Source organism: Bipolaris maydis (assembly GCF_028858645.1).
Source record: "Bipolaris maydis strain C4 unplaced genomic scaffold PSV08scaffold_11, whole genome shotgun sequence".
NCBI lineage: Eukaryota > Fungi > Ascomycota > Dothideomycetes > Pleosporales > Pleosporaceae > Bipolaris > Bipolaris maydis.
This window is the reverse complement of record NW_027093867.1, coordinates 975,619-1,812,141: the sequence shown is the minus strand read 5'-3', so window position 1 is coordinate 1,812,141 and position 836,523 is coordinate 975,619. Positions and strand designations below refer to the sequence as shown.

General features: G+C 50.7%; 274 protein-coding genes and 2 non-coding genes across 276 annotated transcripts; 136 read left to right on the top strand and 140 right to left on the bottom strand.

Annotated features, from left to right (window-relative positions):
• Positions 1-349: 349 nt before the first annotated feature.
• Positions 350-1,529, bottom strand: PSV08DRAFT_185338 (uncharacterized protein; the record flags this gene model as incomplete). Its single annotated transcript, XM_014221654.1, has 3 exons — positions 350-499; positions 550-1,385; positions 1,454-1,529. The coding sequence occupies 3 exons, from the start codon at positions 1,527-1,529 to the stop codon at positions 350-352; spliced, it is 1,062 nt and encodes a 353-aa protein (XP_014077129.1).
• Positions 1,530-2,651: 1,122 nt separating this feature from the next.
• On the bottom strand, positions 2,652-4,279 carry PSV08DRAFT_373214 (uncharacterized protein; the record flags this gene model as incomplete). Its single annotated transcript, XM_066093229.1, has 8 exons — positions 2,652-2,891; positions 2,929-2,981; positions 3,126-3,414; positions 3,534-3,585; positions 3,631-3,874; positions 3,943-4,000; positions 4,052-4,125; positions 4,177-4,279. The coding sequence occupies 8 exons, from the start codon at positions 4,277-4,279 to the stop codon at positions 2,652-2,654; spliced, it is 1,113 nt and encodes a 370-aa protein (XP_065948752.1).
• A 1,194-nt stretch (positions 4,280-5,473) lies between these two features.
• On the bottom strand, positions 5,474-6,421 carry PSV08DRAFT_207666 (uncharacterized protein; the record flags this gene model as incomplete). The annotated part of the gene is made up of 2 exons (XM_014221656.1): positions 5,474-5,777; positions 5,838-6,421. 2 exons carry the CDS (start codon positions 6,419-6,421, stop codon positions 5,624-5,626), a joined length of 738 nt encoding a protein of 245 aa, XP_014077131.1. The 3' UTR covers positions 5,474-5,623.
• A 1,913-nt stretch (positions 6,422-8,334) lies between these two features.
• On the bottom strand, positions 8,335-9,924 carry PSV08DRAFT_321381 (uncharacterized protein). Its single transcript, XM_014221657.2, has one exon. It carries the CDS (start codon positions 9,854-9,856, stop codon positions 8,819-8,821), a length of 1,038 nt encoding a protein of 345 aa, XP_014077132.1. The 5' UTR covers positions 9,857-9,924; the 3' UTR covers positions 8,335-8,818.
• A 399-nt stretch (positions 9,925-10,323) lies between these two features.
• PSV08DRAFT_228389 (pseudouridine synthase) lies at positions 10,324-11,907 on the top strand (the record flags this gene model as incomplete). The annotated part of the gene is made up of 1 exon (XM_014221658.2): positions 10,324-11,907. The coding sequence occupies one exon, from the start codon at positions 10,324-10,326 to the stop codon at positions 11,761-11,763; it is 1,440 nt and encodes a 479-aa protein (XP_014077133.1). The 3' UTR covers positions 11,764-11,907.
• Positions 11,908-11,981: 74 nt separating this feature from the next.
• On the bottom strand, positions 11,982-13,539 carry PSV08DRAFT_364621 (uncharacterized protein; the record flags this gene model as incomplete). The annotated part of the gene is made up of 2 exons (XM_014221659.2): positions 13,243-13,539; positions 11,982-13,175 (listed from the first exon to the last, which is right to left on the bottom strand). Exons 1-2 carry the CDS (start codon positions 13,486-13,488, stop codon positions 11,982-11,984), a joined length of 1,440 nt encoding a protein of 479 aa, XP_014077134.1. The 5' UTR covers positions 13,489-13,539.
• A 348-nt stretch (positions 13,540-13,887) lies between these two features.
• On the bottom strand, positions 13,888-15,279 carry PSV08DRAFT_321353 (small GTPase superfamily). The gene is made up of 7 exons (XM_014221660.2): positions 15,028-15,279; positions 14,927-14,980; positions 14,749-14,844; positions 14,520-14,699; positions 14,425-14,469; positions 14,271-14,373; positions 13,888-14,216 (listed from the first exon to the last, which is right to left on the bottom strand). The coding sequence occupies exons 1-7, from the start codon at positions 15,055-15,057 to the stop codon at positions 14,107-14,109; spliced, it is 618 nt and encodes a 205-aa protein (XP_014077135.1). The 5' UTR covers positions 15,058-15,279; the 3' UTR covers positions 13,888-14,106.
• Positions 15,280-15,928: 649 nt separating this feature from the next.
• PSV08DRAFT_207651 (uncharacterized protein) lies at positions 15,929-19,134 on the top strand (the record flags this gene model as incomplete). Its single annotated transcript, XM_066092058.1, has 3 exons — positions 15,929-16,043; positions 16,121-17,908; positions 18,031-19,134. The coding sequence occupies 3 exons, from the start codon at positions 15,929-15,931 to the stop codon at positions 19,050-19,052; spliced, it is 2,925 nt and encodes a 974-aa protein (XP_065948751.1). The 3' UTR covers positions 19,053-19,134.
• Positions 19,135-19,489: 355 nt separating this feature from the next.
• Positions 19,490-22,968, bottom strand: PSV08DRAFT_228378 (P-loop containing nucleoside triphosphate hydrolase protein; the record flags this gene model as incomplete). The annotated part of the gene is made up of 4 exons (XM_014221662.1): positions 19,490-20,219; positions 20,283-21,800; positions 21,875-22,827; positions 22,885-22,968. 4 exons carry the CDS (start codon positions 22,966-22,968, stop codon positions 19,490-19,492), a joined length of 3,285 nt encoding a protein of 1,094 aa, XP_014077137.1.
• Positions 22,969-23,393: 425 nt separating this feature from the next.
• On the top strand, positions 23,394-25,464 carry PSV08DRAFT_411540 (uncharacterized protein; the record flags this gene model as incomplete). Its single annotated transcript, XM_014221663.2, has 3 exons — positions 23,394-23,524; positions 23,715-24,012; positions 24,066-25,464. 3 exons carry the CDS (start codon positions 23,394-23,396, stop codon positions 25,071-25,073), a joined length of 1,437 nt encoding a protein of 478 aa, XP_014077138.1. The 3' UTR covers positions 25,074-25,464.
• A 325-nt stretch (positions 25,465-25,789) lies between these two features.
• PSV08DRAFT_379144 (uncharacterized protein) lies at positions 25,790-30,378 on the top strand (the record flags this gene model as incomplete). Its single annotated transcript, XM_066093361.1, has 3 exons — positions 25,790-25,933; positions 26,054-29,014; positions 29,095-30,378. 3 exons carry the CDS (start codon positions 25,790-25,792, stop codon positions 30,301-30,303), a joined length of 4,314 nt encoding a protein of 1,437 aa, XP_065948750.1. The 3' UTR covers positions 30,304-30,378.
• A 1,379-nt stretch (positions 30,379-31,757) lies between these two features.
• On the top strand, positions 31,758-34,993 carry PSV08DRAFT_411538 (uncharacterized protein; the record flags this gene model as incomplete). Its single annotated transcript, XM_014221665.1, has 4 exons — positions 31,758-31,773; positions 31,833-31,901; positions 31,959-32,924; positions 32,984-34,993. 4 exons carry the CDS (start codon positions 31,758-31,760, stop codon positions 34,711-34,713), a joined length of 2,781 nt encoding a protein of 926 aa, XP_014077140.1. The 3' UTR covers positions 34,714-34,993.
• A 688-nt stretch (positions 34,994-35,681) lies between these two features.
• On the top strand, positions 35,682-37,106 carry PSV08DRAFT_10277 (putative cyclase-domain-containing protein). The gene is made up of 4 exons (XM_014221666.2): positions 35,682-35,805; positions 35,911-35,968; positions 36,039-36,564; positions 36,685-37,106. The coding sequence occupies exons 1-4, from the start codon at positions 35,746-35,748 to the stop codon at positions 37,028-37,030; spliced, it is 990 nt and encodes a 329-aa protein (XP_014077141.1). The 5' UTR covers positions 35,682-35,745; the 3' UTR covers positions 37,031-37,106.
• Positions 37,107-38,171: 1,065 nt separating this feature from the next.
• On the top strand, positions 38,172-39,385 carry PSV08DRAFT_379139 (uncharacterized protein; the record flags this gene model as incomplete). The annotated part of the gene is made up of 3 exons (XM_014221667.1): positions 38,172-38,470; positions 38,527-39,036; positions 39,094-39,385. 3 exons carry the CDS (start codon positions 38,172-38,174, stop codon positions 39,383-39,385), a joined length of 1,101 nt encoding a protein of 366 aa, XP_014077142.1.
• Positions 39,386-39,585: 200 nt separating this feature from the next.
• On the bottom strand, positions 39,586-42,381 carry PSV08DRAFT_184814 (uncharacterized protein; the record flags this gene model as incomplete). The annotated part of the gene is made up of 10 exons (XM_014221668.1): positions 39,586-39,694; positions 39,882-40,105; positions 40,161-40,465; positions 40,526-40,740; positions 40,793-41,032; positions 41,081-41,200; positions 41,257-41,358; positions 41,410-41,697; positions 41,745-41,948; positions 42,002-42,381. The coding sequence occupies 10 exons, from the start codon at positions 42,379-42,381 to the stop codon at positions 39,586-39,588; spliced, it is 2,187 nt and encodes a 728-aa protein (XP_014077143.1).
• Positions 42,382-43,627: 1,246 nt separating this feature from the next.
• On the top strand, positions 43,628-49,509 carry PSV08DRAFT_250058 (uncharacterized protein; the record flags this gene model as incomplete). The annotated part of the gene is made up of 11 exons (XM_014221669.2): positions 43,628-43,950; positions 44,008-44,053; positions 44,105-44,193; positions 44,240-44,570; positions 44,619-44,640; positions 44,699-44,822; positions 44,881-45,084; positions 45,137-46,367; positions 46,433-46,818; positions 46,880-48,777; positions 48,833-49,509. 11 exons carry the CDS (start codon positions 43,628-43,630, stop codon positions 49,507-49,509), a joined length of 5,331 nt encoding a protein of 1,776 aa, XP_014077144.2.
• Positions 49,510-50,352: 843 nt separating this feature from the next.
• Positions 50,353-50,921, bottom strand: PSV08DRAFT_404079 (uncharacterized protein; the record flags this gene model as incomplete). The annotated part of the gene is made up of 2 exons (XM_014221671.1): positions 50,353-50,651; positions 50,750-50,921. The coding sequence occupies 2 exons, from the start codon at positions 50,919-50,921 to the stop codon at positions 50,353-50,355; spliced, it is 471 nt and encodes a 156-aa protein (XP_014077146.1).
• Positions 50,922-52,617: 1,696 nt separating this feature from the next.
• PSV08DRAFT_373199 (alkylated dna repair alkb) lies at positions 52,618-57,018 on the top strand (the record flags this gene model as incomplete). The annotated part of the gene is made up of 7 exons (XM_014221673.2): positions 52,618-52,647; positions 52,701-53,748; positions 54,603-54,710; positions 54,761-55,345; positions 55,395-55,576; positions 55,625-56,044; positions 56,911-57,018. The coding sequence occupies 7 exons, from the start codon at positions 52,618-52,620 to the stop codon at positions 57,016-57,018; spliced, it is 2,481 nt and encodes an 826-aa protein (XP_014077148.2).
• Positions 57,019-57,381: 363 nt separating this feature from the next.
• PSV08DRAFT_207632 (PLC-like phosphodiesterase) lies at positions 57,382-59,578 on the bottom strand. Its single transcript, XM_014221674.2, has one exon. It carries the CDS (start codon positions 59,368-59,370, stop codon positions 57,646-57,648), a length of 1,725 nt encoding a protein of 574 aa, XP_014077149.1. The 5' UTR covers positions 59,371-59,578; the 3' UTR covers positions 57,382-57,645.
• Positions 59,579-66,856: 7,278 nt separating this feature from the next.
• Positions 66,857-69,492, top strand: PSV08DRAFT_411534 (uncharacterized protein). The gene is made up of 3 exons (XM_014221677.2): positions 66,857-67,206; positions 67,257-68,989; positions 69,043-69,492. The coding sequence occupies exons 1-3, from the start codon at positions 66,964-66,966 to the stop codon at positions 69,152-69,154; spliced, it is 2,088 nt and encodes a 695-aa protein (XP_014077152.1). The 5' UTR covers positions 66,857-66,963; the 3' UTR covers positions 69,155-69,492.
• On the bottom strand, positions 69,296-70,086 carry PSV08DRAFT_10250 (uncharacterized protein). The gene is made up of 2 exons (XM_014221678.2): positions 69,895-70,086; positions 69,296-69,712 (listed from the first exon to the last, which is right to left on the bottom strand). The coding sequence occupies exons 1-2, from the start codon at positions 70,025-70,027 to the stop codon at positions 69,438-69,440; spliced, it is 408 nt and encodes a 135-aa protein (XP_014077153.2). The 5' UTR covers positions 70,028-70,086; the 3' UTR covers positions 69,296-69,437.
• Positions 70,087-70,624: 538 nt separating this feature from the next.
• Positions 70,625-72,530, bottom strand: PSV08DRAFT_404074 (uncharacterized protein; the record flags this gene model as incomplete). The annotated part of the gene is made up of 3 exons (XM_066093669.1): positions 70,625-71,074; positions 71,188-72,049; positions 72,152-72,530. The coding sequence occupies 3 exons, from the start codon at positions 72,528-72,530 to the stop codon at positions 70,651-70,653; spliced, it is 1,665 nt and encodes a 554-aa protein (XP_065948749.1). The 3' UTR covers positions 70,625-70,650.
• Positions 72,531-72,750: 220 nt separating this feature from the next.
• Positions 72,751-74,107, top strand: PSV08DRAFT_321253 (Alpha/Beta hydrolase protein). Its single transcript, XM_014221680.1, has 3 exons — positions 72,751-72,910; positions 72,964-73,242; positions 73,301-74,107. The coding sequence occupies exons 1-3, from the start codon at positions 72,856-72,858 to the stop codon at positions 74,047-74,049; spliced, it is 1,083 nt and encodes a 360-aa protein (XP_014077155.1). The 5' UTR covers positions 72,751-72,855; the 3' UTR covers positions 74,050-74,107.
• A 326-nt stretch (positions 74,108-74,433) lies between these two features.
• PSV08DRAFT_207619 (cytochrome P450) lies at positions 74,434-75,937 on the bottom strand (the record flags this gene model as incomplete). The annotated part of the gene is made up of 4 exons (XM_014221681.2): positions 74,434-74,637; positions 74,688-74,848; positions 74,901-75,547; positions 75,604-75,937. 4 exons carry the CDS (start codon positions 75,935-75,937, stop codon positions 74,460-74,462), a joined length of 1,320 nt encoding a protein of 439 aa, XP_014077156.1. The 3' UTR covers positions 74,434-74,459.
• Positions 75,938-78,087: 2,150 nt separating this feature from the next.
• PSV08DRAFT_228345 (uncharacterized protein) lies at positions 78,088-79,301 on the top strand (the record flags this gene model as incomplete). The annotated part of the gene is made up of 5 exons (XM_014221682.2): positions 78,088-78,391; positions 78,463-78,548; positions 78,602-78,821; positions 78,958-78,997; positions 79,060-79,301. The coding sequence occupies exons 1-5, from the start codon at positions 78,131-78,133 to the stop codon at positions 79,299-79,301; spliced, it is 849 nt and encodes a 282-aa protein (XP_014077157.1). The 5' UTR covers positions 78,088-78,130.
• Positions 79,302-85,120: 5,819 nt separating this feature from the next.
• Positions 85,121-88,060, top strand: PSV08DRAFT_207613 (uncharacterized protein; the record flags this gene model as incomplete). Its single annotated transcript, XM_014221683.2, has 3 exons — positions 85,121-85,349; positions 85,400-85,819; positions 85,874-88,060. The coding sequence occupies 3 exons, from the start codon at positions 85,121-85,123 to the stop codon at positions 87,964-87,966; spliced, it is 2,742 nt and encodes a 913-aa protein (XP_014077158.1). The 3' UTR covers positions 87,967-88,060.
• Positions 88,061-88,345: 285 nt separating this feature from the next.
• PSV08DRAFT_364604 (uncharacterized protein) lies at positions 88,346-90,808 on the top strand (the record flags this gene model as incomplete). Its single annotated transcript, XM_014221684.1, has 3 exons — positions 88,346-88,359; positions 88,417-88,577; positions 88,623-90,808. The coding sequence occupies 3 exons, from the start codon at positions 88,346-88,348 to the stop codon at positions 90,806-90,808; spliced, it is 2,361 nt and encodes a 786-aa protein (XP_014077159.1).
• A 214-nt stretch (positions 90,809-91,022) lies between these two features.
• On the top strand, positions 91,023-92,052 carry PSV08DRAFT_379114 (uncharacterized protein; the record flags this gene model as incomplete). The annotated part of the gene is made up of 1 exon (XM_014221685.2): positions 91,023-92,052. Exon 1 carries the CDS (start codon positions 91,060-91,062, stop codon positions 92,050-92,052), a length of 993 nt encoding a protein of 330 aa, XP_014077160.1. The 5' UTR covers positions 91,023-91,059.
• Positions 92,053-92,563: 511 nt separating this feature from the next.
• PSV08DRAFT_354401 (Apc13p protein-domain-containing protein) lies at positions 92,564-93,060 on the bottom strand (the record flags this gene model as incomplete). The annotated part of the gene is made up of 2 exons (XM_014221686.1): positions 92,564-93,004; positions 93,058-93,060. 2 exons carry the CDS (start codon positions 93,058-93,060, stop codon positions 92,564-92,566), a joined length of 444 nt encoding a protein of 147 aa, XP_014077161.1.
• A 783-nt stretch (positions 93,061-93,843) lies between these two features.
• On the top strand, positions 93,844-94,624 carry PSV08DRAFT_10217 (Mss4-like protein). Its single transcript, XM_014221687.2, has 3 exons — positions 93,844-94,014; positions 94,059-94,223; positions 94,272-94,624. Exons 1-3 carry the CDS (start codon positions 93,935-93,937, stop codon positions 94,420-94,422), a joined length of 396 nt encoding a protein of 131 aa, XP_014077162.1. The 5' UTR covers positions 93,844-93,934; the 3' UTR covers positions 94,423-94,624.
• Positions 94,625-96,582: 1,958 nt separating this feature from the next.
• PSV08DRAFT_411526 (uncharacterized protein) lies at positions 96,583-98,149 on the top strand (the record flags this gene model as incomplete). Its single annotated transcript, XM_014221688.2, has 3 exons — positions 96,583-97,353; positions 97,405-97,519; positions 97,574-98,149. The coding sequence occupies 3 exons, from the start codon at positions 96,583-96,585 to the stop codon at positions 98,044-98,046; spliced, it is 1,359 nt and encodes a 452-aa protein (XP_014077163.2). The 3' UTR covers positions 98,047-98,149.
• A 292-nt stretch (positions 98,150-98,441) lies between these two features.
• On the bottom strand, positions 98,442-100,099 carry PSV08DRAFT_185157 (uncharacterized protein; the record flags this gene model as incomplete). Its single annotated transcript, XM_014221689.1, has 2 exons — positions 98,442-99,579; positions 99,984-100,099. The coding sequence occupies 2 exons, from the start codon at positions 100,097-100,099 to the stop codon at positions 98,442-98,444; spliced, it is 1,254 nt and encodes a 417-aa protein (XP_014077164.1).
• A 444-nt stretch (positions 100,100-100,543) lies between these two features.
• PSV08DRAFT_373187 (uncharacterized protein) lies at positions 100,544-102,685 on the top strand (the record flags this gene model as incomplete). Its single annotated transcript, XM_014221690.1, has 4 exons — positions 100,544-100,589; positions 100,680-101,046; positions 101,133-101,314; positions 101,379-102,685. 4 exons carry the CDS (start codon positions 100,544-100,546, stop codon positions 102,683-102,685), a joined length of 1,902 nt encoding a protein of 633 aa, XP_014077165.1.
• Positions 102,686-103,047: 362 nt separating this feature from the next.
• Positions 103,048-103,946, bottom strand: PSV08DRAFT_184870 (uncharacterized protein; the record flags this gene model as incomplete). The annotated part of the gene is made up of 3 exons (XM_066091909.1): positions 103,048-103,365; positions 103,432-103,535; positions 103,565-103,946. The coding sequence occupies 3 exons, from the start codon at positions 103,944-103,946 to the stop codon at positions 103,048-103,050; spliced, it is 804 nt and encodes a 267-aa protein (XP_065948748.1).
• Positions 103,947-104,230: 284 nt separating this feature from the next.
• Positions 104,231-105,064, bottom strand: PSV08DRAFT_207599 (HotDog domain-containing protein). Its single transcript, XM_014221692.1, has 3 exons — positions 104,965-105,064; positions 104,849-104,914; positions 104,231-104,804 (listed from the first exon to the last, which is right to left on the bottom strand). The coding sequence occupies exons 1-3, from the start codon at positions 105,033-105,035 to the stop codon at positions 104,465-104,467; spliced, it is 477 nt and encodes a 158-aa protein (XP_014077167.1). The 5' UTR covers positions 105,036-105,064; the 3' UTR covers positions 104,231-104,464.
• A 325-nt stretch (positions 105,065-105,389) lies between these two features.
• On the top strand, positions 105,390-106,924 carry PSV08DRAFT_228321 (pseudouridine synthase). Its single transcript, XM_014221693.2, has one exon. It carries the CDS (start codon positions 105,466-105,468, stop codon positions 106,864-106,866), a length of 1,401 nt encoding a protein of 466 aa, XP_014077168.1. The 5' UTR covers positions 105,390-105,465; the 3' UTR covers positions 106,867-106,924.
• Positions 106,892-108,344, bottom strand: PSV08DRAFT_379100 (uncharacterized protein). Its single transcript, XM_014221694.2, has one exon. It carries the CDS (start codon positions 108,336-108,338, stop codon positions 106,917-106,919), a length of 1,422 nt encoding a protein of 473 aa, XP_014077169.1. The 5' UTR covers positions 108,339-108,344; the 3' UTR covers positions 106,892-106,916.
• Positions 108,345-109,495: 1,151 nt separating this feature from the next.
• PSV08DRAFT_185147 (uncharacterized protein) lies at positions 109,496-110,590 on the top strand (the record flags this gene model as incomplete). The annotated part of the gene is made up of 3 exons (XM_014221695.1): positions 109,496-109,790; positions 109,923-110,454; positions 110,518-110,590. The coding sequence occupies 3 exons, from the start codon at positions 109,496-109,498 to the stop codon at positions 110,588-110,590; spliced, it is 900 nt and encodes a 299-aa protein (XP_014077170.1).
• Positions 110,591-112,460: 1,870 nt separating this feature from the next.
• Positions 112,461-116,803, bottom strand: PSV08DRAFT_228318 (armadillo-type protein; the record flags this gene model as incomplete). The annotated part of the gene is made up of 2 exons (XM_014221696.2): positions 112,461-113,529; positions 113,579-116,803. 2 exons carry the CDS (start codon positions 116,801-116,803, stop codon positions 112,738-112,740), a joined length of 4,017 nt encoding a protein of 1,338 aa, XP_014077171.1. The 3' UTR covers positions 112,461-112,737.
• Positions 116,804-117,367: 564 nt separating this feature from the next.
• PSV08DRAFT_321215 (uncharacterized protein) lies at positions 117,368-118,529 on the top strand. Its single transcript, XM_014221697.1, has 3 exons — positions 117,368-117,617; positions 117,818-118,124; positions 118,174-118,529. Exons 1-3 carry the CDS (start codon positions 117,445-117,447, stop codon positions 118,405-118,407), a joined length of 714 nt encoding a protein of 237 aa, XP_014077172.1. The 5' UTR covers positions 117,368-117,444; the 3' UTR covers positions 118,408-118,529.
• Positions 118,530-118,936: 407 nt separating this feature from the next.
• On the top strand, positions 118,937-121,007 carry PSV08DRAFT_228314 (PLAC8 family-domain-containing protein). The gene has a single exon (XM_014221698.2). The coding sequence runs from the start codon at positions 119,373-119,375 to the stop codon at positions 120,858-120,860; it is 1,488 nt and encodes a 495-aa protein (XP_014077173.1). The 5' UTR covers positions 118,937-119,372; the 3' UTR covers positions 120,861-121,007.
• A 1,014-nt stretch (positions 121,008-122,021) lies between these two features.
• On the bottom strand, positions 122,022-123,789 carry PSV08DRAFT_185058 (major facilitator superfamily domain-containing protein; the record flags this gene model as incomplete). Its single annotated transcript, XM_014221699.1, has 3 exons — positions 122,022-122,175; positions 122,234-122,400; positions 122,452-123,789. The coding sequence occupies 3 exons, from the start codon at positions 123,787-123,789 to the stop codon at positions 122,022-122,024; spliced, it is 1,659 nt and encodes a 552-aa protein (XP_014077174.1).
• A 936-nt stretch (positions 123,790-124,725) lies between these two features.
• On the top strand, positions 124,726-125,434 carry PSV08DRAFT_354387 (uncharacterized protein; the record flags this gene model as incomplete). The annotated part of the gene is made up of 2 exons (XM_014221700.1): positions 124,726-124,934; positions 124,987-125,434. The coding sequence occupies 2 exons, from the start codon at positions 124,726-124,728 to the stop codon at positions 125,432-125,434; spliced, it is 657 nt and encodes a 218-aa protein (XP_014077175.1).
• A 1,281-nt stretch (positions 125,435-126,715) lies between these two features.
• PSV08DRAFT_250032 (carbon-nitrogen hydrolase) lies at positions 126,716-127,634 on the top strand (the record flags this gene model as incomplete). Its single annotated transcript, XM_014221701.1, has 3 exons — positions 126,716-126,727; positions 126,789-126,881; positions 126,930-127,634. 3 exons carry the CDS (start codon positions 126,716-126,718, stop codon positions 127,632-127,634), a joined length of 810 nt encoding a protein of 269 aa, XP_014077176.1.
• A 1,967-nt stretch (positions 127,635-129,601) lies between these two features.
• On the top strand, positions 129,602-130,393 carry PSV08DRAFT_354385 (uncharacterized protein; the record flags this gene model as incomplete). The annotated part of the gene is made up of 5 exons (XM_014221702.1): positions 129,602-129,643; positions 129,702-129,719; positions 129,773-129,853; positions 129,921-130,152; positions 130,212-130,393. The coding sequence occupies 5 exons, from the start codon at positions 129,602-129,604 to the stop codon at positions 130,391-130,393; spliced, it is 555 nt and encodes a 184-aa protein (XP_014077177.1).
• A 694-nt stretch (positions 130,394-131,087) lies between these two features.
• On the bottom strand, positions 131,088-132,546 carry PSV08DRAFT_321186 (porphobilinogen deaminase, dipyromethane cofactor binding domain-containing protein). The gene is made up of 2 exons (XM_014221703.1): positions 132,129-132,546; positions 131,088-132,072 (listed from the first exon to the last, which is right to left on the bottom strand). The coding sequence occupies exons 1-2, from the start codon at positions 132,463-132,465 to the stop codon at positions 131,213-131,215; spliced, it is 1,197 nt and encodes a 398-aa protein (XP_014077178.1). The 5' UTR covers positions 132,466-132,546; the 3' UTR covers positions 131,088-131,212.
• Positions 132,547-134,095: 1,549 nt separating this feature from the next.
• PSV08DRAFT_364594 (uncharacterized protein) lies at positions 134,096-134,655 on the bottom strand (the record flags this gene model as incomplete). Its single annotated transcript, XM_014221704.1, has 3 exons — positions 134,369-134,655; positions 134,185-134,308; positions 134,096-134,133 (listed from the first exon to the last, which is right to left on the bottom strand). The coding sequence occupies exons 1-3, from the start codon at positions 134,564-134,566 to the stop codon at positions 134,096-134,098; spliced, it is 360 nt and encodes a 119-aa protein (XP_014077179.1). The 5' UTR covers positions 134,567-134,655.
• Positions 134,656-136,495: 1,840 nt separating this feature from the next.
• On the top strand, positions 136,496-138,133 carry PSV08DRAFT_228308 (uncharacterized protein; the record flags this gene model as incomplete). The annotated part of the gene is made up of 2 exons (XM_014221705.1): positions 136,496-137,205; positions 137,257-138,133. 2 exons carry the CDS (start codon positions 136,496-136,498, stop codon positions 138,065-138,067), a joined length of 1,521 nt encoding a protein of 506 aa, XP_014077180.1. The 3' UTR covers positions 138,068-138,133.
• A 129-nt stretch (positions 138,134-138,262) lies between these two features.
• Positions 138,263-141,724, bottom strand: PSV08DRAFT_404061 (ATP-NAD kinase-like domain-containing protein; the record flags this gene model as incomplete). Its single annotated transcript, XM_066093668.1, has 11 exons — positions 138,263-139,205; positions 139,255-139,396; positions 139,444-139,883; positions 139,943-140,008; positions 140,066-140,201; positions 140,388-140,585; positions 140,630-140,784; positions 140,830-141,006; positions 141,069-141,150; positions 141,232-141,428; positions 141,575-141,724. The coding sequence occupies 11 exons, from the start codon at positions 141,722-141,724 to the stop codon at positions 138,423-138,425; spliced, it is 2,526 nt and encodes an 841-aa protein (XP_065948747.1). The 3' UTR covers positions 138,263-138,422.
• Positions 141,725-142,146: 422 nt separating this feature from the next.
• Positions 142,147-142,228, top strand: PSV08DRAFT_t49. Its single transcript has one exon. It is a non-coding gene; the product is annotated as a tRNA-Arg (tRNA).
• Positions 142,229-142,745: 517 nt separating this feature from the next.
• On the bottom strand, positions 142,746-145,628 carry PSV08DRAFT_228300 (WD40-repeat-containing domain protein; the record flags this gene model as incomplete). The annotated part of the gene is made up of 5 exons (XM_014221708.1): positions 142,746-144,428; positions 144,480-145,044; positions 145,104-145,267; positions 145,329-145,474; positions 145,535-145,628. 5 exons carry the CDS (start codon positions 145,626-145,628, stop codon positions 142,746-142,748), a joined length of 2,652 nt encoding a protein of 883 aa, XP_014077183.1.
• A 710-nt stretch (positions 145,629-146,338) lies between these two features.
• PSV08DRAFT_207571 (ribonucleotide reductase) lies at positions 146,339-148,170 on the bottom strand. Its single transcript, XM_014221709.2, has 4 exons — positions 148,015-148,170; positions 147,710-147,949; positions 147,294-147,627; positions 146,339-147,243 (listed from the first exon to the last, which is right to left on the bottom strand). Exons 1-4 carry the CDS (start codon positions 148,045-148,047, stop codon positions 146,618-146,620), a joined length of 1,233 nt encoding a protein of 410 aa, XP_014077184.1. The 5' UTR covers positions 148,048-148,170; the 3' UTR covers positions 146,339-146,617.
• A 908-nt stretch (positions 148,171-149,078) lies between these two features.
• Positions 149,079-153,179, bottom strand: PSV08DRAFT_228294 (uncharacterized protein; the record flags this gene model as incomplete). The annotated part of the gene is made up of 5 exons (XM_014221710.1): positions 149,079-149,817; positions 149,876-150,574; positions 150,632-152,225; positions 152,285-152,491; positions 152,542-153,179. 5 exons carry the CDS (start codon positions 153,177-153,179, stop codon positions 149,101-149,103), a joined length of 3,855 nt encoding a protein of 1,284 aa, XP_014077185.1. The 3' UTR covers positions 149,079-149,100.
• An 816-nt stretch (positions 153,180-153,995) lies between these two features.
• On the bottom strand, positions 153,996-156,121 carry PSV08DRAFT_379062 (RNA polymerase III RPC4-domain-containing protein). The gene is made up of 3 exons (XM_014221711.2): positions 155,866-156,121; positions 155,409-155,792; positions 153,996-155,359 (listed from the first exon to the last, which is right to left on the bottom strand). Exons 1-3 carry the CDS (start codon positions 156,108-156,110, stop codon positions 154,072-154,074), a joined length of 1,917 nt encoding a protein of 638 aa, XP_014077186.1. The 5' UTR covers positions 156,111-156,121; the 3' UTR covers positions 153,996-154,071.
• A 567-nt stretch (positions 156,122-156,688) lies between these two features.
• PSV08DRAFT_411514 (armadillo-type protein) lies at positions 156,689-158,778 on the bottom strand (the record flags this gene model as incomplete). Its single annotated transcript, XM_014221712.1, has 7 exons — positions 156,689-157,088; positions 157,148-157,897; positions 157,948-158,193; positions 158,243-158,356; positions 158,412-158,532; positions 158,587-158,672; positions 158,736-158,778. 7 exons carry the CDS (start codon positions 158,776-158,778, stop codon positions 156,760-156,762), a joined length of 1,689 nt encoding a protein of 562 aa, XP_014077187.1. The 3' UTR covers positions 156,689-156,759.
• Positions 158,779-160,356: 1,578 nt separating this feature from the next.
• Positions 160,357-162,550, top strand: PSV08DRAFT_10133 (kinase-like domain-containing protein). Its single transcript, XM_014221713.2, has one exon. It carries the CDS (start codon positions 160,484-160,486, stop codon positions 162,365-162,367), a length of 1,884 nt encoding a protein of 627 aa, XP_014077188.1. The 5' UTR covers positions 160,357-160,483; the 3' UTR covers positions 162,368-162,550.
• PSV08DRAFT_321119 (uncharacterized protein) lies at positions 162,294-162,823 on the top strand. The gene has a single exon (XM_014221714.1). The coding sequence runs from the start codon at positions 162,395-162,397 to the stop codon at positions 162,737-162,739; it is 345 nt and encodes a 114-aa protein (XP_014077189.1). The 5' UTR covers positions 162,294-162,394; the 3' UTR covers positions 162,740-162,823.
• Positions 162,824-164,030: 1,207 nt separating this feature from the next.
• PSV08DRAFT_207560 (uncharacterized protein) lies at positions 164,031-166,375 on the top strand (the record flags this gene model as incomplete). Its single annotated transcript, XM_014221715.1, has 4 exons — positions 164,031-164,227; positions 164,291-164,589; positions 164,643-164,782; positions 164,835-166,375. The coding sequence occupies 4 exons, from the start codon at positions 164,031-164,033 to the stop codon at positions 166,311-166,313; spliced, it is 2,115 nt and encodes a 704-aa protein (XP_014077190.1). The 3' UTR covers positions 166,314-166,375.
• Positions 166,376-168,123: 1,748 nt separating this feature from the next.
• PSV08DRAFT_354372 (uncharacterized protein) lies at positions 168,124-169,095 on the top strand (the record flags this gene model as incomplete). The annotated part of the gene is made up of 2 exons (XM_014221717.1): positions 168,124-168,475; positions 168,542-169,095. The coding sequence occupies 2 exons, from the start codon at positions 168,124-168,126 to the stop codon at positions 169,093-169,095; spliced, it is 906 nt and encodes a 301-aa protein (XP_014077192.1).
• A 160-nt stretch (positions 169,096-169,255) lies between these two features.
• PSV08DRAFT_321107 (uncharacterized protein) lies at positions 169,256-169,992 on the bottom strand. The gene is made up of 2 exons (XM_014221718.2): positions 169,760-169,992; positions 169,256-169,708 (listed from the first exon to the last, which is right to left on the bottom strand). Exons 1-2 carry the CDS (start codon positions 169,880-169,882, stop codon positions 169,301-169,303), a joined length of 531 nt encoding a protein of 176 aa, XP_014077193.1. The 5' UTR covers positions 169,883-169,992; the 3' UTR covers positions 169,256-169,300.
• A 309-nt stretch (positions 169,993-170,301) lies between these two features.
• Positions 170,302-171,417, bottom strand: PSV08DRAFT_321102 (uncharacterized protein). The gene is made up of 3 exons (XM_066092680.1): positions 170,957-171,417; positions 170,624-170,893; positions 170,302-170,573 (listed from the first exon to the last, which is right to left on the bottom strand). Exons 1-3 carry the CDS (start codon positions 171,300-171,302, stop codon positions 170,485-170,487), a joined length of 705 nt encoding a protein of 234 aa, XP_065948746.1. The 5' UTR covers positions 171,303-171,417; the 3' UTR covers positions 170,302-170,484.
• Positions 171,418-172,649: 1,232 nt separating this feature from the next.
• On the bottom strand, positions 172,650-173,595 carry PSV08DRAFT_379044 (uncharacterized protein; the record flags this gene model as incomplete). Its single annotated transcript, XM_014221720.2, has 3 exons — positions 173,203-173,595; positions 173,047-173,127; positions 172,650-173,006 (listed from the first exon to the last, which is right to left on the bottom strand). The coding sequence occupies exons 1-3, from the start codon at positions 173,575-173,577 to the stop codon at positions 172,650-172,652; spliced, it is 813 nt and encodes a 270-aa protein (XP_014077195.1). The 5' UTR covers positions 173,578-173,595.
• A 560-nt stretch (positions 173,596-174,155) lies between these two features.
• Positions 174,156-175,493, top strand: PSV08DRAFT_364581 (uncharacterized protein; the record flags this gene model as incomplete). Its single annotated transcript, XM_014221721.1, has 4 exons — positions 174,156-174,366; positions 174,422-174,516; positions 174,569-174,883; positions 174,942-175,493. 4 exons carry the CDS (start codon positions 174,156-174,158, stop codon positions 175,491-175,493), a joined length of 1,173 nt encoding a protein of 390 aa, XP_014077196.1.
• Positions 175,494-175,891: 398 nt separating this feature from the next.
• On the top strand, positions 175,892-178,895 carry PSV08DRAFT_404050 (uncharacterized protein; the record flags this gene model as incomplete). Its single annotated transcript, XM_014221722.2, has 2 exons — positions 175,892-178,063; positions 178,116-178,895. 2 exons carry the CDS (start codon positions 175,892-175,894, stop codon positions 178,893-178,895), a joined length of 2,952 nt encoding a protein of 983 aa, XP_014077197.2.
• A 3,634-nt stretch (positions 178,896-182,529) lies between these two features.
• On the top strand, positions 182,530-184,718 carry PSV08DRAFT_228282 (general substrate transporter). Its single transcript, XM_014221723.2, has 3 exons — positions 182,530-183,035; positions 183,087-184,308; positions 184,363-184,718. The coding sequence occupies exons 1-3, from the start codon at positions 182,854-182,856 to the stop codon at positions 184,579-184,581; spliced, it is 1,623 nt and encodes a 540-aa protein (XP_014077198.1). The 5' UTR covers positions 182,530-182,853; the 3' UTR covers positions 184,582-184,718.
• An 873-nt stretch (positions 184,719-185,591) lies between these two features.
• Positions 185,592-187,617, bottom strand: PSV08DRAFT_404048 (uncharacterized protein; the record flags this gene model as incomplete). The annotated part of the gene is made up of 3 exons (XM_014221724.1): positions 185,592-186,915; positions 186,969-187,326; positions 187,449-187,617. 3 exons carry the CDS (start codon positions 187,615-187,617, stop codon positions 185,592-185,594), a joined length of 1,851 nt encoding a protein of 616 aa, XP_014077199.1.
• Positions 187,618-191,594: 3,977 nt separating this feature from the next.
• PSV08DRAFT_364577 (uncharacterized protein) lies at positions 191,595-192,616 on the top strand (the record flags this gene model as incomplete). Its single annotated transcript, XM_014221725.2, has 2 exons — positions 191,595-191,787; positions 191,858-192,616. The coding sequence occupies 2 exons, from the start codon at positions 191,595-191,597 to the stop codon at positions 192,448-192,450; spliced, it is 786 nt and encodes a 261-aa protein (XP_014077200.1). The 3' UTR covers positions 192,451-192,616.
• Positions 192,617-193,624: 1,008 nt separating this feature from the next.
• Positions 193,625-194,623, top strand: PSV08DRAFT_364576 (uncharacterized protein; the record flags this gene model as incomplete). Its single annotated transcript, XM_014221726.2, has 1 exon — positions 193,625-194,623. The coding sequence occupies one exon, from the start codon at positions 193,625-193,627 to the stop codon at positions 194,621-194,623; it is 999 nt and encodes a 332-aa protein (XP_014077201.2).
• A 67-nt stretch (positions 194,624-194,690) lies between these two features.
• On the bottom strand, positions 194,691-196,124 carry PSV08DRAFT_207550 (uncharacterized protein). Its single transcript, XM_014221727.2, has 2 exons — positions 195,737-196,124; positions 194,691-195,665 (listed from the first exon to the last, which is right to left on the bottom strand). The coding sequence occupies exons 1-2, from the start codon at positions 195,958-195,960 to the stop codon at positions 194,750-194,752; spliced, it is 1,140 nt and encodes a 379-aa protein (XP_014077202.1). The 5' UTR covers positions 195,961-196,124; the 3' UTR covers positions 194,691-194,749.
• A 208-nt stretch (positions 196,125-196,332) lies between these two features.
• Positions 196,333-197,724, top strand: PSV08DRAFT_321043 (uncharacterized protein). Its single transcript, XM_014221728.2, has 2 exons — positions 196,333-196,517; positions 196,573-197,724. Exons 1-2 carry the CDS (start codon positions 196,380-196,382, stop codon positions 197,392-197,394), a joined length of 960 nt encoding a protein of 319 aa, XP_014077203.1. The 5' UTR covers positions 196,333-196,379; the 3' UTR covers positions 197,395-197,724.
• Positions 197,696-199,333, bottom strand: PSV08DRAFT_207548 (isoprenoid synthase domain-containing protein). The gene is made up of 3 exons (XM_014221729.2): positions 198,711-199,333; positions 198,323-198,649; positions 197,696-198,268 (listed from the first exon to the last, which is right to left on the bottom strand). The coding sequence occupies exons 1-3, from the start codon at positions 199,286-199,288 to the stop codon at positions 197,866-197,868; spliced, it is 1,308 nt and encodes a 435-aa protein (XP_014077204.1). The 5' UTR covers positions 199,289-199,333; the 3' UTR covers positions 197,696-197,865.
• A 796-nt stretch (positions 199,334-200,129) lies between these two features.
• Positions 200,130-204,044, bottom strand: PSV08DRAFT_379028 (uncharacterized protein; the record flags this gene model as incomplete). The annotated part of the gene is made up of 5 exons (XM_066093360.1): positions 200,130-200,458; positions 200,512-200,746; positions 200,802-203,656; positions 203,712-203,911; positions 203,971-204,044. 5 exons carry the CDS (start codon positions 204,042-204,044, stop codon positions 200,409-200,411), a joined length of 3,414 nt encoding a protein of 1,137 aa, XP_065948745.1. The 3' UTR covers positions 200,130-200,408.
• A 1,719-nt stretch (positions 204,045-205,763) lies between these two features.
• On the top strand, positions 205,764-206,534 carry PSV08DRAFT_379025 (Oxo-4-hydroxy-4-carboxy-5-ureidoimidazoline decarboxylase; the record flags this gene model as incomplete). The annotated part of the gene is made up of 2 exons (XM_014221731.2): positions 205,764-206,140; positions 206,313-206,534. 2 exons carry the CDS (start codon positions 205,764-205,766, stop codon positions 206,467-206,469), a joined length of 534 nt encoding a protein of 177 aa, XP_014077206.1. The 3' UTR covers positions 206,470-206,534.
• A 484-nt stretch (positions 206,535-207,018) lies between these two features.
• On the bottom strand, positions 207,019-208,535 carry PSV08DRAFT_10069 (uncharacterized protein). The gene has a single exon (XM_066091812.1). The coding sequence runs from the start codon at positions 208,424-208,426 to the stop codon at positions 207,056-207,058; it is 1,371 nt and encodes a 456-aa protein (XP_065948744.1). The 5' UTR covers positions 208,427-208,535; the 3' UTR covers positions 207,019-207,055.
• A 1,604-nt stretch (positions 208,536-210,139) lies between these two features.
• On the bottom strand, positions 210,140-211,724 carry PSV08DRAFT_228267 (WD40-repeat-containing domain protein). Its single transcript, XM_014221734.2, has 2 exons — positions 211,532-211,724; positions 210,140-211,472 (listed from the first exon to the last, which is right to left on the bottom strand). Exons 1-2 carry the CDS (start codon positions 211,631-211,633, stop codon positions 210,456-210,458), a joined length of 1,119 nt encoding a protein of 372 aa, XP_014077209.1. The 5' UTR covers positions 211,634-211,724; the 3' UTR covers positions 210,140-210,455.
• Positions 211,725-212,097: 373 nt separating this feature from the next.
• Positions 212,098-213,482, top strand: PSV08DRAFT_379023 (mitochondrial carrier domain-containing protein; the record flags this gene model as incomplete). The annotated part of the gene is made up of 5 exons (XM_014221735.2): positions 212,098-212,114; positions 212,173-212,247; positions 212,348-212,477; positions 212,559-213,176; positions 213,240-213,482. 5 exons carry the CDS (start codon positions 212,098-212,100, stop codon positions 213,330-213,332), a joined length of 933 nt encoding a protein of 310 aa, XP_014077210.1. The 3' UTR covers positions 213,333-213,482.
• On the bottom strand, positions 213,436-215,417 carry PSV08DRAFT_320979 (Las1-like-domain-containing protein). Its single transcript, XM_014221736.2, has 3 exons — positions 215,144-215,417; positions 214,911-215,056; positions 213,436-214,697 (listed from the first exon to the last, which is right to left on the bottom strand). Exons 1-3 carry the CDS (start codon positions 215,264-215,266, stop codon positions 213,632-213,634), a joined length of 1,335 nt encoding a protein of 444 aa, XP_014077211.1. The 5' UTR covers positions 215,267-215,417; the 3' UTR covers positions 213,436-213,631.
• A 1,072-nt stretch (positions 215,418-216,489) lies between these two features.
• Positions 216,490-216,832, bottom strand: PSV08DRAFT_320975 (uncharacterized protein; the record flags this gene model as incomplete). The annotated part of the gene is made up of 1 exon (XM_066092679.1): positions 216,490-216,832. A coding segment is annotated over exon 1 (253 nt), but the record flags the coding sequence as incomplete, so codon positions are not given.
• On the bottom strand, positions 216,814-217,791 carry PSV08DRAFT_373158 (uncharacterized protein; the record flags this gene model as incomplete). Its single annotated transcript, XM_014221737.2, has 1 exon — positions 216,814-217,791. The coding sequence occupies one exon, from the start codon at positions 217,789-217,791 to the stop codon at positions 216,814-216,816; it is 978 nt and encodes a 325-aa protein (XP_014077212.2).
• An 8,136-nt stretch (positions 217,792-225,927) lies between these two features.
• On the bottom strand, positions 225,928-226,879 carry PSV08DRAFT_404035 (acyl-CoA N-acyltransferase). The gene has a single exon (XM_014221739.2). It carries the CDS (start codon positions 226,709-226,711, stop codon positions 226,022-226,024), a length of 690 nt encoding a protein of 229 aa, XP_014077214.1. The 5' UTR covers positions 226,712-226,879; the 3' UTR covers positions 225,928-226,021.
• Positions 226,880-230,544: 3,665 nt separating this feature from the next.
• On the top strand, positions 230,545-231,112 carry PSV08DRAFT_249998 (uncharacterized protein; the record flags this gene model as incomplete). The annotated part of the gene is made up of 2 exons (XM_014221740.1): positions 230,545-230,738; positions 230,800-231,112. 2 exons carry the CDS (start codon positions 230,545-230,547, stop codon positions 231,110-231,112), a joined length of 507 nt encoding a protein of 168 aa, XP_014077215.1.
• Positions 231,113-231,697: 585 nt separating this feature from the next.
• PSV08DRAFT_207530 (uncharacterized protein) lies at positions 231,698-239,301 on the bottom strand (the record flags this gene model as incomplete). Its single annotated transcript, XM_066092057.1, has 4 exons — positions 231,698-236,377; positions 236,429-238,016; positions 238,064-239,001; positions 239,235-239,301. 4 exons carry the CDS (start codon positions 239,299-239,301, stop codon positions 231,786-231,788), a joined length of 7,185 nt encoding a protein of 2,394 aa, XP_065948742.1. The 3' UTR covers positions 231,698-231,785.
• A 1,564-nt stretch (positions 239,302-240,865) lies between these two features.
• On the top strand, positions 240,866-243,946 carry PSV08DRAFT_228253 (heterokaryon incompatibility protein-domain-containing protein; the record flags this gene model as incomplete). The annotated part of the gene is made up of 1 exon (XM_066092219.1): positions 240,866-243,946. The coding sequence occupies one exon, from the start codon at positions 240,866-240,868 to the stop codon at positions 243,944-243,946; it is 3,081 nt and encodes a 1,026-aa protein (XP_065948741.1).
• Positions 243,947-244,346: 400 nt separating this feature from the next.
• On the bottom strand, positions 244,347-245,742 carry PSV08DRAFT_228251 (uncharacterized protein; the record flags this gene model as incomplete). The annotated part of the gene is made up of 1 exon (XM_014221743.1): positions 244,347-245,742. A coding segment is annotated over one exon (1,396 nt), but the record flags the coding sequence as incomplete, so codon positions are not given.
• An 820-nt stretch (positions 245,743-246,562) lies between these two features.
• Positions 246,563-248,250, top strand: PSV08DRAFT_320938 (isoprenoid synthase domain-containing protein). Its single transcript, XM_014221744.2, has 6 exons — positions 246,563-246,773; positions 246,835-246,980; positions 247,065-247,473; positions 247,533-247,566; positions 247,634-247,851; positions 247,939-248,250. Exons 1-6 carry the CDS (start codon positions 246,655-246,657, stop codon positions 248,108-248,110), a joined length of 1,098 nt encoding a protein of 365 aa, XP_014077219.1. The 5' UTR covers positions 246,563-246,654; the 3' UTR covers positions 248,111-248,250.
• A 403-nt stretch (positions 248,251-248,653) lies between these two features.
• On the top strand, positions 248,654-251,397 carry PSV08DRAFT_228249 (heterokaryon incompatibility protein-domain-containing protein). The gene is made up of 4 exons (XM_014221745.2): positions 248,654-249,630; positions 249,692-249,702; positions 249,749-250,019; positions 250,066-251,397. Exons 1-4 carry the CDS (start codon positions 248,778-248,780, stop codon positions 251,340-251,342), a joined length of 2,412 nt encoding a protein of 803 aa, XP_014077220.1. The 5' UTR covers positions 248,654-248,777; the 3' UTR covers positions 251,343-251,397.
• Positions 251,362-253,299, bottom strand: PSV08DRAFT_404029 (uncharacterized protein). Its single transcript, XM_014221746.1, has 3 exons — positions 253,076-253,299; positions 252,456-253,027; positions 251,362-252,378 (listed from the first exon to the last, which is right to left on the bottom strand). Exons 1-3 carry the CDS (start codon positions 253,289-253,291, stop codon positions 251,505-251,507), a joined length of 1,662 nt encoding a protein of 553 aa, XP_014077221.1. The 5' UTR covers positions 253,292-253,299; the 3' UTR covers positions 251,362-251,504.
• A 635-nt stretch (positions 253,300-253,934) lies between these two features.
• Positions 253,935-257,012, top strand: PSV08DRAFT_207516 (uncharacterized protein). The gene is made up of 4 exons (XM_014221747.2): positions 253,935-255,522; positions 255,573-255,701; positions 255,749-255,869; positions 255,927-257,012. The coding sequence occupies exons 1-4, from the start codon at positions 253,966-253,968 to the stop codon at positions 256,814-256,816; spliced, it is 2,697 nt and encodes an 898-aa protein (XP_014077222.1). The 5' UTR covers positions 253,935-253,965; the 3' UTR covers positions 256,817-257,012.
• An 829-nt stretch (positions 257,013-257,841) lies between these two features.
• PSV08DRAFT_207511 (mitochondrial dynamin gtpase) lies at positions 257,842-262,277 on the top strand (the record flags this gene model as incomplete). The annotated part of the gene is made up of 4 exons (XM_014221749.2): positions 257,842-258,857; positions 259,116-261,523; positions 261,578-261,774; positions 261,857-262,277. 4 exons carry the CDS (start codon positions 257,842-257,844, stop codon positions 262,100-262,102), a joined length of 3,867 nt encoding a protein of 1,288 aa, XP_014077224.2. The 3' UTR covers positions 262,103-262,277.
• A 282-nt stretch (positions 262,278-262,559) lies between these two features.
• PSV08DRAFT_411494 (uncharacterized protein) lies at positions 262,560-264,222 on the bottom strand (the record flags this gene model as incomplete). The annotated part of the gene is made up of 2 exons (XM_014221750.2): positions 262,560-263,763; positions 263,849-264,222. 2 exons carry the CDS (start codon positions 264,220-264,222, stop codon positions 262,764-262,766), a joined length of 1,374 nt encoding a protein of 457 aa, XP_014077225.2. The 3' UTR covers positions 262,560-262,763.
• Positions 264,223-265,486: 1,264 nt separating this feature from the next.
• On the top strand, positions 265,487-266,607 carry PSV08DRAFT_228233 (uncharacterized protein; the record flags this gene model as incomplete). The annotated part of the gene is made up of 2 exons (XM_014221751.2): positions 265,487-265,527; positions 265,586-266,607. The coding sequence occupies 2 exons, from the start codon at positions 265,487-265,489 to the stop codon at positions 266,490-266,492; spliced, it is 948 nt and encodes a 315-aa protein (XP_014077226.2). The 3' UTR covers positions 266,493-266,607.
• Positions 266,608-268,737: 2,130 nt separating this feature from the next.
• Positions 268,738-270,256, bottom strand: PSV08DRAFT_404024 (CRAL-TRIO domain-containing protein). Its single transcript, XM_014221752.1, has 2 exons — positions 269,536-270,256; positions 268,738-269,485 (listed from the first exon to the last, which is right to left on the bottom strand). Exons 1-2 carry the CDS (start codon positions 270,158-270,160, stop codon positions 269,028-269,030), a joined length of 1,083 nt encoding a protein of 360 aa, XP_014077227.1. The 5' UTR covers positions 270,161-270,256; the 3' UTR covers positions 268,738-269,027.
• Positions 270,257-270,443: 187 nt separating this feature from the next.
• Positions 270,444-278,199, top strand: PSV08DRAFT_207499 (dna polymerase; the record flags this gene model as incomplete). The annotated part of the gene is made up of 17 exons (XM_066092056.1): positions 270,444-270,772; positions 270,826-270,999; positions 271,048-272,455; positions 272,508-272,672; positions 272,970-273,051; positions 273,082-273,369; positions 273,827-273,947; positions 274,582-274,723; positions 274,793-274,959; positions 275,743-275,997; positions 276,058-276,481; positions 277,250-277,289; positions 277,349-277,390; positions 277,444-277,526; positions 277,640-277,712; positions 277,767-277,815; positions 277,868-278,199. The coding sequence occupies 17 exons, from the start codon at positions 270,444-270,446 to the stop codon at positions 277,974-277,976; spliced, it is 3,951 nt and encodes a 1,316-aa protein (XP_065948740.1). The 3' UTR covers positions 277,977-278,199.
• A 2,197-nt stretch (positions 278,200-280,396) lies between these two features.
• Positions 280,397-281,293, top strand: PSV08DRAFT_364549 (uncharacterized protein; the record flags this gene model as incomplete). Its single annotated transcript, XM_014221757.1, has 1 exon — positions 280,397-281,293. One exon carries the CDS (start codon positions 280,397-280,399, stop codon positions 281,291-281,293), a length of 897 nt encoding a protein of 298 aa, XP_014077232.1.
• A 1,442-nt stretch (positions 281,294-282,735) lies between these two features.
• On the bottom strand, positions 282,736-284,415 carry PSV08DRAFT_354334 (uncharacterized protein; the record flags this gene model as incomplete). The annotated part of the gene is made up of 4 exons (XM_014221758.1): positions 282,736-282,838; positions 282,899-282,997; positions 283,093-283,597; positions 283,650-284,415. The coding sequence occupies 4 exons, from the start codon at positions 284,413-284,415 to the stop codon at positions 282,736-282,738; spliced, it is 1,473 nt and encodes a 490-aa protein (XP_014077233.1).
• A 2,329-nt stretch (positions 284,416-286,744) lies between these two features.
• PSV08DRAFT_207497 (Cullin family-domain-containing protein) lies at positions 286,745-289,696 on the bottom strand. The gene is made up of 4 exons (XM_014221759.2): positions 288,986-289,696; positions 287,827-288,937; positions 287,350-287,772; positions 286,745-287,301 (listed from the first exon to the last, which is right to left on the bottom strand). The coding sequence occupies exons 1-4, from the start codon at positions 289,667-289,669 to the stop codon at positions 286,880-286,882; spliced, it is 2,640 nt and encodes an 879-aa protein (XP_014077234.1). The 5' UTR covers positions 289,670-289,696; the 3' UTR covers positions 286,745-286,879.
• Positions 289,697-290,301: 605 nt separating this feature from the next.
• Positions 290,302-294,207, top strand: PSV08DRAFT_207494 (uncharacterized protein; the record flags this gene model as incomplete). The annotated part of the gene is made up of 3 exons (XM_014221760.1): positions 290,302-290,725; positions 290,775-290,983; positions 291,033-294,207. The coding sequence occupies 3 exons, from the start codon at positions 290,302-290,304 to the stop codon at positions 293,958-293,960; spliced, it is 3,561 nt and encodes a 1,186-aa protein (XP_014077235.1). The 3' UTR covers positions 293,961-294,207.
• A 244-nt stretch (positions 294,208-294,451) lies between these two features.
• On the top strand, positions 294,452-295,416 carry PSV08DRAFT_320821 (40S ribosomal protein uS14). The gene is made up of 4 exons (XM_014221761.2): positions 294,452-294,469; positions 294,547-294,652; positions 294,864-294,963; positions 295,076-295,416. The coding sequence occupies exons 2-4, from the start codon at positions 294,591-294,593 to the stop codon at positions 295,082-295,084; spliced, it is 171 nt and encodes a 56-aa protein (XP_014077236.1). The 5' UTR covers positions 294,452-294,469; positions 294,547-294,590; the 3' UTR covers positions 295,085-295,416.
• Positions 295,417-296,207: 791 nt separating this feature from the next.
• Positions 296,208-298,764, bottom strand: PSV08DRAFT_228218 (uncharacterized protein; the record flags this gene model as incomplete). Its single annotated transcript, XM_014221762.1, has 5 exons — positions 296,208-296,546; positions 296,628-297,215; positions 297,266-297,405; positions 297,456-298,220; positions 298,287-298,764. The coding sequence occupies 5 exons, from the start codon at positions 298,762-298,764 to the stop codon at positions 296,337-296,339; spliced, it is 2,181 nt and encodes a 726-aa protein (XP_014077237.1). The 3' UTR covers positions 296,208-296,336.
• Positions 298,765-299,086: 322 nt separating this feature from the next.
• PSV08DRAFT_378951 (PalH/RIM21-domain-containing protein) lies at positions 299,087-302,726 on the bottom strand (the record flags this gene model as incomplete). The annotated part of the gene is made up of 4 exons (XM_066093359.1): positions 299,087-301,772; positions 301,834-302,135; positions 302,396-302,608; positions 302,669-302,726. 4 exons carry the CDS (start codon positions 302,724-302,726, stop codon positions 299,436-299,438), a joined length of 2,910 nt encoding a protein of 969 aa, XP_065948739.1. The 3' UTR covers positions 299,087-299,435.
• A 1,899-nt stretch (positions 302,727-304,625) lies between these two features.
• On the top strand, positions 304,626-306,574 carry PSV08DRAFT_228212 (uncharacterized protein; the record flags this gene model as incomplete). Its single annotated transcript, XM_014221764.1, has 1 exon — positions 304,626-306,574. One exon carries the CDS (start codon positions 304,626-304,628, stop codon positions 306,558-306,560), a length of 1,935 nt encoding a protein of 644 aa, XP_014077239.1. The 3' UTR covers positions 306,561-306,574.
• A 190-nt stretch (positions 306,575-306,764) lies between these two features.
• Positions 306,765-307,493, bottom strand: PSV08DRAFT_364542 (Alb1-domain-containing protein; the record flags this gene model as incomplete). The annotated part of the gene is made up of 2 exons (XM_014221765.2): positions 306,765-307,386; positions 307,463-307,493. The coding sequence occupies 2 exons, from the start codon at positions 307,491-307,493 to the stop codon at positions 306,869-306,871; spliced, it is 549 nt and encodes a 182-aa protein (XP_014077240.1). The 3' UTR covers positions 306,765-306,868.
• A 634-nt stretch (positions 307,494-308,127) lies between these two features.
• Positions 308,128-310,380, top strand: PSV08DRAFT_185448 (uncharacterized protein; the record flags this gene model as incomplete). Its single annotated transcript, XM_014221766.2, has 1 exon — positions 308,128-310,380. The coding sequence occupies one exon, from the start codon at positions 308,128-308,130 to the stop codon at positions 310,378-310,380; it is 2,253 nt and encodes a 750-aa protein (XP_014077241.2).
• A 550-nt stretch (positions 310,381-310,930) lies between these two features.
• Positions 310,931-314,763, bottom strand: PSV08DRAFT_411483 (uncharacterized protein; the record flags this gene model as incomplete). Its single annotated transcript, XM_014221767.1, has 2 exons — positions 310,931-314,664; positions 314,715-314,763. 2 exons carry the CDS (start codon positions 314,761-314,763, stop codon positions 310,931-310,933), a joined length of 3,783 nt encoding a protein of 1,260 aa, XP_014077242.1.
• A 414-nt stretch (positions 314,764-315,177) lies between these two features.
• PSV08DRAFT_404013 (uncharacterized protein) lies at positions 315,178-318,175 on the top strand (the record flags this gene model as incomplete). Its single annotated transcript, XM_014221768.2, has 2 exons — positions 315,178-315,354; positions 315,403-318,175. The coding sequence occupies 2 exons, from the start codon at positions 315,178-315,180 to the stop codon at positions 318,091-318,093; spliced, it is 2,868 nt and encodes a 955-aa protein (XP_014077243.1). The 3' UTR covers positions 318,094-318,175.
• Positions 318,176-318,798: 623 nt separating this feature from the next.
• Positions 318,799-322,168, top strand: PSV08DRAFT_207477 (uncharacterized protein). Its single transcript, XM_014221769.1, has 2 exons — positions 318,799-321,538; positions 321,594-322,168. The coding sequence occupies exons 1-2, from the start codon at positions 318,819-318,821 to the stop codon at positions 322,096-322,098; spliced, it is 3,225 nt and encodes a 1,074-aa protein (XP_014077244.1). The 5' UTR covers positions 318,799-318,818; the 3' UTR covers positions 322,099-322,168.
• Positions 322,169-322,255: 87 nt separating this feature from the next.
• Positions 322,256-323,091, bottom strand: PSV08DRAFT_404011 (uncharacterized protein). The gene is made up of 2 exons (XM_014221770.1): positions 322,697-323,091; positions 322,256-322,579 (listed from the first exon to the last, which is right to left on the bottom strand). The coding sequence occupies exons 1-2, from the start codon at positions 322,962-322,964 to the stop codon at positions 322,455-322,457; spliced, it is 393 nt and encodes a 130-aa protein (XP_014077245.1). The 5' UTR covers positions 322,965-323,091; the 3' UTR covers positions 322,256-322,454.
• Positions 323,092-325,285: 2,194 nt separating this feature from the next.
• Positions 325,286-326,719, bottom strand: PSV08DRAFT_364537 (uncharacterized protein). The gene is made up of 2 exons (XM_014221772.2): positions 326,049-326,719; positions 325,286-325,995 (listed from the first exon to the last, which is right to left on the bottom strand). Exons 1-2 carry the CDS (start codon positions 326,688-326,690, stop codon positions 325,444-325,446), a joined length of 1,194 nt encoding a protein of 397 aa, XP_014077247.1. The 5' UTR covers positions 326,691-326,719; the 3' UTR covers positions 325,286-325,443.
• A 270-nt stretch (positions 326,720-326,989) lies between these two features.
• On the bottom strand, positions 326,990-327,736 carry PSV08DRAFT_320771 (mitochondrial 37S ribosomal protein bS6m). Its single transcript, XM_014221773.2, has 3 exons — positions 327,650-327,736; positions 327,555-327,586; positions 326,990-327,486 (listed from the first exon to the last, which is right to left on the bottom strand). Exons 1-3 carry the CDS (start codon positions 327,671-327,673, stop codon positions 327,204-327,206), a joined length of 339 nt encoding a protein of 112 aa, XP_014077248.1. The 5' UTR covers positions 327,674-327,736; the 3' UTR covers positions 326,990-327,203.
• Positions 327,737-327,854: 118 nt separating this feature from the next.
• PSV08DRAFT_404009 (glycine cleavage H-protein-domain-containing protein) lies at positions 327,855-328,796 on the top strand. Its single transcript, XM_066093667.1, has 3 exons — positions 327,855-328,052; positions 328,131-328,193; positions 328,318-328,796. The coding sequence occupies exons 1-3, from the start codon at positions 327,917-327,919 to the stop codon at positions 328,626-328,628; spliced, it is 510 nt and encodes a 169-aa protein (XP_065948738.1). The 5' UTR covers positions 327,855-327,916; the 3' UTR covers positions 328,629-328,796.
• Positions 328,797-329,992: 1,196 nt separating this feature from the next.
• Positions 329,993-331,354, top strand: PSV08DRAFT_184947 (alcohol dehydrogenase; the record flags this gene model as incomplete). Its single annotated transcript, XM_014221775.1, has 2 exons — positions 329,993-330,679; positions 330,788-331,354. The coding sequence occupies 2 exons, from the start codon at positions 329,993-329,995 to the stop codon at positions 331,352-331,354; spliced, it is 1,254 nt and encodes a 417-aa protein (XP_014077250.1).
• Positions 331,310-332,595, bottom strand: PSV08DRAFT_320760 (uncharacterized protein). The gene has a single exon (XM_014221776.1). The coding sequence runs from the start codon at positions 332,350-332,352 to the stop codon at positions 331,426-331,428; it is 927 nt and encodes a 308-aa protein (XP_014077251.1). The 5' UTR covers positions 332,353-332,595; the 3' UTR covers positions 331,310-331,425.
• Positions 332,596-333,084: 489 nt separating this feature from the next.
• PSV08DRAFT_354316 (uncharacterized protein) lies at positions 333,085-334,182 on the bottom strand (the record flags this gene model as incomplete). The annotated part of the gene is made up of 1 exon (XM_066092873.1): positions 333,085-334,182. The coding sequence occupies one exon, from the start codon at positions 334,180-334,182 to the stop codon at positions 333,085-333,087; it is 1,098 nt and encodes a 365-aa protein (XP_065948737.1).
• A 425-nt stretch (positions 334,183-334,607) lies between these two features.
• On the bottom strand, positions 334,608-339,166 carry PSV08DRAFT_378920 (Urb2/Npa2 family-domain-containing protein; the record flags this gene model as incomplete). The annotated part of the gene is made up of 2 exons (XM_014221778.1): positions 334,608-339,098; positions 339,149-339,166. 2 exons carry the CDS (start codon positions 339,164-339,166, stop codon positions 334,608-334,610), a joined length of 4,509 nt encoding a protein of 1,502 aa, XP_014077253.1.
• A 174-nt stretch (positions 339,167-339,340) lies between these two features.
• On the top strand, positions 339,341-340,139 carry PSV08DRAFT_320730 (uncharacterized protein). Its single transcript, XM_014221779.1, has 3 exons — positions 339,341-339,511; positions 339,733-339,885; positions 339,948-340,139. Exons 1-3 carry the CDS (start codon positions 339,431-339,433, stop codon positions 340,002-340,004), a joined length of 291 nt encoding a protein of 96 aa, XP_014077254.1. The 5' UTR covers positions 339,341-339,430; the 3' UTR covers positions 340,005-340,139.
• Positions 340,140-340,233: 94 nt separating this feature from the next.
• On the bottom strand, positions 340,234-341,165 carry PSV08DRAFT_404006 (uncharacterized protein; the record flags this gene model as incomplete). Its single annotated transcript, XM_014221780.2, has 2 exons — positions 340,234-340,397; positions 340,502-341,165. The coding sequence occupies 2 exons, from the start codon at positions 341,163-341,165 to the stop codon at positions 340,234-340,236; spliced, it is 828 nt and encodes a 275-aa protein (XP_014077255.1).
• Positions 341,166-341,853: 688 nt separating this feature from the next.
• Positions 341,854-343,746, bottom strand: PSV08DRAFT_411479 (uncharacterized protein; the record flags this gene model as incomplete). Its single annotated transcript, XM_014221781.1, has 3 exons — positions 341,854-342,109; positions 342,162-342,540; positions 342,588-343,746. The coding sequence occupies 3 exons, from the start codon at positions 343,744-343,746 to the stop codon at positions 341,854-341,856; spliced, it is 1,794 nt and encodes a 597-aa protein (XP_014077256.1).
• A 340-nt stretch (positions 343,747-344,086) lies between these two features.
• Positions 344,087-346,448, top strand: PSV08DRAFT_228199 (armadillo-type protein). The gene is made up of 3 exons (XM_014221782.1): positions 344,087-344,386; positions 344,476-344,985; positions 345,039-346,448. Exons 1-3 carry the CDS (start codon positions 344,156-344,158, stop codon positions 345,960-345,962), a joined length of 1,665 nt encoding a protein of 554 aa, XP_014077257.1. The 5' UTR covers positions 344,087-344,155; the 3' UTR covers positions 345,963-346,448.
• Positions 346,449-346,649: 201 nt separating this feature from the next.
• PSV08DRAFT_320693 (nucleophile aminohydrolase) lies at positions 346,650-348,470 on the top strand. Its single transcript, XM_014221783.2, has 4 exons — positions 346,650-346,926; positions 346,978-347,073; positions 347,154-347,967; positions 348,071-348,470. Exons 1-4 carry the CDS (start codon positions 346,912-346,914, stop codon positions 348,229-348,231), a joined length of 1,086 nt encoding a protein of 361 aa, XP_014077258.1. The 5' UTR covers positions 346,650-346,911; the 3' UTR covers positions 348,232-348,470.
• Positions 348,471-348,522: 52 nt separating this feature from the next.
• On the bottom strand, positions 348,523-351,398 carry PSV08DRAFT_364528 (uncharacterized protein; the record flags this gene model as incomplete). Its single annotated transcript, XM_014221784.2, has 5 exons — positions 350,835-351,398; positions 349,782-350,774; positions 349,343-349,734; positions 348,879-349,293; positions 348,523-348,814 (listed from the first exon to the last, which is right to left on the bottom strand). Exons 1-5 carry the CDS (start codon positions 350,924-350,926, stop codon positions 348,523-348,525), a joined length of 2,184 nt encoding a protein of 727 aa, XP_014077259.1. The 5' UTR covers positions 350,927-351,398.
• A 654-nt stretch (positions 351,399-352,052) lies between these two features.
• On the top strand, positions 352,053-353,385 carry PSV08DRAFT_228188 (uncharacterized protein; the record flags this gene model as incomplete). The annotated part of the gene is made up of 2 exons (XM_014221785.2): positions 352,053-352,345; positions 352,473-353,385. The coding sequence occupies exons 1-2, from the start codon at positions 352,065-352,067 to the stop codon at positions 353,383-353,385; spliced, it is 1,194 nt and encodes a 397-aa protein (XP_014077260.1). The 5' UTR covers positions 352,053-352,064.
• Positions 353,386-354,102: 717 nt separating this feature from the next.
• PSV08DRAFT_9826 (uncharacterized protein) lies at positions 354,103-355,084 on the bottom strand. The gene is made up of 3 exons (XM_014221786.2): positions 354,865-355,084; positions 354,653-354,798; positions 354,103-354,594 (listed from the first exon to the last, which is right to left on the bottom strand). The coding sequence occupies exons 1-3, from the start codon at positions 355,043-355,045 to the stop codon at positions 354,145-354,147; spliced, it is 777 nt and encodes a 258-aa protein (XP_014077261.1). The 5' UTR covers positions 355,046-355,084; the 3' UTR covers positions 354,103-354,144.
• A 199-nt stretch (positions 355,085-355,283) lies between these two features.
• On the top strand, positions 355,284-355,937 carry PSV08DRAFT_411474 (ubiquitin-conjugating enzyme/RWD-like protein). Its single transcript, XM_014221787.1, has 2 exons — positions 355,284-355,539; positions 355,599-355,937. Exons 1-2 carry the CDS (start codon positions 355,374-355,376, stop codon positions 355,925-355,927), a joined length of 495 nt encoding a protein of 164 aa, XP_014077262.1. The 5' UTR covers positions 355,284-355,373; the 3' UTR covers positions 355,928-355,937.
• A 1,611-nt stretch (positions 355,938-357,548) lies between these two features.
• PSV08DRAFT_320658 (uncharacterized protein) lies at positions 357,549-358,480 on the bottom strand. Its single transcript, XM_014221788.2, has one exon. It carries the CDS (start codon positions 358,359-358,361, stop codon positions 357,666-357,668), a length of 696 nt encoding a protein of 231 aa, XP_014077263.1. The 5' UTR covers positions 358,362-358,480; the 3' UTR covers positions 357,549-357,665.
• Positions 358,481-360,515: 2,035 nt separating this feature from the next.
• Positions 360,516-362,699, bottom strand: PSV08DRAFT_378897 (heterokaryon incompatibility protein-domain-containing protein; the record flags this gene model as incomplete). The annotated part of the gene is made up of 2 exons (XM_014221790.1): positions 360,516-362,302; positions 362,360-362,699. 2 exons carry the CDS (start codon positions 362,697-362,699, stop codon positions 360,516-360,518), a joined length of 2,127 nt encoding a protein of 708 aa, XP_014077265.1.
• A 297-nt stretch (positions 362,700-362,996) lies between these two features.
• On the bottom strand, positions 362,997-365,350 carry PSV08DRAFT_9806 (uncharacterized protein). The gene is made up of 2 exons (XM_014221791.2): positions 364,756-365,350; positions 362,997-364,696 (listed from the first exon to the last, which is right to left on the bottom strand). Exons 1-2 carry the CDS (start codon positions 365,208-365,210, stop codon positions 363,226-363,228), a joined length of 1,926 nt encoding a protein of 641 aa, XP_014077266.1. The 5' UTR covers positions 365,211-365,350; the 3' UTR covers positions 362,997-363,225.
• A 336-nt stretch (positions 365,351-365,686) lies between these two features.
• On the top strand, positions 365,687-367,306 carry PSV08DRAFT_403996 (uncharacterized protein; the record flags this gene model as incomplete). Its single annotated transcript, XM_014221792.1, has 2 exons — positions 365,687-366,389; positions 366,501-367,306. 2 exons carry the CDS (start codon positions 365,687-365,689, stop codon positions 367,304-367,306), a joined length of 1,509 nt encoding a protein of 502 aa, XP_014077267.1.
• A 482-nt stretch (positions 367,307-367,788) lies between these two features.
• PSV08DRAFT_320629 (beta-lactamase-like protein) lies at positions 367,789-369,014 on the bottom strand. The gene is made up of 6 exons (XM_014221793.1): positions 368,937-369,014; positions 368,835-368,883; positions 368,692-368,779; positions 368,568-368,639; positions 368,487-368,520; positions 367,789-368,429 (listed from the first exon to the last, which is right to left on the bottom strand). The coding sequence occupies exons 1-6, from the start codon at positions 369,000-369,002 to the stop codon at positions 367,887-367,889; spliced, it is 852 nt and encodes a 283-aa protein (XP_014077268.1). The 5' UTR covers positions 369,003-369,014; the 3' UTR covers positions 367,789-367,886.
• A 331-nt stretch (positions 369,015-369,345) lies between these two features.
• PSV08DRAFT_378888 (uncharacterized protein) lies at positions 369,346-371,918 on the bottom strand (the record flags this gene model as incomplete). Its single annotated transcript, XM_014221794.2, has 1 exon — positions 369,346-371,918. One exon carries the CDS (start codon positions 371,916-371,918, stop codon positions 369,366-369,368), a length of 2,553 nt encoding a protein of 850 aa, XP_014077269.1. The 3' UTR covers positions 369,346-369,365.
• Positions 371,919-373,963: 2,045 nt separating this feature from the next.
• On the top strand, positions 373,964-375,320 carry PSV08DRAFT_403993 (Rieske [2Fe-2S] iron-sulfur domain-containing protein; the record flags this gene model as incomplete). Its single annotated transcript, XM_014221795.2, has 1 exon — positions 373,964-375,320. One exon carries the CDS (start codon positions 373,964-373,966, stop codon positions 375,218-375,220), a length of 1,257 nt encoding a protein of 418 aa, XP_014077270.1. The 3' UTR covers positions 375,221-375,320.
• Positions 375,321-376,452: 1,132 nt separating this feature from the next.
• Positions 376,453-377,467, bottom strand: PSV08DRAFT_320602 (uncharacterized protein). The gene has a single exon (XM_014221796.1). The coding sequence runs from the start codon at positions 377,401-377,403 to the stop codon at positions 376,564-376,566; it is 840 nt and encodes a 279-aa protein (XP_014077271.1). The 5' UTR covers positions 377,404-377,467; the 3' UTR covers positions 376,453-376,563.
• Positions 377,468-378,526: 1,059 nt separating this feature from the next.
• PSV08DRAFT_228169 (uncharacterized protein) lies at positions 378,527-383,720 on the top strand (the record flags this gene model as incomplete). The annotated part of the gene is made up of 4 exons (XM_014221797.2): positions 378,527-378,678; positions 378,732-378,797; positions 378,851-379,951; positions 380,016-383,720. 4 exons carry the CDS (start codon positions 378,527-378,529, stop codon positions 383,635-383,637), a joined length of 4,941 nt encoding a protein of 1,646 aa, XP_014077272.1. The 3' UTR covers positions 383,638-383,720.
• Positions 383,721-385,358: 1,638 nt separating this feature from the next.
• Positions 385,359-387,430, bottom strand: PSV08DRAFT_364516 (uncharacterized protein; the record flags this gene model as incomplete). Its single annotated transcript, XM_014221798.1, has 4 exons — positions 387,113-387,430; positions 386,922-387,057; positions 386,830-386,864; positions 385,359-386,775 (listed from the first exon to the last, which is right to left on the bottom strand). The coding sequence occupies exons 1-4, from the start codon at positions 387,391-387,393 to the stop codon at positions 385,359-385,361; spliced, it is 1,869 nt and encodes a 622-aa protein (XP_014077273.1). The 5' UTR covers positions 387,394-387,430.
• A 4,090-nt stretch (positions 387,431-391,520) lies between these two features.
• On the bottom strand, positions 391,521-394,240 carry PSV08DRAFT_378879 (uncharacterized protein; the record flags this gene model as incomplete). The annotated part of the gene is made up of 5 exons (XM_066093358.1): positions 393,933-394,240; positions 393,248-393,876; positions 392,958-393,176; positions 392,136-392,868; positions 391,521-392,067 (listed from the first exon to the last, which is right to left on the bottom strand). Exons 1-5 carry the CDS (start codon positions 394,163-394,165, stop codon positions 391,521-391,523), a joined length of 2,361 nt encoding a protein of 786 aa, XP_065948736.1. The 5' UTR covers positions 394,166-394,240.
• A 1,722-nt stretch (positions 394,241-395,962) lies between these two features.
• PSV08DRAFT_249946 (eukaryotic translation initiation factor 4e type 3-a) lies at positions 395,963-398,130 on the bottom strand (the record flags this gene model as incomplete). Its single annotated transcript, XM_014221801.2, has 5 exons — positions 395,963-396,487; positions 396,523-396,915; positions 397,006-397,087; positions 397,373-397,583; positions 397,641-398,130. The coding sequence occupies 5 exons, from the start codon at positions 398,128-398,130 to the stop codon at positions 395,963-395,965; spliced, it is 1,701 nt and encodes a 566-aa protein (XP_014077276.2).
• Positions 398,131-399,458: 1,328 nt separating this feature from the next.
• On the top strand, positions 399,459-400,457 carry PSV08DRAFT_9726 (uncharacterized protein). The gene is made up of 2 exons (XM_014221802.2): positions 399,459-400,076; positions 400,172-400,457. Exons 1-2 carry the CDS (start codon positions 399,567-399,569, stop codon positions 400,355-400,357), a joined length of 696 nt encoding a protein of 231 aa, XP_014077277.1. The 5' UTR covers positions 399,459-399,566; the 3' UTR covers positions 400,358-400,457.
• Positions 400,261-401,402, bottom strand: PSV08DRAFT_207427 (uncharacterized protein; the record flags this gene model as incomplete). Its single annotated transcript, XM_014221803.2, has 3 exons — positions 400,261-401,003; positions 401,071-401,245; positions 401,313-401,402. 3 exons carry the CDS (start codon positions 401,400-401,402, stop codon positions 400,558-400,560), a joined length of 711 nt encoding a protein of 236 aa, XP_014077278.1. The 3' UTR covers positions 400,261-400,557.
• Positions 401,403-401,833: 431 nt separating this feature from the next.
• On the bottom strand, positions 401,834-403,012 carry PSV08DRAFT_378874 (S-adenosyl-L-methionine-dependent methyltransferase). Its single transcript, XM_014221804.2, has one exon. The coding sequence runs from the start codon at positions 402,948-402,950 to the stop codon at positions 402,018-402,020; it is 933 nt and encodes a 310-aa protein (XP_014077279.2). The 5' UTR covers positions 402,951-403,012; the 3' UTR covers positions 401,834-402,017.
• On the bottom strand, positions 402,979-404,399 carry PSV08DRAFT_320536 (uncharacterized protein). Its single transcript, XM_014221805.1, has 3 exons — positions 404,112-404,399; positions 403,816-404,058; positions 402,979-403,766 (listed from the first exon to the last, which is right to left on the bottom strand). The coding sequence occupies exons 1-3, from the start codon at positions 404,361-404,363 to the stop codon at positions 403,353-403,355; spliced, it is 909 nt and encodes a 302-aa protein (XP_014077280.1). The 5' UTR covers positions 404,364-404,399; the 3' UTR covers positions 402,979-403,352.
• Positions 404,400-404,529: 130 nt separating this feature from the next.
• On the bottom strand, positions 404,530-407,158 carry PSV08DRAFT_228148 (Transketolase, thiamine diphosphate binding domain-containing protein). Its single transcript, XM_014221806.2, has 6 exons — positions 407,087-407,158; positions 406,782-406,924; positions 406,612-406,696; positions 406,260-406,554; positions 404,847-406,207; positions 404,530-404,791 (listed from the first exon to the last, which is right to left on the bottom strand). Exons 1-6 carry the CDS (start codon positions 407,138-407,140, stop codon positions 404,675-404,677), a joined length of 2,055 nt encoding a protein of 684 aa, XP_014077281.1. The 5' UTR covers positions 407,141-407,158; the 3' UTR covers positions 404,530-404,674.
• A 957-nt stretch (positions 407,159-408,115) lies between these two features.
• On the bottom strand, positions 408,116-410,606 carry PSV08DRAFT_228144 (uncharacterized protein; the record flags this gene model as incomplete). The annotated part of the gene is made up of 2 exons (XM_014221808.1): positions 410,481-410,606; positions 408,116-410,423 (listed from the first exon to the last, which is right to left on the bottom strand). Exon 2 carries the CDS (start codon positions 410,408-410,410, stop codon positions 408,116-408,118), a length of 2,295 nt encoding a protein of 764 aa, XP_014077283.1. The 5' UTR covers positions 410,411-410,423; positions 410,481-410,606.
• A 1,977-nt stretch (positions 410,607-412,583) lies between these two features.
• Positions 412,584-413,671, bottom strand: PSV08DRAFT_378856 (uncharacterized protein). The gene has a single exon (XM_014221810.2). It carries the CDS (start codon positions 413,573-413,575, stop codon positions 412,775-412,777), a length of 801 nt encoding a protein of 266 aa, XP_014077285.1. The 5' UTR covers positions 413,576-413,671; the 3' UTR covers positions 412,584-412,774.
• A 296-nt stretch (positions 413,672-413,967) lies between these two features.
• PSV08DRAFT_364507 (guanine nucleotide binding protein, alpha subunit) lies at positions 413,968-415,199 on the top strand (the record flags this gene model as incomplete). The annotated part of the gene is made up of 4 exons (XM_014221811.2): positions 413,968-414,085; positions 414,140-414,482; positions 414,531-415,087; positions 415,145-415,199. 4 exons carry the CDS (start codon positions 413,968-413,970, stop codon positions 415,186-415,188), a joined length of 1,062 nt encoding a protein of 353 aa, XP_014077286.1. The 3' UTR covers positions 415,189-415,199.
• Positions 415,200-418,000: 2,801 nt separating this feature from the next.
• PSV08DRAFT_207411 (phosphatidylserine decarboxylase-domain-containing protein) lies at positions 418,001-421,798 on the top strand (the record flags this gene model as incomplete). Its single annotated transcript, XM_014221812.2, has 6 exons — positions 418,001-418,249; positions 418,346-418,737; positions 418,849-418,997; positions 419,059-420,501; positions 420,550-421,301; positions 421,354-421,798. 6 exons carry the CDS (start codon positions 418,001-418,003, stop codon positions 421,519-421,521), a joined length of 3,153 nt encoding a protein of 1,050 aa, XP_014077287.1. The 3' UTR covers positions 421,522-421,798.
• A 123-nt stretch (positions 421,799-421,921) lies between these two features.
• On the top strand, positions 421,922-424,021 carry PSV08DRAFT_9692 (Mis12-Mtw1 protein family-domain-containing protein). The gene is made up of 5 exons (XM_014221813.2): positions 421,922-422,872; positions 422,956-423,117; positions 423,171-423,241; positions 423,294-423,388; positions 423,446-424,021. Exons 1-5 carry the CDS (start codon positions 422,116-422,118, stop codon positions 423,915-423,917), a joined length of 1,557 nt encoding a protein of 518 aa, XP_014077288.2. The 5' UTR covers positions 421,922-422,115; the 3' UTR covers positions 423,918-424,021.
• Positions 424,022-424,564: 543 nt separating this feature from the next.
• On the bottom strand, positions 424,565-426,199 carry PSV08DRAFT_184774 (uncharacterized protein; the record flags this gene model as incomplete). The annotated part of the gene is made up of 4 exons (XM_066091907.1): positions 424,565-424,795; positions 424,875-425,466; positions 425,506-426,020; positions 426,071-426,199. The coding sequence occupies 4 exons, from the start codon at positions 426,197-426,199 to the stop codon at positions 424,565-424,567; spliced, it is 1,467 nt and encodes a 488-aa protein (XP_065948735.1).
• Positions 426,200-426,601: 402 nt separating this feature from the next.
• Positions 426,602-428,705, bottom strand: PSV08DRAFT_9689 (uncharacterized protein). Its single transcript, XM_014221815.2, has 4 exons — positions 428,553-428,705; positions 427,667-428,477; positions 426,841-427,615; positions 426,602-426,791 (listed from the first exon to the last, which is right to left on the bottom strand). The coding sequence occupies exons 2-4, from the start codon at positions 428,365-428,367 to the stop codon at positions 426,657-426,659; spliced, it is 1,611 nt and encodes a 536-aa protein (XP_014077290.1). The 5' UTR covers positions 428,368-428,477; positions 428,553-428,705; the 3' UTR covers positions 426,602-426,656.
• A 2,293-nt stretch (positions 428,706-430,998) lies between these two features.
• PSV08DRAFT_378850 (uncharacterized protein) lies at positions 430,999-433,610 on the top strand (the record flags this gene model as incomplete). Its single annotated transcript, XM_066093357.1, has 3 exons — positions 430,999-431,091; positions 431,173-431,341; positions 431,399-433,610. The coding sequence occupies 3 exons, from the start codon at positions 430,999-431,001 to the stop codon at positions 433,246-433,248; spliced, it is 2,112 nt and encodes a 703-aa protein (XP_065948734.1). The 3' UTR covers positions 433,249-433,610.
• A 650-nt stretch (positions 433,611-434,260) lies between these two features.
• Positions 434,261-436,109, top strand: PSV08DRAFT_320429 (SecY subunit domain-containing protein). Its single transcript, XM_014221817.2, has 3 exons — positions 434,261-434,345; positions 434,438-435,461; positions 435,514-436,109. The coding sequence occupies exons 1-3, from the start codon at positions 434,336-434,338 to the stop codon at positions 435,908-435,910; spliced, it is 1,431 nt and encodes a 476-aa protein (XP_014077292.1). The 5' UTR covers positions 434,261-434,335; the 3' UTR covers positions 435,911-436,109.
• Positions 436,110-436,690: 581 nt separating this feature from the next.
• PSV08DRAFT_403977 (RTA1 like protein-domain-containing protein) lies at positions 436,691-437,983 on the top strand (the record flags this gene model as incomplete). Its single annotated transcript, XM_066093666.1, has 4 exons — positions 436,691-436,913; positions 437,092-437,283; positions 437,387-437,814; positions 437,898-437,983. The coding sequence occupies 4 exons, from the start codon at positions 436,691-436,693 to the stop codon at positions 437,955-437,957; spliced, it is 903 nt and encodes a 300-aa protein (XP_065948733.1). The 3' UTR covers positions 437,958-437,983.
• A 157-nt stretch (positions 437,984-438,140) lies between these two features.
• On the top strand, positions 438,141-439,644 carry PSV08DRAFT_378843 (uncharacterized protein; the record flags this gene model as incomplete). Its single annotated transcript, XM_014221819.2, has 2 exons — positions 438,141-438,245; positions 438,292-439,644. The coding sequence occupies exons 1-2, from the start codon at positions 438,156-438,158 to the stop codon at positions 439,639-439,641; spliced, it is 1,440 nt and encodes a 479-aa protein (XP_014077294.1). The 5' UTR covers positions 438,141-438,155.
• A 2,571-nt stretch (positions 439,645-442,215) lies between these two features.
• Positions 442,216-443,345, bottom strand: PSV08DRAFT_320408 (50S ribosomal protein L30e-like protein). The gene is made up of 2 exons (XM_014221820.2): positions 442,953-443,345; positions 442,216-442,889 (listed from the first exon to the last, which is right to left on the bottom strand). The coding sequence occupies exons 1-2, from the start codon at positions 443,251-443,253 to the stop codon at positions 442,519-442,521; spliced, it is 672 nt and encodes a 223-aa protein (XP_014077295.2). The 5' UTR covers positions 443,254-443,345; the 3' UTR covers positions 442,216-442,518.
• A 184-nt stretch (positions 443,346-443,529) lies between these two features.
• PSV08DRAFT_320398 (uncharacterized protein) lies at positions 443,530-444,154 on the bottom strand. The gene has a single exon (XM_066092678.1). The coding sequence runs from the start codon at positions 444,117-444,119 to the stop codon at positions 443,844-443,846; it is 276 nt and encodes a 91-aa protein (XP_065948732.1). The 5' UTR covers positions 444,120-444,154; the 3' UTR covers positions 443,530-443,843.
• PSV08DRAFT_403974 (fungal-specific transcription factor domain-containing protein) lies at positions 444,124-446,744 on the bottom strand (the record flags this gene model as incomplete). The annotated part of the gene is made up of 3 exons (XM_014221822.1): positions 444,124-444,271; positions 444,323-446,477; positions 446,624-446,744. 3 exons carry the CDS (start codon positions 446,742-446,744, stop codon positions 444,124-444,126), a joined length of 2,424 nt encoding a protein of 807 aa, XP_014077297.1.
• Positions 446,745-447,259: 515 nt separating this feature from the next.
• PSV08DRAFT_249927 (uncharacterized protein) lies at positions 447,260-447,948 on the bottom strand (the record flags this gene model as incomplete). The annotated part of the gene is made up of 2 exons (XM_066092395.1): positions 447,260-447,824; positions 447,893-447,948. The coding sequence occupies 2 exons, from the start codon at positions 447,946-447,948 to the stop codon at positions 447,260-447,262; spliced, it is 621 nt and encodes a 206-aa protein (XP_065948731.1).
• A 2,705-nt stretch (positions 447,949-450,653) lies between these two features.
• PSV08DRAFT_228119 (ras guanine nucleotide exchange factor domain-containing protein) lies at positions 450,654-454,348 on the top strand (the record flags this gene model as incomplete). Its single annotated transcript, XM_066092218.1, has 5 exons — positions 450,654-451,304; positions 451,372-453,657; positions 453,710-453,926; positions 453,979-454,249; positions 454,305-454,348. The coding sequence occupies 5 exons, from the start codon at positions 450,654-450,656 to the stop codon at positions 454,330-454,332; spliced, it is 3,453 nt and encodes a 1,150-aa protein (XP_065948730.1). The 3' UTR covers positions 454,333-454,348.
• A 1,409-nt stretch (positions 454,349-455,757) lies between these two features.
• Positions 455,758-456,888, top strand: PSV08DRAFT_249925 (uncharacterized protein; the record flags this gene model as incomplete). The annotated part of the gene is made up of 3 exons (XM_066092394.1): positions 455,758-455,897; positions 456,429-456,494; positions 456,690-456,888. 3 exons carry the CDS (start codon positions 455,758-455,760, stop codon positions 456,886-456,888), a joined length of 405 nt encoding a protein of 134 aa, XP_065948729.1.
• An 826-nt stretch (positions 456,889-457,714) lies between these two features.
• On the top strand, positions 457,715-459,420 carry PSV08DRAFT_228115 (glycoside hydrolase). The gene is made up of 3 exons (XM_014221825.1): positions 457,715-457,900; positions 457,975-458,390; positions 458,447-459,420. The coding sequence occupies exons 1-3, from the start codon at positions 457,837-457,839 to the stop codon at positions 459,104-459,106; spliced, it is 1,140 nt and encodes a 379-aa protein (XP_014077300.1). The 5' UTR covers positions 457,715-457,836; the 3' UTR covers positions 459,107-459,420.
• Positions 459,421-462,416: 2,996 nt separating this feature from the next.
• On the top strand, positions 462,417-463,367 carry PSV08DRAFT_378823 (uncharacterized protein; the record flags this gene model as incomplete). Its single annotated transcript, XM_066093356.1, has 2 exons — positions 462,417-462,574; positions 462,637-463,367. The coding sequence occupies 2 exons, from the start codon at positions 462,417-462,419 to the stop codon at positions 463,223-463,225; spliced, it is 747 nt and encodes a 248-aa protein (XP_065948728.1). The 3' UTR covers positions 463,226-463,367.
• Positions 463,368-464,077: 710 nt separating this feature from the next.
• PSV08DRAFT_364495 (uncharacterized protein) lies at positions 464,078-465,291 on the top strand. The gene has a single exon (XM_014221828.2). It carries the CDS (start codon positions 464,293-464,295, stop codon positions 465,133-465,135), a length of 843 nt encoding a protein of 280 aa, XP_014077303.1. The 5' UTR covers positions 464,078-464,292; the 3' UTR covers positions 465,136-465,291.
• Positions 465,292-465,341: 50 nt separating this feature from the next.
• On the bottom strand, positions 465,342-466,149 carry PSV08DRAFT_378817 (uncharacterized protein; the record flags this gene model as incomplete). The annotated part of the gene is made up of 2 exons (XM_014221829.2): positions 465,488-466,149; positions 465,342-465,422 (listed from the first exon to the last, which is right to left on the bottom strand). The coding sequence occupies exons 1-2, from the start codon at positions 465,956-465,958 to the stop codon at positions 465,342-465,344; spliced, it is 552 nt and encodes a 183-aa protein (XP_014077304.1). The 5' UTR covers positions 465,959-466,149.
• Positions 466,150-467,138: 989 nt separating this feature from the next.
• On the top strand, positions 467,139-468,313 carry PSV08DRAFT_364494 (uncharacterized protein; the record flags this gene model as incomplete). Its single annotated transcript, XM_014221830.2, has 1 exon — positions 467,139-468,313. The coding sequence occupies one exon, from the start codon at positions 467,139-467,141 to the stop codon at positions 468,198-468,200; it is 1,062 nt and encodes a 353-aa protein (XP_014077305.2). The 3' UTR covers positions 468,201-468,313.
• A 343-nt stretch (positions 468,314-468,656) lies between these two features.
• PSV08DRAFT_320326 (uncharacterized protein) lies at positions 468,657-469,328 on the top strand. The gene has a single exon (XM_014221831.2). It carries the CDS (start codon positions 468,710-468,712, stop codon positions 469,109-469,111), a length of 402 nt encoding a protein of 133 aa, XP_014077306.1. The 5' UTR covers positions 468,657-468,709; the 3' UTR covers positions 469,112-469,328.
• A 368-nt stretch (positions 469,329-469,696) lies between these two features.
• On the bottom strand, positions 469,697-472,930 carry PSV08DRAFT_411452 (Sodium/hydrogen exchanger family-domain-containing protein; the record flags this gene model as incomplete). Its single annotated transcript, XM_014221832.1, has 2 exons — positions 469,697-470,674; positions 470,726-472,930. 2 exons carry the CDS (start codon positions 472,928-472,930, stop codon positions 469,697-469,699), a joined length of 3,183 nt encoding a protein of 1,060 aa, XP_014077307.1.
• Positions 472,931-475,456: 2,526 nt separating this feature from the next.
• On the bottom strand, positions 475,457-479,529 carry PSV08DRAFT_185680 (uncharacterized protein; the record flags this gene model as incomplete). Its single annotated transcript, XM_014221834.1, has 4 exons — positions 475,457-476,083; positions 476,134-477,146; positions 477,196-477,933; positions 479,415-479,529. The coding sequence occupies 4 exons, from the start codon at positions 479,527-479,529 to the stop codon at positions 475,457-475,459; spliced, it is 2,493 nt and encodes an 830-aa protein (XP_014077309.1).
• Positions 479,530-479,891: 362 nt separating this feature from the next.
• On the top strand, positions 479,892-483,015 carry PSV08DRAFT_207379 (uncharacterized protein). Its single transcript, XM_014221835.2, has 7 exons — positions 479,892-479,928; positions 479,982-480,046; positions 480,107-480,386; positions 480,444-481,120; positions 481,171-481,441; positions 481,488-481,568; positions 481,626-483,015. Exons 1-7 carry the CDS (start codon positions 479,904-479,906, stop codon positions 482,744-482,746), a joined length of 2,520 nt encoding a protein of 839 aa, XP_014077310.1. The 5' UTR covers positions 479,892-479,903; the 3' UTR covers positions 482,747-483,015.
• On the bottom strand, positions 482,936-484,093 carry PSV08DRAFT_185616 (uncharacterized protein; the record flags this gene model as incomplete). The annotated part of the gene is made up of 3 exons (XM_014221836.1): positions 482,936-483,673; positions 483,738-483,866; positions 483,923-484,093. The coding sequence occupies 3 exons, from the start codon at positions 484,091-484,093 to the stop codon at positions 482,936-482,938; spliced, it is 1,038 nt and encodes a 345-aa protein (XP_014077311.1).
• A 329-nt stretch (positions 484,094-484,422) lies between these two features.
• Positions 484,423-487,321, top strand: PSV08DRAFT_9576 (temperature dependent protein affecting M2 dsRNA replication-domain-containing protein). Its single transcript, XM_066093993.1, has 6 exons — positions 484,423-484,956; positions 485,008-485,105; positions 485,153-486,025; positions 486,076-486,415; positions 486,469-486,697; positions 486,748-487,321. Exons 1-6 carry the CDS (start codon positions 484,581-484,583, stop codon positions 487,043-487,045), a joined length of 2,214 nt encoding a protein of 737 aa, XP_065948727.1. The 5' UTR covers positions 484,423-484,580; the 3' UTR covers positions 487,046-487,321.
• An 889-nt stretch (positions 487,322-488,210) lies between these two features.
• PSV08DRAFT_364487 (P-loop containing nucleoside triphosphate hydrolase protein) lies at positions 488,211-491,227 on the top strand. The gene is made up of 5 exons (XM_014221839.2): positions 488,211-488,361; positions 488,415-488,442; positions 488,494-488,549; positions 488,598-488,847; positions 488,904-491,227. The coding sequence occupies exons 1-5, from the start codon at positions 488,315-488,317 to the stop codon at positions 490,980-490,982; spliced, it is 2,460 nt and encodes an 819-aa protein (XP_014077314.1). The 5' UTR covers positions 488,211-488,314; the 3' UTR covers positions 490,983-491,227.
• A 428-nt stretch (positions 491,228-491,655) lies between these two features.
• PSV08DRAFT_403961 (uncharacterized protein) lies at positions 491,656-492,294 on the bottom strand. The gene has a single exon (XM_014221840.2). The coding sequence runs from the start codon at positions 492,279-492,281 to the stop codon at positions 491,814-491,816; it is 468 nt and encodes a 155-aa protein (XP_014077315.1). The 5' UTR covers positions 492,282-492,294; the 3' UTR covers positions 491,656-491,813.
• A 1,683-nt stretch (positions 492,295-493,977) lies between these two features.
• PSV08DRAFT_207366 (uncharacterized protein) lies at positions 493,978-495,893 on the top strand (the record flags this gene model as incomplete). Its single annotated transcript, XM_014221841.1, has 3 exons — positions 493,978-494,245; positions 494,320-494,481; positions 494,568-495,893. 3 exons carry the CDS (start codon positions 493,978-493,980, stop codon positions 495,710-495,712), a joined length of 1,575 nt encoding a protein of 524 aa, XP_014077316.1. The 3' UTR covers positions 495,713-495,893.
• Positions 495,894-497,495: 1,602 nt separating this feature from the next.
• Positions 497,496-498,271, bottom strand: PSV08DRAFT_364484 (uncharacterized protein; the record flags this gene model as incomplete). Its single annotated transcript, XM_014221843.2, has 1 exon — positions 497,496-498,271. The coding sequence occupies one exon, from the start codon at positions 498,269-498,271 to the stop codon at positions 497,636-497,638; it is 636 nt and encodes a 211-aa protein (XP_014077318.1). The 3' UTR covers positions 497,496-497,635.
• A 344-nt stretch (positions 498,272-498,615) lies between these two features.
• PSV08DRAFT_228087 (P-loop containing nucleoside triphosphate hydrolase protein) lies at positions 498,616-500,427 on the bottom strand. Its single transcript, XM_014221844.1, has 4 exons — positions 499,585-500,427; positions 499,242-499,534; positions 499,113-499,187; positions 498,616-499,063 (listed from the first exon to the last, which is right to left on the bottom strand). The coding sequence occupies exons 1-4, from the start codon at positions 500,222-500,224 to the stop codon at positions 498,965-498,967; spliced, it is 1,107 nt and encodes a 368-aa protein (XP_014077319.1). The 5' UTR covers positions 500,225-500,427; the 3' UTR covers positions 498,616-498,964.
• A 144-nt stretch (positions 500,428-500,571) lies between these two features.
• Positions 500,572-502,217, top strand: PSV08DRAFT_207357 (WD40-repeat-containing domain protein). Its single transcript, XM_014221845.2, has 2 exons — positions 500,572-500,862; positions 500,915-502,217. The coding sequence occupies exons 1-2, from the start codon at positions 500,643-500,645 to the stop codon at positions 502,174-502,176; spliced, it is 1,482 nt and encodes a 493-aa protein (XP_014077320.1). The 5' UTR covers positions 500,572-500,642; the 3' UTR covers positions 502,177-502,217.
• A 675-nt stretch (positions 502,218-502,892) lies between these two features.
• PSV08DRAFT_207355 (uncharacterized protein) lies at positions 502,893-505,311 on the bottom strand. The gene is made up of 5 exons (XM_014221846.1): positions 505,074-505,311; positions 504,747-505,006; positions 504,501-504,659; positions 503,185-504,452; positions 502,893-503,108 (listed from the first exon to the last, which is right to left on the bottom strand). The coding sequence occupies exons 1-5, from the start codon at positions 505,288-505,290 to the stop codon at positions 502,997-502,999; spliced, it is 2,016 nt and encodes a 671-aa protein (XP_014077321.1). The 5' UTR covers positions 505,291-505,311; the 3' UTR covers positions 502,893-502,996.
• A 762-nt stretch (positions 505,312-506,073) lies between these two features.
• On the bottom strand, positions 506,074-507,123 carry PSV08DRAFT_364480 (uncharacterized protein; the record flags this gene model as incomplete). Its single annotated transcript, XM_014221847.1, has 2 exons — positions 506,074-506,208; positions 506,324-507,123. The coding sequence occupies 2 exons, from the start codon at positions 507,121-507,123 to the stop codon at positions 506,079-506,081; spliced, it is 930 nt and encodes a 309-aa protein (XP_014077322.1). The 3' UTR covers positions 506,074-506,078.
• Positions 507,124-507,416: 293 nt separating this feature from the next.
• Positions 507,417-509,885, bottom strand: PSV08DRAFT_320166 (uncharacterized protein). The gene is made up of 2 exons (XM_014221848.2): positions 507,856-509,885; positions 507,417-507,806 (listed from the first exon to the last, which is right to left on the bottom strand). Exons 1-2 carry the CDS (start codon positions 509,772-509,774, stop codon positions 507,731-507,733), a joined length of 1,995 nt encoding a protein of 664 aa, XP_014077323.1. The 5' UTR covers positions 509,775-509,885; the 3' UTR covers positions 507,417-507,730.
• Positions 509,886-510,856: 971 nt separating this feature from the next.
• Positions 510,857-512,755, bottom strand: PSV08DRAFT_320145 (mitochondrial 37S ribosomal protein mS47). Its single transcript, XM_014221849.1, has 2 exons — positions 512,394-512,755; positions 510,857-512,327 (listed from the first exon to the last, which is right to left on the bottom strand). The coding sequence occupies exons 1-2, from the start codon at positions 512,511-512,513 to the stop codon at positions 510,984-510,986; spliced, it is 1,464 nt and encodes a 487-aa protein (XP_014077324.1). The 5' UTR covers positions 512,514-512,755; the 3' UTR covers positions 510,857-510,983.
• Positions 512,756-512,873: 118 nt separating this feature from the next.
• On the top strand, positions 512,874-514,678 carry PSV08DRAFT_9536 (elongation factor Tu GTP binding domain-containing protein). The gene is made up of 3 exons (XM_014221850.2): positions 512,874-513,117; positions 513,168-513,196; positions 513,250-514,678. Exons 1-3 carry the CDS (start codon positions 512,949-512,951, stop codon positions 514,381-514,383), a joined length of 1,332 nt encoding a protein of 443 aa, XP_014077325.1. The 5' UTR covers positions 512,874-512,948; the 3' UTR covers positions 514,384-514,678.
• A 4,098-nt stretch (positions 514,679-518,776) lies between these two features.
• Positions 518,777-521,187, top strand: PSV08DRAFT_378800 (uncharacterized protein). Its single transcript, XM_066093355.1, has 4 exons — positions 518,777-519,698; positions 519,870-519,902; positions 519,958-520,064; positions 520,114-521,187. The coding sequence occupies exons 1-4, from the start codon at positions 518,829-518,831 to the stop codon at positions 521,126-521,128; spliced, it is 2,025 nt and encodes a 674-aa protein (XP_065948726.1). The 5' UTR covers positions 518,777-518,828; the 3' UTR covers positions 521,129-521,187.
• On the bottom strand, positions 521,174-522,682 carry PSV08DRAFT_320114 (uncharacterized protein). Its single transcript, XM_014221853.2, has one exon. It carries the CDS (start codon positions 522,501-522,503, stop codon positions 521,526-521,528), a length of 978 nt encoding a protein of 325 aa, XP_014077328.1. The 5' UTR covers positions 522,504-522,682; the 3' UTR covers positions 521,174-521,525.
• Positions 522,683-523,299: 617 nt separating this feature from the next.
• On the top strand, positions 523,300-524,364 carry PSV08DRAFT_403949 (uncharacterized protein). The gene is made up of 2 exons (XM_014221854.1): positions 523,300-523,810; positions 523,874-524,364. The coding sequence occupies exons 1-2, from the start codon at positions 523,388-523,390 to the stop codon at positions 523,970-523,972; spliced, it is 522 nt and encodes a 173-aa protein (XP_014077329.1). The 5' UTR covers positions 523,300-523,387; the 3' UTR covers positions 523,973-524,364.
• Positions 524,365-524,584: 220 nt separating this feature from the next.
• PSV08DRAFT_403948 (uncharacterized protein) lies at positions 524,585-526,552 on the bottom strand. Its single transcript, XM_014221856.2, has 3 exons — positions 525,844-526,552; positions 525,412-525,794; positions 524,585-525,356 (listed from the first exon to the last, which is right to left on the bottom strand). The coding sequence occupies exons 1-3, from the start codon at positions 526,301-526,303 to the stop codon at positions 524,724-524,726; spliced, it is 1,476 nt and encodes a 491-aa protein (XP_014077331.1). The 5' UTR covers positions 526,304-526,552; the 3' UTR covers positions 524,585-524,723.
• Positions 526,553-527,376: 824 nt separating this feature from the next.
• PSV08DRAFT_207337 (cytochrome P450) lies at positions 527,377-529,483 on the top strand (the record flags this gene model as incomplete). The annotated part of the gene is made up of 6 exons (XM_014221857.2): positions 527,377-527,422; positions 527,485-527,673; positions 527,723-527,793; positions 527,842-528,028; positions 528,081-529,130; positions 529,187-529,483. 6 exons carry the CDS (start codon positions 527,377-527,379, stop codon positions 529,339-529,341), a joined length of 1,698 nt encoding a protein of 565 aa, XP_014077332.1. The 3' UTR covers positions 529,342-529,483.
• A 969-nt stretch (positions 529,484-530,452) lies between these two features.
• PSV08DRAFT_411435 (major facilitator superfamily-domain-containing protein) lies at positions 530,453-532,938 on the top strand. The gene is made up of 10 exons (XM_014221858.2): positions 530,453-530,779; positions 530,856-530,870; positions 530,946-531,141; positions 531,218-531,437; positions 531,505-531,852; positions 531,906-531,955; positions 532,012-532,077; positions 532,128-532,279; positions 532,335-532,440; positions 532,496-532,938. Exons 1-10 carry the CDS (start codon positions 530,630-530,632, stop codon positions 532,795-532,797), a joined length of 1,605 nt encoding a protein of 534 aa, XP_014077333.1. The 5' UTR covers positions 530,453-530,629; the 3' UTR covers positions 532,798-532,938.
• PSV08DRAFT_378788 (uncharacterized protein) lies at positions 532,853-535,351 on the bottom strand. Its single transcript, XM_014221859.2, has 6 exons — positions 535,329-535,351; positions 535,061-535,273; positions 534,238-535,010; positions 533,857-534,185; positions 533,719-533,807; positions 532,853-533,669 (listed from the first exon to the last, which is right to left on the bottom strand). Coding segments are annotated over exons 1-6 (2,148 nt in total). The 5' UTR covers positions 535,331-535,351; the 3' UTR covers positions 532,853-532,927.
• Positions 535,352-537,156: 1,805 nt separating this feature from the next.
• On the top strand, positions 537,157-539,210 carry PSV08DRAFT_378778 (uncharacterized protein; the record flags this gene model as incomplete). The annotated part of the gene is given in 5 exon segments (XM_014221861.2): positions 537,157-537,179; positions 537,314-537,356; positions 537,427-537,633; positions 537,653-537,831; positions 537,886-539,210. The coding sequence occupies 5 exon segments, from the start codon at positions 537,157-537,159 to the stop codon at positions 539,024-539,026; spliced, it is 1,593 nt and encodes a 530-aa protein (XP_014077336.1). The 3' UTR covers positions 539,027-539,210.
• Positions 539,211-540,173: 963 nt separating this feature from the next.
• PSV08DRAFT_403943 (aspartic peptidase domain-containing protein) lies at positions 540,174-542,879 on the bottom strand. The gene is made up of 2 exons (XM_014221862.2): positions 542,240-542,879; positions 540,174-542,122 (listed from the first exon to the last, which is right to left on the bottom strand). The coding sequence occupies exons 1-2, from the start codon at positions 542,859-542,861 to the stop codon at positions 540,585-540,587; spliced, it is 2,160 nt and encodes a 719-aa protein (XP_014077337.1). The 5' UTR covers positions 542,862-542,879; the 3' UTR covers positions 540,174-540,584.
• Positions 542,880-544,712: 1,833 nt separating this feature from the next.
• On the top strand, positions 544,713-548,435 carry PSV08DRAFT_364467 (uncharacterized protein; the record flags this gene model as incomplete). The annotated part of the gene is made up of 8 exons (XM_066093066.1): positions 544,713-545,206; positions 545,255-545,299; positions 545,353-545,433; positions 545,480-545,503; positions 545,654-545,791; positions 545,854-545,899; positions 546,058-546,357; positions 546,409-548,435. Exons 1-8 carry the CDS (start codon positions 544,724-544,726, stop codon positions 548,433-548,435), a joined length of 3,144 nt encoding a protein of 1,047 aa, XP_065948725.1. The 5' UTR covers positions 544,713-544,723.
• Positions 548,436-548,838: 403 nt separating this feature from the next.
• Positions 548,839-552,511, bottom strand: PSV08DRAFT_403942 (SNF2 family N-terminal domain-containing protein; the record flags this gene model as incomplete). Its single annotated transcript, XM_014221864.1, has 3 exons — positions 548,839-549,022; positions 549,111-552,162; positions 552,211-552,511. The coding sequence occupies 3 exons, from the start codon at positions 552,509-552,511 to the stop codon at positions 548,944-548,946; spliced, it is 3,432 nt and encodes a 1,143-aa protein (XP_014077339.1). The 3' UTR covers positions 548,839-548,943.
• Positions 552,512-552,630: 119 nt separating this feature from the next.
• Positions 552,631-554,156, top strand: PSV08DRAFT_364465 (Squalene/phytoene synthase-domain-containing protein). The gene is made up of 2 exons (XM_014221865.2): positions 552,631-552,979; positions 553,030-554,156. The coding sequence occupies exons 1-2, from the start codon at positions 552,819-552,821 to the stop codon at positions 554,021-554,023; spliced, it is 1,155 nt and encodes a 384-aa protein (XP_014077340.1). The 5' UTR covers positions 552,631-552,818; the 3' UTR covers positions 554,024-554,156.
• A 169-nt stretch (positions 554,157-554,325) lies between these two features.
• On the top strand, positions 554,326-555,139 carry PSV08DRAFT_320018 (60S ribosomal protein eL22). Its single transcript, XM_014221866.2, has 3 exons — positions 554,326-554,439; positions 554,564-554,805; positions 554,888-555,139. Exons 1-3 carry the CDS (start codon positions 554,428-554,430, stop codon positions 555,012-555,014), a joined length of 381 nt encoding a protein of 126 aa, XP_014077341.1. The 5' UTR covers positions 554,326-554,427; the 3' UTR covers positions 555,015-555,139.
• A 3,272-nt stretch (positions 555,140-558,411) lies between these two features.
• Positions 558,412-560,406, top strand: PSV08DRAFT_9445 (uncharacterized protein). Its single transcript, XM_014221867.2, has one exon. The coding sequence runs from the start codon at positions 558,690-558,692 to the stop codon at positions 560,043-560,045; it is 1,356 nt and encodes a 451-aa protein (XP_014077342.1). The 5' UTR covers positions 558,412-558,689; the 3' UTR covers positions 560,046-560,406.
• Positions 560,407-564,477: 4,071 nt separating this feature from the next.
• On the top strand, positions 564,478-565,452 carry PSV08DRAFT_403938 (Alpha/Beta hydrolase protein). The gene is made up of 2 exons (XM_014221868.2): positions 564,478-564,969; positions 565,028-565,452. The coding sequence occupies exons 1-2, from the start codon at positions 564,535-564,537 to the stop codon at positions 565,385-565,387; spliced, it is 795 nt and encodes a 264-aa protein (XP_014077343.1). The 5' UTR covers positions 564,478-564,534; the 3' UTR covers positions 565,388-565,452.
• A 953-nt stretch (positions 565,453-566,405) lies between these two features.
• Positions 566,406-568,280, bottom strand: PSV08DRAFT_207315 (major facilitator superfamily domain-containing protein). The gene is made up of 2 exons (XM_014221869.1): positions 567,662-568,280; positions 566,406-567,604 (listed from the first exon to the last, which is right to left on the bottom strand). Exons 1-2 carry the CDS (start codon positions 568,128-568,130, stop codon positions 566,472-566,474), a joined length of 1,602 nt encoding a protein of 533 aa, XP_014077344.1. The 5' UTR covers positions 568,131-568,280; the 3' UTR covers positions 566,406-566,471.
• Positions 568,281-571,020: 2,740 nt separating this feature from the next.
• On the bottom strand, positions 571,021-572,980 carry PSV08DRAFT_364460 (uncharacterized protein). The gene has a single exon (XM_014221871.2). The coding sequence runs from the start codon at positions 572,922-572,924 to the stop codon at positions 571,143-571,145; it is 1,782 nt and encodes a 593-aa protein (XP_014077346.2). The 5' UTR covers positions 572,925-572,980; the 3' UTR covers positions 571,021-571,142.
• Positions 572,981-573,199: 219 nt separating this feature from the next.
• On the top strand, positions 573,200-576,282 carry PSV08DRAFT_185568 (uncharacterized protein; the record flags this gene model as incomplete). The annotated part of the gene is made up of 4 exons (XM_066091912.1): positions 573,200-573,559; positions 573,815-575,089; positions 575,303-576,093; positions 576,192-576,282. 4 exons carry the CDS (start codon positions 573,200-573,202, stop codon positions 576,280-576,282), a joined length of 2,517 nt encoding a protein of 838 aa, XP_065948724.1.
• Positions 576,283-576,781: 499 nt separating this feature from the next.
• On the bottom strand, positions 576,782-577,855 carry PSV08DRAFT_403934 (uncharacterized protein; the record flags this gene model as incomplete). Its single annotated transcript, XM_014221874.1, has 2 exons — positions 576,782-577,744; positions 577,844-577,855. 2 exons carry the CDS (start codon positions 577,853-577,855, stop codon positions 576,905-576,907), a joined length of 852 nt encoding a protein of 283 aa, XP_014077349.1. The 3' UTR covers positions 576,782-576,904.
• A 339-nt stretch (positions 577,856-578,194) lies between these two features.
• On the bottom strand, positions 578,195-580,291 carry PSV08DRAFT_228036 (uncharacterized protein; the record flags this gene model as incomplete). The annotated part of the gene is made up of 4 exons (XM_066092217.1): positions 578,195-579,175; positions 579,227-579,766; positions 579,818-579,998; positions 580,107-580,291. The coding sequence occupies 4 exons, from the start codon at positions 580,289-580,291 to the stop codon at positions 578,195-578,197; spliced, it is 1,887 nt and encodes a 628-aa protein (XP_065948723.1).
• A 592-nt stretch (positions 580,292-580,883) lies between these two features.
• On the bottom strand, positions 580,884-582,208 carry PSV08DRAFT_411423 (uncharacterized protein). Its single transcript, XM_014221876.2, has 3 exons — positions 581,971-582,208; positions 581,634-581,909; positions 580,884-581,574 (listed from the first exon to the last, which is right to left on the bottom strand). The coding sequence occupies exons 1-3, from the start codon at positions 582,106-582,108 to the stop codon at positions 581,194-581,196; spliced, it is 795 nt and encodes a 264-aa protein (XP_014077351.1). The 5' UTR covers positions 582,109-582,208; the 3' UTR covers positions 580,884-581,193.
• PSV08DRAFT_319950 (uncharacterized protein) lies at positions 580,886-581,574 on the bottom strand. The gene has a single exon (XM_066092677.1). It carries the CDS (start codon positions 581,162-581,164, stop codon positions 580,949-580,951), a length of 216 nt encoding a protein of 71 aa, XP_065948722.1. The 5' UTR covers positions 581,165-581,574; the 3' UTR covers positions 580,886-580,948.
• A 1,195-nt stretch (positions 582,209-583,403) lies between the features above and the next one.
• PSV08DRAFT_378755 (uncharacterized protein) lies at positions 583,404-584,757 on the top strand (the record flags this gene model as incomplete). The annotated part of the gene is made up of 2 exons (XM_014221877.2): positions 583,404-583,763; positions 583,841-584,757. Coding segments are annotated over 2 exons (1,248 nt in total), but the record flags the coding sequence as incomplete, so codon positions are not given.
• Positions 584,758-585,244: 487 nt separating this feature from the next.
• PSV08DRAFT_373074 (ankyrin repeat-containing domain protein) lies at positions 585,245-586,347 on the bottom strand (the record flags this gene model as incomplete). The annotated part of the gene is made up of 3 exons (XM_014221878.1): positions 585,245-585,934; positions 586,013-586,129; positions 586,300-586,347. The coding sequence occupies 3 exons, from the start codon at positions 586,345-586,347 to the stop codon at positions 585,245-585,247; spliced, it is 855 nt and encodes a 284-aa protein (XP_014077353.1).
• A 2,390-nt stretch (positions 586,348-588,737) lies between these two features.
• PSV08DRAFT_207303 (peptidase M16 inactive domain-containing protein) lies at positions 588,738-590,680 on the bottom strand (the record flags this gene model as incomplete). The annotated part of the gene is made up of 2 exons (XM_014221879.2): positions 588,738-590,427; positions 590,489-590,680. 2 exons carry the CDS (start codon positions 590,678-590,680, stop codon positions 588,832-588,834), a joined length of 1,788 nt encoding a protein of 595 aa, XP_014077354.2. The 3' UTR covers positions 588,738-588,831.
• A 1,092-nt stretch (positions 590,681-591,772) lies between these two features.
• Positions 591,773-593,623, top strand: PSV08DRAFT_364454 (uncharacterized protein; the record flags this gene model as incomplete). Its single annotated transcript, XM_066093065.1, has 3 exons — positions 591,773-592,722; positions 592,770-592,881; positions 592,931-593,623. 3 exons carry the CDS (start codon positions 591,773-591,775, stop codon positions 593,621-593,623), a joined length of 1,755 nt encoding a protein of 584 aa, XP_065948721.1.
• A 1,714-nt stretch (positions 593,624-595,337) lies between these two features.
• PSV08DRAFT_228024 (Bestrophin/UPF0187) lies at positions 595,338-596,540 on the bottom strand (the record flags this gene model as incomplete). Its single annotated transcript, XM_014221881.1, has 2 exons — positions 595,338-595,899; positions 596,020-596,540. 2 exons carry the CDS (start codon positions 596,538-596,540, stop codon positions 595,338-595,340), a joined length of 1,083 nt encoding a protein of 360 aa, XP_014077356.1.
• A 764-nt stretch (positions 596,541-597,304) lies between these two features.
• On the bottom strand, positions 597,305-598,155 carry PSV08DRAFT_319917 (Ribonuclease/ribotoxin). The gene is made up of 2 exons (XM_014221882.2): positions 597,719-598,155; positions 597,305-597,639 (listed from the first exon to the last, which is right to left on the bottom strand). The coding sequence occupies exons 1-2, from the start codon at positions 598,035-598,037 to the stop codon at positions 597,530-597,532; spliced, it is 429 nt and encodes a 142-aa protein (XP_014077357.1). The 5' UTR covers positions 598,038-598,155; the 3' UTR covers positions 597,305-597,529.
• A 1,044-nt stretch (positions 598,156-599,199) lies between these two features.
• On the bottom strand, positions 599,200-600,456 carry PSV08DRAFT_207295 (uncharacterized protein). Its single transcript, XM_014221883.1, has one exon. It carries the CDS (start codon positions 600,434-600,436, stop codon positions 599,417-599,419), a length of 1,020 nt encoding a protein of 339 aa, XP_014077358.1. The 5' UTR covers positions 600,437-600,456; the 3' UTR covers positions 599,200-599,416.
• A 1,079-nt stretch (positions 600,457-601,535) lies between these two features.
• Positions 601,536-604,477, bottom strand: PSV08DRAFT_319887 (uncharacterized protein). Its single transcript, XM_014221884.1, has 6 exons — positions 604,361-604,477; positions 604,188-604,253; positions 604,078-604,134; positions 602,887-603,193; positions 602,295-602,840; positions 601,536-602,247 (listed from the first exon to the last, which is right to left on the bottom strand). Exons 1-6 carry the CDS (start codon positions 604,364-604,366, stop codon positions 601,820-601,822), a joined length of 1,410 nt encoding a protein of 469 aa, XP_014077359.1. The 5' UTR covers positions 604,367-604,477; the 3' UTR covers positions 601,536-601,819.
• A 1,117-nt stretch (positions 604,478-605,594) lies between these two features.
• PSV08DRAFT_9353 (S-adenosyl-L-methionine-dependent methyltransferase) lies at positions 605,595-606,636 on the top strand. Its single transcript, XM_014221885.2, has 2 exons — positions 605,595-605,822; positions 606,002-606,636. The coding sequence occupies exons 1-2, from the start codon at positions 605,678-605,680 to the stop codon at positions 606,610-606,612; spliced, it is 756 nt and encodes a 251-aa protein (XP_014077360.1). The 5' UTR covers positions 605,595-605,677; the 3' UTR covers positions 606,613-606,636.
• A 24-nt stretch (positions 606,637-606,660) lies between these two features.
• Positions 606,661-608,494, bottom strand: PSV08DRAFT_373066 (uncharacterized protein; the record flags this gene model as incomplete). Its single annotated transcript, XM_014221887.2, has 6 exons — positions 606,661-607,430; positions 607,480-607,564; positions 608,031-608,100; positions 608,151-608,280; positions 608,333-608,393; positions 608,447-608,494. 6 exons carry the CDS (start codon positions 608,492-608,494, stop codon positions 606,661-606,663), a joined length of 1,164 nt encoding a protein of 387 aa, XP_014077362.2.
• Positions 608,495-610,324: 1,830 nt separating this feature from the next.
• On the top strand, positions 610,325-611,195 carry PSV08DRAFT_378735 (mitochondrial PGP phosphatase; the record flags this gene model as incomplete). The annotated part of the gene is made up of 3 exons (XM_066093354.1): positions 610,325-610,584; positions 610,692-611,018; positions 611,109-611,195. Exons 1-3 carry the CDS (start codon positions 610,363-610,365, stop codon positions 611,193-611,195), a joined length of 636 nt encoding a protein of 211 aa, XP_065948720.1. The 5' UTR covers positions 610,325-610,362.
• A 552-nt stretch (positions 611,196-611,747) lies between these two features.
• On the bottom strand, positions 611,748-612,641 carry PSV08DRAFT_185536 (glycoside hydrolase; the record flags this gene model as incomplete). The annotated part of the gene is made up of 3 exons (XM_014221889.1): positions 611,748-611,911; positions 611,982-612,206; positions 612,287-612,641. The coding sequence occupies 3 exons, from the start codon at positions 612,639-612,641 to the stop codon at positions 611,748-611,750; spliced, it is 744 nt and encodes a 247-aa protein (XP_014077364.1).
• Positions 612,642-613,813: 1,172 nt separating this feature from the next.
• On the top strand, positions 613,814-615,731 carry PSV08DRAFT_411415 (voltage-dependent anion channel-domain-containing protein). The gene is made up of 3 exons (XM_066093890.1): positions 613,814-614,377; positions 614,433-614,809; positions 614,861-615,731. The coding sequence occupies exons 1-3, from the start codon at positions 614,195-614,197 to the stop codon at positions 615,591-615,593; spliced, it is 1,293 nt and encodes a 430-aa protein (XP_065948719.1). The 5' UTR covers positions 613,814-614,194; the 3' UTR covers positions 615,594-615,731.
• A 25-nt stretch (positions 615,732-615,756) lies between these two features.
• Positions 615,757-616,646, bottom strand: PSV08DRAFT_319846 (uncharacterized protein). Its single transcript, XM_014221891.2, has one exon. The coding sequence runs from the start codon at positions 616,600-616,602 to the stop codon at positions 615,922-615,924; it is 681 nt and encodes a 226-aa protein (XP_014077366.1). The 5' UTR covers positions 616,603-616,646; the 3' UTR covers positions 615,757-615,921.
• A 108-nt stretch (positions 616,647-616,754) lies between these two features.
• PSV08DRAFT_9334 (putative deacetylase LmbE-like domain-containing protein) lies at positions 616,755-617,891 on the top strand. Its single transcript, XM_014221892.2, has 3 exons — positions 616,755-617,038; positions 617,103-617,205; positions 617,255-617,891. Exons 1-3 carry the CDS (start codon positions 616,822-616,824, stop codon positions 617,772-617,774), a joined length of 840 nt encoding a protein of 279 aa, XP_014077367.1. The 5' UTR covers positions 616,755-616,821; the 3' UTR covers positions 617,775-617,891.
• A 421-nt stretch (positions 617,892-618,312) lies between these two features.
• Positions 618,313-619,172, top strand: PSV08DRAFT_9331 (uncharacterized protein). The gene is made up of 2 exons (XM_014221893.2): positions 618,313-618,361; positions 618,419-619,172. Exon 2 carries the CDS (start codon positions 618,479-618,481, stop codon positions 619,049-619,051), a length of 573 nt encoding a protein of 190 aa, XP_014077368.1. The 5' UTR covers positions 618,313-618,361; positions 618,419-618,478; the 3' UTR covers positions 619,052-619,172.
• A 332-nt stretch (positions 619,173-619,504) lies between these two features.
• Positions 619,505-621,616, top strand: PSV08DRAFT_378733 (uncharacterized protein; the record flags this gene model as incomplete). The annotated part of the gene is made up of 1 exon (XM_014221894.2): positions 619,505-621,616. One exon carries the CDS (start codon positions 619,505-619,507, stop codon positions 621,590-621,592), a length of 2,088 nt encoding a protein of 695 aa, XP_014077369.2. The 3' UTR covers positions 621,593-621,616.
• Positions 621,515-622,790, bottom strand: PSV08DRAFT_228000 (uncharacterized protein). Its single transcript, XM_014221895.2, has 2 exons — positions 622,625-622,790; positions 621,515-622,358 (listed from the first exon to the last, which is right to left on the bottom strand). The coding sequence occupies exons 1-2, from the start codon at positions 622,704-622,706 to the stop codon at positions 621,709-621,711; spliced, it is 732 nt and encodes a 243-aa protein (XP_014077370.1). The 5' UTR covers positions 622,707-622,790; the 3' UTR covers positions 621,515-621,708.
• A 368-nt stretch (positions 622,791-623,158) lies between these two features.
• Positions 623,159-625,018, top strand: PSV08DRAFT_354213 (uncharacterized protein; the record flags this gene model as incomplete). The annotated part of the gene is made up of 6 exons (XM_014221896.1): positions 623,159-623,189; positions 623,248-623,292; positions 623,346-623,351; positions 623,419-623,505; positions 623,558-623,842; positions 623,895-625,018. The coding sequence occupies 6 exons, from the start codon at positions 623,159-623,161 to the stop codon at positions 625,016-625,018; spliced, it is 1,578 nt and encodes a 525-aa protein (XP_014077371.1).
• Positions 625,019-626,117: 1,099 nt separating this feature from the next.
• On the top strand, positions 626,118-627,464 carry PSV08DRAFT_227995 (uncharacterized protein; the record flags this gene model as incomplete). The annotated part of the gene is made up of 1 exon (XM_014221897.1): positions 626,118-627,464. The coding sequence occupies one exon, from the start codon at positions 626,118-626,120 to the stop codon at positions 627,321-627,323; it is 1,206 nt and encodes a 401-aa protein (XP_014077372.1). The 3' UTR covers positions 627,324-627,464.
• PSV08DRAFT_9309 (uncharacterized protein) lies at positions 627,457-628,837 on the bottom strand. The gene is made up of 2 exons (XM_014221898.2): positions 628,438-628,837; positions 627,457-628,350 (listed from the first exon to the last, which is right to left on the bottom strand). Exons 1-2 carry the CDS (start codon positions 628,668-628,670, stop codon positions 627,552-627,554), a joined length of 1,032 nt encoding a protein of 343 aa, XP_014077373.1. The 5' UTR covers positions 628,671-628,837; the 3' UTR covers positions 627,457-627,551.
• Positions 628,838-630,064: 1,227 nt separating this feature from the next.
• PSV08DRAFT_227987 (major facilitator superfamily domain-containing protein) lies at positions 630,065-631,966 on the top strand (the record flags this gene model as incomplete). The annotated part of the gene is made up of 7 exons (XM_014221899.1): positions 630,065-630,143; positions 630,196-630,289; positions 630,337-630,399; positions 630,450-630,669; positions 630,720-630,880; positions 630,930-631,854; positions 631,928-631,966. The coding sequence occupies 7 exons, from the start codon at positions 630,065-630,067 to the stop codon at positions 631,964-631,966; spliced, it is 1,581 nt and encodes a 526-aa protein (XP_014077374.1).
• A 3,704-nt stretch (positions 631,967-635,670) lies between these two features.
• On the bottom strand, positions 635,671-637,125 carry PSV08DRAFT_319776 (uncharacterized protein). The gene is made up of 3 exons (XM_014221901.2): positions 636,796-637,125; positions 636,301-636,737; positions 635,671-636,238 (listed from the first exon to the last, which is right to left on the bottom strand). Exons 1-3 carry the CDS (start codon positions 636,865-636,867, stop codon positions 635,929-635,931), a joined length of 819 nt encoding a protein of 272 aa, XP_014077376.1. The 5' UTR covers positions 636,868-637,125; the 3' UTR covers positions 635,671-635,928.
• Positions 637,126-637,784: 659 nt separating this feature from the next.
• Positions 637,785-639,713, top strand: PSV08DRAFT_378721 (uncharacterized protein). Its single transcript, XM_014221902.2, has 5 exons — positions 637,785-637,936; positions 637,986-638,129; positions 638,209-638,256; positions 638,308-638,617; positions 638,672-639,713. Exons 1-5 carry the CDS (start codon positions 637,802-637,804, stop codon positions 639,643-639,645), a joined length of 1,611 nt encoding a protein of 536 aa, XP_014077377.1. The 5' UTR covers positions 637,785-637,801; the 3' UTR covers positions 639,646-639,713.
• A 211-nt stretch (positions 639,714-639,924) lies between these two features.
• Positions 639,925-640,978, bottom strand: PSV08DRAFT_373053 (HIT-like domain-containing protein; the record flags this gene model as incomplete). Its single annotated transcript, XM_014221903.1, has 3 exons — positions 639,925-640,495; positions 640,561-640,783; positions 640,840-640,978. 3 exons carry the CDS (start codon positions 640,976-640,978, stop codon positions 639,925-639,927), a joined length of 933 nt encoding a protein of 310 aa, XP_014077378.1.
• Positions 640,979-641,438: 460 nt separating this feature from the next.
• On the top strand, positions 641,439-645,659 carry PSV08DRAFT_378707 (P-loop containing nucleoside triphosphate hydrolase protein; the record flags this gene model as incomplete). Its single annotated transcript, XM_014221904.2, has 2 exons — positions 641,439-641,750; positions 641,847-645,659. 2 exons carry the CDS (start codon positions 641,439-641,441, stop codon positions 645,645-645,647), a joined length of 4,113 nt encoding a protein of 1,370 aa, XP_014077379.1. The 3' UTR covers positions 645,648-645,659.
• Positions 645,660-646,368: 709 nt separating this feature from the next.
• Positions 646,369-647,596, bottom strand: PSV08DRAFT_207246 (uncharacterized protein; the record flags this gene model as incomplete). The annotated part of the gene is made up of 2 exons (XM_014221905.1): positions 647,466-647,596; positions 646,369-647,405 (listed from the first exon to the last, which is right to left on the bottom strand). The coding sequence occupies exons 1-2, from the start codon at positions 647,558-647,560 to the stop codon at positions 646,370-646,372; spliced, it is 1,131 nt and encodes a 376-aa protein (XP_014077380.1). The 5' UTR covers positions 647,561-647,596.
• A 146-nt stretch (positions 647,597-647,742) lies between these two features.
• Positions 647,743-652,989, top strand: PSV08DRAFT_411402 (uncharacterized protein). The gene is made up of 8 exons (XM_014221906.2): positions 647,743-647,998; positions 648,049-648,249; positions 648,301-649,383; positions 649,436-649,706; positions 650,127-650,175; positions 650,361-651,265; positions 651,529-651,535; positions 651,729-652,989. Exons 1-8 carry the CDS (start codon positions 647,921-647,923, stop codon positions 652,867-652,869), a joined length of 3,735 nt encoding a protein of 1,244 aa, XP_014077381.2. The 5' UTR covers positions 647,743-647,920; the 3' UTR covers positions 652,870-652,989.
• Positions 652,990-653,471: 482 nt separating this feature from the next.
• PSV08DRAFT_403909 (heterokaryon incompatibility protein-domain-containing protein) lies at positions 653,472-654,044 on the top strand (the record flags this gene model as incomplete). Its single annotated transcript, XM_066093665.1, has 1 exon — positions 653,472-654,044. The coding sequence occupies one exon, from the start codon at positions 653,472-653,474 to the stop codon at positions 654,042-654,044; it is 573 nt and encodes a 190-aa protein (XP_065948718.1).
• A 2,464-nt stretch (positions 654,045-656,508) lies between these two features.
• PSV08DRAFT_227962 (uncharacterized protein) lies at positions 656,509-659,912 on the top strand (the record flags this gene model as incomplete). Its single annotated transcript, XM_066092216.1, has 3 exons — positions 656,509-656,619; positions 656,679-657,923; positions 657,970-659,912. The coding sequence occupies exons 1-3, from the start codon at positions 656,592-656,594 to the stop codon at positions 659,910-659,912; spliced, it is 3,216 nt and encodes a 1,071-aa protein (XP_065948717.1). The 5' UTR covers positions 656,509-656,591.
• Positions 659,913-660,603: 691 nt separating this feature from the next.
• On the bottom strand, positions 660,604-662,713 carry PSV08DRAFT_411400 (general substrate transporter). The gene is made up of 4 exons (XM_014221911.1): positions 662,559-662,713; positions 662,226-662,511; positions 661,431-662,165; positions 660,604-661,345 (listed from the first exon to the last, which is right to left on the bottom strand). The coding sequence occupies exons 1-4, from the start codon at positions 662,655-662,657 to the stop codon at positions 660,744-660,746; spliced, it is 1,722 nt and encodes a 573-aa protein (XP_014077386.1). The 5' UTR covers positions 662,658-662,713; the 3' UTR covers positions 660,604-660,743.
• Positions 662,714-663,121: 408 nt separating this feature from the next.
• On the top strand, positions 663,122-664,101 carry PSV08DRAFT_364425 (P-loop containing nucleoside triphosphate hydrolase protein). Its single transcript, XM_014221913.2, has 3 exons — positions 663,122-663,352; positions 663,398-663,714; positions 663,766-664,101. Exons 1-3 carry the CDS (start codon positions 663,137-663,139, stop codon positions 663,941-663,943), a joined length of 711 nt encoding a protein of 236 aa, XP_014077388.1. The 5' UTR covers positions 663,122-663,136; the 3' UTR covers positions 663,944-664,101.
• Positions 663,837-666,148, bottom strand: PSV08DRAFT_207226 (fungal-specific transcription factor domain-containing protein). The gene is made up of 4 exons (XM_014221914.1): positions 665,651-666,148; positions 664,896-665,602; positions 664,366-664,841; positions 663,837-664,309 (listed from the first exon to the last, which is right to left on the bottom strand). Exons 1-4 carry the CDS (start codon positions 666,126-666,128, stop codon positions 663,997-663,999), a joined length of 1,974 nt encoding a protein of 657 aa, XP_014077389.1. The 5' UTR covers positions 666,129-666,148; the 3' UTR covers positions 663,837-663,996.
• A 3,287-nt stretch (positions 666,149-669,435) lies between these two features.
• Positions 669,436-670,535, top strand: PSV08DRAFT_207222 (uncharacterized protein; the record flags this gene model as incomplete). The annotated part of the gene is made up of 2 exons (XM_014221917.1): positions 669,436-669,982; positions 670,036-670,535. 2 exons carry the CDS (start codon positions 669,436-669,438, stop codon positions 670,500-670,502), a joined length of 1,014 nt encoding a protein of 337 aa, XP_014077392.1. The 3' UTR covers positions 670,503-670,535.
• Positions 670,387-672,187, bottom strand: PSV08DRAFT_364422 (eukaryotic rRNA processing protein EBP2-domain-containing protein). Its single transcript, XM_014221918.2, has 2 exons — positions 671,135-672,187; positions 670,387-671,084 (listed from the first exon to the last, which is right to left on the bottom strand). Exons 1-2 carry the CDS (start codon positions 672,099-672,101, stop codon positions 670,774-670,776), a joined length of 1,278 nt encoding a protein of 425 aa, XP_014077393.1. The 5' UTR covers positions 672,102-672,187; the 3' UTR covers positions 670,387-670,773.
• A 1,031-nt stretch (positions 672,188-673,218) lies between these two features.
• Positions 673,219-682,174, bottom strand: PSV08DRAFT_373043 (histidine kinase hhk19p; the record flags this gene model as incomplete). Its single annotated transcript, XM_066093228.1, has 13 exons — positions 673,219-673,787; positions 673,841-674,379; positions 674,798-675,354; positions 675,600-675,604; positions 675,756-676,210; positions 676,303-676,586; positions 677,067-677,100; positions 677,169-677,971; positions 678,551-679,903; positions 679,954-679,978; positions 680,028-680,788; positions 680,835-680,883; positions 680,934-682,174. The coding sequence occupies 13 exons, from the start codon at positions 682,172-682,174 to the stop codon at positions 673,219-673,221; spliced, it is 6,675 nt and encodes a 2,224-aa protein (XP_065948716.1).
• Positions 682,175-685,276: 3,102 nt separating this feature from the next.
• Positions 685,277-687,012, top strand: PSV08DRAFT_207205 (chaperonin 10-like protein). Its single transcript, XM_014221926.1, has 3 exons — positions 685,277-685,717; positions 685,786-686,632; positions 686,696-687,012. Exons 1-3 carry the CDS (start codon positions 685,634-685,636, stop codon positions 686,848-686,850), a joined length of 1,086 nt encoding a protein of 361 aa, XP_014077401.1. The 5' UTR covers positions 685,277-685,633; the 3' UTR covers positions 686,851-687,012.
• A 465-nt stretch (positions 687,013-687,477) lies between these two features.
• PSV08DRAFT_411394 (uncharacterized protein) lies at positions 687,478-689,454 on the top strand (the record flags this gene model as incomplete). Its single annotated transcript, XM_014221927.1, has 2 exons — positions 687,478-688,654; positions 688,724-689,454. The coding sequence occupies 2 exons, from the start codon at positions 687,478-687,480 to the stop codon at positions 689,164-689,166; spliced, it is 1,620 nt and encodes a 539-aa protein (XP_014077402.1). The 3' UTR covers positions 689,167-689,454.
• Positions 689,455-689,978: 524 nt separating this feature from the next.
• PSV08DRAFT_227926 (uncharacterized protein) lies at positions 689,979-691,360 on the top strand. The gene is made up of 2 exons (XM_014221928.2): positions 689,979-690,351; positions 690,433-691,360. Exons 1-2 carry the CDS (start codon positions 690,169-690,171, stop codon positions 691,054-691,056), a joined length of 807 nt encoding a protein of 268 aa, XP_014077403.1. The 5' UTR covers positions 689,979-690,168; the 3' UTR covers positions 691,057-691,360.
• A 102-nt stretch (positions 691,361-691,462) lies between these two features.
• Positions 691,463-693,240, bottom strand: PSV08DRAFT_364415 (uncharacterized protein; the record flags this gene model as incomplete). The annotated part of the gene is made up of 2 exons (XM_014221929.1): positions 691,463-692,144; positions 692,332-693,240. The coding sequence occupies 2 exons, from the start codon at positions 693,238-693,240 to the stop codon at positions 691,560-691,562; spliced, it is 1,494 nt and encodes a 497-aa protein (XP_014077404.1). The 3' UTR covers positions 691,463-691,559.
• A 357-nt stretch (positions 693,241-693,597) lies between these two features.
• Positions 693,598-698,076, bottom strand: PSV08DRAFT_411391 (phenol 2-monooxygenase; the record flags this gene model as incomplete). Its single annotated transcript, XM_066093889.1, has 9 exons — positions 693,598-693,874; positions 693,928-694,044; positions 694,117-694,282; positions 694,349-695,788; positions 696,616-696,792; positions 696,844-697,415; positions 697,473-697,732; positions 697,832-697,953; positions 698,032-698,076. The coding sequence occupies 9 exons, from the start codon at positions 698,074-698,076 to the stop codon at positions 693,768-693,770; spliced, it is 3,006 nt and encodes a 1,001-aa protein (XP_065948715.1). The 3' UTR covers positions 693,598-693,767.
• A 430-nt stretch (positions 698,077-698,506) lies between these two features.
• On the top strand, positions 698,507-699,190 carry PSV08DRAFT_354183 (uncharacterized protein; the record flags this gene model as incomplete). Its single annotated transcript, XM_014221932.2, has 2 exons — positions 698,507-698,825; positions 698,883-699,190. 2 exons carry the CDS (start codon positions 698,507-698,509, stop codon positions 699,188-699,190), a joined length of 627 nt encoding a protein of 208 aa, XP_014077407.2.
• Positions 699,191-699,658: 468 nt separating this feature from the next.
• Positions 699,659-700,471, top strand: PSV08DRAFT_354182 (uncharacterized protein; the record flags this gene model as incomplete). Its single annotated transcript, XM_066092872.1, has 3 exons — positions 699,659-699,830; positions 699,879-700,354; positions 700,424-700,471. 3 exons carry the CDS (start codon positions 699,659-699,661, stop codon positions 700,469-700,471), a joined length of 696 nt encoding a protein of 231 aa, XP_065948714.1.
• A 547-nt stretch (positions 700,472-701,018) lies between these two features.
• Positions 701,019-702,280, top strand: PSV08DRAFT_411390 (Translin). The gene is made up of 7 exons (XM_014221934.2): positions 701,019-701,164; positions 701,218-701,254; positions 701,302-701,355; positions 701,406-701,539; positions 701,591-701,699; positions 701,748-701,833; positions 701,890-702,280. Exons 1-7 carry the CDS (start codon positions 701,081-701,083, stop codon positions 702,112-702,114), a joined length of 729 nt encoding a protein of 242 aa, XP_014077409.1. The 5' UTR covers positions 701,019-701,080; the 3' UTR covers positions 702,115-702,280.
• Positions 702,281-702,389: 109 nt separating this feature from the next.
• PSV08DRAFT_207184 (GPI biosynthesis protein Pig-F) lies at positions 702,390-703,576 on the top strand. Its single transcript, XM_014221935.2, has 3 exons — positions 702,390-702,873; positions 702,948-703,234; positions 703,317-703,576. The coding sequence occupies exons 1-3, from the start codon at positions 702,532-702,534 to the stop codon at positions 703,432-703,434; spliced, it is 747 nt and encodes a 248-aa protein (XP_014077410.1). The 5' UTR covers positions 702,390-702,531; the 3' UTR covers positions 703,435-703,576.
• An 861-nt stretch (positions 703,577-704,437) lies between these two features.
• PSV08DRAFT_207181 (Dak1 domain-containing protein) lies at positions 704,438-706,479 on the top strand (the record flags this gene model as incomplete). Its single annotated transcript, XM_014221936.1, has 2 exons — positions 704,438-705,103; positions 705,165-706,479. The coding sequence occupies 2 exons, from the start codon at positions 704,438-704,440 to the stop codon at positions 706,275-706,277; spliced, it is 1,779 nt and encodes a 592-aa protein (XP_014077411.1). The 3' UTR covers positions 706,278-706,479.
• A 1,586-nt stretch (positions 706,480-708,065) lies between these two features.
• On the top strand, positions 708,066-708,935 carry PSV08DRAFT_185684 (superoxide dismutase; the record flags this gene model as incomplete). Its single annotated transcript, XM_014221937.1, has 1 exon — positions 708,066-708,935. One exon carries the CDS (start codon positions 708,066-708,068, stop codon positions 708,933-708,935), a length of 870 nt encoding a protein of 289 aa, XP_014077412.1.
• A 435-nt stretch (positions 708,936-709,370) lies between these two features.
• Positions 709,371-710,816, bottom strand: PSV08DRAFT_411387 (uncharacterized protein; the record flags this gene model as incomplete). Its single annotated transcript, XM_066093888.1, has 3 exons — positions 710,174-710,816; positions 709,553-710,129; positions 709,371-709,403 (listed from the first exon to the last, which is right to left on the bottom strand). The coding sequence occupies exons 1-3, from the start codon at positions 710,713-710,715 to the stop codon at positions 709,371-709,373; spliced, it is 1,152 nt and encodes a 383-aa protein (XP_065948713.1). The 5' UTR covers positions 710,716-710,816.
• A 741-nt stretch (positions 710,817-711,557) lies between these two features.
• On the top strand, positions 711,558-716,099 carry PSV08DRAFT_411385 (cell division control protein 14, SIN component-domain-containing protein). Its single transcript, XM_014221939.2, has 6 exons — positions 711,558-712,086; positions 712,137-712,193; positions 712,246-712,769; positions 714,375-714,734; positions 714,804-715,701; positions 715,798-716,099. The coding sequence occupies exons 1-6, from the start codon at positions 711,801-711,803 to the stop codon at positions 715,911-715,913; spliced, it is 2,241 nt and encodes a 746-aa protein (XP_014077414.2). The 5' UTR covers positions 711,558-711,800; the 3' UTR covers positions 715,914-716,099.
• A 215-nt stretch (positions 716,100-716,314) lies between these two features.
• Positions 716,315-717,094, bottom strand: PSV08DRAFT_249831 (uncharacterized protein; the record flags this gene model as incomplete). Its single annotated transcript, XM_014221941.1, has 2 exons — positions 716,315-716,389; positions 716,462-717,094. The coding sequence occupies 2 exons, from the start codon at positions 717,092-717,094 to the stop codon at positions 716,315-716,317; spliced, it is 708 nt and encodes a 235-aa protein (XP_014077416.1).
• Positions 717,095-717,347: 253 nt separating this feature from the next.
• On the bottom strand, positions 717,348-718,989 carry PSV08DRAFT_319511 (uncharacterized protein). The gene is made up of 2 exons (XM_014221942.2): positions 718,502-718,989; positions 717,348-718,443 (listed from the first exon to the last, which is right to left on the bottom strand). Exons 1-2 carry the CDS (start codon positions 718,589-718,591, stop codon positions 717,739-717,741), a joined length of 795 nt encoding a protein of 264 aa, XP_014077417.1. The 5' UTR covers positions 718,592-718,989; the 3' UTR covers positions 717,348-717,738.
• Positions 718,990-719,339: 350 nt separating this feature from the next.
• On the top strand, positions 719,340-722,577 carry PSV08DRAFT_411384 (uncharacterized protein; the record flags this gene model as incomplete). Its single annotated transcript, XM_014221943.2, has 2 exons — positions 719,340-721,632; positions 721,702-722,577. The coding sequence occupies 2 exons, from the start codon at positions 719,340-719,342 to the stop codon at positions 722,289-722,291; spliced, it is 2,883 nt and encodes a 960-aa protein (XP_014077418.1). The 3' UTR covers positions 722,292-722,577.
• A 486-nt stretch (positions 722,578-723,063) lies between these two features.
• Positions 723,064-723,802, bottom strand: PSV08DRAFT_9141 (uncharacterized protein). The gene has a single exon (XM_066093992.1). It carries the CDS (start codon positions 723,707-723,709, stop codon positions 723,104-723,106), a length of 606 nt encoding a protein of 201 aa, XP_065948712.1. The 5' UTR covers positions 723,710-723,802; the 3' UTR covers positions 723,064-723,103.
• A 1-nt stretch (position 723,803) lies between these two features.
• On the bottom strand, positions 723,804-725,941 carry PSV08DRAFT_9140 (uncharacterized protein). Its single transcript, XM_014221945.2, has 3 exons — positions 725,435-725,941; positions 725,207-725,390; positions 723,804-725,152 (listed from the first exon to the last, which is right to left on the bottom strand). The coding sequence occupies exons 1-3, from the start codon at positions 725,705-725,707 to the stop codon at positions 724,119-724,121; spliced, it is 1,491 nt and encodes a 496-aa protein (XP_014077420.1). The 5' UTR covers positions 725,708-725,941; the 3' UTR covers positions 723,804-724,118.
• A 1,297-nt stretch (positions 725,942-727,238) lies between these two features.
• PSV08DRAFT_319480 (uncharacterized protein) lies at positions 727,239-728,238 on the top strand. The gene is made up of 2 exons (XM_014221946.2): positions 727,239-727,595; positions 727,650-728,238. Exons 1-2 carry the CDS (start codon positions 727,330-727,332, stop codon positions 727,987-727,989), a joined length of 606 nt encoding a protein of 201 aa, XP_014077421.1. The 5' UTR covers positions 727,239-727,329; the 3' UTR covers positions 727,990-728,238.
• Positions 728,239-729,727: 1,489 nt separating this feature from the next.
• On the bottom strand, positions 729,728-730,360 carry PSV08DRAFT_364402 (uncharacterized protein). The gene is made up of 2 exons (XM_014221947.2): positions 730,188-730,360; positions 729,728-730,138 (listed from the first exon to the last, which is right to left on the bottom strand). The coding sequence occupies exons 1-2, from the start codon at positions 730,308-730,310 to the stop codon at positions 730,001-730,003; spliced, it is 261 nt and encodes an 86-aa protein (XP_014077422.2). The 5' UTR covers positions 730,311-730,360; the 3' UTR covers positions 729,728-730,000.
• Positions 730,361-732,352: 1,992 nt separating this feature from the next.
• Positions 732,353-734,810, top strand: PSV08DRAFT_207161 (permease for cytosine/purines, uracil, thiamine, allantoin-domain-containing protein). Its single transcript, XM_014221949.1, has 5 exons — positions 732,353-732,763; positions 732,814-732,868; positions 732,926-733,014; positions 733,068-733,295; positions 733,348-734,810. The coding sequence occupies exons 1-5, from the start codon at positions 732,650-732,652 to the stop codon at positions 734,554-734,556; spliced, it is 1,695 nt and encodes a 564-aa protein (XP_014077424.1). The 5' UTR covers positions 732,353-732,649; the 3' UTR covers positions 734,557-734,810.
• A 1,110-nt stretch (positions 734,811-735,920) lies between these two features.
• Positions 735,921-736,854, top strand: PSV08DRAFT_249825 (glycoside hydrolase; the record flags this gene model as incomplete). The annotated part of the gene is made up of 3 exons (XM_014221950.1): positions 735,921-736,024; positions 736,115-736,379; positions 736,507-736,854. 3 exons carry the CDS (start codon positions 735,921-735,923, stop codon positions 736,852-736,854), a joined length of 717 nt encoding a protein of 238 aa, XP_014077425.1.
• Positions 736,855-737,005: 151 nt separating this feature from the next.
• Positions 737,006-739,285, bottom strand: PSV08DRAFT_227886 (WD40-repeat-containing domain protein; the record flags this gene model as incomplete). Its single annotated transcript, XM_014221951.1, has 2 exons — positions 737,006-738,552; positions 738,601-739,285. 2 exons carry the CDS (start codon positions 739,283-739,285, stop codon positions 737,198-737,200), a joined length of 2,040 nt encoding a protein of 679 aa, XP_014077426.1. The 3' UTR covers positions 737,006-737,197.
• A 548-nt stretch (positions 739,286-739,833) lies between these two features.
• Positions 739,834-745,631, top strand: PSV08DRAFT_207153 (uncharacterized protein; the record flags this gene model as incomplete). Its single annotated transcript, XM_014221952.1, has 3 exons — positions 739,834-740,280; positions 740,360-744,748; positions 744,803-745,631. 3 exons carry the CDS (start codon positions 739,834-739,836, stop codon positions 745,319-745,321), a joined length of 5,355 nt encoding a protein of 1,784 aa, XP_014077427.1. The 3' UTR covers positions 745,322-745,631.
• A 1,866-nt stretch (positions 745,632-747,497) lies between these two features.
• Positions 747,498-748,653, top strand: PSV08DRAFT_227879 (glycosyl hydrolase family 61-domain-containing protein; the record flags this gene model as incomplete). Its single annotated transcript, XM_014221953.2, has 1 exon — positions 747,498-748,653. The coding sequence occupies exon 1, from the start codon at positions 747,619-747,621 to the stop codon at positions 748,651-748,653; it is 1,035 nt and encodes a 344-aa protein (XP_014077428.2). The 5' UTR covers positions 747,498-747,618.
• Positions 748,654-750,259: 1,606 nt separating this feature from the next.
• Positions 750,260-751,264, bottom strand: PSV08DRAFT_249821 (uncharacterized protein; the record flags this gene model as incomplete). Its single annotated transcript, XM_066092393.1, has 1 exon — positions 750,260-751,264. The coding sequence occupies one exon, from the start codon at positions 751,262-751,264 to the stop codon at positions 750,260-750,262; it is 1,005 nt and encodes a 334-aa protein (XP_065948711.1).
• Positions 751,265-752,456: 1,192 nt separating this feature from the next.
• PSV08DRAFT_411378 (ankyrin repeat-containing domain protein) lies at positions 752,457-756,538 on the top strand (the record flags this gene model as incomplete). The annotated part of the gene is made up of 4 exons (XM_014221955.1): positions 752,457-752,857; positions 752,906-753,763; positions 753,816-754,390; positions 754,586-756,538. The coding sequence occupies 4 exons, from the start codon at positions 752,457-752,459 to the stop codon at positions 756,343-756,345; spliced, it is 3,594 nt and encodes a 1,197-aa protein (XP_014077430.1). The 3' UTR covers positions 756,346-756,538.
• A 74-nt stretch (positions 756,539-756,612) lies between these two features.
• Positions 756,613-757,500, bottom strand: PSV08DRAFT_9084 (uncharacterized protein). The gene is made up of 2 exons (XM_014221956.2): positions 757,179-757,500; positions 756,613-757,009 (listed from the first exon to the last, which is right to left on the bottom strand). Exons 1-2 carry the CDS (start codon positions 757,366-757,368, stop codon positions 756,816-756,818), a joined length of 384 nt encoding a protein of 127 aa, XP_014077431.1. The 5' UTR covers positions 757,369-757,500; the 3' UTR covers positions 756,613-756,815.
• A 1,039-nt stretch (positions 757,501-758,539) lies between these two features.
• PSV08DRAFT_411377 (uncharacterized protein) lies at positions 758,540-759,865 on the bottom strand (the record flags this gene model as incomplete). Its single annotated transcript, XM_014221957.2, has 2 exons — positions 759,655-759,865; positions 758,540-759,599 (listed from the first exon to the last, which is right to left on the bottom strand). The coding sequence occupies exons 1-2, from the start codon at positions 759,729-759,731 to the stop codon at positions 758,540-758,542; spliced, it is 1,137 nt and encodes a 378-aa protein (XP_014077432.2). The 5' UTR covers positions 759,732-759,865.
• Positions 759,866-760,668: 803 nt separating this feature from the next.
• PSV08DRAFT_378632 (uncharacterized protein) lies at positions 760,669-764,610 on the bottom strand (the record flags this gene model as incomplete). Its single annotated transcript, XM_014221958.1, has 3 exons — positions 760,669-760,736; positions 760,803-763,431; positions 763,513-764,610. The coding sequence occupies 3 exons, from the start codon at positions 764,608-764,610 to the stop codon at positions 760,669-760,671; spliced, it is 3,795 nt and encodes a 1,264-aa protein (XP_014077433.1).
• A 718-nt stretch (positions 764,611-765,328) lies between these two features.
• PSV08DRAFT_411375 (vacuolar protein sorting-associated protein) lies at positions 765,329-773,826 on the top strand (the record flags this gene model as incomplete). Its single annotated transcript, XM_066093887.1, has 11 exons — positions 765,329-765,476; positions 765,529-766,097; positions 766,149-767,142; positions 768,047-768,205; positions 768,274-768,380; positions 768,440-770,608; positions 770,873-770,876; positions 771,604-772,134; positions 772,214-772,438; positions 772,501-772,700; positions 772,762-773,826. The coding sequence occupies 11 exons, from the start codon at positions 765,329-765,331 to the stop codon at positions 773,824-773,826; spliced, it is 6,171 nt and encodes a 2,056-aa protein (XP_065948710.1).
• A 1,478-nt stretch (positions 773,827-775,304) lies between these two features.
• On the top strand, positions 775,305-777,748 carry PSV08DRAFT_185294 (microtubule associated protein-domain-containing protein; the record flags this gene model as incomplete). Its single annotated transcript, XM_014221963.1, has 3 exons — positions 775,305-775,415; positions 775,470-776,645; positions 776,699-777,748. The coding sequence occupies 3 exons, from the start codon at positions 775,305-775,307 to the stop codon at positions 777,746-777,748; spliced, it is 2,337 nt and encodes a 778-aa protein (XP_014077438.1).
• A 2,562-nt stretch (positions 777,749-780,310) lies between these two features.
• Positions 780,311-781,943, top strand: PSV08DRAFT_227862 (uncharacterized protein; the record flags this gene model as incomplete). Its single annotated transcript, XM_014221965.2, has 1 exon — positions 780,311-781,943. The coding sequence occupies one exon, from the start codon at positions 780,311-780,313 to the stop codon at positions 781,835-781,837; it is 1,527 nt and encodes a 508-aa protein (XP_014077440.2). The 3' UTR covers positions 781,838-781,943.
• Positions 781,944-783,931: 1,988 nt separating this feature from the next.
• PSV08DRAFT_t48 lies at positions 783,932-784,014 on the bottom strand. Its single transcript has one exon. It is a non-coding gene; the product is annotated as a tRNA-Arg (tRNA).
• Positions 784,015-785,614: 1,600 nt separating this feature from the next.
• PSV08DRAFT_207132 (uncharacterized protein) lies at positions 785,615-794,802 on the bottom strand (the record flags this gene model as incomplete). The annotated part of the gene is made up of 6 exons (XM_066092054.1): positions 785,615-787,795; positions 787,844-788,234; positions 788,283-792,684; positions 792,843-793,183; positions 793,232-794,711; positions 794,772-794,802. The coding sequence occupies 6 exons, from the start codon at positions 794,800-794,802 to the stop codon at positions 785,639-785,641; spliced, it is 8,802 nt and encodes a 2,933-aa protein (XP_065948709.1). The 3' UTR covers positions 785,615-785,638.
• A 328-nt stretch (positions 794,803-795,130) lies between these two features.
• Positions 795,131-800,508, top strand: PSV08DRAFT_207129 (nucleoporin Nup186/Nup192/Nup205; the record flags this gene model as incomplete). The annotated part of the gene is made up of 3 exons (XM_014221968.2): positions 795,131-795,314; positions 795,364-800,132; positions 800,187-800,508. 3 exons carry the CDS (start codon positions 795,131-795,133, stop codon positions 800,235-800,237), a joined length of 5,004 nt encoding a protein of 1,667 aa, XP_014077443.1. The 3' UTR covers positions 800,238-800,508.
• Positions 800,509-800,720: 212 nt separating this feature from the next.
• Positions 800,721-802,926, top strand: PSV08DRAFT_378613 (uncharacterized protein; the record flags this gene model as incomplete). The annotated part of the gene is made up of 4 exons (XM_014221969.2): positions 800,721-800,780; positions 800,917-801,931; positions 801,990-802,506; positions 802,583-802,926. 4 exons carry the CDS (start codon positions 800,721-800,723, stop codon positions 802,770-802,772), a joined length of 1,782 nt encoding a protein of 593 aa, XP_014077444.2. The 3' UTR covers positions 802,773-802,926.
• Positions 802,927-804,210: 1,284 nt separating this feature from the next.
• PSV08DRAFT_185404 (uncharacterized protein) lies at positions 804,211-806,176 on the bottom strand (the record flags this gene model as incomplete). Its single annotated transcript, XM_014221971.2, has 2 exons — positions 804,211-805,345; positions 805,398-806,176. The coding sequence occupies 2 exons, from the start codon at positions 806,174-806,176 to the stop codon at positions 804,211-804,213; spliced, it is 1,914 nt and encodes a 637-aa protein (XP_014077446.2).
• Positions 806,177-813,353: 7,177 nt separating this feature from the next.
• Positions 813,354-814,380, bottom strand: PSV08DRAFT_319326 (uncharacterized protein). The gene is made up of 5 exons (XM_066092676.1): positions 814,270-814,380; positions 814,190-814,201; positions 813,799-814,129; positions 813,631-813,733; positions 813,354-813,534 (listed from the first exon to the last, which is right to left on the bottom strand). Exons 3-4 carry the CDS (start codon positions 814,118-814,120, stop codon positions 813,729-813,731), a joined length of 327 nt encoding a protein of 108 aa, XP_065948708.1. The 5' UTR covers positions 814,121-814,129; positions 814,190-814,201; positions 814,270-814,380; the 3' UTR covers positions 813,354-813,534; positions 813,631-813,728.
• Positions 814,381-836,523: the final 22,143 nt, after the last annotated feature.

Below are 836,523 nucleotides of genomic sequence, written 5' to 3'. Positions count from 1 at the left end.
TAATAATAATAATACAAACGTGCCGGAAGGAACAGGGCTTGTACGATTATTCAATTCGATACTATTGCCAACAGAGTTTGGAAGTTCTTGATGACTTGGGATGTCTTTTACCCAGACTTCTTGTTTATTGTACAAGTGAAAAACTCTATACCTTATCGGATCTGTACTTCCGAGTAGTTCGCATGGTCACGTGAATGATACATTAGTTCACCGGTTTCGGTAGTTTTTTTCTAGATATCAAAAAGCTTCTTATAGGTTCGTGGCGGGTGAGCAGATATACTGTTTCTTTGCGTTGCTATCACTACAAAATGTAACATGGTCTTGTCTGCCGCCAACTTCCCCACTATGATCAAGTAGAAGTGATTTCAGGCGTAGGTTCTGCCGTAAGAGTAATTGGAGGTATCGTAGAAGTACTTGACCACCCCTGTGTATACCTTGGATCACCTGCAAGCGTCGTAATTGGGATCCAAGTCACATCGGCGGCAGCCGCCGGGTGAACCTAAGAATGTTATTCAAATACCTCATTTCCAGTGTGTCAATGAAACGTACCACACAGTTTTGGTAACTACCTTCTTTCTTTGCAGCCAGGTTGACCAAGTCAGTCGGCAACAATAGCGGTGGGTTGTAATCATACGGGTTAATCGTTGGTGTCACACATCTGGTGCTAAGCACATCGGTGCAAGTGCTTATATCGTTATTCCATTCACACATCGTCACTTCCGAGCAGATCTTTGTCGCTGAAACTGGCCAGTTCAACGTGCTCAGCGCGAAAGGCTTCGGATTCTCGAATGTGGGTCTCCTTCCCCCCGACTGTCTAGTAAGTGTGGAAATAGGCGACGGTGGAATTGATAGTGTAAGAGACGTTACTTCAGAACCGCAACTAGTGACTCTATATGTTGGCACACCGCGTAACTGCCCGTATAAGGTTGGGATTGATATGTAGATGGAAGGCGAGGTAACTGTAAGGCCATCAATCACCTTCACTACAGGTGACGCAGGCTTTGCTGCTGCTGGTGTTGGACGACTGGTTGACATGAATGTGTTTGTTTGAGGGCAGAGTGGCTGAGTTGCTGGTGTCGGCCAGTAGTAAATCTTTACACTAGATCCTACCAAGCTACATGGGCCGGAGGGAACAGAAGAGCAGGCCTTGTATGCCTTGCATGGGACCGGGAAGTCTGGGATTGGGGTTTCTGTTGTGTGAGCCAAAGTCCAGCTCGACTGGAGTTTGCCACAATCATTTCCATTCACAGTGCAGGTCGGCGTTGGACTTTTCATGCTTGGCCATGTGGTGTATGCTGTTGTCGGATACCATTCTGTGACATACGCGCTGTATTGGCGGCCCAGTAGACGAGGGATGTTGTCGCAGAAGGTTGAAGTTGGAACAGCTGGGTACGTGGAAAAGAACTCAGTCGAAGTAAGAGTGGTTGTGATTGATTCAGATGTTAGACTTGACCAGATGGAGTAATATCGAGTCCACGAGTTGAGACAAGCCTGAGCAGAAGGTGGAGGAGGAGGAGGCGCAAGGACATTTGCTGTCGATGTTAGTACAACGGGTTTTTAAGGTACAACATTTGAGAGATAAAATTCCGTCTAGCTCGCTTGAGAAATGTATTACCAGTAGCATGCGTGGTTAGGACTAAAGAAAGGATTTGGAGACGGAATATATTGATCATTCTTGGCAAAAGGTTTTTGCGAATCTGAGTTGTGATTGAGATTACTGAGAAAGAGTACTTCATAGAATGCTATATAAATGGAAGATAATAGACGGCCATCGTATGTATATGTCCAAAGAGGGAAATCATTCCAATTTTGAACCCAACCTAGGCCCAACTTGATCAACAGCTTACATATTCAATAAGCGGAATGCTTGATCTGTAGTCTGTTTTAATATCGCCGGGTAATGGGTCTGGTGAATATACGAATGGCTTTGAAGGATTACAGCAATGAAGAATGTAGGGCGATTGGCCTAAGTCGTTCTATTCCGCAATATATCGTTCTTTTATTGCCAAGGCTGCGGCTCGACACTGGCTAGCACGCTTACGGAATGCGATTGCAATTTGTGGCGCTCGACAAAGTGCGGGCTTGCAGGAGCTGAAAAGTACAACCAGGATATAGACAAGAAAATTTTCATTCTTACACCCTTTGGGGGTTGTTGCACAAAGCTGGGCGCCAATTGTTCTTAGTTGATAGGTCTAAACAGGACAACCCATTCATGACACTCAACTTCAATAGACACATGACACGAGGCGAATATACATTGAAGATAGGGGTGTGCATCTCACCTGATGCAAGTTTGTATCTAGATTTTCTAGATCACGTAACTACATGTACACCTCTCTACTTCACTGTTCCAGACCCTGCACGCTGCAACTTCTCTCCTCTACCAGGCTATGATCTTTAATCTAAGGCCCAAGGTATCGTCAGCAACTTTTGCCTCGGTATCACTAATTCAAGCTACATAATGCTGGTAGATACATATATGAAGGCTTTTCATACCCAGCAATCATCTCTTTCCAGCGCTCGTTGGCGCCACGAGAAGAATGGCAGTGTAATAGTAGGTAGACAGGCTAACCGCACCTTACAGATAAACTAGAGTGTAAGTTATCTAAGCTTTAACAACTAAAACTCGAACGTGGTTATTTGTATTGCATTTACACCACTTCAGAGTTTTGTTTTAAATTTCCAAACGGCCATTCTTTTTCCCAAGCCTCCCTTTCCTTCGCATTGCTGGCAAATTTACTGATCTTTCGATCTTTCATCTCTGACAATGCGTCCAGTGCTTCTTCATAATTATCTTGCTTCACGATTCCCTTCTCAGGGAAAAAATCCCCTAAGCTCTCTCTTATTGAACTCATTGCTTCCATACCTCGTATCGCACCTTCAGCGTCCGCCTTTGAGATCTTCTCTTTTTTCTGAAAAATCGAATACGTAGTTTGAATCTCCTTTGCCTGAAAACTCACTCCAAGTTGGCTCAAGTTCAGCTGTTTTGGCAAGTTAGAGCGCCTCACCAGCGACGAGGAGATTATGTGTCAATAATAGAAGCAACTACTTTTCCGTATGTTGAAATTGTAGCGCTGCATAAAGCCGAGAATTTTGGTGATTTATGAGAGTGTGTTACAGCGAACAGAGCGATTGCGGTAGATATAGAGTATTAGCCACCTCTCTTTCGGAAGGTTTGAATTCTTCCCAGTCCTTCGGAAGCTGTAGCCGTTGCAGACCGTTAATGGTTGGTCCGACATAGTTGATGATTTGGGGCTGCCGGGCATGAAAGTAGAGCGGAGATATCTCTGTTGACTGCCAGTCTATAAGGCCCACAACTTTGGTAGGCTCGGCGGGATCAGCGAAGATGCTAGCAACGTGCAAGTCATCATGCCAAAGATGCGCGGATGATATGGTTTGATCCGCGGGGAGGAGCTATTTTTGACATGGAGGTAGTAGTGTACAGCATTCACCCTCTTTTCTTTTATCGGCTAACAGGTTCCCAGGCCACACAGGGTTATCGGAGATTTGGGTAATTCGGAAAACTGACTAACGCACGCCTTTTCAAGTTGTCCAATGGCGCGATAATATGTTTCTAGAGGATCGCTTTATCATTGTGAGTTGAAAGATTGTCTTTTTTCGGTAACCTACTTACATGATCCTCTATCGAAATCGACGGCTGCTCTTCTGTTATAAAATGTTTCACGTGCTACGGACGGGCCAATAGCAAAACTCTTTTTTGTTATATGGCCACCATTTGCGTACATGTAGAGTGGCTGGCTACTTTCCACATCTTCTAGATCTCTTGAACAATATAGGCTTCCATATCTTGTGAAAACAACTGAAGTCCAGACTTGCTGAAAACTAGCGATTGATCTGACAATAGCAAACCTGTCTTGTATGCTCATTTTCGGTCAGATATGTTCTAATTGTACCCCTGGGACCTCTTCCATGATGATGTACTCTGCCCCATCCGGATCCTTATGAGCCTGGGGACAGGGATGTCAAGAACGTTGCGGGCCTGATATCTGTAAGCGATTTACAAAACCAAAAGCATGCTAGTGGAACTTACGAAATCCATCGTCGCAACCTCGCTGGTAGTGGTCCAATGAGGTAGACCAGCGTTTGGATTCGGAACTTTGGCCACTACCCAAGAGCCATCATCCATAGTTGACAACATACTCTTGTTTTACATACTATCCGGGTACTTTGCAATATTGATGCATGTTTTTGCACCAAAAACCTCTGCCGCATGGTGTGCAAGCTCATTAACTTTGAAGTGCATATGGCGCTGTGACATTTCTTGCTTCTCGTTGTTAACAAAGCGGCCTCGGGTGAAGTTGAACAGATCTTGATCATATATCAAATCTGGGTGAATTAGCAAAATCGTCAATTCCTTTGTAGTCGGATACATCTACCAGGAAGTAACGCTCGTGGAACATGTTCAGGATGAGCGCACTGATTTGTGATGATTCGGCGGCCTCTTTGGCTCCAATGTCGAATTCATTTAAGCAAAGCCATCCCTATGTTTTTTTGTATTGTGAAAAAGAGGTCCTGTAGATGGAAACACTGTGGAAAAATCAGTATGGAGCTGCTCGTTCACTCCAGAGAGGTCGGAATTGCCCAGAGGTAGTTGCTGAGATAGAAGGCTGCTGTGGGATGACGGCCATGTGTAGTGTCACAACGACAATGCGCATGATAGAAATACCAAAGCTCTTGGTCTGCTCTGCTACACCGATTCACCAACCGTAGCCCAACAACCAATCGCAGGCGTCTTGGTGCAGACTGCGTCGATACTAAGCAAGGAGCCGTGAAGGCAAGGGTTTCGGCGCTAGCGCACAGCGGCACAGGCAACAGGCACGCTATCGTCTCAACGTGCACGAAGGATTACTTTTACTTATCCCTTCATATTCACCAATGTGGCCGGTATAAAGAGGGAAGCACGCCTGCCAACACCCACTCAAACTTATAATCTTGTACCGATCATCCTGAGCATATCGTTTCTAACGCTATGCAAACTATCACAGAATGTCTGGACCCCGTCCTTCATATTCCCATGATCCAAGAATTCGATCAGGAAGACGAGTATGGGCATTTCTTAGTGTACTGGGGCTATACAATTTACAGAACATATTATGGCCATAGATCGGATGAACAGTAGTCAAAGTTGCTCAACAACATCACCGACGGAGTAAAGAAGGGACTCACCAAACTCAAAGAGGCAGAAGCAAATCCTGACGCTGTTATGGAAGCACTGGATCGATTTTGGCTCGTTATACGTTCTGTTCCCGCTACTTTGGACGGACGGACACTGGAAGATATCCGGAAGGTCTCCATGTATTGTGAGTTGGAGAGATATAATTTTGCACTTGCTATGAGCATTGACATCTCTGTCATATACAATGAGACACGTGACCTTGGCATTTTCGCCATTATATACGGCTTGGTAAAGGTCATACGTTTTGCCAGAGGAACGATGCGCGGATCGATTGTAAAATTCCCAAAATTTGTATTCTACATGGACAGCCACCCTCATTAATCATTACTCATGAGGTTACTTCAAGGTGTATTGTACAGGACCCGAACGCCTATGCTTTCCCTTCGTTGTTACGTTTACATATTCCGGATCATTCCCATCGCACGCTTAGTAACGAACAGTATGCGAACCGCCAGGCGCGCCAGGCGCACCAGGTTGGCCAGCGGCGTACTGGTTCTGGAGGTTCTTCTCGTGGTCAAGCCTGTCTCTGCGACGGTAGTCCTTAATCTCGTGGAATGCGGCAGTGAGCGCGTGAAGAAGCCTAGAATCACAGTCAGTAAAAACGCAGAAAAGAAAGGGTCAAGTCAAAGCAAAAACTCACGTGCTAATGATAGCCAAGATGAACGTGCCCCACGGCAGGTTGCAAGAATCATCGCGTCTATTCGCCGTCTCACCGGTGATATTACTTGAGCTATCACCACCGACTAGACGCCTGGGGTTATAGCAGTGCCTGGCGCCAGCGCGGCCGCCATTTGGACGGGTTAGCACTGCGACTGCAATGAACGCTCCGACAAACAAGAGATCGAGAAGAACCCAGGACCATCGTAGCTTCCTTCCTCCGGGGTTGGCAGACTTCTTGATGCATGATAGAAGCACGGTGATAAGCGTGTACAGTACGGCGGCGGCGAGAATGCCTTCAACAGCACCATATGCGCCGTTGACGCCGCGACGGGTCTTGATACTATTAACTAGGCGGTATACCTTATACAGGCGCTGACTGAAGATTCCGAGAGAAATGACGGAGGAAATGAATTGTAGGAGGCGAGTGAAGCGTAAGATCCAGCGGTACAAGGCCGTCGCCTTCAATCTGTCGGGCACGAAGCGCGTCAAAAGACCTGTTTCCTCGCGTTTTCCTGCGACGGGGTAGTCGGCAGGGCCATAAATTGGGCGCTGGTGATGGGCCATTGTAAAATTGAGTGTGGAGTTTTCGAGATCGTGTTACGACAAAGGCAAAAGAAGATATTTGCCCTTTGCTGCTCACTTGTCTTGCTGGAGGAGGTGGGCGTCAAGCAAGTGCTTTTTGTATCTCGACGGATGAGATCGTCGCACAAACAAAGCCTGCAATTGTTTGCTCACCTGATACTCGTCACCGCGGCGTCATCGTCGTCACTTGTTGTGGTTGACTGTGAGTTACCCTCTAGACATCGCGAAACACGTGATGACGTCAGTACGTAGTACATCGAACCACTGTACTTTGGTTTTCTAATTTTCGTACGATAATGCTGCCTGGCCATACACAGTTCAAACAAGGATGTAAATTGACACTGGGCATTACATAGGCTAAGGCTGATTTTGGAGCCATCAAGTTATTCGTCTTGGCGTGACTGGTCGAGGCTCCTCTGTTCTCGAATGTTATTTCATTTCCCATCATTTTGAACGTCATGTTTTCAATTGGGTGCAGATCCCTTATTCTCGATGCAGTTACTTTAACATGAATGTTGTGATTCAATGTAAGGCTAGATTTATGAGAATGAGGGACGCCAGAGTAAATGCAGCTATATGGACCAACATATGGGTGTCCATTCCCCCATGTATCAGATTTGTAAAATGATCAATCGAGCAACACGCAGAATTTCTGGTGCTAATATTGTTGAATATATGTTTCGGGGACCCACTTGCTAGCGAGACCGTCCTTGTACCGTGAAAAATGACGACGCATGCGATATCATTGTTGATAGTGAGCCCAACCTTACCAGAGGATTCTCCAATATGACTCTCATGCTTATCGAATTCCCTGATGTGGTACAGCAGCTATACCTTTGCTTACTATGTTCGTGGGTAATGGTGGATTTGCCACTGCTCTTTTGAACAAGTAACTAACTTATACCTGCTCCACGAAATGAATATTTAAAAATTCTATGCAGAGGTGGTATTAGCATGCCATAGACCGTGGCAGAATATTGTGCATCTGAACAAGACGATTTATTCTTGCTGAAATCCTGCTTGCTGGAGAAAGTAATCCAGAAAAGAAACATGTCATTTTTCCATTGTAAGGAACATCGAGCAGAAGCGAGGAATTGAATCAATAAAAAGATCTAGGAGAAGGAGTAATAGCTACTCAATAAGATAATAGTTTTGCCCTAGGGCATAGAGCTGACCAGAGAGTCTATAACTGCATGTAGCCTATTCTATTCGCATAGGCATTTTGAATGCACTTGATGCAGGGTGAAACGGTTTAATTTTCCGCATCTGAGCTTTCCGGCATTGAGGATTGAGTTCTGATGTTACCAAACTTTGAAACTGTACGTTCTGAATTGGTCCAGACCAAATAACAGGCTCGACTAAGATTGTGACGCCCATGCAATGTGACACAGCTGCTTATTTCGAACATGCTTCCGACCCTTTGTATCGTCAATTATCAGCACGAGTAAATACATTTCTGCGTTTTAGGAGGGCGCTACGCCGTCTCTTGCTACGTTCAAGTAACTTCCAAATTTTATCCTGTACATAAGTTGACCAGCGGGCTTCTGATGTTCTGAGCAGATGCTTATAGAACTATGAGAGCATTTCTACCGAAACACTGTCAATAGAGCGTGATATTCGTGTGAAGACCTGTATCAAAGTGTGTTCACGCATACGTAAGAGTGATGTAAGCCTCGGCGTGATTGGCCGCGTCCTCTACTAGAATCGGGTATCCGGCAACAATTGATCAAATACCAGTATCGAGTGACGTTACACAACAAACGACTGGAACAAGGACCTAACATATGGTCTGATCGCACCAGATAGATGGTAGTTACTGTTCTCTCGCACGATAACAATTACCTGGTAAGGGATGACCTGATTATTCGCAAAGGGTCGTTCTTCCATACTCGAGAAAAAATAAACCATAATTATCTATCATCCGTCTCATGCGACGGGTTAAAGCCTGGTGGTACCATGTCATATTGCGCGCCAACAACCCAACACGCATCTGTCACGGCGTGATCAGATTTGAATAATTTCATACTGAATATTTTCATCGCCAGATATAGTTATCATACAGCATAGAGAAGAATGATCTAGCAGAACCAAGGGAATCCATGCCCCCTTTCCCCGTAAAGATGATGAAAACGACCATCAAATCGCATTGACAAGCGATCTGGAATCCATTTCGGTGGTGTTGTATTCGCAAGCATGTGTTACAGGTGACAGGAAGTACTAAATTCTTGGCAAAGGACGAGAAGGCTGAACGCCTAGGGAAGTGCACGTCAGAAGGCCATGATCATCGTGGGATGGGAATCACGTGACTTGCTTTCCCGCTGAGGATAGGAAGCTATGAGGATATGGGAGGCTAGGGAGGATAGGACTACCTTCCTCAGCTCAATTAACCTCCATTCTGTCTGCATGAAGCTTCTGATTCTGCCTTTTCGGAAAAGACGAAGGCTTGGGTATCATGATTGGTTTCCCTTGCCAAGTTCCCGCAGCCACCCACTCACCAGTCCACGTCCTATTTAACTCGTCCGACTTCATGTTGGCCAACACTTCCTGACGCTCTGATTCGTCCAGGGGATCTTTGGCGGACACGTTGATGGAATCGGGTTCGCCGGTTGCCCGGTTCACAGAGCTGAGGGCCGGGTAATCGGATTTGGCGTTCATGACGGCGGCGTGGGCGTGATCGACGCGTGTGAAAACTATCATGCCTGAAGCTATACGATGTTTTTCTCCCGCATGTCGGATCTTTTTGTCTTTGAGCAGTACAACCATGTCCACCTCGCCATACTTTGAGAACATGGTTGCAAGCGTATCCTTGTCCCAGTGCTCTCCATCCCCTTCTCTCGGAAATTCAAATTTGACCGCGCGAATCATTTCGGAAGATTCGCTCTGCTGGGTTCCCTGTGGTTCTGATCTCTTTCTCATGGCCTCAAGATAGGCCTCTCGCTCTTCTTGGTCTTCCTTTGCCAGGCGCTCATTGATTTCGTGGTAACGCTTCCTATCACCTTTGTGTATTTCATGAAGCTTCCGTTCAGTCTCGGTCATATGCTCGGGAACCTTTCTCTTGATACCAGACTTCTGATCTTGATACTCTTTCTCCCTTCTCTCAAGGTCTTCTTTTAGCTTGCGTCGTCGGCCATCCAGCATCTCGTCCTGCAGCACCTTCTCGCGCCGCCTAGCTCGTGCGCGATCATACTCGCCTTTGAGGTTTTCATCAATAAGAATGTCGCGTGCCCATCCCAGGAGAATGAAGCGATCAGCAGCGTTCTTGTCGTCGGGATTCTTATCTGGATGGTATCTGATAGATGCTTTGCGGTATGCTTTCTGGATGGCGTCTGCATCTGCGTCGAAGGCTACGTTGAGTAGGTCGTAGAAGTCATCCGTAGTGGACTTTGCAAGATCCTGCAGTTCTCTATTGTCTGACATTTTGGAAGTGTGACGCGACAACTACCGATGTTTTAGTAGTCTATGCGCTCGAGCGACGATGGAGAGCCACATATAAGAGAAGGGAAGGGTTAGGCAAATGAGAGAGATGCGCACTAGCGCTTCCACTAGCGCGCTTTTTGCGTTTGCAGGGATTCCCAGGCAGCCATTATACCCGTTTAGGTCTGGGTCCATTGTAGCTTCCGACGCCATATCTTCGGAATTAAAAAAAAACTGGACAGCGTCAACGGTGTGCAACAACAGTCGTGGTTGCGGGACAGCTGCAGGGGTGGTTACAAATCATCATCAAGACAATCATACTTCTGCCGTAAACTTCGGATACTGTCCTTGTTGCGTTATTCTTGGAAGAACGATCGGGGGATTTTCACTGCGTGCGTGGAGCTTTCGAGCTGACCTTCCTCCAACCGTTGATGTCCGTCGCATCGTCGGTCAAACGCGCAGCCACAGTCATGGCTACTTCTCCTAAAGAGGGCAAGAGAAAGGTGCTCGAGGGTATCTTCGCCGTCAACAAAACGCAATGGGCCTCCTCAGCCGGCGTGCTACGCGACCTGCAAGAGCACTTTGCTCGTTCCTCTCTCCTCGCGCCTTGGCTTGAGAGCCAGAAACGGTCGCTCATCCTGTCGCACGCAAAACAGAAGCATATCAACAATCTCAAGGTAAAGCTTGGTCACGGCGGTACCCTGGATCCTATGGCTACTGGTGTCTTGATTGTCGGGTTGGGAAGAGGCACGAAGTGCCTGCAACGCTTTCTGGAATGCACAAAGACGTATGAATGCGTGGTGCTCTTTGGTGCCGCTACAGACAGCTATGACGCCGTTGGAAAGGTAGTTAGCAAGGCGCCATATGAACATGTCACAAAAGAGCTGGTAGAAGAGAAACTGGCGCAGTTCCGTGGCAAGATTATGCAGAAACCAAGTGTCTTTTCAGCGCTCAAGGTTGACGGCAAGAAAATGTACGAATACGCAAGAGAGGGTAAGGAGATACCCGAGGTAGCTGCGCGACCTGTAGAAGTGGAGGAGCTGGAGCTTGTTGAGTGGCTGGAACCAGGAAGCCATAAATATGCGTGGCCAAAGGAAGAGGTCGATGGTGTCGAGATGGAGGGCGCGAAAAAGCTACTTGGTATTAGAGAGGAAGATGCAAAGATCCATGCCAACATCATGGCGCGGAAGGGACGGAAAAGATCGCGTTCGCCCGAGAGCGATAGTGTAGAAGGCGCTGGGAAGCAGCCAAAGATGCCCAAGTCAGAGACAGAGCCAGCAATATCTGGTGCTTTGCCATCACAAGATACCCCAACGGAGACAGCCGAGACAATCCAGGATGAGACTACAAAAACAGCTACTGATTCATCACTACCAACCAAGAGCAATCCAGAACCCTCATCCGAGCAGGCAGAAGTAGTAAATCAGGTACAAGCATCAAGCGAGCACCCAACCACATCCACACAAGCACCACCACAACCCCCAGCAGCCCGGCTCCGTATGACCGTCACATCAGGCTTCTACGTTCGCTCTCTCTGCCACGACCTAGGACTCGCCTGCTCCTCCCTAGGCCTCATGTCCTCGCTGATCCGCTCACGCCAAGGCGCCTACACACTCGGCCAAAACGTGATCGAACTCTCCGACTTTGAGTCTGCAGAAAAATGGGAACCACAGCTACAGCAACAGCTTGAGGAATTCATGGAAAAAGAAGGGTGGGAGGCCGAAGAGTTGGAAGATGACGAGACGTGGCAGCAGAAGAAGAAAGAGCGTCTGAGTGAGAGGAAGGATGAGGATCGCGAGAGGAGCTATCGGGGTGGTGGTGGGGGCGGCAAGAATAAGTGGAACAAGGGTAAAGGCAAGTACTCGCGGAATCAGTACTCCAAAAACATGGACGGGGGAAACAAGGAATAGCGAGCATGGCGAGAAGGATTTAGTCGTATAATAATAATGATATTGGTTGATATCTATTCTGCAGATAGAAAACGACAAAGAAAAAGTATATGACAAATACCCTACCCTGCACCCTATCTATCTATTTAAAAGAAAAAGATCCAACACCCTACTGTGCCTTGAATTCGTAGGCAACAGCGATAAATGCAATGCAAATGCCCTCTGAAAGAAAAATGGGCTCATACTTCAGACCGAGAGTTACGCCGACTCAAACTTTGTCGCACGCTGTGAAAACTACCGCGTGCGCTCGTATCCGCCGAAGCCTGCACCTCATCCTTTCTGTCTTCATGATTGATGAAGAGGAACGAAAGCACCATGATGGCAGCACCCACCCAGTACAAGGCACTCGCGTACTGCGAATCCAGCAGCATCTGGCCGACCAAGGAACACGGAATCGTCAGGCTGAGACCAACGGTAACAACGAGAGGAGACGTGAGGAACATGGCGTAGGCCCAGCAAAAGTCCGACACAAGCGATGATGCGCTATTGATGAGAACAATGTTGAGAATGCGCGTCGTGGGCGGGAGTTCAAACTGCTCGATACCGGTAAGGTGGAGGATGATGAAACCAGGCCAGAGAAGCACGACATTCGCCAACCCCACCAGTCCAAAGAAAAGCGGCATATTGACTTTTGTCTCGTCTCCGATTTTGGCCTTCATGAAGACAGTGTAGAAGCCGTAGAGAACGGCCGAAACAAACGCCATGATGTCGCCAATGGCTAGTTCGCGCGGCGTTTTGTGAGGAAAGGTACCCCGATTTTCGTCCGTGTTGCCGGATACATCGACCAGAGATATCAGGACGACACCACTTAGGGATGCGAGAACGCCGACAAGCTTGAGCATGGTGAAGCGCTCCACACGCATGATGGAACCGAGCAGAAGTGTCCAGATGCTCGATGTGGAAGACAGGATGGTAGAGCTGGAAACGGTCGTGTACTCGAGACAGGCTGCCGCAAAGTAATTTGCTAGAAACCAGAGGATGCAGAACTCGAGAGCTAGTTTGGCTGTATCGCGTAGGGTCAATCCTTCGTCTATGACATGTCCCACATCTTTTCCGCTACCGAGGTTCAGGGATCCTGGGGCTGACGATGAGAGCAATACTTCGGTCGCCTCATCGTTCCTGGACTCGTGCGAAGGTACCAACGAAGAATTGGATTCGTGTTCGCGGAGTAGTGTCCATTTCCCTGTCCTTCGTTGCAGAAGATTGTAAAAGTGTGTGAGGAACGGCTGTCGAGGCTGGCGCGCAGTATCTGATTGGCGGTAGTCGCTCCATAGGTAGTGCATGAGCATAGGTAGTAGCGGGAAGATGAAGAATGATGTGTTTACGTAGGTTACGAAGTAGGGTTTCGAATAGGAGTTGTCTGCAAAAATAGTCTGTTTGTACGTCAGTCGAGATGCCACGACATTGCGGCATGTCGTATTATGTGGAAGAGAAACGTACGCTGGCCAGAAAATTACTCGCAGTCCATAGAAACACGGTCGCAAGTAAGAATGCTATGCCGATGGCGTGTCTGACCTTGCCTGACCATGCTCCCATTTTATCCTTCCCATCCATCCACTGGCTGGCTTCGGTCGCGGGACTGTCGAGATAGTCTTCGGATCGCATAAACGCACTCTCGTCAGAGACATCGCTGATGCGCGGGCTAGCGGGCGTCGGTTCGACAAGCTCTTCTCGCCGGGGTATCATGGCGGAGAGAAGTGGTAGAGACTATGGCAGGTGTGCTCGTGTGATTGCGCGCAAGTCGGTCAGGGAGGGTCCTCGGGGATAAACGGAGTCAGGGTTGGAGATTGCGTCGACGCATGAAACAGGATCCAAGTGCCCATCAATTGATCAGTGAACAAGCAGAAGCCAGGAGGGTGGCAGGTGAAGTTGCACGGAGCGATTCGGAGGGACACGCGGACAGATGCGAAGTATTGTGTCGATTCGGGGGTTTCATTAGCCCTCTTGTCTCAGGTGGGCGTGGTCACGGCCCGCTATAGTAGCCACCCACGGTTGGTGTGGCTTGCCGACGCCGCTGCGGCTATTCGGCCCAAGCCACGCGGTCATGCTTTCACCAACTATCGACACGACCTGCAACACTCGTGTAGCCGAGGTGTTTGTATTGTGTATTGAGTATATGCAGCTACATAGACTTGCAAACGATGAAATCCGTCAAAAAGAATACGTTGCAGAAAATGCTTCTGCCGCAAAAAAATTATGCCAAAACACCAGACGCCATATCAACTCCACATGCAAGGCGGCGTTTCGGCATAAACATATCCACTAATCTTGCTATCGGCCATGCCCATTCTGTCAACGTGTTCACTAGCATGCACAACCACCCTCGTTTCCCTTGAGATCAATCGGGATCGTCTCGGGGAAGTCGTTGCTGAAATCGCCGACGTCTTCTTGCGCCAAAGCTTGTCGTGCAATGACTAGGCATGTTAGCTACTGGAAGCAGGATTTTGGAGTAAAGAGGCTTCGAGTACCTTCAAAAGCTTGTTCAACGTTGATGGCCTCCTTGGCGCTCGTCTCGAAGTAAGGAATGCCGCCCTTTGATTGGCAAAAGGCCATGGCGCGCTTGGACGAAATCTGCTTGTCTATCAGACGCGTTCAAAGACGGCAGGCATGATTCGCACTCACCATGCGTTTGCTTTCTTCCACATCAATCTTGTTGCCAATGACGACCTGCGTTGGTCAGTAGCTGGCCTGTTGCTGTATCGTGCATGTCCACCTACGAATGGGAAACTCTCTGGGTCCATGGGGCTGGCCTGGACAAGAAACTCGTCTCTCCAGCTATCGAGGGTGTCGAAACTCTTGGAATTGTTCACGTCGTACACGAGCACGCAGCAATCGGCGCCACGGTAAAAGGCAACGCCCAGCGATTGGAAGCGCTCCTGGCCGGCCGTGTCCCAAAGCTTGGTTCCGTTAGCCTCTTGTCCACTGGGACAGCCAGTGCATACGCACCTGCATGGTGACGAGCCTGTCGTCAACGAGCACTTCCTTGGTCAGGAAATCGGCGCCGATGGTTGCTTTGTAGCTTGCGCTGAACTTCTTGTTGACCTGGTCACTTTGTATAAGCACTGCGATGAGGACTCGGGCAGCAGCCTTGTCGGTCGAGAGTTGGACGGGAAGAGTTTCGTACATATTGGTTCATCAAGCTCGTTTTGCCGACCCCGCTGTCTCCGAGGATAATGACCTAGGCGCATTAGCAGTCGTTGGATGTATTCTGATAAGCCCGAGTACCTTGAGGAGGACCTTCTTTCTTGAAGCCATGGTGGACAGAGTATGTGGAGCGTGTGAAGACTGGGGAGTGCGCAATTGACTCAAGGCGCGAAGCTCAGCAGTCTGCGACGTCAAGCCGAGTCTGAATGATGCGGGGTTGTATGGCGAGAAGGCCGGTGGTCGGTGACGGGTCGTGCAGCTCTGGGAGATGTCGTCTCGAGGAAGCGAGCAAGGGAGATGGGGTTTGGGGGCGCAGGTACGGTGAGCAAGTGCACAGCTATGGTGCCAGCAATGGATGATGGTTGATGTCAAGGCTGCGCACGGGCCGCGCGCTAGCTGCCTGCCCCATCATTTGATAACATCTGAGCTTGGTCCAGCCGCGCGCGCACATGACCAAGCATTCACCCCTGTTTCCTAGTATGGATGTGCAGTATCCAAAAACGCGCTTTGCTGTGCATGATTGTGAAAAGAGTGGACTTTGAGGCCTGCAGTTTCGGCAATTGGGTGGGATTGGCCGAGTGCTTGCGCCAGGCCTGAAGTGGCTGCCAACGCCCCGCGCTCGTGACTGGGGCGGGCGGGCGGCTCCCAATCCGGTGCGAGGCCGTATGTTGGTGCGCGTGTATGGACGGGGGCGGGTAGTCGAAAGATGCATGCATGCACGCACGCATGGTACCGACAGCCACCGCGCGCAGCCTTCACATACACACGCAGACGTCCTCACTGTCCAAGACGACACGCTCCTATCGGCGTTACTGCAAGCTCGACTACCACCGTGTGCCCACCCATACCCCGCATGCCCAAGGCCAGGCCCATGCAGGTACCCATGCGGAGCCATTGACGAGCCACCGCAGCCACTCGTCTCAGCCGTCGCAAGCCGACCGAACGACTGTCTGGTCCAGTCCAGTCCAGTCCACCACCAAACATGTCCACGGCTGCCTCCAACACGTCTCCACCAGCTCGCTCCCACACTGCCACGGCCCAGCACACTCGCACCTACCAGGCCTGCATCCCCTGCCGCCGCCGCAAGGTCCGCTGCGGTATGTCCTCGCCATCACCACCACCACCCGCCCGCCTGCCCACTGCTGCTTGCTGATACTGCCCTCGCGGCCTCTAGATCTCGGCCCCGTCGACAATCCCCACGACCCGCCATGTGTGCGCTGCCGCCGCGAGAGCAAGGAGTGCTTCTTCTCTGCCACGCGCCGCAAGAGAAAGACCGACGACGGCGACGACTATGACGAAGCCGACGACTACGAGATCCGCAATGCCCGCAAGCGTCAGCGCTCCGATGGCGTGCAGGAGCCCCTCACAATCACCACGGCCAACTCAGCCGCCTACATCTCCCAGCCCTTGACCCCCGGCGGCTCCATTGGTCGCTACGAGCCTCTGCGCCGCCCAAACACCTCGGCCGGCCAGTCGTCGCAGCACAATGACGACGAGGACCAGAAGGTAAACAACGAGACGCTGGCCACGCTGCAGACGGGCGAGGTCTACAGCGGACACGACGCCCTCAACCTGCTCTTCGAGGCGGCCGGCATGAACGCACACCACCGCACCGGAAGCAGCTCCAGTCTCCAGCGCCCCAACCTCGGCAGCACCCCAGGCTCCCAGACAAACTTCGCCAGCCCCCGCCCCAACCAGTCACATGCCCGCACAAACTCGCGCCCTACTGCTGAGCCCTCTGTCGACCCTGCTATCCAGCAGCCCTTGTTGCCGGATCCCCCCAACGAAGCCGCCTTTGCAGACGCCGTCCGCGCCTGGTCCAAGTTCCGCTTTGTTCGCGCCGGCTGGCTTACCGCAAAAGAAGCCATTGCCTACATTGACTACTTCTACGCCTTTCTATCCCCCCTCACTCCCATTGTCGTGCCAGACTACCGCGACCATGCCTTCCACGCAAAGCTGCTCAGGGAGGAGCCTATGCTTGTCATCACCCTCCTGACAATCTCGGCTCGCTATTCACAGCCCAGCGGATCCAGCGGTGTTGGAGCCACGTCCAGGTCGTATCTCATTCATGAGAAGCTATGGAAGTACCTGCAAGGCATGATAGATCGTATGATCTTTGGTCAAGAGCAGTTTGGCGGCGGATTCTGCGGTGCTGGACAGCAACCTGGATCTGACGTGAACCCTCTGTCGCGCAAGGGTCTTCGAACACTCGGCACCGTCGAGAGCTTGATGCTGCTCACAGAATGGCATCCGCGCGCCCTCCATTTTCCGCCCGGCGATGACGACGATGAGCTTGTTCTGCCCGACGATCCGTATGAGTCTGGTCCCAAAGCCGACATGTACAAAGAGGTGGGCGACAAGCGTATCGACAGCTGGCTTGAGCCGTGCTGGCGTAGCGATCGCATGTGCTGGATGTTGCTTGGTAACGCCATGACGCTTGCCTTTGAGATTGGTGTCTTTGACGAAACCAACGAGACTGAGTTCGAGGAAGCCAACCAGCACTTGTCGCATGCCACAGTCAAGGCCTATTACCGCCGGAAAAACCATTTGCGTGATCTTCTCATTATATACGTCACGCAGACCAGCGGCAGGTTAGGCCTGACGTCCATGCTTCCCAAGATTGATCGCGACGAAAGCCTTGCCGGCGCTCCTTCACCACTAGAACTATACAAGGACCGCATCAGTCGCATCAAGGCTCCTCCAGCTCAGTTTGGCATGCGCTCAGACGGACAGCGTCTTCCGCTCGAGTCCATCGCCACCCAGGAGCGCCATGCCATCCAGGATCTTGTACTTGACTTTTGGCAACGCATTGCCAAGATTATGGAGATGGGTAACCTCAAGTTGTTTTCAAACCGGCGCAAGACGCGCGAGCTGCTCAAGACGGGCACGTACGAAGAGATGCTCAAGTTCTTCCAAGGGCCTCTGGCAGAGTGGAGAAAATGCTTTGATCGAGCGCCTCAAGGTATGTGCTGCTTGACTCGCGTGCTTGACTACTTCGCGTCTGACTTTTGATAGTACCTACTCAGCTCCGACACGTTCTCATTATTGAGTTCGAGTATACACGTGTTTACCTTAACTCGCTAGCCTTACAAGCCGTCGTGGAACGCTGTACACACAATACGCCACTTCAAACACATGCCCAGCCAAATGGCGTCAATGGCCGTGCTGCCAACAGCAATGAGGATGGCGGGGCAATACCCTTTAGCACGCTGGTCAAGTGGTATGCCAACGACCGTCACTACATCAACGAAGTCATCGATGCGTCCCGCAACGTGCTCAAGGTTGTCGTTGATGGCCTCCATCCGGGGGGCTATTTACGACATGCACCTGTGCGCACCTTCTTCCGTATTGTCAGTGTAGCCATCATTCTGCTCAAGACATTTGCACTGGGTGCAACAGAAGAAGATGTTGCTGTTAGTCTGGGCCTACTCAGCAGTTCCGTTGACGCATTGCGAACAAGCATCGTGGACGACGTGCATGTTGGCAACCGCTTTGCCGACCTGGTTGAGACATTGACCCATCGTATCCGTTCTCGGTTCGTGCGCCTTACTGCTAATGGGTCAACTGGTATTTCCCGAGCCGGCAGCAAGAGTCCGGTCCAAGCACCAATGATGCCTCCACCGTCTGCGCTCAACAACACCAACCATCTCGCACCACCATACATGGGATCTCAGCAAACGGGCTTCTCAGCATCTGGCACCAGCGTTCCCGGATCACCCAGCATGGGACTGAGTACAAGTGGGCGCGCAACTCCTCTCTGGGGCATCTCATCAGAGCCATACGATCCAAACTCAAACAGTATATCCATTATGCCTCCGCCAGGCAACTACACTAACTTCTCTGCAAACACCAACGGCAACAACCACAGCAACAGCAATGGCTCAAACTCGAATGGAGCCAATGGCACGCAATGGGGTCAGTGGGCAAACAACGGTAGTGGTGGCTGGGGTACTGGCCATGACCAAGACTGGCTTGCTCTACCCCTAGACCCACTGCTGGACCAGTGGGGTGCAGAGATTAATCAGACGGCCATGGGACCGGATATTGGAGGCATGGACATGTTGGATATTTTGTTGAACATGGGGGGTCCGCCTGGCAGTGCGTAAAATCAAATACGTTGGTTCTTGTTTATCTTTTTTTTCTTACTTTTTTGTCTCTCGAGAAGTTTTGGGGTTTTTTTTTCTGGATCAAGTAAGGTTTGATTAGGGGAAGTGTTCCTTCATGGAATTTTTGCATGAATCATGATAGGTATGAAGAAGGAAGAAAATGGTAATGGCACACTGGACAAGGTCCATTTCTTACCAATAAAAGGGGAAAGGCATATGTTTATCGATTTATTTATTTTTCAAATTCTAGTATTCGCTGTTGGTCTTCTCTTGAAATGAGAAATGGAGAACAACGTCAAGCATCTACGACAGAAGCTTTGATTGAATCAGAAGAATCTCATTGCGTCGTTCATAATGATACATCCCGTTTTCCAATAACATTGTTTTCCTTTTTAGAAAAAAAGCGTTTCCATACCCAGACTAAACACATACCTTACTTACCTCTTCAGAGTCTTCTGCTTCTCCGCATCAACCACAACCTTTTCGCCCGCAACACGGAGTCCCTTGCGCTTTCTCACCTTATCCACATACCTCTTGGCCACATTCTCGCGGTCTGCCAACTCACCCAAATCTTCAAGCTCATCTTCCGTAAAAGGGACCCAGAAGGGATCTTCGTCGAGCATCTCGAACCCTGCAAAGCGGAGCTGCGGAGACGCCGAGCCCGAACTCCTCTTGCGGATCTCGTCGCTAAAGCCAAAAGATTCGGCAACGGGGAGGAGCGCATTAATGGTAAATGTTTGCGATCCCGTCGTGGATGCGGATGAAGTTGATGACAGAGTTTCGCTGAGAATGGTACCCCGCCGACGGGTCAGGACGGCGTAGACACGACCCAGCACATCAGTCGAAGCTTGGATTTCGCAGCTGTACATTGCGAGCAGCATGCGGGGGGACCAATCGAGGAAGCCCTGGTGGATGGATGAGCGCACTGCTTTGATGACTTCGCCCGTTAGGCGGCCGCGGTCTTGCTGTGCGCCTTCGTCTTCGCTCAGGTTCAGCGTCACGGATTCTAAAAAGACGGCGATGCCTTGGACGGGCTCCGCGCAGCAGGGACCTTGGGCAGTGGCTAGCTGGAAGGCGTAGGCAATGGTTGAGGAAAAGGTGCGTGGGGATATTGTGCGGTCTGACGGCTCTTCTGCATCTGGATTCGGTGACGATGAATCGCGTAGTCTAGCATGTTCGTTAGCACGTCGCAAGGAAAAAAAAGTAACCAGAATAGCATCGGAGACTTACGCCTTGCCGCAGATGCCATCTGGAGTTGCATCCACGAGAATATTGGGTCCTATTCTCCGAGGCCCAAACGCAGTAATCTTCTCAATTACGTCAGTCCACACTTCTTTTTGTCCCTTTGCTTCAGCAAAAACTTCTTTAAGTTGCTTCTTGAACTCTTCCAAACTGAGACTATATCCTATCTCGCGTTTCTCTGCTTCTTGGATACCATCGTCTTCAGTCCCATGCTCCTGATGCTCTACATTTTCGCCTTCGTCTTCTGCTCGCCGGTCCGAATATAATTTCTTGATAGCACCGGCGTTCTTTCCCAAGAAATCGGTGACACTGGCTGGCAGTGGGCGTACCCGAAGGCGTACTGATACCTGTTTGCTTGCTGTCTCGCCGATGACGGTGCCTCTGGGTAGATTGGGGTCCTTTGGCGGATTCATCTCAGCCGCTGCGACAATGGACTCTCGGTAAGGTACGATGGGCTCGCCGGCCTGTATCTCGCACTTGGCGAATCGTTCTTTTAAATCCTTCAAACATCTCTCCAAATGCAGTTCTCCCGCAGTGAGAATGACGTGCTCTCCGCTGGGCAGCTGCTCGTATTCTGCACACGGGTCGCTCTGAACAAGCAGTTTCAAGCCTTTGATCATCTTGTCCAAATCATAGGGGTTCTCAGGCTCGAGTGCAACACGGACGATTGGTTCAGTACCCATCTGGACACCAGCCAAGTTGACGGATCCGGGTAATTGAGAACATAGTGTACCGGACTTGAGGATGTGTCCTTCGAGTCCACCAATTCCAAAGACGACGCCTGCGGGTACCGACGTCAAGGGCTCCAAGCCGCGACCCATCATGAGATACAAAGCCGTGATCTTGACTTTTTGTGGTTCTGGCGCAGCGTGTGGGTGTGCGGGAGTGAACTTGGGGCCGAGAACATACACTTCATCACCTACGTTGAGAGTTCCCGAAAAGATACGCGAAAACCCGATCAGGTGTTCTGCCTCTTCCTCAGCTGCCGGGGCTTCCTCTACCGGAGTCTCGGTTTCTCCAATGGTTGAAGAGCCCAAAGCATCGGTAACACTGCCAACTTCTGGATCTTGGCCATTGGCGATTGCTTGCTGGCGGGCAATCTCCGCCCTCTTCTTTCTCCCCAGCTCCCTTGCCTCTTCGGCAGTCAGGGCACCGGTCCTTCGCTTGTTCTGGGGCAGCTCGCTTGAAGGTACCGATATCATTTTACTAACGTAGGCTACGACAGGGGCATCTGCCGATGTCTTGAAATTGATCATTGCATCTCGTACTTGTGGATCAACGTAATCGGCGCCCGGTGACGTGTCAATGATTTCAGGCATGCGTTCCAACTGCGCCTTGGATGGGGGAGGTAGGTATTCTGTCACAGATACTAAGAGAGCAGTCGAGAGCGGAAGCCAGGCTGCGAAAAGCGCCATCAAGAGAGTTCTGGGGTCGCGGGAGCGCATGACGTGTGCAGGGAGGTTGAGGTTGAGCGATTTGGTAATCTTCTCGACCATGGTAGCATCTCTGTAACAATAGGCATAAGTATATTGCTAAGATACATGTGGAAAGTATCACACAAGGAAAGGAAATCCACGCACCCCTTCCCATTGTTACCTCCTGTAGTGGCCTCGTATACGGCCCAGATGTTGTCCAAGACGAGTTGGACAAACATGGGCTTGAGGTGTCGGCCCTTGAGATGTTTCGAACTAAGGACACGTTTGGTCTTGGGGTCGAGGTAGAAGTCGCCCCAGAGGACTTTTTCGAGAATGGAGCGCTTGATGCCCAGCTTCTTCTCGTACAGGCCTGCAAACTGTCTCACGGTAAAAGCCCAGCCGTCAATGGCACTGCCAAAGATGACGTTGTTCTTTTCTGGGGCAAAGTAAATGTCTTCATCGTCTTTCTCCTCGTACTCGGCGGGGGTGTTGGTCATGTCAATGCTGTCACCGTTTTCCAACACAGATGAGGATCGCGTATCAGTCTTGTCAGCAGCAGCGGCAGCGGCATTAAGGCGCTCTTCCATCTTCTCGCGCCACCGGAGATCATCCTCCATGCGCTCGCCTTGGTAGAAGCTGCCCATTACGGCATTGACCTGTTCAAGCAGTTTACTCAAGTGCGTGTATGCCTCGGCAGGGCTCATTTTGAGTTCAGTGATTAGCCTATCCATCTTGTTGATGACGAGCAGGGGCTTGAGCTTCTCTATCCATGTCTGTCGCAGGACGGTGACAGTCTGGCTGCAGACGCCCTCGACGGCATCTACGAGCACGACGGCGCCATCGCAGAGGCGGGATGCTGTAGATACCTCGTAGCTGAAGTCTATGTGGCCGGGCGAGTCTATGAGGTTGATGAGGAATTCCTTGTGCTCGGGGGTGGCGTCGGGGGCGGAGCGGCGCAGCGAGGAAAAGAAGAGGGAGATGGCCGACGACTCCATGGTGATGCCGCGCAGCTGCTCATCGGGCCTCGAGTCGAGGTAGCGGATCTTGCCGGCGAGCTTGGGGGAGATGATGCCATTGGTGGCGATGAGGGCGTCGGTGAGGGACGTCTTGCCATGGTCCTACGTGGGCGTGGTTAGTGGGCGGACGTGAGTGAGGCTGAGGGAGGGGCGACGCACGACGTGGGCCAGTATGCAAATGTTCCTGATACCGTCAGCAGCCTGCTGCAGGGCGACGAGCTTTTGACTGGCAACGACAGGCATCCTGGCGGTTGCGAGTGTTTCAGTGGGGATGCAGCGAGGGCGGGCGTGCAGTGGTCAAATTGGAGGGGAGGGGAGCCTGCGGGCGCTCGTCAGGCTGCGAGGGCGCTATGTGGGCGTGCGAGGGCGCGTGGATGGGGCGAGTGAAACAATCAGGATGTGGAGCTGCGGTAACAGCACGTCTCTGGGTGTCTATGTGCATCCGGTCTCGACAACATGGCCGTATCCATCACCACCATCATCCCGCGTCAGGATGGCTCACTTTTTTTGTGGAGGGGCGGCAGCGGCAGCCAAGCAGCTGGACATGCACCAAGACGTCAGCGAGCCCACTATAGTCGCAGTGCCTGAGTCGTATACGATGTACTTACTTGCAGGACAGAGACAGCCGGCCGGTCCAAAATCTATGTGCCTGCGCCGAAAAAGCACACATGTCGACGCAGACTGCGGCTCGACGTGCTCGGGGCCCCGTCGCAGCAGACGTGTATACACATGTCGACATTGGTGGGTGTGACTTTGGTTGGGCCGGCAGTCGTCGTGGTCGCGGCCAGCGATGGGCTTGGTAGGCAGCGCGGGCCCTGCATTGCCCCTGTCCCTGTCCTTCGCGTATGTGCTATGTGTGTTCCATCTCTCTCACTCTCACCCCCCAACAACACTCGGAATATACTCGACCCCCTCGACCTCCGCTCTCCCAGACACACACACACACACACAAACATACACATACATACACACGTCCACACGCATACAAGCACGCACACGCACGCACACGTACACACCCTCGCTCCTGCGCTTGCCTGCATCCAGCCCGCCGCCCGTGAATGTAACTCCCACACCCCCGACATGGCAGCTACACTGGACAACCACCCGCCCACACACCCGCCAGAAATGCGCCCTGCTGCCATGACCCTCGACACGCCCGCCATGCACAACTCCAAGACAATCAACACCACCATCGACCTCATGTCGCCCGTCAACCAGAACGGCTGCTTCGAGTTTGACCGCATCATCAAGGCCGGCACGGTGGTGAAGCGCACGCGCAAGACAAAGGCACGCCCCATGGTCACCAGTGTGTCCCAGACGTCTGCTAACTCGCCTTATAGTCATGGAAGCCTGTCTACCTTGTCCTGCGCCCAAACTACCTCTCCATCTACAAGGACAAGGACGAGACCAAGCTGCGCCACCAGATCAACCTCGCCGAGATCACCGCCGTCGCCCGCCAGCGAGACTCGAAGAAGAAGATGGACCACGTCTTTGGCATCTTCTCCCCCGCCCGCAACTACCACCTCGGCGCCTCGACCGACAAGGCCGCCCAGGAATGGGTCCACCTCATCCGGACAGAGGCTCGCATTGGCGTCGAGGACGAGGCCGACATGGCTGTCCTGAGCCCAGCTCCTGACAAGGTCACTTTTGCTGCTTCTGCCTCGGCCAATCGGGAAAACATCGTCTCTAGCTCCTCCGAGGCTGAACCGCGACCCTCGAGTTCCATGGTGCCTGAGCAGATGCACAGCGCCCGCCGACCCTCACAGGCTCTCAACTACTCAGGCGGCGAGTACGGCTCCATCTCCGACTTTGACTTTTCCGACACAAACCAGGCCTCGCCCAACCCACTGCCCCGACAGATCACACAGGATAAGCGCAGTCTCAGCCAGCATAGCAATATTGGCGCCACGCCCGGCGACGAGCGCGTCGTCTACCACGGCTGGCTGTACATCCTCAAGTCAAAGGGCGGCGTGCGCCAGTGGAAGAAGATCTGGGTCGTCCTCCGTCCAAAGTGCCTCGCCTTTTACAAGAATGACGGAGAATACTCGGCCACGCACATTATACCTTTTACAAGCATCATTGACGCTGTCGACATTGACCCCCTCTCGCGCAGCAAGCAACACTGCATGCAAGTCATATGCGAGGAGAAGAACTACAAGTTCTGTGCATCCGACGATGATACGCTAGCAAGATGGCTCGGAGCATTCAAAAGCCTGCTTGTCAAAAAGGACGCACAGCAGATGCGCATCCCCCCACCAGCCACCAACACGGCAAATACACAACCGCCACCTGTGCCAGCATCCATACCACAACCCACCACTGCCACTGCCACTGCCACTGCCGCGTGACCACCGCCCCACCCCTTCATCACCACTGACCCCTCCTTGAAGATGCAGGCACAATGTACATATGCTGGCACCGTCCACAACCGCTAATAGCAACAGCACTTCTGCACCATCTCCACAACCAAGACGATACCATCATGATTTATGATCGCAACTGTTAGCACCGCTGCCTAGATGGCGCGCTCCGTTCGATACCAGTTGGATAACCCCCTCTGCTTGATACTGCACATCACAGCACGCCTCAGTGTCTCTCTTTCTCTCTCACACACACATATCTCTTGTTTCCTTTTGTCCTTGTAGTAAGCTTGTGCAAAAATATCGCTGTACACTAGTAGTGTTTTTGTAATATCCAACACGCCCTTGAGCTGGGCTTGAATCTTATTTCTTTGTTAGGTCATAAGTCGCTTTGTTGTGAATTCAGTTGATGGTATCGAATTGCATATTATTACTTTCATAATTCATGTTCACTTGTCGTTGATTTGACATGATCCCTGGCTTGGCATTCCCGTCTGCATCGGGCCCGTCCCGCGGGGAACATGACCATGACATTTCGGACCCCACAGCACGCTAACGAGACGAGAGCTGAACGGCAACGCTAACAGTCCATCCTGCAGCTATCTGCCTAGGACCCCTATGTCGCCTCGGCTCATCATGTTCGCTCCTTCATTCTTCTTCTCTCTTTGGGCAACTTGCTGTTGTCCCCCCAGATCTGTTGATGCATGGAGCCCGGGTCCGAGCCAGAGTCACGGCGACGCGGTAGCCGACAATCGGATGAATCGACCTCTACTGCTAGCTCACACAATAATGACAGTCGCGATGAGAGAAACATCATTTACCTCACAGATCACCTTGGTGTTCGCTATGTCCTTCCCTTTGAGGAATTTCGCTCCAAAAAGGCACGTCTACCATGCCCCTTTTGATCTTTTCCCTCTGCACACATGCTTATTCTGCGCTTGTGCAACTACTGACCTGTGACATTGCAGGGCGCAGAGCCTTTTTTGAGAGAAATATACGCCAAATACAGCCAATCTTACCTCGATAGGATCACAAAGGACGACTATGTAATAAAAACACAGGGTGCCACTATACTGCCAAGTGTTTGGGCTGCTATTATGAGGCCTCGCATGAACCTCCAGATCGAATTTCCGCAGGAAGAATTTTACTCTGAGGTTGATTATCGTCAACGTCCATCGTCTCGTTCTCGCACATGGTCACCTGCAAGGTTCCAGCGCGACGTTGAGCAAGACGATGAGCGAGACGATGAGCGAGACGATGTACATGACATTAATGATAACATTCGCACCGTAACATTCGAGGACGGCTCACGATGGGTGCCACCGCTACCTCGTCGGGAAACCGACCTTGACTCCAACACGGATTCTTCTGAAAGCGTCACGTCAACGAGCGACCAAGAGTCGCTTACAGAACAGGCAGAACTACCAGAGCCTCCTCGTGAGGTGGTCGCTCCCATGGATCTCGATGGCAACCAGCTATCCTTTCAAGTCGACACAAGGCGTGTACAGAACCTAATTGGATTCAGCCAGGACCTCCAGGATCAGAAAGACGACACGCAGGTTCGCTCAAAAAGAAAAGATGTTGACAACTATCGCGTCGATACGTTTCGAATCACTAAAGCCATGATCAAAGAGACTCAAGGACATAACCAGCTTCAGGTCCACGTTCTACCCGGGCCGGAAAACCCTCACTTGCAAGATGCAGTATCACTTACGTGGTGTCATATTTCGGCCACTCAGCTTGATTTTTCTCGTTTCAAGGATGTCTGCCTGACCATGCCACATGCCAGTGACCGGCTACGCAAACTCACTTCGGAGATGCTTACTAAGGTGGATACGGAAAAAGTCAAGCCTTTCGATGGTGGCATGTTCATCGAACCCGGGACGGTTTTGCGAGCTGATGAATCAAACCAGTCAGATCCACAGTCTGTCATTTTCGCCTGCGTCCCATACTTTGCCCTGGACACCCAAGCCAAGAAGCCTCTCCGTGCCGAAAATGACCTATTTCCACAACGAACCCTGATGCAGACATTCTACCCCTACGAGCCAGTACGCGATCGAGATGAGGAACAGTCTTATCGAAGATTTGACGATGCGCGCTCCGAGAACATCATCCATGTACCGAATATCTGGTTTATGATCATAGGGTCCAATCATGTCGTATCGTGTGGCCATGTGCCACTCTCCAAGGAGATGACAAACTCAATGGCTATCATCCAAGAGAATGTCAAAAAGCTCGGCGTTCAGCCTGTTGCAGACAACGATCTGACAATGATCAAATTTTCGGACTGGGGAGAACGTGATTTTGTGTTCCCTCTTAGCACTTGCAGATCTTACTTTCAAATGGAGGCAAAGGTTCGCATGATAGGATACATGTTTAACAATAAGAGTTTGGATGCGGAGATCCATTTGCTTCAAAAATTCCGAGATAGCAGCTGCAGTCTCACGCCGAATATGTGGAGGGATATCACGGCGCGGAACGATCTCCTTTCAATCAGTTTGGCAGTAGCAGGCGACAAAGAGACAGGTCAAACTGGCAAGCATACTACCGCAGCATACTGCGCCGGCGAGAATAACAAAAGCAGACCCGTGTCGGTACCCCCCTTTTTTCATTGGCCACAACATGGTGCTGGTAAAGCAATCAAGGACGACAAAGACGCAACATCAGTGGATGATCCTAGTGCACAGCAACCTTCTCGTTGCCTGGAGCAGGTTGGGAAAGCTCTAATGAGTACGATCTTGGAAGGAACCACTACGAACGCTGTCGACGAGACATTTACCTCGACCAATTACTACGAATCACTGCCCAAGGCAACCTACGCAGATGCTTGTGCTGACTTTGCCAATCTCAAACGTCGATGCGAAGCAATTGACAAAGGCACGTCTGATTCTACCTTCCATCAGGACACGATCAATGGGCAGCGCACTAGCATTGTTGAAAGAGCGACGGAATTTTTTAATCTCTCTTGCATAATTACCAAGCTTTTTCTCCGTGACACAGATGATAGCAGCATAATGAGTAAGTTGTGGGGTGTTATGGTCAAAATCCAGCAGCACGTCGCCAAACTCGAAAAGTACACACCTAGGGATGGAGAAAGTGGCAAAGGTGCAGTTCCTCCAGAGGAAGACGTTAACACGACTGGCAAATTTTGGCTGGTCCGCCCCATGGCTAAACCTAGCCTGGTGTCTTTTCCAGAAAGCCGTCCAGAATTGGCCAAGTCAATCGCAGCGTGTAAGACATGTAAAAGGTTACACTCGTTTCGCAGCCAAGAAGATGCGTTCAGACATCTGCAGCGCCACATAAACCGTGAAAGTGAGCCTGGGAAGCGGCATAAGGGTGGTGAACCAACTACATCCGAGGATATCGCTATGGATCCGCAAGCCAAAGACTGGATCATGGCGTCGGCGGAATTTTGGCATGAGCAGACAAATGCTGGAACTCTGGCAATACTCACAAAGGCATGCACTCTGGCAAAGAACATAATGGAGCAAGCTCAACAACTCATGGACGGAGTTCAAAACGAAGATGGGCAGATGTCTGAGTTGTACACTCTGCCCAAGGAGCTCTCTGAAGCATTCCGCCGCATCATTGTCCTCTTCATGGCAACTGAGCGAGCTTTAGACGATGCTGACAAGGCTCATGGACATGAATTTCGATTCAAAGATCCGTATGAGCGTAGCATCCTCCCATATTCGGACAGAGGCCTTGATGTCTTGGAAAGATTTGAGGCAGGCGCAATGCAGTCGCTGAGAGCTGCACGTGCACATTTGTGCGAAATGGCTTCTTCTCCCCAACCGCGGCGTGTGATGGAGCACCTTTCTCGGGGACCTCAGTATATCTGTGGCGAGCTAACGAGGAGATTGTTACTGAAGCCGCTTGAAAAGCATGAAACTGTGGGCGATTTGTATCGGGAGTACATATCGAGGCTCGTAAGTAACTCGACCAGCTACGCCTCCAACACTTGGAGCAGCTGGACATGAGCAAATAATGCCGAGCTGATATTGTGTAGCAATTCCAAGTCAACCATCACCCGAGTAAACGACTCCTTCGAGACCTCAATCTTCTGCAAGAAGAACTCCAAATCCTTACGTCGATAACCATGCAGCAGTTAAATCTTATCAAGAACTACATCCGTGTCCTCAACGACGCGTCGTATGAGAAGCCAACACCATCCCGACAAAGCATGTTTGTGGACGAGCGGAGTCTGTTGCAAAGTTGCCTCGACAGTCTCAGTCTTGTCGTGGAAGATTATGAGGACCTGATTCGACGCTGCAGCCCCCTGGCCAATCGTACAAAGCAAAGTCTCGAGATCAATGATGAAGACCATGGCAAGGCCATCATGGCTTTCACGGTGGTGACTGTCATTTTTCTGCCGCTGTCGTTTGCGACGAGCTATTTTGGGATGAACACTGCGGATATCCGTGACATGAACCAGAAGCAAGGGCTTTTCTGGATTGTGGCCATACCGCTGACTATTGTGACGGTGGGGGCTTGTCTGTTCATTGGATACAACGGCGATCAGCTTCGTGACATGATTTCATGGCTATATCGCAGGGCAATGGGTAAGGAAGAAACTGGTACTGGAGGCGGAGGCATAAGCGTTCCACGACGGAAACGTCCACCCCGTCCACTTGGAGATTCAAGCAGTACACTTCAGTACTCAAACGTCATCGACGAGGCCCCATTTGCTATTCCCCGGCCAGCTCTGCAGTGGGGCGGTGTGGCACACTCGGATCAGATTTGGGTAGATGCAGACGAAGCCTGGTACACCGAACGGTATGATCCACCGGTGACCAAATCAAGATTCGACTCTCGCTCGGGAGCTCGAATGGAATCTTATGCCGAACCGATCTCTATGGCCCCAGAGGCTTCGTATAGAATACACCGTCACCACGAGTATATCAAAACACCCCGGGGCAGGACTTATGATCCCTATACCGAAGCAATGGGGCGTGTTCGCTACGATTACAATGAAGAGGATACCTACCTGCCAGGTGCACGACATGCCTTACCGGGGCGCCAAACATATGTGTCGCCTGGGTCATTCCGAGCTGAAATGCCGATTCGCAAGCCGTCAGGCAGGAGATATAACATTGACGAGTTGAAAGATGACAAAGCAGGTGGATACACGTGGGAGAAGAAGAGGCCGCATAGAAGTCATGGTGACCACAGGCGCACACGTAGCGAAAGACTTGCTGAGAGAAGCTGGTACCGGTAGAAGCAGTGTGTGCACATAAGTAGTTGGGGATGGAGCGACGGGCTTGTTCAGAAAACATAAAAAGAAAGACGGGATAGGAAATGTATACATGTATGTATGCACATGTGTGCATATATGTTTTCCAAAGGATGTGCCGACAAAGTGGCCGTAGCGCATGGTACTTGAAGAGGGAGCGAGTTGGAGGGGCACAGACAGGGACAGAGGAGCCCTGCTTAGTGCATCGGCTGATCGGCCTGGATATCCATGCACGCACATCAATCAGTCTTTGGCCAGTGTGAGTGGGTGTGGGATGGCGCAGAGCGGGCAGACAGATGCACTACTGTCTACAAGCATGCACATGAGCCGCTACTGTCGGGATTTGGCTGGTTAGGCAAAATGCCGGGTTTTGTGCTTTTGACCCGCCCTTGACGTGTTGGTGCGCGTCTCTATTGGTGAGGTGTGTAGCGGCGCGCGGCTAGAAGGGGGGGGGGGAAGCCGATGATGTAGGTTTGGGACATGAGCGTGGTGTGGACGCGACGGATGGGGTGCAAAGATTGACGTCGTCATCGTCTTCAGCGGTGTGGGCGGCGAGAAGGCGCACTAGCAGCAGACGCTAGCACTAGCTGCATGCCAAGCAAAGCTTGGTATTTTGACATGTGGCGCATTGCAATACGGCTTGCGACCAAGCAGCAGCGCGTGTGCGTATAGCAATGTCGGCTCCAAGGTGCATGGGAAGCACCAGTCTCTGCCTGATGCCATGTACGTACCCCTCCAGTCCTTTGTAGTAGCGCCAAGGCAGGGCAACGTCCGTGTGCAGCGGGGCGCGTAACAAGCGCTGGCCCAAGGGGTGGCGCCACACTCGCATCGCACCGAATGCGAAGGGTGTGGCTGACAGGCTCTTGTGCCATGACGCAACCTACACGCACCACACTGCATCGTCTGGGAAACCTGGCGCCGATCCATCCCCAAACAAAGACCAAAAGGTTCGTCATACCAGCCATGGCGGGCCTTCTGTCTGTTGCCAACGCACCCTCAATTGTGCTTCTAGACGGCGCGCAATGGCTCCAAGGGGGGCGGGGCGGCGGCGACGACGACTGAACATGGCAAGACATAGCGATAGCACGGCATGGCGGGCGGGCGGTAAGCAGCAGTCGCGGGGTCGAGCAGGTTCACCAGCGAGGAAAAGGTAGCCGGCCGCTGTTCCAAGCCCAGGCCTCGTCCCCAGGTGAGCGGGAAGCTACGACTGAGTGACGTAGTCGCTGCACTCCCCCGTGTTACCCAGCCCGACTCACATACAAAGCTGCTTTTGTGCCCGCAATCCGCCCTCATTTCCCTCACACACAAACACTCCCAGATACCCCTCCTGTGACAGCAACTACCTGCCTCACAACTGTCCATTGTTTTCTTTACCGCTTCTGCGTTTGTAATTTTGATACCCCACCTATACCCTTGATACCCACAGTGCCACCTTCACCATGAGTGCCGTAAATCGTACGTCCAATGACCCCGCCCCACTACTCGCCCAAAACACGTACACTAACACAATGCAGGTCCAGTCGACTTGAAGCAAAAGGAGAGGGACGTCAACAACAAGCTGCAGCTCTATGGAATCGTCGAAGGTATGTCGTCGCATGGACACGTGCCCTTGCTGCCGCAATGCTGACCAAACACGACAGCCTTCTCCAATGGCAAGGTGCCATCCAACAGCCAGATTGATGTCGCTCTCAACTCGGCACTCGCACACCGGGCACTCAACTCACCATCCAAGAAACTGTCGCCCGAGGGCCAGAGTCTCGTCACCGACCTGAAGAACGTCATCGAACAGGCCAAGATTCTGCTACTCACCAAGAACGAGGGCAACCTCCTCCAAGACTTTATCTGGCAGGCCGAGCACGTCAGCACCGCCGGCGCCAACCGCCCCAATGCCCCTGTTGATAAGGACACAGCAAGGCAAGACGGCAACAACGCTCTCCAAGGCCTGCGCACCCTTGGCACGCTCCTCATCTCCAACGGCCAGTTCAGGAAGCTTCTCTCCGATGCCACTGTTCTTCTCCGCGACATGGCTGGCGATGCGGCCATGAACACGGCCAATAGGGTTAAGCCTTCAGAAGACCGTCTCAACAGGCTGGATGAGCCCGCCGAGGACAACACCTGGCACGACACCTCCAACCTGAACCGTGAGAACCTCCGCAACCAAGCTAAGAGTAGCCTGCCTTTTGGCAACAAGAACAAGGGAGACCTGAAGGAAGCTGCCAAGGATGTCAACCAAGCAGCCAACCCAGAGGGAGTCCGCGACCCCACACACACTGCCGACCTTGCTGCCACTGAGGGCCAGACTGGCCAGACCACCGGCCTTGACGTTCGCACTGGTGTTGAAGCCGCTAAGCAAAAGGTTGACGCAAACACCTCTGACGAGGACAAGCAAAAGGCTCGCGCCCGCCGTGAGCAGCTGAACAACTACCTCAAGGGCAAGATGCCAGAGGAGCGTCGCGAGCAGACTAGGTGGCGCCTTAAGAAGATGATTGTCGAGATCCAGGGTCACCAGGACTACCAGCGTGCGATTGAGACTCTTCTCGATCTCGCCGAGCGCTACTCCAGCCACGGAAGGATTTTGAGCCAGCAGGGCAAGGGCTCTGTACAAGGTGCGCATCAAGACGATGCACTAACTACTGCTGAAACTGACCTGAGGGTGCGTATCTAGGCTTTACTCAAGAGAACCAATGGCTGACCAACATGAAGACTCTCCTGGAACGCTTCGCCAACAACACGTCGTTCGACGACCTGATTGAGTCTATTAACCAGATCTACAAGGACGCCGACCGTGACCCCGAACTCAAGAATTGGTTCAAGCGTATCAACGCCTTCGTCCGCAAGACCCTGCAGCAACAGGGCTTCGTCCTCGAGGACAGCTTTAACGCTGAGTGGAACCAGCTCTACGATGATGGTCACCACTTCTTCCGTGACCGTTACCGAGGCCACACTGACCGCATTGCTGATGAGTTCAAGTTCATTGGCCAGCAGTTTGATGCCGACCCCCAGAACAAGCAGTTCGCCGAGTCTGTCAACAAGCTGTTCCGTGACCTTGGTCATGACGAGAATGGCAAGACTGTCTTCAAGCCTCATCTTGTCAAGGATATGACTGACGTCATTCTCCCTGCCATCTTTGAGAATGTCCGCTACATTCCCGTTCCCCGCATCGAGTACAGCGATCCCATGGTGGACGCGGTTATCGAGAACCTTGTCATTGAGGGTGACAACCTCGCTCCCAACTCTCTGGAATTTGGCTCGGACAACTACTGGCGCTGGGGCCGCAAGTCCATTACTAGCACCAACAAGAACAAGGTTATGCTCTCCGTCTCGGGTGTCCAGATGGACCTCAGGGACGTCTCTTACTACATCAAGCGCAAGCAGGGCTTCCCATCCATCACCGACAAGGGTGTCATGGACATCTTTATGGGTGGCACCGGCTTCAGCTTCAAGGTCGAGATGGAGACTGCTGACAAGGCGCGCGAGCATGCGCAGACCCACTTCTTCAAGGTCACCAAGGTCGAGTCGGACATTAAGCACCTGCAGATCAAGATGAAGAAGAGCAACCACAAGCTCCTCTTCAACATGTTCAAGCCTCTCCTTCTCAAGGTCATGCGTCCCGTCATTCAAAAGGTCTTGGAGAAGCAGATTAAGGACTCTGCTAACCAGCTCGATGCCATCCTCTTTGACATCAAGTCTGAGGCTGACCGTGCCGCGGCTGAGGCTAAGAGCAACCCCGACCCTCAGAACATCCAGAACATCTACCAGCGCTATGCCAGTTCTGCCCAGCGTCGCCTCATGCAAGGCAGGCAGAAGCAGGAGTCTCTCAAGGAGAAGGCCAAGGAGACCAAGGTCAACATGGCCGTCACTCAGCACGACTCCATCTTCAAGAACATCTCCCTGCCTGGAGGCATCTCATCCAAGGCTACCGAGTACAAGGAGCTTGCTGCCAAGGGCGACAAGTGGGAGAGCCCCATCTTCTCTATTGGATCTGCCAAGGAGACTACCAGCCTGCCTCAGGTTGGAAAGATCACTCGCAAGCCCCATGGTCGTGCGGGTGGCTACGGCACCTCCGGTGATGCTTCCCGCGGTCTCGGTGCTTCGTCGGGACTCAACCCGTCAGCCAACCAGTACGATAGCCAGTACACCAACAATGGTGGTCTTGGTGCTGAGCCAGGTCTCACCACGGGCAACCAGGGCCTTACTGGTGGTGTCCCTGCTCCCAGCAGTGCCACTTCGGGCTTCGGTAACCAGGTTGACGACGCTTTCAACACTACGGGCTCTGCAGGTCTGAACAATGCCGCTGCCATCCCACCCACGACTGGTCAGACCGACGCTGCTGCTCCTGGCCAGTACAACACCACCTTTGGTGATCAGAACCCTGTCTTCCAGGGCCGCGCTTAGATGCATCTTCTCAAACAGTGATACCCGGCATGCTTAGGGGTCGCCCATAACGATGATTGTGTTTTGTTTTTGCGTTTTGATCATGGATGATACCACGATTACGTCACGGCGTATGAATAGTAAATGGCATGTTCTTCGGTTTCCGGTTGATGGCAAGCACGAAGGAGTGGTAGTGTGCTTGTAATGTGGAGGAATGGGGGAGGACCCGTATATTCAAAACTGAGTTATGAATAGTTCACGATGTCTTTGCTGTAGTAATAGCTAATAAAATGATGGTTTCATTCGCTTGCCTTTTGACGTGGTTGGTGAAATTACTTGAGTTTGCTATAATGGCCAGTCCATGTTGACTTTTCCGTCTTTCGTACAGATGTTGTAAATTCATTTATATGTGAGGGTATTGATTTCTCTGCAGTCACATTGATCTTGGCTAAAGAAATACGGTGTTCGGAAAGAGGAGAGACTGGCGGGACGGCCAATACTTAGGCGTATAACGACTTGCCTTAAAACAAGTCTCTTGCATTTACCACAAAAGGTTACGACAGACAAGAAGGTTTTCAATGAAAAAAAAGGACGGGATCATGTCGCCGGGCCGGGCAGACGGAATTACCTTCAAGCTCTGGACAGACACGCGCTAAACCCCAAATAGTAGTCGTCTCTCTCTCCACCTCTCGGAAGCAACCAAAACACCGCTAGTACCCGGGGGACCTGTTGTTACAAATCCACTCCCCTCACCTTGTCATTAGCGAGCTCCACTTCCGCACCGGGGAAGAAAGATGATGTGAGAGCTGTACACGTCATTGCAACAAAAAACCGGGGCGAAGAGGGGCACGAGGGCCGAGTTTGCAGACAAGTGTTTTGGAGCGGGGTACATGTCGCGAGGGGGAACCGGGTGTGGGGTATTTGGGGGGAGGGGGGGTTATAAAAGAAGTGTGTCGTTTGAATATTTCGTCCAAAAGTACCTTTATTTACCCATTTGAAAGTGGAGTACGGGCATTGTTTAGTTATTGAATTGAATTGAATTACACACACACGATGGCTTCGAAAGAATACAAGTTCCCGGCTTTTGATGAGGCGCCCAAAGTCGAGGGCATGGTAAGTTTTTTTTTTGCATAGAGTATTATGTTGAGGAATGTATAATACTGGCAAAAATAAAACAGATATTGGTCGCTGACTTTTGAATTTTGAAATGAGTTTTAGCCCCAAGGTAATCTCTGGGGATTCTTCGATGAAGATGGAAAGAAGGATGAAGTAGGAAGTTAGCAGTCCCCAGCCCTCCCCCTTTCCCAATCTCTATATACATACACTGAGCTAACACCCACCCACAGCAATCAATCTCCTCACTCCCTCTGTCGTGACGCGCGCAGCGCGCGAAGAAATCCGCAACGGCACCTCAATCCAGCTCGACTGGGAACTGCACAATGTGCAATTCCCCGGATTCAACCGCAAGCCGTTTGCGCAAAAACACATCGACTTCAACACCTTCTCGTCGCTGTGCGCAAACGACGACGAAATTCACATCAACACGCAAGCGGGCTCGCAGTGGGATTCGCTCAAGCACTTTGCGCATCAAGCGACCGGTACCTACTACAATGGGCTGACGCATGCCGAAGCGGCAAAGAGCGATCGGAATGGCACGCATAAGTGGTGTGAGCGCGGCGGGATTGTGGGCAGGGGTGTGCTGTGTGATTGGGTGAGGTGGTATGAGGAGACAAAGGGGAAGGCGGCGCCGAGTGCGGTGTCGAGGCATGAGATTCCGCTGGAGGAGGTGGAGGAGGTGTTGAAGTGGCAGGGGACCGAAGTTAGACAGGCGGATGTGTTGATTATTAGGACGGGATATGTGAGGTGGCATAAGTATGATTTCTCTCCCCCCCTTTCCTCATTTTTTTTTCACCCTTGAGTCTTGAAAAGAGAAGAAAGCCGAGATGAATGGATGGTCGAATGATTGGGAGGTGGCTGACAAAGAAAACACAGTAATGCAACAGAAGCGGAGCGCAAATCTGGCACCCAAGATAACAACCTTGCCATCGGCTTGCAAGCCTCGGAGCGCACCGTCCGCTGGTTTTATGACCGCCACTTTGCCGCCGTTGTTGCCGACAACCTCGCTTTTGAGGCTTGGCCCCCGAAGTATACCGATGGCTGGTGTTTGCATGAGTGGTTGCTTGTGCATTGGGGCACGGCGATTGGCGAAATGTGGGATTTGGAGAAGTTGAGTGAGAAGTGTAAGCAGGAAGGGAGGTATAGCTTTTTCTTGACCAGCGCGCCGTTGCATGTTAGGGGTGGGATTGGAAGTCCGCCGGGGGCTATTGCCATTTTTTAGGGGATCGCAGAGAGCAAGACAAATAAGGAGTGGAGTTAGTGAGCAAGACAGTGTATGGAGAACTGCGCGGTGATGGTACATGAAACATTGAAATCATATGTTTTTTTTCCAGACTTGTGTTGTTAAATTCTCGTATGATAAGAACCCTGAAAAAATGTGTGGACGTGAACAAGCAATTCTATTTGGTCTGAGAACTTGAGCGAAAAAAAAAGTCATGTAAAAGTTGAATATTAAGGCTGTCGTAAACTCGGGTGTCTGGGGCTGATGTGAGACTTGATGATGTTCTTGGTAGTTTGTTGTCGATGTTGTTCGATGTGGTTAAACGAAAAAAAAAACCCCGGTAAGAGTAGGACATGTAAACATGTGAAACTGAAGAATTAGCACTCTGGATACGATACGTTCCTTGAGACTCTTTTTTCTTTCTCTTTATCGTCGCCCCGTCTTTCACGTCATGGTTTGTGGCAAGAGTAAGCTCATTAATGTCCCAATCATGTCAAAACCACTTCGGCTCGCGCTATCCAGTGACTTTGCACGTTTTGGTAAATATTCTCGTGTACCAAAATATCCTTGTGTACTGTCAGGACTGTAACATGTACATTGGCTTGTGGAGTAACTAATATTAGCTATTTGTACAGCTATAGCCACCCTCTCTATACCATCACATCAGGCTAGCCGCGGCTACGCTTAGATCCAAAATTCGTCAATAAGACGTTCACGCTACTGGGACATTACTCGCGCAGTATCAGGAATGCCGGCCTTTCGGTTGCGCAGTGGGCGGCATGCACGAGCCACCTACTATTACCCTTCTGTCCCCAATAACCGGCTGCGTCTACCCTACGCAAGGCACAGCCTACTCAGCCAATCACTGTCGGGAACCCTTATTACTAATGACCCTGCAGGATGACCTTCATCTAACATGAGCTAGGATGCTACAGATCATAATATACACTCCATTCGGACTTTTTTTTACGTATATACGTACATGATGCCCGCGCTTGACACTGCGATAGCCAAACACATGTCCCACTGATCCCTGTCCGACTTAATTACAACGTACTAGATAAACGAAAACAGCAACTACGCGCAGTACGACCAAAACAATACATTTCTAGTGTTACTTGAATACCAAGGAATCGCTATCATGGGTTCATTCCTCTCATCCGAAGTCCCACCACCCCGTCCAGCCAAAAGATACCTACTTTCCTTTCCAGAGGAGGACTTCCCTGAAGAAGCAAGCACAGCCCCCGAGGACGTACAAGACTGGTATTCTCACTTCTTCGAAACCTTATTCTGCCTCCCTCACAAGGATGGCAAGGCCATCCTTATTCTGGAAGCGCCCGAAGACATTGAGCCCGACTCCCGAGCAAGACCGGGTTGGGCGCGTAAGCGCTTAAGAGGAGCGTATGAGCTTCTTGGAGAGGGACATCCCAGGATCGTCCGGTACGTTTTTGTGTCTCAGCAGATCTTTGATGCTTTACATCTCACCAAAACGCCAGCTATCTCGGGCCACTGGAAAGCGACATTGGCGTCATTGTCGAGAGGCTCGAGCCCGGGCCTATTGAGTGGACCTCGCTTCCAGCACTGACTGTGCCTCTCCCACAAGATCTGTCACGCAACGACCTCTTGCTGCTGAGTCTGTATTATCGATGGGCATTACAGGTACTTTCAGCGTTGCAATTCGCTCACTCGCGATCCGTTTTCATCCGAAACTTTTGTGCGGAGCTTGTGTGGCTCCGATCAGATTTCTCGCTCGCAATCACGGGCTTCCTTGCTGCATCGGCGCCGCAGATTGAGGATGAGAGCAGACAGGATGGCATTGCTAGCGCGAGGGAACGCCTACAGGATCCTGCGCACCCGAACCCGATGTCGCTAGAAGAGTTTGATCGTAGAGTTAGGGAGGAAGGGTATGCGCCGTGGCCGTTTAGCGAGGGCGAATGGATCATAGATGGAAGCGTGACCGATACTTACCAAGGAGATGAGGAACATGGGAGTGTCAAGGAAGACTTGTAAGTTATCGCTGATCCCGTTTGGCAAGTCCAACTCTAACAAGATACGAAATGCAGGTACTATTGGGCTAAATTCGTCAAATACCTCGTCAACAACGTCTTCGCAGATGCATCCGCGTCGCAAGATGACATGTCTGACGAAATTGAAGATGCGCGCCTGGGCACCATTATCGCCAACGCTGAAAACGGTCGCTACAAGGATGCCGCTGAGGTTATGAAAAAGGTCAAAACTGCGGCTTCGAACATGAGAATCAAGATTGTGGGTGATGATGAGGTCGATATTGGTGGTGAGTGGGAAGATGTCTTCGAGGTTTGTGAGAGGCAGCTGCGTTTCCGCCAGGAGGAATAAACCTTCACTCGAAGCTACATCTCTGTATATATGTTTCGATACAATGCCGTGGTGCAAAGACAAATTCCATATATTTACTCTTCACCAAGCTGCATCAGTTTTCTACTTGTTCGACAGCAGTTACCACAGCTTCTATGCCACACCAATACAATACGCGTAATTCGGCCAAAGGCCGCTGCAATCGCCGTTCAAAGCCGGATTCAATTGGTAGAGACGATCCAACGAGATGCCTGCCGCAGCCGCCATGTCGTAACAATAAACGCCAGTTTTCTGCAACACCCACTTGTTACAGTTGGAGGGTATACCCGCCTGAGTTGGACCCGGTGGCGGCGGGCGTGTATTAGTGGGAGTCGGCGTGGGCGTGCCCGGGCAATCGTACTGGCCTTTGGACGCATTCCACGAGCACCGTGGTAATTCCGTAGATGATGTTTTTGTCGCTGGCGCCGATGTTGCGACCGGGCAATCGTATTGACCTTTAGATGCATTCCACGAGCACTGCGGTAGACTTGTTGACGTCTTGGTTACGGAACTCGACGACGTGACTGGGGCCCGTCCTACACACACGTAGTAATCCGGCTGCAACGTTTGGCAGTCGGATCCCACGGCGGGATTCCAGGCGTAGAAGTCTGTTAGTGCAATCGAGTTTGCGTTGGCAATGGCCCAGCAGCCGTCTCCTGAAATCACCTTGTAAAACTTGGTGCAGCCGGCGGTCATGCCGTTCTGTGATTTTGTGAGTCAAAGAGACTGAAATGTATCCTCGAATGTGTTAACCTACTTGGATTGGTGTCGGCGTGCCGCTACCGATAGGTGCTTTCGTCGAAGTCGGACTTGGCGAAGCGTTGTTCTCGGATGGAGCGAATATGCCAATCTCCAGCGTGGAAAGGCAATACATGGTGCCCACGTTCAGACCGGTACAGTCTTTTCCCACCGTAGGGTTCATCTTGAAGAAGTCGGCTACGCTCAGCCCTCCGGGTAGGTATCCCGCGCAAGTATCTCCTTCAAAGACTTCTTGCCAGTATATACATCCCTCTATCTCTCCGGATGCTCGAGGGGTTGGTGGCTTGATCACGGCGGGTTTTTCTTAGTCAAGTTAGTCTCAAGTTGCCACCACTTTTGGGCCTTTGTTCGAAGATTACTGACCGTCCCAAACAGGAGTTGGGCGTGCGATTCCGATACAATACGACACACTGACTTGGGCCGAGCAAGGATAGTCGTACGTCACATTGTCGGCGTTGAGCGGGTTCTGATCAAGCGAGGGGTTCCAGAGTGCAAACTCCTCGCGTTCAATTCCAACAGCGGCTGCAATACCCCAGCAATCTGTAGAATCGGCTGAAGTGTCGTTGAGCCACATGTAGCTACCCATTCGTAAGCTGCAAAATCAATCCATGGTTTGATTACTTCACTTACGTATAACAGTCTACGCGAGTATCGTTCGCCATTGGAATGATTGTTTGCTCCGGAGCATCGACCGGATCCGGGTTAGGCGGCAACGAAGTCTTTGGGCCTGCTGTGAAGGGCGGCAGCGTGACCGTTGTCGAGCCGCCATATCCGGGGTACGTGGTTATATCGCCGACCGGTTGTACGCAGTACGACGCATTAAGCCAAAGGTTGGAACAACTGACATCGATGAAGGGATTGAGAAAGTAGCTACTTGAGTCAGCGATGCTATATGCGCGCGGGCCCGGAACTGCCTACAAGTCTTTGAGTAATATGTTGAACTTCAATGTCACCGTCGAGCAATCGTCACCGGCGCCGACTCTGTAGAATTGACCACATCGCGATGTGACGTTCGGCGCAATGTCCGATGGCGCAGGTCTAATTGCAGAATTAGCAAGACATTGAGTTTTATCCAAAGGCAAGTCGCCACTTACACAGGGGTTGGAACGGCTGTTACGATCGGCTGATCAGGAATTGAAAAGTCTCCATAGGGGTTACTGATGCAGAAGGTATCGCCAATGAAGCGTCCCAAGTTACTATAGGAATAAGTTAGTACATAGCTTCTGATATTGGCCCAGCATACTTACCTGCAGAGTTGGTTGACGTTTGCATTCCAGGCTTTGAACTGAACAGGTGAGATACTAGCCTTCTTCGCTATCGAGTCACAGGTATCACCCTCGGCCAAGACGTGAGTCTTGCACTTGTTGGAGATGCATAGCTCGCCCGACTTCGGGAAAAGAGTGGTGTTGTAGGGCAAACCGTTAGAGTTGAGCAGTTGCTCAGTGGAGACTGATTGTGCCAGCGGCACCGATTTGAAAGTATCTGTTGGCTGGATGATGTATGTGGTACCGCTGCATGTAGCGGTTGGGAGCGAACTAATTATGTCAGTATTACTGCCGTGAAGAAGATCATGGAAACGCACGAACTGATCAGCAAGGACGTAGCGATGCTTGTAGGATAGCCAGTTGCTTGACACGATTTGGTCAACGATGCGTAGTTGTCTCGCATTCCTGGATCCACCGCGAACGGGGAATTGACCTGAATCTGTAATGATTTGATGATGCATTCATCGCATTCTGCGGCCGCGGTAAGGCTTTTGAGGTATGTGTTGCAGAACTGCCCAGTACTTTTAATGATTTAGTAAGTATTACCACCAAGATTAACTCTTGAATAACCTACCTCCGCTTTAAACAAGCCATGTTGTACGCATACAAGATGAACTCATCTGGGTAAGTTGGCACCCAATAAGTATCCTCGTACTCGTCATAGTACTGAGCACCAACGCAGGCACTTTTCACGTCGTCGCGAAGCTTGGTCAAAGAAGTGAGACATTTCGCCTGGCAGAGCTTATTTAGCGCTGTGTCGTCGCTGGCTGCAAAGAACGGGTCCGCATAGAGCTGTCCTATGAGGTTGTGGCAGGTAACGTTTGCGCTGAAAGCGGTGGTACAATCAGAAGATGCATTGGTTAAGCCAGATCCGATTGCAGGATGTAGTTGGTATGTTTGAGCGGATGTTCGACATGCGGTCAAAAGTACCACAGCGAGAATAGAGAGAAACATTGTCGTCTGCGAGATGGGTTGTCACAGCTGGCGAGGGGAAAGAGCACACGCAACAACGCGAGTAACGCGTTGACCTTCTACTACTACAGCCTCGCAACCGTAATACAGACATCCCACAACTGCCAACGGTTTTTCGATCTAGATTGGCCTCAACTTCAAAGTACGCAGGGACCAAAAGTTCGGCCAGGCCAAGGCGTTTCACAATATCAGTTGACTCCCGGTTGTATGGTTCGTGGGACGCCTTATGTTCTCCACGCAGAATGCTAAGTGGATATGGTTAGGAAGCAAATTTCCCTTTAATATCGCGGCAGTTGTTTTTGCATCTAACTCCTGTGTTCCTTTAGCCGTGAACCCTCCTAGTACGAACACTACTCAAGATGGACTGATCGCAATCTCGCTAACTGGATAGTTAATACTTAGGGCTACTATACGGCTCCTTGGCATGCGAGATCAGTCCATCTTGGTACTGCACTCCTGTGACTTGAGCACTATTGTCGGCTATATGTGGAAGGTGTATGACTGATTGGGACTTATCTCCGCCAGTAACCATGGGTTGCAGACCATCTTCAGTGCTTGATCCTAATCTGGAATGCTGCTATGTGGGTTTGCGAAAAGTCTGCAAAAATGACCTTGGTCTAGGCATTTATCCGTCTCGCAATCGACTCGTAATTTGTATCCTCCGAATATTTTCAGCACCATAGCACCACTCGAGCACTGCTTTGGTAGCTTAATATATCATTGCCAAGTCGCACGGGTACCTGCGTGCTGTGACGGGATAGTCGCAAGGTAAACTAAGAATAGTAAAGGGTCTCTCGGGTGGGCTCAATCCCTCCCGCTGCATGCAGCCGCGGACCCTATAGAATGATACCTCCGGGATACAGGGCGTAAATTGAAGGATTCCCATCAGTCATATCCACTTTCATTTTCAATTTTCAAACGTGATATCAGACGAACTGACCCCCTAGCCACTCATCAACGGCGGGCACGTTCCATAATTATCCTCTCAAAATTTACCCGCATCCCTCGACTAGCATGGTTAGGAATCTAGGCCATTGCTAGTCAAATCTTCTAATGAAGTTGAAGTGGGCATACCCCGTTAAGGCCGAGCACGGCATGCTTCACATAGCATGTATTGAGTCCCCCTCATTCTGCTCATGAATGGACCTCATCTTTTGCAAAATTGACCACTGTGGATGAGACAACCATATGGTTACATCTTTCTAACTTCCCAGAGTGACGTATGAAGATGCATCTTCTCGCCAACTCTTTCTTTTTATCTTTTCTCGTTGGTCTCTTGTACCTGTCATTGGCAGATGCATTTCATGATCATCGGGTAATCAAACACCGTCACCATCGTAGACACCTTTTACAGGACTCCTTGGCATTTAATACCGTTCCTCGAGTCGGCGGTGCTGTAGATTCTTCAGGCTTTACATTTCGCGAGCCCGTTGCTTTGTTTGCACGCCAAAGTGCAGGATCTGGGGGTCAAGCTGGCGGTAGTGGTAGCACGGCCTCATCTGGCGACTACACATGCGGTCCTGGGCGGCCTTGTAAGAATGGAGCTTGCTGGTAGGCCATAATTATTCATACCATTCTTCGATTCCATAGACATACTAACAATAATAGCGGCGCTTCAGGTTGGTGTGGGTATGCACCCAAATTTTGTGGAACTGTGAGTCAGCAATGCTTCGACTCTGTTACAATAGTTAACAAAATGGAATAGGGCTGCCAGTCGAACTGCGATGCAAAAGCAGAATGCGGCCAGTACGCCAAGAAGCCAGGCCAAACATGTCCATTGAACGTTTGCTGCTCGTAAGTCGCTCTTGGCCTCTAACTAATATGGCTAATCCTTTGCCAGTGAACACGGTTTTTGCGGGACTACATCGGATTTCTGCGGCAATGGTTGTCAGAGCATGTGCAAGCAACCTAAACCCAACGTTGGAAGCAGCAACTCTAGGCAGGTCGTTATTGGATACTACGAAGGATGGAACATGAACAAGAAGTGTGGTACTATGACACCAGAAGAGATACCGGTACACAGCCTTACTCACTTGATCTTCTCTTTTGGCTTCATAGCGCCTGGAACATTCAAGATTGAGCCAATGTCGGATTTTCAGCCCTCTTTATTCGGTAGAGTGACAGACCTCAAGATGAAGAAGCCATCACTCAAGGTCCTCATTGCTCTTGGTGTAAGCATCTGCAATCCGGAACCTGTTCTCTTAACTAACGAAAAGTAGGGTTGGACTCACAATGATCCTGGTATGTTCATCTTTCAATGAAGTCAGTATAACTTCATCCATCGCTAACCAGCAAACAGGCAAATACCAAAAGGTTTTCTCGGACATGGCTGCTAGCGCAGCAAATCGCAAAACTTTCATCTCGAATCTCATCGGATTCATGGCTGAGTATGGCTTTGACGGTGTCGATTTGGACTGGGAGTAGTACGTGCCAACTTTTCCAAAGAAGAAGTATATGCTGACCATACAACCCCTAAAATAGCCCCGGTGCACCGGATCGAGGTGGAATTCCTGAGGATGGCGAAAATCTGAACAAGCTGATGAAAGAAATGAAGGATGCCATGGGGTCCCGATACATCCTTACATTCACCGCGCCAACCTCATACTGGTATTTGCGTCATTTCGATATCAAGAAAAGTGCAGAAATTGCCGACTGGATTAACCTCATGTCGTACGATCTCCATGGGTACGTACAATTATGGCATTCTATCAATATCTCCAAAGCTAATGGAACGTAGAGTATGGGATAGCGATAACCCGATCGGCAATCAGATCCTCGGCCATACCAACTTGACTGAGATTGACCTTGCACTTGACTTGCTCTGGAGGAATGATGTTTCACCTTCCAAGATTGTTCTCGGCACGGGTTTCTATGGTAGAAGCTTCCGTCTCGAGGATCCAAAGTGCTGGACCCCAGGATGCAAGTTCAGTGGGCCTGGAGAAAAAGGCGAATGCACTGCTACAGAAGGCTTCCTTTCTTATAAAGAGGTAAAAGACATTCTAGCTAAAACCAAAGCGAAGCCCAAGTTGGATAAGGATGCAGCCGTGCAGTACCTCACGTATGGACAAAATAGCTGGATATCATATGACGACCCTGCCACGATACAAATGAAGGTCGACTTCGCAAACAAACGCGGCCTAAAGGGACTTATGACTTGGGCAATCGATATCGACGACGAGAAGGGTGACCTCATCCGAGCGTTGACAGGGGGTGAACTCAAAGAAGGAGAAGATCTCCTCGAGTTCATGACCGACAACGGACCATCTATTGCACACGGCACGGCTGACGGCACGAAGTGTAAAATTACAGAATGTGGTTCAGAGGATGTGGAACCAAAATGTGAGGCTGGCTATACAATGGTGGGTCGTGTCAGCACAGACATCAATGGGAAGAACAGATGCAACACCAAGAAATCTAAAGAGGCTCGTAAGATATGCTGTCCCTCATTCGCTGGACCGCAAGAAAACGATTGTCGGTGGGATGACAGCCACTCTACAGCGGCTAAGACGGATTGTTCCGCAAAGTGCAACGTTGGAGAAATCAATGTCATCAATGACAGCTTCGGTTGGAAAGGAGATCTTGTAAATGGAACATATGACTGGCAGTGCAGTCGAGGCTGGAAGAGCTTCTGCTGCAAAGCGGGTAACATGGAGCGCTATCTCAAGATCTGTACCTGGACTGAATGCGACAAAAAGTGCCCGTCAGACAAGCCTTTCCAGTTAACTACCGACACTGGTGGTCCCAAGGCAAACAAGCGATGTGGATGGGAAGGTTCAGGAGATCCTTTCAGTGGCGAAGGTTCCGGAATTCGGAGGCTTTGTTGTCCCCGCGCAAACTCTTTCGGCAATTGTAACTGGGAATCGTCTAAAGTCTGCTCTAGCACTTGCGCCCTTGGGAAGATAACTCTGGATCTCGACCCGCGTGGACCGGATCCTCGAAGTAGCTCATGCCACAACGGACGTGAACAGGTAAGTAACCATTTATGCGGATTTGCAATGAATATAAAACTGACATTGATGCTTTATTGTGATAGGCATTCTGCTGTGAGCCGATCGGTGGCTTTGATAGGCCTTTTGCGCCCTTCAATCTCGAAAATCTTTTCCCAGAGGCGTACCTTCCTCCGGCAGATGCGATCCCGAACTACGATCTCGTAAGTTTTGGCGGGTTCCAAGGATTGACTCAAGAGGAGGACCCAAACAAAACTGGCATAGCCTTCTTCCTCATTGCTGGTCATAGCAGCGCTGTGTCGTCCATGCGGAAACGCGACAATCCAGGACTGGAATTCATTGATTGCCCGCATGACATACTGAAGAGACCGAACCATGAGATACAAACGGCACGTATCGTATGTATGCACCAAAACGTAACTGACTGCTTCCGAGTTGAAGAAAACGGCGTTGAAGGAACCATTGTTCATATGTAAGTGCTCCTTCAAAACACTGTGCCCTGAATCAAGCTGAGATTTTGCCCCCTTTCTTAGGCCCGATGAATGTGGAGGACCTTCTTGGTCCCGAGCAGTCTCTCTCACCCCATCTCTTGACCAGTCTCTTCCAGAAAAGGTTGCCCGGCGCAGTCCAACTTCCATCGTTTACGATTTCAAATTCGATTACAACATCGGACTAGTTCGGCGAGACGCTGGAAGGCTCAGCATACGCCTTGACTACTCCAATGTGCCAGGGTACTGGTATGCCGTGGTGGACACTCCCGGAGGCAGCCAGAAGCGAGACCTGAAAACCCTTGTCGATAGATTTTTTGATTACGGTAACACAGAAGCTTGGTACAACCGGTTTAATAAGTTGGGTTTCTTAACAGGAAACTCTATCAAGATTACGGAAAAGCTAGATCGGCTTGTCTACCACAATGGGCAGACATGCAACTACATTGACAAGCCCGTGGATGAAGAAGGAAAACTCGGAGAATCTCTGAGCGTCGCCATGCAAGGGTCTTCCAGCATTGAGCTTCACTACGGGTTCTCAATGATCGCTACCTGGACGCCCGGTGCCAGTTTCAATGTGCATCAAGCGGCAGGCTTTGTTCGCCCTCAGGGAAAAACAGACGTTTCGTTCAGGCTTGGTGGAGAAGGCATTCTCGATACCTCCAAATCTCTTATGGGCTCGACGATCACGAAGAAGTTTGGCGAAACAGGAGTAGCTGGCCACTCGCTTTATAAAGGTTGGGCCTTCTTTACAGCATACAAGGAGGCCAGCGTTGATCTAGCAAGCGGAGATAATGTCGTTGGCGCTGTACCTTTCAGTGGCTACGCTGAATCACGCATCCAGAGCAATTGGGGACTTTACAACGTTCATTTTCCTGCGGGAGCCACCATCACTCCATCTACCGGCACTGGAGAAGGCAGCAGAGTCGAAGATGAAGTCAGCAAGAGCACCAACAACAAGCTCAACGCACTCTCGAAATCCAAAGGGTGGATTGAGGTTGGCACGACAGTAAGAGTAGGACTTATGGTGGGTATGTCGTTCTCAAAGCCTTACGATAAAGTTGTCGGCGATTTACCAGACATGTCTGTTTCTCAGCGAGTCTTCTCAAGATGGAACCTTGAGCACACCGGTACACAAAGTTGCGTTTCTACAAGTCTTGGCACCAAGATGAGAAGCCACTTGAAGAAAGGCTCCACCGCTTGGAGTACTTCCACGTCCGACAAGTTATACGTAGACGAACTGGCCGCAGCCGGTACAAAGCAATGTTTTAAGGACAATGGTCAACCAATCAAGAAGCGAGACCTGGAAATTGCTCAGAATCTGACCAAGCGGGATGGGTTCGAGGACGGAAGAATTGACTGGGGTGAAATTCCCATGCCAGGCTACAATCTCGGCGACAATTTGTTCAATCAAATGCTCCCTGCATTAGGTTGTGACAATTGTGCAAGCTGCACACTCCGGAATCCATTTAGGGAACCATGCTGCGGTTGCGTTTGTTTAGGCTGCAAGTACGGATTGGGACCGAGAGGGAGAGACGAGGGACCGCTTGGTCCGTACGGCGATAACTCAGACATTGAATCAATCTTCGGAATACCTCTCTCGAAGCGCGATCTAACTGAAGAGGGTATGCTCAACGCCACGGAAGGAGGCCTACAGCAACTCGAAAAACGCGTCGGCCCAGTACCTAATACGTCTAATAAGCCATGCAATATGTGCGGTCGAACGGAAACGATCCCATATCCTGCATTTCCAAACTTCCAAAAAAATCCGCAGTCAGTAGTCGACTTCGACCTTTATGAACCGCAGGTTATGAAGTACTTCCATAACTCAAGTGCATCATGCACGAGCTGGGCAGTTCGGCAACACGCATCAATAGATATGGTATATGATTCTACGATGAGGAACGGTCAAGTTGTAGGCATGCGTAAAGGATTCTATCAAAGTAAGCTATCGAGAACTACATGAAAACGGGAAGGAGGTGCTAACAATGACTTCAGCTGAGCACCCATACGAAGCCCAGTCAATTTCGAAATTCTTTGAAGAACATGTCGGAGACTATCAGAATCCCGAGCGACGCGATTGTGCGTGGGTGAGGAGAAACATTGTCGACAACAAAACCCCATTCAACGGCGCAGGTGGAAGTGTCCTACAGCTGATGATGCGGGAGTTGGGTAACAAGAACAGACCCAACCGTCTCGCTGTTTTCTTGGCTCGATCAAACCGAATGAAGGGCACCTTGTCCAGCCATAACTCAGCCGCAAACCTTAATACATTTGATGCTCTACAAGCTGGTGACGAGCAACTCATGTACGTCAAAGAGTTCGGCATGATCTTCGCATACTGGAACATACCCGATATTTGGAACTCCTTCTGCGACAGCTACAACGGTATGAGGGATGTCCTCAGTGATTTCGATAGGAGCTGGAACTCTGCACATGCCACCGATCCAAGTGATCTGGCGGGTCAATGGGAATCCTGGAACCGGAACAATTTGAGAATCATCGCGCAGAATGGTCGGTATCAAGCGATGAGTTTGTACAATAGGAGGAAACAGATTGGGGGGTTGTATGGTTACTGGTGGTCACTGAAGTGGTGGACGGTGTTTTCGGCACCACTGGGGCAAAGCCAGTACGAGTACATCAAGCTAGACAGGTCGTGTAGGAACTTGCAGTAGATGTATAGGCTTATTGGGGTTTGAACTGTCATAATAAATGTTTCTATCATGTACTGATATATAATTGCGATATACCGAGCCTAAACTCACACCTTTTATGGACCTAGCACTGCATACAAAATGACAATTACGTTAATAGCGCTAGTGTACAGTCTTGATCTTTGTTTGCTATTTATCAACTGTATAAATCTTGCAAACTGGAGGTTGGATTATAATTCTCTCTTTTTGCGTAATAAATGATTTGTGCAGAAATATTGAAGGAAATAGGCTTTTCGTTCCAAAGATATGCCACGTGATAGTGAACGTGAGTGGTGGTACAAAGGCGCTACAGCTGCTACATCAACACCCCAAACAAAGCAGACTAGGCTCGAGCCCCTAGCATTATCCGTAAGTCTCAAATGACTCACACTAACAAATAGCGCAAGCCAGTGGATGCGTATTAGAACTTTTTCCTAACTTTAGTATGTAATCAGCATTGTTTATTCTCCTCTACATATTGCAAGTAACATGTTTTAATACTGCGTTATCAGTTAGTGTGCAAACGTATGACCATATGTGGAAATTCTGGATTTATACAAGCAAAAACCGTCTGCGTTTAAGCTTTATACTAGTCTAGGGTTCAACACTGTTAGAGCTTGGTCATATGTAGGCCTATTTCAGAAAATGCAGCGAGTCTATAATGTAACAACACTCACCAAATGATTGTATAGTTAGAGATGGATACGTAGCCTTTTATACTATTGACACAAAAAATATTTACAAAACGAAAGACAGTGTACGAGATTCCGTCTATGACCCGATTGTATATACTTCCGTTTTGTCCTTCTTTAGCTTAAAATCCGACTAATCCTTTAAATCGGTGCAATCATTATAAGCCACCTTACGATCAAAGAGTTGCCCAACATCTGGTAACATCTTTGTTTGTTTCAAACGACAGCACATAGGCTGTTTCCCATCGCGGTATTTTTTGCCGTGTCTTTTTTCTTCGTGTTCGTGGCCTTCTTGGTGTTCTTTGTCCTCTCCGTGTTTGTGATGTTCTTTGCCATGTTCGTGTTTGTGGCCTTCTTCATGTTTTTCGCGATCCTTTTTGTTCATGTATTCACACGCGTTCCTGAAATCCTCCATCGAGTCAACGCTCCCAGCTAGAATAATATTGGTAAGCATTGGTTTATGAAATCATAAAGGAAGGAATTCAGCGAAAGTACAAATAAAGCCATCCATAACAAGCGAAATCACGTACGGTATGTGCAGGATACAATGACACCATCATCGTTGGCTTCGCAGCAGCGCGGATACTCAATGCCAGGACAGACATTAGAGTTGCGTTTAGCAGTTGCGCCGCGTTTGGGTACGATAGTGGCTGTGATGGTCAGGCTTAGAAGGGCAGCAATGGTAATGGGAGTGAAGCGCATCGTTCTTGTTGTTTTTGTATTAGGGATAGCGGTGATAGTTATCGTTTTTTTGTGCTTATGATATTAGGTAAGAAATTCGGTTGAGGAAGTAGATGTTTATATATTTCTTTTTAGTAATTACAAAGCGCGTCATAGAGAATAATTCTACTCTCTTGATGCTCACACTTAGCGCTCAACAATTAGCATTCAACACTCAACACTCAACACTTTTTATGAGCTGGTACAGATAAGTAACTTATCATCCCGTGACCTTGGTATGAGATACAAGTAATGGCTCTTAGGCTCCTACTAGGTACTCCTCGGGCTACTAAGTGTCAAGAAGAGCGAACTTTACATACAATCTTATGTATGGCCATGAACAGAACGCTAATTACTTGTACCTTTTGGGTGGTAGTAGCCTTGAATCTCGACTATGTGACACTAACTATTACACGCATATAGCTATTAAGCTCCAGATACTGCCATGCAGTATGCTGTATCTTTTTGGCCACATTTTAGCTGAGCTTCAGGCAAGCCAAGTATTTATTACCTTCACCGAGTTTTCCACTGAATAAAAAGAAATGCCACATTGCTTCTGTAGAAAGCAAATAACGCAGATCCTGCACGTTTATTTCCGGTGAGGGAATAGGCACGCGGTTCCTGCATAAAACAAATTATGTTGAAAAGAAACCCGTTTGGAAAAATGAATCTGAATTAATAGGAATCTGATATATAAATGTACCTGCGGCATTTTGGAGATAGATGTTTTACCAACACTAAAACAATCTCGAACTATTTACAATCATACCATACTAGTCAAACATAAAAGTTCACATGTTTAATATAGATGCTATGCTCTCCATGGTATACGCCAAGCCAACTATTCAGCGTCAAAGCACTGAACATGGTGTTAAACTTGCGTCTCGAGCAGCGTGTATTGAAGAATAACAGAAATACGTGTTTATTCAAACGGAAAGTTTCTGATTGAGAATTGAAATAGCCTGGTCGGATAAGCAATCCGACTAATCGGTGCTGTCAAGGAAGTTGTATGAATATAAATGGTATTTTTGGACCTGGTCTTGTAAGTGATTGAAATAGGAAGACATGATTCAAATAGAAAGACATGTTATTGAGAAGAAGACTGATCTTCAAAGGTGCCTGAAATAGAGCTAGGTTAGGGTTAGGGTACAATGAAAATTACTGGAGCGTTGTATTAAAGTAGTAAAGAGTACAAGAGCACTAGCAAATTTCGCGAAGAAGTTTGCTTTCGCTTGCAGTTCTGTGAGGGTTGAGTTGTCGCAATAGGTATTTCTGGGATATGTATATAGTGAGGTACGAGTAATTCAATAGATATGCCTAAGTTGACCTACATGGCAATTGTATAATGCATTTTTCGAGAAACGCTACCAGGAGCTGGCACTGGTATAGAATTAGAAGTGAGTAGTTGCACGTGTATTACTACTTAGTGCAGAATGCAAAATGTGGCGCTTATCGATAAGCGCACGCACGAGGTGGCTTTCCATCAAGCCTTTTCCTTTTCTTCCTTGCATGGCAGCGAAGAAATAACTTGTCACATTGAACTATTATCCTGTATCTGATACCCAGTCTTTGGTTGATGCAAAGCCTGGGGGGACTAGCTGTCTCGCTTCCTAGGCAGCTTCCATTCCGTGCGCCAACACGTCTTGCCCCGCAACGCATTTGTCGCTTCGCTCCCATCATGGAACTGTCAACGGATGCAACTGAACGCGTTCGTATGTCTCTTAGATGAGTTTGGACGGGTCTGGCTGACAGGGAACGTAGAAGGGTTCTGTGCATCATGACACACACGCTACCCCACCACAGTTCATCCAAAAGGAGCACTGGCGCTACCAGAGCATGCGCAAAGCCGACTTGGAGAACGATCCAGACATCTTTGACCTAAGCAAACGTAATGAATTCAGCCAAGATTGGAAAGACATCTGGCGTCCTGCCGGTGTCATTCCAGCGACTCAGATTGAAGCTGCTTGCATGGCCTACGCTGGCGGTAAACCACTATCAGCACCAGTACAAGACGCGCAAATCTTTGAACATCGTGATTTCCCCGGTCTCCAAGTCATATCTCGATTACTTCCTCCCGAGACTCAGGTTTTGTTCACATCATGCTTGATGCACAGGGATCTGGCGGACCCTGGACACAAAATCAACCTCCAAGCCGATTTCGATATTCCTTATCCACCCAAGCCCACGTCTGAGCCCTCGCGATTTGACAGCAACTTTTTTCTTCGCGACCGGGCAGCTGAGACTGACTGTCTTATACCGAAGTCACCTGACAAGCAAAAGCCATTAAACAACGAGCAGTTTCTCTACTCGAAACTTCGATGGCTCACGCTCGGTGAGCAGTACGACTGGCCGACTCGCAGCTACGCAAAACATGCTACTCCATTTCCTGACGATTTGTCAAGGCTAGTTACTGGTCTTTTCCCTCATATCCGACCAGAGTCTGGCGTCGTGTTAATGTACTCGGCCAAAGATTTCATGCCTGTACATCGCGATGTAAGCGAGCAATGCCAGCGTGCACTCGCGAGTTTCAGTGTGGGTTGCGACGGCATATTTATCATGGCCAAGGGCGAGGACGATGGACAAGGAGAAAATGCTCCGAGGAGCGTCGCTATCCGTGTCCATAGCGGCGACGTCGTGCATCTAACAGGGGATGCACGATGGGCTTGGCATGCAATGGCTCGCTGTATACCAAGCACATGTCCGCCTCATCTTGCCAGTTGGCCGGTCGGCACTCCTGGAGCTACGCCGGCGGAAGAGAAAGCCTACAAAAAATGGAAGGGCTATATGAGCACCAAGCGCATCAATGTCAGTTGTCGCCAGGTGTGGGATTAGAGGAACGAAAGGCAGAGCAATCTTCGCAGCAAACCTGCTGTTTTAAAAGTGCCGTTGGTGTATAGATCCAGCCCGCCACGGTTGTCTCCGAAACTCACTAAACTGTGTTTCAGCACAATGTGCGCAGCCAGTGCCGGTCTAGACGTCTCTAATGGCCTCTAACTGCCAATGTCCATTTTGTCGGATCTTGCCATCCATCGCTGGTAGACAGGCTTGACATGCACCTGGCGAGTCAGAAGGTTCGACACAGGGACCTGTCTTTTGAACTTTACACGCGCCGTTATCACCTTAATGCGTGGTTCGGTGCCGGACCGGTTTTTGCATTTGCGCTAGCGACTACCCCCATCTAGACCCTAGTGACGTTTTTCCCCACCGAATGGCAACGGGTGGATCAGCGACCACCCTAACAGCCACACAATGCAATCCTAGTCACTTATTTTCTTGACTCTTGTTTATCGGTCAACGCCTCGACCCGCTGTGAACCCTTGTTTCTGCTCCCGTGTTGAAATGTGTGGGTTCCTGTCGCCTTGCATGGCGCTATATCAGGGCACCCTGGACTTTTGCAATTATGGATGGGTGTGCGAATCCATGAAGATTGCTGGTTTAAAGCGAATGTTTCCCACACTGAAATGTCCTTTTTGTTCCGCTTGCCACTGCGACGATTTTCCTTGGACTGAAATTGTTCAGTCTACTTCTGGTTTACTTGTGCGTTGCAGTGTTTGTTCTAATCTTTTTGTATTTCAAAAGCGTCAAGCGTTATGGGGTTAATGAACCTGCCTCAATTCCGCTACCATGGACCATGGGTTCAAATGTTGATTGCTGGCCTGGGAGTTGGCTCTTCCGCAGGCATTTACGTTGCTCTGAATCTACTGGGTGCTGGGGGTGGAAGGCCCGACTCGGCTCAAGTTGTTCAGGTTGTCAACGCTACACTCTGTGCAGGTAAAACAGGGCTGGAGCTTTGTGTCTCAGGCCATTGATAACAGAGATAGTATGGTTCCTCTCCTCTTCCTTCGGCGGCTCCATCTTGAATAAACTCGGGCCTGGTCTTACCATGTGCATCGGTGTTCAAACTTACGCTGTCTATGTCGGATCGCTGTGGTACTACGATGAGACTGGCAAGACTGGCTATCCTTATGCTGCTGGCCCAATTATTGGAATTGGCGCGGGAATGGTCTTCATCACTGCTGGATATGTTGCAACTGGGTATCCAGAAGAGTGCGAGAAAGGATCCTATGCAACCATTTTGATGAACATGCAGGCTCTGGGCTCTGTCATCAGCGGTATCATTCCCGTGATCATCAACCGAAACTCTGAGACTGTCGCGGGCGTGCCTCGGTCGGTATACATTTCTTTCATAACTATCATGGTCATTGGAGGTTTGCTTTGCTTGTTCTTGCTACGACCGCACAGGCTCACAAGAGACGACGGGTCAGTTGTCGCAGTTGATCGCCCTAGAGGGGCTTGGAATGAGCTGAAGGCAAACCTGCTCGCATTCACGGATCCAATCTTGGTTTTGATGATCCCCGCCTTTCTCCCGTCAGAGGGTTTTCTCGTTTACAGCGGGTCAGTGAATGGTAAGTATTCGCTACACGGCCATTTGGCATACTGCTCACATACTCCAAGCGTTCAATAATAACCTTCGCACTCGATCCCTGCTGTCGTTTATTGCTGTCGTCCTGCAAATCCCCGCAGGATGGGCCCTACAATGGGTTCTGGACTACCCAGGCTGGGGCCGACGCAAACGAGGACTGGTTGGGCTGACTGGTGTTTGTGTACCTCTTGTCATTGCGTGGGTATGGGAAATGGTACATCATCTACTCTACATTTGAATACAACCTATTAACACCAGCCAGATCCGCACTCGCAATTACGACCGCAACCATCCTCCAAGCCACGCCACGGATTGGGAAGACTCTAGTTTTGGTTGGGTCTTTGTTCTCTTCATGCTCAACTGGGTCTTTTCCCAGCTCTGGCACAACATAGTATACTACTGGATCGGCGCTTTGACCAACTCACCTCAGAAGCTTACATATTACGTGGGCATCTTCCGTGGAGTACTCGGTGCTGGTGAAGCAATCTGCTTTGGCCTGGACAGTATCAAGATCCCTTTCATTGCTGAGGCAGGAGGCATATTGCTGTTCTACGTCATGGGCATTGCGAGCTTCTATTATCTAGGCATATACCACATGACGGATACAAATTACGACAAGACTGAGGAGGGGGCTGTGATTCCCAATCACATTCTGGAAAGAGACGGGCTTGCGCCTGCGCAGGTGATACGCGAGCGGACAAAGGACCCACTGCGCAGTGGTGACAAAGTTTAACAGCTCTGCACATTGAGCTACTATGATGACGCGGTATTTCCTCCTCTCATAATACACTACCATCAGAGATTGCATTTTATGATTACTCAAAGATCCTTTCCCACACCTCTCGTGCCAACATGATAGGCGAAATAGTTTTGCCACACAGCTGTATCCTACTCTACACAGCCTCCTTCGCAAGTCTACGTTTCCACTCTTAACCCAACCAATCAACCTTGACGCACCAAATTGACGCCTCTGCACAAACAATATAGCACCACGCCAATGCTACGCGTTCCTTCGACCCAGTCAAATCCACATCCGATCCTCCGCACGCTACTATTTGCCTCCGCGTAGATAACCAGGGGACCAGGACGCCGTTCCCCCCATTACCACAACCTGCAGCACTCATGAATCGTCGCGCATCTGAACTCGCATATCAATGCAGGCCTAATCCCCGTCCGTATACACATGCACCTACTCAACGCATAGCCTTTAGCACCCGCAGCCCACCCGTCCTCGCCCTATCAATCCCCCGAACAAAAAACAAAAAAAGGGCAAAGAACCCAGCATCCATGCTTTCTCCCTTTTCGTTTCTTTTTCCCTTCCCTCCAAACAAGGGAGCACCCAGTATCTCGCAACAGACTCCGGGGCTGGCAAGGCAAACTGGGCATCCACATCTCCAAGCCACACGGGCGATGTGCCTTTGCCCGCCCCCCCTTCTCCCTACTTACTAGTTCGCCCCACTCACCGCGCCTCGCCTACACCCCACGGCCCGTCCCCCGCTTCAATCGCGCTACATATCAAACGCGCTGTGCGCGCCTTGCGTATCGCAGGCGAGTACGGGGGTTGGCGGGCGATCGCGACAGAAAAGGGTTGCGTGGTGCGAGAAGGAGTGCGGACACGCGGGTGTGCTGTGCGAGAATGATGCATATATGACGTAGGGATGCGGTACGGCTGCAAGACTGCCGGCATATCAAAGGATGCAAATGCGCAGTGTATGGGTGGGAAGTTGTTGCATCGGAAGTATTGACGTTTGCAGCTGGGGGGGGGGGGGGGGGGGGGGGGGCCTTGCGAAGGGGGCGAATGCGGTGGAGATCAACGGTTTGGAGGCGCGCTGTGGATAATGTGGATAAGTGGGGAGGGAGGGAGATGTGCTCCGCTCGTCAGGCTGAAAGCGGTGGAGTGTGCGTTTTGGAGTAGGATTATATGGGGGTGGTATTTTATTTTGGAGAAGAGCATGGGAGGTTAGAGAGCAGGATGCGCAAATCCATGGCGGTTCACAGCTTTTTGGAGGCGATGGTGATCAAGGATATAGGACTTTGATTTGCGCATTATCAAGAGGTGAGTAACGTCCCCAATAGTCGCCCTCGACAAGTGATACTGTGAAACGCTGCATAGGTAGTAGGCCAACCTATATAGCATTTAAGAAATAGGTTGGTGGAGGTACTAGAGTCTGCAGCCCCTTCAGAGACTACACTCACCCAACCCCCCTCAGACAAACCCACATAACAAGCCTCTAAAGTAGCCGCCCGGACCACTCCTACTCCAATACCCCAAGTTCGATCTTTCTAAATGTCTAGAAATTCAAACTTGACGAGTATCGTACACGCTGTTTCGTGTCCAGCCAGATCAAACATGCGCACAAAAACCCACCCCGGCACAACGTACATTAGTCTCACAGCCGCAACAGCAAAAAGCGGGTTCTTGGAGAAACTATCATCGCTCTTGATCAACATGCGCAAGAAAATCAACTCATTATCCTCGTACTCCCACTCAAGTACTTCTTTCCACAGGGGGTCAGTGGCAGGCGGGTTATCTTTGTGCATAAACCCAGTAAGCTTATGAGGTTTGTAGACGGCGGTTTTGCGCTTTGGAGGCATGTTGTTCAGGTCATTGGGGTGTACAAGCGTGCATGTTAGGTAAGGCTTGATTTCGTTGGGGTCGCGTGTTTTGGGCAGAGGAATGTCCGTTGCACCCGCAACGTGCAGTCGGAGCTGCTTCCGCCTTCCAGTGCCAAGGTTTCCAGAGCCACCCGCACGCAGGGCAGCAGGCTTAAGGACGTATCCGCTGGAGCCAGTGAAGAGCGCTTCGTTGATCTGCGAGCCCGCGCCAAAGGTTTGCCAGTTGAGCGCGCATATCTGTGCGCCGATGCTCCAAAAAGGGACAGGCGCTAGGTTCTTGGAGGAAATTCTGGTGCCCTTGGGGTAGACACGCATCAAATGGTGGGCGTTATGGTGAGCAATCTTTGCGCTGTTGGCTGGGAGATGACTCTTGAGACCAGATTCAGAGACGTTGATGAGCTGGTGGTGTGGTGCATTTTCAAGATGGCTTTCGAACCACGAGTTGTTAACAGGCTTGACAGACTGCGCGTACACCCCCAGGTTTGCAAGCTCAGGAATGACAGTGCCAGTCTGGGCGGTCTTCTTTTGTTCCACATATGCCTGGTGTGCTTGCTTTTGCTCTTCATCGTCGGAACTGGACGAGCTGCTGCTGCTGGTCTCCGGTTCATTGGGTAAGTGATACTCAACAATGACTGCCACCTTGTTCCCCAACTCGGCAAGGGTGACATGCTCATGCTTTTCCGGGTCGTTTTGTTCGCGTGTGCCTTTGTCACGCACCTCTTGACTAAGGAGCCGGTGGCCAAGAACCTCTTGGAAGATTTGTACCAGGCGAAGCTGACCGTGCGGGCCACAATGGTTCTCCAAGGAGATGAGGATGGGTGCAGCATCGACCTCATTTGCAGCCTCTCTGTCAACAACATCCCGGATTGTTTCACACACCTCACGGAAGGGTATGTGAGAGACGAGTGTGTAGCCATGAGTGACTTTGGGCTCATCGGCATTTTCATCGTTGTCCCAAGCATCAATCTCAACGCAACGCGATCCAGTGTGAAGGGCGATCTCGTATGCCTGGGCACGTGACTCGCCATAGAGTTGGTGAGCCATTAGGTACGTGTTGTGCGATGAACTGATAAAGTACTCGGGAAGTGGATGGTTTCTGTCAAGGAGTTCGCGGGGGATTTGGACGTGGTTCCTGCTAAGCATCTCCCGTAACGCTGAAACCCATTCTGCTTCTGAGCCGGACTCTGGCTTGTGCAAGATGTTATTCTCGATAATATGGTGCTGTAGTCCTTTGCTCACGCGGAGTTGGTCTTTGGTGATGTGCGATTCTCGTGAGGCATGGCCCCCGCCAGCCACAGTCCGCGCATCAATGGCCTCGCCCTTGTCTTCATCATCGACGCTTTTCTTGGAAAAAGGATTGAGCTTTGCGATGCCGGAGACTAGTTCCGCCATGGTGTGCTACGTACTGTACTGTGGCGATAGGTATGGGTCGGGTGAGTGTTCAGCCACAGGGACGATGAGGGGATGGATGAGAAGTGTGGCTGGTTGAGCCGGCGGGGTATAAGTACAGGCTTGGCCGGTTCGCACGGAAAGCGTATACTCACAACAGTCTCACGTCCACGAGCAAATGCCGACACCAGGAATCCTGCGCGGGAACGGTGCAAGCAGTCAGGTTCAAATCATGGTTTCCAGCTTTCGTCTCAAGTCTTGGTCAAACGCGCCAGCCACTCGAGACGTCGCGCTAGAGCATGCGCTGCTTAGTGCTTGGACTAAGCTAACCTGCATCATGTCAGGTGCGAGCCCTGCCTCCTATACTTCAGACACAACACTGTGGATTACATTGGCCGGTTGGCGAACTCTATTCATGAGACCTGGTCAGCTACATAAAAATCCCTGGAAATACTGCGGGATTATCGTTAAATCGCTCTCACCTTCAGGTATCACGGTACTGGTAATGCCGTGTTGCGGTTCGTGCATGCACAGCCACGATTCTAGCCTTAAGGCACGTCAACCGGTCTGTCAGCCCAGAAAACCGCCGGCGAACAGTACCCACAAGCCGGCGTTTATCGTCTCTCGTCCATGACTATCGCAACAACAGCCAATGGGATAGACCCTCACGGTTAAGCCTAGGCTCTGTCTCTGAGGTCATAGTATTCGGCCTCGCAGGCAGCCTCGGGTAAACCATCTTGGAGCAGCTGCTGAAACCCTTTCCAAAAAACGGTGCACACACTTGCAGTCTTATAGTCAACCAACCTCCCTTATGGCTGTGCGAGTGTCGATCGTCTTGTCGATCTACCGCCGTCACCGCCTTTCGCCGTTGCAGACAACCTATCTATGCGCCATGCGTCAGATGGGTACCGTAAAACAGTCACGCTCCTTCACATGAGTCTCAGCCAATCAGCGACCCTGCACTAGCTAACGCAATACGCCAAGAGTTCGACCTTGAGCAGCACGCCTGGCTTCTAGCCTCGACCTCGAACCCCCAACTACCGAGTTTCCTACAGTTGGGATACACTAGAGGATAGGGTCTTGGCATCATCAACCGCACCACTAGCAAGTTGGTTAATGTTGAAACAAGATCAGCTAGGTACATCCTATGGAGATTAGAACATCAGCAGCATAGAAAAGACAGGGCCAAACAACTATGTGCAGAGCAGGTTACAACACTGTACATTCGATACTATGTTCTCCAAGAAAACAGAGGTATAATTTCCTAAGTTCACTATCTTCAAATCTACACTCTACCTGGAATTCCTCTAAACCCCCAACACCAAAATCGCCATTCGCCAAACCTACGAAAACCTCGCCAAGCAATCATCGTTACTCCTTCCTTCCTCCCGACTTACGCAACGTCTTAGCGCCCTCCTCCACATTCACACTCTGACTGTCTTCATGATCAAAGGCCTCAATAAACCCCTCGCACGTACAAACCAACACTGCAGATTTACCTTCATCGACACCCACAAGAACCTTGGCTAGACCATCTATTTTGAGCTCTGCCACACATTCAACCACTCGCGTATATGTCGTTGACTCGAGACATGCTTGATGCAAGCTGTGATGGCATACGCAAGCAGCCCGCGTTGCATCGGCGCGTACTAAAAGGGCATCAGCACCTTTTCTTTTCTTGATCTCGTACAGAATATGGAAATGTTGAAGTACCATTGCCCGAGAAGGAGTCAGTGTGTTGGGATCCTGTATTACTGATCCACGTTCCCACACACACGACGTCCATGTCACACTGACGAGAAAAGGGGGGAGGTGCGCCGTTGATAGCGGGGCCGCTTAGGCCATTGGGACGTGGGGATGTAGCATCATAATTGTCGCGTTGGGGAGTGCCATGAGTGGCAGCATGTACAATGGAGTTGGACTGATCTGGAGCCACCATGGCCGAAGTTTTAGTCTGACGAACAAAAACGGCTACGCCAACATGCGGAATCTCAGCTCCTTATGTATGATTTTACCATTGTGAAGGAGAAAAGGAGTGAACCCAATCACACAGCGTGCTTCTTTTCACCGCTCTAAAGAGCCTCACTTCCAACCAAGTCTCTTGCTGTCGCTGGGGGGTAAGAAAAAAAGGCACGGCCCATACAACTCTCACTGCCCACTGCCCACTGCCCGCTGCTCACACTCGCGACTGGCTCTGCTACGTCGTACAAGCCCAATGTAGCAGGTATTACTGCATATGCAGCAACTCTAAGTAAGCTCTCCCGCATCCGCGCCGCCGCCGCCGGCGGACAAGGCTGAACAATATGTTGCTGTGCATGGTCATGGGGTACACTAGCCGGGCAGAAGCCCCCCCCTTCCAAGCCGCAAGCGAGTAGCACACCACTGCAATCAAAATTCCCCCCGGAAAGAAGCGCAAAAGGAATGAGAGAGTGCATGCCTGCCGCGTGACAACCTCGCAAGCCACACAAGATCAACAACGGCTGGTGGTGCAAAAGGTCTTGTTACTGGGGCCAACCAGAGACACAGCGGATCTAGCTTCCGGGACCGCTGCCGCCGTATGACTTTGCACGCGGTGCGCAAGAAAAAAAGGGTGTTCCGCGTGGAGCAATGCTAAAGACTCCGGTTTGCCGAGTAGTGGTCCGGGGGGAAGCGGGTTCTCTCTGGTTTGGATCCGGGGAGCGTGAACGGAAGCGGAGGCCTGGTAACGCTTTTCCACTCGGCATTGCCTTTGCGCCCGGCAGCGCTTATGCGGTCTCGGAAGCGCGAGTCGGGCCATTTGGGTGGAAGATTTGGGCGGTGTGATGAGCGTTTCTTGTCATCGTTGTTGTTCGAAGGGATGACGTCGCTGTGAGGAGGCGCTTAGGATCGCCTGCCATCTGATCGATTTTGCCACGAAGACGGAGCATGGGCTGAATACACCGACTTTCTCTGAGATGATCGTCAGTCTGGCAGTATCATGAGGGGAGTTTGGGGGCTGTGCCGTGTGTTGTGGTGAAATGGAGCAGGGTCTGTTGGAAAAGCTGCATGGGTAGTCAGGCGCCAGCCTTGGGAAGGCTGGGTTGGCATTGACAATCAATGTGCGGAATACTCTAGCCAACAGTAGGGCAGATGGAGGGTACCAAAGCCGCCTCGAGCGCGGTGCGATATTGTGGGTGGGGGTTCAAGATCCCAGTGACCCTATCACTGCAGTAACGTTGCGCCCTGAGAACGTATTGGCCGCCATACGGTGATACAGCCAGATACAAAAGCCCGCCAAGTCCAGATAAGGTAGGTTGGGAACTGCACCCGGTTCCGCGACACGTGTGCATGAAGCAGTGATGCAGTCCGCTTGTGGGTGATTCTTGATTACCTTTCCGCAGTGAGGGGCTGTGGACCAAAGTGCACACGGTACAACGGTTGCATGGAATGAAGTAGACAAAGTGAGAATGGCTACAGCTGCTAGTCTCGAACCCGGCCGGCTGCCACGTGGTTACATGAATCATTAGAGCTGTCTTTCGAGGTCAGCCTTCGAAACCTTGCAAGATAAAAGCACTGAAGCGAAACGTTTTGACGCGCAGCGTGCCAGAATTTGATCTGTGCTTGGAATCTTTGTCGAAGAAGCCATGGAAGGCCTCAGTCTTCCATGGCATGCGTAATCATTGGCCACCAGTGAAGCGCCATGCAGCTATGACAAGGGTGTTGATAGCCGGTCTACGCGCTAGTAAACAATCTTTGAACAATGCCTTTCATTCCATCTGCAGTCGGTGAGCAGAGATCTGCGACTGCAAATTGCAGGATTATCTTCAAGTGCTGACAGAGTTACGGAGGCGCCCTAGACATACACAGCAGCCTTTACAGCCTTTGCAGCCTTTGCAGAACCAGTGCTAGTCAGATCCACTTTTCCTGCAGAAGTGCTGTCTGGTCGGCGCGTAAATACGAACAGCAGACCGATCACCCGGGCCAAAGACGCAGATAAGCCTGCCGTTTGACATGGTGATAGTCACCCCTTCGGCATGGCAATCAATACATTTCTGTTTCATCCTCAGACTTTCAGCTGCGCAACGATGTGCGTTGGCAGACTGTGGAGCTGTTCATTACTTCCTTTCTAGTCGCTGGCTCGGCCCAACTTGCTTCTCATCCTTGTTTGATTCCATTGAGTCTGTGCTTTATATCTGCATGATTTGAAGGAAAGGGGGTCTGTAAAATCGATATCGGTTATTGCTTAGAGCCTTGTTCGGAAATGAGAGTATCGTAGCGGTGAGGAAAAGCCACACATCAGTCTCAAGGACTACGTTATGGGCGAGGATAAGGGACAGACCTCGCTGTAACTCCTCTACTGTCAAATAGATCCATTTGGATGGCCGATATGCAGGACACTGATGATGGTGGCGGACTGGTCAGTACCAGATGAAAGCTCAATTGAGTAGATTTGGTCTCCACAGCGAATTTGGATTCTTGAAATTAATTAGGCTTTCCATGTCGTCCCAGAAGTGAACTAGAACCATATCATCCTCGAAATGGTAGACGTCAAACATGTCTCGGTTGCCACACATACAAAACAACTGAAATTGATATTTGCGCAAAAGGTTGGATATCCAGGGTCATGGGGTTGATGCTTGCCGAGCACCAGGTCAGCCTCCCCCCGTTGCGCTTCAGCCCTTTACTGGTGTGTATGTAGTACCTGTCGAGTCAGCCAGATCGCGTCATTCGTCTCGGCTCGCCATCGTCTAGGATTGCAATTATCAAAGCGTCATTTCACCGAAAATAAGGCCGCTGTCCTAACAACCATGCTCGAGTCTCTTTTCGTTTGGGAAAGGGAGAGGCAGGGCGGCGATCAGGCTTGGTTGCCAAGGATGCTCATTCCGCAAAGCAGCATCCCTACATCTCCCAACCATATCAGCATGTCTCGGAAAACGGATAGTCCCAGGTCTGTGGTACGAGCTTCAAAATAAGTATAAGCTTCTTACAATCAGAGTAATTCATATTTGTCACGGCTGAACCGCTTTACCGGAAATTTGTAAATTCAAACTGGGTGAGAAAGGCGCGACTAACAAGTAACTAAGTGACTGGAAGCCACAATAGTGGAGAGATGTGTTGAAGGAAATGAAGGAACAATGGTCTGATCGCAGTTGATGTCCGCCATCAGACATCGACACTAGGTGGACCTTTCCTCTTGCTGCTTTTCTCCATCCTGTTTTGCTTCCTTGATGAGGATTTCCATCTCGCTGATCACCTTGTCTTTCAATATATCTGGATTGTATTTACAGATGCACCCGGCGGAGGCAGAGGTCCCAACTCGGCAGCCTCCTGACAGTCCCAATGGGAGATCGGAGCATGGAGTGTATTCGAGCCGTTGAGAGGGGTGTATGCCAGGAGGAATTTTTGGGCGGGGAGGTTCAGAAGATGATAGGTCGTGAGCAGGACAATCGGTTTGCGTGTATTGTCTGGAGTCTGAGGTCGTTGCAGGCAAATCAATTTCATGATGAAAAAAATTGAGAGAGACATCATCGTGAACTGCCTGTCCCTCGGTGTTGCCAACCTCTCTTTCCATATCTTCTCTCGAATGTCTGAGTCTTTTCAGCATCTGAGTGAGCCATGGCTGGGTCAAGATTGGGACAAGAATTTGGTATATATACCTTTGCTTTTAGGCAACAAAAAATCCTTCAATTCAAGTTTATAAAGGAATTTACACTTCGAAGTAAATAAGGCCGCTGATGTTGAGGTTGTTGCTCTCATGAACACAACATGATTGCGCTTTATAGATATTTGAGTCTCCAGAAGAATGCTGCAAGAAAGGGTGATGCATATAAGATCTACCTTAGTGTTTCCGCCCACACCCTCACGGTTGGCAACAAAGTGGATATACAATTGCTTGGAAGGAGCGAGTTTGAGCAGGCAACATCCTTACCTATTTGCAAGGGTATGGGGCAGAGCGGCTCTCTTCGTAAACTCTATCAAAGCTCAGTGCGCCCTGTACGGCCTGTGGTCAGCTCGGAATCGGGTAGACCACACTGGGCACTCAGATGATTTTCAGGGCCAGGGACCATTGCTCCATAGCCCTTGTTGCCAGTCAACCCCCAAGAATTGGTGATTTCTTGCTGAATTTCTCGCTGAATTTCTCGAAATCTACTTTGTCAACAACAGTGGCGAATTAAGTTTTTACAGCGCAAGAAAATGTCTCAGTAGTTGCATCTGACAAGCTGTCGAGATCTTGGTCTGAGCTTGGTCCGGTACGGACAGGTCCCGATCGACATCCGCATGCTACTCAGTATGCGGACCGTTCAATCAGAGAATTAAGCGCGCTAGGATCGAGCCAGGGGGCATACCTGTGCTCTCCGCTGGACTGCCAAGGAATGGAGATGTATACGCCATACGTACGGACAGGCGAGGGACTAGTTGACAGACTAGCAAGAGTTCGCTAAAGTCCTGATAGGTAAGATCTGCAACAAATATTAAGCTTGGGCTCTTTTCTAGCAAGCCTGAAATTACTTCAAAGACAGTGTTGTGGAGGACGAAGAGGCGATCCAACCAGTGAAGAAGCCCATAGGGAAGACAGTGGCTCAACACTACCTGAATACCCTCGTACTGACGCTTTCATACAGAGGGATATATGAGACAGGCTGTCGAGTAGATGCAGGGGTAAGAAGAGCAGGCTTCCGATGTAAGAGAACTCCATGATTGGCATAGCGTCTTGAAAGAAGGCAACAAGGCAAACGTCTGCATATTTGCGGCGCTTGACAAGCCACAAAGTGGTTCAACCATAGCTCGCGCATTTCGTGCTCCGTTTTTTTCCACTGACTCATGACGGCTACACAGATGGTCCTGGGTGGCCCCTAGGACCGGCTGCGTGACATGATTTCGACCGGGTTCTGGGAGTTACTTGGATGGAGGAGGGACCAGCCATGGCCCGGCCTTGTTCACACTAGTCATGGCTGACGAGGTGAAACGTTGCTGACAGTGTGTCTGGCATAAGCGTCTTTCGTGGGTATGCATGTAGTTGCTACATGTCCTAGTGATAACGTCCGCTTCGGCTCAAGAATAGTTTGGACATGGGCGTGATAGATCGTTTCGTACCGCTCAAGCGTCGCACGGATGTCTGAATTACTGGTCTAGGGCTCAACCCAAGTCTAGGAACGGGCGGGGCGGCACGCAGAAGGTCGATATTTTGGTGTGGCGCATGGTCTCGTGACAGCCGTTGGCCTTTGCCTTTACTTGCAGGGTGTAGTTGGTGGAGTGGGGGCTAAAAGACAGCTGGCATCCCCTTAATCATGCATCGCACCGTGTGACAGTGATTCCCAGGGTTGGAGCATAGTGGAAGGGGAGTAAAACATTGAAGACTGGCAATGAGATGGAGATGAAGTTGAGTGAAACTGGCGAGCCAGCGGGTGGTAGGCTCCATGTGGGGGACCCGACGCGAATTCGTTGCCGGAAGTTGCCGGTCACCAACTTCGGGGGAAATGGTGGGGGAAAGCGCGGCTGAGGTGAGCGCCGCCAGGTACCAAAAAAAAACATCCGACACTGCGATGTCTAGACACAAAAGTCACCGAACCACGCGTGTAATAGCAGAGAAACATCCTGTGAGTGAACGCAAATCACCTCGTTCGAAGCACCAACACGATGAGCAGCACCAACGGCGTCAATGACGCCAGTGGCACCTCATCGTCCTCCAAACTTTTGTGGAGGCACCCTTCTCCGCAGTCTACCCCCATGTACCGGTTCCTCGAGTCAGTGAATAAGAGACACAATCTCCATCTGTCAGACTATTCACAGCTGCATCAATGGAGCATCGATCATGTCGACGCTTTTTGGAAGAGCACATGGGATTTCGTTGGCATCAGACACAACGGAACGCCGTCATCGGTCAGTCGTTGTAGCCCCATGCGCATATCTGTCAGCTCACCAATGGCCAGGCGGTGGATGTAGATGCCTCCATGTTCCCACGACCGCCTTTCTTCTCAGGGGCGACGTTGAATTTTGCCGAGAACCTGCTGTTCCCCAGCCAAGAAGTCGACCCAGAATCGCCCGCTGTCATTGCTGCGACCGAGACCACACGGGAGACAGTGACTTGGAAGGAATTAAGAGATAGGGTGAAGCAATGCCAGGCGGGCATGATATCTCTAGGTCTCAAAGAGGGCGACCGAGTTGCGGGTTATGTCGCCAATCACACGAATGCATTGGTTGCTATGCTCGCAGCGACGTCGTTGGGAGCAGTTTGGACAGCCGTCAGTCCAGATACGGGCGTGCATGCTGTTCTAGACAGACTGCGCCAAATAGAGCCAGCACTCCTTTTTGTCGATAACGCTTCCTTCTACAACGGCCGAAGCCATCCAGTCTTGCCCAAGGTCATTGAGATTACCAGGGAACTTCCAACTCTCCAGGCTGTCGTTGTTTTCCCAACAGTTGCATCCGTTGCAGTTGACGCCAGTTCAATACCCGTTGCATCAGGAAAGGCATACGACTACGTTACCTTTACTTCGCTCAAGTCAACAGCAGAGCTCGAGTTCAGGCAACTGCCGCCAGACCACCCAGTCTACATACTGTACTCGAGCGGCACAACTGGAGCACCAAAGTGCATTGTGCACGGAGCCATTGGTACGTTGCTCCAACACAAAAAGGAACACATTCTCCACTGCTCGATTACTCCCCAATCACGGCTTTTCTACTTCACCACCTGTACCTGGATGATGTGGCACTGGCTCGTCAGCGGACTAGCGTCAGGGGCCACGTTGGTCCTGTATGATGGGTCGCCGTTTCGCTACGTGGACCGCTCCGATCCGTCGACGTCCGTGGCGGATGATCTCGCAATGCCCCGCCTCATTGATGAGTTCGGCATTACGCACTTTGGTACCTCTGCCAAGTACCTATCCATTCTAGAACAAAAATCGGTCGATCCAGCCGCGGCTGGCCTTGGTCTTGGCACGCTCGAGGCAATCTACTCGACTGGCTCTCCACTGGCGCCCTCGACGTTTTCCTATGTGTACTCGGCATTCCCGTCGTCTATCAATCTCGGTAGCATAACTGGAGGCACGGACATTATCTCGCTCTTTGGCGCGCCTAACCCGCTGCTTCCAGTTTACGAGGGCGAAATCCAGGGCCCTGGTCTGGGCATGGCTATTGCTGCATACGATTTCACAGGCGCCGACATTTCGTCGTCCGGTGAGCCAGGCGATTTGGTCTGCATCAAGCCATTCGTATGTCAGCCAGTAGCATTCTGGGGCACTGACGGCGAGGCAAAGTACCGCAAGTCGTACTTTGGAATGTTTACCAATGAAAAGAAGCAACCTGTGTGGCATCACGGCGATTTCGTGCGCTTCAACCCAGAGACTGGTGGACTCTGGATGCTTGGCCGCAGCGATGGTATCCTCAAGCCTGCTGGTGTGCGATTCGGATCCGCCGAGATTTACAATGTGGTGCTCCAGCATTTCCCAGAAGACGTGGCCGACGCACTATGTATTGGCCGCAGAAGAGAAACAGACACGGATGAAACTGTGGTGCTGTTCCTCAAAATGGCAGATGGACGCCAAATATCACCCGATCTGGTCGATAGGATCAAGTTGACGATCAAGAAGTCGCTCAGCGCACGCCATGTTCCTGCTATCGTAGATGAGTGCCCAGAAATCCCAGTGACGACTAATGGCAAAAAGTGAGGTTCCCATATTAACTAGAGTATATGTCAACGTACTAACGTGCCAATAGGATTGAAGGAGCGGTCAAGCAAATTCTGTGCGGAATGAACGTAAAGACAAGTGCCAGCGTTGCTAATGCTGAATGTTTAGATTGGTATCGCGAATGGGCGCGTACGCACTGAGGGTAGTAATGCTTCCTCGTGACAAGTATAGTATATAGAAAATTGTCTCCGGAGAAAAAAAATAGACAGGAGAAAGGAAATAGACCCGAACGCCTAATGGAAAAAAAAAACGCCGCAGTACCCCGGAGATAGGGTGGGTTCCAGAGCCATGCTAGGCAGCCGGTGCCTGATGTTAAAAAAAACCCTCGTCTAAGGAAATAGAAATGAGTGCCTCGCTCCTTGCTCTTATGCCTCGAGGTTGTAAAAAGAGATCGTTACTTCATCCCAAACTCGACTGGTTTCTTCAAAAATCACCAAACCCGTCGTTGCCCTCCTTACTCACAATCTCGCGCACAACGCGATCCACCTTTTCACTCAGCCCGATGACGACGTTGCGGCCGTATGCGACTTCCTTGGTAACGACGACCTTGAAGCGGCCCGGGGCGCCATGTATGCACACCATGGCCTTGTGGCCGAGCAGACCATTATCAGGCCCGCGCACGTCAACGACGCTGACAGAGACTTGGGAGGGGAGAACTTTGTAGCCAGCCGTGTATTTGACCAGGAAAGAGATGTTGCCTATTGACCGCATTCGATTAGCTTGGTTGCTTCTTTATTTCCCCTTGTTTTTGTTTGTTCATTTGCTTGTTTTCCCGTCCCACACCTTGAACCCCCCCCCTCCCATTTGGGCAAGATCCAGATGAGGCAGGGGGAGAGAAGTTGAGATAGGAAAAAGGGCAGACAGAAAGGAGGAAACGCACCAGCAATCGTCTCCACCACATGAATCGGCAGCTCGCCGCGGCGGGGACTCAGATGCGAGAAGATTTGTTGGTGAACGGGGTCGGGAAAGACGTTTTCCATGTTGAGGTTAGATGACAGGGTCAAAGATGACATTACTTTGTGCGCGAAGAAGTGTATGGATTATGTATGGAAATGAAAGAGGAAAAAGAGAAAGAGGGCAAAGGGTAGTATGTAGTTATGCAAACGCGAAAGTGAGTCGAGTCCGCCCCGTCCCGAAAAGGGTATACGTGATGGTAGGTGGTTTAAAAGTGGGGGCGTGCGTTTGGAACAAGAGGTTGACCGCCAGTTACAGCCGACCACGTCCGTGGTGCTTTGACCACTTTTCCCACGACAGCAACGAGAGAGGGTCCACCACGAAGGGGGCCGTGTCGTGAAACCCACCGACATTTGGATGAGTGAGCTGTTCGCGTGCATAGGCTTTGAGGGATCCTGTCTACGTAAGACAGCGTGTGGCGCGGCGTTGTTTTTTGGTGGCTTGATCCGGTAGCCGACAACACCGGTTGCCAACGACACCGTGTACAAAAAGGCCTTTTACCGGAAAACTTATATTGTTGCCTGAATAAATGGATACTTAGATGCCTCCCTCCCCGATATTTTGTGTTAATACAATCAACTAAAGAAAAAAGGTTACCAAGTCATGCATGGGCATACAGACCATACCAAACATAACGCCATCCAACTGGCATGCAGAAGGCATGCTACATGTACGAGTCGCATCATCTCCCTTCCTTGATCTTGACGGCATCGCCAAGCATGGGAAAGGCGCTTCTAAAACTGGGACCCAGAGTCCAGTTATTGAGGTCGCGCAAGTGCGTCTCAAAGGCTGGGTTGATCAGCCATTGGTCGTCTTCCTTGGGCAACTGCTCCATGCTCGGTATGCAGGCAGCTACATTGCCAGTGAGCGGCTGTGGTGTTGCTGGTCCCTGTGGCGAGCCTGCGTTCACGTGTGTTGAAAAGGGCGAAGATGCTGAGATGGATGACGTAGTGGAGAGAGTCGAGGACCGGACTATTGAGGCAGGAAGCAGGCAATCGCGATGCTCATAGGGCCAGTTGAGGGAGACTGTGGTGGTGTAGGGAATGAAGAAGTTCTCAAACGAGACCTGGGGTTGTGCGGCAATGAGCTTGTCGCGAAGACGGGGCCTGGACTGGATTAGTCATGTGAATGTGTGGGAGTGTGGGTGGGTTTGGCAGGGGGCAAGGGGGCATGTGGGGAAGTTGCAGGGCAAGGCAGGGCAAGGCAGGGCACGACATACCAAGGGAGATGATCGATCCACAACGCATGCGCGGTAAACAGCTGCGACGGGCGTGGGGTTACCCAATGCGGCAGTCGGTCGTAGTTTTCCTGTGTTGGCTCAATTTGCCAGCGCATGATCAGGAACATGATGAACACGATAGCCACCTGCTCCGGGCGCCCGCAAATGTCTGGAAATGTGCGCAGGATGTCCGTGAAGAGCTTGGACAGCGGATGCGACTCAACAGCGCGGTCGGGGTAGGCTAGTGAGGTGAAGTTTGGATAGTGAGGGCCGACCAGCGTCTTGACCGGCACCCCCTCGGCCGCGCGATTCTGGCGATCCTGGAGGAAGTCAAGCAGAATCACATCGAGCGGACAGGTGGCAGGCAGGTTGCGCGGCAGTGTCAAGTGGGCGATCATGTCGGGGGCATACTGTGCGTGCTGGCTGGTGCTGACGTTGCTGGGGCGCATCTGATGTGGAAGTGGCAGGTTGGGGTCGACGGCCCTGCGTTGGCCATTGTCGAGCAGAAAATCGACGCCCAGACGCTCGTCAAAGGGCATATCGGTGTTGATGCGCGCCTGATGAAATTGAGGGCCTGGACTGTCGCTCGAGTAGCGGCGTAGATGGCTCGTGGGCGCATCGTTGGGATAGAGCCACGCCCCTGTGCCTATGGCTGCGGTTGCATCGTGCACGCCGGGCGAGGCCACACCATTGTGCGGTGAGGCCGAAGCGACGGGTGCATGGAGCTGGCGCGCATCGCGTTGTGGGAGGTGGTGACTTTGGTTTTGTTGTTGTTGTTGTTGTTGTTGTTGTTGTTGATGTTGCTGCTGCTGTGGAGGCTGGATAGGAGAAAGGGGCGAGCGTTCAGCGGCGGCTGCGAGTTCTACAAGTTGTCAGCAGTCAGTCTTGCAGGCTCCGTCTCTGGTTGGTAGTCTTTCTGTCCTTGTTTGTCTCTGTCCTCTTCTTGCTCGTCGTGGAGTCGTACCGTTCAAGCCGCCGGTGGCGCGCACAATGGGCTGGATGATGCTGAGCACGCTCTCGAGGCGCTTCTTGATGTCGGCATTCTCCGCCTGGATGGCCTCCTTCTCGCGCAGGACCACCTGCAGGTCGCTGTAGGGCTGCTGGCTCTCGAGATCGCGGATGCGCTGGTTGAGGGCATCGATCTGGTTCTTTGTGCGCTCGCGAATGGCGCGCTGGGCCTCGCGGTCGTTTGCGCGCTTGCGGGCAAGCTGTTCGGGGGTGAGGTTGGCAACGCCGCGCGAGTTTGGGCCGGTCCTGCGCTTTTTACTGGGCTGGCCACCATCGCCCGAGCCCTCGTCTCTAGGCGTAGGCTCGGGTGTATCTGCCTCGCCCGCAGACGCCATGCTGATCATGGAAGCTGTGTGGGATGCGATTCAGGATCGATTTGGACAAATCCTGTCTCGAGTCATGAGCGCTGGCGCTAGCACGCAGTGGGGCCTCTAGCAATGCGGGGAATGCATGCCATCCACCCCGATTCACCTCCATCCTTCCCGCCATGCACCGCTGCCGAGGGTCAAGCTCACGGCTCCTCCGGATATCCCTCCCTTCCTCTCCACCGCACATATCCGCCATGGCCCCAGCTTCAGCACCGTCTTCAGCACCGTCTTCAGCACCGTCTTCAGCACTGCGTCGGGCACACTCACCACGACATCATCGACCCTCAACACCATGGCCGACCATCACGTGAGCAGACTACGCATCGCGTCGGCCACGCTAAAAGCTAGTACGCAATCCCGTCCTGCCTCTACCACACGTCACACCCTGACATAGCCACAGTCGGCGCCGCTCTGCAACGCTCCCTAACCTCGCCCTTCAAAGGCGACAATGGCTCCAACACGTACTTCAAGGATATCATGTTTGCCGCCTTCCGCGCCAACCTGGCCAGCCTTGATGTCGTCCATAGCCGTTACTTGTACGGAAGCTCTACAACCACAAACTACATCAAGTATGCTCAGCAGCATAAGTTCGCCCCAGACAGCATAACCCTGCCAAGTGGCACACAGGCGCATTGGTTGGGAAAAAGCAATGCAAGCAAGGTCTTGGTATACCTCCATGGTGGGTCAAAGTAGCCGTATATTACCCACAGCTGAACCCTGAAAGCTGACAACTGTAGGCGGCGGCTATGTCATGCCCGCTGGACCTGGCCACATACTCTGGCTCGACGACTTCCAAAAGTCTCTTGGTCCCGATGTGTCTGCATTGCTTCTCGCATATGACGTTGCGCCCGAGGCTAAATACCCTACTCAGCTCAAGCAAGCAGTCGAGCTTCTCGACCATCTGGTATACACCCAGGGTCGCAGTCCCTCTGATCTAATACTGGCTGGCGACTCCGCTGGCGGCAATCTTATCCTAGGCACCCTTTCGCATATTGCACATCCGCATCCAGATATCACTCCCCTTTCGCTACCAGCCAGGCTCCATGGTGTTTTGCTAATATCACCATGGTGCTCACTAACCCAGACCAATACCCCTGCATTCACCATAAACGCCGAACGTGACATGGTTGATTTTCGCACCCTCAAACGATACGCTGTTGCATTTCTTGGCTCAGACTCTCCTTTTGCCGGCGACTTGTACAACGAGCCCGTTCTGGCTCCTCCGGATTGGTGGGCGCCTGTCGCCGATTTTGTGGAAGAAGTCTTGATCTGGGCAGGCGATAATGAGGTGCTTAAAGATGGCATCGCGGCTTTTGCGGAAAAATTCACTAAAGGATTTGGTAGTAGAGGTGGGATTGTGAATACCGTCTTTACGCCAAAAGCGTGCCATGAGGAGATGATTGTGGAGAGGATGCTGGGATACAAGGGTGACTCTGGAACAGGCAGTCAGCAAGTCTTGGAAACGTGGATGAAGGCGAAGCTTTGAGTCAACATTTGAGCCCTTTGTTTGTCTAAATTACAATTCAAATACACCCTTTCACCCCGGAACAACTGGCTCCCATATGTTCGTACGAGCATCTGTCCTCGAGCTAAACATGATACCTGCTGCATACATTACACCCCAATAGAGAATTCATCTCGATCTGCAGCAACGCGGTTTATTTTAGAGTGTCATGGCTCTCACATGCTCGACAGCTACTGCAGGAAGCATGGTTATACGGGCATATTGCCCCGTTGCACAATTTTGTCTTGTTGATTGACCCTAATCCTTTCTCAGCTTGGCGAAAAAAAAAAGAAACACTGACTTCACATAATTCCACAAGTACAATCGCTTTCTGAGCTGGATCCGTTTTGATGAATTCATTGTATGTTGAAGCCGGGATAAGTAAGGCCCTTTTATTCGAGTTCTTTTTCTGTCAGTGTGCCTTCATGCCTTAACCTAATGACGCATTCACACTCCGAGGTTTTGTTGAAGAAGCCCTCACGAATGATGGTCGGCTTCTTGTTAACTCTTTCCGTGTCAAATAGCTTGAATAATACCGCTACGGCCTTCAGTATTTCCATCCAAGCAAACCTGTAGAGGTGTGAGGTGCTATTTTTCTGCTCATCAAAGCTTCGGCTTACCTTCGTCCGATGCAAGCCCTTGGTCCGGTAGAGAAGGGAAGAAAGTAGGCCATCATATCTTTGGCATCGTCTGTCATCCATCTCTGCGGACGGAACATCTCCGGGGCCTCAAAAACTCTCTCGTTGCTCAGCAAACCACAAGTTGGAACACTAACGATTGTCTGGTAGTTCCAGGTCAGCATATCATAGGCAAATCAAACGGTAAATACGAACACCTGCTGGGAAAAAGACGCCTGCAATAGTTCTACCACCTTCAGGTACAATGCGTTCTAGTCCTGTTGCGCTCGTGGGCCGGATGCGCAAAACCTCACGGAGTGTGGCGACTAACAGTGGTAGATGTTGAACGACGTCGTCAGGAGCCACCCAATCACCATTTTGCCTTCCGGGAAAAGCCTTGTCCAGTTCAGCCTGCAGCTCTTTTTGAAGAGCTGGGTCCCGCGATACAAAGTCTATGAAATTCGTTATCGTGCTGCTAGTCGTATCACTACCTCCAACTATAAAGCTGATCGATTCAGCGATTATTTCTTGTTCTGCAATCGAACCGTTGTCATCTTTTGCATGGAACAGAAATGACAAAAGGTCCTTTTCAGGATGGTTGTGGTTCTTGCGTCGTTGATACGCTGCCCGGCCAATGCTTTCCAAGTTGGCCCTTGCGCGCAGACCAGCGCTCCAGAAGGGATCGAGATAGTTGTACTTCATCCAAGGTCGAATCCAAGATGGGAGTGAGCCTAAGGCATTGAGAACTTCCCCTCGTGTGTCAATGGTAGCAATGAGGTTGTATGGATCCATTCCTTTCTCAATAAATCCGAAAGATGAACCAAACGCAAAGCGACCAATGACATCAAAAGCAAGGTAGTTTGCTATCAGCTTGTCAGCATATGCGAAACAGATTTGGTGAAACTGTTTTCGTTCTTACTCCACGTAACAAAGTCGACCGACGCGCTCCCTCCCTTCACCATTTCTAAAAGCCTCTTTTTCCATGCCAGCAGCTCAGTGTTCATGTGCGGTTCAAAATCAGAAAGCGCTTTTGCAGAAAATGCGGGATTCAAAAACTTTCTCTTCCGCTGGTGAGCATCAGGATCTCTGACATTAAAGACCACCGGTGCGACTTGAAGGAATGCATCGTAGAAGTCACTCTTGACGAAACCAGACTTGTGACCGTAGATGGTATTCACTGCCTCTAGATTATTGATGGAAACGTGGTTGGGTGCAATCAAGATGAAGTCACCATGGATTTTGTGCTGTTGCATGACTGCGACTGATCTTCGTGCCCTCCGGCATTGCAGCACCAGCCATATTGGAGAATACCTAGCCCAGAAAGGCCCTGGGATATGACGGAGCGGTAAGAGAAAAGAGTTCACTAGTATTTTGATAGCCTAGAAGAAATAGGTCAGTTATGAAGTAAAATGATAGGGTATTCTGAGGTCTGACAATGACAATAGAAATGAGAGCAAGGGTCTGCGTGACTGGAGTCCAATAGATCGATTTTTTTAGTAAGGAGAACGTATCGTCGGCTGAGAAGATTGTGGCTTGATCCATCTGAGATAACGAAGTTGTGTAAAATCAACAACTAAATGTCGTGCTCGTCCAAGGTAGTCTAAGAATGTTTCGTATCTGGAAGTTTTACTTTTCCGAGTCGAAACAATACGGTTCTAACTAGAGTTCAGCAGCTATTCAAAAGCCATATATAAGATTGACTTGGGTTCGGCATTCTAGGAGATCAGGGTAAGCGGGGAGTTAGTGTGAAGATCCAAGCAAGAGAAAGAAGGCAGGCGAGTGATGTAGGTAGGGCGGCTCAGCATCAGGCGATAAGAAAGTCATGTGATCAGCTGTTATGTTCGCAAGGACAAATTCGTTTGAAAACTGAAACTCTACACGATTTTTCATGTTGTCCTTAACATAATATCAGTATACCAACCTTGATGGATATTTGATATTCAAGTAGAGCAGGTGTGTGTCAAAATGAACAGTTACATATCGTCGAACACATTTCAATTGTTTATTACTTATTGAAACACTACATTTAGACTCGGTCTGTAATTATGAATTAAGGTTTCAGATGACGACAGCTCTCAGTCAAGTGGGGCTGTGTTGCAAGATAGCATGAGGGAAAACTCTTAACTCCCCGGACTTAGTCATCACAAACATATAGATACCCGAGCTCCGCGGCCCGTGGGCAAGTTAACATGCGACAATATTAATCAAGCAGTGTGTGCTATTTAACTTTCAGAATTAGCAAGCTGGCTTACCTTCTACTACAAGTAAAAGTAAGAAAGATCTTGTAGCGAATCGAAGACAAGTGCTTGCAAGCAATCAGTTTGGGGATTCTTAGGGGCGCACTGCGCCGCATTCCTTCAGCCACGCCGCATTTACGTAACTAATCGTTACACGATTAGCTATCTACAGCTATTCAAGGGGCGATCGTCGACAATTCCTTCATCTCCTTAGTACATGGTAGAACCATGAGATCCTTATAGCTCGATATTTTTAACATATGTCTCAAGCACAAGTATGATGTGTAGAGCTATCGTACTTGGCTACTTTACCGTTCTCTTGTAGTAGGATGGAAGCTAGGGAGAATAGAACTAAAAGTTATAAGAAATAGAATGATAGAAAGGTTTGTTCGTTACGTTCACTATTGTCACGGCGCTGGGTCTGTGAAGCACAGGTAACGAACGGTTGTCTTGTGAAGTATCAACTACGCACGAACATCAATGATTCTGATATCCTTGTGCCGGTCTTTTTCGTGTGGTAGGCGCGTTGTAGTTACGTTTGCAGTCTGACAGGGCTCGGGCCGTCATAGCTGTAGTTAACCTGAATCATGTTTTCTTACTGGTTACTTTGCCTGATGAGACGTAAGTTCAGGGCAACTGTGCCTCTACGAGCCTTCAACAACGCTATGCATACGAGGCTTTCGGTACGGCATACGTATAGAAACATCGTTCACATAGTATAAATGTAGGCAAAAGACGTCACTTCTGGAGACGACATACACACAGTTGTACATAGATAGAAGCTAGAAAACATCAGGCCCCTAGAAACAGACAGCTCTTCCAAGAGCGAATTGGAACGTTCTAGACTTATGACCGTATAGCATCGGATGTCTGTCATGTCTGTTATCCGAACATAACTGTGGAGATTATGGCTGAAACAAAGTCAGTGGAGAAGGCCGCGTGGACAACGCGCAACAGGTAGTTGAAGCGTTGAAGCTTCAGGCCTTTTTCAGTAGTGCGAAAGTTAGGGGCTGGGAACATTTCGTGTTTTGCAGATCATTTCCATATTCATCGCCAAGGAGTGCATTGTTATAGAAAATATGCGATAGATAGGTTCTCACTTGAATCTTTTCAAAATGCTTATATGAGCTAACAAGTAGGCTGAAGTAGGCCACCAGAAGTCCTCATCACTCATTCGTTCATTGTCCAAGATTTACCACTCTTTAAACCATGTTCTCCATGCTATTTGCAATCCTGGCTTTGGTACCACCAGTACCTGTCATGGCATCCAGCAACTGCACATGCACCCCTGAGACAATGAAGACACGAATTGAATGGGCGAACATGGCAGAAGCTGACAAGCACTCCTACCTGAAGGCAGTGAATTGTCTTATAGAGCTGCCTGGTCAGACAGGTATCAATGGTACACTCACAAGGTTTGACGATATGCATGCCATGTATCAGGTGCAGGCGAAAGAAATTCATCTTGTTGTCAGTATTTCCTAACTGAATTGCCATGATCAGAGGGCAAGTTTTGTTAACTAAACTCGGCGTAAATACAGGCGCAATTCCTGCCATTTCACCGCCTCTATGTACAGGTGTATGAGCAGCTGGTGCGAGAGGAGTGTGGCTATGAAGGGCCTACACCGTTAGTTCTACCACTGCAACACTATTTTCCTCTTCACTTCACTGACAATATAGTTGGTGGGATGAAACCCGCGACGCAGGCAATTTCATGGGCTCGCCACCCCTTGATCCCGACACAGGATTTGGTGGGAACGGAACAGATCCAGATGGATGTGTCATGAATGGTCCTTTCGCAAATACCACTCTTCATATTGGTCCAGGCCAGAAACAGGAGGTTCATTGCTTATCCCGCATAGTAAACGAGCAGAATAGCACCCTCGCCAACGAAACCTATGTCTAGAAATGCCACAATTTGACCAACTACCTCGATTTTTGGAAGGACACTGGTTTCACAACCCTTGGCGCTGGTCATAGTGGAGTGAGTGCAGTGAGAGGAGACATGCCAAGCATCTAACTGATTGGCATTATAGATTGGGGGAGTTATGGAGGATATCGATGCAAGCCCAGGGGGTAAGTTTACATTTTCGGTTTCTAGTTGCCCTCCGGCTTCGTTCACGAGCTGACCAGCTTAGACCCGCTCTTTTATCTGCACCACGCTTTCATCGATCGTCTTTGGTGGAACTGGCTGTTCGAAGACCTTGGCAATCGTCTTTATCAACTGGGTGGCCCTTCCTCTCAGGGGCCATGCGAAGGAAATTGTGAAGAGACGACTCTGGACTACGTATTGACCACCTACGGCATTCGCCCAAACGTTACTGTCAAGGACGTTATGGACATTCAGGGCGGATATCTCTGCTACAAATATGACTATTAAGAGAGGAAATAGGGGTTGGAACACCCTAACCTATTGTTGTGTTGGTGTTTGTACATTGATTGAACTAGTTGCGATGCTGAGCGCTCAGTGCCTCTTAGGCATAGCTGATGGGAAGAATGGAAAGTTGGTTTGATCGGAGATACCGCGTCGTCGGAGATTTTGGGAGACTACCATATCTTAAAGATATCACCACCAGTGCTTTGCTAGATCAAACTCATTGAGAATTATATCATTGATACAAGGACTTTCTATTCGAAGACGAAACAACACTAAAGGAAAATCTCACGGGCTGTGAGACTTCAGAAACTTTCATTAAACAGTTCTATGAGGCTTGGTTGCCCACGTAAGTAATTTGTGAAGCTAGGTCTAAGAGACTCTACTTGTGTCAAATCTAATTTCTGTTCTACCAAGTGCCAAGAAAGTCGTGATAACGACTTATGACTTTCTGTAAAGCTGTGCTATGCATCTATCTTTTTGAATCTGTAAAAAAGAAAATATACAGGAAATTGAATATCACTAGTAGGCACTTTTAACTAGTGACAGATAAATCAATCTTATCAGCTACCTATGACTATTACTTACAGAGAGAACACAGAATTACAATACCATGGATGACTTGCTTTGAAACTTCTAGAAGACTTGGAATTTAGTTTTATCTGTAGGATCGCTATCATGTTCCGATGTTCGCGTGGTTCATTGGCCCAACTGGTTTATGGCATTACACAGGCGTTACACAAGCACCTCATCGTGACGGTGATGACCCCACCCTCAAGGCAGTGACTGTGAAAATCACACTGCTATTATCCCAGCACCAAGTATCTAAAAAAACGCTTCATCTTTTTGAACAGAAAGAATATGGCTTCCACAACTGCTACGAAATCACCGCCTGCCGTCGCCAGCAGTTCTTCATCCCTTTCACCCTCGCCTCACATTCCGCAATGGGCTACGTTTTGCACTCTTTCTGATCATCCCCATTTACACACGCTTCTGCATTTCGCTCTCGATCTCTTCGCTCTTGAGACACATCTACGTCATCGGCACTACTGGCATTTCCATCATTCATTTCCGTGGAGACATCGTTGGCTTTGGTCATGTTAGAGATGTTGTCTATGGTGTCGCGATATCTAGCTTTCCACGTTTGGGTAGATTGTATTCGCTGACAGCAGGGCTTGTACATGCCATCGAAGGCTGGCGTCATGAAATGGTCGATTGGGCGTTTATAGCAACATATTTGATGTTTCTTTTGCCGGAAAATTATGGTAAAGATGTTAAGGTGAGATAGTTGTGGATGTCTAGCTTGCAGCTAACACTGAAATCGTTCAGGCACTCAGCGTAAAGTACAAAAATGTCTATCCAATGTTTTATACCTGCATTTTAGTCTTTTGGGGACCCATCTTATGGTATTGCTTTGGAGGAAGAGGGCACTCATGGTATGACCTCCTCGTTGTTTGGGGGATTTTGACCACTTTTACCGAATATGTATACCTGATATATTTGAATTATATGTAAGCATAGCAGCAGCTTTTTTTTGCAAAAAAAGAAAAACAATTCACTGACAATCAAACCAGTTCTCTTTGCAGATTTGGGAAGACTGTGCGAGAGAATTCGTGGCCATACAAGGATAAGTTCAAGAGACTAGCGCTTTTTACGAATGGATATGGGAGGGAGCTCAGTTTTAGAGAAATGCTGGAGTGGCACTCGACTGGCAGAATAACACCACGAGCTTGAGAATATTCAATACAGGATCATGTGGAACATGAAAGCATGCATTCTGCATGAACGTGACAAGGAAAAAAGATCAATTTACAATTCTTTTGGTCATCAAAGCTTGAGATTGTGGTATCGCATTTCTCGTCGATGAATCAGGCACCGACAGCCCTTCGAGCTTTTGGACACGCTATTTCTTGGATTAAGATTCCTGAATGTACATATCTATCAAGCTACCCAGGGAAAACGTATAATTTCTCTTTACTTTCCAACGAAATGATGGACTCTAAAACTTATTTTTCGAACTCGTTTCCCAGTGCCTTTTTCACAAAATTGTGACTGTGCTGCTTGAAGTGATTGCACTTGATTTTTTGTACTTTGCTAGAATCTTTGAATTGTTCAGAGACATACAGGTTGCAGACTTTTCACTATGACATAAAGTCTAGTCGCCGCTGGAAAGTGTGAACAATGGCAATCTTGACAATTTGGAAGTCGCTCTAAGTTTTACTATAAATCAATATTTTCAAGGCTGTTGAATAGAAGAAAGAAAGCAAATCAAATAGCATTGGTGTGGCACTTGCAGCGAGTTGGGGGTTAGTAAAACTTGGCTTAGATGTGTGAAGTTAGATACAAGGCGGGCCTGAGGTCTCGCCCATACGAAGCCAGGGCTTGAGAAAGAACGCCCAACCGCCAGACCTTGAGCGACCTCCCCTTCAATCTTCCAGTGAATTAAAATCAGGTGTTGTTTCTGGGATTGCTGACATACATTTTAGGTCCTGTGAATACCCACATAGTTTGCAAAGTCTCCGTTACAGTTGACCACCTTACGCAGCTTCCGGCAAATTCAGTCGTCCGCTCCAAACTGCTGGATTCTCTAAAAATTCTATCAAGCTTCGATTTATAATTCATTTCGAAAAACCTACCTTTTCCAGACTTGATGACCAAGCTCCGGGTCCTGTAATCTGTTCAACTGGAGTTTTGCGCTACGACCGTTCCTTCGGCTGGACCATGCGGCGGTTCTCTCGAGCACCCGTTGGCGATTGTGAGACTTTAAGGTTCTTTTGGAATGACTGCGACGATCGTCAGAAATCTTGGTGTTCGTATGTACACTTTTACTTAGTCTCAAATGTTATTTTCATTTCGGAGCCGATCTGAGGGCAATAGTATAAGTCATGGACATCGAAGTCGATGTCATCTGCCACTGGCGAGCAAGCTGACATGCATCGAGGTTGGCGCTACTGTATAATCATGTCTATTTGGGTCTGGGAAAGGTCTACAGCGTCTTCTACATGGAGCGGCTATGCTTCTTGGATGCATTCTCGTCAGAAACAAACTGCGGGCACTGCTCTAGGCATTGAGGCTCTGAGTTTTAGTGGATTTCTTGCTGGTATCGCTGGGTCGGGAAATCTGCCACGAAAAATTGGGGCATGAAAAGTATACTCTTTAAAAGCAATGGCTTGTATGGCAAAGGCTTCACTGTATCGTTTCTGTACCTGTTGTCCAAGCATACAGATAACCAAGTAGCAAGGGTTTCCATGCAATTTCAGATGGTGAGAAAACCTTATTCATCCCGGGGTTTCCGACTGCCATGACCTGAATGTTCGGCGCTTTTGTCAGACCTTTTGTTCTATACCAATGTGTCATGTGCAGCGGACACGCGTATAGTGTCACAGAAGGTTGACTCTATTGTGAAGTGCGGAGGAAGTCGCAAATGTCTTACGTATGGCAAGGCACTATATCCTTGCAAGTAGGAACCATAATATGCTGCACTGAACAAGACATACTTCATGTCCAGTATCAATGACTCACTGACACAACCTTGGATTCCACGGTATTGATGCCGCTCCTAGTGCCCATACCAAAAATCAGAATTTGGTCATGTGAAGAAGATTGCATTCGCCACGGCGACATGAGATATGCTTTCATCAAGTCGATCAAATTGTTGGTATCTTTTGCATCTTTGTACATAACTTGTAGAGTGACTAAACAAGAGCCTGAGAATTCCCTGTTGTCCCAACTCCGTGATTGGGCATGAACAGAACTATGCTCCCGCACGATATAGCCATTTCAGCACGCTCGATCCTCATCTACTATACTAGTAAACTGTATCAGCTATCTTAGCATTGCTACTAGATAGTGGATGTACCTTTATGTAACTAGGTAACTTGTGTATAGACTAGGTGAACTTAAAACTGCCAAAGTGAAGATCATATTTTGTTTTCTCGAACCCTAGAAAAGCTGCAGATCCTTCTCTACCTACGTTGCTCACCCCGTGGGAGGCTTTAAGATAAGACATGGAACATTCACATACTCATCTTGACTACGACCCAACAATAATCTCATTTCAATCCTTATGATCAGTGAGATGTTGAGGCGCTGCTCCATGCAAATCGTTTGTCATCGGATTCATTGACACGTGCACTTCACGTGCTCTCGCGCTTCCCATGTCTACAGTACACCTACAGAGTGTATCATACAGACACACCGAAAGAAGGGAAAGCCGCAAGGACGCCCAGCAATTTAGCCGAATATTACCTAGTTTGTAGGTGACAGAAAAGGCGGATACTATTGGTTGAGTATAGGGTCCTGGCCAATCGGGTATGTACGGCTGTTCGGGCACATTCCTGGTTATGTATGCGGAGGCGATTCATGTCGACTGATCGATCAGGGCGTAGGTCCGAAATGGGCAACTGATTTTTCCATGAAAGGAAGGGGAGTCGTGCTTACTTATGTTGAGGCTTGTGGGCTTGGAGTTGGAGTTTGAAGTTCGGAGTACCAGGCTTGTAAGTGATCGGCGTCGGATGGAGAGGATCGTATGATCCTGAAGTTCTGGAACGCATTTTCGCTTTGCATGTGAGCGGCTCTTGAATTAATTATGCTGCATAGTAGAAACCACATTGTTAGACACTCTATCTTTATGCGTTTTTTTGGCGGCTTTCAATGTTGTTGGCAAGTCACTCATGTCTGGTCTGTGGATGCTGTTCCTCGATATAAGTGAATACTTACGTCATACGATTGCATGCGCTAATGTTTGGATCCTTGAAGATATCTTCTTGGCTTCTGCACCTGGTCTTTGGAGTAGATCGCTGGAGCAGCCGCGTGTAGAACCGTGTCTGGAGTGTCACAACAAAAACAGTTTGCGCAAAGCTCATTTCTCAAGTACAACACTGCAGTGCTGCTGGCCTCAATCGTGGTGATTTGCTCCATTTGATTCTAAAATTGTTCCAGTGTGCATGAGGCACTATACAAGACTTTCACGCCGTTGTTACATAGTGCACTGCTTGGTAATGTGAATCGGGCCCCTCTCGTTTCTTGGAGGTATATCCATGTGGCCGTGGACAAGGCCATCGTCACGGCCACAGTATATCAGGTATAGGGACTGCCGGACCATCCGGTGAGAAAAAATAGCCAGGTTCTGAGTTTGGTGCATGGAGTATCCTTGGTATTTGCCAGCGTCTGGTGTTCTGCTTTTGAGGTCGATGGTAGAATTATACACAATTGTGACGAAATGCAACATCTTACAGACGTACAGGTGGCACTCTGGCCATGTGCCTGAGATCAAATCATGCGCATTATACCCTAGCAGTGAAAGAAGCATGCGGTCGGCGGGTCAGTGGGCCGATCGAACGGTTGTTGGGTTCAGGTTGATGCCGAGGAAAGTTTCGGAATAGTTTGACCGCAAAGCTGCCGACCAATGGGTACACAGATCGCTCTCATCTACGCAGTGGCAGGAAGAGTCAGTTTGAGGAGCCTGAGAAACATTTACTGTTGCCAGTCTTTGTCGGTGTTATGGATGGGGGCAACGGGCGCTGGAGTCGATGGATTCGGGACGTACCGACACTTGGGAGGGGACCATGGCAATGGCGCACGCATGCAAAGGTAATAAAGCCAGATAAGGGATGATTGGTCTTGGTGATCTGTGATGAGCACTAACAGGGGCAGTGTTGAGCATTCTTCTGCCCTGCCACGCGTTAGTCTTCCCCGCATTTCCTTCTTGGGATGTGGATCCTCGCCCGCGCGGGGTGTGCATATCAGCAACGGACTTGGCCCCTAGCATCAGTCAAACCTCTCCAACTTTTCCCTCTTCTTGCCGCAGAAACCGGGCACTCGCTATGAACTTCGTCGACGTGCAGCCAAAGTCATTTCTCGACTACGCGTGGACATCGCCATCTCCGGCAGCCGTAACTGCGACGAATAAACCATCCAAGACAAGCCGGAAGCAGAACCGGTGTTGTGACCAATGCCGGAAAGGAAAACGAGCTTGTGACGCCGCTATTCTAGAAGACACCTTACTGGAGACCAGCCGCACTGGTGCTAGCCCTACGGTATTTCACTATAGTGGTGAGCCACGTCCCTTTTTAGGGTAGGTGTAGCATCAGCTGACCATTCAGACGTCTATGGGCCACTAGCTTCGTGTGGAAACTGTGAGAAGACAAAAAAGACCTGCACATTCGAGTGGCTGCGGTCTCAGCGTGTGTCACAAGCTTCGCAACCACAGGTGACGAATGCGCCATCACCAAAACGACGTCGGACCAGAAGCGACTCGGGTAGTAAATCACACAAAGGAAACGAATCCTATCCATCTACAACTACTACAAGGCAAACAGAACTCCAAATTCAACCCCACGAACAACCCCTTCTAAACATCACACCGCCCGAACTAGGATTCACCTTCGGCGACTTTCCCTGTGGAGCTGCCTCGTTTGCAATTGACCCTACACCGAATTTCATGGAGGAGCCATTCCTAAAAGGAGAGATGGACGACGCGGAACCTCTCATCGATTACGTAGGCGCGCTCTCCGAGGAGCATTGTAACCTACTTGATTGCGACTCGGGCAAAGGTTCTTCACTAAGAACGTTATCAGACGTCAGCGACAAGCCTGATGACAGCCCGAGAACAGACTATGAAGCCAACAGCACGACTGATGTCAAGTCAGCCAGCACAAATGAATCACTTGTGCGTGTCGATAGGAAAAGACGCCGACGCAGCTCTTCAGCGTCTGTCTCATACAGTGCGCCTCCCTACCCAGTCATATCATATGCCGACAAGATTCTTTTGTCTGGTAACAACATGCACCTGTCCGAAAAGCTGCTGAAGATATACCACAATAGCTTCGAAAATGCGCTCGCCTGTTGGGTCACAGAAAGAACGTGTCCATACAGCGCGAGGACCAACAGTCTTCTCGCCACGAATGCTAGACCCGATTGGACAAGCATCTACCATCGAGTGATCCGCCTTGATAGACTGGCGTCAACAATCAGAGGGCGAAAACTCACACAAGGCGAAGACCAGGCAGCATCGAGAGCCTTGGACCTTGCCGTTCTCTCTTTTGCATCACAGTGGGCTCAATCTGGGCAAAAAAGTCGGATAAGATACCCATTCCATAGCACCGCAGTCAACGGCAACTGTGGTGTATTCGACAGCCAAGGGGAAGACCATGAGATAGTAGGCTTCGATCGTACCCTTCAAATGACCGCATGGCAAGATGCCCGCAACGCATTGCAGAAGGCTGGCGAGATAGAGTCGTTCCGAGTGGTGCTTGCGCAGATCATATTCGCATTGACACAAAGGCCTAGTGAGACAAACGACGTGTCTACCAAAGGCCTGGACACTGCCATGACGCATGAAGTGCTGAACTCGCAGAATAGCACCGAGCATATCCAGGGCGCTTCGACTACTGCAGTAGACCCAGATATGGACGAGTGCTCAGATTTGATGTCGAAGTTAGATCTCGCAATTGACGCTGACGGCCCCCCTGTGCATCTCGAATCAGGCCTCCGGCTCATACATTCATTAAGATCACGCATGGCCGTATCAAGGCAACAACGGCGCACTAAGCCTGGGTCAAAGCAATTTGGGGAACAACGACGTTCACCAGCCATGCTTCTTGAGGAAGCAGATCGCGCAACAGTCGACTTACTTTTCTGGCTTGGTGTCACGTTTGATACCTTGTCAGCAGCAATGCACAAGCGGCCACTGGTAGTATCCGATGAAGATAGTGACGTTGTGCTAAACGAGAGTATGCAATCGAATGACTCGGCTTACCCAGAAACAAAACCGAGCACCAAGGCTGTAGGTGATGGTCTGTGGGACGGATACTTGTTCGCTCGTCAGCAACATCCAGAACATACACCGACCAGATGGCCCTGTTCTTTCGATCAAGCGGCAACTGCACTCTGTGACGCCGCTCCAGTCAAAGTATTGCTTTTCCGGAGAGTGTGCCGTATCCAAACACTTTTGACTAGGAATGCTCGAGGTGTAGCAGTTGAAGAAGCCGTCCATGCAGCATTAGATGTATGCAACCATTGGAACGCGCTCTATGCACCCTTCATCAGAGACTGCATTCAACACCATGATAGTCTTCCACCGCGCGTGCAGTCGTGGTATGTCTGCGTCGCCGGCCATTGGCTCCTAGCAACGCTTCTCCTAGCAGACCTGATGGAGGTTGTGGACGAATCCGAACTAGGCCTCAAGGAGACAACAGAACACCGTGACTTGACTGGTTTTATTGCCAGGTTCCGGGAGAACAATTGCCGGATCCTGTCAGACCTTGCGAGCTGCGCGTGCCCAAGTAGTGACATGCCATTCCCATCCTCTCGCGAATTCCATTTTACCATTAACGAGGGCGCATTGCTGACAGATCCATGGACTGCAGTATTGATTCGCGCCTTTGCAAAAGCAGGCGTTCTACTACTGGAGTCCGAAACACTCTTACCATCTGACATGGACCAAGAAGACGCTTTTAGACGAGCGGATGATTGTATCAAAGCTTTGTGGTTCTTGGGAAGAAAATCCGACATGGCTCTTGCGGCTGCGAGGATACTTGGAGATGCGTTGAAGCAGCGGCGCAAAAGTGCGCAAGACCGGATCAGTGACATGAGTACCTTTCTTGAAAGCCAGCTATGGCACGACCTTGACGGCTTGAATGAGGCTTTCGATGTAGAATGTGACCCATAGCTTGTCAAAGTGTATTAGTATTGCTGGCTAGCTTTCTTTGTTAGTGTGCGTCCTATGAGACGTATCCATAATCATAAAGCCATTTACTTGCAATGATGCACGGTTCATGCCCACGTGACTTCGCGTTCGACCGCGTCAACGGGCCGGAGTGTCGCGGCACCGCTTGGAACTCGCTGCTGCCCCTTACGTCCCCGAATCACCCCACACATTGTGCCCGTTGATGGTCATCAGTGTTTTTGCTCTGCTTTGCTCGAGATTTTATTAACATGCTGATATTGCCTATTCGACAGATGCCTGAGTGTCGTTTACTACTATCACGTTAGCAAGACACGTAAACGGGCCATTTGTCTAGAGCCTCACGCTTTACAATATACACATTATGGGCATCCCAGCGTATGCATTCTACTTAAGATTGAGCATCTGTGAGGCACCTTGCTGATGAAAGGACAGCCTCTGGGATACTATCAGGCGGCACGAAGAAGTCATTCCAATTGCACAGCTCGCTGAAGATCACCACAGGCGTCATGGCAAGCCTCTCAGAATCGCTGTCGACGAGGCCGATTGGCGCTTCAACAATCTCACGCCCCAACAAGTCTATGCAATCCGCGATGGTCAGTAATTTCCTAGTTGATCCTGTATCGTACTTACAATAATAGCGACCAATCAACATGCGTTTCAAGGCATTGAAAAAGCCATGTTCTACCGCCTCTGTCGCCTCCTAACGCTAAACATCCAACTGATTTTCGTCTTCGACGGCCCTGGCCGCCCTTGGAAGCGAGGCAAGAGAGGACAGGGGCGTATCAATTACGAAGAGAGGCGGCTTTTTCAAGAGCTGCTCAAATATCTCGGAGTTCTATATCATGAAGCCCCTGGGGAGGCAGAAGCGGAATGCGCTCGTATGCAGATTCTTGGTATAGTTGATGCTGTTTGGTCACAAGACTCTGACTGCTTGATGTTTGGTTGCACCCTTTGGTTCCACGATCATCGTGTTGCGAAGAATGAAGGTGTAACAGATCGCTCCAAAGAGAACACGAAGAAAAACGGCAAGTATGCCAGTGTGATACGGGCCGTTGACATGAAAGAAAGATACAACCTGGACCAGGAGGGTCTGGTACTTTTCGCCATGCTCGTTGGTGGCGACTACGATCAACAAGGTCTACCCCAGTGTGGACCTGGTATAGCTCTGCAGGCTGTGAAGGAAGGGCTTGGAAGAAGTCTTTGTGAGTGTCGAAACCAATTTGATTGTCAACTCTGGAGTCAAGAATTAGCACAATTCCTGAACACCTCCCCTCGAGGAAGAAGTATACCTATACCCTCGATGTTTCCAGACTATGAAATTCTGAAAAAGTACTACCGTCCGAAAGTCACCAGTGACCAGGAACTGCTCTTGGCATCAAGGCTAAACTTGGACTACATCCGCCCAATCCAAGAACACGAACTCCTCAAGCTGGCAAGTGAACGATTCAATATTTGGGGACGGCTTTATATGAATTGGATCGGACCAATCCTCCTTATTCGAGACCTCGTATCGAGGGACTCGTCTAAGCCGAAGGAAATGGTACACGAAATTAGAATACCTAAGCAGCGAGCCAAGAAGACCGAAGATCACCCACCAATGCGAACCTTTGAGAGGAAGATAACGTTTCCTCCTTTTGGTGTCACAAGTCTATGCAAGGATGACTTTGAAGGCTCACAGTTTGGACACTGGAATGGTGACGACAAAATGCTGTTCGACCCTGAATATCGTGTAGAGTGCGAGATGTCTGAGTATTGGCTCCGTAAAGCCCTTCCGACAGAGGTTTTCAACTCCTATCTTCCAACACCTAAGTCATCTTCCAAAAGGAAGCGGGCATCAGAGGATGTCGAGGAACCGACGGAGTCACCTTGCAACAAGCGAAAATCCAAATCCTGCAGGGCTCTTAACTCAGATACGAGTGAGTCTCACATGTCTCAATCGACAAGGCCAAATTTGTCTGTGTCAGAGTCGAAAACTCCGTTCAAGGTGTCTATATATGAACCTATCAGTTCGACAAGTATACGAAAACCGATCGAATTGATTGAGCTTTCTGACTCGGAAGACGACAAAACTCTTCAAGTTCCTCCGATTCCTTCGTCAAGACAATTATCTTTTATAGAGGCTGCGAAGTCTCCTCCTAGCCTTGTTGCATCTGCGTCATCAAGTTTAGTGGTCCCTAGCAAATCGCAAAATGATTCGGAAAATCGCACTCCATTCGACTTGGACGAAGATGACGTGGATGATGAAGATCTTCTGCTCGCTTTACGTCTCAGCATGCAAGAAGCCTCCAGCTCCACAAAGCATTCATTGAACAAGGGTAAGTTTTACGATATCTTCGCAATGAGAGAAGAAGGTCGGAGTGTGGAGGGGTTGGCTGTGCCTGCTTGGTCGCTTGACAAGGCACTGATCTCCGATTTGCTTCCACCGGATATTCCAACGCCAAACCGACAAGCTAGAAGCATTGCATCTACGCGAAACAATCCTCCTCGCAGTGCCACTCATGCAAATTTTGCTAGAATGGACTTAGCTGAGATGCATACCCAATCTTCTGGACCCTCCGATTTAGCAAGAAGTTTGGTTCCATCACCCACAAAAGAAGAACGTATCATGGCTCGCCCCGAAGCGAGCTCCACCACCCCTACTAGGCATTCTCTTGATGAAATTCGAGCTGCTCGACTTCGACATTTTTGTGCGCCTTTTGTAACCAAGATCAGTGATGAGGGTAATATCGCTTCATCGCCACCTAGGGCTACCCTAGTTGATAGTGGCGTATCCTCTAGGGCTGCACCAACAGATATCGAGTACATTGATCTGACTGAAGATTAAGAATGTCTCTGCAATGAGTGGAAAATTCACCTTGAAGCGAACGTTCCCTTCAATCAGTGTCATTCACATTCTTTCAAAAGAGATATTGACGTAGTTATGTTGTATTACGTATCCAATACAATCGGCGCTGATTCACTGTAGAGACAGCTCAAAACGCGGATAGCTCATTAATGAGGAACAAAGAACTTTTTTAGAGGACTAAAACAGGGTCCTCAACAATCGCCACGTTCAACCACAAAACTTCAACCAAAATGGACTCCGCATATACTTATCAAGACGCGGTCGACAACGTTATCGCAGCTTTTAAACCCGCGAATGACTCAAGCTACGGCCCAACTTGTGTTGTTTGCAGACGAGAGTATGGAAGTGCTGGGCAAAGTTTCGAACATGATAACATCGACTTCTTAGGCCAACTGCCCGGCCCTATCAGACGAAGATACATCGAAGATACCGTTGAAGCCATACAGACACCATGCAACCACACTTTCTGTCTCCGGTGCATAAGCTTCTGGTGCCAGGACAAAGCAATTTGCACATGTCCCATGTGCCGTCATCCAATTGTTCTTCGAAGGGACCCTGCCGATCTCGTACGTCCAGATCAGGACCTATTTTGGGATGAGAATGATGCGTTGTGCTTGCCACCGAGGTGTATGACCGCCTTGGGTTGGGAAAACCGCAATATTTTCAAGCTGCAGACCCGACACCTAGTCACAACAATGAAACCCATGCCCTTTCTGTGGATCAAAGAGGTCATGCTGCATGACTTGCCCGTGATCATGGTCAGCATCGCGCGTCGCTTCTATTATCACGATTTGAGGCCAACGGAGACTGTGCCGTCCGATCTTTCGTCTCTAGCACGACACAACCCCAAAGATCTCGCCAAAAGATTACCCGTTATCCGCACTCTAGAAGCACTGGCTCGCAACGACGCCCCGATTGCTTACCACGAAGACGCTTTTCGGCTGTACGAGGGTTTGCGCGACATCATTAACAATCCGCGGGGTATTGCTTTTGACAATGACGGAACGTGTCAGAGCTGGGGGGAGGCTGTGCTGGCAGTCATATCTACACTTATGGAAGAGAAGACGCTTGTCAGCACAAGCGGAGGCGTGTCACAGAGAAAATGGTGGATGTATGTTTGGTGCGTTATCAAGGCTTTGATGGTGTGGCAGGCGTATGCTGCGCGTTTGCGTGTTGTGTGGCGCTTGCGCCACGAGCAGGGTGAATACGATTGGCGCAGTTGATGAATGTATTGTTTGGATGGATAGCGCGTGTTCCAATGGTGAATGCCATCATAGTCTCGGAGCAGCCGTCTGCAGTTTGGAGTTCTAGGAGTTCGTCTGATACGAATACAAAAGTCATGAAATTATGATCGCTCCCGTCTTGCTGCAATTGTTCTCTGCATGCACGATCTATATCACTCTTCAAGTGATATCCTCAGCTTATCTCGTGGTTCAGCAGCTATACCCATTCTTGATCGTACCGTGCCGATCGTTTGTGATTGCGCGAATACACACCCACCTCCAGGCGAGTTCGCAGAGCTCGTGCTGCACTTTGAGTGTCTGGTCTGCACAATAGCAGCTCTATCAGACTTCCCAATTGGTAGTGTCTGCAAGACATGCTGGCTGGGCTAAGCAGGCTTAGAAGAGCGTACACAACACTCTTACATGCTCTTGCCAGCGCCTCCGTACTTCCCTGAACACCACGGCATTCTTTGTGTAACCAAACAGCAAATCTTACCAATACCCCTTCCTCTCAGCGCGGTAGCCCATTCCCAGCACTGCCACCCGCACTACTCACCCCAGCACCGCTCTGCGCCATCCTCACCCCGGACCTCGGCCCCGGCTGTCTCGCCAACGCCAATCTCACGGGCTCCTCACTTGCACCACCGCTCGCAACCCCCGCCGCACCACCGCTCCTCGCCTCTCCCGCAGGTCCCCTCCTCAGCAAATCGTCCAGCCCCAGATCCCGCCACGTCGGCTCCTTCTTGGCCTGCGTCGCGCGCTGGATCCCGAATGCAGCGTGCTGGTCTGGCACAACGTCGTCTTCGTCTTCTGGATTGACAGGCTGTAGGTGTGGGGGGATGTATATGTCTTCTGGGGAGAGCTGGGAGGAGGTTAGGTTTGTGAATTGTTCGAGGAGGTCGGCGTGGTGCGACGCGTGCATGTGCAGGTATGTGGCTGTTGAGTCGCGTGTCTGCTCGAGAGTTAGAAGGTGTGGTGGGGATCAGAGGGGCGGTGAGGAAATACCATTTTGGCAGAGGTGTGTTTTTTTCTTTGACTGAGAGTTCGTTTGGGTGGTGCAAAGGCTGTTTGGGCTGTTGTTCTTGTAGTTTTGATATGTTGCAAGCGCGGGTTACACCCGCTGGTGGAGGACTGAATGGCCCACGCTAGCCGGATGCGGGTATCTGCCGTGTGGTTCAGCCCTTTATATCGACATCACATCATTGCTTTGTAGTACTTCTTCTTCATCTTTCTAGTTTTCTCATTTTGCATTTTTGATTTTGTCCTGACTCGGCTTTTTGTGTCACCATTGGTCAGACTGTGTTCGATATACGACAGGCGTCATTCATCCGGTTGAAACCTTACAGTAGACTTTCCGCATTAGCATCCGTCGCATGTCTCCACCAGCGTATTTGCAAGCCTTGTAACAAGATGGCGACTCGATCCACTCGTGATAGTTGTTTTCGGTTATTCTCGCATCTTGGACAATTCGTCCAACGCTCTGCAACTGGATAACTGCACTTGTCAATGAAGTTCTCTTTACTGAGAAATCATCTCTTGCCTACAGTGCTATTGCATGATTCGCCACCAATTTTGGTTTAAAAAATAGTCCGTCTTCCTCAAGTCAGCCCTATGGGTCGCCCTACATTCAAATTGCCGAGGTCACCGAGTTTGAAGATTGTTGTAAAATCCCCGCACTGTGGAGCGTACGTCATCTGGACTCGACATACCTATCCGGGCCAGACCGGGCCCACATCCTTTAGCTTACACATTATAACTGGAATCTTGTTCATTAACTTTGCATCTTTAAATATCCATTCTTCTTGCTGATCGCTGTGATTACCCCTCCCCAAAGTTCTACCGCTCTTCGAGCCCCGCCACGGTCTTTTCTCATTCCGCTATTATGGCTGAAGGACGCTGCAATTGTGGAGGCATCAAGGTTTCCATTCCTGCTCTACCAGAGAAAACTATGATTTGCTACTGGTATGCAAGATCCTCTGGACGCCACCCCGCACTGACACCAGAAGTTCAAATTGTCGCCGCGCAGGCTCGACTATAGGATCACTCATATACTTGCTTGATAAATCTGAAGTTAACATAAAAGACCCTAATGGCAATCTCAAGAGTTACAAAGACAGCGATACAAAGAGTGGGAAACCGATCACGCGTCAGTTCTGCGGCAACTGCGGATGGCAAGTCGCACAAAACATCTTGAAGTATAGTGGCTGATACTGATTTAGCCCAATTGCCACCTTAATCAGCGACGATTCCCCGATAGTAGTGTTGAAGAGCGGCTTGTTTGAGCACATACCTGCTCCGGCCGACAAAAGTTTTGCGGAAGAAGAGCCGAGCTGGATTAAGATTCTAGAACCCGGTGAGAAGAGGATGTAGAAGGGGGAGTTACCAAATCCTAACGTGGAAGTCGAAGAACACCCATAGCTGTGGCTTTTGATATATCTAGTCCATATGTTGGCTAATACTGGCTCAGCTGAAGACTATGAATGACTGCTGTTACACTGGCCAGCTAACCCCGCTCCTCGGCTGCATAGAGTAACTACGAGAATACGACCCTGCATGCACAACGACACCAGATCCAACTTGTGTAACTTGAATGAAATCTAGATGCGACTAAACGAAGCTAGACCAATCCTATTGACTATTCCTGCCTTCAATGGACCAATCAACGATAGCAACGTGATCAAGGTACTGGACTTGAGATTACCCTGCATTCTCGTCGCATTGACAACCCATACCTAATCTTGTTTTACAAATTCCAATTTTATGGAAGCCGCAATATAAACTCGCATTCAATGCGAAGAGCATCCACGATACGGAAAACCATGCGTATATAAAGCGACTACTGTCCGGAACATCCAAACTCACCAACAAGAGCCATTAACACAACCATCTCTTCACCATCCTCAACATCTTCTTGAAAAAAATCATGTACTTCAACCCTCTTCTCACCACCCTCCTCTTCACTACAGCAGCCCTCGCCCAAACCTGCGGCAAGGCCGGGTGGTGCGACAGCCCAACCTACTGCACCAAAACCCTCGGTGGCTCCGTCTCTCTCGATCTCTGCCCGGGTGGCGATGACAACAGATGCTGCACCTATCCTGCAGGGCAGTGTGGTACAAAGGGCAGGGGAACGTGCAAGTACACTTCTTCGGGCTGCAGTGGGACATGGCAGACGGGACTGTGCCCCGGTGGGGACAACTACAAGTGCTGTGTACCATAAGTGGATTTTGGAGGAAAGTGAGTGATTTTGTATGCAGAGATGGAGAGTTTGGTACTGATGCGAGTAGGTATGGGAGCTGAGAGGATGATCCTAAGCCGAGTAGATGGAGGGTAGATCAGGTGGTTGATGTAGTGCCGTCTACTTGCTTCCAAGACCTAGCATCTTTTAACCTTGAACGTCGTTTTGCGTTATGCTTCTATCTTCTTGTATGTATGTAGTATCTGGAAAAGACTCCAATTTCTGGACATACTCCATCTCAATACCATGAGCAGTACTCGCACAGCGCTCCATAAGTTATGTTACTACGTGTCTCATATTTTTCCATCTCATGCCTTTCCAGTTGTCAATGGAATGTAAAATTCATCTGCTTTCCTCCAGTTTCTATCGCTACATGTAAATATTGAATTTGCGCTGAATTACTACATACTAATGATATGATCTAGTCCGCCCGTCATAAGAACATGTATACATTGGCAAGATGTCTAGTTGCACGCCTTCTCACGTTTCCAGATCTTTGTCAAATCAAATGATCCTTTGTTGCTTTTTAAAGACCATTCCTTTGCCTATACGTAATCTCTACTGACAAAGGTGATCCGTAAAATCCGCCATCTGCAGGTGAAGGATGCCGCGGGTTTGCTCTATCGATATGAGTATGTGTATTCAACCTCGCCTTAGAGACGCGCCGATATACAATACCCTTTTGAAGCAGCTTTGGCTATTCTTAATTTCTTTTTGTTATGATAGCTTTTGTAGGTGCTCGCTCTGGCGCACTCCTTGCACAACGCAACCGTGCGAGGATCCATCACCCAAACCGACTCTTACCCACATCGAATCACTAATACCAAACCAGACATCGCTCTCGTCTAACTACGTCCTTCGCCAAAGGCACTCGCGAAAGTAAAGATGGCCACTACTTAAATCCCCGGTCAGCCGTTCAACCGGTCTTTCCTTGGCATTCCCCACATCACCCCCATTTCTTCCGGTAGTACCCAATTGCGCCGACGACGCCAAACCTCCCTGGACAAATGGGCAACTGCATCACCAGGAACCAAAACTAAATTGCATTCGAAAACGCACAGGGCCTGCCAAGCAAGTCCAGACAGATCGGGTAAATTGATGGAGGGGTGCAACGACATCATTTAAGCATCGTGAAACGTGGCTTCCCACCTACTTATACATGAACCCGACTTTTCCTCAAACAAAGTGCAGAGTCGAAGATTTTTGCCTCTTGTTCACTTTCTTCACCCCCATTGAAACTTCGTTGTGGCGAACCCCGAATGCAACAAGATAGAAAGAGCTAGTCACGGGAAACCATGTATCTAACGGCAGCAATGTCATCGCCGCGGAACCACCGAAGGAGTATGCGCCTAGCTCTATCCACTCTGCTCCTAACGTCGGTAGCGGCATCACTCGACGTACATGAAGGCCAGAGCGAAGCAGAAATATACTACCTGCCGCGAAGCGCCGCAATTCACGATGGATTTGTCAATAAACCGCTTTCTACATGTCCCGTCAAGCCCGGTGGCGTGCAGATGTCATACACATTTCCCTGGACTCGCACGCCCTCATGTGTGAATATCCTGCAACCGGAGGGAGCCCCAAAAACATTTTGCGCATACACGAATGCCAACTACAACAATGGCCGCGGTATCACTTTCGTCACCAGCCCTGAGGTCGCAGCTAGCGTGTCCATGGAGACATTTGGCATGGCGATTGGTGGCATGGAGGGGCAAATCGGGGAAGAGATGGGTGTGTGGGAAGTCAAAGACGCGGGAAGCAAAGGAAAAGGATTATTTGCGAAAAAGGATATTGGCGCCATTTTCCCTGGCGAGAGTCTCGTTATTCAGACGCCGGTTTTGATTGTTGATAAGAGCGCGCTGGAGACCGAGAGCAAGGAGGAGGTGGAGCGTGTGCTGCGGACGGCGGCAGCGCAGATGCCTCCGAAATCAAGAGAAATGGTTGCAGGGCTCAGTGGAAATGAAGACGGGTCTTTTGAGGACATCGTCAAGACGAATGGGATTGGGTTCACGTGGCCTTGGGTCGACGAGATGCCCAAGCTGCTGAGCGTGACCCCAGAGATTGCTGTGAGTTTGTATGAGGCTTTCCAAAATGAACACCACTAATGTTAGATATAGCGCATTAATCATGCATGCCGTCCCAACACGCTTTGGCGCTTCAACGACCATACACTCACAGTCGAGGTGTTTGCGCTCAAGGAAATCAAGCCAGGCGAGGAAATCACACGAAGCTGTGAGTCTAAGCCTTTCTTATTCGACAATTTGGAAACACACTAACATGCTCCAGATGGGTTTGAAAGGCGATCCCATGGGCGTCGTGTCCGCTCTCTCGAGGCCAACTTCGGATTCAATTGCGCCTGCCCTCTCTGCACCGCCTCAGACGAAGAAATCATGGCTTCAAATGACCGTCTCAGCGAAATCAAAGCGCTCAAATCAGTGTTACCCTCAGACCCAGAAGAAGCAGACAGGACCCTCGAACTATTACCTAGCTTAGTCGAACAGTTGGAGAAAGAAGACCTGATAGCAGAGCTGCCTGCATATGAAGAAACCCTAGCATATACGTGGAGCATGTTTGGTGAAGAAGAAAAAGCAAAGTACTGGGCAGGGAGGGCACAGAAGCACTGGGCCATTGTGGCAGGCAAGGAGAGTTGGGAGCAGAGGCGGTGTGGCGATATGGAGAAAGACGTCAAGGGCCACAAGACGTGGAGGACTTGGAAAGGTCTGCAAGAGGAGGAGGAGGATAGTGATGAGGAGGAATGACCGGTTACCCAAGGTTAGCTCGTGTTTAGGTTCCAGCACCCAGCAGGTGACTGCTCGTCCAACATCACCTGCTTCGATTAGTTATGCATACATCTCAGTTTCATCATGTGTTTCCGCCTCCCAATCTCAGAATTCGATGATCGGTGTATATTTATATATGAAATGGAAGTCGCTATCAAAACCCGCTAATCGATATACTGTGGTGTAGTATCACGTGACTAGTTCGTAGTATATATTGCGATAATCTTTCGTACGTAGATAGGCACCTTCTTCAATTAATTCCTTTACAGCGATTACTTTTCAGCTTGATTCTATCTACTCGATTGCGGGTCGCCCCTCTGATCATTTAAGCTCGATCACGTATCGTGCCACAATACCAACAAATGAAATGAGAGTTAAGATAAGCCTACATAACGATTACCAGAAGAGAGCATATCCTCGCCAGAGATGGTTTGTTCGTCGGAAATTCCATCAGCTGCAGTCAAATCATCCAAGCCCGCTGCATCCATTTGGTCAGGACTGGGAAACGCATTGAAGCCGCCAACTCCATCCATGCCGCTGAACCAGTCAGCAGTACTCACACTATCAGGATCCAAAGATTCATGGCCGGCAATAGGATGGACAAAGTCGGCTACACCGTTGCTTAGAGTCTGATCATCTAGGATCGAAGGCGCTCCAACGCCGTGAAGTCTGTTGGCAGTGTTGAAGCCACTTCTGCCAGATCCCGACTCTGCACCAGCATTCCCGCCACCTCTGGCATCTAGGCCAGCCTGCACAACTGCCATCATAGAATCACCAAAGGTAATGTGATGCATGTTCCTCATATGCGAGTCGAGCTTGTCTTTTCTCGAAAACGGACGTTTGCGGCGAGGAAAGCTGCTGCTACGGTTGCAGCTCGGTACGGGGCACCAGAAAGGCGTCCTAAGTTTGTGGATTGAGTTGTGGTGACGCACCAGTTCCTGCAGCCTTCCAAAGGTCTTGGTGCAATTGGGCCAAGTGCAATGGACTCTGTCGCGCTGCACGGCGTGCCCACGACTGGCGGAAGCGGAAGTGTCTCGGCTCAAGAGGTGTGACGGGTTACTTTGAGTCCTGTTCCCTCCGAATGACGAGGCAACAGTGTGGGCATCTTCGTAGTTGCACATGTGGGCGTAAGTACAGTGATCTACTCCAGCAATGAACGAAGATGTTGAGGCGCCGAGAATGGCTGCCGGAATTGTCTGAACGTTGAAAGGAGACGTCGAATTATGAGAGTCGTCTAAAGGAAAGCCTGAGACGACAGGTTGAGTAAGCCAGGGATTGTTCGCGGTGGCTTCGTTCGCACACTGAGGTTCATTGTTGTGACTGAAGCTTTGAATGTATCCGGTATCATCATGGGCAATACTGGTTGCAGCCCAGTAAAGCTCACTATCAATAGAGTGGCCCTCTTCGTAATTTTGTAGTCCAGTACAGTCTTGATAGGTTGGTTGCGTAGTTTGAAGGTAGGTGTTCAAAATGGAGGATGTTTGGCGAGATTTACCATCATTTTCTGATAGCCTAGTTATCATTTGAATACTAGTAGAATGAGTGATGATTTGAAAAGTTCTTGAAGCCCAGTAACTTCAAGTCTGGAGAGTGCATTGCGGGCTATTTATGTTAGTTCTTTGCGGGCACTGACTCTCTTGTTGCGGCTCAGTTTTGGAGCCTTTTGGGAACTTTTGAGACAATGAGGCTCTGCCTGTTTTCTATGTTCAACCAGACAAGCTTCATTACTACCAGGGAATTTGCGATGAAGATCGCGCTCGCCAGCCACTAGTAACACACGCCTACGTAGGCGATATCGGTCAGGGGCAGATACCCATGTCCCTGCACTCCTTGGATGCCACTAACATAGCTGATGCGCACTGTGCACCTTTCCTCCTTCTCCAAATACTCTCCGCCGCCACTGCGTCGTGATTTACCTGTACCATTGCATGTCGAGGTGGCCCGGCCGGGGGGCTGCAGCCGTTGGAGTATGCATGACGGCAGCCAAAAGTAAGCTTCGAGGCGGCCGCTGATAAAGGCACAAATATTCCATTTTAGGAGGGTCTTGTGAATCAGCACGTGCCTCTAACTATTGTCTCTTCTATCTTCCACTCGCTGCGTCTACTACCTACGCGCTGGCGGATCGCAGTCTTGTGTGTCGCTGCAAGCCTCAGGAGGAGGTGCCCATCAAAAGGTAAAGAACATAGTATACTACCCGGCAAAAGGTCTGCATAGGACGCGTGCTGGGTATCGCCGCTAGCGTGCGCCCCGATGGCTCTCGGCATGTACGTATGTAGCAAGAAGAGCTGACTGCGCATGCATTCTACTGTCGCACACGCCTTCTGGTGTCGCGCACGCCTTCTGCTGTCGCGCACGCCTTCTGCTGTCGCAACGAGATGCTATCAGCTAGTCCGGGTAATCAACCGAGGCAGATAAAAGGGAAGCGCCAACTCAAAGGGTCAATACTAGGGGGGCGCCACCTGCAATTAAAGAAATCATGGGATGCATAGCCTTCCTGTTTCAGGTGCCCCATAAACGCAAAGGTTCGAAAAAGTTCCTGTGTAACAGTGCCTTGACGCAGCAGAGCCTCATGGTGTATATTACTCGCCCTTGATCTTTTCAACTTCTGACAGCTCACCATTCCATTCACCTCCAGATTGCACACGATCCTGTACACCATTTAACTTTTCACTTGTGTTGCTACTTTGCTATCAATAACCCTATTTATGCCCGTCTACCTCTATTCATGGCATCCATCAACGATTCGCATGCTGATTCTGATACTTACGCGATGGACATAGCTGCGCCACGGTTGACTCCGTTCGTACCAGCACAGGCTTCAGCGGTTGGACCTGAACTGAGCATTAATCCCTCGATCCCGAAACGTATTAGTCGATCAGAATGGGCTCAGCATGAACCATTTATTAGATTCAATTACCACCGCATGGAGCTCAAGGAATTGCGCAAACTCATACTCAAGGAGCACGGCTTTGTCGCGAGGTGAGAAGTCTTTTGGCATGCCATAAACTACCAGGTTTTATTAACAAATATATTAGCGAACAGTAATGGAAAAACACCTTTTCTAGATGGAACCTTTCCAAGTCAATCCCGAAGCCTGTCGCGAAATTCATGGTGAAGAAGGCACAGCTCCGCCAGATCGAAGAGGGGAAAAAGACATCTTTCAGATACCGTAGACAACCGGTACCAAATGACAAGATCAAAAGATACACGCAGGAGTATGCTGATGGCGCCTTGTCTCCAATCGCATGTACGTGCATCCGCTGTATGCAACATCAGGCGATGGTGATTTCTTTGTTAACCTTTGATCACAGCGTCGCCTTCCAATCTGACTTACAATACTTTGAAGTCGCCGCATATGAAACATTCAATTCCGGATAACTATTCCAATCGCAACGATATGTCAGTAAGGGCAGAATTCTACAATGGCCAGGATGTCGATGGCTTCCTCACAGTTTCTCGAAATGCTCAGACCCTCATCGAGCACGATGACTATCCCGGAGCGAAGCTTGCCTTCATAGAGGCTTTGGAAGGACTGGAAGCCCTCCTAGGCTCTACAAACAAGATCGTCATCGACGTTCTACTCCGTTTTGTTGACGTCGCCATCGAGAACAAGGACCTCGATGGAGCTATGGAGCAACTTCGCAAGTCCTACACCCATCATCAAGAGCTGCTCGGTGACAATCACAAGAAGACTTGGCTGAGCTTTAGTCGACTTGGCTTGGTATACGCCGCAGAGAAAAAGCATGGCCAAGCGCTAAAGACGTTCACTGCTGCAAGAGATGGTTTACACGCAGCATCAGAGACCAGTTCCGAAGACATGTTCAATCTTACCCTGGGGTTGAAATGTCAAATTGTCGACGCATGTCGCGAATTAGGCGACTTTGAGTCTGCTGAAGAGGAGCTGTGTGATCTGATCCGCCAATCTGAAGGGCTAGGTGGCACTTATCGAGATCAGATCGCCTACTTCAAGCACCAACTCGCTCATCTCTACACCGACAAAAAATGGCAAGCAGGGAGACATCCGTTAGGTAGTGCAGATCCTCCAAGACATCGAGTAGAGAAACTTCTTCTGGAGGCTGTTCATGACTACGCTCTCACTTTTAACGAAGGTCCTTTTCATCTGTGCACATTAGAACAGTTGCGAAGGTACTATGAGACCACGGGTGAGTTACACAAGCTAAGCACCCTGGTCAGGGAGAAAATCGAACCCATTCTCAGCACGATCCGATCGACGGAAGATGACTGCGCAAAAGTTCACGACGAACTGACGGTGGGAGTCATATCTTCGTTGTCGTGGCTTTGCGAGTACGAGAAAGCCGACTGGTGGTTGCAGTGGCGTCAACAACAGATCGAGAATGCCAGTTCGGACGGATACTATTCTTTGAAGGCACTATCCAACCTCATGATGCATGCCAGGTCTTATCTCGATCGAAGCTTGCCACAGTTCGCGGAACCATTGCTTGAGAAAGCTCAGCGGATAGCCAGAAAAATCCTGCCGCCTGACCATGATGTCCACAAAACCATAGCTGAGACAATCGCTAATAAGGCTTGGATGTATCGGACATGCAATCGCTGTCTTGTGAACCCACCAGGTAACGACGTTGACGACTCGAAATGAACCAGGCATAGTATATCATGTAACGTGGGCCAGATACCCAATTTGCCTCAATCCAAGCCCATAGGCCGATCACCTCGACCCTCAGTTCACTCGTTTGCTCTTCTTTGCCTGGTTCCTTGACTTTTTTTTTGCTATTTGCTATAGCAGGCTCTTTGCCCTAGCAATCTGATTGCAAGGTAGACCTTCTACCCACAGTCCCTTGGATACATCTATTACTATAGTTAATTCAGTGTCTTTCAACTTCTCTAGTTATGAATAAATTATCTTATAATTTGCTACGCTCTCATGGCTACGGATTTGAAAGCGTGAAACATTGGAAACTATGCATACCTTCAGGTTTCAAACGCATATGACAATTGTCTTCAATCAAATAACTTGCCTTCCCCATGAACGGTTTCTACTTTCCAAACATGCATTTCACTCTCCGTCTTCCCCCATCCTTCAGCATTTCCTGGCTCATTCAAGATCGTCTTTGAATCACTCTTGACATTCTCTAGCAACGACTCCTCGGGAAACTCGGAAAACTCATGTATAGCCAACCAAGTCGGCGGCTCAAAATGCGGCTCATCGGTAGTAGGTAAACCCTTCAGAGCGCGAGACTGCGCATTCGTCCTCGCATACAACAACTTGAAATGCAGCGTACGAATATAATGCTGTGCTTCCGATATCACAGCCGTTTGCTTCCCCCCCAAAACTCAACATTAGCCATCTCTCAATATTCCCCAAGAAAGAACATGAATTCATACCTTCTCCAAAAACGCCACAACCTTATCCTGTCCAGGCTCCTCCTCCGGTCTAACCCCATACGTAATCATAAACTTCGCTCGCCCTATACCACCCTCAGCACACACTTCCATCACTTCTCAAAAACGCACTCACCATCTCCCTTTCTCGGCGTCGCTCCCAAAAACCCCAAATAACTAATCTCGAAATCCGCAAGATCGTATATCACCCCAGTCCCTGGTAACTTCTCACTCTTCACGCTAATCGCTCTAAACGCTTCGCTTTGCGTGAAAGCTATATCAGACATGGGGTAGCATGTCAAAAACGGGGTTCGGTTTTGCGAGTCGCCGATGGGAGATGTTTTGGAGACGTCGACGTAGCGGAAGGCGCTGCTGACATTGTGGGTGGAGAGAACTTCGGGGATATGCTCGGTGTCGTACCAGGTGAGGAAGGTGGATTCGGAGAGGGTGGGGTGGGATTTGGGTGAGATACGGGAGCGAACGAAGAGGACGCCGGGGCCGGAGATGAGGTTGCGCATTTTTGGAGCGGTGATGGGAATGGTTGGGGGGTAGCCGAGCTGGCGAAGAAAGGGTCGATTGTAAGTAGAAGAGATACTAGGGGTATTATATGAATTGTTACGAACGCTAGAAACCAGAGACTATGATGGTAGATGATGTTCGGATATGTATTACCGGTACACGGAAATATAATCCCCCGCTTCTGGTGCTACCTGAGATAGATTCTGACATTAGGGCTTTCGGTAAAACGATTGAGGATGTAAAGAGACCCTGGAGGAGAGGAGACATAAGAACATCTTCATCGTGGGTGAAACCTTCTTAATTAAAGTCTGTTCTTGTGATCACTAAATTATCCAGATCCATCTTCTGACTATCGTTATATGGGGTGTATCCAATATCTCAAGCGTTCAATTACCAACCTCCTTCAACGGGCATGATGGGAGTATTAAGCAACTTGTATGCCGAATTAATCGAGCAGGAGAATGATGGCCGTAGCCCTAGCTGGTTGACATAGCTTTGTCTGACGCATAGACAAAACTCAGAGCTTCGACTTTTCCACGAGCAACTTCTCGAGACCCGCCTTGAGTGCCTCAGTCATACCATCTTTTCTCGGCCGTCTGCTCTCGCGGTCGACGAAGACATGGATAAACTCTCCAACTGCCTTGACTTCTTCTTGACCCTGTTCAAAGACGCCAATCTCATACGTGACAGAGCTCTTTCCCAGTTTGTTTACCCTGAGGGCCAAGTCAACGACTGCAGGGAACTCGATTGGAGCAAGGTAGTTGCAATGAGAATGAACAACCAGGCCGATGTCGAGAGACGTTGGTGGGTGCAGTGCGCAGTGCTTAATCAGATATGTGTTGACAACAGAATCAAAACTTGTATCATGTCAGTTAAAGAGGACTATATAAGCACATGCGACTGTGGGAAGACATGCAGGTAGTAGTAGACGCTGTTGTTCATATGGTGGTACATGTCATTGTCGCTCCTTGGTGCGGTCAGCGTTGCATTGGACAGGGGCACAGCAAAACAACGGACCATCGCGTCCTGTACTCAAGGGTGAAGTTGTAGTCGCCGCGACGACGCGACTTGAGTACCTCGAGAGCCATGAAGAATATCAGTGGTGTGGTGTTGAGGTGGCGCAATTCGCGGTTGTGTCCTGTGGTCAAGACTCGGCCGTGGCTGCGACTGAGCCTCGGCTCGTTGAAACGGGTCCCAGCTGGTGTCGGATGCATCCGACACCAACCCGATTGGCGCCAGCCATCACTCCCATCCGGTTGCATCGGAAGTGGCTGATAGCATTGAACAGTGTCCGTTGCTGCGCCACCCGACGCGGTCGGAAGTGGTGTGTGATTGGCCAAACACGATGCTCACCAGCCACATCGCGGCAACCCCCACGTTGTCCCAAGTCGTTTTTTTCGGTACAGACCTTCAACCCCTCCAAGCCCCGCGATTCTGGCGCCGTCTCCACGCATCCTCGCATTCCTCGCCTCCAAGGGCCGCCTGCCCGTCGCCCACACTCGCCCAGGCTCACCCTCCATGGCACTCGTGCCTTCCCCTCCCCGCGACAAATATCCGCCTCTACCCGACGACAAGTTTCCGTGGAAAGAGCCGCCGCCCGTCGCCATTACACCTTGCGATCCCTGGCCGCCGCCATACTACCTCGAGGATGGCCTGCGCAAGGTGACGCCCTACCACTACACATACAACACCTACTGCAAACAGCGATGGCGGGGCCGCGAAATTCTTGACATCTTCGCGAGCGAGTTTCGCGACCGTCCTGCCGAGTACTATGAACAGGCCATCATCGACGGCCGGGTCGTAGTCAACGGCAAGCCCGTCCCCAGCACCAAGACTATTATCAACAACGGCGATGTTATCTCTCACACACTGCACCGCCATGAGCCGCCCTGTACTGCCCAGCCCATCGGCATCGTTCACGAGGACAATGACATGATTGTCATCAACAAGCCTGCGGGTATGCCAGTCCACCCCGCTGGTCGCTACAACTTCAATTCCATCATTGAGATAATGCGCGCCGATCGTGGATACGGTTGGAATCCCCTACCTTGCAACAGACTCGACCGCCTCACCAGTGGTATCATGTTCATCGGAAAACACAAGCAGGCTGCAGAGGACATGAGTGCGCAGATACGAGGAAGGACTGTCAAAAAGGAGTACATCACACGGGTCGTTGGCGAATTTCCAGAGGGCGAGATTCTGTGTGAAAAGCCCATACTTCAGATCAGCCCCAAGCTGGGTCTCAATCGTGTTCGCGCCAATGGCAAGGAGGCAAAAACAGTCTTCAAGCGACTTGCATATTACCCACCGAAAGACGATGGAAATAGCAGTCAAGAGCAGGAAAGCGAGAAAGATCCTGACGGCCAGCCATGGAAGAAACTCCGGGGCTACTCTATCGTACGCTGCTTCCCTGTGACGGGAAGGACCCACCAGCTGCGCGTCCACCTTCAATTTCTCGGTCATCCCATCTCCAATGATCCCATCTACGCCAACCAGCGCGTGTTTGGACCTTCTCTAGGACGTGGACAATCTGAAGACGAAGACGACGAAGACATCATGTCACGTCTCTCACGCATGGGCAAGGAAGAAGTTGCCGATGCAGTCGCCTATCACGACGAAATGGTCGATGCATACAACAAGCGCAAGGCTGAACGCATGACGGGCGAAAAGTGCAAAGTCTGTGATACCGATCTGTATAGCGACCCAGGCGTCCATGAACTCGGCATCTATCTCCACGCCCGGAGATATCGATGCGAGGAAGGAAAGTGGGACTACCAGACTGGGCTCCCTGATTGGGCACTCCCGCCACCTGGCTATGAAGGCCCTACTGAGGGTACTGAAGAGAGCGATCCATTAGCCGTTGATTTGAAGAAGCTGGGGCTCGAGGATGAGGAACCTAAAGAAAAAGTTGAGCCTTGATAGGAAAATTACTAGATTAAGATACCCCGCAATGCATTCTTATTTGATGCCTATTCTTCATCAGTCTCCTCGCTTTCATCTTCATCTTGTTCCCCCTCGCCATCTTCTTCATCAGCCATACTCGTCTCAGGGGTGCCTTCTCTTTCCCTCAGCTGTGCTTTCAATCCGTCAAGAATAACCGTCATCCTCGCCTTGAGATCGGCATTCCAAACCTGACTTATCTGCCCCTCCATCTCTTGAATCTTCTTCCTCAGCTCTTCCGCCACCGCGTCTTCCTCTTCATCCTCATCATCCTCGTCCGCAGCCCCAGGCCCATCCTCCACTTCAATCCCTCCGCCAAATGCACCCGCGAAATCCACCGCCATCTTGCGATTCGCAATCGCAAAAACCACTTCTTCAATCCCAGACCAATTCTCTATACCGCCTGCCCCATCTCTACTCTTCTTCTTACTCCCCGCCACACCCCCATCCAACACCTTCCGAAACGCCTCCGCAACATCCCTCACCGGATTCCCATACGCGCCACACCCCCACGCCCCAAGCACCAACCTGCTCACCCCCTTTTGCTCCGCAATCCTCAACACGCCTCTAATCTTCCTCTCCACAACCTCTCGATCCATCCTCCCCAACCTCTTCTCCTCATCTTCCTCGCCCTCCAGCTCCGGAAACCGCAGCATACCCGCTGAAACAACATCGACGTACCAGCGCTCCGTGGGCGGCAGCTCGCCGTGGCCATCGCCCAGCGGGCCGGGGCTCCGGAAGACGAGGACGTCGGGGGTGTAGATGCCACCGTATTCGGGGAGGCGGTAGTATTGCTCTTTGAGCGAGGGGAGCAGCGTGGTGCGGGCGCAGAGGAATTCTTCTTGCGAGGTTGCACCGAGGTAGACGCCGCCGCCGGGACGGAGGGGGGATGCCATGTTTAAGATGCATGTGTTTGGGGGTTTCTTGGTGGAGGGTTTGGAGACAGGGTGGGAAAGAAGGTGCGCGGCTGTTAGGGTGTCGGTGGCTATTATGCGGATGGTGCGGGATTTTGGGGGGGAAGATGTGAGAGTGGATGGGTGAAAGGTGAGGCTCGAGAGGCCTTCGTCGAGAGAATCATTGCGTTTACGGTTTTTGCCTTTTGATGAGGGTTTGCTTCCGTCTCTTTTTCCTCCTTCGCCTGCGGTTGTGACAATGTCTTCGTCAGGAATCTCATTGCCTTTGGCTTTTCGTCGCCCTTGGCCTTTTCGCTTTACATATATGGCATTCTCATCGCTTTCTGTACGTGCGCTGCTTGGGCCTTGTCGTCCTGATGCTCCATTGGGGTCCGGATCAGCGATCAACTCGCTGCTATCTACACCCCGTCTTGCTCTTGCATTCGATGCGAGAAGCGCAGGCACCACTTTATTGATGATGTGGCGCGCCTGTTTGGCTCGGATATCTTTGCGAATTGCGGGTGGCGCTAGACCCTGGGATTTCTCCGTGCGGCCCATTCTGACACACTGTTTGTGCTTTTATTTACCCACCTAATTTCTGGGAATTCGGATCAGGGCTTGTTGATGGAATGGTCCGGAAAACGGAGGGAAAGTGGTTGTGAGGTGATGATTAGGATTGTGGCAGGTGCTATTTGGAGAGTACTATGTTGGTTGGGTGCGGAAATGCGGCTATGACGTTTACAGTAGGTAGGGTGGAGCTTACTCGAACCTCACTGAGTGAACCGTCTTTGCTTTTTTGCCAACGGTGTGTCAATGTTGTGTAACAGCCATTGTGGTCTTGTAACTGGTGACGTTGCATCTGTCTTCGACACCTGATGAAAAATGCCCAAAGTAGGAAATAGCTTGGTGGGCGCTTGGTCTAGGTTAGAAGGTTTAACGGGTACCTCTTTTCATAGCTAGTGGCTCGCTTGCATCAACAGCTATTACACCCTTAGCCATCGTTCTATTGACACTGTTTCATTTTGATCACTAGGTTTTTGGTCTATGTCAACTTCCCTCTACATTCAACGCTGAGTTGAAATTGCCTATTAGGGAATCCATTGGGCGATAGTCGGGTCTAGGCCAGACCGCCCTGACCTCAACCGCCAATCCGCAAGAAAATAGTTTACTTGCTCGTTCTAGATGAATATTTCTAAATAATGTCTTTCTGAATGCCGCTTCTCCTGTCTCCAGTAGTCACTTTTGGCTTGGCTCGAAATAACTCAGGCTGTGTGACATGAGTCCTTGCGTGTGCACAGACGACCAATTTTATGGTAGGTCTGAGGTGCTGTGGGATTTCTGATGCAATCGACATCTTTCAATGAAGTTTTGTACTTGGACTTGTTGAGGGTTGTAGCATCCTGTCTGGAAGTCGGTCGGCCAAACTGTGAGTGGTCAACACATATGTCAATGTTTTGTGGCTGTAATGTTGAGTTTGATTGCATACATACAGGTCCCTTAAAACCCACCACAATCTTGTTACTGGCTGCGCATCATGGAAGGTTTGTGGTTATTGTGGATAGTCGACGCAGTGCATACCTTTTCACCATCCCTCGGAATCCTATTTACACATAGATCCATTTTATATATAATGTTCATTCCTCTTTCCCGAGTAGAGAAACTTCGACACCCACCTCAGTCATACAACAACCTAGGTTCTGTACTAACTGAGCAACATGTCAACCCTCCAACAGCTCCTCGTCGTTGGTGCTGCAGTCTCGACTGTCCTCGCAGCACCCGCCGTTCCCAACGCTGAGCGTGCATGCGAGCCCCTACCCCATGGCCGCGGTCTCATCCCCCGACCTGATACTGCAGAGGCGTTCCAATCCTTTCCCGCCTTCTCGTTGGCAGCCACTTCCGCAACTACACCTGTTGGCTATATCCAAGCGTACTCCAACCTGGTCACCACCTTCAACGAACCCTCTCAGTTCATTCGCTACACTGACTTGGATTCGTATGATGTCAGCAAATGTAAGTGGGCATATCATTCTTTCTATACTCACGGCCCCTGTAACGCAACACTTTATGCCCAGTATAGGCCTCAATATCTCTTTAGTCCAACTTGCAAACAAAAATCACTTTCACCACACTGAACTTCTTTAGGTGCTGCAGAATGTGGCAAAGATGACAAATGCAACATATTCGGCATTTTCTTCGAGCGTACGCCCATGTACAAGCCTGGCCCAAAATGCCCCAACCCCTCTTCCAGCACTATGATCAAGTGCACCCTGTGGTCCGGCACCATATCGCCCAATGCCAACATCAACAAGGGACAAATCCGGGAGCAGTTCCGTATCGTCATGGCTGGTTCTAACGCATATGTCAAAGACATTACCTTCAGCAATCGGAAAGATGGTTCTTCAAACATCCTCAAGAACTGGATTGTGGAAAAGTACAAAAATGGCGCTGCGATTCAGGTACCTCTGGACTGCAACGGCGTAGATACCTACATGGGCGTGGCGGCCTGGCGCGATGGTAAATTTGATGCCCAGAGGTGCCTTGACGCTTGCAAGGTTGCTGGCGATACAGATATCCAAAGCCGCAAGTGTCGCTTCGTCAACACCTACGTACAGCGCCGGAATGGAGTCCAAGTTGCTCAGCATTGCGCCATGTTCTCCGAGTATTGGCCCGCTCCGTAAGTAGTTACCGAAAGACTCTTTGAACATCCATTGAAGTCAAAGATCTGACACTTTTGCAGCTTCGCTACAAACCTGGGTCAACTACGTGGTGACGTTGAGATCTCTGAGACGGATTCTTATGGGTATGTCTAATCACTGATATCCCGTATTCTCTATAGTTGAGGGTAGGCACTAACTCTATGAACAAGTCTTCGCCGAGTCGAGGTTAAGGGTACTGCTTGCTACAAACCCCAGGATCTCTTAGTTCCAGCCCCTCTACGGCCCGGCGTTATCCCTGCTATACCAACCGTATCCACCCCTTCTCCCATCTCCGCTGGCCCTTCTCCCTCAAAGTCTTCTGCTCCTCCTGTCGGCGCTTCCTCCTTAAAGCCTGCCATTTCTACTATCGTTAGCTCATCTTTCATCCAACCTAAGGCACAGGCTTCAGCCCCTACGGCTACAGATCGGGCTGTCATCAGCTCGATGCTCGGGGATGCTCAAGCCACCTCTTCAGGGACCTCAGCCGCCCTTCCTAGGGTCTCGGGAACTCCCTCTACAGCCTTGGGTACTTCTTCCGTACTCCCAGCTACTTCTCCACTAGTCCCAGGTACTGCCTCTGTAGGGTCAGCTACCGCATCAGTAGTTCCAAGTGCTCCTTCAGTAGCCCTAGCTACCTCTTCAGCAGCGCTGGCTACCCCCTCCACGCCCCTAAGTACCTCTTCAACGCTTCCAGTTAGCCCTCCAGTAGTCTCAGCTATTTACTCATCAGCTTTGAGTACTCCTTCGGCAGCCCCTTCATCCGTCCCGGCCACCCCTTCAATCCTGCCAGCCACCGCCTCAGTCCTGCCCGCTGCCCCATCAGTGGCCCCAAGTTCTCCCGTAGTCTCAGACACCTCCGCAGCCTTGAACGCTTCTTCACAGCTTCCAGCTATACCTTCAGTGACCCCGGGTACTGCTCCAGTGCTCCCAGCTACTCCCACCAGTGCTTTGAGCACTCCTGCAGCGGCCCCAGCTATCTCTTCGGCAGCACCTTCAGTAGTCCCAGCTACGCCCTCATCCCCGCTGAATACCTCCTCCACAGCTTTAATCACTCCTTCAAAGCTTCCAGCTACTCCCTCCGTAGCCCAGAGCATTCCCTCGGTGCTCTCAGCCACACCCTCCGCCGCCCCCTCAGCTTCCCTCACTCCCTCCCCAATCCCAACTCCACTCACCTCACCCCTCGCCCCCTCGAGCGCCCTCTTTGTCATGCCAACCTCACTCCCCCCGATCGAGCCACGCCGTAGCCCCCTCACAGACTCTACCAGCGCCCTCTCCTCCACCATCTCCGCGCACTTCGCCGCCCGATCTGCCGTCCCAACCTCCGACGGCATCATCTACGCTACTCCAGTTAGTCCGTCTCCCTTTTTCTCTGCTTCTTCTCCTTCACTTCTCAATGCCGCTGCCTCCCCAACCAAGCCTGTGCTAGAATACCGCGGCGCCTTGGAGCCTCTGACCAAAGGCAAGTCAGGCAGGATATGCTGGCCTGGTGGCTCCGTTTGCTGGTATTTGGTTCTTCCACAGGATCTGAGTGCTGACCCTGAGTTGATGCAGGAAGAATGGGATCCTGAGGTTGATAAGCAGAAGTGGGAGAAGAACTGGTAGGTCGTGGTGGGGGGTGTTTGAGAAGGAGGGACAAGAGCTTGTCATGTGATGAGGTGTTGGTAAAGGGTAGATGAGCATGGGTCGGCTGTTGGTGGGTTGAGCTGCCATAGTGGCCTTTGTGGGCCCTGTATCCATGTTTCCTATGTTAGATTGTTTAATGAGATGGATTTTATGTTTGGTGGGTTCAGAACCAAAGATGAGAGAATAAAAGGTGCGAATTGACGAGATTTCCCAGTGTGTCATATTACAGGTACTTGGGGTGATCCATTTCTGCGCCGATAGTCTGAATAGCAAAATGCGTTTTTCACCAGAAACTCTATATTCCACAAAGACTGCAAGTGTCACTACCTACATCATCACAACGATATAGCTCCGTCATTTTGCGTCTTTGTACTGTTTTATTATTGTTTGATACTATGTCAATTGGTGATGAAAAAAACACATCCCGAGGTCAATCACAGCAACGCAATGCACACCATCTGTCCCAAAAACTGTTTCCTTTGGTAGAATCGGTTTTGATATGTATATGGTCTCGATAACTTCCAACTCCAATAGGGGTCTGACCATGTCCGGGCCCAAGGATATATCATGTACGTTGGTGAGTACGTAACAGTCCATCGATTCAAGCCTAGGCTGCATGTAACAAAACGGTAGCTTGATCAGCGGTCGCGCTCCTTAAGCTCCTCCGCTACAGCTTTGAGTCCGTTCTGATGTTCCTTTGAGACATGTTCCCAGTATTGTGCCCAGACACGTGATTGTGGGTCGTCCTGTGTTGTGCCAGCTTCGGTGCCCATTCGCTTGTTGATTTGAAGTGAAATCTTGAGCACGCCCTTGGCACCTTCGTTGATCTTTTCAATCTCTTGCTTGACAGCGTTTTCCTTTGGCTTGACGGCAAGCACAGTCCGGAAGTTTTCGGCAAGCGATTCAAGGCGCGAGTGCACTTGGTCAGGAGCAATCACCATAAGCTTTGTAAGCATGAGATTGCAGAGGATACGGATGTCATGTTCATCTGTGACACCGGCGACTATACGATCAAAGAAGTCGGAAATCTCAATAGGCGACAGTCGTGCAAAAGCCTTCTCGAGAAGAGCGTATAATGTCTCATATGCACTCTTGCGAATTTCGAGACCGTCGTCAACCTTGTGCTTGAATGGACCCATTTGGACCTCGCGGATGAGCTCAGGCTTGACAACCGTCTCCTTCATGGCTAGAGGCAACAGCTGGTCGAGGGCTGGCAAGATAATGTCCGGCTTGTTGTGCATAGCAGAGTTGAAAGTCATAAGGGCTAAGCGGCGGTTTTCCAGATCCGGCTCATTAAGCATTTGAACAAGCATAGGTACGACAATTGGCTTGAGGTACTCGTCATACGCTTCGTCGGTATCGGTGAAAGTGTAGCGCAATGCAGAGATGACCATGGCACGCAAGCTTTCCTTGCGGTCGTTCAAGAATGCCTAGAAATTGGTAAGTTCTAGAACATGTTAGGATACAGACTTGTCTTACCTGGAGCTGAGGGAGGTACGTCTTCGGATCAATGATGGTTAGTCTGCCGATACACTCTGCACCAATCGCCTTGTTGTCTTCAAGCTGAGAAGCGGCAACGAGGTTTTGCCACAATGTGGAAGTATACGGGATGATCTCCGACTCTGTGTCATCGTGCTGAAGAATCTCCTTGATAGCGTGCAAAAACAAGTACTGGGGAGCTGAGGGCTGACCCATGTTTGACAGTATGACAGGGAGGTACTTGCTGACGCTTCCAGCACCTGCTCTTCCAAGCGCAACGGCAGCTGCAAGCGGTACATTCTCAGACTTCGCAGAGAAGTATTTGATGAACAGTTTGGGGTCAATAGTGGACTGCGATCCCAGTCGAAGCGCAGATTCTCCAAGCACAACAAGGGCAAGACACTGACGCTTATCATCCTGCGCAGTCTCAAGCTCAGTGACAAACTGCTCGAGCTTCACACCGACACTGTCGCCGCCATAAACAAGTAGATTGCCAATAACTTTGCCGACGACCTCTGCATGTCCAGACACACCAACTTGTTGCAACAAAGCTTGCATCAACTCTTTTCCTACGCGCTGCTCGCCAATGGCACGGACGAGCTTGAGTAACGCATCGAGTGGCATTCCGCTAATGGAACCTTGAGCAACCTGGCATAGCGCGGCAGTAAGACTTGGTGTCATGATGGCTTGTGCATCGTCCTTGACGAAGGTAGCGAGAATGACAAGAGCAGGACCCAGTAGATGAAGGTCGTTTGCGTTGAGCAATGGCAACAGCATATCGACTACCTGTATCCTGGTCTGATTATCGAGTTGACTCCGCGATTGTGGGTTCAGCGCGAGGGTGCGAAGTGCGCTCAAGCTTGCACCACGTAAAGCACGGCTAGCTTTTCGCAATTGTGCACCAAGTTCCATTGCGACGCCCTGTACCCACTTAGCCGACAGCTCATCTTTCGCCTTGGTATGGGCAGCGATTGAGTCAATTGCGCGAACTGAAGCAAGACGAGTAAGCTCATTCTTCAGACGCTCGGCCAAAAGCTCAAGTCCAGCTGTTCGCTTATCCGAGGCAAGCAAACCTTCGGTTCCTGAGCTTCGACCTAGAAGTAGTCCAAGGACATGGATGGCACTCCGGCGCACTTCAACATCTGCATCGTTTGCTGATATCCTACTGACCAGTGCTTCATACAGAGATTCCAGATATTGCCGGTTTTCCGTGCCTGACGCAGCGGATCGAGGTGGTGTGAGCGCCTTGATGACTTGTTCGGTTGCTGCAAGAGCCTCGATAGATAGCTTGCTATACTTCTCCTTGACGCCACGAAGAAGTGCATCAACAATGGGTTCCAGATATGGTTGGATAGACTTGGACGGGTGGGTATCTGCTATGGCTCCTATCAGCTGCAAAGCTTGAGTTCGTAAACTGTTGGCTGTTGCCGAAGCACTGCTTGATGATCCTCCAGTAGTCTTTGCAGCTTCTACAACAGGACTGATGAGTTGACTAAGATAGCCGTCAAGACCACCACGCTGAGTGATGACAATGTCTTTGATCAGTGAAATGGATGCTTGCTTGGTAGTCGGTGGACACGATGTCTGCTTGAGTAGTTGCGCAACACCCTTGACGATGTCTGGGCTGAGTTTTGCTAAGCTAGCCCGAGGACCCGCCGGAGGAGTTCCAGCTGGTGCAGGTGAAGAATAACCCATGGATAAGGAAGAGCTCTCCTGAAGATCGAACATGCTTGCATCACTACCACCACGACGGCGCTTCTTGCTTGGTGGCAACATCATACCGCCATGAGTTGGCTCATCAGCAAACTTGACTGGCGAGGGACCGTCGCCCGACTTCCTCACCAAGTTGGACAGTGTCGCCAGAACCTCCAAGCGGACGTTTTCTTCACGTTCCTTAAACCGTGCGATGAGTGCTGGTGCGACTCGACTGTAGAGAGTTCCATCCTCAAGAAGATCACCGTTGCTCCGTGTCGAAATAAGTGTGTACAGAACCTTGGCTGCACACCTACGGACCTTCCAACTGGCATCATCGTCGTCGTCGTAGCCAATCTCTTCTTCAAAGTCCTCTCCTTCCAATGCGTCTTCTTCGTCACTTGGCATATCATCGTCATCTTCGTCATCTTGCGCCAGATTCGGGTCGTACTTTAGGTACCGTGTCGCGGCTTCAATCGTCTCTTCCGTGTATGCACGCATGTCGTTCGAGCAGGAGGCAAGGAAGCTGTCCAACGCAATGAGGGCAGCCTCAAGAACTTCGTCGATCTCCGGGTCACGCTCTTCCTCATCATCGGATACGTCCATCTCTTCGGCTTGTTCCTCGGTGCTCAACGCGCTTAGGACGAAAGGCGCCAGAGTCTTGAGATACGGACCAAATTTCCGTGGAATAGAACGCGCCATAGATCCTAGTATAGTAATGTACAGCTTTCGTTTGCTGCGAGTAAGATGCGGGTCACGTAGAAGCTCAATCATCTTGGATAGGAAACCACTCAGCAATGAGTCGGAAAAGTAGCCAGCCAGTGTGGAGATGGCAGTAACTGACTTCTTCTTCATCATGGAGCTCGCCCTGTCATTCTCAAGAATAGCGAATGTGATCTGCTGCAGCGCCTGGATCTCAACATCCTGCAACATGGAGCCAAAGCACCGGGCGACCTCGGTCAGCACATCGATGGCATTGCTATCTGTTCCCTTGTCCAAATCCTCTTGCAACATACCCTTGGGTGGTTGCGTGAGGCCCTGTTGTGCTGGGGGTATAACATTGTATCCAATCAGACGGGGAATGAGTACCCTGCTGATGGCACTGTATGCGTTCACGACGGCTTTGCTGCGTGCAGCACCGTGGACGGGGCGTGGAAGGGAGACGACGACTTCGCGAAGAGCAAGAGCGGGTATTGACTGGTCGACTGTATTGCCTGTGGGTAGCGTCGAGAGCTTGTCAATCATAACTGGCAACGTCTTGTCACTGATCTTGTTGACAAACGGGCCAAGGCACTTGACAGCCTGGTTCTGAACCTCGCCATTGGTATCAACAAGCGTTGTGAGCAAGCCTTCGACAGTCTTTGCCGCAACAACGTCATCGTGGAGGAGGAGGCCAGGGTGGGCAACAACAAGAATGTCGTGCAGGTCACTCAGGGCCATGAAGCGGAAGTCGGGGTCATCGTCGACAAATCGCGGCAACAATTGGGCGACATTGTGTGCAGTCGGGTTGGGCGGGACCGACGAGGGCGCCATGGTGTGTGGTGTTGTGAGGTCTACTGTTGTCACTGGCAGGCGGGGCAGCTATAGTGGGGTTGGGGTTGGGGTTAGTATAAGCTGACGCGGGCAGACAGAAGGAGAACAAGAAGGAGGGAAAGAAATTGAGAGCGAGGAGCTGGGGGGGTTGGTGGTGGAATTGTCAGGTGGTGAAGGCACCACTGGCCGCTACAGAGCAAAAGAAGCTTCTATCGAAGTGAATGGGCTGTCGTCGTTGCCTGCGCGTTGCTTTAGAGAGCTCGAACCATGCGCACGGCCGTCGTGTCCATACTAGTAGTCAAGACACGGCGGAACGAGTGTCGGATGAATGCATCCCTCGCAACGATGAACTTGACAGTGCTACAAAAGACGATTTACGCGACAACTAGTCAGCTCGAGTCCCATGTTCCTTTGCAAGACGAAGTCACCTGTCGCGATGGCGCAATGTCCGGCCTGGTACGCTCTGCCGTGTCGCCGCACATGCACGTGACCAGCTAGAGCCGGTAGGGCTAGGCGCACTCGAGTGACGTACCCATTAATTCTCGCCTTCATGACCTGATCTTTACTCTACGCGCATCATAACTACGATTCTCCTATCAATTGCCCGTCGCGAGCTTTAATTAGCCTGCCTAAGCTTCATCATGTCCTTCTTAAGATCTTCCGCATCCCGCGCTTCCTCTTTCGCACGAATTGCGCGCCCGACCAGGTATATCCGCGCCGCCGAGCTCCAGCCATGGCAACGAGCTGTGCAGCGCAGAACCTACGCCAGCGGCCACGGCTCACATGGTGAAACTAAGAGCAGTGATGTCCCATGGTATGTCGAAGATGTCTTTATTTTGTTATCCAGACGAATGTATATCAGTTGTGGACACAGTCTCGATGGAGCAAGCTCAACTGCGATGGGTTTCTTTTTGTTGGTGTGTCCGAAGAGCCGGCACAGTTCTTGGCAAGGACATGCACATACCTCTTGAGCACTTCTTTCCTAGCCGAGCACATGCTAACACAATCCTCAAGGATAGGCGCAGCTGTCATCGGCACTGGTGTCGGTCTCTACGTTGTCCTCAACCAAGATACAAACCACGGTGCCGAACACCACCCTCTCGGTGAACCCCACGGCGAAGGAGATGCCCCCAAGCATGGTACCGATTCGACCGTAAAGAAGACGGACGAGAAGCCCGAGGAGGAGCCCAAGGAAGAGCCCAAGAAGGAATCCGAGGAAAAGTCCGAGGAAAAGCCAAAGAGCGAGCACAAGGACCCTTCCAAGCCCACCAAGGAGAACAGTGAGGAAAAGGACAAGCAGTCTCCCGATGAGTCTGACAAGGTTGGTAGACCCAAGACCGAAAAGCGACTGTCGATGCTAACGTGTGTAGGCCGACCCTCGTAAAGAGGAGACCAAGAGCACCAACGAGACGTCTGGCAAGCAAAAAGGCTTGTCCAACGACAACACTGAGCACACTTCGCCGATTTCCGAGCACTCCGAGAAGAGCAAGAAGGGTGAGGGCGTTGCTGAAACCGCTAAGCTGCAAGGAACCGTCTCGACGGATCGTCCTGGCGCGGAAAACAAGGAGGAGCGTGGTAAGACCAAGGTCGATAAGGACGCATAAGCATGATACATGTTCATATCCTCTCCATCTGGATTGCCTGAGAAGCTACGAGGCGACCATGCACGTCGTCTCCCTTGTATAATGTGTGTTATCAAATCAACCAATTACATGGATACTTACTGTTGTCTTTCCAAACATGCGTCGGCCGAGGAGCAGGTGAAGAGGAAGCTGGATCGGCATCTTTGCGCGAAATGACTGGTTGGCAGTGCAGACATGCAGTGAAGGTGTACGTAGGCAGGTGAAGCGGGTCGTTGTGAGCGGCAGTTCTAGGCCTCAAGTAGCCGTGTTGAAAGGATCAAGACTGACTCAAACATATGCTCATGGCCGCCACTGAGGCTGTGCGTGAGTTTGTTTGGCCTGGGATGATGCCAACACTGCTCGCCAGTTGCGTCAAGGTGCCTGGGTCAGAGCCACCCCACAGCGGTCCGCAAAGGCGCGAGTGGACGACGCAAACAGCTGATTGGCCGGGCGCTGTGGAGCCGAGACTCCCGCAAGCGCCGACCATCTCGCTCCACAACCTTGTCACACGTCAACTCCATCTCCAATTGGCCACGCCTGCGCCTCAACTGCACGTCTAAAAAGAGGTCCTTCTTACGGCGGGAGCTCTGCGAATCTGCTTTCGCAATGCCACTCGCCTACGACATGAGGCACGGCCAAGAGCCAACCAGAGCGCGAAGCGGCTCCATTTCAGGGCGGCCTTTTGCTCGGGCTGGGACTTGTGCAGCTATGGACTCGATGTACAGACCTCTGGCCCCAATATCAGGCCTCCTTGCCCCCAGCTTCATCGTGCTCCGCATCCCACGCTTCAAGAGTTTATAGCCAGCTATCCCATAAGTCCCGTCTACTCACTGCACCTGAAATCAATGCCATCTTGGGGTACACCATCGATATAACTCGTTACCCGCTCGCCGACCATTCCACTCCACCAGGTTTAGAAGACGCTCGTTGTAGCCTGTCTGCACAACATGGACCCCAGGAATTACGGGCGAAGTCAGGAAGCTCAGCCTCAGATGACTTCACGACAGCACACCCGCTTCTCATGGCAGCAGCCCTTGGACGACGAGGTCCCACCCTATCAAGAGCAACAGCAGCAAGCTCAACAGCACCAGCCTCAGCAGCTTGCGACGCAGCAGTACCAAACACAACAGCAGTATCAGCAATATCAGCAACCACAACAGCAGCAACAGCAATATCAGCATCAGCATCATCAGCCGCAACCACTACCGCAACAACAACAACAACACCACCACCACCACCACCACCACCAAGAGCCACAGCAACGCGTCGACATAGATGCATCACGTCATTTCTCTTACGCCCAGACGCCGGCAGAGATGCGCGCATTCGTGTACACATCCTCTCCAAGTGACCCTCCAATGCCACATTCTATGCCCATATCTCTTCCGACGTCACCAGTGGGGTACACACCAATCGACCCGCGCCCTCAGTCGATGCTCGATGCGCAAATTCCGGTTGTTCCGCCCCAATCTCGTGCGGCTGACATGCAGCCCTCTCACGTGCAGCAAGTACAGCCTCCTGTGTCGCCAGTCTCGCCTCAGCATTCTTCACATCCACAAACTCAACAATACTCTCCTGTATCGCCAATACCACATCCGCAACCTGTCCATCAAGCCCCGCAGGCAAATACACAGCAGAGCAGACACGCACGGCAAATGAGCAATCTATCGCCCATTAACACAAACGTCCGGGTGCACACTATGCCTACCATTCCACCTACCCCACCATCAGGAACCCATCAGACATCACCACTACCACAAAAAGCACCCATAACCCCCATTTCAGCAAACTCCATGCACAAAGAGCAACCACGACAAGCTGCTACGTCGCCTACGAATCAAGCATCATATGCGCACGAACCATATTCGCCTCATGGCTTCGTAACAGGCCAAACCAACAATATGCATGCTGTCTTCTCTCCGGATGCTGCCCACGGCCCCAACGGCCTGGACTTTGCTGCACACCAACCGGGTCAGATTTCGCATCCAAACATGGAATCTGAAAGCTCTCACGAATGGTCAAACGGCCTTTGCGCATGTAGGCCAGAACCGGCGACATGCTTTACCGGTCTTTTCTGCCCCTGCATCGTTTACGGAAGAACTTCGTATCGCCTCTCTCAAAAGTCTGCAAAGAATGATCCGACAGACATGTTGGGTCACAGCACTACTAACGGACACTGCATCGTCATGGGTCTGTCGTGCGGTTTATGGTGGCTGTTTCCTATGCTACAGCGGACTCGCATCCGAAGAGCATACAAGATCAAGGGTAGTCTTGGCAGCGATTTACTAAGAGGATGTTGCTGTTGCTGCTGCGTTGTTGTACAAAATGAGAGGGAAGTAAAGGCTAGGGAAGAAGCGAGTAGGCGGTGGGCCGGACCAGCAAGCACTGATGTTTATACAAGAAGTGGCGGCATGGTGTACAAACCACAGCAATAAGTTATTTTTTTTGTTATCAGAGACATCCAGGAACCTTTTCTATGTTCGTTTTTCAAGCGCATTCGCTCTCTTTACGATACCCACGGTCATTTTTAGTTGTAACATAACCTGTTGTATTCTGAGATTATTCAACAACATTTCTACGCACATTTTCATCATCATAAGTACTTTTCCTGATTGCTTGCACATTCTTTCAGCGGTCCTCATGAGTGATTCAATCTAGGATGTTAGTGTTGTTGCTGTAATTGCGATCTTCAAACTTTACTTCAGCCCAGCTTCCACGCCTTTGCAATCATCAACGTCGCGAATGTATGGTTGAAAGTCAACTAGGAAAATTTTATGATCTAACTTAGCTCTAGCCTTTTAGAAACATTTTTATAAAACAAAATTTTAGGTTTAATTAGAACTAGTTATAACTATAGATATTTAAATTAATTACTACGCGTAAGCGCCTATTCTAGCTCTATGTTACAAGTAACACGAAGGATTCTCTCCTTGACAGGAGACGAGACGGCAAGAAGCCTATGGACGTCCACGTCAGAAGGAAATGGCTATCGCGGGGCTTAGAGTCACGTGATGTGCCATCTCACTAAGGATGGGATGGCAGTGGGCCTTAGGATGGCATGCCATCCCAAACATCCCGCCAAGATGAAGAAAGATGGGATGGACGGGATGGTAGTACCAGAGGTAATTAAGATATAAGGATGGATGGATTTCATTATTACTCTCGTTGTAGTCAACTCAAATTATACTTTCTCATTAGTTACTCAACTTCACAAGATTAGTACTTATTAGTCTATTTGATATAGATTAGGAATTATTAAACCTATTATTATCTATCTTATGTACTTTGACTGTAAAGTTAATTTTTTTAATACCCGATTCTGGCAGGTTGGGGTGTGGCCTGCCATTCTTTTCTGAGATAATTCATCTGATACACTATATAGCAAACAGAGGGAAAAAAGTCAAGAGATAACTATACTTTAACTATAAAGTTAATTTTTTCAATATCTAATTTTAGTAGGTTAGAGTATACCCTGCTATTCTTTGTTAAAATAATTATTCTAATAACTACGCTATATAGCAAATAGAGAGAAAAAGTCAAGCGATATAATCTAACATGTCGCACGAACTTTTTGTTTACTGATATTGGTGTCGCAACTATCTAACGGCAAATTTACTCTTTCTGCGAATAATCACGCCGTAGCGGTATAAGACATATGGAACAGGAGTAACAACTATGGCAATACACCCAAGCACGGTCAGCGCCCAGTGCGTTCCAATGTCCCTGTACATTGTTGTACCGCCAATTGTCCTATTTTCAATCAGTCTCGTAAAGAGTCTCTAGAGAACATCTAGAACTTGTAACTTACATGACGCTGGCCATGACATAGCGCACAGTAGTTTGGAAACTCAGTGCAGATGCAGCATACATCTGATAGCTGTCGATGATATACAGGTAAGTGCTCATGAATATGCATACCGTACCGAAACCAATGACAACCGAGGCAGCCAGTGGTGACCAAACTGGTATAGTTTCCTGTTTTACGTCAATAAACCGGTTAAGAAGCATGTGCGTCTCTGTCCTTACATAGCTTGTCCAGCCCATCCAGAAGAGCCCGATCGGTATGAATGGTGCCCCAAACATTGCAAACATCAGCCGCGACTCCTGGGGAATCGATTTTCCCGAGCCATCATCTCCTTTCTCACGGCACAGCCGCTCTGTTTTTGTCCAAATAAAGGGAATGAGGGCTGCCGATAGCAGGATGCCAACCAACAGGCCAAGGAAGCATAAGTTCTTGAGTCCCTGGCTCATTCCATACGTCTTTTGGAATGTGTATGGGTAACCCACGAGGAACGTGAACAATACCACATACACGAGCGTATTGTAGAACGTTAGCAAAACCACAATCGGTTCAAGCGCCAGACGAAACGGCCGAGTAAAGTTCTTCTTGAGCTTACTCCCCAGCCCCTCATCCTCATCCTCCTCCGCCGTCTTAAACCTTCTGTCACCTGTAAACTTCCTCAACTGCTTCGCCTTCAACTTCAGCAGCTGCGGCGGATACGTCTCCTCCATCGCCACCGCAACAACTAGTATACAAACCCCCGTCAAAACCACAATTATCCACTCCGCCCACCGCCAACTCACCACTTTGCTCTCCCCAATATAACTCGCAATCACAGGCCCCAGTACGGGCCCGCCAAAACCCACAACCCCAAACACAGGAAACGTCCACGTCATCTCCCGCGCCGACCACAGATCGCTCATACTACCCCCCGCCACTGTCATCGGTGCAGACGCAAAACAGCCAGCCAAGAATCGGAATATCGCCAACGAGGCTAAATTCGGCGCGAGCGCTGCACCGATGAGCCAGCACTCGCACGTCACCAGCGAGTACAGATACACCTGGTAGCGCCCCAAGATCTCAGACGCCGGTGCTGCAACCAGCGAGCCCAGGCCGAACCCCATGAGATAAATCCCTGTGCTGCAAAACGCATGTACGGATTCTGAAGCGTGGAAGAAGGCAGCGCTCTGTGGAGCAACAGGGGCTTCGATGGAGCTTGCGGTTGTTACGACGGCAGCGACGAGGTCTAGCAGAAAGAGGACTTTTAGGCGTTTGGAAAGCGACCAGTTGCGTGGGTTGGTCGGGTCCGAGGCCGAGTCCCAGGTTACGAGGTAGAAGTGTGACCCTGAGTTGGTGGCTTGGAGGGAGATGCCCGGGAGGGAGGTGTAAGGGGGGGTGTTGTTGTCGTCGTCGGGGTCGTGGGATTCTTCGTCTTGTGGGAAGGCTTTTGGGTCGCGTTCGAAGGGGGGTTCGTAGGGGCTTAGGTGGGGTTGGATGGGGGGAGGGGTGGAGGTGAGGTTGAGAGTTCGGAGTTGTTCTTTTGTTTTTGCGTGGATGGCGTTGAATTGGATGAGGGCAGCCATTGCTGCGAGGTCTGGTCAGGCTTCAAGGTTTTGGTTGGAGGTGTGAGCTGTTCTCAAGATTCTGGGAGTAGTTAACTGGGGGAGTTTATAGATTTAGCTATTTGTCTCTCTTTCTTTTCCTCCGACCACGTAGAAGACACGACAATCTCGTTTGCTGGCAAGATTCTGATAGCTATGCCGGACCATCATCGATATCTGTAGGTTATCGTGATGGTGTGAAAGAAACATGATGGAACAGCGTGTGAAGACCAAATGCTTCTTTATTCTCGGTGGCAGATAACCTTTACAGGCCTTTGTTCTGTAGATCAGACCCAAAGGCAGGGTTGTAGCTGCACCATCGACATCATGTCTCTTAGTGCACTGCTCGTAGTAGTGTGATTATCTCCGCTGGTCCAGAAGATCATCGCACGCTATATCGCAATCCATGTGACCCCACGGTCTCGGAACACGCATCGCTCAATGCACCCAAAAAACGAACGGAGATCGGAATCTTACGCCAGGTGCTCTGGATTTTCGTCAAATGGTCAGGGTACACGTCAGCATCAGTTGGTAGATCTCGAATGATCCGATGCCGACGATTAGATGCTCTTGACGTTGAAATCCTGCATTATTTCAACATACAAAGTACAGATAGCGACGGAGGTGCACATACGTCGGTGTTTGTCGAAGGCGACAAACACTATGTAATAGTGCATCAGTGAGTGCCTCCTTTGACGTAACTTCACAGTCGCTCTCACCACATACCTGACGCCCCATGATGTATTCTCACATTCATTGTTTCGTGATGTAGCAAAGAGAGCTCACGAAGCTTCATTTTTAAACGATAGAAATCACTCCAGAAAGCCAGCAACATTCAACGAAACTTCACACTTTCACCACTTGAATCCCAACTTCACATCTCAAAAATCATCGGTCTTTGCTTAGCAAGGTGCTCCCATGACTTCCCAAATCATCGTTATTAAACTCAAGTCTGCAATGGACACGGCCAGTCCCTTCTTCGAGGACGCCGGAGAATTCAAAGCTATTCTACACGACTTTAGAGCCGCAGCCGAGTTTACCCGTGGCTTCTGGGGCATTGAGGACGAAGACAAAACGACGTTGCGGGTGTTTTTGAACTGGAACTCAGAGTCCAAAACAGGGGACCGGTACGTCATCCCTTAGATCGGTAGTACCTGCACTTCACTCACATGTATACAGTGACTCGATAATGGAGAAGCTCAAGAATCTCAATAGCATCCAGTCTGTGCACGTTTACCATGTCGACTTCCTGCCGCCTCTCCCGACAAAGCCACTTGATCCGGAGATCGCTGGCAACACAATGGTCGAAACTATTTACTTTGACAAGAATTTCCCGCATGCTGATGGCTGGGTGAGCAATTTTAACAAAAAGGTCGATAACATTATGAGCCTACGCGGCGATCAGTTTAAAGCAGCGAGTGGAGGGTGGACGCGCCAAATGGCTGTGGCGCCTGGTACTGAGGATGAATGTTTAGTGTGGTTTGCGCTTGTGGGGTGGCCCTCCATGCAGGCTCACTTGGAGTGGAGGGAATCGCCAGAGCACCACGAGAATACTAAGCTGTTGGAGCAGTACAAAGATTGGTGGAAGGGTATTGTCAGGGTTCACTCAACTATGCATGAGATCTAGACACGTTGGTAGACTAATGAATGGAGTAACGATGAGCCACACTGAGTTTGATTTATTGGTGTGCAAGCAGCGCTCTGCATCGATTCATGCAATCGAATCGGCTGCAATTTAGACTTTTGTTTAAAAAAAGAATAAGGAGGAGTGATCGCATCATTCCATTTCCAAAACAAGGTGTGTGATATGATTTTGGTAACATTCCTTACTGGCTATTATTCTTCATATATTTCCTCCAATGGCTGTGCATATATACAATATTTTTGACCCATGAGCTAGCATAATATGTCAGTGAATTCATGGTTCTCCGCTTTCACGATGTTTTTTATTGATTAGGAAAGTTTTGTCTTGCAACATTGCCAAGTCACACCCTTTACACTAGCGTGTCGTGCTCACCGATCATGAACATAGAATTCGATACTTTCTTTTGAGGCTGACAGCACACACGATGGATCGGTGAACATCGGCAATGTATGGCCGATCATAGTACCGGCATCGTAGTTAGACGTGGTCTACGGTACTCGGCCTAGTGCTCTCAGTGCTAGCTGTCAGCTTTGACTCGACTACAATGATATTTAGCGAACTGATCAGGTGGAGAAATCAGAAAGAATGCAATGAGGGTGGTTGGAATGATGAATGCTATTTTGCTATATGAAAATGAACTAAAATTACAACGGTCTTAGAACATGTAGCTAAATATTCGACAGGATGCATGCCAATCAAATCCTGCTACTTGCCGATAATGAATGATAAGGCAGAAACCTCCAAGATTAAATCATACAAAACGCCATCGGTGGCGATATGACAGATGCTGCATTGGAACCCGACGCTCACCAGGGTACACTGACTTGTATGGGTTGTCCCAAGCGGCAACGTCTACACGAGGATTAGCCATACAAAACGATGCATAGTTTTGTGGCAGCGATATGCCACGTCGATGACATCACCTATGTCACAGTCGACTTCAGGAGGGCATGCGAGGATGAAATTTCTGACTACAGCATCATCGTAGCCACCAGTCTTCACATACATCCTGCATGCTATTGTAATATCAGACGTCATGAATATGCACCATGCAAGCTTCGCCTGAACAATGTTTTGAGGTTATGAGCTAACTCAGACGCCACAACAGAGCTGTCAGCAAATCAAACTTATCATGACGCGCTTGAATTCCATCATTGCCTACAATTACGATACTTCATTTCACGATGAGGGATTCTCGAAAGCGGTTGCTAAATCATAACTTTTAACTGCAGATTTCCAAAGTCTCGAGAACTCATATTCAATATGGTCAAAATTGTAAGTTAGATAGGTACTCAATTGATCATTTAATTTATCTTACACTTTGCACTTTATACAGGCTGTAGCGCAGATTCGCTCTGCCGAGTCAATGGAAAAGAATCTCTCTATCAGTAAAGACCTGGTCCGACAAGCTTCGAAAGCGGGTGCGCAAGTATGTCGTCAAGAGTGGTTATGTCAGACAATCTCTTACGCTGTGTAGGCTATATTCTTCCCCGAAGCGTCCGATTATATATGCTCGAACACGAAAAGATCTTTGGAGCTCTGCCAATCTGTAGAGCAGTCAGTATTTGTCCAAGGGTTACAAGAACAGGCGAAAGAATACGTGCTGTCTATCGCAGTGGGGATTCATGAGCCCTCCGCCGATATCAAGAGCAAACGCGTGAGAAATACATTGATATGGATCAGTGACACGGGTGAAGTTCTGCATCGTTACCAAAAAGTGCACATGCTCGAGATGAATCTTCTGGATGGCCCCAAGATACAAGAAAGCAATTTCTGCGAGCCTGGCGAGTCCATACTCCCCCCCTTTGAGACCCCAGTAGGGCAAGCGGGTGCAATGATTTGTTTCGATTTGCGCTTTCCCTCACTGGCACAGAAGCTTGTCAGCATGGGGGCTGAGGTGCTCATCTACCCTTCTGCATTTGTACCTGACACGGGCAAAATTCACTGGATTCCACTCCTCCAGGCAAGGGCAATCGAGTGTCAGGCATATGTGATAGCCCCAGATCAAGTTGGACAACACAACGAAAAAAGGTCAAGCTATGGTCACAGCGTTGTCATCGACCCTTGGGGCCGCATTATTGCTCAATTAGGGAGTGAAGAAAATGTTCTTCTCTATGCAGATATTGATCCGGAGCAAATTAGACTTGCAAGGCAAAGCTTGAGGTTGAGGAAAAGGGAGTAAGTATGTTGACTTCGTTTTGTTGGCAACAATTAATTGTCATAGGGATGTGTATGACTCAACAACGTGACTTCAAGCCAGCAAAAGCCCAACCCAGTAGAACTTCCAGAGTTGCTACTGGCACATATCAGTCTTGGACTTATACGTAGGCAAATGGAATTCTTTTGAAAAACTTGATAGCTCAGTTCAACCTTTCAATCCCACCGCAAGGTGAATCCAAACACCTCGTGTCTATATCATATGGCTCACAACCAAAACTAAAATCATTAATGCTACCATGATTGCTATAATCTGGGGTCACTAGAATTCGATTGAACTCAATGCATTGCACATTAAGTGTGCCGTGCTTTGCTCGTAAAATCACGGTAATGACATTTCCCAGCAACTGTCCATGTTATAGCCTGGAAGATGCATTCCCTATGCATCTCCGGCTGTTCACGGCAGATTGTGCTGTATTTTCTATTCAATATAATATACGGCCGATCAGTTACAATTCGTAGCCTAAGTGCAGTTTTTTTTCGGTGCAAGGACTGTTGGTCAGATGAGGTTGATCTTAGCACGAGGGTGCCTACAAAAACAAATAATATGCCACGGACCATGCCTCATAATCCACATTCATTGGAAAAACGTATTCAACCGTCTCCTGCCGTGGAAAAGATCATGTGTCCACGGTTAGGTCGATGGTACGTCGATCACTGCGGCTATGCAGAAGATATCACTAGTCAGTGTCATCTACAGTGGGATCTTGCAAAAAGTAAGTATGCATTAGCACATCATAGCACGCTACTAACAGAAGAAAATGGATGGATGGCTTGAAAAAAGTATGGGTAAGGATTCGGGACGTCCCGTGATCGGTCAAGTGCAAGCAACCCATGTATGAGGGGCTTGCACGGAAAGTTAGGACGCGGCCCGATGTGCCCGCCACGTTTGACAAGCTAGCGTATGTCGATCCGGATGCTACAGTATACCAGATTATCGGGCCAGGTTATTTGGATTGAAATTGAGGACGAAGATCTGATGCCATTGGGACAATCGTGGCTATACACACTTACTCAAGCCTAGCCACACTATTTCACCGTACTCACCCATGACATTGACACGCTATGGCCAGCATCTGCTGGAAGCTATGCTATTAGCGCTTAAATCCAGTGACCGTTTCCACCAATAATACTCCTTCTAGATCGTGACCGTATCTTTCTCAGTCTTCGTGAGTGAGCTGGCGGTGCATATGTATGGCCTGCATCGGGAAGGTACGTAATGGTCACTGCAGCAATTCGAGTCACCCAAAAATGAAATTATACAGCAAGACGCCCATCAGTCACTGATGCATTAGAAGATCCTTCTCATGCATGCATTGTACGGTCAAGAAGAAAATAACAATCATGGTACTGATACTGACAGTGATGAAGATGGATGAGTGGGTTCAGGAGGTGGGATTTCTCTCCGGATATATCATGAACGGCTAGCTTTGTGCACAAGCAATCTTATATATGCCCACACTAAAAAGGTTGAGGCATAGTCAGGAGATCCGTATAGCGAACGAAGATCTCTACGAGCCAGGACTGGATGTATCCGAGTCGCATCTATTTTCGTATATCAATTGTATCTGGCAAATCGGATGCTGCTCGCAAAAGCTGGGATTGATCCCCTTGCATGCTTTACATGATCATTATGTAGCATTAAGTGCTTGACTGCCTGCAATAGAATTTCTTCTCCATTCTTTTTCTCGAGTTCCTGCACATTAATGCAGAAATGATAAGCAGAAATTCCTAAAGCAAGTTTAAGATGATGAAGTCACCATCTTGTCAGGGTGGCCGTCCTTAGCAGCATTGCAATCTGTGGCAGTACCAGCTTGGAGATCGAGAAGCTCCGACGTATAGTAACCATGATGTATATAAGTACGAGCACCGTCTGCTATAACTTGCACAACAATCACCGCTATCTCAGTACAGCCTGCTCTACAATCAACCATGCATCCCTTCACTTACCTAGTACCCGCGCTCTACTTCAATGTAAGAAGGCTACAAACCATCCCTTGAGAATTTCCAACTGACAATTTCTGTGAAAAAGGCCACCGTCAATACAGTCGTAAGCAAATCTAACTAATTGAAAGAAACAAAGTCTGACCTGCCATTGCACAGAAACCTCTAGGCCACAATTCCTTCGGCGCCGCACTAAACTTGTTCGAATTCGAAAGCGGAACACTGTACACGGAGCCAGAGGTAAGAGGTTGATGCATCTTCAGGCATCAAACATGTAGCATAACGTGGCTTAACTCGGCATTCAAAGTTTGACTTCCAATTCACCGCTTCGGTGACGCCCGCGGTCAACTACGCGACCACGAATGAGGCTGCCGGGACCAGCCGTCCAAATTTCCGCGGAACAGTTACACCAAGCGATGGCTCTGCACCCTTTCAGATGAGAATGGGTGGAGTACAACTGGGCAATGAGGCCGTGTTGCCAGTTATCTCCGGAAACGCATCAACGGGACTCGAGGTCCCATACGGAACTGTATATAGAGGTAAAAATTGACGATGACGCCAAACCCCCAGCAAAGCTTGTACTAACAGTCATTTCCAGTTCTTATCCCGGAATTTGAAGGGGGCGAGTCGGAGTACAAGATTTTGGAAGACTCGGTGTTTGTGGCGTCGGAGACAGTTTCTGATTCTGGCGTACCTGGAAAGTTCTTGCTAGGAGTGAAGATATCGAAGGTGTTCGCTACCGAGACGGACATCACGATTGGTGAGGAGTTTTTTGGATGAGCTGCCACGAAAACTATAATCTTGGAGGGGTGTTTGATGGTTTGCCTGTGATGGACGTATAATTTATCAGTTAGGGGATTATACGCATAGCTTTTAGGCGATACATCTTTATCTTAGGCACACCATACACTCCCTTTTCGACGATATCAAAACAAACATACTTCAGTGAACGTCATAAAAATCTGGAAAGATATTCAGTTCAATTACTCATACAAGCCCTGAACACATCCTTCATCCTCTACCATAGCCTACCCATACCTCCCAGCCTTGTACCCCTCATCCACCTCGACTCCGGCATCGCGACAATCATCACACATGTCTGGATACTTGATCTTCCTTCGTACTTTCTTGAACACGGGACACGACTCTGGCCGTGCATCGGCGTCGACGCGGCGACAGCGGTAGGTGTGTCTCATGGGGAGGTGTTCGTGGTTGCAGTGGAGGTACTGGGTCCAGTGTCGTTCGCACATTTTGGAACCTTTTTGTTTGCTGGGGGGAGGTGAGCTACTGAGATCTGTGTGCGTGTGTGTGTGTTTGGATGAGACAATGGTTTCTTGTACTGAGATTGAGATTTGAGGCCGGATACTAGAAAGTTGTTGGACTCGCAGCACTGTGTAATGTCTACTTTCTATATTTTGAGTCTATTGGGGTCTCCAATTTTATATAAGGTCTCTCAGTATTCAATCATGGTATGTTGACAACATAAGATTCAAGTATTGAATTTTTTGGGAACTTTGTAGCCAGCATCATTCACTAGTCGTATGCGCTATCAACATCCTGTGAATGTTCTTTTTAATTCTCCATTGAACAATTCGCAGTTTAAGAGCTGACAGACTTTGCCTTCAACTCTTCAAGCTGCTTCTTGGCTGCCCATTGCTTCTCTACACTGATCTGTTTCAAGATTTTATCCGCACCCTTTTCGATCAGCGCTTTGGCAACTTCCCTTCCCATTTCTTCCGCCTCTTCCGCATTGCGAACTTTTCGGGCAGCCTCGTATCTGACGGATTCTTTGCCGTCGACGCTGACCACCAAAGCCTTCAACACAAGCTCTTGATCGTCAAGATTTGGTTCTTCCTCCTCCATGGCATTTCCATGCTTGTCGTAGTCTTTTGCTGGCTGTGTACCAACGGCCAAGCCTTTCCCTCCTCTCCATGATGTCTCAACACCAATAGGTACGCTGCAGCCTCCTTCTAGGGTCCTCAATAGTGTCCGCTCAGCTGAACACGCTCTCGTTGTCCGTTCGCATCGGATAGTGCTCAAAAGCTCCTTCATGACCTTGTCATTTTTTCTGATTTCAATGGCCAAAGCGCCCTGGCCAACAGCATGCAGCATACCCCCATTGCTGCCACTCAGGTATTGCGTGATGCGGTTATCAAGACCCATGCGTTTTAAACCAGCAGCAGCTAAGATGATAGCCGAGTACGGCGAATCTTCGGCGTCGAGCTTACCTAGCCTCGTACCAACGTTTCCTCTCAAATCGGCAAACTTCAGGTGTGGGTATAGCATTCGTAGTGTCGCAGCTCGGCGTACAGACGACGTTCCAATGGTGGCACCTTGAGGCAGTGTGGCCAGCGTGGTTTCTTTGGGTAGACGGGGAGAGATAATTAGAGCATCGCGGGGATCTTCGCGTTCGAGAATAGCGCCGAGTTCGAGGTGTTCCGGTAGCTGAGTAGGCATGTCTATTTCGGTCTCGTCAGCTCAGGTCTAGATTAATCCCAGATATGAGCCCATATACCCTTTAGACAGTGCACAATGATGTCCAGATCGCCCGACTCCAACATGCTCTCCAACTCTCCGGTCCACAAACTCTTTGCATTTTCACCTTGGCTCAACTGTTGCAAAGGCGTGGTTTTGTCCCTGTCGCCTTGAACCACTACAGGGCATACATTGTAGGTCCTCTGAGGATTCGCTTCCTTTAGACTTCTTTCAACCGCACGCGCCTGGATTTGGGCAAGAACGGAGTTGCGTGTGCCGATGTTAATGGGAGGGAATTGGGTGCTTGCGGATGTGTTGAGCCCTTCTGGATTTGGGTGAGAGGGTCCCTGGATATCAGCAGCAGTAGCAGACGCCATTTTGGGTTATCTCGGTATGAGTCGTGTCACGGGTGTCGCGACGTGGGGATGGTGATGGCGGTTAGAAAAATAGTTGAAGATGTGGAGGGGTGGCGGGGCAACAAACGTCACCTTGGCCGCGGCTCTGCGCTAGCGTCAGGTACGCCCATGCTCCTAGTCCGACAAAGTACACGGAGACAAACTACTCCCGCCAAAACAGCGCAGTGTGAATCAGATGTAACTGTATACAACTGTTATAGAATGATTTAATGACTCTTAACACATATCAATCCATACGTAAAACTCTATGACTGTTATGGATGAAATACTTGCTTCCAACTACGTAGTTCGTGGTGAATGCGGCTCCTCGCAAATGGTAGATGTATTTCAACATGGGGCTGTTTTAATCCGGGTATTCCGTCGTACTGATAGCCACGACCTATCAATACCAAAATCTCTCTTGCCTAGTAGTTAAATTCAACTTATGCTTATACGGCTCTCTTTTCGGCCTTGAATCTGTGACGTGGAGTACTCAAGGGTTGTGATGCGGAACCTACCCGGCTTGACAACCCTACTGCAGGTAAGCCTACCCTCTACCACTAGTGTTTCCATCGTCTCACCTCATCCGCGTTCTCTCACTGTATAAACTTTTGCGGTGCCATGCCTTCCGTATTCTTTCCGGTAAAGTCAGCCCACACGTACAACGTTCAAATGGTACAGCCCAATCAATGAGGATGGTCTATTCAACTCAAAGTTTCTACCAATAAACTATGCTACACAATCTGCCCATTTTAACGTAGGTAGCGTCTGCCGAGTAGGTTTACATACATGACCGCAGCCAGTCGTTTGACCGATGAGCAAATTCATAATTGGTCGAATCATTTCATGTTCTAGCTGTGAAACAAATTTTCGACAAGTTATCTATCGCGCAGATATTCAGAGAGGTACAAGGCTCATAGGTATAAATTTCTCAATTTCATCTCCAACACACAATACTTCTACAGCACTCCCAATCACTCTAAGCACGCATCCTTCAAATATCTCTGTATCGAAAGAAAGAAAGAAAAGAAAAGAAAAGAAAAATCCCCTAAAGATCAGCCAACGCCAATCTTTCATAATGAAGTCCCTTATCCTCTCTCTCCTCATGGCCACCATCGCCTCCGCCATACCACAGCCTGCCAGCCACCTCACAGGCCTCGAAGCCCGAGCCTTGTTAGAATCGCGTCAAACCTCTTGTCCTACCACAATCACATGTCCTGTGGGCACTTGTCATTGTAACAACGGTGCTGTGTACTGCTGCGTAGGACAATCACCCAATGAGTCGTGCTCATATCTTAGCGTTTGCAAGTACAGTGGGTTGTAAGAAGAAAAATTTGTATGAAGGTAGGGTTCAGATGTCAAAAAGTTCTTCCTACTTGTAAATACTTATAAATCACTTGTACATGGGAGAAATGGAACCAAGTCTCCCCAAAGAATTCTTTCAGAATCTACATGTCATTTGCTTGCGCAAATCAAGGTTGCACATTATCCATGGTTAACACCAGTGCGACTTATCTTATGCAGTATTCTTTGTTCATTCAGGCTATATACATATGACATGTGGTGGTATCATAATCTCATCGCATTAACGCGTTCTGTAGGTATTAAGGATTTACTTGTTGCCAGTGTTGTGGATGGAGTTGGGGAGGGCTTTTGTCAAAGTTAGCGGTTTTTCATTTCAACGTCATCTTGGATGCTTACCCTTCTCGACGGACTCGGGAACGATTTCCTGAACCTTTTTGGGGACGATGGAGTCTTCGCCGTCGTTGAGGGCGTGGGTCTTGCTTGTGGACTGGCTGTTTGGGTTGCTGCCAGTGGGGTGGACCTAGGATGACCATGTTAGCAGAGCCCCAAGTCAACAATTACGCAAATGTCAAAAACTTACGCTCTCGGGGAGTGACTCCTCAAGGCCCTTGGGAGCAGCTTCTTGGACCTTGCCGGGGACAGCGCTTTGTCCAGTGGCATGGGAAGCGCCCTGGCCGTGCTCGTTGGTAGAAGACATTCTGATGGAAGTTTGTTTGAAGACGGGTATCTGTCGGATCAAAGGTCGTGAGATGGTGCGGATTTGGGGAGTGAAGAGCATTTTGAATGAGTATTTATGGTGGTGAATGGTCTCAAGGAAATCTTTAAGATGAAGATTTATGTACGTATAGATGGCTGGATGACGTTTCTGTGAGCGGCTGCTTGTGCGCCATCTTGCCTACAACTGGAGCTCAACGCATCATGAAGATGCTTTCAAATCACACTCGTTTCGATCGCTAGTAGAGTACATCCAGGCAGCAACAATAGTGCTGAATGCGAGTGATGATTGGCAGCCCTACCCCGATGGGAGAATGCGGTGCATAGCTGTCTCGCTTATCTCCAGTTTAGCATTAATTGTGACGAAATGTAGTCATTCACTAGAGACGTTGTACGGGATTCCGCGGACTCGAGCTAGAGCTACGCGAATCTGATGGCGGATATGACGTGCTGGCCTGAGGAACGCCAACACGTAATTTTGGGCCCAAGACAGCGATGCTGAGGTTGGAGAGGACTGGTGCAGATGTTTACGACCGGAAGACTGCATATGGCCGGTGGTTTGCCACATGTCGGTCCCGAGAGCCCCCACGACGGTGTTCACTACTCCCGCTCGGATTCTTACAACCTCCATGGGACCGAAGTAGGTGCAGTGAACGAGTACTTGTAACAAGATTCGGAGATTGCGTAGAAATAACATCAAATCCAATCGCCATATCGAAACACTGCTTCACATAAGCTGTAGGTCTTGTTCATCACGAGCGGTCGGTTCTCTTTCAAATTCTGATTCCGTTGGAGCTCGATGACGATGCAATTGTGTTGTTTGGTTGAGTGGTTGATTGTCATGGTACATGCACCTGTCACTGTAATTGTGATGTTAGATGTATCTATCGTGCTGGGAGTGCTGACGCAGATGTTAGTGACGTAATTGATGTACTGGGGGTCCGCGGAGGCTTTCAAACACAACTTTACTCATATCGACGCGTAGATACAGCAAACGGTTGGACATGGCCACGTCTCTTCACTATAGTTTTTCTGCAATCTCAAGACAAGTCGATGAACGTTGTCTTTGGATTTTTGCACCTCTTCTCACCGTCTGTTATTGTAGCTATGGAGTTGGGTCTGATTGGCGAAGAAGCAAAAAGGAAAATACGTCGCCGGATGTTCTGTCGTTATCCAGTCGGGACGGTCCTTGGAGTGGTTGGTGGTTTGCGTGAAGGTCGACAGTACCGCCGCCATCCTGACGCGTCGTATCGGGTACATTGGTCTCACTTGGCGCGTCCAATTGGCGCTATCGAGTACAAGCGATGAAAGTTATCGACGCGTATACGGGCCTTGGACATGCGTGCCTCTGGTGTGTCGAATCGGTTCTCGCAGTGCCCTTCCTCAAAGCACCGCCAAAGCGATGGCATCAATGAAAAGCTCAAAAGCCGACCAGCAAAAATTGCCCCGCCGAGATTCCCGAAGGAAGCTCGTGACAGTCCCATACCGCGCTGTGCAATGCAGACGAGACTATCAGATGGACCCAAAGCTTGAGCTGGGCCATCGCAAGAAGGTAAGTATGAGGAATAAACACGGTCCGACGCCCTCTATTTATACCCAGGGGGAAGGGATCCGTGCGCCGCTCACGTGACCTGCTGCCTAGTTGGGACCACACCAACTCCTCCACCACCTTGGCCTGTGCGTCATCGCCTGCCAAGTCTTCTCCTCTCCACTGCCATCTTTTGTGTTTTCCGGGCTCCACTGGAATTTTCTGCAAACGTTTTCTGCTGGTCCAAGAGTTTGTGAAAAGAGGGACCGTACACAAATCTCTTTGTCAAACTCATCTTGGCTTCACGTCATCGGCCATGTACATGCAGCTATCCCAGCACTCTTGTTTTCGCAGATCGGCAGACGTGATATGATGTTATGCGTCTCATGAGGAGAATACGATGCAGTATAAGATGCGAAGTTCAGTTGAATTCGACACATCAAGTTGCAATTGAGATCCTTCAAAATGCTGTCTGGCTACGCTGTGTCCCGGCTTGGGCTTCTTAATGCCCTAACACATGCTACCCTCAGCAGTGCTGCCACACTTTTTCAGGGCGGAACGGTAATCACTTGGGATACATCTGCCAATTACCTCGATGTCATCCGTAACGGTTCTGTCCTTGTAGAAAACGACACCATCTCCGCTGTCTTTTCAGCATCATACAATGGCACCCTACCCTCCGATTTGGAAGTCGTTAATGCCACCAACGACATCATATCAACAGGCTTTGTCGACACCCATCGCCACAGCTGGCAGACGGCTTTCAAGACCCTAGGCTCCAATACCACTCTCATGACTTACTTCCAACGCTATGGCACCGACTCGCCTGCTGCTACAACATTCACGCCCGACGATGTATACATTGGTCAGCTGGTCGGATTGTATGAAGCTCTGAACGGAGGCGTCACGACTATTGTCGACTATCCGCACTGCACATGGTCAGCAGAACATGCCATGGCAGCACTGAATGCCACGTTTGAAAGCGGTGTCCGAGCTGAGTTCGCATACTACTTTGAAAACTATCCAAACTTTACAATCCAAGGACAAACAAAGCTTTTCCAAGAATTAGCCAGGGATGAACGCTTCCAAGGCTCACCTACCAACTTGGGAATCTCGTACGACAACTTCAGCAGCGACAACAAGAGCGAAACGCAATCTATCCTGGATCTAGCAATGTAAGTGAATTCCAGCATGAAATTTACAACAAGTACTGACCCAAGCATCAGCGAACACAACGTATCCGTACTAACCACGCACGCCAATGGCGGCGTCTACGGCGCCCCCAACTTCCCCTCCGTCCTCCAACCCTTCAACTTCCTCAACACCTCCATCCCCATCATCTTCGCCCACGCCAGCTACCACACCCCCACGGACGCCCAGCTCCTCCGCCAACACAACCACTTCATCTCCACGACCCCGGAATCCGAAATGCACTACGGCCACCTCCACCCAAACAGCCACCTCATCATGGACCAAGCCTCCCTCGGCATAGACACCCACTTCACCTTCTCCTCCGACATCCTCACCCAAGCCCGCCTCTGGCTCCAAACCGCCCGCAAAACCCTCTTCACCGAAATCGTAGACCGCCGCCACCTCCCCGCCCGCAACCCAATGTCCGTCAACCAGGCCTTCCTCCTCGCAACTCGCAACGGCGGCCTCGCCCTCCGCCGCCCAGACATTGGTGTCTTGGCCCCACATGCCAAAGCAGACCTGCTCGTCTGGAACGGCCGCGCCCCCAGCCTCCTCGGCTGGTCCGATCCCATTGCTGCAATCATGCTGCATGCCAATGTCGGCGATATCAAACACGTCATGGTCAATGGCGTCTTTCAAAAGCGAGACGGACAGCTTACCGTAAAGGATTACGAGGGCTTGCAGCATAGGTTTCTCGACAGTGCGACAAGGATACAGGCGTTGTGGAGGGAGATGCCGTTGCCGGTTAGCAAGGGCGAGGCGCAGAATCGAGTCGAGTTTGAGAGGCCCATGGAGGCGGATGTGGAGAGGGGTGAGGGAACGGGCTATGGGCCCTTGTTTGTTTAGAAAGCTAGCACGTGTGCCATGTTCGCTGAGATACTATCTAAATTTAATTTTACATGAGTTATATTTCAAAGACTCTCTCAAATTCATGATTTAACCTCTCTTGTCTTCAGCATGTCGAATAAACCACTGCATAAAACACTTGTTCTCGACTATTGCGAAAAGGACAATAAGGAAGGGGGGCGGGATAGACTAGAGACGAGCATGATGTCAAGAGTCACTTGTTGAAGATTTTGCATGGACCTCATACACTAGTAAACTCTACAAATAATGCCAAATACCCTCATCGGACAATCCCTTTTTTCTTTTTAGTTTGCTGGACATGACTAGTTCTCATCCTTCTTAACAGCATCTATTTCTATGAGCTCCACTCCTTAAATGCCTTCTGCTTCTCCCTGCTGTTCCAGTTTAGAGTTCTCGATATACTATCGATCCAGTCCGTCCGCCTCTTATCCAACGGCAGCACACTCGGGAACGGGAAACGACTGGCACTAATGGTTACGTAATCGCCCGGCTTCAGTTCGACTCTTTCCCTTCCATCAAAACTGGCCCAGGAACTTGTCCTTGCATCGTAGGGTACACCACATCGTAGTACAATGGTATCGGGTAGGATGATTGGCCGGAACGATAACGTATGCGCACATATGGCAGTCACGAGAACTACCGGGTTGTCTGGGTGGCAGAGAGAGCCGCCGGCTGCAAGGTTGTATGCAGTAGATCCCGTCGGAGTGGATACACAGATCCCGTCGGCCTGGACTGTAGTAAAGTGCTCATCGTCGCCAAACAACTCAATCGACGACATGGTTGGGTTCGGCCCTCGATCAACAACCACTTCATTCAAAATGTTGTGAGTTCCATCCGAGTAATGCGTGTGATGGTCTTCAGACTCTTCTCCAATGAGCTCCTCGACCAAATCGCGTCCCTTGGGATCGCGCGCTTGAGACCGCATAATTGTAGCTTCAAATCGGAGACGTAGGCTAACTGTTATACCGTCTGCAAAGGCTCGGGAAAGCGATTGTGGATATAGTTCGAAATCGAACTTTGTAAGGAAGCCAAGAGATCCAAGTGAAAAGGCGATGGTCGGAGGGACGATACGCTGGAAGAGCCATGATGCGTACAATACTGTACCATCACCACCAAGCTGTGGAACTGTTAGTCCTGTACGGTTCAGATCAATGTCGCTATCATACTGCCAAGACGATGTCAAAGGTCTGTGGCCTCTGCGCACACATTTCATTTGTCCAAAACTTGAGACGCCCCTTGAACCCGTCCTTGTCGAGAAGTTCTTGGGCATTGAAGATGTGATTATCTTTCAATGTTTGTTCAACATAGCTGTCTCCTGTCAGTGCTGCCCATTGCATCACAAATTCGAAACATACACTGTGTATGCCGAGTCCTTGGTCAGCAACCATTCAGTAACCTCACGCGAATGCTTGATCAGACCCTCGTCGTGGGCTTTGCCGAGTATGAAGATGTTCTTGACGTGCAGCTTCAGGCGGATCTGAGATAGCTTCTTGGAGAGTTCACGGATGCCAAAAGCCATGTCCGACAGCTCCTTCTTGGTCAACAGCCGCGAGTGCTCCCGCTCGTGGGTGCGCTCCTTGTGCGCATCCTTGTCGACACGCCGCTCCTGGGCTAGGCCTTCATACGACTGCGAATGGTCCTTAACAGGGAGACCCTCATGCTTCTCGAGAAGCGAATGAACAATGCACGCGGTGGTGCGGCGTTCGTTATCCGGACGCGACGTCATTTTGCCCGAAGGGTGGGGTGCGAGTGAGGCCTTGCGGCGGTGGCTGTTGTATCCGCCTTCGAAAACCACCTGCCGGTGTTTATAAGCGAGAGTGAAAGAAGAAGAGCAGGAAACAACTCAATGCGCACCTCCAAGGCATCATCATGGCTATTCACGCTGGCAATGCTCTTGGAATCTTGGTCCCCAAGCTCGCTCTCAATAAGGAAGTTAGTATCAGCGCATGGCTATGACGTCTGGTGGGCGTCAGGTACCTCGATTGCGCCCTGGACGCTCGGACTCAGCTGGTCGAAGTAGGTTGTTGCCATTGTGGAAGCGCGCAAAAGGGCAGCAGAACAGTCGCACGATTGCGAGGTACCGCCGACGTTTTGTAGTCTGTTCGCTGGTACCCTGTGCGTAATTGACGTCGAGGCGGCTGCATGAATCAACGCGCCGCCACGGTCCCACTTTGCGAGGGGCAGGCCCTGCGACCCCACCGGCTGCCAATCACACCCACCACGCCCCGATGAGATGAGCAACACACATTCTTACTCAGCTCTTGCCTAGTGCCACTGCTACAGCGGTGCCTCAACCGACTCGAGCACTTCCTCAATCACATCCTCGGGCGTGACACCTTCCAGCACTGCTTTGACCGCTTCCACCGAGCTGCCCCATTGCATACTGCGTTCGTCCTCTGGTGCAGTGATGACGATGCGATGTGGGTATATCTTGCGAGCGGCCAGTGCAACCATGGACGGCGACATGTAGTCTAAGCCATGGAGTGGGGCAAGTGTACTATCACAATCAGCTTCATTCGTCTCAAGCACCACTCAACTTACTGCGCCAACATGCTAAAGTGTCTTGTAGCTAGCGCTGACACTCCTCCTGCAACTGCACGATGTAGCCTCATAAAGACAACAATGTTGTATAGATATGCCCGCACTTCTGAGCTCATCTTCACTCCTGCCGTAAGCTTTGCTAGATTGGCGAGATCCTGAAATTGTTAGTTATTGTTAGGTACTCGATCCAAGACACTTACTTCTGATGTGAACAATGCACTCTGCGGTTTATGTTTCATTGCCATAAACGGAACCGTACGCACCACCGAAGACATCGAAGCACCATCATCAAAACCGCGTTCCCTCTCTTGCAACTCCTCAAGATTCGGCAGTCCATCTTCGACTTGGTGTCTATGCGAAATGAAAAATTGGTCATTCTGCAACCACGTCAGTCAAACCTCTCTCTCTCTAAAAAAAAAGACTTCAAGCCACAACCCACCAAATGCATAGTCAACCTCGGACTATCCGCCGCATTCAACGCAATAAACAAAAACGGCTTCGGTGCCGCATGGATTGCCGTCCTGGTGAAATTGCGTTTTCCCCGTATAAGCTACCCCATGACGATTAGCAAAAAGTCCCATTCCCCCACCCACAGAACTCACCTCACCTCCAAGGCCTGAACCTGCACCTGCTCACTCGCCCGATTCAACTCCCTCGCAACAACCACATTCGCAATCCGTCCACCCTCCTCCCCTCCCTCTTCCCCATCCACTAAAATCCCCCTCCCAAACTCATCCAGCGACATACCCTCCTCACATTCCAGCACCGCACACGCAAGTCCAAACACCTTTGCTGCTACCTTTGTTTTCTTCTGTCAGCTTCAAACACTCACCACCACCCCCTCCGCCTTCCTTCTCACCCATCCATCCATCTTCCTTCCTTCCTTGTCTTCCACCCCCCCTCAGATTCATAAAAGAAAAAGACCAAGGGAAAAAAAAAACTCACAAGCTCAAGCTCCACCTGCACCCCCCGCAACCTCTCCACCTCACACTCAATAACGCAATGCTGCTCCGCAACAAGACATATCAGCACCGCAAGCTCCAAGTCACTCAGCGATTGCACTTTCTCCGCCATGCCATCCGCGTCTGCTTCCATCTCTTCAAGCTCCCCTTCCAAGCTCCTTTCTTTTTGATTTTTTTTTGGGTGGGGGGGGGGGGGGGGGGCAAAGTTGGCAAAAAGGTTCGATGCTTTGTTTCGCGCGTGTGCAGATGATGCGGTAAGTAGCCGGGTTGTTTTGCTGGCGCGGCGCGCGACCGTCCGGGGGAGATGGCGAGGTATATGGACAAGGGGGTCCCCGTGACGCTAGTGTCGGATCGGGTTAGTGGGGGTTTTGGACAAGAGTTTTCGTGACTCCACAACGCGATTGTGTGGGATGAATGCCGTGGGAAAAGTTTTCACGGTGTTGAATGTTGTTGCGATTGCAATTCTACGGGTTGAAAATTGCTTGTTGGGTACATCTTTTTGTCTAGTGGATATATACATATAAAATTCGAATCCCTTCATCGATTCAAACAATCGGCCTAATGGCCCAATGGCAAGGCGCTTGACTACGATTCATTCGACATCAAGAGATTCCAGGTTCGACCCCTGGTTAGGTCATCTTTTTTGCCCAGTGTCGGTTATGGGATACTCTATTTTTGCAAGTCCGAATCGAAGAAAGCTGTATAACGTTGCTATCATGCGCGTGGGCTGCAGATTTTTTTTTCTTCGCTAGACAGGATATGTACTCACCTCACCTGATAACGAAATCCAGTAAATAGGAAAATAAGTTTTTTTTTTAAAAAAAAAATCCTGTTCTAAACATCTGTTTTGTTACTTGAATAACAATAGACCCAAACTCAACATGTATAGGAAGAGAAAAAAGGGACATTGAAAACAAATGAATACCATACAAGCACAAAAGTCGAAACCAATCAACCAAACGAAAAAAGGATTTGAATCCACTCACCCCCACATGTATATGCGATTCGGCCTACCCGCCAAAACCACCTTGTACGCAGAACCCAACGGAAAAGATGAAATAGAATAGAATATATAGAGAAAAAAAAGACCCTAAAACACCCACGCATATCTACACAAGCCACCTCCTCAAACAGACCCCCTCCCCTCCTCACTCTCATCCGTCAATAATCAGGCTCGTCGAACTCGTCCTGGCTAATAAATCCGGGCGGGAATTCGCAGGCGCACCCATTGGTTTCTTAGCATTACTCGTCCAAAAGAGCCAGCTTTGGCCGTTGCGTAAGGATAGAGGGTTGGAAATGGGATCGGAGGGTTGGAGGAGGGGGTTTGTGATGTCTTGATTGGTGGTGGTGGTGGTGGTGGTGGTGCTGCGGGGGGCAGCATGGGGAGGAGAAGGAGGGCGAGAATCGGGGTCGTCGAGGTCGGGTCTTTCGGGGTGTTTTTTAATGTGCAAGGAGGAGTTCGACGAGTGGGTGGTGCTGTAGATGGGGGGCGTGCTGGGATCGCGCGAGGACGAGGTGCCGGGGGTGTCTGTTGGGCGTAGGTCGTGGGTGTCGTTTGTTTTTGTGGGGCGGGGGACGGGGGAGTGGGGGCGGGACGAGGGCGAGGCGTTGAGGTTTAGGGCTGCAAGGGATTTGCGGGGTGAGGCGCTGCGGATGGAGAGCGAGGTGCCGGAGTCAATGCTGCCGTGGGTTATGTCTTGTCGCCAAGTCATGATGCGATCGTTGGGTGGCTGTGTAGATACGCTGTCTCGTCGAGACCGGCTGGTACGTGAGATTATGCTGCTTGGTCGGCCGATGACGAATGCTCGTTTCATTAGAGTAGTGTCCCACTGCTCACTCTGTCGTATGCGCTTCTGGAACGCGCAGTCCTGTCGGAACACTTTGAGAGCACCAGTGTAATCTGCTGTGACAATAATGTTGCCTCCCTGATGTGCAGAGCGTGCAATATATGCTGGACTTCCCGCCGTCTTCTTCAACTGCGTGTCTGTAGGTGCAGGTGTCAGATGTGCTGACCCTGTCTCAGTAGGCACTCTCGATGATACTACAGACTCCGCTTTTGAAACCAAGGTAACCGGTGGTGGATTACAGAGGTCGAAGATTGGGTCTTCTGATGCGCTCAGAAGCCGTCTTGTCTGCATGGGCGCAATGATGGCGCAAGTAGTAATTGAATTGTGAGCTTCGAACATTTCCACTGGCCGCTGGTCCCTCTTCTCGCCGCCTTCGAGCGCGGATGTCGACCAAATGTACGTTTTACGGTCCTCACTTCCGCACACAATATGTCCGGTGCCATCAGCGAAAGTTGCTCGGATTTGGCTGCACATGTTTTGGTGACCGCGGAACTTCATCTCCAGCGTCTTATCCTTCATATTGTATATCCGCAGTCTTGAGTCATTGCTCGACACCAGAAGTTTGATTTCCCCATCTTCGCTACCCGGTGGCCAATAGGTTGCCTGAATCCCGGTGATTTTACTGCCTTTTGCATTCTGACCTCTGGTTGATTTGACATGGAGCTGTGCCTGCCACTTTAGGCCCTCGGTATCGTAGAACAGGCAAAGTCCACCAAGCGTACCCGCCATACACGTCTTTCCGTCGGGTGTGAAAGCGACTGATGTGATCATGTCTGGGGCTGTAGTCAAATACGCAACGCTCTTATCCGGAATACTCCAAAGCCGTAGTTTCGCGTCCAAAGATCCAGCGAGGAAAAACCGGTCATCGGTCGGATGAAACTGTATCGAAGGCACAAAGTCGGAATGTTTGAACGTGCACAAGTTGTCGTCGCGGCTTATGTGCCACAAGCGTACGGTCTTGTCCATTGATGAAGATAAGAGGAAATTGTTCTTTTGCTCGTTAGTAACGCCGTTTTGATAGTTCATCATCCCACAACATACCTTACTCCAGCTCAAATCCAAGATAGTCGACGTGTGTCCTTGGTATTCACGAATTGGCTTCTGCTCAAATACTGGCGCACTGAGGTGCTTGGCCTCCTCATGATGCGCATGTCGATCTCTTTCAGTGTTTTCGTGCGCTCGGCGTCGTTCTGGACTGTCTATCACGGCCCATACCCTAATCACCCGATCCTGTCCACCCACAGCAAGATATCTTCCATCCTTGCTGAATTCAACGGCCCAGATAGGATTGTGTGTAGCTGCGGACCCAGATTGCGGCGCTGGATTGGATCCGGCAGCCGGCGGACTTTTCCTTCCTGACCCACATCGCAACTCTTGCGCGAGAAAGACACGATCAAACTCCTTCTCCTTCTTGAATCTTGCCCTCACTTTGATGTATGCCGGGGGATGCGGGGTTTTTGGACTGAAACTGAGGTTGTTGACATAGAGCTGGGCATTCATACCCTCGTGACGTGGGTCGTCTGGTTCGGAGCCGTTGTCGCTTGTGCCGTCCGGACTGTTCTTCTTCTTAGTGCTGCCCATGAAACGACTTAGAAACGACACCCTTCTAGAAAAGTTGTCAGCTGAGTTTGTCGGTCACCTTACTTCGTACTCGCAAGCACTTACTTCTTGTCGGCCTTGTTCCCCCCAGCACCGCGAGCTGTCTCACCACTAACCTTATCCATGCCAATATCATTCGATTCTCTCGGTAATTGACTTGCGACGGGCTCTGAGTTCTGCGACCGAAGCTTCTGAACCGCAGGTGACGTATTTGTTCTATTGAAGATTTGCTAAACATGACTGCATTAGTAGCATTCCGTGTCGGCGCAAAGGCAACCCCCAGAGACATACTTGCGAGAGCGGGTCCAAAGGCGTTTCCGACAATCCTACTGCACCTCCCAAGCTTCCTCCATTTTGTTGCGCATCGCCATGTTGCTGCGCCGGTGATGCTGTAGGGCTTCTCAGCTTTGCGACAAGTTTCTTGTTGGACAACGGCGCTATGTGGGACTTCAGTGTTAGTGATTCGACTCCTCGAATAGCGAGGTGTAAAGATTTACCGTCAATCGTGGTCGAGGATGCGGTTTCCTGCCGCCGGAGAGCGGCGCTTCGACCGGCAGGCGTGGTGATGATCTTGGGTATTGCATCAGCCATGGGTACATGTGACAGTGCAACATGAATCTACGCGGGCTTTGATATAGTAGGTTGCAAAGCACATCCAACACACAAGGTATGTGTTGGCCTAAGGAACACAGGTGAGCTGTACTCGGGCAATGCGCTGGATGCGCAGGAACAGTAAGCGAAGATTCCAGAGGCGTAAGGCCCGGACTTTGTCAGGGTCGTCTTTGCGGAGGGTCGCGGATGTTTACAACCTAGTTGCGGCTGCTGTCATGCATATCATATCCGGCCCTCTGCAATCGTGCCGCGCGGCTGGAAATGGGCATGTCTGGAGATTTCGTCCGAGGCGAATGGGTCCTTATGTGAACCTCGAATGATAGGCTAGGCACACCGCAAAACCGCCTGCAGGCTGGCAATTCGCTTGTACCCATTAGGATCACGATAGCCTCGGCACGATAACGCCACATGGACGAGTGACGTCATGTGAATTATACCTTGGATTCGGTTGCATGGAGAACCAAGGGACGAGCAACAGGATGTGCTGGAAGGATGGCTGATCTGCCATATTGAGACGATATGCACCGCGGAGATCGGAAGGCCCGATGGGCGTGGTTCACCCGACGCTTGCGTGAGATCAAGCACGCCAAGGCTGTCCGGCCTCGTGGGACCAAAGCCACGCCGGCTGCCAGGAATAGTAGTCACACAAAAAAAACAAGCAAGCAGTCATCACGATTGGCTCAAGATTTCATTGGTTGATGAGATATTGTATTCATAATTATTCAGTGGGGGATATAGGTCGTTGATCCATCGCGTGCAAAGTCCATTACCCAGCCGCGTCGCTCATCCAGAGTCTTGCTCAAAAAAAAAATCAACTACGCCATGACGCCAATGTTCAAGGAGTACCGGAGACTCCAACAATGCAAAGACCAGAAGATGCAGACAGATGATGTCCGGCACCAGCGTCCAGGGTAGTGGTATACAGGAATTAGATGGTAGAAACATGACAAGGAAACAAAGTGAGGCGTCTAAAAGTCCTCGTCGAAGCAGAAGTCACCAGACTGGCCTTGGGGCTCAGGTGCGGGCGACGACGAGCCCTCCTTCTGCTCGTGCTTCTTTGTGCTTGCCATGACACCAGCCTTCTGGTAGTCACCGACACGCTTCTCGAAGAAGTTGGTCTTGCCAGCAAGCGAGATGTTCTCCATGAAGTCAAAGGGGTTCGTGGCGTGGTAGACCTTGGTGTTGCCCAGAGCGAGCAGCAGACGGTCAGCAACGAACTCAATGTACTGGCACATGAGCTTAGCGTTCATGCCAAGCAGAGCGCATGGCAGAGCGTCGCTGAGGAACTCTTGTTCGATGGCAACAGCCTCGGTGATGATGGCCTGGACAGACTCCTTGCTAGGGCGGGTGTTGAGAAGAGAGAAGAGCAGGCAGGCGAAGTCGGTGTGCATGCCCTCGTCACGAGAGATGAGCTCGTTGGAGAAGGTAAGACCAGGCATCAGACCACGCTTCTTGAGCCAGAAGATGGATGCGAACGACCCACTGAAGAAGATACCCTCGACGGCAGCGAATGCGACAAGACGGTTCGCAAAGGTGGAGTTCTTGTCAGAGATCCATCGCAGAGCCCAGTCGGCCTTCTTGCGGATGCAGGGGACTATGACACGTTAGACGCGTAATTGAAGCGCGTTGTGGGGCGCAACTTACTGTTGTCAATGGCGTTGAAAAGGTATTGGCGCTGCCTTGGCTCGCTAATGTATGTGTCGATGAGCAGAGAGTACGTCTCAGAGTGGACATTCTCCATCATGATCTGGAAGCCGTAGAAGCATCGTGCCTCGGGGATTTGTACTTCGCTCGAGAAACGCTCGACTAGGTTCTCATTGACGATGCCATCGGAGGCGGCGAAGAAGGCGAGGACATGGGAGATGAAGAAGCGCTCGTCGTCATTGAGACGCTTGTTCCAGTCGTGGAGATCCTTGGAGAGATCAATCTCTTCGGCGGTCCAGAAAGAAGCCTCGGCCTTCTTGTACATTTGCCAGACCTGTGAAAAAAAACCAATTAGCATGAGTCATGGTAGAGACTTGACTGACGCGCCACCAGACGCGTAAAGTGGAAAAACTTACATCGTGGTACTTGATGGGGAAGAGGACAAAGCGTCCCGGGTTCTCTTGAAGGAGGGGTTCGTGTGCCTCCTCAGGCTTAATGGTAGACGCGACTGTAGGCTTGACGTCCTCGACATTGGCGTCGAAGTCATCTGGAATGCCGACAATGGGCTTGAAAACGTTTTCTTTGTCCGAGTCTGAGAAGTCGAGTGTCTTTGCTGGTGAGTTGGTCATCTTGAGAGAGTCAATTGCAGATGCCACCTGTATGACGCGTTAGTATGGACGCGTCGCGTGGAAGTACATGTCCCGCATGTACCGTGACGTACCTGCTTGGAAGGTGTAGACTGAAGAGCAGACATTGTGTGTGAGGCGAAGAAGAAAAAGTGATAATAATGCGCTGGGCCGAGTGTAGAAGGACACAAGCGGAGAGGAGACAAGACAAGTGGATATGCTTGTAAGAAGTGGTGGTGCGTTGTAGTGTCGAGAGGGACAGAGAAGAGACGCGCTCACTCTATAAATCCGCGTTCACTCGCGAGCACGTGACAGGGCGATCGCGCTTGCGGCCGCTAGTGCCCCCTCGACGCGAAAAGTGCGCTATGAGCTCATGCGTTCGCAACACCCACCACGATGCTTTTCCCAGCCCTTGCACCGCAAAGGTAGAGGAACGAAGTGGGCATGCGCAACATTGTGCCTGCATGCAATCCAAGGACACCCATATTGCCCATGGTTTTTCCTCCCCAGACGTACTGGAATTGCAAAATGGTCGCTCAGCTGCGTACCCAGCCACAGCCTGTGCCAAAACGCAGACGCGTCGCAACGCGCTACGATTCGACCTGTCCCCACCACAACATGCAAGGGCCGTTTCCGTGAGCAGCTAGGCTCTGGGGCCTGGCGGCTGATATCAGTCTTGGAAATGCATTTGAAACCACAATTAGGCCGTCTGCTAGTCCGCACTGGCTGCACAATGGTCTTTTGCTCGTGCCGGCCTCGGATCAGATAAGATTTTTCGCTGATGCGCATCTGACAATGGCTGACCATGACACTCGGGCGACGTATCGCTAGGGACGACGCGTTGCTCGACGCGTTAAGTGGCTGGCTCACACCTCTGCTTTGTCTTTGATCCATTTCGAGCCTCCCCCCTTCAGACGAGCGAGTGTCGCCCCTGGATTGTGCACACACCCTCGAGATCTGTTGAAGGTTTCCATGGCGTCACTACCCATTACCCACGACCTGCAGTTGACCAGACGACGCGTGCTCGGACGCGTCTCAAGACGCGGGGGCCCGGACGTTTCTTTGAATCTCGACTACATTCATTGTCTAGCCCAGGAACTACGACAGTGTCCATGCTGCCTGCGCCTGCGCCTAGCCTACCACGTCGCATCCTTTGCTCTGCCCTTGAGCATCAGCCACTCTTACTTAATGCCCAGCCCTTCAATCAAGCCTATTAACTCGGGAACCCGGAAAGGCTTGCATATTGCGCCATCTACGCCCGCGCTCTTGGCCAATTCCACCTGTTCTCGTCTCGCATTGGCGCTAACTGCAATAATCGGTACATGTCCACTCAACTCGCCTTGTGCCTCCATCTCTCGGATCTTCCGCGTACACGTCAGTCCGTCCATGACGGGCATCTCAATGTCCATGAGCACCACGCTGAGAGGGACCGAGGGTGAAGCAGTAGGCGTGGCTGAAAATGGCGTTTGTGATAAATGGGACAAGGCCTCGACGCCGTGGTTTGCAACGTGCACCGTGTGGCCTAGTTTCTTTAGTTGAGCGGACAGAACCCGCTGGTTAATCAGATTGTCCTCGACAACGAGGATGCTGTAATGCTGTTTCTCGACCTCCATGACTTCCCCGACTTCTGGCAACGAGAGAGCATCCACTACTACAGCCTTATGGTTGCCATTCATGTCTCCAATAATGTCGGCGTTGGTGTCCGTACATGACTCGCCGTTAAGAGCAGGGTTTACGTCTACGGCCGTGCGTTTGTCTTGAGGTGGTGTTGCACGCCGTGATTTGATATAAAAGGAAAATGTAGATCCAATATTCTGGTCAGAAGCCACACCGATGCTGCCACCTTGCAGCTCGGTGAGTTCCCGGGATATGAAGAGACCAAGGCCTGTCCCGCCATACTAGAGTGGTTGTTAGTGTACTGATACAAACGGCAAAGGACATGTGACAGAGTAGTACCTGGACGTGTGTCTTTGGTGTGGCTTGCGAAAATCGAAGAAAGAGTTTGGCCTTGTGCTCAGGCGACAGCCCACATCCACTGTCCCTGACTGTGAAGTTGAGGTAGAACACTTCGCCGGTATGATCCCCTTCGGTTTGAGCAAGGAAATCCTTTCGTAAGGCTTCTTGTGGCACATACTCAATCTCTGGCATCTTTTCTGCCTCTCGGGAAGCACCCATAATGACTTCGACCTTGCGTATCTCTTGATCCTTTGTAAATTTGATTGCGTTGCTCAGTAGATTGATGAGAATCTGAAGAACGCGGCTCGGATCCAAGACGGCCCAGTCAATCTCCATTTCTTCAACCGAAGGGTCACACCGCACTTCGAGGTTGACGCCGACTTTGTTGGCTTCGTCCTTGAACATTTTGTATGTGTCTTGCAGAAGTGTCACGGGCTGCAACACCAGGGGACTGATGACCAGAAGCTTTGAGTCGAGCTTTGAGAGAGTAAGGATGTCGTCGACGATCCGCTTTTGATGTGTGGCGCATGCCTGTATCGTGTCGATAGCGTCGAGACTGCCATCAATGAGGTCTTCTAGCTGTGCTCGTTGGTCGGGCTGTGCAGCGAGGGTTTCACCTTGCACGAGAGCTTTCATCTCATCCAGTGAGCCCATGATAGAGTCGGCACATTGCACCATTGCGCTCAATGGATTGCGCATCTGGGTCACTAATAGTCAGTTTTTTTGATACATACAAAGCCTGTGAGATTTACTTACCTCATGACTGGTCATATCAATGAAGTTTTCTTGCTGCCTCTTCGACTCAAGCGCTTCTTCAACTCTAGTCTTTTGAATCGACTCGGCCCACTTCAGCTGCGAAATGTCCGTCATTGTCCCCATGATGGTGCCATCTGCATACGCAGTGGCTGTTACCAGGATCCAGGTTGATGTCGCGACTCCATCTGGTCCCGTCCATTGTTTCTTAAGATGGGTTGAAAATGTATGTGACCCTTCCTTATGTCTGGTCATGTCTACGTCGCGATAGCAAGCCTCTATCCGGTCTTCATCGACGATATTTCGCCAATCTACTTGATCCATGGGGACTTTGTCGTGACCGGTGATACGGAACCAATGGTCGTTGCAGTACCTCATTGACAGATCCTGGTTCAGGTGATATAGACCAACTGGTGCCAGCTCAGTGAAACTGGCTAAGCGCCGCTCTGCCTCTGAGCGCATGATCGCAGCTTCGGTCGCCTCTTTCTGAGCAGAAATGTCGGTGTTGCAGCCAAAAACGCCTGTAACGAGCCCATCTGCGTCTTTGATAGGCACACAAGCCGAGAGCGTCCAAAGATAGTCGTCACTGGCCTTCTTGCCTCTTTTTTCTTGATTCAAGTGTCTCTTCCAACGAACCTCGAACGTAGCTGGCTCTCCCGCTATCAGAGTCTCCCATTGCTCCTCAATGGTGGCTACATCATCTTCATGAATGCATTGCTTGAACGCAAAAGGTGGGCAATTGGCAAACTCTCTCTGGTGCCCAGTTTGAACAAAGTATGTTTCCTGTTGTCGCATCAGCCGATGTTGACGGGCTGCAATTCGGACCCTTACATTAGCATGTACCAGCATCCCATCAACACCAATCTCAAAGTACCCAAGTCCGAGTTGGTCGGCAATCTCATGGAAGTTGCGAAGTTTTTCCACAGCACTACTGGCTTCTTGTGCAAGAGTTGCAACTTCAGCATTAAGGGCTTCGCGATCTCGGGCGGCTTGTTCCTCTTGCAATTTGCGTCTTCGTACCTCCTCTTCGTGAAGTGCCACCAGTGCAGCAGAAGCTCCCAACAGGTTGGAAAAGACATTGATCCAATCCTTGTACTCGTCGTCATATGGCCGACGAGTATTAAGCCCAATAAGAAGGAACGCTACAACATTGTTGTCGTAAGTCCGTATTGGAAGAACAAGGAAGACTTTCAGTGGGTCTCCAAAACCGCGCTTTTCAAGATCTGTGTACAATGACGTTGGTAATATACCATCCTGTTCTTCATAAAGTACTTCAGGTCCGTCTCTTATGCTGGCAGAAAAAGCGCGAGCCAGGCCAGTATCCTGGTCTAGGTCCAGGTGCTGAGGTATGTCAGAGTGGTCGGATTTATATCCGATGGTCCATTGCAGAGTGCATCTACGTGGTAGTCCAGTCTTGACGCCTGCAGCGTCTGGTACCTCATTCAACTCAGAATTTGAGTACAAAATGGCGGTCGGAAAGTCATACTCAGATGGCTGAATAGCTTGGCCTACCTGAGCCCAAAACTCTTTGGTTGTTCTTGCTTTGCTGGCTAACTGGCCCACCCTTAACAAAGCATTGACACGACGCTCGAGCAGCCTGAATCGGTATGATTAATGATGGTTGTTTTTTCTTGGCGAAGAATACGAGGTGGTTACCTCTGTTTTGTGACCTCTGTCACGATGGAATACATGCCGGTAAGGTTGCCAACGCCGACAAGAGGTACAAGGCTCCACATGAAGAAGACCTCTTCAACAAAACCATTTCTTTCTACCATGAAGTGAAATTCCTCTTCCGGAACATCGGCAAAGCGTGTTTGCTCTGAGCGGTCCATGGTTGTCGAGATGGGATCTGCAAGCTCAGGCCTGTTGGTTCGTCAGAAAAGCTTGATCCCAGGTCGTGGTGTCCAACACACCATGCATCTAGGATACTCTGGCCCAGTATGGCAGGGTGTCTCGACCCACTGATGGCGCCATAGGCAAGGTTGTATAAGATGGTCCGTTCAGGTCCGAGGAAGACAGCAGTTGGGCGGGTTTCCAGCATCAAAGTCGTCACCAGTAAGTTGAGTTCATATGACCAGTTGCTTATAGGGCCCAGAGATGTTTTTGACCAGTCAACTTTGCGGATGCGTTCAATGTGCTGGCGTAACTCGGGCGACTGGATTTTGACAGTGAAGATGGTGTCTGGCTGAGATGTCCAGAGAGGGGAGGCGATGCGAGATAGCCTTGCGGGCTCTGGAGAGCAGCTTGGTTGCTCGAACGAAGGAGGTGACTGCTGAACAATGGTAACGACGAGCCAGCGACTGCCGACGACGAACTTGGCCCACCGGTACCTACCATGGCGAAATTCATTTTGGTGGCGAGCGGAGCTGAGGCTCACAGGATCCCACCAGTCTCTTAGTGCGTTGTGGGAAGCTAGCGAGAGGGCGATGTGTGGGATAGCAAGCAAGGCGATATTGACATGGTAGATGGCGGACGAAGGCGAGTCGCAGTCAACAACAAAAGTTGGTCGAGGGTCGCTGTCGAAGAGCTGACGGATATCCACATGCCCCATGGCGGATCTGCGTGGATAGCGCCGTGGTTGCACCGCGGACGAACAGGGAGGCCCAAGACGGGCGCGGGCGGCGCGGGATGTGCACCAGGCGTGGTTGTTGCAAAAGGTGATGGTGGGTGCATGCCCCGTCTGGGAGGGCTTCGCATCTACGAACGGCACCCTTGAGATGCGGACGCAGAAAGAACAGTTAGTGGCAATTAACAGGGAGCAAGCAGGGCGAGCCAGGCGGCTGGCCAGGGTGTTTTACGCTGCAAGTCGCCTACCACAACGTGCACCGGCATTCCTGCCGAGGGGTTAATGCAAATGCGCGGGGGTCCTCGATGGTGGCCGCACTGGCCTTTTCAGCTTCCAACATGGCATTTGCCCACGGCGTTGAAATCTCGATCCCATGCACGTGCCACCTACGCCAAACTTTCCCCTACCACCGCTCTTGGCTCACGCCGCGGCTGCGCTGCCGTCGTGTCACGTCACTCGGCCCCGGGCATCGTGTATACGCTGGCCCTGTATCGCCCGGCTAGCCTGTTGTCGCTGGCTACTCGAAATCAAGTCCAAGGTTGGGCGAAAACGACGTCCCTGCTGTGTGCTGTGCCAGTCCAAAGTGTGTCATATTCACGTGCGCATGCGCAGCTCAACGGGCCGACAGAAAATGCGTGCAGATTGCAACTGCACACCGTCATACTTGCCGGATCACAACCCACCAATGAGAACTTTACGGGTGGAGTTTAGCGCAGCCTCTTCAAAGGCCAGCCAGCCCTCCCAAAGGCACTGCACTGCTTTTCACTGTACTTTGATAGCCATGCTACAAGACTCATGTCGTTTCAGCCCTAACCTTGCTGACGAGCTAAAACACCGCGGCAAACACTGTGTACTTAGACAACACCTTCTCCATGTCCTAGTCCAGCATCTTCGCCCAGTCGGGAACCACCACAAACTTGCCCTTGACCCTGCCAAGACTAATCGCATCCCCTGCATCTTCGGGCGCTGCTCTCTGCTTCTCTGGCCGGATCTCAACGCTAGCTACTTCTTGTAGGAAGCTGCATCTGTTGCCCGGCATGAGCTCAAAGCTTGTACCGCCCCAGTCCAGTGTTGTGCGCCCAGATTTGTGTACGCGCAGTTTGCCCACAAGCCCACTTCCAAAGCGGACCCCTTCCTTGGCCTTGGCATTGGCATCTGAAAAACTTCCTTCCTCCATCTTGATCTTCGTGTCCGCTTTGCCTGAAGCCTGAACGGGTGGTGGAGGGGGCTGGCCATCTGAAGCCTCTTTTTTGATAGACGGCGGTTCCACTTCTGGCATCAGGGGTGGCATCTGGAAGAGATAGACATTGTTATCTCGCACTGTGGGTTTCTTCTCTGCACTGCCGCCATCTGCCATGGCTACGTCCCCAGTCCCGTCAACTTGTGGCCCCTCTTCGGGACCCAGCTCAGCTCGAATGTGGCGCAGGTTTGACTGAAAACGTGCCCATTCTGCACGGTCTTCGTCTGTCTGGAGGATGGGTTCGGCAATACTCTTCCTCTTGATTTTCGGCTTCCGTTCAGCATCCGGCGATTGTGGCTCTTCCTTCTCCGCCGGCTGAGCTGGAGCGTTAGATAAGCCGACTTGCTCAGCATCGGCCATGTTCTCGTCATCGCTGGTGGGTTCCGTCTTGACAGCAATGCCTGAATCTTCCGGGTCATTCCAAACACCCTTGAACTGCTTCCGAGAGCCGGTAATCTCAACGTCCTTTGACTTGGCTTTCGATCTTCGGCCAGCTTGGTCAGAGGCAGCCGTGGCCAGCGACTGTCCGCTCGCTTCCGCTTGTTCGAGTATCTTAGCAGACGCCTCCGAGCTGGCTTCCGTGTTTATGCCAAATGTTCGCTCTTGGTGTTCTTTCCGTCCTATTCGAACAGGCAATGCTGTCCTTGGCGGACGTTGTGTCGGCACACTTTTGTCCTTGGCTTCGTCTTCGTCAGAAGAGATCTCGATCAGGTCGATATCCTTGCGTGGCAGGTTAATATCATCTTCATCGTCCGAGGAAACCAATCCGCCATCTTCTCTCTTCATGTAAGAACTGCCTCCGCTCCCGCCTCCGCCTCCATGCCGACTCGAGCCTGCGTAGCCGCCATCTTCGTTCTTGATGCGCTCTGCTCGCGAGCCGGATCCTGCGCCAAACCCAGAGTAGCCACGGTTCGGATTGTTCTTCCTGTCTAAAGCCACAGTCAGCGCAGTTGCTCATATTCAAAAACCTTGACGTGCCTTCTCTAGAGCTTCCTAGCGAGAATGGCCCGCTGGCCACTCCACTGAACCCTCCTCGTGCATTCTTCTGTTTGTTGGCCTCACGCCTAGCTGCTCTCAATGCGTCAGCTTCTCTCTTCTTGTCTGCAGCGACCTGCTCCTTTGTTCGTTCGCGATCGCGAGCTGCCTGCTCCTTTGCGATGGCATCTCGCTCTTCTTTGCTTCGTCTACCTGTGAACGCGGGCGTCTTGACACCTCTCTTGCCTCGGGCTGTACCGCCGCGGCCGCGTACGGATGGTGATGCGGATCGGGAAGGAGGCACTGAGCCTTGCAGACTGCCTAGTCTCTGTACGGGGGCACGAGAGCTCGGTTCTGCGCCAGGCTGCGGTGATTCGGCAGCACTATCGCATAGTCATCAGCACCAGAGGTGTCGTACGTGAAAGAGAGCGTTCATACGATGGTGTCGCCGAGGACGAAGCCTTTGACTCAGCTGCATTCAGCGCGCCCTCTTCAGTCACGACGGGCTTCGAGTCGCTATCCTCTTCCTTGGGGATTACTGGCTCAATCGAATCTCCTGTGGCAGCTGCAGGAGCTGTGCTCTGCGGGGTCGCATCTTGCACAGATTCGGTTGTGTCTGTTGAATTTCTTGCTACGACCGATTCTCCCCTTGCGCCGCCACGGGAGCGTGTGGTCCCGCTTCCTCTTGGTTTGGGCGGCATCGCTGTGGTGGTTGTACTGAGTGAAGCAAGTGGAGCGTGACTCGGGCAAGTCGCAAATATTTTGGCTATCGATAAGGCAATGCCGATCCAACCTTAGCTCAAATAACGCGACGTCACATGTCAGAGTGAGGGGCGGATGTAGCAAGGGCTTTCCGCTGGATTATTGGACTCGGCCAATTACAATGATTGCATTTGGACCCAGGCCTTTTACACATGTGGATCAGAATCACCACTGGCCTACATACATAACCCATGCAATAACATGGACATTGTGCTAAATCACGTCGGCCAGAGTCGAGGAATCGAAAGAAAAAAAACGAACATCGTCTGTTTCATTTCCACGATGCCCAGGAACCTTCAAATCTATCAATTACAAATTTCTTTTTCTCGTCGGTGTGGGGGGGGGTAAGAGTAGCGGTAACATGTGTGCATGCCAATGTATGTATGTAAAAGCCCACTCCGCCAATGCTCGCTAGAGATACTGAGGATACATGTGCTCCTGAACGCCAACCCTCCAAATGCCTGGAAGCAGTCTTCAACATGAACGCATAATCAGAAAAAAAAAAATTTGAATACGGCGGTGAGAGCAAGAGCGCAAAAAGCAGTCGACAACCGGTAAACAGGGTATAAAGTGCGATCTGACGGTCTTCTATCCTTCGACAAATGTCTTGGGGCTCTTGCCCAACAGCTCAAGACATCTGCGTGCAAGAGTGACGACCTCGCCCTCGCCGTCCTCGTTGTCTTCGTCGTCCGACTCGATGTTGCGTTCGGCAATCTCGGTGACCATGTCGATGATCTCGTTCGACTTGCTGATGTGCTCCATCAATCTTGAGTCTTCGGATTCGAGTAATTGTAGGAGCGTCCAGATGGCAATGTGCTGGAATGTTGGGTCGCCGCTAGCGAGGAAACGGCGCAGGTAACCGTGGATTCCGCCGGCGGGTTCCGTCCAATTTTGGATGAAAATCGAGTAATCACCCACTGTTGCAGTTAGTGGCTGAACAGGAGAAGAAAAAAAAAAAGAGACCAATCAGACTTACCCTTTGATGACAAGTTGCCCAATGCAGCAGCGCTGTTGCCCTGCACCTCGATACTTTCGGATTCTGTGAGCGGGATGAGAACATCAAAGACGCCCAGGTTCAACAAGTGAGGTTTCAGTTCTTCACTCAGGGCAAGTACAGCAATGGCTGCAGTCATTTCTGACTGCACTGGAAGTCGCACGTTCAGTACAAGGGACTTGCACTTTTGCACCGCTCCAGCCTCGAGGACCAATTGCTTGTTCTTGTCAGAGCTGGCAGCGAGGTTGCGGAGTGTGGATATGGCGTGGCATTGAATCTCGTCGTTGTCGGTGGAGCCAAGTAGGTCTACGAGGGGCTTGAGGAAACCGGCTTCAATAATAGGTGACTCATTGGCGGGGTGGATGGAGATGTTTCGTATGCATGCGACGGCGGATAGGATAAGCGGGAGGTATGAGGATTGGAGGAGACGGAGAAGAGACGGCAGACCACGAGCACGCACAATCTCCAGCTGGTAACGCTCATCAGAAGCAAGGTTGCGAAGGGCGAGGGCGGCCTGGCACTGGACTTTGGGCGACGAAGACTCCATGAGGTGGACCAAGGAGCCAACCAGCCTGCCTTCAGTCTGTGCCAACTTGGCGCGGTTACTCGAGTCGACGGCAATGTTGCTGAGGGCGGTGGTGCAGTAGTACTGAACATCGACATCGGACGAAGAGAGCAGCTGGACGAGTACGGGGATTGCGCCGGCGTTTACCAGCTGCTGTCGGTTGTCGTCTGGTATCGTGTGAGCATAGAGCAGGAGCTAGTCAGAAAAGCAGGCATACCTGAGTGTGTCATGTTGAGCAGCGCACCAGTCGCATTCCTCTGGACGCGCATGTCCTTTGATTTTGCGAGGCGGGTGAGGGGCTGGAGGGCGCCTGATCGTGCAATCTTGGCCTTGTTGTCTTCGTGGGTAGCCAGGTTGGTGATGCATCCGACGGCGTTGCACTGCACCTCGACGTTGGGCGAGTTCATCTGCTTGATCAGGGGTGCCAGGCCGCCGAGAGCGACAATGGCCACCTTGTTCTCGGCTGCAGGAGGAGTTAGAAGAAGCTTGCGGGAGCTGGGGCGTGTACATACTGTTGACGGCAAGATTGCCCAGGGCGGCACTGGCGGCACGCTGTACCTCGATATCTGGGTTCTGCAGCAAGAACAAGATGGGCTCGAGGGTGTCGCGGTCGACTTCTCGTACATCTGTGTCAAGGGCGGTTAGGCTGGTCAATGATGGTGGTGAGGCTGGGCCAAGTACCTCGCTCTGTTATCTCGGCAAAAGTCAAGCTTGCCGACCGCTGCAAATCAATGTTGTCCGAGTAGACGAGCGTGCTGAGCGCGCGGAGGGGTTCGCCCGAGAAGAAGTCGGTCTCGGCTCGCTGTGAGCAGGTTAGTCAGGGTGCAGTGGTGGTGCCGAGGGCGGGCGGGCGTACGTTTTCGAGGAAGCCAAGCAGGTCGGCAACAGCTTCCCTCTCGCTGTCTGCGAGCACGGGATCGTATATGCTGTCCCGCGAGCGGGCTGCAGAGGGCGACGGTCAGTTAGCAAGGCTCAGGCAGGGCGTGCGGCTGCGGGAATACTGACCGCCGCAGCAGAAGAAGCGGTAGCAGAGGTCGGAGATGCCCATGGCTACAGGCGCTGGCGCTCGCAGTCCGGGCGGGCGGAGGCGTGTAGTGGTGATGGGGCGGGAGGGAGACGTCGAGTGTTTGCGGGACCAGTCGCGCAGGGCAGAGGGCGGGCGTGGTGGTGATGGCGGCGATGGCGGCGATGGCGGAGTCTGGGTCGGGGGCGGGTGCGATGGGGTCGACGAGCTCTGGTGGTGTTGTCACCCAGCGGGCGTGTCGAGGTTGGATGCGCGCACGCCCTTGCTTGGCGGGAGTTGAGCTGGTGGTGCTAGTGGCGGAAGCGTCGCCCGGGCATGCAGCAGCCAGCGCCAGCGAGGGAGCAAGGGTCGCGCAGAGGCATCGAGGCAGGCGAGATTAGACAGGCGCAATGCACGCCAGACAGCATCAACGGCAGCAGCACGCCCACTCGTCCACCAAACGGGCCTGGGGCGGCATGCAAACGGCCTAGCTGCTGCTGTTGTTGCGGTGAGCCACCGGGCGCGGCGTCCAGCACAGCGGCCGACGTCATGTCGCTGCCCCGGCCGCTTGACGTGTTCGCCAGGCCAGCAGAGACGCCGGGGCTGCGCTCACGATAACTTGTCGCCGTCCAGCCCTCGCCATGCGTCCCTGGCCAGCTCCCACCAGCAGTGCCTCGAGCAGCGCAGCATCAAGCAAGCCCACGCTGCCCGTCCTGCTTGTGCCCAGTGTCCTGCGGGCCGCCGCTGGGCCATGCACCGCCAGCCCTCTTTTTCCCGAAAGGCCCACCCTGTCTGCCTGGCTGGCCGTCGACGGCGCCAGCACCACACACAGCAACAGCAGCAGCAGCAGCAGCAGCAGCGTTTGTGTATGGAAGAGCAGCACTTGGACATGGCCCGCACCCGCGGTGCTTTACATACTACTTATTAGATACTTGCACTACCGCCGTGGCCCCGGCAGCGCAGCCCAAATGCTGCCTCCGGGCGGGGTAGGCCACTGTGCGAGCGGCCAAAGGCTATGTCGCTGCTGCCACCAACCACGCCAGTCTCTCGCCCACAGAGCTCAACAACGGCCGACTAGGCGTCGCTAGAGGCCGCGCAAATCTTCGCTCCGGCGCCGCCCTCGCCCTCCCATAGGCCCGCTGCCAGTGCTGCGTGCATGGCTGCGAGGCTGCTCACGTGCTCCCTCGGCCTGCATCCCACCACCCACACACTTGCCTGCGCCGCTGCTGACTGCCGCCTATTAACAACATGCGTGGGGGATGGGCCGACCACAAAAACTGCGCCGCCCTCACAGCCAGGCTTGCGCAAAAAAGAAACACAAAGAAAGAAACAAAAAAAGGACAAAGAGCTGCGGCACACTCTCTCTCTCCTCCACTGCCCTCGTGCACGCCCTTCGCCCAGCACCCGTCCCCTTTTAATTGATTGCTCACCTCCTGCCCTCGGCCCATCTCCATGCTCGTTGCGCGGTAGCGTTGACATTGCCACCCCCAAGCCATTCCTACGCAGGCACATCGCAGCCCGGGCGCGACCGTAATTTTACCGTTCCGCTAGCACCACCTCGCTGCCTCCCGCCCACCACGACATAATCCTATTACCTCCCCTTCCCGGTTTTGCCCTTGGCTGCCGCAAACCTTCCCTTTTCCCTTCCTCGCCTCAGCCCCACGACCACGACGCACATTAATACTACGACCGCCCGCCGCCGCTGCCGCCGGCGCTCACAGAGGTTTGCATTCACTGTACAACCGGTTTAATGGCCCCGACTTCAGACCCCTCACACTCTTTCCAGAAGCTCAGACTCGACACCTCGACGCCGCGCAAGCCCGTCGCCTCGACCTTTGCCTCTTTCGCGCCCCTCTCCCGCAAAGACTCGCCCCACCAAGGCCATGGCCCATCGCAGCTGACTGCCGAGTTTGAGGCTGCTCAAGACTCAACTTCTTCCCCCCATGGCGCCTACCCCTCGAACCAGCAGGGCGACTTCGGCCATGTCGGCTCCCTTGCCGTAGGCAGCAGCAGCAGCGGCAGCGACGATGACTACCTGGCCCGGTTTCGGCAGCGCAAGACGAGCATCAGCTTCAATGACGAGGTCCGCCTTGACTCGGGCGAAGGCGTCGGCCTGGGCGTGCCCGTCCCCAAGAGTGCACGCCAGTCGCAGTCGCAGTCGCAGTCGCGCCACCCTGAAAACGGAAGCTACTCTGACGAGCAGGACTATCTCGAGCTACCTTATGCCGCACGCAGGAGCATGCAGTACCGCGTCGGCGGCTCTCGATTCCCCCTCGCCCAGGCCCCCATTGACGGGCTGGCACGAGACAACGAGTACCCCGACCAGGTTGCTTCGCTGACGTCTGATGCTACGGCCTCACCACCACTGGACGAAGCACAGACGCCGCTCGAGACACCGTCCGACTACGTGCTTTCGCCAATGCAGGCCACCTCGCCCTTGGAGTTCCCGCTCTTCTCGCCTTCCCCACGACGCATTGGCTTTCCTCGAAACAAGAGCTTCCGGTCCGAGATTGGCGAGGATGGAAGCATCAGGCGTGCTAGTCGGCGATCATCTACCCGCTCGGGCCGCTCGCTGTCATCCATGTCACCGGCTGCTTCTTTCCTTGCGCGTTACAAGGCTTCCGAGGCACCCATCAAACCACCCCAACCGGATGACGAGGGCCAGGGCATTGGCTACGACAGCGAGTACATTATCGGAAAGCAGATTGGCTACGGCGGCTTTAGCGTTGTCAAGGAGGTTACGAGCATGGAAAATGGTAAGCCCGTCGTTGACGCGGTTAAAATTGTGCACAAGACGCAGCAAAACAAGTCTGAGTTGGAGAATGAGCAGATTCAGACACAGTTTGACCACGAGGTGGAGATTTGGCGTTTTCTACGGCACCCCTACATCATTCCTCTGCTGCGAGTGTACACGACCGACTATGCTACATTCTGCATCACCAAGCTGAACAGGGGCGGGACACTGTTTGATTTGATTCGAGAGACGCGCAAGAAGAAGGCAAACGGGCTGCCAGCACACTTGGTCAAGCGCTATGCCTACCAACTGGCATCGGCCATGCGTTATCTGCACAATGACGTCCAGGTCGTGCATCGCGACATCAAGCTCGAAAACTGTCTTCTCGACATGACTGTGCCCAATGCGGACAGCGAGGGCGGCGATGTCCTGTTGTGCGATTTTGGCATGGCCGACTTCATCATCAGTGACCAGCGTGATGGACCCGAGCCGCAACCTCTTGATGGATCCGAGACTAGCACGTCGATTGCTGGCAGCCTACAGTATGCCGCCCCCGAGCTCTTCAACACACCTGGGCCCGTGTTTTCTCCCGCGGCCGACATGTGGGCATTTGGCGTAGTAGTGTACGCTCTGCTCACCGCCACTCTGCCCTTCAACGACGGTCTTGACATCAAGACCATGGAGAAGATTCAAAGCTGCCAATGGGATGAAGAGGCCATTCGCAACTCGGAAGCCGCTCAGGATGGCGGTATCGAGGACGCGCTGGCCCTGGTGCGGGGTTGTCTTGATGTGGACTGCGAGAGGCGCTGGAATGTCAACCATGTGTTGGACTGTGCTTGGCTTCGCGGCTGTGCAGAGCGCTTCGAGAACGTTCCTCGTCCATGGGTTGCCCAGTCGTGATACGGTGGGTTCTGATTGTGTAAAATTATGTTTGGTGTTGCGTGGGTTGGGCTACATCATGCACTGGAATACCCTATTGTCATCACTTTTGTTTTCCTTTTGTTTTCTTTCTTGTTCACACTAATTTCCCAGTCCGAGGTCGTCGCCCATGACCCGATATTGTTCGCTTTAGCCACATGGATTGGCTTTTGGATACCCTACTTCCGTCATTTCACTTACGATTATGGTTGTTTCTGGCGTTGGCTTAGCAATGGTTGGAAGGGTCGCGTCTATGGATGGGAAGGATCTCATGATGCATTGTGCTTTACTTGGCGCTGTGGTAGCAGTGACTACCTTGGTTCAACGTGTTGCAGTCTGAAAGACGCATCATAGGCTCTCATATTCGCCGACTGTTGTATGTATGAGGAAGTCAATCAAATTGATAGTACTAGCTGTAGAATGAATACTGCTTGACTCTAATGACAAAGGCCCATAAAGCCGTTGGAACACACATGCTCTCTGGTCGTAACATGGCAATGCTACCGACAGCCATCTCTTGACAGCCCTGGCTTTGGGCCTACACAGCTTGATTCTGGTCCAATGTGCTTGCATGCTCGAGTGACTGTAAAGCTGCAGGTGAGCCGATGGCACTTTCCTGATGGAGGTAAAGTACGGCAGGGTGTATGCAAGCCTTCCCCGCATCATGCACCTGCTAGCACTTGCTTACTTAGTGCGTACGACCAAGCTGCCAACAGCACCAGCGCCAACGCCTACGCCAACCCTCGTGCCAATACCAACGTTAAACAGCGCCTGGCAACCCCGCCCTATTCTGTGTGTGTGTGTGTGTGTGTGTGCGTGTGCGCCGTTTGCCGCTAGCCATCTGTACTGCGTCACTCCTCAACACCAGCCAAGGTAGAGTCACGAGGCATCGTCAAGTCTGCTGGCGCTGAATCCACTCCTACACGAAGCAAACCATCGTTCGCCAAGATCACTCGGACAAACCCCTGGCCTGCCCATGCAATCCCTTGATCTCACAGCAAGGGGCTAGCACCAAGGCGCATGATCACCCTCGACCAAGTCATTCTTCATCATCTCCAGTAAATGAAGCGCTGCTGTACTGCAGAGCCTCGTGCTCTTCATCTAGACTGGCAGGTCGAAACACAATCTTTGGAATCGGGTCAGGTGTGCCACTAAGAACGGGCTGGACTTGCTGTACTGCTGATCTTAGCCTTCTCTCTACTCATCTTTTCTTTGGTACCGGCTTAATTTTCGTTGTGGTCAATTTTCCCCACGCTCGTCGCACCGTTGAGACATGTTCTGCCCATGTACAACTGACAACGCAAAGTGATACAGACCTGTCCCCACGTGGATTCGCATCAGCGAGATCAAGTGCCGTTTATGCCCATATGAAATTGGCTCGCTGTGATCCATGGCCACAAGGAGATTGCTCACTTGCCCGCCTGAGACTAGTGCGCATCATCTAGCCCATGAAGCTTTCGGGTTTAACCATGGCGCCTTCTATTCATACTCGTATGCTTGTTACCTCCCCCATGGCTAGCTGCAGTGGACACAATGTGATCCCAGACAAGGGCGGATCAAATCCGTGTATATAACATCTAGCGGCCATGGCCTCTCCCAAATTTTCGTATATTCACTTGGCGACAGCGCCTACGTAGTGCTTATTATGCGTCTTCTTTTGCTAGCCGGGCTCTGTAGCCTGCTTCGAACAGCTGTCACCCAATCCAGCTCGACCTTTACTCCGGCGCGTCCTCCGTCGTTACCATTAGCTGTCAAAAGTCCTTACCTAAGTACATGGTTGCCTGCAGGAAGCAGCGGTGGAAATGGCGGGTACCTACCAGGCCAGTGGCCATCGTTCTGGACGTCCGTTGTTCCTCAAAAAAAAAAAACCCCCCCCTTTTGAACATCCAGACTAACTGTCTACAGCGGCCAGTGGCTAGGTTGGGTGGGTATGATCAAGGTTGATGGAAAAACTCTTCTTTGGATGGGCGCACCCAGCGGCTTCAAGGATTTGGCCAACCAAACCTCCTTTGAGTACACGTCAACGAAAAGTATCTTTACCTTCAATGCCGACAACAAAGTCCAACTCAAGGTCACGTTTCTGTCACCTCTTACTCCAACCGACTTTAAGCGCCAATCACTCCTCTTCTCTTATATAGAAGTCCAAGTCTCGGCGCTAGATGGCTCAGAGCACAGTGTTCAAATCTACACTGATATTAGTGCTGGTAGGTAGAGATTTCTTCTGAGGGATGTAAATAAGTGGCTAACAATCGGACAGAATGGACGTCTGGTGACATTGGTGCCATGGCTGAGTGGGATTTTGGCACCACATCAGACGGCATACACTACCACAAGGTATGGAAGCAGAACCAACAGACTTTTAGCGAAGTCAGCGATAGAGCAGAATGGGGAAATTGGGTGAGTGCGGTCATTTACTTGTTGTGGTAAAGCTAGAGTCTGACATCGTCAGTACTACGGGACTAAATCAGTAGAGGGGTTGACGTACATGTCTGGTGCTGATGTCAAAGTCCGCGAAACTTTCAACAACAACAGCAAGCTCGACAACTCACAAGATGGCAATTTCCGAGCAATCAACGACCAATGGCCGGTTTTTGCGTACTCTCTAGATCTGCAGAAAGTAGGCTCGGAAGCGAAAAGCCAATTGTTCACCATCGGTGTGTGTCAAGACGATGCCATCCAGTTTCTGGGCGCTGGAGGACTGACGACGCTACCTTCATTATGGAAGAGCTATTTTTCAGACGATCTCTCTGCATTTTCATTCTTCTACAACGATTATTCTGAATCAACTAAACTCTCTACTGAGCTTGACAATCAAATCTCAAGCGATTCAAAGGCAGCTGGAGGGGACGATTACGCCATTTTGACAACTCTGGCAGCCCGCCAGGCATTCGGCGCGACTCAACTCGTCGGAACCGAGGAGAAGCATTACCTGTTTTTAAAGGAAATCTCATCAAACGGCAACACGCAGACTGTGGATGTCATTTACCCCGCCTCACCCATCTTCTACTACACCAATCCTGAGTTGATGAAGCTGATGCTCGATCCCCATTTCGAAAACCAAGAGAGCGGACACTATCCAAACAAGTGGGCAATCCACGATCTGGGTACTCACTACCCGAATGCGACGGGTCATCCAGATGGTCAAGATGAGCCTATGCCGCTAGAGGAATGCGGAAATCACATGGTCATGGTTCTAGAATATGTTCACTTATCCGGAAACACTGACTACATCCGGCAACACTACAAGATCCTCAAGCAATGGACCGAATATCTTGTCGAAGACAGTCTCTACCCTGCAGAGCAACTATCTACAGATGATTTCGCCGGTCACCTCGTGAATCAAACTAATCTCGCACTCAAGGGCATCATCGGCATCGAAGCCATGTCGCGCATGTCGGGCCTGATCAACGAAACCGCCGACGCCCAAAACTACACGTCCATTGCGCACAACTACATTTCTCAGTGGCAACAACTCGGTATCAACAACGCCACCAGCCCCCCTCACGCCATTCTCAACTACGGAAATGCCAGCACCCACGGCCTACTTTACAACCTCTACAACGACCGCCTGCTCAAACTTGACCTTGTCCCTCAACAAGTCTACGATATTCAATCCGCATTTTACCCTACTGTGAAGGAAAAATACGGTGTTCCTCTCGACACTCGGAACAGATACTACACCAAATCCGACTGGGAAGTCTTTTGCGCCGCCATTGCGAGTGACGAAACTCGAGACATGTTTTTACATGATTTGGCGACGTGGGTTAACCAGACACCCACGAGTAAGCCGTTTACGGATTTGTATCAGACGAATGATGGCACGTCCCCTCCGGGCATCGATTTCAAGGCAAGACCAGTCATGGGTGGTATGTTTGCGTTACTGTTGCTTGATAAGGGTGGGTACACTGCACCGAAGAGGATTTTGTAACAATCATGTTATGTAGTTATCAAGTTGATACAAATTCTCTCTCTCTCTTTCTTTCTTTCTTTCTTTTTTTTTAAAAAAAAAAAAATTCAATCTCCTCCGAGAATACCACACAAAAGAGGCTGACCACGCTTCACATTTTCTTCTTCCCCTTGCCCTTCCCCGCATCATCTTCCCCTCCCCTCTCCTCACCCAACTCCTCCAACGCCATCTCCGCCCGTACATTCCCTTCATACTCGACATCCTCCACCCACTGCTTCGCCACAATCCCCTTCCACACCGCCGCACTCGCTACACTCCCCATGACCGCAATCCCAACCACGAATTTCGCAACCCCCCAAATACTAATCCGCGCCACGTAGCGCAACCACGGCGTTATGATGCGTTGTCGTTCTTCCTATTTTACCCCAATCGCGTTAGCCCCATTCCTTCTTTGCCTTTGCTGTCTGGGCCTCTTTTTCCTCTCCGTTTATGTTTGCAAACACACACACACACACAAAAAGAGAGAGAGAGAGAGAGAGAGAGAGAGGGAAGTGAAAAGATGTTTTTTTTTTACCTCCAAATCCGGATTCACACAATATACAATCAAAACTAGCACGCCTAGTATCAGCGCTAGTAGCAGCACGGTTAGCACTTGGATGATGGCGAGTAAGATGGATATGTCGCGTGTGGTGCGGAGGACGGTGAAGCCGGCGGCGACGAGGGGGGTGACTTGTTCGAAGGCGGCGTTGATTTGGCGGGAGTAGGGTATGCCCATTTTTCCTTTTTTTTCTTCTCTTTCTCCTCTCCTTTTCTTCTTTCTTGGTAGAGAGGGGTTTGTTTGGGAGAGGGGGGGGGGGGAGGAGAGCAGGGAGTAGGGATTATTTCGTGATGTATGTTGTGGTGGTAAAGTGGGATTGGGGCCGCTGACGTCATGTTTGCCGAGTTGGAGGGGGCAGGGGTGAAGTGTGGGTGTGGTGGGTTTGATTGGAGGAGAGAGGGGTAGGTTGGGTGGTGGAGGGTTTGGAGGTTGGTAACGGGTTCAAGGGGGATTATGAGGTGTGTAGTGGGATATGGAGGGAGTAGGGATTGCTTTTTGGGAAAGGTTTGCTGGGACGGTGGGAAATGAGGGTTTGGGATATTTGCGTGTGTTTTGGTAGGCTGTGAATTGATTTTGGTGATCTTGAAGTCTTGGATTAAGGTTATGGGGTTGTATTGATCTTGCGAAAATCTAGGGGTGCATGATTCATGCATAAAGTTTGTGATACTTCTTGTAGCAGGGGATGTATAGAACGTTCGTCTTTGCTCTGGGTATTTCATGGTTCATGAAAATGTGAGAGTTGGGTATTATCTGCTTACCAAATCCCACATTTATTAACTCCTTGATGGCTAGAAATAAGTTTTTCTCGTCGTTAAATTTCCAGGTGTTTTCGTGAAGTACATATTCACTGGATCAGTTCCCTATTGCAATTGCAGCCATGTGCCAATAGTATTCTTTCTTCGAAGGCTGTACCATGACATTTGATGGGCTTCACAGCATAGCTCGAGCAACTTAGATATTTTTATTCACACTTATATGTGATTAGGTGTCATTGAAATTGCCTAGAAAGGTATGGGTCGTAAACCAAGTCGCACTACTGTAAGGTGGACTACTTACCCTGATTGCACCTCGCAGCCAATCACACATGCCTCTATACGCAACACAACTCCACCCTAACAAACACATGCAAATGAGACTTTACCCATTCGAATTTCAATTCTATCTATGGAATATTATATCTATTCTTCATAAATCCTACTTCAATGCCATCATCTTTGTACTATCCTGTATACAATGCCAAGTCTCTACACCGTCCGCGTCCATCCTTTCACCTCGCCAACACCGCACTCCTGCGCATACGAGTACGGTGTAAGAGACTCACCTAATGCGCTGGTATATATTGGCGGTCTCACTGACGGACCGCAAACATCAGATCTGGTTCTCAAGATAGACAGTGCCCTGGAAAACATGGCGGAAACAGATACCTTCTCGTATTCCGTATTCGAGTTTCGGATGCGGAGCAGTTACACGGGATTCGGATATTCAAGTCTGAAGAACGACGTCGAAGATCTTGCGGCGCTGGTGGGGTATCTAAAGGGAGAGGATGTGAGGAAGGAGAAGGTGGTAGTAATGGGGAGCTCGACTGGTATGCTATTTTCTTTTACCTCCTGGTGACTTTGGCAACAAGTACTGATTGTACTGGGATGAGCAGGCTGCCAGGCTATCATGACATACGCAACTACGCTTCCAGCGCCACCTCCTGTCGACGGATACATCATGCAAGCACCTACTTCGGATCGCGAGACTGCAAGTCTACTCATGTCCCCGGAGTTCCTACATACTAGTCTTCAGCATGCTGAAGATCTTATTGTAAAGGGTAAGAAGATGCAGATTATGCCGTCGTATTTTATTCCTCCGATTTTCTCGTCGCCAATTAGTGCATATCGCTGGCATTCGCTTGTTTCTGTTGGGGGAGATGATGATTTCTTTTCTTCCAATCTACCTGCTTCTACGATTGGGTCGTCATTTGGTAGACTCGATAAGCCGACGTTGATTGTCATGTCTGGAAAAGATGAGATGGTACCGCTAGCGGTGGATAAAGAGGCGCTGTTGAAGAAATGGGTGAATGCGATACCAAAGGGTTTGGCGGGTAATCAGAGTGGTGTGCTGCCGGATGCTGATCATGAGTTGACTACTGATGGTGGCACCAGGCCTTTCATAGACAAGTTTTGTACGTTTCTCAAAGACCTGGAGAAGATAGGGTAAAAGCCAACCGCAGATAGTGTGGGTTGATTGTTCAAACTGAATTGATTTCACTTGCGCATGATGATTACATCACCCTCTACTGACCAGAGTAGTCGATTTATAACATGACTTCACATGCGTTCCATACCCAAAATTATCCGTAACGCCCGTTTATCTCGTTTATCATTTTTGAATCATGACATATTGCCCTTCCAGCCATTCCAGTTCACAAGAATGCTGCCGCGGCCGCCGCAGCCATGACGCCGAACTCGGCGCCAAACCAATGTCCCGGAACTGCTGTCGGCATCGCCGCGCCCGTTGAGCTTGCCGGTGTAACCCGCGCCGCAATGACATTGCGTACGATACTGAACTGGTCGCTAACTTGCTGCTCCTTGAAGGCCCTCGCGCGACTCGGCAGCGCAGTGTACCAGTCCGGCTTGGAAAAGAATGTTGGTGTCTCGTCGGCCATGGTGACTGCAGGAGGGATGCTATAGTTGGAGGCAGTTGCGACGAAGGCGTCGATTTCCGATCGCGCAGACGTGAGGGAGGATTGATAGGGCTCGCCAAGGGACCTTGTGAAAGACGCGTAAGCGAGTCGTGCGTTGAGGAAGACGGAAGTGGTCCAACTGGCAGCCTGGAATGGTTATTAGTGGGGTGTAGAATTAATGTAGCGGATCGTACGTACGTCTGCTGGGTTTGGAAATGAGGGTATCGCGGAGGTGGGGATTGGAGGCTCGGTGTAAACCATAAAGTCGGCCTGGATACCTGCCGCCGCCACGAGGACAAGAAGTGCTGCTTTTCCAAACATGGGAGCTGTTCGATGATGCGATGTCAAAGTGACGAGAGTATGTGTACTATGGCCCGGCAGCAAGCAGTATGCACGATGCGACGAGCGGTGGCGCTAAATGGGGTTCAACAGCGAGTGTAGGAAACTTCATGTCAAGTGTCGGGTCTGGGCGGGACATATGCCAAACATCATCCAAGACTTGGTTCCTCGTATCAGACGGCGCTGGCTCCACATTTGGCTCATGGCGTCGTGGATTGAGGCTATGCAATACCATGCGTCGCCAAGTCTTGACGGCTGGCTCGTGCATGACGGGAGAGTCTTGTATAGGCTGGCAAACGGGCATCTATTCCAGGGTCTTGAAATTGAAATGTCTCTACGAATACTTACCCAAATAGAACATTCAATAGCTTATTTAGACCTTAGTTTAAGGTCCTAGTGTCCATGACAACATTACTTGATATTTTGTGTATTTAATCTATCGCACAATGAATTCAATTAGTTGAAAGACAATTAATATATTGATACAATATAGAAAGAATTGCATAGAGAACATATACACTATCAACTTATCTCGCACTAGAACAACTAGCATAGAATCATAGTTATTCTGCTTTGAAGTTCGCTTAGTACATTGGGTCACCAAAAGCGCTAATGGAAGCAACACAAATACCATCCTTGCAGTAACCGGCGGGTGTGAGCCATCCCCAGAGTTCTAAAGTCTATCAGCGGCGTTTTGAAAACATTGATCTCGACTGTACTTACCTACTTGCCTGCCGTTAGTGAAGATAGCTTGAGCAGCTCCTGAAATAGTGGCTGAGCATGCACTGTTGCCTCCAGTCAAGTGGTCGCAAGTGATGACGAATGGAGCGGTAGCGGTAAGGGGGATATCAGCAGAGCCATAGCACCGACCCTGCTCGCACCACGCTGAAATAGTGCTATTCATCGTGTACTTGTCGCCATCTACAAGTAGAGACTGAATAGATCCTGCAACAGTGATAGTGCACTTAAAATCAGTGCTGCAAACTCCAGACACTAAAAGAATGCATCAGTAGCTGAAGAATAGTAATAGAGAGTTGTGCTAGGGAGCAGACATACGAAGACCGTAAACAGAGCCAAGAACTCCGGAAAGACTTTTGTCAATGACGGCTGGCAGAGCAGGCAAGTTGTCAAGAGTGAGGATGCCTTGGCCCTGAACCGGGGCAGAGAAAGACGAAGGCATAGTCAATTGAGAGGTTCCAGTAGTGGTCGGGGTTTTGGTTGGAGTGGTGGTCGTTGCCTTAGTAGAAGTAGCAACAACAGAAGAAGACGTGGTTGCCAAACTCAAATCAATGAGACGGCTAGAAACAGCAACACCGACGCTGAGGCCCCCAATGTTGATTCCCAGAAGAGGGGACGCGGTCGCGCTAGCAACCAGAAGAAAGAGAGGAGTAGTGAAGTGCATTGTGAAAATCCGAAGTGATTGAACAATTTACAATACGAAGAGAGAGAAGCCGTTGATGGCGAAGATAACTAGATATAAGTGCGCTGATGAAAACGAGGGAGTGATGATTGAGCCTGAGGATTCTGGAATGATTGGGATCCGCTGGCGCTTTATACCCATTGAAGAAAGCTTGTAGTGAAGTGACTTTGGATATTTTTTGTTGTCATCTCTCCTGTGAATAGTTGACTTGAAGCGAATTAATCGTGTCCGGCCCGCATTCCGAAACGCCTTAGTTGCAAGAACTCTACGCCTTGTGCTCTCTGCACCAAACATATCAAATTCGTGAGGCTTACAACCCCTGGCACAGACTCACTATCCTTAAGCAGGTATAGATACAAAGGGCACTCAGACCAAAAACGCCCGCATAATTGGGGGTTCGCACTAGTCGCGGACGAGTTTTTGAAGGTTTCAACACGCATGCAGGGAATCATGGAATTATAGCGCGGTTTGTATCCACTAGCTTCGGGGGATTGTGTGGCGGGTCTAGAATCGATCAGCCGCACCCTACTTTTCCAATCCGCTTTGGGCCAGAACACTGTCTCCAGCACACGTTTTTTTTCTCCGAATCATGAAACGTTCACATTATCCGGTACATAGGAGTCCCTGCAGACGCCTCCGCGATATGCACTAGCGGCTAGCTAGTTGACCACTGCACCGTGTCTGCGATCGTATCATGCAGAGTCAATCAGCGTTAGTATTGGCATCCACAAATCTCCAGAATAAGGGGAACCAAGCCAACCACAGTCTCTATCTACATTTCTAGACATTGCCACCTAGATCTTAGACCCAGAAAAATAACTCCTGAGAATCTAAAGATGCTTTCGTTTGGCGAAGAGCTTTTTGGCGAAGAGCTGTTTCGAAGAGCTGTTTCGCCACCTCATTATAATTGGAAATACAAAATATGTTTGGAGACATGGCGTAGAGCGCAGTTGCTCTATGGTATACATCGTGGCTAGCTGTTCAAGTCCGAACTCGGCCATGTTAATAACACAGTGGGGTAGAGACATTCAAATTTTGAGAACCCGTTAGAGATCCGGAATAGTTTCATGACCCTGATCTAACGGCTTCTCAAGATATCTTCCTATGACGTACTGCGTTACGTTACCAGCGTTAACTTTATACAACACAACAATTGAGAGTTTCTTTGCTAGTGAGATCTGGACAACGCCACGATGTACGTGAACAGAGTAGTCACACGCAGTGGCAAATGGCGCAATGGGAATAATGACCGTAACAATATAGAACTTGATGTAGTTTCGCGCATCTTGAAACTGTACGAAAAAATGTATTACTTGGATATTAAGATGATTATGAAACTGGCAGTACTGGTCCACGCTCTTCTAAGCCATCTGTTCCGTCATCACACACGCCAAACCGGTCTTCAAAGCTCATACCAGGCTTGCCATCGCGAAAGCACGCCGTATTCTTTGTTGCGTAATCCCTAAGCGCGTTCCAATCGCGGCATTGGTGTAGCTGTCCGTCGCCGGCTATCCCGTGGCCAAGACCATAGAGCGGAGTGTTGTCCGCGTGGCACATGATGTGCTGGCGGATGGCGTCAAAGCAATGGAGGACGTGATCCGAAGGGAAGATGGGGAGCTCTTGGCGCTTTAGGGTTAAATATGCGGCGCGAACAATACGCTGTAGTAAGATGCTTAGAGAAGTTTGCTGATAGGATGAAAAACTCAAAGTTAGATGAGTGACGTACGAGGCAGTGTAGTTGATGGTAGGCCTGTAGGAGATACAATCCTTTACCAGGCTTTCCGGGTATGTCCATGGAGGAAGGCCACTTTTGAATGTGTTAATCATTAGCCATTGACCCAGACTGTCGTGGTTTCCGGGGAAGTGGTTCAAGCTAACTCACGTGGTTCTTTGCTGCGAACTCATGGTCTATTGCGATATGACCGTGCGCAGTGTTGATGTTTTCCCACAGCCGATCAGCTTCCGACGCGTTAGGCGAACCCCATGGCGTATTCCAATAGAAAGGAATGAACTCGATGGGGAGCGACTCTACTCTAGCAAGCCCACTGGGTTGTGCATCGGGGGCGTTGGGCGTAGCAAGGCTGGCGGGTGTGGTGCGCCAGATAGCCATATACAAGCCTAGTACGCAGACATTGGCGATTGTAAGCACTGTTAGTGCTACTCTCATTCGGTAGAGTCGCCTGTGCGTCGAGTCAGGATCCGGGCTATGTTCCGAAGCACTTTCGCCTGATGATAGGAGCTTGTATCGAGTAAACATGGTGATAACAATTGTAAGAGGTAGCGATTGGAAGACATTGCAGTAAACCTGCAAATCAAATACTCACCATGGTCAGCACGATACATCGTGCACGGGGCATGAGTTGACGAAGTGGCGTATATTTAAGGTTTGCGGCCGTGCCCTAGTAGGTAGTGTGACGTGCCAATACCATGGGTCGAGCTGAGTCCGGCTCCAGTCTGTCGCGATCTAAGACCAACCCTCCTCCTGAAACTAGTATCGGGTATCGGTTCTAGACCGATGTGTGGGCGACCTTCCGCATCTCATTAACTGTCTTTTCTCAGTGTTAGGGGCCTATGCACGTCACTTTCGCCTGCAACGGGCAGCTTTGTGTGCGCCCATGGACCTGGAAGCAATTAGGTCTCAACTAGGTCTCTCAACCAAAGTTCAGATGGTGTGCCCTAGAATGTATAGGTATGTGTGAGGGTTGGATTATGGGCTAAAACCAGCCTTCCACAGCTGTGAATGCCATGTGGTACATAACCCAAGGGAGTACCACTTATTAGTGTCACTACAGTCGTTTCATACTACCGTCTCCAGGTCGCTGAATCCCTGAAAAAATGGGTTACGAATACATCAACGTTACTTCGTGCTTGGCCACTGGTATCGCCCTCACAGCCGCGACTGTTATTGTCGTCAGCCTTCGACTGGGTGTAGCAGGACACAAGGCGAACAGATTTAGAGATGCGGGTTTCAGCAAGCATCTCGACGACTTTTTCTGTCTCCTGGCTCTTCTACCAACTATCGGTGTTTCTACCGTTATGATCTATGGTAAAACGCAACCCCAACAGGAACAAGCTGGTTTCTTGGCTGATCATCATTTCAGGTGCGGCTAAGGGGATCATTGGCGGCCATAATGGCCCTAGCAACGTTGAGGGCTGGATCAACAGCACTACACCGGAACTGGTAATCTTAGAGAAGGTAAGTACCCTTGTTCCTTTCTGACGTGTTTACTAGACTAAAATTATAGTAGTGTGTGTACATGATCTTTATTATGCAGCCGTTGGCTATTGGTTTTACGAAACTCGCTTTCCTCTTCCTCTACCGTCGCATATTTACATGGCCTAGCTTTCAGTGGACTTCTCTGGTCTTTGTTATCCTCACTGTAGCTTTCACAATTGCCTTCTTCATCGGGTTCATCTTCGACTGCCGTCTGAACTTCGCTGCCAACTGGGGTTCTCTGGCAAGCATTGCCGAGAATTGTCCTTTTGGATTCGAAGCGACTATCGCGTTCACAGTTCTTGATGCATTTTTTGATCTTTGCATTCTACTTCTGCCACTTCCTTGGGTGAGTCTCAATGAGCGGTAGCTGAAAGAAGACTTGTTGCTAACTACGGTTCCAACAGATCTGGCGCCTACAAATGCCTACTATCCGCAAGATCCAGTTGTGTGGTGTGTTCCTACTTGGAGGATTCGCTGTTGCTTCTGCAGTTGTTCGCATGGTTATCTGTATCAAGCAGAACACACCCTCTGCTGCCCTCGATCAGCAGTACATCATGGGTATGCCCACTTACGACATCACTGGCATAACCTCGCATGGCCTTTTCTGGACTGTTGTGGAAACCAACGTCGCTCTCATTGCATGCTGCCTTCTCAAAATACGACCTGTGTTCAGCATATCTGGTCTGGGAAGTATTATGGTGTCCATGGGCTCTTTCCTCCAGAAAGTGGGCTCCAGCATGGGTACTCATAATTCCAAGAGTGCAAGCAGTGGTAGCGGCCAGTTTAGTAAAATCTCTGTGGCTACAATTGGTAGTAAGCCCAATTCCCGGGCGAATTACTATCGCTCGGCAATGAAGGACCCTACTGGAAGCGATATTAGTCTTGTCGAGATGGGCAACCATGTACAATGTAACAGCAGAAATGAGTCCTCCATTCAGGAAGAAGAGCAGTCATGACTCCCCAACTAATTTAGAAATAGAAGATTAAAATGGGACGATAGTGACCCTCAGCCTCCTAGGGGTGAGTCAAAAAGACTACGTGCGCAACTATGCGCGGCACCTACTATACTAAAAGGCATGCACAAGGCTACAAGCTTATCATGTAGTATCGTTAGTTGGAGATATATACTCCACTTCAGCGCACGCAGCGCATGCCGACATAACACTTGGCAAGGCTGTGTCTGCTGTCCAATGCGAGGGTGCTCCGTGGCGACTAGGCGGCAGGATGCAAGCGAGCTGCATGCATCCTAGGGGCAGTGCAACATGTGGCTATAAATCAGCTCGTACCAACAACTATCTCATAGATCCCCTCCTAAACTATCCTCTATCTGTGGTATATATTTAACATAATTCAAATGGCCATCGGTAGGCTCCAGGCTGCGCTAGCGTCTGCAACAAACGAAGTAACAGTGGCGGCGGCAAACATCAACTTTGATTTTACTCTTATCAAATGCGAAGCACCGAAGGAGTACCAAGCGCTCGGAAATGTGCTGTCTAAAAAGCGCAAAGAGAACGCCGAATTTGGCTCAAGTCATGTGCTAGCGAGACAACTTGGTGCCCTTTTCGACGGCGTCTGCCCTTCAGCCCCTGCCTTGTTGGAAGCATACGGCAAAAGAGCATCGGAAATCGCAAACATCGCAAAAGAGAAATCAGAGCCTTTCGTGGGCACACTCTTCGGGGAATACACAGGAATAGACGGGACCTCGATTTGGGCCGCTGCTACATCTTCGACATGTGCTCTACACATTCACCTCCTAGCTTGTCTTCTCGCTCGTGTGTGGACGACCCCGGAAGCTGTCGCTATATGGGTCGAGCTAGTTTTGGAGAGGAAGAAAAGTATTGCCCGCAAGGTTGATGAAGGCGAACCAGTCCCGTTCGCACTTGCAGCGGCAGTCGGACAAGACATATCCCGGCCTCAGCTTGCCTCGCTGGATGCAAGTGCCAGATCATGGCTAAAGACTGCCGACGACATTTTCTACCGGAAACAAACGCAACTCGACTTGATACTCAAAAATCTTGACCTGCCCATAGCTGGTGGCTCAGCCGTCTCTTCGGGCGTTATCGAGACTTGGAAGATAGCACTTGAAACCATGAACAAGCTTGTTTCAGGTGAGCCTCAGGCAGTTCAGAATGGTGCCGCCCTCTTGGGTCTATCAGCGTGGCATGTGTACCCGGATATGAGTTTGTATAACTCTGCGCCCATCGATATTAGAATGGAAGATCCATGCGTCACCAAAGGGGGAATATTGTCACTGGGCGTATCGAGACGGCCGATTTCATCAAATGAAGATGGTGGTGTACGCTGGTCCTTATCTCTATCTCATTTACGCCACTATGGCCGACCGGTCGATGTTACAAGGGGTCTAGAAGCTGACGCAAGATTGACATGGTCTCAGTTCAAGCTTGTTGTATTTGCGGCCTTGCTCGAACGATGGAGATTACAAGAAACTTATGGCGAAACATTTGCTCGTCATTTTCCATCTTTGAGTCAGTATATGGATGCTCATCCATTTCTGAGCGAGAGAGATCTGGATATGTTCAAATTCCTCAAAGATGGCGCCGCTGCTTACGTCAAACGCGATATTGCGGCTGAAAGTTTGGATCATAAATTGATACAACTAGGCCGCAGGAGATCTCACCAGTTTATTACCAATCGGCAAGTCACTCACGCGGAGTTGAATCCATTTCGCTATTCATTCGATCGGAGCAGCTTCTTTTTAGCTCTCAAGGACACCGAATCGGTAATTTCTTATCTCCGGTATGTAGCAAGACGTCTTAGCGACAAGAACACGCCCCCCGATGACTTTATCATACGGCAAAAGCTCTCAGAACCTGAAAGAAGTGACTTATCCTCCCATCTGCTGCCTTCACTGTACTCAAGATATATGATGGTGACAGCGTTAGTACCTGAGCTTCAAGAAGGGAATGGTAATGCACCTCATCACAGGTGGTTGCCTGCAGATGCCCATGATATTCCTGTTCCAAGTAACGAGACTAGCACTCTGGATGCTACCGAAATTTTCGAATGCTGGGAAGATGGCCTTCAGATCATCACAACCCATAGTCCTGCAAAGTACATTTACCGTCCTGTTTTTGCTGTCTCAGGGACAACAGCTTTATTTTCTCGGGTTCTTCCTGTCCACTCGGATTTCTTCAACTATAAACCTACTATTGAAGATTGGAATTGGTGTTTGGATCATGACCTCTTCGGCCCTGATATGGTTTTGGTGGCGGTAAGTTACGGTGCTATGATCAGGGAATCTGGTGTCGTGCCAACGCTATACACTATTGCTGCTATTGCCTGCGTTTATGATAATATTCCCAATGCAACTATTCATACCGGCGTTCTTATGCGCCCCTTGAAAGACACAGCTTGGGGCATGAGCGTTATAGCTGGCAATTTGGAGCATGAAGATGTGGTCTCGATGATATCGTACTTGGAGACTGGAATTCACGATATTGACCCTAGGGTTCTCAAGGGTGTTATAGCGTTTTCTTATACAGACTCCATATTTGTCTGCAGTGCTGTAAGTTATCTCCTATAGTCGCAAAAATTCGCTAAGATTTCAGTTGATTCAGGATCCATATAAGACTTTACTGCCTGGACAAACTCCCCATTACCAGAGAATTCTTGGAAACATCGGCAAACCAGGACTCAACTTTCTCCTACCTCCACAGCAACCTATAATGCGAGAGATTGACGCCGGAAGTTGGAGAATCGGATCCTATGCTAATTTTGACGGTACTACCTCTCGTTCTTTCGAAAATACGTCTATGCATCTGTCATTTACCGATTACCGTGTCCCTCACTTCGATGGACTGCGAGGAGCATATGACAGTCAGATATACTTCCTCGAGTCTGTCATCTCCGTTCAAGATAAAGGTGAATGGGTTGCTGATGTAGACCCCTCGCCTCTGATTAAGTGTGAGAGATACGAGGAAGTTTCAACATATTATGACAATGTAAGAGAATATATATTCGATGAGGGAGATTCCACAGATGCCGATGGTGGCGATGAAAAAGAAGAAGGTGATGATGACGATGATGATGAAGATAATGAGGAACCATTTGAACCAGTGCATAGGCTCCACCATCAGGGCCCATGTCAACACAAAATGAACTCAACCCCGGGCCAAAACATTACGGCAGTGGACACTTGGAACGAGTTACTTGATGTTCCAAAAGGCATGTTCGTCGTTCGGACGGGCGATAACTGGGTGCCAAAGCTAGCAGCGACCCTGGTGGCATACCAGTCTATGGCTCAAGTCTCACGTAGGTTTGCTGTAACAGTATGCCCGCCTCAAGTCTGTTGGATTTGCGTCCAAAAGAAAGCCCGTCACCAAGCCTTTATATTTTGAACAGGAGTTCGCCGCAGCTTCGAAAAGAATGGGTGGGAGAGTAGACTACAACCTCTTTTGAAGGCTACAAATATATTTTCAATACATCAAAAATACAATATCTTTCTAAGATCTATTAACTAACGCAAAAACACGCCTGCATCGCCGTATCCAGCACGTCAATCTTTCAAATTCTTAGGAAAATACCTTCCCTCACGAGATACGGGCAAATATCAGCTGCTCTACCTCCCTTATCACTGCTATAACTTCTTCCACGATCAAAACCTACCCAGCCCGACATTTCTCACACGTCTCAAAGTTCGCATTCTGATTGCGATAGCCAGATTGGAACTAAGAAATTGAGAATCTAGCCTGGCCCTCGCCTACTCACTATCTCGGTAACACTGCAGCACACGATGCTTCAAAAATGTGAAACTTTGCGGGCGTCCAAGAAACCGTCATGGAGAAATACCAGGTGGCGATGGGACGGAAGTGATGTCAAGGATTCCGTCGGTGTGGCGGTAAAATAGTCGAGGTATCTTTGTCGAAACTGGGCTATGAAGTGCTTTGTTACTCTGAGCCTACGTCCTATTGTTTAGAAAGGTAAGTAATATTATTCTGATTTATTCTCAAAGACTGTTTCGCATCATTGTTGTGAATAACTCTACAACATCTGTAGTATTTATGAGAGCATGGTGTGTATTCGTGGAGGTGAGAGATGATCAGGTTACGAAAATTGACCGGATAGCAAAGCTTTGTTGTCATACGCTGTAAGAACGAACTCACATTTATCACTAGTGCTGGACCAGGACATTAGGAGAGTGCGTTGTTCTAGGAACTATCATGGTCCATCCGCGAGCACACGATGTTAACATGTTCGAGTTTGGAGTTATTGCTTCTTTTTACTTCTGTGCAATTAGATATGATCTGAAAACATATTTACGATCGCTGTGGTCCGAACGCTCACATGTCAGTGGCGAGTACTTCTCAATATTGTGGCGCCCTAGTCATCAACCCTAGTCATCGACTATTAAGTGATAGCAAATCGTACTAAACGGAAGGCATGTCTTGGCTGATGATTACATGTTGCTAACCGCGACTGCTCTACACCTATGACAGGATCTGGCGAAGCCTCTTTCAGGATAATGACGATTCTGCTCTGTTGTACCAGAAGGATCGCCACGTAAAGGCATATATTCGGTTCGTACGGCATCTTGCCTGGCCCGATCGACCCTATGCATGCGTGAAATGAGGGAAAAAGATAGCCGCGATATACGTTTGTTCCTCTTTAGACATAGGTAACGAAAAGCAGGTCTGGCTTCTCAAAGTCGCCATTTCGCGACCTTACGATGGTAATGGAAATCCAGAGGTCGCTTGAGTAGACAGCAATACTGTAGATGGTTATGAAGATTCAAGAATCGGGAGTTTCCATGTCAGCCTAATCTGGAAAGTCAATCACACTTGCAGAGAAACCTGTCAAATGTTAAATATTTGATACCAACTGTCCCGGTTCGCGTGATCGTCAGAAAATGGGGATAAAGTTTCAATACTAGTAGAGCCGATGCTGCGCCGCTAGACTCATCACTTGGTGTGATACTGCGTTGACTGTGGCGCCACGAGCGATCACACGTAGATCTATAAAAAAATTCGCCATCCAATTCTTGTTTATTTGAGGAAAACAGTAGCTGAGGCACTTCTGGAACAGCCACCAATTCGGTCAGGTGATGCCGCGATTTGTAGCAATTTAGCCTAATACCCCGGTGGCGGGGCTCCAGGATAATGTGCTTTCTCGTGGCGTAGCCCTTGCGAAGCTTAGACGCGGGCATGCGGGACAAGACCTTGGTTAGAGCTTCATGAATCTTATGTCCAACGTCGCACCATTACTCATTGGCTGTGTTAGAACCACTAATCAAGAAATCTGGTGCGTAGGTGCCTCAATGACTGGTTGCGTATGGTAGGGATGGTGAGAGCACGAACGCTCACTCCACAACGAATTTTCCAAGCTTGGTAGTTGCTAAGCGATTTCGGCGTGAAAACGTGGAGACTTGTTTTGTGGATCACGGAGGGCCGCTGTGGGTACTCAGTATTCCCTCGCCGCAATTTTGCTTGGGGAACCGGACACGGTACCATGTGCACCTCGTGATGCTGATGGGTCTCCAAGACAAAGGCAAGCCACTGCGCGAAATTATCAGGCCTCCTCCAGCACACCAACAGCGCATCGGATGCAGCTAGGTGTGGATGCAGCCAGAATTGATTACTCGACGGTCGAGAGTGCCAATGGAGAGGCTGAGATTGGCGATGTGGTGGGAGGACAGGGTAGGCGATAGGGCAGGTTCACCAACCAAGACTACTCATTCCGCATTCTGGATACGAACAAGTGCAAGACAAGCAATGCATAAGCAACTGCCGCATCAGCCGCGGCGCATGTGAACTCTAGGCAGGATTTCTGAGGGAAGGGCACAGCGGCCAGAGGATCCATTGACGGGGCTGATAGTTCAGTCGGGGCCAGATTGAGTTGTGGGCAACACACGCAATATTTGCTGCCATTCAACCGGTATGAAGTGGCACGGCGGAACGCCTCAATGCCATTTGCCTGATGGCTGCACGGGCGTTGGGCCATGGAGAGCTGCCATGGAGAAAGATGCCAGCCACCCGTTGGCGGTGCTGCCCAGAATGCGCCCAGCCATAAGCGAGGGCTCCCGCGTGCAGGGTTTTTGGGAAACAATTAGTGGAAGAGCGCTAATCAAGGATCTGGAGAGTGCAGAATGCACTATCAAATGACACGGCTGTTGGTATGGGGGTGGAGGGAAATAAGTAGACAGGTGGCATGGCAAGGCATGTCGTGAGACTTCCCCGGATATCCTTGACGACTAAAGACGTGCCCATGGGGAAAGATTTCTGGGGACGGTGCGAGGCGCTGATGGTGCGAAAGATAAGCGGAGTGTTTGAAGGCAAGGTGTGGAGGGGCCGCGGAGGTTGCATAGATAGTACTTTAGAGTACTTCCAAGCAGGGCGGCCCGATGGACGGGTTCGCGACCCATGAATGACGGTTCCTCGCCGTTGGCGCTTGTGTTCCTATCACGTGACTCGGGCAACCCACCACACGGGCCGCCTTGCTTTCCTTACCGCCAATTAACTGCCCTTGACCTCGGCTCCGCGTGCATTGTATGCCTCCGCCTAATCCCAGTGGGGCAGCCCTGGGGAAATTCCTGCCAGGCCCACGTTCTCAGTCGCTGGAGAAGTCGAGCTTAGAGTAAGGGGCTAGAGGCAGGTTAATCTATTCAACCGTAGCCTGCGCCTTTCTGACAGCTGATCACCGCCTTCGAGAAGGTTGGTGGAATTGTTGTGCCAAAGCTGCGCCGGAAGTAAGGCCGTTCAATGCTTGTTCATGAGCTTCGCCAGGTACGTACGCCGGGCTCACGGGCCTTGGCTTACGGGCCTTGGTGCCATGCTATGCAGCCGCGTCTGCCAACCCAACTTGGCCAGAAGCCAACAAATACCGTGGCCAGACATGGCTAGACAAGACGCAACAAGACCAGGCTCGTCTGTTGCTTGGTTTCCTTGACGGCTGCTCGTCCCGCATGCCGAGGCTGCTCCCACGGCTAGGCCATGGCACCCTTGTGGCCACCGCTTTGGTCGATTTGCCGCCCACTCTACCCCATACGGCGGTTCATCCGCGAAAGTACCACACGACTCTCTAGACGCAGACGCATTTACCCGGTCCGCTAGACCGCCGTAGTTCTCGAGCCTGGGTCCCACACGCGATGGTCACTCCCCGACCAGGAGACATATATATGGTCCACCGACCATAACCTTCTTTTCCAGGTTCAGCTGCAATCAGCCCACCCCGACAACTCAACAGCTTACATTCGCTGCTGTACAGGACCGTGTTTGGTTGAGCGTCTCAAACCAAACCTGCCCTTGTTCCCTCGTTGCTTCCGTTCTACCAACAACCTTCGGACGAGGTCTATTGGACATCATGGGTCTCGCTTTTACGCCAAAGATTGGCGCCGTGGCCAAGAGCAAGGCCGACGTTGAGGCTGCTCAGGCCGAAGCTCCCCATCTCAAGAGAGTTAACTGGAGGTCGGATCCTGGACTGCGCAAGCTGTACTTCTACGCCTTCTTCATCTGTATCGCTTCTGCGACCACGGGTTACGATGGGTAAGCACAATCCGTTAGCGTTTCCATCAGCAGTTCACTGACCGTTTTTAGTTCCATGTTGAATAACTTGCGTATCCTCCCAATCTGGACTGACTACTTCAACGACCCCAAGGGTGACACTCTTGGTCTTCTTACTGCCCTTTACGCCATCGGTTCCATCGCCTCGCTGCCCATTGCTCCTTTCGTTGCCGATCGTTTTGGACGTCGATCATGCATCACCATTGGATGTGTTATCATGATTGCTGCGGCCGCTATCCAGGGTGCCGCCCAGAACCTCGACTACTTCATGGGTGGACGTTTCCTTATGGGTTTCGGTAACTCTCTGGCCCAGCTTTCTTCGCCTCTCCTCCTCACCGAGCTTTGCCACCCTCAGCACCGTGCTCGTGTTACTGCCGTCTACAACTGCTTGTGGAACGTTGGTGCCATCATCTGCACCTGGTTGACCTTCGGTACCAAGCGCATCAACAACGACTGGTGCTGGCGTGTCCCGGCTCTCTCCCAGGCTGCTCCCTCTGTCATCCAGCTGGCTGCCATCTGGTTCATTCCTGAGTCTCCACGTTGGTTGATTTCCAAGGAGAGGAATGAGGAGGCTCTGCACATCCTCGCCAAGTACCATGCCAACGGTGATGCTGACAACGCGACTGTCCAGTTCGAATATGCTGAGATCAAGGAGACTCTCCGTCTCGAGTTCCAGTACCAGAAGAGCTCCAGCTACCTCGACTTCTTCAAGACCAAGGGCAACAGGTACAGGCTCATGCTCCTCGCATCTCTCGGTCTCTTCTCCCAGTGGTCTGGCAACGGTCTCGTCTCCTACTACGCTACTGATGTCTACGACTCTATCGGTATCAAGGATGCTGACACCCAGCTTGGTATCAACGGTGGTCTTACCATCCTTTCGCTCATCGTCTCCGTTTCTTGCGCTCTGCTTGTTGACCGCGTCGGTCGCCGCCCGCTCTTCATCTCTGCCACTGCAGCCATGTGCGTTACCTTCATTGTCTGGACCATTGCTTCATCGCAGCAAGAGGCTACTAAGAGCAAGGCTGCTGGTCAAGCTGTCATTGCCATGATCTGGATCTTCTCCGTGGCCTACGCCCTGGCTTGGTCTGGTCTGCTCGTTGCCTACACTGTCGAGATCTTGCCATTCAAGATTCGTGCCAAGGGTCTCATGATCATGAACTTCTTCATCCAAGTTGCTCTGACCATCAACCAATACGTCAACCCCTATGGTTTCCAGTACCTCCACCCCACCTGGAAGTTCTACACCATCTACGCTGTAAGTTTGATCCACTACAGGACTATCTTGAGAATGATTGCTAATTTTAACCAGTGCTGGATCTTCCTCGAACTCATCTTCGTTACCGTTTTCTACGTCGAGACCCGCGGACCCACCCTCGAGGAGGTCGCCAAGATCTTCGATGGTGATGAGGCTGAGGTCGCCCATGTTGACCTGGGCAAGGTTGAGGAGGACATTATGCAGCACGGGGGTACTACCGGCTTCGAGAAGGAGGACCATGTCCGCGTCGAGCAGGTCAGGACCTCATCTTAGATGCATTCATGATTAGTTGTGTGTTTGTCATGATGCCTGTTGCAGGGGTTGTGACGTTGGTGATTATTAGTCTTGTGATATACCAAAGCTAGCGCATACCTTTCGCTAATGTTATTAATGAGACGCGTTATCTGATCATTGCGCTGTTTGCATCTTGACATTCGGTCATCATTTTGTTCTTCGTATCAATTGGCTACTTTCATTGTCGAATGCAGATGAGCTTACCCAGATTGGAAAGGATGTGATGCTCACGGATGCACGTACAGGGCTGATCCTAAATCTCTGCAATTAATTAATATCGCATCCACAGCCCGAAAGTAAGTAAACGCGCACGGAGCCTCCCCCTCATCTTCCATACGCGGAGAAAAGTGGGATACTAGAAGCGGAGCTAACCTAGCGCAGGGTTAATTTCTGTAATTATCAGTATGCTTGGAATAATCAATCTGTCTTGATCGCTTCGTGAAACATTTGTTGGCATGAGCATCATAAGCCCTAAGATTTGTGAGAGCATCCAAGCCGAAAACGCCGAGAAAGGCCACCTTCCACGGTTGGGGAAGCTACAGCGAGGGGGTGAGACGCCATCCGAATGTCGCAATAGATAAATGCGAAAGCGACAGCCAACGATGCTGATGTCTGGGGCGAGCTGATTGCATGCATACAGGCAGATGAATAGAGATAAGAGTGATGAAGGATTAGCGTGAATGTCAGCCGGGAAAGTGAGTGGAAGTTGGGTTCCCAGGATGTCACGCGCTAGGCTAGCGCGCCTGCTGCTTTGGGCTCTTTTCCCAGATCGGCCTGACATGTTCTTACTAAAACACCGTCGCATGGCTTCTGGCCATGAGAAGCATCAACTGAACGAGAAAGGACGCCAAATCCACAAGTGGAGTACGATGAAGCATAGAGGTAACAAACCTATATTTGGGAGTCTGTTGCTTACACAGCACTCTGTTTACTAAGCTGCCTCTTTCTTCATACATATAGTGAATGCCCAAAAAACCAACGACATCACCTTAGCCCCTGTTCTTGATGATGTCAGCAGCCTTCTCGGCAACAGCATACACAGTCGCTTGGAGATGTTGCGAGGGAATTAGAGGCATGATGGATGCATCGACAATGGACAGGTGCTTGACTCCGTAGAAGGAAAGCTCGTCCGACACGCAGCCACCCATGTCTTCCGGCATCATAGGGCAACTGCAAGAAGGATGTGCCAATGATGGACTGATAGCACCCGTCTTAACCAAAACATTAATGATCTCGTCGTCGGTGGTGTACTTTGCACCTGGTGAGGTCTCGACAAGGGAGAACCGCTTAAGCTCTGGACGAGCGAATACCCGGCGTATGTAACGAATGGATGACGCAAGCAAGGCCTTATCTAGAGGGTTGCTCAATGTATTGTAAAAGACCCTGGCTGGGCCTTGAGGATTTGCAGGATCAATCATGACAGTTCCACGGGAGGCCGGTTTCTCAAGTGCAATAAGCTCAAAGAAGCCTGCTGCTGGAACTGCGTACTCGGCAATGGCCGCCTTGTCGTTCTGGTATAGACCAGCGAGCACCTCGCGTTGGGCTCGGACACCCTTGAGCAGCTTTTTGCTGTTCTTGTAAATTGACGGCAAGTGCGAGCAATCCTCTTGGCTCTTCAATTGACTTGCAAGGCTTTGGTACCTCTCAGGGTCGACTTCAGGAAGCGGGATGAATGCCAAGGCGTTGCCTCGAGCTTGGGTGAGGGGGCCAGTCCTGTTGGCACGGTACTCCTCCCATGCAGAAGCGTTGAATTTTGGATCACTCCAGGAAGTTGGGTTTGGTGTGCTCATGTTGGACAAGTTGAATGCAAGACCCATGTAAGGGTGGTCTTGGAAGTTCGTCCCAACACCATCGTGCTCAAGTTTTACTTGAATACCAGCAGCTTCAAGCACGGACCGTGGACCGATGCCACTCAGCTGAAGAAGTCTCGGAGTGCCCAACGCACCTGCTGCTAGAATCACCTCTTTTTTAGCATGCACTATTGTTGATGTCTTCGTCTTCGAGTTAGTGATCTTGACGCCCTTTACTTCGAGCTTCTGGCTATCATAAAACACCAGTTCATCGACAGTCGTCTCCAAAAGAACTTTGAGATTTGGTCTGTCGGAAACAGGATCGTAGTAAGAGTTGCGAGCATGTGACCTTTCGCCGACTTCGGGGTTCATTGTGTTGGGCCACCATGACGCTCCATAACCCTCCCCGTTGTTGCCATCGACAGGCATGTGTGCACCTGCTCCCTTGAAGGCTTTGAAATACTCGTTGATATCAGGGAACTGGAAGTCAGAAATACCAAGCTTCAAAGGTCCGTCACCATAACTGGAAGGCCATGATTAGCAAACTTCTGGAGGAGAAAGCGAGCCTTGACTTACGCCTCAGGGTCCCAAGTAATTCCGAATTCCTTAATGGTTTCCGGTGGCGGGGGAATGAACTTGGTTCCCTTCTTGAAATAAGGGTAGATACCATTCCAGCCCCAGTTCTTGTTTCCCAGCGCCTCCCAAGCGTCATAATCAGCTGCAGCAGCTCGATCATACATCATTCCATTGACTATCGAACCACCGCCAAGTACCTTCGCGGCCAGGCCTTTGTAGGTGAGGTTCGCAAGAAATGGATCGGGTTCTGCAGGGATGTTCCAGAAAAGACTATTGTTCCCTGCATAAGTCGCAGCATAAGGTAGACGGATGTCTGGGTTATCATCGGCGCGACCAGCCTCAATGACTAGAACGGTCTCTTTAGATGAATTAGCGTCGGCCAATGTTTGACTCGTTGCTCGAGAGGTCAATGTTACTACTAAGCAGATGACCACTAGCTTCAAGTGACTCGTAGAAACAACCGAACACGATGGGACTCACTCTTCTTGTCTTCAGAGAGCCGATTTGCGACCACAAGACCAGATACACCACCTCCCACAATCACATAGTCGTATTTCTCCGCACGTTTGTGTAGTTGATCATGTTGACTGGGCCAAGCCGTGGCGGCGCCCAGCAGCGCGACAACTGCTACGGTCGCGCGTGGAAACATTGCGAAAAGAAACGAAGAAACGCAGGTGAAGCGAAAGACACACCCGCACGAGGCATGAGTCTTTTCATTGGTGCCAGGCATCCAGATATTTAAAATGAAGGCACCGTTGCCCCACTTACCGATTGAGCTGTTCGGTCGCAGCGCCACCAGAAATCTATATCCATATTAATCGACGCAGGTCTCTCTCAATTGAGGAAGGTCTTTCGTCCGCAGCTGCTGCAGTGCCGTTCACCCTGCATGATGGATGCCGAGGACCCATATGATGTAGTTGGGAGATGGCATTAGATGAAACCTAAAAATGCGCGTCGCAAAACGACTTTTCACGAAATGTCATCCTTGACGCTACGCCGCAAGTAGGACAGAAGGAATACGGACGTAAAATTAGTGGTATAGCAAAGCGGCATGGTGGCTTATTGGATGCTCCTTCCTATTTCAGGCCGAATACTGTCCGAGGTTGTGACACAGGCCACAAGAGGCCCACATAACGTGGTGAACCCTTCGTATCCATTACCGGAACACCGGTACATGGAGATATTGTTTCTGCATCACCAGGCACCCCGCGTTTCTGCGGGCCTATCTGCTTTTTCTTTTTTTTTTTGGTCGTTACCAGCGGTAGCTCGTGTTTGGCAAAGTGTCAGTTGTTCCCCTACCTATCTGACGGATCTCCGCACTTCTGCCCCTGTCGCAAAGTGGGGAACGGCTCGGTTCGTGGTGGTCCTGAATATTCGCCACTCAGTCACTATTGTTTGATCCTCTGGTCCAATTGGATATGGTGTTATGCGACTTTGAACGAGGAATCACAATTTCTCGCCTCGAGCTCGATTGCATCGCAACAAGGGCTCTTGAAGAGCAACTCATCTTTCTTCGGAACTCTCATTGCTCTACACGTGTCGGCATTTCGAACAACAAGGAAATCGCATATCTTGTCTTATAAATTCAAGAGAGGACAGGATTTCAGGAACATTCCAAAAAGGTACAAGTCAACAATCGAACCCCAGCACTTACTGCAAACAAGAACTTCTCGGGACATCTAGGTAACGAGTTACCATCTTAAATCCTTCGAGGCTAAACAAATGATTGCCTGTGTTGTCGATAGCCACACATGCATGCGGCAACAACGACTTTATGAGAACTAGACCAGGCCAAAAAATGCAGACTTGTATATATTTCTGACTTGGTCGGATGATACAGAATTCCTCAGAGGCTGTAAACGAACGCCTGGAAAAATGCGCAAAACTTCATTGCACGAAATAAAATCCCGCGTTCCTTTGTTGCCATTGTATGAGGAGTAGCATTTTGAGGAGCGAGTTTTTCAGTTAAGAACCGACAGGAGGGATGAGACGACGGTTATGAGTCTCATTTGGCATTCGTATTCAGGAATCCCTATTGCTCGCGTTGGCGATGTGATGACCTGTAATCATCAGTGCTACGATTTCTTTACGGCTGATCTTGTGGGAGAATATCGAGACAGGAACCCCGAATAAGCTGAAGCTTTTGAGAATTTTGCCATTAGACTTGAGCGCCTAGCGCTTAGTTCTGTTGCTATAGTAATCTAGGCTGTCGGAACGCCCCTAGAATATCACGTGACCTTGAGAAATCGCCAATCTTGCACGATGCGTCATTGAGTACAATTCTCTTCGTGATATCATCTTTTCCATCTAATGTACCTAAAATGGAGGGCACTGAGCAGTCAGAGTGGCCCAACCGTGGACCTGAGGTATTGATTTTGGGAATTGTACTCTGCACACTCGCTATATTCATCATCATATGAAGGGCTGTCTACTGCATTCAAAATAAGCGGAAGTTCCTGCTGTCCGACTTTCTCCTCATCGTAGTCGCGGCAATTCAGCTAGACTCACTTGAGCCACTGCGGAAGCTTGTACTGATAGACAAGAATCCAGTTATTCGACATAGCCTCATCCATTCTCCGCGGGAAGATAGTAAAACAAGGTCAGGGGCGTCACATCACGGACCCTAGTATCTCGAAACCCAATGATATCCTGGACTATAGCTATTACTTTTGGATCATTTAGATAACCAATCTCCTTGGGGTGGCCATGCTGAATTTTGCCATTTGTGCTTACCTGCTTGCCTTTAAATTTTCTGAAGTCTATTTGGGATTTATTTGGACGAGTATCTTGATGGCCTTCGTTTGCAATCTTTCCTTCAAATGACGTCCGCTTTTTGAGCCACGCCATTTGAGGCGAGTTGGAACAAGTCGATAAAAGGGAGGTGCTTCATCCATTGGGAAGGACCCGGAAACTCTTATATGCAAGTGAGTATCTAACTTCTTGCTAATTCGTACACGCTAAGGAGACCAGGCCACGTCCAACATCGTCGCCGACATATAGTATATCATTTCGCAGGTTTTGTACCTCTCTACGATTTAGCTACTTTATCGCACAAAATACGGACTTTGAGTGGTATTATGAAGGTAATAACGCTCCCCGCCCCTTCAAAGACTATAAATCCGACGTGGAAGAGTATCAAGCTCGTCATTTGGTCAGGCACTGAGCTCTCAGTGGGTATATAGGTTGCTGCTCTTCCATCTCTACGCAAGCATTTCGAAGCCATGTTCCAAAAAAACACTGCCCTCTACACTCAGTAGCAGGGTCCAAACACGTGGTGCTGAAATGAACTCTTTGCTATTCTATGATATTGTAACCCAGTATACCATTGGCAGCAAGCCAAGTCGTGTTCGGTAACAGAGTCGTGAAGGCCAACATGATGATGTAGAAAGTGAAAGTCGTATATTGAGTATGCTTGATACGAAGGACGAAATCAGAAATACAGTATAGTAGTACACGAAATTTATATCGATAATGAAAATGGCGTACGGGTACCAGATCGGGCATACAATACATCTGGCGAGGGTCTCTGGAGCAGAATGAAACGACGGCCGATAGTTCCTAGGCCATATTCTCCATCAAACGTTAAAGTTGGGATGATTGGAGTTGACGTATACGCAAATGATGAAACGTCAACTCCATACTATGAGGTGCAGTCATCTATTTCTTAGAAAAACTTTCGCGTACCGTCGTTCGTTTAAGTTCGCTCCAAGGCTTGTCTCTATTCGCATGTAATCCAGGTCAAACTTTAGGGTCGGTTATCTTGTGCCTGAATTTAGAAAAGATTCATCAGATCTTTATACCATGAAACGCCAAGTGAAGGACCATTATCTATAAGGGACAATCATAGCCTATAACAGGAGTGTCAGATACTACTGTCACGAGGTTCGGCTTGTCAGTGTGTGTAAGCTAAGGGCTTGTTTTTGGTAATGCCATCCGCTATGGGAGCGCATATCACGTAGAATTATTTCAGGGGAGCACAATGCATGAGTATCTATGAGCAAATGTCCACCTGCTATGATGTTTAACCTTACGATCACTGTCATAGGGAAATCAACGAGAACGTGTTGCACGAGGGCCTCTAACCCATTCACTCATTGACACTTATAGAATAGGGTATAGAAACAATCAGCGACTAACCATAAGGATGAATGGCTCAAGTAGGTTTGCTTAGAAACTTTGGCGCCGGAGAAGCGTCATCTATATTTAGCCTCCCAGCTGCATGGCTCGTAAAAGTATATTTAGACTAAATGATTCGGGGACTGAGGATTCTCGCAGCACAGAATATATTGAATAGAATAGAGAAACAGAATGCATAGCGATCACTCTTCTCCCAACTGGCGAGTGCTGGGCATTCTTTTGTAGCTCGATTAAAGTGTGTATGACGCTTGGGATATTCCCCGCGGGCCGAGCCATCCAGACCGTAAATGGCCTTAGCGCGGGGGACCCTGCATTGGCCGTGGGTGACAGGGGTTCGGTGATCACGCTGACGCTGAAACCACAAGGGTCCTTTGTAACAACCACGCGACAGGAAATACCCCACTCTCTCCTTATATTCTGTCCACCTGCCGCGAAGCTGTCAACCAAAAACACTGCCAAACCTAATTCCTACCTCGCGCGCCTGGTATCATGGCAGCAGCCCTCGAAGTCTCTCCGCCCGCGTCGCCACAACCTGTCAAAGACACCGCAAACGATACCCACACGCACAACTGTCCGTCATGCGGCTATAGCTTGAATACGAAAGAGCTCGAAGAAGCAAGGCGAAAGATAGAGGAGCTGGAAGCGCAGATGGAACGACTAAAGGAGAAGGCCACTGCAGCTGGTACGTGCCAAAGGATGCGCCGACCAGGCACTACCTACAAATCCACATACATAGACTAACAGGCATTCAGTCGATAGATGTGCGGATTACGAGGACCAAATACGCGTTCTGAAAGATAGCCAGCGTGCTCCCAGCCCACTCCGCTCACAAACCTCGCAATCGGATAAGACCTTCAACGGCGCCCTACCGCGCCCCTCCGTCGATGCCGATCCCCCACGTCCCACCACCGCAAACTCGACAAGGGCTTCGCGCTTTTCTTTCATCACAAACCGCTTCCCTTCTCCAGCGAATACAGGAGCCATGCCCCCGCCACCCCCGCCGAAAGACGACCACGCGCTGATCAACGAGCTCGAGCGTGAGCGGGCCCTTCGTGCAAAAGCTGAGGCGCGCGTGCAGACGGTAGATACGGAGATTGAAGAGCTTAGCGTGCAGCTGTTTAGCCAAGCGAATGAGATGGTGGCTGAAGAGCGACGAGCAAGAGCGAAGCTGGAAGAGCGGATCGAGACGCTGGAGCGTAGGGATAGAGAGAAGATGGGGCGGCTCGATCGCCTGGAGAAAGCCGTCAGTAGAGTTGAGAGGGTCAAGGCGTTACTGGCTGAGAAGGATGACAGGAGGGTTGAAGCGCCTCCAGATGGGATGTTGTCGCTGCCTGCGAAAAGATGAGGAGCTTGCGGTATTTTGTTGTCATTTCCAGCATTGCGTTACGTGTTACGATACCCAGGTTTTTCTTTGATATTTTGCATCTCAGCATAGCGTTGGGCCCCGGGCATATACATTTTTTTAGAATATTTAGATTGTAATCGCATGGAATACATTTTGTTTTCAAATACGATAAAGATAGTTCGCTCGTTACCACGCATCCCGCATTCGCCTATGATATTATCGATATCCCGATACACTTACAAACCTGCAAAATCGTCTATTTGTTGACACGTTTTTCTTTCTTTCTCAATCAGTATGAGCATGTGACGTCCTCATTTCCATGTTCCTCATTGATACAATCAAGGACCAAAATCTCCTGGCCTTGTTTTATGACCTTTAACCTTGGTACAACCCCTTGTTTCCAGGCAAGCACCGGGAGGACCGTGATTCCCTAACATCACGATGGCTGTGTAACATCTGATAGCCAGTACGCATAGCAAATATGTCTTCTGTCCGGCACTGAAACATATCGATTGGCGTATATTTCGTCCACAATTTCGTTTGTCTTCTGTTTATAGTTGTCGTTTCCCCTTCTTCAATTGAGAGCGATATTTATTTCGTGATTTCAGCGCCGATTACTCGCCAACTTCCCCCTATTGAGTCATCAGCACCATCGTGAAGCGGCCATTCCCGAACATGCTATCTGCTGGCAATGGAGCACACGATGATTTGATGCGATAGAAGTCTGGCTGCTCTTCTTGAGCGATTTTCTGACATGAGAAACCAAGGTCCGTCAAGTAAATGTCACATGAAGAGTAGCTGATTGCTCTGACATTCTAAGATGTTACCTGTACTTTCCTGCCAACGCATGTGCTATTTTACAACAGCCAATGTCGTTGATTCCCATTATTTCTGGAATGGCGGCTTTTGGGCATGATATGCTAAGTGATTACATGTTACTGGATCATTATAGCGATGAGTCGTAGTTCTATATTAGGTATTTTCGAAACGTGTAATCATCTGTGTGTTCTTGTAAGTATAAAGGAAGGGGACTTCTCTCCTAAACTCCCCATCTCTTCATCTGACAGTACCATCACACAAGCACTCTCATCAAGCCAAACACCACCACAACCCTCTCATACCAACATCACCAAGCCAAAGACCAAGTGGAACCCCCCTTTACAAGCTATCCAAAATGGTCTCCAAATACTCCAAGATGAAGAACCAAACCATCTCGCACAGGAACCAGATGCAGGCGGAGCTGGAGAAGGCCAAGTTCCTTAATGAAAAATTCGAGGCCTATCAGGCCCTAATGAAAAACTCCAACCAGCAGCCTACCCCCGGTCACTACCGCACTAAAAGCGGTAGCCACATCAAAATCGTGTCCAACGGTACGAGTTGGACGCAACAAGAAGTTTCGGACGAGGAGCAGCAACTGCCTTTCGGCTTCGTGTGGGTGCCATACGCATCAATCGACCAGACTAGATGGCCGATGACAATTCAAGAGCTCTACTACAACGGAGCTCCGACGTACCAACCTGTCATGCCACAACAAGTTGGCTTCAGCTACCTCGGCGACGATGTCAACCAACACGGCGCCATATTTTCGACATACCAGCTCAACAAGCTGACCGTTGTCGAAAACGGGCCCAACAATGTTGGGTACCAAGCGGTTTCAACAACCGTACTCGATCTCTCTCGCGAGCATATTCGCGTTTTCGAAAACGGTGTCGTCGAAGTGGTGCCGCCAGTTCCAGAAGCATACCGCTCCCTCCTCCACCACCACCCCCTCTCCCAACCCCAGCCTGCGCTTGCGCAGCAAATCCCGCAACAAGCGGTGGCCCAGCCCGTTGTGGCGGGCCCAAGCCAGATTCCTGCTCCCTCCTTCGTACAGGAGGCGGAGCCTCAGACATGGATCGACGAGGACGCAAGAACGCGATCCAACACTTACGAAACAACTCTCTCCGGAAACACCAGTTTCACAAACGGGGAAGGTCACATCCCCGACGCTTCTCTTCTTCAAAATGTCGACATGAATAACCTCGAGGGCAATGATGCCAAGATGGAGGGGATGGGCCAAAACGGCATGGGGCTGGGCCCTGCTGGTGTTAGTGACTTGGACATGGACAATTTGGATTTGTATAACTATGACCTTACGAATATTAGTTGGAATGATGATTGGGATAGTCTCTAGATAAGGAGCTATTCATATTTTTTTCTTCATTTTTGCTTAGTTTAGTTTGCATAACAATGTTATTGGGATCTTTATTTACCTCTTCTTATTTTGAAGTCCTATTCAATACATTCATGTACTATCTACCTAGTATCTCCACAAGCACAGCAAACGATCATAGAAGCTCGTGGATATATATGTCCGCTGGCCTTGGCTATTTAGCCCAGGCTGGGAGTCGGTACCGTAGTTCATGCTCTCATGCTCCTCAAACTTCGCCAGTACCTCGATTTTCCACTCTCCAGCACTCTTGGTGAGCCTAACAATCCTCGTACCAGCATGCATGCAGCTGACAAGCAAGAGGATAGCCTCAGGAGGTGGCTCCGACCTCCACTTCTCCACACCATGATGCTCTGGCAACTTCGGGTTTCGATCAAGTAGCTTGAGCCGCCAAACTCCACCTCCAAGATTTGTCTCTGCAAGAACCTGCCTGCGTCCAGAAATTGGGACATGAACAAGTCTCAGGTGATCATCGTAGCTGCCAGTAATAACGAGTAGGCCCTGGGTATCCAGGTGTACGGGAAGAATAGCAGTAACACCCGCACCATGGATCTTCCCATCCATCCAAGGTACACTACCTCCGGAGCCATCAGAAAGTTCAGCAAAACGCAGCGTGCTGTCGTCACCTCCAGAGAGTAGTCCAGAGCCATCAGGAAGGAACGCCAGAGTCCAAGCTTCCAAATCATGCGTAGCAACCTCCAGCTTAGTAGGAGAGTCGTCTTCGCTTTCTGTGTCGATTACACCAAGACAAACCTGCCCGTTTGAGAGAGTCATGCCGACCATAAAGGACTCTGGATGCCATGAAAAGGCGGTGATGAGTACATCTTCAGGGAAATACTGAATAGTCTTAATGTGGCTGATGCTGGGGTTTCGCTGCCACGACTGAAGCTCGTAGATGGCAAAAGCTCCTGTTGAAGTTGCAACACCAAAGTTTGAGCTGGTGACGTGCGTCAAGAAGTGAATGTCTAGGATGGCTGATGGCGTGGCGAGAGTTTGAATAATGTTGCTTCGGGAGTCAGCACGTGAACATTACTACCTAGGGAGCTTGAAAACTGAGGATCATTGTGTTCTACATACACGTTGTCGCCGTCCACCTTTACCAATATCAAGCTGCCATTGCGCTGCTGATTTTTGGCACTGACTTTTCCATCGTGGGGAGCGCTCCCTGCGGCATCCTTCTCTTCGGACTTTTCAAGATTGTACGTGCCGACTACTGCATACTGCGGGTTGAGCGGAAAGAATTCGATGCAGCTGGGAGGTAAATCGAGCTTAAAAGACGTGAGCGACCGTATTGAAGACATTTTGCTAGTGATGGTGAATGATAATTTGCCCTCTCCTTCCGGTTAGTGGGGTGCTTGACTAAGCGCGCGGAGTGACGCCATTGCAACTTGACCCTGCCTCCTCTTTCCTCGCCTTCACTTTGAGCTTCGCCACCAGACATCAAACATTTACTCCATGTAAAGCTGGGGCAAGGCTGTGCAATTTCCACCTCCACCGAGTACCACGCGGTGCCTGCGCTGTCGAGTTGATGCCTTGCTGATCCCTGCGTTTGCACATTGCAGCCTACACTAGTCCCAAAGCAGACTGCGCCTGACTCTCTGATACTCACCACAGTGATTCTATTAAAGCAACACAAAGGCACATTTCCGTTTCCAACTTCAATCAATTGCATCTCAAATTCTCTAAGACTAATTCGTTTAAAATCTCGACCCGATTTATCATGTCTGACGCCACAGCTTGTACAGAGACATTTGCGTCTGGTCGCTACTCAAAGCGCAAGAGGACTCAAGTCTCATACCATCTTGACGACTTGGAATACTCAGACACGGAGTCTGATTTTGAGAGCCCTCAAGCAAAGGTGCGATGCACTGCTGCGTGTACGAGAGTGGCACATACTAACGGAGCTTTACCAGAAGCCCAAAGCCCAAACAACCAAACCACTTCCAAAGCGCAAGATCTTTCCCTTCTTGGACCTTCCTGCGGAGATCCGGAATACCATCTATGATTATGTGCTCTACGAACCATCCGGCATCAACTTTGTCGGTACATACCGGAAAATGCGCCGCGTCGCCGCCCGCATATCAGCAGAATACTTACTAAACGCCGGTGGCCGAATCTACTCCCCAATGTCCCAACAGGCAATCGACAATGCAAATGGAGACCACATTCCTCTCGTTCCATCACTACTCGCCGTGAACAAGCAAATCTACAATGAGGGTATCGACATTTTGTACGGCAACCAACTCATCTTCGCCGACAGCCTCGCCCTCTACAGCTTCCTCATCAACCTTGGCCCTGTGCGTGCCCAGCACCTCAGGAAAATCCGCATCCTAGGCTGGCACTATACCCGCGCAATGAAAGTCTACAACAACGCATGCTTTACCGCCCTCGCCTGGGCCACCAATCTCACCTCGTTGGACATCCACGCGCCAGTGGGTGGATACCGCGCCCCGTGCGACGGAGCAATCCAATTCTACCGCGATGCCTTTCCCTGGCTCGAAGCTGTTGGCGCTGCAAAAGGAAAGCCAGATGCGGCTCTCGATGTTCTGACCTTTGGTGGCGACTGGCTGTCGGATTACTGGGGCTGCCGCAGCTCGGACGCTTCGGTGTCTGAGTATGAGGAAAAGGTGGAGCGGTTCAAGACTGAAGTTGCAAAGTGCTTGGGTGCGCATCGGGATAGAATTCTGGCAGTGCCTAAGAAGTCGGTGAAGAAGGCGAAGAAGGTGCAGTCTTGAGTGCAATTTTTTGTTTTTTTGCAAGCGGGATAAATGGATTTTGAGTTTGGAGTTTGGAGTTTGCAATGGGAAGAAATCATCTTGATATTTCGCATTCTGGGAGCAACGGGTGGGGGTCTACATTGTGATGGCACTGTTGGCACTTTGGCATATGGTGTCACCCTTTTTTCTTTCTTCTAAATTTCCATCCTGCGAGTATGCAGCAGGGAGATCAACTCTCACATTTTCACTTTCCAACACAATGAGTACCCAGTCAGGAAAAGAAAAGAAATCATTTTCCTCTGAAAAGAGACAACGATTGCATTTGAAAAATAAAATAAAATTGGGTATACCATTTTAAGTCTCAAAACCATTCCAAGGCTGTAAACAAGATTCATCAATCATCATCCAAAGATCAATCAAGCAAACAAATACATCTATTACATTCCCCCACCCCCCTTGGAAAATCGCACAAAATAAAACCCTCCCCTTTTACCTCAACACCAACCTCCCCAACATAACCCTCAACGCCTCGGCCCCTTCCCTCCCCTCCTCTCCCAACATCCTCTCAATTCTCTGCACATGCTCCTCGACCTTTGCCCTCAACTCGGCCACCACACTCTTACTGTACTCGAAGCTGCCCTTACTCTCCATGTACCTGAGCGCATACTTCTTGACCTCCTCATCCGTTGTCTTTTGCTTGAGGATATTGATAAGAATGGTGTTGGAGGGGTCAGCGCGAATGGCGTGGATGACAGGGAAGCTGAATTTGCCTTCGGTGAGGTCTTCGCAGAGGCCCTTGAGGGACGTGTAGCCGGATGTGGGGGAGAGGTTGAGGTGGTCGTCTAGGATTTGGAAGAGGAGGCCGATGGTTGAGACGAGGGGAGTGCAGTCGCTGTGGAACGGTTGGTTAACAGGAATAATAATGAGGGGTAGGAGGGTCCCTTACATGTCTGTTTGAGACTCTGCTTGCATGAGTTTAATGGCTAAGCGGAATAGGCCGCCTGTTTTGTTGCCAACCATTTCTAGATAGTCTGCTTCGCTAGGACACGTCAAGCTGTCTCGCCAGTAGAGATCCATGCCCTGGCCGCGATGCAGATTCAATAGCTCCTCGGTGAATATCTCGATGAGTTTGGGGTTGTCCATGGAAAGCAGCAGGGCGAGAGCGCGGAAGTAGACATAGTTGGCCGAATTGATGGTCTGGGGCGTGCCGAATATCGCATGAGCGACGGGGATACCACGGCGGAGGAGAGACGAGTCTTCTACATCATCGACACTGGGGAGAAGGAACAAAAGTTAGCGGCAAAGTCGAAAAGTACGTTGACGAAGACACACACAGCAAACTCGAGGTATGCAACATTCCCACCACTTTTGTGATAATGTCAAGTCTTTCCGGCGGCACCTTGAGCCACAGGTTGAAAGCCGCTATGCATTGGCTACGGATGTCCTTGCCCGGATGTCCGTACAAGTAGTCGTATGGGCCTAGCAATATGCGCTCCTTTTCCTCTGTCCACGCGACGCCATTTCCGTAAATGAGCTCCTCGCCTATGCCTTTAGAGTGTTCCGAGGGCGGGGACAGCGGGGTAGGGTAGTTTGTGCCGACATCGTGGTTTGTGGTCGTGGTGTCCATGTGGGAGTCGATGCCGTCGGTGGCGGCCTGAGGCTTGTTGGAGGCCAAGTGGGGCGCGGTCTGCTGCTCTTGTAGATGAGCGTTCAGCGGCTCGGCAGAGTGGCTTGTCTTGCTCTTCTTGCTCTGGCCCAGCCAGTCAATCTCGCTCAAGGGGCGTAGAACCGATGTTCTCAAGGGCGGCTGCTTGGGGCTGCCGGGGCTAGGGTTCAGGATGCCCGTGGAGCTCGTGCGGGGCGGGATGGCGTTGGGAGAGGCAAAAGGGTGGACAGACGAAGACGTCGGCATGGTTCGAGGAGAGCCCCAAGCGGGTCGCAGAGCTGCTTATTTATACTGTTGGCAGGCTGAGGCACGGTGGGAGAGTGGATGTGGTAGCTTAAACGGGAGGGCTATTCGCTCGATTGACGCGTGGCCGCTGCAGGATGCGCTGTGGCAGCGGGACCCGAGGCCGAGGAGTGGTGTGTGTGTGTGTGTGTGTCGGAGAGATCGCGACAGCGGTTCCTTGACATGTGCATGCGGAGTGCGGAGTTTATGGGGCGCGTTTCGATCGATGTCTGCGGCTCTTGGAGCGCAGACTATAGCAGGTGTGTGTAGACGGAGAGCACGAGTAGCAGAGCAGCGCAGGTGGAAGAGAGGCGGGGGCAAGAGTAGGCCCTATTGCGCAGGACATCATGACCCATTGCTGGCCTCTTGTCCTGGCACATGTTCGCATCCATCAAATGCACGATGCTTGTATGACGACGCCAGGCACTCCCCCTCGCTTACTCCACCCTGGCCGCCCAGCCCCGCCAGCCCACGCCCAGCCCGCCGCCACCCGACAAGCACACGGTAACACAATCACATGGCACACCAAAGCACACCAGCTGCACAGTCGCTCAAAAGAGGACTAATGCTCTCTTGTATTCTAGCCGTCTCAGACTATATGTGCCGCCCTGACCTGAAAAGTACCAGCAGCTGTCTGCCAGTCTGCCTTCCAGTGCAGCATTAAGTATTATACAAATTGGTCCCCTTGTGCCAGAAACGGGAGAAGAAAAGAAAACAAGACGGCAGTGCTGGTGGTGACAATGGTGATGATGGTGATGCTCCAAGCCTGCCCTTATGGCCTCCCCCCCCCCCCCCCCTGGACTTTCCCCCCAAACGCTAAACGGGTATGCAAAGGAAAAAAAAACAAAACTCTACAAAATGTGCTAAGAGAAGAAGAGAAAGAAGAAGAAACTAGGTAAGGAAAATGACACAGCCCCAGTGTAGAACCATTTTATATCCAACACAAGGAAAGAAGGGTGGTGCTTGATGCTGTAGTCGTACGTCGTGACAAAGAGAATAAGGAGTCGCTGGCTACTACATCCAGGTGGTTAAGAGAGAGTAAAAGAAAGTCTAATGAGGGTGTAGGTGCTGTAGGGCAAGGGCTCTACTGCGCCTGATTGTATGCTAGCCACGCATCATGCGCTTCACGGAGGACTATATGCTGTCAGCATGTCTCATATCTCATCGAACTTGAAAAAAAAACTTACTTTGCAGAACCTGGGCTTGCGCCGTGTGTGTCTCGCACGCGCACTGCAACGTTCGGCCATCAACAAAGTCCAAGACGACACTGTTGGGCAACTCTTGTCGGTCCTGGTCTGGAGGGTATGGGGCGCGGAAGTCGCTGAGGTGGAAACGCTTAACGATTCCCTTCTCGTTGTGCTTTGACGGGCTAAGGACAAGATTGCCCATGGAATCGATCTCGACCCATCTTCGCTTCCAGAGCTGGGGTAAAGTTAGCATGCAGCCAAAATTGTTTATACACAATATTACAACTTACCAAAGTGTCGGGAAACTGAACATTCAAGTCACCAACGTGCATAGGAGGTGGTGGCTCTCGCAGAGACGACAACGATGTTGACCGCATATCGTTCTCCGGAAGTGTCAGGCTGCTGCTCGAGCTCTTCCAGGGCATGGAAGACATGGATGAAGACATGCGCTTGAACATCTTGGTCGTGCGCGACTCCTTCTTCTCCTTCTTGTCTTCCTTCTTCTCGTCGCCATCATGGCTGTGAACAGACCTCGACTCGCTCATCCGGCGACCAAATGTCCTCCATGTGCTCTCCGAAGACGTCCGCGAGGGTGCCAGACTGTGGTCCCGAGAGTGTGATGACGAGGTGTCTCGAGAGGCCGGTGTCTCCGGTTTCGGCTGAGGGGGGCTCTTGGGTGCGGGAGTGGCTATTTGGTGGTCAATAATCAGGGGGCTCTGGTGGAGGTCCAGCGGCGTGCCTTCGGTCGGCATGGCTAGGGTGGGGTTCATGGTTCGCTCATCACGAACAATTCGTGCGGTAACCTGAACAGACTCTGGCTTCTCGGGCCCCTGTTGCACATTGTATACGGTAGACTTGATTGGGCCCGACGGTTTCCTATCAATCATTGATGCAGAAGACGACGGCCGTATCAACGTGTTTCCATTGCGAGAGGCAGACAATCCATTGGACGATGTGTCAAGAGGCGAGGATGCAAAGAAAGAAGACTTGCGTTGGGCGACAGACGAACTTGGCGCAGTCAGGGTAGCGGCTGCAGGGTTCACAGAAGCCGACTCCCTGTTGGTCTTTTCGGCAAGAGCCTTGATTCTTTGTGAGATGCCAGACGAAACATTAATTTTCTTGGGAGCCGTCGACGTGTCAGACCGTGGTGGCGGCGGCCAGCCGCCAGACACCTTACGAGCAGGCTGTTGTTCGGGGGAGGGACGCGTAAGGCTAGTAGGGTAGTTTGACGATGCTGACCTAGGGGGTGTCGACAGCTCAGCTTGGGACGGTGACTTGCGTGGGAAGAAGGGCATGATGGGCGACTTGGACACGGACATGGGCTTGGCTTCATGTACTGTAGCACTCTGCAACTCTTCCATGAAGGAGTCGTCGGACAGATATTCGGTTTCGGAGTTTTCCGCACTGACGTGGAGTGGGTCGAGCTGTGCACGGCGCTTCCCCTTGGATTCGAACCAACTGTCCCTCTTTGAGCCAGCGGGCAACAGCATAGATTCTCTGTTGCGCTTTGTAGCTGGCCCCTGTTCTGGCTGCGCTGCCGCATCTGAAGGCATGTATATGGTCGACTCCCGGTTCGAGCGGCGGCGGGCGTGGGTGTCGTCCTCGGCGGGCCTCAGCGTGTTCCTCCTGCTGCTGCTGTCTGCATCGTCGTCGAAAGAAGGCGCCCGTTGGGTGATAAGCGGACCCTGCGCGGGTTCGTCGTGGACGTCGGTGGGTGGAGAGGGGGTGGTGCTGTCAGCGACCACGGTTGGTGTACTGTCGACGGAATGTTCTTCGTCAAAGGGATCAGGAGCTTGGGACTCTAGCGTACCCTGGCGCTTTTGTGGGTCGTCTAGTCCGCTCTCATCGTCGGACAGGGACGACGGCCGCGTTGATGGTGCGCCAGACGAACCGTGGGTTTGGGCGGAGATGGGAGATGATATCGACACAGTCGAGTTTAGGTCGTCTCCCTCCGTTGGGTTGTCTGCAAAGACGAGCCCAGAATTGCTTGGGCCTTGGGAAGTGGGCAGATTGTCGGCAAGCAATACCTCTTTGTTTGCCTCTGGCTCCTCGCCATGCTCGGTAGGTGCCGTTTCCGCCGAGTCTGCCGTCTCTTCACCTACTTCCGCCTCCTCAGTATCTACAGTCGATTCGCCGGCTGCCTTGTCCTTCTTCGCCTGTTGGGCCTGCTGCTGCTTCTTGCGCAGCTCCAGGGCCTTCATCAGCCTCGTCCGCTCTTGCGTTGTTCCCGTGGCTCGAAGGTGGCTTTTATACGCAGCAACAGGCATAGACTTGACACTGATCGGCGAGCGCGGTGTGTATAGCGACGAAACAGGCGAGTGTGGCACCTCGGGCATTGGAGGTAAATCGAGCGGTGGAGGAACCGCGATGGCGGGAACAGCGCTGGACGAGGTAGTTTCGGACTCCTTCTTCTGGGCCGCCTTTCGCGCCGCAGAGCGCAGCCCTGCGGGGAGCGATGCCACCTGTCTTGCCATGTCTTGTGACGTGTTCCCTGACGTGGCTGGGCGCTTTCCTTCGAGCGACTGGCGTGGCCGTGGGCCCAGTTTGACCTTGGGCTTGGTGTACTGCGCGTAGTAGTGCTCATAAAGCTCGTTGTAGTCTGGCCGCGTCGTCTGAGACGAGCTTCTCGGCTCGGGTCCGCCCTCAAACAGCGAGTCGTAGTTCTTGAACGTGTCTTGCAGGTCTGACAGATCAGTGTTTTCAGGTGTCTTTGGGGGCTCAGTCACTGTCTCAACGGTGACATGGGAGATGTGCGGTGCAATCTTGTGGCCAATAGCCTTTTCCTCCAGTATCAACGGGACAGACTCGGTTTGCGAAGTGAGAGAGGCACAGCGTGTGGGATCTTCCTCAGTACTGCCTCTGGACGGCTCCATTATAGTGGGTATACTGGTATCCGCTGTTTCCGATGTTGTCAACTTTTCGGTTGAGTCTGGCTGACATGTCTCTTCGGCAGTTTCCTGGATCCAACTAAGTTTTGGCCCGCGCGATGACCCACTGGACGAGGAGCTCGAAGGCGCGGCGGTGTGCAGACTGCATGCTGATGCGAGGGCGGCATCACTAAGTTCTTCTGGAGTGGAGATGGACAGGACAATGTCGTGAGGCGCAAACTTCTCGGAGATGTTGATGAAGTGGACAGCGACACGTGCTACAGATGGGCAGTCAGCAGCAATCCATGCAGCAAAGTCAGCATTGTGGCATACCTTGCAGCAGGCGCGAAGTCCCATCAGGCACGTATTTGACCAAGACCTTGCGCCGACGGTAGAGCAGAAGGCCATATAGCGGTGACTTGTCCTCGTACTGAGCGACGGCAGCGCGCGCCTCTCCTGCTCCGCCAGTGCCCCGCTTGAGGACTTGGACAGAGTCCCTCGACGTGTATCTCAACAGAAACCTAGACCGCCAGCTGTCAGCAGATTGCGCGCGCAAACAAGTGGGCGAGAAGCAGCGGCAGGAGAGTCGTACCAACCACCAGCCTCGGCGAGGGCGCCCTGGTACGCCTGTGTGACTTCTACATTGTCGAGCCCGTTGAGCGACATGATGATAGCCGTGGAGCAAAGAGAGAGGGCCGGGCGTGTGGGGACAGGCTCTCTCCAAAGCCGTGCGTATTCAGAGCGAAAGAGGCGGCTTTCTTTTTTCGTCGCCGCTGGTCGTTCGACGACGGGCAATCAAGATATCCAGGAGGTCAAAGCTGGACAGGGGTCAACCTAGCTGGGGGTCCGCAATTGGCGAGATACGAGAGGAGAGAGAGCAAAGGGTCTCAGAGGCGCTCGGCACGGGCCATGGGGAGGAAGAGAGAGAGGGCGTGGGCGTGGGTGTGGGTGTGGGTGTGGGTGTAGTGGTCGCTGAGGCAATGCGACGGCTTCAGCAACAGTCAAATACGCAAGTATGTAAAAGTGTGTGGGTATGTACATGTGCAAACGGCCATGTGCGTAAGTCTGGTAATAATGCGCTGAGCACCCGGCAGCTGCAAAGGGGACGCGAGTTCGCAGTCAAGGCCAAATAGACGGCCAAACGTGGAGACGCCGCGTTTCAGGCACACAAGCTCACAGGGGTAAACCGGCGCGCAGCCCTGAAGACGCCCCTAGCCCGCACCCTCTCCCTCTCCCTCTCCCAGTCCCCACTGCTGCCGACCCGGACTATTCACCGACAAAGCAAAACAATGTGTTTGTATGCCTACACCAAAAACGGCCCTTTGACGCCTTGGATTGGAGCACGAGCTGCGGTACCTGCGTGGCTGCGCTATGCCTAGGGTACCATCTTACCACCTCGTGCCGCCCATGTGGCAATGAATGGGGCCTGCATTGATAGACTCGCCCCTCTCTCTCCACCCGACGCAGGAACACGGCACAGCTCCATCAGTGTTCCTGAGGCACGCAGAGTCACAGCCAGGCACTGCATGAGTTATGGTTGTTTCTTGTCACGTCACCGTTGGGGTATTTGATGGCCGTTGGTGCCCCGGAGTGCGCAATTGCTTTTCGCCAACGGCACACATGGGATGCCGGGGAAGAAGCAACCCGCCGTTTTACATGTCCTGCACCTGGTCACGACGGGAGATCGCTGCCTCATCATGGCTGTTCCTTGAAAAAGTGGTATTTCCAGACTTTGAAAGTTGTTTTGTCCTTCCATGCATGGCCCTCTCAGCCGTAAAGTCTGTCAGCTACATGACGACATTTTCGTAAGTAGGACATACACACCGGATATCTCCCCTTGATCTCAGCTGCCAGAAACACGATGCGCGTCCAAAGAGCATCGAAGCCAGCAGAGAGCTAGCCAGCCACCGTCCGCCCAAGACCCAAAGAAGCGTCGTGCCACTATCGCAATCGCGTCTGCCCCGCACCAAGACGACCCACCCAGCAGCATTCTCAAGACCAGTGACCATCTTGCTGCCCTTGCAGCATGCAGCTTCGACCCGCAGTATCTTCCACCATGCATCCATCACCGCATCGCTGATCGGACGGCAGCGGCCGTGCCGAAGAGAGCAGAAAAAAATAGTCCTAAAACTAACGACATTGAAAACCAGTTGGACCTCTTTCCTTCTCAGCTCTCCATCCACGCTTCTACTACACACTTCAACCAGAAACCCAACCCCACAAGACGTCATACCTCCCACTCCCCGGTCCACTACCCCCAGCGTGCCACCCATCCTCGTACTCCAATCATCAAAAAGCAAAAAAACGGCCACCATCTCCAACCAGAAAAGAAAGCAACAAATCCCAAACCCCGCAAATTCCAAACCCCCAAAAGCCACTAAAATAATGGCCCCCTCTCTTCCCCCAATCTCCTCCCTCCCCCACGCCCCCGACCAAACCCTAACCTCTACCCTCGACCTCCTCTTCGAGCCCAGCCCCGCCCTCCACACCCTTTCCCTCCCCGTCCTGCGCAGCACTACCTTCCCTTCCTACCCCGTCCTCATCGCCGCCGTAGGAACGCAACTCCGCGCTCTAGCCGCCTCATCTACCGCAGAGGACGCACAGCGCTTGCAAGAGATATTGTGTGCGCATCCGAGACTCGGAGCGAAGAAAGTAGAAAGCGAGCAGAGTCGGGCTGAGCAGGCGAATTTGGCCGGCGAGGGCGAGGAACTCAAGATCTTGAATGAGGAATATGAGGCTGTCTTTCCCGGGTTGAGATATGTGTAAGATAAACAATCCCCTCCCCCCTGTGCCTTCCTCCCTCTTTCTTCCTCTCCTTTCTATTCAACCTTTTTTTTTCTCTGTCTCTTTGCTGCATATTCACTTGATTTGCAAATTTCTGTCTGCGACACAGAGAGAAAGAAACTGGGCATAGTTTGGTTAATCAAATAACAGTGTCTTTGTGAACGGCCGTTCACGCCCCGAAATCATGCACAACATGCGTGACCGCATTGCACGCGCCGATATCGCCGCTGAGCGCCAAGAAGCTATACAAGCCATGTGCGATATTGCCCTGGATCGCGCGGGCAAGTTGCAACAACAACAGCAGTAAGAAGTAGCAGTCAGTCATATATGTATGTGATTACGGGCCATAGATTAATAAAAAGAAAACGCAAAAAATCCTACTACAGTGGGAAATCGTAAAGCATAAAAAAAGTTAAACCCAACTCATGTTCATTTTTTGATCAAGAAAATTTGGGAATTTTAAAATTGCTCATACCCCTCCTCCCCAGACCCAAAACAAGAACCACCATGATATATGCCCCTCCTGCTTGTATGTATTCGCATATACACATATCTTACATGTATAGAAAATAAAAATGCATGCATGCTATTGGGTCCACATCAGAATCCCAATCCCAATCCAGTCCCCTCCCGTTGCGCCAGAAATACAGTTTCCCTCTTATGTTACTCCCCCCCATCTTCCCATATTGACCCTTTTTGTTGTTCCCTTGAATTGTTTGGTCCTTTCTTTCCCAATGCTCCTATGCAAGATGAATGCAATTACAAATGTGTGTGCCCAATTCCCCCTAGACCCACTAGCATGCAAAATAAACTCGTGTAGTGGGGTTTACCTTTTTCAGAGTGTCATTTTTTTTTAACAAAGACAGGATTAACCACCCGATTTTCAAAATAAATCATTCCTCAGTCGAGCTCACCTTCTTTGCCCACGACGGATGTGGTGACGCCAATGATGGCGGAAAGTTTGTGGTAGAGTTCCCAGCGGCCAATGACGGGAACTCGCGAAACATTACCGGCGATGCCATTGAAGAAACAAAATTGGGCGACGTCGCCGTGGGTGTGTTATTCGCTGATACTGGGGTCGATGGTGCAAAGTTTGGCGAAACAGATGTCGTCGGGGTTACTGCATACATCTCTGGTGATATCGACTTTTTCGGTATGCAAGGGCGGAAGTTGGGCGATGTTGCAAACGAGTCTGTCCGCTTTGATGCGGAATGAGAGGTTGAGTATGTGTTTAGCAATGATGAGTTGGCGTCTGTGTCGATATGGCCATAGTCGGGCATGGTGTAGTCAGAGTACATGCTAGTCGCATGCGCAGTACTGGTTGGTATTGTCGTAGAGACATTGGTGGTGACGGCAGAGGGAGAGAACGGGACAACCTCATCGTCATCTTCCTCATCAAATGGACTTGGCAGGGGTCCTTCGTCGTCCAGATGAGCATAGAGGTCCACCTCATCTTCCTCCGCATCGAAAGCATCATAATTTGATACACCTAGCGGAGACGGCGGTAGGGGATGGTAGTCTCTATGCAGCGAGTGTCCTTTGGTTGGGGGTGAAGTCATGACCCATGCTTCGTTTGGTGAGCGGAACGATGCTGTCTCATTAGGACCTGACGTTGGAGAACCGTGTGACGTCGGCGAAGGGCTTCTCGACGAACTCGGAGAACTGGTAGGTGACCCGGACATGACAAATCGATTGCCGGTCCGTATGGCGGCGCTGGGTGGGACTGATGGATGCTGAAGTAGGACTGGATGAGTATATGTGTCGACGCTTCCGTGAGTGAATTCTAAACGAGCCAGTTCAAGCTGAGCCTTTTCCTTTTCCTGAACAATCGACACTCGGGCGCTGGGTCCCGACGAGTTCCTCATGAGGATGTTCCGTCTCCGTATGCCATTCAAAATGGCCGCTTTGGGAAGCAAGTTCCTTCCCAAGGCCTTTTGCTTGGCCCATACTGCAATCTTTGAACTGCCTCGATCGACAATGTTTGATGCTGGATGTGAAAACTGCGGAGATAGTCGTGATGTGATGAGAAATAGTCGAAGCCGGCGTTTCTTTTTCTGCACACATGAATGTTCTCCGTCGATATCAGCCACAGCTCGGCTACGCTTTCTGGAAGCGGATATCGGCGGCCGAGGCAGAAATGTGAGCTTCATGGCTGGCGGCGGAAGCAAGATGAATGGTAACGTGGCGGAACTGTTGGTGGTCCAGACAGTCCCAGGGTGCTGGTTCAATGTTGATGGTGTGCTCTCGGTACCAGCTCGCAACATCCTCCGCTACCCAAACTCATGCACGATCTTGGGCAAGGAGTAGCTGAGCCGACAGATTGGCATTCTCGGGTGGGGAGGGTGTCGATGGTGAGAGTGTAGTTTGGTTGACGGGCACGGGACGAGCCCACAGGAGCAAAGGTAAACTCAATGCAGTGCTAGTGAATAGGCGAAGCTGAGCTTGGCTCTGTGGACCACACGCACCAATGTCGAGATGGGAGCATGTCACGAGACCATGTTCAGGGCGGAGAGACGGACATGGCCCACGCAGATGACACGGTTTTGAACAGCGAGCAGGTTTCAATTCGGGATACCGGGAAGGGTCTGAGGCGCAGAAGAGTCGACAAGTCGAGGCAGGGTAAGCCGTCGGGGAGGAGTCGGGGAATGGCAGAAGAAGAGGGGCGTGGTGATATGGCTAGTAGGTTGACGAGGCAAGGCGCGAATGACCCAGCGCTATGGGCAATATGCGGAGAACCCCAGTAGGTGTGCGCCAGTAGTGCCGTCGACATGTCGCCCGTCTGACTGGACGGTGCTTCTTTTCCTCGACGGGCGCCGTGAAAACTCTGCTGGCCAAAAGGTGAGGCTGCTGCATCTAGGCGGGACGGGGGCCGTCATGGATCCTCCCTCTGTGCTTGCTTGTGGAGAGAGGCGTTTGCGACAATGTGATGGGCGGAGAAGGCCTCCAGCACAGCCATGGGGCTCGGCTTAAGGGTCTAGGGGCTCCTTGGACGTGGTCCTTCGCCACCCCCAGAGCCCATCTCGACCTGCTCTCGCTCTCCACCAACAACCAACCACTGCTTTGTTTCTTCATCGTCGCACTCACGAGCTCAGCAAACATTTCGTCAGTCTCTCACCACGCATCCGGGCTATCCTGGCCAGGGCGGGCCAGATGACAGCGGGTCCGTCGATGGCAAACTCACGGCTCCAAGCACGGCGACTGGCCCAGTTTTGATCCTCGCCCTCAGCCGGGGTCTGCGGGCGCCAGCGACCTAAGCAATCCTGGGGTTGCGCTGCCTGTTGGCTGCCTCTTCAGCTTGAGCTGCTGCTCGTACATGCGTCGTAGCACAAACGCTCCAGAGCCTCGACCATGGCTCCATGGCCCCCGACATGGGCGACGCGTCGGTCGTGTATACGATGGTCTCACAGTCCGCCGTGAGCCGTGAGCCGTCGTATTTTGCCTCTGCGGTGTGTCCGCACCCTGTCTTGTCAGCCAACCCCATGCTCGCTGCTGTCATTCATGTGTCCAATTTCAGCATGCCGTGGTGCAAATGACAAAAACACTCGCCCGTGTCTGCAACATAGCCCACTGTGCTGGGCCTAAATGCAAAGCAACCCAAGCACCGCACCTCGTCACCATCTGTGCTCACTCAACGCAGCTGACTTGTGTGCGAGGCTCAGCGCCACAATCCATCCTTGTGCGGGGTGAGCGTCAGAAAAGCAACTTTGTGGAGCACAAGGCGCCCCTCATCGACTGATTCATTTTGGGTCCGGCTCGATTCGGGGTTTGCTGCAAATTCATGTCCGTGTCAGGGTTGGTCATTCGCTCGCCTTAAGCACTCTGTCAGATCTGCAAATTGATCAATGGCAGCAGACAGTCTCAAGCGAGATGTCGCCCAAAAGTAATGGCCAGCCCGTGCCCTTCTTGGCGCTCTGCTTCGCATTCGTCACGTGCTCGGATATCTGAAAACATATCCGCTATCTTTATGTCTATGAGTTTGCTGGTTTGGTTGTATTGCTATGCTCTTGGAGCGTGACCTTCTTCTTCGTAGAGTCCCATTTCGCCTACTACTCATCCGATAGGCACCATCGGCCATGGATTTTGCGCAATTCGGACCGAGGACAGCATTCCACCATGGCCATCTATCTACTTGCTGTACCTGTTTTCCAACACAACGGCCTTGGGGTAGATTGCTCGAATTACACTTTATTTGGCGCATCCCCTTCCTCGCTCAGGTCCGGCCTTTCTTGTCTAGACTTTTTTTCTTTTTCCCCTAAACACCCATGTAGCACTCTGGGCTTCTCAAATCCCTCCTCAAATCATCAAATCGGCATCCGGCTGCCAGAGATACAAATCCTTGTCTGCACTCGCGAGCAGATTCGTCCTAGGGTTATACCCGACAACAGCACCCTTGCCCTGACCCGGAAGCTTCTCCATTGGCTCTAAGATGTTATTGGGCGCAGGAGGCTTGGAAATATCCCATACCAGCAGGCCGTCTTCTCCGCTGCCTCCAATCAAGAACTGACCGTCTGGAGTAAGGCACACATCGCCTTGGCCGTTTGCAGGCGTGTCCCCGTTATGTGCAGCGCCACTGACATTGGTGACGGACGACGCGGGTGGTAGGCGCCCCGAGGATCCAGCTTTGCGGTAACAAAAGTGCGAGATATCACCGGAGAAGGCATCGAGGACGAAGTGGCCGCTGCCATTGGTGGCTACAACTAGACTCTTGCCGTCATTGCTAAACTCCATCTTTGTCCAGTCCACCTTTTGTCCTCCCATGAAGCGCTGCTCGTACTCTAGCAGGTCAAACGTGGCGAATGGCGGCTTGTCGTAGTTACGCATGTCATAGAGGAGGATAGATTGCGTCGGCGGCGAGGCGATGGCAATGACGGTCGCTGACGGGTCGTAGGCAGCAAGATATGGCGCATGGAGATTGAGCATACCAACGTAGTTTGGCGACTGTAGGTTCCACAGGCGCACCGTGTTGTCCCGCGAGCAGCTGATGAAATCATCTTTGGACGGACACAGGGCAATCGATGTAACTGTGTCGGTGTGGCCCTTGAAATAGCGGATGTACGAGTTATCGTGGGTGGAGAGGAAACGGATAGTATCGTCGACCTTTGTGCTGGCGTAAATGATGCTCTGGGCGTGGTGGCTGAAGCGCGCAAGGTGGACGCCATACTTTTGGCTCTTGAGCTCTTTTGCATGCTTGCCTTCTTTGCAGTTGTAGATTTGCAGTGTGTCGTCGTCGCGGGCTACAATGGCGAGTTCGCCCGAGTCGTCAAAGTCGAGCGAGGTAATGGACGTTCCGTGGCCGCCGGACTTGAAGCGCTGCAGGCATTGTGAATATACAGGTACAAGGTGTCATGGGTGCTAAAGGGACTTTTTACTCTTTGAGGCCGGAAGCTCGTTATGACGTCGCTCACTTTTTGTGTCGGTGGGCCCGCAGGCGGTGGAGGAGGCCCTCCACCAGGCGTTGCTAGCCCAGCCATTGCAGTGCTTGGGTGGGGAGGAGCTCGTAAATCCTTAGCTCGATATCTCCTTTATATGTCCATGTGCGTCGAGTAGCAATTCCGTAGGCGTGAGGGTTGACGCGACGCGACCGTGGGACTGAGCTAGAGCCGGCGGAATGCGCGCATGAGAATGCGGTGCGAGGTAGAAAGTGGGTCACAGCGTCAACCGGCCTTGAGCCGAAACCGGACCCCCGAGAGATTATTCACAATTACTACGCCCTGCATTTGCCCTCTGTACACTACAACACTTTTCAATTCTTTTACTTTCCCACGGTCTTGACTCGGAGCCCTACACTCCTTTCCCCCTTGAAATTGGCGAACCTCTGGTAAGCGGCGACACACAGACGAAACGGTAGACGGCGACTTGATCGTAAGACCTCAAACGGCGATACAACTGTCCAGAACCTCCAAGTCAGAGCGCTCAGTCGCATAAAAGGCGCAGCATGTCTACAACCCTTGGGTAAGATATTCCCTTTCCACAATCAAGATACACAATAACTAATGTCTACCGTTGCCAGCTCCTTCATAGCCGGCGGCATAGCAGCATGCGGAGCCGTGACAGTGACGCACGGCTTCGAAACAGTCAAGATCCGGTGCGCAATATAATCACTCTCTTCCCAATGGCTTAGCCTTCAAACAAACACACAAAAACATATTCGCAAGCGAACAAGCTGGTTGACCGCTTTCGCCCAGACTACAACTACAAGGCGAGCTAAAGGCAAAGAGCGATGCGCCGCGGTTATATAGGGGAGTCTTCCACGGTGTCGGCGTCATTCTCAAGAACGAGGGGCCCCGAGGCCTATTACGTGGGTTAGGATGTGCAGTACGTTCTCCCTAGCTCTCTCTAAAAAAAACAACCCCCAAAGACTCCCGAAAAAAAAATGTACTAATACTTGAGAAATAGTACATTTACCAAATGACCCTGAACGGCTGCCGCCTGGGCTTCTACGAGCCCATCCGCAAAACTCTCACCACAACCCTCTACCACGACCCCACTATACAATCCTTCTCGATAAACCTTTTCGCAGGCGCCTCGTCGGGGGTCCTCGGCGCCGCAGCCGGATCCCCCTTCTTCCTCGTGAAAACGCGGCTGCAATCGTACTCGCCCTTCCTCCCCGTCGGCACCCAGCACCACTACCGCAACGCGCTCGACGGCATGCGTCAAATCTACTCTGCCGAGGGCATAAAGGGACTGTATCGGGGCGTGGGACCCGCAATGGTAAGAACGGGGTTCGGCAGCTCGGTCCAGTTGCCCACGTACTTTTTCGCAAAGAGGAGGCTCGTCAAGCATCTCGGCATGCAAGAGGGTATGCCGCTGCATGTGGCGAGTAGTACCGCGAGTGGCTTCGTCGTTTGCTGTGTTATGCACCCCCCGGATACGATCATGTCGCGCATGTATAATCAGACGGGCAATTTGTACACGAGTGCGTTTGATTGTTTGGCCAGGACGGTGAGAACAGAGGGCGTGCTGGCCTTGTATAAGGGCTATTTTGCCCATTTGGCCAGGATATTGCCGCATACGGTATGTTTCTTTTCTCTCTCTCTTGCTTCTCTGCGAGTTTGGTGCTAACTTTGCCACAATTAGATTCTCACCCTTACCCTCGCCGAACAAACTATCAAACTCATGCGCATGGTCGAAGATCGTATCTTACCCGCTGATGTGAAGGCCAAGATGTAAAATTCGTTAACCACCCCTTTTTGCGCGGGGCTCTTGTAATAATACCATGTTATTACCCATCTTTTGAACGTCATGTTGCCAATTATTATAGAAAGAGAAGAAGATATATTGTAGAAGAACACACAAAGAAAATCAACAAATGGAAAGAGTGATTCGTACCTTTTTACATATTTTCATCAAGACCCAAGCCAAACTTTTTCCATGTCGCTTATATACCAAAAAAAGACACTTTTTTTTTATACAACAAAAAAAAATCTCGCTCAACCAAGTCCTTTAAACAAGGAGAAGGAAAATTCTACTTAGTCATCATCATCCCACCCCTCAGGTATCCATCCAATCGGCCTACTCTTCCACATTCCCAACACCTTAACAGGTCCCTGAATCTTTTCCTGGCTCCCGTTTTCAGTCCGCCGTACAGGCAACGCCGCGGTTATACTCTCAGCCTCAACATCAAGCTCCATATCGTCACCTTCTACTTCGCCCTCACTCCTCGCAGCAACTAAAACAGCACGCCAGGACTCCGCACTAGCCACATCTCCCTTGTCCAGCAGCGCCTCGGCGAGTTTCAAGCCCCAGAAACACGGGCCAGAGAAAATCTGCACAAGAACTTCTTCTTGCATCTTCTTCTCCGCTGATACAGCGACGACTCGTCTTGCAGGGGCCCAATCGGATGAGGTGAGAATGTGGAGGAGCCAGGTGTACATTGCTTCTTTGATAGGGTTGTCCGAGTCCACGATGGAATCATGATGGCTGCTTACCTTGAACACGGAGAGCTGGTCGAGGAGGCGAGTAACGAGTGCGTTGATTGAGAGTGTAGATGAAGTACAGAATGCTACGAGTAAAGGGGTCCAGATGAGAAAGGCACCGGACATTGAGGAGCCTAGCTTCTTGTCCGTGGGTAGAATCATTTTGTCGTCTACGACGAGGTCAAGCAGAACACGTTGTGTGGGCGTGTTGGCGGAGAAATGCAAGGTGTACGTTGACAAGGCTGTTTGAGCGGCCTTGTTGTCTTGTCGTCGTTGCTTGATCTCATTCTTTCTTTCCTTGACGTACGACTTCAATACGGCTTGCAGTTTCTCCTTGATTGCTGCTCTAGTTTCTAACCCAAACTCAGCCTCAGCCTCGCCGTCGGCGTCGCCAGTCTCAAAGGCATAATCCAGTTGTCGCCAGTACCACTCCCACAGCCACTCGAGAGAGTCTGCGGCAGCGCGCTTCAGCTCTGCAAGCGATGGCAAATGCCGATGAACGATGCGGTGCCGCGTTTCCAGCAGGGAGAGGGGTAGCTGGAGGGATTTTCCAGCGGGAAACCACGAGGGGCGATCACGCGTCAAGTCGATCTGGGTATCTGCTAGGCCGGTTACGAATCTGCGCACTTGTTAGACGGGGGCCTGTCCTATGTTTTGTGTTTGTCTCGATTCCCCAATGCTTTGGGTCTGGGTGAAGCAAGACGAAGCATGTGAATGATACAGACAAGGGTAATTGGCTCCAAGCATTTTCTGTAATAGGTGCCTCGATACAGAGTACCGGACAAGGATCTTTCACATCTAGCCAACATTGACCGCTGGTTGGGAAACCTACCTTGATAGTGCTGTTGCATACAACAGCCGCAAGGCATTATGCTGCAGCCCGCCCCTCTCATCTTGGAGGATGACATCAACAATATCTGCCGTCGATTCTAGCAGCAAAGGCAGAGCATCTGGCTTACGCAGGCGCCACGCAAAAACCTAGCCGCCATCAGCTTACTACTTGTTGCCTTGCGTCGGTCTGGAACTATGCTTCTTAGACGACCAGACCGACAAAAGTCAGCTCACCTTGTTGACAGCCTTTTCTCTTCTAAGCGTCTCAGAGCAGTACAAGTCGTGGCGTAGCTGAAGCAATTCATGGCCATTGCGCCACGCCGTCACAACAAACCGAGAGCTATTATTCGAGTCCATATGGACACACGGAGTTATTTTTGCTCTAGACGCCCCCGAGCCTCAGGGCGTGCGACAAGAAAGAGGTTGGGTCTCTAGGGCAGTGGGACCCCTGCCAGTGTGCAGCAGTGGAGTGGCTGATGTGCGTCTCGAAGCAAAGCAAAGGGCACGTGAGAACGCGTCGGATGCGAAACGATTGGGAAATAAAAAGAAATAAAAAGAAACCGTCTTGGATTGGACTGGAGACGATTAGCGCAGGCGGAGCATCGCGCCAATGAGGTAAGAGAATGGCGGTTAAAGCCGGGGCAAAAGGGCAATCTGGCACCCCATACTCTGGAACCTTTGTCGTGTAAAAGGCTATTGGGCGCTACGTGGGTAGCGTCCGAGCGTGGCAGACATGGGCGGCGTGGTGAGAAGTTGGGACGAGGCAACTATGGCGGGTCTCGCCGAGGTTGGGCGATGGATGGGGAAAAGATGCAGATGGGTCCCCGTTTGGCGGCACATTGGTGGACGGGCCAAGGGGCGGCATGAGAAGAGGACAAGTCAGCGAGGGGTAGCTGGGCCGTCGGTTAGTTGTCGGTTAGTGGTTGATTAGTGAAGGCAGTTCCGTCAGTGCTTTGGCGGATGAGGCTGAGGGACGGGATGATGATGGCGGTCATCGGGCCTTTGCCGGCCAGTGTGACACAATCGCCTTGTTGGATCAATTTGCGCAAGCCTGACCTGGGACCTGAAGGGAAATGGGCCCGGAGGATGCGGGCCCATGTCGCCGACGCGCCATTTGCTGGGTTGCCGGGCTCGAAGTGGGTTTTGGGATAGAGACGCCCAACCCTGGCCTCGGCGCATGCCGCAAGCTAGTCGTCCTGTTCCAGCATGTAGGGTTTCCCAAGGTTTGAGCAAGCGTGGCTAGAAGCGTGGAAGAAGCTTGCGCCATGGCACGACCAGGCCGATGCTTTGCCGCCGACGATGGATGACATGACTGAGTAATGAGTAGGCAAGCGAGCGACATTCGATATTCAAGCACATGGTGGTGTCGCTGGTCGTAGTCATGGTCGTGGTCATGGTTGTGGTTGTGGTGGTGGTGGTGGTGGTGATGATGATGATGATGATGATGCTGGCATAGCAGTGTGTTGAGGGCGCCTTCCCCCTTGGTTGGCTGCCTGCTGCCTACTGCTGCTTGCTCCTGCCATTGTAAGTAGTCACCCACACACCCACGCGCATAGTCATTGGAACATGGACTTGGTATGATTTGTTATGTGTTTGATTGGCTGCAGTCATGCCTTCTTCTCCTACTATACTACTACTACTACTATCTACTAGTATACACATGCATTTCCTCTCCATCTGACCTCGGTGTGAGCGATGATGCAAAGACTGGTTCTCTTGCCTGTGAAGGCTGGGTATCTCTTTCGCTCGCTCTCGCTGTTGTCTAATAGTGCTCTTTTTTTTACTCCCAACTGGGAGCCATTGCAGAAAACAAAAACAAAAAAACGCCGTGCTGTGCTGTGCTGAAAGACCAAAAAAGGTGTAAAGACTAAAAATATACAAGTAATGTAAAGCTGTGACCATGCTCACAACCACCCATATCCTAGTCCAGCGTCCCGCACTGGCATGGAGGGTTGTTTGACTTGTTGAAACCACCACTCCTTGGATACAGTCTCGTCGTCGTCGAAGAAGAAGCTCTGGCCTTCCATGCTGCTGGGTGTTTGAGACTTGACATGGACTGCCATGTTCTGTGCCTGTTCATGGACGGGCGGCAGAGGGGGCGATGGCTCCTCGACACTGCCTTCTGAGCTTGCGTCATCGTCATCGTCTTGATCGTCCTCGTCTTCCTCGGGTGGTTGCCAAGTCTCCTCGAGCTTAAGGCCTTTTCCGGTACCCTCGGTAAGGGCACCCCAGCTGAGTGATGGCTCCGGGGCATCGTATAGGCCAAGGGCAACAAGCTTCTCGCCTTCCTCTTCGTCGTCCATGTCCTGGTCTTGCTGCTGGGCAGAGGCAGTGTTTTGTGCTTGGTTCTTCTGTGCCCATTGCTGCAGGTACCATGGAAGAGGCTCCGAGGTGGGCGTGTTGACACAAGAGTCGACATAGCCGGGAGTGTGTTGAGGCATGCTTTGCCAGCCATACTCGGATGGAGCACTAGTCCGGGGCTCGAGCATCGAGTTGCGGGCAGAGAGCGAGTAATAGTCGGAACCATGGCACGAGTCTCGTGATGGCGAGTAGTTTTGCTGCCAGTGTTGACTTGGCATGGGGTCAAAGTAGTTTGTTTGTTGTGAAGTCTGCACCTGTGATGACGCGGGATGCCAGCTCACGGGTCGGGTTGACTGGGGACGCTCCTCCTCTTCTGGCTCTACGCCAAACATCATTCGGTAGTGGTCGTCGAGGGTAGCGTATAGCTTGGTCTCGGAAGTAGTCTTGCGCCTCTCCATGGCCTTTGGGCTGCTGTGGTGGCTCTTTGTCTTCTCAATGCGTGACGAACGGCATCCTGATTGGCTGGCCGAGCCACGAGAGGTGCGTCGGTGTAGTTGTGCTGGCTGCATCTGGCCGGACATGGTGTCGAGATGGTAGGATGCAAGGGAAGTCGGCATGTACAGGAAGGGGGGAGTGGTGGGTGTTGTTGGGTGTTGATGTGTCCAGGCAGGTTGAATATGTGTGCAAGAGCTGATGACGGTTCTTCTTGTATGAAGCGAAGGGGGAGGGGACATGTGCATAGGTATATGGAGTGCCAAGAGATATAGACAGATGCGGAAGGGTGGATGGGGAAATTGGAACAGCGTGAGGTCGCGGCAAAAGTCATGGTGCAAGGAGTGCCAGGGCTAGACTAGCCAAAGACAAGAACAAGTAATAGTGGGATAGATGCAGACAGGGAACGGGTGTGTATTGACTATACGGAGCCACCAAGCACCAAGGGATGGCTCGGTGAGGGAGCGCTGTGACGACTAGGGCCAGTGGCACGGCTGGCACGATCACGGCAAGACATGGGTGCAGAAAGCGAAAAGGAAGGCTTGGGATGACCAAATCACAGGACAGGGAGGGTAGACGAGCACGGCGGACCATGTATCATGGCGCAGCGCGCGACGGGGCATCCGTGCAGCTAGTAAGTAAGTAGACGACGGCCGGCTTGTCGAGACAGCAGGGTAAGGGAAACGACGACGCGAGCAGCCATCATGGCAGAGTGCGGTAGTGCGGTAGTGCGACTAGGCCACAGTGGGACTCTTTGCAGTGCGACTCAGCTGGGCTCCACGGCGGGGTTCAGTGTCGTGTGTGCATGCGAGGGGGGGCGTGGGTGTGGGTGTGGGTGGGCGCCGCGGTGGCTCTCCAGGCGGTCTACTAGCCCTGGTCGACTTTTTTTTTGCTTGACGGGGACGGACGGTGGGTGGATGCATGGCGACGCCCTCGCTCGGCAGCGCGGTGGTTTAGCCGCGCTGAGGGCAGGCCAGCAGCAGTCGGAGTTGGAGGCGTGCAGAATAGTCAATTTACGGGGCAAAGCCCGGCGGTACTGGTGTTGTGAGAGGGGGGGTGGGAGTGCGTGGGCGTCGAAGCGCAGGCCGGCGGCCACGGTGAGCCTGTGTGGCGGTAGCAGGAGGCAGGAGGCAGCAGGTAGCACGCAGCAGGATCAAGCAGCAGCGGTCGGGTGAGATCAGGGGATGGGTGGATGGATGGGGATGGGTTGCATGTGTGGATGTGGGTGGATGGGTGGATGGAGGATGGGGATGGGGGCTCAGAGTTTGGTTGGCGCAGGTGCAGCGTGCTGGGTGGGCTACGACATGTTTTCTCGGGAGCGGGCGTGCGGCCAATGGCAGGCGGGCACGGGGCCTGGAACGGCACCCAATGCTAGCCGATAGCATGGCATGTCGTCGTGCTACTAGGCCAGTATGTACTACGTACATAGTACAAGATACATAGCACACATGCACATGCCATCCCCTCGCACCCGGCAAACCACTCTGCTGGCCCTTGGGTATCCAAGCGCCATCTGGGGCGGGCGGCGTTGGGGCGACGCCATTGGCCCAGCGGCTAGCCGACCGTCTTCCAGAAATCGACATGCAGCCAGCCCGTCCCTGCAAGCGGCGCGACGTGCAACGGATGCAGCATCAGACTGTCCCTCGCCCCATGCACCCTGGCACCCACTGCCCGCCTGCGTCACACAGCCAACGGCGCAGACGCTCGCGGAGATTGGTGCAGCCCGGGCTTAGGCAGGCCGGGCAGGACAAGCACAAGCAGGCGGGCGAGGAAAAAAACCACTTTAACGTTTGGCCAGCGCCATGCTCCACACACGCACGCCTTGAAACCAGTGCACCCGCCGCCCTGGCCCTGGCCGGCCTTGCCCATCGAAACACGGCCATGGCAATGGACTCGTCAACCACGACATGGACGCCGACGCCGGTGCTAGCCTGCCTGCCCTTGGGCTCGCCCTCGCCGCATGCCATGACTGGCCATACGCGCGTTCGTCGTGTACGGCGCTGGTGCACACCAAGGCCGGCTGTCGTCTGGCACACGCCCGACCCGGGCCTTGCCTGCACTTGCACTTGGCCGGCCCCTCGACATGGGCCGCACCCGATCACGACGACAAATGCTGCCTGCCACAACCCCACGGCCGCCACGCCCAAACCGGCATCGCCGTTCGACACGCACAAATCCCCGGGGCGGGCGCTGATGAGATGCAGCCGAAGCGCCGAGAAGGAACCCTGGTTTCGTCCCGCCTGAATGATCGGCAGCGGTCCAACGCGGGCGCACGCATGCTCGTCGTCTCGTCCAAACCATCAGGATCCGGTCAGGGGGCCTGCATCTGCTCGCCAAAACAAGACTCCATCTACTCCATGTGGTATACGACGGACTGACTGACTGACTGACTGACTGAGCCCTCCCCTCGGAGCCCTCCCCCAACGACCATGCATGCAACTCGAAAACGTGCCTTATCAACCGCCGCTTGGCTGCACCCGCGCCCGGCTCCGCACATGATGATGCCTGTCTCATTGTTGTTGTCGTCGTCGTCGTCGACCATCCATCCGTGTTGCTTTGCTTGGTTACATAGTAGACAAGTCATGACGGGGCCCAAGTCCCGTGACCAGCACATGCCGCCGCGGCCCCCCGACATCCACGCCCACTGTGACGGTCACTCTTGCCTCATCAACCTGCCTCGGTCATTTGGATCCTCGCTCCCACTTTGCGGCGTAGCCAACTGTACCACACTGTGCATCACAACCTGACATTGTACGCGGAAAAGTAAGCACCGAGTGGTCACCGGGCTGCAGCACCCGCTCCATCCTTCAGCAGTTGCGGGTGTGCTGGTCTCTTACTACACACGCACTCCATCTGCAAAACACGGGCGTTACCCTCAAGTCCCCAATGCTGACCTGCGTCGCCCCCATTGCCCCATCGCCCATCGCCCATCACCCATCTCGTCAGCCAGCTGCTCGCAACGCCGTGCCGTCCGTCACTCGACACGAGATGCCCTGCAGCCATTTGCACTATTCGCATTGTCGCTGTCCGACTAGCCGGATTGTGCGCTGCTGGGCTCATCAAATCGTGATTGACCAGCCTGCCGTTTCAACAAGACCATGTCCGGCCTCGTTCGGGCGCACCGCTTGGATTGACGCAGCGCGGGTCCTGCGCCCTCATCAAAGCGTACGTATGCGTATTCAGCTGCCATTTGTGCCACGCCCAGTCCGGCAATCTGCAACACGGGAAAGAAACCCTTGAATGACGTACCAGGGCGCGGTCCACGAGTCGAGTGGGTCTCAAACGTGGCGTCTCATCGTCGAAGACACTAGAGTGGTAAGTAGCAAGAACCAAAGATTGCGGTATAAGCGGCACCGCCTACGCTAGCCCGTCACAGGCCGTGCGTCACTCTTCCCTGTCCATAACAAAGCCCATCTCCACATTTGGTCGACACAGACAGGCCCTTCTCGCTGCCAGAGCGTCTCCATGTCGCCTCCGCATCGGTCCTCCGACACAATCAATATCACACACCCACACATACACACGTACATACATACACATCCAAGCGCATGTACACCGCGCCTCGCCTGCCTGCCTCTCCCTCTTTCGCTCTCGTATCGCCCCCCCCCCCCCAAAATATCCTACTCCACCTCACCACCCGGAATCCCTCCGTCTGTCGGGCTAATCAAACACGAGGGCGCGCGAAACGGACAGAGTTGCTGAAGCATCAAGTGGTCACTTGTGTAGCCCCATTGTTGCGCTCGCCACGGCTATTTCTACCCAGTACCATCCATCTGTAGTAGTGACAGACAGACTCGCCTCCCATGGCCGCTACCATGTGTGTTCTAGACCCCCGCCCTAAGGCGACGTCAAACACCAAAGTCTCTTGCAGGCGCAGCGGCACTTTATCCTAGGGAGCGAGCATTAGCCTTGCTAGGCGGCTCGACAAGCCCACTTTGTTCAACGTTGACCCTATTGGCAGCCAATCGCCCTTCTCCGTAGCCTGCCCTTGGGGGGTGCCTTGATCAGCAGCCACACTAATCGTCGGTGAGCCTCCTTGCGCTGCGCTCGACATTTGCCGGGTCGCACTATGCATCTCAGGCGGCACATGTTGGTTGACAGTGGGAGCGAAGGCACGGCTCATGTCCTGCCGCATCCAATACATGCTAATCCCGTCTATCTTCCCCCCCCCCCCAAAGTACATACGTACTTACGTAGACAGACAGCATGGCATTCACAAGAGCCATGTGCGCTGGGTGCAAGGAAAAAAATAAGGGAGCGGCATGCCGTTCACCACCCCTTGAACCCCCCACCCTCCATTCAGCCGACACAACTGCAACAGCCCGTCACACTCGCGAGGCTTGTGCAAAAGTAATGTGAGCGCTGTACTTGGCTTCACACGACGCGTCGCAGCTCATGAAACTTGCTTGTCGGTGGCCTTTATGCTGCTCACCCAACTGCTGTTGCTGCTGCCAGGTTGGGCAGTGACTCGTTTTGACGCACACTGGCGTTTGTTTTGCTTCTGCCGCTTGACGGTGAGCCGGCCTCCTGCATCCCTTGCATGCAACACGTACGAGCATAGGATTACGCCATGAATCAGGGCAGCATCAAGGCGCCTGCTGATGCAACAGGCGTCAACATGGCAGCTAATATAGAAGCAAAGTTTCTCAATCAGCACCACACATGGACAGTATCCGAGGTCGGGCCACCTCAAGCACCACGCTTACTAGCTATGGTTACACCACCGATCTGACTCTTTGTAATACTATGCACTAATCCGGCAATGCCACTCCGCTTTAATCTTCCAGCGCCCACCCCCTAGTCTGCCATCGTATACCATACTCACCATCCGCCTGTAAGACTGCCTGCCAGTCATGCATCCCACCGTCGTCACAAATCAGCCCATGTGTCAAAAGGCGACGCCAGCCTCGGTGTTACTACGTGCAATTCCCTCCGGCAAGGGGTCCTCGACATTTACCCTTCCTCGCTACCAACAAGCGTGGCCCCAAGGATCGTTTGCCTCGTCAGCTGCAATGACGGTGCCAGACAAGCCCATGGGTGCGACTATGAATCTATGCATGCATCGTCCGCTTTTTTTTCTTCACCTCACCAGATCGACAAACTGCCCGTCTTGGTCCTCTAGATCGCCTCTAGGCTAAACCATGCGCTTACGTTGTCGTGTCATAGCCTGCTGCAACCACTCAGAGCCCGTCTCCTGCCCGAGGAAACTCTCTATTTGCCTGCCAATGTGCGCAAAAGCAGTCACGCCTGCATGATCCTGATTAGCGTCATCTTCGTATATTGAACGCCTATTTTTGGGGCCCCTACACAAAAAGGACTGATCGCTGTGTCGAGTGTACCCAAGTCGCTTATTGAACGGCTGGCCGCCTTCCATCTGCCTTTCCTACCTGGTCTGATGACCACGGCAGCACCGGCCTCTGCCTTTGTCAACATATGCACCGATGTTTTCACGCTGCTGCGGCTAGTACGCGCTCCACCAGCGCCTGCTACACTACCCCTCCTTTGAGCAGCCTCCACAGCGATCCACGGCCTGGCATGACTTGGAACTGCCTCCCCCCTCCCCCCCCCCGCCCTCCTTCGCCTCCAAACAGACCGCTCCAGCATGACCTCGATGAGGTACAACAGGCGCGGCTCACTTCCGGTGTTCGTTTCATCGACTTTTTCTTTCTTTGTTTTTCTCCTTCCGCTTTTTCCGCCGCCGCTCGCTGCCCAACAATCAAGCGTCACCCCATGACATGGCTCGCACATTGAGTGGTACTATCCGCTATTATAGTTGCTTACCCTATATATGTACGCTCGATTTGGTGGATACATGCAAGCGCGCGCCATCTGCAAAAATCGCACACTGAGATCCCGTTGTCAGATACCGGATCACCAATGGCCACCCGTTCCACACGCTTGCTCCCCTGTGACTTCCCCATCCGTGAATATCCTTCTCGCCTAACACCCGTACTTACTTCCTTGGACGCTAGATCCTGGTAGGTTTTGCTTTTGGCTATGTCTTGGAGCCTGCCGTCAATAGAGTATGTTACCGCCTAGGATATAAGTATCATGGGCAGACCAGGGGTATGGCGTGCGTCACGTTGAGCAACCGTCCGGAACAAAAAACGCTTCGGATCGTGGGATGCGAACACACCGACAATCTTACCTCGAGACGACAACTAGTACGTACATAGTAGAAACCAAGACGTTGCGCCCACACCCATGTTGCTTCCCTTACACCCATATTCAGCCGCTGCAACGCAACGCTGGGCAAATGCCGAATATACACCGTACATGCTTATACCCAAGCATTCCGGTTGGCGGTAGTGCCCACAGGCGAAACAATGAAAAAAAAAAATCATGTCAGATCGCCCAGCACGCTGGGTGTCAACTAATTGCTTCTTTGTCAGAGTTTCGATCGTCTGATATCCTTTAGTCGTCCTTGCTAAACCACACCAAGCACCCCCAAAAAATATTTTCTGGGTGAACTATTAACCACCAGTGAACCAGACCCTCTTTTATCTCAACGCCTCCCCAAGACCAGTTAGGATAGCGCCCAACCATCTTCCGGAACTACCTGATCACTCGCAGCCAGGCACATAGCGCATACGTACATGACGAGAAGAAAGAAAAAAAAAAAGGGGGGGGGATAACATACCTACATATAGCGTACATATGTATGTAACACGCGCTACCTACTTTTTACTTAAACAACCCGAACCTCTCTCCAACGGGCCGAATAAGTTTCAAGTTACATTTTTCTTCAGGCAACCCATTTATGGAGGTTTTGGGATGGGAGTGGGTGTAGCATGCATTCCCAAATAGGAAAAGAAACGCGTCTTTTTCTTGCCCCGTGCCCCCCTTTGCCTGCCCACATCCACATCCACACACACACACACATTCACATAACTCACATATGCTTGCACACACGCACACACATATTACCCACATTTCTTTTCCTTTTTTTTTTGGCGGGGAGGGGAGGGGGGGAGCAACCAGGCCCATGTCACTCGATCTTGTTTTTTAACGGCCCGGAGACAAAAAAGCAACGGCGTTGTGCATGGGCTCGATTCTATTTCGCTCTAGTTCACAAAAAGCCTAATTGCCAAGGTTGAGTGCAACGAAGGGGGGGGGGGGGGGTGATGGGTGATGGGTGTGGGAGAGGGAGAGAGGAGGGGGGGTTAAAGGCGTGTGTTACATGATTGGGTTCGGTAGAGTTCCAAATGCACGACTGTGCCGATCATGACGACAAGTTTCTTTCTCTCTTTCTCTCTTTCTTTCTTTTTTTTAACCTTCTCTCTGTGTGTGTTATTTTCCCCAACAAGGGCCGGTGTTAGTATGTATTAGTCGGGAGGAGTTTGTTTTCTTTTTTCATTTCACATTTTTGACCTCTCGGCTTTTTTTTCGGATTACGACTCTACTCAAACGGCATATACTTATTTATCCTTTTCCGAAAAATACGCACCCCGGATCTTAAGGGTTTATAGAGAGGTTTTGTAATTTTTCTTTGGGGGGGGGGGGTATGCAAAAACCTTAGGCGAATACGGGGTATGCGTGTGTGTTGCGTAGCGAATGGATGGATGGTGATTATGTGATGATGATTGTATGAGAGAGTTACCCCCCTCTTTTTTCCCCTTATTTCTTTTCCGGACAACGGGAATACGCAAGGAGACGCGGCAGGCAGCAGAAGCGCTTTCGTTGCCGTCTTCTCGCAGCTCCGCATGGGGAATATGTGCCGTGTAAGATGGTGACGTAGTTGATGCATGTGGCTGGGGGGATGGTGGAGGGACGGTGATTGAAGCGTGGGAATTAAGACGAGCGGTATTTTTTGTCCGCTTAATTGGGGTTTATTTTTTTCACATGCGGACTGTTGTTTTGATTTGTCGGGTCGTATATCCAGAGGACCATTTGAAGGAAAAAGTAGTTGGGCTGCACGTCTGATGGGCTTGCGGTAAAGGGAGTGGCGTGATTGTTGGAAATGCCATGTCTTGTTTCTGATACTGAATCGACGATGAGGTTGAGTGATGATCTGATGGGTAAGGAGGAGGTCGTTAGACGGTGTGTGTCGTACGGCTATGCTCTTTGCTGCTTTTCAGCTCTTTGTTGCTCATCATTTGCAGTAACGTCGAGTCCGTTCTTGACGTAATTACTTACAAGGCCGCCTCGCTTGGCTGTTTTCCGGGAGAACTACAACCGTCTTGATGTCGCTTTGCTCTGTACCTTCATGGTACTGTATGTGTTTAACAATCAAACATCGCAGCATGGCATCTTCACCGTGAACTCGCACACATCGCTCCTTTTCCCCCTCTCTCTCCCTAGCCATCTCATCGTCCACCCCTACTTCCCCCCCTTCGGCTCCCTCATCATACAATAAAGCGTAACCGCATCTTTGTCCCCCTGCCCATCCCTACACTCCATCTCCTTGATCAACCTAAACCCAAACTTCTCGTAAATCGCTCCATTGGGCTCCCACCGACTGCTCTCCAGATACGCCCTCCTTCCCTCTCTATCCGCCATCTCCAGCACCACCTCCATCAGCGCCCTGCCCACCCCTTGCCCCTGACACTCCGGCAGGACCGTAACAATATTACAGAAATAGTAACCCTGTGGATCTGTCCACAGCTCCCTCTGCGCCTCGGCCTGCCGCGCCTTCCAAATCCAATACCGCGTCGTCGACAGTCCCCCGCGCCCATACCACGCATTCATGCGCACCTGGTTGAGCCACAGCCACCAACCGGATAGGTACTGCGCCCAGGACTCGTGTTCAGACGTCGGGTGCGGCGGGAGCCACATTGCGCAGCCGAGGATTTTGGAAGGTGTGGCGGTGTCGCGGGCGACGTAGAAGAGGCCGTGGGAGATGCCCCATTTGCAGCGGAGCGTCAAGGAGACGCGGTTGCGTTCGAGGGAGATTTTGGAGCGGTCCGGGTAGATCCAGAGGTTGTAGGGGTCGTTGGCGAAGGCTTGTTGGATGGTGTCGATTGCGCCGTTGATGTCGGATTCGGTCATGCGGGTGACTTGGATGGGCATTTTGAAGGTACGTTTTCGCTCGAGTCGTGATTGATAGTAGCGTTTTTTTTTCTTTCTTTCAAGGAGGTCGAGTAGATTCGAAGGTAGGGTTCGCGATGTAGATGATCAGGCCTTTTAGTCGTGCCATGCTTGTGTGCCCACTACCACCCCCGTTTTCTTTTGCGTGGTGAAGCTTGTTGAGGCTGCAGCTGTGGAATTGGGGTCACGTGGAGTGCGGGGCTTTTCGGGATGATAACGACCATGGGGGGTACGTAGGTTGCTTGGGAAGTTTTACCGGAATATTTTCTTGAAGGTAAAGTGATATCAAGTGCTGATATAGGTTTCTGGGATGATGTTCGTATATGTTTGAGAGATTGGATTGTCGTACACTTTCTTAGGTTTAATACCAGTTTAGTGTCTCAACTTCTGTAGTTGATCTCCGCAGCAGCTGTCAGATCGGGGATACCCTGCGGTTCCAAATCTGCATGTTGTATCTCCTCTGCATCATTAAAGAGTTGTAAGTGGGTATACCAAAGTCCTTCGTTGTCTTTGCCTATCAAAAAATCGGGGCCATTGCTCTGATTCTAGATTATCTTTGGAATCCGATAAAGAACCACACGATACAAATTAAATCTTAATGCCAGTACAATCCCATTCATTGGGCTTCTTCAGGTACTGTCCCGCCCTTGCGCTTATCATTAGGCGTACGACAACAGTCTCAGTACAGATATCGCTTGAGAATCTGAGTTGATGAGTAATTGAAAAACTTGCTGTGGGTTGCTACACAACGCATGCTAGTATTCTTAATATTTCGGCAAAGCCATTTTCCTACCAGTTTGTTTGGTACATGAGGATATCCAACGGCAAAGTCACTCGCAGTACCGTTCATAGTCATGTTGACAGCTTTTTGTATGCCACTTGGTGGCGGAATAACGATTTCACCCGCTCAGTATTAATTTCACGACTTCGATCAAGCGCTGATGGTAATTTTCCTAACTTCTTATTAGAGAGTAGGGTGACTTTACTGTTGGGACCTCGTTATTGCTAAGTGGTGCACAGATTTACTCCAAGTCTCAGTTTTTACTATCCTTAACACTACTAATGAGTTGTTTTGTTCGTCATCTAGGCGTGCCATCCCGTAGTCCCTGATTGAGATGGATGCATTTCTTATTCAATTGAGCACAAGGATTAGTGCCTAATTCATACAATGATTTTGATACTCAAAACGCTTAATTGTAAAAGCTCGTGGCCTAAGAAATTTTCAAGTGGCCTCAGGCCTCCCTCTTCGTAGCACTAAACATATGTGCATACATCAAATTTAATTATGATTTGAAGAAAGCAAATTTACTCACGGCAAGTTCTTTGTCGTGTATATCTGGATCGGCACCATGTGGGTGACATAAACAAGTCCCCTTGAGACTGATTTTGTCTACTAAATTGTAATATCTTGGTTGTCTCTGACTATACCGTGGAACTCTTAAAGGTGTATCTCGAAGTTTGCGTATCTCTGCTTTTACAAGAACAACTTCTTCTAGCTAAGGCTTCTCGATTCGGATGGCGTTGACAGATATGTCTCCTAGGCTCCATGGTACGTACAGCAAGTAAGTCTTGCCAAACACTAATCTTAGTCTTACTGCGGCACTCCTATTTCACACGTTGGTCAGATATCATCGGTATTGGTACACTCCATTGCTCGATCTTGACGTTGTTGCAGCCGCTTTTCCGACAACTGCTTAGCGACTCTGATGATTTTTGTATCCGTTCACCTAATAAGGCTTTATTTAACTATTTTGACGACCCTTAACTCTGCCTCAGTGCTGAATGTACTGACTACTTCATTTTGAAGCAAACCCCTGAGCCTTTAATAAACCACGACGGTGTTGGCTTCTCACGAAGCAGTCTCTGAAGTTTTGAGCTTCTCGATCTTGGCTTTGATCATTTGTGATTTTCTTCTTGACGAAAACGCAGTTTGTGGCACCACATAAAGTCAGCCTTCTTCTCCCGAAATTATTCTTTATATCCAAATCAGCCACTGGAGTTTCATCTCCAATTCCTTCATTGCTTTCTATTATTGCTCAACTGAGGCTCATAGTGATGCTGTTCGTTGCTCCAGTGTCAAACTGCGTGATGTCCTGCCGCGCGACGTATGGAAATTAACCATCAAATTGTCTCAATCATTGCGCATTGACGTACGAGAATTTAGAATTTAGCACAGTAATCAGCGCTAGTACAGAATTGAGGAAGACCGAGAAAATTCAATGCATAATGCGTAGTTAAGAGACACTGTTTAAGCAATTCATGGGCAAATAAATTGGTGACTCATGTATGTTGTAATACGTTTTGCTTTCTTCGGAGAAAAAACAAACCACGGGCTTTATCAGTAGGAAAGATGGTTGAAATCAAACATTTGACTATATATAACTAGCAGCAAAAAATGTATGCATTCGCCCCCCTATATCCTTGGCAGTATAGCATGCATCTTCCACCCTCTGTGATCCTTGTGCAGGTCTCCCATCGCCATCGCATGCCAAGGGATGTGCTGCAAGGGCAAGGCTCATATTTTGAACAGCCTTATCGACCTCCACGTTTTGGCTGCAAACGCCAATGTTCTTGGACTGATGATCCAAATCCAAAAGTTTCTGGGGACGGGCCCAGAAAACAATATTCACGGTTTGATCGGCTGTACTACCTTTTTGAAGCAAGAGCAGCAGTTAAAGGTGCTTTCTTGTCTTGATGGACACCACTGATCTTGCCTTATGGCTGGTTTATGCGACTGGCAGATGTAACCGGAGAGTCGCCTGCTCCGAGAGCATCCTACCCAGTACTTTACAGTGCATTGACAAGTACGGCACATCCGTCACAGCCCATGAATACTAAGAATGGGTATCTGCGGGTACCTTGCAGTTGGAATAGTGGGTTGCTGTATGCACAGACCTGCAGTTTACTCTTTGCTGCTCCACCTGCTCGGCATAACATGCGACCTCGAAATACATCTCTAGTGTCGAGGTTTTGTGTCTCAAATTATTTTTATCCAAATCATTATCGCAAAAACTCCAAAATCATTATTGCATCGCATAACCTGTCCTTACGGGAAATTGCGACTCGTTCGCACTCGCTCCCCTTTCCTTCCTGTCACTCCCCCGTCTTACATTGTAACATGATGACATACCCAGACCACACACACTCCCAAAGCCAATCAACATAGTACAAATGATCCAGGTATACTCGGCCGTAACGAAGTTCCCGCTCGCTTCACAGAAATAAGCTTCGACAAGCCCTTACTGTACGCGGACCGATTAGTTTCATCTGCAAACATGCGACACGAAACGCCCCCTTTGAGTATCACGGCTGTCTCTAGTGATATTTGACCGCCAACTAGTGTGCACTGAAGCCAACGAACCACAGCTCCACACGCTCGAAACTTGTATTGGGGCGCTATTATGGTTGGGTGGGGATTTTTGTTCTAACGCTCGTGCACCGAAACAAGTAGTCTTCTCGCCATTAGGAAAGTGGCGCGCCACAAGGGACGGGATGAGGGAAGGTTCGGCACTGAAGTACAGAATGTGTTGAAATGCTGACATTTTCGAATTTTGCCTGGCTCTATGTACGGCGATCAAGTGTGGATTTCGTTCGGTCCGGGCGATTTAGAAAAGAAAGTTTGGAGGATAGAGTGAGATTTGGAAATATATAAAAGTAACTGACACCATCTATCCAATATCTCCAGTCCAAAAATCAGTCTAATCTTCTCCAGCATTCCTTTCTACCTCTCACCCGGTGTGAGTCCCTTCGATTCTTTCTAAAGCCTACATTCTCTTCCCCAATTTCCCAATCTTAATCAATCCCAACCACCCAAAATGAAGGCCTTCTTCTTCCTCGCCCTCCTGGCTCCTGTCTTCGCCTTGCCAGCAAACCAAGACTGCAACTCTGGAAAAGCCGCTGCAGTCATTGGCGGCGGCGGCGCCGCCAACGCCACCTGCGCAGCAACAAAAGCCCAACTCGAAAAAGGCATTCAAGACAACCTCAACATCCAAGCCCAAGAGCTCCAAGGGTAAAACCTCCCCTTCCTCCCTTTTCCTCCTAAACCTCCCTTCTAACAACAACCCCACCAGCGTCAAAACCCTCCAAGCCCAACTCGGCACTGCAGAATTCAAGACCACGCAAGCCAAAGTCCTCAACATCCAACAACGCGGCATCGAGATCCGAGCCAACAACCAGAAACTCGCCAAGGAAATCTCGAGCCCGGCGCTCGACGGGCTCAATATCGTCCAGGGCGCGCAGATCACGGAGCAGGATCAGGTTAAGGGGTTGAAGAACCAGGCGGCGACGGACACGGATACATTGAATACGTTGGTGCAGGAGGTTACTGATGGAACGGCGCAGAATCAGAAGAATCTTGCTGCGGCGAAGACTACGAACTGTTAGAGCGGGGGTGATGGGTGGAAAGTGCTTGGGGAGTTCCAGGAGGGGGGGGGGGGGAAAGTGGGATTCTGTGTAATTGTTCTGGCAGTACTACAGAGAGAGAGAGAGGTGAGAAGATGGCTGGATCTGTGGGAGTTTGGCAGTTGGGGGTTTATACCATCGATATAGTATTCGAAGATACGTCTTTGATCGTACTACTCTTTTTTTTCTTTTTCGTGCTCCGTGTGCTAAAGTTACTCGCGACTACCCGGATCATCGATTTATAAAACTTACAATTTAATGTAGGCATTCGTAGACAAACTTTTGGGAAATCCTCGAAATTTGGATGGATGTAAGTTGAACGATAGTGGAAAAAGGTAGTCTAACGTTGGAAGCTTATGACACTCTAGTCCCATTGTTTTGAATCAGCAAGAAACTTTTGTATTGTTGCATCGCACATAGCATGCATTAGAACTTCTTCTCACATGAACTCTACTGTACAGTAATCCTGGCATATTGCCGTTGGTGGAACGTCCTCATTTCCGTGGTATAAAGCCAACACATTATGCTCCATCGCTATGCATGTATAGTTAAAAAAGAAATGTTTTCAGAGAGAATAAGAAATTTTGACAAAAAAAACGGGGCCTTTTGGAGACCAGATGATGTGGGTTTGGTTGAGTATCAGACATGCTGACGATCAATATGTGTCTTCAAGTTCGCCTTCGGCGTCGACATCCTCCACACCTCCTGCTTCCCCGCTTGCATCTGCCATCTTGACATCATCACCCGAGTTATTTGATGTCTCTGGAGTTTGTGTAGTACTTGATCTGTTTTCTGTCACAGAGCTCTGTCTAGTATGTTCTCCAGTGGCTGTGGGACTGTCAACTGTTACAGAGCCGGACTTGTTTTGATCTTCCTGAGATGACTGAGCATCGAGAGCTTTCTGCGTGATACGATACTGTCGCTTCGGATTCATCAAAATCTGACGACTGGTGGTCGTCTCTAATGCGCCGGCTTCTGTTGTGTTTGTACCGCCTTTCTCGTCCGTGGTAGGGGCCGTATGAGCATTTTGTGTATTTCGGGCTTGTAATGCAGAGTGTCTCAAATTGTAATCCATGCGCCAACGTTGCTTGTCATGGTTCTTTGGCTTCCGTTTGACATGCTGGCCGAACCAGTCATTCTCCGTATCGTGCAACTGGTCGTCGAAAGCACCCCAGAAGCCTGGAAGGGTGATGTAGCCACCACCGACAGTTTTCTTGACTGCGCAGACCGACTCGAGCCAGTCCAGAACAAGTTGGATTTCGAAGAGCTCAGTGGTGTTTTCAGGGCAGTGAGCCTGTATATCCATTGCAGTGGCGCCGGCCATGAAAACCAGTGGTTGCAATACAAGATTCAGGACGCGGTACCACCAGGCCCACGTGACATGCTGACCATCAATACTGCTCCAGATCGGGAGCAAGGCGTGTGCATCGCACTTGCCAGGAAGAGGCGGCTCAGGCAGAGGGTGCCACAATGTAGTCGACTGGTCGTCCTTGGATAAGATTGGAGAAGGTAGTGTTTGCAATGGGTTGCCAAACTTGTACTTTTCCGTGGGGACAACATGAATGTCCCAGAAGAAGCGACTCCGATCAATTGCCCGATGATTGTAGCCACCCTCACAGAATCCCCACACTGATAGCTTAGGGAGCGGACTGTTGAGCTCGTTGTTGATGGGAGGTAGCTGAGGAACAAGCCTGACTGTTCCCTCGTTGACCATTGTCATGATGGCTGCAAAAGCACTGTCGTCTTCACACCGTGAAATGTTGTACGAACACATATCTGGATCTTTGCTTACGAAAGCAGCATCCATATTCTTCTTGACTTCGACTGCGGTCATGAAATCATCGAGCTGAAACAATCGCGCATACTTCTTTGCCAGTGTCTGAGTGAAATTGTAGTTACGTCCTGGTAGAAGGCGCTTGAGTTTTCGCATCCTGAGGTGCTGCTTCTCCACAAAGTTTCCAACAACCTTGACCAAAGTTGATTCACCCAAGTCCTTGAGCTTCTCGTGTGCCAGATTTGCGTCATAGTGAGATTGTGGCGTCGCTGTATTTGCCCGAACCCATGACCGTGCTTTGAGAAGCTTGTCTTCAGGCGACCAAGCCGGCTTCCGCGAGCGATGAAGGGGAGCGGTAAAGGAATACTGAAGTTGGAGCATGGTTCTTGTTCGATCCGCTATCGTGGCCTTGAACCAACTAACACGATCCAAATTTTCGTAGCTCGATTCCTCAATGGAATAATGTTGTAGTGCTTCCTGAAGAATTGGGAGAGGAAGCTCGGGGAAAGCACATTTGCATGACGCCCATCGTACGAGACCTGCCCAGTCATGTGTCTCAGGATCTTCGATGGCAGCAACTTTGCCAGTCTCATAAGCCTCCAGGTATAACGATTGAAATGACGCTGTCAACTCATCCACCTGTTTAGCTATGCGATTCTGCATCCAGGACCATAGTTTCCGAGCTGTGCTTAGGTCGAAGCGTTTGTCGTTCGAATACACCCGCTTGATAAGGCTCCAGTCCATTGATCCATCTTCTCCAGACAAAGAAGAGACCACCACGAAGGCGCAGAAGAGCCTGTTAAACTCATCTACTTGATCAACAGCCTTGATGTACTGGCGTTCTTTTCCGTGTTTTTCGATCTGTATCTTCTTCCTTTCACTCCATGGACGTGATGCCAAATTGGACCTTGGACCACTCTGCGGTTGCTGGTAGATTGGATCATTTTGGTCACCCGTAAGGCCAGTAAGACGTTCAAGCAATGTGGGAGGAGGGTCACGCTTGCTTCGCTGGCGACCGTGGACTGCACCGCCACCCTGTTTCTTCGACTCGATTCGCGCTATATCACGACTCCCTTCACGGTCATCGTCAGGGTTGGATTGTGGTGTATGTACCCCATCCTGTGGTTGAGTGGCGACCACAGGTGTTAAGCGGGCCCTCTTCCTGGGAGATTGGTCCTGAGGGACAACAATTCTTACACGCTTCTTGCTATTCTTGACAACGGTAGACGGGTTAGCAGTCTCAACATCCGGCGATTCAGGTGAGTCTTCCTTCTGCCCCGTTTGATCAGGCTCGGTCGTCGCAATGTCTTTCTGGAGATGGTCCTTGATGGACTCCATAACTGGCAACGGATCTTGAGTCTTAACATCTTCATCTTCATGCACTGCTCGCCCTTCCCAATCAGCTATTTCATCTTCGCTTTCTTCATCCTCAGACGGTTCCTCAGTTGGTATTGGTTCACGTTCTGGTGCAGGCGCGATGATAGGACGCATCCAAACCAGTGAAACTTGTCCAGTCTGATTAGTCGTGCCGACGTCAGGTCCCACCGTTTCTGCATCATCAAGCTCCTCTCCGAGCGTCTGCATATCTGCAGAGTACAAGGGAGCTCGCCGAAGACTCTTACTTTTGTCGTTCAGACTTGCCAGTCTTGCTCGTTTCGCGCGCGGCACACCATCAGGACCATGAGGCAGCTTTGAAAGCGCCTGTTCGACCCTAGCGTCTTGAATCTTGCGAGCCTTAATTTCGAGCATCTTCTGGTTCTTCAATTCCAACTGTCGGCGCTGTTTGGCTTCCTTGATTTGTTTCTCAATGTCAGGATTCGATGGGTTGAGGACGATGCTCTCGTCTTTGGGGGCGGCCTGAACTGGCTGGTATGAGACAACGTCGCCAATGAGATCACGTATTTCTTCAGGGTAGTACAAAAGAGATTTCTCCGAAACACGAGCGGTGTACTCCTTTTGGTGAGAGTATTGTGCCATATTGTGTGCCAGCTTCAAGACTTCTGGGCTCCTTTCGTTCAGGTGTGCCCATGTAAACATCCTTCGGGTGGTTGTGCCTGGGGTATTCTTGTTCTGCGAGGCAAAGTTCCAGTGCTTCAGTCCAAATTCTGGACGGGCAGCCATACTCCTGAGGGTTTCGCTGATAGTACTAAGTGATGGTTCTTTGATATTGGAGTGCCGCTCGCGCCAGAGGGTGAGAAACGGCCGTAGGATTTCACCTCCTCCAGGAAACACGCCATTGCAGCGTTTGATGATGTCTAGGATGACCTTTTCTCTGAAGCGGCGCTGACTTCCACCCTTTCCGTGCTCTTTGACCCTTGGTTTGGTGCCTGATACGGGGGGCACAGGAGCTTCTACAATAGTCGTGTACATACCATCAGGAAGCTTTTTGTCATCACTCGTCTCAGATGTGGGAACATGTGAGCCATCAGCTATCGGGACTTGGCCAATGTCATGGCCAACGCCTGGAGTCTCTGATTGTGGCTGGAGTTCCAACGTTGGACTTTTGGCATAAGGGCTTTGATACGGGGAAGGACGATCAGGGCCAGGCGCGTTGATGGGAGCCCAACCGCCTAACTTGCGTGCCAACGATGGAATCGGTCGTGGTGATTGTGTCCTCGATACATCAAAGACAACATGTGGTTGGATTTCGCCTTTGCCTGGGTCTGGGGCCTCGGGCATTTCGGTCTCGGCCCTTTGGTCGGCGCTGTTTTCGTGACTCACTGGCATTCCTTCAGGTTCCACTGAGGCGGCTTTGCCAGGTGTGGAAGGTGGCGGGGTATGATTTTGAATATCATGCCGTGTCTTTATGTCGTTTCGCAACTGTATTTCGGCATGCGATTGCTCCGATTGCGCAGCATATGAACTATGTCTTGAAACAACCATGTCTTCCACACCATGAGATGTGGGTTTTTGTGTGGTATCAGGAGCAATCGCGACACAGTCATGGTTCGTTGATTTTCTTCGAGTCTCTTCTGCCATGTACCAGTCTATCTCCTCTAGGCGTGGTAACTTGAATGTCGCCATTAGTGCTTTCCGTGGCCGACCTCTTGCAACTTTTTGCTTCACATAGGGATTGAGATAAAGCCCAGGTAAAGATCGCTTCTCGTACTGGTCAATGGCCTTTAGGGCTTCGTCGTCGAGTTTAGTGGTATCCGGAGCCATGTAGATCTTTTTCGGAGGCCGCAAACAAGGCTCAGATTCCACACTTGGTAGAATTTGCTCATCCATTGACAGCGTCATTGGCTCAGCTGTTCGGCCGATATCTTTCAAAATCATTGAGTTTGTGTTGCACACGCTTTGCTCGTCAGGGACTGCTGATGGAGCGCGGCTCTCAGATTGGCTGATGGTGTTTTCTGGAGATGTCGTAAACGATAGAACAGGCACTGGGGTCGATCCCTGCGGAGTACTTGTTCCCTTGCGCCGCTTTTTCGTTGACACTGGGGTGGTCACTGGGCTCTTAGCCTTCCGCTTCCCTGAGACGCTGTGAAGCGAAGAATTTTCCAGAGACTCCTGCTCTTTGGAACTGGGCTTTGATAATTCGTCCGTAGTTTGATTCTCCTGGTGTTCATCAAGCCCATCTGTTATTTCAACAGGTTTTCGAGTCGCTCCGTTGGCCTTTTTGGGTGTATTCGACGACGACGCCTTTGCCCTCATCTCATCCATATACTTAGCAATGACCTTTGAATCTTCAAGAGCAATGCCTTCTTCCCTCTCCCGACGAAGACCTTCGATAAGATCTTGTGGTAATCGACCATGGTCCTTCCAGCCTAGTGCTATTCTTTGCTGCTTGCTGAGCAATGTAGGCTCCTTGTTCGTTTTGGTTACTCGCTTCTTCTCCTTCTTGACTAACTTGGGCAAGCCGCGCTCCTCTCGGATCTTGTTTTCTTGTTCTATACCCAGACGTCCTCGTGCAGACAAACCAGCAGCTACCCGCTCCTCCTTTGTCATGAGAGGCACACTGAGTTGGCGCTTAGCATTGTCTGGCACAACCGCGTCTGGTAGCGACGTTGGATCTCCTGTCATCTGACGATGTGTAAGGATCTGCCTCTGGATATTTTTGCTCAAACGAACATTAGGATCTAGGCCTAACGACCTCATCTCTTCAGATGTGAGTGAAAGACCCGAGGTTTTCTTCGGCGGTTTCGGGTCTTTGGCTACTTTGACAGGCTTTTCTCTGACAGTCTTTGCGGCCTTTTTCGGTCGACCTAGTTTGCGCGGCGTTTTCTCTTTCGGCACAGTTTTCGAAGGCTTTTGGTAGCTGATCTCTTGTCCCAATGCATTGTCCCATCGGGAGCCGTATTTGCGCTGCTTTACAATGACTGCGCCAGCCTCAGATAGTGTTGCTGAACCAGATCCTCGTACCAGGTTGCTTGACTTGATAGCAGGGAAACCCCAAGCATCCAGGACTGCGCCGTTACTGGTGGGATCGAACACCTCGTCAGGCCCAAAATTGGCTACACCTTCCCAATGGGCATATTGAAGCTCTACAGCTTTTTCGAAATTGGCATATGTACGATAGACGTAATGGAGAAATTTCTTCTCATCAGTCACACCCTGATCTCGAATGACGGCCAGATGACGAAGATGAAGCGGTTGCGTTTTCTCCCAGTCGTTTGTTATACGGGAGAAATATGATTCCATTGGACGCCTCCAGAATGGTCCGACGATTCGGTCGCGCAAAGTCTCAGCATCCCATCCACGTGGACCACCCAATGCGACGGCATTGAAGACTGTGTTGGGGAGAAAGTGATCCGGTGTCCATTGCGGAGGTATAGTATCGGTTTTTTCGGTAGCAGACGTATTGTCTTGAGGATTGGCACTGGGTTCATAATCGTCTAGCATGTCGTCTTCGAGATCTTTCATTATGTCATCACCATCAGCACTTTCGTCGAGTGGCTCTGCACCCGATCCATCAGCGGGATTGATTGTGCGTCGAAAACCAAGATTCTTGAGATCTTCTTCTCTTGGCGCACGCATTACCTGGATGCAAGTGATCCAGGCATCCTCAGACTTTTGTTTACGAATCCTACGTCGCTTGATCATTCCGCTCTGATCTAATCGAATTAGGGCACCTTGTGTAGCCCGCTTGTTCCATGCCGACATTGGTACGCCCTAGGGATATTAGCAAGGTATATACTCTGCTTTCGCAATACACTAACCAGCTTCTGCCTGATGGTTCGTGTGGGAACGATACCCCCTTCACCCACTTTATTATATAGTAACTGAGCAAAGCTTCTGACCACAAATGTTCCATCATCTTGGTATACATCTTCCACAGCACTGGACTCGATGAAAGCGTTCTGAGATACGAACTTTGTATGAATGCAAAGACTGGTCCGCATCTTGTTGGACTGAACGGGATACTTGGATATGTAGTTTTTACGGGCCAGCTCATCTGTTCTGTGCGGTACAGATCTCTTGTCCTGGCCGCTGATAGCAATGAGCTCCGGTTGGGTAATGCCGGCAGCACCACGAGCAGCGATAAGTGAAAGTAGTACAAACTCCATGCTTGGGACCTTCTTCAGATCAATTCCATGGCCGGTCAATGCCTGCCAAACTCTATTTTGACTTGTGTACAGACGGGGCGCAGTCATGGTAGAGTTGGGCTCATCAAAGATTGCTGTTGTGGTTTGTGGAGCTTCTACCACACTGCGAGACGACCGGACAGCGGATATTGAGACTATAGCTTGATTCGGTAGACTAGAAGGTATTCTAGGCCCGCCTTCCTCGCCATAAATTCTCTGCCGCAGGGCTTCTCTCAGCCCACTCAAAGTCTTTGAGGGATGTGCTCTCTTGATCGCAGAGGTACTCAAGCGCTGGTCAGACTCTGCTGCATGTGGGTCGCCAATGGTACCACTCTCATGTAGTTCAGCCGCTTCGAACTCAGAGAGGGTATAGTTCTGAACCTCTGCCTTATAGACAATGCGAATGTCCGGATGATTAGTGAGCCATTGCCAGGTGCGTTCATAGAACTTGCGGCCAAGACCGTTTGTTGACTCAGACGTCTCGGTCTGGTCATGAGATCTGGATTGCGCATCATCCTGAGGTTGGTTGTAGAAGTTTTGAATGAAACGACGAAAGTCTGCGCTACTTGCACCTGTACAAGGATTAGCGGTTGACGTCTAGTAAAGTCAAGCACGACAGAAGAGTGAAGCCGTTAGAATATTCGATGGAACAATGAGAAAACACAAAATCCGCAGAGATGATGTTTTTTAGGGACCAAGAAACAAACAAAGGGTGAGGTACTATATCAAAGTAATAGTGGTGACACGGGCAAAGGGTGGCTGATGTAATCTCAAAGCGAGAACGCGTGCAGCGAGTCATGCATACCTTGAACCCCGAGGAGAGCAATTTCTGAGAGCAAAAATTCCAAAAGCTCATCCAGGCCGGTCGCCATTGTATTCCGCCCGTTCTTTTCCCGCGACCGTACGTCAAGGAAAAGACGGTCGAATGCTGCTAACGCATGTCAAAAGGTGGCGGGATAGGGTTTCGAACACGCGCTGCAACAGGCTGCAAGGTTGGCTCGGGAGATGTGATGTGACTGGCTCTTGCTGGCGGCGGGGCCGCACTCTGGCGCGCAAAGGTTGGCGTATTCGAGAAGGGAGGCAAAAAGGTCCAGGTCGCCTTTGTGAATGCAGAGCAGGTTGGCGTTGTCCAGAACAAGTTTCGAACGCGCGCAGGTTGTGGTCGAATCGGTAGATTTTCTGGCTGCGCTTTGGTGGGGTCCTGCGAGTGCAAAAAAAGAGTCCAGAGAACCGGAACTCCCCCCGCATCGCGTCTTGGCGTCGTGGCCCGCGCTCACGCCCACTGGCATTGCAGCTGAGTGCACGCATGTTTGTGCCGGTCGACTCACTGGCCGTTCTTGTGGCCCACGGAAGAAGTGGTGGAACATAAACTCGCTTGCCAAAACCGGGCTTGTTGAATTTGACCATGTAACCTCTGATCAGGTCTATTGTCGCTCATGTACAAGTCACGCAGTTGCGGCTGGTCAGAATGCCAAGACCTAGTCACGTGACTTACAGATTGAGCAAACAATAAAAGATCCAAAAGCGAAAACATACGACAGTGGGGATTCGCTAGTGGCCATGGTATGGATGTATGGTAGAGTATTGCGTTACTATAAGATGTGCTATAGAACGCGCTAAAACAACACCTAAAGGTAGAGCAGCTTTATGGAGCTCGCTCCAGCCGAGTACATGTCGCTCAATACCAGGGAAGGGGAGGTAAGAGACAGACGTCAAACATCCGTGTATTATCTGATATGAACCAGGGCTCACGTAATTTTGTCGATCGATATCCCACCAACTCAAGAACATAGCCTGAATACTGATCATTTACTTATTGAGAAAGAGGCGAATCGCCACCAATATGATGAGCGCCATGATAGCCTCATGCAGACAACCCCAAACCGGAAGGTGTTCTCACTCGAATCCTCCCCGGCTCCTAACCATATGGACTGCCCGCAGTCTCTAGTGCTTATACTTAGGTATCGTGCAAGTCATGGAGAACCTTTCATATTCCTTCGAAGATCCATCGCTCAGCCTCGCTAGCTACGCTATCTTGCTTAAGCTGTCATAACGCTTGGTCATACATGTTCGACAGTTTGCTTTAGTCTATGTCTTCTTCTGGACTCCAGAATCAAACTTCCAGCCTGATGCTGTCCAGGTGCTCATTAAATGACAATCATCAACGGAGAGTTTAAATTGTTACACTATAGACCACGGTTTCTATAGGGCCAGAGCAGACAAGGCCATGTGGGCTTGTGCGACTTGAGAATAGCCTAGAATCCCACAGCCACCGAGCCGCAGTCTTAAGCCTTACGCCTGATGCCTAATGCTCTCGCCCCCACACTCCATTCGAGGTTAAAAACATGGTCAAAGAAGAAGTTTTACAAGAACAAGTAATATGAATCTCTTCCTCTATCTTCGCAACCCACTATTAACACACTTAACGATTTCAACATGGTTTCAAACGATCCGTTTCCAGCTGGGCGCGCGTCAAATGGCTCTTCTGGGGACTATGAAGATGATGACTCTATGGCATCAATCAAGGGCGAAGGCGAAGACAAGAAGTATGATATGGATCTTGGTTCGAAACAAGCTTCAAATATGCGGCGTAGTTTCCAGAGTATCACATCGAATTGTTCTGATGTACTGAACGTAGTGAAAAATGGGGCTGGAATGCGGACGGACAAGCTCTGCACAACCTGCAAGAAGATACCATTCGCGGAGTGCGTACCAGGCAATGACGAGGTAACAGACCGCATTAGCCCAGCAAAGGATGCACTTATATTCTACATGAGCCTCTCAAGCATCCTAACAAATAGCACGTTTTGCAAATTCTGTAATATTCTGTTTCAGAGCATTTGCGAGCCAGAATATGATTTGCTGAAGGCACCACATATTCAAAACTATCTACCGGACAGCGACAAGTACAAAAACATGAGGACCTTTTCAGATTGGATCAAGAAAAACACATACTGGAAACGAGAATGGGTGGGAGGCGCTGGGCTATGGCCATTCGGATACGCCGTCGACCGACAGCAAGCTGCCAGCTCGACGCTGCAGCAAGCGAAGACGTTGTTTCTAGAGGCGGAAGATCGCGACATCAACACCAAAAGCCTTAAAATGAACGACCTTGAGGATACGTACAAGTCTGGAGACGCTGTAGCCGAAACAATAGCTGCAGCTAACGCAAGCCTCACGATCATCAATCTCGCCACGAGCCAGAAAAGCGAGAAGTTGCAGAAGGGCATGGCGAGCGCTCACTTCACGATGAGGCAACTAGCCCTACTGCAGAGCAAAAATAGGAAGCGGTTGCCCTGCATTTTCATGCTCAGAGCATATCGGAAAGATGAACAGAAGAGGGGTGCCTTGAGTGTACGTGTCTATGGGCACGGACGCGCACCCCTCGCACCCTTAAAGGAGATATGTCATTTCAGTCTGCGTTTCGAAAACACCAGCCGTCCACGGTTAGAAAAGCAACAGATTTGGTATGGGCAAACGATTGGTCCTCGAATCAATGTCCCGTTTTTCAAGCACTGCGTCGAGGCATGCACGTCGACGCACAATTGCGGAGAATTGCTGAGTGATTCAGTGAATAAGCCTATATCAACTCAAGAGGTGGATCAGGCCGCCATCTTTCGACTTGTTGACGTGCATAAGATGTGTATTATAGAGATGAATTTCTCTGAGATGATCGGCTTACGCTCCGGCCTAAGGTACGTAGCTTTGAGCTACAGGTGGGGAATTCTACCACTACTGAGGGGCTGGAAAGAGTACAAAAACAATCAAGGGCTGTCTTACTACCACAATGAGAAAACAAACAAGACAACATGGACCCGCCCAACCTCATGTATACACCTGACTTCAACTAACAAAGTCGCGTTGTCAAGGGCACACAGTCTCGAGGCCGAAGGTGTACATATCCCAAAAACCATCAAACACGCCATCGAGGTCGTCCAAGCCATAGGCGAAAGATTCATGTGGGTCGATCAGCTCTGCGTTCCTCAACAGGGTGACGAGCAAGTCATGCACGCCAACATACAGCGTATGGGTCACATATACAACCGTGCCCTTTTTACCATTGTTGCTGGAGACAGCTTGCACGCCGATGAAGGGTTGAGAGGACTCCATGACCATCAAAGCCGTGGGAAACAGCTCACGGAAGACGGGATCATTGAAGAAGCCCGGATGGTGCTACCCATGCGCATGGAGCTTAAGTATGAAGCTTGGGAGGAGCGGGCATGGTGTTTTCAAGAGAAGCTACTGTCTAGGAGAATGCTAATCTTTACAGGTGGATTTGCAGTATGGCATTGCCGAGGAGGAACATGGAGGGAGGACGTTAATGCACTGGACGGAGATAAGTCGTTGATTTCGTTTCCATGGCTTAGACTCACACCCTTGCCGCTTCCCGACCATGATATCTCGCCAGAAGGATTGCAGATTGCACAAGAGGATGGGAGTGTGAGACTGATGAGACTGCCGTCGATGCACCAGTATATCGAGGCAGTAGAAGATCTGGGTAGAAGGACCATAGGGAAGAGTTGCGACATCCTGAGTGCGTTTGAAGGTCTCGCAAACATTCTTGGTGGCTCAGGGTTTCTCAACTCACCGTTCCGAAACGGATTGCCATCTCACTTCCTGGATGTTGCACTCTTATGGCAATCAGATGAGCCTATGCGCCGCCGCCAAGGTGACTTCAACAGAAAACGTCCGCCAAGCTGGACATGGGCGGGCTGGGAAGCTGCACAGAACCCATTGGAATCTGGAAGTAAAGGCGCACGAGTTCGTTATGAACAACCCTTTGATGTCTTGGTCTTGAACTCCGGCATCGTTCAACGGTACCGCAGGTGCGGTGAAGAGCGCATTCGTCCTCGCAAAGGCATATTTTACAGTGTCCAAGAAAGACTTAACCGTTTCTCCTTGCAGGAACTGGGGCTCTTCGGCATGTTGAACATGAGTACTAGAGGATTCAGAGATTGGGACTCAGCAGACGCTAGACCAGCACCAAAGCCGAGACTAGATATACCACTTCACGCGTTTGAAGAGCAGCATCTTATCGTACACACGGAGTTGGCGAACCTAGAATTAGGTAGCGATTGCTGGAAAGTCCGGACATTGACCAAACGCGCTGGTGATGAGCACTGCATCATCAATTTTCATGACACTGAACCCACCGAAACAGCATCGAAAGCTGAGGAGGAGGTAGACCAACCAGATCTACATATCAACACAGTCGTGTCTCGAGAGCACTGGATCAACACCGCAACGCATCCTAGAGTCGGTACCGTAAAGTTCGATACCGGTTATAGCGCAAAACACCCAAATTACGTGACCGCAATCCTATTGTCGGAAGCGCAGTACTTGGGTAACGAGACAAGGCCAGATGTTCTTGGCTATCCACTCTACAACATCATCCTTGTAAAGACAGTAAGAGTAAGAGGTAAGGTAAAGTTCATGGAGCGCATAGGTCTTGGTAAGATTTACAAATATGCATGGAGAGAAGCAGGGGCGAGCAAGGAAGTGGTTGTGTTAGAGTAACGCAAATAACTGTCGATTGTGTGAGAAAGTATCGATCCTCTTGGGAGCACAAGATGTTAGAAGTAGGTACACTCCGTCGTTTCGATTAGGCGTTTCCTAGCTAAGCTTCGGTTCTCCAGCATGTAAACTACTAGCTGAAGCACAATTCGACACTCCTTCTGTGAATGCCAAGCCTCTTTAACCAAGGTCTAAGATCTGCTAAAAAGAGACTGCTCTTTAAACCATTATACAACATTGGTACCGCCGGGCAAACGCGCCCAGTACAAGTATTAAATAACACATAGGCAGTAATTGCTGTGAGGGAAGTCCATAGTAGCATCCATAGCATAGTGAAAGCTATAGAATTAAGCATACATTATAATAGGCTTCGTCGGTGGTGGTTCACTTTCGCTCACGGATCTCATTTCAAGCCTAGAAGAGCCACAATATATGGCACAAAGCCCCGCAAAAGATAAGTCGCGATGACTGCGCTGCCAATCATGAAGAGGCATCTAGCACAGAAAACGATAAAGTAGAGCAGCTCAAGTGGGCGTTGGTAAAACCACATACGATCACCGTCGAGGCGATCGTTCTTCTCACACCCCGTGATCTGACCATTCGGAACGTACTTGAAATCGAGCAAAGAGCCACCCTTGAGACCATACTTGGAGTGAATAATGGCGTTGTGCAAGATCTCGCGGCAAAACTGGATCGACCAAGCCTCAAACGAGGGGATCCAGCGCTGGGCAGTCGCAAGAGCAACTACAAGCCAGCAGTGACCTTTGAAACAAGCGTAATGATACCAACCTGGGTGGCCCATGCCCAGCTGATCACAGATGTCATCTCCGTTGAGGCGGCGGCTGCCGGCTTGGATGAAGCCAGCTGATATGTTGATGGGCGGAAGGTCTTTGAGGGCCTCGACGAAGTTGTGTCCGACGATGAGTGATGATGGCGTAATATGCAGCTCGTTGTAGCTCAGAGACTCCATGATGGCCTTGGCCTGAGATGTTGTTGCAAAGAAGTCGGTTGGGGCGCCGATGACGTGACCGACATATCTCCAAAGCGCAATGTAGTCGTCGACCTCTTGTTGAGGTGGGCGGAGGCCCATGTGCGGTAGCTGCTGCCAAGCGTGGTTACAACTGAAAGTGGCGAGGGCATGGATCGAGTCAAGCGTGTTCATGGGTACGCCGTGGATGCTGGTGTCGTAGTAAGAGGGGCCTTTGACCTCAGCCACACGCAGCATACGCTGTTGGACCATCGAGTGCAACAAACGCACACGTACTGTAGTCTCGTGGCCTTTGCCGCCGGGTTTGATGAAATCCAATGAATGTGTCACCTCGAGCACGAGCTGGAACGTCTCCAGTAGCCGCCTCCGTAACGATCGCGTACTGAAGCCCCCTGTTCGTAGCAGCACCTCAACCACACTTGTTGAAGCCGAATTCTCACCAACAAATCCCTGGAGAGCGAAGCCAATGATGTTTCCCAATGCGTAGCGATAGAAAAAGCGCTGCCCACGTTCAAGCTGCTCCCAGTTGACCCAATCGGGCACTGTGTTGACCTGTTTCCAGAATTCCTCGAGTGTCTTATCATAATGCCGGTTGGCTTTGAGTGTCGCAAACATGTCAAGTTTTTCTATCTGTTCTCCCCGTTGCTTTTGGGCTTCCTGTTCACGCTGGTGGATCTTTTGGATGATGTTGACAGTGGCGGCACCCAGCTCATCATGCTCGAAGCGAAGGGGATCAGTTTTTTCCTTTGGAATGTGTTCTTTTGTCCAGTGAAAAGAATAGTTTCCAACCATTCGGATGTCCTCTGCCATAGCCTTAGGATCTTTACGGCTGGCCATATTTCTCCTGAATGCGGTTGAATGATTGTACCCGAATATTTGAAGCTGGTGTTCGTGTGTTTCTAGCATACGTGTACCACCATCACTCGTTCGAATGCGCTGCTATACTAAAACGCACACTAGCATCCAAGGGGAAGGAGCAAGTAAAAGTCGGAAGCAAAGCTGGAAAATTTGTGTAGGAAACTAGTCAACGAGATTCACACTTTGCGATGACTCCGATGGAATATATCAAGGGGTCCTCGATTGTCTAGATACAAGACACTAGCAGTATGCATTGAGGTTTTGTGATAATTTCGCCAAGAATTAAGGCACCCACCCCCTCCACACCCAAAAATGGAATGTTCTCATAAAGGGATAGTGCAGCGAGAGTGTGCCATTTTTGGTGTGGTGGGGGTGGGAGCCTTACTTCTCCTAAAATCTCGTGTTCATAGTACTATCTTGATTTGACTAGGTACCGCTTCTTGGCCAAAATACATCCCTATCTGAGACTACGTTTATATAGATCGACACACCAATTGTACTAGTTGATACCTGTAGGCTTGGAAATTACGTGAGTTTTACCATTTTGCTGTACAGTTCGAGATCACTGTGCATAAGTGCTTACACTGAAGTAAACCACTAATGGAAATCTTGACTCGTTAACTCTACTGCGGGATACGCTACCGATTCTATCATATTTTCACAATTCAGCGTGTTAGTCGTTCTTCAGTCCGATCGATTTGGCTGTTGACTCAAGCTAGCTGCTTTATACACTTGTCTCTTTCCATGTCAGTTTATCTTGACTTATACTTCTCGCTCGACTCTCGGTACATTCGATATTCTAGGTATATTACGAACCTTCATTTATTGCTATCGCGCTACATCAGTTCATATCATAACTGCAACCATGGAGGAGAGAACCATAGTTACCATCCCCGACTTATACAAGTGTTTCTTGACCCAAGAACCTAGGTTTAACAAAGGTTACCAAGCTGCTAAACTTGAGTCGGAGCAATGGCTTGCAAAGTCAGTAATTTCGGTTGTCAGATACCTGGATCCAACATTGCGCCCTAACCGCACCGATCAGAACATGCGACTTTGCTCCTAGTATGAGCAAAAAGGTCAACGCCTGCGATTTCTCCTTTTTCATCTCCATCGCGGCACCAGATGCGCCTCCAGACAGGCTGAAGACTGCATGCGATTGGGGAAATTGGGTCTTTCCGTTCGATGACTGTAAGCTTTCATTCCAACACTTATAACAATTTAGTATATTTCAGGTATGAGCTCTTTTCTCACTGACGGTGGACAATACCACAGTATTCGACTCAGGCGAGCTAAGGACCGACCTTTCAACTTCTGAACGTGTTCTCGATAGCCTCATGGCCAACATGACGGGCAATCCCTTCATCGGATACAAGCTTCCTATCGTTAAGGCACATGATGACATCTACAACCGGTTTGAAAAAGGCTCCTCCTACGGTACTCAGAGACGATTTGTTCGTGCTATGCAGCACTACACGCTAGGTGTAGCGCACCACGTCGGGCACTTCACTACCAATCACATCCCGTCCTTAGAGGAGATGCTATCAACACGGCAGCTATCGGTTGGCGTCGCGCCACTCTACCATCTCGTTGAGTATGCACATGAGATTGTGCTTCCAGACGAGGTCTTCGAGCATCCCGTGATTCAAACACTAGAGCGCCTTGGTGCTGACTTCGTCATTCTGTACGCCGCTTCGATTGTTCTTCCATGTCATTCTAGGTCACTAATCATATGCGCACCAGATCCAATGACATACTCTCTTACCGCAAAGAAGAGGTAAGCCCTGGCCTAAAGATACATGTATAAGTCATCAAGACACTAACCTGACCTTTTAATTGCATAGTGCGAGGGATGTCCTTTCAACATGACCGCTGCCTGTCGGTTAGCCGGGCACTCAGCACAAGAAGCTTTCGATATATTGGATTCCCTGCTTGTGCAGCGTTACATTCAATGGGATCAAGCCATTCAAAATCTGCCTAGTTGGGGTGCAGATATCGACGGTGAGGTCCGCCGGTACATTGATGGCATTCAGAATGTTGTCCAGGCCAACATCAGCTGGAGGTGCGTAATTTCTTGTGTTCGATTATGTAACATGAGAATACTCTAGAAGTCAAGCATCCGCTAAAATTTTGTCCGCCTATATTTTAGCTTCCGCTCAGAGCGATACCTTGGCAAGAATGCCGTTGAAGTGCGACGCACCCGTAAGATCGACGTTATGACGACTCCTCCCTACTTGGGGATTATGGATAGTACCAGACTCCCAGTGGCTACTGAAAAACTACCGATACACAACCAGCAAACAGTAGATATTCGAAATTAGATGATTACTTCGAGGCAGAGCAGGTGGGAAGACTTTTTTTTAATATTCTATAGTTGTATAAAAAAATGTGTTTAATATCATTATAGAATCATACAGTAATTTGAGCAAAGCATGGAAGGCAATATATACCCGTTAACAGTGTCTTGTTTACTGTCTCTTGCATGCTTTCTACAAGTTACTGTCCCATTGCTGTTTGCTGTAGCCATGAGAAACCCTCGCCTACAAATACAAGCAAATAAGGTTGATAAAGATGAATCTTTTGCGATTTTCTGAAATGCTCGCACAAATCACGACATAACGTCGCACTAGTGAGTGTCGGTGGCGTATGTTGAAGCCGAGCTAACAAGCGCTTCAGTAGTAGCGTGGGGGCCGACTGCACTCATCTCAGCAGTCAAAGCCGCGGCAGGCGCCACGAACTATGTTAAAACGTCCACTAACACCCCCTGCTCATGTCTTGGATATTTTAGATTAAAGCTGGCCTTAAAATACGTATTTGGACACCCGAGATAAACAGATTGCAACCCTAAGTACTCCAGCGGGAGCAACGTCGGCAAGGCTCTGAATCGCGGTACCTACGTATTGGTAATCCTGAGCGGGAGCTCGTTCCCTGCGCACCTTTCACGCATCGCCATAACTCTTCATTTGATTCGAATGGTGGACTCCAAGAATGGCATACACACCTGGTTTCTGCGACTTCTGCTACGTGAACGTTTTGAGAGCGAAGAAATCATGGGGCTATCACCACCCAAGCGCATCGTCCCTAGCGAGCTCTGCTCGCCGAGGCTGCACGTTCTGTAGTCTTCTGCATGACGATGTTCTAATGCATCGCTCGCTCCTGCACAGACATGAGCACCAGAACGCCAGCTTAAAGCGCTTTCTGCACGAGGACGTGGCAAGAGTCGACGAACTACAGCTAGGCCAGGGTTCGGTCGTATCTTTACACCGATGGAGTATTCGTAGCTTGGGACGTACCCGAGAGACTAAAAACGAAGTAGTAATCACTTTTCGAATTGTACCAAGGCAACTCCATGATGAGACCAACGAACACCATGAGGGAAAGCCACGAACCTTTGGAATACCGGAACGAGATTTCTACTGTTTCCTTGAAGAAGAGGTTGATGGGTTATTGTCTGCCGCTGAGCTAGGCACGAGCACAAATCCTGCGTTCAATGGTGGGCAGCAGATCAAGGACTGGATTAGGACCTGTGGTATTGGACACAAATACTGTCCTAAGCGCGCTGGATCGGCGAGCAAGTTTATCCCCACACGACTACTACACATTGGCGGCCACCGTGCAGGGGATCGCCTGCGGGTAGTTAATACCAAGCTTAACAATGTCCAGGGACCTTACGTCACCCTAAGTCACTGTTGGGGTAAAGCTCCTTTAGTAACTCTTAACTCTAGTACTCTCGAAGAGTTCATGCTTGTCGGTCTGCCGTGGCGTAAATTATCCAACACTTTCAAGCAGGCTATTGAGGTGGCGTGGTTCCTTGAAGTTGACTACATCTGGATTGATTCTCGTAAGCTCTCATTGTAACGCCAAAGGGGTAGCGGAAGCTGACGTTGCCATTGTTGATTCAGTCTGCATCATGGTAGTATTGTCATTCTTCCTGATAGGCCGTGCTGACGACTGTATAGCAAGGAGACGCTGACGATTGGAAGCACGAAGGCTCTCGGATGGAACAAGTATACAGAAACTCATTCTGCAACATCGCTGCTGCTGATTCGGAGGACGGTGCTGGAGGCGTCTTTCGCCAAAGAGAGGCGCGGGACGTCCTACCAGCTACTCTGGACCTCGATGACGCGTCTCATATCCTGGGTAAGCGACGGTGGGTAGTTTTACGTGGCGATCTGTGGGATCAAGGCCTTCTTGAGAAACCATTGTACAAACGCGGTTGGGTTTATCAAGGTCAGTGTCTCTGAGAAACTCTGCACGCTTGCCTAACAGTCCTCAGAGCGCATGCTTGCACCCAGGATCTTGCATTTCAGCAAACATCAGATCTTCTGGGATTGTACCGAGATGAGCGCTTGTGAAACTCTTCCAGCTGGGTTGCCTCTGCCTTTAGACCAACAGTCGGCAAGGGATCGCCATTGGCGTGGGCGTCTACAGGAAAGCACAAGAGGTACGAGACTGCTTTCTGGGGTCAATGACGACTCGCTCGATGACCTATGGAGATCGACGGTCAGAGATTACACGAGTCTTGACCTCACTAAGCAGACCGACAAACGCATGGCAATTTGGGGTGTGGTAAAACGGCTTCGAGAAATGCAAAGCGAAGAGTACGTTGCCGGGATGTGGGAGGGAGCTCTTGAGGAGCAGTTAGCTTGGAGAGTTGTAGACTGCACAACCAGCAAGCGGCCTTCGGAACTAAACATAAACCCAACCTGGTCTTGGACTTCTGTGCAAGGGGCGATATTGATCCCGAGCAGATCGGCTCGGTGGCAAAGAAGCTACATTATTCGAGATCACGCCGGCGATAGGATCTGGTTTGACATTGGCGAGCAAGGAATTCGACCAAAACTGCCAACAAGAAGTTCGGGAAGCGCTAGCGATATGACAAGAGAATTGGACTTGTCAAACGAGAGGCGGCGTCATTCAAGTACGACGACACGTACGGGCTCGGAGCCAGACGTATTTGGATCTTTTGACGACGCTCAAACCCCTCGCCCTCTGCTTAGGTCAAGGACTTCATCGCCGCTACGAATGGAACACACGCCTCGTATACCTAATTCGAGACAAGGAATGCAATCTTCCAATGCACAGCAAAATTCGCAGACATTGTCTGATGAACGGCGTGAAAAAGAGCCAACCTTGAGAACCAATAAAATTACGATGCAAGGCTTCCTACACGTAGGCTGCCTGAGCCAAAATCAACCCCGCTCATGGTCTTTGGAGATTCCTCACGCATTCGACAAGACCGATGAGATCGAGGCGTTTCCCGATCTTGTCTCGAGCTTGGACAACCACGAAACGATTTTTGTTGTGCTTGCATTGACAGAACGGTCCAACAAGGCCGAAACAGACTCTGTGGCGGAAGAAGTTTGGTTTGAAGGTCAGGGGATCTTATTACAAGAGGCAGAGGAGCCCTGGTGCTTTCGGCGGACCGGTGCCCTTGACATTCGCCATCTGAGCTACAAGACTTGGCAACGCCTTCAGATAATGAGCAGCAGTTTACAAGGCTCGATCATGGAGACGGACACAACTCCTTGCAAGAACTTTTACCTAGAGTGAGATAGAGGATTACATATCGCAATTTCCACCCGGTTAGTTGTCATGAACAGGGTCTGACTATGTTCATCTCTAAGCCATGCAATGGAAATCAGCTAGATTTCTAGATCTACAGTTGCTCACAATGACTCCTACTCTACACAATTTTGAACAAATCCACTCTGTCTAGTGAGAGTCCAGAGCCGACTCTTCCGGCGGTGAGATCATTGGCGATGGAGAAAAGACCAGTCCCAGTCCCTTGATAGAATCGGATGACTCGCGCCTGGAGCTTGATACTGGTAATTGGAAAGCTGACAACTGCCGAGGTAACGGTGATTGAAATGTATGCGACTTAGGGACCTTGGACGTCGGCAATTGTGCATACGCCCAAATCAAGTCCTCATTGTATTCGTCGTTGACAAAAAACCAGAAAAGGCGGTGACACGCTGCAATGGTGGGTTCTCGACCGAGAAATGGCGGGGGAATAATGTTGAGGTATCCGTTCGCGGACTCCAATACGTCTTCTGGACTGCGAGGTGGCATTGTGCTCATGCGTGGATTGCGAGGTCGCTCTCGCAGTAGGTTGGCAAGGCGGGATAGGGGCAAGCCTCGAATCGCGTCTCCTTTCCGACCCACTGCTGCGATAGTCTTGAGAGCTACCGAACTGCTATTAGTCGATTGCTGCTTGATCGTCTTGATCGCGGTGTTGAAGTGAGCTTGGACATTTCTCGGTATACGTTTTGGCATAAGATCGAGGGCCTCGGGGGAAGGCAGGCTGTGAATTCTGTCAACGGCAAGCTTTGCTTGCAGAATGCTTCCGTCAACATAACGCGCGATTGCTTGTATCCATTCAAGACCTTTGTTGCCGTGCATGGTATTTCTAAAGGCGAGCCCGAACGACGATAACGGAGGTTCCGATGGGTCCTCCAAGGTCATGAACCCTAGATCACCATGCTCCCTTTCGAGATCCCATGCTAGGTACTCTACCATGGCATCGTCGGACATACCATCGAGCGTCAGAGTGTAATACTCTGCGGCCTTCCAAGTGCCTACCGAATCGCTGATTATGGAGTTAGATAGTGTTATCGTCATGGCTCACATAGCACCTGAAAATTTGCTAGGCCGAACTGTACTTACCACTGCTGACAAGGAGTGTCTTCCCTCTTGCAAGTAATGCAAATATCCGTTTGCTGACATTTAGAGCAGCGCCAAAAAACTTTGAGAGGTAAGTCTTCCGGGTGATAATCACACCAAACGGACACTGCTGGTTCATGCCTGGGTAATCGTGACGTGACAAGTATCTTCAGTCCCTCATCTTGCAGGATATTGAACTGCTGCTGTACCAGTTCCCGTAGCGCTGGACTGCACTGTTCTAGATGATCAATGATGAGCACCACGTCTCCCTTTTTGGCCAACTCCGCAGTCCTTAAGCGGAGTGCTTGTGCAATGGAGTCGATCCGTTTCGAGGCTCTCTGCCCTGTGCGCAGCAATTCCTTATATGCTCCGTACGCCAAATCTGTCGCAGGATCGACATCGCAGCTAGGGGGCGATACTTGGTTGTATATGGTATTCAAGAGATCCTCTAAAAAGGCGAGTTCATGCTCGATTCTGTGATGGTTGATGAAGATGTTGGCAAGCTGGCAGGTCTGCTCTTCCGACGCCGATATGACTTCTCTCAAGCGTTTGGCCACCAGTGCTGCGAACGTTGTCTGACTATGCCATGAGCATTCTCACCAGCGCTCTAGACAGAGACTGACCTTTCCGGCTCCCGGCCCGCCAACAACATGGAGTTGCCAGTGGTCTTTACACTGTAGCCACTCGGTAAAGAGCTCGCTGCCAAGTAGACTATCAAATAGTTGTTCGTAGATGTCGGACGTGATAGGAAAAGACTCTTGGATCGCTGTGTGTACGACCATGTCTCGTGCAAAGACGTCGCCATCATCTTCACTTGTGGCCTGCCCAATAGCGAACATGGTGTTTCGACGAGTGAAGCTCCACGGCTCGGGCCCTATTGACCTTGACAAGACCGCGTCTCGAGAAGCCAAATCTACTGTGCAAATGCACGTGTGCCTCTCGCAGTGAGTGTGACCGAGTCGTGGTAGGTCAAGTGATGTTCAGCCTCAATCAGGCTGACTGCATAATGTCGATTTCCCATAGATGGCGCGTACCTAGAAGCGGGAAGGCTAGCGCTGTGGAACCCCTGTTAGAACCATCTTGGCTGCCAAGTTTGGGGGCCAAGTTTGGGGGCCAACCTCACCTTCAGAGGCAGGTATTGAGCTGACGGGGAAGATTGACCGGTCGTGTAAGACTCTAGGAGCAAATTTACACACACCGATGGGCTTGTGTCACCCTAGTCTGCATTGACCTCGTGAATCCTACATGCCCATCTAGGCAACGGTTGGTACGCCTTGTCACGTAGCAACCTCTCAGGCAGTCCACGCAGCTGCCTAACCGCCCCAAAAATAATTTTTCTATGGCATGGTCCCCTGCATATGGCCTTTTCAGCGTGGCTTTTTCAATGTGCTGCAGTAAGACTGTGGAGCAACAGACGTACTCGGGCGAGCATGCAGCCTTATTACATATGACCCCTTTCTCGCATTGAACTTGACGACCCCGTCCCAGACAACTTGCCATCGCCACCTTCAAGATGCTGTTCCGAACATCAGCCCTCTCGGCAGCGGTGTTGAGCAGTGTACATCTCTCAGACGCCCTATCGATATCGACGCCCAACAGTCCTTACAATAAGCTTCGTGTCCGCCAGGAAGATACCGCAAACCCAGAAGAGAGTTATTGCGGCTATATCATCGACAGCGTCAATCAGGGATTCGCTTATCACTATGCATACGATGCATACCTTTGTCTGACCAGTGTACCTTTCAACCCTGCTGTTGCCACTCGCTTCATCACGTACATCAACGACACTGTGCAGTTTCAAAGCACTCTTGCATATCTGCGGGATCCTCCAGCTGGATATCAGCAGCCCGCTGTGGATATCCTGTCAGGATTGACACAAATTCAGAACAATATCACGGCGCAAGTCTACAAGAACCAATATCAATTCGAGGTTGACGTACAGCATTTGCTGGATAGCGCTCATGATGGCCACTTGTATCAGAGGGGCGGTATCATGGCGGCTTTCTCCTTCCTCGCGCCATATTCCATAACCGCTGCCTCACCAGACGGGGCAAGTCTACCGAAGCTTTACATCACAAACGACCTAGTAAAGAGCCGAGACGAAGGCTGGACGCCTTCTGCAATCAGCAAAATCAATAATGTGGATGCTGTCGAGTACGTCACAAAGTTGGCAAGTATCAATGCCGTTGGTGGTATAGAGCCAAATGCCGACTGGAACCAAGTGTTCTACACACCTGCCCTGGCCATCCAGGGATCCGGTGGTATCTGGGACAGTGGCGTACGCTACTATCCAGGAGACGAGATTGAGCTGGTCATGGAGAACGGAACCGACTACATTGATTACTGGCTTGCGCTCTGGATGGAGCCGTACAGGACAGGCCCACTCACAACTGGTGGAGATCTCTACAACTACTTCGTTCTGAACTTTTTGCCCGACTCGTATGACACGAACGGAAGCTTTTACAATCCAGCATATGATCCCGGTGAACAGCCCGTGAACACGACTGAACCTGTTGTCGAGCCTGCACCTCAGGAGTCTTGGAAGACTATATCCAACGGGGCATATCCCGATCCTGATGTTCGACAGTTGGGTCTCTCAGTTCGTACCGATGGCGTTGTTTCCGGCTACTTCCTACCACAGGTCAATGCTGCGACACTCAGCATCCCTTCGTTTGCACAATACTCTGACTCCATCGGGGACTTCAGTGGCGCTGTATCAGAATTCATCAGCAATACAACCGAACAGGGCTTGAAGAGAGTTGTGATAGACCTCCAGCAGAACACCGGTGGTACCGTGGAACTTGCCTTTAGCATGTTCAAGAGATTTTTTCCGGACGTGGATCCTTATGCAGGAAGCAGGCGCCGAAATCAACATCTTGGTGGCATTATCGGCGAAGTATACGAATCGTACTTCAATAGTCTTAACCCTAGCGATCCTGATTATGACGACTTTCTGGCTGATGAATTTGTGGTTACGCCCAGACTCAACGCTGCAACGGGCCAAAACTTCACTAGCTGGGCTGAATACACAGGACCCGTGCTGGAAAAGGGCGATTCCTTCTCACTCACAGTACGTTGCCAGTCAAGTCTTACGCAATATGTAGATCTAACAGAGGCTAGGAGCGCTACAATCTTTCGAACTCCGCATTCACTTCAGCCTTGTTCGAAGGCTGGGTGCCACTGGGTTATGCTCCTGAGAATCCCCTGGGCTACAACACTCCACCATTCGCGGCTGAGAATATTGTCATAGTAAGTGTTATGGATCATGATCAATTCCTAAGGCTGACAAGTATTAGTTGACAGATGGAGCTTGTTCATCCACATGCGCTCTTCTGGTCGAGATGTTCAAGCAGGTCGGCGTTCGAACTATTGCAGTCGGTGGACGTCCAGCCACAGGTCCCATGCAGGCTGTAGGAGGTATGTTCAGGAGTGCTGGAATGTGCCAATATATCACCACTGACGCACATTGCTTAGGAAATCGCGGTGCTGCAGTTTACTCCGGCGATCAGATCGACTATGACATCGGTATCATCTCAAACCCTTTGCTCAATGTCGACAACGCAACATTGGCCACGGTTCCTCAACTCACCGAAAATAACTACCGAGATTCCGGTGTCTTCACAGCAGCCCTTGGTGTCAACCTCAGGGACCAGGTCCGACCTAACGATACAGAGCCGCTCCAATTCAAATACGAACCCGCCGATTGCCGCATCTTCTACACTCTAGCAAATGTGTTCAACTACACCCGCTTGTGGTCTGATGCTGTTACAGCCATCTTTGACGACTCGTCAAAGTGCGTCTCAGGATCCACAGGCTTTTCGAGCTCAAACAAGACTGCGCCAGAACCTGCCGCAGCCGCACCACCTCCACTCAGTCTCGAAACCGTCCAGCCTGACACTGCAGTAGACGATGAGAACCTCAGTGAGTCAGGCGGTCCACAAAACATCGTAAAGGCTGCACAGAGCTACACCATCGGCTACTGCGGGTCCGGTAATTCCTGTCAATTTCCCCGTGTCCAGCGATGCGAAAAAGTATACGCGACCGTCTGCGGTGTCACCAAGGAGCACCAATTGTGTCTCCCACAAACACAAGACCCGAACATGTGTGACCCTTTAACTGCAGAGTGGGAGCAAACCTTTACCGAGGCATCGCGTGGTACGCTCAAGCGAAGAACTATACCTGGTTTGGTGCCACCGAGGAGGATTACTCCTTCCACAGGCGCGCCAGTGGGTGGAGCGCCTCCGTCAGGCCTCAGGGCTAGTATAACGAGAGCCAATGAGCCACAGCAACAAGTCAAGAAGTATGGCCGTTGTAGACCAAAGAGAGGCAAGAACTTCAAGACTAGTTTATGCCCCCGTGGATAGGCATTCGAGACGATGTAATATATGTATGCCAGGTTTGGCTGGGTGGTCGATGCCTGTGGAAATTGCTGCATACACTGTACTATCACTAGAAGTTTAATACATTCACATTACCTTGACTTTCCGCATGTCCTTGCGATGCAAGTCGAGGGCATTTATAGAGCAATTTCATCGATATCTGCAAATATTGCTTACTTGAGAGTTATCTCTTTGCCTGCTCACCTTCTTCTCCAAACCCATCCCTTACATTACGAAGTCCAATGACTATCCCGTCGATAAATACTCTTCGATTTGGCGTTTACTCTGGGTAAATATCAGCAATACCATTCTGGAAGATGCCAACATGAATAAAAAGACACATAATGACACGAACGTACTCGATACCGAGTGCATCATGCTGTGCTGTATCCACAGTAGTGAAGCTGCAGTCAGTGACGGTATGTACCAAGAGCAAATTTTCAACCCCTACTACGTCTTGTTGTGCCACAGCACGTTGTATGACTGCTGGAAACTGTAAAGATTCTGATATGGCACGGTTGGTAACCACCAGCACGGTTTGGCCTCGGCATGAACTTGAATGCTGTTTCCAGACAGCGACCTGAGCAGATATGCTGTTAGCAATGATTCGAAATGTTGTGAATCGAACAAGTGAGCTATATGATGGTTGTATATACTCGAATGACTTTTGTAGAAACACACATCCTCAAAAAAACAAATGTGCTAGGGGATTCTGGATGTCAGAGAGGTACTCACGTGATGCTTCACGTGATGTAATCGATACAGTATCTTAAACCTAGCTTGTCACTGCCCCACGGATAGAACGGATAGAACATCACTACTTTACGCCCACTTTTCACCTACTGGAGTGACTCTAGCTAAAAAGAGGTGAAGAAAAACTGAAAGCAAGCGGTACTCGAGTTTTACTTCAGGTAGAGCTCTAGTTACTTGAGAGCGTGGGTGTGCAGTTCATTTCTCGCAACCATATGAGAGTGATGATGGTACATTTTGAACTCTGCTAGCAACGCGCCATGGTCTTCAACTCACCTTTTGGCCCCTCTACCTCTAAGCCTGGTTATGGATCTATCATCATCAATTTATTGTCCCAAGACAAGCCAGTCCTTGGGACGGTCTCGTACCAATATCCACTCAAGCTAGTTGCACCAGACCCTCTGCCACCACCAAGCCATGACGACCAGGGAAACAACAAGACTGGGCCTCCAATTTCAGATCTGATACACACAGTCTTCCTACTCACTTACGGCGGTGGCATTGTCGCCGGGGACAGTATCGACCTGGAGGTCAGATTGGATAACAAGGCTCGGCTCATCCTGTTAACCCAAGGCTCGACCAAGATCTTCAAGACACCCAGCCCAGAGCTAGTGTCGCGACAAAACATGACGGTGCATCTCAAACACGATGCTGCCTTGGTCTATCTTCCAGACCCGGTCCAGCCATTTGCCCACACAGCTTTTTCCCAATCCCAGATCTATCATCTCGACAAAGGCCAAGGCAATATTTGTGTGTGCGACTGGGTCACGAGCGGTCGGTCTGCACGGGGCGAGAATTGGGACATTTTCGAGTACAAGAGCCGGAATGAAGTGTGGACGCTCGACGAGGCAGGGAAGAAGAGGCTTCTTGTACGGGATAACCTGATTCTAGACAAACATGGTAGAACTGGGATGCCACTCGCCTCACGCATGGACAATTACTCTGTCTTTGGCACTGTGATTGTTCACGGATCAGTTTTCTCGTCACTCTCCAGGTTCTTCTTGGACGAATTCGAGGCACTACCGCGTATTGGCGGTAGGAATTGGGGGGACAGCGTGCAGCCCGAACTCCTGCCATACGAGCAAAGGCGATATACAAGGCAGCAGAGAGAAAAGGCGGATGGTCTGGTATGGAGTGCAGCAAATGTCAGGGGCTTTGTGCTGGTCAAGTTTGCAAGCAGGGAGGTCGAGGGGTCAAGGAATTGGTTGAGGGACATGATCAAGGAAGAGAAGTCGGTGCCGAGGCTCTTTGGGGAGAGAGCGTTGCTGTGCTTGAAGTGAGACGTGCATGAGGGATGGACAACTAGGCAGCAGTCAGATAGCAGAAGCCATCCAGCCGACATGTTGCGCTGTCTAGTCCATGTGTTGTCCGTCTTGAGTTGGCGAGACGAGTGGAGGGGAGCCCTGGAGCTGCCCCACGCGGGCGTATGGCCCGAGCACCTTTGCTCAGCGCACCGAAAGTCGAGTGTGACGTGCATGGCAGCCTCTTCGAAAGCGTGCAACGTTGCCAACCGCGTGTGATAGCAAGACACCAGGTCCTATGCTACACCAAATCCCTATCCTCGCTCTCTCGTCGTCGCAAACATGAGCGGCAGGCTCGTTGCGGGCCGCCTTGCCCCCCTCGCACGCCGTTCACCGCTCCTCACTCCACGCTTCTACACTACACATTCGCTCCCTGCCGGCGGACTGTTGCGAAATGAAGCCGCGCTCAGGCTTGTGAAGCGCCGGCCATGGCCCCTCGGTAGCTACGCATTGCACAATGTCCCCGCCACGCGATCGATATCTTTTGCAAGAGTGATACCTAAACTCGTGGGAAAGTTTGCGACTGTAGGTGCCGCCACCGGAGGGGCTATCATCGCCGGTGCCTCGTATATCCAGTACCAGGCAGGCCAGGCGGGCACCTTTGCACTCGACCTCTTCCACCGCACCAAAGATGGCGCCTCCGAGTTGGCTGGCGGGGCAATTAATACGGCAAATGGATTCTTCGATCAGATAGAAAAGGGGTTCAAGTCGACCAAGGATGAACTTGAAAATGTACAATACCCGGAATGGCTACAAAAGCTTCTCGCCAAAGATGAATCAGGAGGCGCAGGAGGCAATGGCGGTGGTAGAGGTCCGGAGGAGCCCAAACAGGGCGGCTTTGGCACTACCGCAGCCGGTGCATCAGCTGCTGCTGCTTTTGGATACTCACAGGAAGACGATGATGATGAGGACAGACAAAACGGGGAAAAGATTGCACGGGATGAGCAAATGATGATGCTCACCAAGAAGATGATTGAGATACGTGGACTGTTGCAGACTGTGGGACAATCCGAATCACTCACACTGCCGTCGATTGTCGTCATTGGATCGCAGTCCTCTGGAAAGAGTTCGGTCCTCGAGGCTATCGTTGGTCATGAGTTCCTCCCCAAGGGACATAACATGGTTACCCGTCGACCCATTGAGTTGACGCTTGTCAATACCCCTGATGCGCGTGCAGAATACTGCGAGTTCCCCGCCATTGGATTAGGCAAGGTGACAGACTTTGGCCAGGTTCAGAAGACGCTGACAGACCTTAATCTCGCCGTACCGGCCAGCGACTGCGTGTCTGACGACCCCATTCAGCTCAGGATTTACTCGCCAAACGTGCCGGATCTCTCCTTGATCGACCTTCCAGGATACATTCAGGTTGTTGGCCGGGACCAGCCCCCGCAGCTTAAGGAGAAGATTGCCCAGCTTTGCGACAAGTACATCAGGGCACCCAACGTCATTCTCGCCATCTCGGCGGCCGACGTGGATCTGGCCAACAGCACCGCGCTGCGAGCATCTAGGAGAGTGGACCCCCGTGGTGAAAGGACCATTGGTGTCATTACAAAGATGGATCTTGTAGATGCTGACCGCGGCGCTAGCCTACTGAACGACCAAAAGTACGCTCTCCGTCTGGGATACGTTGGAGTCGTGTGTCGTGTACCCCCTGGTGCAGGTGGCTCTAAGCTCTTCAGCCGTGGCAACGGCAACATCTCCAACGCCATCACAAAGAACGAGAATGCATACTTTTCGTCACACCCCGAGTTCTCTGAAAGACCAGAGCTCGCCGTGGGTACTCAGAACCTCAAGAAGAAGCTCATGCATGTGCTGGAACAAACCATGGCCGGCAGTCTTAAGACGACTAGCGAGGCTATTCAAAGAGAGCTTGAAGAGGCAAGGTACGAGTACAAGGTGCAGTACAATGAACGACCTATCAGCGCCGAGTCGTACCTGGCCGAATCACTCGATGCATTCAAGCACTCATTCCGTGGCTTTACAGAACAGTTTGGTCGTCAACAAGTTCGAGACCTGCTCAAGCACGAGCTAGATCAACAAGTACTAAACTTGCTTGCACAACGCTACTGGAACCGGCCTTTTGATGACCTCAATGTTCCATTCCCAGAAACCGATCCTCTGAGCAACCTTGTAAAGGCAGACATTGATGGAGAAGACCAGATCTGGCGAATCAAGCTCGACAGCTCCAGCGCCGCCCTGACAAAGCTCGGTGTTGGACGATTAGCGACCAATGTCGTTGCAAGCGCACTTCAAGCTCACATTGACCGTCTCATTACAAATTCACGCTTCGCCGCGCACCCCTTTGCCCGACAAGCCATCACGGACGCATCAAATTCTATACTGAAAGACCTCTCTTATGATATTTCGGATGAGCTGGAGATTTGCATCAAACCGTACAAATACAGGATTGAAGTCGAGGACAGCGAATGGGCCAAGGGTCGTGAGAACGTAACTGCGGTGCTCAAAGAAGAGCTAAAGGTTGTAGAAGCAGCCGTCAAGCAACTCGAAGACCAAGTTGGCGGCCGCAAGAAAGTCAGAGATGTCATGACCTTTATCGACCGCGTACGAAGCGGCCAGGTTGTCTTGGAAGGCGATGGTGTTGGTGGAGCCGGCGGCTTCAGCTCTGCACTTCTAGCCAAGGGTACGTCGTTAAAGTCTCCCCATATTAACACAGATATACTGACGATTCCACCAGGCCGTGAAGCAGTCTTCCTCCGCGACCGCATCGACGTGCTCAAACTCCGCCTCACAGCCATCAAGAGCAAACAATGCGCCAGCAAGAAGAACAAATACCACTGCCCAGAAGTCTTCCTCGATGCCGTTGCAGACAAACTAACCACAACCGCCGACCTTTTCCTCGACGCCGAACTGCTCTCGAAATTCTACTACATTGTAAGCATCTTCCTCGTTCCTTTCCCCCCTTCTTTCCCCCCTCCTTTCCCCCCACTCATCTAACCTTTTTCTTTACTATTAGTTCCCCCGCGAACTCGACGCCCGCCTCGGCCGCGGCCTCTCACCCGACGAAATCGAGCGTTTCGCAAAGGAAGACCCAAAGATTAAGCGCCATCTCGATGTCGTGCGTCGCAAGGACTTGCTCGAGCACGTACTCAAGGAGATGGAGGGGCTACGTCAGCTGGAGCAGAGGGAGAAGCGCATGATGAGTCGCAGGGAGGAGAGAGGCGATCGCGAGAGGAGGAAGAAGGGGTGGAGTATGTTTTAGAGATTTCATTCACCTTCTGTGTTCCCCTGAAGATGCAGAGCTTGGCTCTTTTTTTTTTCTCTTGACGGTTTGAAATGAGGAATAAGATAAGGGGGGGAAACATGCTTGATATGATGACGGGTGGCGGCAATGAGAGAGAGAGGAAATACATGTAACCACACAGCCTCTTGTTGCTCTTTTAGTTTTTTTTTTTTTTTTTTTTTTTGAAAAACTCTCAATTCCTCCCCCTCCCGCCACTCCCCACACACAGTGTGCTTTTGTCACACGTTTATATCGAAAGTTACCGCTTTATATAGACTCTATGGCGCTCATGGCGTATGCCATACTCATGTGTATGTGTGTGTATAAAAGGAATCTTGTCCATGTACGGCTCTAAAAAGCGGGAGACAGAAAACGCCAAGTCACGATGGGGGCACAAAAAGGAAGAGAGAGAAAAAAAAGCAAGGGTATTTAAGAGAGCAAGAAATATCAAAGATTTGCATCTAAAACTATTCGTCTTATTCTTTCTCTTTGTCTCTCTCTCTCTCTATTGACATTTTTTAAATAAAAAAAATCCTTTTTACATGACGAAACAAAAAAAAAGGGAAAATCGTAGATAATTGGGAAGTGGGTATCTTCAAGAAGAAAAAAAAAACACAATGCAGAATGGACAAAGATTTCATCACATGACACCCCAATGCTTCTTAACGCCCCAATCCAACTCAGTCATGCCCTTGAGGTCATCGCCGTTGAGGTAGCCAACGCCCTCGTCAACGAGGACTCTCCAGATACGATTGCGCAGGCCAATGGGCCACTTGGGGGCGCTCCAGTAGCGGGACTTGAGGCCGCGCTCCTCAGCTGTGCGGATCTGGTCGCGGATTTTGGCCAGTTGGGCAGAAGAGAAGCGGCCGAACCAGAGCCAACCGACTGTGGAGCCAAAGTTGACAGAGGCGTAGTAAGAGTTTGTGCTGTCAAAGTGGGAGTTTGGGGTTGTGCCGACGGTGCCTTGGCCGTCGGGGATAATGGTGTCTGAAGACGAGGATGTCTTGTCGAGTTTGTCGAGGGGTGCGTCGAAGAAGATGTCGCGATAGGTGGAGTTTGCGGTGATGAGGTCAAAGGGGGCGTTGCCGGTGGCGACGACGGTTATGGCGCCCGAGACGACGGATGTGCCGTTGTAGTAGGATAGGTAGCCTTTTTCGCGGAGGGCAGTAAGGTGGTTGGATACTACAGGGAAGATGGCGTGGCCGTCGTTTTTGAAGTCGACGAGGAGGACGAGGGTTTGCGAGGGTTCCGTGTCGAAGACGCCGTTCTTAGTTGTGGGTGCGGATGCGAAGTCGCCTACGTTGTTCTTGTGGTCGAGCATTTTGGTCAGTGGATCGACGTACATGGACCGGAAGGTGTTGTTCGGCGTGAGAGCGTTGGTGTTGTGGCCAACAAACAGCTCATCGTCAAAGAGCCAGACGTCGGCTTCGACGCCAGTGCAGCCCCAATGGAGGGCGTCGTATAGTGGGACCCGGCGCCAGTAGTCGTTGTGTGAATGACACGGTACAGGCGTTACGTCACGTGTAATGTCTAGTCGTTGCGCCTCGTCGTATTGATTCCAATCCAAGCCCGGCAATGCATGATCGTCGAGGAACACAGGAACATATCCTAGTAGCACATTGACGATGTGAAGGACGCCGCTACAAAGGTCAGCTTGTTGGGCCTTTGGTCACGAGGGAATGCGGGGCTCTGTCGTCAAGCGAGACGGGTACGCCGGATACTTACAAGAAGATGATGACCAATAACGGGATGACAGCAAAGGCTCTGATGGCATGCTTCTTTTGGAACCGGTATCTGAGGGCTTGCTTCTTTTCGTCTGGTAATCGCACAAGGCCAAAGTCATCACTGGCGCGCCGCTTTCCATTCCGTCTCCGGATGCTCATTCTCAGGCGTTGCCAAAAAGTCGGTCGTCGGGGTATTGTGTAGTTGTTGTTGTCGTCGTCGTCGTCTTCATCAGTGCTATACTCGGCAGCATCCCCATCCTCGAGCCCATGCAGGGGATATGGCGGTGCAGACTCCTTGGCGAAGGAAGGGGCTGGGCTGGGAGAGGCGTGGCGCAGGAGAGGCTGGGTGGTGAGTGGTCGTGGTGTTGCAGCCATGTCAGGCACGAGCCAATTGGCAGCGGGGATCTCGCAAGATCTGTCGACTGGACCCTGAGCGTGGGGCAAATGCAAGTGGAAGCGACTATGCAGCGCCCTGGATGATTATTCGCCGTCGTAGTGGTCTGCAGCAGCAATCGAGGGGACGAGGGGCGTCTAAAAGGACTTTGCGGCTGCGAAGAGAAACGCAGGTTTTAAGACACCTTCCTGTTCGATAGCTGGGCAATGGCGCTGCAGACGTCCAGCTACGAGGTCCAGACTGTTTGATGGCGGCGACTGTGCGTTTGAGGCTGCTAGTACTTAAACCGGGGCAATGCACGTCCACGACTTGTCGATAAGAGGCGCGTCCAGATGCAGGAACCACGGCCGTCGACGGTGGCCAGGTGGCGCCCAGGTGGTGCCAGTAGGCTCGAGTCAAACGAGACGAGGTTTGGGGGGTGTGTGTGTGTGCGAGTGCAAGAAACAGGACGGATGTCAGGAGCTTCTTATTGCGAAACGGGGTGCGGCCAGCCAAACCAGGCGCGAAACAGGGTGCAACCTGCACAGGGAGCCAGTGTGGGGAGGACGGGCAGGAGGTGTGCAGTCTGAGAGCGAGGACAGGCACGCAACCGCTTGCAGGCGTGTGATTGGTGGGTAGAAGCAAGAGTTGCAGACAGCTTGGGCATGCAGCTGGGCAGGTCATGGCGATAGTTATAGCAGCAGAAGAGCACCTTTGTCCCGCTTACCCGGCGAGTCGACAGGACCGGAGCACACGCCGTCGCTGTCCATGTACCGTAACTATGTACGCAGAGGGTGCCAGACGGCGGCGTCGCTGAGGAGGGCGTGCATGTCAGACTGGTGCTGGACACGCAGTCGGGCCGAAGGGGGTCGCAACAGGTTCCAAATAATGTCACTAGTTGCGAAACCATGGATGGAGCGTATGGCTGCGGCATTTTGGGCATGGGGATGCGAGCGTGCAGGCCTATGGGAACCATGTCCGCGTATGTACGGCGCCGTCGGAGCCACCGTGTCGTGTCAGCCACATTGTCCGGGCGGTGCTATTTGCCCGTCAAGCCACAGGCAATAATCTACTGCACACCTTATTTCGGACGACAGTGCAGTGCAGACAAGACGTCCAAACCCAAGCCCACTGCGGGGTTGAAGCCGCGTAACGATCGCTAAGCCTGCCAAGCGGCGCAGGGTTCACGTCTTCTTTCTCACCCATCCCTGCCCCGTGTCGCCAACTTTTTTGCGACCGCCAGCTCAACCACCACCGCCGCCCACCATGCCTCACAAGCACAGGCGCACCGAAGACGACGAGTCGCAGTACGTCACATACCTGTCCGACTGCTGTCACCGCCCTAGCCCTAACAGCGCGCCGTAGATTCGACCTCCCACCCACCCTCCACGCCGCTCCTCTCGCTGTCGGCAAGGCCCGCACATTCAACAGCGCCCCAAAGATCAAGAAGCGAAAAGTAGCCCAGGTCCAAGGCTATGGCGCAGACGACACCCCCAAGGCCTTTCAGCGCCTCATGGCCTTTTCCAATGGCGGCCAGAAAAAGCGCTCAGGCCTTGACGATGGCTCCGTGAAGCCCAAGAAGCAGAAGAAGGAGCAGCAGCAGTCGGCGACAACCAAAGAAGAAAAGAGCACCACGGCCGACGAGCAGCCCACACAGACAACCCCCGCATTGAAGATCCAGCCCGGAGAGTCCATGGCAGACTTCCGTGCCCGTGTAGATCAGGCCCTCCCGCTATCAGGCATCGCAAAATCTGGCAAGAAGATTGCCGGCCTAACCGACCACCGCGTCACCAAGCACGAGCGGAGACTGAAGCGTCTACAAAAGGGATGGAGAGAAGAGGAAGCAAGACTACGCGAAAAGGAAATGGAGCGAAGAGAACTAGCAGAGGAAGAAGAAGACGAGCTGGATGCCATGTGGGAAGAGCACACCGCCGACCTCGCCACAAAGCGCACCGTAGACGGCAAGAAGAAGAAGGCCAAAAAGGGCAAGCGCAAGCTCAAGGTCGGCGAAGTCGCCCACGACAGCGAAGACGAATGGGAGGCCCTCAAGAAGAAGCGAGAAGAGAGAAAGGGTCTCAACGACATTGTTCATGCCCCGCCAACATTCACAAAGACTCCAAGAGAAATCTTCAAGGTTAAGAATGGCGCCGGTGCAAAAGTGGCTAACATACCCAATTCCGCGGGTAGTCTGAGCAAGAGAGAGCAGTTGGGCGAGGAGCGCCAGAAAATGATTGATGCTTATCGCCAAATGATGGCTGCAAAGAAGGCCTGACATGGGGTAAAAATAACCTTTTAAATAGAACAAGAACAAGAACAAGAAGGGCTCTAATTAATCCCAACTTGGAAAGAAACAAAAGTTTAATGTCCAAACACTTTTCTCACTTCAATTTCAAGACTTGTTGTTTTTTTTTTTCCTTCTCCTCACTTTCCCTTGCCCTTCCAAATCTGTAAATCCATCTTATCCCTTTCTTTCTTTCTTTCTTTCTTTCTTTTCTCAAATATACAAATTTTTCTTACCCCGTGTATACTACTGGTATTTCTCGCCCCACAAAAAAAATCAATGTTTCTTTGCATTTTTGCGTAACGCTTCTGTCTGTCTGTGTGTCCAAACTAAGAAATACTAACTAGTCAAATACATATGTACAGTATATACATTCTCGTATACGCACGCGTCTACACCTTCCTTCTCCGTCGTTCCCGCCGGAAAAATTATCCTCGCTGCAGTTTAAATCGGTGGAGCTAAATAGCGCAATAACGCACCCCCCGCGCGCGAGCGCGCTATGACCTGATTATTTCCGCCGCCTTGACTTGGTTGGAGCACTCCCTCATCAGAAAAAATGGCAGTGGTGGTCAGTGCGGATAGTATAACTTATAGTACAGTATCCGCACTGACCACCACTGCCATTTTTTCTGATGAGGGAGTGGGAGTGCCGTGTTGTCGTTTTGCTTGTAAAAATGATTTATTAGTCTAGTTCTTTTGGCTTGTTGTCGTCCTGTTGTTCTTTTCTGTTTCCTTTTTTTTTTCGGGGCGTGGGTTCGAGGGAGTGGCGTCTCGGGGTTTTGTTGAAGGTCGCGCGGTGCGGGGGTTGCAAAGGTGAGTGGGATTACGCTTGTTTGTGCGGGGTTTATTTTTTTGAGGGGGGGAGGGGGAAAGGGGTGGTTGGTTTTGGATGCAGGAAATGTCGTAATGTGGCTTTGTTTGCTTGTCTCCGGATGGCAACAATGATGAGTACACCTGTCGAATCCTTGTTGTTCTTTTGTGTCTGTTATGACGAAAAAGGGAAGCAAGATTCAGGTTTGTTTCTTGGATTACATCTGGGGATCAAGATTCTTCTGGGTGATCTTTTCATAGCGGATTTCCAGAATCTAGGTACATGTGCTTGGTTCAACTATATATGGTGCATGTTTTGAAATTCAAGTACACAGGAATAATGGACTGCTAGAGAACGGAGATGAGGGACTGTTGTCTAATAGATTACTCTTCAGAGTCGTTTTCATTGCTGAACTGCTGCTCAGTGTTGTTGAAACAACGACAAAACTAGCAACTTATTATCTGCGTGGCCAATCGGTAGATGTACGCGAATCCAAGTTGGTTGGTTCAAAAAGCACTACATGTCTGTGTTTCTTGTTATACCCATAGGTCTTTATACCTGCTTTTGAGTTTGTGTTTTTGTTGTTTCAGGGCTGGACAGAGGATTATCCTCGCTATCACAGTGGGTTAAGTTCACAGTTTCACGCATGCTTTGTCCTTTTTTTCACATTGATTGTCAGTATAATACAATTTACATCGTTCTACTAGTTCAGGTACACTGCGGTTCTTATATCTTCAGACTTGCTCCTCGTCTTGACGACTGAAATACACCATTGGTAGCAATTAGACAGCCTATCATCAACACCACATTCGAGCTCATTAAAAGCAGTCGCTGTGGGGAGATCTGGATATACCTGCAGCGACAAGCAAAAGATGCATCACTTTGGATCCAATCAGCACAATTCCGCAACATATATCTCAGAATAGCATCGACCCAATACCACTGAGCCCTGTTCCACACATCCCTGACCCCTCACCTACCCAAATATCGCCAATGCGCCCAACCACCCACGACGTACCCCTTTATCCCAGCCCCTTCTCAAGCACTGCCACCCTCGCAATAAACCCTGCGCCGAAAGATCGCCATACTTCACTCTGAACCGGAGAGGTGGTCCCGGAAACGGCAAATTCGCATGCCGAAACCTTATCTGGTTGGAATCCAATCGTAATTCACCTATTAGTAACACGAGTTCACTGTGCTGCTGCCTTCGTCGTAACCGAATTTTGGTTATGGTACCCAATGGAGATTTGTCTATTTGTCATATACCCGTTGAGAGGCTTTGGTAGTAATACTAACCCATTTTTTCTGATGAGGGGGTGCTCGCAGAGGTCCACCTGAATCCTTTTATTACGTACTTTGACTGCAAAGTCAATTTTTTTGATACCCGGTTCTGGCAGGTTGGGGTGTGGCCTGCTATTCTTTTCTGAGATAATCGATCTGATATGCTATATAGCAAATAGAGGGGAAAAAGTCAAGCGATTAGTAACACGAGCATCTTGGCCCCCAAATATTGCCTGGTTTTGTATCCCTACAATCGCCATCAATTATGTACACATCAATAGATAGAAGAAAGAATATTGATTTCGTGAATATCTCATCCAACTCTGTGTATAATCAGGGCCATTGAACCTGGACTCACGTAGTCTATCATGTGCGTGTTTCATACATGTCTATCGATTAGGTAACAAGCAAATGTTCAGAAGCAAAGTCTAAGCTCAGGCTTCAGCCTTGACCGGCACGCCCCCCTCGATGGCGAGCTTCTCAACACCTTCAACCAGCTCGGTGCCGTTGGCATCTCCAACCACGGCAGGCGTTGCTGTATCTTTTGAGTTGGCTGCTTCTGCCTTTTCGGTCGCTGCTGGCACTTCGGCCTTTCCAGAGTTGAGGCTCGGCTCGTCTCCACCCCACAAATAGATTTCGCTCTCTCCAATAATCTTGCCAGCCTTTTCCCACCGCTCTTTCCTTTGCTGTCTCCTCTCAGTGACGAGCTTGTCAAGAGCAGGCCAGTACACAGAGTGCTCGTATTTAAAGTCGACATCTCCACCAGAAACCTTCATGAGCTGAGAAGCGGGGACGTGGCTTGGAAGAGGCTCGTTCGTCTTCATCTTCGATTTGGTGACGGGATCGATAAAGGGTTGGATAAGCTTCAGGAACGTAGTGACAAACCAGGGAACTAGAACAGGTCAGTAAACACGAGTCAAATCTGGCCAAAACAGCGCTTACCATTGGTGAGCAGCGCCCTGCCAAGTCGCTCAGGGTAGTGGTTCTGCAGAATATAAAGGACTTGCTTTACTGTAGCCAGGCTAGGGATTCCTCCAGATCCGGTGTTCTTAAAGTCAATCAACAGTGCTAGGCCCTCCTGGCCTGGCGGATGAATGTCAATGGTGCGTTCTAGCATGTATACCAAGTGCTCAACCTGTTTGGGGGATTCCTTGGTGTTCTGGTTCTGGGGCAATAGGTAGAGGCATGGCCTTCCCTCCTTGTCGAATCCCAGCAAGACTTGCTTGCCAGTGGCATTTTCCTCAGAAATATAGTCGGCAGTAAAGGTGTCAGTGCCGTATTCACGCCGCCATATCACCGTAGAGCGTAGGCGTTCTGCAGCTTGTTGAACATTCCACTTTACAGCACGGAGATATCGGAGAAGACATTCGCGGGTGAGCCACATGCGCTCATCGTCAGTGACGGGAGAGGTTTCGGTGGCCTTTGCCAAAGTTGTTGGCAGTGAGTCCCAGGTGCGAACATCGGCAAGGAGCTGGTCGTATTTGGTCTGCTGGTCGGCGGTCAAGGCGGGAGCAGCGGGTGGCTTGCAGCCCTCGGCGGGTTCTGGGAATGGGCCCATTGCTGACATGTTGAGAAATTTCGGACAGAAATTGAGAGAACAGGAGTTTGTAGGATTATTAGTGAATAGAGAAGGAGAGAAGGGAAGAAGGAAACTACAGTTGGGTTGTTGGGGATAGGGTCAGCGGAGGTAAACTTTCGGGAAACATAGTGGACCCTTGCATACTGATCCCCGGTGCTAGCCCACGTTCATCCTAGCTCACATCCGTCGCGTCTACTACGCGTCTTCCGCGTTTCCACGCGCAAAGTGCTTTCGCATCCAGCACCCCATACCATCCACAATCCGCATTACAATGGACGACGTAGCGACAGAACTCACCGAGCGCTTTGAGCGCTACTGCGATACCAAGGACGATGAATTCCCTGCCGATGTTCTCGCCGAATTGCAGTCCATGTGCCGGTTATACTCCATCTCGCCCGAAGAGTTGGACTTCAAGTGGCAGGCGTACAATATGAAAATGGGGGGAGAAGAAAACAAAATGGATGTCAAGACGGCACAAGACTTTAAGAAGACTATACAGGACGCATTGGAGCGAGAAAGCAGAGGCAAGGCACAGCAAAGAAACGAAGTCAAGCGGGGTCAGCCAACACCAAGAGCAAAGGGCGGGGACATGTATGACATGTATGTTTAGCGACGGCAAGGTTACAAAGCAGAACATGCTGACCGTAGGAAAGGCTAGAAGGGCTTGTTCCCAATACACCACGTCCAAGTGCTCCCAGCGGGGTTAATGGCAGCACCGTCAAGCGCAAAGCCAACTTCCAAACACCGGGAGGTAAAGCGAACAAGGCACATGAAATGAGCTCACCGGGAGGCTTCATGACACCAAAGGCCGAGACTTCGGGCGGACCGTAGGCATTCAAGCAGTACTGCAGAAGCACCCTCTAACCCTCGTTCAGTGTCTTTGACTTCGCCTCTCGTACCAACGCAAACGATATCACAGAACAGTTCATGCAGGGTGATATTGCTATCCCAGAGCCACCTTCGGAAGAGCCCAAGGAACCTCGCATCAAACTCAAGGCCAACACAGACATGTCCAAGTTCTCGTACCGGACCATGGCAATGAAGCTTTCCGAAGCATCAGAAGTACTGGACGACAGGATCGACGAGTTCCGTGATATCCTCAAAGAATTCGCAGGTCTCGACGAGAGCGCATTTGGCAATCCCAACTACGCATCGCCCAGCGAGATTATTGCTGTTGGGAGGATAGCGTGCGATACGAGCGAAGGCAAGCTAAATACAGCATCACTTGTGCTTGAAGGCTCGCGGCGGCATGGCTCGGGGCGTCGCGTACCGCTCAACGTCGAGGGGCTACAGTCGTACAACTTCTTTCCCGGTCAAATTGTCGCACTGCGCGGTACGAACGCATCCGGCGACTCTTTCGTGGTCTCCGAGGTCCTTTCACTGCCACTTTTGAACCCACCTGCTACAAAGCCAGACGAGCTTGATGCCATAAACGCACGATATCTTGACACACCCGACTCTGACCCAGACAATGTCAGACCTCTAACTCTGATGATTGCGTCTGGACCCTACACAACGGAGCAAAACCTTGATTTTGCGCCTCTACATGCTTTTCTAGATAAGGCTGCAGAAGCGTATGCGGACTCTATCATCTTGGTTGGTCCCTTTCTCGATGCAGAACATCCTCAAATTCGGTCGGGAGATTTCGATGCTCCACCAGGCGTAAATCCAGATCAGGCGACTATGACTGATCTATTCCGCCACCACATCTCGAGCGCCATCCAAAGCTTCCACAAACGCGTACCGACGTGTAATGTGCTCTTGGTACCCAGCCTACGGGATGCACACCACCACCATGCTGCTTTCCCACAGGACAAGTTTATCAAAAAGGAGCTTGGCTTCGGCGCAGCAGGGAAGATGGTGCAGTGCGTCACGAACCCCATGACTGTCAGCATGAATGAGATGACAGTGGGCATGTCTTCACTTGACAACCTTGACATGCTCCGAAGAGAAGAGCTTACAGGTGGCAAAGCGCGAGCAACAAACATTTATGAACGGGGTGCTCGCAACATGATCGAGCAGCGGAGTTTCTTGCCTCTATTTCCGCCTACTGGGAGAGAGAAGCAGCAATTTATGCCTACGCCAATTGAGGAAAAGGTGATGAAGAACAACACTGCTAATGGTGAAAGGAAAGAAGGAGAAGAGGTAGATGAAGAGCAAGCGCCTAGTCCGTTCCTCCCCCTTGGTACAATGCTAGACACCAGCTATCTCAAACTGGGTGAGATGCTCAACGTACGGCCTGACATACTGATCACACCCAGTGTGCTCCAGGGCACTGTCAAAGTATGTATACCTGGTGGATGTGTGGTAATGCAACATGCTGACAAAGGAATAGGTGGTCGAGTCTGTATTGATAGTCAATCCTGGCACATTGTCCAAACGGCGTGCAGCTGGAACGTATGCACGGGTGATTGTTCAGCCTGCTACTGTCAGCGATGCGGACCGGGCGAAAGGGGTGGCTATGGCACACAAGCTCTGGGAACGAACACGGGTGGATATTGTACGAATCTAGGTATTTGTTGCTGCCCTGCAACTACTGGTCACCGAGTGAATGTATGCGATGAAAGCTGCGTGTACGAACATGTCAAGCTGGAAAATGCGTGGGCTTCTGGGAGCCTGTGGTTGATGCGTGCTGGTGTTGTGACGTTGGTGTTAGGGATTGAATGATGATGATGTTCTGCATGGATTTCCAACGCACATGATTCCGCGTCACTTTTGCGACTCGGCCACTAGTAGTAGTCTGTCTAGCTGGACGTGCTCATTTTGACTATTTGGTAGGACTCAGCAACGTCACTAGGACAGGGCCGCCAGCGAGGCTCCTGGTGATTGGGAAACACGCATCCACCTTCACCACGAATGCCATACTTGTCAGAGTAAGAGTATCGCTTGCCATTTACGGTATTGACCAGGCCTGCTCCCCATGGTACTTGTTTGCGCCTGGGCCCGTCAACTGCTCTGCTTCAAGCGCACAGATATCGACCAGGCGCACGAGCTTCCCTGTGCCCGACCAAAGCGCAACTCTCTGCATCCTCACTACTTGATCATCGACAATCCCCAGCCCACGGCCAAGGTCACGCCGGCCCCACTCATGGCACCTAAGCGCAAGACGACAGATGATGCCGCAGCCACGGGTCATTGCGAGAAGAAGACGAGGGCGGTCAGGAAAGGCAAAAGTACTGCATCTGGCAACGATCCAGGTAAGCCAAAGACGCCTTTTCCCATGGCCTGGTTTCACCCAAGAAAGAGCTGGTGGTGGCGGTGGTGAGGACAGAGGGCAGAGGTTGAGGCGCAGAGCAACCCTGTTGCTGCGGCCCTAGTTCCGAGGTATGGCATGTGGCTTTGCGACCTGAGGGGCCAATGGTGGGCGGTCGGCGGGGTCGGACACTCGCTGCGTCACCAGCTTGCCCAAAGTCAAAGTCCCGCCAGCCCTACCATACAACCCCGTTCTGTAATTTCGAGGCACACCACTGGGACTCTATACGCCTTGGAACCTCGCAGTCCTTCCCTTTTTCTATTCCTCTATCCCTAGACTCTGCACCAGACTCTGCCCCGCCCTTGTTGCCACTGCGAGCAACCCGGCCACCAATACCCATCTCAAGCTTGCAACCACCTCCCAGCCGTCTTACCTCCCGCGCTAATCCAAAATGCCGACAGTATACAGCTCCCAGCAAAAGGCTGCCATTCAGCAATTCATGAACTTCACCCAGCTCGACCGGAACTCAGCCATAAGGGCGCTGAAGAGCTACGGGTGGGATGCGCAAAGCGCCGTAAACGCGTATGTATAACTCTCTTTTGCTTTTTCCACTACACTGTCCAGGGTTGTTGTGAACCGCCTATACGCATGAGCACAACATAGTACACATGCAGCTTCGGCCGAAATGTAGAACGGGCCACCCTGCATTTGTCGGTTCAAAGTGGCAACAGACCCAAAGGGACATGGCACAACCCCCAGCGGAAGATTGCATCAGCGGCCCACGCATATGCGCGGAGCACATAAGCCTTTGTTCACATCAGAAGCCACAGAGAACCAAATGCGGACCACTAAGTGTCAAGATACGACCAAGATTGCCATTCCTAGAAGCACAGCTGGAGTAGTCACAAACGGCAACCCTTGGAAGGAATGGCACACAATAGTGCTCCTGCACCATGGACAGCCCTTCTCATGAGACTTGCACCATTGCTGCTTCTCTCGGTTCAGGTGCACAACGCCATGTCTTCCTTCCACATGTTCTCAGCCCACAACAAACCATCCTGCAGGTGTTTTCCCACTTGAGTTCGAGCTGAACAATCGACCACATACAAGGCATATACAAGGTTGCGAGACATTTCGGCCATCATTGTATTGAGCTGTCGTAGTTCCAGCAATCGCCTCAATCCACCATGTTTGGTTCCTCGCAGGACAGGGCCAGACAGCTTGCAGGGCGCAACCGACGACAGCGTATCAGCTCGAGTGACTCATGCTCGAGTTCACGCTCCGCATCCTCTGCACACGATATCTCTGAGCTATGCAGTTCGCCAACACCTCTAGATCCCAATGCAGAGCTGCCACCTGTGGAGGAAGAACAACCTTTCCAAGAAACTACCCGCTCTTGCGTCATTGTTTCAGATTCCAGGAAAAAGGAGACCGAACAAGACCACAGACGCTCCATTTCACACTCTGTCTCCACACTGCCCACTAGGTCACGCAATCTCCAGCTGGAACAGCACCGGCTTCAAGCTGAACACCTCAGTCAGGTGCTGTACAATACGCTTAGCCTTCCAAAATCTGCTACTGCTTCACACGATCTGTTTCCATCATCTCACCGCATCGAATACGGGAGTCTGGGTATTCCGGCAGTCACGTCCTCCAACATGCGTAACATTACGGCTCCCTGCCAGGCTACTTATTTTCCGAGCTCGCCAGTCCTTGACTTGATGAAAGTGTTTGACTCTTCCGAAGCTCCCTTTCTCAGGACTTCTACATCCGAACTTCACCTGCGTCCACGATCCGTCGTGTCGTTGCGGGGTGGTTCTGGGGGAACGCAGGACCTCCATGACCAAGAAGCAGAATATTCACTTCAAATGCATACTCTGAAAGTCCAAAATCGTCAGGACTTTGGCATCTATGCATCTATCTGGGAATGGGAAGTCAGCAGTTACCATCGGTTGGATCTTGCCAATAAAAGCAGGTCGCTTCCACAGCGGGCGTGGAACGAGCCCATTCCTGCGGGCCGTCGGTACGAAGTGTTTCTCCGTCTGTTGAGCACTGCACAAACATGTCGCTTTGGCAAGCTATTTGGTAACTTCCCATGGGCACCGTGCGCACGTGTGGCATTTCTTCACTCTCTGGACAAGAAACTGAGGGTTTCATTCGTGAACACCATCAAGGAGAGCATTTCCTACCATTGGAAGCGAGAAACTATGACTGCGACAAATGACAACAACAATCCTCCTGTGGTGCTGTCGCTCCTCCTATCTGCTGCGGAAGAGTTCGTGCAGTTCATTCCCACGCATCACTAATCAGCTCCGTGTACAATTTTTAATGTCACGACTTTTTTTCCATTTTCATAGACACTAACATCATAAAACAGGTACTACAGTGGTGGAAGCGCTCCCCAGGCTTCTCCTGCGGCCAAGTCTGCTCTCAACGCGCTATTTGACAAGTATCGAGAGGACGATGCCCAGGACAAAGATGTTGTTGGAGTCGAGGGCACCATGAAATTCTTCGCGGACATTGGTGTCAACGCTGAAGATCTAGACGCGCTAGCTACTTTTGAAATCATCCAGGCGCCTACAATGGGTGAGATGAGTCGTGAAGGTTTCGTGAAGGGTTGGACAGAGCGCAAGTAAGTCACATGGCGGAAATATGTTCGACAGAGGTTATTCGGATTCTAACTGGAATATAGCTGCGACACTGTTGATAAACAGAGAATGTACATCCAGAGTGTAAAGGAGGAGCTTCCCAAGAACAAAGAGCTCTTCACTCGAGTGTACAAGTTCACATTTCCTCTTGCCAGGGCACAGGGCCAGAAAGCCGTCGCCCTCGACAGCGCAGTCGTGTTCTGGGAACTTCTATTTGGATCGCCATTGTCAGCAGTGAAGTGGTCGACCGAGAAGACACCGTGGCTAAGCTGGTGGACTGAGTTTGTCAACTCTCAATGGAAAAAGAGCGTCAACAAGGATATGTGGAATGAGACACTCAAGTTTGCACAGCTCACCCTTGAAGACGAGTCAATGGGCTTCTGGAGTGAGGAGTCTTCTTGGCCCTCTGTCATTGACGAGTTTGTCGAATGGGTCAAGAAGGAGAAACGAGGGGATACAAAGGAGGAGGTAATGGATGAGGAGTACTGAAGCCTCTCTCACGTTGTTCACGTCGGTCCTTCGATTTGAACTCCTCCTGGTCCGAGCAGCGGGGAGTTGTGGTAGACGATATGACACGGCTTGCTACGATGGGTGAGTGCAGCTTGCATATCCCAAGGCGGTCTTATTCAAACATGACTACGACATTCAATGTAGCATAACATACCCTTGGTCCATCTTTGTAGCACTTTAGGGGCAGCAGAATCTCCTTTATTAGATAGATTTGCTCGATATGAGTATTTCACAGACATATTCTCAATGGGTACGTGGAGGTGAGCATGGCATAACGCGTGAATGATTGAGCCACATCTTGGCTGTCGTGAGATTGGCCAGGGTTTTGCAGGTGTGGGTCCAGAGAGGATGGAGCATCCATCTTCAGCACCGCACGCATACATCCATAAAGCCTGGTCAGTAGCAAGTACTAGATACAGAGAAACGTAGCTGGCGAAGACAATCATCGTGTTTATTCTATAGCGAGACATTGAACCAGCAGTGCATGCATTTTTTTTTTTGACGAGGCTTGCCAGACGGACTCGACGCACAAGGTGTTGCGCCACTTGGGTGTGGCTGATGCAGCTCGCTTAAGTTTGCTTAGCGTCTTAGCAGAGCCAACAGTGCCGGGCTTGATTTTCACAGCACCACGACAACGTCCAGTTCCTCACGACAAACTAACCACACAGCAGTCAAAGTGCGTATCTCACGACAATAGATTGCTGCGACTGTACTGACTCCTTGTAGATGGTCGCCGCTAAGAAGCACGTCCCGATCGTCAAGAAGCGTACGCCTTCACCTGCCTCGATGACCTCGAAATTTCGCGACTGACGTATCCATTTGCAGACACCAAGCGCTTCAACCGTCACCAGTCGGACCGCTTCAAGTGTAAGAGACATGTGGGAATTGGAAATGATGGAACAGGATCTGACAATGGGTAGGCGTTGACCCATCATGGCGCAAGCCCAAGGGTATCGACAACGCCGTCCGCAGGCGGTTCAAGGGCCGAGCTGCTATGCCTAAGGTACGACTGCCTCAATCAACCGATTTGCGGAGGAAATTTTTCTATGGCCGATGTTTTTGTTTTGGATCAAGTTGGAATATTTGGAGGAGAGGAGCTGACGGAAGGATTTACAGATCGGATACGGCTCCAACAAGAAGACCCGCCACATGATGCCCAGCGGCCACAAGGCTTTTGTTGTCAACAACGGTAGGTTACATATCGATTGTCGCAGCAATTGTGAACAGCAGCTAACGACCTCAGTCGCCGATGTTGACCTTCTCCTCATGCACAACAGCACCTTCGCCGCAGAGTACGTTGGCCCGACCACGCCATGCACGACGCGACCCGCTAACCAACTGTAGGATCGCCCACGCCGTATCAGCACGAAAGCGCATCGACATCATTGCCCGCGCGAAGCAACTCGGTGTCAAGGTCACCAACGGCAAGGCCCGCGTCAAGACCGAGTCGTAGATGTGTGTGGATTTACTTTAGGGCGGGGCATACAAGGCGTCTCTCTGATTAGTTACGATCTCAATGGGAAGGCTTTTCATCTTCTTTGGCTCACAGTACCCTTTAATATGGTACGAGGAGAAGCATGCACTTGAAAAAAAGCATTGCGACATGCTACCGCGGCATGACCCAGGACATGAAAGGACAGAAGCCGTAGGAATGCAATGAAAAACGAGCCAAAACCACCAGGACGACTCTTTTCCTTCGCAGTGATGTAGGACGCGTGATGTGGGTTTGGGTCAGACAGGCTGTTTGCGAGACATGTGGGCAGAATTCTGACGGCAGTTCAGCGATGCCTTGAGCATTCCCTTTGGCGCTCGCGTAGAAGACGGGATCGAACGAGCGTTGCTGTGGGAAATGGAGTGAAGAGATGTAGTACGGTCTACGCCAAGCTTGGAGTGTATACTGGCTACATGGCATTCCTTCACATGCTCAAGGTGAGGCGCCGATCATGTCGCGTGCGTTGTGATTACCCTGCATGATTGTTGCTGACTGTAGCCAGCCAGAGACTTGTCGGACTCCGGCTGATCAACACTAAGCAAGTCAGATATTCTTGGCCGCGCCCAAAACACGAGGCGCATAAGACGCGTCGGTGCGATACAGTATGGTGTTAATTATACATTCCTTATCAAAACGACCATGTCTATTTATTCTCACAGGCTGCTTGCACTGCATGAGGCTATCGAGGCGCAGGCTGAAGGGGCATACCTACTTGCTTTGGTATCCACATTCACCACCATCAGCCACCACTGCAGCAAATGGACTGTTCAGCTCACCCACCCTCACCGCCCCGAGTCGATGAGATGCACATGCCTGCCTGCATGCTGATAAGGCAGTTCTGGCGATAACAAAGCCATGGCATATGCGAGTCGTCGTTGGGGGGTGAGGTGTAGGGGTGGGCAACGCCAGAGCCGCAATGCCCCTGGGGCAGCTGGCTTGGCGGCGTCGCAGGTCCGGAAGCAGCAGCTTCCAGAAGCAAAGGATAGTTTAACCTCATGGGCTGGGGGAAGCAAGCTTTTGGCTTGCGACGCTGGGCTGCTTCGGTCTTGTTTATAGGGTCTGGGCTGTTTGGTAGGGCTGCCAGAGCTGGGGACAACGGACGGTATAGTATGAGGCCAAGGGAAATTGGAGGGACGTCAGAACAACATTCTCTCAGCTGTCTACTGCGGAAGGTTTGACGTGAAATGCTGGGGATGACATTGCAGGCTTGTCACGTCAAAAAGACAGGCGCCGCGTGTTTCCTTGTTTCCTCGACTCTCCTGGCCGGCGCTCGCTAACGGGGACGCGCCACGCGATTCCGCGCTCTACTAGTCGGCGCCATGCCGACCCACTCTGTTCCTTTCTCATCCGCACACCTCAACCCAGCACGCACCACACCGCCATGAAGCCCATGAAGCAGCCATCTGTCTGTGCCTGCCCTGCCACCTGGCACAATTGCGCGCACACACACTCTCCGGGCCCTGCCAGATTGCTGCCACACGGTAATCGCGTAGGCTGGCCTGATGCATCCACGCCTGGCGGCGACGCGCCCTGATTGGCGCGAAGGCCACCCTCCATTCGAACGCATGTGGCATGTTGTCAGGTAGGCACGCATGCGGATTCGGACATGAAGATGCAAACCACCGCGATCAGCACATCCATGGTTTCATCAAGGAAGCAACCAGACAACGTGTCTGACTGAGAGGACCTGATTGAGGCAGTGCTCGCCCTCATGACGAGGGACTCCCCGTTGGCTTTTCCCCCCGCCTTCCCGGTTGCAATCGGGGCGCGACGTAACCACAGGACAGCATGCTTGGATGCGTATATGATTTTCTGGCCATTAGCTCCCCGGTCCATGGCCCGCACAGCTAGGTGTACCCACGGTAGGTCGAAGCGCAACCCAATTTCCTTCCGCGAGCCTGGGAAAGATTTTCCAGGCCAACACTATTTTAGTTCCCGTCCTTCAAATATCTGGTCACCCCAGAGCCTTTGTTTCGAGAATCCTCCTTTAACGCCCACGTGAATCAAGCTCGAAGGCTTTGCCTCGCTCTTCATAGCGACACAGTCGTGCATCGCACGCAGTGATTGGCAGTCTTCGGCTCGTCACACAAATCCCAAAAATCTCCTGGTCGCAGTAACCCTTTTTTCAACACCACTCATCACGCTGCTTCCCTTCCGTCTCACCCGACTTCTGAACTCTCCTGCCGGGCCATTTTACAATCAACGCCAACCTGCTCCACGAAAAAAAAAAAGATAAATTCTCCTCCACGAGGCCTTTTTGCCCGCGAGCATTTGCCGACCCCGGATTCAAGACCCACTACTACTGCCGACTGTCCCCGGAGGACCACTTTACAGCAGTAAGCGGGACCCTCATTTGTTCAGTTTCGCCAACCACCACTGGAATGGCGCCCAACCTCTTTGTTGCTACTCAAAAGGCCTTTTTGCCACACAAATGGTTCAAATCCAGCAAGGCCGACCTGTCCAGGGTTGTTGAAGAGTGGACCAGCCCAGTCCCTGGCCAGTACGAGAGCATCCCCGGTCGAGGCTGGTTCTTGATCGCGACTCTCAAGGACGCATCCAAGCCAGGGGGCAATGGCAAATCAACCATTAAGGGATCTGATGGGAAAGACTATATTCCCTTGGAGACGCCCATCCCACTCAAGTATTCCCATGCACTCGGTCGCTACTTTCTGGAGCCAGAGTTCTACAAGCGGAAGAAGACCGTCATGATCAAAGACGACAAAGGCAAAGAAGTCCGAGCCGGTTTCTTCCGCGTCGACGACGTAGCATGGGTCAAGTGCTGGGACGAACACGACACCTTCATCCCCGGCAACGCCAACGGCGCAGCCGGCTACCAACGCTGGGTCCTCGACGCTCAAACCCAGCAGTTCCGCCACATGATCAAGCGCGATGACCCAAACTACGTCCGCTCCCGCAGAAACTCGCCCGCCCGCGACACCGACAACCGCAGCCAAGAATCCGTCAGCACCGAGTTCCGCCCTAGTCGTCCCAGCAGCACAAAGAATGGTCTCAGCGTCGCCAGCACCCGCGCAAATAGCATCCGCTACCAACCCTCGACGCCCACGTCCAACGCACCCAGCCAACGCCCTTCGCGCCAGAATAGCCCAAAACGCAGCGATAGCATCCCGCTCGAGGAGGCCAAAGCCGCCCTGCGTCGCTTGGCCCGCGAGCACGAAGAAGCGGCCGCTGCCCTGGCCCGATCCCGCATGAAGCGCACTGACTCTAAAGATCGCGTTGAGCAGATCGAACGCGGTCGTGTTTCGGAGCGTGTGGGCTGAAAGAAAAGTAGATTTTTTTGGTTTAAAAAAAGGGCGTTTTTGGAGACTATCCTTGGTTTGTGTGGGGGCGCTTATGACTATTGGCAATTAAAGGGGGGGGAGGGTCCGTCGACTGTATGCGTGTGTATGTGTGCACACACACACACATGCGGATGTACGGCACGTGAATTGGTCCCCCATGTCTTTGTCTGATTTTTTTTTGCGATAACAACGATGATATGGCCTTTTTTTGCACTTTGTAATAACTCTTATGGTTTTTACTTCAGCTCGCGCGTCTCTCTCTTTTTTTTTTTGCGGGAGGGGGGAGGGGGGTTTGCGCTTTCTACGACCATATACATGAAAGGTCGTTTTACGGTCGGTTCTGGAGCATGAGTACAATCATCCTCATGCTTTTCTTGATTTTTTCTGTTCGTTCTACACGGCTTCTAGACTTCTTTTACCTTGTTCTTCTCATTAGCTTGCGCTTTTTCCTTTCTTCTTCTTCTTCTTCTTCGTTATCATTACTTTTGCTTTGCTTTCGGTGCGTTGGCGAGAAAGGAAAAAAAAGTAGAGTATTATACCCTTCCCTTTTACCCCCCCCCCTTTTTTTTGGGCAAGTACATATTGGGATCTTTTTTGGTGGGTTAAGCTGGGAGTTTGGGGTCGTTTTATGGGGGAGTATGTGTAAGCGTGGTAGATAGATGTATTGATATATATTTCTTCTCTCTCTCTCTCTCTCTCTTCTTGTGGTCTTGGAGTCTTTGGGGATATTGTACGTGCTGTGGACTTCTTTACGGCTTCATTCATAGCTTTTTCGCACGCTGGTGAGCGTCGCGAAGTCACGGCTTCGATGATATCACTGTTGTTCTTCCTTTAGATGTAAACCCATGACTCTTTTTCTCATATTTCAGCAACCACAACACGGAAGCTTGTTTGGTTTTCCCATATTTCAAAGCTGACCCATATTGGACTAAACCTTGATGTCGAAGCAAACAAAAGACTAACCTTGAAAGCTTTAGCTAGGAAAAGCCCTCAGTAGATATAATTACCGCGCGACAACTTTGATAAGTACCCAGTTTCATCACAAGCAAAGAAAAAAAAAGATTCCCATCTTCCTCTTCAACCAAGCTTGTGTAGCAACCATGATTTATCCCCCAAATAGAATTTGCACACTCATCACAATGTGCAAGTCCAAAAGGGAAAAAAAAGATTTTTTTTGAAACAAAAAGATGATATAGTCATTACGAAACAAAAGTCTAATCCCGAAAAAGAAAAAGTCTAAATCCGCACGTTTACACCAAATGAATGTTCCCTTTTTTTTCTCTCCTCCTCTTCTCTAAACCACCATCATAATCTCCCCCCCCCCCCCCCCCTAGTATCACCTCCCCTTCTCCAACTCCATCCAGCTCGAACAGACCCCCTCATTCAAGACATTATAGAAGCAAGAATCCAACGAAGCTAATTTACTCGTCGTCGCTGCCGCCGCTGCTGGTGTTGCCGCCGCTGCCGCCGTCTTCCTCGTTGGCCTGCTCGCTCATTCCACCCTTGCACTCACAAGACCACTTGCTGCAAGGCGTGTTAGCAAGTATTTAGAAAGGGTAGGAAAAAGGGGGGGATGAAACGTACCCAGTCTTGCTCTTCTCGCAAACACCATCAGCCTGGGCAAGACCGCAGAGCCTTTCGCAATTGGCGTTGCCGCTTGTCGCTGAGCAAACGTTGACTGTGCTAGAACCCACAGGCGTGTTAGTATTCTTGTCTCAAAAGAAAAAATAGACAGAGTAGATTGGAAAGGAGGGAAAAAGAAGATTGGTCACACTTACAGTCGGTCAATGTTCTGGCGCTTCTCTTGATGGGTGTTTTCTTCATGGCCATTCTCTTGCTGGTTGTCTTGAGCGGCATCCTCCTTCTTGGGCTCCTCCTTCTTGGGCTCTTCCTTCTTGGGGTTAACAATGTCGGTGATAGCCTCAAACTGGCGCTTGTCGTTGAAAATCTTGTAGTCAAAGCCGTGGCCGTGCTTGCCGCCCTTGGAAGACTCGTGGGTCTGACGCTTGTCTCCGAGGATCTTGTACTTGAAGCCATGGTCGTCGCCCTTGCCCTTGTGCTCACCGCCCTCGGAGGATTCTTGGGCCTGGCGCTTGTCGTTGAAAATCTTGTAGTCAAAACCGTGGCCGTGGTGGTCGCCCTTGCCCTTGTGCTCACCACCCTCGGAGGATTCTTGGGCCTGACGCTTGTCTTCGAGGATCTTGTACTTGAAGCCGTGATCACCCTTGTGGCTACCCTCATGGCCCTTGGAAGACTCCTGAGCTTGACGCTTGTACTGGTAACCTATTTCTTGTCAGTCTTCATATCAGACTTGGGGGATGTAGTGAACTCTTACCTTGCTCTTGGGGCTGACCGCCCTGTTGAGGGGCCTCGCCATTAGAAGGAGTCTGGCTACCGCCAGAGGGAGTCTGAGCACCCTCTTGGGTCTCACCTCCCTCTTGAGGGGCCTCTCCAGCCTCGTGGGTAGCCTCGCCTCCAGAAGGAGTCTCGCCGCCCTGGGGACCACTGCCGCCCTGAGGGCCATTGCCGCCCTGAGGGCCATTGCCACCCTGAGGGCCATTGCCACCCTGAGGACCATTGCCGCCTTGAGGACCATTGCCGCCCTGAGGACCCTCGCCACCGGCGTTAGACTCGCCGCCTGGACCTCCCTGAGACTCATCACCCTCGCCGGATTCACCGCCATGGGGAGGCCTGCCGTGGTGGTGGTCGTCGTCATGGTCACCCTCGTTGTTTTCCTTGGGCTTCTCCTCCTTCTTGTCATCCTCTTTTGTCTTCTCTTTCTTGTCGTCCTCCTTCTTCTTGTCATCCTTATTCAGGGCGCCCTTGCCGTAGTTGAGAATGCCGTCGAACAAGTCGTCCGCCTGGCGGATCCTTAGTGGACCGCCGGACCTGTCGGACGAGAACTCGAGAGAAGGCGCAGCAGAAGCAGTAGGCACCTTGACGACGCCAGATGGGGAAGCAGATTTGTTCAGGCTGTCCAGCTTGGGCAAGCCGCTAGGGAGGGACAGACTGGCCGACGAGGACGGGGCTGGGGCTTTGGCCGGGGCAGCGCTGCCCACGAGGGCAAAGGACGAGACCGTGACGATGGTTGTGAAACGCATCTTGAACGGAGGCTGTCGATTAAGTAGAGAAAAGAAAGATTATTATATTATAAGAAAGTTGTGTTGTATTGTATTAAGAGAGTGTGTGGTTTGTAAATGAGTGTTGAAATGATTGTCGATGGTAGGTGAGGAATTTGAATCAGAAGACGAGGAGGCTTCATATACTCACTTCTCTCATAACCCTTTTTTTCTTTTACGGAAACTCGTGCATTGATACTTCAGTGTTGCTCATGCTTTGTTGCACGTTAGAAGCTCCGTTCACACCGGGCTCTGTTTCTGCAGGTACGTTGATCGTTGAGTGCATGGCTCAATAGGGTCTAGCAAATGCTCATGTGCATACACACCTGCACACGTTAGCTAACGCTTGTGCTGAACTAGATGGAATTTGTCGCCGTAGGTGTGATCTGAAAAAAAAGGCATGGTTGAGCTAGTGAGGTTTCCATCCAGTTGGATATCACTTTGTGTAAAATTCTCTATACTACGGTTGGAAAATCTTGATAGGCACCGCCATACGTAACATCAAACACCAGACCCTCTGGAGGAGAAACACAAGATCCCAATCTGAAAATAGAGACCTGGGCCGATCTTCTCAACTCGCTAATACGTCCAAGGGGCTATGATACGCATCAAATTCTGTCTCTCGAGTGTGTGGTAAAAACAACCCTGGAAGACCGGTAGGTCATGGCGTCTGTAGTGGCCGAATAAGTCTATAGAGGGATACGTAATCGGCGATATCGAGACAAAGAAGAAGGAATGAAAAACAAGAGAACCCAGATTCTCGTGTTGAGGAGAATAGAGAAACAGAAATGAGCGCTTCATTTCCCGTAATTTCCGTATCGTTGGGGTGCCTGCACTGCCATGCTCTCGATACTGTTGGATATAGAATATCCCCAGAATCTTCTACAAACGTCGAACATGCCATCTATCGGCGAAACGGTCAGGCCAATAGCAGCAATGCATGCGCTTAGAATGTGGACGTGGCGGGCTACCCCGCTAGCAATGGTTCATGAAGCGGTCAATGTCTAGGGTTTGCTGCGGCCGCCCGCGCATGGAAGTCGTTACATGTGGTTGGAAAAGCAGCCTTTCCTGTATGGTAGCGAATAGAGTGTTGAGGTGCCTAGAATAGACATACACCGGATGGTGCGCATGGAAGAAAAGGCAATCATCAGGGGTGTCGCTCGCTCGCTAACCAGGAAGATCGTCACAACTCTGGAACAGATTGTGTTTTTTACTTGTAGCGCCGCGCGGAAAGGGTAGAAGAGAAGGAGGAGAGAAGGCAAATAAGCTTGGTTTCTCACAGAGTGCTATTACTGCAGTGGCTTGCTTCCTAGGACTTGAGCTACCCAGGTATCTGGGATTTGCACGTGGCTTCGACTAGGTTTGGATGGAACTGAAACTGAACTGACAGCTGCATCCCCGTTGCGTGAACTGACTGACCGCCGCAACGAGCTCGGACTGTTGAGTTGTTCGTGCCAGATGACAAGCGTGAATTCAAGGCGGCTGTTTTGGACTGTTTTCGGACCAAAAAAAGAAAAGGCGGACAGAGAATCGGTCGCTGTGTAAGCATGGTGTCGGGTGTGTAATTGAAGCATCAAACAGGGTGATGGTTGAGAGATTGACCTGCATTGCGGAGTGGAAGTCACATACCCGGCGAGGAAGGCACGGCGACCGGGCCGCTGGATAGCTTTGTTTCCGCGGAAGAGGCCGTTGGTAACCAGATAGTCGCCTTGGTCTTAAGTTGCTTTTCCTGCGTTGTGACCGCGAGAGTACCTCCGCTTTGACTTTGTCGCTCGCCAGAAGGTAGTGGTGGGCTACCGATGCATCTACTTCTACTCGCCGACGTGAGGCAACCGGTGTTGGGAATGCACCTAGAAGGCGCCTAGAAGGTTTGTTGCATTTGAGGGTGGTGTCCATGGGCTGCCATGGAGAAAAAGAAAGCTACTTGCCCCAAAGACTCGAGGGCCGATACATCATAACTGAACGGAAACGAGCTAGGTTCGAAATGTTCTTCGATTTGTCCCCGATCAACTGGCGGTCAGTCCAGCTGAGAAATTTGCACTTCCCTAGGCCATGGTCGTTCATGCGTGGTGTTGGAAGAGATTATGTCGACTCTTGGATTCCTTGACCCTTTTAGCCCTGACCCTCGCAGATGACCCTTCCGCGCCCAACCCGCTTCCTGTCTTCCCTATCTTTCCGGTCACGTTCTGCACTGCCCTTTGTGTAATAGTAGTGCTCACCATCCGGTTGATAGAGGCGTAAACACCGATAAAGAAAGATTACGAAGAGTAGACGCCGATATCCGCGCTTGACCTAAAACAACCCAATCATCAGGAAAGTTGAATTTCATGTTCAACAAAGATTACTCTAAACTCGGTATGCGTAAAATAACTCGTAATCGTACAAAGGCTCTGAGAGAATCCCAAACTTTCAGATTCCTCGTGTACTGGCTGATACTACAAGTAGTCTATGCAATGTAGGCATACAATCCATCGTCCTCTCTCTCTAAGAACTCCTTCTCGATCAACCGGTCAATGTTCCTCTTGATACCACTAACCTCTAGAGTACCTCTGTTTTTAGTAGCCTTGATAGTTTCACTGACTAGCTCGGCGTGACTGATCCTCTTTCTTGCCTTCAAGATGCGCACAATGGCGGCTTGCGTCTCATAGTTTCGGTCCGCAGCAACACGTTCGTGTGTTTCCTTGTTTTCAGCCGCCGTTTCCTTGAGCTGAACAGTGTTGACTTTGATGCGGTACTTGGGATCTGTGAAAGAAGCGTTGATAGTGAACGTATCAGTCTCGCTAATCTCGCGGCCCTTTGGATGCTTCGTCAAAGGCCGCACTTTGGCACAAGCGAGAGATTGTAATGTACGATTAAGCTCGGCAGGGGCTGTTAATCGTTAGTCGTGTTATTAAGATATCTTGCTGTATGACTCACGTAGCCCAGTGGCTTGCTTGAGATATTCGTAATCAATGTGCTCGTCTTCCCGTCGGCCGTTGAACAGCAAGAGTACAATGGCCTGGAATGACGACACTACCAATTCCTTGAGGCCTTTGGGGAATCTGGCCTTGATTTGACAATGCGCCAGTGCGTGCTTGAACTCAAGCTTGCGGCCAGTGTGTTTGATCTTGTAGTGCGCTTCGAATTTGTTCATAGCAGATTGGACCTCAGGTGGTAGGATGACGGGAACAGTGGGGTAAGTAGGCCAAGCGGACGCAGAAAGGATGTTGACGTTTAGATCGAGATCGAGTTTTTCGTTGCGTTCCTCGCTGATATTCTTGTATGAGCTCATTTCTTCGCGGGACAGTTCAATGTCTCGGAACATTTGTTCAAGATTGGCAGTGAAACCAGCACCACATTCTATAGTGAGTTAGTATGCGGGCCAAAGGAAAGTTGCTATCGAGGAAGACTCACCAATCTTGAGTCTTGATAACATGCTTCTCTCAGCATCCGCACTAGCGCTTCTGCCCATCAACAATCGTCGTGCTAGATCTTTCTTGTAAAATGCTTCAAAAACAGCCTTGCCATGTAAGAAGCGGAACAAATCGAGAACCTGGTCGAGTTGGTTGTTGACTTCAGTGTCTTCATCAAACACATCGTCTTCCTTGTCGTCCTCAGCCTCAACTTCGACAGGCTTCTCTGACTTCCGGCTCAGCTGTGTCGGTATTGCCTTGGCACCTCCTCTCAACAACATGTCGACGTACTTGGCAATCATCTCGCCCGTCTTGGAGTTGTCTGTGCCCCAGCTTGCGTTCGTCTTCTTTGTCTTGTTCATGAACTTGTCAAAAGCCTCGCGCAGCCCGTGACCCAACTCTTCGTCTCGATGGAACGAGGTTTTCCAAATGGCATCTAACTGACGCTTCAATGACAGCAGTTGTACGACCATGTTCTCTTGTTCCTTTTCATTGAAGACGATAGCTGTGCCCTCGTCTTCTATCCACTTTGTAAAACCCGGTCGTAGACGTGCGCCCATTTTTCGGCGTTCGAGAAGTGTGTATAGCATCTCGAGATCTTGGACAGCATTGGTTTCCAGGAGGTCAGCAAGCTCGTCCTGATTTGTCAATCTTGATTCCTTCTTCGCGATTAGATGGTCTTCCAGCAGCGTCAGAAGTTCTCGCTTGGTCGTGTTTGGAAGGCTAAACATCTCTACTCTCTTCATTTCACGATCCATGAGCGCCCTTGAATTGCGCACATACTCGGGCAGGGATTTCTCAGCACTCTCCGTATCTGCCCACTTCACTATGTATTCCTGACTGACTTCCATCAAGCGCGGCTCAAAGTGCCGTGTGTAGACTTGCATGTCATGGAACATGTTGACTGTCTTGGAGAACATCTCGCTGTCCAGATCGCCGCCTGTCCGATCAGTTGCTACCAGATCGCAGGCACCATCGACGATGCGAGGGTTCAGTTTGTCATTTTCAAAGATAATTGAGCGGAAAAGGCTAATGCAGATTTCACGGAGGGATTCGTGACGTGGGAGGAGGTAGGCTCGGTCGAGGTAGCAGAAGATCCAATCTAGGTATTTCTGCAGTGTGTCAGTTTGGTGGCATGGATTCTTGTGTGCCCGGCTTACCATCTGACTGTTCCATAGTGCCCAAGCATGTAGCGTCGTCCGCAGTACATCAACACTAGTCTTACCCAGACTCTCTTTTACCTTTGCCTCTAAACTGTCTCGCACGTAATCCCGGCACTTTGTGGTTAGACGTTCTTTGATGTCCCTGGCCATGTCCTGTCGACAGACATTTTCTACGCCGCGGTACAGCTCCTCCAGACTAAACTCAATGTTGCCTTGCTCAAAGATGGTGTCCAGGGCCTTTTCGACCTTCTGCCATGTCTGGTCCAGAAAAGCACGGGGGTCCACCTTTCTAACCGGCTTGAAATTCTTCACCACCAGTCGCTTGGGACCGCTATTGCCATGCAAGTTGGGTGCTGCCTTGCGCGTTCCATTGCGTTGGCCGATCGTCTTCGCAGGGCTGTTCTCAGGGCTCGAGGTGATATGGACGACATTTGCATTACTAGATATGCCTGCCTTCTTGCTGGGAAAGCTGTACATATCGGCCGTGTCCATGCTGCTTATCAAAGAGGGCGAAGTGGCAACCTCTGTGCTCTCTATGGGCGAGCTGTCTCGTCGGGTGCGCTTGCTTGTGGGGGATAACGGAGCTGCCGAGACAAGGTTTGGCTTGGAGTGGGTGGTGAAGAGCTCCTTGATGGTCTTGCCCGAGTGCTTCCGTTTCAGCGCGCTTGAATTGGCTGACATTGGGCGGGCGTGATGAGAGTGAAGGTTGCGGAGCTGTAGCCGCACCTGCGTCCGAAGCGCTTCCGTACGTAAGTGACGTATCGATAACAAACGGTACCTCCGGCACACTGACTGCACTGCACTGCCTATGCACGCGGCTACAGGCTTACAGCTGTATACTGAAATGTGATGCGCATCATTTGATAGACAAGGCTACAACTGTGCACACAATCGACGGGATTGTGATCTATCCAACAGACGATGGACTATGCAAACCCGCAAGCATGTCCTACTGTCCGGCCATGTCGTTGCAGGATAGTACACAGTCGGTAACCCCGGACAACAATCAAACTTGGTGCAAGGCGCTGGTTTGCTCGAGAGAAACGAAAGCAGCCATGACGCCCTGATGGCATCTGCAAAGAACGAACACAACGACCAGCCAAAGGCGTCTGCACAGCGTCCAAGCGAATAGTAGTCGACGCTGGTGCAGCGTCATGCACGTGCGCTGAACCTGGGACTAAAAGTGCTCGGACTATACAACGCGTCTCCCATTGCTGTCCCCGCCTCCACCCCATCGACCGCAATTGTCGCGCCACATTCCTCGACTGCAACGCCACTTTTCCTCGCACCATATACTCACGCGCGCGACTACCATGAGTGCGCCGGCATCGCCCTCAGGGGTCGACCAGGTCGAATCTACTGCCACGCGGCGCAAGTCTGGACGCGTATCCAGAAAACCAGACAGGTTCGCGCCAGGCGCGAGCCCAACCACCACCACCAAGCGGAAGCGCGGCAACGACAATGACAGTGCAGTAGATGCGAGCGACTCTTCCGAACAAGAGTCGGACCAGAGCACTGAGGACGAGCCGGATGATGAGGAAATCAAGGAGCGCAGGCGCAAGAGGAAGTCCAAAGCTGCTGCCCGTAAGCCAGCAGCTAAGAAGCCAAAGACCAATGGCGACAGCCTCAGCCTGGCCATCCGTCCTGCCAGCAACGCGACAAAGAAGCTTGCCAAACGACCCCGAAAAGCGCCTGTACGCAAAAGCACCCTGCCAGAAGAGACTGAAGGCCTATATGGTATGTTTGCAGGCGCGGCATGAAGCCTGCACAAGCTAACGCGCTATAGCCGACGTTTTCGCTAGCGGAGACCGGCTCGAAGACGTGACCGCTCAGTGGATAGCCCGATTCAATGAACATGAGGCCAAAGCTGTGGCCGAAATCGTAAATCTAGTCTTCCAAGCCTCAGGCTGCGATTTGCGGATAAACGAGGACGATATAGGCGATCCTGATAACGCGCCCAATCGCGTAGCCGAGATTCAAGAGGAATTCCAGCAGGTGGGTCTAGACGGCTTCATGCAGCCCGGTGCATACTAACAAGAACCAGTACGAGGTTACTGAATACCCTCTGATTGCAAAGGCAAAAGACGGCGGTGGCAATGCCTTCAGAAACGCGCTGCAAGGCTTCTTTATGACCCTCATACAAACCATTGCAGAGTCAGGCCTCATGTACGAGAGTGTGGAGATTTTAGAAAACATTTCCGTCTGGCTGGGCGCCATGTCCTCCACCGGTAATCGTCCATTCCGCCATACAAGCACAGTCGCCTCGCTGGCCATCACGACCGCCCTGGCACAAGTTGCGGCAGATCTGGTAGAGAATACGGCTAAGCGCGTCCGCCAGAGCGAAGCAGAGGCCAAAAAGTCAAGAGTGAATAAAGACCGTGTGGCTGCAGCAGAAAAGGAAATCGACGAGTACAATCAAAAGCTAGAATATGTCGGGGGCCAGTTGGATGACTGGTTCGCTGCTGTCTACGTTCATCGCTACCGGGACGTTGATCCCAAGATCAGAGTCGATAGCGTGGTAGCGCTGGCAGATTGGATCATCGCATATCCCGATAAGTTTTTTGATGGCACCAAACTCCGCTATCTGGGTTGGGTGCTTTCAGATCCAAATCCATCCACACGAATCGAAGTGCTGCACCAACTTGCACGCTTGTTCCGGGATGAGAGCAAGCTGGCCGGCCTGAAGACCTTTACCGAGCGCTTCCGACCACGTATTGTCGAAATGGCTACTCACGATGCGGAAATCAACGTGCGTGCTGCAGCAGTCGACTTGCTGGATATTCTTCGTGAAGCCGGCTTCCTTGAGCCCGATGATATTGATTCGGTTGGCAAGCTCATCTTCGACTCTGACGCAAAGGTTCGCAAGTCCGTGGTTGGATTTTTCGCGGAGAACGTCAATGCTGCATATGAGGCGACCGTAGAAGATATGGGAGGCGAAGAAGCCTTAAATGAAGCATTGGCTCCACCTGATGAGGATGAGGAAGAGTATCACAATCCACGACTCGAGTGGCTCAAGCTCAAGTGTTTGGTTGACCAGCTGCTCTCATACGACGAAGACGAAGTTGAGCTGCCCTCGCAAATCCAACGTATGTCTCCTGGTACGGAGCTGGGGTTGATTGCTGCTGGTGTGGAATCGCGCGTTTCGCTCGCTGCTCAAGCTCTCTACGATGCTATTCCGGAGATTCGGTCATGGGAGGTTTTGGCTGGTTACCTCCTCTACGACCATTCCCAAACTGTTCAAGGAGACAGTGAGGATCCAGAAACTATGCTTCGCCAAACCTGCCAGCTTGAGGAGAAACACGAGACTGTTCTCTTAGACATCCTCAATTCTGTTGTACGTATCCGACTTCAGCGCCTTGCAGAGGTGTCCAAGGACAAGAAGAAGACCAAGACGCAACGCGAGAGCGAGCAAGAGGACCAAGCAGATATGGCTCGACGACTTTCGTTACTCATTCCTCAACTTCTGAAGAAATTCGGCGCTCTTCCAGAAGCCGCTGCGCTGTGTCTCCGATTGGAGCGTGAGCTGAATCTAGATGTCTTTGAAGAACTTCGACAGAATGCAGCCCTCACTGCGTTACTCGACGACATCAACAAGCAATTCCTTACTCATCACAACGAGCGTGTGCTTGGTGAGGCCATCGGGTCCATTCTACACGCACAGGGCAGCGAGGAACTTAGAGAGACGGTTGATCTCAAGGTGCAAGCACTTTGGGATGACCTGATTAACACATTCGATGCCCTTCGACGAGGCAAGGACTTTTCCACACGGGGCAACTTGGATCAAAATGTTCTCCGTGGTGTTTCCAACGTCGTACTAAAGATGGCACAGCTGGTGACTGTTTCAGATGCTTCTGTGTTGGACCATATTGTTGCTCCTGCAAAGCCAAAGAGCAGAGGCAAGAAGGCAGCGTTAGACACACCGCCAATTGACTCGGTATTGCAAATCCTTGAGCGAGGTGTTCCAGTTGAGGAGCTGGATGCAGAGATTGAAGAGGCAGATGATACTCTTGTCCGTCACGCAATGTCCATCATGCTCATGTATTTCATGTGGAAATGCCGGGAGTGCACCACACACGTTGAGGAGGGTACCAGCATGCCTGACGAAGAGCTCATGGCGCTTGTGGAAAGGAGGGATACTTGCGTCACGACCTTGATGAGGGTTATGGAGAGCCGAAAAGGCACAGATGAAGTACGACTCGACGCAGCGAATCTCCTTTTAGACATTTACACCATGTTCTGTACACTACGGGTCAAGAAGGGCAAGGTGACGAGGACGCCTAAAAAGACACAAGGTCGCGGGTCAAATAACACCAATGACGACTGGGAGGCTCTTTGCCGCGATATTGACAGCAACACAACGAAGCTCATCTTACAGATCCTTACGGCATGGGAAAACCACCTAGCCAAGCTTACCAACAAGCGTCTCGAGGAGCCGGATGTTGATGATGACCCAATCGACCCTGATGACGAACCGGAAAGTGACGAAGAGGATGCTGCGGATGAGGGTGCAGTATCGGACAAGCAAGTGCGTGCTATTCTGGCTGAGCAATCGCTCGATGCGTTCGGTGGGCGCATTGTACATGCTGTGCTTGTTGGTGCACTTGATGGCAACGGTTCAGGCACAGTGCGCAAGCGTCTAGAGCGTAACAAGACAAAGCTTACGCCTACATGGAGGGAGGTTGTAAATCATCTCGACGCAGTCAAGCAACGCAAAGTGACCAAGAAGGGTACAAAGGCAGCCAAGGAGACTGCCAAGCCAGCCAAAAGCAAAGAGGTTGTTGAAGTGGACAGCGATGAAGAGGAAGAACAAGACGCTGAGAATGAAGTACCCGGAGACGAGATTGAAGATGAGGAAATGGCTGATGGTGATGAGGAGCAAACAAATGGTGTACAGGATGCGGAGGAGAATGGTGACGATGCGGCAGAGAGGGATGGCGATGGCGATGGCGAAGAGAGTATTCTCGGCGACTGAGTGTTTTGATATGGGCGAGATGCCTGGGTTTAGTTGTTTACTTTATGATTGTGAAGCAGGTTTCGGAGCTCCGCTCTTCTTCTTACATACCAAGGCCACGATTACAGCAAGGCGCTTCGGCGTTATCACCATGGGTAGTATGGTACGGGTCTGGGACTGGCGGCCTTTTGTGAATTCATCATCTGCGGCGCTGTTTCCACATCACCTCTATCTAACATGAATTTAATGAACAAGCAAGTCCGTGCAACCATTTTCAATGCCCAGTCAGCTCTTGCACCTCACTTTGCACTCATCAAGTTTCCCCATAGGACATGTTGGGGGAGATGGGGAACAGAATCCAGCAATCTCTTGGCACACCCCGACGAACGCAATGGAAACCTGTGCGCCAGCATTAGCGCCTCGCACGGACCATCACACACAATACGCGAATTATCGGCATCCACCGCCCTCGAGGAACTTTGTCAAGCCTACAGCAAGCCCGTCTAACACCGCCGACAACAGTCAATACTGTGAGTTATCGCCCGGCCCTCAGACGCTGTAACAGCAGTCAATCTTTGCGAAAGAATAACGGACTGATTTCAGGCAGCAAACCAGGACTTACCCGCCTAACCCGCCTTTCAACCACACATCATGTCTCACGAGTCGGTCTGGTATTCCCGCCCTAGGACCTACGGCAAGGGCTCTCGCGAGTGGTACGTCGCTCCATCTTTATACACCTACGCCTATCTATACATACACCCGTATTCCAGTCCAATCCAGTCCACGCGGGGGGGAAGGCGGGCCTTTTGCGTACCATGATGGGCGCAGGGGCAACGAAGGGAAACGAGCGATTGGACATTCCAAGAAACAAGGACAAGGCGTCACTTTATAGGCAAAGGCAAAGGCTAACACAGTACTCAACAGCCGCGTCTGCACGCACCCTGCTGGTCTGATCCGCAAGTACGGTCTCAACATCTGCCGTCAGTGCTTCCGTGAGAAGAGCGCCGACATTGGCTTTGTCAAGGTACGTTTCTGGTTTCTCCTACGCTCTTGCACAGCCTGGCAGATGAGCGATCGCGTCTACTATGAGGCTATATGCGTATGGAAGGAAGCAAAAAGGCTAACGAGTATCGCAGCACCGATAAATTCTCTTACCCTTTGTTCAAACGGAAATCGAACCGGAGTAGGGGCGGCGCACAAACTTGACGAGATGATTACCTGACGATACGAAATGGCCACCTCGGGACCCCCGGATCTCTCTTTCTTTTCTTTTTTTCTCTCTTCTCTCTTATTTGCAACCATGGGGGAAAAAAGAAGAAGAGGGGTGGATGGATTTAGCATGGGGGAGCTGCGAGGCAAGATAGGAAACAAGAGCTGAAAATGATAGTTTTTTTTACTTGCCAATGTGTGTTGAGGGAAGGCGACGAGACGGGGTTTCTGATAATGGAAACTTGATGTTTCGACTTTCTCTCCCTATCCTTTGTCTCTCTCTCTGTGTGTGTGTGCTGTTTCGGACACGTTTTTTCCCTTGCATATATGTGCGAGACAAGTGTGCTACTATCCTCTCCGGTCCCTTGCATAAACCACAATCCAAATACTCAATTCACAAGCTTTTTGCTATCTGGAATTCTGTCGTTGTTGAGCGAACTTAACGAGACAAGACTCGACTTTGCAACACCAACTGGTCCATCCAAACACACAAAAGCGCACATATATCATCCAATCTAATCCCACTGGGAAACAAGAGAACCCCCCAAAAGAAGACTTGATTATATCCATTTCCGAGAAGAAGAAGAAAAATGCAAAATGGCCAATATTTGGGGGGGGGAGGGTAAAAGAGCTACATACGGGTACGAAGATGGGGCGCACATATGCAATGTACGAAAATGCCCCAAAAAAAAAGAGAAACCATGTACAAATTTGGCGAAAAGAGAGAGAGAAAAAAAAAGGCGATAGAACGTTTTGGATGCGTCCCATTCCCCTCCCTTCTCATTCCTTTCATCGTGGTATCAAACAAAGTCAAGTACACGTGTAAAAACCCCCCTCTCCTTCCTCGCTGCGTTCTCATACTGTCTCAAAAGCGTTCGCTTGCTGACCTGATTACATGCTTCGGCGAAACCGCACCCCCTCTCGTCCCCCTCCGCTCGAAAAAGGCAAAAAAAAAGAGTAAAAAGCAAAACCGTTCATCCTTGTAACTCATTCTCTGCCTCGTATCTCGTGTATTCCATTTCTCCTCCACACCTGAACATTCCAACCAACTTTGTTATTGCTGCTACTGTTACTAGACAAACCAACAAGACCGACAACAATCCAGGAAAAATCAGTCAGTCAGACAGACAGACAGACAGACGGGAAAAGTGAGGAACCTCTCAAAAAAAAGAAGAAGAGAGGGGCTCTTTACTCAGCCGCAGGCATACTCTCCACCTCTTCACTAAGCGCGCGCCAGTTATCCGCCTGGAGCTCTGCATACTTGACTCGTTCCTGCGCCCACTCCTGATGGAGGCGACTAATGTGGTACTGGGATTTCTGGAAGAAAAGAAGTTCGTCGCGGATGCATTCGCGGATGAAGACGCCGCGGGCGTGTTGCTGGACAATGGATTCCTTGTCCTAGACAGCCAAGTTAGCTATTGTTCGCACTTACAAGCAACTTTTGGATGTGCTATCAAAGAGAGGAAAAAACAAACATACCTTGAAAATGGCCTCTTCGACCTTTTCCGCCTCTCCAGGCTTGGCGTCGGGTTTGTTGCGGATATTGCTGAGTTTGGCCTCGTTGCTGACGATTCGTCGTTCCAGTTGGGGAATGTTGTCCTTGGCGTACTTGTCTCGTCGATCAAACATGTCTCTTACGCTGACGAGGGTGTCTCTTTGGCGTTTGAGGTCTTCCAAGACACCTTCTTCCCAGCCTCTTGCTTCGTCTTCGAGGAGCTGTTTACTCGAATCGAGGTGCCGTGCTGTAGCGCTTAGGCCCTCGTTCAACAACGGTACGTCGTTGGTATCCACAGCATATGTGTCGTGGCTTGCCTCGGTGAGGCCACTCAGTGCCGAAGAGAAGCGCAGGTATTCGGCTGCCATGCCTTCATTTCGGCGGCAGAGGCGCTCCATCATGTTGCAAAGCGTAATGTAGGTTTCGGCGCTACGTCTTACGCCTGACCTGACCGTGTCGAAGAGGTCAGGAAGGGTCTTTGGTAGGGAGTCTTCGAGATCCGGAGGAAGGGGTTTGCCGGTGAATTCTTCCTGTACAGAGAGATTGGCCTGCTTACGCCATACTGCAAGTTCCTGCTCCTGGTCAGTACAACCTAGATCTCGTTTGTGCTAGCTTAACCTACCGTAGGTACAGTCAAGAACATGACAACCAATTGCTCTTGGTTGAGGACCGGATGCCGCACAAGGGCGTTTGTGAATCGTGCCAGACCCTTTCTTCGCTTCTCAAGGAAAGTAGCATCGGCGGCTATTGGGTTGCCGTTGACTAAGAACTCTCAATATTCATGAAGAACATGGGAAAGGAGATTAACTTACTGCCAACCCTCTTTGGGGGCAACAATGGCAATTGCCGGAATGGATATCGCTTGTGCAAACAGTCTAATAACCAAACGAAATCGCTGTATCGACGAACGACCTTTGTTGTGCGTCGCGAGCTGGCGACTTCGTAGTTGCGATGCTGGAACATGAAGACGCCCTCCTTCTCCGAGAGGGCAGTTATGGTGATTACTTCGTCGTTTCCAGACGCGCCGGGCAATCGACCAATTGAGGTACCCAGCTCCGGTGGCGCATTAGGCGCACCTTCTCGACGCGTAGGAGCGCCAAAGCCTCCATCTCCCATAGTCGGGGCAGCAAAGGGCTGGTTTGCACCGCCATTGTATCCTCCCCAACCACCTTCGCTGCCCAGAGAGCTGGGCTGGACAGGTTGGGGATTTGCCGAATCGGTGGTCGAGTGGGTGGTGAACTGGCTGGTGGTGCGGCCTCTGGTGTGGATGCTGGAGCCGTTGGTCTGGTGTTGTGTAGTGGTGTAATTGGCGTGGCTGTGGCCTCTGTGCAGGTCAGGGCTGCCCCACGGATCCGCCTCCGGGTCTCCGAAAGATTGCTTGCGCATGGGCGCACTTGACTTGTTTGCAGCAGGCGATTGCTGTTGCTGGGTCGGCTGGCGCTGAGGAGCTGGAGGGGTTGGGGGATGGGGGTCCTGCGGTGGTGGAGGAGCAGTGGATGCAGAGGCAGGAGCGGGAGCAGGCGACGAGTCGCGGGCCTTTGCGGATTGAGGAAGGGATACAGTGGGTACGGGGAGATCTAGCACTGGGTCAGTACTGGCGGGCTGCAGGCATATGCACGGCGACGATTGCTGCTAACACTCACTGCGTTTTCTCTCGTCGACGCTGTCGAGGGTGATGTCCTCGTGCTCCTGGGCCAGCCCAATCAAGGCAAAGACAACATTGAACTCGTTTCTCCCCAGCTCGGCGCTTCCACCGGCGGGCAGCACAATCTCGAGGATCTTGGATTGGGCGTGGGCGGGAATCCCACTGTCTGCCAACAGCTGCTTCACGCCTACAAGACTGATGCCGTTGCCGTGGCCATGGCCGGCGTCGAGCAGGGCGTCGAATGCATCAATGTACGAGTCGGGCACGTCGGTGGGCGGGAGCAGCGACCTCACGAGAGCCTCGCGGCCAGCTTTCTTGGGCGTGGGGAATGCCCAGGGCGAGTCGTTGTCACCGAGGTCGTCGGCAAACAAGCTGTTGCCCGGCCTGCCCGCGGGCTTGGGATCGTCGTCGAAGAGCGACGACGATTGTCCTGGGCGCGGCGGCGTGTTGCTGTCATCGTCGCCAAAGAGAGACATGATGGATCAGGGGAAGAGGCGCTGGGCGTCTGTCTTCCGTCAGGCTGCGCGCGGTCGATATGAGGCGGAGGCTGCTGGGTCGCAGTTTAGTTTCTATGTGCAGTAGCTGCAGCCGCCCACGCGCCATGATAACATGGAGCTATGATGCGGCCTTGCAAGGAACCCACGACGCCTCCACCACCCACCCCGGCCCAAGCTCTACCGAACCCCCCCCCCCCCAGCCTTATCGCCCTCTCTTGGCCCCCGCCTTTGCTTCATTATTCACCCATGCACGCATTCATCCATTGCCAATATAACACGTCTGCACATGTTCAAAAAAAGAGTCTTTGCATTGCAAGTGGCGTGCCTTCTAGCCGCTCATCCAAGAACAGCACTAGTTGCACGTACGCAACCCATAGTATGTAAAAATGCGCCATTCCTCCAAAACGAATAAAGAAAAAGAGCCTGACCTCGTAGTCGGCGGGTATCCAATCCCCATAACAAACACCAAATGATTCCTTTTTTTTTGAAAAGTTCCCACTGCGCCGTCCCATGCCAATGCTGCGTGGTATCGCCCAACCACTACTCGTCCTCCAAATGCGCCATTCCAACATAGGGGGTATATATACGTGCTATCAACATGACAAATATAAACACAAACATGCAACACACCACTCATCTCTTCCTCACAGCTACCTCTCGTGGTCAGTCCGGCTGTGCTGCCGAGGCACGCTAAAGTCAACAACCGATGTGCTCTTATATTGTGCCGACCCCGTCGCTGGTGTAGACAATGACGGTCGTACCTGCGTTCCTAGGAGGTCGCCACTGCTTTGCTGCTGCTGCTGCTGCTCATGCAAAATTCCTGGCGAGAACCGAATCCGAGGATTGCGTTGAGAATGTGGCGATGATGTGGAGAGATGCGCAATTTCACTCGAATTGGTTGCTTCTACGTCGGTTGTCGTCGTTGGTCGTCCAAGCTGGGTACCTGCACTGGCAAACGCTTCCTCTTGCTGAGCTTCTTCTTGTTGCTGACGGATAATGTCTGGAGACCAAGTCTGTCCACGAGGTTGTGCAGGAATAATCGTCACTGGTAGCTGCATGTCCTGTTGCGACCCGTTCTTCTTCTTGGACCTTAGCTTCTCGCTTTGCTGTGCGGCAAACGTGCCAAGTCGATCTCCCAGAGCCAATCCGTTGTAGGTGCGTGGTGGTATGTTTGCAGCCACATCGTCGACTCCAAGTGGTTCAATCACCTGGCCTCTTTGCAGCTCCCGAGGTGGCGTCTTTCCCTTCCTGCGGAAGGCATTACCGAGTGCTTGCCACTGCCACTTGCCTCTGTTGGCATTGGTATTGGCATTGATACTGGCCTCTTCAATTTCGGCACCCTTTTCGGGATCTTCTGGGTCGGCTGGTTGATTTGGTAGTGGTTTTTGTTCTTGTGATTGCAGTTGCGGTTGCGGTTGTGGTTGCGGTTGTTGTTGTTGTTGCCCCTCGTAGTCTGCTATCCGACGGTCTGCGGGTGCAGGGTGGGGTAATGGTGGTGTGTCACTGATCGGATGATAGCGTACTGTATAAACTGTTGAGTCGGCGCTGGTTGTGTCTGTCCTGCTGACGGGCGAAGAAATTACAGGTACTGGAGGTGGGGTATGCACACGGACGTAGGAGCGCGAGTTACGTTCTGCGCGTGTTGTAGATGCTGACCGTCGCGCAACCGGAGGTGGGGCAGGAATGTGAATAGTGCGTCTCTTGCGTGCTTCTGCTCGTGGTGATTCCGTCATCTTTCGTCCAAATTTCTGTGCAAAGTTGTTGAAACGAGCGGCATGACCTGATGTAAAAACACCAAAACCTCCACTTGCACCTTTGTCGTGTCCTCGGTGGCCGTTTTGTTGGTTGGGTTTTTCTGATGGTTGATGTTTGCGCTTCGAAGGCCAGCTGTGATCGGATGGACTGTTGTCCAGCATGTCGTCTCCATCGTAAATTTCTCTTCCCAAAATTCCATCTTTTTTCTCTTCCCTTTCCAAGGCTTCAATTCTTTCAACCCACTCCCAAACAATAACACTAGCAGCAGCAGCTCCCACCCAGCGAAAGTAGTCTCCCCATCCGGCAATGCTGTAGTTTGCGATGTCGGTAATGAAGAAAACGACTGGTGTTAGAATAGCAATAATCGATACAAGTGAGATGACGCTCATGTTCCACATCATCGAGTGGTAAAAGGCATATCGTCTCTTAGTAATGGCGTAGTACATGACCCAGGCGGCATAGAGCATGCTTAGCGACAGTTGAAACAGGTAACTCAGGGCGGGAATGGCAGTGTCGAAATGTGCGGGACGGCGCGAATTATCGTAGGGGCCAAAGCTGTTGAGGCAGCTGAACAGGATGTCGAGAAGGATGAGGGCGAAACCGACCCATTTGATGATGACTTTTTCTTTGTGGCGCGGAAACAGGCGTATCAGAGTCTGGACTTGGGCGAGCCATAGGAATATGTCGGACACAACGCGCGAAACCTTGATTTCCATGCCAGCGACGACCTGGTCACGTAGCTCGATGGCATCGATGAAGCCGTCCTCGTACTGGCGCTCGGCAATCTTGAAGGTGTCGGCGGTGGCGAGCGTAAGTGAAATGGCGACGGTCAGGGCTGCGGCCTTTTGCAGCCATGGGCGGCTGCCCACGCCAATGATGGATCCTCCTCCGGAAGCACCGCTAATCATGCCGCGGCGTCCCATGAGGCCCGACCGTCCAGAGGCATTGCCGACGAAGAAGGTGCGCGGCGTGATGATGAGCATGATTACGAGCATCCAAGCGATAACGGTGGCAGCGCCGGTAGCGTAGGCCTGGGGAGTGATGGAGGCGTGGAAGGGGTCGCGCATGTCGGCGACGCTGGTGACGCCGCCGGTGCCATCTTCGATGTTGCTGGTGTTGCCGGGCGTGTTGGAGCACAGGGGACGGAAGAGGGCGCTGTCGTTGAGGGTGATTGTGTTGCCGGGCGAAATCTCAATGGTGCCATGGGCGGGCAGTTTGTACGAGGGACAGTGCTACGAGGGGCGGTTAGTCGCGTGGTTGGAGTCGTGTCGCGGCGGGCAGCAGAGGGCTTACATAGGGCGTCGTGGCATCGGGCGCGCGACTGTCCAGGAGACGAGAGGCGGCAGGCGACGAGTCGGCCTCCCACATGCTCGATCGGGGGGCTATACTGGTCCAGCAGCAGTTGGTGACGGATGGAGGAGGCCCATGGATGTTCAGGCGAGCGGCATCGGATGTACGGGGTTGTGGAGGAGGTGGGTTCGAGAGACGAGCGTCGCGGTTGTGGGTTAAGCGTCGAGGCCAAGTGGGAGTGGGCTGGGCGAAGCTTGAGGGCACGCCGGCGGCCTGGTGGCACCTGCCGTTCCAGCTTGTCTCATCTCGGCCGTGATTGGTCCCATCCCTGCAGCGCCCGGCCAGCTCATTGCACCGTGGCCGCCCCGTCGCTGCCCTCGAGCATCGAGCCTCATCCCAGGCGTAGTAAAACGTCGCACGAGCGCGTTGCTGGAGACATCAAACTCTGCCCGTCCAACGGCGACGGCTAACCCTCCTGGGGCCTCTGCCCCGCCCCTCGACCCCCGACCCCGAGCGCCCGCCCCCCAGCCAGCCAGCTTCGGAACGCGCGGGTGAGGCCAAGTACTGGCGATGGCGATGGCGATGGCGATGATGGCGATGATGGCGATGATGGCGATGATGGCGATGGTGATGGCGAGGGCAAGGGCAAGGGCAAGGGCAAGGGCAAGGGCAGGGGCAAGGGCACCAAGTACTGCCTCTGTGTCGCGCCGAATGTCAACGAGCGGCTGCGGGTAAGTAGACTGAACGGCATCGGACACAATCGGGCCTCGCCTCGATTCTTTTCAGCATAGCATAGCCTGCCTGTCCTATGCCCACAATACCCCCCAGCTTTCTTCACCCACGCCGTAGCCACAGCCCAGCGCAGACTGACTGGCAGAAACGACGGAGGCTGCCATGTCACTGCCAGGCCATGTGCCACTGCAGGCTGTGTCCCAGCTCCGGACAGCATTACAAGACACTGGCTGCCCGTGCTAACGACCGATGGCGCATTCGACCTTTTCCCCCGTGCGCCTTGTAGCAGGTTTTACGTAGTACTCATGCACCATGGCATGGCGTGCTTCGACTTGACAGCCGCTCTTTCTTCCCGCGCAAGAGTCTGCGACTTGGCTAGCGCACAGACGCAAACACGCAAACCGCCTCTCTCTCACCCGCTCTCTTTCTCTCTCACCCGCTCTCTTTCTCTCTCACCCACACACGCACACACATATTCTCTCTCTCATAGCCCTGCAACAACATGCACAGCAAGATCCCAACACCAGACCCAGGGTGCCCAAGACGACGCTTGCACTCCACTTGTTCAAGCCGGGTGTGCTTTCTCTTTGACGCTCACAGTCTTGTCCCCCTCGTCTTTCATTCCTCGTTCAACCAACGCATTCTGCCTTGCACAACACCGTGTTTCATCTTGTCTGATATGAGCCTATAAATGCGCTCCGGTATACGACAGAGCTTCAACACCGGCCGCCTGTTGGACAGGAATACCTAGAACTTGGTTCCTTCCTAAGCTGTTATGATGCACTCGGCGACTACTCTTGTGTACCTCCCTACATATGCACTTAATTCCCCGAGTCACATGGCGCTTTATAATCCCTCTAGCCCCTTTACTCCTCTCTGTAGATTGGTGCCTCCACAGTAAGTGCCATACACAGTAAACAAGTCAATGGTAGTGCCGGCCCTTACCGCTTACCATATCGACTTCTGGTAAGGTCCGTTCTACTAGCTTGCATTCCAAATTGAATTTCTATGCGCCTTGCACGAATGCTGCCGCATCGGCGATCGAGCGATCCCATGTACATTGCGTAGACCGCGTAGCCCGGCCAATCCTCTGCTCTGGTCCATCTGCTCTCCTACTATGTATTTGTAATGTCTTGTTTGGCCAACCATGGCTGGGATATCCGTGGAATCTAACTATGAGCCTGTCAAGCCTCACCTTTCAGCACCATTTAATGCGACCAATTTTAGACCTTGACGCATTCTAGAATGGCACCATTTGTCTTGCCGCAACATCTTCTAACTACTGTGAGTTCTTAGTTGATATTGGCATTCATCGTTTAGGACATCTCACGCAGACTATTTGCACCGTGCAGATAGACAAAAAGCAGCACACGACAAAGGCCCATCTAGATATTAGATGCTTGCACTTGCAACAACGCAGAATGCGCATAGCTCTAGTGCCAACCCGTCTCTCTTTTCTGTTAATAATCGAGATCTCAAACAACAACTATGACATACATCCACAGGAAAATAGTTGCAACAGCGAAGATGATGGTCTTTGAGAAAGATGACGTGACTTATCTCACTAGTCAGACGCTGCGCCGTATCCACGTGATAACTCAAGCACGTGATAGCATAAGCACGTGATAGCATAAGCACGTGATAGCATAAGCACGTGCCAGCTACTCGTAAGCTATCACGTGCTTGGATTGTCACGTGGCTCTAGCAGATCGTCTGACTAGTGAGATAAGACGTGACCGAGTGTTTGTGGATGATGACGCTGCCGCACGTGCTCGCGCGCCTCGCTGGACCCTTGCAATCTTTCTACATTCGCCCCACTCATCGAAGAATTGCACTGTGCCTCCTTGCACATCTAATTGCTATCTAAAGCAGCCGAATATATGCATCTAAATGTACACAAGCTGCATATATTTCGAAGAAAGCCACAAAGTTTTCAGCACTCTAGCACTCTAGCACTGTTTGCGCAACGCGCACACTCAACGCGACAGCGACGCGCATAGCAGAATCTGCGAGTCAACGATAAGAAATAAGCAGCAAAGTAAATTTAAGAGGATCAGTCCAAGATGGCGCGCAAAAAAGCTCGGGATCACAAGCGGCAGACCAAGATCAATTTCTCGCCTGCTTCCCAGACATCGCGTGCGACTAGGTCCTCCGCTACACCCATGGCTAGCACATCCCAGAAGCCACAAAAGCCGACCAAAGGCAGCACCAGTCGGGCGTCAAAGAAGGCATATCAGGACTCAACGAGCGAAGACGAGTTGGCACAAGAGACAGAGAGAGGCTTGCGCATAGGCATGTTCAATGATCGAAACAATCACTCAAATGGCCTTTCAAGCTCAGAAGAGGAACAGCAAGTTAAGAAGCAGCCCAAGTTAAAGTCCAAAAAGCGGCGACGCGAGACAACACTAAGCGAGTCTGAAGGCGAGGCAACTGTTGTAGTAATACTACGCAAACGTCAGCGGCACGCTATCAAAGTCGAAATCGAGAGCTCAGAAGAAGACAAGAAGAGAAAGAAAAAGAAGGAGCAAGCCAAGTCAAAACCTACGCTATGCAGCACTCAAAGAGGGGTCGCTAGAAAGGCTTCTACGCCAGACAAGGAGGAAGAAGAGGAAGAAGAGGAGCATACCCCGCCTCGTAGTGTCAGGCGCAAGCTTAAAAGACGGAGACCCGCATCTGACGATGAAGATGAAGACGAAGATGAGATAGACAGGGCCAACAAAGACTCTGCATCAGATGCGGAAGACTCGGATGGTGCTGATGATACGATGGATAACGAAGAGCAAGAAGAACTCAAAGAAGACCTTGCATTCTTACGATCATCTCCAGCTGCAGACAGTCGCAGGTCAACAAGCACAACGCTAAAGAACAAGCGACAAGAAGCTCTGGAAGCTCTGAAGAGACGAAGGGCTGGTGCGAACGAGGCTTCGTCTTCAGGAACACCTGTGCGGCGAAAAACAGTTGTCATAGATTCTGAGTCTGACTCCGATTCAGAACTCGAGTTTATCAAGGAAGAGGATAACGATGTAGAGGCTTCGGATCAGGACGACAGCGAAGATGAGAAAGAGACCAACGCCTTTGACATGTTTCAAGAAGATCAAGATGATGAGCAATTTATCGACGATACAGAAAATGTTATCGGAGAACCCGCAGCAAATGACGACTTGGACGAGCTGCGGCTGACCTTAAGCCTCTCCCGAGCAAAGACAAAGGACTTGTTTAGACATGCTGTCGAGTGGATGGTTATGAAAAAGATTCACCCTAGTTTCGAGGCAACCAAAAATATCTATACAGTGACTTTCCGAAAACTCGACGACGAAGTCAAAGGCCTCGCGGGATCAAAATACACATCAGCAGCCTGGACTACTGACTTTACCCGCGCTATCCGCGCACGACCAGACCTGATAATTACCGACCTTAGTGCCAGCGAAAGAGCCGTAATGTCTCCCCACTGCGAAGCCTGCAACCGCACCAACCACACCGCAAGCTCTGAGCTCCTCTTCCAAGGCAACCCGTACAACCCAGACACCCTCGAACCCATCTCTACCGATTCAGACTCAGATTCTGACTCCGACTCCGATTCCGACAGCTCCTCCTCCTCCTCTGCCCTCTCCACGGACTCGGAAACCCTCCCCAACGGCGAAAAGCCAACCTACAACTACCAAAAAGAGCGCATACCCCCAGAGTCCCACCGCTTCCCCGTCGGCTCAACCTGCAAAGCCAACGCCCAGGTCGCACACACTTTGTATCATTGGCGCTACCATCTCTACCAGTGGGTCAAAGATTACTTAAAAGCAGAGGGCCATTTCACCGAGAAGAAACTAGTAAAGAGAGAAGGCTGGAGTGACCGCAAGAGAGCAAAGGCTGCACACAAGATTGTAAAGCGTATGGAGGAAAAGGGCCAGATTCGCGAGTTGTATCATTCGTACAAGAATCAAATTACTGCCGCCGTCGAGGCGGATAATCGGTTTGAGAATGGGTGGGGGAGACGGGCGAGGTAAAGGGTTATTATGTTTCAATTGGGAGAGGGTAGGTTTTTTGTTTGCTTGTGTGTGTGTGTGTAAAAAAAAGGCTGGGGGGTTTGTACAATAATTTGAATAACTGCACTTGATATCCTGTGTGTAGGGTATGTTTGAATAGGAGCTAGTTAATTTCCTTGAAAACGAAAATGCGGTTGTACAGTGCGCATGTGAAGAATTAGAAGAGAGAGAAAAAAAAGAGCAACACATTGATTCATTTCTTCTGGGTATCGTGCTTTTGGTTTATCATGACGTCGACTTCCTCCCCCCTCCCCAAAAAAAAACAGCGCTTACAACATCTCATCCACCTCTTCTGGCACAGCTACACTCTGCGCTACCGTAGCACCCACCTCCTTGGCCTCACTCGCCTCATCCATATCCTCATCGCCTCCCCACTCCCTGTCCCCTCTCTTCAATTCCACACCCTCCCCATCCGCCAACATCCCCCCCTTCTTCACCTTCTTAACCCCCTCCCCATTAATATCCTCCCACCCCTTTGCCCTCTCCGTCACCTTCCTGCCCTTGCCCAGGCTCTTGAGCCGCTTATTCGCCAACTTATCCATATTCTCTTCCGCACGCTCAAGGCCCTTTTGGTGGCGAAGCCGCTGCGCGCGCGTCATGTTTGTGCCTTTTTTCTGGCGCTTCTGGATGCCTGCGTCTTTGGCGGCGAGCGCGTGCGGGTTGATGGAGGATGGTCGCGATGGCGAGGCTGAGTCCCGTGTTGTGTGTGCCGGCTTTTGGGCGGATTTGGGCAGGTCGAGGGAGGGCGAGGCGGCGCGGCGCGCGGCGCGCGAGTGGATGGTGACTTCTGTTGTTTGAGAAATTTAGTGGGTGTTTTGGGGAGGGGGTAGAGGTTTATATGGGTATGTTGGGGGAGGACAAACGGCGCTTCTTGACTTTTGCTGTTTTGGCCATTGTGTATATTGGCTTTTTTTGTTGCGGTGATTGCGCGGGAGTTGTTTGATGTGGTAATCTTCTTTTTCTTTCTTGTTTCAAAAAGTACTCGACCTATCTGGTCTATATGGTCGAAAAAAAAAAGATATCTTTTTTTTCGAGTTCCACACAAAAAAAAGGTCTACAAGGTGTGTGTGTTTTGATATGTCGTGGAATCGGGAGTCGCAAATCTACAAAAGTTCCCCCACTAGCTCGTCAAGGACCGAAATTCCGGATCCACTTCGGCCGCTAGTTGCATGTCCGCACCTTCTTCAGTAGCCGCAAAGCCCTTGCCCTACGAACATTCACGCCAACCCTCCGCCACCCACCGCAGTCGCCCATCGCCCTTCGACCGTCGTCCGCGTACGCTCGTCTCTCCCATGTCGCAGACAAACACACCACCGCGTTTGCTCTGTTCGACACCGTCCATGCGCTGGCCCGAGGGCTGAAAGACTGGAACCCTTTCCCACTTTGCGCCTTCACTGATTTATCATCATTCACCAACCTTCGCTCCCGTTCGCCCACCCGCTTTTTTTTCCTTCCAACACAAAAAACAGCGTCGTGGTCTCCTGCACGTTTCAGCTTTATCTTTTTTTACAACAGCCCCCTACGAGCTATGAGCTACGGCGAATACCCCGAACTTGACGCCTATCAACAGCGCTGGAACACATCCGACTCGCATTCCACTCCCACTTCCCTTTTCCTGGGCACTATCATAGGTGCATACTTTCTCCTCAGAGCTCTCGACTATCTCGGCTTTCCCATCGGTTTCTACGTACGCCGGTTTCTCAGGATGGCGACCAACGTTTTGCGCTCACGTGCGTCTTCGATCGGCTCCGCGTCTGGATCGGAATCCGACGATGCTGCGGCGCAGAGTGGAGGCATGTTTGGTAGCCTCTTTGGAATGAGTCCCGGCAACCTGCTCTCAAAGGGCGTCAGAGGCGTCGCGAGCGCTCTTTCCATGGGTTCCGGTGATGTTCCGCCTGGCTTGGGAAACATCAGCAACTCTTGCTACCAGAACAGCGTCATCCAAGGCCTTGCCTCGCTTCCTTCGCTGCGCGACCATCTCGCCAAAACCACATCCGAGCATCCTTCGCTCTCGCCTGAAAGCACCAACGGCGCGCTGTTCGAGATAATAACAAAGCTCAACGACCCAGAGAACAAGGGGCAGCATTTTTGGATACGCGGCAAGCTCAAGTCGATGAGTACCTTTGAGCAGCAAGATGCACAGGAGTATTATAGCAAGATATTGGATGCGCTAGATGAAGAGGTCAAGAAGACCGCGAGCAGTAAGAGGCGATCCTCGGTCTCCTGGCTGGAAGTCACAAAGATTCTCAGTGACTCACCAAACGCAGATGAAAAGACGCAAGAAGGAGAGAAAGGTGATTCAGAGAAGCCAGCCGTACAGGCCCCAGCAAACCCTCTTGAGGGCCGCCTCGCACAACGCGTCGGCTGTACATCCTGCGGCTACTCGGAAGGTCTCACACTTATCCCGTTCAACTGCATCACCGTTTCCCTGGGAAAGAATCACGGCTACGACATTCGCGAATGTCTTGACGAATATACGAACTTGGAGTTCATCGACGGTGTCGAGTGCGCAAAGTGCACATTACTTAAACTACAGAAGACCCTAACTCCTCTTGTTTCTAAAAAGCCCGAATCGCCATTGAAGGCCAGACTCGACGCTGTGCAGGAGGCTTTGGAAAAGGAGGACTTTGAAGATAAAACGCTCCTAAAGACTCTGAATGTGCCCAAGAAGAACTGGGTACAGAGTACTAAATCGAAACAGGCAGTTGTCGCGCGAGCACCCCAGGCATTGGTACTTCATGTCAACCGTAGTAGTTTCAATGAGTACACTGGTATGCCGTTCAAGAATACTGCTGGTGTCTCATACCCGAGTGTCCTGGACCTGGGCAATTGGTGCCTGGGCGGTGCTCCGGCTGGCTCTGAAAAGCCTGCCATGTCTGAAGAAGAGTGGCCAAAAGATCCTAGGGAATCCATGCTACCAAGGGGCAAGCCCATGTTCGATTCCCCTTTCCAATACCGGTTGCGGGCTGCTGTCACACACTACGGGTCACATGGTAACGGACATTATGTGTGCTACCGGTCACACCCAAAGACTGTCTCCAAGCCGAGCGATAATGAGGAGGCTGATGCCTCATCGACAGATGGCAAGGATATCGAGGATGAAAAGGAACAGGAAGAGACACAGGAAGAAGCTGTCACATCCCCGTCGGAACAGTGGTGGCGCTTCAGTGATGACAGTGTCTACCCTGTCTCTGAAGAAGAGGCTCATCAAGGAAATGTCTTCATGCTCTTCTACGAACGCATTGATGAATCAACGCCCGTACCATCTCATTCCGCCACAGACAACGTCACAGTTGCAGAAGATGCTCCCTTACCACCAGTCGATGTGGCAGCATACGCACAAGCCTCTCCAAACGTAGAAGCTACTACCATTGCTCTCCCAAGCGACGACGACGACGATCTTCTCTCGATCAAGTTAGCCACCAAACCGCAACCGCCTCAACTCTCCATACCCACCACACAAGCACCAACAGACGAGACACCTTGCTCCCCATCCAGTGTCGCCACAACCACCCCAACAAAACCAACATTATCACCGCCCCACCTCGACCCCGAAACGGAAGCCAGCGACGCAGACTCCGAAGACGCCCCTTCTACCCAGCTCACTTCGGACTACGAATCCGAAGCCGACGCTGATGTCCCCACACCCCCACTCAAGTCTCTGCCTGTTTCTTCTTCTTCTGCTAAAATCTCTCCAAACTTGATGCGTACAGCGGGAAATGCATCGAATAGGGGTCAGCAGCGTAAGAGACAGAGTTTGCCGCTCGTTTCTGCGACATAGTTTGCTCGTGGCGCTAAGCGTATCAAACTCGAGTTTGTACGGTAGGGAGATGCGTGGAAGGAAGAGTAAGGGGGGGGGAGGGAAGGGGAGGTTTGCATATGTTGATGTTTGTGGTTGGGATCTATGGGGGACGAGGGGGGGGATGGAGAGATTGTAAAAGATAGGGTGGAAATGATGGGAAATCAGTATAGGCGTTTAGGTACCTGTTTGCCCCTTAGGGTCAGGTTGGGTGGCAGTCTGTTTTTTTTCTTTTTACTGTTTATCTCTGATTCTTCTTCTTCTGGGCGCATGGGTACACATGCAGTGTTTACAAGAAAGCTCACGGGAGTTTTTTTTTTCGTTCTCTTGATACGTTTGAAATGAATATTCGATGCTTTCAAAATACATCTGCCCCGTGCGCTGAATCCCCTGTTGCATACTTATGTCATTGATGGATTTTCTATCTACATGATCTTATATGTATCTACACTATCAAGCCTAAATCCGCAAAGTATCAACCCGCCTTCCAACCCAACCAATATACATGACATGTATTTGTGAAAAAAAATGTTCACCCACTCATGACATAATCCTCATCAACCTCAAACTCGCCATCCCTCTCCGAACCCACCAAACTAAGGACGTCATCCTTCGCCTCGCCCCTCCATCCCATCCCTGCCCACGCCCGCCCCGCCGTCCGCATCACGCCATCAAACTCCCCAAGCGCCTCGAACCACCTGTCCCGCCTCTTGCTCTCGCGCACCCCTCCCTCCAGCGCAACGCGACTCGCCCGCGTGGTCCGCGCCTTGCGCGCTGGGCCCAATCCAGCAGCACTTGTGCTGGTGGTAGCGGGGCCGAGTACATCGGACATTCGCGCGCGCATCTGCTCGAGACTCTGCTCATGCGCGACGATGCTGCGAACGTACGGGGCAAGATCCAGCGTTATGATACTGAAGTTTCGGTCGAAAGATGAAGGGGTGAGGGTAAACGAGGTGCGTTCTGGGAGGAGTTGGTCAGGGGGCGCGGCGAGGCAGTCGAGTGCGGCGGCAAAGTCTGAGCGTGTGAGGTGTTGTTTCGAGGCTTTGAGTTGTTCGTGGCGTAGGATGGCTTTGGCATAGGCGGGCTCCGAGGTTGGGGCTGGGGAGGGGGTGGTGCGGGTTTGGGAGATGGTTGGGTAGGCGCGGTGGATGAGGAGGTGGGTTTGGATGGTGAGGGAGGTGGAGAGGTGGAGGAAGTCGGTTGTGTGGTCGATTTGGAGGAGAGGGGCTGCAAGGGTGTAGTTTTGACGGGATTTTTCGGGAATGGGGGGTTGGGAGGCGTCGGTGGGTTGGGTGTGGGAGGTGCTGTATGAGGGGAGGTCTACGCGACAGAAGATGTCTGCTGCGCTGAGGGACTCGGTGTATGCATCTAGACTGTCGAGAGCTTGCATGCGGTGGGATGGCTCTGTGTTCTGCACGTTGAGCGTCTGTTGGTTGCTCGTCATTGGGGTTCCCCAGTCTGAAGGGCTGATGCCCCAATCCGTCCAGACTTCTTGCAGTAGTTCCTCTTCCTTGTCGAAGGCGGTATTGGTGGGGGCTTCAAAGACATTGTGCGAGAGCCAACCCATACCGGATTGATATGTGCCCTCACTAGCAACTCTAAGTGTTTGGCCATGTTCGTCAACGTCTTTGCCTGGTGGCCAACGTTGATAAGTCCATTCCAAGCCACCCTTTCGATCTCCAACAGATATCTGACACCAAAAGTCAAGCTCCATAATACTAGCTCGGAGATCACAACCCTTGGATTGGTAAAGCTCCTTCACAGCTTGTCGCGCAAGAACGTGTCCTTCTCTACCAGCCAGAACAAGTAGGTAGTCAGCGGCGAGCTCCACAGGCGGAGACTGAAGTCGTAAGACAGCAGCAAGTGGCAAGTCGTGCATTGGTATTTGTCTCTCATCGTTACAAGTGATAATAATGGGACGTTTGGAAAGCGATGCAATCTTTGTGATCTGCGTCCAGAACTGCTGGTCCTCGTCGAATAGGATGTCGGCTTCCTCAATAAGAATCAAAGATTGCTTCTGAGATTTACGTGACGTTTGTGTGAGTGGAAGAGTAGCTTGGGCCGGTGATGGTGCTACTTTCTTGACTTCCTGCGGTCGTGGTTGTGCCTTTATTTTTGGAACTATTGCTTTGGGCTTTGTTTGAAAGAAAGATGTCATGGTCCCTTGCCGCCCACTGCTGATGTCTTTTTCAAGCGCGTCTACATGATCTTCTTCTGTATTCTCTACGGTCTGGGAAGGTTCTTGAATCGATGCTGCGTTGCGTTTGTGGTTCACTAGATGGTTTCCAGTCATGTCGCCAACTTTGTCTTGGATATCTTTGCCTGAGCGGCGCATTCCGGCATGGATCTCGAAAACTTCAAATCCCATCTCTTTAGCCACTGCGTGAACGGTTGCACTTTTGCCACACCCGTGAGGCCCGCTGATGAGTATGACGTTCTTATTGCGCGTCCACTGTGGCCGTCTGAAAGAGCTTGGCTCCATGTAGCTTCTTCCCTCTACATGGGGCAGCATCACCATGTCTTCCTCCTCCTCTTCTTCATCGTCTGGTACAATAAAGTCGTCAAAGGCCTTCTTGCGTTTTTTCCGGGGTGGTTGTTTCACATCTACTGTAGCAGTGGTTTTCGATGCACCGCTCACAGTCATGACTGTCAGACTTTGCAACCAATCTTTGAGGACTACTGCATCTGTTCCTGTCTGTAGCACATGAGCAGAAGATTTTGGGGCATACTTTTGGGCCCAAGATTGGACCTCGCACTTCCCCTGATCAAAGGGCGTGAGATTGTACTCAATTTCTCTGAGGAGATCTACAACGGCTGTGTGGAATGATTGTGATTGCCCCGCAGTAGCTAGGGAGGGTGATCTAGCCAGCAGCTGCTCATGTACTCTACGCTTGATATTGGAACCGGTGGTGAGTAGACGTGTTGGGAGTCGGACATCTTGAGGAGGTGCAAACTCGGTCGTACGGTTTTTGTTTGTCCGGCTTTGATCCTTGGAAAGATCGTGTGCAAGTCTTGCAATCATATCTTCATGTTCTGGAAGGGTTACAACAGCGTTCTTCATCTTTCGTGGTCTCAATGCTAGTTGCACAGAGTTGGAGTTATCCAGGCGCACTGGCAAGTTTGTTGGTTCCATATTGCGAACATGCACATTCTCGCTAGTCGGCCATGAGGGCTCATTGAGACCGGATTGCTTGCCAGCTTTGCTTGTGTGTAGTCCCCTATTATAGAACGAAGTGGGCTCTGGTGATTCGTCTCTACGAGTCTCGGCACGCAACTTTCCCGGAGTGACCGCGCTTTTCCTGGGGGTCACGGCGGGCAGCTCTGTGATGACCTTGACTGGAGGGGAGTCCTTTTGGGCCTTGCCAAGAAAAAAAGGGTGCGTTACTTTCGACGGAGCAGCTGGTTTCGGCTGTGCGTTCTTCTGAGATGCTTCGCGTTTAGTCGATTTCCTCTTTGCACTCAAGATCTCTTCGATCTTTTGGCCAATGGCAGATCGGCTCGCTGGGTCTGTGCCGTATTTGATAACCGTCACTGTAGGAAGGACTTTAGCATGCTTAGGCTTCCGGCCTCTTCTCTTCTTTGGAGGTGATGTCGGATCTACTGTTGATTTTGGTGGGCTGGAGACAAGTCGACCGCTTTTGGTGATTTTGATCTGCTTCTTTGGTGTCACATTCTTTGGCTCTTCAAGTAGGGATTCAGACGGAACAGCGACTGGCTCCGGGTAAGCTGTCAGTGACGGCGTACTAGGCGTGGTAGATGTGTCTGAGTGTTCCTTCTGGCCATATTCAATCACTTCTGGTGCACCGGTCATGGTCACGTCGGTGTGCACATGGGTGTTTGGTGGTGAATCCAAGTCCGCTGGCCCATCGACCTGTACTTGTAATTGTTGGTGCCAGTCCAGGGAAGGCGATTCAAGTTTTGCCAAGGCCGATGAATCGAGCAAGGGCTCTGGAGATTGCGTCTTCTGCCTTTTCCTTCGATCGTGGTTGGGATCTACCTCCAAGGAAATTTCGACAGAGTCGCTTGTGCCATCCACAATATCCCGAATTATTGTTTGTGTCGGTGGAGGCCGAGTGAAGCGGTCCAGAGATGCCTGGTTCTTTAAGTGAGATACAAAGGTTTTCTCTTTCCCTCCATCATTGGTTGACGCCCTCTTCTTACGGCCTTTACTAGGCTTGGAGTCTGTATCTGTGGATTCGGGGACGTCGTGGACATTGTTTGCTGAGGCATTATTCTTGGGTTGTGAAGAATCTGGTATCTGACCGTCTATGCGAAGCGTAAGCATCTGATTGTCCACCATCTAGCCAGGAACATACTGGGGGGTTTAGAAAAAAATGGATGTACGGTCTTTGCCTCCAGATTCATTGCAGGTTGTACTGCGGAAAGGGCCATATACACGTTCAGAGACTACCAGAGCATTCGTAACATCGGGGCAGGTCTATAGAAACAACAAATCGGGCTGAAATATGGATTGCGTGCGTAAACGTCGTAAAGTGAATGCATACAACCGCAATCATTAACGATGACCAAAAGACACTTACAGGACACGCGACGTGACGCGCTAGAGACGCCACTACAGCCACACTTTACCACCCCTGCACGTGTCAGTCACTAGCCACAGCTGCACGCCAAGAATTCGCACTCTGGTCACCGCCCTATTTTCTGCCAAAGCTCCAACTTTTTTCTTGACCAGCACTCGACCACCAAACTAAAGCAAGCGCTCCGCCCTACGGCTCACGCAGACCTCAGATAACCCGACTTCCAGGTCTGGCAAACACCATGTCGTCCGATCAGCCCATTGGCGCTCCCTTCACTTTGGCATCGCTGTCCAAGCCCGTCGGCTCGACAAATGGACGTGTGCACGCTGCCGGCGTCTGCAGCATTAGCGGCATCAAGAAGAGGAAGCGCACTGAGATCGCTGTCGGCGTGGACGGCGAAGGTGTATCAATCTACAGTGTATGTATTTCAATTTGCGATATGCGATAGCCGCTCAGATTTTCCCAGCTTCAAAATCCCCAACTTGTAACCTCATATGCGCTTCCGCCCAGCGCCACTTTTACAACCGCTCCTTACTCCATATACCGAAAAGGCCCTTCCAAGACACCAGCGCATCGCTTCACATACGCATCTCTTACCGGCTCATCACCCGCTGATAAGCCGCAACTTGTTTGTTTCCATGACAAGACCAATGGAGAACACACCGAAACCATACAGACGACGTACACTCCCTCTGCTGCTGCGCGTATTTCCACATTAGACTCGCTTCCTGTGGCTCCTAGCGGTTCCTCGAAAGATGCGACTCATGACATCCTTGCGACCTTTGATAATAGCGATGTCATTTGTCTTTCCGCAGACCTGGACGCCGTCAGATGGACTGTAAACCTCACGTCGCTCGTTTCTTCTGGAGAATCTCAAGTCGCGATCGAATACATCACACTTGCTAGCGCCAGGTCTGTGACGCGGGGATTGCTTCGAAGCCGACAGGACATTGCGACGATTTTGGACCCTACAGCAGACAGCACATCCGATCTTCTTGACCTTGTCCAGGTGCTTTGTGTCCTTGGTCGCAAGACGAATGGTGCAAGAGTCCTGACACTTCTGCAAGTACAACCAAGGTCTGCGGATCTTACGACCACTCAGCTCTCGCCCGTAAAACGCTTACTCGCCTTGGATCTTCCTGCGCCATCGAAAACATTCCTCTCTCAGAGTAGCTCTACGCAGATTAATCTGCACGCATCCAGCGGCGGGCTCTATCTCATCATCAAGGGAACACTGCTTTCTTACGATCTTTCTGGAACTGTACCTAAGCTTTCTTCGGAGTTTGTTCTTCCTGCGCCAGGTGTCGACGCATTCCTACGAACCGGACAGGACGTGATCTTTACTACGTCGCAAGACATGTGCAGAGTGTTCGACGTCAAATACAATTCCTTACAAGCTTTGCAGTCAATAGTCGCCGGCTCTTCTGCTTCGGAGCTTACCAGTCCCTCAAAAAAGAGGAAGCATGCACAACCAGAGACCAGTGAACATTCAGCGTCCCCTTGCAGTCTGGTGGCGTACTACGCCGACATTGGGTTGGTGGTAGCTGTTCGAGAAGATGAGGTTGTTGGTATGCAGTTTGGAGGTGCAGCACCTCGGAAGCGGGCTAAGACTGAGGGCACTTTGCTTATCGATGCTCTTGGCAAAGGCATTGCACCGGAACGAAAAACTGGCACGGGAATTGACGGCCAAGCTTGGCAAGAGAGGAAGTGGAAACTGAACAAATATGCTGCCAAGGGCAAGATTGCAAAGTTTGAACAACACTTCGCCGCAGATCTGGGAATCGAGCTTGAGAGTGCCGAAACAGTGCAGAAACGTGAGAACGAGGTTTCGGGTGGACCACTGACTAACGGTGGCGGACCAAGCCTCCCGGAAGATGACGCCATGGTCGTTGACAAGCTTGATGGGGAGCCTGCGAAGGACGAACTACCTCGATGGAAGATGCCAACTGTTGTTCCTGGACACCAAAGACAACAGTATCGTCAGTATGCGCTGTATGCACTGAGTAAGATATTCTACTGCATAGATGCTAGCGAAGCCGATCAGGAACCTCGAGTGGTTTTGAAGATTGGCTTCTTTCCACCCAACGTCTTCCAGTGGCTTCTGCAGACAGGCCATCTGACCAAGGAGTCCATTCGCCGATCACTCCTCGATGAAGCAAACGGCCAGATTCAGTCGGTACCGACTATCGTTGATGGCGATATTGTCAAGGCTCTCGTTGATTACGATGCTGACTTGCACATTCTCTCTGCTGTCTTGAACCACACCCAGTTTCTTCCAATCGGCGAAGTCGTTCAGGCTATCAAGCTACTCATCCAAAGTATAGATGACGAGCCGGAACAAGCTCAAGAAACGAAGCTATTGACTAATGGCACTGCTCCACCCGAAGCTGAAATGGATGTCGATATCACCTCCGAGTTAGAGGCAGCATCGCATGAAATCGATCACGCCCTGTCAGTTCTCGACCACGGTCTCCTGACTCGGAGTCACACCTTGCGACCTGCACTCATTCGACTACACACTTTCCCTGCCTCGATCATCAGTTCAACACTTCGGTCCATGCTTCCACGGCGGGACCTTGAATCACTCATTCGCCTCTTACATCTTGAGTTGAAGAATGGAGGATGGTCATCACCATTGGGCTTCGTTGATTTCGAAACCGCTGGTGCTGACAATTCTGGAGAGGATCCGGATGATCATGCTGTTTCTATTATTGCTTCCCTACTTTCGAGCACGCTTGATGCCATTGGCGCCGGAGCTTGGCTCGCGTCGGTGGGTTCAACTTCTGGATGTGAAAATGGTGACGACATGCTCAAATCATTGAACAAGGACGCATCCGTCGCTCTTAGTGGTTTCTTTGAAGCGCACTTCATTCGTGGGCTACTATCTGAGTTCCTACGCTACGCATCTACCGTGCCTGCTTCAAATAAGCCTTCCATTCAGACTTTGGAGATGCAGGGCAAGCCGTTTGGAGTTACAGGTAAACTGAATGGAGAGGAGGATTTGCCCATGTTGCCACTCGGGGCAAAGGCAGACCAGGGTGTAGAAAAGATGAAGAATAGTAAAGGCGGCAAGAAGGAGCAGCGTAGTAAGCGGGAGATGGGCATGCTCATCAGTAAAAAGGTGCCAAAGTACAGCTTCGAGCGCATTGTCGTTTGAAAAACTGTATCATAGCTGTTAAGTTTCTGTAGCAGCTCAAAATCCTCGTTTTCGCATTTTAATGAACAAGTACTACCTTTCCTTGGTGATACCCAGTCTTTCAATCGTGATAAGATAATCTATACGGGTTTATGCACGATGAACGATGAGAAACGTTCTGTGTATTAAAGGACTACTATCCTGCAAGGGCCCGTAGCCGGTTAATGGCAACGTTACTATTTTGGTACCAAAAAGTTCTCGGCCCCTTTGTAATACAGGTTCACCACTTCGACTGTCAATTCCATCGCCAATGTGACAAAGTTTTCGGTTATCTCGAGAACGTAAGCATCTAGTGACCAAGACTTTTGATCAGCAGTTGTTGATGACTATGTTTGGCTGAAGAACTGGCTGACATCCAGTTCACACGGACCTGAGTCGTACCGAAAGCAGATCTGCGGGCCGAATGGCTCTGGCGTAGGCATAGGGGGCGTGCGCTAAGTTGTAAGTCTCTCTTGGCATAATGCTTGACCAATTGCAAAGCATACTATGACGTGACTCGGACCTTCCAAGCTGCCGACAGGGACTTCCTGACGGACAGTCGGATATTCCATGAAATTTGATTGAAGAATTCACCCTTGTTGCCCGTCTTCGTCCGACAATGGCCTTAATGTCTCTTCTTCTCTTTGCATTCTCTCCACCTTCTGACGTGTAGGCTTGTGAGACACACTTGGGTCCTTGCCGTTACGATGGCATCTTCGGCGACAAAAAGGAATACTGATGAACGAGATGAAGCGGATTCTAACACGACTCCAAGATCGACACCCAGTGCGACACCCAGTGCGGAGCCGGAACAACCTACTGGTTATCAACAGAATGTGTCTTCAACAGAAGAGAATGAGAAGAAGAAAGAGAAGAAACCATCGAGATTGAAAGCAGCATGGGGGAAACTAGGACTGGACCTTCCAACTCTTCTGATGATGGGGAAAGCAGCGCTACCGCCGACTATTGCGCTCTCCATGTATCAAGCAACCGATGTTGCGCAAACATACACGACATTGGGATACCTCACGGCCATTGTGTCCATTCTTGGTTTCTGCATCATGCCGCGCGCAAAGTTCATCCAAACTATGACTATGAACATACTCGCTAGTTGTATCGGAGCTGCCCTTGCAATGCTTATGGTCTGGACTGGTGTGAAGGCGCGACAGCACACGACAGATCCTGCCGTACCTCCACAAGCATACAATTCCTCTCAGTCTGCTGTTCTCGCAGTCTGGCTGTTCTTCCAAATATACGTGGTCAATACTATGAAAGCCAAGTTCCCACAACTTGCCTTTCCTACGATAATATACGCCATATTTGTTAACGTTGCGGCAACTAATGGCTTCTTGTTCCAGACGGTACCGCAGTGCCAAACGTTCGTACGGAGGCTGTTGGAAACGTTCATGACAGGATTTGCGATCGCGACAGGCGTAAGCTTATTCGTTGTGCCTGTCACGTCGCGGAAAGTCGTGATGAAAGAGTTCGCAGGGTATATTGGATTGCTCAAGGGCGCCCTAGGTGCTCACAAGGCCTATTTCAACAGTCTGGAAACTAGCGATATGTTTGCGCAGAGCTATGTGCCAGATACAGGAGACAAAAAGAAGAAAGAAGCAAAATCAAAGGTGAAGCCAGAAATTGAGGCTGTCAAGAAGATGACGATAGGACTGCAGGAACTGCACGGAAAGCTTTCTGCAGACCTCCCATTTGCAAAGCGAGAGGTTGCATTTGGAAAGATGTCGCCCGACGACTTGGAAGTCATGTTCAAAAACCTTAGATCAATCTTGCTACCGGTCTTGGGCTTAACCTCAATCATAGATCTTTTCGAACGCAGCGCGGAAATTAACCACTGGGATGGGCATGAAGACGAGCATGACGAGGCCCTTCGCAGGCAAACTGTAAACGAATGGAATGAGATGTTCAGGTTTGCGCACGAGCCGCTCAGCAACATATTTCAAGCTCTTGATGATGGTCTCTCCCATGTTTTCTTGAGATTGCAGCTGACGAAACCCCCGAAAAAGAAAGGAAAGAACCAAGAAGATGCGGAGGCAAAAGGAGACTCTGTCAAACCGGGAGATGCTGGATTTGCTGATCACCTTCAAAAGCAGGCTGATGCATTATTCAGTACGAAAGAGTCTACACTCCACCATTGGGTCAAAACAAAGGGAATCAAGCTTAGGGACGACTACTTCACATGTCCCTCGGCTATTGATGAGGAGACCCTGAAGCTTATTCCTAGTATTACGACAAGGAAGCGAGACCAACGCCAGCTCTTCATGCTTCTCTACATTATGTTCCTGCTTCATTCGATAAGCCGCTCAACGCTCGAACTGGTAAAATTCGCCGACAGTAAAGACCAAGCGACCATGAAGAACAAGCTCATCTGGCCAGGCGGGCGACGTTTCAAGAAGTGGCTGAAGAGTATTTTCCAAAGTCAAGACGCAAACTCGGACGATGAGACGACAGTCGCTGGGTTCGATAGAAACAAGACTACTGTATACATGGGAGAGGCATTCAAGAAAAAGAAGGACCCAGAGCATCTACCACCCGCCAATGCATGGGAAAGATTTGGAGACCGGTTACGCGGAATTCCGGCCTTTCTCCGCAGTCCTGAATCATCTTTTGGGTTCCGTGCCGCTTGTGCCACGATGAGCTTAGCTATCATAGCCTTCCTGCGCCCGACACAAAGGTTCTTCGTCGAACAACGCTTAGTATGGTCTTTGATCATGGTTGCCATCTCTATGACACCTACTGCGGGTCAAGCAATGTTCCAGTTTCTATTACGCATTATCGGAACAGCTGTAGCAATGATTTTTGCGTGGCTCATCTGGTACATTCCTGATCAGAAGACGCCTGGCGTACTTGTTTTCCTCTGGGTTTTCGTTGCGATTGGATTCTACATTCTACTTAAGCGTTTAGACTTGGTCATTGTTGGACTTATTAGCGTCGTCACTGCTACTATGATTGTCGGCTACGAGCTCCAGGTTCGCAAGATTGGCGAACAAGCAGCCGTAGCAGGGACAGGCCAACCTGCATACGCCATCTACATCCTAGGCCCTTACCGTCTGGCCACCGTCGTTGCCGGTGTTGCAGTAGCATTTTTCTGGACAATATTTCCTTACCCAATCACCGAGCACTCTGTTCTCCGCCAGCAGCTTGGTGGTGCACTGTATCTCTCTGCAAATCTGTTCTCCATCATGCACGAGCAGGTTATGGGTCGTATTCGAGGCGAACTTGGTGGCGAAGAAGACAGTAAAAAGGACAGCCCAGGATACCAGCTAGTCAAAGCCCGAAACAAGGTCTTTGCCAAGCAGATGCTAACTATCCAAGGATTGAAGATGCATGCTGGTTTTGTGAGGTGGGAATTCCCACTCGGGGGCAAGTTCCCGAGGGAAGAATACGAAAAGATTATCACGCATGTTGAGAAGTACGCATCGCGCCTTCTCCTCAAAGAAAAAACTAGAAGCTGACAACCATAATAGTATCGTCAACTACACAGCCCTCCTTGGCTACACATCCGAAGCCTTCACCCACCCCTCGCTAACCCAGCAATCCTCCGACCCGGAACTCAAAGACACCAACAGCAAAGCTCAGTGGTTCCACGACCTCCGCCGCGTAATCTCCGACGCAAAAGTAACATCCCACGAAACAACCTCCTTACTCGCCATGCTCTCCTCCTCCATCACAAACGCCCAGCCCCTTCCCCCTTACCTCCGCGCACCCCCCGGCGCCCACCTCTCCCGCAAACTCGAAATGGTCGACCCGGAGATCCTCAGCCTCAAACACATTACCGAACCGGGTTATGCGGCGTTTGCCGTCATGGCTGTTAGCACGCGGTGCATCGATATGGAGGTAGAGCGGCTGTTGAAGGCGGTCAAGGGACTCGTGGGTGAGCTGGATTTCTCGTTTCACATTGTTAGTACGAGTGAGGAAGAAGGGTCGTCGAAGGAGACGCTTGTGCAGAGGAGTAGTAGGAAGTTGGATTGAGTGTCTTTGTTCTTTTTTTAAATGTATTTTGTGTAAATGGTTCTTCTTTCGCTTGGTTGCCTTTTTGTAGGGTTTGAGGCATAGAGGGGGAAGGGGGGGTTCTCACTGGGGAGGTTGAAGCGATACCCGTACATTTTCACCAAAGCAAAGAGGTGCGCATATAAGGAATGTTCTAATCATTACTCATTCAAACTATTCTAAATCGCATTATTTCGTTCATATACCGCATTCCTTCCCCCTTTACCACTGCTACTATTGTGAGTTTTTTTATTTCATCAAGACATGACTTTTCGACCATCGCGTTTTGTTTCTAGTACCTCGGCCTTTTTTTTGTTCGTAGAAGAACGTGTGTTCGTCTAGTTGCACCCAACAGCCTGGGCCGAGCGAATCGGCGCAAACGAACCAAATGACTTGCAATCGCCGCCAACCTGGTCGATGGTAATCTGGTTGCCTTGGCATCCGTCGGTGTCGTATGCAATAACTATTTCATCACTTTGTTAGTATATCAAACAAGAACCAAAAAAATAACAAGTGCAAAAGAGATAGCAAAAAAAAAGGGGAAAGGTGATCAAAGGAAGAGAAAGAAGAGAAAACTTACCTTTGCATCCACTAGGCAAAGCCGGAATGTTATCCGCGGTGATTTGGAATGAATCCGTGTTTCCACTGAAGATGGGGGATGTACCGAAGCATGTGCCATCTATGGGAATATACGAGACTGATACGCCTTGGCTGTTGCAGCTCTGGCCGCCCCAGATACTGAGGGGCACGCCGTTTTCGAGGCTCGACGAGGCGGCTAGGGGTGCGGCTAGGGGTGCGGCGATGGCACTGGAGAAGAGGGCCGCGATGAGGAGGGTGGAGAAGCTCATTTTTACGTAGTAGTGGAAATCTCGAAGAAAAGACAATTGTTTTGCTTTGGCCGAGTAGGGGAGATGAGATGGGATAGACTCTTTTTCGTATTGAGATGAGAGATGTGTTGATTGTCTGGGTGAAGATAGCAAGAGATGTAGGATAGACGCCTTCTTTTTATACACTTGTCAATGACTACACGGCAGAGCATCTTCCAGTGAAGTTGCATGGATACTCTCGTCCTTTGCCGGCTGAGAAAAGGAGTCTTACCGTTTGAATGCGCGCGCCCAACCTTTCCGTGGCGGTTGCATTATTGGCAATTGCAGTAGTCACAGGCCCACGACTAGTGATCTACATGGTTGGTGGGCGTGAGCGGGATACGGTGAGGCTCGCGGTTACTCGCCCTGTGCTGCATCTCCATCTTGGGCGTTTTTTTGGTCGACAGGATCCGGCGAGATCCGTTCCTCTTTTTTTTTAGCGAGCAGTACAGTCAGCATAGGCTGTGCAACCCGCGGTATCCCGAATAGCAACGTGAAGGTGTCTAGGTACGATCCTGGCTCGTTTGTATTTTGCCTGTAAGCCAACTTTGAACATGGCGGGCGGAGAAGCTTCCGTGGGAACGTCGTGGTGGCTGAAAGTCTAACGCTTGACTTTGACCACCACACAGAGTTGATCCTCGTTTGTTTGTGTACTCGGTTTCCCCCTTGATTCCTGAATACGGATTACTCAATGATAGAAAAGAAATAGATAGTATACATCGTTGACACGCCAGCATAGCGTGACGCAGTAGTTGCAACTTTGTCGGCTGACTAGTACCTGTAAGTTTGACCATCGGCTGTATATCCTGACTACTAGCCCGAGCCGTAAGATCAGTTCGCCTGTGTATGCATGCTTAGCCAAAAAGCATGCCAAAAGCGGGGCCTATTGCTAAGAATCACTTGTTCAATACTCGCGTCTTGTCCAGGATCGTCCCGCATTCATTGTGTAACGTGCAAGCCATGAAGTTCGTCATAGTAGGCAGCTCCGAGTACGCCAAAAGTCCTACACGTAAGCATGAGCTGTGGGATACATAGGCTATTCTCGTTTGACATGTCAGTTGCCAAATGAAGGTTATGACACCGCACTTTTTCTGTAGCTAAGACATTGTTGCTGCGTCCTGTAGAAACGATGAGCTGTGGGTGAGGGTCTAGACAAAATCCTTCCAGAGACTGTCTGCTGCAAGCAGCATTTACCCATTCCTTTGCACATGCAAGACCCGTAGTACATGGATGCGCCTTTCCGAACCAGCTGTCTAGTGCTAGGCCGGGTGGTGATAGTCGTTGACATGACATCGGCGTTCGTTGCCTGATGTGGATCTGCATTGCCGGCCCTAGTAGTACGTAATGGTGGATCTCTTGAGCATAAGACTAAGTAGACGTTCCGTGCCGCGCGCTAGGCCCCAAAGAATGCAAAAAGACGCAAGGCGGACCTGAATGTCATTGACGATGATGTGTTTTAAGCCCGAGTGCAAGCCGAGTGAGTGACTGGAATGTTGGCAGAATAGGGTCTTGTTGCGAGACTTGACTCCTTCACCCAATCCTCTTTCTCCTTGGTTCCACGCTTCAAGTCCTCTTCGTTTGCTAACTCATGGCAGGATCGGAGGTGGACCACCATGCTGGGTGCATTGCCGAAAGAGGCTCGGAGGATCTGACAACACGCCATCCTGACCCACATGCTAAAAAATTTAAATCGCTACCGATCATGTCCTTCAGCCTCAGAGAGCAGATGCAAGGACCCTGAACTTAACCATAGGCTAAATGTGAATGAGCAGAGGATCTGATTCCAGGTGATGGCACTGGAGTCCTGATGCCGAGGCGTTTAATCGAGCGGCGATATGTTCAGAATTGACATTGGGCTGTTGGGGGTTGGGTGCGGTCGGTGATGCAGCACGGCTTACTATCCACTAGAATCCCGAATTCCAGCAGGGTGGTCATCCGGCCTGCGTCGGTACAGGCTGAATTGATCCCAGAAGCTAGCTATGCCGCTTGCATTCTTGAGTGCATTCTTTGAGTTGGAATCCGGGTTGGTGGATGAGCGAGAGATGAAGAGCTCGATGGGAAACCATCTGAGATTGAGGCTGATGCTCATCACCCCACCCCACCCCACCCCCATCCAACCGTGTTCAACAGTCGCCGTGGGGGTTGCCCGCTGCACATTATGGTCAGAAGTCGAATGGATGACAAGAGCTTAACTTAAGGAAGCGCTAGCCACCTACCCACTCCCATCCTTGCACAAAGAATGCCTGACGCTGGTTCCTATCGTTGCTGCCTTCACCGCATCTCTAGCTGACGGGAGAGACCAGTCCCTACAGATAAGAATTTAATTTGTAAATACTAATGTACTGCCGTGTTCTGGCCGACTAGCTCGCACACAGGGTCAGCTTTTGCGCGGTCTTCTTGCATTTCGCGTGTAGTGAACCTGATTGTAGGGTTGGTGTGTACGTCGAGCCGGTGACTATTTTTACCATACGATGTTTACTCTTGCGTCTCCATCGTCATCGCCGGTCATGGGCCTAAATCTGCCTCTGTCGTTAAGCCATTTCTCCTTCAACCCCGTAACAAGGTTGATATTGCCTTTCCAGCAATCAGCTCCATGCTCATCTTGTCCTGTCTGCATCAGCCAAACAACCCGGCGCCTGCCAAGACGGCGCAACAGTACTCCGTGGCTCCATGAGATGAACTTGGTATAACGAGCTGCCATGCCTGTTCGTTCTTTGGTTGGCGCCCTCTTCATTGTCTCAGTGACCATTGTCTGACCGCAGTCTTCAATGAAGACGTAAGTGGGCGACACGCGGTAGACCCGCCACCCGTATTGTGCAGCCTCGTCTTTAAAGAACCCCGGGTACTTTGGGATAGCCATCGTAGCAGGGCCTGATGCCCCGCAAACAGAACCCTCTATATGTCCTATTGCAGTTTTGTATAACATAACCATTAAGCGCTGGGAGCTCATAAAAGGTACAATACGCGAGTGCTCGAGTGGCTTTGGCGGACTACGGGCCGCATAGAGGCATTTCTGATGTCAAGTAAGCTGGGTGGCTGATATCAAACATTGTAGGTCCTACTTACACTGCTGATGACAGCGTATTCGCTATCTACAAGACGCTTCAACATGACCTGCTGCGTCTCTGCGTCTGCAGCTGCCAGTCTAGCCTTCATAAAGACAAGCTCCAGGATTGCAATGGATCGAAAGATGACGTAGTCTTTCAAAGCAAGCCTCGAAGACCCTTTCAAAACTACAGCAATGTAAATCAATGAGAAGAAGTTGACAAACGGCGTGTCTGACCAGATGAATCGCCCTGCACGCCGAAGAGCCATAATAGGCATGACGAAACTCTTCTTCTTGCATGCCACTGCAGCAGATGCCAGGAAGGTTAAGCCAAAGGTAGCTGCAATCAGTGCATTTAGTACTCCTGTTGGAAGAGCTAGGTTCATGGTGATTGCGGACGCAAGCGAGCATATTAAGAGGACAAACCCAGAGTTTGTAAAGTACAACTCAGCCAGCTCGCCATCTTGATCTCTTGAGAAGACAGACGTGTAGCCGTCAAGCATGACAGAAGTATCAATAGCAGCCTTGTCTTTGGCAAGAATGAATATGTGGTAAAGGATGGCTGTACCATTGCTGATTTCTTTTAGAAAGACGGTTATGCACGAGTGCAGCAGCAATGCGCTGGCAAAATTGATTTCCTGCTCCCATGGGACGGGCGACATGGCTGTGGCAGAAAAGAGAGTGATGGAGGGAAGAGGCAATATCGTGGTCGGCAAGGCTGGATGGGCCTGGCTGGGGGAGGCCTGACTGTCCGTATGTGTGCATTGTGGCGCACATACTGCTAACTGTAAAGAGATGAAATTCTAGCGCCACCGGAGCAGTTGCATGAGCAGTATTGTAGGCCATTTCGTTCATCTCAAGCCTTGAAAGAGACGATTGTAATCTGCTTGCTACTGAGCTGGATGACTTGCTGGGAAAGCGCGGAAAGGCGAAGAGCGAGGAAACCAAAAGAAGAAATTGCACGGAAGCTGTGAATTCGCGATGAGAGCCTGTAGGCTGTGTAGCTCGCTCGTCTCAGATAGTAATTGTTATATATGGGTACCACAGCGATTATGATAACCCCACCTTTGATAGCAAGCCCAGTTCTTCTTCATGAATGCCACCCAAAACGCCATATTGAAATGCATATTTCCTCTGTTGTATGATACATCCTGCGTCTTTCTACTTGCTGCCCCTCACCTAAACTTGGCTGTGCCCGGTACATCCTTGATCTCTTCGAACTTGGTGCCCATCTTGACTACACTGTATCTGATAAGACGCGGATCTAGACTCATGGTCCTGCGCAGGGCGTGCTGAGCGCGGGCACTGGCATCGAAGCGCATAATGAAGTGGTGGCCATAGTGATGTGTCGATTGCAGCTTCTTGGCCGGCTTGGGGAGCAGAAAAGTGCCCCAGTTGGAGACGCCGCGCACAACGCCTTGCTGATCGAGGACGATTTTTCCAGCGGTTTTGGCGATTCTAAATAAAAGGCCGGGTCAGACAAGAGTGTATTTCGAGGGGCAGGTCCACGGTATGTGGGGATTTACTCTTTGACTTCGGAGAGGCGGCCAGGCCGTACCTGAAGCACTCGTCAGCACATTGACATATTGTGGGCAACTCAATGCGAATAGTTATGTCGTACCACTCCGATCATTTCGTACAGCATGTCTGGCGTCGGATTGCGCGCGGGTCGCGTGTGTTTGTCAGTCTGGATGCCCGCTCTCTCCGTCGCAAAAAGTGTTCGAAAGCGGCCAACCTTTCCGCCAAACCACGGAAGAGCTCCACTTTTTTTACTAGGTCTTGGCGCGGCCGACCTACTGCTGCTATCTTGCCTATTCCGCCAAAGCTTCCCTTGATATACCTCTGAAGCTCCCGATTTTTTCTTGCTCTCGCTACAATCGCTGAAAAAATGGCCGCCCGTCTCTCCATCTCCCTCGCCGCCCGTCGAATCTCTTCTGTGGCTGCAAAGAGGCCCTCGCCAATTGTGTGTCAGAGGTGGCAGCAGGTTGCTCAAAAGCAACGGCTATTCTCGGTATCTGCCGCACGTACGCTACTCCCGCACCGTAATTGAGTCGCAACAAGACGTCTCAAGTCTTTATACTTCAGACTGACGGTTCATACAGTCAAGGAGAAGAGATATACCGAGGACCATGAGTGGATTGAGCTGTCTGCTGATGGCAAGACATGTACGTTGACTTGCTTCAATGTCCCCGCAATCCCCGCACCCCCAACCCCAACATACATCTTTTCTGCCTTGTTGCACAAAAGACGTATACAATGGGTCGCGTGCGCTGACATGTTGCGACACAGGCACTCTAGGCATCTCAGAATACGCAGCCAAAGCCCTCGGCGACGTTGTCTACATTGAGCTTCCACAGGTCGACATGGAAGTGGCTGAGGGCGACGTCATCGGCGCCGTTGAGTCTGTAAAGTCGGCTTCGGACATTCTTACCCCCATCGCTGGTGTTGTTTCTGAAGTCAATGAGGCATTGGAGACCACGCCAGGCAACGTGAACAAGGACCCCGAGGGCGATGCCTGGGTCGCAAAGATCACTGTGTCAGCGGAGCCCAAGGGCAAGACCATGAGCAAGGAAGAGTATGCCGCATTTACTGAAGAGTAAATATTCCAAAGAAACACAGGGACAGGACAGGCTACATGAGTGCATAATACGAGATACCTGCGCACATTCTTCAACAGGGCGCGCCAAATATAACATGAATTCAAAACCTTCATTTCCGTTGTGTCGTAAGGTCCTTGGATAGCCCGCTGACACCAAACAGCTCTGCTGCATTTTCGGACGTTTGCATTGCTGCTAACCCCTCTCTTTTGTCACAATGGCCCCTCTCGCATGCTTACTCGCTGTCTTTTCGATACTCCTTTATACCTTTAAGCTCCTTCATGATCGCACACTGTCTAAGCTCGGCGTTTTCTTTGTGAAAATAGACATTGGCTACAAAGCAACAATGAGTACATGGCCAATGTCGGTGATTCAGTTGCTACATACATACTCGCACTCACATGCCGAAAAAGGCAAGATTACTGGACACGAGGACTCCGGGACATATAAATGAAGTGCTTGTGCGGGCGGCCAAGAATGATTTATGACTCAAGGTTGAGCATAAGGCAGCAGCAGTGCATGGCGATGATACGCCTCAAGCTACGCACGATATGAGGGCTGTCTGACGTCATTGGATTCATCCATATAACCACAGCTACCTCAGCCCACCAACTCGACTGCACCCACCAGCAACTGATTTTGACTGCCATTCTATCTAGGGTAAACTTGATAGAAAAAACGCTTTCTGAATCTCGATCCCCGAAATCATGGTCAGACTATCATGCTATTCCCTCATAGTGACACTTGTTGATGTCTGAGCTGAGGGTTGGGCAAACCGGAAAAATACTTGGATTATGTGGCTGCCAAATAAACCTGCATGTAGTTTCCGCTGGCCTCTCTTTTCAGCTTGTTAGCCCAAATCGGTACATCTTGCATATTCATACAAAGCTATCCCTGCGACCGCTCCTACTGTACGTGCACCCAAAGGTTCCGTGTAAGACAGCCGTTGTAGATCTGTAGAAGATGGGAGGCCACGCAGCCTGCAACGAATTCTCCCAGAAGAATGATGAAAGATTCGCGGCGAATCGATTAGGTGAATACAAAGCACGTGTTCTTTAACATCTCTCCACCACTAGACATCGCCGCTGGCTGAGAGTAGGACGTTGTAATCCTTCAAAATCGCCGATGATTCTGAAGATCATCTTAAAAATAGTATTCTTACGCAACAGTTCGTTCTTGATTGTTGTACAGTGCTCGTGGCCTGAGTGAGGGACCAAAAAGGTATGAGGTAAGACTTTCGTCAAACACACCGCACACCATTACAAGAGCATATTCACCCCGCTATATATGTAACAATATAACTAGGTGCAAACACCTCTACATATGTTACATCGATAGAAAAAGGTACTCAGCACAAGGAATACAAAATGCCAAGCTCCATCAATCAAGGCTCCCTTCGCGAAAGGCAAACAATCCAACAACTTCCCATTCCCGCTCGAAAAGGCCACAACGCGATATTGAACTCAGACTACATCCAAGATATTGTCAGTGCAATTGGCACATGGAACTGCCAGCGATTGATCATAGTACACTCCAAAGCCCTGGACGAGAACACCCATGTCATCGAGAAACTGAAAGAGAAACTGGGTTTTTTTGCAGTGGCCTCCAAGTCCGGTGTTGGGGCACATTCGCCATACAACGATGTGCTGGATATAACAAGATTAATACACGAGAGCAATGCAGATTGTGTAGTCAGCATCGGAAGCAGCAGTTACTCGGACGCATGTAAGATTGCCCGCTTGATGCACGCCAACCTTGCCACGGACAACCTCAATGTCGAAGCAATGGAAGCCCTAGTCAATCAAGAGAAGGGAAAAGCAGACGGCCTGAAAGATCCTAGCATCAAACTGATTGTCATACCAACCAGTCTCTCCGCCAGCGAGTGGAACAACAATTCATCAGCGACAAATCCTCAAACGCTCAAGAAACAGCATTTTGCCAGCGAGAACGCAGCCCCGGATTTGATTCTTCTCGATCCAGAAGTAGCTGCTACATCACCTCGGAAACTCTGGCTTTCAAGCGGTGTACGCGCGGTGGATCACTGTATCGAAACAGTACGTTTTTTTCTTCTTCCCCTTTGTCAAATGACGATGAATAAATCCCTCAAAATAAACGCTCTTCACCGCTAACCTACACCACCCTCTCTCTCTCTCTCAATGCAGATGTTGAATGAACACTGCACAGAAGAAATATTCTTCCACATGGAAAATGCCCTCCAGACACTCTTGCGCGGCCTCAAAGCGTACAAAATAGGCGAGGCAGACAACAAGTACTCTGAGCTCCTGGAGGGAATTGCAAATTGCCAACTCGGGGCTCGAGACGCTATGATGGGACTGATACTGTGGGCTATTCCAATGGGGCTTTCGCACGCTATTGGGCACCAACTGGGCAGTGTTTGCGGCGTAATGCATGGTGTTACTTCGTGTATCATGCTGGCGCCTGTGATAAGGTATACAGCAGCCAAGTCGGATAGACAGAGGGAGGTCCAGAAGCGGGTGCTGGAGATTTGGAATAGGGCGTTGCATGCTGAGGAGTCGGAGCTTGCGGATGCGGTGAGCGGGTTTGTTAGGTATCTTGAGCTGCCCAGCACGCTCAAGGAAGTTGGTGTTGAGAAGCAAGAAGATATTGACAAGGTGGCTGAAAGTACTTTGACGGATGTGTTTGGGGCCATGGAGGGCATGGGCGGAAAGGAAGATGTGCTTGCCATTTTGGACTCTGCAAGAGGCTAAACGACATCGTATGCCTCGCTTTGTCTTTAACTTATTTTTTTTTTCTCTCTATATCTCTTGAATCTATTCATTTAGCCAAATGCTTGCTTCTCAGCCGGAAAATACAACTCCCTCAGATCCCCCAAGGGCAACACCTCAAACGCCGCCACATCCTCCACAATCACATTCGCAAGCTCCGCAGGCAACTGGCCCTTCCCCACCCTCCTCATGGTCCTCCAAATCTCATAAATCCTACTACTCTCCCTGAGAAACTGCCTCGACCGCCGAAACCAGCCCACCTCGAACCACTCGGCCTGGGCGCCCTCGCAAACAGGGACCTCCCACTTCCTCGTCTCGTCGACATCCATCTGCCCCCAAACCGGCACCAAGGCCTGCGCCTTCGCCAACGCCCTGACAATCGGGTCTGTCGCCTCATCCCACGGCAGCACCCTCTCCTTCCTCTGACAAGCCTGCTGTTCACGCGGCGGATCCCACATATCCAGACAAATCCTCAGCAACGCATCATCCAGAATCCAATACAAACTCTCGCGCTGACTATTCAGAAAGCGCTCGAGCCCCACGCGCGGATGCCGCAGCACATGGACGCCCCAGTCGACGAGCAGACACGCCGCCGCAGCCCACGAGCCCGCCGCAACGACGCTGGCGAAATGCCGCACGGTGGCGGCGAATTCGCGCGTGCGATGGAAGAGCGTGGTGTAGATGCGCGGGATGCTGGAGAGGCCCTGCAGATCGGCTAGGATGGTGGTGTTCATGCTAGCGATGTCGCGGGTGAGGGCCAGGGCTGCGGCTGTAGGGGACCATGTTGTGGGTGGTAGGGGTGCGAAGAAGGGAGATAGCATTGTGGGTTTTTGACTACTGCTACTGCCATTGCTGCTGCTAGTACTGCTGCTACTTCCGCTGCTGGTGGTGGTGTTGGTGCTTGTGGCGTGGGAAGAGCTAGTACTAGATAAGGACAACGATGATGATGGAGAAGGTTGCTGCAATAGCGTTGGTAGCATAGTGAGACAGGGAGAAAGTTATGTAAGGGTCCTTGTGACTGCTTGCGCTGCTTTGGTGTTTTTTTCCTGGGAGGGACAAGGCCAAATGCCGTGGTAGGGGTGCGGTTGCGTGTCCCTGCGAACCAGACCTCGTTGTTGGCAGGTGCCCCGGCAATAGATAGTAGTATTACGTCATCAAGTGCTGCGGCTAGTCGGCGTTTTCTTGCGTGCGGAAACGGTGTACGTCTTGAACGCAGGCTTTGGTTTCGATACTTTGAGAAAATAGCAGCCGATTCGATGGATGTATAGATGGACGTTGATTTTGGCCCCACCCGACACGTGACAGAGTTCGTAGTATACAAGATTAGACGAGATTGATGGACCCTGAACAGACCTGTTACTAGTACCCATGTTTTAAGGAGTGGGGCTGGCGCTACGTTATCAGGACTGGTTTTTTCCCCCTCTTTACTTCCAAATGATTAGATTCAACGAAGATAAGTTTAGATGAAGTTGTGGCAGATGGAAATTCATGTTTGTCAAATATTCAACATTCGTTCATGTCGCAAACTTGATAAACCGATTTTCTATGAAAGAAACCGCAAAGGCTGTACCTGCCTGCACCCCTTTACATAGCGAGAAGGCAAAAAAAAAAACCACCCCCAAACCTAACGGATCCGATAAGAGCAAGATTGAACGTGCAACGTGCCAGCCCCTACCTCATACCCAGTTCACTAGACGAAAAAACCTCAAAACTCATCTCTTCCTCTTCCTCCCAGCAACCTTGCTCCGTTTCCGCTTCACCGCTTTCTCTGCACAATCATCGCAAAACCACTTCCCCTTGGGCACGGTCTCGGGCGTCAAGCCCACACACGTAAAATGGAACCACTCCGTCGCACAGCCCTTGCCATCGCAAGCAATCATGTCGTTGGTATCCGGTGTGCCGCAGAAGCAGTATCCAGGCTCTGTTGGCGTAGTATGCTCTGGCACAACACGCTCTGGTGTAGTGGACTCTGTTGTCGTTAACTCCGGTATCGTAGCCTCTGGCGTCGTAGACTTTGGCGCAACAGGCTCTGGTGTCGTAGTCTCTGCTGCCCTCACCCCATCCCTCTTCTCCAGCACCTCCTCCGTCCCATCCACTCGATCCAACTGAGCCTCCGCCAACACCACCGCATCTTCCCACACCTGCATCCCATGCACAGCACAACCGTGATGAGCCACTTTACCCAAACCTCCCCTCACCCCAGCCTCCAACTCTCCTTCATCCCCTCGATTCAAAAACCCATCCTCCACCGCACCTGAAGAAATCTTAGTCTTCTTCGCCGCTAGCTCCGGCACCTCCTCCTCCTCCTCTTCTTCCTCACGCCCTTCCCCACACGCCTCACACACCCATCCCCCATCCTCCTCAGGAAACCCAACACAAACCCAATGGAACCATCTAACCTCGCACTTTGCTTTCCGTGCACACTGTACCATGGGCCCCATGGTATACGGCGGGTCCTTGCAAACGCACACGCGCGGTGGCGGCGGCAGCGGCAGCGGTAGAGGCGGCAGAGATGCGAGTGTTTGAGCCAGTTGGCATTCCTGACAGAGCCAAGGTTCGTTGCCGACAAGGTGCTGGAGTGTCAGGCCTACGCACTGCATGTGGTAGAACCTTTTTTGGCATTTTTTGCCGGTGCAGGTGATGAGAGGGTGGAGGTAGATGGTTTCTTGCCGAGTGCCGCAGTAGCATATCGGGGTTGGGGTGTGGGATTTCGTTGCGTAGAGGTATTTTGAGGTTTCTATTGAGGGCGCAATAGGTGTGGCTGGGAGTGTTGGTGGTGGTGATGATGATGGTGAAAACGAGGTCGACATTTTGCGATAGTAGTGCATGTGAGTGTTTGGTTTTAGAGAGGGTATGGGTTGAAAGACTGTGTGTTGAGAGATCTCAAGAAAAGTTCAAGTGGAGGGATATTAGATCAAATGGGCAGCGTGAAAGCGCACGGTTGCGTTTGGTTGGAGGATGACGCAGTGTTTATTGTACTGAGTGACGGTGATGATGAGGTGAATTGACTTGACAATAGCAAGGTTGGCTGGAGAGGAGTGAGAGCAAACAGATCGGCACTCCATATAGTTTACATTATAAATTTGATTGCATTGAGTGAGACTCCGGTTTCCCAGCAACACAGCAGCATGCTGTACCTAGTATTGTATTAGTACATACTGCAATAGAAGTTGTCGCGATCCCATCCAACGCGTATTCCCGCGGACAATGATGGTAGTCTTGGCTACGCAGAACTTCAATCTCCATGACCGACAACCTGTCTCCTTCCGTAGACCCCTTCCCAGTCTTCCCATAGACCCTTCCAGACGTCCCTTTCACTTCTGCCCAGACCGGCAAACATTGCATCCAGAGTCTCTCTGTGCAGGCTCGCCGTGCCCACAACCTCCCAGATGCCAGGCATCAGCTTCTCTCTCACGTTCTGATCCAGCCTTCCGTTGAGCTGGAAGCGGCAGAAAGAAGCAAGTAGTGGATACAAGAAGTTACTCGCCTTCTCACGAGCGGCTTTGATCGGGTCGTTGAGATCCTTGGATTTGCGGGATTGGTGATGTTGGTGTGCTTTTGTGATTGAAGACTGTGGGGGGTTACAAAGTGTAGAGAGTAGCCGTGTGAACTGGGAGGCATTGGCAGCCGTGAGCCTTACAGGCTCTGTGGCTACAGTGGTTCGTAACCACGAGGGCAGTGCGCCACTTCGACTAGCATTTGGAATGAACAAGCAGAACAAGAGGCCTTGCAAAAGCGGCAAGAATAGGTGAAAGCGTCCACCAAGGCGACCCCTGTGTACGAGTAGGATCAAGCGACTTGTGTGACAAAGCCTTGAAAATATCGATGGAGCATGTCGAGAGGGCAGTGCAGGGCTGCTTCGTGAAGTCAGCTTGACCAGCACACCGAAAGTGCACTCGATACTATATTGCGACGCGAGTGAAGGCCTATCATTCAAGATTGTGTCTACACAGCTGAGGAGACTGTTGAATGACTCGTAGTCGGGGCACTCAGCAAGCAAAGCACAGAGTTTGGGCAACAACGCCAGCTGCTTTTGCTTTAGCTCAGCATTAGACTCAAGTCTGTCGTCTATCGTTGAGACAATGTTATTGAGGATGCGATATGCTGAGGCAGAGTTCGGTAGTTTTTGATCAGCAGTCAACACTGCAATCAAATCCAACTTCTCGTAAACGGCGAGAGGTGCAACTGCTTCTTTCAATGTAGTGTGCACGGTATTCTGCACAGAAACTGGGCTCCATTGTACAAGCGTGAGTGTCAAGCGTACTAGCCATGTCATATCAGGATACAGCTCAAATTTCGTGACCAAATTGTATACGCGCGCGACATATTCGACAACGTCAGATCGAATTACGGCGTCAGGTGCTTGGTATTCATCGAGGTCCACCGCGTCCTTGATCCACGTCCGGAGCCAAGTCTGAATGCGGTCGAACAATTTGGCTTCTCTCAATGCAGATATCGATAGTTCGTTGAAAGCATCCAGTGAACCCTGTAGCACATCGATGTCCGGACTGCTAAGCAACTTCTTCAGGAGATCGACGTATCGCTCAATATGCAGAAGAGTGTTCTGTTTTTGGGCCGACGATGTTGCTTGTAAAATCGAGAGCCTCGCTAATGAGCACTGATCTGTAGCCTTGGTGATGGAAAGCAATCTCCCTGTGAATTCGATGACAAACTCCTTATTTTTTGACTGGGTTTGATTAGGTAGAATTTGGACCAGTGTCTTCTGAACAAGCTCCCTAAGAAGCTGTAGGACGGTTTCCGTCTCCACATGTTGTTGATGGAGTTGCTCCGCGATATCGAAAAGCACGGTGGCTTCAGTTGACACTTGTGCCGATGCATTCGGCACTTGCTGGAGGTGGGCGATGACGCTCAAGAGCTCAACTGGATTGGATTTTCCGGAGGTCAAAAGCTCAGTTGTACGGTCCAGTATCGACTTTCTCTGTTCGCGAGCAAGTGCCAGAGGATTGATGTGAAGGATGCCTTCTGCGACTGCAGTGTAGATGTCATCATCAGCATCTTGTCCAAGAGCTTGCAAAAGTGCTGCAGAATAAGCACTTTGAGTTGACGCGCTCCCACTCTCGGCGATAGACTCAGAAAGTGACCTGCAAATGAGATCACTAGAAACCTTTCCCAGCTGGGGAAGTCTGGACAAGATGCTGTATATCGCATCGCGACAAGCATTTGCCTCAAGAGGCTCGAGCAGGTTGACAAAGTAGGTACAAAGAACTTCCACCATGCGTTCGTCATCTTCATCTCCCAACTGGGTAGGAGAGAGATTCTCCAAGATCTTCTGCATCACATTACGGATGGCATCTTCAGAACCAGGTACTGTTTGAAGGCGATCGCATGCGTTGAAGCAGAAGAGCATAGCAGCTGCTCGTGAGGAAGAGTCCATACTTCGGCCTTTGTCTCTGCGTCCAAAGGAAATGTCTTTGGTAGCCTGGTCAAGAAGCGGATATAAGAATTCCTGCTGTGCCGGGAGAGAAGCGTGCATGTGAATTGGCCAGAGATCATCTAGCAATTGGCACAATGTGAACCAAGAAAGGTGGAGCTGTGTGTAGAAGCTGTAGGCATCATCTTGTACCCAAGCAACATAAGTGACAAACAATGCCTGAAGGTCATACTTGAGTGCTTCGACGATGATGTCTGATCTAATAGATTGGAGGAAAGCGGGGATGAGGACAGCGCTGCTTGCCGCGTTCTTGTAAGCTGCGAGCTTCTTGACCTTGACGTCTTCTTTGGACGCTGCTTCCATCGCCTCTTTCAGTTTCACCAACCGCATTTCATGCTCTTGCAGAAGAATTGTGATTTGACCCTGGGTGAGAGACTGTTCAAAAACACCTGCCAATGCAGTGTAGAGGGCGCGATCTTGCCAAATGATATCTTGCCGATCTTTGAGAGCCTTGCGTTTCCCATGCCTGTAGCTCTTGATTAACTGATCATCCCATCTGCGAATGAAGCCTAGCAAGTTGCGACTTCGTACAAACGCCGACATGAGAGGGATGATGACCATCTCTAGCATTGCTTTTCTTGTCAATTGTGTGTTTTTGATGATTTCCGGCCGGGTCTCATTCTTCTGAGACTGCTTCTCATCGATGAACCCTTGACCGCTCAACTCTACTGCAGATATCTGCTCAAAAATGAACTCAACAAGCTCAGTGTGGTCTTCTTGTGTTCCTTTGCTGCCGGATTTCGATCCTATGACAAAGACCGAGGAGTCAAGCTCAATCAAAGATGCAATCAGCGACCAGTGCACCTCCTTCTCTCGACCTTCTGGGTATTTGACTCCGCAATGATACCAGAAGATGGTTTTGACAAGATCTGGACCAAGAGTAACTTCATGGACTTGCAGCACACGCAACGCAGCACTGAGGGCAGTGACGGCGGTTTGGCGTGTGATGAACTCCGGAGGAGTCGTCAATGAACATCCCGCACACTCGGCAAGTGTAGAAAAAACAGCTTGCAGCCAGGGTTTCTCCATCGCCCTGCTTTTGGGTGTCCGAGATGGGGATATACGGATGACAAGATCCAATAAGTAGGGGACTGCATCAAACAGGGATGCAAGTCTTTTTGGTAGAACATCGCCACCATCCTCGATCTGAGCAGCTTGGAGGAGCTTCGCACGCAGAGGTTCCAAGTTGCTGGCTAACACTTGGGCGTCCCGCGGCTTTGGGGCTTCGCTCGAAGTAGACCCATTGTTAGTCTCGCCAAAGAAAGCTGCTCTTGAAGGCGCAAATAAATGCCTAGTTAATGACTTATCTAATGCTGCAATCGCGCGACTGACGGCATAAGATGGAATATTTAAGACACCTCCATCGCGTAAACTCTGCAGGTATACGAGAAGATCTAATGTGGGAACAAGGCACTCTGTGCTGAACTCTTCGGCAGACGCACCAGTCTCGTCTTTTGCATCCACTGTTCGTAGATCCCAGATTCCGTAGGGCAGGGAAAGGTCGACGAATTCAGTCCAGTAGTGGTCCAGGTGTGCGTTTTTCGAAAGAGTACTTAGAATTTTGTAAATGCTCGTGAGCCAGAACCTCAGGATACGTGAAGCTTGCGCACTGTCGGTCCTCAAGACCATCTTCATAAGCTCCGCTTGGGTAGTATCGTCTCCCTTATTTCCTGCGGCCAACCTGGTTATTGAGGCTACGACAGATAGGATTATGTGAAAAAGGTGACTGAGTTTTGCTGGATCGAGAGTTGTCATTTTCAAGGGTGGACTTTGCACAGTTCCGCGCTTTCGTTTCTTCGATGGCTTGCTGTCTTCTCGGATGGTCGCGCTCGACTCGGAATCGTCGTTCATGTGAACATCATCGGATGCGCCTGCAGGCTGCACAGTGGGCTCCTTGTCGAAGTTCTCAACAAGCGCTCGTTCGAGAATGCTTGGGAAACTGGCGTCGCGTAGATGAGATGCACTTCTCGAAACAGGGAGAATTTGAATCATCCATTCAAGAAGCTGCCATGCGTTCGCGTTTCCCCGCGCTGTGCGCCCTATTTCCAAGTCATCCTTTAGTTTGTCGAGTATCCAGCGCAGAACCCATTCCGCTCTTGCGCGCACAAGTCGTTGTATGATTCTGGCCTTTACTTCCTCCTCTGTTACAGTAGTCCAGTCTTCAGGAAGGCCTATTATATGCGCAACTTGGGAAATTTGTTCGTCTAGGTCAGAGAAGTCCTGATTGATGGCTTGCAGCCGCGGACGGGTCGACGCAGGATCGTTCTTCGAGGCCTTTTCGCATGTCAGGTACCTTCTTGATAAACTATGCACGTCATACTCACTGGCTGAATTGGCGCCATCTTGTCACCTCATTTCCCGTTTGCAGTTGCAGAAGCTAAAGGAAGTATAGTGGCCGAGCAAACCAGTGATAGTAAGGTCGAAAAAAGTTGGGCACGGACCAGGCATACCCTTGTCGTTCCTGCCAAGGGCCGGCGACGTCAAAGTTCGGCATTCCCAGCTGTCGGACGAAGACCATCAACACCACGTCGAGCCGCTCCCATTCACCCCTCAGCACACCGAGTGCGCCGTTGCATCCATCAATTGCACTCGACATATCCGCTGCCATGGCCGAAAACAACCCCCAGCCCGTTGCGTCCATCTCGCGTACCACTCGTCCCATGAGCGAGGCTCTGCTCAACGAAAAGGTAGAATAGCCACTCCCGACACAATCTCGTGATGAAGGCATTGGCAATGTCTGGATTTGAATTGGGGCATCTGAGTGTTGGGGGGCAATACTCTCGCATGCAATGGCGGGGCACAATGCTCTCACGCGACTCGGATGACTGCCCCATGCCAACACCACCAACCCACACCGATAAGCAGTACAAGATTGGGTTTGAACAAGGCTACTAACACATGCCCACAGTGGGATCGCTGCCTCTCCTCAATGCTCATCCGCTCGGGTCTCGGAGTCTCCTTCGGCGTCGTCTTCTCGGTCCTCCTCTTCAAGCGACGCGCATGGCCCGCCTTTGTCGGTCTCGGTTTCGGTGCTGGAAGGGCATGGGAAGAGTGCGACAACGTCAGTTTCCCTCGACGCACCAACCCATATCAAGCACGTAGCGTCCTAACCGCGCCAAACAGTCATTCAAGCGAGCAGCAGCACCCTCGAAAGACGGCCTCCGCGTTATCCGGCCATAAACGACTCTTGACGTGCGAGCGGGAGACATGGATCGATATCGATCGGTGTAGGTTTGGAGCTCTGCATAGCAAATGTGCAGTGTACAGTAGGACATGGTATAGACCATCTGGGCAATTTAAAGCTGTTCTTCTTGACTTTCCCCATTCTATCTATACCCTCTATTTCCCTGTACCGTTTGCAAACTTGAAAAGAACATCACCCTCCTATCTCCCTCCCGCAAACCCTTCATTAATGGTAGTTCTCAAACGTATATCCCTTGACTCCCTCAAGCACAGTAAACCAATGCGTAGTAAATGTAATATGCTCATACAACTCCCTACCTGCCGCCCGCGCCTTTTTATGCCACGGCCCCAAACCTCCTCGATACGCATCTTCCCTGCTATGCCAGAAACCTGCTCACACCCGTCAGTTGAACACCGTCTTACTCAACCACCACAGCACATCACGTGGCTAAATCCGCAGCAAAAATGGTGAAGAATAAGGGAATAAAACATACAAGTCGCCAAATTCCTACTCTCCGCATTGCTCTTCCCAAACCAATACTTCAGCAATCCCCCCGACGCACACGCCTCCGCATGACTCTCCTCGTCCAACTTGTACAGATAATCGGTATCGATATTTTCTTTGAGTTTGCTCCGGAAGACAACTACGTAGAATCGGGTTTCGGGCCATTCTACACCTTCACTTTTAACGAGTGCGCGTAGAACGTCAAGTACGACGTCGAGGTTGAGCGCGGAGGTGTAGGGAGCTGTGGCGTAGGTGGGGAGAGTGGGTTGGAGGGACGTTAGGGCTACGGCGAGGAGGAGGGAGGGAAGGGGGAGAGGAGGGGTCGAGAGGGAGAGGTAGTGGCCTAGTTTGTTGTAGGGCGATGTTATGAGGGTGTCTGAGGGGATTGATCCGGGTAGTGTTATTGGTGCAGGAGCTTGGGTTGTAAGTTTTGGGATCGCAGTGTTAATGAGTTGGGTGTATGCCGCAGCTTGGAAGCGGTGGGCGTCGAATTCCGTGGTTATGAGGGTTGGATCCTGAAGAGTGATGCTGCGGAGTGGGATTGATTTGTTGGGTGAAGGCGGTGTAGGAGGGAGTTCTGTTATTTTGACATTCGGTTCCTTGAGGTCCGGTGCTTGGGCAGGAAAACTAATTGTGTATCCTGAACTCTCCATGGTTTTCTTTGAATGTTTCTTCCTAGAGTTGATCTGTCAGACCTTTCTTCTTTCCCTTGTATAGCTGGTGCCAGGATACTGCGTTGAGCATCCGACAACACTTACCTTTCTTGTTCCTTCACTTTCCAGCCGTTTGATACGTAGGTTTTACAATTCTTTCGCACTATTTGTATTCGATTTCAAGTCCCGGAAATTATAGTGTGTTGTTCCTTGTCACTTAAGTGTTGATTGATGATGGTACGCGGTTCGGTCATATTCCGCTCCAAGCACGTTTAATCACGCAATTCTGGTAAACGCCATTTTAGCCTCCTTCGTGACTTGGGCCCACACGTAATACGGATGGCCCTAAGTCGGTATACCTTCAGTGAAAGGGCATTGATTGGTCGTAATAGGGTGAGTCCTATACAACCTCGTTTCTTGAGTCGGTTGAGTTACTCAATTCGAGCTAGTACGTGTCCCTCTTCACCAAATAAAGCCGTGCGGCGAGGGGACCCTGCAGCAACTAAAACACACAGAATACTTAGCCTAGTTGAAGGAAAGTCGGTGGCTACTGAGCACGTCACAGCACTTAGACGCCGTGACGCAGAGAACCCTCAAGGATGCGTTGCAAGGGTCTTGTCTAAAGTCAGTTTCATCCAATTAAACAATGATGCGGATGTGTCGATCTCGCCTAACGCAAATACATACATCAATCCATGATTGTCGTCAGTGTCAGGTTATGCATGCGCTGATAACCAAACGGATGGTCCTCCGTGACGGGTACCTGGCAGCCATACTCTTCTATGCATGTGTCAAAAGGCTTGTTCTGCAAACGGTTGTCACCAGGTGGTAATGGGAGATCGGAGCCTTTGGCTCTCAGTTCTGTCTTCAACTCCATTAAGTTTCCCCAGAGAAGGAACAGTTTATGTTCAAGCTGTCTGAGCACCTTGGAGTTGTTCTTGAGGCTGCGATGATGTCAATCAGCGTGTAACTAGCAACGATCTAAAGCTCGCTTACTCTTGCGCATTCAGTTTCAACAGGTACTGTGCTGAACTATTATTCACGACAACACGCAGCTTCTCAGACACACCGCCCTGAGGTGCTTCTGCGTCTTCCAGCAGGAGCACGAATCCCCACTCCCATCGTTCTTTTGGGCATGTACTGTCAGCATGCTGCTTCTCAGACCGCTTGGCCCAGTTCGGATCATTTAGAGAGTGAGCAAAGAGTTCGAGTTTGGGAGGGAATACATCGACTACGCGCACACGAGATCGGTACCGGCAATTGACAAAAGGAAGTTCATAGTCATTACACTTTTCAAGTGTGCGCACACGAAGATGAGGGTTGTGTATGATTTCGGAGATTGTGGAAGACTTCATGTCCACGTGAGCGCATCGGACTGCGTCTGAATTAGTATGGATAAATCAGAGATGGTACAAGTCTTACTATTATTGTTCAAGCCACTACGTTCGACTTCCCATTCACGGGCCTTCTTTTCAATTTCTTGCTGCTCGGCTTCTTTCTCAGCCCGCAGTCGTTCTCTTTTGGCCAACTTCTTGCTGTTTGATGTTTTGGCAGAAGGCTTTTTAGCTTCACTATGTATTTTTTCGAAAGCTGTTAGACCGCCACGCTTGCTCTCGTATTCTTTCCGTCGGCTATCGATTTCCGCAATTTCTGACGCGTTATTCAAAATACGTATGTCGACTTGTGATTTGTTGACTCTGTCTTGGTGCACTACGCCCTCAAGTTTGCTACGGGCGGACAATTTGACTCTCATGTTTCGTATGAAAACATAGTCACCCACCGCCAAGTGTTCTCTTGCCCAGTTCGCGTTTTCTTCGTACAAGGTAACGCTGAGAGTCAAGTACCCGTATGGACCTTTCCAGTGTCTATCTGCAATATGAAAGCTATCTTCCTTTTCAGGATCGGCGTAATAAAACATGCTCTCGTTTGGGGTGTAGTCGGTAACTTTCAAATCGGCTTGACCGTGGTAGTGATAGATGTTGACAACTTGTGCCCTGATGTCCGCAAAAGTATTAAACTGCAAGTCTTTAATCAAACAGTCCCTTTTCTTTGTTTGGGTCTTGAATGCAGCCGTCGTTGCATGCTGTCGTATTTGCTGGCTTGAACCAGAAGAGGCATGTTTCAGGTGTATGACAGCCATTTGCTCTGGGATTGTTGGTTGCGGTGCCCCCCAAGAAGAATCGCAAGGGAGCTTTTGACTGCCAGCTTGGTAGGCATGGCTGAGCTCCGGGACAGGAATCATGCTGCTAGGGAATACGGTCATGTGAGTGAATTGTCTGTCGCCAATGCATTCCATACGCCCGACCCATGGCTTAAGCTTGGCATTACGAAGAATTAGGATATCTCCAATACCAGAAATCTTAGGGAACTTATTTGGTGGCTTGAACATGCGACCATTGATGGAGGAGTAGGTACTGGCAGAGACGTCCGCAAAGTCGTCTTGGATAGTGAAAGAAAGAACATGGTCGAGTCCTTTAGAGGATCTTGGCCCATCACAAGCGACGAGAATGCCTATCAAATTGACGCTTTGACCTTCTGATGTTGCGTCCTTGATGGCAGTGAAGCCGTTGGGCAACTGCATGGTAGCTGGGAGTGGTGCTGAAAGCGGTTTAGTGTGCTATCAGGCCGTCAAAGAACAGGCACATGTCAAGACACATGCAATTACACAAAAGGCGGGCGATCTTGCAATAGTAGTGATGATCCGTGTGTATCGCATAGACTTGTGCTGCAGATGTTGGCAGGATACTGGAGGGCTGGGTGAGTATACAACAATGACTCGGGACGAGGAGACGCGTCGTGGTGCTGATGGTGGTTGCTTGGGCGTAAGGCTCGAGCCAAGGCTAGGTGCTAGCGCCATGACCGCTTTGCCGCTTCCGCTTTCAAAATCACCCCTCTAGTTAGAAAGTTTACTCCCTTTTACAAACAAACCCGACCCACCGCAAACTTGTCCGACTCAACACTCTGTCCGTCAAATCGAGTCGTTGCAGAAAATGGCCGACAAATACATCCCCGAGCACCGCCGCACGACGTTCAAGGCCAAGAGCGCGTTCAAGCCGGATGAACTCCGTCGCCGCCGTGAAGAGCAACAGGTCGAGATCCGTCGAGCAAAGCGTGAAGAGAATCTTGCCAAGCGCCGTGGTATTTCTGGACGAGACCAACCCGGTGCCTCATTGGGCGCTGCCCCCGATAGCGACGATGAGGGCGGCAACATTGAGAGCCAGGTCCGTATACCCCCACCATGCCGTGCTTTGCCCCCTCGCCCTTGTGGCGGACTTTGTCAAAGAGGCAAGAGGCTGACACAATGCGATAGCTGAACGAAGAGCTCCCCCAGATGGTAAAGGGCGTCTTCTCGGAACAGATCGATGAGCAGATCCAGGCCACAACCAAGTTCCGTAAGCTCCTGTCCAAGGAGCGCAACCCGCCCATTGAGCGCGTTATCGAGACGGGCGTAGTGAGCCGCTTTGTCGAGTTCCTCCGCTCACCCCACACACTGGTACAATTCGAGGCTGCTTGGGCCCTTACCAACATCGCCTCTGGCTCGGCACAGCAGACACAGGTCGTCATCGAGGCGGGCGCAGTGCCCATCTTTGTCGAGCTGCTAAGCAGCCACGAGCCAGATGTGCGCGAGCAGGCTGTCTGGGCCCTAGGTAACATTGCTGGAGACAGCCCCGCATGCCGCGACTTTGTACTGCAGGCGGGTGCTCTCCGCCCGCTGCTTGCTCTGTTGGGTGACAGCCGCAAGCTGAGCATGCTGCGCAATGCCACATGGACCCTCAGCAACTTCTGCCGTGGCAAGACCCCTCAGCCCGACTGGCAAACTGTGAGTCGAATCTCGCTGCCCCGCATGCCTGCATCCCCCTAACGATCCTGCAGATCCAGCCCGCCCTTCCCGTGCTTGCTAAGCTTGTCTACTCCCTTGATGACGAGGTCCTCATCGACGCCTGCTGGGCCATCTCATATTTGTCCGATGGCTCCAACGACAAGATCCAGGCCGTCATCGAGGCTGGCATCCCCCGCCGTCTTGTCGAGCTGCTGATGCACGCCTCCACGTCCGTCCAGACACCCGCCCTGCGCTCGGTCGGCAACATTGTCACTGGCGATGACGTCCAGACCCAAGTCATCATCAACTGCGGCGCGCTCCCAGCCCTGTTGTCACTCCTCAGCTCCACCAAGGATGGTATCCGCAAGGAGGCTTGCTGGACCATCTCCAACATCACTGCCGGCAACTCTACTCAGATTCAGGCTGTCATTGACGCCAACATTATTCCCCCCCTGATCCACCTCCTCCAGAATGGCGACTTCAAGACACGAAAGGAGGCATGCTGGGCTATTTCCAACGCCACAAGCGGTGGTCTGCAGAAGCCTGCTCAGATCCGTTACCTCGTCCAGAGCGGCTGCATCAAGCCCCTCTGTGACCTGCTCGCATGCCCCGACAACAAGATTATCCAAGTCGCCCTCGATGGTCTAGAGAACATTCTCAAGGTCGGAGAGATGGACAAGGAGGCCAGCGAGGGTGGTGCTGGTGGCGAGCCCATCAACCGCTACGCTCTCTTCATCGAGGAGGTTGGCGGCATGGAGAAGATCCACGAGTGCCAGAACAACGCCAACGAGGAGATTTACATGAAGGCGTACAACATCATCGAGAAGTACTTTTCCGACGACGAGGGTGAGGCAGAGAACATGGCTGAGGGCGGACCCCAGGTCAACCAGGAGGGTCACTTTGGCTTTGGAGCTGCTGGCCAGCAGCAACAACAAAACTTCAACTTTGCCAATGGAGGCGACTCAATGGACATGTAAGCGGATGATATATTCGCGACGAGCGCCAATGAGTTGAGAGGGGGCATGGTCAGCCATGCAGCGCTCCCTTGATGACCCTAGCCAGCCACGAGAGGGCGACTAGAGGAGTTTGCCAGTGCCCTGGAAGGGGTTTGAGATCATATACGATATGATACGTGACCCGGGGAAGAGGCATGATTGCGGGGACTTTGAGTTTTCCTTTGCAAATGTTGCCATGTTTTCGCAGCCTTCACTTCGCCATGATTTCTATGAAGCCTCTACGATACACCGTCTTGTAACCCTCCCATGTTTGTTATCCGCATCATATCCCCGGCGTTGTGTTTGGCTGGCTCTCTGTCTGAAGCTCGGGGCGGTTTGGACTGGGCGGCCTGCTCTGCAAAGGGCGCTCTTGACATTTGGGTGCGAGGGCGAAAATATATAGTCTCAGTTCAGTCGTGCCGGCCAGATAGCTGAATTTATTATCGCCAATCCATTGATGTTTTGCTGCTCATTTGAAAGGTTTTGTCGTGATTGGCCCGTCCGCCTGCTAGGGTAACGGGGGAGAAGGTAGTGCGTCATTGGGCGAGGGGGAACACGCTGTAGTGAGCGAACACCCCCGCCCGCCAGTGGTACTCATGCACGTCCAGCAACGCCGGGCCGTCAGCCTTTTGTGCCTTTTTAGTTTGCATCGCTGTGTATTCACGTGTCGCGTGCCATGGAGCTGACCCTGTGCATCTTGATATCGTGGTCTCTTGCCCATTCTCTCTGCGAAGACGGTTGAGCACAAGGAATATCTTGTCCAGTGCCTTGCCCCGATGGCGCAATCATCGCGGACACACCGCCTGAGCGTCACAGCCAGCACACCACTGTACATCACACATTCGCCATATACATATCGATTCTGGTTTCCTTGCTCTGTATTCCTAGTTGCAACTACAACTGAGGCCTGAGAACAGAACAGTTGCCCACCATGTGCAGATTTATGGCAAGTCTGCTACAACACCTAAAAGAACTACCCAACTAACACACATGGCAGGTCTACAAAGGCAAAGATGATATCCTTCTCTCGGAACTCATTCTCAACCCTACCCACTCTATCCTCACACAATCCTTCGATTCGCGTCTGCGACTAGTACGTCACCCATTGCATTTCCCCCTTGGTTGGAGTCATCCATCTCACTCTCCCAACTAACATCACCACCACCACTCCAGGACCGGCGCCGCCCACACAATGGCGACGGCTTCGGCATCGGCTACTACACCTCTCCCTCGCTCGGCCCCACGCCCTGCGTCTTCACGTCCACAATCCCCGCGTGGAACTGCATCAACCTCTCGCGCATCGCCTCCAAAACGACCTCGTCCCTCATCTTCGCCCATGTGCGCGCCACAACTGAAGGCAACCTCAGCGACAGCAACTGCCACCCCTTCAGCTACAAAAGCATCATGTTCATGCACAACGGCGGCATCGGCGCCTGGCGCCAAATTAAGCGCCGCTTCGCCCTCAGCCTCGCCGAGAAATGGTTCAACGTCGTCGGCGGCTCCACAGACAGCGAGTGGGCATTCGCCATGTTCCTCGACTGCCTCGCCAACGCCGGTGTCTCGCCCGATAAAGAGGTAGAGCCAGGCGTTGGCTTCGGACACACGGTGCTCAGGAAGGCGCTGCTCAAGACGATTGAGAGGATCAATGCCTTGATCAAGGAGGTTGTGGGCGAACAGGGGGTCGGCGAGGAGGATAGTAGGAGTCTATTGAATTTCGCGGTCACGGATGGCGTTAGCGTGGTTTGTTCGCGCTATGTGAGTTCGACAAAGGATGAGGCGGCGAGTCTGTTTTTTAGTAGTGGCACAAGTTGGAAGGAACTTGGTGGAGATACTCCTCGTGGTGCTGCAGCGTCGGTCGGGAGCGATGATGGGAGTAGCACTGGCGGTGTGGATGGCGAGGATAGAGAGAGGAATTATGTCATGGAGAGGAGGGACAAGGGGTCCGATATCGTGCTTGTGGCCAGTGAGCCCTTGACGTTTGAACGCGGTATGGTTACATTTCCTTTTTTTTCTTTCATCCTTCATCTGTTGTTGTTGTTGTTTTTTGAACTTTTTCGATGGAGAAACAAGGCTAATGAGGTACAAAACAGATAATTGGGTCACAGTCCCGACAAATAGTACTCTGACTATTTCCAAGCAGACCGTCATGATTCATCCTATTGTGGATGAATTCTACTCCCCGAACCCTGCGCATGAGCGTAGTGCTCATTTTGCCAAAGCCAAGGGCCAGACGGTTACGGGGAAGGCATGAGAGTGGGGATTTCTTTTTCAAGCTGCGCTTGAATAGGGCCATGAGGTGTTTAGAGTATGAGGGGCGTTGAATGTGGTGCTTTGGTTTCTATGTTCCTTTTTTACTATTAGGATGGATAGATCTGGTGTTCTGGTTTCTTTTCAAGGATAGTTTTAGTAGGGTTAGCTATGTATGTGACTTCTTTTCATACGAATCTATTGGCAAGCCAGCCTGGATAGACAAAAGACAATAAGTGTATTTTAACTCTAAACCATATCTTGCACGACTGCGTTTTCCACTCAATTCCCCAATTCATGCCACAAGCGCCTTCAAAACATCCGGATGTTTCCTCTTCCGCGCCGGATACGCCTTTTCAGCCTTGAATGCATCTATACGATCCCCATCAAGCAGAAAGTCGTACCTATCGACTACAGCCTTGCAAAATTCCACCCAGGCGTCTTTGAGATAGCCATGTCCTTGCACCTTTTCCTCGACACTCAGACAGCTGTAGTCGATGCTCCATCGTGCCAGTTGCTTCCAGCTGTACAGCGACATGCTTGGGGCGCCGACCATGACTTGATAGAATTCGTGGGACATGGAGTTACTGTGTTATCCCGTTAGCGATTGTGAAATTTCTATAGAATATAATAGATGTGGAGGAGTCCTACCTGAATAGCGACGGGTTATCAGAATTGACAGTACAAGGTATACCCGCAGCCAGCAACTCCGGATATGGATGCTCCTTTACATTCCTACAGAGATGCAAGAGTTCATTGGAAATGGGACACAGCTCGATGCAGATTCCGGGACTTGCATCTGTTTTCCTAAATTTCTCGAGCAAGTGCGGGTGCTTCATGAGGGCGAAGCCGTGGCCGATGCGCTGCGAGTTGAGGGCGACTGCGTCGTAGAGATTGGATTTTGTGGGGTCGTTAGAGCCACCTGTGTCAAGGAGCGTTTCGCCGGCGTGGAACATAAAGGGGATTTCCAGATTCAGTGCTTTGCATGTTTCCTTAAAGGCAACGAGTTGGGTTCTGTAAAAGTCAATATGGTTGGGGCGGTCTTCGGCGCCGACGAGATCGAATCCTGGAGGTGTGTTAGATGCTAAACGTGTATACTTGTTCTCGTCACTTACCGCAGATCAGTTTGGGAAATTGAATCTTGAGCTTGATACAGTCCCTCATTTCATTCTCCATCATCTTGGGCGGTATTGATCGGGGCGTGCAGTATATGATCTTGAGTCCGAACGGGAACTTGTGAATCTCACCTTTTTGCCTGAGCTCAGCCTTCTTCGCCTCTACCCCCTCGATAATGAGCTTCATCTGAGCGGCATTATCAAGACGATCTTCTGGCTTTCCACTATCTCCGGGAATGAACTTGTCTAAAAGCATTGGTCGTAATTCAGCATACATGACCCCTTCCTCAATCATTCGGTCAATGGCATCACTTATGTAGGATACGTAGACACTTTTGTAGTTTAGAAGACCTTTAAAAGCCCTTGTGGCTTGGTTGAATCGTGCCCATACCCTGTGTGGGTATTAGCAGATGGCTTTCTCACATAGAAGCAGACGTACCCATTAACAGTCTGGTCGGGACGATAAGCCTCCTCTTGACTAAGTACCATCTTGGACCTTAGCCAGTTCTCGGCTGGTCTTAGTAGAGCACGAGGTGCCGAGTCTCCACAATGATGCGGCTGCCCCTCGCGGAAAGTCTCAGGTTCTTGGTGCAGGTACTGGCCAGGAAATTTCTTTTCAAACTCATCCTGGAACTTTGCCCATGGCATCCAGATTTGCTTTTGAAACTCTTCCTTCTTGAGGTCGGCAGGAGTTGTGACAAGAGGATAATCCGTTGAAAATATGTCAACGTTAGGATTGATAGTTTCTGGATCTAGGACATTAAAGATCAACTCGGTTGTGGCCAACTGCTGCTCATCTTGGATGCGCTGAATGCTGCGGATATACATATTCTTCATTGTTCGGGCTCGTACAAGAAGAATCTCAGGGTGTAATTCGGCATTGAAGTGCAGGTGCAGAAGGCCCCCCTTGGGCACCATTTTGGATATCTCAAACAACTTGCTGTGCTTATCTATCCGTTCTTTGTTAGTAAGAAATTGGCCACCCATGTCCTGATCCTCAATATCTGGGAGCGACTCTGAGGCCAGATTCCCAAAGGTAACGATGCGCTCATACTCGCGAATCTGCTGTATGATGGTGGCAGCTCTTCTCTCCGTCCTATCCTCCTCAGATGTTGAGTCACTGCTCGGCTTTGCTTCCCGATCCCAAGCGTTGTCTTCTTCTACTTGAAGAAGGTTGCTCCTCTGTTGCCCGTATCTCTCCGATGCTGTTGCATCCTTTAATTCTTGGTCAAACTTGGCCAAGGCCTGTGCCTCTTGCTGTTGTGGCATTTGGCTATCAGGAATCTGATCAGTGGCCTCCATGTCTGCAAGATGAAAAGGCACTTTTCGTGTTGGGTGCGAGCTCGTCGCTCTTTTTCTCTTCTTTGGTGAGTCAGCTGTCATGACCAGCCTGTTTGGATCCTCTGGAGATGTGTGTCTGCCACGTACAAAGCTGCATGCATTGGTTACTACAGACGTGCACACGGCATGCGTGTTTTGGTCCAAGACTCACAATGTGGGGATCACAATACCACACTTGGCCAGCAAGCCTGAGCGGGCTTGTTGAGATTCACTCAAAGGTTTGATGTCGCCGTCAGTGGGCATACCGGTGATTGTTTTGGAAAGATGATTATGGCCGGCTGTTCATGCCGATGCGAATAAAGTCGCAGGGAGAGCAATGCAATGGTGATCGCATCCGGTTGCACCTGCATTCAAAAACCCCTCGAGGCAAATTTCTTGCTTCACCGGTCTAGGCTGTGAGCAAGACTCGGTGTAGGATGAAGCGTTGTCTGGTATAGCGCTGCCGGGTAAGGCCTTGGACTAACGGCGAAACGCAACTTGGTGTTGTCGACGGAGTACCAGTGTCAAGTGTTGTAGGCCCGATTTCTGGCCTAAGGCACGTGGCCGTACAGATCAGTAAAGTAGTAGTTTGATGAGTGGAGTTCCGGTGTAGCTATATGGGCTGCGCCTCGATCACGCCTTGTCCTGCTGCCTGGGGATGAAGAGAAGACGATGAGGGGGGTGTGAATGACGGCATGTTTGATGGTGTCTGCCTCGTGATGGCAACCGCGAAAGACAGGCTATGGAAAAGGAAGGAGCGTCCACATACATCAACACACACTTCCTGCGAATGTTTCCTTCTTCTCTTGACTAGTCAGGTACATGCGACACCGCATCCAACGTCTTTTTGATACAATCAGGCCGTGAGCGCAGCTGTCGCTGTCGGATCGTTTCACGTCAAGGCCAGCCTACACTCTGCCGTCGAGGGGGCGCAGCAGTCGACAAGCTCAAGGCGTTTATCACGACAAGCGGGTCAGTTCCTGGAGAGAAGGCTAGAGTTGCTGGCACAATTGAGGCTATGCAAAAAAGCCACAGGCCATCAGCGAGACCCCTCATTCACCAGGCTCCAATCGCACGGGGCTTTGGACATGCGTCGACATTCGCTTCCTTCGATCCAGCGCGAACCAACGGCCTTCTACTAACCCGAGCGGTAACACAGGCGCTTTTGGCCCCCCAGCTGCAGCCCATCCACCCTTCATTCCACGCCTCAACGCGTCGTCAGCGTCATGCATGCCTTTATGTCTCCAACTTGCGTTTGATATATCTCGACTTCTGCTAACTGTGCTCGCCTCAACGCCGCACTTCAATCCGCCCTGCCCTTCAGACTGGACCCATGCCGCATCTCTGCCTTTTTACGCCTTCGTTCCGTTCCGCCCTCTAGAGACCCCCAGTGCTTACCGACATGCATTGGCTTCCGGCCGACAACGAGGGGAACATCTCCTTCCAAGAGTTGCAGCTTGACATTGTTGGCTTCCTGGCCATTTTGGGAGAGGGTTCAGTCCTGGCCAACGCGCAAGTCTCAACACTTTCCAGATGGATCTTCTTGCCGCGCCTGCTGCCAGCACCTCAGGCTCTAATGAGGCCCACGAGACCAAGTAATCTTGAACCATTTCCAGGTTTTGTGACGGGCATTGTCTCGGGCAATCACCGAGATTACATTAACCATATCGGCAACATTGTCTGGTGAGTGCACCATTACTGGTAAACTTCGCTACTAGCAAGTTCCGACAAGGCACCTCCCCGCCTGTCTACCAGACTCTGTAACACGCGCGACAGCAATCACGGCGGCATGCTTACAGAAGCCAACTAGCGATGCTAACAACCTCCCTGACTTCTGTGTCCGCGTCGTCCACATCAAACGCGTTGGCGACCAGCCGCTCAAATCAAAGACTTTCGGCCCGCTCACCGTCGTCCTCCTCATTGGTTTCGCCCTCTCCGTCTTACTTCTAGCCTTTTCAATATGGCAAGACGATGGCATGTCTATAATAGCTACGCTGATGCTATCGGGCCTCTCGAGTCTGATTGGACTGAGCAACAAATGGCAATTGGAACTCCCCACACGCCCCGACAAAAACCGCAAGGTACCACGCGGAGATCTTGTGATACGATATTTGAAGGGCAGCTTCTTGGTGGTGCGATGTGAGGAAGATGTGGCCCGGGAACTTTACTTCGCACCCGAAGGCATCCACTACCTCATCACCCACGCACCCGTATACCGGCTGCTGAGCCTGATAGGCACCATGGTGCTCATGGGCGGCGTCATCTGTCTTGCCAATGCGCAAATCCAGGTCCAGATCGCGTGGGCAGGCTCCTATATGCTCCTCAACGCGTCGTACTGGATCGTGGCTGCGTTGCCTAGCAAGATGCACTGGGACACATCTTGCTACCAAGTGATACCCGAGTGTCTTACCGGCTCCGAAATGAAGAAAAAGGGCTTTCCGTCTCCAAGTAAATCTTATACAGAAGCTCTGTGGAAGACGATTTGCGTTACCAAAGACACAGACTGGGTGCGGAAGAGTTCCGCTTGTCCTGATACGAAAGCGTGGGATGAGTGGTTGAGAGAAGCCAAAGCGTGCAGCCAAGATGTCAGGCTGGTGGACGATAAAGAGATATCCAAAGGCGAAATCATGTGGGAAGTGCCTGTGTGGGACCCTCATGGATCCTTGACACGTTTAATGGAGGACCAAGCAAACGGTGAGCACAAGATGTTTGATGCTGTCTGACAGGACACGACTTGGCTTTCTTTCTTTTTCTCCTTTCTACTCTGGAATTGGGCCTTTCCTTTCTCTCTCTGGATTTTTCTTTTTGCATAGCGTTGGGGAAACAAGGGATTTGGATTCCACCACGGTCACTCTCATCACTGGACCAAGTTCAACGACATTCATGAAAAAAAAACGACGCATCTTTATACGACAGCTTGTTCAAGGTATTGTGGGCCACAAACCGTTATCATACGTTTATCGCGCATATACCATTTCTTACGACGTTATGTTTTCTCGTTATAAGGTAGCATTGATTAACTATTGTTTTCTTTTTTCCATCGCAAAAAGATATTGGATTACTACATCGCATTTGGATCGCATCTCATGCACATAGTTTATCAATTGAGGAAATGATACTTTTTGAACTTGACCCACAATGATTGGATACTATTGGTCTTCAGAAATACATAAGAGGCCAAGTAGATTTTGCCTCTTGTGCACCTTCGTTGTTGTATTCGGATCTCACTTATCTAGCAAGTGGACATGTTTGTGGTTCTGGACAAGAGTTGTCTCTTGTTCGACGACCAAGCAATACATGGCTGCGGCACCAAGGGTACGCGACTTAAGCAATGGCCTTGTTTTTCTGAGGGAAATCCGGAGGCAGTGTTTTCTGCGCATACCGACATCAAGAAGGTGAGCTTGTCAGATGTGACTTGAAGCTTTTGGGCTTCTTAGAGAGAGCTTCCCCGCTGTTTGCGTTGGTCTGAAAACATCCACTCTTCAAGTCGCGCTCCTCCACCGCTGCTCGTGCTCCACTTTTCTCTTCACCACACTCCTCAGCCACTTGTCTAAGCTCTCTGCTTCAGCCTGCGCGTCGATTTCCATTGCATCGCCCTCAACGTCCAATTTGATGCCGCCTTGGTCTTCGCTGTCGTCCTCGCCGCAACACGCTTCCTCAGCCATTTGACAGGCTTCGTTCCAATCTTCATAACTAAAGGATCCTTCACTCTCACTCAGCAACATCTTCCTCTTGCCCGAAAAAGCGAAGACATGGACTGCGCGTATGGGTTTCGCGCGCAAGAGCTGGTTGGCGGTTGGCGATAGAAGTGCTGAAGAAGGTGAGGCAGGTTGCGCAACGATTACAGATGTGAGTGTTGTGGATAGAGGTATCGAGGCAGAGAGAAGGGCGAGAAGCGCGGTATGGAGGAGGTGGGGGAGGAGAGAAAGAGACTTGGGAGAATTGTCAGCGATCTTGGCCGTGGCTACGAACAGTGGACTGCAGACGAACCGTATTGACACCTGCGGTGCTATCTTCCTCGGGCAAGCTCCTCACTTGCAGGGTAATTTGAACCAGCGTCCGTGGTATCGATTGCGTCAGAATAATGCTGCGTAGCGTGTTGTGAACGAGGGTTTCGAGGTGTCGCTCTCTTGGGCCTTTCAGCGTATTATTGTCAGCCCCGAGCTATCTTTGACATTCTACTATCGGGTACCGTTACGCACTTCCTACGCCCGCGGCTGGCCTCAGGTTGACTTCAATGGCGGCTTCTTCTGGCAACTCATCGCGCCGCTGCACCTCGATTGGTCCATTGACGGCGCCGATGATGGAGTACCCATTGTGTGTATATGTCGCTGAGCCATCGGCGCGATTCAAGTGGGTGAGGGTAACTGTCGGGACAACCATGGCTGGATGTATTTTTGTATTGTTTGCGCGTGTCGGCGTCGTCATGGGTTGGTGGCGCCCATGTCCAAAAGTTTTGGTGGGGAGATAAGCTTTGGTCGCGGAGCGCACATGAGCTCTATGCGACCGAGGTGCCAGCCAGCATCACCGCGGCCAACCCAGCCAGCCAGCCAGCCCATTGCGCCTGGGACGTATTGGCCAGCCAGCCTCCTCGCTCGCCTTTCACCGCCATCTCACCCTCGGCGCTCCCTCTGTACAAACTCCCCGCACAACTATCCACCTCGTACCACCAGTCTGGTTTGCGTGCCAATCGCAGAGTGAAACCCACATCATGGCCGGTTCTTCGCGCAATGCCTCGCCTATCAAGCGGCTGATGACGGAGCTGCAAACATACCAATCCAACAAGAACGATGTCCTCTACGACCTGGGGCCCACCGACGACGACGTCATGCAATGGCGCGCCGTCATGAAAGGCGTGCCAGGAACCGCATACGAAGGTACATGCAGTCACCTCTTTCACCCGCTCTTCACGCTACTAACACACACACCTAAACAGACGGCTGCTGGCTCCTCTCCATCTCCATCCCCTCAACCTACCCCCTCGCACCCCCCACCGTCCGCTTCATAACCCCCATTTGCCACCCCAATGTCGACTTCAAAACTGGGGAAATCTGCCTCGATCTCCTCAAGACTTCTTGGACCCCCGCCTATACTATCTCTACGACTATGACTAGTATCCACCAGCTGCTTACCAGCGCTGAGCCAGACAGCCCGCTCAACGTCGATGTCGCGCAGTTGTTTCGCACGGGTGACGAGGTTGGCGCAAGAAGCTTGATCCGCTGGTATACTGCTAGTGAGAAATATGTATGGAAGGATAAGTATTAAACTTTTGAATCTGGAGGCGGGAAGTAACGACCATGGTCGGATAGTAATCGGCGTTTAGTTTTCTCTTTTTACGATTGTTTTTGGGCCAAAGATACCCAAGTAAACTGACTCGAATTTAACACCCCCCCCCCCCCCTCTCTAAAGAAATAAATCATGTGAATATGCGGTTTGGATTCCTGACCTTGAAACCATATCTTCTTTCTATTCTTGGAAGCAATATCATGTGTGGATACTGGTATCAAGACCATTTATTACTAAGATAAAAACTAGTCCTTATCAGATAGAAACACACAGACAACAATACTTTCGTACTCCAGCTAAAACTAACTTACCTGACTCCACAGCTACTAATAAGTTTCAAACCCCACATCTTTTGCAATCTAGAACCCCTCTTCCCCCCCCCAAATCCGGCGGCTTTCTAGAGGAACGAGAAAAAAACAAGCGAAAATGCATATTACCTGATGCCATGGATCTTGTTTTCAGCGCAAGCCCTCCCCCACCTACTAATTCTCGTGTCTCCGCGGAATGCCCCTAAGAGCTGAGAATGCGTTTCGGGATTTCCCATGGAGAGAGGAATTTTGATCGCGCAACATTTGTTTAAACCCTTTTTAGGACTTTTGGGAGGAGGAGAGAAAGGTTTAGAGTTTAGGTTATGCGATTTAGTGAGGGAGGGCTGAAAGTTTTTCTTTTTTAGTTTGAATGAATTGTTGTTTGAGTGAAAAAGGTGTGGAGAGGAAAAGAGGAGGAGAGAGAGATATGCACGGACATGGAAAGTTGTATGGAACATGTCTTGCTCTATATGAATGAATGATGACTCTATTCTCCATCTATCATCGAAAAAATATATATGTAAGTACTTCAAAAAAATCCAATTTGCTCAACGGTACCCTTAATTCCGCCATACAATACCCTAACCGCTTGCTTCCAAACACCGCAGACCCCCCAACACCCTCCCCCAACCCCTCGCAACAAAATATCTTGCATGTTACCTCCCCCATGTACCCTATACTCTCTCCCCATCCCTCCCCCCCCAAAAAAAGCCCAACCAACGCCCCACAAATCCTATATTCCCCTACCTGAAGCCTGCACCGGCATTCCCCCCTCGTCCCCAAGACCCCTCCCCGGTCACCTTGTTTTCCCTTCGCATTCAGCTAGCAAGCACGCACGCCACCACGCGGCGCTAGCGCACGCCTCTGGCTGGAAATCGACAGGGTGGTAGCCCGTATGCGGTTCACGCCGTTGAGTGGGTGATTTTGCTGCAAGCTTTGTGGTCACGCGGCTCTCTCTCTCGCGATAGCTGGGCGTGACAGCGAAGCAAGCACAAGTGCCAATATACTACTTGCTTTCTTTTCTTGGCTGCGGCTGTTTGGGGGTTCGGGGGGGTGAGAGATTGGATCCCGGGTTTTTTCGGGGGAGGCTGGGCGTGCGGTGGGACGTGAGGGAGAAGAGAGGGGAGATGGGAGTGGGGATGTAGAAGCAGGTAGAGGAAAGGATGAGGTGAGGTCGGAGGTAAATGAGGAAGAAGGGCAAGAGAAGCAGGCGGGAAATGAAGCGGTTGCGTGGTGTTTCTGCTCTTTCTCTTCTCTCGAAGCATCAACTCTTGAGATGGTATTGTCGATTACACGCTTTTAGAAGTTTCATTTTTTCTTCTTGTTTTTCGCCTTTTCAGCCGCGCGGTTAATAGGGCGGTATACGGACTTTTGCGGGATAAAAGAAGAGGAATAAGAAAAAAACGACATCATCCGGCATTGATGGTCCATTGGTTGCGCCGCCAACCTCTTGTCGAGACAGTAACGACGCCTTCGCGGATAGTGTCGTTTTCTGGGCTGATATTTGTGGGGATGCGGCGTGAATAGAGAATAGTCTCGAGTTCTTCGGGCCGTTTGTCTCTAGGCGCTTCCGTTTTCATGCCCTCTTCTGTAGTTTCTGCAACTGCGATTGTTGGCAAGGGAACTGGAAAGTATGGTGCGTCGTATGGTCCGGGAAGACTCTGGGGCGGTGCTATCCATGGGTATATGGGTGAACGAGATGGTTCCAAAGTTTCCTGCTTGAGGGATTCAAGGTATTCGTTTTGATTTGGTTCCAGTGATGACTGATGGGCGGTGTCGTGTCTTTGTGCTTCCGAGTCGGTGTTCTCTTTCGAGTCGGTATCTGGATGCACCTGCTTTCTCGCAGACACATCCATCTCTCCACCCTGCGACGAATCTTTTCGTTTTTTGACAGCCAATCGCTCTTGGCCCATGCCTGAGTCCTCCATCTTCTCATCAAAACGCAACACGCTTTTTCTTCTTCTTCCCAGAATACGTGCGATTGATCGCAGGGTGATTGCAAACAAGGAAACCAGCAAAACAGTGCTAAAAAGAGTCTGTGACTCGACAGCTGTGCGCCAGCCATGCAAGCAGCCAACTCCAGTAGATATAGGAAGTGGAGGCATCGGAACAGTGATGACGACGGTGCGACAGATATAGGCCTTGGCACAGTCCTTCTAAGCAACTGACGAATTAACAAATATAGAGATGCTGCAGGCCAGGATAGTTCTAGATTACTTTGGTCAGTAGACTGGACAGCAGCAAGGCAGCCTTTTCATATGACATACCTCAGAAAAAGGGATGGGGCAACTCGTTAGCATAAGCACTAGGACACGAAGCCTCTGGTCAATAGTATCGAGATCGAGTTTTTTACAAGACTCGTGGGCAAAAGGCTCCAGTCCGTTCCTGTACCACTTGCACCGGGGCCCTGGATGTTATCAATAAAAGTGGTATATGGGGCGGGACCAGAAGAAGCTGATGTGATGATGCAAAAGACACGGGTATTATTGTTCCTGCATTTCGCTTCTCTCGACAACGATGCCACTGTGAATTACTTATTTACCTTTGACGGCGACATCAGCAAGCCCAGGTGACACTGAAACATGATGATTTCGAGATGCTAGCTCGCCGCGATCTGGTGGCACTGGCAAAGTGCCACACGCTAGGATGAAGCGAAAGCCTGGATAGATGGCGAATCGAGTAAAAGGTATCAGACATGGTCCATCTCAGCTGTATCTTGCCGGCGGCAGGCGCAACATGACAGATGCTTCCAGGGGATCGGCTTAGGGTGGTGGGCGGTCTCAGCATGTCAACCACTCGTACTTGCAGCTTGGCAGCTCCTTGTTCAGCTCGAGTGCGCGATGGTGGCGTTCGTTGTGGCGCTGGCCGCACGGCATTCCGCCGGATTGGCAGGGGTAACCCGAATCGCATCTCTGCGCTAGGGAACAACGGCGAGCTGGCGCGGAACGCATTCGACCACATCCTTCGTGTGCGATTTGGCGCCGCTACTGGTGCACTGTGGCGTAATCATCGAGGCACAAATGCAAAGGGGGTGTGGTGCTGCCAAGGCAAACATGTCCCGTGATGAATGGGTTTCAGCTTGTGTGCAGACGCCAACCGAAAGGCAACCCGCACCCATGTCGGCCATACCCTACCCACCGACAAACAGGTAAAACTGGTTATCAGACTGCAGCTTGACGCCCGTGTATATACTTACACCAATCGCTTCGTCGAAACAGCCGCCATTTCCGCTCCATGTGGGCTTGTTTACAGCGATTTCGTGCAGCAAATGATTGCCTCTACCATGTGAATGGTAACTGTTAGCGACTCCGGCCTCCATGGCTTCCGCAACTCTACTCTCACCGATTCTAGTTCTTTGGGCGTCAATGTGTATCTCAATGTGGTTAACTCCTCGTGTACTCATGCTGTACAAATGCTGCCACAATTTGTCAAAGCGTTCGCGATCTTCGATGCCTTGTATTTCGCTGGGGTATCGATCCTCATCTTGATCGCATACTTACAGATTTTAGTAGCTGGCCAGCATGGACCTCGAGCGGTCTTGTGCAAAGGCTAGCTGGCATTCACAACTAGACTGTTCGGAACGTGCTACGCGGTCAGCTAGATTTGCACGTAGACATTTCTCATTTGTTCAGTAATCTGCGCCGTACACTTCTTCATGTCCTTGTTGCTTGCTTTTCGAAAGCCACCCACCGGAATTCGGTCATGTTGAACCACGGAGTGTTGAAAATGTAACAGCCATGTCTCAATCCGAGTATAGCAGCCACTCATGCCACACACATGATATGCACGCCTTTGTACAAGTGTGCATGCATCTGGAACCCTGCTCGCAGAACAGGTGCAGTTTGTGTCGGCGATGCTGTCATGAGGCGAAAGATCTCCCTCTAGCTAGTCCACAGTCAATTCAACAGCAGAAACTCCATGTACTATATCGGTAAATACCGTGATTCGTGGTCATGGCAAGTACACAGCCTGGCTCATCTAGGCAACCTTGTCGTTGATATTAGTCCGCCTGAAACTCAGACGTACGTAGTGTGCTTCTCCACGGCGATCCCGACGCCACACCAGCACGTGATTCGCCTCGCGCACAAACACCTCGATATGTGCGCATTAGGTCAATGGCGAGGATGCCGGCTAGACTCTCGGTAAGGGGCTGGAGTAATCTTCTGGTGGCAGATGATAGACAATCAGACTGTTGGAGGACCCATTGCCGCTTTCGAACATTTAAATTAGAACCCATTATGATGCTACGCGCCTTGTTTTCAGACTATCATAACAGGCTTTCGTGGCATGTTCGTAAGGATTCTCCTAACTTGCGCCCTTGTAGTGTAGAAGAAACCGATACGTTGAAACCTGTTTTTTTCGGCTGATGAGCCCAGCACTAGGCCAATGACTGCTTCATTCTCATGTGCCGTCCTCTTGGTAATTCCTATAATAGGCAACAATGTGAGCTGCTCTGGTATTTTCTCCATGGCTGTATCAAAGAAAATCTCTTGTTCAGTGTCAGAGTCTGGAGTGACGGAGACAGAATCGCTGCGATTCAAGTGCTGTGGAAAGACATGCGTGATCCTTGCGGTCTTGGGTTTGGCGGAAGGAAAAGGGTTCTCAGTAATCCAGAGAATTGACGTGACTGGTCCAACGAGTCTTACATATCCAGAATTAACCCTACCAAAGCGATAGACACTATCATAAGAAACGCTTGCTCCTTCAAGTGTTACCAGGTAGTCGTTCGAATCGTAGTTATGCTGGCACCACGCAAACGATATTTTCCCTTGGATGGAGGCCCAGGACCATGTCGGAGCTATGTATTCTTCGTACCTTTTCGGATAGCCTAGCCATTTATATGAGTACCCTCCCTGAGGGGTCTCAGTTATCCTGGGCTTCCATAAAAGATACACCGGCAGTGACGATTGCCACATGCCTGCAAGATATCCGTCTGCAGGTTCGCCTGAACTGGAAATTGATATGCTACTTGCAATACCAGCCAGTGCTATGAGCTTGTCCTTGGAGTAGGTGAGACTTGACATTGAGTACAATTCCACCACTGCATCCCAATCCCGAAATGCTGATGAGCTCTTCATTTGGGCGTAGAGGGTGACTTCTTGGTTGATGATAGGTCGAAACATTTTCATGAGGCTATTCCGTATTCTTTTCATCATCGTTTCATGTTTTGGGGCTTCTGAGATATACTTTGCGGGCCAGCGTTCATCCTTGGTCTCATCTCCAAGCTGTAGTTTCTTAATACCGATGAGTGAATCTCCACACAAAACAGCAGGAAGTCTGTTATAGTAGGTTTCACATGCGGATATCTCTCGGCATTCCCAAAAAACCTGCTCATGCCCAAAATGTAAAACACGAGGTGAAAGGATTCGTTCTTGTAGTACCCATGCGCGTCTGTTCAGTGGCTCTTCCGTAAGCTTTCTAGCCCAGAGGCTAGGTTCCGGTACAATGAGGTACCTGGTTTTCCTTCCTCGGTGATTCGACCAACAAATATCAAGTTCCGTCGGTACTACCTGCTGAGGATTTCTCTCCCAAAAGCATCCCTGAGAACTGTCGCTCGCGCCTGTGGCGGCTATGTTAATGAAGGAATACCGGTATATATTGCTCATGGAAGCAGCTTCACGCATCCAGTCATCGCCATCGTCTTGAATTATGCATAAAGAATCGATCCAAAGATATCGCAAGTGGAACTTTCGGGCGATCTTGACTGCATCTCGGAACGTTTTCGGAAATTGTTGATATGGAATGAGCTGCTGGAATTCCTCGATATTGTGCATGGTTGTTCGAGGTAGTTGTACAGTTATACCCCAGCAGTGAGAGAGTGTGGCGTAGTTTTGTTTGGGCCGAGAAGCATCCTTTCCATTTACCAACCGAACAACGTCTTTTTCAAAGGTGCCGACATCAAGCAATCGCGTGGGTGCCCATTGCTCCGGGAGAGAAGCATTGCATCGTGTGTGGTTCTGGGTACAATTTCTGACCCAATGTTCAATCAGATCCCAAGTCTGTGGAGAGTCTGTAGATACTGAAGGCTCGTAATGGACATAGCCACCTTTGAGAAAAGATCAGCATTGGTTTGTACAGAAAACAGAAGATCTATTCGACTCACCTTGAAGGTCCTCAATAGTTTCAAAGTAAAACCGCAGTCTGAAGCTCGTCGCGGTCTGTGATTGCAAGATCAATTCGAATGAGTGTTGCCAGCTTGCTGACGATGTGTCTGATTCGCAATCAATGGGAAATAACGTTTCCGGAGGATCAGAAGAGTCTGAGTCCCTGTTATATACTCGACTAAACACAAGCGCACATATACAGCAAGCGGTTTCAGCTGAACTTCTCAAAGATGAGAGTGATTGGTGATATGCAAGATTTTTGTACCATCCAGCTACCCGTATTATATCTAGTATGCCCTTGCATGTTGTGCATAATTCTTTGGGAGCCGTGGAAACCATGTCGGGAGACGCAGTAATAGACTTTGTTGAGGCGCAAGTATAGCAGTGAACATGGCGCGATGTTGCCTGAGGGACTTATGGGATTCGGCTTTAACATGCAAAGTGGCTGAGCAAGAATACCCCGCCCACGTCTCGTATCGCAGCCTCATCTCTCTTCGCTTCGCGAAAGTGCTGCGCATTTTTTACTGTTATATCTTTATTGTATGTGTGTATAACTTGTAAGTCCTGGTCATTAGTGCCTCATCGATGTGGGAGGGAAACTGAGACATTGGAATATTTTCTTAGTTTCTTAATGTGTGGTATCCATGGGTTCACGGAATGAGAGTACACATTGTGCTTAGGAAGTGCCCGAAATATTTCCGGGAAAACACATGACACCAGGCGCAATGTTGTTGCCTGTAGCGCATGACTAGGAGGCCCTTAAGAGATGAATCAAGACTATCACATAACAACCTTTTCTGGGCGCAGAAGAGTATGCCAACATGACAACCGACCTTGATACTTTGTCAGGGCTCCTACAAAACGCTCAAAACTGAGCATCGAGCTGAAAGATCGGTTGTCCTTCCCTCCATTCATCAAATTCTTTTTCTCCTGGCATTTCTCTGCCATCAGAAAGTCTGAGTCTTGGGAATGGTCTCGCCTCGCGGTTATAGGCAGGCTCTTTTTGTGCCAACTCCTCATTGACTAGGACTAGAGCACCGGAGTGCCAGCCTGCAGCACTGACCCGCAGAACGAAATGCGCGCCGAGGCCATCTTCGCCGCCATCTTGATCCCAGGCTCTGGCTTCTTGTTCGAACCACTCACTGACTTCCCCTTGTACGTTGGCATCGTCAGCCCACATTTGTCTGCGTTCATTGCTTTCTTGAGCGTGTGCATCATCATGCACAGTTTGCGCAAGCCATTCATTCTTCCTTGCGTCGAACCAGACCTGGCGACCGGATGTGTAGGCATGCGGCAACAAGCGCCCATTGGCATTGAATCTGTCGTACGCAATACCGCGGGCTTTTCCGACTACATTGTTATCGTTTGAGCCCAGGCCCAGCGCTCCACAGGCTGCATTCTCCATGCCATAGGATGTAATCTTGCCATTTGCGTGGAGTGCAAGGTAGTGATAATCGCCAAAAGCGACCGAGATAACATCGTTGTGCTGCAGAGCAGGTATCTTTTTCAATCCTGGGAGGTCTTTTTGCTCTGGATTCTCGTGTAGATGATGTATGCATGATTCGAGGTAGTTCTGATCGCTGATTATTACCTCACCGTTCTTGAAAATAGCGAAGCTGCGGAAAGAACCTTGGACATCGATAGGAGTGCCTTTCTCATGACGCAGTTGATGTAGCTCAACGACCCTGTCTATCTCGTTCTTTTCTCCAAATCTTCCGCAAAACACTTTGCCCAAGTCCGTGGTAAACACGACAAAGTGCTCCAACATGATGTAATTCGTCACTGCTCCCACCTCTTCACTTAATTCTCTCTGCTCATCACTTTCGCGGGCACCTTTGAGACGCTGATAGCCAGTCTTCGGGACTTCTGTATGTTCCATAACGAGCATGGTGTCTGTACCCTCGTCACCATGATCTCTTTCAACTGGATCCCATACGACTATGCCAACGCCATTCACCAGGGCCGAACTTCGGCTCCACCCTGCTACTATTTGTTTAATCTGTCCGAAAGTAGATTCGGTGCTCGACGTCCCACGCAAGGAGAGCTCGTTGATTTGCAGGGTGGCAAACTTGACTTGCAGAGCGGGCTCTCTTGTGTCAAACCACGACCATAGCCTTCCACTATCTGAAAGCGCGAGTATATGTGCTCGACCTGAGGAGAATTGGCGAATGGCGACTGTCGGCTCTTCGTATTGAGCTTGGGTAGCATTGGTTGGGTAACCTTCTGGAAAACTGAGGGCGTGGAGGGGGCCGGTGCCGTAGGAGATTCTTTGGCCATCAAGGACTCCTGCAGTATGCAAAGAGCCCTTGGAGGTGAGAAGTGTTGTCGACCAGCCTCTGAACGCATGTGTTAGCACTTTGCACATCCAAGGCAGCACGGGTGCCACAAAACGTACCCGCACTGCATATCTGCAATGACGCCCAGATTTCGCGTATTATCCATTTCTGTCGGATGAGCTTCCTTGGAGTTATATCCGGTACGGCGGCCTGGTCGCATCAGATTTGTCCTTATATGGGACAGGTGAGGAAAGAAAGTGGACTCGGGATGGGAAGCGTGCCCCAAACGGTTATGTCCATTCTGACCCCACGTGAAGACACGGCTCTGAGTGAGCAGCCGACGATACATCTTCTGCCACCAGACACCGTCATGTTGGACGACTGGCTGATTAGGTACGCGGAAAGTGGTGCGGGTGATGTAGCTCCAGTAGGCGGGGTCGAGCCGTATCGATGGGTGCTGGAACGATTTGCATGTACTGCATAGACTAAGAAAGCTCTTTGCGTCTAGGTATGGGAAGACGAGTACGAGGATATCGAGCGGGAGATCCGTGATGGATGTGATTCGTTCGTCCATGTTGGTGATGGTGGGGCCTTCTTGAGGCCTGTTCAAAGACGTACTCTTGCAGTCTGGGGATATGATTCTACTGTGTATAGGGCTGATAGGCAAATAGGAAGGGTAGTATCAGTATAGGGGGTGCCTAAACTTGGTCTTGTTTGTGGTTGAATGGCCAATGACGCAACAAACATCCGCGGGGTTGAATGCGGGACATTTCCGTTCGGGCGCTAGTCCCGAACCGGCCACCAAACTTCTGACTCAATTCACGACTCTATCAAATTTCCGCCTGCCCAGCAAGGCTTACCACTCCACGCATTCTACGGCTCCACCTTGCTATTTCGGGCCACAGAGCTATCCACCAAGTTTGATAGCCCTCAGAGAGCCAGGTTCAAGAACAGGAGCGCGGACATACCCCCACAACACAAGGCTGGCTTTCACCTCACTGGCCATCATTCAGACGCGAAGAGCAGCAACGACACAAGAGGCCCAGCGTCATGTCTGGAGAACCAGCTACTGTGCCGGCGCCAGTGCCAGCGCCAGACTCAACCGTCCCTGCAGCTGTACCAGCACCTGCCGAGAGTGCACCAGCGCCTGCAAATGGTGATGCTACAGACGGACCCAAGAAACTCTCACCAGCAGAATTGAAAAAGCAAAAACAGGCCGAAAAGCAGGCCAAAAGAGCGCAAGCTAAAGCTGCCGGAGGTGCACCCAACCAACAGCAAGGGCCCCCGAAAGATGGCCAAAAGCAGCAGAAAGACTCGAAGCAAACATCAAAAGACGACAAATCAAGGCCTCTCCCAGTACGGCGACGACCATCGCAGCAAAATGTGCCCAATTCGAAAGAACCAGAGAAGAAGTCGAAGAAAGACTTGAGCTCAAAGCAAACAGGCTTGTTTTTTGGCCACCTGTACAGCCAGCCTAAGCAGCAGTCCCTTGTTGGAGCATCAAAAGATGTTCATCCGGCGGTCCTCGCACTTGGTCTTCAGTACAGCAGCTACACCATCTGTGGCAGTACAGCACGCATGGTAGCCATGCTTCTAGTGTTCAAGACGGTCATTGAAGCCTACCAGACACCTCCAGGTAACAGCTTGGCTCGCCATCTTACCAGCCATCATCTCGGTCCCCAGATTGAGTTCTTGAAGAGCTGTAGACCGCTCAGCATCAGCATGGGAAACGCCATCAGGTGGTTGAAGGACGGTAAGTGTGCGCTTTATACTCTACTCAGAAAAACATGTGAAGCAGAAAGTTTTATTGGCATGACAATGTCCTGCTAGAGCGTTCGGACCCAGTATGCTGATTCATTCGCAGTCATTATCAAAATAGATCCATCGACCCCTGAGAACGAGGCCAAGCGCGATCTCATTGAGGAGATTGACATCTTCATTCGCGAGCGTGTCACAGCTGCGGACAGACTCATCCGCGACCTGGCAGCTACTAAAATCCAAGCAGGCGACGTAATTCTGGTTTATGCAGCCTCTTCTATTGTTGAACAGACCATAATACATGCTCACGAGTCTGGCATCCCATTCACGGTCATTGTTGTCGATTCGAAGCCACTCTTTGAAGGCAAGCAACTGGCACGGAAGCTCGCAAACCGTGGCATCACTGTTCGCTACTACCTCGTCACTGGAGCCTCGCACGCCGTAAAAGACGCCACCAAGGTCTTTTTGGGAGCGCACGCCATGATGTCCAACGGCCGTCTCTACTCGCGCGTTGGCACAGCCCTAATCTCCATGCTCGCCTACTCGCACTCCATCCCCGTCATCGTCCTCTGCCAATCCGTCAAATTCACAGAGAAAGTCGCTCTAGACTCCATTGTAGGAAACGAGGTCGCCCCCGCCGAAGAAATGCTCTCCGAAGCCGAACGTCGTGCTCTCCTCCCCCTCAGATCCCGTCTCCCCTCGTCCAAGAACGACGACAAAACGGGCTCCGAAGATGCGCCTGCAGATACCACCGACGTCCTAAAATGGATCGAAGAAGCGAAAAACCTGCATCATCTACAGGTCCTTTACGACGTTACCCCCGCACAGTACATTAACATGGTTATCACCGAATACGGGAGCTTGCCGCCCAGCTCGGTCCCCGTCGTCCACCGCCTGAGTACGAACATATAAATTCCTGCCCAGCGTTTTTTTATTTGTTGTTCAAGAGCACAGTTTTTCTTTTCAGGAAGCCAAGTACTAACACCCGGTGTTTCAGGAACTGAAGAGCAGGAGATTACGCCTTCCAAGAAGGGTATCCGTCAGGCTACTGGGTGGTAAAAAAAAAAGGGTTGGTTGGAAAAGCTTACTTGCATATACATCTTTTTTTTTCGTCTCATGGGAATAGCCAAATGCGGAGTTTCTTTCTAGCGTAATTATAGAGAAAGATGGCTTTTTCTGTCAAGTTGAATTAAGACGGTAGATAAGATGGTTTCCCTTCTTGCCCCCTAATTTCAAACTATGGCTTGCTGCTCAATTTCGCTCGAAATCTTGTTTGCTTCTTTAGCATCTCAACTCTCGTTTGGATGCAAGTCCCTCAAGGTGATACCAGGAGTCGGAAATGCACATCATTATGATAGGTCAGCCAAACACAACCATCACCCTCGCACTCATACACATTTACGTGTCTCTTCTGAAATTTATTTTCTTCGCATTTTATATACATAGTGAGGACCTAAACAAACATATCGTTTGCTCAGTCTCTGCCCGATCACTACGACTTATCCTTCATCGCCCGCAGCGCCCCCATAACGTCAATCGGCGCCGTCTTACCGGTAACCTTCTGAAGCTCTGGATCAGTAACACGCATGAAAACGTTGTGCTGTTTCTCATCGCCAATCGTGAATTTGCCCTGCGTCTGCTTGTTCTCTTGCGAAAAAGTGTCAAGTTTCTTGATCGCATCGTTGTTAAGCACAGTCTTGGCGAATTTTACATTACCCTTTGTGTACTCGTGTCCGGGGAAGACTTTGGTGTCATCTGGGAGGGCGGCAAGTGTTTCGTTCAAGGCTTTGTGCATTTGCTCGGGGTTTCCTTCAAAGAAGCGGCCGCATCCGCCAATGAACAGTGTATCTCCTGTGAATACGGCACGGTCGTTGCCGTCTTCGAAGTAGAAGCAGATGCTGTCTTGGGTGTGGCATGGTGTGTGAAGTGCCTTCACATTGATGGAGCCGATGTTGAAGGTTTCGTTGTGGCCAGGCGTAGTGGAGACTTTTTCGCAGTCACGTCCGCCAATTATCGGCAGGTTGAAAGCTTTGAGCTAAGATGTGAGTTAGGGCTATCAACATAGATTGGGTTTGTGTTCATCGAATCTCACGATTTCAGTATTGCCTCCGGCATGATCATGGTGACTTTGAAAAAGGTCAGTATGGTTTAGTTCAAAAAAGGGAAGACCCACTGATGTGTATTGATGATCTTGGTCAGTTTGAGGCCTCCAGTAGTGGTTTGCTCTTTCAAAACGGGTAGTACCCTGTGTTATAGTTAGCAAGATCGACGATCGTGATTGTTCTTGTTAAGCCTACTCTGAGGGGTTCGCTGGATCGATGATCACAGCCTCCTTGGTCTTATCATCGGACACTAGATAGGCATAGTTGTTGCCTGTGCCCTCCCCTAAGGAATGCGTAAGCAGAAGGACCGATGAACCTTTCCATCAAGGTGCTCTTACACATGGGAATCGATTGGATATGCATCGCGCGGACGGGTACGGATGAACGCTGCTTGGCGTTAGCATTGACTTCAATCCATGGAAATTGATGAGTCGATTTACTTTTGCAATAGGTCGGATAAACGATGATAAATAACTACGCTTGACTGAAGCGGCGAGAAAGCTCATATGGACGGCAGTAAGAGAGATTGGTGGAATGTAGGAGCCGTGCAATTGGAAGTGTAATGACGTGTTTGCTCCCTATCGATAAGAACGTCACGTGGAAAGAGGTCCATATCTGGAAGTCACACGCTGTTCCCAAGACTCGTTACACATACTCGTGTTTCTTATCACATCCTCCAATCTCAGCGACTAGAAAACATGTGTGATGCTTTTTGCTCACATCACCGTGGTGCGAAAGGGTCTTAGGGTCGGTACATACATGCATTCGGGTCTTTTTTACATTATTACTACGCCTAGAAAAGAAATCCAATCGTACGCCATAACCATGCTCATACCTTCGTGAAAATCATTCCGCATTACAAAATTCCATCATAGGAGCGACTTCAATCTCTTCTGTAGCTCTGGCTGAGCTGTTGATCCTTCACCACGCAGACGGCGCTCTTGTGGATCATGCAAGGGATCGCGAGTCACTGTGGCCTTGATCTTCTTGCCAAAGTACTCGATCTCCACTGATGCCCCTTCACTAATGTTGCCTGGGAGCCAGGCGTATGCCACTGGCTTTCGAACAGTGTAACCGAAAGCTGCACTGGTGACATAGCCGGCTCTTTGGCCCTCGACAAAGACTGGCTCTTTGCCCAGCACCATTGATCGACCATCATCGACGGTGAGACACCTCAGCCGACGAGGAGCAGCCTTCTTCGAAAGCCTCTCCAAAGCAGATTTTCCGACGTATTCTGCCTTCTTATCCAGCTGTATCGCATATGTTACTCCAGCTTCCCAAGGATTGTGTTCAGAATTCATGTCAGATCCTGACGCTCGGATGCCCTTCTCGATTCGTAGACCGTTGAATGCTGCGCGGCCGGCAGCGATGAGTCCATGAGGCTTGCCTGCCTGCCATAACAGATCCCAAAGACGCAGACCAAAGTCAGGCGTGGTTTGGATCTCCCATCCATACTCTCCTACAAAAGACTTCCGGAACATAGTGATAGGAATGCCTGCTATGCTGGTCTTCTTGACTCCCATATAAGGTAGCCCCTTGTTGCTGAAGTCATCTGAGCTGATTGTTTGAATGAGATCTCTAGCCCTGGGGCCCCAAAGACCAAGACAGCAGGTGCTGCCTGTAATGTCTCTCACTTGAACCCATTTACCGGGTGTGTGCTTTTCCTGACGGCGGCCCTCACGTATGAGGTATGCAAGGTCGGTCGCAGTGTTGGCACCTACCTGGAATAGATCTTCTTCAATCCTGGATACAAAAAGGTCGCTCAAGACGCCGCCATGAGCATTGATGAGCAAGGTATGAACGATACTGCCAGGTTGTGCGGAGACGTCGCTAGTCGTAAGTCTTTGGAGCAGGTGAACTGCACCAGGTCCAGACACCTCGAAACGGTGAAAGGTTGTCATATCATATAACGCTACGGCATTTCGTGTCTTCCACGCTTCGGCAGCAGCAATTGGCGAATAGAACTTGGATGACCAGGCGTCGCGGTCGACTGGCTTCCACTCGTCTGGCAAAGTCTGTACCAATCCAGCGTTCGCCTCGTACCAGTGTGGACGCTCCCAACCTCCAACTTCAAGGAAGAATGCGCCCTGTTCCTTCTGTCGGGCGTAGAAAGGGCTAACTCGGAGGTTACGGGGGCTTTCCTTCGGTGCGAGAGGGTGGATGATGTCGTAAATCTCAACAAAGTTCTGCTGCGAAGTTTCGCTGACGTACTCTGGGCTCAGCTGAACTTCTTCAAAACGTGTTAGCTCGCACTCGGAGATGTCAACAGTTGAGCAGCCCTCTGTTAATGTCTCTGCAACAGCTCTGGCCACACCAGCTGAGTGGGTGACCCAAACAGCTTCGGCGACCCAGAAGTTGTCGAGGTTAGGAGCTTGTCCAACCACGGATCCGCCGTCAGGTGTGAAAGAGAAGATTCCATTGAAACCGTCTACAATCTCAGTCTGGCGTAAAGCGGGAAGTAGTTCTTTGGTGGCTTGCCAAGCTGGCTCAAAGTCCTCGGGTGTAAAGTCTAGTCGAGAGGGCATACTCTTCTCATCGACATGCTTTGGAGTGACACCCAACTCAGAAGCTTTGACAGGCATTGGACGATGGCCGTAGTAGCCAATGCCAAATTGCTCTCCGTGCTCCCGATAGTAAAGGTCCTGGTCTTGGTGTCGCAGAATCGGGTATTCAGCGTTCATAGCATTGATCTTTCTGTTTACTTCACGGTTCTCGAGACCGGGAACAGGTGTCGTCTTTGCATACTGGTGACCGAGAGGAAGGAGCGGGACCTTGAGACCGATCATAGCACCAATCTCTACGCCCCAAAATCCTGCGCATGAAACGACTATGTCTGCTGGGATTGAGCCGTTATTTGTTGTGATGCCGGTTACATGGCCGTTTGCTTGCTCAATACCCGTAACGAGAGTATGTTCAAGATACTTGACACCTGCGTTGCGTGTGTTCTCGATGAGAATTTGTGTTGCGCGAGCTGCCAATGCGAGGCCGTCGCTTGGGATGTGTAGACCACCAAGGACGATGTCCTTGTTCAGAAGAGGATACTTCTCAAGGCACTCTTCAGGATTGATCAAGTGGGCCTCGATGCCCCAAGACTGTGCATATCCATGCTTGCGCTTGAGCTCTTCCAAACGCTCGGGTGTAGTAGCAACTTCCAAGCCACCCAATCGGTTGAAGCAGTTCTGTCCATCCTTCTCTAGGGCTGATAGCTTTTCGGCAGTATATTTTGCGAGCAGTGTCATTGTTTTCGAAGGATTCGTTTGGAAGACGAGGCCGGGGGCATGTGATGTTGAGCCACCCGGCATACTCAGAGGGCCCTGCTCAACAACAGTGATGTCCTTCCATCCTCGTGAGACCAGCTCATCGGCCAGGTTGGTGCCGACGATTCCGGCACCGATAATGACAACACGCTGAGAAATCGCCATTGCGAAAGAACAGAGGGAAATTGATGATTGACTGGCTTCCAAGAGCTGTAGGAGGCGCTGCTCTCTTAAGACTCCTCATGCTGGCGATAACGGACCATGCTGCGAGGCTTCCCCATTCCAGAAGCCGAGACTAAGCGTGATCCAGAACTTCAACGGGAAAAACATCTCGCGTGATGATTCGAGCGGTAAGTGCTGGATCCAATCCATCCGTAGCCCCCCGCATGCGGACCTGACGACATTGGTGGAGAAGATGCCAGTCGTGGATGTAGGGTCCTGATGTCCATACTGGGCCTAGTGCAGCATGTGCCGGGCAAGAAGAGGCAAGCCGTGGCGACACTACATAGCTTGCAGCAACCCCCGCCTCGCGCGTGCGCAACACCATCCGACTCTTCCTACACTCGACACACTGCAACATTGCCGTCTATTCCCACGCCAGGTAAGTCATCATAGTATGTTGAGCTTAGTATGCTCTTCCCCCAGTGAGGCTTCTCGCTCCCCGTGTCCTGCCGAGCAGTGACAACGAATGCAACCTGCTGCAATCCAACTATTCGAACCCAAACAATCACTTGCTGTAAGCATTGAGAGTAATTGTACGCCATCAAGCCTTACAAAGATGCATTCCACTCATCCACTGCGACAAGCCCGGACACCCCACCATCCCATCAACAGCCCAGCGACAACACCTCTCCCAGATACCTATTCGCACGGGGTGCTATTCAAGCGCGCCAATCCGCCCTGAGCAGCCCTTGCAACACATCCTGCCCAAGTCGAAGCAGTATGCAAAGCTCATAGAACAAACGAGTCGTTGCTACGGCCTGTAACGCACTCTCCTCGTCTGGAGCAAGCCCACATCGAGCTCACGGCTCTGTCCCCCCAATTGCCTTGAGTGCGAAGAAGAGCCTTAAATAATTCCTGGGACACAATGGAGCTGCGTAATCACCGTAGTTCAGTTTGCAGGCCATCTCGACGCCCGTTAGGTGGAGATGACGAGACGTGACATGTCACTGCGTTGTCTGCACCCGTCCGGCAGGCTCACGACTACGGTTACCGAAAACACTCAAAGCCTCCCGAAACTTCCACGCAAAGGATGATGAGGGGTAACATCACATAGCTTGTCTCGCTGGCTCTCGACTCGAGCACATGGCGGTTTTCTGGGCGAGTCACGCCTCATTATTCACGCCTACTAAGCGTTTCGCCCTATCTTTTTTTGGGCTCACCGACAACACGCACCACACCATCTGAGTGGTCATTATTCACTGAGGATTTGTGTCCGTTTGCCTTAGGTTGGGTGTCCGCAGACTTCCCTCATGATATCGCTATCTATCGCGATAGGGGTCGATTTGACCACTTCATCACCACAGCTGGCCTATCTAAAGAACTGCATATCGGACTTCCAACCTCAGCAAACTTGTCGATAAGAGTGCGATAACCATTAGGAAGTGCCGCCGCAATAGCTCCGGCTATTATGGTGTTGGCTCAACGGTCAAGCTTTGGGCTGGCGTCTGATGCCCGCTTTTGGAAATCAGATCCATCCAAGCCCGTGCCAACAAGAGGGGCACAGACGAGGACAGTCTTTGCATTTTATCACCATGATCTTGTCATGCGTCATCAATGCAGATTATTCTGGGGTAATACACCGTTGTCCACTAGCAAGGACCAGCAGAGTTCTAGCCCACTGTCTAGAATAGTAGAATGATCACGATGGCGGATGGTGCGGTTGCGGAGAGGGCTGGTAAATCATCTACCAGCGTGGCGCCTGAGAGTCACCTGCAGTCTGATTACGTCCACTCACCCCACTGGCTATCGCCTCTCGGGAGCGAATGGAAGCTATAACCCTATATGGACTTAGTAGATGGTTTCAGTTGATGCGTTTGAGGAGATAGTGAGTTTGGACAGAAAGTATAATAATACTGCAGACATCCATCAGATTGACCTTCATCTTCTTCAGCAGACTTGACTAGTTCTCAGACATCACTGTCCTTCACTTCCTTTGAAAGCACTGCTAGATATCCACAACATCTCATCTACCACTACAGTATCCCAACATGGTCGGGGGACTTCTGAGTTACCTAGGCTTTGGCGGCGCAGCCGCCCAGAACCCACCCGAGAGTGAGCCCGTACGAGCCCTTCCTGCGAATTGGTACACCTCAGAAGAGATGTACCAGCTTGAGAGGCGCGCCATCTTCACAAGGAGATGGCTTATCCTCACCCACAAGTCAAGACTCGCCAACCCCGGCGACTTCCTTCGCTACAACATTGCCAACTACGACATTGTCGTTTCCAAAGACCGATCAGGCGAGATTACTGCATTCCACAATGTGTGCAGACACCGTGCATACCCTGTTGTTGAAAAGGACGGAGGCAACGCGAAGATCTTCTCCTGCAAATACCATGGTTGGTCATACGGCCTGAACGGCAACCTGGCTAAGGCTCCCGGCTACCAGGAGCTTCAGAACTTTGACAAGGCTAAGAACGGCCTATTCCCTATCCACACGCGCATTGACCGCAACGGTTTCGTCTGGATCAACATGGACTCAAAGAAGGTTCCAGAGGTATCATGGGAATCACAATTTGACCACGTCGACGAGCAAACCCGCTTTGATCAGTTCAACTTTGACGACTACGAGTTCGATCACACATGGAACCTCGAAGGCCCCTTCAACTGGAAGATTCTTGCAGACAACTTCAACGAGTGCTACCACTGCAAGAGCACACACCCCGACCTAACGACCGGACTCGTCGATCTCGAGAGCTACGACGTCTACTGCAAGGCCGACCACATCCAGCACGACCCCAAGACACCACAATACCGCAAGGATCTCGGACAAGAGATTTGCTCGACATACTGCTTCCCCAATGCCTCCTTCACCGTCACACAACACTTCCTCTTCATGCAAAAATTCATGCCCAAGTCGCCCACCGAGTCGGTCATGTACTACGAAGTGTGGCGCAACAAGCACTCATCCGAAGAAGACTTCCTCCTCATCAGCGACACATACAAGCGCGTCATGGGCGAAGACAAGGTGCTCTGCGAGCGCGCGCAAAAGAACATTGAAGCCGGCATCTTCATCAACGGCGAGCTGCACCCGCGCATGGAAAAGGGCCCCCTCTTCTTCCAGAAGCGCTGCCGCGAAATCGTCATGGAGCACGGCATGCGCGAGAAGAAGGCCGGCCACAAGATCTGGCCCGCCAAGCAGCAGCTCGACTCCGAGGCCGGCTCCTTGCTCACAAAGGAAATGGAAGATTTCTGCGAGGGCCTCTCGTGCGGTACCGACAACGAGAAGAGCGATCTCGCTTGGTAGGTTGTGGAAATTCTGTTTGCATACACACAGTCACGCAACACTTCTTTGATGATGACCTTGAACGACTACCTTGGGCCGGTTAATTGCATGGCGTACTGGTGTTTATTTTTTTTTCTGGCGCTGCGTTTGGGGGAACTGAAGTACTAGAGGCTTAGAACTCGTACTTGGAATGGAAACAGGCAAACCCTTTTTTTTTCTCATTAATGATTCCTCTGAGCGATCTCTCTTGTTTGTTTGTTATATAGCGCTTTCTGTTTTTTTTTGCCTTGCCTTTCCAATCTAGACGAGAAATTAAACTTCATTACTATCTTCATCATCTGCTTTGCCACATCCTCCTTCCCTGCTGTTTGTTTGGTTATTATTGTTTTTTGCTTTTTTCGGGGGGGCCAAAGAGTCGCTCTAGACTTCCCCCCCCCCCCCCTCATCAGCTTAACTTCAGCTGCTATCTCTCGCTCGCAGCAGCAGCGGCGGCGGCGGCGGAAGGAGGAGGGGACTGGGCCTTTCCCTGCCAGTCTGGCAAGAGCAAGCTCGCAGCTCGGGGGATGGCGTAAACCCCGGCAAAACCCTATTCTCTCCCTCGTGCCCATCCAACTCCCATTTCTATGGAAAGCCGGCCCCTGCATGGGCCTTTGCCCCTCTCCCCCTCGTCCCGTACCAGACTCTGGGCGTGCGCCAGGCTCCGTTAACGGACGCAGATGCAGGACCTGAGATAATGGCGAAAGGGCAAAAAGAAAATGTGGGGTTGGACCAGACTGCGATTTCGGTCCTAATTGGGAAAGTCTGTGCATTGGCCAATCGGATTGGTTTCATGGGGGGATGTGCGATGGGGCGATTGTCGATCTTTTTTGTGGTATGGGGAGGTTCCTTGGTTTGGGGGGAATTACGGGACTATGACATGTACATGTTTACATGTGTACGTTGCGTGGGTTGCGCTGACGTTTGGTTTGGTTTGGTGGTTTACTGTGGTGGAAGACGTCACGTGAGTGAATGGGTCGTGACATGGCTCGCTCTGTTGGGGTATTGGAAGGAACTCTTACGTATGTATTGGTGATCAGCTTGGACATGCACACGTGACTTTGCTGTCATGCCTACATCGACTTTACACGATCACGTGGAGAGGTATCTTGGTGGTGTACTCTCCTCCTGTGGTATAGCCGTAGGCTCTTACTAGCTCCTTCCTTGGCTGTAGATTGCCAACTCGCACAGTTGCTTCTGAGTTTTCTAGAGATTGTCCAAGAGTCTCTATTAGAAGGCATGAATACACATCAAGCTTGGCAGATTGACTGTTGGCATATTTAGACAAATCTCCACATTGACATGCTTCACCATGTTGACCTATACTACTAATAATGGTCACGGTAGCGAACATAGCCTCCCCATCCGCCCCATGCTCTGCCTCTGGTAGCACCTCGTCCAATCTTGGCCGCTTCGTCATTCCACCTTTTACTTGCATTGCCGCGTAATCTGGGTCTCTGCTTGTAGCCACCATTCCGGTACGTCCCGTCGTTATGATACTCGAACTCAATCTCTTTGCCGCATTTATCTGGCGCGTCAAATCTGTCCAGCCAGCGATTGAGATGCACGCGGCTATCTTTTGCGCCTGCTGAATAAGAAAGAATAATTCGTATCTTGCGCTTTGGTTTATTGTCGTCGTCTACCTCATCTGCAGTAGGTCCGTGGGCACTTAGCCTCGCTAGCTGTGCCTGGGACAAGCGATTCAGGAACGTGACGACATGCGCAAAGTTGTGATTGCGGACAGTAGCTGTGATGACGTGAGCGTGGAAGAGGACCGCATCCAGGAACTCCTCCGAGATCTGGTTGTTGACCCCCACGAGGCCGCATCGTGTAACGATGTTGTTGCCGCGCCCAGTTTTGAGCGTTGATGATTCGTCTTGTTCCAGAACGTGCTTGTAGATTTCATCTCTCAGCTCCCTTGGAAGCGCAAGGAATGGAGGCAGGGTGTCGTGTTGCTGTAACCGTATGGGTTTGGTGTCTGTGGTGGCTTCATTGACTTTTGCATGCTCCTGCTTCGGGATACAAGGTTCCGTGTTAGGGGATATATTGGCTTTACGGACGCGCTTCCGGGGTGGTGGCGCAATGTCCCTGGTGGTGTTTGGGATCAGCGCGGCAGCTTGCTCATTCTGTTTGCGTTTCGAACGCCTCAAGGGTAGTGTTGTCGTCATGGTCACACTTGAACTTGGTTCTTTGCTTTGGGAGGTTCATTTGCATTCTTGACTGTGAATATATATCCAACATGCGCCAGGGTGGCATACCGACTACTTCAGGCAACAGCCAGGCAACGAAGGGTGAAATGTCAGTCGGCCACCCGTTGCGCCCCACTTTTGCTCATGTTGGCAGTTCGTATAGGCTGACCACGTCTCTATGCTTTGGAGGAAAAGGCAAAAGTAAGAACATTATGTGCTGTTCTTCTACTCGTAATAGTGGCGAAATGGCCAAGTCGGTTGAAGTTGTAGTTAGTACTATGGCATGTTTGTAGGAAGGGAAACTTCTGTTCTCTCAGTGGCTGATTAGCAACCTTAAGTACATGAGCACATCTACACACGCTGGGTCTGGATTTCAAGAGAGGGCGATACGTATCGTGAAGGTCTAGATCTTGCTGTCATCAAGCCCCTTTTCCCGGGCGCTAAGAAAGCACGCGCCAGCCGAGTCGCTGTCCTTTGAGCCCCAGCCGTGATAACAATCTCAATAATAGCTACGACTTTCCGTCACTCGGTCGAACTTTGCAAAGTACTCAGCTTTGCTCTTCTTTGATTTCTTCAGCCATAAGCATTTGAAGATCGCGCTTGAATCTGTCTATTGGTGCTAGTAAGCACTACTCGCGCACGTGGCGCCTCTCTACCAAATCCCATACCTCCCTTTTGTTGAAAATCCTCAATCTGGACCGCGAAGGTCAACTTTGGCATCTGCAATGTGACGTTTTGACGCATCTTTGATGGCTCCGCTCCTGTGGCTGAAACGAGCCTTGAGGTCCAGGTACACGTACTTAGCGCAGGTACTGTCAACTATAATGCCGTAGTCGCTGTCAGCCGCCTACTAGAGAGCTTTAAGCGGATAACTTGACGGAATTCTCCCAAACTTCGTTCCGTCAGGTCCGTAGTACCTTAAACTAGCGTAGCCGGCGATTTGGCCTTCGCTCGCGGCTGATTAGGCCATCCACGCCCGAACTTCTGGTCCATTTTTTCTCGTGCAACTTGCCCAAAAGGTCGGGTCCTGCCCTTCTGAGTCCTTCATTCTTCGTTCTTTACTCTTGCAATCTTTTTCATCTCCTTGAGGGAAACATCAAGTATGCGCACCTTGATTCTTCTTCCTCTGTTTTGGTTACTCCAAATATGTCAGGCCTTTCAATCGCCCGATATATATTCTCTTACACAGCCCGCAGGGGCAAGCGCAGCTCTATCGGAGGACAGTCAGGCAGCTACTGTACCTTCTAAGTCGAGGTCAGGAGAGCAAACTCGTCTTGTGATGTTTTTCACTGACGGCGCTACATTAGACATGCAGCAGGACCAAGTTCTGGGCTCAACATCTTTGTACCCAGCTATCAATCAGACCCTAACTGGTATAGTATCTCCAAGAAGCTTGATTTGAAAACATCAAATAACATCATCTCAGGCTTCCTCTTACGCTAGCTCTCAAGACAATCGGATTGCAAGTGAAGGTCATTGAAACGCTGAACCTTTCTTCGCAATGCTGGACTCTGCTTGTCTACACGCCCCCTGGCGTGAATTACAGCCCAAGTTCTGCTGATGTCACGGCCTTGAATTCTTTCGTGTCCAGAGGTGGCAGGTTAATCTTCATGAACAAGGTCCCCTCATCTCTTCAATCCCTTGCAGGGGTAACTGCATCTACTGTAGACACGAGCGGTTCGCGATCGGTTTTGCAGTTGACCAACACCGAATCACCTGTACAGGCTCTCCGGGGTTTTGACTTTACAGACTACTACGACATCAACATGCCTTTTTATGAGAACTACACTGAACAAGGCTTTGTCAATGTTGGCTATACGCCTGCTAGAGGCGCACAAACACTTGGAAAGTACCAGGTTCGAAATAATGGCGTAGACAGTGCGGACAAGTCCGCTACAAGCGCAGCTATTGTTAGGAACCAGCCTTTGGGTGCGAGCGGATATGTGTACAGCATCGGTATGGATCTTGGTTATTTGTTCATTCAGGCGCAAAACGAGGCCGGCGGCTACTCACCGTGGTATGATGGACACTACTACCCTGGATACGACATCGGAACACGCATCGTCAAGAATATTGTCACTTCTAGTACCCAATTTGTCAGCCTATGGACAGTCCCATACAACAAAGGGCTCGCTTTCACCACTACCTGGGATATTGACACCTACGTCTCGTACCCCCACGGCCAGGGTATGGCAGCCGCCGCGCAAGAAAGAGGTGCTTCTGGTAACCTGAACCTTCATACCAAGTACATAACCGATGCCTACGAGAATGCATACTTCCAGTATGGAATTCCATACATTTATCAGATCACCGGGTTCCGGGTGGCTCCTGATGGGTACCCATACATCGATTTTGGCAGCCACACTGTCAGTCATTCGCCAAATGCGGCGAGTTTTCCCTACGGTACTCGTGAGGAACGTTATATCAAAGGGAGTGACGCAGGGTACGCGCCTTACATTCACCAATGTGGGGCTAACGCCGATGGAACACCTCCTGACGATCAGCAGTGTATAAAGGGAGGCCCCAGGTAAGTTTTCATCGTGTAATATGCATGCGACATCGACGCTGACTTTGTACTTCCACCTCTGTAGCGGACTTGCTTTCTATACGTCAGGTGGCTCTGCATCAGGAGAGGTCCGCGTAAGTGCGTTTCTGATTCGATACATACTACAAGATGTATTCAAGACCAATTACAACCTCACCACCTACCGTCCAGGAAACCTTGCATGGAGCAAGTACCAAGCTACGCATTGCGTTGCGAACGGATTCATTGGCGGCTCTTCATGCTCAGGAAACTCTCACCTTACCCACCTCCCTTTTCAAGTAACACACAACCGTGAATCGTTTGCTGAGCTCCCATACTACGAGTTTCCCCTTCAATGGTCTGATGGCGACGGAAACATGAGCAGTGCCGATTTTCCGGGGTCAGACTTCTCAAACCAGATCAACAATATCAAGAAAATGGCACGGTATGGCGGCCACTACAACATCTTGATCCACCCTTCGGACGCAGTTTTCGACAAGATCCAGATACAGCGTGCGTTCCACGATACCGTGCGTCCTTTTTCAATCTTCTTCAATCAAACAGGTTTGGCCAACTGGTGGGCAAATCGAGATCGCGCCGTTGTGAACATCACAGCAGCAAGCAGAACATCAGCAACGATGACGGTTCGTCTGGATGGCCCCACGGAAGGACTTACTCTTCAGGTGCCTCGGAACTATGCCATACAGTCCGCCACGGGATCTCTCTCAGTCTGCCAGCAACTTTCGTACGATAAGACCACGAACGCGGTCGTTTTGCGAAACACGGCAAAGGGGTTATATACGCTCACTTTCAGCGTTGGTTTGATCGACTCATCCGTCTCCACATGCCCCGACTTTACCCCAAAGGCGATTGGGGATACAGAATGCGTAGCATGGGATGTCATGATTGACGATTTCTTGGAGCTCTACTTTGGCAACAACAACGTCAATCTGCTCTTGTTGCAAACAAGCGCAATAGGGCTTTCGTCAAACAATGTGGATGGCACCTTGCAGCTCACAGCAACTACCACCAGTGGGGTCAACTCGTACTACACGGAGATCTCACGCTTCTGCTTCGACGCTTCGATCTACACACATCTTTACTTTGACATGATTGCTCCTCTAGGAACCACCTTTTACGTGCAGCTTGTCTCGTACGACTCCGGATGCAATTTTGAAAAGCCGAGTCCCACATACCTGGACGTAACCAGATACGCCGCTGCTGACGGCACGAATCATACTGTTACCATACCGTTAGCAGACTTCCAGGGACAGGACATGCTTCATGTCCGCGGTATACGTATTGGCAACATCTCTCCAGACCATGTGCCTATCTATATTGATAATATCAAGATCCAGAAGCGATGCGTCACGGCACCAGGAGAAGATCGCACCCAGGGCCTGGCAATCGAGTCATTCCAAAATGTTGATCGGTGGATCACTGGTATCAACAACATCTTTGGCCAGACCGACTACAACAACTCAATGACGTTTGCAAAACTCTCGGAGCTTGGGAGAATGCAGTTGTTGCCATCGAGCTCGAACTCATACTTTTATACCGACACTGCGGTCAATGGTACTGGTTTAAACGCCACCGGGTACACCGCAGTCTCCTTGAACGCGCGTGGCCCGTCTGGTGGTTCCTTTGACGTGGTTGTGACCTCAGGTACTGATACTACCACTTCTACAATTAACACCAAGTCTTATGCCACCTTGAGCCAAGACAAGTTTACGAACATTACAATCCCCCTTTCGGCATTCTCGGGACTCAAGGCCAATTCCATGAGCCGTATCACCCTACGAAACTTCACACCAAGTGGTGGTTCTGCTGCCAGCAACTTCACGTTGCGATGGGTCTCCCTTCTGGGCGGCCCTCCCGGAGGCGGTGCTGGCTCGCGTTGCGCAAGAACCTCTGGCTACGTCGTGCTGGACTTTTGTGATCCGGCTGAATTCACAACGCAGACCAATGCTCTGGGGGCTCCCATGTCAGACAACAAGACAATGTCGTCCTACAAGCAAGTCAACAGTGGTTCCGCTGATCTCGTACCACGGGATGCGAAGTCATACTTCTACACATTGCTTGCAAAGACGCCTGGCTGTTTAGCAGTCAACAGTTCTTACGATTCGATCAAACTCAGCATCTCTGGTCCACAAGGCGCAAACGCGAGCATCGGCTTCAAATATGGTGGCGACAGCTGCAACACCAATGTGGTCACATCTTACGTCCCGATTAGTTTCAACACTGCACCAACACAGCTCACAATCCCATTCTCGCGTTTCTCATCTACTTTCAACGCCAATTACCTCCAGTCGTTTATCATGACCAATTTCAGCTCCCCCGGCTCGACGTACCGTATTCACTCCTTAATCTTCACAGGACCTATTGATAACCCTGGTTGTGCGCTCTGCTCAGGCACCGTTCTCAACACCTGCACATTCACCTCCGATATTCCGCGGACGAATCGACTCCTTGGCGGTATGACCGATGAAGGATCTCTTGCTTCATACTCCGTCAGCAGCGACGGCTCACTCAGTCTAGGAGCTAGCAGCGGTGCATACTGGTACTCTCAATTTGGCACCACCTGTTACAATGCAAACAAGGTAAATGCGACGGGTATACAAATCTCCATGGCGGCTCCTGCAGATACCACTTTCCAGGTGTCGATGCGCTGGAAGACAGATGTCGAATGTTCATTAACATCACCGGCATCTTCTGTCCCCATCACTTCGTACATAACATTCTCCGGTACCAGTTCGTACCAGGTGACATACATTCCCTTCTCCGATTTCCCTGGAATGAATGCAAGCCGACTCGATAGCATCGCACTATCAGCTTTCAACCCATCGAACGCTGAGATCAAGCTCGGTTGTATCAGTTTGGCTTCCACAGCAGTCGTGCCATCGAATTCGACTTGTAGCTGCCCTGACAGCGCCTGGTTGAACTACTGCACTTCAAAGAACGTGGACCGCAACGCTAATGGGAATGCGCAAAGCGACGACGGAACCATGGAGGTTGCACCAGCCGTCAAGGACGGCGCCTTGGTTCTACAACCTGCTGTCTCTGGGTCTTACTGGTACTCGCTCCAGAACTGCGCGGACGTTTCTTCGTCTAGCTTCCTCTACCTCAACGTCACGGCGAAGGCAGGTGCAAGTTTCAACATACAACTGCAGAGTGGCGGGAGCGGATGTGCTGGCTCGACACTGCTCCAGCGAGTCAGTGTATCAAGCACTACATATGGTACTCTGGGCAGTGCTCCCGTACTTCTCAAGATCCCACTTTCGGCGTACACTTCCTCGGGCAACAGTGCTTTCTCTCTGTCGAGAATCAGTGCGGTTGTTCTGGAAGGGTTCAACGCTGAGACCTCGATGTATCTCATTCACTGCGCGTACTTTGGTAGTGACACATCGGGCGGTAATTCTACGGCTTTAGGTGCACCTTCATCGGCGGGTACGGCTTCATCAGCAGGTACGGCTTCATCGGCGGGTACGGCTTCGTCAGCAGGTACGGCTTCATCAGCAGGTACTAGTACATCGATGAGTGCATTGACTGGCACGTCGACAAGTCCAGCTACGTCGACAGGCGCAGCTGCATTAGCAGGTGCAACTACACCGACAAGTGGAGCTACATCAGCGGGTACACCGACAGCTGCAATGGTAGCCTCATCGACAGCTACAGCTACATCGACTTAGTTATTTGTGTTTTTAGAAGAATGTAAAATAAGTAAGACATAATGTTAGTTAGATTAATGAAATGTACTAGTATAGAGAACTCATCTTGTAACATTGCAGCATGATCATGAAGTTAGTTGAAAACGTCGACAAGTGCGGACCACAGAGACACGTTACTACGTACGCTACTAATTAGTCAGTCATGTGTTCTTAGCACTTACGTAGCCACCCGGGAGCCGTAAATAGCTCAACACGCTGGCTACGCCAACAAATACCGTTGAGATGTACGCCATGTCTGCATTTTTTGCGCTACCAAATAAGGATACTAGAACGAGCAAGAAGAGAGCTCTGTGCTAACCAAAACGGCGTTCCTTAGGGTTTGCAAAATACGATTTGCAGAGACATGGAGCATTCCCTCTCACCCGGTTCCCATCATCAGATAACCTGCAGGGAGCAAGGAACAAAAAACCGTTGAGTGATATTCATTCCCCTGTCATGTATCCCCTGCATCCTTGGTGGATGGAAACAGGTACATCCGTGGCTAGGTACCTTTAAGCAAGGGTGGTTGTGGGCCCACGAGGAGACGTTTTCAGGACGAACTGTTGGTCCTTGATATATTTGCTGTTTGTATGAAATAGCTATGAGCGCATTTGTTGCCTGTACTATTACTATATTTGCTTGGAGACTAAGTAGCAGCTACTTGGGTAGCGAGTTGCTTCGGGGTTTAGAAAGAAGCTAGCGGTACTACGTGGTTGAATTTATCGATCAAGTCAACCCGAAGAACTTTCCTCAAAATCCGTTGTGGGCAACATATGCGATTTTATCGGTGTGGATTTTGTTCGTATACGTTGCTGACCAGCGGCCTTGGCAGCTATACGAGGATATCCGATATACGCGCAAAGGGCCGAGGGTTGTGCTTTTTAGAGTATTCAAAGGAGATGGTACTGCAAGGGGTGGTGTTAGCCGGTGTGACGACGTCAGTTTAAAACGGTGCTTATTGGAAGGAAAATGTGGGGAATGTGCAAGTACATAGTAATGTTGTCTAGATTGAGATGCCCCAGTGGAATGATGTGGAAACTCGTTTCGGGTGTACAGCAGGGGGTGCTCTTGCTGTGGTCTACTTCAAGGAAACAGACACCTACCACCTCTGCACATACTTGGCTTCAGTGCAACCAAATGGTTACAAAGGCTTTTGTCGATAGAGTTTTCAGTCACTTACTCATCAAATTTTGTTAGTTAGCATGGTCGCCAGCCGCTTATGTATGGGTACGCACTTTACGTTTTTCTATGCTTTGTTTCAATTCGCCAGCAATGGTCACTGTTAATAGTACTGTAAATACAAATTCGAATATTAGAAGTTTTCTACTTCACATATTATCATATTTGATCAGATGCCCCTTTTGAGCTCGTTTCGTTCTATCTAATCTCTTCAAGCACATTATTTTGCCCTCTTGTCTATCTCAAAAGCAAAACAACGTTGGAACCAATACTGATTGTTCCCTCATCAAGGCGAAGCAAATTCAAGCGTTACAGTTGCAATACCATAACTATTTGAATAGCAGATCAGCTAATACAAACGAAATCGACCCTACTTATCTGGGAGTATGGGTAATGGTTCTCGCTTTCAAACGGCTGCATGGAGAAGGATGGCAAGAACATTAGGAGTTCAACGTGCATATCAGATGGTCCCAACGGGATGGATAAACAAAAGGCCATCAACATATGACAACTCGCCTTCTCCTTTACTCTTCAACGGCAGCATCAATAACATCCTGCGCTAGCTTCTCCGCATGCGCATACGTAACACCCTGTGTATGCCCCGGCGCTCCAAAAGGCAAAGAGCTAGAATCTATAACTCTCAATCCCTTGACTCCAAACACCCTGGCTTTCGAGTCGACCACAGCTCCATCGGAAACACTGCGACCCATTGCGCAAGTCGCCGCTCCGTGATGAATCGCGCCCATGCCCTTGGTGCGAATGTAGTCAAGTATCTGAGCATCAGTTGTAATATTCGCTCCTGGTGCGATTTCTGTGCCAAACGCGGAGATTTTGGATGCAATTGTACGTGCACGCCTGTACGCTGCAACCGCCATTTCCTGGTCTTCTTTTGAGTCCAACCATCCGATGTATACGATTGGTGCGACGGTGTTGTCGGCAGATTGAATGGTGATGTTTCCTCTGCTGGAGGCCGAAGTGAGTATCGCACCGATGACGCCGGTGTTACTGGCTGCTTGAGTTGTGGAAAGCACACGCTCCGAAGCTTGTAATACGTATTCGACGTTTGGCCAGTCGGAAGGCAGTTGCTCTAGGTAGTCTTGAGTTGACTGGCTCATGCTACTTGTGTATTCTTCGGAGAATCTGTCCCACGCGGCAAAATCGCTGGCTGGACTGCTGAGAGGGCCCGATCCGTTTTTGAAATAGGATTCTACAGCGTCGTTGAAGGATGCAGCACTACGTGTCCAGGCACTCCTGCCAGGTACGTTTGAGGAGTGAGTGATGCCGCCGAGGGCTGGAGTGTCGTGGAGATTCTGGCCCACACCTGGGAGATCAGAGATTACGTGAATGTTGTATTTTTCGAGCGCTGCTCGCGGTCCAACACCAGAAACCATAAGAAGATGTGGAGAGTTGATGAAACCACTAGATACGATGACTTCTTTGCGCGCGTGAAGGACAAAAGGCCTCTTTCCTGCAACTGTGACATTGACTCCAAAAGCGCGCTTGTTTTCATCAAAAAGAAGGTTACGCGCCATACATGACTGATAGATTTTCAATGAAGTCCTGGTGGCAGTCTGAGAAAGAAAAGCACTTTCTGTACTGCTTCTTGTGCTGTCTTTGGCGCGTAGCGTGAACGGCCAGTATCCGTAACCAAGTAAGTTTCCGTCTAAGAAACCATTGGCTGCTTTAAACCCAGCTCCAGCGTAACCTTGAGGCCCAAACGAGGATATGGGTTGAGCATATTTTGGGTAGCTCAGATGCACTGGCCCTCCGGGACTATCGAAGCTGGACAATGTGAAATTTACCGTGGCGTTTTCGGCACGGTATCTAGTATCTGGCGGCGTGAACGAGAAGCTCTTCTTCATGAAAGGGAACATATTGTCCCAAAGGTACGCTGTATCTCCAGTTATATTGGCCATGGCAGCATACCAGCCTTTGGTCGCTCTGAAAGTAACAATTAGTTACGTATATCAACATGCAAGAAAAAAACCGTCACACCTGTGGTAAATTTGCTGGTTGCGTGCTGAGCTTCCCTACCACAATGTTTAGTTGTAGCCCACGGATGTAAGTTTTGAATTGGCTGCACTTACACCAAGAGTTTTACCCTGCGCATAAAAATACCGTCGTCCATTGGCGCCCGGGATGGGTTCCGTAAAGTAGCCCCAATCTATTAACGGCTGGTAATCGTCTGCACTTGGCCCAACATACATAGTGGAATAGTATGGTCTGACAACAATCGAATCGTAAGTATTGATACACATTTACTTCAATCTCTACCCACATTTGACTATAATTGCCATTTGAGATTTCGTAGAAAGAGCCCGCTTCTAGCACCGCGACCGTCTTATGCGGCAACGCCTCTGCAAGTCTCGACGCCGTCAGAGCGCCAGCAAGACCAGCCCCAACAACGACGTAGTCAAAAGTCGCATTTGCACCGGGATTGCCAAATGAATTGCCAAGAAGACGGCCTGGAGCAGAGAATTGCTGAAGCAAAGTATCGCCATCAGAGCCAGCTGCGACAAAAGCAGCCCAGAGACCGAAGATCTTTATGAAATGTCGCATCGTGGTTTCCCTTGTGCTACAACGCAATGCAAAAAGAAGCTGTAATAAGTCAATGAGGCACACAGTCGCATCTTGGCCTTTTATACGCTGGCGATGAAGCAGGGACATGATTTCATGATCTGCGAGATTCAAACGCTATCATCTCAAAACTGCATCTCTGGTCGTGGTAAAGCTCTAGCAAAGCAATGGTGGCTTGCAGGAGATCTCCACTATAGATTTACATTGATCGTGCACAGCAACTCTCATTGGATACAAAGCCCCCGCTGCAAGGATTGACGGCTGACGGGTCGGAGCGGCACCATCGACTAGCGGCGATGGATGCAGCTCCCGGTTCAAGGGAACGAGAAAAGCGTAAGGCGTGGTATTTAGTCAGCCATGCACCACTTTCCATTCGCGGACTTGACCGGGTTGTTGCTCATGTACGTGCGTTTTACTCGGGAAGAATTCCTGTTTCTAGATTAGGCAACTGGTTTTACGGAAATCTTCAGGAAACTTTCCTCGTGCAATTTTACCGTCCCAAAAGCAAAGACTAGTATGTACGCGCGTGTTGCTTCTTTAACCCACCGCTCGTACAGCCTCTCAGCCGAGCATCGCAACTTCAAAGAAGCCGAGAATGCGCTGGCAATGCCAAAACAACATTATGGTATTTCGATAGCTATGAGGGTTCGAAATCGCCAAATCCCGTTTGCTGAACACCGAAAGCAACTATTTAAGTCTTTCTTTTTGTAGTTGTGGTGTTGGCAAAAAAGCCGCTAGTAGATGTATCTCAGGGCACATAAATCCCTGTGTTCGAAGTCTCAACCGCCCCTCACGGATTACTCTTGACCTGAGCCTTACTTTTACTCTCATGTCCATATACGAGCATCTCACGGACCTTACGGTATTGTGCAGAGTGTCGTGTCAAGTTCAGGAGAGTGCATGGCTTGCTATTATGGATGACCCGGGTATTACCGGAATGCGTAGTTTCCTATGCAATGTCTTGTTACTGCATACTTGGATACTACTCAGTAAGCTCCTCCGGCAGTATCCATTTTATCCATGTGCTTATCCTCTTGAAAATTGGCGCCCAAGCTCCTAGCATCTCTATCTCAACTTCTCTCTTCTTACGAAGACTTAGTGATTAAACTCCAAAAATCCCACAAACCACTATTGGGATGGATCATGATCCTCTAGGAAAGTAGCAAATTTCATGTCGGCCGAGGAAAAACGGTCATGTAATGGCATGTCATAGATTAGGTTCTATGAATAAAAACCCCGCACCTACCATGGAGGCATGCCGACAGACATTTGAATTTAATGGTGGCACCCCGCTATATCGTGTATACCTATAGGTGTGGCTATTAATACTCGCCGAGCGCACGAGGCAAATAAAGGTTCAAAATTCGGGTGAATAGACGGTTGTGATCCGGTTCATCACTGCTAGGTAGATAGTAAGCTGATGTTGACGACCTGTCTATGGCGTGGAAATGGGTCTTGTCTATACTCAGTTATCATCTCTTCACCTTTGTCCTCTTATTCCAGCAAATCTCGACGAAACTACAGTCCTCCTGGTTCTTTCCACGTCGCTCCACACGCTTCAATCTTTTATTTGTTTGAAAAAAAAGCGCTTTGCTATCCTTTATCATCTCGCTTTTTGCGGACTCTCACCCTTGCTGCATCTCTTCTGAACAATTATTGGTCCGTTGCATTTGACTTCTGTAACGAACCTCGCAATGATATTCTCTAGGTGGAGACGTCGCCAGAGGGTAATTATTTAGACCAGAAAGACGGTATTTGTAGAAGGTAAGACATTCATTCATTTAACCATAACATCTCTTTCTGGCCTAATCTACAGGAATGAAAAGGAACCTGTTGGTCTGGGGGCTCCAAAATGGTATTGTGATTGGGATAATAGGCATCATCATCATGGTTGAATCAATTAGGCGTGAGAGTCCAGCTTTTGCAGCTTTACACAGCTGCACACCGCCCTCACTTTAAGACGCTCCCTCTACACGACAGATACAATTTTATTGGCCGTTAGAAAATACACTGTCATCTTTTTTTATATATGCCAACATGTTAAGATTTTTTTCGTGGGGCTCCTTGTAGTTCAAGGCACAAAAACAGGCTCCAACATATGCACAGCTTGAGAAAGAGAACTATATTGGAGTCTAGGATAAATGAGTGATCTATACTATTTATCTACAGTATACTACTACAAGATCTCGCAATTTTCTCCAATACGTCAGTGGCGTCACTGCCTGTCACTTCGGATTCTATCAGGAACCCGAATGTCCGAGATGTACACAGCCACCGCCACCGCCACATACTATCGGCGAGATATCACCGGATACTCCGCTCCGCAACACTGAATCATCCACACCATTAGACTTCATGCTTTCGTCCGTTCAATACAATTCAAAATCAAGGAAAAGAAAGTTGATGCCTAATCCCGACCCTCAACCGACGGAATACTTCCCCAAAAACCCGCTACACAGCCACTAACCACCTACGCGTTCCGCCCGATTCCACTCCCCCATTCGTCCGTCTTGTGTCCCCTAATCATGCGCCATAAAAAAAAACACACTCACACACGGGATACAAGGCAGCAACAATCCACAAGAAGGCCGCCAATCGCTCCACTCCAACCAAACAAACAAGAAACCATGGGAAAATAGAGAAGACAAAAGAGGAAGAATTAGCGCGTTGAACACGCTAACGCGCCATCACATGATCCATCCTTCAGCCTAGCCCCCCTTCCCATTTCCCCCTTTTAGTCCAACGGTAATAAGTCTCTCTAGTGTCATCATCGCCTTATCTGACTCACCCTCTCTGCCTGTGTCGCCAGCCTCACCGTCCTCTCTCTCTCTCTAACCTTCAAAATAGGCCAACAATGCGCAACAAAAAAGGGCGTTTTGGGGGTGTGTGTGTGGTGTAAACCGGTTAACAAAAAACCATAATATGACGTATGCAAATGTCTCACCCCGGACTTCCGGGCCCCCAAGAAAAAAACGCCCTCTTCTTACCTGAAAAGCTAGGGTGTGAGAGAGTGTGTGTGGGTGGGTGGGTGTAAGATGGGGGAAGAGATAGACTAGTGGGTGTAAGGAAGCCGGTAAGTTTTAGTTCGGGGTTGGCTGCCCTGCGAACACCTGCACCTGCACGCCATACATGATGTGTGTATTTCCAACAAGAAAAGGGTTTAGTGGCTGTTGCACAATCAGGCACACCACCGCCCTACTAATCTGATCGGGAGGGCGCGAAGAACCGGTCTAGAATGTCTGGGAATGGTCAGCAAAAAAAAGACAAGGCTGGCGCGAATGCGAATGGCCATGTTTTGCGGGTCAGGCTAAGTAAAGGACGAATTCTACTAGCACTAGGCAATCCTACTAGGCATCAAGGGCGGGTAAGCGGGGAGGGGGGGGGAGCAGGGGTAAGATTTTAATCTATACCACGCGGGCGCATATGCGATCTGGTGGCACGGTTGGTTTTTTTTGGGGGCCGAAAACAAAGACGGTTGGGCTTGTCGCCGAAAAAGGTAAACTTGACTTCATGTCTTGGATTTTACTATGAGAGACAGGCCTAAAAAGAAAAAAAAATGCGAGCATTGTTTGCACAACGAAAAGGGTAATTTAATTCATGTTTGAATAACTAACTATTGTGATTCTTTCTTTCTTTCTGACATGATAATAACCTACAACTAAAACTAGTACAAAGATTGAGACGAAATAAGAAAAAACGAGTGGTATAATATCCTTTGCGCTTTCCCATTGCCTCCGTTTCGCATTTTGAATATAACAAGGGCGTTCAATTCGTAGAGTGTGACGTGCAATGCATGTACCAGCCATGCCTCCCCCATCTCTCGACCAGATGTGTTTAAAGAAAAAAAAGACAAAACAAATTACAGTTTAAGATGTAGACTTGGAGAGATCATAATCGCTCGTGGGGGAGATTTTATATACAATGAGCGCGCTTGTGGGGGTATGGGTAGGGGAGTGTGAGGAGTGTTATAGACAGACAGATAATTAAAAAAAAAAGGGGGGGGGGCGAACTGAAACCGTTGCCCAAACTCCTTTCCCAATGCAGTGATCAATCGAACTCCTCAAAGAAAAGAAAAGAAAGAAAACCCAGTGGCAAAATCTGCTAGATGTTTATCTGCGGCCTTGTTGCTGGAGCGCCATGACGGCTTGCTCGAGCTGCTTGAGCCGCGAGTCCTTTTCCTCGTTTTCTTGTCGCAGCCGCTTGATCTCAGAGCGCATCTCGTCATTGTCACGTTCAGAGACTTCGGAGTCAGAGGCAGCACGCTTGCGTTTCATGCTGAGGTCCTCTTCCTCGCGGTACTCCATGGGACGGATGTAAGGTGACTCTGGGGCATGTGACTCACGGATGGGGGAGCCTTCAATCTCGCGACGAACCATGTCACGGCGAATGACAAGTCCGTGCAAGTCTGCTGACATTGATGTTCTCCGGTGGACGCGGCGGATGTGCTCAGCGAGATTTTCTTTCCGCGTGAAGCCGGCGCCGGAGCTGCGCTTGCAGTCGGGGAACGGACAAAAGAGTGATTTCTTCGTACCGCCGTGCATCTTGTGGACCTCTCGCTCGTGGCGGAGAAGGCCACCGCTGTAAGTGAATCCCTGAAGCTTTTCGCAGCCCTTGGCATTGCATTTGTAGGGACGATCATGCTTGTCCATGTGTTTGCTGTGAGCAAGGTTAGTAATGCTGGGTTTCAAAGCAGTTTGTGTTGGGGTGCGGGGAATTAAACTTACCTCCATTCGCACTTGCGATCAAATGATACGCCCTGGCATTCTTGGTGCTTGCAGACCATCTTGCCGTCTTGGTTGCGCGGCGGCTCCTCGGCGCGCTTATAGCTGTGGTTCTTCCGTAGAGATCCGTCGTCGTCACCATCTTGCGAGGAGTCGACAGACAAAGCTCTGCTGTGGGATCTTGGGGGGGTGGCGGCCAGTGATTGTCTGCGCTCTGCAGAGGTTGGCGAAGTCATGATGGGAGATCGCGGACAGCTCAGGCTAACGGGAGTAGGCATGTCGGCAAGTAGTGAGTTGACCGAGGAGGTGCGCTTGTGCTCGTGGGGAGCAGGCAGAGCAGGGGCGGTGGTGGGAGCGAGATCAGTCATGTTGAAAGGGGAGGGGGAGTAGGAGTAGTAGGCGGACGAGTTCAAGTTGAGCGGGGCCTCAGGCTGGCGATATATAGAAGGCGACGCGAAGCCTGTTTGTGGCGGAGCAAACAAGTCGTCGTCCGGGACGGTGATGACTCTGATTGTCGGATTATGCGCAGTGTTAATCAGATGACGCGGAGGGAGTTGAGGTGGCAAGGCGGAGTGGTGCCAAGCGTGAGTAGGATGGTTAGGATGATGGAGATTGCCAAGGTGCGGATAGGCCGTGAGTGGCGCAGCAGAGCCTGGACTATGAGGCGAATACAAATTAACGGGCTGGACTGGCTGGTAGTCGGGGGCGGCATGGGCGTAATAAGTATCGTGGGGGGCTGCAGCAGGCAGTTAGCGGGAGCCGCGAGATGCTTCCAGGCTGAAACCCGGGTGTCGAGCGCAGGCGTGAGTCAAACGCAGACGGGACAGCACGCGACTGTGACTAGGCACTTACTTGCAACCGCCTCTGGGGCCGCCCCGGGCCCTGCCTGACTCTGCACCAAGGCCGGCAGCCTGCCCGTCGTCGCAAAGTCGGCTTCCCAGGTTTCCGTGTTTCGTGCCTGGAACACGCTGTGCCCAAGATGCACCCGCGCGTTTGCGTCCTGCTGCGCCTGAGAGCCAATCAGCGCCCGGCCCAGGCTGACATCTACCATGCGTTAGCCTTGCCCTCTAAGCCGCCGGCTGTGTCCAGCACACAAGCCCAAGGAAGCGTGCAACACCTACAGTCGGACGATGGACCGCCATCCCACCCCAGCGAGATGTTCTGCAGCACACAGTCCAGCGGCACTCGCGCTCGTTCGCTGTTCATCTGCTGCTGCTGCTGCTGCTCCTCGCCCTGTCCCTGTCCCTGGCCCGCCCACTCGTAGAACATCCAGCACACTCCCCACAGCACTGCCAGCGACGGCTTGATCGTCCACGGGAACGATGTGCTCAGCGCCTGCGGCTTCTCGGCGAATTCAGCGAACCAGCCCAGCAGCTTGCGTTGCTTTTTGTCGTGGCCACCCCGCAGCAGCTCCTCGAGCACCTTGCGCGACAGGGCCGCGACCACGTCCGTCTGCAGGCGCAGCAGCAGGTGCTCGTAGTTGGCAATGAAGCTGTCGTCGAGCACCAGCCCTGCCTCGACGCCTTGGGCGAGCAGCCACGAGTCGCCGTACTGCCGCCGGCAGTCTGCGAGCACGTTGATGGCGCCGTGCACGGCAGCCAAGAGCTGGATAGTTTCGTTCATGGAACGCCCCTCGACGATGGCCGCATTGCTGTGTTTGAGGAAGAGGGCGCTGTTACTCGCACTCGCTGAAAAAGCGTTTCCCGTACTAGCACCGACTTTGGCATCGAGTGTGCTGAGCATCCTAGGGCCGGCACATGTGAGCCAGGTGAAACCAAACAAAAGCTTCCAAAAACGTACTGTTGCACCTTGTCTCCAACCAGGTTTCGACTTGCGGGAGCAGCCGAAGCCGGCGTGTGCGACTCGCCCGACGATCGGAATAGCCTGATGCCAAGTCTGCCCGAGTCGATTGATGAGCCATTGTGCACACGCGGCTCGACACGTCGACGAAGCTGCTTGACAAATAGCAGAATGCGAAGGGTAAGGATGATGCTCGTCTGCTTGCTGCACCGCTGCTGCTGAACAACAGCCATGGCTTAGCGAAAAGGGCGGGTCCAAGGGCGTATGCCTATCTTCCTTTACGTGCGTATGGGCTAAGAAGGGAGACGTGTACTGAACAACTTTGCCCCTCGCGAAGGTTGCCGTATAGTTTATAGGCACAGTCTTCAATGCGCCGCCCACGAGTGCTACAAGCTGAGAGCGCCTGCCGGTGAGCCTGCCAGGGCGGATTCTAGGCTGTCAAGCCACTCTGCATGGCCACAGCTCCTCTGATTGGCGGCAGCCCAAGTTTGCTCCCGTGCACAGCCACCTCACTGACTGCCTGGGGCATCCATGCTACACCAAATATCGCCTCTCGTCCTATCATTCTCGCACCCCGGCAAACCAGCCCAGTCACGCATCCCGTCCACGAAGAGGCGCAGCTCTTTTTTTGTTGAAATTTCCTGCCCAAACCCCTCATGACGAACAGCCCAGCACTAACAGCCCACCACGTATCCCCCGACCGCCGCTGTTTTGTCGCTGCCTAGGAATCATCCTTCGCCCAACACCCCCAGCGCCATGTTCTAATGCATCCCTGACACTCAGAAACAGCAACCTGAGTCGTGCACACGAGAAAGAAAGTCGCCCTCGTTCTGTCGTTCCCCTCGGGATCTGCGACTGGGATTGTAACGACCGCGCCACCTTATCACACCTTGGTCGTGCTTGCCTGTGCGCACTACTTCCCTTGCCGAAACGGGCATTGCACCACACACACCACAACCCAATCCGTCACATCATTGGCTTGCAGTCTCTCCCCCCTCCCCACGTGATCTTTTTCGTCCTTGAACAAACCTTAATCCCCACCTTCCAACCCTTGAACCCTCAACCTGGCCCTTTTCCCTAATAAATCACAAACATCTCCCTTACCCAAAATCCACAAGATTGTCCCGTTGCGCAAATTTCTATGTGTATCTAATAAGCAAGTTCGCAGGGGTGAGAATGAGGGACAGCAGGGTTCTTGGCTGTGCGTTTCCACTTCACTCCCAATCTCGCATTAAACAGCAACCCGATTGACTCTGGGGTAGAAAAAAATAGAGACAAGTTTCGGATGCTCGTGCGACCGACTACCATCAAAAAAAGGCGCCTGAGGCGGACAATGTGTCAAAACATTCCGGTTTGAGAAAATGACAATTTCTGGAACGTTGAACTAGTGCCTTCCTTTTGCGGTATTCTTTCCTTCGCCTTGACTTCTACATTCGGTTTTTTTCCTTCTCTTCGCTTTGTGATTTGAATTTACATGGCGGCGGCGGGGCTGTTCTAGATGCGAGTGGATGTTGTAAGCCAACAAAAAGGGAAACATGGTATTTGAGTATACTCCACACGTTGAAGCCAAGGAGCCTGAGGATTTCCTTTTTTTCCCCCTTCTCTTTGTAATACTTCACGACTGGTGTGGTCTTGATTGCGTCAAACTTGTTGCAAAACCTTTGGTGACGCCTTTGGAAGTTTTGGGCCTGTCTGTCTCTTACCCATCATCAACCCATCATGTCGATCAAAAAGAACAAGAAGAGACAAGTGTTTGATTTGGAAAAAAATGACAATTTTTGGCAAGCGACAACTTGACATACGCCTCATGGCGGACAGGCGATAAGATTTGTCTTTCTGTTACCAGGCGACAAGGAAACACAAATAGAAGGCGAAACACAGAGGAGACCGTAATTCACATTTGGTAGAGAAGTGTTATCATGCCCGTGGTTAGTATATTGTACAGCAGCCATACGCCGGTGCCACGCCGGCTAGGCATTTTCCACACACACACACACCCCCGCGTCGTCATTCATCTGCATTCTTCCCATCTATGACCTCAGGCCCAGGAGGAAGCTGCCGCCGCTTGACCCACCGCCGCTGCCAGCAGCTCCGCCAGGCAGGTAGCTGATGTTCGGGTTCCTTGCCAGTATCTGCGCAATGTCCTTTTGGGATTCCAGCCGCCTGATCAGAACAAGGCCATCACCACTCTTTGCCACAGCCTTGCTAATCGTGTCCGCCGCCTCGGCTTCACCCTCTGCCCGAATAACGTTGGCCTGCCTTTCCTGCTCTGCCTTTTCTACAATGAATCGCGCGCGCTCTGCTTCCTGCTGTGCGATTTGCTTTTCTTCGACCGCCTTGGTGAATTCCTTGCCAAACGTCATGTGTGTGATGGAGACGTCTTCGAGCGCAATGTTGAACTCGTTGGCGCGCTTCAGCAGATCGGCGCGAATACGGTTCGACACGGCTTCTCGCTGAGTAATGAGTTCTGCAGCGTCGAATTGGGCGACAATAGCTTTGAGGACTTCGTTTCCAATTGAGGGAAGGACCCTCTCGTCGTAGTCAAGACCGAGGTTCTAACACTCTATTAACATCTTGACCCCAAACACACTTTGATTTCAACAAGCCCATGGCATTTCTTTCGTAGTTGCATCCTTACCTGGTAGATTTTAGGCAGTTGCTTAACCTCCGGTCGGTGCAACACCCTCAGTGTCAAGGTCACCATCTGCAAATCCTTGCTTCCCGTCGTCGTGCTAATGTTCCTCGGCTTAGTCCGGACATCGAACACAACGGCCCTCTGTAGCCATGGAATCAGGAAATGTGTGCCCTCGTTGACGACAGTCTCCTTGACTCCCGACAGACGATCGAAGATGATTGCGCGGGTACCGCCCTTGACGTCGTAGATGGATGACTGCACTACGCTGGCGCCAATGGCAGCGGGGACGACCCAGCGAAAGAGGGATGTTGGAATCGCGGCCATGTTGGGCGTTTGAGAGGGGTACGACTGGATGGTGGGAGGCGGCAATGGCTCGAGTGCGGAGGATTATGAGAAGTGGATGATGCTTCTACAGGTGGACCGTGCTTTGCGGCGAACCATGCTCGTGATTGGCGCACCATGACCGTTGCCTGACGGATAGTTTGGATCAGATGGGAATTCAGACTGGTATTTCAGGTCACTGTAAAGCTGTTGTTTAGATATTTGTGCGAGCGCATAGCAACCCACGATTGATTCCGAGAATCCGCAGCGCATGGCAAAGTTGAAAGGCGGGGGTGCAAGTGAGACTGGAGGCACTCAATGTCGTAGCGCGGATACACTCAAAAACGACTTCAAAATAATATAGTATTCACAAACGCCGATTATCTTATGCAAGTATGCAGTAATTTCAAGGTCTCTCGAGTCTATCTCATACCGATCCTAGAATGATCTCTCATCATTCACAGCCTGTACATAACCCGCTTACTGTTGCTCAATGAAGCCCTTGTGCTCCTTGTGAGCCTTGTACCAGTAGCTGTCCTCCTTCTTCGGCCGCAGCTCCTCAGAAAGCTTGTCAAGAATAACCGCCAGTAGCTTCTGGCGGCCTTCCTCGTTCTCTGCGTCGCGGTTCCACACGGCAATCTGGACCGCGTTCCAACGAACACTGTACGAAATGCCACAAATGTCATCATTAAAAGCTTGGCATGGTCAGTAAAGTTTACAATGACGAAAAATGGGCTGGAGATAGAACTTACAAGCTCGCTTCGTTTCAACGGCCCCTTGCAACACATCACCGACAGCAAGTAGACACATCTCGTGCCAAAATTGCGCTGCAAGGTCCTTGCTGACTTTAAAGTACCATGCTCCTCCGCGCGTATTTCGTGGGTCCTCCCATACGGGCTTGACGCCCAAGTGGAAGAGATGTATCGAGTCACGCAGTTTGAGGTTCTCAACTGGAATGTTGTTGAAGTGCTGGTAAAACTCCTTGACAGACACAATTTGTTCACCCAGAGGCTTGGGTCGTGTGAGATATTCTTCCGATGCCGCCGCCTTGTCTTTTGGCGGTGCTTGCTGTCCCTTTTCGGCCCAGAACATCCACTTGAAGCGGAACTCGGGAACACGCACCGATTTGAAGATGTTGTTGAGCATAGCGGTTCCACGTGCGGGCGATGCAGTTGCTGCCTGCTCTTCAGACGATGCAGCGGGGAGGTTGGAGGTGCTGAGCGCGGGGAATCGGCCAGCCATGATGGGTGATTGTTTGAACGGATTAAAAGATGGAACAAAGACGTAAGCTCAAGGGGATTCCTCTTCAAATGCCGAGATTTGATCAAAATCAATCTTAGACAATTAGGCGATCTAGTTGGCGAAGGTACACTGTGCTTGGTGGGGCAGAGACTTTTCGGAGAAGAAACACTGAAATGTGGTAGCGAGCCAGAATTCTGATCTGTGCAGAGTCAGCATTTAAGTGATGGAGGTAAATCGTGACAAAACAAATAGAGATGAAATGTGCTGTGAAACATGGCCGAGGTTGGAAATATCCGTAACTTGAATGCGAGGCAGACCTGGGACTGATTGCTGGGTTTGAAGGCAGAAAGATGTTTGAGGGTGAGCAATTGCAAAGCTCTTACATCTCCGCCTAGGTATCTGAACGCCGCAAAGCCTGAAACGGTGGTGGTGTGGACATGTCATCGGACAGCACGTGGAGATAACCCGAAAATGTAGGTATTTGCACGCATAAGGAAGTCATGGTGAAACCATGGCTGGGGAAGATGTATGACTGATATCAGACATCTCAAGGCTGTCGGGATAAAAGTCCTTACACCAGGCTTCCGCCAAGCACGCTCGACAGCCAAATAACCAGAGGAGACAGCGAATTGAAGGGGATTGAGTAGTCGACTAAAAGAATGACAGGAAACCTAAAACATACCTAACACTAGTCCACACGTTTCTCTTGTAACCTAACAGCGATACGTTGACACCCCGATGGTAATGCTCGTCGAACAGTTGAAAGAGGGGCAATTCCGTACACACCGACAGTTTACTCGCACGTGAAGAGGTGTTCAGCAGCAACAACGGCTCGGCAGACAGAAAATCAAAGGACTGGCGGAGAAGACGTTGGAAGAAGTGAATATGTTGTTTGGCAAGATAGGGGACCCTTTAAAGAAGCTCGACCGGAGAGAGAAGGTCATCCATGTAGACGCCCGCTCTGACTACGTTTCAAGACGCCGTTTCAAGACCCCTGCTGACACCAATGGGAATGGACTTGCGGCCTCAGGCCAACGTACAACGTAACAAGCCACACGGCCGGCGTCGGTATGCAACTGCATCCGATGTGCATTCGGATCATGCCGACCATAGGTAACCCTCTCTCGCAGAAGTAAGCCCGTAATGCTGATCTTTGTCGATTAAAGGATGCTAGCTAGGGCGGGCGAGGCGAGGCGAGGCGGGCGGGGTGACGTAGCAATCCTGCCACCGGTCTATCTTTTTGCGCACGTTCGGCGCACCCGTTCCGCAAAAGAATGGTCCAGCGGCGCACGCCCGAACTTTTGCACAACTTTTTTTTTCTCTAAGCCGTCCACTCTGTATTATCCCAACTCCCGTGTACCTTTTTCGTCTTGCATAACCATTCTCTCTAACGCCAGGGTCACGACCCTGTTTGATTAATACCGCCGAAGAAAGCCATGGCACAATACATGCACGACTCAGTTCCGCATCGCACCAAGAGCGCGCGCTTCTCCAACGAGCCCAGCTCCTCACCGTCCATGTCGTCGCAATCCGCGCTCGCATCGACAAATGCTACAGACGACACGACGACAAACGCAAGCGACTACGGCACTTCAGACACAGACAGCACGCTCTCTGAATCCAGCGAGGAGCCCAGCAGCGACGAGAGCTCGAGCGAAGAAGACGATGACGACGACGACGAAAACGACGACGGCGAAGACACAGAAATGGAGCTAGACGAAGCAAAAGGCGCAGACGGCGTCGTCAACCTCCGCGCAAACAGAGGCACAAAACCCATCATGAAGCTGACCAAGGCCGAAATGGGCCCCGATATCAGAGGTTTTCTCAAGGACTTCCTGCCGCGCCTCAAGGCCGCAAATGAAGAGCTCGAGGCACAGAAGCGGGCGGGTACATTGAGGAGATTGGATGCCGAGGACCAGGAAGATGGCGAGCCGTACATTGAAATGGTGAGTGTTGTGCCTGTTTGGCAAAATCCAGCAAAAAAAAAAGTGTTGCAAAGACAAAGTCCCAAGTTTTTTTAAGCTAACCAAACGACTACTAGGATCTCGGACTCGGCGTACTGGAGGAGAAAGACCCAAACGCAGCGGAGAGCGACACGGAAGGCACGAGCGACGCCGAAGAAGAAGATGGCAACAAAGAAAAGGACGTCTTGGGGAAACTACTGGGCCGACGAGAAAAGCCTGACCCGGCCAAAATCGAGGTTCTTCCAAACACGACCGGTTCATGATCTGACAAACCTACATTTGGGATCCGAGGTTTCCATCTGAGGGAGAAGGGGGCAGGGCCCCAATTCTTAGGGAGAGAAAAAATACCACCACTGGCAATCGTGTCCCTATCGCAGGGGGAGGGAACATTGATACCTCCCCACCCCCAATGTTACAATTCCTAACGCACAACCCGACCCGACGCCGCCCGCACGCGCGCCATTCACCCACTTCCTTGGCTAGCGCCTCCATGTCCCATCCCACCCTTGGCCCACGTCGCATCCGCATTCTCATGAATCTCGGGCACCTCAATATACTCCCTGACGCCTTTCTTCCTCGTATAGTCACTCCCAAACCTCTGATCCCTCTCCTTGATCCTCTCTTCAAAATCCGGCATCTGCTCCGCAGCTGTATAACTCGTCATAAGCTGCGGAGGACCCAGCGGCAACTTGTCACCACGGTCAGTCTGCCATAAGTGGTAGATCTTGCCGTAGAGTTGGACGACTTCTTCCATCTCCCGGTTCTCGGCTAGCTCCCAGGCGGCTTCGGGGATGCCCGGCGGGCGCGGCATGATTAGCATGCCGGATTTTACTTCGAAGACGTGAGAGTGCCAGAGGGTTTGCTCTGAGGCGGGCAGGGTGGCGTAGAGGGCGGGCGATATCATGTATTCTGGTTTAGGGCTACTCAGTATGGGATATATTTAAGTCGAGGGAAGGGGGGGGGGAGGTTAGCGCACCGATGCCGATGATGCGGGCGCCTGGCTCGGGTGAGTCGTAGAGAATACATTGCCGCACTTCGTCGTTGAGATGCGCACAGTAGTGATTTGCTTCCACAGCGGCGCGCTTGGGGTCGTGGGCGTAGGCGTGGAAGGCATTCAGGTGGGCGCAGACGCGCTTTACGGGAGCAAAGTTCTGTCAAAATCATCAGTCATGAATTTTGTAATAAAAGAACTTTTTGTCTTCTTTGACTGCAAGTTACCTGGGTTGCTCCAGCACCCGTTTCAAGTGTTTTGTTGTATGTGCTTTCTGCTTCGCCGGCTGTCTTGTTGTTTACCGGAAGTGAGTCCATGGTGTTGAGAATGCCGGATTGCTTCTGATGAAATCAACTTTCTTTTGTTTGAGCCGGATTGGCAAATTGTTATCTTTTCAGACTGTTTGTAGTTTTTCTCACCAAGAGATCTATGGTATGTAGTACCACAGCATATGGACGGCAATTGACGTCATGATGACTTTTGATTGGGTCAATGCTGGATACATCCCTGCATGAAGCATGTGTTCAGTAAGTCGCATGTTTTTTTGTAATATAGCAGCAATTGTACTTTGTAAGTTCTATTTGCATGTTTTGTTTGTTCTGCACGGTATAGTTTGCTACTTCATGAAGTCCATTGTTTTTTAGCATCTCACTTCTAAAGCCATACGATCTGAGTAACATCTGAGTTACATGTTAGGGGATTCAACTGTACCTTGTGCTGATGTGGAAAAATGAAAAAGTTATAATATACATACTATAGTTATCTTCCATTGAGTTTTAATACGAAAATGTCATACCAACACAAACTAATGGCTAAAATCCTCAAAAGTTACCACGAAAAAAAACTTGACGAGTATCAAGACTACAACATCTCACTCCAAAAACAACAACCATTCTCTATCAACGAAAACGAACACGACAACTCTTTCCCACTCACCCAACCTTCCTCACCAAAACCCCCACCCAAACCCTAACCCCCACCCACTTCTCCCCCCTCCCCCCAACAACCCCGCCATCCAAATCCCCCCTCGTAACCTCCCTCTCCCTAACCCCCAGCACCTCAAACCCACTCTCCCGCGCCTGCCCCAATACCTCACCGACCTCATGCACAAAACTCGCCCCCCTAACCTTAACCCCCGTCTCCGCATCCACGAACCCAGCCTGTCCGCCCAATCTCCCCATTTCATGGTGCATATTGGTAACCAGAGCTACGCCAGAGGGCAAGAGCAACGAGCCGAGGGTGGCGAAGAAGGTAGGGAGCGGAATGTGTTCGAGGACGAGGGTGGAGAGGATGCCGTGGACGGGGGTGGTGATGGGGGAGGGAGAGGGAGAAGAGAAGATGTCGCAGCAGTGCAGGGACCAGGTTTCTGACGGAAAAGGGGTTAGTTTTGAGCGGGCGATGGCGAGCATGGCAGAAGAGAAGTCGATGCCGATGACTTTGCTCCGGTTGGAATGAGGGGTTTTTTGGGTCAAGTGCTCGAGCAGTTTGAGCGTGTTGCGACCGGTGCCGCAGCCGAGGTCGAGGATGAGGAGTTCGACTTCTTTTTCTTTTGCTTCTGCGCCGGGAGAGGGGGTGGGATTGGGATTGGAGATTTGGGAGAGGAAAGAGGGGAGGAAGGTGGTTAGTTCGATGTCATCAATGGCTTGGAGCATGTTGCCGTCAGAGTCGTATTGAGAGGCCCATTGGTTGTATGCGTCTTGTGTGGGTACGTGGTAGATTGGTACTTGAGGTCGTGGCTGGACGGTAGGTGTACTTGTTTGGTCTGATTCTACCGTTGAAAAGGAAGTGTTTGCTTCAATGGTGGGTGGCTTGACATCGACGAGGGAAGTGTCAAATGTCATGTCAATGGTTGTTGGTTGTGTCATTGTTGTCGTCTGAGTATGGGTATATTTGAGAGGAAAGAGTTTGAGTTGCGTTGTCGTTGTTCTCGTCGTGTTGGATGGGTGCCTGACACCATCTATATAGTTGTAGTGTCTTGGCCAATGAATCTTCTCCGCGCCCTCTCCATGCTGAACTTGTATTCAGAATTGCCTAATCGGGAAATATGTCGTACAGGCTCCCGTGACATGACTCACACCTGCGCCCTCCGCCGTGTTCTGGCTCGCGCTAAAGAACATTAACCATTTGCCTGCCTTTTACATAGACACAGCCTATTGTTCCAAGATAGAGTCCAAACAATCCACACACGGAACAGCAGTGCCCTACATGGCATTCACATCTAATTGTTAATATTACAGGTCGTAAAGCGTACATACAATCCCTCAGGCCTATGCTGACTTCTCAAAATACTTGGCCAAAATCCGCTCTCGATGCGCGACCAGGCGTCTACATGCCATTAGCGCGTCGCGCAACCGCGTGTCCACCCATCCCTTGCCCAGCTTGTCATCCAATAGCAAATGTGTGTATGCGAAAACACTCGCATCAAACAAGCCCGGCCTCTGCGCTCCAAAGAACCAATCGTCCTTTCCCAGCAGCGTTTCCAGTGCAGCAAAAGCCTCGCTTGCCTGGTTATATAATGTCTCGTCACTAATGATGCTGGAGAACTTGGCGAGTTCGGCTTCGGCGGCTAGGCGCAGTTCGCGGGATATTGCGAGACGCACAAACGAGTTGCGCGAGGTCGGCAGGATATACAGAGGCTCGGCAATGGTGGTGGAATTCTGGGAGAGATACACAGCGTAGAGCTAGCATATGTTAGTTGTAGCCCAAGCATTCCGTTCTAGCCAGACGTACCCAAGCCCTGCGTATCCGGTGGTCTATCAGGCTCAAGTATGCCTCGTATTGCGCATCTCCTGGCTCTTCAATTGCCTTGTCGCTATTGTTCATTGCCCAGCGCTGTAGTTTATTGGACGGTACAGGTTGTGATTGCTTGATTGAATCCGACGAGGGGAGGACGAATGGCAGAGAGCCACTTGGAGACGCATGGTTGTTCGCTGAGGCTATCCGGAACGGTATCTTGGAGAACTTGAGATATGCCTGCGGTATGATGAGCCTGTGGTGGGGCAATGAATGCGCAACCAGGTACTGACCTGCCACTTCAGGCACGCTGGGTTGTAGGATGGTGCCCCTCGAAGAGCACCCTCCTCTGTAGTGAAGACGTACAGCACATGTGCATTGTGGTGTTGTGGTGCTCGCTGTGGGAACTCGTTGACGGGGTATGTGAGGAGCGGGAATTGGTCGAAAAGTTGCTTTATCGGCGCAGGGACAGAAAAGATGCCACCCGCCGATGGCGATTCCCTACTACTTGCAGCAGCAACATTGCTTCTGCCGGACCGCGACATGCTAGCCGTGTGTGGTGATGGCGGCGATGATGTCGCAAAAAGTTGACCATGCGGCGCCGGAGCCGAGGAGAACGCCCGCCGATCATCACCACCAGGAACATTTGCGTCATGCAGGGAAAATGGGCCAAATCCATCACAACAAGCACATACAAGTCAATGTTACACGCAAAGGGATTTGTCAAATGAATCAAATTCTATACATTGGTTGATATCTTTCTTCAAGCGGGCTGCCGCTTATTAATTTCGTCACTCATCACAAGGTTATGCTCGAATCCTCTGCCTCCAGAACTAAATCTTACGTTGTCAAACACTTAGATAAGCTGCTGGAAAGCACGGTCGAGAGGAGATCGCAGAGGCTTGACCTCCTTGTAGAAGTCAATGGTGGCCTTGGCACGCTTAGCAATGCCCTCGGGGGTGAACTCAAACTTCTGTAATGGGCATTAGCATTTGCCTCAAGCATTTCAAGTATTCAATTATTCTTACCTTGTAGACCTCCTTGTATGGGCCAGAAGCACCGAAGCGGTTCAGACCAAACTGCTCGTGAGAGTACTTCTCCCAGCCCATGGTGGACATGACCTCAACACTGAGCGATGGGATGCCGCCAGGGATAACCGACAGCTTGTAGTCCTTGTCTTGAGCGTCAAAGACCTCGAAACAAGGCAGCGAAGCAACACGGGCAGTGATGCCCTGCTCCTTGAGGGTCTTGACGGCCTCAAGGCAGAGAGAAACCTCGGAACCAGTGGAAACGAGGGTGATCTGGGCGTCCTTGTCCTCAAGAGCAACGTATCCTCCCTTGATGGCCTTCTCGAGTGTTGAGCCCTCAAGCTGGGGAAGGTTCTGACGAGTAAGGGCAAGGATAGATGGCGTACCCTTGGAGGTGAGCGCCATGTAGTAAGCAGCAGAGCACTCGTTTCCGTCAGCTGGGCGCCACACCATCATGTTGGGCAGAGCACGGAAGTGGGCAAGAGTCTCAATAGGCTGGTGAGTAGGACCGTCCTCACCAAGACCGATCGAGTCGTGGGTAGCAACGTAGATGACGCGCTGGTGTGAGAGCGAAGACAGACGAGCGGCACCGGCAGCGTATGAAACGAAGTTGAGGAAAGTACCACCAGCGGGAATAATGGTTCCGTATGCGGACAATCCGTTCATGACAGCAGCCATGGCGTGCTCACGAACACCATATCGCAGGTATCGGCCAGACCACTCGCCAATGCCGAGATCCGGAGGCTGGAAGTCGACGGCCTTCTTCCACCTGGTGTTGTTGGAGCCAGTCAGATCGGCAGAACCGGAGAGAAGCTCGGGAACAACGTCGTGGATGGCCTCCAGAACAGACTCGGAGAGCTTTCTTGAGGCAATCGCAGGGTCGCTAGGCTTGTATGTAGGGAGGGCCTTTTGCCAGCCCTCAGGGAGGTCGCGAGTCAGACGGCGGCTGAGGTCGGCGTGAAGCTCCTTGTGCTCCTCGCCGTACTTCTTGAAGAGCTTGTTCCACTCCTCCTCAGCAGCAGCGCCCTCGGCTGCGTGCTTGTGGTACATGTCGTATACCTCCTGGGGGACCTGGAACATCTTCTCGGGGTCGAAGCCGAACTTCTCCTTGACCTGCTTGCAGTCGTCGGCCTTGAGGGGGTTGCCGTGGACACCGCCGGTACCCTGGAGAACGGAACCGAAACCGATGGTGGTGGTGAGCTTGATCATCGAGGGCTTGTCGGTGACCTTTTTGGCCTCAGCAATAGCCTTCTCAATGCCCTCAAGGTCAGTGTCACCGTCGGCGACGTGCTGGACGTGCCAGCCGTACGCCTCGAAGCGCTTGGAAACATCCTCAGTGAATGCGCACTTGATGTCGCCGTCTGCGAAAAGTTAGATCCAAGTCGCCATTTTCCGAATTCGCCAGAAACTTACCAATGGAGATGTGGTTGTCGTCGTAGATGGCAATCAGGTTGCCGAGCTTCAAGTGGCCAGCCATTGAAGCAGCCTCACTGGCAATACCCTCCATAGCGCAACCGTCACCGAAGAAGACGAATACGGAGTTGTTGATCAGCTCGTAGCCGGGCTTGTTGAAGACGGCTGCGGTGTGCTTCTCGGCAATGGCGAGACCGACGGCATTGGCGAAACCCTGACCGAGAGGGCCAGTAGTGACTTCAATACCGGGGGTGTCGTGAGACTCGGGGTGGCCGGGTGTGATGCTATCGATTTGCTGCGACGAGTTAGAGTTTGCCTTTTGCGTAAAAAAACAAAAAAGTTGTTTACTTACACGGAACTTCTTCAGGTCCTCAATGCTGACATCATAGCCGAAAAGGTGGATGAGCGCATACTGAAGCATGCATCCGTGACCGTTGCTGCGCTCAAGTTAGCTACATCGTGGGCAATGTATAGGGCAGATGCCAGTGGAAATTGCAAAAACAAAAGCAGGAGAATACGTACGAAAGAACGAAGCGGTCGCGGTTGACCCAGTTGGGGTTCTTGGGGTTGAATGTCATGAACTTGTTGAACAGGACGTGGGCCACCGGGGCCATGCCCATGGGCGCACCCGGGTGACCCGAGTTGGCCTGGAATGTGGCATCGACCTATAAAGAGGCAAGAAGTCAGCCATTGAGCTGTTCCGCAGCCTCGAACTCATCATCGGTGCTTGTGAAAGTGGCTTGCTTGCTGGGCGGGAGAGAAGCTTGCGGCGAGCGGGGCAGCTGCGCAAGCATAGCGGGGGAGAACAAGAGGTAAGAGAGACGTACCGCTAGGGTTCGGATGGTGTTGATGGCAAGCTCATCGGTCTTTCCGTACGGCATGATGGGCAGACTGTCGATGAAAAAAGAATTGAAGAGAAAAGAAAGAAGATCGCGGGAGACAGCGGGCTACGATGTTTAGGTTTTGTAGGGTAGTGGGGGTGGGTGCTAAGGCCGTCATGCCTGCCTCAGATATGATGCACCAAAAGTGGACGTGTAGGTGGGGTCCGTCGAGCCAGCCTGATTACATCAATCAGTCCCACCCAAAGCCCACTCTCTCTTGTCAATGCAAGCGGATAGAGTAAGCCGCAACTGCGCTGACCAGGACACCCTAACTGCCAGCCCGGCTCACTGACTGTCTCTTAGTAACCTCTTGCCTGCTCTGTCCTTGCCTCTCTCTTTCGCCACGCGCCGAGAAGCACCGTATTCGGGTCACAGTGCGCCGACCGCCACGGCCATTGTCGTTTTTTTTCTATGCCCAGGTTCATCATCTTCCCTCAGCCAACCGGCCAGAGCAAAAGCCGACAAAAAACCTCAGTGTAATTCTTCCGGGCGCCTATGGCCGACACACAACCGAGATCGGCGCCGCGGCCGGAACGCTGCTTGAGGCTCAAAGTCTCCTCTACGGACAAACCCTCCTCTGGACTAGAGCCGGTTATTTACCCTATTCTCCGAGGGCGCATTCGACGACTGTGACAGCGTGGGGTTTGGTGTTGATGTTGTAATTAGCCCTAAGCGGGACTCGAAAGTCCATTTTACCCTGTTAATACCCTGATCAACACCAACCAGAGCCTGCGCGCCAAGCACCAATCGATCCATGTATAGCGACACGCGCGCCTGTGTGCAATGCAGCAAGGAACAATGAGTAAACATGTAGAAATAACGCTAAGAAATATACAGTCAGGTCTAGAGTTCAATCTCCGCCCCCATTTCCCATTCCCCCCACCAAATTAGAAAATTGTATACACAAGACAAACGAAAGGGTATATGTATAGTTAAGAATCAAGTCCATCTTCCGCTCCGTGTATGCTGCACTTCTCACCTTCGCACACCATCTCCCCACCCAACCTCCAGAAATAGATCTTCACCCTTCTTCCTCGGCGTCAGTCTTGGGACCCACACAGGACTCTTAAGCCCGTCTGCGTCAAAGTCAACATTGACGTCTCTTCCAATGTTCACTTCCGTCATGTCCTCTCTCTTCCTCCTCACATTCAGAGGCCTCACAGCCTGCTCCTCGTACATGACCGGGCTCTTACCCCACGCTCCACTCTGCACACGGCTTTTTCTATCAATGCCATTCTTAGAGGCGGGTGTCATGTTCCATGACTCGGCGCTGATGCTGCGCACATGAGAGCGGCTGTTATTACGAGGTGGGCTGACGACACGGCGCGGCGGCGAGGTGAACGGATCGCGATGCGGACTCTCAAGTCGGGGCCGCGATTCGAGAAGAAGCGGGGGAAGAGTGTTGTTGCGTTTGTGAAGAAGTGACGATGCATCTGGGACTCTGTGTGGACTCTGGAACCTGTGTTGTTGTGGGCTGCGTGATACTAGCTGATTCGAGGCTCGCGGCACCTTTGGATACCGCAAATTGGAAATTGGAGATTCTGCGACCGGCGACAGTTGCGGTATATTATTGTCGTCGGAAAGCTGTTTCTGGTCGTCTTCGTCTTCAGGCGTCGGATCGTTAGGATCGACTGTTTCAAAGGACGTTTGGCTAGACAACGAATCACGCTGGTTCGTCCAGGTCCGAGAAAGCGTACTAGACGACTTCTTTGGCCTGATCTCGACTGTTTTGGGTGACTCTTTAGGCCGAATGATGCGCGTAGGGCTAGCCTTGGGCGCCTCACGGCTTCGATGGTTGGAAAAGTAGTAGTCGATAATATCTCCAGAGGTGCTATCTTCGCGCGAGCTTGCAGTTGTAGCTTTGGACTGATACGAAGTAGCTGTGGATGGTTGTTGGAAAGGCGATGCGAGACGTGGGTGTGTCGCGGCCTGCGGACGAGATTGTGGCGCACTATTCCCAGGGAGTTCTGCTACAACCATCCGTTTCGACTGCTGTCCTCCCTTGTTGGACGGGATTTCTAGAAACAACTCAGAGTTTCGGCTGTTCTTGCGGGCGTTGCCATCGTTGGGATACGGTGCTGTCCTAGCGGGTTGCAATGAGCGAATAGGTAGGACTGGAACTTGAGGTGGTGGCATCATCGAGGATCTCTGATGCAAGCTTGGTTCGTCCTCTTCAAAAACAGTCTCTTCTGTCATTGAACTAACGGGGCGTAGAACATTGCTGGTTTGTGATTGGTTATTGTCCGGAGTTGTCTTCTTGATGGCAGCTGGTGCTGATTTCTTCGGGGCTAGGGGATATCCATCCAGCTCTGCGCTTATAGCCACGCCTATCTGATCCAATGGCAATGACGAATTAGACGAGCCGTTGGAAGTTCCTACTCCAAGCCGCTGCACTGGGCGGACTCCTTTCTGGCGTCTCCCCTGAACGAGTGCCAGTGCAGGCATGTGCGGAAGTTGCGTTGCAGAGTCGGAGTTGCCTTGCACAGGAACGTAATGCGAGAACCGTGTAGAAAAGGCCTTGTCCTGCTGTCCCCGGCCCTTATCATCAATAAGCATAGTATTTCGCTGCTCCTTCCGTCTTCTTAGCCACACGCTCAAAGCCATGAGCCCGATAGCCAAGACAAACGCAGCCACTGCCGCTACTGACAGCCCAGCAATCTGCGCAGGCGTCATTCTTGGGTTTTCATCTGCAGCTTTGGCGACTGGAGCCGATGTCGGTGTCGCTGAAGAAGTAGATGACGATATTAATGAGGCAGTATCAGCGAAAGCAGACTGATTCGAACTGGTCTGGGTAGGCCGAGTTGAAATGATGGTTGAGGTCGAGGTCGTGGTCGTGGTCGGAGTAGTCACCGACTGCGTCGAAGATGGCGATGCCGTAGAGGTCACGACGTAGGTAAGAACACTTTTGGTTGGCACGACGGCGTATGCCTGTCCTAGGCATATTCCGTAGGCCGCACTTAGATAGCCTTTGGAGTCCTGTGTTGGGCACGACAAGTAGATACAACCCAAGGCCACTTCACCGAGTGACTCTCCCGCGGTACTATAATGAGAGCAAAGACACTGAAGACTTTGTTGACCAAAGCATGCCACGGGAAACCTTTCGTCCAGCGAAGTCCATAGGCATGATTGTGCACAAGATGGTACGTTTTCTTGAAGCAATTGAGGAAGTGCTTGTGGTGTAGGAGTGGCAGTAGGAGCTGCCAGCAACGGCGAAGCTAATATTAAGAAGACTGGTGATATCCATGGCCTTTTGAAATGGCGCAAAAGCATAATTGTACGAGATCTGCGCGAGCATAAGCTACATGCTCTCAGATCGGAGCAAGTCAAAGAGTGTACTCACTAGGAGATCTAGACATGAGGGCAGATGCAAGGAAGCGCTGGACCTGCAGCGAAAGGAGGCAAGGAAATTGAAGGAGAAAGACTCAAGGAAACTCGTAAAACGTCTCTGGCCTCATGAAGTTTTGTTGAAGTATCCAAGTCAAGCCAGCGGCGGCTGGTAGGCTGCCAATATGTATGGGGGCATCTTTGCCAGCCGCCGTGTCGGGGCGGTGCCTGAGCAACCGCTGAGACGGTACATTGGGGGGCATACCGAGGCCATTGACACCCATGGTAAGCGCTCACAGAATGAATACAGAATGATTGACTGAAAAGGCGTCGGTGACACAGTGTGGTAAGGCGAAGATGCTATTCTAGGCGCTGGCATGCTGCGCTAAGCGCTGAGGAACAAAACTAGTCTACCACGTCAGCCAGTAGTTGCACGGCATCGGGAAAGTCGTTGCGCAGAACCCCAAAGCGAGTCTTGGCCTACGTGCATGCAGGAGACGAAAATACATTGCAGTTGTGCATTATGAGTGACAATGCGGGACTCTGCGTACCAGCACACGGCCGCAGTTGGTCCGTATGATGCGATACTCGACTGACGGTGCCTCTGCGTTGTCAATGGTTGCAACGTCACCTGACTGCACGCATCCATATGCAAAAGCGTAGTAACTAATTGTAGCTTTTTGGACACAGGATACCGGATACCGGTCTAAACAGGGACCTGCATCGGGGAATGGGCGGAACCTGCAAAGCGCCCTACTAAAACCACTCCAGGTTCAATCGACATCACGTGCTTGGCGATGGTGCCTGGCGGCTAGAGTTGCCTGCGGGTGTGCAGATCAGATGCAACGATCCCCGAACGACAGGCGGATGGTGAGATCGCGGCTATGGTAGTGTGCGAGAAGGTCCGCAGACGAGACGGTCCGATGTTGTGGGCATAAGAACTTGACTAGTCAGAATGACGCAGTTGGGACTTGGATGTTGCGTAGGTTGTGGAGCTTGAACGGTGTGGAAGGACCGAAACAGAAGATCATCACATGTGCAGTGTATGTACAGTATATGTAATACTTACACCCACACCTAAGATAAGACGGCAACTGAAAAAAAAGTCCATGCGCGCGTATGAGCATCGTCGAGATGATGATCAGCTCAAAATGGCTCTGAAATGCTCTGCACGCACGCAATGAGAAGCACGGGCGATCGATCGTGAGCAACATGGAGCGATTACCTACAAGAAGGTGGTGACAAAAGTTAAAAGCACCAGCGTAAGCGTTGTGAGAATGGTAGAGCGTCTGTTGGATCGATACCATGCCCCTTTTTTCACCGAATGCTCACACATGGCCATGGCTTCCACGTGTGGTTCGTGGATCGTCCCGCGTGTTCGAGTCAAGATATCGAGACCAAAGCCGTGGCTCTGAATGCATGATCCTGGCGAAGAAATGGACGGGTCTGGGAGGTAGGTTGTAGGGGGGCCTAAGAGATGGATAATGGGTTCGAGATGCAGAAAAGGTCAATCGAACGGTCAGTAGCGTTACGCGTTCACAAGAGCTGATCAGTGCTCTCGAGGCAAGGCAATTGCCACCTGCACCCGGCGCTGAGGCAAGATGACGACGGCACATGGTTTACTTTGACCGTTAGGATAGCCAGAGTGGTTGATAGAACCAGAGACAGGCGTCAGCGGCGATTGGCTCTGGCGTGCACGAGTCGGGGAGATGAGGGGGGGATGTGACGACGGAGGTTTGGCGACTGTAGGCGGCCTTTGGCGACTAGCCCAAAACGGTCAGGCGCCAATAGAAGCATGGTCCAGGCTCAGTGGAAGCGAACGACAAGTGGCTGGCGGGACAGAGTAGCACAGCAGAAGATTTTTTTTCCTTCTGTGTGAACGCAAATGCAGTAGCAGATAGGGAGGCGGAGGCAAGATATACAGCGTGGATATGCAGCAGCGAATGCAGGCAGGGCAAGGCAGAGGGGGAGCGGGCGTGCAGAGGTGGAGGCGTGTGGCTGCATGGGGCGGAGGAAGACAAGGTTTCGAGCCGTGCTTGGGGTCTGCTGGGGCTCCGAGCGTCGGCCTACTCTTAAATTCTATGGGGCCCTCATTTTCCACAAAACCTTCTAGAAGCGTAGCCAGACAAAAGTCGGGCGGGATGAGTTCGGGAGTTGGGTGCGTGGACAGCGCTTCCATGTCCAACGGGCACGACAGGCGCGGAGCCGATTGCTAATCAGAGATAGACTACTACGGCGAGCCAGCGGAAGACGGGGCGAGAGGGGAAAGGATGAGCGAGCCAGTGAGAGAGTGGGCGGGCGGGCGAGCGACTAAGCAGGTACACCAAGGCGGGTTCCTGGAAGCCGAGAGTGGGCAGGTAGTGTGTTATGGGTAGAGTGTCGGGGCGGGGGCTTTGTTGTTGCTGTTGTTGTTGTTGTGGTGGTGCTGTTGTTGTTGGCGGTGGGCAGACGGAAAGCAAAACAGCGGCAGAGACATGCCGGAGACATGGACAGAGACAGACAGCGGCAGGCCGTGGCAGCGGCAACAAGAGTAGCAGCAGATGTAGCAGCTAGGCCGCAAGCAGGAGGGTTGGCCGCTCCAGGCCGGCAGACACGAACAAGCAGGTGTCGGAGGGTTTGCGTGTGTGGGCTGTGGGCTGCAGGCTGTGGGCGCGGTGGTGCCGTCGTGCTGGTCTTGCCATGGTGTCTGTGGTGCAGCAGCAGAGAGTGGCCCGCGCCTGCCCAGCTAGACTCTGGTGGCCCTTCCTTTCCAGGATGGCACCGCTCCATTCCGGCAAGCGCGTCTCCTTTCGCGGCCTTCTTCAAGCCCTCATCATACAATCCTCTTGTTCTTTGCTTCTCCCAAACGTCGTCACCAACCTGCCGGCTCCCACAATCCTCTGCTGCAGCGAGCGACTCCCGCCCGTTGTCCTGCCTCCCGCCGCCTTTGCTTGTTGCTGTCGTTGCTGTCTGCATCCCAACCAGCCCGCCAGCCCGCCAGCCCAACCGAGCCCTCGCCTCGCCATTGCAGAACACCCCAGTCGATCCTTCCCCCCCCGAACCGACCGTGCAGCAACCCTGAGAGACCTCGGAGCGAAGCGAAGCGAGCCTCGTCGTCCATACGCCAGCCATCCCTTGACACCCTCTTCGTCTTTTACCCCTTCCCCGTTTGATCTCAACACACACGCCCACGCGCCCAAGCACTCCCGCAATTGCGACCTAGTCTTTTGTAATAACAGGTGAGCCTCTTTTTTTATGCACGCAATCTTGCCATCGCCATTGCACTCGACCTCGCCGCCGCCGCTGCTGCTCTGCCATTGCGACAGCCTTGCTTACCCATCACTCCTCCCTCACCTGGCTAAGCCCGCCTGCGCGCTGCTCCACTCGTGCATCGCCCACTGCCGCCGCCCATTGAGCCTTTGTTGACACTATCCACCAGGTTTCCGTGTTGGCCGGCCTCGACGGAACATCGCTACCTACCTTAACCCTAATCACTACACCGGACCCCGTCCCTAACCGCCATCATGGGCTGCGGAATGAGCACAGAGGAGAAGGAGGGAAAGCAGAGAAATGAGGAGATTGAGAACCAGCTCAAGCGCGACAAGCTCATGCAGCGCAATGAGATCAAAATGCTGCTCCTTGGTCAGTATTGCGCGCCGCCTGCACCTGCGACACACAGGCTCTAACACCATGTAGGAGCTGGAGAGTCTGGAAAGTCGACCATCCTCAAGCAGATGAAGCTCATCCACGAGGGCGGCTACTCGCGCGACGAGCGAGAGTCGTTCAAGGAGATCATCTTCAGCAACACGGTCCAGTCGATGCGCGTCATCCTCGAGGCCATGGAGTCGCTCGAGCTCCCGCTTGACGACCAGCGCGCCGAATACCACGTCCAGACCATCTTCATGCAGCCTGCCCAGATCGAGGGCGACAGTCTGCCACCAGAGGTTGGTAACGCCATCTCGGTTCTCTGGAAAGATGCCGGCGTGCAGCAGTGCTTCCAACGCTCGCGCGAGTACCAGCTCAACGATTCGGCCAAATAGTGAGTTCCATCTCAATTTTACCCGTGCATCGCCACTGACCATGTTAGCTACTTCGACTCGATTGACCGCATTGCCGCGCCTGATTATATCCCCAATGACCAGGATGTCCTCCGTTCGCGTGTCAAGACGACTGGTATTACTGAGACGACCTTTATCATCGGCGATCTCACCTACCGCATGTTCGATGTCGGTGGTCAGCGATCAGAGCGTAAGAAGTGGATACACTGCTTCGAGAATGTCACCACCATCCTGTTCCTGGTCGCCATTTCCGAGTACGACCAGCTGCTGTTTGAAGATGAGACTGTCAACCGTATGCAAGAAGCCCTTACATTGTTCGATTCCATCTGCAACTCGCGGTGGTTTGTTAAGACATCCATCATTCTGTTCCTCAACAAGATTGATCGCTTCAAGGAGAAGCTCCCCGTCAGCCCAATGAAGAACTACTTCCCCGATTACGAGGGTGGCCCAGACTATGCGGCTGCATGCGACTACATCCTCAACCGATTCGTCTCACTGAACCAACATGAGACGAAGCAAATCTACACGCACTTTACCTGCGCCACGGATACTATGCAAATTCGATTCGTCATGGCTGCAGTAAACGGTACGTAACACCACATTTGTTTTGTGGCGCACGACGCTAACAGTTTTTTTTTTGCAGATATTATAATCCAGGAGAACCTGCGGTTGTGCGGCTTGATATAAGCACGAGAACGACTGAGTCTACGAACCTCTTTCACCTTGAACTCGTATCACAGCTTGTATGCCTGCCTCATGTCCTTTTACAGGCGTTGTGGACTTTGCTTTGCATGCTTGCGCTTCTGTCGAGAAATGGCTTACTCTCGGCCCGCACCGCTCTCTCTTTGATACCCTGCAGACGGGCCGGCGACGCCATGGATTCACCATCTGCGAAGCGGTTTTTTCTTCTTATCTTTTTTTCCTTTTTTTCCTCTCCCTTGAACATCTTTCTCCTGGACAAGGAGAGATTGGGTATTGGAACCACCGTCCCCTTTGGTACTAAGAAAGTATTTCTGTGGAACATCGAGTCGACGCGTGTGTATGTGTGTGTGTGTGTGTGTGTGTGTAGCAGCTGCCAAAAGAAGGGAGGGGAGGGGAGAGAGGGAGGTTTTCCTCATTTCCTAATACTAAGTCCTGTTTTTTTCCTTTTTTTCCCACCCTCTCTCTCTCCGATAGCCACCATGTTACCTACTTGCCACGTTGTTTGAAGAGAGAGTACGTTTTGTTTTCTTGCTGCTACTTATTCCCTTGTTGATTTGGCCGGTTCCGCCACCGCTTCAAGTATGTACACAGCGTGCGTGAGATATGTAGTGAAATGATGAAAGCAAAAATCTGGTATATGAGAACGCTTTGTTTTTCTTTTTTATCATATGTAGTTATATCGAATATTAATTAATGCAAAGAGAGAGAGAGACAGAGAGAAAAGATAGGATAGTGAGTAGGGGGGAAAGTAATATCATTATATTCTTTTGATCTTGTTTTCTTTTTTTTTAACTCCCTCTGGACAGTCAGGTCCAGATGAAATCTTTTTTTGCTTGTTCGAGATCAAATCTCCGCTGATATGCAAGGGGGAGGTGGGGGTGGGCGGAGGTTTTTTGACCAGGAAAAAAAAAGGGGGGGGAATGGTGGATCAAAAAGAAGAAAAGAAAAGAATTCGACTGACACAAGTCTACATGCGCATGTGTGTATCTTGTATACACACATTACACAATACACGATTCAATGAAACCAGATGATGACTTATCAACAAATGAAAAATAACTAATCCAAAACCCAAACCCTCGGGTTCCTTCCCTCCCTCCCTCCCGTCGCTCGTATTCTTACCATTCTCCCAAACCCGGGAGACGATCAACGATGTGCCGGCTGCAGGCGAAAGCAATTTTCCTCTAACTGATTTTCTCTAGTAAGTAGTCTTGGGAAGGGGGGGTGGTCTTCCTTCCGGGGGTAGAGGGGCTATTCCTGTGTTATTCGGGCCGGATGGTCAAGTAGCGGAGTCTTAGACGTGGTCAGCAATTTCTGGGATGCGAGACTAAGTCGCTGGTGGCGGGCTTTTTTTGTTTTGGTGTTGCGAATGGGTTAGGGGGCGGGTGTGAGGTGAGGGAGAAGTGATGCAGTGCCAAGTGAGGGGAGAGGGGTTTGAGGGGTGTCTGGGAGGGGTTTCATGGTTCGTGGTGGAAGATGATGTTATTTGACAGAAGGGGGGGGGGTGGTGTTTGTGTTTTTCTTTTCTTTGATTTGGAAGGTGCCGGATTGGAGCGGAAGGTGTAGCGCGGGAGGATTGAAAGAGAGAAACTTGGATAGTATAGCATGGGTGAGGGAACATGATGATGTAGGGTTTTTTCTGATTTTAGCCCCAAAATCAGGTATACGTATACTAGAAGGGTAAGCACGACAAATTTTGTTTTACTAACAAACGACGTCAGATGTGGAAAAAGTCTTGCTTGGTGATAGCCGGAGTTGCGGCTTGGCTTGCATCAGCCACGGCAGCAGCCACAGCACCAGCCACGGGTCAGCCGGACGGAACCAGGGGTGCCCAGAGCGCCATGTGGAGGTGCCCAGACAACGCCGCCAATTTAGAGTGGGTTTTGTTATTCAGTAAACACTTACGTATGTATGTAGGTGCGTTGAATGCAGGTGCCGGTGCGGCATATCTGGCAGCATGTATGTCATGTATATTGATAGATACACATGTATACGTATGCATCAACCATGGCTTTCTATCCCAGACCCACCAGCAAGACGTGCCGATTAGCCAGGAACATGGCGAATCGGGGACGGTCAGATGGATGTAACAGAACTGACGCACTCGAGGCCCCCCGCTGGACGGGCTGAGGGACGAGGTGGTGCAGGGCAGATGGGTGGGCTGTGCAGCATCCCACTCGTTCGTACACATGGATGCATGCCAGTAGATACATGGGTGGGCAGATAGGGTGCGCGGAGGGTGCCCCGCTAGAGGCTCTGGTACATGTAGGTGCGTGTAATGTAGTAAGACGCGGGCGTATGTGCATGTGTAGATGGGCTAGGCGCCCGCGTACAGTAGATATGGATAGGTACTCGGGGGCGCGTTGTCTAAGCAGCCAGGGCCGGACGAGCAATAAGACAGAGGCAGTGGGGGGTTTGGAGCGCGGCATTTGCCCCAGCTGACGGCAGAAGAGGAGGAGAAGCCCGGCCTCGTTCAGCCCTCTGTTGTGCGTGCACACACGTACAGGCCTAGATATGCGGCGGCCCCCAAGCCCTCTCTTTTGTCCGTTCCCCCCCTTAAACCTAAACGCCCGGCCAGAAGAAGCATCTCCCTTTCTCTTTTTCTCCCTCGATCTCGACTGAGCAGAGTGCGCGCAGCACATGTCGTGAGCCAACGTCCTGCCAACGGGCGGCGCATCACCAAGCAATACTTGGCTGCCGCGGACCGATCACCAGGGCCTTGATTGAACGCGTAGCCACGCAGCCCCCCCCTCGCCCCGGCGGCGGTGCAGTCGGCAGACCGAGGCTGGCCGCCAACATGCCCCGTCCTACATTTACCACCAGGCTCTCGCTTCCGCACCGCCTCAAGCGCCCGACCAGCTGCTACAACTCGTCCTCGACCCCAAGCACGCAAACCCCAGCCTCCTCCGTGCCTGCCTCGCGCAACAGCAGCCCCCGCACCCGCCCAATGTCCGAGCAGCCCGCCCCAGCTGGCCTGGTGTTGAGGGTCACCGTCATCAAGGGCAGAGACCTGGCTGCAAAGGACCGCAGCGGCACCTCTGACCCCGTGAGCGCCCATCCCCCCCGCGAGCATGGCTAGCTGTCTAGCACATGTGCGCATACATGTACACGCACACAAACACACGCTAACACGGCCGAGCAGTACCTCGTCCTCACCCTCGGCGACGCCAAAATCACCACCCCCACCATCAACAAACAACTCAATCCAGAATGGAACGAGACGCTCGAGCTGCCCGTTGTCGGCGAGCAGAGCCTCCTGCTCGAAGTCGTCTGCTGGGACAAGGACCGCTTCGGCAAGGACTACATGGGCGAATTTGACGTCATACTCGAGGATCACTTCCAGAACGGCCTGGCCCAGCAGGAGCCACAATGGTTTCCCCTCGAGGCCCGCCGCTCCGGCAAGAAGAAGTCGGTCGTCTCGGGCGAGATCCAGATGCAATTCACCCTCATTGACCCCCAAAACCTCAGCGCCAGCCCAGAACAAATACTGCAAAAGTTCTTTGCCATTGCAGGCCAGGCGCCCAGCCCCGACGAGTATGACGAAGACCTGGGCGGCAACAGCAACGGCAACAGCACCGACGCCGAGGAAGACGACGACTCGAGCTCCGACGAGGCCCAGGATGAGTCCAAGAAGGCCGAGAAGAGGGAGAAGCGGCGCAAGAAGCTCAAGCTTGCGCGATTGAAGCGAAAGGTCAAGGGCCAGACCGGCTACGCCTACTCGAGCAGCGGCGATGTGGCTGGTGTTCTTTTCCTTGAAGTCCAGCGATGTTCCGATCTGCCACCGGAGCGCAATGGTGAGTTGTTTTTTGTACCACTCGGCGCCTTCACACACACACACACTGACGCATTTCTCAGTGACACGAACCACATTTGACATGGATCCCTTTGTCATCACATCGCTCGGAAAGAAGACATACCGTACCAAAACGGTCAGACACGACCTTAACCCCGTATTCGACGAAAAGCTCGTCTTCCAAGTCATGCGCCACGAAACCAATTACTCGGTCAACTTCACCGTCATGGACAAAGACAAATTTTCGGGCAACGACTACGTCGGCACGGTGAACTTTCCGCTCGAGAAGGCGATTTCTACAGCTCCCCAAGAGGACCCAGAGACGGGCCTCTACAAGCTCCCAGAACCATCAGATTCCCCCGGCATCTCTCCTGATGGCGGTTCAAAAAAGTCGCGCTTTCGCATCCCAATGTCCCGCTCTGGGTCTACTCACAGCCTCTCTCGTTTGGGCCGGCCATCACTAAAGAAAGAATCGTCGACTGGCTCGCTCTCCGTACAAGATGCGAGCGGGACGCAGCCTCCATCACCAGGGGCTCCGCCCAGTGCCCTTACCGACTCCAACGGCAATCTTACCCCGGGCAGCACGCTCAACCTCCAACCATCAGCTGTGGATGATGAGGACCTGAAAATGTATACCCTTCCCCTGGAATTGAAGCACCAGGAGCGCTGGGAGAACAAGCACAGCCCAACACTTTATATTCGCGCCAAATACCTCCCTTACAAGGCCCTTCGGCAACAGTTTTGGAGAGCCATGCTCAAGCAGTACGACGCTGATGAGAGCGGTTTGCTGGATAAGGTCGAGCTCACCACAATGCTCGACACGCTTGGCTCTACGCTGCACGAAGCCACCATTGACAGCTTCTTTGAGCGATTTGCGTATCGTCACAACGGAGAACACCTCCTCACATTTGATGAGGCCGTAATTTGTCTTGAGGACCAGCTAGAAGCCACAGAAGCAAAGAACGCCAAGACGGATGGGTCTTTTGTATCGGGTTCACAGACACCAATGACCTCTGGAATGCTTACTCCAATCAACCAGAGCAGCTCCACCACTTCCATTCCGGTCTTGGAGACCAATACCCTGGGCAAGGAAGGCGAAGAAGGAGCTGATATCCAGATTGACGATCTGGCAGATGACAAGGGCGAGGAGCACGTCGTTGAGATTCGCGAATGTCCCATCTGCCATCAGCCGAAGCTCAACAAGCGCTCAGACGCTAATATTATTACCCACATCGCTACATGTGCCAGTCAAGACTGGAGACAGGTGAATAACATTGTCATGGCTGGTTTTGTTACGTCAAGCCAGGCTCAGCGCAAGTGGTACTCCAAGGTCATCACCAAGATCTCGTACGGTGGCTACAAGCTGGGCGCAAACTCGGCCAACATCCTTGTTCAGGATCGTCTTACGGGACAGATCAACGAGGAGCGTATGAGTGTTTATGTACGTCTGGGCATCCGTCTGCTTTACAAGGGTTTGAAGGCGAACAACATGGAAAAGAAGCGAAGTAGGTTACTCATCCTCGCATGGAGCCACAAATGCTAACCATTGATAGTCCGCAAGCTTCTCAAGTCTCTCAGCTTCAAGCAGGGACGAAAATACGACGACCCTGCATCTGCCTCTGAGATTATACCCTTTATCAACTTCCATCAACTCGACATGTCCGAGGTCTTGTTGCCCACGGATCAGTTCAAGAACTTTAACGAGTTCTTCTACCGCGCACTGAAGCCGGGTGCGCGCCCATGCTCTGCACCCGACGACCCAAGGGTAATTGTGTCGCCTTCCGATTGCCGAACCGTTGTTTTCAATACCATCGATGCAGCACAGGCCATCTGGGTCAAGGGTCGTGACTTTACCATTGAGCGCCTGCTTGGCGACGCTTATCCGCAAGACGTAAAGCGTTATCATGGAGGATCACTCGGCATCTTCCGACTGGCGCCGCAAGACTACCATCGTTTCCACATCCCTGTCGATGGAGTCTTGGACGAACCAAAGACGATTGAAGGTGAATACTACACTGTAAACCCAATGGCTATTCGCTCAGCGTTGGACGTGTACGGTGAAAATGTCCGAGTCGTTGTTCCCATTGACTCTGTTGCACATGGCCGTGTCATGATTATTTGTGTAGGCGCCATGATGGTCGGTAGTACCGTTATCACGCGCAAGAAGGGCGAGCAAGTCAAGCGTGCTGAAGAGCTCGGCTATTTCAAGTTTGGTGGCAGTACCTTGCTGCTCCTTTTCGAGCCTGGCCAAATGCGATACGATGAGGATCTTGTGGAAAACTCAAACTCTGCGCTGGAGACTCTTGTAAGTACCATCTGATTCCTACGTTGTGTCGATTTTGCTAACACTCTGCCAGGTCCGCGTCGGCATGTCCATTGGCCACAGTCCCAACAGGCCAGCTCACGTTCCAGACATGCGCAAAAGCAACCCTACCCATGAAGAGAAGCAGGATGCCAAGCGCCGTATCGAGGGTAGCTTGGCACCTGCAGGTGTCAAAGGACCCATGCCTGGCGCTGGCATGTAGAATAGATCGCGTTAGAGTGTGCACGAATAGGCACACACAAAAGGCATGGACAGGCTTGGATATTCAGTATCATTCTTGTGGTACGCTTGGCGTAACGAGGTTATGATGGAATGTAAGCATACGGATCAGCGGCGTGGATTGTCGCTTTTTCTCGGGCGTTTCTAAGAGGTTTTCTCGAGTTGTGGTGGATAAGGTGCATCCTAGAGAGATATCGTATTATGTACATATATTTACATTACTTACTTGCATGCATGTTTGATTGCTGCGCTGTGGGGAACGCTAATCACCTCGTCACGTGCACGCGCTAGTCCTGAAATCATTGTTTTGATGATGCTGGCGGCAGGTGCACACACCAACTTGCTTGCTCCCGTGTGACGACCGTTCCCCTCCACTCCCGTCGCCCAAGGATATTCACGTTACCGCCTAATCATTACACACGCCCTGCCTATACTAAGAGCATAACTTGGATCGCACGCGCATTGCCTTCACTCGCGCCCAACTTTACTCGACGATAGCTCGCCTGTCCGCCGCGCCCATGCACGCGCTTTGACCGAACACCAACTCTTCGAACCCCGTGACGCAGAAACTGGACTCATGACTACCATCTTCGTGCGCTCCCCGCTGCAATCGCTTCCTATGGCCACAAACCGACCGACGACGCGACGAAGGAGCGCAAAACAAGCTTTCGACGATGACGATGCGCCGCCTGTGCAGAAGCGGCCAAGGACGGAAGTAAATGGGACGACCAAGAAGCCAACTGCTGCGCCAAAGAAGAAAGCCAAAGCTGCTGCGTACGACGAGGACGATGATGGCTTTCAATTCTCGCGTCGCACATCGCGAAGGACCACGAAAGCACCTCCAGTACCGGAACCAGAGCCCCTACCCGTGGAGAAGGCTGTGCAGCCCGCGCGTCGCAAGAAGCAATCGATTGCGGCAGTCGGCCCAGAATCACCAGACTCGGGGAAAAGACGGAGGTCAGCGCGTATTTCTGGCGACAGAGAGCAGTTGGAGGTGCGGACAAAACCCAAGGAGCCTGCTGCAGCAAAACCACGGACCAAGAAGAGCGCCGCCCCCGTAGTGAAGGAAAAGAAGAATCAAACTACCCCGGCTCCGGAAGTGCAACCACAAGCAAACGCGTACCCTGGCGTGCAAACACCCACGCACAATGAGTTGCAGAATGCGAAGAAGCGTGATCCAAACGCCCAAAGAATTATGCTGCCTTTTGCAGACACTCCAGTCATTGCGCGGAATAAGGAGATGCGAAAGGGGAACAAAGATGGACACCGGAGAAGCAGTACAGGCTTACGAGGGAGGAGAGCAAGCTCCCTGATTGATAGTGGTCAGTCGAATGGTGAGTTTGGACAGATTGTGCATGCACAAGCCAATGCATTGGGCAGCGCGTCTGCAAGTAGCACATGCTAATTTTTGTTGCAGCGCTACCTCATTCCGAAGTCGAAGTCCGAGAGTTCTACAAATACATTGAGCAAAGTCTACCCGAGCCGCGGCGAATGAAGCAACTCCTGACATGGTGCGGATCGCGAGCGCTACCATCAAAGCCGTCGGGCAATGTTAAAAATGCGAATGCGATCATGGCTGGTATGTGGTGATAAATCGCAAGATTGAAAGCTGGAGTGGCTAATTGAAATCAGCACGGGCGATTGAACAAGAACTCATTGACGATTTCGCTGGCAAACCCGAGTTATCAGATTGGTTCAGCAGGGTACATGTGCCGGCTTTGATACATTACGAGCTCCAAATTGACAAGTATGCAGGAGGAGACTGCACTACCACCAGTAGTGAAGAAACCGAATCCCCAAAACGAGAAGAATCAAGCCACGTTAGAGGAACTAGAAGCAGAAATCAAACTGTATGTTGGGGTATTCTACGGAATACAAAAGATGCTATATAACTAACTTGAACGCAGACTGGAAGAAGAAAAGGCCGCATGGGAAGCCATAGCTTCATCCTCAAAAACCATGCCTCCACCCCCCGCACCTTCAATACCCACGTCCACACCCTCACTATCAGATATCGACATGTCATTCCTCGACCCCGACCAAGCCGCTATACTCTCCGCCCTCCAATCCTCATCACAACCACAATCAGCCCCGCAACCACCTTCATCAGCATTCACATTCACATCCCCCACAACATTACAAACGCACCTCACTTCGCTCGCCAACTCGCTCGAACCCAACATCGATCTCTTCGCAGACGGCGTCCACAAAATCGAGCAGTACAGACAGACGGCAGAGCGTGTGGCCGAGCGCGTGCTGGGCACGGCGGCAAAGCGGCTGGAAGAAAGAGACAAAGAGGCCAAAGAGCGCGCGGGCACCCAGGGTATTGGCGTCGGCGATGTACTGCGGGGTCTCGCTGGTGTGCTGGGGGAGCAATAAAGAAAGGATCTTTGTTCGGTTTTTTTTTCTTCCCATCATCCCCTTGAGAAAAGGAGAGACAGAGAGAGAGAGACTGAAATCGAATTAAAGTTTTTTTTGACTGTGTCGATAGCCCTTTTTTGGGGGGAGGAGAGGCTTCTTCCTTTCTGTCTATCTATCTCTCTTTCCTTCTTTCTTTTGAGGGGATAGGGAAAGTTTGCAACGCCCTCATGGTATGAGAATGAATCTATGTCGGAGTTCTTTTTTTGGGGCCTTTCTAGAGCTTTTATGGGGTGTTTTCCCCTTCTCCCCGTCTATGTGTGTTTGGCCAACTTGGCATTTGCGGGTATATCGTAGGTTTTTGTTTACTGTGTGAAGCGGGGGGGTTTTTTTGGACATGTGTTTTTTTGGTTCTACCATGGAAACGGTCGGGGAGCATTGCGATTTAGGGAGAGACGATATACCAAATTCTGCTTACCTTTTGTTTGTTTAAACTTGAGTTGAAATTTTTTTTTTAAAAAAAAAAACGCTGAAAAATACATATTGATGTTTGGAATTTCTGAGTCCTTTAGTCCCTCTCACCTTGCCCTTTTTTTTCAGAACTCGAGTATAAGCAGAGAGAGAGAGAGAAAGAAATATACTGCATATCTGGTTCAACATGTGATTTTCTAGTTCTTAACACACCATATCGCCAATCTAGCGATTTCATCCTCCAAATCTAGCACGAAGCCCATGGTTAAGCGGAGAAACAACAGACGCTGCTCAAGATACACGAGGACGTCTAGATCCGTCTCCACAAGCTGGTGTGGCGTGCGGCCGAGGAGCTGGCACCATGCGTCATCTGAGAGGATGAGTTTGCCGGAGCCAATCTGGCCTGTTTCATCTAGTATGGGACCGAGCTGCACATACAAAAATGTATCCAAAGATCAGCCTGATTTTACTTTGTTTGCTCAAAGCAAGAGATAACAAGAGACTTACGATTTTAGGGTTAATACGTAGAGTGACTAGGTTCTCACAGTGTTTGCATTTCACATGGACGCTGTTAGCGAAGAGCGGGATACCGCAGCATTCGTTGCTCATGAGCATGTTGCGCTTGAAGGGAGTGACGATGTTGAGGCCTGTGATGAGGACGCTGAGGTAGCCGACTATTCTTTCCTTTGTACTGGAATGAGATAGGGAGCGGGCGACGCTGTCGATATCAGCAAGCGTGTACAGTGCTTTTATGGCTGCGTTCTCGAAAGACTGGATTGCGGTTTGGGGGATGGTGAAGAGAGGGTTCACGTGTTCCCGCTTTGTGAGGCGTTGGGCCATTGCTCGGAGACGCCGGGCGTCACCCATGTCGGGGTCGATGTCCACTCGCGAACCGCTTGTGATTGTGAGTTTCGCTGTCTTGTCGATGCGCCAGCTGGGGTTGGAAATGAGTAGGATGGTCGTGAAGGGCGTGAAGAGAGATGCAGAGTCGCACATGGAGGAGTATAGAGTCAGGAGGCCATCAACTGTGTCGTCAAAGATGCCCAGAGATATGAGTTCGGAAGTTGTGCCGTTGCGATTCATGTCTAGTGTGGTTAGCCTTTTTCTGTAAATGGTGGAATATAAGACGAATGTCAACATGCATTTCTTTTTTGCCCCAATGCTCCTCACACAGACAAGCAGCTTGGGTTCGTCAATGTCATACCCGCCATCCATGAAGTTTTTTAATGTCATCAGCCCAGTTAGTGCCCTACTTTCCTTCACACCATACGGCCTCTTGAATCTGCTTCCATCATCACTACCCTCATATACCGCAAAATGGCAGTTTCTCTCGCCTTCAGGGAACATACTCGTGAACAGTGGTGCTGTGCTAGGCGCCAGTGTGTTGAATTCAGACGAGTTTGAAATGTGCACTGTCCATATGCCAACGAGTTGGCCAAGCTTCAGCTTGTATCGAGTTTCGGCATACCAGAGGCGTACAGTGAGTACTCCTGTGTCGTCTGCAACCATGACTTTGATGCATCCTTGGGCGGCTTTGTGTGACTTGGTAGGTCGAACTTGGTCGTTGAAATTCACTATACGGCCCATGAGAGCAAGTTTACATGGGCCAGGTTCGAGAGAACCTATCTCGGCTTCCTCGTAGTCCAGTGTGGGCTATGAGTTGTTGGCAATGACCTGATAATGGGGTTATCGAGATAACATACTATCCATGTACTTGCTATGTCTACTCCTGTCGGGGCATGAGCGGACTGCATATCCCCTGAGGTGAAGCCATCACTGTTCTCTGATGGCGAGGATGAAAAGTAGAACTGTATTGACGACGGTGGTGGCATCATCGAGCGTGAGCTTCGGGTTTTGAGGCAAACACAAATGTGTTGAGGTGAGGGTTGGTTCGAAAAACAGAGTTGCTCCTTCCTCTTCTGACTGTCTGACTAAAACAACATCAACATCTGCCTATAGCGTAAGAATATTGAGATGCATATCAAAAACAAGTGCATATATCCTATAACAACAACATTTGTGAGAAGACATCGGACACCGTCTCTGTTTTCTTGTCGTGGTGATATCTCGACACTGTAAAAGAAAACTTTGGACTAGATTCTATTGCATATTTCTAGCGACAAGCACACATCATGAAAGAAACAAATCAAATTTGAGAAGACATTTTATATTACTTTAACGAGAGTAAGGAGTTGGTCAAACTAATCGCAAGCACAGCTAGCCGTGCAAATCGTCAGGTTAGTCAAGCAACTGGTGCATACCAAGTAGCCATCACGTGTCATTAGACGCCTAGAAGAGCTTGTGCTCGAGAGTCATGTCGTTCTCGGGTTCAAGGCCGACACAGGCGCGGAAGATGTTGGTGAGAGCTGCACGTTGCTTGGCAAGAGCGTTGACAACTGGAGTGCCAGGAGGGGTGAGAGGAGCCTGAAAATAAGTTAGTCAAATGAGAAGCATAACAGTCTGTCTGACGTACCTTGAGCATGTAGCTGAGGACGCTAAGCACGCTATGGAAGTTGTTGAACTTGGCGTCGCTACCTTCACCAGCCTGAGCCCTCCACTGTACACGGGTCATCATCTCGGCGACGAGCACGAGATCGATGATCAGAGGCGAAGCCAGAAGGGAGTCCTCGCAGACATTGAACAAGCTGATGGTCTGGTGGCCATCAAGGAAGATCTCAGCGTAGTACTCGTCCAGAGCACGCTTGTCGTCTCCAACAGCAGGCATGTACTTAATGACGACACAGTGGTCAGGGTGCTCGCCATCTTTGTACAGAACGTTGTTGGCGGCGACCATGTCGTCGACAACGTTGGACTTGGAGATCTCCTTGGAACGGAACTGCTTCTGAGAGCTGAGGTTCATACCATCATTGTTGCCCAGATGGTTGTACGAGGCAATCGAGGTGAGCTTGATACCAGCGCTGATCATGAAGTCAACGAGGGCAGACTTCATCTTGGTCTGGCCAGACTTGAAATCATCACCACCGATGAAGGCGTTGTGCTTCTCGGCGAGCTGAATGGCACCAGGGACAAAGGTGTTTTGAGGAGAACCGTTGATGAAGGGAACACCCTCGAGAATCGAGGCGACGGCGAAGACAGTCGAGGGAGCAACTTCCTCGTGGCCAGATTCAATGGCCTTGAGAAGGTTGTCCGCGGTGTCGTTGACGCCCTCCAGGATGTCGGCATAGCGCTCAGTGTTTGCAGTCCACTGCACAATCACCTTGTCAAGCCCGTTGGCAGCCTTGAACTCACTGTTGAGTTGTTAGCAAGGATACTCATGTCACATGTAGAACATCACTTACCGGATATCCTTGCGGATCTGCTCAACATGGGCCATGGAAGCCTTGGTACCCTCCAGGACGTTGTCAGCACGCTCTTCCTGGTTGGCAGCGATAAAGTCCGGGTAGTAGATGCTGGGAAGGGGCTTCATGGCGCTCATCTCCTTGCGAACCAGAGACTTCAGAGACGGAGACAGGACTTTGGCGCGGTCCATGGCGTCAGCCAGGTTCATGCCGCTGATATCCCATCCGCCAACCACGAGGTCGTTTGGATGAACCATAGGCAGAAGATCATGGAACGGAATATGGATCTCTTGGCCGGTCTTGCTGTCGACACCAAGCTTGGTAGTAGAACCCATGATGACGGAGCCATAGTAGTTGGCACCGCGCTTACCCTCTTTGGTTTCCCAGACCAGGTTACGCTTGTTAGCAATGATACCGGCCGTAACTGTGGTACCGTTGTTGCCGCCCCAGCCTACCAGCATGACACCGGTCTTGGGGACTTTGCGGTCAACCTTGAAGTCATAAAGGGTCTCCTTGGGAACAGCGACATAGTGGCCGTCGGCGTTCTTGGTGACGTCGGTGGTGCGGTAAGTGTACTTTGTCTTGATGGTGTCCTCGGTATACTCGACATTGGGCGAGTTGACGACGAAAGGAGCCTTGGGGGCCGCCTTCACCTCCAACCCATTCGCGTTGCCGACGCTTTCTTCTGCGTGTGGTGCCATGATGATTTTAATTCAAGTTCTTGTTGATTTGGTGAACTTAGTTGCGGAAGTCTAGATCCGACGCTGCCCCAGAAGGAGAAGTACGTCGGCCGGCGAATGGGTTGTGGATCCTGCGGGGTGTTAGTCAAATCCACCTCCACGTCGTGAAGTCGGTCCCCATGGGGTTGTGGAGGAGGGGTACTTACGAGCTGAGGAGATTGGAAAACGTCTTGACAGCTGGGCAATGGCCCGAGGGAAATTTCAGGTGTGGTTGATGAAAAAAGGAGATTGTAAGCTTGTCGGCTGGCTATGGTCTACAATGGGAGAATGTTGGTGTGTGAAGGCAGGCAGAAGCTGGGGCGCCGTGTAGTCACTTAAATGCTCTCGTGCCGCTGCTGACTTATCACTACCACTCACAACCGCTCCCGCCTGCAGCCGGCCAACGTGTTCACCCACCGCCTCTTTGTCGTTACCTCTTGGTTCTCCACTTTTCGTCGTCGCCATTATTGCCGTAGTCCTCTTGAGGCGTAGAAACACCAATCGATGCCTCGCACGAGTCCTTGGGATATTCGCCATGTGCCGCTATCACCCCCACTAAGTGGCTATCATGCAGTAGCAACCTCGTTGGGTTTGGCAAAAGACGCAAGTGACGTGGAAAAGAGCGCCGTATGAGCCTAAGGAGACGGTACATTGTATGGACAGCTGTCGTTGTATGTGCTCGGACGGCATCCTACAGTATCTACAGAGCTCTCAACACATCCCACCTTCTTGACGAGTACCCCACCATCACGTGTTTACATACTAGTCGAAGCGGCAGGTGCCTCGACACCCAGGCATCACTCGGGCGCCTTGCTAGAGCGCCTAGCATCAGACGGAGCGTTAGGCTTCAGGCCAAGTCATTGCCTTGGCGATTTCTAGTCCATCAGTCTCCATCGACCAGACCAAAAGACCGAGTCTTGTGCAGCGCAGAAGTATGACGACCAGCTTCCTGAGCCAGATGTTGTTTCAAAGCTCGGCCGTGTCGCCAGTCGAGGACAAAGGTGGCATTCGAAACGCGGGGAGCTTCAAAAATGTTTGCACAAGGGCAAAGGCACGCGACGCGGTTGGCAACAGAAAAAAATGGTCACCGGGGCAATCAGAGGCCATGCAAGATACGAGTCCTGCCATCACACAGTGTTCTAACATGGAAAGTATCCTGGACATAAACTCGACAGGGAGCCGCGTTATTTTAGCCGTCTGGGAAACAGGCGAACAGGTGTGGGGCGTAAAGCTAAGTATTTGGAGGCAGGAACCCTGCTGCTGCTTGCATCAGGCCGGATACGGTAGGCTGCATGTGGAAATGAGCGATCGACCTGTGGGCCATGTGAGGGCGGGTGTGGGTGTGGGCGGCATTTGTTGTTTGCAGCGCCATTGCTTGTTGCTCGCGCCATGAGACGATTCGAAACAGCAGGTTCCGAAGGGATGATGCAACATGGCCATGGACGTTCGCTTACTGTGCAGTGACGCAGCCGGCGGGGGATGGAGATTGGTGATTGTGGGCAAGCAGGTGCTATTTATGCTGCGAAAGGGGTGGTGAGGCGCCATAATCTGCTGTCTGCAACGTAGTAGATCGGGCAGCTGGGAGCGATGTCACGTCGAGCCAATCAGGCGGGGCGACTAGTGCTGGTCCCCTGGCGGCTGTTCGGCGCAGGGACAGGATGCGAACAAGGAGCCTCGGACCGCCGACTCGCCAGCACAGTAAGTACAGTCAGTCTTCGGTCGCTTCCTGACGGCTCGCAGCGACGCCGCGCTGTGCGACAGCATCGAGGGCCAGGTGGCCGCCCCCGTGGCCGGCGCGGCGTGGCGAGGCTGGGCAGGGCAGCCGCTGCGTGGGTGTCGAGAGATCCGGCGCGGGAGGGGTTTCATGACAGTTGGCAGCTGTAATGGATGGGGATGGATGGGTATAGATGGGTATAATGGCGGCCATGCTGGAACGGCGAGGACCGCACGATTCAGCCGACAGTGCAAGCTGCCGCCCCGTGCACGCCAAAGGAAATGCCCGCCGAATCATCGCCCGCACGGCCGACCTCCCCCCAGCACGCCCAATTCCCCAGCGCGCGAATTGCGTGCAGACGACGACGAGAACCCCCGCTGGCGGCCACAGGTGCCGGGGGCGATTGGCCCTTCGCCTTTGATTGCCGGCCGGCGAGGCTGCGTGCTGGCCGGTCTGTATGGGCAATGCGCCGCCGCCGTCATTACCGCGTCGTGGTTGCTTTCTGTTTGGCTTCGCGATACCCAACATTGCGCGTGTCGATTGTGGGGCCCGGCACCCTCTACCACGGCTACATATGGACGTGCTAGCCATTTTCCAGCCGCTGCCCTTCTAAGCTCGTAGCCTTTTCGGGCCCACGCCCGCATGCTGCCCCTGATTGAGCATGGTCCACACCGTTTCTGAAGATCAAACAGCCCTGTGTGTCCAGCGTCGTCGTTCGGCGCACGCTTGTAGCCGTCGTCGACCACTGTCTGCCGCCCGCCTTGCTCTTCTTCCATGTCACCACCCTCGACAAATACAATCACCCCCCCTCCCCCCCCGCTGGCCGCAAACAATCCCCATCCTGACTCCGGCACCGCCTGCCTCGTTATCGCTCCCGTGCGCGAGCTCTGCATGCCAATATGGATCGAATGAGCACCCTTCCAACTATCAAATGCTCGTCGTGTGCCGTCGACATTGATATCCTCCATCTGGCCGACCATGTCTGCGCTGCAGTCCCGGCGCCCGGTGAGTACCATACAACGCTGTATTGCCTACCCAAACTAACCCCCCTCTTAGCAGCGCCAGTGCCCGAGCCCATGTCTCCTACCTCGACAGTCGTCACCGACTCTCCTCAGTCTGTTCTTTCTCCAAAAATCAACCGCGCAGCAACTTTCGGCGGCCCAACGTTCAGCAATCGATCTGACCGGCCAGCGCCCTCTGGCCGCATGCCTCCCCCTCCTCGCATTGATTCCAACGCAGCGAGTAAGCAATCAGAATGACACCGAGTCTGCAGAGAAACTTGCGTGCTGATTTGTACAGACAAGCCATTCAGGCCGTTAGATCCCTCGCCCATCAGTGACTACAGCAATCCTCAAAGTCACTCTTCAGGACTGGCCCCGCCAAGGTCTCCTTACAAAATGACTCGCAGTGTAACATCACCGGTAGACCAACCAAGGGCTCCTCGCTCGCCTGGCCTCAGTTCAAATCTAGACTGTGCTTTTCCGCCATTTCCCCCCAAGACACCAACCAGCGCCAAACCTCAACCACGAGAACGTCTGGATCCCTACCAAAACTACGCCCAACCAAGCCCATTATTTGCGCCACTTAGCCCACGCTTTGATGGAGGGGAGAATATTACCAAGCGCATGAACACCATTGCACCAGGACCGTTTGATGGAAAGAATGATCCAAGGCCAAGTAGAACAAGCGCATCAGGCCAGGCTGTAAATGCATCTACAAGTGGCCACCAGAGGACAGGCACACAAGGCAGTATCTCAAGCAACAGGAGCTTTCCTCAAGTACGGTCCTCTGTAACGTCGAATACTTCGCGCAGCTCTGGATATTCTAACCGCAGTGTTGGCCTCCCTTCTCACCCAAAGCTACGCGTTGGAAACATAGAGGCTCTACCCCCGCGCCCAGAGGCCGATGAGCAGACTGAAGGCATTGATGCTTTCCTGGACCGCTTGCAAAAGGAATCCTCGCGCTCTTCTCAGCCAGCTCAGCCAGCTCAGCCAGCTCAGGAGAACATCACGCCAGAGCCGGTGCGACAGAACAGCCGAAGCAAGAGAGAACCACCACCACGACCAAGAAGGCCCTCAGAAAGGGATTTACCACCGATGGATATGAGTGACTTGGATACATCCGATTTCTTCCCTCAAGGCAACATGTTTCCTTCACCGGGCCCAAGCCGTAATGGTTCTGTGAGCGACATGCCGCGAGGCCTTGCACCATCTCGCTCTTTACGTCCTCCGCCACTGGCTGCCGCAGGGCCCAGTGATGGACAGTCAAACTCGCTTCACACACCTTCTGATTCTGGCTTCTCTGACGATTCCTATGGCAGCTCTGGTGTCCGAAGCACAGCTAGCTCAAGGTCAAGCCCGCCAGAATCGGAAGCTGCTCACTCGCGCCAAGCTTCCAAAATAGGCCGCCCAGACTATGCTGCCGAAGAGAATCCTAGGAGAAGTCCAAGTCCTACCGGATTGGGACCATACCCGCGAGCGCCATCTCCGGGCCCTCGACAACCCATGTTCCCACCAGGCATCAGCATGCAGTATCCAGAGTCTCCCATAGATCCCGCCGTACAAATGGGTGCACGAACTCCACTCGGCATGTTCCCAAAAGACCCAATGGCTCAAGACTACAGCCGAAGCCCACTCAGGAGTATGGCTGGGCCTGAAGTGCGCCAGCAAGATGCGCAGCGGTCCAAGCCTGCTAGCAAGGGTAACTGTCGTGGATGCTCTGAGCCTATTGTTGGAAAATCCGTCAAAGACTCGTCGGGTCGTCTCACTGGGCGGTATCACAAGCACTGCTTTGTTTGCAGAGAATGCGCAGACCCTTTCCCCACGGCCGAGTTCTACGTCTTTAACAACTCACCTTACTGCGAGCGTCACTACCATAAGCTCAATGGATCACTGTGCAACACCTGCAACCGCGGCATCGAAGGTCAGTACCTCGAAACAGACACGCGACAAAAATTCCACCCTAGGTGCTTTGCATGCTTCACTTGCCGTCTCATTCTGCGGGACGGTTATTTTGAAGTTGCTGGGCGAAGGTATTGCGAGCGACATGCCCAGACCGCCGCGGCTCCGCCGAGAAACCACCTCGGACCTGGAAATTACAGACCACGAAACCTACAGAAACGTGGAACGAGACTCATGATGATGGCCTAAGCCGTCTTTCTTTTCCTTTTGTCTACTTATACGCCCATTTCCTTTTCGGTATGTCATATCGTTTAGCGTTTTCTCGTTTTCTGACATCGTACGAATATTCACCCTCTTCATTCTTTCTTGTCCGGCGAGTCCGGTTTTGTATCATATTTTCTGCCCTATACCCCTTACTCTATACATTCCTTACTCATTGTAATCACCGTTTGTACTGATGGCGGCCGATGAGCGTGCGCAAGCTGAGTAGGTGGTTCGTTGATGGCTGGATATTATACCCCCCTTTTTTGGATTTTACACACAATTGTGGTCTCTGGAAGACACATCTTGGCCTGTTGGATGCGGTCCAAATTTACGTATACGCCTGCCTGTAGTATATATAATGTTTATTGTTCATTACAATGTCTTTGAGTGCAAAGGGTGGTTGTTGTGACTGAATTTGACCTGTCGAGTAGATGCTACCCTGCTTGGACTTGTGATGATTGGAGGGTATCGGGTTTAGTGAGCAGTGTTCTGACTCGGCCTCTACTTTAGGTGTATTCGAGGCATGCAGGGGTGGGTATCAGTATCAGACATAACAGCATTGACTATCCGGCAAAAAACATCGACACTACCATTGACGAGGAGCAAGTTGAGGTGCTTAAAACTCAATCTGTCTTCAACGATTTGGATATCAGTCAATTGGTCCTGTACAGGGATCACGTACTTACTCATCATCAACGCCAGTGTTTTGGTTGACCAATGGCACCTCAGGGGCGATGGTCTGGTCAACATGACGACGATATCTAAGTACATGAATGGAAGCAAGCTCACATACTGTATACAGACAAGGCACGCCACAATTCCGCAGATGAAAGCGCCACAAAGCCCCCACAGCGTTGGAACAGCGTGGCCTCTTTTGAGGTTCGGTGGCAGCTTCGAGATGGCTCAGGGACGGAACTACGGCTAGCGCGCGCACGGGTAATTTCCCCAGCGACACGTTGCGAAAGCTACAATACAAACCCCCCCTCTCACTTTCCATCTCCAGGCTGCCTTCAACCAACCTTTTTCCCTTCTCCTTGTCTTCTTTCTTGTCTCTGGGCCATAGTTCGCAATCATGAGCGGCCGTAAGTCCACGCCCCCGCCCTCAATGGGCCCGCGATCGCCCACGCGCAAAACAGGGCGCACTGCGGCACGCACAGCTAACGCCTCCACGCAGTACGGTTCCTCGATCTTGTCAAGCCCTTTGTGCCTCTCGTTCCCGAGATCCAATTGCCCGAGAGCAAGGTGCCGTTCAACAACCGCCTAGTATGGACTGGTCTCACGCTCCTCGTCTTCCTCGTCATGAGCCAGATGCCACTCTACGGAATTGTGTCGTCTGATACCTCGGACCCGCTCTACTGGCTGCGCATGATGATGGCGAGTAACAGAGGTACGCTGATGGAGCTGGGTATCACCCCCATCATCACCTCGGGCATGGTCTTCCAGCTTCTTGCCGGAACCCACCTGATTGACGTCAACCTTGACCTCAAGTCGGACCGCGAACTCTACCAAACCGCTCAAAAGCTCCTTGCCATTCTCCTGTCCTTTGGCCAGGCTGTCGTCTACGTTATCTCTGGTCTTTATGGACAGCCATCCGACCTTGGTGCCGGTATCTGCGTCCTGCTCGTCATCCAGTTGATGATTGCTGGTTTGATTGTCATTCTCCTTGACGAGCTCCTCCAGAAGGGCTATGGTCTCGGCAGCGGTATCTCGCTCTTCATTGCCACCAACATTTGCGAGTCTATCATGTGGAAGGCCTTCTCCCCCACCACCATCAACACTGGTCGTGGCCCGGAGTTTGAGGGTGCTCTGATTGCGCTTGTTCACTTGCTCTTCACCTGGCCCGACAAGACTGTTGCACTCAAGGAGGCCTTCTACCGTCAGAACCTCCCCAACGTCATGAACCTGATCTCCACTGTTCTCGTTTTCGGCGCTGTCATCTATCTGCAGGGATTCCGCGTTGAGATTCCAGTCAAGTCTGCCCGCCAGCGTGGTGTCCGTGGCTCTTACCCTGTCCGTCTGTTCTACACCTCCAACATGCCCATCATGCTGCAGTCTGCTCTGTCCTCCAACGTCTTCCTCATCAGCCAGATGCTCTACAGCCGCTTCTCTGACAACCTGCTTGTCAAGCTTCTCGGTGTCTGGGAGCCCAAGGAGGGCTCCGCTCAGCTTTTTGCTACCTCTGGTGTCGCTTACTACATGTATGTTGCACAGAAAGCCCACTCTGGTAGTTTCCACACTGACATTGTACAGGTCTCCCCCTCTCAGCATCACTGAGGCCCTCTCTGACCCTCTCAAGACCGCCATTTTCATTGTCTACATGCTCGTCGCTTGCGCCGTTTTCTCCAAGACCTGGATCGAGGTATCCGGCTCCTCTCCCCGCGATGTTGCCAAGCAGCTCAAGGAGCAGGGTCTGGTCATGGCTGGTCACCGTGAGGAGTCCATGTACAAGGAGCTCAAGCGTGTTATTCCCACCGCGGCTGCCTTTGGCGGTGCCTGCATTGGAGCTTTGTCTGTTGGTAGCGACCTCCTCGGCGCTCTTGGCAGTGGTACCGGTATTCTTCTTGCTGTCACCATCATCTACGGATACTTTGAGATTGCCGCCAAGGAAGGCGACATGTCCGGTCTCAAGGGTATGGTCATGGGCTAGATTGGCTCATAAGAGCCTCGTTCCTGTGGTTTTGAAACGGGCATGTGTTGGGGTTGAGTGCTTTGTCGCACGTTGTAACATACGATCTAAGAAATAAAAAAGTCTGCGAAGGAATTATAGCATCACTTTACGCATGAAATGTGGAACCTGGCCAGGCTACCACCGGTAAATCCTTGCGTAATGAATCATTGTTAACAGCAAGAATGCATTTGACCAAACCATTCAGGCAGTGATGATTTGCTTGGACGCCTTTTACGTATTTCCATGGCCGTTGCTACGGATCAATGTGAAAAAAAAAAATGCACAGTATTGGTCGATTAAGCGAATGCGAAATCTGGCGTCTTACCCCTACATGCGCTAGCATACCTGACACTTAGTACACGGACATATGGATCGTTTAAGCGAGTGCGAACGACTGTCTAGATAGACACATGACAACGGCGGCTTCGCAACCGGGCACAAAGCACGGTACTCTCATGTACGTTATGCTACCTTTTTGATAGGCTGGGCTAGCTTACCTGGCTTTCATGTGCATGAAACATGGGTATAGTGCGTACAAGCGAGTGCGAAAGGATGTATCTGCAGATACACAGGTACGTATGACGATTGTAGTATTCACAGACAAGGCAAGTATATAAAGTATGCCGTGAATTCGGAGCAATGTAGCAAAGAAAAAAAAACCTCCCTCATCTCCACTCATCACCCTTTTTCTCAATCTGGTTTTTTTTTTCTCTTTTCATCTAACTTTTCCACATCCCCAATCTAAAAAAAAAAACTACAATGATGCACTCCATCGCCCCCAGTAGCCCCCTCCTGCTCACCTGGAAACGCCAGAACCCGCCCAAATCCCCTGGCTTTGACTGGGAGATGTACCGCTACACGCCTTCTCTCGTAGGTGCTATAATCTGTATTGTTGTATTTGCAGCCATGGCCGCTCTACACGTACTTCGCTTTTTTCGGTCCAAGAACCGCATCATCATTTTCCTTGTCATTGGTGCTTTATGTACGTTTCCCGACTTTCCATTTCCCCTTACCTATATCTATTTATCTATCCATCCATCCATCTATTCTGTCGATATACATCAAATTCTTGACTAATTGCCTCTTTTTTTCTTGGGCGGTACGAATAGGCGAAGTAGGAGGCTACAGCGCACGTATTGCTTCGCACTTTGATAATCAAGCCTGGGGCCCGTTTATCACGCAGGGTGTGTTGCTGCTGGTGGGACCGCTGTGGTTTGCTGCGACGGTGTATATGATGCTTGGTCGTACGATAAGATTGGCGGGTGCGGAGGATGTTGCGAGTGTGGGGGCGAGGTGGTATACGAGGGTTTTCGTTACGGCGGATGTTACGACGTTGATTGTGCAGGGGTTAGGTGAGTGAATGTGTTTTCTTGTTTTTCTTTTTTCTCTTTCAGGAAGATATTTACGTGGGAGGGGGGGAATTAGGGAAACAGATGCTAATAGAGAGATTCACAGGTGCTAGCATCATGGGTACGATGCAACTTTCGCTCGCTATAGCGGGTGAGAAAATTGTTATTGCGGGGCTTGCGATGCAAGTTGCTACGTTTGTGGTTTTTCTCATTGCGGCAGGGGATTTTCACATGCGGATGAGAAGGCGTGTTGCGATAGCTTCTACGCCTGTGACTAACACGCCGTGGGAGAGGATGCTGTATATTCTTTACAGTGTCAGTGCACTCATTCTCTTGCGATGTGTGTTCAGGTTGATCGAGTATTCGATGGGGAATGCGGCATATCTCATTGCGCATGAGTGGACGCTATATTGCTTTGATGCGGTGCCGATGTTTTTGGTGCTTGTATCATTGCTAGTGTTTGAACCTTCATGGTATGTTACGCAGGATGGTGCTGAGAAGGTACAAACACAGACCGATTGCGAGGCTAGGGAGGTAAAGTAAACATGATCCCTTTTTTGCACTTTGGTTATTTCTACCTGTATCCCCGCTAGTATGTTGCCTCTGTTTATTTATAGGTCGAATACGGTTACACGCGAAAAAAGGATAGAATTCAAAATGGGAACCGTCGTCTTTGAAATATAATTAACCTTCAGCCACCATTACATTGGTGGTGCTCTGCAGAAAGTGACCCAACCGCACCCAGTCTGACATTTTGGATGACGTACATGACTACAAGGATAGATCATAGCGGCTGGGCGCCTTACACATCACGCGGCTCCAACCAGCCTCACACAGAAACATTAACTCTACCAAGCAATACTAACACAAATCTAATGGCGCGTCGAAGCCCCGGCTTTGTGACCAAGCAGCCACATTCCAAGTCGAGAGGTGGATGCTTAACGTGTAAAAGGAAGAAAATCAAGGTCCGACCAACGGCTCTCGTTAGAGACTGCGAATAACCCGATGTAGTGCGATGAGGCGCGGCCAAAATGTCGTTACTGCCAACAGAGAAAGTTCGATTGCGAATATGTTCAGAGGTTCTCATCGAAAACACCGGAGTCTTCATCCAGTCACGAGGCTTCACCACAACCCTTGAGCAACGAGGTTGATTTCTACATCTCTTCCTCTCAATCCCTCATTCCTCCATCCAACACATCGATAGGTACCTTTACCTCACTCGATCACTACCTACTGCAATACTATGAAACCCACGTCTGGCAACGCTTCGTAATGTGGGATGACCCGGTAATCAAGACCTTACACAAAGACGTTGTCCCAAAAATGGGCATCTCGCATACCTTCCTACTCTACTCGCTGCTGAGTATTGCAGCCACACAGAGCAATATCCAAAATCCAAGTAAACAAGTAGAGAAACAAGCCCTGGTATACAGACAAAAAACCTTCGAGTCCTACAAAACCGCACTCCAACGCATCACTCCGGATAACTACGAAGCCGTGCTCGCAACAGGAACGTTTTTGCTTTCCCTAGTCCTGCCATTGGCCTCTTACACAGACGAAGAGTACCTAGACTGGTTGTTCTCGCTACTGAAACTCAGTGAAGGCCTGCGCGTTCTAGCTTCTCTCCGCTGGGACCATGGTATAGAAAAGTTATCTGTGTATCCGCTCGTACGACGAGAGTCGCGTATACTGCCTCCACCACCTATCATTAACCCAGCTACTCATGTACCCACTGGCACCTTGGGCGCCACACCAATATCTCCTAATCCACCACCAACATATGCATCCTCTCACCTTGCAGGTCACAATGGTCTCTTCTTGCCGCCCCTCCTCACATCAGTCTTTGAAAACACCGTGTCTTTACAAGATGATTTTGGGTTATATGTCGCTACGCTTCTGCCGGCATTCCAAGCTCTATCTCCGATTTTTCTCTCGCTATACTACTACCACATCACCGAAGACTTTGGCATCCGCATATCCGTCTTCCCATCTTTCCTCACCTCAGAGTTCCTTCATCTCGTGCGGCAACGCGAGCCCCGCGCTCTGGTACTTGTAGCGTGGTGGTTTGCGCTTGCGGATTTGGTACCGCAGGGATGGTGGGTTGGTGAGACTGTGAGGAGGGTTGTTGCAGCTATCGGAAGGGAGGTTCAGCGTGGAGATGACGAGGTGGCTAAGATGACGGTATGTGGTGCGGAGAGGATTGTGCAAGTTTTTGAATCTGAGGGTGGCGAGGAGGCGGCAAAGAGTGTGTTTGACGGGTGGAGAGGGGTGAGGTGGGAAGTGGGACCAATGGATTTGGCGGCGTGGGAGACCGCACAGTTGGTGCATCTGGAGAGTCTTTTTCATGATATAACAGTGTAGGGGGTAACAGACAAGTAAGGAAATATACAGCTTTCGCATTAGTACTTGAGCAGAATTTACAACCATATCATCGTTAAGAATCAGTTTTGATAGGATAGTATCACCTTCCTTGTATTTAGTCCGGGTTAAATTCACACGACTAAAATTCAAATCACATCAGCTGAGGTTCCTTAACTGATACGCCATTAGGATTTACACCAAAGCCATTGCAATTTCCAGCATGAAATTCGTTTTGATAAGTGCATGTACACGTCCCAGTATACCCCTTAGAACAGACAGCACCATCTTGACACGTTATCAGCGATGCATTTATGAATGCTGGGAACAAAAGACCGAGCCTCACAAGCACATCGAGACGGAGAAAATGCATGTCTGGAGTAAATTGCGAGTAGTGAAGCTTCAAAAGTAACAAGAGGTGGATAGTTTTGAGAAACGGAGAGGAGAAAATGGCTTGAAATTTTGAAATGCGACACAGTACGCGTGAGTTTGACATGGAGAAATCAAGCATTTATAGCAAAGTATCAGAGCTATAAAAGGGAAGGTGAGTGAAGCGTAAGCCGATTAAGGAGCGAAGGTGAATACGATAAGCCTTATGCAGGATGACAGAATAGTGTCATCTGTTAATACCATATTACCTTTTTGAACCTAATTCTCATTGCTCTAAACTATAATCCATGGCTCATCTGTATTAGGCCCAGCGTGGAGGTAGGCATGACACTTATCGGCGAAACAAAATCCTCGTCAGATACTGTCAGTTTCGTCAGCTCAATCTATCAGCCAATCGGATCTACTTGGTAGGTAGTTGAAGTAGGGGCAGTGGGGCGGTGGCAAAATTCGGGATTATATAATCTATCTGGTTTCAATACATTATGTGCCCACCTTGAGCAGCAATCACAGCCTCGCATCGGCTTCCCATACTATTGTTACAGAGGTTTTGATCCATCCGAAGTCTGACTGAACAAAGCCCCCTATTTTCTCCACTGCCCCTACTTCCGCTATCAATAAAGCCAATTTTTGTCTTGCAGGGCCGATCACCCTATTACTAACAGATTAAACTCATCTCACCAACTACGGCGCTGCACAACTCGAAAACCAGTATGAAATAACTCGTATAGCCTGCCTCTAGCTTTTTCTTGTTGTCTATATTAAATTATTAGCTCTACAGCGTGCACAAAACGCCTGCAAAATTGGCTTTTCTTGTCTGTGCATATAGACTATAGTTAATCTCTACTACACATTTGCAATATCCGATCGCTCCGATTAAGATATAATGCCATAGACCGTGTTGTGAAACAAATGACATCACCAAGATTTCATGGATCTGGGTAAAAGCTTAATCCAACATGGATGGGGTAATTACATTTTTTGTAAATGTTCTGTCAGCTTATTGAGTAATTTGTGGGGAGGTATGTATTAGCCAGGTGAATTAGGTCTTCTAACCATTACCGGGATATCGGTGAATCATAGCAGAGCGAATGAATAAATCTGATTTTGTGAAGCTGTCGGTATGTTTGCTTTGGAAAATCAGTAGTAACCTAATAAGAAGTTAAAAAAAGGGTAACTTACTTGCTTACACGGCTTACTTCTCAAGTGTCTGTCGGCCGGATTATTCGCAATACATGTGGTGATTCCGAGATAGTTTGTCCGTCTTCTGTCGTGTTAGATAAACCTTTAGTTCTCTGTTGCTAGGTTTTGAGATTACTAGATTGTACGAGGTGTGCTTCTGGTTCATGATATGGTCTGGATTCTGTATTGTGAGCTCGAGGTGTAATAGAATCCCATAACAAGAACATGATGACAACCCTCAATTACTTTAGTACTCCCGAGAAAGTGCAAAGGAATTAACATGCCCACTTTCCAGAAAATAACGCCATTTAGTACGTGACGTGACAACCTGTATTAAACAAAACGCAGTCACTCAGTAATATTCCACGCACACATCCAACACTACATCGTGAAGCACCCCCCCCCCCCCCCCTCCTCTTCAGGTTATTCTCATCCTAGTTCAACACACATCACATATACAAAAAAGCATAGATAACACGTACTCCATACATAATTGCAACCACTACAAAAGCAGCCATACCCGACCACAAAATACGAAATACCACGTCAACCCACCCAAAAAACACAGAAATGAGCATGCTAGTATGAGTGTTTTAACAAAAACATACGTAGTTCAAAAAAAAAAACACTACTTAAATTTACATGCATACTCCCCGACGTCTTTGCCACGTTCAAATCTAGCCTGCAAAAAAATAACTGTACACATTGCTCTCATATACGTGGCTGGGAAAACAGAAAAAACAAAGCACAGTTCTGAAACGAACTGGGATTACGCGATTAAGAGATATTGTAAAACAATAGCATATTTCGGTACCAGAGAGAGCGCGAGATCTAAGAAACAAACAAACAAACTCAAAAGTAAAAAAAAAAAAAAGCTACGAGAAAAGAAAAGGCATGGGAGGCGTGATGGTAGCACATTGACACACACACACATATATATATATATATAACAAAAGAGACTTGAAAGAAAAGCGAGAAGGGCAGAGAGAATAAAGCGAAGGGGTTTTATAATAGTATTTAGATATATTGAAAAGCATCCGAATATACCATTGTGACATGCCAAATCCGGTATACAGTAAACTTAGCTATAAAGCTAAAACCCCCCCAAGTCCTGCATCTCGGAAAACGCGAGAAGAAAAAAAAGGGCAAACAACGCCAGAAACTCCTCGTCCATGTTTCCACCTCCCGAGTTTTCTTCTTTTTTTGGTTGTTCAACAAAGTTGCTATTCGCGAATCGCCCAAAAAAAGGTCAACTTCTTCTTCTTCTAACCCCTCTTACATTCACATATGCAAATCCCCACGTACATTTTTTTACTTCCTCACAGTCTTACTAGCCTTAGCCACAACCTTGACAAGCTCAGCATACGCCTCGGCAAACTCGTCGTCGCCCTCTCCCGCCTTCTTGCCAAGCTTGTCCTTGCCAATCATGACGACGCTGGTAGGTCGCTTTGTAGCGCTAGCCTCGCCGAGCTGCGCGCGGCTCTTGATATAGATATAAGGCACGTTGTGGTCTTCGCAAAGGACAGGGATGTGCGCAATGACGTCCATGGGCGAGATGTCGGCGGCAATGACGACAATCGCGCTGGGGTCGCTGAGGGTGGAAGCAGCGCCTGCGGCGGCGGATTTGCGCAGCGCCTTGACGACTTCTTTGACACCGCGGCGGAGCGTCTTGGACTTGGCGGCTGTTTGAGGGTTAGTCGAAATGTGATTGTGTGTGAGCGCGTTTTTGAGAATGGGGAACCTACACTTCTTGACGGTCTTGAGAATCTTCTTGACTTCCTTGTCGTTGTCGGCTAGCGGGAACGCAAAGGGAACAAGGGCGCCGCGAGGCTCGTCGCCGGATGCGCCATCTACGACATTGACCATGGAGACCTCAGGCTCCTTCTCGAGTTCTGCCTCTAGCGCGTCGGTCATCTCGACGTCGTCCTTGATCTTCTTCTCCTTCTTGTCCTTCTTGCTCTTGGTTACGCCATCCTTCTCGGCGCGCTTTTCCTTCTTATCCTTCTTCTCCTTCTTGAGCTTCTTCTCCTCGATATCTTTCGACATTGTGACTGTATGCGACTGTGTTTGGAGGGCTAGAAAGCCAAGGTAGAGGGTTATATGAATATGGCGGACAATGCGTGGAACTGCAAGCAGACGGGCTGGTGTAGCTAGGCCTCGAAATTTTTGGAAAAGTTCAATTGGAGCTCTTCGCGCTAGTTATGCATGGTGGTCTGTGGGTAGCCATTATCGATTAGCGGCTTCACGCAACGTCGGATTGTGGTCGGCAACACTGAGATTCAAAGGGCCTCACAGGCTGCCTGTATGTAATTCCAATATGCTCATGCGAAAATGTGTTCATACAATAATATTTGAAATCATAATCTACCCACACTTCGGCATGGTCAATCTACTACTTCCATCCTGCCCTCGGCCACGTAAAGGCGCTTCATGAAATACTATGGTATATGCACATCGAACCCCAAAAGCTCCATGACGAATAGAAAAGACTGCAAAAAGATGATAGCAAACAAACGGTATTAGCAGAAATGCAGCAGAGGCAATACAGGCAGCAGGACCGAAACAGAGCGATAACGCGCCTGGGGCCAGCCTCCATTAGTCCAGAAATGCCGATGGGTATGAGCGAGGGAAAAATATTAAAAGGACGCCAAACAAGTAGAGCGCATGCTCAAGTGTGTAGCCATCTGGACGACTGCCCCTGTGCGCCGTATTACCCCAATCTTGAGAAAGTGAAAAGAGACAAGAAATAGAGTACTGATGCTCGGCACGCCCAAACTCCATGACATGCTCCCAGATGCAAGGAGGTGACTGTAGCAAGACAAAAAGAAGAATCCCAATGACAGATAAACAGAGAAATGGACAAAAAAATCAAAAAAACAGATCGTGAGTAGAGTGCTAGAGGTCGATCGCATGACCCTAGTAGGCCATCTGCATCTCGAGGACCTGGACACCGCCAGCCGCCATGGACGGTGTAGCGGATCCAGAGCGAGAAGACATGGCGTCCTCATAGCCGACAAGGGCTTGTGAGTGGAGCTTGAAGGCCTCGCCCATGAGCTTGGTGATGCTATGCAGAGTTAGTGACAAGTTTCGCAGAGCGATGAAGAGATCAACATACCCCCAGACAACAACTTCGTCAATCATACTACCCCAAAGTCGAGCGACAGTAGAGCTTAGTTTGGCGCCATAGACATCGACTGAATCATCATCGAACAAGTTGCGTAGCTTGTTATACATAGCTAGTTCTTCTTCTGTGGCTGGTTCTTCGTCGTGTTCCAAACGGTAGAGCCACAAGGTCAGAATGACCATCAGATCCATGCCAGTAAGAGGATGCTCGATGCTCCAGTTGGTGGCTGAAGTACGTGCAACCCAGCGGATTCCTTGCACAGCGGCAACTTCGATGCAGTCAAAGCACTCCTGGATGACCTTGATCATCTCGGGTGAGCGCTGGACCTTGTCACGAGCGTTGGTCATGGCAGCAGCGACTTCGTACGAGTCGTGATAACGGAGAGCCTCCTGAATAGACTTGAGGTCAACGACTAGTCGAGCGCGAGTGTTCCTATACAGTGCCATGGCATTGAAGATTAGAGGGTGGCCCTTGTGCGGGGCGCTCAGCTGAACGACAACCGTCTCGGGCTCGCACAGCTCAAGCGACTTCTCCCAGGTCTCAAGAGCTAGCCGGAGCTTGTACTCGGTGACTACGTCCTGAAGAGCTTCAGGGCTGCGCTTGTGATACCACACCTCGAGGAACAGAGCATTGATCATGACACGCGTGGCGAAGGCACTGTAGCGAGCAGTCTCGCCCTGGAAGAGATTGTCATGCGCCTGACGGAACGTGATAATCTTGGATGAGCTCAGGCTTTCACGCCAGGCATCGTCATCCGAAACTTCCATAGTCCAGAGGGATTCTGAGGAGGGCAGTTCCAGCGTGTCAAATTCATTGAAACCCATAGCAGGCGTGTGGTTATAGGTAAGAGTGAGCAGACCAAAGAAGATGTAGACTGCATAGTAAGTTCGGCGGCACTGCTCGTCAACGACCCATTCCTCGTGGTTTGGCTGAGCACCATCACGCGCGTCTGACCGAAGCTTGAGCTCGTATCGGTTTCCGGCAACCATGTTGGCCAAAAGACTCTTAATCGAACAGGCCCACTCGAGACCCTTTGGATCACCACTCCAGCTGGAGAAGATCATGTTGAGCAGTGTGCTCTGCATGGTCCACAGGGGGCATTTGCGCGAACTAAAGTTCTCCTTGTTCTGCAGAAACTGGTTTACGAGAACCTTTGATCCGATATGCAGCATATATGCCTGGTCCTGGTCGAATATGTACAAGGCACCTATCGACAGGACAGCAAGGAGCAGCGGGGCCGACACCTCTGTAGGGTTGAATGTGGCGGGGTGCAGAAAGGGGAGATGGTGGTGGAACAGATCAAAGTAAGTCTTCAGCAGGCGGTTGAGGGTGTTGAGGCTAGGAAGGTGGAATGTCTCAAGAAGCGCGTTTTCACTGTCATACTGCTTGATGTTCTCGTAGATCCTGGCACACTGCTCTTCCGAGTCCAATTGAGGGGCTCGGGTCATCATCAAAGCTTGGTTAGGGCCGGGCGACTTGCGGTAGTCGACTGGCGAGACAGGCCCCATCATCGAGGGATAGGGCGACAGAGCACCGGGGGTTCCGAGGCCGTTGCCCCCGTTCATGGCGGAGAAGGTGGGCGCGAGGCTGTCGTTTCCCGACATGGTGCGCTCCATCAGAGGGGGCAGCTGGTGAGGGTGGGAGCCGAGGGCGGCGGCCGAGGTGAAGGCCGAGTGGGTGTTGGGAGACGACTTGGGCTCAGACTGGGGGACCATTGAGTCTCTCCAGGGCATCTGGGGTAGCATGTTCTGGCCAGGGGCGGTGTAGGGGATGACGGGCTCCATCATGGGGGGCCCGGTGGGGGAGATGACGGGCTCGTTGTGCTCGGGAATCATCTCGGGCTCCTGGCTGGCCATGGCTTTGTGGTGGAAGTCGGTCATGAGCATGGCGGCGGCATTGAGGTCGTCGTCGTCGTGCATGGCCTCGGAGTCGTGCTGGATGCGCTCGAGGGTGGTGGCATTGTCGACGGGGGCGGGCTTCGAGGGCCCGGCATCGGCGGCCTTTGTGGTGCTGCGGCGCTTCTGCTCGCTGGGCAGCGGGGCGCCGCCGTCCTTTGCGTGGACGGTGCGGTCGTGGCGGAGGAGGAGGTCGCGGCGCACAAAGGTGCTGCGGCACTTGAGGCACTTGAAGGGGCGCTCTTTTGTGTCTGCGGTGAGGGGCAGTTAGCAACACAGTGTCAATCTTCCCCGCAGCGCGACCACGGCGCGAAGGTGTCCCGCCGCAGTAAACAGCTACCCCGCTCTAGCCAGGCAGAGCTCCCATGGCGACGCTGGGCAAGGGGAGGGCACTTACGGGATCGCTCATGACGGCTGCGATGTTCGCTGCGGCTGAAGGCGCGGTTGCAGAACTGGCACTTGTACTTCTTCTCCGGCGCGCCCGTCTTGCGGCCGGCGGGCGACGAGTTGGACGCCATCACGGCAATGCAGAGATGCAGCGGGCAACTGCAGCAGCTCGAGGCCGATGCGAGGGGATGATGGAACGGCCGGCGCGCGCGAGCGTTAAAGTGTGTTGATGGGCGAGGTGCAGTGGCTGTGCCCGTCGTTCATCCCGCGCGTTTGTATACACAACAAAAAAGGCGAGCACAGGACCCGAGTGGCCGGCGGCAGAGCGCGATGTACAGACGTCAGCGCCCCAGGGCTGCGTGCGCAATGATGAAGGCCGCGGGCTGCGTGAGGGTTGAGATGGATGCGAGCGGCGCGAGGGCGGAATAAGGAGACCAAGAGGGGCAGCAGCCAAAATCACAAGATGGGGGGGGAGAGGCACAACGCACAGTCCGCCAAATAGCAGGCTCACCAGCCCAGCCATCCCCTGTGATCTCCTCGCGGGACCGAATAATTACGTCCAGCATGACAGCGCTAGCGAATCCAACGCCAACTGTTGATGAAGTAGGTGTACAGCGGTCGCATCCCACGTTATATTTGCTTGTATCTATCGCCGCCCATTGACAGTGTGCCGTGCAGGGTTGCGCGCCCGTGGTTTGCTGCGGGCCACGCCTTTAGCATGAGCATGGCCGCCTGCACCGCGCCCCTCGAGTCTGTCTCCCACTGTTGTGCCACTCTCTCTCTCTCCATCACGCACATGCACACGCACACTCCCCTCCCCCTCGCACCCCTCTCGCGTTCTGCCGCCCTGCCGCGCCCTACAGCCCCTCCCTCGCCCAAGCCATGTCCTTGTAGGCATACCGCCCATCTGCAGTTGCGCCTGCACACCGGGTACTCCCTTAGTTGACGGGCTGGGCCCAATTGCAACATGGCAGGCGCATGTCCAATGATTTTGATCGCACGAGGCTCTTGCGGAGCGCGGTTTCGCCGTACCACGCGCTGGCAGCGGAGTCGCCCTCTGTATCCACCAGTTGTGGCTCGACATCTCAAAGAGGCGGTAAGAATGGCCAGGCGACTTTTGCCTCTTGAGTGAGTAGTCTGCTGGGGCGCCATTCCTCAGATGCAGGCCGAGCGCATGGAGCCTCACCGCCTCACTCTGCGTGCCTGTGTGCCTGCGCCATTCATGTTGGCACGAACCCCAACCCTACATGCTACATACACCCTACACCCACCCACATACACATGCACACCACACAGGCGGGAGCTGCCCCTCGCTGGCCGCAGTCGCTGGCCCATGATGACCTCACCCAGCCCGAAAAAAATAAAAATAAAAAAGGGGTGGTTGCAGCCCCTCGCTCGCGGAGCCAACAAGATGACGCCAGGAGCACCCTTCCAACTCGCACTATGAAATGCTGCTGTGTGGCTGCGAGTAATTTGGAGACGATCGTCGGCTGCCCTCACTCGTTCCTGGAACTCTATCCACACCTCCGGGCCATGGTCCCGTTCCCCGGACCCACATCCTCTTCCTAGCCCGGTCCACACATGCACCAGACGGCAGCAGCTCGTTGCTGTCGACCGCACTCAAAACAAGCCATTGCGCGACGATGGCATGCTTTTTTACGCCTGTCCCTCCAAATCCCAATGCCAACACGCCCGTGGCCGCCATGCCCTTGACCCGCGCCCGCCCCCCACCACCACCGCCGCCACTGTCCACCACAAATGCAAACACCCCTCTGCCTGCCTTCCCGGTCAGCAGCAGAGCACCTAAGTAGAAGAGTCGACTAACATGCCCCGCTTGCATCGGGGATGCGCGTATATCCTGGGCGACATAGCGTCGGTCGCGGTCTGGTAAACGGCCTTGTTCCCGCGCCAGCCCATTTTGCCTTCACCGTCAGTTCGTCGCACAGCGCCCTCGCGCCACATGCCTCGTGCTATCTCTCTCACAACCCCTCAGTGTCAGCGAGGGGCATGCATGGCTGCTGGGCGAAGCCCCCCTCCCTCGCCCCTCGCCCCTCCTCGCGCTAGAACGCTTCACGTAATGCTTTAGAAGCGCAACGCGGCTTCGTGGTCGAGGTTTCATGTGGCCGGGCATGGTCTGTTCGCGCAACACGGACGCCATAGAGCCGCTACCGATCCGCCTGCGTCGTGAGATAATTTCAACAAGGTCAAGGCAAACGACTATAATCATTTAGTGCCAGGGACCATGGCCGGCTCGGGGCATTGCCCGTGTCCATGTGCTCGCCATTGTCTCAAGAGCAAGCTGAAATGCTCGGTGGCTGCTGCCCTTTTTCCCTTTTACCGTTTGGTGACGAACAAATATTGTCATGACCTCTGGACACCGTCCGGAGACACCTCCACGTCCAGCGCCGCTCCCGTTGCTATGTGCTTACTCGTACTGACAACAAAGCTTTCCTTTGCGCTCGCTATATCCCGTCATCTCCCAACAATCTCCCAGCCACCCTGGGAGTGACAGCAGCATCATGGTCAATTGGGCGGGTGGCCGGCCCACACACCACTCCGGCCCAGTGTCGCAGAACCCAGAAGTCGAGGCTTCCGCTTCCACGCGACACATTAAGCAAATTCGAGAATGGTATCGGCCGCTAATTCCTCCATGATCACTCAGGGCTTCCATGGCGTCTTCGACGATGAGATGCGCGTGTCAGTCACCGCTCTCGCATCCATGTGGCTGGAGGCTCTTGCTTGACTTTGCAGCTTCCAGTGTTCCACATTCTCTACCTTTACCATCAGCCTCGACACTCGGCCTCGCCAGACTAGGTTGCACAGCTCGTCGAGTGTCGCTTGGCGGCTTGCGCAACTGCAAGTAACGTTCGGCGCAAGCAGAGTGTCAGGACGCCAAGGGTCAGAGGTCGGACGGACGACTGGATGGTCGCACAAGACCGATATCCGCCCGCAAAAGGCGACAGGTCCCTGCCGTTCTTGGGACAACGTTTCATAGCGCATAGAAGGAGAATTAGCCAACGAGTCAGCCAGTGTTCTAGATGAATTGATGAGTGTATGGAACACCTGAGGTCCTCCCCGCCCAGTCGCCAGGCTCCTCACTCGGCGTCTGCATACTTACATACATACATACATACATACATCCATAGTAGGTATTTATGTATGTACTACATATCGCATACCGCATACAGCATCCGTGGTGGGGTTTCGCACGGTTCATGATGCTGTTGGATCATTATTGGCCAGCCGTAGAGAGACCACTTTGATGCGCATGTGTACATAGTATGTACTTACATAGACATGCTTCAGGCTGGTGTGTTTAAACGGCCATCTGACAGGCAACAAATCTTACTACGCGACGTGTTGGACCGGCGGCTTTTGGATGATGGACATGCAGCCGGCTCAAGATGGCCAGCAGCGTAACCATCTATCTGGACAGACAAGTTGTGCGTATGCACAACATCGGCTGCCGGCGGGCTTCGCATGTAGACGTGCATGAATATTACAACATGTAGACAAGCAAAGCGGACTCTGCGAGGTCTTGGATTGAGGGATGAGCCCGGGGCTTGACACATTGTTAGCTTCTTTTATTATCCAGAAACCCAGCTCGCCACGTGACTTGTGGCAGCAGTGTCCCCACATTCGGGGGGCCTCCACCGCTCACAACGCCTGCCCAGCGACCCGCCCTGGTGTTGCAGTTTCTTTCGCTCCTGAGCTCTCTTCCTCTCGACGATAATCATACACAAGTGCCCGCTGCGAGACTCTATTCGCTGTGCAGTCCTGCGAGGCGCGAATGCAAGACTCCTCATTCGCATGCCGGTCCCGCCCCTAGCCCAATTGCATGCCCTCACCCACCCCCCGGCCATAACACGCGGGCTATCTGACCCTCGAAATCGACCGCGCTGTGAGAACGAGCGGCCCACCTTGCGACCTCTTCTGCTCTTGTCCCGGGCCGCAGTAGAGGGGCATCTTGCACCCGAGTGTGCAGACGTTGTTGTTGCTCCCCTATCCCGTCCCCCCTCGAGCTGGTCGCGCCTTCCAACATGAACGGCTTCAGCGGCACGACCGACGCTGGCGGCATGTACGTCAAGGCCCTATACGACTACCAGGCCGACGACCGTACCAGCTTAAGCTTCCGGACGGGCGACATAATACAGGTCATCACCCAGCTGGAGAGTGGGTGGTGGGACGGAGTCATCCATGGAGTGCGTGGCTGGTTTCCAAGCAACTACTGCGCCGTTGTGCAGCGGCCCAGCGAAGACATCGAGGAAGACCGAGACGGTGCCGACGCCGACGACGATACTCGTTCAGCCAGCGGCGCAGAGGGCGACTATTCTGACGATGGCTCCCTGAGCGGCGGCAACGACACCATCCTACCCATTGAGCGCAACACCGCACCCACCAACAACAAGGAGGAGGAGGCCGCCTTTTGGATCCCCCAAGCCACCCCAGATGGAAGGCTTTTTTACTTCAACACCCTGACCGGCGTAAGCACAATGGAGCTACCGCTCGAGTCACCCGCCACAAATGAGAGCGGCCCGCGCAACCGCACAGATGTCTTCATTCCAGAAATGTCGCGACCGCCCGCCGAGCTGCTGGCTTCGGGCTCTGGCTACAACATGGAAGACACAGACGACGAAACATCCGCATCCGACTTTGAAGGCCCAGGAACAAAGGGTTCCTACACCTCTCGCGTAAGTATCGAACCGCTTACCCCCCTCCCATTTGTGTGTGTAAGCCCCCTCTGACTTGGAACTACAGCACAGACAACGCTTGTCTGGTGGACTCTCATCAGCCACCTCCATGGAGTCAATGAATGGGGGTTACCACGGCAGGGCCTACGATCAAAGCAGCATGAGCTTTGCTGCCTCTGCTGCAATTCCTCCCGCTGGTACGACGGCCACGTCCTTTGCAAACAGCCCTGGCCTAGGAGGACCCAACGGTACCCTTCCACAGTCACGAAAGTTTTACGACGATGTCAGCCCAGTCCCTCTTACCTGGAACAGGATGGTCGAAGATATGCGACGTGCGGTTGAGCGATACAAACAGGCCATCAACAACAGCGACAGGTCAGAGTTTGTAAAGCGTGCTGAGGACATTTCAGATCACCTCCGGCTGCTACTTGCGGCTGGCTCGGGAACGACGGATAACCACTCTGGTAACCCTTCCATCATATCAACCAACAAGGCCCTATACCCTCACTTCAGAGAAACTATGTCGCGCTTTTCAAAGCTAGTCCTTTCTTCCCACATTGCTGCATCCGACTTTCCTCCCCCAGACTCTTACTCAAAGTGTCTGAAAGAAGCAGAGGGCGTGATGAATGGCGTATTTGGATTTGTGGAAGTAGCTCGTCAGCAGCGGGGCGAAGAGATACCCCGCCTTGTGCCTGGATTTGTGGTCGGCAGCACTGTTGGCGGCAGCTGGCAGAACAATGGTGCAGACTCCCGGGATGTTAATACCTCGATGTATTCTGACTCAGAAGACCACGAGCCCTCTTCTGTTGAGCCGACTCTCAAGCTAGATTCTCGTGTACTGGAAAGGCTGCACGACGTGAAGAGATTGATTGTTTCAAGCATCCGTCGCTTGGACGAGCACCTGGTCGTACGAGATACCATCATCTCACACCAGAAACACCAGGAGATTGGCGACCATATATGCAATGCGGCAAGCAAGGTGCTTGAAGCATGCCGACCCTGGATCTCAACCATTGAACAAATCAACCTCGCATCTCTGGACTTGGACTCTCAAGGATCGCAGCTCAGCGAATTCAGCATACAGAAACAGAAGACTTATGACATAGTCTCTGAACTTGTGATAGCATGTCAAGGAGTGGCAGCACCTTTGGGAGACGAATGGGCCGAACTCCGGGGAGACTCTCTAGAGGACCGAATCAACGCTGTGCGAGCCGTTGCCCGTGAACTTGAGTCGACTTGCGCCCAGGAGTATACCTTACTACAGAACCTGTCGGAAAACATACCCTTGGATGATATCATAAGCCGTTCAGATCCTCGGAGAAACACTGACAGCGAACTACCCAGTCACGCTCGCGTTCCATCTGGACCTGAGAGGCCACTGCTCGGTAACATGCCCAAAGCTGACACATACAGCGCAGGATCGTCCCTTGGAAACGACGATACGAAAGTTGAGCCGATCCGTTCTGCCAACAGCAATAAGAAGCTCAAGGATTTCTTTGGTGAAGTGCCAGTCATTCCACAGCAAGCAGTTGAAGAAACACCAGAATTCTTGAAGCTCGATCACGAGGGCGAGATTTCCTACGATCATAAAACCACCCCACCCCAGCTCAAGGGTGGCACTTTGGCAGGACTTGTTGAGCAGCTTACCCGCCACGACCGTTTGGACCCCGCCTTCAACAACACATTCCTACTTACCTACCGATCCTTTACCACGGCTTCCGAGCTTTTTGAGATGTTGGTCAAACGATGGAGTATTCAACCACCCCATGGTCTAGCAAAAGAAGACTACCAGCATTGGGTAGACAAGAAGCAGAAGCCAATCAGGTTTCGTGTTGTAAACATTCTTAAGAGTTGGTTTGATAACTACTGGATGGAGGGTAACGACGAAGAGGCACGGATCCTGATTCAGCGGGTATACAACTTCGCCAAAGACCATGTCGCAACTACCAGTACCCCTGGAGCAGCGCCATTGATGACTTCAGTGGAGCAAAGATCTCGTGGACCGGACATGCCAACCAAGCGGTTGGTTCTTACCCTGAGTGCCCAAACGCCACAACCTATTTTGCCCAAGCACATGAAGAAACTAAAGTTCCTCGACATTGATGCAACCGAATTCGCTCGCCAACTCACAATCATCGAGTCTAAGCTTTACGGCAAGATCCGCCCTACAGAGTGCTTGAATAAGACTTGGCAAAAGAAGCTTGCACCTGGCGAGCCCGATCCAGCCTCGAACGTCAAAGCGCTCATCCTTCATTCTAACCAGTTGACAAACTGGGTCGCACAGATGATCCTTACCCAACAAGATGTCAAGCGCAGAGTGATTGTGATTAAGCATTTTGTCAACGTAGCAGACGTGAGTCAACCTGATATACCGCTCTGCATTGCATGTGACTAATGAGATACAGAAATGCCGACAATTGAACAACTTTTCTACTCTCACTTCCATCATTTCAGCTCTGGGTACTGCGCCAATCCATCGCCTGAACAGAACCTGGAGTGCTGTCAACCAGCGCTCCATGGCAACGTTGGAAAGCATGCGCAAGCTTATGGGTAGCACCAAAAACTTTGCAGAATACAGAGACACTCTGCACAGGGCAAACCCACCTTGCATACCCTTCTTTGGTACACAATGACCTCTCCAAGAAACTATCACACGTACTAACATATACTCAAGGTGTATATCTCACCGACTTGACATTCATCGAAGACGGTATTCCCTCGCTGATCAAACGCACAAACCTCATCAACTTTGCGAAGCGTGCGAAGACGGCCGAAGTCATTCGCGATATCCAACAGTATCAGAATGTGCCTTATCCGCTGCAGCCAGTGCCTGAGTTGCAAGAATACATCCTCAGCAACATGCAATCTGCAGGTGACGTACATGAGATGTACGAGATGAGTCTGAGCGTCGAGCCAAGAGAACGCGAGGACGAAAAGATTGCAAGGTACGCAAACGGTTTTTTGTAGAGAGAAACCAGGAGCTAACGATGTTGTGTCTAGGCTGCTCTCTGAGAGTGGATTCTTGTGATGAAAAAAAAAGACTGAAAGAAAAAAAAACCAAAGAATGTGTCCACGACGATGATACCCCCCCTCACACTTTCCAACCCGCGGAAGAAACTCGCATTGGGAAAGTCTTGCTCGGATCTATGCGACTTTTGGCGGCGTTATCTAGGTGTACATTTTACCTTTATTTGGTCCTCTTTTTATCATTTCCCTTATTTCTTCCTTCTTCTTCTTCTTCTTCTTCTTTTTCTTCTTCTACTACTACTTCTTCTGGCTACGTAACCCTTTATTCTACCCTTTAACGAAGAAACGAAAAGAGTTTGGATGCGATTTGGGTTTTTTATTGATATTTGGATTTCAATCAGCCTATAGGGGTTTTATCCTTTTTTTTGCTTCTCTACCTGCTCCTTTTTGCTTTTTGGAATTGTATGTGACTTTGACTGCCGGTGTGCCGGGGAGCGGGGAGCGTGTGTGTGTGTGTGTGTGTGAGAGAGAGAGAGAGAGAGAGAGAGTAAAATGCGACTTTCTGATCTGTCGCCTTTGTCACGCCTTCGCTCTCTCCACTGTCATCGGCAGTCCTTTCTGGGTTTTTTTTATATTCGTTGTGGGGCGTCAACGGATAAGCTATGGTTTCTGTGGGCCATCTATGTTAAGTTGTTGCTACATCATGATAGGCGCTTCTTTTTTTCGCGAAAAAAGGATCTAATAAACGCGTTTCCTTTTTTTCTCTAATCATCTAACTTACTTGAGTATTTCACAAGTGCTGCATTGTGTGAATTGGATCTTGAAGGTATATATGCAACCGGGTCTTGATATTCTATGTGTGTGCGTGTGATGAACCGACAGCAGGTATCCGTCACACACTTCCCTATAAACTCCTCTCTACACAAAATACACTACTTATATCCTTCCATACACACACACATACCTGTCGCTTACTACTTCATTCTAAACAGCAACCCCTACACACACAGGTACAAAAGATGAAAAGGATTTAGTATCAATTCCCCAAGTTTACCGCATATATATCTATATACTTTTTACCTACCTACCTACCTACCTACTTTTACCGCCCCTTACCTAAGTTACATATCTGCTTAGACACCCCCCCTTTCCCCCCTCCTCGCGCACACGCATTTTCCAAACGGATATAAAAAAAACCCTCCTTGGCTTTCGTTTCTGAACAGAAGAAGCGTTCGTCCGCCCAGTCCCATCCGCTCTGCCTTGTTCAACTCGTGTTCTCGATTTATTTTGGAAAAAAAAGAGTCCGGCCGTTCGTATGCCGGGGCCGTGCTTGGCGCGTATGGGGATAAATCCGGGAAGGAGGGAGGAGTAAAGGTAAGTAAGGTGAGTGGTTTTGTGGGAGGCTTGGGGGGAGGGCTTGGGCTGTATGGGGATACGAGGGGGGAAGGGGGGGAGGTGTGCGGGAACGGGAAGAGGACGGGAAGTTATGGTGCTGATGCTGATGCTGATGCTTGTGTTGTTTGTTGTGCTGTTGGGAACTGGGGGGATTGTTTATGCAAGTCACGGGATAGCAAGGACCGGAATGGAAAAGGGAAAAATTAGATGGGAAGCGGCAATGCACTTTGGGTAAATGGACATGACAATCACAGAGAGGGGGGAGTTAGTTTTGTATACGAAGGGGCTAGAGTGAAAAGGTTGCGCTTGCTATCGTGTCGTGTTGTATCGATAGCATCTTAGTATGTAGGATTCTTGGTGGATAGCGGCAAGCAAATTTGTGCCGAGATGCTTCTGGATCCTTTGAAGAGTCGATGCATCCATCTCTCGTCTTGGCAAACAGGACAGAGAGTGAATCCGTGCACAAGAGAGTGGGGAAGTTGTCAGACAGGGTAAGAAGAAGGACGGCGAGGCTCCACGTCGAGTGATTGTTTTGGCGATGTCGAGGACAATTGAAATTAGGATTGGCCCTGCGTATTTGAGTCAGTCCATTAGCAGCCACGTGGAGTAGCCATGTCGGGTAAGGGCTCCACAGAGATTGGCGTTCGGCTCCGCATAGTTGCAGAGTAGTTAAGCTGATAGGCACGAGACGGTAATTCAGTCACCAGGGGATAAGGTTGTGTCAATCATTGGACGGTGCTGGAATGGTGACATTTGCTGTAGACAATCAGAGCGCTACCAACAGCTTAAAAATAGGCCGGTCATTTCGAACTCTAATCGAGATGGGGAGTACGTATGTGTGCCGATAGCCGTGCGTGGACCTGCCTCACTTGCACAGTTGGTGTAAGCAGATGCTGATTGGTGCAGCGGACGATTGCCAAACAGTGCAGGAGAAATGACAAGGTGACTGGGTCTGTGCAAGAACCACAAAAGCCGTTAGATAATAAAGAATACCCCAGCTTTTTTCTCTTGACCTTTTCCAAGAGTCCAAGCTGGGGTCACATGGGCATGGGCATGGGCATGGGCAGGGGCGGTAGTATGTGCGCGTGGTGCCGGCAACTATGACATAATAACGTCCATGTTCAGGCCAATGGCGGTGCTGGGCGGGTTGAAATGGGATGCAACCCAGTGTGTGGGATACGAGGCTGGTGCTATTGCTGTTGCTGTGGCCGAGACCAAATAGGGGGGGCGGTTAGCTGCAAACAGCGGTTCCAAGTCGTAGACGGAGGCTTACGTGCATGGCAAAAGCAGAGGTGGTATGTGTGACTGGGCTTCTTTGCCGCTTCTTTGCCGCGTCTCTCTTTCTCTCCACACGAGACAGGCTGTGATGGGGTCGGGCAAGGAAAAAACGCGCACCAGGGCCCCTGTGTGCTGCGCCCGTGGGCAATTTCGCGCACAAGGGGGGAGGGCGTGTGGTGTGGTGTGGGAGTCGACAGGCCCAGGGAACGGCAGGGGCTTGTCGACGGGCTGGTGATTCGCTCGCTTTGGGGTGAAGGATGGCGTCTGGGACAGCCAGAGGCGGGAAGGATTCGAGTGGGTGCATGCACATGGCCATGCACATGTCGCCCAAGCCATGGCGATGGAGGCATGCGTAGTATGGCAGCCCCCTACTGCGCCTGCTAGCAGTCGGCCTGCCATGGGTGCCAGTAGTCGAGTGCAGAGCGACAGCAGCACGCGACAGCACCATGCCCCAGGCCCGCAGGCCGATTGGAGGCTGCCACGGCCGGTTCCCCACTGCGCGTCCTGGGCCGAGTGTCTTGTTCATTTATCATCTCGGTCCCATTCACGGGCGATCCCTGGGAGCGACACCAGCCGACGGTGCCCAGGCCGGCTGGAGTCGTGTTCTGCATTTGGTGCTTTCTGCTTTGGGCATGCACGCCCGTACTGCTATGTACGGCCAAACCCAGCAGTTCATCGCCAGCCCTCTCCTCCCCTGCTCTGCCCAGCCCAGCCCAGCCCAGCCCTACCACTCTTCCCACGCCCTCACGCTCTTTTTACTTTTGTTCCCGCCAACACCACCTTGCACACCGACCCACGTTCGTTACTCTCCCTCGTTTCTTCTTCTGCTCTGTTTAAGAGCCTTCCCCAACCGGCCGACTATCCGCTCGAATATAATTTCTCTGCCGCCGCCATGCTCCTACACACCTCGTGGGGCGCCTTGCCCGCCCTGCTAATCCTCGCCCTCTCTCGCTTCTGTAAGTCTGCCTCCCGTCTGCACGCCACTATGCCCTTTGGCGCCCGCGAGCGCTAACCACGCCTGTGTGTCCAGCAAATGCCGCCTGCGAGTGCGGATACTCGGTCAACTCGACCAGCGACTCTTCTTATGCAGTCTTCACCGAGCTGCTGGAAAACGACTTTCTCCACACAAAGACGGACGATTTCTCCACGGTGGGATGGAGACCGCAGCAGTACAACATGACCGCCCAGGCCGCCAGAGGCCCCTTTGGCAAGGCCATGGAAGTCGCCAATGTTGTCTCCAACCCTCTCAAAGACGACAACGCATGGGCGGGTGATGCCGAGCACGGCGGAGATGCCGGACTCGAGCTCTGGGTTCGCGGCAACCACGCAGACGGCTACGTGAGCAGTGCCGAGATTGTCAGCATGCGCAACGACTCGCTACTCGGAACTTTTCGTGTGGGCATGAAGTTGTCCAACTCGTCTGGAACTTGCGGCGCATTCTTCTTTGTACGCCACCATGACGCGCCCCTCGCAAACAATGTCCCCTGGCTAATCGTTCGCAGTACCACAACAACTCGCAAGAAATCGACATGGAATTCCTCTCGCATCAGTTCAATGCATCTCAAGGCGCTGTAAACCTGGTTCTCCAAAGCCCTCAATCCGTCTCCAACGGTTTCGCTGCCCAGGGAACAAACGGCTTCGTAGTCAAGCACCTTCCATTCCGCCCAGACGAACAGTTTCACGAGTACCGCTTTGACTGGACCGCTGGCAGTGTCGAGTTTTTTGTTGATGGCCAACTCCTCGACCGAATGACCGACAATGTTCCCCAGGAAGGCGGCAGCATCTTTTTCAACCACTGGAGCAATGGCGACCCCTCATGGTCTGCTGGACCACCCGACCGAGACACTGTCATGACAATCTCCTACCAAAAGGCCTACTTCAACTCTACTGATACCCAGCGATCGCAAACCGACTACAAGAAGCGCTGTCCTACATTCGACCCGGCCAAGGTCTGTGCCATTCCCAACCAAATGACCGCACCGGACCCAAGTCAAGGCGCCGACGCGGCCAAGACGTACTTCTTCTCGACAGACCCCAAGGGCGACATGACACCTGACCAAACAACATACAAGAACGCAGCGACCAGCATATTCGGCGCTCCTCTATTATCAGTCGTCATTCCATCAATCATCTCCCTCCTTAGCTTAGCCATGGCATGGTAGTCGCCCGAGACCCGTTATAAACTTTGCAACCAAAAAAAAAGTCCGCTTTTCTCGCTTTTCTTTCCATCCATCGCAAAGACAGTCGTTTTGTCCCGCGAGCTTGTCATGGACTCGGGACTCGGTTTATGAGTATACGATCACCTTCCCCAGACATTTACGGCGTTTTATCATAATTCCGGCTATTCCAGCTTGAGGCACATACATCTTTAACTCAGTCGCGACGATACGCAAATTCCGATTGCTCTATTTACTTTACTCCTTCTCCAACATATTTACAGCTTGGCACGGCCTTGGATGTGCTTCTTTGCACGCTTTCTTTTCTCTTGTATATACCCTTGTTCTTCGCAATCAGGCCTCTGCAGTCAGCTCCAAGCTTGCTCTGTTTTGTCTAGCACCGCCAAAGCAGTTTGGATTACTATCCTTGTCGTCCTGCTTGGAATGATACCGCGTTGCTCCCGTTCTCAATCGGAAGCCACTCTGTATGGTCGGCCCAGACATACCACCGGCGCTTCCGGAGCATGAATCTCGGCCTCGTATTGTCTTTAGTCTTTGCTACTATCTTGTGTTGGACTGGAGTCCCCATCCGAATCGGCATTAGAAGATACCAGCTTAGTCTCTTGCGCACAAATCAAACATACCACCAATTACCATTGTCACTTCCATTCCTCGTGTCGCTTCAACGCCACTGCCAAAATCAATATTTTTGAACAGTCTCTTTTGTTTTTGCGTGCGCGGCACACCACTACCTGGGCTTAGTCCCTTCGTTCTCGTGTGTACCTTACATACACGAGGAGACTAGTTTCAGCCGTACAGTCGGAAGCACGCAAGCTACTTGGCCTGGTGAGACTGAGGCTCAAATACGCGGCAGCGAAGACACTCTTTCGGGCCTTAACGTATGGGAGGGGGTGACAGATCAGCCCATCCGTTAACTTTTACTGCTTTAGGCCCGTCAGCACACAACAACAAAATAGAACTGATGATGCGCCGACAAAGAGAGCGCAATGTCGCCTATTTTTTGCAGGCACGGCCCCTGGAGTATTACGCCTAGAGAGCCCGGCACATGACGGAACCCGGGCGTGGCTGACGCTAGTTCGAAAGTAAAGCGCACAGATGTCGGCCTGGCTGACTTGACAGGACGGGACAGCCTGGCTTGCGCCTTGAGCCCAGGGCACACCCGCATTCGTCTGTCTAAAAAAAAAGAGAGTCCCATTTGAAAGGACTAGCTCCGTAAAAAAGCTTTGTATTTTATTATATTTTGGTTATGATGCCGCAACCAGTAAATAGCTGAGGCAAGAGACATGTACGTAATATATCTGCAACATAATGTGGGATTTTCCTGTAGTACTACTATCTTCCCAAGTATCTATCTTATCCCGCGGAAATCTTTCCGCATCGCCACTTTGACCCAAAACAATATGCTTCCTAGCTCGTATTAAAATCCCGAGTTTATATATATACATATAAGGTAAAGCCGCACACGCACACACGCACACACGGGAAGCGCGGATAGGGACACACGGGCGGGTGGGTGGATGTTTTGCGTCGGGGGCCCATAATGCCCATTTACAAATATTCCTTTCCGACTAGTAGTACAATGTTTCTATTTTTTGTTTCTCTCTCTCTCTCTCTCTCTCTCTCTCTCTCTATCTCGCCTGTACTTACCGAGGAAAGAGAGAGGGCCGTGGGGGGGGGGGGGGGGATGTGAACAAAACTAGGGTTTTTTTTGGCGAAGCAGGACGGGTGTTTGTTTGTTTGTGCAACCACCAACGTACATATATGGCTCTTTTTTGGGTTTTTTTTGTTCCTTTTCTTTGCGGTGTTGCAACGGAGATAAGCCGAATGGCATTGTTTTTCTTCTTCCTTTTTTTGCGCTCTTGTTGCTTTGTTGTTGCTTTCTCTTGGTCTCCTGGAAAGGACGGATGGAAGTAGCGGCGGCGGCGCGCCTGGGGGAGGGGTTCGCGTTTACATAACAGAACTTATTTACGTTTTTTTTGGCTCTCTTGCCTTTCTCGCTCTCTTTTTGCGCTATTTGAAGGCTGAGCGGACGACTTGTACCATTGCCACTTTGGAGCCATGCCAAATTGTGAGCTTTAGGTCCGAGTTCACAGCATGGCTTCTAGAATGCGTCGGTGCGAAATGCACAAACTTTGTTGCCCCCTTTCTTGAACAGAAATAGAAAGAGGGTCTGGCTCAGTTTTTGTTCTATTTCTTTTTTTGCTTTTTCTCCCTCGGCGCCGGCTCAACGCGCCCAGTTGCCGAATTCGGGGCGCGCTAAGCTTTTGCCAAGCTGTACACTTGACTTATCCGGGAGTGACAGAGTGGAGAAGAAAATGCTTAATTTTCGGCGCTTGACATTGAGGTCAGGGTGCTGTTGTTCTGGTCTGGGCTTGTTATTTCTAGCTACAATACACGTGCATACACCAATTATGAGAAGATTGAAAGCTACAGGTCGTTAGATAAAAAAATTCCACGTCCACGGGGTATACGTGGGCATATGCTAAGGAAGGAAGAATAGTTGTCTGGCTTCGCAGTCGAGTAAAGGGCTAGGATGGGGAAATAGGGTTGCCATCTCTATAAATCACTGACATCACTCCAATACTGTATCTCCCCATCTCAACTTATGGAGCATAGTTGCGGTAGAGACCATATTGGTATAACATCATCTCATGTTCTCTTCCATGCCGAGCCATCCTAAGGCTGGGACCTCGTCGGATGACAAAGTGCAGAACAACCACATGATGCAATCAGTTACTAAGGGATGTGGTTTACAGAGTACGTGAAGAGATTCAGGATATCACACTCGATACTGGCCCTCGACTGCCGTGGCATGCACCGTCGCTTGCCACTGATAATTTACAGCACTGTCACTTCCGTTTACCAGGCTTTGTCATCAATACCAACACTGTACACAATCTTTTCCAACCCCTTGAATCTCTACAGTCTCACATTCACTTCACTTCGGTTGTCGCACACTCACTTACGTTTTGGCTTTGGCTTTTTTGGCTCACTCACTTTCTTATCTCGTCTCTCGTTGCACCTCGTCTTTCTTTTCTACGATTTGTGTTACTCCAATCACGGGTGTGGCGTTTCACAAGGCTGGCCAGTAGAAACTGACTAGAATCTGGTCTCTCCGGATTTCTTATCAGAATCTCCCGCCTCATCGATGGGTCTTCAGTAACAGCTTTCTCCTGCAACGACACTTTTGTTGAGGCCGGGACTCCGCTCAGTTCTTAAGCCTCAACACACGGCACCACCCAAAATCACCACGGATAGCACTTTCAGCTACTTTGCACGCTCCATATTGGACAAGATGCAAGGCTGTATCATCTCAATGCTTCTGCTGCTGGCTTCGATTGCATGCACGCTCCTTCCGGTGTCTGGGTACCTGCGAGATGGGGAGACTACACTCATGGCAGGAGCGAGTCCGGCATCTATCCTCGCTACAGCAATGACTCCAACATCAAAACTGTACAACTCTGGGTAGCTCCGTACTCATAAACTAACCCTTGAACCCTGCTCATATAGTATAGGATCCATCAAGTACCTGCCGTCGGTCCAACAGAGAATCCGCCTATCCAGGAACTAGTAGTTGCTTTTCCCACACTTTCAATTACAAGTACTACAACAGTCGAACCAACTATCCTAGCGCCAGTCACCACACCAACAAGCAATTCTCTCGAGGATGCATTTGTAGCCCGGGTGGAGCCTGCTGCTATAGTGCCTCCGCCCCCGATTGTCAATCCTGCAGTTAATCCCGTTCCGCCCGTACCCGCGCCCACGCCTACTTCTTCGGGTTCATCTATGACAACGAGTACCAGTGCTTCACATGCAATGACGTCGTTTAGCAATGTGCCCTTCGTCACTGTGCAGTGGGTTGAGACATTCATTGGCGGCACCTATTCGACCTGGTGGCCCCACACTATCTCTATTGACTTCAAGCCGCAAAGATCCGCAGCACCAGCTCCGGGTAGAGGAGAGATTGGTATGGGGACCTTGACAGGCAAGACTGGTCAGACTCAGACAGTCGTAGAGGTGGTCGCTGCTGCTGCTACGCAAGACTCGGGCTGGACCAAGGGCATCGCTGCTATGGCCGGTGTCGGTATTATGGGCATTTTATGAGCTGCAGGGTTGGAATCGAATTAGAATTATGGGTCTGGTTATGCGGTGGATGGTATGGAAGATCGAAGCCTATTTCGCCAAATATCCGTTGGGACACGTTAATACGGCGAATTACAGAATGTAACGACTTATGAGAGATGCTCACCGCATAACAGAGATATCGGGAGGTAACAGGGAGTGACAAGGATTGGAGTAGTTGCAACGTTGAACAAGTTACTCAAGTCCGAGTAAAATGCGAGAATCATGCTTGTTGTTGGGGCACTGCACCGTGCGTACCAAGGTAGTTGATCACCGTCAGCTGCGGATCACACCACCATACCAGACATTTCGTAACCACGAAGTGAGTTGTATTCAACAACCACAATTTCATTCTGGGTGAGCTTGCTATTGACGAAAAGAAGCAAGCACTCAACTATGAGCCCGAGAAGGGAAGTTGGGGCGAACGACGAGTGACCCCGCATGTCGATCAAGCGCTGGCTACTTACCACTACGTATCGAGACTGGCAGTTCAAACGAGCAGCGTTGTCACACGTCAAAGAATAACTTTGAAATAACCAGCATGCTCCAAAAAGAAGTTATGACGCATCATGCTGCGCTGGCCGTGAAGTGAAGACAGCGCATGTAGCAAGGGGCGGTGGAGTGACCGCTCAGCTCAGCCTTGGTGGCGCGACCTTCACGCATCCTGGCGGGCGATCCGTTCCGCCCCGACGTTCTTATCGCTGGCGCGGATGATTTCGTGGTGAGACCAAAGGTCGGTGAGTCGCGTTCACCTGCCCAACAACGTGATTGCGGCTCTAGCTTTTTCCAGAGCCTTTACTTATAAGGCAGGTAGGGCTGGTGGTGGTTTAATTTAACTCATCAGCAACCATAGTACCACATTACAGTCAGACACACGAGTAGCTATCTGCCTGCCTACACATCTGATAGGAAAGGGCATCACTCGATTTACCACCACCACGATTACGACTTGAGACGAAAGATTCCAAGAGAACAATTCAACAACTGAATTGAGAGAAGAGCAACAGTCTCAAAAAAACCAAAAACAAGAGGAGGCACTGAACGACAACATGTCAATGGCATATTACTTTGCCGCGCACTTTAACGTGCTCAACACCCACATGAGCGATAACGCCATTTCAACCACCACGCCTGCCCTGCACATATCACCAGCAGGAGAACAAATACACCACCCTACGATACCCTCCAAGCGGCTCCCCACAGCCTCCCAAATACAATCCATCTTCTTCCTCCTCCCCGCCGAACTCCGCAACCAAATCTACGACTATCTCCTCTGCGCCAACACACCCAACTCGAACGCCCTAGTTGAGTACTCGCAACAGCGCAGCCATGCCCCGCAGCCTATCTACCCAGCCATCCTCGCCACCTGCAAGCGCATCCACCAAGAAGCCCAGGACCTCCTCTACTCAACCCACATCTTCCAAGCCCACCCTTCCCTCCTAACATCCCTCCCGCACCTCGTCTCGCCGTGGAAACCCCTCCTCGACGCCTCTACAATCGCGAAGATACGCCGCTGGTACTTATCCGTGCGCCTGGATACCGATCCACGGTTTACAGAGAAGCAAGCTACGGCTGCGTTTAGCGGCGCAGAGTATCTGGAGATTCATGCGTGGCAGAGCATGTTTGATGGGTGTGATGATGGTGTTTTACGGCTTTTTGCGGGAATAAGGGGGGTGAGGGTTGCGAGGGTGACGGGGTGTGCGAAGGGCGAGTTTGCGGCGTGGTTGGAGGGGCAGATGATGAGGCCGATTGAGGAGGAGAAGGTGGTGGAGGAGAGGTGTAGTTGTACGAAGGGGGTGTGTGGGAAGTGTGGGGAGAGGATGGAGTGTGAGGAGAAGGTTGTGCCGTGGATTGGGCAAGAGAGGGATGTTTGGACTTTTGGGAATAGATGAATGGGGGTTTTACGCACTGGAGGTTTCTTTGGTATATGAGAATTAGGCCTGATGCCTATGGGTATTTCTTTTTTTGGAACAACTAAGGATAGAATAGAACCTCCCTGTCGCCTTTGTGCGATGTTTACAAATATTATATCTTACAATTCCGACCACACACACTGATCTTTCGAGTGACCAAAACTCGAATCTCTCGATCCCATAACTTACTTCAACTCCTCCCTTTCCTCCTCCTTCTCCACCTCATCAATTTTCCTGCAAGGAAACGCACACTCAACCTTCCGTTCCTATCATCGTATTAGCCACACTAACATCCCCAAAACCCATTATGAAAGAGAAAAAAAATACTTACCCTATTAACCAACCCACCCTCCACCCACTCCCTCACTCTACACCCCGCCTCCCCTCCCTCCTCAACCTCTTCTTCCTCACCCCCAACCTCCCACTTCGAGCTCGCCATCTCAAACCCCAACTCATCCTCACCATCCCGCGCACTAATCGTCAACGCATCACCACCCAACAACCCCTTAACAGCATACTTCTGCGTCGCCGACAGCCTTGTGTACGAATTACGTTCCTGCGGCGGTCGTGTGGCTCCAATATCGATGACGATGTTGTTTGCGTGGTCCGTGAGGGAGGAGAGGTAGATGTAATTTTGGCGGGGATTGGAGGAGATTTGTTTGTGGTAGAGGGTGAAGGTGCATTTTTCTTGGGTTGATGGGGCGGTGCGAGGGAGGATGTAGGGGTGTGGTGGTTGAGGTGGCAAGAGGTGGGCGGTTGTGAGTGTGGTGAGGAAGATAGAGAGGAGAGTAGTAGTATGCATGGTGATGATGATAATGTGTATGTTTGTCGATTCGCGCGATTAAAGTGGGATTCTTTTTATTGGTATGGAAGGGTGAAAGATAGAAAGGATTCTTTAGTAAGAGGATGGAACAAATAAAGATTGAGTTTGGAGTAAGGTGTGAATGTGACTCCAGCGACAGTGATGTAGTGTACTTGGTAGTAAAAGCAAGTAGCAAGGTACCTTTCTCTCTTTCGCTCCTTCAGAACCCATCTTAACCATTTCAACCCCCAACTGCGCCGCTTCCTTTTGCGCCCCTAACCCCAGCAACAGGATTGATCATCCCATAAAGACGCTATTCCTATCACTCGGATCACTTCCTTTACTCACCCGATGCGGTTGTGCGGCGGTTGCAACATGCGGGGTTGCGGCGCGGGTATCGGGTAAAATACATGCGGGCGCTAAATAAACGGGTCTGCCTTGTCCGCTCTGTGCAATGAAAAGGGTCGCAGAGCCGCAGGTAACGATATCAAGTGGGGAGGGTTTCCCATATTCGCATAGGATTCAAAAAATTTGGACAAGTGCGGCGCGGGTTTGGGTGGGACTTGAAGGAAGATGAGTGTCTTGGGGGTTGCTGGAATGGCGAAATGAAAGATCTTGAAAAGAGGCTTAGAGGCATGGCTTAGATGCTAGGCAAGGCAGATTGCTTTGTGAATTAATATAGCTGGGTGCATAAGAAGTTTGTGGTGTTTATGTTCAAGGTAGAAGAGGTTGCTTGTTCTACGTGAAGTCGAGTTGTGCGTACATGGCAGTTGCTTGTTCTCACCATCCTCTAGAATTAGAAGGCCAGTAACGACCTAAGAGCTACTGGTTCATTTTTACAATACATGGAGCTAGTGTATCATGCATAATTCATGCATTTGCAATTAATGAAGGCAGGGTGTGAACTAAAGGCACAAGACAGAGTCCAGAAGTATCGCCAACACCACAAGTACTACCAAATGCGATTTCAAAAAATCGACACCTGCAAATCAACGTTTTCAATGTAAAATTATTGCTGCTGGTAAGATTTGCATCATGGTCGCGCTGTACCTAGATGTGCGCCAGGGACAAAGCGAGCAATCTCAGAATCCCAGTTTGGGAGGGGCCGAGCGTCGTAAAGTCTGACGTCTATCGCACAACTGCGACCAGCAATTCGCACCCCCAAACCCTTGCCGCCGCTATGCCGCGCCCATGCCAGAGACGGCGCGCCACTGCAGCTGAGAATCGCAAGTCCAAATCCACAAAGCCACAAGGACCTCCCCCAATCCGGCACAAGGCGCGCCAAAAAGCCATACACAACGCGAGGAAAGCAGAGCGCGGAGGAGCACGCGGAGGAAGGGGACGAGGGCGCGGCGGCCAACAACACAATGGCGGCGGCCGATTTGCACACGGCAGAAAGAACAATGGGAGCCAAGAAGAGCAAGACTTTATACCCCTGAGCGGCGGCGGCAACAATTTTGAAGCGCTGTACCGGGCAAGGCCAGACTATGACATGGACAGCCTGGACGAAAGACATACCCAACCGAGCGACAGCTACAGCGAGGACGATGACTTGACAGACTCGGATATACTCGATGACGACGAGGACCTGGAGGATACTCAAGACATATCCATCAACATCGAGGAATCGTTGCCCACACCTGGCAGAAGAAAAATCCCCAGACCTACAGTTATGTTCACAGTACCTGCTGCGGTCGCTGTCTACAAGAAAATGTACTTGTCTCAGTTCCCGCTCAGTGTATTGACGTTCCGTACCCATTATGGCCTCTTTCACGAAGACACTACCCCAGACTCTGGTGCATACATATCCCTTGCATCATCCACAGCCTCTCGTCCGCCGACAGTGAGCAGCGCCACGAGCGAGGAGCCTGCTGTTGTAGATGAAGTTATAAGAATCGATCCCGAGGCAAATAACTCTGCACGTGATTATGTCTTCAACTGGGGGGTGAATAGCGGCAAGCGATTTACCGAGGTCGACGACAAGTATCTGCGTACTATTGGGGGTCAGCTATATAGATATACAGACATGCATCCTGGCTTGCGAGAGGCTTTTGAATATCACAGGCCGGGTCAAGCACGTCTCTCGCCGCCAAAACCTAAATCTCGGCCCCGAAAAGGAGGGTCAAAGGCGCAAAAAGCTGCACAGCAAGCTCCCCAACAGCCTTCCGCACATGTTCCATCGCAGCCAGAGGCGTCCAAGTTTCAAAAGGGGAAGCAAAAAGGCAAAAGAAAGCGGCCCTGAACAATGTCAACATGATAGCCCAGCCGTGTACTAGCGGTCACTACCGCAGGTGCCTTCCACTCGAGCGTTTGCAGGTGGCTCAACCAGCACATTCACCCTTCACCACTCATCGCCCACAGTGAATAACTTGAATATTTCTCTTATCCCGCCTTATTTACTTGACAACAACCAATCCTCAACGGCGCAGTACCCATCGTCCTCTACAAGTTCCACAGTGTCGCTATACCTCAACCCTCGTCCAGTCAAACAATCACTCAATCATGAGCTCTGGTCCTTCTGGCTCTGTCCCTCGAAAGGGAAAGAAGCGGTCTCGCTCAGAAGGTAGCAAGCTGACGACACAACCGCAGCCGCAACCATCATCCCAAAAGGCCCCCGCGCAGCCCAAGGACCTTACCATGACGACGGATGAAGAAACGTCCCCCACGATGACCGTGTCAACGGGCAGCCGAGCAACCAGTACCGAACCCACCCCCACTCCCATCAAATTCTCCCTGAGATCGGTGTATCGGATGATTGACTTGACACTAGAGTCCGACGAAGACAAGGACGTCATTGGCAGCATGCATGAAAAGTCCAACCCGGACCTCAAGGGCAAGAAGAAAGAGGTAGTACTCAAGAAGAAGTCTGAAAAGGAAATCAAGCGCGCAGCCCAGCTGGACCACATAGCCGTCATGTTCACCCCCGCCCAGGCCATTGCCGCGCTCGCAAACCCAAAGCCCCTTGATATCACGTACGATATGAAGACTGGGGAGCGCTTCACGTTTCCCGTTAAGAGGTCGTACCATTTGGGTGCTATGGGTCGCTATATGCCCCCTGCTGCTGACGACAAGGCGTCTGGTCACGAAAAGAAGGAGTCTACCAAGGGCAAGGGCAAGGCTCGTGCTGAGGGTGGGGGGATCTACTCAGGATAATGCATATGATGCCGGCAAGTAGCTTATCCTACTCAAACTGCTATAAAAAAAGCAGATGAGAGGAAAGGGAGGGATTCTGGGGCATCCGACAGGTTTTCATGTAACTTTGTCATGACGAATCAAACGATGAACTTTTCTGGTATGACAGGTTTATGGATTCGTGCTGTCGAGCTGTTCATGGGGAACTTTCGATAATTCAAAATTCACTTCAAATAATATAATAACCACATACACACACAGACGTGATGATAAGTCTTTAGCACTTTATAAAGTATCTTCACTATTCCATTCCCTCTTACCCAGCTTTTCCCTCCTTCACACCTAACCATCTCTTAGAAAAAAAACATCAACGCTTTCATCTACGTTTTCTTGCATCGAGCCAAAAAAAAGAGAACATCGCCATCAACACACGCCCGAAACGTGATGAAAAAAAAACAGCACCATCTATTATACTAAAACCTGGATCAAATATACACATGCGTATACATATGCAAAAAATAAGAAGACTGAAATGTCATCTCTTCATCTTCGATGCAACACACAACATAACATATTAGTCATATCATCATCCCCCCCCGGCCTGTCTTACTTTCTCCCAATCAAATTACTCAACCCACTCTTACGCTTATTGTTCTTCTTCTCCCGCTCACTTTCTTCCTTTTCGCGGGCTTCCTCGGCTACGCGCTCGTCTTTTGTAGGCACGCGGGGCTGGTCTGCGAAACGGATACCGGGGGTACGAGGAGTGGGCGAGAGCGTCTTTTGACTGCTAGGTTCAGCGGCAGCGCGCGAGTGGGTGCCGCGGCCAGTTTCTAGGGGGTCGCCGGTTTCTTCGTCTTCAGAGTCGGATTCAGGGGTGTCGTCTTTGGCTACACCCAGGGCACCGAGCCGGCGCTTGCGCTCTGCGGCTGTTTCGCCTTCGAAGGTTTCTCCGGCTTCTTCCGTGAGAGGCTGTTGTGTTGCAGGAGTGAGGTTTGAAGTGTCCTTGGGTCCTTGGCTTGAGGATTGCCCTGCTGCTTGCCGTCTTCGACGCTCTGCTGCTGTCTCACCGCTTTGGCCGTATGAGTAGTTTTCTAGATCCTGACGTACAGAGTGGAAAGGAACCTGTTCGTCGTTGCTGTCAACCAGTGTTAAGCCCTCTGGACCCCGTGCATTTCCCGCTTCGTCTGCTGCAGGGGACTCGATCTTGTGGAGCTCGGCCTCACCCTCTTTGCCTACAACAGCAGGCACCTTCGCTTGCTTAGAGGCTGCTTGGCGGCGCTGCTCAGCAGTGTGCTCCTGTGCGTCCTTGTGTGCAGCATCCTTGACGGCCTCGGGAACGTCGCTGTTTTGCACAAACTTGGCCCTGTCTTTGGGATTCATTTGTGCCATTTGTTGAATGAACTCCAACTTGCTCATGCGACGTCCGCCGGCGGTAACAGTGAATCGGACCAAATCATCATCTTGCTGCTCCTTGGCAGCTGCTTCAGCCGCCTTCTTCTTCTTGTCATTCGCAGCTTGAGAACCCTCAGGGCCAGCGTGATGAGTGTTTGGAACGCCCATGTGAGTTCCCATGCGCTTCAAACTCTGCACGGCGCGATTTGAAGATTCTGCCATAGACTGACCACGGGTGTTCACAGGCCGGCCATCCTTGCCCTTCTTTGGTGTAGCTGGAATGTCGTACTTTTTCAAGACCTCGCCGTCTTCGTCTTCAACAATAATGGTGTTACCGTATTGATACGCGAGAGCGGGCCCAGGCTTGTGCGCTGGCTTGTCAACCTTCGAGGCCTCTGCTTGCTTGCCGTCTTTGTGCATACGTCCCGAGAAACTTTGCATACGGTTGCGCCATGTCTTGTGAGGATGCTCAATAGCGTTCTCAACCTTACTCGGGGCTTCTTCAAGTCCGCTATCGTGCTCTTTCTGAGACACTCCCTGCTGAACCTCGGCCTGAGTAATCAATTCTTGTCCTCTCTGGATATCGTGTTCCCTTCGTACTTGGCCATGTTCGCCGTGACTATCCCTCACGCCTAAAACATTTCCTTCCTTGTCTTCGAAGACAGTCTGATGGCCTTCCTGGTAAATTTCTTCCCCAGGCTGTCGCATCTTCATCTTCTCCTTTGCGCTTGACGAACTGGAACTAGAGATGGCCATGGCATCGGCAAACGTGTCTGTATCTTGTTCTGGTGGTATAGCCTCTACCTTGTCCTCATCACGCCTGTTGGGTGTGATGGCAGATTGAGCAATGGGACCGCCAGGTCCATGACCAGCCTCCCAGCGCCTGCCTCGACCCGTAGGTTTAACAGAGTTTGAACGACTTGGGTTGTCTTCCTCTCTCTGCCTACGCAAAAATGAGCCACCGAAGCCGGTTGCAGCTGCAAAATCGGACTTTTCGTCAAAGGATGACTCGGACGGGCGGCGTGCCATGGAAGACCTTGAACGCGATTGAATACGGGGAAGGCGGTCCATCCAGCCAGGCCCGTTTTCGTTGCCCTGTGTGTACGACATTGATATCGTGAGAGTGTTGATACGTTTGCCGAGGGTGAAGACAGCAATCGAACTGCCATGGACAACGATACTAACAATAACCAAGAAACAGGTAATGGGCCATATCATCTCGATGATGTTTAGATGCTCGAAACCAGGTTCAGGTAGTACAGCTAACGGCGTCGTGGTACTAGTCTCGAGCTCGGCTCGCGCAAGAATAGCAACGAACAAGCCACCGACACCGATGGGTCCAAAGTGTCCAGCAAAAGATGCCTCGCGCCATGTCTTGAGATCCGGAATGACGGGTTTAAGCATCAGCATGATTGGAATACGGCGGAAGAAGAGTACCAAAATGCCGAGCACAACCAAACGCCAAGGCGACAGTCCGATGATGTCGGAGTTGAACTGCTCCCAGGGGATGATGGAACCGAAGTAGACAAAGAAAGCCAAGTTAATTAGCAAGTCAATGACATTGGAAACATGGGACTCTTCCGTCTTCTCCAAAAACCATCCATCGTTGGAGAAGCCTACACCGCAAGCAAATCCTACGAGCAAGTCATCCATGCCCAAGAGTGAGCCTGAGCCAGCGCAGAAGAGCGCCAGTACAAAGTAGAAGACGAGGAAACTCTCTCGATCGATGAGGTCGCGCTCGTGAGCGTATCTAATAGCACGTCTTGCAATGTAGCCAATCACTACGCCGTAGAAAGCACCAAAGATGCACTCGTAGAGGATTGTGTAACAGAACCAGTGGTACGCAACCTTGCTTGCGTCGGGGCGGTAATGGATAAGGTAAATGGCCAGGTAAACGAAAGGAAAGGCCATGCCATCGTTGCAACCAGACTCAGCAGAAAGCAAATCTCGCAAATGCTTTGGGACTCGTTTAGCAAACTTGCCCTTACCGACAACGGACGAGGCCAGGACAGGGTCGGTGGCAGTGACGCAAGCAGCAATGCAGAGACTGTCGAGCCAATTGAGGTGGGAGTTGAACAGGCCCCAGATGAACAGACTGGTTATCAGCCAGCCAAAAGTCATGACTGGGAGGAGCAGCAGAACTACCGACTTCCAGTGCTTCTCCATGTATGCGCGAGGCAACTCAACACCAACGGCAAAACATTGCACGACGAGAACGATGCGCGAAAACTCTAGAGTGATCAAATCGACATTGCCCCAAGTCGAAGGATCTATGAGATTGGCGGCATGGGGGCCGAATATGATGCCGCATATGGTCGCGACCGTGGCTTCACCAATGTACAAGCGCTCCTTGATGACGGAGGAGCACAGCATAAACAAGCTGGTGAAGCCTCCGAGAATCAAGTACACCAGATGCGGCTTGGTGATGGACAGGTGATCCCATGCCATGATGAAGCGCGATTAGCCTTGCTTTTTCCGAGCTTCTTGTTGTGTCCACCCGAGTATAGCGACGTAGGTACGAGCGCGGTGCGCGGGCAAAAAGGTTTGTTATGTGGGGAGGAGCGAGGAGCCGGGGCCGCGTTGTCGAAAAGGTCGGCCAAGGTAGGAAAAAGACGGATCCAAAGTCGAATGCATGTACTTGAGGATCCGCCCAGACGCCGGTCCTTGGATGGGGGTGGATCGAGAGTGCCGTTTGGCGTAGTGGTACGAGGCTGGGGACGCAGCGCAAGTCGGGCGCGGGAAAGCGACAAAAGACGTGGCTATTGTTTTGACGGGCCAGAGCAGAAAAGTCTTGGACCGAAATCAAGAAATCTCAAGCCCAAGGCTTACAGACACAGTGTTAGTCTCGGCAGAGCCAGCCGAAAGCTTGGATGGCGCGCGCGCCTGGTGGTCGGGTATCAACGATGCTTCACGCTCACCTCGCTCTTGGTGCGCGCAGATGGAGCAGGCAATGCGGCACTTGCTCGGTGGGCGTCTGGCAATTGCGTGCTGCCAGAAGTTTGCTGTGGCAATTCAGCTTGACGAGCACGACGAGCGGACGACACAACGGCTATAATGTCATGGCCGTTCTGCGCAACTAAAGTGCTTGGTCACTTGGCAATGACGTTGACTGGTCCGGGGGAGGTTGAATGTCGCCTATCCTACGCCACAGATGCGCGAGCCTCAACGTTTTGGTAGAGACTGGATGCCGACAATTGCCCGAGAGAACGGCCGTTATATCAACGGCCGTGCCAGCTGCCATGCCCGAGTCCCGAAGCCTTTTGATGCCATTCCTACCCTCACTGAGCTTGTTGTTGCTTTTCTCTGGGCTCCGTCGGTCCAGAGCGCACGCATCTTTATCGAATCTGCAGTGTGCAGGGCTACCTGACAAAGACTTCTGCACGCCGCCTATCACATGACATCTTGAGATGGGCTGCCCTGCACTCCATCTGCACCAAAGCCGATCAGCGCAGTCAGCAACGATGCTTGGCCCGTGGTTACCGGTAACACGACTCGCGCCCTCGCCTCTTACCCTTGATTGCTGAACCGCTCAACACCATGCAAACTGACGGCGACGCCGTCCAGGTACTAGTTGGCAGTGTAGGCCATGCATCCCCAGTCTGAAGAGCGGTATAGCCGCGATAAGCTCAGATCTAAGAGTGGCAGCCAAGAATGCAGGTGATTCTTAGATATCCCATCCAAGTGGGGCGCCTGCTGCGGGACAAACACCAAGCCACACTAGTGACAAGCCACCGTGTATCTGTACATGCTAGTACACACCTGTAGTGTGTACCTATGCTTGCAACACCGGACTTTGGCTTGACTGTATAGTCCGACTGCACCGCAAGGAACATGCAAGAAACGCTGCCTGCCCACCATCCAACCTAGTGGCATGCTGCCCTTTGCCGTAAGACATCGGGGAAATGGCCAAATAAATCCTCGTACACGGGTGCTTGGCGAGTACTGGAAGAAACACGTGCACGGTTTGTTGATGCAAGGAGTGTGCTACAGGTGGCGTGCTACGTGGTTGAGCGAATATGTGCACATGTGGATGCGTACATTGCATGTCGTCGAAAGGAAGAGACGCCAAACTCCAAAGAAAACAACAAAACGGAGGAGGTATTCACAATGGCAAAAGCGTGTACTTCCGTCCCGTTATGTATGTGCCTGTACAAGGAAACGTGTCTCATCTATATGGCATGTGACGCCTATCGAGCCCATTGATCAACACGACTATGATATAGAGAAAACTTTTGCCAAGCTGACATGTAAACATCCCACGCGCGGGTGGAAAATGTATGTGTGTATACGTCATCTCCAGCAAGGTGTATGATGTAGTGTTACACCGGTTTTTTTGCTCTCGTCTGTCTCCCCTATCGGACCGAACAAAAACCACCACTCTCCATCGTACAGATGTCCTGCTACAAGTTTTGGCGAGCAGATGATCACACGTCAGGGAGGGGTCAAGTGGGGGAACGCTTGCTTTGCGGCAGGATTCGTGTAATGATTGGAAGAACATATCTACAACCAGCCTTGGTCGATGAGATAAGTACAGTTGGCGACGGGAAAAAATGAAGCGGGGCGGCAGGGCTTTGTAAGAGCCCAATGACCAAGCCCGACGATGTTGCCAACAACAACAATAACAAAAAAGCAAGCCCAATGCTAACCATTATGAAACACGCCAGACAAAAGGATCATCCCAGTAGTCCACTAAACGCCCAAGGGCTGCAAACTTCCAACCTCGTAAGGAAATGGACAAACACGAAATAAATCTAACATAGGGAATATGCAAAACATGCCTTTTTCGCCTCATGTGCCCGTAGTCGCAACAAAACAAAATTCCAAATTTCGCCCATACCCAGATAAAAGGTCATATGCACAGACCTTGTCTAAAACTGTGATGAGAGAAATTATCGTCCAACATAAGTAATGTGCATGAACGTAAATAAAAAAAAATGCGTTACGCGTGACATCATAAGTCTCAGTCATTGTTGCTCAATGACCGACCGGGAGCCATGTTCTCCTTTCATCCATGCTCCGGTTTGCACGGCCCCCTGGCGTTAAGGGTATTTCTACACGCGCCCGGTCACGGCGCTCAGGGTCGCTGTCAGAGTCGTATGCGTCTGACAACCGCGAGAAGTAATCTGCCAACCCGTTCGTAGGGGATGCAATCGTTTCGTACAGCGGCGGCGGTGTCTCTAGTGGCGGCGGCGGCTCGATTTCGGAGAAGGCCGGTGGGTTGAACGAGGGTACGCGCAGGAGATGCATCGGTCGTGGGACGGTAGAGTCGTTTGGTCCACCGATATGTGCTGCCTGCGGTCGAGTGATCCCTGATGCCGGTGATGGTAACGGTGGTTCAGTATGGCCTCTTGGCCGGCCCATACTGCCTAAAGTTGGTACAAAGCCTGGTGGAGATGGGCGGCGAGATGGTGCGTCGGGACATCCGCACTCAGGTACCCGCGCTCCGCTCATCAAAGGTTCGGGCGATGAGTAAGCTGGCAGTGCTATATTTGCTTGTGTAGCTTGACATGAAAGGATGTGGAATGGTGAATCAATCGAGATCTCAAAGTGTCGTCGTTTTGACGGATCATTGGCGTCCGGTTTCGAAAGGCGCATGACGAGCTAAGAGACTGTTAGCATATGTAAAAGCAATACCTTTAATGTAGACTTACCTTTATCCAATGATGCACCTGAATGTTCTGGTACGTCGTGTCAAAGTGCAGCCTTGACGACTTGTCCTTCTCTCGCATGTTGTGACAGCTTGGCAATTGCACATTGAACTCCATTTCGGTCGGACCAATGTTTGAGTCGCCGCTGAGATTACCCAACAGATTGGTAGGGTCTTCTACCGATACATCTTCGCCGCGAGAAGCTGCCGCACGCTGGTCATATGGGACACCACCTCCAGATACTATCCGCATGGTACTGCCAGGGAAAGTGCTCGTCGGTGGGCCATCTGCACGTTTTTCGAATAGCTGGACCTTGCGCACTGGTTCCATCCGATGTACTCGTTTGTTGTTGCAAAAGTACTCGACATTCTCAGTGACGAACACTTTTATTCGATGGCATTGGACCTTGGCGAGTGGGGTCAGCTTAAAAGCAATTGGAACTTGTGCCCCGAGTGGGAACGATTTTCCCGAGATGACAATGTCATAGTGAAGCTGATCTTCCCAGCTGCGGCTGATTGCAATGGGTTCCACTTGCTCTAGCGATCCTTCTGAGGGTGCACGGATAAGTGTGACTTCCTTGGTACCAATGAGGTTGGTGCGAAAAGCCCCGGCACGCTCGACAGTGGCTTCGAGCTCGTACTTGACTGAACCAAGGTCGACGTCAATGGTCTCGGGAAGGTGGCTGTCTAGCGGCAACTCAAAGTTGTACATGTACTCGCCAGGATTAAAGGTTCTGTAACCTTTCTGTGCTACCGAAGGGCCACCACCAGGAGTGTCACCCTTGCCGAAGCTTCGGGATTGGTTAACTTGGAGGGATAACCGTTTTGCTTCTTTTGTCGTGAGGTTCAATGAGGAATTGTTGGGCGAGCCGGTCAAGCCACCGGAACTCTTGTATAGTTCCACATGATCTGCACCAGTGCCATTTTCTGCTGTCGGGAATTGGGAGTTGAAGAACGGCCAGGTGTGGCTCATCAGGGTGTCCACCTCTTCAAATTCAGTCTTCTTCGGGGGAATCCCTATTGATAGTCAGTAGTGTAACGGGCACAATGAGGGGGCGTGATTAACCTTCTGGCCATTTTGTGGTTGCCTTGCCCCGGAATTTCAAAGTGACGGCTTTTAGTTTCGCTGATTTGGTGATCTTCAGGCACAGGGTACCGCGCAGCATTGCAGTATTGCGCTCACCGTTCTCGGCTTGCTCAAAACCCCGAAGAAACAAAACTGGTTCGGTGAGCTGCACATTGACGCTCAAGCCACCACCAGAAGCAATTGGTTTTTCTTCGGGCACGGGCTTCACGCTGCTTATTGTGCTCTTGGTAGATGAACGCCCAGAGGACCAATGTGACTCTGTCGAGGGTCTTGCTATGCCGGTTGCAGCCAAGGTCCCACCAATTGCGCCGACGGCGTCACTGGGGGAGTTTCTCGTGAGCGACCTCATGTCGCGGGAGCGTGGCTCTGGAATTGAGGTAATGGAGCTGCGGTTGCTGCTGGAGCCACTCGTTGATGAACGTGGGGTAGGAAGGTCTGCAGTTGCGGGTTTGGAAGAGAGGCGGTTATCAAGCAGAGAGCGGAAGAACCGTTTAGCGCCTTCTTGATGGATCGCCAGTTTTTCGGTGATGTACGACTTCTCAGTCGTTCGTCGTCGTTGAATGCGAAGTAGGGGATCAGGTCCTACGTGAGCGATGTGAATGCGATGTGGTCGACGATTGCGACCTTGGAATGTGCCGCGATTTGTTCTTATTGGGTCTTCTAGATGGTCGGGAATATAACGTAAACGGCCACGATCAGAGTATACAGGTTGGTACTCTGGCATGTCGATGATAGGTTAGTATGTGTGTCAATTGCAGGTAAACAAAGCGATGAGGCGATGCATGCGGCGAGCGATGTCTTATAGAGCGTAGGTGTATGTGTATGCGTATGTGTGTACAGGACAAGAATGTACAAGAGCTTGAGGAATAGGATAGTTCCGAGTCATGAACGGGACACAAAGAGGTGTTTGGTCAAGGCAACCCAACCATGGTCCTCGTCGATGCTTTTGGTAAGGAGGTTGTGGGTTGGGCGCTACGGAGACAAAGGGTCCGGGTGTAGTGAAGGGGAAATGAGGCGAGGACTTACGGGCAGGATCAAGGTATCAAGATGCTACGGTGAGCATAGTGATGTGTAAATGGGATGGATCCGCACGATAGGCCGCTATAATGATGTGGAGCGGTGTGGTTGCCGGGGAGTCGGAAGGGAGCGGGTTTGCCCTATTACTGAGCGTCTGCGCTGTCGGTAAAGACGAGTGTTTTGTCAGGTGAATAATGGTGCGGGCGACAGGGACATGGAGTGTTTTGAGGTGTGCCCAAACTAGCATGCATTCATTTTACGGGCGGGCATGTCAGACTAAGCCAGGACAGACGGCGAAAGTATGCCGGGGCGCAAGTGCAGGGAACCGGATGACGCGGACTCGCCAGTGTGCTGTTGCTCGGCGGGGGTCGCGGCACTAGGCAGGCCGGAGGTGAAGGGGTGCGCAGCTGGGCTCTGCAGCGGCACGACGACTGCGTGGGCGAGAGAGGGATAGTATGTAGGCAGTAGTAGAGTAATTTGCGCGTCAAGGAGCGACACAAGTGAGTCGCACAGTTGTCTAGCCGCGGAGATCGACTAAGCATGGGATTAAATGAGGTGTAGTAAGCTTGCGTGGACGGAGGCTCGGATGCATGACATCATGGCTGGCATCCAGAGATTGCAAGGCGCTGGAGACAAGCAGCAAGCGGTGGTTTCTGAACTGCTATCATCTGCTTCTAGACCGTTTGCCGGCTAGCGACCGACGCCGGCGGCTCACCCGGCAAGGTACTGAGATCGACGGATCATGACCTTGGTCTACCCGCCAAGCTTGCACGCTGTCGTGACATGGACGCAGACAACCAGACATGCTCGCGCAGCTGATGGAAGAGAAGATGGCAGTGCCCGCATTGCTATCTGGGCAAGCCTGGGCATGGTCATTCTGTGCCTGGGCAACGCGCGGTCCCAGTCTGACAGCGCCCATGCGACGAGCAGCAGTCTGTTCACCTCCAGTAGTATGTATACACTTAGTGCTGCTGCCATAAGCCCGCCAGACACGCCAACTGCAACGACCGCAACCGTCTCATGCAACCGATAAAACTCGTACTCGGCGTGCCTCAGCAGTCGGCGCTTGCACCGTAGCCTGGACCCGGGGGCAGTTGACGCAGTATTGGCAGGGCATCAGCGGCATACGTCCCACCATGACATGGGCATCCAAAAGAAAAGTGTATGCCTCAATCCAGTACTGATCGCCGTCTGGGGGTGCTGAATCTGGAGGCAGGTTGCGCTATCGGAGCAGAGCAGGTCACTGCCAACTCGTCGCCCCAAGTGCGCGATCTCAGGAACAGGGCGGTTCGTCATGATGCCATCCCTGGAACAGTCGGATCAAGGTTTGGGGGTCTGAGTGGATACCCGGCAGAGAAAAAGCTTTTTTTTCTTGCTCTTGCATTTGCGTGACCACTTACTGCGTGTGGATCGCCTGGGGGAGATCGCTCGAGGCAGAGCGGAAGGAGCAGCGAGATGGCGCCGACGCGGACGCGAGACGAGGCGAGAGCCCGCCAAGGCCAGGAGAATTCTCTGACCGACAAGTCCAGGGCGGAGTCACGTGACTTCGTCTTTCCAGGCTTCCCCGCAACGCGCCCGCGCGCTGCAATCGGGCTTAGCTCGGACACGCTGCTCGTTCGGCGCTTCACTTCCACACAACATTGCGACCTGCGCATGCCACCACGACGGTGATGGACGCAACAGATGGAGCCTATGGTGCGTTTGGGGCTCTGATTCATTGCTCGCCCACATGGACTTACACGATGCAGGGACAAGCCAACTGCCCCTGGCCGGGGCCATCCTCTGCTGCACCTCGATTCCCCCCGAGCAGCGCGTATGCCCATCGCCGCCCTGTTTTCTCTATTGCAACCGCTAACCCCATGTCCCTCTGCAGTCCCAACTCGCATCCATTGGCGCGCAGATGGGCGCGACCATCAAGCTTGACCTTACTTCGGACGTTACCCACCTCATCGTCGGCAGCATCGACAGCGCCAAATATCGCTATGTCGCAAAGTCCCGCGACGACGTCAAGGTTCTCTCCCCCGCATGGCTCGAGGCTCTCCGCGAGGTCTGGATGAGTGGAGACGACGATCTGGATGTGGCAGCACTGGAAAAGGAATATCGCATGCCTACTTTTTTTGGACTTAGGATATGCCTCACTGGCTTCGACAACCGTACAGCACCACCCCCCCACACTCGTGCAACTATCCCACGCTGACCCCCCCCAATAGCTGAGCAACGGCGGAATATCCAGGAGACAATTGACGCAAATGGCGCTGAATACCATGGCGACCTCACCAAGTCCGTCACCCATCTCATCGCCGCCACGCCATCGGGCAAGAAATACGAGCACGCTCTGAATTGGAGAATGAAGATTGTATCCCTCGAATGGCTGGAGCAGAGCCTCGAGAGAGGCATGGCGCTCGACGAGTCCCTCTATAATCCAACCATGCCCGTCGAAGAGCGGGGCCAGGGCGCCTGGGACCGCAGACAACCTATGTCGCCCGCCATGGGTAAACGCACACGAGACGCTGAACCGAGCCAAGCACTCAATCCGTTTCGAAGAAAGCTGCGACGTTCAGCGAGCACAAAGTTAGGCAGCCAGAGTGATGCTCTATGGGCGGGTATTACTGCGCCAAGCTTCGAGAGACCGATCGACGAGGATGAGTGGACTGAGGACATTCTTGCTAAGCAGCAAAGCACACGAGCAAGTACACGCACACATACGCCCGTGTCGCCTGGCAAAGATGCGTCTACCCTGGCACATGATGCGCCTGCCGAGTCGAAGCTTCGAGACCCTGCAGATGCCCAGCAAGCATCCCTGCCTCTGCACCCTGACAATGATTCCGGATATAATGGCATTTTCCAAGGGCGCCTCATTTGCCCACATGGATTTGATGCGGAAAAGGTCCAATATTCCCCACCCGTGCGCTCTAGACCCTGCTGACATGCTGGTAGACAAGCATCTTGCGGCAACATCTTGAGAGTAATGGTGCGCAAGTCATCCGCGTCATTGACCTCAACAATTTTTCATTGGATCAACTCAAACAAAGCTATGTCGTGATACCGCATGACGCTGAGATTGATCTGACGGCACTTCCGGCACATGCCGGATCATATGTAAGCTTGGTCACCAATTGGTGGGTCGAGCGTTGCCTGTATGGCAAGCGTCTTGTTGATCCTGCAGACGACGTCTTAAGCCGACCTTTTGAAAGACTAAGCATTAGTGGTATGTTTGTGGCCCACAAATCCCTTGTTGGTTCTGACGTCGTCAGGGTTCTCCGACTTGATCATCAACTCCACGGGGTTTTCCGGCATCGAATTGCTGCATGTGACTAAAGTCGTCACCCTTATGGGTATGTGAATATTTGAATAAACCCGCACCTACTGCAGCTGTCTGACTCATTCGGCAGGCGCTACGTATGATGAACAACTTTCGGTAAAGACATCAGTAGTGATCTGCAATCCTCCCACTGTAAACACACCGAAAATCAAATTTGCGACGAGCAAGCGCATACCAGCTGTTCACATCACTTGGCTGTGGGCATGTCTGCGCAGCGGACGACTGCAGTCATATGACGAATATCAATTAAATAAGACGGCTCAGCCACCACCGCAGGATCCAAAGCAAAAGCCCCAGCCACAAGCAAACGTAGATACTGAACCAATTCCTGAGGGCCCATCTAAGCCTCATCAGAAAGCGCCGACTGGGAACGTCGCGTCGAGACAGCCACAGCAACAAATACCTCAACGGCCTGGCGGGCTTAATATTGCACCCTCCGTCGATGCGACCTTGCCAGTAACAGCTAACAAGTCTGCCCCTCGCAGTAAGGATAGCAATAACCTAAATCAAGACGATGATCCAGTCATCAGCGCATATGATGGCGGAGCATCGCATCCTCATCAGGCAATCAATGCTGCCTCTCCACACAGACCATCAACCCCACCAAATAATTCATATACTTTCTCACGGCCAAGAAGCTCATCTGCGGAGTCGCTTATTGCCCCCGCGTCCCGCAAGTCCAAAAACAATCAAATCACAGTCACCAGACCCTTAGACTCGGAACCTGGGCCGGATGCTGTCATTCCGCCAGATACCGAGCCGCTAGTCCCGCAAGAAGCGTCTAAGCCTCGAGAAACAGCAGAAGAAAAAGATTACTCGTCTATTCTAGCGCAACTACGTGCCAATCGTAAGACTGCGCCTGGTCCCAGTGATCAGACTACGTCAAAAACACGAATACGACGTCAGCTCGGCCGGGCAACATCGACACGTTCCAATGCGTCGGGCGGGGAAAGATCAGGTGATATACTTGCAGATGATGACAATGAGAACACTGTAGTGATAGAGGAATATCAGGCCAGTCAGACATTGGGTTGGGACTCGCCAGGTGCGGCTAAAGCAAGAGAGCAAATGATTCAGAAACTCGGCGGTACCGTGCAAGAGAAGAGCATCGCTGTTGAGGAAATCGGTGTTGTAAGAGACGTTGGCGGCGAAGAGTTGTTGGGAAGGGCGGGGAGGAAGAGGAGAGGATGAAATATGTGAAATGTACACATGTGGTTTGTACAAGTATATGGAGCATTCTGGATTCACGGCATCAAATTAGCATGAAATGAGCGCATAGCGAAGGTGTTTTGGGTAAAAAATGCATGTAGACGCGATAGGCTTTGGACATTACAATGACTTACCATAATTCTACTTCTTATATCACTTGCATCCCTAACCTTAAATCCCATATGTAACCTTCAGTCTCCTCTCCAAATGCCCCTTGGCAGTAATAACCTCATCCTTCCCCTCCTCACTCAATCCCAATCTCCGCCTCTGACTTCTCAACTCCTTCTCCCCCTTCCCCTCACGGCCAAACTCCTCAATCAGCATACTAGGCACAGCCTCCAACCGCACATTATCCAGCGGGTGACAAAAATACGCCATGCTATACCTCTCCTCACCACCCCCAAACGTCACACGATGCACTGTTGACTTGAGTAGCCCATTCGTCCAATAACACAGCAAATCCCCAATATTAACCAGAATAGGCGGGTGCTCAAGAGTATCCGGATCGGGATTCACGGGCACGGGAACCCAGCTTTCCCCGTTCTTCGTTAGCAGCTCCAGCCCTGCCTGCCCGGGGAGTCGGAACAGCAGCGTAACACTGCCGTAATCTGAATGCGCGCCTGCGCGGATACTGGTTTGGTCGTGCGTCGCCGTGGCTGTCTTGGGGTAATACAGTAGACGAAAGATGGTGCCTGAGGGGCCGCGAGATTGGTCGTGGCGGGTGCTGAAGTAGTCTTTTTCGGGAATTTTGAGGGCCGTGGAGAGGAGAGAGAGGACTTGCGTGCAGAGGGTGTGGCAGGAGGTTTGGAAGCGGGATATCAGGGGTGTGGACGAGGAGAGGGGGGAAGGGAGAGGTTGGAGGGTTGGTTGCGGTGGGGCGATATTGAAGGCTTCTTTTGGGTCGCCTTGCTGCAAGAGGGGTGTTTGTTAGGGAGGTGGAGGTGAAGGGGGGGATCTGGGTGGCTACTATTACCTTTTGGCCTTGGGGGTCGAGCGATTCACCTTGCATGGATACCCAGCCGCGGTTTATGCCGCCGGCTTTGTCTGAGTGGATGGCATATTCGGCTTTTTGTTCCTTGGGGGAGGCAAAGAATTGTTTGCTCTGGTATGGTCAGTTCTGGTTGTTTTTTTGTCTGATAAAGTGATTGTTGATCCTACGAGTTTGAACATATCGTCTATGTCTTGAGGTGGGATGGTACCACCATCATTCTTAATGTAGAGGAAGCCGTGCTTGGATGCTGCATCGAGAACTTGCCGGGCTATCTCCTCGGATGGATTTGATATGTCAATGACAGGGATAGGACCCTGGTCGTGCTCGATGCTAGACATTTTGTAGAAAGCTCGTATAGGAGATGGAAAGAATGAAGATTGTAGATAGTAACACAAGTGAGGGGCAATGTTCGTACTACTATCCCAATGGCTGATGCACTAAACGATGTCTACGCAGAGAAAGTGTACTACGTAATGCTTGCAATTTCCAAGTTTAAGATTTACCAGCTGAACTATGCTGCCCGCCCATCAACTACACGTCCATACGCCATGCACTCGCGTAGCAGTGCGGCGCTGTACCTGAACTAGCGCCCGGCTGATCAGGGATTCCACGTTACACGCCAAGACGTGCAGCTGCGTCGGAGCTCCCAATTTCCCTACACAAGCACCCCGCAAACACTTCCAATTCATCCACGGTTGCCCTGGCCATTGTCCTACCACACTAGTACCACGGTATCATTTTCAAACTTATATTAGACCACCTTTTCGCTAATTTCACCACTCATTTCCACCGTCTATCTGGCAAGCCACGCACGCGACTGGCGCCATGATCCGCGACTTTGTGCAATGGACGGCCGCCTTCAGCGAGACGGGCGAGCTCGAGCATCTGCGCGGCTGTCGCGTAGGCATTGAAGCTGCCGAGTACCTCAACCAGCGTATTCTCAACCACCCCCGCGCAAAGGAGCCCCTCGTCCCCGCACTTGGAGGTCTCCCACTGGCATTGGCGCAACACATTGAGGAAGATCTGGCCGCTTTCCGCAGTTTCGAAATTGAGCCTTACTTTATATTTAGTGGGCTGGATATCACAAAGCAAGGAAACCCATTCGGGCACAAGACTGCAGAGGCGACTGTGAACGCAGATGCATGGAATCTGTACGACAGTCATCAGGCCGAAGCTTCAGTCGCTCGGTTTGGAGAGTCAAGTATGGCAGTCAGAGAAGACATCGTTTACATACGTTGCTGACTGGTTGTAGCATACGTCACACCAGAAGACCTCTTTCGCGCATTGCAATCTATCCTTACCGAACAAAAGACTCGCTGGACGGTTGCACCTTACAGTGCCTGGGCTCAGGTAACAGGCACAACACAGAAGTTACAACAAGGTCTAACAATGTACAGCTCGCATATCTTGAGAAGAACGAATACGTCCACGCCATCGCCGCTTCGTCAGACACCCTCATCTTCGAGGCCACCCAGCTCATCACATCATGGGACTTTGAGGCACGGCAATTCAGCTTCATACGACGAGAAAAATGTGTAGCCGATTTGTCCAAGTTCGTCAGCGCTCCTCAGATTTCCAACGACATCTTTCTTGACACTTGCATACTGGCTGGAACACCATTCCTCCCCACACTTCCCATATTGGATGCGCCGAACAGAGCAGAGCTTTTGAAGCCTTACAGTGCCATCAAGATGATTATGAGCAACGGCCAGTCGGGCTACTCGGTTGTTGTTAGCAACAACGATGTCCCACCCTCTGGGAAGGAGTATGTGACTATGTACCAAAAGGCGCGTCTGGCTGTCAAGAACCATCCTGTCTACACAGAGGACGGAAAGATTGAGCCCCAGAACCCGGCCTCTATACCAAATGATGCGGTCGAGTACTTGGGACGCAGGCTGCCGGATGAGATTCTACACTACATGTCAAAGGGCCTCATCAGTCCACGAATCCTTCAATGGCGTACCACTGGCGAGATATTTGAAGTTCCACCTATGGACGGAGGAGACTCACCGGAATACAGGAATCTTGTGAGCTCGAAACTAATCCCACTACGGACATCAGTCATAAACCTGCTTTCCAGTTCTCTACACAACTGGTATCGACACAACGATCTCGAGCAGACAAACTGGTTTTCGCCTCCGGATTCAAATAGGAAACTTGCATCCACCACTATTCATGTAGAGAGGCCATCAGAAGCACAAGCCCCCTCCATTGTTGACACATGGAATGTCAAGGAATCCATCTTCAAAGATACTGTTGGAAAACATAAGGTAAGCAATCTCACCAACTAGCTTCTTTCTAGTACTAATATAAACACTAGGATTGTGGAATTCTTGGGGCAGCTATCTTGTCTTTGCAAGATGCTGATTTCGCTGCCAAGACCATATCCAAGAAGGAACACAAGAATCCACTTGCATCATCCACCGAGATCCTTTACAACTCAATATGGCGCTTTCTCGCTTTACGTGAGTACGTGGATCAGAAGACGCACAACTTGACCCAATGGGGAAAGGTTCTTGCTGCTGTTATCTCTGGACTTAAGGGCAAGCCAGAGCATGAAGAAGCAGCGGTGCTGGCAGTCGAATTGATCCGCATGGGTCTCTTGACTTCAGATATCAACATGTTCCCTACGTACAACGGCGCGCCAATGCGCGGTAGCAGTAAGTCAACAATTCTAAACCCCGACAAATTTACACAGCTAACAGCTCCACAGCAAAGGACAAAAACTCGAACATGCTAGTATCTCGTGTTGCTGGTCTTGGTATTTTGCACCACCGACCGATTGGCTTTACTGGCCCTCTTAGCCAACATCTTCTCGGATATAACTCCATCATCAATGTTGTTCGTCAAACTCTGCGGGAACTTATCGAAGTGGCGTGTACACACATGTTTTTGACTGGCTGTGCTAATCGGCACGTTGATATTACATCAGTCGCGATGAAGTAAGTGATTTGGAGATTTTTTTATTTTGTAACACGCTAACGTACATCAGACTTCCCTTCCTTTTACCGAACAACTGCGCACTGAGCATTGCCGTCAAATCCTATCTTGACGAGTTACTTAGCAACGACGCCGATCCCACCGCTGCGGAAACCAAAGCCCGCGTGATTGAAACGGCATCAACACGCTACTTCCCGCAATCACTCAACTTTGTTGAAGACCTTACGACGGCATTCTCAATGTGGGACGCAATCTATGCTGGGGTCACCAGTGCGAGCAGTACGACAATCCCAGAAGCCACCAAGCAAGCCTGGGCGGAGACGAACCAATGGCTCGCCGAGCGGCGATAGTACCGCAAAGATGACCAGGATACTGAGGGATTAAAACGCGCAATGAGAACGGAAGTGGTAAACTACATAGCTCAGCGAACTCGATTGCGAATTGTCAGGGAGAACATGCGGGGCCTGAGACGACGCCTGGCTACGGATCCAAGGGCGAAAGCAGAGATCTTGGACGCCCTTGATGCGTATATGAAAGAACTGGCTATATTGCTAGGCTATGGGGAAGAGTCATGATGAGATGAGAGCCGTAGGGTTATGCTTTCGAATTGAGAGATTTTACAGGAAATTTAATATTTTACCCTGTGAATTGATAGTGTCTTTTTTTGTTTTGGTGGCTGTGATGTAAACGTTGACTTGTGGTATGTGTTTTGTGTAGTTGTAATTATTCACTGTTTTCGGCGTCGTGGGCGAGTCATGGACATTTGCACTTGGTTGAGGATTGACGAGCAGTACTTTCGTATCTTGAAAATGGTTCATAGCGGCATAGGTCTTCCATTCTTCCATTTTGGTAGGACACACGTGCTGCTGAACTGATAAAAAATGAATAGTTATTGTCGTATACCCGCTGGTGGAGTTTGTACTATACGAAATTGGGGCTTCGGGCAATATGCCTTATCGATACGTGAAGGCCCCCCCATCACAAGGTGAAACCACCGCACCTTGCTTTTGCTGGAGCCACGTCGGCCATTAGTGTTGCTAATCTCCAGAGAGAGCGAGAAACAGAAAGGGCATGTCAGGCTGTTATACTCCGCCGGCGGGTTCGGGCCAAATTCACTTATCGTAAATACCCGAAGAACTGATATGGATACCTCTCTTGGCGTTCCTATGGTGGCGTAAGTGAGGCTGTAGCAGGCTCCAGGAGGACGCGTAGCAACGCCGGGCTTAGTTGGGTACGGCTAGTATTGGCACCGACGGGGCTATGATTGGCCAAATCAGCGCCTGTAGGTGGCAATGGGATACAGCTCGCGGTGAAGGGGACACAGTGTTTCTTAGTACTTAGTTTTGCTTGTCTAAGCGGTTCCAGCAACTTCCAATGGCGTTGCGGTCCGAGCACGGACCTTAAGGCAACATCGAGCTAGCTCTAACAGTGAGATCACCGACTGTTCAAGCTCCAACTTACTTAAACCACCACGCCCCAGGCATAGAAGGTCGTTTAAACTCCATCTAACCCCCCACCCTACCCACCGATACCCTTCACACCTGCATTGCTGCGTCAACTGTCACTCTTTGTACCGGAATCCCGAATCCCGCAGCACATCACATAGACACATCAGCAACATGTCGGCTGAACCAGACCACACGAAGCCGAAGCCGGATCTCTCAAAGTGAGTTGGTTGCCACCGGCTTTAGAATTAACAACGTACTTACATCTTGATAGAAACCCGGACGGCGCTGAGCCCAAGGAGGTAGGCACTGAGCAATGCTCTGGATGCGACGGCCCCGCTAACCCGCCACAGAACGATGAGACCGCGACCGCCATTCTCAAGAAGAAGAAGAAGCCAAACTCGCTGATGTGAGTACATCTGGAAATGAACCTCTGAATTGATACTGAGCTCTGTAGCGTTACCGATGCCGTCAACGATGACAACTCTATCATCGCTCTCTCAAACAACACCATGGAGACCCTCCAGCTCTTCCGCGGTGACACAGTCCTGGTAAAGGGCAAGAAGCGAAAGGACACCGTCCTCATCGTGCTGGCTGATGACGATCTCGATGACGGCTCAGCGCGGATAAACCGTGTTGTTCGCCACAACTTGCGGGTCAAGCACGGCGACGTTATCACCATCCACCCGTGCCCCGACATTAAATATGTATGTGTCATTATTACAAAACTGCGATTTCTGTTCAATTCTGACCTCTATTATAGGCCAAGCGCATCGCAGTCCTCCCCATCGCCGACACGGTCGAGGGTATCACCGGTTCGCTCTTCGATGTTTTCCTTGCGCCATACTTCCGCGAAGCCTACCGACCGGTCCGCCAAGGCGACACCTTCACAGCCCGCGGTGGTATGCGACAAGTCGAGTTCAAGGTCGTTGAAGTCGACCCACCAGAGTTTGGTATCGTCGCGCAAGATACCGTCATCCACTGCGAAGGCGAGCCCATCCAGCGTGAAGATGAAGAGGGCAACCTCAATGAAGTCGGCTACGACGACATTGGTGGCTGCCGAAAGCAGATGGCACAGATCCGAGAGTTGGTTGAGCTGCCACTGCGGCATCCTCAGCTCTTCAAGTCGATCGGTATCAAGCCTCCGCGTGGTATTCTCATGTACGGCCCTCCCGGTACCGGTAAGACACTGATGGCCCGTGCCGTTGCAAACGAGACTGGTGCTTTCTTCTTCCTGATCAACGGTCCCGAGATCATGTCCAAGATGGCCGGTGAATCAGAGTCAAATCTGCGCAAAGCATTCGAGGAGGCCGAGAAGAACTCACCCGCTATCATCTTCATTGATGAAATCGATTCAATTGCGCCCAAGCGTGAGAAGACCAACGGTGAAGTCGAGCGCCGTGTTGTCTCTCAACTGCTTACCCTCATGGACGGTATGAAGGCTCGATCCAACGTTGTCGTCATGGCCGCCACCAACCGTCCCAACTCCATCGACCCTGCTCTCCGTCGTTTCGGTCGTTTCGACCGTGAGGTCGACATTGGTATTCCCGACCCCACCGGCCGTCTCGAGATCATGCAGATCCACACCAAGAACATGAAGCTCGCCGACGACGTCGACCTGCAGACTATCGCCGCTGAGACACACGGTTATGTCGGTTCCGATTTGGCTTCGCTGTGCTCTGAGGCTGCCATGCAACAGATTCGTGAGAAGATGGATTTGATCGACCTTGATGAGGACACCATCGATGCCGAAGTGCTCGACTCGCTCGGTGTTACCATGGAGAACTTCCGTTTTGCTCTCGGCGTGTCCAACCCATCAGCTCTGCGTGAGGTTGCTGTTGTTGAGGTGCCCAACGTCCGATGGGAGGACATTGGTGGTTTGGAGGACGTCAAGCGCGAGCTCATTGAGTCCGTGCAATACCCTGTTGACCACCCCGACAAGTTCCTCAAGTTTGGCATGTCCCCATCACGAGGTGTGCTCTTCTACGGTCCTCCTGGTACCGGTAAGACGCTTCTGGCCAAGGCTGTCGCCAACGAGTGTGCGGCCAACTTCATTTCCATCAAGGGACCCGAACTGCTCTCCATGTGGTTCGGTGAGTCTGAGAGCAACATCCGTGACATCTTCGACAAGGCTCGTGCCGCCGCACCTTGCGTTGTCTTCCTTGATGAGTTGGACTCTATTGCCAAGTCGCGTGGCGGATCCCAGGGCGATGCTGGTGGTGCTTCGGACCGTGTTGTCAACCAGCTTCTGACTGAGATGGACGGTATGACATCAAAGAAGAACGTCTTCGTCATTGGTGCTACCAACCGACCGGAGCAGCTCGATAACGCGTTGTGCCGTCCAGGTCGTCTGGACACGCTTGTCTACGTTCCTCTGCCTGATCTGGCGTCACGTGTCAGCATCATCAAGGCCCAGCTCCGCAAGACACCTGTGGCCGATGACGTTGACATCGACTTCATTGCACAGAACACACACGGATTCTCTGGTGCCGATCTTGGCTTCGTCACCCAGCGTGCCGTCAAGCTGGCGATCAAGCAGTCGATCGCGATTGATATTGAGCGTCGCAAGGCCCGTGAGGCTGCTGGCGAGGATGTCGACATGGAGGTTGACGAGGAGGACCCAGTACCTGTGCTGACCAAAGCGCACTTTGAGGAGGCTATGCGTTCTGCCCGTCGTTCGGTGACGGATGTCGAGATCCGCCGGTACGAGGCGTTTGCGCAATCCATGAAGAACTCGGGCGGCTCCAGCTTCTTCCGCTTCCCGGATGCGGAGAACGCTGCAGCTGGTGGCGATCAGAACACATTTGGTGCTGGTGGCGAGGATGAGGACCTGTACAACTAAGGAAAGGGTGTAGCAGGCAAGGGCAGAAGAATGGAACTGGAATGATGTAGCCATTACGAGGGCGGGTTTAGCGTTTTTTTCTTCACGGCAAAGCACTGTACGAACAGGGCCTTTGGAGGGCTCTGGATGAGTGCAGACATGGGGATGGGGTAATTGAGGAGACATGATGATGATGAGGAGATATTGGTAGCAGCAGTAGTTGCCATGATGCAGTGAATGAATGAGAATGCATATTATGAAGAAAAAAAAAGAAGAAGATTTGTATTTGTGATTGTAATTGCGCTGTGATTGAGCGGTTGGTTGGTTGGCTGATTGATTGATGTCTAATGTGACGAGGGTAGTTTCCCTGGCCACTATAGTGGCAGACGGGTTCTACATACATACATGGATTGTTTGCTGAGCAACAAGTCGTAGTAGCTAAATCCATGGAATCTTGTCTACATGTTACAAGTCTGCAATTCTCTGGCGTTGAGATGTGATGATGACGTTGGAGGAGGTGCAGAGAGGTATGTATGTATGTATGTATGTATGTATGCGTATGTACACGTGTTTGTGCATGGGATATGCTGGCGAATAGTGGATCCGAGGGCTTGCAACGGTGGCAGAGATGCAAGGGGTCCGTGTGGGAAGGAGAAGGGCCCTTGGACAGCGTTTGCAACGGTGGCACTGGCCCTATAGTAGTTTTTGACTCTGACATGTGGCCTCTTCTTTGGAATGTAGCAGTAGTAGTTGATGCATAGTTGTTTTTTTTTGATACATGATTAAGATAAAGAGAGGAGGCGAATGGGTCATGGATTGGAAAGAATGAAAGAAAGAAGGAGAAAGAGGCATTCACTTATCATCCTCATATGTAATCTCACACACCTTTTCCAGCTCTTTCATGACCGTCTTGGCCCCGGTGTCAATGGCTGATTTGGGGATTTTGAGATCGAACTCCAAGGCGTCGTCTGTGGCGCCGTCAGCGCCGTTGAGCTGGTCATCGGTGAGACCGTTTGTGGCGGATTGTTGCTTGCTGTTGCTGTTGCTGCCATCCAACTGACGCGTCTGCTCGCGGATACGCTGCATAGCGAGGTTCCTGGCCTCCTCGCACGTGGTGGCCTGGCCCGAGCGGAAGAGCTCGGTGATGTAAGCTCGGAGAGCGTCCTTGAAGCCCGATGAGCGCAGCGACTCGTCAAGCGTGGCCTCGATGTTGCGAATGCCGGGCCCGGCGAGCAGGGCCGAGTAGATGTTGTTGCGCAGGTCGCGCGAGATGCCCGACTGGGCTTGCTGCGTGGTGATGGGGATGGGGGTGTCGGACATGATGCTACTGGCGATGCTGCGTACGTATCGGATGTTTTTTTTAAATGTGGAGAATAGGGAGCGGGTCCGGTAATTGGGTGGTTTTTTGGATGGTTGCAAAGAAAGGAGTCTTGTTTTTTGGGTATGGAGGTTGGCCGGGGTGAGGTTGGTGTAGGTTTGATTGGGTATAGTATGGGACTGGCCGGCGGAATCAGGTGATTTAATTGGATCAAGAAGGGGGGCAGCAAGGCCAAAAACAAAGCCGAGTGGAGATGGGTAAAGGGGAATGACGAGTTAATTGATTGCGAATTAAGACTCGGCAAGGGAAGGACTGGAGGGTGATTTCGATAAAAAGAAAGAGGAGGCTCCAGGGACGACGTTGGAAGAGAGCAATACCGGGTCAGCTTCCCAAAGTCGCGGTAGTTGCTGATCCTGTTCACGTGGGTTGGGGGCGCGCGTGGGGTTGTGCTTTCTCGCTACTGGGGGGGCCGGCGATGTAGTATGTCGTAATATAGGGATGGCAGCTTTCCTTGTCAGGTGCGAGGTGAGGTGCGGCGGGCGGAAGTAACCGATTTGGCGACGGGCCAGCCGGGGTGGAGGAGGGGTTTAGTTTACCTAAGCGTTGGCGGTGAAGATCCCGAGTTCGCATGGGACGAGTGGAGCGTGTGGCTCGGGAGGGGGAGAGGGCGCGAGAAGGGGACAGTGGTGAGTAGTGCTCGCCTGGGGCGGCGGTGGCAGCGTGAATGGAGAGGCAGGGCATCGAGCGTGCCAAAAGCAAGGAGAGGGAGGCCCCGGGCCATGGGGTGTGGGCGTGCCTGGTGCCTGATGCTTGGTGCTTGGTGCTTGGGTGGACGTGGGTGTGCATGCCACGACGCAAGTGCTGTATACCGTGTATACATGCTGACATGGAGGTACATGTGGTTGTAGGCCATGGCCGCGGGCGCCGTCGGTACCTGCATGCGTTATCGCAATATTGGCTTGCAAGCAGCAGTCGAGCCAGCACGGACGCCGCCGGCTGCCCAGCTAGCCGCCTGTCGGACGGTATAGGGTATTGGCAATCCAGATGCAGAAGCAGACGCAGCCTGCCCGCCCTGTTGGCCCTGTCGTTCTTTCTTTCTTTTCTTGCCAGCCAGCCCTCTCTTCTCCCCCCTCGCGCGCCCATCCTCTCTCTCTTCATCCCATCCTCGCCCCGCCGCATGTGCATGTCGTTGCATCTGCTCGTCATCCTGCTCGCACGGTCGAATGCACAGCCCGCCGCCGCCGCCGCTTGCTTTGACGACACGCCCTCTCCCCCTCAGGCCCTCGGACGACAAAGCGCCTAGCCGCAAGCCACTCGCCCGGCGACGACAACCCTCTCCCTCTCCCCGCCTTGCTGCTCACCTCTGCCCCACCGGCTAGCTGTGCATCTGAGACTGAGCCTGCACTCCCGCCCTGCTCCCGCCATCGACGAAACACGCCGTCTCAATCTCGCTTCGTCTCAGACAGGGTGCCCCAATCGCCCTGGGGCCAGCCTCGAGTCTAGCGCCGAACTGCCATCGATAACACAGACCTTGTCCCTCCACGAGCCTGCCTGCTTGCACGAGAGAGGCCTTGGCATCATCACCGGCCGAGATTCGATATCTCTCTCTACCCACACCTCTACCCATACCTCTGTGCCAGCCCTCGGCCTCTCCTCCTCCTGCTGCTGCCGCCACTCCGCCTTCAGCCCCCTCGCGTCATGGCATACACGACAAAGTACCACGAGGATTCGGATGCCGACGACGAGTTTGAGCGCCAGGCCATCTCCAGCCCGACCCTGCCCGTCGAGTACGAAAGCTCGCCTACCAGCTCCGGCCCGCTCAGCACCGAACACACACCCACCACCTTTACCCATTCCCGCGACAGCAAGAGCAGCCCAACAGGGCACATCATGGAGTGGAATGAAGACCAGACGGCCGACTTCATAGCCGACCTCGGCCTCGAGCAATACTCGGATACCTTTGCTAGTACGTGGCCTTGCTCCGCCAATCTTGGCTCTGCCCATGTCCATGCGTGTTTTTACTAATCTCCTCTCCTACAGACGAGGGCATTACCGGAGATGTGCTGGCAGCATTACAGCATGCGGAGCTGAAAGAACTGGGCGTGAGCAGTGTGGGCCACCGTCTCACCATCCTCAAGGCCGTCTATGACACCAAGATACGGCAGAACGTGCCCATGGACCCTGATGACTACGTTCCATTGTGTGCGTGTTCTTTTCTTCTTCTTCTTCTTTTCCTTTTTTTGCCATCTGCCTTTTCTTCACACCCTTCAGGCCCTAACAATGCATAGCTGCCGACACATCGGCACAGGAAGCCCCGCCTACACAAGACGACTTTGCCAGAGTCATTCGAGTAGTCCAAGCGCGTGACGAACGTATCCATACGGCCGAATCGGAACTGCGCCACCTCCGAGAAGACCTCAGCCGCGTCATGGATGAGAATAAGCGCCTGCGCGAGGAGATATTACCATTGATTCGCATGTTGAAAGACAACCAGCCACTTCCAACTCCCCATGAGCATACCCTCACCTCCCCACCAGCAACTCAAGAGAGATCTGCTGGAAGCAGTCTGTCGCGTAAGTTCTCCACCAAGAAGCTTTTCCTTGGGTCTGCGCCAAAAAATCCCTCTCCAACCATCCAAGAGCATCGTGCCCTTGTTGATCACTCTTCGTTGGATCCCTCAGCAGCAGCCGTCGCAGCTTCCTCACACCTCACAGCATCCCTCGGCAGTGGCGGCCCACAAATGTCGCCCAACTCCATTGCCCAACCCTCGCCTACATCGCCCGCATACACACAATCCCAAAGCCGCCAATACAGCCGCGACATACCCCGCAGTCACGACCATGACACAAACTCTGGCTGGAGCCAAACCAACACGTGGAACTCCGACGCCAACTCCATATCCGACCGGAACCGCGATCCCCGCGCCACTCCCGCACCACTATCCTCGCGACCTATGCGAAACAATGCTGCGCCAACACCGAACCCCGAAGAACGCGATCCTCCACTTTCTGGTGGCTCTAGCTCAATGAACGCCCCCACATCGGGCACTTCTTCTTCCACACCTTCGACGAACCCGCAAGTTGAAATATTCAAGTCATTCCGCGTTTCCATCGATGACCCTTGTCACAAAGTCCTTCCCGTTGCGCTCAAGAAATACAACATTACAGCAGACTGGCGGCAATATGCTTTGTATATTGTCCACGGTGATCAAGAGCGTTGTTTGGGGCTGAACGAGAGGCCTTTGATTTTGTTCAAGCAACTCGACAAAGAAGGCCGGAAACCCATGTTCATGCTTAGGAAGCATGCCGCTCCACAAGAAGGTCACGTCAGTACCGTGGGCGGTAACGACGTACGGCCTGTAAACCCCCAGACAGAGAGCTTCGGATGGGGCAACCAGAACAGAGGCACACCTCTGCCTGGTGGCGTGCTGTAGAAAATCCGCATCCCTAAGACCGGGTGAAGACTTGTTGTATTTTTTTCTCCCTTGCGAGCAAGCAAGTATTGTAAGATTCAAGAAGAGCATTGGAAGAGCATGGTTACAGGCAGCTACCGTCGGTAGTGTGGAGCCCCATGGTTCGCCATAGGGAAGGATGGCTTCAGGAGTCATGGGCAAGACGGCGGAGCTTTTTGGTGTATCCCATCATGATGATTGGAGTTTTGGCGCATCGACAAGGAATTTTTCCTGGCACATAAATGGCGTTTGATCTGCCCAAGGTCCGCCTTTGTTTACATTTGTAACTTGACTACACCGCCCAGAAAAAAAGGCAGACGGATGGTGTGCATGTCGAAGAGTTGGGTTGTCACATTTATTAGAGTATAGGGAAAGGGGAAGAAAGAGAGAGAGAAAGAGAAGAGGCTACCAGGTTCGGATTTTGGAGATGATCTATCTTGTTCTTGCTGCTTTCCACATGAAAGGGAGCCTTTTTCTTTCTTTCTTGGAGCAGCGACCTCGGTCTCATCAAAAGAGGCCACGCAAAGTTTTTTTTCTATATATTTTATTTATTTACATCTACTTATCTTTCTGAAAGCTGTTTATCAGTGTATTGCACTTGGCGTGGTTGATTTGTACCGATGTATCTACTCTAAAAAGTGAAAAAAAATGAAAAGCATTATGTTCTGTTGCTGAATATTGCATGTACGAAGTCCATTCTTTTCCCCTCAACTTACCTACTGGGCCTGATCTCGACTACTGTCTGATCTTCTTTTTTTAACCACAACCCCGTGTCTATCAACATCACCCCAAGTTCCCAACACATCTAGAAAAAGATACTTAGCGATGCTACCCTGCTACCTTGGCATTACCTCCAACCCCCCCCCCCCCCCCTCCCTCCCTTTCATCCTTAGTTCCCCTCGTAGGTACGTGACGGTGAGAACTGCTCTCTCACTACGGAGGGAGAGCAACACTAAATATCGTCAAACAATACATAGAATAGGTGCTCGTAGGCATGAAAATAAGCCCTACGCTTCACCCGTCTTCATGCCCCATGCGAGGCTGGAGCGCCCCTAGGAAGGGGGGGGGGGGGGGCTCCTAAGGACGTTAAACCACTAATCAATCAATCCATCAATCCTTAGTTCCTCTACTCACAACCCTAAATCACTTGCACCCTCTATTCTTAGCTCCTCCTCCTCCTTCCGTACCTACCTTGTCCCCTACCTCCATTGACCCCGATGTACTCCCAAAATCTCAATGCCTTTAACAACCTCAATCTTAAAAAAATTGGTAAAATAAGAAATAAAGTTTAACATGCGAATAAACGACAAGCGCAAGGGGGGGACTACGTTCCCCCTAGCCCTTTTTTTGCCTGGGGTATTTCCCTGTGTCAATTTTAATTTTTTTTTTTTAGCTGCGGGATATAGTGTGTATGTGTGTGGCTGTGTGGCTGTGTGACTTGGAGGGGAAAAGGAAGAAGATCAGGGTTGTGAACTAGGAGTGGGGATTTTGGGGGGGGGGGGGGGGGAAGGGGAATGCTTGCGTGGGTGAAACAGTAGTTAGTTGGTTGGTTGGTTGGGGGGGAGGGGGGACGGTTGAGCATGTGCCTGTGTGTTGCGGGTAAGTAGTGCGTGCTTTTCTTAGACGCGGAGATGGGCGAAGAAATGCAAGTCATTCCCGTTCAAACGGGTGACCCTGATTTGCATAATAGGAGATTTTTTTTTGATATAGGCAATGTGGGATGGATGGATGGGTGGATGGATGGGTGGATGGATCGGGGGCGGTGAGAATATACGAGGTAGTAATTGCAGATCCATCTCGTATCTTGAAGACAGTAGTATGCTGGTTTTTTATTTTGGGGAGGGTCCCTTCTCGGCAAGAAGGAAGGGAGTGGGTATACGTTATACAGACAATCTCAAGACTCTTTCAAAACGGCTTCGCCGCCTTCCTCAACTCCGTCTTTCCACTGACTGGGTCCCTAAATTCCCTCCAGCTAACGGGGTGCATGACGCGCCCTTCCTCGCTCCTAGCAAGTACAACGCCGTACTCATTTCGATCAGTCGCAACGTAGTAGTTTCCGCTGTCACCCAGACTAATCACGGTGCCGCGCACCAAGTCGCCAACGCGGAAACTCTCCTCAATCTTGATCTTGTCCTTTTCCGTTGCGCGAATATCTTCGCGCCGGATCTGCGCGAGAAAGGCTTCGCGGCATACGGCGTCGTCGACGACGAGGATCTCGCACGAGGCGAAGCGTGGGCCCAAACGCGTTATGCGGACTAGCACTGTGCTGGAGACCGTGGGCAACAGGGGCACACCGCCCCCCGAGTTGGGGCCTAGGATGCCTGGGTCGCTGAAGCTGGGCGGCCGGGTTATCGCGACGAGAGGTGGTAGCTTAGTTTTGTTGCTTCCTGCTATCGGTTGTGGTGCTGAGCCTACGGATACCACTGGTCCTGCTATTGAGGCGTAGATTTGCGATTCATAAATGTGCGTTCCGGGGCCCGGAGAATACTTTTCAATGCTGCCGAGAAGCTGGCCCGGCAGGGCTATCGATGGTAGTGCCATTGTGCGTACGTGTGTGTGTGTGGAGAACAAGAAAGAATGCTGTTTGATGTGGTCGCGTATTAAAACGTCTGCTATGCGAAGAACCTGATGGAGTGCTTTTTTTTGGAACCACTAGTCGGGATTTGGTAAGCCGCTTTTGAGTTACTATAGCATGCTCGAACGCGCGCTGTATTGGATGCGAACTCGTTCTTATTCTAGCATGTGCGCGCACAGATGGTTGTACTAAAGTGTTGACCAAAGTTACTTGCGCACGTCTCGAACTTTTAGTTGCGGAAGCTTACGTCATTCGCCTAAACTTACCCCTGGCACGCGTTGCAAAGTCACGTACCATGTAAACATACATACTAACAGGTACAGCTATCCCGCGACTCTTCATTAGACTATAGTATACTATGCTGCAAGGCTGCGCCGCCTGTGCAAGTCAACGCTCTCATTCCATTGTCCCAGTTGAGCTCTCATGGCTCCAACTTTACAAGCGCCTCTGCGAATACAAAGCAGAAGAACGCCAAATTTTGTGCCCGACATATATGTATAGCTCCGTGCTCCAATCGCCAGGGCCATGCAATCCCACGCAAATCAATCATGAAGTCATTCGCTCGTGGTAACGTTCCGATAAAAGACGCTTCCCATCTGCCTCTCAGACAGGTTCATCCGCGTCCCTTCTGTCCGGGGTCTCACTCGTCGGTCCGGCGACTAGACGGCCTGGTAGAGGAGAAGTGGCTCGCCAATGTTTTCTATCTCAGGAATAGTGCACTTGAGGTCGAACGCTTTCGATAGCACAATCTTGAATATCTGAGACAAAGTCAGCACACATCCGACTCTGAACATGTTGATTTCCTACCTTTTGCACGTTGATACTGTGACTTGTTGAGCTAAAGATTAAACTAGCCTTCATTGCTCGTGCAAACCGTTTAGCCTATGCCTTGTTAGCATACTAGGCTGACATCCAAGATCCAAACATCGTGTGTACCTGGTTAGAAATTTCTTCCTGTTCTTCTCGGGGAAAGTTGACGAAATGATCGTATTTTGTGCCGACTAAGAAGGGGATAGCAGTCTTGTTGAAGCCGCGCCCTTGTCGATACCACTCCTTGATCGAGTTGAGGGTGCTCTTGCGCGTCAGATCAAACATGAAGAGTATCGCGACAGCATCGTTGCAGACTAATGGCAGCATGTTGACGAATTCACGTTGACCACCTAGATCCCAAATAGAAAATGTGATTTCGGTGTTCCGGATCGAGATGGTCTTTTCCATAAAGTTGACACCTGCGCGTGTCAGAAACTGCAACTTCTAGAAAAAGCATGGTGTAACGCACCCAATGTTTGGATGTAGTCTTCGTCCCAACTACCCTCGACATACTTGACCATCAGGCTGGTCTTTCCGATTTGCGCGTCTCCGACCATGCCAACTTTGATGACCACGCTGGCATTCTTGACTGCTTCCTGCTGTTGTTGTGCGCTCCGTTGTTGGTCTTGGTATGAGTTTGAGCGGGCGCCGCCCTCTGAAGTCGGGTACCGTCCCATCTGTGAGCTAGGCCGCGAGTGCGATTGGCCGGCGTGTGCCTCTCTGCTGGAGTCGTAGTAGCCGTGCCGCGGAGGAGTATCGGCATCTGAGGATGTAGTGAAGCGCGAGCCATTGTGTGTTGTGTACTGGTAGGCGGTGTCTGAGTATGACGTCGATGGTCGGTGAGGGTCGTGTCCGTATGGGGAAGGGCTGTTGTTGAGGCTGTTAGATTGGGCTGGATCTGGTAGCGGTGTGACGGTGTTGGCGGTAATGGTGCTGGCCATGCTGTCATCATTCGTGTCCATGGTCTGGTCCATGTGTTTTTGCGCCTCGTGTTCATCAACAGGTACGGGTTCAGGCTGCAGCTGGCTAGGCCCCAGTTGCTCCGGCGGCACCTGAACATGTTGGGGGAGTGTTTCTGGCACAGGCGCCTGACTCGAGTACTCTTCCATGGCAGCGACTTCTAGCGGTATGTATTCGGCAGCAACGAGAGCTGAGGGCGCGCACGCGTCGAGAGCAACAGACAAGGAAAACCCGGCAGATGCGACGTTCGAGGAGTTTGCAGGGCCAATTTCACGCGTGAGAGGGCATTCGGGGACAAAAGGGGTGTGTGTGTTGTGAGCTGAAGTCGACTTGTTGACTGAGTGCTAGCCGCGATGCAATTGGGTATCATGGGGTAGCGCTGATGGCTCGCCGTGTCCTGGTTCGCCAAGCCACAAGCCACTGCGAGGGGCTGCTGTGGCTGGTGCTCGATAAGCCGCTTATCGCGTTACTATTCAAAAAGTTCGTTTTCCAATTCACACTTGTGCGACTTTTTTTTGCGACTCGCCCCAGCACAACCACACGCAAGAATATATCCAGACATAAAACATGGCAAAACGAGCGGCAGAGGCAGAGCAAGAGCTGGAGGCTATCAAGAATGGCGAGCGGCCCATGGAAGTTGACGCACAGAATGAGGCAGGCGAATTCGAGGATGAATTTGAGGATGAATTCGAGAGCGAGGATGAGATTCTCGAAGCAGGAGTAGACGGACGGCCAGATGAGGAGCGCGAGGCTGAAGAGCGCGAGAATGGCATGGACATCGACAAAGGTCAGAGAGGTTTATATGCCATACTTAGACACGCTGCTGACTATTTCTCTAGGCACATTTATTCCTGGACGCCACAAACTCTCCCCTGGGGAGACGCTGAACCCTGATCTTTCAACATACGATATGCTGCATACTCTAGAAGCGCCATGGCCCTGTCTGTCCTGCGACATTGTACCCGACAACCTAGGCTCAGATCGCAAAACATATCCCGCAACTGTATACGCAGTCGCCGGCACACAAGCAGCACGAGGAAGGGACAAGGAGAACCAGATTATGGTCATGAAAATGAGCAGTTTGTCGCGCATGGAGAAGGAAGACGAAGAAGATGAGGACTCGGATTCGGATGATGAGGCATCCGATCCCATATTGGAGACCAAGTCGATACCATTGACGAGCTGCACGAACCGTATACGAGCACACCAAACGCCACAAGCCACATCTGCGCAACCTCCAACGACTCTCACAGCTGCCATGACAGAGTCGGGCCAGGTTCTCATTCACGACGTCACCCCACATCTCACCTCTTTCGACACACCCGGCACCACCATCTCTCCCGCGCAAAATAAGCCAGTCTGCACCATCCGAGCTCACGGATCAAACGAGGGTTATGCGCTAGACTGGTCCCCTCTGATACCAGAAGGCAAGCTTATCACAGCTGATTGCGCTGGAAAGATATTCGCAACAACTAGGACGCAAGGCGGAGGTTTCGTAACTGATACCACACCTTACACCGGCCACCAGGGCTCAGTCGAGGAGCTGCAATGGTCTCCAACTGAGAAGACAGTATTTTCTTCAGCATCAAGCGACGGCACAGTCAAAATCTGGGATACTCGATTCAAGTCACGGAAACCAGTGCTCAGTGTTCAAGCATCCAAGACTGATGTCAACGTACTCAGCTGGTCGCATCAGACCGCTCATCTTCTTGCTTCTGGCGCCGACGATGGCGAATGGGCAGTATGGGACTTGCGACAATGGAAGCCGTCCACCGACATGTCCAGCGACAAGAAGCCTTCGCCCGTCGCATCTTACACATTCCACAAAGAGCAAATCACCTCTGTCGAGTGGCACCCTACAGACGACAGTATCGTGCTTGTTTGCGCCGGTGACAACACGCTCACATTGTGGGATCTTGCCGTCGAGCTCGATGACGAGGAGAGCAAATACACAGCAGGAGTGCAAGACGTACCACCACAACTGCTATTTGTGCACTACATGGAGCAGATCAAGGAGGCACACTGGCACCCGCAAATTCCGGGCGCTATCATGGCTACCGGCGGGTCAGGATTCAATGTTTTCAAGACAATCAGCGTTTAAAAGTAATTGGATATTTATGAATAAGAAGCTTTATCATCTTACAGGGTTTCAGATATTTATGTGTGCTGGAAGCAGTCCTCATCAGTGACGCCCTCATCCCTTCCAAGCCTAATTCCGGACAAACAAAGAAAAGGCCACAATTCACGTTTGGACATTTAGTAAAGACAACAACCCCAAGTCCGCATGTTCGCTGATTTTCTGTTCGCTATACAGTGTTGACGTCTATTCCCTCGGATTATACATTCTCATCCTTGCTCTCTGCAACGAACTCTGTCTCAGCATCAACAAGCCGGTTTACACGACAATCAAGACGACAATATACGCAGACACATTTCTCATGCTCTCCCCAGAACCCAGCGCTTCCTCGGCCTGGGCCTCAGCCTCATCGTCCACACCCTCAGTACCCTCACAACACCACCGCGACGATACGCAAACCCATCCTACATCGTGTAGTCTTCCCCTCGCACTCGACACCCGATATGAAGAAAGTGCTCTCCGAACTCCACTCCACGCACTCCCTTTTCCGCATCCAAAATGGCACGTTGATCCGGACACTGGGAAAGTATACGAAGACGCAAGTGTGATACTGGAAATATGTGAAGTGGACTTGGAAGATGTGCAACCCAGCATAGAAAGCAGCGAAGAAGCGGGGGCGAAGAGGAAAAGAATTTTCAAAGAGGAAGAAAATGAGAGATCTCGAAGCAAAAAAAGAAAGGCAAGAATGACAAAAAATGCTTATTCTTAAACTCAGAGAAGAACGAGGCGTATCCACACAGCACCCCCATATCTTCAATATATGCTAACCCCCCACATCTCCCTCTCAAACCGGCCGTTCAATCGGCTTGACCTTCTCTCCCTTCACATTCTCTTGCTGATTCGGAAACAACGGCTTACTCGCCTCACTCATTTCCCTAATCTTCTTAATCAAATTACTAGTTCCCAGTGATTAGCCTCTCATCCCACAAAAACTCCATTTCGCCTCTTCTAGCATATTGGGAAAAAACTTACTTAACAGGTAAATGCAGCTTATTTTGTTCTCGCCATAGAATCCCCACCACCTTGTCGCGCCCGCGACTGTGGTCTTCCAAGTGCTCGGTGATGAGCTGGCGACCGAGTTCTTTACTGCAGCCGTATATGCGCTGGGTGCAACCGTCGAAGCTGCAGAGCCACGAGTCGCGGGGTCCGTTGGCTTCGTAGGTGGGGAGCGGGGTGGATACGATTTGAGGAGAGACGCTGGGTTTGCTGTCGCCTGATACTGATGCGGGAAGGTGTCGGAGGGGAAGGGGTAGAGAACTGCGGGCTTCTCCGTCTGCTTCACTGGAATCGAAATCGTCTGTTGTGGGCGGAGAGGAAGGGGTTAAAGAGTTGCTATTTCTTCGTTTGCTTCGAGCATCTTTTGCTTCGTGCTCCATGTCTGTGTCGCTCAATTTTCTCTTCTCGCGACTTGGCGATAGGGCTTGGGTTGGCGTATCGGTCATGTCCAGGTCTGAACAGCTATTTGCTTCGTTCTCGCTTTGTGATTCCGATGAGGTGTCACTGGCTGCTACAGGTGCTTTACCCTTACCGGCTATTTGTTTGCCTGGCTTGATGATCACACGTTTACTCTTGCCGGAGAAATTGCCGGTTTTTGGTCGCAGAACTGACAGGCGGCCGTTCTTCCGCCTGCCTGATCGTCGAACGGGCGTCCGCAGTTCATCTTCATCTTCTTCGTCAGATGTATCTGACGAATCGCTCTGTCCATCTCTTAGCCTTGCGTGATCTTTCCGTGGTTTGAGCTCGACGTCTTCTGCTCGTCTTTGTTCGGCTGCGGATAAGTCATGTCCAGCTTCTAGTTCCTGATATATTGGCTCATTTGCGAAGAACTGTACAGTTTTTCTCCGCGGATGGTCCATCATGTAACAGAGATTCTGCGCATGTACCAGTAGGACTGTTTTTGCAGTCTCCACTTCGTCAATCTCATAACGCCTAACAATCAGCTCTGCAACCCGATCCAAAGTTATTTGATTTCTTCCTGGGCGTACAACTCTTTGGTTTACTGCTTTCTGCATAAATTCAAAAAGTGCCGCGGCTTCCCACCAATTATCGTTCTTCTTCGGCGCGTCCGGCGTTTTTGACCCCACAGACTTCCTCCGAGTATGCCGTGACGTTCCAGGTGTAGCTGCTTGCTTTGAAGTGCGGGATGGCGTAGACCTTGACTTTGACCTTGTCGGCGAGCGTTCGGCTTGGATTTGGGAATAGCGCCCCTCAATGCGTGCTTTGCAGTCGTCAAAGTCTTTCTATTCGCAGATCAGATTGAGTCCAGGGTTGGCTGGAATATCACTTACCGGAAATCTTCTTCTAAAGCGCTGGTAAATAGGAGTGTTACTCCAGCTAAAGCCCTGCGCCCTGTTTAAGAAGCACATCATCAGGAACATGTGATGCTTGTCGAAGATTTCCTCTGCCATGGCTATGTCGTCACAAGAGAAGCGTTTGTCTTCCGCGTACTACATGAATCAGCCTGTATATCTCATAATGCTGCTCAATCAGCGCAGGCTTTTGGAGCTAGCTGTAGATATCCGTGTTGCACTTACTTCCTGAAAAATGAGCTCAGCACTGGGTCCTCCACTCTTCTTCCGCACTTCACTGTGAATATCCGTCACAAAGTACAATAGCTCGACAGCCTGAATCATCTCGTCATAGATAGGCTTATACTGGGGCGCAGGTTGAATTTCGAACCAGCCTGCTTTGCCTTGGGCCCATATAACGTATGCGCCATCTGTCATTTCGCCGTACGAGAAGCGTGTCACGTTCCGTATCTCGATGTCAGTGGGGTTATAAGGCTTCTTGAGGACTGCGACCGTGTCAATTGACTACGCTATTCCACTGATGCGCTTCTCATGGCATCCAGATCTACGTACGATACTTTAACTGGCTGCGCCCAGGCATCTTTAGGTGCCCCTCGACTTTGAGCGGGGTATCCGCATACGCGGTGAGCAGGCTGGCAGGCTTTCCATTGCTCTCATATGTGATGTGCGCATCCTTGAGAACGAAAATCTCCCAGTCATCTGAATTGGTATTGGAGGCGTCCAGCGGCTTTAGTACTTCCGACTCTGGGACAGACATGTTGGCTAACATGCGCAGTGCATCGCATGCTGCAAAAGGCTGGTGCAAATGGCGCGTTCGGCTTCCTCGCCCCAAACGCGGGCGTGGACGACGGAAGCGGTAGTACGCGTTTAGCTCGGTACTTGTCTTATCGATAACAGTTATCCTTGCGTCATCAAGTCCAGACTTTATTCCCTCCAAACACCAACAGGCTGGACAGTTTGCCGGAGAAGTGTGGACTAGTCAATACGGTAGAGTCTGGCCAGAGTGTGTTGGCACAGGTGAGGACACGGGTACGCTAGGGTTCGATGAACCAACACGCTAACTAGGAACCGGCACTCATGACAACGGCACTTCTTGGCCGCACCAGAGTCAAGGATGCTGTGCAGTTGGTATGGCAACGACAAGTCCCGACACTAGATTACAGAATTCGTGTGTTAGGCTGGAAAAAAGCAGAACTGATGCCAAAGCCACAGATTGTCCATGGTCACGTGCCTAATCACATCTTTCCAAATCCATGTCAAACCGCCTCAGACACTATGATTATTGTTTTTGTATAATTGCCATTTGCTATATTCAAGCGGTTGAACAAATTTCAACACAACCGCTGACCCTACTAACAAGCTGCAGTCTCTCTGGTTGTTTGTTGTGAGCAAACTCGCCCACCACGTACTTTAATCTCGCCACGAAAAAAAGACTTAACAACACTCAACCTTTCATGTATACTTATACATTTAGTTATATACTCAAGTCAAAGTCCCCTGAAATCCATAACCTAGACTATTTCTTGCTGCCACCGGAGAAGCACTTAATACACATCATCATACATCAGCACACTCGCGTTGCTTGCCGATGTGCAAATGATTTCCCCTTATGAAGAAAGAAAACAGCCGGCACCTAGAAAGAGACTGCCGACGATTATATCGCTCCTCCTTCCTCTCTACCCTCCACCTATACGAAAAAAATGTCAGCATCCCATTCTATAACCAGAAGCCATCAAAATTCAAAATAGAGTACCAAGTCGGACTACATCTTACCTCTTTCGTCCTCAATTCCTCTCACTTACCCCCTATTTCCAGCACAAATCTCAAATGCCACTCCGCCGTCAACCTCACAAGCACCGACAGGCGCCTCAGACCTGCCTCCAAACTCTGGTTCCGTATACGCCAACTGCGCACACTCAACCCCAGGCACACAATGGAACCCCTTACAATTCTCACCACCCGCAGTCTGGATCCCATTCTCCTGCCCAACACACCCTGTGACATCTTTAACCTCCGTGCCGTTCTTGACCATGCAGTCCAGGTACGAGATATCGTAGGACACGCTTTTCTTGTCGGCCCCGACGGTATATTCGAACTGCATGGGTTTCGCGAGGCCCACGACTGTCTTTGCTACCTTGAGTGAGACTCCGGCGTTCTTGCATACGCGGAGGGTCTCGGTGTATGTGGTTTTGGCGCGTACAAGGTAGTTTGTGTTGCCTGGTCCGCAGCTTTCGTGGCCGCCGATGGAGGAGACCCAGACGTCGTAGTCGCATGAGTTTACGATGCTGGCGTTGTTAGGGGTGGGGACTAGTGGGGCGTATGGGTTCGGGGGCGGTGTTGACGGCTTTGTGGGTGTAGTGGTAGAAGGTGAGGAGATCTGCACAATGGTGCTTGGGTTGCCGACGGTGAGGATGCTCAGTACGGGTGCCTGTGATGCAGTGATGTTGGGGGTTGGAGCGATGATCATGGTGGTATACACCGTCTGAGTGACAAGTACGACTTCGGTCTTGACATCGCGGCCCTGGAAACGGCGGTGGCCATGTCCAAGAGCACCGGTGAGAAGGGGGAGTACTGCCAAAACAGCAAAGACAGGGAAGTACATGGTTACCTGCCTTTCAATGCGTTTGTTGGGTGTTTGTGTTGTTGTAAGCTCTTGTCGAGTCGAGTAGTTGGCTTCGTGTTCAAGTGGTCTGAGGAGATATTGTGTGTGTTGTGTGTAAAACTCAGTAGCTGATTCGTACTTGTGTATCAAGAAGGTAGAGGTGAGCGTCAGTTATATACTATCCTGAAGCGGTGTCGTGCAGCTGGCCCGTTTGCAAACATCACAGTGTCCGACCAATGGGAGACTAGCAAGTGAGGAGAGAGTATATGAAGTCAAACGGTGAGGAACATCATGAAAACTTTACTGTGCTTGAAATGAAGTGTGAAGCTCTTGCGGTGAACGTTGGACCGCGATGTAAAACTTTAAGCTAACATTGACAGAATTATGTCTCATGTGGCTGTCTCCGCATTTCGGAGTACTCAAAACCGCAAGATAGATATATCGGCTGCGAGTGAAAGACAAAAAGATTCAATAGAGAAGGAGTAATGATGAAATTGGGTGCGGAAAGACGACCAAGACATGCTACAGTACATTCAAAATGAGTTCCAGTCTTCGAGGAACAGTGAAAAAAAAGAATAGAGAAGGAGAGCTAACCAGAGCTCTGTGGTTACCTGTTGAGAGGGTCTAGCGGTATAGATGGCAGTGGTGCATGTCGAGACTGCGAGTAGCAAGAATACATTGGGCTATCACCAGTTAGCTTTTTGTTTGCAACATTAGGGTCACGAAACTTACTCATCATATCCCGTCCAGCCCACGCACTTCCAGCAATTGAACAAGCCAGTTGGATCGTACCGCTTCTTCACTGCGAGCAGCCTCTCGTACTGAACACCGAAGAACGTCTCCTGCCAATTCTTCTCAGCCCAATCACCCTCGTTTAGGTAGCATCCACCGCCAGGCGTCAACGCCTTGAGCGGCTCAACCATGGCGGTGACTATGTCCTGAATTGGAGACAGGGTATTCGGCGGCGTGGCTGTGGTCCAGAACTGGCCCATGACGATCTCCCAGAGAGAGTCTCGCCAGATAGGATTAACACTCGTTTTGCCATTATCCGGGAAGTTGTCAGGCCCCGTAGCGTATAGCTGCACGCCTCCTGAGCCATGTCTGGCGTACGAGTACTGCATTGAAGTCATGACTGCTTCTACTAGTTTCTCGATGCTCTGATTGGATTCAAAGAGAGTGCGTGGCATGAAGCGGCCTACACCTTTGAATCCCAGACCGACAGCTCCATTGCGCGCGAGCTCAGGTTTCTCGGTGAAGTCGTACCACTGGGAGAACTTTTCGAATGAGTAGTAGTCGTCGGCGGTGATTTCGATACCAGGGATGTTTGTAAGAAGGTTGCGCCACTCCGAAGTGATGGTCTTTATCGCTTCGGTATCGTTGGATGGCATGACTTGCACAAATATTACGTGGTCTGGTAGCACAAAGTTGTATCCGGCGATACCATGTTTGCCAAAGAGGGCTTGGTTTGAGGCAAGTGCAGTCAGGAAATCTTGGTGAATCTTCGACTCGGAGATGTTTTTTGGTGCTGGAAAGTTGGCATGGAAGTAGTATACGTTGATAGGAACGGCTGGGTGGAGCTGGAACTTGTATGATGTGAGCACTGCATAGGTTCCGCCTCCGCCTCCACGCATGGCCCAGAAGAGGTCTGGATCACTGCATTCGTTGATGGTGTGTTGTTTACCATCAGCAGTGATGACGTCGAACTCGACAGCTTGGTCAACCATGAGCCCGTACTTGGGTCCCAGCGGTCCGTGGCCACCTGCTTGGCCGTAGCCTCCGGCGATGCCAACAGATGCCGACGCACCTACGGTAACGAGCATGCCATGTGGCTCAAAAGCTTCCCATGATTCTTGAGCTTGCACGCCAGCACCAATCTCACCAATGTTCTCGTAGCGGGTATTGCATCCTTGAGGCTGAAAAGTCTTGTGGAATTTGGTATCCTTCAGGTTGTGTGTCCAGATGGCAAGTGAATTGGGAGTAGTAGATCGACCAAAATAGTCATGTCCAGTGTTTTTGATCGAGACTCGAATATTGTGTTTGCGAACGAAATCCAGTGTTCTACTGATATCGCTTCCAGATCTGGCTTCGACGTGGTATGAGGAGAATCTTCCGAGCGAACAGGGACCAGAAACGGAATCTGAAGTGTTGAAGGAGTTCAAGGCGCATTGCGATTCACCACATCTCTCCCAATCGAGGAACTCCCCTGAGCCGTACTGGCTTGTTCGCGACAATCCATTACCATAGTTTTTCGCCACGGTTTTGCACTTTTCACTGGACGAGTCAAGATAGCATGGCTCGGCCCAGGGCACAGTCAGTCTAAGATGACCATTGATGCTTTTGTTGAAGGCGCTCCATTCATCTGTTGTTGGCCAACAAGACTGTCCAGGTAGGCAAGTGTAGTTGATGGAGCCGGAATGATGGTGTGGTGACGACAACGATACGTTTGAGCGGAGATGCTGTCTGAAAAGGGTATATGATCCATATGCAACAAGCCCACAGATCAAGGGCAACACAACGGCCTTGCGGAGGGTATCTCCTATGCTTCTTCTCGCAGCTCTTTTTGTGTATCCAAGCCCATCATCGCTAATCTGACGTTCGTAATTGAGGGCAATCTTCTCATCCAACAACGGTTGCCGCTCTATAGCCGACATTTTGACTGGCCAATCCAGTCGCTGTTAAGCCAATAGGTCTTGCAATATAATATAGTTGTGGGTTTGCTCAATGATTTTGGTGAATTCCCCTATGGTGCGGTGTGAAAAGATTGGGACAATACAGCAAAACAAGCAGCAAGGAAAATACCACTTATAAGCGTAGAACCACACAGCCACAAGCTGAGTGTGGAGGTGGATTGAGTCCTTCCATCGTAACTTAGGCTAAGCCGCGGCATGCCCTAATTTGGGCAATGGCTTACCGCCGTCACAGCCTCAGCTCAACGCTTAGACAACCAATCACACCGGGAGGACCTGCGATGAACCGCGCTTTTTAGCTGACAGTGGAGCGGAGATTCAACGCCGACTCAAGCTTAATATCCTAGGCAGGCAGCCATAGCTAGGTGCGCGAGGCTGATAATAGGCTGATGCCATGATGTTTGGGGGCTGTAAACTCATGGCGTGGGTGGAGAGAACTGCCGTTTAGCCCCCACCCTTTACCAGAACCGGTTCCTGGCGCTTATAACGGCGTCTCATCGATCTTGTCATACCACAACCCTAGTAAATCTCACTGCCACATGTTATTGCCGCAGGCAGCACCTCGTGTTGCCTCCTTTTCTTCCAAAGAGCGGCCTCATGGGCTACGTCGATGACGCATGTAAAGAAGAAGCAAGTCTGCCTTATCAGCACACTTGGCATTCAGGCAGCAGTGGATAAGTTCAAAAATCCTGTGAAATCAATAGTATTTTTCTGGTGCATGCAACCCGTAATGTTCACCGGAAGGCTCGCCCAAGTGGCATTGGTCCAGCACATGCACAGCTCACCTTCGTTGGCGATTCGGAATTGCTTCTTATCAAGCTCATGGTAGCACTTTGCTTTTGAAAATTGGTGGGAAGAACAAACTGGCATACCGCCCTTTGTCTTTGGATACCAGAGAAAGCCCAGTAGCGTCTTCCGCATGGTGCAGGCTGAGAAGAAAAGTGAATTTGCCATGATTAATCAATCCAGCCTCTAGATGGATGATGTTAGTAAGGAAATAAAGACGAGTTAAGAAAAACTGTGCAGAAGAGGATGTGGAGTTTTCAAGAAACAACAGAAACCAGAAATTTGGTGAATAATCAAGGCTGAGTAAATTCAGCACGTATGGGTTTTTGATACGAGCAGTTGGACTCAAACAACCGATCAATGGGTTTGGTCAAGGTGGATACCTTTCTACTTTTGAAATCTGTCAAGAACCTCGGCAATTTTCTCCCTGACACCTTGCTTGCCCTCGTACTTTTCTAGCAACTTGACGACAACGTCCTCGGTCTTTTTGCCTGCTGCTTCCCTAAGAATCTCATCCTCTCTTGGTAGCCCAATCCATGCATGTGGGTATTCCGTGTAGTCTGCTTGGCTAATAAGCGGAAGTGGCGGCTCCCTACCAAATTCAAAGAACGTATCGACCTGACTCTTTTTGACCTCATCAAGGGTGTTAGGCTTCCAGTTGGGTCGCTCCTTCTTGCGCTCGACAAGGCGCGCTGTCACACCTTCGACGAAATCGGGGTGAGCCATGAACTTGGAAGCAATAGAGTACTCTCTCTGGAATGCTTGCGCGATAGACCATTGGCGGCCGATCTGCATCTGCCTGAGAGCCACAGCAACAGAGATAGGAGAGCGACTGTTGATGGTTTGAATGGTCTTGTCAGCCCACGTTTGGATTTCGGGGTTTGCATGCGTTTTCTTGACTTTCTCAAGAGATGCCATGATGTCCATGATTCCCGGCTGGTCAACGTGGAAGACACTGTCGATTGTCCTGCGCAGTTCACCAGAGATATGTGGTCGCTCCGTAGGTAGGCCGGTGCTGAACTCCTCAATGGTAGCATTGATGATTTTAAAGCGCTCGTGGAGCCTCATGTAGTCGGGGAACTGGAGTTCGGCGAGACGTGCCTCGAGCTGCTGCAGAGTGGAGGAGTGGATATAATGGGTTGCGACGCCGTGGTGGAAGGCATCCACACCCTTGAGCTGCTCCGATGTAAGGGCCAGGTAGGTACCGAGCGCACCTTCCAAGCGTGGCAGGAAGAAGGAGGCACCAACGTCTGGAAAGAAACCAATGGTGGTCTCTGGCATGGCGAAGACGGTGTTTTCAGTCGCGATGCGGAAAGGCGCGTGCATCGACAGTCCGACGCCCCCACCCATGGTGATGCCATCCATGAAGGCGACATACGGCTTGGTGTAGGTAGCAATCAGGTGATCCAGCTTGTATTCCAGGCCGAAGTAGTCTGCGCTCCTCTGCTGTCCCTTTGGTCCCTGCTGGTTCCACGCTGCCAATGCCGCGACATCGCCGCCGGCACAGAATGCGCGACCGCTGCCTTTGATCACAACGACACCCGCTAGTTCCGACTTTTCCCACTCTTGCATCCTCGGAATGATCTTGCGCACCATGGAGCCATTGAGCGAGTTGAGCTTCTTAGGCCGATTGAGTTCGATGCTGCGCACGCCATAGTTGTTGGTGAAAATGACATCGTCGGGGTCGTCTTCCTTTTCTGCCTTCAGGAGGTCTGCTGTCGGCGTGGCATACTGTGCACCGTCAGTATGCTATGCATCGGCACGCGTGGTGCAGGGTGAGAAGGGTTGCCGTTATACCAGTCTTGACCCGCTCCTCCAGGCGGGATTTGTGATGTTTGCACGCAATGGCATGATGCAAGTAGCACGGGTCCGCGAGACGCAGCTCAGCGGCGCTCTTGTCAGTGTACTGAGAGACATATGTGGTGTTTGGGATATGACGATGTAACTTTCACCGACGCTACCGACCGAGTTGAGCCTCGGGTACGTACGTACTAAGTACCCGCAAATTGAGATGTCGAGGCCGGCACCACCTTGGGCAACCGGCGGATCTAGCCTACACGCCGAGATGGTGAGATTGATTCCTCTCAACCTTGCCGGTGAGTTGAGAAAGCCCAAACTGAGTAGAGAAAAAAGGAAGATAAATCAGTTGTGTCTTTGCTGCCCGCAATGTGATGCCCCGCCGATGCAGCGTGGGCGAGCTCGGATCTCCCCCTCATCTGATTGGACGATGGCCAGCGTAAGCATCTTCTCGCGCTAAGAAAATGATTTGAGTCTCGCCGCCCTCCTCCAACATCGCCATCTTGGCCAATTGCCTTGCCTTCGCTTCTTCCGCGTCCTGTGATCGGGTCAATCATGTCAAGCTTTTCAAAGGTTTTCCTGCGCACTTCGCGTGCTGCAGTGCAGTACCAGCGTGGCGTCTCGCCAGTGCAAAATGCCTTGGGTGCGCAGGGCACCAGCAGGTGGATGAACGGTGTCCGCAACTACGCCGCCTTCACACGAGACAAGCCTCACGTTAACATTGGTATGTGTATTGTTATTCAGGCCAGACGTGACTTTGCTGATTACTTCCAGGTACCATTGGCCACGTCGATCACGGAAAGGTACAATACATCCCACCAAATGTCATAGACGTCACCAGACTGACACGCTGCAGACCACTCTCACAGCCGCCATCACCAAGCGACAAGCAGAAAAGGGCTTTGCCAAATACCTCGACTATGGCTCAATTGACAAGGCCCCCGAAGAGCGCAAGCGTGGTATCACCATCTCGACTGCCCACATTGAGTACCAGACCGAAAACCGCCACTACGCCCACGTCGACTGCCCAGGTCACGCTGATTACATCAAGAACATGATTACTGGAGCCGCCAACATGGATGGTGCTATTATTGTTGTTGCCGCTTCCGATGGTCAAATGCCCCAGACACGTGAGCATTTGCTGCTCGCTCGCCAGGTCGGTGTCCAGAAGATTGTTGTTTTCGTCAACAAGGTCGACGCTGTTGAGGACAAAGAGATGTTGGAGCTCGTCGAGATGGAGATGCGCGAGCTGCTCAGTAGCTATGGCTTTGAGGGTGACGAAACCCCCATTGTCATGGGCTCTGCCCTCTGTGCCATCGAGAACCGCCAGCCGGAGATTGGTGTCACCAAGATTGATGAATTGCTCGAGGCCGTCGACTCATGGATTCCTACCCCTCAGCGCGAGACTGACAAGCCTTTCCTCATGGCCGTCGAGGATGTCTTCTCCATCGCTGGTCGTGGTACCGTTGTCTCTGGCCGTGTTGAACGAGGTATTCTGAAGCGCGATGCTGAAGTCGAGCTCGTCGGCAAGGGTACCGCGCCCATTAAGACCAAGGTTACCGACATTGAGACCTTCAAGAAGTCTTGTGAAGAGTCTCGCGCTGGTGACAACTCCGGTCTTCTTCTACGTGGTGTCAAGCGTGACGAAGTTCGTCGTGGTATGGTCGTTTCCGTCCCCGGACAGGTCAAGGCTCACAAGAAGTTCCTCGTCTCCATGTACGTCTTGAGCAAGGAGGAGGGTGGTCGTCACACTGGTTTCGGCGAGAACTACAGGCCACAAATGTTCATCCGCACTGCCGATGAGTCGTGTGCGCTGTTCTGGCCCGAAGGTACCGAGGATGCCCACGAGAAACTTGTCATGCCTGGAGACAACGTCGAGATGGTTTGTGAGCTCCACGCACCACACGTCTTGGAGACTGGCCAGCGCTTCAACATGCGTGAGGGTGGCCGGACAGTCGCTACTGGTTTGGTGACGCGTGTTCTGGAGTAAGTTGGTCCGCTAGAATGACGGAGCATGATCGGAGCATGATGCGAGCATACCCCATCGTCGAGCCTGGAGGGGGCCATTTGTATATTAATCACTGTGTCGGACGTATCTCTGCTCTCCACTTCTCATTTGACGTTCATCGTGTACTTTAGCAGAACGAGCAAAACGGATCTAGATGGGAGGCGTTGAGCTACATGACGAAGCTTCAAGAAGATAATGACCTTTTCAAACAGACATTGTTGCACTCAAAAACTCCGGAATTTGACATGTGAGGATGGAAAGGAACACGACGTAGGAGTTGGCTTGGTACAATATACAATCCTCCTTCTGCCAGCCAAATCGTCGTCCTTGCATATCGCCTCTATCGGTACGTTGACTTACACTCTCACAGATATCTAAATCTCTCCCCGCACGTTAATTCTTTCCGACTTCCATACTTACAGGGCCGAGGGTTTTTCGATGCCCCGACAAGTCTACTATCCTACGTGGCCGTCTAGTACTCGAATCCACATTGAACTGCACCTTGATCTGCCGTTGTTTTTTTTGTTGGCAGTTTAACCGCACTGATGGCAGATGACCTGGGGGATCGATCCGAGTGAGCTGTCGTTCTGGAGTGGCCTTGTCAGTGGCTTTGTTGTTACTGCAGCCCGCTGAATTTGTAGTCGCCGTTCAGAACCTTGTCCGGACGAGGTGTACCAACCAGTATCGGAAGTCTATGGATTCAGCATTGCATAATGGACTTGTATTTTTCCTAGTATGCAAGCGAAAGGAATATCTATTTATGCACGGCAGACTCGCTACGACGGCAATCGGGACGTACCGCCCATCTTGGCACGCGCTGAATATGCCACATGCAATGGTCGTGTGAATTTATCTTTCCGAGAGCAGCCTAGATTTGCGCCCCAGGAATACATCTCGCAAATGTTCGTTTGTATTCGGCGACCTAGTCTGGCCCGATTTCGTTCATTCAAACGGATTCTAGGCTTCCTACGGAGTAGTCACCCACAGGAACGGGAGGATATGTATCTGACAAAGAGTGGATCGACTTCCATGATCGCGACCGTAAAATTTGCGGAAAATAGGCTGATTGCGTGTCGGAAAGAGTACCCCACTAGTCATCGTACTCAGTTTTGGGCTGGGTGTGATGCTACCGGGTCTTACTTGACTGAAGCTCGGCTACGTACCCAGATACCAGAACAGTAAGCGATAAAGAAGGGTTCTCAAGACCTTGTCCATCCAGCATGCAGACCCTTGACATGTGTACACAGAGATGTAAGTTTATACTTACAATGCATGCGGCGATGCACCATCCGCATTCTTACCCTGAGCCGATGCATACATATCATATGCTGACGGGGGGAGTCTACGAGGTTTGGGGGGCAGAGTGAGCAGGCCCAAGCGAAAAACTGCAGGATATCGACGATTGAAGCTTTCAATCCAAGCACCATTGCCCGATTTGGTGCCAGCAGATACATACAAATCCTCGATCACTGAATGTTCCGAGTGGATCGCCGATGCGTTGGTATGGAAGAACCGTCGGCCCGAGACGGGCACAGTAGACTGCATGAGCCGCAATCCTTCCCTGCAACCCATTTTTGTTTCGAACAAAACCGTGGGATGGGGCTGATCGGGAAGCGGAGAAGGATGACTTTGTCGGTCATTTCGCGTAGGTAATAAGCCTCGGCATTTGCGCCATTGGGCCTTGGGCACCCACCGGCAAGTTCGGCAATACTTGTTCTTCTCTTCATTCTTTTCGTATATCGCACCTATCTACTAATACCGTCGGTTGTGGTTCAGAGCTAAGAACACCTTCTAAACGGGTATAGAGATAATGAAACGTGTTTCCGCGCCTGCAGACACGGCCAACCGGCCCACGCCCCCATGTACCGGCACTCTTAGGCCCTGCATGCGTAAATCCGCATTCTCTCTACAAGTGCATTTCCTTATTCGTCGCTAGCTTGATGACTTTGCAAAGAAGAGCATGCCTGAGTTGGTGTGGGGGGCCCTGAGAATCGGGGCAGACAACCACATGTCTTTCTCTGGTGGTACGGGGCAAGGAGAGTTATGCAGTCATGACTTGCATTACCACTAACGGTTGAGGGTCGTGATATGAACACTTGCATTGAGTTTGATCAAGCTTTGCCGACGCGGCGCCTACCTGGTGGGTTACCCTTGAAAGGGGATTAGTATGCGGGGATAGGCGGGCGGCACGTCTCGACGCTATTCATTGGGACATACATGGTAAGTATGTACATGGCAGCCGCGTGGACGGTCGGATTTCGGGGACCGATTAGTATGATGATAATGACGAATATGCCTATCTGCGTGAGTTGCATGTCAGCCTCTCTCTCATCCGTGCATGAAAGCAGTTTTAGTGGTTTACCTAACTACTAAATGTAGAGCAAGACTTTGCAGTGCGATCGATCGACAGGAAAATTGTTCATCGGCCATGTATGCATGGTGTGCTGAGACAGTGCTTATCGCATAGTAAGCAAGCACCCGCCGCACGATGGGCGGCCTTCGAGGCGTGCAGTTAGTAATGCGGCGCTAAGGTGTTAGCGTGGGGCTACGGGGGCATGACTTAGTACTCTATTTCTCACTTCCCGTTTACAATACCGTGTTAGGTAACATTTGGAAGACCATGACGGGTTTAGCTCGGTACGTGGATCTATCTGGGCGACAAATACTTGAAAAGAAAGCATGTATTGAGTTACCACTTAGTTACCCCAAATAGCAGTATTGTCTAGGAACTATACATCCCCTGCATTCATGCTATAAAACGGATTTCAACAACAGGGCAACCCTCTAACGGATGTTAATTCAGCAAATGGTTATTTTGGTGGCAGAAGAGAAAATTAAAATAAAACTAACTAAATCTTAACAGATTTTATAAACATTGAGCAACGCTTGTGAATTGAGAACTCCGTTTTGCACAAGGGATCGCTCTTAGGAGAGCAACTACTCTGGTACCTTAGGAATTATGTACCTTGCTAATAAGCTGATTGGGGATAGTTAGAGACGTCCCCTCATACTGCTATGATCTGGCGAAAGTTGATCTGAGATACGAAAAGAGTGTCGTTCGGCCAAGCTGTAAACACAGCTTGTGTTAGCAGTGTCCGCCATCTGTAAGCTACACTAAAAGACCGTCCAGATCTATTTTGATTACGCTCTGGAAAGAATGGTGGTTTTCAATAGCCGCTGTTTCTAGCTGTTTTAAAAACAGATGTTCGACGTGGTCAACGAACGGACAACGCAGCTAAACCCAAGACATACGCACGTACTAAAATATCCACGGAACTCCTAGACTAACAGCGGTATGCAAAAGGCATCCACATACTTACACATACACGTCTGTGTGATCCTCCCTTGCTTAGCTTGAGAGTCCGGGTGGAGCGCTATTGAGCTAGTGTCGCGATATGTAACTACTCGGCTCCTAAAAAACTGTCATGTACCATGTTGCACATTTTCCATGTCGTGTGGCGCCGTGGCACTGAGCCGTTGCCTTAGCCAACCCATCAGCGTAGCGTCTGAGTTGCATTGCAAGCATACCATGTTGCAGCTCGTATTCTGCCCATACACATGGGTTTGGATGATCCCAGTCTGTCCTAGAAGATAAGCTCCAGACCAATGATGACCTTAGTTCAAAAAGCTCTCGAATCATTACACTAGTCATCAACTTAAAATACAGGACCTATACGGGTACATGAGCACTTCCATTTATGGCAGGTCTTCTAGACATGCATCGCTGATTCGACAGCCATAATTACAAGCTGCAACCTGATGCATGTTGGGTAGGCATGCTTACATAATCTAACATGTTTTGGGAAATCCACTAGCTATAAACCCGTGGGTCTGGCGCCTGAAAGCTGACGACCCCTGCTCGTAACATCGGAGACAGATCCCAGCACCCCGTTCAGGTACACGTTCAAGGAAGTGGACGGAACCGCCAGTGAACGACATATTTCCCATGGGTAGCTTGGGCCCACAACCCTACATACTCGCATCCTCCTGCACTCACCGGTATCTGTCCCATCTTTGTGCGTCGTTCCTTGTTTTCCTTGCAGGCAGTGGAGACCACTGTCCCGCCATATTCACTTTTATATCCCGGTACGTTACCTGCTACTTGGTAATCTCGACATCACTTTAAGATGGATACTGCTTCTCTCATCGCTTGCACCCGGTGTGCCATTTCAAAAGCACGATGTGACCGTAAGGTTAGTCAGGCGACTTGCTACTCAAGCACCGAGAACTCGGAATCCTGGACCATCTGGCACGGCCTCTAACGCAGCAACTAGGTGCCATGCTCTCAGTGTGTCGCAAGAAACTATGTATGCCAACCAAGGTGCTCCTCGCGCCGGCCGAGAGCTTCTCGGACGCCGTCTGCGCGCAGTAAGGCCTTGACAACGCCAACAAACACCGTTGGCCAAGATGGCAATCAAAACGCAACAATGGATCAATTTCCTGCCTATTTCATGCCTGAAGATCAAACAAACAACAGTGAACTATACATGTTTGTAGATACGACTTTGCCCCAAGGACAACTGGATCTTACTGGTTACGAGGCCTTCATGGGATTTCCATATCCCGTGTCCCTAGGTAGCGAGCCTATGGACGGGACTACATCTTCTCATCTCTTCCCGTCTATGTCACGTTCGGAGATGCAAACAAACGAACCTCAGCTCTCTCCGCGCGGACCTGGGAATGATGGCTTGTACAAGCAGCAACAGGGGCTCTTCCACGGTCCCAACCACCCCCCGACTCCGCCTTTCACAAGTCCCCAAATCAAGTCGAGTATGCCATTAGGCTCGATGAATAGCCAATATACTTCCAGTCCGAAGAAGAAGAACCGGGATATACCAATAGGCAGCTCAGACGCAACAGATGATGTACTCGGTGAACTAGTGCATGTCCTGGCCCGGCCAGATGCCTGGGATGGGCTACCCACTAACAAGGGTGATGGTACTGTGGCCTTGTCGCATGACGCTCGAGATCGAATAGTGGCAACTGTACAGCTGCTGCTCCAACGTGCGCTACAAATTGGCAGCTCGCCATCATCGTCGACCGAAGGCTTGTTCGGCCGCATTGTATCGCTGCCTCCGTCGCACGTGCTGATGCACTTTATCGAGATTTATGCAGCACGCATTGACTCGGTTCAACCGTACCTTGGTCTCCCTGGCTCCCCAACCGCCAATATCCAAGATATCTTAAATATTGACGCGGTCGACGTAGGCATGTTGTTGATCATTCTTGTCATTACACATGGCGCTATGCTCACAGATTACCATGAGTCACACGTATTCGCACATGGCTTGATTGAGGTGTGTATGGTTGCACTGAACCACGTTCTCGAGCGCCGATGCATATCACAGCCAATGGTAGGAGGGGTTGCATTACAGTTACTTACACTCTGTGTGCGAAGCGGGAAGAGTTCTTTTATTTCGGTATGTATCAAGTCTACTTTTCTCTTGCGTAAAGCTAACACAAATCAGTATGCCATGTCCAAACGAGGCCAGTACCTAAGTGTAAGTTATTGTTATCTTGGATAAGACATAAATAGGATGCTAACAGATCCGCTAGCTGTTGAAAAGCAGTGGAATTTTAAATCCCGAGCACGATTTTCACGACCACGGCTTAGATGGTCAGAGCCTATGGGAGAGATGGAAAGAGGTTGAGACAAAAAATCGGTAAGAATCCTTTTTTACGTGATCAAGTGGTCCGATCTGACCTTTGTAGCCATGTACATGCATGGGTCTATGTGGACCTTGAGATAAGCTTGCTTCATGATGTTCCTCCAGTGCTTTCAAACTGCGATTTGCAAGTGCCTTTACCTAATAATGGTAATCTATGGAACGCACAATCGTACAATGACTGGGTTGGACAGCCTGGTGCAAACGAGATCCAAACGGGTCGCGAGCTACCGTCACTGAACGGTCTTTTCCGGAGTTTTCTCCAAGGTCGACTAACAGGTAGTGACGATGTACCTCCACATCATCTGCGTCTCCTTCTCCACCCCCTACAAGCCATGGTCCTGGAACAGCAACAGCTTCTTCGCATCTTCGATAACGATGAATCGACCAATAGGCATCGTGTTCTTTCCAAGACTAAGGTATTAGGCCGCCTACAAGAGACACAGGATTTAGTCCAAGATTTGGCTGCACTTCTCAATCGACATTCGCAGACTGCCATGGACAGTGAGAACAAACCCTGGGCCGTTCCAGTGGATTGGACGGGCATCATCATGCTGCATATGGTTAGCTTAAATGTATGCACAAGCATTCCTGACATTGAGAAATGTGCCAAGGAGGAGCCTCCAACATCAGCATCAGCATGCGCTGAGATGTGGAGCCGGGTACGCTATCCCGAAGGAGGGAACTACATCTTGTTCCATGCTGGCCAGATCTTCCGGCTTATCGACAATCTACCGGTCGACGCGCGACCCATTTGGTGGCCGGTAGCGATCTACCGCGCATCCATGGCCTGCTGGTCGCTTAGGACGATAGAGCGATTGAGTTCGGGGATCCAGTCCCGGGAAGTGGGTATTGACGCACTTCTACCCAGCGATGAGGAACGCTTTCTCAATACCCCTGCGGTTACCCCGGTCGTCACATTTCCCGACAACAGACGATTACCAATCTTTGAGGGCGGCAACAGCTTGCTGTATTGCATCAGCAAGCTGGAGAACCACCCCACACATCTTGTCAGCAGTGTGCTTGAAAAGGCTCGGTATTTTCTCCACAGATGGAGCTGAAAAGAATCACGACTTGGCATTGTCATTGCATTAGCTTACGGAGAATCGACCAAGAGCATTTGGTTAGAATTGATTTGTCATAAATTGAGCTGAGTTACCAGCCAGGTATGTTCTCATTATCCCTCATGTGAACAAGGACGCCTTTCCGCAATGAAACATTTTAGCAGAGAGGTTGTGGTAGCAGGTAAATAGAAGAATAGAACGGAAATACAAGACCCGAACAAAGACTGAGAGATGAAAAAGAAAGAAAGAAGAATTCATGCCATCGCAGTGTTGTCGCTGTACCGTTCCCCAAACATCTCACTGACAATCATACGATGATAAGAGTCACGTGTCCCCAAAACAGTACGCCTGCAACATACTGGCACAACACTGTGTACGCAGTGTATTCAGAAGTTTAGGCAGTAATGTTCTGGGTCACTCCAGGGGAAGCTTTTTCCAAGATATCTGCCAACTCGAACCAAACCCTCTTGGATAACTCTGCGCCCTCTTCACTGATAACCAGCGTCGACGGCTCAGACACGTGATCATCAATGATGTATTCGCCGGCGCTATCAGGTAGCGCCGCCGCGTTAACCAACGTGCGGCTGCCAACCTCAACTGTGCGACCCAACAACGTCTTGAACACAACAGGCGCCATACCCATGTCCTTGACGAGATCCGACTTGCACAGGCCCGGTGTAACGCAATTGATGACCACGGGATACTTTGCACGGTCCTTAATCAGCACTCTAGTCATGTACCTGAGCGCGAGAATCTCCAGCAGCTTGGAGACATTGTAGCGGTCTGCCATGTCTGCTTTTGACTCATCGTCGAGCGCAGCAAAGATGCTGGGTTCCTTTTTCTGCGGCAGCTGAGTCCAGTGGTGGACCTCTGATGTGACAATGGTGAGATAGGGCGTTGTTCCCGTTGAGAAGGCTGACCTGCGCATGATGGGCAGGAGCAGCAGTGCGAGCAGGAATGTGGAAATCACGTTGACGGTGATGTGGGCTTCGTGGCCTTCTGCGCGCGAGAACTTGCCGGTTGCTATGCCGGCGTTCTCGACGCAGACGTCGAGACGCGGGAGCGTCTCGCAGCGCTTTGCAAAGGCTTTGACGCTGGCGTACGAGGAGAGGTCTAGTTCCCAGACTTGGAGCACACCGCTGCGCTTCTCGCTTTCCTCAATGTCGCGCTTGGCGGCTTCGCCTTTGGAGAGCGTGCGGCATGCGATGATGACGGTTGTGGCGCCGCAGCGGACAAAGTGCCGTGTTGCTTCTAGGCCAAGACCTGTGTTGGCGCCTGTAACGATGACCGTCTTGCCAGCAAATGTTTCTGGCTCCGGTAGTCTGGGCTTGTAGAAGAGCTGGGACTTGAGAAAAGTGGGGAAGCTCGCCATTGTGGTTGGTCTAGTGAAATGTGGTGGAATTAAATGTCTATGCGTGTTTTGATGGATGGATGGATGTGTGTGTGTGTGTGTGTGTCGTAGGTGCGTTATGGCGCGTGGGGGTTTGGATGGAGGACTTTGATGTAAACGGCTATGCTGATGGCTTACAGGATCGTGAGGGGATTTTTTTCAGCTCAAGCGTGAAAAGCATCTGCGCACGAAGGAAGAAGGTGCGGCTGGGGGCTGAAATACGACTGCTTGTAATGCGGCACAGTCACACAGTTAACGTCACGATCGAAATCGAAATCGCCATCGCCGTGGATCGTAGTTTCTATTGTTTCACCCGCTATTACAAATTCGGATTCTCGGGGCCCCGGTACTGCGTCTTCGCTATTTTTGTTTGTCAGCTGCATTGCTGCTGGCCCACTGTCGTTGTCCTGCATTTGTGTTGGCGTTGTACGGAACTCCGTAGCGTGAAATGTCACGTGACGAAAGACACTCCGCTGTATCAATGTCCCTGCCAAGACGGTGCTGAGGTCGAACTTCAACAATAGTGTGATGATAATTCTGAACACCGACCACCGACCATCGATGCACGATGTTGAGTTTACTTTCGATCTCCGGAGCAAGATAGTACGGGGTGCGTATGGAGAGCCGTATCACCTCTGCGGCTTGTGTGTGGGAGTGTAGGACTTGGAGATGGAGATGCAACATCGGACATGAGGGGAAGACACCATGGGACATCCGTAGTAACAATCACAAACTCCAACGTCTAGATATAAACGCTCAAATTATTGCCTCTGTCACAACAGTCACATCACGTTGCTTGCTTATCCATTTCTTCAATCCCCTACTTCTTCCCTCTCCAACTACCACCATCACATCCAACTTCAATCATGATCTCCTTCACTACCCTCCAAGTCGGCACTCTGGTGCAAGCCACTTTCCTGCTAGGCATGAACACCGCCCTAAGCAGCATCTCCATCCCCTCCGTCCTCATCTCTCCCTCGCCCATCCTCGCCATCCGCCAATGGCACACGCAATTCCGCCGCGCCCAAGTTCCCGCCACCACGCTCAGCGCCTCAAACCTCATTCTCTCCCTCATTCTCGCCTACGGCTCCTCTGACAAATCTGGCTTCTTCTCCAATAAAACGACCATGCTCTACGTCGCCAGCAGCGTCATGGCGTTTTTGATCTTCCCCTTTACGCTGCATTATATGAATCCGGTTAATGATGCGTTGATTGAGAAGTTCAAGGAGCAGGAGGAGTTTCATTATGCGGATTTGCCGGAGAAGGATGCAGGCATGCAGACTGCTATTGTAAGTTTTTTTCTTTCATATGTGTTTGCTCAATAGCTGACAAGAGTGTGTTTGTGTGATTAGTACCATGATAAGATTGCGTACTGGGGATGGCTCAACCGCTTCAGGATCGTTTTGTACTCTGGAGTTGTGCTGGTTAATGCAGCAGCCGTTTTGGCATAAGTGTGCGTCGTGGATGTGTACTGAAAGCCAATAATACAATATTGGGGATTGAAAGGAGGCTTTATAGTGCGGTTGTCAGTGAGCTGGGAAAGGTGTGAGACATCAAGAGTATGTGGAGAATGACGAAGGATGTAGAGGAGTGTTGTTCATTTTCTGGGGTTTAGAGTGTTAGATGGGGTGGTGTTATCATGGAAATGAGTATCCGGTGTCTATTTGCATTAGTAACGTCTAAAAATTGAGTTTATTTCCTTTTTCCTATATCTGCGCAAGGGAGAGTTCGTCCAAAATATTTGCTGCTTGATAGTCATACATAGATGACATTGCCGACAACTCGGTGATAAGGAATTAGGAAGATGAATGTTATCAAGACACATCTTCTCGTATTTGGACCAGTCCCTCACAATTCCGCACCAGGAAAAGTTTTTAAGGATTGGGTTTCATTAGGAGTTTGATTTGTATATGTTGTCTTGGGGACCAAACATGTTAAGATTAAAATTGGAAGGTTTACGACAAATATAAGCAAACTTATTTGCTATTCCCACTAGTCGCAATGAGTTTCCCGAATCTGTGGAAGTCAACCGACACGTGTAGCAGAACGGATGTAGAGCAAAATTGGGGAGTAATGACATAGAAACTTCAAATTTATGCTCTTATGTAGAGGCAATTCAGATCTACACTACGCGCGGAGACAAAGATAAAAAAAGAAAAAGGGCTGCCCCGATTTGTATGCAGTAGAGTGCCCAAATCTAACTCAAGCAAAGGAATTATACTTGTTAAACAATCCCTTCGGATCGTGCTTCTTCTTCAGGGATCGTAGCTTCGGTAGTTTTGACTTGCCATAAACCTGCTCTGGCGTCTCGGTACCCCGTGCATAGTTAGGGAATACGTTACGCTGAGGATTTCCACAGCCCGAAGCCAAATCGCTGCGGATCTTCTCGGCGAACTGATCAGCAGTGGTCGTCATCTGTTCAGACACGTTTTCAGGCAGGTAAAACGCGAAAAAGCCATAGGCAACAGCTTTGCGCCACGCATACGCAGTAGAGTCGTCGGGAATGGTTGCGGTAACTCCCAAACCAAACTTCTCTATTAGCCAAGATGCCGAGTTTTCAAGTGCAGGGTTGTCGAGAACAAAGTTGACAAACTTTGTGTATGTGCTACTGAGTGTGGATACCGTAACATCGTTCAGTTGGTAACCCCACAGGTCAGCTCTAACACCCTTTATGCGAGCGAACGCGTCGCCACCAAAGTTTGCAACGTAAACCAGCTTGTTGTAGGGTACAACTGAGATGTTGCTGAATGTCGGCTGTTGGTCAAGGAAAGCTTTGATAGCTGCATCGCCTTGTTCTTTAGTGCCAAAGTAAATCGCGCTAAGACTGATCTCGGGCTGCAGATGTTAGCCAGGCTAGCTAGTACATTGCAGGACAGGTGGTAAGACTCACAACTTTGTTTTTGACAGAAGATGATACGGAAAGTGCAAGCTTATTGTCTTGAGTTCCCTGGTAGGAGCGCAAAATCTTGAAAATCGTCTCGTTCTTCTCTCCGTTGAAACTCATGTCGGCATTGTACACCATACCATTGTTGATCGTATCGTAGATCCGGTATGTCGCCGAAGTGACAATGCCGAAGTTAACTCCAGCTCCCCTCATGCCCCAGAAAAGATCGGAGTTTTTAGTAGCCGATACCGTGAGGATCTGACCGGAGCCAGTTACCATCTCAACAGAGAGCAGGGAGTCGATCAATAGACCGTAAGCACCAGTCAGGGGCCCGATACCCCCACCCAAGGTAACGCCTATGATGCTGGGCGTTGAAGACCCACCAGATGCTGCATGTCATGTCAATACTGTTTCTTTATGAAACTCGCTGGAACTTACGCATTTGTTTGCCAGCAGCGTACAACGGATCGAGCATATCAGCAAAAATTGTAGCAGCTCCAACAGTCATAGTATTGGCTGCAGCATCCACAGTCACTTTTCTGAATTTACTCAAATCAATGTTGAGTGCCCCCTTCACGCCAGACAAAGAAGTGCTGTAACCGTGCCCACCGCCCGTTGCCAAGAATGAAACATTGTTCATGGTTGCATATTGGATGATCTTTTGGACGTCTGTAGCGGTGGCGGGCTTCACAGCAATGTCATAAGATGGCTCAGCTTTGGAGTAGACGGTCCATCTTTGTGTAAAGCTGGTTGCGTAGGAAGGGTCGGTCGTTAATACCACCTCAGATCCCGACGACAGGGTTTTGGCCAAGTCTATGTGGATCTGCTGTGAGGTGACCGCAAGTGCATGTTGTGCAAGGGTAAACGTGACAAGAACGATGGATGCCAAGGATTTCATGGTAATAGAATGATAATGATGGAGCGCTAAAGATGCAATGCGTGTGCGGCAGGGATGAGGGATACACACAAAGACAACGTGGTAACCATTGGAATGGGTTCTGGTAGTACCATTTTATATGGACCTGGTATCTTCTATCAAATCGGTCTTTGGGTCCAATATCGTATTCGATCGTAAGAATAATAGAAAGAGTAAAGAGCTAGAGTCATAGCCACGACGCCTCACCACTGCAAACCCAGCGTGTTGCCCTGATGGGCGGCGGTATTCACAGCTTCAGCCGGATTTTACTGAGAACTTGGGGCCACAGCTGAGTTCTTTGGCCCATGCCATAGATCGATAAAGTCTCTCCCTTGCCGGGTTCTATGCATCTAGCGGCTCCTGTAACTAAGAAAGGCATCAGTCCAAAGCCACAGCATCGTTACGCTGACCCGATTGGCTCAGCTTTGATCGCTAGGAGCCATCCCACGCACTAATGGGGCTTAGATACACGAAACGGCTGCGATGTAGGCTGACACCAGGGGTTGTGAGTAAGTGGTGGTATCGCGGATGTCCGCCGATATGGCGCCATCGGTTTCTTGGTGCTTACTTCGGTGGCTTGCCGACTGTTTAGCGGACATCCGCAATCCCACTGGATGGAGGCTAATAGCTATCAGCGAAGGAACAGCCAATCAAAAAACTAGAATCATCGAGAATAAGACATCATACCACGAATAGAGCAAGCTTTGCAGTAAGAACGTCGATGTTCGCCAAGACATTTAGTGCTGTGCATCACGTGATAACATGATACCTTGTATCGATCGATGAACAGAGCTCACTTCAATCTCGGCTCAGTCTTACTGCTCCAGATACTAGAACAAAACGATATGGTCTACACTGTTCTGTTCCAAATATCATTCGGCTCTCCACACCCGCTCCATGATTGTCGGCTGGCCGGTAGTCGCAACACCGACCTCTATGGCTGGCGCGAGTCCTCGGACCTCGTGATGATACATCCACGTTAAGCTTCATGTGGATTGTACCGTGATTTGTATGCAATTGCAGTGTTGGAGGGAGAAGGCTGAGCCAAGAAGAGCATGCAAATGTGGGGATACGGAAGCCGGACTGAGGAGGAAGCTGAGAGTGAGTAAGAAGATAAAAAGGTAGCAGAGAGGGCGATAGAACATACTCACCTCCAACCTCAGTTCACTCTCCCTTCTCAAGAACATCCATCATGATTGAGGGACTGATTCAGACCGGATCGCAGTCTCTGCTTTCTGTCTTCGCCCCTGCCATTGCCTTTAGTGCAATCAGTGCTGTTCTTTGGGCTATCATCCGCCTCGTCAGGAATGACCCAAAGAAAGCCCAATACAAAACGATCCCCGGCCCGAAAGGTAATTTTCTGAAAAAAAAAGTATTATCACCACTAACATGATTATGAAGGTTTAATACCATGGGTCGGGCCTATCTTTCAATTGCCCTCGACTAACGTTTACAAGAAGTTTGCAGACTGGGTGAGTATATCTCCAAATGGTTTCAAGTTTCGACTAATGACTTGGAAGCATGATGAATATGGTCCGATCTACCAGTTGACGCTATTCGGTACCAAGCATATTCGAATCAATAGCGAGAAGATGGCTCAAGACCTTCTCGCCAAACGTGGTGCTTACTATTCCAACCGTGCCCCCACACCAAACATTCCTGGTGCTAAGACTGATGCTGAGTATCTTCCCCTACTGGATAACAATGGTAAGCATCAAATGGTTTCTACTTGATGTATCGCTGACTGAGTGGCCTACAGAGGCGCTTACAAGGCATCGAAAGTTCGCCCACGAGTGTTTCGCAAAGACCTACAACTACGACATGTATGGTTTTACTCATCTCGAAATTAAGAGAATGATGTACCAGCTGAAGAGGGACAACCGAAACTACCCTAGACTTGCTGAGGAGTTCACACATCGCGTCAGTGCTCGTCTAGCATGGGAAGACGCTAGCCTCAGCACTGCTTTGAACAAAAGCTCCTCTGGTCTTCTATCTGCTATATCACCTGCCGGACAGCTGCCAAATAAACTACCGATCATAATGCTGTTACCAAATGTTCTCAACCCCTGGTATTGGAGGGAAAAGAAGCGCCACGATGCCCAGAGGGAGTTTTGGGTAGGTGCAATGAAAGCAGTCAAATCCAAGATGGAAGCTGGTATCGACGGTTACTCATGGTCACGCACGTTTCTTCAGGAGCAGAAGCGTCTTAAGTTCCCGAGCGGAGTCCAGGACGACAAGGAGGGCGCTTTTGCTGTGGGCATGCTTGCTATCACAGCATCGCTACCCATGTCTTCTCCTATTCAGACTTTCTTCCTGGCGATGTGCCATTACCCTCAGTGGCAGAAGAAACTTCAGGAGGAGATTGACGAAGTCTGCGGTCCCAACCGTCTTCCCACATGGGCTGATGCGCCCAAGCTTCCTATTCTCAGGGCTGTCGGAAAGGAGCTGATCCGCTGGAGGCCACCTGTCCCTACCGGTGTACCTCACGAAGCCGAGAGGGATGATGTTTACGACGGGTATTTGATTGAGAAGGGTACACTCGTCCACGCTACCGAATGGGCACGTCGCAGTGATGAGGCTCTATACCCAAATCCCGAAGAGTTCAACCCTGATCGCTATTTGAACCCGAAGTATCCAACGTACAAAGAGCCTCTCACCAAGTATCCCAATGTTATCAACCACCATGTCTTTGGCTATGGCCGTCGCAACTGTATGGGTATGGAGATTGTTGACTACCAATTGGTCACCATTATGGGATCCTTGGCTTGGGCATTCGATGTTTCTAAGAAGAAGAATAAGATCGGAGTTGGTATGTATCAACAACAATCTTCGCATCCAATAGAAAGCTTACTGACGCATCAACAGATATCCCAGTACACGTTTCTGACTGGACTGACCTGCTCATTACACGACCGGCGCCCTTCGTGTTTGACATCAAGCCTAGGGATGAGCACAAGGCGAAGTTGATTGATACCATGTTTGAAGAGGCTGTCATGGAGTCCGCTGATCTTGCTCTCTGAAATCGTCTCTGAAGTGGGCGTCTTCATTTGTGAATCCTACATCAGCTCAATTGTTGTTGGCTAGCTCTGGTCTTCCTTTTTCGTAGCTCTCTTAAATGTTTACCGCTCCTTTACGTTTACAATTCAAGCTCTTTCAATCATATAAACTTTGAAAAACAATATTTGTGAATGACATCGCTGGGTTAATAGCAATGACTCGCTCATTGGTCAGTCTAAGAATTGCCCACACATCCTCATCTACATCAGCATGTTATAGAATGACGAAACCACGGCTTCACAGTTTGTTTCGGTGCCACACCTCTTTCAATGCTAAAATTCGTATCCATCGCTAGAGATATCATTTAAATCATCGCCTGCCTTTGCATACCTACCTCAGATTTGCAACTTAGCTTGTGAAATCCCGATTGGTCCCCTTGCTCGCATTCTACATCGAAAATGACACCTGATGAATCAATAGCTTAGAAATATCAAGTGATACAACATTTTAACCTCCAAATAACCTAGCCTAGTTTTCCATGTCTACCAAGTTATTGTCCACCTTCACCTCTCCACCCTCCAGACATCACATCCTGAAGAAAAGCACGATATCTCTACACACTCTATTTTGAATCTGCACAAGAGACTACTGGAATGCCAGACCCATATGAAACAAAGACACGAGCGACCCCAGTATTCACAGCACACAGCGCATCAGACACCCAAACGGACCAGCAAACCACGCACTCACAGGACATCCGCGAAGCAATCAATACAACACGTTACATCCGATCTTACGCATCATTATATCCTCTCCTGAATTCCGTTCATCGCCACCGAAACACTCAAGTCCATATTCGTAGTCCAAATCAACAAATCACACGCCGACGGACCTCCGCCTTGGCACCGGACCTCCGTACACTCGAACATCCCCCCTTCGCAATGCACGCCACCCCCTGCACCCATCAATCTCGCGCATTTTGCTCGTCCGGCCTCGCGCTCGGAACTTGCGTGCGAGCGAATTAGTCAGAGGGGGGGGGGGGGGGGGGGGGGGGGGAAGTGTGGCTAGTGGAGAGCCGACGGGGGTGTGTGGTTGTTCTGTTAATAATGGTTGAGGTTGTTAAAGGGTAGCAGCAAGTAGAGTTGTTTACCAAACCATCACACACATCAAGCGGTGAAATCGTCTTTTCTTTGGCGTACATACTGCGTTTGCCGATTGTTCGTCTTTCCTGACGTTTAGGTTTTACTCTTGGGTTTTTCGCCCCGCTGGCTTGACTATTGTGAAGAGAGGATAAAGGAAGAAGAACAAAAGATGAAGGAAAATACGCTCGCAACACCCGATTCAGAAAAGGAGCTCGAGTCGAGCAAGGAATCGTTGGATTTGCATGAAGATGCGCATATCCAGCTGTCCAAAGGCCGGTTTTTGCTGGTTCTGATTGGACTGGTTTTGGCGATTTTCTTGGTAAGTTTTAATTCTCCCTTTCCATTGAAGCCGAAATAAAGAGAAAAGACAAAAAGCTAATAACGCAACGCGACAGGCCTCTCTCGACTTCGTAAGTAGATCCACTACATTCTTCGCTCTCGGTAGCAAAGGGAGAAGAAATGCTGATTAAACGTGCGAATCGTAGACTATCATATCAACAGCCATCCCCAAAATCACCGATGAATTCCACAGTCTAGAAGACATTGGATGGTACGGCTCCGCCTTCTTCGTCACAACAGCTGCAACGCAAGCATCTTGGGGTCGACTCTACACGTTTTTCCCGCTAAAATGGACCTATCTTATTTCGATTGGGTTTTTCGAGCTGGGCAGCGTGGTGTGCGGTACGTTTTTTACCTCTCCCTTTCTCCCCGTTTGCTCTTGATAGCAACCAGAATACTGATTTTTGAAATGTGTTAGGTGCTGCACCAAGCTCAGTTGCCCTGATCATCGGCCGTGCGATTTGCGGTGTTGGTGCTGCGGGCTTGTTTGCGGGCTCATATACTATTATTGCTGTGTTGGTTCCGGCGGCTGAGAGACCAAAGTATAGTGGGCTCATGGGTGCGGCATATGGTCTTGCTAGCGTGGTTGGACCGTTGATTGGAGGTGCTTTTACGAGCCACGTGTCGTGGCGATGGTGGTAAGTGATCTCTCTCTCTCTTCATCTAAATTTTTTTTTTGAGAAGCTTGGCTGAGTGACTGTGTAGCTTTTACATCAACCTTCCTGTTGGTGCCGTATCCTGCCTTTTCATTCTCCTGTTCTTCGTCAACGAGCCACCGAAGAGTCGTCCTGACTGGCGTGGCATGCTCCGTCAGCTGGATATCATCGGCGTTGTTCTCATCATCGGTGCGGTCGTGTGCTTCATTCTTGCTATGCAGTGGGGTGGCACAACAAAGAGCTGGAGCAACTCCACAGTCATTGGCACGCTCGTGGGTTTTGTCATCTTCATCGTGCTGTTTATTGTGGCGCAGTGGTGGCAGGGCGAGAACGCCATGGTGCACAGCCGTATCATCAAGAGGCGTACAGTCGCTGTTGGATCGACCTTCTCTTTCTTGTAAGTTTGGTCTAAGATCGAGGGGATGTGAGTCCGATGCTAACCTCTGCCAGGATCAACGCTGCATTTTCAATTACGTTCTACTATATCCCGATTTACTTCCGTAAGTATATTTCTGTAGTAACTAAATTGAACGGCACTGGTTTTAACAAGAAACAGAGTCTGTTCAAGGTGTCTCGGCATCAACTAGTGGTGTCCGCACTGTGCCGTACATCCTCGCAGTCAGTGAGTGTGCCCGCCCATCCCCTTCAAGCTCTCACTAACCACACCGCCAGCGCTTTGTGTCGTCGTTGTCGGTCAAATCATTTCGAAAACCGGATATGCTTTCCCATGGATGATCATTGGCGCCGGTGTCACGGCCATTGGCTCTGGCTTAATTTACACTTTTGATATCGATTCTCCAACTCGAACTTGGATTGGCTACCAGGTACGGACACCGCTCTTTGCCCTTTTGAATTCCTTTGTTGATATCAATTTTTTAGATCCTTGCAGGATTGGGTGTTGGCGCCAGTTTCCAAGTCCCTGTCATGCTCATTCAAGCTACGACCAAGGAAGCCGACGTACCCCTAACAACAGCAACGCTTCTTTGTAAGTCGAAGGCCATCATAACCCTCTTGAAATGTATCTCTAATCTCTTAAACAGTCATCCAGACATTGGGAGGTGCCTTTGGTGTTTCGGCTGCCCAGACCGCGTTCCAGAACATCCTTCTCAAGCGCTTGGCTGTCACTGCAGCCGGACTAAACCCCGCTTTGGTCCTTGAAGCTGGCGCCAGCGAGATCAGAGATAGAGTTCCAGCTGAGTTTGTCGAGGGAGTACTCAGGGCATACGTGTCAGGTTTTAGGGGCACGATCATCGTTGCCATCGCGTTTAGCGGTGCAGCATTCCTTGCTGGTTTTGGGTTCCGTTTCACGACTATCAAGAGAACAACCGCGTTGGAAAACTAAAAGAACAGAGGCTATGTTCTTCTTTCATGCTCAAAATGATTTTCATATTAGAATTATGGGCTGTAGGCGTTATTAAGTAGGCTAGGTCGTGAAATTAATATGAAAACCGCTGTGAAGTGCTTTACACAGGTCAGGTCCAAGCATTCCACTGTCCAAGAGCTCCCCAATCCACATTAGTAGCATCAATGACACCTCCACTTGTGCTAGGGCCAAGTCCTAGCCCAGGAAAATCCATTCCCTCGAAACCATTTAACCCAGCACCAGAGAATAGATCCAAGCCAAGGTCCGTTCCTAGCTGATCACTGGCTGGCGTGATCTCTTCCACAGCCTTTGGATCCAACACCGTGTCGATGACCTTTGTGAAAATCTTACTCGCCTTGCGGCATAAATTGTAGTTTGCTTCGCCATGCCTCGCTCCAGAGTTTTCCATATGCGCAGCAGCATCGAGATGCGAAATGAGCACGCTAAGCATGCGGATAATTTCCGATCGCGAGATTCCAGAAGGAAATTGCTGGCCTGTATGGTGTTGCTCACGAAGGGCTGTAGCTAGGACTGAGGCAGCTGGAATCCCAAAGAGCAGCACACAATGTAGCATGTCGCGGTGAACATCATACGAACGATCGCGTATTGTACCCAAAGTGAGAGTGTTGGACAGTAAGTCAATTGAAACCCGCAGTAACGCCGTGTTAAGTGTCAAAGGGCTGTAGTCAAGCAGTTTCTGGATCATAAATTCGTTATACCAGTGGGTAAGATGCACGATGCACAGCATCAAGCAGATTTTGGTGGGAACATCGTCGTCCCAGCATGTTTTCCAATAACGCATGTGCTTTGGCAGCATATCCCAACATGTACCTATGCGCTGAGATATGTCTCTGAAAACGTGTTAGTGAAAGCACAGAAATGGTACCGAAGAAACCGTACAGAAGTTGAGCCTCTGCATTTGCGTCGATCTTCACAAAGGAAAATTCGAGTATCTCTTCACGAAACTCGAGAGACATTTGGCGCAGACGCTAGAAACATATGAATTTGATTGATCTTGAGCGAAGCCGACTTACTCACAATCCATGACGCACGAAGCCATTTGCCTTTGGTGTTCCAGCCATCAGGGCCCAAAGCTTGTATGGCCGCGTTGAGTACTTCCTCGTTGCCCGTTACTTCGTCATCAGCTAAATCAAGCGGCAGGTGGATATCGGTATGTCTCTTGCTGATTCTTACAGGGCGACCAAGGAACGTGGAAATGGATTTGTCTTGGTTGTAAGCCGCGCAGAAGAGGCGGCGGCGAGTTTCTGCCAACCAAGTTGGCGCCTGGGCGCACTTTCTATCTTGATGGATGCCGAGCGCGTATATCTGGGTTGCCAACTCCCCGATGCGTCTCCAAGCAGGCGGTCCTAGGTTTACGGTCGTTAGCCATGCTTAAAAAAGTGTCGAGATGACACTTACCAGCATATCCGCACATCATGACTGTAAACATGTAGTTCTCATAGTACATCCATACGGTAAGGTCATTGACTGTAGCAAGCATGGTGGTAAGGAACAGGCAGGTCGTACTTGCACGAAGCAACTCGTCGGTAAAGCGCAGCCTCATGTCTTTGTTACTCACATCGCTGTATGACTCTGGTCCGAAACCGAACGTGAGCGAGCGACCAGCAGTGGCGAGCAAGAAACCAATGTATTCGAGACGAAGATTTTCGCCTGAGCATAGTATGTGAAGATCGCGGGCCTGTAGGGACTGAGATATTGTAAAAGGGCGCGCAGTAGTTTCCAGAACCTGGGCTATCAGCTCCGGGCTTGGTTCTTTGCGTCGGAGATCGTGCTTATCGACGACAGCTTCCAGTGCGTTTACGGCGTCAACCCCTATTGGTGCCGGTATTACACCTGCTTCGTTGCGCGCGTTGTACCAGAGCACAAGCTCTTTTATTATGTCGTAATGACGAAAAGTGCTTAGCACATCATGCGCCATCTGATATCTCATTGATTTGGACAAAGTGTGCTGGTGGGTAAGTTCCCGATCTGATCTCTCTGATGCGACAGATCCTTCGCGCTCAGGTAGTTGGCCCGGCTCTTCGTCCTGAGCAAGCAAAACGGCGTAAGAGCCAGGGCCGAGAAATCCTGGGTGATAGACATCAGCAGCAACGGCATCGGCGAGCTTGTCTCCATGGGATGAAGGCGACAGGAAAACAGCAACGGGATCGTTATTCTTCTTTGATGAGCGGCTATAAATATTAGCCATTGTTTGAGGACATCAGTCGCAGTCTTTGTGTACTTTCGCTTGGGAGGACGAGACGCGCCTGCTTCTGACTCATCTGGCACGGGACGCGGTCTGGTTAGAGGTGCTGGGTGATAGAAGCAGCGGTCCTCGATTCCACGCTGTCGGCATCTGTCGCATTTCGGATGGCCGTGATCGCATTTTGTTTTGTTCAGCCTGCACGGTTCACAAGAGGCGGGCTTTCCATTGCGCCTACTACTGTTGGCGTTCCTGGTAGGTGGTTAGTACCTAAGACGAGGTACGGTCGCAGCCGCGGTCACATTACATGTTGAAGTAAGCGAATATTATGAATACGGTTCATTTGCAGATGCACTAAGTTTCGCGGCTATACGACCATGTACCGTTGTTAGTGGACTAGGCATCTTTTGTCGTTGGATGAAGTTGAAGGCATGTGACCCGGGTGGGCCTAGGCAAAGGTACGTTATCGATAGGCAGCAGTCTAGGCCCAACACCGCTCCCCTGTCATCCTGTCAACGCTGGAGCTTGACATATACTTACCTGTGCTATGAACACGCTAAAATAATGCACTTTCGACTTGGCCCCCACGTGACTGGACTCTCGTGTAGTGTGAATCAATACGGGAGCCGAGTTGGCCCTCAAACGATTCATGTACCCTGAACCCCCTCTCGACTTGGCTTCATGGCAGCTGGCAGTCTCGAAGGCTTCTAGCCGCTTTCCATTTGCGAAGACATGGGCTGGCTGTCCGGAAGCAAGTCTTGTAAAAGAAATTCACGACATTAGGAATGGACTGGGGGTCTTCATAGACCTCGCAACTGTACGTGCATACTACGCAGAACAGCAGTATCTAACAGTAGCAGGTATAGATAGCTGAGCATTTTCTACTTCTCCAGAGAAATCTCACTGTCATCACCCGTCGGACACCTTCGCATTTGCGATAGGTTTTCAATACAGGCTAGGGGTTCTGTTGAGGGTTAACGTTGCCAAGCTCTTATTCCATGTTCATTACAGCCGCAACGGTGTGGTCAAGACTAACGACAGTTCCTACGCCACACTGGAACACCTGATACGCTGTCGGTGGATTTGTCAAATCAATGTCTGAGACTAGTTGGAATATTCCAAATATTCATCTTTCCTGGTGCTTCTGGAAAACGTTACCCCCACAAGTGTGTTCTGGTATCTGACATTCCCACCAGCACACACTTTGTGTAGAATCCGTCATATGTACATCAGACCGTCTTGGCTGAGGTAACCACTAGATCTAATGGACAGAGTCGCATGGAATACAAATCGGTTCCATGGAGGCCAGCCAGCTGTGGGGGGCCGTTTATTCCCCGGTTCGTCTGGACGTAACGCGGGATCGCGATGAGGCCGTCTAGGCTAGTCGTCTCGATTGCACGCCAGCCAGTCTCTTGCTCGAGGTAGTTGGTTTCGCGGCTTGAGAGCATACATGAAGCCATGGGCGTAGCGTGCGTTGCGAGCGTGGTTTGCTTTTTCTCGACCGCCCAACACAAACGCAAACGGTCTGGAGCATATGCGGACGCAGTAGCTGTTGATCTAGCGGTCATCTAGACGGCCAACATGTGATGATGCTGGACGGCGCTGTGTGCGCGTGTAATGTAGGGCAGAGCGGCATGGAGCGTCTCTGCATGATATTGGGACAGACACAGGGTGCCAGGCCGGGGCAGGGTGGGCGGGGCGATGTGCAGAGGAGTTGTATACATATGTAAGTAATAATTAGAGGACTCCAGATGTGATGGAACGAGCCGCTGCACGTGGATAGTGCCCGAGATGCGATGGAAATCGGCGGGCCAGTGGTGATGGCGCGCTGGAGCGCTATGTGTCGACGACGAGGGCGGGAATGCGAATGCGAGCTCCACTTGTTCGCCGAGATTCTATTCGGGTGCATATCGTGCGATGGAAGGGGGATAGTGTGTGCTTATCCCTGCGCGCGCAAAGATCCCACGCTCCACCAAGACAGCACCTCCCGTGTTCCTCCACGTCGCATTCGCTTTCTTGCCTCAATCAACGGTCTGACGACACGTCCAGTAGAGTAGGTCCGTTACACTCTCGTGAGCGAGCGGTCAACTGTCGCAGCCCAACGCCCCGGTCCCTGGCCGTGCTGCTCTCCTCCAATGCCACGCCTCGGGCACAAGAAGTCCGTACTTGTTAACCCCCCACCCGTCTATTCGTCACCCGCACACACACACCAATAACCTCATCCCGTTTCACCGTCCTGGCCATACCAGGGGCTATTATTGGCACTGAACTACGCTAAAATGTGTATGACAGATCACGCCTGGGCTGTCGACAGTGCAAGGCTCGCCACGTGAAGGTACGCCAGACCAACTTGGGCGGAGCATGGTGGACTGATCCAAGAAGATCATTGCTAAGATAGATTCCAGTGTGACGAGCTCAAGCCGTGCTCAAACTGTGCCCGTCATGGCGTCCCGTGTAGCCTTGTTACCTGGGATCCCAACACGCCCCAACCCTCCTCCCTCGCGGCAGGTTCCGCTGCAACTACTCCCCGGCGCACCAACCAGTCGTCCCCGTCTGAGCGACCCATAGCCGTACGATCCGACCCGCACATCGACGCCATGCCTTTGGATATCGTTGCTGACCAGCCAACAGGCGTCGTCGGCATCTGCAACGCCTCCCTCCCGCGTAGACTCTCACACCAGCCAACACGCAGCCATATCCGAAGGCTCATCGCCAGAGTCACAGGCAGACCAGTATCTGTTTCTATCAAGATTTATACACCGCAATGAGATCCCCCAAGCAGACCTTTGGTTGCGTGACCTGGAGCTCCTGTAAGACCAACCGTCGACCTCACCCAACCAGACATGCCGACTCATCTTTTGCAGGCATTTCTGGACCACCGAAGCCCACCAAGAGCTCACACATCGAAGCGATATTTGCCATATGTGGCAAGTCGAGGCTCCAAAGTATGCAGTCTCACACCCCTACTTGATGCACGAAATGCTGGCTTTCGCTGCATTCTCCAAAGCCGACAAGGAGCAGCAGCAAGAACTACGCCACGAGTATTACGCTTTTGGAGTACATCACCAGGATTGTGCCATAAGAGGGCTGCGAAAAAATATTGCCGCTACTGCCCCTCAAGAAGCCGCAGCTATAGTAGCCACAGCAACCTTACTTACCCTGAGTGTATTTGCCTCATCAGGCTTTGAGGCTGAGCACAATCTCAGTGCTATACCACCGTGTGCTATTGAAGGTCTCCTCAACTGCTTTTATCTCATGCAGGGTATGGGTAACGTCATGGCACTTGCACAAGCCGCCATTGTTGACTCATTCCTTGGGCCCTTAGTCAGAGACCCATCCGAGGTGACCCCTTCCCAACCACTATTGTTGGAGTTATTACAACAAACCCCTGCACTAGTCGGTTTCATCCGCAACAAACATGATCTCCCTGAGAGTGAAAGGGCGACTTACTTGGCCACAGTGGCACACTTTGACCCTGCTTTAAGTATCTCGCTGCCTCCCAAGGTTGACAACCGAGAACTACGCTTCTTGTTTTTCTGGCCACTACATATCAGTGCGGATTTTATGGGTCTTTTGCAGCAACGAAGACCAGGTGCGCTAGTCATTCTTATGTATTATTCCACTGTTCTCCTAGCCGCCGAACCACGATACTGGTTCATGAAAAACTGGGGCCAGCGAGTACTAAAGGCATGCCACGAATCCATTGATCAAACCTGGGTTCCTGCCATTCAATGGCCGCTGTCGTTTCTCAACTCGAACGCGACTTTCGATCTCTTCGCAAATCTGATGCGGCGTCAAAATAGTGCTGCAACACCAGGAGGGGTACTTTATCCGCAGCGACCCGCACCTGACATGGCTTATCGACAAACACACCCTGGACACACTGTGCCCACTGAGATGACGAACCATTCATCTCCTGAACACAATTTTGTGGTGACGTTAGCGGAGCAAGACAAGACACCCAAGGTACATATGGGTAATAATACTGTAGACCACGATGTTTGAGTGTGCATACGACATGCCATTATAACATCACGCTATCTGTAGCCAGACCTGTCATGTCCAGCCAGAAACCCTGTAGTTGAGCTGTATCGAATGAGTGCCTGGCGCAAAACGATCACATGCGCAAAACCGTGCCATGGTCCCGCAGCGACCCTTCAACGGCACTAAAGCTTCGGGGCATTTCTCGCTGTCCTGGCGGTTGACTTCCTCAGGTGTGCATATTTATGTACACCGGTTAATCCATTAATCAGGCTGAATATAGAGCAGTAATGAAATGCCATGACCAGATGTCATTGTGGCGTGATATCCAGCCCGCAAAATACCAATCTTGTTTTCCCTTGGAACAACAACATCTCCACACTTGGCCTGCCTAGAACTATGCTCGTGCATTGTTCTATTTTTTCCCCTCGAGTAAATACGCATATGTGCCTAGAGGGCGTTTGTGAACTTCATATCCGCTTACAAAGTCCGCGTCGTCTAGACTGGGTCGCCTCGCCTCCTCGGAGGATATTGCAGCTCGTCCCACTTTTCGCCTTACCCGATACGCCGCACAACCGCCCCCAATTCTTACTCTCGTGCATGCAGACTGAATGGCGGGTTCAACGCTTATACCGATGTTACTGATCCGCGGAACATTTCACGCATGAACGCGGTCGGGCTTTGTTTCAATCAGGCCGGCATTTCAACCGATGCTGCTGTGCCATGTTTGCATTTGGAATAATCATGCCCGTTAAAAGAGAAGAAGTAAAAAAACGTTCTCTTCCCCGGCTTTACCTATTACCACGTTTTTCCAGTCCTAACATTATTGTGCATACCTTGTGCAAAATGTACAAGGCTCTAATCCAAGAAATCCAATGTGTGATATGGGGGCCGGAAAACCTGGCAAGGCTAAAATAATCTCCCCCCCCCCCCTCCCCCCTAGTCCAATGCAATGCTAAAAAAAACCTTTGGTTCTGGGTTTATTGCCGAACCAGTAAACAAAGAAATGGAGGGGGATATGCGAACAAAGGAACGCTAGCGGCAGTGCGGAATAGACTCGAGGGAGACTAGGCTGTATGCAGCTTTTTTGTGCTGGTTTGCTGGAGTGTTGGGGGAGAGGGAGTGGGTGGTCAGCAGTTGGTTGTGGCGGTGTACATGGTGGGTATGGTGCGCGTGCGCGTGTGGTGCGGTATGATGAGAGGAGAGAGAGAGAGAGAGAGAAAGAGAGGGATTTTTGAGGGACTGGGGGTGGAGGGAGGGGACGCAGTGAAGTCTGTGACTTTTTAAGTTGGAGTTTGGCTTACGGGGAGGAGTCAGACGCGTAACCTTTGTGAGTGGGAGAGTTTGCTTATGGTATATGGGGAGTTTTAAAGAGAATTCGTGGTTACATGAATATGATGCGACATGGTATTGCGGCCCTGCTATCTGTGAAGAGAATAGGGGATTATGTTCCAGATGTAAAGAATGTACAAGTGGGTATCTTGGTTTACACAAGTGTTCACAGAGCGAAGAAGATACGAAAACAAAAGGTTGCTTGCAAAATTCTCAAAGTTCAGCGAGGGGGTCCTGAGATCGCTGTATATTACGGAGACATCGGTCGCTGTGCATCCTCTCCAGTCCTTGCCCAGCGATCCAGCTCTTCTTGTGTGGGCTGCGACACTGCTGTGCTTTCGCTTTGGATTGTAGTGTCACTCAGCCCTCTCGAATGCGATGGTCGCCGTTCGACAGCTGACTGCTCAGCAGAGCCATGATCTTCGTCTGGTCCCACCGTTTTAGCACCTGCTTCCTCCTCAACAGTATTTGGTGAATAAGGCTCCACCGCCGCGTCATCAACATCCGATCCATTCCTAGGACTGGCCATTCGATCGTTCGCCAACACTGCATCAATGTTGGTACCAAGTGAACTATCACTCGGGCTACAACTATGTGGAGGTCTTTGTGTCGGCTTCGATTCATCCGCAGAAGTCTCGTATCTAATGCTTTCTCCAGGAAGTTCAGCAATAATAGGCGTTTGCGGTGTGCTCATGCCTGGAGAGCGGCGATCTCGTATTGCCCCTTGCCGTCTTGCCTCGGCAGAAGCAAAATAATCGACACCGTCATGGCCTTCAGGTGGAGGACTGTAAAGCTCGGAGGGGGGGCTTTCTGGTGACATCTCGGAAATTGGGGGTATCGACTTGTGATCTGGACCGTAGTAACCTAGCGACGAGCCTCTTGGTGATTGCGGACCTTCAGATCCGGTAAGCTCTGAAACGCGTCGGTACTTGACCTCCGTGCCGGCATGGATTGTGTCTATCTCCAAGGGTCTTTCACTTTCAAGTCCATGTTTCTTTAGATCACGGCGTTTCCTCCACCAAATGAATACACCAACAGCAGCGAGAGCGAAAACTATAACAATTCCCACAACAATTCCCGCAATTGCGCCAGTGGGTAGCTCCCCTCCAGAATCCTTTTTTGCGAGAGAAGGTAGTCCAGTGTATGACTCGTTGAATATGGTGACAAGTCTCTGGGTAGGCATAGGGTCAGCAAATACTGCTGGTGCGACTGTAAAATTGGTCCTTTCGTAGTCGACGATAATGTATGCTTCTTGCAAAAATGTGCGACCCAGCACAAATTTACCGTTCTCAGATCTTTTGATCGGAAAGTACGGCGTGCTGTCGTTGGAAACGGGTAGAGGAAAGCTTGCCTGTTGGTCGAACGCTGCATATGGTAAGACGATGGAAGTGAAGATGTCGCTGTCAGAAGGGCTTGACCCAATTTTGAAGGAAACGGTAGCATTCTCGCGCTGGTTGGCCTGGTGAGAAGTAGAGTTGACAAGAAACAACCGACTGTCTTCATCGAACTCCAGACGAAATTTTGATACAAACTCGTCGCAAACATCATCCGGTAAGATGAGATAAGGCAGTGTCGAATCTATTGTAGCAGAGAATCCTCCACTAGGTGTCAATCTCACTGTATTTGTCTCAACATCTGGATCCATTTCATAAAGAATAGACTGTACTCCAACAACAAGCGCGTTGTTCTTGTCATTCGGCATGCGTATGGAGGTACCTTTCGGTTTGAATCGTGACTCATCGTACCCGCCTAAGACCAGGCTTCCTGGGACTCCGTTGTTGTTGTTTCCTATACTATTTTAGCCCATCTCGACCCGTCAGTCATCAAGCCGCATATGATGTATAGTCAAAATAAACGCAAAGCAATATCCCATTGTCATGGAATATGGAAGAATGGATAACTCACGATAGTATGCACCGGCGGTGTATCCATATGAACGACTTGCGATCTCATTTGCAGCCTCGAAATTGTCCAGGAAATTTGGTTTGTCTCCACCAGGCGGGCCAACGGCTCCCACAGCGAGTCCAAAAGAGCCCATGAAGAAATCCTTTACCAAGCTCCTGACAACATACTGTTCGGCTAGTATGAGGCTTTTTGGAGAGCTTGCCCCCAGACCCACGTTATCAACTCCCCATACACCATTCAAGTCGCTCTGATCAATTCTATATGAGTCACTCCACCAATCCGGCTGAGGTACGTTGTAAATATCGGAGTCTTGCCACTGCGCCGAGTCCTGTAGCCCGAGAGGCTGCTTTCCGTCGTAAAGCTCAAGCCCACGCTTCTTAGCGCAGTCATCGTCATCGCACCATTCAGTTCGTCCAGGAACCAGGACGACTGGAGATGAAGTAGAAATGAGAACCCTGAAGTTCTGGCCTCTCCCGGAGCCATCATCTCCAATATTCAGAAGGAATGTTGACCATTTCCCGTCGATGCCGTCGAATACTCCACTATCACTTAGAACGTATGGGGCTGGTGGTAGTGGAAGCGGCTCGTCGCGTTTTTGGAAGTGCATTGCTGAGTGTCGCATTGTAATATCATATCCAGAGTGGGTATATGGAATGGATAACGAAGGCTCTCAATCAAGAAAAGGCGGCGTGGGCAAGGCATGCCAACAAAGTGTCAGTCGTCTGACCCAGCCATGAAAAGCCTCATAGACGGCTTAATGGCTGGCAATGACATCGGAAGCTGCTGGTTGACGGTTATGAGCCCTCAATAGGGATTAGTATCTGATTCCAAATGACCGCTGCTTGGGGCGGTTAATCATGGATTCGTCTGGCTGTTGCAAGCACATCAAGCCAGTCTGCTTCTGCAGCCAGGCTGGTGTCTGTGCTCGACGCGGGGTTGAGGTACAGCACCCAAAGGACATGATGTGCTTGCCTAGCGCATTTGAAGACATCAAAATAACACTCGACGTGGCGGCGCCGAACAAAGGGTATGGGTTGGGTGGCAACTAATTACAGGGTTCTCATTGGGGGAGAAGCAACAACGAAGAAATGGTGAGCCTAGAAGCAGGCTGGTGTGGGCCAGGGCTATGGGAGGCAACATGTTGAGATGGCTGGGCAGGCAGATCTTGAGCGAGGGATGTGAGTAAGTAGGTGTGTGTGAGGCGTGCAGGAGGCGTTGAAGATTGACTGGACGAGCATGTTCAAGCCGTGCTAGCTTCCTTCACAGCGGCAGCTAAGGCCGCAATCGCGCTAGGTGCCGCCCCACTCTCCCGTGGCGCACGGACCGAGCTTCTTACGTGCATGCACCTCGCCTGACACTGTATGCCTTGCACCATGCCCTCCTCATGACGACTTTGCTGCGGCTATATACTACGGCTTCATCCATCCATCCATCCATCCGAAGCTGGAGCAACAAGCATGCATTATCGTGCTCCTGTCAAGTGCTCCTGGCTAGTGAACCCAAGTAGTATGGCATTAAGCGGAGGCATCAGCCAAGCTGTAAGGGCCGCCCTTGTGTTACCATGTCCTCAGTCATGGCTTCTGCCCCACTGTCAGGCTGGCCCGCACCTCCTTCATCTCAGCCTTCCCTGGCGTCAAGCCGCATTTCTTTTGATGAACAGCTGCAGATCACTATTCTAGTTACGGTCGAGGGCTAACTATATGCGGCTTCAATATAGTCCATGTCAGCGTTCACCGTGGGTTGCATCCATGACTTGGCTCTAGATCCCTCGCAGCAAGTGTCCTGTTTCTTGATGTTTGTCGTGCCTGTGTGTGTAAGATCTGTTCTGGCGTTTAGAAATGGCAGCCACTACTATCGTAATTTTAATCTGCATCCATGGCTGGAGTGGTGGCCTTTGACCGGAGCATGATGATGCTGACAGTGTTCGTGGAATGATTGACCGGTTTACCATCAGTTCAGCGCCGGGCTCTGTACTCTCTTCAGTAGTAGGCCATGAGGGAGACACCCACCTGCCGTTTGGGTATGTTGTTTCCGGTGTTACATTTACGTGTCCTAGTATACAGGCACACGAGCCAAGCTCATGTATTCCCAGCCTCCTTGGCGCAGGCGTAAGCTCTCGGAGTATTCAGGAATTCTGTTAGCTTCGTCATCGTGCTGTACCATCCTTAGCCGTCAATCTTTTTCGTCTCCCACCTTCCAGTTCTGACCCTGTAAAAAGGTACGCCATGCTTTGATTGGTTTAGATTCTTATTTCTCTCCATAGCTGCCTCTTCTGTATTCGATATCCCGTGTTTTTTGAGGCTCCTACACAACGTACTATTTCTCAGCCTTGCACTCGCTTTAGAAGGCTAGAGCTCTGTACCATTTGTAGTTGCGCCCACGATCGTCTTGTCCAAGCAGTTTACGTTAATCTTCTCAAACAAATATCTTAGGCTCCATACGCTAGCCACTCGTTCAGGCAAACCACCAGTCTTTCGCTTCAGGATGCGCAACTACTGGCCACTGTTTCTGGCATTGACCTGTATAGCTGGCGCACAGAATAGCAATACAGTGCCGGATGCTCAGAAACCATCAAAGGCTGTATCGCTATCTACCAACCCTTCCGAAGAAGTGATCCACGCGCAAGATTATGGGCAGACACCGGATACATGCAAGACCACCACCACGGTGTACGATTATGGGCGGCCTTCTACATCTACGATAAGAACCACAGTCACTGCGCCCATGACCTGCCCAAGCCCACGCCCGAGCACATCGATCAGGACTGTAACGACCACCATAACCCCTTCCAGAGGCTACGAAGTCCTTCCCCCGCCTATTACAGTTACCGTCACAAAAACAACAAGTGTGACCAATGGTGGCGGATACGGCCCCCCTGCGAAAACTGTCACAGTTACTTCCGTCAAATCTTGCTCTATTCGCCCTCCTGTAACTATTACAGAGACCAAAAATTCTACAACAACAAAAGTACGTTCCATCATAATCTCGATTTGAGACCCTCACTGACCTGTAAAGACTGAAAAAGAAACTATAACAAAGCCAGGTCTCAATCTAACTGAGGTATTTTGCCGTCAGACAATCTAGGTGATGAATTGCCTAACAAAATATGATAGACTTCGACATACACATTCACAGAATATACTACTGGTCCAACTATAACGGTGAATAAGACTTTGACGGAGCTGACAACCACTGTGAGTTTGCATGTCCCTTTCCAAAGATATCAACTAACGCAAATAGACACTCATTTCGACCTTCGTTTCAGTATGTGCTTCACAACTCATCCTATTGACATATGCTATCCAATCTTTTATCCATGGTCTATACTTATCAGCTCCTATTTTGCAATGAAGTTCTGGTTCATTTATTGCATGTTGAACTGCCGTTTCTTGAAACGGGCTGATAATTTTATAGCTCCTTCCAACGACTGAAATTAGCTACACACCAACGACTGAGTATACAACTATACCAATAACAACGACTGATGTTGGTACCACAACTGAAACACTTGTTTCCACAACCACGAGCATTTCAACATCTATATACACCTCTGTAAGCTGACTTGGCCAGCTCTCACCAACCTCTGATGAAGCTAATTTATTTTGCCCCTCTAGCTCACCACCTTCTCCATAACTCTCTTTGACACAGTAACCATAACATGTGAGTTTTCGTCTCTAAATATTTCCTATCTTGTGTTTCATTGAGAGCTGCATCTGCACCGTCACAAGCATCAGGAGGTGGCTAAGTGACTCAATGACGTACAATAAACCGCTCGTTGCTTTTTTCGAGATCGCCTTCGGAGAATTAACAATAAACAGTACCTGGAACGACTTCTATCAGCACTACAACGGTAGTCTCGCAAACAACCGCAACACTCACACTGACTGAGCTGATTTCTGTAATTGAAACAATACCAGGGCCAACTGTATCAGTACCAGGCCCTACACAGACCTCAGTTCAAACCATTTCCGTGCCTGGATCGACTGAGACTGTTATCAGCATTAAACCAACTACAACGACAGAAACCACTGGTACGACGGAGACTTCCTGGACCACCAGTATATCCACATCTATTTCAACGTTGACTACAACTGAATTTGTTCCCACAACGATATCTCGTGAGTACTTCGGCCTGAAAAGAAAATTCGAAGAAACCTAACAGAACGCAGTTCCAGGTACAACTAGCATAAGTACTCAAACTATCGTCTCTGAGATCTTGGTTACATCCACATTCACTGTGGAGATCCCAGGACCGACCCAAGAAGTTACCGTACCAGGTCCAACTCAAGAGATAACAGTTCCAGGTCCAACTGAGACAGTCGTAGAGACTTTGACAGAAGTTTCAACTCAGCTTAGCACCTTGACATTGCCACCCCAAGTTGTTGTTACTACGATAACGCTTCCCGGCATCACGTCTACGGTAACGACTCAACTCCCTCCAACCACTACAATTTCCAGGACTGTCTCAACTCTAACACTGCCACCAACTACTGTGACTTCCGTGTCAGTCTCGCCGCCCACAACCATCACAGATACATACACACAACCGGGTCAGATTACTACATCTACCCTTACGCTTCCAGGGAGCCTCTCGACCGTCACTACACAACTTCCTGGGACTACACAGCTTTCCACTATCACTTTACCTGGGAAAGTCGTGACGTCTACTGTTCAGCTACCTGGAGCTACTTCAATTGTAACCACGCAATTGCCTGCGAGTACTGCTGTCTCCACACTTACCCTGCCACCTGAAGTTATTACATCAGTCACCCAACTCCCCGGAGGAACTTCGGTGGTTACTACGCAATTACCACCAAGCACGATCATCTCTACCATAACTCAACCAGCTGTAACGTCGACTGTAGTGAGTGAGCTGCCTGGAAGTGTAACCACAAGCACACTACTCTCGACTTTGACTTTGCCGGCCTCTGTAATAACAAGCACTGTATTGCTTCCTGACTCGAGCTTGGTGTCAACTTTGACATTGCCAGCTGAGACTACTGTCTCTACCATCTTGGTCACGCAGTCATTTGTCACTACTCTAACTCAACCAACCACTGTCACCGAGACGCTGACTCCCTCCCTCCCATTAACCTCTTCAGCATCTGTGTCTTGCTCCAGCGCATGCCAAATCGACGTGACGGCGCAGCGACTGGGCTACCCGGGAACTGTTGTCGTTTCGACTACATCGCTGCCTGTTGTGACCCTCGACATCTACACCAACGCCGCTGGAGAAGACGTAAGCTCTACACTCTATACAAACGAGCTCCCACCGCCAAGTCAGACCATAACCTGGGACTACTCTGGCGTACCTTTGACATGGCCAACCGTATACGCTGCTTATGCAACGTTTAGCCGCATCGAAGTCGAACCAATCGGATCAGCATGCGTGAGCGAGACATCAACTCTAGCACTACCAGTGCCTACAGTCTGGCCGCCTCTCATCGTTGTAGAAAGCGAGATCCCAGAGCCAAAATCCTCAGTACCGCCTACAGTAGTCAACTACCTGAACACTCTCTCCACCGTCATCCAACAGCTCGGCCAGCCCATCGGATCCAGTGCTTGCGACCCCATTGTAGGGACCACCGCGGATCCAGAGACTTCAACACGCGGCTCTACCACGTATCTGTCCCGCGTCCCCGCTGCAACAACTATAATCCGGCGTCTACCAATAGCCGAAAGCGCCGTGGTGACGGAGACATCTGCAGCTCCAGCTAGCACAACCGCTGCACCGGCATCTACTGCATCTCCTACCAGCCCACCATCACCACCACCTCCTCCACCATCCAGTTCACGTACGCCTCTCACATCTCCATCTCCATCTCCCGCACCACCCCACACTTCCACCACAACCCCCAGTCCCGCTCCTCCACCAACTCCAACTACCTTCCCCCCATCACTCAGCATCGCTGACTCCTCACTTCAAGGTCCCCCTCCACCCCCCTCGTCCGCAAAATCAACAAGCCTACTCACCCCCGAAGAAGAACCTCGTCCTTCCTCGATCCCACCCGTCATTATTTCCACCCCGCCTTCCACACGCTCAAGTACCACGACGACGTCTACCGAAGACGGTCCCTCGTTTTCCGCACAGTCTTCTGGTTTGCTGCCTGAGTTCACGGGTGGTGCTGCGGTGCCGACGGGTAAGATTGCGGGGTTGTTGATTGGAGCGGCGGGGGTGGGGTTGGGGTTGTTTTGAGTTGGAGTTCAGTGCAGTAGTGCAGTAAACATGTTTTTTTTCCTTTTGGTTTGAAGGGTTTGGTGGAGTAATGTTGAAGGAAGGATGGATACACATGGTTATTATATGTGAAGTGTAATGGTGGGTAGGAATATGTAGGAACTTAATGAATACATGCGACTTTGGTGAATGCGGAAAGGCTAGTGCGTTGAAGTGAGGTGGTGTCTTGGGTGCCTTTGGGAGATGATGGAGAGTAGATGTGTGAGGCAAAGTTCATTGATAATGAGTGGCCAGAATGATGGGGAGTAGGGAGTTTGCCATTGGTCTTATTGGAGATGCGATCATGGAGCGAACAGGGCGTCACTTCGGGAAATGATTTCACAAGCAGGTGATACATACATACATCACGTGGGAAAACCGAAAACAAAGGTATGCAAAAGTTAATTGGTGGAGCATATGCATGGTTATTCATATTTCGTGTACAGAATATATGTTGAGTTTGAGAATCGAGTGTTCTATCCATTGACGCTTAACTCAACAGTTCCTTGATGTCTTCTATACGCTGCACGCGCTTCTCCTCATCAGACATCATGCCCAGCGAACTCGCACTGTAAAGAATGTTAGCTTTCCACAAAGACAAAACTTGACAACATGGAGGCAGCACATGAAAATCGAAGAGATTTAGCGACAACTTACATGAACTTTTTCCTCTCCTGAATCCTCAACATCTTTTCCTCGATACTTCCCTCGACACAAAATCTTACAACTTTCACTTCCCGCTCCTGTCCCATGCGATGAACACGATCGATTGCTTGAGCCTCGACTGCAAAGCTCCACCATGGATCCATCATAAATACCTTACTTGCACAAGTGAGATTCAGGCCTACACCGCCTGCACGAAGACTCAACAGCAATACATACGGCTTCGGAGATGTGGTGAACTCTGCAAGAATTTGCGCGCGAGCCTTCTGGGTGATGGAGCCATCAAAACGCAGAAAAGGTATATGGTCGCGTGCCAAGGCAGGCTCTATAAGATCGAGGAAAGATGTGAATTGGGAAAAAACTACTGTTTTGGCGTTCTTTTCTTCTTTGCGGGTTCTCTTGAGGTGACCTATAAGCGCCTGTGTTTTGGCGGAGCCTGTGAGGCCAACACGGCGGAGGCTGATGCGTGGTGCCGCTTGTGTGGACGTTAGTTGTGGTGCATCTGTAGGGCGAAAAGCATGATTGGGCTCGTTGTCTTCGGCGATGTGATCATGCCGAATTACTTCAAAAACGTCTCGCGCGTTGATAGGCTCGCGGCAGTTGAAACACCGCGGTATTTCGTTTTTGTCGCGCTGGTGGGCAATATAGTTGAGCAGACACTCTTTGCACGCAGAGTGCCAGCACCCTGTGACAGCTTGCTCGTTCATAGGCTCTTCACAGCAAATGGGACATTCGGCCTCGTTTTCATCTTGTATCTGCTTTAAGACGTTTGCGCCAAATCTGCTAACGTCTTGGTCACCTTCAGCCTCGAAGCGCTCAATAAGATTGGAGAGATCCATGTCGTCTGCTAAACCATTTGCAAGGTCAGAGGCTAATGAAGCATCCTCCTCATCAGCGACAATGTTGGCTTTGCGAGTGAGGACCGGGTGGCAGCACGACTGCCGTAGCCGGAGAATCTGAGCGAAGATGGTGGTATACGACTTCATTAATGTCCCAGCCTCTGCATTGGCACTGAATACACTCTTCGCGCGCATGTATATATGATCGTACACATCTCGCTCATCTTGAGACAGCACAATCTTCTCAACTTCGATTGTCCGCGGTGGTAATGGTACCAGAGCTTTGCCATCCGGTGTCTTCATGTCTTTGGTGCGACGAAGTACCAGCGGCTCAAGCACTGTTTGTACAACATTTAGGGCACGCACAAAATCGCCAGACTCGAATGGAACAGTAATGAATGTTTTCCAGAATGAGAAATTCGCCCACGGTTCAACCTTTAGGAAACGCACCAGGCTAAAGAGATCTTCGAGGCGGTTGACAATTGGAGTTCCTGTCAGTACCCAACGATGTTTTGCGCTGAGCTCATAACAAGCCTTTGCCGTCTTCGACTGCCTGTTCTTAATATAATGTGCTTCATCGAGAATAACCCTAAAGTATTCCAGTGAGAAGATACCGCCGTGTGACCCCCGATTCCCATCTTGTGCGAGGACTTGATTGTATTCGGAAAGCACAGTACCGTAGCTGGTGATTATGACGTTCGGTGCATTGGCGGCGTTTGAGGCGCAGCAAAGCTTTTGCAAATTGACTGCCTTTTCGGACCCATAGTACACCATTGCTTTTAAAGTACCCTCCTTAGATGCCTTCTCGGCTTCACTATGCCATTGCGCCAGTAGAGACATTGGCGCGATGACGAGTGTGGTATATGGAGCAGGTTCAGCGGCAGCACTGGCCTTGAGAAGTTTTGGCAGAGATCTTGGAGTAGCCAGCGTCTCAGCATTATTAACCTCCGTTCTGTGCGTGTGGATCAGACTGAGCATCTCGATAGTCTTGCCCAGACCCATCTCATCAGCAAGGACACCACCCAAGCAATTCTGCTCTTGCTTTGGAAACTCCAGTGACAGCTCGCCCGAGTAGGGGTTAACATAGAACATGGCTTGATCTGCAACAGCCGGTACGGGCTGATTGTCTGCATCCTGAGTTGGCCATTGGTACTCTTCCCATAGCGGGTGCATTGACGTTTCTCTGTCTTCTATTGATTCGTCCTTCTCCTTGCTAACCATCCAAAACAAGGCTTGCTTTTGATATTTTCGCAGATCCAAACGGAAAGTGCTGGCTGGGTCCATGGTTGGTGTATTGAAGTCAAAAGATTGCGCCTTCCTGTACAGGGAGTCCAATTGGCTCTGCTCAAGTTCCTCTCCTTCCTCGACTTCGTCTGGTGGTGGTGAAGACGTAGGATCTGCAGGAGCCGAAGGTGTTGCTGGTGTACTGGTTTTTGGTTTGGGCTTGTCACCCTTCTTTTCATCACCCTCTGCTGCCTGTAGCAGTCCTTGGCGCCGGTGCTTCGCAGTCGTCTCATTTTCGTGTGTAGGATGGAGATTGATAGCCTCAAACAGCTTAACGAGGCCGACCTGCCGTAATCGAAGATCTCGTTCCTCGGAGGATTCCTTTTCTTCGAATAGGTTGATCTCTCGATTGTTATCAGGCTTCATAAACTTCTGGCTTTCAAATGCCCCTCGCAAGAAATAACCTCGCAGTTGCAGATAGATAGTGTCTCCTGTCCGCAGCTTATCCGGAGTATATACAACGGAGCCTTCAAACGAACACAAATTCTGGTCTACTAGAACAGACACCCACGATGCTGTATCTTGATCCAACCTTCCAACCTCTTCTCCTTTTTCGTTTATGAATCGCACCACAATATCTGGCCTTTTAAGTTGAATGACCTTCTTAGCCTTGTTCAATTTAGGCTGCGGCTTCACACGTTCAATGCGCACCTTCTCATTGTGCTTGAGAAGACCACTCCCGCTCTTAGTCGCCCATGCAGCGGCGCCAAACGATCCAATGTACCGTTTGCTAGGCATATTGCGTACCACCTTGGGCGTGGAAGAACCTGATGGGGGTGTGGGGGCATTCGAAACGTCGGATTCGGTGCGCTTGAGCGAACTCGCTATTGTCATCTGGACAGGTTGTGGACGAGACTGGAGGGTTGGTGCCGGGGACCTTGAGGGCATTGTGTTCCAAGAGCCATCCAAATATAAATTGATGGCTTCCACATGTTAGAACAGGCTCTAATGTCTTCCGAGTACATGCATACCTCGCTCCACATTATTTGCGCTGATGTCCTTCAACTTCTGCAGCGTGGAGATTGAAAGCTCTCCGACAATAGCCTGAAGAGTTTCGACATCAAAGCCGTCAAAATCTGGCTGCGCTCCATTACTGATCTCCTCGATTGGTGCCGATTCGCTGTCCCGAGGCTGTGGTGGTGGTGGCGGCGGTGACGGCGACGACGATGGAGGGAGGTCCGCGGGTTTTGAGCGGACTTGTACTGGCGAGGAATCTTCTGTAAAGAAACGGCGCTTTTTGGGGGGTCGCTCGTCTGGGTGTGGAGATTGCATGGTGTTGGTGACGGTTGCTGGTCGCTGGTACTTTTGCCGCTTTGGAAGTGGTTAGACGCGTCGACGCGCTTTCACGAGCCCACATGGCCTAACGTGCGGGTGATCGACATTATAGCGTCATACATACTAACCAGTCGCCTTCGACTCTTTGTGCCTTACCCCGAAACGATTCATACTACTCTGTGTTTTTTTGGACTTCTTTCCTACCTATATCACAGGTATCTTCCCATTGTTGTCGTTTTTTGTATTGTGCAATGGCCGTTCGCATTGTACTACTATAATTTTGATTGCTGTAAAAAAAGTTTCAATGCTACCACCAAGACTCCGCGCAGGGCCCTTCCGGCGCATGCAAGGCTTCTTAGGGCCCAAGCGCAGGCTTCTCCATGCTTCTTCGCGTCTTAATAGTGCAGCGAAACCTTCAGAAGATGAAGTTGTAAGGGCCCGCGCATACTGCGCAAATTTAGTCAGGTGACTACATCTTTTCCACTCACAGCCAGCCTCTCGTTAACCACCTGCAGAACGTATGACACACCCTCACATATTTTGCAAACTTTCATACCACAATCATCCCGCGATGCTTATCTTGCCATCCGTGCCTTCAATGTCGACGTTGCCCGCGTCGCCGATACGACCAGTACCCCCACTATCGGCATGATGCGCATGCAATTTTGGCGGGATACTATCACTAAAGCACTGGCTGGAGCACCTCCAAAAGAGCCAGTAGCCATTCTATTGGCACAAGCGGCAGAAGATTTGCATGAGCGATCTGATGGGAAAGCACGGTTGAGCAAGAACTGGTTCCATCGCATCATCAACACACGAGAACAGTATCTCGGGAATCCACCATATCCAACCCTGAGCGCATTGGAGAGCTATGCTGAGAACACATACTCGACTATGCTATACCTGACCCTTTCTGCACTGCCGCAAGCATCTCTAACAACCGACCACATTGCATCACACATTGGAAAGGCAATGGGCATCGCGGCAGTGTTACGAGGCATTCCTTTCATCGCATTCCCACAACAACAGGCACTCGGTACTAGCAACTCCATTACAGGCCAATCAGGACCAACCCAAGGCGCTGTTCTCCTCCCGCTTGATGTCATGGCTGAAGCCTCCGTTCGCGAGGAAGATGTATTCCGACAAGGCGGTTCCGCCCCTGGTCTCCGTGACGCCGTCTTCACGGTGGCCACACGTGCAAATGACCATCTCATCACAGCTCGAGAAATGCTTAATAAGTTGCGATCCGAAGGGACCCTTGGTCATGACTTTGAGCACCAGCACGAGGAGGACCATGAATATAGTGTGCAGCAGATGAACACTGGACAGGAGGCGCAACTGGCAGAAGTAGAAAAAGCGTTTGGGGTTTTCATGCCCAGTGTTGCAACGCAGGCATGGCTGGATAAGTTGCAAGGAGTTGATTTTGACATCTTCGACCCAGCGTTGAGGAACGTGGACTGGAAACTGCCGATGAAGGCTTACTGGGCGTACACTCGACGGAAGTTATGATGCTTAGGACAATGAAAGAAGCGCAAAGGCAAGCCAACATGTTGCGACAGTGTATTTGTATGTGTGGATATGTTGTGGTGGTCTTGAATGATAACACAATCACACAAAAATTATCGACCCGAGATTCCTAAGCAAATTTGAGCTATGAAAATCTAGCATTCAAGCCGACAATCAATATCATCTGTTCGTGTCAATGTATGTCGGCGTATCGATAAGTTCTCGGTCGAACACTTGGCAAGCCAGTCCGCATTTAGCCTAGTACCCCACTGTCGCATTTTGCAATCCCACAGCGAACAACGACCGGCGCGCCTCACGACAGCTCCCCTCCTCCACCCCTCCAAACACCTCAAAAGAAGACGCAGGATACCCATCTCTTTGCGCTCACCCCCCAAAATCCCATCAAGATGTCTACCACCGTACGTACAACCGCTTTGCTGTCCTCCGGCGCGAGAGCACCAGACAACTTCTCCGGAGTCTGAGTGTGGCCTTTCTCGCGCACGTGTGTCCCAGAACAGTAGGCTAAGTACGCATTGAATATAGAAGCGCAGCGCCGCCGCCAAGAAGAACCAGAAGGTGACGAAGAAGTTCATCATCAACTGCTCGCAGCCCGTCAACGACAAGATCTTCGACATCCAGGCTTTCGAGAAGTTCCTCAACGACCGCATCAAGGTCGAGGGCCGCACCGGTAACCTCGGTGATACCATCCAGATCAGCCAGCAGGGCGAGGGAAAGATTGAGGTCATTGCTCACCAGGAGTTTTCTGGTCGCTACCTCAAGTACCTGTACGTTCTTTTGTTCTTCTCGGCTTATACATCCATATGTGGGGAAATTTCGAATTGGAAACTGACATGATGGCAACAATAGTACCAAGAAGTTCCTCAAGAAGCAGCAGCTCCGTGACTGGCTCCGTGTTGTTTCCACCTCCAAGGGTGTCTACGAGCTCCGCTTCTTCAACGTTGTCAACGACGAGGCCGACGAGGATGACGAGTAAATGTACATTTCCACTTAGAGATACCACCACGGCTTGCATTATATGGAGTCTAGTGTTTGGAAAATAAGGGAAGGGTCAAAAACTCAACATGGCACATAGCACGATCGAATGAATTGATGCATCTGCCAAAACGATGAATCTTTGTGCTTACTGTCAATTAGCCCATATGTGATGATGTTTTGCCACTTTTTTTGTCTCGAAGATTGCGCGATTGACCCTAAGGGCGAATACATTGTTTCCATGCAAAGAGTAGGTAGGGTAGGGGGTGGATCCTAGCGCTAAGAAGAGAAAAAAAAAAAGAAGGAAAAAATAATCAAAAAGGGATAATGTTGTGAAAAACAGTGTGAACATCCAGCGCCTACTAGTGCAACGCTCAGAGCGGGACCCCCCTTGCATTTTTGTACTCCACATGATGCTCAACGGTAGCACGCACGATCTTCCGCGGCAGAGCTAACAAGCAAGGCAGGAGAAACGAGCGGAAGGAGAGAAGAGAAAAAAAAACCAAGATGCAACGTGCGTCACGAGCTAAGACCCCATGGATTGGCAACAAGGTTTTTTCCAAGAAAGAGAAGAAAGCTTGCATGAAGGATTGTTCCATTCTTCCTTGCATGTGGGGAAAAGGCTCACCGTCTCAGCTCAGCGGGTCTGTAGGTTGTGTGTAATGTCGTTCTGGGTTGCTTTTTTGAACATACTTATGACAAACAGGTGGGTGGTGATGGTGGAGTGAGGTGATGTGAAACACGTCCCTTGATTCTTGTACTCGAATGATTTTTTTCCGCAACTGACCAATGATTGCGCGAGCAGAAGCTTGACATACGTCTTGTTATACATGTTAGTCGTCGTAAGAGGCCCGCAATTTACACATTATGGTGAAGGGGAAAAAGAGTGGAAATTCTGCATCTCGAGAGAAAAGAGAAACTATTCGCCCACCGGTAAAGCAACGTTGCTGCAATGAGCGGTATAAGGGCTGCTTTGCTGGCCTATTTGTTGTTCAAAGAAAGCTTGTGGCTGAAACAGTACAGTGGGCAGGAAGAATGGGTTGCCGCACGCTTTTTTTTTCCTGCACGGTAGATCGCCGGCAACGATCTTGGTGCTACTACTTGGTTGCGGGCACTAGTGACTTGTTCCGGACATGTTAGTGTGTAGACAGTGATTTGTTCGCATGGTAAAGATCCACATGTCACAGGGCGTCAAAATGCAAAAGTACATCGAGACAACGCACTTTGAGTGCCACGCGTCATGTTGGCATACCCACCTTGAATTATCTCATGATGTGTTTGGGTTAGGAGAACGGAGGCCCGCAGGGTCGATTTTGTGCTGTTGGGATGCTGTAACTTTCACCGGATGTGCGACCGATGAAATTCACAAGTTCTCGAATACTCATCAAGGCGTGCAGCCATATGCTTACTACTAGTAATACTACTAGACTGCCGGTGAAGATCCCCGACCTGAGGAGCGCCACAGGGGTTATTCGCCATGTGATTGGCATAAATTGGGATGTGCCACAATGGGATGGTTCGAGAAGGTTATTTCTAGTCGGCCCGTCGCGGGTCATGGACGCAGCGCCCTGAAGCGGCACTTGGGAGCCGCGACGCAGGGTGATGGAAAACGTCCAGCCATGTTCTAGACACGACGAGATACCTGTACATACATTTACAACCTTTGTACAGTGGAGCAGATTGGCGGTGAGACGTGAGCGAGTTTGACCATCATGGTGCCATGGCACGTTTGCGGTGATTTGGATGGCGTAATTATACGATATGATGACTCCCAAGTTGCGTGTCGCGTGGTGAGCAAACCCGTGATGGATATCCGACGGGAACGAGGTACGGTACTCGGAATTCGCCTCGGAACAGGTGAGGGAACCATATGTGGGACCCACGGGCTCCAGTGGTCGGGACCGACCAGGGGCATGCAGCGCATGCTGATGAATTTCCCGATCTGGTCATGGCGAGCCAGCGACCTTGGTAGATGTACATTGGCAGTACGGAATTACGGACATTGGCAAAGTGCGGTCACCGTTCAAGCGGCAGGGCTACAGATGAATAAGCGCGACGTTGCAAGATTCGCAAGGAATTGCTCCAAAGACGTCTTGCACGCGGCCCACGTGATGGCTGGCGGATTGCTGCGACGCGGAATCAGTTGCGTGATTGGCGCTAGTGCGTGGTCGTGGAGGTTTCCATCGAGTAATGTAGAACAGTCTGGTCTCTCAACAAGTGGGTGCTTTTTTTGACACGAGGCAACCTGAGTCTCAGCCAGCATCGGGCCGGGGCCGCCAAAATGTGTAAAGAGACTGTAAAAGATCTGAGTGGAGTGGGGAGGCCAGTCAGCGGCTGTGGTTGGCCCAGGATGCGAGGGAAAAATTCGCTGTGTTACCTAACGGCGCGTCTTGGCATGGGCACCATGGATGGCCAACACATGTCAGCGACGACGGTGAAGACGATGCACAATTCGCATAGAGCCACCATGGACGCATACAACGTGTCATGTGGGTGCGAGGGACAGTGCAGGTGAGCGTGATGTGCTGAGAGCGGCTGCAGGCTACGGATATGTATGGGAAAGGTGGTAGGCAAGGGCGGTTGCGATGATGCCATGGCCGAGGAGATGCTCAATTGCGCGTCCCCAGATCGCATAGTACAGAGGATTTTTTGGCGACAGGCACAAGACCAGGGTTGCGGGGAAGAGGACATCACATGTGCGTCAGCGAATAATGTCCAGAGGGCGGGCAGCGTGCCGCTGTTTTGGCATGATGAACACCCCAGAGTTTGGCGGGTGGAGACGTCAGTGGTGCTCGTCGACCAGGTTGCTGATGCGTGGTGGGATGGATGGCCGCCGGCGAGCGACATGAGGCTCCCCGACGTCGAGCCACGACGGTGCCGACGGACCATCCGCTGGCAGCGAGCTGCGGCGTAGCCGGGGCCCGAGGTCGCGACATTTCGGCAAGACTGAAGTCGGCGGCAAGATGAGCATAGGGGCTGAGGAGGGCATGTCAGCAGCGTAGGGCGTGTGTGCAATTGATCAATGGGAAATGGGCAGGTTGCCGGGTGTAGAGGTCATCATGGTCACGGGACTCGGCCGGAGTTTGCTCGCCCTCACCCTCGCTTGTTTGTTGACGTCTTTTGGGCCGGCAGGCACGCCAGGCAGGACAGGCAGGCACGCCCGCTGGGTTCACCGGCGATCTCGTGAGCGGCAGGCCGTGCGCGCCTGCCTCCTGACCCAAAAATTACACTCAGATGCAGGCATGTGCTTGCCGCAAGCGTCTAGCCCGAGTACGAGAAAAATCCCTGCTCGTGCCACTACCGATGAAATCATGCACCGCTTCCATGAGGCAGCCCAGTCAGGGAATTTCTCTCATGTAAAACCAGTCACCACCTCTCTTAAATAAGACGTCGTCCTTCCCCAGCCTCCAGTTTGGCCGTTTCCTGATAGCCTGCAATGTTCCTGCCTCAACATCTCATTAACCACCTCAACTCACACAAAGTCAACTCCTAAGCACCTACCTGCTGCACTCCACGCCTTCCGCCTGCATATCGCTTGTCGGCCCACGCCCTTGCCCCCATTGGACAATTCCTTATCTCGCCCACACATCTCCGCAACCCATCTCTGCTATCTTCGCTGCCAGCCGTCCACTCACGTCGCTCACTCGCAGCCCTACCCCGGATTCTCTTGCAAAGAATGCCAGGCCGTCTGCTCAGTACCCTTGCGAGGGTGGCTCCTACACCACTTCCTAAATCGGATTCCACCAAGCCACACGCCGAAGGTCTACTGCCCCCGGTCTATTCTTACGACGCCCCACGTGTCAAGGCAAAGTCAAAGTCAGAGGAATCTCTGGTCATGGACATCTTCAACCGCCACAAGCATGACAAGCATGCCAAAGAAAAGGAAGATGCAAAGAAGACGCCCAAGCTCGAGGCCCAGGGCGCAGCTTCCATGAACATGAGCGTAGAGTCTCCCCCCATCGTCTTCTACAACAGCCCCCAGACATCGACCGGTGCCATTTTCTCTGGCCAGCTCGTCATCAACGTACACGACCCCTTCATCACCGTTGACAAGTTTGAAATGCGCATGCTGGCCATTGTGACCACCAAGAAGCCCGTGGCCCCACATTGCCCAGACTGCACCACTCAGACGACTGAAATCCACAAGTGGGAGTTTCTGACCCATCCCGTCTCGCTGCGTCACGGTCCCCACAACTTTCCCTTCAGTCACCTGCTGCCAGGTCACTTGCCAGCTACCACACATGGCAGCCTGGCTACGGTTGACTACTACCTGTCCGCCGTTGCTATCACCTCATCAGGCAAGATTACTTACAAGCGCAATCTGGACATCAAGCGTGCTATTTTCCCTGGTGCGGAAAAGCATTCTATCCGCATCTTCCCACCAACCAATCTTACAGCTTCCGTCAAACTGCCGCCAGTAATCCACCCTATCGGCGATTTTCCCATTGAAATGCGCCTTTCCGGAATCGTTCAAAACAAGACAGACTCGCAAACACGATGGAGACTGCGCAAACTCAACTGGCGCATTGAAGAGACGCAAAAGTTCATCTCCCCAGCTTGCGCCAAGCACATTTCAAAGGTTGGTGGTGAGGGCAAGGGTGTTCTCCACGAGGATGTCCGTGCCATTGCCAACGAAGAGGTCAAGACGGGTTGGAAGACCGACTTTGAAAAGGGCGAGATCGATGTCGAATTCCAGGCGGCCTGCAACATGGCCATGAAGCCTCTTTGCGATCTAGAAAGCTCAAACGGCATGAGCATCAAGCACAACTTGATCATCGAAATGGTTGTCGCCGAGGAATGGGCGCCACTCAAGAAGCTCAGTCAAGCTACCCCCACCGGCGCTGCCCGTGTTCTCCGTACCCAATTCCACCTGGTCCTTACCGAGCGATCAGGCATGGGTATTGCTTGGGATGAGGAGCAGCCGCCGCTCTACGAAGATGTTCCGGTCAGCCCGCCCACCTACGTCGAAGAATGCGAGTACCCCTTTTCCAATATGAGCTCTCGGTCTGGCAGCTTCAGCCTTGAGCAGTAGTTTTGGAATCCCTTCTCCTTGCGTTATTTATACCCCACTCGCCACGCTCCAGCGGACGATTCACGAATTTCCTTACTTAGCCATTGTCTGATTTTTACTTGCAATCATCACTTTTGGACTACGTAGGATATACCCCCGTTTGCACTTGGTTTTCTAGGCGTTGCTTTCCTTTACGCTCGCCTCTTTCATTTGTTATCATGGCGTTTCGATCCGTTTTGTAGATTGCTCGAGTTGAGCGCGCAGCAAGCTCCTCGAATACTGAGATAGACATTCAGCGATAAAAGTTTCCACTCCATAGGACTCTGTTGTTTACATAGTCCTACTAGTAGTACATAATACAGGAATAAAGTTCCACTTGTTCAAATCCAGAGAGCTACTGGCAGTGCAAAGTGATTTACTTTTGTGATAACGAAGCTTTGCTCTACACAATGTTCAACTTAATTGCAATAGAAACCATGGCGATGCAAAGAACATCATACGACAGACACTACTAGTGCACATGATCTACTACATGGCCTCATTACACTACCACCAACACCAACTCAGCAATATTTCTGCAACAAACACAAATGCAATACCATGCGCAATCAATGTAGTCTTCATCTCACATTTCGCATCTCGCATCTCGCGCCGTACCGCCCATCCCTCCGAGCCGCTTACACCTGCCGAATCCCCGACCCCCATTATCACACCACCTCACCAACCAATTCCCAATCCACATCACGACCACCTCACCCCCATCTCCTCATCCACACCCGCCGCACCCGACCTTACCAACTACAGTACATCCCTACTGACCCGACCATCCACTCGCGCGCCTGCACACGTCTCATTAAGTAGTAGTAATAAGTAGTATTGGTTTTACGTCCTAACGAAGCCTCCCAGGGGGCATAGGGACGGGCGAAGCCTGGGGCTTACAGTGGTTGCGCACTGCCCAGTTACACCTATTCTACGAAACTATATACTAGTTGGGTTCTTCTTCTCCTCCTCGCCCCGCCATTTGGGTGATTCTGAGTGGTGTCGGTGGGGGGGGTACCCTTCTGTTCTGTGCCACTGTTGTGGCTGACACGTCTCATTAAGGTACTACTATGTATTACTTAGTTACATCCCCTAGTAAACCTTACCACCCGCGTGCGCGCGCCAAGTCCGTCCCCCCCCCCCCTCCCCCTTCAACAGAGCCGCAACTCACACACACACCCTTGTCTTACATCCCAAATGAGAAAGTCCATCCCCCCTCCCCCGTTTTTTTTCCTTTTCCCGTTTCCCTTTTCCAGTAACAGAATAATAAGATGCACTAGTCATCAATCTTTAGTCGGATATGTTTATTTTCCGGTTTTCCGCACAGTGCGGAATGGACCTTGGAGTTACAGAACGTGAGCGCGGCGCGCATCGCGGGTTTTTTGCGCCTTGTGTGAGGATTTTTCGGGGGCGGGGAGGGATAAGCGGCCAATGCTAACTGTGGTGCGGAAGTTTGTTTACCCGCTTTTTTTTTTAGTTTGGAGAAGGGAGGCCTGGAATGTTGTGGGGAAAGGATTCTGATGGATGGGGAGGAATGGGGTTGTGTTGCTAGTTTTTTTTCTATTTGCCTTATGGCAGGCGGGTGGGCTGTCTTTGCATGCAAGGGAGGAGAAGCAAATGGGGAAAGTTCGGGGGTGTGGAGGCGGAGAGGGGGTAGGGCGCATGTTTTTGTTGCGGAAATTGTTTGGTAAGAGCGTTGCTGGAATAAGGTAAGTGTACGGGTGGTTGTGGAGCCTGGGACGCTTTCTAGAATCGCCATATGTCAGAGGTAGAGGGCAGGTGTTTGAAGAATTTTTTCTTGAGGCTTGCTTAGTAGGATGGTTAGGGCCCTGGTGGCGCTTTGTTTGATGTGTTGGCGCCAAGGATCGTGAGTTTTTTTGAGCTACGATGCCAAGAAGGGGCGCTGGTGTTGAGTTGGTGGGGACATGTGCGCCGGTAACGGATGAAATGTTTTGTGCATCGTGTTTGTAAGTTGTGCTGCGTATAATTGTTTGGATTGGGGGCTGATGTGGGGTAATTCGTATTGCTGTCAGTAGCTGACTTGGATGGGTTTTTACGTAGGATCTAAGGCATGATTATAGTAGCTAGCTAAAATTAGGGTAGAGGTTGGGTGCTCAACGTTGACGTACTTCTTCTATACTCTTATTATGTTTTCATGTGACAATGCCACCTGTTTTGAAGAACCTCCGCTCTGATTGGCGCGATATCCTTCTCCATGATACTGCGAGGATGAAGCAAGTTGATAACATAGCACTATGCGGCAATTGTTCAAGCAGGACAGTAATGTTTCTCGTCAAAGTTTCATTGCTGGCGAGTGTATGCGTCTCACTTGACATTTCCAACTCCTCCTAGTCTGGTGCTTAAGCCACGGTCTTCCAACGGGCTGCAATTCGGCCAAAGCTAAGTTCTAACAGCACTCACTATACCTAGTGTCTATCTAAGCATCTTGGTGATCTTGAAAATTTAAATGACCCTTGTAGCGGAATTACCGTTAGAAGAGCTAGACCAAGTACAGCATCATAAGTGAACATATGAACTCTCTATTCTGTGTGTCTCTATCTACGGTAATGACTGTGCTACCGGCAGCCTGAGTAGAATCAATTCATCAAGGTACCTGGATAGGAGATCGCGAGCAGCACTGTGAGCTAGTTGTCAAGCTACTTGTAAGTCCTAGTTAGGTGGGTGGGCAACCAAATCACCTGGACTAGCCAGGCCAGCGCTGTCTTGCTACATAAGTAGACTTTGGTATAAGCTGGGGTTAAAATCTTTGTTGCAATTTACACAGCTTGCTATTTGTTAAATTAGAGGGAGCACGACCTGTTGCTGGACTTTGGTTGGATTTTGTAAGTAAGTGTGAGCCTTAAAACTGATACCAAACTCACTCTGCTAAGCTAACCGAACAATGTAGCCGTCTGACCTATTCACAGACTCTGGTCCTAATCAAGCTAGCACATGCTGCATTGAGTTAGATTAGGCTAATTAAATTTCAGCACCACCTGCATGGACTTCGGCCGAGTTGCTCATTAATGTTCAGCTACCTTCACTACAGGATCACAAAATATGTATCTATCCAGCTTGAACTCAATTGATTAGTCAAGATAAGGCCCCGAAGCCATCGTCGTTTAGAGTCTAGTGTTGCGGAGGATAAGAGCCATGTCCTGAATCAGTTGCAGGTATAAAGAGACCAACACTGTTTACTTCAAAATCATGAAATATTGTTGAATAGTACATTTAAAATTGGAGATGACCTCACATCGAGCTTGAGTATTTCTGTCTAGTGTGTAGAAGAATCCTTTATTTCAAGAGGCCGGTCAGTTTCTAAGTACGGTAGACGCATGACCTTAGTCCGTTTCTAAAATATCACCAGCATGACCAACCATGCGTAGGGTAACCGAAATCTCTGTGAGCTACGCTTGCCCGGTCGAATATTCACTCAGGTTCAATGTTTTATCTAGGATATAGGACTTAGTGACCATTCGGTAGAGTTGCCCTTTTCACGTTTGACATGGATGCCGATTTCGTATTTCCCTCATATGATGGATCGTTCATTCATTGAAGGAACAAGATAAATGGCCATCAGTCGACCGCTACATCTTCTTTCTATCGCTCATAAAAACTCCAATGAACAACCACAATAACAACACGACTCGACTCGACTCTGCTCAATCGACTCTCCTCTTCATCTTCAAAATGCGGGGAGACAACTAGCCTTCAGGCGGCCTAGCGCTTAAGCTCCATGTGCATTAAAATTACTCCGCGGAATCGGGTCCCTCAACACCCGACCGTGTTTCTCGGTTCTAGATACTTCCGAGTAGTCCGGCGGCTAAGCCCCGTACGACAAGGTAGCGAACACGGAGTAGGCTAGGCCGGGCGGCTCCGCTTCCAACTATTTCACGATTCACCCTATACCAGGCAATAGCTATGTAGATCTGCCCCGCATTATAGAATAGCTAGAGCATATACAGCATATTTACGATTAGCGATTAGTACACGAGTCCAGCCGGCCGGACGAAACTCGCACAACGTGGTGAGAATAACGAGTAATATATATAGTTCAAGAATAGGCTGGCAAATAGGTTAAGGGTGGGTCTATGTTAGGTTGTGATTTTTTTAGCTGTTTTTTCTAAATACCTGGGGGAACGTAAGTATTCATAGTGGGGCTGTGGAAGGGATGGGGCTAAGTTTAATTAAGTAATTGATTTGGTTTTAATCCAAAGAGAAATTCCTTGGAGCTGGAGTAAGATGAAAGGTGGAGCAGTCTTGGCACTGTAATATTGAGATGTTTTGGGCACAAATAGAGCTATTTTGGATCATTCGAAGTACCTCCGGTTTAAACGGGATATTTGACCTACTATGAATACTTTCGTACCCCCGGGTATAAATACAGGTAGGTTCTTATTAAGAGACTGAAAGCATCTTACTTCCACTTATACCATCTAGTCCAGCTTATTACAAACTAGCTTTCCCAGCGATGCCTTCACTAGTCCAACCTGCTATCCTGTTAGTCTCTGGTGGCTGCCATGTGCCCGCTCATTTTGGCCCTTTGCAAGGTGTTCTCGAAGCATACGGCTACGAGGTCATCAATCCACGCCTAGCCACCAACTCCCTTTACCCTCTTGATGGTAATGCCTTTGAACATGACAAAGCCATGTTAACTGGAATTGTCGAGGCTTTGGCAAGTCAAGGGAAGGAGATTATCGTGCTAATGCACTCTTTCGGCGGCTTCTTAGCCACAGACGCAATGGCTGGTTTAGGTGTTAGGGACCGCGCAGCAGCAGGCCTTAGAGGCGGCGTAAAATGGATGGCGTACATGTGTGCCTTGGTCCCTATCAAGGGAGAGACTGTCGTGGATATACTACAGATTGCGGGGTCAGCGGCTGGCATAAAACCAGCTGAAATCTACTCTGTAAGCTGACGTACCAAATATATAGCATGCTTTTTTATATGCTAATCCTTATCTTCAGACTGAGATTAGTTCCTATCCAAGAGATCCTGCGCAAAGTTTCTACCAGGATCTTCCACCAAAAGCGCAAGAACATTGGGCCAGTCTGATTACTGGGTCCGTGTTTGAATCTTTTTCCCAGAAGACAGTTAACGAGGCGTGGAGGAACATTGACGTTTCATACATGCATACCCTTCAGGACCAAGCTCTGCCACCGGAAACTCAAAAGGCAATGGTCGAACGAATCAAGGGGATGGGCATACCTGTCAAGGAGATTTTTGTTGATTGTTCTCATTCTCCCTTCTTGAGTCGAACACAGGATGTTCTCAAGTGGATCAATGAACTAGCTGGGTTGTCAAAGTGGAACAAGGCATTATTGTAGTTAGGATTAGGATCAACGTAGTTCACAAGCGAGCTGATCACGACCTACTCGCTCGTCAACGTCGACACTTGTCAGATTATGATGTTTGATCAAGGACTGTGATAAATCACTGTGATAGTGATTGATTGAATAAATTGATTACTCCTCCGCTGTAGTACGTATAGGGACCTCTAGAACTGCATTTTCGCCAACCTATCTAGATATAATAGTCTTAGGACTATCCTAAGCACGCTATAGCTAGCTACTAAAGCTATTAAGTATATAGAATAGACGTAGATCCTTAGGTAAGTAGGGATTGAAGATAAGTAGACGACGCTGAACGCTAGAGGGAGACTGTAGGTATAGCGGACGCGATAGACGAGGTAGCAAGCCTCTACGAGCCTAGAATTAAAGTATATAGTTAGTGAAACCACTATCTAGATAGCTAGCTAAAGCGTATAGATAATAGTTAATAGAAGATAGTAGGTTGCTAGGGATAGATGGCCTCGTTCGAGGGATGAAGTGGGGCGGCACGGACTACGGTGGTGAATGGGTAGGTGTAGGTGTAGGGTCTTATATAAGCAGCAACCCTACCCTACACCGACCCATATCTTGGCAACCCTTGTTATGGGCTGGGCCTTTCAGGATACTGTTAGGAGCCAAAGGTTATTGTATTGCTTAGGTCTATATAAAGTAGCGAAGGTCTAGTGTCTACTTATAGTGTCCGTTCTCTTACTAAGCTAAGATAGGGTAGGTATATAACCTACCCCATAACAACCCTACACTTACCCAAGGCCCGTGCGACCTAACCCTACACCTACACAACACCAGTAGGGGGTACCCATTTACCAGCGTAGGCACGGAGTTGATCTGCGCCGCGTACGCTGTCTGCTACACCTGTCACTCCGGGCATAGCTGCGCAGCACACGGCTGAAACCGAGTAGGAGTCAATAAATAAATAAATCACACCAATTGACTCATAATCTTACACATAGTAAAGGGTCCTATATAAGAGTCATCACAAGATATAGACGTCGTTGCCTGCGAAAAAATTCCTGTTGCATTGTAGTTCAAGTTGTTCTGAGCGATCGTTTACTACTACGTACTACGGGACGTGACTCAGAGATGGTTCATCATCACATGCAGCGGTTCTACCGACCTCACTGTTCGCGTCTTCCTCATCTTCGCTTTGCAACCCAATGTAGCCTATATCTCTGTCTTTCGTACTGATCACAAAAGATACCACTGCCATCATGCCAAACACAGGCACACACGCTAGAAATGGCAAGCCAAGCCATGCACTGCCAAGACCCATACCCCATTGGAAGAATTGGCTAAGGGCTGGTCCAGCAAACATGGCGCCTATCGCCTCTGAGATGGCGATGGTACTCATCAGCTTGCCAACATGAGAACTCGACTGCCCGCCAACAGTGTTGACGGCGACTGAGCGCAAGGATGCGTTGTATCCTGTGCCCATGTTGTAAACGAGCAGCCCAAGAATGAGAAGCGCAGGAAATCCGGCGATGCCCATGAGGAGGAAACCGACCATCTGCATGATAACTGAGCCTCTGGCTATCCAAAGGTCTGCCCAATGAGACGAAAATTGAGGGTGCTTGAGCAAACACCAGTTGATCGCTGGGAGAAACACTCCTATAACTACGAGATTCGTGCCAGCACGGAACGAAAGCAGGTAGGCGGCCTGCTTGATCTCCCAATCGTAGCGCTTGGAGGCATATCGAATAAGCAGTGACATGGCTTGTCGGCCCAGCCTGTTTGCCATGAAGCCAAACACGATTAAAGCGAGCCGTAAATCTTTCCTAAGGAAGGTGTATGCAGTCTGAAAGTTTCGCAACTGCGCTATGGGCGTGAAACCGCCATCCTTCGGCTGTAGCTCTGTGCACTGATCTACGTTGTCCTTGGGTTCAGGCAAGTCCCGCATATGCAGTGTTTCAGGGAAAAAGATGGCAAGGCACATGCCGGCGGACTGTATTACGAGCGCCAGGAGCAGGGGAAGCCAGTCCCCGTTCTCCATGAGCTTCGCAGCAATGGCTGGGGCGATCATTTCTGCCACCAGCATAGAAGCAGTCAGGTAGAGGAACACAGTGGTACGCTTGTCCGGAGGGACAATGTCTGAGATCATGGTCATGGCAACTGCAGCGGCGACAATGGGTCCTCCCCCAATCAGGTAGAACGCAGAAGACAACCATGTCAGCTGCAGCGGCAGGGACTTGAAATAGCCTGCTCGTCATCAGCTACCCCAGGTTTTCTAGTTCAAGTACCCACGGGGCGGCTTACATATCAGCAAAACCCATGCAGAACTCAGCTCGCAGCCCAGCAGGCTCGCCGCGAAGATCCACTTCCTGCCAACCCGGTCCGCCATGGTACCAAAGGGTATAGCGAGCAATATGCTGGGGATCGCGTCGAACGTATCCTGCCAGCCAAAGATCATAGCCAGCTTCTGCTGCACGGCGTCAATTTTGCAGAGCTTCTCGGAGATGCTGCCATTGGAGTCTATGACGGAGCTATCATGCTCTCGATAATACGAGAGACACAGATTGGTCTCGTATATCCGTGTCTTGGGTGGTTCCCCAAGGAAGGCGCCAACGTCGATGATGGTAACCATGACCAGCACCTGCACTACCCAGAACACCCATGGTCTATTCGTCGTCTTTGCCGGCGGCGGTGGGAGCAAGTGCGTTAATTCATTTGGCGAGAGGAGGAGCGTGCCTTCCTCGACTGATTCTCCAGGCAGCTGTGTAGCCATTGCGCAACCAACGGAGGGAACGGATAGCCCTCGGGTCTAATCATGAACGAAGATGAGTCAGCAGAAGGAGAGCAGCAAGCGTTAGCAGCAGCACGCAGCGGCCAAAATATCTGATAAAGTAGAGGCACAGGGAGAAGAAGACACGGCTGTGACGCCTGTTATCACGTCGAATCATAGCTCCATGCTTATCCGTCTCGCAGGGGCAGAATTCGGGCCTCGGTAATGCTATGCCTAATTAAGTTAGTACCGAGTCCTTGATCCGGAACACTACAATTACTATTGCCTCTAGCTCCACCAACATGGATCCGGTTTTAGATGCGATTGAAGACATTGGACAGAGATTCAGACAAAATGGGATAGGAAAGTCCAGTCATAGCGAGCACGCTGCGAAGATTCTATCAGGCTCAGTGCCTGATTCAAGCTAGTACAGTGTACGCGCGTCACGTACGAGATAGACGATCGAAATTCATCTTAAATAAGACTAGCTTCATGATAGGAGTCGCTGCAACGCCAAAAGCAGTCACGAACTCTAATACGTATAACTCTCAACTAGTATCTTATAGCTACACTATAATATACAATACAATATAAATAACTTATTAATTATTTTAATAATACGGAGTTGCCCTTTGAAAGTTCTCTCCCGCCAAGGCTGGCCATCCGGGATGGCAGTGCCATCACAACCATCCCGCCAAGATGGGATGGACGGGATAGCAGGATCAGAGGCAATAAGGATATAAGGATGGATGGATTTCATTATTTACTCTCGTTGTGGTCAACTTAAATTGTACTTTCTTACTAGTTACTTTACTTAACAAGATTGCTATATGTTAGTCTATTGAATAGATTAGCGGTTGTCGAACCTATTGTTACTTTCTATACAAGCACGCCACTCCACTGCATCGCTAGACAAACCCTCACGGAGCTCTTCACACCATCTCACTCGCCCTAACCCGGATCGTGCTTAGAGAAGTATCAGCACCTAACCCCGTGTAATAGGGGGGACGCGCGATGGCCTGTAGAGACTGTTGTGGCCGTTAGCGGGTGTATTTCTAGTACTTTGTAATAATAATTCTAAAAATTAATTTCTTACTATTTGTCGTATTTTCGCTCCCTGTATACAAAAGTCACTACACTTACTTCTTATAACTATTGGTAAGCATCTTACAGCGTACTATATAGTCCTATTAGAACGGGCAGTCTGTTACAGTGCGAGGCAGTACGCTCCAAACGTAAGCTTAAGTACCAGCTACGCAGACAACAACGGAGCTTTGTTGTCTTGTGCCTGCCTTTTTGGCAGCGTGGTAGGCGCATGTAGCTGCGTGCTCGGCTCCGCTAGGAGCCCTCCCAGACACAGTCCTTACAGAAAATAGAAGATAAACACTAGATCTAATAGCCTCTGGCCTAACTACTATCTTGTCTTATAGTGTAACGGTGCAGGCAAGACTAGTTAGATTAGTATTAGTAGTAGTGTCACTTAGAGGCATATAGGAGTGCGTAGGACAATAAAGAAACCTCAATTTAAATAGATACCTATAGGCCTTGTACGAAAGGATATGAAAAGTCTACAAAGCTAGCTATAGGAAGTGTGTCAATATACACCTATATTAGTCAGATCTAAATTAGATCCAACTCTAGGAACGAATAACTACTAAAGAGGTGGCGGATATTTGCTCCGACCCAGCTCCAGGATGGGTCCGATACTTAGCAGTGTTGTAACATCATTACACCCGTTAGAGTAGCACGTCCCATAATTCAACTTTAACAGTCGATATTCTATTCCATCTAAATCAGTATTAAAAGTCTTAAAAGTCATTGTAATGTGTACATACGCAGCAGGCAGTTTTAGCAAAAATAACCTGGTCCACATCGCAGAAAGTTGTGCAAGTCTTCTCATCAGTCTGTCCGTCGCCGCAATAGTAGATTATTTCTTTGTTACCATACTCATAACACTTTAACACTGTTAGTAAAAAGATTCTCTAATATTAGCGTATATTGTGCCGGTGTATAGAGTTACTAGTAACTCTATGCACTAAAAAAAATACATCTAGAAAGAAAGGAGCACTCAGAACTCGAGAGAGGTCTATCTTTTAATAGCTAAGCTATGTTTTCCTCATCGTAAGTCTGAATAGCAAAGACAATAGAATATCGCTCAGTATAATTAAGACTTAAGACTTACAATGCCGCATTGCTCATACGCTTGAATAGTAGGGATCCATGATACCAGAGCGAAAAAGGTAATAGAGAAAGATTTCATCTTTGCCGAATCGTCTGTAAGATTGAAAATCTAATTGAACATTTGCTATGAAGTAGATAATGAACAAAGAAAAGTCAGTGTTTAATATATATCTCTTTAGGCTAGCTATTAAAAAAAATGATAACGTAAAATAGTAACGCAGCTCTATGTTAGAAGTGATTGTTATTGGTACGGAAAGTGATGGAACATGCACACGCAATATCTCTTCTAAGTAGTCGTACTAACAAATAGCTAAAGTTAAACCCCGCTTCTATCCCCTTATCTGATCCTGCGACTTCCGCATCTATCCAAGCATCTTACAGAGGTGCCTTTCAAAAGTTCTTGCGGACAGCGATCATCTGTATTACTACCGAAATACCACCGAAGCTTGGTCGGATCTGTCCCGCACCGTGACCCTACTTAGTTATTTATAACTATTGTTATTTATTCTTACATACGCTATTTTCATATGACGAAAGTATTTTTTAACCCCCTTAATTTACCTTCTTTACAATATTAATAGAGTTTCCATCACTATTACTATTTCGCATAGGACATGTGTTTAGACAAACCTTATTAAAACGTCCCTAAATAGCTCCAATTTTCCATCTCGATGCCCAGTAATTATAGTCAAGCTTACGTCCTTGCCTTTCGCATAGCATAACTTGTAATTTCATATAACATAATTTTCTCAAGCGTACATTTTTAACATGATGGTTCTAATAATTGCAAGATTCAAGAGTAACACCATGTACACATGTTCATCGCTCTGCCTTTCATACAGCTACAGTGACATTGTTGAAGTGCTCCATACATTTCTCTAACGGCTGTATCACATTCCTGACAATTTCACCCCTCCAGTTCTTTTCTTTGTCTGTTACGCCCGTAAAGCACCACTTGACAGCTGTCGCATAATCTTCTCCACTTTCGTCGCTCACGCTGCGTGACCACTTCAAACCGGCCATGACGTCAAAGGCATGTTTAGTGGCGGCGTCAGCGTTTGGTGGGTGTCTTTTGCTTACAGCATGATCTTCCAGACGACAACCAAAACATAACTCTAAAAGAAGTATGCCGAGTGCATAAAAGTTACAACCATCCGCCGAAGATTCAGTGGAAGAAAGGTGAGCGTGATTTTGTACGAAGCCTTGTCGGATAAAAGGCTCGCCGCACGGAAGCAATTCGTTCCTCTCTTCAGAAGGAAAGAAGATGACATCTTCTTTGCAAAGGCCTGTCCGCAGCCAGGGCGTAGACTGAAGTTGTGCTACCGATGAAGCAACAAGGAGAGCAATCTGGTAGCGTTGGCGCCGCGAAAAAGGGTCTTGAAAGTCACGAGAGAGAACATGGCCAAGTGTTATGGGACCGTTTTCGGGTTGATTCCTTTTCTGGTTCACCGGATGAAGGTGAAAGGCTTCGTCATCATGACTGACGATGCCCATGCATACTTCACACTCTTCGTCGCCTAATCGCCGGCATAACTGGACGTTATGATCAACAAACATATCTACTTGTATCTTTGGTACAGTAGGTATAGGTGGTGCAAATCCCACTCTCTTGCAGTGAGTAGTTGAGGGCAGTTTCGGACCAGCTCGTGTGGGCAAAGGGACCGGCTGGTGTTGGGGCGTCAAAGACTTGATAGTTTCCAGTCTCTTCTGAGACGAAGAACAGCCAGGAATATGACCGCAGCGAATATGTTTCTCGGTCCATGGAGTAACTCCGTGTTCGGAAGGAGCGATAAACATGAAGACGATCTCGAAACATGCTTCGGCCAATGTTCGATGCTCAAGTCTCAAGTTCGCGAAGTGGTATTGCTGGCATGAGCACTGCCACGCATTCTGCAGCGCCTGAAACAGCAGGTTTGATTTCTTGGAAATCCTTTTGAAAGCCGACTCCAGCTCAGAAGCTTTTTTGGTAGCTCCAGGTGCGACATCTTGGAGTGCAGAGACTCTATCGCTAGAGTTCAATAGCTTCTCCAGGCGCTCATTGCATTCTTTTAGCTGACCAAATAGCTCATCCCTGATCCTTTCCCCAACGCTAAACTTCATTCTGAAGAATTCGTAATCCATCTTGCCCTTTGCAGTGGAAATTTTCGAAGGTCTTGCGCCCTGTTGAGGGCTTGGCGACCGGTTGACGCTCCGTCGTTTTGTTTCTGGTAGTGAGAGCTTATCCTGTACATTCTTCTCTCCAAAACATAACTCTTTCTTTAGCTCTTCGGCAATCTCATTCATTTCAGCCATGGTGTCCAGATACAACTGGTATGACTCTTTCAACCTGCGTTCTAGTTGCTTTTGTAACGCCTTATCACTCCACTTTAGACCCCCCGGATTTGCGATGAGCTTCCCAACTTCATCGACATCGTGAAGGAGTGGAAACAAGAGCTCTTTGAGGTTGTTCTTATATACGATTTCATGGAACTGGATATCGCGCTGGCATTTGGTATATTCCTTACGTATCCGCCAGTAAAAGCCGCCGACTTTCGCAACATCACGCCAGTGCTCGATGCCGCTTATGAGTAACGGAAAGGCGCCAAGAACAATACCCGCTACTTCCAGGCCGCTCATTCTGACATTTATAAGGTTCTGTTAAAATGAAAAGTGTAGATAAGACAGTTAGGTACGAGGAGTGGAAATCTCCAACGATGAGGGTGGTGTTCCTTCCCCGCGATTTTGGCCCCACAGGTAGCTTCTGCCTTCTCGCGACCTCTCCATAGCAGCACAATTATCAGAATATTCCCATCATCGACTTCTTGACGCTCTTCCGGAACGACTTCTCGAAATCTGAGCACACCACTGCCTTCTTTTGGTGAACTAGATTCTTGATCACTGGATTATGAGATATGACGCTGTCAGTGTCAGACCAATGCCGCTCCTGCATCGCTATTCTCCAAGAAGTCATTTCTGCCCCACCCCACCCAGATCGCAGCGGCAACAATGCCATAAACCTTCTAATGAGGGAGGAGCTGGACAGGTTCAGTCTTTTTGTTGGAAATATTGGAGCTCTCCATCAACCCGAGTCACCCATGTCCATCGAATCACGACTACAAAGAGCCCATGATGTGCTTGCTCACATTTTGGGTCTCCTAGACGACTTGAAAGAAGTTACTGGAGAACTCTTGGATATTGTCTCTGGCAAAAGAGAAGGATTTGTCTCAGTTGTTGACGGGACTGATGATGAATGTGGAAGAGAGATCAGTGAAGTAAACGAGCTTCAGGAAGAGATCAGTGGGACCGTCACCCGGCTCTTTAGAATTTCAACCCTTATTCAACGTGCAGCACCTACAGATGTTTTTGCGAAAGCTCTCAGCCGTAATAAATATCACTTCAATGACCAGTTCGACATTTCCCATGTTGGCGAAAAATATCCGAAACTTGCCACAAAGGACTCGGCCTGGCTACGTCAACGGCTTGGGAGAGCTATTACGCAAAGAAGGCATTACCTCAGCTACATACAGGACCACCGTGAGAAACTGGCAGATCCACTCAATCACCATGGAAAGTCGGGTGGCTCGGCCTACAAACCTCAGATTCCTAACATCAAGCAGTCGCTGGGTTCGAAGCCAACGCTAGATAGGGAGAGTCTACCTTCCTTCTTCACTAAGGCCACCACTATTGCCACCGAAAATCTCGCGCCTGAACTGAATTTTGCCGATGAATCAGATCCAGATGATGCTCGTTCTTACACAACAATATCCCGCTCGATGGATGGTGATCATGAGGCATGCTCCAATGTTCGCATCCCAAAGCTCGATTCTTTACGCACTGATTATGGGAAAGAGTTCGAATGCCCATTCTGCTTTCGCATCAAAAAGTTCAAGAGTGAGCGTGTGTGGAAAAAGCACGTCTTCTCAGATCTTCGTCCATACGTCTGCACGTTCCCAGACTGTGATTCACCATATTTTGGTGACATCAACAAATGGTTCCAGCATGAAATGACATTTCATCGCGTGAGTTTCGAGTGCTTCCTGTGTTCGAAATTTTTCAACCAAGAGGACAAATACACCCTCCATATAAAACGGGAGCATGATGAGACTTTGGATGATGGTGGGGAACAAGCAGCAAGAGATCTCTCTCGAAAGCCACTGGCTCAGATTCCAGCAACCGACTGTCCTTGCTGCTCTGACTGGTCTACTCGTTTGGAAGAGCAAGTCATTCAAACGAGTGGATCAGCACCTACAGGAATACTGGCTGTTACTCCAACAGTCTTTAAACGTCACCTCGCAGGCCATCTTGAGCAACTTGCGCTTTTTGCAATCCCTATCGGCGTTTCAACTGATGCCAACGATGATTCGAATGCTGCCATGGAGGAGACAAAGAGTAAGCGGACAGATGCGTCAAAACTCTCGGCTTTGACATTTCCAAGCGATCGTGGTGATTTAGAAAGATCAGAATCAGAGTCAGAAATAGATGAGTCCGGGGGCATTCTTCACGCTGATATCCAGCCTTCGGAAAGCAACACTAGTGCTGGAATGAAGTACCGAGTATTTGGGAAGAAAACACGGGAGAAAATCGAACAGCTAGAAAGATTGACCGCCCTTGCGGAGGCCCTGAGCCGCTCAGGAACCTGGAGGGACGCGCATGCGCTGTATTCACACGTGATAGAGACTAGTAAAAGAAAATTCGGATCAGAGCATCACAACACAGTGAGAAGCAAGACCGGACAAAAGACTGCCTTCAAGGATTACAGCCAATTCTTCGCGGCGGAAGAAAACCGGTTGCGAACGTCCGGGGTCGATAATAGGATGCCAAGCGCCGAGCTTTTGGTAACTGTTTTCAATCTTAAAAACATCGGGACAATACTATTTGAGCAGGAGAGATATGTCGCAGCAGAAATAGTGTACAGAAAGGCACTGATGGCATCCGAAGACACGCTGGGGGACGAGCACGAACAAACGATTTTAATCATCGCGAACTTAGCATACGTGACAGATAAACTAGACAAGTTGGAAGAGGCAGACAATTTGTACAACAGATGTCTAGAGTTGCAACGGAAGAAGTACGGATGCTATCATCAATCAATGCTTCCAGTCGCGCGTCGATGGGCGCTCATGCTTGCAAGGCAGGCGAAATTCGTAGAGGCAGAAACTATCTACAAAGATGTAATAAAGGGGTATAAAAAGACTCCCGGAAATGATGATCAAGGATTGCTTTGGTTCGAACACAGCCTAGCGTCACTTTTAGTTGGTCAAGGGAGGTATGAAGAGGCGGAATTGTTGTGTAGACAGTTACTGTCAATATACCAAGAGAAGGACTGGCATCAAACTGAAGAAGCGTTTTTGGTAAGAGAAACTCTAGTGGAGGTTCTCGCCTACCAAGAAAAGCATGATGAGGCAGATTTTCAGTTCATGGAGTTGTCACAGCTGTGCCTGGAAAAGTTGCAGGAGGACCATAAAAAGGTCCAGAGGTTGATCACTCATGAACAGTATGAGGCGGCAGAGGATGTTTGTCAAGAAGCTCTGTTAGTATTTAGAGGCAATTTTGGAATTGGAGATGGAGATTTAGTGCCATTGTTGCGGGAATTGGGCATTGCCCTGGTACATCAGCAAAAGCTTGAGGAGGCGGAAAATGCCTTTAGGAAAGCACTGAAAATATACGAACAGCCTTCTCAAAAGATGGACGCAATCATGCCAGATGTCATGGGAAGGCTGGTCGATGTACTGGAGATGCAAGGAAGACTCGAAGAGGTAGAAGATATGAGATTACGGATGCTAGAGGTACTGGAGATTCTAGAAGCGTAAGAGGCTATAGAGGCTAGAAAGGCTACAAAACTAGAGAATGTAGATTTGAAAGTGTGGTGTGAGCGACTCAGGAGCTTATAGCGGCGCAAGCGAGTCAAGATGCTAGAGCGGTGGAAGTGGCTAGAGAGGTGCAAACGGCCCGCGAGGCCAGAGCAGTGCTAAAGATGCGGGAGCTGATACCTTAGCTCGTGGCTGATGGTTCGGATTTCGATTTGGAACATGATAACAGCGATGTTGCATGAATTGAACTTTAACACTGCGTTGCAGAACTGGTTGGATAGAAACCGTCGTCAAAAGCGCGAACAATACAAAAAAAACTTCCCTGCACACTGATGTAGCCCAATATCGTAAGCGCAAGCTAGTACATCAGTTGACAAAGACAAGTAAACTTGCTTAATGAGACAGGTTACATTCTTCGTTTGTAAAATTTGCTGAAGTGCTTAGAATAGAATCCAAAGATGCTGAATGCGATGGTTTGTAAGATCCTGTAAGAAAGTAGTAAGATTTAGAGGTTACGTCTGTTCCTCTTCTTTCTAAATAAAACCTAGAAACAGAACATTTGTTTGAAATCCATGTTGGACAGGAAACTCGCATTTTCTATTCATCATTTTGCAATTCAAAGGTCTTGAATTCAGTATCAAGCAAGCTTCCTCCAAAATTCTCCTAAAGACCTACTTGAACTCCAGACAAAAAGTGCTATACTTATACACACAAGAAGAAAATACTAAAAACTAGAAGAAACCTAACAATTCTAACTTTTACATACAAAAAAAGAAAATCAAACTCGCCTCCTAACTTTCCCGTAAATTAAAACCCCTTCATTCTATCAAACGCATCTGCAAACTCGGTATAATCCCACACCCCATCATCCTCCTCTTCGTCCGGCGCAAACTTGGACCCCACAAACTCACCCCTCGCAATCCTCGTCGGCTGCCTCCCCATTTCCAAATGCAAACACGCCTTCAGCCCCTGATCCACATCGGCCCAACAGCACCCCAGACTCATCCACAGCGCCACAATCCCTACCCGCTGCTCCCTCGTCTTATTCCCGCCTACGGCAAAAAACCCCGGCCGCCACAGCTCATCCCCCCGGGGCGGCTTGAGCGAAAAAGTAAGCGACTCAAGATTGGGAAAGCAATCCAGGAGCGCCTTGCCACTCTTGAGGATCTCGGGCCAAAACCGATTCTTCCAGCAGTACTTGACATGCTCGAGACTGCGGTCGAAAATGCCGCGCGGACTGGCTTCCATGACAATGTGGCGGACGAGTAGGTTTCGGTGCGCAAGACTGAGTTCGAGCAGGCGGGCGTTCCATGAGGAGAAGACGTTGGCCGAGTAGAGGATGGGACTGCTTTCGGCGTTGAGCTGGCGGCACGTGCGTAGTAGGGCGACGGGGAGGGCGCCGTTGACTAGGGGTTGCGGGGCGCTGGGGCCGCGGCCGGCGTGCTGGATGTTCATTGCCCGGGCGACGAGCCGCGCGGCTGTCGGGTCACGTGTGTAGATGAGGAGGGCGCCTTGGATGCGGAAGGCGAAGTCGTAGACTAGGTCGCGCAGTTCGCGCGGGAGGTCGAGGAAGCCGATTGCAGTTTCGTCTTGGTTGTGGGATTGCGTCCATGGTGGTGTTGTGCCGTTTGGGGGATACTTTGGGTGCTTTTGGTGTGGTTAGTTGGCCCAACTTATGTCCATGGTTGTAGTAGTAGTTGGGCGCCGAATCGTTCCGGCGGTTTGAATAGATGGGGGTATACGCACTTGGAGCGCCATCTTGACGTAATGCTCCTTTCCGATACAATGAAACTGTCAAGGCAGGATTTTGATAGAAATCATTTATGGATTGATGTTGCGTGCAGAGCTGAAAAGGGCCACACGGAGGATTTCTTGATTACATGCAGTATTATTGAGCTAACCCCCTTAGGAAGGACTAGAGCTGAGACGCCCTACAGACCCTAATTGGCACGGAATAATTGTATGCCTTGCATATTTGTACACGCGCACGTTTGGCTACACCCGTGGGCCGATATTTTTAGATAAGAAATATATTCAACGTGTCCAGGAGGTTTCATCTCACGCCACTTTCTACGTGTACCACAACATCACGCAAACTTAATATTCATCAACACCCCTTCCCTGTCCCAAGTTCCCCTCCAAAAGTCCTTCCACCAGCGCCACAGCCTGGATCTTCACCTGTTTCTGAGTTACCTTCTTCCTGAGATCCTCCTTTTCTCTTTGTAACATTCTCAGATTTTCCCTTGCTTTATCCAATTCAACCTCGACATTTCTCAGACGTTCATCGTGGTCCGTAATGCTATAATTCACTTTCTTATAGGTGCGATTCGGTCCGATGTAGTCGCCATCCCGCACTTTACCTCGTTCTATTCCAGGAGCGCGGTTCACACTAAGAGAGGATAATTGGCTAGTGATGTCTCGGACCTTGTACCATGAGCCAGATGATGAAGGCGGGGACGAGTCAGGAGAAAAGTGCGGGCCAGCATGAGGATGATTATTCGAATTGTGCGCTGGCCGATCGGCTGTATACCAGCCTGCAGTTCTGAGCTCGGCACGAGCTTTATTAACATCGTTCTCTAGTGCTCTACTGACTTCAATAGCATTGAAAAAGCGTGACCGGTAAGTACTTTGCTGACTTTCAAGTTTCAGCAGGTTGGGTGGCTCTATGGTACTGTGATCCAGCAATTCGCCGTGGTAACGACCAGGGCTCGATGTATCAGGGCAACGGGTGAGAAACATGCATGCCCAGACTTTGAGATCAGGGTCCAGTTCGCAGCCTCGGTAAATCTCTTTGAGAACAGCCACAGGGTCCTCATACAGGACACCGTATGTGTTCATGCGATCCAAGGCATATGTCTTGCAATCTTCGAAGCCCATATATAAGCCGAGCTTGGCAAATCGTATGTCGGCTAAGACCACAACTGCTTCGACAGATACATTCTTGGACTTGATAATAGGAGGGGCTTTGAGTCGGACATCTCGAGTGACTGCAGCACCAGCAAAGATATGCGGATCAGGAGGATAAGAGCCAGTATGGAGGAATTCGAGAAGGCGCATGAACGTGCCCTCCGAGACCTCCTTGGGTACCACGAGAAAGCGACTGCCAGCCCTATCAAAAGTTCTCTTGACACTCGGAAACTGGTCAATCTTATCTATGCCAACAAGGACCGGTCGATCTTTGAAAATCAACTCGACAGACTTTGAAGAAGAACCGAGGTGCGCCCGACGTCCCTTCTCGAGCTCGTGTCGTCGAACATTGTACACCTCAACCTCAAGACCTCGAATACTTGGTGTTAGGTCAAGCATTGGCTGGCAAATCTTTTTATACCACTCTTCCACCTCGCTATCGGATGGTCCGCATATGTCACTGTGACAATGGCTACAAAACCACTCGTTCCTATCTTCGTGCTCGATTTCGTCTCTTCTCCGCGGGCGGTAGTAGTCGTCAACATGAAAGCGTCTGCTGGGCAAGTGATGTCCATAATCCAGGGTTGTAAGTTCTCTACCATGGACAGCTGAAAGCCTCCGGATGGCGAGCATGATCTTGCCGAAATGTAAACCGTGTTTCAGACGCCCAGAATCCATCTCATTCTCCTTTTGCTCGTCGCAGGCCACAAGAAAGTATGCGTGGATCATGTGGTGGATCAACGTAGCGACAATATCCCTTGCCTGGCCATGTCGGATGACATCTTGACTAAGGATAATGGAGATGCGCTTAACTTCCCGATCGAGTCCCCATCGGTGTGTGTAAGTAGCACCAGAAATCTCAGAGTCGAATCTGTTGATATCGAGAGAGACTGTGTTGTTCAAGTATCCAACAAACAGAGCTTGGTCGAGTTTGTTGAAGATTCGAAAAGGGATTTTTTCGCTCGAGCCGTTCTGGTGGAGTGCTACTGCTCGTCTGCAAATGTTCATGAGTGATTCAGCTGCATCTAGCCAACGTTGTTCCAACTGGTCGACGAGGAAAGCCACAGCCCAGTCAACGTTCCATTTCAGGTCTCTGTCACACCGCAAATAGGGGTCTTGTAGTTGCAATGCGGTGTTCAGTAACGGATGGCCATAGTCGTGGGAATCAAAAGGTACATACACCTCCGATTGTAAATCAGGCAAGGGGGAACGGGAGAACGCTTCTTCGTCGACGAAGCTACCGTCGAACGGAAATAGCGCCAGAAGGTCAGTAGAACTCAACGACATGAATTCAAGTGGAAATGGCGAGGTAAATCGGTGCATCCAAAAATTGCCCAGAATCTTAGTGCGCATAGGTGACAGGCCGCAACTATGCCTATATAGTCAAATGGAGTCGATGATGACAGTGTTTGACCGTTGCATATACAACGCTTGAGATTGCTTTTCCCCGGCGAGGCTCCTCAGACTGCGCTCCCTTAGTATCCAATGGTTACCGGCTTTGAGGAAGAGATGATACAAGTGCTGTGGTAAGCCGTTTGCCATGGGCATTATGGAAGATGGAGCCTTTGAACAGTCGAAATGAAATGGTTATCCATCTCATTGGCCCCTTTATCAAACAATCGAGCTAATTCCACGTCAGTGTGACATTTGTGTCTGTTCTCAATGAATTCCAGAACGCTCAGGCATGCCACGAGAGCAAGGTGTCAACGCCAGCATTGTCGCACCGAGCTAGCCAACACACCTCAAGCTACACAAGACCAATTGCTGGATCTATAGAGACGTTGGCAAAAGGGCGCTCCTTTTGCCCATCTTGAAGCAGACCTGGCAATTGTGCATGTTAGTAGAATTGTGAAATTTGAAAGACACGGAAGCGGGCGGATAAGAGGTAAGGATGGTATAGTGTGTAGCTAACGAAGCCTGCAGCAACACCAGGTGCGGCTCCAATCATAGAACAAAAAAATAACAGATGGGATATACAAAGCACGTAAGAGGAGCGAGAATGAATGCGCATGAAATGCTGAAGCGCCTGACCATTAGCCGAATCTCCTTCCCCCCGAGGATGTCGTAACACATAAACAAAGACGGGTAATAGGCTTGTCTCGATACGTGGGCACTTGCCACTATCGATGCGGGTAGAACAGCGAACAGGACTCCGGACATGTTTGCGCCGCCACCACTAGCCCTGATTATTAATAACGTGGGCGGTCATCGGGACGACCGTATTCGTCAACAGCCCTTCCACTGACTGAGCCGGGGCGCGAGCCTGGACGAGAGGTCCTTCCGCCACCCTCGCCGTAGTGCTTTCGCCTGAGAGCGGCTAATCGCTTCTTCTTAGTGTGGGCGTTGATGTATGTGCCGATGATGAAACCGACAATGTTGAAGAAGGGTACCCAGGTGGTCTCCGGGAGGAACTGCTGGGCAAAGGCCAGAGAGACGGGCGAGACGACCCAGCTGACCTTCATGACAGGCAAGAAACCAGCCTTGACGGTAGCCTTGACCTGATGGAAGGTGCGCGCGCCGGCAATGAGGGCCATGCAGATCAGGTAGACGCTGTTTTGAATGGGCGCAATCTGGACAGGCACGGGTTAGCATGCCATGCGATGCAATGTGAGAGCGGGCTTGTGCTCACGATCAAGTTGCTAGCAAGAATCTGTAGGACCTTCGCCTTCAGACTCTTGCGGCCCTGGAAAAGTTTCTGGAGCGCGCTGATCAGGACGTGGCCCAAGGGCGCACTGATCAGAGCACCATAGATGGCCATCTTGGGGACACGCGAAGTGAAGTAGTGGCCTGACTTGCTCCGGTCATGGGCAATCCACGAGGCGAGGAACTCCTGCAGGCCGGAGAGGGTACCCGAGGTGAGCATCTTGGTGCGCAATGGGTTGCTCTGCAGCTGCTTGAGATAGGCCTAGAGAGCGGACAGTCAGTTGGAGAGCTCGTCGCAGCGTGTCGAGACGGGCCAAACTCACCGCGAGGTAGCCATTGGGGCCGCCGCCTTTGGTGATGGCCTGGCCGATTTCGTGCATCAGGTCGTCGTTGCCCTTGGAGGCCGCGTCGACGGCGGCAGCCGTCGAGTGGAAGGTTTCCTTGTCGAACTTGACCGACATGGCGGCTCAATGGGATGCGACGGCAGCGGAATGCAGATGGGCGCGTAGAGAAGGTGAATGCGGCGGCCGGGGAAGGTTGTTGTGGGGGAGGGCTGGAGCTGTTGAGCTGACGTGCGGATGGCTGGGGGATGAATGTAAACAGCCTCGGATCCCAGTCCGTGCTAGCGCCGTCGCCCGACGAGGATGCAGAGGCCGTCGAGGCGGAGGTGTCGTGATCTGACACTGCACTACGACCTCGGCTCTCGCCTATCAGCCCTACTCGAAGTACATGGCATGGGATCTGTCGAGGAGCACGCCGTGGGTGCTGCTTGCATAGATAGCAGCCTCGCCTCCAACGCCGTGGCAAATGGCCTAGCTCCTTTTGCAGCGAAGCGACCCAAGAAGCTTTGGCACAGCGGCCAGCTGTTCACCCTTGCTTTTCCTTTGTGTGCCGATGGAAGCGTCCAAGATTGCCCCAGCTGCCGATACAATGGGTCCATCTCGCATCAAACATGTGCCGCCCGCCCCATGGCATCCTTACATCGCCATGCTCGACGTTAGCTGCATGGCTGGAGACTCGGAGACGCGTGCGCATGCGCCTGTGTTTACCTGACTGCATTCCCCGACTCTCTAGTACCACCCCCCACTGCCACCTCACCATGCTGGACGAGACTCCAACGCCTCTCCAACCACGTGTTGCATACACACCGTCATGTCCATCTCTTTCTCGTCCGCGGCTGCAACCCTGATCCCCCCTTTCTCATCTGCTCCTGTTGATCGTCTTTCCGTTGGATTAAAGCAGACACTGGGTGCACCGCCACTGGTTGCGTGGCTGGTACGTCGCTATCACGGCAAACAGTTGAGATGAACGCAGGGACCGTCAATCGTCTGTAGCACGGTAAGCAGCATAAACGCAATGTCAAAACACAAAAGTCCTCTGGGTAGCCGCCCTGGGAAGACACTGTCCGGGCGCGTCATGATTCCCTTTTCCGGTCTTTTCTTTGGCGTTTGACATGACTCTGGAACAATCCAGGCCTCGAGACCCGAATGTTCCTTCTTTTCCCTTGCTCCTTCTTTCACGTTTACAACTACCCTCGTGACCACTCTACCTTCCTCAAAGACTCTTTTCATTACTTCCAACTTGCTGCATCCTCACCGTCTTTTCGCCCGACACCGACACCTGGGACCGACACCTCATCTCCTCACCCGCCCGCCCGCCAACCCCACCATCCTTGGCCATGGGGAAACGCACGCAAACGACAAACTGCACTCATGTAGACATGGACCGTGTCTACGGGCACGATCAGCAGTGTTCTGTTTGTGGCTGCTCATCCTCCCTCGGTTTCCTCTATCAATGCAAACAGGACAATGAAACAGAGCACCTCAGCGATCTGATATCGCGAAACACATCAAACATCATGCCAGTCAAATCGAGGTTACGGAAAGAGCTGGAGAGAGCTGGGCTGAGCGAAAGTATTATTACTGCCGCAGAGAGCGGACACTACACCGATCAACAACTTCAGAAACTGAAGCAACTGAAGCGCGATCTGCAACATACCATCATCGACGTGCAGCAGGCTGATCAGGCCAACGATGCCATATCCAGGCTTATGGATATGGCAATGGCACCTTGTGGCACTGATGGTGCCATGAGTAGCCTACTCCCTGCAAATACGGTAAGTGGACATGTGCCGGGTTATCACATGCAAGATAATTGCCGTGATAAAGTCAGACGTTCCTAACAGACGCCCAGGAACCTTCGGGATGTAACTTCAAAGCATGCCATGGATGCCGCCCCTATTACCTGGATCGCGTCTACATTTCTTTTGGAGCCGTCATGGCGGGCGAGTTCCCACCCTTGACACGAGCAGACATTGGAAAGTTACCCGTCAGGCCCGCTGCAACCATGCGCAACATCGGTATGAGAAGTCGGCCACTACCGTCGTCCAGGACGCCCAATGCCACACCATCCACAAGGGCGACCTTCAATTCCCCCGCCACGTCGACTAGCCTCCGCCACTCGCCATCATCAGACACGACCGACTCCAGTGCCGCCACATTCCAGACATCGCAAACCGACCTCGACGAAATCGCAAATCAGCGCCGTCCCCGCCTCAACTTTTACAAAATCGGCCGTCTCCCCTCCAACAACCCGCCATCTACCCGCCCATCCCCCCTCCTCCCCCAAGGCTTCAAGACGACAATCCAAGGCATGTTCCGCTACAACCGCGACCGCAGTTCCACGAGCACATGCACCACCTGGGACACGGCAAACTCGACCTCCACCTCAACCAGTTCTTGCAACACAACCCGCGTGCGCCGCACCCGCCGAGAAAACAAACATCTCAACCACCACCCTCAAATCCCGCCCACATCATCATCATCCTCAGCAGACAGCGCCATAAGCACAAACTCGGCCTTCAAACTCTATCCCCTGGAAAAAGACCCATTACATACCCGCGTCGCGTCGACGGGGAGGACGCACACGGCGCGAATGCACATACCAGATGTAGCTACGATTACGCTGGCAGATCCGGCGTCACGATTGGCCAAGTCGGGGGCTGTGGTCAGGACGAGGGAAGTTGCTAGTGAGGTGCCGGGACGGGGGAGGGGGATGCAGAGTGTTATGACGCAAGTTTGAGAAAAAAAAGACGTTTGGTTTATTGTGACTTTCTTTTTGGAGGGGGGGCAGTTGGCAAAAGGGGTGGTGTGGGGGTCTTTGGACGAGTTGGGTGGGAGGGGGTTTTTTTTTCTTCTGAGGTATTAGCACTTGCATACTGGTGACTACTGGGGTAAAGGGATAGTTTGGGTTGCGGAGGTTAGGAAAGTCGAGTAACGATTCATGCCAACTCTTTTTATCTTTATTTTTATTTTTTCTCCTTTTCCTCATGTACCAAGGGTGAACGTGGTGAAGTGAGAATCTGTAACTCATGGTTTAACGTTTTTGTTTCTCTTTGGATAATATGCCAGGCCTAAGTGAAAAAAAGTCTGATATTATTTGTCCCCGAGACGCAGATTGGAAAGGTTGGATCTTGGGTCTCTTTCGCGGCGTAGAGAGAACAGTAAAAGCTTGCTATTTATACAAAGAGTATCTGATGAGTTGATGCTTCTTTTTCAACACTTAGTCAGGGGGATCCGACTGAGCTTTCTACAGTATTCATCGTGTTGTCTGCCAAAGTAACTTGCCAGGGAGGCTAGGGAAAACAGCGCCTGCATCAACTAGGAGCTTGGCCACCTGCTCATGGCGCTCTAATGTAGCTGCCCGCAACGCGTTGCCGTAGTATTTATCTGGCGCGTTAACGTTAGCGCCCGCGTCTAGTAGTATCTTCACTACCTGCTCGTAGCCGTATGATGAAGCTGCCGATAATACGTTATCATATTTGCCCGCGGCGTTGATGTCGGCGCCTTCATCTAGGAGCTTTTCCGTAATTGTGCACAAGCCCAGCAAAGCGGCATAGTAAAGCGGCATAGCTGTACTTTCTAGGCCTCTGTCTAAGCGTAGAAATGCCCATGGTTGATCTGGGTCGTACAGCCGGATCCATGTGAGATATGCGGGTTGCTCTTTCGACATCAGGCTCATCGCTACCTGGCTCACTCTGCCTGTCTCATCCTTCATTTTCCGAAAATGGCTACTCCAGAACTTTGCTGTGTAACTTGCGAGCGCAAAATCCTTAAGAATGTGCTTTAAGATTGGTTGCTGGAACTGCAGTAGATATTTTAAACAATCCTCTGCTATTGCACTGTGGTATTTTGCCGCTTGTATACTGTACTGATTTGAGTGTCCTTGTTTGATCCTCTCTGACATAAGATACTCCTGGATGGAATAATGCGCTAGAGTGACGATAAGCTAAGCACGATCTGTTTTTCTGTTTCTGTCTGACTTATCTATCGTGATAGTGACAAGACTAGAGTAGATGTTCAGTACCTTTAGCGGGTCTTCTAGCACTTTATCGCGATTAAATGCTAGCTTGCGCGCTACGTTAATAACGATAATCTTAGTAATCTCTTTAACTAATATTAGCTGCTTAGAGAACGTTAGCCACTAAAGGATACGTATCGTAAAGTCGCGATCTTGTTTGCTTATAGTAGTAAGAATGCGGTCGTATGTCTGATCTAGCGTTTTTAGTAAGGTAGTTAATGACTTCTAAAGTATTGCTCGATTACGACACTACGCTAACGTGTTAAGCTAATATGTAGCCTATTAGAACCTACGCTCTCGTTAGCTTTAGCTCCGTAGGTCGCTAGGTATCTAGCGTACATCCCACGAGCTCCTTACGTCAGCGCAGCCTTAATCTCTTCTCTAATAGTAGTATCTCTTTTCTATTTTGCGAGATTCCTATTATTAGATAATCTTTATTAAACGTATCGTCGTATATCGCTATCTATAACGTCTTTTTAAAGATAGACTGTGTCTTCTTCTTTTATATAGCTCTCTAAAGAGCTCTTAATATTCTACTCTTTCTAGCTAGTTATAAGTAGATATAGGTTATTGAGCTACTATCCAGCTACTATCTTAAATAGTATATCTATTAATTCTTGGCGTTGTGTGCATTTATTGAGCGCATCTAGAATAGTATAGACATGCGTAAATTGTTGTATTACCTGCGGTGCTAGCTCTAGAAGTGCGTGTAGAGGCGGCTCTCGATTTCTATTTCTACTTTGTGAGAATAATATATCGACGCTCTTAGGTATTATTACTAAGCGCTGTAGGAGCTGGTAAAGCAACGAGTGGAATATCAGCTCTAGACTTTGCTTCTGTGTATTGTTGAAATTAAAGTAAAAGTACGCAGTTACTATACTGGTATTATTATAATAGTGCTCTAGCACATGCTTGATGACTATAGAGCTTAGGATAGTCTTGCTACATTCTGGGATCCTATACAGCTATAGTCGCGACGCTAGGGTTGTTTTCTATTTGGTAAAGCTTGCGCTATCTAGTAGCTAGAATCTAGTCTCAGCCTACCGCTGCTTATGCGCTTTATGGTAGTTTGTGGATGGGTTAGGGGCTGAAAGCTAGCTGCGGATTTTACTAAGCTTTTCTTCTTGACCTTGGCTGTGAGTTTTAGAATTGTCTGTAGATGTATCTGTGGTACCTTCTGAAGCTTTATCTACCTTTTTCTGTAGCCGTCTTATAGTATGGGTTTTGCCTTCCCTATATATTGGTAATATATAGATACTAAAGATGCCTAGTAGGTAGTATGTACCGTCTTCTTCGCGTGTCGTCTGGCGCTTTGCTGCTTAAGAGAACCGCTTAGTAATATAGAACTTGGACAGGTCACTTTCTAATAAAGCTTTAATAGGTATTCTGGTAATCTTATGTATAATGTGGCTAAGGGACTCCTTGTTTTCTAGCCGCGATTTATTTTTAGAAAAGAACTTAATGGAATAAGGTGCTAGTAGTTCTTAAAGCGTCTATCTTTGGTTGAACTACCTACTCTTTCTAAATGCTGACTTGCTATTACCTTCTAGGTTGTCGTTTTTAATATCTGAAAGGAAGGCGTAGCACTTGTCTACATTTTAGTACTAGTAGAATATAGAGTTGATGGCTTCTGAAAGCTCTGTGTTATTCGTCTTATTAATATAGCAAGTGTCTACCTAGAAATATTCCAGACTATCCCGCTTGGCCTGTTGCGCGCAAAAGAGGAGCTTCTGATATCTCTTCTTACTTTGTGTTATAACGTATGCTAGATTTTTAAGGTCTTTTAGGTTAGTAAATGTTACTTCCTCCCCTTCTTTCTAGGTGTGCGATAGAATCGCGTAAGAGGGGATCTTGTCTCCGATTAAGTCGGCAGTCCATCTAAACCTCCCATCACTCGTAGTGTGTAGTAGCCGCATCAGGCTGAGAGATCAAATGGTGTCCAAGAGCTCACTTGCGTAAAATAGAAAGATCGTAGCTGTTGAATTTGTTGCGAAATTCAAGGAAGGCTTTGCTAAGTAAAAAAACATGCGGAAGGTTGATGTCAGGAGGCTACAGTGTCGCGAGCTGAGTATTGAGCCTGGCTAGATCTTCAACGCCCAGAACAGAAGGCGCAGCTCGCCTGCACAGTGACACGAGGCTAGGTAGGCAAGGCTGGAACCGCATAATCACGTGACAGTCACCGCACTACAAAGCAAGAAACAGTTCGATCTGCTCGTGCAGAAAATGCTATCATAAGCCGTTATTGACTGTAGATTTATATCAGGATGTCTCAAGGGCGTGTTGGCAGTACGTGCGCAGATGAACACGCTACGTAGTGTACGTCAACGTACATAGATATACTATCCTGCTACCGCTATTTCATTTTCAAATATCTCTCCTACTCCATACGACGAAACGATCAATAGCCAAGTTCAACATCATCGAAATCCTCATCGAACATGGCTCAACTCAAGAAATAAGTCGTACCTAGAGAGAATGTTGAAGTTTCGTCAATCCCCCTGTGAAGTTTGACCAAAGAAGCCTATCTCGCGACACAAGGATGTCTTTTCTTATCAAGTTAGGGACATGACCTTATAAAGTATATATTTCATTACTGTTATCCCCCTATCCTCGCCACCGGATGAAATTGGTCTATAATCATACACGAATCTTTTTCTACAATCATCATTTTTAACTTTGAGTTTGGGATTCATATTTTTTTTTGTCATGGATGCCCAGTGGATCACAAAAAAACGACTGACCCAACCGACGCATGCTGCGCGGAGAAGAGAGAGAGAGAGAAGAAGAAGGGGGAAAGAAAGGTGGGAGGCACGAAGAAACCATATTCAGCGACGACCAAGTTTCCATTTCGCGATTCGCGATTGGATATCGTCCCATGTCAAATCCTTACGCTTGAGTCCCTCCATTTCCCCCTCTTGCAGTACGACGGTCGGGGCACCAGAGCCCTTACCCGCATTGTGCACGTCACCACCAAATACTTGCTTAGCCACACGGCGGAGATCCTTGATGGTGACGGCCTCAATCTTGCTGCACATTTCCTTGACGCCTACTTTGCGGCCGTGGACCTGGACCTGACGACCCAAATCCTCCAGCTCGACCATGCGCGATTCGAGGTTCATGAGAAGGGAAGAGCGGAGCTGGTTCTTTGCGCGCTGCACCTCGCCGTCCTTGAGGGCTGCAAAGCCCGTTTCGTCGCTGAGAGACTTGAGCTCGCGGCACATGACTTCGAGCATGTGGGCAGTGTATGAGGGGGCGCACGAGGCGGCGATGCCAAAAAGACCGCTGTCGGTATAACTGTGGTTGAAGGCGACGCATGATTCGACCCAGCCGTGCTGGTTGAGAACATTTGTGTAGAGGCGCGAGTACATGCCCTTGCCGGGCCCACCAGCACTGAAAGAGCCACCACCACCAAGGAGCGTCTGAAGGGTTGCGAGAGCGTAAATATCCGGCGAAGAAATGGGGAGAGCTTCAAAGGCAAGGTGGATGTGGGATAGGCGTGGGAGCATGGGGTTCGCTGGTGGGGGGATGGGAGGGAGTGTGAGGAAACCGCCAGTGTACTGCGAAGGTATCGAGGTGTCTATTGGTGGAAAGTTGAGGTCGGGTGCTGTGGTTAGGTTGGCAGTAGACGAAGCCGATGTGGAAAGGTTCTTGAGGAAGGGAATCTTGGAGATGAGATTGGAGCTTCCTGGTAGTGCGCCTTTGGGCATGGGATGGTCTGCCGTGAAGTTTGCCTGTGATGCTGCCGCGCTGTCTGAGCCTACACTGGGGAGTGCCGGGCCTGTGCCTTTTTCCATGTCGCCAAAGTATTCTTCGGTCAGCCGAACGGCCTCGTTGTGGTTGACGCCAGCGAAAGCAACGACTATCCTCTCAGGTTTGAAGAACTCTTTCCGGTATGCTTCAACGACGGCGCGGTTGATCAAGGGCAGCCGCTCTTTGGGACAGAGCAGCGGGTTACCGAGGGTATTGTCCTTGTATGCTGCCATGTGGACAAGCTCCGGCAAGATCAGCTCAGGCTTGCTCCAGATCTCGCCGATTTCGTAGTCGGCCGTCTCGAGCTGTTGCTGGACCTCGTCCTCTGTGATCAAGGGATCGCGTATTGTCTCTGCGAGGACACCGACGGTGGTGGGCACGGCCGAGTTGAAGGTAGCGGATTGGTACATGAGCGACTCTCTGCTCGAGGCGCATTGGATGTTGCCGCCGAGGGTCTCAATCTTCTCCATCATCTGGTCGCCCGTGGTGGAGCGCGTGGACTTGAATGCCAGGCGGTCGATGATGTGGCTCACACCTCGCAGCGCATCGTTTTCGTAGCGCGAGCCGGCGTCGACGTAGACGCCAATGCCGGAGAAGTGGCCGGGCAGGGCCTCTGTGGCGACGCGGATGCCATTGGGCAGGGTGGTGATGTGGTCGAGTTCGGCGGGGTCCTAGAATGGTGGTTTAGAATGGCTTCAGATGCATCGACATGGGCGGATGGCGGATGCTGACCCTCTCTTGGGCGACGGCCGTGGCCAGAGCCCTCCTACCAGCACATGCGGGGGGCGCTCGGAGAGACGAACATGGCGTGGACAGCGCGCGGGATAGCGGTCGGCAGGTGCGCGGTCTTAACATGGCGGGCATGAATAGAAGCCGTGATGGCGCGCACGGGGAAAAAATCCCAAGCAGCGGGCGGGCGGGCATGACATGATGTCACGTGGGCAGGGCCAAGGCGCAAGGGACCCAGCATGGCGGACCAGACAGGCGGCCCCACACGGCAGCATTTGCGATCAGCGCCTTGAGCGTGGCGGGCGACATGCGAGACTGGGGAAATCTGCCACCATGTGACGCGACGAGACGAAACTTTGCTGGCCCTATGGCGAGGGCAGAGGAGAGTATCATGGCATGCGCGCCCCAGGGAGCGGCGGCGGGCAGTAAAACGCCGCCACCGGCAGGGCCTGTCTCAGGCGGCTGGGCGGCGCTGGGGCGGATGGAATGCCTCAGACGACAGTACGAGGTAGAGGGTACAGCAGCAATTACAGCACAGCGGCGGCGATGGTCTGCGACCGGGGCCGGGTGCACGACTAAACGCAGGCGTCGGGATATAGCGCTGTGCAGTATGGTTTCGTGACGGCATGGCGCCAGGGCGGCGAGCGGCGAGGGGCAGCCCGCGTGTTCATGCTGGTGCTGGTGCTGGTGCTGGTGCTGGTGCTGGTGCTGGCGGGCAGGCCTGAATGGGACCGAGGGCGGACGCTCCGTTTGCCGTCTGTGTGTGTGCGTGTGGGTGGGTGGGTGCATGGACATGTGTGCAGTGAGGGCGGCGGTGATGGAGGGGGGCACGTGAGCAGGCGTGCAGCAGTAGTGTCTGGTGCTGCCCACTGTCGGCTGCCCCCAGAGGCCGGAGCGCATCAAGCGCCCATGCTAGGCCATTGTGCAGCCCAGAATAGCCCGCCCGCGCTCTAGAATCGGCTCATTACCCATTCATTGCCTTGCACGCTCGCTGCCGTCGTCGCCCTGGCCGCCCTGGCCGCATAAACCAGCCCCGACCCTGTTGGCTCGCGCCGCTGGTTGCGTCCGCACTCGCATCTGCATTTGCATTTACTCCTCTGCCCTTTGCCTCAGACTCGCCCGCGCCTGCACCCATGCCCCGTTAACCTGGGCCACTTGTGTCGTCTGTCAAACGCCCTCGAAACTCGCGCAATCAGCCTGCCGTCTCCGCCCAGCCTCAGCCCTGAGCTTGTTCCTGTACCACGACTACTACTACCTCTGCTCCCGCGCCCAGGACCAGGGGAGGTCATGTTCACTACAACGGCGGCCCCAGCTCCCCCAACCGTTGTCTCAACCGGATTGTCGTCCGACTCGTCAGCTCAGCGACCGACGGGCGTCCATCGAGGCATCAGCTTCTTCAGAAATCTGCACCTGCACTCGGCCAGCCCACCAGACCACACACGTGAGGACTCCTCCCGCCAACGGGCCCGCCCACGCGCCTCAACACACACGCCGCCAGCCTCGCCTGCCCTGGCCTCTCCCTCTTCCCAACACCCTCCTCTGCCGCGTCTGCTCCCTCTGTCGCGACGCCAGACCACCGACGCCCAGCCCCAGAGCCCTCCAGCAGACTCACCGCCTGCCTCGCCCCACGAGACCATGACCCGCACTCGCTCGGAGACGGCCCAGCCCCAGCTGCAAGTCCGCAACAACACTGGGCCCACGCCAGCAACCTCCTCCGCCACCACTACCACTACCACCACTCAGCCATCAGACAGCTCCACCGATGGCGGAGGCGCTGTCAAACACCTCCCATCCATCCGCTTCATCCCACACCAAGATCCCCGAGCCGGCAGACCTTCTCTGATATTCCCCACCATTACGCGAACGCTGCCCGACGAGTCGGCCGTGCTTCGTGTCGGCCGCTATTCGGAGCGTGATAATGCGCCAGAAATCTCTTCAAACACCCCTTCCGCTGCGGCGATTGGATTCAAGTCCAAAGTGGTCAGCAGAAAGCACTGCGAACTGTGGTGCAAGGACGGAAGCTGGTACATCAAAGATGTAAAGAGCTCCTCGGGCACCTTTTTGAATCACATTCGCCTCAGCCAGCCCAACGTGGAATCAAAGCCTTTTCGCATAAAGGATGGCGATATCATTCAGCTGGGCATCGATTTCCGTGGGGGCGAAGAGATGATTTTCCGCTGTGTCAAAATCCGTGTTGAATGCAACCGCGGCTGGCAGCAGGGCCTGAATACATTCAAGTGCGTATGCATATCCCTGTCAAGAGTGCCTTTGCTAACTCGTCTAGTAAACAAACCCACCAAAGATTGCGGGCTCTTGCCAAGAACAAGAAGGAAGTCGCGGGCGATGCCGCCTCTACACACACCTCCGAGTGTGCCATTTGTTTAATGTCCATAGCAGTATGTTTCCATGCCTCGATACAACCGGGCCCTGCTAATCACATTGCAGCCTTGTCAATCGCTATTTGTGGCACCATGTTCACACGTCTGGCACTACAAGTGCATTCGTCCCATCCTCAATGGGCCCACATGGCCAAACTTTCTTTGTCCCAACTGCAGGGCCGTCGCTGACTTGGAAGAGGATGTGGAAGACATGGGCGAGTTTGAAGACTGGGAGGGAGACGAGGAAGTAGCCAACGGCGACACAACCACCCATGCAAACACAGAGCAAGCCGACCGCCACGTCACTCCTCGTGCTTCTGTTGCACCCATGAACTCGAGCAGCTCAAACTTTGACCTCAGCGACCTCCGGCAGCAAATCACAAACATGGATATCAACGGTACCGAGCCAGCTAACGGAAACACACATCAGCCCTCACCCGAGACTCCGGATCGCCAGATCACGCCACCTACCTCGTCCGCCACAGCGCCTGTCAGCATCAACGTGTCTGGAGCAAACCAGTATGCAGGTCTGACTCCACTACATCATACAGCAACCGATGGCCTAGCACCCGACCGCGTACACGAGGGCCCAATGACGCCTCGCAACGACATTGGCCCCTTTGTCCTAGACGGTAGCGCTGGCAGGGCTGCTGGAAACCGCTTGCACCAAGTTGAGTCGTCCTCGTCCGACTCTGACACAAATGGAAATGGACGACGTCCGAGCGAAGCACCAAGTCTCCCACCTGTGCGCTTTGACTAGTAAACAAAAGATACCAACTAGGGGTGGCTTTTTGGTTTTTTTGGATATCGTTTTTTTTGGTCTCATACACAGGATCCATCGACATTCTCCCTGTGGACTCATCGCCATAAGATCTTCTTTTTCTCGTCATATCATCATCACTCGGCACTCACTTGTTCAGCATGTCTCTAGGGCGTCGATGGTGTTCTTGTCCTCTCTTTTTGTTACATTTCGATATCTTAATGGCTCTCACTCACACTCACACTAAGCGAACATGTTGTTATGATTTATTTGATTGAATTGAAATTCCTCTTGAATCCGTTTCAGCCCTTTTTCTTCTTCTTGCTATTCTTTTCTGGCGCGAGAAGGTAAATGGAGTGATGGAGTAGTTGGCTTGTTGGGTCTTGGAGGGAACTTTGGCTACGATGCAAGTCCGACTACTGCTATCTAATGTAGATCCCAGGGAAGATGGGGGAAAAGACGTATACAGAAGAGGAGTAGTTATATATACGCATGATTGGGAGAGAGAGAGAAAAGGGGCATGTTAATGTATGTTATGGAATAAATGAGGATTTCGTTTCGTCGTAACTCGTAAACGTGATTATGAATGCAAGTTTTTTAATACTGTGAAATTGAGAAACGGTAAATAGCACTCCACGACACAACACTCGGAAAAACGATAAATGGTATTCAAAAACACAATACTAGGAAAAACACTTTGAGCCAATGCTTGACGCCAGGACTAGGAAGTTGAAAACGATAAACAGTATTCAATAACAAAAACCGAAAATCGTAAACAACACTTCCCATCACACAATACATGGAAACCATTTTAACGGATGCTTGGTACTAGAAAGTCGAAAACGATAAGTAGTATTTCACACCAAGTGCACCGCTCGCAAAAACCTTTCAGCGAATGTTTGATAATTAAAAGTCAGAAACGGTAAATGGTATTCCGATAACACAGCAATTAGAGAAAAAAAACCTATCTAAGCGAAAACTTAACACTGGGAAAGTTGAAAACAACAAGTCGAAAATGATAAGTGGTGTTCCACAACGCAATGCAACACAACACTGGCGGAGCATTCTAGGAAATATTTACCGAGAAACTGAAAACAATGAATGTATGTTTCATAAAGCAACACCTAGAAAATGTTGCGGCGAACGTTTGATATTAGGGGGTTTAAAAAGATAAATGGTATGTATTCCACCATGCTCTTCTCTGCAAAACATTCCAGCCGAGGTTTGATACTCAGAAAGTGGAAATGGTAAATGGTATGTATCTCACTTATACAACGGTTGGGAAACCAAGTTTATCAAAGGTGAAATACTAGGAAAGTTAAAGAGAAAAAAAAAAGGATAAATACTATTTCAGATACAAAACTCGGAAAAAGATTTAAGCAAGTGTTTAAACAATAGGGAAGGTGAAGATGGTAAATGAGAAATGAGAAACAGTGTTTCCGCACCACACACACACACACACACACACACACAACACTACAAACATTTCAGCCAACACTTGATACCGAAAAGTGGAAAACGATAAATTGGTATTTGAAAAAAAAAAACTCGCCTCAACTATCTTGTTCATCACCCCTTCCTATTCGTCAAGCATTACCCAAAGAAAAAAAAATCATTACTCATCCCCTCTCCTCCCTCCCCGCACCCCCTCATCAACGACCCCCACACATACCCACCGTCAGCCCACAATCCCCGCAAATCTCACAACCCCCTCCTAGTAATACGCATCATTCTCAAACATGCCACCCATAGCCCTGCCCTCATGACTCGCCTTCCACTCATCCAACAGGACCATAATCTCCTGTCTGGTATCCTCAATAATGCCATCCATCTTGATATCATTCTTATCATAGCCAAAGGGGTCCTCGAGCTGGACGCCAATGCCCTCGATGCCATAGAGGGTAAAGGTGACGATAGCGACGACGAGGACGCTCCACCACTTGTAGTCGTCGACAATGGCAAAGGGTAGGACGCACGCGTAGAGGGCGAGGACTTGCTTTTGGTGGATGAGATGGGCGACGGGGATCGGGGTGGAGCGGATGGTTTCCATGCGGCCGTAGGCATCGACGAGCGAGTTGATCTGCACGCTCATTTGAGAGGACAGGGGCGCGTTGAACCAGCCGCGGTCGGCGCCGCGCCGGATGTAGCCTTCGATTAGGATGGTGAGTTGGAGGGGGAGACCCAGGCCCTGGTCTTCGTAGCCCATGAGGCCGTCGGGGAGCAGCGAGACGTATTCGTCCTTCTTGGTGTGTACGACGCCATCGCCGTTTTCGAGGCTGAGGGTGGATTGGCCGAGGAGCGGGGTGGTCGAGGAGCTTTGGATGGCGCTGGACGAGGCGGTGCGGTCGATGTAGCTGGGGCGCCGGGAGACGGGGCGCGAGCGCTGGGAGGAGTACGAGGTTGGGTGGGGAGGGAGGGCGGCGAGGCTTGCGGGGGGGATGTTGAATTCGGCGCGGAGGTTGTGTTTGATCGAGTACAAGACGGCGATGAGGACGCGGACGATGCGTTCGGTGTCTCGACGCTGCTCTTCGGTCGCGTAGCCGTCCTTGTCGCGCGAGTTGACGAGGGAGATTCGTGCGAGGTTGCGTACGGCCGTGTTGATGGTCGTCAGACAGTTTCGTCCCGTCCAGAAGCGGTCGTAGCTCGTGCTGTTGCGGAACACGAGCATCAGACCCACGACGATGGAGAGCGACGGGATGATGGTCGACGGAATGCTGATCGAGTCGACATAGCGGGTGTCGATGTACACGATGAGGACGGTAAAGAGCGAGTGCAGGATCACGGGCAAGAGAATGATATCGTGCACCGCGCCCTTGGAGAAGCGCAGCACAAGCGGGATACGGCGGGGCTTGCGACGAAAGGCATGGGCGAGGGGGTACGTCGGGCGACGCGTAGGGACCTCGGGCGTCGTCGACATTGATGGTGTTGTGTTTGGTTTGCACAACAACAAAACGAGCGAAGTGTGCCGCTGAGAAAAGAAAAAAAAAGCAGGAATGGGGATGTTTTCCAGCAAGCAGGATTAAAGGATTGTTCGTAACCCGTGCTCTTCCTTTTCTTTCCCCGCAATGAAGCAACCCAGCCCGCCTTGTAGACGTGGCGGTGTGAAGTGGGGAGTCGTGGGGAGATATGGCAAGATATCGATTCGACAAGGACGCCAAAATACAAGGCCCCAAAAAGCTTGTCAGATGCGTCTTGATGTCATGCGTCTTGCTGGCAGTAGCATGTCAAACGCTGTTACATGTTGTATTGGTATGTGTCCCCCCGCCTTCCATGCTTTAAAGTTGGCAGCCGAGACATGCGACAGAAGCGCCGAAGTTAAGGCATATGTAGATCGCCTGTGCGTTTGGGTGTGGTGTGCAGGGTCCAGGATCGATCACATGCAAAGTCTAATGCTAGGCTAGCTAGCCCTGCACGTCCCGACTAATGACGCGCGATAGCCCTACAAGTCTGAGTAGATAGGATAATCCGGAATGTCGCTTATATAGTAACCTTAAAACCGGCGCCATACTCGAAAACCCAAATTCCAGAAACCAATTCTGGAGTACGGGATTTTCGTAAGTGGTCAATCTGTCCGTGAGCGACATGACACGAATCTAGTCTGCTCCTGAGGAAATCAATTCTTCATGTTCATGTCTGATGCATTTTGGAACGCAATTTAAAGTGTAATCTTGTCGCGACATGTCAGATCCTTACTTGAATTGTTTCATTCATATATACAAAGTTCGTATCCTTTCGTTAAAATCTCCGTGATACTAACACTGGCACCCTGATAGTAGGATATAGCAATCCCTCGTTGCGTCTTAACCACTAACCACATCGAATGACAGCCAAAGTTTTGACCATCTCACACACTCTCTTTCCAAGTGCCACTGCGTTCAAACTCTCACACTCTGTGAGAAATGCAAATTACCAACCCGAGCAAGCAACAAAGTCGTTACCACTAGCACCAGTGTGCGTAATCTCTCCCGCGCGTTGACCCCGAGTGTTGAAAATGACACGATCGGCACCAGGCGAGCCTGCAAAATACACGTTAGCAAACAAGAAGAGCAGCCAAAAAAAGGTTCTAAATCCAAACTAAAAACAAAAATCACTTACCACCAGTGTACACTCCCGAAGTCTTAAGCGGAAACTCCTGGTACGGTCCGGAAACCAAAAACGTAAAGCCCTCGTAGTTGTTGTATGTATGGGGATAGGTCGAGCTACCAGCCTCGTCGCCGCTCTGGTAGTAGCTGTATCCCGCATTGCGGGCCGCGGTAACCTGCGCCGACGTGTAGCATGTCGACCCGCACTGCACGTAGCATGACTGTCTGGACTCGACGGCAGCGAGGACATCAGATGATTCTACCGAGTCGGTTGTGGGGAGAGCGATTGTAAGAGCGGGGAGGAGAGACAGGAGGAGAGTAGAGAACTGCATAGTGAATGGTTTTGTTTGCTTCGAAGCGAATGGGAAAGACAGTTGGACGACAACGAGGGTGGGTGATGCAGACAGAAACCAGTGATGTTTCTTGAACACTTGCAAATGTCAATGCGATGGGTTGGGGGAGGGATACCGACTACCCTTTATATATACTTCAAGATTAAAGCCATTTAAACCGCTTACCTTTTTGTGCGACCTAACGGATACACCTGCCAAACTGCCATGCTCGCAAAAAACAAACAAAAAGGCCACCTACTCCTTTCTTACTTGCTTTAGTTCTGATGACTTAGTTGAGTAAGTTGCAAAAAAACCGAAAATCATACCCAAACTGCGTAGTCGACCTCCGGGCTTAGACCTACTCTGGAAGGCCACAAAAGCCCCCCCCCTCCCTCCCGGAAACACACCAAGAGGGAACAATCAGGTCACGCAAGAAAGTAAAAGTCCCCCCGTATGACCCGACACGGACAACAAATCTAACGTATCTCGCCGACCCCGTAACCTCGTTTTGACTTTGATTCCTCGAGGCAAGATTAGAAAACTGGATTGGCCTGTTATGCTCCCCCCCCCCTCCCTTGTTCATCAACCCCAGTTTCAAAACAATAACCATAAAGTAAATTAACATTCAAATATGCTCTCATCTTGACTTCTTGCCTCTTTAATGCCTCCGTCTCCTTCTTCATTCGTCATTGCATACTCACCCTTTCATCTTACATAGTTACCTATCACTCCCCCCTGCCGCCCATCCTTAAGCGCCCTCCAAACATTCCCACAAGCACCCCCCCCAACTCCCATCATAATCCCAACCCACATGTTTCACCTTATCCATCTCATTCGACGCCCGCTCGCTCGCCCGCCCCGCGAGCTAAAGCAAGACGCACATGTGCGCGTTCGATAGGCTGGTTGGAGGTGCGGGATCGGCGGGCTTACTTTACCTATCGACCCGGGGACTAGTGCCAGATGCGGAAGGTGGGCTAGTTAGCTAGCGATTTGGGCAAAGGGGTTTCGGGAGTTTTTGTTGGTTGCATGGAGGATGGAAGGGGGGTGCAGCGGGATTGCCCGGTGTGGTGGTTGGATCTGAGATTGGGATGAAAGATGAGGGGGGGGGGGGACAGGATGGGGGATTTGCTTTGTTGGGTCAACGGGATATGCATATGCGTTGAGGATCAAGTCAAGATTTGCTTCTTCTTGTTCAATTGAGTTTATTGACCGAGTGTAGCAAAGGGTATATATCCGTGTATCTTTCTTCCTCCACCCCCTGGGCGAACTCTGCTGCCGTATCACCGGCCGCAATGGTGCATGCAGAAGCGGCTATTTTTAATAGCTTCTTGTCATCCTCACGTGGGACTTACGATAGGATGAGAGGTATCTGGAGCCGTCTATGCAGTCTTGCTCCATGCATCAACCAGCATAGATCCACCCGCAACCATGCCGCAAATGCCTATGCCCGCATTGCCGAGGAGCCCCTCCTCTAGCGACCAATGCAGTGTCATCGGGGCGTATGCAAGATTCGACACCAGATCTTTCCACCAAACCCAATTCTCTTCCTTTTCCGCTCTTAAACTCTCTGTCAATCTAATCTTATCCTCTTTTTCTCCATCTCCGTTGACCACAGCCGCCGAGGAAGACGGCGAGCGATTGTATCGCATGACACCGAGACGAGCAACTTCAATACCAACATACGCCGCCCAGAACCGCGCACTCCAGATCCACCATTCATTCTCCCGTGCCTTTCCCGCGTCGCCGGTCCACCTCGCCGATGTCAAGGCTCCCTTTGAGCTGAGATATGCACCAGCCTCGAGAACTTGACAGACTACGCACGACGTGATAGATGCCCATGTCAAGGCACGCAGTGTCTTTTCCTTTCCGCCAGCATTCTCAGGTAAGCGGTCCTGGTACGTCCTTCTCCCCCAAGTGTATATACCCACCAAACTCCATAAACGCACAAAGATTCGATAGTCGGATATGAGGTCAGCCACTACCTTTGCACTTCCTACTGTCTGGGCAATAAGTTTGGTGCTGGTGGGTGCTGGTAGGGTCGCTATGAGCGTTTCGCCAGGAAACAGCACTCCGTCTGCTTTCTCGGCGATTTCAGTCGCGATGCTGGCTAGGCGTTTCTCGAGGAGGCGGGATAAGAGTGCGTGGACTAGGGTAAGTGTGTAGCATGTTGTGCATAAAAGAGCATCAGTGCCTTCGGGAGTCGAAAGTAGTTTTGCGAGGCGGAAAATTGTGCGGTCTGTGCCAGTAGCGGCTTTGGTCATGTATTTCAGGATCAAAAAGCGCAACTTGCGTATCAAAGATGGACGCGTGGGTGGTTCTGGCGCCGCACCAGGCGGCGAAGGCACTCCGGCGGGTTCCGAGGAAATCGTGCCTGTCGCAGGATGCAGGTCTTCTGTCATGGCGATAGAATGCAGCTCCCGCAAAACACGATCAAAACTAGGTGAGACGAGTGTTATTGAGGCATGATGTTGTTGGGAATTAGGTCAAGCAGCAAGAGGTCATGCATTACCTGAGCATGCTGGCCGAGGTTTGCTCGGAACAGGCCATGTCGCGTCATCAGCGGGCACGTGCAGGGCCATGTGCTGATAGCCAACTAGCTTTTGTAAACTTTGCATGTCACCCATCCTGGACCCTGGATAACGCATACCTAAACTCTACCACTCTTATCTATGCATCTGTGCATTTATCTATACACTTACTACATAGGTGGTGCTCCCTACGAGCTGTTCACCCGAATCTCTCTTCCTTCTTTGCCCTGAGCGTTGCCCCTGACGGTCGCTCTGCGGCGCCTTTTTCATTCTTCTTTTCGCGCGGCACTGTTCCGCTCCTTGCCTTCACTTCTGCTATTGTGAGGAGATAACATAATGGCGCGGCGCTATTCCGCTATCCGCCTTTATCTCCGCTGTGATAAGTAGAGGATATTCCATAGCCCTGACACCCTCCGCACAAGTTTTATCTATAGTTACATAAGCTGTAGGGAGGGTGTTAGGACTAAACTTGCTCAGCTCGCTGCAGCTTCTATTTCTCTCTATGCGTTAGTCTTTCAGCTCTACTCTAGAGTGCACAATCTTTTAGCTCTGTTCAAGAGTGCATACACAAGGCAGACATCGCTGCGGCCTACCAGCGAAGATTAGCCATGAAACAGGCACTGGTGCAGACAACAGAGTGTAGTGTGGGCGAATGGTCAAGGCGTTCTCGATTTGGTGAATGAGTTGGCTGCGGCTATCTTCTTCGGCTCGTTCATCAGGACACACTGTTGGTTGCATTCGGCATAAACACTGATTGCCGATAAGTTAACATCATGCTAAGCTTTTCTGTATTCGTTTCTTTCTTTTTCTAGTTCGTTGGTTCTACTGTTACTCTGATGGGTGCTTGTAACGACAAAAGCTACGTGTTGGTACGTACTTACAGCAACGAGCACATCCGCATCGCCTAGATAAGCGAGTCCTTCCACTTGATAAGATGTGCTCTTGAAGATGGGAATCGGGCCAACATTTCTCTATACATGGTTGATTGAAATGGATTCTAAAACACTACTGGAAAGCATGCAGGCTAGACATGCACTAGAGGGGAATATCATTCATAGCAGTTCTGCAAACAATTCAAGCCGTCCCAGACACGCAAAGTCAGAGCCATAGTTCTGTAGTAGAACAAATTCTCGGAAAACATAGGTTGACTAAAGAATATTCCATCACTGTTCCTTGACACATTCCTGCTTCCTACTTTCGATTACAGACTGAGACCAAACTTCGGTTGCTAACGCAATGGCTAGAAGTTCAGTACTAGTACTTCCCACCTGGTGGCGGCTGGCCGTACTGCTGCTGACCTGGGTATCCACCAGGACCACCCTGAGGTGGTCGCTGACCATATTGACCTGGTGGAGGAGCTCCGTATTGGCCTGGAGGGGGAGCTCCATATTGGCCTGGAGGAGGGGCGCCATATTGGCCTTGTGGGGGTGGTGCGCCATACTGGCCCTGTCCTGGTGGGGGGCCTCCATACTGACCCGGTGGTGGGCCACCATATTGGCTTGGCGGAGCACCATACTGGCCTGGAGGTGCGCCATATCCACCAGGTTGGGGGTTGGTCTTTTCGTCCTTGGAATCGTAGCTACGGTCAATGGCGCCAAGAAGAAGTTTGATGATCCATAGGTCGGGTGTGAGATCCACAGGAGGATTGGCGCGCATCATCTCTTCTTGCTCGTTCTCGAAGTCTGAAACAATGTTAGCAATATCTTACATACGGATTCATCAAACTTACTAGAGGTACAGTCAACCTCTGGTCCGATTACGGGGTGCTCATCAAGTTTACTGAGGAACTTCCTAGCAGCTTCATCGTTTCCGACCTGAGCGAACTCGAACGCAACGGCGCCGCGGCCATACTGTGGGAAACCCTTGAGAGTATCAAAAGCATACTGAATGGTATCGAAAATGGCGTTCTGAGGCTCTCCAGCTGGCTGACCATCGGTGATGGCAATGACCAGTACCGGCTTGGTCAGCTGACCGTTCCTTGCCTTTTGGAGAACGATGCCATCAATGACCTTTTGCCTCATAGCAGTTCCCATGGGTGTAAGACCCTTGAACTGCACGCCACGCATGATTTGCTCAATCTGAGCCTCGGACGCCACACCATCCTGGAGAGGACGGCCCTGCTGGTCGCGTGCGTTGGAAAGATCGGTGTTCATGAAGCGAATAGAAATACCATCATGGTCAAAGAGCGTGGCGGCAAACGAGACTCGCTCCAGAATAAGGCGCAAGTCCTTGATGCGGCTTCCCTCCTCTTCGAACTGCATGGAACCACTGTCGTCTTCTACATGTCAGCTGCGCTCTATAAGCCGAATCCCATAACCTACCGATATAGAGTACAATGTCGTACAGGGCAAGCTTGACAATATCATTTGCGATTTCCTTTGCGACACGCCAGCGCTGAATGACCTGGTTGATCTTGGGACCTGCTTGTTGAGCGATCTGGGTAATCCTTGGGTCATTTGGTGGGTAGAAGCATTGGAGGTTCTTCTCCTGAATACAAGCATTGAGAAGTTGCTTGTAGCCTTCTACCTCAGCAGGGCTGCTCTGAGATAGTTGCTGGGGAGGTGGGCCTCCAGGGTATCCTCCCTGGGGCGGAGGAGCGCCGTATTGACCCTGTCCTGGTGGGCCACCCTAATTCATGCGTTAGTCGTTGTTCAGACAGCTTTCTTGTTTGAATAAAATGAGGCATCAAAAATGTGAAGTAGATTGCGGGAAAAAAACGTATAGGGTTCAAATGACGAGGATTTGCACAATGGAGATCCAGGGTGAAATCCGTCAAGGATAAACAGGCGAGAGAGCTGATTAATACGAACATTTGGCGGGTAAGACGGTGAAAGAGGTTGGTTATACTGCTGGGGTGGTTGTCCATAGGCTGGCTGCTGTGGTTGCCCCCACTGACCCTGCTGAGGTGGCTGTCCATAGGGTTGCTGTCCGTAGGGCTGCTGTCCGTAAGGCTGCTGTCCATATGATTGCGGGGTTGGTGGTGGACTCCATGGAGCTGGCTGCGCCTGGCCAGGATAGGGAGATTGGGGATACTGAGACTGAGGCTGTTGGCCTGGAGGGGGCGGGGGAGGCCTGTTGTAGCCAGACTGTCCTTGAGGATAGGGTGATGATGTGCCATAAGAACTTGGGGCGGGTGGTTGTGAATAGGGAGACTGCGGTGGTGCATTTGAGCCTGGGCGCGGGGGCATGGGAGGGCCAGGTTGTTGTTGTTGTGCATATGGGTTTGGTGCTTGTGCCGGGGGCGGGGGCGGCTGGTAGGCGCTGTAGCTGGAAGCCATTTTGCTTGAGAGAGGCATGTGTGGCTAGGGCCCGAGAGCAGCTTGTGGCGGGTAGAGTCCAGAGGGCGGGCGATCCAAGAGGGCGGGGGGGTTTATTGGGAGTCAAAAGTGGAGTGGGGACTCGTCACGGCTTGCAAATGACTAGCCTTGGGGGTGGCGGGTACAGCAGGGCAGAGGGCGATGACGATGCAGGCAGAGCGGGAGCTAACAGCAAAAGAAAGAGCTTTGACTTACCCCGGGAGCGCCGGCAGCTGGGGCACCTGGATACGCTTGGTACTGCTGCTGTCCAGGCTGCGTATATGCGTTAGTGAGCGCTTTGAATGCAACCCGAGCACTGCACTTACATAGCCAGGCTGGCCGCCTGGAGGCATGCCTGCCGCTGCATTTGCTGCAGCCATCTTGCTTGCGAGCTACATCAGGTCAGCCCAATCTGCCTGCGTATATACACCTCTCGATGACGCAGGCGGGGTCGTGGGGGATGGAGGGGCAGCCAAGGAACCACAGGATAGTAACATACACCCATTGTCGTGTGTGTGCGTGTGTGCGTGTGTTGCTCTGGAGCTTCTCCCGCTGTCCGAGGAGTTGAGAAAAAGCTTGACAAGGCTGATTTTGCAGGTGGAGCTCTCAAGGTTATGAAGGAAGAAATGGCGGGTGAAAGAGCGTGGGAGCCTTGCACGCTGTTTGTGGGAAGGATGGCGCTGAGGGCCAGGTCAGCGCAACATGCTGGTCAGCTCCGCCCCAGCAGGCGCCCATTGCACTGCCTGGCGGCTGTCGCCATTGGCCAGTCGCCGACCGCGTTGGGCTTTGGGCGTGTATACGTGATGAAATGTGGGACATTTCGAGGCTGAGCTGTCACCAACCCACCGAGGCCGCCATGTTTGTACAAGGCGCGCTTACGAACGAGCGGGGCATTCTCAGGCGAGCAGATGGTCCTGCTCCACCGGCCACTTGGACAGATTGTGCATGCATACTCCATCTATCGATCAATCGTTTCACAAAGAATGCATTTGCAGCTGCTAAGTAGACCCTTTCACCCACTCCAATGGCGGGCCAAGCTCCGTTTCACTGCCACTGCACAGCCACCGCTGTGGCCGAAGCTGTGCCACCCAACATGATCACGCATACTACGTCATTCCACCACCTGATATCTGACAGCCCGTTGTCTTACTACATTACCACGGTCATCCTAGTAATTGAATTGAAGCCTGCAGTTCAAAGCACGTGTCTCTGCGGGGATTCTAATCAATGCAGAGTGAAGGCAACATTCACAGGATCGACTCGATGTACCAAACATCGAGATATCAATGCGTGTTAGAGATGCTTTTGCCAATGGAATTCTTCCAAGAATAGAATAACTCAAGAAGCTATACCGAGCTTCACAAGCATGGAATTACTACCATAACTGGTAACCTGTGAAGGAGACTCTGCAAATGCTGCCAAGCAATTGTTCCAAGACTGCATTCAAAGGCACGCCATCGGCCAAGATGTGAAATATCAACATGTTCGAATCTGCCATCAACCTTACATTGTTACCTCTAGTCTGCATGTAAAAGCCACCCATCCACAATTTCCATGCACTTGAACTATATCCGACTTCAGCACATCACTAGCATCAAAGCAAACAATGAACCCTTATAATAAATATACCTCGAGGATGATCGCTCCCGTATCTTCCAAAGCTCCACTCAGCCCTAGTAACCAGGCGCCCATTTAGAACACGGAGATGCCCCGCAACCCCGCCATCACCACATCATGTACACAAGCCAGTTGAGCAACCTACCTCTTCGTACACAGACACAACAATCAACTCTTTTCCCTCAAAACAACATACACCATGTCCAATCAAGAACTCAACAACGCGCGCTTCAGCGCCGAAGCCCTAGAATGGGATTCCAACACGAAGCACGTCGAATCCACCTCCAACGCCTTCGAAGCAATAAAACGCTACGTGCCCGCATTCAAAGAGGGTAGAAACAAAGGTAAAACAATATGAATTCCTTATTTCGCACCTGTTTTACAATATTCAAAATAAAATACATTGGCCATCAAAAATACGCTCAAACAAAAAAAAAATCAAAAATGAAAATTGAACAATGAACTTTGAAGTAAGTTTTTTTTGTTTTGGCTAATTCCAAATTCCAACAAAACCTCTCCACAGATCTCGACGTGCTAGAAATCGGCTGCGGCACCGGCCTCCTCTCCTTCATGCTCGCCCCCCACGTCCGCAGCCTAATTGGCGTCGACACCGCCGACGGCATGATCTCCGCCTTCAACATCAAACTCGCCAATCTACCCACTGAGCACCCAAACCTCTGCTCTGTGAACCACTTCCTGACCAACCCGGACGCGCACGAGCTGCAAAGTGCCGCAGCGCTCTTAGCGACGCACAGGGGAGAGGAACCGAAGCCGCCGTACGAGTACCGGTTTGATCTCGTCGTGTCGCATTTGACGCTGCATCACATACCCTCGATGCCGGCCATCCTGCAGACGATGCATCAGTGCTTGCGGCATGGGGGCGTGGTGGCGCTGACCGACTATGAGGATTTTGGGCCAGAGGCTGTGCCGTTTCATCCTGTGAGTAAGAGACCTGGGGTGGAGCGGCACGGGATTAAGAAGAAGGAGATTGAGGAAATGTTGCTGGGGACGGGTTTCAACGAGGTGAGGGTTGAAGAGGCGTTTGTGTTGAGAAAGGAGGTAGAAGCTGAGCATGGGAAGCCGGCGAGGGACATGGATTTTCCGTTTTTGATTTGCTTTGGTGTTAAGAGTTGAAAGGAATGCAATGCAGATAGAGATCAAAGGAAAAGTGTCAAAAAGGGTTCAGAAATCTTTCATCAGGTCGTTGACGGCTTTGGCGGCGAAGCGTTTCCGCTCGCCTTCTTCCATGCCCTCGCCCATTTCTTTGATAGCAACCACTTTCCGCATCATGACTTCAAGATCTTCAACGTCTTTGTCGTCTGTCTCTCCCTCTTCGTCGCCATCATACCCTGCAAGCGCACTCTTCATGCCAAACAGCTCCATGTTCATTTCTGCCTCTTCTGCCTCAAAGCTATTCTCAAACCCTTCTTCATCTTCGCCAAAATCCAAGGCTGCACTGCTCTCCCACTCCGCTGCCTCGAGCGCTTCCCGCACCCGCTGCACTCCCGTGGCTTCGCCAAACTCGTTTTTGCCCTTTTTTTCCGAGTCAATGTATTCGAACCCATAGTCCATGGCCAACTCTTCCCACTCCTCATGACTTTTGTCCAGGTACGGCGTAACAGATTGCGGCATCGCCACCGCTAGACATGCAATGTCGCCGCCATAGCCACACGCGCGTTCAATTACATCCGAGATGGCCTGCATCGTTTCTTTGACTTTGTCTACGTCTTTTTCTTCGACTGGTCTCTTGAAACAATATACCCATGCACCGAGCGCTGTGACGACTTCGCGGGCTTCTGGTTTGATGAATTCGGTGCGCCATTCAGCAACGTTGGGTAATTCGTCAATCCAGATGGGCACAGTGGCGGTGTAGTACTTGGTTTCAATGCGCAGCTCGTGCGCAAGGCCGGCGGTGGTATTGGATGTGGGTTCTGGAGCGGAGCCTGTGAGCTCTGCAGGACAATTAGCGAATGGCGTACGACCAACCACGTTGAAACATGCCTTTGAGAAGTGGTAGTACACCAGCATCTGGTGCCCCAACAATTAAAAGGCGTCGTGGATTCTTGATATCCATGCTATCCGTGCCCTCCATGCTGTCCATATTGTGGCGTTGTGCTGGAAAAAGGGGTGGGTTGCGGAGTTCTCGGGGGTGAGCTCTTGGTCTTTCATTGTGGGGCAACAGGCTGCGATGATCAAAAGCAATAGCGACTGCGCCTAGACTACACGCTAAATGTAGCAGAGACATATATGTCTTCGGACCATCACGTGTCACGCAATAGTTTTGCATTCTTTTGAAAATGAACATTCATTCGTGTTCCAAGGTATCATCAAACTTGCTATCCCGTTTTCAGCGTATGCCCCAGCAAAAGTGACCTGGTATCATACCTGTCGGTGTATCCCCCTTGCCATTTATCAATCGCATCAAGCGCGTCCTCATAGCTGCTGCGCCTAGGATTGCTTGCTTGCTACTGCCGTTCAAGTTGTGTCTTTGCCGGAATTCCTCACATTGTTCAACGTCCACCGCCTCGAGTGCTAGCCCTTGCCCTGTTGACTGTGGCCCTGCCACGCGCAAGGCCAACACCGCGACCCCTCGTACCTCTCGATCGGAACATGGGCGCGTTTCTATCCGTAGTTAGCACTTTGCTCAGTCAAAGTTCCCTTGACGAACCTACCTCAACATGTCCGGTACAATGAAATATCGTACATGGCTCCCCCGGATATAGACTTGCTCAAGATGTGAGACACGACCGTCACGGGCGGTCACAGTAATGTCCTTTAGCTGCACGTTCATGTTGTCCTCAGCTGCGAACCCGTTAGCAGGGTTTAAGTGTTGTAGATAGGATAGTAACCGGACCTTCAATAAGCTTGCCGCGGTAGACTTCGCCAGATGTGATTTCGAGCGTGACAATGTGGCCCTGTTGAAAGTCAGTACTGACATGGGAGAATTCGAGAACCGTGTTGCGCATACCGCAGCCTCATTGAGGAGCTTGATTGGAATACCAATAGTGCTCGTCATCTTTGAAAATTGGGGTTGGGGCTGGGATTGTAGGCTTGTAGCTAGTTATGCGCGTGCTTGAGGTTGCGAAGAAGACGCTCGGTGAAGATCCGTGAAAGGTGCTGAATCGGATAATCGAGATGAATGCGCTCGTTGTGTCGCCAAGATATTCGCCAAGTGACGCCCTCGTCAGTTTCAGTGGTACTTTCAGAGGTACCGCAGTGGGAGGCTGTGGATAGTTTTGGTGCAGGCCTGCTGCGCGTACCAATATCGCTGTCTACAGAAAGTTGAAGGTTGAGCTTGGACCATTCACTTAGTCATCACGTGCAGGCGGATTTGGCCCTCGGAACTCATTCTTCCTTTCTCTGCTATCCGCATCAATGAGCGAAAGCTTAGAGCTCGTCTCAACGACTTGCTTCGGTCTTTGAAGTAAGACATCACCGATAATTCAAGCACAAAGCACGTTGCAAACTGATCTCGAATTCAACTTTCCTTCCTCAACGTGATCATAATCCCACATACGGCTTGACTTGTTTCTATCTGTTTGCTGTATACCGTATCAGACTAATTATTTAAGAAAAGAATGGCGGGCCACACCCCAACCTGCTGAAATCGGGTATTAAAGAAAAAGTACCTCTGCAGTCAAAGGGAAAGGATTTAAATAACACGCTGTACAAAAACCTTGGAGCTTTGGTTGAGAGATTTACATCAGTGAGACCCTGCTTTCGAACCCTGAAAATTGATACGTAATACTACCAACGATATATACACCTCTCAACAGTTATATGCAAATTGGATACACCTCTATTGGGTACAAAAAAATCAAGTATGGTTGCAACGAAGACAGCAGAACAGCGAACTACGGTCGCGATGAGACAGCAGCACAACGATCTACGTATGGTGACAGGCTATAACATAACCAGCGCTGCTCTAAAATGAAACCAGAACAGCACCTCGATCACAACAAACGAATTTCTAAGTCTTCAATCTTTTTCATCTATAAATCGATCAAAATGCATTTTGTTACAGCTCTCGCCGTCCTTGCGACCATCGTCACAATGGCATCCGCCATCAAAGTCGCATTATACGAGGATGGTTACTGTTTTATACCCAAGGTCGTATATAATCGACGAGGCAATGGACGCTGCTACAACACCGATTACGAGCTCAACAAAAGCGCCAGCATAACTACTTGCGAGGACAATCGAGGATGCGGTTGCTACGTGTACGAATTTGAAAACTGCAGGGGAAGAAAGGCGGAAATAAATATCCAGGGCGAAAACTGTGCCTGGATCATGAAAGCAAAAGGCTTTGGGTCCTTCAGGTGCTTCAACTACTGAACATAAATTTCGCCATCTGAGATACCTACGGATCGATCATTCATCGCCAGTCATGTTGGATCCGTTTCCGACCTGATATCGATATTTATGACGACACTACTTGAACGTGTTTTCGACTTTGGAGATTTGAGTGAGGAACTGAGGCAGGAATTTTGGCAATGGGGTGACAATCGGAGAGATGATTGGCTGTTTTTATGAAAGGCTAGGAGTTCTGTTGTATCTTTTTGTGGGTAGCATCAAATTTAATTCAACTCTACTATTGATGAATCAGGCGCGAAGCTAAAACCTAGTGACCTGCATGTATCAATATTGAATTCAATCAGGTAGCTATCGTCGACACATTCCAAGTGAAATGTACTGTTGAGCAAGCCTACATTCGTCTCAACCCTCTTCCCCTTTGAATCCCCAAGAGAATAGGCAAATTTCTTGCTGCTCGGAACTAGTAGTATTCGGAACACTCGGAACGCGCATCTCTCGCTGCTCACGAACTCGTGTCTTACCCAAAATACGTCACATCACCGCATCCCATACACGCCCCAAAAAAACACCATGAATATCTCCGGCACATTAAACATCTTCCGTCTCTTGCGCGACCCCACTCTCTGCCTCCCCCAACACACAATCCCAACATTCAACCAGCTCCCCATCCCCCTCAGCAAAGCCTTTCCACGCAAACAAGGCGAAAAAGAAGTCGACATCCGCGCCGTAATCCTAGACAAAGACAATTGCTTCGCCGCTCCTCACACAGACGAGATATACGAACCCTACCAAGTAAGCTGAATCCCGCCACTTCCCTTACACCCACTCCCCACATATTGTTTTACTCTTGTGAATATAATAAACTCACATGACCGCCTTTCTCACCTCCCCCCCTAAAGGATCACTTCACACGCCTCCGCGCCGCCTATCCCGGCCGAAAACTCCTCATCGTCTCAAACACAGCAGGCACATCCTCGGACCCCACCGGCGCCCAGGCAACGCTGCTGGAACGCAACACGGGTGTCGTCGTACTCCGCCACTCGACCAAGAAGCCGGGTTGCAAAGACGACGTCATGGCCTATTTTGCGGCGCATCCCGAGACGGGAGTTACGCGGCCCGAGCACGTTGCGGTGGTGGGGGATCGGTTGAGTACGGATGTTATGATGGCGAATTTGATGGGGGGGTATGGGGTTTGGGTTAGGGATGGGGTGCAGGGGAGGGGGTTTGTAAGTCTTATTTCCTTCTCTCTATTTCTTTTACTGGGATATGTTTAGGGAGTTTGGAGAGTTTCGAATGGAAGCTGACGTTGAGACTAGCTTGCGAGGATGGAGGATAGGTTGCAGAGCTTTTTGTTTGGAAGAGGGTATTGTGCGCCTGATCCAAGTAAAAATCAATTTGAGTAGTTGGATATGTGGTAGGGTAGACACAGGGTGGTTTTTTTAGGGATTCCCTTTTGAGACAGACTTTTCGAAAGTGTTGTGGGGGTTTCAACATGTGCATTTTTGGGATTACTGTTACTCAATGATTTGAGGCGAGTAACTAGACATGACGAAAGTGTAAAAAAGCGCATGGCTGGGGTTATGAATTCAAGTGTGACGAAGATGTAAGTAATAAAGAGAAGGTTTGAGATTTCAGGGGTGGATGCACTGTAAGAGTGATGGCGAAAAACAAACAGTCGATTCATAATCGACGATGCACAGCAGAAGTGTTATTCTGTGATTCCAACAAAGTTGATTTGCAAGTCATATATACAATGCGACCTATCTACTACAAACTAGACAAGATCGCGTTGCAATAGAATTCATTTACATTGGGAACATGTCCAACTTGACCATGAACCCCTCAAGAAAAGAGTGAAGCATATACAGAGTAGAAGAGCAGCCTATTCCAACAAGCGAGCACCTTGGCTGCCTCGATGACTCGCCTTGTCTCATCTCAAACCCACACTGACCCATTTAGTTGGCAGCAGTCCACAGAGCAGGGCCAGGGAAGGGGTAAGAAGTAGGGTTAGTGTAGAGGTTGAACAAGATACCAGGGGCGGTGGGGGTGTACAGGCTGGTACCGGGGACACCGTTGGTGGGCCTAACAGTGCCACTGCCTCCAACCTTGATGTTGATGCCTGAAAACCTCACGTTAGTATCTGCACTAGAATTCAAACCAAAAGGATAGAAAGGAGGGAATGAACTTACACTGAGGGTACAGCTGAGCACCGTTGGGGCTCGATCCGCCGTGCAGGGCGATAATCTCGTGGCGGACAACATAGTTGCCAGCAGCAAGCTTGGACGGTAGCTTAACAGAAGTCTTGAAGCCGTTCTTGATAAGGTTGTCAGTGACCCAGACGTTGGGGCTGACGATAGCCTCCTGGGCGAATTTGGACCAGCGGAGGTCGCTGGGGGACATGCTTGAGCATTCGCCTATTGGTCCGGAAAAATTAGCTACCACAATCCTTCTTCCAAATTGAGATGAGATAACAACGGAAGGTGTGAATGCGTACCGTTGCAAGGTGCAATGTAGTGGATGATGGGACCCCTGTGGCTGTCTGGCCAAGTGTTCCACTCAAATTCGATGGTGTCGCCGGGGTTAGCATTGGCGTACAGCTTGCCTGGTGTGGCGCTCTTGTGGCAGTTTACGTCTGCGGATGAGGCTCTGTTGGGCTCGACGAAGCCGAGATCTTGGTTCAGAGAGTCCCAGCCAGCGGTCGCGACGCGGTTGTTTCCTTGGTAGAACCAGACAGGGTCGGAGCCCTTTGTTGAGACGCCATTGATGTTGACGGCCTTGACGAAGCCGTGGGCAGATACATTCTCAACGAGGAGGGCGGCAGCGCCGAGTAGGACAGTGGATGCGTGCATGTTTGCGTTTAGTGTCAAGCTGCTGTTACTGTGCTCGGAAGTGATTGTCGTAGGCTGTGGATTTTGTTTCACGGCACTTCCACTGCTTCTTATAGACGTTGTCTTTTATTACGCAAAGTCCTGAATAGGATGTTTCAATGGTCGAAGTTGCCCCAGGAAGGGCGCGGAGTGTCGTCCCGGGCTGTTCTTGGTAAGTCAAGAAGTGCATAGTGCTCTTAGATGACTATAAGCCCGTAGGGACCGACTAGTAGCAGTAGTTTGACATGGCCTACACAGGGCTACACAAAGCTTGTAGCACTCTAGTCTGGCGTTTCGACAGTTTACTCGCCTTCCAAGGATTTTGGCACTAGGCAATGTGACTTTGGGTGGAGAAGTTGATATTACAATGATATTATATCCCCCCCTACACTGTGGCTGGAGCCTGTAGTTGCAGTGTATGAACCTGGGTTTTCCAGTGGGGCAATCTATTTACCCCGGAAACCTCATATAAAATACCGGTAGCGAGTAATATAAACACCACGCGAGTAGCGAATGATGATGAAACAACACTCGCAGCGATTTGGCGTCACCAATTCAGGAAGTTTCCAAGGTTGGCGCATTTTGCATTATTCCGATTGCATCGGAGTTTGCTGATGCTGATAGGGTTTCTGTGGCCATGTATGATTCGCATCGGTCTTGGCTTCAATTTGTACTGCTGTAAGACATATCGGGGGTTGCTGGGTATAGGACGACTGCGCCGTGGCGTCATGCCAATTTTACAAAGTCCCACCTATAGCCACTGACTCCGACATGCAGCTGTATTCCCCCATCACCCGTTATCGCTGGCGCAAAGCCCATGATTCACAAGCGCTCGGGTATATGGCACATGGGCACGGTGCCAAGGCGGTGATACCACGATGGTGAAGCTCGGTAAGAATGCTCAGTAGGCTTGGCCGCGCGAAGCGGGAAGTATTGTAGTGCACGTGGTCGGGCCCTGCCGTCTAGCCTCTCCTTACCACCGAGTAGTAGCCCGAATAACGCCATGTTACATTAGCCTACCCCAGACCCAGTGAAAGAGCAAAGCACGTGCACAGAATACTTGCCGAAGTAAGACCGTTAGCGACTGTTTTACTGTTGGGAGTAGCGCGTCGCAAGATAGGCATTCTGGTGGCCTGATTGCCTTGTGCTGGATCGGATGTTTGATGAAGATATCCAGAGGCGGCAGGCTTTGTAGGGCGGCCATGTCCGTAACCGCTGGTCAGCTACCCCCAATCACGTTTTGCCTTTCTCTTCGGGCCATCGCCGACAGTCCGACCCAAACTGTCTGTGCATGCTGAGCAATACCTCAAACCAGAACACAATCAGTACTTGGTTACTAAATTGTGTCCAGGAGGAAGAAAAAAATTTCCTGGATTGGAAACGACTACGTAAAAGACTTGATGAGTCAATGTTCTAGTCGAGGAATTCGAACGTACATATAGTCGGTTTGGTATGTTCACTGGACGAAACTCATAAGTTTTGGACTACCTTTTCCTATTTCCATATTTCGTATTTCTAGACGCACTAAGACAATAATGTCGACACCTTGCCAACTGAATATTGGGGCCTGTGAAGAAGACAGAGCAAGAAATGATACGCAACTTGGCTGTGACAGTGGCACAGCTGTGTGTGAAAATAAGCAAGGACTACCAAGATGGCTCATACCCTCAGACCAACGTGGCTGGCGGCGGATAGTACAAAACTTCACGCCTTCATGGGTGCGCGAATCAACACCAAAGAAGAAATGAAAGGAAAAGCTAACATGATGAAAAGTTTGCAGTCACCATGGGCACAGGCATTGTGGCTGTTCTGCTTCACACGTTGTCAAACCTCTATCAAAGTTACCATGACTCACTGAGAATACTCAGCATCGTTTTCTTCGTCCTAAACGTCGGCATTTTCTCAGTAATGCTTGTCATATCGCTATTGCGGTACACCTTGTTTCCAGCAACATGGACATTGATGTTACGGCATCCTGTACAGTCGCTCTTCCTTGGCACCATGCCCATGGGTTTCGCCACCATTATTAACATGTTTGCCGCAATCTGCGTACCGGCGTGGGGTGGCTCAACACCATATGTGGCCTGGGGCATGTGGTGGCTGGATGTCGTCATCAGCGTTGCTTGTTGTCTATGGCTCCCATTTCAGATGTAGATGTCCTTTTCACCCAACTTTGTAATTCGCGACTGACATGTGTATAGGATGACACAGCACAGGAACCAGCATGAGAAAATGACAGCAGCTTGGCTTCTACCAATTGTCGCGTGCATAGTCGCAGCCGCATCTGGTGGTCTAGTGGCTTCCGTTCTGCCCAACGATAACCACGCCCTCATCACCATAATTACCAGTTATGTGCTCTGGAGCATGGGCCTCCCTCTTGCGCTGGTGATTCTAACAATGTATTTCCATCGACTCGCGATTCACCACCTTCCACCAAAGGAAGTCATTGTCAGCGTCTTCTTGCCTTTGGGACCCATGGGACAGGGCGGTTACGCCGCAATGCAACTCGGCATTCAAGCATCCAAAATCCTTCCAAAAACGCAAACACTGCACCCGATGGCTGGTGATATTCTGTATGTGCTCGGGTGGATTGCTGCATTGGTGCTTTGGGGGTTTGGGCTCGTATGGCTTTTCTTTGCTGTGGCGTCCATCAGTCGCAGCAAGTTTCCATGCAATCTTGGATGGTGGGGCTTTACATTCCCAATTGGCGTATTTACCATGTCTACAATCACCTTGGGACAGGAGATGCCATCAGCTTTCTTCAGAATTTTTGGGACGGCACTTGCTGTGGGTGTGATGCTGCTTTGGCTCTTGGTTGCGGCAAGTACGGTTAAGAATGTGCTGTACGGCGATATATTTGTGGCACCCTGCTTGAAGGAGATGGAGAAGACAGCTGCTGCGGAAGCAGAGATGAGGTTGTACAGGGATGTTTGATCTAGATTTTGCGTGTATTTAGCCTCACGAGCATCTAAGAAGATGATAATCTGTGTCTCGTCTTCCTGTGAGACATCATAAACAGTGTATATGTCAGAGTGTCACCGTGGTTTGTGCAGGAGAGCCTGATACCCTAGGTATCTAATCGCACAACCGAAGTTGCAGCCAAGGCTATATGAGCTCAACTGGGACGCGCGTAGGCCCTCACGTGAGGGAACCCTACTGCTTGAGAACAGGACGCCCGTCTCTTATTCATTATCCAGAGCATGTTGTACTAAATCTTGCCCCTCATTCTATTATGCCGCCTCGTGTTCATCTCAAGAACCACTCAGAATAATTGAAACCCGTTCCAATAAACGTACCCGAAGACAGCGAGCGCACTCGTAGCCGCAAAAGGCAAGCTCATCTCCACCACGCTCCAAATCCAGAGAGTGCCCACTGGAGGAGCCGACTTCATGACGTAAAAGTATCCGTGTTGGTTCCCTGAGTACACCAAGTAGAAGCCTGCAGCAATGGAGCCAGCGAAGAAGACCACGTCTCGAACCTTGGGAAAGCGGAAGGAAATGTCGACGTGGGTAAGGTAGACCAGAACAGCGAATATGGGCCAGGCCGTAGCCGCTCTCCAGATAATCTCAGGCCATATGATGTCTTCCCTGTACTGGTTGTATACGAGGACGTCGAGGGTGAGGTGCAGTGCTGCCATAGAGACGGAGTAGAGGACCGAGTCGCCCAAAGGTCCGACGGGGGGCCCTTGATCGTCGCCGACGGGTCTTGATGCCATAGCGGCTGCCCTAGCGGCCTTCCTGGCAGGGTTTAATTCGTCTAGTTCTCGCTGTCTCTCTTCGGCCAAGTCGAAAAGGGTCTTGCCCTTGGGTTTGGAGAAGTCCGGATGCCGAAGAATCATCTCGACTCCATCTTGGTCAATCTCCGTCGAAGGCTGCAGTCCGCCTCCAGTGGCTTTTGCGTTGAATGAGGTACCCTTAGCGCGTCGCTCTTTCCTGTTGGACATGGTGGGTAGGGTAGAACAATAGGCTGATGAAATGAATTGGGGATGCAAGGGGAATGTCGCGTGTGCGGCTCCTCGCAATGTCGAAGATGACGTGGGTCAAAGCGCGTGCCAGAACCGCCAGTGGCCTCTTACAGTCAACCTTGCCCCAACCATGAACTCGGCAGCATTCTCAAATCATTCGATACTCTATCTAGCACACTGTTGAAAGTTTGGTTGGCTATGAATTGGACCGTCTGGGCATCGGTGCCCCTCCTCATCTTCGCCTTCTGGATGTACACCAGCACGCTCAGTACATCCTTCCCCACCCTGCATAACAAACGCATTTTGCTCCTCATAGCGCATCCAGATGACGAGGCCATGTTCTTTGCCCCGGCTCTGCTTGCATTGACGCGTCCAGAACATGGAAATCACGTCAAGATTCTGTGTTTGAGCAGTGGTATGGTTGACGCCTCTCCCCACATCTTCTCAAAGGGCCGCCACTAATGCCAGCCATATAACAGGCGACGCCGACGGGTTGGGCCACGTGCGCAAGAAAGAGCTAGTCAAGAGCGGGCTGCAATTGGGCATTGGAAGCGAAGATGATATTCTTGTCGTCGAGGACAAGTATGCGCTGCAAGGGCTAACATCGTACACCTGACTGATTGTCATGCAGGAACTTCCCCGACTCCATGACCGTAACATGGCACCCTCGTCTAATCTCCAACCTGCTTACCACGGCCTTTGCCCCAGACATGTCTTCGGTTTCTTCCAGGGAAGCACCGCAGGCCACCATCGACGCCATCGTCACATTTGACGCACACGGCATCTCCGGCCACCCCAATCACAAATCGCTCCATGCCGGAGCCCACAGCTTCCTCAAGGCGCTCATGCACCGTCACAGTGGCTGGGAGTGTCCCGTCAAGCTGTACACGCTTACGACCATTCCAATCTTTCGCAAATACCTCGGCTTGTTCGACGCCCCTGCTACCATAATTGGCGCAATGCTGCAAAAGAAGCAGCTGGGGGGGTTCCCAACTCCGCTCCTGTTTGCCAGCTCACCGATCGGTTACAGGACGGCTCAGAAGGCCATGACTACTGCGCATGAGAGCCAGATGCGCTGGTTCCGTTGGGGCTGGATTACCCTATCACGCTACATGGTGTTGAACGACCTGAAACTCGAAAAGACTCTCTAATGCTGGTCTTGGCCATGTCCGCCAGCCACAAGAAATCGAACAAAGACTTGAATCAGTATAATACCAGTCGTGGTCCGACATAATCGGCCCATTGACCGACCAGGGTGTGCATGGAGCGCTGATTTTCGGCCACTGATCCTATACGTTGGTTACGCGACAGTGCATGCAATGTTTTGCCGACAAACAAGGAGCGAACGCCCAGGCAGAATATCAGAGGCCCTGAATTTGTGTCACTACCAAGACAGGCAAGTCGGAACACGGAACTTAAGCCGCGGGTGAAGGCTCCACCCTTGGTGCGCTCCGGCGCGCTCGCGGGTGCGCGGCTTCATGGTTCCGTGTTGCTGGGACAGTCCTCCGCTACACAAGAAGTGCAAATTCAAATATGCTCTCAGCTTCCCTAATCCTATACCATATCTCGGACTATCCATCTTTTTCGCGCACCAACTGAAACCGTACAGTCCATTACATAGAAAGGAGGTACAGTGCCCTGCCTCGGAATTGCTCCTGTTCACGTGGATCGGACATCGGGTATCAAGGGACGCCGACTCAAGCGTTGACAACACCGCCACAGTCTGCAAACTCCAGCAGTAAGCTACTAGATGAATGGGTGGCTTGACACTCTCGACTGACGCATCGGGCTTCAGAAAGCACACTCCTACGACCGTAGCCTAACCCGAAGGGTTCCGGGTGCTGGTGTACATACTATGCTCACAGCACCCATCCTTCGCCTGCCAGTGGAGCTTCATTCAGAAATCATCAAGCTCCTTGACATCCGCGAAAGAGTCAACCTGGCTTCCACATCCCGCTACTTCAGATTCCTCATTCCTGCGCCAACGCACAACGAGCTTCTGGTCGCTGAAGACAGCGCATGGGCAAAGTCGAGTCAGCTATATGCTTGTAAGGGTTGCCTGAATTTCTGGAGCTGGGCTAGCTTTGAGGACAGTATGAGGAAGGGGAAATGGTGTCGCAGTGGGACGTTGGCGAGTTCAAGACTATGCCTGAAATGCGGGGTAAACAGTGCGCTGTATACTCCAGGTGTGCATCTCAGAGTCTGTAATAGGGTGCACGTACTCTGTGCTCAATGTCGGCGATTAACTGATCAGATCGGTCGCCATGGCATGTGTACTGCATGCTCTCCTAACATGCCGCGAAACCACCAGCCTCAGTACTTCGACGATGAGGACGACTGGACCTACATGAAGGACCGTATGTCCGACTGCAATCACATGCAAGAATTCAGTGACTGGCATGAAGAAGAGCATTTATCTAGGTACTGAATCGTCCAAAGCCACTTGTATTGTTCGATTTGCACTGTCACAGAGGTGGTTGGGAACAACTATACTCTATGCAGCAACTCAGGATGATGCCCATTTCTCGTCATCTTCGAACAAAAAACCGCGGCACAATACCGCCGTTTGAGCATCGAAGCTGTTGTACTACTAGCGCTTCTTTTCATTCGTACTTGTCACGACCGTTCTTCACACATCGTTCGTCAATCGCTTCGTCACTTTACACGTCATGCGTGTCATCAAAATTCACAATCGGCCGATGGTTGTTAGCAAGATGCGTATAGTGCTCAATTCCATACATTTACATATATTTCACGGACATTTGGCGAGAAAGTTTCGGAAATCAGGCACATTTCAAAACAAGTGTTGTAACTACACTTGATATTATCCTTGTTCACAAATTCTCGGCGTTGACTTGTCTGACTTACGAGAAGATTGGATATGGTAAATCCTAAGCCTACCAGTCGGCCTATCTCGCCTAAATTACAGCATCCGGTCCCTCAACGACCTGCTACTTTGAGAAGACGCCTTTCTTCAGGCTTGGATACTTTCATGTCAGTCTTACAGTTGCGGGATACAACTCTAAAGCAAGATCAAGCTCCACAACCGATAACCGCCCTTGCACCAATTCAACCACTTGCACGCCCGGGTACCAATGTTGCTCAAGCTACAGAAAAACGAAGCCTGACTCCAAAGCTACACCAGCCTTCCCGAGGTGAACCTGAGCAGCCATGTCCGTATCACAGGACCAAGTACCACTCGTTTTCAAGCATTGAGCGTTCTCGATGCACCTTTTGCGGTATGCGATCATCCAGACCCAGCTCCAGCGAGCCCTGTAAGGACTGTCGGTCGAAGAGCCCTTTTTCGCATATCAAAATGGGTTTTCGACAGAAATCGACACCTGAAGATTTCACAGAAATAGGGTCTTCCAAACCAGAGTTCTTCCATAGACCTAGTACCTCGTCTGATGAAGGGCCACGTATCGTGCCTCCTGAGGTTGCAGCAGAGAGGATCGGTAACCCACCCAGGAGAGCAGCGCTTCCCGTACCGCGCCCAGGCGCTGTAAACAATATCCTCAACCCGCCCTCTGCCCGCCCAGCATTCCAACCACCAGGACACGTCTCAGTCTCCTCTAGCGGAAGTGCCTCCAACGACGTGAGAACCAGTCCCAAATTGCATTATCTACATGGCTTACCCGATTCAAAGGCATATCCATATGTTCACAAGAAAGAAGTGAAGGACCACCTTGCCGCTATAGACGCTGGGATATCAAGCCCCCTTGCAGAATTTGCATTCACTGTGAAACAGCAAGAGGAGCGAAATCGATATACAGATTTCTCTGAGACGGTTTTCTACGGAAACAGTCCTAGTCCGGCACTAGTAAGCGATGTTCATAAGCTGTTCCCAGAGCAGAGTAGGCATGGCAATGTTGTCGTAGAGCATACACTGGTCGTAGGTGGGCACGTCGTTCCCAAACGGTCGAGAGCGCAGCAACAAACAAGTATTGAAGAGCAGTTGTATGAAAGCAACATGCATGCGCGAAAATCTCCAGCACTACAAGCACCTCGATCACGCATCTCAAGGCCATGTAGTCGGAATGAAATCTACGGCACTATGCCTATAAGTTTGAATGATGAAACTTCTCGCAAAAATGAACGAATTACGCACGAGCTCGCTTCTAACGACGAAAACATTACCATGCTCAGAGGCGGTGCCGGAACTAGCCAAGCACCTATTGGATATGGCTTATTATTCAAACAGCTACTACTCACATGTCACCGACCCGACTCCAAATCTACCAGTGACAGTGAAGACTCACCAGTCCGAATCCCAGACCCAACCCACATAGCCCGAACAATGTGCAGGGCACAAGGTACTGCGCGCCTCCCCAAGAACCTTTCTCGCACAACTGCTACATCACAAACGACAAGAAGCTCCTCCAGCAACGGCAATGGAGCACCTCCATCCCAGACAGCCACTTACGCAGCTACACATACACAGCCACGACCTCTCTGTAACATGTCTTGTATGCCCTGCGTCTCCCCTCTTTCTTCCTCGACTCAATCTCGCACTCAGGACTCTCCTGTCAACTCTACCTACTCTCTATCTATACCTCCAACTATCGTACCGTGTCTAAGAGGCGGTGGGAGCTCCCTATATGCACTCCGCGACCAAGATAATCTACCGCCAACGCTGGTGTGGCTAGCAGGTGAGAAAAGGAAGAGTACTACGGTTGCGAGATGGAAGGAGAGCAAACCAAAGGTTAGGATGGGAGGGATGCTGGGGTGGGCAGTGTACGGGGCGAGGGCTGGGGAGGCGCGGGGACAAGGAGCAGGAGAGGGGAAGGGCGAGGGTGTGAAGTCTGCGGGTGGTAATGGTGGCGTGGCAAAGGTGCAAGAAAGTGTGCCAAAAGAGACACAGAAAGGTGCAGCAGAAGAGAAGAAAGAGAGTGCAGCACAAGATACTGTGCAAGAAGCAGCTGTAGGAGATGTGGTACCATCGGTTAATCAAGGTGGTGCTGAGAAATGAAAGTAAGGAAGTGTAGATCTCTTGGCAAAAGTACTGTTTTCCAATTTTCCAATTCGAAGTATCTTACATTATGAGGCCAAGTCAGGTAATCAAAGACCTGAAGGGAAATAAGTGTTTCATTTTGAAATCTTGTCCTGCTCATGCACATGCTTGATCTGATGTTGCGCCTCCTTTTCAACCGCCTGTTTCCTCAGTGCGGCAATCTTATCATCGATCATAGCAATATCCGCTTCAACCCTCAACAACTTCTCCTGCATCATCTTCTCGTAATCCTCATCGGTCAAGACTTGCATTGGACTCCACCTGCTCTTTGCAATCTTGTGCATTAGCGACTCTTTTGGCCTTTCCTCACCCTTAGCTCTTAATTCGGCCAGCTCCTGAAGTTGACCAGAGTTTCTCGCATCCAGGTAGTTGTACCCGCACTGTCCGAGCCAGCCTACTAGACTGAACACTAGAGTTCCTGGGATAACGTTACGGGGACCTCGAAACAAGAAACCAAGAGTGAAGCCGGTTGATCCTCCGGCAATGGTAGAGGCCCGGACTTTGTCCGAGGGAGATGGATTTAGGTCATCACGAGGATAGATGGGGGCACCTCGAGTAAGGTTCCACCAGTTTAGGAGGCCATTCTGGTTGAGGAGTGAGGTGCGGAAGCCCCAGAATGTGGATCCAAGAGCAAACCATTGAGCTCCTGAGGCGATGGAAAACAAGACGGGTGTCTGAGTGCGGACTGTGCCGTATAAAGCACCGATTACCGTACCGGGGATTGCTGTACTAGATTAGCTGTTGCGCATTTCCCTAAATAGAGTTGGGCTAGAACTAGGTTGAATGGTAGAGAAGAAAAGCAAAACATGATATTTGTGTCATTTTCCCGATCTGTGGATAATGTGTATGCATAAAGCAAGGGAAATGGCAATGCGAAAATCCCAAGGGATAGTTCGTGTCTCAATGTCTGACAGGACAGCCACAATGGCAAAATCGCAAGCGTACAACAGGCGACGATTACGTCAAGATATGAGTCGACCAAATACGTACCTGAGGCTCCACCGACCAAGGCGGCCTGTCTGGCAACCTCGAGAGGCTGTGTGACCTGGGCTGGGTCATATTTGCTGGTCATCACTCTTGCATGAATGCGACACACAAGGAGGCGATGCAGGGCAAGGCGAGACAGTAGGGATCTAGAAGCGGCATGCGCAGTTGCATGGATGTGAAATGGATTTTGGGATGACATAAGCGAGGCCCAACGGACGCACAGCTTAAGATTTCCGTTCGGGAAAGAAGAACTCACCCCACACACGAAACTACGGACACACCCCCGCAGCCAGAAGAACAACCCCGACCCAGAGTAGAAGACGCTCTTAGCACTCGAACCAGACAGCGCGCGGAAAAAATCCTTACGCGCGTAGTCTGCTAACCCGCAATCATGGGTGAGTCGCCTTGGGCTGCGCAAAGTGCGGCCGTCGCTCGCGAGCCGGCTTTTTTTGCCCCGCTTTGTACTGCGACGACAGAAGAGACGCAAATGGCTAACGGTGGTTTTTTGCAGCGCCCAAGAAGAAGGAACAGCAGAAGATGTCCCTGGGAGACTTCCTGGGAGATCAGAGTACGCCCCCTCCTTCACCGACCGGCCCCAGGCGCCACAGAGGACTGACTGAACACAGCGCTGGGATCATGGGCTGACGAGATGGAGGATGCGCCAATGCCAGGTGAGTTTCGCCATATCGCACTTTGCAGCAACCTCGAGTACTAACTTTTCCAGGCACTGGTAAAATATACCCCGCCGACACTCGCGGCGCAAATATGCCTCATTCCGCACGCTAACGTTGTCGTAGGTGCTGGCGGCCGCTCCGGATATGGAGGCGACAGGCCCACATTCGGATCTGGAGGTGGCTTCAGTGGTGACCGCGGTGGTAGCTTTGGTGTGTAAACGTCTGCAAGACTTTGTCCTGCATGCGCTAATAACTCTTGTAGCTGACCGCGGATTCGCAACTCGCGAGGCTCTTCCTCTCCCCTCCAAGCCCCCGTACACCGCTCACTTGGGCAACCTCTCCTTCGACGCCACCGAGGGTGACGTAACCGACTTCTTCGCCGGCTGCGAAGTCACCAATGTACGCATTGTCGAGGACAAGCTGGACCGAAAGCCAAAGGGCTTTGGATATGTTGAGTTTGGCAGTGTAGATGGACTGAAGAAGGCTCTTGATCTCTCTGGCACATCATTCCAGGGCAGAAATATCCGCGTCAGCGTTGCTGAGCCTCGTACGCTGCACACCCACTCCACCATCTGGAAAACTTACTAACATCATAATAGCCAAGGACCGCCCAGAGGCCCGCGACATCTCGGACTGGACTCGCAAGGGACCACTCCCCGACCTTCCAGGCCAGCGCAGCAACTCCGGACGTGGTGGTTTCGGCGCCGGTCGCGACCGTGGCTTCGACGCAGGATCAGATGCTGGCGGCGAACGCAGCGAACGTCGCCGCCCACCTCCATTCGAGAGTGACGGTAAGTCTCGTGATTTCGGTAACTGGGAGCGCCGCGGCCCTCTCTCGCCAGCTGCTGCGCCTTCTCCCAGTGAGAGCGGCCGCACGCGAGGCTTCGAAGGAACACCCCGTGAGGGACGCAGACAGTCCCCAGCTTGGGGTGAAGGTCAAGGCACTGAAGGCTCACGCGGATCCCGTCGTGAGTTCCAGGAGAGGCCGCATGTTGAAAGGCAGCCTACTGCTGCAGAGGCCGACAATCAGTGGCGGTCCCGTATGCGCCCCGATGCACCAGTCAAATCACCTACATCGACACCCGATGTCAGCACACCATCTTCGCCAGCACCTGCGCCTGCTGCGCCTGCAGGCCGACCCCGCCTGAACCTGGCCAAGCGAACAGTCTCCGAGGCCCAGCCAGGTCCCGAATCCTCCACTCCTTCAGACAAGCCCAACCCCTTCGGTGCTGCCCGTCCCATTGACACTGCTGCGCGCGAAAGGGAGGTTGAAGAGAAGAGGCAGTTGGCTCTCCGCCAGAAGAAGGAGGCCGATGAGAAGGCTAAGGAAGAGCGCAAGGCAAAGGAAGCTGCCGAGAAGGCCGCACCCAAAGATTCAGCACAGCCTACCCCTACCAGGAAGGACGAGAACAGCACAGAGGAAAAGCCCAAGGCCAACTTTGAGATTCTCCAGCGTGTTGATGAGGGCAACTCGGCTGGTCAAGACGAGGACGCTCAGGGTGAGATTGTTCAAGACAAGGCTGTCAAGCCGCAAGAGGTTGTCCGTGACCCACCAAAGTCTGAGGCAGGTTCATGGAGGAGACAATCCAACACACCTGCTACGCCAGCTACCACCACCGAGACCATGGATGAGGATGGCTGGAGCACCGTCACCAAGCCGACTAAGAACGTCAAGAACAACCGCCGCGGTGGAGGCGCGCCAGCTCGCGCAATTGCGTCTTAGGTAGGCGTATCCACTGTCTAAGGCTGGCCCGTCATTCCGTCTGGCCCTGATATTATATCCGGATGATCGCAGCGCATTTAAAACGGCGTGGTGGAGTCCTTTGCTTTCTCGGCCTGTGCTGTCTACCGCAGCTATGATTTGTTGGGCGGTCCTTCGGTATTTGTTGCATCCGTGCACTACATGGTCTTTTGCCTTATGCTTCGACGGCCTTGTTCATTCAAGCGCGATTTACAAGGCGCCCCGTGGCTGCTCAACCGCTGGGACGTATTATGAGCTTTCTTTCCTTTACGCCCGATAACGACGTTATCCCCTTGACGCTTCTCGTCTACAAAAGTATTGGTCTTTCCTCTTGGACCCTGCGGATCCGGTAGAACACAGGGCATGCCATATTTTCCCCAATATTCCCCTTGCATGCAGTTCGACTGTTGGTATGGATGAGCTATGCTCACTAGTCGGTTTCCTATGATGGATCTTTTTGTTCGGTATGACATGAGAAGAGTGTGCAAACATGTATTTAGCTGCGACTAGATTATGAAAGGGTCATCCACTCCACTCGGACGCATCATTTCGAGCTTGTTTGTGTTTAGGTTTGGAAACATTGCGTGCATGCTGCCTTAGGTCTGCAGACGATCGAGATGGCCATGTTAAGCAATTGGACACAGATAAACCCCCTACCAAAGAATGGTACGACCCCACTAAACTCTACAGATGTAATTGTAATGGTTTAGGTGAGGTGGTTTGCAGGTAACGTTGAGTCGTAGCACTAAGGCACGATGATCGCCGCTATCCGACAGGGTTCAATCATGCATGATCCTGGTCTGTCCGCCACCATACGTCAGATGTGCTGAGTCTGTGTTCCAACTCTGACATCCTGCTTTAATAGCAACCGAATCACCAACTCCATTGCCTAACATTCCCCACAACTGCAATTCATCACGCAGCCCCTTTGTACCAGAACCATGTATATTTGAGTGGTGTTTTCAATTCAACGACATCAAGGACCCCCTGCTTGTCTTGTGTTTGAACCCTGAATTGAAAGTCTATTTGTGTTGATGTACACTAGTACTGCGTCAGAGGGATAGAGACGACAAGCAGCATCATGGGTTCCAAGTCCGCATCACCAGGGCCAAGTGCAAAGCCAGCAGCGCCCGCAAAGCAGACGAGGTCCCGGAAAGGCACTCCGCCCAGCCAGGCTGAGCAAGGAAGGGCTGGCTCCGCGGGAGGTGTCGTTTTGCCAAAAGGGAAAGTAGCGAGAGCATCGACTTCACCTTCAAAGAAAACTACAGCGGCAGTAGTTCGACCTTCAGTTGATACAGCTGCAGCTGAAGCAAAGACTCCAAGAAGAAAGCCCAGAAAACTCAACAAAAGTCCGACCTCAACCCCTATTAACGCCCCCGCGTCCCCTACTCGTACCAGCATATCGAAAGGGAGCCCTCCTTCCTCCGAGCTTGAAGCCCTAAAGGCACGAGTCAGGGAGTTAGAAGCAAAGGTTGAGGAATTGTACAAGACAGGTGCAACTTCAGACGCTCGTGGAGGCCGTTCACCCCGCCGACGAGGCAAAGGACGAAAGGCTTCATCCACTGTCCAACTCACTCGCACCAACACCAACACAAGCGACGCAAGCGTCAACAATGCAAGAGGCCAAGAAGTTGCCGACAACGACGAAGAAGACGCAGACGAAGAACTCGTCCGTCTAGAAGGCGAACTCGAAGTCGCCCGTCAAGACCTCGAGCACTACCGCCCCAAGACCCGACGGGCCCGGTCCGACGAGACCGAGTACGTCGAGGAAATCCCACGACGCGCAAGCAACGGAGGAGGCACCGAGCGACAAGTAACTCTCAGTGGCAGCTACCGCATCCCGATCCCCGCCTCAGTCAACCTCGAAGACGTCCAAACAATCAAATCGGGCGTCTCAGCCGCCCAAAACGTCGCTCGCTCCTTTCTCGAACAGCGCCGTGCTGCTGCTGCTGCTGCTCGCACAACGCAAGATACACGACCATCGGCATCAACGACGCGGCCCCAGCGCAGTATGAGTTCGAATCTCGAAGTCGCGGTGGATAATCGTGGGGGGAAGCAGAGCTGGAGCGATTGGATTGGCGGGTATAGTATGGCGATTACGAGGGCGGTGAGTAAGATTGAGCATGAGGCTGCGGTTGAGGCGCAGATGGCGAGGGGGAATGGCGGTGGTGGTGGTGGTGGTGGTGGGAGGAGGACGAGTGTGCCCACGTCGAAGAAGATGGCGGGGAAGCGGCCGGCTGCGAGGGCGACGTTGAGTGGGGAGCAGGTGCATGGGCTTATGAGTTGAGGTTGGGAGTGTGTGTGATGCTGATGGTTAGTACTGTGGAGTTTTCAAACAAAAAACGTTGTTAGAATTATACATAAGTGATAAACGGCTTCTTGGAAAATGTAATTGGTTAGTAGCAATCTCAAATAAGGATTTGGACATATTGATTTGATGACAGACCATCTACACAAAGTTTTACTCTGAACACTTCCATCACCGCAAGAATCGAGTTGCCTTCCCCCCCCCCCCTTACTGCTGCTTAACATCAATCGGTGTCCCAGCCTGCTCCCCACTCTTCAAGCAACTCTCTAAAATCTCCAGATCCTTCAATGCCTCCTCCGGACTCTGCATCTCATTCCGCTTCCCGTCCTCCAGACTCTTCGCCCAAGCCTTAATCTCCTGCTTGACGCCATTGCCCTCATCCGGGAACTCTTTCGCCTCGTCATCCTTTCCTTGCCTCTTAATCACCACCTTACCCCGCGAAACCGTCACCACGCCCTTCTCACACGCAACCACATACTCAGCCCCCTGATCCGTACTCCCCACCGAAATAGACAGCGTACCGGAACTCCCATTTTCGAGCTGCAAAACCGCATTCAGCGTATCCACAGGCGGAAGATGTTCCTGCAACTGCGCGGTAAACGCACTCACCCTCTTAACCTTTTGCCCGGCACCTTGCAGCAGCAAGCGTGTTGCAGCTACAAAGTGCACGCCGCCGTCGAGGACGAAGCCGCCTTGGTGCTCGGGCTTCTTGCGCCACGCCGTCTCGTAGTACTTGCTGCCCACGGGGACGGGGAACATGACGCGAACGCGGAAACTGAGCACACGGCCGAGAGAGGCGAGCTGCTGCGAGGCCCAGATGTAGGAGTCGATGAAGCGGAAGTTTTCGGCAACGGTATAGGTGGCGGATGTGTTTGCGGGGTTGGAAGTCCAGGCGAGGAGGGAGGAGGCGGTGCTGAGGTCCTTGGCTATGGGTTTCTCTGCGAAGACGTGTTTCCCGGCTGCTAGGGCTTTTTTGATGTAGTCTGGTTGTGCCGGGATAGGGAGTCTTTTTTGAGGGGAGTGGGTTGTTTGTTAGTATATTATGAATCGGGTAGATTGAAAGGGTTCACAATTGGGGTGTTATTGTACTTACGCGATTACCACGCCTTTGATATCGTCTCGTTTTAGCAAGTCGTCGAATTTTTTGCCGTCTTGGTCGTCGCTGTATAAATCTACGCCTGAGAGCTTTTCGGAGAGGGATTGGGCTGATTTGAGGGAGCGCGAGTAGACTGCTTTTAGACTCAAGATGGGGGCATCTTGGATGGCTGGCAGATGCTCTTCTTTGGCGAAGATGCCGCTGCCGATGATTGCGACTCCAATTACCATGTTCGATTGTGTGTATTAAGTGTGGTGAGGAGGATTATGGAAAAAGCAGTTTGAGATGAACTGAAAGCCTGAATTCAGTCTATAAGGTCGTCCTTGTACGGCTGTACTGCGGCTAAATGGTAATTTGTGGTCGATGATGGCATTCTTTGCTTCCAATTGAAAACGCGATGCGACTTGTAGCGGGGTAGAGTATGTTCTCGCTCCACCACAATGGCCATGACGTCGGGAGCCATTCCACATTTGGCAGAGGTGACAGTCGTGCGTCCGCGGACTCTCAACGTACATAGTCTTGGTGCACTTTCGATTGCACTTGCATTCTCCTTAATTCGTGTCTCAATGCAGTTTGAGACAACTGGCGAGCATTCATACCACAGTGGCGCAGTTGCCAGCAATGCCTCTGCGCACAGACTTGCTACTCCCGCTGACACAAATAGTCTCCATGATCATCTTTGGGCGTTTTTATCTCCCCGGATTCTGTATCTTGGCAGTTATTCAAGATGTAGAAATCGTTTGTAATGATTACGAAAGCCTTCTTATTCATAACTCCCCGGTTTGGGCTATGGCCTTCTGGAACACCTTACTCTAGGAGATCTGTCATGTGTTTCGCGTCAAGAAGTTGCTCCACTAACACGCCACCCATCATCAACCTTCGGCGCTAATGCAATCCTACAGTACTTACCCTAGAGATTTGCAGTATGTGCAGGATCGAAATCCATAGTGGTAACGTTGGAGCCAAGTTTTCTTTGCCGCTGCCCAGAATGCGGCTTAAAGCAGGGGGGTGGAATGTAGTAGCACCGACAAACGCTCGCATTCGACCACTCGAACGCTTTTGGCTCCCAAAGCCCACAAAACATTGGTTCTCTCCCCCGTTACAAGCAACTGCCGAAGCTATGTTTTGCAGGTAGAGTCTACGTGTGCATGACTTAAACCAGTGCCACCGAGGGTTGTGCTTACAGAATGTTCCGACGTACTGAAACACAAAGTGCGTTGGAGACGCCTAATCCCTGGGGTCTCCCCAACCAACCCCATGCCACCGGCAGTTGATTTTCTAGCAACTATCGCTAAAGGACGATCATGATTGACGAGAGATCGTCTCCTTGGGTGCTTCAGCCTCGTTTCGTTGCCTCTGGGTTCTGCCCTGACCACTTTGATACTGTGTGCATGTGCTTGGTATGGCCTGAGGTGATAAGGCGGGAGGGCCCGGATGGAATATCGGAGCTGGTCTCATTATCCATGGTGTTCATATCATTCTTTGTGAATCTTTAGTTTCCATTCTCTTAGACGCAGGTCGTTTTTTTTTCTGAGTAGCTGCTGGCAGCTTTTGTACTTGTTCTTTTCCTTCTTCTTCTTCTATTTCGCTAAAAGGTAACTACTATTGTTCGCAGATAGTCAAGATGGGCCTCGGTATTCTTGATGACCCTCATATGGCGGCTCCCCCAGGGACGTCGACCATCAATGACTCTGGTCCAGCTGGTAAACTCTACAAGTTGCGTGTCTGAGGTGGACAATGTTGACTGGGTTGTAGTTGATTCGAAAGTTGACTCGAGCTACTTGAAGCGCGATGGAGACGTTATCTTGCAACCGCAACCATCGGACAGTCCAAATGATCCTTTAAACTGGTGAGTTTATTGTGTGCTTGGATCTCGACTTGCATTGACGAGTCTAGGTCACCGATGAGAAAGGAGTGCATCATGGTCCTTCTTGCTTTCAGCTCTGGTGCGACAACAGCGTAAGTACCTTCAATCACGGGGCAATCTTCACATACTGATGCCAGTGTAGTCTTGGTCCAATGGTGACACCCGGTTTACCTCTTCTCGCGAAAAAGTACAACGTCAGTATTGACATGGTTTCGAGTCTCATCATCGGATTTCTCGCTTTCTGGATTGGCTTCACCACGTTCTTCACAGCTGCTGGAGCAAACATCTGGGGCAAGCGCCCATTCTTCGTTATTTCGACAGTAGTTCTCCTGGCTACTAACGTTTGGGGATTCTTTACCCGGGTATGTTGGAATGTAGAATATCAGTCGATCATTGACTAACTTTTGTCTAGTCATTTGTCTCCCTCGCTGTCATGCGTGTCATACAGGGTATGGCGTCAGCTCCTCTCGAGACGCTCGTCACGTCAACGGTATCGGACATGTACTTTGTCCATCAGCGAGGCACACGTATTGCAGTCTGGGGCTGCATGTTGTCTTCTGGAGTGCTTCTTGGGTACGTCTCTCTTCCAGTGTTAGAACCTACCCAGCTAATGATCATCTAGTCAAGTTATCGCAGGCGCAATCATTCAAAACGTCTCGTTCGAAGCCACATTTGGTATCTCGGCGCTGATTTTCATACCCATTGTCCTCGGCGTATACTTTTTGATTGTTGAAACTACATACTACGGTCCACGTCCCACGGGTGGGAAACCTGGGTTTGATGGAAAAGACGACGATTCCATCGCTGAATCCATGGCTGAACGCGATGAGCCTAGGCATACATTCAAAAGTCAGCTCGCCATCTTCCGCGGTCGCATGTCACCTGAATCATTCTGGAAGAATGCATGGAAGCCCGTACCCTTGATCGCTTACCCCGCCGTACTGTTCAGTACTATCGTGTACGGATCGTACTTTACCTGGCTCCTGACCATCTCCTTGCTCTCGGTCAGCGTCTTCACCGCACCCCCTTACTTGTTGACCCCCTCCCAAGTCGGCCTAACCAATCTTCCTCTCCTCGCCGTTTCCCTCATCGGCTCGCCACTCTCCGGCTGGACGGCCGATGCAATCGCAAAGTTCATGGCGCGCCGCAACAAAGGCATCTTCGAGCCCGAGTTTCGGCTCACACTCATGATTCCCGCCACCATCTTTGCAACGGTTGGTTTCCTAGGTTTTGGAATCAGTGTGTCGCGAGGCTTGCCTATGGTGTGGCCTATCGTCTTCATGTCGATCCACTCATTGTCTGTGCCGTTTGCCTCGACGGCGAGTCTGACTTACGTCATTGATTGCCACCCCCGTGATGCAAACCAGGCGTTTGTCACTATTAACTTTACTAAGGCCGTATTTACGTTCATCGCGACGACGTATGCAAACGGCATCATGGCCAAGGTGGGGCCGAGGGCAGTGTTTGATGGTATAGCGCTTATCAATTTGGGAATTTGTATGCTTACGATTCCGGCGTACGTGTATGGAAAGAGGTTCAGGAGTCTGGTGAGTTTTTACTTTTGTTCTTTTGTTTTTGTGTGTTTGTGGGCATGTGACTTTTGCTAACAGTGTGGAATAGATTGCTAGAAGCTCTTTCGGAAAGAAAATCTCCGGTTAGAGGCGAGATGACGTGGACGCGAGATAGAAGTGCGGTGCGGGAGCTTATACACAAGACAAGGATGGGATGTGGTACATTCACGCGCTTACGTACATATGGTCCATATACGCACGGTGTCTTTTCGCACAATCGATGGTTTTGCATTACGTTCTGGTGTTTTTTCATGTCGTGAGGAAGTTCTCATGGGAAGCCAGTACTGCAAAATAGAAGAAGCAACAGTAGTCTACATGGTGTAACTCGTTCAATTAACCTCATGTAGGCTAATGGCATCTCCAAGAATACCCAAGAAGTAGTAGTACTTTTAAACTAAGAAGTAGCACATGGCCTTGTTACTCATCTAAATAGTGGTCCATGAGCCCAGCTTCGAGAAGCCTAGCCGCCGCACACAGAACAACTCAAAGAGGACAAACGACACGAGGAGACCCTTGGCTAGGTCACATTCACATTACACGTTTTCCATGTTTTAGAAAGTTTTACATTTCTTAATTTGTATACCCCTGAGGGTAGTACTCTAAAGTCGTATCGGTCATCTCCAGATTTGCCTTCTCAGGGAAGCGGGCGCGGAGGGGGTCGTCCATCCAGACCCAGATCATTCCAGATCATGTCATTCCCTTCCCAAGGAGAGAACCCGTAGGTCTCGCCCATTTTCGAACATCGCAGTGTAGAGAAAAGCAAGATGATAACCGAAAAGAAAACCGAAATACTCCTAGCGCCTTTTTTGCACCACCCCAAGTGGTCTGTCTTCCCCTTCCTTTTTTGGGGAAATTCCTTTTTTGTTGTCACCAAACGTCAAGTTTAATTCGTGCTGATAAAATGACGTTTGCAACCGCACAAACACACACACACACAAAACGACCAGCGTCCGCGCCGCGAGAAAGAATGGGGGTGGATATGTCATGAAATGGTTTCTCGCTTCAAGTACAAGAGAAAAATCAAAGCAGATAGAGAAGAAAAGGATTTCTTCAGTTTGTGACTCTCCGGATGGCGTCGCCCGGTCTCGGCATGACTTGTCTTTGAGAGGAGAACATTTGCGACATGGATTGTTGTTGGGGCGACATGGAGATGGCGTAGCGCGGGCTGATGGGCGAAGTCAGAGACGACTTGCGGGCGGCTGTGTTGACGCTGGTTGTGATTGAGATGGGAGAGGGTGTGGGTGCGGATGAGGTTGCGGTCTTGAGGAAGACGCGGGCGGGTGGAAACTGGCTGATCGGAGGCATAGTGTGTGGTTGAGAGAGTGGCGGTCTAGGCCTTGTGGAGGATATAGAAGATCGAGGTTGGTGTCGTTGTAGTAGATGAATGCGCGTTTAATGTGCAAGTGTGCTTGAGTGTGGTATAGGTATGTTGGAGAAAAGGGTGACGCTGGTGGCTGGTGGTTGATGGAGGGTGGTGATTCCGCTATTCGGGCCTTTGGCACTCGATGATGTTATGGCAGTGTGAGTCGTAGGTGGTAGTGGTTTGCAGGGAGAGGATAAAAAGCAAGCTAGATGGGGTGCAGCAGACGAGGGCTGATCTTATATATTGGTGAGTCGATCCAATCTTGACTCACCCTCCAGCTCGTCCGTCCATCCACCCGCCCAAGCCCATTACCCTTGACCCACCGCCGACACACACGATCTGTTTCCGTATCCTCGGCGTAAAGCCCGCGTCAGAGTCACGAGCCGGCGCCCCGGTTCGAGTGCACCCATGCACAAGCGAGGTTAACTGCGCCGGCTATGACATGTGATGTGAAGGCCACACCGTTTGGAGCTACCACACTTATGGCGGCCAAAAGGTTATAGGTCACCCCACATGCAACCCACCTACCGATCACTTCCCCCGGACATGCTAAGTCTGTACATCCATACTCCACACACTACCTATACACCCAATGCCTGCCTGCACACGGTGTCGCGCAGAACCCGCGCTTTCCCAACCACGGAGGCCCAATCGGCCCATCATCCTCGTCCACCCTCCTGTATTGGTTCCGGTGTGTGCGTGCAGATGGACATATCCGGTGTATGCAGCCTCTTCCCCTCATCTCTCTCTTCCCCTTATCCGGTGACTTAGCTTCGATCCCCCAGCGTATCCGGCCGCGTGAGCAGGGCTCCATTTCCGGATCGCGTGAGCAAGGCGAGAAAGAGAGCAAAAGCCGGCGCGACCTTTTCCGTCCACCTGCGATATTTTTCCCAACTAGTTTCCCAATCTTGCTTTCCCTCTTTCCCCATCGTACTGCTGCATGTCTCATACTGCAAAACACTCTAGCTCCCGCTGTACGCCCCCCGGCTCCTTGGCTCACTCAATCTCAAAGGCGCGATGCGTCGATGCGTAGCCTGTGCCTTTACACCATTACAACCACCACCACCACTACTACTTCACCACCAGTCTAAAATCCACGCCCGCATTGCATGGGATCCCGTCTCTCCTATAGGATACCCCTCCCAACCTGACACAGAAACAGCACATGCATCCCTCACCGCCGTTGTGCGCATACGTACCTGCAATGCGACTACGCGGGGGTGAATAATGGGAGGGGGGGTAGGAAGGAAAAAAAGAGGCGTTCACACTGGCAGCCGCAAGTCCAGTAACCTTGCGCACATCAGACAGTGACAGTTGCACTTGACCCCCAAAGAAGCCCGTTGTAGTAATCGTCCACGTCCCCCTCCCCCACTTCAGCAACTCGCACATCCAGCCGCCCAACCCTTTCTAACTCAACCGTCCCTTCCTTCTTTCCCCAATACCAAGATACCAAATCAACCGCCCAAATGGGGGAAGGGGCCAAGCCAGCCAAGTCCGCTCCGCATAGTGTAGGCGGGTACACAGGATACACTACCTGAAGCTGTTTCTGTGCGAGGCCGGGGGCCGCGTCCTCTTCTCAAGGGTTTTAGCCCTCTAATCAACATCTTGATACCTCTGACACTCTGACAGAATAATCAAACGGGGTCCCCGCTTGTGCTTGCTCTTGGCTCATGCAACACACACAAGTAACTACTGAACTCACAGACACACCTTTTACACATACACCCACAAAGGCTATTTGCCCAGATTCAGTTAATGCCGTCTGTCGATCAAGGCTGTTTATGCAACCAGCTGCTTGGGCCCCCGTTTGGCATGTGGGTTGTGGGGTGGTGGGTTGCGAGGCGTATCTGCCCCAAATCTTCGTGTTTGAAAGTCGGCCGCCTGCGTTTGAAGATGCGGCTGTTGCCAAGGCTTTGCTTGCTTTGGGTTGGCAATGTTTCGTGCTAACACTAATCTTATGGTTAAATCACATGTAAAAAAGCACTAGAATGATCACCGAAAAGGCTTGGGCTGCAAGTGCGTAAGCGTTTTGTGGGCCATGCCATGTGAAGGGGTCATAAGGGTAGATGTGGGTGTGGGTGTGTCTCTGAGCCGTGGGGGGTTACGGCTAACGGCCATCTTGCACATGTACAAAGGCGGGCTTGATGCACGATGACTGTGACATCGAGATTGTATGCGTTTGTCCTTTCAACAGCATAATATAATCCGTCCATCTAACTTCATATCTGTCCGTTGTGTAGCGTAGAGCGCTTGCATGCAGATCCCCAGAAAAAGCACAGTGTGCGGCGTGCTTGGAGGGTGTAGTGGGAGCCAACCACAACAAAGGCCATGGCGCCTTGGTATGAACCAGTGGGAGAGCTCCAGCTTCCAGCTCCCCAGTCAACTGTACCACAGGCACCCACATCCACACACATCCGCATTTGCATTCATGGTACAACATGTCGTATCATATTACTTTTCTAATATACAAAGTTATCCACCTCTTCGGCATTATATCCAATTCGTCAAGACAACTTGTCTTTCCTGCAACATGCGACAGCCTTGTCTAGAGCAATCACCGTATACAAAGCCACCAACGCCAACACACTGTTGCTTCATGTCATGCACGCGCATGTCCTGTTGGCATGCTACCGCATTCGTATAGCATGAATATCCCAAGCCCTCTGTATCGTAGGTGCTCGACGTGTCTAGGCCTTGGGCTTGGCCTTGGGAGTGCCGCTGCGGACGCGTTTCGCTTCGGGCCGCTGGAGGTGAGAGGCGGGAATCCAGCTCTCGTCATAGGCCTTGGCGCCAGAAGTGACCGCAGGGCCATCGGCACCGACAACTGCAACCTGGTCGGCAGGGTCGACCTTCTTGCTCTGACCCGAAGACATCCTGGCGCGCTCACCACCCTTGCCGTGGCCCTTCTTCTGAGGGAAGAAAGTGCTGATCCAAGTGTTGTAGATGAAGTAGACAGTTCCGCCAAAGGCACCAAGGACGACAAGGTAAAGGAAAAGGCTACGGGCGCAAGTCAGTCATGGCACAATCATAGAAGTATGGCAGATCTGCGGGGAACGTACATCTGGGGATCAAAGAAACTGTTGGGGGCCTCAACAACGCTAACAGTCTCGTTGTAGGCGGGAATGGTGAATACAGTATTGTTGGCGCCCTTCAACACAGTAATAAGTTCCAAGCGTAGGTTCTGGGGGTGCATGTCGAGAGTGAAGCTGTAAGGAACAGTCTCCTCGGCGCCAGCGGGAATCTCAATCGAGTAGCGCTTCGAGGTAAGGTTGCGGACGATTTGGGATTTGCCGGCGACCTCAGAGACGAGCGAGCCACCAACAACGGAAACGCCAATGGGTGTGGGCTCATTGTTGGTGACGGAAAGACGCGCCTCGGTGGCATGGCCGTTGACGAGCTTCACGCCAAAAATCTCAGACTGGGGGAATGAGACGGAGACGGCGACATTGAGATTGGGCGTCTGCGGCTCCTTGACTTGCTCTTGGACCTTTTCAGCCTGAGAATTGGTGGTTAGCCATCTGATGTCATGTGTCGTCACAGCCTATCAAACTCACCTCGGCGGCGGCAAAGGCACCAAGTGCGCGTAAGGAGAGCAGGAGCAGAGTAGAGGATCGCCAATTGACCATGATGGAAGCGCTGCAAACAGATGGGATGGTAAGAATAGAGAAGAGGGGCGTGGGAAGAGAGATGGTGGAATTCGAACGTGGCTTCTGGCGAGTGACGTCCGGGCGCGGTTGGGTCTTGGCGAACGTAACGACAGCCGCGGCAGCGGAAAGCCGACGTCAGGCAGTTGGCTGCCATAAGCAACAACAGCCGCCAACCCCATGTCTCTTCGCACACACGCGACATCTTTCTCTCTTCGCTTCTGACACGATGGTTTGCAAATAGCGACACAACATGACAAATCTGCCTTGTCGCGCTGCCGCCTTGCAAATATAGCCTCTTTGCACACGTCTAAGCGCCGAAACGCAAGGGATAGACTGACCACGCCACCTATTCCTGCCTATGCAACGCTTACCAACGGCGGCTATTCGCCTGCGGCTTCATGCGCCTAGTGCTTGCGTTTGTCCCCAACGACACCGACATGTAGTGTACATACATAGACAAATGCCTTTCTGCCGGTAGCTTGCATTGCATCTTGGTTACACCCTCCAGGGGTATACTAACCGTTAACCCTTTTCCGTTTTCTGTTTTCTGTTTCCATTGCTCGTCCCTCAATACGGTTCCTGCCTGGCATTTGTTCCCCAACACCGTTTCCCGTTTCTCGTTTCTCGTTTCTGTTTTCTGTTTTCACATTCTTGTATTCCGAATCTCTGCATTGCCACTGGAAGCGTCTATAAAGTTCTGCCCCTCATCCGCGTTTGCTCCTGCCCATCTTTCACTCCCCGTGAACCGTGGAAAGAACGTTCGGCCGCCTGTCCCACGTTGCCTTGTTACACTCTACCTCACTTTCTCGCCTTCACATGTGCAGCAGCCTCGCACAACAAACTTCTTATCCCCTCCCTGCAATAAATACCCATCTCCCTTTAACGCCGACGCCTCTCGCCTGACCATCTCAGCATGGCGCTCTCACTCGATGCGCACAGTGGCATCATTTCTCCCTCGACCGTTCAGACTGATAACGATCTAGACATGCTCAGCAAGCGCTTCGAGCAGCTTAACCAGTTAGAAGAGGAGAAGAACAAGTTCATGACTGTAGGTCTCGAAGAAAAATACTTCTGCAACCAACCTGACTTGCTGGTAGGAGCTCCTCGTACGCTATGAATATGTCGTTCAGCAGAACCAGGCCATGCTCGCCGAACGCAACCGCGATCGCGAATGGATCTTTCAGTGTCTAGCAGAAAAGCAACACTATGAGAGACTTGCGGGCAACATACAGCAGGCCGTGGTGAGTCAACCCTACGCCATACGATGATAGTCGTGCATCTGCGAACCATCACAGCACAAGACTGACATGCAAGTATCAGGTGGACAACTCCTTTGTTGTAGTGCTCATTGACGGCGATGATATGATGGTTAGCCCTGTTGTCGAAAAACGATTTCTGTTTTGCTGATCAAGTGGCCAGTTCCTCGATGAGTTTATACGCGAAGGTGCAAACGGCGGTCGCCGCGCCGCCTCGAAGCTGCACGCCGCCGTCCAAAACTATATGCAAGACCAAAGCGAAAGCACTCGCAACACCACCCCGCTCGAGGTGCGCATCGTTTGTCGGATTTACGCCAATGTCAAAGGCATTGCTGAAGAGCTTGTGCGCACAAGTGTCATCCCTGACATTACCTATTTCGAAGACTTTGTGCGTGGATTCACAACGGGCAAGGTATTGTTCGATATTGTCGACGTAGGTATGCATGATGATTGCGCCACAGAGAAGATCATTGGTGAGTATACTCAGTATATATCTGGTAGCACCTCAAAACGCTGACAATATGCAGAGTCTTTCAAACTCTACTTTCGAGATTACCATTGCTGCCGGTTATTCTTCGGTTGTTCTTACAACGAAGGGTACACACGACTTCTTGAAGAACACTCTAATCAAGAGGGTTTGCGTGATAAGGTGGTACTCGCTGGGGGTCCTCTTTTTGACAAAGACCTGGTTTCACTACCGTACAAGGCGAAAAGACTTTCCGGAATCTTTCGTGAGCCCAAGTACGCATCTTGGGGAGCTGGGCCTGTTTTGGGGGCTCCTTCGCCAGCTTTTGTTCCTGCTACAAATGGAGCCGAAACAAAAGGTAGCCCAAACAGCTTCGTCCCATCAACCGGTCTTCCATTTCGGTTTCCAGCGCCTGCGTCTTCACGGCCACTGAGCAGTTCATCGGTCTGGGAAAGCCCTCTCCCCAAAGGTGCCGTGTTGAGCCATATGGCCAGAACTCCATCGACTTCAACCTTGGATTCTGATGGCCTGCCTGCACAGAGACCCATTGCAGCGCCTATGAACTACGCCGCTAAAGCCGCAGCTCCTCCACCCCCAAAGTCCAAGTCGCCTACCTACATGCCTACCAGCCGCGAGGAGATCATCGCCCGCAACCGCGCAGGGCAGCGTGTCGACCCACCCTGCAAGGACTATGACAAATCCGAGGTTGACCGCGTTAAGAAGATGAAACTCTGCAACATCCATTTTCTCCGCAAGGAGTGTCCTTATGGAGATTCCTGTACCCATCTGCACGCCTATAAGCCTACGGAAAGTGAGATCGCTACACTTCGTCTGGTGGCGCGCATGGCGCCCTGCGCAAATGGTAGTATATGCCAGGACATCAAGTGCATCTACGGTCACCGGTGCCCTGCGCCTCGGCATAAGACCAGCCATGCCAAGGGTACCAAGAATTGTATTTTTGGCGACTCGTGCAAGTTCTCGGGCGATTTGCATGACATCGACACGACTATTGTGAAGACTCTGGTCATACGCTAAGAAGTCGTTTCGGCCGTTCTTGGCTAAGGTCTGTATAGGCGGTAGACAGTGAGGGTGGTTACAGTACGGTACTTGTTATGTGGATGAGTGTTCCCCAATGCCCAATGATTTTCCAAGATATGCTACTTGTAAACTCGTTTTACCCGGGGATGATGTGGTTGTATAATACGAGATGATAGTTCTGAAAACCAAAAGGCCATCTACATAGTACTAGTAGTCTAGTACGTTACCCTTGTATTCCCCACCCAAACTAAAACAATAAAAAAAAGAGAAACAATTTCACTCCTTCTTCCACTGCTCAAACTCCTCTTCTAAATGCGATTTCAGCGCCGCAAACTTGTTTTTGAAATTCTGTCCGCATCGCCAACACTTCATGTCCCAGCTCGGCCAGTCTCGCGGGTGAAATCTCGCACTGCCTTCTTCGAGCGGGAACTCGTGCAATTGCACCAGGAAACTGGTGTTGAAACTTAGATAGTGCTTCTTGTGTTTCATCCATGGTGAATGCATATCGCGACTAAACACGTGGATGTGCAGGTGATTCATGGACGGATGCGTGTGCACGCCCGTCACTATTTCTTTGGTCCAGTCGCGGCCTGGTGGAAGTAGAGCGGCCCGCTTGGATGGCGATGGTGGGTCGGGGCCGGACATGAGGGATTCGAGAGCGGTGTTGTACGGCGCATCTGAGGCGCTGCCCTCGCCGTATTGGCGGCGGAGTTCGTTTGCTGCTAGTTCTACCAGATGCGCGGTGCGTGTTCTTACTGTGTCGAGGAAAGCGGTGTCGGTGGAGAGGGCGCGCAGGGGGTGTTGGGAATAGTAGGTGCGTTTTCGTGGAATGAGGAGAAGGTGTATGCTATATCCTGGTTTTAGTACCGTAGATCTATTTGAGTCTGGGAGGTATTGCCCAAGTAGACGGACCTTGCTTTTGGGTACTTGTCAGTTATTACGACAAAGTCGTCGTCGTATTCTAAGACTCTTCCTTCGGGGTTTGTCTCGGGGGTTTCGATGTATACACCCAGTCCATTGCGGGGGTCCCAGCGTTTGGAGGGTTTGACGTCTTGCTTGGTAGTACTTGGGGAGTCGGCGGCGGCTATGCCATCTGGTGGTTTTGGTCGCTTGGATTGCGACATGAGTTCTGTGACTGTGTTGTGAGTTGAAGTTGCTTAGGGACTTGGATAGAATAATTCAGAAACATACATGCATTGGGACGCTTTTGGGAGCCAACGTCCATGGTAGGTTGAGGTTGATTGGGCGTTTCTGTGCCATTTATCTCCTCTGCTGTGATCGCGTCGCGGGGTTGTTCCGCACTGAGGTCGTGATTGTTGTTTGTGGACATGATCGCTCGGAAGCTATCACGTGGTGGCTGATAGATGCCTGGAGTCCTCTCGTGTATTTTTCTGTATGAGATTGAAAACAATCTCCCGACAATGGATTGTTTAGTGATTTGGCGCAACGACATGTCGCGTTGATAGGCGATGACGATGAGGCTCACAACAGGTGGTCCGAGCGTAACGAGGCATCCCTGCAACCATCGGAATTTCGGATTGCGTGCAACATTCCAGTGTCTCGCTGCTACAATCGAAATGGCTACAGCACAATTCATAGTCACTTCCTCTTCGAACAAGTGCACTGATAGCTGGTGGTGGAGTTTTGGTGATTGAGCCCTTTTTCTAGCGCGAGCGCCCTTAACCGCTCACGGACGCAGGAGACATCTTTGTCCATCGCTCCCCTTCCGAAGCACATACATCTGTCCATGGATATTACTAGACGCTGCAACTTTTTCCTGGTCCGACACAATGCCAAAGAACGCACACCCACCCCGCGGTAAACCTGCAAAGAAGTCAGTCCCGCCCGAAGAAGACACAAGCTTTATTGTGTTTGGCGACGGCAAGGCCAAAAAGAAAAAGGGCGAAAGCTCTGGCGGTGACGCAGCCCAAAATGACGGCAAAGGAAAGGGCAAGGGAGGAGCCGCTCAGCCTGAAGATGGTCCGAAAAGACCAGATACTCGGACTTTGATAGCTGGCGCATCATGGACTGGAAAATTGCCTGTTAATCTACTGTCAGAGCACTTTCAAAAGCAACAGTGGGCCAAGCCAGATTATCGCATTGTACGGATATTCTTTCAAAGCAGATGCATCGCAGCTGATGGTTTGTAGCGCAAGGATGGCGACAAGCATTTTGCCTATGCTGTGGTGTTGTCCAAGGTGAACCAGAAGACACGAGAGACGACGACTCTGCCGCCAATCAAGATCCCCGCCGAACTCGAGGAGCAAGCACACCAACCTACCGCTGTTGAGGCTCGCAACTTTGCTGCTGCATATACCCTCTTTCGCGTCGCCAGCGCCAAGAACCTGCACATGATGCTTCCGCCGACCTACAAAGATTTGTGGAAAGGACAGTTTACGGAACTGAAAAAGAGGGATGAGCAGGATGGAAAGGGCTGGATGTACGAAGCTGACCCATTCTTTGGCTTTGCAGAGCGAGAAAAGGCTCGGGAGACAGCTGCTAAAGCGCGCGAGAAGAAGCAGAAAGAACAGGCAGAGGCCCAGAAGGCCCACAATCAGCAGCCTGGTGCCGTCATGCCTGGGTCTTCAAAGGAGTCTGCGCCAAGCAGGAATTTGATGAAGGGATGGGAACGCGTGCCAAAGATTGAGCTGGGAAAACGGACAAGAAAAGAAGCAGAGCGTTTGATCCGCCGTGATGCCCTCTGGAACCCGAATGGTGTCGAGATGGACGCGGCTACAAAGGCGAGGTTGGTTGAGGAAATCACTGATCTTGGGTTTCGAAAGAGCCATGTCGAAGAAGCAGCCGAAATCTGCAAAGACCGCGAGGAAATCATTGAATGGCTTCTTATCCATGTACCAGAGGACGATCTTCCATCTTGGTCTTTACCCGAAGGTTATGTTGCTGGCGTTAGTATGGCTAGCACGGACCTTAAGCGCGAAGGTGCTGTGAAGCGTCTGGCAGCTGCAGGGTACGCTGTAGACCTATGCGAAGAAGCCTTCGATAGCCAGGGTGGTGATGAAAGAAAAGCGGCAGCTCTTTTGCAGGCTCGCCTTCTTCGACCAGAAGAGGATGATAACAGCATCTTGCAGGAGCTGACAGATCTTTCTCTGTCAGAGGGCATGTCAGAGGAAGCATCTGAGGAAGATCCATGGGAAGTGGAGATGTCATCGCTGGAAGCAATATACGATCGTCTCTTTTCACGACCCACTCCAGAGGCATGTCGCATTGAATTGGACGTCAAGCAACAGGGTAAACGGCTCATTTTACAAGTCCGAAAGCCCTTTGGTCCTTACCCCGCTGTTGTACCAATAATCACATTCGAAGCTGCTATCCCAGCTTATATTCGCCTAAGCATCATCAGGCAGGCCCTCCTTCATGCAGAGGCAAATTTCATTGGCATGCCAATGGTATATGATATCGTGGACTGGATCCAAACGAATGCTGGTGACATTTTCCAAAATCCAGGAAGATTATCAGATGTCTCTTCTGGACTTGCGGCAGCGGACCATATGTCTGAACAACCAAGTCAGAAACGAAAGGCAAAGGGAAAGCCTCGGAAACCTATCGATTGGACACCAGCGACTCCTGCAAGTCAAAACGCGTTGGCCGCCTGGCAAGCTAAGCAAGATATTCCTGCGCAACAAAAGATGATGGATGCTCGAAAATCACTACCTGCCTGGCGCCTGAGAGAAGATATTGTGCAGACTGTCAACAAATGCAATGTCACCATCATCTCAGGTGAGACGGGATCGGGAAAGTCGACCCAATCAGTGCAATTTGTTTTGGACGACTTAATACAGCGGCAGCTTGGTGCCGTAGCGAACATCATTTGCACACAACCTCGACGAATCTCCGCTCTTGGCCTCGCTGATCGCGTCGCTGATGAGCGGTGTTCTCAGGTTGGCGATGAGATTGGTTATACCATTCGTGGAGAATCGAAGCAGAAGCCTGGTACTACCAAGATCACATTCGTCACGACTGGTGTTCTTCTCAGACGACTCCAGACCTCTGGCGGAAATGCCGATGATGTTGTTGCTTCACTGGCGGATGTGAGCCATGTTGTGGTAGATGAAGTACACGAGCGCAGTCTGGACACTGATTTCTTGCTTGTTCTACTACGTCAAATCCTACGGCAACGTAAAGATCTCAAGGTTATCCTCATGAGTGCCACACTGGATGCCGCCGTCTTCGAGGCTTATTTCAAGGAGGTAGGACCAGTGGGTCGTGTGGAAATTGAGGGTCGTACCCACCCTGTAACTGACTACTACATGGACGACATTCTTCATTTTACTGGATTCAAAGGCTATGGAATGGACGAGGAAGATGATTCTGGAGAGAAAGGTTTCTCTGCAAATCTCCGGAGTATTGGGTTCGGCATCAACTATGACTTGATTGCTGAGACCGTACGCCATATCGACCGTCAACTCGGATCCAAGGATGGTGGTATTTTGATCTTCCTGCCTGGTACCATGGAGATTGATCGAACTCTCCAGGCATTAAGCCAGTTTGCCAACCTACATGCACTGCCTCTGCATGCATCGCTTTTGCCAATTGAGCAAAAACGCGTCTTCCCTCCCGCACCTCATGGCAAACGAAAGGTCATTGCATGTACCAACGTTGCGGAGACGTCCATCACGATTGAGGATATTGTTGCCGTCATCGATACAGGTAGGGTAAAGGAAACAAGTTATGACCCACAGAACAATATGGTCCGTCTGGCTGAGACGTGGGCTTCAAGGGCAGCATGCAAGCAGCGACGTGGAAGAGCAGGACGTGTGCGGGCAGGTGACTGCTACAAACTATACACCCGAAATGCTGAGGCAAAGATGATGGAGAGACCCGACCCCGAGATTCGGCGCGTGCCACTCGAACAGATGTGTCTGTCAATCAAAGCCATGGGTGTACAGGATGTCTCTGGGTTCTTAGCTTCGGCTTTGACGCCGCCAGAGAGTACCGCAGTCGAGGGCGCGGTGCGCTTGTTGTCCCAGATGGGAGCTATAACTGACAACGAACTAACTGCTCTGGGTCGCCACATGTCTATGATTCCAGCAGATCTTCGCCTTGGCAAGCTGCTGGTATATGGAGCGACATTTGGTTGTCTTGAAGCTGCTTTGACCATCGCTTCGGTCCTGACGGCACGCAGTCCGTTCATATCACCGCGAGAGCGAGACCAAGAGACACGGAACGAGTTCGACCGCCTTCGTGCCTCATTCTCCAATAACCAAGGAGACCTTCTGGTTGATCTCCGCGCCTATGAACAATGGTCCGCACTCCGCAGCAAAGGCACCTCATCACGCGACCTCCGGTTCTGGTGTCAAGACAATCGTCTTTCACCCCAGACGTTGTTCGATATTGCCTCGAACCGTACTCAATACCTCTCTTCTCTAAAAGAAATCTCATTCATACCCACTCACTACTCCTCAACCAACCCCTCCACCCACTCCACCTATAACAAACACAACACCAACGACGCCCTCCTCCGCGCCCTCATTGCTGGCTCCTTCAACCCGCAAATCGCACGCATCCAGCTCCCCGACAAGAAATTCGCCGCGGGTATAGCCGGCGCCGTCGAACTCGACCCCTCAGCCCGTGAAATCAAATACTTCAATCAAGAAAACGGACGCGTATTCGTACACCCATCTTCCACCCTCTTCTCCAGCCAAACTTTCCCCCACAATGCCTCCTTCATCGCGTATTTCAACAAAATGGCCACGAGTAAAGTTTTCATCAGGGATATCACGCCGTTTAATGCATACAGTCTTCTCATGTTCGCTGGTAGAATCCAGGTTGATACACTGGGACGCGGGTTGGTGGTTGATGAGTGGATTCGACTTAGGGGTTGGGCAAGGATTGGTGTGCTGGTTAGTCGGTTGAGGGGTATGCTAGATAAGGTGCTCGAGGGGATGGTGAGGGAGCCGGGTAAGGGGATTAGTAAGAAGGAGGCGGAGATTGTGGAGGTGGTTAGGTGGTTGGTTGAGAGGGATGGGTTGGATGCTTAGAGTGGAGGTGATATAGGGGATGGATTACCAGATTTTTGGTATGGAGAAAGTGCGCGATGGTGATGTTGGTGGAGAACACAGTGGTGTAGACGAGATAGTTGAATGGATTGGATAAGATCTGGACACTATATCTTCCATATTTTGGTCTTCTAATCTACATCTCTTGCCCGCTATTCTATTCCCATGAAATTAAGAATATGTAGTTAATCTATTGGCTTCGTGATACATCCTAGTTGCGGTGGTAGCTTTTATACAAACAAAAGCGCAATTTTTCTTTTCTGGCGAAGAAATATGTAGGATATGGCGCGAACCGGCGAGGTAGTGTTTCGCTCATGAGTTTGCTTTAAAGCTGTGTGTGCTGTATGGAGAAGGTCATCCATGATGTGGACGTCTTGATTTGCGTCATAGTCGCGATTTGAGGTATATACCTATCTCGGCATCCTTGTTTGAAACGGCATACCATCTCACTCACTATCTGAATCCGGGTGTTTGCGAATGTTCGAATTGTGCTTTTGAGGAATCTTCAGGCAACGTTCTGATAGCTTAGTTTGGAGTGAGCCAAAGTCGACGGCGTGGATTTGAGGCTGGACCAAGACCATAGCTCAGTACCGCGGTGCAAGGATGTAGAACTAGTCTTCTAGATGAGTTCTATAGAGAACGCTGAGGCCAAGGCTATTCTTTGCATGGAATGGCCTTTTACATTTTCCAATCATCCTTCATACTCAAACGACTTTAGGTAGCGATCTCGTGCATCCATAGCAGATGTTTCGTTTCGTGCTTTCAGATCCAGAGTCTTTACCGTCATGTTGGTCGCCACCCCAGCCGTGAATACCAAAACGGCCTTCAGGCACGGGCATACTGCATAAGCTGCACTGTGGATCCGAAAGCGCATCAGGACGTGCATGGAGTTTGCCTGTAGTGCGAACGACGTTTGCAACGATACTTGGAAAGCTCTCCTCCACAGACTCGAAGTATTGCTTCATAAGATCGTCTATAGTCGTGTTTTTGGAGCTTGTAGATGCTTGAGTGGGGCCTGAGGATGTTTCTTGTACGAGTGAGACCAAATCGGAGTCTGACATGTTGACGTAGGAGATGAGTTCTTTCTTGAGCACATCTCGTAGCGGATAGTGGAACTGGAGGCCAAACGGAGATTCGCCATCTGATATTTGCCAGGGCAGAGAGAAGCCTCGGCCTTTTGCTGTTTCTGCAAGGGTCTTTTGAGCGAGGGTGGTGGTACTATCTCCCCAGAGAATGCTCTCGCAGCCGGCCAACTTGGCGTGTTCTACAATTAAACGGGTTCGGAGAGTAGAGATTACGTCAGCGCGAGCTGTGGCCGATGTGAGGGAATTAACCATGTGCACAAACTGATCTTCGGGACTTGATTCGGCCTGTTGTTGATCTTGGGGCAGCAGGGTCTTGAGTGACGCATCGTCTGGTACTAAACGAAATACTTCATGCAAAGGTAACGAAACATATTCATGGTCTGGATATTGTGCGCGGACCTTTTCCAGAAGCTCTTCAGCCTGTACGGCATGTCCTGGTTCTTGGATATGGACTGCACTAATCTCAAAACCAGTGCGGCCAGTCTTGCTCTTCTGCGTCTTGAGATGCAGATCCAGGACATGCAGGAGGGAGATGGATGAAAATCCGAAAGACAGGGGAACCAAAACCCTGCGTTGCTTCTCTGCGCCAAAGTTGACCCGGAAGGATTCTAGACGCTTGATACATTTGGTGTGAACATAGCGGGCGAAGCAGTCACTGTGCAAGTTTTAGCGAATTCTTTTTCTTTTCCTTTTGCCCAAGTGGCGTAGAACTGACTGGCAGAGGGGTTCAGAGCGAACGACAAGCACGGACACGCCCTTGCATCGCCTACAGGGCTCCTCAGAAGCGTCAGCAATGTGTTTGCCTGGCATATTGGCGTAATTTCAGATGGTGATGTTGATGTTGGTGTTGTGATAGTTGTGCAGGGCTGACTCAGTGGGCATGTGAAGAGTGCGGGACTGCGCCACATGCGGTTGAACGCCAGGCTGCGCCACGAACGGCCGCGCGCTAATCCGAGCTACCGGGAAGGCGGACCTGGCTGGGGGTTGTGAACGAACGCGCAATCGAAACTGCCACGGCTTCACGCCAGACTTGCGCCCATGACCTATCGTTAACCCTTACACGAGGAAGAATACCCTTCACTGACCCAAATCGCATTGTGTTCCCTGGCCTGAAGCGTCATTGTCTTTTAGCCGTCAGCTCCGCCAGCTGGCCTCTCATCTCTAGGCAGGATGAAGGCGGGCCTGCGCCTTATCGCGCTGCTGCTGCTAGCCACAATTACAGCAGTAGCAGCAGTAGAGGTTACTTTGGTAACTTTGCCTTCTACTCTGTATCATTTTCACCGCTGACACGCACCTAGAATCAAGATGAACGCCAGAAATGCTCGGGCATGTACAGCAAGAAGGCATGGGGCGGCAAGGTTGACCCATTTATACTTGTCAAGTTCATAAAAGACCCAAAGAAGAACGAGGGCATTGAGAACCCGATAGTCAGCGTAGTAGTGTGGGAGTGGAAGGATACGCTGCTTCTAGGTGCCCCATCCGACTTGCCCGTGAACGACGTTGGTACTCCGCAGCCTGATGCTTGGGAAAATTGACTAACTTGCGCATAGGAAAACCGCCATTACATCTGTGATGACGAATCTATCAAACTGAAACTATGTAATGAAACGCACAAGGGCGAGTGGGTGCTCGCCGAAGACGTCGACAACATCTCTCAAATGTACATCCGGACCGCCGCAATCAACCTCAACGACCCTAAGCCTATCAATTACCCCATTTCAACTGGAGAGAAGAAGGTTTCGATAAAAACAGGATACTACTGCGTGGCGGCGGCAGCCCAGGATAGTCGATTGCAGTACGAGGCCGTCGTGGTTTTCCGGAATGCATACGGCGAACTCCAGGCGGCCCAGATTGCAAAACTGCCCTTTTACGGCGGCATCACACTCGTATACTTTCTCGTCTTGGCGTTCTGGGGCTTCTTGTATTTCCAAAATAGGCACGACATTCTTGCCGTCCAGAACTACATCACCGCTATCCTGGTCTTTCTGGTCTTGGAGATGCTCATGACTTGGGGGTACTACGACTACCAAAACCGCCACGGTAACAATGTGGGTGCCAAAGCACTCATGATAGTTGTTGCTGTTCTGAACGCCTTCCGGAACTCATTCTCGTTCTTTTTGCTTCTTATCGTATGCATGGGATATGGTGTCGTCAAGCCTTCCCTTGGAAAGACTATGATGGTTGTCCGCTGGCTCGCCGTGGCACACTTTGTCTTTGGCGTCATCTACGCTGTCGCCTCACTCACTGTTCGCCCAGATGATGCTGGGCCTATTGTCCTGCTTGTTATCCTTCCGCTATCCGCTACACTCACGGCCTTTTACATCTGGACACTGAACTCGTTAAACCTTACCATGAAAGACCTCATGGAGCGGAAACAGCACGTCAAAGCCACCATGTACAAGCGGTTATGGTGGTGCATCTTGACAAGCATTATTGTCATCTTCGGGTTCTTCTTCATCAATAGCTTCACATTTGCTGGCGCTTCTACTCCAGACTTTGCGCCTACACATTGGCAAACGCGGTGGTTCGTACTTGATGGTTGGCTAAACCTAGTCTACTTGGCTGATGTATGCTTCGTTGCATACATGTGGAGGCCAACAGCCAACAACAGAAGATTTGCTATGAGCGACGAGGTAAGTCCGCACATACCGTATGCTTCATACAGAGATGCTGACCCGCTCTCAGATCGCCCAGGATGACGAAGGCTTCGAGATTGCCTCAATCAGAGATTCCTTGGACGAAGAGGAAGGGGGCCCGAACCAGGGCTCCTCTTACGATCCAGCGCAAAGATCCACTAATGATCATGCACGCGATGCATCACCCTTACTTGCGCCACAACCACAAAAGCCCATTCATCCTCCTAGAGAAAGTCTTGATGGCGATACAATCTTCGCTGTTGGTGAGGACGACAAGTGGAGTAGTGATGGAAGCGAGGAGGAGGAAAGTGACGAAGACAGTGATGAAGACAGTGACGACTCGGGTGCTGGAAACTCAAAGGGAGGTAAGAATGAGCGTTCGAGATTGACTGGTAAAAAAGACGAATAGAGGTTGATTGGCCGCAATGATGGTTCGGGTTTCAAAAGCTGTGGCTTTGAGCACTGGCGTTCGTCGGAAAGCGATATACTTTCGCATGGGTTAGCGGGTGGCATGTATTTTAAACAAGCTGCCAGTTTTTGCATAGCTGGCTTTCGCAATAGTGCATTTAGATCTTGTTGCTCTACACGTTGATGTCATTTTGCGTTTAAAGGCTGCTGTCTGGCTTCGTTCTTAACTCCGCAAATGCCGAGGCATCTCGAGTAGGAATGTCGTCAGAGTTCTTCACTGCATCTCCAAACTTCAATCTTGCGCAACCACCCATGGCAGCTCTAACTCTAAGCGCGCCCAAGCGCACTGCAAGATACATATGTGACACATGTCGTAATAGCGTACGCTATCCACGCAACCCAGCTTCTGCCGTACAACGATATCTTGGCACCACAGCATCCTTACGCACTGAAGACTCATATGAATTGACGTCGCATCAATACTTCCGCAGTCGAGCTGCCACCCCAGATTCAACATTTGGATTATCTCGAAGAAATTTCACACTCCGTCAATACGCAACATCCAGCCAAGCTGCATACGCCACGAGCTCAGGCTTTGCGCCATTGCCACATCGTCGCCTAATCGCCCTCTCCGGTCCCGACACTGCAAAGTTTCTGCAAGGCCTGATAACAAATAATGTTGATCCAGACCGTCAATCATCATTCTACTCTGCCTTTCTGGATGCGCGAGGCAGAATACTGTGGGACGTTTTTGTATGGGTGTGGCCTGAGCTTGTTGCAGAGAAGGGACACTGGGCTTGCTATGTTGAGGTGGATGGAGGTGAACTGGAGGCATTGAAAAAGCACTTGAAACGCCATAAATTAAGGAGCAAGATTCAGATTGAGGAAATTAGTCAGGAGGCAGTACGCGTCTGGGCAACATGGGGATCTGCAATTGAGCAGATCAACACTCAAGGTCTCATTGCTAGCCTGAAAGATCCGCGCGCACCAAAAATGCATCGCCATCTTGCAGATGCAAATATGCAAACGATAACAGATGGCGCGCAGCCTGCAGATGTTCAAGAATATCACCTTCAACGTTACCGAAATGGCATCCCCGAGGGACAGATTGAAATACCCCGCGAGAGTGCCCTGCCAATGGAGTGCAACATCGATCTCTCTCAAGGCATAGATTTCAAGAAGGGCTGTTACGTCGGCCAAGAACTCACCATCCGTACAAAACATACTGGAATCGTACGAAAACGTATCTTACCAGTTGAACTATACACCACCGCCACGTCAGCCGCTCTTCCTGAGCATGGTGCCGACATCAAGCAACTCGACGAAAGTGGTAATGTTAAAAAAGGACGCGCGACTGGGAAGTTCGTGGCTGGTATTGGTAACGTAGGGCTTGCAATGTGCCGGCTGGAGAACATGACGCATATGAAAGTCAGTGCTGAGGGAGGCACATGGAAGCCTGGGATGGAATTTGGTTGCGAGACGAAAGATGGAATTGTTAAGATTAAGCCGCTGTTATACGAGTGGTTTGTGTTGAGAGAAAGAGATTTATGGGACAAGAACAGGCAGAGGCTGTGAGAAACAGCTGAATGGAATCCCGAACTAGTATATCGATAGCCTCGCAATAGTGTCACCCACGGCGTAACTTGTTCGCGTAGTGCAATAGTTCACGTGGTGCGCCTGGCCTGACCGGTAGGCTGACTAGAGGGGCTGTGCATGTGTGGCTTAGCTTTGTAGACATAACGTCATCATATATCCATCCATCTCTCATTGTTGCGCTTTTGATGTTCAGTACATGTAATCTAGTGAAATATTTTATTCTTGGCAATTAATTGCGCTGTGCCGCCATTCATCCAATCAACTGAACATATCTAATAACTTTGCGGCAGTCAAAAGCTACCAATCCAAACCATGGCTCTTACCACACTATCGTCGAGGTCATCGGAACACCAATCTTCCATCTCAAACATGATTGCACGCTTCCTCTCAAAGAAAAAGACAACCCCAAAGCGAAGAGATGAGCAAGAAGAGGAAGAGCAAGACACTAGACCGCAACTCATCCACGCACCCGTTCCCCTTGTCCTCCCCGAACACCAAGACACCTTACTGAAACTTGGGTGGACCACAATCACATTCCCAAAAACTTCACCAACAACTCAATCCCCAGACTCACTCTCCAGCATCCCACCACCAGGGCCACACCCGCTCCAAACCGCCTACCAAGACCTCTTTTCTGCCGGCCAAGCTTTCTTCAACCTTCCCGACTCTGAGAAGCACCAATGGAAACACCGTCTTGGCTCTGAAGAAGGATGGTCGAAGATCCCCGGCGAAAAAGAATTCATCACCCTCCGGTCGCTTGCATATTGTCCCGATATCTTACGCGCACCTGCGCGACGGTACTGGGAACTTATCGGACAACACTGTTCGAGTGCCCTAGGTCGCATATCCACGGCACTTGCGCTTCCTGATGGCGAACATGAGGGTCTGCGTCAATTCGTGGGGCCTTGTGCGCGGATGCCTGTGGACGAAGAGGGCAAGACGGCGACGATGTTGAGGTTGTTTAGGTATGAAGGGTGGGAGGAGAAAGTTGTTGCGGAGGCACATGCGGATTTGGGATTGATCAGCGTGGTTGTGGGTGATACGCCCGGTCTAGAAGTTTGGGATGGATCTGACTGGTTTGATGTGGAGAGGGAAGTCGAAAGGAAAGAGGAAAAGGGAGCAACGATGCTGGTTGGACGCCAGTTGGAGAGGTTGACGAATGAGAGGTTGAGGGCGGGTGGGCATAGGGTGGTTGCGTATGGAGGACCCCGGGAGATGTCTTCTGGGGATGGTGTAGATGGTGTGACGAAGAGGTACCGGCACTCAATTGTTTTTGTGCTACGCGCTCATGAGAGTACACTAATCGATTCGGATACGCTTGAGACTCGTATTACGGGGAGGTGGAGCCAGCCGATGAAGGGGGTTACTGCGGGTGCGCTGTATGAGATGATCAGGAGTCAGTGCTTCAATATTAATGTAAATAAAGAGGAGAGAGAGGCACAGAGAAGAAATCTGGCTGACGCGAAAGGGATGCAGTGAGGCAAGGTGTTTGGAGTTTCCAGACAGTTGTTTTGATGTTTTCTATTAGTATTGTTTTGACTTCACGTCGAAGTTACTTTCTATATGCGTATTCCTCAAAACTGTATTGCTCCATCTTTTTGAACTTTATGATCGACAGTGGTGAAGGGTTACAGCCTGAAGTTGAAAAGACAAAAGCAGATTGGTTTCCATGCTGTATCATGTGTGCACAATAGTGGGAAGAGATCATCAGGTGGAATTGACAGATACCAGGTCACGTGTCGATAGGCCAAGCAAATACGACCACTTTCTTGTCGCGGTCTCAACGATGTCATCTAAATACCTTGATGAAGCCGCCTAGCACGACCACATACCCTTTCAGCTTCTCCGTCTCGCCTAGCCCATGTCTGTGCCAATAATGGCGAAAGATTCAGAACGGGCTAGCTCAGCCTTGTGTTAGTAGTAGTAGTATATGTTAGGCACACTTCAGCATCAGCCTTCCGACACATGGCTCATTCTCACCCCAGCTTTCTCCCCTCCCTATCTTCCGCATCCTCAAATATCTTTCCCATACATATTCGCACATTACGTCTGGTACAGGACCCGCATCTACAATCACCACAATGACTACCGGAACCCCACTTCCCGCTTTTAAGCACGACCCACTTCCCGAACATAAGTCACATTTCCGCCTACTCCGCATCATTAGCGGTGACTTCGGGCAACACGTTGAATGCAAGATATTTACCTGGCCCATTGGCGAGGCACCGCCTTACTACGCAATTTCATATGTGTGGGGCGATGCCAATGAGACGACAGACATTACGGTCAACGGCAGTCGTCTCGAGGTGCGGCGTAACTGCGAGTACGCGCTCCAGCAGGCCTTTGCCACCAAAGCCTGTAAACATGTATGGGTAGATGCTATCTGCATTGACCAAACGGCTGAGGAAAAGAATCACCAAGTCGGAATCATGGACCAAATCTACTCGGGAGCAAAGCATGTTCTGGCATGCGTTGGGCCCCACGAAAACAATAGCGAATTCCTCTCCGAATTTATCAGACGATATCGTCCATTGATGAGACATATTCGCAGCGCTGTGAACTCATATTCAATGTACATCCCGAGCTTTACATTTCTGCATCATAAAAATATTTTCCTCCATTGCCTTCTCTTCATGAATGGTAGGACGCGCTAAGTCATGTACTAATCGTTCCGGTCATTCATGACACGGCCATATTTTACGCGGCTGTGGGTGATGCAGGAACTGCACCTGGCTTGCAAAGTGTCATTTTGTTTTGGACCGGCTGTAGAAGAAGCAATAAATATTTCAAGCCTCTTCTCGCTCCTTGAGTCCTGGAAAACTCTCAAACTGGGCCTTAAACCCCTTGGTTGGCCGATAAAAGGACGATCCTTACGTTTAGAAATGATGTACGCATTATGGCATTTTCGAAACAAGGATTTCCGGGAAGTAGATTTCCAACATATAGACGACCTCCCGAAGGACCGCTTACGACTAGCCTGTGTGACATGGGAACAAATTTTGGGGGATGTATTGCTCAATACGGATGCACACTGCACTGATCCGCGAGATCGGTTATTTGGGATACTGTCTCTCGTACATTGGCCAGATGGACAGAAACCCAAGGTTGATTATGGGAAGGATCGTTATGAAGTTGCATTGGATGCAACGAAACTTTTGAACGGATGTGGCCCTGAAATTACACAAAGATTGTGTCACATCTTCCAAGTCACAGGAGAGGAGACATCCCTTCTTCATGCGCAAAGTGTGCGTATGAGTATTCCCGGAGTAACACTCAGATCGAATCATCATGATCATCTCTATAATCATGGATTCAATCATACTTGGATAGGTATCAAGGTACAAGGTAGTATGAATCGCTTGGGACATCCTGATGCATCTGGTGATAGACGTTTGAGGTTATTTTTATCACTTCAAGAGCATGATGGCAGTTCTGTTCTGAAGCTGGAGAAAGGTCGAGATATGATACCAATACGGGGACCTCTTGACACAAGGATAGGCGATTATTTGGTATATCAAGAGGAGAGCGAAACCACAAGTCCTTCTCTGGTTTTGGTTATTAGACCATCGAAAGGCGGCAGATTTAGTTTGGTAGGACAGGTATCTATCACAGAGGACAGTCCCTTTCTAAAGAAAATGCTGTCACGGCTGGGTGGTGGCTTTTTGTTCAAATCTTATTGGCGCCCAGAAGATGTTCTGCTTTTAGGGTGGACTGTCCATCAACTTGAGTCAGATAGCATTACGCAAAACCGAGTGAGTGAGTTTCTCAACAGGCGAATCTGTGCATGGGATGGGTCTTCATATTTCACAAAACGGTGAGAAGGGGATAGTCGAGTCAGACGTAGATCGGACATAAAGATTACGGACAAGGCACATAAATTCAATTAAGTGGCACTTTTCCAATACTTTGTTCCGTTGGCTAGAAAAGGAAGTCACTAAAAAAACACGATGTAAAATTGGAAAACAATCAGACTAGAAGATGCATGGCTGAATTCCCTAGGTTGATTAAGAACACATGAGTATCGTCGCGGAATACATCCCAGGGGCTCACCGCGGGTGATGACAGAAGTAGCATAATTTACTCTCTGGCTGGAAAGTAAGTATCAAGGACGTTTCGTTGTTTCACAATGGAAGCATTCCAGCTGATAAACTATGAACACATGCCTGAGTAGATGCAATTGCACATGTTATCCTTAGGATTAATCTTGTGACTGTGGCTAGGATGGCTCTAAAAGTGTTGATTGAAACACCCGGTCAGAATAGAAACAGCGCAGGCTGGGGATCCTTGGCTCGGTGATGGCACGTGACAGGCATCCACAAATATGTATACTGCCTTGGATTGATGTGACGCAGCACAGGCATTATGTGACAGGCTAGCAAAGTGAATGACGTTTGCCGTAGGTTACCAAGCCAGTGCTTGGCCGGGAGCGGAAGAAGCGGAATTCTCGCCTAGACATGGACGTACATATGTAAGTACACAAGTAGGATGGTGTATCGGCAGCAAGGGGCTTGATTGAGGCGTTGGCGATGCAGCCATGAAGCGTTTGTGGAAAAGGACCGAGCCGCAACTCCTTTTGAGAGGTCGAGGAGGCAGGAACAGGCTAGCGCCGACGCTAGCGACGCACCAATGTGGTGTAACGTACCCAAACGATGTGTTTCAGAACAGGGCAGGGGCGTGTGCGTTTGGGAAGCAGCGACCCAGCGACGACACGCCAAAATAATTCATTCTCTCCTGCCTGGCGGCACCACGACGACGACAACGACGACAACACCGACAACACCGACACCAACCCCATCAATCATATCGCCTCGACTCTCAGCCGCTGCTGACCAGCCCCTCCTCCCGACCGCCTCCCGTGCACAGCCGCATTGCTATTCACTGGGCTGAACCGCCTCGCCCTGTCTCGCCCCGCCGACGGCGTTTCCGAAACTCGCATGTTTGTCAGACATCAGCGCCGCCTCAACTCCGCACTGTCGCCCCTTCCTCGATAAACGACCTACGACCGCATGCGACGCCTGTCATCTGCCGCTGGACGACGGACGCGACCTGGCCCTCTTTGTTTGCACCACCAAAGCACCTTCGAAGGGGCTTACTGAGTCCCTGCGCAACTCGCTCCGACCAGCCGCGCCTCGCTTCGCTTGGCTACCGCTCAACGCCTGCCAGCCTCCAAACATTGAACACGCCGCGAGGCATGAGCTAGGATGACGCGCCCTCACATCATCAGAGCAGGTACGAGCACAGCCAACCCGTGTGTCATTCGACGTGCGTGGGCTAACTCATGGCGGTAGACACGATTGACCTGCAGGACAAGTTATCTCCGACCGCCCAAGACCATTCCAACCAGCCCGAGCACCCAGCGCCTCTTGGAATAGGTCCAGCCGCGCCCCATCAGCAGGCCGCTATCCGCCATGTAGAGAAGGAGCGTTCCTCGGAAGAGGCGCGCCTGCACGATGTCTGGACCCATGGCAACAGCACGCTCCGAGACGACCCCGGGTCCGACGATGAACGCACCGTCACAAACAACACAAAGGGACATGACGAGCCTGCTGTGAGGTTGAATGGTGGTGCAATTGGTGACGACGATGCTGATATGCAGGATGCTGACGTGGAGGAAGACATGGACGACGATATGATGGATAAAATCTCAAGTTCGCCTTCGATTGACGATGGTGGGTATTTTTTACCTTTTAATTCCGCGACTTGGCCCGCAAGACAGGAGTCTCTGACCCCACAATCTTCGCCGATGCCCTCAACAATCGCTTCCTCCTCCCCTTTCACGAACATACCCAATCATTTTCCTATTTCTGTCGCCGATGCCACAGGGCCTTTTACGGTCGCAGCGTCCGACAGCTCTCTTTTGTCAACATGTCAATTCCCATCAAATCCTATTCCTTTTCATTTACCCTCGTCAATGGAGCATCATCGTGGTGAGTATACCTGGACAAGGGCCACTACCGCCCCGGACAACAAGGACGACATGGAAGCAGAGGTGGGTATGAGCCCGAGAGCCAAGCACTTAAAGGTAATAGAACACCGCATACAAATGATAAGGGATGATTCGCAAGCATCACTCATCTCTGAACTTGATGAGGAACAAGTCAGGAGCACGCTCAAGCCCATCAGTCGGTCCTTGCTCGGCACCTCAGACGACCCGTTTCTGGATTGTGCACGCAGCCCACCTCGGACATTGAACGGAACGCCTCCACCTACGCTTCAGTACCCCGACGATGAAGATGGCTCTTGGACTACCGACAGCGATGCTGATTCCTGGGACGAGGACCTGGACCAAGACAACGATGATGCATCCAATGACGTTTTCTTTTCTCATGAATCCAGATTTATCGACTCAGGTTGGGGAGGCGAATGCTTACGAGAAATAGAGGACATTGATTTCGAATTCGTCTACGCTCTACACACATTTGTTGCGACTGTCGAGGGTCAAGCAAATGCAACCAAAGGTGACACGATGGTGTTGCTTGATGACAGTAACAGCTACTGGTGGCTGGTACGGGTCTCCAAGGATAACAGTATCGGTGAGTACCGACGGCTGACGCACCATTCTTCGCTGACAGAGACAAGGCTATCTGCCCGCGGAGCACATTGAAACCCCCACAGAACGTTTAGCACGTCTCAACAAGCATAGGAATATTGACCTTTCTGCAACGATGCTTGGCGATACCGCCGAGAAGACTAAAAATCCACTCAAGAAGGCCATGCGGCGGAGGAACGCAAAAACGGTACAATTCGCACCACCGACCTATGTTGAGGCATCTGACTATGACTACTCCTCCGACGAGGGCGAAGGTGAACTTTTTGGAGGCCCCGAGCCCAAAGAGATGCAACAACAGCAGCAAGCCACAGCAAAGACCGGTGATTCGTCCCAGGACGAGGGTCTGCAAGTGCAGCCGCTCAAAGTTAACGGCACAAGAAAGGACGCAAATGGCCAACCCGAGGGCGATGCACGACGCTCGAGTGATGACTCTAATAAACAGGACGGACAAAGAGGAAGCGAAGACAACCTGGATCGTCCACTAGATCCCAAAGTATCGCGTAATGGTACTCTCCGCAACACCGACTCTTTCTTCAAGGACGACAACACCGAAACACGCAAGATTACACTCACACCCAATATACTTCGCGATGACTCGACTCCCTCAAGTAATGGTTCTCGAGAACGCGGTCCAAGTCTGGAGAGTTTGGAGAAGAACGGCTTTGCAGACAAGGTGAAGGATGACAAGAGGAAGAAGGAGAAGAAATCAGGCATGCTCAGCGGACTGTTCAAGCGCAAGGACAAGAAGGGCAAAGGCCCGCAAGACTCCATTGACAGTGATGTCGACAAGGCAGAGGAGGTGGACCGCAGCTCGCCGCAGTCGAAGCCCTCGGACGAACTTGTAGAGCGATCATCCAACGAGCAAGTGACAGCACCTGCACCCTTGAGACAGTCAAGCAAGAACAAAGCGCATAAGCGCCCAAATCACCGAGACGACTCACCGATAAAGACAAAGGGTATCTTGAAGACGGAAAGTCCTACGGATATGGATGCAGATGATGATATGGATGTTGAAGATGAGCCAACTACACAGCAAGCCACCTCATCCATGCGCCTGGTACCGCCAGAAAAAGAGGATGAAGATCAACCCGCAGCTGAGGAGCAGAATACAACTTCTGTCTCGGCTTCGAACTCTGCAGCCTCAAAGAACCCCTTCAGCGGTATGATTAAGTCTCAAGCAGATGGAGAAGTGAAGCGCGAAAAGGTCACAAAGGCCAAGCAACGTGTACAGTTGGACGATTTTGACTCGGATCAGAGCAGCGATCCCTTTGCGGACCCCGACGCTGAACGCAAGTCCAGAGAAGCCGATAAATCAGAATCGGCTGAACGTCTCTCAGAATCACCAGTATATGTTTCTGTCGCCGATGTACAAGCAGGTCAGAAAGAAAACGGGGCAGACAGAGACAGAGAGATGGACTCTCACCATACCCCGGGCCTATCTACAGACAGCTCAAGCCAAGAAACAAACTCGCCGATATCGACACCAACACCCGATGACAGTCCTACGAAAACCACTCAGGAGGTTATTGATGCCCCACGGTCTAACTCCGGGAATACCTCGCCCACACATGTCACGTCCGACTCCACTATTCCTCCCCCTTCGAGGCCCGCTCCCATTCCTGCTGAAGAATCAGAGCCTTCTCCGCCTGCTTCTTCAGAGAGCACGATACTTCCCGCTTGGTCTGACGCTTCACTACGCGCCTATCTCGACGACGGTAGCGAGATTCGAGACATGCTCGTTGTCATCAACGACACTACAGGCGTCGTGCCAGTTGCCCCCGACCATCCGCTTATGAAAGATTACCTCGCAGAGGAAATGAAGACAATGCAAAGCTTGAGTGGCGAGCTCGACCGCTTGCTGAACGGATTAATGGAGAAGTCCATGAAAAGAGCAGGAAGTGCAGCTAGTAAAGCTAGCACGACACGCAGTACCAGCGCCAATGGCAGATTGAGCGCAGGGGCAATGTTTTGAAGGAGTGTAAAGGCTGGTCCGGAGTCATTCATCATTGTTAGTATACCCGAAGGACTGGATTTTCTTTCTTGCTTTTTTCTCCTTGACCGGCGTTGTCTTCGAGACCTGGGACACATCATGTGGGATGATTTTGGAATTCAATTGGGGTTTCTGGTTTGGGTTTGTCCGTTTTTTTTTCTCACTATGCCCCCTCCCCTTTTCCCGTTCTTGCACCTCTATTCTGGTTCCACCTTTTTTGTCTTTCTACTTACAGGGCTGAGGAATTGTTCTATCTGGACGAGCTACCAGAGATTTGTTTTTCTACTTTGATTTTCTTTTTGTGTCCTCTAACCCTTGCCTGTGGTTGACTGCATGGTCAATGTGGGCTTGGGACTGCAAGACTATTCGTTACATGATCACATCTCCAATACCCCTTTTTTTCTTCTTTTCTCCAATTCTTTGGATATGTTTTCGGCACTCGCTTATTTTTCTTTCTTTTTTTGTCTGGCTGTTTATCTTGGTTCGCGTGGGGGGCTGTTGACTTGTGGCAGTATGCTTCCTTTCCCCACTTTGTATTGTGTAGCATTGAACATGCTTCCTCCCTCCTGTGGAGGCGAGAGAAGCAATCCTGGAAATACATACTTTTGATCCCGAGACTTTGTTTAGAAATGTCAATGGTGATTGCCATGTTGATACAGGCAAGCGAGTAAGCTGTTCCAGTGCATTCTTATTTGCAAGCTCTACTGTGAAGTTTGTTAGGAACATTTACACAAGTCCTCACTTTGGTCACTATTAAGAAGATACATTTAATTCCCTCGCAGCCATTACGTGTATTCCTACGCTTAGATATCATTACATCTCAACATCCTCCTTCTGCAACGCCTTGACCGGTTTCTCATCCAACGCCGCCTCCTCCGCCTCACGAATACCCAGACTCTGCGCAATATGAAACAGCCTCATCTTCTCCTCATGCGCCGTGCTATCCCCAAACACGGCATCCATTTCCTCCAGGCTCTTACCCCTCGTCTCCGGGATGCAGAACCACGTAAACACAAACGCGACGAGCGCAAACCCGGCAAAGAAAATATATGTCCCGAACCCAATGCTGTCCAGCATATCCGGCGTCACGAGCCCAATGATGAAATTACACATCCACGTCGCAGATGTCGTCAGCGACATGGCCTTGGAGCGATTTCCGATGTTGTAAATTTCAGAGGGGAGGACCCAGCCAATCGGTGCCCAGGAGTAGGAAAAGTTGATGTCGTAGATGTAGATAAAGGCAATGCCTGTCCAGCCTGCAGCGGGGTGCGAAGATAGAGTTGAGCCGTAGCCTCCAATCACGCCGCCGACGATCAGGAGGGAGATGCAGGTTCCGGCTGCGCCGCAGAGGAGGAGGGGGCGGCGCCCGAGTTTGTCGATGAGGAAGAGGGCGGGGAGGGTGGAGAGGGTGTTTACTGTTTGATGCGTCAGTGGAGAAGTCTTTTCCTTTGCTTTCAGCTCAAAGTGGTTGGGGAAAGGGGAGGAGGGGATGAAGTTTACCAATTCCATAAACACCAGTTGCCAACAACCCCGTTGTCTTTCCTGACAACCCCAACTGGGCGAAGATTGTCGGAGCGTAGTAGATGATTGCATTACATCCGATGAATTGTTGGAAGAACATGACGCAGCAGCCGATAGCTGTGCGCTTGAAGGAAGGCCAGGTGGAGAAGAGGGTTGAGTAGCCGGCTAGGTAGAGCGAGACCCCTGACTTTCCTGGGAACTTCTCCCGGGCATACGTCTCTTCGAACATGACTTCTGCTTTGATAGCTAAATACTCTTTCTGTACTTCTTCGTCGTCGGGATTGGCACGTCGTACTCGAGCGAGGGCGCGGAGACCCGCATCTTCGTTGTCGCGCTTACAGTAGTATCGCGGCGACTCTGGGAAGAATAGCATGCCGATTCCAAGCACGAGACCAGGGAATATTTGGATAGCAAAGGGGACACGCCATGAGGCGTCGCTCTGGCCAGTGCATCCATTCGGACCCACGTCGTTGATGGGATTGAAACTGGGTTTCGAGGCAGTGCCGCCCGTATAGGGTATGTCTGGCGCACACCGTGTTCCGCCAATGTACTGAGTCCCGTACTCGAGCCAGTAGGAGACAAGGATGCCAAGGGTGATGGAGAGTTGCTGTAAGACGACGAGTGTGCCTCGGATGCCAGCTGTTGAGACTTCGCTCATATACATGGGGACGATCATAGTAAGCATGCCAACTGAGAACCCGGCGATTGCTCGGCCTATCGATATGTCGATTAGTTTCTTCAGGAGTGATGTCTGAGAGATGGGGTTCTACGTACCAGCAAAAGCCATTGGAATGTTGATTGCACCCGCCTGAAGCGCAGAGCCAATCGTGAAGATGACAACGGCGATTATGATCGAACCTTTCCGCCCAAAGCGATCTGCAACTGGGCCGTTGACGAGCGAGCCGAACCAAGCAGCGAGTAGCAGAGTCGATACGAACCAGCCCTTGAATGAACTATCAAGAGCAATTCTTGGAAAGGCTGCAGCGAAAGACTCCATGGTGAGGACCCCAGAAATTACTCCTTGGTCATAGCCAAAAAGAAACCCACCAAGCGAGGCAAACTGAAAGTTTTAGTCAAGATCTTGGATGTAGACGAAAGGCGTGTTACAGCTGATAGGCCAAGGAGGTATGGGTTCTGTCGTAGTTCCTTGTACACACTCGTTTTCTTGGCAGCCCCAGAGTCGACTGCATATCCTGAGTCTGACATATTCGCAAGCTCACAGAGGGTGCATCAATTGACTTGGTGGAAGGAATTCAGGATGCAAAGCACATGGAACATTGCAGCACCTCATCGTCCATATATGTACATGCTCATCATCGAAAGACCTTGGAATATCACAAAGAGACCGCCCAGTCACACGACTTCGGACCACAGTGGTCCGACCATACAGCAACACCAAATCTGCTCCACTGACATGCAATGCAATGCAGTTCTGTCTGAAATTTTCCCCGCGTGGAGAGAATTACCTGATTCATATGTTAAAACTGGGGATCGAACATGACTTGCGCTCGGATTACTATCGTCCGAACCCCACAAGAAGCACATCTTGCAGAGAACAGGTTCGTGTGACGTTGATACTTTGATCATTTTGACCCAACTTTTGCAATTATCACGTCTCACCCAATCTCCTTGCTACTTTCTGTCTTTTCACCTGACAATTGATCAACCCGTTCCAGCCTCAGGAGATGACGAACGATACTCGTGTGGATAAGCTTCGTGCAGCTATCCTAGACTTGGTCAAGCGCACGGAAAAGCTTCTCGCTCGCCAAGCCTCTAACCCCAGTCAACGCATGCTCGTTGCGCTTGCGGGTGTGCCAGGAGCGGGCAAGTCAACAGTATCCGATGCGCTCTTAATCGAGTTAGCGGCACGAGGTATCAAAGATGTTGCCATAGTGCCAATGGTAAGTGGCAACTGCAGCAAGCGCCAGGGGTTCTGACGATATCAGGACGGCTTCCACTATACTCGCGAAGTTTTGTCGACTTTTGCGAATGCAGATGTAGCATTCAAGAGACGGGGCGCTCCCTTCACTTTTGACGCAGAAGGATGCGTCAAGCTCGTGAAGTCGCTCAAGACTGCACCCGTCACGACAGATGGCGAAGAGGACTTGAGCATAACTGCACCGACCTTCGATCATGCAGCCAAAGACCCAGTCGAGAATGGGATCAGCATCTCTTTCCGCACACGCCTCATCATCATTGAGGGCAACTACACACTGTTGAAACAGAAGCCGTGGGATGAGATTGCAGAAATCTGCGACGAAAGGCGCGTAACTGCTCTTCGTTCACGCCCTAGACTTGAACTGACATTGCATAGGTGGTTTGTAGATGCACCTGTGGAAGTCGTTCGTGATCGCTTAGCCCAGCGTCACCTTGCTGCTGGGATTGAATCCTCAAAAGCGGCAGCCATTGCCAGAGCTGAAGAGAACGATATCCCCAACGGCGAGTTGATACGGTCATTGCTCATCAAACCAGATGTGATCATTGAGAATTGATGAGGGTTTTAGATCCAAGCGCACACTGGAGGCTAAAAAAGGAGGCTACTACTCTAGAACTGTGTAGTGGATAAGTCCCAGTCGAAAGAGGTGAACAGCTCATTGGACTCAACAGACCATGGGAAAGTGCTTAAGGCTTCTTTATCCAACTCAATGTTCTGGAGCGTACCCGAACTGAAATCATCCACGGATACAACCTGGTCAAGAATAGCGACGCATCTTGCTGAGAGTGAATCTGTGACGAGGTGTTCACGGAAGGTCTTCCTGGCTAACCGCACATCTTCAAGCCAGGTGGACATTTCTTTGGCGCCTGGGAAGCTGATTATGCAGAGCGTGATGACTAAAGCGGAATGGAAGAGGAAGTATCTAGAACAGCCAATTAGTTCCCAACACTTTGTGTAATCAATAAACACTATACTTACGTTGCATACCATCCTTCTAGTCTACTCGGTTCGCTCATTGTGTATTGGTGTATCGAAGTGACAGTAGAATGCGCAGCATCCAAACAAAGCCGCTTACACTCATCTTGAGCTGATTGCGTTGCTTCGTCAGGAATCTGGCCGCGCTCTGCAATTGCACGACGAAGCAGTATTTGTCGAAAGATTATGATTTTGAGGTTCCAGAACCTCCACCATAGTCGCGACCTTGCGAAGACATACCATCGGGCTGGCATATATGGCGGGTGTGACAACTGAAAGTACGGGGGTACCATGTGCGCCCATGCCTCCATGGTAGTGTTGAATGCAAGTGCTGCTTCAGCTGACAAACTAGGTTCAGCCAACAATCTATTTGTGATGTGGTTGGTCTGCATGTGGAAGCTACTCTGTTCACGAAGTGCAGAATAAATTGTCGGGGTATCAAGTTCGGTGGGTAGCTGAGTAGTTTGAGGAGTGAGTGCCTGGCTCGAGTCAATTGTGTGTAAACTCGTCTTTAACCCTATGGGATACTTTACATCGTCGTTTATATTGAGCACGGGGTGCACACTCATAGAATCTTGATCAGGTAACATAATTGCTCGTCCGAAAGTCGTAGAGGCTCCGCTATCGAACACATACAAGCCCCACCAGGCTCTGCGTCTCGACTCGCGTTCGATTAGGCTGATATTCCAATGCGGAAGCTCTCGGTGAAGAGCTAGACTCAGCGCTGTGCGCACTGCGAGACCTAGCAGATTCCATCCTGTGTTTGGGCTGTTACGTTTCTGGCTAAGATTGCTCAGTAATACAAGTGCTTGGACGGAGGACAAGCTGGCGGCTTCAAACACCGATTCATCCTGGCCAACTGCGAGAGCTCGACGGTACAGATAGTCTTCGAGGCCGACTTGGTCATTATTCATAGTCCACGCACCAAGTGCTATAATCGCGTGGTATAGCATGTCCCAAGACTTTTTCGGTGGCCGCGGAACCACCTCGTAGTACTGCGCGCGAAATGTTGCCTCATGAATAAATGGGTACACAACATGATAATTGAGGAAGTACGCGTCAATCAGGCTGCCCGCAAGCTGCTTGACAAGAGCAGAATGCGAGACGTGCGACGAAGCCATGACTTTCCTGAAAGACGAAGACGGTTCTACAGCATGTTTCTGAGGTGGTGCTCCAGTTTGATGTAGGAACCCAGCCCAATCTAGCAAGCAACGCAGAAATACGACACCAGAGGTTGAGCCTGAATCACGTTAGCGCCATATGATTTTGTCCGTGTGGGTGAGTTGACCTAGGTATCCTACCCCTGTAGGCTCTACGGAAAGGGCGGCCATGCCATCGGTTAGCCCGTCTATATTGAGGTCTTCTTCTTTCCAGTTAAATCCGTCAACATCGTTCGGCACAGCCTCGGGAAGAGGAGGTTCATTTGAGTTAGATTTAGTGCTGCCCTGAGGGCTGAGCGCGGCATCTGGTGTTCGCGACTGGATAATCTGTGGGGTTGGGATGGCTGCATTGGGAGAAGAAAGGAGTTCTTCGATATTGACACCCGGTACCAGCTGAGCGACCAGCGCTTCCAGACTGTGTAACCGTTTCTCTACGCTCGTAAGGTATGCCCTGGTTAGTGGCGACCTGACAATCTTGCCACTGTAATGGCATTGCGCACCGCTGTGGGCGCAGGCAGCGCAGAAGGGTGATTCCTTAGAGCATTTGAGCTTCTTTGCGCGACAGCGGTCGCACGACAGGGCATCCTTTGGTCTTCGGTGCTCCATGCATGAGACGAGTTTAGTGTGGAAGAGGTGGGGACGGATGGAATTGCAGAGAGAATCGGAGCACCGAACAGCAACACGTCCGCTGATCTCTGCGGCAATCGGACCGACGGGCTGTGCCACTTACAGCCACACTGGCCACCCCGCCTCTGGGCATTCCAGCATACGCCTATGAATGATGAATGCACCAATACAGCAGCAGTTCGAAGGGTAAAATCGCAATGATCGGGGAAATTGGTGAGTTTGAAATTATACACCCGGTTGGTCACCAAGAGCCGAACCTTGCATTCGCAACACTTCCGCATGGTCGCTTCTCCCAACCAGCTTGATCGTCTCCCGCATTGGGTTGATCACCAGATTGCTCATGAAGAGTGCCATGGAGAAAAGCGATCAGGTCTCAGCTGTCAGGCTCTCGCACCCTGCACGAGATGCAGAGAGCTTGGCCATAGCTCATGTACATGTAAAAAGCGTATATTAGATGTTAATTTAGTATGTATATCACTATGTATATACTATATCATCACGTTGTGGGGTTGTGCAGCTTCAAAAGTGCAAACCGTTCGTAAGGTGGCTCACCCCCTCACCAAACATGTTAAACCTACGATTGTTACTTTTCTAACTATGTCTCTTAATATGTCTCCCTATGTTAAGCCAAACCTAAATGAGTAACCACCAGGAGAGCTTATCTAGTACGACCTTGTTGCTAACATAACCCACAAAGCTGTCAGGGAGAAAGATAATAATTTTGGGGGTAGGCAAGAGTCTAGAATCTAGAGAGCGTAGGTAAAGAATCGTGCAGTCGAAGAATGGTGCAACATTCAAGGCCTCCTTGTAGAGAAAGAGAGGAGCGAGACATTGTTCACCAAAGAAGCCTATGTAATAGTCTGAGAAACACGGAGAGAATAGCATCCCAATGGTGCAGGAAGTGCAAATGATAAAGGCAAAGCAAATTTGATCTCATATGTTGATTTGGTGGCTATGTATGATATGCCATATTGGTCTGATTAAGTGACACCAAAGAATTGGCTTAGTTCAGTCCCCTAATTAGAGTTTTGGAAACTTAGGGTTGTACTTCGTTCTGTATAAGACATTCATACCATTCACCACTTCGAAATCCCAATTCTTGAAGTCTGTCGGTTTCCTTTCTCCATCATTCTGCCAGAACCCCACGGCCCACAGCCGCGCGCGATGTTGTCCGACCACATTATCATCAAGCTTGACCCAATCAGCCATCAGATTGTTCAATAAATCATCCTTTCTCTGTTTGGGCGTTTGGGTGTTGATTTCGATCCAGTGCCAGGGAGTGTTGTTAGATCCGTAGATACCTTGGTCTACACGCCTGCCGTCGCCATATGGGTACTTTTCCTGCTGTAGGATTGCTTCGGTCGTGCTAGCTTCTACAGATAGGTACCACTCTAGATTGGCTTGTACCCAGGCCTCCCAGCCATAGTCTAGAGCAGCTATACGGCCGACTTTGTAGCTGTTTTGTCGGGCCCAGCTTAGCATGGCCCTCTTTACGGATTCCGAATTATCGGGGGCAAATTTGCTCATGGTGTTGGGATGCTAGGACTGATCGTCAATTACTTCAAGCTAGTAGCTTGTCGTGATAGAAAAGAGAGGATCGTAAGTTGAGTTGAGGCTGCCGTTAATTGACTATCGGCTATCATAAATGAAAAATCTGGTTAAGAATTTTCCAAGCGTTTCGACAAGCTACTTAGATCAAGAGCTGTGAAATCGCTTCCCGAAGCAGTGCTCGAGACTCGTGTGGAACATTCACTAACTTTTATACCCGTCCCTCTTTTTCCTCTCGGGTCTCACAATTCGTATCGGTCAAGTCGAGACACTCGGAGTACGCGAGATCATGTGAACCAGGGTAATAACATATTATAATCTCAGCTCCGTCCTTGCGCAAACAAATTCACACTTCAGATCCCTGCAAAGCGCTAACAGAAAGGACTTCCTTAAGCGATTTATACTTGCACTAAAGCGGCCGTGCGCCGGGACTGAATGGATAGATATGAGCTGAATCCAATACTTGTCGTTACCACTTTAAGCAATGAGAAGGGCATGACCAAGTGCCACCACCTAAAAGAGGTTCTCTTTCAACGCCATGTGGGTTGAATTGGTCCAGCCTGTCAACCTTACCGCCCGCAGTTGCGTGAACTGCTCTGTGCCGCTGTAGCCCATAGTCTATGTTAAAACCGTTGACAATGTAAGTGTAGCACATCGATGGGATTCGTGTGCTTATATTGTACTTGGAAATACGAAATATACTGTCTAAAAACATTCTCACTAAAGATGGTCCACAAATAACAACAACACAGTCATTCAGTCATCGACATGCCGAAAATACAACAGAGTGAAAAGGCCGCCATCACAGCGAAATAGTATCAGTAAAGTGATACTGTCCTTCTTTCACATAGAAAATATTATAGATGTCTATCAAAACTTTGACCACTGTATTACATGCAGTCGGATTATGGCCTCATAGATCCTTGAAGAATTGCTTATCTTTGTATCTACTTGTCAAATATGAACAATACAGTTGAAGAGCAGATTCGAAGCGAAGATACAGACATTTTAGGGTGGAGCGTACGTCACCTAGTCACGTAAGTATTCTGCTTTGGAGAAATATATGGGGACGAGCTATCTGTTTTATATCTCTTTCTCAAGAACAGTTCCGTGCCGGATAGGTAGGAAGATGTTACGAATTTTGTAGCTTGCTTTGCATTGTGCTACCTCCTGCTAGTGGTTAAACTATTGCAATTCGGTAACTCAGTACACATAACAAGATGAGTGAGCATACTACGGGACTATAAAGCCTTAAAATCTTATTCTTTTAACACATCCATTATGTGAAAGGAATGATCCGGTATTTGTGGTCTGCCCTAGCGCACACTACACTACATATGCAGGAAGTCCGGGGTTAGCGTCGGCAAATCCATAACGCCTCAATGTATCCACAACGCCATCACGCTATCCTTTTCCTTCTTTTCCCCATCATGCTCCAAATCTCAAGCTTGGGAAATCCTCTTCAATCCGTCTACCGATATATGCATGTCAATGCCCATTAAACCATTACACCATGACCAACTTCCCAACTTCGCCGTGTGGGGATCCGATTACCTAGCGCCAAAAGTATTGCTTCACGACCAAACAAAAAAACATGATTATATATGATATCGTGCATTCACGCAAGACAACAATTGAAATGTGATTTTTCCCATCTACTCAAACAAAACAATTCACAATGTCGCAAACGACCACAACGGGCGTATCCACCGCCACTACCACCCCCCTCCCCACCACAATGCGCGCCTGGCAATGGACAACCTGCACCACAACCCTCGAATCCGCAATCCGAATCAACGAATCAGCGCCCCTCCCCACATCCCACCACCCCTTATCCGCAGGCGAATCCCTAATCCGCGTGTACGCCGCAACCCTCAACCAAGTCGACTACAAGTTCGCCGAGCTCCCGCTCATCTCGCGCCTCGCCATCCGCAAGCCCGCCACCCCAGGTCTCGACTTCGCCGGCCGCATCGTCTCCACGGGTCCAGACTGCGGCTTCAAAGTCGGGCAGATGGTATTCGGGAAGTTGGAGCCTAAAAGCCAGTTTGGGACGCTGGGGGAGTACGTCGTGGGGTCGAGGAAAGGGACCGTTTCGATGCCAGAAGGGGTCGAGGTGGAGGGTGCGGCGGCGATGGGGGTGTGTGGGTTGGTTACTTATCAGTGTCTGGCGAGAAATGTGAAGGAGGGGGATAGAGTATTGATTAATGGCGGGTCAGGGGGGACGGGCACGTTTGCGGTGCAGATTGCGAAGGCGTTGGGGTGTCATGTTACGGCTACTTGTTCAGGTATGTTCTTGTTGCGAATGGGGTTATGGAGGGAGTATGCTGATGTTGTGCAGGTGCGAATGTGCAGCTTTGCAAGGATCTGGGCGCGGATGAAGTGATTGATTATCGGAAGAATGATGTCGCTGCGGTTCTTGCGAGTGGGTCGAAGCAGTACGATATGATTCTTGATAATGTTGGGCATCCATCAGAGCTGTACTGGAAGGCTCCTGCATTCACAAAGCCAGGGGCAAAGTACGTACAGGTCGGATCACAAGTCAGTCTATCGTTCCTCTACGACCTCGCATTCCGGTTTTTGGTTCCGACATGGCTGGGTGGCGGACAGCGCCCGTTTTCGTTTGGATTCGCTTTGACGAACTTTGACGACTTTACTGCGCTGGGAAAACTGGTGGAGAGCGGAAAGGTGAAGCCGGTGATAGATGAGGTGTATGAGTTCGAAGATGTACCGAAAGCGTATCAAAAGTTGAGAACGGGTAGGGCAAGGGGGAAAATAGTGGTGAGAATGAGTCAAGAGAAATATTGAATAATGAGACGGTTGTAAAAGCCAAGTGCCCTTGAATTCACAGATCCTAACGGCACTTCCGAAAAAAAGTGGCTCAATTCATGTCTGTTGCATTGATTCGCACTAGTATGTGATATGACAGTGCGAAGAGAAAAGACCACTCGTCGTCTTCTTCTTACCAAGAAAAAGGTTCAACATAATACACACGTTCTTTTCCTTCTTTTCTCAATAAGCCCTATTAACGCCAAAAGCGCCCATACACATGCAAATATCACCGCCCTTTTATGGTTTCCTAATGCATCTTCGCTCTCCTCGCCTTGCCTGGCCGTTTGCTTGCGCCGCCGCCACCGCTAGGCTTGCCCTTCATCTTGCGAACAGAGAAACCTCGGCCATCAGCACTGGACTGTGCATCGTTGCTCTTAGAATGCCTCTTCTTGCCTCCGAAACCGTATTTTGCATCTTTCTTCTGGCGCTTGGCGTTGAACGCTTTGCCGTCGGCGCCACCGCGGCCGGCACGACGATCAGACTTGGAGTCATCGGCTGTGGCGGCGACGTCAAAGAGATCTTCTTCGTTGGTGGAGGTGATGTCTGCGCCTTGTCGCTCTGTCATTTTGTTAGTGTATACATCTTTGCAAGGGGGCGCGAGAACGTACTTCTCTTGAGGGTGTTAATTTTCTCAATAGTATCCCGCTTCTCCTTTGCGCGCTCCTGCATCTTTGCGACCTGGACTTGCTTGCCAAATTTCTTCAAGTCTCTCTGCTTGCGCGCCTCGGCAGCCGCCTTCTTGCCAGCCGCAGCATCAATCAGCTTTTGCTTGATCTTGCCCATGTGTTCGTCGCTCTTGACCATCTCCGCAAAGTAATCTGCGGGTCGTGAAAATGGCACTCCCTCCTTCTTGAGTTTTTGCCGTGCCTCTTTGACAGAGGATAGGCACTGCTTGTAGAATGCGAGCTCACGGTTGAGGTCGTCCTCGACATCGGGAATCTCGACAGGCTCATCCGTGGTTACGGATTGGTGTTCTGAGAAGGCGAGCTTCGAGTAGGGTAGTTGTATGCGGTGCAGGGCGGCGGTAAGGGCAGCGGTATTGTTGATTGTGAGACGTTGGTGAGGGATGATGTCGCCCTTTTCTTCTGAGGCGACGGAGTCGAGGTCTGAGAGCGCAATGTCTTCTTCGTCATCCTCGTCATCCTCGTCATCCTCCTCTTCATCCTCATCCTCGCCTTCTTCGTCGTCTTCAGCCTGCATCTCCTCTTCATCCGAGCTAATGTCGCTCTCGCTGTCGTCGAGGTGCGAAAGGTCGAGCGCAGGTCGTTCAGACGCCTCATCATCATCATCCTCACTCTCATCCTCGCTACCCTCAGTCTCCAACTCGACCTCTTTGACGGCAGGCGCAGCCTTTGGCGACTTGTCTTCCTTCTTATCCTTCTTCGCTTTGCCATTGACCTTGACCTCTACCTCATCCAGCGGCACTCCTCCCTCCTCGTCATCCTCGTGCGCCTCGTTCCCATCGCGCTTTTGTTTCCGCTTCTGCACCTGTTTCTCATGCTTGCGCTGCTTCTCAAGCTTAATATTGCGCCCTTGCTGGTGAATAAGCGCAGTCTTAAGCTTGCTTTTCCCCATGGTTGTCGTGTGTTTTTGCGCTATAAAAAAGAGACAAAATCAGAAAAGAAGTTTGTAATATCGCGAAAAAAAGTGAAGTTCAATTCTTTACGCGGAAACAAAAAAGTTGGACGGTCCAAGCTTCCCTCGCCCAAAATTTCATTCCACAGGTTCGCAGAAAAGCATCGACGCTAGTCTCTCACCGCCTTGACAAAATAGGAAACTGACCGCGGGCGTCCGAACAACGAAACACGTGCTTTCGTGTTGCCCCCCCTTCACACCGCCCGCAACCGCCCGCCAACACGCGACATTCGATATACAAGTTCACAGTCAGCCAAAAAAAATAAACTTTCTCACTTCAAACCACCCATATACACCTTTTTTCTGTTAAAGCAACTCACACCATGGCAACCCCGCAACCCCTAGGCGACCGCTCCCAAAGCGACACCGCAGTACGTCCTCCCTCCCCCCTCCCCCCCCCCCCCAACCAAACCCCAATATACCCCAAGCTAACACCAACCGCTCCTACTTACTAGTCCGTCTCTTCAAACAACCCCGAAGCATCAGGCGAACTCACAGCCGTAGTAGACGATCTGCTCAACCAACTGAATACTAAATTCAACTCGATAAGTAGCGAGTTGCTTTCGAAAAGTAAGGTTGATCACTATAGAGAGATGAGCGGAGATTTCCCCTGTTTTTTTTCTCTCAAAGAAAAAAACCATGTGAGTAGATTGATGGCTAATGATTTTTTCGCGTGTGTTTTGTTGTAGTGGATGATATGTCGAGACGACTTGATAATCTCGAGGCGACGATTCAGAGTGGGGATGGAAGTAAAGGGAGTGGATCGGGGAAATGAAAATGGCGGGCTTGGTTTGAAGGAGAGTTCATGAGTATGAAGAGCGGGTCCTCACAGCTTACATATTTGTTGGAGTTTAAACGGTTGATGACATGCATTTACAACGCTTGCAAATTGATATTCAGTTTGATTTCTATAAACGATTTCATCCATGTTCCTTCTTGTCATTTCCTCATGTCGCTATTGCACCACATGTGTTCTTATCTTATTTATCATAACGAATCCAAGCCAATGGTATCAACATCTCCTCAACGTCATCCATCACCACATAACTCAAGTCGTCTACAATTCGGTCTTCTCCTCCTCACCAATGAACTTCTTCAGGATGTTGCTCCTGCTCATCAAGTCATCCATCTTCTCAGGCGCGAGGTTGCCCTTGGCAATGAGGCCTTGCAGACGCTTGAGCTCCTTCTCAGCGTACTCCTTGTTGGCACCGATCTTCGAGAAGACCTTGACGTAGTATTGTGCGTACTTGTCCTGCATGGTAGCAGCAAGAGTCTTGGCCTCCTCGGCTCCGTCGGCCCATGAATCCTTGAACTTCTCAATGACAGCGTTGAAGGCCTCGATAGTGCCACCAGTAGCATCGAGACCACCACCGACAGCGCGGTGAGTGCCAGCGTTGGCATTGAGGAAATCAATAAAGTCCTTCTCAGCACGAGCACCATTGTATGGGAGGGGCTCGGTGGAGCCCTTGGCAAAGTACTTGATGGTGGGGTAGCTAGAGACGCCTTGTTCCTGAGCAAGGGCCTTGGAGTTCTCAGCTTCGGCGTCAACCTTGGCGATCAAGACATCGGGCTCGTTGACAAAGTCATTGGCGAGAGTCTCCCAAACGGGGGCGAGGGTCTTGCAGTCTGTATGCACATCAGCAAAGGGCAGCTTGATAGATTGGAACCATTAAACGTACGTCCGCACCATGGAGCAGTAAAGGCAACAAGCACATTCTGGTCTTTTCCAACCTTCTCCTTGAAGCTCTTGTCATCAAGGTACACGACCTGACTAGGAAGCTTGGCCTTGATCTTGGGCTTAATGGAGGTATGTTCCGTAATGAACTTGCTCAAGCTCTCAAGATCACGTCCGCCATTGTAATCGACAGGCTTGTCAGTCTTTCCATCGAACCACTTGAGGGTGGGGAACCCTGAGACGCCGAAGCGCTTGCCGAGCGACTTGTGGTTATCCGCGTCAACCTTTGCAACGCTGACCTTGTCGCCGGCGTGCTGGAAGACGGTGGCAAGTTCCTCGTATACAGGGGCGAGGTTCTTGCAGTGACCGCACCAGGGGGCAAAGAACTCTACGAGGGCAGGCTTGCCGGACTTGAGGACAACATCGTCGAAGTTGGAGGGGCTGAGGTCAATGACGGAAGATGCCGAAGCAATGGCGGGGAGCAGCGCAATGGCCGCGGGTATGAGGTTGCGGAACAACATTGTAAGGGTTGAGAGGAGGAAGCTCAATCGGTGCAATGGGAGCTCCAAACTTATGTTGAAGAGCGGTGGGGAACACGGAGTCGAGCTAGAGGACTTGCCTCCAGGGTCCTGCGCTGGCGATCGCTTAGCACGCAAGGTGTCCTCTCTTACCCAGGCATCTGACCAGGGTTTACAAATCCACCGTGTCCCTACAACGAATGGTTTGATTTCAAATCTTGCCACACAAAGCAATTGCTGACGTTGGTCTTGAATGTGGGTATGAATACGTGAAAAAGATTACCGTACGGATAGCACAGGCTATTCTCTTCATACAGGTCTCACTAGCCACCCCGCATCCCAACTAGAGTACTGCTGCATATGTACCAAACCCATCAAAATGCAAAAAAAATAGATTATCTTCTCAAATCCGGGGTATCATCACACGACATTAATTCAACGACATCCTCCAATGATTCCCGCCAGTCATCCCATAACTCCCACTAACTGTCTGCTCTTCCTCCTCCCCCTTCCCATTATCCGTCGCCTTCTTTGCCTCCTCAGTCTTCTTCGCCTTCTCTTCCATCGCCTTTACATCCCCACTAGCCTTCTCCACCATCGCCTTCAATCCCCTCACATCCGCACCCCTAACTTCCTCCACCTTCTTCCCATCCTTAAACAGCATGAATGTCGGCATAGCCGTGACACCATATTGCGCCGCTACCTCGCGCTGCTCATCGACATTGATCTTGACGAAAGCGAACTTTCCGGGTGCCGAGTGTGTGTTGGAGAACTGGTTATAGACGGGTGCGATTTGTTTGCAGGGTGGGCACCAGGTTGCGTAGAAGTCTGCAATGAGGTAGGTGTGTGCGTTTAGGAGGGTGCGGAAGTGGAGGGGAGCGGAGATCTCTGTTGGCATGGTTGTTTTGAATGTTTGAATGTTTCTTTGTGATGTAACACTGAAATGCGATTGTGGAGTTGGGCAAGGTAGGTTGGAGGCAGGGTGGTTTTGAAGTAGTGACTTTTTTAACAAGTTGCAATGTTGTAGAACATTCTATACGTACTGAGCAAAGCACCTTCTCGCCGGCCCAAATTTGTAATCGACGCAAACATCACGTGTCGCCACACTTGCTTCTTGTGGTAGTGCGTGATAGTAATAAGGAGAGTTTTAATCACACAAAGTGTGTTTGCACATTAGTCACATACGCCCAGAAATGACTTTCACATCACATGTATTCCGCGAACAGCCCACCCATTTCAACGCACGCGACCTTGGAATCGAACAAATGTATAACTGACACACGTGCTGCAAGTATCAAAAATATCCAGAAACCAGAAATGCAACCCAGCCCACAACGCCCTCGCTATGCAAACATTTCATCACGCATGCCCATCCATCTCCTACCGCCACTCATCCCCCACCCCTTCCCAGAATCTCCTCCCTCTCCAACACCTCCGGCTTAAACTTGATCAAAAACACTGTCTTCCCCGGCCAAAGCCCCTTCCCATCCTTACCCTCCTCCTCGCCCACACTATGCGCCGTAACACCCTCAGTCGGGAACCCGGCACCATCGCACACGCCCTCAATGATCCCCGCCACAAACGCCGCGCAGTTGAGACTCGACAGCTCCTTTGGTAGCGAAATGTACTGGTTGACCATGGGCTCGTTGTCAAACAGCATGTACTGTCCCGGGTCTGTGCCCGACTTTTCGAGGGCGTCTGCGGGGCGGCCAAACAGGTAGCGGTATAGTTGCTGAGCGATGAACTGGAGGAGCGGCAGGATGCGCGTGGGGCGGATGGAGGCGAGGGGGTTGGCGGTGCGGGAGAGGAGGAGATCCAGAAGACGGAGACCGATGGGGTAGCCTTGGCTGTTTAGTCTGAGGAGAGAGAGGCACTTGTTAGCAAGCCATACTATGTCATCTAACGTAGGTAGAGAAGGCGTGGTGTTTGCGCGCAATGGGCAATGTACCTTTGTTCTAAGCCGCCCACGTCTTTTGCGCCCTTTTGCGCATAGGCAATCATTTCGATGAAGAGGTATGCAAAGGCTGCGCGGCTGAGCTCTGCATTCTTGCTCCGGTTCAGGTTGCGGTCGTATATGGTCTTCTTGTTCGAGGGGTACCTTAGGCCCGACCCTTGACTGGGCGTCCCGTTCATGGCGAGGTTGTGGCCCGGCGGCGGCAATTGAACTGCGGTCTGCGGGCGGGCCGTGGATGGAGACGGGGATGCTGATGCGGATCTGGCTAGGGCAGCAGACTGCGAGTAGGAGCGTTCGCGCGGCGTGAAGTGCGAGGGCAGAAGTGGCAGCAAGTTGGACATGGTTGGCTCTCTCTCTACCTCGCCGGAGCGGTTTGGCGGAGCAATGTGGGTCGGAGGGTCGTGCGGCGTGCGTCAGACTGACTTGGGAACAATTATGAGGCTGGAGGTGCCAAGCATGAGGACGACGACAGTAGTACATATATCATCGTTCTTTACTTGGAGGAGTTACAACTAGAAAACGGGCCGAATGTATCCGCAAGTATCGAATACGAGTTTCTAGAGTATTACACATTATTTCATTATCACCACCACCATCTAGAAGCGGTGAACGACTACTCAGCACTTCTCCATGATCCTACAGTTGCATGCACCTCTTCATCATGACATGCTTTAGTAAAACGACAGGGAGTCTCGCAAGCACGCCTGGAGCCCTGACCGTCATTCTCCACCTCTCTCTCTCTCGATATAGCCATATACTCTGTTGAGCATATCCTCGTACATCCTCACATTCCTCTTCTTGTAAGAACCACAAGAAAGGCCTAGCCGTTCTTCGTTCCAATCCCACACCATTCTTTGTACCATCCCTCAATATCCACAGTCCAGTCCATTTGGCGCCGGTCTAACTCCACCGCGATGCGCTGAACGTCGACACGGCGAACCTCAAATTCAATCGGGACCACAACCACAGTATTATTCGGATCAACAGCAGTATCACGCATATGTGGAACCCCAGACTGCTCTGTTTCAAGCTCTGCGCGAAGACCTTCGTTCAATTTCCTCTGTTCCTGCATCGTAGCCAGAGCATCATCGCGTTCCTTCTTCATTTTGCGTTGCGATGCGAGATGACGTTGTTTGGCTTCCATCGCTTCTTTGGCTCTTTCCTCCTCTTTACTAGCAACTTGCTTAGCGTTCTTCACCTTTGTATTTGCACCCTTGAGTTTGTTGGTTTTGCTCTCGTTTTGGATGCCAAGGAGGACATTCTCGCGCTCAGTAGTCTTGTGCGTCTCCTTCAGTTGAGCGTTCTCTGCACGCAGGCGTACTGTTTCGCTTTCCAGGCGATTGATGCGACGCAGGATATCGCGAGGAAGTTTCGCATGGGATGTATCTCTGGACGTCCGTTGATCCAAGTCTGCAATGGTTTTACCATGTTCTTCAGCTTGAGCCTTCCAATAATCGCACTGTTGACTGAGATGTGCGATGGTGGATCGAAGACGTCTCTGCTCGCTCTCTCCTTCTTCCAAATCCTCATCGTTTATGTCCACCATCCACAGTGATTCGCCATGTTTGACTCCAGAAATTTCATGCTTGTATGGGCCGGCCATCGGGTTGTCCAGGCATAAGTCAGCAGGTTCAAAGAAAAGCATGTCTAGATTGAAACTCATCTGTCACTGATTAGTATTAGTGGCTTATAACCCATTGATGATAACGTACCGTGAGTTGCAGTCAAGTTGGTAGAGCCAATGCTGCAGGTTGCAGTGGGAAGGATCCAATGTGGATGAAGTGAGATAAATATGCAATGGGACAGCGTACCAACCGTACATTCATCGCAAAATCAACTAGCTCGTCTTTCACTGCGTCGCGCGCTTGGCAGACCCCACCTCTACTTAACGCAAGGCTGTACAGGAAATTGTTGGTTGTTGTTTCCTATCAAAGGATTCTCAACGTTTGTAGCAAGCAGCAACTGCTTGTACTGTTCTCCTTTTAGTAACAATCGCTTGTACAATCTTTCTCTTTCAGCTGCCTATGTATAATTACTAGCAGCTCTCTTCCAAGATAGATCATTAATTCAATTATTTCTTTCTGTTCAACAGAAATGAGACATTATGGTTATCAGGACCGTCCAGGCAGTACATTGGGTGCAGAGCTCAACAGGACCGTATTCGTAGCGATTCACCCACCCATAAGCTCGACTGCAAATCTCCGCTTCATTCTAGAGCACCCAATCTGTCTATTACGCGTACTAGGTCTTTCACTCGGAATGGTTTGGAGATTGCGTCATCCATCCCAGCCTCCGTAGCACGCTTCAGCTGCTCAGGCCTTGCGTTTGCAGTAACAGCAACTATCTGGAGGTGTTTGTTGATTTGCCCATTGTTTTGCGCGGTGCGTATCATCTTTGCGCATTGGAGACCGTTCATGACAGGCATTTCAACGTCCATAAGAATAACATCGATGTATGAATCTGACGCAGTGGTGTCTGGATACGCCTTCCAGTGTCGTGAAGTCTTGATAAAGTCAAAGGCTTTCTGTCCATTGTCTGCCGTGTGAACAATGTAGCCGTGTTGTTGCAGCTGCTTCTTCAAGACGCGCTGATTGACCATGTTATCCTCGACAAGAAGAACACTCAGCTGTCGTTTGTCTCGAGCCTTGGGGCTTCCTGGACCGGCGGAATGTCGAGAGTTACTACTCACTTCTGTGGGCCTACTGGGTGAGGTAGGAACAGTAAGAGCAAACTCCGGTGAAACTGCTCGCGAAGCTTTAGCATAAAAGGCGAAAGTTGACCCTGCATTTTCTTGAGATGCGAACCCAATTTCTCCACCTTGCAGAGCTACCAGCTTTCGGCTGATGAAAAGCCCCAAACCAGAGCCGCCGTACTTGCTGTATGTTTTGGGTGAAGCTTGTATGAACCGCGAGAAGATACGCTTCATGGAAGCAGAGTCCATTCCACAGCCTGTGTCCTTCACGCTACACCATAGATAAAGCTCCTGCCCATTTGATACTATGGCTGCCTTGGCCTCTTCCTTTTGCGAAGAGGTTGGAGATGCTACCATCATTAAGTCGGCGAATACATCTGCTGGGCGAGAAGAGGAGGCGCCAACACGCAGAGTAACATTTTTACTTTGGGGGCTATCTTTTGTGAATTTGATAGCATTGGCAACCAAGTTTACAAGAACCTGCATGATTCTGCCGGGATCTGCTTCGATCCAGTCAACCCCGAGCTGACTGAGAGAGGGATCAGGTGTTATCGTGAATGTGACACCAGCCTGTGTAGCTTCAAACCTGAACGTGCTCTCGACCTGCTCAAGAAAGGTCTTCACTTGAAAGGCCGAGGGACATATCTCTAGAAGGTTGGAGTCGAGCTTCGAGATGGAGAGAATGTCGTCAATGATCCGCTTTTGATGTACTGTACAGGCCATGATAGTGTCGGTAGCTTCAATCATGCTGCTCGTACATTCCTGAAGTCGTTTCGTAGTCGTTTTGTGGTCTACGTCAGGCCCATCTTGACGGCTTGCGCGGTCGAGTATCAATTTCATTTCGGAAAGCGAATGCGACAAAGCGTCTGCACAGTGCATAACGGCACCTAGAGGATTTCGGATCTACGATGTGTTAGATAGTAACTTTCACTTGACCAAATAGATATACATGCCTCGTGACTAGTCATATCGACAAAACTATGCTGAGTTAGTTGATTGGCACAACCTTGGATGGAAGAGCACCTACTTTTCTTGCTGTCGCTTGGATTCAATAGCCTCCTCGAGCTTTGCACGCTGAAGAAGCTCAGAATACTTGAACTCGCTGATGTCGGTAATTGTAGTCGTTATTTGGAGAGAACCATCGTCTACCATGTCTGGGAAGGCGGCAAATTGCACCCACGTGTGCTCTGAGTAATTGGGCGGTCCTTTGTGAAGACTTTTCAACCGAATGTGAAAGCTCTCAGGCTTTCGGAATTTGAAAATACTTTCCAGGCGTGCATCAAACTCCGAGATGTCCTCGGGGAAAACAATGGAACGAAATTGTATACTCGTTACTGACACTGAAGGATGACCCGTCATTTGGAACCAGGTCTTGTTGGCAAAAGAGGGCGTTCTTTTCTCGTCAAACACCAGAACGCCGATATTCGCATTTTCAATAAAGTCCAAAAGACGCCATTTGTTCAGGCGAACTTGGTCCGAGACCCCAGCACCACCGACGGTGGCCTCATATTCGATCTTTTGCTGAACGTCGAGGGCTGCTACACAGCCTGTAATGCCTACAACACCGAGTGCATTATCAAGCATAGGAACACAGGCTATCTGTACCCATTTTCTTTCGCGGCCATGAGGCCGAAACCTTACTGCGAGCGTTGTTGACCGGCCAGCCACCAAGGATTGCAAATGGGATGTTAGAAGTGACTGATCATCCTGCTCGCAAAGCTCCATTAACACTGTCCGATACTGTACATCAACGTCTCTGGAACAACCACTCAAATTACAAAACGCTTCCTGTTTGTCGTTAGTATACGCATTTCGTCTCGCTTTCTTTTCTCACATTAGTTTGCGTCAGCTTTCCTGACAGGGTACATTCAAAAAAACCGATACTTTTACTAAAAGGTCAGCAAAGTCCATCCGTATGATGAAGAAGACTAACCTGGCAGCTTCGATTACTTGCAACATGCGCTGCATCTTGCCTGTCGCTAACACGGCCTCTTGTTGTCTCAATTTCATTTCCTTTGCCAACATCTCCTTCTCTTTTGCTATCAGTTTTTGGTCATTTTCTTTCGCAAGCTTCCTAGTCTCAGCTATTGTAATTGCTGCTACACTACTGCAAAAGTGTTGATGCAGTGTCCCCACCCATGCCTGATAGGAAGAATCGTAAGGACACCGTGGTGCCAGTCCGAGGATCAATACAGCGTAAACGTTTCCGGATTTGCCCATGATACTAGGCAGAATGACTGCCTGGTGAGAATCATCGCCATAGCACCGGTCCCTGGATGCATGGCACATCTCTGGTGGCAAGGATCCGTCTGTGGCATGAAGGGGCTCAGGAATACGCAAATCGACGGCTTTGTAGATGGCCTTAATCCATGCCTGATCCTCGCCACGCTTGATCCTTGATGGGAGCGGCGTTGTGAAGGAGCCGACAGTGCCAGCAAGTTTGAATTCGTCGGTGCTAATCTCGTTCGATATGAATCCGGTCTCGTGCTCACTCACGAGCTTACTGTTGGCAGAGTATATAGCCGCAAACGATATGTCACCATTACCATTCGATATACCACGCAATGTTGAAGCCCACAAGGCATTCAGATCTGTGGCATCTTTGGAAGCACGACGAATGTGATCTAGCGATCGCTCACGACGACGCTGCAGCACTTCTTTGGTCGTATCGTAAGCTGTGACGTGGTACCCATCCAAAGATAATGGTAGTTTTACCATTGTGGCTCTGAGAAAAACCTCCTGCAGAAGGCCATGTTGTGGGAAGAAACAGGGTATTTGATGTTCGTTGTCCATGCCGGACCCGTCATTTTCTGGTTGTGTGAGTCTTGGTATTGCCGGACCATGCCCAACCATTGCAGTGTTGAGAGCTATTGGTCTGCCTTGGTACAGCGGGTGATAATCGCGGAGCAACCTGCCATACGCTGTGTTGTACAAGATGGTCGAATCACGGCCTAATAGGAATAGTTGGGGCTGGGGGCTGAGCATGGCCAGGTTGATGAGCACCAGTAATTCGCGAGGCCATTCTGCAATGGGTCCAGGAGCGGTATCGGCCCAGTTCAACTCGCGTATGTATTGAAGGTCGGAGTCAATAGCGGAATCCCCGGTCGGTTCAGTGAGGAACGACAGGTGAGATTTAGCACCTGCATGTTCAGCAGTCTCCAGCTCCGTCGACATGGTTGTGTTGACGGATACGCGACGTCAAAAACGCCCCGTGGAAGTTGAGAAGTACGTAGGATGGGGGCTGTTATCAGGGCAGACAGCCTCTGATGGCTGGAAGAACGAAGAGGTCAGCAGGCAGCGAGACAGACAACTCCACGTCCTCTATACCAGCAAGACCATGCGAACAAATGGCTCTCGGTCACTTCTCGGTGAACTCTGTCCTGGATGCGGTGGGTAGCCGATGGCCGCATCTAAATTGCCGCCCATGCACCCTAGTTGGGGAGCTTGACACCGACGCTTGAGACATGACCGCAGTTGGCCCGCGTGAATCACCGGCCATCGACAAACGGTCGCGTGTAGTGTTTTGGAACTTTTGCGTTACTAGTCGCCGGTCCCTGGAAAAATCTGAACCGGCGATTTAGAGAAGGTAGACAAGCGGAACGAGCGAATGAGTCGAGGGCTGCTAGTCTACACGGCGTGTACATAGACTTGTGTCTGCTAGCTGGAACAGTGTACATATTGAAGGAGGCAGAGGCTGTAGTAGTGCCGACACAGCCGCTCGATTGTATCATGATTCGCTGCAGGGACAAATACCCCCGTTCTCGCTTGGCGTCTGGAATGACGAAAAACGCGTGTAGTTCGCCACTCGATGACGTCTGCCTGGACGGGACAGCCTTCGCATCCTGACTAGCTCCCGCTATTAGGCGTTTTTTCTCCTGACTTTTGTGCGAGTAAGCATTGGCAGAATCCATGATGAGACGCAGACTTGCTCGTTGCTCGCAGCTTCGCTCAACAACTGGCATCTCCGCTGCCTTTGCTGTACGCCTACATGGTGGTAGTCTGTCGTCTGGACAACGCCGGCTCCTGGCGGTAGCCCCATGTCGATCTTTGTCGAGTATGGGTGCGTACATGTACTTACATGCATCGCATGGCAAGTGTTATTTAACCCCGTTGATTTGCGTTATTTAACACAGCGGTTTCCTGTACCGCTCTAGCGCTTACGTTTGTGCAATAATATATCCACTGTGGTATTTTATCTTTTCAAGGCTAGTCTATGCTATTCTTCTCTCACGTGGAACATCTGCACACCCCTTCGCAGCGCAGTAAAAATAGCGAGTAAGCTCTTGAAATTTCTGTTCTTCATACTATATAATAGTACTCATATATCATACGAGATTTTGACGTGTATATCTATGATAATTGCTACGGTACAAAGATATGAAAATGCAAAGAAATGCTATCCTCATCATACACAAGTGGAGATAGAAAACGGTAATGAAACTAATCTATTTTGGGAAACGACGGGGTCTAATAGCCCAAATCAACTAGGCTAAGCGCCTTCCGCCGCATAGCATGTGAACAAGGGCTGCCGTACGGAAAATTGCACAGGAAATAAGTCGATCGCAAGCTCGGAGAAGGTGTGCACAACATCTGGTATTATAGGACAGGCCAATGCTATAATACTGTGCAGGCTGACACCACCTGCACGAGGGTGAAATGTTCGAGATGATTCGGAACGCCAACGTCCGCGTCCAACGGTACTTGGCAACGTGAGAACCAAGCCGGGGGGGGTAGCCTCATCACCACGTGCTACAGGGAGAGCAATGTAGGACTACGTACGCACGGGGCGATGGGGTTATGTTATCAAAACGGAGTTGGTGCCGCATAGGTCACGGCTCGACAGGGGTTGCTATTGTTGACCTCACCCGCTTTGAGAATCGGATCGACCCCTCTGACCCCACAAAAGATCATCGCTTCACTGAACCGATTTCTCTACACGTATGGCGCGATGCAACCAGAGCTACAATCGAGCAAATGCTATTGGTTGCCGTGTGCGTAGGTCGGATGGTGTTGTGCTGTGCCTTTGGGACTGTTCAAAAGCCGCCCCAGAAGTGCGATACAGCAGTCTCCTGAATCTCCATACTCTGTTCGCCCAGTGCAATTGTCGCCTACGATGATTTGCATAGTGCTGACGGGCAATTGGCTGAAAAAGAAAAGTCGGCGAGAAAAGAAACAACTCTATCATCGGGCATGCTTCACATCCTGCCTGGAAAAGAACTGACAAGAATTGATATTTGCAATAGGTTGAATTCTCGGATTGATAGCCTGCAAGTCTCCAAAATGGGTGTCTTAAACAAGTTGGTATGCCGAAAGCAGATCTTTGGAGCGCTCAACATTCCCAATAATTGCATCGGAACTGTTGTCGGAATGCTGACCAGATTGCCGAGATATTCTTCTCTTATGCTACAACATGGCTCTTGCTTTGGTGTTCGATAGTAGCGTTGCTCAGGACCCTGCATGTCAACCTACTGATATTCCACCTGTACTTTTTCAGCAACCCTCTGCATACCTTCTCATTCGACTCAGATGTTGGAGAACGCGGCGCATGGCGCATTTCAAATGCAAATCGGCATCGGAACCTTATGCCACGTGACATATGTTCAGCAAGAACCATGTCGTTGCGTTTTCAACATGGCTTTCGGAGTCGGTTGTTCAGCGACCATCGCGCACTCGCTGCCTTTATGCCTGCCGAAAAGAAACCAATACAACATCGAATCGTGTACTAAGGAGCCCTCCAGGTACTAGTCAAATTGCTTCATTCCAAACAGCAATGTGTTGACAACGATACTTGGCAATCTCTTGTTCACGCTACCTCAGCACACGAAAAACGACAACAATAGCAAGGATGGGACCAGGTACTCTACGTCAGTCCCCCTTCGAGAAATTTCATTTGGAAGGGATGGCATTATATTCTCTAAGAAAGTAGTGCATTACATAGACAATGGCGTGAGCTGGTGTGAGGGGCTGAGAATCAACCCTTCTCATTACCGCCTGACGTCACCGTAACTGCCCTCATCAACCACGAACACTGAGCAATCAACGCCAAGCACAACTGCTCCCTTTACACCGCGTTTCTATGGAAGACTTCGCATAGTCGATTAGGGCATGGGCACTCGGAGACAAGGAGCAAAATCCAGGAGCCCAGGATTGCGGATTACCCAAGCTAGTAAACCCACAATTCCCCCCCGCCCCCGCAAAGAGGTCAGCGCGGCCCCCCGTTTTGTCTCCACCCCACTTCCTCCGAACAGCTGGATGCGGTGCACGCGATGCCGGATCAAGGGCGCTTTTTTCCCTGTGGAGCGTGCTTGTCTCAAGGCGCTTCCTTCGATCCCATACCCAATGCCCAATGAATTGACGAACAACTGACAGATGCCGGACCGGCCCACATGGCATGACTTGTCTCCCGCGGGGTATAACTCCTGCCACAGGGTAAGTACTGCGCGCATCCCCCGCCAACAAGTAGAACCGAGGTTGGTTAGTGCATTTGATAGGATACAAGAAGGCGAAGGGAGGACACCAAATGTCTGCCATTGAAAGCGCCTTCGCCACTGCGATTCTTGATCAAGAGACACACGACACGAACCAACTGGGATCCAGGTCTGGAACCAGTACACCTGGAACGGGATTAGAGCAATGCGCGCAGCAAGATACTACGGAAAAGAGGATATTCGGATTGAGGATGTGGAGCAGCAGGAGTGTGGAGCGGGGCAAGTCAGAGTAACGTCTCTCCCCTTCTGGTGGTGTCGTGACATGAAAGAGGAGCGCAATTTCTGATATCTGTGCAGATTGCCCCGGCCTACGTAGGCATCTGCGGTTCAGATCTCCACGAGTATCTCGGTGGACCTACATTTGCGCCAACGGAGCCTCACCCATGCACCAAAGACACGATTCCCATCACCCTCGGCCACGAGTTCTCAGGCATCGTCACCGAAGTGGGGTCACCTGACTCTGCCTTCTCCGTAGGTCAGAACGTTTGTATCCAACCTAGCATATACTGCGGAGCCTGCGAAGCATGCAAAGCAGGCTGCGAAAACGTCTGTGTCAATGGCGGCTTTATCGGACTATCTGGTGGTGGTGGTGGCCTGAGCGACTCCGTCGTCGTACCCGAAGCTGCAGTGTTGCATCTACCACCCAACATTCCTCTCGATGTAGGCGCATTGGTTGAGCCCTTGAGCGTAGCCTGGCATGCCGTATCCGCAGCACCACTGACTCCATATTCAACGGCGTTGATCCTAGGCGGCGGCCCCATCGGCCTCGCCATTGTCCAATGTCTTGTCGCCAAAGGGGTAGGTAAAATCATCGTAAGCGAAATATCCGGCACCCGCCAGCGGTTTGCACGAGAATTCGGGGCCCATCACGTCTTGTGCCCCAAGACGTACGACGTTGTCAAAATGAGCAAGGCGCTCAGTAACGGGGGCCCGGATGTCGTTTTCGACTGCGCGGGCGTGCCAGCTAGTCTCACTACTGCGTGTACAGCTGTGCGGCCCAAAGGCACGATAGTCAATGTGGCGATTTGGGAGACAGAGGTGCCATTTAATCCCAACTTGCTGGTTACTCGCGAAGCAAAGTATACGGCTGTGTTAGGGTATCGGAGGGAAGATTTCCAAGCTATTCTGAATTTGTTGGCTTCTGGTGAGTTTTTGTTTTGGAGACCTGAGGTTTGTGTTGTCGAGATTATTAATGTGTTTTGTGCAGGCAAGTTGAAACCGAGTAAGATGATTACGAAGAAGATTCAGTTGGATGATGTTGTGGAAAGCGGCATCAAGGCTCTTATTCATGACAAGGAAAACCAGGTCAAAATTTTGGTCGAGGTTGGGACGATGGGACGAGTTGATTCTGCCATACATTGAGGGGCTACATTGCTTATCAGTAGCTCAATTGGTCATTTTACGCTCTTGTTACGAGATACGACACTAGATGATAGGAAGCAACGTCCCAGGAAGCATCATCTAGTGTAGTGCTCTTTTCTTCGAATATGTATCGCGCATTTAAGTCATGGATTATCTCGACATGCTTCTCCGGCTGAACTTTCCTACTACTAACTACTACAAATGACATTTTGATCGTCACGCTAACACGACCGTCCTTGCCGCCTTGAGCCTAGCCGACCCATGTCGCCAACAACATCGTGCTCCGCTGCGGCTGTAAAACAAGCCACCGTTGCTGCATCTGGCTTCGCGCGGGTGCTCAGCTGGACGCCTTAACGAGCTGAAGGGTGGGAAGCGACGCTCGATCCCGCCCGTCAAAAAGTTCCGAGACTTGTTGTACATACCCTCACATAGTTTACTACATACCAAAGCAAAAAAAGTATGTCGCAGTACGGGACTTATGTGCCTCCAGCGCCGCCGCAGCCGCAGCCGCAGCAGCATCAGCAACATCAGCAGCCGCAGGCGCCGCCCTACCAACCTCCGCATGCAGCCAAGTACGATGGAGGATCAAGCTATTATGCCTAGAAGTCGGGGGGGATAATCGGACAAATGGTGAATCAGCATCTGACGAACGGGAAGCCGATGCTGAATAAATTGGGTAAGAGCATGAGTTCGCTACTGGGGAATAGCAAGCCTACTGTACATGTGGTTCAGAGTGCGCAGAGTTATCAGAGTCATCATGGGCAGCAGGGTCAGGGTCAGGGTCAGGGTCAGGTTGCTGCTGCTACTGCTACTAGTCCGCAGCCGCAACAACAACAACAACAGTGGGGTCAGGCGCAGCAACAGCAACAGTGGGGCCAGGGGCATCGTCCCTCTCCACCACCACCTCCGCCGGCGTCGAGTCCATATCAGCAATCGAGTTATTTCACGTCGACTCCAGGACACTCGGGACATGGTCATTACTCGCCACAGCAGACGCAGCAAGCGCCTGTTTCCCAGTCGTATACGCCGCCACCATCAGCCACTGCGTTGGGCTATGCACAGCAACATGGACATGGACATGGCCAAGTAGGACACAGCCCGTATGCGCCGGCGGTGCAGGAACTACCAGGCTCATATGGGGTACAAGAGAGCGGAATTATTGCAGGCACGCCAAATCATGTTGGGGGCATGCCAAATCATGCTGCGAATACGCCTCCACACATGGCTGTACAATCTCCACAAGCACAATGGGGGAGCTCCATCCCGGCAACACAGGATGTGCCTAGGCCTCAACAACAGCCAGTGTATGCCTTGCACCATGTGACTTGCCCAGTCAGTCCAGTCAGCCCAGAGCAACAGCAGCATTGGAATGGCATGTCGGCGGCTCCTAAGCCATATAGCCCCGTTCATGCGCAGGCACCACACCAGCCTACCAGTCCGTCGCCAACACAACAGGGAAACACGGTACCTCCTCTGCCGGGACATGACCAAGCCGCATCGCACTTTGCACCGCCAGCATTTGCTGTAGAACTGCCCGCGGACCTCGGAAATCTCAGCCTTGGTTCAGCGGAGCGGGCCAAAGACAATGGAGGGCGGCCGAGTTTGAGGGCAAGCGAGGTGGCGCAGGCTGGCACATGGAGGCTTGCGGACTCAGGGACGGAAAGGGCGACGGATGAATTCTACGTCTTGGCCGACTTGCTTTTCGATGCATTGGACAGGCAGTTTGAGCCTAGGAACACGGGCCTGGTCGAAGGGTCAAAGTTGATGGGGAGTTGTCTGCTGAGGCTAAACGAGGACGAAAAGCGTAAGGAGAATGATGACCCCAGGCGACAAGGTCGTTTGGCATGATGAAGAAGACTAATGGCGACGACAGGGCTATTTGCGCATCACAGTTACGGGGCGTTTGCCAAGATGTGGAGCATCGAGGGCATCCCGCACGTCATGGTGCCGTGCGAGAGTGCACTGACGCCGATTTGGAACTTTGACAGAGTGGCACACGGGCAGCATGTCAGAGTTGGCGAGAGCAGCAGAGGGTCGCAGGCGCGATACATGCCAGCGCTGAACCGGGCGGGATGGTACCAGTTCGTGCTGGTCGAGGCGATGCGTGCGCCCGAGGAGTTTGGCAAAGCCGTGGCGGCCGTGTGCGCGGACAGACAGCCGGCTGGGCTGGTGGGCAAGCTCGACCTCAACAAGCTTGATCGAACCGTGGACCCAGCGGTGCGAGCCAGGGCGGGCGAGCTGCGGGCATATGCCATTGCCCAGGCGTGCGACGAGACGAGGCTTGCCGTGGAGAGGGATGGAGATGGGAACCAGTAGGGCAGGCCATGGCAGCGAGGGAGGGATGGATGGATGGATGGATGGTGAATAGGGCGAGGGCGAGGGCGCGGTGTTTTTGTGTCGCAGGTGGGCAGGCGCGTGTTTCCTGTTTGCTGTTTCCTGTTTGCTGTTTGCTGTTTCCTGTTTGAGCGGCATGGCGCCGACTATTGGCGAAACCCAACTCTGGGCCGATGCAAGCAGACATGGTCGTTTTGCCCGGCTGGCCATGGGCGCCATGGACTCGTCATCTTGCTTCCTGCTTCTGCTTCTGCTTCCCTTGCATGCCCCTCTGGCTGACGGCGGCCGTCTGGCCTGGCAGGTGAGGTCAAGCCACGCTTCCTCTGCTTCTGCCCACCAACGGGTACCTGCGCCCCCCGCCGCCACCGCCTTGGCTGCTGTCGACGCCAAAGTACCGTTAGCCCGTTGGCACCACCACCGCCGTTTGCTGATCGCCGGCGTGCGAGGTCGGTATGCCCATGCCACTGCCCCTATGCAGAATCCTGCACTGCCACGCCAGCAGCCCGTCTTGCTTCTCCCGCCCGACGGGCCCCCCGGCCGCCAGCCATGTCGATGATAACAATGCAATCTACCCGAGGGCCCCTCGCCAAAAGCCCGCGCGTTGGCCTTGGCCCAATCCAGCCGAGATCTGCAGGTACAGCTTGCTTTTGCTCCCATCGGCCTTGCTTTGCGCTGGTCCCAGTCCTGCCGACTCGGGGCTGGTGGGTGGGCGGGTGGCAGGCACGCGCGAGGCTGCTCCAGACAAATATGTGCCAGCCTCTTTCTCTTTCTCTTCTTCTTCTCCACTCCCCCCCCAAAAAAGCCGTCTTCGCTTGCGTCTGCTCTTCTACTATTCTTCCCCCATTCCATAGTACGCGACGCAGCTCCACCACGCTTATTCTACCCTACTGTTCACGAGTAATTCAATACGACTTTCCGACACGCACTTGTGGGTCAGCACGTCTCGCACAGCCATCCACCCATACCCTCAGCACAACGTCCAAGATGCGCCCCTCGGCCTTGTTCGCGCCCTTCTTCCTCGCTGCCACGGCCCTGGGCCAGGCTGTTGAGGAGGGCATTGCTCCCAATTCGCCTCCTCCTGAAGGCTGCGAGACCACCGTCGATACCCCTTTCATGATTGGCACCCTCGAGAACCCGTCTCTCAATAAGCGCGAGACCGCCCAACAGGTATGCATCCGTGCTCAGTCTTGGCTTTGGCTGGCTTTACACTACTACCCTATCATATACTAACCCGACTGCTCTATCCAGGCTTCTGACGGCCAGCTGTTCTGCACCCTCAAGGACGGCATCTTGCACGATCAGTATGGCCGCACAGGCTCCATTGTGGCTAACCGCCAATTCCAATTTGACGGCCCTCCCCAAGCTGGCGCAATCTACACTGGCGGCTTCTCTGTGTGCAAGAATGACTCGCTCGCCATTGGAGGCAGCACCCGTTGGTGGCGCTGCATGAGCGGTGCCTTTGGAAACCTCTACGACGAGTCGATTGGTGCCCAGTGCCACGAGATTCGCATCCAGGCCGTTTTCGACAACAGCTCAAGTTCGTCGTCGTCGTCGTCGTCGAGCGCCGCTTCCAAGACCAGCTCTGCCTCTTCTGACGCTTCGGCTACCCAGAGCTCTGTATCTGGCAGCATTACCAACAGTGCTAACAGCACTGCATCATTCACATCCGGCGCAAGCTCAACATTTGCTTCTGCTACTTCTTCCTCCGGCTCTGAGAGCTCGCGCTCTTCTGCATCTGCTGGCTCCACCACCTCTCCTACCGGATCCGCAGATGCTCCTCCTGCAAACGCCGCAGCGCCCTCGCTGTTGGCCGCTCCTTTTGCCGTGTTTGGCGTATCGGCCGTCTTCCTCGGCGCTGCCCTCATGCTATAAACGACCCACTTTTACGACCATGCTTCTTTTTTGTTTCTTTACTGTTGTTTTCTTTCCAACTTCTTCTACTTCTACTTTTATCCTCAGCAACCGCATCTCTGGCGTCTTTTCAGCGTTTGTTCACCAACATGCTCCGCATGCATAGATCCTGGGAATATATCGTCTTTTTGTTTCTTTCTCACCGTACCGCATGGTAATTTGAAAAGAAAGAGCATTGCGCGGTTTCATTTTCCCTTGTTGCGTTTGGCACCTGGCGACGGGGAGGGCTAGCAAAGTAATGATAATACACTTGGGTTGACCATGGAAATGGTGTGTGCTTTTTGCATGTCATGTCAATGTTGATTGTTTTTTGCCTCGTGAATTACTTTCGAAACTGTTACCCTTTTCCCCCAAAACAGAGACATTTGTTGAACCTGGTCTATATATATATATATATATAGACATGTACACATACCGAGAAGAAGACCAAAAAAACTCTTCATACACAGTCAGGCAACCCACCATCAAAACTCACTCCCAAGCTCATCAAAGCTATCATCCGGTACGCCCATGGCCTGATTGCTCGCCTCAAGTATCTCACCAACCTGCTCAATCGCATCCCTCTGGGCCCTCCACCTCTGCACCTGACACTCAATCTTCTCCCTCAGCTCATCCGTCCACGCCACAGGATCCCTCGGCACATGCCCTGCATTCGTCACCATGGCCGGCAACAAGATGTTCATCTGAAAGCCCGGCACACTCAGATAGCTCTTAAACTCGGCATAGACGTCGTCGAGGCGGCGCAGCTGGGCCTCCATGGAGCGATAGTCGCTGGCGAGGGCGTGCAGGTAGGCGAGCTGGGCGGCCGACAGCGAGGCGGCGCGACGCAGCAGGAGGAGCATGTGGACCGCGTCGTTTTCCACGTTTTCGAGCGTCATCGTGTGTTCGTTTGGGGGGCAGCCGTAGAGCGGGTGGAGCAGGCGCAGCGACCAGCGGATGTGCCGGTCGACTTTGCTGTACGGGCTTAGGGCTGCCGCGAGGCGTTTGCGCCGGAGGTCGCGAAGGCAGTCTTCTGCGTGGCTGAAGGTGAAGCGTTGGTGGGTGCGTTTCTGGAAGGAATCAAAGTTAGCGTATAACCTTTTTTGTTGTTGTTGTTTGATAGAGGGTGTTTCAATAATGCGGGGGAGTGGGTGGGGGGGGGGGGGGGGGGAACAGGATAAGTCTGGGGTAAAGTAATGTGGAGTTATATATATATATATATATCTGGAATGTAGTATAGTAGTAGGAAAAACGTACCTCCAGTATTATGCGCAACGCCCGTTCCGTCTTGAGGAAACGAACGAGCATGTCCCTCCACGCGACTCGCACGCAGCGCGTAGCAAGATTGACGCGGACATCAAAGTGCAAGCGGTCTGCTTCAACGGGAAAGTCCAAATCCAGGACGGCATGGTCGAGCCGAATGCACCAGCGCAACGTGCCGAATCCTTCTTCAGGGCGCCGCAGCTCCAGCCGGTCCAGCGTGCGCGACCACCGCGCATCCGCATCGTCAATCGTGTTGCCCTGGCGGTCTTGTGCCCCGCCCACCCGATGGAATTGGCGGTACCACTCGTCGTCGAGGCGGAACACGGCGTGGCTCCCGCTCCAGATCGGCTTGCCGGTTGCCTGGTCGTTGTCATTATCGTTGTCTCCACTTGCGCTGGCGCCGGTTTCTATGCGCTCAAACCGCGCTTCCAGAAGGTGAATGGCCGCGTAGTCTTCGTCGTCGTCTAGCGACTCCATTGCCCGCGAGTGCCGGCTCCCCATGTACCCCAGCAACCGCGTGCGTCGCAAACAGTGATATAGCACCTGTCCGTCAATTGCATCGCGGAATCCCCTGCATACAAGCCGCCAGTCGAGCAAATAGTCCACAGGTACATGTTCGACAATCTGCAGTAAAAGTTCAGCAGGCAGTTGTGCGAGCGCCGGTCTCGCTGCTGGCGTCGCCCTTGTCGTTGTCGTCGTCGGTCTTTGCGATGATACATTGCACGCTTGACTCGAGTCGATGGAGCTAAGCAGCGCCGTCACGTCGTCTTGGTCGAAGCCTAGGTTCACATGGCGCCGAAGGTACAACGGAAGCGAGTCGATCGACGGCGATGCTGCTGCTGTCGCTACTCCGCGAGACGAAATCGATGCGCTAAGCGGCGGATGCGCGCCCGCCTGTGACATTGTGGGGGCGGCGGGGAAAAGAGGGGGGGCGCGACGATGTGCGTGAGGCGGGCTTGGATCGAGAGTGGCTTTAGTGTAGTACTACTGTGGGTTTGGGTTCTGCGTCATTCCGATGGCACGTGGACGGAGTATCGGTATTGCGACGTTTTTGGCAATGAGATGGCTTTTTCCTTTTCTGAGAAGAAATTATTCTTTCTCGCAATATGACTAGTTTTAGTAGCTATTGGACCATTGAAGGTGTGTACGTCCTTGTTGGTGTTTCAGCCGGGCGAGAGCCTGGTAAGCCTTCACTGCGATCCGTTTACGACCGATACGGAGTTGTGCCAAGGCAAAGTGAGGAGCCGAGTACTACTTTCCAAAGTCAATTCTAGCGTATGGGATTCCGGCCGCTATCATTACTCGTGCGTCTGCAACGCTCATCAAATACGGAACAAAGGCTTGAAATGCCACTCTTTGGGGTAGTGGTAAGGCATGCCACATTTAAGTACAAGAAGTCTCACGTACCTCACCCCCATTTCAACCCCACTTTACAACCTTGGACTGACATCCTTCTTCGCTACTTGCTCAGTCATGCATCCCGCAAAGAACCTCGTGATCCCATCCAAATCGTCTAACAAAGTCACTTTCGATACATCTACACTTGGTCAGCTTCGTTTTTCTCACGTTACCAACACAAATGTGACCTACACTGATCGGGCCTGACGATAACTACGGCACCAACTTCTGGATCCACACCGTACGCTTCATATGCATGACCATGGCCAGAATTGTAGTGCTCGTCATCAACGAATGATTTGTGAAGATCTAGTAGTCAAACATGTCAGTCCTCATGCATAATCGCTGGACATGATAACTCAAGAAGACGATGGCTTTTACCTCTGATCCCCCATTTACCTGTCACGGGCCAAAAATAATCTGGTATCCTTTCTTGCTCCATGTCTAGGAACTTGCTGCTCATAACGAGTAACGGTTCAATAACAGCATCGGGGTACTTGGATACAGGCGTATACCGTCGTGACATGGTTTCCAGAGCCCCGGTAAGCTATTCCCTTCTCGTTAGCACCAAACATACACACTACACGGTTTTCAATGGAAGAACACGACTTACCTTTTGCACCCTTGCAAGATGCTCATCTCGACCAAGATCTCCCCCAAACACCACAACCCTCCACCGTCCATCACTTCTCAACACACTCTGCAACTGCACCGCCTTACAGTCACAAAACCGTATCACCTGCGCACTCGGAAACCTCATCCCCACCGTAACCCCCCTCGCCACGCTCTGCTCCCCCGGCCCCGCCTGCGTAACAACCGATTCCTCATACCGTGCCGTAAACCCGGCCGTATACCGCCCACTGCGCACAAAGTACTCAGCAAACTCGCCCTTGAACTTTTCTTTTCTTTCAAACAACTCCATGAGCTCCCGGTCAAATGCAATCAGATCAGCCGCCGTCTTACTGCGCTCAGAAACATACGTCGGGATGAGCGAAGGCGGCGATAAGCCAGACAAAACGGAGCCGAGTTTCCACCCAATGTTATATCCGTCTTGCAGTGAGACGTTCATGCCTTGTCCGGCTTTGGGGGAATGCGTGTGGCATGCGTCGCCGGTTAGAAACACGCGGTTGTGGGCGTGGAAGGCGGCTGCGAGGCGTTGCCCGATACTATATGTGCTCCACCAGAATACGCCTGCGTAGTCCATGGAATAGGGTGCGAAGATCTGACGGGCCTGATTCTGCAAGTCGACCAGTTTTACTTCTTTGGGTCGTGCGCCAGCGGGAAGCTGGATGTAGAAGCGGACGAGTTCGCCGCCTTCGCGGGGGATAATGACGATGCTGCCTGCATTGCTGCGGATCGTGCATTTGCGCCGTATGTCCGGGAAGTTGGTTATTGGGTAGATGTCCATGACGCCCCAGACGGTGTCGGACGAGTCGCCCAGCATGCGGATGTCGAGGGCTTTGCGGATGGTGGAGTGGGCACCGTCGCAGCCTATCACGTATTTTGCTTCCCAAGTTTCTTCTTTACCGTCTTTTTCGGCAGTCACCTTAACGCAGTGGGCGTTTGGGTTTCGTGTCTTGGTCTCGTCGATGTCCAGGCTCTTGACGCTCCATCCGTACTCGATGCCGTTGCTTGCTCCCTCTTGCCATCGTCCTTGTTCTCGAAGCACGCTCTCCAGCTTCCTCAGCATCAGCCCGTTCATTCGCGCTTGGTTCAGAATGACATGCGGCAGGTGGCTTAGCCCCTTTTCTGTATCAATAGTTCGACCTTTTCTCTTGATACCTCCCTGTGCTTTTCCCTCTTCCTCCTCGTCAACCCCCCAAAAGCATACTTCCAAGACATGATAACTTTCTCTTAGTAACTCTTCTGATAATCCGAACGACTCGTAGATTTCTACCGTCCGCACTTGCACACCGTCGGCTTGCCCAACCTTAAGCGGCCCAGGGCGCCGCTCGAGCATTGTAAAAGGAATCCCGTAGATGGCAAGCCATGTCGCTGCAAAGATGCCGGCAGAGCCGGATCCCGCTATCAGCACGTCTGTTTTGGGCATTCTCTGGATAGTAGTTGTGTAAAGTGACGTCCAAAGGTACAAGGGTTTACGGCTAAACACGAAAGCAGCAAACAGAGCAGATGAGTTGTAAGTATTAGCGATCACGCGCAAACGGCATTTGAGCGCTTAGCGATCCACCATGACAATCGATGATGGTATGTGTGTATTTATGTATTACATGCCTCAACACTGGGAATAAGCGGTGTCATAGTGTAGTAATCGTGCCGAAAGTATGTTCCGGACATGCATCGGCCATAAAGCGGGGAGCAGACACTCGTTCCACTAGCGTATCCCACAGGTTCGCACAAGCCGAGGGGTGACCCGAATCAAAGCTGATTGTGACAGCTGTTCGCAGGTATCAGGGAAGAAGACATTTCCACTAGCCTTCTCTATCAAATACCAAGATAACTATGCTTGGCGTCGGCTACTGCCTAGGTGCAGATCCTACGCAGGGAACGTTGCCGATGTTAGTTTCCCGTCGGAAGAACGGGTAACGGCTATAAAGGCGGCGAAAGCTCGGGTAGGTATCATATGCTATGTATCTTGAGTATTCATATTACTATCTACGTAGGTACACTATTCATATCGTGTTCCGTCTGGTTGAGAGCACATTGTTGACGTCCTCCAACCTAGTCCTCCTGTGCCGTGCCAATTAGTCGCTAGTGCATGTACAACAATGCAACAGGAGCGTGGATAAGTTTTTCTTTTTGCCGAAGCAATTACACACCGCAAACTCCGCTTCATGCGTAAGGATAATAGGGATCAATGCAAAATGTACGTCGTCCGAGGATAAAAACACAATGGCTCATTAGACAGGCTTAATGGCCTACAGCAGAGTAATGCGAGTTGCGGCCATGAGGTTGTTGGTAAAGTGACGGGGTATAGTCGGAGTCCTGGTACATGGTGCCTCGCCTTTCGTCTTCTGGGTATGGTTCTTTGATTTCCCAATTGTGCTGCTTGACACCGACGGAGAATTCGAGATCTTCGCGTGTGATAGAGTCCCAGTACTGTCTAGATGTTAGCAGGTACGTACAAAAACAACGGAGTAAACTACATACCTTGTAAACCATCATGACAGCCAACAGATTACAGATGGTGGTGAAGAAAAGGCCGTCAATGTAATGCAGTACACCTTCGCAAATAGTGTCGCTGAAGACATAGAGAATCACCTGGCCAATGACGAAGAAGAAGATGCCAAACAGGATGTCACCCAGTGGCCAGCGGTCCTCCAAAGTTCCAATTACAAGAATGATCTGGCTGACGGTGTAAATGAATAGACAGATGGCATTGACGAGGTAGGTGACGATAAAGATGCCAATAGGATTCATGGGGCTCAGTCCGGCCCAGCCTTTAAAAGTCAAAAGATTGACCGCGCCACCGATGATGAACATGGCGAGGGAGCTGAGCCGTAGCAGCCAGACGGAGAGGGTAGTGCCATCTTCGTAAAGCTGGAAACCGACAAAGCCATTAATCAACAGACAAGTACACAAGGCAGACGTGAGGCCATTCTGGGCGGCAGCAAAGTACGGGTAGGTAGCGGAACCGGGCGCAGTGACACCTGCATCGAGGACGAGGGAGATGATGGTGAGGAGGAAGTAGATGTAGAAGAAGGTTGTGATTTCCTTACGCCCTGGTATACGTTAGCAAAAGTGCTCTGGGCCATAATGCTGATATTGCGCCGACGTACCGACAGCCGTGAATTTGGAGCGTACGTGTATGATCATTACGACAGTCATGACCAGGGCCAGGATGTGCATAAAGTCGTTAGCCGCCTCGAAGATGATCGTGTTGGCGATCTCAATAGTCCTGGCATAGCAGCGTGTCTGGATACCCACGCCATTGCTGATATCCTGATGGCCCACAGCAGCGCAGAGGGGTATCGGCGCCTTTTCGCATATCGTCTGGAAGTCGCCGAAGCCCATTGTCGCAGGACGGGGGAGGCCGGAGCTCGAGAGTGCCAGGCGGTAGAGGTGGTGAAGTCACAGTCACAGTCGTCGTCGTGCGCAACACGTATATCGGAAGCGAGCGGAGGTGCAGACGACTAACGAGTGAAGGTCCGCAGTAAACAGAAGCGAGAGCAGTCGCTGTGGGGATGCGACGGGGGTCAGATTTGCGACGGGGGCGGTTGTCAGGAGTGAATGCCCAGTGCCCTGTTGATGCTTCCCGCACTCCACCAAGGGCGCGTGCAGGTATGTGCCATGCTGATTCCGGACTAGCGCAGAGCTATTTCGGACACGGAGACCCACCTGAAAAAAACAACAACACCATCCACATATTGCCAGATGCATCATAGGGCTGAGCTCGACATTGCGACCAGAGTGACTTGATTTCTGTCTTCTACCGATGCTAGCTATATGTATGGCTGAAAGAATAGTCCCTCCTCATATAGCCTGTGCCTTTTTCATGTGCTGATGGTGACTTCAGAAGAGCAAGGTTTGTTTCCCTAGAAGACAATAAAAGACAGTGACAATAATTAGCTATCAATACAAAAGCGTAGTCAATCATATATAATTACAAGTGTCTCGTTGCATGTTCAGTCACATCAGATTGCTGCAGCTCTACTCCCACTCACCTTGACTATCATACTACTACTTAGCAATCATGAACAGGCCCCAATTCTACTGCTTGCCCATTTCCAACTTTACAGCATCAATCAGAACTTCTAAGATACTTAACTTCCCACCCTAGAGAAGAACATCCTCAGTCTAGCCACTCGCCAAAATGGCCGGCCGTCCAAATCTCCAAGACCTTTCTCAAGCATCCAATGAAGCATTGGAAAAACTGAAGAAGTTCAGGACAGAGAACCCACTGCTGATCGCCACGATTCCACCAAGCCCTGACAAGCAGCATTTACCTACAGGCAACTTGCCAGGTATGGCTTCCCAGCCATCCAACCCACATCCACGCCCTCCTCGAGTCTATCACGGACCGCTTGTTCGCATTACCCGCGATATGGTTTTCGATCGCATCTATCTCCTTCTCACAGAAAACCTGCCCACACGGTGGACTCAAAATCCTGAAGCTCTGGCTCATCTTAGTAGTAAGACACCTTATTCTTCACTTACCTTGTAACTCACCAACTAACAAGAACATGTAGAGAGTATGGCCAACGTTGTTATTCGCAGCGGTCAATATGGTGACTTTGGTCCATACGGCCTTTCTTCCCTTGCACAGATCTCTGCTTATATCGGTCACGAAGGCATATATCATTACATGTGTCTAGCAGTACGTCCAAGTTATGGCGATGTTCAAATCATCTTTAGGGGTGATCTGTGTGAGCATGAAGGCCAAGATCCCATCATTCATCATGAATTGATGGCACTCTGCAGGAAAGGTTTCGACAGGGCAGCTGACAGATTATATGTGAATATTGTCTCGCGGATGCCTAGGAAAAGTTCGGCTTAGTAGGCTACACTTGAAGCGGCCAGGGACATTGCTATAGTCATGGGAAATGTAATGAATGAACAACAAGGCTACTGTATAGTTCTCACGCATAGTCAGGCCTGCACTAATGATATCAAGATCCCGAGAGACATGTCGTGAATGGGACGGAATGTTTTGTCATCTTAGTGGTGAGGCGGACCAATAACTCGATTGAGCAAACATGGTTGTACTGACAATAGCCACATAGAAACGCTGCTACCATGTGATAGCACATTCACCTTCACTTCACAGGGACTTGCCGCTTGCAGCAAAGACGAATCCAATGCTACGGTAACGAGGTAACAGCACTCTATAATAAAGCCCCAGAAAATTTAGAGCCCATCCTCACCCTCAAAGCTCAAGTGTTGTTAACGACTTCTGACTCTCAAGCTCCAATTTACCTTTGGTACGTAAGTTTCGGACAAGAGTAATACTCTTACCAAAAACACCATGGATCGCTCCCCAACGAAACGCATGACAAGGAGCCAAGTGAAACTTGGAACCGAAACACCACCGCTATCCCCGACCGTAGCAAAGGAGGTTACATTACGGAGTCACTTGCAGGAGTTGTTAGACAAGCTCCCACAAGATCTCCCTGTGTACCACCACGAAGAGCTTCTCGGTAAGTACCACGGAATCACTTCTTGTATACACCTAATTCTTGCATCAGATGGAATTTGTTTCCTGCTTCATAGCCCACTCTTCTCCTACGTCGTGAGCCCACGCATCCGGCGAGAGGAACAGAAAGCCAAGTCGTATGAAACCAATGCTGTGACAACCCAGACACCACTTGTCAAGAAAGCTCATAAAGGTGTCATTCGGGAATCAGCAACATATCTCGCACTGTCTAAGTTACGCATCGATATCAATCAGGAGAAGAACGACTGGATTACTCGCCTCCTTTACAACAACGCCATCCTCATCGAGGGGCGCGACTTAGGCAAGGCTAGAAACTCTTCGTTCGTCACGAGTTTCCACTTCTTCTGCGAGGAAGTAGCTTTCTTGAGCAGCGAGTTCAGGTCGAGGGAGCGTGCTGGAGCTGTCTTGCGTGGTGCTGCGGGAGAGCAGCAGTTGCTGGAGATGGATCTCGATAGTACAAGGGTAGCCAGTGCGGAGAGGAAGAAGCGGCGGCTTGTCAAGTTGAAGGTAAGAGTTCAAATAATGCGCGGTAGGGTAGTGCGCGCCAGGAATACGAGGAGGTAGAGAAATGAACAGGAGAGCCAACAGATGGACAACTTGGCGACACTTCAGTTGGAGGTATGAGGGTAATATTGGCCAAGTATTTGCTGAGATAAGGCGTTGTTTGGTGTGCATATAGCACAGTTTTTTTGTTATGACTGTTCAAGTAGTCAGGTGGTGTGGGGTTATTGGGTGTGTTATCGTAAGTGGATGGGAGACCGACGACAGTCTTCTTACGGTACGAGAATATACAAGGTCCCTCGATTTACATGTACAATTTTCCGCAGATGGATACAATCTGAATATCTTAGAGGTGAATTACCATATCGTAGTTAAATGTCTTATGGAAGATCAGTGAATTCTGTTACATGTTCACGAGGACAATTTCATCACTATCTTGATATCGATCACAAAGCGTGTTTTCACAAAGACACTGTACATAAAGTCATGCAATTGACCGATTTTCAAAGTAAAGTACAGCTCACATGTGGACTATTGAGAATTAGTAAATTGCAAGTCAAAATGCACTGTAGGTGGTTGCATCTGTCAAAAGTGAAGTTGCGCAGGGAGCAGCGTGTGACGCCAAATTTTCGTGGCGAGGTTTGCCTGCTAGACGAACATTGACCTGCCTAGATACTACCACAATTTCAAACGTCACTCGAACACCTCTGCAAAGCCCCAAAATCTGTCAAAATGGCATCGCAATCAGGCATGGTCAACCCGGCCGTCTTTCAGGACCTCCAAGCGCGCATAGACGAGGACTCTGCGGTTCGAGATGTGAGTGGCAGTTCGCCAGAGCTGCACGTGACATCGTACTCACAACGCGACAGGAGCTGCGCGATATCATACAGGCGCTTGAGAAACACAGTAAGTGTGTTCAATATGGATTCTGAATCTGAATTAACTTCCTACAGATCGCAATGTCTCTTTCGTGCTGTCAAGAGCCCATTCCACACCTGTCGGCGAGCGTCAGTCGCCGCACCCAAGACTCTCCACATGCTAGCTAATTGAGATACAGTGTCAGATATCCTAAAGGCTGCTCAAGAGCCCATTGACAATGTCATTGACACGGTTTCTAAGCTCTCGCAAGCTGCGTCGAAGATGCCCTACTACAAGTTCAACAACATGTGGAGCCGTCAGATGCAGGGTGCAGTAGGTTCAAGATTGACACATCATTCGATCATACTACTGACTAATTCGCAGTGCGAGAGTATCCTCTTCTGGGGCTGGCTTGGTGGCTACAAGTATGAGGATGGTGTGGTGCAATGCGGACGACTCTTAACCATCGAGGAGCTCGGCGAAATCTTCAAGAGTACGTCCAGGAGAACACATCATGTATGCACTCCTAACGTTCAAACAGTCCCGGTCAACCTCAAGGATCGCGATGAGTTCCACCTCTCACTTGAGGAGTATCTGCATTCCCTCATGACGCTCGTCGAGGAGCTTGTACGTCGCCTTATATGCGTTGCAAATGAACAAGAATACATAGCTAACAACTATAGACACGCCTTGCCCGCAATGCTGTCACTTTGGGCGATTACGAGCGTCCGCTGCTCATCAACCAGTTCGTCAAGGATCTGCATGCTGGATTCCAGATCCTCAACCTTAAGAATGACAGCCTACGCCGCCGCAGCGATGGCCTCAAGTATCGCGTCAAGGATGTGGAGGACGTGGTGTACGATCTTTCATTGAGGAATTTGGTTCCGAAGAAGGGAGAGCAGCAGTAAGTATTGACATGGTTCAAGCGATGGTGCAAGGAATGAATGTGTGTAATGCCCCAGGTAAAAGTTTCGGACATGGCCATCAGTAATGAGGTATCAACAAAGGAAATGGACATACCATGAATTGAAAATCGTAAAGCTGCGGAGTCAGGAATTCACATATTTTGTCCCGTCTCGTACGAACCATGGAGGTGCTGAACAGGAGTTGGTCGTCTGTCCAATCAGCGAGCAGCACCACCAGCGTCATCTCGAAACTTTCCGTTCCGCGATCTCCTGCAACTACCCCGACCAACAAACATTCCAGTCGGCCAGGCACCATCCACGCTCCTTGCAAAGCCCAGTACAAAACTATTCCACTTTGAATTGACGTGTCTTCGTTTCAACCAATCCGCATATTCATTACCACCCATTTAATTCGCAAACATGGCCAGCACAACTGTCATCAACGCAAACGCGACATCAAAGCACCAGCCCTCAACCGCCGCGCCAATTGAGCCACTCAAGAACGATACAGCGCGTCTATATACGCACATTCACCCTATACTCGTTCTCTCCGTCTATGCGCTCAAATTCCCCGCTCTGGTTGCAGACCCAGTGCCCACGTTGCTGAGCACCCTCGCACCGCTCGCTGTGCTACAAATAGCCTTTGTAGCCGTATGTCTCCCACCGACCGGAGGTACGCCTTCGATGCGGAAACAGAAGCCGGGTGAGAAGAAGGGAAAGACTCCGACGAAGTTGGAACAAGGGTTGAACTCGAAGATTGTGGTACGTGTCTTGTACTAGCATGGCAGCGTTGCTAGCAATGTCTTTTCTAAGGAAGAGCTAACGTGTTGTTACAGCCAGCTTTCCTTTCTCTCCTCCTTTCCGCCCTCGCTGCGACGCCGCTCCTCACGGCCATTCTCGTCCTCTTCGGTGCACCCGTGTCTACACACCATGCACACACTTTGCTCTGTGGTGCCCATGTGGCGCTCCTGAGCACCCTACCTCTGATCTATGTACACGGTGTCGATGGCGATACGTGGAGACAGATTATCGCACTACTCCTGCCGATAGATGAGGTCTATGGAGGGCTGATTGGCACGGTTCTTGGTGCTTGGATAGGCGCCGTACCTATTCCCTTGGACTGGTGAGTTATCCCGGGCTTATATGCTCATCCAGAACTTATGGCGAGATGATAGTTTCGAAGTAGAAAGACTAATCATGTACAGGGACCGCGAGTGGCAGAAGTGGCCAGTTACCATTGTTACGGGCGCTTATATTGGATACGCAGTTGGCAAGCTGCTAGGAGGCACACTGTTGAAGGGCAAGAAGATCATGTTTGACTAGGAGATCGTGGCTGAGATTGCTTTGCTCCCACTCTGTTTGAGGTCTCTTTGGGACTCTTGTTGTAAACTTGGGCTAGTCAGTTGTGGGTAGTAGATAGGTCGTCACATAGATACCCGTATATTAGGAACATAGGCCTGGCAGATATACGTTCGAGGTACCCAGCACCAGAAACAGAGCTAACAAATTTCCGTGTAAGATGTTGTACTGTGCAAGACCATGTGCATGGGCACAGGAATATTACCACACAACCAGTCCATCAACTATCCTAGCGTACAAATATCCAAGATGCCGTTAATATCCACAAAAGATACCTCCGACCATCGAACGATGTCACCAGAGCACAAGCCGCAATTCCCCTCCGGTCCACCTCGGAGCCCAGACCGACCCTGCAAGCCACCTATCCACTACCTGCCAATCTCCGGCATTTCCCAAACCAGTAATCCCGGCGCAAACCAAGCTCCAAACCACATGCAACTACCTTAGCCTGAAAACAGTATGCCTTTTTTTTACGTATTGGGCATTCTCACACTGTTGTTGGGCCGGGGTATTTTTGGTATTGCGGGCTTTTTTCTGTGAATAGCCGTAGAAGCTTTTGATGATTGTGCCGCAGATTGTCCAAATAGACGCGGCGAGGTGGGCGCGGGGTCGGTAGGTCGTGGGGGTGGGGGGAGCGGGGAAGAGAGTTTATAAAGGTATAGATGGCTCCCGGAAGGAGGGTGGTTGGAACGAATTGCATTCAGCTGTTTTCACTTTTTAATTTGAACATTGAGAATTTTATCAAGACGCTATAGTAGTATCTGAGAAATCCTTAGTGTGGGGATTGTGACGAGGTCTTGTGTATGTACATGTAAGTACATGTAAAAGGGCCGCTTTCCTGGGAGAATACCGGTACGATGGGCGGATAATATGGGATGAATTGCAATACTAATACGACTGCTTGTAGGAACTGGACAGAAGAAAGTCGGCATTATCGATCCCAACTCACACGATCACATCCGCAATCATGTCGCGAAAACACTTTTTTCCCAACCCAGAGGGCGTCGTGCTGCACACGCTGCGCTCGCTCTGCGCACGGAACAAGCACATGGCGCTCGACGAAGCCAACCGCGTAGTCTACAACCTATCCCACAGACCCAATGAAGTTAGCATTGTGTCTGGAGGCGGTTCGGGCCACGAGCCGGCGTGGTCGGGTTTCGTGGGCGACGGCATGCTGTCAGCTGCTGTGTGTGGAGATATCTTTGCGTCGCCGAGCACGAAGCAAGTTATGGCGGGCATGCGAAATGTACCGAGTACAGAGGGAATAATACTCTGTATCACAAATTACACAGGCGACATGCTGCATTTTGGGCTGGCGAGGGAAAAGGGTCAGGCACTGGGATACAAGGTCGATGTCGTTTGTATGGCTGAAGACGCGGCGCTGGGTCGTGCTCAGAGTGGGAAAGTAGGGCGGAGAGGACTGGCGGGTAACTTACTCGTGATCAAGTTGATTGGTGGTGCATCACTACAGGGCTGGGCTTTTGAGCGGTGTAGGAAGATGGGTGAGCTGGGGAATGAGCAGCTGGTTACGATTGGAACGAGTCTGGATCATTGCCATGTCCCTGGAAGAGAGGCGTTTGAAAGCGTGCAGGACAATGCCTGTGTTGTTGGTATGGGAATTCATAACGAGCCGGTAAGCGGAACAGGTTCACCTTTCTCTTTCTCGCAGAAAAGTCATACTGATCAGAATTCAGGGCCTGCGAACTATACATCCGATGCCGGGTCCAGAAGACGTTATCAAGGAGATGCTAAAGTATCTCCTGGATCCCTCAGACTCTGATCGCGCTTTCGTCAAGTTCAACCCCAACGACAATGTAGTAATGCTCGTCAACAACTTTGGCGGCCTGTCGAATCTGGAATTCGATGCCATGGTGAATCTTGCCCTCGTAGCATTAAAACGAGACTGGAGCATTGAGCCAACACGCATCTACGCTGGTGTGCTCGAGACATCGCTCAATGCCCAAGGTTTCAGCATAACACTGGGCAACATGAGCGGCATGGCCAAATCCATGGGTGTCAAAGACGAAGAAATCATTGCTCTGCTCGACGCCCCGACCAACGCTCCCGCATGGCCGAAAAACGGCTTCAAGCCTGTCAACATCAACAAGGAGACGGAGGAACTACGTAACAAGGCCAATGCCGCACTGTCTGAAAAGTCAACCCTCCACAAAGGCCCTGCAACCCCGACTTCTCTCATCCCCGCACTGCGAGCAGCATGCAAAGCCGCCTTAGCAGCCGAGCCCAAAATCACCCAGTACGATCTCCAAATGGGTGACGGCGACTGCGGCGAAGCCGTAGCAGGCGTATGCAAGAGCATCCTTGCCAACATCGACGCCGTCGAGCAAAACCCACCGCCCATTCTAGCGCTCCTAGAAAGCATCGGCGAAAACGTCGAAGACGTAGGCGGTTCCCTCGGCGCCATCCTCTCCATTCTCGTCACTGCGTTTACCAATGCCCTTGCCACAGCAACCCTTTCACAAAATGCCCCTCTCGACATATCCACTTTTGCTTCTTCCGCGCTCACCGCGCTTGAGAATCTAAAGAACTACACTAGTGCGAGAGAGGGCGACAGAACGGTCATGGATGTTCTTATCCCGTTCATTAATACGTTGGCTGAGACCAAGGACTTTGCCAAGAGTGTGCAGGTTGCCGAGGAGAAGGCAGATGGGACCAAGGATATGAAGGCCAAGTTTGGACGCGCCACGTATATTGCTGAGGATGGGAGTGATAGGTCCAAGATTCCCGATCCGGGGGCGTATGCGGCCGGTGTGTGGTTGAGAGGGTTTGAGAAGGGGTTTCAGGCCTGAGTTGGGCGATGATGATGATGATGACGTGGATGGAAAGAGAATTAGGAAAGCCAGGGGTTGGTGGTAGACCTAGAATTACCACGAATTAATAATTCCTAACACAGTTTTCCAGCATAAAACCTTAACATGCGCGGGCTATTAAATATGGAATACCCGTTGAGACTTTATTCGTACTAGCGTAGTTATTCGATTTGTATACTATCTTGGAAGCTTACTTAGAGATTTATCGGGCCGGCTGCTTTTAGCGATTCTCCTACTGCAACAGCCGACCCGTACTGTGCCGTACGTTCAGCTTACATCGTAAACTAAGAACTTCCCAAGATGCTACACTCACGATATCTTCTTTTTGCATTTGGAACTATCCTTCAGCATGCCTATGTTGTAGAGTCTACGAGCGCCTGTAATAAACCGTATACTACACTCACTCATCCATGCGTTTTTATTGGATCAGTACTTGGCTGCAGTACCGACCCAACGCAGATCGTCTGTGATCCGGGACAGAAGGCTGACGACATCGGATATGAGTTGGATAAAGGGAGTGGGGGTTGTACATGCACGATTACAGTATTTTTTTTCGTTTGAGTTTTTGAGAAACTAGACTAACAGTTGATTTAGTATCAATGCTGTCCACCAGGTCTTGAGTAGATTGGCACAAAAATTACTAGTTAGAGTGAATTGAGACGAATGCTTTAGAAAGTATCTAGGGTAATATAACTAGACTATATCAAATACTTTCCTACTATGATGTATATTATCTATGCACGTGACTGTAACTTGTTGGCCCGAAGGATACCTGACGGATCCCCGAGGGTTGGCCTTCTTAGGCCTTAGTTTAGAGTATCGTGATAGATATCTCTCTTTCCTAATTTCTAATGCACTTGTTTAAGGATTTGGAATAAGTGAATATGAAAAAAGGTCCGTTGGCACCAAAAAGGATGTTGTACCTACCATCATGGCATGCAACGGCAGTACTACTATGCTATTTCACATCCACATGGCCAAAGCACATATCCAATCTAACCCAACTGTCCATCTTCCGCTCTAACAACAAGCGAGTCAACATCAGCCCTATGCGTCTTTACATCCTCGGACCTGCATCCCTTCCCAACATCAACGCATCATCTTCTCTTCCATATCCGCGGAGTCCTCGCTTAACGCCCCGCATACATCAGGTCTTGACATCACCCCTCCAACCATCATCTCGAAACTGCGCATGCATCGAATCGCGACGGTGTCAGAACGTGATGTCAGGCACCCGTTCTTGATGTACCCCAGGTGACGCTATTTACAATAGCTCAACGCCCAGGGCGCTCGTTTACCGGCTATTTTCTTACATATGCATACCATTTGTAAACGTCGGCCATGCGGGAGTTGGCTTTGCTGATCTCCCTGGTCATGTATCGTTTGTATGATGGTTGCCGAGAGGGGGGAAAGAGGAGAAAACGGCACGGTTGATCCGTATTAGCACGCTACACGTAGAGAAAAGGCTTGGTGGGTGAGATCGGCGCGGTTGGCGGTGCGACTGGGGCACGCTGTAATTGTAACGGATGTTTAAGCCGGGATTGTCTAGAGGAGGTGTAGAGGAGAACGTGGCTCTTGTTAGAAGACAACAAGGAATTTAGGATGAGAGCGTAGTATTGATGTCACTCAAGCTATCGAGATGGACTATGGAATACCGCTGATAAGTAAGGAACTACTTATACTCTTCAGAAACTCTATCAAACGCCTGACAGAGATATCTCCTCATTCCCCATTCTCTCCAGTATCCTCGCTCCATCACTATCCAAAATGCTTTCCCAACTCCTCCCCCTCCTATCCCTCCTCCCCCTAACCACCGCCCAATCCCAAGTCCAAGAACCTGCACCACCTCCCGTCCTCCTCTCCACAACAAAATCCGGCGTCATCCCCGCCCTCCCCACCGCAACCCCTTTCACAGGCGTCGACACCCTCCAAGGCGCCATCATCTCCCCCTTACCCCCCGCCCCAGGCTACCTACCCAACGCCACGGGCGGTCTCGAGGGCACCGCAACCGCAGCCCCAAACCAACCCTCATCTACTTACCGCGCTGTGCTCCCAGATGAACAATACAATCCCTACGTCGACACTACTGTATCCGGCACCATTGACGCAGTCGGCGACCCCCAAGGCGTCCGCTTCACCGTCAAGATAACCAATCTACCCGACCAAGCGCAGTACGGACCCTTTGCATGGCACATCCACGCCCTCCCCGTCCCGGACGACGGCAACTGCACCGCCACACTCGGCCATCTCGACCCCACGAACCGCGGCGAGCTCTACATGTGCGACGCTTCGGCGCCGGAAACGTGCCAAGTAGGTGATTTAGCAGGCAAGCACGGCGGGAAAATCACTTCAGAGGCGAGTTTCGAGGCCGAGTTTGTGGACCCGTATTTGAGCGTGGAGCAAGGGTCAGAGGGCTATTTTGGGGGGCTGGCGTTTGTGTTGCATACGGGGAATACGACGAGGATTACTTGTGCGAATTTCGAGGCTGTGCAAGGGGAAAATGCCACGAATGCGACTGGGGGGGTGGCGTCGCCGACGCAGAGTGGGATGCCCGAGTTTACGGGGGCGGCGAGGAAGGTTGTAACGGGTGGAACGGTGGCGCTGGCGGTTGGGGTGTTTGCGGCGGTGATGGCTTGATGGCTTGAAGAATGCCGGGGTTGATATTGATCTATATATATAGTCGTAATTGGATATGAACGATGGGGTATAAAATACGTATAAACTCAGACTGCTATTCCCACTTCCTGAGTAGCCTCGCCCCATGCTTGGTGTAGAGAACTCGTACATTCCTTGTGACAACCCTGCCGACTGCAAACCCAAAATCTCGGACCAGCACTGAGCGGTCTCTCGCAAAACGGTCTCATACACATGTCCCACTCGTGTCCCTGAACTGATTGGCCCTTCATCAACATTACTTTTGCACGTGCGGTCCTCTTTGCCTTGATCTCTTTAACCGACAGTCGGATACAATTATTGCAAACAGATACAGGCACTTCCCTAAGATCTTGTATGGGCCCTTTGTAGGCGAGAGGATTGAGTAAACGCTTGTACATGGTGTATAGCCAAGGAGGATCAGGAACGCATTCGCACTGTATACCCTTGTGTCTTGTGCCGTGGAGGGTTTGTTTAATCGCAATGTGTTGGTAGTAGCAGGTCTTGCAGTATGGGATGCAGTTTTCCAGGTGGTGTAGTGGGACTGATTGTACAAACGAGGTAAACTTGGCACAATCTGAGCACATCGGGATCCAACACACCGAACAGGGATTCATCACGCCCCCGTCCCGGCAAGTATTTCGTTTGAAAACGGTGAGGCGGCGGTGAAGATCATCGTGGGGAAGGACCGAGTTGTGAACAGATTTGGAGACGGAAGACAAGCTTAAGACATCAATATAGTGTAGGTGTTGAGTGACCATCATAAGCATGTCGTAAATGCCGAGGAACTGTGCCAGTTGTGTAGGCTCTCCATCGGTGCCGTGATACCCCCCTACGTTATTCTTGCTGACAAACTGTGCCTTCAGCCCTTTGAGCGCAATCTCAGTCTTCTGCTCCGCCCCAAGTGCCGTTTTCACAGCATACCGGCGTGCTGTTCGAACTTGCGCTTTTGTCCTGTTAGGCAAGCATATGCGGAAAGTAAAGACTGGGATGGTATGTAAAATAAAGGGAATAAGCTCCACGATTCCTTTTGGTAGATAAATGATGCATGCCAAGAAGAACACAGCGCATGCCTTCATTGTCTTCACGAACTCGATGAGTTGTTCTCTGGCAATTGATATGCAGCCAACAAAAGTGACAATGCCAGAAAGCGCCACCAAGGCGTGGAAGAAGCTAGGGCTGTTAGTAGTCAATGATAAGTTGGGGGATAATGGACAGCTCACACTACAGAGATGCCGTATTGCCGTTCCTCCACAAAGCTCTTACACAGTTTGGTAGGGGTTGTGGCAGTCGCATTCAGCCTCGCAGCAGCAGCAAAGAAGCTCTCATTAGTCCCTGGAGGTCGTTGATTGTAAAAAGTGGACATGTCATTACATGCACTTTTCTCCGTGGGCACGTATCCGTTTTGATAGTCCACAACACGCGCTATGTAGACAGTGATTAGGACATCCCCAACGACGACTGGGAGGTGCAATGGTGGGTGCAGCCATATAGATGGTACCCAGATTGTAAGGTTCCAGAGAAAGGCAAAGGAAGCCCACCAGTTTGCAAGCCTTTCGCCGGTCACGATGTTTGGATCGTAGGTGCCATTGTGAAGCAGGAGGTTGTCACTGATTTCTCTGTTGTGGAGTGTCGCATAGTTCTGTTGATAGATGGTCGGTACCAGCATAATGAAGCGGAGGAAGATGGTTATGCAGTGCAAGAGGATGTAGATTCCATAGAATTTGAGATCTGCGCGCGTCCAGGAGGCTCTGGTGAATGCCATGTTGGGTCTAGCAGGTCGCTGAAGCGATCTGGCTTTGTGCGATGGAATTTACAAAGCAAGGATCTGTCCAGTTGTAGAACAGATGAAGATTGATGGATCACGAAAAGTCAAGTCTTTATGAGACACAAGAGCAGGGACACACGAGATATGAGGTTGCCGAGGCTTGAGGGTGCTGTACGCCTGATGGGCAGCCGCACAGCACAAGGCTGAACCGCTTGTCTGGTGATGGATACTATTTCCCGAAGGCATTGCCCGGCCCGTTTATGACAGAGGCGTGGGGTGATGCGAAGAAGTATCAGTCAGGTATGGTGTTGCAGCCTTGTAGCCCCGCAGTAGAAAAAGAAGGTGGGTTGAAGGGCGCGGTCAGCCAATATGGGTTAGTTCAAAGTTACCGGTGAAGAGGACATACTAGCGCAGCCCAGTCAGCCACGACAGTGTGCATCTGTCGCATGCGTAGAGAGTACTTGGCTTGGTGGCAACCGACGGAAATGGCCAAAGGCCTGGGGCTGGACATGACGTCGACCAGAACGGGCGAGAGTCAGGGGGAGAAGCGAAGCGTGTTATGCACACTGTCGCGTTGCCCGTCGTGATTGGCGCAGGGCTCATGGTGGCCGAACCTGTGGCCACAGCAAATGAGCAATGACATGTGGCAGCAAGGTAGGGATGTCGAGCAAGATGAGGGCTGGCGTAGTGTGGCATAGGCTGGCGTCGTGGTGGACAGGGCGGGCGAGGCGAGTGAGTGCACGGCTCGAACCGCCGCGGGCGGGTCTGCGTCTCCGGGGCAACGGCGGGTGTTTATCGATGCCACAAGGTGCCAATACACCCCTGCACCTAGCTCCATCAAGCACACCTGCGATTCCCTAATCTCGGCCCACACAAGGCTCACCAGAAGGGCTTCTCCGCAAAAAGGAACCTCTAGCTGCACCTTAGCCCCCTCGCGAAACACACACCCTTCCGACTCCTGCATTGCACAGCTTCGACGTTTCGCCTCAACTCCCTCGCCGCCGCCTCATTGTCTCAGCATACAAGTCGAGCTGATAACTGCCACTAACCCCGCCACAAGGACCCTCGCAACCTTATCCGCCATGGAGGCCCTCTTATCGCTCGCCTTTGACAATATTGCGTCCAAGGATACACAGAAGATTCGTAAGGGATTACGCCAGATTGAGGGCATGCTGGCGCAGATTTGTCTCTCTGGCGCAAAGTCGAAACCCAGCACACCAGGCCACCGCCGGAATGCCTCAGCAGTCACTCTGAGCGAGCAACAGCAACAGCAACAACAACAAGCCACAGCAAAGAAGTTGGGACAGCTATCAGACGATCTCGCCTTCCGAGAGTTTTTTCGCCTGCAAGAGGGGTTCGAATGGAATGGTGGGTCGAGTCAGCAGATCAACAACGGGCAAGATGCTAATAGTGTAAAGTTGTGACCAGGGTAGCCGACTGTCTGGATCGATTGCTTGGTATGGGTAGTAGCAAAGGTAGGAGAAGCACGCAGAGTTGATGACGATTACGAGCTAACCATGATTACAGATGGCCAGAACGACATCCTCATCCTCTCATCGCTTTCCAACATACAAGGTCTCCTCCTGCTACACCCCCCGTCACGCATCATCTTCGGGCGCGAGGTATACATGAACCTTCTCCTCGACCTGCTCGACCCCTACAACTGCCCGGCGATCCAGTCACAAGCCCTCCTCGTCCTCGTCTCCGCCCTGCTCGCCACGCCCCAAAACACGCGGATATTCGAGCACATGGACGGCCTGCTCACCGTAACGAGTCTGTTCAAGGACGAGGAGACAACACAGGGCGTCAAGGTCAAGCTGCTCGAGTTCTTGTATTTTTACCTCATGCCCGAAATGCCCGTCTCGGGCCCTCAGCGGGGTCGCGACAAGGTCAGGACGGCCATGGACCGGCGGGGGAGCACCGACGACGGCAGCAATGGAGTCAAAAAGCACACACGGTCGCAGGCTGAGAAGCAGCATATGCTAGGCAAGTACCTCAACAATGTGGATGCTCTGGTCGAGGATCTGCAGGAGAGTGCGCCATTTACAAACGTCGCCTGCTAAGAGCGATGCAAGGCAGATTTTTCATCTGTCTCTTTTTTTCCTTTCCTCTATCTATGCTTACTTTGGTTGACCACATATTGGTCCCGTTCAGCGCGGCGTCACGGAATGCTTGGTGTCATTCGCATCCATACCTGTCGCAAACACCATAGCTGTTATTGCTACCTTTTCCTTTGTTACAATGCATTCCTGTTTTTTTTGGGGGAAAGCGAAAGACTGATAGCTTCATTGCATATTCCAGCGGATACCTTTTTTCCATTGTAGACTACGTTTCTTGCTGGGTTTGGTGGGTTTGTTGACGTCTCAGATTGGAGCGAGACGTTGAGCGTGTGGGCCTATTAGAATGACGGTGGGGGCATTCCCTGCCTGGCCCAATGCTGTCAATGAATAATACTGTGTGCATATATGTGCGACTTGTGCAGTGTGAATTGCGTGACATGTGAAGCAAATTTGATCCCTGGGCCAATTCCGGCCTGGGAAAGCTGGTTTTCAAGCGCCTGGGTCGGCTTTGGAGCGCATATGCTATCAGCAGTGGCTTGTTGAGGCGTGGTTGACATGGCGCTGATGTTGCATTGTTGCTGCATGGCCTAGGCAAGACATTGTATGTAGTATGTAAGCAAGGCAGATGGTGGATACGTGCACATGGATGATTGGGTGCGGAGCGGATGCCTCGCAACGGAGGCCCAGTGGACGAGGCTACGCCAAAGTCACGTGAGATCAATCTCGTCTTTCTAAGCAGGTCACGTTGGTCCCACGTGCAGCGGACCAAACCAGCCTAGCGCTCGGTGATCGACGGAAGCTAAACCTTTGCCGCCGTGGTCGCGTGCCCTTTGTGAGATGCTCGCATTACAAAGGCCTGCCAACGGAGTGCGCGGATCGCGAGCTGTGAGGCATCGGAGCCTCTGGACGGGCGAGCATTACTGCGAAAAAATCGGTGCTGAGTTTGGTATCGACAATTGAGCTGCTTACGATCCGTTCTAACCAGTTCCTATGATGCCTGGGCTGGTGAGCACTTGAATGCTGCTGCCCCAAAACTATCTCTAAGTAGTCATGACGCACATTTTAGCAAATCATCAGTAACCTCCTTCTCGGACGGTCGGCTATTCATGCAACGCCCTGCACTACAGAAGGGCAGCCGCAGACCAACTTCGTCCGACCACTCGCACGCCTTGCAGGTATGGGCGAACCAGCTCTGAGGTCATGGATTGGCATGCCGTCTCTTCCGCCGACTCCATCAATGTGCCATGCTGACCCTTAGTGCCCTCCGCTGTCCTCTTTTGCACCGTCCTAGCTGCACCTTTCTGAAATCTTGCATACACCAGAACTTTGGTTTGCTTCTTCCTCTGTCTTACTTGCCCTGCCTTTGAGTTGGTTGCCTTGCAAGTGAGCAAAGCTGGAACGCCCTGCGCCTTGCGCCTCATACGTACATCTGTTTCGCATCCGTCTTTAGTCCGCTTACTCGGTACATTGTCAACTTTACCTACAACAAGCAGCATCCCGGGGGAATAGTGACGCCGACTTGTTTCTTGTAAAACTGCAGTACCCTCGAGATCGCATCCCTTTGCTTTATTCGCCTGAATATCCCACCTGGCATAGTATCACATCATGGGCGCAGGAGCCTTCATAGAACCACTTGTGGTTATTACCCTACTCTTCGGCGGTACTTGGGTGAACCGCAACACGGAATACCGTCTTCTTAACCGACCAAAAGTCTATCACCACTCGCCCCGCCCCGCCTCACCCGAGTCCGGTCGATCGAGTCCCCTGTCCAGCACATCACTTCTCGCCAATGTCGACGAAGAGCCACGATGGCAGACGCGCGAAATCAAGATTATGGGCATGCGCAAGCAAGTTCTCAGCCCAAACACCCGTAGATTTCAAGATTACTTCCTATCAAGACTACTCCAAAAGTTTCCCTTCTTAGTCGAAGCATGGTACTGGGCCCTGATCTACTGGGTACGTCAAACTTCACCTTTGCACATGAACCAAAATATACCAAAATACTGACAGCTGTCACGCACGCAGGTCTACCAAGTTGGGCGCGGCATAAGCGCTCTCTACCTCATCGACGAAGGCACCGTAAATGTCGCCCGCCGCCACGCCTTGCAACTCATCGCCCTCGAACAGCGCCTGCACATCTTCCTCGAACTCGACGTCCAAGCATGGTTCCTCAAACACCCCTTCATTCTCCACTGGACAAACCGCATCTACTCCTTCATCCACATCCCCGGCACCATCCTCTTCCTCGTCTGCCTCTACTACTACACCACAACCCGCAACCGCGTCGACCTACCTCTGCACAACAAGCCCATAGGCGAAGCATCCGGTAGTCCCGCAGGCGCAGCTCTCTATGCAGCCCGGCGCCGCACAATGGCCACGTGCAACCTCCTCGCCTTCTGCATCTTCACCCTCTGGCCCTGCATGCCCCCGCGCCTCCTCTCCGACCCCGACGTCACCGGCGACATTGGCAAAAAAGCCCGCAGCTTCGGCTTCGTCGACACGGTGCACGGCGCCCAGGGCGAAAGCAGCGTCTGGACCCAAAATAAATTCTGCAACCAGTATGCCGCAATGCCCTCGCTGCACTTTGGCTACTCGCTCCTCATCGGTCTCACCATCATGACGATTCCCCTCGCGCCCCAGCATGCGCGCTCACGGAGTGTTGCGCTCACCATGGGACTGCGCATGCGTGTCCCGTCCCTACGCAGGTTTCTGTGTGTAGCGCTCGGTGTCGCGTATCCGACCATTATCCTCATTGCCATTGTCGCAACGGCAAATCATTTTATCCTCGATGCCGTTGCTGGCGCTATGGTATGCGGCCTTGCCTGGTTCGGAAATCGAGTGCTGCTTAATTTGCTTCCGCTTGAAGACTACTTTTTGTGGTGTGTACGCATTCACAAGCCTGAGAGGCGGTCGGTTGCGTGGGGTGGCGAGGATTTCAAGTATGGGTCCAAGGGCGTGGTTTTTGATTAAGCTTATACCCTTGTTGTTGTTGTTGTTGTTGTTGTTGTTTTTTGCCCAGGAATGGGGGCGCGGGCGCGGGGAAGTTGGGAAAGACGATGTTTGTTTGGAGGTGGAGTGAGGAGAAAGAGTTGGATTAAGTGGTTGGGAACTTTGACAGCTTTCGTATTTGATTAATACCCCCGCCGGTTATATACCATAGGTTTTTCCCCTTTTTTGGCGATACGCTCTTTGACCAGTAGCAAGCTCTGGGCTATGGGAGTTATTTGTTTAGACAGTTGTACCTTGGAAGACATGGGTCAAGAGATCAAGGCATGGGACTTGATTCTGTCTACCCTATTAATAAACTAAAGCATTACTTCACTTCGATGGAACTTGTATAGTGACTGTGGTTTGCATGTCTCCTAATTGCATGGAAGAAACTGGAGAGCCGAGAGGAAACACTGATTCCCTTAGCCCTCCTCACCTCTTCCTCCACAACTACATGACCGCCTTCTCTCTCCACCTTTCTCCCTCCTCATCTCCTTTCCCGCACCTCATCCCATCCCATACTCGACTCTCCCCAAAACCACACCATCTCATCCCTCTACCTTGCCCCTCACCCTCAACTGATGCTTCCACCCCATAACAAACTCACACTCCATCTTCTTACTCTATCCCCTCATTAGCGCACTCCGTACAACCACGCTCAAAATCCAAAGAGAAAAAAAAAAGAAATCACTCACCCTAGTCCCACCCTGACACTCCCCTCCTTCCCTCCACTCTCCCACCCTACACCCCCCACAACCCCGCCTTCCCGCCTCCCCACCCGTATCTCCCCATTCGCACTTCCATCCCTCGTTCAAGTATTCAAACCGCAACTCGCCCTTCCGCGCATCAAACGGGCCCACGCTGAACGTCTGCGGGTAAGCGGGGATATGGTGGTCGACGATGGCGCGCGTCGACGAGGTCAGGTTGATGATGCGGGAGGTCCAGTTGCCGTTTGTGAGGGTGGCGTTGGCGGGGGAGGCCGAGGAGCAGAGGGAGGTGAGGGTGAGGTGGAAGGGGTACAGGATTATGGGTTCGGGGTCGTTGGGACGCGTGGTTTGGGTTACGCGGGCGGTTTGGGTTATGGTTTGGGTGGGGAGATTGTTGTCGTTGTCGATGTCGTTGTCGTTAGCGTCGTTTATGTGGGCGTTGGCGTTTCCGGTCATGGCGGCGTCGAGGGCGCGTATGATGGTTGGGGTTGGGGCGTAGAGGATGGTGGAGGTGTCGCGGCCTTCGAGGAGGGCGATGGCGGACTCGGTGGGAGAGTTGGGTGCTGTGAGGGCGGTGGTGAGGAGGTGGAGCGAAAAGATGAGGAGAAATGAGAGATGCATTTTGGATTGAAGCTGTGGCATGTGAGTGTCTATATGGTTGACAGTGCTTGGGAGAGTGTACGAGTGTTGTTCAGATAGTGGACTGAATCGAGAAAGTGTATTGGCGAAAGGATTGCTTCTAGAGAACGATTAAAGTGAGAGGACAGTACAGAATACGGGTTTGAAAACGAGTCAGATATTTGTAAAGACAGCGTCACCTCACGGTGAGTACAGTCGAAGAACAAGACGCACGGACAACGGGCAAGCAAACGGAGAGAAGACGCTCATATTGGACGCACAATGTGACTAGCCAAAGAAGTGATACTCGAAAATAAATGTCAAGCACATGCCCGGAGGAAAATGAACGGCAAGGAATTATAGATAAAATTGACAGGTACCAACTCGCAAGCATGAGACATGCAGGAAGCTTGGACGGCCAATAGAACATAGACTAGGGCCTGTGTGTTACCAGGCGAGAGATTACAAAGAGTATGCATGACATTGTTGTGTACATTCAACAAAACCTCCGGGTATATTGTTCAAAGAGGGTATGGGTAAACCGCAAACGCCAACTGTAAAATGTGCTAGTACCAGTCTAGCAACTCAAACAGAGGACTCGAGGAAATTTGACATAGGAAATGGAAACGCAAGGAAAACTTTTTGTTTTAGCGTCTGCTGCTCCGGGTGTTGTGGCGACTGGGTCTGTCGTCTCTGCGCCGGTCGTCTCTGTAGGAACGTTGAGTGTCTTGTCGGTAGCCCATTTCCTCATCTGGGATGCGCTGGCCACGGTAGGATTTCTGTGGTCGGCGCACATCGTCATGCTCATCGTTGAAGGCGTTGCGTCGGTCTTCGATTTCGTCGTCAAAATCAATATATACTGAAGCAGGACGAGGTCGTGATTCCCGAGGCATTTTGGCTTCGCGTTCGATCAACTCTTTGGGCTTGTACACCGTGTCGAGGTGTTTCTCGAGGAGGCGGACATTTTTACCGTTGGATTTGATGGCGGCGCCGGCAAGATCACCGAGAAATGGCACGATACCGGCGAGAAAGTCAATGGCGATGTTGACTACCATGAGAAGGACGACCGTGGCAGGCAGACCACATTCAACCTTCATCATCTGGCGAACAAGGTTGAGGGCCAGGGCGGCAGACATAGCGTCGCCAGCAGCAGGGAATAGGCCAATCACCGAAGACCAGCCGAACCGAATTCCCATGAAGGAAAAGAGAGCGTAGTCGAGTCTGTAGGCGGACTTGCGGGCTTTGGCAAGGACATCGGCGTCATTTGGAGGGATGTAGCTGGGAATTTCCTTTTTAACCTTCTTCATCTTGCCAGGCTTCCTTGGGTGTGGGATTTCTTCGTAGAAAGGATCCTGCGCTATCGTTAGTATGTATTACACAACGTGGGTACAACACGAGAGCTCGACTCACATATGGGCCCGATGCGCTCTTTCCACGATACTTCTCCATCTCCTTGCCGAGCGCCTTTTTCATGGCGTATTTGGCTACAAGATTCGCCATGATGGGTGGTGTGTGTGAATGTGGGTGTGTGTTTAGTAGAAAAGGGGCTCAACTGGTTTCTGACGGGCTTCTGAATAGAGGCCTTGTACGGGCCTTTAAAGCCTAGAAAGTCTTTGAAGATGAGGCGAGGCCTTTGACGTGGTGCTGCAGCGCGGCTGTATCAAAGCGCGCGGGGTGGTCTGGTTGGCTACGACGTCTTTGGGCGGGGAAATGTGAAACGGGCGCGTCGCTGGCCTATGTATAGCTGTCGAGTGCGGTTGCGCAACAAGCAAACAAAAGACTTATTCTGTGGAGTGTAGAGGCTGAAGGAGCGACAAGAAAAAAAGATAACGGGCCTACTTAATGAATGGATGAGGGTGCTGGCGGTGAAGTCAGAGCTGCCCTGATTGTGTGACGATCCCAGACAGTCCAACGTCATGGCTTCTGGCCATGGCAAAGCGAAATGCTTTAAAAGCACAGCCACAGCCGCCACACCCACTACACATCGATCGCCTTCGCCGACGCCCAACCCGCCGCCACATGTCAACGCTCCGATAGGCCAGCCTGCCATCAACACCGCAAAACCCATCCACGCTTTTGCTTTCATTGCGGCTGTGTACTTGCATCCACATGCTCCTCCTCATCTAGACCACTCGCTATCTACTGCTGCTCTCGCCGCTGTCCGACGCCCGCCCGCGTCCCCCCCGCCACCACGCACGACACCTAGCTGCCCGCGGCATGCTCGACACGGGCCAAACATTCACCCACAATGACTCCCACAAACACGACACTAGTTGACTGGCTCGATGATCTCTGCGTACGCTTCATCGTCAACCTTCCCAACGAAGAATTGCAATCGGTCGAGCGCATCTGCTTTCAGATCGAGGAGGCGCAATGGTTCTACGAAGACTTCATCCGCCCGCTCGACCCAAACAACCTTCCTTCGATGCACCTGCGCAAGTTCTCCCAGCTCATGTTCCAGCACTGCCCACTGTTTTCCGCCTACTCGGAGCAGCTGCACCAGCAGGCCTATGAGCAGTTTCTCGCCTACAAGACACGCGTCCCGGTACGCGGGGCTATTATGCTGAACGAGGACATGACACATGCTGTATTGGTCAAGGGATGGAAAAAGGGTGCCAAATGGAGCTTCCCGCGCGGAAAGATTAACAAGGAAGAGACAGACTTGGATTGCGCTGTCCGAGAAGTCTGGGAGGAGACCGGCTTCGACCTGAGGGAGGCTGACCTAGTCGAGCCTGACGAGAACATGAAGAAGATTACCGTGACGATGCGCGAGCAGAGCATGATGCTCTATGTATTTCGCGGAGTACCAATGGATACGCACTTTGAGCCACAGACAAGAAAGGAAATCTCAAAGATTGGCTGGTACAAGCTGACGGACCTGCCCACCCTAAGACGCAAGAATCAGGCCCAGCCACAGCAGGGACACGGACAGGACCTAATCAAGGAGAGCAGCTTCTACATGGTTGCCCCCTTCCTTGGACCTCTGAAACAATGGATAAAGCAGCAAAACAAGCTTGGGAGACAGAGGCTACGGAACAGCGCACACATTACACCAGCACAAGCAGCAGGTACCGATGACGAAGATGCTCAAACCGGGATCTACGGAAATACCGCTGGCCAGATTACAAACAATGCCCAAGCAAATGACGATTTCGCCAACATGGTGGCCCAGCTAGGTCGCAGTCAGCGTCCAAGTGATACTCTGCCAGAATTGTCTGGACAGCAACATGCATCGCAGCAGCAAAGCCAGGACCCTGCTGAAGCACTCAAAAGGCTACTCAGTGTAGGCATGCCATCTTCGGCAGTAGAAGCACCTGGTAATCCATCTCCGAACCCACAGCAGGCTAACCCACTTCTGGCTTTATTCAAGCAGGGCAATAGCCAGCCCGGAGTGGGCCAGCAGCCGCAGACCCCATTCGAACAGATCATGTCTACACCCATGCAGCCATCAAGCCCCCATGGCCAACACCATCCTCGGCCGCCGCAGATGCAGAATATGGGTCCTCCGCCACCGTTTTACACACCCCCAGGACCTTCAAACCATTTCAACAACATGCAACATGGACAGAATATGCAGCATCAGTTCATGCAAAGCCCACCCCAACATCCAGGTTCAATGTATTCACGCCAGCCCTTGACAATGCAGCATGCATTTGACCAGCGAAATCCACACTTGTCCCATGATACGAGTGACTCTCAATTTGCGGGAGGCAATGGAAGGCCTATCATACCACCTGCATCCAAATTACCTGCTCCCAACCTCAACCCGCATGCATTGGGCTTACTGAATTCTTTCAAATCCAATAACAGGCAGTCTCCTGCTCCGCAATCGCCTCAGACAACCGTCGCTGCCCCACTGCACCGAAACCAACAAACCACTCCTAGGATAGAACATCCTCTTCCTCAACATTTGCCTCATGGACTCGTGTCGCCGCATGGACAGCACTTTTCCGCAAGTCCACCACACTTCCAATCACCGCAGTTTCAGTCGCCGCCCGTTGCTTCTAACTTTGTGCCGGAACAACCGAAGCCAAGGAATCCTCACCAAGATTCGTTGTTGTCGCTGTTCAGACCCACTCCTCCATTGGCAAGTCCTGAGCCTGCACCTGCAGAGCTGTCGGCATTTCCTACGACTCCAGCTTTTGCCTCTGCTCAACCGGCTGCGAATCCCTCCGAGTTGCCTAACACAGGCGTTTCGGGTGCTCATGGCGCTCTTCCTACCAGGGCAAAGATTACATCGGCTACCGTGAGTGGCCCAGTGAACGCTCCGGACTTTGACACTATGAAGAAGCACAGGCAGTCTGCAAACGGAAGTTCATCTGGACATTCACCGGCCACAAACATTCCATTCATGCCTCAGCAGATTCTCAAGCGTCCTCCTCAGGCTTCTCCACAGAGTATTACAAAGGTTTCTCCGTCACCCCAGCAGCCGACTGAGGTATCGGCCTCACCTCAACCGGCGTTCAAGCCACAGATCCTCAAGCGTCCTCAGCAGCAGGAGCAGAAACAGACACCTGACGGAAAGAGTTCGTCTGGGTCGGGTACGTTACAGTTGTTTAGACTTGCCTGCCATGCTGTGCTAGATCCGTATGCTGACATCGACACTGCAGCAGCACCTGTGACTAAGCCCACACCGCACGCACAGGGATTGTTGGATATGCTCAAGGGAAACTCACCCCAACTCCCTCCCGCTCAACCAGCAGTCCTCCCATCTCGCTCACCTGTGCCTCCACCCGGCTCCGCAATGGACCGCCGCGACTCTGTTCCTTCCGACCAGAAAAATGTGCTGCTTTCCCTCTTTAGTAGTAAGCCATCTCCTTCGCCGAATTCTCAAGCAAAAAGTCCGATACCCCCAGCCCGCTCCCCTTTTGCGCCTACACCAAAAACATCAATGTCAGGTGTTATCAGCCCAGTCAGTCCTTTGCCTACAAACGCCAGTGCTGGTGCAGTTAGTCCAGAAGGAATGGCGAATCGTAGCAGGATCAGCAGTATTGGAGATGGAACGGCTCCCAGCATCGTTATTCCTCCTCCCACTAGCCATCCCGTGGATAGTGCAGTAGGCATGTCACAGGGAGAAGGGATGAACTTGGGTGGTCTCGGAACTCAGGGCTTGCCCGGGAGTGCGATTGAAGGCAAGAGTCCTGTAGATAAGACATTCTTGTTAGGGTTTTTGGAAGACGTTGCCAGGCGCGGGCGTTGAAGGGGTTATTTTTTCGAACGGATATGCATTTTCTGGAGTTTTCTTTCATCCTTATTTTGTTTTTTTGTAAACGTCTGGGAATGCTTTTAGGAATGCAAAATGTTTGGTTTTAGGGGAATTGTTTGCAGCGTTTTGAGAGAGATGTGAGAGTTTGGGGCTTTGTCATTGCTCGTTGGTCTAGCTATCGGATCGAAAGTTTATCACGGAAGGCGAATGCGAACAAATTCAAAGGGGACAGAAATCGTAGTTTCCCCCCCTTTTTTTCTTTACGCATCCAAACCTTAAGCAATTGCCTGACTAGCAAATTGTCGCCAAACATGCATACACACACCTTGAGTACGCCCATCCTTCCTACCAGGAAAAAAAAAGATAAAGCCAAATAACCTTACCGCGAGCCAAGCCCACCTACCCACCCCCTGCGATCCTACTAACCATCGGAACTAGAAGGAAACCCCTAGTCCAAGCGCCAAACCGTCCTTTTTCGCTTGCTTCGCTTCCGCCCTCACTCCAACGCAATCATACTTTGTCCCCCCAAACAAGGCCCCAAACAAGGCCCTAACCCCCCAAAAGATGCTCAGACCCCCAAGGAACCGAGGCACGTTCCCGCAGTCGCCACTCCCTTCCCCCCCTCGGTTAACTCAAACCCCAACCCCCTCCAACAACCTTCGGAGCTACACTACTCCGATTGAAACGGCGCTGCGACACTTGTGATTCCAAAAAAAACCCCGAGTAAAGTTTATGGAATTGATTTTTTTGGAATTAGTGGTTCTTTTTGAATTTTTTTCGGGCTTGGCTGAGGGTAAGTAGTGTCGTCATTGACTCGGGGTAGGGAAAAGGATGTGTGTATGAATGTGTGGCGCTTGGTGCTTTGTGGCATGGGGGGTTTGACAAAACATTGAGTGCGATATGGGAAATAGATTTGTGGGTGCGAAACGTAGTAATGGTCTTTTCCTTTCTTTTTTTTGTTTTTGTTTTGCTCTTGAGGGGTGCGTGTGTGTTGCGCGACATGTGTGTGGACGTGTAAGAACGTGTTGGATGGGTTGACACTGACGTTGAGTGACACTGACGCTGAGAATGTAGGTTGTGTCAGCATTGTGTGTGGCTTCAGGATGGAATTTGTGATGCTGTCTGGTGGGGTTTTTATACAAGTTGGGTCTTGGTTGCTGCAAAGGTAAGGGGAGCGTTGGAAGTGGTGGAGTTGATATGCGAAGAGGATTGCGCGTCATCGGATTGACAAGTTCCTTTGAAAAAAAAGGATGGAAAAGTTTGTGTCGCATTGTCTCACGTTGTGAGAAGAAGAAAAGAATGCGATCGATTAAATTGTGATCTGGTGAAAAGAAGAAAGGGTACGCACGTAGCAATGAGAGAGGTTGAGAGAGCGTGTTCATGATATCACAATCTTTTAGAGATAGGCACATACACAGATGGTAATGGATGTTGAATATAAGTTTGCAATGTACAAAAAGACAAAGTAGAAAGAGATCACAAAAAAACTATAGTAACGAAAAAGCTTTCGCTACACAAAAGGTCGAGCCAGGGTATAACTTCGCATGTCCTCTGTGGGAGAAATAGAGTGAGCTCGAAAATGCAGACGAAATGCGCCGGAAGTATTGTGTGTATCTGCGTGAGTGTTATGTTGTGGGTATTATTCAATCCGCTTGATTCCAGTCGTTCCCAAGCCCAATGCTGTTTTCGCCAGTTCCCGTAAACCGCGCAATGAAGATGCAACAGAAATGACGCTAATCCAAGGATGAATGCAAAAATAGTTGGTGTTTATGTCAAAGTAACAGGTAGTTAGGTGGTCTGTAAAAAACATCTTGTCAGGCTTTACAGTGCGGCGTTCTCGCGGCCCCTATCTAGAATCTCCGAAGGCACTGCGCTTCGTGTGCTGAATCGTACTTCAGTTCCTGGGTGCGCTTTGAAGATTGGTGCCGTTGTCTGGGTGTCGTGTCTCTGGTGCTTGATATCCCTTCCTACAAGTCCACTCTTGGTGCTGGGCTGCCTGGTAATACCATTTGCGTTCTTGGGAACAGAGGATGGTAGGGCGGGCATTTCAGGAATGTCATCGTCGGAATAGGTAGTAGACTGCGTCATGCGGAATTGCTGCTTGAGGCGTTGCTCTTCCACGCGATTAGATTGCTGGTTAACCCAAGAGTCGACAGTGCGGAAGCGAGGAACAGAAGAGCGCGATGTCATAAAACTCTCACGGGCAACTGACTGTGCAACGGTATCGCGGGATGGGTCATGAGGTGTTTGAGGAGCCTGCGAATTTGTCCAGCTGAACCTGCTTGCCATGCCTGCTGCAGCTCCAAACCCAGGTCGTTGAGAGATGGAGGGGCGGTTGGAGAGGAACTGACGGAACGATGGAGGAGCTGGGAGGTTGCTTGGTGGGCGCGATGGAGTGTCGGCAAATTGCAAGTCCTCGTCGTTGTCCAGCGATCTAGTGTTACGGGTTGATGCGCTCCGCCGTTTACCTTCAATCGGAAAGCTGGGCGAGACCGGCGTTTGGTTGTCATCGTGCGAGAGGGCGTCATCAAAGAAGCTTTGATTGCCGTCTCTAGTAGCGGGTTGACTGAAGCTGTCGCTGCGTCCAAGGGGTTGTAGGCGCTTCTGCGATGACGTCGAGCTAGACCTTACTGGGATTGCAGCTGGTCGAGGGGGGTCGATTCTATCATTCATTCCGTAACCGCGTTCATCGTCAAATGCATACTTCTTGTCTTGTCCGTATCGAGAGGACAGTTGTGGCGGTGGGCCATGGTGAAATTGCTGTTTGCCCTGCTGGACGACATCCCTCATGGAGAGACCACGTTTTCGCATAGTGTAAATTGCAAGCACTACCATGACAATGATGATTGTTGCGCCTTTTTTTCTGTTAGTGTGACCCTAAACGAACAAGATGGGCAGTCTCTGCGTACCGATGGAACCAGCCGCAATGAGCAAATGCTCAGTTGTTTGCGAGATGGGGCTGGTATCGCCAGATGACTGCTCAGCGAGAGGCGATGGTGGCATGGCCATTGACTTGGACGGTTCGCTAGCAGCGAGAGCAGCTGGGGTAAACGGTGGGATAGAATGTGTGGTGGTGGTCGATGGATTTATGTGCTGGCAAAGTTAGATAAGATTTCCAATGGCAGTGCTCGTCTTACAGCTCCAGATCCTGGCGACAATCCGATCGAAGGGGTTGACGTTGACGGGGGTGCTGAATATTCGAATTCATCATCCTCGCTTTCGGAATCCGTATCATTTGGGTTTGGTTTTGGTTGTGGTTGCTGTCGGCGCGAACGAGATCGTCCAAGTATGCGGTTTATAGTGGCCATTGGCTCTTCCGATTGCAGCCTTCTCTCGTGCTTGACTCCATCCTTGTCGACAACCACATAACCAACTCTGTTGTAAACTCCAAGGAGCCGTGTAGCAGGCATTGTGTCCGAAACGTGATGGCCTTTTGGATAGGGAGAGCCCCTCTCAGTCTTCCTGCCGCTCGATTCCTCCACCAGACATAATCCGCGCAATCGACCAGCGATGTAAAAAGCCTTCGCGATCGAAGATGGGCTCAAGTCCTAAGGCCTGGAGGACTGCGACCAGCGTAGTCGGGGGTTGTTAAGATTGGGTAAGGATGGTGTATGGGTGAAGGAGGGAATATGAGTAGGTAGGTAATTAACAATAAGCCCGCCAGCGGAACAAAGGTCAGAAAGGAAAGGAGCGTAGGTAAGCAGAGTAGCAAGGAAAGTCTGGGCGAACTCTCAAGACGAGACACGTTCATGCAAAAGGCGCGAGGGGTCGCATTTGAGAGAGTGCATGAAGGAGGCTAGTGCTGAGTCGCTCCTGGTCCCATGTCAGTTTGGAGAGAGGTAAAAGAGTGGGGCCGGGAGGAGGATAGGAAGGGCGAATTTAGTAGCAGTTGGCAGCCGAAAAGACTCCAAATGGCGGAATCAGGTAGCCAGGGTATGCCAAGGACGGCCGAGTACGGTTAGGTTGACAGAAATGAGCAGTAAATTGGCTCGGGAAGCTTTAGATATCGTCTTAGAGTTGTCTCAGAGCGCCATGGTCGGGTTTCAGCGCCCGTCTCTGGGGCAGATCAAACGCCACAGGGGTCCGTGGTGAGACTATCGGTCGGCCTGCAACTATTGGATATCGAGCACAGCTTGGTGAATCGCAGATGGCAGTCAAGCCTTTTCATAGTTCCCCGCATATAGGTAGCAGTGGGTTGTTTGCATCTTGTGTGGTGTGCAGGATGCAGCAGCAGCAGCAGCTTGGCTAGGTAGGGCGCCGTGCGGATAAGGGCTGTGCCGTGCAGTAAGTAGGGGAGACAAGCCACACATGTGCGTCGTACGAGGGCAGAAGAGGGCAGAAGAGGGCACCGCTGCGCCTCGCCTTGCCTTACACTGCCTTGGTCCGCCGCTTGCTCCACCCGAATCTTGCGTGCGTACGGACAATACGACCGCGTTTAGGGTCTGGCCGCCGCCGGGATCCGGCATGCGCCATCGGCTCTTTTCACAGCCAGAGAGCCAGAGGCACCCAATGTTTCGAGCCAGGGCGCGCAGGGGCGGATCAACTGTTTCCTTGCTGAGGCACGGGCGCCTTGGATGCCGCGGGGAGATCGACTGTGCTCGGGGCCCAAGCATGGAGTAATAATCAAACAAAAAAGTGCGCGCGTATGGGATGGCAGAGCACACGGCGACGACTAGTCGCCGGTGAACTGTGGCGGCGGGTCATGTGGCGGAGGTGGCAGTGGAGTGGCAGATGATGCGGCTGTGACGCGTGGTTTGGCTGAGCGCATTCCGAAATGTCCGCTGGCGCTGCTACGCCCCCTCCAAGGCGGCATTGCACCATCTGCTCAGTCATCCGGCGGCAGGAGGAGCTGAGCAAGCAACAAGTCTAGTGCTATATAATCTTGTGACGTGACCCCGTTGGCCCCATTCTGTCTTCACTCCTACACACACACACATTCAGCTCAGCCGACGTTGGAAACATACCCCTCACCAACCCCTCACCAGCCCTATACGCGCACCCTCTTCATTTCTCTTGGCCACACACGCTCAAAATGTCCGGCCCTTACGACCAATACAACCAGGGCTATCAGCAGCAATACCCGCCCCACGGCCAGCAGCAGTATCCACCTCAGCAAGGCTGGGACCAGGGCGGATATCAGCAGCCTGGCTACCCACCACAGCACCAGCAGGGCCAGGGCTATCAGGACCCGCAACAACAGGGCTATCAACAGCAGCAAGGCTACAACCAGCAGTATGGCGCACCTGCACACGGCGGTTTCCAGCACGGTCAGCAAGCGCCCTATGACCAGCAGCAAGGGTAAGAGAACATGCTCCCAATCAAAGTTTGCCATGATGCTCACGCCATTTTCAGTTATGGCCAACAACAGCAATACCCTCCATCCGGCCAGTACCCTGGTCAGCAGCCCTCGCACCAATTTCCCCAGCAAGGCGCCTATCCCCAAGACCAGTATCCCCAAGGCCAGAACCCATATGGCCAGCCCCAGCCAGGCCAACACGGCCCAACAGATCCCAATGCACAGGCCGAGGGTGATCGTGGACTGATGGGCGCGCTTGGTGGTGGTGCAGCCGGCTACTTTGGAGGTAACAAGATGGGCGGCCACGGCATTCTCGGTGCCATAGCAGGCTCCATCCTTGGCAGCAAACTCGAAGACAAGCACAAGAAAGGAAAGCACGGCAACGGCTATCACTAGAAGGGTAGTACAAGGCCAAGGGCCGCGTCCTTGACCTGATGCGTTATGATTTTTCTATGTAACACACGCACGTTTCTATGAATTGGTGGATCTGTCCTTGACGAAAGGGGGAAAGGGCGCTCTGGATTGCATCTTGATTACCCGATATGGGGGGGTTGTAGCATTGTTTTTGTGTGTATAAGCTTTTCATGCATTACTCTTTAAGCCCTTTTTTCCACGTACACTTATTATTCACAAACGAAATGAATTAAAACAATGCAATAGCATAAAGTTCAAGTTTTACCACACATGTACCCTTTTCGCAATCCTAACCGGTAATCACCGTCGGCTTAGAGTACACACGCGTCATGAGAAAGCTTCTTCTTTTTTGCGAGAGAGATTCCCCGGTTCTCAAACCAAAAAACTCCCCATGGTTTGCCCTTTCTTGGCCGCTCACGTCCGTCAATCAACCCGAAACAAACCCTCGACCACCTGTCATGTTCATCGGAAACATAATTCTCCATCCGGCATTTAACACGAAAGCAAATTTCTTGGTCCCCTAACCCCCCTAGTCTTAGTTGAAAAAGAGAGGGGCAGAGAGAAACAGAGGGAGAAAAGGGTGACGTACGTAGGCCTAAATACCATACGAATCTACCAAACATGGCATTCTTTCCGAGCCGGTTTGGTGGTGGTGGGCGCGGACGTTGAAACACGGACAGTGACCGAAACAAGGCCGGGTTAATTATTCCACACAAACAACCCCAAGTCGAGGTTCCTTTTTGCATACATCCAACAGATATTTACGGCCATTTTAACCTTCCCCCCCCCCTCCTTCTCTATTAAATTAAAAGATCGAACCAATCGGTTTCCCTCCCCCAACCCACCCACCAAAAAAATCCCATCACCCCGATCGATGCGCGTTGCATCTCTCACTCTCACTCCCCTTTCATCCTTGGCGTCTACTTGACGTCAGGGGAGGGGTGGGTAAGGGAGAAAACTCCGTTACTTTAGATTGTTTATCTGCAGGTACCCGTTGTTTTGAACCATCCACACACACCCCCCCCTTCTTATTTTCCCCGTTACACACGTACATACGTTACGTCACTTACGCCCTTTTTTCCACGTATACAAATGGCGTGTTCGAGAAACGCGGTAATATTCCGCGGGTATGCGTAGTACATTTGGGTTTGAAACGGAAACAGGGCGGGTTTTTTTGGCGCTTTTTTGGGTTCAGGAAGACGGGTTGACTAGATTACGTGTATGCATTGTGTGTGTGTGTGTGTGTGTGTGTGTGTGTGTGTGTGTGTGTGTGTGTACGCGTGGGCGGAGTAACAAATGGTATGTGCATATGCGTGGGTGCGGGAAGGGGAGGATCCGGATGAGGAAGCAATGCGATGTCTCGCTTTTTTTTCCCTGTTTCTGGTGGTGTACTACGTATGTTCAGGCGAGAATCACGTGATGTTTTACCTGTTGCGCGACTCGTCACGTATGTCGGAGTTTCGCTAGATATTATGGACCGAGGCGTTTAAGGGGTTAGTTCTCACGCCACTTACTAACATACACACTTTTCGGTTTTGATAGCGAGGGGACTCGGTCGGATTAGCGGGATGATTTCGTTATGTGTGACAAGGTGGGTTGGTGGAATGCGAGCTGGATATCTTGGCTGTGTCTTGAATAGGCAACAAACGGCTAGTTAGGTTCATATGGTTGTTTCGTTTCGTTTTGCTGGAGGTTGGGAAACTTTGCTTCTCTGCACTAGTAGAAATGAAGGTGATTAACGTGTGACGTGACAGCTAGGGTTCTGACAGCTTTCTAGCTTGAGTGTAAAACAAGTCTGAACTGAAAACAATGTATAATCAAAATAGGCTGTCTACGCCTAGATACTTGATGGATGCCGCTTGCTCATTGTTGAACAGCTATATCCTGGGTAGTTTGTATTTGGCTATGTGATTCTTCTAGGTAGTATGTCCTGTTAACTGCAGGGCATCCCTAAACCACATCGTAAACACCCCAATCCCCAAATCTCCAATCTTCAATGCTGTTCACCCACATTTCCACTTCCACCAGGGCCGCAATGTGCACTTGACAAGAGAACGTTTTGGCGGCCAACTGGGTAATCGTGGTTACGATCGCAGCCATCGCCAATGTTTGGGTTGGAACCATTCTGACACTGTAGACGTTTAGTTGATAGGAATTGTATTCAGCCATGAGCTACTAACACAGTATGCTGCTCTTCCGGTACTTGGATCCGTGTTGACGGCGCTGGTGCAACAGTAGTTACCAGTGGCGCTGCTTGTAGCTACAAGCGTAGCAAAGATTCCGATGAGCGATGTGAGTTTCATGGCGTAAGAAGTATTACTAATGGTTAAATTATCTGTTGTTGAATAGAAACGAGAAGAACACAATACCAGCCCCATAGGTATTTATGTGTTTCTGCAATATATAAAATGTAATTATCCCCACTCGTACACGAATCTACTAAAGCAAAACAGTTAGAAGCATGTAAGCACACTGGGATCATGGAAACTCAATTCTCGTAAAAGCGACAATCTTTCCAAAATAGCTGATAGACACGAGCGCACTAGTCTCGACTTGAGGAGCCTTACAGATATTTAGGTACACAACCCTTGTCTAATAATCTTGCGTACACAACTGTCCTTTACTTTTCCTCTGTACGCACCTTCGCATGCAACAAAAAGCTATCGGCTACCTAATTATATGCAAATGAGTCATCAGTACAGAAAATCCCTCATCTAAAGTACGAGAGCTTGTGACACCATCCGGGTCTGTGCACAAGAAGCTATTGCTAAGATCGATCATAATCATGTTGAATCCTGACACTTATACGTAACACTTACCCTATATAGAGACAGACATGACTTGGGACATGAGATTTATTATGTAAAGTAAAAAACTCTGACCAACTATAGATCTGAGACCAAATGGTAAAAGGATGGAGTTGCTGTGTTGTTTAGAAGTATAGTGGCTTTGCTGGTGTCTTGGGGCAACGCAAACAGATAGCGAACGTAACCAAATTCGTGTTAACAACATGACTGTGAGTACAACTCGCAAGCGGTTCTCATGAGAGATAGCTCTAGCTGTACACTGTTCTGTCTAATCATTGCTAAAAATGCTGGTTGCTCTGGCTGCTATATATCTGAGGTAGTCAGATACAAAACTTTGTTTTCTCAGAAAAAGTGCAATACTAGTCATGGATGAAGAAAATTCCGATCAAGCCTTTTCGACACTAAAAAGAAAACCCCTTACTGTGATAGCCACGAACAAAGAGAAAGAACTGTTTATCGATACTGAATTCCACTGCTTAGTGCTTTGGCTAGTCCAGCTAAAAGATAACAGTATGTCACGTGATCCGTGTTGAACTGCCAAGCAACTTGTGGAATGACAAAAGCCGGATAAAAAGGAGAAGCAGTGGTAGAGGAGAGAATGCGGGAGCAGTCTTCTGGCAGTGGGAAAGAGAAAAGCAGTGCATTCTGCACCAGCCTTCGGCCTCGCCACAGTTGCTCAATATGCTAGTCGTGTCGTGGTCGAAGAGTAGTTCGTGTCAGTGTCTTAGAGTTCATCATGTGATCATGTGACTAACCCAACACGAGCATCGCTAGTTTCTCGGCGCAGAGTGGACGAATGGCCGGGCTGATGGACAGGCCAAGCGGATTTTACTCGATGCCATCGAGTAAACTGGCTATGCTGGCCGCTGACTGGCCTGGTTGGCGGCTCGGTACCCCACATTATCTTTATCTTCCTTACCGCAACCCGCTATCTAGCGAGCCCTGACATGCAACCTCAACAGACCATGGTGCCTGAGATAGCGGTGCATCGCATCTCCGACGACTGGCCGTGAGCTTGGTGACATGTTTTCATCGAGTCAACCGTCCCCCAAAGTTTCTGCAGTCGTACTCCTATCGCGGAGATATCAGTGCAAGCGCGGCATCATACACTTCTTCAAGTGCACGCGATACGGTTACCGGCAAGGGGGCGCTGCGTCACACGCGGCACATCACCACCCATCATGCGATGCTGCACATGGCCACGGTGCCGAGTCCTGAAAATCCTGCGCTCTTGGACGGCATGCATTCAGCTGGTGTGCATCACCAGGGCCTTTTATGCGAGGTTATGGAGTGGGCCAGTGACGCTACTCGAGCATCAGAGTTAGGTGGAGCACGTCGCGTGGGCTATCTCGAGTCTAAGATAAGACTGCCGACAACGGTCTCTCCCACACCAACGAGAACAGCAATGGCAGCTAATCACGGAGACGATCTTAGATGCTTCATGTGTTGCCTTGTGGTCCTCCCCAGCATTTAAGATGGGCCACGCCCCGGTTTTAAGATCTGCTTGCAATCAAGATCGAGGCTCGTCTTTGTAGAAAGCACCCTAGAGCAAACGTTAGACAACCTTTTTTCCCTTTTCTATAGTCTTGTTATCCGTTCCGCGGAAATCAGCCACCGTGGATCCCGAACGGCAGCCACTTTTACCCCAACCCTCGTCAGCCGAAGACGCACCCAGACCTTCACTCGCTTCTGATAAACCCCCACGTCACACAAGCGGGGATCTTGAGCCATACCAAGCTACGCCGTCGAGCAGCCGGAGCGAAAGCTTCTTAAGGCCTGTGGTGGCCGCGACAGTCTTTCACTCCAGCGACGAACCGTTCTTCGCAAATCGCATCATGGAAAGGGTCAAGAAGTCAAAGGTCGCCCATTGGGCCAACAAGCTTGCCGTCGAGAACGAGCCTGGCCTCACCACCGCCCAGCTCATGCTGTACAACCACGATCTGAAGCCTGTATGTTCGGTCCCTCGCTTCCAAAATCCCTTCTTTTCTAACATCTCCAGGTTGAACCTGAGCGCCGACAATGGAGCGCGTGGAATTTCGTTGGTTTTTGGGTTGGTACGTCATTTTGCCTCATGCAACAAAAGCAATTGACATGGGCTAATTCCTTCACAGCCGACTCCTTCAACATCAACACATGGATGATTTCTTCCGCCAACATTGTCGATGGTCTCTCCTGGTGGCAATCATGGATTTGCGTTTGGGTAAGGAGTTTTGCGACTTTTCTGTGATACCACCCGCTGATTTGGAAAAATAGCTTGGATACTCAATCGCAGCTTGCTTCGTCTGCATGACGGGTCGTATCGGTGCGACATATCACATTTCGTTTCCCGTTGTTAATCGCGCATCTTTTGGCATTTGGGGCGCGCTATGGCCCGTATTCAATCGCGCAGCTATGGCCAGTATCTGGTATGGTGTCCAAGCATGGATTGGCGGCACATGTGTGCGCCTAATGATCCGAGCTATCTGGAACAACTGGCGAAATGTAAAGTCACCTTGCGAGTACTTTCTTGACCTCTGACTAACTTTTTTTCTAGGCCGACACTCCTGGAGGAGGAGGTATTGCCAATGGCATCCCCAGTTCTGGTACCAACACTGTCGACTTCGTCTCTTTCTTCCTTTTCTGGGCCGGATCTCTCCCGTTCATCTATCCGCCAGTCCACAAGATTCGCCATTTGTTCACCGTCAAGGCCTTCTTCGTACCTACTGCAGGAGTTGCTCTTTTCATCTGGGCGATCGTACGAGCAAAGGGACTGGGTCCTATTGTTAAGCAACCCAGTGAAGCCAAAGGATCCGAGCTGGGTTGGCTCATGGTCAAGGGCATCATGAGCGCGATTGCCAACTTCGCCACTTTGATTGTAAACGACCCTGATTTTTCACGTTTTGCGAGGAAGCCTTCAGACGCTTTTCTACCGCAGCTGCTTACCATTCCCATTGGATTTGCAGTCACGTCGTTCATTGGTATCATTGTATCGTCTTCTTCGACCGTCATCTTCGGAAATGCCATCTGGAACCCACTGGACCTGCTCGAGCAGTTTCTCAACGAGGGAGGGTCAGGCCAACGTTTCGGTGTCTTTGTCATTGCTGCTGCCTTCACCCTTGCACAACTCGGTACCAACATTGCGGCAAACTCAATCTCCGCCGGTACTGACATGACGGCTCTTGCGCCGCGCTGGATCACTATCAGACGTGGTGGTTATATTTGTGCGCTTGTCGGTCTCGTCATGTGCCCATGGAACCTCCTTGCCGACACCAACAGCTTCACCACCTATCTCTCCGCATACTCCGTCTTTCTCTCCTCGATTGCAGGTGTCATGATCTGCGACTACTACGTTGTGCGTAAGGGCTTCTTCCAAATTAAGGACCTTTACTCGGGAAAGAAAACCGGTCCATACTACTATACCCTCGGTTTCCACTGGCGCGGTTACGCCGCTTACATTGCAGGTGTCGCCATCAATGTTGTTGGTTTCGCCGGTGCCGTTGGCCGCAAGGTTCCCATTGGAGCCCAACGCATCTACGATCTCAACTTCTTTACTGGATTCTTGGTTGCCAGCATCACATACTGGGCACTTTGCAAGATCAGCCCCATCCCTGCTACGAGCGATGTCTGGATGGAGGTCGGAGATGAGATTACCGATATCAGTGTTGCATATCATAGCGATGATGGAGAGCGATACGATGAGGAAGTCATGCATGGGGGCAGTGGAAAAGGCGTCAAGGAGGATGCCCCAACCAAGCACTTTTAAGTGATGTTGGAGATGTTGTGATTTGTGGACGTTGGTACTAGATGGAGTTGATGCTTTGCGGGTTTAAGGGGCGAGAGATACCAGACCACGCCCGAGGTCACTGTCGTTTTGATTGCTATGGAATCTTTTATTCTAAACCTTCTTATTTACTGGTCGTCTTCGCATGTTCCTATTTGCTGAATTAGAGCACTGACGTAATTACTTCTAGCGTCCAGTAATTCCCCTTTTGGTAAAGAATAAGATGCATGCATACAGATCGAGAGTGGGTTAGCGTATCTCCTTAGCGTCCGGTAATGTCTCACAACTTGCAACTCGGTAAGGCTGTCTCCTCGTCAATACTATCACCAGGGATATATTATCTCGGGCGTTCAAATGCACCACGTGTCTTGCAATCCAATTAATCAGATCAGAACGTATCACAAAAGCAGTCATCATGTTTTCTCGATCGCGCTGACAAACTACATTTTTTCTTAACCTTGATCATTCAACCACGATACAGTACTATACCCGCCGACGAAATCGAGTATCATCTCCCAGCCAACAACTCGCCAAAAGCATCAACTGAAAATAAACCGCCATCGCCAAAATTCAAGTTTTGTATAAACCACAACGATCCAACTGTTCCGTACCCAAAACATCCAGAGGTCTACGACTCGAACCCCACAGCCTCGCGCTCGCGGCCCGCACTCCGCCATCTAACATATAGTAGTAACGATCCAGCATCGCTTCCCCAGATCACACAGCCCTTTTCGTCACGCGTCATTACACGCCTTATCTGTACCACGCCCTAAATTAAAAACAAAAAAAAAACCTCCCGAATCCACATAAACACGGGGTATCAGTTTAGGACTGGCCCATTTTCTTCGTCTTGTTCCGATCGCTGACTTACATTGCTTATTTCCCGATACAGCTCAGGATTTGTTGCAAAGAGAAAACAAAAAAGAGCCGGCATGGAGGCTATGTATCCGTGCCTCTTGGCTGTTTCTAGTGGGGAAACATGTATATTGCTTGTACAGCTAGTTTGCTTTTAGCCGGGCCGATGGCAAGTAGAGAGCGTAGATTGGGGGGTCAGTCGTTTATTATTGTGGGGTCAACTGTACTATCGTATTTCTAATGGGGCGATGGCGGGAGGGGCGAAGGGTGACGGTGGAGTCTGTGGAAGGGAGGAGGGGAGCTGGAGATGAGTGGGTAGGTAAGTTGGTCATGTGGGAATAAGGCGGGAGTGATATAGGGGGAGGTTTGATTTGGACGATGTATTGTCGAGAGTGATTGCATATAAAAGGGGAGGCTGGCGTGCAACCGAAGAGAAGGAGTATGAGATAGTGTTGATAACGAAGAACAAACTAACTACTTATCGACTCAACATGTTGTTTTCCAACATCTTCCTACCTACGGCGCTCCTGGCTGCTCAGGCTGCTGCCCACGGCGCAGTCACCAGCTATGTTATCGACGGCGTGACATACCCAGGGTAAACTACACCACCAGCACCACCGCCTTCAGTCTTCTTTTTCCCCACAGTCCCTTCATACGCAACAAGGCTAACACTTCCGACTCCCAGCTACGAAGGTTTCTCCCCCGCTTCCTCCCCCAAAACCATCCAACGCCAATGGCCCGACTACAACCCCACCATGAGCGTCACAGACTCTAAAGTCATGTGCAACGGCGGCACATCCGCCGACCTCGTCGCAAAGGTTAAAGCCGGCGGCAAGATCCGCGCAATCTGGAAGCAGTGGACCCACGAGCAGGGTCCCGTCATGGTCTGGATGTACAAGTGCTCCGGCGACTTCAAGTCGTGTGATGGAAGTGGAAAGAAGTGGTTCAAGGTAAACTCATCCTCTTCTCTCCCCCTTCCCTTCCCCCCTCCCCCCTCCCAACCCAAAGGAAGAGAAAACAAAAACGAAGAAGTACAACAAGAAGGAGAAGGGATAGAAACGCTGACCACGTACAAAGATCGACCAACAAGGCATGACCGCACCCCCCCTCTCCGGCCGCAACTGGGGCACCGCCTTCGTCCTCAAGAACCTCTACTGGGAATCCACCGTCCCTGCCACCCTCGCCGCCGGCAACTACCTCGTCCGCCACGAGCTGCTCGCTCTGCACCAAGCACGCAGCCCCCAATTCTATGCTGAATGCGCGCAAATCGAAGTCACGGGTGGCGGCTCCGCATCGCCGAGTGGTGACTACCTCGCTACGATTCCTGGGTATGCGTCGCAGAACGACCCGGGTATCATGGTCGATACGTACAGCAGCACGCAGACTACGTATACGTGCCCTGGACCCAAAGTGTGGAGTGGTTAAGAAAGTGATGAGAAGGAGGTTGTTGTTGAAGGGCGGATCAGGGGAAAGGGCCGGGCAGGACTGGAAAAGTAAGATTCCTAGTTCGTGAGAGGCGAAGAGAGCAAAGTGTATATAGTAGTAGAGAATAGTGCATGAATACAAGACTGCAGATGAATGATTCGAACTTTTATCTTTATTTTGGGGGGTTTTTTTTTAATCAACTATCTACATACTATCTACTATGGAAGAATACAGTATTTCATCGCATTCGTTCTTCGCTATACAAACATTTGACATGGATGAAAAAAAGAGGGGGTATAATATAAACAAAATGGCGCGGCAAACTGCAACACTTCTTCGTCTACTACTCATCATCGTCGTCGTAATCTTCTCCAACAGCAGCCCATCCGCATTGCCATCTTCTTCCCTCGCTCTCTCCGCCTGTCCTGAGCTCCCTCGCCTGGGGCCCCTCTTTCCATCTTCGCACACGGAAGTCATCGCTTACGCTGATCAAGCTACCGTTGCGTGCCCATGAAACACTCGTGACTTCTGCGTCGTGACCTCGCACAAGAGCTGTTCCATGCTCGTAGATAGGAATCGTGTCTGGGCAACGGCTGTTGGTAGTTGAACGGGATAGTAATACCCTTGATGATTTTCCGGTAAGGGTAGAAATGTCCGGGAGGTCATCTGTGTCGTCTTCGTATCGTGTTTCGCGCTTGAGAAACGTTTCATCAGTAGGGAATAACACTGGACCGCCGTCTGTGCTGCCAACTGCCAGCATCTCCGTCTGGTCGTTGCAAGTCTTTCGCAAAGATGCTTTGACGTAGAATGAACCTGCGTGGAAGCTCTGGTGACGAAAGCCGTAAATTGGCCCGAGGCCCTCTTGGCCAACACCACAGTATTTTTGTTTCGATGCGGATGTCGAAGAGAGTTCAGGAGCTACACCAAGGATGAGGTGGTTTGTGGAATAAGCATAAACGGTGTTGTCCTTGCTTAATGCGTAAAGTCGGGATGCGTCGCCACTAAGGGTAAGTGAGTTGATGGCAAAGTGTCGGTGGCGGTTATGGGATTCGGGGTGTCGTGTAGTCGCAATGGGGATGGCTGGGCCTCGCAGAGAGTATCGGCCTCTGATATCCCAGAGCTTGACACATGTGGAAGCATCCGAGGCAGTCAAAAGCAAATGCTCACGACCTTCGGGTAAGAAAGTGAGGGCAGTGACCGAGATGTCGTTTCGACGATTGATGCTCTCTACCTTACTGCTCGATGCAGTTCGGGTAGCAGAAAGTGCAGATGACGGCAGGCTAATGTCGGCATGTGCTGAGGCAAGGGTTCGGACGACGCTGGCATATGGGGCATCGGATCCCCAAGCTGAATGTATCGATCCTTGGTTGCCTTTGCATCGGAGGTCCCATATCTGCACAGCACCATCTCGGCTCGATGTGGCGACGATCTTGTCATCCCCTGGTTGGAAACGCACTTGCTTTACTGATGACTTATGTTTGGCCAAAACAGCAAGAGTCTGCTGCGTACGAACATCGACAATCTGTGCAGTTTGGTCACCAGACCCTGCTGCCAGATGAGAGTCGTCAGAGGAGAATTGCAGGTCCATGATGGCGTTAGAATGAGCTTTCCATGATAAATGTGCTTTGGAAAAGTCGCCCTCTGAATCTAACAGATGAATGTTTCCATCTTCATCTCCAATGGCGAGTAGAGAGTTGGCTATAACAGGTTAGTATTATGACAGTGATTGCTGTGCATGAAACTCACTATTGCAACTGGCGGTGCAAAAGGGCGGGGCGTCTTGGGGTAACTGATGCAAGTCGTCTGAACTACTGTAGAAGTTGGCCGTCTGGTCCTGCCATGACGCGCCGTGGTCTCTTCGAAACCCTCGACCTACACCGACGACGCCACCAAATGACCGTTGCAATGTTCTTGACGGTCCTCCCAGTTGCTTCAACCGTCGAATGGGTGTGGGGTATACGGAGGGCTCATCCAGGTCGGCCAAGTCGTCGAGTACATCAAAGGGCGGTGCATCGAGTGCTGGAGGGGTGACGTAACGCGATCGTTTCGAGGGCGACGACTGGGCAGGTGAACTCTCAGGCGACAGATAAGGTTTCCGCTTGCGGCTGCTCTGGGGGGTGCGCATCTGGTTCTCAATGTCGACAAAGTTGACTGTTTTTCGGGGGGTACTTCGCGTTGCCCGGCCACGGTTCAGAGCTGACCGGGTGATGTCCTGTAACTGACGGCCCGAGCGCGAGAGCGAAGTGCGCGAAGAGACATCTTTGGAGTGTCGGGGTGTGAAGAAGCGAGTGAAGCGCTTGGGAGTGATGGGAGGTGGCCGTTTGGGCTTCCGTGAGCAGGCTGCTGCGGATGAGGCGGGAGGCGGCGATGAGAAGAGCTCTGGAGTGGGCTCTTGGAGGAGCATGCTGCGAGGGGCGCAGGGCGACGACATGGTGTTGAGAAGGGGTGGGAGTATGTGAGAGAGACACCAATGCACAGCTCAGGTGAACACACGCGGGCAGCCAGGAAGGAGCGACCCCAATATGGGACGAATGCTCATATGATACGCCCGGCGAGGTTGGAGAGGAAGGTGCACGACCTGCGCACGTCGCGAAGAGCAGGCGCGACCGACGTGCACCGCTATGCCTTTTTGGGCCTTAAGTGGCCCGGCGTTCCCTCCAAACGCACCCTCTTCACTGGCAATGCACGGCAGCGAGGCGTTTCTGGAGCACAGAGAGTGAGTGCATGTTGATCGCAATGCTCCAATCCATCTGTATCCCGAAAATCGGCACCATGTTCATTCAACAGCGTCGTTGAGGCGTCGCGTGCCATCTCGTCATCGAGGACGTGGGAGGCGCGGCGTCCCTGCTGGCGCGGTTGGTGGGAGAACCTGGGCGCATGGACCCACCAAAAAAAGTCGAAGAACATTGCGCTTCGAACTCTTGGCGGAATCTTCACCACTCGACCCTCTCTACGCCCGCACACATCCCACACCACACAATGGGCGCGGTCAAGCGGAAAGCTGAGCAGGGCGCCACCCCTTCCAAAAAGCCCAAGGGCGCATCCGGCGACCGATCAGCGAAGCGGCGCAAGTCCGATGTCGACCAGCAATCGCCTGCAAAGGCGAAGCTCGAGAGCGCTGCACCGCCAACCAGCATTTTCAAGGATGAAGAGAAGAAGTCGTTTCCCAGAGGCGGCGCCAGTGTCTTGACCCCGCTCGAACACAAGCAAATCCAGATCAAGGCGAACCAGGATGTTCTTTTCGAGCAATCCGGCCAGAAGCGTCCTGGCGGCGATGATGGCGAAGGATATAACGACATGGGTTCTGAGGACGATGAGAAAAAGTCTGCGCCCAAGTCAAAGAAGAAGGTTACCAAGAAGAGCAAAAAGACACACGAGAGCGGCGAGAAGGAGGATGTGGTAAAGGTCGAGACTCTCAGCTACAAGGTAAGAAAAACGCTGCGCAGCTTCGGCGCTAGACTAATAATATCAGAAACTCTCGCCTGGAACCATTGTGCTTGGTCAGATCACCGACATTTCCCACCAAGACCTTGTGCTTGCCCTCCCCAACAACCTAGTTGGCTACGTCCCGCTCACTGCCGTGTCCGACAAACTCAACGAAAGGCTAGAGAAGCTCCTCAAGGAAGACGAGAGTGACAAGGAAGAAGGAAGCGACAAGGATGATTTTGAGGATGTTGATCTCAAGGACCTCTTCTCCGTGGGACAGTACCTTCGTGCATGCATTACCGCAACCAGCAGCGAAGGCGCAAAAGCAAGGAAGCGGCTCGAACTTTCAATTGAGCCCAAGTTGGTCAACACGGGCCTTACCAAGCGCAAAATACCCGTCAATGGTATGATACAAGCGTCTGTTGTGAGCAACGAGGACCACGGTCTGGTCATGGATCTTGGCTTGAACGACGCCACATTGAAAGGCTTTTTACCAAAGGGCGAGCTTGGTCCAAACCTACTGCACTCAAAAGTCCAAGAGGGTGCCGTCTTTATGTGTCTGATCACCGGGCTCAATTCTGACGGGCGCATCGTTAAACTCTCTGCCGACCACACCAAGGCAGGAAACCTGACCAAGGGCAACACCTTGACAGAAGCACCTACCATTGACGTGTTCCTCCCGGGAACTGCGGTCGACCTTCTTGTTACAGAAAACACGCCAAACACAATCACGGGCAAGATTCTGGGCTTGATAGATGCGACGGCCGACGCATACCACTCCGGCGCGACTGAGAAGGCCACCGACATGTCTCAAAAGCACAAGATCGGATCCAAAGTAAAGGCCCGTGTTTTGTTCACATGTCCCGGCTCAGATCCCAGGAAGGTCGGCGTGTCTTTACTAGACCATGTGCTTTCGTTGTCTACGCGCATGTCCGGAAAACCCAAAGAGCGCAAGCCTCCCATCGACCTGCTGCCAATTTCCACCATTGTTGAAAGCGCAAAGGTCGTCAAAGTGGCACCAAGCCAAGGCGCATTCTTCGACCTTGGGATTAAAGATGTTGTTGGCTTCGCCCACATTTCGCGACTCTCAGACGACAAAGTCGATATTCTCTCAGAGGAGGCTGGTGCATTCAAGCTTGACTCGAAGCACAAGGCAAGAATTGTTGGCTACAACGCTCTTGACGGACTTTTCCAGTTGTCCCTTGAGAAGAAGGTCATTGACCAACCCTTTCTCCGAATTGAGGACATCAAAGCTGGTGAAGTCGTCAAGGGCAAAGTGCACAAGCTTTTCGCAGACAAGACTGGAGCAACCGCTGTTCTTGTTCATCTTTCTGATGGTATCACTGGTCTGGTTCCGGAGATGCATCTCGCTGATGTCCGATTACAACATCCAGAACGCAAGTTTAGAGAAGGACTGCCGGTCACAGCTCGAGTGCTTTACACCGAACCCGCGAGACATCAAATACATCTTACCCTCAAGAAGTCATTGGTCAACTCCGAAGTGAAGCCTTGGACAAACTACGACATGATTTCAGAAGGCGCTACCGGTCCTGGAATTTTGGTCCGTGTCCGTCGTAATGGAGCCACTGTGCAATTTTACAATCGTGTAAGGGCATGGCTTCCAGTCGCGGAGATGAGCGAAGCATTCATTCATGACGCAACACGACACTTTCATGCTGGACAGGTTGTCAACGTCCGTGTCCTCTCTGTTGACGCAAAGGAACGTCAGCTCTTGGTGTCCTGCAAGGATCCTGCTGCTGTTGATACCAACAAGGAAGCCGCCTTCAATGCTCTCAATCCCGGTGGTATCGTCAAGGGAACGGTTGTTGAAAAGTCTGATGAATCAGCTACTCTGGACATTGGCAACGGTGTCAAGGGCATTCTTCGCCTTGGTCATCTGACTGACGGATCAGAGAAGAAGGACATCTCAACCATGAAGAAGATTCGTGTTGGTGGAACTTTGGAAGACCTTGTCATTCTCACCAAGCATGGTAAATCCAAAACGGCGACCGTATCCAACAAACCTAGTCTTCGAAAAGACGCACAGGCCTCAAAGCTTGCCATTAGTATTGAGGATCTGCAAGCGGGCGAGACTGTGCATGGATTCGTGCGCGGTATTCTCTCAGACAAGGTCTTTGTCGAGCTTGGCAATGGCATCAGCGGTGCACTGTTCAGATCGCAGTTACCGGAAGATATGGCCGCGGCGCCCGAATTTGGCCTCCGTAAGGACCAATCCATCACTGCCCGAGTCACGCATGTAGATGTTGGAAAGGGACTCTTTTGGTTGTCAATGAAGTCTGAAGCTGAAGCTGCTTCAGCAAAGGCTGCTGCTGCCCCTCCAGTAAAGGTAGCAGAGCCTCTGGTTGACCCAGTGGACCCTAAACTGACATCTACCGACGACATCAAGTTTGGTACTCTGATGACTGTCCGTGTCCGGTCAGTCAAGGACACACAACTCAACGTTGAGCTTGCCGCAAATGTTCCCGGTCGCATTTCTGTATCAGAACTGTTTGAGAACTGGGACAGCATTCCCGACAAGAAGCGACCAACTGCACACTTCAAGATGAACGATACCATCCAGGCTCGGGTTTTGGGAAGGCATGATCCTCGCAATTTCCGTTTCCTACCGATCACATCTCGGTCAAGCAACAAGACGACAACATACGAAATGACTGCAAAGACGGAGGAGATCAAGTCAGAAGCGGATGTGTTGAGCCTCGATAAAGTTACAACCGGCTCGTCTTACATTGCTTTCATCAACAACATTGCCGACCGCCATGTCTGGGTGAACATCTCAGCCAACATCCGCGGGCGCATTGACTTCTTCGACCTGACTGATGATCTTGAGAAGCTATCTGACGTTGAGAAGAACTTTCCTGTGGGTTCTGCTCTCAAGGTCCGCGTAAAGGCAGTGGATGCTGTGAATGGAAAGCTAGACTTGACAGCTGCATCTACAGTGACCGGCAAATCGCTGTCTCTCCAAGACCTGAAAGTCGGTCACGTCCTACCCGCACGTGTGACCAAGCTGCACGATGCATCGATTGTTGTCCAAATCAACGAAAGCATCGCTGCACCCATCTTCATGGAGCAGTTGGCAGATGACTACGACAAAGCTCAACCGAAGAACTTTGTGGTTGGCGATGTCTTGCGAGTGTGCGTTATTGACATTGACATTCCAAACAAGAAACTAGGATTGTCGGCCAGACCTTCCAGGGTCCTGAGCTCTTCATTGCCAGTCAAGGATCCCGAAATCACCGACCGTGCACAGCTCAAGGTAAACCAAGTCGTCCGTGGCTTCGTCAAGCACATTGCAAACAACGGTGTCTACGTCCGTCTAGGTCCACATGTTGAAGCCTATGTCCGCGTCAGTCATCTTTCGGACGAGTACATTAAAGACTGGAAGAGTGCATTCCATGTGGATCAGCTCGTGACCGGCAAGGTTATCTCGAACAAGGACGATCAGCGCAACCCACAGCTGAGTCTGAAGACTTCAGTCATCAAGACAGACTACGTCGAGCCCCTGGACTTTGCTAATCTAAAGATTGGCCAAATCGTCACTGCCAAGGTCAGGCATGTAGAGGACTATGGTGTCTTTCTCATTGTCGATAACTCGAATAACGTTAGCGGTCTTTGCCACATCTCTCAAATAGCAGATGCTCTCGTTGATAAGGAGAAGCTCAAGGATATGTACAAGAAGGATGATGTTGTCAAGGCCAAAGTCATCAAGGTTGACCCCAAGTCGAGGAAGGTCAGCTTTACATTGAAGTATTCACAAGTCAAAGACCAAGGCGAAGATGAGGAGATGGAGGACGCCTCAGATGTCGAGCAATCTGAGGATGGCTATTCTGACGGAGGAATCGAGCTCGACGATGACGTTGATATGAGGAGCGTCAAGAGCGCCGAAAGTGATGATGACATTGAGCTTGCCGATGCAGACAGCTCTGACGAGTCTGACAACGACGAGTCAAAGGCAACCGCAAAGGGCCTCAGCACTTCTGGTTTCGACTGGACAGGCGCCACTCTCGACTTCGATCAGCAAAAAGGTGCGGCTGAATCCGAGTCCGAAGATGATGCTCCAAAGAAGAAAAAGAAGAGCAAGAAGGCCACCATCAAGGAGGATCGCACTGGTGACCTTGATGCCTATGGCCCTCAGTCTGTCGCAGATTACGAGCGCTTACTCCTCGGACAGCCTAACAGCGCCGAGCTGTGGGTACGCTATATGGTGTTCCAGCGCGAGGTCAACGAGATTGAGAAGGCGCGACAGATTGCCCGTCGTGCGCTGGCCACCATCAACCCGCGAGAGGAGAAGGAGAAGCTCGACGTCTGGACTGCCTTGCTGCACTTGGAAAATGACTTTTCCAGTGACGATGCAATCAACGCCGTCTTCAAGGAGGCATGTCAAAACAATGATGAGCGCGAAATCCACGAGCGCATGATCAAGATTTACATTTCATCGGGCAAGATTGACGTGAGTATCTACGTTCCCTGACCGTCTTTTGCAAGTTTGCTAACAGCATGATAGAAAGCAGATGAGCTTTATCAGTCCATGATGAAGAACAAGTCGTTCACAGCCGACCCGAAGTTCTGGCTTTCTTACGCCGCATTCCTCATGGACGTTATCCAGCCGCCATCTCCAGCTCGGGCCCGCGCCCTTCTCCAACGCGCCACACAATCTGTTGCAGCCGCTCAACACCGGTATCTTACCCAAAAGTTTGCCGCGCTGGAATTCAAGTCGCCCAATGGCGATACCGAGCGCGGCCGCACCATCTTCGAGGGTCTCGTCGACACTTTTGCCAAGAAGGGAGATGTATGGGACATGTATCTGATGCTTGAGCAGAGTCACGGTGAGGCTGACAAGGTGCGGGATTTGTTCGAGAGGATGACCAAGGTGGGCAAGTCTTCGAGGATCAGGGGCGTGTTCAAGAAGTGGGCAGAGTGGGAAAATAGCGTGGGGAACAAGAAGGGGGTTGAGAAGGTGAAGAAGCTGGAGGAGGCATGGAGGGAGAAGAAGGCGGAAGAGGCGGAGAAGGATAACGAGTAAACGTTAGTTCTTGTTGTTGAACTGGATCGATGTTCGGTTGAATTACGATGCATTAGTAGGTGTTTTAGAGTAACGGGAAAATGCTCAAGGAAAAAAAGCGGTATCGGTCTTGTTTGCTTATTCTATTGGAACTGAGAAGCAGTGGTGACTGATGCACAAGTAGGGAATTGATGAGATGCGGTCGTGTGTCCTCTTCTCCTTTTTTCTTTTTTGCTGTTCAACGGTTTTTGTTTTGGGCCGTTTTTTTTTCAAAAGGAGAGAGTGGCGTGATAGTCTAGAGACTCGTTTCCAAATGCAATCATACACAATTCTAATGAGACGACATAAGATATACGCCGTGGGGCTACTACCAGCATAAGTAACCCAGAACATACGACACAGAGTACTGCCGTGGATGATGCAATACCAAGACTCGATACCGCTGAACCCCTCAGTATGCATTTACTATTTCCGTCCATACAGCATCGATGCCCGCCTCGCGGGTCAGTGCGTTGTGGCGCCTTTTTTTTTATCTGTACGCGGTCAATATAGGATGTGGTGGTGCCAAGCACGCGCACGTGCCATGACCCGTATCTTCCACCCCTCGAGGGTAGGTTTACGCGACAAGGGTCTCTCTTGGATTGGCTAGAGAATAGGATGACAAGTGGGTGCGATGCATGGGGCCCTGCACTCCACACAACATGTCTATCTTGCATGAACCAAGCCTATCAAACGGCAATCTATTTTCTTGGCTCTGACTGCTTGTTCTACCGTGGATGCCTGGATTCAAGTCGTACGAAAACATGTGCATGTGCCTGATCTTGCGCAACCCGCTGCTGGCCCGTCTACTGCGTACATGCCGTTGGATACCTCTTGTCAGCACTGTCACCGTGGTCTGCCTGGCCTATCAGCTTCCGCTTGGCACTCCGCTCTCCTCCGCTGACACGGCTGGGCCTGCATGTGGAATGGGCTGCCAAACGTCAGTCAGTCAGTATTCGGCGGATGTTTTGCCAAGCATCGGCTCTGAAACAGGCCACGGGATCGGAAACACGCTAAGTGCCATTGTTCTAGACGCGAACCCACTGTGGTCAACGTGGGGCGGCGCTAGCGGCCGGACTAGCGTGCCGGCTCTGATCCAGGAGTCGCGCGCCTGCCTAACCGAGAAACCCAAGCAGCCACCCCTTTGGGCCTCATCGCTGCACACTCGTCCAGTTGCTTGCAGACGGCGTCTTAGCAGCTCCAAATAACTCAATCGTGCTCAAGGGCATTGTAAATCTTCCATACATGCCAATAACAAAGCGACTACATAAGGCGTTTGATGTATGCTCACGCGTATGTCCACTGCTCATCCTATTCCTCTATCCCTCGCTGTGCTCGAGGTTGCCCAATCTCTTTCCCCTGCCATCACACACACCCATGCGCGCGCATACCAAGGGCGTTGAACACCATGCGGAGAGGCTCGGTGATGCTGTGCAATACCGTCGTGCAACCCGGATCCGCTCGGCCAGGTTGCTGCTAAGTGGTTGTAATGCGTGATCCCCGTCATCTCCTAGCATCAAACGTTGCACGTATGGGAAAAATGCTTGGGCAAGTCCTCGCCCCACGAAACAAAACTGACTGGTGGAAAACAACATCACCTGTTTCTTCTCGTACAGGCAAGCCTAGATGGGACAGATGGGTCCATCAAGCCTCGTAAACGCCTCGTTCCGCAGTCTGCTCGGCGACGCATAGACGTTTGGAGGTGGATGTAACGGCTTACACTATCTTCACAAAGGACAGGCGCCCCGAACGCCAAGTAACCGAACGCCAGGAAGGCTGTTTGAAACAGTGACGGGCCTGGCATTTTCTGCTGCCAGACCCACGCCCCCGGTGACCCAGTTCCGCTAAACAGACGCCAAGATACCGAACACCACTACAATCACCTCCCACGGCCCATGTTTTCATTTCGCTTCGCCACAGACAAGCGGGCACGGCGGGTCGAGATTGCCGCCAAGGAAACAAAACCTCATGCGCCTCAGGCACTATGGTAAAGAAGTGCTCGACACCGAGGGGCGGGTTGGAGTGCATTAGCACTGAAAAGAGTTAGTGACCATGACTGAGGCGTTGAACAGAGCCAAGTGACGGGATACATAAGAAGTCGTGTAGAACGTCCCTGAAGCCTCACCAGCACTTCACTGCCAACCTTCTTTCGCTTTTTCACAGTCTTTCGCTACTGCATTCGTTTCTCAAGGCTAGTCCTTCCATTCAATCCTTTTTCACTTTCCAGTCCAAGTTCAAACAACGACAAACACCAACCTCAATCTCAACCTCAACTCGACATGAAGCTTTCACTCCTCACCGCTGCTGCCATTGCGCAGATCGCCTCCGCCCATTACTTCTTTGAGCGTCTTATCATCGATGGCAAGGAGACTAAGCCTTACGAGTTCGTTCGTGAGAACACTCGTGCTATCAAGTACAACCCTACCAAGTGGAAGAACCCTCTCGACAACATCACCCCCGATGACACCGACTTCCGCTGCAACAAGGGTGCTTTCTCCTCTGCCAGCCGCACCGGCGTCGCTGAGGTCGCGCCTGGAACCAAGCTGGCCATGAAGCTCGGTGTCGGCGCCACCATGCAGCACCCAGGCCCAGGCCATGTTCACATGTCTCTGGCTCCCGGCTCCGTCAAGGAGTACGAGGGTGATGGTGACTGGTTCCTGATCAAGCAAGTCGGTCTCTGCACCAAGGGAGATATCAAGAAGGACGCCTGGTGCACCTGGGACAAGAACAACATTGAATTCGAGATCCCCCTCAATACCCCACCTGGTGAATACCTCGTCCGTTCCCAGCACGTCGGTGTCCACGGTGCCCACGACGGCCAGGCTGAGTTCTACTACGGCTGCGCCCAGATCAAGGTCACCGGCAACGGCACCGGCGTCCCAGGCCCCATGATCAAATTCCCCGGTGGCTACAAGAAGACTGATCCCTCCTGGAACTTCAGCGTCTGGGGCGGATACAAGGACTTCCCCTTCCCCTCGCAGACTGTCTGGACCGGCGAGAACAGCGGCGGTGCTCAGTCTCCTGCTCAGTCCCCCGCTGCCTCGCCTTCTCCTTCTCCCTCTGCTGCCGCCTCCAACCCCCAGCCTTCTCAGTCCGCTACCCCTGTTGAGCAGCCCGCCGGTGTCCCGGTTACCCAGCCCAGCAGCGCCCCTGTTGAGCAGGCTCCTTCCGATGACTACCCCACTGAGGAGGCCCCCAAGCCTACTCCTGCTACCCCATCCCCTGCTACTCCTGCCACCAGCAAGCGTCCTTGCAGCGGTGGCAAGAAGTCTAGGCGCGGTAGCCGTGCTTTCCGCCAGTCTCTCCGCAAGTAAATAAAAAAAAATCTGGAATGATTTTCTGAAATTCTTCGAAGAATCTCCGCGTTTGAATGTTGAAACGATAGGACGGGTTTTGTGGCTTCTGGAATTTCGAAGAAAAAACAAATATGCATGGTTGGAACACTCTTTTTGATTGTGGTCTGGCCTGATTCTACTTCTTTTTTGGGTTTGCATATAAGTATTATACCTTCTTAGGCAGCGGTGCTGCGCTTGTATATATTAAGAAATACAAAAGCCTCATTGACTTTTTGAAAAAAATATTTGACTTTATTTGCACATGACACTTTCAGACGTGAGATGAAGAAAACTTTTGTTTGTTTTTGGATAATTCATAGCAGACTTGATAATCATGATCTTAAACGCCACTTACCTATTATTATTATTATTATTATTATTAATTAACGTCCTGTCTCAGCTGGTAGGCTATATAAGACGTGCAGGCTAGGCCTACAGGTAACTACGTAGTGCTATCAATTTGGTGTAGGTGGGGGAGGGGGCTATCTAAATCGAGGTGAGGCTCGTAGCCTAGTGTGGAGGAGGGTAGTAGGAGGTCTTGCGGGTGATAGGAGAGGTAGGCTGGGTGTAGGGCGAAGGCACCTAGTGTAGGTGTTGTCCTAGTTATCGAGGTTTCCTTTATACCAGGCCTGCGTTGCAGCCCTAGTTTCCTTAATAAAGGTAATAGTAGCCTGTACGCCTATTGTAGTATCTAGTAAGAAAGCTAGCGATAGGGGATCCTTTGTAGTTTCTTGCATCTTCTTCCTAGCCTCCTTGTATAGCGTGCAGCTAAGGAGGATATGTGCAGGGTCTTGGGTAGCTCTATAGTTGCAGGGGCAAGCTTTAGAGTCTACTTTTCCTCGCTTGAATAGGAAGTCTCGTAGATAGCAGTGACCTAACTTAAGCTGATAGAAGGCGCTAGAGGCTTCTCTACTAGTAGGAGGAGTAGCAATCTGCTTTCTAGTCTTCCACTTGTACCTTGCGGCGTAAGTAGTAGGATTTAGAGTAATAGCTTTTCTCCCGTATTGTCCTAGATAGCTAAGCCACTCTCGCTCGCCTAGCTGCTTTATTCGTGTGCCTATTACAGCTAGGCTCGTCCTGCTAGAGCTAGGATCTAGCTTTGTCGCCTCCTTTGCTAGCGCGTCTGCTCTCTCGTTTCCTATAACGCCCTGGTGTCCTGGTACCCACTGTATGGTAGGTAATATGCCTTTTTCTTGTAGCTTTTCTGCTGCTATAGTGCATCTGAGTTGCCACTCTTGCCCTGGGTAGTCAGAAGCAGTCTTTAGTCTGAGTATTGCAGCCTGGTTATCTGCATATATTCTAACTTCAAGGTAGTCGTCTGCTAGGTCAACAGCCTTTTCTAGGCCTAGGGTAATACCTTCTAGTTCTCCGTTGTAGACTAGCTGGTTGTATCCTATATTAGCCTTTTCTTGAGCTATAAGGCTAGCTCCTTTGTAGAGGGCTACTCCTACTCCTACTCCTTTGCCTTTGCTTGACGCCACTTACCTAAACCCCCCTTTTTTTTTTAATTCTGAGACAATTTCTTAGTGACTTGAACGGACCCAGATGTAAAACATTTGCTCGAAACATGTCCACTGTTTCCCCCTTACAACTTGCGACTGCGTGAGACTCTGGAAGAAGGCGAAGATTCTAGTAGACCGCCCTGGCTCCTCAAGCGCCTCGACGACGGCGAAGACTCAGAACAGCCCTGGCTCTTCCACTTCCTCGAACACGCCGAACCACCCTGTCTCCCCGACTTCCTCAACGAGGGCAAAGACTCTGCACCCGCATATTCAACCCCCTCCATCAACTCTCCCTCATCCTCTTCCACCCCCTCCTCCATGTTCTCGCCATCATCATCCTCACTCCCCTCTCCCTCCCCCGCGTGCCTAACCCCCTCCCTCAACTTCCACTCCCTCTCCCTCTCCCCCCTCCCCCTCCTCTTCCTCCTCCTCGTCTCCACCCCCCTAATCCGCGCCTCCGCCACCCTGACATCCGCCTCATCCGCCCACGGCCCCGCCTTGATCTCCGCCCTGCTCTTCCCCATCCACCACTGCGCATCATGAACACCGGTTATGGCGCCTTCTTGCACCCAGTCCGGGCGCGGGATGCCTAGTTCGTAGCATTCGCGGGTCGGGGAGATGGAGATGAGGGTGCCGTGGGCGCGCAGGAGGGCGAGGGCTGGGAGGTGCGTGGCGGATTGCGGGCACAGGGTGAAGCGGGTTGTTTGGGTTATGGGCTGGTTGAGGGAGCGCTGGGTGCGCGTGTAGGATAGGCCGGCGTGGATGCGGGCTAGGAGGGCCGCTTGGTCGGAGGGGGTTTCTGGCACGGTTGGGCATGGGAATGGGGATGAAGGGACGGAGGAGAGTGAGGAGTCGGTGTCCGAGTCGGAATATATAGGTTGGAACTCGTACTTGGTGCGCTTGGTTGAGGGTGGCGAAGGAAGTCGAAGCCTGCTGGGTTGCGGTGAAGTGTCGTCATCTCGCAGTGGACGTATACTTGGTGGCGAGGGCATTCGTAGCCTCTCGGGTTGGGTTGGCGTGAGGCGCTGCTCAAGTGAGAGAGAGAATAGCTGGTCAACCCCGTCGCGGTCTTCAGGTCCATACGCCATGGCTGTGGTTGTGCGAGGTGGTTTCTTAGGCCAGTAAGATATCGTACTGGGATGAGAAAAGGTAATTGGGTTGTAGATGTGGGGATTGCATTTGGGGGTGATATGAAGTTGGTGATATAGAAGGAGAACATGGGAAAACAGTATACTTTGTGTAATCTTGTGGAGCACTGTTGTGAACGTAGCGTTTGCTTCACTATGTTGATACCTAAAGCAGTTTAGCGTTTGAAGTGAAACGGACTATCCAAGCTTTAAGCATATGTATGGTTTGTATACGTGACTGATTATGGGAGAAGGCAAGATATCACTAGTATTCCTACTATCTTTGATTTGAACGTGGACCAAATAAGTGGCCAGTTTGACACACTCAGGCTTCTCGTCTGGTGGATGTGAGAACACAAATAACCTAAGCAATTCCTTCTCATTGATAGCGGTGTGTACTTGAGTATCTGTCTTCAGCTTGTTGGTTATTCAAGAGGCTCTTTTATTCTTCGAGAGAACAACTTCTAATGTCTCTCACAATAGGGAGATAAACGCTATTGCCTGAGATTCAGGCAAGAGTTCTGTCTTCAAGCAACATGATTTTTGTTTACAGTTTCTGTTAACATAGAAAAGCCTCAAGGCCTTGTTCTAAAGCTCTCTATCTACAAGTTTGCATACTTGTATTCGAAATGTAGGCCTGCCTTACAGCGCTGTTGCTCATCTCATGTAAAGCCTTGTCTCTTACTAACCATTATCTGTCCTTTTGATATAACTGACTGTTAGATATTCCGTACAAGGTAATTCTATTAAACGCCTGCGTATCTACAATACTATAGAACGTTTGTTGTAGACAGAACCTAACGTTTAAAAGTTATTTGCCACAAGGCATCGTTAGACAAGGCTTGGCACGTCTATGCAATTTGCATATAAATCTGCTACTTAAGAACAACTATCTTAGTGCCTTGAGATGCGACATTAAAAAAACGGTTATGGTAGGTGATCAACGGGCTGCATGGTTGCACCTATGCAGCAGTGGATCTTATCAATAAGATGTGGCGCAGCACAACACACGTTACGACTACACTGCAGCTATTTAACCGCAGCAAGGCTACAGTCAGCCCAGACACCAGCAACCCCGCCGCCTACAAGATATCACTCTTCTCTCTAGTAGCTCTTCACTTGCACTTGTTTTGTCCGTCACTTGTATCTGAGTATGGATCCGCTCAGTATCACAGCCAGCATAATTGCAGTGCTCCAGCTCTCGGTGAAGGTCCTTGGATACTTCAACGACGTTAAAAATGCATCCAACGATCAGGCCAAGTGCGCAGTTGAGGCCTCGAACATACACAGTCTCCTTACTAAACTGAGGTTCCGCCTTGAGGAGGGAAAGGCCGATGCGCAGTGGTGCACCGCTGTCCGAGCCCTTGGAGTGGAGAATGGACCGCTCGACCAGGTTAAGCAAGCGCTGAAAACACTTCAGACCCACATGACAGATAGAGGTCGACTACGACAGGCGCTAGTGTGGAAGTTCAAGAAGGAGGAAATTGCAGGCATTTTGGACAGAATTGAGCGTTTGAAAACACTCATATTGATCGCGTTAGAGATGGACCACTTGTAAGTCTTTACGTAGCGCTATAATTTCACTTCACTTACACGTAGAAGCAAACTGTCTCAAGCCATTAAAGGCGATACTAACTTCATTCGAGCACGCGTATCAGCAATACAGTCTGGGGTTGACCAGATTCAGCAAGGTCAAGCCGATGCAAAGCACAATAAGATAGTGGAATGGATCTCGCCTATGAACTACCCCGCCCAGCAATCAGACATCATAAGCCGCAGACAGGAGGGGACGGGTCAGTGGTTTCTCGACGCGCCCGAGTTCGCAAGGTGGCTCGGTGAGCCGAAGGGCAGAATCTTCTGCCCAGGGATTCCTGGCGCCGGCAAGACGATGGTGGCCGCGATTGCGATCGACCACCTGTTACACTCTACGCAGAACAGATCGATAGGAGTTGCATACGTGTATTGCAACTACCAAGAGCAGAACGAGCAGAACGCCTCTAGCATGCTGGCAGCCATCGTCAAGCAGTTGGTGCAAAATCTACCGCCCGCGGCAAAGCCTGTAGAACTACTACACCAGAAGCATCACGTTCACGGCACGAAGCCAACAGTTGATGAGATCTTCAGCGCCCTCGAAGAAGTCGTTGGGGATTATTATATAGTCTATATCGTGATCGACGCTCTGGACGAATGTCGAGACAGCGACGGCACTCGGCGCCAGTTTCTAGCCAAACTCCGCGATCTTCAGGCGGGACATGACGTTCGCCTAATGGCAACCTCGCGTTCTATTTCAGAAATTATGAATTGGTTTAACGAAGGACTGAAGCTGGAGGTGCAAGCTAGTAAAGAGGATGTGAAGCGATTCGTGGCTGGCAGGATGTGTGAACTGCCAAAGTGTATTCAACGCGACCCTGAGCTACAGGAGGTCGTCCAAGAAAAGATCTCAGAGGCAGTAGACGGCATGTATGTTTATCCTAGCAAACCTGTGATATGACACGGACTTACACGTTCTCAGGTTTCTTCTTGCTCGCCTCCACACTGATTCGCTGCTAGACAAGAGAACGAAGAAGGACGTGAGGTTAACATTAGCTAAGCTGTCTAAAGGCTCAGCCGCACTCGATGACGCATACAAGAAGGCAATCCAACGCATCGAGGGCCAGTTAAGCGGAGATTACGAACTAGCCAAAACAGTGCTGTCATGGATCACGTATGCGAAACGGCCGCTTACTACGACAGAAATTTGCTGTGCTCTGGCAGTAGAGCCGAGCGATGCGGAGCTCGACCCCGAGAACGTACCTGATGTTGAGGACTTATTATCCGTGTGTGCTGGACTGGTCGTCGTTGACCAAGAAAGTGCTGTCATCCGTCTTGTACATTACACCACCCAAGAATACCTCGAGCGTATCCAAAATAAATGGAATCCTGGCGGTCAACTAAATATGGCCTCAACATGTCTCACATACCTATCATTCGACATATTCAAAACTGGGAGCTGCTCCTCTGACGAAGAATTCAAAGAGAGGCTTCGAAAAAGCCAATTCTTAGACTATGCTGCTAAACATTGGGGAGAGCATGCATCAGCAACGGAAGGTGAGATATGTAAGCTAGCCTGCTCATTTCTTTCCTGTAAAGAATTGGTTTCTTGCGCTGTCCAGGTACTCTTACGATCAAGATATACATATCAGGGGTATAGCCAGGAATATCCAAAGGACAGTACAGGATTGCATCTTGCAGCACGTTTCGGATTAGCTATTGTATTAGATGCACTGCTACTAAACCAAGTAGGAGAGACAGCACTGATATTAGAAAGAAGAGATAGCGAGGACCAGACTCCTCTATATCTTGCAGCACAACTTGGACATCAAAAAACGGTGAAGCTGCTGCTCGACAAGGGCGCCGAAGTTAATGCACAAGGCGGAGAATACGGCAACGCACTACAGGCAGCTGCAGCTAGGAACCATACAGCTATTGTCGAGCTCCTACTCAACAACGGCGCTGATGCCTCGCGACACGATAGCCAGGGAAAAAGCATCTTGCATTATGCTACCAACAGTGTGGATTGCAACCTTGGTTTGATCGACCTTCTGCTCTCACGAGGCGCTCCAGCAAACACGACCGATATCAACAACATGACACCACTGCTTTACTGCGTCAAGCACGGCCACAAATCTATAATAGAATTATTTCTTGACAATGGCTTGTCCATTGATGCCTGTGCTAATCGAAAGCCGTGGTCTCGGAACACTGTAAAGACCGATACCTTGTCTCGATCATCGGTTTCGGAGTCCGAGTCCGACATTTCGGGCACTTCAGCTGGCCTGACACCTCTACACTTTGCGGCCTTGACTGGAAATCTAGCCATGACCAAGTTCCTTCTGGAGCATGGTGCTGATCCGAACGCTTTGTCCCGATACAACGAGTCCCCGATGCATCTCACGTTGCGTAGAACCCTGTATGGACCAAGTTATGACGACGATTGGACCGACAAGGACTTCCGGATAGAAGGCCGTTGGGACCTCTTATTCATTGTTGAAGAAGAAGAAGAACAGGATGCAATTTCTGAGAATATAACAAAGCATCGCGAAGGTGTGCTTGATGCCCTACTCGCAGATACTCGGACCAGTCCAACCATAAGAGACTATCAACATAACTACCCTTTGCACTGCGTTATGTATCAAGAACCTGAAAGTATGTTGGTAATTCAGAAACTGGTATCCGGAGGAGCAAACCCGTTGGAAAGGAACTTGAAGCAGCAAAATGCACTGCACCTCGCTAGTCAAGCTGGCAACCACGACGCGGTTACTTTTCTAATTTCCCTAGGAGTTGATCCTGCCTTAACGGACAATGAAGGGCTCAATTCTCTTCACTACGCTGCACAAAGTGGAAACCATGAAACGATCGATGTCATTTTAGAAACTGCTCTGCCAACAACACCAAGCCTAGTGGCGTCGAAGGATAATCAAGGCAGAAACGCGCTCCACCACCTGGCTTCTACGAACTCTAGAGTTCCGCACGAGACAATCCAGTTGCTGCTCGACAAGGGAGTAGGCGGTTCAGAGTTAGACGCATCTGGCAACTCACCGTTGGCGAGCTACTTCAAACGACCACGTTTGGGTGCACTATATGTCGAAACCTGTCAATCATTGCTTTCGGTCAAAGGAAACGCTTTGTTTGTCGACAAAAATGGACAAAACCTAGGACACTTGGGCGCTTTGACTTTTAAATGCAAAGTTGAAGTTTTAGAGATGCTAAAGGAACACGGTGTCGATCTAATGCAGAGAGACTTGCAGGGTAAGACAATATTGCACTATTTTGCGATGGGCGGATTTCTTACCAAGCAATCTTTGCATTATCTTGTCCATGTTGTCGGTATTGAGATAGATGCAAAGGACGCGTTGGGAAAAACAGCGCTGCAACATGCAGCAGAGAAGGCACGGAAAGATTATCCCCGAGATATGTTCTGTCGTGGACGCTGGGATGAATGTGTGAAGCTATTGTCGGAACACGGTGCTAGTTCAACAGCTTCTAGAGCTATAGAGGGCTAGAAAAAGCTTTTCTTATTGTCCTTTCTATGCACTGTTTATCTTTTTAGATGTTTTTTAGTCGCCGCTTCTATTGTGTTGTAAACTATAGTTCAGCTCTTTAGTTTAGTATCTCCAACATCTTTTCTTACGCGATGGAATTGTCAAGTCACTATAACATAGTTTGGAGCGAGCGTGGGCTTAATCAGGACTGCCGCTGTCTCGCATAGGTTAAAGCGGAACAATGTACTGCATATACGATACTACATCTTTGACGAGTCACCGAGTCACCCTCGATTCAACAAGCTACGCACAAACATGGTCGAATCGCCAATCACCACCAATCATACAGTACATACTTCAAAAACACCACATTGCTCATCAACCTCGATCATAACTTCCTTACTACTATCATAATATATACAAGCCCCTCTTAACCCCCCAAAATTCTCATTACACCCCCAGATCCCCACTTCCTCGCACCCACCGCGCCTCTACAAACACGAATCCAACTCCTGGACAGCCTTGCATCCGTCCTTGCCAAGCGTGTAATCATCACAAAGCGTATTACACGACAGACCAGGCTTGACAAACACCCTACCCTGCTGACTCGGGTCGCCACCAGGAGTTCCATACCAGGGGAGACGGAACTGCTTGGTCGTGTCGCCAGCATCACAGTTGTCTGCGCCTATTCATTGCATTAGCACCTGCATATCCACACAAAAAAAATGAAACCGAACTTTGTGTGAGGTTGGGTTGTGACTTTGGTGCTGCTTTTCTTTTTTTGCACCAGCCAAGGCAAGGGGAGGGTGTGTCAGGAACAAGGGGGGGGGGGGGGAAGAGAGAGAAAGACGTACGATATCCAGCCCTGCAAGCACAGTAATACGGAGCAGGCGTGCTCGGATCATCATGGCCCCACACAAACGTGCAGGAAGTTGTGATGTCGCAGAGATTGTAGCCAGGGCGGTAGTCGCATTGTTGGCACACGGGTTCGCCGGCGTAGGCGAGGGACAGGAGGGAGAATAGAGCGATGGTGAGGGTCTTCATGATTACAAGTTATAATTGGTGATTTGAGCGAGTGTATGTGTGGAAAGAGGCAGGCTGGTAAGGATTTAGCGATGGATGGGTTGGGTGGAGATGTGTTGGCGGGGTGCTGGAGAAAGGTAGTTTATATATACGTGAGCGGATGGTATGACATCCTACGAGAGGTCTATTTTAAGAGTAGATGTAGTCTATGGGTAAGTGAGCGGGTGAGGATTATCCCGCTGCATAGTCCAAGTTTGACTGACGGGGCCCGTGTATGGGTAGTGGAGTCGGAGGGGAAGCAAAGCTGACTTCGGACGTAGCGGCGTGTTTCTCGCATTCTTCGTATACTTTTGGTGCATTGATTTTCTTAGAAGGACTATTGAAAAAAAAACGATATTGTTCCGCTGCACGTGATGGACATATGGGGCTTGGAATCGCTTTGGGAGAGTTGTGGGGACTGTCTTGTGGCAAGCTCCAATCCAATAAATCACTACTATCATGTAATCAATTGTCACCATTCTGCCAAAACTTCCCATTCATGACCTGCAGAAGGCAAGCAAGGAATTTCAAACCATCAAAGCATTGTGTTGCTCGTAACCAAAAGGAAACTAGCACAACAGGGTCCAGTGACATAAAGTTTTGTTCCCAATAATAAGCTGACAGCTCTCTTTTTATCCTCCCGCTCAAACCCAAAAGCCTTAGCCGCACACCCCAGATTTCGCAATGGTAAGTGGCGTTCTTGACCCAAGGAATTGACATCGTATTTCCGCGCCACGGCGCAAAGTACCAAATATCGATCGTTGTGGTGTAGACGAATAGGAGTTCCAGTAGTTGTGCTGACAAAGGCCATAGCTGTAGCTGAATCCGTCTTGATCATGGGATCTCGTGTTTCCCCGCCGTTCCCGGTCTGCCGGTCAGCCTGAAGTGTAAAAAACACGAGGTTAAACACAAAGTCTAAACGGCACAGATGGAGGAGTGGGGACTATTTTTAGCCAGCAAAATCACATGTATGCAAACAGGAAAAAGGTGGAGGTGGTGGTGATACGCACGTGACTTGAGAAAGCGAAAAAAAAAGGATGTTGTATTGAATGAATCGCTCAGCCATACGAATGGTGCTACAGCTGAGTTCCAAACGCCGGTCATGATAATAACTCCTCTATGCACTATTGGTATACAGAATGTCGTCAATTCATCACCTCTTGCCCTTCTTGAGCACTAGGCCCTTCCAGCCCTTGCTATCCTTGATGCGTCGGAGCGCCTTGCTTGCAATGGGATCCTTGGCCAAATCATCCAGGCAGGCCTTCTTCTCTTCTTCAGTCTCGTGCTCGTGAAACTCGCACCATTCCTTTTCCATCTTTGGCCGCTCACCTCTTGCTAGCATGGTGACCAGCTCGAATAGGAAAGCTTGTGGCAGGTGGCTTCGCAGAGGAATGGTGCGCTCATCATCACGATCGGGGTTCCAGTACACCGAGTACATATCGAGAAAGTACCTGCACAGTGGTGCGTCTGGAGGGAGACTCTCGTATGCGGCAATGACGTTGCTATGGTCGGGCATGACTTGCAGGATTTCGTCGTTTGTTTGCCATGCAAGAATGACGGCGCGGCTTAGTTTGGGAATCGAGTATTTGTGCGCGAAAACATAGAGCGATATGAAACGGCGCTCGAGGAATCCTTCCAAACTCCTCCATTTGTAGGGTCGTGAACAGCACGGACATAACGTCTCCTTGGGTATCTCGGGCTTCTCTGCAGGGTTGCGAGGGGGCAGTACTACTGGAGGCTTTTCAGCTTCAACCTCCCCCTGTACCTTCTCTGCGCTGGTTGTTGTTGGGCTGTTTGTTGCTTCGGCGGGTACTGATGCGCCATCTGCAGGTGTTTCATCGTCCAGAGCGATACCCCATGAGGCAGTATCTACATCGTCGCCTTCGCCTTGCTCTGTAGATGGAGCACTGGTGTTGTCGCTTCCATTGACGCTAATAGCATGTGTTGGAGGATGGACTTCCTTGCCACCTTCGATCAAGTGATGCGGGATAAATCCTGTGTAAAGCCAGAGCATAAATGCATCGAAGACGTCTGGACTAGTATCCTCTAGCTCAAGCGTTGAAGTAGAGGAGTTGTAAGGCGAGTTGCCCTTCTCTTCTAGGCATGTGTTGAAGTATGTCGAGCATCTCCTCAAAAGTTCGCGATGGCAGCTGAAAGACTCGGGATTTTCCTTTCCGCCAACTTTGACGGTGATGATAGTTTGGTCAAAGTTTCTGCATCTGGTTAGCCGTCGAGCCAGAAATGGTCCCGAGCTTCAGCGTAGCTTACCGGAAAGTGTGACCGAGCGTTGTTGCACCCTTGGAGTTCATGAAAGGCATTTTGATAAGATAATCTGGTTCATTCATCGCGGGCTCATTGTGGGTAGTCGCAATTATTATATTCCTACACGTATTGTGGCGCACCAGGAGCACTGAGAGGACCGTTTCAGCGACTGTACCAGCCCCATCTTGGCGTTGGATCTTGCAACGGTATAATGCTTGTAAGAGCTTTGGTTCAACGGGGTAAAAGGCTTAAGCGCAGAGTGGTATTGCTTGATTGAAACACGCTCACACAATAATAGCGAGTGACGGCTGGGTATTTCTCGGCGATCTTGGGGCAGGGTAGGGGTGGTTCGAAGACGTGCGGGAGAGGATGGGTTTGAGCGCGGTTTCACATTGCTTGGCGGGGGCGGGATGCCTCGACGCGCGCCTGGGTTGGCAAAGATGTGCCTCACCGTCGTACAGCACCAACGCTAGATGTGTCCCTTCTATGTCGTTTAAATTATTATTCCTGGCGCATAAGGGCGTTCGAGACAGGCATCAAATCCTGACGCGTGATAATGTGTGTGTGGACGCGTTGTTATCTTTGTGGGTTGCTGCGTCTGGACTGAGGATGTGTGTCCATAGTAGTAGTACTATCGCCATTGGCTACCTAGACCAACTTCGTCCATAATCAGACACAACCACCCACACTCAATCCATACACTGGAAGATACTCTATGTCTCTGAGGCTTTGCGAAGCGTACTGTTTCACTGTAGTCCTTGATACAGTAGTGCATGTACAATGCACCTGCCTCATCTTCGCAGCTCTGTGACTACACTAACCCGACTCGAAAGGTATGAGCCTAATGATCTTGCAGTAGCTCCACAGGTGGATACAGAGGCCTAGCGTTGATCAGTGAGTATTGTTCACAGGAGCAAGTGGAGCATGGCCAGGGGCCTAGGATAGACGAGAGTTTGAGGCTTCATGATGAGTTGCAGTTTACGGATGTGAAAAGGCTTCATCGCTCGCTCATCACCATTTTTAATTCGACATCTCACCCCATTCCCTCCACCACTCATACAGCGCAATACCGCCGGCCGTCTGCACGTCTGCGAAAATGATATTAGATTGTGGCTCACAACTGCACATACAGGTTTGAAAGAACTAGAACTTACTTAGACTTCTTGTCACGCCCACAGTCTTTATTTCCACGTTGCGGTCGATGACTGCAAGTACCTCGGCTGAGATACCTTCTTTCTCGCTCCCGAGCACGAGACAGCACTTCTTAGGCAGTGTTCCAATGTCTTGACGACGCACCACTTCAATCGTGTCGCCATCACTACCCAGATATGCGCCATCGACACCTTCATAACCCAAGATACCACTGCGATCCGTTTGTTCGATACCCACGACCTCATATCCTTGGCTCTTCGCCTCCAACAAGAATGCGGGAACATCCAGTTCTTTGAGTTCCTTGATGGCAAGGTGCTTCTCTGATCTTACGCTCGTAGCCTTGAAGTCTTTGTGCGCAACCTTCTTGAGATCGTCGATGTATAAAGCCTCCAGCCCAAAAGACTCGGATATACGTGAAAGACCTCCGAGGTTCGTAGGATTGTCAATCAGGGATGCGACAAGCATAACAGACGCGGGCCGCCGGTTTTGCATACTTGGTGGACCAGATGCTGGATGGAGGTTGTCTAGGTCGATACCAGCCTTGGTTTGTAGTGTGATCTGGCCGCTTGCATCTTCATTAGACACAGCTGAAGGAGCCGCGGTCGCTGGTTTATCACTGGTATTCTGTCTTCCTGGCGCAGTGCCCAACTGTATGATTGCGGGAGGAGAAGCGATATGCATCGCTTGATCGTCCGACTCAAGCTCTTCAAAATCTTTGTACGCAACCAACTCATCCTCTGGTGATTCAATTGAAAGGTACTGCCCCTGGAAAATACCGACCATGGTGAAGTCTGCTTCAATGTCGACCTTCAAGGTTCTTATCGTCCATGGCGAAGCACTGAACTTGTCGAGACGTCGGATAAAGGTATCCATAGCCAAGAGCGCAGGGTTCTCGACGACTGTCTTCCAACCCTTTTTGCTTGCGAGATCAAAGACCAGCGGAAATGCAAAGTTCGCCTCGTGGCGTATCTGAACTTTCGGACTTGCCGAGTATGCATTGAGCTGCATCATAAGCTGGGCAGTAAAGGCCTCAGACTCGTAGGATGCGACTAGAAGGCCAAGTTTGATCAAGCTGGCAATGTGCATAGGGCTGTACTCGTCCAGGTTCTGCAGCTGCTCGATAATTCTTGAAGACTTTCCTGGGAATTGACGATAAATGCGAGCTATGGTCCATTCGAGCAGATAGCGATAACGTGGCCATGATTCAAGTGTCAGAGCATGTGTGAGTCCATCGAGATATGCATCAGCATCCGAATCCCTGATGCAACGATGGCTTAATAAAAGAATTGCCTGTAACTGCAGAGTCTTTTTCCAGGGACTCTTAACAGCGACTGGCGGCTGTTGATCTTTCCAGGGTTGAAGCAAGTGATTGAGAATGCTCTTGGCAACATCTAACTGCCCTTCAGGGAATCGCCGTAGAATATCCAAGACAGCTGTGTATGCATGCCATTCTCGCAGTCCGTAATACGAGGTATACGTTCGATGTGGCAGGTATTGTTGCAGTCTTTCAGCGGCCACGACCTCGAACAAGAACTCTGGCTTAATGGATGCAGGATCGTTTACAAAGTCTAAGATGTAATCTTCAAAGGGAAGAATACCTGTGATGGAAGGATTTGCAAAAGCAGCTTTGCGAAGCGATTTTGCAAGCGCTGCAAGTACGTAGGACCTACCCTTGGATAACCTTGTGAGACGTGACATGGCTTTGGACAAAAGGTTTGTAAGGTCTGTCGCGGATTCTATGTCGTTTCTTTGCTGATGCGCGACACAAATGTGTACGCATGCTGGGTGGAACATCAGAGGTGGTAAGTGAACAGAAAATGGCCGAATGAAGTCGCGGATTTCGGCCTCTTCCCAAAGTGCTGCCAAGGCGGTATGCACCTCATCTGGATCGACAGAGTTGATGTCCATCTGATCGAGCAGCTTGGTCAAGGCCTTGCAGGCAGGCGCAAATCTCTGTCCCTGAATGCAGCTATGCTTTGACTCACGTAGTTCCTTCAAGAAAACCTGTAGTGACGAATGCGTAGCTTCATCCGAGTTGGTGACAGTCGTTGATTGATCCACTTGCTTTTCCAGGTTTTTACATCGAGCGCGTAGAGACTCCTCAGCCGGCATCATCTCAGAGCCCGAGTCAGGGCGGATAAGATCGCAAAGCTTTCGGCAATGAAGGGTATGTAAATCGTTTGCTACCTCAGGAAGGCCCGGAAGTCGTGCAAGGCTTAAGATTTGTGCAATATCGGCTGCTGCGAAGTCCGGGTGTCCTGACAGTGAATAATTGCTTTGTCGCACGGTGAGACCCGTTATGAGACCGTTCAGTAAATACAGTATCGCCGGTTGAAATAAGCGGCCGCGAGCGTTCATGATGAATCGAACTACACCTAATACGATGGCACGCCCATGGTGGTTATCCACGCCAATCTCTTGTGTGCTATCATCGTTCGATGGGACAAAACATGGAGTATCTTCAGTATCAGATGCGAATCGTGCGATAAGAGTAGCTAACGCCTCTCCATGGGCACAGGTAGTTTGCGTTCGGTTAGCAGTGAGCGTTGAAGTGAACAGGCTCCCATCTGTTGCCCATGGGAGGAATCCGTCGAAGAGAAAGTGTATGTGGCCACTGATATCACCGCGGCGCTATCGGAATATGGTTAGCATTTTGAAAAACAGCTTGTAATCAGATTATGTTGCGCGTCAGCACTGTTGAAGTTTGCTTACCTGGATGACAAAGTCCATGTACCAGCGGCCAATCATCTTCCTGACACTCTCCTGAATCAATGGATCAAGAGCTGCAGTGAGCAGAGTGGTCGTCATTGCCGGAGTGATTTTTGAAGGAAGAGCGTTTGAGTATCCAAGCAGTTTGGTCATTGACGAGAGAGAGTCTTCCACCTGCCCAGTGTAGCGATGCAGGACGATGGTCTCGAATAAGGTAGAGTAGAGATCATACTTTTCCCGGTCCACGCCACTTGTAGCATACTGCATTGTTGGAGTATCAATGCGATCAGTGGTGGCCAGAAAAGATTGTCGAATGATGCCGAGGCAGTACTTGCGCTGGTCTGCATGGCCTTTGACGAGACCGAGTCTCAGTTTTTTCCAGTATTGTTCTTCCCTTACGCATTCGAACTTGAGGCCATTGGATGCAGCCAGCGAAATCCACTGAAACCAAGTTCTGTAAATATTGCTTGATCTAGCAGCAAAACGCTTCGTATCAAGAGTGCTCAATTTGTTCCACAATGACTCATTGATTACACGGTCGGTTTTGATGGGCGAATTTCCCCTTTTGTTCTTCAACAATGAGAAGAAAGCGGATAAAACCTCGTGTGTAGCCTCGTCTAATCCATTGATACCCAGTAAATCCGATAGAAGACTAAGAGTATCGACATCGACCATGCGGTCCTCTGCTCCTGGCACCCAGAAACAGCATTTCAGAAAGTGCAGATACGTCTTTGCAGACTCGAGCTTTTCGGGGTTCCCAGAAGGGCCTTGTCTTGATCGGGCAATAGCATCATAAAGGCCAGTCTTGAGATGAGCTGCTACTAGCGATTCGCGGTTGAGACACAACTCTGCGACCTTATAAAGATGATCTGAGGATGATTCATCGGCTAGGCGGCTTAAAACGATGTCCCACAGTTGCCCGTGCTGCACGGTACTCGCGGATGCGGCATCAGATCCGTTGGTGGGTAGGAGTCGAAGGCAAATGTCGAGTGCGCTGATATCAATGCCATGGGGTGCGGCTTTGAGCTTGGCAAGGCTGGCGTCAAAGGCGGCCTGCCGGGTGTGCTCATCCAATAGGCTCAGCACTGCAGCCGTGGCCATGTTGGGCAGAAAGACCCGTCAGCGGAACCGTATAATGGGGAGAGCTGACGTTTCCTGCAGTGCGGTGTAACGCTGTTGTGGGATTTCTGTTGCCGTCGCAGGTAGAGGCGATGGGTCTGGCCAGTCACATCTCCTCTGGCGAATTTTTTAGTCGCTAGGTACGGCGTCTTCGCGCCCGACAACATCCAGCATGCCCGACGCTGAGAAAAGAGCGGTATCCAAATTTAGCTGTCATGGTCGGTGAGGATGCTCTGCCGTCCACTTTGGATTTGTTTTGCACCGGAGTCGACATTTGTTATTATTCCGCATGACGTAGCAGGGCATTTGGCTGACGGGTGAGGAGCAGGGAATGCTCTGTTGAGCGAATTGCTAGGGACTGACGGTGCATCGACGTCCCGAACTACTTTCATGGTCCATCCATCTATTCCCGCCGTGATGATCCATGTGGCTTGTAGGGATTGTCGACCCATCATGTATGCTTCCGCTGCGCCACGGTATGAAGACGGGCGGCTGGTGGGCTGCCAAGCAGTGACGTGGTGGTCATCGCACCGGCAACGGCGTGTTGACACGCCCCAAACATTGACCCTCGAGTCATGGCAGGAGCGATCCGTGCACTAACTCAACACCAACTACTACTATGCACCTGGTGTACATTGACCGGTCGCAACAGCTCTGGCGATCTTACTGCCCCTTAATAGGAGACCAACTGGACGACAAAATGTATCCGCTACATACAACCGCCTCGGCACCTTCCATGCGTGCATCCGCCGAAATCTCATATGCACACATGTCTCCACCAACACCCATCAACGATGACCCGGGCAATGTCAAGGTGGTGGTGCGATGCAGGGCTTTTGTGCCGAGAGGTGAGCATCTCCTACAATTTCCATGTATCGTCGCATACTAATCTGCTTGCAGAAAAGGAAAAGGGCACAAAATGCCTGATCCGAATGGACCCAGCCACCCAGAAGACGACGCTATATGCGCCCGAGGATAGCGACAGTAACGGACGCCGGTTTCACGAGGACAAGGAATTCACCTTCGACCGCTCATACTGGTCGCACGACGAAAGTGACCCGCACTATGCGCACCAGGAGGATGTATACCGCTCTTTCGGTGAGGAGTTCTTAGATCACAATTTTGCCGGCTACCATACCTGCATCTTTGCCTATGGTCAAACGGGTTCGGGAAAGAGTTACACCATGATGGGCACGCCGGAAAACCCAGGCCTGATTCCGCGAACCTGCGAGGAGCTGTTTGCGAGAATAAGGCATGAGCCATCGCCCAACACCAACTATCACGTCCAAGTATCCTACTTTGAGGTTTACAACGAGCACGTACGTGACTTGCTTCAGCCCAGGACGAACCCGCCCGTCTACCTCAAGATTCGTGAGAGTCAGAAGGATGGCGTCTATGTACAAGGCCTGACCGAAGCCGAAGTCAAGTGCTATGCTGACGTCGCGCGCCTGATGAAGATTGGCGACATGGTACGTATCCAATCTCTGTTGTCTTATAAACCCATGCTAACACCTGCATAGAGCCGGACAGTCGCTTCTACTAAAATGAACGATACTTCATCCCGTTCCCACGCAGTCTTCACAATCCGCCTCAAGCAAATCACTCATTCTCTTCTTTCAGACGAGACCATTGAGCGTACAGCACGCATGCGTTTGGTTGACCTTGCTGGCTCGGAACGTGCAAAGTCGACAGAAGCCACGGGTGCTCGTCTGAAAGAGGGAGCCCAGATCAACAAGTCTCTCACGACACTTGGTCGAGTCATTGCTGCCCTGGCTGATCCCCGGCGGCACGGCGCCAAAGGACGACGACCACGTGAGGTGGTCCCATACCGTGACTCAGTGTTGACCTGGCTTCTCAAAGACTCTCTTGGCGGTAACAGCAAGACAGCTATGGTTGCGTGTATTGCTCCATCCGACTACGACGAGACTCTGTCCACCCTGCGCTATGCTGACCAAGCCAAGCGCATCCGCACCCGTGCTCTCGTCAACCAGGACTGCATGTCTGCTGCACAGCGAGATGCTCAAATTGCCGAGATGTCGGAGCAGATCCGAAGTCTACAGGTGTGCGTAAATGCTGCTAGCCAGCGCAAGAGGGAAGAAGCGACCGAGCTGGATGAGTACCAGAGGCAGGTTGCACTCATGCAACGTCTTATGGAGGAGAACCGCCAAGTCTCAGCTGCAAAGATCAAAGCACTCACTTCGGAAGTCGAGGAGCTCCGCCCGCTCAATGCAGCTCTCCGTGCAGAGATTGACACATTGCGACGCCATCTCGCTCTTGCCCTTGGAGAGCTCAAGAACCCTATCGTCCTGCCGCCACCGCGGGAGCTTGGTACACCGGACTTTGAGAACGGAGAGTGGCTGGGTGAAGGAGATGAGGTGGATCGGTCAATGGGAGCTGGTGGTGACGCAGAGGCCAGTGATGACGATTCTGATTCAGGTTACGATGAGGGTGACCAGCACGATGAGCTAGCACAGGAGCTGCAGAACGAGGCGGAGTCATTCCTCCAAGATCTCGGTCTGTTCCGCAAGAAGGTTGGTAGCGATGTGGAACGATTTGGAATGCACGAGAAACTTGCCGGTATGATGGAGAATGGACTGTAAACGAATGCGGCTAGGGAGCTTGCTACCTTGATGGAGTTGGGAAAGGACACAGGATGAACTTCGATTATGGATGCATGAGCGACGGCGTTATTCTTTCGATACGAGCAACACAGGCCCGAACGTAGATAGTAGTATATAGTTGTGCCACGATGAATGAAATACGTCTCACACGCCCTTACAACTAGTCAGGTCTCTCATACTTCGTCTTCTTCGTCAATGCAGGCATGCTTGTTGGCTTCATGTGCTTGTTCCTCACTTCTTTGAGGGCTCTTCACATTTATATCAGCACAAATACTCTCCCTTGAATTTCTATCACGGCATACCTTCTCAGGGGTAGCTTCCTGAACAGCTTCTCGCTTACGAGGGCGGCCAGCACGAGGGGCATCTTCAAGGTACTCAGGGAGTATCTTGATTATAGACGCATTTGGATCAAAGCCTCGCCGGCAGGCTCTCCTGTATATTTCGTTGATCGTACGTTGTGGAATGCCTGTGATTGTGCTGATTTGGGCGGTTGATTTGCCTCCGAAAGGTGACTTTAACGTAACAATTGCGGCACGGGTAGAGAGATCTGTGTTTGGAGCCATGGGTTATTTGAAGTGGATACCACGATGCAGCAAGTGTTTACACGTCTCCGGATTAAAAGGACGTTTGTATTACTGCGAAGAAAGACGGTCCGAATAAACCGCTGAATGCCACCTCCGTACGTCGTGCATATGTGATGTGACAGGCCTCGGCGAGTGTCTCGAGCTATGACCGCAACTCCAAGCACGCTCCAACCAGGCGCGCATCGGGCTTCCGACCACTTCGCGCCGTGGTAGCCCGACGTCCGCGACCAAACATGTCCAAGCCAACAGCCAACTGGGAAAAGGTCGGCGACAAGTTCTACAGAAAAGTCCAGCTCTATCAAGCCGTCTTCGACCAGGACCTCGAGCTCGAGAACTACCATGTGGTGGGGGCGCCGTATAGCGGTGCTGTAGGTAGGTATGTCCCGCTTGCCTGCCATTGACTGCGCATACCTGCACTGGGGTTGGGCTGACTTCATTAGCCATATACCGCGATGAAGAAAAGCTGCAGACATATCGTGGACCAGGTCCGTCCAAGTCGAGCATCGACATCTACAGCTGCGCAGGCAAGCTGATCCGAAGCATCAACGTGCGTCACCTCAGTATCAACTGCGAACCTTTACGAAGGGCAACACTGACAGCCTCTAGTGGGACAAGGGACCCATCCGGGGCTTGGGTTGGTCCGAGGACGAGAAGCTGCTTGTTGTCACATCGGACGGCACCGTGCGATGCTACTACGGCCTGCAGGGCGACTTCGTGCCATTCACACTTGGCCATGATTCAGACCAACTCGGCGTTGTGTCGTGCAAGTTCTATAGTACTGGCTTTGTTGCGTTGCTGGGAAACAACCACCTCATCTCGGTCACCTCGTACACCGAGCCGCGTCCAAAACTTCTTGCCATCCCACCGACCGACCCTATTATATCCTGGAGCATAGTCCCACCTGCATACTCTCTCTCGCGCTCGGTCGAAGTCATCCTTGCCATCGGAACGACACTTTACGTTGTGGACGCAACCGAAGCTGAAGACAGGAACTTTGATGCTGGGCCCTTCAGACACATCAGTGTCAGTCCGCGTGCAGAGTTCCTCGCGTTTTATACCGAAGATGGAAAGGTATGGGTTGTCAGCGGTGATTGGAGCGAGAAGCTCAGCGAGTATGACAGCAAGATCAAGACAGTTCCCAAGGACATGGAATGGTGCGGCTCAAACGCCGTTGCACTGGCGTGGGAAGATGAAGTACATCTGATTGGTCCCAGGAGTGCTGCAACAAAGTTCTACTATGATACTTGGGTACACCTGCTGCCAGATATTGACGGCATCCGCCTTCTCACAAACGATGTGTGTGAGTTTATCCAAAAAGTACCAGATGAAGCGGTCGACGTCTTCAGGCTTGGCTCTGACTCGCCTGCTGCAAATCTGCTGGAGGCCTCATCTCTCCTCGAGCAAAAGAGCCCAAAGGCAGACGATCTTATCCAGCTTATACGACCAAGTTTGGGCGAGGCTGTGGATACCTGCATCAAAGCTGCTGCGCATGAGTACAATATTCATTGGCAGAAGTCATTGTTGAAAGCTGCCTCATATGGAAAGTCCGTGTTGGACTTATACTCATCTGATGACTTTGTCGATACCTGCGATACACTACGAGTCCTCAACGCTGTGCGCTTTTACGAGGTTGGACTGCCGCTCAGTTACGATCAGTATCGTCGCATGACACCCGAGAAACTCATTGAACGTCTCACGAATCGTAGTGAATACCTCTTGGCACTGCGAATCGCCGAGTACCTGCATCTGCCAGCCAATCAGATTCATGGTCATTGGGCACAGCAAAAGGTTCGTGTTTCGACAGACCCGGAAGAAGAAATATGCAGCTTGATTGTCAAGAAGCTCCATGGAAAGCCAGGCGTGTCCTTTGAAGACATTGCGCGGGCAGCGTATGATGAAGGTCGTGTTCGCCTTGCAACGGACCTACTAAACTACGAACCTAGAGCGGGCAAGCAAGTACCCTTGCTCCTGAACATGAAGGAAGACAATATTGCGCTTGACAAGGCTATCGAATCTGGCGACACGGACCTGATCTACCATGTTCTCCTCCATCTGCGCAAGAAGCTACCGCTTGCATCCTTCTTTCGTGTCATCAACAGCCGACCGGTCGCCACAGCTCTTGTCGAATCGTCAGCTTGGGATCAGGATCGTGACCTGCTGAAGGATCTTTACTACCAAGATGACAGACGACTCGATGGGTCAAATCTCCTACTGTCTGAGGCCCTCTCGCAAGACAACCAGGCTGCCGCACAAGACAAGTTGAAGTTGGCATCGAAATATCTCCAAGACTCTCGCGAGAGTACAGCTGTCTTCCAACGCCAATCTATAGATGATGCAGCCAAGCTTCTTCGTCTCCAAACGCAATTCGAAAATGACCTCAATGGACCCAGGGACGCCAGCCCTGGTAGCACATTACCTGGCCAGACTTACATTGGTCTCTCGGCGAACGAAACAATCTTCCAACTTATTCGCCAGGGTCATACCAAACGAGCTCAAAAGGTCCAGTCAGAGTTCAAGATCAACGACAAGACATACACGTACATCCGGCTCCGGGCGCTAGTCGCAGCACGCCACTGGATCGAGCTCGAAGAATTCGCCAAGCAAAAGAAGAGTCCTATTGGCTGGGAACCCTTTTTCAACGAGATTCTGGGCGCTGGCAACACCAGAGTTGCGTCGGTATTTATACCAAAGTGCACATCGCTGTCCGTACCTGAGCGCGTGGAAATGTGGACCAAATGTGGCCTGCTAGTCAAGGCAGGAGAAGAAGCATTCAAAGTCAAAGACCGGGAGTTGCTCGAAGAGATTCGGGCCAAAGCAGGCGGAAGTGCAGCTATTGAAGTAGAGAGGTTACTTGGCATGTTGCCCCCGAGCAAGAAATAAAGAAATGGGGGATCATTGCGTTGCGGAGGAGATGGAATGGGGGCACGCTGTATCTAGTACTAATGCAAAATTATTCGTGCCGATCATGAATTTCGTGGGAGCCCCCCTTTGGTCCACTCCCTTTCTACTCGCCTTTTTATTGAACCCTGATGTTAGTAGTACAGTACCTCCGATGTAACTAATGTACTATACGCCCACCAGAGAAAAAACACAATTCAGCCCTCACCGTCATTCCCTTTACATCTGACTAAACAAAACCCACCCGGGTTGTGGAGACCAAGACCCAACAACGCGCATGCGGCCCACAAGATGTGGAGGGCTTCTCAACGACCGTAACCAATCCTAGCCGTTTATAAGTAGCTTGGATCAGGAAGCAATCAACACTTGCCGACACGCATACGTCGTTACCCCGCATTTTCTTTCCCGAGATCGTCTGCCCCATTTTTTTTCTTTCTTCCTTTGGCTCTGGGGGTGAAAAGTTAAACAGACGTTAAACAGGGTTTACTACAGCGCGAGATGCAACTTGCATCTCGGTGTTGTATCGGGGCGAAGCTACTGCGAAAGCTACTTCTGTCTCCGGCCCCCCCCCCTCTTGCGACATTTGTTTTCTGTCATCTTTTTCAGTAAGTCAGGGTGGAGATGGGGGGAAGGGGGGTGATCGCTAGGGAATGCCAATGAGCGGGATGAATGCGATGCGGATGCGCAAGCAAGTCCGGGGGGCGGTTAGAAGTGCGGAGGTGGTATATATATAAGTGACTTTGGGGTAGTATGGCGGCGTCTAGTAGAATAGTTACGCAGCTCCGAGGGAGATTTTTTTTTCTCTTTAAAAACGGGCTTCGCAATGACGTTGTCTATACTGTCTCGTTTCGCGCTCGTAGCAGCAGCAGCAGCAACGGCATCCGCCACGTCGTCGCTTCCATACTCGGAATACATTCTCGCGCCCAAATCTCGGACGGTACTCCCCGTCTCTATACACAGTAGTAATGGCTCCGTCGCGAACCCCGAGGCGCTTCTCCGGGGAGCAAGCAATGGCAGCGCGGTATTCACCGGAAATGCATCCACAGCGTACGACTTTGGGATCAACATCGCAGGCATCGTGAGTGTGAGTGTAGGCGGTAGCGTGGATGCAGCCGGGGATTACATCGGCGTTACCTTTTCTGAGAGTTCGCTATGGATTAGCAATCGCAGTAGCGATGCTACTGCTGATGCCGGCAAGGATGAGACGCTGTGGTTTCGCGTCAATGGAACGGGCAAGTATACGGCGCCCAGGGATAAGATGAGGGGTGGGTTCAGGTATATGACGTTGGTGCATAATGGTACCGGGAGTTTGGAGGTTACGGGTGCGGAAGTGCATTATACGGCTATGCCGCACTGGGCAGATGATGCGATTGGGAATTACACTGGTTATTTTCATTGTGATGGTAAGGGATATTTTTTCTTGGCTGGAGCTTTTACTAAGGGAGTTTTTTTTTTTGCGCAACTTTGGCTAACGAGGAGTAGATGAGCTGTTGAATAGGATTTGGTATGCAGGTGCATATACGAATCAGTTGTGTACCATCCCACCGGATACGGGTAATGCTTTGGTGCATTTGGGGGAAACGGGATACTCGAGGGAGGATGATCAGAGTCCAGTTAATGTTACGTGGTATAACAATTATACGATCACTCAAGGCACGAGTACGTTGGTAGATGGAGCGAAGAGGGATAGGCTTGTTTGGGCTGGAGGTACGTTTTACTTCTATGACGGTTCATCTGAAAAACAAGAGAATGCTAACAGAACCCCAAAGATATGGCCATTGCTGTACCTGCAGTGGTTGTATCCACAAACGATGTCGTCTCGATTGAAAACGCTCTCAACTCACTCTTTGCTATTCAGAACCAAACAACTGGTACGCTGCCCTATGCCGGTCGACCTTTTATCCCTTTGGTGTCGTTTACGTACCATCTTTATACCTTAATCGGTGTAGCGGATCACTACCTTTATACTGTAAGAATTCACTCCCTCTTACCCATATCCCCTTTTACAGCGGGCTGACTGTTTTGTACAGGGCGACATGTCATACCTACAATCTCTCTGGGAGCAATACAAATTTGCTCTTTCATTTTCACTTAGCAACATTGATTCGACTGGTCTCATGAACGTGACTACGCCCCAGGACTGGCTCCGCCAGGGAATGGGCGGACACAATATCGAGGCAAATGCCATTCTTTACTACACACTCTATCAAGCCATTTACCTTGCTGGCGCTATCAACGACACTGCCAATATATCTGATTGGCGAGAGACGGCCGAGCGCATCAAGACAGCCGCCAATAAACTCCTCTGGGACGAGGAAGTGGGCATGTACAAGGACAACGAGACAACGACACTAAATCCTCAGGATGGAAATGCCTGGGCCGTTGTCGCCAACCTTACTCAGAGCGCAGAACAGAATTCTTTGATAAGCAATCGTCTGGTTGAGCGATGGACAAAGTATGGTGCGCCTGCGCCAGAAGCCGAAGACGCCATTTCACCATTCATCTCGGGCTTTGAGCTGCAAACGCACTTCCTCGCACGCAACGTGACAGCTGCTCTGGACCTCATGCACTTGCAATGGGGTTTCATGCTCGACGACCCGCGCATGACTAACTCAACCTTTATCGAGGGCTATAGCGTAACTGGAGAGTTGCACTATGCGCCGTACATTAACGACGCGCGCATCAGTCACGCACACGGCTGGGCAACCGGTCCTACATCTTCACTGACCCAGTATATTGCCGGCGTACAGCTGTTGACAGCCGGTGGAGCAACTTGGCGCATTGCTCCCAATCTGGGTGACAGTCTCAAGTTTGCAGACGCAGGGTACAGCACGACGTTGGGGTTCTTCGGCGCAAAGACTCAGATCCTAGATGACAGCAAGGTAGTACTGGAGTTTGAGGCGCCCGAGGGAACGACGGGCGAAGTCCACGTTCCTGTGCTGAACTGCGGTGGCCGGGTTACCTTGATGAAAGCGCGGAGTCAAAGTGAGGACTGCGCCGTGGATATTAGCGTGGGCGCAGGTGAGCAGGAGAGCGTAGTGTTGCAGGATGTGCCTGGCGGCAAGTGGACAGCTACGTTCCAGTGTTCGGAGTAAGTTTTCCTGTACTATAATATCTGGTTTCAATAAATCATGTGTCAGCTGTGAGCTGTTTTTCTTGTCGTGTAGGGTATGTATACTAGCCACCCTAGGACAATGGAAGACAACATCTCCTCTTTTCCAGGTCGCGTTCCCGCACTAAATTCTCAACATATATGTGTCCCGGCGAATACTCGCGGTTTTTTGTCGTATTCCGCGGACAAAAGTGCACCCCCCCCAAGCCCGTGTTATGCCTTGATTTGAAGTCTTGGATGTTGTTGTTCCCCAAGGAACCCGCCCGTATTTACTCAATATCCTCGCAGAGTGGAGAGAATCCGGTTTTCTGTTATGCGGCTGATGGGCCGCGAACGAGATCGGGAAAACTTATGGGGCTGATCCATGTAGTGGGAGGAAGATGTAACCGTAAGCGACATGGGCGGCTCCTTTACGGATAGTGCGCCGATAGCCGTGGTTACCTGGAGTAACATGGAGAACTAGACATGCCGTAACAATTTCTGTTGCGCGATGGACGGCGTTTGTGTCGACGGAGCAACGAGTGACATGGCAATTGTATCATTTGAGATACTATGCGCTTTAGGTATGGGTCTTGATGCTCCATTGATTTCTTTTTTCAAGGCTGACTGACTCGCGATGTAGACTACTCTTACCAAGAAACTGGTTGTGGCGGACGACGGCTCATGTCGTCGCTACTGTTACGGGCGTAGCGATGGGCGATCCATGTACTGATCGACTGAGTCCCAGAAGTTGCCGTATGGACTCGATGCTTATGTGTTGTTGTTATTGTTATTGTTGTCAAGGAAAAAAGCCGGTAGACAGCCTGCTCTTACATCTCCAGTCAAGTCTGGGCGGGATCAAGGATATTACATGCACGTCGTCTTGTAATACATGACAACAACGAGCCGGAAAAGGAAAATCGGCCAGCGCCACGCAGGAGGATGGCGATGCACGATTACCGGCATGACCCTTGAGCTAGCAGCAGTTTGCCGCGCTGTCGAACCAGTACCCCGCTCTAAGCGGCCGACAGCAGGTTGGGTGTGAAACAGGCGTTCCTATGAAGAGGCGCAATGGGTAAGGCGGGAGGTTGCCCCTCGCAACCGAGGGCTGAAAATAGTCCGGGGGTAGAGGGGGCCACAAACGCCTATGACCACTAGGCCGCTGGCAACTTTGATCTACAGCCCGACCTCTCAACAGTTGCATCACTGCTTTTCTGTATTCACTCTTTTATTTCTTGCCGTCTTGGAAAGGTCCCAAAGACGTGTGGTGCGCCCGCGTTGTGTTGTTCCTCCGTCGCTGTTCCCTCGTTTGCACTCCACGCACGCGACTCCGACGGCATTCTCCTATAGGAAGCGCGCGCGCTCATTTCTTCGCTTCTTCCCCACTGTGCCTACCCACCACGACAACGCATCCACGGCTCTGCTTTTAACCGAAACTTTGTATGCGCCTTGGAATATTGCGCTTGCGGGGCTGCAGACACCATGGACACGAGTTACCTAGCCCAGCAGGTCACGACAATCATTGGCCAGCTGCACGGCCTCTTCGACGAGATCGGTGTCCCCAGCCATGAGCGAGACTCGCGCGAGGCAGAGGTATGCGACAGGCGCACATGCCCGTTCTTTATGCGACTGCTGACAGTCTGGTAGCTCTTCTCTGCACTGTCCGAGACGCTGCACAACCAATTGCGCCAGGTGACCAACGAGAAACATGAAATGACCGAGGAGGCCCATCGCCTTCTCAAGACGATCCGCCAAATGGAGGCCTCGCTCGACGACAGCAGGCCAAATCCGAATTACGAAGACCATGATGATGATGACGCCATTACCTTCCCCTTAACGCGCTGTTTGCAATCCCTAAAGGAGAAATACAACTCGGTGAGCAGGCGACACCAGGAGCGCTTCGAGCAAGTGCGAAAACTGGCCGAAGCACTCGAGTCGTACGCATCCCACCTCGAGTCGTCGTTTGTACAGATCAAGCTCCCGCCCACTGCGCCGAATGCGACCGTTTCGCCCTCGTTTGACATCTCCCCGGCTTATGTAACCAAACTCGACAACGAGTTCACGCGCGTATACGAAGAGTACACACGGCGGATAAACACAGTCCAGGTAGTCTGCCAAGAGATTATTCAGCTCTGGGCCGAACTCGGTACCCCCCAGGCACAAACCGATGGCGCCATTGTCAAGTACTATCGCGACTCACCCGAACAACTTGGTCTTCACCAGGACGATCTCGACGAGTTACACGCCAAAAAGGAACGCCTGGTCGAGGAAAAGCGCGGGCGCGAACGACGACTCGGACAGCTGCGTGCTACGATTGAGGATCTCTGGGATCGCCTAGGAGTCGAGGAGCGGGAGCGCAAACAATTCCTTACGAGCAACCGCGGATGCGGTCTCCGCACCATTAACGAATATGAGGATGAGCTGGCCAGATTGAACGAACTCAAGCGGCAGAACCTACACTTGTTTGTTGAAGAGGCCCGGTGCAAGCTGCAGGACCTATGGGATGCCCTGTACTTCTCCGAGGAAGAAATGTTGGATTTCACACCCGCCTTTTCGGATGTCTGTAGCGATGCACTGCTGGCCGCACACGAAACTGAAATCGCCCGACTCGAAGCCCTAAAGGAACAGCGACTCCCTATTCTGCAAAAGATTGACCGACACCGCGAACTGATCAAAGAGCGTGATGAGCTTCAGCAATCGAGTCAAGACGCAACACGTCTCATGGCCCGCGGCAACAAGGGTGAGAGACGTGACCCAGGCAAGCTTCTGCGTGAAGAGAAGATGCGGAAGCGCATCGCAAAGGAGTTGCCCAAGGTTGAATCTGTAAGTATATGGCGCCTGCGAGGCAAATGACCAAGCTAATGCCACTATGACAGGATCTGAAAAACATCCTAGAAAACTGGGAAGATGAATATGGACGGCCATTCCTGGTGCACGGCAACCGATACCTTGATGAGTTGTATGCCGCTGCAGCGAAAGCAGCAGCAGCTCCACCCCGTGCAAAGACGCCTTCAAACAGTGGGATGCCGAGCAAGTCAGGGACAGTGTCGAGGAACGCTGCTCCTAGCCGTGCTGGGACCATTCGCGGTGGAGCACCGCCAACGCGTTCGAAGACTCCTGTGTCCAACTACGGCGCAAGTGTGTCGAGACATACCATGTCCAGCTCTGTTTCTTCTGGGTTTGGGACTTCTGTGTCAACAATATCATCATCATCCTCAATAGCACCGGCGCAGAAGAGTCCATCCAAGATACCATCGCGCTCGCAAATAGGCGGCACACAAACCGGCAGGAACTCACCTGGCCATCGAGCGGCACCCTCGCGAGAAGACTCTGCGACAATGCGAAGAAAGGCGCCACCCATGGCACCTCCGCCACGGATGAAAGACCTCTTCATACCCCCGGAGCCAACGGCGGTGGAGACTCCGATGAATCGGTTTGCTTTCAACCGTGGAGAACGCAGTGAGAGCGTTGTGCGTAACGTGCCACCAGAGGACCCGTACGATGACGGATCGTATGTGAGACACAGCCAGACAATGAGCGGGGGCTATACTCCAACCTACACTCCCACATACCCACCACCATCATTGTCATCGGGAAGTAGCCGACAAATCTCACAGACATCGTCGACAGGGACGGCTGGCACGGGGGTAACGATGCAATCTGGGTCTGAAAACTGGGAGACATTCAGTGAACAGTCGGACGATGCTCCCGAGGAAGAAGTCGACTTTCATCAGTACCGGCGGCAAATGAAGCGCTACACACCCGAGGGTGGACACGCCTCTACGCCGCGGGCAATTCAAGGCAAGAAGGTCCGAGGCATACGCAACGTAGGGGGACGAGAGTCGCCGAGTGAACACGAGGGCAGCATGGTGCGGGTGGTTGAAGGGTCTGAAGCGGGGTGGACCGACGACGGGGACGGGTACTAGGAGAGCGATGCTTGTTTGCACCTCCACCTGGGCGCTTGTACGAGGCCATGTCGAAGATGACTGCATGCTTTCCGGCAAAAGACGACTCACCACGCTACGGCTGCTCAATGTCTTGTCCGTTTTTTTCTTCACTTCTGGTTGTGCTTCTTGTCCGTTTGGGCTGTTAGGCTAAGGTTAGTGCATGCACTCCTTCCCAGGAAGCGGCCTGAGGGTGAAAATTTTCACTAGAGACTCACGGCCTCGTTTTGACCTACAGAGCGAGTGGTTGGGAGATTCGCCACGTACAGGGCGAGCAGGAGCGAGCAGGGGCATGCAAACGGGCTGCACGTCAGATTGCTAGTCAAGTGCTCCTTCTGTTTGATGCACTGGTGCCCTATGTTTTTTTTTCGCGCTTGAGGAGCGGAGGCGGGCCCCCCTTGGCTTCTTCATTTGTTCAAATTATTGTGGTCTTTTGGGTGAGCGGCTGAATTGCGGCGCAAAGGGAGTGGTTCATGGGAGGATTTCTGAGCGCGATTGGCGCAGTTTCCCGCTTTCTTGTATGCTTTTAATTGCTGTTATTTCCGGTTCTTTGTGTGTGAGCGTGGGGCAGAGGGGCATTGCATGCATCCAAGCTTGGTGCTCGGAGTGGAAGGAAAGATGAAAGGAAGGGGGGGTGCGTGTGCGTGGGAGAGGACAAAAGGAGACGTGTACTGCTACGATTGATCAGAATCAAAAAGACTGCAAACCGAGTAGTTAGACGGAAGAAAAGAATTGTAGTGACAAGTGACATTGGACAAGACGCGGGCGCAGGGATGGGCCAAGCAAAAGCCAGTGTTAGTGTGTGCAGGCGGAGCGGAAAGCTTGATATCCAGCGAGACTATGTGCACATGGGGAAGGCGCTCATGAGGTTGGAGTGGAAGAGGGATAGATGAGCTGCGTGCATGATTGCAATAGGCTTCATCTCCTTTGCGTCCTGGCAGATGCCGAGGGAGGATCTTGTCTCTAACATCAGGGTCCGCGGTGTGTACGGTCCTTCCTGTTTTGCACAAGACCGTCTGTTAAGCTCGATTGAGCAGGTGCAAGTGTGCGAACGACTGTGCTTTTGGCTGTGCGCAGGGGAAGAAGAAGAAGAAAAGGTATGCATGTCGAAATGGGGCAAACATGTGTTCTTGTTGGAGGGCATTGGAGAGAGTTGGCAATGGTGGCATGGCGAGAATGACGTTGCCCAAGGACGGGGGAGCAGCGGCTATCGAGTTTGCAGCGGAAACAAGCTTGGCCTCCACACGCGCACACGCACACAATCTCACAGACGACAAGACTGACGGCCCAACGAGCGTTACCCCACATGACCGGAAAAGGACCATGGGCAGCTAGTGCGTCTCTGCGGCGGGCTGCAGGACACCGGTTACGTGCAGCAGGCCAGCGATACTGGGCATGTAGATAAGCATGGCGCTTCTTACAGGCCCGGAGACGCTGCACCCAAGCATAGGCTGCACGGGGGCGAGGCAGCACATGTAGCCACGTATGTAGACGTATGCGCACCCATACGCCGCCGGCAGTGATGACTCGTAGCCACCTGCACCGCCGTCGGCAGCGCGGCGAAGCTGTGCAGGCGACGCTACACCACATGTATACTGCACTCAACTGCACCTACATACACGAGCGAGGAGCAAAGCACCCGTGGGCCATGGTGGCGAGGCGGCGTGACGGGCGCCACGCGTAGCGGTGCCATGTGACTGTGCCGGGCAGCCAGCGAGGCCCGATGAAGCAGAGACAGACGGCTGGATTGCATGCGAGCTGGGCCTTCTCGAAGGCAGGGAGAGCGTGGGGCGCTAGGGCGGCAGGGCTGATGGCGGGCGGAGGTGGCGGCTAGCAGGCGATCGCCCCCTCCCCCCCTAGACTGCATCGTGTCGTGCATGCAGCATGCTCTCCATACAATGTGCGGACAGCCAGCCCACTCGCAGCCGTCTAGTCGTGATCCGGTGTCAGCAGCAATTGGATTGTGCCCACCCAACGCCCAACCCCGGCTCGCACCAGAGCAGCGCTGTCCGCGCGGTCGTGTGCTCTGGTTGTGCGTCTCGGATAGGAAACAGGCACCCACGCGACTGCCCTCCGCCCTCCGCCCTCCGCCCAGGCCTCTACTTATGCTTAGCCTATTACCTATCGCACCCCCCGATAGGCACCCAGCTTACACCCGGCTCCCCCTAGCTTCGTCATCGGCCTTCCCTTATCACTGCCCCAGCCTCCGCTGCCTATGCACCCATCCATATTACCATTGCATCCATCCTCCATCCTCCCTCTTCCTCGCCCCGACCCTCTGCATCCACCTGCTGTCTGTCTCGACGCTCTGCCCGTCCCCGTGCATCGGCGACTTTCGGCGCAATCCAGGTCTGCACCTCTGATGTTGCTCGAGACTTGCCCTTGCAGGACCCGCCCAATAGCCAACCAGCAATAACGTAAAGGAATCCAGCGGCCGCACGTCACAACCCGTCTAGCCCCAGCACCAGCCGTACCTGGCACCCACCCAGCTGTTAGTCACGGGGGAAACGCCTTCAGGGCCCTTTACTACCCTACTTGTGCGCCATGTACTCGCCAAGGTCCTTCCCTTATCTGCAACACTCTCCACCCTCACCTCGCCCTTCGAGATCAAAGTCCGAAAGGATGGGCACTCGCCTGCGTTCTAGTCCTTCTCCACAGAACTCCCGGCCCGTTGTCGCGGACACGCCTATGCAATCTACAACTAGTAAATCCATGGTCCGTCCTGGACAGAAACCACAATCACCGCCCCCGTCCGACCGTGTGGCCCCGACCACCACCGCCGCTACTACTACTACAACTACAATGTCCAAACCCGTGGGCATTCCACCTCGAACTCCCTTGAAATCATCCTCTTCCGCACAGACATCGAGAATGAGGACCCAGCAGCGCCACTCGTCGGCACGCGCCGTACACAGCCATGACGCAAAGGCACTGCCACCCGCCGTTGCTGCCTTGCTCGCCGTCACCACCATCCCCAAGATGCCCGCTCGCCGACGACAGCGCAGCACAATGGACAGGCGCATCTCCATGGATGAGTTGATACAGGAGTGGAGACAGGAAGACTCAGACACTCCATCCTCACTGTCGGGCTCTCCAATGGACCTGCTGCTCGGTCGCGTCGACGAGTCGGATGACGAGTACAGCAGTGGCATGAGCATGGAACAGGAAAAGGCATCCTTCTTGACATCCAGGTCTATCTCCAGTGACTCCATCTCCCTACCGCCGTCGCTGGATTATGAGAACCCCTCCTACGCTTCCCACTGGGATAACATCAGCACACCAGATTCGATTGGCCGCAAGTCACTACCAGAACGTAAAGAGAAGGTTGTCTCATCACCGCCAAAAGAGGACTGCATTCTCGATCACCCCCTGCTTCACTTTGGGCCCGATGAGTGCGAGGACATCATCGCGACCAACATCAGCGACACCGCTCCGCCTGCGCCTCCAACCGAGCGATTCAGATCATTCAAATCTAACCTGACCGCTTCCCTCCAGGCATTAAAATCAGCCGCCAAGTCCTTTTCCAACTTTACAGCTCCCAGCGTGCCCCCGGATGATTTCCTCACGCGGTCACTCCTATCGCCCAATTTCACAAGCGAGATGCGACCAAAGATGGTCGACGGCCTGCCATCGCCCGAGTTGCGACGATATCTCAACCCGCAGCCTGCACCAATCTCAGCAACTGAATTATCAATGCATCTCCACGACTCCTTCACCCTCGATACCGATCTCGACCCCCACGCGCCAATGATTCAACTGCAGACATATGAGCGGCGTGGTCGTGCACAAAAGTCGCGCCGCAGTCGTGCCGCGGATCCGCTTTCCGAAGCTGGAAGGGTCCTGTCTAATGACGCACCAACCGTTCGGCAGCGTGAGCCCCGTGAGAACAGCGACTTTCTACGTGTCATTGTTCTCGAGATGAACATGCGCCGCGTAGGCAAACTCGACGCAAAGGCCGTCGGCAAGGCGCGGATCTGGCTCCCACCCAGAAAGCCTGCTTCCACTCAACCACCTTCGCGTCACGGTCCAAACTTTGTTCCCCTCAGATGGATTCCAATCAATTCATCGTGAGCTGCAACGAGATTGGATCCCTTGCAGTTGGGCACACACACAGCCTGGTGCCCGCTACCCTCGTTACGTTCATACGACAAGAGGCACCGAGCCTGCACGTTGCAAAGCGTCTCCACCTACGTAGCGCTTCGTATGCGACCATTCGATCCTGCGTCATTGGTTGGCATGGAGCCCTTGAGACGATCTCGGATTCAGTTTCTCCGAAAGAGATGGCATGACTTACCTTAGTTTGGCGCGACGGGCCTAGCGGGTCCGTCGTCCAGCAAAATTGCTCGACTCGGCATAGGCACCACGGAGACCGTTACGCTGGGATTGTTGTGCCTCGCTTACAAACGTTACACAAAACGTGGAATAGAGCACATGATCCTTTGGAACCCAAGAGATGGAATATTAGGTGTGTGTGCAAAAGGATTGGGTATTGCCAACTCAGCAACATGACACGCACGGAGTTTCGTCGGAACCGAGATCTTCACAGCGGGGAAGCAAGAAAAGAAAAAAAAAACCAGCACATCACTTGGTCAGCAACACGTCTCAACCAACCACCGTCCGGTCAAGATCAACCTGGCTGGTCCCTGAGTTGGCAGGGCGTCAAGGAATCTTGGGGCGGAACATGCCTTATTTTTTTTGCGATGCCACCCTGCTTCCGCCTGGCTATTTTGAACAAACGAGAATGGTTCCGCACAACCCCGACATGCCGGGTCTCGCCGATGCCGGTTAGATCAAGGGTGGGGGTGTTACATGTTTTCATCGAGCAATCAAGCCTCGGTATTACTACTATTCTACAGTAGGCCAGAGGCTACCGCAGCGCTTTTCGACCCGACTAGTATACGGAAAATGTTCCGTGGTACATTTGCATTTTTACCAATTTTTTTTCCTTTTCTCATTTCGCAAGCGGATTTAGCATTGTGCGTATTATTAGCGAAGCTTAGTCGATGCGCCGGTGTTGGTTTCGACTTTTTTTTTCTTCTTATTCTTTTACGGATCGCGGCAAATCAGCATGGGAAAGGGCGTTTTTGTTTGTGTGTGTGCCGACGCATTTTGACGGTCAAGCGCTGACCGCTTCTTCTTTGTTAACATTTTTTTTTTCGCTTCATCTGAGCATGTTTTCTCCCGCCCCATCTGTCCTCCGCGGCACACGTGGTGAGTTCAAAATTTTAGAAAGAGCGTGCTACATAGCGTTTGTGCGTGTGTCTACTACACCTTGGCACACTTACTATATTATACCCCAAAGAAGACTGGGGAAATGTAGGCGCGAGCCTCAGGAGTCCATGCAGTTTGGTTACTTTGCATCAGAATCTGTAGATATCTAGGTAGAGGCTACAGATGTTGATTTTACATATACACTCTTCGACATGCAACTTTCATTGCTTTTCATTGTGTTTTGTGCGCATTCCTAGAGGCGTACGGGTTTCCTTCGCTAGCGATACCTTGAGCAGTATAGACTGTGCCAAGTAAGTATCAGATAGATTAATTTATCGGTATCCGACGCGCACACGCCTGCTTGCATATGTAAGTATGCGTTGGAAGAAGAAGAAGAAAGCAAACAAACAGCAAAAAGGAAATACCACAGCAGCAAAAGCAAACACCACAGTAGCAAAAGAAAGTACCACGACAGAAAAAGGAAATATCATCATGTAATCAAGGTTGAGACTAAATTAACTACATCCGAACAACAAGAAGATAATGCAGTCAGCAAACATTTGCAGCAAAAGAAAGATTAGAGGCGGGGGGTTGGGGGTTGGAGATGTATTAATTTCTTTTTTCTCGTTTATTTGATTCTTCTCTCCTCGCTTGCTTGACTGCCACACCAAGAACAGAGAGCACAACAATGGTAATTCGCTTTGCCCTTAGTACACACGTGCATTAGAAGTAAACAACAACCATTCATAGCAACACTTTCCTAGAGTAAAAAAAAAAATACACACCAAGGGATAATACCTCAATCTATCTATTCTTTACCAAAAACACTGCGAACTTGGATTTGCATTCTACATCACCTCCACCCTTAAAAAAAATTTTGTCTGCATCTTTTTTCCCCTGCACAACCAACACCTCCATCACCATGGATGCAAGAACAGAAGAAGAAAAAAAGTATGACCTAACCAGGGGTCGAACCTGGAATCTCTTGATATCGAACTCAATCGTAGTCAAGCGCCTTGCCATTGGGCCATTAGGCCGATGCTAATTCAGATGAAATTTGCTTCGATGCAAGTCTGGTGTCTTAACTCCGACATAACCTCTGTTTTTTTCTCACCCCTCATCACCAATCCGCTACGTACCAGCGCCATCGCCACCCAGTCATCCCATCTCTCCCTCCCCCTCCCTCAACAACCCCATCTACGAATAAGGAGAAGAAAAAAAAAAGCTCCGTCAAGATCGGGGATACACCAACGCCGTTACCCCCCCGCTCCCGGCTTAGCGCTCCACACCGAATCGCGCAAATGACGCCAATGGCGTCATTGCCCCTTCCCCCCTCCCCCCCGTTTCCAACCCACGTGTCGTAAACCCGCATAACCTTGTAGTGTAGGTATGTTGGGCACACGCGGACATGTTTTTTTCCTCTTTCTTTCATTCCTTTCTAGCATAAGAAGAACGGAGCAAGGTTCTACCAATAGAGTTTCCACCTTTCTCCACCATGTATAGTGTTCCCCCCCCCCCCTCCCTTGCCCCGCCCTCTTCAATAGAGGGAATGTTTTTTTTTTCAAAAAAGATATGGGAGGGAGGGGGAGGGGGGGAAAGCACAGAAAGTTGGGGGGTTTTTTTTTTCTCTCTTCTTTGAAAGGGGGGGAGGGCTATAACACCATTGATATTATTGGTTGGGTTGGGGGGGCTAAAGAAAAAAAAGGGTTTTTTTTGTTAATTACATGGAGGAAGAAAAGGTGTGGCTGGTGGGTTTTCGGCATACTTCCCGTTTTTTTTAAAACTACTGTGTACATGGGGAACGCATACGTATGCGTAGTAGGAAAGTTTATGTTTGTGTTGGAGTTTGTGGAGGTTGGTGGAAGCGGTGCGGAATTGGTGCGCGTGCGTAGGGTGTGTCGATGCCAATGCCGGGCGCGGACGCGGAGGGGAGAGGAGAGAGGACGGAGTTACTATTGGAGTATACTACTACTGCTACTGCTACTACGGCGATTGCTTGGAGAGGTGCGTGATGCAGATGCGGATGCGGGATTGGGGGAGGTGCAAATCGGGCCGAATATGGGGAGAACGTGTTAACGGGAAACAGTTATCAGGCTAGGTGGGGGTTTGCTTTTGGGTTGCACGTGCCTGATGTCATTGTGTAGTGGATGGGAGTAGTAGTCATTGCTGTGTGTTTTGGCTTATCTTGTTGCATGGGTACGAGGTAATGGGCGGTGGTGAAGGTTTGGGGGTTTTCTTTCCGAATGGTTAGGGAGTGAGGACAGGGTGGCTTGGGGTGTCGGCCAAGACAGTAGACATCATTGTATGTGTGCCACAACGTGTAATGGTCGTGTGTTCGCGTGCCTAACGGTCCAACGGTCTGATGCTCGCATGTCTCACTTTCTTTCCATCAGTCCGGCAACACGTGAGAACGACATGTGCACGTTAGCCCAGCATTGTGACAAACCCAATCAAACAATCCGGCTTGTCAATGCCCAAGCGGATGAACTTTTATAAATCCGTATTACTTACACACATCCGAACGATAGCCTGTTTCCCCTGTGCAAGAGTTACATATAAAAAGAACAGGGTAACATGAGCGCCCGAAATACGCCCGTATACCCCCCAGCCTATCTACATTCATCGGCCCTTTACGGCAATGCGGCACTCCCACACATCCAGCTATGCATAGCTTGCCCACCCCATGTATAGCACCGCCAGGTTGCGCTCATCAGTAGCCTGCTGGATGAGTTCATTGACAGTGGCCTTTGTGCTCAATGTCTTGCTCAACTTCTTCTCCACAATGCTAAGCGCTCTACCCGCCTCACCGGCCTGGTCTTCCTTTTCCCGTTTCTTGTTGCTCTCATGCACGACACCTGCCGCTTCCTCGACTGCCGCCGCTTGGCCCGAAGGAGCAGGTGTACCCCCAGGCGCGACACTGGTCGAGCGCGCGGTACCGTTGGCACCGGTTTCTTGATTTGCTTCTTGCATGCGTTTTGCTTTGGTCGGAGTGACGCTCCAGTTGACCAAGGGGTCGTAGCGCAGAACATTGAGCAGAGTCATGATGCTTTCCCTTTCTTCGCGAAGCGTATCCATAGTGAACTCGCAGCAGCGCCGGAAAACCCCCTCTGTCTTGGTGTACCCCATACCATCCACCAGGTCACGCGTCAATCGGAACGGGACCACTTCCGGTACCGGCAGAACCCGACCAGCCTCAAAACTCACTCCAAGGTCAATGTGCACTACTTCACCAGACTTCTCGTCAAGCAAGATATTGTGACAATGGCGGTCGCCCAAACCAAGAACATGGCCTAGGATCGAAATGGCAGCCGTCGAGCGCGTGTACGCAAGACGACGCTCGAACCATTCGTCAGGATCTTCAAAGCGCTCGAGCAGGAAGTAGCGCATCACAGGATGGAAATTTTCTGCAATCTTCTGCCACACCTTGACTCGTGTAGTGAGAGAGTCCTGTTGGCAGGCGCCAATCTCTTTGCGACATCTGTCGGGCTTGTAGTCATTCGGATAGTACTTTTCATGAGCCGGCATGACCCACAGATGCAGCGGAACAGTGTTTTGCACAAACTCCATCAGCCCAGATCTGGTTGAGAGCGGCAACACCTTGTAAGTACGAATGCCAAGGTTTCGAATACGCGTGGCCGTGTGATTCTTGAGCAGCCGTGAAACCTGGTCAAAGACCTGTTCCATGATGGCATCCTGACGTAGGTCGTCGTTTCCAGACTTGAACAATTGCTTGTAAGGCCGACCGTCGGTACCTTTGGCGGTGATGATCTTGGGCGCACTGAGGCCGTTTGCGATGCTCATCGTCGATTTGAATCCTGCAATCCTTGGCAGATCACTATAGTTCATGTTGGGCCGGACTTCAATCTGGAGTGTAGCAGGAGGTACGTTCAATCTGGGCACCTTGCTGACCAAGTCTTTGGACTCCTTGTATCTGTCGAGCTGTAGCTCACGTCCTTGCTGTGTACTCTCTTTCTCGCCCTTGAACATGGCAAGATGGTGGTAGATTTCGTTGGACTGGGAGATGGAGCTCCAGTATGGCCGGGCTCTCTTATCACTGCTCAGTGCAGTCGCAAGACCAGACGCGGCTTTCTGGCGAGACTTTGCTGATTCATCTTTAGCTCGGACGACATCCTCCCTAGTGATGGCGCCGACTTTCATCTGAATGGCAAAGATTTGATGCATGCCGTGATATGGGTGCTCTACGCAGATACGGAATACAAGCTCCATTAAGAGATGCTGGAAATCATTCTCCTCCGCCTGCAGCCGCGATGAGAGCTGGTTCATCAATAATGCAAACTTGCCGCTTGGAACATCTTTGAGATATGTCTTCACAGCCTGATTTGCTAAAGGAGTGTCGCAGTACTCTAGCCACAGAGAGAAAACACGGAGCGCATCGTTGTTGTACTCATCACAGGCGGAAAGCGACAAGAGGTAGTTCTCTAGGCATTGGCGTAGGAACTGCTCGCGTCCTTTGCGCATTCTTTCGTACTCTGCATTGTCGAGGTCATACCAAGTTTTCGCTCGACGGGCGTTTCGATGATATGTCTCTCGCATTCCTCTGCTCTTGTCGGTCTTGGAAAGCTTGGTGAAGTCATGGTATTCCTGCAACTTGCGGTCCATCACGGTTTTGATGCGATCCATATCTTCGGCTGCTTCGGGGCTAAGAAGTTGTTTGTCACAGAACAGTGCAAATTCATGGAAAACTTGGCCTGATCCCGAGCCTTGTCTTTGGCCTTTGAGCTCTCGAATTGCCGGCTCGAGATACTCACTCATGATTGTGTCAGGTTTTGCCAGACGAGCCTCGGCGAGATGGTGGCCCTAACGTTATCAGCAATGGGATCAACATAGCTAGTGTATGTTACATACAAGTCGAGCGAGTAGCACGGGAAGACTTAAATCAGCGTTCTGAGAATCAAAGTTGGCGTGGTCGATCAGATGTTGCCGCATTCGAATCGAAACCTCGGTCTCGCCCTGTTCCCAAAGGACATTTGCTACCTCGTGCTGGGCGACGGCTTCAATATCCAGACCTATAGCCTTACATTGTGGTACAATATCGGAAAGATAAGTCACACTTGCAAGCGATTCCTGAAGGGCGCCATGCTTTCTGCACACGCTGGAAGATGACACGAGGGCCTCGACTTCCATACCACGTATGGTTGCAGTTCTTGTATGCAGAGAATTTACAAGAGCGGGATTGGAGCTAAGCACGCTGAAAAGAGTTTCGCGGCAGGACAAAAGCTGGCGCACATCACTAAACCTAGGATGGGTGAGTACTTGATCTACGTAGTCATTGAAGGTTACATACTCGCCAGCTCGCATCCATTTTTCTCGAGATTTCATTCGATCCCAGATATCCAACAGATGATCTGAGCGCTCAGTCATGATGACCTCTTCCGCCTCTGTCAGTACCCCCAAGGTGCGCAAGTGGACCTTAGTCGGGACCGACGCGTTATTCTTTCCGGCAAGGAAGTTCATCGTTGCATGTAATTGATGACTGAAGTTTTCCCGAGCCTTTTCAACACTCTTCGCATAATGCATCCCTTGAAATGCCTTGAACAATGTACTTGCTTCCGTATTGTTGACCTCAGGGGCTTTTATGTCCCATTGGCCCAGCTTACGTGCCGTGTGAAGTGTACTTTCAACTATGTCGTCTCCTGCATCGTGAAATTGCTCGTTCAAGAGCAGGGAGTGCGTGACACTGTTCATGTTGAGCATGATTAGCGACTTGACTGTGCCGCGGGAATCTGTGGGTTCCAATTCGTTTCGCCTACGCATCTGGCTGTCAAGACGAGCCCCACGAAAGAGAAGACTTTTCACACCATCTCCCTCGTAGTCAAGACGATCAAGGACAGATAAGAGACTTGAGCCTCGATCCACGCCGTAAAACGAATCAGGCTCATCAAGATTCTTGTAGATGGAAAGTTGGAGCTGCAATGGTATCTTCGGCGGTTCAACCATAACGGATGATCTTCTTGTGCTGCTTTTTACCATAGGCTGGCCAGACAAAGTTTCTGCAAACAAGAGCGCACTTCTGTACATAGCACATGCACTAGCTGCCTGTGATGCTTCCAGATAATTGACTTCTAACCACTTGTCTTGATCCACTCGGGTAGCTTCTTTTGGTATTGGCTGACTGCGAAGGTAGAGAATACATTGTACGATGATGCGGATGTGTGGTATCGTGGCCGAGGTACAGTCACGAAACCAACTGGCTATGGCTTTTGAAACAATGTTGCGAACGCTTCGATCTTCTTCAAACTCATCAAGAAGGACAAGATGAAGTATGTATGGCAGGAGCTTCTCGGCCATTTGGTTTATACCGATCAAGAGATCGGGAAGAGCATCGAGTATTGGGTCTTCAGTTGCAACTTTGCAGAGTGCTACAGTCAAGTCTCTCACCCAAGAGACTATCGGCTTGAGGGGTGTGGGTGACACCGCCTGTTGGAGTCCGTCTGTCAGGGGCTGCACCGGGTTGTCTGGCTCTGGCGGTTTGTACATAAGAGCTTTGGCGATTGCCTCCGGAATCACGCGTTGCATTTCAACCATGTACTGCGAGTCTGGAACCAAGCGAGAGATCAGGCGCCGCACGGCATCCTCAGCTAGACTGACCTCTGTTCGGTCATCGCTGTAGAAGAGATCGATGACTTCCTTGACGATAGCCTCTCTTGAAGATGCTCCAAGAGTAGACTTTGAGCTCTGACTCGAAGAAGCCCAAGGCCGAGCTCCAGCAGAGCTTTGTTTAACTTCTCCAAACGCACTATATGCCCGACCTAAGACGCGCGCCGTCCATAACAAATAACCATCGCCCACGTTGCTTCGTCGACACGACTCCCAGACAAGGGGCGCAAACTCTGCAGCGTCGCGGTCCAAGCCAAGAATGTCATCCCGTGCACTAGGGGCTGGCTGGAAATTTTGGCAGAGTAAGTCTAGAGCAACGTCTCGTGATGTTTTGTTCAGCAGTTTGCGTCCCGAGCGAACATCATCTAGAATCTCTAACAAGAGCTTGCTCTCGTCGCTACCACGGAACGAGTTGCCTTCTGCATTAACTTGCGAGGCAGCAGTGGTAATGAGCTTGAATGCTTTGACAGCTGAGGACCGTTCTATGGCGGCGATCGCCTGGGCATGAGCTTTTAGGTATTCGGTGAGCCATGTATGAAAGCGGGTGGCTGCATTCATAGTCGCCATGTGTTGCGACTGCTGAGTGGTACTTTCTTGCGAGGAGCTTAAAAACACTCGAAGAGAAATGAGAATTGACAGTCCGATACCCGTCACAAAACTCAGCTGCTGGCGGAGGTACTCAGCTCCATGCTCAAATAAGTACTGCATGATTCCCACCGTATCCTCTGTGCATTGTACGTCCGTAAGAAAGGGGCGTAAAGATTGGAGCGTCATTTGTAATGGATAACCTTCGTGAGCGATTGGACCAGCTAATGCAACAACAACTCGGATTTTGCGGATCACCGACCTTGCAAAAAGAGAACCAAGGGCTGGATGAATGCGATCGAGGAGAGAGCGCAACACAAAGGTGTATGTACTTGGAGACCAAAAACCAGTAGGCCTATCACCTGTCCGTCTACACAAGCGCTCTAGTTGATCTGGTAAGTAAAAGGCAGAGAATGAAGGCTCTATCCCCATATTGAGGCCCTGCGCAGATTGACTGATCGCAGTAATTTCGGCTAGAACTGCTGCAGCAGGGTTAAAGGCAGGTTTTTTGTCTAACGACTTGCCAAGGCGTTCTTCGTGATCGATGGTTTGAAGCATATGTCCAAGAACCTGGGGGAAATGCTTCTGTATCAAGACATAGTACTGGTCACTGCCGACCATCTCCTTCAGCAGATTACCGAAGCTCGACTCTGCTTTGTTGCGAGCTGAGCCTCTGCATGTATCCCATGCTATTGTGTATGCGGCTGCTTTGCCGATATTTTTCGACAATAGATGTTGTGCTGAATAGCCCAACTGGCTGGCCAGGTACTCCACCTCATCTTTACGACCAAACATGATTGCCTGTCCCACGACCTCAGCTTCTATGTCCCGTAACAGATCCGGAAGAGAATCATAGTCAAAAATTAGAAAAGGGATCGCACTGATCTCCTGACCTCGATCTAACCATGTGAAGATAACTTGGGGAGCAAATAGTCTGAACAGGCTTTGGGAGTCACCAAGACACCTGGACTGGGCGACCTTGGAAATACAGCGTTCGGCATGAAGAGCGGCCCCAGGTATTGTTCCCGCTGTTGCGAAGATGCGGTATACGCTATGGCGTAATAATGTGTGCCATTGAGACGCCAGCCGAGAGAGGACCAGTAGTCGAACAGCGATGCCTTCGGTGCCCTCATCATCCCCAGGAAGACTACTATCGACGTCTTGTAGTATCTTGTCGTGCTCGGACAGGACGAAATCTTCGAATATCCTCGGTAGGCGTTCAGCGATATGATATTTGACGGTCATTTCGCCACTCGCTAGCAGCTCAAACAAACTCGTGCGGACCGAAGGGACCTTGCGGTTGTGCGCAAAGTCAGGATGGTGTTTGAGTAGACCATGAAGGAAGATAGCAATAGTTGTCTGCAAATTAGCTGAGCGTCTTACTCCCCCTTTTTCCATCTCTTTGACGTAATATACATATAACGCCTCGATGTTCTCATAGAGATCTTGGGCTTCCCTGTCGACTGCATCAGATGTCCAGACAAGTGTTGTGCCAATCAAAACCTCCACAAGCATACTATTGGCAACTTCCGATGTGTTGTATTCGCGAGCGCGAGGATCAATGAGGGCTTCACTAAAGCGCTCTAGGAGACTCAGGCAGTCACTTCTGGAGATTTTCAAGCTGCTGGTCCATAATGCGCGAAGGAATTGCCGTGAGTAAAGGAGATCGCTCTCTGAAAGAGACAACAAGTGGTCTGTGAATCTAGTTGGAATCATTCCTTGGTCTGGTTCCGGGCAATCCATTAAAGAGGATATAAACTGGAGGTATGTTGAGCAGGACGCACGCAAAGCCGATATGTCGTTCTCCGCCTGGAGGTCGTGACGGGGTATATCGTTATCAAAAACGGATGCTCCTACGGTCATCTGTGAGCCAGACGCATCATCCATCTCCATGAAATCCTCATCCTCGGCATAGAATGATTGCTTGAAGTCTTTGCGTTGGCTGAGAGCCGTAGACAAGTGCTGAGCTACTAAATGGATGCCAGTTCGCTTATAGACCTCAGTATTCCGACCTTGAAGTGAACCAATGTCAGGAAGGCTCTTCGTGCAGACTGCAAGGACGGCATCAATCTTGTATTGTTCCGTCTGCGGTTTGGTCAGAGTGACAGAAAGGAGGTCAATTAGATCAACCACGGACGACTGAAGAGCCGATACTCGGCGATCGTCCGGGTTAACAAGCGCAGCGACAGCTGGCGCAACGATGGATAGATTCGTGACGATCCGCATCATATCCGAAGTAATGCCTGCAGTATTTGTTGCAATCATGTCTTTCCAACGTTGCTTTGCCTTATCAACCTCTGACAGGCAGAAATCAAGTATTCTGTTTCCCATTTGTGTAGGGTGATAGTCGCTTGTTTGCTCCTCGGAAGCAGTGTGCCCATAGGCAGTCTTTGTCGCGGAATCCTTTACGGGTGGAAGAAGCAAGAGGTAATTAGCCAGATCTTTGTAACGAGCTGTATGAGTCTTAGCCTGCGCTACGGATCCCAATACAAGAAAGGTTGCTGCTTTTGGTGGAGCAAAAGTCAGGTCAAGACAGGTGTAAATAACACGTAGCACATCGCGAGCATTGCAGTGGTGCGCAGCCACCGAAGAGTAGGTTCGCTCAGACCATGAACCTTGAATATTCTTAGTTGAATTCTCGAGAACGTACGGTAGCACCTACTTGGGGTCCATTTGCCAAGAAACCAATTCAAGATTCGCTCTGCAGTGGAGCTGAAGTGGGTTGGGTTCTCTTTGACACGCTCCTGTAAGATGGTAGTCATCAATGATGAGCTGCTTTCGGTGAGTAACGCAGGCCCAGTTAATTCGATGGATGCAAGCATGGACTGAGCGGTCGCTGACACCTCCGAGAATGGAACAATGTTGAGTCTGAGCAGGATGTCCATAAGATGGCATGCCACGCGAGATAAAGAAATGGAAGTGACTGATCGGGAAGCGCTCTGCCAGGCAGATATCCAAAAAGGCAGAAGTGACGGATGACTGGCTGATTGCTGGAAGGCAGCTCTAAGTGGAAGTCAGATAAAGGTGGTTGCATACGACCGTAACACTCACCCAGCCAAGCCTAACATTGCCCAAACAGAATGTACGGGGTTTTCATCAGAGATGCATGAAGTGAGCTTCTCTAACATAGGTTGGAGGTCCTCCTCAACGAAAGGACCTTGCTGTGTCATAAAGGCAACAATTTGTAATGCTGCTCGTTTGGCGTTGGATCTAGGTTCAGATACGTGACGCAGGTATTCCGAAAACAATTGAGTAACACGAAGACGCTTGCTAGAACTCTCTTCAGTATCGCTGCGGTCGCAGGCAATGGTACGTCTTCGTTGGTCAAGCATAAAGGAGAAGCGAGCAATGGTAGCGACTGTAGACCAGAGCCCTTCGTGACGTTGATGCTCTATGTCCATTGAAAAAGCACAAGTGTGTAGTGGATGGGTATCGTCAGTATGAGAACCTAGATGGGTCAAGCAGAGATGATCTTCTTCGAGATACTGGTGAGCGGTGGTTTCTTGTCGGCGTCGATAGTCGTTATACATGGTCTCGATGAGGACCTCAAGATCCGAGCTTGTGGTTTCATCGTATGCATCATTGAGGAGACTTGCGATATGTGCTTCAGTGTATGTCAAGGTAATTAAGATTTCGTCTCGCAGTATGGCATCAGACCACATAGACTTTAGCAGGGGAAGCAATTTACGTGTCGTCCGCTTAGTCAATTCAAGGGACTGCAGTGCAGTGCGAACAAGAACAGAATTCACGGCTGCAAGTGCAGCCACGACGACACTGCCACGCCCGGTCTTGTGTTGCAAGTAGCGCAACAGAGCAGTCAAGACAGCCTCGGAGCGATCGAGCAGTGGCGCATTGGACGCTTTGACAAGATGATGGATGCAGTGCACAAAGTCATCTGCTGCGTAGACATGCTGTGCAACGACTGGTTTGGTCCTCGACACAGCCACACGAGGCGACGCTCTAGAAGAAGGGAAGTCGGCAGGCTCGAGTGGGGTACGAGCACGGCTTGAGGTGTTAGTGCTCCAGCTATTCTGAGGCTCACCTTCAGCGGCGGTGGGCTCTGAGAAGAAGCCAGCCAGTGAGGTGATGCAGAAGTCCACTGCATCGTCCCAACAGTCTTTGGACAGACGCTCGACATGGGGCTGGTATTCGAGGAGTGAGCGCAGTGTCTTGGGCAGGTCTTCCAGGAGTGGCTCGACCAAGCCGGCATTGGCAGGCAATACTTGGATGATGGTGTCTATGATGATCTCTACGGTGGAGCTCTTGATGGTGCGCACGCCCGACGCAATGACATGGCGCAAGGCCGAGGCGGCCAAGGGAAGGTTGGCGGCCGTCTTAGGCGTCCTGGCCTTGCTGCGCACAAAGGCAGCTCGTTCATCACGCAGGCATTGGAACAGAGTCTCGCACAGAGCGAGGTATGCCTTGTTGCCCAGCGCCTCGAGGCTGGGCTTGCCGCGATTGTGCTTGAGTATGTGGATGAGGTCTTTGAGGCCCGTTGTTCGGTCGGCCACACGTGACGACTGGATCAGGACTGCACGCTGTTAGCACCTACACATGCATTCATCCAAGGCCGTTGTTTGTGGGCGCTCACGCTTTGCGTCCTGGATGTTGGTTGCCCCCATGGCTGTCCCTCACTACAGCCACTGCTGCGGATGCTGCGCCGTCTCAGAGCAGTCAATGGCGCGAGGCCGGAGTCGGCATGTCGCGATATCCGCAGCAACTATTTGGGGGGACTCTATGGCCGCAGCATCTCTGTGCCCATTGCAGCTTGTGTGGGTGCGGAGTTCAGGGCGGAGGTGGTGGTGGTGACGGGGGGAGCGCGTCTAGGGCTGGCCCACAATCGGCGCTAAGAGCTTCTCGCGTTGGGAGAAAGTCCATCGAGCTTCACTGCTGCCAAAACACAAAGACACCAACCACGGATAATGCGCCAGCCGACTGCGCAACACTGTCATGGCTGAACAAGATAGCCTCGCCGCCCTCCAGGGCCTCCACCGCGACCTATGCGCCCACATCGACCTGCAACTGCCGGTGCTTGAGCGCCTGCTACTGAATCTGGAAGCGCATTTGGAGGAGCTCAAGACGCTGCTGGACAAGAAACCAAAGAACGACAAGAGCAGACAGGCTCTGGCTTCCGGTAACAAGCCCGCCATGCTGTGTGAAGAGACGAGTGCTGACTGCGCCAGGCAAGATCACCATTGACGACAACGAGTACGAGGTCAACGACGACTTCAAACAACAGACGCTTGAACTCGCTGATGCCCTGGATCTCGATGAACTCGATGCCGCCGCCCTCTTCCTCGGTGCCCAAACCGAAGCCCGTGAGCTAGACCGCTCCCAGTTGCAGACAGCAGTCATCCGCTTCCACCGCCGCCGCGAGTATGTCCTCCTGTGTGTGCGCATCTTGATGAAGACGGCTCTGGACAGTGACGATGCTCAAGTTGAGGGGCTGCCCGTGCTGCAGGAGGCTGTCCAGATGATCGTCGGTGTACACGGCACAACAAACTTGGCCAATGCCTTTGGTTTCTGGGCCAAGTGCCTGACGAGTATGGAGGCAGTGGAGAGGTGGTTGCAGTTCATTGCCGAGCGCGTGCAGAGCACCCAGGTTGTGGGCCAAGTACCTCTGCCCGGGTTTGTGGAAATCATGGACTTCCAGCGCCAGAGTCTGACCAGACAGCATGAGAACCTGGCTGCAATTTGTACCCATATGATCAAGCCCGGATACGTCAATCTCGACAACTACAAGTCCTTGCTTGCCCGCGCTAAATTGCTCGATCGACATGACCTTAATACCATCCATTACGTTCCTATCCTTCTTCGGCTCACGTCCTGGGTCGCCTCAGACAGCAACAACGTCACATTGAAGGAAGCGCGGAACTTGCACGACTCGTTGATGAGTGGACGTGAAAGCGACAACTGGCTGTTGAGGAATCTGCACGCGGCAACATTGACTTGGTGGCTGGCAGAGTATAGCGGACGCTACATGGACCCCAACACCCAAGACGCTGCGCTGCAAGGCATCAACTTTGACGATGAGGCCAACGCGCGATCCGACGTCTTCCTCAAGGCCCTCGGTGATGGCGCATTCCATTTCATGCTTTCCGTCAGCCAGGATGTCCGCCCAACGCGCTGGTATGACCCCCAGAAGACTAGCATGTTGTCAACGCTCCTGCAAGACACGGCTGTCTTGAGCCGAGACTCGGTGCAGCCCGAAGACTTCTTCAAGAACCTCCTTATGGAGCAGTTGCAGACGTTTGTCGATTCCTTCATCACACACATGCCGGACACGCTACGCAAACTCAAGGCCGAGGAGGACGATCAGCGCCGACGACTGCAACTCCACTTCCAGAGATCAACCGGGGAGTACCCACTGCATCTGGAGCGATTCATGGTGATTGTAGCCTACGCATTCGATGGCTTCCCCGACGCTGCCGAAGACTTCTGGAGCGACAAGGAGAGTAACCTGTACGGATTTCTACAATGGGCGGCCAAGCGGCAGCCTACACCACGGATAGCCATGTTTTGCGAAATGCTGCGTGCCATCGGTACTGGAGAGACGAATGCGGAAGCTGCGCATCGCTTCCTGCTCGAAGAAGGCGCGTCTGCCTCTGGCAAGATTCGCCGAACCAGCTCGCTCAGTTACACCACAATCTTCAACGAATTGAGTGAGTTCGAAAAGGATATTCACGAACCGAAGAAGGCCATTCAGGCTGGCGTATATGCTGCCGCCACCAACCCAATTGACCAGATTGTAGAGCCGGAAAGTGCGACGATGCTCGAAAGCTACTTCCGACTCATTTCGCACATCTGTCGACAAAGTCCCACTGCCCGCAACTGGATACTCGAGGTCAAGGAGTTCGACTTTGCTAACATCTGCTTTGGTCTCTGCACTGACAAAGTCGAGAGCGGATTGCGCGCAGCTGCTTTCGACGCCCTCTCCGCCCTGCTTGTAGGCAAGGATGCTCCACGTGCCAATGCCATGTGGTTCATGCTTGACGATTGGACTGTTAACGGCTTCTACACTGGCTCCAAGCAGAACAACACTCTGGGAGCTGCACCAAGGGATGACTTGTGGCCCACACTCGCAGACGGATACGACGAGTCCATCGCCTTGGTTCGCCTTCTCCACATGCTGGTAGAGCCCTACCCTGAGAACGAAGGCTTGAACGACAGTCTGCCATTCCCCGAAGGGTTGGGTTCTTCGCGTAGAACGCCTGGTATTGAGGGCTTTATCGACTTTGTCATGCAGCAGGTGTTTGCAGAGCGCTCTTTGGATGTACTTGATCCTCTGCAACGCAACGTCATGCGGTGGACTTGCTTGCGCTTCATGGTAACTTGCCTCTCGACATTCAATGAGAACCTCGTCGTCTTCGCAAACAAGTCTAGCATACCTGTTGACGATGTTATTGATCCTTCATCCCTTGCTGTTTATGTTGCGCTGCACCCGTTCGCACGCGTCATGGAGTGGCTTTTCAATGACAAAGTCCTCAAGGCCCTCTTCGCAGCCTCGCATCACGATGTGACTATGGTCGACGCTGCTCCGTCAGACTCGCCCCTGATCCAATCTCTCATGCTGAGCATTGAGGTGATGGACTGGGTCATGAAGCTTCAAGCTACGTACCTGGACATCGTCAGGCCAGTACTTAAGCAGCAGACCTCTTTCCAGCATTCTCCAGTATCAAATCTATCACTAGCGTCTTTCGAGGACGCGATTTTGAACAACCTTCAAATCGTTGTTGATCTTGGCTTGTACTGTGGCACAGGCCATGAGGCCTTGACAATTGCTTCTCTTCAATTACTGGAGAAGATGGCTTCGTCCCGCAAACTTGCAGTCTCCCCTGCAGGATTCGGACAACGATCTGGCCGAAGCAAGATTGTTGGTATATTGGAGAAGGACAACGAGGCAGAGCGTATTGGCAGGTCTCTTGCGAGTCTGATGCGATTCAGCGCCGAAGAGCTTGAGGCCGGAGAAGAAGCTTCTGGATACATTGTCAAACTTCGCATCTTGGATTTCCTGAACAGTTGTTTGGCTGCTGTATCTCTCCGGCCAACAATCGCTCACATTCTCTTGGGTTTCTCGTGCGGGACAAATGCTGTCCGAATTGCTGACGACAGTCTTTGGTCCAATGGACAAGCTCTCTTCCACAGCATCCTTCTGCTGGGCGTTGAGTACCCGGACAACGACGGAGAGCAGTTCTTGGCATGGAGAGCTGCGATCAAGACCCGGTGCTGGCAGGTGCTTCAGAAACTCTGGCGCTCGCCGCTAACGAGTGCTATCATCATGGAGGAGCTGCGCGACAACGAGTTGCTATTTATTGAAGCACCCCAACTCACCCCCATCACTCTCGAGATACCCTGGGACGGCATGTCTCTAGCTCAAGGACTTGGAGTTGCCCCTAGCGACTATTCTGCATTCTTCTCTGGGCCGCCGGCACTTGCCCTACAGAACTTTCTCCAACGTCGTGCCGCATTCTTAGACTATGAGTCGAGAGAACTTCGGTTGACAGTTAAAGAAAACATGCCGACCATGAAATCCAGGATCCAATCTCTACTTCTTGGCACCACCATTAGACCTGGTGAGGACGCTGGTGTGAATCCCAACATTTTTGATCTGTTCGATTTCATGGAGCTGGCCTACCCAGAACGCGCCCTACCAGATCAGCACAAGTTTTTTGAAGGTGTGAGCCTCGAATCATGCCAGGAAGAGAAGGAGGGTTGTACACTATACTCGATACCGCTGCTAGAACAGGTAATCCGGCTGAAGCTAAAGTATTGGAGGAAGGATGGCTTACTGAAAGAGGAGGAGCAAGAGATAGAGCTCGCCGAACAGGCTGAGCTTTTGATGGCCATCTTTGTTGACTGGAATCGCCGCGCCCAGCTCATACGCTATCACAAAGAAATCCTCCAATCTTGGGTTCAAGTTGTGATGGTAGCAGTGCACAACTGCGACTTTGAGAACGGAGCTCGAAGCTCTTTCATTCTACAAACCTTGCAGGTCATCCTTCCAAAGCTCGAACAGTCATATGCCACCGACATATTCACTGCTCTACAGCTCGCCAGCCTTGCCGAATCTCTCATTCAAAAGGTTGACTTCGAGTCCACAGCCTTCGACAAAACTGGCGACTTTGCCAACGACCGATTGTCGCAACTCTTCCATGCTGCACTGATTGGCATTCATAGTCCAGTCTCTACAGCTGAACTGCGGGAATACTGCTACCAGATTTGCTTCCGTTACATGCACGGTACCTTCCAGAAGGCAACGCCAAACTCCGTGCTTGGCCGTCACACACTCAACGCAATCAGGAACTGTGGAAGCCATATGCTCGAAGTGATTTGCGATGATGCCTACAGTGGTCAAGGAACGTGCAAGGTCTCTGCACTCCTTCTTCTCAATGCATTCGTAGCAGTTGCTACACGCCAGTCTTCCAAGTACATACTCGAAAGCTTTGTATCTCTCAACTTTATCGGTGTCCTAGTTGACAACATCAAGCACATCCCCGAGGAACTCCGCGCTGCGACCGCACCACAAGTGCCAGTTCTACTGTCCTACTATGACGCTAGTCTCGCGCTCCTCCTCCGTATATGTCAATCTCGTCTAGGAGCGGCACATGTGCTCAACGCAGGCCTCTTTCCGGCTATCCGAGACTCACAAATTTTCTCCGTAGACCCTGACATCGGTCTCGAATTCGACGACGCGAATGCTCTGCGCAAATATTACGAGCTTATGCTGGCTGTGCTGCGAGTGATTAATGCCGCAGTCATTGCAAGAGGACGACAAAACGATCAGACGGTGTTCCAAGCAAGAGAGTTTTTGAAGGACAATAGGCACAGCATGGTCAGCATCTTCAAGAGAAGTGTCAACGTAGGTGTTGGAAAGGGTGAGGAGGTACAACAGAACCTGGTGGACTTGGTGGATTGCTGGACAGTACTGGTTGACGTTACTGGATTCCTACAAGTAAGTCGTTTGCGTAGAAACGGGTTCAGCCGACATGTCGCTAATGTACTACAGTACGAAGATGAGTCGAGCCTGAAGAAGGCGAGACCAAATATGTTCTCATAAGCAGTACATCCGATTGGTACTATGGTCGGAGGATGGGATGATGTGTTATGCGCTTGACGGGTACCCTGTTATGTAATGTGTAGAAAAAGCACTTTTGAAAGCTTGTTCGATTTGGCCTATTTTCATTCCATCATATCACACAACACCATGCATCAAAAGTCTCCATGTAGTCACATCATAAATGTCTTCAAGAATGATGGATGGGAGGGGGATATATACAAGCCACAGGTCTCAGGTGAGACCTATCGATAAGCGCTCCGAGGAGCGTACATCATCGCCGCTCCCTTGCATTGTCTCCCAACCAATGGTGCCAACTTGGCGCCGATAGAGCAATATGCCTACGGGCGGAGGAAAATTCCCTCCTCCTTCCTTTTCGCCCCAATCCTTCAACCCGTACCTGGTCATGCCACCCCTACATTTGGATACAAAATGCTGAGATGAGTGTCGCCAATACCGGTGCGTGGGTGACAGCGCTTGTACACAATGGTGTATCGCGGCAAGCCTTCAGCTGCATGCGCTGAATGTAGAAAACTGCGCAGCCGGGTGAGTATTCACTTTCATATGGAGAACCCCTGTTGTATCCACCTTCCTTTTCCTTGTGCTCGAGTTTATATGACTCGCCGACTGAATGGCAACTGCTGTTCGTCCTGCACACTCCTACATCACTGACACTTGTTAGTGTGACAAGAAACAGCCTGCTTGTGGACAGTGCACCAAGGCTGGCCGTGGCTGCTCAGGGTACCGCAACATGGTCGACCTTATGTTCCTCGATGAAAGTAGCCGAGTAGTTACACAGAACAGGGGTCGCATTTCAGCCAGGAAAATGTTTCTGGACGATGAGCATGCCAGCAAGATGTTAGTTCAACGACCTAAAAATCAACAACCACCCGAATCACCTTTGCGATTGGCTGGCTTCGTCATGTATCAGCCGCTGGACGACCTCGGGGTCAACTTCTTCATGAACAACTTCATCGTGGACGATCCAAACATGTCACTGATCCACTATCTCCCCGGCTATTATGCTCGATCAGGTTTCTCTGGGCCTGCACTACGACAGATGTGTGCAGCTGTCGGGCTAGTCAGCCTTGCGAACAAATCTCACAGGAAGGATATGCTGGATGTCGCTACAAACAATTACGCTACTGCAATACGAGTTATAAACGCTGCTCTATTGTGTCCAAAGAAGGCAGCTCAGGACTCCATACTCGCATCTATATTCATGGCAGCCATGTTCGAAGCCCTGATCATCCCACGACATATCGGCATGGATAACTGCTGCACGCATCTAGCAGGTGCTGTATCAGTGGCACACTTGATTCTGAAGCAGGAGAGACATACTGATGTCACGCTACAACAGTGTACGGCACTAGTCAAGACTGTCATCATGAACTGCTGGGTGCAACAAATATCTCTACCGCCCAACTTTTCCGAATTTAAGAATCTAGTGGAAAAGAAAGCTGCACGCATTTCTGTACACGAAATGTTCTTGAACATCGTCATGGAGTTGCTTCAGTTCAAGAAGGACATTCAGAATTCAATGCAGGATGATCCTGCTGCCATTATTGGAAAGGCTTTGAATATCGATACCTCTCTGGAAGACTTTGCACTTATATTGGACCGTCAAATTCCGTTTGAATCTATCCACCTACCCGCTGGTGAGAGCGAGCATCTGGCGTACAAAGGATACTATCACAGTAAGTATCCATGATCCAGTATTGATTGATTGGTATGGATATCTAACCCAATTGGAAGTATACCCTCAACATCTCCACGCCCATCTATGGAACAACGTTCGCTCATCCCGCATACGCCTCCACCAGCTCATCCTACGGCAATCTCGAAGTCTTACGCCGACCCTAAAACTAAGTGCTCAAGAAGCAACATCCGAAGCCGTCATCGTTGCACTGACGACAGAAATGATGGCGAGCGTGCCCCAGCTAGCAGGCTACCTCGAAGACCTTGAAGCACCACCTACACCCGTCATACACACAGCACCAGCCCCAAAAGGCATCTCGTATGAACTAAGGTATCCAACCCAGCGATGCGCCACTGCTCGCACCCCCGAGTCCAACCCCCACAGTTTCTACCACGTACTGTACCAGCTGTACATCTACGGAGCTGAATCGTGTTTACCCCAGTCAATGAGGCTCTGGATCCAACAACGTATAGCGTGGATGGAAAACAAAGCAACCCCCGCTGAGCTAGTGAGCTTGCAGGACGTAGTCAGGCGTCAACTGTGGAGTGTTTCCTCCACGAACAGTGACAAACAGTATGCACATTTTTCGTTTACTTGGTTTTGATTGATCCATTGAGCGGAACCGAAATCACTGACTGCGTTTTCATAGATTCGTCGAGTTTGTTAGCGAGGCGGAGCCGCATGCTTCTTTGGCTGTTGGCGCCAATGCATGTGTGACGGAGAAACCGCCGACTGCGGGGTTTCGAATCGGTGGGAATGATTTTTTGCATCGTGAGGCCGTGTCGGCGGGGGGTATGCATAGTTGTTCTAGTGTTGCGTGCAGTATTTGTAATCTTTGATGAAGAAGTTGATTGCATTGCGCTTTTTATTGCCTATGTGCCATAGGGCGGAGTTGATCGTTGATCGTTTTTTTTTCCTTGTTTTTTTTTGCCGCATATTGGTGTTTCGGTCAGTTAGAGAGATGGGAGGGGAAATTCAGAATTTGCCACTGAGTATTTCGAGTCTGTTGGACTTGGGGATCGATCCAAGTCAATCAATCCGAAGGCTCATTTTCGATTCGATAGATCCTCGAAGACGTCGCGAATGAAATTGAATTGATCGACGCATGTTTTTTTGCAAAGTTTCAATTGAGCGTGTGACTTGCCTTGCTTGTTTTCAATTCAAGTTTCCTTAATTTAGTAATAAAAGCTGGATATGGCAGCGTCTTGGTGTTGAGCTGGACAGTTCTCATGATTCAATCTATCAATCAAGAATCAACAGATTGATTGATCCCAAGTCTGGGGTTTACACTCATGGTTGTGGCTAGTGTTGAGAATGCAATGTCTCTTGGTGGACCGAAATAGCCGGATGAGAAGAAAGCAGCTCCAGCAATAGTACCCCACATCACAGCTGAAATCATGATAACGGCATTGCACATTCTGAATTAGGTTAATTATTCTTTTTTATCAAGTACCCCGATCTTCATTGGCACCGCGTCTTCATATGTATTTTGCACTTTTAATAAGGTAGCAAAAGAGCTACAAGCTACTCAATGCGTCCTCAGCGATACTCAAATTGTCCTTTTTTTAGGTCTGCGATCTGGGCTGCAATCTTCAGAAAGGTAGTCAAGAGACTGTGGTTGGCTCCAGTCTTCATATTCTCGGGATAAATAGGTCCAAATAACATTGACTGGGTGGATAAAATACGTTTTGTATACACAAAAGTTATTGAATGTTTTTCAATGGTCAAGAAGGGCCGCAGTGTTAGCTTTACTAAGCATTTGCGCTACTGTATTATTGGGACAAGTGTAATGTTTTTTTACCCACCAGCTACCTATCTTCTGATCCACGGAGGAAAGCCCACATGCACCGGCCGCGTGCGCCGATAGTGACGAAAACGAGCATGTTGTCCGGGTCCACTGAATCCTCACTTATCAGTTATCAGGGATGTCACTCGAGCTAGTGGGGAAGACGGGAGGGCGCGGATGTAGCTTGATTACCCGCTGCCCCCCCCCCTCACATTATCACTCGAAGGGTTTAGCGCGTATGTCAACGTCAAGTCATGCCAAAAAAAGGCGATGGCCGCTTAGGCAATGTGTGTTTTGCAGAAGGAGGAGGAGGATATTGTGATGTGCGTTTAAGAGTCACCGGCCGTTTAGAGGAGCAGGAGAAAGGCGAGAAAGGTGAGTTTGAATAGTAAACTCTCTGGAAGGAAGGACTAGATACAATACTTGTTTATAAACGAATGAATGGTTTCGTGAATGAATGGGTGAAAGATTGAACGACTGAAGAATACCGATTAGTTGTATCCATCACTTTCCGAATCGTCAAAGTATTCTGACTCTTCAACACATTCAACGTCGCTGTCTCTTGTTTCAACGGGTGCTTTGCCCTTGCCCTTGCCCTTGCCATGTTTTTTGGTAGAGTCGACAGTGTTAGTAGCCTGTTGTTGGGAACTAGAGGACTCCGCTAAAGAGCTGGCCGTGTCAAAATCGTCAACGTCAACTCTGCGCCTGGAACGAGAGCCCCGTAAACTCGATTCGGATTCTGTACGGGCCCTCTTTCTGCCCTCCGCAATGGTAGTTGCGACATCTCCCCTCTTGTGGTTGGGCCCGGTCTTGCCACCTTTTCCGCCACGAACTGGAGTGTTGGTACTTGTTTTGTTGCCAGCACTCGATGCGGTACTTGTGGGGCTCTTGGAAGGGGAGCCAATTCGTTCAACCCAGCCAAAAATTGAGGTCTGGTTGTTGGCAGGCCCAGTCTTCTTTCGGGGAGTGCTGGCAGAGCTTGAACCGAGAGAGCCCTGGGATGATACCAGCATTGCCGTTTCCCGGGTAGCCCCGTTTTTGGACTTGTCGGCGCTCGGTTCAACATCGACAACCTCCATCGCCTCAGGTTCTGGTGCCGGTTGCTTGGTGTTCTTGGGTGCCATCAAACCTCCCCTGTTCACAACAAATGTGCCTGGGCGAGAATTCTCTCCGCCCGTTTGGACTCGGGCATTGGATTTGCCCTTTCCCTTGCTTTCATTGGGCCCCTTGGGTTGCTTCATGGTTCCTCCCTCAACTTGAGAACGCAGTTGATCTGTGGTTGGAAAATCGATGCCCACTGCCCAATCAGGAAGACTGGCCGCCATGGCTTTCCAGGTTGCGCGGAATTTGACCGTATTTGGCGCGGGGCAGTCGTATGAATCAGTTCGATGCTTGTCATCAGCAAGTCCGGCTTTCCTGCAGTTCAGGCAGCGGTGAGATGCTTTGTTGCCTTTGTTTGGGCACGGTTGAGTGTCTCCTTGAACGTTATGATTCTCGGCACAGATGAGACACGGCCAGCCCTGGTCTTTTCTGAGAGAGACATTTGGGCATTGCTTGTTGTCAGCCATATGGCCTGGGCCACCACATCTCCTGCAGAATACAGCTGTGGCACGTTGATCATAAGCCCTAAGCTAAATCAGTACGACTCCTACTTCCATGCACATTCGATCATACTCACATAGCTATTGCGTGGTCTCCTGCAAAGTACAGAGGTTTCTGGCACGCCTGTATGGCCTCAGAAGGAGTACTGAAGCCCCACAAGAGTTTCTGTCCCGAGTACTTAACTTCACTGATGTTGAGGCCCGTCTGAGATTTCATCTCTTGGAGATGTTTCTTGCAATTCCACAGATAATCGGATGGAATGTCGTATTCGTGCAAGACAACCCAGTAGGTGTCCAGTTTGATCGATGATTCGTGTTCAAGGCCAAGCGCATCCGCCATAGCCGCCACGCTCTCCTTTTTCTTCAGCTCTTCCTGTATCGGAAAAGAATCTGTGTAAACAGCTAACTCGTTCAGATTGGAGTATAGCCTGATAGATGTGACTTGGTCATAAGGATAGCCTAGCGACCGCACCATCTGCAGTCTCGTAGCGGGTATCGTTTTCGACATCTTCTCAGTGTCAGCCATGGTCAGTTTGAGCACGACTCTGAGTAAAATCGCATCTAGTGAGCGGAATGGCGCATGCTTTTGCCGTTTCTCAATGAAGGTCTTCAAAGATTTGATTTCCGCCGTCAAAGAATGCATGGGTTTGTAGCACTGCTTGGTCATCGCAGCCATTAGCTCTCTTAGTTGAGTACTCAATGCCTGCTGAACTGCATCTTCGATGATTTCTGACAAATCGTGCAGTGGGATCGATGGTGAGATGGTGCGTGGCGAATTGAACACCTTCGCAAATCCTTTGAAAGGTTTCACGGGGGTACTCCCTGATTGGGACGATGAAGGTGTTACTAGAGACATATTGAAAAGGATGAGGTGAGGTGAATGACAGATGAAAGACTATTGATGGGTTTCAAATACGAATAGATGCTGTTTTGAAGTGGATGAATGGGCCATTATATAAGTCGAACGAGAAGGCGGTTCATATCGCATCTGTTCCGTCTCGTTACTAATTCAATCTCAATTGTGACAATGACCGGCACGAAGACCAGAGACCCGATGTTCCTTGTGATACAGGATTTCACATGCATACGCCTCCTGTCCGTTTTTGCCGGTGGGATTCTCCATATCCTGGTGATCAGAAAGAAGAAATTAGAAAGAAGAAACATGTCATGGCGTCAGTTGTGGTCACGTTCGATCAATAGAATGGGTAATGGATGGGTGGGACACGCAAGCGATGAGTAGGACATGCATCGGATCAGCGAAATGAGTTATTTTTGACACCCTTGCATATTTTGAGTGAGTAATAATCATGATGTTTAATCCCTTATCGCCTACCAATAAGTTGCTGATAGGCGGATTTTGGTGCAGTTGATCGAAGAAGCTGTCTTAATGAAACATCCTAACGACAGCCCCTCAATAGAATTGAAGAGAGGTGCAGTTTAGCTCCATACTAACCTATCTAAGATCTACCGGCGTTACTACCCACTGGTCTGGCTGCTTGGCGATCTAGTGGAGGATCTAGTGCTTGTCACAGGACTATGCACCCACTCCTCAATACAAAAATCGATATACTTTTCGACGTTATCCCGCTTTGCGGAGTTCGTGCTCCCGCCGAAAGTGGGCTAGCGTGGCGAGAAGTATTTTTACTTTTTATGTAAGTAGAGGGGTTGCCAGCTGAAGTACCCACAAAACGTGTTGAAAACCTACTCTCCGCAGGAGCCGCCAGAAGCAAAAAGAAGGCATCGTAGGCTCGCCTCACATCATTTATATAATCGGTATTTAACAGCCTAGCTAGCGGTGCTAAAGGGGGATGCGGCATAGGCAATAGACAGATAGTAAATGGAGCTTAAGCTGCACATCCCTTCTGTAACGGCTGAGCCACCAACACGACCGATATCCGAATAGGGTCTGAACTAGTTTCTCTTAGGGACTAGTGGGAACTACAAAGATATAAAAGCCCGCCGTCTACAATAGCTTATCTAGTAGTTTTTTAATATCCTTTTGTATAAGGCCTATAAGTATTAAATTAAATCTTAGATTACTTATATCCTACGCACTCCTATATGCCTCTAGAGTGACCCTACGTCTAAAATAGATCTAATTTATCTTACCTACGTGTTACAAGTAACAAGAAGGATTCTCTCCTTGACAAATGACGAGACGGCTGAAGGCCTAGGGACGTCCACGTCAAAAGGTAATGGATCATTGCGGGGCTCGGAGTCACGTGATGTGCCATCTCGCCAAGGCCAGCCATCTGAGATGGCAGGACGCCGAGAGATGGCAGTGCCATCTCTACCATCTCGCCAAGGAGAGATGAACAAGATGGCAGGACTGGAAGCAATGAGGATATAAGGATGGATGGATTTCATTATTACTCTCGTTGTGGTCAACTCAAATTGTACTTTCTTACTAGTATTGTTACTTCACAAGATAGTTACATGTTAGTCTATCCAATAGATTAGCGTTGTCAAAACCCGGTTACATCCATAACTCTTTTCCACTACGAATCGCCAGACAACTCTCACGGAGCTAGTCCCTATTCCTACTCGCCCTAACCCGGACCGAGCCAGAGAAGTATTAGCACCCAACCCCGTGTAACACTTTGACCACCCACGGATTCAGTGGAGGATTAACCAACAGCGTCCGATTAAGATTCAGACCATGTCACAGAACTCTAACGAGTATGTCAACATTCCAGGCCCGGTGCCTGACGAGAACGTCAACATGACTGGTCATACCCAGGGATGTATCAACGAGCCGGCGGCAGGGAGCCCCGAGTACGAACTCGTTAATCTTAGACGCGAAGGCCAGAATCAGGCTAGACAGATCGCCGAGTTGCAGAATATGATCAACCAACTCACGAGTCAGCTGATGGCCACACCGAACGAAAAGCCTATCAAGAAACCCAAGATGGCAACCCCAGACAAATACGATGGTAACCGGGAAGGGTTACGGACGTTCCTCACCACTATCGAGTTGTATTGCGGTTACAACGAAGTGCCAAACGACGAAGAAAAAATTCTCATGGCCAATACACACCTGAAGGGAAAAGCAGCAAGCTGGATGCAGCCCTACGTGGAGGATTTTCTAAAAGACATCGACAACAAAGGAACAAAGGACGAGACGCGCACCTTGTTCAGCAGTTGGGCCAACTTCAAGGAGGAAATGGGACGCATCTTCGGGGAGGTAGACGCGGAAAGCCAGGCGGAGAAAGCGATATCTCGCCTGAAGCAGACCAAAGCAGTATCAGCTTATACGGCGGAGTTCAAGCAACTACAGGCGCGAATCAATTGGGACGATTCGGCACTCCGGACGGTATACGAAGCAGGTCTGAAGGAAAATATCAAGGACGAACTTGTACATTACGAAAAGCCGAAGGATCTGTACTCGTTGATCGAGTTGGCGACAAGAATCGATACGCGATTATGGGAACGGAAAGAAACCCAGAAAGGATACAGACCAGGGCCACCCTTCGCCAACACCCGACGACATCGGAGTAACAAGGATCACGACGGAGACACGTACATGACCGGCAAGGTACAAGACAAGTCTAAGGATAAAAACAAAACCCGAGGAAAGTTTAACGACGGCCTTTCCGCGGAAGAACGCAAAAAGCGTTACGACAGTAAGGCATGTCTCCGCTGCGGCGAAGTAGGACACTTCCGCAGGGACTGCCCGAAGAACGAAGTCAAGCAAGGAGCGGTCAAGATTGGGATGCTACGGATAGCAACACCTTACCCAACTGAGGAGCCAGACGAGACCCTCAGCGACCTAGACCTGTACGACGAAGCAAGACAAGCCACCGACGAGGCCTTTGAGCTAGTACAAGAGGCAATAGGACTTCAAGACTTCAAGTGGGACGAGCCACTACCAACGGATTGGCAGGTTGAAGGGGCCGAAGTACTACGCCGCCTAAGAAACCAACAGTGCTGGATTTGTGGAAATACCAGGCACCAAGCCAATGATTGCGACATCGAAGGACGAGTCACAATCACGGGGCCTAGAGCAGAGGAAATTGCCTGCAAGGCTGCCCAGGAACAACCCAGGTTCAAGGAACCTGATGACGAGGAGACACCTCGGACGTTCAAGAAACGAATGGAGCAACACGAGCGTCTATGTTGGGTCGACTGCCCAAGACAGTGTGATTATCACTTGAGGAAGCGAGAAGCGACCAGGGACAACGAGGACGATTGCTGCCACACGAATTTATGGCATAACGAGTGTCGAGTACTGCATTGTCACATGCACCAGCCAGAAAAGAAAGAAGCTCATGAGGAGCTATGCTGGACCAATTGTACGACCAATTGCCAGTTCCATAGGGAACAACGACGGAATGCTCGAAAGGTAGACGACTACTACCATAGCACGATATCCGCCGAAGAATGTAATGCAAAAAACTGCAGGATGCACAGAGCTGCAAGACCAAGAGTCACGACGACTAGGGTACCTAGGCAGGAACCAGGAAAGTCCGAAAAGGAAAAGAGCCACGAACGACTCTTATGGACGCATTGCAGGAAGGGGTGCGCCTTCCACCGACAACAGTTTGAGGATGCTCGAGGAGTGAACGACCATCTCCATAGCACCCTGTCAGCAAACATTTGTGAGGCAAAAGATTGCCCGATTCACAAAGTAAAGAAGCCGAGACCAACGAGGAAGGTTGCGAAGGAAGAAATACCGCACCAGAATATCCATTGGAGCTTCTGTTACGACGATCAGTGTACGATACACTATTCCGCCAAGGCAGGCGAAGGCTACTTTCCTACGCAGAGGAAAGGTAGGCAGTCAAAAAACTAGGATGCCACCAGGGACAGGGTCACGCTGGTAAAGGCAGTCCTAAAACGACCCTCAAGGAAGTACGCGAACTGGGAGCGCAAGACTTGCGGCTACAGGCTACGGTACTTATAGACGGACACGAGGTGACGGCGCTCATAGACAGTGGGGCCGCACGAACCGTTATCTCACCCCGAGTGGTGGAAAAGAACAACATACCCTATCGGACCAAGAAGGTGCCGATGCGAGTGGTATTAGCCGATGATAGTCCCACGACATACGGGAACGGCTGGATTCGACTTGAGACCGAGGCTGTATCGTTACGCCTGGCAGGTCAAGAAAGCCGAACGAAGATTAGCATTATGGATCTCGGAGAAACAGAGATGATAATTGGCTACGACTGGTTGTTAGAACACAACCCTGCCATCGATTGGCAAAAGAAGACGTTGCTCAGCCGAGAACCTGTGCACAAGGTTGCTGGAGCCAGACGTAAAGAGATGCGCCCGATTATCCAGAGCTCACCCCAGGACGGGAGGATAGGCCAGATCTCGCCGCATAAGATCGCGAGAATCTATGCGAAGGACCCTCAGAGAGTAGGAGTCATTTGGATACGGCAGGTCGCGACCACGAAGGAAGGACCGGTACCACAGGTTGCGCCCACGAAGGACGAACCACTGTTGGCGATTCCAGCAGAATACCGAACACGAGAGTTCAAGGAACTGTTCGAGGAAAATGAAGCAACAGACTTAGCAGAACACCAGGATTGGGATCACGAGATCATCCTGGAGGAAGGAGCAAAGTTGAGCCCAGGAGGAATGTACCCTATAGCGCCCGAGCACGATGCTGAGCTGCGGGATTACCTCCAGAAGAACTTGAAAAAGGGATTTATCCGACCGGGATCAGGCCCGATGGCCTCACCCATTTTGTTCGTAAAGAAGCCTAACGGGAAGTGGCGACTATGTGTCGACTTCAGGAGGTTGAACAGCGTTACTCGGAAGAACCGATATCCCTTACCACTCATTACAGAGCTCATGGATCGACTCCAGGGAGCGAAGTGGTTCACGAAGTTCGACGTTCGGGAAGGATTTTACCGAATTAGAATCAAAGAAGGTCACGAGTGGATGACAGCGTTCAAGACGAAGTACGGACTGTTCGAATATACGGTTATGCCATTCGGGTTGACGAATGCGCCGGCAACCTTTCAATCAGTCATCAACAACGCACTCCACGAATACCTCGGAATCTTTGTTACCGCGTATCTGGACGATGTACTAGTGTACTCCAGCGGCACACGCGAAGAACATGTCGAGCATGTTAAGAAGGTGTTACGGAAGCTTAAGGAATACAAGCTATACCTTCAACCAGGAAAGTGTGAGTTTCACACTCAGGAAACGGAATTCCTCGGATTCATCATCTCAACCGAAGGAGTGAAAATGAACCCAAAGAAGATACAGACTGTACAGGAATGGCCAAAACCCAACACAGTCAAGGATGTTCAATCCTTTTTAGGATTTGCGAACTATTATCGAAAGTTCATAAAAGATTACTCGAAGATCACGGCACCCCTTACGGAGATTACGAAAAAGGAAATAGGTTTCAAATGGAATCAGGAACATCAGGAGGCTTTTGATCGAATCAAGCAGATATTCCTGGAAGCGCCTGTACTCGAGATGTACAGCCCTCAACGACCCACCAGAGTCGAGACCGACGCGTCTGACTATGCACTCGGAGCTGTATTGTCGCAGCAGTGCCCAGATAAGAAATGGAGACCGGTGTTCTACCATTCACGAAAGTTCTCAGGAGCAGAACTCAACTACGATGTTCACGATAAGGAACTACTTGGAGTAGTCGATGCCTTTGAACAATGGGAGGTATACCTGTTAGGACTCCCCGACACGATCGAGGTTTTTACCGATCACCAGAACCTGACGAGTTTCATGACAACGAAGAAACTCAACCGACGACAAGTCCGATGGGCTGAGACGCTTGCTCAGTTCGACTTCAAGATTACGCACCGCGCGGGAACGCTCAACGGAGCAGCAGACGCTTTAAGCAGAAGGTCTGATTTGCGCGAAGAGGGTCATAAGGAACCACATGACGCCTTACTCAAGACGATGCCCGATGGCAGTCTAAAGTACAACCAGCTGGAACTGGCTAAGACAGCCAAGGTGGCCGAGCAGGTAGAAACGCTACAACAGCAATGGCAACGGAAAGTCACCGAATGGGTCCCACGAGAAGGAGAAAACGAGCTTGCAGGACTACTGCCTGACAAGCGGGAGCCCCGAGATTCGAGCAAGGCTTACGTACCCGAACATATGAGATCGAGTCTCATCAAGGAACTGCACGAGTCCAAGGAATACGGACATGCAGGAGTCGACGAAATGGTTAGACGACTGTCTAAGGTGTTTGCGATACCACGTATGCGTACGAAGGTGCAGGAAATACTAGGCAACTGTTTGGCATGTCACCAGAACAAGCCCAAGAGACATAAGCCCTACGGCCTGTTACAACCCTTACAGCCACCATCTAGACCATGGACAAGTGTAACGATGGACTTCATAGTGAAGCTCCCGAAATCGCGAGAACCAGGATCCGGACGATTATGCGACACAGTCCTAGTCATCGTATGTCGATTGACTAAAGGAGCAAAATTCGTGCCTACGGAAGAAACAATTACGGCAGACGAGTGCGCGTACGAAGTTTCTAAGGCAATGGTGTCAGAGCATGGGATACCTGAAGAGTTCATCACCGATCGTGATAAACTGTTTACGTCTAAATACTGGAGCACGTTCTTGGCGAAGTTAGGTGTTAAGAAAAAGCTTTCGACGAGCTTTCACCCGGAAACCGATGGCCAGACGGAAAGAACGAACCAGACATTAGAACAGTACTTACGGATGTACGCCAACAAATTGCAGGACAACTGGGTAGAGTTGCTACCAACAGCGCAATTGGCCTACAACAGCACGAAATCCGCAACGACAAAGCATTCGCCGCACTACGCGAACTACGGATATGAGCCGGTTGCTCATCGAGATCCAAAGGACATTGAAAGTATCGCGGTAGGAGCAGACGACAAGGCAAAGCTTATGCGAGAACTGCACGAAGAATTGAGCAAGAACATAGCTCAACGGAACCTCACGACATCCAAAGCAGCGAATAAACTAAGGATTGAGGGACCAACCTTTAAGAAGGGGGACAAAGTTTTCTTGTCACGACAAAACCTGAAAACTAAACGACCATGCAGAAAATTGGACAACCTCCGAGTAGGACCATTCGAAATCCTAGAGGAAATAGGAAAAGTAAACTACAAGTTGAAACTCCCACAAGGCATGCGAATCCACCCTGTCTTTCACAAGAAACTCCTGGAACCAGCACCTCCAGATGCCGAGCTAGCAACGGACATAGAGCTCGAAGACGACGAGTACGAGGTCGAAGAAATTAGGGACCTGCGGAAAATCGGTAGTCAGTGGAAGTACTTGGTCAAGTGGCAAGGATGGCCGGATAGCCATAACACCTGGGAACCTGAAGGAAACCTGACGAACTGCAAGTCACTGGTACGTGAATACCACCGGAAGCACCCGGAGAAGCGAGGGGAAGCCCCTCGAAGAGGAAGGAATAATCAAAAGAGGGATCGTAGAAATCAGCCTGTAACCCGCCCAGATCAGCCGACGGTTCGGATAGCGGTGGTTCGACAACAGGAAGGCCCGTACCCCCAGGGGCTGAGCTCCCCTCGGCCTGTTCTTTTGCACGATCCTGGAAGTTCAGAATGGCAAGATCACGATCGGCAAAATCATGCTCCCGAGCTTCAACTTCCAAGAGTTCCCGACGAACTCGTGCAGCGTCCTCCTCGATGCGCGCCAGCTCCAAACGCTTTTGCCGCTTCTCGCGCTGAACCTTCTCCCACTCTTCCTCAGAAACAAACAGACTGCACTCAGCACCGACGGAAATACAACCAGCACAACGCCCAGTGGCGGTGTCCACGAAACAGCGAAGCTTCTTCTCTTCACAACGCTTACAACGGTAAACGGTCATTTCGTTCCCCTGCTCTTTCACGCGGTCAGCGCGAGAGTAACGCTCCTCGTTGGACTTTTGAGCACGAACACGACGAGAAGGCTGGACCTTGGGCATGGTTAGGAAGGCTACGAGGCAGAGACGGCTACAACGAGTGGGCGGGCTCTGACCTTATATGCAGCCAGCGTCTCAACACGCGGCACGGGATAACGATATTCCAGGGTATCGGGACGATAGCCCTAAGAGGGGAGGTAATGTTACAAGTAACAAGAAGGATTCTCTCCTTGACAAATGACGAGACGGCTGAAGGCCTAGGGACGTCCACGTCAAAAGGTAATGGATCATTGCGGGGCTCGGAGTCACGTGATGTGCCATCTCGCCAAGGCCAGCCATCTGAGATGGCAGGACGCCGAGAGATGGCAGTGCCATCTCTACCATCTCGCCAAGGAGAGATGAACAAGATGGCAGGACTGGAAGCAATGAGGATATAAGGATGGATGGATTTCATTATTACTCTCGTTGTGGTCAACTCAAATTGTACTTTCTTACTAGTATTGTTACTTCACAAGATAGTTACATGTTAGTCTATCCAATAGATTAGCGTTGTCAAAACCCGGTTACATCCATAACTCTTTTCCACTACGAATCGCCAGACAACTCTCACGGAGCTAGTCCCTATTCCTACTCGCCCTAACCCGGACCGAGCCAGAGAAGTATTAGCACCCAACCCCGTGTAACAGTTATCTATACTTATTACCCCTAAAAAAAAGAGTAGTAGACCTCGTAAACTTAGCTATAAGCAAATTAATAAGCTAATTAACTTTATCTAATAGAGCTACTATATCTAATAAATAAGCTACTAAAAACTTACTACTTACTTCTACCTATGCTAGTAAGCCTTTAAGTAGTATATTTAGAACGCTCTTTAAGAGAAAGAGTATAGAAGAAGAAAAGTATACTAGAAGCTACTAAATAATAAGTAGATTTAGATAGATTAACTCTAATAGGCCTTAGAGCACTAAGATTAGACTATTAAATAATAGAATCGCGTGCTTTAAAGTAACGAAACGTAGGTAACTAAAGCCTCTTATTAAGATATATATATAACTTAGCTTCTATATAAATAACTAGAGTCTACTTACCTAGTAAATAGAATCTTATAAAGAAGGAGTTAGATATTCTAAGACTACTTTAATAGAAGTTAAAAAGGTCTTTATCTCTTTTAAGAAAAGGCTTAGAGATTAATTAATAGAGCTTACTATTATAAATAAATTATACCTTTTATAAGTAAGTAGGTAATAAGTAATCTAAATCTACTTTTTATATAGGATAATACTAAGCTATACTTAGCTTAAGATATAAAACGTACTCTATAAGAGAGAGGCGTAGAAGTAATTGTTACGAACCTAAGGAAGGGACAGCCAGAAGATAAAGGAAGAATAAAGGAAGAAGCCCATGTCAAGGCCTCACGAAGTAACAAGAACATATAGACCAATGACGCATGAGCGCCCCGCGTCCCACGGTCTTGGCGGAACGCCACCATGAGACAAGTCACGTGTGTCCCACGGATCCCACGATGTCCCACGAAGTACCACGCATGGGACAACATGACACATGTAGGACAATATGGAACATAGGACATTCCCTTAGTATATAGCATAGGCATTGAGCCCTTATGGCTCGATGTGTTCAACTTAAGTTTTGAGTACAAGTACAATACAGAGAGTTATTCTACTTGCACGTTACGTCCAATATTGCACCCTGCCGCTCTATCTGCGAAAACCAACCAACAAGAAGCTTGACACCGGAAGTCTTATATTACTTCTACTCGAGCTATACTCTTAACACTTTGAACACCCTCACGATGAGCGATATTGCAATGGACACCCCAGCCGCTTCCCAGACCGGAGGAACTGCAGCCAACGCCTACAAGCCTGACCTTTACCATGGCGACCGCAACAAACTCGAAGCCTGGCTCCTCCAGGTCGACCGATACTTCCACTTGGCCGGCGACAAGATTGACGAAAAGGACAAAGTCGTCTTAGCCACTAGTTACCACCGAGGTGACGCAGAGAAATGGTCCAACCCTATTATCAGACGATACATGGACGACTCTGTTGACGACAACGAGAATGCTAACCTAGTCGAAGACTGGGATGCTTTCAAAGCCAAGATGCGACAAAACTTTTCACCCTTCAAGGAATCCCTAATCGCGGAACAAAAGATTCAGACCCTACGCCAAACCAGGTCTGCCGCCGATTACACGACTCAATTCCAGCAATACGCAACGAACATTGAATGGGACGACAACGCTCTTATGCGCATGTACCGACAGGGCCTCAAGCCAATGGTGCGCAGAGAACTCATGAGAAGTGGAGCCAACGTCACCAACCTCGACGAACTCATAGCAGAAGCTATTCGACTCGACAATGAGCTATACGAGCTCGCATTGGAAGAACGACTATTCAACCAGGGAACGCGCAACTACGACAATAGGAACGATCGGCCTCGACAACAACATCACCGACGTTCACAGCCCAACCAGGGACGACAGAGGAGCTATCAGCCTAGGACACCCGGCGCATACGCAACCAATGGATATGAACCTATGCACCTCGACAACATCAATCAAGGAAAGGGACCTAGCAAGCCTCACTACAAGAAGGATAAGGACGACAAGAAGAAAATCAACTGCTACGCATGTGGCAAGGAAGGCCACATAGCACGCAACTGTATGAGCAAGAACAAGGTTAAACGACAGCTCAACGTCCTACACCACAAGTCGGAGCTAGATGACAACGAATCATGGAACGTTATCACCCGACCAGAGATCAAATATCACCCAGACGATACGGAAGTCATTAGCGGATTAGACGACCTAACCCTAACTACGTCTGAGGACACATCCGAAGCTGAACCAGTCAGCGACGAGGAATATGAGACGCCAGACGAGGAAGAACAATCCCTCGCGTCTAAATACGAGAAGATGGCACGATTCCAGGAAGAAAACAGACCATCGACGCCCTACGTAAAGAGGCAAGACAGCGCGATACCAGACTCACCCGAGACCTATTCAAGAGACAACCCAGCAGAAGTAGACAAATGGATCAACGCACTATCCATGCTACTTGGACGACCCAACGAGGCCTACAACGATAACAAGACACTACTCGACAAATACAACACGCTATGGCACCTACGATCAGACATCGACTTTTACAAGATCAAGACAACTCAGCGATTGCCAACGTATACGCATATCACGGCCAACATTACGAGGTTAGAACAGGGACTCACGCCCCAAGGGGAAACACGAGTACAGAAGACGCAAGGACGGAACAACTCCTGCGAACCTGTATGGTACTGGTACGACGCAAGGAACAGGAACCACGCGAGTATATCATGGACCGCGTGTACGCATGACTACTGCCCAACTCACTACTCGGACAAGAGAGGAGCTGGATGGAGCCCACAGCACGCAAAAGGCATGCCTAAGTGCAAATGGCTATGGTACGAATGCAAGGACGACAGCTGCCCAAAACACCTATGGGACAAGCGAGAAAAAATGCACTTTCCGGGACGAGAAGACCCCCAGGACATTATACAGATGCAAACAGCATACGAAGTGCAGTACCCAGACGGTCCCTCGACGGAATGCAGGGAAGACCAATGGTACACATGCCTCAGCAACGAATGCGAGAAGCATGCAGTGGCAAGAGACTACTACGGATATCGACAAGAAGAGTCTTTTTTAGGCCAACGACAGGGCAACAAGGCCCCTCCAGGGAAATCAACGTACTAGAATCCCTAGGATTGATAAAGCTCAAGACGAAGCTTAACGGAATACGGATGCAGGCACTAGTGGATTCAGGATCACAGGCAAACTATGTTTCAGCGCACGTAGTAACCCGAGCCGGACTCGAGGTACGACGGAAACAACAGCCTTACCCACTACACGTAGCCAACGGCGAGCCAATGCCAAATGAAAACGAGATTACACACGAGGTCAGAAAAGTGACACTCAGCATCCAGGAGCATGTGGAGGAGATTGACCTAGACGTCATCGGACTAGCTACCCACGACATCATTTTAGGACTCCCATGGCTCAGGAAACACAACCCGCGGATCGACTGGAAGTCGAAGGTGTTTCAATTTGAGTGCTGCGGAACGGACGCAACCGCAAGCCAGCCTACGCATCGGCAGAGTTCGATGGTAGATGAGAGTAACATTGCCAAGCAGTGCAATAACGCCGAGAGAAGAGCGTACTCGAAAGGTAGTTCCCAGGATAGGAAGCCACACTCCGCAGATACCGAAACTAGGCCAACGGATCACGAAGCGAGAGGAAGGGAGAACAGCGCAACTCCAGAGTTCCCTGAACAGTATAAGGAATACGAACATCTATTTCAGGAAGTGGTAGACGAAACAGCGTTACCAGAGCATAAACCCTGGGACCATGAGATAGTCTTACAGGAAGGAAAGACACCGACTTTCGGGCCCATATATCAACTATCGGAAAGAGAGCTCAAGGTACTAAGAGAGTACATCGACAAGAGTCTAGCCAAGGGATACATACGACCATCGAAGTCACCAGCAGGATATCCAATTATGTTTGTACCAAAGAAGGACGGTACGGATCGACTATGTGTCGATTATCGGCGACTCAACGACATCACAGTAAAGAATCGATACCCACTACCGAACATCACAGAGCTCAGGGATCGATTATCTCGTGCGAAGATCTTCACGGCGCTAGATCTCCGAGATGGATACCACCTTATCAGAATGAAGAAAGGTGAAGAATGGAAAACAGCATTCAGAACTCGATACGGACATTACGAGTATCTAGTCATGCCATTTGGGCTTACGAACGCCCCAGCAACGTTCCAGGAACTTATCAACGACGTACTTAGGCCATACTTAGACATATTCGTTATCGCCTACCTGGACGACATCCTTATCTATTCAGAAGATGAGAAGGATCACATAAGACATGTGAAGACAGTGCTCAAGGCTTTAGGTGAACACAGCCTTAGACTCAAGCTGAAGAAGTGTGAATTCCACAAGACCAAGGTCGACTTCTTAGGCTACACAGTAGGAGTCAACGGAGTACAGATGAGCGAAGAGAAGATTCAAGTCATCAAGGACTGGCCGACACCAACCACAGTTACAGAGATCCAATCATTCTTAGGATTTGTAAACTTTAACCGACAATTCATTCAGAACTTCTCAAAGATCGCGATACCAATGACACGACTCACGCGCAAGGACACGCCGTTCGTGTGGAGCAAGGAAGCAGACGAAGCCTTCAACAAGCTCAAGACAGCATGTATTACACCACCATGCTTTAGGATATTCACCCCAGGCGTACCAATGAAGATTGAAACGGACGCATCAGACCTAGCCCTAGGAGGCTGTGCCAGCATATTCATCAACGACAAATGGCACCCAGTAGCATACTATTCAAGGAAGTTCTCAGGACCAGAAGAACGATACGACGTACACGACAAAGAACTACTAGCTATCGTAGCATGTTTACAACACTGGAGAGTATACGCAGAAAGCTGCTCAGAACTCACGATCTACACGGATCACAAGAACCTAGTACACTTCACAACGACGAAGGTACTCAACCGAAGACAGACCAGATGGGCTGAACTACTAGGACAATACAAGTTCAAGATTGTCTACACACCAGGAAAAGAAAACGGAAGAGCCGACGCTCTCAGCCGACGACACGACATCGCAGGAACTAAGACGATAGTCGACAGACCCATACTCAGGACCAATGAAGACGGGACATTAGGGCCCGCACACGAACTCAGCATCATTATGAAAATCGGGAACGACGTACCCGAAGAAGTACAGCAAACCATCATCGAAGAACATCATAACGATCCTGTACACGGACATCCAGGAATCGCCAGGACGATGGAACTCATTCAACGGAATTACCAATTCAAAGGCATGAAAGACAAGGTTACAGCATACATCGCCAAATGCGCAGAATGCCAGAAGAACAAGCATAGCACACATGCACCATACGGAGAGATGCAAGCTTTAGAACTGCCACAAGAACCGTGGGCAGACATCTCTATGGACTTTGTCACAGGATTACCAGCTTCAAAGGATCCAACGACCAAGGTTACCTACAACGCGATACTTGTTGTAGTGGATCGCTTTACAAAGCAAGCGGAGTACATACCATTCAGGAACGACTACACAGCAGTGGACTTAGCACACATTATCCACGACCGGATCATTCGACATCACGGAATACCAAAGTCAATCATCAGCGATAGAGACAAACTATTCACATCCAACTTTTGGACGACGCTACTCGCAGCAATCGGGACTAAGAGAAAGCTATCGACAGCTTACCACCCGCAAACCGATGGACAGACCGAACGAACAAATCGAACAATGAAGACATATCTCAGGATTTACGCCAATCATCAGCAAGACAATTGGGTACAACTACTACCTATGGCACAGATGGCATACAACAACAAAACATCAGAAGCAACAGGCAAAACACCGTTTTTCGCCAACCACGGACGACATCCAAATCTCTTTACTAGAACATATCCAAGCTTAAAGACAGAAGCAGCCATCGCAACGGCTGAACAACTTAAGAAAATCCACGAAGAACTACGAGAGTCACTCGAACAGGCTCAACGCCAAAGCATTTCCTATCAGAACAAGAAAAGAAAAATGGCACCTCAGCTAAAGAAGGGGGATAGAGTATATCTACTCACGAAGAACCTTCGCACCCAACGTCCAAGCAAGGGACTAGACCACGTCAAAGTCGGACCATTTTTAATTTCAAAACAAAACGGACCAGTTACTTATACACTCGACTTGCCAGCCGACGCGAAGATACACCCAAAATTCCATGTACGACTATTGGAACCAGCAGACCCCGAAACGCCACTACAGAAAACATTCCATTACGAACCCGAAGAAGAAAACGAATTTGAAGTCGAAAGAATTATATCCCACCGAATTAAAAATAACAAAACCGAATACCTAGTCAAATGGTTAGGATACCCAGACAGCGAAAACACATGGGAACCAGAGACCAACCTCACGAACTGCCGCCAGCGCCTGGCACAGTATCACCAATCGCCTCCGCGAACCCCGGATCACCCTCCAAGAAAGTAGGCATGAAGACACTCCAATCCAAAGCAGGAGTACCCGGCATCAGGCCACCCTCCAAGGTGGACACCTCTCGATTTGCCCACTCCATGGCCTCCAACGCCTCAATATCCTCGACATACTTTCCCGACTCGTCAACCCACTGTTGTTCACGACGTTTCAGGATTTTCCTTTGTTTACGAAGACGATCTTTCTTCGCACGCGCCGCCATTAGCGCCTCCAGAGCTGCAGACTCCGCTGCATCAACCTCAGCCTCTTGTTGTTCAAGACGCGCCAACTCTTGATCCAACTTTTCGAAATTCGGAACCGGAACCTCCACCGGAACACACGACTTCACACCATTCCGATAACAATTCCCACACTCCTTCTTCAACGACGACATTCGACACTCCAGACCCCGCTTCGCACAATATTGACAAGAAACCATCGCGAGTCCCCCAGTACGGTTAATTCGATCACCAACGGAATGACGATGCGCAGTACTTCTAGAGACCATGACAAGTTAGCTCATGAGGACATGAAGCCAGGAAGGGGAGGATAGTGTTACGAACCTAAGGAAGGGACAGCCAGAAGATAAAGGAAGAATAAAGGAAGAAGCCCATGTCAAGGCCTCACGAAGTAACAAGAACATATAGACCAATGACGCATGAGCGCCCCGCGTCCCACGGTCTTGGCGGAACGCCACCATGAGACAAGTCACGTGTGTCCCACGGATCCCACGATGTCCCACGAAGTACCACGCATGGGACAACATGACACATGTAGGACAATATGGAACATAGGACATTCCCTTAGTATATAGCATAGGCATTGAGCCCTTATGGCTCGATGTGTTCAACTTAAGTTTTGAGTACAAGTACAATACAGAGAGTTATTCTACTTGCACGTTACGTCCAATATTGCACCCTGCCGCTCTATCTGCGAAAACCAACCAACAAGAAGCTTGACACCGGAAGTCTTATATTACTTCTACTCGAGCTATACTCTTAACAGTAATATAGTAGCTAGCTTAGTTACTAAATTTAAACCCTATTAAGTTAGTATAAGCAAGGATAGAAGATTAGATATAAGAGTATTATCTAGATTTATTAGATAATTCTTATAATTATAATTAGCTTTAGAGGATTATAATAGAGGCCTAGAAAGCTATTACTCTAGAGTATCTACAGTCTATAGTAAATACTATAAGGCACTAATATAAGGCTGTAATTACTACTTAAGGTAGCGATATATTATATTAAAACCAAATTAATTACTTAATTAGGCTTAGCTCCATCTCTTACGCAGCCCCACTATAAATACTTTCGTACCCCTAGGTAGTAACAGCCTAGCTAGTAGTAGCGAAGGTGTAACGGCGTAGGCAAGATGAATTAGATTTATTTTAAACGTAGGGTTACTCTAGAGGTATATAGAAGTGCATAGAATATAAGTAATCTAAAATTTAATTTAATACTTATAGGCCTTATATAAAAGGATATTAAAAAACTACTAAATAAGCTATTATAGATAGTAGGCTTTTATATCTTTATAGTTTCTACTAGTCTCTAAGAGAAACTAGTTTAGACTCTATTTAGATATTAGTTATATTAGTAGCTTAGCTATTATACTACCTCCCCTCTTCTTTAGTAGCTTATTCTAAGCTATTAAGAACTTTTACTATAAAACTATCTAAACTTTTTACTTATAATATCACTACCTACTATTTTACCTAATTTAGAATAGAGGCTAGTGTTTTTCTACGTATATAATATTAGTCTATTTATTTACCTATAGGATATATTAATACTACGCTACCTTACCTCTATATTAATAATAATAATAAAACTTTTTCTATATCTATATATATATATATATATATATATATATTATACTACTTTACTATCTTACTAGTATATTACTAAAGGCGTATTACCTTATTTATCTTTATTTACTTTATGCTTTTACACGCGGTATTTTTAATATTAATTTTAATTTTAACTTAGAGGGGTCTAAGAAGTATAATTATTACACTTAGTAGAAGGAGAAGTACTTACTTATAAGTTTAATTACTCTAATTAGTAATAATAGTTTACTAACTTAGTTAAGTCCTAAAGTATATTACTAATAAGTTTATAAATTTTATTACTACTATAGATTATTACGCTATTACTTATAAGGGCGAAGATTTAGATACTAATTATTACCCCGCTAAGAAGGTAGTAGAGAAGACTACCTTAGTTTTAGCCTACTAAGTCTAAGTAACTTATAATTAAGAGAAGAAGTTATTAGTTATATAGCTATTAGCTACTAGCTACTAAGTCTTAGTAGAGATTTAAGACTATCTTAGTTATTTAGAGAATTAGATAGTAAGCCTAAAGTAGGCTATTATTAGCCTCGCGGCTACTTTAGCTTTTATTCTTTATTATTAGTTAGGTAGAGGTAGGAGAAGAGGTAGTAAGAAGAGGGAGGATTTAGACGTAGTTACGTAGTCTATTTCTAACTATTATAGCCTAGAGGATAGTACTACTACTACTACTTCTAAGTTAGAGGTTTAAGTAATAGTAGAGGGTTTAGAGGGGGTTTAAGTTCTTTTTATAAAAGTTTTTAGTCTATTTCTAATACCTATTATAAATTTTAATTTTCTTTTTCTTTTTTTTAAATTTAATTATCTTATAGTAAAGTTATATTATCTTTATTTTATTTCTAAGCTTAGACTTACCTTAATAGAGCTTAAAGTAGTTCTAGTTTAGTTAAGTTTTATTTATAAAAGAGTTTAAGTTTATAAAATACTCTTATAAAGTTAGAGATAAGGTACTAAGTAAAGTCTAAATTATATCTAATCTACTTTACTTAATACTTTAACTTTAAGTAATATAACTTACTAGCTAAGATTTCTTTAACTTTTTACTTATCTATACTATAAATTAGAATACTTAAAGGTTTAAGTACTTCTTATTTTAAGAGAGAATCTTAGAGGTCTTTATATAGGAGTTTTAAAGTAAAGACATTATAAATCTAAGACTCTTCTAGTAGCTAGAGCTAATAAGAGTTTTCTACCTATTTTAATACCTTAAATAGTTCTTCTTATTTATTAAATAGCTTTTAGCTAGGATAGCCTAAGTTAAGATTATAAGTATCTAAGAAGACTTAATCTCCTACCTTCTAGTTAATAGAATATTAGTACTAGTTTACTATAGTTTATATCTATTCTTAGATTTTCTTAAGTTATTTTTTAGTAATTTTCTAAGCTTTATATATTTAGCTAGCTAATATAAAAGCCTCTACTTAATTTAACTTATTAGAAGTAGAAGAGAGTTTTAAAGTTTAGTTCTAATCCTAGCTTTATTATAGTTCTATTTTATATAGAATCTAGTATAGAGATATTCTAATAGAGAAATAGAGTAAGGAAATTTAGGCTTTATTAATTAGAGGTAATAATCTACTTTAGTTATTCTAATAGTAGGTTATAAATAGGCGTAGTTTCTAGTTAATATACTTATTTATAATCTTAGTTTAGCTATCTATCTTCTTATAGTAAGCTATAGATAGTTTAACTTTAATACTTAGAATCTAATAGAACTTAAACTAGAATTAAAAGATAAACTATAGGCCTCTATCTAAAATAATAGTTTTAAGTATATAGCTAAAATAGTATACTTATTAAATAAATAGCTTAGCTATACCTCTTACTATAATAGTCTTATAATAAGAGATAAAGATAGCTTACTTTAAGAAGTAGTTAATAATAACTATAATTATATTATAACTAGATCTATTTTAAAGGAACTTCTTAAAGTCTATATATAAGTACTATATAGGCTTATTAAGAATTAGAAGAGAGTAAATTATACTAGAAACTTAGGTCTATCTTAAATATACCTTTTAGTATACTATATAGTTCTAAATATATCTTTTATAAGAAGCTTCTATACCTTTCTAATAGTACTTTTAAGCTAGTAATTAGTAGGTTTTCTTAGTACTAAAGTAGATAAAAGAAATCTAATTATATACTTCTTATATAAGATAAGTATAAAGAATTAACTTAGAAAAAATATATAGCCTATTTATATATAATAGAAAGTTATTATAAAGTTAGTACTCTTTTAGTAGTAATACCTTTTATTTTTAAAAAGAGGAATAGTTAAGTTATAGAATAGCTTTAATAAGTTTAAGAGAGTCTAAAGATATTAGCTCTAATAAGAGTTTAATAGTAAAAATAGTAGTAAGTTACTAGTACTTTTAAATTATAAAGATCTCTACTAGGTTAGAGTTAATTTAATTATCTAGTTAGTATAGTTCTAATAGAACTTATAATCTATTATTAGTTTAGGCTAACTTAAAATTTTTTATATTCTATTCTTACTATAAGAGGATATTAATATAAGTATTACTCTTACTAGGTATATAATAGATAAGAAAATTAAAGAGGGCTAGCTTCTTAGCCTACTTTACTTATCTAGTATTTAAAACCTTAGTACTTATAAAGTATTTTAGAGAATAGTAATCTAAATATATATTAACTTAAGATTTAGTAAAAAGTAGTTTAGATTACTATTTACTAAAAGTAGTTACTATAGTAAATAGTTCTTTATTATAGATCTCTTAATTTAGTTTTAATCTAGCTAGAACCTTACTAAAAAACGCTACTAGGTACTATTTATTATTAGGCTAAAGTTAAGAGAGAACGCTAGCTATAATACTATTAGAGGTATCTATTTCTACTTTTATATTATACTCTAGTTAGTAGTAATATAAGATTAATATTAAGAGAAGAGTAGATTTTAACTTATTAAAAGTAGTTTAATAATCTAAATTCTATATAAAAAGATATAAGAGACTCTAAAAGGCTAGAAGTAGTTTAGTAACTTATAAGTATTTAAGTATAAATTACTAGTAAAACCTAGTAAAGCTTAAAAATAACTTTATACTTATAATAGTTATAAGTAGTTTCTAGTTCTTTAAGGCTTTTACCTTTTTAAAATCTACTTCTAATCTTTAGTTTATTAGTATATAACTTAAGTATTTAGTTTAAGTAATATAGAATTCGCTTTTCTTAATATTAACTTAAAGTCTAGCTACTTATAACCTTTTTAGTACCTACTATATATATTAGATATAATCTTTAAGTAACTTAGAGTATATTAAGATATTATCTAAATAAATAATATAAAATAAGTTTAAGAATTTAATTAGTATATTATTTATATAGCGCTAATATATAGCTAGTTTATTATATAGTCTAAAGAGTAAAATCTTAGATTTATAAGTTCTATAATAAGTCTAGAATATAGTATATTTCTTAGAGTTAGAATCTATTTAAATCTTATTAAAAGCTATATAAATATTTAACTTTATAAAGATTTTAGCTTTATAAGTATAAGCTAATAATTTATTAATATAGAGAATTAAGTAGAAGTCTTTCTATATAATTAAGTTAAGTCTATAGTAGTTAATATAGATATAAAGGTTACTATTAGGCTTCTAAATATATAAGATAGAGGAGGTAAAGAGGCTACTACTAGAGTTAATATATCCTTTTTATAAGTTCTCTAATATAAAGACTTTTATAGCTTTTAGCTTCTTAGTACTTTACTTATATAAAGAGCTAAACTAATTTAAAAGGGGTTTAGTAAGTATAATCTTATAGTTATATTAATAATATTCTAGTAGTTAATTTATAGTAGATTTACTAAATATATTATAGTAAGAATTATATTTAGATAAAAGCTAGTCTTAAATAAGCTTTACGTTCTTAGAATTATCTTTATTTAATTATTCTTATAAGATCTAATTAATTTTATAAATACTAGTAGTAAAAAATATATTTTTCTTCTATTTTATAGTATAGTAGAAAGCGTTAATAGAAATAACTATAAAGTAAGAAGATAGAGTTATAATAAGAGAAGTCTAAATAAGGTCTAGAGGGGGTTTAGTTACTAGTAAAAGTAGGCGTACCTTAGAGAGTTTAAAGTAACTATAGATCTATTAAACTCTTCTTTAATAAGAGCTAGTATATCTCTAATAGTTATTCTTCTCCTAAAGAGCATTTTAGCGCTAAATATCTAATTCTACGTCTATATTATACGTAGGTTATTTTAACTATACTAAGAGAGAAGAGCTAGAATTATATATAGAAGGATACTTAGCTAGCTATATAATTCTACTCTAAGCTATATCTAACTAAAGTTAAAAATATTATAACTACTTTATTTCTATAATATAATCTTATAAACCTAAATCTATAATAATAAAGAGATAGTTAAGAACTTTATAGCTATTAATATAGATATATAGTTAAATATACTTATTTACTTAGGTTTAAATTTAGTCTTAAAATCCTTTTACTATAATCTTAAAGAGTAGCTTTTAAATAAGAACTTAAAGAGACCTAGAAATTAAATAAGTAATTATAGAATTTAAGAAAAGAAAACCTTAAGCTTTAGTATTAATTAATAATTATAAACTAACGCTATAGCTCTTTAAGTATAAAATAGTAAAAATATAGAAATACTTTCCTCTAAATAAGTTTAAAAGATTAATCTTAGTAAGGTTATACTTATTTATATTTAAGCTAAAGAGTTTTCTTAAACTATATTATTTTCTATTTAGCTTAAGTTAGAGTAGTATTCTTAGGTATTAGTAAATTCTTCTTTATTAGCTTTAATCTCTTTTACTTTAGGGATTAAGTAATTACTAGTGTAGTATTTAGGCTTACTATAGTTATAGTAGTTACTATAGTTAGCTTTTTTAGGATTAGAGGTCTTAGAAGATAGTTTTAAAGTAGAAGAAATAGTATAAGAAAGAGTTAAAACTAAATTAAGTCTAGTATTATAGAAGTATAGATAATAATTCTAATTAAGTTAAGGATTTAGTTTTATTAAGGAAAGTAAACTTAAATTAGGTTATTAGTCTAAGAGTAGCTTAAATAGAGTATTCCTTTATTCTATATTAAAAGTAGTTAGGTACTATACTATCTTTTTAAATAAACCTACCTATAAATATTTAAATTCTAAATTTAGTATTTTTAATACTAGCGTAATTTTTTTCTATAAGTAGAAGAACTATTTTAATCTAAATATAGACTCTTTTATAGCTGCGCTAATAAATTAGGCCTTAAATTCTAGAAAAGTCTCTTTTTTCTCTATTAATAGTTAGTAGAAAGCTACTTAACTCTCTACTTATTTATTACTAGATATAAAATATATTTTAAGAAGGGAGATTATATTTTTAGTAGTTTTAAACTAATTCTTACTTAGTTTAGTAAGATACTATAGTTCTAGGTAACCTTTAGCTATACCTATAGTATAACTCTATACTAAAGCTATTCTTACGCGTTTACTCTAATAGTAATCTAAGTTAATATCTAGTTAGTTTTATATAGATACTTACTATTAATAGAACGTTAGGTTAATCTTATTACTAAAGTTTTTAATAGGTAGAGTACGTTTACTTAGTTTAACGCTAGAAAGGTCTAGTATAACTAATAGAAACCTTCCTAATCTAAGAATAAGTTATTTAGTTATTATTAGGGGGGTTTTAGTTAAGTAGATAGAGATATCTCTAGCTAGAGTATTTTTACATATTAACTATTTAACTTATATATTTAGTCTAGTAATCTTAGCTTATATAGCTCTTACTTAATTATCTTTTAAATCTTCTTTATTAATCTTAATAATTAGCCTCTTTCTAGTTACCTTCTCTTAAGGGTATAGAGTTTAGTAAGTAATTTACTTTAAAGATTCTACTAAACCTAATAGGTTTTAGTTAGCTATAGTAGTTATCTTCTAGGCTAATAGGTTCTTAATAGTCTCTATATCTCTATTTTAGCGTACTCTACGTAACTTTTCTAAAGGTAATCTATCTTATAGAGAGTATAGAAGTTCTAAACTTAAAGGCTTTAGTTAATAGAAGATCTAAGAGATTCTATTTATATAAATATTTAAGGTTACTATAGAAGGAACTATAAGTTAATGTTACAAGTAACAAGAAGGATTCTCTCCTTGACAAATGACGAGACGGCTGAAGGCCTACGGACGTCCACGTCAGAAGGTAATAGGGCATCGCGGGGCTCGAGGTCACGTGATGTGCCATCCCGCCAAGGCTGGCCATCCGGGATGGCAGTACATGAAGGGATGGCAATGCCATCACAACCATCCCGCCAAGATGGGATGGACGGGATGGCAGGACTGGAAGCAATGAGGATATAAGAATGGATGGATTTCGTTATTACTCTCGTTGTGGTCAACTCAAATTGTACTTTCTTACTAGTTACTTTACTTAACAAGATTGTTACCTGTTAGTCTATTTAATATAGATTAGTAGTTGTCGAACCTTTTGTTACCTTCTATTCAAGCACACCACTCCACTGCATCGCCAGACAATCTCTCACGGAACACTAGCGTAATACTCGCCTGCCTTAGTGCGGACCAGGACAGAGAAGTATAGATCCCAACCCCGTGTAACACTTTGACCACCCACGGATTCAGTGGATTAGAAGATTAACAATAGGATACCGGATTAAGATTCAAGATGTCTCACAATCACTCTCAATCTCAGGCCAGTACCGGTGGACCAGTACAAGGTCCTGGACCAGTGCCCAACTCAGCAATCGACGACGAGATGCTGACGCCGAGTGACGACGAAGAAGTGGATGAAGATGCTCATCACTTACGAGAACTGAGGAATCTTAGGCACCAGGCCAAGATCCATGCACAGCAGATGGCTAGCATGCAGGACATGATCAATCAGCTCTCGAGTCAGCTGATGGCCACGCCAAACGAAAAGCCTACAAAGAAACCCAAGATGGCTACACCAGAAAAGTATGACGGAAATCGCGATGGCCTGCGAACATTCCTCACCAGCATCGACCTATACTGCGGATACCACGAAGTGCCCGACGACGAGGGAAAGATCCTCGTGGCACACACTTATATGAAAGGGAAAGCAGCAACCTGGATGCAACCGTACGTGGAGGATTTCCTGGCAGACCTCGAAGCCAAAGGAACGAAGGACGAGACGCGTACCTTGTTCGGCAGTTGGGCATACTTCAAGGAGGAAATGGGCCGCATCTTTGGGGAAGTAGACGCCGAAAGCCAGGCCGAGAAAGCGATATCTCGCCTGAGGCAGACCAAGTCAGTATCAGCGTACACTGCCGAGTTCAAGCAGTACCAAGCGCGAATCAATTGGGATGACTCGGCCCTACGCATGACTTACGAGAATGGTCTGAAAGAAACTATCAAGGACGAACTTGTACACTACGACAAGCCGAAGGATTTATACTCGTTGATCGAGTTGGCAACAAGAATCGACACGCGATTATGGGAAAGGAAGGAAGCCCAGAAAGGACACCGACAAGGGCCACCCATCGCCAACACCCGACGATCTCGGAACAACAAAGACAGCGACGGAGATACATACATGACCGGCAAGGTACAAGACAGGTCCAAGGATAAGAACAAGAAACCCCGAGGAAAGTTTAACGATGGTCTCTCCCCGGAAGAACGCAAGAAGCGTTACGACAGTAAGGCATGCCTCCGCTGCGGCGAAGTAGGACACTTCCGCAGGGACTGCCCGAAGAACGAGTCAACCAAGAGAGTTCAGGAAAAGGTACGAATGCTGCGAGTAGGGACACCATACCCCATCGAAGAACAAGACGAGACTCTCAGCGACCTAGACTTGTACGACGAAGCAAGACAAGCCGTAGACGAGGCCTTTGAGCTAGTACAAGAGGCAATAGGACTCCAAGACTTTAAGTGGGACGACCCACTACCGACAGATTGGCAGATTGAAGGGGCCGAAGTATTGCGCCGCCTAAGAAATCAACAATGCTGGATCTGCGGACTCACGACGCACGCAGCCAACGATTGCGACTGCGAAGGACGAGTCACCATTACGGGACCCCGAGCAGAGGAAATTGCCTGCCGGGCTGCCCAGGAACAGCCCAGGTTCAAGGGACCTGATGACGAGGAAGCACCTCGGACATTTAAGGAACGCATGGAGCAACACGAGCGCCTATGTTGGGTCGACTGCCCAAGACAGTGTGATTACCACTTGAGGAAGCGAGAAGAGACCAGGAACAACGAGGACGATTGCTGCCACACCAACTTATGGCATAACGAATGTCGCGTACAGCACTGCCACACGCACCAGCCAGGAGAAAAGGAAGCTCACGAAGAGCTGTGCTGGATCAACTGTACTACCGACTGCCAGTATCATCAGAAACAGCGACGGAATGCTCGAAAGGTAGAAGACTACTACCATAGCACGATATCCGCCAAGGAATGTAACGCCAAACACTGCAGAATGCACAGGGCACAGAAACCAAGAGTCACGACAACCAGGATGCTCAAGCAAGAGCCAGAAAAGCCCAATAAGGATAAAAACCACGAGCGACTCTTGTGGACGCACTGCAGAAAGGGATGCGCATTCCACCGACAACAGTTTGAGGATGCTCGAGGAATGAACGACCACTACCATAGCACCCTATCAGCAAACATCTGTGAGGCAACGGATTGCCCGATTCACAACGTAAAGAAGCCGAGACCAACGAGGGAGGTAGCGACGCAGGAAATTCCGCACCAGAACACCCATTGGAGCTTCTGTCACGACGACCAGTGTACGATACACTATTCCGCCAAAGCAGGCGAAGGCCACTTTCCTAAGCAGAGGAAAGGTAGGCAGTCAAAAAACTAGGATGCCACCAGGGACAGGGTCACGCTGGTAAAGGCAGTCCTAAAACGACCCTAAGGAAGGTACAGGACACCGATAGTCGAATGGAGTTAACCACGACTGTGTCTGTACATGGTCACGAATTGACCGCGTTCGTGGATAGCGGAGCTTCCAGAACACTCATCTCACCACGAGTGGTGGAGAAATACAATATACCCTATCGGAACCGAGAACAACCGATATGGATGATATCAGCCGAAGAGACTCCTGTGGCATACGGAGGCGGCGTGATAAGGCTCGAGACGGAGCTGTTGACGCTCGAAGTAGCGGACATCCGTAGCCGAATGAACATCAGCATCATGGATCTAGGACAGATGGACATGCTGATCGGTTATGACTGGCTGGACGCCCATAACCCTGCTATCGACTGGCAAAAGAAGACTATTCTCAGCCGAGAACCTGCGCGCAAGGTTGCTGGAGTACGACACGAGATACGCCCGATAAACCAGAGCTCACCCCAGGACGGGAGGTTTGGCAAGATCTCACCGCATAAGATCGCGAGAATCTATGCGAAGGACCCTCAGAGTGTAGGAGTCATTTGGATACGACGGGTCGCGACCACGAAGGAAGGACCGGTACCACAGGTTGCGCCCACGAAGGACGAACCGCTGCTGGCGATTCCAGCAGAATACCGAACACGAGAGTTCAAGGAACTGTTCGAGGAAAACGAAGCAACAGACTTAGCAGAACACCAGGATTGGGATCACGAGATCATCCTGGAGGAAGGAGCAAAGTTGAGCCCAGGAGGAATGTACCCTATAGCGCCCGAGCACGATGCTGAGCTGCGGGATTACCTCCAGAAGAACTTGAAGAAGGGATTTATCCGACCAGGATCAGGCCCGATGGCCTCGCCTATATTGTTCGTAAAGAAGCCTAACGGGAAGTGGCGACTGTGTGTCGACTTCAGAAGGTTGAACAGCGTTACTCGGAAGAATCGATATCCCTTACCACTGATTACAGAGCTCATGGATCGACTCCAAGGAGCTAAGTGGTTCACGAAGTTCGACGTTCGGGAAGGATTTTACCGAATCAGGATCAAAGAAGGTCACGAGTGGATGACGGCGTTTAAGACGAAGTATGGACTGTTCGAGTATACGGTTATGCCATTCGGGTTGACGAATGCGCCGGCAACCTTTCAATCAGTCATCAACAACGCGCTCCACGAATACCTCGGAATCTTTGTTACCGCGTATCTGGACGATGTACTAGTGTACTCCAGCGGCACACGCGAAGAACATGTCGAGCATGTTAAGAAGGTTTTACGGAAGCTTAAGGAATACAAGCTATACCTTCAACCAGGAAAGTGTGAGTTTCACACGCAGGAAACGGAGTTCCTCGGATTTATCATCTCAACCGAAGGAGTGAAAATGAACCCAAAAAAGATACAGACTGTACAGGAATGGCCAAAACCCAAAACAGTCAAGGATGTTCAATCCTTCTTAGGATTTGCGAACTATTATCGAAAGTTCATCAAAGATTACTCGAAGATCACGACACCCCTTACGGAGATAACGAAGAAGGAAATAGGTTTCAAATGGGAACAGGAACATCAGGAGGCTTTTGAACGAATCAAGCAGATATTCCTAGAGGCGCCAGTACTCGAGATGTATAACCCTCAACGACCCACCAGAGTCGAGACCGACGCGTCTGACTACGCACTCGGAGCTGTATTGTCACAGCAGTGCACGGATAAGAAATGGAGACCGGTGTTCTACCATTCACGGAAGTTCTCAGGAGCAGAACTCAACTACGACGTTCACGATAAGGAACTACTTGGAGTAGTCGATGCCTTTGAACAATGGGAGGTGTACCTATTAGGACTCCCCGACACGATCGAGGTTTTTACCGATCACCAGAACCTGACGAGTTTCATGACGACCAAGAAACTCAATCGACGACAAGTACGATGGGCAGAAATGCTGGCCCAGTTCGACTTCAAGATCACGCACCGCGCGGGAACGCTCAATGGAGCGGCAGACGCTTTAAGTAGAAGGTCTGATTTGCGCGAAGAGGGTCATAAGGAACCACATGACGCCTTGCTGAAGACGATGCCCGATGGCAGTCTAAAGTACAACCAGCCGGAACTAGCTAAGGTAGCTAAGGTGGCCGAGCAGGTGGAAACGCTACAGCAGGAATGGCAGCAACGAGCAGCCAGCTGGCAGTTCGAGCCCGATGAAGCAGGCTCCGACGAACTGTTGAATGATGAACGAGAGTACCGAGATATGGTTTCGACGAATCGAACATATGTACCTCCACACATGAGATCGAGTCTCATACAAGAACTGCACGAGTCCCAAGAGTATGGACATGCAGGAGTCGAAGAAATGGTTAGACGACTAGCTAAGGTGTTTGCGATACCACGCTTGCGAGCAAAGGTGCAGGAAATACTAGGCAACTGTTTGGCATGTCACCAGAACAAGCCCAAGAGACATAAGCCCTACGGCCTGTTACAACCCCTACAGCCACCATCTAGACCATGGACCAGTGTAACGATGGACTTCATAGTGAAGCTCCCGAGATCGTTAGAACCAGGATCAGCTCGATTTTGCGACACAATCCTAGTAATCGTGGATCGATTAACTAAGGCAGCAAAATTTGTGCCCACGGAAGAAACTATTACGGCAGAAGAATGCGCGTACGAAGTCACCAAAGCACTAGTGTCAGAGCATGGGATACCTGAAGAGTTCATCACCGACCGTGATAAACTGTTTACGTCTAAATACTGGAACACGCTCCTGGCAAAGTTAGGTGTTAAGAAGAAGCTTTCGACCAGCTTTCACCCGGAAACAGACGGCCAGACGGAACGCACGAACCAGACATTAGAACAGTACCTACGGATGTACGCCAACAAATTGCAAGACAACTGGGTAGAGTTGCTGCCGACAGCGCAATTGGCCTACAATAGTACAAAATCTGCAACGACGAAGCATTCGCCGCACTACGCGAACTATGGATATGAGCCGACAGCTCACCGAGATCCAAAGGATATTGAAAGTATCGCAGTAGGAGCAGACGACAAAGCGAAGCTTATGCGAGATTTACACGAAGAATTGAGCAAAAACATAGCTCAACGAAACCTCACGACATCCAAAGCAGCGAATAAACTAAGGATTGAGGGACCAACCTTTAAGAAGGGGGACAAAGTTTTCTTGTCACGACAAAACCTGAAAACTAAACGACCATGCAGAAAATTGGACAACCTCCGAATAGGACCATTCGAAATCCTAGAGGAAATAGGAAAAGTAAACTACAAATTGAAACTCCCACAAGGCATGCGAATCCACCCTGTCTTTCACAAGAAACTCCTGGAACCAGCACCTCCAGATGCCGAGCTAGCAACGGACATAGAGCTCGAAGACGACGAGTACGAGGTCGAGGAAATCAAGGACCTGCGGAAAATCGGTAGTCAGTGGAAGTACTTGGTTAAGTGGCAAGGATGGCCCGAAAACCACAACACTTGGGAACCTGAAGGAAACCTGACGAACTGCAAGTCACTGGTACGTGAGTACCATCGGAAACATCCACAGAAACGAGAATGGGATTCTCGTAGGAAAGGAAGAAGTCAAGAGACAAAGGATCAAGGGAAGAAGAATAATCAGCCTGTAACCAGCCCGGGTCAGTCGAGGGCCCAGATGGCGGTGGTTCGGTTGGTGAAAAATCCGTACCAGGGGCAGAGCTCCCCTCGGCCTTCTCTTTTGCACGATCTTGGAACGCAAGGACGGCGAGATCGCGACGAGCGAACGAGCGCTCGCGAGATTTCACCTCCAGGAGCTCACGACGAAGACGCGCGGCGTCCTCCTCGGCCCGAGCAACCTCCAGCTCCTTTTGCTCACGCTCTTGCTGGATTTTCTCCCACTCTTCCTCAGAAACAAACAAACTACACTCAGCTTTCACAGAAATACAACCAGCGCAACGGCCAGTTGCAGTGTCCACGAAACAACGAAGGTTTTTCTCCTCGCAGCGAGAACAACGGTAGGAAGTCATCTCGTTACCCTGCTCTATTACACGATCAGCACGGGAATAACGCTCTTCGTTCGACTTTCGAGCGCGAACGCGGGTACGGGAAGACGGGACCTTGGGCATGGTTAGGAAGGCTGGAGTCAGGAAGGAACGGTTACAATGGCCTGGGGCCTACCGACCTTATATGCAGCCGACGCTTCAACACGCGGCACGGTAAAACAATAGTCCAGGGTATCGGGACGATAGCCCTAAGAGGGGAGGTAATGTTACAAGTAACAAGAAGGATTCTCTCCTTGACAAATGACGAGACGGCTGAAGGCCTACGGACGTCCACGTCAGAAGGTAATAGGGCATCGCGGGGCTCGAGGTCACGTGATGTGCCATCCCGCCAAGGCTGGCCATCCGGGATGGCAGTACATGAAGGGATGGCAATGCCATCACAACCATCCCGCCAAGATGGGATGGACGGGATGGCAGGACTGGAAGCAATGAGGATATAAGAATGGATGGATTTCGTTATTACTCTCGTTGTGGTCAACTCAAATTGTACTTTCTTACTAGTTACTTTACTTAACAAGATTGTTACCTGTTAGTCTATTTAA

Excerpts from the sequence above, each read along its gene's own strand:
- PSV08DRAFT_403943 (XM_014221862.2), bottom strand. The coding sequence starts at position 542,861 with ATGCGACACTCAGCAATGCACTTCCAAAAACGCGACGAGCCGCTTCCA. Across the intron at positions 542,123-542,239 it reads CACCGCCGGTGCATACTATC|GAAACAACAACAACGGAGTC; the intron begins GTGAGTTATCCA and ends AAAATAGTATAG.
- PSV08DRAFT_9692 (XM_014221813.2), top strand. The coding sequence starts at position 422,116 with ATGACTACCATCTTCGTGCGCTCCCCGCTGCAATCGCTTCCTATGGCC. Across the intron at positions 423,118-423,170 it reads TGCGAATGCGATCATGGCTG|CACGGGCGATTGAACAAGAA; the intron begins GTATGTGGTGAT and ends AATTGAAATCAG. Across the intron at positions 423,242-423,293 it reads TATCAGATTGGTTCAGCAGG|GAGGAGACTGCACTACCACC; the intron begins GTACATGTGCCG and ends ACAAGTATGCAG.
- PSV08DRAFT_319950 (XM_066092677.1), bottom strand. The coding sequence starts at position 581,164 with ATGTCCGGAGTCCTGTTCGCTGTTCTACCCGCATCGATAGTGGCAAGT.
- PSV08DRAFT_207355 (XM_014221846.1), bottom strand. The coding sequence starts at position 505,290 with ATGTTAGCCAACATGTCTGTCCCAGAGTCGGAAGTACTAAAGCCGCTG. Across the intron at positions 505,007-505,073 it reads GCGCAGCCAGTTAAAGTATC|TCCTCAAGAAGCCTTATAAC; the intron begins GTACGTAGATCT and ends ACACGGTCGCAG. Across the intron at positions 504,453-504,500 it reads GCTTTAGAAGAAGATTTCCG|AAAGACTTTGACGACTGCAA; the intron begins GTAAGTGATATT and ends ATCTGCGAATAG.
- PSV08DRAFT_207161 (XM_014221949.1), top strand. The coding sequence starts at position 732,650 with ATGGAAAGGGTCAAGAAGTCAAAGGTCGCCCATTGGGCCAACAAGCTT. Across the intron at positions 732,869-732,925 it reads TTTCGTTGGTTTTTGGGTTG|CCGACTCCTTCAACATCAAC; the intron begins GTACGTCATTTT and ends ATTCCTTCACAG. Across the intron at positions 733,296-733,347 it reads TCTGGAACAACTGGCGAAAT|GCCGACACTCCTGGAGGAGG; the intron begins GTAAAGTCACCT and ends CTTTTTTTCTAG.
- PSV08DRAFT_404024 (XM_014221752.1), bottom strand. The coding sequence starts at position 270,160 with ATGTCAGCAATGGGCCCATTCCCAGAACCCGCCGAGGGCTGCAAGCCA. Across the intron at positions 269,486-269,535 it reads CAGGGCGCTGCTCACCAATG|TTCCCTGGTTTGTCACTACG; the intron begins GTAAGCGCTGTT and ends GACCTGTTCTAG.
- PSV08DRAFT_411390 (XM_014221934.2), top strand. The coding sequence starts at position 701,081 with ATGGCATCGCAATCAGGCATGGTCAACCCGGCCGTCTTTCAGGACCTC. Across the intron at positions 701,165-701,217 it reads AGGACTCTGCGGTTCGAGAT|GAGCTGCGCGATATCATACA; the intron begins GTGAGTGGCAGT and ends ACAACGCGACAG. Across the intron at positions 701,356-701,405 it reads TTCCACACCTGTCGGCGAGC|TGTCAGATATCCTAAAGGCT; the intron begins GTCAGTCGCCGC and ends ATTGAGATACAG.
- PSV08DRAFT_228249 (XM_014221745.2), top strand. The coding sequence starts at position 248,778 with ATGGCATACACACCTGGTTTCTGCGACTTCTGCTACGTGAACGTTTTG. Across the intron at positions 250,020-250,065 it reads ACGCGGTTGGGTTTATCAAG|AGCGCATGCTTGCACCCAGG; the intron begins GTCAGTGTCTCT and ends AACAGTCCTCAG.
- PSV08DRAFT_378800 (XM_066093355.1), top strand. The coding sequence starts at position 518,829 with ATGGATCAATTTCCTGCCTATTTCATGCCTGAAGATCAAACAAACAAC. Across the intron at positions 519,699-519,869 it reads TCGCACATGGCTTGATTGAG|TATGCCATGTCCAAACGAGG; the intron begins GTGTGTATGGTT and ends AACACAAATCAG. Across the intron at positions 520,065-520,113 it reads GAGGTTGAGACAAAAAATCG|CCATGTACATGCATGGGTCT; the intron begins GTAAGAATCCTT and ends TGACCTTTGTAG.
- PSV08DRAFT_404029 (XM_014221746.1), bottom strand. The coding sequence starts at position 253,291 with ATGTTCGCTATTGGGCAGGCCACAAGTGAAGATGATGGCGACGTCTTT. Across the intron at positions 253,028-253,075 it reads GCGGGCCGGGAGCCGGAAAG|ACAACGTTCGCAGCACTGGT; the intron begins GTCAGTCTCTGT and ends TGGCATAGTCAG. Across the intron at positions 252,379-252,455 it reads GACACTCCTTGTCAGCAGTG|CGATTCGGTAGGCACTTGGA; the intron begins GTAAGTACAGTT and ends CTCCATAATCAG.
- PSV08DRAFT_321253 (XM_014221680.1), top strand. The coding sequence starts at position 72,856 with ATGGCCGACCATCACGTGAGCAGACTACGCATCGCGTCGGCCACGCTA. Across the intron at positions 72,911-72,963 it reads GTCGGCCACGCTAAAAGCTA|TCGGCGCCGCTCTGCAACGC; the intron begins GTACGCAATCCC and ends ACATAGCCACAG. Across the intron at positions 73,243-73,300 it reads GGTCTTGGTATACCTCCATG|GCGGCGGCTATGTCATGCCC; the intron begins GTGGGTCAAAGT and ends TGACAACTGTAG.
- PSV08DRAFT_319776 (XM_014221901.2), bottom strand. The coding sequence starts at position 636,867 with ATGGTCAATTGGCGATCCTCTACTCTGCTCCTGCTCTCCTTACGCGCA. Across the intron at positions 636,738-636,795 it reads GTGCCTTTGCCGCCGCCGAG|GCTGAAAAGGTCCAAGAGCA; the intron begins GTGAGTTTGATA and ends ACCAATTCTCAG. Across the intron at positions 636,239-636,300 it reads AGTTTCTTTGATCCCCAGAT|CCTTTTCCTTTACCTTGTCG; the intron begins GTACGTTCCCCG and ends TTGCGCCCGTAG.
- PSV08DRAFT_228115 (XM_014221825.1), top strand. The coding sequence starts at position 457,837 with ATGCTCCTACACACCTCGTGGGGCGCCTTGCCCGCCCTGCTAATCCTC. Across the intron at positions 457,901-457,974 it reads CCTCGCCCTCTCTCGCTTCT|CAAATGCCGCCTGCGAGTGC; the intron begins GTAAGTCTGCCT and ends CTGTGTGTCCAG. Across the intron at positions 458,391-458,446 it reads CTTGCGGCGCATTCTTCTTT|TACCACAACAACTCGCAAGA; the intron begins GTACGCCACCAT and ends AATCGTTCGCAG.
- PSV08DRAFT_9084 (XM_014221956.2), bottom strand. The coding sequence starts at position 757,368 with ATGAAGACCCTCACCATCGCTCTATTCTCCCTCCTGTCCCTCGCCTAC. Across the intron at positions 757,010-757,178 it reads TGCTTGCAGGGCTGGATATC|GCGCAGACAACTGTGATGCT; the intron begins GTACGTCTTTCT and ends TGCAATGAATAG.
- PSV08DRAFT_207477 (XM_014221769.1), top strand. The coding sequence starts at position 318,819 with ATGGCATCTTCGGCGACAAAAAGGAATACTGATGAACGAGATGAAGCG. Across the intron at positions 321,539-321,593 it reads ATTATCACGCATGTTGAGAA|TATCGTCAACTACACAGCCC; the intron begins GTACGCATCGCG and ends CAACCATAATAG.
- PSV08DRAFT_10277 (XM_014221666.2), top strand. The coding sequence starts at position 35,746 with ATGGCTTCGAAAGAATACAAGTTCCCGGCTTTTGATGAGGCGCCCAAA. Across the intron at positions 35,806-35,910 it reads CGCCCAAAGTCGAGGGCATG|CCCCAAGGTAATCTCTGGGG; the intron begins GTAAGTTTTTTT and ends AATGAGTTTTAG. Across the intron at positions 35,969-36,038 it reads AAAGAAGGATGAAGTAGGAA|CAATCAATCTCCTCACTCCC; the intron begins GTTAGCAGTCCC and ends ACCCACCCACAG.
- PSV08DRAFT_9445 (XM_014221867.2), top strand. The coding sequence starts at position 558,690 with ATGCCAGGCCGTCTGCTCAGTACCCTTGCGAGGGTGGCTCCTACACCA.
- PSV08DRAFT_228087 (XM_014221844.1), bottom strand. The coding sequence starts at position 500,224 with ATGGAAGAGTACTCGAGTCAGGCGCCTGTGCCAGAAACACTCCCCCAA. Across the intron at positions 499,188-499,241 it reads AGGAAGAAATTTCTAACCAG|GCTAAACGGTTTGCACGAGC; the intron begins GTACACACGATG and ends AACAAGGCATAG. Across the intron at positions 499,064-499,112 it reads ACAGTATCAACGTGCAAAAG|ATATTCAAGATTGTGCTATC; the intron begins GTAGGAAATCAA and ends ACTTTGTCTCAG.
- PSV08DRAFT_411534 (XM_014221677.2), top strand. The coding sequence starts at position 66,964 with ATGAGCAGCACCAACGGCGTCAATGACGCCAGTGGCACCTCATCGTCC. Across the intron at positions 67,207-67,256 it reads ACAACGGAACGCCGTCATCG|GCGGTGGATGTAGATGCCTC; the intron begins GTCAGTCGTTGT and ends ACCAATGGCCAG. Across the intron at positions 68,990-69,042 it reads GTGACGACTAATGGCAAAAA|GATTGAAGGAGCGGTCAAGC; the intron begins GTGAGGTTCCCA and ends ACGTGCCAATAG.
- PSV08DRAFT_320326 (XM_014221831.2), top strand. The coding sequence starts at position 468,710 with ATGATTGACTTGACACTAGAGTCCGACGAAGACAAGGACGTCATTGGC.
- PSV08DRAFT_9334 (XM_014221892.2), top strand. The coding sequence starts at position 616,822 with ATGAATTGGACCGTCTGGGCATCGGTGCCCCTCCTCATCTTCGCCTTC. Across the intron at positions 617,039-617,102 it reads GATTCTGTGTTTGAGCAGTG|GCGACGCCGACGGGTTGGGC; the intron begins GTATGGTTGACG and ends GCCATATAACAG. Across the intron at positions 617,206-617,254 it reads ATTCTTGTCGTCGAGGACAA|GAACTTCCCCGACTCCATGA; the intron begins GTATGCGCTGCA and ends ATTGTCATGCAG.
- PSV08DRAFT_228199 (XM_014221782.1), top strand. The coding sequence starts at position 344,156 with ATGGCCGACAAATACATCCCCGAGCACCGCCGCACGACGTTCAAGGCC. Across the intron at positions 344,387-344,475 it reads GCGGCAACATTGAGAGCCAG|CTGAACGAAGAGCTCCCCCA; the intron begins GTCCGTATACCC and ends ACAATGCGATAG. Across the intron at positions 344,986-345,038 it reads CTCAGCCCGACTGGCAAACT|ATCCAGCCCGCCCTTCCCGT; the intron begins GTGAGTCGAATC and ends ACGATCCTGCAG.
- PSV08DRAFT_321353 (XM_014221660.2), bottom strand. The coding sequence starts at position 15,057 with ATGGCTTCAAGAAAGAAGGTCCTCCTCAAG. Across the intron at positions 14,981-15,027 it reads GAAAGAAGGTCCTCCTCAAG|GTCATTATCCTCGGAGACAG; the intron begins GTACTCGGGCTT and ends TAATGCGCCTAG. Across the intron at positions 14,217-14,270 it reads CGTTGAACAAGCTTTTGAAG|TCATTGCACGACAAGCTTTG; the intron begins GTACTCGAAGCC and ends TAACATGCCTAG.
- PSV08DRAFT_10069 (XM_066091812.1), bottom strand. The coding sequence starts at position 208,426 with ATGTTGCGAGCTGGTACCGAGAGCACACCATCAACATTGAACCAGCAC.
- PSV08DRAFT_228000 (XM_014221895.2), bottom strand. The coding sequence starts at position 622,706 with ATGACCAGCAAATATGACCCAGCCCAGGTCACACAGCCTCTCGAGGTT. Across the intron at positions 622,359-622,624 it reads CTTGGTCGGTGGAGCCTCAG|CAATCCCCGGTACGGTAATC; the intron begins GTACGTATTTGG and ends AATCTAGTACAG.
- PSV08DRAFT_207548 (XM_014221729.2), bottom strand. The coding sequence starts at position 199,288 with ATGCCGACGTCTTCGTCTGTCCACCCTTTTGCCTCTCCCAACGCCATC. Across the intron at positions 198,650-198,710 it reads TTGCATACCTCGAGTTTGCT|TGTCGATGATGTAGAAGACT; the intron begins GTGTGTGTCTTC and ends CCTTCTCCCCAG. Across the intron at positions 198,269-198,322 it reads GCAGAGTCTCAAACAGACAT|CGACTGCACTCCCCTCGTCT; the intron begins GTAAGGGACCCT and ends ACCGTTCCACAG.
- PSV08DRAFT_9576 (XM_066093993.1), top strand. The coding sequence starts at position 484,581 with ATGATCCGCGACTTTGTGCAATGGACGGCCGCCTTCAGCGAGACGGGC. Across the intron at positions 484,957-485,007 it reads CGCTCGGTTTGGAGAGTCAA|CATACGTCACACCAGAAGAC; the intron begins GTATGGCAGTCA and ends GACTGGTTGTAG. Across the intron at positions 486,026-486,075 it reads ATACTGTTGGAAAACATAAG|GATTGTGGAATTCTTGGGGC; the intron begins GTAAGCAATCTC and ends TATAAACACTAG.
- PSV08DRAFT_320536 (XM_014221805.1), bottom strand. The coding sequence starts at position 404,363 with ATGTCGCGGTCCGGCAGAAGCAATGTTGCTGCTGCAAGTAGTAGGGAA. Across the intron at positions 404,059-404,111 it reads CAGCGTGCCTGAAGTGGCAG|GCATATCTCAAGTTCTCCAA; the intron begins GTCAGTACCTGG and ends ATCATACCGCAG. Across the intron at positions 403,767-403,815 it reads ACCGGATACGCAGGGCTTGG|CTCTACGCTGTGTATCTCTC; the intron begins GTACGTCTGGCT and ends AACATATGCTAG.
- PSV08DRAFT_321381 (XM_014221657.2), bottom strand. The coding sequence starts at position 9,856 with ATGTCAGACAATAGAGAACTGCAGGATCTTGCAAAGTCCACTACGGAT.
- PSV08DRAFT_404011 (XM_014221770.1), bottom strand. The coding sequence starts at position 322,964 with ATGAGCTTCTCCACCCTCCTCATCGCGGCCCTCTTCTCCAGTGCCATC. Across the intron at positions 322,580-322,696 it reads TTTGCCTAGTGGATGCAAAG|TTATTGCATACGACACCGAC; the intron begins GTAAGTTTTCTC and ends GTGATGAAATAG.
- PSV08DRAFT_320018 (XM_014221866.2), top strand. Across the intron at positions 554,806-554,887 it reads GGTCGCTACCTCAAGTACCT|TACCAAGAAGTTCCTCAAGA; the intron begins GTACGTTCTTTT and ends TGGCAACAATAG.
- PSV08DRAFT_320693 (XM_014221783.2), top strand. Across the intron at positions 347,074-347,153 it reads TCGATTCGCGTCTGCGACTA|GACCGGCGCCGCCCACACAA; the intron begins GTACGTCACCCA and ends CCACCACTCCAG. Across the intron at positions 347,968-348,070 it reads GCCCTTGACGTTTGAACGCG|ATAATTGGGTCACAGTCCCG; the intron begins GTATGGTTACAT and ends GGTACAAAACAG.
- PSV08DRAFT_320145 (XM_014221849.1), bottom strand. The coding sequence starts at position 512,513 with ATGTCTCTCAGTACACTGACAAGAGCGCCGCTGAGCTGCGTCTCGCGG. Across the intron at positions 512,328-512,393 it reads GGAGGAGCGGGTCAAGACTG|TATGCCACGCCGACAGCAGA; the intron begins GTATAACGGCAA and ends GACGGTGCACAG.
- PSV08DRAFT_9353 (XM_014221885.2), top strand. The coding sequence starts at position 605,678 with ATGTCCAATCAAGAACTCAACAACGCGCGCTTCAGCGCCGAAGCCCTA. Across the intron at positions 605,823-606,001 it reads CAAAGAGGGTAGAAACAAAG|ATCTCGACGTGCTAGAAATC; the intron begins GTAAAACAATAT and ends ACCTCTCCACAG.
- PSV08DRAFT_320760 (XM_014221776.1), bottom strand. The coding sequence starts at position 332,352 with ATGCTACCAACGCTATTGCAGCAACCTTCTCCATCATCATCGTTGTCC.
- PSV08DRAFT_378788 (XM_014221859.2), bottom strand. Across the intron at positions 535,011-535,060 it reads TCTCGTCCTCCCAAGCGAAA|CCGCTCATCAAAGAAGAATA; the intron begins GTACACAAAGAC and ends TAATATTTATAG. Across the intron at positions 533,670-533,718 it reads AATGCAGAGGCTCAACTTCT|AGACATATCTCAGCGCATAG; the intron begins GTACGGTTTCTT and ends ACACGTTTTCAG.
- PSV08DRAFT_9726 (XM_014221802.2), top strand. The coding sequence starts at position 399,567 with ATGGCACAATACATGCACGACTCAGTTCCGCATCGCACCAAGAGCGCG. Across the intron at positions 400,077-400,171 it reads GCGAGCCGTACATTGAAATG|GATCTCGGACTCGGCGTACT; the intron begins GTGAGTGTTGTG and ends AACGACTACTAG.
- PSV08DRAFT_379062 (XM_014221711.2), bottom strand. The coding sequence starts at position 156,110 with ATGCCGCCCAAACCAAGAGGAAGCGGGACCACACGCTCCCGTGGCGGC. Across the intron at positions 155,793-155,865 it reads GCAGCTGAGTCAAAGGCTTC|TGCTGCCGAATCACCGCAGC; the intron begins GTCCTCGGCGAC and ends ACTATGCGATAG. Across the intron at positions 155,360-155,408 it reads GGAAGCTCTAGAGAAGGCAC|GAAGAACAATCCGAACCGTG; the intron begins GTCAAGGTTTTT and ends GGCTTTAGACAG.
- PSV08DRAFT_379100 (XM_014221694.2), bottom strand. The coding sequence starts at position 108,338 with ATGGGCCGCACGGAGAAATCCCAGGGTCTAGCGCCACCCGCAATTCGC.
- PSV08DRAFT_9536 (XM_014221850.2), top strand. The coding sequence starts at position 512,949 with ATGTCAAGCTTTTCAAAGGTTTTCCTGCGCACTTCGCGTGCTGCAGTG. Across the intron at positions 513,118-513,167 it reads CAAGCCTCACGTTAACATTG|GTACCATTGGCCACGTCGAT; the intron begins GTATGTGTATTG and ends GATTACTTCCAG. Across the intron at positions 513,197-513,249 it reads GCCACGTCGATCACGGAAAG|ACCACTCTCACAGCCGCCAT; the intron begins GTACAATACATC and ends GACACGCTGCAG.
- PSV08DRAFT_10217 (XM_014221687.2), top strand. The coding sequence starts at position 93,935 with ATGGCTGAAGGACGCTGCAATTGTGGAGGCATCAAGGTTTCCATTCCT. Across the intron at positions 94,015-94,058 it reads AAAACTATGATTTGCTACTG|TTCAAATTGTCGCCGCGCAG; the intron begins GTATGCAAGATC and ends TGACACCAGAAG. Across the intron at positions 94,224-94,271 it reads TTCTGCGGCAACTGCGGATG|CCCAATTGCCACCTTAATCA; the intron begins GCAAGTCGCACA and ends ATACTGATTTAG.
- PSV08DRAFT_319887 (XM_014221884.1), bottom strand. Across the intron at positions 603,194-604,077 it reads CAGCTGCCGGCGCTCCCGGG|GGTGGCCCACCAGGACAGGG; the intron begins GTAAGTCAAAGC and ends CGCATGAATTAG. Across the intron at positions 602,248-602,294 it reads AGAGGTTGACTGTACCTCTA|ACTTCGAGAACGAGCAAGAA; the intron begins GTAAGTTTGATG and ends ACATTGTTTCAG.
- PSV08DRAFT_319326 (XM_066092676.1), bottom strand. The coding sequence starts at position 814,120 with ATGACCGTTTACCGTTGTAAGCGTTGTGAAGAGAAGAAGCTTCGCTGT.
- PSV08DRAFT_321215 (XM_014221697.1), top strand. The coding sequence starts at position 117,445 with ATGTCCTTCTTAAGATCTTCCGCATCCCGCGCTTCCTCTTTCGCACGA. Across the intron at positions 117,618-117,817 it reads AAGAGCAGTGATGTCCCATG|GATAGGCGCAGCTGTCATCG; the intron begins GTATGTCGAAGA and ends ACAATCCTCAAG. Across the intron at positions 118,125-118,173 it reads CTCCCGATGAGTCTGACAAG|GCCGACCCTCGTAAAGAGGA; the intron begins GTTGGTAGACCC and ends TAACGTGTGTAG.
- PSV08DRAFT_228314 (XM_014221698.2), top strand. The coding sequence starts at position 119,373 with ATGGACCCCAGGAATTACGGGCGAAGTCAGGAAGCTCAGCCTCAGATG.
- PSV08DRAFT_207295 (XM_014221883.1), bottom strand. The coding sequence starts at position 600,436 with ATGACAGAAGACCTGCATCCTGCGACAGGCACGATTTCCTCGGAACCC.
- PSV08DRAFT_364487 (XM_014221839.2), top strand. The coding sequence starts at position 488,315 with ATGTCGGCTGAACCAGACCACACGAAGCCGAAGCCGGATCTCTCAAA. Across the intron at positions 488,362-488,414 it reads CCGAAGCCGGATCTCTCAAA|AAACCCGGACGGCGCTGAGC; the intron begins GTGAGTTGGTTG and ends ACATCTTGATAG. Across the intron at positions 488,848-488,903 it reads CGTGCCCCGACATTAAATAT|GCCAAGCGCATCGCAGTCCT; the intron begins GTATGTGTCATT and ends CCTCTATTATAG.
- PSV08DRAFT_364495 (XM_014221828.2), top strand. The coding sequence starts at position 464,293 with ATGTCAATGGCATATTACTTTGCCGCGCACTTTAACGTGCTCAACACC.
- PSV08DRAFT_9806 (XM_014221791.2), bottom strand. The coding sequence starts at position 365,210 with ATGGACGAACGAATCACATCCATCACGGATCTCCCGCTCGATATCCTC. Across the intron at positions 364,697-364,755 it reads ATTGCAGATATGCAGTGCGG|AGGCTGGTCGACAACACTTC; the intron begins GTACGTTTTGTG and ends ACATGCGTTCAG.
- PSV08DRAFT_411423 (XM_014221876.2), bottom strand. The coding sequence starts at position 582,108 with ATGTCGGTCAAGTTCGACAAGGAAACCTTCCACTCGACGGCTGCCGCC. Across the intron at positions 581,910-581,970 it reads GCCCCAATGGCTACCTCGCG|GCCTATCTCAAGCAGCTGCA; the intron begins GTGAGTTTGGCC and ends TCCGCTCTCTAG. Across the intron at positions 581,575-581,633 it reads TTCTTGCTAGCAACTTGATC|ATTGCGCCCATTCAAAACAG; the intron begins GTGAGCACAAGC and ends GTGCCTGTCCAG.
- PSV08DRAFT_319846 (XM_014221891.2), bottom strand. The coding sequence starts at position 616,602 with ATGTCCAACAGGAAAGAGCGACGCGCTAAGGGTACCTCATTCAACGCA.
- PSV08DRAFT_207571 (XM_014221709.2), bottom strand. The coding sequence starts at position 148,047 with ATGTCTGCTCTTCAGTCTACACCTTCCAAGCAG. Across the intron at positions 147,950-148,014 it reads AGTCTACACCTTCCAAGCAG|GTGGCATCTGCAATTGACTC; the intron begins GTACGTCACGGT and ends CGCGTCATACAG. Across the intron at positions 147,244-147,293 it reads TTTCAACGCCATTGACAACA|TCCCCTGCATCCGCAAGAAG; the intron begins GTAAGTTGCGCC and ends AACGTGTCATAG.
- PSV08DRAFT_364460 (XM_014221871.2), bottom strand. The coding sequence starts at position 572,924 with ATGAGCGGCCTGGAAGTAGCGGGTATTGTTCTTGGCGCCTTTCCGTTA.
- PSV08DRAFT_320398 (XM_066092678.1), bottom strand. The coding sequence starts at position 444,119 with ATGCGATCGACCTCTAGCACTCTACTCACGATCTGTTTTTTTGATTTT.
- PSV08DRAFT_207205 (XM_014221926.1), top strand. The coding sequence starts at position 685,634 with ATGCGCGCAGCAAGATACTACGGAAAAGAGGATATTCGGATTGAGGAT. Across the intron at positions 685,718-685,785 it reads GTGGAGCGGGGCAAGTCAGA|ATTGCCCCGGCCTACGTAGG; the intron begins GTAACGTCTCTC and ends ATATCTGTGCAG. Across the intron at positions 686,633-686,695 it reads TCTGAATTTGTTGGCTTCTG|GCAAGTTGAAACCGAGTAAG; the intron begins GTGAGTTTTTGT and ends TGTTTTGTGCAG.
- PSV08DRAFT_321119 (XM_014221714.1), top strand. The coding sequence starts at position 162,395 with ATGTTTGGTGTTGCGTGGGTTGGGCTACATCATGCACTGGAATACCCT.
- PSV08DRAFT_9331 (XM_014221893.2), top strand. The coding sequence starts at position 618,479 with ATGCTCACAGCACCCATCCTTCGCCTGCCAGTGGAGCTTCATTCAGAA.
- PSV08DRAFT_320821 (XM_014221761.2), top strand. The coding sequence starts at position 294,591 with ATGTCTCACGAGTCGGTCTGGTATTCCCGCCCTAGGACCTACGGCAAG. Across the intron at positions 294,653-294,863 it reads GGCAAGGGCTCTCGCGAGTG|CCGCGTCTGCACGCACCCTG; the intron begins GTACGTCGCTCC and ends AGTACTCAACAG.
- PSV08DRAFT_320658 (XM_014221788.2), bottom strand. The coding sequence starts at position 358,361 with ATGCCTCCACTTCCTATATCTACTGGAGTTGGCTGCTTGCATGGCTGG.
- PSV08DRAFT_364422 (XM_014221918.2), bottom strand. The coding sequence starts at position 672,101 with ATGGGGAAAAGCAAGCTTAAGACTGCGCTTATTCACCAGCAAGGGCGC. Across the intron at positions 671,085-671,134 it reads AATTAACACCCTCAAGAGAA|AGCGACAAGGCGCAGACATC; the intron begins GTACGTTCTCGC and ends ACAAAATGACAG.
- PSV08DRAFT_228148 (XM_014221806.2), bottom strand. The coding sequence starts at position 407,140 with ATGCCGTACGGAAAGACCGATGAGCTTGCCATCAACACCATCCGAACC. Across the intron at positions 406,925-407,086 it reads ACACCATCCGAACCCTAGCG|GTCGATGCCACATTCCAGGC; the intron begins GTACGTCTCTCT and ends GCCTCTTTATAG. Across the intron at positions 406,208-406,259 it reads CGACAACCACATCTCCATTG|ACGGCGACATCAAGTGCGCA; the intron begins GTAAGTTTCTGG and ends AACTTTTCGCAG.
- PSV08DRAFT_228267 (XM_014221734.2), bottom strand. The coding sequence starts at position 211,633 with ATGGCTGGGCTAGCAACGCCTGGTGGAGGGCCTCCTCCACCGCCTGCG. Across the intron at positions 211,473-211,531 it reads CGAGCTTCCGGCCTCAAAGA|CGCTTCAAGTCCGGCGGCCA; the intron begins GTAAAAAGTCCC and ends CAATGCCTGCAG.
- PSV08DRAFT_9309 (XM_014221898.2), bottom strand. The coding sequence starts at position 628,670 with ATGGTAATTGGAGTCGCAATCATCGGCAGCGGCATCTTCGCCAAAGAA. Across the intron at positions 628,351-628,437 it reads ATCAAAGGCGTGGTAATCGC|ACTCCCTATCCCGGCACAAC; the intron begins GTAAGTACAATA and ends CCCTCAAAAAAG.
- PSV08DRAFT_411385 (XM_014221939.2), top strand. The coding sequence starts at position 711,801 with ATGGAGGCCCTCTTATCGCTCGCCTTTGACAATATTGCGTCCAAGGAT. Across the intron at positions 712,770-714,374 it reads AGAGTGCGCCATTTACAAAC|TATCACATCATGGGCGCAGG; the intron begins GTCGCCTGCTAA and ends CACCTGGCATAG. Across the intron at positions 714,735-714,803 it reads ACTGGGCCCTGATCTACTGG|GTCTACCAAGTTGGGCGCGG; the intron begins GTACGTCAAACT and ends TCACGCACGCAG.
- PSV08DRAFT_411415 (XM_066093890.1), top strand. The coding sequence starts at position 614,195 with ATGTCGACACCTTGCCAACTGAATATTGGGGCCTGTGAAGAAGACAGA. Across the intron at positions 614,378-614,432 it reads AAAACTTCACGCCTTCATGG|TTTGCAGTCACCATGGGCAC; the intron begins GTGCGCGAATCA and ends CATGATGAAAAG. Across the intron at positions 614,810-614,860 it reads CTATGGCTCCCATTTCAGAT|GATGACACAGCACAGGAACC; the intron begins GTAGATGTCCTT and ends ACATGTGTATAG.
- PSV08DRAFT_207226 (XM_014221914.1), bottom strand. The coding sequence starts at position 666,128 with ATGGAGCACCGAAGACCAAAGGATGCCCTGTCGTGCGACCGCTGTCGC. Across the intron at positions 664,842-664,895 it reads TGCTCAATATAAACGACGAT|GCACTCACTCCTCAAACTAC; the intron begins GTAAAGTATCCC and ends GACTCGAGCCAG. Across the intron at positions 664,310-664,365 it reads CTAGAAGGATGGTATGCAAC|ATACTTCCTCTTCCATTCCG; the intron begins GTAAGTATAGTG and ends TGGCTGTTCTAG.
- PSV08DRAFT_411474 (XM_014221787.1), top strand. The coding sequence starts at position 355,374 with ATGGCCGGTTCTTCGCGCAATGCCTCGCCTATCAAGCGGCTGATGACG. Across the intron at positions 355,540-355,598 it reads GCCAGGAACCGCATACGAAG|ACGGCTGCTGGCTCCTCTCC; the intron begins GTACATGCAGTC and ends ACACCTAAACAG.
- PSV08DRAFT_9140 (XM_014221945.2), bottom strand. The coding sequence starts at position 725,707 with ATGCCTGCTACACGGCTCCTTGGAGTTTACAACAGAGTTGGTTATGTG. Across the intron at positions 725,391-725,434 it reads TGTCGCCAGGATCTGGAGCT|CACATAAATCCATCGACCAC; the intron begins GTAAGACGAGCA and ends TAACTTTGCCAG. Across the intron at positions 725,153-725,206 it reads CATTGCGGCTGGTTCCATCG|GCGCAACAATCATCATTGTC; the intron begins GTACGCAGAGAC and ends ACAGAAAAAAAG.
- PSV08DRAFT_320114 (XM_014221853.2), bottom strand. The coding sequence starts at position 522,503 with ATGGCGAGCTTCCCCACTTTTCTCAAGTCCCAGCTCTTCTACAAGCCC.
- PSV08DRAFT_364425 (XM_014221913.2), top strand. The coding sequence starts at position 663,137 with ATGACGAACGATACTCGTGTGGATAAGCTTCGTGCAGCTATCCTAGAC. Across the intron at positions 663,353-663,397 it reads ATGTTGCCATAGTGCCAATG|GACGGCTTCCACTATACTCG; the intron begins GTAAGTGGCAAC and ends TGACGATATCAG. Across the intron at positions 663,715-663,765 it reads GCAGAAATCTGCGACGAAAG|GTGGTTTGTAGATGCACCTG; the intron begins GCGCGTAACTGC and ends GACATTGCATAG.
- PSV08DRAFT_403948 (XM_014221856.2), bottom strand. The coding sequence starts at position 526,303 with ATGAAATCCTTGGCATCCATCGTTCTTGTCACGTTTACCCTTGCACAA. Across the intron at positions 525,795-525,843 it reads CGCTGCTGGCAAACAAATGC|CATCTGGTGGGTCTTCAACG; the intron begins GTAAGTTCCAGC and ends CATGACATGCAG. Across the intron at positions 525,357-525,411 it reads CTTCTGTCAAAAACAAAGTT|CCCGAGATCAGTCTTAGCGC; the intron begins GTGAGTCTTACC and ends TAACATCTGCAG.
- PSV08DRAFT_364537 (XM_014221772.2), bottom strand. The coding sequence starts at position 326,690 with ATGTCGCCCGTCCCATGGGAGCAGGAAATCAATTTTGCCAGCGCATTG. Across the intron at positions 325,996-326,048 it reads AATACGCTGTCATCAGCAGT|AAATGCCTCTATGCGGCCCG; the intron begins GTAAGTAGGACC and ends ACTTGACATCAG.
- PSV08DRAFT_227926 (XM_014221928.2), top strand. The coding sequence starts at position 690,169 with ATGCGCCCCTCGGCCTTGTTCGCGCCCTTCTTCCTCGCTGCCACGGCC. Across the intron at positions 690,352-690,432 it reads AGCGCGAGACCGCCCAACAG|GCTTCTGACGGCCAGCTGTT; the intron begins GTATGCATCCGT and ends TGCTCTATCCAG.
- PSV08DRAFT_364465 (XM_014221865.2), top strand. The coding sequence starts at position 552,819 with ATGCTACCACCAAGACTCCGCGCAGGGCCCTTCCGGCGCATGCAAGGC. Across the intron at positions 552,980-553,029 it reads TACTGCGCAAATTTAGTCAG|AACGTATGACACACCCTCAC; the intron begins GTGACTACATCT and ends AACCACCTGCAG.
- PSV08DRAFT_10250 (XM_014221678.2), bottom strand. The coding sequence starts at position 70,027 with ATGTCATCTTTGACCCTGTCATCTAACCTCAACATGGAAAACGTCTTT. Across the intron at positions 69,713-69,894 it reads TGTGGTGGAGACGATTGCTG|GCAACATCTCTTTCCTGGTC; the intron begins GTGCGTTTCCTC and ends TGCGGTCAATAG.
- PSV08DRAFT_321107 (XM_014221718.2), bottom strand. The coding sequence starts at position 169,882 with ATGTTTGGAAAAGCAGCACTTCTTGTCCTCGTGGCGGCGGCAGGTATC. Across the intron at positions 169,709-169,759 it reads CATTTCCAAACCCAGCAGAC|GCTGCCAGTTGGACCACTTC; the intron begins GTACGTACGATC and ends TAACCATTCCAG.
- PSV08DRAFT_207516 (XM_014221747.2), top strand. The coding sequence starts at position 253,966 with ATGCTGTTCCGAACATCAGCCCTCTCGGCAGCGGTGTTGAGCAGTGTA. Across the intron at positions 255,523-255,572 it reads GCGATTCCTTCTCACTCACA|GAGCGCTACAATCTTTCGAA; the intron begins GTACGTTGCCAG and ends AACAGAGGCTAG. Across the intron at positions 255,702-255,748 it reads CGGCTGAGAATATTGTCATA|TTGACAGATGGAGCTTGTTC; the intron begins GTAAGTGTTATG and ends GACAAGTATTAG.
- PSV08DRAFT_320730 (XM_014221779.1), top strand. The coding sequence starts at position 339,431 with ATGGCCGAAAACAACCCCCAGCCCGTTGCGTCCATCTCGCGTACCACT. Across the intron at positions 339,512-339,732 it reads AGGCTCTGCTCAACGAAAAG|TGGGATCGCTGCCTCTCCTC; the intron begins GTAGAATAGCCA and ends ACATGCCCACAG. Across the intron at positions 339,886-339,947 it reads CATGGGAAGAGTGCGACAAC|TCATTCAAGCGAGCAGCAGC; the intron begins GTCAGTTTCCCT and ends CGCGCCAAACAG.
- PSV08DRAFT_207315 (XM_014221869.1), bottom strand. The coding sequence starts at position 568,130 with ATGGCTACACAGCTGCCTGGAGAATCAGTCGAGGAAGGCACGCTCCTC. Across the intron at positions 567,605-567,661 it reads TGCATGGGTTTTGCTGATAT|GCTATTTCAAGTCCCTGCCG; the intron begins GTAAGCCGCCCC and ends GATGACGAGCAG.
- PSV08DRAFT_207184 (XM_014221935.2), top strand. The coding sequence starts at position 702,532 with ATGGCCAGCACAACTGTCATCAACGCAAACGCGACATCAAAGCACCAG. Across the intron at positions 702,874-702,947 it reads GGTTGAACTCGAAGATTGTG|CCAGCTTTCCTTTCTCTCCT; the intron begins GTACGTGTCTTG and ends GTGTTGTTACAG. Across the intron at positions 703,235-703,316 it reads GTACCTATTCCCTTGGACTG|GGACCGCGAGTGGCAGAAGT; the intron begins GTGAGTTATCCC and ends AATCATGTACAG.
- PSV08DRAFT_207357 (XM_014221845.2), top strand. The coding sequence starts at position 500,643 with ATGGCAAAACGAGCGGCAGAGGCAGAGCAAGAGCTGGAGGCTATCAAG. Across the intron at positions 500,863-500,914 it reads TGGCATGGACATCGACAAAG|GCACATTTATTCCTGGACGC; the intron begins GTCAGAGAGGTT and ends CTATTTCTCTAG.
- PSV08DRAFT_364402 (XM_014221947.2), bottom strand. The coding sequence starts at position 730,310 with ATGAAACTCACATCGCTCATCGGAATCTTTGCTACGCTTGTAGCTACA. Across the intron at positions 730,139-730,187 it reads CCGGAAGAGCAGCATACTGT|TGTCAGAATGGTTCCAACCC; the intron begins GTTAGTAGCTCA and ends AAACGTCTACAG.
- PSV08DRAFT_207632 (XM_014221674.2), bottom strand. The coding sequence starts at position 59,370 with ATGGCGGAACTAGTCTCCGGCATCGCAAAGCTCAATCCTTTTTCCAAG.
- PSV08DRAFT_403961 (XM_014221840.2), bottom strand. The coding sequence starts at position 492,281 with ATGTCCGACACCCCCATCCCCATCACCACGCAGCAAGCCCAGTCGGGC.
- PSV08DRAFT_207550 (XM_014221727.2), bottom strand. The coding sequence starts at position 195,960 with ATGTCTTCAATACGGTCGCTCACGTCTTTTAAGCTCGATTTACCTCCC. Across the intron at positions 195,666-195,736 it reads AAGGTGGACGGCGACAACGT|CAACATTATTCAAACTCTCG; the intron begins GTATGTAGAACA and ends TGACTCCCGAAG.
- PSV08DRAFT_321186 (XM_014221703.1), bottom strand. The coding sequence starts at position 132,465 with ATGGCGTCTGCTACTGCTGCTGATATCCAGGGACCCTCTCACCCAAAT. Across the intron at positions 132,073-132,128 it reads CATTGTGCACTGTCTAAAGG|ACATGCCTACTCAGCTACCG; the intron begins GTATATGGGCTC and ends AGACCGAAATAG.
- PSV08DRAFT_404009 (XM_066093667.1), top strand. The coding sequence starts at position 327,917 with ATGGCCGCCCGTCTCTCCATCTCCCTCGCCGCCCGTCGAATCTCTTCT. Across the intron at positions 328,053-328,130 it reads ATTCTCGGTATCTGCCGCAC|TCAAGGAGAAGAGATATACC; the intron begins GTACGCTACTCC and ends CGGTTCATACAG. Across the intron at positions 328,194-328,317 it reads GTCTGCTGATGGCAAGACAT|GCACTCTAGGCATCTCAGAA; the intron begins GTACGTTGACTT and ends GTTGCGACACAG.
- PSV08DRAFT_403938 (XM_014221868.2), top strand. The coding sequence starts at position 564,535 with ATGCCTTCACTAGTCCAACCTGCTATCCTGTTAGTCTCTGGTGGCTGC. Across the intron at positions 564,970-565,027 it reads AACCAGCTGAAATCTACTCT|ACTGAGATTAGTTCCTATCC; the intron begins GTAAGCTGACGT and ends CCTTATCTTCAG.
- PSV08DRAFT_321102 (XM_066092680.1), bottom strand. The coding sequence starts at position 171,302 with ATGCACTTCACTACTCCTCTCTTTCTTCTGGTTGCTAGCGCGACCGCG. Across the intron at positions 170,894-170,956 it reads TGGCTCTGTTTACGGTCTTC|TGTCTGGAGTTTGCAGCACT; the intron begins GTATGTCTGCTC and ends GCATTCTTTTAG. Across the intron at positions 170,574-170,623 it reads CACTAACGGCAGGCAAGTAG|AACTCTGGGGATGGCTCACA; the intron begins GTAAGTACAGTC and ends GATAGACTTTAG.
- PSV08DRAFT_320979 (XM_014221736.2), bottom strand. The coding sequence starts at position 215,266 with ATGGACTCGAATAATAGCTCTCGGTTTGTTGTGACGGCGTGGCGCAAT. Across the intron at positions 215,057-215,143 it reads GAGAAAAGGCTGTCAACAAG|GTTTTTGCGTGGCGCCTGCG; the intron begins GTGAGCTGACTT and ends GATGGCGGCTAG. Across the intron at positions 214,698-214,910 it reads TATGCAACAGCACTATCAAG|ATTCGTAACCGGCCTAGCAG; the intron begins GTAGGTTTCCCA and ends ACAAGTGCGCAG.
- PSV08DRAFT_228282 (XM_014221723.2), top strand. The coding sequence starts at position 182,854 with ATGGGTCTCGCTTTTACGCCAAAGATTGGCGCCGTGGCCAAGAGCAAG. Across the intron at positions 183,036-183,086 it reads GCGACCACGGGTTACGATGG|TTCCATGTTGAATAACTTGC; the intron begins GTAAGCACAATC and ends GACCGTTTTTAG. Across the intron at positions 184,309-184,362 it reads AGTTCTACACCATCTACGCT|TGCTGGATCTTCCTCGAACT; the intron begins GTAAGTTTGATC and ends AATTTTAACCAG.
- PSV08DRAFT_411400 (XM_014221911.1), bottom strand. The coding sequence starts at position 662,657 with ATGTCAGACTCAGGATATGCAGTCGACTCTGGGGCTGCCAAGAAAACG. Across the intron at positions 662,512-662,558 it reads ACCTCCTTGGCCTATCAGCT|TTTGCCTCGCTTGGTGGGTT; the intron begins GTAACACGCCTT and ends TAAAACTTTCAG. Across the intron at positions 661,346-661,430 it reads AACTGGTGTTTATGGAATTG|TAAACACCCTCTCCACCCTC; the intron begins GTAAACTTCATC and ends CGCATCAAACAG.
- PSV08DRAFT_320166 (XM_014221848.2), bottom strand. The coding sequence starts at position 509,774 with ATGTCGGCTATAGAGCGGCAACCGTTGTTGGATGAGAAGATTGCCCTC. Across the intron at positions 507,807-507,855 it reads GGCTGGACGGGATATGATGA|CCCAATGTATTCTTGCTACT; the intron begins GTAAGTTTCGTG and ends AACTGGTGATAG.
- PSV08DRAFT_320408 (XM_014221820.2), bottom strand. The coding sequence starts at position 443,253 with ATGTCGAAAGATATCGAGGAGAAGAAGCTCAAGAAGGAGAAGAAGGAT. Across the intron at positions 442,890-442,952 it reads TCTCAAGACCGTCAAGAAGT|CCGCCAAGTCCAAGACGCTC; the intron begins GTAGGTTCCCCA and ends ACCCTCAAACAG.
- PSV08DRAFT_207497 (XM_014221759.2), bottom strand. The coding sequence starts at position 289,669 with ATGTCAGCCAATTCAAGCGCGCTGAAACGGAAGCACTCGGGCAAGACC. Across the intron at positions 288,938-288,985 it reads CACTATGGAACAGTCAGATG|AAATACCTAGATTGGATCTT; the intron begins GTAAGCCGGGCA and ends GACACACTGCAG. Across the intron at positions 287,773-287,826 it reads GTTATCAAGACTCAAGATTG|AATGTGGTGCTGGTTTCACT; the intron begins GTGAGTCTTCCT and ends AACTCACTATAG.
- PSV08DRAFT_321043 (XM_014221728.2), top strand. The coding sequence starts at position 196,380 with ATGTCTGACGCCACAGCTTGTACAGAGACATTTGCGTCTGGTCGCTAC. Across the intron at positions 196,518-196,572 it reads TTGAGAGCCCTCAAGCAAAG|AAGCCCAAAGCCCAAACAAC; the intron begins GTGCGATGCACT and ends GAGCTTTACCAG.
- PSV08DRAFT_9689 (XM_014221815.2), bottom strand. The coding sequence starts at position 428,367 with ATGGCACCACACGCAGAAGAAAGCGTCGGCAACGCGAATGGGTTGGAG. Across the intron at positions 427,616-427,666 it reads CAGATCCGCAAGGATATCCG|TGAGTTCAAGGCTGCCAACG; the intron begins GTAAGTGATGTT and ends ACAACTCAACAG. Across the intron at positions 426,792-426,840 it reads TCCTCAGCTACATGCTCAAG|GCTCCTCTCACCCCTCCTGG; the intron begins GTACGTCAGACA and ends ACTTATTTTCAG.
- PSV08DRAFT_378856 (XM_014221810.2), bottom strand. The coding sequence starts at position 413,575 with ATGGCTGGCGTATGGACGACGAGGCTCGCTTCGCTTCGCTCCGAGGTC.
- PSV08DRAFT_411402 (XM_014221906.2), top strand. The coding sequence starts at position 647,921 with ATGAAGGCGGGCCTGCGCCTTATCGCGCTGCTGCTGCTAGCCACAATT. Across the intron at positions 649,384-649,435 it reads GATTTGCTATGAGCGACGAG|ATCGCCCAGGATGACGAAGG; the intron begins GTAAGTCCGCAC and ends ACCCGCTCTCAG. Across the intron at positions 650,176-650,360 it reads GTGACACATGTCGTAATAGC|CCAAGCTGCATACGCCACGA; the intron begins GTACGCTATCCA and ends CGCAACATCCAG.
- PSV08DRAFT_319480 (XM_014221946.2), top strand. The coding sequence starts at position 727,330 with ATGTCCGGCCCTTACGACCAATACAACCAGGGCTATCAGCAGCAATAC. Across the intron at positions 727,596-727,649 it reads CCCTATGACCAGCAGCAAGG|TTATGGCCAACAACAGCAAT; the intron begins GTAAGAGAACAT and ends CGCCATTTTCAG.
- PSV08DRAFT_404035 (XM_014221739.2), bottom strand. The coding sequence starts at position 226,711 with ATGCCCATCCAAGTCACCCGCATGACCGAATCCGACATCAACGGCGCA.
- PSV08DRAFT_9141 (XM_066093992.1), bottom strand. The coding sequence starts at position 723,709 with ATGTGCCTATCTCTAAAAGATTGTGATATCATGAACACGCTCTCTCAA.
- PSV08DRAFT_319917 (XM_014221882.2), bottom strand. The coding sequence starts at position 598,037 with ATGCAGTTCTCTACTCTCCTCCTGTCTCTCCTCCCCGCTCTTACAATC. Across the intron at positions 597,640-597,718 it reads TTCGGGAGTGTACACTGGTG|GCTCGCCTGGTGCCGATCGT; the intron begins GTAAGTGATTTT and ends TGTATTTTGCAG.
- PSV08DRAFT_319511 (XM_014221942.2), bottom strand. The coding sequence starts at position 718,591 with ATGGCGAATCTTGTAGCCAAATACGCCATGAAAAAGGCGCTCGGCAAG. Across the intron at positions 718,444-718,501 it reads AGAGCGCATCGGGCCCATAT|GATCCTTTCTACGAAGAAAT; the intron begins GTGAGTCGAGCT and ends ACGATAGCGCAG.
- PSV08DRAFT_411435 (XM_014221858.2), top strand. The coding sequence starts at position 530,630 with ATGAAGGAAAATACGCTCGCAACACCCGATTCAGAAAAGGAGCTCGAG. Across the intron at positions 531,142-531,217 it reads GCTGGGCAGCGTGGTGTGCG|GTGCTGCACCAAGCTCAGTT; the intron begins GTACGTTTTTTA and ends GAAATGTGTTAG. Across the intron at positions 531,956-532,011 it reads CTATATCCCGATTTACTTCC|AGTCTGTTCAAGGTGTCTCG; the intron begins GTAAGTATATTT and ends AACAAGAAACAG.
- PSV08DRAFT_9826 (XM_014221786.2), bottom strand. The coding sequence starts at position 355,045 with ATGGTTGTCCCGACAGTTACCCTCACCCACTTGAATCGCGCCGATGGC. Across the intron at positions 354,799-354,864 it reads GCCAGCCGCGGGCGTAGGAA|GCCCAAGAGAGCGACACCTC; the intron begins GTGCGTAACGGT and ends ATACGCTGAAAG. Across the intron at positions 354,595-354,652 it reads GCACCGCAGGTGTCAATACG|TCTCTTTCTCTCCTCCCCCA; the intron begins GTTCGTCTGCAG and ends AATTCTCCCAAG.
- PSV08DRAFT_403949 (XM_014221854.1), top strand. The coding sequence starts at position 523,388 with ATGATCTCCTTCACTACCCTCCAAGTCGGCACTCTGGTGCAAGCCACT. Across the intron at positions 523,811-523,873 it reads CAGGCATGCAGACTGCTATT|TACCATGATAAGATTGCGTA; the intron begins GTAAGTTTTTTT and ends TTGTGTGATTAG.
- PSV08DRAFT_320629 (XM_014221793.1), bottom strand. The coding sequence starts at position 369,002 with ATGAGCTTTCTCGCCGCTTCAGTCAAGCGTAGTTATTTATCATCGTTT. Across the intron at positions 368,884-368,936 it reads TTATCCGACCTATTGCAAAA|CGTTCATCCGTACCCGTCCG; the intron begins GTAAATCGACTC and ends AACGCCAAGCAG. Across the intron at positions 368,780-368,834 it reads TATCCAATCGATTCCCATGT|GGGAGGGCACAGGCAACAAC; the intron begins GTAAGAGCACCT and ends CGCATTCCTTAG.
- PSV08DRAFT_10133 (XM_014221713.2), top strand. The coding sequence starts at position 160,484 with ATGGCCCCGACTTCAGACCCCTCACACTCTTTCCAGAAGCTCAGACTC.
- PSV08DRAFT_320429 (XM_014221817.2), top strand. Across the intron at positions 435,462-435,513 it reads TCTGGTGTCGCTTACTACAT|GTCTCCCCCTCTCAGCATCA; the intron begins GTATGTTGCACA and ends GACATTGTACAG.
- PSV08DRAFT_320771 (XM_014221773.2), bottom strand. The coding sequence starts at position 327,673 with ATGCTGTACGAAATGATCGGAGTG. Across the intron at positions 327,587-327,649 it reads TGTACGAAATGATCGGAGTG|GTACGGCCTGGCCGCCTCTC; the intron begins GTACGACATAAC and ends CGAGTGCTTCAG. Across the intron at positions 327,487-327,554 it reads CGCCTCTCCGAAGTCAAAGA|AATCGCCAAAACCGCTGGAA; the intron begins GTAAATCCCCAC and ends CCTTTTATTTAG.
- PSV08DRAFT_320938 (XM_014221744.2), top strand. The coding sequence starts at position 246,655 with ATGGAGGAGAGAACCATAGTTACCATCCCCGACTTATACAAGTGTTTC. Across the intron at positions 246,981-247,064 it reads GGTCTTTCCGTTCGATGACT|TATTCGACTCAGGCGAGCTA; the intron begins GTAAGCTTTCAT and ends ACAATACCACAG. Across the intron at positions 247,567-247,633 it reads TCTCTTACCGCAAAGAAGAG|TGCGAGGGATGTCCTTTCAA; the intron begins GTAAGCCCTGGC and ends TTAATTGCATAG.
- PSV08DRAFT_207599 (XM_014221692.1), bottom strand. The coding sequence starts at position 105,035 with ATGGCTCTCGAGGTACTCAAGTCGCGTCGTCGCGGCGACTACAACTTC. Across the intron at positions 104,915-104,964 it reads CTTGAGTACAGGACGCGATG|GAGCGACAATGACATGTACC; the intron begins GTCCGTTGTTTT and ends GACCGCACCAAG. Across the intron at positions 104,805-104,848 it reads TACCTGCATGTCTTCCCACA|TTTTGATTCTGTTGTCAACA; the intron begins GTCGCATGTGCT and ends ACATGATACAAG.
- PSV08DRAFT_207379 (XM_014221835.2), top strand. The coding sequence starts at position 479,904 with ATGGACGCAACAGATGGAGCCTATG. Across the intron at positions 479,929-479,981 it reads CGCAACAGATGGAGCCTATG|GGACAAGCCAACTGCCCCTG; the intron begins GTGCGTTTGGGG and ends TACACGATGCAG. Across the intron at positions 481,121-481,170 it reads ATGGATTTGATGCGGAAAAG|ACAAGCATCTTGCGGCAACA; the intron begins GTCCAATATTCC and ends ACATGCTGGTAG.
- PSV08DRAFT_228321 (XM_014221693.2), top strand. The coding sequence starts at position 105,466 with ATGGCACTCGTGCCTTCCCCTCCCCGCGACAAATATCCGCCTCTACCC.
- PSV08DRAFT_378721 (XM_014221902.2), top strand. The coding sequence starts at position 637,802 with ATGGCGCTCTCACTCGATGCGCACAGTGGCATCATTTCTCCCTCGACC. Across the intron at positions 638,130-638,208 it reads GCAACATACAGCAGGCCGTG|GTGGACAACTCCTTTGTTGT; the intron begins GTGAGTCAACCC and ends TGCAAGTATCAG. Across the intron at positions 638,618-638,671 it reads CGCCACAGAGAAGATCATTG|AGTCTTTCAAACTCTACTTT; the intron begins GTGAGTATACTC and ends GACAATATGCAG.
- PSV08DRAFT_378874 (XM_014221804.2), bottom strand. The coding sequence starts at position 402,950 with ATGACACAACCAACAACCATTGACATGACATTTGACACTTCCCTCGTC.
- PSV08DRAFT_320602 (XM_014221796.1), bottom strand. The coding sequence starts at position 377,403 with ATGACGACAACACTACCCTTGAGGCGTTCGAAACGCAAACAGAATGAG.